At 49.3% G+C, this 1098003-nt stretch overlaps 14 protein-coding genes, 7 long non-coding RNA genes, 4 other non-coding genes and 4 pseudogenes across 102 annotated transcripts in view, besides 176 other annotated features; 19 read left to right on the top strand and 10 right to left on the bottom strand.

Moving 5' to 3' along the window:
• Positions 21710-22276: an enhancer, noted in NCBI's record as "H3K4me1 hESC enhancer chr9:132537345-132537911 (GRCh37/hg19 assembly coordinates)". NCBI's record gives its function as "activates a minimal SCP1, AML or CMV promoter by ChIP-STARR-seq in primed H9 embryonic stem cells {active_cell/tissue: H9 hESC(primed)}" and the evidence as "EXISTENCE:reporter gene assay evidence [ECO:0000049][PMID:30033119]".
• Positions 23668-24183: an enhancer, noted in NCBI's record as "H3K27ac-H3K4me1 hESC enhancer chr9:132539303-132539818 (GRCh37/hg19 assembly coordinates)". NCBI's record gives its function as "activates a minimal SCP1, AML or CMV promoter by ChIP-STARR-seq in naive H9 embryonic stem cells {active_cell/tissue: H9 hESC(naive)}" and the evidence as "EXISTENCE:reporter gene assay evidence [ECO:0000049][PMID:30033119]".
• Positions 23814-24108: an enhancer, noted in NCBI's record as "tiled region #14524; HepG2 Activating DNase unmatched - State 4:PromP, and K562 Activating DNase unmatched - State 1:Tss". NCBI's record gives its function as "activates a minimal TATA promoter and a strong SV40 promoter by Sharpr-MPRA in HepG2 and K562 cells {active_cell/tissue: HepG2 | K562}" and the evidence as "EXISTENCE:reporter gene assay evidence [ECO:0000049][PMID:27701403]".
• Positions 28338-28838: an enhancer, noted in NCBI's record as "H3K27ac hESC enhancer chr9:132543973-132544473 (GRCh37/hg19 assembly coordinates)". NCBI's record gives its function as "activates a minimal SCP1, AML or CMV promoter by ChIP-STARR-seq in naive H9 embryonic stem cells {active_cell/tissue: H9 hESC(naive)}" and the evidence as "EXISTENCE:reporter gene assay evidence [ECO:0000049][PMID:30033119]".
• Positions 36894-37083: an enhancer, noted in NCBI's record as "active region_29120". NCBI's record gives its function as "activates an Ori minimal core promoter by ATAC-STARR-seq in GM12878 lymphoblastoid cells {active_cell/tissue: GM12878}" and the evidence as "EXISTENCE:reporter gene assay evidence [ECO:0000049][PMID:35858748]".
• Positions 37074-37368: a silencer, noted in NCBI's record as "tiled region #3625; HepG2 Repressive DNase matched - State 12:CtcfO, and K562 Repressive DNase unmatched - State 5:Enh". NCBI's record gives its function as "represses a minimal TATA promoter and a strong SV40 promoter by Sharpr-MPRA in HepG2 and K562 cells {active_cell/tissue: HepG2 | K562}" and the evidence as "EXISTENCE:reporter gene assay evidence [ECO:0000049][PMID:27701403]".
• On the top strand, positions 37840-38481 carry UBE2V1P4 (UBE2V1 pseudogene 4; annotated as a pseudogene).
• On the top strand, positions 49828-57925 carry TOR1B (torsin family 1 member B). 8 transcript variants are annotated; one of them, NR_133948.2, is made up of 5 exons: positions 49828-50055; positions 50717-51123; positions 53832-54007; positions 55549-55676; positions 55986-57925. NR_133948.2 is itself a non-coding variant. In NM_014506.3 (5 exons), the coding sequence occupies exons 1-5, from the start codon at positions 49857-49859 to the stop codon at positions 56225-56227; spliced, it is 1011 nt and encodes a 336-aa protein (NP_055321.1). In that variant the 5' UTR covers positions 49828-49856; the 3' UTR covers positions 56228-57925. The 8 variants fall into 8 exon arrangements, 4 of the variants coding, with proteins under 4 accessions (NP_055321.1, XP_005251984.1, NP_001304822.1 ...); NR_134113.2 differs by having other exon boundaries at positions 56871-57925; NM_014506.3 differs by having other exon boundaries at positions 50717-50982.
• Positions 49908-50037: a silencer, noted in NCBI's record as "silent region_20388". NCBI's record gives its function as "represses an Ori minimal core promoter by ATAC-STARR-seq in GM12878 lymphoblastoid cells {active_cell/tissue: GM12878}" and the evidence as "EXISTENCE:reporter gene assay evidence [ECO:0000049][PMID:35858748]".
• Positions 50098-50217: a silencer, noted in NCBI's record as "silent region_20389". NCBI's record gives its function as "represses an Ori minimal core promoter by ATAC-STARR-seq in GM12878 lymphoblastoid cells {active_cell/tissue: GM12878}" and the evidence as "EXISTENCE:reporter gene assay evidence [ECO:0000049][PMID:35858748]".
• Positions 58814-59108: a silencer, noted in NCBI's record as "tiled region #13743; HepG2 Repressive non-DNase unmatched - State 14:Gen5'". NCBI's record gives its function as "represses a minimal TATA promoter and a strong SV40 promoter by Sharpr-MPRA in HepG2 cells {active_cell/tissue: HepG2}" and the evidence as "EXISTENCE:reporter gene assay evidence [ECO:0000049][PMID:27701403]".
• Positions 59234-59283: an enhancer, noted in NCBI's record as "active region_29121". NCBI's record gives its function as "activates an Ori minimal core promoter by ATAC-STARR-seq in GM12878 lymphoblastoid cells {active_cell/tissue: GM12878}" and the evidence as "EXISTENCE:reporter gene assay evidence [ECO:0000049][PMID:35858748]".
• TOR1A (torsin family 1 member A) lies at positions 59586-70780 on the bottom strand. Its single transcript, NM_000113.3, has 5 exons — positions 70552-70780; positions 69225-69490; positions 65389-65564; positions 65164-65291; positions 59586-60866 (listed from the first exon to the last, which is right to left on the bottom strand). The coding sequence occupies exons 1-5, from the start codon at positions 70727-70729 to the stop codon at positions 60616-60618; spliced, it is 999 nt and encodes a 332-aa protein (NP_000104.1). The 5' UTR covers positions 70730-70780; the 3' UTR covers positions 59586-60615.
• Positions 70165-70254: a silencer, noted in NCBI's record as "silent region_20390". NCBI's record gives its function as "represses an Ori minimal core promoter by ATAC-STARR-seq in GM12878 lymphoblastoid cells {active_cell/tissue: GM12878}" and the evidence as "EXISTENCE:reporter gene assay evidence [ECO:0000049][PMID:35858748]".
• Positions 70665-70974: an enhancer, noted in NCBI's record as "active region_29122". NCBI's record gives its function as "activates an Ori minimal core promoter by ATAC-STARR-seq in GM12878 lymphoblastoid cells {active_cell/tissue: GM12878}" and the evidence as "EXISTENCE:reporter gene assay evidence [ECO:0000049][PMID:35858748]".
• On the bottom strand, positions 73934-81919 carry C9orf78 (chromosome 9 open reading frame 78). Its single transcript, NM_016520.3, has 9 exons — positions 81783-81919; positions 81351-81410; positions 80302-80353; positions 80091-80161; positions 78540-78617; positions 77515-77712; positions 76049-76185; positions 75849-75947; positions 73934-74896 (listed from the first exon to the last, which is right to left on the bottom strand). Exons 1-9 carry the CDS (start codon positions 81863-81865, stop codon positions 74805-74807), a joined length of 870 nt encoding a protein of 289 aa, NP_057604.1. The 5' UTR covers positions 81866-81919; the 3' UTR covers positions 73934-74804.
• Positions 74694-74988: a silencer, noted in NCBI's record as "tiled region #5710; HepG2 Repressive non-DNase unmatched - State 15:Elon". NCBI's record gives its function as "represses a minimal TATA promoter and a strong SV40 promoter by Sharpr-MPRA in HepG2 cells {active_cell/tissue: HepG2}" and the evidence as "EXISTENCE:reporter gene assay evidence [ECO:0000049][PMID:27701403]".
• Positions 81851-82200: a silencer, noted in NCBI's record as "silent region_20391". NCBI's record gives its function as "represses an Ori minimal core promoter by ATAC-STARR-seq in GM12878 lymphoblastoid cells {active_cell/tissue: GM12878}" and the evidence as "EXISTENCE:reporter gene assay evidence [ECO:0000049][PMID:35858748]".
• On the top strand, positions 82102-128472 carry USP20 (ubiquitin specific peptidase 20). 3 transcript variants are annotated; one of them, NM_001008563.5, is made up of 26 exons: positions 82102-82241; positions 96457-96568; positions 99184-99280; positions 102951-103004; positions 104694-104756; positions 105111-105242; positions 107581-107677; positions 108187-108256; positions 109830-109943; positions 111947-112025; positions 114649-115093; positions 115506-115646; positions 115954-116069; positions 116316-116488; positions 117097-117191; positions 120126-120159; positions 120343-120388; positions 121220-121400; positions 121473-121599; positions 121954-122123; positions 122204-122285; positions 122774-122882; positions 124982-125084; positions 126217-126288; positions 126757-126933; positions 127111-128472. In NM_001008563.5, the coding sequence occupies exons 3-25, from the start codon at positions 99200-99202 to the stop codon at positions 126915-126917; spliced, it is 2745 nt and encodes a 914-aa protein (NP_001008563.2). In that variant the 5' UTR covers positions 82102-82241; positions 96457-96568; positions 99184-99199; the 3' UTR covers positions 126918-126933; positions 127111-128472. The 3 variants fall into 3 exon arrangements, with proteins under 3 accessions (NP_001008563.2, NP_001103773.2, NP_006667.3); NM_001110303.4 differs by having other exon boundaries at positions 82102-82143; NM_006676.8 differs by having other exon boundaries at positions 82102-82143; positions 126757-128472.
• Positions 82231-82380: a silencer, noted in NCBI's record as "silent region_20392". NCBI's record gives its function as "represses an Ori minimal core promoter by ATAC-STARR-seq in GM12878 lymphoblastoid cells {active_cell/tissue: GM12878}" and the evidence as "EXISTENCE:reporter gene assay evidence [ECO:0000049][PMID:35858748]".
• Positions 82231-82852: a biological region, named in NCBI's record as "H3K27ac hESC enhancer GRCh37_chr9:132597987-132598487".
• Positions 82352-82852: an enhancer, noted in NCBI's record as "H3K27ac hESC enhancer chr9:132597987-132598487 (GRCh37/hg19 assembly coordinates)". NCBI's record gives its function as "activates a minimal SCP1, AML or CMV promoter by ChIP-STARR-seq in naive H9 embryonic stem cells {active_cell/tissue: H9 hESC(naive)}" and the evidence as "EXISTENCE:reporter gene assay evidence [ECO:0000049][PMID:30033119]".
• Positions 86045-86545: an enhancer, noted in NCBI's record as "H3K4me1 hESC enhancer chr9:132601680-132602180 (GRCh37/hg19 assembly coordinates)". NCBI's record gives its function as "activates a minimal SCP1, AML or CMV promoter by ChIP-STARR-seq in primed H9 embryonic stem cells {active_cell/tissue: H9 hESC(primed)}" and the evidence as "EXISTENCE:reporter gene assay evidence [ECO:0000049][PMID:30033119]".
• Positions 109860-110029: an enhancer, noted in NCBI's record as "active region_29123". NCBI's record gives its function as "activates an Ori minimal core promoter by ATAC-STARR-seq in GM12878 lymphoblastoid cells {active_cell/tissue: GM12878}" and the evidence as "EXISTENCE:reporter gene assay evidence [ECO:0000049][PMID:35858748]".
• Positions 111574-111868: a silencer, noted in NCBI's record as "tiled region #12255; HepG2 Repressive non-DNase unmatched - State 23:Low". NCBI's record gives its function as "represses a minimal TATA promoter and a strong SV40 promoter by Sharpr-MPRA in HepG2 cells {active_cell/tissue: HepG2}" and the evidence as "EXISTENCE:reporter gene assay evidence [ECO:0000049][PMID:27701403]".
• On the top strand, positions 116249-116315 carry MIR6855 (microRNA 6855). The gene has a single exon (NR_106914.1). It is a non-coding gene; the product is annotated as a microRNA 6855 (primary transcript).
• Positions 116864-117363: an enhancer, noted in NCBI's record as "H3K4me1 hESC enhancer chr9:132632499-132632998 (GRCh37/hg19 assembly coordinates)". NCBI's record gives its function as "activates a minimal SCP1, AML or CMV promoter by ChIP-STARR-seq in primed H9 embryonic stem cells {active_cell/tissue: H9 hESC(primed)}" and the evidence as "EXISTENCE:reporter gene assay evidence [ECO:0000049][PMID:30033119]".
• Positions 121009-121509: an enhancer, noted in NCBI's record as "H3K27ac hESC enhancer chr9:132636644-132637144 (GRCh37/hg19 assembly coordinates)". NCBI's record gives its function as "activates a minimal SCP1, AML or CMV promoter by ChIP-STARR-seq in primed H9 embryonic stem cells {active_cell/tissue: H9 hESC(primed)}" and the evidence as "EXISTENCE:reporter gene assay evidence [ECO:0000049][PMID:30033119]".
• Positions 131054-131348: an enhancer, noted in NCBI's record as "tiled region #12063; K562 Activating DNase matched - State 5:Enh, and HepG2 Activating DNase unmatched - State 1:Tss". NCBI's record gives its function as "activates a minimal TATA promoter and a strong SV40 promoter by Sharpr-MPRA in K562 cells, with weak activation in HepG2 cells {active_cell/tissue: HepG2 | K562}" and the evidence as "EXISTENCE:reporter gene assay evidence [ECO:0000049][PMID:27701403]".
• Positions 131340-131649: an enhancer, noted in NCBI's record as "active region_29124". NCBI's record gives its function as "activates an Ori minimal core promoter by ATAC-STARR-seq in GM12878 lymphoblastoid cells {active_cell/tissue: GM12878}" and the evidence as "EXISTENCE:reporter gene assay evidence [ECO:0000049][PMID:35858748]".
• Positions 131340-132129: a biological region, named in NCBI's record as "H3K27ac-H3K4me1 hESC enhancer GRCh37_chr9:132647083-132647764".
• Positions 131448-132129: an enhancer, noted in NCBI's record as "H3K27ac-H3K4me1 hESC enhancer chr9:132647083-132647764 (GRCh37/hg19 assembly coordinates)". NCBI's record gives its function as "activates a minimal SCP1, AML or CMV promoter by ChIP-STARR-seq in naive H9 embryonic stem cells {active_cell/tissue: H9 hESC(naive)}" and the evidence as "EXISTENCE:reporter gene assay evidence [ECO:0000049][PMID:30033119]".
• Positions 132180-132229: an enhancer, noted in NCBI's record as "active region_29125". NCBI's record gives its function as "activates an Ori minimal core promoter by ATAC-STARR-seq in GM12878 lymphoblastoid cells {active_cell/tissue: GM12878}" and the evidence as "EXISTENCE:reporter gene assay evidence [ECO:0000049][PMID:35858748]".
• Positions 132420-132669: a silencer, noted in NCBI's record as "silent region_20393". NCBI's record gives its function as "represses an Ori minimal core promoter by ATAC-STARR-seq in GM12878 lymphoblastoid cells {active_cell/tissue: GM12878}" and the evidence as "EXISTENCE:reporter gene assay evidence [ECO:0000049][PMID:35858748]".
• On the bottom strand, positions 133831-300523 carry FNBP1 (formin binding protein 1). Of its 39 annotated transcripts, none has more exons than NM_001438006.1 (18): positions 289596-289833; positions 241487-241602; positions 225962-226018; positions 225109-225256; positions 205135-205197; positions 204004-204108; positions 176211-176339; positions 173839-173985; positions 171604-171801; positions 170488-170670; positions 165803-165886; positions 162610-162624; positions 155534-155643; positions 149513-149645; positions 147070-147191; positions 146609-146745; positions 142482-142640; positions 133831-137190 (listed from the first exon to the last, which is right to left on the bottom strand). In NM_001438006.1, the coding sequence occupies exons 1-18, from the start codon at positions 289617-289619 to the stop codon at positions 137183-137185; spliced, it is 1938 nt and encodes a 645-aa protein (NP_001424935.1). In that variant the 5' UTR covers positions 289620-289833; the 3' UTR covers positions 133831-137182. The 39 variants fall into 39 exon arrangements, with proteins under 39 accessions (NP_001424935.1, XP_011516703.1, XP_005251883.1 ...); XM_011518401.2 differs by having other exon boundaries at positions 146609-146748; XM_005251826.3 differs by lacking the exon at positions 165803-165886 and having other exon boundaries at positions 170488-170640.
• Positions 134840-135239: an enhancer, noted in NCBI's record as "active region_29126". NCBI's record gives its function as "activates an Ori minimal core promoter by ATAC-STARR-seq in GM12878 lymphoblastoid cells {active_cell/tissue: GM12878}" and the evidence as "EXISTENCE:reporter gene assay evidence [ECO:0000049][PMID:35858748]".
• Positions 135570-135659: an enhancer, noted in NCBI's record as "active region_29127". NCBI's record gives its function as "activates an Ori minimal core promoter by ATAC-STARR-seq in GM12878 lymphoblastoid cells {active_cell/tissue: GM12878}" and the evidence as "EXISTENCE:reporter gene assay evidence [ECO:0000049][PMID:35858748]".
• Positions 135570-136501: a biological region, named in NCBI's record as "H3K27ac-H3K4me1 hESC enhancer GRCh37_chr9:132651249-132652136".
• Positions 135614-136501: an enhancer, noted in NCBI's record as "H3K27ac-H3K4me1 hESC enhancer chr9:132651249-132652136 (GRCh37/hg19 assembly coordinates)". NCBI's record gives its function as "activates a minimal SCP1, AML or CMV promoter by ChIP-STARR-seq in naive H9 embryonic stem cells {active_cell/tissue: H9 hESC(naive)}" and the evidence as "EXISTENCE:reporter gene assay evidence [ECO:0000049][PMID:30033119]".
• Positions 139734-140028: a silencer, noted in NCBI's record as "tiled region #3297; K562 Repressive non-DNase unmatched - State 8:EnhW". NCBI's record gives its function as "represses a minimal TATA promoter and a strong SV40 promoter by Sharpr-MPRA in K562 cells {active_cell/tissue: K562}" and the evidence as "EXISTENCE:reporter gene assay evidence [ECO:0000049][PMID:27701403]".
• Positions 147307-147426: an enhancer, noted in NCBI's record as "active region_29128". NCBI's record gives its function as "activates an Ori minimal core promoter by ATAC-STARR-seq in GM12878 lymphoblastoid cells {active_cell/tissue: GM12878}" and the evidence as "EXISTENCE:reporter gene assay evidence [ECO:0000049][PMID:35858748]".
• Positions 157194-157488: a silencer, noted in NCBI's record as "tiled region #1290; HepG2 Repressive non-DNase unmatched - State 10:DNaseD". NCBI's record gives its function as "represses a minimal TATA promoter and a strong SV40 promoter by Sharpr-MPRA in HepG2 cells {active_cell/tissue: HepG2}" and the evidence as "EXISTENCE:reporter gene assay evidence [ECO:0000049][PMID:27701403]".
• Positions 179272-179341: an enhancer, noted in NCBI's record as "active region_29129". NCBI's record gives its function as "activates an Ori minimal core promoter by ATAC-STARR-seq in GM12878 lymphoblastoid cells {active_cell/tissue: GM12878}" and the evidence as "EXISTENCE:reporter gene assay evidence [ECO:0000049][PMID:35858748]".
• Positions 179482-179581: an enhancer, noted in NCBI's record as "active region_29130". NCBI's record gives its function as "activates an Ori minimal core promoter by ATAC-STARR-seq in GM12878 lymphoblastoid cells {active_cell/tissue: GM12878}" and the evidence as "EXISTENCE:reporter gene assay evidence [ECO:0000049][PMID:35858748]".
• Positions 179602-179661: an enhancer, noted in NCBI's record as "active region_29131". NCBI's record gives its function as "activates an Ori minimal core promoter by ATAC-STARR-seq in GM12878 lymphoblastoid cells {active_cell/tissue: GM12878}" and the evidence as "EXISTENCE:reporter gene assay evidence [ECO:0000049][PMID:35858748]".
• Positions 179682-179831: an enhancer, noted in NCBI's record as "active region_29132". NCBI's record gives its function as "activates an Ori minimal core promoter by ATAC-STARR-seq in GM12878 lymphoblastoid cells {active_cell/tissue: GM12878}" and the evidence as "EXISTENCE:reporter gene assay evidence [ECO:0000049][PMID:35858748]".
• Positions 191309-191388: a silencer, noted in NCBI's record as "silent region_20394". NCBI's record gives its function as "represses an Ori minimal core promoter by ATAC-STARR-seq in GM12878 lymphoblastoid cells {active_cell/tissue: GM12878}" and the evidence as "EXISTENCE:reporter gene assay evidence [ECO:0000049][PMID:35858748]".
• Positions 235615-235664: an enhancer, noted in NCBI's record as "active region_29133". NCBI's record gives its function as "activates an Ori minimal core promoter by ATAC-STARR-seq in GM12878 lymphoblastoid cells {active_cell/tissue: GM12878}" and the evidence as "EXISTENCE:reporter gene assay evidence [ECO:0000049][PMID:35858748]".
• Positions 236414-236708: a silencer, noted in NCBI's record as "tiled region #9235; K562 Repressive non-DNase unmatched - State 7:EnhWF". NCBI's record gives its function as "represses a minimal TATA promoter and a strong SV40 promoter by Sharpr-MPRA in K562 cells {active_cell/tissue: K562}" and the evidence as "EXISTENCE:reporter gene assay evidence [ECO:0000049][PMID:27701403]".
• Positions 238782-238831: an enhancer, noted in NCBI's record as "active region_29134". NCBI's record gives its function as "activates an Ori minimal core promoter by ATAC-STARR-seq in GM12878 lymphoblastoid cells {active_cell/tissue: GM12878}" and the evidence as "EXISTENCE:reporter gene assay evidence [ECO:0000049][PMID:35858748]".
• Positions 238842-238891: an enhancer, noted in NCBI's record as "active region_29135". NCBI's record gives its function as "activates an Ori minimal core promoter by ATAC-STARR-seq in GM12878 lymphoblastoid cells {active_cell/tissue: GM12878}" and the evidence as "EXISTENCE:reporter gene assay evidence [ECO:0000049][PMID:35858748]".
• Positions 242159-242288: an enhancer, noted in NCBI's record as "active region_29136". NCBI's record gives its function as "activates an Ori minimal core promoter by ATAC-STARR-seq in GM12878 lymphoblastoid cells {active_cell/tissue: GM12878}" and the evidence as "EXISTENCE:reporter gene assay evidence [ECO:0000049][PMID:35858748]".
• Positions 242699-242978: an enhancer, noted in NCBI's record as "active region_29137". NCBI's record gives its function as "activates an Ori minimal core promoter by ATAC-STARR-seq in GM12878 lymphoblastoid cells {active_cell/tissue: GM12878}" and the evidence as "EXISTENCE:reporter gene assay evidence [ECO:0000049][PMID:35858748]".
• Positions 243119-243218: an enhancer, noted in NCBI's record as "active region_29138". NCBI's record gives its function as "activates an Ori minimal core promoter by ATAC-STARR-seq in GM12878 lymphoblastoid cells {active_cell/tissue: GM12878}" and the evidence as "EXISTENCE:reporter gene assay evidence [ECO:0000049][PMID:35858748]".
• Positions 243239-243308: an enhancer, noted in NCBI's record as "active region_29139". NCBI's record gives its function as "activates an Ori minimal core promoter by ATAC-STARR-seq in GM12878 lymphoblastoid cells {active_cell/tissue: GM12878}" and the evidence as "EXISTENCE:reporter gene assay evidence [ECO:0000049][PMID:35858748]".
• Positions 254285-254434: an enhancer, noted in NCBI's record as "active region_29140". NCBI's record gives its function as "activates an Ori minimal core promoter by ATAC-STARR-seq in GM12878 lymphoblastoid cells {active_cell/tissue: GM12878}" and the evidence as "EXISTENCE:reporter gene assay evidence [ECO:0000049][PMID:35858748]".
• Positions 254595-254644: an enhancer, noted in NCBI's record as "active region_29141". NCBI's record gives its function as "activates an Ori minimal core promoter by ATAC-STARR-seq in GM12878 lymphoblastoid cells {active_cell/tissue: GM12878}" and the evidence as "EXISTENCE:reporter gene assay evidence [ECO:0000049][PMID:35858748]".
• Positions 256694-256743: an enhancer, noted in NCBI's record as "active region_29142". NCBI's record gives its function as "activates an Ori minimal core promoter by ATAC-STARR-seq in GM12878 lymphoblastoid cells {active_cell/tissue: GM12878}" and the evidence as "EXISTENCE:reporter gene assay evidence [ECO:0000049][PMID:35858748]".
• Positions 257324-257403: an enhancer, noted in NCBI's record as "active region_29143". NCBI's record gives its function as "activates an Ori minimal core promoter by ATAC-STARR-seq in GM12878 lymphoblastoid cells {active_cell/tissue: GM12878}" and the evidence as "EXISTENCE:reporter gene assay evidence [ECO:0000049][PMID:35858748]".
• Positions 269210-269329: an enhancer, noted in NCBI's record as "active region_29144". NCBI's record gives its function as "activates an Ori minimal core promoter by ATAC-STARR-seq in GM12878 lymphoblastoid cells {active_cell/tissue: GM12878}" and the evidence as "EXISTENCE:reporter gene assay evidence [ECO:0000049][PMID:35858748]".
• Positions 270665-270815: a silencer, noted in NCBI's record as "fragment chr9:132786300-132786450 (GRCh37/hg19 assembly coordinates)". NCBI's record gives its function as "represses an EF-1alpha promoter that drives an FKBP-Casp9 reporter gene in an ReSE screen in HepG2 liver carcinoma cells {active_cell/tissue: HepG2}" and the evidence as "EXISTENCE:reporter gene assay evidence [ECO:0000049][PMID:32094911]".
• Positions 274839-274888: an enhancer, noted in NCBI's record as "active region_29145". NCBI's record gives its function as "activates an Ori minimal core promoter by ATAC-STARR-seq in GM12878 lymphoblastoid cells {active_cell/tissue: GM12878}" and the evidence as "EXISTENCE:reporter gene assay evidence [ECO:0000049][PMID:35858748]".
• Positions 275868-276037: an enhancer, noted in NCBI's record as "active region_29146". NCBI's record gives its function as "activates an Ori minimal core promoter by ATAC-STARR-seq in GM12878 lymphoblastoid cells {active_cell/tissue: GM12878}" and the evidence as "EXISTENCE:reporter gene assay evidence [ECO:0000049][PMID:35858748]".
• Positions 281335-281835: an enhancer, noted in NCBI's record as "H3K27ac hESC enhancer chr9:132796970-132797470 (GRCh37/hg19 assembly coordinates)". NCBI's record gives its function as "activates a minimal SCP1, AML or CMV promoter by ChIP-STARR-seq in primed H9 embryonic stem cells {active_cell/tissue: H9 hESC(primed)}" and the evidence as "EXISTENCE:reporter gene assay evidence [ECO:0000049][PMID:30033119]".
• Positions 281834-281913: an enhancer, noted in NCBI's record as "active region_29147". NCBI's record gives its function as "activates an Ori minimal core promoter by ATAC-STARR-seq in GM12878 lymphoblastoid cells {active_cell/tissue: GM12878}" and the evidence as "EXISTENCE:reporter gene assay evidence [ECO:0000049][PMID:35858748]".
• Positions 281834-282336: a biological region, named in NCBI's record as "H3K27ac hESC enhancer GRCh37_chr9:132797471-132797971".
• Positions 281836-282336: an enhancer, noted in NCBI's record as "H3K27ac hESC enhancer chr9:132797471-132797971 (GRCh37/hg19 assembly coordinates)". NCBI's record gives its function as "activates a minimal SCP1, AML or CMV promoter by ChIP-STARR-seq in primed H9 embryonic stem cells {active_cell/tissue: H9 hESC(primed)}" and the evidence as "EXISTENCE:reporter gene assay evidence [ECO:0000049][PMID:30033119]".
• Positions 286073-286192: an enhancer, noted in NCBI's record as "active region_29148". NCBI's record gives its function as "activates an Ori minimal core promoter by ATAC-STARR-seq in GM12878 lymphoblastoid cells {active_cell/tissue: GM12878}" and the evidence as "EXISTENCE:reporter gene assay evidence [ECO:0000049][PMID:35858748]".
• Positions 287103-287152: a silencer, noted in NCBI's record as "silent region_20395". NCBI's record gives its function as "represses an Ori minimal core promoter by ATAC-STARR-seq in GM12878 lymphoblastoid cells {active_cell/tissue: GM12878}" and the evidence as "EXISTENCE:reporter gene assay evidence [ECO:0000049][PMID:35858748]".
• Positions 289196-289355: a silencer, noted in NCBI's record as "silent region_20396". NCBI's record gives its function as "represses an Ori minimal core promoter by ATAC-STARR-seq in GM12878 lymphoblastoid cells {active_cell/tissue: GM12878}" and the evidence as "EXISTENCE:reporter gene assay evidence [ECO:0000049][PMID:35858748]".
• Positions 289536-290095: a silencer, noted in NCBI's record as "silent region_20397". NCBI's record gives its function as "represses an Ori minimal core promoter by ATAC-STARR-seq in GM12878 lymphoblastoid cells {active_cell/tissue: GM12878}" and the evidence as "EXISTENCE:reporter gene assay evidence [ECO:0000049][PMID:35858748]".
• Positions 295498-295998: an enhancer, noted in NCBI's record as "H3K4me1 hESC enhancer chr9:132811133-132811633 (GRCh37/hg19 assembly coordinates)". NCBI's record gives its function as "activates a minimal SCP1, AML or CMV promoter by ChIP-STARR-seq in naive H9 embryonic stem cells {active_cell/tissue: H9 hESC(naive)}" and the evidence as "EXISTENCE:reporter gene assay evidence [ECO:0000049][PMID:30033119]".
• Positions 300538-300847: a silencer, noted in NCBI's record as "silent region_20398". NCBI's record gives its function as "represses an Ori minimal core promoter by ATAC-STARR-seq in GM12878 lymphoblastoid cells {active_cell/tissue: GM12878}" and the evidence as "EXISTENCE:reporter gene assay evidence [ECO:0000049][PMID:35858748]".
• On the top strand, positions 300550-386808 carry GPR107 (G protein-coupled receptor 107). Of its 6 annotated transcripts, NM_001136557.2 has the most exons (20): positions 300550-300717; positions 322280-322393; positions 323056-323106; positions 323943-324022; positions 326274-326413; positions 330209-330246; positions 333064-333120; positions 337520-337627; positions 338892-339025; positions 346101-346176; positions 347273-347346; positions 347750-347867; positions 351064-351194; positions 354140-354183; positions 357014-357070; positions 361221-361307; positions 371559-371608; positions 374127-374210; positions 375284-375405; positions 381669-386808. In NM_001136557.2, the coding sequence occupies exons 1-20, from the start codon at positions 300577-300579 to the stop codon at positions 381763-381765; spliced, it is 1803 nt and encodes a 600-aa protein (NP_001130029.1). In that variant the 5' UTR covers positions 300550-300576; the 3' UTR covers positions 381766-386808. The 6 variants fall into 6 exon arrangements, 5 of the variants coding, with proteins under 5 accessions (NP_001130029.1, NP_001130030.1, NP_066011.2 ...); XR_007061336.1 differs by lacking the exons at positions 361221-361307; positions 381669-386808 and adding an exon at positions 376841-378568 and having other exon boundaries at positions 375284-376631; NM_001136558.2 differs by lacking the exon at positions 361221-361307.
• Positions 362534-363079: an enhancer, noted in NCBI's record as "H3K27ac-H3K4me1 hESC enhancer chr9:132878169-132878714 (GRCh37/hg19 assembly coordinates)". NCBI's record gives its function as "activates a minimal SCP1, AML or CMV promoter by ChIP-STARR-seq in primed H9 embryonic stem cells {active_cell/tissue: H9 hESC(primed)}" and the evidence as "EXISTENCE:reporter gene assay evidence [ECO:0000049][PMID:30033119]".
• Positions 365556-366504: an enhancer, noted in NCBI's record as "H3K27ac-H3K4me1 hESC enhancer chr9:132881191-132882139 (GRCh37/hg19 assembly coordinates)". NCBI's record gives its function as "activates a minimal SCP1, AML or CMV promoter by ChIP-STARR-seq in primed H9 embryonic stem cells {active_cell/tissue: H9 hESC(primed)}" and the evidence as "EXISTENCE:reporter gene assay evidence [ECO:0000049][PMID:30033119]".
• Positions 369404-369543: a silencer, noted in NCBI's record as "silent region_20399". NCBI's record gives its function as "represses an Ori minimal core promoter by ATAC-STARR-seq in GM12878 lymphoblastoid cells {active_cell/tissue: GM12878}" and the evidence as "EXISTENCE:reporter gene assay evidence [ECO:0000049][PMID:35858748]".
• Positions 375602-375821: an enhancer, noted in NCBI's record as "active region_29149". NCBI's record gives its function as "activates an Ori minimal core promoter by ATAC-STARR-seq in GM12878 lymphoblastoid cells {active_cell/tissue: GM12878}" and the evidence as "EXISTENCE:reporter gene assay evidence [ECO:0000049][PMID:35858748]".
• A 445-nt stretch (positions 386809-387253) lies between the features above and the next one.
• Positions 387254-390863, bottom strand: GPRACR (GPR107 adjacent cis regulating lncRNA). Its single transcript, NR_135124.1, has 2 exons — positions 389888-390863; positions 387254-389535 (listed from the first exon to the last, which is right to left on the bottom strand). It is a non-coding gene; the product is annotated as a GPR107 adjacent cis regulating lncRNA (long non-coding RNA).
• Positions 388500-389273: an enhancer, noted in NCBI's record as "H3K4me1 hESC enhancer chr9:132904135-132904908 (GRCh37/hg19 assembly coordinates)". NCBI's record gives its function as "activates a minimal SCP1, AML or CMV promoter by ChIP-STARR-seq in primed H9 embryonic stem cells {active_cell/tissue: H9 hESC(primed)}" and the evidence as "EXISTENCE:reporter gene assay evidence [ECO:0000049][PMID:30033119]".
• Positions 390048-390821: an enhancer, noted in NCBI's record as "H3K4me1 hESC enhancer chr9:132905683-132906456 (GRCh37/hg19 assembly coordinates)". NCBI's record gives its function as "activates a minimal SCP1, AML or CMV promoter by ChIP-STARR-seq in naive H9 embryonic stem cells {active_cell/tissue: H9 hESC(naive)}" and the evidence as "EXISTENCE:reporter gene assay evidence [ECO:0000049][PMID:30033119]".
• Positions 397432-398270: an enhancer, noted in NCBI's record as "H3K27ac-H3K4me1 hESC enhancer chr9:132913067-132913905 (GRCh37/hg19 assembly coordinates)". NCBI's record gives its function as "activates a minimal SCP1, AML or CMV promoter by ChIP-STARR-seq in primed H9 embryonic stem cells {active_cell/tissue: H9 hESC(primed)}" and the evidence as "EXISTENCE:reporter gene assay evidence [ECO:0000049][PMID:30033119]".
• Positions 413343-413546: a silencer, noted in NCBI's record as "fragment chr9:132928978-132929181 (GRCh37/hg19 assembly coordinates)". NCBI's record gives its function as "represses an EF-1alpha promoter that drives an FKBP-Casp9 reporter gene in an ReSE screen in K562 erythroleukemia cells {active_cell/tissue: K562}" and the evidence as "EXISTENCE:reporter gene assay evidence [ECO:0000049][PMID:32094911]".
• Positions 418162-418950: an enhancer, noted in NCBI's record as "H3K27ac-H3K4me1 hESC enhancer chr9:132933797-132934585 (GRCh37/hg19 assembly coordinates)". NCBI's record gives its function as "activates a minimal SCP1, AML or CMV promoter by ChIP-STARR-seq in naive H9 embryonic stem cells {active_cell/tissue: H9 hESC(naive)}" and the evidence as "EXISTENCE:reporter gene assay evidence [ECO:0000049][PMID:30033119]".
• Positions 419025-419114: a silencer, noted in NCBI's record as "silent region_20400". NCBI's record gives its function as "represses an Ori minimal core promoter by ATAC-STARR-seq in GM12878 lymphoblastoid cells {active_cell/tissue: GM12878}" and the evidence as "EXISTENCE:reporter gene assay evidence [ECO:0000049][PMID:35858748]".
• Positions 419048-483947, top strand: NCS1 (neuronal calcium sensor 1). 2 transcript variants are annotated; one of them, NM_014286.4, is made up of 8 exons: positions 419048-419371; positions 447602-447626; positions 464476-464614; positions 466369-466447; positions 469294-469382; positions 469726-469803; positions 473033-473148; positions 479634-483947. In NM_014286.4, exons 1-7 carry the CDS (start codon positions 419308-419310, stop codon positions 473129-473131), a joined length of 573 nt encoding a protein of 190 aa, NP_055101.2. In that variant the 5' UTR covers positions 419048-419307; the 3' UTR covers positions 473132-473148; positions 479634-483947. The 2 variants fall into 2 exon arrangements, with proteins under 2 accessions (NP_055101.2, NP_001122298.1); NM_001128826.2 differs by lacking the exon at positions 419048-419371 and adding an exon at positions 447044-447255.
• Positions 420412-421322: an enhancer, noted in NCBI's record as "H3K4me1 hESC enhancer chr9:132936047-132936957 (GRCh37/hg19 assembly coordinates)". NCBI's record gives its function as "activates a minimal SCP1, AML or CMV promoter by ChIP-STARR-seq in naive H9 embryonic stem cells {active_cell/tissue: H9 hESC(naive)}" and the evidence as "EXISTENCE:reporter gene assay evidence [ECO:0000049][PMID:30033119]".
• Positions 432310-433151: an enhancer, noted in NCBI's record as "H3K4me1 hESC enhancer chr9:132947945-132948786 (GRCh37/hg19 assembly coordinates)". NCBI's record gives its function as "activates a minimal SCP1, AML or CMV promoter by ChIP-STARR-seq in naive H9 embryonic stem cells {active_cell/tissue: H9 hESC(naive)}" and the evidence as "EXISTENCE:reporter gene assay evidence [ECO:0000049][PMID:30033119]".
• Positions 433152-433994: an enhancer, noted in NCBI's record as "H3K27ac-H3K4me1 hESC enhancer chr9:132948787-132949629 (GRCh37/hg19 assembly coordinates)". NCBI's record gives its function as "activates a minimal SCP1, AML or CMV promoter by ChIP-STARR-seq in primed H9 embryonic stem cells {active_cell/tissue: H9 hESC(primed)}" and the evidence as "EXISTENCE:reporter gene assay evidence [ECO:0000049][PMID:30033119]".
• Positions 433995-434836: an enhancer, noted in NCBI's record as "H3K27ac-H3K4me1 hESC enhancer chr9:132949630-132950471 (GRCh37/hg19 assembly coordinates)". NCBI's record gives its function as "activates a minimal SCP1, AML or CMV promoter by ChIP-STARR-seq in primed H9 embryonic stem cells {active_cell/tissue: H9 hESC(primed)}" and the evidence as "EXISTENCE:reporter gene assay evidence [ECO:0000049][PMID:30033119]".
• Positions 436010-436359: a silencer, noted in NCBI's record as "fragment chr9:132951645-132951994 (GRCh37/hg19 assembly coordinates)". NCBI's record gives its function as "represses an EF-1alpha promoter that drives an FKBP-Casp9 reporter gene in an ReSE screen in phorbol 12-myristate 13-acetate-treated (for megakaryocytic differentiation) K562 erythroleukemia cells {active_cell/tissue: K562(+PMA)}" and the evidence as "EXISTENCE:reporter gene assay evidence [ECO:0000049][PMID:32094911]".
• Positions 443864-444365: an enhancer, noted in NCBI's record as "H3K27ac hESC enhancer chr9:132959499-132960000 (GRCh37/hg19 assembly coordinates)". NCBI's record gives its function as "activates a minimal SCP1, AML or CMV promoter by ChIP-STARR-seq in primed H9 embryonic stem cells {active_cell/tissue: H9 hESC(primed)}" and the evidence as "EXISTENCE:reporter gene assay evidence [ECO:0000049][PMID:30033119]".
• Positions 444366-444865: an enhancer, noted in NCBI's record as "H3K27ac hESC enhancer chr9:132960001-132960500 (GRCh37/hg19 assembly coordinates)". NCBI's record gives its function as "activates a minimal SCP1, AML or CMV promoter by ChIP-STARR-seq in primed H9 embryonic stem cells {active_cell/tissue: H9 hESC(primed)}" and the evidence as "EXISTENCE:reporter gene assay evidence [ECO:0000049][PMID:30033119]".
• Positions 455634-456325: an enhancer, noted in NCBI's record as "H3K27ac-H3K4me1 hESC enhancer chr9:132971269-132971960 (GRCh37/hg19 assembly coordinates)". NCBI's record gives its function as "activates a minimal SCP1, AML or CMV promoter by ChIP-STARR-seq in primed H9 embryonic stem cells {active_cell/tissue: H9 hESC(primed)}" and the evidence as "EXISTENCE:reporter gene assay evidence [ECO:0000049][PMID:30033119]".
• Positions 457018-457709: an enhancer, noted in NCBI's record as "H3K27ac-H3K4me1 hESC enhancer chr9:132972653-132973344 (GRCh37/hg19 assembly coordinates)". NCBI's record gives its function as "activates a minimal SCP1, AML or CMV promoter by ChIP-STARR-seq in naive H9 embryonic stem cells {active_cell/tissue: H9 hESC(naive)}" and the evidence as "EXISTENCE:reporter gene assay evidence [ECO:0000049][PMID:30033119]".
• Positions 461114-461301: a silencer, noted in NCBI's record as "fragment chr9:132976749-132976936 (GRCh37/hg19 assembly coordinates)". NCBI's record gives its function as "represses an EF-1alpha promoter that drives an FKBP-Casp9 reporter gene in an ReSE screen in HepG2 liver carcinoma cells {active_cell/tissue: HepG2}" and the evidence as "EXISTENCE:reporter gene assay evidence [ECO:0000049][PMID:32094911]".
• Positions 461964-462620: an enhancer, noted in NCBI's record as "H3K27ac-H3K4me1 hESC enhancer chr9:132977599-132978255 (GRCh37/hg19 assembly coordinates)". NCBI's record gives its function as "activates a minimal SCP1, AML or CMV promoter by ChIP-STARR-seq in naive H9 embryonic stem cells {active_cell/tissue: H9 hESC(naive)}" and the evidence as "EXISTENCE:reporter gene assay evidence [ECO:0000049][PMID:30033119]".
• Positions 463354-463648: a silencer, noted in NCBI's record as "tiled region #5428; HepG2 Repressive non-DNase unmatched - State 13:Ctcf, and K562 Repressive DNase matched - State 12:CtcfO". NCBI's record gives its function as "represses a minimal TATA promoter and a strong SV40 promoter by Sharpr-MPRA in HepG2 and K562 cells {active_cell/tissue: HepG2 | K562}" and the evidence as "EXISTENCE:reporter gene assay evidence [ECO:0000049][PMID:27701403]".
• Positions 465775-466737: an enhancer, noted in NCBI's record as "H3K4me1 hESC enhancer chr9:132981410-132982372 (GRCh37/hg19 assembly coordinates)". NCBI's record gives its function as "activates a minimal SCP1, AML or CMV promoter by ChIP-STARR-seq in primed H9 embryonic stem cells {active_cell/tissue: H9 hESC(primed)}" and the evidence as "EXISTENCE:reporter gene assay evidence [ECO:0000049][PMID:30033119]".
• Positions 483596-484155: an enhancer, noted in NCBI's record as "H3K4me1 hESC enhancer chr9:132999231-132999790 (GRCh37/hg19 assembly coordinates)". NCBI's record gives its function as "activates a minimal SCP1, AML or CMV promoter by ChIP-STARR-seq in naive H9 embryonic stem cells {active_cell/tissue: H9 hESC(naive)}" and the evidence as "EXISTENCE:reporter gene assay evidence [ECO:0000049][PMID:30033119]".
• Positions 486313-486492: an enhancer, noted in NCBI's record as "active region_29150". NCBI's record gives its function as "activates an Ori minimal core promoter by ATAC-STARR-seq in GM12878 lymphoblastoid cells {active_cell/tissue: GM12878}" and the evidence as "EXISTENCE:reporter gene assay evidence [ECO:0000049][PMID:35858748]".
• Positions 486573-486752: an enhancer, noted in NCBI's record as "active region_29151". NCBI's record gives its function as "activates an Ori minimal core promoter by ATAC-STARR-seq in GM12878 lymphoblastoid cells {active_cell/tissue: GM12878}" and the evidence as "EXISTENCE:reporter gene assay evidence [ECO:0000049][PMID:35858748]".
• Positions 487274-487568: an enhancer, noted in NCBI's record as "tiled region #4503; HepG2 Activating non-DNase unmatched - State 4:PromP, and K562 Activating DNase matched - State 5:Enh". NCBI's record gives its function as "activates a minimal TATA promoter and a strong SV40 promoter by Sharpr-MPRA in HepG2 and K562 cells {active_cell/tissue: HepG2 | K562}" and the evidence as "EXISTENCE:reporter gene assay evidence [ECO:0000049][PMID:27701403]".
• On the top strand, positions 488031-488132 carry MIR12126 (microRNA 12126). Its single transcript, NR_162140.1, has one exon. It is a non-coding gene; the product is annotated as a microRNA 12126 (primary transcript).
• Positions 505453-506207: an enhancer, noted in NCBI's record as "OCT4-NANOG hESC enhancer chr9:133021088-133021842 (GRCh37/hg19 assembly coordinates)". NCBI's record gives its function as "activates a minimal SCP1, AML or CMV promoter by ChIP-STARR-seq in naive H9 embryonic stem cells {active_cell/tissue: H9 hESC(naive)}" and the evidence as "EXISTENCE:reporter gene assay evidence [ECO:0000049][PMID:30033119]".
• Positions 505507-513533, bottom strand: LOC124902285 (uncharacterized). The gene is made up of 2 exons (XR_007061817.1): positions 513060-513533; positions 505507-509684 (listed from the first exon to the last, which is right to left on the bottom strand). It is a non-coding gene; the product is annotated as an uncharacterized LOC124902285 (long non-coding RNA).
• HMCN2 (hemicentin 2) lies at positions 512404-680767 on the top strand. 9 transcript variants are annotated; one of them, NM_001291815.2, is made up of 98 exons: positions 512404-512781; positions 531247-531317; positions 531802-531960; positions 532832-532954; positions 541499-541670; positions 542310-542416; positions 543318-543438; positions 545669-545932; positions 549501-549645; positions 550131-550252; positions 551374-551646; positions 552773-552914; positions 553455-553582; positions 554097-554210; positions 556556-556705; positions 566139-566339; positions 567000-567095; positions 567420-567547; positions 568431-568575; positions 572239-572351; positions 572455-572614; positions 573954-574119; positions 584538-584665; positions 587755-588009; positions 588994-589080; positions 593810-594004; positions 595189-595319; positions 595628-595775; positions 596181-596307; positions 598067-598221; positions 599571-599849; positions 601407-601688; positions 602390-602498; positions 602732-602901; positions 604478-604632; positions 605034-605130; positions 605963-606058; positions 607072-607248; positions 608652-608809; positions 609511-609634; positions 611358-611533; positions 612275-612371; positions 612520-612639; positions 614920-615081; positions 616214-616495; positions 617608-617775; positions 618938-619051; positions 619682-619768; positions 621146-621337; positions 622207-622380; positions 622520-622633; positions 623160-623302; positions 624293-624443; positions 625893-626111; positions 628828-628941; positions 629323-629510; positions 630148-630244; positions 631017-631178; positions 631329-631442; positions 632204-632406; positions 633087-633168; positions 635053-635184; positions 637621-637764; positions 637848-638007; positions 638094-638218; positions 638579-638762; positions 639856-639953; positions 640386-640652; positions 641029-641219; positions 641671-641752; positions 641855-641991; positions 642568-642709; positions 642813-642957; positions 644172-644299; positions 645195-645351; positions 646155-646276; positions 647427-647591; positions 649433-649540; positions 649838-649972; positions 650385-650519; positions 651513-651703; positions 652599-652812; positions 654215-654349; positions 655387-655577; positions 657215-657296; positions 665416-665685; positions 669221-669370; positions 671420-671557; positions 671653-671774; positions 672331-672568; positions 673957-674019; positions 674141-674263; positions 675002-675133; positions 676201-676329; positions 676928-677248; positions 678011-678130; positions 679073-679199; positions 679992-680767. In NM_001291815.2, exons 1-98 carry the CDS (start codon positions 512523-512525, stop codon positions 680335-680337), a joined length of 15240 nt encoding a protein of 5079 aa, NP_001278744.1. In that variant the 5' UTR covers positions 512404-512522; the 3' UTR covers positions 680338-680767. The 9 variants fall into 9 exon arrangements, with proteins under 9 accessions (NP_001278744.1, XP_011516768.1, XP_011516767.1 ...); XM_011518466.3 differs by lacking the exon at positions 675002-675133; XM_011518465.3 differs by lacking the exon at positions 674141-674263.
• Positions 515292-515879: an enhancer, noted in NCBI's record as "H3K27ac-H3K4me1 hESC enhancer chr9:133030927-133031514 (GRCh37/hg19 assembly coordinates)". NCBI's record gives its function as "activates a minimal SCP1, AML or CMV promoter by ChIP-STARR-seq in naive H9 embryonic stem cells {active_cell/tissue: H9 hESC(naive)}" and the evidence as "EXISTENCE:reporter gene assay evidence [ECO:0000049][PMID:30033119]".
• Positions 536085-536653: an enhancer, noted in NCBI's record as "H3K27ac-H3K4me1 hESC enhancer chr9:133051720-133052288 (GRCh37/hg19 assembly coordinates)". NCBI's record gives its function as "activates a minimal SCP1, AML or CMV promoter by ChIP-STARR-seq in primed H9 embryonic stem cells {active_cell/tissue: H9 hESC(primed)}" and the evidence as "EXISTENCE:reporter gene assay evidence [ECO:0000049][PMID:30033119]".
• Positions 548022-548824: an enhancer, noted in NCBI's record as "H3K4me1 hESC enhancer chr9:133063657-133064459 (GRCh37/hg19 assembly coordinates)". NCBI's record gives its function as "activates a minimal SCP1, AML or CMV promoter by ChIP-STARR-seq in naive H9 embryonic stem cells {active_cell/tissue: H9 hESC(naive)}" and the evidence as "EXISTENCE:reporter gene assay evidence [ECO:0000049][PMID:30033119]".
• Positions 561532-561701: an enhancer, noted in NCBI's record as "active region_29152". NCBI's record gives its function as "activates an Ori minimal core promoter by ATAC-STARR-seq in GM12878 lymphoblastoid cells {active_cell/tissue: GM12878}" and the evidence as "EXISTENCE:reporter gene assay evidence [ECO:0000049][PMID:35858748]".
• Positions 605528-606299: an enhancer, noted in NCBI's record as "H3K27ac-H3K4me1 hESC enhancer chr9:133234271-133235042 (GRCh37/hg19 assembly coordinates)". NCBI's record gives its function as "activates a minimal SCP1, AML or CMV promoter by ChIP-STARR-seq in primed H9 embryonic stem cells {active_cell/tissue: H9 hESC(primed)}" and the evidence as "EXISTENCE:reporter gene assay evidence [ECO:0000049][PMID:30033119]".
• Positions 628262-629177: an enhancer, noted in NCBI's record as "H3K4me1 hESC enhancer chr9:133257005-133257920 (GRCh37/hg19 assembly coordinates)". NCBI's record gives its function as "activates a minimal SCP1, AML or CMV promoter by ChIP-STARR-seq in primed H9 embryonic stem cells {active_cell/tissue: H9 hESC(primed)}" and the evidence as "EXISTENCE:reporter gene assay evidence [ECO:0000049][PMID:30033119]".
• Positions 635055-635588: an enhancer, noted in NCBI's record as "H3K4me1 hESC enhancer chr9:133263798-133264331 (GRCh37/hg19 assembly coordinates)". NCBI's record gives its function as "activates a minimal SCP1, AML or CMV promoter by ChIP-STARR-seq in primed H9 embryonic stem cells {active_cell/tissue: H9 hESC(primed)}" and the evidence as "EXISTENCE:reporter gene assay evidence [ECO:0000049][PMID:30033119]".
• Positions 636444-636951: an enhancer, noted in NCBI's record as "H3K4me1 hESC enhancer chr9:133265187-133265694 (GRCh37/hg19 assembly coordinates)". NCBI's record gives its function as "activates a minimal SCP1, AML or CMV promoter by ChIP-STARR-seq in naive H9 embryonic stem cells {active_cell/tissue: H9 hESC(naive)}" and the evidence as "EXISTENCE:reporter gene assay evidence [ECO:0000049][PMID:30033119]".
• Positions 646913-647209, top strand: RN7SL665P (RNA, 7SL, cytoplasmic 665, pseudogene; annotated as a pseudogene).
• Positions 667655-668457: an enhancer, noted in NCBI's record as "OCT4-NANOG-H3K27ac-H3K4me1 hESC enhancer chr9:133296398-133297200 (GRCh37/hg19 assembly coordinates)". NCBI's record gives its function as "activates a minimal SCP1, AML or CMV promoter by ChIP-STARR-seq in primed H9 embryonic stem cells {active_cell/tissue: H9 hESC(primed)}" and the evidence as "EXISTENCE:reporter gene assay evidence [ECO:0000049][PMID:30033119]".
• On the bottom strand, positions 667889-680459 carry LOC107987134 (uncharacterized). Of its 3 annotated transcripts, XR_001746958.2 has the most exons (4): positions 680265-680418; positions 671666-671789; positions 670358-670477; positions 667889-668277 (listed from the first exon to the last, which is right to left on the bottom strand). It is a non-coding gene; the product is annotated as an uncharacterized LOC107987134 (long non-coding RNA). The 3 variants fall into 3 exon arrangements; XR_007061816.1 differs by having other exon boundaries at positions 670358-671789; positions 680265-680459; XR_001746957.2 differs by having other exon boundaries at positions 667889-670477; positions 680265-680437.
• Positions 668458-669258: an enhancer, noted in NCBI's record as "OCT4-NANOG-H3K27ac-H3K4me1 hESC enhancer chr9:133297201-133298001 (GRCh37/hg19 assembly coordinates)". NCBI's record gives its function as "activates a minimal SCP1, AML or CMV promoter by ChIP-STARR-seq in primed H9 embryonic stem cells {active_cell/tissue: H9 hESC(primed)}" and the evidence as "EXISTENCE:reporter gene assay evidence [ECO:0000049][PMID:30033119]".
• Positions 673346-673893: an enhancer, noted in NCBI's record as "H3K4me1 hESC enhancer chr9:133302089-133302636 (GRCh37/hg19 assembly coordinates)". NCBI's record gives its function as "activates a minimal SCP1, AML or CMV promoter by ChIP-STARR-seq in naive H9 embryonic stem cells {active_cell/tissue: H9 hESC(naive)}" and the evidence as "EXISTENCE:reporter gene assay evidence [ECO:0000049][PMID:30033119]".
• Positions 674988-675533: an enhancer, noted in NCBI's record as "H3K27ac-H3K4me1 hESC enhancer chr9:133303731-133304276 (GRCh37/hg19 assembly coordinates)". NCBI's record gives its function as "activates a minimal SCP1, AML or CMV promoter by ChIP-STARR-seq in primed H9 embryonic stem cells {active_cell/tissue: H9 hESC(primed)}" and the evidence as "EXISTENCE:reporter gene assay evidence [ECO:0000049][PMID:30033119]".
• Positions 691351-747918, top strand: ASS1 (argininosuccinate synthase 1). 2 transcript variants are annotated; one of them, NM_000050.4, is made up of 16 exons: positions 691351-691639; positions 696916-696977; positions 698868-698977; positions 700949-701017; positions 705045-705233; positions 710755-710811; positions 713369-713443; positions 717478-717548; positions 718129-718159; positions 723515-723605; positions 726360-726444; positions 727029-727093; positions 735977-736108; positions 741511-741667; positions 746149-746214; positions 747620-747918. In NM_000050.4, exons 3-16 carry the CDS (start codon positions 698873-698875, stop codon positions 747663-747665), a joined length of 1239 nt encoding a protein of 412 aa, NP_000041.2. In that variant the 5' UTR covers positions 691351-691639; positions 696916-696977; positions 698868-698872; the 3' UTR covers positions 747666-747918. The 2 variants fall into 2 exon arrangements, with proteins under 2 accessions (NP_000041.2, NP_446464.1); NM_054012.4 differs by lacking the exon at positions 696916-696977 and having other exon boundaries at positions 691605-691639.
• Positions 691408-691527: a silencer, noted in NCBI's record as "silent region_20401". NCBI's record gives its function as "represses an Ori minimal core promoter by ATAC-STARR-seq in GM12878 lymphoblastoid cells {active_cell/tissue: GM12878}" and the evidence as "EXISTENCE:reporter gene assay evidence [ECO:0000049][PMID:35858748]".
• Positions 692408-693075: an enhancer, noted in NCBI's record as "H3K27ac-H3K4me1 hESC enhancer chr9:133321151-133321818 (GRCh37/hg19 assembly coordinates)". NCBI's record gives its function as "activates a minimal SCP1, AML or CMV promoter by ChIP-STARR-seq in primed H9 embryonic stem cells {active_cell/tissue: H9 hESC(primed)}" and the evidence as "EXISTENCE:reporter gene assay evidence [ECO:0000049][PMID:30033119]".
• Positions 693745-694412: an enhancer, noted in NCBI's record as "H3K27ac-H3K4me1 hESC enhancer chr9:133322488-133323155 (GRCh37/hg19 assembly coordinates)". NCBI's record gives its function as "activates a minimal SCP1, AML or CMV promoter by ChIP-STARR-seq in primed H9 embryonic stem cells {active_cell/tissue: H9 hESC(primed)}" and the evidence as "EXISTENCE:reporter gene assay evidence [ECO:0000049][PMID:30033119]".
• LOC124902349 (small nucleolar RNA U13) lies at positions 696500-696599 on the top strand. The gene has a single exon (XR_007061925.1). It is a non-coding gene; the product is annotated as a small nucleolar RNA U13 (small nucleolar RNA).
• Positions 697951-698652: an enhancer, noted in NCBI's record as "H3K27ac-H3K4me1 hESC enhancer chr9:133326694-133327395 (GRCh37/hg19 assembly coordinates)". NCBI's record gives its function as "activates a minimal SCP1, AML or CMV promoter by ChIP-STARR-seq in naive H9 embryonic stem cells {active_cell/tissue: H9 hESC(naive)}" and the evidence as "EXISTENCE:reporter gene assay evidence [ECO:0000049][PMID:30033119]".
• Positions 697951-698660: a biological region, named in NCBI's record as "Sharpr-MPRA regulatory region 491".
• Positions 698366-698660: a silencer, noted in NCBI's record as "tiled region #491; K562 Repressive DNase unmatched - State 8:EnhW". NCBI's record gives its function as "represses a minimal TATA promoter and a strong SV40 promoter by Sharpr-MPRA in K562 cells {active_cell/tissue: K562}" and the evidence as "EXISTENCE:reporter gene assay evidence [ECO:0000049][PMID:27701403]".
• Positions 700127-700627: an enhancer, noted in NCBI's record as "H3K4me1 hESC enhancer chr9:133328870-133329370 (GRCh37/hg19 assembly coordinates)". NCBI's record gives its function as "activates a minimal SCP1, AML or CMV promoter by ChIP-STARR-seq in primed H9 embryonic stem cells {active_cell/tissue: H9 hESC(primed)}" and the evidence as "EXISTENCE:reporter gene assay evidence [ECO:0000049][PMID:30033119]".
• Positions 708037-708126: an enhancer, noted in NCBI's record as "active region_29153". NCBI's record gives its function as "activates an Ori minimal core promoter by ATAC-STARR-seq in GM12878 lymphoblastoid cells {active_cell/tissue: GM12878}" and the evidence as "EXISTENCE:reporter gene assay evidence [ECO:0000049][PMID:35858748]".
• Positions 708207-708256: an enhancer, noted in NCBI's record as "active region_29154". NCBI's record gives its function as "activates an Ori minimal core promoter by ATAC-STARR-seq in GM12878 lymphoblastoid cells {active_cell/tissue: GM12878}" and the evidence as "EXISTENCE:reporter gene assay evidence [ECO:0000049][PMID:35858748]".
• Positions 713427-714055: an enhancer, noted in NCBI's record as "H3K4me1 hESC enhancer chr9:133342170-133342798 (GRCh37/hg19 assembly coordinates)". NCBI's record gives its function as "activates a minimal SCP1, AML or CMV promoter by ChIP-STARR-seq in primed H9 embryonic stem cells {active_cell/tissue: H9 hESC(primed)}" and the evidence as "EXISTENCE:reporter gene assay evidence [ECO:0000049][PMID:30033119]".
• Positions 717726-718463: an enhancer, noted in NCBI's record as "H3K4me1 hESC enhancer chr9:133346469-133347206 (GRCh37/hg19 assembly coordinates)". NCBI's record gives its function as "activates a minimal SCP1, AML or CMV promoter by ChIP-STARR-seq in naive H9 embryonic stem cells {active_cell/tissue: H9 hESC(naive)}" and the evidence as "EXISTENCE:reporter gene assay evidence [ECO:0000049][PMID:30033119]".
• Positions 718464-719200: an enhancer, noted in NCBI's record as "H3K4me1 hESC enhancer chr9:133347207-133347943 (GRCh37/hg19 assembly coordinates)". NCBI's record gives its function as "activates a minimal SCP1, AML or CMV promoter by ChIP-STARR-seq in primed H9 embryonic stem cells {active_cell/tissue: H9 hESC(primed)}" and the evidence as "EXISTENCE:reporter gene assay evidence [ECO:0000049][PMID:30033119]".
• Positions 724904-726354: an enhancer, noted in NCBI's record as "VISTA enhancer hs1328". NCBI's record gives its function as "enhancer in: neural tube[4/4] | hindbrain (rhombencephalon)[3/4] | midbrain (mesencephalon)[4/4] | forebrain[3/4] | trigeminal V (ganglion, cranial)[3/4]" and the evidence as "EXISTENCE:transgenic organism evidence [ECO:0001131][PMID:17130149]".
• Positions 726710-727465: an enhancer, noted in NCBI's record as "H3K4me1 hESC enhancer chr9:133355453-133356208 (GRCh37/hg19 assembly coordinates)". NCBI's record gives its function as "activates a minimal SCP1, AML or CMV promoter by ChIP-STARR-seq in naive and primed H9 embryonic stem cells {active_cell/tissue: H9 hESC(naive and primed)}" and the evidence as "EXISTENCE:reporter gene assay evidence [ECO:0000049][PMID:30033119]".
• Positions 744424-744925: an enhancer, noted in NCBI's record as "H3K27ac hESC enhancer chr9:133373167-133373668 (GRCh37/hg19 assembly coordinates)". NCBI's record gives its function as "activates a minimal SCP1, AML or CMV promoter by ChIP-STARR-seq in naive H9 embryonic stem cells {active_cell/tissue: H9 hESC(naive)}" and the evidence as "EXISTENCE:reporter gene assay evidence [ECO:0000049][PMID:30033119]".
• Positions 748306-748600: an enhancer, noted in NCBI's record as "tiled region #5386; HepG2 Activating non-DNase unmatched - State 17:Gen3', and K562 Activating DNase matched - State 10:DNaseD". NCBI's record gives its function as "activates a minimal TATA promoter and a strong SV40 promoter by Sharpr-MPRA in HepG2 and K562 cells {active_cell/tissue: HepG2 | K562}" and the evidence as "EXISTENCE:reporter gene assay evidence [ECO:0000049][PMID:27701403]".
• Positions 751790-752289: an enhancer, noted in NCBI's record as "H3K27ac hESC enhancer chr9:133380533-133381032 (GRCh37/hg19 assembly coordinates)". NCBI's record gives its function as "activates a minimal SCP1, AML or CMV promoter by ChIP-STARR-seq in naive H9 embryonic stem cells {active_cell/tissue: H9 hESC(naive)}" and the evidence as "EXISTENCE:reporter gene assay evidence [ECO:0000049][PMID:30033119]".
• Positions 752473-753319: an enhancer, noted in NCBI's record as "NANOG-H3K27ac hESC enhancer chr9:133381216-133382062 (GRCh37/hg19 assembly coordinates)". NCBI's record gives its function as "activates a minimal SCP1, AML or CMV promoter by ChIP-STARR-seq in primed H9 embryonic stem cells {active_cell/tissue: H9 hESC(primed)}" and the evidence as "EXISTENCE:reporter gene assay evidence [ECO:0000049][PMID:30033119]".
• Positions 765593-766108: an enhancer, noted in NCBI's record as "H3K27ac-H3K4me1 hESC enhancer chr9:133394336-133394851 (GRCh37/hg19 assembly coordinates)". NCBI's record gives its function as "activates a minimal SCP1, AML or CMV promoter by ChIP-STARR-seq in naive H9 embryonic stem cells {active_cell/tissue: H9 hESC(naive)}" and the evidence as "EXISTENCE:reporter gene assay evidence [ECO:0000049][PMID:30033119]".
• Positions 768886-769633: an enhancer, noted in NCBI's record as "OCT4-NANOG-H3K27ac-H3K4me1 hESC enhancer chr9:133397629-133398376 (GRCh37/hg19 assembly coordinates)". NCBI's record gives its function as "activates a minimal SCP1, AML or CMV promoter by ChIP-STARR-seq in naive and primed H9 embryonic stem cells {active_cell/tissue: H9 hESC(naive and primed)}" and the evidence as "EXISTENCE:reporter gene assay evidence [ECO:0000049][PMID:30033119]".
• Positions 772404-772905: an enhancer, noted in NCBI's record as "H3K4me1 hESC enhancer chr9:133401147-133401648 (GRCh37/hg19 assembly coordinates)". NCBI's record gives its function as "activates a minimal SCP1, AML or CMV promoter by ChIP-STARR-seq in naive H9 embryonic stem cells {active_cell/tissue: H9 hESC(naive)}" and the evidence as "EXISTENCE:reporter gene assay evidence [ECO:0000049][PMID:30033119]".
• Positions 772906-773405: an enhancer, noted in NCBI's record as "H3K4me1 hESC enhancer chr9:133401649-133402148 (GRCh37/hg19 assembly coordinates)". NCBI's record gives its function as "activates a minimal SCP1, AML or CMV promoter by ChIP-STARR-seq in naive H9 embryonic stem cells {active_cell/tissue: H9 hESC(naive)}" and the evidence as "EXISTENCE:reporter gene assay evidence [ECO:0000049][PMID:30033119]".
• Positions 774170-774670: an enhancer, noted in NCBI's record as "H3K4me1 hESC enhancer chr9:133402913-133403413 (GRCh37/hg19 assembly coordinates)". NCBI's record gives its function as "activates a minimal SCP1, AML or CMV promoter by ChIP-STARR-seq in primed H9 embryonic stem cells {active_cell/tissue: H9 hESC(primed)}" and the evidence as "EXISTENCE:reporter gene assay evidence [ECO:0000049][PMID:30033119]".
• Positions 791428-791928: an enhancer, noted in NCBI's record as "NANOG-H3K4me1 hESC enhancer chr9:133420171-133420671 (GRCh37/hg19 assembly coordinates)". NCBI's record gives its function as "activates a minimal SCP1, AML or CMV promoter by ChIP-STARR-seq in primed H9 embryonic stem cells {active_cell/tissue: H9 hESC(primed)}" and the evidence as "EXISTENCE:reporter gene assay evidence [ECO:0000049][PMID:30033119]".
• On the bottom strand, positions 823994-826138 carry LOC100272217 (uncharacterized). The gene has a single exon (NR_027440.1). It is a non-coding gene; the product is annotated as an uncharacterized LOC100272217 (long non-coding RNA).
• Positions 826169-826538: a silencer, noted in NCBI's record as "silent region_20402". NCBI's record gives its function as "represses an Ori minimal core promoter by ATAC-STARR-seq in GM12878 lymphoblastoid cells {active_cell/tissue: GM12878}" and the evidence as "EXISTENCE:reporter gene assay evidence [ECO:0000049][PMID:35858748]".
• Positions 826221-884996, top strand: FUBP3 (far upstream element binding protein 3). Of its 4 annotated transcripts, NM_003934.2 has the most exons (19): positions 826221-826408; positions 842127-842232; positions 856598-856631; positions 859100-859149; positions 859600-859671; positions 860932-860989; positions 862999-863161; positions 864441-864539; positions 866998-867102; positions 869352-869454; positions 870255-870355; positions 873008-873149; positions 877272-877432; positions 878201-878274; positions 878586-878666; positions 878846-878922; positions 881311-881382; positions 882643-882770; positions 883658-884996. In NM_003934.2, exons 1-19 carry the CDS (start codon positions 826325-826327, stop codon positions 883664-883666), a joined length of 1719 nt encoding a protein of 572 aa, NP_003925.1. In that variant the 5' UTR covers positions 826221-826324; the 3' UTR covers positions 883667-884996. The 4 variants fall into 4 exon arrangements, 3 of the variants coding, with proteins under 3 accessions (NP_003925.1, XP_005272289.1, XP_011517474.1); XM_005272232.3 differs by lacking the exon at positions 881311-881382; XM_011519172.4 differs by lacking the exons at positions 881311-881382; positions 882643-882770; positions 883658-884996 and adding an exon at positions 880263-881277.
• Positions 826484-828730, top strand: LOC124902286 (uncharacterized). The gene is made up of 2 exons (XR_007061818.1): positions 826484-826892; positions 827303-828730. It is a non-coding gene; the product is annotated as an uncharacterized LOC124902286 (long non-coding RNA).
• Positions 836023-836523: an enhancer, noted in NCBI's record as "H3K27ac hESC enhancer chr9:133464766-133465266 (GRCh37/hg19 assembly coordinates)". NCBI's record gives its function as "activates a minimal SCP1, AML or CMV promoter by ChIP-STARR-seq in primed H9 embryonic stem cells {active_cell/tissue: H9 hESC(primed)}" and the evidence as "EXISTENCE:reporter gene assay evidence [ECO:0000049][PMID:30033119]".
• Positions 872941-873007, top strand: MIR6856 (microRNA 6856). Its single transcript, NR_106915.1, has one exon. It is a non-coding gene; the product is annotated as a microRNA 6856 (primary transcript).
• Positions 876406-876700: a silencer, noted in NCBI's record as "tiled region #1186; HepG2 Repressive non-DNase unmatched - State 15:Elon". NCBI's record gives its function as "represses a minimal TATA promoter and a strong SV40 promoter by Sharpr-MPRA in HepG2 cells {active_cell/tissue: HepG2}" and the evidence as "EXISTENCE:reporter gene assay evidence [ECO:0000049][PMID:27701403]".
• Positions 878854-879604: an enhancer, noted in NCBI's record as "H3K4me1 hESC enhancer chr9:133507597-133508347 (GRCh37/hg19 assembly coordinates)". NCBI's record gives its function as "activates a minimal SCP1, AML or CMV promoter by ChIP-STARR-seq in naive H9 embryonic stem cells {active_cell/tissue: H9 hESC(naive)}" and the evidence as "EXISTENCE:reporter gene assay evidence [ECO:0000049][PMID:30033119]".
• Positions 884896-885491: an enhancer, noted in NCBI's record as "H3K4me1 hESC enhancer chr9:133513639-133514234 (GRCh37/hg19 assembly coordinates)". NCBI's record gives its function as "activates a minimal SCP1, AML or CMV promoter by ChIP-STARR-seq in primed H9 embryonic stem cells {active_cell/tissue: H9 hESC(primed)}" and the evidence as "EXISTENCE:reporter gene assay evidence [ECO:0000049][PMID:30033119]".
• RPL19P15 (ribosomal protein L19 pseudogene 15) lies at positions 898415-899108 on the top strand (annotated as a pseudogene).
• Positions 909680-910521: an enhancer, noted in NCBI's record as "H3K27ac-H3K4me1 hESC enhancer chr9:133538423-133539264 (GRCh37/hg19 assembly coordinates)". NCBI's record gives its function as "activates a minimal SCP1, AML or CMV promoter by ChIP-STARR-seq in naive H9 embryonic stem cells {active_cell/tissue: H9 hESC(naive)}" and the evidence as "EXISTENCE:reporter gene assay evidence [ECO:0000049][PMID:30033119]".
• On the top strand, positions 911238-929627 carry PRDM12 (PR/SET domain 12). The gene is made up of 5 exons (NM_021619.3): positions 911238-911520; positions 913252-913442; positions 914802-914957; positions 925173-925284; positions 927892-929627. Exons 1-5 carry the CDS (start codon positions 911298-911300, stop codon positions 928311-928313), a joined length of 1104 nt encoding a protein of 367 aa, NP_067632.2. The 5' UTR covers positions 911238-911297; the 3' UTR covers positions 928314-929627.
• Positions 911812-912485: an enhancer, noted in NCBI's record as "VISTA enhancer hs876". NCBI's record gives its function as "enhancer in: neural tube[7/11] | hindbrain (rhombencephalon)[7/11] | midbrain (mesencephalon)[7/11] | forebrain[7/11]" and the evidence as "EXISTENCE:transgenic organism evidence [ECO:0001131][PMID:17130149]".
• Positions 913239-914438: an enhancer, noted in NCBI's record as "CDK7 strongly-dependent group 2 enhancer chr9:133541982-133543181 (GRCh37/hg19 assembly coordinates)". NCBI's record gives its function as "activates an origin of replication core promoter dependent on BRD2, BRD4, P300/CBP, MED14 and CDK7 cofactors, with strong dependence on CDK7, by STARR-seq in HCT116 cells {active_cell/tissue: HCT116}" and the evidence as "EXISTENCE:reporter gene assay evidence [ECO:0000049][PMID:35650434]".
• Positions 927837-927936: a silencer, noted in NCBI's record as "silent region_20403". NCBI's record gives its function as "represses an Ori minimal core promoter by ATAC-STARR-seq in GM12878 lymphoblastoid cells {active_cell/tissue: GM12878}" and the evidence as "EXISTENCE:reporter gene assay evidence [ECO:0000049][PMID:35858748]".
• Positions 928086-928761: an enhancer, noted in NCBI's record as "H3K4me1 hESC enhancer chr9:133556829-133557504 (GRCh37/hg19 assembly coordinates)". NCBI's record gives its function as "activates a minimal SCP1, AML or CMV promoter by ChIP-STARR-seq in primed H9 embryonic stem cells {active_cell/tissue: H9 hESC(primed)}" and the evidence as "EXISTENCE:reporter gene assay evidence [ECO:0000049][PMID:30033119]".
• Positions 928417-928656: a silencer, noted in NCBI's record as "silent region_20404". NCBI's record gives its function as "represses an Ori minimal core promoter by ATAC-STARR-seq in GM12878 lymphoblastoid cells {active_cell/tissue: GM12878}" and the evidence as "EXISTENCE:reporter gene assay evidence [ECO:0000049][PMID:35858748]".
• Positions 928807-928976: an enhancer, noted in NCBI's record as "active region_29155". NCBI's record gives its function as "activates an Ori minimal core promoter by ATAC-STARR-seq in GM12878 lymphoblastoid cells {active_cell/tissue: GM12878}" and the evidence as "EXISTENCE:reporter gene assay evidence [ECO:0000049][PMID:35858748]".
• Positions 940404-951538, top strand: EXOSC2 (exosome component 2). Of its 6 annotated transcripts, NM_014285.7 has the most exons (9): positions 940424-940557; positions 942136-942237; positions 944226-944271; positions 944806-944895; positions 945973-946038; positions 947511-947579; positions 948778-948954; positions 949697-949825; positions 950338-951536. In NM_014285.7, the coding sequence occupies exons 1-9, from the start codon at positions 940436-940438 to the stop codon at positions 950416-950418; spliced, it is 882 nt and encodes a 293-aa protein (NP_055100.2). In that variant the 5' UTR covers positions 940424-940435; the 3' UTR covers positions 950419-951536. The 6 variants fall into 6 exon arrangements, 5 of the variants coding, with proteins under 5 accessions (NP_001269637.1, NP_001269638.1, NP_055100.2 ...); NR_104230.1 differs by lacking the exon at positions 947511-947579 and having other exon boundaries at positions 940404-940557; positions 948203-948954; positions 950338-951538; NM_001282708.1 differs by lacking the exon at positions 947511-947579 and having other exon boundaries at positions 940404-940557; positions 948787-948954; positions 950338-951538.
• Positions 940487-940676: an enhancer, noted in NCBI's record as "active region_29156". NCBI's record gives its function as "activates an Ori minimal core promoter by ATAC-STARR-seq in GM12878 lymphoblastoid cells {active_cell/tissue: GM12878}" and the evidence as "EXISTENCE:reporter gene assay evidence [ECO:0000049][PMID:35858748]".
• Positions 945867-945976: an enhancer, noted in NCBI's record as "active region_29157". NCBI's record gives its function as "activates an Ori minimal core promoter by ATAC-STARR-seq in GM12878 lymphoblastoid cells {active_cell/tissue: GM12878}" and the evidence as "EXISTENCE:reporter gene assay evidence [ECO:0000049][PMID:35858748]".
• Positions 956773-1098003: part of a biological region, named in NCBI's record as "ABL breakpoint recombination region", that runs on past the window's edge. NCBI's record gives its function as "recombination_partner: LOC107963947 | LOC107963948 | LOC107963951 | LOC107963955 | LOC107966121 | LOC107966125".
• Positions 956773-1098003: part of a mitotic recombination region, noted in NCBI's record as "ABL minor-breakpoint recombination sub-region recombines with the BCR-ABL minor-breakpoint cluster region, producing the e1a2 transcript", that runs on past the window's edge. NCBI's record gives the evidence for it as "EXISTENCE:nucleotide sequencing assay evidence [ECO:0000219][PMID:20703256]".
• Positions 957802-1098003: part of a mitotic recombination region, noted in NCBI's record as "ABL major-breakpoint recombination CML sub-region recombines with the BCR-ABL major-breakpoint cluster CML sub-region within the BCR-ABL major-breakpoint cluster region, producing the e13a2 and e14a2 transcripts", that runs on past the window's edge. NCBI's record gives the evidence for it as "EXISTENCE:nucleotide sequencing assay evidence [ECO:0000219][PMID:20703256]".
• Positions 959041-959717: an enhancer, noted in NCBI's record as "NANOG-H3K27ac-H3K4me1 hESC enhancer chr9:133587784-133588460 (GRCh37/hg19 assembly coordinates)". NCBI's record gives its function as "activates a minimal SCP1, AML or CMV promoter by ChIP-STARR-seq in primed H9 embryonic stem cells {active_cell/tissue: H9 hESC(primed)}" and the evidence as "EXISTENCE:reporter gene assay evidence [ECO:0000049][PMID:30033119]".
• Positions 959041-959994: a biological region, named in NCBI's record as "NANOG-H3K27ac-H3K4me1 hESC enhancer GRCh37_chr9:133587784-133588460".
• Positions 959355-959994: a silencer, noted in NCBI's record as "silent region_20405". NCBI's record gives its function as "represses an Ori minimal core promoter by ATAC-STARR-seq in GM12878 lymphoblastoid cells {active_cell/tissue: GM12878}" and the evidence as "EXISTENCE:reporter gene assay evidence [ECO:0000049][PMID:35858748]".
• ABL1 (ABL proto-oncogene 1, non-receptor tyrosine kinase) overlaps positions 959687-1098003 on the top strand; it is a 174633-nt gene continuing 36316 nt past the window's right edge. Inside the window, exon 1 of one of the 2 annotated variants that reach the window (NM_007313.3) lies at positions 959687-961099. In NM_007313.3, coding sequence (NP_009297.2) covers positions 960964-961099 — 136 coding nt within the window. In that variant the 5' untranslated portion in view covers positions 959687-960963. Of the gene's footprint in view, positions 961100-1081897; positions 1082170-1098003 lie in introns of those variants that run through there. The other variant, NM_005157.6, reaches the window with a different exon arrangement.
• LOC128092248 (uncharacterized) lies at positions 960270-960368 on the top strand. The gene has a single exon (NM_001414901.1). It carries the CDS (start codon positions 960270-960272, stop codon positions 960366-960368), a length of 99 nt encoding a protein of 32 aa, NP_001401830.1.
• On the bottom strand, positions 971423-971704 carry RPL37P17 (ribosomal protein L37 pseudogene 17; annotated as a pseudogene).
• Positions 972188-1098003: part of a mitotic recombination region, noted in NCBI's record as "ABL major-breakpoint cluster ALL sub-region recombines with the BCR-ABL major-breakpoint cluster ALL sub-region within the BCR-ABL major-breakpoint cluster region, producing the e13a2 and e14a2 transcripts", that runs on past the window's edge. NCBI's record gives the evidence for it as "EXISTENCE:nucleotide sequencing assay evidence [ECO:0000219][PMID:20703256]".
• Positions 976139-976975: an enhancer, noted in NCBI's record as "H3K27ac-H3K4me1 hESC enhancer chr9:133604882-133605718 (GRCh37/hg19 assembly coordinates)". NCBI's record gives its function as "activates a minimal SCP1, AML or CMV promoter by ChIP-STARR-seq in primed H9 embryonic stem cells {active_cell/tissue: H9 hESC(primed)}" and the evidence as "EXISTENCE:reporter gene assay evidence [ECO:0000049][PMID:30033119]".
• Positions 976976-977812: an enhancer, noted in NCBI's record as "H3K27ac-H3K4me1 hESC enhancer chr9:133605719-133606555 (GRCh37/hg19 assembly coordinates)". NCBI's record gives its function as "activates a minimal SCP1, AML or CMV promoter by ChIP-STARR-seq in primed H9 embryonic stem cells {active_cell/tissue: H9 hESC(primed)}" and the evidence as "EXISTENCE:reporter gene assay evidence [ECO:0000049][PMID:30033119]".
• Positions 1006485-1006666: a silencer, noted in NCBI's record as "fragment chr9:133635228-133635409 (GRCh37/hg19 assembly coordinates)". NCBI's record gives its function as "represses an EF-1alpha promoter that drives an FKBP-Casp9 reporter gene in an ReSE screen in K562 erythroleukemia cells {active_cell/tissue: K562}" and the evidence as "EXISTENCE:reporter gene assay evidence [ECO:0000049][PMID:32094911]".
• Positions 1010201-1014509: a meiotic recombination region, noted in NCBI's record as "this region was identified as a recombination hotspot within the HapMap CEU population". NCBI's record gives the evidence for it as "EXISTENCE:nucleotide sequencing assay evidence [ECO:0000219][PMID:20981099]".
• Positions 1010334-1014509: a meiotic recombination region, noted in NCBI's record as "this region was identified as a recombination hotspot within the HapMap YRI population". NCBI's record gives the evidence for it as "EXISTENCE:nucleotide sequencing assay evidence [ECO:0000219][PMID:20981099]".
• Positions 1011546-1012863: a meiotic recombination region, noted in NCBI's record as "meiotic double-strand break mapped by DNA meiotic recombinase 1 chromatin immunoprecipitation followed by single-stranded DNA enrichment and sequencing in the germ cells of some male individuals with the PRDM9 A/A genotype". NCBI's record gives the evidence for it as "EXISTENCE:chromatin immunoprecipitation-seq evidence [ECO:0000229][PMID:25395542]".
• Positions 1012204-1012253: a silencer, noted in NCBI's record as "silent region_20406". NCBI's record gives its function as "represses an Ori minimal core promoter by ATAC-STARR-seq in GM12878 lymphoblastoid cells {active_cell/tissue: GM12878}" and the evidence as "EXISTENCE:reporter gene assay evidence [ECO:0000049][PMID:35858748]".
• Positions 1013068-1013237: an enhancer, noted in NCBI's record as "active region_29158". NCBI's record gives its function as "activates an Ori minimal core promoter by ATAC-STARR-seq in GM12878 lymphoblastoid cells {active_cell/tissue: GM12878}" and the evidence as "EXISTENCE:reporter gene assay evidence [ECO:0000049][PMID:35858748]".
• Positions 1013268-1013327: an enhancer, noted in NCBI's record as "active region_29159". NCBI's record gives its function as "activates an Ori minimal core promoter by ATAC-STARR-seq in GM12878 lymphoblastoid cells {active_cell/tissue: GM12878}" and the evidence as "EXISTENCE:reporter gene assay evidence [ECO:0000049][PMID:35858748]".
• Positions 1013538-1013597: an enhancer, noted in NCBI's record as "active region_29160". NCBI's record gives its function as "activates an Ori minimal core promoter by ATAC-STARR-seq in GM12878 lymphoblastoid cells {active_cell/tissue: GM12878}" and the evidence as "EXISTENCE:reporter gene assay evidence [ECO:0000049][PMID:35858748]".
• Positions 1013608-1013657: an enhancer, noted in NCBI's record as "active region_29161". NCBI's record gives its function as "activates an Ori minimal core promoter by ATAC-STARR-seq in GM12878 lymphoblastoid cells {active_cell/tissue: GM12878}" and the evidence as "EXISTENCE:reporter gene assay evidence [ECO:0000049][PMID:35858748]".
• Positions 1013892-1014697: an enhancer, noted in NCBI's record as "H3K27ac hESC enhancer chr9:133642635-133643440 (GRCh37/hg19 assembly coordinates)". NCBI's record gives its function as "activates a minimal SCP1, AML or CMV promoter by ChIP-STARR-seq in primed H9 embryonic stem cells {active_cell/tissue: H9 hESC(primed)}" and the evidence as "EXISTENCE:reporter gene assay evidence [ECO:0000049][PMID:30033119]".
• Positions 1014698-1015502: an enhancer, noted in NCBI's record as "H3K27ac hESC enhancer chr9:133643441-133644245 (GRCh37/hg19 assembly coordinates)". NCBI's record gives its function as "activates a minimal SCP1, AML or CMV promoter by ChIP-STARR-seq in primed H9 embryonic stem cells {active_cell/tissue: H9 hESC(primed)}" and the evidence as "EXISTENCE:reporter gene assay evidence [ECO:0000049][PMID:30033119]".
• Positions 1015791-1016649: a meiotic recombination region, noted in NCBI's record as "meiotic double-strand break mapped by DNA meiotic recombinase 1 chromatin immunoprecipitation followed by single-stranded DNA enrichment and sequencing in the germ cells of some male individuals with the PRDM9 A/C genotype". NCBI's record gives the evidence for it as "EXISTENCE:chromatin immunoprecipitation-seq evidence [ECO:0000229][PMID:25395542]".
• Positions 1028538-1028604: a meiotic recombination region, noted in NCBI's record as "this region was identified as a recombination hotspot within the HapMap CEU and YRI populations". NCBI's record gives the evidence for it as "EXISTENCE:nucleotide sequencing assay evidence [ECO:0000219][PMID:20981099]".
• LOC124902288 (uncharacterized) lies at positions 1029312-1064104 on the bottom strand. 2 transcript variants are annotated; one of them, XR_007061823.1, is made up of 3 exons: positions 1064063-1064104; positions 1062760-1062963; positions 1029312-1029438 (listed from the first exon to the last, which is right to left on the bottom strand). It is a non-coding gene; the product is annotated as an uncharacterized LOC124902288 (long non-coding RNA). The 2 variants fall into 2 exon arrangements; XR_007061824.1 differs by lacking the exon at positions 1029312-1029438 and adding an exon at positions 1034149-1034324.
• Positions 1040957-1043375: a sequence secondary structure, noted in NCBI's record as "region with an inverted repeat containing 243 nt of perfect identity separated by nearly 2000 nucleotides [PMID:23588714]".
• Positions 1056457-1080353: a mitotic recombination region, noted in NCBI's record as "ABL micro-breakpoint recombination sub-region recombines with the BCR-ABL micro-breakpoint cluster region, producing the e19a2 transcript". NCBI's record gives the evidence for it as "EXISTENCE:nucleotide sequencing assay evidence [ECO:0000219][PMID:15843824]".
• On the bottom strand, positions 1079338-1081472 carry LOC124902287 (uncharacterized). 4 transcript variants are annotated; one of them, XR_007061821.1, is made up of 3 exons: positions 1081332-1081472; positions 1080996-1081109; positions 1079338-1079628 (listed from the first exon to the last, which is right to left on the bottom strand). It is a non-coding gene; the product is annotated as an uncharacterized LOC124902287 (long non-coding RNA). The 4 variants fall into 4 exon arrangements; XR_007061820.1 differs by having other exon boundaries at positions 1079338-1080771; XR_007061822.1 differs by having other exon boundaries at positions 1079338-1081109; positions 1081363-1081472.
• Positions 1080953-1081479: an enhancer, noted in NCBI's record as "H3K27ac hESC enhancer chr9:133709696-133710222 (GRCh37/hg19 assembly coordinates)". NCBI's record gives its function as "activates a minimal SCP1, AML or CMV promoter by ChIP-STARR-seq in primed H9 embryonic stem cells {active_cell/tissue: H9 hESC(primed)}" and the evidence as "EXISTENCE:reporter gene assay evidence [ECO:0000049][PMID:30033119]".
• Positions 1081122-1081171: an enhancer, noted in NCBI's record as "active region_29162". NCBI's record gives its function as "activates an Ori minimal core promoter by ATAC-STARR-seq in GM12878 lymphoblastoid cells {active_cell/tissue: GM12878}" and the evidence as "EXISTENCE:reporter gene assay evidence [ECO:0000049][PMID:35858748]".
• Positions 1081192-1081241: an enhancer, noted in NCBI's record as "active region_29163". NCBI's record gives its function as "activates an Ori minimal core promoter by ATAC-STARR-seq in GM12878 lymphoblastoid cells {active_cell/tissue: GM12878}" and the evidence as "EXISTENCE:reporter gene assay evidence [ECO:0000049][PMID:35858748]".
• Positions 1081480-1082005: an enhancer, noted in NCBI's record as "H3K27ac hESC enhancer chr9:133710223-133710748 (GRCh37/hg19 assembly coordinates)". NCBI's record gives its function as "activates a minimal SCP1, AML or CMV promoter by ChIP-STARR-seq in primed H9 embryonic stem cells {active_cell/tissue: H9 hESC(primed)}" and the evidence as "EXISTENCE:reporter gene assay evidence [ECO:0000049][PMID:30033119]".
• Positions 1081642-1081951: a silencer, noted in NCBI's record as "silent region_20407". NCBI's record gives its function as "represses an Ori minimal core promoter by ATAC-STARR-seq in GM12878 lymphoblastoid cells {active_cell/tissue: GM12878}" and the evidence as "EXISTENCE:reporter gene assay evidence [ECO:0000049][PMID:35858748]".
• Positions 1082422-1082471: a silencer, noted in NCBI's record as "silent region_20408". NCBI's record gives its function as "represses an Ori minimal core promoter by ATAC-STARR-seq in GM12878 lymphoblastoid cells {active_cell/tissue: GM12878}" and the evidence as "EXISTENCE:reporter gene assay evidence [ECO:0000049][PMID:35858748]".
• Positions 1094092-1094714: an enhancer, noted in NCBI's record as "NANOG-H3K27ac hESC enhancer chr9:133722835-133723457 (GRCh37/hg19 assembly coordinates)". NCBI's record gives its function as "activates a minimal SCP1, AML or CMV promoter by ChIP-STARR-seq in naive H9 embryonic stem cells {active_cell/tissue: H9 hESC(naive)}" and the evidence as "EXISTENCE:reporter gene assay evidence [ECO:0000049][PMID:30033119]".
• Positions 1094306-1094600: a silencer, noted in NCBI's record as "tiled region #8295; K562 Repressive non-DNase unmatched - State 25:Art". NCBI's record gives its function as "represses a minimal TATA promoter and a strong SV40 promoter by Sharpr-MPRA in K562 cells {active_cell/tissue: K562}" and the evidence as "EXISTENCE:reporter gene assay evidence [ECO:0000049][PMID:27701403]".

Below are 1098003 nucleotides of genomic sequence, written 5' to 3' on the forward strand. Positions count from 1 at the left end.
GGGCACCTGGCAGGACCTCTGCACGTGGTGATTATCGCTGCCTCCTGCCCACCTCCGCAGGGTCAGGGTAGGTGGTGGGCATGAGAACCACGCCATGCGCCCCCACACTCAGCCTGGACAATGGAGCTGCAGCCACAATGGCATGACTTTGCCATCTGTGGCAGGCTGAAGGACGCCCTCCACCCCTAAAGACATCCATGTCCCAATCCCTAGAACCCGTGACTGTGACTATGTGGCAAAAGGGACTTTTCACATGGGATTTCGTAAGGATTTGAGATGGGAGAAATTATCCTAGTTTATCTGGGTGAGCCCAGAGTATACAGAGGGGCCCTTCCAAGAGGGAGGCAGTAAAATTAGAGAAAAGATATAAAAACAGAGGCAGCATTAAGAGAGGAGATGAAAGGACAGAATAGGGGTCAGACAGGAGAGACGCTAACCTGCTGGCCTTGAAGATGAAGGAGAGATCATGGCCCAAGGAATACCAGGGGCCTCTAGAAACTGGAAAAGGGGACGAAACAAACTCTCTGCGTTCAGACAGAACGCAGCCCTCCCGACACTTTGATTTTAGCCCTGTGAGACCCATTTCAGGCTTCATCCACCAGAACTGTCAGAGAATGAAGCTGTGTTGTTTTAAGCCACTAAGTCTGTGGTAATTTGCTATAGCAGGGATGGGGAACCAGCACGTGGCTCCACTGACTTCCTGAGCATCACTTGACTATCCTGGAACTCTTTCCCCAGTCAAATGCTTTGATTCTTCATCACAAGATCTCCCCGAAAGACCTATCAACTGACTCTTCAGTAGAAAGCATCACCAGGCCGGGCGCGGTGGCTCACACCTGTAATTCCAGCCCCTTGGGAGGCCAAGGGGGACAGATTACCTGAAGTCAGAAGTTCAAGACCAGCCTGGGCAACATAGGGAGACTCCGTCTCTACAAAAAAATGTTTTAATTAGCTGGGCATGGTGGTGCTCGCCTGTATTCCCAGCTACTCAGGAGGCTGAAGTGGGAGGATCACCTGAACCCAGGAGGCTGAGGCTGCAGTGAGCCATGTTCTCACCACTGCACTCTAGCCTGGGTGACAGAGCAAGACCCTGTCTCAAAAAAGAAAGAAAGCATCAACGTTTGTTTTCTAAGATTCTTTGAATCCCTCACCTCAAAATCCTCACCTTGGCCAGGTGGCTCACACATGTAATCCCAGCACTTTGGGAGGCCGAGGGGGGCAGATTATCTGAGGTCAGAAGTTCGAGACCAGCCTGGCCAACGTGGTGAAATCCCCTCTCTACTAAAAATACAAAAATTAGCCAGATGTGATGGCAGACACCTGTAATCCCAGCTACTTGGGAGGCTGAGGCGGGAGAATCGCTTCAACCTGGGAGGTGGAGGTGCAGTGAGCCAAGATTGCACCACTGTACTCCAGCCTGGGCGACAGACCGAGACTCTGTCTCAAAAAAAATCCTCACCTTGCTGCATCCTGCCCGCTTCCCCGGGTTCTGGCAGGACCTCCACAAGGTCAGGGATCTTTTTTTTTTTTTCTTGTGAGACAGACTCCTGCTCTATCACCCAGGCTGGAGTGCAATGGCGTGATCTCTGCTCACTGCAACCTCCACCTCCAGGTTCAAGCAATTCTCCTGCCTCCGCCTCCCAAGTAGCTAGGACTACAGGTGCCCACCACCACGCCCAGATAATTTTTGTATTTTTAGTAGAGACGGGGTTTCACCATGTTGGCCAGGATGGTCTCAATCTCTTGACCTTGTGATCCACCCACCTCGGCCTCCCAAAGTGCTGGGATTACAGGCATGAGCCACCGCACCTGGCCAAGGGCAGGGATCTTGTACACGGTTCTTGCTCATTTATTTTCGCCAACATATTTGGCTTTGCTGAGAGGTGCCCTGGGGAAGTGGGGCAAAGGGGAAAGGGAGAAACCAGTCTCCCATGCCTACTTCACTCTTGGGCTTGACCAGGTGCTTTGGGACAGCACCTGCCCAGAGAGACAGCTGTGTCAGTCCAACCTATGCCCCAAAGCAGCAGAGATCAAAGGGAAGATTGGCCAGAGCTAGATTTAGCCAGCCTCGAATCCCAAAGCCAGCCCTCAGCTGTAGCTGTGTGGCCTTAGGCAGGCAGGTTCCTCCTCTGAACCAGTTTCCTCAGCTGTAAAATGCAGCTGACCCTAAGTCACTCCCCAGCGCAGTTGTGGGAGCTAAATAATTATGAAGCCCCTGGAACAAGTAGGCACTCCGTTCAGTATCATCCTCTGAGCTTCCGTTTCCTCCTGCTCAAAGGGAATAATGATCCCTACCTAGTAGGGTTGTCAGGAGGGAGACTCATAGAAATCCCTGCCCTTGTTGCTGGGGGAGGTGGGTGTGAGCAAGGTGGGGGTGGTGCCTTGCCCATTTGCTGTGTGCCAAGCAGTCCTTTATCCGAACAAAAGATGTGCTTGATAAACTGACTCCCGTGGGGAACTGCCAGGCCAGGCTGTCCCGGCCCCACAAGATAAATGATAGGTCACCATACCATCAGGGACGGAACATGGAAAGTACAAGATGCCCTGAGACACGTTTTATCTCTGGTTGTCTGTTGGAGGAGCTGTGCAAGCTCGCTTCTGGCTGATATTTCTGTCGGAGAAGAGAGAATCCCTGCCTCTCTCGCCCCCAGCCCGTGGGAACCCCTGCAGGTAGCTACCTTCCTTGTCAAAAAGCTCAGCTATGAGGTTGGGGTCTGGTGGCTGTACCACCCCCAGAATCGTGGACCAGACACAGCCCAGGAGGGGCCCTTTGGTTGTCCTCCTTGGACTAGGGAGAGTGGCTCTTCCCTGACTGGTCTTCTGAAATAACAAGATAGAAAGCAGAGGCTGGGAAAACCAGCTTGGGGCAAAGAGCAGACGATCACCTCCCGCTACCCTGAGCCGAAAATAGGGGAGAGACTGTGTAGGGGAATTCGTATAACTGATGGACATGATCTCAAGATAGGAATCTTTTCGTCACTGTCTACTGAAATGAACCTGCTAAGCCAAGGCCTGCCAAGGAGGACAAAATCTCTGATCTTTGGCCAAGAATTTCCCTGAAGCTGCCCTTGGCCAATGGAAGCTGCCATTGTGGCTGTTGGGGGTGACGGTGATGGTGGTGTCACTTCTCTCTGAGCTTCCATTTCTTTGCCTGTAAGATGGGCTTGGTGTCCCCTGCCTTGCAGAGGGTGGGGGACAGGAGATGGTGTGTGCACAGTGTTGGGGGCTGGGGGACACTCACTGTGGCCTGGTCCTGAGGCCCACGGGAACTACAGCAGTGTGCCCACAACAATGAGGACAACAGAAGCCCCTGGAAATATTTTACATCTTGTCCTGGGTGGTGATTACCCAGGTGAATGCATATGTCAAAAGTCACTGAGATGGGCTGGGCCTTGTGGCTCATGCCTGTAATCCCAGCACTTTGCAAGGCCGAGGCAGGGGGATCACTTGAGGTCAGGAGTTCAAGAACAGCCTGGCCAACACAGTGAAACCCCGTCTCTACTAAAAATACAAAAATCAGCTGGGCGTGGTGGTGTGTGCCTGTAATTCCAGCTACTCAGGAGGCTGATGCAGGAAAATCACTTGAACCTGGGAGGCGGAGGTTGCAGTGAGCCAGGACTGCACCACTGTACTCCAGCCCGGGCGACAGAGCAAGACTCTGTCTCAAAAAGAGAAAAAAGTTACTGAGATGTATCTTCAAACCTTTTTACTTTACTATATTTTTTCGACCCATGAAAGTGAAAGTTCTTCCTATCCCCGTTCGAAACCCTGAGCAGAGGCTCTGCCCTGTTGAAAACCATCCCGTGGCTTAGACCAGCGCCCTCCCTGGCATTTCCTGAGGAGCAGAAACCAAGCTCTTCACGCTGGCTGATTGTCCCTAACATCAGAGGAGGCTTAGAGAGGAGGAAGTGGCCCCACCTCTGCTGCTGGTTCCTGACCTTTGGGAGTATTGCTAGGCTTTCTGTAGCCAGTGGTGGGGAAATAAATGCACAGTGATTTTTGTTTGTTTGTTTGTTTTTAAGACAGAGTTTCGCTCTTGTTGCCCAGGTTGGAGTGCAGTGGCGTGATCTCGGCTCACTGCAACCTCCGCCTCCCGGGTTCAAGCGAGTCTCCTGCCTCAGCCTCCAGAGTAGCTGGGATTACAGGCATGTGCCACCACGCCCAGCTAGTTTTTGTATCTTTAGTAGAGACAGGGTTTCACCATGTTGGCCAGGCTGGTGTTGAACTCCTGACCTCAGGTGTTCCACCTGCCTCTGACTCAGCCGAGCCTAGAAATTAGGATTTTTCATTTTTGCTTAAAAAAAAAAAAAAGTCAAATCACTTCCTTCCTTTTCAGCAAAGACCGCAGTGGCTCCCAATCTCACTCAGAGTAAAGCCGTCTGGGCCGGGCGCCGTGGCTCACTCCTGTAATCCCAGCACTTTGGGAGGCTGAGGCAGGAGGATCATGAGGTCAAGAGATTGAGACCATCCTAGCTAACATGGTGAAACTCCCTCTCTACTAAAAATACAAAAAATTAGCTGGGTGTGGTGGCACCGGCCTGTAATCCCAGCTACTCCGGAGGCTGAGGCAGGAGAATCTCTTGAACCCGGGAGGCGGAGGTTGCAGTGAGCTGAGATCGTACCACTGCACTCCAGCCTGGCAACAAAGTTGAGACTCCGCTGTCTTAAATAAATAAATAAATAAATAAATAAATAAATAAATAAATAATAGCCAACGTCTGGACAACACCTCATGGTCCTGTCCTGTCTGCTCCCCATTTCTCTCGGAACTCCTCTTTTCTTCCGCCCCCCTCACTCACTAAGCCCAGCCACACTGCCCTCCGTGCTGGAATCTGTCAGACACAGTCGTGCCTCTGGGCCCTTGCTATAACTGATCTCTCTGCCTAGAATTCTCCCCAAGGTTTCCACAAGGCTGACATCTCATCTCCTTCAAATCGTGGTTTGACTCTCACCTTCTCCATAAGACTCACCCTGGCAACCTTATCTATTCTGCAGTCTGCCCTGCCCTTCCCACTCCTGAGGCCACTTCCCTGCCTCCACTTTTCTTTCCATAGCGCATATCACCCAATAACACACCATCTAACTTTTTTTTTTTTGTGAGACGGAGTCTCGCTCTATCACTCAGGCTGGAGTACAGGGGCGCGATCATCTTGGCTCACTGCAACTTCCGCCTCTGGGGTCAAGAGATTCTCCTGCCTCAGCCTCCAGAGTAGCTGGGATTACAGGCGCCCGCCACCATGCCCTAATTTATTTATTTTCTTTCTCTTTCTTTCTTTCTTTCTTTCTTTCTTTCTTTCTTTCTTTCTTTCTTTCTTTCTTTCTTTCCCTCTTTCTTTTTCTTTCTTTCCTTCCTTCCTTCCCTCTTTCTTCTTTCTTTCTTTCCTTCTTTCTTTTCCTTCCTTCCCTCCCTTCCTTCCTTCCTCTCTCTCTTTCTTTCTTTCTTTGACAGAGTCTTGATCTGTCACCCAGGCTGGAGTGCAGTGGCCCGATCTCGGCTCACTGCAATCTTCGCCTTCCGGGTTTAAGCGATTCTCCTGCTTCAGCCTCCCAAGTAGCTGGGATTACAGGCATGTGCCACCACGCCCAGCTAATTTTTGTATTTTTAGTAGAAACAAAGTTTCACCATATTGGCCAGGCTGGTCTTGAATTCCTGACCTCAGGTGATCCTCCCACCTCGGCCTCCCAAAATGCTGGGATTACAGGTGTGAGCCACCGTGCCTGGCCATGCCCAGCTACTTTTTGTATTTTTTAGTAGAGACGGGGTTTTGCCATGTTGGCCAGGCTTGTCTTAAACTCCTGACCTCAGGTGATCTGCCTGCCTTGGCCTCACAAAGTGCTGAGATTACAGGCATGAGCCACCATGCCCAGCCTCACACCATCTAACTTATTATCCCTACTGCCTAACATCTGTCCTCCTGGGGCAGGGCTCTTGGTTCACCAGTGAACTACAGGCACCAGTATCGTGCCTGATATATAGCCACAACCCCAATTTGTTAAATTGAACTAAGCTAATTTGTTTTGGATTTCTCTCCCTTATAAAAAAGAGTCTACACTGACATAAGTGAAAACCTCCACTTCTCTTCCAGGAGCTTGGCTCTGCATCCTGAAGCTTGGCCCTGGGTCCTGACTCCTGCCTTCCCGGAACACCCCACGGGAGCCTGGCTGCCTGTCTTCTGATGAGGAGAGAGCCAGGAGAGAGGCTTGTGCGTCTCTGAGAGGGACTGGGTGCTGAGCAGGCTGGTCTCCGAGAGGGACTAGGTGCTGGGCAGGCTGGGACCAGAACAAGGCCACTGAGGCATTACCCCAACACACCCTCCTTTGAACCATTCCATTTGGACTGGAAAAGACTGTGCATTTTAAATTTAGTTTGCATGTTGATACCACAAACACCTATCCAGGAGTGAAGAACATAGAAGCTGACATTTATTGACAAGTGTGAGTGGTTAGGACTAGAAGCTCCCTGTTAGGGAACCACTCATTGTGAGCTGCCTGCCTGGCTCCCAGGCCAAGCCCAGCCCCTGGAGCTCATTCCTGAGATAGCCAAGAGGGCTTTCAGGGATGATGCCACCCTGCTTAAGGACAGCAGTCAGATGGGTGATGGCCGCGGGGTCACTGGGCATTGTCCTCTCACTCGACACTGGGCTAATCACAGAGGTCATCAGATTTCAGGGAGGTATGTCTAGGAGGCCCGTTTTAGAGATATGGAGCCCGAGTCCTGGGTTAGTGGTTGTCCTTATCCTGACCCCACAGCTGGCCTTTGGTAGTGGAGGACGTTCTCGTCACACAGGCAGCCCTGTTCTAGCTGTGGGGCTGTCGGCTCGTGCCCATAGCACCTGATACCTGGTAAGCTCTCAAGAGACAGCTGACTTTACTACTCAGCCTTCCACGTGCAATTTCAGGGTCCCTCCATTCCCTAACTTCATGCTTCCCTGAGTCAGGAAACTGAAAGTGAGCTCTTCCCCTCTTACAAATGTGGAAAAGCGGGACTGCTCCAGTGATAAGAAAGTTCCAGTGGTCAGAAAAGCCTGGAGGGCGGGCATGGTGGCTCACACCTGTCATTCCAACACTTTGGGAGGCCAGGGCGGGAGGGTCCCTTGACTGCAGAAGTGTGAGACCAGCCTGGGTAACACAGTGAGACCCTGTCTCTACCAAAAAAAAAAAAAAAAAAAATTAGCCGGCCATGATGGTGCGCACCTGTAGTCCCAGCTACACTTGACCCCAGGTGTTCAAGGCTGCAGTGAGCCATGCTGTGATCCCGCCACTGCCCGGGTAAAAGAGCGAGACCCTGTCTCAAAATAAATAAATAAATAAAAATAAACAGGCCGGAAGCAGTGGCTCATGCCTGAAATCCCAGCACTTTGGGAGGTTGAGGCGGGCAGATCACGAGGTCAGGAGTTCGAAACCAGCCTGGCCAACATGGTGAAACCCCATCTCTACTAAAAATACAAAAAAATTAGCCGGGCATGGTGGTGGGTGCCTGTAATTCCAGCTACTCGGGAGGCTGAGGCAGGAGAATCACTTGAACCCAGGAGGTGGAGGTTACAGTGAGCCGAGATCACACCATTGTACTCCAGCCTGAGTGACAAGAATGAAACGCCATCTCAAAAAAAAAAAAAAAAGAAAAGAAAGCAAAGACAGGGTATCCACGCAATGGAATATTACTCAGCCATAAAAAGAAATGAAATCCTGACCCATGCTGTGACGTGGATGAACCTGGAAAACATGATGTGAAGGGAGAGAAGCCAGACATAAAAGGTCACTTTTTTTTTTTTTGGTTTTTTTTTTTTTTTTGAGACGGAGAGTTGCCCAGGCTAGAGTGCAGTGGTGCCATCTCGGCTCACTGCAACCTCCACCTCCTGGGTTCAAGCGGTTCTTCTGCCTCAGCCTCTGGAGTAACTGGGACAACAGGTGTGCAGTCACATGTTTTATGATGATTCCACGCATATAAAATGTCCAGAATGGGCAAATCTATAGAGAGAGAAAGCAGATTTGTGGTTGCCAGCGGGTAGGCGGGGTGGGGAAATGGGAATGACTGCTTCATGCGTATAAAGTTTTCTTCTGGGATGATGAAAATGTTCTGGAAATGGATGGTAAAGATGGTTGCAAAATATTGTGACTGTACCAATGACATGGAATTGCACACTTGAAGATGGTTAGTTTTATGGTAAGAGAAAACTGAAACTGAGCTTCTGTCTTGTTTATGGCTGAATTTACAGTGCCTAGCATGGTGTGCGCCCAGAGCTGTGCTTGGTAAATATTTGTGGAAAGACAGACGGCCTGAACGTGTGCGTTAAATGCAGGGGAATTCCTGGAGCTGACTGTGATGCCGCCCTCTCCTTCTGTCTCTGGAGAGACAAACACACTTGTGACTGCCTGAGTTCTGACCACAGTCCAGCAGCCCCTGATGGAACCCATCTGCTGCTCCTTGGACTCTGGGCCTCTCATCCCACTGCTGATGTGCAGGGCTGTGGACACACAAGGAGCATTTCCTGGCTGAAGCTCCGGGACTGGACCCCACTCACAGGAGAGGCGGATGGGGGAGAAGGAAGAGGAGAAATGTTTGTCTCAGCACAAACCACTGCCATTTCCAGGGAAGCTGCTGTCACCCTGAGTGTGGCTCAAAGCAGAGGCTCTGGAGTCAGAGGGAGCCGAGACCCTCCCATGCCTGGCTGCCCATGCATTAACTAGGCACATACAGTCTCATGCTCACACGCACACGGCCCACAAATGCTGCTTCCCACGGGCTGCAGAGGAGATGGGCAATTCCTGTGTGCAGCTCTCAGACACATCAGGGACCCATTTCCTAGGAGCCCTGTGGGGAGCTCCACATTCCTCAGATTGGATTCAGCCAGTGATTAGCTACCGGGAAGTTGGCTGGAGTTTTCAAACCACTCCCACTTTCTCAGTAGCCTCCAAGCCCCAAAACAACCTCCATTCCACAAGAAGCACCACCCCTTTCCCTGAGGGCCTTTGTCACTCGGACAGCACTTTATGACTTGTTTGTGTTTTTTTTTTTTTGTTTTTTTTTTTGTTGTTGTTTTTTGAGTCTTGCTCTGTTGCCCAGGCTGCAGGCTGGAGTGCAGTGTCATGATCTTGGCTCAGGTTCAAGTAATTCTCCTGCCTCAGCCTCCTGAGTAGCTGGGATTACAGGTGTGCACCACCATGCCTGGCTAGTTGTTTTTTTGTATTTTTAGTAGGGACGGGGTTTCACCATGTTGGCCAGGCTGGTCTTGAACTCCTGACCTCAAGTGATCCGCCCCCCTTGGCCTCCCAAAGTGCTGGGATTACAGGCGTGAGTCATCACGCCTGACGGACTGGTTTTTGCTAATCATCCAAATATGCCAGATGCTGCAATTGTCAAGGAGGAAATGTGTGCATCTTATTTTACTTCTGATACAAGGGTCATCTCTGCAACTTCCTGAGTTCCATCTCAACTGCAACCTTCCCAGGCACGAGGAACTCATTATAGTAACAGTAATAACAGCAAACGGCTGGGCGTGGTGGCTCACGCCTGTAACCCCAGCACTTTGGGAGGCCGAGGCAGGCGGATCGCCTGAGGTCAGGAGTTCAAGACCAGCCTGGCTAACATGGCGAAACCCCATCTCTACTAAAAATACAAAAATTAGCTGGGCATGGTGGCGTGTGCCTATAATCCCAGCCACTTGGGAGTCTGAGGCGGAAGAATCGCTTGAACCTGGGAGGCGGAGGTTGCAGTGAGCCGAGATTTCGTCATAGCACTCCAGCCTGGGTAACAAGAGTGAAACTCTGTCAAAAAAAAAACAAAAAAAACAGCAAACAATGGTGTCATTTGTTAGGCACCTCCTAATGGCCAGACACCCTTTAGGTGCTTTATATTTTATACCAGCATCATCACCCTGTACTGTGGAGCATTATCAGGCCCATGTTACAGAGGGAGATAAAGGATCAAGCCAGTGAATGACCTTACCTAAGAATAACAGATCTGGACAGAGATGTAGTTGGCTCCAGCCAGAGCCCATGCTCTTGACCCCCAGGCAGAGCTGAGAGAGCTGAGGTTTGAGTTCAGGCCAGCTGTTCCCTTCTTGCACAACTTTCCTTGTTCAAAATTCTTCAAGATTCTTTCCTTATAGTGAGCTGGATCTGCCTTTTAGGGCCACAGAGAACACACACACGTACACACACACACACTCCCTCTCTCCCTTTTCCTCTCCACTGCCCTTCAGAAATTGGAGGACACCACCCAGTTCACCCAAAATCTTGTCTTCCAGGCGAAACAACCACTGCCCCGTGAGCTCATCCTTGGATGTCAGGTTTTCCAGCCCCTGTAACCACTGCTTCGTTGCAGTTTGTAAAGGTCCCTCTTAGAGGGGCCTTATCCCATGTGCTGCTGACTCAGCTCAGACTGCCGGGAGCCTCCATCCTTTGCTGGGACCCCCCTCACTGCTATTAGCACAGGAAGAATTGTGACTCCAAGCAGGTCTGGCCACATCATTTGTAAAGTCCAGTACAAAATGAAAATGCAAAGCCCCTTGTTCAAAAATTGTTAAGGCTCACGCCTGTAATCCCAGCACTTTGGGAGGCAGAGGCGGGCGGATCACGAGGTCAGGAGGTCGAGACCATCCTGGCTAACACGGTGAAACCCCGTCTCTACTAAAAAAAAAAAATACAAAAAATTAGCCGGGCGTGATAGCGGGGACCCGTAGTTCCAGCTACTCGGGAGGCTGAGGCAGGAGAATGGCGTGAACCTGGGAGGCGGAGCTTGCAGTGAGCCGAGATCGTGCCACTGCACTCCAGCCTGGGCGACAGAGCGAGACTCCGTCTCAAAAAAAAAAAAAAAAAAAAGAGAATTTCAAGACAGGGACAGAAAAAATTAAAGCAAGCCTAGGGGTTCCTTCTTCGTGCAGGGCCCTGTGTGACTGCAGGAAGCCGGCCCAGATTCCAAGCTCAGGACGACTCGACAAAGGGCGAGTAAGGAAGACACGTCCTAATCAAAACCCACACAAACATAACATCAGAGATAGCTGAAGACACAATCAGCTTGGTAGGGCCTCTCATGATATAGCAAATACCAACATGTTATTATGAATAATAACATGAGCAGTAAACAGCAGCTAGCATCCTTTTGTGCTTCCTCCCAGCCAAGCAACAAGCAATTTTTTTTTTCTTTTCTGAGACAAAATCTGGCTCTGTCACCCAGGCTGGAGTGCAGTAGTGAAATCTCAGCTCACTGCAGCCTCCGCCTCCCAAGTTCAAGCAATTCTCATGCCTCAGCCTCCCAAGTAGCTGGGATTACAGGCGCCCGCACCACACCCAGCTAATTTTTGTATTTTTAGTAGAGATGGGGTTTCGTCATGTTGGCCAGGCTGGTCTCGAACTCCTGGCCTCAAGTGATCTGCCTGCCTCGATCTCCCAAAGTGTTGGGATTACAGGCGTGAGCCACCAGGCCTGGACGCAATTTTTTTTTTATTTTTTTTTTTGGAGACAGAGTCTCACTCTCTCACCAGGCTGGAGTGCAATGGCGTGATCGCGGCTCTCTGCAAGCTCTGCCTCATGGGTTCAAGTGATTCTCCTGCCTCAGCCTCCCAAGTATCTGGGACTGCAGGTATGCGCCACCATGCCCAGCTAATTTTTGTATTTTTTTTAGAGACAGGTTTCACCATGTTGGCCAGGCTGGTCTCGAACTTCTGACCTCGTGATCCGCCTGCCTCGGCCTCCCAAAGTGCTGGGATTACAGGCGTGAGTCACCGGGCCTGGCCTGTTTTTTAATTTTTATACTTTTTTCTTAAAAATGAAGACACAAACACACACGTTAGCCTAGGCCTACGCAGGGGCAGAATCATCAATATCACTGTCTTCCACCTCCACATCTTGTCCCACTGGAAGGTCTTCAGGGGCAATAACAGGCATGGAGCTGTCATCTCCTATGATGACAATGTTTCTTCTGGAATCCTTCCTGAAGGACCTATCTGAGGCTGTTTTACAGTTATCTTTTTTTTTTTTTGAGACAACACTGTCATGCAGGCTGGAGTGCAGTGCTGGGATCGTGGCACACTGCAGCCTCAATTCCTGGGCTCAAGTGATCCTCTTGCCTTAGCCTCCCAAAGTGCTGGGACTATAAGTGTGAGCCATATGCCAAGTCTTTTTTTTTTTCTTTAATAAACCTTAGAGTGGTACAATGGCTAAGACATCACTAGGTGATAGGAATTCTTCAGGTCCATTATAATCTATGGGATCACCATCACGTATGCAGTCAGTTGTTAACCAAAATGTCATCATGAGGCACATGACCATAAATATATCCTTTTATATAAAAGTAGGAGCCAGGCATGGCAGCTCACACCTGTAATCCCAGCACTTTGGGAGGTTGAGGGAGGAGGATTGCTAAAGGCTGGGAGTTCAAGACCAGCCTGGGCAACATAATGAGACCTCATTTCTAAAATCAAATTTTTAAAAATTAGCCAGGCGTGGTGGCTCACACCTGTGTTCCCAGCTACTCAGGAAGCTGAGATGGGAGGATCACTTGAGCCCAGAAGGTTGAGGCTGCAGTGAGCAGTGATTGCACTGCTGCACTCCAGCTTCCTGGATGACAGAGTAAGACCCTGTGTCAAGGAAATGCAGATAGATAGAGAGATAGAGAGATAAATAGATAGATAGATAGATAGATAGATAGATAGATAGATAGATAGATAGATTTACTATGCCATATAATTGGCTCATGTGATTACGGCAGCTGAGAAGTACCATTAACTGCTGTCCGCCCGCTGGAGACCCAGGAGAGCTGGTGGGGCAGTTCAGAGTCCAGAGGCCTGAGAACCAGGAAGCCAATGGTATAAATTTCAGTGCAAGAGCAGAAGATGAGAGGAGATGTCTCAGCTCAAGCAGGCAGGCAAGGAAAAAGGTGCAAATTCCTCCTTCCTCTGCCTTATTATTATTATTATTCTTATTTTGAGACAGAATCTCACTCTATCTCCCAGGCTGGAGTGCCCTGGTGCAATCTCAGCTCACTGCAACCTCTACCTCCCAGGTTCAAGCGATTCTCCTGCCTCAGCCTCCTGAGTAGCTGGGATTACAGGCGCATTTCACCACGCCTGGCTAATTTTTGTATTTTATTTATGTATTGTATTTATTTATTTTTTAATTTATCTTTTTTGAGACGGAGTTTCACTCTGCAGCCCAAGCTGGAGTACAGTGGCGCGATCTCTGCTCACTGAAAGCTCTGCCTCCCCGGCTCAAGCAATTCTTGTGCCTCAGCCTCCTGAGTAGCTGGCACTACAAGCGTGCGCCGTCACATCTGGTTAATTTTTTGTATTTTAGTAGAGACACGGTTTTACCATGTTGCCCAGGATGGTCTCGAACTCCTGAGCTTAGGCTCTCTGCCCGCCTCAGCCTCCCAAAGTGCTGGGATTACAGACGTGAGCCACTGCACCCAGCCAAATTTTTGTATTTTTAGTAGAGGCGGGGTTTCACCATGTTGGCTAGGCTGGTCTTGAACTTCTGACCTCAAGTGATCCACCTGCCTCAGCTTCCCAAAGTGCTGGGGTTACAGGCGTGAGCCACTGTGCCCAACCTGCCTTTTGTTTTATTCAAGCCCATAACAGATTGGACGATGCCCACTGCCACTGGGGAGGGCACTGTATTGTGTCTGTGGATTCAAATGCCAATCACAGCCTCACAGACATACCCAGAGACAATGTGTAATCTGGGCACCTTTGGCCAATGAAACTGACCCAAAAGACTAACCACCACAAGTCCACCCCTTGTCAACTAGGTACCCTGTAGACATTTCCTAAACCGTACTTAATCTCCAAGTAAAGACAAAGCAAAGTCATAATTCCACCTAACACGATGCAACTCTCCTGCATACACCAGAAACACACTCATCCCTTCCCCGGAAGAGGAGGTAAGAAGAGGAGAGTGATGTTTACGCTTCTCCTTGATATCCCATAGCTTAAATACTATGATATAAAATCAATACATCTTATGTTACATGATAAGAGAGTAAGAGAGGAAAAGAAACAAAGATATATATATATATATATATATATATACACACACACACAGACACACATGCAGAGAAAAATAAAGAGGAAAAACTGATGACAATCACAGTCTCTGTTTCTGTGGCTGACCACATGGTTATAGCTGGTATTTAAAACCACCTTCTTCCACTACTGGTTCTGTACAACCTTTGCCTTCAGCAAGCACCTCAGCTGGTCATGTTTTTTTTTTTTTTTTTTTTTTTTTGTCACCCAGGCTGGAGTGCAGTGGTACGATTTTGGCTCAATGCAGCCTCGACCTCCCGGGCTCAAGCGATCCTCCCACCTCAGTCTCCCAAGTAGCTGGGACCACAGGCACGCAGTTTCTGTATTTTTGGTAGAGGTGGGGTCTCTCCATGTTGGCCAGGCTGGTCTCAAACTCCTGACCTCATGTGATGCTCCCGCCTCAGCCTCCCAAATTGCTGGGATTACAGGTGTGAGCCACCACACCCAGCCAGTCGTGATTCTTTATCTGGGTGGAGTGACACCCAAACCTTCATTCCTGAAGGGTCTGGGCCATTCATAGTCCGATCTAGATTGGGTTATTGTCATTTTCCACAGGCCATGGTGATACTAAGAGATGGCCTAAGGAGGCCGGGCGCTGTGGCTCACGCCTGTAATCTCAACACTTTGGGAGGCCAAGGTGGGCGGATCATGAGGTCAGGAGATCGAGACCATCCTGGCTAACACGGTGAAACCCTATCCCTACTAAAACTACAAAATATTAGCCGGGTGTGGTGGCGGGCTCCTGTAGTCCCAGCTACTCGGGAGGCTGAGGCAGGAGAATGGCGTGAACCCGGGAGGCGGAGCTTGCAGTGAGCCGAGATCGCACCACTGCACTCCAGCCTGGGCGACAGAGCCACACTCGTCTCAAAAAAAAAAAAAAAAAAAAAAGACATGGCCTAACGGGTCTCCTGCATTCCACACTCTTCCCTACCTCCATTGTGGAGCAGCAGCCCAATGTCCCCTTGGTGATCTGGATCAGTCACCCCAGCCCACACCATAGCTCCCTTCTTTCCCTGTTGACCCAGAGGCATGAGGAGCCCAAAGTGGCCGGGTGGCATCTTAACTTCCAGCTCAAAGGAATTGTTGTGTCTCCCGCTGGAAACACTCCTCCCTCTGGAACTAAGATCTTTAGGCCAACAGAGAATAAAGTCACAAGAATAAGAAGCACACATTTTTCCAGTAGGCCACTCAGAGTAATAGTGAGTGGTGCCACTCCCATTTTCACCTTTTGATTCCAGACCCATGAACCTTGGCTTTCAGAGAAACAGCACCATATATGGGCCGCTGGTTAAGAACATACACAGCGCGTGGCTGGGAGCGGTGGCTCATGCCTATAATCCCAACACTTTGAGAGGCTGAGGCTAGCGGATAATCTGAGATCAGGAGTTCAAGACCTGCCCAGGCAACATGGTGAAACCCCATCTCTACCAAAAAATACAAAAATTAGCCGGGTGTGATGGTACACACCTATAGTCCCAGCTACTTGGGAAGCTGAGGCTCAGGAACCTGGGAGTCTGAGGTTGCAGTGAGCCGAGATCGTGCCACTGCACTCCAGCTGGGGTGACAGAACAAAAGAAAAAAAAAAAGCAAGAATAAAGAAAAGATGGCTGTGTGCGGTGGCTCACACCTGTAATCCCAGCACTTTGGGAGGCTGAGGTGGGTGGATCACCTGAGGTCCAGACTTCAAGACCAGCCTGACCAACATGGTGAAACCTCATTTCTACTAAAAATACAAAAAATTAGCCAGGCATGGTGGCTCATACCCATATCCTAGCTACTTGGGAGGTTGAGGCAGGAGAATCGCTTGAACCCGGGAGATAGAGGTTGCAGTGAGCTGAAATCGTGCCACTGCACTCCAGCCTGGGCAACAGAGTGAAACTCCGTCTCAAAAAAAGAAAAAAGAAAAGTGCACAACTAGGTACACTGCTTAAGTTTCTGCCCGCTGGGAGGATGACCCTTCCCCACTGTCCCTCAGGGGTGTCCCAGAGGGGAGCTGTAGTGCTGCAGTTGGCCACCTTCAGAGGATGCCCACATATCCTGCAGAACCATCCATAAACCAGGCCTGAGTCTCCTCTTCCTCGGTCACCTGATAGCAGGGAACTCCCTGTGAGCCATGGGTGCTTGAAGAGAGAAGGCAGGGTTGCAGGAGTGGGGACCTTCAGCATTTGGGCCACTTCATGTCACTTACTTCTGCCTTCAGGGCCTGCTCTGGCCTGGCCATGTATCTACCACTTCTAGGTGATGATGGGGTGCTGCTGTGCACACCCAACTTTATGGCTTGGCGGTCAAATCGCACCCAGTTCATGATGAGAAGCTCAAGTCACATGGTAATTTGGTTGTCCACGGTTAGGTGTTCAGTCTCCACTAAGGCCCTGTTCTGAACCTTACCCAAAACTAGTAGCTTTTTAGGTCACTCGGTAAATGGGCTGGAGTAACTAACACACCCAGATAAGGCATATGTTGCCTCCACACTGGGCATTGTGCCTCTTTTTTGCTTGCAGGAGAGGCGTAGTGCAACAATTTATCTTTCACCTTCAAAGAGACATCTGGACAGGCCCCACACCACTGGACTCCCAGAAATTTCGCTGATAAAGAACTCTGAATTTTACTCATATTTATTTCTAACCTTGACATGCAAATGTCTTACCAACAAGTCTAGATTACTTTTTTTTTTTTTTTTTTGGGGAAGGAGTCTCACTCTGTCATCCAAGCAGGAGTGCAGCGATGCAATCTCGGCTCACTTCAACCTCCGCCTCCCAGGTTCAAGCAATTCTCCTGCCTCAGCCTCCTGAGTAGCTGGGACTACAGGAGCCCGCCACCACGCCCGGCTAATTTGTTTTGTTTTGTTTTTGTTTGTTGGTTTTTTTTTTTTTTGAGACAGAGTCTCGCTCTGTCACCAGGCTGGAGTGCAATGGCGTGATCTCGGCTCACTGCAACCTCCACCTCCCGGGTTCAAGAGATTCTCCTGCCTCAGCCTCCCAAGTAGCTGGGACTACAGGCACAAGCCACCATGCCCTGCTAATTTTTGTATTTTTAGTAGAGACAGGGTTTCACCATGTTGGCCAGGCTGGTCTCAAATTCCTGACCTCAGGCCTCGGCCTCCCAAAGTACTGGGATTATAGGTGTGAGCCACCATGCCCGACCTAGATTACTTATTGCTACCAATACTTCTTGCTCACGAGTTCCAATCAGAATAATGTCATCAGGTCGGGCTGGTACAGCAGCTACAATGGAGTTACCACCTGGTTAAATGTATCATAATCCACTGTCATTCTCCAAGATCCATCTGTTTTCTGCACAGGACAAATAGGAGGGTTGAAAGGGGATGTGGGGAGAATCTTCAACCCTGCATCTTTCCAGTCCTTAATGGTGGCACTCATCTCTGCAATCCATCCAGGAATAAAGTGCTGCTTTTGATTTCCTAGGTAGAGGCAGTTCTAATGGCTTCTGCTCGACTTTTCCCACCATCAGGAAATCAATGTGGGATTCTGTCAGCTGCTCATATGTCTGTTCCAATTATGCACCTGGAGCTGGGAAAATAGCCGCAGGATGGGCTCAAGGACCCACTGGACACACTGTGAGAAGGACCTGAGTGAAAACTCGTGGGTCACGTGACCTTCATAAGCCCCTGCTTTGACTAGAGGGCCACAGTGACAGGTGAGGTCTCCTGGTGTCAGTATCAGTTCAGAGCCAGTGTCCAGTAGTCCCTGGGATATCTGATTATTTCCTTTCCCAGCGCAGTTACCCTGGTAAAGGTCTCTTTAGGGGAAGGTTGGGAGAAAGATTGGGAGTATAAATTTTTAGTAGCATACCAAAGTCCTTCGCCAAGGGGACCTAGCCTCTTCTTCATTCAAGAGGTCCTGGGTCTATAAACTGTCTCAAGTGTGAGGATTCATGGAGGGGCCATGACTTTTTTTTTGAGGCGGAGTTTCGCTCTTGTTACCCAGGCTGGAGTGCAGTGGCCTGATCTTGGCTCACCGCAACCTCCGCCTCCTGGGTTCAAGCAATTCTCCTGCCTCAGCCTCCTGAGTAGCTGGGATTACAGGCATGTGCCATCACGCCAGGCTAATTTTTGTATTTTTAGTAGAGACAGGGTTTCTCCATGTTGGTCAGGCTGGTCTCGAACTCCTGACCTTAGGTGATCTGCCCACCTCGGCCTCCCAAAGTGCTGGGATTACAGGCGTGAGCCACCGCGCCCGGCTTTTTTTTCTTTTGAGATGGAGTCTCGTTCCCCTCACGCAGACTGGAGTGCAGTGGCGCGATCTTGGCTCACTGCAACTTCTGCCTCCTGGGTTCAAGCGATTCTCCTGCCTCAGCCTCCTGAGTAGCTGAAACTACAGGCACTCACCGCCATGCCTGGCTAATTTTTTGTACCGTAGTAGAGATGGGGTTTCACCGTGTTGCCCAGGCTGGTCTCAAACTCCTGAGCTCAGGCAATCCGCCCGCCTCGGCCTCCCAAAGTGCTGGGATTATAGGCATGAGACACCACGCCTTGCCAATATTGACAAATTATTAGTGAGATATTTTACTTTTTTTTCCATATTAGGTCTCAAGGCCCAGTGTTGATTTTACACTCACTGCACGTGTCAGTTGGACTCAATTTGGACTCACCACATTTTGGGCCCTCGGTGATCACACCTGGCTTGTAGCTGCCATATTGGGCAGCACAGTTCTATAAAAAGAGATGGGTGAGAGTTATTTACTTTTTACTACATAATAAAGTGTTCTAGGGCCAGGTGCAGTAGTGGCTCACACCTGTAATCCCAGCACTTTGGGAGGCCAAGGCAGAAAGACTGTTTGAGACCAGGAGTTCGAGACCCCATCTCTACAAAGAAACAAAAAGCTAGCCGGCCATGGTGGCACAGGCCTATAGTCCCAGCTACTCGGGAGGCTGAAGCAGGAGGATTGCTCCAACCCAGAAGCTCGAGGCTGCAGTGAGCTATGATCATGCCTGTGAATAGCCACTGCACTCCAGCCTGGGCAACATGGCAAGAGCCCATCTCAAAAACAAAACAAACAATACAAAGATGAAGCTGCCTTTGAGGGAGGTGCCCAAGTCGCGGGCTGATTTTGAGCAAGCTGGTCTTAAAGGTCACCTCTACAAACTCTAACTTAATGCAGAAAGAGCAGCAAAAATCACTCTTCCCTCCATCTGTGAAATGGGAAATGTTAAAAAAGAAACAAAAACAAAAACAAAAAAAACTCCCCTTTCCATCCAAGATAATAATCCCAAACTAGGGGCTGAGTTTCACTGTTTGAAAAGTGCTTATTTTCTGTAACCACTTCATGCATTAAGCTTTCTTTTTTCTTTTTTTTTTTTTCTGAGATGGAGTCTTGCTCTGTCACCCAGGCTGGATTACAGTGGTGTGATCTCAGCTCACTGAAACCTCCGCCTCCTGGGTTCAAGCGATTCTCCTGCCTCAGTCTCCGGAGTAGCTGGGATTACAGGTGCCTGCCACCACGCCCGGCTAATTTTTTGTATTTTTAGGAGAGACAGCGTTTCACTATGCTGGCCAGGCTAGTCTCGAACTCTCACCTCAAGTGATCCACCCACCTTGGCCTCCCAAAGTGCAGGGATTACAGGCGTGAATCAGCGTACCCTGCCACATTAAACCTTTTTTTTTTTTAGACAGAGTCTGGCTCTGTCACCATGCTGGAGTGCAGTGGTATGATGTTGGCTCACTGCAACCTCCGCCTCCCAGGTTCAAGTGATTCTCTTCCCTCAGCCTCCTAAGCAGCTGGGACTACAGGCGTGCGCCACCACACCTGGCTAATTTTTGTATTTTTAGTAGAGACAGGGTTTCACCATGTTGGCCAGGATGGTCTCGATCTCTTGATCTCATGATCCACCCACCTCGGCCTCCCAAAGTGCTGGGATTACAGGTGTGAGCCACCGCACCCAGCCACATTAAACTTTCTTGACCCATTTGCAGACAAGGGGAATCCGAGTCCTGGAGAGGCCAAGTAACCTGCCCACGATGGCCCATCAGCTAAGGAGCAGGAAGGAGAGAAGCTCTGAGCCCCTGCCTGGTTACCACCAGGCTCTACTGCTTCCTAGCTGAGCACCATACTGAGCCTCACTTCTTCCTTCTCTAAAATGGACATGATAATAGACCTTCCTCCTAGGATTACTGAGATAGTCCAGGTAGGAAATCATACCTGGTGTTACATGTAAGCTATCACTGCTATTGGTATTGCTGTTGTTATTTCAACAACTGAGACTCAACCAGGCCAGGCTAATCCCAGAGGCAAAGCTTTTATGCAGAGGACAAGCTTTTAACCAGTCCCACCAGCTAAAAGGGGTAGAAAGTGAGTAAACCAACCACATTTACTCTGAGACAGTCAACAAATACACAGCAGCCGCTTAGGACACACAAGGAAGTTAACTCATCCCCCTCATGACCTTGGGTCGCCAGGGTTAGATGTGCTTCTGCCAACATAGCCCGAGGAGGAGGGAGTGTTTTGTGGGAGCCGCTTAACACCCTGTCCTCCGCACCCGGTGAGGTCAGCACCCACTTTCCCACAACTATTGGGTAAACATACACCCAGCAAACCCTGCCTGAGGCCCAGGGCCAGGGACTCACGTGTGAAGGTCTGCAGCCTTCCACTGACTATTAGTGCAATGGGGTAGAGACTGGTAGAGAAAGCATTGTCTCAGGCTGGGTGCAGTGGCTCATGCCTGTAATCTCAGCACTTTGGGAGATCGAGGCAGGAGGATCACTTGAGCCTTAGGAGTCTGAGACCAGCCTGGGCAATACAGGGAGATCTTGTCTCTACAAAAAGTTAAAAAAAAAAAAAATAGCCAGGCATGGTGGTGTATGTCTGTGGTCCTAGCTACTTAGGAGGCTGAGGAGGGAGGATCACTTGAGGCTGGGAGGTCGAGGCTGCAGTGAGCCATGATCATGCCACTGCACTCCAACCTAGGTGCAAGAAAGAAAGAAAAGAAAGAGAGAAAGAGAGACAGAGAGAAAGAAAGAAAGGAAGAAAAAAGAAAGAAAGAAAGAAACAAAGAAACAAACAAACAAAGAAGGAAGGAAAGAAACAAAGAAAGAAAGAAACCAACAAAGAAAGAAAGAAAGAAGGAAGGAAGGAAAGAAAGAAAGAAACAAAGAAAGAAAGAAAGAAAGAAAGAAAGAAAGAAAGAAAGAAAGGAAGGAAGGAAGGGGAGAGAGAAGGAAGGGAGGGAGGGAGGGAGGGAGGGAGGAAGGAAGAAAGGGAGGGAAGGATGGGTTTGTCTCTCAACGTAAGAACCAAAATGAAGACATGTGTGTCTACCAGGTGAGGAGAGAAGTACGGAGAAGAAAGGGGAGGGTTGGTGGGTCCCCCAGGAGCCTGGTTGGCTGGTTGGAAACCAGAGGGTGTACTGGACAAGGCCCAGAATGCGGACCTGCCTGGGCCCCAATAAGGGGTCCCTCCCCATCCACAGGTAGACGCATCGCCCCGAGGTAGACACATGTCCCCTAGGGAAGAAGCCTTCGGCTACTCCTCACGTGCAAGTCACATGCTCCTCTCCCTGCTGGCACCACCATGGCCACAGCTGATGGGCAGGGGTGAGCACCTGGCTGCAAGCAGCCAATGGCGAGGCCAGCCAGCAGCCAATGAAATCAACAGCCCGATGTGGGCCTGGGCTGAGACCCACCCCCCAGAGGAGGCTGGGCTCGTGGCCAAGGACTCGGCTGCCAGCAGCAGGAGCGGCCACAAGAATGTGTACCCCTGGGGATGACAAGAAGCCCCTACAGTGAAATCCACTTCGGCTCTTCACGGGCCCTGGGGTCTTCACCTGGGTCCTGTGCCCACGAGGTCTTGGGCCCCAGCATCCTCACAGTAAACCCCTTTATCCCGGGGTCCTCAGTGCACGTCTGGCCCAGCAACGGCAATGAAACCAACAAACTGCCACACACTAGAGCTGGGTCCTGCGGCTCTGCCACCTGCTCTGTCAAACGCTGGGGTCCCCAGAAGCCACGGCCCCTGCCAAAGGTCATTTTGGGTCTCATTTGTCATCTGGGTACTTAGGGTAAAACGATATTTTCTGTGCAAGCCCCTCATTGCTTCCCTGTCTCTCCCATCCCCTAACTCCACCACCATGAAGGCCTCCCTGCTCTCACCCACTCCAAGAGCTGGATTTTCCCTGGCACAGAGAGCATAGCACCGACCCAGACAAGCCCTTTGCCACATGCGTCCTGCCAGGCATGATTCTGGCCACAAGGATGCATCAACTGCCACTGGAGCTGTGGGTGTGTTGTCACTGTGAAGCACATTGCAGCAGCAGCTGAGAGGAGAGACCAACCAGCACCCTGGGGAGGGGGCTGCATGCAGAGGTTGGGAAGTCACACTTTGGCTTCAAGCCAAGCAGAAGATCTGGCCCAAGAAAACAGGCTCATACCTCCTGGACAGGGTGGCCAAGAGACAGAGCTTCAGCTCAGGCTGGGACGCCAGTTGGGCAATAAAATTAATGACAATAATTATTATTATATAACAATGTTGATGACATTACTGGCCAACTTTACCTGCCAGACACTATGCTTGGTGCTTTATGTAGATCAGTTCATTGCCCTCATGTAGCAATCCTAGGAGGTGGGTCTATTATTATCTCTATTTTATTTTATTTTATTTTATATTTTTTAGAGGCAGAGTCTTGCTCTGTCACCCAGGCTGGAGTGCAATGGTGTGATCTTGGCTCACTGCAACCTCTGGCTCCCAGTCTCAAGCAATTCTCCTGCCTCAGCCTCCCGAGTAGCTGGGACTTCAGGTGCGTGCCACCACACCTGGCTAATTTTTTTTGTATTTTTTAGTAGAGACAGGGTTTCACCATGTTTGCCAGGCTGGTTTTGAACTCCTGACCTCAGGTGATCCACCTGCCTTGGCCTCCCAAAGTGCTGGGATTACAGGCATGAGCTACCTCGCCCGGCCTAATATCCCCATTTTAGAGATGAGAAAATTGAGGTTCAGAGGAGTGACATGACTTAACCAATGTCTGTGCTAAACTACAGTAAGATAGATAGATAGATAGATAGATAGATAGATAGATAGATAGATAGATAGATAGATAGATACCTATGTCTAACTACCTACCTACCTACCTATTGACCTATCTACCTACCTACCAACCTGCCTATCTCTCTATCTATGTGATATATATGAAAAAGACTCTTCAGAGAACTGACTCTGCTGATGCCCAGAATAGGGTGCGGGAGACTCATCAAGCTGATCTCCCATGCTGGGCCCAGCTGGATGTTCTGACTTTACCCAGAGTATCCAGATTTCAATTAACTATCTCGGAACCACAGTAAAGGAGCGTGTGCGCTATAGTTGATTGCTCAGCCCGAGCACAGGGCTGGGTAATCTTACTCCCAGAGGGTTCTGAGGTTGGAGCCTGGAATGGACCAGCTCTCTCCCTTGCCATTCAGCCCCACCCCCACCCCTGGAGCCAGGGACTCAAGCAGCCCAGCTTGACAGTCCTGGGAGGCCTGACCCCCGGCTGGGATCTCGTCATCAGCAATGCACCCAGGCTCTGGGGACAGCATGGTCTAGGGCCTCTGAATTGGCCATTATCCTAGCGGGAAGAAATGCTTCTCCCTCCAGGCTGAAAGCTGTCTTTGCTCCCAGTGATCACTTGCTCCCCAGCTCTGCACAGATTGACCCGCACACCTAGGCAGGCAAACACAGCAGTCCTAAGACCAAGAGCCAGGGTGAGGCCCTGGCAGAACAGCCATTGGAATGGGATGCCGGAGTGTCCCCAGATGGCGCCCGGGGGTGGGGTGGACCTCTTGCCACAGCAGAGTCTCCAACTGGAGCCTGGGGTTCACCCAAGACAGCCGTGGCCCTCCCTCTCACCACTTACCCCGTCCCCAGGCGCCTCTGCCTGAGCTCATCAGGCAATGACCGCAGTGACGTCACCCGGGAGGCCACGGCCAGCTTGAAATCCAGGGAGCTCCAGGATCCTGCCTGCTCCTCCCTCTCTCTCTAGCATGACTCAGGCAGGGACTGGCCCTGGGCTGCGGAAAGGCTCTCCACTTTTACACAATTGCTTTCCTCACTCAAACCACAGGCCCTGTGGGGGCCCCCTCCTCTGTCTCTCAACCCTCTGCGGTTAGGGTTCAGATGCTGGGCAGATGAAGACCCTGTTTGCTGCGAGAAGCCAAGACCAAGCCTCAGGAAATTGCCACAGTGAAGGGAAGCTTCCTCCGGAGACACCCTCTGCCTTGCACTACTGGGTCCCGTCAGAGCTTCTTCATCCTCCCTCCTCCCTCCTCCTCTTCCCATCTCCTCCTCCCCTTTCCTCTTCTCTAACCAAGAAAGTGACTTGATAACTAAATTCAACTTGTTAGTGACAGGACCTATGATTTTTCCAAAGGGTTGCTATATTTCTGAAAAACAAAGTCTGGTAGTAGAACATGTGTTCATTCATTCATTCATTCACGGAGGCGTGGAAGAGCAGTTAAAATCACGGTCAGACACCCTGTGGGTGTGTCCCAGCTCCTCTGCCATTCGCCACCTTTGCAACCATGGCCCAGTGACTTCCAGTCACTCCCCCATCCCCTCATGTGGGCTATGTTCTGGCTTGTTAAGATGAGGCTTGCTGGGGGCTCCCGGCAGTTAGGACCCGCCCAGGGCAAGGTGATGATTAGGAGAAAGGCTGAGGCTGGGCGAGGTGGCTCACGCCTGTAATCCCAGCACTTTCGGAGGCCTAGGCGGGAGGATCACATGAGGTCAGAGGTTCGAGACCAGCTTGGCCAACATGGTGAAACCCCATCTGTACTAAAAATACAAAAAATTAGCTGGGCGTGGTGGCCGGCACCTGCAATCCCAGCTACTCGGGAGGCTGAGGCAGGAGAATCGCTTGAACCTGGGAGGCGGAGGTTGCAGTGAGCTGAGATCGTGCCACTGCCCTCCAGCCTGGGTGACAGAGCAAGAATCTGTCTCAAAAAAAAAAAAAAGAAAAGAAAAGAAAAAAGAAAGAGGATGTCTCCAAAGGAGATGGGAGGGTTCTAGAAACCCAAATAGTAGAGTAGTAGAGACAGGCCCCAGGGGTGGAGAGGCCCAGGAAGGCAGATTTCTCCTTAATCACAAGGAAAGAAAGAACATTTTCTAGCAACAGAGAGGCTCTGGGGACATGGGATGCACAGCCTCAGGCCCACCTATCACTGAACATGTTCCAGCGTCCTGCAGAGGAGGGAGGCAGGCCTTGGAAAGTTCAGATTCCCCAAAGAGGAATGCATGGAAGCTTCTTTCCCTGCTGTCTACCTTAGTCAGCTCAGGCTGCCATAATAAAATGCCATTGCCAGGTGTGATGACTCACACCTGTAATCTCAGCACTTTGGAAGCCTGAGGCAGAAGGATCACTTGAACCCAGGAGTTCAGGACCAGCCTGGACAACATAGCAAGACCCCATCTCTAAAAAAAAAAAAAAAATAGCTAAGCGTGGTGGCATGCACCTGTAGTCCCAGCCACTTGGGATGCTGAAGCAGGAGGATGCCCTGAGCCCAGCCGTTTGAGGCTGCAGGGAGCCATGATGGTACCACTGCACTCCAGCCCAGGTGACAAAACAAGACCTTGGCTCTAAAATAAATAAATAAATAAATAAAATGCCACAGATTGGGTGCTTAAACAACAGGAATTTATTTCTTATGTTTGTGGAGACTGGGAAGTCCAAGATCCAGGTGCCTTCTCACTGTGTCCTTACATGGTGAGAGAGAGTAGAAGGAAGTTCCCTGGTGTCTCTTTTTATAAGGGTACTGATCCAATCTTGAGGGCCCCACCCTCATGACCTTATCAAACCCTAATCACCTCCGAAAGGCCCCAATCTCCAACGCCATCACATTGGGGATTTGGAGTTTGACGCACAAATTCTAGGGGGACACAATTCGGTCCTTAGCAAAAGGCCCCAATGGGTGTCTGCCCTGCCTCTCAGAACTGCACCCCACACCAGCAAAAGGGGGTGGCAACCTCCATGCTAGATTCCAATAGTATGTATGTATACATGTATGTATGTATGTATGTATGTATGTATGTATGTATGTATGTATTTATTTATTGAGATGGAGTTTTGCTCTTGTCGCCCGGCTGGAGTGCAGTGGTGCGATCTCAGCTCACTGCAACCTCCACCTCCTGGGTTCAAGCAGTTCGCCTGCTTCAGCCTCCCAAGTAGCTGGGATTACAGGCGCCTGCCACCAGGCGCCAGGGAAAAGACAAAGAAAGAAAAAGAAAGAAGAAAGAAAGAAAAAAGAGAGAGAGAGGGAGAGAGGAAGGAAAGAAGGAAGGAAGAAAGAAAGGAAGGAAGGAAAGAAGGGAAGGAGAGAGGGAAGGAAAAGAGACAGACAGAAAGAAAGAAAGAAAGAAAGAAAGAAAGGAAAAAGAGAGAGAAGGAGGGAGGGAGGGAAGGAAAAGACAGAGAAAGAAGAAAGAAAGAAAGAGGGAGAGAGGAAGGAAAGAAGGGAAGGAGGAGGGAGGGAAGGAGGGAGGGAGGGAAGGAAAAGACAGAAAGAAAGAGAAAGAAAGAAGAAAGAAAGAGGAAAGAAAGAAAGAAAAGAGAAAGAAAGAAAGAGAAAGAAAGGAAGGAAGAAAGAAAGAAAGGAAAGAAGGAAGGCAGGGGAGGGAGGAAGGAGGAAGGAAGGATTGATTGATTTTAAAAATGATTATTTAGGATCAGGCGCGGTGGCCTGTAATCCCAGCACTTTGGGATGCTGAGGCGGGCGGATCACCTGAGGTCAGGAATTCGAGACCAGCCTGGACAATATGGCGAAATCCCATCTCTACTAAAAACACAAAAATTGGCTGAGCGTGGTGGCCCATGCCTGTAATCCCAGCTGCTCAGGAGGCTGAGGAGTGAGAATCTCGAACCCAGGAGGCAGAAGTTGCAGTGAGCTGAGATTGCACCATTGCACTCCAGCCTGGAGGACACCACCTCTCTCCATAAAATGTGGGCAGTGGCACCTAGCAGAACGTTCTGAGGATTAAATGAGATTCAGGGTGCACTGCACTTTCCCCAGGCGCCTGGCCTGTGCAAGTTTTCACATGGGCTAGCAATGTTCATTAACCTGGATTCAATTCAGTCTGGGTTCTGGCTTCCCAAGACAACGAAATGCAAGGTTTAATCCTTGATTAGATCTTGAATTTAAAAAACAAAACAGGTTGGGCGTGGTGGCTCACGCCTGTAATCCCAGCACTTTGGGAGGCCTAGGCACGTGGATTACCTGAAGTCAGGAGTTGGAGACCAGCCTGGCCAACATGGCGAAACCCTGTCTCTACTAAAAATACAAAAATTAGCTAGGCATGGTGGCAGGTGCCTGTAATCCCAGCTACTCGAGAGGCTGAGGCAGGAGAATTGTTTGAACCTGGGAGGCGGAGGTTGCAGTGAGCTGAGATTGCGCCACTGCACTCCAGTCTGGGTGACAGAATGAGATCCCATCTCGAAAAAGAAATGAAAAGCAAAGCAAGACGGTATGGGTATTGTGGTTTTGGAAGAGCTCTCCTTAATCTTAGGAGATACATGATGAAGGGTGTAGGGGTGACATTTAAAAATGTCTGCAAAGTGCTTTGAAATAGGTCAGTTAAAAAAAACAAAAAAGAGAGGCCAGGTGTGGTGTGGCTCACACCTGTAATACGAGCACTTTGGGAGGCCAAGGTGGGAGGATCACTTGAGCCCAAGAGTTTAAGACCAGCCTGGTCAACATAATGAGACCAAACTCTAGAAAAAATGCAAAAATTAGTTGGGTGTGGTGTTGCATGCCTGTAGTCTCAGCTACTTGGGAGGCTGAGGTGGGAGGAACGCTTGAGCCTAGGAGGTTGAGGCTGCAGTGTACAAAGATTCCGCCACTGTACCCCAGCCTAGACAACAGAGCAGGACGCTGTCTCAGAAAGAGAGATCATATTGGGATGATGAAAATATTTTAAAACTGACTTATGTTGGTGGTTACACCATAGTAGGTTGGTAAATTGACTATGATGATGTGGTAAAATCCCTAAATTGCACACTTAAAAGGGTAAATTATGATATGGAAAATATGCCTCAATAATGCTACTTGAGACATTCACTGGATTAGACCAAATTGACCGATTTATTTATTTATTTAAGACGGAGTCTCTGTCACTCAGGCTGGAGTGCAACGGTGTGATCTCAGCTCGCTGCAACCTTCGCCTTCTGGGTTCAAGAGATTCTCCTGCCTCAGCCTCTCGAGTAGCTGGATTACAGGCTCATGCTACTATGACCACTTAATTTTTGTATTTTTAGTAGAGATGGGGTTTCATCGTGTTGGCCAGGCTGGTCCTGAACTCCTGACCTCAAGTGATCTGCCCACCTTGGCCTCTCAAAGTGCTGGGATTATAGGTGTAAGCAACCATGCCCCGCCTATTCTTTTTTCTTTTTTTCTTTTTTCTTTTTCTTTTTTTTTTTTTTTTTTGAGACAAAGTCTCACTCTGTCACCCAGGTTGTAGAGCAGTGGCATGATCTCAGCTCACTGCAGCCTTGGTCTCCCAGGCTCAAGTAATCCTCCCATCTCAGCCTCCTGAGTAGCCTGGGACTACATCCTGAGTAGCTGGGACTACGGACACACCACCATGCCCAGCTACTTTTTAAATTTTTCATAGAGACAGGGTCTCACTATGTTGTCCTGGGTAGTCTCAAACTCCTGGACTCAAGTGATACTCCCACCTCGGCCTCCCAAAGTGCTGGGATTACAAGAATGAGCCACCACGCCCAGCCCTGATTTTTTTGTTGTTGTTCATTCCAAACAATTTTAAGTTTATCCCTGTGCTGGCCCTGGGATATGAGCGAGATAACCACCACCCCTTCCCAGAGGAATGCACAGCCCAGTCTAGGCAGAGCAAATACATGGTGAGGATTCTAGGGCCAAGAAGAGGGCAGGGATAAGATCACATGAGCTTAAGTTATGGGGCCCTGCGTGCCTGCTGGAGATAGGATAGTGTTCTCACTCTGTTGCCCAGGGTGGGTGCAGTAGTGCGGTCACAGCTCACTGCACCCTTGAACTCCTGGGCTCAAAGGATCCTCCCACCTTAGCCTCCCAAATAGCTGGGACTACAGGCTAGGTAATGTTATTATCATCCCTACTTTACAGATCAGAAAACCGAAGCCTAGAAAGGCTAAGACCATCACCCAGGGTCACAGAGCTGATCAGGAGCAGAGCCAGAAGATGGACTCAGGGCCTTTATGCCAAAGCCCAGGCATTCAGACTAACACGAATCATTCCAGCCTCCAGAAGGTGCACACGCCTCTGGTTGGTTCAGTGAACAGGGGTGGAATGATATCAATCAGACAAAGGGAAAGGGTCTGGGCATGGCGGTTCACATCTGTAATCCCAGCACTTCGGGAGGCCGAGGTGGGTGGATCACCTGACCTCAGAAGTTTGAGACCAGCCTGGTCAACATGGTGAAACCCCGTCTCTACTAAAAAATACAAAAATTAGCTGGGCGTGGTGTCATGCGCCTGTAATTCCAGCTACTTGAGAGGCTGAGGCAGGAGAATCGTTTGAACCCTGGAGGCTGAGGTTGCAGTGAGCCGAGATCACGCCACTGCACTCCAGCCTGGGCGACAGAGCGAGACTCCATCTCAAAAACAAAACAAAACAAAACAAAAAACCCAAAGGGATAGAAACTGGAATTTCCCTGAACCCCTGTTGGCATCTGTTTTAATGCTTAACAACTGCATCTCGGGTAACTTAGGAGACTAGAAAATAGGTATTTTGGCCGGGTGCGGTGGCTCACGCCTGTAATCCCAGCACTTTGGGAGGCCGAGGCGGGCGGATCACGAGGTCAGGAGATCGAGACCATCCTGGCTAACACGGTGAAACCCCGTCTCTACTAAAAATACAAAAAATTAGCCAGGCATGGTGGTGGGTGCCTGTAGTTCCAGCTACTCGGGAGGCTGAGGCAGGAGAATGGCGAGAACCCGGGAGGTGGAGCTTACAGTGAGCCAAGATTGCGCCACTGCACTCCAGCCTGGGCAGCAGAGCGAGACTCTGTCTCAAAAAAAAAAAAAAAAAAGGAAAAAAAAAAGAAAATAGGTACTTTACCAATACCTGTGAATGGTATTGAATGATATTGCTACTTTAACTAGGGGTTCTTTTGTTACCTGACTCCTGTTTTTCTTTTTCATTTTCTTTTTTTCAAGACAGTTTCACTCTGTTGTCCAGGCTGGAGTGGCACGATTGTGGATCACTGCAGCCTCAAACTCCTGGGTTCAAATGAATCTTCTGCCTCAGCCTCCAGAGTAGCTGGGACTACAGGCACCATGCCACCAGGCCCAGGTAATATTTTATTTTTTGTAGAGACAGGGGTCTTGCTATGTTGCCCAGGCTGGTCTCGAACTCCTGGACTCAAGCAATATGCCCTCCTCAGCCCCACAAAGTGCTGGGATTACCGGCGTGAGCCACCGCACCCAGCTGTGACTGCTGTTTTTCTACCTTTACCTGTCTCTCATGTTCTCAAGTAAATTATCATCCTCTGTTTCTTGCAAAAACTGATTCTTCCTTGTGTCAAGTTGCTAGAAGGATCCCACAGCCCTCCCTCGGGTCTCCCCATTTCTAACCCGTAGTACTGGCCCCATCTAGTGGTTAGATTAGGGAAGTACCCCAGGCTCCCTCGGCCAAGCCCCTGGCGAGGCACGGTTGGGGAGAAATGGATGCTTTCTAGCCCTTCTCTCACCGGCAAAAATAGCAACACTCTTCAGGTTACCAAAGGCCAGATTCTCCTGATGTGTGTAAGCTATCCCTCTAGAGACCATCTTAACTTTTTCATTTAATTATCAACTATTTCATCAAAGATAGAGGAGAGAACATACTCTCCACCCAGATTTAGCAGAGATTACATTTTGCATTTTACTATATTTGCTTCAAATCTCTTTTTTTTTTTTTTTTTTGAGAGAGGGTCTCGCTTTATTGCCCAGGATGGAGTGCAGTGGTGCCATCACAGCTCACTGCAACCTCAACCTCCCGGGCTCAAGCAGTCCTCCCACCTCAACTTCCCGAGTAGCTGGGACTATAGGCGCGCAACACCATACCCAGCTAATTTTTGTATTTTTTGTAGAGACAGGGTCTTGTTACGTTGCCCAGGCTGGGCTTGAACTCCTGGACTCAAGTGATCCTCCTGCCTCAGCCTCCCAAAGTGCTGGGATTACAGGCATGAGCCACCGTGCCTGGCCTAGATCTCTATATCTTTAATAAAACTAAAACTTCAAGCCCCATCACTTTGGGATTCCTCTCCAAAAGTTATCTCCATGTCTAAGTTGAAGTATATCAATTCCTTTTTTTAAAAAATTTTGTCACTCTCAGGATATGCTTAAATATCAGTTCCTTTTTGTGTTTAGTTTTTACTTCAGCTACACATGTATTATGTGTCCATAAAAATGGATAGGGTGCTGTGTTGTTTTTTGTTTTTGTTTTTTTTTTTGGAGATGGAGTCTCGCTCTGTCACCCAGGCTGGAGTGCAATAGTGCAATCTTGGCTCACTGCAACCTCTGCCTCCTGAGTTCAAGCGACTCTCCTGCCTTGGCCTCCCGAGTACCTGGGATTACAGGCACCCGCCACCAGGCCCGGCTACTTTTTAGTATTTTTAGTAGAGACAGGGTTTCACCATCTTGGCCAGGCTGGTTTTGAATTCCTGACCTCGTGATCCACCCACCTTGGCCTCCCAAAGTGCTGGGATAACAGGCGTGAGCCACCGCACCCGGCATGCTGCATTTTTAATATGTAAATAGGCCAGGCATTGTGGCTTATGCCTGTAATTCCAGCAATTTGGGAGGCCAAGGCAGGCAGATCACTTGAGGCTAGGAGTTTAAGAACAGCCTGGCCAACATGATGAAACCCTGTCTTTACTAAAAATACAAAAATTAGCTGGGCGTGGTGGCTCATGCCTGTAATTCCAGCTACCCGAGAGGCTGAGGCATGACAATCGTTTTTTCCCGGGAGGCGGAGGTAGCAGTGAGCCGAGATCACACCACTGCACTTTAGCGTGGGCAATAGAGGAAGGAAGGAAGGAAAGAAGGAAGGAAAGGAAGAAAGGAAGGAAGGAGGGAGGGAGGGAGAGAGAAGAGTGTATATCATCTTGCTACTTTTGCTTTTTCCTCAACTCTGACTCCTGAGATTTACTGATATGGACACACAATAGTTCAAGTGTATCCATTTTTAACTGCTATATAATATTTCATTGTAGAACTGAACAATGGTTCATCCATTCTCTTAGTGATGGAAAATTAGGTGTGATTCCAATGTCTAATGTCATAAATCATGTTGCCATGAGCATCCTTGAATGTGTCTCCACATGCAAATGTGTGGGTTCCTACAGGGCAGGGCTCTGCACCCTCCTTGCCATGAAGGTCACAGATGAGCAGCAGGAAGGTCTGCAGTAGCCAGAGCTGTGGCCCAGGTAGCTCCTCTGCCAGCTCCTCCCCTAGCCTCACTGGCTGTACAAATACCTACACTGTCCACATGAGCCATAATGTGATAAAGACTCAAAGAGTGGAATTTCTGGGTTGCAGGGTACACACATCTTCAGCTTCACTGGACATTGCCAAACTGGCCTTGTCTTCCTCCTTTGCTCTTTAACTGACTTCAGAGACTCTTGTTGTCCCCAAGAAATCTGGGAGCTGCCATTTCCTGGGTATGTAGCTTAGGACTGAAGATCATCCAACCATCTATTCATTTCACAAATATTTGTTGACATCTGCTGTGCCATGAGTAATAAAGTTGTTTGTCTCTGACCCAGGAGACTCATGTCTTTGCCAGCCACCATGTAACTGGCAGGCTAACTTGTGGGCTTGCAAGCAGGGCAAAATATCAGACCCTTCCCAGTTCTTGACAAGATGCTCTCCTTTTCCCGCCATGTGTGAAGCACTGGTCCAAGCCCTGGAGGGTGCAAAAGAGCCAAATCCCTATCTCTACAAAAAAAAAAAAATTAATTAGCTGGGTGTGGTGATATGTGCCTAGTTCTAGCTACTCTTGAGGCTAAGGAGGGAGGACTGCTTGAGCCCAGGAGATTGAGGCTGCAGTGAGCCATGATCATACCACTGTACTCCAGCCTGGGCAAGAGAGTGAGACCTGTTTCTTAAAAAAAAAAAAAAAAAGTCCCTATGGATACAACCCATTAACCTCCTTCTGCAACCTCGGATTGGTACCTTGGTGGTTGTCGGGCCTCTGAGCCCAAGCTAACCCATCATATCCCCTGTGACCGGCACGTATACATCCAGATGGCCTGAAGCAACTGAAGATCCACAAAAGACGACATTCCACCATTGTGATCTGTTCCTGCCCCACCCTCAACTGATCAACTGACCTTATGACAATACACGCTCCCCGCCCTTGTGATAATGCACTTTGTGATATTCCCCCGCCCACCGCCCTTAAGAAGGTACTTTGTAATATTCTCCCCGCCCTTGAGAATGTACTTCCTAAGATCCACCCCCTGCCCACAAAAAAATTGCTCCTAACTCCACTGCCTATCCCAAACCCATAAGAACTAATGATAACCCCACCACCCTTTGCTGACTCTCTTTTCGGACTAGCCCGCCTGCACCCAGTTGAAATAAACAGCCTTGTTGCTCACACAAAGCCTGTTAGTGGACTCTTCACACAGAAGCGCGTGACAGTGGTGTGTGATCCCTTTGGACAGCAGCTTTCCTTTCCCCACTATGTTTTGCTTTCTAAGTGGGTTGACAGCCTTTGAGTCCACAACCACCGGGAGGTCAACGGGCGTGAGCAAGTCTCAGGGTAAGAAGAAGCCAGCTCAGGGATAACCATATCCTGCAGAGAACTCACAGGTGAACAACTGAGCCTTGATTGAAAATAAATGACGGCCAAGGTCACACAGTCTATAGCGGCGTGGCTGAGCTTCAGACCGGTTATTCCCACGCCCAGTGCTTGGCCATCCCGTTTGTGATCGGTTTGGGGCTGGAGGTGGCACTTGGTTAGGGAACAATAGTGGGAGACCAGAGTACTGTGTATTCACAAACCCAAAGAACAGGAAGCTTTTCAACAGCAGCAGTAGCAATGTCCTTGGGGTGTATTTCAACAATACTGCACTTATAAAGAATTCTCCATGGGACAGCAGGAGTATCTCAGGTAAGGTTGGGAGAGCTTGGAGGAACGAAGCCTGGAGGGATTATGAAAGCAAAATGGACAATATGTGCCTGTATTTCCCCCAGCACAGCACTGATCCCACTGGACTGTAATTGCTGGGGACTTGCCCCTCTGCCCCCACCTCCCGACCAGGTGGGAGTCCTGGTGGGTGGTGCCAAGTCTTTCTTATTGACTGTTGAGTCCCAACACCTGACAAAGAGGAAGCCCCCGGCCACAAGTAGATAGGGGATGCATTTCCAACGTGAGTAGAATGGATGATAGTGGCCCAGAGTTCAAGGAGAGAACTTCCTGGAAGACTTGGCTCCCACAACAGCCACCCCCTTATTTATTTATTTATCTATTTTTTTTTTTGAGACGGAGTCTCACTCTGTCACCTGGGCTGGAGTGCAGTGGTGAAATCTCAGCTCACTGCAACCTCCACCTCCCAGGTTCAAGAGATTCTCCTCCCTCAGCCTCCCAAGTAGCTGGGATGACAGGCACCTGCCACTACACCCGGCTAATTTTGTGTATTTTTAGTAGAGACAGGGTTTCACCATGTTGGCCAGGCTGGTCTCAAACTCCTGACTTCATGATTCGCCTGCCTCAGCCTCCCAAAGTGCTGGGATTACAGGCGTGAGCCACCGCGCCTGGCCGCTAGCCATCCCCTTATTATCTCAGATTCCTGCACGTCCGTCTCACCGTACTTGCATCCCACACCATGGTCACTTGTTTACTGGTCTGTCCTGAAAGCTCTCTGCTGAGAGGCCTCCACACTCATCATCTTAAGTGACCCTCAGGCAACCCTATAAGGTAAGGACAACCATGCCACCAACGAGGAAACTGAGACCTAGAGGGGTTGGGCAACCAGCCCAGGGTCATGTTCATGATCATGGCAGAGGTGGAATTGGAACCCAGGCATTGTGCTCCTCCCTGTTGGACTGTTGGGGGAAAGAGTCAGGACACTGGGGTGGAGCCCCCACATGAGCCCAGCGTCTGTCCTGGCTCCAGCACTTTCTTTTTTTCTTTTCTTTCTTTTTTTTTTTTTTTGAGACGGAGTCTCACTCTGTCGCCCAGGCTGGAGTGCAGTGGCGCTATCTCGGCTCACTGCAATGTCTGCCTCCTGGGTTCAAGCAATTCTCCTGCCTCAGCCTCCTAAGCAGCTGGGATTACAGGCGCGCACCACCATGCCCGGCTAATTTTTTGTATTTTTAGTAGAGATGGGGTTTCACCATGTTGGTCAGGCTGGTCTCAAACACCTGACCGCGTGATCCCCCGCCTCGGCCTCCCAACAGCACTTTCTAGATGTTTAGGAACTCCCTTGGGCAAGTGACTTCATTTCTCTGCAAGTCACCTTCTTTGCCTGCAAAATGCAGATTTCCAATCCGCTACCTCACAGGGTTGCTCTGGATTTAAATGAGATAATGACTGTAACGCTCCCAGAGCCTGGCACTGAGCAAGCATTTCATAAATAAAACACTATCTATCTAATAATAATATTTGTAACCATCTATAACAAATATACTAATCTATAGTGACAGAACGAGATCGGTGGTTGACAGGGAGAGAACGTGAGGGGAGAGACAAGAGAAAGGGATGACAAGGTGGCACAAGGAATCTTCTGGGCATGGTGGGTATGTTCACGACCTTGTTTGTGGCGATGGTTGCATGGGTGCGTACAAATGTCAAAACTTAGCAAATTGCACTTTTTTTTTTTGAGATGGAATTTCACTCTTGTCGCCCAGGCTGGAGTGCAGTGGCACGATCTGGGCTCACTGCCAAGTCCACGTCCCGGGTTCAGGTGATTCTCCTGCCTCAGCCTCCCAAGTAGCTGGGATTACAGGTGCTCGCCGCCACACCCAGCTAATTTTTCTATTTTTAGTAGAGCTGGGCGCTGCAAATTGCACACTTTAAATATGTGCAGTTTGTTCTGTGTCAATGATACCTCAATAAAGCAGTGTGAAAGCACATGCGATATTCTATGATCTTAAGATTTCATAGGAATAGGGCTGGGCTCAGTGGTTCATGCCTGTAATCCCAGCACTTTGAGAGGCCAAGGCAGGGGGATTGCCTGAGCTCAGGAGTTCGAGACCATCATCCTGGGCAACATGGCAAAACCCTGTCTCTACTACAAATACAAAAATTAGCCAGGCATGATGGCACATGCCTATAATCCCTGCTACTCCGGAGGCTGAGGTGGGAGGATTGCCTGAGCCTGGGATCTTGAGCCATCACTGCACTCCAGCCTGGGTGATAGAGTGAGATCCTGTATTTAAAAAAAAAAGATTTCATAGAAATAGGCCACACATGGTGGCATGCACGTGTAATCCCAGCTACTCTGGAGGCTGAGGCAGGAGGATTGTGTGAAGCCAGGAGTTCAAGGCTGCAGTGAGCTATGATCACACCTGTGAATAGCCACTGCACTCCAATCTGGGCAACATGGTGAGACCCTGTCTCAAAAAACAAAACGACGAAACAAAAAGGTTGCATAGAAATAAACTGTGTAATATTGATACACAAAATACCAAACAAGAAAAGGAGAATGCCAAATATCATGTACCCCTTGGAAGGCCCCCTGAAAGATAGAGGCACTAACATTTGGATGAGAACAGAATTTAATGTAAACTTTTGACTTTTTTTTTTGAGACAGGGTCTGGCTCTGCCTTCAGGCTGGAGTGCAGTGGCGTGATCACGGCTCACTGCAGCCTTGACCTCCAGGCTGAAGCAATCCTCCCACCTCAGCCTCCCGGGTAGTTGGGACTACAGGAACTCGCCACCACATCCGGCTAAATTTTGTAGTTTATAGTAGAGACGGGGTTTCGCCATGTTGCCCAGGCTGGTCTCAAACTCCTGGACTCGAGCAATCCACCCACCCTGGCCCCCCAACGTATTGGGATTACAGGTGTGAGCCACAGCGCCCAGTGGAACTGTTGACATGTTAAATAATCTAGACTTTTGAACTTTTTCTGTTAAGTTGTTGTTGTTTTTAGCCCATCTGGAGGTTGCAGATAAGCCCAGCTGCAGGTCCTCAAACCTGCAGCTCACCAGCACCCTCTAGTGCCTTCTTGGTGTGAGCACATGAAGTCTCCCAGCTGTGGGCAGTTTCCCGTCTATCAGCACAAGGACACCTCTCTTTAAAATCCTCAAGTCTGACGCTGGGTGGGAAATGGGTGTGGATCCGGGGCGCTGTCTCTGGTCCTGAAAGTCACAGTCAGCTGCGAAACCTAAGTCCAGAGCCCTCTCTGCAGCTGAATCACCCTTCCACACCTTTCCCAGGCCTTCTTTCCATTTATGATGGCCTCGACGAGTAAGCTGGTAGTTTTGAATGTTTTGGATTGACAATTTAAATGTCATAGGCAATGCTTCTGGACAGCAATGATAGAAAGAGTAAGGAGAGTGGCCAGGCGCAGTGGTTCATGCCTGTAATCCCAGCACTTTGGGAGGCCGAGGCGGGCGGATCACAAGGTCAAGAGATTGAGACCATCCTGGCCAACATGGTGAAATCCCGTCTCTACTAAAAATACAAAAATAAATTAGCCGGGCATGGTGGCGCATGCCTGTAATCCCAGCTACTTGGGAGGCCGAGGCAGGAGTATCGCTTGAATTCGGGAGGTGGAGGTTGCAGTGAGCTGAGATCACACCACTGCACCCCAGCCTGGCGAGAGAGCGAGACTCCATCTAAAGAAAAAAAAAAGAGAAAAAAGAAAGAAAGAAAGAAAGAGTAAGGAGAATGGGAACGAGTGTGAGATGAGTAATATGCTGGCCTTCTAGCAACACAGGACGACAGCCAGCACAGACTCGGACAATTTATGAAAACCAAATATACAGTCTTAAAATAGAATGTGGGCCTAAATACCTGGAATCACCCCCGTGGTAAGATTTGTAACAAAAAGATTAATATGAGACCAGGCACAATGGCTCACATCTGCAATCCCAGCACTTTGGGAGGCCGAGGTGGGTGGATCACTTGAAGCCAGGAGTTCAAGACCAGCCTGGGCAACATGGTGAAACCCCGTCTCTACTAAAAATTAGCTGGGCATGATGGCGGGCGCCTGTAATCCCAGCTACTCGGAAGGCTAAAACATGAGAATCGCTTGAACTCAGGAGGCAGAGGTTGCAGTGAGCCAAGATTGCACCACTGCACTCCAGCCTGGACAACAGAGCAAGACTCTGTCTCAAAAAAAAGAATTAATGTGAACGGAGTTAATAATTTGAATGGAGCAGTGGACCCAAGAGCCATATTGGTGCTGACAAAATGGCAGCATTTATTGTATAAAGCTTCAACGTGGTCCTGCAAGAGCTCTGGCACCTAATGACATCTAGAGAAAATGTGAAAGTCCCTCAGCTGCCTGAAGGACAGTGTTATGGCAACTAATCCAAAAGAAGAGCTACAGGTCCTTCTTGCCTTTTTGACTTAAGCAGTCTTCATTGTTCACAGCAGTAAATTTTCTTTTTGGTTGTTGTTGTTTTGTTTTGTTTTTTTTTTTAAGATGGAGCCTCCCTCTGTTGCCCAGACTGGAGTGCAGTGGTGCGATCTCGGGTCACTGCAACCTCCACCTCCTGGGGTTCACGCCATTCTCCTGCCTCAGCCTCTTGAGTAGCTGGGACTACAGTCACCTGCCACCACACCTGGCTAATTTTTGTATTTTCAGTAGAGATGGGGTTTCATCATGTTGGCCAGGCTGGTCCTGAACTCCTGACCTCAGGTGATCTGCCTGCCTCGGCCTCCCAAAGTGCTGGGATTATAGGCATCAGCCACCGTGCCTGGCCAATACCCACACTTTTAAGGGAACAAAATGTTATCCAAGTATTTACAGTAGCACTAACTGGGGGTGGGGAGACCCAGGCACAACGACCCCCAGCCCATGGCTCATTGATCCAAGGTCAACCAGCCCAGGTTGGGCCAATCAGGTCCTCTCTCTGCAAACTCAAAGTTGGACCCAAGCATGCAGGTATGGGAAGTGGCCAAGCCTGATCCACCTGTGGGCAATGTCCCAGCAAAAGGTCCCCCAACTCCTGCCCCTGAGTCCTAGACAACACCCCGGGGACCCTGCTCTTCCTGAGATGTGGTCAGTCATTTCTCACATTTTTGTGAGTCACCCTGACCTCCTCTAACAAACCCTAAAAAAGCCCAAATCACGGTCAGCGTCTGTTGTTTGGAAACAAAGAACTTCAACTGATGGAGCAATTGGCTACTTAAGAGAGTGGGAGATGGGCAGCAGGTGCTTAGCGAATTGTGGGGACTGGGAAGCGATTACTGAGCCCACATGGGGAAAAATGCAGAGAGGCACCCCCCTTCCCACCATCCATCTTCCAGGAGAGGGGAGTACCAGTGCCCACAGTGACAAAGCAGCTAAGCCAATTTCACCTGGACCTCCCTGAGGACCACCTACCTCCAAGAGGTCAGCTCCAGCACCCTGGGAAGTCACTGCCTCAGGCCAATCAATGGAGGGGTGACAGAGGCCAAGATCCCACCACCACCAGCACCAGGGCAGAGCAGTGGCTCTTCATGAAAGTGGGACCCTGAAATCTATTGAAAGATACCTTTGCTGGGCATGGTGGCTCACGGCTGTAATCCCAACGCTTAGAGGCCGAGGCGGGAGGATTGCTTGAGCCCAGGAGTTTGAGACCAGCCTGGGCAACACAATGAGAACCCATCTCTACAAAAAATAAAAAATTAGCTGGGCACAGTGGCACACGCCTGTAGTCCAAGCTACTCAGGAGGCTGAGGTGGGAGGATCACTTTTGCCTCAGAGGTTGAAGCTGCAGTGAGCGGTGATCACACCACTGCACTCTAGCCTGGGTGACAGGGTGAGACCCTATCTCTAAACAAACAAACAAACAAACATATCAGTGCTATTTTGGCAAGCTGTAATCAATGGAATGCTGACTCAATTCGGAATTTTAACATTCAGAGGCTCATGGTCATAGGAACTTAAAAAAATTTTTTTTGAATTTTAATTGTGCTAAAAAACACATCATATAAAGTTTACCATCTTCACCATTTTTCAGGGTACAACTCAGTGGCATTAAGCATATGCACCTGTTGGACATCCAATCATCTCCAGAACTTTTCCTCTTCCCAAACTGAAGCTCTTGTCTCCATTAAACACTAACTCCACAGCCCCCCTTCCCCAGCCTCTGGAAACCACCTTTCTACTTTCTGTCTGTATGATTTTGACTTCTCTAAGGACCTCATAGAAGTGGAATCTTACAGTGTTTGTCTTCTTGTGATGGCTGATTCTACCTAGTATGATGATCATAGAAACTTTTGATACACTTTAAAATTTCACTATATAGGCCGGGCGCGGTGGCTGACGCCTGTAATCCCAGCACTTTGGGAGGCCGAGGCAGGCGGACCACCTGAGGTCTGGAGTTCGAGACTAGCCTGACCAACATGGAGAAACCCCATCTCTACTAAAAATACAAAATTAGCCGGGGGGATGGCGCATGCCTGTAATACCAGCTACTCCGGAGGCTGAGGCAGGAGAATGGCTTGAATCCAGGAGGCGGAGGTTGCTGTGAGCCGAGATCGCGCCATTGCACTCTAGCTTGGGCAACAAGAGTGAAACTCCATCTCAAAAAAAAAAAAAACAATTCACTATACAGCCAGGCGCAGTGGCTCATGCCTGTAATCCCAGCATGTTGGGAGGCCGAGGCGGGTGGATCACCTGAGCTCAGGAGTTTGAAACCAGCCTGACCAACATGGTGAAACCCCATCTCTACTAAACAAAAATCAGCTGGGTGTGGCAGCGGGTACCTATAATCCCAGCTACTCGGGAGGCTGAGGCAGAAGAATCGCTTGAACCCAGGAGGCGGAGGTTGCAATGAGCCAAGATCATGCCATTGCACTCCAGCCTGGGCAACAAGAACAAAACTCCATGTCAAAAAAAAGAAAAAAGACACCAAACATGTGAGGTGGGCAGGAAACATGGATGGAAAACCCCCACTGTGCTTTCCTGTACCTGGGGTGGTGGAACTGCTGAGGGGTCCCTAGAGGCAGAGATGTCCAAGGCACGACTCCTGACATGTAACGGGGCTAGAGTTGCCGCCCGAGAAAAGGTCCCCCAAGCCCATCAGATTGAGCCTGCTTGGAGGCAGCCTCCCTAACCTCTGCAGAATAGCCCCCCTGGGGGTGCTAGCTTTTGAGTTTTTGAAGCAAAGTACCTAGAAGGACTTAGCTGAGATCACAAAAGAAATTGAGTTCACTGCCATAGGGCCCCCAGCACTTGCTTATGATGACATAGGAGCCGCACTAAACCCGCTGCACTGGAAGGGATGAGAAGCCTGAGGCTCAGAGAAGGTGGGTGACTTGCCCTGGGTCACACAGGAAACATGACAGCCAGAATGTAAACTCAGGCGGGTCTGCTTCCGGAGGCAGCATTTTGGAAAATTCTTTGTCCGACAGAAAGGGAGTGTGTTTTTCACAAATATTTGACATACGCCTTGGACATAGTACCGCACTAAGCACTACAGGTGAACAGAACAAATCCTGCCTTCGAGGTTACCGTACATTCAAGCAAACAGGGAAACGAGTCCCATTAGAGTATGAGAAACAGGACAGGCAGGGATGGGATGGGGAGGAGCAGGAGGACACCTGGGGAAGGTGGCAGGTCAGGGGAAGAGGCTGGGCCTGGAGCAGTCACCTGGCCTGGGGCTTGTCTTAGCTTCTCCCAGTAGTTCCCTCACCTGCAAATGAAACATTTGTTTCACAAGGTGTCATGAAGACACCTGGCTCAATCTTAGATGCTCAATTAAGGTAAACTCCTTTCATTTCCAAGGGGAAGGAGAGGAGCAGGGAAGAGGTTTCCTGAGACCTGTGGTGGATTAGAGATGCCCAGAGGGTCCCCAAAGGGGATGTCCTGGCCCTTGTGTGGTCAGTCCTTCATGGTGGGGACAGGCCCTTACTCTGCAGGGCCTTAGGCATCCCTGGCCCGCAGATCAGTCTGTCCTCTTGGAGAGTGTTCTATCCTTGAACACCAAGCACATATTTATGGAGCACCTACTGTGTCCTGGTCAGAGTTCTGGGAATTAGAGACACAGAGGACAAAAGACAAGGTCCCTGCCCTCCTGAAGCTCTCGTGGCAGTGGGAGAGGAGGGCAATAAACAAGGACTCAGATGGGGTGATAGGAGAGAGAGCAGGTGCCTGGGGGGTAGGAGTAAGTCTACTGTCGACGGGGGAGGTGGGCTTGGAGCTGAGGGTTAGAAGCTGTTAGCTGTGTGGGGCTTGGAGGCAAGAGTCCAGGCTGAGAACACGTTATATGTGAAAACTCCGAGGCAGGAGAGAGAAGGGGCGGGGGGCCTGAGAACGAGGGAGCCTGTGGGATGAGAACGAGGGAGGCTGTGGGATGAGAACGAGGGAGGCTATGGGATGAGAAAGGCTCTCTGAGAGGAAAGTGTGCACATCACTGGGGCTGGGAGGTCAGAGGAAGGAGGGCACCTTTCTTCCCAAGGGTTTTGGGAAGCCATCGACAGGTACCAAGCAAGAATAGCAGGACCCAGTTCCTTGTAAAAAGACCACCTGTCCCTGTTGTAGGGAGAATGACTCAGAGAGGATGGGGTGAAGATGTTTGCACTTACCGTGACAGACACCCCGGTGGGAAGGACTTTTTTTTTTTTGAGACAGAGTCTCACTCTGTTGCCCAGGCTGGAGTGCAGCAGCACAATCACAGCTCACTGCAAACTCCTGGGCTCAGGTGATCCTCCCACCTCAGCCTCCTGAGTAGCTGGGACCACAGGTGCAAGCTACCATGCCTGACTAATTTTTGTATTTTTTGTAGAGATGGGGTCTCGCTATGTTGCCCAGGCTGGTCTCAAACTCCTGAGCTCAAGTGTTCCTGGGAGGGACATGTTTGGGGAAAGTGACCAAGGCTCCCATTTCAACTGTGCAGCTACTGGGCTGTCTAGGGAATAGCCAGAGGTGTCCTGGGTGTGGCCAGGTATGGGTCCTGGAGAAAGTTGGGGGCCTCTCACCCAGGGAGAGAGGGGAGAGAAAGAAGATCTGGAACTGAGCCTAGGAGCCTCTCAGGATTTTAAGTGGGGAGACGGGGAAGCAGCAGCAACCTAGGAGGCTGGTGGCAGGGAGGGAGGATACCATTTAGCCAGGATGCAGGCTCCAGATCAGTTCCAAAGTCCCTCCCTGGCAGCTGCTGATTCAGAAGGGGGTTTCTAGCACCTGCAAGAAAAAGCATGACGCGGACGGGAGGATGGAGGGGGAAGGGGCTGCCAGGCAGAGCATGATTTGGGCAGAGGTTGTCACACATTTTTGCTCACACATCAGATTAACATTGAAAATTTTCATTGTGAGTTTATTTATTTATTTATTGAGATGGAGTCTCACCCTGTTGCCCAGGCTGGAGTGCAGTGACGCAATCTTGGCTCACTGCAACCTCCACCTGCCAGATTCAAGAGATTCTCCTGTCTCAGCCTCCCGAGTAGCTGGGATTACAGGTGCACATGCCACCATGTCTGGCTAATTTTTGTATTTTTAGTGGAGATGGGGTTTCACCATGCTGGCCAGGCTGGTCTGGAATTCCTGACCTCAGGTGATCTGTCCCCCTCGGCCTCCCAAAGTGCTGGGATTACAGGCGTGAGTCACCTCGCCCTGCCCATTGTGAGTTTAAATGGTCACAAAAGACATAATTTTTGCACTTTAAGATAACACTGTAGGGCCGGGCGCGGTGGCTCACACCTGTAATCCCAGCACTTTGGGAGGCCGAGGCGGGCGGATCACGAGGTCAGGAGATCGAGACCATCCTGGCTAACACGGTGAAACCCCGTCTCTACTAAAAATCCAAAAAAAAAAAAAAAAAATTAGCTGGGTGTGGTGGCGGGCGCCTGTAGTCCCAGCTACTTGGGAGGCTGAGGCAGGAGAATGGCGTGAACCCGGGAGGCGGAGCTTGCAGTGAGCCGAGACCTCGCCACTGCACTCCAGCCTGGGTGACAGAGCGAGACTCCATCTCAAAAAAAAAAAAAAAAAAAAAAAGATAACACTGTTGCATTGCTTGTCTAATTACTCGGTGGAATCTAGATGCCACAGCAATGTAACCTCCCATCCATGTATCAAACACATGAACAAGTCAGACACTTATGATCTTTTTTGTACTAGAACCCGTATTTCCATTCCACTCTCTCATCAAATGTCATGTTAATGAAATTTTTTTCTTCCCCTTTTTTTTTTTTTTGCCTAACAGTCTTATTGATCATGCTATCTTATTTCTCTGCAACAAAAATATGTATATACTACAAATGAAAACTTAACATAGGCCCGGTGCGGCCTAAAACTATAAAACCTAATATAGTTTTTTTTTTTTTTTCTGGTGACCACAAAACCCTAGGTATTAAATATTTCTTTTGGATTATTTTTAGTATACAATTGCTCAAAATAACATAAATAGGTTACAAACTTTTTTTTTTTTTTGAGAAGGAGTCTCACACTGTGGCCCAGGCTGGAGTGCAGTGGCACGATCTGGGCTCACTGCAACTTCCGCCTCCCGGGTTCAAGGGATTCTCCTGCGTCAGCCTCCTGAGTAGCTGGGATTACAGGTGTGCACCCCTATGCCTGGCTAATTTTTGTATTTTTAGTAGAGACGGGATTTTGCCATGTTGGCCAGGCTGGTCTCAGACTCCTGATCTCAAGTGATCCGCCTGCCGAGGCCTTCCAAAGTGCTAGGATTACAGGCATGAGCCACCACGCCTGGCCAAAATTTTTTTAAAAAGAAAAAACAATTAAAAAGAAATTTATTTCTCACAGTTCTGGAGGCTGGGGAGACCAAGATCAAGATGCCAGCAGATTTGGTGCCTGGTGAAGGTTGCCTTCTGCTTCCAAAATGGTGCCTTCTTGCTGTGTCCTCACGAGGCAGAAGTGGAAGGGTCGAGCTAGTTCCCTCAAGCCCTTTTTTTGAGACAGTCTTGCTCTGTTGCCCAGGCTGGAGTGCAGTGGCACGATCTCGGCTCACTGCAACCTCTACCTCTTAGGCTCAAGTGATTCTCTTGCCTTAGCCCCCCGAGTAGTTGGGATTACAGGCACCCGATACCACACCTGGCTATTTTTTGTATTTTTTAGTAGACAGGGTTTCACCATGTTAGCCAGGCTGGTCTTGAACTCCTGGCCTTAAATGATCCACCTGCCTCCCCAAATGCTGGGATGATTGGCGTGAGTGACTGTGCCCAGCCCCTCAAGCCTTTTTTTTTTTTTTTTTTGAGATGGAGTCTCACTCTGTCGCTCAGGCTGGAGTGTAGTGGCATGATCTGAGTTAACTGCAACCTCCGCCTCCCGGGTTCAAGCGATTCTCCTCCCTCAGCCTCCCGAGTAGCTGGGATTACAGGCACATGCCACCATGCCCGACTAATTTTTTGTATTTTTAGTAGAGATGGGGTTTCACCGTGTTAGCTAGGATGGTCTCGATCTCCTGACCTTGTGATCCGCCCGCCTCGGTCTCCCAAAGTGCTGGGATTACAGGCGTGAGCCACTGCGCCCATCCTCAAGCCCTTTTTATAAGGGTATGAATTCCATTAATGAGGGTAGAGCCCTCTTGGCCTAATCACCTCGAAAAAGGCTCCACCTCTTACGACCACCACAATGGAGACTAACCATGGCACCAATCCACTTGTGTCTTGCAGGACATCGTGTGTATTTTGCTTGATGAATATCAGTTACTGAGTTTTGTAATTCCAGATCTATCTAAACACCACTCATCAAATCCTGCCAGCACCCCGGTATAATCCTTAAAGACAACAAACATTTCCTTTGTGAGCTAAACTGTCTCTCCTGACTTGTGAACTTCACAGGATGGTTGAGAGGGTCAAAGGAGGTGATAGTCCCAGCAAATGGTTCCTGTTGAACTCTTACTCTATGCGGTGCTAAGTGCTCCACGTGCATCAGCTCACTGGTACCCCAGCAACTCCAAGAAGGGACTGTTGTGATCCCCACTTTACAGTTAGGGAAACTGAGTCCCAGAAAGGTGGCATCACATTTCCAGAGCCACTCAGCTAGGAAGAAAGGGAACAAACCAGGTTGTGATTTATAATCCCAACCTCCTCTTCTCCCTCCCAACTCCTGATGCTGCAAAGCCTCTGGAGACAGCAGAGCTGCCCCTTTGTCCCACGTGGCTGCGCCCTGATGAACACACCGGACTTGTCCAAGGCAGCCTCTTGGTCCTCAGGGTCAGCTGGAGAAGCATTTCAATTAGACAGACAGCATGGCCCTGGGTGCCAGGCTGCTTGTTAGACGGCCCTTGGAGAGATGCCGGGACAGCCTGACTCTTTCGGGCAGTGGTGGTGACATTCCTTGTGGTGGGACTTTCCTGCCTTAGGCCAGGCCTCTTCAGCCTGGGGTATGTGACCCTCTGAGGTAGGTGAAGACTTCCTAAGGGTGCATAAGAGTGGATCACTCTAAGGATCCTAATTCCAGAAACTCAACCTCTTTCTTCTTTCCTCCCTGGGTATGGCACCGGTGGCCCCAGCGGCCCCATGCTCCTTCTCATTTCCCCTTTCCCATTGGACTCTGGCTACTTGGAAAGGGGAAAAGTCACTTAGTAATTTCTTCCTATGGATATATGAAGTAAATGGAAAAAAAAAAGAGAACCCCAACCATCCTATTAAGAGATACATTTTCCATACACTTTTAGTTATTTAATTACTTATAAAAAGTTTGTGGGCTAAGAGTGGTGGTTCACATCTGTAATCCCAGCACTTTGGGAGGCCGAGGCAGGCGGATCACTTGAGGTCAGGAGTTCCAGACCAGCCTGGCCAACACGGTGAAACTGCATCTCTACTAAATCTCTACTAAAACTACAAAAAGTAGGCCGAGCGCGGTGGCTACACCTGTAATCCCAGCACTTTGGGAGGCCGAGGTGGGCAGATCACGAGGTCAAGAGTTCGAGACCAGCCTGGCCAACATGGTGAAACCCCGTCTCTACTAAAAACAGATGGGCATGGTAGTGCACACCTGTAATCCCAGCTACTGGGGAGGCTGAGGCAGGAGAATGGCTTGAACCCAGGAGGCAGAGGTTGCAGTGAGCGGAGATCATGCCACTGCACTCCAGCCTGGGTGACAAAGCGAGACTCCATCTCAAAAAAAAAAAAAAAAAAAAAATAGCTGGGCATCGTGATGCACACGTGTAATCCCAGCTACTCGGAGGCTGAGGCAGGAGAATTGCTTGAACCTAAGAGGCAGAGGCTGCAGTGAGCTGAGATCATGCCACTGCACTCTGCACTCCAGCCTGGGCAACAGAGTGAGCTGCTGTCTCAAAAAAAAAAAAAGTTTAAGCCACTTCCCACGGCCAACTTCTATTCTTTTTTTTTTTCTTCTTTTTTTTGAGACGGAGTCTTGCTCTGTCGCCCAGGCTGGAATGCAGTGGCGCAATCTTGGCTCACTGCAACCTCTGCCTCCTGGGTTCAAGCCATTTTCCTGTCTCAGCCTCCCGAGTACCTGGGATTACAGGCGCGCACCACCACACCTGGCTAATTTTTGTATTTTTTGTAGAGACGGGATTTCACCATGTTGGCCAGGCTGGTCTCGAACTCCTGACCTCAGGTGACCTGCCTGCCTCGGCCTCCCAAAGTCCTGGGATTACAGGCATGAGCCAGTGCACCTGGCCCTTCCATTCATTCTTTAGATCGCAACTGAGATAGGGAGGAGAAGATCCCTCCCCACCCACAGGCCTCTGTGCATCCTGCATTACAGCCTTGGCCCACCCTGGACATAAGCTGCCTGCTTGCTCATCTGTCTCCCTGACTAGTTACCTGGACCACGGCAACAGCCTCTTCACTGGCTCTCTGCCTTCCATTTCTTGTGAACCCAGCAGCCAGAATGATCTCTGATCTGACCATGTTGCTTCCTGTGTAAAACCCTCTGTGGCTCCCTATTACCCCCCAGAACAGAGGCCAAACTCCTTACAACATTCGCAAGGACTTCACCTTCCAGTCTCTGCCTGATTCTTCATCCCTATCTCTCACCACCTTCCGCCATGTGGAATCCTTTCAGTTCTCCAAACTGACTGTTGTTTTCTGCCTAAAACACTCTACTCATTTTTTGCCTGGCCTAACTCCCTCAGTGCCCAGCTTAGACAAAAGCCTTCCCTGTACCACTGTCCGATACTTCTCTGCCCACTCAGCATTGAGTCTCACCCCTTTGTCGGCCTCCCCCATAGACCGTCAGCTCTGAGAGGGCAGGGGCCAACTCCGTCCCCTCCTCTGCTGTCGTTCCTGGCATCCAGCAAGGGGCCTGCCACCTAGCGTGCTGAATGAAAGAATGGACCTCGGGATTTCAGTGTGGAAGCCTGGGCAGGTCTGTCTTGGGGCCGCTGCATCCCCAGTGCTCAGTCTAGGGCGCAGCACGGAGAGTTCGCAACTGTTTCAGGAAGAAGGCAGGCGGGTGGGCCGACCCAAGAAACGCACATTATACCTCCGGCGAAGTGAAGGGAGGGATAACAAAGCAAAGCTTGAGGGCTCCGAGAAGCTCTGAAGAAAACAAATCCAGCCATAAGCCCACTCCTGTAACCCCAGGCTTTGGAAGACGGAGGCAGGTAGATCGCTTGAGGTCAGGAGTTCGAGACCAGCTTGGGCCACATGGCGAAACCCCGTCTCTACTAAAAACACAAAAGTTGGCTGGGCGTGTTGGCGGGCACCTATAATCCCAGCTACTCCAGCAGCTGAGATGGGAGAATCGCTTGAACCTGGGAGGAAGAGTTTGCAGCGAGCCGAGATCCTGCCACTGCGCTCCAGCCGGGGCGACAGAGCCAGACCCTGTCCCCAATATACATATCAGATAAGAAAAAAATATAAGAAAGTTTAAAAAAATTTTTTTTGGCTTTTTTTTGTTTTTTTTGAGACGGAGTCTCGCTCTGTCGTCCAGGCTGGAGTGCAGTGGCACGATCTCGGCTCACTGCAAGCTCCGCCTCCCAGGTTCACGCCATTCTCCTGCCTCAGCCTCCCGAGTAGCTGGGACTACAGGCGCCCGCCACCATGCCCGGCTGATTTTTTCTATTTTTCGTAGTGATGGGATTTCACTGTGTTAGCCAGGATGGTCTTGATCTCCTGACCTCGTGATCCGCCTGCCTCGGCCTCCCAAAGTGCTGGGATTACAGGCGTGAGCCGCCGCGCCCGGCCAGCCTTTTTTTTTTTTTTTGAGACAGTTTCGCTCTTGTCGCCCAGGCTGGAGTGCAGTGGCACGATCTCGGCTAACTGCAACCTCCGCCTCCTGGGTTCAAGAGATTCTCCTGCCTCAACCTCCCGAGTAGCTGGGATTACAGGCGCCCGCCACCACACCCATCTAATTTTTTGTATTTTTAGTAGAGACGGGGTTTCGCCACGTTGAGCAGGCTGGTCTCGAACTCCTGACATCAGGTGATCCGCCCGCTTCAGCTTCCCAAAGTGCTGGGATTACAGGCGTGAGCCACGGCGCCCGGCCAAAAAAAAAAAATTTTTTTTTTTTTTTTTAGATATTTTTTCACTCTTGTTGCCCAGGCTGGAGTGCAATGGCGTGATCTCGGCTCGGCCTCCCAAAGTCCTGGGATTACAGGCGTGAGCCACCGCGCCCGGCCCGAAAAAATTTTTTTAAAAGAAAAGGGAAACAAAACAGTCTCCTACACCTTCGGACCACTCCCAAGAACGATGGCACCGCCCTCCTCTCCGCCCCTCACCAACATGGCCGCCCCCAAGGGAGTGGGCGGGTCTGCGGGGCGGAAGTGACGCACGAGAGGAAGTCCGTCCTGCCGCTTGGCCGCGGGGCGCCTGGCTCAGTGGCTTCTGCGGGCTTCGAGGAGCGGGATGTTGCGGGCTGGGTGGCTCCGGGGCGCGGCGGCGCTGGCGCTGCTGCTGGCGGCCCGAGTGGTGGCGGCGTTCGAGCCCATCACCGTGGGCCTAGCCATCGGGGCCGCGTCGGCCATCACCGGCTACCTGTCCTACAATGACATCTACTGCCGCTTCGCCGAGTGCTGCCGCGAGGAGCGGCCGCTCAACGCTTCGGGTACGGCGCGCGCGCGAGCTGTGGGTCGGCGCTGCGGGGGGCGCGGGGGCGCGGGGGCGCGGAGGGACGGCCTCGTGGGCGCCTGGCACGGACCGGGCCCGTGGCATCTAGACGGCGGTGGTCCCAGCTGGGGTGGGCGGGGAGCGGATGGGGCGGCCCCGGAACCGTTCGCGGGAACGCAGAAGCGGTGCCTTCGCAAACAGTCTCCAGATCGTGGGGCTGCCCCAGCGCCTTTCTAAAGCTCCCGTTCCTTGGGATCACAGGTGGAAGAAACGGAAAGTAGGCGGGCGGCCCTTCTGCGCCCTGCCAACCCTATTAAGTAGTTTTCAGACGTGCTGCGTCGCCCAGAAAGCCCACATTTGGCCCCTGGTTTTCCTGCAGGTCAGCAAGGGTGGCTGGGATTAGCAAGCGCTCAGTCAAGCGATGGTTCATCTCTGAATGAATGAACATTTAGCTTCCTTATCAGACCCCGAAGCGTTAAGGACCTCCACATAATCTTGAAAGTGGCATCGTTTGACTGCCTCGGCCCTAGGGTGTGGCAGACACCCTGCTGTGTCCCTGGATAATCTGTGCTTCTTGCTTTGGCCAGCTAAGAAAGTGCTGCGTTGCTGATGCATTTTTAAGGTCTGTTTCTCTCTTTGTTCTGGGGCTGTTCTTGCAGCTCTCAAGCTGGATTTGGAGGAGAAGCTGTTTGGACAGCATCTAGCCACGGAAGTGATTTTCAAGGCGCTGACTGGCTTCAGGAACAACAAAAATCCCAAGAAACCACTGACCCTTTCCTTACACGGCTGGGCTGGCACAGGCAAGAATTTTGTCAGTCAAATTGTGGCTGAAAATCTTCACCCAAAAGGTCTGAAGAGTAACTTTGTCCACCTGTTTGTATCGACTCTGCACTTCCCTCATGAGCAGAAGATAAAACTGTACCAGGCAAGAGAACCCGCTATTATCTCGTCTGCAGGCCAGTCGGACTGGTCCGGGTGACCTGCTCACTAACTCTGGCCTCTGCTTCTCTTTCCTTTGTGTTGCTGTAGCCCCCGGCTCCACTGAGTTAAGGCACACTTAGTCCAGGTAGTTACAAAGCTCTCCTACAACATTTCTCTTACTTGGTTCCAAAACAGTCCAGTGGGGTAGGGGATGTTATTTCCATTAAAAGATGGGGAGCCAAGGGCCTGGCGCCGTGGCTCACGCCTGTAATCCCAGCATTTTGGGGAAGCCGAGGCGGGCGGATCATTTGAGGCCAGGAGTTTGAGACCAGCCTGGCCAACATGGTGAAACCCCATCTCTACCTAAAAGTACCAAAATTACCTGAGCACGGTGGCACGCACCTGTAATCCCAGCTACTTGGGAGGCTGAGGCAGGAGAATCGCTTGAACCTGGGTGGCAGAGGTTGCAGTGAGCTGAGATCGCGCCACCGTACTCGGTCTCAAAAAAAAAAAAAAAAAAAAGGCCTGGCACAGTGGCTCACGCCTGTAATCCCAGCACTTTCGGAGGCCGAGGGGGGCGGATCACGAGGTCAGGAGATGGAGACCATCCTGGCTAACACGGTGAGACCCCGTCTCTACTAAAAATACAAAAAATTAGCCGGGGATGGTGGCGGGCACCTGTTGTCCCAGCTACTCGGGAGGCTGAGGCAGGAGAATGGCCTGAACCCGGGAGGCGGAGCTTGCACTGAGCCGAGATCGCGCCACTGCACTCCAGCCTGGGCGACACAGTGAGACTCTGTCTCAGAAAAAAAAAAAAAAAAGAGAGATGTAGTCAGGGCCAGGTGCAGTGGCTCACGCCTGTAATCCCAGCACTTTGGGATCCGCCAAGGCGGGCGGATCACCTGAGGTCGGGAGTTCGAGACCAGCCTGACCAACATGGAGAAACCCCGTCTCTACTGAAAATACAAAATTAGCCGGGCGTGATGGCGTGCGCCTGTAATTCAAGCTACTTGGGAGGCTGAGGTTGCAGTCAGCTGAGAATGGGCCACTGCACCCCAGCCTGGGCAACAGAATGAGACTCTGTCTCAAAAAAAAAGAAAAAAAAAAAAGATGGAGCCTGGAGCCCAGAGGCAAGGTGACTTACTCCTACAATCTTTGTAGCAGAACAGGACCTTTGTAGCAGAACCAAAACCTCCCAACTCCCAGTTGACATGGTAGCCACCTTCTCTGGTGAGTGAAGGGATTCCACATCCCCAGCAGTGCAGTTGGTGAGAAGGGGCAGTCAGTCTTCAAGGATTTGCTCCGGTGTGGCTTCATTCAATGCTGCCCACCTCTGGTGCAGCCTCAGCTTTGCCTCTGCTCTTTGCAATGTAGCCTAGAGGTCTTTTTTCTCCTTAACAGGTTTTATTCCCTTTGTTCCTCCCATCCTTCATGTCCTTGGCATTGCTTTCTTCAAAGGAAGCCTCAAAGAACTGAACCTTGAGACTGTTTCTCCTTTTGAGATATTGTTTCCACATTCATTTTATATTAAGTTGTCTAGGAGGGTTAGTTCTCATTTAAATGAATGTTGTCCTTGTCAAGGTTAACATTCCCACTGGCAACATAGCAAGACTCCATCTCTACAAAAAATAAAAAAATTAGCCAGGTGTAGTGGCATGCACCTGTAGTCCCAGCTACTTGGGAGGCTGAGATGGGAGGATCGCTTGAGCCCGGGAGGCTGAGCCTACAATGAACCATGGTCATGTCACTGCATTCCAGTCTGGGCGACAGAGTAAGACTCTATCTCAAAAAAAAAAAAAAAAAATTCCTCCTGTTAGGTGGGGACTGAAGAAAGAAATAGAAACTTAACTGAACAAGGAAGTAGAAGTGTTTGCCCAACAAACTGACGTGAGACAGGGAAGACTGCTAAAAAGGAAGGAAGGAAGGATTTTCTTGTTCTTTACATTCTTCATAAATCTCCGGAAACAGAGTAATATAAATGGTTGAGGGCATGTCTGGGGGAGTTTCCTGGTATAGCCTTTCACGCTTTGGGGTTGAGGGCTTGTTGCTTGAGTGTCTTTATGTTTGTTTGAAGAAAACATCTGGAACAGATGCTTTTCATGAAATGTCATTGAGTCAGCTCTGTTGGTCTGGGGCACTGTGTACTGTGCAGGTCTTGATCTAGTTCCTTATTCCTCAGTATGTCTGATAGTACTAACTTGAGATTGTAGTCCAAGAGAGATGAAAACTATGGCTACGTTAGCAGTGAATGATATTCACGGATCTTGCCGGGTGGCTCATTCCTGTAATCTCAGCACTTTGGGAGGGTGAGGTGGGTGGATCACCTGAGGTCAGGAGTTTGAGACGAGCCTGGCCAACATGGCACAACCCTGTCTCTACTAAAAATACAAAAATTAGCCAGGCATGGTGCAGGGGATCGGGGCGCCTGTAGTCCCAACTACACGGGGGGCTGAGGCCGGGGAATCGCTTGAACCCAAGAGGCAGAGGTTGCAGTGAGCTGAGATCACGCCACTACACACCAGCCTGGGGGATAGAGTGAGACCCTGTTTCCAAAGACAAAAAAGAGAAGAAAAGAATCACGGATCTTGTACCTCTTATACCTTTAAAAAGTCAGATTTAATAGTCATTTGAGTTAGGAAAAAACTTCTCTGCATTTTAGCATCTATCTCTGCCAATTTCCACTTTTTAGAGATAAGGTTTTAGAAAAGCTGCTACCTAGCGAGTGGGGGTGAGGGTGCCATTCTAAGAGCTCTGACCTCGTCCTTCAGTGCATGAGGAGCAGATGGAGCCTGCGCGCCTCTTGGTGCACCCTTTGAGCTTCGCATCCTGTTTCTTCTTTCATGGTTGGTCCAGGACCAGTTACAGAAGTGGATCCGCGGTAATGTGAGTGCATGTGCGAACTCTGTTTTCATATTTGACGAGATGGATAAATTGCACCCCGGGATCATTGACGCAATCAAGCCGTTTCTAGACTACTACGAGCAGGTTGACGGAGTGTCTTACCGCAAAGCCATCTTCATCTTTCTCAGGTCAGCGGGAGGCGGTTTTTTGGGGCACACAAGCCCTTCATTCTCTCAATGATAAAATGAGGTCCTGAGGACCATCAGCACTTTGTTTACCAGGACGAAAGTGCCTGCTTGGCACAAGGCACTTACCTACTGCTTTACTTTTCCTTTGCCAGTCTCAGCATGGCACACAGTGTGGGTTGTGGAAATGAACTAAAGAAATAATCACTGGGCCAGGCGCGGTGGCTCACACCTGTAATCCCAGCACTTTGGGAGGCCATGGCGGGCGGATCACCAGGAGATCGAGACCATCCTGGCTAACATGGTGAAACCCTGTCTCTACTAAAAATACAAAAATTAGCCGGGCGTGGTGGCGGGCGCCTGTAGTCCCATCTACTCGGGAGACTGAGGCAAGAGAATGGCGTGAACCCGGGAGGCGGAGCTTGCAGTGAGCCGGGATCACACCACTGCACTCCAGCCTGGGTGACAGAGTGAGACTCTGTCTCAAAAAAAAAAAAAAAAGAAATAATCACTGATAGCAGGCAATTTTAGCTGGGCATCGTGGCATGTGCCTGGAGTCCCAGCTCCTGGGGAAGTCGAGGCAGGAGGATTGGTTGAGCCCAGGAGTTCAAGGTTTTATTGAGCTATGATCATACCACTGCACTCCTGCCTGGGTGACAATCAAGACCCCGACCCTAAAAATGAAACAGAAATGAAAACAGTTAATTTTATTAACTGTGCATGTTGGTTTTTAGGGTTATAAAGGGCCATAGCATTATCCCAGCTAGTTGTGAATAAACACTTTAAGTTCCATGAGAGCACACTTTTTTGTCTAGTAGCACTCAGTAAATATTCCTTGATGAAAAATAGATCTTCGGCCGGGTGTGGTGGCTCACACCTGTAATCCTAGCACTTTGGGAGGCCAAGGTGGGCAGATCACTTGAGGTCAGGATTTCAAGACCAGGCTGGCCAACATGGTGAAACCCCGTGTCTACTAAAAATACAAAAATTAGAAGGGGCGTCGTGGCAGGCGCCTGTAATCCCAGCTACTCAGGAGGTTGAGGCAGAAGAATCACTTGAACCCGGAAGGTGGAGGTTGCAGTGAGCTGATATTGCGCCACTGCACTCCAGCCTGCGTGACAGAGTGTCTCAAAAGGAAAAATAGACTTAGAGCAGATTCATTTCTTGGTAAGACACAGAAGTCTTTTTTTTTTTTTTTTTTTTTTTGAGACCGAGTTTCATTTTTGTTGCCCAGGCTGGAGTGCAATGGCATGATCTCGGCTCGCTGCAACCTCCACCTCCCGGATTCAAACGATTCTCCCACCTCAGCCTCCCATGTAGCTGGGATTACAGGCATGCACCACCATTAGCCTGGCTAATTTTTGTGTTTTTAGTAGAGATGGGGTTACTCTATGTTGGTCAGGCTGGCCTTGAACTCCCGACCTCAGGTGATCTACCTGCCTCGGCCTCCCAAAGTGCTGGGATTACAGGCATGAGCCACCACACCCAGCAGACACAGAAGTCTTAATATGTGATTTTAATCTTTATTTCTCTGGCAAACTCAGCAATGCAGGCGGGGACCTTATAACTAAGACGGCTCTTGACTTTTGGCGGGCCGGAAGAAAGAGGGAAGACATTCAGCTGAAGGACCTGGAACCTGTACTGTCTGTCGGAGTCTTCAATAATAAACACAGTGAGTCCACCAGGGTAAAGGAGCCCCTTAACTGTCCAGCAGTGAGCCGTCTGCTCTTTCATTGAGTGTTTCACAAAGCCACAGGATCCCACTGGATTTCCTCACTTTGCTAAAGTCAGGAATTTTCTTAGGGCATACTGTGCTAGAAACCAGTGAGTGAGTGTCCAGCTGAGTCCTGCATGGGCTTGTTGCACACTGACAAGAGACTCTCTCAAGGGGTACGGACATGAGGAATGTGCTGAGGGTCGGGACTGGAGCTTGGCCAGGTGGCGGTGGTGGCAGGAAACCCAGCTGTGTCTTGTTCTGCAGGTGGCCTGTGGCACAGTGGACTGATCGACAAAAACCTCATTGATTACTTTATCCCCTTCCTGCCTTTGGAGTACAGACATGTGAAAATGTGTGTGAGGGCCGAGATGAGGGCCCGTGGTTCTGCCATAGATGAAGACATTGTCACAAGAGTGGCAGAGGAAATGACGTTTTTCCCCAGAGACGAGAAAATCTACTCAGACAAGGGCTGCAAGACTGTGCAGTCGCGGCTGGATTTCCACTGAGCTCCTATCCAGATGGGGTAGGAGACAGCTGGGAGGCTCCGCACGCCAGAGGCCTTGCCTTTCAGAAGAACCCTGAAGACCGCTTTGGGGTTTTGCCTGTTTGCACCTTAGACTTTTGGGTATAGAATCTTTTTTTTGAGAAGAGGTCTCACTCCGTCATCCAAGCTGGAGTGCAGTGGTGCAATCCTCAACTCACTGCAACCTCCGCTCCCGGTTTGAGTGATTCTCATGCCTCAGCCTCCCGAGTAGCTGGGATTACAGGCATGAGCCACTGTGCCCAGCTGGGATATAGAATCTAAGAGTTGATTGTGGAAAACACGTGAATCTATTGCGCGCATTTGTCATTTAGCAAGATGGCAGCAGTCCAGCTGTTCTTTGCAGCTGGAGATGAACTTTTAAAAATCCCCTTCACACTTAATGTACTGACCGAGACAGAAGTACCTGAAAACAGCTGTGCATGGCAGGCCCGGCAATAGCTTCTGACCCACAGCACCCGCGCCTCAGAAGCTACGGTCACAACTAAAGGAGTCCAGGGACTTGCTGCAGGCTGGGGGGCACTGGGTGGTTCTCACCAGCAGGCTGCGGGGCACTGTGTTCTCATTGGCCAAAAACATCCTTTTGCTCTGTCTCGTTCTTTACACAGAGTTCACTGACTTGAAGTATACTCAGTTAAAATCGGGGCTGGAGGTGCAGACGGTGTCTGACCGGAGGATGTGGCCGTGCCCGCCGAGCACTCTTGATCTGAGCTGACCTGTGTGTGTGTGTGTGGGGGGGTGGGGCCTTCACCTAAGACCTCTGCAGCAGACCTGGACAGACAGGCCCCTCCCGCCTGTCCATCGCTCTAGCTGCTAATACAGCCCTGGCTGTGGAATCCTTCACCGTCTCAGCTGGTATCAGCCCCAGCCTGCCTTGTGCCATATCTCAGCTTGGATCTCTGCTAGAGTCCCCCCAACCATATATCATAGAGTTGAATCACAATGAGACCGTTGGCTTTGAATTTGAGTCGTTGGTTCCCATGGTGAGATGCTTGTTAAGACTTTATACTTGGGTCAATCTCTCACTTTATTTTGTAGAACCATTTGAAATCCTAGGATGTGCTTGTTCTGGAAGGATGACATGGGCCCAGACTGAACAAGTCAGCTTGATGATCTTAAATGATGGAAGTATAGGACGTTGCTTATTTTAAAACAAGGGAAGGACACAAAATGGAATGACTGCTTAGTCCTTTCTCAGATACTCTTAAAACAATTTTTTATTGTTAAATTTGTGGTAATACATGGTCACAACCGTGGATCAAACAAGGTCAGTCTAAAGTGGCAGGTCCTAGGTGTGACCTGATACCACCACCCTTTGTGGCAGCACCGGGCTGGACTGCCCTGATCCCTGGGACGTGAGACTTAGCTTCCAGCCAGTGTGAATCATTGTATCTGTCTCATAATCACAGCACAGCTGCAGACACAACAACGTGCAGCATTTTTTACATAAAAATATGGTAGAATTAATTTATGACATGGAAATGCCTTACGTGGTATCACACTTAGTCTTGAAAAAAACACCAAGGTGACGTTTAAAATTTTTAGTACATATCCTCAAATTGGAGCTAAGTTATACTTCTTTTATAACCTTTTGGGCATCTGGTCGAGAGAAGACAAGATTTTCTCTATTTACAGTGAGGCAATAAATATGTTTGCCACCTTTGGACTGCCGTTACTGATTTGTAACTTGAAAAGGCTACGGTTGATCATGACCCCGCCTCCCCCACCTCCCTTATAAGATGTGGACGAGAGCTTTATTGACCTACTGACTATAAAATAGTAAATTCTAGATTTTATCATGTGAAATGCCACTTGCTAACTTTTTCTAGTTTATTTGGTTCCAAAGTTCAGAATGAATTTCAGCAGCACAGCTGTGAGACTCACCATATCCGGGACAGGCGGGTGGGCAGTCAGCGCGATACAGAAGCAATATTTACCTTAAAGGCTCTTCCCCAGACAAATAGAAGTTAAATTAGCTGATGGATATTTCATCAAAGAGATGGACTTTCTCCCAAAATTAACGTGGGAGGAAATTGAGGTACTGGTAAAGTAAAACTCACCTCTGACAGCCTGAACCTGAGCTCAGGTGAGGAAACCTAACCATTGAAACTGGTAAATAAATCCTGGCCGGGTGCGGTGGCTCACACCTGTAATTCCAGCACTTTGGGAGGCCGAGGTGGGTGGGTCACCTGAGGTGGGGAGTTTGAGACCAGCCTGACCAACATGGAGAAACCCCATCTCTACTAAAAATACAAAATTAGCTGGGTGTGGTGGCACATGCCTGTAATCCCAGCTACTAGGGAGGCTGAGGCAGGAGAATCGCTTGAACCTGGGAGGCAGAGGTTATAGTGAGCCGCGATCGTGCCATTGCACTCCAGCCTGGACAGTAAGAGTGAAACTCCGTCTCAAAAAAAATTCTAGTTATGCTAATCTGATCTCAGCTTAATTACACATAATCCAGTATTGTCTCATCAGTGAATTGCTAACACCCACCCTCTTCACAGGATTAAGGATTAGCAGATTTACTAGAAAGCACAAACCCTCATCACCATCACCCCACCCACTCCCTTATTTTCTCAGCTGAAGTTACTCAATTCCCAGGAGACTGACTTTCTAGGTCTGGTTCTCAGTCTTAACGCAGTTCCTATTCTACCTACACTGCCTCATCTACTAAGACTGAACCTTCCAAAACTGTCAGGGGACCCGTGTTCTCTAACTAGGGACTTCTGGTGCCTGGGCCACACTCTTCAAAGGAATGATTAGACCTAATCTGTGACTCCCAGGGACATAGCAGGCTGGCTGCAGCTCAATACCAAGAACTTTCTAACGCTTGGAGCCATCTTTAGGTGCCCTGGGCTGCCCTAGGGGGACCCCATGCAGGCTGGGAAGCCATAAGGCAGAGGGTTCCTGCGTTAGACCTGCAGTCGAGGCCACAAACTCGTCTTCTGTGCCTACTAGAAGTGGCCCCTGCAGTGCTCTCTGCAGCAGCCGCACCCATGGGAGCACTGCCCACGTGCTGGGACACAGGCATGTTGGATAAAATAAGGTGTGCTTACCTTAGTCTACGGCACTGTTCCTGCTGGCATCTCAGCTGTACTTGAACTCCGTGGCTGGGTGTCAGGAGCTCCAAGAACCCCACAATGGAGGGCGACTTCCCAGACCACTGGGCGAGGGGACAGAGCCATCCTAGGATCCTCAGATCCCTGTGTGAGACTTCGTTTCTTTCCAACCTGGATTGTTCTGCTAGGTCTTCACTCGCAGCCTTACCTCATAAGGTCTACAGTGGAGGGGCGCTTCTCCCTCTTCAAAAACGTACTCACCAATGGCACATGCAAAATTTTATTGTAAAACGGTAGCCATTTGCATTTATAAAGAAAGACACCGTTCTCAGCATCCTCAGAAGGGGCAGCTAAGCTTTATAGGAGGTTTCGGGGATTCTGATTGAACGTAACAAATAATAGTATAAATGAGGAAGATTTAATATGGCAAAATTCACATAATTTAGAATCCAGCAGAGAGCACGTGTGGGCTATTTGGAATGGACAGTGAAGGGCCACCTTTTGCAAAACGGAGTGACTGGCAAGTGACAAGTTGGAAATACTTTTCTTTCAAAAGACTGGTTCTAACAAATGTTGACAGTGTGGCCAAAATCACTCCCACAGCTCCCATTGTTGCTAAGGTGAAAACCCTTGGAGAGGCTGTTTCAGGCTTATCTGTGGTGCCTGAAGGCGTCCTCTTACCTACTTGTCCTTCACCTAAACACTTCACTGCCCCTGGCAGCATCCGCTGGGACCATCCTGGGACAGAGCTGGCTCATGCTCCAGCCACATCCCCAGGGATGCCCTCCTGTGGAACAAATGCCATGCATGTGTGCTTGGGCTCATTTCCAGTAAAGATACATCACAGTCTATGTAATAATGATGAGAACTTAAAAAAAAACACACACACAAGGCCAACAACTTAGAATCTGAGCAGTCTCTCATAATGTTAAAAATCATTTTAAATAAAGTTACCACATTTTCAATAAAACTTATTCATCCTTCCTTGAAACAGAAACACTTGGAATTAAAACATAATTTGTAAAAAATCATGAGCCCTGCGATGAGTGGGCTGGGAGCTGGCTCCTTCCTTCTGTGCGTGTTCGGGAGGCTTCACGTCCTCGCCCGTGGTCCCTGGGTGGCCTGCAGGCACCAGGGGGTGGAAACAATGCCAGGGAGAATTCCTGTCACATCAAACAGGAACATTCACTGGATTCCTCTTCCAGGGAAAGGAGCTGGGGGTGGAAGTGTGGAAGGACTGAGTGTTGTTTCTTTTCCAACTCCAGGCAGTGACTCCGGCTGCCAATCATGACTGTCAATCATCGTAGTAATAATCTAACTTGGTGAACACCGTTTTGCAGCCTTTATCTGAGAAAACTCTCTCCTCTTTGGGGAAAAATGTCATCTCCTCAGCCACTCTGCTTACAATGTCTTCATCAATTTCATAGCCTCGGGACTGCATTTCCACTCGGATACACATTTTTAGGTGTTTGTATTCCAGGGGGAGGAAGGGAACAAAATAATCAATGAGGTTCCGGTCAATTAAGCTGCTGTGCCAGAAGCCACCTGGGAAGAAGAAACAAGGTGCTGTTCATCCACATCCACCCACCTGCCCTATAGACGCCTCCTGGGGGTCACTTACCTACCCTCCCATCCGTCCCACAAACGTCTACTGGGGGTCACCTATCCATGCCACACACACCTACTGGGGGTCACCCACCCACCCCCCCCACATCTACTAGGGGTCACCCACCCTCCCATCCATCCCATACACACCTACTGGGTGTCATCCACCCTCCTATCCATCCCATACACATCTACTGGGTGTCATCCACCCTCCTATCCATCCCACACATACCTACTGGGTGTGCCCTCTCCCTTGTGGAGCTCCAGATCAGTGGGGAAGGCAGATGTTAACAGGCACCTGCACATTGTAATGCTTCTGTGACAGCAGAAGCTGTGACAGCCCTCTTTACACGGCGGGCTGGGGGAGGCCTCCCAAGGTATGACTTAAGAGATCGAAGATGGGAAAGAGGTCCTGGGGCCCAGGAACAAGCAGAGAGGCAGAGTGGGGAAGGCAGAGTTCCACAGAAAGCGGGAAGCAAGAAGAATTCCCGGGAAGGACTACCAGCCACGCCTCTGTATTTGGGAACTTTTTGACTCTCCCTGGAGTTTCAGCAGCTGGACTAGCAACAGGGAAGCCTGCTGCCGCTGCCACAGTGCCCAGACCCTGCAGAGCATGTGGGCACCAAAACTAGCCTGGAGAGTGCAGATGTGCAGCCCACGCTGGGCTCCCCGTGAAGGCCTGGCCTTGGCCGTGTTTTCTCCCCTGAATGCGGGCTGGCTCTGCACTGACCCGTCCACTCCTCCTGGGCTCCTGGAACTCCTGACCCAGGACACTTCCTCCCAGCCCCAGATGACACAGCACACACTGCGTCGCCCACGAGCCCATGCGTGTCTTCTACTGAGCTGATTCCCTTCTGGTCTGCCATGTAATTCTGGGGCTCCGTCCCCAACCCAAGCTCCTCCTCATTCACTGGGTTAATGCTTTTCATGCCCAACAGTGCTTTGCACACAACTGGTACTCAATAAATGTGTGGCTGACTGACAGAGTGGAGCCTATGGCCAGGGAAAGAACAGAACCAACCACTGAATGGGAACGAGGGGCTGTCTTGCTATCATGAACTCACGTGGGAGGCTGGTTCTCAGAGGCCTGCTCTGTGCCAGGCACGCCCTGGGCCTGGGGACACAGCTGAGGGCAGACGGACCTCACGGCTTTACCACTCTAGGGCAGGAAACAATCTCAGATGGTGCTTGGAGTGGCGAATGCCACACAGCAGAACGGACATGGAGAGCGGGAGGTGGAGCAGGCTGGGCAGGACCTCAGGGCAGAGCCCGAGCAACAAGGACCCAGCCACGCAGACCCAGGAGTGACGGCAGAACAGGTGACCTCAGGCAGCCCTGAGACTTCACAGTCATCTCCTGAGGACTCCCAAGTTTGCCCTCCTGGCCTGATGGCCTCCCTGGAGCTTCGTGGCTCTGCTCTGATGCCCTGATGCCATTGCCCACTGAGCTCGCCCGTCCTTCCTGCTGTCCCTTCCCTTCAATGGCAGTGCCACCCTTCCCATCGCTCAAGCCAGGTCCTTGATTCTTCTCTCATTCCCATATACAATTCTGCAGGAAGTCTTACAGGTTCTACCTTCAAAACACACCCAGAAGCCAACCGTGTCCCTCCACCCCCACCGCTTCCACGCTGGGCTCCCTGCCCCTGTGGCTGTGGGTCTGTCCTCCATCCAGTTGCCAGCAAGGTCCTGTGAAGGCCCCGTCAGATCACAGCACCACCTGCCCAGGACCCTCCAGGCCTCTCTCTTCCACTTGGAATAAGACTCAAGGTTCACCATGGCCCGCCAGGCTTCCCACGGTCTGCACCTCCACCCCAAATCTCGCCTCTTCTATCACCTCCCGTTTCCCTCCTCTGTTTATCCTCAACCAGTCACAGGGACCCCAAGCACAGGCCCCCCTCGGGCCCCTGGACGTGCTGTCCGCACTGGGGAATGCTTTTCCCTCAGACATCCACATGGCTCACTCCCCCGGGTCAGCCCAAATGCCACCCTCACAGGGAGCCTTCCCTGTCCACTCTATTAAAGCAGAGCCCATCCTTACCCTGAACCCCAAAGCCTTTCTTGATTTTTTTCCCCTACTGGCCCCGGGGGGAAAGATATCTATATGTCCACATGTGTACATGTGCGATGTGTGCATATGTACTGCATGTATACACACAAACACATCACACACATCAACATATCTATCCCCCATCATCTGATACATTTTCTTTCTTTATTATCACTAGGATGTAGGATTGATAAGGGCAAGAATTTCTGTGTTTGTTCACTGCTGTGTCCCCCGTCCTAGGTATGATGCCTGGCACTTACCAGATGCTCCATATACATGTGCTGAATCAATGTTCAGCCATCTGCCTGAGGTCACAGTCAGTCTGTGGGCCAGGGCTGCCCGACTCCCAGGTTGGCACTCCTAAGCACCGTGTAACCTCCACAGCGTGGATTCTAGGCCACGGGGCTCATCTGCCTCAGCATTAGGCTAAAGTTTCCACTGCATGTGCTCATGTTTTTTGGCAAGGCAAGAAACTATCCAACATGTTACAAAATACTTGTCTTTCCTCAGTAGTATTCCACTTGCACACACTGACATACTGTACCCCATGCTGTTCACTAACTGTAGGATTAATTTCTTGGCAAGTCTGTTTCAAATGAGCCCTTCTGTTTTGTCATCTCCAGAACCTGAAGCGCAAAGACTTGAACAGCCAGCCCTGCACAACTCACAGGTCTTAGCCAGTGAGTCAGCCTCCATCAGGCTGGCTTTCCACCTCCCCAGGTTCAAGGTCAAAGGTCTCATGACATTTGGAGAAGTAGTGAGCTAAAACTTAAAAGCTCAGGTTTTAGAATCAGAGATACCGAACAGGCTGCATGGCCCTGGGCAAGCTGCCACATCTCTGAGTCTCAGTCTCTACCCTGCGAGGTATGGTGAAGACTGAGTGAAATCCGCAGGCAGGCTGTTTCACACGGTGCCCAGTACAAAATAAGGGCCGAACCGCTATTTGGCTGTTGCTCTTGGGCAATGCAGAGAAAGGGAGGAACTAACAGGTCATCTCTCCCCCTGAGCTGCCCACGGCATCCTTCCTTGCTCAACCACTGGCTCTTTCTTCTACAAAGAAAATCATGTAGCTGAAGAAAATGGGGGAACTGGCCAGGCGTGGTGGCTCACGCCTGTAATCCCAGCACTTTGGGAGGCCGAGGCAGGCGGATCACGAGGTCAGGAGATAAGACCATCCTGGCTAACATGGTGAAACCCCGTTTCTACTAAAAATACAAAAAATTTGCCGAGTGTGGTGGCAGGTGCCTGTAGTCCCAGCTACTCGGCAGGCTGAGGCAGGAGAATGGTGTGAACCTGGGAGGCAGAGCTTGCAGTGAGCCGAGATCGCGCCACTGCACTCCAGCCTGGGCAACAGAGCGAGACTCCATCTCAAAAAAAAAAAAAAAACAGCAGGCCAGGTATGTAGCTCATGCCTATAATTCCAGCACTTTGGGAGGCTGAGGCGGGAGGATGACTTAAGTCCAGGAAGTCAAGACCAGCCTGGGAAACATAGGAAGACCCAGTCTCTACCAAAAAAAAAAAAAAAAAAAAAAAAAAAAATTAGCCAGGCATGGTGGCGCAAGCCTGTGGTTCCACCTACATGGGAAGCTGAGGCTGGAGGATCACTTGAGCCTAGGAAGTCAAGACTCCAGTGAGCTGAGATCACACCACTGGACTCCAGCCTGGGTGACAGAGTGAGACTCTGTCTCAAAAAATAAGCTGAGCACAGTGGCTCACGCCTGTAATCCCAGCACTTTGGGAGGCCGAGGTGGGCGGATCACCTGAGGTAAGAGTTCAAGACCAGCCTGGCCAACATGACAAAACCCCATCTCTACTAAAAATACAAATATTAGCTGGGCATGGTGTGCACCTGTAATCCCAGCTACTCAGGAGGCTGAGGCACAAGAATCGCTTGAGCCCGGGAGGCAGAGGTTGCAGTGAGGCAAGGTTACGCCACTGCACTCCAGCCTAGGTGACAGAGTAAAACTATCTGAAAAATAAAAATAAAACAGCACTTGTCAAACATTAGTGTTCATAAAAGTTACCTGGAGTTCATCAGCAAAGATTCCCCTCATGACTCGGAAGGGGACTGAGAATCTGCATTTCTTTCTACCCAGCTCCCAGGTGATGCTGACAGTGACCCTGATGCTTTTAACACTTAGGGTGCAGGATTAGGAACCAGATGGGACTGGCGGTGGATGGCCCTACTCACTGTTCTTGTTATTGAAAACCGACACAGACAACGCGTGTTCAATGTCTTTGAGCTTGATGTCTTCCCTCTGCTTTCCACTCCTCCAGAAATCCAAAGCCACATCTGTGATCCTTTCTGCTCCAGCATTGCTGCAAAACAATCCCAGTGGGTAAGGACAGGGTTTTCTCCTGGAGCTCAGAGGCTTGGGCTCGGGGCCCATCCATCATGTCCTAGCCCTGACCTTACCTGAGAAATATGAACATGGCTTTCTGGTAGGAGACCCCATCCACCAGGTCATAATAGTCGAGGAAAGGCTTGATGGCATCTATGAGGCCTGCATGCATCTTATCCATTTCATCAAATATGAAGATGGACCTCGCACAGGCACTCACGTTGCCTCGAATCCACAACTGTAACTGATCCTGAATTAAAAGGGGAAAAAGCGAACACAAAGTTCTCAGCCAGGGCCATCAATCAGCTCCTTCTACCACTAAGAACCGCAGCTTCACTTACAGACCACTGTGCACTCGGCACTAAGAACTTTACATGCCCAAAATCTTCTTTGTTCCTACCAACCCCATGGAGTGGGCACTATCGTTCTCATTTTACAGATGAGGGAACTGAGGCACAGAGAGCGCTTACTCCACTTGCCCAAGACTATATGTGGCAGAGCTGGGACCTGAACCCAGTCCTGTCTCACTCCAAAGCCCGATACTTTGGTTACGGTTCCCGCACTGCGAGATGCCACACGGATGCTGTCAGAGATGCTGCTCTTTTGTCATCAAAGGGGCAATGTGGGATGTCATGAGGATACTGATTTTTATTTAAAAAGGGGGTGGGGTCGGGCATGGTGGCTCACACCTGTAATCCCAGCACTTTGGGAGGCTGAGGCAGACGGATAAGTTGAGGTCAGGGGTTTGAGACCAGCCTGGCCAACATGGTGAAACCCCATCTCTATTAAAATACAAAAATTAGGGCCAGGCATGGTGGTTCATGCCTGTAATCCCAGCACTTTGGGAGGCCAAAGTGGGTGGATCACCTGAGGTCAGGAGTTCAAGACCAGCCTGGCCAACATGGTGAAACCTGGTCTCTACTAAAAAAAATACAAAAAAATTAGCTGGGTATGGTGGCAGGTGCTTATAGTCCCAGCTACTCAGGAGGCTGAGGTAGAATTGCATGAACCTGGGAGGCGGAGGTTGCGGTGAGCCAAGATCAAGCCATTGCACTCCAGCGTGGCGACAGAGCAAGACTCCATTAAAAAAAAAAATACAAAAATTAGCCAGGCATAGTGGCAGGCGCCTGTAATCCCAGGTACTTGGGAGGCTGAGGCTTGAGAATCGCTGGAACCTGGGAGGTGGAGGTTGCAGTGAGCTAAGATCACCCCACTGCACTCCAGCACTCCAGCCTGGGAGACAGAGCAAGACTCCGTCTCAAAAAAAAAAAATAATAATAATAATAAATAAATAAAATAAAATAAAATAAATAAATAAAATAAACAAGGATTCACTCAGACCTGTTAGGCTCCAGCAGCCAAGGTTTCTCACTCTGGTGACCAAACTTATATGCAATAACAGGGAACATGCACTGAGTGTTCACTATGGGAACAACAATATTCTAAGCACTGTTCATATAACTTTTTTTTTTTGACAGTCTCGCTCTGTTACCCAGACTGGAGTGCAATGACATGATCTCAGCTCACTGCAACCTCTGCCTCCCAGATTCAAGCGATTCCCTTGCCTCAGCCCCCTGAGTAGCTGAGACTACAGGCACCTGCCACCACGCCCAGCTAATTTTTGTATTTTTAGTAGAGATGGGGTTTCACCATCTTGGCCAGGCTGGTCTTGAACTCTTGACCTTGTGATCCACCCGCTTCGGCCTCCCAAAGTGCTGGGATTACAGGCGCGAGCCACCACACCTGGTCTGTTCATAGAACATTTTACTGTGACCTCCCAAAACCCATCACGGTAGTTACCATTGTGCTCCTTCTTTTACAAATGAGAAAACTGAGGCACAGACAAGTGAAGTAACTTTGCCCAAAGTCACAGTTATTGTTAGTGAAGCCTCAATTCTAAGATGATCAACTTATCCTGATTCGTCTAGAATGGTTCTTGTTTGTTTGGGACAGGGTCTCACTCCGTCACCCAGGCTGGACTGCAGTGGCTGTCTGCTCACTGCAGCCTCGACCTCCCAGGTTCAAGCCATCCTTCTGCCTCAGCCCCCTAAGTAGCTGGGACTACAGGTGCATGCCACCATGCCTGACTAATTTTTTTGTATTTTTTTAGTAGAGATGGGGTTTCACCATGTTCCCCAGGCTGGTCTGGAACTCTTGAGCTCAAGGGATCAGCCGGTTTTGGCTTCCCGTAGTGCTAGAATTATAGGCATGAGCCACCACACCCGTGGAACATTCGCATTTTAGTACAGAACCGCTGGACAGTGGGTGACCCACACGCTCACCCAGACAGAAGGGAAAAATGTGTTCACATTTTTCCATAGATACAGTCAGGGATAAATAACTGATTGAGGCCAGGCATGGTGGCTCATACCTGTAATTTCAGCACTTTGGGAAGTAGAGACAGCTGGATGACCTTGAGGTCAGGAGTTTGAGACCAGCCTGGCCAACAAGGTGAAACCCTGTCTCTATTAAAAATACAAAAATTAGCTGGGTGTGGTGGCAGGTGCCTGTAATACCAGCTACTTGGGAGGCTGAGGCAGCAGAATCACTTGAATCCGGGAGGCAGAGTTTGCGGTGAGCCGAGATCAAGATCCAGATGGTGCTACTGCACTCCAGCCTGGGTGACAAGAATGAAACTCAGTCTCAAAAATAAATAAATAAATAATTGACTGTTTTGCCCATCTTGCAGGTCTGCTACAAGGATCTAAAAGGCAACAGTTAACATTTATTTGTAACATGCACCAGGTACATGTTATGCACTTGACAGACAGAGCTCCCTGGATTGTTACAAGCAACACTTTGTAAGTCAGAATCTGAGTCTCAGGTCAGGCAACTTTCCTAAGACTACGGAGCTGGGAGAGTGTTAGGACTCAAATCCAGATGTGTCTGCTGCCAAAGCCCAAGCTGCTCATCAGTGAGTTCAACCATAAAAGCTGTTTGCGGCTGGGCAAGGTGGCTCACGCCTGTAATCCTAGCACTCTGGGAGGCTGAGGTAGGCAGATCACTTGAGGTCAGGAGTTCGAGACCAGCCTGGCCAATGTGAGGAAACCCCATCTCTACTAGAAATACAAAAATTAGCCGGCTGTGGTGGCACATGCCTGTAGTCACAGCTACTTGGGAGGCTGAGGCAGGAGAATCGCTTGAACCGGGAAGGTGGAGGCTGTAGTGAGCTGAGATGGCGTCACTGCACTCCAGCCTGGACAACAGAGTGAGACCCTGACTCAAAGAAAAAAAAAAAAAGGCAGTTTACAACAGTAGGTTCAACAAACTTAGGACTCTACATGTTTCCTCTTTCACAAAATGAGTGAGATGTGGCCAGGCATGGTGGCTCACGCCTGTAATCCCAGCACTTCGGGAAGCTGAGGCAGGCACATCACCTGAGATCAGGAGTTCGAGACCAGCCTGGCCAAGTTGGCAAAACCCCATCTCTACTAAAAATACAAAAATTAGCTGGGCATGGTGGCAGGACCCTGTAATCCCAGCTACCCGGGAGGCTGAGGCAGGATAATTGCTTCAACCGGGAGGCAGAGGTTGCAGTGAGCTGAGATCATGCCATTGCACTCCAGCCCGGGTAAGAAGAGTGAAACTCCGTCTCAAAATAAAGAAAAAAATAAAAAAATGAGTGAGATGTGTTGATCTCTAAGATGGATTTGATCATGTCCACCTCTAAAATCCCATGACCCTACATACTCACTGGACCGATTTTCAGAACCCACCACAAAGCTTTGATGGTATTAACTGCTCCACGCATCTCAAACTCTTAACTTCTACACCTTTCCAAGGGGAACTGAGACATGAACCGTTTTCCGGGCTCACTCATTTCAACATAGAACTCCCAAATCTCATCCCACAACAAAGAGACCCCAAACCCGATGACATCCAGGAAGGGATTCCAAACTTCCATCCTTGCCTTGTACAAGGTGATGTTTGAAGCATGTGGAAAGTGCAATGTGGCCACAAACAGGTGGACATAGTCACTGTTCAGACCACCCTCGTAAATATTCTCTGCGATGATCTTGCTGACGAAATTTTTGCCGGTGCCTGTCCACCCGTGCAGGGAGAGCGTGAGAGGTTTCTTGGGCTTTGGGTTGTTTATGAAACCAAACACGGCATTTAAGATGATTTTCTTTGCAAGATGCTGTCCAAAGAGGTTGTCGTCCAGATCCTTCTGCAGTGCTGGGAAAGACAAAGCCAATCAGGAGTGGGGAAGAAACAGCGGCAAAATGTAGCCACATTTACAGCCCATAAGAAAGCCAGCAAAGCCGTCTAGACGCCCTCCAAGCACCTTGCGAAACCTCAAGTACTGCGGTCTGTAAGCTCCTGGCCCAGAGGGGACGGCGGTCCAGGGAGCCCTCCCTTTGCTGGTCCTGCCTATTCTAAAGCCCTGGCCCGACTCCTTCCCGAAAAGCCCCTTGGTGCCACTGCCACTGCCACCAGTTTGCACCCCTAACCCCTGTGCTGCTCCTCCCACCCCAAGGCAGAGCCGGGAAAGGAAACAGTTTGGTCCCTCCTGGTCGGCTGCGGAAGAGTCCTCACCATCCTTCCTGTCTCCCGCTAGGCTAGAAAGGAGGCAGAACCCACTTCGGAGGGAGGTTACCACTGGTCCACCCCCAGCTTAGCGCAAAGTAGGCCAACCTGCAGCCTGGCTCCTCAGGTCTCCGACTTAAGTCTGGCACGTCTGTGGTCATGGCCGAGGAGCCAGGCCTCATCCTGCAGGCCGGCCGCTTGGCTTCCGGGGTCCGGCCCCCGCGGACTCAGCTCTGCCCAGGCCCGGCCCTCCTGGGATGTGACCCCTACCCCGGCCTGGCCCTAGTGCCATCCCCCAGCCCCAGCCCCAGCCCCAGCCCCCGCTCCTGAGCCCCAGCCCCCAAACTCCGCTCCAGCCCCAGTCCTAGCCCGGCCCTACTGCCATCCCCCAGCCTCCATCCACCATCCTCAATCCCCTAGCCCCAGCCAACCGCCCTGGTCTTAACCCAGCCCTAGTGCGATCCCCCAGCCCCACCCCCAGCCCCCGGGCCCCGCTCCATCCCCCAGCCCCAGCCCCAGCCCCAACCCGGCCCTAGTGCCATCGCCCAGCCCCAGCCCCCAGGCCCCGCTCCAGCCCTAGTCCTAGCCCGGCCCTGGTGCCATCCCCCGGCCTCCATCCTCCATTCTCCATGCCCTGGTCCTAGTTCAGCCCTAGTGCCATCGCCCAGCCCCAGCCCCAGCCCCAGCCTCCAGCCCCCGCCCCAGCCTACCCTCCCGGCTAAGGCTCCGCTTCTGCCCGCAGCACTCGGCGAAGAGGCAGTAGAGACGCGGGTAGATGTAGCCGGTGAGGACGCCGGCCAGGGCCAGTCCCAGGCTGATGGGCTCCACCGCCTGCACCACGGACGGCGCCAGCAGCAGCAGGCCCAGCACGGCCCGGCCCAGCTTCATGCCCGGACCCGCGCCACCCTGCTTGTTCTCGCGCCGACCGCGAACCGGTGCAGCCGCCAGACCCACGCTTCCGGTTCCTCCTCTCGCGGAGGCCATCTTTCTTCAGGGCAGCCCTCCTCCCGACGCCGGCGGCCGCCATCTTTGTTCGGTACAAAGCCCTGTTTTGCTTCCGGAAACTCGGTTCTGCTCCGCCCCTGTTGGCCACGTGTTTTTGTTTATGGACGTTATTTTTGCCAGGCATGGTGGCTCCTGCCTGTAATCCCAGCCCTTTGGGAGGCTGAGGCGGGCGGATCACCTGAGGTCAGGAGTTCGAGACCAGCCTGACCAACATGGTGAAACCACGTCTCTACTAAAAATATAAAATTAGCCGGGTGTGGTGGTAGGCACCTGTAGCCCTAGCTACTGGGGAGGCTGACACATGAGAATCGCTTGAACCCAGGAGGCGGAGATTGCAGTGAGCCGAGATCTCACCACTGCACTCCAGCCTGGGAGACAGAGCAAGACTGTGTCCCCTCCCCGCAAATAATAATAATAATAATAATAATAATAACGGACGTTATTTTTTAGAACAGATTTACAGAAAAATTGAGAAGATAGTAGAGAGTTCCCATGTGCCACCCATCCCTGCAATTTCCCCTATTACTAAAATCTTACATTATTAGTGTGCTACATTTGTTAAAATTAACGATGCACTGTTGTCATATTAACTAAAGTGTAGTTTATTCAGATTTCCTTCCTTTTACTTAATGCCTTTTTCTGCTGCAGGTTTCCATTCAGGATACCACATTATATTTCGTTGTCATGTCTTAGACTACTGTTAATGACAGTGTCTCAGCCTTTTATTTTTATTTTAGCTGGAGTGCAGTGGCATGATCTCAGCTCACTGCAACCTCTGCCTCCCAGGTTCAAGCGATTCTCCTGTCTCAGCCTCCTGAGCAGCTGGGATTACAGGCACACACCACCATGCCCGGCTAATTTTTGTATTTTTGGTAGAGACGGGGTTTCACCATGTTGGCCAGGATGGTCTTGATCTGACCTCATGATCTGCCCGTCTCAGCCTCCCAAAGTGCTGGGATTACAGGCGTGAGCCACCGCGCCTGGCCTCAGCTTTTTATTTTTGATGACCTTGATAGTTTTGAGGAGTACTGGCCAAATCTTTGGTGGGCTGGCCCTCTATTGGGATTTGATGTTTTTCTCAGGATTAGACAAGCGTTATGGCGTTTTGGAAGGAAGATCACAGAGGTAAAGTGCTATGCTCATCACATCCTACCAAGGAAGGGTTCTTACTGTTCAACGTTACTTACCACTGTTGGTGCTGACTTGATCACTTGACTGAAGTAGTGTTTGTCAGGTCCCCCCACCCCTCTTTTCTCTACTGTACTCTTTGGAAGGACGTCCCCATGCACAGCCCACACGTAAGGAGTCGGGGATTTTGCTCCACCTCCTTGGGGGCAGAGTATCTACAGAAATTATTTGGAATTCTGCATGGGAGATTTGTTTCTTCTCCCCCATGTATTCAATCATTTATATCAGTGTGGACCATTGTTATTTTATCCTTTGTTATACTACAGTACTAATTTTTTTTTCAAATTGTTCTCATTTTGGCCACTGGGAATTTGAGTGGTTCCTTGTGCTCCTTTGACATACACCCAGTGTATATACCAGCTTATTTGGGTTTGAGTGCCTCTTTCCTTTCTGACACTACAGGATACTCCGGGCTCATCTTGTATTTCCTGCCCCAGTCCTAGAATCCTATTTTCTACGAGGAACCCTGATTCCTTTCATTGTAAAATGGCATTAGAAACTGGCTGGGCATGGTGGCTCATGCCTGTAATCCAGCATTTTGGGAGGCTGAGGCAGGTGCATCACCTGAGGTCAGGAGTTTGGGACCAGCCTGACCAATATGGTGAAACCCCATCTCTACTGAAAATACAAAAAAATTAGCTAGGCATGGTTGCGTGTGCCTGTAGTCTCAGCTACATGGGAGGCTGAAACAGGAGAATTCCTTGAACTTGGGAGGTGGAGGTTGCAGTGAGCCGAGATCGCACCACTGCACTCCAGCCTGGGTGACAGAGCGAGACTTCGTATCAAAAAAAAAAAAAAAAAAAAAAAAGAGAAACCAAGGTCTGGGTGCTAGGTGTGCTTCTTGCTATTGAGATGTCATTTCTTTCAGTCTCAGCTGACAGAAAAAAATGTGTGTATATACTGTTAAACACACACATATCTATAAATATTTTTATAGGTAAACATCTGTACCTATATTAAGCTAAACATGAGCTCGTGCTGACATCTCCAACTCTAATCCATTACACAGATCATTGGAGCCTCCTCCCCTTGTTTATCTGTGAATTCCCACCCCAACAGTGAGAGAACCAGCTCCCTCCATCTGGCAGCCACTTTTAAGCTGGATAAAAGATTACTCATTTTCTAGCAAAGGGAACTCTGGCAAGTGAGAACTGTTGACCATCCACTTATTTGCCTGTTCATCCCATAAACACGTGTTGCGTTGCTGTGTGCCAGATGTGCTAGGCCTTTAGTATTCATCTTGGGTTACCCCTGCACATCGCTGGGACCTGTAAATGTTTGTTGAAATATCCTGAAAATATTTTTTAAGTTTCGACTTTTTCGTATTGGATTTAAAATACTTTTGTGCACCTGTTACAAGCCAAACACTATAGGGATCATTCATAGTTTTGAGGACTGCCTATCTGTCAGATTATGGGCTATGCCCTGGGGATTCAAATTTAAAAATTAGGCACACATGGTTCCTGCCTTCACTGACCATATTCAAGTGGAGGAAAAAAAAAAATCTCCATTTTACAGATGAGAAAACTGAGGCTAAGAGTGAAAAGGATCTGTCCAAGGACACAAGTAGTAAGCTGCGAGGTGGGCTCAGATCTGACTCCTGGGCCAAACCACTGTAACCACAATACCTGCTCTAAATCCACCCAGAAGTCAGCCAATCTGCTCTTTCCTCTTTTGGACCCCTGTGGATGCCTCAGGAAAAATGAGGGCACAGGTAAGAAGGTACTTGACAGCAGGTTGCAGCATGTCTATGCTGCAGTGGTCCAATCATAGCTCACTGTTTGAAATAAATGAGAAAATCCATCTCAGTAATTCAGTTTTACATTTAGGCTACCCAAACCATGGGCTTTAAAAACATTACCTGATGCTGGTATAAGAAACATAATACAAACAATAAGGTTGGATTCATTTTGAAATTTAATAATTCTAATAGTAATAAGAAACATAGTTTATGCTTTTTTTTTAATGAAAACAAACAAGTAATTTTGTAAAAGTCAGAAAACACCAGTATCCTTCTGATCTCATCCTGGATTTTTCTGTCAGCTGGAGGATGCATTTCTGACCCCATCCCAGACACGTGAAAGCAGAAGACATGATGCATCTATAATAATGAAAGCACAATCTAAAGAGTATTATCACACCGTGAACAGCTTCTTCCTGACCCAGAGCAAATATTAAGAGAAAGACAATATATTTACAAACAAGATTTAATAATGCTCACAAGAATAGAGTTTGCCCCCAAATGGAAAATTACACATTATTTTGTTTCAAAAAGTTATAAATTTAGTGCTTGAAAAATCCAGCAGGTAAGTAGAAGGACTAACAGGGTCTGTTTCTGGAACTGTCCGCCAGCAAATGAGCATGCTCTGTCCTGGAAGCCATTTTTCTTTTTCTTTTTTTTTTTTTTTTTTTTTTTTGAGACAGAGTTTTTTGCTCGTTGCCCAGGCTGGAGTACAAAGGTGCAATCTCGGCTCACCACAACCTCCGCCTCTTGGGTTCAAGCAATTCTCCTGCCTCAGCCTCCTGAGCAGCTGGGATTACAGGCATGTGCCACCACGCCTGGCTAACTTTTCTGTATTTTCAGTAGAGACTGGGTTTCTCCATGTTGGTCAGGCTGGTCTCAAACTCCCGACCTCAGGTGATCCGCCCACCTCGGCCTCCCAAAGTGCTGGGATTACAGGCAGGAGCCACCACGCCCGGCCAGGAAGCCATTTTTCATGGGAGGGATATAGGGAGAGGAAGGCGATATTTACATCCCACTCTGCACAACTCAGTACCGCCTATTCATTTTCTTGAACTTCTCATAATGATAGTCATCAGTTGCCTTCTCGTTAGCAGGACGCTTGCGGTTAGGAGGGGACCCTGAGAAGGAAAAGAACAGGAAAGGTGGTTTGCCATGCTGGAACCCACTGCTAGACTTTACTCCATGCAGGCAAAGACAACTGCCTGTTTCCTTCCCCACAGGAGCCCCAGCGCCTAACCCAGTGAACACAGTAGGGCCTCAGTAGATACGTATTTGTCTTTTTTTTTTTCTTTTCTTTTCTTTTTTTTGAGATGGAGTCTCACCCTGTTGCCCAGGCTAGAGTGTAATGGCATGATCTCAGCTCACTGCAACCTCCAACTCCCGAGTTCAAGTGATTCTCCTGCCTCAGCCTCCTGAGTAGCTGGGATTACAGGCACCTGCCACCTCACCTGGCTAATTTTTGTATTTTTAGTAGAGACGGGGTTCACCATGTTGGCCAGGCTCGTCTTGAACTCCTGACCTTAGGTGATCTGCCTGCCTCTGCCTCCCAAAGTGCTGGGATTACAGGCATGGGCCACCGAGCATGGCCAATACCTTTTTCTTTTCTTTAAAAAAAAGATGTGGTCTCACTCTGTCACGCAGGCTAGAGTGCAGTGGTCCAATCATAGCTCACTGCAGCCTTGAACTCTTAGTCTCAAGCAATCCTCCTGTCCCAGCTTCCCCAGCAGCTGAGACTACAAGTGTGAGGCACTGCACCCAGCTAACCTTATGAGTAGCTTTTATTTGTCCTTACTGAAATTTTCTAACTTCTTGAGTCTCTACTGTGCGTGAGAATATGAGAGAGTATGAATTCTCAGAGTAATCCTAACAGGTAGGTTCTATTAGGATTCCAATGAGGAAACTGAGGCTTAGAAAGGGGAAGGCACATAGTCATGGTCCAGAGCATGGACTGGAACCCATATGCCCCGGCTCCAATGCCAGGCTCCACCCTGTCCCCCGCTGCATCCTGCCTCCATGGGTTCCCACATTGCTGAGCACTCCAGGCAGCCCCGAGGCCTTTGTTGCACTCACGCTCAGGCTCTGGCTTCTCCGTGTCACCTACTCTCAAGGGCCGGGCCTTGGGCTCTTCTTTGTTTCTCCGTATGGGCGCGTTGAGCTCCTCATGATAAACTGGACCCAAAGAGACCAGGGGACACGTTAGAACATGAGGTTCCTAGGGATCTCAGCCCAAATAGGGGAATGGGGGCAAGACTGCTCTCCGAGGGGCTTACATCTGTTGTGCTGCACATAATTCACAGCCATGTTGGTAGGCACGAAGGAGGTCTCGCTGTCTTTCTTCTTGTTCTGCTGCTCTGCCAGCAGACGGGCCTTGGCATCCTCCGTGGAAATGATATTTTTTATTTTAGCACTATGGAGAGAAAGAAACCACACCACTTAGAAGATGATAGCACCTTACTACTCAGACATGAGTGGTGAGGCTGGCAGCCCAGCAGTACATAAGAAAATCATGTGTCCTGGGGCACAGCTCTCCACTTTATCAAGCACACTTGTAGTCACATTCTCACGGGACTCTCACGGCTGTCGGAGAACCACAGTTACTCTGCTCTTCTGATCAAGAGCAAATTGAGCTTCAGAGAAGTAAAATGCTTAAGGCTCAAAGTTTGTAAAGGCCAGAAAAGAGCCCAGAAGCCTCCCAGCTTTCTACTGTACCAGAAGATTATTCTAACAATTGTACCTCTTCCATAACAATTCCCTTTTAAAGTGGATATTTTAAGAAGGATCATGGGGAGAAGGGGTGAGTGAGCCTTTAACATGGCTCCTGCTAGAAGAAAACAGAAGAATAAAGGGCCTGATACAGCTGAACAGCTGTAACACGCTAAAGAACCACTTTTGCTTCCAGCAGTCAGGGGCCCTTACTACTCTGATCAAGCCTTCAGCGAAACTTCTAGCAACAACCTGCCAGGGACAATCTCATTTGTATTTGTAGGATTCTAAGGACACAGATAAGAACATGGGGTCTCATTACATTGCCCAGGCTGGTCTTGAACTCCTGGGCTCAAGTGATCCTCCCACCTTGGCCTCCCAAAGAGCTAGGATAACAGGCACAAGTCACCATGTCTGGCCTTTTTTTTTTTTTTTTAAAGGGTCTTACTCTGTCACCCAGACTGGTGTGCAGTGGTGCAATCATGGCTCACTGTAGCCTCAACTCCTGAGCTCAAGTGACAGCCCAGCTAATTTTTTAAATTTTTTTGAGAGACAGGAGTCTGACTATATTTCTCAGGCTGATCTCCTGGCCTCACGTGATCCTCCTGCCTTGGCCTCCCAAGTACTGGGATTATAGGCTTATAGGCATCAGCCACCATACCTGTCCCCCATAAATTTTTTTTTCCTTTTTTTTTGAGATGGAGTCTTGCTCTGTCGCCAGACTGGAGTGCAGTGGCATGATCTCGCCTCACTGCAACCTCCACCTTCAGGGTTCAAGCAATTTCCTGCCTCAGCCTCCCAAGTAGCTGGACTACAGGTGCCTGCCACCATGCCCAGCTAATTTTTGTATTTTTAGTAGAGACGGGGTTCGACCATCTTGGCCGGGCTGGTCTTGAACTCCTGACCTCGTGATCCACCCGCCTCAGCCTCCCAAAGTGCTAGGATTACAGGCATGAGCCACCGTGCCTGGCCTGTCCCCCATAACTTTTAACTGGAAAGCACTGTGTCTTCTGCCTAGGGGTCTCAAACATACTCGATGCCCAGGTCCACCTCAGGAATGCCACTCAGCATCTGGTTGGAAAGCATCTCCTCGGTCTTCTTTGCTGAGGAAACACGGATGTTTTCTGGAAGTTCATAAAGACAGTCCTCTGCATTCTTTGGCTTAACTTTCTGTTCCTCATGTTCCACGATCCCTTTCCTCTTCTTTAGCTCTGTCTCAATGTACTTCATCCTGAAGTGAGAAACCCAGAGGCCTCAGGGAGGGGTGGGAAACACACACCAGGTGTCCTCTAAATCAGTGGTCCCCAACACTGGCCCGCAGACCAGTGACAGTCCATGGAGAAACGAGAAAAAAAATAACTTGAGTTTTTTCATCAAGTTAGAAATTTTCTAAAGAAGCACCAACCTATGAGGTTATGTCCCACTAATCTATTGGTGTTATGATGTACAAGGTTCTTTGAAGACAGAAAGATGATAGTTTGCCAATAGCTTTGTTGGCAAAATAAAAAGTGGGCAAGCCCATGTTTTATCCCTGCAATGTTTTGGGGAAATATTACTAGTCATGAAACCACCTTTGAAAACAAGTTTTTATTTTTTATATTTTGGAGACGGAGTTTCACTCTTGTTGCCCAGGCTGGAGTGCAATGGCGAGATCTTGGCTCGCCGCAAGCTCTGCCTCCCAGGTTCAAGCAATTCTCCTGCCTCAGCCTCCCGAGTAGCTGGGATTACAGGTGCCCACTACCACACCCAGCTAATTTTGTATTTTCAGTAGGGACGGGGTTTCTCCATGTTGGTCAGTCTGGTCTCGAACTCCCCACCTCAGATGATCCACCTGCCTCGGCCTCCCAAAGTGCTGGGACTACAGGTGAGAGCTACCGTGCCCGGCCTGAAAAGACCTTTTAAGAGGTTTTCAAAGTTCTTAAGCTGGGAAGTAGAAAGAGAGGGGCCAACTTTGACATCTTCTAGAAAATTCTAGAAATGTCATCTGTTGACTAAATATCTTGGACTCTGACTGGAGTCCAGCCCCAACTGCTCACAGCCAAACAGACTGACACTTACATGTCTGCATCCTCATCCCTTCGGTTGGTTTCTGCAGAAAACGATGTCCCCAGGTGCAGGTCCTCCTCCTCACTGATCCTGGAGGGAGAGAACAATGAGGCAGAGCTTTCAAGTCACAACTCAATGAGGCTGAGTTTTATGTTCTAAGAAGAAAACAAAGACATAAGCATTTATAATATCCTATTTACAGTTGGCAAAAAAAAAAAAATGCCGTAGTATATGTAAAGAAAAGAAACTCTAGAAATATATGCAAGCAAACTGTTGGCTGCTAGTGATACCTCCAAGGATTGAGTGGATACACTTATCCTTAGGTATCCATGGGGGATTGGTTCTAGTGTCCCTCAAGGATACCAAAATCTGCAGATAGTGAAGTCCCTTACATAAAATAGTATAATATCTGCATCTAACCTACACACACACTACCATCTGCTTTAAATCATCTCTAGATTACTTATAATACCAAATACAATGTAAATGCTATATAGTTGTCACAAAAGTACACAGTAAACTTTTATTTTTTTAATTTTTGAATTATTTGAATGTTTGATTTATTAATTTATTGAGACGGAGTCTCACTCTGTCACCCAGGCTGAAGTGCAGTGGCGCAATCTCAGCTCACTGCAACCTCTGCCTCCCGAGTTCAAGCAATTCTCCTGCCTCACCCTCCTGAGTAGCTGGGATTACGGGTGCCCACCACAATGCCCGGCTAACTTTTGTATTTTTAATAGCGACAGTGTTTCACCATGTTGGTCAGGCTGGTCTCGAACTCCTGACCTCAGGTAATCCGCCTGCCTCAGCCTCCTGAAGTGCTGGCATTACAGGCATGAGCCACCGCAGCTGGCCTGAATTTATTATTTTTGTTAATTGTTTTTATATGAAACTTCCCCATAGGTTCACTTATTTTATTTTTTTGAGACAGGGTCTTTCTCTGTCACCCAGGCTGGAGTGCAGTGGTGTGATCGCGGCTCACTCTAGCCTCAACCTCCCTGACTCAAGTGATTCTCCCACTTTAATTTCCTGAATAGCTGGGACTACAGGCACATGCCACCACACCCAGATATATACACACACATATATATATGCGTGTGTGTATATATATATATGTGTGTGTGTGTGTGTGTATATGTGTATATACATGTGTGTATATACATATGTGTATATGTGTGTACATATGTGTGTGTGTGTGTGTGTGTGTATACATACACACTTTTTTTTTTTTTTGTAGAGACAGGGGTCTCACTATGTTGCCCAGGCTGGTCTTAAACTCCTGGACTCAAGCTAACCTCAGCCTCCCAAAGTGTTGGGATTATAGGCATGAGTCATCACGCCTACAATACACTCTTACAAAAGGAGTCTACCAACTTGGCTCTAAGTTAACTTTTAAAGACTTTTTGCTTTCTTTGTTTTTAAATAACACACCCTTTGCAAAGCACAAAACCTGCTTCAAGATGTCCTACTAATGCTGCTGCTACAGGCCCCAGCTCTCTGAGGGAACCTAGACCCAGGCAGCCGCTAAAGGTGAATTTGCATCTAAGCTTGTCCTGAACTTACTTATCTTTGCCCCTTTCCTTCAGTTTCTTCATATCCACCATACCACCTGTCTTCATCTGAAAGGGATCATCCTGCAGAAAGCAAACACAGTTAAGAGGAAGCATCTAAATACATGGTAGTGGAATTTTTTTTTTTGTGAAGCACGCTCACTCACTGAAGAGCACTGCAGGGAGGGCTGCCATAACTACTCAGGGAAGACCCCATAACTTACCACTAGAGTGGTCTCCTCTTGTACCTTCTCTCCCACCAGCAAGGCCACAGCACTGAGCAAAACCAAAAAAAAAAGAGAGGGGGAGAGAGAGAAATGGCATAATTCAGAGATAAGGAGGAACCCTCTCAGGTATGCGGATTGCAACATTAGTGCAAGGGTGGGATTTGAGGGGTGGGTAGGCAAGCCGGCTGGAAAAGCCTATAAGCATAAGACAGGGCTCAACGAGCACCGCAGATGCTGGAAGAAGGGTGCGCTGGTGGTGAAGTGGTACACTTTGCCACTTTCCTGTAAAGCCATTTGGCATTATCTTGGCCTGGAAATCTCATTTCTAAGATATTCTCATCATGGAAAGTGCAGCTAAAGATAAATTTAAGAGAATATCCACTGCAGCCTTATTTGATAGTAAAAATTTACAAAATCACCTACATGTCCCAAAATAGGGGATTTGTTAACAAATTACAATACACACATCTGGTGGAATATTATGCAGCCATTAAGGCTTTCTGAAAAATATTCCACAATATGGGTGAATGCCCACAATGTCATAATGAGTTGAAAAGAACAGGGAATAAAAGTACATAGAAAGTTGTTCACAATCTGAGAGAGAGAGACGAAAAAAAACAGATTGGAAAGAGTATTCAATATTAATACCAGTGCATTCTTGGGTGGCTCTGCAAGGAAAAAAAATGTTAACACTGATCATTTCCGGATGGGAGAATTATGGGTGCTTTTTATCGTCTTGACTATACTTTTCTAAATTATACAAACTCTTAACGATCGATATGCATTTCACAATTAATTGGTTTTAATAAAAAACGCGAGTTAGTGATCTGTTTCTGTATCTCTGGAGCACACCCCGAGACGACACAGCTCAGGGCATGTCCTGGTTAAACATTTGCAAAGAACGCTGTTCTCCAAGTTGGGCAGTGGAAGGTGTACAGTGTGTCAAGAGAAAAATCTACGTCTGAGGAGATATTTGTGACAGCGACCCGGACGCGGATGTGTCTGTCGTCCCCGCCGCCTCCTCCTCCTCCCCGCGTGGTACCCACCTCACCCCGTTGGGCCTCTTCCTCAAGTTCTGTACCTCTCTGGTCTCTTCCAGTTTTAATCTTTAAAAAGAAGAAGAAGCAGCAATGCATAAGCTGAGTGATTCCCCGCGGAATCCAAAGCTAACAGAGCCAATAAGGCACCTTCGAGGGCATCCCAGCCCAGCTACTGAGCCACCAGCACAGTGGTCCAGAGGACGACCTTGTGCCTAGACCCACCGGGAGTCAGAGCCACTGCGCATCCCGGAGGCATCTCTCTCAACCGTTCGAGCTTGGGGCGGTGGCCTCACCCCTTGAGCCTCAATTTCTGCGTCCGCAGAAGGAACCACCACCCGAGCTCACAGTTAACAATGTCAGCGAAGCGCCGAGCCGGTGGTGAGTCCCCCAAACAAGTCTATCTTTACCAAGCCTATGGGAGCCCCGCCCCAAACGCACCGAACCTCCTCTGAGTCCTGCTCATCTTCCTCTGACTCCGAGTCGCCCCGGCGGCGACGGAAAATCTTCCGGACGACCGGCATGGTGACAACGGCCGAGTTGTACAGCCGCCGCGCCTCTGCGCAGCGGCCCAGGCTGCTTCCGGCGCGCGGCAGAGCGGTCAGAGCGCCTGCCCCGTCTGGCCCCGCCCCCGGCACGCACAGTCCGCGTGGCCACGCCCCCTCTCCTGGCGTCAGCCTCTTCCGATTGGACGGCAGAGGGAAGGAGGTGGGGCGTCGCCAGACGGCCCCACAACCCTGCGCGTCGCCTCAGAGGGGGCGCGCTTGACTGACAGGCGGCGGCGGCGCAGTTGCGAGTGCAGGTGAGTTCCGGGCCGCCACCGGCTGCTTCTGTGGGCCGGGCCTCTGAGCATTGGCGACCCCAGCCCGGCTCCGGGCTGACAGGGCCTGGCTTCGCCAGGTACGCCAGACGCAGCGGCCCGGTGAGCGGAGCCCGGGACCCCCCCGGCCGCCGCCGCCCCTCTCCCCTCCTCCGGTCGGCGCCCAGGGGGGCCTCTGGGCCCCAGCACCACCCCACTCTGAGCTCCCTGGGGGCTCGTGGCTTCTCCAGAACCGGGGCCGCCCCCCTCTCATTTCTGCCGGGGCCTGACCTAGCGTTGAAAGCATCCGCGTGGCGTCTCGCGTCTCGGGCGCTGACTTTTCTTTCCTCGGGCTCTGAGCCCTGACGTGCGTTTTTTTCTTTCGGAACAAAAGATGACCACTTCTCTGCGGTGCTGACTTAGAGTCCCAGCGCCGACTGCCTCACAAATAATGGCCCCCAGCTTCTCCGCGAGGAGAGGCGCGTCTGATGTTTTGAAGCCACGCAAGAGGGTTTGAGCCGGGGGACTCCTCCTCGGTGCTTGCCGGCCACCCCCCTGGACCTTCACGGGTCTGGTTTTCCTCCTTCGGCAGGTCTGTCGCTCTACCCTCTGCCCCTTCCACCCCGAAGATGCTGTGAGGATAAAGTTTATTTGAAAAACTGGTATCAGCAAACGCTTAGGAAATACCTAAATGCATAAATAATGGCTTCTAGGACTTTTAAGAACCCCTTAAGTAACAGTAGTTTTCCTTTTCTCAGTGTCATCCCTTACTTTGAGAACTACCTCTTATTAAGCAGTTACTATGTGGCAGGCCCTGGGCAAAGCATCATCTCATTGAATTCTCCCAGCAATCCTTTGAGGTAGATTGTTTTTCGTTTTACAAATGAGAATGCGGAGTCTCCGAGGGGCAGTGCACGCCTCAAGTTACCCAGCTAGGAGGTGGAACAGGAATTGGTTGCAGGTCAGTCTCTGCCGCACGGTTTGCACAGGGCCTGGCACGGTAGGAGTGCAGTAGATGTTTGCTGCTGCTGCAGCTGCTGTTACATCTCATTGGCTAGGGGGAGGGGCCGATGGGGGCTGTCTGGGGTTCCCCTTTCTGGAAGACCATTCCGAAGCAGGGCAGCATTTCTAGAATGCCTTACGTTTTCTCTGGAACAGTCTCCACTGAGATTGTTCTTCTCTTCCTTGGGCTGGAAAAAATAGTAGACTCGGGACTTCTTGCACCAGCGTTTTATCTTTGGTCAAAAGCCATATATTAAAGTCTCAAAGTCTTGCCCTCTGCAGACTGGTTCAGCCAAACCCAGATGCACGTGCACTCACTGGATACGGAGTCCCTGTCAGATGATGGAGAGGCTCCTTGGGAATTGCTGCAGGAGTCCAGGGGGTCAACGTCTGCAGCTCTCACGCTCTCAGAGGTGGCTCTGAATCTGCCCATCAAGCAGCCCATCCACCAGGGGGTACTGGACACTACTAAGGAAAGGGCAAGAAGGCCAGGGGCATTTCTGGACCCTCCTCCTCAGCTGAAGTCCCAGGGTACAGATGAGCTGCTCCCACCCTTGCTCCATGAGGCCAGAGGACCCAGTGATAACCACCACCTGTGCTGTGGCAGATCTAATTGAGTGCTCTTTAGCAAAAGGAATGCTGAAAAAGTGGCAGCTATGAATCTGGCAGTAAGTGGCTTTGCCAAGAGACTGCAGCCCAAGTCTCACTGGGCCCTTTTAAGCGTAGGATGAGACTGTCTCTCAAAAGGACCCTCCGAGAAATACAGGTTCTATGCAGTTCAAAGATGAATCCAAGGTCTTAGTCTTGTTTGGGAGTTCAGTTGTTTTAAGAAAATGTACAGATTCAACCTAGGTTTTGGTTGGTTTCCTAGCTCCTTTCTGGAGCCAGATGAAATGTTGGCTTGTTTCAGGGTTCAGGGAGCATTCATGTCCGATTGGATTTGGGATCCAGCAACGTGATACAGTTCACAGCCCAGCTATAGTCGGCATCCAATAAATGTATTTATTGGATCAATGTATTCAACAGATTCTTAGCATTTACTATATGAGCAGGCACTGTTCTAAGTGCTTGAAATAAGTCAGCAAAAGAGACAAAAGATCCCTGATTAGTTGAGTGTATGTTCTCACAGTAAAGTATGTAAAGTGTGTTAGAAGATGGTAAGTGCTGTGGAAAAGAAACAAATAGAGCAAAACAAGGGAATCACCTCCGGGAGGGTGGCAAGGTTGAGTTGCAAATTAAAATTAGCGCATTCTGGTTTGGGATTTGGTTGGAAACATGACAGATAAAGCAGTGGATTGAATGATAGGCCTTGGGTTCCAGTCACTGCCTGGTGGTTTTAGGGGTCTGTAAGCTTGAACTTTATTTTACAAAAGCTTTTATTTAGAGTGTACACCCTGAACTCAAGTCCTGATTGTGGGGTATTTAACAGTGATGAAAGAGCCAGGCTGTTCTTAGCCTTTTACCTTAGCAAGACAAACAGTATCCAACTGGTTCTCATTAGCATGAAGGAGGAAACTTGGAGAAGCCATGCACGTTGACAACAATTTTTTTTTTTTTTTTTGAGACGGAGTCTCACTCAGTTGCCTAGGCTGGAGTGCAGTGGTGCGATCTTGGCTCACTCCAACCTCCGCCTCCCAGGTTCAAGTGATTCTCCTGCCTCAGACTCCTGAGTAGCTGGGATTACAGGCGCCCACCACCACACCTGGCTAATTTATGTATTTTTAGTAGAGACGGGGTTTCACCATGTTGGCCAGGCTGGTCTCAAATTCCTAACCTTGAGTGATCCGCCCGCCTCAGCCTCCCAAAGTGCTGGGATTACAGGTGTGAGCCACTGTGCCCGGCTAACAACAAATATTTAAAGGCAGGAAAGTGGCAGTGCTCTTTGGCTCCAGTGAGCAGTCATGGCTCAATAAATAGAAATTTCAGGAGAGCCAATTTCCATTGATTATAAAGACTTAGGTTTGTAGCAACTAGAGCTGCCCTCTGGGAAAAGGGTGATTTTATCATCAACGACTGCTCAAACTGGGTTTGGAGAACAACCCAGTATGGCTTTTACAGAGCAGAGTTGTGCCTTAAGGGGAAGATGCATGGTTTCTAAACCCCTTTAAACTCTGAGATTGCATGGGGGAAGGCAGCTGCAGATCATGCTGCCTGAAAAGAGAGGATCTGATTTCAGGCCCCAGAAATCATGATTTTCCTAGTTCTTAGTTTCCGCATCTCTAATGTGAGTTTTTTCTAAGGTTTCTAGTCTGAGCTTCGAGACTGAGTTTCTGCTCATGCTTACTCACCACTGAGTGTGAGGCTTTTAATGACCTGGGCCAGTGACTGGCTGCAGCCTAGGGTAGCCCCAAACCCACGCCTTCTCCAATTAAGGGACTCTTCCGGACAGAGCTCAGAGCAAAGGGTAGTAGCAGGCTTTGAGCTGCAGGGAGATACTGTCATATCCTAGACTGAAGGAAGTTAAGCTGAGCAGAAAAATGCTCTGAAGAATGACTCAGAAGAGGCTCTTGTGAGGAAGCTTCCTTGGAGTACGCGTGTTTGGATTTGGGGAGGTGAAGGTCGTCCCCATGCCAGGCTGGCCGGGGCTGTTTGTGACATCGTGGAGCTGAGTGTTCAGAGCATGGGCTTCAGGGCAGGTAGTCGTGGGTTCGAATTTTGGTTCTGCAGCTCAGTAGCTGTGTGACCTTAGCCAGTTATTCCACTTCTCTGAGCCTCGGTGTCTCCATTGTTAGTGATGGAGATGGATTTAGTTTGGAACCTTGCCACCTCCCAGGGTGGTTGTGAGGGTCCAGTGAGGTCACATGTGAGAACACCAGACTAAGATGTTAGTGTCAGTTCCAATATTCAGGGCCGTGGGGCAGGGGGAAGGGCGATGAGGAGACACAGAAGTGTGTGGGCAGCAGAGACTGTGGAAGTGTGGAGGCATGGGGAGGCCTGAGGGCTCTGCTTCGAGAGTCAGAGGATGGTGGCCTCCGAGTGAGGACTGGGTTAAGGGAAGGGGTGGGTGTGTCTGGGACTTAGGGAGAATGCTGTTGTGTGGAGGTAGAGTAAAGACAGCAGGAGGGAGAGAAAGGGTGTGCGAGGGCCAGAGGGGACTGTGGAGGGGGTGGGCACACACCCTGTGCGGGGCTGGGGGTGTGAGATGGCTAATGTGGTTGGGGTCAGCGTGGGCAGGGCTGTGGGCATCGTTGTGTGGGTGGGAGGCCCAGAAGTGTCGCCCTCCCCATCCTGAGGGACTGGTTCCTCGCTGGGAGGAGGAGGATGTAGCCAGAACCTCTGGGAAAACAATGAGTAACAGGCACCAGAGGCAGCCAGGTCCAGATGTGCTGCCTACCTAGGACCACAGGCTGTGCTGGCTGGTCCCTCCCCTGCCCTTCCTCAGGCCTTGCCCCTCCACTTTGCCCCTGTGGGTGGAGTGGCACTTTCCCCCACCCTGGAGGCCCAGGGAAGGAAAGCTGCCTTTATGAGCCTGAAGCATCTTGGAGGTCTCCTGGGGCCAGCAATGGTGGGCTCTTTGCCAAAAGTCTCAGGCCTTCCTCCCCCCATCCTGTGCTCTCCTGCCCCAAGAGAGGAGGCTCTGGTGGGCCGGGAGGGCGGGGCACACGCTGCACCTTGCTGACTTGTTGTACAGTAGGTCCTACTCTGCGTGGCTGCACCTGGAAGCACGTTCTTTCAGCTGCACAGGTGTCTTTCCCTTTTGGCCTTTATGAAATGCCTGCTGTGCACACTCCATATATTTGCACAGAGGCACAGGTGGGACGGAAAGAGTGGGGAAAGCAGACACAACCTGCTCGCTTCCTGCTGTGTTGCTTCCTGTCTGGGACCTTCCATTCCTCCTCTGTGAGATGAGAAACAGCCGCCCTTGCCCTAGAGAGTGGGTGAACAAAGCCCTGGGTACCAGGTCTGGAGGCTCAGTGGGTGCTGGGTCCTGGATCCTGCGATGGGGCTGCCTGTTCCAGAAAACCCGCTCCCTGCTCCCACCTCAAAGGTGAGAAAGGGAATCTATTTTTTTAAAAAGTCAAACTTAAGAAAAATTACAAGAATACAATGAACTCCCACATACCCCTCACCTAGATTCACGAATTAGTAACATTTGCCTTATTTACTCTAACTCTAATCTCTATAGTTATTGTCATAATTATTGCTGATTCAGGTAGGAGTAAGCTGCAGACATCACAGTCCTTTTCCCCTAAATATCCCAGCGGGAATTAACTAAGAATAAGGATATTATCATACATAACCAAAGCGTGAGTTCCACCTTTAGAAACTTTTTTTTTTTTTTTTTTTTTGAGATAGGGTCTTGCTCTTGTCACCCAGGCTGGAGTGCAGTGGCGCCATCTCAGCTCACTGCAACCTCCGCCTCCCAGGTTCAAGTGATTCTTCTACCTCAGCCTCCCGAGTAGCTGGGACTACAGGTGCCCACAACCATGCCCGGCTAATTTTTGTATTTTTAGTAGAGACGGGGTTTCACCACGTTGGCCAGGTTTGTCTCAAACTGCTGACCTCTGGTGATCCGCCAGCCTCAACCTCCCAAAGTGCTGGGATTACAGGCGTGAGCCATCACTCCCGGCCTAGAAACTTTCACATTGATGGAATCATGTATTTGTTTCCCAGACCTGCCATAACAAAGTACCACAGACTGGGTGGCTTAAACGACAGAGATTTATTTTCTCACAGTTCTGGAGGCTAGACGTCTCAGATCAAGGTGCCGACAGGTTTGGTTCTTCTGAAGGCCCTTTCCTTGGCCTGCAGATGGCCATCTTCTCACTGTGTCCTGGCTTGGTCTTTCCTCTGTGTGAGTCCGGATTTTCTCATCTCATAAAGATACCAGTAAGATTAGATTAGGGCCTGCCCTAAAGATCTTATTTTAACTTAATTACCTCTTTAAAGACATTATCTTCAAATATGATTACATTCTCAGGTCCTGGTGGTTAGAACTTCAGCATATGAATGGGGGAGAGAGAACAATTCAGTCCATAACAAATACTATGATCTAACAGGCAGTCCACACTCAGGCATGCTGGTTGTCCTGGGGATGTTCTTTGTGGCATCCCCCCACATTGACCCACAATCCAGCTTTGTTATGTCTCCTCAGTGTCTTGCCTGGAACAGTTTCTCAGCCTTGGTGGAGAAAGGGAACCTTCACGTTGCAGGGAAGCAAAGGTGCTCAGCAGGAATGGGGGTTCAGAAGCGCAGGCTGCCCCAGGACAGGGAAGCTGTTGAAGGGTTTGCTCTAGTCCATGAAGTTGCCTTTCCTGGCTTTTTCTTTGATGTCAAAAGCACCAGGAGGTGAGCTTAGATCTCAGGAAGCGCACCAAGAATCCGTGCATGAGTCCCCTGCGGTGTGTCTGACTCCATCACCATGGCGCCTGTTCGTTGCTGGGCTGGTTGGCCTGCAGAGCCCTGAGTGGTCTCATGGAGGGTGCCCTTCTGAGTGACCTTGAGCATGTGACTTCTATTCCTACCAATTTCAGTGTCCTAATGTATAGAACAGCCAGTGACACAAATTATAGTAGTAAACATTTTTTGAGCATTCTTGTCATGCAAATCAATAAAAAATCTGAGCCACCCAGAAAGTCCATGAGGCCCTAAGTCATTCAACTTAGCGTTTACTGTGCATTGGCTCACTTCATCTTCTCAGTAACCCTAGGTGCTGTCATTGTCCCCATTTTATGAATGTGGAGACTGAGCGATTTATCTAAAGTCACAGACTTGCAAGGGGCAGAGTGAGGTACTGAACCCAGGGCTACTTGTCCCTGTAATTTCCTTCCATAGTGACCGTTACCTCCCGGGATAATGTATGTGCAGCAGCTAACCCTCAGTGAGTGTAGGAAACAGAGGTGCTGGTGGTGATTATCACCTCCCTAGTGTCTGCTTGCAAGTACCCTGAGGTTGAAGTATGGGACTCTGTACACTACAAGAGCAGGGCCTATGCCTGGCTGTTTCCCAGCACCCCAAGTCACTGTTCCTAAGGAGGTACATGGTCAGTGTTGGTTGGGTACCAAAAGGAAGCAAAATGATAACTTTCAGACAGCTGAGATATGCACCCTCTTGTCGACCCCCATGCTTCCGATATTTTAGGTCCTGTGTGTGGAAGTTTTTTTTTTTTTTTTTAGACGGAGTCTTACTCTGTTGCCCAGGCTGGAGTGCAATGGCGTGATCTCGGCTCACTGCAACCTCTGCCTCCTGGGTTCAAGCGATTCTCCTGCCTCAGCCTCCTGAGTAGCTGGGCTTACAGGCATGTGCCACCACACCTGGCTAATTTTTTGTATTTTTAGTAGAGATGGGATTTCACCATGTTGGTCAGGCTGGTTTCGAACTCCTGACCTTGTGATCCACCCTCCTTAGCCTCCCAAAGTGCTGGGATTACAGCTGTGAGCCACCGCACCTGGCCCTTTGTGTGGAATATTAAGCACCCAGTGTTTTCTGTACTACCGCCCTTTTTCCTTCATAGAAATGATTTTTAACCATTAATTTTTAAAATGTTAGTAAACCTTAAACTTTTTATGTTGCACATACTCATATACTGCTGATAGGCAGATAAATGTATATACTGTTTCTAAAGGGAAGCTTATCAATATCTATGTAGAGCCTTCAAAGCACACATTTTGACCAATAATTTTTTTTTTTTTTTTTGGTCAAAGATGTAGGCCGGGCATGGTGGCGTACACCTGTACTCCCAGCACTTTGGGAGGCCGCAGTGGACAGATCACTTGAGGTCAGGAGTTCGAGACCACCCTGGCCAACGTGGTGAAACCTCGTCTCTACTAAAAATACAAAAATTATGTGGGTGTGATGGTGGATTCCTGTAATCCCAGCTACTCTAGAGGCTGAGGCAAGAGAAACGCTTGAACCCAGGAGGCGGAGGTTGCAGTGAGCAGAGATCACGCCACTGCAGTCCAGCCTAGGCAACAGACTAAGACTCTGTCTCAACCACGACAACAACAAAAAGACAGTCTGGTCGCAGTGACTCACGCCTGTAATCCCAGCACTTGAGAAGCTGAGGCAGGCGGATCACCTGAGATCAGGAGTTCAAGACCAGCCTGACCAATGTGGTGAAACCTCATCTCTACTAAAAATCCAAAAAGATTAGCTGGGCGTGGTGGTGTGTGCTTGTAATCCCAGCTACTTGGGAGGCTGAGGCAGCAGAATTGCTTGAACCCAGGAGGTGGAGGTTGCAGTGAGCCGAGATCACACCACTGCACTCCAGCCTGGGTAACAAGAGTGAAAACTCCATCTCAAAAAAACAAAACAAAACAAAACAAAAAGATTTAGTCAAAGTTTCACATTCCTGGTGGCTCACACCTGTAGTTCCAGTACTTTGGGAGTCCAAGGCAGGCAGATTGCTTGAACCCAGGAGTTCCAGACCAATCTGGGCATCATGGCAAAACTCTGTCTCTATAAAAGAAAAATTAAAAAGTAGCCAGGCTTGGTAGTGCATGCCTGTAGTCCTAGCTACTTGGGGGGCTGAGGTAGGAGGATCACCTGAGCCCAGGGAGGTAGAGGCTGCAGTGAACCATGATCACACCATTGCACTCCAGCCTGGGTGACAGATTGAGACTTGTCTTTAAGCAAAACAAAAGATTCATATTCCAAAATGTTTCTCAGTGCCTTCTTTATAATGGCAAAACACACATACACAAAATACAAAAATACCACGTCCTATGATGGATAAATAATTCAGTAAGGGGTTGTATAGCTTAAATTATATGTGGTATAATATTATTCACCTATTAGAAATGAAGCTGAAAAGAAATTTAGTGACATTAGAAATATATAAACCAAAAAAAGCTGTATACAAATTTATTGGTTATATTGCAGTTTATTTTTAAAATTTATATATCTGGTTGGGCATGGTGGCTCACGCCTGTAATCCCAGCACTTTGGGAGGCCCAGGCAGATGGATTGGTTGAGCTCTGGAGTTTGAGACCAGCTTGGGCAACATGACGAAACCCCATATCTACAAAAAATACAAAAATTAGCCAGGCGTGGGAGTGTGTGCCTGTAATCCCAGCTACTCGGGAGGCTGAGGTGGTAGGATGGCTTGAACCTGAAGTGGAGAGTGTGTTCAGTCGAGATCGCACCACTGCACTCCAGCCTGGGTGACAGAGCGCGACTCTGTCTCAAAAAAAAAAAAAAAAAAAAAAAAATTATATATTCGTACATGTAAATAAGACTTACCAAAACCAAAAAGGTAACCATATTTTTTTTCCTGTACAGCAGGATTACAGGTGATTTTTATTTCATTTTATGTCTGTGTCTGTTTCCAGCTTCTATGAAGGTATATATCAAATTTATGAAAACCAGACAAAAATGCCTTTAAAATTTTCAGGACAAGTAGGAGAAGATGAAAAATTTGAATACAACATGGAGGTAAATGAGGCAAAAATGAATATTGAGAGGGCCGGTCATGGTGGCTCATGTGTGTAATCCCAGCACTTTGGGAGGTGGAGGTGGGCAGATCACTTAAGCCCAGGAGTTCAAGACCAGCTTGGGCAACACGGCAAAACCCTGTCTCTACCAAAAATACAAAAATTAGCCAGTCTCATAACCTGGTCTCTAAATAAATAAATAGATAAAAATACAAAAAACACATGTTGAGGGCACTTCTTGGCCCCTGTGAGTCACCTGGAGAAGTGTGCTTAGGAGCCATCCAGGTAGCAGCTTTGGGGACTTCTGGGACCACTCAGATGCTCCCACCCCTTCTCTGAAAACCACCCTGTGTAGGCTCAGGGCAGTGCCTGGCACAGGGGCCTGGAGAGCTCCAGGGAACAGAGGCTCTGTCCCCTATGGTGCCCTCAGGAGTTTGGGGAAGAGCAACATACCTAGGAAGCCAGATGCACACTCTTCTTATTTTCTTATTTTGGAAACTTGAAAAACCATTAACAGTAACCGATTTAGGTATTTTTTTTGGTTTGTTTTTGTTTTTAGGAGCAGAGGTTTAACAGGCAAAAGAAAAAGAAAGAAAGGAAAACAGCTCTCTCTCTAGTGAGAGAGGGGACTTCTGAGAGGAAAAGCATTTTTTGTTGTTTTTTGATTTTGGTTTTGTTTTAGAGATGGGTTCTTGCTCTGTTGCCCAGGCTGTAGTGCAGTGGCACAATCCTAGTTCACTGCAGCCTTGAGCTTAAGGGATCCTCCCTCCTCAGCTTCCCAAAAGCACTAGGATTACAGGCGTGAGCCACTGTGACTGACCTTATTAGATTATTAGATTAGAATGATTATAACACAGTCATTCAGGAAGCAAGTATAGGAAGAAAAAAAAGGCAACACAAGTTCATTGTAGAAAATGCAGAAAAGCAAAAAGGAAATAAAAATCACTTGACTCTATCCTCCAGAAAAGATGATAGCATCCTTTCTCTAGGCCTAAAACACATTATTTCACCAAAATAAGAGTTTACTGTAATAATAGGTTTTTTTTGTTTTGTTTTGTGTTTTGTTTTTTTTGAGACAGAGTCTCGCTCTGTCGCCCAGGCTGGAGCGCAGTGGTGCGATCTCGGCTCACTGCAAGCTCAGCCTCCTGGGTTCATGCCTTTCTCCTGCCTCAGCCTCCCGAGTAGCTGGGACTACAGGCGTCCGCCACCACACCCAGCCAATTTTTTTGTATTTTCTTTTAGTAGAGACGGGGTCTCACCATGTTAGCCAGGATGATCTTGATCTCCTGACCTCATGGTCCTCCCGCCTCGGCCTCCCAAAGTGCTGGGGTTACAGTCGTGAGCCACTGCGCCCAGCCATATATATATATATATATATTTTTTTTTTTTTTTTTTTTTTTTTTGAGATAGGGTCTTACCCTGTTGTCTAGGCTGGAATGCAGTGGTGCCATCATAGCTCACTGCAGCCTCATACTTCTGGGCTCCAGCCATCCTCCCATCACAGCTTCCCGAGTAGCTGGGACTACAGGTGCGTGCACCACCATGCCCACCTAATTTTTAAATTTTTTGTAGAGATGGGGTTTCACCATGTTGCCCAGGCTGATCTCAAACTCCTGGGCTCAAGCAGTCCTCCTGCCTCGGCCTCCAAGAGTGCTGGAATTACAGGCATGAGCCGCCCAACATGGCCTAATAGTGTTTTATAACTTTGTATTTTGGGGCCATTCAGCAAATATTTTCTGAGAAGTTACTGTCTTTTTTTTTTTTTTTTTTAAGATGGAGTTTTGCTCTTGTCACCCAGGCCGGAGTGCAGTGGCACGATCTTCTTGGCTCATTGCAACCTCTGCCTCCCAGGTTCAAGCGATTCTCCTGCCTCAGCCTCCCTACTAGCTGGGAATACAGGCTCCCGCCACCACGCCCGGCTAATTTTTGTATTTTTAGTAGAAACGAGGTTTCACCATGTTGCCCAGGCTGGTCTCAAACTCCTGACCTCAAGTGATCCGCCTGCCTCAGCCTCCCAAAGTGTTGGGATTACAGGCATGAACCACCATACCCAGCCTGACTTGTTTTACTGAGTAGGTGTCTTTAGGGTTCATGTTGTAGCGTGTGTCAAAATTTCCCTTTTTAGGCTGAATCATATTTCATTGTATGGGTATATCATGTTTTGTCTATTGATGGGCACTTGGTTTGCATTGTCTTTTGGCTGTTGCACATAATGCAGCTATGAACATAGGTGCACAAATATTTCTTTGAGTTGCCGTTTTTAGTGCATTTGGGTGTATACCCAGATGTGGATTGCTCAATAGTGTGGTACTATTTTACAGTTCTTGAGGAACTGCCATACTGCATTCTGCAGCAGCTGCACCATTTCACATTCCCACCAACAGTGCACAGGGCTCCAATTTATCCACACCCTCGCCAACAGCCAACACTTTTTTTTTTTTTTTTTTTTTTAGATGGAGTCTTGCTCTGTCGCCCAGGCTGGAGTGCAGTGGTGCGATCTCAGCTCACTGCAGCCTCCGCCTCCCAGGTTCAAGTGATTCTTCCACCTCAACCTCCTGAGTAGCTGGAATTACAGGCGCTTCCCACCACACTCAGCTAAATTTTGTATTTTTAGTTGAGACAGGGTTTCACCATGTTGGCCAGGCTGGTCTCCAACTCCTGATCTCATGATCCGCCCGCCTCAGCCTCCCAAAGTGCTGGGATTACAGGTGTGAGCCACTGTGCCTGGCCTCATTCTGATTTAAAATGCTTTTAATCAACTTTATTGAGGTATAATTTACATATAATAAAATGCACGCACTTTAAAGATACAGTGCACACGATTTGACAGGTGTATACACTTGATTAAACCCCACACCAGACAAGATCTAGAACATTCCAACACCACAGAAAGTTCCTTCTTGTCTGCAACATAACTCTCCCCTTTGCCCCAGGCAATCACTGATCCAGTTTCTATCATCATCAGTTTTGTCTGTCTTGGAATTTTATATAAATAGAATCATATGGTATATATGTTTTTGTATCTGATTTTTTTTTTTTTTTTTGCTCAGTTTAATGTTTCTCTAAATCCGACTCATGATTTAGAGCAAGACTCTGCACCACACAGATCTGATCAGGGCCACACCTGTTACAAACTAGCCAGGTGGGCCGAGCACGGTGGCTCACGCCTGTAATCCCAGCACTTGGGAGGCTGAGGCAGGCGGATCACCTGAGGTCAGGAGTTTGAGACCAGCCTGACCAACATGGAGAAACTCCATCTCTACTAAAAATATAAAATTAGCTGGGCATGGTGGCGCATGCCTGGAATCCCAGCTACTCAAGGGGCTGAGGCAAGAGAATTGCTTGAACCCGGGAGGCGGAGGTTGCGGTGAGCTGAGATCGCACCATTGCACTCCAGCCTAGGCAACAAGAGCGAAACTCCATCTCAAGCAAAACAAAACAAAAAAAACTAGCCAGGTGATTGACCTCTGCCAAGTTCCTGAGTTACTTAAGTTCCAATTCTGTGTCTTCATCTGTAAAATGGGAGTAGTGAGAATACATTGAGGGCTGTTAGCCACAGGGCTGATTTTTCTCTCTGAAGTTGCAAGAATGTAAGTCCAATTGCACTTGCAAATCAAGAGTGAGTCTGTTAAATTAGCCGGGCATGGTGGCACACAGCTGTAATCCCAGCAACTCAGGAGGCTGAGGCAGGAGAATTTCATGAACCCGGGAGGCAGAAGTTGCAGTGAGCCAAGATCATGCCACTGTACTCCAGCCTGAGCGGCAGAGTGAGACTATCTCAAAAAAAAAAAAAAGAATGGGCCAAGTTATAACCTGCCCACTCCCTCCCCAGCCACCCGACTGGAGAGATGATCACTTACCAAAGATGCTAGCAAAACCCACACCACTGCAGCTTAAAATAGTGTAAGACTAGTGCCGACTCAGGGCACATGGCCTCAGCAGAAACAATGAAGAAAACTAAAAAACCTGGCTTCAAGTGAGGAGGTTTGGAATTTGGAATCTTGAAGCTGTCATTGTCATGTGACTATTTTAAATGGTAGCTTCTAACTGCCTCTCCCTCTTTGAGCTGTCCACATCTGGGAAACTGTGACCTGCCAGTGAAGTGTGGGTAGTGGCAATGTGTGGATGAGCCCGGTTGTGCCTGCAGCCTGGGCCTGCTGAACACTTGAGGGTCGGGGGTTCTCAGGAAATCCCTGAGAGCTCAAAGGATGGCCTGAGGGGCCTGGTGGCATGTGTGGAAGGGGCCAGGCCTTCCTGTCCAGAGGGTTGATGGACTGTGGTAGCCTGATGGGACAATAGGAGAGGCCCTGTAGACCCCTCCAGCAGACCTGTGCAGGTTTCCTCCTGGGGAGCACCAAGGTAATGCCTCAGCAGTGACTAGTGAAGGCCAGCACTCCCTAGGAGGGGCTGCCCCTGCGTGCCAGCTCTGCCTGAGCCTTGGCCAGCTGGCCCAGGAGTGATGTGGTGGTATTGCTCTCTGGCTGCACAGGGAGTAGTCTAGCCTGTGGACATCCCCAATATCCTGAAATTAGTTCCTCCCAGGAGGAATGCTGGGCCCTTTTTAGCTTCTAGTTGGTGCTAAGAGTGATTTTAAAATAACGGAACTGTCTGGGCACAGTGGCTCACGCCTATAATCTCAGCACTTTGGAAGGCCTGAGGTGGGAGGACTACTTGAGCCCAGGAGTTCAAGACCAGCCTGGACAACAAAACAAGACCCTGTCTCTACAAGAAATTTTAAATAAATTAGGTGGGTGTGGTGGTGCACACCTATAGTCCCAGCTACTTGGGAAGTTGAGGTGGGAGGATTGCTTGAGCCTAGAAGGTCAAGGCTGCAGTGAGCTGTGATCATGCCACTGCAACTCCAGCCTGGGCAAGCGAGCAAGAGGCTGTCTTAAAAGTAATAATAACAGAACTGTGTGAAATGCTCTGGTTCATCCCCCAGGCTCCTTGCCAGAGGCCTCCACTCACTCCAGACCCCTATAGCCCGTCGCTGTCAGCTGTCAACAAAGGATGCGAATGCTGGCCGCTTCCTGTGGGCTTCGTGTCACCCAGAGGTAAGCCCATGGCCTCCTCTCGGGTCCCTTCAACACGGACTGAGGAGGACACATGGATTTTTCTCTTTAGATGAAAGAATGGAATTGTGATTATGGGGTTTTTTTTTTTAAGTCTTTATCTCTTAGAAAAATACAGATGGAATGTGATCGCCTGTGTGTCTGGGACTTGCTACAAAAGCAAGAGGAAGCAGGAGGTTGAGATGAAGCAAGATTGGCCATGAGTTGTTAATTGATGAGTCTAGGTACATGGAAACATGGAAGTGCGTTATATAGTTTGGTCTACTTTGTTTTTTCCTTTTTTTTCTTTATGCTCATCTTTAATGTGACGGTAAGTTCTGCCTGCTTTTCACATTTACATTTTCTATAAGTTAGAAAGCAACTGAGCGGGCCCTTAGGATCTGACCCACTTGAGGTTCAGCTCTAGCGCCAACATTCCTATGAGACCTTAGACAAGAAGGAGCCTCTGTTCCTTAGTCTGTGAAATGGGGCTGATCACAGCTGCCTCAACGATTGCTGGAAGAGTTTTTCATAAACGAATGCACAAAAAGCACTTGGTTTGGTATCTGACACCTCATGAGTTTTAGTAACTCACGTTCTGAATGAGAATCTGGCCAGTTGACCCTGGCTGACCATTTGGGACAGGGAGGGGCACGTAAGGAGGAGTCTGGGGGTCCACCTCTCAGATCAGGTGGGCACACATGCAGCTTCTGCCTTTGTTTTTTGTTTTTTGTGTGTGTGTGTGTGTTTTGGGATGGAGTTGCGCTCTTGTTGCCTAGGCTGCGGTTCAATGGCACGATGTTGGCTTGCCACAACTTCCGCCTCCTGGGTTCAAGCGATTCTCCTGCCTCAGCCTCCTGAGTAGCTGGGATTATAGGCTTGTGCATCATGCCCGGCTAATTTTGTATTTTTAGTAGAGACGGGATTTCTCCATGTTGGTCAGGCTGGTCTTGATCTCCTGACCTCAGGTGATCTGCCCGCCTCGGCCTCCCAAAGTGCTAGGATTACAGGCATGAGCCACCGCACCCAGTCTTTTGTTTTGTTTTTAAGACTCATGCAGTCACAGAGGCTTCTGCCTTTGGTTAAAGCAGTCTTGGCTCCAGTTACATCTTTGGTTGGTTTGGACCTTATTTGGCAACAGTTTGAAGCTATAATCAGCAGTCAGATTCCTGGATTTGATTCTGCTAAAATACCGTAGGTGAAGCATTTATTTAGTTACTCATTTTTAAATGTTTTCTTTTGAAATAATTATAGATTCACAGGCAGTTGCAAAAAATGTACCCTAAGGTCCTTTGTACCTTCACCCAGTTTCCCCTAATGGTAAGAATAACACATACTTTTTTTTTTTTTTTTTTTGAGATGAGGTCTTGCTCTGTCACCCAGGCTGGAGTGCAGTGGCATGGTCACGGCTCACTGCAGCCTTGAACTCCTGGGCTCACATGATCTCCTACCTCAGCCTCTTGAGTAGCTGGGACTACAGGCATGCACCAGCATCCCAGCTAATAATACATCTTAGTATGTCTGTAGTACAATCAGTAAACTGACATTGGCATAATCCATGGAGCTTATTCAGATTTCACTAGTTCTGTAGGCACTCATGTGTGTTCAGTTATTTGCACTTTTAACACACGTGTAGATCCATGTAACCACCCCACACTCAAGATACAGAGCTGTTCATCTTCACCAAGGTGCTCCCTTGAGGGAAGCATTTATTTTCTAAGACAGATATCTTTTTATACCCCTGATTTAAAAGGGAAAGAAACGCAGGAGAATGTTGGGAAAGATGTTTGCTACTTGTTATCAGTGATTTATTTTACTTTGTGCTTTCTTGTTTGAGTTTTGTTTTTATAATGAACGTGTATCAGTTAGACAGAAGCAACAGAGCTTTTTTTTTTTCCATCTCTTGAAACCCATCACCCAGCTGCACCACTGCTGATGTTTTGGCAAACACAGACTGCTTTCTAGGTTGTTCTCCTGCCTTTCTCTCTGACTTTCTCCCTGCTCTCAGAAGACGTTCTCTGGAGGCAGTGCTGCATGGCCTGCTCCCATGGTGGTCTGGTGTTCAAACCTCACTCCGCAGGGGGCTCCCACAAGACGTGGGATAAGTGGTCTGCCAGCACTTGGCCTCCAGAGGCTCTTGAGAAGACCTATGTCAACATCTGCTGCTTGCCTTTTTGAAACCCAGCCTTTCTACACTGCCGCCTTCTCTGCCTGTATCCTTGGACGGACATGGATTTGGCCTCCTCTAACAAAACATCTGTGGTTTTAGATTGTCTGGTGTGCAGCTCCCTGCATGCATGCAGGACTCCCATGTCTTCCCTACCAATAATTCTGATCACTACACCTGTCACCTGCCATGGGCTTTCCCTACATCAGGGACTACACCAGGCATTTGACAGACATTGTCTCCGTGACCTAGGAGCGACCCACTGGGGCAACTGTTATCTTCTTAGACAAGGAAAGTGATGCTCAGAGAGGTTAAGCAACTTCCCTGCGTTACCAGCTGGTTTGTGGCAGACCAGGACTCAAGGCCAAAGTCATGTACTTAACCACTCACCTCCCCACCTCCTGCCAACACTGGCTGCCATTAACCCGGGATTGCTTGTGTCTTCTCATAGGTGAGCCCAGGCCAGGATGGGGGACTCCAGGGACCTTTGCCCTCACCTTGACTCCATAGGAGAGGTGACCAAAGAGGACTTGCTGCTCAAATCTAAGGTAAAGGGTCAGACCTTACGGGGCCAGGGCCCACACCCAGGGCTGCCTCTTTCCTGGGGTGTGGACATTTCTGAAGCAGTGGAAAAACTGGTTCCCTGACAGTCTCTGCTCAGCTTTCTGTGTAAATGGAAATGCTGGCATCTGCTTGGGAGGCCGCCTTCCGGAGGCTCTGTCCTAATAGCCATTAATTATAGTTTAGACAAGGCCATTTGGGAACCACTAATGCTCTCTGTCCATTAGCTGTTGGGGCGGTGCACAGAGCCTCTCCAAGGCAGGGAATGAATGCTGCTTTCCAAGTTCAGGAGCGTTTTTACACAGGTGGCTCCAGGAGGGCTCAGGGAAGCCTGAGCAGGAAGCTGGGCCTCTTCTCAGAGTAGGAGGATGTGTTGCCATCCTTTTGGTGTTGTGAAATGAAAATTTTTGAAAAGGTAATACTTGAACAGGGTTACAAATGAAACAGGACAAAAAGATAAATGTCAAGAAGTCCTTCTCTCACCCCTGTGCCCACCCTCCCCAGCCCACCCCCGGGTAAGCACTTATTCTCTTTTGTATCTTTTCAGTTTCTTTATGTGAATACAAGCAGATAAACTCATTTTAAGTTTTGCCCTTTCTTACATAAAAGATGGTATACGATCCTCTCTGTTTTGTAACTTGCTTTATTCACATGACAGTGTATCTTGGAGCTCTTTGGACATCAGTGCATAGAGACAGCTTTCACATTTGTTACCTTGAAGCTGCATCATATTTCATCATGTGGCCACAGTGACTGATGCTCTCTGGGTGGACACCTGGACCCTTTGCAGCCTCTTGCCGATACACATGATGCTGCGATGAATGGCCTTGTAGAAAAGTCATTGCATCCATGGGCAGAGCTGCATGCAGGCATGTTCCCAGGAGTGGGATTCCTGGGCATATTGGCACCTAATGCTGGTCGCCTGGCCTCGCTGCACCAGCAGGTCCTTGGTGGCCTTTGGCCTGAGCTGGTTTTGTCATGGGGCCTGGCATGGGAGCAGTTCTTCATAGTGCCTATAGCTGCTTTTGAAGTGACTTTGCCTCTTGCAGCATGAAGTGGGGCAGAGTGAGGCCCGGATGTGTTTGCACTGTCTGGTGCTGGGTTTCTCTCCACTTCTTAGGGAATCTGAGAGCAGGGGGGGGATGAAGCAGGTGGCAGAAGAGAGGTGGAGCACAGGAAGGTTTGCACTGGGCCTGGCAGCCGTTCAGAAGCCTGTTAGTGCCTCTAGATCAGAGACTGGGCTTGTCTGGGGTGCTCTGGGGCTGTGTGTCAGAGATCACAACTTCAGCTCCTCTTTGGGTATCCAGAAAGTTACAAAATAAAACCAACACCGTTCTAAAATACTCAGAAAGAGCAAGGATATGAGCAGGTCCTTCCCAGTAAAAGAGGTAGAAATGACAAGAAACTTTCTGAAAAAGATGGCTGACTTCACTCTCATTCTTATGGATATTGCTAATGAAATAGGATGATACCATTTTGCAGATGGGCGGAAAGAGACTGATCCCATTCATAGCTGACAGTTATGGAGAAAATGGGCCACTCACGTTGTGGTAGGGCTAGGAATTACCGTAACTTTTAGGGAAACAATTCTGCTTCTGGGAATTTATCCAGTAGAAATGTAATCACCAGTTATAAACATATGATACAGCAGTATTTATTGAGCGTTATTTATAAAAGGGAAAAACTGGTGGCACCTGAATATTCCTCAAGAAAGGAATGGGGGAATCAATTATGGTGTGTCCAGAGTGTGCAGTTATCACAGAGGAATGAAGTCTTCATGTACAGACTTGGGTGACCCTCAAAGGCACATTACAGAGAAATATGTATTGCATGATCTTATTTTTACTAAAAATCACCCCCTCAAGATCCAGGCATACGTGTTTTATGTAAGAAGAATGTACGGAGGGAAATATTTCATATCATACACAGCATATAGATGTCATCTGAATTGTTATAGCAAGCATTCGATACTTTTATAAATCAAATAACTGAAATGGAAAAAAAACTGGGAAGAGGAGGGTGAATTGTGAAGTCAAAAAATCATGAGAGAGATGACAAATTCAGGAAGGTTTGGGGCTGCGGTTTTGAGTCTGCTAAGCAGACTGATCTCCTGGCACCCACAGCATCCTCCGTGAGAGACCCTAAACCACAGAGTGCAGATCTCAGCTTCATCGTATGGGACAAGCTGCTTCACTTCAACCCCATGTTCAGGCTTTTTACAAACACAGCTGGAATCTGGGTGTAGTGACAATGAGAAGGAGGCCATGGAGGCCTGGGAGCCAACATGGCCACCCTGGGGGAAGCCAGGCTTTCTTGGTGAGAGGTTTGTGACCTTGCTGCACTGGGGTCCAGGCTCACTGGCTTCACCTGCTGACCTTGCTCTGTGACAAGGGTGTGACCTCTCTGAGTCCCAGTTTCTCATCAGTGAAAGGGGGATGTTGCTGGGCCCTGCTACAGAGACTGGAGGGGATTATGTGAGCAGTGTGTAAAGAACTCAGTGGGCTGGGCACGGTGGCTCACGCCTGTAATCCCAGCACTTTGGGAGGCCAAGGCGGGTGGATCATGAGGTCAGGAGATCGAGGCCATCCTGGCTAACATGGTGAAATCCCATCTCTACTAATAATACAAAAAATTAGCCGGGCGAGGTGGTGGGTGCCTGTAGTCCCAGCTACTTGGGAGGCTAAGGCAGGAGAATGGCGTGAACCCCGGAGGCGGAGTTTGCAGTGAGCCGAGATTGCACCACTGCACTCCAGCCTGGGTGACAGAGCGAGACTCCATCTCAAAACAAAAAAAAAAAAGAAGTTTCTTTTCTCTCACAGAACAGACCACAGGTAGGTAGGACTGGTAGGGTAGCTCTGCCATTCTCAACATGTGGCTTTCATCCTGAGTCCAAGGTGGTTGCTTCAGCTCCTGCCATCACATCCACATTCCAGCCAATGGTAGGAGGAGAAAGAGCAAGGGTAGCACACAGCACAGAAGTGGCACACATCGTTTTTGCTAGTTTGACTAGAACTGAGCCACATGATCATGGTGGAAGCTGGAAAACGTCATCTGCAGCAGGCTAGCTGTGTGTTCAGCTAAAATCCATGCATCCCATTGTTAAAGCAAGGAGGAGAGAAAGGATTCCAGTAGACACGGAGCAGGCTTTGACGCCCAGACCGCCAGAAACCTGGGCGTTTCCTGGGGTTTGCCAGGTCTAGTGAACTCTTCATTTATACCAGGCCCTGTGAACTCACAGGGGTAGGCAGAACAGACCATCCCTCTTTCATGGCGCCCTTGTCTAATGGGGAGAAAGGCTGAAATAATTCAGTGCAAGAAAGGAAGAGTAAGGGGTGGGAAGAGAGCGTGTTAACGAGTCTCTTACATGATTTTATTTTCCAAGATTAGGTTATAGACACTAAAATCATAAAATGTTGATTTGAAAATGTTTTTACAGGCACAGGATAGAATTCAAACAGTAAAGTATAAAGTGCTCCCCTGGGAGCCTAATTTGGACAGGAAGTCTGGCGAAGGCCTTTCTGGGGCCAGGGCTTGAAGCTGAGACCTTCTGAGTGCATGTCAGCCAGGTGGGGCCCTCCAGGCAGGAGCAGTCTCAGTGCTCAGCCCCGCAACGGGCTCCTCATGCCTGCTCTTTTTCTCTCCTCTCAACTCACACAGGGAACCTGTCAGTCGTGTGGGGTCACCGGACCAAACCTATGGGCCTGTCTGCAGGTAAAAGACCCTTGTGGCCATCAGGGGTGTAGAGCTGCTTCCACCTGTTATCAGCACTGCACAGGCTGGTGCAGTGGGCTAGACTCTGGGCTGGGAACTTCCATCCCTAGTGGGCACTGCCAGAAACCTTGGGCTGGGGCACAGGGGCACAGGACTCCAAAGTCAGCGAATCCTGGGCTGGCCATTCTGGCAGCAATTAAAAATGACAGGAGAAAAAAATAGGTCGGAGAAGGCTCTAGACTGAAGGCTCCCTTCTTCATAGGACAGTATTCTAGCTTGGCATGAATATGTGTGAGTCAACGTGGGTGTCTTGGCTTTGAGGCCTGGCACTGCTGCTCAGCAGCGTCTCTACCTGGGCCAGTCTCATTTTTTCCCTGAACCTTCATTACCCATCTATAAGAAAGGGGCTGCAACACTGACAGCTGACAACCGTCCCCGCCTCATGGGGTTAGGGTAGAACTGGACAAGACGGATGCCTGTGACTGGCCAGGAGACAGTGTCCGGGAGAAGCTGGAAGGGTTTGGGTGATTACTGGTTACTAAAAAGAGTAAAAGTAGATGTATGAAAACATGACAGTTTCCTCTGAGTGGTAGAATTATGGGTAATTTTCTTTTTTTCTCTGTAGTATTTAAAAAATGTTTCCAAGTATGTATTTTTATAGTCATACTAAAAATGACTGTTACTTAAAATTTCTTTAAAAAAAAAAACCCACGAGTAAAAACAACAAAGACAGCAGCAGCGAGTGAAGACAGCCAGTCAGTCTTTGCAGAAGTGCAGGGGCCTCCAGTGGGATTCTGGCCTCTTCTGCTCAGCCCTGTCACTCAGCACAAAGTAGATGGCAAGACACTGCGTATCCAGGGGGCAGCAAGAAGGGCTAGATGTTATCTCCTGGGCTGTTACAAGTGCAGGACGTGGTCCTACCTCATAGGAGCCACAGTCCCCTCAGACAGATGTAGGAGCCTGATGCAGAAAATGGCACGTGCTTTCTGAGTCAGCCACATGATATGATTCCATTGTTTTCCCAGAAGGCCCTGCTGATCACAGGTGGCAGTGACAGCAGGCGCTCCTGTAGGAGTATGGCATTGGCTACTGGCTGGCGTGGAGGCTCACAGTGGAAGCACTGAGCGGGCCTTGGAGGATGGGTAGATTTGGGATAGGAGAGTGCGAGGGCAAAGGCAGTGTCATCAGGGGCATGTGGGCCCTGCTCTGGGGCACTGGGTCAGTACTGGGTTCCCACTACCTGTGACCCTTGTTTCAAACACCTGGTCCCCATTCATCATCCCCCATTAGAAAATGGCTGTGAGGCCTAGGATCCCCACCAAAAACACAGGTCCCAATAACTGACCCCACTTCACATGGGGTTTTTGTGGAGGGAGAGGGTCTTGGTCCCGAGCAGCCAGGCCCCAGCTGGGACCCCGCCTGGGCTTCTTGCTGGAGAGCAGCAGCCCAGGGCATACTGCTCGTCTCACTCAGAGGGCAGGGACGCTGTTTACTGTCCATCACTGCCCAGCAGAACTTCAGGTGTACAGACCTACAGACCCGTGTTCCTTTGAGATGGCAGAGCCTCAGTCCCTTGTGGCCCCTATTCAGGAGAGGTAGGGGCACTGACTTTGGGATGGAACCAGAGACACTGTGTTGACACCATCCTTTTGGCAAGCTCCAGTCCACTCTCCTTCCCTCTCTTCCCAGGTTGCCTGCCCCTATGTTGGCTGCGGAGAATCCTTTGCTGACCACAGCACCATTCATGCACAGGTGAGTGTGGTGGCTGAGAGTATGGGCCCTGCAGTTAGATGGCCTGGGGTTCAAACCCCAGCTCCACCTTCCCACTCTGGGCCTAAATGGCTGGGGCAATAAATGGTGTCATCCTAGCATAGCTTCTGCAAAGAAGCAAGAGAGAATGCAGGTAAAAACATTTTGCATCTGCACCATTTGATAAGCAGCAGCCCTCAGGGTCCTGACTGGGGGTGGGTAAGCAAAATTTGAGCTTCCGGCCTCTGTCCTGACAGGGCCTCTTACTGAGAGGCTGGGGAGCGGAGCAGCCATTACAGGTTGGGGCACTTGTTAGGCTAGAGTGCCCTGGACCTTGTTTTGGATATCACCCTCTAGGCAAAAAAGCACAACTTGACCGTGAACCTGACCACGTTCCGACTGTGGTGTTACGCCTGTGAGAAGGAGGTATTCCTGGAGCAGCGGCTGGCAGCCCCTCTGCTGGGCTCCTCTTCCAAGTTCTCTGAACAGGTAACCTGTGTGGTGGGCTCTGTTTGGTTGTTGGTGACACTGTGTTGAGGATGAGGCAGTGTGACCTGAGCATCCGTGGAGCATGGGGCAGTAGGTCCCAGAGGTGTCTGTTTCTGGGTCAGTATGTTTTCAGGTGACTTTGAGGAGCTCACATCAGCACATGCTCACTGAGCCCAACTCTGTGCCGAGGCATGTGTGAGACCATGAGGGTGCAGAGGTGACTGAGAGTAGGGCCTCCCTTGAGGAGCTCGGAGACCATGGGGTGGCCGTGTGGAGTGCAGGGGTTGGGGTGGGCCCAGGGCCATGAGGTGAGTGTAGACCCTTCCAGGCCTTATGGAGAGGGTTGACAAGGTCACAGATGGCCCTCTGGCCATCCCAGATCTGAAACCATTCCTAAGGGAATTCCAGGTAGTTGCTACAGCACACTTCTCTATGGGAAATGCCCAGAAACCACCTGGGTAACGTCAACCAGAGAATGGTCCTTTGATCAACAGTGTGCTGTGCAACCTTAGAGATGGCAGGTCAGCAAGCCTGTGACCTGGAGGGCCCGGCCCCAGGTGTGTCCTCAGGGAATGGTCAGTAATCCTGGATGGCAGAGCTGCCTGCTAGAGGAGAAGCCAGGACATGTGTGCAGCATCTGCATGGCTCTCTCCTCCATTTATTTTATTTTATTTTATTTTATTTTAATTTTTTGAGACCGAGTCTCGCTCTGTTGCTCAGGCTGGAATGCAGTGGTGCAATCTCATCTCACTACAACCTCTGCCTCCTGGGTTCAACTGATTGTCCTGCCTCAACCTCCTGAGTAGCTGGGATTACAGGCGCCCACGACCATGCCTGGCTAATTTTCATATTTTTAGTAGAGTCAGGGTTTTGCCATGTTGACTAGGCTGGTCTTGAACTCCTGACCTCAAGTGATCCGCCTGCCTTGGCCTCCCAAAGTGCTGGGATTACAGGCAGGAGCCACCGCACCTGGCCTCTCCTTCTGTTTAGACAGTCACATGATAGGGCTCAATATTGCTCAAAATGCTTATTGAATGCATTTGTGAACTTGGTAGATATTTATGAATTTTTATAGAAAAGGCTATAAAACAGTATATGCAATATCTTGTTTTTGTTGTGCATGTGTATTAACAGTTAAAAGTCTGTATAATACAGGCTGGGCGCCATGGCTAATGCCTGTAATCCCAGCCCTTTGCTGGGCCAAGGCAGGAGGATCGCTTGAGCCCAGGAGTTTGAGACCAGCCTGGGCAACAGCGTGAGACCCTGTCTCTACAAAAAATAAAATTAGCTAGGCATGGTGGCGCATGCTTGTAATCCCAGCTACTTGGGAGGCTGAGGTGGGAGGATCACTTGAGCCCGGGAGTTCAAGGTTGCAGTGAGCTATAGTTGTGCTACTGCACTCCAGCCTGGGCGACGAGCAAGACTCTATCTCTTAAAAAAAGTCCACATAGCCCAGGCGCGGTGGCTCATTCCTGTAATCCCAGCACTTTGGGAGGCCGAGGCGGGCAGATCACGAGGTCAGGAGATCGAGACCATCCTGGCTAACACGGTGAAACCCCGTCTCTACTAAAAATACAAAAAATTAGTCAGGCATAGTAGCGGGCACCTGTAGTCCCAGCTAGTCAGGAGGCTGAGGCAGGAGAATGGCATGAACCTGGGAGGCGGAGCTTGCAGTGAGCCAAGATTGCACCATTGCACTCCAGCCTGGGCAACAGAGCGAGACTCTGTCTCAAAAAGAAAAAAAAAAACGTCTACATAAGATACATACAGACTATTAACAGCAGTTCTCTCAGGAAAATGGGGTTGCATGTTTATGTTTCTATTTTTCTCCAAATTTATTATAAATAAAATATTTTTTTTATTGCCAATAAAAAAATGCAAGTCAACATCTGGACACAGTGGCTCATGTTATCCTAACACTTTGGGAGGATCACTGGAGCCCAGTAGTTTGAGACCAGCCTGGGCAATATAAAAAGGTTAGCTGGGTGCTGTGCATGCACCTGTAGTCTCAGCTACTGAGAAGGGCGAGGTGGGAGGATCCCTTGAGCCCAGAAGTTGGAGTCAGCAGTGAGCTCTGATTGTGCCACTGCACTCCAGCCTGGGTGACAAAGCAAGACCCTGTCTCTAAAAAAACACAGACACACACAAATCAAGGAGTTCCCAGGGCAAGGCCACCAATCCTATCTCTTTTCACAGTACCTTCTGCTCAGCTGGACTGGCTCAGCCCAGTAGGGCCTTCCGGGCAGTAGGGCTGGACTTCCAGCCCTTGGGAGACACCTGGGCCTCTGACCCCAGCCCCTCTGTTCACTGTTTTCCTCACTTTGGGTCTTTAACACAGGACTCCCCGCCACCCTCCCACCCTCTGAAAGCTGTTCCTATTGCTGTGGCTGATGAAGGAGAGTCTGAGTCAGAGGACGATGACCTGAAACCTCGAGGTAATGGCCCCCACAGCAGGGGAAGCTGATGGGCTGGGCTGGGGGCCCTCATCTGGAGGCTGGAAACCGCCAGAGTCTTGGTCTCTATTTGCACCTGCTATATGGGCAAGGAAGGATGGGGTGACGGATAAGCTGTTTAGCATGGTGGCTTCACCCCAGAAGTTGGCTGGCCTAGCTAAGGTTCTGGAGAGCTGGCTATCTTGTCCCCTCTCCCAGCTGGGTGACCCTGGGCAGGCCGACCCCTCTGCTGTATGGTCTGGACAGTGGGCCTGGCTGGGCGGAGGGGCAAAGGAGTTCATCTGTTTAAAACACTCAGGTAACCGCAGCTGTTGTGAGCAGGAACCACGTTAGTTTACTGGGAAGATTCCTGGGGTGGAACGCTTCCACCATGTCCTCTTCTTGGGTCTTGGGCAGTTGAGAGCCACACCTTTGTGCCAAATGTGACTTGCAAGGTTTCCTCGGTGGGGCAGGGTGCTCACCTGCTCCTCCCCGTTGTGTTTATTTCCCAGGCCTCACGGGCATGAAGAACCTCGGGAACTCCTGCTACATGAACGCTGCCCTGCAGGCCCTGTCCAATTGGTAGGTCGACACTTTGTCCGAGGGCCGAGAGCTGTCCCTGGCAAAGCCCCGGAAACAGCAGCAGTAGCAGCCCCCAGCCGGTTGCCCACAAACACATGTATAGGATGCACAGCAAAATGCCTGAAAGCATGTATACCCTTTGACCCAGCAATCCTCCCAGTCAGAATGTATCCTGAGGAGATAACCGGAGATGCTGGGGAAGTTGTACGTGCAAGGAGGCTCAGTGCTCTGTTGTTTACTGGAAATGATTTAAAGGCCCATCTGCAAGAGAGTATAAATTCTCATAGCCCTTGCAGCAAGTGCAGGAAAAATGGCACAAGACAACATGCATTGAAACAAGAAGGGGTTCAGAATCTGGTGAGTGGGGGAAAAAGGAGGTTATAAAGCATTGCATGGTACAATCCCGTTTTATGGGAGAAATGCGATTTTCCATTAAGGATAAGGCTGTGAGCTCCATGAGGCCAAGGATGTCTCCTGTGTCTGACGTGCTTCTCCTACCCAGTGGAGGTTAGAGATGCAGTATATGTATGCGGGAAGCAGAGAGGGAATGGGTACAAATGCGTAGAAAAGTCTGGAAGGCTATGTCCCAAAATGTTCCTAGTAACTATCCTCAGGTGGCAGGATGCAGGTCAATTATTGTTAATAATTGACCACACCCAGGCTGGGCGCAGTAGCCCACGCCTGTAATCCCAGCACTTTGGTAGGCCGAGGCAGATGGATCACCAGGTCAGGAGATAGAGACCATTCTGGCTAACATGGTGAAACCCTGTCTCTACTAAAAATACAAAAAACTAGCTGGACGTGGTGGCACGCACCTGTAGTCCCAGCTACTGGGGAGGCTGAGGCAGGAGAATCGCTTGAACCCGGGAGGCGGAGGTTGCAGTGAGCTGAGATCATGCCATTGCATTCCAGCCTGGGTGACAGAGCGAGACTCCGTCTCAAAAAAAAAAAGAAAAATTGACCGCACCCAATCCGTTTTAACTTTAATAACCTCTTTAAAGGCCCTGTCTTGGCTGGGCACCGTGGCTTACGCCTGTAATCCCAGCACTTTGGGAGGTCAAGGCAAGTGGATCGCCTGAGGTCAGGAGTTCAAGACCAGCCTGGCCAACTAGTAGAGCCTGTCTCTACTAAAAATACAAAAAAATTAGCCAGGCATTGTGGCATGTGCCTGTAATCCCAGCTACTCGGGAGGCTAAGGCAGGAGAAGCACTTGAACCCGGGAGGCAGAGGTTGCAATGAACCAAGATTGCACCACTGGACTCCAGCCTGGGCAACAGAGGGAGACTCTGTTTCAAAATAATAATAATAATAATAAAAAAATAAGGTAAGATAGATAAGATGAGATAAAATAAAAATGCCCTGTCTCTGGGAGTTAGGGCTTCGCAGATGAATTTTGGAGGATACAATTTTCTCATAACTGGTAGGAGCCTTCTAGTCACCTTCAGGAGTTTCTGGGTCCAGGGCCACTGTGCTCCCTGTGCGAGCACTCAGGGCTCCCCGCTATGCAGCCCTTTCTAAACTGCCGCATGCCTCATTTGCTCTCCTGACCTGGCTCTCTCTCCCCTGCACCCAGCCCGCCGCTGACTCAGTTCTTCTTGGAGTGTGGCGGCCTGGTGCGCACAGATAAGAAGCCAGCCCTGTGCAAGAGCTACCAGAAGCTGGTCTCTGAGGTCTGGCATAAGAAACGGTGAGCAGCTGCATCCCTAGCCTTGGGCGGTGTGTGGGGACTGGGGTTTCCTGTCAGCACCCATGATTGAGTACTTCCTGTGGATTCAGCCCCCAGCGAGGACTTGCCTCACTTTGTCCCGGGTAATGCTTGCAGCAAGCCTGCGGGGTGGAAATTGCATCCAGTCCTGTTTTACAAATAGGGAAACTGAGGTGCAGAGCACTTTAAGTATCTTGCTCAAGGTCATAGAACCTGCAAAAAGTGAGCTAGAATTTGACCTACTGTTGACCCTACCGAGCAGCCACTGGTAGATGTCTTTGCCAAGAGACATGGTGACCCGGCCTCAGCCAGGACTGTGTGTGTAGAAGGAGGTGTGGGGCAGGGGAGCACAGACTGGATGGAGCTTCTGGCACAGTATGAAATTAATTTAAAGATCAGAGTCTGTGATTAGATCTGTTTCTCCAGGAAAAGTCAAAGTTGGGAATAATTTTAAATGAGCACATAGAAATATGTATTATGTGTAGAAGCGGATGAAAAACCAGCGTAGGGCCAGGCGCAGTGGCTCACGCCTGTAATCCCTGCACTTTGAGAGGCTGAGGCAGGTGGATCACGAGGTCAAGAGATCGAGACCGTTCTGGCCAACATGGTGAAACCCCGTGTCTAATAAAAATACAAAAATTAGCTGGGTGTGGTGGCGTGTGCCTGTAGTCCCAGCTACTCGGGAGGCTGAGGCAGGAGAATCACTTGAACCTGGGAGGCGGAGGTGGCAGTGAGCCGAGATCGCACCACTGCACTCCAGCCTGTTGACAAAGCGAGACTCTGTCTCAAAAAAAAAAAAACAAAAACAAAACAAACCAGCATGGGAGAAATATGTATTAAATGTAGAAGCAGATTAAAAACCAGCGTGGGGCCAGATGCAGTCACTGACACCTGTAAATCCAGCACTTTGGGAGGCCGAGGCAGGAGAATCATTTGAGCCTAGGAGTTTGAGACCGGCCTGGACAACACAGCAAGACCCCGCCTCTACAAAAACTACAAAATTAGCTGAGTGTGGTGTGAGCACTTGTGGTCCCAGCTACTCAGGAGGCTGAGGTGGGAGGATCGCTTGAGTCCAGGAAGTTGAGGCAGGCTGCAGTGAGCTTGATCATGCCATTGCACTTCAGCCTGGGCGACAGAGTGAGACCCTGTCTCAAAAAAAAAAAAAAAAAAAAAAAAGTCTGTGTGCAGTGGCTCACTCCTGTAATCCCAGTACTTTGGGAGGCCGAGGCGGGTGGATCGCAAGGTCAGGAGTTCGAGACCAGCCTGGCCAATGTGGTGAAACCCCGTCTCTACTAAAAATACAAAAATTAGCTGGGCATGGTGGCGCGCACCTGTATTCCCAGCACTTTGGGAGGCTGAGACAGGAGAATCACTTGAACTCGGGAGGCGGAGGTTGCAGCAAGCCAAGATCATGCCACTGCACTCTAGCCTGGGAAACAGAGCAAGACTCTGTCCCAAAAAAAAAAAAAAAAAAACCCAGCATGGTACAATATAATTCCGCTTGTGTAAGAAGCCAAGTTTAAATGTGTATCTGTATGTATTTTTGTATATGCATCTGTAGTTTCACAGAACCAGAAATCTAATGGTAAGTATCTGGTGCCATTGGTGGTGGTGTTTTTCTCTTGTACTTTTCTGAAATTTTAGATTTGTCAATAATGAACATGTCTTACTTTTGAAATGAGAAAACCACAGTAAGTGTTTCAGAATGAAAACAAATCATGTTTAGGCGAGTTTGTTGTGCACCAGAAGGAAATGATGCTATTTTATTTGAGCTCTTTGCTTAATTGAGGCAGCTATGACTTGACATTTTCTTCTTGTCTGTAGAGATGTGTGAGCCTCTTGGGGCTCCTGGCTGAGTAGGCCCCTCCCCAAATGTCAGGAAACGCCACACTCTGATCCAGCCTGACGGGCTGGCTGCCTGCTTCTCTCGGGAATGAGCAGCTCAAGGCAGGCTACCTGGACTAATGGGTTTGGGCTTCCTACAGGCCAAGCTACGTGGTCCCCACCAGTCTGTCTCATGGGATCAAGTTGGTCAACCCAATGTTCCGAGGCTATGCCCAGCAGGTAAGCCATCTGAGCTGCCCAGGGGACACCCAAGGCCATGACCCACCAGGCCTGACTTTGACGCCAAAACCAGAGTGGAAAATCGCAATGGCAGCTGAGCACTGGTTGGCAGGTCTCACGGACCAGGCTCTCACTCCTAAGCCCTTCACACGTGTGAGGACAGTGGAGCCTCCCAGCAACCTGCTGACATTTAACCCCACTTCACAGATGGACAGACTGAGGTTCAGGGGCCGAGCCACTTGCACAGGCCACACAGCTAGTAAATGGTGGAGGGGAATTCTTTTTTTTGTGGGGGAGGGTGGGTACAGGGTCTCACTCTGTCACCCAGGCTGGAGTGCAGTGGTGCAGTCATGGCTTACTGCACCCTCGACCTCCCGGGCTCAAGCAGTCGTCCCACCTCAGGCTCCGAAAGTGCTGTGATTATAGGCATGAGCCACTGCACCCGGCGGAGGGGAGATTTGAACCCAGGCAACCTTGCTGCAGGGCCTCCGCGTTGCACCCAAAATGACACAGGGTTTCATTTCCCCAAACCACAGGCAAAATTTCACTTTTATTAAAGTAAAAAGTTTGATTAAAAATTTTTTTTAAATCTAGAGAACCCTTTTGAAACCAATCACATTTTTCTATTTTATAAAATAATGAGACCAAGACAGAGTGCAGCCACGCGTACACCTCAGCCCCGGGCTGATGGCTCCTGCCCTCCAGCCTCCTGCCCCAGATGGCCCACAGCCTGGGCTTTCATGCCAGGCCTGCAGGCAGAGCTGGACCTGGCTGGGTCACCTCTTGTGCTGCCTGAAATGAGCACCATGGACGGAGTGGCAGTCATGTGGGGACAACTTCCGCCCTCTACCCCCTGCCTGCTGTCCCGTCCCAGGATGAAGTCTGCTGGGCCTTTGGCTCCTGCTTGAGAAGCTCAGCACTGCCTGGACACCTCTCTTTTTGGGGAGTGATAACATGCACAATGACTAAAATTCACTGAGCACCATTTAAGTGGTCACAACTTAGTCCTCATAGAAGTCTCACAAAGTGGGCACTGTTGTCACCCACACGTTACAGGTAAAGAGCTGAGGCTCAGAGAGGTTCTACCCCTCACCCAGGTCACACAGCACATCCTGGCAGAGATGGCATTCAGGCCTACCTGAGCCCATCCCTCAGCACAGCACCACCCTGACTGTGTGCAAGGCGCCCTGCCGGCTTTCAGCTCTGGGTCAGGATGCCGTTACGGAGGGCCATGCGCTGCGGCAGGACTCCATCTGGGCTCCGGCAGAAGCATCCCTTTCTGTGGTTTTAGGATATCGTGTGGGGACACTTCTGAGGCTGAACTGTAGACGCAGCTGCGGGCGCCTCTTAAGGGCCAAAAGACTCTTTTGTGCTTCTGCATGGATTGAGATTTTGGCAAGGAACACATAGTACTTTTGTTGAAAGGAAGAACCAGAAAGAGAAGTAGATGGCAGATTGAAAGCCTCTTCTTGAAAGGGCCTTTGATCGTGCCTGCCACAGGACACGTGTCCCCTCCCTGATGCAATGTAACCTCGTGGTTCATTCCTCTGATCTTGGAGCCTGACACTTTGCCTTGGGGAGTCCCTCCTGAGCCCTCCCTTCCCTGCACATGAGTGGAGAGAGCCGGGATCCTCTTCCCAGATGTGTGACATGAGGCTGGCTCTGGCTGCTACGTGACCCCTGCCTCCTGGGGATCAGAGCCTGGGCTGAGGGCTGCTTCTAACAACCAGGTCAGGGACTGCTGGGGCTGATTTGGGCTCGGAACCCAAGTCCTTCTCCAATGCCCAGCACCACCCGAGCACCCGCTAGCTGCTGGGGTCTGCTGCCACCACCACGTTCTGACCTCCCAGTGCACCCCCTGTGTGAGCACACAGATCTCAGTGGGGCTCACTGGGCGCCTCTGCCCGAGCCCCTGCTGCCTTGGCTTCCTGCTGTGCTGGTGGCCCAGTCACAGAGTGGTCAGGATAAAATGGTCATTGCTGGGATTTGAGACCCAGGCAGCCTGCAGGGGCAGCTTAGACTGAGTCATGACCAGGTCTGTGGGAAGGTGAGAGCAGGCAGTGAGGGTATGTGGGGGCTGGCACAGGGACTGAGGGAGCAGGGGGAGCCAGAGGAAGGGTAGAGCATGCAGGCAGTCTGGCCTGTGGGTAGCGTGGCTTGGGGCAGGACTCGGGTGAGTCCTCTTTTGGCATCACACTCCCTCATCCTTCCGCCACCCCCCTGCCCACCTCCACTGGTCTCATCTGTAGGGAGAAAGGTGGCTCGGGCTTAATGTGGTACTGCCTCTCTGTCCCTCCCGTGCTGAGCTTGCAGCAGAGGCAGGAGATTCAGAGCCGGAGCCGGGGAGTTGCATGGACCCAGGTGCATACCTGGCTCTGACACTTTCTAGCTGTGTGTCCTGGTAGGTGTCCTTTAGCCTCTCCAGTCCTCACTGTTATCCTCAGAAGAATGGGGTTAGGACAGACTGCCATGGGAGGCCGCTGTGGGGGTGAGCAACTCTTCTGCAGGGGGCGCCCATGAGGTCCTCCTAGATGGAGGCTGGCGCTCTCATCAGCCACAGGGCGCTGGAGACTGGTTCCTCCTGCCTCCAGGGGAGCCCTGTTGATGCAGCCCCTGGTTCTAGGACACCCAAGAGTTCCTTCGCTGCCTGATGGACCAGCTGCACGAGGAGCTCAAGGAGCCGGTGGTGGCCACGGTGGCGCTGACGGAGGCTCGGGACTCAGATTCGAGTGACACGGATGAGAAACGGGAGGGTGACCGGAGCCCATCAGAAGATGAGTTCTTGTCCTGTGACTCGAGCAGTGACCGGGGTGAGGGTGACGGGCAGGGGCGTGGCGGGGGCAGCTCGCAGGCCGAGACGGAGCTGCTGATCCCAGATGAGGCGGGCCGAGCCATCTCTGAGAAGGAGCGGATGAAGGACCGCAAGTTCTCCTGGGGCCAGCAGCGTACAAACTCGGAGCAAGTGGACGAGGACGCTGATGTGGACACTGCCATGGCTGCCCTTGACGACCAGCCCGCGGAGGCCCAGCCCCCGTCACCACGGTCCTCCAGCCCCTGCCGGACGCCAGGTATCAGCTGGCCGGGGACTGCGGGAGGAACCTCAGCCTATGGCCCAGTACCTACCGGGTGCTGAGCGCCGACCTGCAGTAGCCCCCGGGGGACGGGTTCTTCACTAGACCCGAATGACAGTGGGGAAGTCAGCCTCCGGGGGGGCTCAGTGATGTGCCCAGGGTCCCCTAGCTCATAATGCTGGAGCCCAATTCAGAGCCCTCTCCCAGAGCCCTGAGCCTTCCAGCCGGACATGGATTGGACAGGTCTGCTCCGGCCTGTGTGCTGGGGCCAGGAGTGGGCACATGACAGAGGAGACACATTAGGGTCAGGCTTTCGTCCCTTTAGGAGGGGCTGGCAGGTCATCTTCCTGCCCACTCGTGGAGCTGGCCTGGCTGCCCTGGCCCAGCATGGTACCCTCTCTGCCCCCAGAGCCGGACAATGATGCTCACCTACGCAGCTCCTCTCGCCCCTGCAGCCCCGTCCACCACCACGAGGGCCATGCCAAGCTGTCTAGCAGCCCCCCTCGTGCAAGCCCCGTGAGGATGGCACCGTCGTACGTGCTCAAGAAAGGTTCGGGGGGCACGGGAGGGTGGGTCAGCTTGAGGCTGGGAGTACAGATTACGCCCGTAGCTGCCTTTCTCATGGCCCCCTGTGGCGGAGGGCCGGGCTATGGGCTCCTCTCAGGTACACCCCTGAGACACCAGTGTGGGAGCCACGTTTTGCAGAGGATGACACAGAGGCATGAGATGGTGAATTGCTTACCCAGTCATGTGACTCACGGATGTCACTCCACATCCTGTCAAAGGAAGCCGCAGGGCCCGCACCTCGCCCCGGCCAGGCAGGTGGAGGCTGGGCTAGTCCTGTGCTGTGTCCCCAGCCCAGGTATTGAGTGCTGGCAGCCGGAGGCGGAAGGAGCAGCGCTACCGCAGCGTCATCTCAGACATCTTTGACGGCTCCATTCTCAGCCTTGTGCAGTGTCTCACCTGTGACCGGGTGGGTGCCCCAGGGATGGGGGGAGCTGGGCCAGGCTGCCAGTGGCCTCAGCAGCTCTTGCCCTGACTGGGTGCAGGGTGGGCTCTCCACGGGTGCTCCCTGCTTTTATCCAGGGGAGGGCCCTGCCTGCGTGGATCCCGTGTCTATGGCCTGGGGAGTAGTCCCTCTGCCCCTCACCTGCTGCTTGGGGTTTGGGGTGCAGACATTGCCAGAGGATGGGCAGCAGACTGACCTTCAACCCCACAGGTATCCACCACAGTGGAAACGTTCCAGGACTTATCACTGCCCATTCCTGGAAAGGAGGACCTGGCCAAGCTCCATTCAGCCATCTACCAGAATGTGCCGGCCAAGCCAGGCGCCTGTGGGGACAGCTATGCCGCCCAGGGCTGGCTGGCCTTCATTGTGGAGTACATCCGACGGTGCGCCCACCTTGCCACTACTGGGCGACATGGGCTGGGCCTGTCCTGGTTTTCCTGGGCGGGAGACAGTACACAGTGAAGTCCATGCATTTGGGGAACCAGGGAGGTCCTGGGAGGAGCTGGGGGCCGAAGCCTGCAGAGGAGTTGGCTTAATATGCAGGGGATTTCTTGGCTACTTTGAAGTGGCCAGGATTGGATAGTCCCTTGGAGCTGGAGGGCGATGGACAGCAGGGAGGTGACCACATGGCAGGTTGAAGGGAGGGCAGCAGCAGGACACAGGCCTGGTTGGCGGGAAGGGCAGCAGCTTTCCCAGGGCTGCCTCTCCTGCCTGAGGCCAGAGACCCGCATGACCCCAGGGAGGGGGTAGCATGATCATGGCCGCAACACAGATGAAGGAGGCCAGGCTTGCGGAGAGATGATGTCACTCGGCCCAGGACACGGACGTGTCTGGCTCCAGGCCTCTGCCCCGACCCGCCGTGCCCGGCTGCTTCTCTGGGCCTTCAGGGTCCTTCTGCGGCTCAGGCCTGACAGACCTCAGCCAGAGTCCCTTCAGCTCCTGTTCTTGCCCAGGCCCTGGCAGCACCCCTGCACTCCTTTTCTGTCTGTAGGTTTGTGGTATCCTGTACCCCCAGCTGGTTTTGGGGGCCTGTCGTCACCCTGGAAGACTGCCTTGCTGCCTTCTTTGCCGCTGATGAGTTAAAGGGTGAGGGGCCTGGCTGGCAAGGGTCGGGGAGGTGGAGGGTTGTGGGGACGGGGATGTGCAGACCCCAGCAGGCCAGCATGCAGCCCAGGGCTTGTGGGATGCACAGCCAGGCTAGACTTGGCTTCCAAGGTTGATCCCATCAGATACCCACGCCCACTGCCAGCCACGCTGGACCAGGGCCATGTGCTATCCCAACCCCATCATCTTGCAGCTCTTGAGTGTTCACTTATTTTTATTTTTACCAATTTGGTGGGCAAAAATGATGTATGTTAATTTTTCATTTCCTTGATTACTGATGAGTTTCTACATTTTTTGTTAAATATACTGGCTCTATGTATTTATTTAAACATTGCCCATTCCTGTTCTTGTTCTTTTTCTCCGTTGGCTATTTGGCATCTAAACCTTTGGGAAAACTCTCTCTTTTTTTTTTATTTCCAATTTTCAATTGCGATAAAATACACAAAATGTAAAATTTACCACCATAACCATTGTAAATGCTGTTTTTAACAGAAAGTGCACAGTCGAGTAGTGTTAAATACATGCACATGGTCACGCAGCCATCCTCCCCATTCATCTCCAGAACTTTTACATCTTGCAAACCTGAAACTCAGTATCCGTGAAACAGCTCCCTACTCCCACCTCCCAGCCCCTGGCAACCTCCACATTCAAGTCTGTGAATGTGACTACTCTAAAGGCCTCATAGAAGTGGAATTATACAGTACTTGCCATTTTGTGACTGACGGCTTTTACTGAGCATAACGTCCTTAGGGTTCATCCACGTTGCAGCGTGTGTGTCGGAATGCCCTGCCTTTTGTATGCTGGTTATTTATTGTTCCATTGTGTGGATGGCTGGGGCCTTTCTGCTTATTCGTTCATCCGTCAGTGGACACTCAGGCCGCTTCCCTGTTAGCTATTGTGAGGAATGCTGCTCTGACCATGGGTGTGCACACCTCTCTTCTTTCATCCCTTTGGGTCTATGCCTATTTTTAATTTCTCGAGGAGCCACCGTACTGGGTTCCACAGTGGCCACCCCATTTCACATTCCCACCAGTGACGCACAAGAGTTCCAGTTTCTCCACATCGTCGTCCACACTCATTTTGTTTACTTTTTTGATGGGAGTCAACCTCATGGGTATGAGGTGGTATCTCATTGTGCGTTTTTTTTGTTTTGTTTTGTTTTGTTTTTGAGACGGAGTCTCTCTCTTGACGCCCAGGCTGGAGTGCAATGGCATGATCTCGGCTTATTGCAACCTCCACCTCCTGGGTTTAAGCGATTCTCCTGCCTCAGCCTCCCGAGTAGCTGGGATTACAGGCACATGCCACCACGGCTGGCTAATTTTTGTATTTTTAGTAGAATGGGGTTTCACCATGTTGGCCAGGCTGGTCTTGAACTCCTGACCTCAGGTGATCCGCCTGCCTTGGTCTCCCAAAGTGCTGGGATTACCGGCGTGAGCCACCGCACCCAGCCTCGTTGTGGTTTTGATTTGCATTTCCTAATGATAGTGATGTTAAGTGTCTTTTCATATGCTTGTTGGCCATTTGTAAGTGTTTGGAAAAACATCTATGTGAGTCTTTTGCCTATTTTGTTTTTTGTTGCTTGTTATAGGGATTCTTTTTTTTCTTGAGACAGAGTCTCACTCTGTCACCCAGGCTGGAGTGCAATGGCATGATCTTGGCTCACTGCAGCCTCCGCCTCCTGGGTGCAAGCAGTCCTCCCATCTCAGCCTCCCGAGTAGCTGGGATTATAGGCACGTGCCACCACACCTGGCTAATTTTTGTATTGTTAGTAGAGATGGGGTTTTGCCATGTTGGCCAGGTTGGTCTCGAACTCCTGACCTCAAATGGATTTGCTGCCTTGGCCTCCCAAAGTGCTGGGATTACAGGTGTGAGCCACGGTGCCGGCCTCGTTAGTTAGAGGAGTTCTTTATGTGTCCAGATACGTGACTTATAACCCTGTCCTCCCATCCTGTAGGGTGCGTTTCATTCTGTGGTTTGTGTCTTTTGCTTTGGTTGCCTGCACCTTTGGTGTTGTGTTTCAGAGATCATCGCCAGATCCAATGTCATGAAACTTTTTTCCTACTTTTCTCCTAAAAGTTTTATAGTTTTAGGTCTTATATTGAGATCTTTGATCCCATTTTGACTTAATTTTCACAGTGTGCATGGAGGGGGAAACTATACATTAAGATTTTAAGCTGGTCATGGTGGCATGTACCTGTGACCCCAGCTACTCCGGAGGCTGAGGGTCCTCTGAGCCTAGGACTTTGGGACCAGCCTGGGCAACATAGCAAGACCCTATCTCAAAAAAATTGTTTCAAATACATTTTCTGTAATTAATGTTGCACTTCCCACCCCACCTCCATTTTGCCTTTTGCCTTTTAATTTTGCTTTTGGTGGTATCTTACAGATGTTGAAGTATTTCTGGGGTCAAATATAACCATTTCTCCCTTGTATGGATTCTGGCTGTGGGGCCCAGCCAGGGCCTTCCCTCCCTCCAGTACCTCTCAGGTTTTATTTCTTTTTCTTTTTCTTCTTCTTTTTTTTTTTTTTTTTTTGAGATGGAGTTTTACTCTGTCACCCAGGCTGGAGTGCAGTGGCATCAGCTCACTGCAGCCTCTGCCCCGAGCCCCCCAGGTTCGAGCGATTCTCCCACCTCAGCCTCCTGAGTAGCTGGGATTACAGGCACGCACCACCACGTCCAGCTAATTTTTGTATTTTTAGTAGAGATGGGGTTTCGCCATGTTGGCCAGGCTGGCCTCGAACTCCTGACCTCAGGGGATCCGCCCGCCTCGGCCTCCCAAAGTGCTAGGATTACACGCATGAGCCACCATGCCCAGCCAGGTTTTATTTCTTAAGCAGAAATCATTATAGTCACTTTTTTTTGCTCCCTCATTTTGCATCCTTGCTAACCTCTGACCCTTTGTTTTACTGCCCTAGGTGACAACATGTACAGCTGTGAGCGGTGTAAGAAGTAAGTGAGCCTTCCCCCGCCTTCTCCCTAACTGCCGTTTCTGTGCCCTACATATTCCCCTTGGGTTCCTGCAGAGAGCCCCCTATAATCCTGCCTTCCCAGAAGGGAGCCGGGTGGAGGGCTGCTTCCCTGGCCCCTGGCCCTGATGCCGGACACTGATGCTGGCTCGTGCTTCCTCCCCAGGCTGCGGAACGGAGTGAAGTACTGCAAAGTCCTGCGGTTGCCCGAGGTGAGCCAGTGGCCTCGGCAGCCTCCTCCTCAGCTATCTCGGGATGCACACCAGCACACACCAGGCAGGGGCTGAGCCTGCTCCACTGCTCGGGCACTTCTGTGCTGCAGGGGCCGTGGAGACTCCATAGCTTTGGCTGAGAAACCTCTGGGAAGGGTTGGCAGGGGGCACATTTTTCCAACTGTGACTTGGTGCCCTCTCTCGGTAGCCTCAGCACATGTTGTCTAACATGTTGTATGAGGGCCCAATGGGAGGCAGGTGTGTGGGACACTGGGTTACCACCCCCAGTGAGACAGCTATGGCTCCTGCCAGCTGCAGAGTGGCGGGAGGAGAGCTGGTCCAGCTGGGGCTGTTGCCAGGGGTCTTTCTGAGGAGTAACGTCTGAGTGGGGCCTGGAGGGTGTAGGCTGGTGTCAGCGTCGTGGATGGAAGGCACAGAAGGAACAGACAAAACCCCAGTGCAGGAGCAGGCTTGTCCGCACCAAGGAAGGCACGTGTGGCTGGAGCAAAGAGGAGAGGGCCCTGGCAGAGGGGGCCCAGGTTGGGGCTGTGGTGGCTCGGGGAGGCTTTGTGGCTTCTCAAAGGTAGTGCCGACAGAACTGGTAAACTTGATGGCTCATTGCAGCTCTTGGGGTCCAGTTCTCAGCAGTGGAGCTGGGAGTGATCTGTGTGACTTAGAGCGAGCCCAGTCTGGCCCCCACGTGGAACTCTTGGATTTGTTCCAATGGAGTCAGCTTGCATGATCCCATCAGCTGTCCTGGGCCCGTGGGCAAGGCTGCGAGGGCCCGCATCATTTCTTCCTAGATGACCGGCGCTCTCTCTGTCCCCGCAGATCCTGTGCATTCACCTAAAGCGCTTTCGGCACGAGGTGATGTACTCATTCAAGATCAACAGCCACGTCTCCTTCCCCCTCGAGGGGCTCGACCTGCGCCCCTTCCTTGCCAAGGAGTGCACATCCCAGATCACCACCTACGACCTCCTCTCGGTCATCTGCCACCACGGCACGGCAGGCAGTGAGTCATGTCCCCTCCCCTGCCGTCCCCATCCGCTAGGATCCCTGTGACCCGTCTGCTCTGCCGCCGCAGGTGGGCACTACATCGCCTACTGCCAGAACGTGATCAATGGGCAGTGGTACGAGTTTGATGACCAGTACGTCACAGAAGTCCACGAGACGGTGGTGCAGAACGCCGAGGGCTACGTACTCTTCTACAGGTGGGCGCTGGGCCAGGCCTGGTGGAGGAACCTCACCATCCCCGTCCCCTGGGACCCATGGGCCTTCTGGGTGTGTGTAGGGGACAGCGCCTGGATTAAGCCAGGGAAGTAAGGACTTGGATTGTTAAGAAACAGCCCTCTGGCTGCTGTGGGGAACCCAGGAAGGCAGCTTGGAGCCTTCTCCAGGGCCCTGGCTGGCGGCACAGGGGGCTGCTCACATGTCCAGGACCCGTGAAGGACCCAGGAGGTGGTGGACAGGGCCGGTAGCCCGAGGTGCACTGGGATGGGGGCTCTGCATGTGTCTGAAGGTGGCAGCCGTCAGGCACAGCTTCTCGCCCCCTCCTCACCCCACAGGAAGAGCAGCGAGGAGGCCATGCGGGAGCGACAGCAGGTGGTGTCCCTGGCCGCCATGCGGGAGCCCAGCCTGCTGCGGTTCTACGTGTCCCGCGAGTGGCTCAACAAGTTCAACACCTTCGCGGAGCCAGGCCCCATCACCAACCAGACCTTCCTCTGCTCCCACGGAGGTGAGGCGCCCCCTGTGGTGGGAGAGCAGGGTGGGCAGCTGGGCCGAGCCACAGCTTCGCTCCCTGTACCTTCTTCCCAGGCATCCCGCCCCACAAATACCACTACATCGACGACCTGGTGGTCATCCTGCCCCAGAACGTCTGGGAGCACCTGTACAACAGGTGAGAGCCTGGGAGGCCAACTTGTCTCCGTCCTGTCCAGGGCCCAGCTGGGCAGGAAAAGAGGGGAGGGCAGGGAAGGAATGCCACCAGGACCCCACACCACACTCTGGCCTCCACGTGGGCAGCACAGAGCCGCCTTCACTTGTCTCATGGAGAATGACACATGTCGTTTGTGGGAATCCGCTTGGATCCTTCCAGCGGCAAGGGACAGGAAACTGGCTGAAGCACAGCTGAGTGTGTTGGCCATCTGCTGAAGCACAGCTGAGTGTGTTGGCCATCTGCTCTTCAGCCTTGAAGCAGGACCTCCCTTGGGCTGTGGGCGCGCTGCTCCGTTGCAGGCTCTGTGGTGCTCACACAGAGGTGCATGCAGGCCTGCGACAGCGCTGAGGGGGCACTGATGGCTTGAGGGGGAAGTGGAAGGCAGTGATCACTCTCCCCTCCCTGGTACCCCGCTCAGGCCGTGTCTCTCTCTCCCACCCTGGGCACAGATTCGGGGGTGGCCCCGCCGTGAACCACCTGTACGTGTGCTCCATCTGCCAGGTGGAGATCGAGGCACTGGCCAAGCGCAGGAGGATCGAGATCGACACCTTCATCAAGGTGCGTGCGGCGAGGCGGCGCGGGGGCGGCTCTGCCAGCCTCTGCCTGGGGCAGCTGGGGACTTGGGGACAGAAGAATCCTGTGCAGTCCCTGAGCAAGTTTGAAAGCAGTCTTTTGAGGCTGGGCATGGTGGCTCACACCTGTAATCCCAGCACTTTGGGAGGCTGAGACGAACAGATCACTTGAGGTCAGGAGTTTGAAACCAGCCTGGCCAACATGGCAAAACCCCGTCTCTACTAAAAATACAAAAATTAGCTGGGCTTGGTGGCAGGTGCCTGTAATCCCAGCTACTTGGGAGGCTGAGGCAGGATAATCGCTTGAACCTGGGAGGCGGAGGTTTCAGTGAGCTGAGATTGTGCCACTGCGCTCCAGCCTGGGCAACCGAGTAAGACTCCATCTCAAAAAAAAAAAAAAAAGAAAAAGAAAAGAAAGGAGTCTTCTGCGGGGAACTAGATGGCCAGGTGTCTAGGAGGGCTTTTCCTGGTGGGAGGGTTGGCTTGAGTAAGTGAAGCCTCATCGCCCGGGTGCTGTTGAGCTTAAAGAACCAGTAGATGGATCCCATTCTCAGCCTTGGCTGTGTTATTTTGGGCTGAATTATTCTTTATTGTGGGGCCGTCCTGTGCATTGTAGGATGTTTAGCAGCATTCTTGGCCTCTACCCACTAGTGCTAGTGACAACCAAAATGACCTCCAGAGATTGCCCAGGGTCCCCTGGGGTGCAGAGTACCCTCCCTGCCCTGGGTGAGAACCACTGGGCTCTACAGACTGCCCAAGATAAAGCAGGAAGTGAAAACCAAGGTGCAAACCAGGACTCAAGTGTGACTGTGTTTAGAAGAGGGACTTCTGTGAGGGAGCTGAGTGCAGGCGAGGCTCCTGGCGCACTCCCTCCCTGCCACGCTACTTCTAACAGGGTTAGGACGTGTTCCACTCACAGGGAGGGCCTGGTGAGAGACACTGAGGGACGCCCGTGCTTTGTGGCCATTAGGAAATGATTCTGCTGCCTGGGCATGGTGGCTCACGCCTGTGATCCCAGCACTTTGGGAGGCCGAGGCAGGTGGATCACTTGAGCCCAGGAGTTCAAGACCAACTTGGCCAACATGGCGAAACCCCATCTCTACAAACAATACAAAAATTAGCCAGGCATGGTGATGTGTACCTGTAGTCCCCGCTACCTGGAGGGCTGAGTGAGTTGGGAGGATCACCTAAGCCTGGGAGGTTGAGGCTGCAGTGAGCCGTGATCATGCCACTGCACCGCAGCCTGGGCAATAGAGTGAGACCCTGTCTCAGAACACAAACGAAAAAGAGACTGTCAGGGCTGGGCCTAGTGGTATGCACCTGTGGTCCAACCTACTCAGGAGGCTGAGGTGGGAGGATCACTTGAGCCCAGGAGGTCAAGGCTGCAGTGAGCCATGATTGCGCCGCTGCACTCCCGCCTGGGCACAGAGTGAGACCACCCCCCATCTCGAAAAAGAAAATGCTCCTGTCAGAAGGAGAGCTGCCTCTCTGAGCAGATAGGCACATTCTATTCAACCGGAGAAAATTAGCATCTCCCAGGCCGGGCGCAGTGGTTCATGCCTGTTATCCCAGCACTTTTGAGAGGTCGAGGTGGGCGGATCACCTGAGGTCAGGAGTTCAAGACCAGCCTGGCCAACATGGCGAAACCCCGTCTCTACTAAAAACACAAAAAGTAGCCAGGTGGTGGCACACACCTGTAATCCCAGCTACTCAAGAGGCTGAGGTGGGAGAATCGCTTGAACCTGGGAGGCAGAGGTTGCAGTAAGCCGAGATCGCGCCACTGCACTCCAGCCTGGGTGACAGAGTGAGATTCCTTCTCAAAAAGTAGAATCTCCCTTGTGGTCTCAGTTGGGTCAAACAGTTATTGAAGAGACCCACAAAATGTTACCACCGTCCTCTCTGAGTGATGGGTGTGTTCATTTTGTTTGAGCTTGTCTGGGGGTTTGATTTTTCACCTTGAGTATCTGGTGTTTTTGTAAGACTCTTGGGTGAGGGACTGGGGCGGGGGCATTTGGGAAATCCTTGCTGAAGGTAAATAGAGACTGACCTGCCCTCTGTCTCCTCCCGTCCCTGCCCGCCTGCCAGTTGAACAAGGCCTTCCAGGCCGAGGAGTCGCCGGGCGTCATCTACTGCATCAGCATGCAGTGGTTCCGGGAGTGGGAGGCGTTCGTCAAGGGGAAGGACAACGGTGAGCTGAGGGGGGACCTGGCACTTACCTGCCCTGGGGGCCTCCTGGGAGATGGGATGCTGGCAGGGGAGGGCTGGCACACAGGGGCTCCTGCAGGCCCCATGCCTGCCCCCAGGTGCCACCCATCCAGGGTGAACAGAGAGCATGGGGCTTTGCCAGTCCCCAGTGGGGATCACTGTCCCCACCCAGAGGCAGGAAGCTGCTCCTGCTCTGCGCCCCCTGCCCTTCTCCACTCCCTGCCATGCCCAGCAAGCTGCTCTGCCCTCCTGCAAGGCCCTTTCCTCAGGGGAGTGTGTCGCCCGAAATGACAGATTTGTCATCTGACTCCTTGGATTTACAGAGGTGGAGACAGGCCCCATCACAAGCTCCCAGGGTCCCCCAAGTCCCCAGTGAAGAACAGCAGAACCAAGCCATGGAAGCCCACAGGCTCTAAACTATTAAACCTGCATTAAAAATTTCGGCTGGGGCGCCCTCGGGGCATAATCTAACCTGTGGCTCCGGGGCCCGGCAGGGTGGGTAGAGCCCACGGTTCTGCTCACGGGACCCTTGGTGTGGAGCATGAGCACCCACCTGTGCTTGGGAAGGGAGGCCTCATTGCCATCCCGCTAGTCGGGGAAGGTGCCAGGGCCACCGTGAGGCCTCTCTGGTGGTGGCTGAGGCCTTCAGCATGGCTGTGGTTGAGAATGTAGCTCCGGAGCCCTCGCCCTGGCCTGGACGCTGGCCTTGCCTTCTACCAGCTATGACCTGAGTGGTTACTTCACCTTCCCAGGCCTCGGCTCTGTCTCTGTAAACCTCTGTCTTGTCCTGTGGTTGCCGAGGCTAAATGAGATAGCTGGGCAGAGGGGAAGGGGCGTGGTGAGCGGCAGCTGCCAGCAGAGATAAGGGCATGGGCCATCCACCGCAGCTCCTGCGGCCAGCACAGAGTCTGAGACCATCTCGTGTGTCCTGGAAATTCCCTCTGCTGGGTCCTCAGACTGCCACAGAGGAGCATTGGGTGGCTCAGGCGCCTCATCCATTAGAGACTTCACGCTGACCCCCAGGCCTGGGGCGGCCCCACTTGGGATGGCTCTGCTGCTGTGGAGGGTGGAGGGCATGGCAGGGGCTGAACCCGAGCCCGCTGTGTCTGTTGCAGAGCCCCCCGGGCCCATTGACAACAGCAGGATTGCACAGGTCAAAGGAAGCGGCCATGTCCAGCTGAAGCAGGGTGAGTTCCCCCTGGGGTCAGCCAGGCTCCTCTCTGCCCTTCCTGGCTGCCAGGCTGCTGCCCAGTCCCGTCCTTCCAGGAGCCCCCTTACCACCTGTCTTAGAGTCAGGCTGAGACGTCCACCTGAGTCCAGACCCAGGCGGCTGAGAGATGGCCCAAGGGGCTTGGTCTCTGCTTGTGTCCTCCAGGTCCCACCCCTCTGCCTGCTGCTGGCCTTGCCCACCCTGCTGTTTATGTCAGCCCCACCCCCAGGAACAAGGGACACAGCCAGAGATGTGTTATCCGGGGCCCTTAGCGGGATGGACATTCCTCTGGGAAATCCTGATTTCCATCTGACAGCTTTGCATAGAAGCCCTGGTTGCCGTCTTCCCGCTTCGGGGCCTGGCCCTGCGGAGCCCCCACTGCCCAGGCCGGTGGCTTCCTTGAGGAGGCAAAGGTGAGCCTAGGGGTGCCTCTCGTGCCCTGCAGGAGCTGACTACGGGCAGATTTCGGAGGAGACCTGGACCTACCTGAACAGCCTGTATGGAGGTGGCCCCGAGATTGCCATCCGCCAGAGTGTGGCGCAGCCGCTGGGCCCAGAGAACCTGCACGGGGAGCAGAAGATCGAAGCCGAGACGCGGGCCGTGTGATCTGCTGGGCTAGTCTGTAAGTCGCCCCGGCTGGTCCCTCCATGGCACTCTGGGTCCTCTCCTCACTCTCCAGAGACCCTCACATGTCCTTTTGAACATCCAAAGAGCAGGTCCCTGAAAGCACCTTCCTGGAGGATGTGGGAGGGCCCTGGACATGGCCCGGCCCCACTGCTGAGTGCCCGTGTCCCCACAGCCCCATGTGCCCCACCCCGCGGAAGGCGTGTTTGTGCCCAGAAGAGAGGCCGGGCTGCTGCAGAACCCCGCCGTGTAAAGAGGCAGAAAAGTTGGTTTGGTTTGCAGTAACGCTGCAACTAGAAAATATATGCACTTCAGGCTTGTTGAAACGACCAAGACTCTGTGACGTTAATTTGGGTCTTTGTCCTGGCAGTGCCTCTGCCAGTCACTGTCATCGTTGTGTCCCCCACAACTGTCCTCTTGCTAGCTCGGCCCAGCTTTGTCCCTGGAGCCCGATGCTACCCCTGTCAGACAGAGGCTGCGGCCTGGGCCAGAGTCAGGGAGTAGCTGCTGCTTCACGGCGTCTCCACTGTGCGATTGGCCCGGAGCCCCGAAGACTCGGAGGGAGCTGCTCAGGGCCGGTGAGCGCAGCCAGAAGCCCTGGCCAGTGAGGAGCTCACAGGTCCTCCCTGGTGGTCCCGCCGCACCTCTGCATCTCCTGGGCGTCACCAGGAAGGCTCTGAAGTCCCGGGCTGCTCTCAGCACTTCTCCTGCAGACTGAAGACTCTGGACTCATTGCTGATTGGAACACCAGGAGGAGGTTGGATTTCTGCCAGTGGGGGATGTTTCTGGAGGCAGCTGGTCCCCCACACCGCGTCCTGCTGAGCCTGCCCCCTGGATTGGCTGTAATTTGCCTCGAAGTTCAGCAGTTCATCTTCATGGGAAATTTGCTGAGCCCCCACCAGGGAACCGGATGATGAAACAGGGATACCTCACAGCTTGGCCATTTGAGGCAAAGGCAGCTTCCCGAGCTGATGCTAAAGAAGACAGACTTTCCCTTCCTCCCAGCAGCAGCAGTGCAGAGCCCACCTGGAGGGATGTGGGGGCTGTGCAGGGTGCAGCGCTCAGGTGGATCCTGGGAAGCAGCCTCTGGATGCTGAGTGGAGGGAGCCACTGAGCACAGCAAGGCACCAAAGCCCCTGGAGAAACCGCCAGGGCGAGGTGCGACCATCATCAGGATCAAAGCAGACGGGGCGTGGGTGGGGAAGGGGCTCTGGGACCAGACCCCCCACACTACTGCGTCTTTGTTTCTATCAGTCTTTGTAGAAGCAGGTGGTGGTGGAAATTCCAGCAGGTGGGTCCCGCAGAGGCCCTGAGGCCTCACTTTTCGGATCTTCTGTCCCAGATCCTGCTCCCTCCCTGCTGAGCCTGGGGTTCCCCTGGCATTGGCCCCAGCCTTCTGAAAGCCGGCGCTGCAGCCAGAGGCCGCACGCTGCACTGTCGCGACGCAGAGAGGCTTCTGTGCAGGCTGGGATCGGGCCCCATGTCTGTGCTGTCTAGTTTGTGTTCAAAATGTCAGAATAAACACAGAATAAATGTTCCCACGGCCACACAGTCGTCTCTCCTTCACTGCAGTTCTGTTACTGGAGGGAAGGTGAGGCTCTCCGCCACGCGGACAGCCCGCCAAGCCCTGGGGCTCACATTGCACATCACCAGGCCCAGGAGGGGGCTTTCCATGTGGCTTTCTGAAACCAGAGACCACCTGGAGGCTGTGGAGGTGAGCAGAAGAGGGGACCCAGCTGCTATAAAGGCCTATTGGCATCTCCTTTCCTGGAATCAGCCCCAGCCTCAGAGAAGTAGGGCCAGATGTGGCCAGTGATTGAGGCCAGCACATCCCACAGGCTAGTCTCCCTCCAGCCACCCAGACAGGCGGCTCCAGAGTGGCCGTGAGCAGGGGGTTACCTCCCCTTTGCACACTGGCCCTGGGCGTTCAGCAATACTGGTGTTCAGTAGTCTGAGTTTTTTGTTGGGTCTCATTTTGGGGGAGAGAAGAACTTGAGATTTTTATATATAACTTATCAACATTTATTTGTGAAATCCCATTGTTGCAGGAAAAAGGGGTTCCGATCCAGACCCCTAGAGAAGGTTCTTGGATCTCATGCAGGAAGAAACTCAAGGTGAGTCGCAGAGTTCACTGAGAAGAGTTTACTGAAAGCTGCTCAGGTACAGAGTAGAGCGTCCTCAGAAAGCAAGTGGAGGGATGCCCGTCGCTGTTTTCAACTCCTCTTATGTAGGGGTCTTAGCTATAGAAAAGCTACGCTGTGTCTGTCAGGTGGGCTGACAGCCTGACACAGTGGATTGCTCTGTTGATTTAAAGAAAGCCATCCTTGGCATCTTAGTGCATAAGCACATCGAAGCCTCACTGTGGTCATCTTCAAGCATACACTGTTGTGTGGCATCTGAACCTTCTCCATCGTAGGAGTTTGTCCTCGCAGGCGTTACGTAGCTGCTTCCTCAGACGTAAACATCTTAGGTTGTGACTGGCCTGGACTGTGCCTAATTTTTTGTTTTTTGAGATGGAGTCTCGCTATGTTGCTCAGGCTGGGGTGCAGTGGCACGATCTCGGCTCACAGCAACCTCTGCCTCCCAGGTTCAAGCGATTCTCCTGCCTCAGCCTCCCAAGTAGCTGGGATTACAAGCATGTGTCACCACATCTGGATAAGTTTTGTATTTTTAGGAGAGACAAGGTTTCACCATGTTAGCCAGGCTGGTCTCGAACTCCTGACCTCAAGCGATCTGCCTACCTCGGCCTCTCAAAGTGCTGGGATTACAGGTGTGAGCCACCGGGCCCAGCCTCCCTTGCTAGTTTTAGGTGGAGCCGAACTCAAAATGATGTCACCCTGGCTCCCCTAGGCTTCTGCTTCCCTGCCGCTATCAGATACGAGCGTACAGAAACATTTCAGCGTATGCAAGGATAACACGGTGACAAGGAACCAAGATGACACATTGCCAGTTCCATGGAAAGCCTGGGGCCCCTCCGGAGTCGGCCACCTTGCCTGACCCCAGAGGTGGCTCTTTGCATGTGGTTCCCTCATCCCGCCTTTTTTTTTTTTTTTTTTCCTGAAAAAAGCTTCATTTTATTATTATTTTTTGAGACAGAGTCTCACTCTGTTGCCCAGGCTGGAGTGCAGTGGTATAATCTCAACTCACTGCAACCTCTGCCTCCTGGGGTTCAAGCAATTCTCCTGCCTCAGCCTCTGGAGTAGCTGGGTCTACAGGCATGTGCCACGACGCCTGGCTAATTTTATTTTTTATTTTATTTATTTTTAGTAGAGACGGGGTTTCACGGTGTTAGCTAGGATGGTCTCGATCTCATGACCTTGTGATCTGCCTGCCTCAGCCTCCCAAAGTGCTGGGATTACAGGCATGAGCCACCACACCCGGCCAAAACATCATTTTAAAATTGAGCTTTCTGACTGTGCTCCTGCCCTTAACACCTTCCCAGCAACTTTCTGCTCCTTGATGAGGAAGGCACACTTGATCCTGTCGGGAACACGTTCACACAGAAGCACCAGATGCACTGCTGATGGGTTTTTTGTTTGTAGACAGGGTCTCACTGTGTTGCCCAGGCTGGCCTCGAACTCCTAGGCTCAAGTGATCCTTCTGCCTCAGCCTCCCAAAGTGCTGGGATTACAGGCGTGAGCCACCACGCCTGGCCGCTTGCTGACATGTTTTTGCTTTGGGGCAGTCTCATAGGAGCTTTAGGTCTCACAGCACAAACCCCTCGGAGTCAGCCCAGGCCCATGCCATGTGCAGACTTTGGCAGTTTCCCAATCTTGGTATAAAGGTAAACGATTCTCTTCCCAGGGGTTCGGGCCGGCCTAGTGCTGTTAGAGGCTGTATTCTAGGAAAGCCTATGACGGTTTGGGAAACTGGGCCATGCTGAGTGCCTGTAGACAGCGTTCCCGGAAGAGGAAAAAGCAACCTTTGTCTTTATGTGGGAATCTCTAAGCAATATTTTTGGCTTTGTTTACATTTGAAGGTTAGATATGTGTCAATCCACGTGATTGACATTGAACATGGAAAATGAGAATGAAAGTTTTGTCTGGAAGATTTATTTAGGAGGTTTGGAGACAGTTCTTGCACTACAGAAAGGTGGGCTGGAAATAGGTACCAATTTGCCTTAAAACGTTTCTTTTAAAATACCTGGCTTTTAAGGAGTTCAGACTGAGATGCCAAGATCTGAAGTCTGTGCTTGATTACTGAGCAGGGACAGGAAGTGCTCGGTGACTGGGGAGGCGGGGCTCAGGCCTCGCTCCCCACGGTGCCCCACGGTGGCTCCTCCTCCGCGCTAAGCCAGGGCGTGGCTTCAGCAGCGCTTCTTAGAGGAGCCGGAAAGGCGCCCCTGCACCGTGGGGGAGGCTGCAGGAGACCTGCCGCCTGCCTGTGGTTCTGTCGGCCATGGCGCTGCTCACAAACCTGCATCCGAATACATTTGCAAGGCGCAGCCACCCAAAAAGTGTAGTTCCTACCTTTGTTCTGTTTTAAATTCAGTGCAAACATAAATTATCCTGAGGGTCTTAATGCTACCTAATTTTGAGCCCCAGAGAGCCTTGGGGGAAGTGAGCAGAGGTTTCGGAATCACAGCCCCCTCTGGCTCGTCCCTTCTGCAACTTCACCTACACAGAGAGACACCTGCTACCTGGACGGAGCAAGGGTGAGCTGGGCGCAGAAGAAACACACGCCTTTGGGGAAAGCTAGGAGCAGTAGACAGCCTAGGCAATGTATGTTCTGGAAGGGTGTCCCAGGGTTTCTCAGGGTGCAGCCTCCATTCCTTCCTTCGATTTGACCCGGGACCAGCCTAGATGAGGGGGCCTGTGGAGAGCTGGAACTGGAAACAGGTTCTCAAGGGCAGGGCTCGGCACAGCGTGGCAGCCAGGGGCTGTGCGGACTGAAGGGATGCGGCCCTGTCCTAGGCTGAGACGTCCGTCCAGCAGGTGCCGCAGGGAGGAAGGGAGCCTTCCCCATCCCCGACGGGGACAGTGGGTCCGTGTTTCCTCCCACAGCTTTCGGCCCCTTAGCTCTGAGGACAAGGATAGGGTCCTTCCTCTGCTTCTTCTGTACCTTTTGTGGTCCGGAGATGTCCCCGGCGGAGGTCACTATACCATCTGGAGGTCTAACGGGAGGCAGGAGTGCTCAAGTCAAGGCCGAATGGGCACTCAGTGGGACCCTGGAGAAGCAGCTGACACACCAAGGGGCTGCCACGTGCCTGCTGGCAGCCTTCACACGCTCATCCCGGGTCTCAGAGGGCGCTGGCAACACAGATCCCTGCCTCCCCTATCGGGAAAGCGTTTTAGGACCAGGGAAAAGGAGGCCTCCCCCAGGCGAGTGCGCAGAGCCAGGGAACCCGTCTGGATGGTGGCTCTTTCCCACCATCCTTCTCTGGCAGCAGCAGTTCAAAGTGGAGCTTCCAGGCTGTCCCATACATTTCACGATTTCTGAGTCTTTCGCTTCAATTTAAAAAAAGCTGGGGGCACGACCGAATCCTGCCTCTGTCCACCGCCATCTCGTTCCTCATCGCAGGGGGCCCTTCTTGCTCCCTCCACTGCTGCGCTCTGCCGTCTGCTCCCGCCAGGGGTCCCCACCACCTCTGCGGACGGAGGAGCCGCCTCCCAGGCCCGGGCGTGCCCAGGGCGGGTGGAGGGCGTGGGGCGGGCCGGTATTTCCTGACCCGCTGGAGGAGCCGGCCCCACAGGCTTGTGGCCTCCCCGGAGCCGGTGAGTCAGGAACTTCCTACTTCAAGAGGCTTCCCCAGTGCAGCAGAAAACAAACTAGTCGCCCCCAATGCTCCCGACCTCTGTGATGTCCACACCCGCGGAAATGGGGGCCCCAAACCAGCAGGCTCTGTTCTAGGCTTCTCAGCGCTGGTGCGGCTCTTGGAGAAGGCTCGGCAGGGGCGGGTGGGGCATGGGGGGGTTCACAGGTGGAGACAGCCCGTCTCCGCCCCACAGACGGCTGGGCGCAGTCCCGAAATATTCTTCCCAAGTGGACTTTTTTGCTGACAACCTAGAGGAGAGGGTTTCGGGTAGGATAACAGTAGATCCACCTTGTTCCCTTGTGCCACACTGTGTCACACTGGGAACCAGCAATTCTCAATGGTGCCTTGAAGCCAACTGCACGCACTTGTGGTTAGAGGTTACCAATGGCCCCATATTGGTGCCCTCACCTCCTGCCCTCCGCAAGTGAGGATGCTTGGCATCAGCAGAGCTGCCAGGTCTGCACTTGGTGTAGCTGCGAATATGTCATTTCCTGGACAACTGTTTTCCTAAAACAGTGCTAAAAAAAAAAAAAAAAAAACCCTTGGGACACAGAGAAGTGTGGGCACAAACCAATCCTATCTTCCCCCAAAAGGCCAGGGTGAAATTTTCAAAGCTGGCTGTGGAAACGGGGCCTCCCACTGCACATGTCCAGCCAGTGCCAGGCACAAGGCTGCTGCCCTTTCGAGTTGTCCACGTGAAACAGCTCCGCACTGCCTGCAGCTTCACAGAAACTAGTGATTCCAGCCACGCCACCAGGAGTACCGGCTTGAGCACTGGTGATACCAGATAAATAATGAAACTCAGGTGTGCCCTCATTTCACCACCTCCTCCTGCCCCAGCCCCAAGCAATGAGGTCCCCAAAGAGCTAGAGCAGCAACCAGTTGAATGTGCATGCAAAAAATACTCCTGGCCATAAGCAGCCTCTCGCAATCCTCGCACTACATCAGCCCGAATTCCACGTCACCACGGTCTGAGAGCCTCCCCCTCCACCGTGGATGGGGGTGGAACTGAGAGCTATCTAGGTCTCCAGCTCCTCCCAGGGGCCAGCTCCCCAGCCCAGGGGGCTTCCAATGACACCAGGCTGCTTCCACAACTAGGGTCATATCTTCATGCAACAAAACAGTCCCGTGACACGGAGCCACAAGTTATATTTTATTTTAACACGAGATTAACATATAGTTACAAGGTCAATACAAGCCTCCAGTGGAAGCTCTTTATTTGGTTTAATTCCATCTCCAGAGACAAACAGGCAACTCTAGGACCTTTACAGTGGCGATCGGCCTCACACAGCAAAATGCCTCCAAAGTTTAGAATTAGTGCAACACACATACGAACATTTTAAAGGTGCTCAACATCAGGTTAAAATAGAATTCTGGACCTTTTTAAAAAGTTTTTGGATGATATAAGCACAGGAGGCAGAGCCAATAAGAAACATGAAACCAATATTTCTGGAAAAACACTTAGCATGAACGTCACTTTTTGACGTCGTGTAAACTTTCTTCTGCAATGACGGATGTTACCAAAAGGCATCGAGACCTTTGCGCTGCGCTGGTTAGACAAGCCGCAGGCTTATCTCCACGGTGAGCAGGATAAAAACCCCCAAGGAACAGCCCATGACAACCTTCTGTGCCTTTTTATACTTTCCCATCCTACAAAGGAAAAACTGGGTAAAGGACAAGTTCCTCCCTTTCACTGCGTTTCTAAGAACTTTTCAGGGCAGGTTCTTTTAAAATTAGTCATCTTACAACACAACAGTATTCTAGCACGGTGGCGAAGTGACAGGCGGCAGATACGGGGGAGGAAGGAGACGTTCACGGGAAATTCCACATTCTACTCTATGTGAACTGCTCCAGAAAAATACAGACATGATTTCACAGTAGGATTCCCAGAGTAAATGATGATACATAGGACAACTGACCTCCTCTAAGAAGCCCGGCTGGGGCAGCAGTGAGCTTTTCATGGAGCCACGCAGACTGGCCCGGAAGCAACACCCAGGTTCAACATTTAAGAGCACTCGCTATAACATTCTTTTTGGACGCAGGTGGTGGAAAAGTTTAAAAAACAGGCGGAGGAGTGACGGGGGGATACAAGCATATCCTATACTGGGGGTGACGGTCATTCAAAGAGCAAATTACTGCAGCTTATATCTTTTCCACTATGTTGCAAGAAATGAATCTATCCTGACCCATAATATGAAAGATGTGACGCACATGCATTCCCGAGGCTCTAAAATCCCATTTTAAAGAACCGTTTCACATCCTCGTGGAGTGGAGAGTGGTCCACTTGACTTGGTGAGGTCAGAAGTTCCTGAAGATCCCTGTCGTCCCCGTTGGCGGGGGAGCCCATTGTGGAGCTGTGGGGACTGCCACACTCACCATGCACCTGTTGGTTTGCAGGGACAGAGGTGCGGCCCTGACTCTTCTCACCCTGTGTCATCCGGGCTTGTCTTTCGTCTGTCAAGTCAGTCCTCCTGCGTGACTGATGGGTGCACCACGCTTAGGTCACCCGTTGCAGGGACCGGAAGTCCATGGCTCTGCCGCAACCCTGAGCGGTTTGCAGTCCCCCCCGGGGAAGAAGCAGTCAGAGAGGCTCACGCTCACCTACTTTAAAAACCCAAAGCCACTTCCTCTTCACCTGCCTGGGCCTCAGCGTCTCTGCGCTTGTGGTTTCTCGTCCCCGAGGGCTGACTGAGCTGCTCCGGAAGGGTGGTGTGTGGTCAACCTTGGTTGGCTGAGAGGAGCAATTTCCTGGTTTCCACAAGTAAAGACAGCCCCATCCCTTGGGACCTGTCCTTTCCGTCCCTGTCCCTTTGGCTTCTATAGGACTTCCTTGTCTTAGATTCATAAACAGCAAGAGGAACTGAGGATGCTTGAGGGGACCACCTAGTTACCAAAGCCAAGCAAAGAATAAAGCTGCCCGACGTCATCCCCAGGCTTCCGTGGCGCTCTCGGTCACAGGAGCTCTAGGCCAATGGTTCCTCTTGACTGTTTCTGCACCAAATGAGAGGAGGGGCTGCTCTGCTCTAAGGCGTGGCGGGGGGGGGGGGTGGTGGCCACAGATTAGGGGACCTCAGGTTTTCCTCAAAAACCCACACAGGGAAAGAAACTTGGCTCTAAAAGCAAACTCAACGAATTCCACATGCCCTGAAGAGCACGTGATAAAATACAAGGGTGGTGGCGGCGGGATCCCTCAAAGGACCACGAGAGGCACGGGGTCTTTGGTGATGAAAGTGCTAACCTCGGCGGGGTGCGGTAGCTCACACCTGTAATCTCAGCACTTTGGGAGGCTGAGGCGGGCGGATCACCTGAGGTCAGGAGTTTGAGACCAGCCTGACCAACACGGTGAAACCCTGTCTCTACTAAAAATACAAACATTAGCCGGGCGTGGTGGTGCACGCCTGTAATCACAGCTATTTGGGAGGCTGAGGCAGGAGAATCGCTGGAACCCAGGAGGTGGAGGTTGTAGTGAGCCGAGATCATGCCACTGCACTCCAGTCTGAACAATAGAGCGAGACTCCCGTCTCAAAAAAAAAAAAAAAACAACAACAAAAAAGGAAGTGCTACCCTTTTCAGATGCTAATCCTGGGGCTCCTGGAAAGGAGAGGATGTTCGCTTTGCAATGAGCTGGTGCAGAGGGGAGGGCCTCGCTCACAAGCGCATGATCTACAGTTCTCAGGGACAGGAAAGTGATGGGGAGGACAGGCGTGGGCTCCTCATGGCCGGTGGACACAGGCGAGTCAACAAGGCGAGCTGGAATTCGACTTCCAGTGTGGACCTCCCCAGGCCACTGAAAACAGGGCGTCAAACCAAAATGTGTGTATGCGCACGCGTGTGTACTGGTGGGTGTGCCTGTGGGTGTGTGTGTACCTGCCCCCCTGCCTGCCAGATGCTCCCAGGTTGAGGGCATAGTGAAAGGGTCAATGTTTAGTATGAGGTGCAAGCCTAGAATCCAAAAAGGACCACTGAGGACTTCACAGACTCAGGAGAGGAGGAAGTGTTTTCTACAGCAGACAGTCTGGGACACACGGATGACATCGACACGGATGACATCGAGTGCTCAGTCCGCCTGATGTGCGCTGGACCTGCCTTGTCTCCTCAGGGGACCCGTGATGACACTTTCACAAAAGGCACTGTGTGAAGCGCGGAAGGGCTGCCAGGACGAGCCCGGGTGGACTGAGGGCCCAGGAAGGAGCAGGTAGGGGCGTGTGTCCCACCGTCTCAGTGGCCTGCGCGGGGTGGGGAGGGGGAGCGATGAGGACTGACCCGAGCCATGGGGGTGGGCGCTGGCGAGACTTGTCCCCCACGAGGTGGCCCGGGCTGGGCGGGAGGGCAGGGCCGCAGGGAGCATGCTGGAGAGAGAGAGAGACCGCCCCGCAGGGATGGGGCTGCGGAGGGGTGGGCTGTCCACAGGGCAGGGCGCTGGAGGCCTGTGGGAACAAGCAGACGGAGGCTCCTCCAGGAAGGCTCACCCGAGGCTCGCAGGCACTCCCCTCTAGGAATCTACAACACAAAGAGAAACAGAAAGAGAAACTCTCTGTTAGAGAGGAAGGCGCGGGTTCCAGGCGGGCATTTTGCTCTTGGCTACAAACTGCACCGCCCTGGGAGGGGAGGGTAGTGGGAGGGGAGGGATGGGAGGGGGCGTCTTAGAGCAATCGGTTACCACAGGGCGGGTCTGAGATGAGGAACTTTCACGGTTTTCTCTCTAGCCTTTAGCTGGTCTTTCCTTCAGAGTTAAGAGAAGCCCAAACAGGAGACTGATGAGGCCATCCGCCCCAACTCGTCTTTCTCATAAGTTTAGTTTTGAGAGAAAGTAAGAAACGGAGGCCGGGGCTGGGCGCCGTGGCTCATGCCTGTAATCCCAGCACTTTGGGAGCCTGAGGCAGGCAGATCACGAGGTCAGGAGTTCAAGACCAGCCTGGCTAACATGGTGAAAACCCATCTCTATTAAAAATACAACAATTAGCCTGGCGTGGTGGCAGGTGCCTGTAATCCCAGCTACTTGGGAGGCTGAGGCAGAAGAATCGCTTCAACCCAGGAGGCGGAGGTTGCAGTGAGCTGAGATCGGGCCACTGCACTCCAGCCTGGACAACAGAGCAAGACTCCGTCTTAAAAAAAAAAAAAAGGAAACGGAGGTTGGGTGCAGTGGCTCATACCTGTAATCCCAGCACTTTGAGAGGCTGAAGAGGGAGGATGCATGAGCTCAGGAGTTCAAGACCAGCCTGGGCCACAACATAGCCAGACCTCATCTCTACAAAAAATTAAAAAAAAATTAACCAGCATGTTGGCATGCGCCTGTAGTCCCGGCTATTCGGGAAGATGAGTTGGAAGGATGGCTTGAGCCCAGGGAGGTCGAGGCTGCAGCGAGCCAGGATCACACCACTGCACTTCAGCTTGGGCAACAGAGTGAGAATTCAACTCCAGAAAAAAAAGAAAAGAAAAGAAATGCATCAATTTCCTAGAATGGTACAAGGAACATGAAGGTCCAATTCTCTCAGAAGGAAACTCTTGGCTCTTCAGCAGTACAATGTAAAATCTTTGGTGAAAAGGAAAACCTGTTGTTCTGTATTCATTCCGCAATAAACCGTGAAAAGCTCTTCATCTCAAGGAGAGAGAAAAGAAACAAAAGAAACACAGACTTCTCAGGCCCTGAGTGCACGCAAGATCAGAAACAGGGGAGGTGCCATCATTTAAAGGAGGAGGTAGGGGTGGGAGGCAGAATTTTTAAAAAAGCATTGGGCTAGAAAATCCCCTATTACTGGAGATGAAAGAGTTAAATATTCATATTACACAGAATAATTTTCTTGGAAACATGAAAAGTCACTTAAAATACACAATACTGAGAAAAAATATAACATTTATTAGAGAAGCAGATACGAGGGTACAACTAAAAGATGCCAGACAGAGTCTTTTAGGATAAGAATAGAAAGAGACAATCATGTTGCTGTATTCAAACAAAACTTACTCAGAACCCCAGAGTTTATAATAAACTCAAGTGCGGAGCCGCAGCGGGGACCTAGCTCCCCATGCGAGAGGCTTCGCGGCTTTCCGGCAGTTATAAAAACAGAAAGGTCATTAGGCAGCAGGAGAACCCATAAAACAAACAGATAAAAGTACAACATTAAAACAACTCATTCGAGTACTGCTTTTAGTTTTTAAGTTGCAGTATATACACACGTATTCTGTGGGGGGAATTATGAAAATATTTAACAGAGAGCAATCGAAGAACCAAAAAACCACAAAAGAAAGTCACAATCCAATTGACCCACCGGAAGTTACTCTAGTCTAAATATTTTGGCAATTATTAAATAAGCACATCGTAGACACACACACACACACACACACACACACACACACACACACACACACACACAAAAAGGTTGACCGGCATTATAAAAATAAAACAGCTGCACTGAGTTATGGGCCTAAGAAAACAGTGGCTTTGCCCACATCAGATGGGTTGAAGGAGGGCAGTGTTTGTGGGCAAGTTGGACAGAGTTATAAACAGAGTAGGCAGGAAAAGCTTCTCTGTACATATTATTAATCTCTAAGTGTAACTTTCAAATAAAAGGAGAAAATTATATAAGTAGCTGAGATTTTGCTGCTTTTATATTAACAGACAACTGCTAGAAGATAATAAAGTATACTTTGGGTGGAAATGGAAATTCCTGATTCTTTGGAATTTGGTTTTCTAATATTTCATGCATTGATGCGATGGACCTGAAATTTACAAAATATCTTTTAACTGTTTAGTCAATATTACAGAGATTCACCTGTTATAGTACTGAGGCATACAACTTAATGATCGTACATTTAAAATTATCATCATAAATTTATGTGCCCAAACCCCTCCCACCCCATTCCCCCTGAAACCAACTGAGCTATTTTCTGAATTAAATTTGAATAACGAAATAAATTTGAATAATCAAGAAAAAAATACACAGCTTGACAGAATGCCTTTTTTCAAAGCAGACTTTCACAAGGTTAATGTCGTCTTGCCCTATTTTCGAGTTTTTCAGTGGTTAGTTTGCTTTGTCCAGGAGTTCACAGACTGGAAATGAGTTTGTCATCGGATAGAAAGGTCAGATTTTAATACCTTAGGTTTCCCATTCACTTGTTTACTGGGTAAAGCTGGAAACTTCCTACTGCTCATTTAAACAGATCCTTGTGGTTGAAGGGTCAGCTGATTTTCTTGCTGCAATATCTACAAAGAGGCCTGGGGTCGGGATGGGTGGCTTTATTGATACTATGCCAGCAAAAGTATCCAAAAGAAATTTGGGCCTGGCACGGTGGCTCACCCTGTAATCCCAGCACTTTGGGAGGCTGAGGCGGGCGGATCACTTGAGCCCAAGAGTTTGAGACAAGCCTGGCCAACATGGTGAAAACCTGTCTTTACTAAAAAAAAAAAAAAATACAAAGATTAGCCGGGTGTGGTGGCAGGCACCTGTAATCCCAGCTACTGGGGAGGCTGAGGCACAAGAATTACTTGAACTCGGGAGGCAGAGGTTGTAGTGAGCCAGGATTGTATCATTGCCCTTGAGTCTAGGTGACAGAGTGAGACTCTGTCTCAAAAAAAAAAAAAAAAAAAAAAAAAGCCAGGCACGGGCTCATGCCTGTAATCCCAACACTTTGGGAGGCTGAGGTGGACAGATCATGAGGTCAGGAGATCAAGACCATTCTGGCTAACACGGTGAAACCCTGTCTCTACTAAAAATACAAAAAATTAGCTGGGCATGGTGGCACACGCCTGTAGTCCCAGCTACTTGGGAGGCTGAAGCAGGAGAATCGCTTGAACTCAGGAGGCAGAGGTTGCAGTGAGCCAAGATTGTGCCACCGCACTCCATCCTGGCGACAGAGCGAGACTCCATCTCAAAAAAAAAAAAAAAAAAAGTTTTTTAAAAAATCAGGCTGTCACTAAATAAAGGTTAACTGGCTGTGAGAATCTTGAAACACGGCCCCTAGCATCCAGAACCCCTACTAGGTTCTAGAGCCCGAATGTGCAGCTACTGCTTGGAAAATCAGCTTTAAATGGACTTGAGCTGATCAAATGAACCCACAATGTAGAGGCAGGCAGGGGCTAATTTCCTACTTGAAAGTAGGAAGGACACAAGGAAATAATTTTCAAAATCAAATAAAAAGAGAATCTGACCCAACACCTTCATTCTGACCCATTTGTAGTGGGTTGTCTATGATCTCGGGGTGGATTCTGGAAATGGGCACAGTGAAATGCCTGGCAACCATCTACGCATGTGACCAACTTCACTATCTCCCCTCCCACATCAATGCCAATTTAAAAATGCAAATTCTCATGTGGCCTAGATTCCTTTCGATGTGGTGAGACATTTTACTTCATTCTGGCTACAGTTAATTGTATAAAATGAGCCAGAAATTCTAAAATAATTTCCAGTAAATCCAAACCTTGCCAATGATTAAAAGCAGAAACAAAACAAAACAAAAACAACAACAACAAAAAAACAAAAGCAAACCCCCAAAGTCTTTGAACAGCAATGTGCTGAGATCTGTGTCTGTGGGGAGAAGCATTTGCTGCCACACCACGTTCTCTTTATAGCCCCACCTGGGCAAGCGTGAGTGCAGCTCTACTTGGAAAACCAACAGAAACCGAACCAAGTGTGAGAGGAAATCACAGCCAAAAGGAGCTGATGCAGGGACACGCTCTGCCTTTTAAGTAACTCCATCTAAACAGCACTAGCACATCTGATCAACTGTCAATTTGGGCCAGGTGCGGTGGCTCACGCCTATAATCCCAGCACTTTGGGAGGCAGAAGCAGGCAGATCACTTGAGGTCAGGAGTTTGAGACCAGCCTGGCCAACAGAGCGAACCCGTCTCTACTAAAAATACAAAAATTAGCCAGGCGTGGTGGTGCACACCTGTAATCCCAGCTACTCGGGAGGCTGAGGCAGGAGAATCGCTTGAACCTGGGGGAGGCGGAGGTTGCAGTGAGCCACTGTACTCCAGCCTGGGCAACAGAGCCAGACTCTGTCTCAAAACAACAACAACAACAAAAACACAAACACAACAACAAAAACCTGTCAATTTGATGACACTTGGAAAATCAGCAATGCAATGTAAAAATCAAGTGGTCAATTCACCAAACTTTTCCAGATTTCAGCTGGTTGTCTGGGATCATGTAGATGGAACAGGGTACTCGTGATGCCCTACCAAGGATGCTGACCAGGTTTAAGTAAAAACACACACTTTTGGTGCCAATATAAGAATCTTATTTACTGCTTTAGTCAAGAAGGAGATGTTATTTCACTTGTGACTTCCTCCCAAGTGAATGAGTATACAATTTAACAAACTAACACAGTTCAGTTTATTAAGTTACAATCTGTAACCACCTAATGTAGCTCAGTGTATGGTGGATACTAGATATAAACAAGAGTAGGGAAGTCTTTGGCACCTGCATGATGCGTGCCGGCTTTTAAATTCAGAAAGATGAGAAGCTACAATGCAACTTTTTTTTTAATCTACAGATACCGCCAAAAGAAGAAATGTTTATCAGATTTTGAATGACATAGCTGTAAGTTGGCGGTTGGCAGCTTTCCACATAAAATTTCATCAGCAAGTGAAACTTGATTACAGCCCAAACTAGACAAGGCAATTCAGGTGCCCAGACCCTGAAGTCCACGTGAGACTACAGGAGAACGTGCATTATGGTGCTTGCCAGCCAGTCTCTTGAGGAACTGCCTGTAACAGTCATGGTTGTGGGGAGAAACAACTCCATTTTTTTTAAGTTTTTTTTTTTTATGGTATTAAATATAAGTCTTAGCACCTTTGGCATTTTTGTCCAAACAGACTTCGACATATGAAGTGGGGACATAACCCTCTTCATCTTCATTTCTCCGAATGCGGGTCCAGCCATCGCCTTTGTCTTCCTCTATGACATACAATGTTTCTCCTTCAACTACGGAAATCGTTCCTTCATTCTGACCTGAAAAAGCAATATCAGGATATGTTAGATGTCTTGGCAAATGCAGGGAGGAAGCAAACAGTGGCCTTCGCAATGAAACAAGTGTCGTCGAAGATGAAGTCCACACAAAATTCACCCCACTCGGACCTTCTCAGATGCACGGACCCCTCACCCACTGCCTCAAAACCATCTCCTTCTGCACAGAAATGTCCAGGTTCTTACCTCTGTCTCTCTAGGGACCCTCTCTAAGTCCTCCAGGGCCCTCTTTCTCCTCCCTCCCAGAATGGTAAGTATTTCTCACTGGATAAATCTTTGGTTCTCTTCTCTAGTCTTCTTCTGTCTCACTTGGATCTCTCTCAGGAGAAAGGTACCCTCGTGGCTCCAACTGCTTCTCTTTTGTCTGTTATTTTTTGGGGGGGTTGTGGGGGATGGAGTCTTGCTCTTGTTGCCCAGGCCAGAGTGCTGTGGTGCAATCTCAACTCACTGCAACCTCCACCTCCCCGGTTCAAGCGATTCTCCTGTCTCAGCCTCCCGAGCAGCTGAGACTATAGGTGTGCACCACCACACCCGGCTAACCTTTCTATTTTTAGTAGAGATGGGGTTTCACCATGTTGGTCAGGCTGGTCTGACTCCTGACCTTAGGTGATCCACCAGCCTCAGCCTCCCAATTTTTTTGTTGTTGTTGTTTGTTTGTTTTGAGACAGAGTCTTGCTCTGTTGCCCAGGCTGGAGTGTGATGCCACTTGTCCCGGGTTCAAGTGATTCTCCTGCCTCGGCCTCCCGAGTAGCTGAGATTACAGGCATGTGCCACCACGCCCGGCTAATTTTGTATTTTTAGTAGAGACGAGGTTTCACCATGTTGGTCAGGCTGGTCTTGAACTCCTGACCTCAGGTGATCCACCCGCCTCGGCCTCCCAAAGCGCTGGGATTACAGGCGTGAGCCACCACGCCCGGCCCAACTGCTCCTCTTTAAACACTGTCCTCACATATTGCTTCCATTCTGGTACTTTCTGCAGCCAAGATTCCACTTTTCCCACTGTCTGCAGCACACTGCCACCTAGACATGGCCCCAACACCTGAAACAACATAGATGAACCTGGATTCACTGTTCTTCCTCCTAACTATATCCTCCTGCTTTTCCACTTCCCTAGACCTCTCTGTCCTCCCAGGAATGCAACTCTGGGAGCCGTCTTGGATTTCCTCTCCTTTTTGTTCCTGGCTTTTGATCAGCCCCGAATATATGCAGTTTGTCAATGGCGGCATCTCTGTATCCATTCCTTGAACAAGGCCCCCAAGACCTTCTGCTAGGATCATTTCAAAGGCTGCCCACCACCCCCCAGTTTTCTGCAAGGCAAAGAGTTTAGGGAGCTGTTAACAGGGCAACAGGGTACGGTGGGGGATGGTTGGAATATGAAGTAAAACTGGGAACGTTTAAACTGGTACGTCTTTCTTATTTTGTCACAATGAACATTTAGTCTATTAAAGGCTCTGAAAAGTCCTGTAGTAAAGAAATCTGTAAAATTTATTTATCCCAGGGCTTCCCAAACTTACTTGAGCTCTGATTGCTAGTTTTAAAAATTTATTCATTATATTAAAATGCAACTTTTTCGTAATTTTATTTATTTATTTATTTATTTTTTAGAGAGGGTTTCACACTATCGCCTAGGCTGGAGTGCAGTGGTACGATCATAGCTCACTGTAGCCCTGAACTCTTGGCCTCAGCCTCCCAAAGTGCTGGGATTACAGGTGTGAGCCACTGAGCCTGGCCTGAGAGCTTCTTTCATGGCCTCCTTATTAACGCTCTGCAGGACATCGTTTCAAGGTTCATTGGTTTAGAAACACTAAGCTAGTTTATCTTTTCTTTCTTTTTTTTGAGACAGAGTTGCCCTCTGTTGCCCATACTGGAGTACAATGGCACGATCTTGGCTCACTGCAACCTCTGCCTCCTGGGTTCAAGCAATTCTCATGCTTCAGCCTCCCGAGTAGCTGGGATTACAGGCGCCCGCCACCACGCCTCACTGATTTTTGTATTTTTAGTAGAGACGGGGTTTCATCATGTTGGGCAGGCTGGTCTAGAACTCCTGACCTCAGGTGATCTGCCTGCCTCAGCCTCCCAAAGTTCTAGGATTACAGGCGTGAGCCACCATGCCCGGCCTGGGCTAGTCTTTCTAACCATCCTCCATGTCTTCCAGTGGATCCTACACATCTGACGATGACTTTCCTAAGGTACAGCTCTGACTGCATCGACACCCTGCTAGGGGACCTCCCATAGCTCCTCAATGTTTGCCACATAAAACCCAGATGTTTCCCTACCTCGCCCCCATTGGCACTTCCCACTCTTTAGTGCCACATTTCACTATTAGGACTTAAGACATCTAAGCTCCAGCCACACCACACCCATTTCTGGCCACACCCCCCATGCCATGGCAAGTTCTCCAAACTTCCTTAAGGAAGCGACCTCATTCTCCCCTGTCCTCCCCGTTCCTCTGTATCCCTCTTCTGGCAAACACTGCAAACTGCCTGCTTTTTTTTTTTGAGAGGGAGTCTTGCTCTGTTGCCAGGCTGGAGTAAAGTGGCACGACCTCGGCTCACTGCCACCTCCGACTCCTGGTTTAAGTGAGTCTCCTGCTTCAGCCTCCCAAGTAGCTGGAATTACAGGCATGCGCTACCACGCTTAGCTGATTTTTGTATTTTTAGTAGAGATGGGGTTTCACCATGTTGGCCAGGATGGTCTCGATCTCCTGACCTCACGATCCGCCTGCCTCGGCCTCCCAAAGTGCTGGGATTACAGGCGTGAGCCACTGCACCCAGCCGCTGCTTGCTCCTTAAGTGTGTCTGCCTGATTTCCCTCTGGGCAGGTGCCATATCATACGACCTGCATCCCCCCACTTCATGGGCCTTTACAAGACAGGAGCGCTATAGATACTAGATATTAAATGAATGGATGAAATGATCATCCTCCCTATCGTCTGCTGCAGTGAAGCAAGCTCTCTGGAAGCTGTTAAGTTATACGAACCAAAAGTCAAAATATACAACCAAATAATAATCATACCATGAGTAGGATAAAAGCATAGTAGAGAAGGATCTGGAAGGCTGCTGCTGCAGCTTTTTTTTTTTTTTTGAGACAGAGTCTCGTTCTGTCACCCAGGCTGGAGTACAGTGGCGCTATCTCAGCTCACTGCAACCTCCGCCTCCCGGGTTCAAGTGATTCTCGTGCCTCAGCCTCCCGAGCAGCTGGGATTACAGGCGCCTGCCAGCATGCCCAGCCAGTTTTTGTATTTTTAGTAGAGATGGGATTTCACCATGTTGGCGAGGCTGGTCTTGAACTCCTGGCCTCAAGTGACCTGCCCGCCTCAGCCTCCCAAAGTTCTAGGATTACAGGTGTGAGCCACCATGCCCGGCCAGATCTGGAAGGCTTCTAAAGAAAGTTCTGGTCACAGAAAGAGAAGAGTGTGGCTAGGCACAGTGGCTCACACCTGTGATCACAGCACTTTGGGAGGCTGAGGCAGGAGTACTGCTTGAATCCAGGAGTTCAACACCAGCCTGGGCAACATAGTGAGACCCTGTCTCTACTGAAAAGTACAAAAAGTACAAAAGTACAAAAATGAGCCGGACATGGTGGTGCTTGCCTGTAGTCCCAGCTACTCAGGAGGCTGAGGTTGGAGGATCACTTGAGCCCAGGAGGTCAAGGCTGCAGTGAGCCATGATTGCACCACTGCACTCTAACTTGGGCAAGAGAGCGAGACCCTGTATGAAAAAAAGGAAGGAAGGAAGGAAGGGAAGGAAGGGAAGGAAGGGAAGGGAGGGAAGGGAAGGGAAGGAAGGAAGGGGAAGGGGAAGGGGAAGGGGAAGGGAAGGTAGGAAGGAAGGAAGGAAGGACAAAGGAATAAAAATGATCAGAAGGAAGGAAGGAAGGAAAAGTGAAAGAAGAGTAACTCAGATATTATGGTTTATAAAAGGCAGGGGAATCCAGCAGACATGAAATGTCACCTTCAAATGTGTAGAGAGCTTTGCACGTCCCTATGGCAGGGAGGGGCTCCTCATCATCAAACTCGTCGTCAAAATCCGTGGCCAGCACCTTCATCTCACTCTCCTGACTCTGCTCCTCTGTGTAACTGCCATCTGGGCTGCTCAAGAAAGGAAAACACAAAGCAACTAAAGCGACTGACCCCAGGGAGGACTCAGATTGAGTCCCTGCGACTGGAGAGCACTTGCAACCCCGCCCCTCAGCGAGTGCTGTAACTGAGGCCATGGTAAATCATCGCACGCTCAGATCACCCATCCCATGTGGAATTATAAATCTGCATCATGGAAAAAGTGACAGGTCAATCGCAACAGACATTTTGGCATTGAACAAGTGCCTTATGGTCATTCCAGATTCCAAAATTTAGAAATAAATACAAAGCCAACAGGCTCCCTTGCCAGAGGCAGGCGCTGTGCAGATACTGTACCTCTCACGGTCCTGGGCGCAGTTGTTGACTGTGGGTGGGTTCTGGCTGTCGTACAGTCCGCTCTGCCGGCGCGCCTGCTCGCTGCGTGCTGGGAGCCGGCCTTCAACCTCAGCCAGCCAGGCCTGGAGACAAAAGCAATGAGAGACTCCAACCTAAGGCCATCTGAGGGTCAGCCCAGAGTGTCCTAAGGTCCCAAAGGCCATCTGAGGGCCAGCCCGGAGCATCCTAAGGTCCCAAACTCAGGGGCTACTCTTGGCCATTTAACCCAATGTGAGGAAGTCCACGTGGGGGCAGAATGGCCACGTTTTCTGCCTTCGACTGTTCAAATGTACTGAAGGACGGTTGCTTCCATTTCACCCGAAGTTGGAGACATAGAAACAAACTCATATTTATGTGGTTGCCCACGATGGGGCAGAAAGCACACTGGACTATGCTATCCCCTTGGGCTTTTAAGCAGCAGTGCAGTCTTGGATAAGTCACTTCTAGTTCCTTCTTGACCATGAGGTCGCCCTGTGATACCTGAAGGTACAGCCATGCTTAAAGCAGTGACTCAGTTTGAAAGCCACACTTCCTATTTTTTAGGAGTGTAACTTTTTTTTTTGATAGAAATGAAACTTGTACTTAAAAATTAAAGTAGATAAAATGACCTTCAGCATTTGAAACAGTATAAACAAGTCAAAGGAATAAAAATGACGAGAAGGCCGGGCGCGGTGGCCACACCTGTAATCCCAGCACTTTGGGAGGCCGAGGTGGGTGAATCACTTCAGGTTGGGAGTTTCAGACCAGCCTGGCCAACATGGTGAAACGCTGTCTCTACTAAGAGTACAAAAATTAGCTGGGGGTGGTGGTGAGCGCCTGTAATCCCAGCACTTTGGGAGAGGTGGGCAGATCACCTGAGGTCAGGAGTTCGAGACCAGCCTGGCCAACATGGTGAAACTCCATCTCCATTAAAAATACAAAAATTAGCTGGGCATGGTGGCACATGCCTGTAGTCCCAGCTACTCGGGAGGCTGAGGCACGAGAATCACTGGAACTCAGGAGGTGGAGGTTACAGTGAGTCGAGACTGCACCACTGCACTCCAGCTTGGGTGACAGAGCGAGACTCTGTCTCAAAAAAAAGAATAATAATAAGAAAAGGACCGTTCTAAGTTCTAAATGCTCAAATGAACATTAATGATGGATTCTGAAAAGAATGGAAAAAGCTGGCCAGGTGTGGTGGCTCACGCCTGTAATCCCAGCACTTTGGGAAGCCAAGGTGGGTGGAGCATCTGAGGTCAGGAGTTCGAGACCAGCCTGGCCAACATGGCAAAACCCTGTCTCTACCAAAAATACAAAAAGTAGCCGGGTGTGGTGGTACACACCTGTAGTCCCAGCTACTCAGGAGGCTGAGGCAGGAGAATCACTTGAACCTGGGAAGTGGAGGTCACACTGAGGTGAGATCACGCTACTACACTCCAGCCTGGGCAACAGGGCGAGACTTCATCTCAAAAAAAAGAATGAAAAAAGCCATAGTTGACCCTTCATTGCTGGAAACAATCTATTCTGACTGGTAGAATCGGTTGCTAATGTATTTTTCCATGCTCTGTAGTCTTTAAACGTGGTAGGGAGAGTGGGTTCAGGAGGCTTTTGTTGACAGCTTTTGAGTGCTCCTCTCCCTCCCTCAAGCTTTGATTATTTATGTTTCCTGCTTGTTTCTCCTTTGTGTTTGCTGCTGGTTCTCACACACACCCTTTCCATAATGGGCCTGCTGAGAGAACAATTGTATATTTCAGGGGATTTTTTTCATTGCTTCTTTGATTCACTGGGATAACGGATCGCTCTATACTCCCAATTTTATTACCATGAGATGAAGCAGAATAACTTAAAGTACAAAAAATACTGGCCAGGCACAGTGGCTCACAGTGGCTCACAGCTGTAATCCCAGCACTCTGGGAGGCCAAGGTGGGAGGATGGCTTAAGGCCAGGAGTTCAAGACCAGTCTGTGCAACAGAGCAAGACCTCAACTCTAAAACAAATAAAAAATTGAAAAATAAAAGTTAGCCAGGTATGGTGGCATGTGCCTGTAATCCCAGCTCCTCAAAGGCTGAGCCAAGGAGATCAAGGCTGCAGTGAGCTACAAGCATGCCACTGTACTCCAGCCTGGGCAACAAAGCAAAATCCTGTCTCTAAAATTAAAAAACAACCCCGCCAACCCCGCACCGTATACAGATACAACATTAAACATTGTCAGGTTTTACAGCCACGATTAAGATAGGCTATGATGAGTAGGAGAATGTTCAACGGCGAAGAGTGTATTTTTCCTTTGACCATAACTCCTGAAACAGCCTGCCATTCCCACTGTGTACCTCCCAGTGAGAGGATCGTCAGGGCCCCACACCATTCTACACCGAGGAACACCTGTTCTTCGTTTCCAACAAAGCTTTCCACAACAGAAGTTTCATACCTCAAATTTCTGGGTCTCTACTCGCAGTTTCTCTATATTTTGGCTGACTTCTGCTAATTTGTGATCCAAACTGGCTGGGTCTCCCATCTGAGGATTCTTTAGGTAGACATCTTTCATTTTTGTTATGGCATCTCTGAAAGAAAGAACGAGTAGAATGCTGTAAAGGTTACTCCATTTTTTTTTTAGACAGTTTCACTCTTGTCACCCAGGCTGGAGTGCAATGGTGCGATCTCGGCTCACTGCAACGATCTTGGCTCACTGCAACCTTCACCTCCAGGGTTCAAGCAATTCTGCTGCCTCAGCCTCCAGAATAGCTGGGATTACAGGTGCATGCCACCACACCCACCTAATTTTTGTATTTTTAGTAGAGATGGGGTTTTGCCACGTTGGCCAGGCTGGTCTTGAACTCCTGACCTTAGGTGATCTGCCTGCCTCAGCCTCCTAAAGTGCTGGGATTATAGGCGTGAGCTACCGCACCACCCGGCAAAGGTTACTCTTATCAGCCAATATTCTACCACTTTGAAAGCCATATGAATGGAAACGTGGGAAGATTAGAGTATGGATAAGGGACTATTGGGCCAGCTTCCATTCTGGAAATTCTCTATAGGAATTCTGCTACCAATGGCTATAAATAAAGAAGCTGATTTTTCAATTTCAGTTCTCTTCTCTAATGGTTATCTCCTTATTGTCCCCAATAACTGAGAAGCATAAATTAATCCTGCCCTTCCCTTTGCCACACAGATAAAATAAATAAATAAATAAAAGCCAATACTTTAAAAATTTTTAATTAATTAATTTATTTTTGAGACCAGGTTATGAGACTGGCTAATTTTTGTATTTTTGGTAGAGACTGCGTTTTGCCATGTTGCCCAGGCTGGTCTTGAACTCCTGGCCTCAAGCAATCCACCTGCCTCGGCCTCCCAAAGTGCTGGGATTACAGGCATGAGCCACCGAATCTGGCTTCAAAACCCAAGTATTTCCAACATGGTGAAACCCCGTCTCTACTAAAATTACAAAAATTAGCCAGGCGTGATGGCATGTCCCCTTAATCCCAGCTACTTGGGAGGCTTAGGCAGGAGAATCACTTGAACCCAGGAGGTGGAGGTTGCAGTGAGCCGAGATCACGCCACTGCACTCCAGCCTGGGCGACAGAGCAAGACTCCATCTCAAACAAAACAAAACAAACAAACAAAAACCCCCAAATATTTCCACGTGTGCATTCTTCATGCAAACCAAAGCTACAGCTGGCATCCTGGGTCTCACGGGCTGCATGTGCTCACCTGACGAAGAAGCACAGTCAATTGCTTTGGAAATGTTAACACACACCCATTTCCACTGTTAAGAAACTGAATCCATAGTTGGTATCCACGACAGGTAAGTGACAGAGCCTTAAAGCTACACACTGTGGATCCCACATCCTTCCTGAAATCATGTCTGGAAGCAGCCCATGGTAGCCCGGGCAGGCATCCCTAGAGAAGTTTGGGGCATGTTTGGGTTGAAGACCAAAGAGCTCTACTAATTTTACCCTTGTTGCAGGGCACTTTTGGTAGGCTTCGAGTCATTAAAAATTTAGAGCAAATGACTGCCAGGGTTAAGGGCCAACTTTGATGAGTGTCAGCAAAAGAAAATCCAAAGCAGGCCATACAATACAATAGAAGGCCAAAAGACAAACCAAAAGATACATTCTGAGTCATGAGAAATAGTTTAACTAAAAATATAGAAATAACAGGAAGAGAGCTTCTACAAGTCCTCACCACCCTCCACCTAAGAGGCTGAGACCCACTTGGACTTCCAGCCGCTTTATCTTGTTTCTTTCCTCTCTTCCTTCCTTCCTATCTTCCTTATTTCCTTCCTGCCTTCTTTCCCACAGCATGCATCATTCATTATTATTATGCTTATTGTTCACTGTCTGTCTCCTCCTGTTACAATGGAAGCTCTTGGAGGAAGCTCTATGAGCTCAAGTTACATTGTTAACTTGATGGATCCCAAGTGTCGAAGCCATCCTTGGCACATAGTAGATGCTCAATGAATATTTGTTAAATAAATACATATTTAAATAAACATTTAAAAATCATGTTTATAAATAATTTTTAAACATTTTTAAATAATGTTAAATGTTCTTAAAAATGTTTAAATAAACATTTATTTATTTAACAAATAACAAACATGACAAGCCAAGTGTAATGTTGTCCACCCTTATGATGTCCTTTCCGAAACCCGTCTCGTCTCTTGACTTCATGGCCCACACCTCCCACTACCTCCCTATTTCTCAGCAAAAGCCCTCAACAGAGTTGTCTATATCCATTATCTTTAGCTTCTCTCCTCCCAGTCTTTCCTAATCAATCTTTCCACATGTTTATCAACTTTATTGATCTTTTTAAGGAAGAACTTTTGGATCTGTTGAATTGTGTGTGTGTGTGTGTGTGTATATATATATATATATATTTTGTTAATTATTTTTGAGATAGGGTCTTACTCTGTCGCCTAGGCTGGAATGCAGTGGTATGATCTTGGCTCACTGCACCCTCTGCCTCCCGGGTTCAAGCGACTCTCCTGCCTCAGCCTCCTGAGTAGCTGGGACTACAGGCGCCCCATCATGCCCAGCTAATTTTTGTATTTTTAGTAGAGACAGGGTTTTGCCATGTTGGCCAAGCTGGTCTTGAACTCCTGACCTCAGATGATCCACCCACCTCAGTCTCCAAAGTGCTGGGATTCCAGGCATGAGCCACCATGCCCAGCCGCTTCTATTTCCTTTGGGCTTAATTTGCTGTTCTTTTTCCGACTTCTTGAGATAGATCGTAAGTGAGGATCTAAGTGAGCTAAGGCTCAGTGATTTTTACCTCTGTTTTTAATATGCATTCAGAGCAATAAATCTCTCTATATGCGTGGCTTTAAGGACATCCCACAAACTATATATAGAATGTATGTTAAAGTTCAATTCTATTTCATATACTTTCTAATATCTACTATGATTTTTTGTTTAGTTTGTGGCTTATTTAGAGGCATATTTCTTTTTTTTTTTGTTTTTTTTTGAGACTGAGTTTTGCTCTTGTTGCCTAGGCTGGAATGTAATGGCGCGATCTCAGCTCACTGCAACCTCTGCCTCCTGGGTTCAAGCGACTCTCCTGCCTCATCCTCCCGAGTAGCTGGGATTACAGACATGCGCCACCACGCCTGGCTAATTTTGTATTTTTAGTAGAGATGGGGTTTCTTCATGTTGGTCAGGCTGGTGTTGAACTCCCGACCTCAGGTGATCTGCCTGCCTCAGCCTCCCAAAGTGCTGGGATTACAGGCATGAGCCACCGCGCCTGGCCAATTTCTTAATATTTGTTATTGGTATCCAGCTTAATTGCAGAATATAGATAATATAGCTTGAATGATACATTTCCTTTGATATTTATTGAGATTTGCTTTGTGAAACAAAGATATACTCAATTTTGAAAATGTTCTTATGTGGGCTTGAAAAGAGTGTTGATATGGTTTAGCTGTGCCCTGGCCCAAATCTCATCTTGAATTGTAGCTCCCATATCCCCATGTGTCATGGGAGGGACCCAGTGGGAAGTAATTGAATCATGGGGGCGGTTTTTCCCAGGCTGCTCTCGTAATAGTGAGTCTTATGAGCTCCAATGGTTTTATAAAGGGCAGTTCCCTTGCACAAGCTCTGCCGAATGCCACCATGTAAGACATGCCTTTGCTCCTCCTTTGCCTTCCGCCATGATTGTGAGGCCTCCCTATCCATGTGGAACTATGAGTCCATGAAACCTCTTTTTCTTTATAAATTACTCAGCCTCAAATATGTCTTTATTAGCAGCATGAGAATGGGCTAATACAGTGTGTGCCCTGCAGTTGTTAGATGTTTATGTATTAGGTCAATGTTACTAAATGTATAATTTAAGTCTTCTATACTAACTTTGAGCACTTTTTTTTTTTGAGACAGAGTCTCGCTCTGTTGCCAGGCTGGAGTGCAGCAGCACAGTCTTGGCTCACTGCAACCTCTGACTCCCTGGTTGAAGGGATTCTCCTGCCTCAGCCTCCCTAGTAGCTGGGATTACAGGCACACACCACCACTCCCAGCTAATTTTTGTATTTTTAGTAGAGATGGGGTTTCACCATGTTGGCCAGGATGGTCTCAATCTCCTGACCTCGTGATCCGCCCGCCTCCGCCTCCCAAAGTGCTGGGATTACAGGCGTGAGCCACTGCGCCTGGCCCAAGCACGTTTTTTTTTTTTCTTTCCTTTTATTCAGCCCAAAAGCCAGCCTTGTAACACCAGTTTCCTTTTGATTGGCCCTTGCATGGTATATCTTCTCTCCCATTTTTTTACTTCTACATTTCTAGAGCTTATAAGTTAGATGTGTCTTTTGTAGATAGCATACATTGCTTTGTGTATTGGGTTTTTAATTTTTTGGTCCATTCTGAGAATATCTTTTAATTGAAACACGTAGTTTGTTTACCTTTAACATATTGATTCATTTTATTTCGCAGACACTTATGTGCCAGGCACGGTTCCAAGCATGTTATGCACACTGACACATCAGCAGTAGTAACTGATAGAGCCAGATTTGACCCCAGGGTATCTGGAGTGCTTGGTATTTAACATCTATCATCCTACTTTGTGCTTTTTTCTTGGAGACGGGGTCTTGCTCTGTTGCCCAAGGTGGAATGCAGTGGTATACCTCTTGAGACAGATCCTTAGCTCTTGCTAGGAGTGAGGGTGTGTGTGTGTGTGTGTGTGTGTGTGTGTGTGTGTGTGTGTGTGTTATTTGACTGGCTTTTCCTACAGCTGTTTTAATGAATGCACCTTCCCCTCACAGAGGCCCTCCTCCTCTATGGCATCTCTGCTTTATGGCAAATGGGTTTTGATTTTTTTGTTTTGTTTTGAGACAGAGTCTCGCTCCATCACCCAGGCTGGAGTGCAGTGGCGCAATCTCGGCTCACTGCAAGCTCCGCCTCCCGGGTTCATGCCATTCTCCTGTCTCAGCCTCCCAAGTAGCTGGGACTATAGGCGCCCGCCACCATGCGAGCTAATTTTTTGTAATTTTAGTAGAGACAGGGTTTCACCGTGTTAGCCAGGATGGTCTCGATCTCCTGACCTTGTGATCTGCCCGCCTCGGCCTCCCAAAGTGCTGGGATTACAGGTGTGAGCCACTGTGCCCAGCTGGGTTTTGATTCTTAAGCAAACAGCTCACTGCAGCCTCCACCTCCCAGGCTAAAGCAATTCTCCCCACCTCAGCCTCCCAAGTAGCTGGGACTACAGGTGTGCCATCACACCCAGCTACTTTTGTTTATTTTTGTAGAGATGGGGTCTCACTATGTTGCCAAGGCTGGTCTCTCTCTCTTTTTTTTTTTTTTTTTGAGATAGGGTCTCACTCTGTTGCCCAGGCTGGAGTGCAGTGGCATGATCATAGCTCACTGCAGCCAGGACCTCCTGGGCTCAGGTGATCCTTCCACTTCAGCCTCCCAAATAGCTGGGACTACAGGTGCACACCATCATGCCTGGCTAGTTTTTTTCTTTTTTTTTTTTTTAGGGTTTTTGCTATGTTGCCTGGGCTGGTCTTGAACTCCCGGACTCAAGCGATCTTCCTGCCTCAGCCTCCCAAAGTGCTGGGATTACAGGTGTGAACCACCATGCCCAGCCTGAACTTGAATTTCTTTTCTTTTAATTTTTATTTTATTTTTAATTATTATTATTTTTTATTTTTTTGAGACAGAGGCTTGCTCTGTTGCCCAGGCTGGAGTGAAGTGGCATGATCTTGGCTCACTGCAACCTCTGCCTCCTGAGTTCAAGCAATTCTGCTGCCTCAGCCTCCTGAGTAACTGGGACTACAGACGTGTGCCACTGCACCTGGCTAGTTTTTATATTTTTAGTAGAGACGGGGTTTCACCATGTAGGCCAGGATGGTCTTGATCTCTTGACCTCAGGTGATCCACCCACCGCAGCCTCCCAAAGTGCTGGGATTACAGGTTGTGAGCCACTGCGCCTGGCCTTGAATTTCTTAATAAGTCATATTGATGCACTATACCTTTGATCCATCTCCTTCTGAATTTCTTTATTTAACTCATCGACTTTCTGCTGCAGCTTTTTCCTTCTTTGTTCAGGTGGGAGGTTGCTGAAATCCTCCGGTGTTGCACCCTGCAGACACAAATATAAATGAGAAACCAGAAAGCCCCAGGCTTTCCTTGAAAGAAGGCTGAAAGCAAAGCCTGCAGCCATGGGGGGTGCAGACATCTGCATGTGGCTTCATGAAATAGATTAAGCTCTTTCCCACTACACCCAGCCGAGATGCAAAAATCAATGCATGCAAACTGCATAAGTCCCATAAACCATTCCCAGTTCCATGGATGCTGGCCAGAATGCCCCAGAAAAAGCAGTGAGCAACGCTACAGTAAAGGAGAGTAAGAGATACTTCTGACTCTAGGGAGAATCCATGAAAAACACATTTTGAGACAGTCTTCTTCCTTTTCCTACCAAGTGTTACCATCAATGTCAGTGGCAACACTGAAGTGTTAATGAAATTTATGTTTCCTTAATACAAACCCCATCAACCACTGCACGCCTAGCTGCTGCCTTTTCCCTAGCGTGAGTATTCCTGCCAGTCTCTTCACACAGGCTGAGGCCAAAAGTCTCCACCCCTGTAAAGTGACAGATGGGACATCACATTCCTCAGAGAATGTGGGTGAAAAAGAACATTAAAAAAAAAAAATCTCTTCTCCTTACCCCATGCACACCTCCCTCTGCTGCCTCTAAAAGTCTAGTTACTTTTTTTTTTTCCTTGAGACAGAGTCTCACTCTGTTGCCCAGGCTGGAGTGCAGTGGTGCGATCTCAGCTCACTGCAACCTCTGCCACCCAGGTTCAAGCGATTCTCCTGCCTCAGCCTCCTAAGTAGCTGGGACTACAGGCATGTGCCACCACGCCCGGCTAATTTTCCACAGTCTCTAACTCTTGACTTCAGGTGATCTGCTCACCTTGGCCTCCCAAAGTGCTGGGATTACAGGCATGAGCCGCCGCGCCCAGCCTAGTGACTTCTTTTAGGCCTTTAGGAAGCCTCTCAGAGTTCAGAGAGAATGCCCTCCCTGACCTCAAAATCAGTTTTCCACAGTGTACGAAACTCATCTCCGCGGTTTTTAATCTGTCAGAAGAACTGCATTTTGATATCTTGATTCCCTTTTCAGAAGCAGCTGCTCTCTTTACACTGTGCATGAGCTTTAAGGAGAAAGTATCAACAGTTTCAGGCTTTGACATATGCTTACTTGTTAGAAAGCTCTGGCTAAATTGTGATGTCAAGTGCTTTTACTTAAGTGAGGCTATGTTCATAAAGAGAGAGAAATTTCGTGCTGGGCACGGTGGCTCATGCCTGTAATTCCAGCACTTTGGGAGGCCGAGGTGGGTGGATCATAAGGTCAGGAGTTTGAGACCAGCCTGGCCAACAATGTGAAACACCGTCTCTGCTAAAAATATAAAAAACTAGCTGGGCGTGGTGGCGAGCGCCTATAATCCCAGCTACTTGGGAGGCTGAGGCAGGAGAATTGCTTGAACCCGGGAAGCGGAGGTTGTAGTGAGCCGAGATCGTGCCGCTGTACTCCAGCCTGGGCGACAATGCGAGACTCCATCTCAAAAAAACAAAAAAAAAAAAAAAAGAGAGAGAGAAATTTCTTCAAATAACCAGGGATAAGCCAGGGCATTTAGAAAAGAGATTTTACTTTAAACCCTCAATTCTTTTGAAACAAGGGCAAGGCAGGCTTGGGGCAGGGTAGAAAGAGGAGACCCAGTTAATGTAATTCCAGAAGCAAGTTGCATTTGCCAAGCAGCTTACATGTGGGCTTATGACTGGGTTCCTAGGCTGATTATGATAAAATGCCAGGGTGATGTGCTGGGAAGTGTGTGATTCAGCAAATAGTTGACCACAAAAGGCCACGCAAAGACCTTTCAGCTAATGTTCTCAAAGACACACCCATCAGACACACTGACTGACTCTCTAATGTGTGTGTGTGTGTGTGTATGTGTGTGAGATAAGAGTTGAGTGAAACCAGAATGGAAGTGACTATTCCTAATAGCAAACCAAAGAAGTTTGACTCTAAATCTAAGATGAAGCAAAACTAACCTTTAATATAAAAATAAAGACTTGTTTTCCGTATACTATGGTGCTACAATATTTATTTGAAAACTGGATTATTCTGGATTATGGATTTCACCACGTTGGTCAGGCTGGTCTCGAACTCCCGACCTCAGGCGATCTGCCCACCTCGGCCTCCCAACGTCCTGGGATTACAGGAATGAGCCACCATGCGCGGCCTCTTGCTACAGTCTTTTGTTAAAATATCAGAGCACTTTCGACCTCAGAAAACAGAATCTCTCTATCTGACCTCCACGTGCCCTTCTTTCACCTGCCCAAGGCAGGATTCTGATTGTGGCCATATGATCCTCATTCAAGAGGCTTCATGAGGATCGTGCCCCATACCCTGAAGGAAGGAAGGCTGCACAGGGAGGCCAAGAAGAATCTGCACAGACAGGCCCTGCTGGGTGTCACTACCTGATCTATTAGGATGCGATCAGGCAGTTTCTGACCAATCTCATTTCCACATGGTTGTCCATGCTTCAATCATGTCTATCTGATGAAGTCTCATAAAAGGCCCAAGAGGACAGGGTTTTTGGGGAGATTCTTAGAGAGTGGCTGCCCGGGGAGGGCATGGATGCTCTGTGCCCCCTCCCCCACACCTTGCCCTAAGCATCTCTTCATCTGTATTTTTAATAATATCCTTTGTAATAAACCAGTAAATGTGGTGGCCAGGCGCAGTGGCTCACGCCTGTAATCCCAGCACTTTGGGAGGCTGAGGCAGGCAGATCAAAAGGTCAGGAGCTCGAAACCAGCCTGACCAACATAGAGAAACTCTGTCTCGACTAAAGACACAAAAAATTAGCCGAGTGTGGTAGCACCCGCCTGTAGTTCCAGCTACTTGAGAGGCTGAGGCAGGAGAATTGCTTGAACCTGGGAGGCGGAGGTTGTGGTGAGCCAAGATCACGCCATTACACTCCAGCCTGGGCGACGGGCGAGATTCTGTCTCAAAAAAAAAAAAAAAAACCCAAAAACAAACCAGTAAATATAAGTGTTTCCCTGAGTTCTGTGAGCTGCTCCTGCAAATTAATTGAACCCAAAGAGAGGGTCAGGGGAACCCCAACTTGAAGCTAGTCCATCAGAAGTCCTGGAAGCCTGGACTTGCGACTGGTGGGAAGGAGGGGGCAGTCCTTCAGGACTGAGCCCTCAACCCCCAGGATCAGCCACTATCTCCAGGTAGATAGCATCAGAATGGAATTGAATTAAAGGACACCCAGCTAGTGTCTGCTGCTTGATATATAGCGGAAGCCTCCACATATTTGGTCACAGAAATCTTCTCTGTTGATTGTCATAGTGGAACAGCAGAGGAAAAACGGTTTGAGTTTTATCAAATGAGCATGTTTTCCAGAACTGAGAATTTTTTAAAAGCTGGAATACAGCAAAACACAATGCTAAGATACACTGCTTCAGAAATCAGGAAATCTAGGCCAGGCGCGGTAGCTCATGCCTGTAATCTTGGCACTTTGGGAGGCCGAGGCGGGTGGATCACCTGAGGTCGGGAGTTTGAGACGAGCCTGACCAACATGGAAAAACCCCGTCTCTACTAAAAATACAAAATTAGCCAGGCGTGGTGGCGCCCGTCTGTAATCCCAGCTACTCAGGAGGCTGAGGCAGGAAAATCGCTTGAACCCGGGAGGTGGAGGTTGTGGTGAGCTGAGATTGCGCTACTGCGCACTCCAGCCTGGACAACATGAGTAAAACTCCATCTCAAAAAAAAAAAAAAAAAAAGTCACAAAATCTGGCAAGTGGTCAACATTCACCTCGTTAATATGTGCTGAGCCTTGCTATGTGCTGTGAGTCCAACAGAACTTTCTACAGTGATGGCAATGTTCTATGGCCGCTCTTTCCAACACAGAAGCCATGTGTGGCTGTGAAGCATTTGAAATGTGGCTGGTGAAATTGTGGAACTGAATTTTTAAAAATTTATTTAATTTTAATTAATTAAAACTCAACAGCGGTTGGGCGTGGTGGCTCACACCTGTAATCCCAGCACTTTGGGAGGCCGAGGTGAGCGGATCACCTGAGGTCAGTTCAAGACCAGCCTGGCCAACATGGTGAAACCCTGTCTCTACAAAAATTAGCTAGGCATGATGGCAGTTGCCTGTAATCCCAGCTACTCGGGAGGCTGAATCAGGAGAAACGCTTCAACCCGGGAGGCGGAGGATGCAGTGAGCCAGGATCATGCCACTGCACTCCATCCTCAGTGACAGAGCGAGACTCCATCTCAAAACAAAAACAAAAACAAAAAACTCAATAGCTACATATGGTAGTGGCTACCACACTGGACAACAGCTTTAGCCTCTGTGCAGGTGTATAAACAGGTGCAAAGAAATCTATCAGTAAAACACATTGTACTGATAACTTATAAATAGATAAGAAAACAACAAAGACAGGCCATAACAGGAGGAGTTGGTATGGGAAGAGAGGGTCATACACATGTACCTATGTTTTAAGTGGCTGGAGTTCTGTAAGAGAAGCTTGTTCTATGTACTAATAAAATCAAACCTGGCCGGGCCTGGTGGCTCACGCATGTAATCCCAGCACTGTGGGGGGCTGAGGTGGGCGGATCACCTGAGGTCAGGAGCTCGAGATTAGCCTGGCCAGCATGGTGAAACCCCGTCTCTACTAAAAATACAAAAATTAGCTGGGTGTGGTGGCGCGCCCCTATAATCCCAGCTACTCGAGAAGCTGAGGCATGAGAATCGCTTGAACCCAGGAGGTGGAGGTTGCAGTGAGCCGAGATCGCGCCACTGCACTCCAGCCTGGGGGACAGAGCGAGACTCTGTCTCCTAAAAGAAAAAAAAATCAAACCCTTGCTTGTTGACAGCTTCCCCCCACCCCAAAATAGCACAAGCTCCGTGTAATACTACTTTTTCAGATTTTGGGTTTTTTGTTTTGTTTTATAGTTTTTTTTTTTGAGACAGGGTTTCATTCTATCACCCAAGGCTGGAGCAGCCTCAACCTCCTGGGCTCAATCAATCCTTCTGCCTCAGCCTCCAGTATAGCTGGGACCACAGGCACAGACCACCATGCCTGGCTAATTTTTGTATTTGTTTGTAGAGTCAGGTTTCACCATGCTGCTCAGGCTGGTCTAGAACTCCTGGGCGCAAATGATCTGCCTGCCCCCACCTCCCAAAGTGCAGAGATTACAGGCGTGAGCCACCACACCTGGTCCCACATCTTTTTTCTTTTGTCTTTTTTTTTTTTTTCAGACATGGTCTCACTCTGTCACCCAAGCTGGAGTGCAGTGGCGCAATGATAGCTCACTGCAACCTTGAGCTCCTGGGCTCAGGCAATCTTCCTGCCTCAGCCTTCCAAAGCACTGGGATTCCAGGCACAAACCACCGTGCCCAGCCAGCGCTTCACTTCTTTGTTGCCTTCAAGGTAATGATATAAAGCAACAATTCAATACCAAGTTGGTAAAATAATTTGTATTTCAAACAGAAAGACTGCCTAAAAATATTACCTTTTGCTCCTAGCACCCAGACAAACAATGAATAAAGGGAAATAAGGAAACCCTGGCAGCTGAGAAGGCCTCCTAGTCAATAGATCCAGTTTCTCCCAAGTTCATACTGCAGATGAACTTGTAGTTCATTTAAGTATCTAGATCTCTTTCCTTCATGTAGAGACCTTAATCAAAGACTCTTCTCAGGATTTTATTTCACAGCCTAAGAAATGTTTATTTAATTTAATAAAATACTCTTTTTCTTTAAGGTTGGGTCCATTACCAAATACTAAGTCATGTTGAAAAAATTATGTATATACATACATATGTCTATATATATATATATATATATATATATATATATATATCTCACCATAAAATACTATCCTAGGTTATCAATAGTGTGCTTATAGTGCTGATCTTACTCCTAGTAGAACTGTCACAGTTGATCACTGTCCATTATTTTAGGATATTCTTAGCTGTGGAGTTTGAGAAGACTATGAAACTATTATACATATTTGAAGTATAGTTATAGGTTATGTTAGTTACTTTTAATAAATTTAATGATTAGTTTGACTGTTGACTAGGCATATACAATTAAGTAGAAACGACACAAAACACTGAGTGAATAATTCTAAAAAGGCTTAGGAGGCTCTTTTCACTGTCCATGAAATCATCTTGTGGCCTCTTGAATCAGCTATGCACAAGGCACCAACATATCTACGTCGCACCATAAAGATTCCACAGTCTTCCATTCCCACAGGTGGCCTCAAACCTGGGTAGCAGCTGCTGGCTGGGATCATTCCTGCACAGCTCCTCCAGGCTCCCAGATTTTTTCATCTACTTCTATGGTTCTCTAATAGCAACATTTTTCAACTATTAATTTACTTTTATTCAAAATGATCCAACAGACACCCCCCAAGATTTAATATTTACGTTCATATATATATATTTGGAGACAGAGTCTTGCTCTGTCACCCAGGCTGGAAGTCCAGTGGTATAATCTCGGCTCACTGCACCCTTCACCTCCCGGGTTCAAGCAGTTCTCTGCCTCAGCCTCCCAAGTAGCTGGGACTACAGGCGCACGCTGCCACGCCCGGCTAATTTTTTGGTTTTTTGTAGAGATGGGGTTTCACCGTGTTGCCCGGGTTGGTCTCGAACTCCTGAGCTCAGGCAATCCACCCACCTTGGCCTCCCAAAGTGCTAGGATTACAGGCGTGAGCCACTGCGCCCGGCCTTTACGTTAATATTTATATAGACACTTTAACATTTGTCCTCCTCTCAAGGCCCCAGGAATAACACCAAGTCGTGAGTTAAATGTTAATTTTCTTAGCAACTTGAAAAGATTAAGATCACCTCTATTAGATTCTGGACCTTTGTATCCAAGAAGTCTAATAAGGAAACACCAACAAAAGCACACGTAAGAGAAACACAAACCAAGTTAACTTTGAAGATACGTTGTGCATGGCATAGCATTCATAAAAGACACGCCAGAAAACCTGATTAGACTCAGGACATGCATGGAACAATTGTGCTTACCAGCTTGAGAGAAAGCTTCATGTAAAAATTGGAGAGGTATGGGAAAAATAGAGAGAAAGAGAGAGAGAAAGAGAAAAAAAAACAACAACACATCAGAAGAAGAGGAACTTGGTCAGTTCCGCCATATTAAAATAACACACACGTCTACCCGCTGATTTATAAAAATGACTTGTAGCAGATCTGTGCAAAAGTTCACAAGAAGGGCTGCTCCCTAATAACATTTTTCTTAGGCTCCACATTGCCAGAGCCAAAGATCAGATAGAAAAGGAGGGTTTCTGTTACAGGCCTGTACTGGCCACCTCAGCCTAGATGTAAATTAAAGTAAGCTTATAGTCAGTGACACATAATGACTATAAAAGAAAAAATACAGGGCCGGGTGCAGTGGCTCACACCTGTAATCCCAGCACTTTGGGAGGCCAAGGCAGGTGGATCACCTGAGGTCGGGAGCTCGAGACCAGCCTGACCAACACGGAGAAACCCTGTCTCTACTAAAAATACAGTATTAGCCGGGTGTGGTGGTGCACACCTGTAATCCCAGCTATTCAGGAGGCTGAGGCAGGAGAATCGCTTGAACCTGGGAGACGGAGGTTGCAGTGAGCTGAGGTCGCGCATTGCACTCCAGCCTGGGCAACAAGAGTGAAACTCCATCTCAAAAAAAAAACAAAAAAAAAAGAAAAAATATAATCACACAACCTTTTGTTCTCCAAATTTCCCATGGAAAGTTTTATACAGACGAAAACAAGTCTGAACACCAATTACTTCCATGACAGGAAAGTAATATTTTAATCTTAAGGAGCTCTAATAAATATAAACATTGACATGAAGGCAAAGTCTGAAATTGGTGAATTGGTAACAAAGGGCTGACTAGCATTGCTCTAAGAAACTACCTGCAGGACCCAGAATGCCTCTCGCAGCCAGGCTAGAGGCCAACATTCTCTCCCACCCGAGAAGTGTGTGCCACCCCTTGCTCCGTGGAGGGTGTCTGCTGATGCTTTCTATGAAACTCAGCCCTGTCCACAGGGGTTATTTGGAGAATTATCCACTGTGACTGCTCTTTTTTTTTTTGAGACAGGGTCTCACACTATCGCCCAGGCAGGAGTGCAGTGGCGTAATCTCGGCTCACTGCCACCTCCGCCTCCCAGGTTCAAGCGATTTTCCTGCTTCAGCCTCCTGAGTAGCTGGGATTACAGGTGCCTGCCACCACGCCCAGCTAATGTTTTGTATTTTTAGTAGAGACGGGGTTTCGCCTTGTTGGTCAGGCTGGTCTTGAACTCCTGACCTCGTGATCCGCCCGCCTCCCAAAGTGCTGGGATTATAGGTGTGAGCTACTGTGCCCAGCTGTGACTGCTCTTTTTAAAGTATTTATTTACTTATCAATTTGCTGATTTTTGGTTTTGTTTTTGGAGACAGGGCAGGTTGCATGGTGGCACAATCCCAGCTCACTGAAGCCTCAACCTCTAGAGCTCAAATGATCCTCGCACCTCAGCCTCCTGAGTAGCTGGGACTATAGGTACGTGCCACCACGTCCAGCTAAGTTTTGTATTTTTTGGTAGAGATGGGGGTTTCACCATGTTGCCCAGGTTGATATCGAACTCCTGAGCTCAAATGATCCACCCACCCCAGCCTTCCAAAGTGCTGGGATTACAGGTGTGAGCCACCACACACAGCCTAAAAAACTAATTCTTAATTTAAGATTGATTCAAAGTTGACACTTCCTTGTAAATAAAAAATAACCTTTTAAATAAATTGTCCCTATATAGAAACATGAGATTTTAAAGGAAAGAACCAGAAAGACAAACTTTTGCAGGGGGAAAATGGTACATACAGTCACATTCCTGACTGTCTGACATGGGCAGTCTACAGTGATTCCAGCCCGCCTGTGAACTTGAGCATAGATCTACTTATCACAACTGGAATTCATTGTACGCACAGACAAGACTTATGGTGCACAGCAGAAAACTCCAAGTATCTTTCCTACAAGGCACACTATCATATACAGATATTTTCTCACACATTATTGTCTAAACATTGCTAATTCAAAGAACTAACATTTCAACTAGATACACTATTTGCTCTCTACTCGGCTACTTTCTTTACGCAAAGTTATATATTCTTTCTTAAGCATTCCACAGACAGAGTTCTCACCTCAAAATATTGTATAGGAAGATTATTAACACTTCATAGTAAAAACGAGTCATTAGGATTGAACAGAAATCCCCATTGAATAGGAAATACCAAATTCTCAGACAAATTCGACTTTATTTGTGATGGATGATCTATTAATACAAGAAGTGCCATCACAGTACGTGGAATTTCTTTTTAATCATTATATACTGGTTTTCAGTCTGAAGTTGTAAGCCAGCCAATTAGAATTTCTCTTAAAATTAGAAAGCGAAATCATTGGCTAAAATAATAATTTTGAAGATTTCATTAAGTGCATTGCTAGACACCTGAAGAATTAAAAAGCTGTCAGTTTCAGGCGACAGTTAAAGAGCCGTGGGAGCCACAAGCGTCAATAACACATGGGGAACACAGCCCAGGCGAGTCCATGTGTTATTGGACAGTCACAGTACTAACCTCAAGTACAAAGAAAGGGGACAGTGAAAATAAATATATATAGAGAGAAGCAAAATCATTTTACTGTGCTAGGAGATCGCTCACGCTTCCTTGATTTGTTTGTTTGTTCTCCAAGCTTTAGGGCATAACTCCCTTATGGATCCATTTGTTACAAACATGGATATGGGTGACTGAGCTACACTGCCGTCTGTAAGAGCGTCACTCTCCCGTGACCACGCACTGCAGCTGTGTTTTATGCGTGAAATTCTGCGGTAAAGTCATACCCAATGACATCTCAGACGGCAGTCACAGTCCCTTTAAAGATTTTACCAGAACTAGAATGAAAAGAGAAAAACAAAAAAAAAAACAAAAAAACAAGCTCAGCTCACCACTGTTATTAGAAAGTTTGCTTCCTTTATTCATGCAAGCTTTTCGGATAAAGTTCCGTATGGTTGAATTTATACAATTAGGCTTTTCTTTTTTTTTTTTTTTCCTGGTGTCCAGTTCTCTCAATTAAGAATTTCATTTCGTAGTGTGGAAGCATAACAAGTGCCTCTGGGTCCCCAGTCTTGGTGCTGTGAATGGGGTTAGTGGCTGTGCCATGACTGTATGACCTGGCCATCACAGGTGAACTTACAACATAGTCCCTAGCCTCAAAGGCATACGTGGGTTTCCCTATCGTCCTCTTCATGAGTTCTTTGTGAAAACAGAAAGACTGAGTCTGCCAATAACCAGCAAGAGAACAAGATAAAATAAATAAAATTAACCATAAGACTTTAACATATGACAAACAACTGGTAAGGATTTTCAAAATCTTTCGGTCAACTTTGATGGTATTTTTCCATACAATGAACTCTAAAATATGAAAAACGTACATCCATATTTTAGATATAAAAGTCTCTTGCACAGGCCAGAAAATGAAACTTTAATTTAAGCAATAAAATTCCCCTTTGTAGACTGCAAATGGAGAACATGCTATCTAGTTTCATTTTTCTTCAACTTACATAAAAATGAAACAATGGTTAATGTTCTGGCGGCATCTCTAAACATATTCAGTGAAACAAAATTTCCTTACAAATGTCAACAGCTTACAACAAATAACATTTTATCCTGTTTAATTATTTAGAAACAAAATCAGTTATGCTGAGATATGTTTGCATGGGATTTATATACTCTGATCATAGAAACAAATTATTGACATCTGAATCTGAAAGCTGCAAAACATGATAAAAGACATAATAAAATCACAGATTTGTTATTCTCTCAGGAACTTTTTCTAGTTAAATTATCGTTGGCATAATGCTGTTAAGTTACAAAGTAGAATAAATGAGAAGGTAGGAAGGGCTGTACCATGTTGGTCACGGAAGCTGTCAGCCATGCCATGGATGTCCCATGCAAGATCCATGTTGAGACTGCTTAAAAATGAAATCTATTTCTCCAAACTTTAGATTTGCTTTTTGAGCTTGTGCTTCCTCTTTTTTTGCACTGCTATGTCCTAGAGGAAGGAACATTAATTCTGACCCTAAGAACAGAATGACCAAAAGTGAGGGAAGCAAAACTATTTCTCTATTTCTTTACGATTGCTTCTAGTGGGTATATGTATGTGGTTTAACCTCAGGAAAATAAACACATCATTTGGGAAATTTTTTTTAACAAAGATTTGCTGAGCACACGTTTGAGGAGTAAGAAATAAAATTCATACTGCTGATTATGGTAAAACAGAGATTTTCCTTTAAATCATCAAAAGAACCAGTTTCCGATTCCCATTTCACTGTTTTAAGTGTTAATCTTTTTTTTTTAGACGGAGTCTCACTCTGTCACCCAGGCTGGAATGCAGTGGCATGATCTCGGCTCACTGCAACCTCTGCCTCCTGGGTTCAAGTGATTCTCCTGCCTCAGCCTCCTAAGTAGCTGGGATTACAGGTGTGCACCACCATGCCCAGCTAATTTTTGTATTTTTAGTAGAGACAGGGTTTCACCATGTTGGTCAGGCTGGTCTCAAACTCCTGACCTCGTGATCCACCCACCTCAGCCTCCCAAAGTGCTGGGGTTACAGGTGTGAGCCACAACGCCCAGCTTATCTTTTTCTAACCATCCTTTTCTTACATTTATTGATTACTGAATTCTTTGGTCTTTTTCTAAATAGTTAGAGAATATCATGAACCACAGATTCACAAACCATTTTTGGCCAACAGACTGTGTAATGTTAAGAGAAAACTGGAATAGACACATAAACAAATGGTAAACAATCATGAATATTCATCATGAGAGTCCAAAAAAATACAGAGATAATATATAAATATAACACATGAGTGCTTGGTAAAGCGGCAGAGATGGGTTAACTGACAGTTCATATGAAACTTTCAGTCTAGCAAAAACACCCTTGTCTTGGAAATTCTTGGATTAACAATGAGTGGAGTTCTAAACGCCAGCATCGTTGAGCCAAGAAGCTGCAGATTACTCAAGTCCTAATTATACATCTCAGCTCAATCCATCATCCACTTTTGAAGCTGTATTCTGCCTTCCACCAACGGCTTTTTTCACATCTTTAGGAAATTACATTTCTAATTCTTAACCTGATATGATAGATAGCATTAAAGCAAGATAATTCAAGATAATTCTACCAACTATAAATTTGAGATTCTCATATTAAAAGAACTCTGCATGTGAGGAAATATTGTTTTGTCCCCTATTTTTAAAAAGCATTGATAATAAACTTGTTATCAATTATGAATTTACATTCTTTACTTTTTTTTTTTTTGGAGAAAGGGTCTCACTCTGTTGCCCTGGCTGGGCTCCAGCAATCCTCTCATCCCAGCCTCCGCTAGGACTACAGGCACATGCCACCATGCCTGGCTATTTTTTCATGGGTTTTTTTTTTTTCTTTTTTGAGACAGAGTCTTGCTCTGTCGTCCAGGCTGGAGTGCAATAGCGTGATCTTGGCTCACTGCAACCTCCACTTCCCAGGTCCAAGCGATTCTCCTGCCTCAGTTTCCCGAGTAGCTGGGATTACAGGCACCCGCCTGTAATTAGCCGGACATTAACCATGCCCGGCTAATTTTTGTATTTTTAGTACAGACGGGGTTTCACCATGTTGGTCAGGCTGGTCTCGAACTCCTGACCTCAGGTGATCCGCCCTCCTCGGCCTCCCAAAGTGCTGGGATTACGGGCATGAGCCACTGTGCCAGGCCTCTTTTTTACACAGAGTTGTTTTTGTGGAAATACGATTGTCAGGTTAACAATGACTACTGTTATTCTTTTACTAGTAACCAGCTGTTGATTCCAAGTCTAAGAAGGACATCTCTCCTCTAGTTAATTAGTTGTAGTTTAGAATCTTTTCCCAGGCCAATGTGTCAGTTGACACTCAAGAAAGGATGGCATCCACCTCTGGCTTTGGGGCACTACCAGGTACTATTTGGAAAGAAGTAACCCAACCGTCAGTTGACTGGAGAGTCCAGGAGAAGGGAAAAGTAAAACTTATGTTTGTACAAGAAAGCATTCCACTACAACTGTATTGCAACTCCCACAGGGTAGGATTTAAAAAAAAAAAAAAGGAGAAAACCTTACTGGATATGTTAACGCTGCTGGGATTACAGGCGTGGGCCACTGGGCCCAGTCTAAAGATCTGTTTACTCATTATATTCATTATAAAAGATATTTTGGGAAGGCTTAGACTAGACTGGCCATTGAGAATGATTTGGGAATCTACACATTGCTTTATGCCAATCTTTCTCTGTAAACGAAACTGGTATCTACATTGGATGGCTGCATCAATTCCATTATCTCTATGATGTAAGCGCACATCAATCTTAATGAGGACAGCGGACTTCAATCTTAATAACAACCACTTACGAGTCAATATAGTAGTTTCTCCCTGAATGTGGATGTCACAGAATCTCAGACTCTGTAATCAGACTCCCCGGATCTAAATCCCGGCTCTGTATCTTCCCACCTTCACCTTTTTATGCCTCAATTTCCTTACAGTAAAATAAGGAAATATGAGTACTACCTGGGCTTCATAGGGTGGCTGGAAAAAAGTAAATGAGCACACAGAACAGAGCTTTGCACACAATAAGTGCTCAGTAAGTGTCAGCTGCTTTTATTGTTTCATCCTTTAAAGAGAAATTCTGCATCAGGCCCCTTCCAATCAACAGATATTTTATCAACATCTTATATAATCTCACTAAAATAGCGAATGAAACCACTGTGACTTATGACTCTTCTCCTTTCGACCCTGAGGCATAGCTCAGGCAAGTATCTTCATTACACTCACATTGCTTCAGTAGTTATTAAGGCAATATTTTCTGACTTACACAGTGACTTCCAATTCCTCATCTCATAGGTTGCTAGTTTTATGTTTTTATTATTTATTATTTTTTTTTAGAGATGGGGTTTGACTATGTTGTACTGGCTGGTCTTGAACTCCTGAGCTCAAGTAATCTTCCTGCCTCGGCCTTCCAAAGTGCCAGGATTACAGGCATGAGACACTGCGCTTGTCCTATTAATTTTTATATATTTTTTTAAGAGATGGGGGTCTCACTATGGTGTCCAAGCTGGTTTTGAACTCCTGAGCTCAAGCAATCCTCCTGCCTTGGCCTCCTAAAGTGCTAGGATTACAGATGTGAACTATCACGCCCAGTCTCAGGTCGCTAGTTTTAGAAATGAAATCTAAGTGGTTTTTTTTGGTAAAATTAAGGTAGAAAATGCATGACTTGGATGCTTTAAAGAGGAAGAGGGGTAAAGTCCTTCCAAAATGTACTAGAAACGAAAAGAAAAAGGCCGGGCGCAGTGGCTCACACCTGTAATCCCAGCACTTTGTAAGGCCGAGGCGGGCGGATCACAAGGTCAAGAGATCGAGACCATCCTGGCCAACATGATGAAATGCTGTCTCTACTAAAAATATAAAAAGTAGCTGGGCGTGGTGGCATATGCCTGTAATCACAGCTAATCAGGAGGCCGAGGCAGGAGAATCGCTTAAACCCGGGAGGTGGAGGTTGCAGGGAGCCGAGATCACGCCACTGCACTCCAGCCTGGTGACAGAGCGAGACTCTGTCTGGAAAAAAAAAAAAAAGAAAGAAACAAATAGAAAGAACTCTGGGCTGTCTGGTTTTCTCCTTTCTTCCAACCACCATGCTTCCTTCTTTCTTTCTTCCTCTTTCTGGCTTTTCTTTCTAGCTATAATGGTTTTTGTTTTTTTTTTTTTAACTTTTTTATATGTTATGGGAAAACACAATGGATTCATTCACAAACAAAATTAGTTATGCAGAACCAAACATGCAACCAAAGCACGCCAGAGAGACAGGATTCCGGAGCAGAACTTACCCCACGCTTTAGGCTCCTGAAGCAGTGGATTTTGGGTTTGGAGGTCATGAACTCGTTGAAGCGATGGGAGAGGGGTTCCTTTTGCTGCTTGGGAGACTGGGGGCCGTTGGGAACAGCAGAGGGTGAGGCAGAGGCAGGAGGGGGAGGGGGAGGCTGATGGGGGGATGTTAAAAGGGACATAAGCTACATGTAAGAGATGGAGCCGTGACAGAGTAAAAATCAGAAACAAGAAGACACAAAACAAAAATAAGCATCAAATAATATTTGAAATCCAACGCAAGTAAAACACAAACAATTAAATTTTAGGCCATGGTCCAAAAGAAAACATGTAGGAGGTGGTTAAATGAAGAATATGATGAGAGTTGGGAGGTTTAGTAAGTAATGCGACAGAAGAGCAAGAAATATCTGACAAGAAGCTCGTGCAGACTTTCCCATGCAAACTATAGCTCTAGTTAGTTACTCTAAACCAGCTTAAGCCAGAGGGTAAATATTTCTACATTACCTAAACTAACATAGCTTGATGGGAGAAAATGAAAGACCTTCAATGCTAAGGTTGTGGAAACAGCAGTCTGTTTAAATTAATAAATAGTAAGTCATTCTAAAGTTAAAGCAGTAATGCTGCCTTGATCATATTCTACGTCCCCAGGTTAATGCTGTCATGCACCTATGTATCGCACTATGAAAAGAAAATGAAAAATGTTCATGGGTACACATGTTAACATGAATTCAAAACCAAGTTATTAACATGGTAACGATTTCCAGTAGATGTGCGGATAAAGTGTTACAGGAATGTCCCACTACATCCTCTCTCCCAGCCAAGGTAACCAGCAGTCTAGGAGAGGAAGGAGGGAAAGGCATGAGGCGAAACGGTGGAGAGGTCAGTACTCTGTTAGTGTGGGAGTCACGGTACGAGGATAATGCATCTGAAATAAGACACAGGGCCATGGCAAAGATACCACCACCAAAAAGAAATACTGTCTCAACATAAGGTAGCACACTAGCTTCTTCTTTTGCATTCTGAAACTACAGGTTTAGGATCTTAGTTTTTCTAAGACTAAAAGATCAAGTCAAAATCTCCACACCTTAGAAAACTCATTTCACGCCAACCATCAGTACCTTATTTTTTTTGATGAACGGCCATAACTTTCCTTTGGATTTGCCACCAAATTTGAGGTCTGGTTTGCCTTCTCCTCTGGAATTTGAAAGGCTGTTATCTGACACAGTGCGCTTCATTGGCTGAGTGTAATCCTCAAATTCAATGTCTCCAGGAGGCTCAAACCCTGATTTATAAGCTTCTATTACCAGCTGTGAATCCTGAAATTATACCCACAAGCATATAAATACATTCAGAAGCATGCAAACACTTTTTAAACAATGAATTGGCCAGGTGCGGTGGCTCATGCCTGTAATCCCAGCACTCTGGGAGGCAGAGGCGGGTGGATCACGAGGTCAGGAGATCAAGACCATCCTGGCTAACATGGTGAAACCCCGTCTCTACTAAAAATACAAAAAATTAGCCAGGCGTGGTGGCGGGCGCCTGTAGTCCCAGCTACTCAGGAGGCTGAGGCAGGAGAATGGCATGAACCCAGGAGGCGGAGGTTGCAGTGAGCTGAGCTCGCGCCACTGCACTCCAGCCTGGGCGACAGAGTGAGACTCCATCTCAAAAAAACAATGAATTATGATGATCTCATACAGATGATAACTAACGAAATTGTACTGATTGATAATAACTTTTTTCCTAGTAGCTTTTTTTTTTTTTTTTTTTTTTTTGAGACAGTCTCAATCTGTTACCCAGGCTGGAGTGCAGTGGCGTGATCTCAGCTCACCGCAACCTCCGCCTCCCAGGTTTAAGCGATTCTCCTGCCTCAGCCTCCCGAGTAGCTGGGATTACAGGCATGTGCCATCATGCCTAGCTAATTTTTGTATTTTTAGTAGAGATGGGGTTTCGCCATGTTGGCCAGGCTGGTCTCAAATTCTTGACCTCAGGTGATCCGCCTGCCTCGGCTTCCCAAAGTGCTGGCATTACAGGCTTGAGTCACCACAGCTGGCCAGCTTTTTTCATTCTTCTCAAAAGCCATCATTTGAGCTTTTCATCCGAGCTTTTAGAATTTAGAACTATTGTTTTCTGATTTTTTTGTTTGTTTTTGAGACAGAGTCTCGCTCTGTCACTCAGACTGGAGTGCAGTGGCGTGATCTTGGCTCACTGCAATCCCTGCCTCCTGAGTTCCAGCAATTCTCGTGCCTCAGCCTCCCGAGTAGCTGGGACTACAGGGGCATACCACCACACCCAGCTAATTTTTGTATTTTTAGTAGAGATGTGGTTTCACCATGTTGGCCAGGCTGGTCTTGAACTCCTGGCATCAAGTGATCCACCCGCTCCGGCCTCCCAAAGTGCTGGGATTACAAATGTGAGCCACTGTGCCCAGCCAGCAGCATAACTTTTATGTTGAATATTTGTGTCTTCAAATTAACAGTAAAAGCCTATGCTGGTGTTCTAGTTTATATTTTTTTGAGAAATAGGTCTCTAGGAATTCAAATGGAGAACACTGCCCTAAAGCAGTATTCTCAACCAGAGAAGCTTTTGCCCTCCCAGAGGACATGTGACAATGTGTGGAGACATTTTTGATTGTCACAACTCGGGGAGTGCTACTGGCCTCTGCTGGGTAGAGGCCAGGATGCTGCTAAACATTCTGAAATGCCCCCAACAAGAAAAATGATCTGGCCTGAGATAATGTCAAAAGTGCTGAAGGAACCCTGTTTTGGCCGGGTGCAGTGGTTCACACCTGTAATCCTAACACTTTGGGAGGCTGAGGCGGGCGGATTACCTGAGGTCAGGAGTTCGAGACCAGCCTGGCCAATATGGTGAAACCCCGTCTCTGCTAAAAATACAGAAATTAGCTGGGCGTGGTGCGGGCGCCTGTAGTCCCAGCTACTCAGGAGGCTGAGGCAGGAGAATCGCTTGAACCCGGGAGGTGGAGGTTGCAGTGACCCAAGATCACGCCACTGCACTGCAGCCTGGGCAACAGAGCGAGATTCCATCTCAAAAAGAAAAAAAAAAAAAGAAAAAGAAAAAGAAAAAGAGAAAGAAACCCTGCCTTAGAGGAAACAAAGCCTTTACCTTTTTTCCAGGAAATACTTCAATTCAATTCTGTCATGTCTCGGACAATTTACCACTTAAATGTGTTTACCAAAAAAGGAATTATACAGCTAAATCCAAGACACAGAGCATGTGTGACCACCAAAAGCAACCATCCACCATGAGATGATGACATGAGGTCAAATGGAAAGGGGATGGGGAGAAATAATGGATCTGCAAATAGTTATCAATGAAGTCCAAATGGCAATACTTACATTTTTCTGATCAATTGATTCGGCTGCTTTTACTATTCCATCCAGGCACTTCCCAATGATTGGGATCACCTGCCGATCAACCTCTGCATATGTCTTCATGGACTCTCCCATTCTCACAATCCTCCTTTCCTCCATCTCTTGTATTTTCTGCAACATTAGATTTTGTATAAAGTAAGTTTGGTCCATTATTATTAAACAAAGTTGTTTTTCGGCAGCATTGTTACCTCTAACAAGTTCTCTTTGAGGAAAAAATGGGTTAGAGTTAGAGCGGCTCTAAGTACACGGAGCCTCCATATTACCCAGCTGTACATTTATTTTATAAATTGCTAGACATGTTAGGCTGCCCAAATATATGCTTTGCACAATTCCATTCTAATTTTAGTAAGAATGCCAAACTCAATAGTTCTTTTTTGTTTTTCTTTTTGTTTTTTTGAGACGGAGTTTTGCTCTTGTCACCCAGGCTGGAGTGCAGTGGTGTGATCTCAGCTCACTGCAACCTCTGCCTCCAGGTTCAAGTGATTCTCCTGCGTCAGCCTCCCAAGTAGCTGGGATTACAGGCCCCACCCCCCCTCCCCCCGCCACCACACTTGGCTAATTTTTTGTATTTTTAGTACAGATGGGGTTTCGCCATGTTGGCCAGGCTGGTCTCCAACTCCTTACCTCAGGTGATCCACCTGCCTAGGCCTCCAAAGTGCTGGGATTACAGGCTTGAGCCACCACACCTGGCCAATAGTTTTATTACTAACACTATTTGTAATCTACCTCAAACGTTTTCTCCATCTTTAATCTACTACTTTACCTTTTACCAAAAGCACAGTATTTAATTAACTGCCTCAGCCCAATACATGCTAGTGTATCTTCCAACTATAATTTACAAGGACTTGTTTGCTGTGTGTGTAGACACCAAGAAGCAAATATATTATTTATTTTTTCTACAATTGGACTCAAAGTTGCAAAAAATCTGTAAAATGGAAGAACATATGTCTATCTTTTCTCATACCATTTTTGACAACCTAACATGAGCAAAAGAAAACAATCCAAAAGAAAGAACTGTCATTTGTTTAAATCCTATAACTCTATGAATGCTGCTTTGACTTCTATAGTTAAGTTGGCATTTTTATAACCACAATCATCCCTTTAGCAAAGACAGCATTAATCACAGAATCATAGTTTAAGACTGACAAATAGGCGCTGTGGCTCACGCCTGTAATCCCAGCACTTTGGGAGGCCAAGGCGGGCGGATCACCTGAGGTCAGGAGTTCACGACCAGCCTGGCCAACATGGTGAAACCCCGTCTCTACTAAAAATACAAAAAAGGTAGCCAGGTATGGTGGCAGGTGCCTGTAATCCCAGCTACTCAGGAGGCTGAGGCAGGAGATTCGCCGGAACCCAGGAGGTGAAGGTTGCAGTGAGCTGAGATCATGCCACTGCATTCCAGCCTGGGTGACAGAGCAAGACTCCATCTCAAAAAAAAAAAAGAAAAAAAGAAAAAAAGAAAAAAGACTGACAAATAATTGGCTGCAGGTGCAAACTATAGAAATTTGCAAAGTTATTGATTAATCTTGAGATTATTATATTTCATTCATATTGCTAGTCAATGCTTGATCTAGATGCTTTAAAAAATGATTTATCATGCCTATAATCCTAGCACTTTGGGAGGCCAAGGCTGGAGAACTGTTTGAGTCCAGGAATTTGAGACCATCCTGGGCAACACAGCAAGACCCTATCTCTATAAAAAATTTAAAAATTAGCAGGGCATGGTGGTGCATGCCTGTAGTTCCATCTACTTAGGAGGCTGAACTTGGAGGATCCCTTGATCCTTTGAGCCCAGGAGTTCAAAGCTGCAGTGGGTCGTGATTGTGCACTGCACTCCAGCCTGGGCAACAGAGTGAGACTGTCTCAAAAAACAAAAACAAAACAAAACAAAAAAAAGGGCCAGGCATGGTGGCTCAGGCCTGTAATCCCACCACTTTGGGAGGCCGAGGTAGGCAGATCACCTGAGGTCATGACTTTGAGACCAGCCTGGCCAACATGGCAAAACCCCGTCTCTACTAAAAATACAAAAATTAGCCGGGCCCAGTGGTACGTGCCTGTAGTCCCAGCTACTCGGGAGGCTGAGGCAGGAGAGTCACTTGAACCTAGGAGGCAGGGGTTGCAATGAGCCGAGACTGTGCCATTGCACTCCAGCCTGGGTGACAAAGCAAGACTCTGTCTCAAAAAAAAAAAAAAAAAAAAAAAAAATTAGTGGAAATTTGGAATTATATAAAGACTCAGACTCAGAATACAAACCCAGCAATCACGATTCAGAAGTGTCATGTTTCTAAGGAAAGCAAAGCATAAAACATGAAATCTGAGAGATGTTCAGGACTTACCTGGAAGATGTTGGGGATGTGAGTATGGTAATATTCATGCTGCTCATGGTTGAATTTCTGGAGAATGGATGAGTAATCTGCTTTGCTGTCCTCTGCCATTTGGTGACGTATTTGAGCTTGTTGTCGGGCCTTAGGGCAAAAACAAGAATACTCCTACGTTTATACACCATAGATAAAAGCCTGGGTGCAATCAATAAAAGCCTAGAACTGCACACTGGGATGCCTAGGGGCCAGATTTACCTCAAATGTATTCCGCGGGTGCTTTTTAATGTTCTGAATTGAATTGACTTTAGGTAAGCAATGTGCATCCTAGTTTGTATAAACCTCCACCATTCCCTACTGCCTTAACGTGGCGTGTACCTTCTAGTTTGACACACCATTCTATACTGTCTGCACTTGGGCCAATTTACATTATTTGGATGACCCTTGTGGGAACCTCTGCTCATCTCATATACACATTTTTTTTTTTTTGAGGAGGGGATGAGAAATTCATTTTTTTTTTTTCTTTTTTTGAGACCAGGTCTCGCTCTGTCACCCAGGCTGGAGTGCAGTGGCACGATCCTGGCTCACTGCAGCCTCAACCTCCTGGGTTCAAGCAATCCTCTTACCTCAGCCTCTCAAGTAGCTGGGACTACAGGCGTGCACCACCATGCTTGGCTAATTTTTGTATTTTTTTTGTAGATAGGAGGTCTCACCACATTGCCCAGGCTATTCTTGAACTCCTTGACTCAAGCAATCCACCCGCCTCAGCCTCCCAAAGTGCTGGGATTATGGGCATGAACCACGGTGCCTGGCTGGGAAATCCATGAATTTTTAAACCCAGTTCTCAATGGGGTTCATGCACTAAAAAGGCATATGAACCACTGACCTAAGGAGACTTTTCTAAAGCTCTCTAGCATGTTTATATTTAGTATATATGCTAAAGAGGGAATAAGTATGGCAACTTCTTTATGCTTTTTATGTTTTTTGAGGAGTGCTATTTTATGTTTTACTGCATTGCTTTTCTCCTAAAAAATCAATAATTTACACATTTGTTTTTCTCTAATTCATATTCTGATTGATCACATACCTAAAAAAGGGGCAACAATTGTTGACTAGTTGCAGAATGGATTTTAAAGTTCAAACAGGAATGTCTATAAATTCTAAAGTCATCCAGAAGTACAAGAGGTTGTGCCGTTAATACCACCTTAGATTCACATAGCATTGTGGTGTTATTTTGATAAATATAATCTTGTGAATCTCTAACACAATTTGAGGTCCACACAAGGCAAAAAACTACCTCCTGCCAGATGAAGATAGGGTTTTTGGTCTTTAAGTGACCTGGCAAATTCACTGCAGTAAGCCAGAAACACAACAGGAAATAGGCTGTCTTCCAACATAACCAGGGCAACTATTTGTTTGTTTGCTTGTTTTTGTTTTGTTTTACTGAACCAATGTTTCAGAAAACTAAGACCTGGCTGGGTGTGGTAGATCACGCCTGCAATCCCAGCTCTATGGAAGGCTCGGGTGGGCAGATTGCTTGAGCCCAGGAAACTGAGACCAGCCTGGGCAACATGGTGAGACCCCTCTCTCTACAAAAATTAGCTGGGCATGGTGGTATGTGCCTATAGTTCCAGTTACTCAGGAGGCTGAGGCAGGAGGATTGCTTGAGCCTGGGAGGCTGAGGCTGCAGTGAGCTGTGATCACTACCACTGCATTCCAGCCTGCGCAACAGAACGAGACCCTGTGTCAAAAAATAATAATAACAAATAAATTGGCTGGGCGCGGTGGCTCACGCCTGTAATCCTAACACTTTGGGAGGCTGAGGTGGGCAGATCACAAGATCAGGAGATCAAGACCATCCTGGCTAACATGGTGAAACCCCGTCTCTACTAAAAAAAATACAAAAAATTAGCCGGGTGTGGTGGTGGGTGCCTGTAGTCCCAGCTACTCGGGAGGCTGAGGCACGAGAATGGCGTGAACCCGGGAGGCGGAGCTTGCAATGAGCCGAGATCGCGCCACTATACTCCAGCCTGGGCGACAGAGCAAGACTCCGTCTCAAAAAATAATAATAATAAAATAATAAATAAATAAATAAATAAATTAGTTGGGTGTGGTGATGTGTGCCTGTGGTCCCAGCTACTTGGGAGACTGAGGTGGGAGGATTGCTTGAGCTCAGGAGGTCAAGTATACAGTAAGCTGTGACTGCGCCACTGCACTCCAGCCTGGGTAACAGAGCAAGACTGTTTCAAAAAACAAAACAAAACACCAAACAAACAAAAACAAGAAAATTAAGACCTAATCATGAAAGAAAGAAAATCAGAAACACAAGAAAAAGACAGAAAAGAAGAAAAGAGAGAAAGAAAGGGAAGAAAGAACGAAAGAGGCCAGGTGCGGTGCCTCACGCCTGTAATCCCAGCACTTTGGGAGGCTGAGGCGGGTGGATGACGAGGTCAAGAGATTGAGACCATCCTGGCCAACATGGTGAAACCCCGTCTCTACTAAAAATACAAAAATTAGATGGGCGTGGTGGTGGGCGCCTTTAGTCCCAGCTACTTGGGAGGCCGAGACAGGAGAATCGCTTGAACCCAGGAGCCGGAGGTTGCAGCGAGCCGAGATCGCACCACTGCACTCCAGCCTGGGCGACTGAGCCAGACTATCTCTCTCAAAAAAAAGAAAAGAAAAAAAAAGAACAAACGAATGAAAGAGAAAGAAAGAGAAAGTGAAAGAGAGAAAGAAAAAGGAAGGAAGAAAGAAAAGAAAAGAAACACATGAGAGGAAAGCTGAAGTATTTGTTCCACTTTCTTCTTGATGGGAACATTTAGTATTGGCTTTTTTTTTCATGTCAATCTTCTTTATTGGTTTCCTGCCTATGTGACTTGAAGGGTTAACCTGAATTTCACTTCACACATTTTACTCATACTCATCTGGTGAAAGCCTAAGGTAATTCACAGTTGCTTCCCTTATTTTCTTCCCTATTCACACGTGAACACTTCCCAAATGAAGGTAACAATATCAGTATTTCCAAACACATTTCCTTATTACTGAGGTTTTTTGAGTTTCTTAAGGCCTTTGGATCTGTCGGTGCCATTTTATCCTCTTTTCATCTACCCTCAGTTGATTTCAGCTGCCGCATTCTTCCTCTTTGTTGGTGGCCTGTTAACTCCCTTCCTGACCATATGCCTTGGCGTCTGCTTCTTCCTGTGTCCACTAGTAAATATATTAGTCTAGCCCCAAAATGTTAAGTACCCAGCTACCCTCAAAAATCCACCCCCTTCCAACACACAGTAGCCCTCCTCTGTTTAAATAATAGCTTTCCCACCTACATGCATTCCATCTGTTCCCCGAGCCCGTCCAGCACAAATGCCCTATTAACTCTTCAGCTGCTGAGTTTCATCATGTATCATTTCGCTATGAATGTTTAAAAAAAAATTCCCATTAGACCTCAAATTTCTAAAACAGTCTCTATTTTATTCACAAGGCTTCCTCAGAAAGTCTCACAAAAATCCAGTGGGGGATTTCTTCATCTCTTCTGTAAAGAACAGCAAGAGCTCAGGAGGTAGTTTCCCCGTTTATTTTGAAGATTCTATCTAAGTGAGTTTTTAAAATAACTTAAGATCTCAAACAGGCATCACATCAGAATGCCATCATTATATATAATATGTATGCATGTACTTACACGCACACACATACACACACACACAACCCATGAGAGCAGATAAAAGCTTTCTGACAATAAATCCACTCACGCCAATATTTTAGAATATTTTACCCAAGTAGAATATTTTACCCATGAAAGCTGGTGCCAGAGGTACCCCACCCAGCACCATTTGGTTGGAAGTGGCTGTGATCCTCTTCCTGTAGCTCCACAGAATCCCTAATCATGTTTTAGCTTTAGCTGCATAATTCCTTCTGTAAGCATATTACCTCCTAATAGATTCATAATGCCCTTTGCCCTGTTTCTATGCAGTAATCCTGAAAACATAACAAGGGCCCTAGACGTGAACTGTGGAAGACGCTGAATAAGGACCAACATGTCTACAGTCCAGCCTAGAAAGTAAGCTGTGTAGAAGATAATAAATCAAAGTATATTTTAGACGGTCTGCCTTTTATGTTAAAGGAACACTGTCTCTCCAGGAGTTTTTCTTCCATGCTTGGACATACAATTGCAAAGGACGATCTATTTCTACAGTCTCACTCACTCTCACTGACTACAAGGATAGGGAAACCTTCAAAAACAGCAAAATACTGTGATACATCAGATTCTCCAAAGCCGCAGCAAAAAGACAGGACTGTCTTTTTCTCAGTCCCTGCATCCAGCTGCTTTGAATTAATATCCACTTCTGAAACTCTGGCCTAGGAATGCACCATTGTTCTAACCAAATTTCACTATGGAAAATCTATTTCTGTTTAGCAAATTGTTTATTTGACAATGGAATTTAAGAGTCGCTAAAACTAGTGTTGAATCAATTACTCATTATGACAAAAATACCTTTAAAATATCTTGTATTTTGGAGAACTTATTTGGGATAACAGTTAATGGTATTTTGGAGACTATCTCCTAATGTCTAAGACTAAGTGGAGCTAATAAGCATCATGACTTCTCATCTCTTTTTAAAAGTCAGTCTAAAAATAGCAACTATTACCTCAAAGAGATAGTGTTTCCATTCTAAACCAGACCATAAGCTATTCTTTCAATTAAATTAAATTTCCCATTCTGAGAATAAAGACACTGCATCTTACAGCAATATTACTACAGGGCAGAAAGATGTACAGAGAGTTGGCTTGTTTTACTTGCAACGAGTCAGTGTCACAGAATTTCAAGATAATGTTCTAAAAAGTCCAGAATAACCCCCGCTGCCTAGGCTGGGTCACAGACGTCTTAGAATCAGATCTACGCTGCTTTTGTTGTCCAACAGGAAGACAGAATTTAAACTTGAGAATTTTTTGACAAACCCTTGGGAATCTCCCTCAAATAAATCCAAACAGACCTAAGGATGTATGGCTTATACATGATTTCACTTCTTGGTAATTTTTTTTTTTTGAGACAGAGTCTCACTCTGTCGCCCAGGCTGGAGTGCAGTGGCACAATCTTGGCTCACTGCAACCTCTGCCTCCCAGATTCAAGCAATTTTCCTGCCTCAGCCTCCTGAGTATATGGGATTACAGGCACCCGCCACCACGCCCGGCTAATTTTTGTATTTTTAGTAGAGACAGCGTTTCACCATGTTGGCCAGGCTGGTCTCGAACTCCTGACCTCAAGTGATCTGCCTGCCTCGGCCTGCGTTAGCCTCCCAAAGTGTTGGGATTACAGATGTGAGCCACCACGCCCAGCCCACTTCTTGGTAATTCTTAACATAGTCCATTCTCAATATCATTATGGAACTAAGCCATACTGCCTAAAAGGTCAGAGTTGCAGTTTCTAAATAAAGAAAACAATATTTTAGAAACTGAACTGTAGCCCAATATTTTGAAATCCTAATGGGTTTAAAGACAAAAATACCGTCATCCATTCAGTTAGCTAAATTTAGATTATTAGCATGGCCTAAATGTGTGGCTATTTCCTGTTTAGCTCATTTTTTTTTTTTTTTTTTTTAAGACAGGGTCTCCCTCTGTTACCCAGACTGGAGTGCAGTGGCACCATCATAGCTCACTGCAGCCTCAAACTCCTGGGCTCAGGCGACCCTGCCACCTGAGCCTCCCCAAATGCTGGGATTACAGGCATGATGAGGCACCATATGCCAGGCCTGTTTAATTCAATATTACTTTTTCCTTAATATTTCAAAATATTAAGGAGAATAACACTCTTGGCAGTGTCTCAATTGTCATAAGCAGAGAATACAAGTGTACTAAGAAACTTGCTCATTTCACATGAGGCATGTGGTATAACCGAGTTATAACCTTGCATCTTACCACTCTTGCATCATCATTTTTCTTTTCTTTTCTTTTCTTTTTCTATTGAGATGGAGTCTCACTCTGTTGCCCAGGCTGGAGTGCAGTGGTGCAATCTCGGTTCACTGCAACCTCCGCCTCCCAGGTTCAAGTGATTCTCCTGCCTCAACCTCCTGAGTAGCTGGGACTACAGGTGCCTACCACCATGCCCAGCTAATTTTTTGTATTTTTAGTAGAGATGGGGTTTCACCTTGTTAGCCAGGATGGTCTCGATCTCCTGACCTCGTGATCCGCCTGTCTCGGTCTCCCAAAGTGCTGGGATTATAGGCATGAGCCACCGCGCCCAGCCCTCTTGCATCATTTTTCAAGGCTGCCTATGGCTTTTGACCTTTTAACTAGATGAGCAAATATAGACTGGTTCTATTTATACATTGATCGAATGAATAAATAAAGAGACTTACTAAGTTTTTAACATGGCCCCAGATCTCTCAGTTTTATACATTGCTGTTCCTTAAATGATAAACTATATAGGTTGGTGCAAAAGTAATCGCAGTTTTTGTCATTTGAATGGAAGGGCAAAAACCACAATTACTTTTGCAGCAACCTGATACTTAAAGCAGCAGTGTCCAGAGCTTTTGGAAAGCTGCTTTTCCTTTGTTGAAAGGATATAACAAATTATAAATGCCCACCTTTTGTCACCAAAAGTTTGGGGAAAGCCATGTGGAATATTTTACAGTATCGCTGGTAGCCCAAACAACAGTCAATGTTTTTTGGAACAGCTGCATCTTTAGTATTTAACGTCGTTATCACAAGAAGAGACCAATTATATGTTAGGATGGATGGAAATGGGGGCTCAATCTAGATTTTATTCCCTTTCCTCTAAGAATGCACTCTTTTGCCCACAGACAGGATGCCTGTAATCATTATTCAGTGAGCAGCAACCTGCAGCAGCTCCTCCTGACTGGCAGATGGGCCTGGCGGCCACCCAGAGGCTGGGGACACAGCAAGAATCCAGCACAGCACCGATCCCGATTCCCTCCTCCCCAAACTACCTGAGCCATGGACCTCATTTTGTGGACAAAATTAAACTTGCCACTTTCACAACCTGTGTTATCTAGCCACCTTTTGTTCTTTTTTCTCCTGCTTAAAAAAAAAAAAAATTTTGCTGTAGGTAATTCAAACTTACAGAATTGTATGGTTTAAGAAATAAAAGTTTCTGCACATTCCAGCTCCTGATAACCACTAGAGGATCATGACTTTCAGACGTGGCCAGGTAAATGAGAATAAGCACTGGTATTTTTACAGCACACAAATGAGGTAGAGGCCACTGGATATTATTTTCTATTTCTAGGTATTTTTGAGAACAGAAAAAATAGCAACCTGTTGGAAATCCCTGAAAATCCTATTCGTATTTCTCTAGGATTTGTCAATGGTTAGGAATAAAACTAATGGCCAGGTGCGGTGGCTCACGCCTGTAATCTCAACACTTTGGGAGGCTGAGGCAGGTGGATCACCTGAGGTCAAGAGTTCGAGACCAGCCTGGCCAACATGATGAAACCCTGTCTCTAGTAAAAATACAAAAATTAGCTAGGCATGGTGGCACATGCCTGTAGTCCCAGCTGCTTGGGAGGCTGAGGCAGGAGAATTGCTTGAACCCGGGAGACAGAGGCTGCAGTGAGCCAAGGTCACGCCACTGCACTCCAGCCTGGGGGACAGAGTGAGACTCTGTCTCAAGGGGGGGAAAAAAATAAAAGGAATCAAACGAATTTTACTCTAGTCTTTGACCCAAAAATTCTGCTTCTGAAAATTTATCCTAATGATATAATAACAAAAGATATCCAACAGTGCTGTTTATAATAGCCAATAATTTAAAATAATTTGAAACAAACAAATCATTGGTTAAATATTATGTCACACTTTTGATGAGCTATGTATATCCTGTTTTAACAATGTAAAGCCATATTTAATAAGATGAAGTAAATGTATATATAACTTTTAAGAATTTTTAAAGTTGGCCGGGCGCAGTGGTTCACGCCTGTAATTCCAGCACTTTGGGAGGCTGAGGCGGGCGGATCATGAGGCCAGGAGTTCAAGACCAGCCTGGCCAACACAGTGAAACCCCGTCTCTACTAAAAATACAAAAATTAGCTGGGTGTGGTGGCACGTGCCTGTAATCCCAGCTACTCGGGAGGCTGAGGCACGAGAATCGCTTGAACCCAGGAGTTAGAGGTTACAGTGAGCCAAGATATCATGCCACTGCACTTCAGCCTGGTGACAGTGAGACTCCGTCTCAAAAAAAAAAAAGAATTTTTAAAGTTTATCAGAGTTTGCCTTTGACAAATTTATAAGGGCAGCTAAAACACAAAACAGAGAAAAACTTCAAAATAAGTTAACCAAAGAAATATGCTTTATATAACCTAGAAGTGAACCAAATTTTAAAAAAGGCTGGCCGCGGTGGCTCATGCCTGTAATCCCAGCATTTTGTGAGGCTGAGGTGGGCATGTCAGTTGAGGCCAGGAGATTGAGACCAGCCTGGCCAATATGGTGAAACCCCATCTCTACTAAAAAATACAAAAATTAGTCGAGTGTGGTGGTGCGTGCCTGTAGTCCCTGCTCCTAGGAGGCTGAGGCAGGAGAATCACTTGAACCTGGGAGGCAGAGGTTGCACTGAGCCGAGATTGAGCCACTGCACTCCAGCCTGGGCAACAGAGTGAGACTCTGTCTCAAAAAAATAAATAAATTAATTAATTTTTTAAAAAAAGCTCTGAAAAGCTAATGGAGTAGAAGGGACACTAAGGAAGAGATGAAAAAGCTCTTTGTCCAGAGCAAAGTTGTTGGATGATAAACGGCATTGTTTAAATTTCCCAGCAAACTGTTGTATCTAGAATATATTTTCAATTTCAAGACTAAGAATGCATTTAAAAATTCCTTTTCAGATAGAGTGCTGTGAGTTTTTGTTGGAGACTTCCAGGCCAGGAGCTTGCCAAAACAATGAGTCTGTCTTTGATAAATTATAAGGGCAGCTAGAATACAAAACAGAGAAAAACTTCAAAATAAGTTAACCAAAGAAATATGCTTGAACTATTCCAGCAATTTCCTGACTCTTTTTTTTTTTTTTGAAAACAGTCTTACAACTTTCTAGCTCCAGTATTGTAGGTGGAGGGCCACTGAAATAGAAGGAGAGAATGCAGAAAGATAGCCAGTGAGACCAGCATCTCAATCCCACATGGCCCATTCACTTGCTAAACAGTTTTAAGAAAAGGTCTTCTGTTTCCCTATGCTCTGGTTGCCTTATTTGAAATATCTATTTACTCAAGGTGAGTGACAATTTCTGCTAAAAGAGAAGAGGCCAATGCTGATATTTCTCATCATGATGTTGGCAAGCCTCCAAGGGAGGCTGGTAGAAATTCAGCACGAGCTTGGAGATCCTGCTAAGATGTAAATGATGGTTTCCAAGACTTGGCCCCCCTTTCCCCCCTGGTTTCTCACGCATGGTCATTGGCAAGAGACTTGAGTTTTTCATTATGGTAGGTTTGAAATTGATTATTATTACTTTTGAGACAGAGTATCCCTCTTGTCACCCAAGCTGGAGTGCAGTGGCATGATCTCGGCTCACTGCAACCTCTACCTCCCAGATTCAAGCGATTCTCCTGTCTCAGTCTCCCAAGTAGCTGGGGGCAGTGGCTCACGCCTATAATCCCAGCACTTTGGGAGGCTGAGGCGGGTGGATCACCTGAGGTCAGGAGTTCAAGACCAGCCTGACCAATATGATGAAACCCCGTCTCTACTAAAAATACAAAAATCAGCCGGGCATGGTGGCATGTGCCTGTAATCCCAGATACTTGGGAGGCTGAGGCAGGAGAATCGCTTGAACTCACGAGGCAGAGGCTGCAGTGAGCCGAGACTGCACCACTGAACTCCAGCCTGGGCAACAAGAGCAAGCCTCCGTCCCGAAAAATAAAAAAATCTTGCATATGTTATCACATGTTATTCAGTAATATACTGTCAATGAAGTAAATATGTAAGACTATAAGCCCTTCCTGCACTAACCTCAATGTTAGTTTTGTCTTCTTTTAGATGGGAAATAATTAGAGAAACTTCTTGTGACCACAGAAGACCAGGAAGCTTATGTAGGTCTCAAGCTGTGGAGTGGGGGAAGAGTGTCTTCTAAAATACAAAAGCTTCAGCCTGTGCTAGTACAGATGGTGCAAGATTCCCCAAGCCAAGAAATTAACATAAAAATTAGTTCCAGGTTGTCTGGCAGAAACACTATAAAACCTCACTGGGGGGATACTTCTACAATCCTGTTTTTATAAGATTCCCGGAGAAAAAACAATCTCTGTCAAAGTTACGCTCATACAAAAAAGGTAGTAATAATATAAATGCACAAGGAAATAAACCACCATGAGAGCTGATGCGATAGTAAGAAAAATGAGAACCTGAGCTAAAAGAACAATGTGAAAGAAAATATAAGAACAACAGGCCAGGCACAGCGGCTCACACCTGTAATCCCAGCACTAGAGGAGGCTGACGTGGGAGGATCACTTGAGGCCAGGAGTTCGAGACCAGCCTAGGTAACATAGTGAGACTCCATTTCTAAAAAAAAATTAAAAATAAGCAGGGCATGGTGGTGTACAGCTGTAGTCCTAGCTATTCCAGAGGTTGAGGTGGGAGGATCACTTGAGCCCGGGAGTTCGAGGCTATAGTGAGCTATGATTGTCCCACTGTACTTCAGCCTGGGCTTAGGTGACAGAATAAGACCCTCTCTCAAAAACAACAACAAAACAACGACAACAACAATGACAACAAAACAACATTTTGAAGGATTAAGTTAGTAAAAGATGCAAAAGGAATCATAAGAAAATAATAAGATGCTCTAAATATAGATCAGGTATATCTTCAAAAGAATAAAATGGAACTTCTAGAAATAAAAAATACAGTCATTGAAATTTTAAAATTCAATAGATGAGTTAAATAGAATAATTTGAAGAGACTTCATGAAGTAGCTGACAAAGTTACATCATATGTAATATATAGGAAATGAAATCTATGAAAAAGAAGTTATGAGGCGTGGGGAACAGAATGAGAAATTTCACACACATCTAATATGAATCCCAAAACCAACAATATTAATAACAACATAATATAGGAAGAGTTAATGCTGGAGAGTTTTCATATATATATATATACATATATATACATATTTTTAGATGGAGTCTCACTCTGTCACCCAGGCTAGACTGCAGTGGCACAATCTCGGCTCACTGCAACCTCTGCCTCCCGGGTTCAAGCGATTCTCCTGCCTCAGCCTCCTGAGTAGCTGGGACTACAGGCGCACACCACCACACCCAGCTAATTTTTGTATTTTTAGTAGAGACGGGGTTTCACCATGTTGGCCAGGATGGTCTCAATCTCTTGACCTCGTGATCTGCCCACCTCGGCCTCCCAAAGTGCTGAGATTACAGGCGTGAGCCACCACACTGAGTTTTCATATATTTATGAAAGGAACAAATCCTCTAGGAACCCCAAACAGAATAAATTAAAAATAAAAAGTCTGTGCTTTGAAACATCATATTGATGCCATGGATACCAAAGGGAAATACAAGGTCTTCACAACTACAGGAGAAAGCAAAATATCTACAAAGAAATGCTATTAAATAGAACGTCAAGGCCGGGTGTGGTGGCTCACGCCTGTAATCCCCGCACTTTGGGAGGCTGAGGCGGGCAGATCACCTGAGGTCAGGAGTTCAAGACCAGTCTGGCAAACATGGTGAAACCCTGCTTCTACTAAAAATACAAAAATTAGCCGTGCATGGTGGCCCACGCCTGTAATCCAGGCTACTTGGGAGGCTGAGGCAGGAGAATCACTTGAACATGGGAGGTGGAGGCTGCAGTGAGCCAAGACTGCGTCATTGCACTCCAGCCTGGGCAACAGAGCGAGACGCCATCTTAAATAAATAAATAAATAAATGCTATTAAATAGAATGTCAAATTCCCAAGAACAACTGACAATGATAGACAATGAAATTACATTTTGTTTTTAACTGAGACAGAGTCTTGCTCTGTTAACCAGGATGGAGTGCAGTGGTATGATCACAGCCCGCTGCAGCCTCAACTTCCCAGGCTCAAGCAATGATCCTGCCTCAGCCTCCTGAGTAGATGGGACGACAGGCACACACCAGCCTGCCCAGGTGACTTTTCATTTTTTGTAGAGACAAGGTCTTCCTACGTTGCCCAGCCTGGTCTCGAACTCCTGGGCTCAAGTGATCCTTCCACCTTGGCCTCCCAAAGTGTTGGAATTACAGGCATAAGCCACCACACCTGGCCTGAATGATATTTTTTAAAAGTTTAGGCTGGGTGCAGTGGCTCACGCCTGTAATCCCAACACTTTGGGAGGCTGAGGCAGGTGGATCACATGAGGTCAGGAGTTCAAGACCCCCCTGGCTGACATGGCAAAACCCCATCTCTACTAAAAATACAAAAATTAGCCAGGTGTGGTGGCAGGCACCTATAATCCCAGCTACTTGGGAGGCTGAGGCAGGAGAATCGCTTGAACCTGGGAGGCGGAGGTTGTAGTGAGCTAAGATCGCACCACTGCACTCCAGCCTGGGAGACAGTGAGACTCTGTCTCCAAAAAAAAAAAACCAAAACCAAAACAAACAAATGAAATGTTTAGAGAAAACAATTGTCAACCTAGAATTCTATATCTAGCTAAACTATCACATTAGAGGGAGGACAAAAATAAAGACATTTCAAACAAATAAAGAAAATTTACCAGTCACAAACTCTCATGGAAAAAAATTAAAACAACCCATCTTCCAGGAAGAAGGAAATTTAACTCCAAAAGGAGTGACATGGAAGATGTGACAACACTTGGTCTGCATTACCACACAGCTACAGATGTGTAAATGGATGGTGAATAATGGCCGCCCCCTTTACGTCTGACTTGGGCCTCCTAGGCCAGTACAACCCCCACCTCTCTTTATTGGGTCCTGATACTGAGGCCCTGTGCTAATAGCTATTTGTCATCTTACCTCAACCTGCCAGTCTCACATGTCTATTATCTGCCTAGTTCTGTAGGAAAAAGCGGTGGCTAAGAGTAAGGAGCTTATTTAATACAATCCAGTAGTAAAGCTGAATGGTAAACTGGCAAGAACACTGAACTTGAGGCACAGAAACATGCTTCAGTCTTGGCTGTACCTTATCCAGCAGGGCCACTTTAGGCTAATGGTAATTTCACATTTTATAGGTTTACCCTATTTATCTATAAAGGGATAAAGGAAACATGGAGAGGACTAAAAGCCCTTTGGAAAATATAAAACACTTTCCAGTGTAGGTTTTTTGAGGAGTAGGTTCAATAGCATTTTATCGGGGTCACATTCATCCTGCCATTTGGCTTTTTTCTTTCTTTTTTTTTTCTGAGATTGGTTGGGGTGGGGGTGGGGTGGTCTCACTATGTTGCCCAGGCTGGTCTTGAACTCCTGGGCTCAAGCAATCCTCCTGCCTTGGCCTCCCAAAATGCTAGAATTATAGGCATGAGCCACTGCATCCGGCCCATTTGGCTTTAAATATCTTTCACAAACTGTTCTCATCTTACTTCTCCAGCTAGGTCCCACAGAGTCCCCTGTCCTGGCAGGCAGGTCAACGTCGGCAACATGCTCCCTCAGTGCCCTGGATGAAGTTGTCTCTACCTCAGTGGCGCTTTCTCTTTTCTGTTTCTACATATCCTTCAGGTTCAAGTCCTGATTCCGACTTCAGGCCTGTCCCAACAACCTACAGTCTGCACAGACCTTTTTCAGATGCAGAATGCAGGAGCAACTGCTGAGCTCCTAGTGTTTTGCTGATGAAAGGACCAGGTGATTTCATATATGATGGACCTCATTGATCGTTTTTATAATTTTTTTTCCTTTATCTCACTGGCAAGTATGTAGAGCAATCATTAATTGCTTTTTTTTTTTTTTTTTTTGAGATGGACTTTTGCTCTTGTTGCCCAGGCTGGAGTGCAGTGGCGTGATCTTGGCTCACTGCAACCTTTGCCTCCCAGCTTCAAGCGATTCTCCTGCCTCAGCCTCCCAAGTAGCTGAGATTACAGGTGTGCACCACCATGCCCAGCTAATTTTTGTATTTTTAGTAGAGATGCGGTTTCGCCATGTCAGCCAGGCTGGTCTCGAACTCCTGACCTCAAATGATCTGCCCACCTTGGCAGCCTAAAGTGCTGGGATTACAGGCATGAGCCACTGCGCCCGGCCTAATTGCTTTTAAACTGCTATTGTGGTCGGGCACGGTAGCTGACGCCTGTAATCCCAGCACTTTGGGAGGCTGAGGTGGGAGGATCACGAGGTCAGGAGATCGAGAACATCCTGGCTAAGACGGTGAAACCCTGTCTCTACTAAAAATACAAAAAAATTAGCCGGGCGTGGTATCGGGGGCCTGTATCCCCAGCTACTAGGGAGGCTGAGGCAGGAGAGTGGCGTGAACCTGGGAAGCAGAGCTTGCAGTGAGCCAAGACTGCACCACTGCACTCCAGCCTGGGCGACAGAGCGAGACTCCATCTCAAAAAAAAAAAAAAAAACCTGCTATCGTTCTGATGATCTTCACACAAGTTGGCATGCTACATATCATACTCTACCTTATTCCCCAACTGACTCAAGTTTTCCTTCTCTCTCCGTCTCATGCTTCTCTCATCCTTCTCTCTCCAGTCTGCTAACTGGGGACTTCATGAAAGGTATCTATTACAGTCCTACTGGTGTTTCACACTCTTTGTCAAATAAATATTCTTGTTGAATGTCTAGATGCCCAGAATGCCTAGAATGTTAAAAATATGGCCGGGTGCGGTAGCTCATGCCTGTAATCCCAGCACTTTGGGAGGCTGAGGCAGGAGGATCACGAGGTCAAGAGATCGAGACCATCCAGGCCAACCTGGAGAAACCCTGTCTCTACTAAAAATACAAAAATTAGCTGGGCGTCGTGGTGGGCGCCTGTAGTCCCAGCTACTTGGGACGCTGAGGCAGGAGAATTGCTTGAACCCGGGAGGCAGAGGTTGCAGTGAGCCGAGATCATGCCCCCGCACTCCAGCCTGGCAACAGAGCGAGACTGCGTCTCAAAAAAAAAAAAAAAAAGTAGACTAAAGGGTAAGAGATGAGGAGGAAGGAGGCAGAAATAATGCAAGGAGAAGGATACAGGCAAAATACAGATGGCAATAACAGTGTCAGCCAATCAATTGCAGTTCAAAAATAGGCCACTACACATACATCACACCCACTGAAACCTCACACCCAGCCCTTGAGGTGCATATGCATCCTTACTTACAGAACAGGAACCAGAGATGAAGTAAGTTGCCACATGTCATGCCATTTGTAAGCGACAGAAACAAGATTTGAACCCACTTCCACGTAATACAAAGATCAGGAACAAGCTCTTAGCCATGGGCTAGGCCATTTACTATCATTGAAAATTAAAATACCTTATTAAATGACTTACCATACAAAAGCCTTTAGAACAGTTCAGGCCACATACTAAGTGCCAAGTGTTGAAGCTAAACACACACACACACACATAAATAAATACATATATATTCAGGGAATTCATTTCTTCATTTCTATCTTCAGATCTAGGGTATGAGAACGATGCTGCTTGATTGCTATTTTGTACATTAACTTATAGGCTTGTTAATAATTATGCTTTTAGGAGTAAATATAAACTCCACAGACATAAAGAAGAGAATAATAAACGTGTCTTTTCTAGAATCTTTCATTTGAACCTTGATCCACTTATAAAAGAACAGTTATAGCAACAATATCCATTTTTGGTAATACTTATAATAAAATTCTTTATACTTTTCTCTTCTTTGCAATAAAAAGCATTTGAAACTTTTTTAAGCCTAAAAAGATTAAGCTGCAGTTGCAAAATTTATTTCCTGCATTTATACTAACCACTTCCTTTTTAAAAAAAAATGTTCTCTAAATTGTTATAGTGAACAATTCCTTCAGATGACTACAGTCAGACATTTTAGAAGAAACAGAAACGTGGGGAAGGCACTGAAGATATTAACATGTTCCATAAAGATGTCAACCTAGTACTACAGCAATGGTAACCAAAATATTCAATAGTACAATTCCTTATATGTACAATAACTAAAGTGGTCATTGTGCTAGAGACTGTTTCCCCAAATGGTAAAAAAATTTAACACTCTGCTACGCAGCTGGCTTCACTTAGAATAGAGCCAACTCCATCCTGTTGGCTTCACAGAGTTGGCAACACTGATTCCAACCGAAGAAAACCTAAACTACTAAATTTCGTTTGTTTTCTTAAGATAATTATCAAACTGATCATCATTTAAAGTAAACTCCTTCATTCTTGCTTAAAATTGACAGATTCCTATCTATAACTTTCTTTTTCTCTTTAAAATATTCTATTATAGAATATATAACACATTAAAAATTACATGTGGCTGGGCATGGTGGCTCACACCTGTAATCCCAGCACTGTGGGAGGCCAAGGCAGACGGATCACTTGAGCCCAGAAGTTCAAGACCACCATGGGCAATGTGGTGAAAGCCTATCTCTACTAAAAATACAAAAAATTAGCCGGGTGTAGTGGCGTACGCCTGTAGTCCCAGCTACTCAGGAGGCTGAGGCACGAGAATCACTTGAACCCAGGAGGTGGAAGTTGCAGTGAGCTGAGACGGTGCCACTGCACTCCATCCTGAGCGACAGACCAATACTCTGTTTCAAAAAAAAACAAAAAACCAGAAATGAAATTTTATTTTTTATAATTTACATCACAGAATTCTACTTTAATTCATAAATAACTCAGGATTTCCTATTCTGCTTCACAACAGGGACATCTATATGTAGAATTAAAAAGTTAATCATATTCAAAGCCAAATACTTCGAGAAGTCTGTATACAAAAAATGGAAGGCAAACTCCCAAAGAAACTGATACACTGTTCAGTGCTCATGGTCAGATTTTAACTTAAGTTTTAAAGCATTTCCTCAAATCGGGTTATATAATAAAAACTCCTAATTAGTCAGAAATAAGGAAACCTCTCGCACTGTATAGAGAGCTCTTCTGGCCATCCAGTACTCAGAATTAATTGCAATGAATTAGAATGAAGAGGCACCATTAACTTTTGGTGGAAAACATCGGCTCATAAATTGAGACTCTAGCAGAAAAAGAACCATACAAGTTAAATGAAACTAGACCGATAAGAAAAGGAAGAAATTGTTACTGGCGTTTAAAAAACATAACTTGAACTTAACTAACAATTTCTGCAGCTGTTTGTAACCACTAACTGCAGATTCTGTTAGACAATATCCTATTTTGCATTTAGAAATTATGTAAGAGCCAACAGTCATAAGGCAAGGGAGAATTAGAAAAAGGGAATTATTCATTGCCTGACATGGATGAACTCAGTTTAATGCATGCATTTAGAAAACACTGTTCTCTCTGTTCAGAAATATTAGTTCACATTCCACTCATTTTGATAACCTTTTCCTTTCTCATCCCAATACCACACTAAACCCATTGCTACACTATCAGAACACAAAGATTAGGTGTAGCCTCTCATCCAAGTTTGTATAGCATGGTGTTATTTCAAAGCAGAGTGACAGACAAACTGTGATTTTAAAGTCTTTGTCACCAGAATGCCATTCAAGAGTTGTTTGGGTGGGCAAGTGGGAAAATTCACAATACAGTAAACCAAACATTAGAAAGAAAACAGGCTGGGCACGGTGGCTCACGCCTGTAATCCCAGCACTTTGGGAGGCCAAGGTGGGTGGATCACCTGAGGTCAGGAGATCGAGACCAGTCTGACCAACATGGTGAAATCCCGTCTCTACTAAAATACAAAAATTAGCCGGGTGTGGTGGCAGGCGCCTGTAATCTTAGCTATTTGGGAGGCTGAGAAAGGAGAATTGCTTGAACCCAGGAGGCAGAGGTTGCAGTGAGCAGAGATCGCGCCATTGCACTCCAGCCTGGGCAACAAGAGTAAAACTCCGTCTCAAAAAAAAAAAAGAAAAGAAAAAAAGAAAAAACAAAAGGCAAGTTCCTCAGAGTCAAGGATCGTGTGATTATGTGCTGGCATCTATACCCGCATACCTTGCCAGTAGATAGTCAGTGAACAACGGGCAAGGGAATGAATGGATACATGTGAATACTTCACGACTTAGGAATCCCACCAGTGAGTTACTTTTTTTTTTTTGAGGTGGAGTTTTGCTCTTGCTGCCCAGGCTGGAGTAAAATGGCGTGATCTCGGCTCACTGCAACCTCTGCCTCCCGGGTTCAAGCGATTCTCCTGCCTCAGTCTCCCGAGTAGCTGACATTACAGGCATGCGCCACCACACCTGGCTAATTTTGTATTTTTAGTAGAGACAGGGTTTCTCCATGTTGGTCAGGCTGGTCTCGAACTCCCAACCTCAGGTAATCTGCGTGCCTCAGCCTCCCAAAGTGCTGGGATTTCAGGAGGGAGCCACTGCACTTGGCTGAGTTGCATTTTTTAAAAGATAAGTCCATGAAGTCATAATTCTACTAGAATTCCCTTAAATTTAAAAAAAAAAAAAAAAGGAGGGGGGCAGGTGTGGTGGCTCACACCTATAATCTCAGCACTTTGTGAAGCTGAGGCAGGAGGATCACTTGAGGCTAGGAGTTCAAGACCAGCCTGGGAACACATAGGGAGACCCCGTCTCTACGCTGTGCATGGTGGCATGCCCCTGTGGTCTCAGCTACTTGGGAGGCTGAGGCAGGAGGATCACTTGAATCCACGAGGTTGAGGCTGCAATAAGTTTTGATCACACTACTGCACTCCAGCCTGAGCAACAAAGGGAGAGACCCTGTCTCAACAAACAAACAAACAAAATACCTATTTAATTTAATTTATTTGTCTGTGCTATTGCTCATACAAAACACCTATTTTGGTGTCTTTTTTTTTTTTTTTTTTTTTTTTTTGAGATGGACTTTTGCTCTGTCCCTCAGGCTGGAGTGCAGTGGCGTGATCTCGGCTCACTGCAACCTCCCCGTCCCAGGTTCAAGAGACTCTTCTGCCTCCGCCTCCTGAGTAAGTGGGATTACAGGCATGAGCCACCACATTCAGCTCATTTTTTGTATTTTTGGTATTTTTTTTTCAAGACGGAGTTTTGCTCTTGTCCCCCAGGCTGGAGTGCAATGGCATGATCTCAGCTCACTGCAACCTCCACTTCCTGGGTTCAAGCGATTCTCCTGCCTTAGCCTCCCAAATAGCTGGGATTACAGGCACGTGCCACCATGCCCGGCTAATTTTTGTATTTTTAGTAGAGACAGAGTTTCACCATTTGGCCAGCTGGTCTTGAACTCCTGACCTCAAGTGATCCGCCAGCCTCAGCCTCTCAAAGTGCTGGGATTACAGGCGTGAGTCACTATGCCTGGCCCAAAACAGCTGTTTTAAAAGGGTTCAGAAGGACATACCTCAAGGGGTTAAGAGTAACTACCTCTGAGAAGAATGGCAAAGAATACTTTATCTCGGTGTTTTAATTAATTTTTTTTTACAAGAGTAAGATGCGGACATGGTATAATTTTCCCATGTTCCTTTGCAGTTTCCCTCTCAATATCCCAAAACAGAGAGTAAGGATGTCTAGTCCACCTCGTTGAAAGGGCAGCAGGGGAGCCTGTTTCACCTTCAGCTGAAACACAGGGGTCATGAGCTGCAGGATGACCTATCCCAACATGTACTGCTTCTTGTACAAACCCAGATTAACTAATTCCAAATCACTCGAGCTCATTCAAAGCCTTCAAGTTCAAAACTCTATGACAGCTGCAAAATGTCAAAGAAGAAAAAGAGACTGCATGGTTCCTTGAGTTTTCCCTGCCAATAAAAATTGTTCAATTAAGCTGATTTCCTCTCTTCATTTTTCCTCTAAGGAACATGGCATCCTCATGGCATCCAAATCTGCACTCTTGCCCAGAGATAAAAACTGCTAGCTTTTTCTTATATCTACTTTATACTGTAAACTTACTTTTAATTAAACTGGGTGCCTTAAGGATGACATATACTGTCTTATAAGGGAACTACTAAACATCTGGTCACACGCTGGCATCTAACACAATGCCAAAGCGTACCGAAGTCTGAGCATGGATGTGGATGAATGGAGGTGATTTGAACACAGTGCTGGCCAGGCACATTGGCTCACACCTGCATTGCCAGACTTAGGGAAGCAGAGGTGTGAGGATAGCTTGAGCCCAAGAGTCTGAGACCTGCCTGGGCAACATAGCAAAACCTCGATCACCACAAAAAGTAAAAACAAACAAACAAACAAAACAAAAAAAAAAACAGTGAACACAGTGCTAATAAAAATGTGGTTTCAAAATGTGGTTTCAATCCATATCTGGGCATTAACTCTCAAAAAGAAAAGAAAATCAGGCTTATACCCAGGATCCTAGGTAGTTTAAAAAATGAACGTATGCTTATAGTTCATATCAATTGTATCAAGCACAAGACAAAGTTCACATGTACAAATAAGGCTTTTGTAAGCACAGGCTTACCGTTCCCAGTGCTGTGTGGCTGGCTGCTAGAAAAAAAGGAGGATGCGCTGCTTTGAATACAATTAGATAATTTAATCATTTGCGGGAACTGGGGGAGAAACATTTATGTTAGATTCAGAGACTGTCAGAAATCATAATGGGAGATGACATTAAATAATGATAAGAACTAAAACTGCCTCCAGTTAGCTTGACGCTGACATAAGCCTTCACAGGCAACAAAGTAAAAAACTGACAGAACAGTCAAAGTACTGGGTGTTTTGGGAAATTACAGTGTTTCAAGTCAAATCCAAAGCAAAATAACTTAAGAATTTCAATGTTTAGACATTGCTGCTCCCTCAGCTTCAATGTTTGTGATGCCAAAATTGGGTAATTCATCATATCCTTGGAAAGGAGGTAAGTGGCACTTTCATAAAAATAGCAAAACGATGCTCCCAGTGTAAGAAAAAGTACTAGATCTTTGGAAATATTCAAATAGTTGAGGATAGCAATTCAATTTGGCAGCACAAGTTAAAAGTCCTAAAATCACCTTTGGATTCAGCAAGTGCACTTTTTAAAAGTTAAAACTGCCTTGGATCTGGCCTCAGGGAGAAAAACAAAGAAAAAAGTCATCCTGGAAATTTCTGAACCACAAACAGCCAGAACTCAGAGCATGTGTGGAGTCCAAACCCTAAGTTGAAAACTGACATTAATGCAGCTTGGTAATGAACCCAGGTAATGCCCGCTTCGGGAGAACCCACTTTAAGTCTAGGCCTCCATCACCATAGATTAAAGATCCACGAAACACACATTCATAATTACACACAGTCTGCTCTGAACCTCACAGTTTTCTCTACTACGACTTGTACCTTTTTCTTTTTTTTGAGACAGGGTCTTGCTCTGTCACCCAGGCTGGAGTGCAGTGGTGCGATCACTGATCACTGCAGCCTCCACCTCCAGAGCTCAAGCGATCCTCCCACCTCAGCCTCCTAAGTAGCTGGGATTACAGGTGCAAACCATCACGCTCAGCTAATTTTTAATTTTTTTTTTTTTTTTTTTTTTGAGACTGAGTCTCCCTCTGTCACCCAGGCTGGAGTGCAGCCGTGCGATCTCGGCTCACTGCAACCTCCACCTCCTGGGTTCAAGCGATTCTCGAGTAGCTGGGATTACAGGCACATGCTATCATGCCTGGCTAACTTTTGTATTTTTTGTAGAGATGAAGTTTCACCATGTTGGCTAGGCTGGTCTCAAACCCCTGATCTCAGGTGATCCACCTGCCTCGGCCTCCCATAGTGCTGGCATCACATGCGTGAGCCACCATGCCCGGTCTAATTTTTTGATTATTTTGTAGAAACTGGGTTTCTGTATGTTGCCCAGGCTGGTCTTGAACTCCTAGCCTCCAGCACTCTTCCTGCCTCAGCCTCCCAAAGTGCTAGGATGACAGGTGTGAGCCATCATGCCCAGGTGACTTGTACCTTCTTATATAATTTCTATTTATTTATTTATTTATTTATTTGTTTGTTTGTTTGTTTGAGACAGGATCTTGCTATGTCACCTAGGCTGGAGTGCAGTGGTGCAATCTTGGCTCACTGAAACCTCTGCTTCTTAAGTTCAAGTGATCCTCGCATTTCACCCTCCAGAGTAGGTGGGACTCCAAGGGCACACCACCATGCTAGGCTAATTTTTAAAAAACTTTTTGTAGAGACAAGGTCTCACCATGTTGCCCAGGCTTGTCTCAAACTCCTGGGCTTAAGCGATCCTCCCGCCTTGGCCTTCCAAAGGGCTGGGATTACAGGCATGAGCCACTATACCCAGCTTTATATGACTTCTTATATGGGGGAATTATTTTAGTATAACCCAGAAGTCTTGCTGGTCTATCTTGCAGTTTTACACAGCATCTTCAGGTTTGGATGCAATCACAGTAAGCTTTCTTTTAACAGTGAACTTGAACAATACCGTGAAAAGCATGACAAACAAGCTAAGGCTGGGTGTGGTGGCTCACACCTGTAATCCCAGCCCTTTGGGAGGCCGAGGCGGGAGGATCACCTGAAGGCAGGAGTTCGAGACCAGCCTGGCCAACATGGTGAAACCCCATCTCTGCTAAAAACACAAAAATTAGCCAGGTGTGGTGGCTCATACCTGTAATCTCAGCTACTCAGGAGACTGAGGCATGAGAACGGTTTGAACCCGGGAGGCACAGGTTGCGATGAGCTGAGATTACACCACTGCACTCCAGCCTGGGCAACAGAGCGAGACTCTATTTCAAAACAAAAAAACAAAACAAAAAACAGGCCAGGTGCGGTGGCTCATGCCTGTAATCCTAGCACTTTCGGAGGCTGAGGTGGGCAGATTACCTGAGGTCAGGGGTTCGAGACCAGCCTGGCAATATGGTGAAACCTCGTCTCTACTAAAAACATGAAGATTAGCCGGGTGTGGTGGCAGGCACCTTAATCTCAGCTACTTGGGAGGCTGAGGCAGGGGAATCGCTTGAACCTGGGAGGTGGAGGTTGAAGTGAGTGGAGATCATGCCACTGCACTCTAGCCTGGGCGACAGAGTGAGACTCAAAAAACAGAAAAAAACAAACAAAAAACCAGAAACCAGCCACATGCCATTTGCAAAAGACACATGTAAATATGAGGACAAAGAAAAGTATAAAGTCAAAGTATGGGAAAGATCTGCCAGGCAATGTTAACTTAAAGATATCTGGTTTACATCAGGTAAAATAGACTTTAGGGGATTAAGCTTGACTGGGAAAGGGGGCCACTTTTTATTGATGAAAAATGAAATCACTTGAACATATTACAATTCTAAACTTCATTTGTTTAATAGAATAACTCCATAATAAAAGAGTAAAATAGACAGAACATCAATAATCCTCTACCATTATCACTGTAATAGTTGTAGATCACTGGCAACATCCCATAAATGGTTTTGTGCACCTTTTACATATTAACTCAGTTAATATTCGCATCAATCCTGTTCCTCAGTGTCCCTATTTTATAGACAAGGAAATTAAGACATAAGGATGTTACACATTTTTCTCAGAAAGTGTTAGAACAAGTTGAAAAACAAAATCCTTAATGATAGGAATATTTGGATAAAACAGTAAGTTTGGCCTAATAAAAATACTAGAGAATACATATTATTTTCAATTACTTACAGAATATTTCTAAAAACTGACTGTGTACTAGGGTATAAAACGAATCTCAACAAATAGAGAAGACTCAAACTCATACAGATTTCCCAGGACCATAATGCAATTTAGTTAGAAATCTTGCCAGGTATGGTGGCTCACGCCTGTAATCGCAGCACTTTGGGAGGCTGAGGCGGGCAGATCACTTCAGGTCAGGAGTTTGAGACCAGCCTGGCCAACATGGTAAGACCCTGTCTCTCCTAAAAATACACACAAAAAATTATCCGGGCGTGGTGGTACACACCTGTAATCCCAGGACTAGGGAGGCTGAGGCAGGAGAACTGCTTGAACCCGGGAGGCAGAGGTTGCAATGAGCCAAGATAGCACCACCGCACTCCAGCCTGGGTGACAGAATGAGACTACGTCTCAGAAAAAATAAATAAATAAATAAATAAATAAATATCTGTAACAAAAGTTGAAATATGTCATACATTTGGAAATTTAAAACCATGCTTCTAAATTGATCATAGGTGAGAGATTAAACAGTAAAAGAAAGGACAAATATCTGGAAATGGACAACATTAATAATACCACATACCAAAATATGTGGGATACAGAGAAAACAGTACTTAAGTGGGAAGTCTGTAATCTTAATGTTTATAATGGAGAAGAAGAAAGACTGAGGTAAGCATCTAAAGAAAGAACTTTTTAAAAGGGTAATGGAATAAATCCAAAGGTAATGATAGAAGGAGAAGGAGGGGAATGGGGGTGGTGGGGGAAGAAGTTAAATAAATAGAAAATAAAAATAGAAAAGGGAGGCTCCACAAAGATAAAATCTGATACTAGTAACAATGATTTTAAGGCTGGGCACAGTGGTTCATGCCCATAATCCTAATACTTTAGGAGGCTGAGGCTGAGGCCAACCTGGGCAACATAGTGAGATCCCATCTCTATATACAAAAAATAATAATATAATAAAATAAGCATAAATAATTTCTTAAAAAACGTATCCAGAAAAAAAGAAAAAAGTATTAAAAAAGGTATTAGGAGTAAATAGGGGAGATATATGCAGCAAAAATTAAGGTGAGAACATATTATGGGCAACTTTTTGCCAATAAATTTGAAAATTTATGATGAAATGGATATATTACTATAAAAAGGTAACCCACTAGGATCAACCCAGAAGTAGACAATAAAATATGGAATCCGTAGTTTGTAACTGATTTACGCAAAGAAGTATCATAAAACATTTAAGGGATAGTGAGTTTAATTTTACATATATTATTTCAGAAAAAAGAGCAAACACTCCAAAACTCATAAGTAATGCAAAGTAGAACAGACAAGAAAGGAAAATTATAGATCAATTTCAATGAATACAGACCATTTCAATGAAAAATCTTAAATAAAATATTAATAAATTCAGCTACACATAAAAACATAATACATCATAATCTAGTTGAATTTGTCCCAGGAACACTAATTTGGCTCAATGTAAAAAAAACTGATTAATGTAATTGACCACGTTAATGAATTAAAGGAAGCAGAACAAATATTTAATGATATTCAATAATAAGTCAAGCTTAAAAAAAAGCTCTTGGCAACACAGGAAAAGGAAAATTGTTTAACCAATAAAGGGTATATTAAAATCATTCTTGGCTGGCGCAGTGGCTCATGCCTGTAATCCCAGCACTTTGGGAGGCCGAGGCTGGTGGATCACCTGAGGTCAGGAGTTTGAGACCAGCCTGGCCAACGTGGTGAAACCCCATCTCTACCAAAAATACAAAAAATTAGCTGGGCGTGGTGACGCCTGTAATCCCAGCAATTTGGGAGGCTGAAGCAGGAGAATCACTTGAACCCAGGAGGTGGAGATTGCAATGAACCGAGATTGCGCTAGTGCACTCCAGCCTGGGCAACAAGAGTGAAACTTCGTCCCAAAAAAAAAAAAATCATTCTTAATGGGGAACCTTTTGAAGCACTCTCTTTGCAATCAGGAACAAGCTGAGGAAGTCCACAATGATGACTCAGCAAAACAGAGGGCATAACCAGCAGAGTTAAGATAAGAAAAAATTAACAAAAGGCATGAAGATTGGAAAAGAAATGCAACTATCATTACTTGCTGCTGATATGACCATCTCTACAGAAAAAAACAGAAATGAAATGACAGTTTAGAGGCTGAGTGCTTTTTTTTTTGAGACGGGGTCTGGCTCTGTCATCCAGGCTGGAGTGCAGCAGCAGGATTGTGGCTCACTGCAAACTCTGCCTCCCAGGACCGAGCAATCCTCCCACCTTGGCCTCCGGAGTAGCTGGGACCACAGACATGGGCTACCATGCTCCACTAATTTTTCTGTATTTTTTATGGAGAAAGGGTCTCACCATGTTGCCCAGGCTGGATCTGAACTCCTGGACTCAAACAATCTGCTCACCTTGGCCTCCCAAAGTGCTGGGATTATAGGCATGAGCCCATACACCACACCAAAAAAAAAAAAAAAATTATTTATTTAGAGACAGGGTCATTAGCAGGGTGTGGTGGGCTCCTGTAGTCCCAGCTACTCAGGAGGCTGAGGCAGGAGGATCACTTGAGCCCTGAAGACAGAGGTTGTTGTTAGCCAAGATCACACCACTGCACTCCAGCCTAGGCGATACAGCGAGACTCTGTCTCAAAAAATAAAATAAAATAAAAAATAAAAATAAATAAATAAACATAAAAAATAAAATAAAAAGAGACCATATCTCGGTATCTCTAAAATATATACATATATACTTCTTTTAGCGCGCACACACACACACACACACACACACACATATATGAATGATACATACACTGATTTGCCTCATTCAACATAAAATATCTTTTGAAACTTTGGGCTAATCTAACTTATTTTAATTGAATAACATTTTAAATATTTAACTTTAGCAGCAAATTAATGTCTTTTGGTAAAGTAAGTATCTCCATTTTGAGATCAAATACAGATATTGAGAACACTCCCCTGCTCCTGAGATGGGGTCTCGTTATGTTGCCCAGTCTGGACTCCTGGGCTCAAGCAATCCTCTTGCTTCAGTCTCCTAAGTAGCTGAGTCTAGGGGTATGTGCCACAGCACCTGGCAAGAATATGTATTTTAATATATTTAATAATTTTAGAGAAAGGCATACTAATATTAACGTATACCTAGTCTTTAAGCAAGGAATTTGGCAGAATTTGGCAAATAATAGTTCACACCATTTCCCAACTAAACTCAACTCTAACTGATCTGTCAAAAGCTCAACAAATCTATAAAAACTCAGTGCTTTCACCCACATACAGCATGAAGCTATGAATGCCCAAACAACCATGGGCATCATGAATGAGTCCTTGTTATGTAAAAGCCTAATTTTGTTTACATTGTATTGATGACTTTAATAAAAATAAAATTCAGCTTCTAGGGAAAAAACGCATATTGAGCCACAATGAGAAACAGTATACACTTTATAATATTTCTAGTTGGCAATACAAGTCCATTTAGAGAAAAGCTTTTGAGAGGACTGAAATATGCAAGGCTTCAACTACAACCTCACTGTTATCAACCAGGAGGAATCAATTAGAAGTCAGGCAAGCAGTGAGACTATTGCTCTAAAGGAACCATTATAAGCAGCCAAGCTCTTCCAGATGGCCCTGTCCTGTCTCCTCCGGCTCTCAAGAAATTGACTTTCTCTTTGAAAAGCCATTAAGAGCCACAACCTTCTGGAACGTTGTTCCCAGACTGTTCATAGTCTAAGTCTCCACTTTATCACCCTGGTGACTCAACAGATAAAACGTCTCAAATTCTAACACCGAAGATTCCCCACACTTGAGCTTCTGGTCCCCACAATGGTTGACACAAAATGAAAATGATTCCCCATGTAGCGCCTTTTGTGGCTACATTAGAAATGAGAACTTGGGGATGGGTGGTCGGTGATGAACACTCACAGGGGAAATGAAAGACACACTTGAGCTTTCTTTTGTCTTTTTTTTTTTTTGGCGATAGTTTCGCTCTTGTTACCCAGGCTGGAGTGCAGTGGCGTGATCTTGGCTCACTGCAGCCAACGCCTCCTGGGCTCAAGCGATTCTCCTGCCTCAGCCTCCCTAGTAGTTGGGATTATAGGTGCCTGCCACTGCACTCAGCTAATTTTTGTGTTTTTCGTAGAGATGGGGTTTCACCATCTTGGCCAGGCTGGTCTCGAACTCCTGGCCTCAGGTGATCCGCTCACCTCAGCCTCCCAAAGTGCTGGGATTACAGGCGTGAGCCACCGTGCCCGGCCCACACTTGAGCTTTCACCTCACCTTTTCAACATCCGCTTTTGTGACATTGATGTCAGCGTCCATTTTCTCAAAGTACTGCTGCGCCCTGTCCGCCTCTTTGCAATCGCGTTCAAATCGCCTTTTACTCTAAAATCAGAGGAAAATAATTATGAAACCATAAGAGTCCTACGAGAAGATGTAATTTTATCTAAAGCTCCCAAAGAGCATTGTTCTTTTTCTTTTTTTTTTCTTCAGTCAGGGTCTCACTTTGTCACCCAGGCTGGAGTGCAGTGGCGCCATCTTGGCTCACTGCAGCTTTGACCTTCCCGGCTCAGGTGATCCTCCCACCTCAGCCTCACTAGCTGCTGTGACTACAGGCATGCACCACCATGCCCAGCTAATTTTTGCATTTTTTTGTAGAGACTAGGTTTTGTCATGTTGCCCATGCTGGTCTTGAGCTTCTGAGCTCAAGCAATCCTCCCGCCTCTGCCTCCCAAATTGCTGGGATTACAGGCGTGAGCCAATGTGTCTGGCCCAAGAATACTCTTCTCTGAATTGATTTCTTATATGTCATAATTTCTAGAAGTTATTTTAAAATCTGCATTTATTTCCATCAAAACTGTCTAATCTTTATTATTTCCACGTGACTTTTAGAAAAATACTCAACTTGAGCTCTTTTGGCTCAACTTTAGATAATGGTTCTAGAAACAAATTAAATGAGAAAAATCTATAAAGATGTTTCATTAGTGTTTTTATGTGCATGTTTTTTACTTTCTGATTGACTCAAGCTTAAATTAAATTGAAACTGGAAAATCTATAAAGACATTTCCTAGGCTGGGTGCAGTGGCTCACGCCTGTAATCCCAGAACTTTGGGAGGCCGAGGTGGGCGAATCACTTCAGGGCAGGAGTTCAAGACCACCCTGGCCAACATGGCAAAACCCCATCTCTACCAAAAATACAAAAATTAGCCGGGCATGGTGACGTGTGCCTGTAATCTTAGCTACTTGGGAGGCTGAGGCAGGAGAATCACTTGAACCTGGGAAGCAGAGGTTACAGTGAGCCGAGATCGCACCATTGCACTCCAACCTGGGCAACAGAGGGAGCCTCCGTCTCAAAAAAAAAGAAAAAAAAATCTATAAAGCCGTTTCTTTTGCTGTGCATTGTTCACTTACAGATTCAAGCTGCTTCCAGCAAGTCTCGATGTGCTGCTGTGCTTTACGGCCATCGTGAAAGTTCTGCAAAGGGGAAAACACACTGGTGATTAGTACCCTCTGCTTCTCTTATGAACCCAGGAGGAAACATTTTCATCCACTTAAACAACATCTAAATATTGAACCTCTAGTATGTATGCTCCAAAGAAATTTAAGAGTTGAAAGGGGTAGCCGGGTGCGGTGGCTCACATCTGTAATCCCAGAACCCTGGGAGGCTGAGGAAGAAGAATCGCTTGAGCCAAGGAGTTCAAGACAGCCTGGGCAACACAGTGAGACCCCCCACTCTACAAAAAAATAGAAAAATTAGCTGGATGTGGTGGCACACACTGATAGTCCCAGCTACTCTGGAGGCTGAGGTGGGAGGATCACCTAAGTCCAGGGAGGTTGACACTGCCACATTGAGCTGTGATTGCACCACTGCACTCCAGCCTGGATGACACAGTGAAACTCTGCCTCAAAAAAAAAAAAAAAAAAAAAAGGAAAAGGGAATAAAAAGCTTAATGTGGAAACGAAAACAAGAATAGTCATCACAGATGAAACAAGTTTCACTTGGGGGGAAAAAAAGCAGTCACAGAGTTCCCTTTACAGCTTTAGGTACAACTGTATAAAATTTGAAGACAGGCCAGGCATGGTGGTGAGCACACCTGTAGTCAGTTACTTGGGAGGCTGAGGTTGGAAGCTCACCTAAGCCTGGGAGGTTGAGGCCGCAGTGAGCCGTGATCGTGCCACTGCACTCCAGCCTGAGTGACAGAATGAGACCCCATCTCAAAAAAATAAAATAGGCTGGACGGTGGCTCACACCTGTAATCCCAGCACTTTGGGAGGCTGAAGTGGGTGGATCATGAGGTCAGGAGTTCAAGACCAGCCTGGCCAATATGGTGAAACCCCATCTCTACTAAAAAGACAAAAATCAGCCAGGCGTGGTGGTGCGTGCCTGTAATCCCAGCTACTTGGGAGGCTGAGGCAGGAGAATTGCTTGAACCTGGGAGGCAGAGGTTGCAGTGAGCTGAGATCGTGCTAATGCACTCCAGCTCTGGGCAACAGAGCAAGACTCGGTCTCAAAAAATAAAAAAATAAAATAAAATTTGAAGACATATATGCCACTTGGAAAAACGACAGGAATGTTTTAAGACAGCGATCGCTTCATCTTTTTTAACTGCTTTGAGATATGATTCAGATATGATCTGATTTACCATTTAAACTAAGCAATTCACAAAACTGTACAACCATCACCACGACCAATTTTAGAATATTTTTATCACCCCTAAAAGAAACCTGTACCCACTAGCCGTCACCCTCCATCTTCCTCAGCCCTAGGGAGCCTGTTTCTGTCTGTGGATTTGTTTATTCTGGCTGTTTCCTATGAATGGAGACATGGTCTGAGGCCTTTGGTAACTGGGATGTGTTCATTATCTCCTCATATCCACTTCGCATGATTTCAAGGTCGACATTGTCACATGTATCAGTACTCCATTCTTTTTTATTGCCAAATGATTATTCCATCATGTGGCTATCCCACATTTTGTTTATCCATTCAACAGTTGATAGACATCAGAGTTGTTTCTAGGTTTGGGCTATTATGAAAAATGCGGCCAGGCCAGCACTTTGGGAGGCAGAGGTGGGCGGATCACGAGGTCAGGAGTTTGAGACTAGCCTGGCCAACATGGTGAAACCCTGTCTCTACTAAAAATACAAAAACTGGCCGGGCGTGGTGGCGTGGACCTGTAATCTCAGCTACTCCGGAGGCTTAGGCAGGATAATTGCTTAAAACCTAGGGGGCTGGAGGTTGCACTGCACTGAGCCGAGATCGCGCTGCTGTACTCCAGCCTGGGTGACAGATCAAGACTCCATCTCAAAAAAAAAAAAAAAAAAAAGAAAAAGAAAAAGAAAAAGAAAAAGAAAATTGCTGCTATAAACACTTGAGTAAGAGTTTTGAGTGTTTTGTGTGCATGGCTGTTTTCATTATTAGATTATTTTAAATATAAAGATAAATTTCCCTCCTGGCCATCTGCAAAGGCCCTGAGGCAGGCTCTGGTGTGGTGTTAACCTGGCGGCCAGATCTGGAGGAGCCTCGGGGAGAATATCATATGAGGTCAGAGAAGAAAGAGGGAGTTGTATAGGGTCTTGTAGGCTTTTTTGCCTGAATGAACCAGAGTCGATGAGTAACTCTAAGATGTTGTGAAGGAAAGATTTCAGATGGTGGGAGGCTTTTGTAACAATCCTGGAGATTACTGCAACTTGGACAGGTTGTAGGTAGCGAGCAGTGCAGGTGGTGAGAGGGGTCAGGTTTTGGGCACCTTTTGATCACCCAAACTTCCAGGATTTTCTGGGAGATAAGATGAGATGTGCAATAATGAGCTGCCCAGGGTGACTCCGAGGTTGTCAGTCTGAGCTTTAGGAGAAGGAAGACTGAGAGAAGTGGGTCTGAGGAGGAAGATCATACACGTAGTTTCACATGTGTTAAGGCTGATATTTCTATGAGACTCCCAAGTAGAGAGACTAGCCGAGCGTGGTGGCTCATGCCTGTAATCCCATCACTTTGGGAGGCCAAGGTGGGCGAACCACCAAAGGTCAGGAGTTCTAGACCAGCCTGGGCAACATGGTGAAACCCCGTCTCTACTAAAAATACAAAAAGTAGCCAGGCATGGTGGCGCATGCCTGTAATCCCAGCTACTCGGGAGGCTGAGGCAGGAGAATCACTTGAACTGGGAGGCGGAGGTTGCGGTGAGCCGAGATAGTACCATTGTACTCCAGCCTGGGTGACAGATAGAGACTCCATCTCAAAAAAACCCCCGAAAAACAAACAAACAAACAAGTAGAGAGACTAATATGTACTTGGACTTGTGGATCTGAGCTTAGGGAGCGGTCTGTACTAAAGACCAGTTTGGGAGTCTTCAGTATAAAGTGGATAGTTAAAGCCAGGAGACCAAAGAAGACAAAGATCCCAAGGAAGGAAGTGCTAGAAATATGCAGAAATGTTAAGAGAATGGTGTCTTTTTTTTGTTCAGTGACCTAAAATCACCAGTTCCCTAAATCCTTTATATATTTTATTTTTTGAGACGGAGTCTTGTTCCGTTGCCCAGGCTGGAGGACAGTGGCGTGATCTCGGTTCACTGAGACCTCTGCCTCCCTGTGACCTCTGCCTCCCGGGTTCAAGTGATTCTCCTGCCTCAGCCTCCCTGGTAGCTGGGAATACAGGTGCGACCCACCACGCCCAGCTAATTTTTTGTATTTTTAGTAGAGACAGGGTTTCACCATGTTGGCCAGGCTGGTCTCGAACTCCCGGCCTCAAGTGATCCGCTTGCCTCGGCCTCCCAAAGTGCTGGGATTACAGGCGTGAGCCACCGTGCCCGGCCCCTAAATCTTTTAGTATCCTTCCACACTGTACCATCGCTGACTTGGTCAATGTCCTGCAAATTTCCCAGGTGCATTCTCCACCCTGTCTGGGTCCCCAGAGACTGACATGCAGGGATCTCATGAACCCTTGCCCTCTGGTTCTGATGAGATTTGCCACAAGGATGTTCTGAGTGATCAGAGGGCAGGAAACTGTACCTGCAGCTTCTCCTCACTGAGATGATACAGGTTGGCTGGGTCCTTGGACCAAAGGGCACAGCTCCAGTCAGGCAGTGCCCCGCATGCAGCTAACCTCAGAAGTTCCTCATCTGTGAAATTCCTGGAAGGCTCCTCCAGCCCTGTGAGGCCTGGGGGCAACATCAGCTCCCCACTGTGACTTGCTCCAGGGTACTGAACCATCCTCACTGCTTTTCCTAAACTCTATCCGCCACGTTGTAAATGCTCCTTTTAATAACCGACCTTCCTTCAATTACTGAGTTTGAATGTGCTGTCTGTTTTCTGGCTCACAAGGTAAGCATTGGTGTTAGGGGTGCACTGCAGAGAAGGTCAGGTGAAGGAAGGATAAAAACAAAGAGGTCCACTAGGTAGAGCCTCGGAGCTTTTCCCGTACCTCGTCAGAACCTAGGATTTAGCGGAGTCAGAAAATGGAGCTGACAACTGGAAAGGCTGGGAAGGCAGAGACAACATCAGATTTAGAACAGTGCTCCTTTATAAGGGAATGTTTTCTTGTCTCTCTTTTGAGGTCGAGTTTCACTGTTTTAAGCGCCTCTTTGCAGTCAGTTTTATCTATCCAGCAATTTTTTGGTCTCTGCAAACCCAGGGGGAGCCCCTTGGGGCTTCGTTTTTCAGCTCTTGTAATGGACATAAGGATAGAACAGAAAAGAAGGGATCCAGGCTGTGGGAGAATTAAGAAGTAGAGCCAAGGACAGGGTTAGGGAAACTCTGGACCTTAGTGGAGAACGTATAGAAAATACAAGCGGGTTTTCTGAAAGCCACGCTTTCAGGGAGGACCCCCCAGAGACCAGAGCGTCAATTTCAAACCATCTGGGCTCAACTGTGCCCTTTTTGGAAGGCACCTCTGGTCCTGAAAGTCTTTATCGGGTGACTTCTCTGCGAAGAGAAAGATCCCATTTCCTAAGCCGGAGCACCGAGTTACGCAGTTTGCTGAAGAGATGCAGCCGCTCCCAAAAGTTTTACTTTGAGATTCAAAGACAGGAACAAAAAGAGAAAACCCCAGCACCAATTCAGAGCTGTACTCGAGGTTGACGATCTATCTCTCCAGCACCTCTGAAAGTGAATGTTTTAACAAAGTGAAAGCTCCCTCCAGCTTGGGGCAATGCTGTGGGTGGAGACAGGAAATGCACAGAAGCCCAGCAGACAATGACAGGCATTGCCTGGGACATGTCACCTGACTTTCATATAAAATAAATCTCTGAAGACAAGAGTCTTAAAAAAAAAAGTCTTATTTTAAAAACACGAGGGATGATTTTGATTGAAAAATCCATAGAGTGGTTCCCTTGCCACTCCTTAGTGTAAATATATAATAAATATGCATTTGTGTTTAAGGCACGGTGTGCACCTTGAATTTACTGGTAAGTTATCTCTCATGAAGACTGCTCAGCCACACCTCTCCCCACATTATTAAACCACTACCTGAAAACTGCAATTATCATCGTACCATTTCATGGGGCTTAGGAGATTGTGGGTGATGCCCATCTTCCTTCCTTCCAGCCTTTTTTTTTTTTTTTTTTAAAAAAACAAGTCTCTGTCACCCATGCTGGAGTGCAGTGGCACAATCTCGGCTCACTGCAACTTCCGCCTCCTGGGTTCAAGCAATTCTCCTGCCTCAGCCTCCTGAGTAGCTGGGACTACAGGCATGCGCCACCACGCCCGGCTAATTTTTGTGTTTTTAGTAGAGACAGGGTTTCACCATGTTGGCCAGGCTATCCTCGAACCCCTGACCTCAAGTGATATGCCTGCCTCAGACTCCGAAAGTGCTGGGATTACAGGCATGAGCCACCATGCCCAGCCCCAGCCTTTTTCACAGTACCTGTCCCTCTATCATTTATTTGGCCATAACATACGAAAAACTATCCGTGCTGGGGGATCCTTCAGGAAATTAAGGGAGGGAACAAAAGCCCTCCTTTGTGCTCTGTGCCTACCATGACCTGAATAGCTGGGGTTTGTTTCTAGCTCTATCTTCGCTGCTTTCACCGGAAAAGCTATTTTAACAGTTACAAAGTTAAACAAATAAACCAGCTTTGCCAGATGTATTTGTTGTTTACCAACAATGGCCGAACATTTCTTTTCTGGACAGTGAGCAAGTGTGTGTCTAAAAAGTGTGCCTGCAAGCACTAAAGAAGGAGGAATTGTTCTCCGGACAAAGATAAAAAGTGCTTCTTTTGGAGCCATAGAATGAAGTCATCACAGCTCCTTTCTCTCCTATCAGAAAAGAGACAGGAAATGCCATCTCTAGAGACCCAGAGAAATGCTTCTTACTTTCTGCTGTCATAAGATGCTTTTAGTTTCTTTTAAAACATAATAATAAGCTAAAACAAACAAACAAACAAAAAAACCCAAACCCTAATAGTTTCTGGGGTGACAGCTACACTTACTTATTTCAACTTTTTAGTTGAAATAAAAGTCTACACAGATCAAATCACCCTTCAAATTTTTTAAAGAAATTTCCCAGTGAACAGAGGTGGCTGAGATTAAAAAAAAAAAAAAATCACAGAGAATCTAAAATAAGCAAGCATTAACTTTAAGAAAAACGACAATGGCAAAGCTTTTGAGACAATTTTACTGAACTGCAAGAAATCACAGACAGAACAGACAAACTCACACAAATGCTATGAGAATGTTTAGTATTCACACTGCAATTAGGTACAACAGCTGCTCATTTTTGCTATTTATATAGATATTAAACCATTAACAGTTAAAAGAGCAAAATATGGCACTGATGTGAGAACAGCCCTTTCAAAAAAAAAAAAGTAGAAAAAAACATAAGAATAAACACTCAACTGAGAACAGTCAACCATCTGGAATTTTAAATAAAACTCAGATTCCACAGATGCAAACAAAGAAACAAAAAGACTTGAAAAGGGCAAAGAAAGAGGGAGCTTCCAGCAAACATGCCTGTGACAAATCCTGTTTCCTCTAAACTCACAGCGTAGTAGTGGGTTTGAACAGGAGCAGCTTCCAAGTCTGAATCAGGACTCCCAGTTTTAATTGAGCTAGAACTCTAAGCGGCGTGGATATTTCTATGGACCATGTGGCGTAATGGCAAAACGCCTTAGTCCTGTTCAAGTGGGTATGTCGTACCCCACTTAAAACCCAAACCAGAAACCAGAAACGTTCACTAAGGGACACACATTCTATTTTTACTTAGCAAGGCTTATTTTTCCAAGTTTATCCATAGTAAAAATACCTTCTTAATGAACGTGTTCGAAGTTTTCTAAATGCCTACCTCTCAGAGGCATGCTCAGTTGCTTGACTTTACCCGTAACACTGAGCAGCATGAGGCAATGGGCCAGGGTCAGGCCTAAGCAGCAGCATTTTCCCTCCCTCCTTCTCTGGCTACTCCTCTGCTCACTGTTCCTCGGTTATTCTCACCCAGAAGGCTCCACATGCAGCAATGATCTTTTATCTGTTTTTCAAAGCAATCCTGTCTTCACATTCCTTGAAATTCGCATCCCTAGGCCGCAATCCCAGTACTTTGAGAGGCCGAGGCAGGGGGATCGCTTGAGGCCAGGAGTTTGAGACCAGCCTGGGTAACATGGTGAAACCCCATCTCTCTTAAAACACACACACACACGCGCGCGCGCGCACACACACACACACATAGAAAGAAAAAGAAAAGAAGAAAGGGAAGGAAGTGAAGGAAGGGAGGGAAGGGAGGGAAGGAGGGAGGGAGGGGGGAAGGAGGGAGGGAGGGAGGAAGGAAGGAAGGAAGGAAGGAAGGAAGGAAGGAAGGAAATCAATCAAGAAATCTTAATTCCTCTCATGGAATGGCTCATTTTCTTGCCTGATCCCTTCTGAGGATATAAAGCTGTTACTTGCAGCATCTGATACAGAGAATCTCCCATCAATAAGATTTTTAGATAGAGTGCCAGGGTGATCATCCCATGCTCACTGACATGCCCACTTGTGAACAGGGCTGCTCCAGGCACGAGGAAAGCTGTGTAAACAAAACAAAGTCCCCTGTCCCAGTGAAACTGAGTGGATCCAGAAGTAAGACAAACAGGGTAAAGGAATAAGGAGGGATGGGTGTAGGTGAAGGTAGCTATTTTAGACAAGGGCAGTCTGGGATGACATTTGAGTAGAGACTTGCATAAAACGTGGGAGTGAACTTACAAGGGTCTGAGGAATACCCTCCAAGCCGCAGGCAGAGCAAGTGCAGATGCTCTGAGTGTGAAGGGGCTTGCCCTGTTTGAGGAACAGCTGGATGCCAGTGCCACTAGACCAAGGTAAAGGGCACAGGGACGGAGGGCAGGCAGGGGCTTGACCATGGACAGCCTCACCAGCCACGGTAAGCATGTTGGAAGATTTAAGAAAGGAAGTGACAGCCGGATGCAGTGGCTCACGCCTGTAATCCCAGCACTTTGGGAGGTCGAGATGGGCGGATCATTTGAGGTCAGGAGTTCGAGACCAGCCTGGCCAACATGATGAAATGCCGTCTCTACTAAAAATACAAAAAAAATTAGCTGGGCATAGTGGCACACACCTGTAATCCCAGCTACTTGGGAGGCTGAGGCAGGAGAATTGCTTGAACCTGGGTGACGGAGGTTGCAGTGAGCTGAGATCGCACCACTGCATTCCAAGTCTGGGTGATGGAGCGAGACTCCGTCTAAACAACAACAACAACAACAACAACAACAACAAAAGAAAGGAAGTGACATGGCCTGATCTACATTATTTCAATGTCAAGCTGGCTGCTGCAGGGGGAGGCTGTTACACTTGCACTCTCTCTAAGGGAGAGCTGGTGGTGGCTCTGACATGGAGATGGACAGTTGGACCACTGGCCACAGGGTAAGCATGGAAGCAGAGAAATGAATTAGGAGGCTCAGCAGAGTCCTCTAGATGAGAGATAATGAGGCACAGGACTGGGGTAGATGTGGAAGAGGGGTGAGAAGTGCTTGGACTCAGAACATTTACTGAAGGCAGAGCCAGCTAGACTTGTTAACAGATAAGAGATGGTGTGTAAGAGAAAAGAGAAAAGCTCTGGGTGACTATGTGTTTGGCCAGAGCACCTGAGTGTAAGAAAAGGTGTCCCATTTATTGAGAACTGGAGGGAGTGCAGACTGGAATGGAACATGGATAAGGACTTTGGGGGATCAGAAGTTGGTTTTGGGGCCGGGAGCGGTGGCTCACGCCTGTGATCCCAGCACTATGGGAGGCAAAGGCAGGCAGATCAGCTGAGGACAGGACTCCGGGATCAGCCTGGCCAATATGGCAAAATCCCGTCTCTATTAAAAATACAAAAATTAGCCAGGCGTGGTGGCGGGTGCCTGTAATCCCAGCTACTTGGGAGGCTGAGGCAGGAGAATGGCTTGAACCGGGAGGCGGAACTTGCAGAGAGCCGAGATAGCGCCACTGCACTCCAGACTGGTGACAGAGTGAGACTCCGTCTCAGAAAAAAAAAAAGTTTGTTTTGGGGTGGGCTAACAGGGTCACTGCACTACACCACTCTGGAGCCATCATTCACACTTGCTGGACTCCAGTCCTCTGCTGACAAAGGTGCAATGGTGATGCTGTATTAGGCATCTAAGGAGAGATGTCAAACAGGTGGCCGAACAAGAATCATGTGAGATACGAAATGTGAGTCAAGTAATTCTCACAATTCCCAGAAGAAAAGGAAATCATTAATTCTAGCTTGCAAAGGAGAAACACAAAATCCAAGATCACATTTCAAGCCCATGAAATGAAGAAAAGAATTTGAGTGTCCTGTTTACTAAGTATGTTATCCCATGAATGATAAAATTTAAAAAGAAATTTTTTTTTGAGATTGGGGGGTGGATCTCACTATGTTGTCCAGGCTGGTCTTGAACTCCCCGGCCCTGAGCAATCTTCCTGCCTCAGCCTTTCAGGTAGCTGGAAAACTTTTTTTTTTTTTTTGGCGGGGGGGTCACCAGACCAGTGGTTTTGCAGGTGAAACAACCACAGTGGTGAAAGGGCCCACTTTTAATGAACAGAATGCCACTTTTACATGTTCTTTCAAAACAAAGAAGATGGCTGGGCATGGTGGCTCATGCCTGTAATCCCAGCACTTTGGGAGGCCGAGGCAGGCAGATCACCTGAGGTCAGGAGTTTGAGACCAGCCTAGTCAACATGGTGAAACCTCGTCTGTACTAAAAATACAAAAATTAGCTAGGTGTGGTGGCAGGCGCCTGTAATCCCAGCTATGGGGGAGGCTGAGGCAGGAAAATTGCTTGACCCTGGGAGGCAGAGGTTGCAGTGAGCCGAGATTGCACCATTGCACTCCAGCCTGGGCAACAAGAGCAAAACTCCGTCTCAAAAAAAAAAAAAAAAAAAAAATCAGAAATGGACTTGTAAGTAGCTAGATTATATACATAAACTCCTTTTAGTTTTTGCTTTCCTTCATGCTAAGCTTTACCTATTTGCTGTCATCTCTTATAACAACATTTTGTTTTCCTAAATGTATTGGAGTCAGTCCATGCTGCAGAACTGGCTTATAGGAAATTAAGCCCCTTCATAAGATCCATAAATAGGACCTATTGAATATCTAACTTTGAAAAGAATGTTATAGGTTTTAGTGCAGTATCCATTTTCAAACATTTCAGAAACCTCGCGAGTAGTTTTAAATGGTCAATTCTAAGTAATGTGGAGTCTGTAAGCATACAGGTCTGAGGTTTATAAACATTTTAGTGAGTCACTGAAAGTATTGTATAATTGTTTCCTCTAGAACTCTTCAGATAACTGCTGCCAAAAAGTGATTCTGCTTCTGGCCAACACTTTGTGAGTAATGAACCATATTTTCCACCTGCAGGGAGAAGTTTTCTTGGAATTCCAGAAAATGTTGGCAAGAACCTCCTGGTTCTCCTTCTGGAGCTATAAATCTTCACAAATTTCTCATATATGATTAGTGGTAATCGCTGTGGAAAAGCCCAGACGTACTCAAAGGCTGCAGCTACACCAAACAACCTCTAAAACTCTTTTCTTCAATAACTTGACTCAATGTTCAAAAGTTGCTGATAAGAGTACATTTACAGTAGTTCTTATGGAGGAATATATGTGTTATCAACTCTGAATTACCCACATCTCAGATAAGCTAATTCCACACCCATGTTGATCATTTCAGTGACATTTGGAAATCTATCTATAAGTCTGTAAATCTATTGATAATTCTATCTGTAATTCTACTATAATTATCTGAACATAAATTATCAGAGTTTTATCAAGAACCATAAATCATGTATGTTTAATCATGTATGCTTTGACCTCACAGTCTCACTTCTGGGAATTTAGTTTGGGGAAGTAATCTCAGCCCACACACAATGCAAACAGCTTTGGAAGTAAAGAGTTTACTGCTGTATTGTTTACACAACTAACTAAGTAAATGAGTCAAAAACTGGTAATACCCTATAAATCAAACAATACACAATTAGGCAAATTATAACTTTGTTAGAACAATGCACAGCTACTAAAATTCCAAATATTTTTCTTTCTTTTTTAATATCTCTTCCAATAACTTTGAAAAAATTCCAATTATTTAAACTACACTTTTGGCCAGGCACAACGGCTCACTCCTATAATCCCAGCACTTTGAAAGGCCGACGCGGGAAGATTGCTTGAGCCCAGGAGTTCAAGACCAGCCTGGGCAACATAGCCAGCCCTATCCCTAAAAAAAATTAAAAAAAAATTTTTTTTTAAATCTAAAAACAAAAACGTATACTTTTTGAGGTAGAAACATGGAAAATGCTTACAATATTAAATGGAGAATCAAGAAGAATATAAATTATAGCTATAGTAGGATTAATATTCCTAACTTTTTTTTTTTTTTTTTGAGGTGGAGTCTCACTCTGTGGCCCAGGCTGGAGTGCAGTGGCGCGATCTCGGCTCCTTGCAAGTTCCGCTTCCCAGGTTCACGCCATTCTCCTGCCTCAGCCTCCTGAGTAGCTGGGACTACAGGCACCTCCCACCACGCCTGGCTAAGTTTTTGGGTTTGTTTTTTTTTTGTATTTTTAGTAGAGACAGGGTTTCACCATATTAGCTAAGATGGTCTCGATCTCCCGACCTCATGATCCCCCTACCTCGGCCTCCCAAAGTGCTAGGATTACAGGCGTGAGCCACTGCGCCTGGCCTTTTATTTTATTATTTTTTTTAGACTGAGTCCTGTCTGTCACCCAGGCTGGAGTGCAGTGGCGCGTTCTCGGCTCACTGCAACCTCTGCCTCCTGCATTCAAGCAATTCTCCTGCCTCAGCCTCCCGAGTAGCTGGGATTGCAGACATGCACAACCAAGCCCAGCTAATTTTTGTATTTTTAGTGGAGACGGGGTTTCACCATGTTGGCCAGGCTGGTCTCAAACTCGCCACCTCAAGCAATCCACCCGCCTTGGCCTCCCAAAGTGCTGGGATTACAGGCATAAGACACTGCGCCCAGCCAATATTCTTAAATGTTATACATATCTGCAAATGATATCAGGAAGAAAGCTTTGAAAAATGAGGATTTTTGATTTATAAGGGATTGTGAGATTTTGTCCTTTAATTCCGTTTTAGTAATATTCTTTTTATATGCACCCCAAGGACTGGCCACTGATTCCATTATGTCTAAAGAGATGGCGAACATCTCACTGAAAATGCAATTGCCCTAAGTGGAACCCACTAGGTGAAGAAGCTATAGGACCTCCTTGTCCAGGGCTTCCAGGACTGCTCATGTTTTCCTAAAGAGACAGATGCAGGCTCAGATGTCAGGCAAGGAAGAACCTAAACTGCTAAGTTCTTGCAGGGGAGAAAGGTTCTCTTTTTAGTGAATCTGCTTTTTGTTTTGTTTTGTTTTGTTTTGAGATGGAGTCTCACTCTGTCACCTACGCTTGAGTGCAGTGGTGCAATCTTGGCTCACTGCAACCTCCGCCTCCAGGTTCAAGCAATTCTCCTGCCTCAGCCTCCTGAGTAGCTGGGATTACAGGCGCACACCACCACACCCAGCTAATTTTTTTTTTTTCTATTTTTAGTAGAGACAGGGTTTCACCACGTTGGTCAGGCTGGTCTGGAACTCCTGACCTTTTGATATGCCCACCTCCGCCTCCCAAAGTTCTGGGATTACAGGTGTGAGCCACCGCGCCTGGCCGTGAATCTGCATTTTTTAAAAACCAACATTTTCACCAAAATGAGCCTACAGTTTTGTTCATCAGGAAAAACAATGGATATTCATAACATTAAAATGAACTGCGTTGTGATACAAAAATACAGTATATGTGCAGAATAAAAAGCATCTTTTCTCCTAGATACTTAAGTAGAAGTAGTAATCCTATTTTACAGTTAGATTTTTGTTTTTTGTTTTTTTTTAAGACAGAGTCTCACTCTGTCACTCAGGCTGGAGTGCAGTGGTGCGATCTCAGCTCACTGCAACTTCTGCCTTTTGGAATCAAATGATTCTCCTGCCTCAGCCTCCAGAGTAGCTGGGACTACAGGCACATGCCACCACGCCTGGTTAATTTTTGTATTTTTAGCAGAGACAGGGTTTCACCATGTCGGCCAGGCTGGTCTCAAACTCCTGACCTCAGGTGATCCACCTGCCTTGGCCTCCCAAAGTGCTGGGATTACAGGCGTGAGCCACTGTGCCCATCCTACAGTTAGATTTGAAGACTTAAAGATCAAACAGCTGGTAGGGCTACAAAGGCAAGAATGCCGTACAACAAAAAGGAAGGAAACATCGTCTTTGCACAGAGAGCCATTTTTCATCACGCTTACCCTTGTCAGAGATTCATCCATTTAAACACAGCAAAATGTAGATAAAAAGTAATTTTCAACCAGTATTGTCCACTGAACTTGGACATTCTTTCTATATGCAGTAATGAGATCCAGCACTAATCCTGTAAATTCAAAATCATCCCTTTGGGCAGCCAGGATTCTGCCGCTGTATCAAATGGCCCAATCTGTACTGTGCTGATGGTTAAGGATGGTACTTAAGTAAGGCATTATTTCTAGTCAGCCACGAAAAATAGTAGCTGGGTCTAAAATGTTAAAAGCAGCTTCTTGTTTCCTATGCCATCAACCAATTCCACATTTTATTTATTTATTTATTTTTCGAGATGGAGTCTTGCTCGGTCGCCCAGGCTAGAGTGCAGTGGCACAATCTCAGCTCACTGCAACCTCTGCCTCCCGGGTTCAAGCGATTCTCCTGCCTCAGCCTCCCAAGTAGCTGGGATTCCAGGTGCCTGCCACCACGCCCAGCTAATTTTTATATTTTTAGTAAAGATGGGGTTTCCCCATGTTGGCCAGGCTGGTTTCGAACTCCTGGTCTCAAGTGATCCACTCGCCTCGGCCTCCCAGAGTGCTGGGATTACCACTTCAAGTGAGCCACTGTGCCTGGCCCAATTACACATTTTTAGAAAGGTCATTTTAAAATCACTGAACAACTACCGTATGACACCTGCTCACAGAAGGCCTAAACATGCTCCGTTTTCTTTTTCTTTTTTTTTTTTTTGAGATGGAGTCTCACTCTGTCACCCAGGCTAAAGTGCAATGGCATGATCTCCGCTCACAGCAACCTCTGCCTCCCAGGTTCAAGTGATTCTCCTGCCTCAGCTTCCCGAGTAGCTAGGATTACAGGCACGCGCCACTGTGCCTGGATAGTTTTTGTATTTTTAGTAGAGACAGGGTTTCGCCATGTTGGCAAGGCTGGTCTTCAACTCCTGGCCTCAGGTGATCTGCCCACCTTGGCCTCCCAATGTGCTGGGATTATAGGTGCTCCGTTTTCTGTAACAAGCCCTGATCGAGAAGCTCTGGGATGGAAATGAGATTCTGCATTAAGTAACAGAATGATTACAGCAAGAGAAACTGGATATGCAGCATCTATTTATCAGTATACTGGAACGTTGTGCTGGGAGGTTCATATTTGTCTTCTCATAATTGTCCCCACAACTTCCTAAGGTGGCTATAATCAGCCTCAGCTTACAGATTCCTAAGTGTATGCTCATAGAGTTTTCATAACCTGCCTAGGGCAGGGCTGCCAGGAATCCTGAGCAGGGTTGTTGGCTGGAAAGCTTGCATCCTTTCCTCTCGCTGCCCACCACCAAGCAGGGGGCTCCAGCTCTGTGAACACAGAACTTATGTGGCCTCTCCCTGTCTTTTAAGACAGACCTGAAGCATGCTGTCAGCCCCTCATCACAGCATAGTGGGAAGGCGACTGAGTCTGGCCTCAGAAAACCTGGATTTGAGCTCTAACTCTGTTATGCTGTGTGCGCCAATAATTAACCTCACCAGAAGACAGAAATGATAGCATTCCACTGTTGTTTTAAGAATCATCCTTACAATAAAATAGTGTTTACTAAGTCAAGTCAGGGTAGCCAAAAGTAAAAGCTCTAAAGGAGAAATGTTGGTTATTACGAGAAGGTCTTAAATAGCTCCTTTTCTTCTTTTCTTTTCTGTTTTTTGTTTGTTTGTTTGTTTTTTTGAGACGGAGTCTCACTCTGTCGCCCAGGCTGGAGTGCAGTGGCGCGATCTCGGCTCACTGCAAGCTCCGCCTCCTGGGTTCACGCCATTCTCCTGCCTCAGCCTCCCAAGTAGCTGGGACTACAGGCGCCCGCCACCATGCCCGGCTAATTTTTTTTTTTTTTTTTTAGTAGAGACGGGTTTCACCATGTTGGCCAGGATGGTCTCGATCTCCTGACCTCATGATCCGCCTGCCTTGGCCTCCCAAAGTGCTGGGATTACAGGCATGAGCCACCGCGCCTGGCCTCTTCTTTTTTTTTCTTTTTTTTTTTGAGACAGGGTCTCACTCTGTCACCCAGGCTAGAGTGCAGTGGTGCCATCTCAGCTCACTGCAACCTCCGCCTCCCAGGTTCGAGCAATTCTTGTACCTCAGCCTCCTGAGTAGCTGGGATTACAGGCATGCACCATCATGCCCAGCTAATTTTTTAAAATGTATTTTATATTTTTAGTAGAGAAGGGGTTTCATCACGTTGCCAGGCTGGTCTCGAACTTCTGACCTCAAGTGATCTGCCCGCCTCAGCCTCCCAATTGCTGGGATTACAGGCGTGAGTCACCGCGCCCAGCCAAACAGCTCTTTTTCTAAGACTAGCTGCAGATGAGGATGTTCATACTGTTTACTCCAGCATCCTTGAAGGTATGTCGAAAAAAACTCACTGGAAAAAAAACCATGCCTACAAACACGCACTGCCCCGAGAGGGAAGCAGCCTGGGGACCCCCCAGCTCTGCAACAGAGCAACACACCCAGCTCACTGCACCTTCCTGTGCTCCAGGGTCCATATCTTGGGTAAAATCTGGAGAACCAGCAGTCCCCATTGAGGTTAGCTATTATAATCTATAGCAAGCATGAGGCTAAACACTCGGCCTCCCGAAGTGCTGGGACTACAGGCGTGAGCCACCACGCCAGGCCTCCAATATTATTGGAATCATTTTTTAAATTACAGTGGTTAGTATACCATAATGCTAATTCATCATTTACTCATTCAAAATAATGGCAACGATTATGTAGAGAAAAGAAAAAACAGGCCAGGCATGGGGGTTTATGCCTATAATCCCAGCACTTTGGGAGGCTGAGGTGAGAAAATCGCCTGAACCCAGGAGTTTGAGACCAGACTGGGCAACACAGCAAGACCTTGTCTCTACAAAATTTTTAAAAACTGGCTGAGCATGGTGGCATATGCCTGTGGTCCCAGCTACTTGGGAAGCTAAGATAGGAGGATCATTTGACTTCAGGAGGTTGAAGCTACAGTGAGCCATGATCGCACCACTGCACTCCAGCCTAGGCAACAGAATGAGACCCTGAAGAAAAAAAAAAAAGAAAGAAAGAAAAAAGGAAAAAGAAAAAAAATGCTCATGAAGCATTATATTAAAATAGTACAAACAGGTCAGGTGCAGTGGCTCACGCCTGTAATCCCAGCACTTTGGGAGGTCAAGGCAGGCGGATCACCTGAGCTCAGGATTTCGAGACCAGCCTGGCCAACATGATGAAACTCCATCTCTACTAAAAATACAAAAATCAGCCGGGCATGGTAGGGGGTACCTGTAATCCCAGATACTCAGGAGGCTGAGGCAGGAGAATCACTGGAACCCAGAAGGCGGAGGCTGCAGTAAGCCGAGTTTGTGCAACTGCACTCCAGCCCGGGCAACAGAGCGAGACTCCGTCTCAAACAAAATTAAATAAATAAATTAAATAGCACAAATACACACATTTGCTTACTGATATTTGTTCTAATATTTCAAAAGGTTTCATGATTTTCTAAAATGTCATTTTAATTTAATAACAGAATGTTTCAAAAGAGCATGATGTTTACAGCTCCTCCCAACAGAACATCTGACTCAGAAACCTGTACTTGCAGTTCTTCTTAAAATAAAAGGAACACTATGTATTGCAAGATATTTAATGTGTATCTGTACCACCTATAATTTATTCCATAAATTACTGTAATTTTTGATTAACAAAAGGAACTAAATCCGAAATACAGATATGACAGACTATAAAAAAGTCATCATTAACAGTGAGTAAATAAAATATAAAACAACTTGACCATAACACAGCAAAGGAATACGAGGGGGCACGGTGGCTCACGCTTGTAATCCCAGCAGTTTGGGAGGCCAAGACGGGTGGATCATTTGAGGTCAGGAGTGCGAGACCAGCCTGGCCAACATGGTGAAACCCTATCTCTACCAAAAATATAAAAAATTAGCCGGATATAGTGGCATGTGCCTGTAATCCCAGCTACTTGGGAGGCTGAGGCAGGAGAATCGCTTGAACCTGGGAGGTGGAGGTTGTGGTTAGGCGAGATCGTGCCACTGCACTCCAGTCTGGGCAACACAGTGAGACTCCATCTTAAAAAAAAAAAAAAAAAAAAAAGGAGAGAGACAAAGCATTGACAAAAGAAACAACCAGGAAAAAAATATAAACCTTTGCAAGGTCAAGGGAAGTTCAGGGTCCAGGGAAGCAGTCCAGGATCATGTTAAGATTTCTGGTATTTATTTTATTATATTAGATATTTGTACTTCATTCTGAACCTTAGTATTCTGTTTCACTGCATCCTTTCTGTCACTAAAGAAATCTTTAATGAATGGTCCAGCAGAAACTGTCATCTAATTTAGGGCTCCAGTGCAGGGTTTCTCACTCTCAGCACTATAGACATTTTGGGCCAGGTCATTCTTCGTTGGGGAGCTGTCCTGTATATTGTAGGAGGCTTAGCTGCCTCCCTGGCCTCTTCTCTCTAGATACCAGTAGCAACCCCTTAGCCACAATCCCTGAGACAACCAAAAGTGTCTCCAGACACTGATAAATGTGGCTGGAGTAGGGAGTAAAACTGTCCCTAGTTGAGAACCACTGTGCTAATGTCAACAGATGAAGATTCATCTCAGTTTATTGGCATATTGTTGTTTTAAACCAATGGGTTGATCTTAAGGCATTTATCTCTTCCTAACTTTTAAACCTATCCAAGGCCATATGCTACACATTTATAGTTTAGAAAGAACTAAATTGAGACATTTTCAAACACCTTCCTGCCCAAGCGCCCTGGCTGCTCTCTATTGAATGCTTGTCCCAGGCAGGTCCTAATCATCCCTCAAGTCTTGTTAAGGCCTTAACTGCGAAGTCCCTTGGGAAGCTTCTTCCTGACCCCAGAGCATGAGCATATCAGAAATCCTATTATATGCTCTCATAGCACGTTCTACTCTTACTTTGTGGCAACTACCATAATTGCAATTAAATAATCACTTTTGTCATTATTACTTAATGTCTCCTCCATTTCAGCAGAAGCCATAGTAATCTTGTTGGCTCATGTATCCCCAGGGCATTAAAAGAACTGTTGTGGCTGGGCTCGGTGGCTCACGCCTGTAATCCCAGCACTTTGGGAGGCCAAGGCGGGTAGATCACGGTGGTCTGAGGAGTTTGAGACCAGCCCGACCAATATGGTGAAACCCCATCTCTACGAAAAATACAAAAAATTAGCTGGGCATGGTGGCGGGCACCTGTAATCTCAGCTACTGAGGGAGGAGAATCGCTTGAACCCGGGGGGCGGAGGTTTCAGGGAGTCGAGATCGCACCACTTCACTCGGGCCTGGACCAAAGGGTGAAACTCCGTCTCAAAAAAAAAAAAAATGTTATCACTGGCCAACGTGATTACTTTATTACTAGTAACAAATTTTTCCGCACTTCACATGCAATCGAAGTACAATGATACAGACCATGGCTTAAAGATAAATCCCTTAAGGCAAAATCATGACTAAGAATAGACTTTGAGCATCCATTTTTCTCTTTGGTTACCAACAAAACCTATTTATGAAAAGACGATAATGGTGGCAAGAGGAACAATAAGGTTTGCTTCATTAGATAGCAATGAATGAGCTGAGGAAAAGAATGGATGTAACTGGGGACATCTTTCCATTTTTTTGACCTACTTACAAGCACTAATTTTTTTTTTTTTTTTTTCTTTTTGAGGTGGAGTTTTGCTCTTGTCACCCAGGCTGGAGTGCAATGGCGAGATCTCGGCTCACTGCAACCTCCACCTCCTGGGTTCAAGCAATTCTCGTGCTTCAGACCCCCAAGTAGCTGGGGTTATGGGTACCCGTCACCACGCCCAGCTAGTTTTTATATTTTTAGTAGAGAAGGGGTTTCACCATGTTGACCAGCCTGATCGCGAACTCCTTAGCTCAGGTGATCCATCTGCCTAGGCTTCCCAAAGTGCTGGGATTACAGGCGTGAGCCACCATGCCCGACTGATAAGTACTAATTTTAATACCATTTATTCCACAGAGCATACACCATATTATATTACTTACTTGTTTTTTAAATGTCTGATACCCTGAAATATATTTAAATTCCTCAAAGGGATGCATATTCCTTTGAATATGGGTCCACAGATGAGTTTCAGAGTGTCTGAAGGACCCTTGACATTTTACGTAGAGACCTAGAAACACTTTCTAGGAACAGGGTCTGTAACTTTTTTTCTTTTTTTTTTTCTTTTTGAGACGGAGTCTTGCTCTGTCGCCCAGGTTGGAGCACAGGTGCAAAATCTCGGCTCACTGCAACCTCCGCCTCCCAGGTTCAAGCGTTTCTCCTGCCTCAGCCTCCTGAGTAGCTGGGATTACAGCCACATGCCACCACGCCTGGCTAATTTTTGTATTTTTAGTAGAGATGGGGTTTCGCCATGTTGGTCAGGCTGGTCTCAAACTCCTCACTTTGTGATCCGCCTGCCTCGGCCTCCCAAAGTCCTGGGATTACAGGCATGAGCCACCGTGCCCAGCTGGGGTCCATAACTTTTATATGATTCTCAAAGGTATGAGTTTAAGACCCATAGTCTTATATGGTTTTATTTAATTTTAATCTTCTAGGGATATTCCCACTGTGTTTGGTCCATCTTTTAGGAAGAAAAAGAATAAAGTTTTGCTTACTGATTTCCTCTCCTGTTTCAGTTCCTGAACATAGCGTGCCAAGTCCACAATGATCTGTGATGCCATGTTCTCGGAGATAACTTCATGCTGCCCTGCGTAATCATTCATTTCGTTCAGGTTGGAAATGAAAGCTTTACATGACGTATACCTATGGAACAGAACACACGCCACTCTGTTTCACACAAGGCCACATTCATTCATATTCTGCTTTACACCAAGAAAATATTAATTAAAATCAGGTTAATTGGCATCCACCTCCCATAGGATCCTGAGTATTCATTACACATCAAGTGTTCTCAACAAAATGGCTCAGAATTAATTACAATTGAAACACTTTTCATTTTGCAAAACTGAACCGCTCCGCATAATGTAATATTTGGCTTCATTGATACTTAGTCAAGATATAATCCAAAATTCATATACATGCTATATGTACTAATGTAAAGGATATTTAGATATACATTAGAGATGTAATATTTGAGTGGTCTGTGTTAAGATGCCTTAATTGCTGACTGAAATTGACATATTTCTTGGATGAATGACTAGCATGACAGGGACTCCTGACAGTGCCAAACCAAATCAACTCTAGAATGCAGATTCCATACTTCCTGTTTTTGCTTAATTACATTCTAAAGTTTTCCTAATTACTTTAATTGAAACAATCTGGCATAGGTCCAGTGACTCCATATAAGAAAAGTTAATTATGTTTTTATTGTTCTCTCCTCCAATTTAAAAACTGACACAAAATGAATGGGAAATGCAACTTATTTTTATAGACATGTATTTCTCCTTTCCGTGTGTAGTCATCAATGGCATGTGTCTATTACAAGACAATTTTCAATGGTAAACATACTTGTATTCTTCTTCCTCCTTCGAGTTCTTTTTAGGTTGGTACTTCTTTGAAAGATTCCTGAAATAAAAATGCAGACATGTCAGCTTTATATAGAAAGAGAATTAAGAAATCAGGAATGAAAGATAACATTAGTGCTTTTGTTACAAGTTTAAAACAAACAAAAAAAGTCCACAGCTGAAATCCATTTCCTTCAATCTTTCAACATGTGTGATGAAGCTACTGTTATTAAGAACGTGCACAGCTTTTCATCTTTTGTCTCAAAGCAGAGCAAATAAGAACAGAATTATTTAATTGGAGAGGACAGACCATGTGTAAATATGCAGTGGCTTTCTTTTTTTTTGAGACGGAGTCTCATTCTGTTGCCCAGGCTGGAATGCGGTAGCGTGATCTCAGCTCATTGCAACTTCTGCCTCCCGGGTTCAAGCGATTCTCCTGCCTCAGCCTCCCAAGTAGCTGGGACTACAGGTGCACGCCACCACATCTGGCTAATTTTTTTTGTATTTTTAGTAGAGATGGGGTGTCATCATGTTGGTCAGGCTAGTCTCGAACTCCAGACCTCAAATGATCTGCCTGCCTTGGCCTCCCAAAGTGCTGGGATCACAGGTGTGAGCCACGGTGCCCGGCTGTGCAGTGGCTTTCATTTGTAGCACTGAGCTGTTTTTCTTCTCAGGCCACCATTCTCTCGTGGTCATCCTGAGTTGGGGCATTATTTCTTCAAATCCAAGGAAAACTGTGTCCAAATGTTTAAAAATCAGAGTGCCGGCCGGGCACAGTGGCTCACGCCTGTAATCCCAGTACTTTGGAGGCCGTGGCAGACAGATCACCTGAGGTTGGAAGTTCGAGACTGGCCTGACCAACATGGAGAAACCCCGTCCCTACTAAAAAATACAAAATTAGCTGGGCATGGTGGCGCATGCCTGTAATCCCAGCTACTCAGGAGGCTGAGGCAGAAGAATCGCTTGAACCCGGGAGGAGGAGGTTTCGGTGAGCCGAGATCGCACCATTGCACTCCAGCCTGGGCAACAAGAGCGAAACTCCATCTCCAAAAAAAAAAAAAAAATCAGAGTGCCAAGGGCATGTTTCTAAGGCTGTGTGGCTGCTCTACCAGCGAGCGCATGAAAACCACCTGTGAATAAATCTTCTTGAAGGAAGTCAAGACAATATTTTGGGGGTGTTGATGCTAAGACATTTAACTAGAAAAACTTTTAACCTGCCTAGCAGGTTTGCATTGAACACATTCAGATTAGCCAAAATCATCCTAGTTTCCCTTCCTAATCTCATCTCCATGTTAAGAATCTAAATATTTTTCTTTATATTCACAAATAGACACAAAAACTAAGAGGTAATCACAGAAAAAAAAAAAAAAAAAAACCCTCACTAACACTGGTTCTACTGACTGATTTCTCCTGGGTCCTGACTTTAGGTGACTATAGTTAGAGAAATAGCCATAGCAGCCAGGCACGGTGGCTCATGCCTGTAATCCCAGCACTTTGGGAGGCTGAGGCGGGTGGATCACGAGGTCAGGAGATCGAGACCATCCTGGCTAACATGGTGAAACCCCGTCTCTACTAAAAATACAAAAAATTAGCTGGGCATGGTGGCAGGCGCCTGTAGTCCCAGCTACTCGGGAGGCTGAGGTAGGAGAATGGCATGAATCCAGGAGGCGGAGCTTGCAGTGAGCTGAGATCGCGCCACTGCACTCCAGCCTGGGCAACAGAGCGAGACTCCGTCTCAAAAAAAAAAAAAAAAAGAGAAATAGCCATAGCATGTTTTCTTGTTTGTTTGTTTGAGACAGAGTTTCACTCTTGTTTCCCAGGCTGGAGTGCAGTGGCATGATCTTGGCTCACTACAACCTCCACCTCCTGGGTTCAAGTGATTCTCCTGCCTCGCCTCCCGAGTACCTGGGATTGCAGGCATACACCACCACGCCCAGATAATTTTTGTGCTTTTTAGTAGAGACGGGGTTTCACCACGTTGGCCAGGCTGGCCTCAAACTCCTGAGCTCAGGTGATCTGCCCGCCTCGGCCCCCCAAAGTGCCACTGCACCCGGCCAAGAAATAGCGAGAGCATGCTGAGCAGTAATCCACAGTAGGAACTCCATGTGTCAGCATCTCAGTCCTCACTTCCTTGTTAATTCCCTGTTGCTATTCCTCTTTATTATTTCACATGTTACTTTTATTTCTTCTACTTCCCCCAAATCTACAGATGTGCCTAGAAAAATATGTGATAATCAATTTACAATTTTGATCATGGTATGTTTTGCATACCAAGTGACATGTGGTTTCATCTGTAACAAATGCTACTAGATGACGGGAGAGGCCACCGGCTTCAGTACAAAGGGCATTGCTCTGGGAATCAAGAGACCATGTGCCCGGACAGCATGACCTCAGCAAATGAGCCAGTCTGTGCTTCCCATTCCTAATGTGTACGTCAGCAGGGGTTGGACGACATGACCTCCATTGTCCTTCTTGTTTTGAAATTCTGTGGGACTAGATAACATCCAGTAGAATATTAACTGCTGCAATTATTCAAAAAATGGAGGCATGTATATATAATAGTTTAAAAGTTATAATTAGACCGACTGATGAAAGAATGTAGTTAATTCAAAACTGAGATCATGTTGGCATACACGTCAACATATCAACTATGACATGCTTTCTCTGCTGATACTGAGGATACATAGCAGAGTTTAATAATTCTAGATGCAAAATAATGTGAAAAAGCAATTATTTCCTTAAAGAATGTCCCTTGTAGAAAAAACAATGCAAAAAAGAGAAATATTTTATGTTAAAAGCACAGTACAGGTCTTTGAGTTGGATTATGATCACAATCACTTCTTAAAAACACCATCACAAGGATCAAGAATGAAAGGGGGCCGGGCGCGGTGGCTCATGCCTGTAATCCCAGCACTTTGGGAGGCCAAGGTGGGCAGATCACAAGGTCAGGAGTTCGAGACCAGCCTGACCAACATGGTGAAATCCTGTCTCTACTAAAAATACAAAAATTAGCTGGGCATGGTGGCGCATGCCTGTAATCCAAACTACTTGGGAGGCTGGGGCAGGGGAATGGCTTGAACCTGGGAGGCAGAGGTTGCAGTGAGCTGAGACTGTGCCACTGCACTCCAGCCTGGGCAACAGAGCGAGACTCCATCTCAAAAAAAGAAAAAAGAAAGAAAGAAAAAAAGAAAGGGAAATGTGCGCAAAACAGATGACTACATAATCAATGGGTTATTTTCCAAATATATTGAGAGCAGCACATATGGGTGATTAGAGTATTGGAAAAACGTAGTGGCTGCATGTGAGATATTTCTAGTGCGTGGTTTATTTTACAATTCATTTTTATTTTTTATTTTAATTTTTTTAGAGACAGGGTCTTGTTCTGTCACCCGGACTAGAGTGCAGTGGCATGATCATGGCTCACTGCAAGCCTCGAACTCCTGGGCCCCAGGGATCTTCCCACCTTAGCCTCCCAAGTAGCTAGGACTACAGGTGCACACCACCATGCCCAGCTCATTTTTATTATTTTCTGTAGAGACAGAGTCTTGCCATGTTGCTGAGGCTGGTCACAAACTCCTAGCCTCAAGCAGTCCTCTCACCTCAGCCTCCCAAAGTGCTGGAATTACAGGCATGAGCCACTGTGCCCAGACTACTGCATGATTTTAAATATTAATCATTTCTTCTGTTACCTGTAACTTACAAATTGAAAATACCACTTCTAAATTCACACCTCATATAAAAATTATTCCAAAATGTTAAATCCACATTTTCTTTGTAGCCTCCTTTCAGTCCTTAGCAGCCATAAAAATCATGTAAGTTTTATATCTAGTTGAAGGAAGCCTTACGTGACTCTGAATCTATTGATCCAGGTAAACCAGTATTCTTTATAGTTCTCTTTTACCAGTCAAATACTAAACAGGATTAAATTAGATCCCTTGTAGGTGATATACTGAAAAGACCATCGAGTTCTGATGAATGGGAATCACTTTGACAATACTGGCATATATAGCATTCAAAATGCTTCTTAAAAGCACTAATAAATAATTCACTCTATAAATACCAGCATAAACCAAGAAGCTAAAGAGATCTCAAAGTGAACTTCATTTCAAAGGATATTTATCTCAAGAACTGCTACAAAAAAAAGATCAACTTTCCATTGCTGTTCTCTTGGGACAAGGTTTTTGCCCTATTTGTATTACCGTTATTTAAAAAATGAACACGGTTCGTTCAGGCGCGGTGGCTCATGCCTGTAATCCCAGCACTTTGGGAGGCCGAGGCAGGTGGATCGGGAGTTCGAGACCAGCCTGGCCAACATGGTGAAACCCCATCTCTACTAAAAATGCAAAAATTAGCTGGGAGTGGTGGCACATACCTGAAGCCCCAGCTACTTGGGAGGGTGAGGCAGGAGAATCGCTTAAACCTGGGAGGCGGAGGTTGCAGTGAGCCGAGATCATGCCACTGCACTCCAGCCTGGGTGACAGAGCAAGACTTCGTCTCAAAACAAAACAATCAAATAAAAAAACCCACAACAACAACAACAAAAATGAACAAGCAAATAAACCACTTAAAAAAACTTTTGATTTATGGGGTCTTTCTGAGAAATCTGATGTGTTTTCAGGTAGAAAATCTCGACTTGTTTTTCAGGTAGCCTGACTAAAAGGTAAAAGAAAAAATAAACATTCTTTTATAAGGATGGTGGATTTAGACCTGGCTGATTTGAAGAACCACAGGAAGGCTTTAAAAATGACTTACTCGGCCCTATTCCAGAGCCTCTGCAACAGAAGGTCTAGGGTGGGGCCCAAGAATGTTTTGTGTTTTTTTCACTCTTATTTTTTTAAAGCTCACCACAAGATTTCTGGATCAAGATGGCAGAATAAAATCCAGCCAGAGAATTGTGCTTTCCCAACAACAAAAGGTGAAAAAATAAAAGCCAGGGAAAATTTTAACAGCAGAAAATAAAAAAAATAAAAAAAATGAAGAAAGGAGTCTAATCTCAGTCCATACACTTTAGAAAATGATGACCAAGAAGAGCAACAGAAAATTCTGGGACAGCTTAGAATGGGTGCTGACTCCTTCCTCCCCATCACAGGAAGGGAAATACGTCCACAAACCCTGAAAATCAGCCCAGACAGAAGTAAACTGGGAGGCAAGCGCTCAGGGAATAGTGACAGAAAAATTCTGAGAGGAAGACATCTATGCTGACCACCCAAGGCCTTGGGCAGGAGCCGGGGCTCACCCCCCGGAGGTCCACTTTCCAGACCTCCAGGCTGAGTGCCCTGGGGGTTCGCCCCAAACCCAGGGATTCCACAGGATTAGGGATGTGGGTTCGCTGTGTCCCCACCCAAATCTCAACTTGAATTGTATCTCCCAGAATTCCCACATGCAGTGGAAGGGACCCAGGGGGAAGTAATTGAATCATGGGGGGGGCCGGTCTTTCCCGTGCTATTCTCGTGATAGTGAATAAGTCTCACAAGATCTGACAGGTTTATCAGGGGTTTCCGATTTTGCTTCTTCCTCATTTTCCCTTGCCGCTGCCATGTAAGAAGTGCCTTTCACCCCCAGCCATGATTCTGAGGCCTCCCCAGCCATGTGGAACTGTAAGTCAAATTAAACTTCTTTTTCTTCCCAGTCTCGGGTATGTCTTTATCAGCAGCGTGAAAATGGACTAATACAATTAGGGCAATCTTTGACCTAATGGCGTAAACCCCATAACAGAACCTCTAACAAAGTTTCAGAAGAAATGACAGAGCTCAGAGTCTCGAAGCCAGGCCCTTTCGCGACCCTGACTCTATAAACACCTGTCCTCGGCCTTCAGCAAACCAAGCAGAACATATAATACCCCAGCCTCAAGTGGAACTCAAAGGGAAAGACCAATGGTACCAGAAATGGAACGAAGTGTGGCAAGGAACACTCACCTACACTCCATCAGAGCAGACAGGGCACTGGTGCGGCTCACGTTAGAAACAAACACACGCCAGGTGTTGGCCTAAGACCTTTATGCTCTTTATTACCTTATTAAGCCCACTCAGCAACCTTATAAGGTGAGAATGATGATGATGATGATGATTCACACTTTACAGATGAAAATCATGAAACAAGGAGAGTAATTTAACTCAATTCATATGGCTGTTAAGTGGAAGAACCAGGATTACATCCCAGGCATTGGGACTCTTGAGTCTGAACTCAACCACTTCACTAAACTGCCCCTATTAAATATAAGCAACATGGCCAGGGGTGGTGGCCTGTAATCTCAGCAGTTTGGGAGGCCGAGGTGGGCAGGTCAACTGGGGTCAGGAGTTTGAGACAAGCCTGGCCAACATGGCAAGACCCTGTCTCTACTAAAAATACAAAAGCTAGCCAGCCGTGGGCCAGGTGTGGTGGCTCATGCCTATAATCCCAGCACTCTGGGAGGCCGAGGCAGGTGGATCAACTGAGGTTAAGGAGTTTGAGACCAGCCTGACCAACATGGTGAAACCCCGTCTCTACTAAAAATACAAAATCAGCCAGGTGTGGTGGCACATGCCTGTAATCCCAGCTGCTCGGAAGTCTGAGGCAGGAGAATCGCTTCAACCCAGGAGGCGGTGTTGCAGTGAGCCAAGATCATGCCATTGCACTCCAGCCTGGGCAACAAGAACAAAGCTCCATCTCAAAAAAAAAAAAAAAAAAAAAAAAATTCGCCAGGTGTGGTGGTGTGTGCCTGTAATCCCAGCTACTTGGGAGGCTGAGGCAGGAGAATTGCTTGAACCCGGGAGGCTGAGGTTGCAGTGAGCTGAGATCGTGCCACTGCATTCCAGCCTGGGCAACAGAGTGAGACTTTGTCTTAAAAAAAAATTAAATAATAAATATAAGCAAAGTGAAAGATATGACAGGTAATACAGAAGCAAAAGAAAAATCCAAAATCCAGTCTGCAAGAAAACATATAAGGAAAATAAGCAAAAATCACCCTCCTTCAGATTATTTATACTATAGACAAACTTAGTAAAAACACAAAGGCAATAAATCAAGAATCCCAATACTATGGGATAAAATAAAATGGAATGAGAAGGAAGACACAAAGCTGAGGAAATGAACTAAGGACTAAAATATACCACTATAGAACCCATCAATAAATGAGGGTGGATATCAAATTTAATAGAGGAAAGGTCTGAAATAACCATAATGTGAAAACAATCAGAAAAAAAAAGGATCTAAAGATAGGCCGGGCGTGGTGGCTCACGCCTGTAATCCCAGCACTTTGGGAGGCCGAGGTGGGCGGATCACAAGGTCAAGAGATCGAGACCATCCTGGCCAACATGGTGAAACCCCGTCTCTATTAAAAGTGTAAAAATCAGCTGGGCGTGGTGGCGGGCGCCTGTAGTCCCAGCTACTCGGGAGGCTGAGGCAGGAGAACCGCTTGAACCTGGGAGGTGGAGCTTGCAGTGAGCTGAGATCACGCCATTGCACTCCAGCCTGGGTGACAGAGCGAGATGCCGTCTCAAGAAAAAAAATTTTAAAAATAAAAAAATAAAAATAAGAATAAGATGAAACATAAGGATAACTCATATCTCTGAAGTATATGACCCAGTAAGTAGAATAGAAAAAACATTCAGACATAATCAAAGAACTTTCTCCTGAAATAAATGAAGCATAGAATTTACACAGGAAAGAGCACTAAGAAAAACTATCTGATAAAGGATGATCAACTCCAAGGCATTGCTTAGTGAAGTTATCAGACTGCTAAGATGAACTAAAATTATTCATATTTTTACTCAGAAACAGCCATGTTGCCTACAGAGAGAAACATCTGGCTGGCCCCAGACTTTTCCTCCAAAAGACGATGCAGCCACATGGAGAGAGAAAGTGTGACCAGAGACAACCAAGTCAAAGTGCCGTAAAGTATGGTGGCATTTTCAAGCAAGAAAGAACGCAGGGAACACGTCCCAAGCTCTAACGAGGGGGAGAATATTCTTCCTTAATGCCAAGAGTCAAGGAGAGAGGCTGTTGTAGAGAGAAGTGCTGAGATGACTCTACGTTCAAATATAGAACCACGACAAATCAACTGAGGGCCTCGGGTTTCAGAACCCAGTCATATAACTCAACTAGAAGAAGGAGCAAAACATGTATATATTATTTTCCTAATCTTTTATAGCAGTGAGTCAATTGAGCCTGTTTAGAATTTCAACATGGAAGTACACACACACAATAATGACATCCTGTAAGTTTTTCATAATCTTTTTGATAAATTTTACCAAAGTTTAATATTTATTTTTTTGAGACAGAGTCTGTCACCCAGGCTGGAGTGCAGTGGCGTCATCTTGGCTCACTGCAACCTCTGCCTCCTGAGTAGCTGGGATGACAGGAGCGCCCGGCTAATTTTTGTGATTTTAGTAGAGAGACGGGGTTTCACCATGTTGGCCAGGCTGGTCTCAAACTCCCAACATCAGGTCATCTGCCCACCTCGGCCTCCCAAAATGCTGGGATTACAGGTATGAGCCACCGTGCCTGGCCTAAGAGTTTAATATTTAAAGCTTAGCGCATCCCTCAGTTTCACTTTACTGTCGTTTGTACTGTTAAATTTAAATTCATTTCTTTATATATATGATATATACGATATGCAATTTGTTGTATAATATGATTTCTACCTAGTTACCCTCTATATACAATGAGCTCCAATTAAAAACAGACCAAGACTTGAATGGTTCATTTTTTAAAACCATAAATGGCTCAAATGTATCAAAAGATGTTCAACCCCCATGCATACTAAGAGAAATGCAATTTAAGACCTAGATGTACCAGTTGTTAAGTAGCAAATTGACAAAGATCGGTTTGGAAACAGAAAGCAGCAGTGAGGGTGAGGTTGAGCAGGCCCTGTTACTCTGCTAATGGAGTGTCATGGGCCATAGTTTCTGGAAAGGGACTGGAGATCATGCCACTGCACTCCAGCCTGGGTGACAGAAACTGTCTCAAAAATAAATAAAATTAGGTTGTTCAGACTCAGAAAAAAAAATTATATTAGGAATTTCAACCTATACTACCTTGAATAGATAGTGACCTCAGGGGTTGGCAAACTTTTTCTGTAAAGGACCAGAAAGTAAATATTTCAGGGCCAGGTGCGGTGGCTCATGCCTGTAATCCCAGCACTTTGGGAGGCCGAGGCAGGTGGATCACAAGGTCAGGAGTCTAGGACCAGCCTGGCCAATATGGTGAAATCCTGTCTCTACTAAAAATACAAAAATTAGCCAGGCATGGTGGTGTGCGCCTGTAGTCCCAGCTGTTCAGGAGGCTGAGGCAGGAGAATCGCTTGAACCCTGGAGGTGGAGGTTGCAGTGAGCTGAGATTGTACCACTGCACTTCAGCCTGGGTGACAGAGCGAGACTCCATCTCGAAGAGAAAAAAAAAATTCAGACTTGCAGGTAAATGCATCTCTTTTGCAACTACTCAATTGCCAATTGTTTGCAAAAGTGGCCATAGACAATACACATGGGCACGGCAACATTCCAACAAATCTTTATTTACAAAACCAAGTAGTGGATGGATTTGGCCCATGCTAAGACCTGACCTACAGGAATCAAAGTCTCACGTTTATGTCTAAAATAAGTTAGCATTCTCCCCTGCAATGCAGAAAAAAAATATTTAATGATAGTTATCTCTCCCAAAGGCCACAATGATTTTTCAACATCATATTACTATTTCAACCAAGTATCTGTTGAATATTCTGTAGCCACACTGGCCTTTCTATTCCTTCTACATGTTCCCGTCTCAGGACCTTTGCACTCTCTCCCCCCACATCCTTACATGTCTGGCTTCTTTTTGTAATTCACTTCTCAAGTGATGGGTTTTCCCTGACCAGCCTAGCTCAGTAACCACCCCCACTTCAATCTCTATCACATCACTGCGTTTACATATTTGGAGTCATACATGCTATCTTTAAATGCTCGAATTCTTTGCTAATTTGCATGCAGTTCTGTTTTCTGCTGTGAAAGGTGAGCACTCCAGGTTCAGGCACTTCCTGTGTCTCGTTCATTCAAGCATCCCTAGTGATTGAAACTCGGCTGGCACCTTGTTGTTCTACTTTTTGTTGTTAAAATCTCATCAGCTCTCACAGGCCGGTGCAAACACATAATTCCCCATAAAGCAAAGCTGGCTAAATATCTTAGGCCTGTACCCTACCGATTCACTCACAATCTACAAATATTTACTGGGCACCTACTATGTGCCAGGCACTGTTCTGCACTATGACACATTAGTGAGCACAACCCAAAGATCTCCACCCTTAAGGGGCTTGCATTCTAGCTGAGAGGCTGCAGGAGACAATGCGCAGTAAATATAATACCCAGATTTCTCTGGGAAGGTTTGGGGAGATGTTATTCAAATGAGGCAAAATTGTAGGAGAAATAAGTTCAAGAGATCTATTGTACAACATTGTGTCTCCAGTTAATAACAATGTATTGTATACTTGAAAATTGCCAGGCCGGGTGCTCACACCTGTAATCCCAGCACTTTGGGAGGCCTCGGTCAGAGGATCGCTTGAACCTAGAAGTTCAAGACCAGCATGGGCAACATGGTGAAATTCTGTCTCTGCAAAAGATACAAAAATTAGCCGGGTGTGGCAGCGCATTCCTGTGGTCCCAGCTACTTGGGAGGCTGTGGTGGGAGGTTCACTTGAGCCCGGGAGGTGAGCCAAGATCGTGCCACTGCACTCCACCCAGGGTGACAGAGTGAGACCCTGTCTCAAGAAAGAGGGAAGGGGAGGGGAGGGGAGGGGTTGCTAAATTGCTAGAAGAGTAGATTTTAATGTTCTTCCCACAAAAAAAATATTAAGTTTGAGTAGTAATGCATATGTTAATTAGCCTGATTTGGGCATTCTGCAGCGTATACATATTTCAAGACATCATGTATACCATAAATATATACAATTTTATATACAAATAATATAGAAATACATATTTTGTCAATTTTCAAAACTAAACAAGAAAACTATATAAAATGGTAGAAAGTTACCAGTAATATAGGAAAACTGAAAAAGCAAAGCAGGCTAAGTGGGCTAAGGGACGAGGTGGGCCTCACTGAGCAGAAACTGGAAGCAGGAGAGGGAGTCAGCCACTTGGAGCCTGGGGAAGAACACATAGGTGATATCTACATGGAAGGGCTAGCGCAATAGCTCTCGGGTGAGGGGATGCCTGGCATGTACAAAAAACAGGAAGGAGGCCTCTGTATGGTTACAGCAGAGAGGAGGAGGAAGAGAGTTAAAACAGATGATGTCAGAAAGGTGTGGGAACCAGATTATACAAGGTTTTGGAGGACTTTCACCGTAAGGTTTTTGGATTTACTCTGAATGAAATGGGGACGCACTGGAATTTTGAACAGAGGAATACTGTAATCTGGCTGCTCTGTAGAAATCAGGGAATAGGGGATAGAGGTAGAATAAGGGAAACTAGTTAGTAGACTCATCATAACCAGGCAAAAGATCATGGACCACGTAGGCCATGTGACATGGACCACAGTGGCAGCAGTGGAGGTGATAACAAGTGTCAGATCCTGGATAAATCTGTAGAGAAGTCAAGATTTCCTGATGGCTTGAGCTGGGGAGTGTGAGTGTGTGAGAAAAGAAGGCAGACAGAGATGATGATGACACCAGGGTTTTTTTTTTTTTTTTTTTGAGATGGAGTCTTGCTCTGTCACCCAGGCTGGAGTGCAGTGGCACAATCTCAGCTTACTGCAACTTCTGCCTCCTGGGTTCAAGGGATTCTCCTGCCTTAGCCTCCTGAGTAGGTAGGATTACAGGCGCCCACCACCACGCCTGGCTAATGTTTTTGTATTTTTAGTAGAGACAGGGTTTCACCATGTTAGTCAGCTGGTCTTGAACTCTTGACCTCCAGTGATCCCCCTGCACCTGGGTGATGCTAGGGTTTTTGACCTAAACCAGGAAGGATGCAGCTACCCTCAGGTGAGTGGAGGAAAATCTAGGTCGTGGAAATGCAGATTTTTTTTTTTTTTGAGATAGGGTCTTGCTCTGTTGCCCAGGCTGGAGTGCAGTAGTGCAATCATGGCTCACTGCAGCCCCAGCGTCTTGGGCTCAAGCATCCGCCCTCCTCAGCCTCTCAAGTAGCTGGGACTACAGGTGTGCGCCACCATGCCTGGCTAATTTTTTAAAATTCTTTTTAGAGGCAGGGTCTCGCTATGTTGCTCAGGCTGGCCTCCAACTCCTGGGCTCAAGTACCCACCTCGGCCTCCTGAAGTGCTAAGATTTTAGGTGTGAGCCACTTCACTTGGCCTAGACATGTGGATTTTTAAGTTGGGGAGATCCGGAGTTCAGTTTCAGACATGTTACATTTCAGATCATTTCAGATGGTTTTTAGACATTTCCTTTTTTTTTTTTTTCTTTGAGATGGCGTCTCACTCTGTCGCCCAGGCTGGAGTGCAGTGGTGTGATCTTGGCTCACGGCAAGCTCTGCCTTCTGGGTTCATGCCATTCTCCTGCCTCAGCCTCCCAAGTAGCTGGGACTACAGGCGCCCGCCACCATTTCCAGCTAATTTTTTGTATTTTTAGTACAGATGGGGTTTCACCGTGTTAGCCAGGATGGTCTCGATCTCCTGACTTCGTGATCCGCCCGCCTCAGCCTCCCAAAGTGCTGGGATTACAGGCATAAGCCACCGCGCCCAGCCAAGTTTTTAGACATTTCTAAGTGGAGACTTTGAGCAAGCTGTTTCTGGAATTCAGGAGAGAGGTCTGGCTTAGAGATCCATATCTGTGAGTCATTGCCATATGGATTATACCTAAAGCCATGAGACAGTTGAGGTCACCAGGAGAGTACAGACTGGGAAGGGAGAAGGACTGAGAAGCAGATGCTGGGCACAGCAATGTGAAGAGGCAGGGGAAGAGCAGGGGCCAGCAAGGGAGACTGTCGTGGGAAGAATACCAGTAGCCCGCTTGAGAGCTCGCACGTAGCCCATTTTCACATGAAAGACAACATTGCATGACTAATAGTGCAGCATTCAAATAATCAACGTGAAACAGACCATGTTCTATTCCTACTTTCAGTTCGAAAAGCCCCTGACGTGTTGACGAGACTGATATGCACACAGGGCACTAGAAACTGATCTGGATTCTCCACTTATAAAAATTATTTCATTGTGTGATGTTTTACATGTTATTCACTCAATAAAAACAAAATCTGGGGCCAGGCACAGTGGCTCACACCTGTAATCCCAGCTTGCTGAAACAACAACAGAAACCCTTATAAGAACACATAGCTCTTTTTTTTTTTTTTTTTTTTTTGAGATGGAGTCTTGCTCTGTTGCCCAGGCTGGAGTGCAGTGGCGCGATCTTGGCTCATTGCAACCTCTGCCTCCTGGGCTCAAGCGATTCTCCTGCCTCAGCCTCCTGAATAGCTGGGATTACAGGCACCCGCCACCATGCCTGGCTCATTTTTGTATTTTTAGTGGAGACGGGGTTTCACCATCTTGACCAGGCTGGTCTCAAACTCCTGACCTCGTGATCCACCTGCCTTGGCCTCCCAAAGTGCTGGGATTACAGGTATGAGCCACTGCGCCCAGCCAAGAACACATATCTTTTATGCAGATGCTCTTTGGATTAAAACTCAATGGTGAGGGAGCTTGAAGAAAATTAAAAAAAAAAAAAAAGAAAAAAGGGCTGGGCACGGTGGCTCACGCCTGTAATCCCAGCACTTTGGGAGACCGAGGCAGGCGGATCACTTGAGGTCAGGAGTTCAAGACCAGCCTGGCCAACATGGTGAAACACTCTCTCTACTAAAAATACAAAAATTAGCCAGGCATGGTGGCACAAGCCTGTAATCCCAGCTACTTGGAAGGCTGAGGCAGGAGAATCACTTGAACCTGGGAGGCGGAGATTGCAGTGAGCTGAGATTGTACCACTGCACTCCAGCCTGGGCGACAGAGTGAGACTGTCTCAAAAAAAAAAAAAAAATTAAAGAAAAAGGAAAGTAAATGTTTCTAAATCAAAATCATCTAGCTCTTTAACAGGCCTTAAAACAATATCCACAAACCAATTCAACTACAACTATACAACATGAAATCATTAAGGACTTTGCATGCCACTTCAAGTTCAAGCTTAGTTCTACCAAGAACTTTTAAATATATTCTATAAAAACACAAATTTCTTGGATAATCTCATCATTAAAAGATGTAAGGAGATCCAAAGTACTTAAAAAAAAAAAAAAAACAGAGACAGGGGGCTCACTATGTTGCCCAGGCTGGTCTTGAAGTCTCTGGGCTCACACTATCCTCCCTCATCAGCCTCCCAAAGTGCTGGGATTGCAGGCATGAGCCACCACACCTGGCCCCAAAGCACTTTTTTTTTTTTTTTTTTGAGAAGGAGTCTTACTCTGTCACCCAGGCTAGAGTGCAGTGGCACAATCTCAGCTCACTGCAACCTCCACCTCCCGGGTTCAAGCAGTTCTCATGTCTCACCCTCCCAAGTAGCTGGGATTACAGGCGCCTGCCACCATGCCCCACTAATTTTTGTATTTTTAGTAGAGGCGGGGTTTCACCATGTTGGCCAGGCGGGTCTCGAACTCCTGACCTCAGGCAATCCGCCCACCTTTGCCTCCCAAAGTGCTGGGATTACAGGCGTGAGCCACTGCGCCCGGCCCGAAGTACTTTTAAAATACTATTCCACATGACCCCTCAACACATTACAGAAGGGAGTGTGAATTAGTACAAGCACACTGGAAATGGCTGAACCCTATCCACCAAAGCTAAGCATATGAGTAGCCTGTGACCTTGCAATTAGATGCCTACGTAGATCCTAGGAAATGTGTTCAGATACACACAAAAAGCCTTGTACAATAATGCTCGTTGGAGCGCTACTCATTATAGCTTAAATTAGAAACAACCAATCACCTAGTCAGAACGGATGAGTTCTGGTGCATTCACAGACCAAAACACTCAACAGCAATGAAAATAAGCAGATCCCACCACATGCTACCACATGGTCAATCTCACAAACGTAATATAGAACAAAAGAAGCCAGATACACAAGAATGCATACCAAATGATTACACTCATGTAAAGTTCAAAAGTGGGCACTACTAATCCACGCGGTTAGAAGTCAGGAGAGTGGTTACCGCTGGGGGGAGAGTGGGGAGCTGGAGGGGGCCAGGGGGCCTGCCAGGCTGGTCTTTCTGTTTCTTGACCTGGGTGCCCGGTTACATGAGTGTGTTCACACTGTCAAAATTCATGGAGCTGCACACTTATGATTTGTGTACTTCTCTGTACATATGTTATTAATATATTTCAATAAAAAGTTTACTGAGAAACAAGCTGCTCCAAAACTCAGCAAATATCTTGTTGAAAAAAAAAACTGGGCCTTAAAGCAGTAATTTAGTTTTTATTTTTAATGTTCTATGAAAATTAATTTTCTGTATGAAAAACAATCACTTCTATTGAAATATTACCTTACATAAAAGGAAAAATATTTAAAATATACATTTATACTGTAAAATGAGAATATACGTTATCCTTACATCATTTTGCAGTTAACAAATAACCTTTTTCAATATCAACTTACCTGAGTTGCTTTGCATAGCTGAGTTCAATCTCTGTCCTTTCTTTCACAAACTTGATATATTTCTCAAGAATATCAATTCCCCACTGTGTGTGTTTTTCTAAGTTGTCAAACTGATCCTGTTGAAACAAACCAAGAGAGAAGTTATGGTCTTTCCCTGTGATTAACATAATTTCAATGAATAATTCTCTTAACAACATATTACTACATACAAAGTAGTACTAATATTTTCCATGATTATACTTGGGGTGCTTTTTTGTTGAGCCATTTTAAATCAACATTACCAAATTTGGTTTGAAAACCGCCTGGAGTACTGAACTCTGACCTATTCATTCATATTTCCTATTCCTTTTAGAAACATAGTTTTCAGATATAACTGATGTCTCAGTGCAAGGAAAAATGTCATTCCCAGACGCCAAAAACCGACAGGTGAAACATACACACAAACACAGCCACACACGGTTTGCACCTTAACTGTTATCTCTGGGTAATCATTCAAAACAGCTGATTGAATCTGAGCCGAGGAACGGGGGGAAGTGTTACAAAATTTTGCTTTCTTCAAATGATTAAAATAAAACACATGGATTTTATTCTTCCAAACATACACCAAACCCACACTGTGAGCCAGGAACAGTGCCTGGAGCTGGGGAACCAAAATGAACAAAAATACAGCCTGAGTTTGCATTGTGCCTTGGGGTTTCTGGTCTGGAAGAACAAGAGGGAGCCTGGGTAACACAGAACCCATCTCTACAAAAACAATTTTTTTAAATTAGCTGGGCATGGTGTTGTACCACTGCACTCCAGCCTGGGTATAAGAGCATGACTCTGTCCCCCCAAATAAAGAATGAGAGGGGACAGGTATGCTAGCAACAGCTAATGCAAAGACATGGAGATATCCAGGAATCAAGTGAATTTGTCTTTGAGTGCAAGGTGGAGGTGGGTGGGGCAGAAGGGAAGTGGAGTTGGCGAGTGATGAAACTAGAGACAGCTCAGAGCTAGATCACCCAAGGCCTTGAAGGACGAGCTTAGGAGTTTAGACTCTCCAGCAGGCACAAGAGGACTTGGAAGAGAAAGCCAGGAAATGGCTCCAACAGTCTAGATGAGACAAAATAGGCACAGAAGGGAAGAATTCTAGGGACATTTAACAAACACAATCAACTAGTGTGTGAGTGGCCGGTTGGACGTGGAGGCTGGCAAGGGTATGAGGGGGAGGGAGGATTCCAGAGTGACTTTCAGGTTCTGCTTCCCGGAATTAAACAGAAGATCCAGATAAGAAAGAGCTACAGTTTGGGGTGAAAATTAAATGTTGTTTTGACATGTTGAATGAGGGACTGGCCTGTCCAGAAGAGAGCTGGAAACACAGAAGGATTTAGAACTCAAGAAGGGCATCAAGTGAGTAGGTGGATCTCAAGCAACAGCCGAGGATCAGAACACCAAAGACGACAGCAAGGATACACAGAATTAGCAAAGAGGGCCTGGCCCAGGAAGCAGAGCCCAGAAAGGACTAAGGGGGCGAGCCAGAGGGGGCATGAGCACATCACAGGGAAGAGAGAATTCCAGTGGAAATGGAATTCTCCATGGAAAATTTGCTGCCTCCTGAGAGGTAACAGTCATAAATGAGGGTTCTAGCCCCAGCAAAGGGATTTCACAGAGACAGGCCCCCAAATGTTTCAAGTTTTAGTCATTTGCCTGTAAGACGCAGCTATAATCTAATTTCCTAATTTCACAAATCAGTCATGAGGATCATGCGAAATGGGGAAGTGCCAACTCAAATATAAAAATATAAAGCTAGTGTTTAATCCTACGCTTGTGCAATCTAACAGTATACATTCAGTGTCTTACTTCAGACTGTTTTTTGTTTGTTGGTTGGTTTGTTTTGAGACAGAGTCGTGCTCTTTCCCCCAGGCTGGAGTGCAGTAGTGCAATCTCAGCTTGCTGCTGCCTCCCAGACTCAAGTGATCCTCCCACTTCAGCCTCCTGAGTAACTGGGACTATTGGCACCCGCCACCATGCCTTCACTAATTTTTGTATTTTTTGCAGAGAGGAGGTCTCACTATGATGCCCAGGCTGGTCTTGAATTCCTGGGCTCAAGTGATCCTCCCGCCTTGGCATCCCAAAGTGCTGGGATTACAAGTGTGAGCCACTGCCTCCGGCCGGCCTGTTTTTTTTTAAAACCACTTTATTAAGGTATGACTGAGATTTTGGCCAGGTGAGGTGGCTCACGCCTGTAATCCCAGCATTTTGGGAAGCCAAGGCGGGTGGATCACTTGAAGCCAGGAGTTCGAGACCAGCCTGGACAACATGGTGAAATCCCATCTCTACTAAAAATACAAAAGTAGCCGGGCGTCATGGCAGGCACCTGTAATCCCAGCTACTCGGGAGTCTGAGGGAGGCAGGAGAATTGTTTGAACCCAGGAGGCAGAGGTTGCAGTGAGTCAAGATCACACCATTGCACTCCAGCATGGGTGACAGAATGAGACTATGTCTCAAAAAATTAAATACAAAATTATAAAACAAAAGTGCAAAATGTTTGTCTTTATGACTAATAATTTTTAATATTTAAAGTTGATTCTTGGTCCTCAATAATATATATTCCACAAACCCCTAGATTTCAGTTTAAGAAACACTAGATTATGTTATTTATAAAGTCAAGGGTCATCAAGTAAGCTAATAGTGTAAACGAGACTGAAGATCACCTTAAACTACTTGAGAGAACAAATATACACACAACTCAAGCTATGACTACAAATCATTCTTACAAATTGAGAGCACGACTTCGTCAAAGCCCTCTGCTTATCAGTAACCCTTTGTGGATCTAGTTTCACAGTAATCATATTTATTTTTAAAATGATTAACAATTATCAGGGCATCATGGCACACATGCCTGTAGCCCCAGCTACTAGGGAGGCTGAAGCAGGAGGATCACTTGAGCCCAGGACTTCAAGGCTGCAGTGAGTCATGATCAGGCTACTGCACTCCAGCCTGAGCATCAAAGCAAGACCCTGTCTCAAAAAACAAAAACCAAAAACATAAACACCCTTTCCTTTATTTAAAAGCCCTCTCCCAGCTGGGCGCGGTGGCTCACATCCAAAATTCCAGCACTTTGGGAGGCCATGGTGGGCGGATCACTTGAGGTCAGGAGTTTGAGACTAGCCTGGCCAACACAGTCATCTTTACTAAACCTCATCTCTACTAAAAATACAAAAATTTGCCAGGCATGGTGGCATGCACCTGTAATCCAAGCTACTCAGGAGGCTGAGGCAGGAGAATCCACTGAACTCAGGAGACAGAGGTTGCAGTGAGCCGAGATTGTACCACTGCACTCCAGTCTGGGCGAAAGACAGAGACTCTGTCTCGAAAAAAAAAAAAAAAGAAAAAAAATGGCCGGGCGCGGTGGCTCACACCTGTAATCCCAGCACTTTGGGAGGCTGAGGCGGGAGGATCAGGAGTTTGAGACCTGAGGTCAGGAGTCTGAGACTAGCCTGGCCAACATGGTAAAACCCTGTCTCTACTAAAAATACAAAATTAGCTGGGCCTGGTGGCGCACGCCTATAATCACAGCTACTTGGGAGGCTGAGGCAGGAGAATCGCTCAAGCCCAGGAGGTGGAGGTTGCAGTGAGCCAAGACGGGGCCATTGCACTCCAGCCTGGTCAAAACGAGCAAAACTCCACCTCAAAAAAAAAAAAACAAAAAAGCCCTCTCCCTGTATGATTTCCCATAATCTCCAAAGCCTTGATTGTTTTCAGCAGTCATAGGTGCCACCTTGAAAACTTGCCCAGAGGATATGCTCTTAGGTTTCATTCTTGGCCTATTAACAACCTGACTACAGATTTCCCCCCACCATATCACTTTGCATTCAAACTGATGTATACTATACAAAGCAACAGCTTTCGATACCAAAGCCCTTGAAAACAACAGAAAAAGCCCATCTACATTTGAACTGAGTCCACCTTAAAAATTACTGGCCTCAATCCAACAATATGTTTTCCATAAAGTTATCTCTATTCAGGACCATTCTACAAGCTATAATAAAGCGTTTACCAAGATGACAGAGCCCAAATAAGATAGAAGATCTTAATAATAAAAACCTTACTCAGTAACAAATGAGCTGGTGCTTGTTTGTGACTATAGCAGAGTTCTTTTGATGCTCTGTGAAACCTGAGGATGCCCCCACGCTCTCACTATCACATGAACTGCTGCAGCACTGACTTGACAGCAGCTAGAAGAAAATTCAAGACAGATGAAAAACGAATCAACCCACTTACATTCTTGACTAAAATGTGGAAAAGTTAATGGAAAAAAAAATCCAAATCTTAAAAGGACTCCTTTGTGAACAAATATTATAAACGGCTCTTTAAAAACAGCCTTTGCTACTTTGGGGATGGTGTCATCAAAAATGCATCCCTTCCTGCCTGATGTCACATCACGGTGGTTCTGGGGGCCCCTTTGCCCTCCTAAAAATCCTTGAGAACCAGCCAGCCACAGTGGCTCATGCCTATAATCCCAGCATTTTGCGAGGCCGAGGTAGGTGGATCACTTGAGAACAGGAGTTCAAGACCAGCCTGGCCAACATGGTGAAACCTCATCTCTACAAAAGAAAAACAAAAAGTAGCCAGGCATGGTGGCACACACCTGTAGTCCCAGCTACTCGGGAGGCTGAGGCATGAGAATCACTTGAACCTGGGAGGGAGAGGTTGCAGTGAGTGGAAATCGCACCACTGCACTCCAGCCTGGGGCGACAGAGTGAGACTCTGTCTCAAAAAAAAAAAAAATCATTGAGAATTCCGAAGAGCTTTTGTGTGAGTTACATCTATCAATATTTACTCAATCAGAAATTTAAAATGGAGAGATTTTTAAAGGTATTTATTCATTTAAAAAGAAAACAAACCCATTACCATTACATGTTAATGGAAAGAGCATGTTTTTATTTTTTAAAACTGTACTTTCCAAAACAAAACAGTAAGAAGAATGGCACCGTGTTACATTTTTGCAAATCTCTTTAATGTCTAGCTTAATAGAAGACAGCTGGATTATCATAGAGACTTCTGCATTCAATCTATTACGATTCTTTACTTTGGCTGAAATATGTGAAAAAAACACAACTTCACACAGATACGTAGCTAGAAAACAAAGGACACTTCAAGGCCCTTTTTAGATCAGTGCAGACATTCTCCTTTGATACCACACCAAAACTTGACAAATCATAGCTTCTCAAAGGCTAGTTGCAATATGAAATCTGAAACCATAGAGATGCAGTTTCCAACTCAGCTACAGTAAGATCCACTGGTCCACCTTACATTTTGAATGGATCTTTTACCTGTATATGATCATGTAAATTATTCATTGATCATTTAGAAAATATTATCTCAGCCGGGCATGGTGGCCCACACCTGTAATCCCAGCACTTCGGGAGGCAGAAGCAGGCGGGTCGTCTGAGGTTAGGAGTTGGAGACCAGCCTGGCTAACATGGTGAAACCCCGTCTTTACTAAAAATACAAAAATTAGCTGGGTGTGGTGGTGGTCACCTGTAATCCCAGCTACTCGGGAGGCTGAGGCAGGAGAATTGATTGAACCTGGGAAGGGGAGGTTGCTGATCTCGGCTGAGCTGAGATTACGCCACAGCACTCTAGCCTGGGTGATGGAGCGAGACTCCATGTCAAAAACAAAAGAAAAAAGAAAAAAAGAAAATATTATATCATAGATATATGCAGATCTTCCAACTGTTGAAACATTTCTTGTAAAATATTTTTTTTGAATCACATTTGTTTATATCAGTACCAATCTCATCTTTTCTGATGAGTCTTTAATATTTGGAAGCTGTCAAACTCACAGTGGAAAAACAATTTCCCCAAGTTCTAATTTTCACTTTAAAGCTAGAATTTTATCATTGGCAACAAACATTGCCAGCTGTTTCCCTGAAGTGACAGGCTCACTTCATTTATTTTTGAGAAAATGTTTGCCAGATACTCAAAAGTTTGTCTGTCGCTCATTCTTTGAAGTAAAAATGGTGTTCATGAAAAAAGCAGCTAGTTCAACTTACAACTCAGGATCATGTATTTTAGTCTGCACTAAAGAGCTTCTCATCTTACTATACACACTATTAAAAAGATGTATCTTCAAGGGTTTGAGATTTAGTAAAATGAATAATCTTCACTGTTTCATTAAGAACATTTTCAAGTAAAACTGAAATTTTTTAAAACAGCTAATGGTGGGCTGGGCATGGTGGCTCACGCCTGTAATCCAGCACTTTGGGAGGCCGAGGCAGGCGGATGACAAGGTCAGGAGCTCGAGACCAGCCTGGCCAACGTGGTGAAACCCCATCTCTACTAAAAATACAAAAAATTAGCCGGGTGTGGTGGCGGTCGCCTGTAATAACAGTTACTCGGGAGACTGAGATGGGAGAATTGCTTGAACCCGGGAGGCGGAGGTTGCAATGAGTCCAGCCCAGGTGACAGTGCAAGACTCCATCTCAAAAAAACAAAACAAAACAAAAAAAAACAGCTAATGGTGAAGAATATAGTAGTTACCAGTGCAATTTGGAGCCACAGCCTTGATTTAACTGATACTAAAGCATCAGCTTTACCCACCATTTCCTTTGTAACGTTGGTGCAAATGTCAACACGGTTAAAAAGACAATCCTTAATAAAATAGTTTTGACCTTGTAAACTCCATGAGAAGGTTTCAGGAAACTCCAGAGGTCCAGGGACTGCACTTTGAGAACCACTATCATATAACATATATGCTAAAATTTCTATTTCAGGTTGGGTGTGGTGGCTCAGGCCTGTAATCCCAGCACTTTGGGAGGCTGAGGCAGGTGGCTCACCTGAGGTCAGGAGTTCGAGACCAGCCTGGCCAACATGGTGAAACCCCATCTCTACTAAAAATACAAAAATTTCTTCCTAGCCGGGCATGGTGGCTCACGGCTATAATCCCAGCACTTTGGGAGGCCAAGGCAGGCAGATCACCTGAGGTCAGGAGTTCAAGGCCAGCCTGGCCAACATGGTGAAACCCCATCTCTACAAAAATACAAAAAAAAAATTAGCCAGGCATGATGGTGGGCGCCTGTAATCCCAGCTACTCAGGAGGCTGAGGCAGGAGAATCATCTGAACCTTGGAGGCAGAGGTTGCAATGAACTGAGATCGCGCCACTGCACTCCAGCCTGGGCAACAGAGTAAGACTTCTGCCTCAAAAAAAAAAAAAAAAAAAGCCGGGCATGGAGACCCATGCCTGTAATCCTAGCTACTCGGGAGGCTGAGGCAGGAGAATCGCTTGAACCTGCGGAGGTTGCAGTGAGCCGAGATCGCGCCATTGCACTCCAGCCTAGGCAACAAAGCAAGACTCCATCTAAAAAAATAAATAAAATAAAATTTATATTTCAAAGTTGCACATTCTAAACATTAAGAAACTTAGGTAATAAACAACCTAATAGAAAATAATGTTTATTTTATAGGTGCATACTGTGTATACATACTGCTATAGTTTGGATGTCTGTCCCCCTCAAACTTCATGTTGAAATTTGATTCCCAATGTCAGAGGTGGGGCCTAATGGGAGGCCTTGGGTCATGGCGGCAGATCCTTCATGAATACCTTGGTGCCGTCCTTGACGTAATGGGTGAGTTCTTGCTCTATGAGTCCTGGCCAGAGCTGGTTGTTAGAAAGAGCCCAGCACCTCCCCCCTCTCTATTGTGCCCTCTCTGGCCACGTGACCTCTGCCATGCAGGCTCCTCTTTACTTTCTACTATGAATGGAGCAACCTGTGGCCCTTTCTGGATGCAGGTGCCTTATCTTGAACTTTTCCAGACATCAGAATTATAAGCCAAACAAAGATTTTTTTCTTTATTAATTACCTAGCCTCGGACACTCCTGTGTAAGCACCACTGAACAGACTATAACCCATACTTTCAACTATTCACTCTAAGATTGCCAAGAGGACTACAAATGGATGTTTCCAAGCTGTTGGTTACAACCTGATGGTACCTTTCAGGAACCTCGCTGAACCACTCACCCAACATCACACTTCACCTTGACCTTACACTCCCCCTTGACCTTGACCTCACACTGCTCCTTGAATTCAAACCAACCAAAGGTGTGTGCCAGGTGCTGTTAGTTATGAGACGCTGAATAAACTGAAGAGTTGAATGAAGAAAGTGTTATTGTGTTAATCAATATGCAATTGCTACTTTTTACAATTATTTTCAGGTCTGGTTTTAGGTACTATATTCTGATTAAGTTACAATAAGCATGGGCTATGGCATTGGTTTGGGTCATTATATCTTCATTAAGTTCAAAAAAAAAATCTTGCCCTCACAAATCTGTAATAAAAACCCAAAAATTGGCTGGGCACACGTGGCTCACACCTGTAATCCCAGTACTTTGGGAGGTCGAGGCAGGCGGATCATGAGGTCAGGAGTTCAAGACCAGCCTGGCCAACATAGTGAAACCCTGTCTCTACTAAAACTACAAAAATTAGCTGGGTATGGTGGCACGCACCTGTAGTCTCAGCAGTAATCTCAGCAGTTAGGGAGGCTGAAGCCAGCGGATCACTTTAGGTCAGAAGTTTGAGACCTGCCTGGCCAATATGACGAAACCCTGTCTCTATTAAAACTACAAAAAAAATGAGCCAGGAGTGGAGGTACATACCTGTAATCCCAGCTACTCGGGAGGCTGAGGCAGGAGAATAACTTCAACCTGGGAGGTGGAGGCTGCAGTGAGCCGAGATTTCATTACTGCACTCCAGCCTGGGCAACAGAGCGAGACTCTGTCTCAAAAAACAAACAAAAACTAACAAAAAAGTAGTCTTGGCCAGGCACGGTGGCTCACGCCTGTAATTCCAGCACTTTGGGAGGCCGAGAAGGGCAGATCACAGGGCCAGGAGATCAAGACCATCCTGGCTAACACGGTGAAACCCCGGCTCTACTAAAAATACAAAAAATTAGCTGGGCATGGAGGCAGGTGCCTGTAGTCCCCAGCTACTCGGGAGGCTGAGGCAGGAGAATGGCGTGAACCCGGGAGGCAGAGCTTGCAGTGAGCTGAGATCGCACCTCTGCACTCCAGCCTGGGCGACAGAGCGAGACTCCGCCTCAAAAAAAAAAAGTAGTCTTCTGTAACCTATTTTTTGCTCAAATTATGCAGAAGAGTTGTCACAGGAACTACATTCAGAAAAGCTATTTACTTTGAGATGAGGAGACCCAAGTCATCCACAAGGAAGTTTTCCTCCAAAGTCTAGGTCAACTTTAATATGGTGTTTTCCTGTAATTAAAAAGTGTACTAAACCGGCTGGGCGCGGTGGCTCACACCTGTAATCTCAACTACTCTGGAGGCTGAGGCAGGAGAATCGCTTGAACCTGGGACGTAGATGTTGCAGTGAGCCAAGATCGCGCCACTGTACTCCAGCCTGGGTGATAGGGCAAGACTCCATCTCGAAAAAAAAAAAAAGTGTACTAAACCAACATTAATTCAAAATCCCTGGAATAAGCCAATCTAGTAAGAGACTAAGTTGCTAAAATTACCTATGTAAGTGGCACAGACTCCAGGAAAGGGGGTCCTGAGGCCAGTCCCCCTCTGCAAGCAAATCTCTCCTGCAGTGAATTATTCACCCAGTGAAGGGAATGATCTCCTCCACACTACTGAGACTACTTTGGTCTGTGCTATCTAGACTGCTATTTCTGTATACTCCAGTTTTTGATAAATTCACCTTCCTGAGGACTTGGGCATTTTAAGAAGCAGGACTTAAATGGCTCTGTTTAAACAGAATCCCTTAGGATTATGTTACTAGCATTAGCTTCCTCAAACTGTGGAGGAAAATGTGTCAGAGGGTATAGATTTACTCAAAGAGTAACTGTAAGAAAATATCCATTTAAAATGTTTTAAAAAATCAATTTGGTTCTGAATATTAAAGAAGCTGCACTTACAGAAACGTAGAAAGTTTTATAAAACTTTACAGGCCGGGCGTGGTGGCTCACGCCTGTAATCCCAGCACTTTGGGAGGCTGAGGTGGGTGGATCACCTGAGATCAGGAGTTCAAGACCAGCCTGGCCAACATGGTGAAACCCTGTCTCTACTAAAAACACAAAAATTAGCCATGCATGGTGGCAGCTACCTGTAGTCCCAGCTACTTGGGAGGCTGAAGCAGGAGAATCGCTTGAACCCAGGAGGTGGAGGTTGCAGTGAGATGAGATGGCGCCATTGCACTCCAGCCTGGTGACAGAGCAAGACTGTCTCAAAAAAAAAAAAAAAAAAAAAAAAAAGGCTGGGCATGATGGCTTGCACCTGTAATCCCAGCTACTCAGGAGGCTGAGGCAGGAGAATCACTTGAACCAGGGAGGTGGAGGTTGCAGTGAGCTGAGATCGCACCACTACACTCTAGCCTGGGTGACACAGCCAGACTCTGTCTCAAAAAAGAACTTTACAAACAAAAATGTGCCATCACAAATACCACCTGAAATTAACTTCTCGAGCTTTTAACAAAGATTTAAATTAATTTCCATAGACAAATTGAGATTTTTTTTTTTTTTTTTTGAGACGGAGTCTCGCTCTGTTGCACAGGCTGGAGTGCAGTGGTGCGATCTCAGCTCACTGCGACCTCCGCCTCTCGGGTTCAAGCGATTCTCCTGCCTCAGCCTCCCGAGTAGCTGGGACTACAGACGCCCGCCACCACACCCGGCTAATTTTTTGTATTTTTAGTAGAGATAGGATTTCACCATGTTAGCAAGGATGGTCTTGATCTCCCGACCTTGTGATCTGCCCACCTCAGCCTCCCAAAGTGCTGGGCTTACAGGCGTGAGCCACTGTGCCCTGCCAAATTGAGAATATTAAAAGCAGAAATACTCAAATATATTTTTCAACCTAAAAGTGATGAAAAAGGATTACCCAAAGTGACTTCATTGCTTGCCCACAAAAAGAATAAATTACATGTGAAAGGCAGAATTAGAAGGTTTATTTGTTTTTTCCTTTTGTTGTTTTTCTTCCAAACACTATGGTGACTTAGGAATAGAAGGTTTATTTCAAGGATCACAGATACCTTATGTTTTGACAATAGGAGTAGATGCAGATTCCACAAAATCATATATTCATCTGCTGTTTCTGAAACTGGTTTTTGAATTAGGGTGCTGTGCTCCCTGGGTTGAAAATGTCTCCTATAGCAGGAGCCTGTGAGGTAACTGACAAAAAGGGGCTCCAGCACCACAGTGCCCTAGTTGTACATTCAAGTTAATACAACAGATTTTAATTAGAAAGGAAAAGCACACAAAATGAAAGGTCTTACTGAATTCAAATCTCATTAAAATGCAATTCTAGAACTTGCCATTAAAAACAGGTACAGGCTGGGTATGGTGGCTCACACCTGTAATCCTAGCACTTTGGGAGGCCAAGGCGGGTGGATCACTTGAGGTCAGCAGTCTGAGACCAGCCTGGCCAATATGGTGAAACCCCGTCTCTACTAAAAATACAAAAAAATCCATCTTGACCAACATGGTGAAACCCCATCTCTACTAAAAATACAAAAATTAGCTGGGCATGGTGGCAAAGGCCTGTAGTCTCAGCTACTCTGGAGGCAGAGGCAGGAGAATCGCTTGAACCTGGGAGGCGGAGGTTGCAGTGAGCTGAGATTATGCCACTGCACTCCAGCCTGGTGACAGAGTGATACTCTGTCTCAAAAAGAAACAAAACAAAACAAAAAAACTAGCCAAGCATGGTGGCAGGCGCCTGTAATCCCAGCTACTTGGGAGGCTGAGGCAGGAGAATCGCTTGACCCCAGGAGGCGGAGGTTGCAGTGAGACATGATGGTGCCACTGCACTCCAGCCTGGGCGACAGAGGAAGACTTCGTCTCAAATAAGTAAATAAAATAAAAACAGGTACAAACTTAGGCTTAATTGTTATAATTAGTCATAAGTCTGTTTCTGTTGCAGAAATGAAAACACTAAGGAGTCTGTTTCTGTTGTAGAAATGAAAACACTACGTTCATGGCTCTTTGTAGTTGCATTCTGAACACGAGATAAGAATGTAAGCAAATATATGATAAAAATATATGTGTGGGTTAAAAAAATAAAACTTAGCTGAAGTTTAGGAGGCAGCTGCATATGGATGAAGTTAGTGATATAAAGAATGTGGAGGCCGGGTGCGGCGGCTCATGCCTATAATCCCAGCACTTTGGGAGGCTGAGGAAGGAGGATCATTTGGGCCCAGGAGTTTGAGACCAGCCTCGGCAACATAGCAAGACCCTCATCTCTACAAAAAAAAAAAATACACAAAGTTAGCTGGGTGTGGTGGCGCACGCCTATAGTCTCAGCTACCCAGGAGGCTGAGGTGGAAGGATCACTTGAGCCTGGGAGGTCAAGGCTACAGACAGCTGTGATCACACCACTGCATTCCAGCCTGGGCAACAGAGTGAGATCCTGTCAAAAAAAAAAAAAAAAAAGAAAAAAAAAAAGAATGCAGAAAGACACATAGAGTACAAAAAGTTGCATTTTCATATTTTTATAACAATAATTATATTGTGTAAAAGGGCATTAAGGAGGCTGTTGTTGGATGTGCAACAAATGGAAGGGCTCAGAAAGTAGAAGCCTCAGGACTAATGAATGCAGCGGTGCTCTGAGCCAAATGTGTTCTGAAATGAAGAGAAAGGGGAAAATCACAACCTGTAGAAAAAGTGCCAGAATTTTGACTGTGCTAGAGTCTGAGCAGATGAGATTAGGAGGGGAAACTGCTATGGAATGTATCCCTTTAAAAAGCAGCAATAAACTTCTAGCCTATTTTGACGTTCTTAGAACACCTTAGTCACTTTCAGTTCCTCTCTTGTTTCTACGGATGCGGTAAAAGCAACAAACAAAAACAAACATCTCTAACTGCCCCAAAGATGCGGAGTGAAAGACACTGTAAAAAAATAAGATTTTAAGGCCGGCGTGGTGGCTCACGCCTGTAATCCCAACACTTTGGGAGGCCCAGGTGGCTGGATCACCTGAGGTCAGGAGTTCAAGACCAGCCTGGCCAAAATGGCAAAACCCCGTCTCTACTAAAAATACAAAAATTAGCTGGGTATGGTGGCGAGCGCCTGTAATCCCAGCTATTCAGGAACTTGAACCTGGGAGGTGGAGGTTGCAGTGAGCCAAGATCGCACCACTGCACTCCAGCTTGGGTGACAGAGTGAGACTCTGTCTCAAAAAAAAAAAAAAAAATTAAACTGCTTACTTTTTTTCATTAAAAAAAAAAAAACACCTAATTTCTGCTGGGCGTCATGGCTCAATGACTATAATCCCAGCACTTGGGGAGGCTGAATGGGAGGATCACTTGAGCCCAGGAGTTCGAGACCAGCCTGAGCAACATGGCGAGACCCACTCTGCACAAAAAATAAAAATAAAAATTAGCTGGGTGTGGTGTCATGCGCCTGTGGGTCCCACTACTTGGGAGGCTGAGGTGGGAGGATGACCTGGGCCTGGGGAGGTCGAGGCTGCAGTGAGCCAGATTGTGCCATTGCACTCCAGCCTGGGCAACAGAGTGAGACTCTGTCTCAAAAAACAAACCGAAAAAACCACCTAATTTTTTAAATAGTTTAAAAATTACTCCTCCAGATAGGTATGGTATTGTCAAATAACTTGAAGAGGAAAAGTATTAGGGATAATGAAGTTATAAAATTAGTCTTAGAAGGATGGATATAACTTGTAACTGTGTTTGGCTGCATCAACACTGATGAAAGATCGACGCTAATCTCAGAAAGCAAAATCTTGCTCTTTATAATTTAAAAAATGCTCCATTTTATTGTAAGCAAGAGGAGCTTAGTCAAGCCCCTCAGTGTCTGGCTTCAACCTGAAAACGGAATCTTCTGGTTCATTTCCTGATTTCTATGCAGAGATTGGACCACGAAAGCTGTCTAAATATGAATTGGTCTCTTTCCCAAGCTTGATCAATCAGCAGGTGCAAAGGTTCAACCAGCTTCCCCGCCTCTAGCTGTCCTGCATTCTTCTCAGCCCTGGAAAACCAACTGTGCCTCTCAAACATCCCACACTAGTCTCCATAGGTGATTCTCTCCCCCAGAAAACAAGTTCAAGACCGACCCAGGAAAGGAAGAAAAGAGGGTGATAGAGAGAGAAAGAAATCTCACTCTAAATACCAGGGAGAACTTTGAATGCAATCCAAAGACTAAAGAAGAAAGAAGTATACAAGCTAAATTATTAATGAGAAGAAAAAGCCAGATTTTTAAAGTCCTGACTTATTTCTAAACTCTAAATATTTCCAAGTTGGAGGGGGCAGTGGTAGAGTGGGTGCAAAATATTACAAAAATATTACAGGAAAAAAATGTTTAAGGCCCTGGCATCTGAAACTTAGTTAACACCAAGGAAAAAGATTTTCCACTAAAACGCTTGCCAATTCATTCACTTCCCACTTTAAGATGGCTCTGCAAACACATAGGTGATGTCCCTTTCTAAGAGAAGGGATCCCACTTCTCAACCCCACTGCCATAGTTGAGCATCTGACTCAAGGACTTGCATGAAAAACTCTATGGGAATAGGTGCTAGAGCTAAAAGGTAAAAATTGCTAAGAGGGGCTGGACGCAGTGGCTCACGCCTATAATCCTGGCACTTTGGGAGGCCGAGGCAAGCGGATCACTTGAGGTCAGGAGTTTGAGACCAGCCTGGCCAACATGGGCATCTCTACTAAACCTCATTTCTACTAAAAAAAAAAATGGCTGGGCACAATGACTCACGCCTGTAATTCCAGCACTTCAGGAGACCAAGGCGGGCGGATCACAAGGTCAAGAGATTGAGACTATCCTGGCCAACATGGTGAAACCCCCAACTCTACTAAAAATACAAAAATTAGCTGGGTGTGGTGGCATGGGCCTGTAGTCTCATCTACTCGGGAGGCTGAGGCAGGATAATTGCTTGAACCCGGGAGGTGGAGGCTGCAGTCAGCCGAGATCGTGCCACTGCACTCCAGCCTGGTAACAGAGCAAGACTCCGTCTCATAACAAAAACAAAAAACAAAAATTAGCCTGGCATGGCGGCACGCACCTGCACCTGTAATCCCAGCTACTCAGGAGGCTGAGGCAAGAGAATCCATTGAATTTAAGAGGAGGAGGTTGCAATGAGCCGAGATTGTGCCACTGTACTCCAGCCTGGGTGACAGAGCAAGACCCAGTCTCAAAAAAAAAAAAAAAAAAAAATCGCTAAGAGGCAATTTTTGTCCATGTGCATGCCAAATTAGTGGAAAAAACGCTAATCTGCAGAGATGAAGAGGAAAGCAAACACAAGACATTATTACCCCCATATGTTCAAAATGTACCTGTGGACTTTCCACTGGCCAATTTAAGTCCCTTGTGAGACTGGCCTGTTCATCCAGCCACTGGTTCTGTGAGATATCCCTTGCAACAGACACTTTTGTCTGAGCATCTTGGCTGACAATCTAGCAGCTATCCCCCATCCATCCCATCTTCCCTTTGGCAGAGCACCTGTCTTATTACAGGATCACTTTCTCCATCTCTCTTGCAACACAGACATGGGCATGTGACATTACCCTGGCTAACCAGATGTAGCAGATATCTACTAAACACGTACTGAGAAAGGTTTCCTCCCAAAAAAACCCGGATACTTTTTGTATTTTTAGTAGAGATGGGGTTTCACCATGTTGGAAAGGCTGGTCTCCAACTCTTAACCTAAAGTGATCTGCCTGCCTCGGCCTCCCAAAGTGCTGGAATTGCAGGCATGAGCCACTGCACCCGGCTCCCTCCTCTTCTTTACTTGACGTGGTCATAGCTACCTGTGATGCTTGAAATGGCAGAGCCAGAGATGGAAAGCACCTGGCTTTTTGATGACAATTTCTCAGCTATTACTGAACTGAGACACCAACCTGGAATTTCCCTGCCTCTGGACTCTTTGTCATGTGAGATAGAAAATGTGCCCTTGTTGTCTAAGCCACTTTTCTTTGGGTCTTTTTTTTTTTTTTGTCTCCTTCCAAAATGTTGCTATAATTCAACCATTCTTATTGAGAGCTCACTCTCAGCCAAGCTCTGTACTGGCACTGGAATGAGAGTAGGGAACAGTAGAGTGCTAATGAGCACTCTAGGCTAAAAGAGCAGTAGAAACATAGACTTGCAGGGCTCAAGATAGACATGGGATTAGGGAAGGCCTTTCAGAGGGAGGGATTTCTAAGAGGAAATGAGAAGAATAAGTAAAAATCAGCCAAGCCAAACAGACAGCAGAGATGGAAGGAAGGTGGAAAAGCAAGAGACAGTTAGGTGGGCGTGGTGGCAGGCACCTGTAGTCCCAGCTACTCGGGAGGCTGAGGCGGGAGAACAGCGTGAACCCAGGAGGCGGAGCTTGCAGTGAGCTGAGATGGTGCCATTGCACTCCAGCCTGGGTGACAGAGTGAGACTCCATCTCAAAAAAAAAAAAAAAAAAAAAAAAAAAAATATATATATATATATATATATATAAAATATATATAACATTATTACTTATAACAGCATGAAGAATTACAAGTAGACAGAAACAAACATAATAAAAGGTGTGCAAGAACATAATAGAGCAAAGTATAAAACTTTATTAAAATGCATTTGCTAAGGTTTTAATGAATGTATCCTCCAAAAGTCATGCTGGAACTTAACCTCCAAGGTGACAGTACTAAGAGCTGGTGCCTATGGGAACTGATTAGGCTATGAAGGCTCCACCCTCATGGATGGGATTAATGCCCATATGAAAGATGCTTCAGAGAGCTGCTGTTGCTCTTCCATCCCTTCCCCATGTGGCAACACCAACACCTAGATAGCACCATCTGAGGAATGGGCCTTCACCAGTCACTGAACCTGCTGGCACCTTGATCTTGAACTTCCCAGCCTCCAAAACTGTGAGAAATAAATTTCTGTTGTTTATAAATTATCCACTCTCAGGTATTTTGTTATAGCAGCACAAATGGACTAAGACAACATTAAAGAAAAACAGAATAAATATAGAAATATACCATGTTCATGGATTGGAAGGCCATATATTATAGATATATCAATCCTCCCCTAGATTATCTACAGATTCAATGCAGTTCAATTAAAACCCCAACAAGTTTTCTGGAGAACAAAATTCTAAGATTTAAATCAAGATGCAAAGGTCAATTAATAGCCAAAACACTCTTGAAGAACAACAAGGTAGGAATAGTAGCCACACCAGATACTGACTTATTCTAAAGTTAATTAAGAGGCTTTGTGCTATTGGCCAGGGACAAAGACATAGACAAATACAAAGAATTGAAAGGCCAGGAACAGGTCCATGCAAAAATGACTTTTGATTTAGGATAGATGTAGCCATGTAGAAAAGATGCAGAGCCTAATGGCTAAGAATCTGGATTCTGGAACTAGAATAAATTGGTTTGAATGCTGGCTCTTTGACTACTAGGTATGCCACATGAAGCAAGTATTTAACTTCTGTGTTGCTGTTTCTCAACTCAAAAGAGGATAGAAGCAGGACCTACTCACTGAGTTACTAAAAGGATTAGTAAATTACCTCATGCTTAGCATATGCCTGGCACATGGTAAGCCCTCAGTAAGTGTTAATGCTATCATTTTCATCATCATCATCATCATTGTCATCAACCAGTGGGGAAAGAACAAGCTGTTCAATAAGAGGTACGGGGATAATTGCATATCTATCGGGAAAAATGAGATAAAACCTCTACTTTTAAAAATATACAAAAACTTATTCCAGGTGGATTAAGAATTAAGAACCTAAATGTAAAAGGCTAGGCTATAAAACTTTTAGGAGACAATATAGGATAATATCTTTTGGATCCTGAGGTAGGAAATTTGTTTTGTTTTGTTTTGTTTTGTTTTTTAATTGAGATGGAGTCTCGCTCTGTCGCCCAGGCTGGAGTGCAGTGGTGCGATCTCGGCTCACTGCAACCTCCATCTCCTGGGTTCAAGCGATTCTCCTACCTCAGCCTCCCAAGTAGCTGAGAATACAGGCGCGTGCCACCACACCAGGCTAATTTTTTGTATTTTTAGTGGAGACAGGGTTTCACCATGTTAGCCAGGATGGTCTTGATCTTCTGACCTCGTGATCTGCCCACCTCAGCCTCCCAAAGTGCTGGGAGTAGAGGCGTGAGCCACCACGCCCAGCCAGAAATGATTTTTAAACAAGACATCAAAAAGTGTACACCATAATGAAAAAAGTCAATAAAACTAAAAAACTAAAAAATTCCGTTCACGAAAAGATAGCATTGAGGAAAGTGAACATAAAAAATACAAACTGGGAGAAGATATTTGTAACACATATGATCAACAGAGAATTGGTATCTAGAATATAGATAGCACTCCTTCAATTGTTCTATTTTTTATGTTTTTAAGAGACAGGATATCACTATGTTGCCCAGGCTGGTCTTGAATACCTGGGCTCAAGCAATCCCCCTGCCTCGGCCTCCCAAAGTGCTGGGATTACAGGCATGAGCTACTGTGCCTGGCTCCAACTGTTCTAAAAAGAGTCAAATAACTTAACAGGAAAAGGGGCAAAAATAAATAAATAAGAATTTTAAGCAATAAATATATTTAGCTTAATTAGTAATCAGGGAAATGCATATTAAAACCACAATGAAATACCATTTCATATCCATCAGTCTGGTAAAAATTTAAAGTCAGAGAGCACCAAGTGTAAACAAGGACGTGGTGTAATGGCAACATTCACACACTGCTGGGGACCTCGGAAAACAGGTTGGTTTTACCTAGTAAAGGTGAACCTGTGCCTCTGTATGACATCTCTAGGTATATATCTTAAGGTTTAGGAGCTAGACAATAACTCTTGCTCATGTGCACCAAGAGACATGCATATGAATGTTTATAGCAGCATAATTCATGCTAAAAAAAATATTGGCAACAACCTGCTTTGTTGTCAATGTGTTCCCCAAAGTTCATGTGTCAGAAACTTAATGGGAAATGGGGCCAAATAAAAGATGGCAGAGCCCTCCTGAATGGTTTAATATCATTATCAAAGGAGTGGATTAGTTATTTCAAGAGTGGGCTTGTTACAAAAGGGAGTTTGATGCCCTCTTGCTCTCTTGCCCTAAGTGGCAAAAGGCCTTCAACTGGTGCCAGCACCATATTCTTGGACTTTCCAACCTCTAGATTCATGAGCCAAATAATTTTCTACTGTTTATAAATTACCCAGGTTGTGGTATTCTGCTATAGCAACACAAAATAGACTAAGACAAACCCACCTGTCCATCTGATTCTACTTGAAGTCCAAAAATAGGCAAAACTAAACAATGTATTTTACTGGTATATTCATACAGGATGAAACTGTAAAAATAACAGAATATGTTCAATGCAAAATTCTGAACACTCAAATAGGGTGGCAGAGGCTTAGAAAGGGATGTGATCAGGGAGGGGCCAGCAGGAGATTCTGGAATAATGTTCTATTTCTTATTTCTTTCTTTCTTTTTTTTTTTTTTTTCTTTTTGAGACGGAGTCTTGCTGTGCCGCCCAGGCTGGAGTGCAATGGCGCAATCTCGGTTCACGGCAACCTCTGCCTCCGAGGTTCAAGCAACCCTCCTGCCTCAGCCTCCCAAGTAGCTGGGAATACAGGTGCACGCCACCACGCCTGGCTAATTTTTGTATTTTTAGTAGAGATGGGGTTTTGCCATATTGGCCAGGCTGGTCTCAAACTCCTGACCTCAAGCGATCCACCTGCCTCGGCCCCCCAAAGTGCTGGGATTACAGGCATGAGCCACCGTGCCCAGCCTAATGTTCTATTTCTTAGGCTGGGTGGCATGTACATGGATGTGCATTTTACTGCTATTTTTGTACATATTATTCTATACATACATATTTTCATACATTCTTTTGTAATATGCCATAATTATTTATTAGTTTACAATTTGGTTGATAGGAAAATCTTCAGGATAAGAGATACTTAAGGTCACTTGAGCCTCTGCCAATTAGAGATCAAAAATGAAGGTAAAACATTTATGAAGGAAAAACTTAAGTGAATAGAAAAAGCTATTACATAAAGTATTGAACTATTACTTTTTCCTTGATTGATGTTCCTCTGTTTTCTTCCCTTAAAAAAAAAAACATTTTTCAGAAAATGGGCATCATTTAGTACCCAACTATGGATTGATGATTGATTGCAAAAAAGACTTCACCCTTGGGGGAAAAACTTCTTAAAAAAAAAAAAAATCCCGGACGATTACTGTCTAAAGGCCAAAAATATTTTTCATATACCACCACAGTAATATTAATATAATAAATACTGTCAAATAAAATGTTCTTAAAAGAGAACACAAAACATTACAGTAAGCAACATATGCTGTTTCTACTGTATGCCCAAAACACATACACCCATCCATTCTTCCAACAAATATTTTATTGAGCACTTACTATGCCAAATACTATTCTAGAAACTGAGGGCCTAGCAGGTAAAAGAAGACACAACTTCTCTATTCTCATGGAGCTCACATACTAGTAGGTCTTTACAGTACAGAGCTATGAAGAAATATCAGAAAGATTAATTCAAAATTTATTTACATTCCCATGAGGAAAACCAATAGGTCTCTGTATATGAACATTTTAAAGTGTCTTGATACCTTCTAGCAGGAATGATAATAAAACTATTTAACAATCCATTATCAATAGACTCCCTGTCCAATCAGAAGAGGCCAGCAGTACCAAGCATCCTGGCTAAAAATCCAGCCTCGACTACTGCCCAGGTCTTTACTAGAAAAGGTGAACCAATTACACACTCACCAACAGTATACAAGGATCCCTAACTTGCTGAACCCTGACTAGGACTGAATACTACCATTTGCAAAACAAAAAAACTACCTTATTTGGTAGGCAAATTGCTTTTTTTGCATTTATTTCTTTTGTTTTGTTTTGTTTTGGAGATAGGGTCTCACTCTGTTGCCTGGACTGGAATGCATTGGCACAATTTCGGCTCGCTGTAACCTCAACCTCCTGGGCTCAGGTGATCCTCCCACCTCAGCCTCCTGAGTAGCTGGGACTACAGGCGCAAGCCACCATGCCTGGCTAATTTTTGTATCTTTTGTAGAGATGGGGTTTTGCCATATTGCCCAGGCTGGTCTTGAACTCCTGGGCTCAAGCAATGCACCTGCCTCGGTCTCCCAAAGTGCATTTATTTAATTATTCATGAAATTAATGTTTTAGACATTTTCATTTGGAATTTGGAATTCCTTTTGTAACTGTTCTCTTCTTAATCTTTGTTCATTCATCTATTAGAAATTTTGTATTTATTGTTTTGCATAAACTTCTTATATATTAAGGTAACTGTCTTATTTTGAATAAATGTTTATCTAGTTTGATTTAAAATTTTATATATTATTGTTACAGACTGAATGTTTATGCCTCCCTTTCCCAATTCATATGTTGAAACCTAATCCCCAGTGCAGTGGTACCTGGAGGTGGGCCCTTTGGGAGGTGATTAGGTCATGAGGGTGGGCCCCTTGTGAATGGGATTAGTGCCCTTTTAATACTCCTTTTGTGAAACTCCACTTACCAGGAGGTGCTCTTGGCATTGTTCAGGTAGTTCTAACATGAGTTTCTTCTTCACAATACCTGATTCATCACATCCCCCACTATCAGTCAAGACATACTGCACTACCAATCTAGATGTCCTTTGAAAATATTTGCTGAGGCCGGGCATGGGGGCTCACACCTGTAATCCCAGCACTTTGGGAGGCCGAGGCTGGCGGATCACCTGAGGCTGGGAGTTCAACACCAGCCTGACCAACATGGAGAAACCCTGTCTCTACTAAAAACACAAAATTAGCTGGGCGTGGTGGTGCACGCCTGTAATTAGAGCTACTCAGGAGGCTGAGGCAGGAGAATCGCTTGAACCTGGGAGGAGGAGGTTGCGGTGAGCCAAGATCTCGCCATTGCACTCTAGCCTGGACAACAAGAGCAAAACTCTGTCTCAAAAAAAGAAAAGAAAAGAAAATATTTGCTTAATGCATGAATGAGTCAATGGAAACTTCTACTGAATTCTTTCTAGCCTGTGGTCAGAGTTGGTTTTGTTCACATACGTAGTTTATTATGTTGGGTTTCAGGAATGTGCCAGTGACTCTGCAAGGTGCTGGGGATGTAACTGTGAACAGAAGAGTCCCCTGATCTCATGGAGCTGTTAAAAATGTCATTTGGCAGAGCAGGGTGGCTCATGTCTATAATGACAACACTTTGGTAGGCTGAGGTGGGAGAATCACTTGAGCACAGGAGATTGAGACCAGCCTCAGCAACATAGCAAGACCCCATCTCTTTTAAAAAAAAGGTAATTTATGAAGAGCATGCAATAACGTGAGAATTTTACCTATTAAAAAATAATTCAATCATACCATAAGGAGTTCTTCAAGTCCCTGAGATCAGCTGCAAAAAAAAGCTAAAAGTCTCTAGTACATGGCTGCCTTCCCTAAGCTGTTGCCAAAGAATGTGAGATATCTAAGTGTTTATATACCTATAAACCTAGCACAAGTGTTTTCTTTTCATTAATTATACACGGGTAGTTGGTTCTACTTAATAACTGAACAGTATTCAGCTTTAAAAAATAAACATTAACAGATATTTCAAAGAAATCCCACCATGTTTGGCTCTATTTTTAAGTGGCTTTAAATTATTTGTTGCTTCATCTCATTTCAATGTTTTGAGCTCCTATTTCTGTTACAAATTTCTTCTAGGCAAATGTGAATGTAATTAACACACTAATATCATGTTTTAAAAACAAATCCAGGCTGGGTGCGGTAGCTCACGCCTGTAATCTCAGCACTTTGGGAGGCCAAGGCAGGAGGATCACTTGAGGTTGGGAGTTCAAGACCAGCCTGGCCAACATCGCGAAACCCAGTCTCTACTAAAAATACAAAAATTACCCAGGTATGGTGGTGGGTGCCTGTAGTCCCAGCTACTCTGGAGGCTAAGGCAGGAGAATCACTTGAACCCGGAAGGCAGAGGTTGCAGTGAGCTAAGATCGCACTACTGCACTCCAGCCCGGGTGACAGAGTGAGACTCCATCAAAAAAATAAAAAACAATGGACATCATGGTCTGGTCTAACGTGGTTTTTTTTTTTTTTTTTTTTTACCTCCCCAATACAACACTCTTCTTTTTTTTTTTTTTTTGAGACAGAGTTTCACTCTGTCGCCCAGGCTGGAGTGCAGCGGTGCAATCTCGGCTCACTGCAAGCTCTGCCTCCTGGGTTCATGCCCTTCTCCTGCCTCAGCCTCCCAAGTAGCTGGGACTACAGGCACCTGCCACCACGCCTGGCTAATTTTTTAATATTTTTAGTAGAGACAGAGTTTCACTGTGTTAGCCAGGATGGTCTCGATCTCCTGACCTTGTGATCCACCCACCTCGGCCTCCCAAAGTGCTGGGATTACAGGCCTGAGCCACTGGGCCCGGCTAATACTCTTCCCTTTTGTTTAAAAAAAAAAGTGTGTTTAAAGTGTGTGTGTGTGTGTATGTGTATATATATATCATACAATTTGCCATGTTAATCATTTTTAAGTGAATAGTTCTGTTGCATTAAGTACAATACTATTATTATTTCCATTTACCGATGAGGAAACTAACATAGCAGTGAAGTGACTTCACCCCTACTAGTAAGACAGAAACCCTGTGACAGGCATGCAGGCAGCCAGCTCTAGCGTCTCAGGCTGTAGAGCCTACAAACCTCCCTCTTCCTTGCAATAAAAGACTTGGTGTGACCAATAGTGCTGTAAATTTTTAGTTTACTCATTTGGGTATTTATTTATTTATTTATTTATTTATTTAGAGACAGTCTCACTCTGTCACCCAGGCTGGAGTGCACTGGTGCGTGATCTCAGCTCACTATGCTGCCCAGGCTGGTCTCGAACTCCTGACCTCAAGTCACCCGCCCATCTCTGCCTCCCAAAGTGCTGAGATTGCAGACATGAGCCACCATGTCCAGCCAAGATAGTCTACTTTTAAGTACAGTTGCTTATCACATAAAAAATAAGAATATAGTGTAGCTAAATTGTACAAGGAGAATTTCTACAAACTGTAAATTCTTGTTCCCTGAAAACCTGAAGTGGGGACTTTATTTTAAGCAAGCAAGAATCATCTTTTGCTAGCTAGAAACAGTAAAATAATATATCAAAAAAGATGATTAGGGCTGGGCACAGAGACTCACGCCTGTAATCCCAGCACTTTGGGAAGCCGAGGCAAGTGGATCGCCTGAGCTCATAAGTTCAAGACCAGCTTGGGCAATATGGTGAAACCCTGTCTCTACCAAAAATACAAAAAAATTAGCCGGGCATGGTGGCCTGCATCTGTGGTCCCAGCTACTCAGGAGGCCGAGGTGGGAGGATCGCTTGAGTCTGGGAGGCAGAGGTTGCAGTCAGCCAAGACTGCGTCAAGGCACTCCACTCCCGCCTGGATGAGAGTTAGACTTCCAGGAGACGGAGGTTGCAGTGAGCCGAGATCGCGCCACTGCACTCCAGCCTAGCGACACAGCAAGACTCTGTCTCAAAAAAAAAAAAAAAAAGATCAAATTGTTATATTTCTCCCCCAGATAAAAATGATCATAAGCCAGCCAAATGATTTTTTTTGGATTAAACTAACAATTAGATTGCATAGGTTTCATAAAAAGTCTTTATAGGTTCAATAGTGATGTCAGATGAAAGATACAACTTTGGAGTGATTTAAGAAAATATTTTGGAATATCAATTTTGTAACTTGCTGAAGTTTACAAAAATCAATGAGTGAACTTCCAAAAGCAGATCATCATGACTGCTCCATCTGGAACCAAAATCTGCCATATAAATTCAAATTTGGCAATAGTTAACTGGAAAGAAATAAATGATAACCACTCTTGCTTGTTTTGTTGTTTGTTTTGATCTTTGGAGTAATGGCTAGCCAGAGAGAAACCTCATTTTTTTCAAGTGGTCAAATGCATAATGCTTATTTTATTTACTTATTTATTATTTTTTATTTTCATTTTTTTGAAACGGAGTCTCGCTTCATCACCCAGGTTGGAGTGCCTCCCAAAGTGCTGGGATTACAGGCGTGAGCCACCGCGCCCGGCCCACAATGCTTATTTTATCTATGCAAACACTGGGCTATTTTCACAGGACCTCATTAGATTAAAAACAAAACAAAACAAAAAAGGCTACAGAACTTGAGAGTGGCTGCCATGGTCCCTTTTAAAGCTGTTCTAGCTGCTGATTTGCCTTTTAGGCAACAGAATGATGTTTAATCACATTTCTCAATGTGAATACTAAGAAGGAAATTCCTGTTGGCTGTCAAAACGCTACCATGATACAAATAGCATCAAAAGCAGTGACTCTGCCTAGGAAACAATGTGAATGATGTTCATTTTCATACCAACGACATAGATCTCATTTCATCAGAGGACTCCAGAATGGTCTTTTGACTTTTCTTTTTCGTTTCTTTTGAGATGGAGTCTAGCTTTGTAGCCCAGGCTGGAGTGCTGTAGCGCGACCTTGGCTCACTGCTTACCTCTGCCTCCAGGTTTCAAGTGATTCTTGTTGCCTCAGCCTCCCAAGTAGCTGGGATTACAGGCGCCCGCCACCACGCCCGGCTAATTTTTGTATTTTTAGTAGAGACAGGGTTTCACCATGTTGGTCAGGCTGGTCTCGAACTCCTGGTCTCAAGTGATCCACCCGCCTTGGCCTCCTAAAGTGCTGGGATTACAGGAGTGAGCCAGCGTGCCCAGCTTATTAGGCAATTTTTTTTCTTTTTGTTTTACTAAGTGCTGCCTATTTGAGAAAAGCAATACCATAACTTTAAAGCCACTGTTTCTGTAACACTTAAACTACTTCGCATCAACATAAAACCAAAAGGTACTAAGAATTTAGCAACAACAAAAGTTACCAATAGAAATAGAAAATTAATATGCTACGCCAACTCAGCGGAGACACAGTCCAATTCAAACCTTAAGTTTCTTGCACTGTGCTCTGAATGCCTTAACAGATTCAAGGGAGGTTAACATTCGAGAACTTTGAAAAGCTGCCATTTTTCTCATGTGGCAGGCAGCTTTCAGGCCTTCGTTCCCATTGCAGGAACAACGGGGAATGTAAAATGAGATGGCCCCGTTAGGTTGTGGTACTTAGACTTAGTGCCAACATCCTCTATCACTGAAACGAACTGAAATCCCTATGAAATACTCAGATCCCTGCCTCTGATTTTTAAAAAAACAAAACATCACTGCTGCTTGCTTGGTTGGTGAAAAACAGAAGAGAATAAAACATTTCTCCAAAACGTCAAATTGCTGGTTATTTTTTTCCAAGTACTTCTGATATAGGATAACAAAAAAAGTGGTCATTCAGAACAGGTGAGTTGTAGGCAATGACACATTAGTAGAGCAGTATCTAGAAATCTCATGCCTATTAAACTTAAGGACAGTTGTCAAGCCATTTCTTATCTATTTTTTGTGGCACCTAAATCAGTGCCTGGCACAATACATGTTTGTGGAAATGAATCACAACACAGGGAAACTGAATGATGTTTATAGTCCATCTAACTATAGTGGTTTAAAAAAAGAACCAAATAGTTATTTTCAGCCACATGCTGTAATTACTGTAAAGTATTTTTAAAAGTTCGCCTTGAACACTCACTGCAAATACCATTTTCTGCTACTTCAGCTTACTTCTCCCACGTGCCATGAGAAGTCTACCATTAGCCAACTTGACTAAAAGCCACTAAATACTGGTTTTAGTAGATAGCTTAATGACTGATTTGGTGGAAATTACTTTGCAGAAATAACAATTTCCAATTAATTATTTGAATTTAGTTTAATGTTGTGGGTGTATTTTAAAATAGCACCTAATATACTCTCATTACCTGTTTTGCAACAGGGAGTAAGTACACAGACAATCATTAAGGAGACTTCAAAAAAAAACACAGCAATCTTTCATTACTCAGGAGAAAATTTATAGATCCCGCTGAACCGTTAAAGATCAATTGTTTTATACAGCATTTGCATTGGCTTTTAAATTTCCAAACACCAAGGAGTGTCCATCCCAAATTAGCCCTTTGTCGTCTAAGAGATAGCTAAGATGCCCAGTACTAACCTGTTGTTTTTTCCTGAAACAAGGTCTTGCTCTGTTGCCCAGGCTGGAGTGTAGTGGTGCTATCTTGGCTCACTACAGCCTTGACCTCCTGGGCTCAGGTGATCCTCCCACCTAAGCCTCCCAAGTAGCTGGGACCACAGGTGCAGGCTACCATGCCTGGCTAACTTGTATTTTTGTAGAGACAAGGTCTCACCATGTTGGCCAGGCTGGTCTCAAACTCCTGGGCTCAAGTGATCCACCCGCCTCAGCCTCCCAAAGTGCTAGGATTACAGGCGTGAGCCATTGCACCCAGCCTCTTTCTCTTCTTTTTAATTTGAGGTGAAATTCATCTAACATAAAATTAACTTTTTTTTTTTTTTGAGACGGAGTCTCACTCTATCACCAGGCTGGAGTGTAGTGGCGCGATCTCAGCTCACTGCAATGTCTGCCTCCTGGGTTCAAGCAATTCTCCTGCCTCAGCCTCCTGAGTAGCTGGGATTACAGGCACGCGCCAAGATGCCCGGTTAATTTTTTTGTATTTTTAGTAGAGATAGGGTTTCACCATGTTGGCCAGGCTGGTCTTGAACTCCTGACCTCAGGTGATCCACCCACCTCGGCCTTCCGAAGTGCTGGGATTACAGGGGTAAGCCACCGTGCCCGACCTTAAGAATACAGTTAAGAATACTGTTTGGTATACTAAGCAGGCATATTTTACATAGTTACAAGTAGAAAATGAGTTACAAAGCTTTGGGTTCAAAGTATAGAACATCAACACTTTGTCTTAATATCCTCAATAAAAATTTCACACAAATACCAACACTCGCTCTTTTTTTTTTTGAGACAGGGTTTCACTCTGTGGCCTGGTGTGCAGTATGCTGGTGTGCAGTGGCTCAATCACCGCTCACTGCCGCCTTGATCTCCTCAGGCTCGGGTGATCATCCCACCTCACCCTCCCAAGTACCTAGGACTACAGGTGTGCGTTAGCACGCCCAACTAATTTTTGTTTTTGTTTTGATAGAGACAGGGGTTGGCCGTGTTGCCCAGTGTAATCCCAGCACTTCAGGAGGCTGAGGCAGGAGGACTGCTTGAGGCCAGGAGTTTGAGACTAGCCTGGGCAACAAAGCAAGACCCTGTCAAAAAACAAAAACAAAAAACAGAAGAAGGATTAATAGTTACATTAAGAAGAATGAGGCGGCTAAGGAAAAGAAACCCCCACCAAGATATTATAAGTGGTAAAAGGTACCAAAAAGTGTGACTAGTATGCTAACATTTGTAAGGGAGGGGGGAATTTACTCATAAATGCTTGATAGCTCTCTGGAAGAATTCACAAGAAACCAGTTATGGTGGTTGCCTCCAGGGAAGAAAAAAAAAAATCCCCTAATGACTGGGGCAGTCACACACCAGGTGTGGCCTATTCAAAAATACATAAACAAGTAAGAAATAAATCATGCTTTTAAAATCTGGCTTTTCCCCCAATTCCCCTTCTTTAACAGAGTGTATTCAATCTTGGCTGAACCCTCAGAGCTCACTGGCGTGTGTAACTGACTTTAGAGAGAGCCAGGAGGTCGGGATTGCACACAATAGGGTTAGCTGAAGGTGAAGCACCTAGGGCTAGAGACTTCCCCGGCCAAGGGCAAGGCAGAGCTGGGATAAAGGAGTTCAAAGCCCTGAGGTGGAAGAAGGCTGGTGCATATAAAGAAGGAGAAGGCAGCCTGGCCGGAGGAGACTGTGTTGCAAGAGGGACCAGCAACATAAAAGGATTGTCTAAATTTAGCTTTACTTGGAGTTGGGAAGTCCTTGTTGGGTTTCTGCTCAGATCTGAGCCCCACTCACTCCATGTTAGGTGATCTGGGTTCCTAAGTGTTCTCCCAACAGTACCCTCTCGGTGATGCCTACAGGATCCCATGGAAACGTCATCCTTTTATCGTGAGCATTTGGCATCTTACTCAGTTTCCCTGGACTCAATCTTCCATCCACGTGAGTGTATCCTACATTTCCCTCTAGTCTTTTTTCCTTTCCTTTCTTTACTTTTGCCCCATGTCCCTAGGACTGGCCCACAATTCAGACTGGTTACCAAGTACCTAGTGTATAAAATAGTACCCTTTACTCTCCCTGTGAGCTGCCTTGCCTGATCTCGGCCACATCTGAAGAATCAACATACATATAACCTTTAGGTTGGCTTACATTTGCCGTCATTTAACCCCCAGGTCCCTCACCCCAAGCTTGTGAGCTGGGTGGGGTCCATACTACAAGCAAATATTATCTAAATAAACAGAACTTGGCCAGGCTCAGTGGCTCATGCCTGTAAGTAATCCCAACACTTTGGGAGGCTGAGGCAGGAGGATCACTTGAGGCCAGGAGTTCAAGGCTAGCCTGGGCAACATAGTGAGATCCTATCTCTACCCCCCCCAAAAAAACAGGAAATAATAATAAATAAGAAATTTACAAAATTAAAAAATTAGCTGGGCGTGGTAGTGTGCACCTGAGTCTTAGCTACTGGGGAGGCTGAAGTGGGAGGATGGCTTGAGGCCAGGAGGTTGAGGCTGCAGTGAGCTCTGACAGTGCCTGGGTGACAGAGCAAGACCCTGCCTGTCTCAGACTATTGCACATTGGTGACACGTAATTGAACACTGCTAATGGAGAGTATCTGTTGCCCACTCATGCAACTAACATTTTACATTTTCAATTTTTCTCTAACAATCCAATGCCAATTTCTAGATCTGCTTGAAGTTATCAGAAAGTCTTTATCCCACCCAACTACTTCCAACTTCTCTCTAGGGTTTTCTTCCATCTCTAATGACTGTTCATTCCGCTTTCTCAATTACTGGCATTTCATAATCCAAGGAAAGTGAGAAAGTGAAGGAAGAAGCCATCGTATCATCCTGTTTTTCATTTCCATCAGGTGGTTGAATCTTTTTGGCAAATAAAGCACTTGACTGCCTAAAATTTTTCTGCAATGACATTGTTTATCTACCTTACTCACTTGCTGATCTGCCAAACTGACAAAATAAACAATAAACCTTAGCCAAAAGGTTTCTGTTCAGCAAACTACTCCCTGATGCCAGGCGGCTCACGCTTGTAATCCCAGCACTTTGGGAGGCCGAGGTGGGTGAATCACCTGAGGTCAGGAGTTTGAGACCAGCCTGGCCAACATAGTGAAACCCTGTCTCTACTAAAAATACAAAAATTAGCCGGGCGTGGTGGTGCACACCTGTAATCCCAGCTACTCAGGAGACTGAGGCAGGAGAATTGCTTGAACCCAGAAGGTGGAGGTTGCAGTGAGTGGAGATCGCGCCACTGCACTCCAGCCTGGGTGACAGAACGAGACTCTATCTCAAAAAAAAAAATAGTCCCTGACATTTTTGCCTATGGAGTCACACCCAAGACATTCAATCTATGTACCGAGTGCCTCACAACTTAAGGAATGTGCCTGATGATTCTAGGTGTGTGTCACTTTTTGAATTGTTGAACCCTTTACAAACCTCCTGTTAACATTAGCATTTATTTGAGCTACAGTGTGGGACTCAACATAAAATTTCTAAGTAAAGTTTCTAACTTTAGAAATCGTCTATTGTAATTGGCATTGCCATGTTATCTGCTCATTATGAATCAGTACTCCTAGGATCACTATTTCAGTGTCAGTTGATCCTGGAACTCAGATTACCTTGAAACACTTGAGTTGAAGGGACTCGAGGTCACACAGTCTAGTTTATACCAAATTCATTGATCACGTCCACAATACCCCTAATAAAAAAGTGATCATTCAGTCTCGACATGGAATTCAAGATATCAATGGAAGGCCGGGCGCAGTGGCTCACGCCTATAATCCCAGCACTTTGGGAGGCCTAGGCGGGTGGATCACCTGAGGTCAGGAGTTCCAGACCAGCCTGGCCAACACGGTGAAACCCTGTCTCTACTAAAAATACAAAAATTAGCCGGGCGTGGTGGCACATGCCTGTAATCCCAGCTACTTGGGAGGCTGAGGCAGAAGAACTGCTTGAACCCAGGAGGTGGAGGTTGCAGTGAGCCAAGACCGTGCCACTGCACTCCAGCCTGGGTGACAGAGACAGACTCTATCTCAAAAAAAGAAAAAAAAGATATCAATGAAATATCATGACAACCAGCAACATGTGGAGGTGGATAATGATAGCCAACACTAGTAGAGTTTATTTCGCATATAATCTTATGGAGTAGGCACTATCATTATCTCCATTTTACAGATGAAGGAACTGAGGCTAAATGACTTGTCCAAAATCAATCAGTTAGTTAATGTCAGGATATGAACCAAGCAGTCTAGCTCCAGATCCACACTCTTGAACAATATGACACACTGACTAAATTGTAGAAATCTTTTAAGAATGAGAAAATTGGCCAGGCACGGTGGCTCATACCTGTAATCCCAGAACTTTGGGAGGCTGAGGTGGGTGATCATCTGAGGTCAGGAGTACGAGACCAGCCTGGCCAATGTGGCAAAACCCCGTTTCTACTAAAAATACCAAAATTAGCCAGGCAGGGTGGCATGCGCCTATAGTCCCAGCTACCTGGGAGGCTGAGGCAGGAGAATCGCTTGAACCTGGGAGGCGGAGGTTGCAGTGAGCAGAGATCATACTACTGCACTCCAGCGTGGGCAACACAGCGAGACTCTATCTCAAAAAAACAAACAAAAAAAAGATCTTAAAATAAATATTCTTTCAAGATTTGAGGAGTGAACACAATGAATAAGCAGCAGAGACAGAACTAGATCTGAGATGCCTAACTTTAGTCTGGCTGATTTACTGCCTCCAGAACAGTAATTCTATTTCACAACTAAAGCTATAGAAAGTTGTGGGTCAGGTGCAGTGGCTCACGCTTCTAATCTTAGCACTTTGGGAGGCCAAGGCGGGTGGATCACTTGAGCCCAGGAGTTTGAGACCAACCTGGGTAACATGGCAAAACCCTGTCTCTACCAAAAAACAAAAAACAAAACACAAAAATTAGATGGGCATGGTGCTCACACCTGTTAGTCCTAGCTACTTGTGAGGCTGAGGTGGAAAGATAGCTTGAGCCCAGGAGGTGGAGGTTAGAGTGAGCCAAGACTGCACCACTGCACTCCAGCCTGGGCAACAGAGCCAGACCCTGTCTCAAAAAAAAAAAAAAAAAAGTTTTGTCTTTTGTTTTATATTCCTCAAAACAACACTTCTGAAGTAGATTGGCATGGCTCATATTTCAAGGAAGAGGAAATGAAATTTGGGGGGGAAATGGCAAAACCATATCTTACTAAAGGAAATTGCAATGAAATGTCCCCTTTTGTGACTCAGTGGTTATGTGGTTATGACAATAATGTAAAAACCCTGAGATTTTATGAAAAATGACAGAATCACCATATTCAAAGTGTATGATCATGTGACAAGAACCTTAGAAAAAACTGTTTATGGAGTTTGCATTATGAAGACATTAAGCCATCATGAAGTCTTAATGTCTTCACATCAGAGCTTTTTGGTTTGCTATTTTCTCATTTTCAGATAAAAAAGTATAAAACTCTTTGAATGTTCCTCAACTTTTAAATTTCATATTCTAAGCATTTTTTCAAAGAGACAATGATTTCATTTTATCTTTAAACTAGAATAAAAGGATACATGGTAGCTTTGTCCTTGAATAAATGAAGAAGGGGTAGTGTTAATACTATCTATTACAACTTCTAAGGATATTGTTCCAGTTACTATTGTTGTATAATAAATCACTCCCAAAACTTGATGGGAAACAACCATTTTATCATGGGTCAGGAATTTGGACAGGGACAACTTTTCTCTGCTCCATCATTGCTGAGGCCTCAGCTGGGAAGGCTTACAGGCTGGGGGGACCCAACTGCTGGGCGTTAGAATCATCTGGAAGCCCTTCACTCATATGGCTGGCAGCTAAGTATGACTGTTGGTTGAGACCTCGACTGAGCTGTCAACAGGAACCTCTATGGTTGGCTTCTCCGTATGTCTCTCTATGTGTGCTGTTTGGGCTTCCTAACAATATGGTGACTGGGTTTTAAAAGTAAGTATCCTAAAAGCGCAAGAAAAAAACGCACGGCTATTTGTGATTCTGCTTCAGAAATCATTAAAAAAAAAAATAGGGTCTCATTGTGTTGCTCAGGGTAGTCTCAAACTCGTGTGTTCAAACAATCATCCCCCTCACCTCTACCCCCACCTGGGCCTCCCGGAAAAACCAGGATTCCAGGTATGGGCCACCATGCCTGGGGGCATCACTTTAACCATACTCTATTGGTCAAGGCTGTCACACAGATCTGCCTAGATTCAAATGAAAGTGGTATAAGTCCCTTCTCACCCACTCAGTGGGAGGAGTCTTGAGATCACATTGTAAGATGAGCAATGTGGGATGGGCAATATTGTTGTGGACATCTTTCCAAAATATAATCTGTCCCACATGTGAAGTATCTCTAAGAAAGATAAAGAGGAAAGTTAAACGATATCAGGTACAACAGAAATCTCAGTCAACAAGGTGTGAACTGAGTAATTCTAAACTTTCTCTTTTTATCTCCATGTCAAAATAAGCACATGGGCAGCTTTCAAAGGAAAAGCCTACACTATTAGTCTGTCTTCAAAAGCCTATTAGAATGATGTGTGATATTAACTTCTGATTACTACCAAAAATTGAATGCCCATCAGTGGACATTTTTTTTTTTCCACTTATGACTTGGTACATTAGTTCTACTTCTAAGCCTATCAGAACCTCCAGCTCCACTTATTATGTTGTTATAACAATTTGCAAACCAATAAACTCTTAACAGTCTATACCCCTCCCAGTCTAAAACACGGTTCACACAATGGTTCTCAGTGAGGTAAACACTTTGGCAAACAGAGTGCAGAGTTACTGTCCAAAAGGGCAACACGTTATGACAGCTATGCTAGGTAACAGAGTTCCAAAGTTAAATAAAGTGCTTGGAGGAATGCAACTCTGCCAAGAGCTTAGCATTTTACCAACTTAATTCTAGCTTTCTGGTTATCCAAATTTATATCTCCAGGCTGGATCTCTTCCCTGGGCTCCAGATGCATATACTAGGCTATCGACGCAATATTAGATAATTAGTTATATAACAGGCATCTTGTAAAATGTCCAGCACTACACTTCTTCTCCCCATCAAGCTCAATCCTACTGTTCTCCGTCTCATTCCCTTGTTTTTGTCCATAGCATTTATCATTATCTGACACACTGTAAATACAGATTACATATAAGCAAAACATTTTTTACTATTTGGTTAACTGCCATTTTCCCTTTGCCTAGAACAATGCTTGGCACATAAGTAGTTTAAAATATTGTTCTTTCTCTTTTCTTTTTTTTTTCTGAAACAGGGTCTTGCTCTGTCGCCCAGCCTGGAGTGCAGTGGTGCAGTCACTACTCACTGTAGCCTCAACTTCCTGAGCTCAAGCGATCCTCCCAACTCAGCCACCTCTGGCTAATTTTTTGTAGAGATGGAGTTTCACCATGTTGCTCAGGCTGGTGTCAAACTCCTGGGCTCAACCGATCCGCCCATCTTGGCCTCCCAAAGTGCTAAAATTAGAGGCATGAGCCAGCATGCTCAGCCCTATAATCTTTTTCAAATGAATTAATGAATGATGACTTATCTGGGTACCTGAATAAGTCATTACTAGAAAACCATAGAGAACAAAGAGTACCTTAAAATGATGATAATGTTTGTCAGTAGCTGACTGGGTAAGGAAGTAGAATATTGCTAGATTTTAGATTTGCTATAAAGAATAAAAATGAGCAAAAACTGAGAATGCATGAGAAGGAATCAAAATGTTAAACAGTGCTACCTAAGCCACATCAAAACTACCTAGAAGAGCTTTTAAAATGACAGATTCTTATAAACGGCCAAGTGCAGCGGCTCACACCTGTAATCCCAGCACTTTCGGAGGCCAAGGCAGGGGGATCGCTTGGACTCAGGAGTTCAAGACCAGCCTGGGTGACATAGCGAGACAACATCTCTACAAAAAATGCAAAAATCAGCCTGGTGTGGTGTTGCCGGCCTGTAGTCCCAGCTACTTGGGAAGTTGAGGTAGGAGGATTGCTTGAGCCCGGGAGGTCAAGGTTGCAGTGAGCCTTGATTGAGCCACTGTACTCCAGCCTGGGTGATGGAGTACAAACAAACAAAAATTACAGATTCTTACACATAAAAAAACTACAGATTTCTCAGACTTGCCAATTTGGGGAATGCTAGAAAGTGATGAGATAATAAATATCCAGCATTCAATCTGGGTACCTGAATATAATCGCAGGCATGAAAGATTGAATAGAGATTGGAATTAAAAAGACCTAAACAGGGCCAGGCACACTGGCTCATGCCTGTAATCCCAGCACTTTGGGAGGCCAAGGTGGGTGGATCACTTGAGGTCAGGGGTTCAAGACCAGCCTGGCTAACATGGTGAAACCCCACCTCTACTAAAAATACAAAAATTAGCTGGGCGTGGTGGGGCACACCTGTAATCCCAGCTACTCAGGAGGCTGAGGCAGGAGAATCTCTTGAAACTGGGAGCCGGAGGTTGCAGTGAGCCGAGATTGCACCATTGCACTCCAGCCTGGGTGACAGAGCAAGACTCCGTCTCCAAAAAAAAAAAAAAAAATCTAAACATAACTAACTGTGCTATAGTCTGCCTAAAGAAAGAATGGGTTAACAGGAAAGGAATCACCTACACAGCATCTATAAAACAGACTCTATTCTAACTGTAACGTAGACTGTCCTCCAGAGGAGGCAGAAGCCTAGGGCTCCCATTGTCATCAGCCATTACACTCATCCAATCCTATTTTCATTTTATGCTCTCCAAGAAATGCTATAAAGAATTTAGCTTTCCACCCAGATTAGCCTACAGGGCGAGAACGTACGGATCAGCCAACATGAATATTCAGTCTGCTTATGAATATACTTCTCACTATAAGTTTAAAATTCATTCTGGTTTATTCAACAGGCTTGGGAATTAGGTTAGTGTGAGTCACCTCCAGGCATATTGAAAATAAGAAATTTGCTAGCTTAAAAGAGCTGGGGAACAAACCCTGATAACCCTAACAAGGTTGTATCATCTGAGCAGAGACAGAGAGGACAAGAATAAAGTGCTGGTAGGTTTAGGTTTTGCACCCAGCTGGTGGAAAAAAGGACCTGTGGCCTATATTTGATTTACCCCACAAGCCAGAGCAGGGAACATGCCTCCCCCTTGAACATCTTGAAGTGGGAGGAGGCAGAGGGTGGCTCCTAGGCCTTCTTTGTTCACTACTAGGCCTTCCCTTGAATGTCCAAGGCTCCCCAGCAATCCATTTTAGCCTTATTCCACCCACATATAAACAGGTTGAGAAATGCAATAGATAGAAAGGCTCTCTACTGAAACCCACTCCAGTAATCCAGTCAGCCAATCGGCCCAGCGTGGCCTGAAGCTACCGAGCTCCTCTCCATCCTTCTCCACACTGAAAACTGGCACCATAGGTACCTGCTTTCAGCAGTTCAAGGGTATTTCCCATGCTCTCAAGGTGAGGTCATAGTCCTCACATGGTTTTTAGCTATAGTCTGCCTCTTCAGGCTCCTATTACAACTCCATCACCTGCTCATCATTTGAGAGCTCTGTGCCCTCCATGACCCTTTGGACATACCATTTCCTCCTTCTTTTCCCGGAAGGCTCTGTCCAGATCCCCTCCACCCTTCTGAACACCCCACTTCACCTGTAAAACTTACTAGTCCTTCAGGACTCCACTTGGATGCCATTTCCCCACCTGAGTTACACTCCTGTACACATTTCCATGGAGTTACCCTACCTTAGTCCTTATTACACAATAATTTCTTTCTTTCTTTCTTTCTTTTTTTTGACAGGGAGTCTCGCTCTGTTGCCCAGGCTGGAGTGCAGTGGCACAATCTCAGTTCACTGCAACATCCACCTCCTAGATTCAAGCGATTCTCCTGCCTCAGCCTCCCGAGTAGCTGGGATTACAGGCGAGCGCCATCATGCCTGGCTAAGTTTTTTGTATTTTTAATAGAGATGGGATTTCACCATGTTGGTCAGGCTGGTCTCAAACTCCTGACCTCATGATCTGCCCGACTCGGCCTTCCAAAGTGCTGGTATTACAGGAGTGAGCCACTGCGCCTGGCCTGATGAAATTTTTACAATTTTGTTTGGTTTCCTTTTATGTACAAAGTTATAAACACTGAGCACTACCACCACTACTCCTCTTGCCAAAAATGGCCGTAACAAGAACTAAACCTCTCCTAGAATGACAGGGAGACTTCACACGTACACCTTACTTTTGAAACTGAACAATGTAAATAGCCTATTTTTAAGGATAAGTTAAAATAAACTTTTTTTTTTTTTTTCCCAGACAAGGTCTTGCTCTGTCACCCAGGCTGGAGTGCAATGGCACAAATACAGCTCACTGCAGCCAGCCTCCAACTCCTGGTCTGAAGTGATCCTCCCATCTCAGCTTCCCAAGTAGCTGGGACTACAGGCATGCACCACTATGCCCAGGTAATTTTTTAATTTTTAGTAGAGATGGGATCTCAGTATGTTACCCAGGCTGGTCTTGAACGCCTGAGTTCAAGCTATCCTCTCGCCTTGGCCTCCCCAAATGCTGGGATTACAGGTATGAGCCACCGTGCCTGGCCAATAAGTAAAATGTAAATTTTAAAAGTCAGTCATGGTGAAGAATATATTTTACATACACATATACACTTATGAAATCTAAATGTCCTTGCCCAAACATTTCCAGAAATTTCCATATCTGTTCCAATGCAAATACTTCTAAACCTCTTCATTATCTCTGCCAAGAAGAAATCAATCCCAAACTAAGCTGATAGGCAGAATAATTCATTAGATGTTTCAAGCAGCAAATATCCAGCTTTTTAGGTGAGGAAATAATGTGACTTCAGTGGAACTTTTTTTTTTTTAAAGTGGTAATAATAGCCAAAGAAAATTAATTCCCCCTAGAAAAAACTTAAATCTTAAGAAGGCCCAAGTATACTGCTAAAAATTAGTATGATTAGTGTTTTGGAGTGGATTTTATTTTTCTTCAAGGAGGAAAAGATAAACATGCTATTAATATGACCTCCTGAAATCCAGATTTCCTGTCCAAAGCAACGATTTCCAGGCATTTTCCAAATATTAGGTTTATTGTATTGTTAACATGTACACCAAATTTTAAATCAGAAGGCTAGGACAGAAAATAGCTCATTTTTCATGAATCCTGCTTACCGCAGGAGAGTTCTACAGTTTGTTCCCAGGGACCAGAGTTTTTTTCATTAACCTTCCCCATGATTATAATAATTTGTGTTTACCTATCACCTTTCATCCAACAACCTCAAAGTACTTTACGAACAATCTCTCACCTTTATGCCTTCTTGTCAAGAGAAAGGCAAGCATCATACCATACTTTATAGATTGGGAAAGCGAGGAACAGAGATGCAAGGACTTGCCCGATACTAATAAATATTAGATTAGGTAAGCAAGGCAACCCAGGCTGAGCCCTCCAGCACTGCCTCACTCAACTGGGAGCACCCACACCGTTTGTCCCCAGAGCCTGTCTGGTCTTTAAATGGATTTCAGGAACCCGTTCTCAATTTTGGCTGTGCAAATAGAAGTACAAGGGGAGGAGATTCCTTTACAGGTCCCAAGTTTTCTTCTGCTATAGATAATAGAGAAAGTGTTTCGTTTCTTGTTCCTGAAGACTCAAAACTTTAAAACCCTGAATGTCGGCCAGGCATGGTGGCTCACGCCTGTAATCCCAGCACTTTGGGAGGCCGAGGCCGGTGATCACTTGAGGTCAAAAGTTCAAGTCCAGCCTGGGCAACACAGGAAGACCCCCCCACCTCTACAAAAAAAACTTTTTTAAAAAAGTTAGCCAGGCCGGGCTGGGCACGGTGGCTCACGCCTGTAATCACAGAATTTTGGGAGGCCGAGGCGGGCGGATCACGAGGTCAGGAGAGTGAGACCAGCCTGGCTAACACAGTGACTAACATGGTAACCCCGCCTCTACTAAAAATACAAAAAAAAAAAAAAAAAAAATTAGCCAGTCATGGTGGCGGGTGCCTGTAGTCCCAGCTACTCGGGAGGCTGAGGCAGGAGAATGGCATGAACCTGGGAGGCAGAGCTTGCAGTGAGCAGAGATTGCGCCACCGCACTCCAGCCTGGGTGACAGAACAAGACTCTGTCTCAAAAAAAAAAAAAAAAGTTAGACAGGCCAGCTGCGGTGGCTCACACCTGTAATCCCAGCACTTTGGGAGGCCAAGGCAGGTAGATCACGAGGTCAGGAGATCGAGACCATCCTGGCTAACACTGTGAAACCCCGTCTCTACTAAAAATACAAAAAATTAGCCGGGCAAACGCCTGTACTCCCAGCTACTCGGGAGGTTGAAGCAGGAGGATCGCTTGAACTCGGGAGGCGGAGATTGCAGTGAGCTGAGATCACACCACTGCACTCCAGCCTGGGCGACAGAGCAAGACTCCATCTCAAAAAAAAAAAAAAAAACAAGTTGGTCAGGCGTGGTAGTGTACACCTGTGGTCCCAGCTAATCAGGAGGCTGAGGCGAAAGGCTCATTTGGGCCCAGGAGATTGAGGCTGCAGCGAGCCATGTTTGTGCCACTGCACTCCAGCCTGGTCAACAGAGTGAGACTCTGTATTCCTCCTTGTTCTTTCTCAATTTCCTTAAAAATAGTTTTCGCCAAGACATACTTCTGTTGGGCAAATTCAGAAACTTGATACTACTCCTACTAATTAATATCCACACAAATTTATTTAAATTAGAAAAGAGAAACAATAACTGGCTTTGAAAGGATTAGGAGATTACTAGACATCTATGAAGCATCTGCTTGAGTACGAGCTTCATTCATGACTGTTTCTGCTGGCTCTGCAGCATTTAGTGGTGTGAGTCATTGATTCTCAGTGATTCTCAATATGAATAACATCAACTGTTTTATAAAGCAAAATCTACTGCAGTGATGGGGAAATATGAGTGAGTGGTGGGGATAAAGGGAACTGTGCACTACTAACACAGAAGATCCAGTTTTTGGCCAAGTGGCTAATGCCTGTAATCCCAGCTCTTTGGGAGGCCAAGGTGGAAGGATCACTTGAGCCCAGGAGTTCAAGGCCAGCCTGGGCAGCATAGAAAGACCCCGTCTCTACAAAAAAAATACAAAAATTAGCAGAGTGTGGTGACATGTGCCTGTAATCCCAGCTACTTGGGAGGCTGAGGCAGGAGAATCACTTGAACCTAAGAGGCAGAGGTTGCAGTGAGTCGAGATCGTGCCACTGCACCCCAGCCTGGGCAACATGGAGAAGTGGCAAAAAATGACTCGCTGCCCAGCTGCAAGGACTGTGGCTAGCATGCAGCCTCCTTTAGGGTCCACCTCATCTTTTGAGTCGAGGGCATCTCTTCTTGTAGCACCCCCAGCCAATGACTAAGCAAGCTGGCAGCCAAGGCCATCCTCTTCTTGGGACGACCTCTGGCCAATGATAAAGGAAGGCAGAGATACAGAGGCCGAGCCATTTCTGCCAGAGGATTCTTGTGTCTGCTCTGGAGCTCCCCATTGGCCTGGTGGGGACTCTGTCAGGTCTGCATCGTGATCTGATGGCTTCCACTCTTTCCCCTTCACAGGTGTTACTCCCCAGTAAAACTGTACTAATGACTCCATCTAAGCCTCTTCTTCCAGGATATTGGCACAAATGGTAGTTACCTTGCTGGATTCTTGTAACAAATAAACAAGATGATGGATGTAAACACTTTGTCCAGCACCTGGGGCATAGTAGGCACTCAATAAATGGCAGTAATGATAACAATCATTCGAGACTTTAAGATAATAGAGAGGTCAGGCACGGTGGCTCATGCCTGTAATCCCAGCACTTTGGGAGGCCAAGGCGGGTGGATCACCTGAGGTCAGGAGTTTGAGACCAGCCTGGCCAACATGGTGAAATCCCATTTCTACTAAAAACACAAAATTAGCCAGGCGTGGTGGCACACGCCTGTAATCCCAGCTACTCGGGAGGCTGAGGCAGGAGAATCGCTTGAACCCGGGAGGTGGAGGTTGCAGTGAGCTGAGATCGTGCCATTGCACTCCAGCCTGGGCGACAAGAGCGAAACTCCATCTCAAAAAACAAACAAACAAAAACTTACATACCCCCAAATTACTCTCTAATATAATACACATATTTGGCCTCATCATTAAAAAAAAAAGTTTTTTTAACTAAACACATTACTAGGCTCAAGCTAGTATGAGTGTACAAGTAAAACAGGAAACAAATATTCCTTTATAAACACTAATTCCAGAAGACTTCACACCCACATTCTAAAATCTAATTAGATTAATTTCCCAGGGCATTCATGTATTCTTAGTAGCTTTCAATTTTTAAGTGTCAAAATAAAGCCTTATTTTTAAATGTGGGTGGTGTTGATGAAACAAGTATGAGTAATACTTGCAGGAAACATAATATTAGCTTTAGCTGCTTAGTGGGTGATACTTGAATAGTCCTTCAAAGAAGCACTTTCCATGTCTCACCAATGTAAAGCATGAGTTGTAATGTGTTCACATAGTAAGTATAGACACTTATAAAACTCTTTTATGTGCTTAAAGTACAGTTTTGCCTACCAAAATGGCAATTTACACAAATTTTCAGGATTCTGTCTAATGTACAAAGTGAGGGCAACAAAACTGATATCTAAATATCAACTGCAAAATCTCCAGGCCTCCCACGGTTTGTTTTCTTTTAATATCCACTAAACAGAAAAGACATGTGCAAAATTTGTTCTCATGGAGAAGTAAGGATGGCAAAACTAAGTTGATTTTGTTTCTCTTCTGAAGCAGTTCTGCCCTACCCACCATGGTTCAGGGAGTATTATCTCCCCTGTTGGTCTTGCCATGTTCATCCCAAACAGAAATCTCTGAAGGGTTAAGAAAAAGGAGCAGTAGGCCGGGCGCAGTGGCTCACGCCTGTAATCCCAACACTTTGGGAGGCCGAGGCAGGCGGATCACAAGGTCAGGAGATCGAGACCATCCTGGCTAACAAGGTGAAACCCCATCTCTACTAAAAATACAAAAAATTAGCCGGGCGCGGTGGCAGGCGCCTGTAGTCCCAGCTACTCGGGAGGCTGAGGCGGGAGAATGGTGTGAACCTGGGAGGCCGAGCTTGCAGTGAGCCGAAATCACGCCACTGCACTCCAGCCTGGGCAACCCAGCGAGACTCCATCTCAAAAAAAAAAAAAGAAAAAGGAGCAGTAGAGGCCAGGCATGGTGGCTCACACCTGTAATCCCAGCACTTTGGAAGGCAGAGGCAGGCAGATCACTTGAGGTCAGGAGTTTGAGACCAGCCTGGTCAACGTGGTGAAACCCCATCTCTAGTATGAAAAATACAAAAATTGGCAGGGCATGGTGGTGGGGGCCTGCAGCTACTCAGGAGGCTGAGGCATGAGAATCACTTGAACCTGGGAGGCAGAAGTTGCAGTGAGCTGAGATCGCGCCACTGCACGCCAGCCTGGGTGACTGAGCAAAACTCCATCTCGAAAAAGAAAAAAGAAAAAAGAGCAGTAGAAGAGCTAGGGACGATTGTTAATAGGGTTCTCCAATTTAGCATTCAAGGGCAGTAAGAAGAGGTAATAATTATCCAATACCTGGAACTGTTAATAATTTGTTACTTTAAGATTAAAAAACTAGTTTAAAATTTCGACACACTAGGGAAAAAAATTCAACACACTATAAAGTGTTCTTATATAAAGATATGTACACATATCATGCCTAAGTAGAATGAACAACAGAGAAGGGATAATTTTTCAAACCCTACTTTAAAGGCAAAAAAGGTACTTAGACTGTGTGTATTTGGGGGCAGAAAGGATATGGAAAATCTCTGTACCTTCTCAATTTTGCTATGAACCGAAACTGCTCTAAAAAATAGTCTATTTTCCAAAAAGATACCTAAAATTATATATATATTTTACAACTGCCGAAGTGCAGAAAGGTGTTATAATTATCTTCCCATTATTTTTAAAAAGCAAATGTTAAAACAAAAGGAAAAAAAGGGATTTATTCATTTATCCAATAAATATTTATTGAACTCCTACACAGAGTCAGGCATTGTTCCCAGTACAGTTGGTAGACAATCCTCAAACGGCTGCCTCTTGAAAGTGCACACCACGATCAGGGTCAACATATTCAACAGATGAATGTATATTATATGCCTGGCATGGTTCTAAAAATCACAGGTAAAAAAAATTACATACAGTCGGCCGGGCGCGGTGGCTCACGCCTGTAATCCCAGCACTTTGGGAGGCCGACGTGGGCAGATCACGAGGTCAGGAAATCGAGACCATCCTGGCTAACACAGTGAAACCCTGTCTCTACTAAAAATACAAAAAAATTAGCCGGGCGTGGTGGCGGGCGCCTGTAGTCCCAGCTACTCCGGAGGCTGAGGCTGGAGAATGGCGTCAACCCGGGAGGCGGAGCTTGCAGTGAGCAGAGATCGTGCGACCCACTGCACTCCAGCCTGGGCGACAGAGTGAGACTCCGTCTCAAAAAAAAAAAAAAAAGACATACAATCAACACAGGTGGCTCTTTTTTTTTTTTTTTTTTGAGACAGAGTCGCTCTGTCGCCCAGGGCGGAGTGCAATGGCGCCATCTCGGCTCACTGCAACCTCCGCCTCCCGGGTTCAAGCGATTCTCCGCCTCAGCCTCCCGAGTAGCTGGGATTACCTGCGTGGACCACCACGCCCGGCTAATTTTTGTATTTTTAGTAGAGATGGGGTTTCACCATCTTGGTCCGGCTGGTCTCAAACTCCTGATGTCGTGATCTGCCCGCCTTGGCCTCCCAAAGTTCTGGGATTACAGGCGTCAGCCACCCACCGCGCCCAGCCCACATGTGGCTTCTTACTATGCTAACCAATATGCATTATTCAGGTTTCTCTGTTCTCTTTCTTGTACATACTTCATTTCTCATTAGCACCAGAGCAAATAAATAAAGACAGAGAGGATACTAGGAGGCAGCAAAACCAGGTTCTGTCACTGAATAATTTGTTAGCTGCAAAGAGAATAATTACGAGGAAGGCTTAATTTTCCAATGGATTTATTCATACTTCACACTAATAAGCAAGCTAATAAAAAGCTGAACTAACACTTCAGTAACCTGTCACTTCCCTCAGTAAGTAGGCAAGAAAAAAAAAACATTCAAATGTAAGCAACTCTTGCTTTGCCATTTCTCCAACAACCAGCCACAACTTCAACAAGTCAGTGAACATATTTACCTTACTAACACTGCCTTTTTAACAAGTCTTGAGTAAATGTATTTTGGTTAATTTTACATACAAACATTTTTCTTTTGACTCTGATGTTACAAGCTAGAGGTAAAACCTACTTTCTATGCTTCCACGTAGATATCTTTCAATGTATATAATGTAACTTACAACAGATTCAGACTGGTGTCTTGTGCACACCATAGTTGTTCAATAAAAATTTTGAAAATTGATTAAAAGGCAATGTTATGAAGAGCTATGTTATGAAGAGTTGTAAACTATTTTATTAGAACCCAATCACTTCAAAATGGCCATGTAAGCCTGGGCGAGGTAGCTCGCGCCTGTAATCCCAGCACTTTGGGAGGCCGAGGCGGGCAGATCACTTGAGGTCAGGAGTTCGAGACCAGCCTGGCCAACATGGTGAAACCCCATCTCTACTAAAAATAGAAAAAATTAGCCAGGTGTGATAATGCACACCTGTAGTCCCAGCTACTCAGGAGGCTAAGGCAAGAGAATCACTAGAACCTGGGAAGTGAAAGTTGCAGTGAGCCAAGATCGTGACAGTGCACTCCAGCCTGGGCAACAAGAGCGAAGCTTTGTCTCAAAAAAAAAAAAAAAAAGAAAGTTTATTTCTATGGAGGGGTTAAAGAAAAAGTAAAAAAGAAAGAGGAAGAGAAAGGTTTTACTCCCTCTACAAAGCAGGATGTGGCTTAGGAGCAGGTCTTCAGTGTAAAATGCACATTAGAAACCTGTAGTTTCTAAAAGCCTATATTGATTTTAACCTGAAGTCCTAAAATGTATGTAAAATCTGATAGTATTTGTGAAGGTCCCTGAAAGCTGCAACCACCTGTTACAAATAATTCATGGCCACCCAAACCATAGCTCTTTCTCCATCTAGAAGAATAATTCTGCCAAGTTTGGCTTGAGCGCCCCATCATTATCTCATTATACATGTGCATGATTCCAAAGCCACCATTCAAGGAAAACCCTTAATCACTGCCCTCCGCTGGGCTACCCAATGTACCGCACATCACCAAGTCTCTGACCACCGGAGAAACTGGGGTTTACTTTTCATAATCCTTCATTATTCTAGTTTTTTTAAATCTCAAAAGCTACTAAGCCTTATACATCTTTGCATTTCACCTGAAAACTTAGATTTTGCATTTCTCTTAGTAGCACAATCATGTGTTCATTCCTTTTCCTATATTAAACTGTAAGCTACTCAAAGGCAAATGCTGGTACTCATAAGAATGTCTTTTTTAACGTCAAGCGTGGTGGCTCACGCCTGCGATCCCAGCACTTTGGGAGGCTGAGGCAGGCGGATTACCTGACATCAGGAGTTTGAGACCAGCCTGGCCAACACGGCGAAACCCCGTCTCTACTAAATACACAAAAAAATTAGCTGGGCATGGTGGCAGGCGCGTGTAGTCCCAGCTACTTGGGAGGCTGAGGCAGGAGAATCGTTTGAACCTGGGAGGCAGAGGCTGCAGTGAGCCGAGATCACGCCACTGCACGCCAGCCTGGGCAGGCAACAGAGCAAGACTCCGTCTCAGAAAAAAAAAAAAAAAGAATGTCTTTTTAAAAACTCCTCATTGCCATACACTTGCATATATAGAACTGTTAACTGATTCATTCTTCCTCATAAAATTGTCAAGTGAAAAAATTACAAATAGTTCACATCCTTCTCCTTTAAAACTATTTTCCAATTATTTTTATTGTAGAAAATGTCAAATATATATACTAGAAAGAATAGTGTAATGAATACTTCTGTACTCAGCATTTGGCTTCAATAATGGCCAACTCTGTCTCACTATCTCCCATCTACTAACAACCCAAATTATTGTGAAGCAAATATAAGATTTCATATCATTAATATTTGTATATATTCCAGTTCCCATTTATTATTTTTTTCTTTTTTCTTTTTTCTTTTCTTTTTTTTTTTTTTAAGAGGAGGCCTCTCCAGATATTCCCCAAGCTGTTCTTGAACTCCTGGGCCCAAAAGATCCTCCCGACTCAGCCTCCCAAGGTGCTGGCAATATAGGCCTGAGCCACTGCGCCCGGCCTCTCTCATTTATTTTCAATCACTCCTAACCCTGCCTTCCTTCCCACTTCTGCACCCTCAAAAAGAAATGTACAGAATAATGCAAGCAATTGCCGCTGTTTTAGCAGTTTTGCTCATAGCCACTGCCTCTCTTTGGAATTATATTCTATCCCATTCACCAACATCACTGAACTGTCCACCAAGGTATTGTGTTCGGTCCCTATTTCACTCAGAAATATATTGTACATTTTCCCTCCATAATTCCATCCACCTGTCTGAACAAGTGAAAAAAAAATTGTGCCACAATTTCTACTGTCTTGACAAAGATTACTTCTGATTTGCTTCCCCACCCCAGATAAGCTAAAGAGAGCTAAAGGGAGTGGAAGGATTAGAAGAGGAAAGAAACTTCAATACGGTACTCAAAGTCATAGATTTTGCCTAAACTGGTGTGTGCAAATATTTTAAACTATTTTATTTTCAAAATGGATACTTGTAAACATCAGCGGAAATTTTGTCATGAATCCCTTTTAGGCAGAAGATGTTTATAAAATGAATTATCTTAATTTAAGGGAGCTATTGCCCTCAGGATTTTGGTAATAACAACCGTAGCTGCTTCTGTACCTAACAAATGGTTATGTAAAAACAATTAAAGCAAAAGAAAACAAAACAAAAAACAAGGGAGGATGTGCTCTGTTTCTGTAATTGCTCTAACCTTGTTTTATTTTGATATGAGATTTCTTGGCCTCATCTCAGATAGCAACACCACCCTACACTTTCTCCTCCACACCCTTTGCAAATAGAATTCCAAAAGGTAGTTCAGGCACTTTAGAGTTCATCCTGGGAAATGGCTCATCTTGAGGGCATTTCAGTGCAGTAACTGAGATTTCGTCTGCTCCTTCCCGGGCCGCCGCACTGCCCATCCCCTGCCCAGTGATTTCCCCAGGAATCCGGGGACGGCAGGAAAAGAGCTCCATCCACAGCCAGCCCCTCGCCTTTCCGGGGACGGCCCTCAGCCCTGAGGGCTGCCCGTTTACCGTGCGCATCCCCCGGCCAAGCATCCCCGCAAGGCGCCCCTCACCGCCAACTTTCCCCACTGGAAACTATTCTCCGAGCAACCGTTAAAGATCATTGACCCCGCGAACGCCTCTTCCTGAGGTAGATCACGTAAGATCTCTCCCTAACTCCCACTTTCCCCTCCAGACCAGACGTCGCAGTGCCCACATCCCACTCAGGATTGAGCTACCCCGAAAGAACAAGTGCGCCCGGAGCCGCCACGGGCCAGAAGTCCTCGCCTCCAGAGCGAAGACCGCACTCTCGCCCCAGCACCCCAAAACCCGACCCCCGGCGCTCGCCCCGGCCGCCCCGCTCCCGGGGAAGTGCCCGATCCGCCAGCGCCTCCGCGGAGCCAGGACAGAACTCGCGGCCGGGGCGCCCCGAGACCCAACGCAGCGCCGCGCAGCCGGGGCCTCCACGCCCCCACGCCCGGTCCCGGCCCTCCCCGGGCATCCGCGGCTCGCCCCGGGGGATTAGGGCTCGGCCCGACACACACGGCCCGCTCCGGGGCGCCGGGGACAGGGAGGCCCGCCCGCGCCGTTCCTCAGGCCGCCGGGGACCCGCACCAACTCCCCTCGCCTCCGAAGGACAAGCCGGCCCGCACCTCCTGCTCGGGCCAAGGCGGACGAGGGGCATTGGAACCCCGCCTCCTCCCCAGGCCGCGAGGACCCCGACCAGCGCGCCCTCGCCTCCGCCCAGCAGCGCGGCCCGCGCCCCCTCCCCAGGCCGCGGGGAAACGCAGCGCGCGCCCCGCATCTGCCCGCGGGCCCAGCCCCTCACTCACCCAGAGCTCGGTGCCCCAGCTCATGGTGCAGGGGACGCGAAGGGGCGCTCCGCGCGGCGGGCGCGGCTCTCTGGTCCCCCTCCCCGGCGATCCCTTTGCCCCCCGAGATCCCCGCGACGGCGGAAAGCCCGGAGTCCGCGCGGCCTCCTCCGGCTCGCAGCTCCTCGCCCGGGGTCTCCTCGGCGGCTCCTCCTCCCCGCCGCTCCACAGCAAAATGGCCCGAGGAAGCAGCAGCCGCGGCCGCCGCAGCGCCCGCCCGCCCTACACCCGGAGAGCGGGGGAGGGGCGGGAGGGGAGGGGCGGGGCCGGTCTGACAGCTCGCGCACGCGCGCCCGCCCCACCCCGGCCCGGCCCCCTCCCCCGGGCTCCCCCGGCCGGGTCCGCGTCGCCCTGGGGTCCGGAAGGACGCGGAGGGAGGTGTGAGGGACGGCGGGACCCGGATCCCTAGGACTCCCCCTGCCAATCTGGTAATGACTTCTTAGTGACCACTGTCTGCTCGCAGTACTAGCGCTTGCCTTGGAACGCGGCAGGCCCTGGGATCACCGATGCTCCGCCGCGGTCTGAGATCGCTCCCCTGCGCGTATCGCCGCTCTGGATTTAAGGACAATACTTTCCCCTGGCAGCCATGCGCGCCGAGCAGAGTCAGCCCGGGAGGCTCTTTTCCCACCGCCCGAGGGAAGCCCGAGAGTCCCGCAGGCTGGCGCGGTGGGAGTGGGGCGGTGGTAACTGCGCGCTGTGCGAATAGAGACGTCGAGGCAAGCGCGACGGCCTCGAGTGGCTAGGGAAAGAATCCAGGGGCGTGCACCCAGTGATTTCCAATCTCTGAAACCAGTGATTTCCAACTTGTTCAGCCAAGAAACTCTCAGGCGTGAAATCACGTTACCGCCTAGTGGGTAAAAGCAAAGGCGTGGGGTACACAGATAACTTGTTTGGTTCAAATCCAGCCTCCCGCACGTGCTGGCCGGGCGGAGGCGGACAATTGCTCCACCTCTGGAAGCGCAGAGCGCAGTCCACCAAATGGAGGCAAATAACGTGTCCATCTCACTGCCCGGCGGTGAGGATCAGGGGTGGGCCAAGGCCGAAGGTTGGTAAACCCAGCGCTCATTTTATCAGCAGACGGACTCCCTCTCTATATATCCAAAGGTCTGCACAAATGTTCCTGACAAGCTATGGAAAATGTTTGGAATTCCAACTCCTGAATCACTAGCCCTTTCCCCACAGCTTATCTTTCTCCCTCGGTTAATGCTACTACTGGATCCTTTTCTGAGAAACCGTGCGACTCCCAACATGGGCCCCCAGTTAAAAAATATTTTACGATGATGCATTTCTCCAATCCCACCCCACCATTTTCAACCTGCTTATCATTCTCCTCCATTAAAAGGTGGAGCTAACCCGGGTCTGGTGGCTCACGCCTGTAATCCCAGCACATCAGGAGGCCCAGGTGGGAGGATGGCTGGAGGCCAGGAATTTGAGACCAGCCTGGGCAACATCGCAAGACCCTGTCTCTACAAAAAGAAAAAAAAAAAAGTTAGCTGGGCATGGTGGCATGCACCTGTGGTCCCAGCTACTTGGGAGACTGAGACAGGAGGATCGCTTGAGCCTAGAAGGTTGAAGTTGCAGTGAGCCATGATGGTGCCATTGCCCTCCAGCTTGAGCAACAGAGCAAGACCCTGTCTCAAAAATATTAACAATAATGAATTAAAGCCGGGCATGGTGGCTCACGCCTGTAATCCCAACACTTTGGGAGGCAGAAGTGAGTGGATCATCTGAGGTCAGGAGTTTGAGAGCAGCCTGGCCAACATGGAGAAACCCCGTCTCTACTAAAAACACAAAAGTTAGCTGGGCGTGGTGACAGGGCGCCTGTAATCCCAGCTACTCAGGAGGCTGAGGCAAGAGAATCGCTTGAACCCGGGAGGCAGAAGTTGGAGTGAGCCAAGATTGTGCCACTGCACTCCAGCCTGGGTGACAGAGCGAGACTGTCTCAAAAAATAAAATAAAATGAATAATAATAATAAATTAAGAGGTGGAGCTACTAAACAAAAAACAAAACAAAAAAAAACCTCTTGCAGATAAACCTCCAACTCTACTTCCTTTGTTGGGCAGTTACAATAAATTTAAGTTGTCAAAACTGTTTTGGTCTGCCTTTTTTCAGTTACAACCCTCCCTTCCTGCCCACCCCCATTCTTGTGTCTGTATAAATATTTTGCTCTCAGTTACCAGGTCTGAATTCTCTTTCCTCCAGAGACTGCTAGATATATAACAATGAGAACGGCCAGCTACCTATCTCCTAAGGCAGATTAATAGCCAGAGTGAGTTGGAGGGGGAAATTCAAACAATGCTGCACAGTTTAGTCTGCTAAAATTTGGAAACGGTACATGCAATGCAGGTTTATCTAACAAGACATTGCCTCAGTAATCACCTTCCTGCCAGGGCTTGACTTTTTAGTCAAATACAATGATCTAATCTTGACCAAGTTATTGGAGACTTCTCAAAAACAGTGACCACTTGTGAAAATACTCTAATCAAGAAGTAAAACAACCTGCTGCTTTAAAGAGGAGAAAGAGGAAGAGGAAGGGACAGCAGAAGAAAAAAAGAGACCACATGAAGATGAAACTTTTTAAGACGAGTAAGCAGGAGATTGTTAGTTATAGGAAGGAACCCATTAAAAGCTGCCGCAGAACTCTATGGATGTGAGTTAATTATACAACACTGCAAATATCTTTAACTTCATTAAGCTTTGGCAGTAACTGGAAAATGCTTGAAAGTGTCAGAATCTTCAAAAAATAAAGGAGAGAGACACCAATGATCATGAAGCCATGAGATAAAATGAAATAAGCCAGCAGAAAAAAGGCTAAAATATAGCACAGCATTTTTTAGGAAGAACTAAATCCATTTCAGTTTCCCTTCAGAGCAGGAGGAAGTGATTCTAAGACAAGGAAGTATCCCCATTAACAAACTACTGTGACCTGACCTACTTAGGAATCAGTTTTCACCAGGGGTACTCTAAACTCTATGTAAACGCTGATATTATCTAGGGGGTTAATCTGGGTTGCAGATACTGGTTTCACCTCTCAGTAAAATCTAGGGAACACTGATTTACAAAATTATGATCTTGGTGTGATATTACAAAATATATATTTTGTCGTCAACCTTGTTTCCTGAAGTATAGCTCCTAAAATCCTTAAAAACCCCAAAATGATGTCTTTTTATATACTAATGAGATGACTGATGGCTGACAGTCCCTAAGTATTAGTACCTCAAGATGGGACTGGTCACCATAAAGACCAAGACAAGATTAGAGGTGTGGGACTTTTATCTGCACCCACACTGTCACTCCAACCTCCGGGGACTGGGGAGAGGCGCTGAAAGTTAAGTTGTTCAGTAATGGTCAATAGCTTAATCAATCATGACTACATAAAATAAAGCCTCTATTAAAACTCCAAAAAACAAAGTTCTGAGAACTTCCAGATAGCTAAACACATAAAAGTCCCTAGAGAGTTGGCCGGACGTGGTGGCTCACGCCTGTAATCCCAGCACTTTGGGAGGCAGAGGCAGGCAGATCATCCGAGGTCAGGAGTTTGAGACCAGCCTAGCCAACATAGTGAAAGCCCTGTCTCTACTAAAAATACAAAAAAAAAAAAAAAAAAAAAAAACACCAAAAAAAAAATTAGCCCAGTGTGGTCATGGGTGCCTGTAATCCCAGCTGCTTGGGAGACTGAGGCAAGAGAATCGCTTGAACCCAGGAGGCGGAGGGTGCGGTGAGCTAAGATCGCGCCACTACACTCCAGCCACTGTACTCCGGCAACAGAGTGAGACTTTATCTCAAAAAAAAAAAAAAAAAAAAAGTTCCTAGAGGGTGGCATGCCCAGAGAGGGCACAGAAGTTCCACTCTCCTTCCCCCGTACTCCATATATCTCTTCATCTATATCCTTTATAATAAACATGTTTCCCTAGGTTCTGTGAGGCACTGTAACAAATTAAACCCAAAAAGGAGGACTTGAGATTTCTGATTTATAAACAGTTCGTCAAAAAAGACAGATCACATAACCTAAAACTTAAGATTGACACCTACTTGGGGTGGGGGGCAGTCTTGAGGACCAAGCCCTCAATTTGTGATATCTGACACTATCTCCAGGTATATGGTGGCTGAGGCAGGTGAAGTGCGAGGCTGCAGTGGGCCGTGATTGCACCATTAGACTATGGCCAGGGTGACAGCAAGACCCAGTCTCTAAAAAAAAATAAAAATTAAAAGAACACTAAATTAAAGGACACTCAGCTGATGTCCACTACAAAATTAATTACTTGGTTGGTGGTGGGAAGAAATCCCAACACGTTTGGTCACAAAAGTCCCCTATGTGAATTATTAAGTAAAAAACAAAACAGCTGGGCGCAGTGGTTCACACCTGTAATCCCAGCACTTTGGGAGGCCGAGGAGGATGGATCATGAGGTCAGGAGTTCAAGACCAGCCTGGCCGACATAGTGAAACTCTGTCTCTACTAAAAATACAAAAATTAGCTGGGCATGGTGGCGCACGCCTGTAGTCCCAGCTACTCGGGAGGCTATGGCAGGAGAATCGCGTGAACCTGGGAGGTGGAGGTTGTGGTGATCCAAGATCGCACCACTGCACTCTAGCCTGGGCAACAGAGCGAGACTCCATCTCGAAAACAAAAAGAAAAACAAAAAACCCTGTAAGTTTATGTTTTTTTTTTTCCTACTCTCAGTGGGGGACTCAAACATGTTCCACTGAATAATCTGATCACATGGACAGTATTAGCAACGAAATAAGGTATCCGGTCAAACAGAACAGAGACCCTGTATAGATGGCTGTGTGGTTAGAGGCAAACAATTGTATTAGGGCTTTTTGGCAATTCTAACCCTGCTTGCAACTAATAAACATCTAATTCGGGATCTTAGGTGGACAGATATTTATATAGCTGTAGATAGATATGAGATTTTAAAGCAGATAGGGTTTTGAAATTGTTAAATTGGGATCCCAGTGTTCCACTACTTATTAGTTGTGTGGCCTTCTGCAAGTTACTTACATTATCTGAGCTTCAGTTTACTCATTGAGAAGACAGGGATCTTGGCCAGACGCAGTGGCTCACGCCTGTAATCCCAACACTTTAGGAGGCCGAGGCAGGCGGATCGCTTGAGCCCATGAGTTCAAGACCAGCCTGGGCAACATGGCAAAAACCCATGTCTACTAAAAATACAAAAAAATTAGGTGTGGTGGTGTGCCTGTAATCCCAGCTACTCAGAAGGCTGAGGCAGGAGAATCGCTTGAACCCAGGAGGCAGAGGTTGTAGTGAGCCGCGATCGCGCCACTTCACTCCAGCCTGGCGACAGAGCAAGACTCCATCTCAAAAAAAAAAAAAAAAAAAAAAAAAAAAGACAGGGATCTCATAGGTTGTCATTAGTCTGAAATGAAGGAACTGGGGTTGAGTACAGTCTTTGGTGTTAGCCAGATTTGTATAGTTCTGTCCAGACAGCTATAGAGAGCTTTGGCTGAATTACTTTCCTTCTCTAAGCCTCAGTTTCCTTTTTTTTTTTTTTGAGACGGAGTCTCGCTCTGTCGCAGTGCAGTGGCGCGATCTCAGCTCACTGCAAGCTCCGTCTCCAGGGTTCACATCATTCTCCTGCCTCAGCCTCCCAAGTAGCTGGGACTACAGGCGCCCGCCATCACGCCCGGCTAATTTTTTGTACATTTAGTAGAGACGGGGTTTCACCATGTTAGCCAGGATGGTCTCGATCTCCTGACCTCGTGATCCACCCGCCTCGTCCTCCCAAAGTGCTGGGATTACAGGCGTGAGCCACCGCGCCCGGCCCAGTTTCCTCTTTTTTTTTTGAGATAAGAGTCTGGCTCTGTCGCCCAGGCTGGAGTGCAGTGGCGCCATCTCCGCTCACTGCAAGCTCCGCCTCCTGGGTTCAAGCCATTCTCCTGCCTCAGCCTCCCGAGTAGCTGGGACTACAGGCGCCCGCCACCATGCCTGGCTAGTATTTTGTATTTTTAGTAGAGACGGGGTTTCACCGTGTTAGCCAGGATGGTCTCATCTCCTGACCTCGTGATCCGCCCGCCTCGGCCTCCCAAAGTGCTGGGATTACAGGCATGAGCCACCACTCCCGGCCAGTTTCCTCTTCTTTAAAATGTAAATATGGCCATGCACAGTGGCTCATGCCTGTAATCCCAACACTTTGGGAGGCCAAGCCAGGCAGATCGCTTGAGACCAGGCATTCAAGACCAGTTTGAGCAACATGGAAAAACCTGGTGTCCACAAAAAATAAAAAAATTTGCCAAGCACAGTGGTGCACAACTGTAATCCCAGCTACCCGGGAGGCTGAGGTGGGACGATTGCTTGAGCCTGGTAAATTGAGGCTGCAGTGAGCCTTGATCATGCCACTGCACTCCTGAGAGCGAGACCCTGTCTCAAAAATCAAAAAATAAAATAGAAATAATGCTACTTCAAAGGTTATTGTAAAGGTTGAAAGAAAGGTGGCTTATGCCTATAATCCCAGCACTTTGGGAGGTGAAGGTTGGAGGACTGTTTGAGCCCAGGAGATTTAGACCAGCCTGGGCAACATGGCGAAACCGTCTCCACAAAAAAATACAAAAATTAGCCCGGCACGGTTGTGCTTAGCTACTTGGGGGCTTGAGGCAGTAGGATCGCTTGAGCCTGGGAGTTGGAAGCTGCAGTGAGCCGTGATTGCACCACCGCACTCCAGCCCGGGAAACAAAGTAAGACTCTGTCTCAAAAAAAAATAAAAATAAAAATAAAAATTAAAAGAAAGAATACGTATAAAATGTTTAGCACATAATATACACACAAGTATCAGTTCCCTTTCCTTTCCTCCTGTTTTCTGGAGGATTTTTACTTATTGTAGAAAATAAAGCAATCCTTTCAGCATTTTCTTTTTTTGTGTGTGTTTTGTGTTTTGTTTTTGTTTTTAGAGAGGTCTTGCTCTGTTGCCCAGACTGGAGTGCAGTGGCATGATCATAGCTCACTGCAGCCTTGAATTCCTGGATTCAAACCATCTTCCCCAGTAGCTGGGAATACAGGCCTTTAAACATTTCTGATGCAGCAGGACCGCCTGCCTGAACTTACAGTTGATTGGTTGTCTACTGGTGAAGAACTACTTCTAATGAAATTCTCAGGATTTTTTCTTCTTCAAAATTACTTGTTTTTAGCTTAAAATTTCCAACTTCTTTTGCATTCGAACTACTTACTAGGGACTCAAGAAAGCAATCAACTGGAAAAAGTGGAGTAGGATAAAACCAGGAACTCCATGGTGAGTGAAATGCTAAAACTGCAATGAATTTTTACAACGAATAATCCAATTCCCCTGTAAAGATGTACATAAAATCAAGAAAGACTGCCTGTCCTGTGGCTGAGCAAGTTATACACTAGGGTCGTCAGGTTGAGGAGTAATTTTGAAGTTTCTCTCCAATCCACAGGACTCAAAGTGTGTCAGAGCCTGGCTTTTCCATGATCACTTTCTACAAAAAGATGCACTTGGAGGCATTCCCGACACCCCAAGAAATGCATGAAAACTTTAGCTGCAATCCTGGAAGAAATGGTGTTTCAAGCCAAAGAATGAAAAGTAGCATTTGACTTCTGAATGTATTGCTAGGCCCCAATTTGACCACTAGTTTCCTATACTGTCTTAACAGAGGCTTTTGGTTTGCAATATCAATCAACTCTTTTTTTTTTTTTATTTGACAGGGTCTTGCTCTGTCACCCAAGCTGGATAAAAGTGTCATGGCTTACTCCAGTGTTGACTCCTGGGCTCAAGCAATCCTACCACCTCTCTGCCTCCTGAGTAGCTGGGACTACAGGTGCGTGTCACCATGCCCGCTAATTTTTGTGTTTTTTTTTTGTTTTTTTGTTTTTGTTTTTGAGACAGAGTCTTGCTCTGTCGCACAGGCTGGAGTGAATTGGTGCAATCATGCTCGCTAATTTTTTTTTTTTTTGAGACAGAATCTCGCTCTGTCACACAGGCTGGAGTGCAATGGTACAATCTGGGCTCACTGTAACCTCCGCTTCCCAAGTTCAAGCGATTCTCCTGTCTCAGCCTCCTGAGTAGCTGGGATTACAGGCATGCGCCACCATGCCTGGCTAATTTTTGTATTTTTAGTAGAGATGGGGTTTTGCCATGTTAGCTAGGCTGGTCTCAGACTCCTGGCCTCAGGTGATCCACTGACCTCAGCCTCCCAAAGTGCTGAGATTACAGGCCTGAGCCACCGCCCCTGGCCTAATTTTTGTATTTTTTGTAGAGAAGGTGTTTCACCATGTTGCCCAGGCTGGTGGCAAACTCCTGGGCTCAAGTTATCCACCAGCCTTGGCCTCCCAAAGTGCTGGGATTACAGGCATGAGACACCAGCCAGGCCTATCAAGTCTTTTGATAAGAAAAACAAATGGCAATTATACTTTCTTAAACTGGAGACTATTAACACATTAATTACTTAAAAGAGTTCTGAAAATGTCCAAACCGATATCAAATAATTATTTAATAATAATAGCACTAGATTCAACACTACACATTCTAGTAGCAACCTTAAGCTGATCCTGAAAAGTTAGAGAAAATAGTCCAGGCAGGGTGGCTTACGCCTGTAATCCAGCAATTTGGTAAGCCGAGGTGAGCAGATCACTTGAGGCCAGGAGTTCAAGACCAGCCTGGCCAACATGGTGAAACCCCATCTCTAGCAAAAATACAAAAATTAGCTGAGCATACTGGCGCACACCTGTGGTCCCAGCTAGGGAGGCTGAGGCATGAGAATCCCTTGAACCTGGGAGGTGGAGACTACAGTGAACAGATGTCACACCACTGCACTCAGTCCTGGGCAACAGTGTCTCTGTCTCAAAAAAAAAAGGAGAGAAAATAGAAAAATAAAATGTACTTGACTAAGAGAGTAAGGCTAAAAGCCAAGCTTAGGAGATCAGTCTTTCCAGCCCCTGCAGGCTTTTTCAGTCAATACCTTAAAGTGTAATGTCCCTTTGAAAATGTTGCCAGGAGAAGCAGGCATAACTTGTTCTGTTACTCAGCCTGTTTGTTTCCAGTTACAGCATCATGATTATGCAAATAATCTTTTCTTGAAACTATGAAATCACATGGCTAAATGTAATTGTCAAGGCAGCAGTTTTCTAGAATTTAAGAAGTAACTGTAGAGAAAATGCTCAACAATGTCTTTGTAGTCAGTTTTCCCTCATTCTTATTCCTCTCAATTCCAAAATAATGACTGGCACAATACAGCTTTCAAATATGTGAAAGAAGAAGATATCCTCTTAAACCCCTGGACAGACAGCACTGGTATGACCCTATGTAGGTCACATGATAATACCCAAGTATAGAGAAGCAAGGAATGCTATGAACCCAGTTTTAAGCCCTTATAAAACTGTTGTCCAGAAACTAAGACAAAAGTCTCCTATTTAAAACTATTTTAATGTTTCATCACTATTGTATTATAAAATGGGATTAAGATTCTTACCTGATTTTTTTTTTATTGAGACAGAGTCTCACTCTGTCACCCAGGCTGGAGTGCAGTGGCATGATCTTGGCTTACTGAAACCTCTGCCTCCCAGGTTCAAGTGCTTCTCCTGCCTCAGCCTCCCCAGTAGCTGGGACTACAGGCGCGCGGCCGTGATGCCCCGCTAATTTTTGTATTTTTAGTAGAGACGAGGTTTTGCCATGTTGCCCAGGCTGGTCCCGAACAACTGACTTTCAAGTGATCCGCCCGCCTCGGCGTTCCAAAGTGCTGGGATTCAGGCGCGAATCACCACCCTGCCAGGCCTCATTTCGTTTTTAGTACAGTATTATATTCAAATTTAAAACCAGAGATTTTCAAAGATGCCACTTAACTTTAAAAGATAAAAAGTACTCCAAAGCAGGTTGGGCGCAGTGACTCACGCCTGTAATCCCAGCACTTTGGGAGGCCGAGGCGGGAGGATAACTTGAGGTCAGGAGTTCGAGACCAGCCTGGCCAACATGGGAGAAACCCCGTGTCTACTAAAAATACAAAAATTAGCCGGGCGTGGTGGCGCAGGCCTGTAATTCTAGTTACTCCAGAGGCTGAGGCAGGAGAATCGCTTGAACCCAGAAGGCGGAGGTTGCAGTGAGCTGAGATCGTGCCATTGCACTCCAGCCTGGGTGACAAGAGCTAGACTCCGTCTCAAAAAAAAGAAGTTCCTATAATTTCTGAAAGAAGCAAAGAAAGTTTCCATACAGAATTAAGAGAAAAATGTTAAGACCCAGACTTGGGGTTGGATGAAATAGCATGAGGCAACAGAACACAGGAGTTAAGAGCTTCCGTGTGATTCCCAGCTCAACCTGGAGCAAATGACTTATTTCTCAGAGCCTCAGTTTGCTTACCTGTAAAGTAGGAATAATGATAATACGTACCTCCTAGCTCATCAAATTGTTCCAAAAATTAAATACAACAAAAGGCCTAACAAATTGCCTCATAAGGGCTCAATCAATCGTATTATTGCAACCATTTCGCTTGTATTTGAGTGTGAAGCGCCTAGAAAACCACAGGACCCCTACGGCGAGCCGGGAATTTTTAGATATTTTCCTCCGAGTCAACGCTCAGTGAAATCAGTTCAATCAGTGGCCCGACACCGTGCGGCTGACACAGCTTATCCCCCGACCCTGAGATCAGGGGTCCCCGGAGCCCAAGGTCGCTTCCAAAGCTCAGCGAGGCGGAGGTGCGGCCCGGGCTGGTCTGGTTCGGCCACCGTTGTTATGGCAACCGCCAATAGGTTGGCTTCATCTCTAACTGAAAGTCTGCACAGGAGCGGCCGATCGAAGGGCCCCGAGGTGGGCAGCACAGGCTCCTCGACGACTTCCTAGGTCGCAATCTCCAGGAAAACGACCACAGGGTCAGCGGAGCTAGCCGCCGAGCCCCGCTCCCCGGGCCCTTCCGGCGGCTGCGCCCTTTCACCCCGGACGTGGGCGGGAGAGGAAGCGGCTGGTGATGCTGGAACAAACATGGCCGCTCTGGCGCCCGTCGGCTCCCCCGCCTCCCGCGGTCCTAGGCTGGCCGCGGGCCTCCGGCTGCTCCCAATGCTGGGTTTGCTGCAGTTGCTGGCCGAGCCTGGCCTGGGCCGCGTCCATCACCTGGCACTCAAGGTAAAGCTTGGCAAGGCCGGGCCGGGGGGCGGAGGCCGAGGCCACTCCCCGGGTTTTAGGGCAACTTTGGCCCATTGGGGACCTCTGAGCCACTGGACCACCTCTTTGCCCCTGGCTGCGGCCTTTCACTGACAGGTGGCGGGGTCTGTGGGGAAGGCGGGTCTGGGCGGCGCTGGGGTCTTCGGGCTGACCGGCACGGGGCGGGAAGACTCGAGCTGAGGGAGGGGAAGGGGCTGAACTGTGGCGTTGCCCCCACGGACTCGGGAGGCTGCTCTTAAATCCCTGCTGGCTTCCCTGAATTCCTCACTCAGGGCAGCCCGATCGCCTTTCTTCTTTCTCCCCTCCAGCTTTTATGCTGGCTTTCCTTGTCCGCGGTCTCCGCTCTTCTGTGCCCTTGTACTGTACCGGCGGTTTGAAGGTACTTGGAACCTTAGCCTCAGTTTCCCATTTCGGTTTAGGGCGCTCTCTGGAGCGAGACTCTAGAGAAGGAATTTCAAATCTTGCTTAAAACACGTGACTGAGAATGTAAAGCCAGCATTAAGGTGTGTCTCTAATCAAAGGGCCTGCTTTTTCTTCCTCTATCCAGCCATTGTCTAGGGAAGAGAGATTTTTGATAAACCTAGAATGATACTCTGGATCTTGCTTTGTAACTAGCAGAGAAAAGACCTCTAAGGCTGAAACGCACCCTAAGGTGGTTCAGCAGTTTACTATATCTGGGAAATTGTCCAGGTGCTGTGGCTCATGCCTGTAATCCCAACACTGGGAGGCCTATGCAGGAGGATTGTTTGAGCCCAGGAGTTCGAGACCAGCCTAGTCAACGTGCTAAGGACCCCCTCCCCAAACCTGTCTCTACAAAAAATTAAAAATTAACCAGGTGTGGTGGCAAACGCCTGCAGCTTCTGGGGAGGCTGAGGCTGGAGGATCACTTGAGCCTAGGAGGTTGAGACTGCAGTGAGCCGTGATTACTCATTGCATTCCAGCCTGAGGAACAGAGCAAGACCCTTTCTCAAAACATATAAACAAAATTAGAGACATAGAAAAGTAAATTGTTATGACCCAAACTCTTGTACATTATTTTCATACCATACAGTCTTCTAAGAAGTGGAACTGTAGGCGGGGCGCGGTGGCTCACGCCTGTAATCCTAGCACTTTGGGAGGCCGAGGCAGGCAGATCACGAGGTGAGGAGATCGAGACCATCCTGGCTAGCACGGTGAAACCCTATCTCTACTAAAAATAAAAAAAAAATTAGCCAGGCGTGGTGGCAGGCGCCTGCAGTCCCAGCTACTCGGGAGGCTAAGGCAGGAGAATGGCGTGAACCTGGGAGGCGCTTGTAGTCCCAGCTACTCGGGAGACTGAGGCAGGAGAATGGCGTGAACCCGGGAGGCGGAGCTTGCAGTGAGCCAAGATCCCGCCACTGCACTCCAGCCTGGGCAACAGCGCGAGACTCCGTCTCAAAAAAAAAAAAAAAAAGAAGTGGAACTGTAGAAAGTTTGTCTTGTAAAAACACATTGTTTTAGCAAACTATGAAGCATTGTATTTTGTTAATGTAGAATTTAAAGAATACAGAATGAAATTAAAAGCCTGGCTTGACTGGGCACGGTGGCTCACACCTATAATCCTAGCACTTTGGGAGGCCGAGGTGGGCGGATCACCTGAGGTCAGGAGTTCGAGACCAGCCTGGCCAACATGGCAAAACCCCTCTCTACTAAAAATACAAATATTAGACGGGCATGGTGGCACATGCCTGTAGTCCCAGCTACTTGGGAGGCTGAGACAGGATAATTGCTTGAACCCGGGAGGCTGAGATTGCAGTGAGCAGAGATCATTGTGCCACTGCACTCCAGTCGGGGCGAAAGAACTATACTCTGTCTCAAATAAATAAATAAATAAATAAATAAATGCAAGCCTGACTGGATCCATACAACCTTACTTTTTGGTAACAACTTTTGTTGTTTGTAGGTAAAAATTATCCTGATTAAAATGGTTCAATCACAGGGGTGGGGGTGGGGCAAGTGAATTTTGACTCTTTGAGAATCTGTTGAGAGCTATAGAACCTCTCTCCAGAAAAGTGCATGTAGAAATGTAGACAAAACTTGGCCGGGCACGGTGGCTCACGCCTGTAATCCCAGCACTTTCAGAGGCTGAGGTGGGTGGATCACTTGAGGTCAGGAGTTTGAGACCAGCCTGGCCAACATTGTGAAATCACATCTCTACTAAAAATACAAAAATTAGCCAGGCGTGGTGGCAGGTACCTGTAATCCCAGCTACTCGGGGCTGAGGCAGGAGAATCGCTTGGACCCAGGAGTAGGAAGTTGCAGTGAGCCAAGATTGAGCCCCTGTACTCCAGCCTGGGCGACAGAGCAAGACTCCGTCTCAAAATAAATAAATAAATAAAATAAAATAAACATCCGAAGTCAGGGGTGTCCAATCTTTTGGCTTCCCAGGGCCACATTGGAAGATGAAAAGTTGTTTTGGGTCACACCTAAAATAGACTAACAGTAACCATAGCTGATAAGCTTTAAAAAATTGCAAAAAAATCTCATAATGTTTTAAGAAAGTTCACAAATTTGGCTGGGCGCAGTGGCTCACGCCTGTAATCCCAGCACTTTGGGAGGCCGAGATGGGCGGATCACAGGGTCAGGAGATTGAGACCATCCTGGCTAACAAGGTGAAACCCCGTCTCTACTAAAAATACAAAAAATTAGCCAGGCGTGGTGGCAGGTGCCGGTGGTCTCAGCTACTCGGGAGGCTGAGGCAGGAGAATGGCATGAACCCGGGAGTCGGAGCTTGCAGTGAGCCAAGATCACGCCATTGCATTCCAGCCTGGGTGACAGAGCGAGACTCCTTCTCAAAAAAAAAAAAAAAAAAAAAAAAAAAGAAAGTTCACAAATTTGTGTTGGGCCGCATTCAAAGCCATCCTGGGCCGCATGCATCCTGGACAAGCTTGTTCTGAGTTCTTGCCCAAGGAAATGGAAATCATTTGAAGAGAGCCTGTCAGAGCAGCAACTTTAGATTGTCTGTTTTGCTTGAGACTGAGTGAAATAGGGTACTTGATCAGATTAGAGACCCATAATGGCAAGGATAACATGAAGAGGTCACTGAGTACCAGGAGTATGCGTTGATCTCTTAAAACCTGGCTGCGCCTGGTAGCTCACACCTGTAATCTCAGCACTTAGGGAAGCTCGTTTGAGGTCAAGAGTTGGAGGCTGCGGTGAGCTATGATGGCGACACTACACTCTAGCCTGGGCGACAGAGCAAGACCCCATCTCAACAACAGCAACAAAAATTAGCCAGATGTGGTGGTGCATACCTATAGTCCCAGCTACCAGGGAGGCTGAGGTGGCAGGATCCCTTGAGCCTAGGAGTCAGAAGCTGTAGTGAGCTATAATGGCTCCAGCCTGGGGGACAGAGTGAGACCCTATTTCTTAAAAAAAAAAAAAAAAAAGACAAAGCAAAACAACCTTTTTATTGTGGAGAATTTCCAATATACTAAAGCAGATAGAATAGCATAATGAACTCCCATGTGCCTGTCACCCTCAATAACCATCAACACATGGCTGATTCTGCCTCATCCCACATACATCAATTTCTGGTTCTTATTTTTTATTATTTTTAAAATTAGAAATGAGTCCTCTTATATTTTTATTGTCTTACTCCATGCTACATTTTCCACCATTCTTCTGGCTTTCCCAGTCTTCTCACAGTCCATCTCTTTTGACTTTTCCCTATATTCCTTGCCTTTTTATTTATTTATTATTATTATTTTTTTTTTTTGAGACAGAGTTTTGCTCTGGCACCCAGGCTGGAAAGCAATGGCGCGATCTCAGCTTACAGCAACCTCCGCCTCCCGGTTCAAGCGATCTCCTGCCTCAACCTCCCAAGTAGCTGGGATTATAGGCATGCGCCACCACGCCTGGCTAATTTTTGTATTTTTAGTAGAGATGGGGTTTTGCCATATTGATCAGGCTAGTCTTGAACTCCTAACCTCAGGTGATCCACCTGCCTCGGCCTCCCAAAGTGCTGGGATTACAGGCGTGAGCCACCGCTCCTGGCTATTTATTATTTTTGTTTATTTTTTTAAAGACCTGTCAGCAGGAAATACTCCTTGCCTTTTAAGAACAACTTTATTGAGGTATAATTTACATACCATAAGATCACCCATTTTAACTGTATAATGCAATGATTGTTAGTAAGTTTACCGAGTTGTACAGCTATGACCACAATCTAGCCACAGAACGTTTCTGTCACCCCATAAGATCCCTTGTGTTGGTTTAGAATCAATTCCCATTCCCACCACTAGTCCCAGGCAGCCACTAATCTACTTTCTGTCTCTATAAACCTACCCTTTCTGGATGTTTAATGTAAGTGGAATCACAGGATGAGTAGGCTTTTTTTCTTTTTTTTTTTTTAGACGGAGTCTCGGACTGTTGCCTAGGCTGGAGCGCAATGGCGTTATCTCGGCTCACTGCAACCTCTACCTCCCAGGTTCAGGCGATTCTCCTGCCTCAGCCTCCCGAGTAGCTGAGATTACAGGCACCTGCCACCACGCTCAGCTAATTTTTGTATTTTTAGTAGAGACAGGGTTTTGCCATGGCGGCAAGGCTTGTCTCGAACTCCTGGCCTCAAGCAGTCCGCCCGCCTCGGCCTCCCAAAGTTCTGGGATCACAGGTGTGAGCCACTGCGCCCGGCCGATAGGTAGGCTTTTGTGCCCATCTTTCTTTCTTTCTTTTTTGAGCTTCGTTCATTTTGTGCCATGTGTCAGTAATTCATTCCTTTTTACTGTTGAATGGTCTTCCAGCGTGTGGATATATCTTCTTTTGCTTAGCAGTTCACCAGTCGATGGATGTTTGGGTTGTTTCCACTGTTTGGCCATTATGAATGATGGTGCCATAAACGTTCACATTGCAAGGCTTTGTGGGGCCATATGTTTTCATTTCTCTTGGATGATATCCAGGAGTGGAGTAGAATTGCTGGGTCATATGATAGATTTATGTTTAACTTTTTAAGAAACTGCCAAACTATTTTCCAAAGTGGCTCTACCATTTTACATCCCACTAGCAATTTATGAGAGTTCTCTTTCTTCACAATGTTATCAGCATTTGTCATTGTCTTCCTATATTATTTTAAAGCATATTGGCTGGGTGTGGTAGCTCATGCCTGTAATGGCCTTTGGGAGGCCAAGGCAGGTGGATCACCTGAGGTCAGGAGTTCGAGACCAGCCTAGCCAACATGGTAAAACCCTGTCTCTACTAAAAATACAAAAATTAGCCGAGTGCGGTGGCGGGCGCCTGCAATCCAAGCTACTGGGGAGGCTGAGGCAGGAGAATCACTGTAACGCAGGAGGTGGAGGTTGCTATGAGCTGAGATTGTGCCACTGCACTCAAGCCTGTGCGATAGAGTGAGACTCCCATCTCAAAAAAAAATAAATAAATAAAGCAAATCAAAGGCATTGCATCATTTCATTCTTAAATATTTTGATATTACCTGTAAAAAATAAGAGCTCTTTTAAGAACATGGCTACAATGCTATTATAACAAAAAAATCCTTAGTATCATATGTCAGATCAGATTCAAATTTTCATTGGTCATAAATGGATTGAAAAAGTTTTGAAAAATCAGGATCTAAGTCACATCCTCATACTGTGATCAGTTAATACGTCTTTTTTTTTTTTTTTTTTTTTTTGAGATGGAGTTTGTTCTTGTTGCCCAAGCTGGAATGCCATGGTATAATCTCGGCTCACTGCAACCTCTGCCTCCCGGGTTCAAGTGATTCTCCTGCCTCGACCTCCTGAGTAGTTGGGATTACAGGCACCTGCCACCACACCTGGCCAATTTTTTGTATTTTTAGTAGAGACGGAGTTTCACCATATTGGTCAGTCTGGTCTCGAACTCCTGACCTCAGGTGATTTACCCGCCTTGGCCTCCCAAAGTGATAGGATTACAGGCATGAGCCACCAGGCCCAGCGTGATCAGTAAATAAGTTTTATTTCGGGGGGAGGTTGGGGGGCGCACGGAGTCTCATCCTGTCCCCCAGGCTGGAGTGCAGTGGCGCGATCTCGGCTCATTGCAACCTCCGCCTCCCAGGTTCAAGCAATTCTCCTGCCTCAGCCTCCTGAGTAGCTGGGATTACAGGCACCCACCACTACGCCCAGCTAATTTTTGTATTTTTATTAGAGATGGGGTTTTGCCCTGTTGACCGGGCTGGTCTCAAACTCCTGACCTCAGATGTTCTGCCCACTTTGGCCTCCCGAAGTGCTGGGATTACAGGTGTGAGGCACCGCGCCCAGCCTATCCATTTCTTATTAATGGAATAAAAATGATAATCCGAGTTTTTTTTTTTTTTTTTTTTTTTTGAGATAAGGTCTCATTGTGTTGCCCTGGCTGGAGTACAGTGGCTATTCACCAGTGCAAACATAGTGCACGATAGCCTCCAACTCCTGGGCTCAAGCCATCTTCCCGTTTCAGCCTCCAAAGTAGCTAAGACTACAGATGCTTGCCACTGTGCTCGGCTAATCTGAGTTTTACATCAAAAATTGTCTAAATATGATTTTTATATTGTGTTAAAAACACAATATTTTGATGACTGATCATTCTGGCTTTCAAGTAGATGCTGCAAATGAGCAAGTGGACAGGAAGTGCTTTGCTAAAGCCTCAGAAATTTGGGCATTTCTTGGGTTTGATACTTCTATGATAATTATCCACAAATTATAACTCAAATACTCTAGACTTTGTGTCAGCAGCTTAGCAAGGCATGTAGTTTAGAGCAGAACTTGGGAATAGCCAGTCCTCACTGCTGTCGAGTGCAGTGTAACTTCTGGGCTAGTCATATTAGAAGCCTTCCTCGCTGATGGGATCTAGACTAGAAGATGTTGGATGAAAAGATAAGTTAAAGCAGAACATCACACAAAAGGAGTATGCACCTGAAACTTTATTTTGACTTAAAATCTGCCAATATACATTCATTGACTTAAATGAGTGACATTAAGCTTACTGGATGACTTCGCAACACATGCCTTCTGTCTCTTACTCATTCAACAAATACTCTTCAGGTGTCTTTTATATACCGGGTGGGCACTTCTAGACACAGGCTGAGGCAGTGAGCGGGACTAAGCCCCGACCTTTGTGGAGTATTCATTCTAGTGGTAATGGACAGCTAGCTTCTAAACACCTGAATGCACAAGTAATTTAAAAATGGGATAAATTGATGAGAAAATAAAACAGTATTGGAACCAAGAGTAATGGAATTGGAAATTACTGTGGAGAGAGACTCTGAAGAGTTAATATGTGAGTGGACTTAATGAATGAGCCAGGCATTTGAGGGTCTAGGGAAGAATATCACAGGCAGAGGAACAGGAAGTGCAAAGTCCCTGAGTGGGAGCATCTTCATGTTCCCATGTCTATGGAGGCCCCTATGGCTGGAGCAGAGTGATCTAGGGGAGAGGTACACATGAGCCTGGAGGCCATGGTAGGATGTGTGGATTTTATTCTGCGTGATGAGGAACCTGCCCTGGTTTTTGGCATAGGGAAGTAGTTTCCTGAAGAAGTGACATTAAAGCTGAGACTGGAAGAGTAAGAATTAGCCAGGGCAGGCCGGGCGTGGTGGCTCACGCCTGTAATCCCAGCACTTTGAGAGGCCAAAGTGGGCAGATCCCCTGAGGTCAGGAGTTCAAAACCTGCTTGGCCAACATGGTGAAATACTTTCTCTGTTAAAAATACAAAAATTAGCCGGGCATGGTGATGGGCACCTGTAATCCCAGCTACTCGGGAGGCTGAGGCAGGAGAACCACTTGAACCTGGTAGGCCAGTGAGGCCAGTGAGCCGAGATTGCACCACTGCACTCCAGCCTGGGTGACAGGGTGAGACTCTGTCTCAAAAAAAAAAGCATTAGCCAAGGCAAAATGAGGTTAGAGCTTATGTCTGGAAGAGGAAGTGAAAGAGATTGATTGTTCGTGTGCCACTCGGATTCTTAGTTTCCTACTTTGTAAAATAAGGATAATGGTAGCTTTCCCACAGGGTAGTTATGAGGATTAGATAAAATTATGTAAAATAATAGCACTGAGGCTGGGTACGGTGGCTCACACCTGTAATCCCAGCACTTTAGGAGGCCAAGGCGGGTAGATCACCTGAGGTCGGGTTTGAGACCAGCCTGGCCAACATGGTAAAACCCCATCTCTACTAAAAATACAAAAAATTAGCCGGCGTGGTGGCGCATGCCTGTAATCCCAGCTACTCGGGAGGCTGCGGCAAGAGAATTGCTTGAACCTGGGAGGCGGAGGTTGCAGTGAGCTGAGATTGCGCTATTGCACTCCAGCCTGGGTGACAAGAGCAAGACCCTGTCTCGAAAATGATAATAATAATAATAATAATAATAATAATAATAATAATAGCACTGAGTAGTAGACTGATCTAAGTAGTAGTTCATTCATTCAACGTTTATTAAATACCTACTATGTGCTAGGCACTAGAGATATACAAATGAGACAGGCCCATAGACAGGTAGTTATGATATAGCATGGTGGCTCTTTCGCCTGCCTGCCTGCCTGCCTGCCTTCCTGCCTTCCTGCCTGCCTGCCTGCCTGCCTGCCTGCCTTCCTTCCTTCCTTCCTTCCTTCCTTCCTTCCTTCCTTCCGTTTGTCTGTCCATCCGTCTTTTATTTTTTTTTAAATAAGAGTGTCTCACTCTGTCACCCAGCCTAGAACTCAGTGGTGCAATCATAGCTCACTGCAGCCTCAAACGTTTGGGCTCAAGGGATCCTCCTGCCTCAGCCTGCCTGCCTAGTAGCTAGTACTACAGGTGCACACCACCACATCTGACTAATTTTTTTATGTGGATATTTTGTAGAGATGGGGTCTTGCTACTTTGTCCAGGCTGGTCTTGAACTCCTGGTCTCAAGCACTCCTACCACCTTGGTCCTGAACTCTTTATGAGAGGATAAGACAGGGAAGATTTGGTTATTTTAATACCAATGTCTGGCGTATTTGAACTAGAATGACTCCTAACCTCAGTGTACACTGTAAATGATCTTTTTTAAACAGACATTTCAGGGTTTCATCTCTTTTAAGTGTGAATATCTATTAAGCAGCTGCTCTTTAGCATGTGTGTATACATAAAAATATAACATGCTTTTTTTTTTTTGAGACGGAGTCTCGCTCTGTCGCCCAGGCTGGAGTGCAATGGCATGATCTCAGCTCACTGCAAGCTCCACTTCCCGGGTTCATGCCATTCCCCTGCCTCAGCCTCCCGAGTAGCTGGGACTACAGGCGTTTGCCACCACATCCGGCAAATTTTTTGTATTTTTAGTAGAGACAGGGTTTCACCGTGTTAGCCAGGATGGTCTCAATCTCCTGACCTCATGATCTGCCCGCCTTGGCCTCCCAAAGTGCTGGGATTACAGGCATGAGCCACCGTACCCGGCTATAACATGCTTTTTAAATTATTTAAAATTTTTTTCAGTTTTTAATTATTTTTTCCTATTATTTGTTTTTCTTCTTTATTCAAGTTTCCACACTCCACATCAAACATGCCTTTTTTAGTGACTGCTGTTTGGTGGCATGTATGCCAGTGTGCTTCCTTCTGAAAATACCAGTGTAGTATAATAAAATATTTGATTGCTGGGGTTTCTTAATAAAACAGCCCTGGGAAATTCCAGTGATTGCTTTGTCTTTTTTTTTCTTTTTCCTTTGTATTGCTTCCCTTTACTACTACTGTATAGATTTTTTTCTTCATGGAGTTTATTCTTTTTTTTTTTTTTTTGAGGGTCATACTCTGTCACCCAGGCTGGAATGCAGTGGCACGATCTCGGCTCACTGCAGCCTCTATCTCCCAGATTCAAGTGAATCTCTTGCCTCAGCCTCCCAAGTAGCTGGGACTACAGGCATGCGGCACCATGCCCAGCTAATTTTTGTATTTTTAGTAGAGACGGGGTTACACCATGCTGGCCAGACGGGTCTCGAACTCCTGACCTCAGGTTAGGGAGGGTTTGGGAGGCCTTGGCCTCACAAAGTGCTGGGATTACAAGTGTGAGCCACTGCGCCCAGCCAGGGTTTATTCTTTTTGTAACTAATAAAAAGTAGGTGTCAAGAAATTGTATCTGAACTATAAAATAGCTTTTCTTTTTTTTTTTTTTTTTTTTTTTGAGACGGAGTCTCGCTCTGTCGCCCAGGCCGGACTGCGGACTGCAGTGGCGCAATCTCGGCTCACTGCAAGCTCCGCTTCCCGGGTTCACGCCATTCTCCTGCCTCAGCCTCCCGAGTAGCTGGGACTACAGGCGCCCGCCACCGCGCCCGGCTAATTTTTTGTATTTTTTTTAGTAGAGACGGGGTTTCACCTTGTTAGCCAGGATGGTCTCGATCTCCTGACCTCATGATCCACCCGCCTCGGCCTCCCAAAGTGCTGGGATTACAGGCGTGAGCCACCGCGCCCGGCCAAAATAGCTTTTCTTTATCCCTTTCTACATCTGTTTAGTTGCAGAATAACAAAAATATGGGTCATGTAATTAGGCACTAGGACATTTCAGGGTAAATGAGTAAGAGGATGGATCTGTATGTGTTGGGTTGACTAGTGCCCCCACAAGTTCATGTCTGCTTGGAACCTCAGAATGTAACCTTATTTGGAATAGTGTCTTTGCAGTTAACATTAGGTCATATGCGGTTAGGGTGGGCCCTATTTTCAGTGTGCCAGGTGCCATTATAACAAGTGGAGAGGGCGCAGAGGCACACACAGAGGGAAGAAGGCGATGTGATGGTGGAGGCAGAGCCTAGAGTGAGGCAGCTGCAAACCAAGAATGTTAAGAATCCTGGTAATCACCAGGAGCTTGAAAGAGGCAAGGAAGGATTCTTCTCCAGAGCCTTTAGAGGGACTGTGGCCCTGCTGACGCCTTGATTTTGGACTTGTAGCCTCCAGAACTGTGAGAGAACAAACTTCTGTGGTTGTAAGCTACCCAGTGTGTGGCTATTTGTTACAGCAGCCTTAGAAAGAGAATGCAATATATACCAATAACCTCACCCCAAAGCTCTAACTTCATAGGAACGTGTTATTACTTTATTTTTGAGTAATAACTTTCAGAGAACATGTTTAGCCATTAAGTGATATTCGCAGCCGGGCACGGTGGCTCATGCCTATAATCCCAGCACTTTGGGAGGCCGAGGTGGGCAATCACCTGAGGTCAGGAGTTCGAGACCAGCCTGGCCAACATGGTGAAACCCCGTCTCTACTAAAAATACAAAATATTAGCTGGGCGTGGATCCCCAGCTTCTTGGGAGGCTGAGGCAGGAGAATCGCTTGAACCCAGGAGGCAAAGGTTACAGTGAGCCGAGATCGCACCATTGCACTCCAGCCTGGACAACAAGAGTGAAACTCCATCTCAAAAACATAATAATAATAAATAAAAACCCATTAAGTGATGTTTGTAGGCCTGGTGCGGTGGCTCATGCCTGTAATCCCAGCACTTAGGGAGGCCGCAACGGGCACCTCACTTGAGGTCAAAAGTTAAAGACCAGCCTGGCCAGTATGGTGGAACCCCATCTCTACCAAAAAATGCAAAAATTAGCCCGGCGTGGTGGCAGGTGTCTCTAGTCCCAGCTACTTGGGAGGCTGAGGCAGGAGAATCACTTGAACCCAGGAGGTGGAGGTTGCAGTGAACCAAGATGGTGCCCCTGCCCTCCAGCCTGGGTGACAGAGTGAGACCCTGTCTCAAAAAAAAAAAAAAAAAAAAAAAGTGATGTTTGTAAGTAAGTAAATCAAATCCTTCTTTGCACAAATACTGTAGAATCGGTGCCAGTCGATCAGGACCCACCTGATTACACCAGCTTTATGCAGTGGATCTTTCCTAATCCATTGGCTGCAGCCTCACTTTACATACTGCTTTGTGAATTCTGAGTAGGGAGGGATGCATTTATTCACTCCCCCCCAAAAGTATCTGGAAAGTTTTGGGAAATTAAAAGGATTTTCCTGGCCGGGCTTGGTGACTCATGCCTGTAATCTCAGCATTTTGGGAGACCAAGGCGGGTGGATCACCTGAAGTTCAAGACCAGCCTGGCCAACATGGTGAAACCCTGTCTCTACTAAAAATACAAATTTATCTGGGTGTGGTGGTGTGCACCTGTAATCCCAGCTACTTGGGAGGATGAGGCAGGAGAATCGCTTGAACCCGGGAGGCAGAGGTTGCAGTGAGCTGAAATTGCGCCACTGCACTCCAGCCTGGGCAATAAGAGTGAAACTCTGTCCCAAGAAAAATAAAAATAAAAATAAATTTAAAAAGAATAAAAGAGGATTTTCCTCATCTCGTTCCCATTGATTATTATGATTGCGCATTGATGATGATGATGGTGATGATGACGACGATGATGATGATTGTGCCTCATCTCGGGCCCATTGATTATTAGCTGCTCCATTCTGGTAAATCTCAAACCTTTCCTAGGCATGCCTCCAAAACTATGATCAGTATGAAAAATTAATGTTTGCTGCAACTGGGCGCATGTCCATCCGTAGGTTAGCCATGTCTGTCCAGAATTTTTAGTTGGCCATGTGGACCCAGTGAGGTAGAAAAGGAGACAGTGTACTGTCGCAGCAGTGTGTGGTCAAGCCCAGCACACTGGGCTTTGTCTTGGGAGTGTAGAAAAGAGCTTGCTTGGCCGGGCGCGGTGGCTCATGCCTGTAATCCCAGCACTTTGGGAGGCCGAGGCAGGCAGATCACGAGGTCAGGAGATCGAGACCATCCTGGCTAACACGATGAAACCCCGTCTCTACTAAAAATACAAAAAAATTAGCCGGGTGTGGTGGCGGGCGCCTGTAGTCCCAACTACTCGGGAGGCTGAGGCGGGAGAATGGCGTGAACCCAGGAGGCGGAGCTTGCAGTGAGCCGAGATGGCGCCACTGCACTCCAGCCTGGGCGACAGAGCGAGACTCCGTCTCCAAAAAAAAAAAAAGAGCTTGGTTATGGCAGCCAAGAGCTTACTCAAGCTGACTTGGATGGAAGGACAATAGGAAGAGAGCTGGGAGAATGTGACACTGAGGGAGATAGTGTTGATACATTTAGTGTCCTTTTAAATCTTTCTTCCCTCTTATGTATGCAGAGAGAGTTCTAGTATAATGAGACTGTGCTGTGTACGCAGAAAGGTTGAGACTACTGAGCTAATAATGATAACTGTTTTGAGCTTATTTGGGGAAAATGAAGTGTCCTATAAAATCCAAATATTAAGTGATAGTAATAGCTGCTTGTTATTAAAGCATCTGTGATAAGTCAGAGACTGTGCTAAATATTTGATGCTTTTTATTCGACTCCTCGTAGCAGCCCCTTGAGATAGATGTTATTATCCCTGCTTTATAACTTAAGAAAATGGAGCTCTGGTTAAATAAGTGGAGGAGTCAGAGTTTGAACCCAGGTTAGCGCACCTTCCATTTTACCTGCACTGGGTAAGCTTCCAGTGCCTAAAGCCCTCAGTGACTGTCTGAGAAGACAGCCCGTTTGCCAGCAGCTCAGTCTTCTGTGTAGTTCTTCTCTCACTTCATGTGCTTAGCTGGTGGATTTTTGTTATGTGAGTGAATTTGACCCCATTCCATTTGTGAATTGCTATGTATGTGCAATGAGCCAAGAATTATAATATTAAACTTCTTAGGTTAGTTTCTCCTACCACTAATAGAAGGCAGCTAATGACTGGTAGTCCCCCCCCACCGCCCCCTTTTTTTTTTTTGAGACAGTCTCACTCTGTCATCCAGGCTGGAGTGCAGTGGTCTAATCTTGGCTCACTGCAACCTTTGCCTCCCAAGTCCAAGTGATCCTCCTGCCCCAGCCTCCCAAGCAGCTGGGATTACAAGCGGGCGCCACCACGCCTGGCTAATTTTTGTATTTTCAGTAGAGATGAGGTTTCACCATATTGGCCAGGCTCAAACTTCTGACTTCAAGTGATCCTCCCACCTCAGCCCCCCAAAGTGCTGGGATTACAGGTGCGAGCCATCGAGCTCAGCCATGATTGGTAGTCTTATTCTTGTTTTCTTTTTTTTTTTTTTCTGTATTAGTAGAGAAATTGCTTGTGGTGCCTGAAGGTACTTTTTGCTTACCTTTTGGATCTGATTTTTGTTTTGATCAGTGGTCACAAATTCAAGATGCGGTTAGAAGCCAGCTTGGTTTTGTAAGTCGGCTGGCTCAGTGAGACCGCAGGGGAAGGGGTAGCAGAAGAGCACAGGCTCCTGCCACAGTGGCCCCTGCTCGTTGCTCCAGAGAATGGGTTCTTATTGTACTGGAACGTGGCCTACAAGCTCTGGATCTTGTGGCTTTTTTTTTCTTCTCTTTTTTTAAATAAGAGAAGCTGGAAATTCATGTTTTTACGCGGAATTCATTGGCAACTGATTCAAATTTAAAAACAAAAGTAAAACAAAACACTGTGTTAGCCATGTATAACATGTGGGTTAATATAAGTCTGTAGACCCCCAGTTGGTGAGGTGAAGCTAGCTCAGTTAAGTGTTACTGTATTTCTTATTTTCTAAAATTCAGTTTATAAGAAAAACTAAATTGAGGTATCATTACTCTATTTTTTTTATGACTGAAAGCAGTTTAATATGAAGTCGGTGCAGAAGTTCTGACATTTAGTTAAAATAGCAGAACTGTCAGTATAAAACAACCGTTTTTAAAGTGAGGAAGAAAAGAGCAAATACATCAAAACAGTATGTCCTCTTTTTTATTTTTTTTGAGACGAGGTTTTGCTTTGTCACCCAGGCTGGAGTGCTGTGGCGCAATCTTGGCTCACTGCAGCCTCCGCCTCCTGGATGGGTTCAAGTGATCCTCAGCCTTCTGAGTAGCTGGGACCACAGGTGCACACTGCCACACCCAGCTAATTTTTTGTATTTTTGGCAGAGATGGGGTTTCACCATGTTGCCCAGGCTGGTCTCAAACTCCTCAGCTCAAGTGATCTGCCTGCCTCGGCCTCCCAAAGTGCTGGGATTACAGGTGTGAGCCAGCGTGCCCTGCCCTAGGATATACTTTTTATTTGGTTGTAAAAAGTATGTGGTAGTTAAAAAAATAGATTTGGGACTTAATTCTGAGTTAGGTTACTGGCCCTGCCATCTACTAGCCTAATGATTTTATGCAAGTTTTAACTCTGAGCCTCTGTTTCCTCATCTACCAAATGGACATGTTTGAGGCTACTTGCCTCATAGAGTTGTAAGAACTTGAGGTGATGTATGAAGCTCTTAGTGTAGTACTGGAGACAAGGTCAAGTGCTTGCAGTCTCTGAAATCCTTGGTGAAACAGGCACCCTTTACCACGGTGTCAGTGCTAATGGAAATGATAGGCTGGAGTTTGAGAATGTAGCTGAACCTCCATTGCCTGTGTCAGTGCTAATGGAAATGATAGGGTGGAAGTGGAGAAGGTAGCTGTATCTCCATTGCTTGTATCTGGTATTGTTATCCTCATGCTGCTTTGTCACATCCTCCTCGCTTGTACTTTCTTCAGTCTCAAGATATCTATGCCTCTATGACTTTTATAGTGAGGTATAGTTTACGAAGTCACTTCCATACATATCTTATTTGACATGACACGATAGCTTAAAATGGAGGTGGGGAACAGGTTAGGTGAAGGTCCTACAGATATTATTGGCAACAGTACTTTCTTTCTTTTTATTTTATTTATTTTTTGAGACAGAGTCTCACTCTGTCACCCATGCTGGAGTGCAGTGGCACGATCTCAGCTCACTGAAAACTCTGCCTCCCGGGTTCAAGCGATTCTCTTGCCTCAGCTTCTCTAGTAGCTGGGACTACAGGCATGCACCACCACACCCGGCAAATTTTTGTATTTTTAGTAGAGATGGGGTTTCATCATGTTGGCCAGGCTGGTCTCAAACTGACCTAAGGGTATCTGCCCACCTTGGCCTCCCATCGTGCTGAGATTACAGGCATAAGCCACCGTGCCTGGCCTCTTTTTTTTTTTTTTTTTTTTTTTTTTTAAATTTTTTTGAGACAGGGTCTTGCTCTGTTGCCCAGGCTGGAGTGCAGTGGCATGATCTTGGCTCATTTGGCCTCGTGGGCCCAAACTGTCCTCCCACCTCAGCCTCTTGAGTAGCTGGGACCATAGGCTTGCACCACCACACCCGGCTAATTTTTTTTTTTTTTTTTTGGTAGAGATGGGTTTTCACCATGTTGCCCAGGCCGGCCTTAAAATACGGGGCTCAAGTGATCCTTCTGCATTAGCCTCCTGAGTAGCTAGCATCACAGGCACCTGCTATTACTCCTGGCTATTTATTTATTATTTATTTTGAGACAGAGTCTCGCTCTTTCGCCCAAGCTAGAGTGCGGTGGCGTGATCTCGGCTCACTATAAGCTCCGCCTCCCAGGTTCAAGTTATTCTCCTGCCTCAGCCTCCCACGTAGCTGGGATTACAGGCATGTGTCACCATGCTTGGCTACTTTTTGTATTTTTTGTAGAGATGAGGTTTCGCCATGTTGGCCAGGAGGGCCTCAAACTCCAGACCTCAGGTGAACCACCTGCCTTGACCCCCCAAAGTGCTGGGATTACAGGCGTGAGCCACCGCGCCTAGCCAAAAAGAAAAAGTTGAAAGGATATATATTTGCCCTTATTTATGAAAGACTTGAAAGAAATTCACGAAAGTATAAAAAAGTCAGTGCCAGTGGGATTGTGGGTAACAATTTTTTTTTCTTTTTTTCTTTTTTTTGGAGATAGCCTTGCTTTGTCTCCCAGGCTGGAGTGCAGTGGTGTAATCATAGCTCACAGTAGCCTCAAACATCTGGGCTCAGGGGATCCTCCATCTCAGCATCCCCAGTAGCTGTGGCTACAGTTGCATGCCACCACGCCTGGCCAAATTTTAAAATGTTTTGTAGAGGTGGGGGTCTTTCTGTGTTGCCCAGGCTGGTCTTGAACTCCTGTCCTCAAGTGACCCTCCCACCTCAGCCTCCCAAAGTGTTGGGATTATAGATGAGAGTCACCAGGCCCAGTCCTAACTTTTTTTTTTTCTTTTTTTTTTTTTTTTTTGAGACAGAGTCACACTCTGTGGCGCAGGCTGGAGTGCAGTGATGCAGTCCCAGCCCACTGCAGCCTCGACATCCTGGGCTAAAGCAATCGTCCCACTTCAGCCTCCTGAATAGCTAGGATGCCACCACAACTGGCTAATTTTTTTTTTTTTTTTTGCTAGAGATGGGGTTTCTCTGTTGCCTAGGGTGGTTTCAAACTCCTGGGCTCAAGCAGTCTGCCTGCCTCAGTCTCCCAAAATGTTGGGATTATAGGCGAGAGCCACCTCGCCTGGCCCCTCACCCTTTTTTTTTCTATCAAATGTTACTGAATATAGCTTTTTACATTTAATGTTGTATCATGATTACTTTCCCTTGTTAGGAAATGATAATGTGAAAATGGCTCTCATATCAGATCTAGTTTGAAGCCCCAGCTTTATTAGCTATAGTCTGCTTGGCCTCAGGTAGTCATTTCTCCTCTGAACTGGTGTCTTCATCGCTACCGTGGGGCTGCTTCTCTTAACCACACTGAGCTGAGCGAGGGTCAGAAATCATAGGTAAAGCCCTTGGCACATAACCTAGTTCTTGGAAGACTCTGAAAACTGGGAGTTGTGATGCTGTTGTTATTATCATTATTATTATTATTACTATTTTTGTTTTGTTTTGTTTTTTGCGATAAAGTCTTGCTCTTGTCCCCCAGGCTGGAGTGCAATGGTGCAATCTCCGCTTACTGCAACCTCTGCCTCCCAGGTTCAGGCGATTCTCCTGCCTCAGCCTCCCAAGTAGCTGGGATTAACAGATGCCTGCCAGCAAGCCTGGCTTATTTTTGTACTTTTAGTAGAGACGGGGTTTCACCATGTTGGCCAGGCTGGTCTCAAACTCCTGACCTCAGGTGATCCGTCCGCCGCGGCCTCCCAAAGTGCTGGGATTACAGGCGTAATCCAGCCTTATTATTATTATTTTTGAGACAGTCTTGCTCTGTTTCCCAGACTGGAGTGCAGTGGTACAACCCGGCTCCCTGCAGCCTCTGCCTCCTCGGTTCAAGCACTTCTGCCTCAGCCTACCAAGTAGCTGGGATTACAGGCACACACCACCACACCTGGCTAATTTTTGTATTTAGTAGATATGGGGTTTCACCATGTTGGCCAGGCTGATCTTGAACTCTTTCTATTTATTTATTTTTTTATTTATTTAATTTTTTTTTTTTTTTGAGATGGAGTCTCGCTGTCGCCCAGGCTGGAGTGCAGTGGCGTGATCTCGGCTCACTGCAGGCTCCGCCCCCTGGGGTTCACGCCATTCTCCTGCCTCAGCCTCCCGAGTAGCTGGGACTACAGGCGCGTGCCACCTCGCCCAGCTAATTTTTTGTGTTTTTAGTACAGATGAGGTTTCACCGTGTTAGCCAGGATGGTCTCAATCTCCTGACCTTGTGATCTGCCTGCCTCGGCCTCCCAAAGTGCCGGGATTACAGGTGTGAGCCACCGCGCCCGGCCTTGATCTCGAACTCTTGACCTCAGGTGATCTGCCTGCTTTGGCCTCCCAAAGTGCTGGGATTACTGCCATGAGCCATCGTGCCCAGCCGATGCTGTTTTTATTGTTTAAAATAGTCTTCAAAAACCTGTTTTTCATGGCATTGTATCATCAAATGAAATGATGATGCAAAGGTTTAAAAAAAAGGAATGTACTATTTATGTTGGGGGGGGAACTGCTATCAGGTTGCAATCGAAACATTTTCTGGAAAAAAAAAACAAAACAACAAGAAAACCTGTATTGTGGTGGCCTAAGTATAAATGAAAGCCTAGCAGGTTTCCATTCTGCTGCAAAGCAGCTTCATGCTGGACCAATTAGAAAAGACATACTTTTAAAATTAAAACTTTATTGAAATGTAATATACATGGCTAAAAATTACTCATTATAAGCAAACAACTCAGCGCATTTCCAGAACGTAGACACACTCATGCAGCCCGCAGGAAATGAGGCAGAACCATTACCAAGCCCCTCCAGAAGCACCCTAAGCCTCACCTTCCCTCAAGTCCCAGGAAAGCCCCTTTCTCCTGAGAGTGGTCACTGTCTTCACCTCCGTCACCACAGATGATTTCCCCCTGCATTCCAGTTTGTTTTACATGAATATGGCTGTGATTCATATACGTTGTTTTATGTGGCAGAAATTGTGTGTTCATTTTCCCTCATCCTCTCCCTCTGCAGTCCTGCTCCACTGAGGATTCTGCCAGAGAATGAAGCCCTAATGTGCTAAGGCATCCATTTATGTAGTTGAGTTAATGTCTCCTGTGCCTCTAGGAGGGTAGTCATCATATACTGTCCTTGAGAGAATTGAGAAAATAGATACTGAAGACATTTTCCGTGGGTTTAATTCTCTCAGAGAATTCCAAGAAAGGCTGGGAGCCTTAGCTTTTCTGGCTTTTACCATTGACCCACTCTTGTAGATTCCAGGAGATGACCTCTGTTATCTTATCTGGCTTTTCTAATTGTTCTCTGTGAGAATGTTGGTTTGCTGCAAGCCACTCCAGCCCACCAGGAAGTGGAAATCCAGCAAACATGTTTTCACCACATAGCCAAGCTCCTAAGAAAATAAGGGAAATTCCCAGGGGCCCAAAAAAGGGAAGAAGGAGCTGAAACTCCATTGGGGAAAGAACAGGGAAGCCAGGGCTTCCCTGTGACGTTGCAGAAACTTGAAGCCCAGAGGCCTGGGTTTTTTGTTTGTTTTGTTTGTTTGTTGTTGTTGTTTTTGAGACAGAGTCTCACTGTGTCACCCAGGCTGGAGTGCCATGGCACGATCTCGGCTCACTGCAACCTCTGCTTCCCGGGTTCAAGTGATTCTCCTGCCTCAGCCTCCCAAGTAGCTGGGATTACAGGCATGTGCCACAATGCCCGGCTAATTTTTTTGTATTTTTAGTAGAGACAGGGTTTCCCATTTTGGCCAGGCTGGTCTCGAACTCCTGACCCCAAGTGATCCTCCTGCCTCGGCCTCCCAAAGTGCTGGGATTACAGGCGTGAGCCACCACGCCCGGCCGAGTCCTGGGTTTTTAACAGATGTTGAGGGGAAACAGGGACCATAGCCTTAGGCCTGAGCAGGGAGGTGAGTTGGAACTGTGTCCCTCTGCTTCTCAGCCCATAATCTAGGGCTGTCAAAAAGCTATGAATGCAAGAGTGGGCAGGAAAGAAAATCCTGCTAGTGATAGTGCAGTGTGGTGTAGTTCTGTGGGGGAGAGGAGGGGATTTAGTTTATGCTGTTTCTGCCAAAGATCTGCTCCACAGCCTGTCCTCACAGGCCTTTGGTGTTTGCCATTAGACTACCCGGGATGTCCAGGAAACCCCAAATCTAGAAATAAAAAGTTACCCTTCACACCAAGAATCAAATTGCAGACTTACGGAAGGTGTTGCAATTTAGCCAAATCTCAATATAAAAATTGTTACACAACATAAAGTGTGTTTGTGGAAGCCCAGTTTTAGAAGTGTTCACTGACACCATTGCTCTGTTGGCCCTGCAGTGTACTGACTTAGTTGAGATTGGAGTCAGGATGTTGAGACAGCATCAAGCAGGTGGGGTAGGCGTCTGCCCATGTGATTCAGTCTCACCAAACCTTAGGATTATCTTGTATCCAAAAGACTCTGTCTCCATGTCGCTAATTCCTATTCCTGGGATTCCTCTTGCATAAGGCTTTGTTCCCTGAAAACCCATCATCTACTGTATCACTTTTAGGTGAAAATTCACCTTTTTAAATAATTGACTTATAGCTTAGCTTCATTCTTTATCCTGCCAATGGGAGGAGCCAGGTACACACAAATTGATAAGAGGATTTATATAAATGAGTGTATTCTTGGAACAGCTTCAGCCGCTCCTTTTCTTCCTCCCCACCCCCCAGCATGTTTTGAGTGCCTACTAGATGCCAGGCATTGTACTATCAGGAAGGATGTGGGGATGACGATAACATGGTTCCTCCTGCCCTGGAATTCACATTTCAGCCAACCACTGAGTTTGCCCCTAGAACCCATACCAATGCATTGGAGTGAATTTGAATCCATTGAATACTTCCTTCTGCAGAAACTGTTGATATCTTTTGGATTTCCGATGAGTTGTCTTCAGCTTTTGGAGAAAGACATGTTACCACAGCTGTGTATGTTACTGAGCATATGGAAACATTGGCTGGCTAGCAAGAAATAAGATATCATAGTTTTTCTCTTCTTTTCTTTTACCTTTTTTTTTTTTTTTTTTTTTGAGACAGAGTCTTGCTCCGTCACCCAAGCTAGAGTGCAGTGGCATGATCTCGGCTCACTGCAACCTCCACCTCCCAGGTTCAAGCAATTCTGCTGGCTCAGCTTCCCAAGTAGCTGGGATTACAGGTGCCCGCCACCATGCCCGGCTAACTTTTTGTATTTTTAGTAGAGACAGGGTTTCGCCATGTTGGCCAGTGTGGTCTCAAACTCCTGACCTCAGGTGATCCACCCGCCTCAGTCTCCCAAAGTGGTGGGATTACAGGCTTGAGCCACCGTGCCCAGCCTGATATCATACTTTTTAAAGCAAATGAATAGGTTAAATAATCAAAAGCACTTTTCCATATGACTAATTCCACCACTACAAATCTCTTTAGGATGATGTGAGGCATAAAGTTCATCTGAACACCTTTGGCTTCTTCAAGGATGGGTACATGGTGGTGAATGTCAGTAGCCTCTCACTGAATGAGCCTGAAGACAAGGATGTGACTGTAAGTACCTTTTAATGAGATCCAGGGGTTTACTCTTTTTTTTTTTTTTTTGAGATGGAGTCTTGCTCTGTCACCCAGGCTGGAGTGCGGTGGCGCAATCTCAGCTCACTGCAACCTCCACCTCCCGGGTTCAAGCAGTTCTCTGCCTCAGCCTCCCGAGTAGCTGGGATTACAGGCACCCACCACCATGACCGTCTAATTTTTGTATTTTTAGTAGAGACGGGGTTTCACCAACTTGGCCAGGCTGGTCTTGAATTCCTGACCTCGTGATCCACCCGCCTTGGCCTCCCAAAGTGCTGGGATTACAGGTGTGAGCCACTGCGCCCAGCCCAGGGGTTTACTCTTTTAGCTTAGGTGAGAGTCACCTTCCAACCCCAATGCTTAAATATAAAATACCAGAATATGGAGATAATTAAGCATGTGAGTAGCAAATTATATATCAGGCATCAAATAATTTCACTTTTAACACTTAAAATGTAATTCTGTAATAATTCTAGTAATTAGTGACTTTGCTTGAGTGATTTTACTTTGCCTTCTTACAAAATGAATGCTAAGAAAACAGAGGAGACCACGTTAGAAGTACCACTTTTTCTGCTTTTTGAGTAAGAAAAGTATGGACAATTGTGTAGATATTTACTTCTACTGTTTTTACTCCCCATTAGATTGGATTTAGCCTAGACCGTACAAAGAATGATGGCTTTTCTTCTTACCTGGTGAGTATTAAATGTGTGACCTGATTCATCTCTTCACCTGAGCCCAGGCCATTGAACGGGAACACCCTACTTCTTGCAGTTCCATTTTCATTTTTTTTTTGGAGTACGGTGGCACAATCATAGCTCACTGCAACCTTGACCTCCCAGGCTTAAGCGATCCTCCCGCCTCAGTCCCCTGAGTAGCTGGGACTACCAGCGTGTGCCACCACGCCTGCCTAATTTTTGTATTTTTAGTAGAGACAGGGTTTCACATTTTGTTGGCCATGTCTCAAACTCCTGGACTCAAGGGATCCACCCACTGTGGCCTCCCAGAGTGCTAGGACTGCAGGCGTGAGCACCACGCCTGGCCACAGCGCCATTTCTTGAGGTAGTGGCTGCTTTGACTTCCAAGCATTTTTGAGAACCCACAGTTGGTTTACTTTTGTTTTTTGTTTTTTTTTTTGAGACAGAGTCTCACTCTTGTTGCCGAGGCTGGAGTGCAATGGTGTGATCTTGGCTCACTGCAACCTCCGCCTCCCTCGTTCAAGTGATTCTTCTGCCTCATCCTCCTGAGTAGCTGGGACTGCAGGTGCCCGCCACCACACCTGGCTAATTTTTGTATTTTTAGTAGAGACGTGGTTTCACCATGTTGGCCAGGATGGTCTCGATCTCCTGACCTCACGATCCACCCACCTCGGCCTCCCAAAGTGCTGGGATTACAGGCGTGAGCCACCACGCCCACCGGTTTACTATTTTGAATGGAGTTTGAGCCACGTATTTGCTATGTTCCTGAAAACTCTGTTCTTGTTCTAGTGTGAATGAATAAGATGATGTACAATTGGCTCTTCCTTTCTCAGGATGAAGATGTGAATTACTGTATTTTAAAGAAACAGTCTGTCTCTGTCACCCTTTTAATCCTAGACATCTCCAGAAGTGAGTAAGTAATTCTAAAGTTCCTTCAGTTCAGTCCTAGAGTAGAGTCGGGGAGAATTTAGTAGTATGCTAACATTCCTTGGGTGTCTGCCATGTGCCAGAGACCGTGCTGAGTGCTGGAGATTCAAGACAAGGCTAGGGAGACAGAGGTCCTGTCCTTGATGGGAGAGACAGAACGGAAATACACATGATCACCGCCAAACAGAGAAGTGGAAGGGAAGAACTCATGAATTGTAGAAAGGAAGGAGAGGCTTCAGATAAGTGTTGGCCCAAGCAGCTTTCTAGTGAGTAGCCTTTTACCAGATGAATAAGTAAAGCATTCCAGGCAGAGGGCATAGTCTATGCAAAGGCAGAGTGGAAACAAGACTGGGTCCACGTAATGGCTTCTGCCACTCACCAGCCCTGTGACTCCGGGCCTCAGTGTCCTTACCTACTTCGTGATGATGGTATCTGCCTCATGAGATTGTTGGTGAGGATTTCTGACAATTCAGCCTCTTTGAAAATGTTGAGGCCGGGCATGGTGGCTCATGCCTGTAATCCCAGCCCTTTGGGAGGCCGAGGCGGACGGATCACGAGGTCAGGAGATTGAGACCATCCTGGCTAAAACAGTGAAACCCCGTCTCTACTAAAAATACAAAAAATTAGCCGGGCGTGGTGGTGGGCGCCTGTAGTCCCAGCTATTCGGGAGGCTGAGACAGGAGAATGGTGTGAACCCAGGAGGCGGAGCTTGCGGTGAGCCGAGATCGCGCCACTGCACTCCAGCCTGGGTGAGAGAGTGAGACTCCGTCTCAAAAAAAAAAAAAAAATGTTGAACTTTGATGAATTATCAGACTTTGTGTTTTCAAGTTCAGCATACTTCCAACTGCGTACTTTGTAATTGCTGAGGGAGCCTTTAAGGTAGGAATCATGTGCTCAGACTTGCCTGTAAGGTAGACTCCTAGCAGCCCAGAAGAGGATGGATTTGAGATGAACAAGACTGGAGGTAAGAAGACTAATGAATAAGCTTCTAAAAAAAAAATGCTTTGTCATAAAACCATTGTAGACCCTAACTTTTAAAATATTCTCCGTGATAACCTCTGTTTTCATTTAAGAAGATTGATCTGACAGTCTCCTGTATTGGTCAGTCTACTTTTGGAAGCAAGCAACAAAAGACTTGACTTAGACTCTGGCGTGAATAGTGAAGACATTGATTACCTCACCTATGTGCAGTGGGGCAGGCGAGAGACAGGCCTGCGGTGGCTTGCTGATGTTAGGGACTCTGGTGCATTTCATCTTTCTGCTCTGCCATCCTGAGTGTTAGCTTCTTCCTCAGGCAGGTTTCCCAGCCATCACAAGGTGGCTCTGCTCCATCATTCATATCCAGCCAAGGGACAGAGAGCAGGCTCCTCCTCCAGGTAGAATGAGAAGTGCTTGAATGTGCCAGCTTAGGTTGGGCATCCACTCAGTCATGGGAACTGTCACTGGCCCCTCCTGGGTGGGATGGGGTAAACAAAATTGGGTCTCATGAGAAGGGGGAAGGGTGGAAATGGATATTAGGAGGCAACTAACAGTGCCACTGCCCTCTCGTGCTTCCCTGGATTTCACTTGCTTTCTTTATTTTTTGAGACGGGGTCTCGCTCTGTGGCCCAGGCTGGAGTGCAGTGGCACGATCTTGGCTCATTGCATCCTCCACCTCCCAGGTTCAAGCGATTCTCCTGCCTTAGCCTCCCAAGTAGCTGGGATTACAGGTGCATGCCAACACACCCGGCCAGTTTTTTTTTGTAATTTTAGTAGAGACAGGGTTTTGCCATGTTGGCCAGGCTGTTCCTGAATTCCTGACCTCAAGTGATCCACCCGCCTCAGCCTCCCAAAGTGCTGAGATTACAGGCGTGAGCCACCATGCCTGGCCTGGATTTCACTTTAAAGTCTTACTGATGTTTTACATTTTGTCCGTTTCTCTTGTGCACCAATTTGCTGAGCATTTTAACGATACTTAAGGAGAAAGATGTACCTCAGAATTGTGTGGTTACTAAGATCTTAGGCTTAAGAGAGACTACCTGGATCCTCGTCCAACTACTTCCTAGCTTGGTGCCCTTGGGCAAGTTATTTAACGTTTCTGAGCCTCAGTTTTGGTATCTGTAGAATGTGGATAATAGAATCTACATTGTAGAACATGATAAGGACTGCATGAGCTTGGCACAGGGCCTACACGCAGCGTGCTCAGTGGCCAGGAGCACTGCTTTGACCTTTTTTCCTTCTGTCTTATTTGAATGTAGGGTAAGAGTAAAGTCTCCACCAGAAGCTGGTACCCAGTTACCAAAGATCATCTTCAGCAGGGATGAGAAAGTCCTTGGTCAGAGCCAGGAGCCTAATGTTAACCCTGCTTCAGCAGGCAACCAGACCCAGAAGACACAAGGTAAACCGTAAGGTGGAAACTGGCTTTCAGTTTTCACTACCTGCTTTGTAGCTTTTTTGTTCCTAATTAAAAGTAAAAGTAAAACATGATCTGTTGTCGTCTTAGCATTATATTTTGGAAGTTACACAAAAATACGTAAATGTTAAAGAAAAATGTGGAAAATCTGAAGCAGATGGAAAAACAACAGTCATTTCTCCTTATTCCCAGTGTTAGAATTTTAGTAATTTATGTTTTCTTATAAGCTTGTTTCATAAGTCTAGAACATTTGATTTTTAAAATTCAGTCATGCTTATAATTTTATATACATGCCTGATTACTTTTTAGCCCATTTCATACCTATCATATATCCTGTTAAGCAGATACTGTAATTTGCTCAACCTTTCCCCTTAAGGAGACACATTTCCATTTTTGTGTGATTATGAATATTGCTGCAGTGGACTTCTTTATGCATAGAACTGTCTTCGTATAGCGAACGTTCTTTAAGATGGTTTTCAGAATTGCAATTTCTGGTTCAAAGGATATGAATGCATTTGAGAATATTGATGTATATTTTTAAATTCCTTTCCAAATGAGTTGTGTGGATTTATATTCTTATCAGAAATATGTAGGAATAGTGGGCACATTATCATGTCCTAGCCAATATGGGGTATTTTCTTTTCAAAAAACAAAATCCTAAAATGAAAGGCAAAAAAGGTATTCCTGTTTATTTATTTATTTATTTATTTATTTATTTATTTTTTGAGACGGAGTCTCGCTCTGTCGCCCAGGCTGGAGTACAGTGGCGCAATCTCGGCTCACTGCAAGCTCCGCCTCCCGGGTTCACGCCATTCTCCTGCCTCAGCCTCCCAAGTAGCTGGGACTACAGGCGCCCGCCACCATGCCCGGCTAATTTTTTGTATTTTTAGTAGAGACAGGGTTTCACGGTGTTAGCTAGGATGGTCTCGATCTCCCGACCTCGTGATCCGCCCGCCTCGGCCTCCCAAAGTGCTGGGATTACAGGCGTGAGCCACTGCGCCCGGCCCTGTTTATTTATATTTACTCTTATTACTGAGACTGTACTTTTTCTCCATGTGTTGATTAACCAATTTATATTCACCATTTTTTATTAACTGTCAGGTTCATCTGATGATTCATGTGAGTTCTTTAAAGATAATTTATGGCCAGGTGCAGTGGCTCACGCCTATAATCCCAGCACTTTGGGAGGCCAAAGTGGGAGGATCACTTGAGTCTAGGAGCTTGTACCAGCCTGAGCAACATAGCGAGGCCCTGTCTCTGCAAAAATAAAAATAAAAAAATTAGCCATGCGTAGTGGCATGTGCCTGTAGTCACAACTCCTCAAGAGACTGAGGCAGGAGGATTGCTTGAATGTGACTGGTCTAGGCCACATTGAGCCGTGATGCACTGCAGCCTGGATGACAGAACAAGACCCTGTCTCCGAAATAAATACATACATACTTACTGCTTATACAATGTTTTTCTCAAAGGAGGCTGGGCATGGTGGTTCATCCCTGTAATCCCAGCACTTTGAGAGGCCAAGGCGGGCAGATTACTTGAGGTCAGGAGTTCAAGACCAGCCTGGCCAACATGGTGAAACCCCATCTCTACTAAAAATACAAAAATTAGGCCGGGTGTGGTGGCTCACGCCTGTAATCCCAGCACTTTGGGAAGCCGAGGTGGGCAGATCACAAGGTCAAGAGATTGAGACCATCCTGGCCAACATGGTGAAACCCCGTCTCTACTAAAAATACAAAAAATTAGCCGGGCATGGTGGCACGTGCCTGTGATCTCAGCTACTCAGGAGACTGAGGCAGGAGAATTGCTTGGACCAGGGAGATGGAGTTCGCAGTGAGCCAAGATCGCACCACTGCACTCCAGCCTGGCGACAGAGTGAGACTCTGTCTCAAAAAAAAAAAAACAAAAAACAAAAAACACAAAAATTAGCCGGATGTGGTGGCATGCGCCTGTAGTCCCAACTGTTGGGGAGGCTGAGGCAAAAGAATTTCTTGAACCCAGGAGACAGAGGCTGCAGTGAGCCGAGATTGCGCCACTGCACTCCAGCCTGGGTGACAGAGTGAGAGCCTGTCTCAAAACCAACCACCACCACCGAAAAACAACAACAACAACAAAAAAAGAAGAGGTTTAATTGTCTAATTGCCTCACAGTTCTGCAGGCTATACAAAGCATGGCGCCGGAATCTACTCCTGGTGAGGGCCTCAGGAAGCTTCCAATCATGGCAGAAGGCAAGAAGGAGCAGGCAGGTCACATGGCGAGAGCAGGAGCAAGAGAGAGTGGGGAGGTGCCACACTCTTTTAAACAACCAGATCATGCCTGAACTCGGAGCAAGAACTCACTCCTTACCACAAGGAGGGCACCAGCCATTCATGAGGGATATGTCCTCATGACTCAGATACCTCACACTAGCCCTCACATCCAACACTGGGGACTGCCTTTCCACATGAGATTTGGAGGGGACAGACATCTAAACTATGTCGTTCAGTCTGTCCAACTTGACTGCAGTTAAAAGCCACACAGAAAGACTGCATTTGTGCAATGGTGTAGGTTAATGCCTGTGCACCATCTGCTTCTTGTCTGGCTTCTTTGTGCTCATATCACCGTTCTCTGGGAAGAAAATATTCTTTTCTTTCTCTTTATTCTCTTCCTTCCTGCAGGGAGCCTGAAGTCCAGTCTTTCCCAAAAAGAATATCTTTTTTTTTTTTTTTTTTTTTTTTAGACGGAGTCTTGCTCTGTCTCCCAGGCTGGAGTGCAGTGGCGCGATCTCGGCTCACTGCAAGCTCCACCTCCCAGGTTCACGCCATTCTCCTGCCTCAGCCTCCCGAGTAACTGGGACTATAGGCACCTGCCACCACGTGGCTAATTTTTTTGTATTTTTTAGTAGAGACGGGGTTTCACCATGTTAGCCAGGATGGTCTCAATCTCCTGACCTCATGATCCGCCCATCTCAGCCTCCCAAAGTGCTGGGATTATAGGCATGAGCCACCGCACCCAGCCCAAGAATATCTTAAGTGAAAACAAAAGATAGATGCCCACTCTGTTCCATGAAAGAAGCCATTAGCAATCTTCTTGCTGTAGGGAGGAAAGTATCATTATGCTAATATTACTTGCTGTTAACTTTTTCAAGTGTGTAAATGTATCTCATGTTTTTCTTTTTGAGATGGAGTCTCGCTCTGTCACCCAGGCTGGAGTGCAGTGGTATGATCTCAGCTCACTGCAGCCTACACCTTTTGGGTTCAAGGGATTCTCCTGTGTCAGCCTCCCGAGTAGCTGGGATTACAGGCATGCACCACCATGCCCGACTAATTTTTGTATTTTTAGTAGAGATGGGGGTTCGCCAGGTTGGCCAGGCTGGTCTCAAACTCCTGACCTCAGGTGATCCACCTGCCTCAGCCTCCCAAAGTGTTGGGATTGCAGGCATGAGCCACCGCACCTGGCCTTCTTCTTAAAAATTGTGTTTTCAAATGTGATTACTTAGAAAATTAGGAAGTCATTCCATGTGGCCTCTCTGGCAATAACATAAGCTAGAATATCCAGAAATGAATTCTGTTGTTACTATTACCGGTTACTAGATACCATTTATAATATAACAAGGTCTAATTTGCTGCTTCGACAGTACAAGAATTATGTTTTGGGACCTGAGGAAATGGCAGTCCCCAAGATTATTTTGTTTAATTATTTGATATTAGACAAGCTGAAGCCTCATAAAATGATACTGTAATATATATATGTATCTGTAAGTTGAGTCATGCAGCACTCTCTTTTAAATGTTCTTGCTTCTAGATGGTGGAAAGTCTAAAAGAAGTACAGTGGATTCAAAGGTAAGAACTAACCACCCTTTTGTGCTCAGCTTTTCTGGATATGTGTGTACGTGTGTGTGTTATATGCATGTGTGTGTGTGTATTGATATATATACATACATGCATGCACAGACACATACATATACAGTCGTCCCTTGGTGACCACAGGGGATTGGTTACAGGAACCCTAGTGAATATCAAAATCAGTAGATGCTCATGTCTCTTATATAAAATGGCATAGTATTTACACATAACCTACACACATCCTCCTGTGTACTTTAAATCATCTCTGGAGTACTCATGATACCTAATACAACGTAAATGCTTTGTAAATAGTTGTTACACTGTGTTGGATTTTTATTTATGTTATTTATTACTATTACTTTTTCATCTTATTTTAAAAAATATTTTTGGTTGGCAGTTGGTTCAATCTGCAGATGTGGAACCTGCAATACAGAGAGCTAACATATATATATATATATATATATGTACACACATACATACATACACACACACGCATATCTCATCTACAGGGGGCCAGATGTGGTGGTTCATGCCGTAATCCCAGCACTTTGGGAGGTTGAGGTTGGGGGATCACTTGAGATCAGGAGTTCGAGACCAGCCTGGCCAACATAGTGAAACTCTGTCTCTACTAAAAATACAAAAATTAGCTGGGCTTGGTGGTGCATGCTTGTAATCCCAGCTACTTGGGAGGCTGAGGCAGGAGAATCACTTGAACCTGGGAGGCAGAGGCTTCAGTGAGCCAAGATCGCGCTACTGCACTCCAGCCTGGGTGACAGAGTGAGACTATCTCAAAAAAAGTTAAAAAAAAAAAAAAATCTACAGGGAATTGTCTCCTATTTTGGGGGAGAGCATTGACATACTGAAACAATTTCAAAGGACAATTGATTCCTGGCTGGGCATGGTGGCTTGCGCCTGTAATCCCAGCACTGTGGGAGGCTGAGGTGGGTGGATTAATTGAGCCCAGGAGTTCAAGACCAGCCTGGGCTACATGGCGAAACCTTATCTCTACAAAAAATAGAAAATTAGCGGGCATGGTGGTATGCGCCTGTGGTCGCAGCTGTTCTGGAGGCTGAGGTGGAAGGATCACCTGAGCCTGGGAGGCTAAGGCTACAGTGAGCTATGATTGTGCCACTTCACTCTAGCCTGGGTGACAGAGTGAGACCCTGTCTCAAAAAAAAAAAAAAGGAAAAGAAAATTGATTTCTAAGTTGCACAGCACTTACATGATGTAGGATCAGGTAGTTAGGGAAGGAAGATGCCAAACCATCAGAAAAGCCCTCTGGAAGGAGCTGTCGCCGGGGCTGAGTCTGGAGTTTGTTCAGGGAAGAGAAAGACAAGGGAGGGGAGGAAGAATGCCATACGCAAAGACTGGATGATGACAAATGCTGAGCACTGGCTCGTTTGAAGTAAAAGACACATATTTGGGAGCAGAGAGAGGTCTTAGATAATATAGGGCCAAGCAATAGAGGAATTGATGAGCAGGCTACGGGAAGTCATCCTGAGTTCCTGATTGGGAAAGACTGTTTATTAAAGATCATAATTCTGAAAGTGACGTGAAGGGTAGCCTTGGAGAAGGAGAAAGGGTTGTTAGAAGGACCAGGAAGGACACAGTTGTGAGAATACAGGTTTCGGGTGATGAGGATCTGGACTAGAGCAGAGCCTTGGATGGTAAACGACTGGGAAGCCAGTTAGGGTCATGGGAGGGAAAGAGAGGAGCAGAGGAGTGGGTCGTAGAAATAGCAGAAGTGGAAAAACTGGGAAAGTTTTGGTTGGCGATATCTTGATTTCTCCATGAGGGGGACATCTAAATGGTGATGTTTTGTCTTAACAGCTTTGTTGAAGTATAATTGACCTAAAATAAACTGTAGATATGTAAAGCAGCAATCTGATAACTTTGACTTATCAATCAAGGTAGTGAAATATCCATCACCCCAAAAATTTCTTCTGCCTTTTTGTAAGCCCCCTGTCCCCAAGCAATCACTGATCTGTCACTGGGGTATAGATTAGTTTTATAGAACTTCATATAACTGAATTATGCAGCACTCTTTTCTGTCTTATATTCAGCATAATTACTTTGAGTTCATCCACATTGTTGCATGTATCATTTCTTTTCATTGCTCAGTTTTACTGTATAAATGGCAATATTTTGATTTTTTTTTTTTTTTTTGCCGGGGGGAACGCAGTCTTGCTCTACCACCCAGGCTGGAGTGCAGTGGCACGATCTCAACCTCCACCTCCCAGGTTCAAGCAGTTCTCCTGCCTCAGCCTCCGGAGTAGCTGGGATTATAGACACGCACCACCACGCCTGGCTGATTTTTGTATTTTTAGTAGAGATGGGGTTTCACCTTGTTGGCCAGGCTGGTCTTGAACTCCTGACCTCAAGTGATCTGCCCACCTTGGCCTCCCAATATGTTGGGATTACAGGCGTGAGCCACTGTGCCTGGCCAATATTTTGGTCATTTGATGTCAGGAGTGGAATTCAGGGGATGTAACAGGGCATGGCCTGGGTCAGCACCCTTAGTCTGACTGAAGCTTCAAGGGTAGACAAGCTGTCTAGCCGAAAGATTCAAGGCAGGGGGTGGAGGTAGGGGTTAGTGCAGAGGCAGAAGAGACAGGTGAAGAACAACTACCATTCTCTGTGAAAGCAGATTTCAGCCATCTCGAAAGGATAGTTGGTTTTATTTTCAGAGAGCTTTTTTGAAGGTCAGCAAATTTAGAGTTTAAGAAACATGTTTTGTTTTGTTTAATAAATTACTTTTAATTAGCATGCTTCTATGCCGGTGTCATCCTAAAACATACTATTATGTCTTTTTAGGCCATGGGAGAGAAATCCTTTTCTGTTCATAATAATGGTGGGGCAGTGTCATTTCAGGTATGTATGCTCTTTGTGTAAAGCCTCCTAGAATTTCTCTCTACCATGTAAAAGGGTAATTTTTTTTTAGAGGAATTTTGAATTTAGGAATAACAACTTAGGTATGCCCTGTATCAGTCACTTAAATGCAGTAGCTCTCCTTATAACAAGCCCACAAGGTGGATATTGTTACCCATCTACTTATCAAATCAGAAGTCTCTGAGAGTGAATAACTTTGTGACTATCTAGTGTAGGTGACACGGTACAGTTTCCAACCCAGTCCTGCCTGGCTGTTCCCATGACCCCTTTGCCCCAATCCCATGCTACCTCCCATTCAAAGTGTGCCAGAAGCATAGTACCCCATTCTGAAAGGACCATTGATGATGATTTACGGTGATGTTGTAATTTTAGAGATGATTTCACCTAGACTCAGAGGCTTTGAGTGACCTGCTTAGCTGTCAGAGTTATTAATTGCCCATGAGTGTTTAGGGGCAGCATAATAGCATACGTATGGGAACAAGATACTGGACTGGGCCTCAGAACCCACTTACTAGCTGGGTGTATTGGACACCTCACTTCATTTCTTTTTGTTTTGTTTTTGAGACAAGGTCTCACTCTGTTGCCCAGGCTGGAGTGCAATGGTATAATCACGGCTCACTGCAGCCTCAACCTCCTAGGCTCAAGTGATCCTCCTGCCTCAGCCTCCCAAGTAGTTGAGACTACAGGCATAGACCACCATACCTGGCTAATTTTTAAATTTTTTGTAGAGATGAGGTCTTGCTCTGTTGCCCAGGCTGGTCTTGAACTCCTGGGATCAAGCAGTCCTCTTACCTGGGCCTCCCAAAGTGCCGAGATTACAGATGTGAGCCACCTTGCCTGGTCTCACTTACTTTCTGAACCTCACTGTTTAATCATCTAAAAATAAAAAATGGCAGGGCGTGGTGGCTCACGCCTGTTATCCCAGCACTTTGGAAGGCTGAGGTAGGCGGATTGCTTGAGCCCAGGAGTTTTGAGACCAGCCTGGGCAACATGGTGAAACATCTCTACAAAAAATACAAAAATTAGCCAGGCATGGTGGTAGATGCTTACAGTCCCAGCTACTAGGGAGGCTAAGGTGGGAGGATCACTTGAGCCCAGGAGTTCAAGACTATCCTGGGAAATGTGGTGAAACTTCATCTCTTAAAAAAAATTACAAAAAGTAGCCAGGTGTGATGGCATGTGCCTCTAGTCCCAGCTACTAGGGAGGCTGAGGCAGGAGGATTACTTGAGCCTGGGGGGTCAAGGTTCACACAGTGAACCTCGATCATGCCACTGCACTGCAGCCTGGGTGACAGAGTGAGACCCTGTCTCAAAAAAAAAAAAAAAAAAAAGCCTACAGTGAAATGCACAGGTCGTGTCTTAAGTATACGGTTTGTTCAGTACTGACAAATGCATATATACCCATGTAATTCACTGTCTCAATATTTCTGTGTTTCCATCTTCTGCGAAAGCCCCTCTATCCCCATAAGCACTGTTCTGATTTCTTTTTCCATGGATCATTTTGCCTGTTCAACAATGTTTGTATGTTCTTTAAGCTTAGTAACCATCATTTTCGTCGCCATCCTTATTAATAGCTAACGGTTATTGAGAACTTGCAGGGTGCTCATTTGCTCAGAACCCTCCAACAGCTTTCCATCTGTCTTGGAGTAAAGCCCAGGTCTTCCCACTGGTCTGCAAGGCCCATGTGGTCTAGCCCCTGTTGTCTCTCTGATCTCAGCTCCTGTTGTTCACACTCTGCTCTCCCACACAAGCCGCCTTGCTTTTTCTCGGACAGATCAGGCTTTAGGCTCTGCTCTCGCTGTTCCCACAGGCAGGAATGCTGTCTCTCAGAATTCCGTAAGTCTTTGCTGAAATGTCACCTTCTCAACAAAGCTTCTCTTGTTTGTAGCTCACTCCTATTTCCCTCATTGTGCTCTGTCTTTCCTTAGTATTATCACTTCCAACATGCTGTATACTGTACTTAGTTATGTTTATTGCCTGTCTCCCCCTCTACAGAAGATACCTTAAGGGCAGGGGTTTTCTGTCTCTTATTATTGATGTATATGAAACTCCTGATCTTGGCCTTGGGCCTATATTTATAGAGACTAATGAACCAATACCAGGCATTGTGCTAAGTGCTTCTATGTCATTATCTCAGTTAATCCTCTAAACAACTCTGTGAAGTCGGTATTGTTATTTTTTCTCTTTTACCAATGAGAAACTGTGCTCAGAGAGGTAATGTAACCTGCCCTAAGCAGGGGATTCAGATCCACGTTTGTTTGACTCCAAGGCCCATGTGTTTAACCACTTTGCCTTTTACTGCCTCCTTGAGAAAATACAAAAGGCACTTTTCTCTCTTCCTTCTCTCACTTTAAAATGCTTGTTAATAAAATGAGTTTTTAAAATGTTTTTCAGGCCAGGCATGGTGGCTCACACCTGTAATCCCAGCACTTTGGGATCACAAGGTTAGGAGTTTGAGACCAGCCTGGCAAACATAGTGAAACCCCGTCTCTACTAAAAAAATAAATAAATAAATACAAAAAATTAGCTGGGTGTGGTGGTGGTGGGCGCCTGTAATCCCAGCTACTTGGGAAGCTGAGACAGGAGAATTGCTTGAACCCGGGAGGCTGAGGTTGCAATGAGCCGAGATCACGCCACTGCACTCCAGCTCGGGCGACAGTCTGAGACTCCATCTCAAAAAAAAAAAAGTTTTTCAAATGCTTCCCTCTTTTTTAATCACAAAGGAAAGTGTTACAGGATGCACACGTGTCAGGCACCAGTACTTTGTGTCAGGCGAACATCCAGGCACAGCAGTCTGCATGGTGATTAGCAGCACGTGCTGAAACAGCCCATCCGCAGGGTTCTTGGGATGCGTGGAGCAGGCAGTGCATGGGTAGCTTGCGTTTCTCTGGCTTTCCCCCACCTTGGAAAGAAGTCGTCATGATTTCTCGCTGTTCTACCCAGTGTCTCCCAGTCTTGGATGGTGCAGTCCACTCTGAGCGCTTCTGCTTCATTCATGGCGTGGGGATAGTGGTTTATCTACCTAAATACAGGAAGGGGACTGTCAGGGCTTACTCCAACTCTAGAGTTGACATTTTTGTTTTGTTTTTTTCTCTAAGGGTCAGATGCCTACTCTGATCAACTATGATGATTCTATTGATTTTTTAAAAAAAATTATATCTTTTAAACTTTCATATCTTTTTTAGACTTCCCCTGAATCTTTTAAAATAGAAGTTGTCCATGTGTTTAGAAAAGTTTTCTTATTCTGGCTAGCTCAGGGGATTAAAATACACATTCACATTCACCATTGAGTTTGGCACATGGTTTAACATATTAATCATTCCAGCTCATGTGTTCTTGGTCTTTTATTTTTATTTTTGTCAGATGTCTATTTTTCCCCGTTTTTTTAAATTGTGAGGTACAGTATACATGCAGAAGAGTGTGAAGCACTTATATTGAGTTTTAACAAGTAACTATGAACAGTCACCTTTATGATCCACCACCCAGGACAAGAAATAGAACAGTTCCAGCACCTGAGAAACCTTGTGTCTCCCTCGCAGTCCTTCCCAACTCTAGAGCAACCCGTCATGAAAAATGCTACCGTAGTCACTTCCTAGCTTTTCTTTGTAGTTTAATAGGTATATATATGTAGCCCTAAAAATGTATTTCAGGGAGATTTCTTTTTATTGGTAGAACTTATGGCTGAAGTAAAATTTTCTTAGGCTTGACCAAGAAGTCATATTCTCTAAGTCTGTCTGTCTTTTGGTTTACATTAAACTTCATTTAAACTCATGAAATGTATGAAAAACAGAAAACTGTCTAAATGTAGAAAATGTAGCCTTTATTATTCTTCTCTAAAACCATAGTTGTAAATTTTGATGAGGAAATATTGATTGGTTTTCAAGTATAAGATGAGCCTCCTTTTTAAAGAGTATTTTATACCTATAAAGAGCAAAATAATACGTTAGCTTGAAGACTAGATAACCACATCTTAGGTTATCTTTGAAGACTTCCACAAAGCCATCACAAATGGCTAGATCTGTGATAAAACAGGCATAGTAAAATGTTCACTGTAGAAGTGAGGTTGTGGCTATGTATCTTTCACTATACAATTGTCAGCTGTTCTGTATGCTTGAAAATTGTTGTAACAAAATATCGGAAGGGAATCATAGAATAAGAAGATATCTCTTTAAACTCTGCCGTGGGAGAGTCGATAATTTAAGCAGTCTGTCTTTATTTCCTTCAATCCATTAATATTCATAACTTATTTCTAAGGTTTAGAAATATAGCTGAGTAGAATTTGAACAAAAAAGTAAACAATACTTTAAAAGAAAAAATAAAAGAAAAAATATATATCGCTGAGGATTTGGGTACCTTTAAATGTTTTCTTCTTCACTTTCAGTTTTTCTTTAACATCAGCACTGATGACCAAGAAGGCCTTTACAGTCTTTATTTTCATAAATGCCTTGGAAAAGAATTGCCAAGTGACAAGTTTACATTCAGCCTTGATGTGAGTACTGTTTGGAGATTGTTCTACGTGGATTTTGTCAGCATAAAACGGGAGATTTGTTTCTGTATAAGATTAGATTTTAAGAATACTTAAGAAAAGAATGTGGGCAGACACACATTCCTGCCACTGTGCAGGATACTTCAGCAGAGGATTCATAGGAAAATACAAAGCAATTTAGGATGTGTCTGCACTTTAACCTGTGCGTTAAGAATGTGGTTGTTTTGGCTGGGCATGGTGGCTCATGCCTGTAACCCCAGCACTTTGGGAGGCTGAGGTGGGCAGATCACCTGAGTCCAAGAGTTTGAGACCAGTGTGGGCAATATGGCAAAACCCTCTCTCTACAAAAAATGTGAAAAATTAGCCAGGCGTGGTGGTACACACCTCTAGTCCCGGCTACTCAGGTGGGAGGATTTCTTGAGCCCAGGAGGCAGAGGTTACAGTAAACCGAGATTGCATCACTGCACTCCAGCCTGGGCAAAAGGGTGAGACCCTGTCTCAAATTAAAAAAAAAAAGTGGTTGTGTGGTTATTTGCTGGTACTCACTTTTTTTTTTTTTTTTTTTGAGATGGAGTTTCATTCTTGTTGCCCAGGCTGGAGTGCAATGGCATGATCTTGCCTCACCGCAACCTCCATCTCCTGGGTTCAAGTGATTCTCCTTCCTCAGCCTCCTGAGTAGCTGGGATTACAGGCGCCTTTCACAATGCCTGGCTAATTTTTTTTTTTTTTTTTCCAGACGGAGTCTTGCTCTGTCACTCAGGTTGGAGTGCAGTGGTGCAATCTTGGCTCACTGCAACCTCTGCCTCCTGGGTTCAAGTGATTGTCCTTCCTCAGCCTCCCAAGTAGCTGGGATTACAAGGGTGCGCCACCACACCTGGCTAATTTTTGTGTTTTTCGTAGAGACAGGGTTTCACCATGTTGGCCAGGCTGGTCTTGAACTCCTAACCTTGTGATCCACCTACCTCGGCCTCCCAAAGTGCTGGGATTACAGGCGTGAGCCACTGTGCCTGGCCCTAATTTTTTTTGTGTTTTTAGTAGAGACGGGGTTTCACCATGTTGGCCAGGCTGGTGTTGAACTCCTGATCTCAGGTGATCGTGATCCACCCGCCTCAGCCTCCCAAAGTGCTGAGATTACAGGTGTGAGCCACCATGCCCAGCCACTGGTACTTACTTTCTTAAGCTTAAGTGAAACAACTGAGATTCCAAATTGCTGAATAAGGGATGATATGTTTCTGAAAAGTAAAAATTAATTTCATGCTGGTTTCAGATTGAGATCACAGAGAAGAATCCTGACAGCTACCTCTCAGCAGGAGAAATTCCTCTCCCCAAATTATACATCTCAATGGCCTTTTTCTTCTTTCTTTCTGGGACCATCTGGATTCATATCCTTCGAAAACGACGGTAAACTATTTCTCCCTTCAACTTAAGAGTGTGTTGAGATTTGAATAATGTCACTGTTTGTTGGCTCCTGAACCTGGAGGCAGTTGTCACTTAGCAGTGTTGTTCCTTTCAAAGGGCATCTTCCCGGAAACAGTATGAAGATTGTGCGGGAGCATTATGGTGTGGGAGCCCTTTGCATGCCTTGGTGTCTGTTCACTTCCTGTTGTTTTGTTTAAAAAGCAAATCTAAATTATTATAATTTTTTTTTTTTTTGAGACATAGTCTCACTCTGTATCCCAGGCTGGAGTGCAGTGGCGTGATCTCAGCTCGCTGCAAGCTCCGCCTCCTGTGTTCATGCCAGTCTTCCACCTAAGCCTCCCAAGTAGCTGGGACTACAGGCGCCCGCCACCACGCCCGCCTAATTTTGTTTTTGTATTTTTAGTGGTGATGGGGTTTCACCGTGTTAGCCAGGATGGTCTTGATCTCCTGACCTCATGATCTGCCCACATGGGCCTCCCAAAGTGCTGGGATTACAGGCATGAGCCACCGTGCCTGGCCCTAAATATTTTTAATGGTATGCAAGCAAAATAGACTGTATAAGCTAAGTGTTTCCATGGTGGAGATCCCACAGTCCAGGACTGAGAGTAAACACATGGGTCTCATTCAGGGGCTGTTGCTTCTGGAGAGGAAGTTAGTGACGATGAGCACTGCCTGGCGAGAGCATGGAGTTACTGCTTAGAACTGAAGGTCTTGGCTCAAAGCTGCACTGGGATAGATTCTCTGCATTGACTTCCAGATACTTGTCACTGGACAAAACCTCTTCAAAGCCCATCTGCCTGGCTTTTAGCCTTTTTTTTCTGAAACCCCCGAGGCTTTAACTTCCTGTACTTGGTTCTTGAGGGGAGCAGCTGCATATGCGTGAATTCTTTCTCCCTCCAAGAAAATTGAAAACAAAATATTAATATTCATTTAGAGAATCGTGTAAAGTATTTATTATAAGGCTCATAAACTGAGTAAATGATAGTATGCGAATATGCTATTATAATATGGATTGATTTAAATTCATAGAATAATTAAGCACCCTGAAATACCTCTTTCTCTGGAGCATTGGGGTGGAAATTGAGACTTTTTAAGTCCTTGGTAGCTTGATTGTCTTCTAATGAACATGCTCGGAGTCTGGTATATTAGACTCTGGCTGGGTTCAGTTGCTGGTACCTATTTGTTGTGATATCCTGTACACCCACCAGATAGAAAGAGTTTCTTGTTTACTTGGGAAGGAGCTACATAATCATGTTTGGACTAGATTTTCAAGCAGCAATTACTAAGAAAAATCCTATGGGCGAGGTGTGGTGGCTCACACCTGTAATCCCAGTGCTTTGGGAAGCCAAGGCAGGAGGATCACTTGAGTCTGTGAGTTTGAGACCAGCTTGGGCAACATAGCAAGACCCCCATTTCTTTTTTTTTTTCAAGATGGATTCTCACTCTCTCCCCTAGCCCCCAGGCTGGAGTGCAGTGCCTAATCTCTACTCACTGCAACCTCCACCTCTGGGTTCAAGCGATTCTGGTGCTTCAGCCTCTGAAGTAGGTGGGATTACAGGCATGTGCCAACATACCCAGCTGATTTTTATATTTTTAGTAGAGACGGGCTTTCACCATGTTGGCCAGGCTGGTCTTGAACTGCTGACCTCGGGTAATTTACCTGGCTCAGCTTCCCAAAGTGCTGGGATTACAGGCGTGAGCCACCACACCTGGCCCAGCAAGACTCCATTTCTACAAACAAATTTAAAAATTATCCAGTTGTGGGCTGGGCGCGGTGGTACACGCCTGTAATCCTAGCACTTTGGGAGGCCGAGGTGGGCGGATCATGAGGTCAGGAGATCGAGACCATCCTGGCTAACACGGTGAAACCCCATCTCTACTAAAAATACAAAAAATTAGCTGGGCGTGGTGGCAGGTGCCTATAGTCCCAGCTACTCAGGAGGCTGAAGCAGGAGAATGGCGTGAACCTGGGAGGTGGAGCTTGCAGTGAGCTGAGATTGTGCCACTGCACAAAATTAAAAAAAAAATCCAGTTGTGGTGGTGCACACCTGTAGTGCTCACTACTTGGGAGGCTGAGGTGGGAGGATTGCTTGAGCCCAAGGGTTCGAGGCTGTAGTGAACTATGTTTGTGCCACTGCATTCCAGCTTGGGACACAGAGTAAGACTCTGTCTCTAAGAAAGAAAGAGAAAGAGGCAGATGGAAGGAGGGAAGGTTATAAAAATTTAGGCCATTAAAGTTTTTGGGTGGGTTTTTTTATTTTGTTTTGTTTTGTTTGTTTTTGTTTTTTTTTGTTTTTTTGAGACACAGTCTCGCTCTGTCGCCCAGGCTGGAGTGCAGTGGTGAGATTTCAGCTCACCGCAACCTCTGTCCCCCAGGTTCAAGCGATTCTCTTGCCTCAGCCTCCCGAGTAACTGGGATTACAGGTGCCTGCCACCATGCCTGGCGAATTTTTGCATTTTTAGTAGAGACTGGCTTTTGCCATGTTGGCCAGGCTGGTCTTGAACTCCTGACCTCAGGTGATCCACCTGCCTTGGCCTCCCAAAGTGCTGGGATTACAGGCGTGAGCCACTGCGCCCGGCCTCTGTTGTTTTTTTTTATTTTTTATTTTTTATTTTTTTCAAAGAAAGTTCTACTTTTGCCTTTACTGGAAAAGTAAGAACTAGGAGTCAGACCTGATTTCAGGTGTGAACTTGGACAGTGACTGCCTGTGTGCCTTGCTTCACTGTAAATCTCTTTTTTTCTTGGCTATGAAACTGGGACAGTAATAGTTACTCTGCCTTCCTGTAAGAGTCTTGGATTCTTAGACATGTTGTGTGATTCTCCCTAAGATAATGTGTATGAGAGGGCTTTGCAAATCAGGGCGCAATCCAAACATGAGGTGTTTATAAAATAGTTTAGTAGCCAGGGGTTCAGTGGTGTTTTAATTTTCCTTTAGTTATTGGTGGCAATAGTCATTGTCACTGGTTCACTTGTATCAAATTGTGGTAACAGTTTTCTTTATTTTATTTTTTTTGAGACAGAGTCTCGCTCTGTCGCCAGGCTGGAGTGCAGTGGTGCAATCTTGGCTCACTGCAACCTCTGCCTTCTGGGTTTGAGTGATTCTTCTGCCTCAGCCTCCCAAGTAGCTGGGACTACAGGCGTCCGCCACCATGCCTGGCTTATTTTTGTATTTTTAGTAGAGACGGGGTTTCACCATGTTGGCTGGGATGGTCTTGATCTCTTTACTTCGTGATCCACCTGCCTTGGCCTCCCATTGTGCTGGGATTACCAGCATGAGCCAGTGCACCCAGACCGTGATAACACAGTTTTCAATCTGTGGTTAAATGAGGCTGACCTATTGTGTACAAGTCTCATCTGTAATTTTTGTTGGAGTATAGTGTGCATGGGGGAAGGTCAGTTAAGTCCTGCCCATGTTTTCCCGGGAGTCTTAGAGTCAGTTCTGGTAGGCTGGAAACCCACATGATATAAAGGCATATGACCAAGGCCGCCAGGCGCATTTCACTGGCCCCTGAAAGCTGGAAACGACTAAGAGATCTTTGCCTCATTTATTGAGGCCCAGAGAGGGGAAACGAGAGCCAGTGTCACCCAACAGACCTGGGACTGGAACTCGGGTCTGCTTGCTAGTATGTATCAGGCCCCTCCCAACTTCAAGTGTAGGTAGAACTAGTATTTGAGCCGAGGTCAGTGAGTATTCTTTCCATCACATCTCTGCCCCATCGTAGATATTCTAACCATGGACTGCAAGTCAAGGTTGCCAGAGTGTGAATGAGCACAGCTCTTTGTGGTGGGTGGTTTTACACTCTGGGTAAATCTCATTGGCATTCAGTAGTTCCAGGCTATTCTGGCCTTGACTTCCCTTTTGACCTTCAAGTAGGTGGGCACTGGAACAGGAAAGTACCAGGGAGGAAATGAGCCCAGAAACTGATATCCCTTTGTGGTACACTCTCATTCTCACTTGGTGCCAGGCCCCTCTCCTGCTCTATTGTTCCCCTTCATTTCCTGTCCCCTCTCCCACTCCTTCCCAGTAGTGGAGAACTGCTCAAATGTGTTGCATATACATTTTTGGACTTTTTTTTTTTTTTTTTTGAGACCTCGTCTCACTCTGTGCCCCAGGCTGGAGTGCAGTGGTGCAATCTCAGCTCACTGCAACCTCCGCCTCCCGGGTCAAGCAATTCTCGTGCTTCAGCCTCCCGAGTAGCTGGGACTACAGGCGCCTGCCACCATGCCCGGCTAATTTTTGTATTTTTCGTAGAGACGGGGTTTCACTACGTTGGCCAGGCTGGTCTAGAATTCCTGACCTCAGGTGATCGGCCTCCCAAAGTGCTGGGATTACAGGCGTGAGCCACTGCGTCTGGCCTGATTTTTGGATATTTCTATATTCTTATAGATAAGTACTGTTTACTGGTGTTGCATTTATTTTAAGTTTACATAAAATATCTATAGACGTTGTTGTACATTTTTTACTCAGTATTATCCTTTCTGCGATCTAGCCATGTGGCTGAGTGTGCATCTCATTCATTGATTTTTACCTACTCCACAGCATCCCATGCTCTGTGTCCTCACGTTTGACTGCTTTGGTCCTTTAGTGATAGACACACGCCTGGACTGCCTACATCTCCCTGCTACCTCAGCCAGTGCTGGCATGTACCTCCAAAGATCCCCTGTGGATCTGTGCAGCCTCCGAGCTGCAGTCCCAGAAGGAAGCACACTGTGCCATGGGTAGTTAATTTCTTTTCTTTACTTTTCTTTTTTTTCTTTTTTTTTTTTTTTTTGAGACAGAGTCTCACTCTGTCACCCAAGCTGGAGTGCAGTGGCACCATCTTGGCTCATTGCAACCTCCACCTCCTGAGTGCAAGCGATTCTCCTGCCTCACCCTCCTGAGTAGCTGGGACTATAGGCATGTACGCCCATGCCGGGCTAATTTTTGTATTTTTAGTAGAGACGGGTTTTCACTGTGTTGGCCAAGCAGGTCTTGAACTCCTGGCCTCAAGAGATCCTCCCGCCTCGGCCTCCCAAAGTGCTGGGACTACAGGCATGAGCCACTGCGCCCAGCCATCAGTTAATTTCGTTAAGGGCCAGATTGCCTTCCAGTGTGGCATATAGGTTTATACGTCTACCAGTGGTGCATACATAATAAGGTTTGCTGTTTCTCCACATTCTTACCAATACTGACATCTTAATTTTTGCCAATCTGATAGGTGTAAAGTGGTATCTTGCTTTATTTTGCGTTTCTCTGAATATTGGTGATGTGGATTATCATTTTAGAGACTTAACCATTTCCCCTCTTGTGGCTGCCTGTATTCTTTGGGTTTTTTTTTTTTTTTTTGAGACAGGGTCTCACTAAGTTGTCCAGGCTGGAGCAGTGGCGTAATCAAGGCTTACAGCAGCCTCAAACTCCTGAGCTCAAGTGATCCTCCCACCTCAGCCTCCCGAATAGCTGAAACTATAGGGACGCACCACCACTCCTGGCTTAATTTTTGTTTGTTTTGAGACCGTTTTGAGACAGGGACTCGCTCTGTCACCCAGTCTGGAGTGCAATGGCACAGTCACGGCTCATTGCAGCCTTTGCCTCCTGGGCTCAAGTGATCCTCCCACATCAGCCTCCCAAGTAGCTGGGACTACAGGTGTGCACCGCCACACCCAGCTAACTTTTTGTATTTTTGGTAGAGATGGAGTTTTGTCATCTTGCCCAGGCTAATCCCAAACTCTTGGGCTTAAGTAATCTTCCCACCTCAGCCTCCCTAAGTGTGGGATTACAGGCATGAGCCACTGCACCTAGCCTCATAATAGTCTTAATATGTTCTATTAGGTTAATTCCTAAGGGGAGGTGGGAAGGAGTAGAGGAATTTAATGCCCGGCAGCCGAAAGGTGGACTAGTATCTGTGATGGGGTGGGCATGGGAATGGGTGCTTTGTCTCATTGGCCTGGGGTATTTGCAGACACCAGCCATGAAGGAGAGAGAAATGGGCATGACCCTGGCACTTTCTCCTCACACATCCCTACTGCTGGCTCCCAGTCCCCCTACTCTGGGCTGCAGACTTCCCCTACAGCTATTTGTAATCGCTTTCTGCTTTCCTAGGAGTTCTGTGCTGTTTTCTCAGGTCCATCTACCTCATTCTTGCCTCTGGCTTTCCCAGGGTGGTTTCCGGGAACAAGCTGGCAGCCTGTGTTAGATTTCCATTTACTCAAGAGTTGGAATCCATCATGTCTAGCTTTGGTGCATAACTCTCAGGTTCATTCACAACATTAAATTGTGTATTAGAGATTACTTTAGGACTCCATTCAAGGCCTTTTTTACCAGCAAAACGTACTTTATAAAAAAAGTGGCTGGGTGTGGCGGCTCACCCCTGTAATCCCAGCACTTTGGGAGGCAGAGGCGGGTGGATTACTTGAAGTTACAAGTTCAAGATCAGCCTGGCCAATGTGGTGAAACCCTGTCTCTACTAAAAATACAAAAATTAGCCAGACATCTTGGCGCACGCCTGTAATCCCGGCTACTCAGGAGGTTGAGGCGGTGGGGGGGCATCACTTGATCCCGGGAGGTGGAGTTAGCGGGGAGCCAAGTTTGTGCCACTGCACTCCAGCCTGGGTGACAGAACGATACTCTTGTCTCAAAAAAAAAAAGTTTTAGCTGGGTACAGTGGCTCATGCCTGTAATATCAACACTTTGAGAGGCCGAAGTGGGTGGATTGCTTGGCCAGGGGTTCAAGACCAGCCTGGGAAACTTAGCAAAACCCTTTCTGTATAAAAAATACAAAACAAATTAGTTGGGCATGGTGGCATACACCTAAAGCCATCCTCCCACCTCAGCTTCCTGAGAGCTGCTTGATCGCTTGAGCCTGAGTTCAAGGCTGCAGTGAGCCGTGATGACACCACTGTCCTCTAGCCTGGGCGACAGAATAAGACCCTGTCTCAAAAAAAAAAAAAAGTTTCATGTTTGTGGTTTGCACAGATTATATTTCCTGTCTCCTTATAAATATAGCTAATGTCTGGAGCTTTGGCTGTCCTTTGGGAGAATGGAATCTTCCTTTAATTGTTTTCTCTCTGTTTTTATAGGAATGATGTATTTAAAATCCACTGGCTGATGGCGGCCCTTCCTTTCACCAAGTCTCTTTCCTTGGTGTTCCATGCAGTATGTATTAGCATTTTGAGGATCATTCATGAAATTACGTATAATGCCTGTGTGAGCAGGCAAAAGAAATTTGAAGAAAGGGGATAGATTGGTGGGAAACAAAGACAAAGAATACATTTCTCATAAAGCCTCCTCTTGTCTGGGAGGGCCTGGCCATGCGGGTAAATGATTACCACCTCCCCTCATATTAGACTTCAGACATCTTCTAATACTGCTTACAGACCTACAGTTTTTCTAGAACACTTATTATTGTTTTTATTTCTTTGTTTTTGGTTTGTTTTGTTTTTTTACCATTTCTAGAGATGAGAGTGCCACCTGCTGACTTGTTTCCACGACTTTTTTTTTTTTTTTTTTTTTTTTTTTTTTTTTTTTTTTTTTTTGAGACGGGGCCTCGCTCTGTTGCCCAGGCTGGAGTGCAGTGGCGTGATCTCTGTTTACTGCAAGCTCCTCCCCTCAGGTTCACGCCATTCTCCTGCCTGAGTCTCCCGAGTAGCTGGGACTACAGGCGCCCGCCACCACGCCCAGCTAATTTTTTTGTATTTTTAGTAGAGACGGGGTTTCACCGTGTTAGCCAGGATGGTCTCGATCTCCTGACCTCGTGATCCGCCCGCCTCAGCCTCCCAAAGTGCTGGGATTACAGGCATGAGCCACCACGCCCGGCCTCCACGACTTTTTTATGTTTCCAGATATTCCCTCATGTTCCTCTGTGATTTGAAGTTCAATTCAGTATTAGCATATTTATCTGAGAGAAAATTGATGCTATAAAGCTGGAGGCATGAGAATTGAGCCTCAGCTTTGTATATTTGGAACTTATGCAAATTAAAATGAACTTGCCCAAGGGGGTAAGATCACAACTTCTCCTGTCTGTGGGCCTCCAAGTGCCCGTGGAGCACACTTGCAAGGATGACAGTCTCTAGACATGTACTCTTTGCTGTACTTGAAAGTGGCCTCCTTGGAAAAGGCAATAATATATCCAGTGGCAGCGTCACCAAATGACAATGATTTGGATAATTTCCCAAATGGGTCCAAGTTAAAAGATTCTTTGTGGAGCCATGTAGATAATGAGTGATTCTGAAATGCAGTTGTTTGATTTCAGATTGACTACCACTACATCTCCTCCCAGGGCTTCCCTATCGAAGGCTGGGCTGTTGTGTACTACATAACTCACCTGTAAGTATGCAGGTCCATGTGAAATACACCATGAAATGACATACAAGACAAGGGGGGTGGGCAACAACCTGCCCCAAGTTAACCAGCCCTGCCCTCCTGTGGCAGCCTGTCTGGGCCCCTGCCATACCAGAGGAGTGTAGCTCATGGGTGGCTGTCCAGACTTGGGAAGTCGGGCTTAGTGGCATACTCCTGCCTCTCTGCGGCCATTGGCTGTCCAGGCTGTGGGGTGCAGAGCTAACTGTGTGCCCTGAAGGAAGTGGTGCTCATGTATGATGGATTTCCTAAATTTGGCTGCCCGTCTTTTGTAAGAAGCTTGTGAACTCATAGAATGAGCTATGCAATCTAACTGGCAGTGAGAGTCTAAAGAGACCTGCTGGTGTCTGTTCCTTGTTTTCTCTTCCAGTTTGAAAGGGGCGCTACTCTTCATCACCATTGCACTCATTGGCACTGGCTGGGCTTTCATTAAGCACATCCTTTCTGATAAAGACAAAAAGATCTTCATGATTGTCATTCCACTCCAGGTAAAAGAACCCTCATCCCATTTGTCACTTCCTTTCTTGGCGCTTAGCAGGGCTCAGCTCCAAGCCTGTATGGGAAGAGGGAGTCACCTCACCCTGAAACCCCAGCTTCTGCTAGTGGAGGTTGAAGACTGAGATTCTCTTTCTGAATTCTGAACAGACTTCAGGTCATTGCACTGGGAGATGCTTGGGCATCAGTCAGCCACTGGCCTTTGGGGGCCTAGATTTTGAGTAGAGAGCTGCTGACAGTGACAGGGAGACACACAGTAACACACAGTACTGTTTTCTCTTCTGCATCATTTGCTTCATAACTAAATGGTGCCCTTGGCAAGGAAGCTCAGAGATGTAGTGATTTTATTAACAAAGTATTTTAAAACCGTGAACTACACCAGTGAGTTTCCACAGGTAGAATATGGTAGTAGACGTGAGGGGCAAACATTTCCTAAATCCTTACCATGTTTGGGGCCGAGGGCCAAGGCCAGCCTTACAAGGCTGTGAGTCTTTTGCGGGAGGAGCCTTGTCTTACTGGAAGCAGAACTTGGATGTAAAGAACTTACAATGAACAGAGAGGTTTTAGCAGGGATGCACAGCTACCCTGCTCTGCTTGACCAGACAGCGTCTGTTTGACAGAGTTGTCCCTGTGAACTTTTCTCACATTTTGGAGCACAAAGTAAATGTGGAAGGTTGGGGGTGGAAGGGGACAACTCCTGAGGCACCCAGATCAGCCGTCCCAACTCTGGCAGAGTTTGCAGCAGAGCTCCTCTCGGAGTTCTAACAGACCTCATCCACCCTTACGTTCAATAATGAGGAACATGTGTTGACATCAAATGAATGGGACAGGCCAGTTGCTCTGTGTTTCCAAGGAGAGAATAAGCACTCAAGTTGGAAGGATCAAGGAGGGCTTTGTGACAGAGATAGGGCTGGCCTGGGTGTTGAAGGAAAGGAATGTGACAGAGGCAGTAAATACACATGACCCTGCTGTCTGCTAAGCAAAACATGCTGAGGGACTGTGCCGGTCTTTCGGCTGTCGAGCCACCGTGGTCACTTCTTCAGCCAGACTGAGTCCTACAGCCTGCCGAGGTCTCGGAGTTGTGAATGACGGAGACTGGGTTGTCACCCGGCTGCGTGTGCCTCTTCCCTTTAGTAGAGTCCCTCATCCCTCTAGAGTCTCCCCCCACCAGCCTGAACCAGGCTGTCGTGGGGCATAGCCTTCCAGGAAGCCCGTCCTGGGCTTCCCTGAAAGACAGACACACAGAGTTCCATGGAATGTCAGTCTGAGAAGATAAGGACATTTAACAAATTAAGAAAGTCATGAGTATTTAGACAATAGAACTAGTCTGGGAGGGCCTTAAATGTCAGCCTGAAAAGTTAAAACTGCTTCCTTTTGGCCATGGGCAGTGACAGAAAGTTTCTAAGTAAGGAGTAGATGATGTCCCTGCAAAATGGTGTTTCAGGAACACTCTTGGCACGTTGTTCAACACTGGGAACATTCTGTCTCTCATGCAGTGTGTGAATTAAGGACAAAATGGAATTTTGAATTTAAGATGTGAAAGCCTTTGTTTTCTACTTTGTCCTCTTACTTTTAGACAGGGTCTCACTCTGTCGCCCGGGCTGGAGTACAGTGGTGATCATGGCTCACTGCAGCCCTAAACTCCTGGGCTCAGGCGATCCTCCTGCCTCAGTCTCCCGAGTAGCTGAGACCACAGACGTACACCATCACACCTGACTAATTTTTAATTTTTTTTTTTTAATTAGAGGCCGTGTCTCACTATTTTGCCCAGGCTGGTGTCAAACTCCTGGGCTCAAGCAATCCTTCTGCCTTGGCTCCCCAAATTTCTGGGATTATGGGTATGAGCCACCGCACCCAGCCCTACTTTGTCTTTTTAGATGGAGCCACAGATGCTAGTGTTTTGGATAGACAGGGCTTCACGAGCAGTGTGGGACAGGGAAGGACCCAGAAGCTGGGGGTCATTGGAGAGGCTGAAATTTCAGATAATTTTTGCATTAGTTTTAAATGAAATTTCGGATAATTTGATTCTAAGTCCTGTATAGAAAGAGAAATTAAACTTAGAGACTTCCTAAATAATAGCACTACAGATTTTACATGCAAAGTGTGGAGGATTACCTTTTACAGCAAGTCAGGCAGAGATTTGGGACCAGGGACTTCTCATGGGGTATATAGGTGGAATGATAACCTCTGCATCCATTCCCAGTGGTAATCTTCAAAAGGATGTATTATAAGTGGTAAATTTCCCTTATGCTCTGTGGCATCTCAGTTTAGCCAGTGGAAAGACTTTTTATAAAGACTTATGCTAAGAGCCTAATAACGGGCCTGAGTACAGAGCTTAATAGTGGGCCTGAGTATATGAGGCTGTAGGGCTGGAATCAGCCATGCTCACCCTCTGGTCTCTGAAAACACAGTTCCATTGTCTGGCACTTAGATGAGTTATTGTCACTGAGCACCATGGCCTGAAAAGTATGGGCATTGTGGCTAAATAGGGTGTTAAGTGCCACCTATCCAGCAGTCCAGCACCTGAGTGACTCCACTGGGTTTGGGGTACCTGAAAAGCAAAGTGTCCCTGTTATCTACTGCTGCATAACAAATCACCCCAAAACTCAGCGACTTAAAACGACAATAACCCGTCATTCTCTCTCTCAGTTTCTGTGGGTTAGGAATTCAAGAGTGGCTAGCTGGGTAGGTCTGACTTGGGTCTTGTGGTCATAGTCACACCATGGCTGGGAGCATCTTGAAGTCTCCACTCGCATCTGTCTTCTGGGCTGAGAAGCTTGCTCAGGTGGGGACTGGGACAGCCGGGGCTCCTGGGGGGGCCTTTCCATCTCTGCATGGTCTGTACAGCAGGGTAGTTTCAGGGTAGCCAGACTTCTTACAAGAAGGCTTAGGGCTCCAAAGGTCCCAAGAGAGCTGGGTGGAAGCTTTATCTACCTTGGAAATCACACAGCAGTACTTCCATCTTACTGTATTAGAGCAATTACGGCCTGTGCAGATTCAGGGGGGTGGCATAGAGACTCTCCTTGATAGCGGAGTGGCAGAGTTCTGGAAGAGCACGTGGGACTGGAAAGAATGCTGTGGTCGCAGATCGTGGGTCTGGAGGCCAAGGTGTACACCCCACATTGGGGCTGCTAGCATCATAACAGTCCACCCATGCTTTGGGGCCTCAGCAACTTCTCATGTCTGTAGGTCCTGGCAAATGTAGCCTACATCATCATAGAGTCCACCGAGGAGGGCACGACTGAATATGGCTTGTGGAAGGACTCTCTATTTCTGGTCGACCTGTTGTGTTGTGGTGCCATCCTCTTCCCAGTGGTGTGGTGAGTAGCTCACAGGGAGGGAGGCCACATGACAGCTTGGCTGTCAAGCCCAATAGCTGAACTGGCCATTCCCAAACTGATCTCAGTCACATGGGACGTGTGTTTAAAAGTACAGCTTTCTGAGTCCCAGACTGACCTGAATCAGCCTCCAGGGGCAGAACCCTGTGTCTTTTTCCAGTTACTCGGGGTATTCTGGCAGAGCTAATCCGTCACCATGAGCTGGCATTTAACAGAGTTCTAAGACAATAGAGAGGAATTGGGAAATGAGAACTTGGTAGTAACTTAAAGTAGCAGCCTGAATTTGTGGTGGTGGTAGGGAGTTGGAGAAATCCCATAAACAGCCAGTTCTTGCCAACTTAGGTGGAAAATGAGGAAGTTCATTAACATAAAACTAGTGATAGTTCTCAGCACACAAACATTTTTGATGTTTTCAGAATGGATTGCTCCATTCCTGGAAATGGCAGTGTTTAGATGCACAGATTGTGCATTGGGTCTGTGTAAAGAAGTGTTAGTGTCAAGTCAGTGGTTGATGAGAAAATATCCTTATTAAATCACATGCAGAGTGGTAGAAATTCAGAAGGCTAGCAGCAATAAAACACTTTACCCTTAGTGATATAATTCCATGGCTATTGGAATGCAATTCTTTTGAAATAAATTTTAAAGAAAATAGATTCACCCCGGCCTTCCATTACAAGTGCTTCTTTTTTTTTTTTTTAACCCGAGATGGAGTTTCGCTCTTGTTGCCCAGGGTGGAGTGCAATGGCTCAATCTCGGCCCACTGCAACCTCTGCCTCCTGGGTTCAAGTGATTCTCCTGCCTCAGCCTCCTGAGTAGCTGGGATTACAGGTGCGTGTCACCATGCCTGGCTAATTTTTTTTGTATTTTTAGTAGAGACAGGGTTTCGCCATTTTGGCCAGGCTGGTCTCAAACTCCTGACCTCCGGTGATCCACTTGCCTTGTCCTCCCAAAGTGCTGGGATTATAGGCATGAGTCACCGCAGCTGGCTGAGGTGCTTCTTATTGCAATGCCCCATCCAGTAAATTAATATTTTTGAGGATCCTGGGGTTTGTCAGTTACTCTCATTATTTATAACATGGTGCAAATGGAGAGTACTTCTCATTCCAGCCAGTTAGATTCACTCTTCACCCTCATTCCATCATACATCACACATGATCTCGTATCAGTTCAGCAGACAGCTACCAGCATAGAAGAGAGTATGAATGATGCTCCCACCTCAGCCTCCTGGGTAGCTGGGACCACAGGCACACACTACCATACCCAGCCAATTTTTTGTAGACAGGGTTTTGCCATGTTGCCCAGGCTGGTCTCAAACTCCTGGGTTCAAGTGATCTTCCCACCTCAGCCTCCCAAAGTGCTGGGATTATAGGCATGAGCCACCGCACCCAGTGGAATATGAATGACTCTTCCTCCTCACTGCAGCCTCCTGCCGTCCTGCACAGGAATTAGTCACTCGGGTATCTAACATAGGATGTCCAGCATTGTTTCCAGATCGAAAAGAGCACCTCATTAGGGAACAGAGGTTCACACCCTACTTTTACACATGCCACTATCAGAATAGTCAAATATAAGGAACCCCAACAAGCTGTCGAGGTGTAAGCAGCCATTTCCTGCCCCTTGTTAATTACAACACTAATGAGCAGATTCCAAATGGCAAAATTCCTTAAGGTAAATATCCTAAAAATTACTGTAAAATGAAAAAAGTCAGTAAGTACTGGAGAGGTGATTCAAGATTAATAATATTTTTAGGCTGGGCGCGGTGGTTCACGCCTGTAATCCCAGCACTTTGGGAGGCTGAGGTGGGCGGATCACGAGGTCAAGAGATCGAGACCATCCTGGCCAACATGGCAAAACCCCATCTTAACTAAAAATATAAAAATTAGCTGGGCGTGGTAGCATGTGCCTGTAGTCCCAGCTACTCGGGAGGCTGAGGCAGGAGAATTGCTTGAACCCAGGAGGCGGAGGTTGCAGTGAGCCAAGATCATGCCACTGCACTCCAGCCTGGCGACAGAACAAGACTCTGTCTCAAAATAAATAAATAAATAAATAAATAATAATAATAATAATAATACTTGTAAATATCCCGATTCAGCCAGCATTGCTTCAGGGCCAGCAGTGTACTGGTTAGCTTTCGTGTGGTGTTCCATTCAGTTCTCAAGCAGATAGCCCCTCTCACAGGTGGGCAAATTACGGAGGATTTAGGAAGAGTAATTGATTTGCTGACAAGAGTGAGTGACAGTGTCAGACCACAGCCGCCTTCCCTCACACAGCCTGTCTGCCTGTGCCCTGTTCAGCCCTCAGGGAAGTCTCTCTGTTGGTGGCTTTTCATGGTGCCTCCACCTCTCACCTGCGGCTCCTGTAATAATGTTAATGTTCCTCTGCCTGAAATGTAATGATGGTCATTAGGTACCAGCACATCACAGCCCCAGACAGTGTCCCTGGAGGCTGGCATTTTTCAGCAGTGTTAAAAATCTCCACTCGATAAGTTTGCATGGTGCTGTATGTTCACAGCTCTTAGACCTAGACTCTAGAAGTCAGCTGGTGACTTTCTTCTAGGGTTTATTCTCTCCTGGTGGCAGGTGAGCCCAGTGATGCTCCATTGTCATGGGAGTGTTGGGTAGGGGGTGGTTGTGGGAGTGAGAGATTAACAGGAGCATTAAATGATGGAGTTTTGTTTTCTCCTCACGCTCTGGTCCCTGCTAGACTTATTGCCACAGATTTGGCCAGCAGAGGGCGACTTTACCTCAGACGTGTTGATATCAACCATTTCCCCCCCTCTACCCGTTTTAGGGAGAGTGCTCTAAAGTGATGTAGTCCAACCTTTCAGCATGTAATTGAGAAATTCAGCCTCAAGTTACTAGAGCTGGAAATAGAGAGGAGTGCAGATTTGTCAGCTAACTTTTTGTTCTCTAAATGTTTATTTTTAGGTCAATCAGACATTTACAAGAAGCATCAGCAACAGATGGAAAAGGCAAGTTCTCTCGTGCTCATTTTGTGTTGCTCAGCTTGCTCTGAACCCACGTGCTGCGGCACTGCGGAGGAGTGGAGGCAGCCTATGGTGTCAAGATGCTGTCTTCCTGGGAGGAGAGCTAGGGGAGGCCTGGGGCCCACTTCGTGAGAGCAGCCAGGGGTAGTTTGGAGAAGGAGGTGTTGAGTCAGTTGTATAAGGAGGAGGTTGGGGGTGACTGCTGCTTATTAAGATGATTCATTTCATTTCCACTCGTGGTTGTGATTTTCACCTTCTCAAAACTGAGTCAGCAAGAGAAAATCTTGTCTTAGAAGGGCCAGATAACACTTCGCTGTGAGAACAGGAGGGATAATGGATTGGAGATGGCTATGTGTAAAGCAGCCCTGCCTGCTGATTTAACACACTTTCAAAATAGATGTGTCAGTATTCATTTAAAGCAAGACTCTGATGACAGAAGGAACCTTGAAAACTACCTGATATTGAAATGGTTGTGCCCTTTATAGCCCTTTTGCATCTCCTTGACTTTCCAGTCATGCCTCCTAAATCAGAAGAAAAGCTGCAAAGAAAATGTTTTGTGTGGTTCTGGGCTTATTTGAATAATGTTCATGACCACAGGCTGCCATAGCACAAGTGAGAATTTCAGACCACAAGGGTTTAAGGAGCAGTGCTCTCTTCTCTCAAAGCTCAGAACGGTCTCTGGATCCATGGTATCGTACACCCAGTGTGGATATTAACATTCTTTAATGCAGGTTATGAATAATAAATAAAACAGGTTTTTGTTAATAAAGTTTTGTTGCTGACTCTATTTCTGATTATAAAGCCAATGTAGATTCATTTTAGAAAATTCGGAAAATGCATAGTAGCTGTAAATCTTCTTTCACAAACCTGGTATATAACTAATAACGCATTATTTCTTTAAGTTAAATTAAACATGACTTTGAGGCTTCACGCCAGGGTCAGCCCTAGGTTGTTATTTAGAGCACAGTATTCTGGAGGATCTCGCCAGTTTGGGCCTGGAACAGATAGTATGGCATTCCTGCTGTCCAGGTTCACGTAACTCTTGCTCCTAGGCAGCCTGTGTGCAAGTCATACCCAGGCTTGGAGCCTTGGTCAGTGGTCAGAGGCCAGCCTCCCAAGGCCCACTCAGCTTCTGCGACCTGCACCAGCTTTTGTTTTCTTTCTAGTCCTGGGAATAGCCCTTCTCCCGTTTTCTCATTTTTTTCCCCTCAAAGATACCAGGTTCCCTTCTTTTCCCTCTGGAGTGTCCTCTTGTGATAGGTTCTTTTCAGTGGCTTTAAGCAGGTTCTTTTCAGTGGCTTTAAGCAGGAGTCACAGAGCTTTTGCTTCTAGCCGGGCTACATAGCCTTTCTTGGAGCCCAGTAAAGCACCCTGCCATCATTAGAAAAACCCAAGGTAGGAAGTACAAATCCACCTCTAGGAATAATTGGGGATATTCTTTTTTTTTTTTTTTTTTTTTTTTGAGACGGAGTTTTGCTCTTTTTGCCCAGGCTAGAGTGCAATGGCATGATCTCGGCTTACTGCAACCTCCACCTCCTGGGTTCAAGCAATTCTTCTGCCTCAGCCTCCCAAGTAGCTGGGATTACAGGCGCCTGCCAGCACGCCTGGCTAATTTGGGGATATTCTTCTTTTTTAAGACAGAGCTTTGCTCTGTCACCCAAGCTAGAATGCAGTGGCACGATCTCTGCTCTCTGTAGCCTCTGCCTTCTGGGTTCAAGCGATTCTCCTTCCTCAGCCTCCCAAGTAGCTGGGATTACAGGTGCCTGCTACCACGCTCAGCTAATTTTTGTGTTTTTAGTACAGATGAGGTTTCACCACCTTGGCCAGGCTGGTCTCGAACTCCTGACCTCAAGTGATCTGCCTGCCTCGGCCTCCCAAAGTGCTGGGATTACAGATGTGAACCACCACGCCCAGCCTCTTTGGGGATATTCTTGTCCTTATTTTTCTTTTATCGTGTTATATAAGAAGGTAGTTTTATTATATTTGTAACTTGGTGAACAGGTAGTCTTTTTCTTTCTTTTTTTTTTTTTTTGGAGACGAAGTCTCGCACTGTCTGCCAGGCTGGAGTGCAGTGATGCGATCTCAGCTCACTGCTACCTCTGCCTCCCAGCTTCAAGCGATTCTCCTGCCTCAGCCTCCCAAATAGCTGGGATTACAGGCACCCACCACCACACCCAGCTAATGTTTTGTATTTTTAGTAGAGACAGGGTTCCACTATGTTGGCCAGGCTGGTCGCAAACTCCTGACCTCGCGATCCACCTGCCTCGGCCTCCCAAAGTGCTGGGATTACAGGCATGAGCCCCCGCGCCCGGCTAGGCTTTTTCTTATTTTAATATATCGCGATGAGACCATTTAACTTTATTATCTTATACACTTCTGTATTTCTCATTGGTTCTTCCGGCTGTTTGGCTAAAAATGTGTAAAAATCCCAAGGGCGGTGCTTTTTGTTGGCGAGGCTTACCTGTGTGTTTCTCTTTGCTCGATCCTGCCCGTTGATGAATTCCTCCCTTCTTTGCGTCCTCCCCGGCCCCTGCTTCGTCCTCCTGACTCGTCTACCTGTTCGGTCCTCCATCTTGCTTTAGCGAGTGTGGGGTGGCTGTGGTGACTGCCACTGGGACCATTTATTCCACCTGAGGTTGGTTGGTAGCTGAGGATCTTAGTAAGGTGCTCTGTCTGGAGTAGATGGCACAGCAGGTGAGGCAGCATGGGGTCAGCGTTGTCCCCCAGCATCTGTAGTAAAGGGTAACTTCCTTTAACAGGAACGCTTTTGTCATGGCCTGGGCACACAAGGCAGTTTCTCATTTTTTTCCACCAGGTGACAGCATGGGACCTCTTCAGCAGAGAGCGAATCTAAGAGCAGGAAGTCGCATAGGTAAACCAGGGTTCACATTCCCCATTCTTAGGAAGACATCTGCTAAGGAAGCACCCATTTCTCATCAGCAAATATCACAAATACTCTGAAAGAGGGACAGAGCAGATTAGAACGGGATTGTCATTTTGGTTCATGTTCTTTTCCCTGAATTGATTGAGGCTGTGAGATGCTTTTGGGCATCACTCTGTACCCTGAAAAGTGGTTATGCTTGCGACACTCCCAGAGCCAGAGCAGCCGTGTTCCCAGCTGGAGCCTCCCCTGCAGAGAGGTCTCAGGAATGGCCTGTGCTGGAGCTGCCCTCGGTTGTGACTACAGGGCGGCTATGTGCTGTGAAGCTTGCGGGAAAGCGGGAGTGGGCATGCTTCCAGTCGCTGGTGCTGGGATCTGTGGCCCCATTGGCCCTCTGTGCCCCCTCAGTTCACTCCTGAGATCTGGAGGCAACTAGGAGCACAAAGGCTACAGGCAATAATGTCTCCTATTAGATTTGGAAGCTTTGCTGGATAGAGCCTGACATTCTGTTTCCTGTTCTCAGGCTCATTATTCCAGTGACTCATTTCATGGCCTTGACAGTAACTTGGGCTTTTCTTTTTTTTAATTTAAAATTTTTGTAGAGATGAGGTCTCACTCTGTTGCCCAGGCTGGTCTTAAACTCCTAACCTCAAGCCATCGTCCTGCCTCATGAGGCCTCCCAAAATGCTGGCATTACAGGTGTGAGCCACTGCATCTGGCCACTTCGGGCTTAAGAATCTCACTTTTAGGCCAGGCATGGTGGCTTAGGCCTGTAATGCTAGCGCTTTGGGAGGCCGAGGCAGGAGGATTGCTTGAGGCCAGGAGTTTTAGACCAGCCTGGGTGACATAATAGCAAGATCCCATCTCTACCAAAACCACACAAAAAACTGTGGCAGACCAGCCTGGGCAACATGGCAAAACCCCACCTCTAGAAAAAGATACAAAAATTATCGGGGCTTGATGGCACACGCCTGTAGTCCCAGCTACTTGGGAGGGTGAGGTGAGAAGATCACTTGAGCCCAGGAGATCAAGGCTACAGTGAGCTGAGATTGTACCACTGTACTCCAGCTTGGGCAACAGAGCCAGACCCTATCTCAAAACAACAACAACAACAAAACACTATGGCAAAGAATCTCATTTTTAGTTTAGGTGCAGTCCAGGCCCAGTAACTGCAAGTGAGAGACATGCCATTTGTAGTTTTCCTTCCTGCATTGGGGTGAATACAGCTTTCCGTTTTGGGGTGAATACAGCTTTCAGTTTTGGGGTGAATACAGTTTTCAGTTTTGGGGTGAATACAGCTTTCAGAGAGTGTTTGTTTGGCTTTTACTTTGTTGTCTCTGGATTCCTTTTGACCAAACCTGAGGGAAATCTAAAGGAAAGCATTGAGGCCGAAGCTGCCCACTGTCCTTTAGCCGCGTCTTTGTCTCTCCTGTCACGCGCAGTGGCTTCTCTCAGGTCCTCGGTCACTGAGACTCACAGCTGCACTGCATCCTCCGAGAGGGAGCTTAATTGAGTCTCGCACAGACACACCTAGCGCTGGCTCCACTCTGTCTCGCCTGCTAAGATTTACTGGCTCTGACTGCCCTTGAGCCCGCATCCGCGTTCCCTTCTCTTTCTCCAGTGTCATTACCTTATAGGACTGGCGTCGAGATACACACCGTAAATTTAATTAACAGTCTCTGCTGCTCACCATCCTTTTTTTGGGCCTTGTGTTTCTGAGGAAAAGTCAGAAGATGTATTCTGAAGAGCCTTAGCTTTCATGTGAGCTTCAGAAGTATTTAAACAATCCCGGTTGGCTGGCTGCAGAGTTGATGGAGGAACGGCTTCATTCCGAGGTGCCGCCGTGCTCTGAAAGGAGCCGCGACCATGCGAGGCATTTGTTAGGGCAGCGGTTCTCAAGGGGGTCCTCGGGATCAAAACTATTTTCATAATCATACGGTGTGAGTCTCTTGTGCTGTTGACATTTGCCTGATGGTGAAAAGCAATGATGGGTGAAATTGCCGGCACCGTCACGTGATTCCAGGCTGTGGTACCAGAATCTGCCAGTAGCCACTGCATTCTTTACTGTCACCTACTCACAGGGGGTGAAAAAGGCTCATATCACTTAAGAATGGTCTTGAAATAATAAAACTGTTGATGTGATTAAATCTCAACCCTTGCCTTTTAATATTCTGTGAGACAGCATGGGAGGTGTGCACACAGCACTGCTGCTGGGCCTGAAGTGTGATGGGTGTGGCCTTGAGGGAAAGTACGTGTGCACTTGTTTGAATTGCAAGCTGAACTAGCTGCTTTTATTTTATTTTTTTGTTGTTTTTTATTTATTTATTTTTTTGAGACAGGGTCTTGCACTGTTGCCCAGGCTGGAGTCCAGTGGTGTAATCTTGGCTTACTGCAGCCTCAACCTCCTGGGCCCAACCGATCCTCTCACCTCAGCCCTCAAAGTAGCTAGGACTACAGGCGTGTGCTGCTATGCCTGGCTAATTTTTGTATTTTTTGTAGAGATAGGATTTTGTCATATTGCCCAGGCTAGTCTCAAACTCCTGAGCTCAAGTGATCCACCCACCTAGGCCTCCCAGAGTACTGAGATAACAGGCATGAGCCACTGTGCCTGGCCAAGCTGCTTTTATCTGGAAGAATGACTGTTATGGTGACACAGACATGGGTTTGTGGTGGACATTTTCTTGAAAATGAACAAAGTGAACATATTACTTCAACAAAAACAACTAATAGTATTTGTTGCCAGTGATAAAAGAAAACTTGTGTTTATCCCTGTCAGCCTGACAGTTTCCTAACTGACAGTTTCCCAGATCTTTTTTTTTTTTTTTTTTTTTCCTTGAGTCAGGCTGGAGTGCAATGGCACAATCTCAGCTCACTGCAGCCTTGACCTCCTGGGCTCAAGTGAGCCTCCCACTGCAGCCTCCTGAGTAGGTGGGACTACAGGTCTTTCCACCATGCCCGGCTAATTCTTATATTTTTTGTAGAGACGGGGTCTCAATTTGTTGCCCAAGCTGGTCTCAAACTCTGACCTCAAGTGATCCACCCACCTCGGCCTCCCAAAGTGCTGGGATTATAGGTGTGAGCCACCACACCCGGCCAGTTTCCCAGTTCTTATAAGACTTATGATGTAAGCAGAGGTGATACTAACAATGTGATTTTTTTAAGAATTCTATAATAAAATGTTTCTGTATCTGGGAGATCTACATAACACACTGAAACATTGTCTTCCACCTGGCCAGTGCAGGATGTTCCATAGTCATGCATGGGGGTAAAAGCTCTCCTGAAAGTGCAGGATGGACCAGTGGAGTTTATTAATGTAAGAGTGTGGAAAGTTCATTGATAAATTTCAGATTCCCCACCTCCCTCATCTTTAGAAGCAACCTCTTGTCAGGTTTTAATGTAGAATCACAGACTATTCACAGTAATCTGAAAAGGCCTACATCTATCTGTATGGGGCCAGATTTTCTTCATATATTTTCACCAAATACTCCCTCACAGCAAGTTGAATGCTGATTGAATCAAATATGAGAACCCAGCTGCATGTTATTAAGCTAGACATTAAAGAGAATTACAAAAATAATTCTGGTCTTCTCATTCTTTTTTTTTTTTTTTTTTTTCATTTTTTTTTTTTAGAAAAGAGGTTTTTTATTTTGGGGCCAGGCACAGTGGCTTATGCCTGTAATCCCAGCACTTTGGGAGGCGGAGGCAAACGGATCAGTTGAGGTCAGGAGTTCGAGACCAGCCTGGCCAACATGGTAAAACCCTGTCTCTACTAAAAATACAAAAATTAGCTGAGCGTGGTAGCGCACACCTGTAATCCCAGCTACTCGAGAAGCTGAGGTAGAAGGATTGCTTGAACCCGGGAGGCGGAGTTTGCAGTGAATTGAGATTGTGCCACTGCACTCCAGCCTGGGCCGCAGAGTAAGACTCCGTCTCGAAAAAATATATACATATATTATTAATTAATTTTAGAGACAGGGTCCTGTGTCACGCAGGCTGGAGTGCAGTGGTGTGATCATAGTTCATTGTAACCTCAAACTCCTAGGCTCATGTGATCGTCTCATCTTAGTCTCCCAAGTAGCTGGAATTACAGGCATGCACTACCATGCCTCACTAATTTTTAAAATTTTTTTTGTGGAGATAGAGTCTCACCATTTTGCCCAGGCTGATCTTGAACTCCTGGCCTCTAGCTGTCCTCCTGCCTCAGTCTCCCAAAGGGCTGGGATTACAGGTGTGAGCCACTGGACCCATCCTGTTTTACTTTCTGATCCATATTTGTAGATATAATCATACTAACCGAAAAACTTGGGGTCTTTAGGAATTTTTAAAAGTGTGAAAAGGTCTTCAGACCAAAAGGTGGAGAACTGCTGTGTTAGAGATGAGGCTTGTTGAGTCTCTCATGGACATGGGGATGTGAAGATGAGTGAAAGCCTGTCTGGTTCTTCTCTTCCTTTGCCTATTAAGCTTATTCCAGACTTAGCTGGCCAGATGCTTGTGGTTGTTTAAGATGTCTGTTAGTCCAGGGCAGCTTATGCCAAAGAACTCTGTTGTATCTGGGTGTGTTCATATAAACAGACCTAACAAAAAACCTACTAGGGAAGACAAGAGGAGAAATAATCACTGAGTGCATCATGGCTGCAACTCATGTTTATATATTTAATTCTTATTTTTCATCCTTGCTTTCCTTGATTGGTGGTTTTTATCCCTTTGGGGAATAATAGACCTATTTGAGAATCTAGTGAGAGATATAGACTTCCCATGTCTACATAAAGTTTTCCATGTAATATCATGGATTCATGGACCCCAGATTTAATAACCTCTTCTTTAGATTAATTTAAATCATCTTATTACCCTTCTACAGTGATTTGGATAGGAACACACCAGCCGCATGATGTGAGACTTCCCAGAAGGACTCATTCCCAGAAGAGATCCTCCCCCTTTTTTCCGCTCATTTTTTTCTTGCTTTCTCTTTTCTATCACTTCCACTGGAATGGACCTCAAAGAGCAGTTCTGCTCTGGTCCTTTTTGTTTTCTTTTAAAAAAAAAAATAGGCCAGGCACGGTGGCTCTCACCTGTAATCCCAGCACTTCGGGAAGACGAGGTAGGTGGGTTGCTTGAGGCCAGGAGATCGAGACCATCCTGGCTAACACGGCGAAACCCCATCTCTACTAAAAATACAAAAAATTAGCTGGCGTGGTGGTGGGTGCCTGTAGTGCCAGCTACTCGGGAGGCTGAGGCAGGAGAATGGTGTGAAACCGGGAGACAGCTTGCAGTGAGCTGAGATCGCACCACTGCACTCCAGCCTGGGCGACAGAGCAAGACTCCGTCTCAAAAAAAAAAAAAAAAAAAAAAATTAGCCAGCCGTGATGGTGCACATCTGTAACCCCAGCTACTTGGGAGGCTCAAGTGATCTGCCTGCCTCGGCCTCTCAAAGTGCTGGGATTACAGGCATGAGCCACCGTGCCCAGCCAATGTGTGTTTTTTATTAAGCTGATTTAATACAGTGATTTTAAATTTCTTTAATCACCAAAACTCTCTTGTCATTACTTTTCCTTAGCAGATTGCACTCTATTCCTGTAATGCCATCAACTGAGTCGCAGCTTCTGATGAACATTATGAAATAATCCATTAACCAGTGATACCACTCTCAGTTCATTTAAGCTACATCCAAAAGCAGAGGTCTCTCATATCATCCGGCTGAGAAGCAGTCTTGTCTTGGACACATTGCCAGGCTTTTTTAGGCCTTTAAAGTGTTGGGAATCTAGAACTTCAGGGGGCCCACAGCCACCCAGAGGGCCTGGTTAGTGGTCCGTGGTGGCAGACCCTCCCTGGACCTGCCTGGGCCTGGTTCTTCTGCCTACTGGTGTTAACATGCATGTGCTTTCTGTGTGTCTTGAGACATTGTTGAGAACCAACTCTTCTCAACTGATGACTGCAGTATTTAGGGAAGGTCAGATTCTCTTGCTGAGAAGGTTTTGCCTGCTATTAACCAGCCTTTGTCATCAAGCATTGGGAAGTCTGACCTTCATCCTTGCCTAGCTCGCTGCTGTGACTGTGTGCAGTGGACAGGAGGGGTTGGGGGTAATGTGCGCCTCAGCCCAGCTGCAGGGTTGCGTCCCAAGTCTCACTGGCATAGCTCACAGCATTGCGGCTGCAGGCTGCGGCTGGCAGAGAAACAGGAGAGACTGACGGGAGCTGAGTCTGAGATCAGCGTGGCCCTTTGCACACCACCTTCTCGGGTGCCTTTGGTGCATTATGGCTCTAGAATCGAAGGTAAATAGGAGCTGGAAACCTAACAGGCTTGGCAACAGAAGTCTTTGTCAGAGCTAGCTTTCCTGGTATTGTGTGGTCTTTAGTGCTACTCTGAGGAGCTGTTTCTGCTGCTTTTGTTGATGCTTTTTATTTATCATTTAAGATATAATTTCGTTTACAATAATATGCACAGTCCTTAACTGTTCAGTTTGATGACTTTTCATATCTCCTGGGTCATTGCTTCAAATGTATATTTGAAATGTATTTTTTTTTTTTTTTGAGACAGAGTTTCGCTCTTATTGCCCAGGCTGGAGTGCAATGGTGCGATCTCAGCTCACTGCAACCTCTGCCTCCTGGGTTCAAGCGATTCTCCTGCCTCAGTCTCCTGAGTAGCTGGGATTACAGGCATGCACCACCACGCCTGGTTAATTTTTGTATTTTTAGTAGAGATGAGGTTTTACCATGTTGGCCAGGCTGGTCTCAAATTCCTGACCTCAGGTGATCGGCGCTCCTCAGCCACCCATAGTGCTGAGATTACAGGTGTGAGCCACCATGCCTGGCCAGAAATGTATTTTCGATTCATTTTCACATGACTCAACATTTTGAAGATCAAAGAATTTTATTCTGTGTGTAGTTGTTCTTGACCACTCGTAGCCTTTCCCATACTTGCTCCTGATATGGTCTTTGAGTGGGATTAGTGGGATCTTTTCTTAGTGGAGGCCAGAGGGCAGCTCGTGAACTAAACCCTCCCCAGAAGGGACATTTCAGGCCAGTGTGGTCTCAGGTCAGCCCGTGGCCTGCGTCCTTTGGTGCCTTTCTGGTGACTGAGAGAAGCTGTTCGCCAGACTTTCAGGCCTGTATCTGACCACAAACGGGGGAGCTCCTCTGTCCCCCATGCTGAGTGAGCTGGAGCCCAGGACTTAAGCAGATTGTGGAAATGCCGAGACTCAGCGTAAGTCAGAGGTACTCTTAACGCCAGCCAGGCTGTCCATCGTCTTTATTTCTTTAATTTTTGTGTTTGACTCAAAATTCCCTCTGAAGCCCAGCAGAGAGGAAGCAGGCAACAAGGATGAAGAGTAGGTGGGGGTGTTTTAGGCTCTGAGGCTGTCCTTACACTCAGGGAAGGATTGTTTTAGAAATTTTTCACGCTTTAAGTGGCTGTTGTGGGCCTTTGCTTCTGTGTGCCGCATAAATCATGTGGTGTAAACTCCTTAGAAAGGATTACTGCCTGCTCTTGGGCATCACCCAGCCTTTTGAGTCATGATTGCATCGTCCTGAACTAATCGTCCTGACCTGTGTCGTCCTAAAGTCACTAGTGGACTTTAAGGTTATGAACTGCCTTTCCCTTAGCATGAAGCGTAGGTGTTAAGAGCTTGGTCCTTGGAGGGAGGTGGACTTGGGTTTGCGTATTGGCTTCTCCACTTACAAGCTGGGTAACTTTGGTCATTTACTAAACTTCTCCAGGCCTGAGTGTGTCAGGCCTGCTTCCCCCACAGAGGCCATCGTGAGATGAAGCATGAGAGGTGCCCAGCCCAGCTTCTGGCACATGGTGATGACTCAGTTGATGGCAACGACCAGTGCTGTTGTTTTTGTCCTTGTTACAGTTCCAGGATCCTCTTGGGAAGTCAGCTGGGAAGGAGGGGATAATCTGTCTCCTTGCTGGCCTTCTTAGTTCCTCTTTCACTCAGAGAGGACAGGGGACCACCTAGGGCAGGGGCAGCACCTCCTGTGCACTGTGGGGGGCGTTGCTCTTCTGCTGAGTCATGGAGAGTATTGACTTGGGCATTTGCAGGGGCTGTGGTATTTCCTGCCTCAGTGGGCACTTGTCCTGTTCTCATCAGTAAGAAGGACTTACCAGAATCGAGTGTCATGGTTATTTTCCTCAGAGTGAGTTGGAGGTAGAGGAGCCCACAGGACAGGAGGTCAGCCTTACAGGACCCCCAAGACCAGGTGGACATGACACCCTCCCCAACCCCCGTCTCCTCCTTTTCTCTCCCCTGCAGAGGTTTCAGCATCTTCATAGCCGGGCCTGATTCCCTAAGATGGGCAGGGGCAGGGGCAGCCTGGGCATCTATACTTAAAGCTCTTCCGATGATTCTGTTGCTCACCCCCATTAAGAACCATTGCTATAAAGGAATTCTCCTCCACATGAGGAGGTCGATGCCTGGAGACAGAGGCAGCAGGCCAAGGGCAGGCACACCCAGCTGAGATGGGGCAGGGCTGGAAGGCAGGCCTCCTGGATCCTGCCTGGGGCCTTGTCTCTCTCCCCACACTCATTCTTTCACCGTATTTGCTGCTCCTCATGGTGAGGTCAGAAATAGCCCGCCCAGCCTTGGTGAGCCTTCGCTCCCACAGGAGCCCAACACCCAGCCCGCCACAGTCCGGTGAGCAGCAGGCTGTCGGTGTTCCTAAGTCAGGGAAATCTTTGGAAGAACAATGGAGGGAGTCGTGGGACCCCAGGCTGCGACCTGCTGCCTGGCTGCTCACTGCATCATGCTGGTTTCACCCTGCTCAGAGCGGGCTCCACCCCTGCTCGGCATCCTGACTCATCCTATGCATATGGCAGCGCTGCTTGCAGGAGAGCCCAGGCGCCCTGGCAGCCCCCAGGTCCCCATTTGTTCCAGTTTTACTCACTGGATTCTTGCCAGAGGTGGCAGCCGCTGTGACACAGTATATGCTACATTTGGTATTGGGCTAATCCTATATGACACTAACACTGTCATGGCAAGTAGCCAACTGCTCACTGCGAGCCAGCTGCTTTCTGTGTACTATCCCATTAATTCCCCAGCAACCCTAAGGGCGGGCATCGTTACTTCTGCCTTAACAGGTGAAGAAACCGAGGCTCAGAGAGGGTTAGCTGACTTATCGGAGGCCACACAGCCAGTGAGCAGCAGAGTTGGAATTTGAACCCAGGATGTTCAGTCGTGCAGGGCCCAGACTTTTAACCCCCCTGCTCTCCTTTTTCTTACTCCACGAGTAAGCTCAGTCCCTGCCTCTGCTGCTTCAGCTGTGACTGGAGCTCCAGTGTAGGGCTTGAGAGCCTCACCCCCGCCAACTGCTGTCTGATAAAGGAATGTCTTATGCGTGACTGGAAATGATGGCATCACGACTGGTGGGTTTTTATTTTTAGTCTGTTTTTTTTGTTTGTTTGTTTGTTTGTTTGTTTGTTTTACTGAGACAGGTACTCACTCACCCAAGCTGGAGTGCCAGTGGCACAGTCACGGCTTACTTTGGCCTCAGCCTCCCCTCCTACCTCAGCCTCTCAAGTAGCTGGGACTACAGCCATGTGTCACCATGTCCAGCTGGTTTATGTTTATTTTTAGTAGAGACAGGGTCTCCCTATGTTGCCCAGGCTGGTCTCTCCCTCCGGGGCTCAGCCTCCCAAAGTACTGGGATTATAGGCATGAGCCAGCCTGCTGGGTTTTGGAAACAACTGTGAGCTCTGCTTATTCTAACTACATTTCTCAAAGACAGCACTTGTTGTCCCCAAGGTCCATTTGTCAGTCTTAGCACCTACATGGCCTAGCATCTGCGCCGTGGTGATGTTTCTTCACTGGTGCCTGTGTGGGGCGCGCAGGCTCATTTATGGAGAGGCTCATTTATGGAGCGGCTCATAGCCCACCTCCCTTCAGAGGGTGTCTTGCCTGAGCCTGGAGGATGTGACGTGGCGACGCATGATGCCAGGGAGGTGCCAGGCAGAGTGCCTTCCTCTCTTTTGCTCTCACCCCACCCCGGTCCTTACTTGGTTAAGACCTGCAGTGCCTTAACCTCTTTGCTTTCTCTCAGTCCCCTCCCCATCCGCATTTCCTTCCCTGTGAAAGGAGAGACCCGTCAGACTTTACCTTGAAGATTCTCTCTGCTGTCTTCAACTTCATTGCCTTGTTGCTCTTCCTTCTTTCCTAGCAGCCACTGAGGTGGGATCAGCCTGCTGTTCACTGCCCCATCCACTCCTCGATCGCTCTGCATCGATGGACATCTCACTGCCTTTTAGAGGGGCCTCCGCAGAGTCAAGGTCTTTGACCTCATTTGGGCTTTTCCTCTTTTTTCTCTCCATCCTTCCTCCACGGAGGGATTGTTCTCAAGTGTAGACCTGATCGTGGTGTTGCCTAAAGCCTTTGGGAGGCTGGTTCGAAGGTGGCTGTGACCCCTCTCCGTTGATTTTTCAGTTACAGATCGAACTCCTTGTTCTGCTCTTTCCCTTCTCACTGCTGCAGTTGACTAGTTTAAAAAACAAACAAACGGGCTGGCAGGGTGGCTCATGCCTGCAATCCTGGCAGTTTGGAAAACAGATGGGAGGATTGCTTGAGCTCAGGAATTCGAGACCAGCCTGGGCAACGTAGTGAGACCCTGTCTCCATAAGAAGTTAGCTGGACGCGATGGTGTGCGCCTGTAGTCCCAGCTGTTTGAGATCATGTAAGCCCAGCAGGCTGAGGCTTCAGTGAACCATCATCACACCACTGCACTCCAGCCTGGGAGACAGCGAGTGAGACCCTATCTCAAAACAAAACAAAACAAAACAAAACAAAACAAAACAAAACCCTTCAGAATAGCAGTGTCCAATCTTTTGGCTTCCCTGGGCCACACTGGAAGAATTGTCTTGGGCCACACTTAAAACACACTAACACTAACGATAGCTGATTAGCTAAAAAAGAAAAATAAAATAATTGCAAAAAAATCTTATAATGTTTTAAGAAAGTTTACAAATCTGTGTTGGGCCGCATTCAAAGCTGTCCTGGGGCGCAGGTTGGACAAGCTTGCTTTAGAGGTTCCCTGGGACCCCCAAAACCAACAAGGAGAACAAGCTCAGTCTTCTGTGTCTTAATTTTTGGCTTTACTCTTAGCCCTGCCCCATTTCCTAGGCTCTCCACAGTCCAGCCGCTTTGAGCTACTTTTCCTTCCCTGATATGTGCAGCTCTCTCACCTCTGAGCCTCCGCACCTGCTGTTCCACAGCACTCTCCGCATTGCCTTCTCCCACTGTGGCTCACTGCTGAGCTGTGTTCAGGCCCTTTGGGAAACCCTCTCTTTCACTCCTTTTCCCTGGTCTGGCTTGGGAGCCCATGCTTACCCCTGTCAGGACACCTTGAAACCCAGCAGTGAAAACATGACACTTCCTTGTCTGGCTGATTTTCTTAGTGAAGCGAGTAGGAGTTTCCTTTGTCAGGACTTCAGCAAGCAAAATTCAGGAGAGACTTATTTATTTTTATTTTATTTTCTTTTTTTTTTGAGGTGGAGTCTCGCTCTGTCACCCAGGCTGGAGTGCAGTGGCGTGATCTCGGCTCACTGCAAGCTCTGCCTCCTGGGTTCATGCCATTCTCCTGCTTCAGCCTCCCCAGTAGCTGGGACTACAGGCATCCGCCACCATGCCCGGCTAATTTTTTGTAATTTTAGTAGAGACGGGGGTTTCACCGTGTTAGCCAGGATGGTCTCGATCTCCTGACCCCGTGATCCACCCGCCTCAGCCTCCCAAAGTGCTGGGATTACAGGCATGAGCCGCCGCGCCCAGCCTCAGGAGAGACTTTTAAAGCATTTTTTATCATTTAAACTGTCTAATTGTTGGTGCTGTGAAGAATCGAGTGTTCATGTTGAAGAGGTGTTTAGCTGGTTTGGGAGGGCCACGGTTCCGGTCATGTCACTGGTTCTGTTAGGCAGAGTACAGTATGAGCTGGTCATTTCATTGTCCCCTGCCGATGGGAACAGCAGGTTTGCATCCAGAGAGGAACACAAAAGGTTCATCCCAGAGGGCGAAGGTTAAAATCCCTGGGAGCACTTCATTATCGATATCTGATGCTTCTCAGTTCTCATGTCTTGTCCTCTGTGAAGGCCTTCCCATCCCTCAGGGGAGGAGGAACACCTGATCGCACACCGGTCAGCAGTGGCTGTGTGTGCATGTCACTCAGTGAGTGCATAATTTGTGCTTCGGTGCCCTTCTCTTCTCACAGGATAGCAGCTGCCCCGGGGGCAGAGGCTGCAGCTGTCGTGTATACTGCTGTATCCCAGGGCCTGGCTCAGAGTTGGGGCTTGGTGAGTTTGTATTGACTGAATAAAAAAGAGATGAGGCCAGACGCAGTGTCTCACACCTGTAATCCCAGCACTTTGGGAGGCTGAGGCAGGCTCTTGCCTGCCTGAGCAACATAGTGAAACCACATCTCTACTAAAAATACAAAAATTAGTCGGGCGTGGTGGCACACACCTGTGGTCCCAGCTACTCAGGAGGCTGAGGATCACTTGAGTCTGGGAGGTCAAGGCTGCAGTGAGCTGTGATCGTGCCACTGCACTACAGCCTGGGTGACAGAGCAAGACCTCTCTCAAAAAAAACAACAACAAAATGATGAGAACCAGAGAGATTTAATTTTTAATTTGCTTTTTCTGTTGTTTTTTGAGACTGGGTTCCTTCTGTCACCCAGCCTGGAGTGCAGTGGCATGATTTCAGCTTACTGCAACCTCAATCTCCAGTGTTCAGGCGCCTCCCACCTCTGTTTCCCAAGTAGCTGGGACCACAGGTACGTGCCATCACAAACAGCTAAATTTTTTTTTTTTGAAACAGAGTGTTGCTCTGTCACCCAGACTGGAGGGCAGTAGCGTGATCTCGGCTCACTGCAACTGCCATCTCCCAGATTCAAGCAATTCTCCGTCTCAGCCTCCCAAATAGCTGGGATTACAGGCGCCCACCACCATGTCTGGGTAAGTTTTGTATTTTTAGTTGAGATGGGGTTTCACCATCTTGGCCAGGCTGGTCTTGAACTCCTGACCTCATGATCCACCCGCCTCGGCCTCCCAAAGTGCTGGGATTACAGGCGTGAGCCACTGCACCCGGCCTATTTCTTTTTTTTCTTTCTTTTCTTTTCTTTTTTTTTTTTTTTTTTTGTAGAAACGGGGTTCTACTGTGTTGCCCAGGTTGGTCTCAAACTCCTGGACTCAAGCAATCCACCTGCCTCAGCCCCCCAAGTAGGCAGCACACCTGGCTAATTTTTTAATTTTTTTTTTTTAAGAGACAGGGAGGGGTTTCATCCTGTTGCCCAGGCTGGTCTCAAACTCCTGGGCTCAAGGGATCCTCCCATCTTGGCTTCCCAAAGTGTTGGATTACAAACAGGTATGAGCCACTGCACCTGGCCAAGATTTAATTTTTTCAAAATAACAAGACTGCCAGAGAGGTTGCTAGGTAAGAAAGCTGCTGCGATTTTGCAGATTTTGCATCTTCAGGTGTTGTGTGCGTGCCTGCGTGAATCTGCTGCAGCCCCAGAGGCAGGTGTTGTATCCTCTCAACTGTGAGACTTTCTGAGTGTCCCTCATTAGTGCATTGGGTTTCTCAGAGGAGATTCTTGTAGATTCTGTTAGTGATGTTCATCTTGAAGATAATTTAGGATTACAGGAATTTCTTTTGGAATCCTAAGCCTGATTGCTCCTCCCTCCCCGACAACTAATCATGAGCCCAAAGGAGGAAGAAGAGGAAATCTGAACCTTCACCACCCACGGTCCCATTCTTAAACTGAATCAGTAATTGAATGCTATTAAGCAAAATTAATTTGCCTCCTGCAGGAAGGTTTATGATGAATGAAAGGATTGCTGATCTGGGAGGGAGCCAGGCTTCCCTCTACTCATCAATATTTCAGAGCCGTAGGCAGTGTCAGGAAGGTAGCTGTCCTGGCTCAGCTGACCTTGAGCATGCATGAAGGTAGGATCCAGCCAGGGAGGTTGTACTGAAAGGGCTTATTACAAGTCACTTAATGATAACTTCAGTGAAATTTGCAAAATGCATCTGTGGGTTTATTGAATTTACACCCTCAGCTAGTGGGAGACCCCCCCAGGTGGTTCTCTGGGACCAACCTGAGACTAGTCCCAGTGGAGGTCACAGCTCTGTGCAGAGCTGAAATGTTTAATGCTGGCTCTCTGGGGGGAAAAAATTCCTGATTTGTAGCATCTGCCAATTCCTGTGATGTCAGTATACTCCCACCATAGCCAGGTTACAGCTGCTGACCCTGGGGCGGGAATCGCCTGTGCAAGCCAACTCCAGCTCATGGGGCTCACTGGGGCTGTGCTGCTCCCACATTTTTTCCTGGTGATTGGAGGAGAGACCGCCCAGCGGACTTGATTCCAGATAGATGGATGTGCCTCTGAGTGGTCCTCATCTGCATTAGAGGTGGCCTCTTGACTGAGAAGGTATCTGAATGAGGCTTACTTTTAAAAATGAGAAGTTAACGAGCTCTTCATTTTGTTCTTTCTTCTCTCTAGCTGCTATTAACTTAGCAAAGCTGAAACTTTTCAGACATTATTACGTCTTGGTAAGTAAAAAAAAAAAAAATCCTCAATCTATAAATAAAATCAATTCAAGGAGTAGAGCAAATGAACTTCCAAAGGATTGGTGAAAGCACAAGATGTGCCACCTGGAGCTGAGCAGTGTGGCTTGCTTTTTTTTTTTTTTTTTTTTTTTCTGGAGACGACGTCTAGCTCTGTCACCCAGGCTGGAGTGCAGTGGCACGATCTTCGCTCACTGCAATCTCCACTTCCCGGGTTCAAGCTTTCCGAGTAGCTGGGATTACAGGCACCTGCCATTACACCCAGCTAATTTTTGTATTTTTAGTAGAGACAGGGTTTCGCAAAGTTGGCCAGGCTAGTCTCAAACTCCTGACCTCAGGTGATCCACCCGCCTCGGCCTCCCAGAGTGCGGGGATTACAGCGTGAGTCACTGCGCCTGGCCAGTGTGGCTTGCTTTTTTGCTTTTTTTTTTTTTTTAAGACTGGGTCTCTCTATGCTACCTTAAGATGGACTCCAACTCCTGGGTTCAGAGCTCAAAAGATCCTCCCGCCTCAGTCACCTGAGTAGCTGGGACTGCAGGTGTAGGCCACCATGCCTGGCTTTCATTTTATAAAATCTAGCTGTGTCTTTCAAAATGGGAAATTAAATATCTGAGTTCCTTTTTTTTTTTTTTTTTTTTTTGAGACGGAGTCTCGCTCTGTCGCCCAGGCTGGAGTGCAGTAGTGCGATCCCGGCCACTATTTTTACTCATTTAGAAAAATGGGATCACACTGTCATGTTCTTCTGCAGCCATTTTTGTTTTATTCATTTAAAAAATTATTGGAGTATCAGCTGGGTGCGGTGGCTCATGCCTATAATCCCAGCACTTTGGGAGACCGAGGCGGGCAGATCACGAGGTCAGGAGATCGAGACCATCCTGTCCAACATGGTGAAACCCCATCTCTACTAAAAATAAAAAATAAAAAAATTAGCTGGGCATGGTGGCGTGTGCTTGTAGTCCCAGCTACTTGGCAGGCTGAGGCAGGAGAATCGCTTGAACCCAGGAGGCTGAGGTTGCAGTAAGCCGAGATAGAGTGCCACTGCACTCCAGCCTGGGCGACAGAGCGAGACTCTGTCTCAAAAAAAAAAAAAAAATTGGAGTATCTACCTCTCTCTTCTTTCAAATTTCCCTGCAGAAAACTAGTTACATGTTGTGGTAATAAATTTTCCTTAAGAACAGAAAAGTTAAGACAGTTTTTTTAAAACCTAAAACAGGACTCTGATGGACATGAAAAGTTCTATCAGCTAGCACCAAAAGACAGAGCTTGCTAGAAATTATTAGGATCATAATTTCTTGGAATATATAAGGTATAGGCCTCCCAGAGTTAGTTTGCTTCCTGAGTCTTGAAAGAACGTTTCCAAGTCTTTTTTTTTTTTTTTTTTTTGAGACGGAGTTTCGCTCTTGTCTCCCAGGCTGGAGTGCAATGGCGTGATCTCGGCTCACTGCAACCTCCGCCTCTTGGGTTCAAGCGATTCTCTTGCCTCAGCCTCCCGAGTAGCTGGGATTACAGTCATGCGCCACCATGCCACGCCTGGCTAATTTTGTATTTTTAGTAGAGACGGGTTTTCTCCGTGTTGGTCAGGCTGGTCTCGAACTCCTGACCTCAGGTGATCCACCCACCTCGGCCTCCCAAAGTGCTGGGATTATAGGCGTGAGCCATCGCGCCCGGCCCTGTTTCCAAGTCTTTCATCTGTTCGTTTGGCATTGTCACTTCAGACAGTTCCTTTGCTCAAGCAAACATCAGACTTCAGTGGTAGAGAGAGATGCAAGAGCAGACACTCCACTTGGGGTTGATTTTTTTTTTCTTTCTTTGTTTTATTTTTTCTTTCCCATGGATTTTATGTCATCCACCAAATAGGCACAGGTCATCACAGAACCTCTCTTGTTGCATGCAGTGATAATGAGTGGTCCTTGACCAGCAGGCCAGCTGAGCTTAGTCCCCTTGCACAGGCCATGCTCTAGTGGCCAGCACATTGAGTCTTTGTCACTGCAAGGAGAAATGAAGGCATCCTGTCTTGCTAGAGAACTTGGTAGTATTTGTACTTCTGTGAGTGTGGACCTCGAATGCTTGCAGCATCTGCCAGAGAAGAGGACAGAAGTCAGTAATTTCCCTGTGTGGCTTTATTTTGCTATTACTACTGGTAAATATTCCTCAAAGCCTGAGCATAAGAAATAAAATCTTTGGAGATTGAAATCAAGGGCTTATGTCTGTGGATAGGGTGAGGAAGGGTTAAGAACAACCTGACTAAAGTGTCTTGTGCTCCCGGTGGGTGTGGCTGTTAGCAATATCTTGGTCACCTGGAGAGAGAGAAGAAATTCAAGTGTAACTAGCAGAGTAGCCATGTCTCTCCGCTGCACGTATTAATTCACACTGTAAGTGTCACATACTTTTCTTTGAGTGATTCTGTTTTCTGTTTCCTAGTTCATTTGTGAAAGCAAATTGTTAAAGTGGTGTCCTAATTTTAATGTTGATCTGATTTCCTGTTTCTTTCCTCCTCATGCAGATTGTGTGTTACATATACTTCACTAGGATCATTGCATTTCTCCTCAAACTCGCTGTTCCATTCCAGTGGAAGTGGCTCTACCAGGTACGCTGCTCACAGGGCAGAATGCCAGAGAATTTATGCCTGAGGATAAAGTCTTGAAGTGTAACTTAACAGTTGTTACTAATTTATCTGGGAATGACCACTAAGACCTTCCATCTCTTCTTTTTTTTAACTAAAAATTTTTTTTTTAGTTTTTGAGACAGGGTCTCACTCTGTCACCCAGGCTGGAGTGCAGTGGCGCAATCTCAGCTCACTGCAACCTCCACCTCCCGGGTTCAAGCGATTCTCCTGCCTCAGCCTCCTGAGTAGCTGGGATTATAGGGATGCACCACCATGCCCAGTTAATTTTTGTTTTTTTAGTAGAGATGGGGCTTTGCAGTGTTGGCCAGGCTGGTCTCAAACACCTGATCTCAAGTGATCCGCCCACCTTGGCCTCCCAGTGTTCTGGGATTACAGGTGTGAGCCACCACACTTGGCCTCCTTCCATCTCTTCTGGCCTATAATTGAGATGATCTGTTTGTCCAGAAATGCTGCTGGATTCTATGAGGAATCTGAAAATAATTGCATTCTTGATTTTAGTTTTCAGTCTTAAAAGTCAAGAGAAAAGCTTCAGGTAGAGAAAGATTTGCCCTGAATCATTAGAACTTAGATGAGATGTGGTCCTTTCCTTTAGTTACAGGGCTGAGTAGTTAGAATTCAGGCTGCCCTTCTTCTTTGCCCATTTTATTATTTCGATAATAAGTATCTTTGCGACAAACTAGAACTAGCTTAACTACTAGAGGAAGCCACCAAATGACTTTTTTCTTGAATAACTCACTGGGTGCTGTAGGCACTGTGGGAGGAAGTGGGTATGTGGTGAGCTCTTAAAAGCTACCCATGAAGACTGGTGAAAGCACAGCAGAGCACAGCCTCGGAAATGTCAGCCCTGGGCAGGACACTCCTCGTTTAGGCCTCGGCAAGTCTAAGGAAAATGCCCTGTAGCAGGAAGTGGCATCTGAGTAAAGAACCATCGAGTGGTGGGTTGTGGGGAAATATGTCAGTTTGTTGAATTCCACTGCTTTCTGAAGAACAGTGTTGCTAATCTCTTTATTTTGGGGTGGTTTTTAAACTTGCAGCTCCTGGATGAAACGGCCACACTGGTCTTCTTTGTTCTAACGGGGTATAAATTCCGTCCGGCTTCAGATAACCCCTACCTACAACTTTCTCAGGAAGAAGAAGACTTGGAAATGGAGTCCGTGTAAGAAATCTTTCTTCCCTCTTCCTTAGCCCTGACCCCTTTGCCTAACACAAAGCAGCACAGTGTGAATCGGGTCGGCTGCTCTCAGCATTTCGTGGCTGCAGGGGTGGTTCCTCTATTTTTAGCAGAAGGAAGCGGACACTGGAGCCCCAGGCTGTCTGATCTGGTTTGAAGTACAGTATCTGCCAAACCTAGCTGGGTCTTGTCAGGGAAGATGGAACTTGCCGTTCCACTAAGCATCATTGGAGCCTGCTTTCAAGAACTCAGTGGCAAGAACTTAGGAATATACGTGGCCAGTTCACGAGGGAGAACAGGGGGCCGACTTTCTGTCAGGCCCGCCATCAGGCGCTTACGTCTGAAAATGGAATCTTCTGAGTCATCTCTAAGTCTGCTAATGATCCTCAGACATCCTCTATCGTCAGATAACTGCGTGGCTTTTCACAGCACAATGACTTTGACCTATATCTGAGCACTAATAGGGGCTTTTCTGAGTCACACAGTGAATGACTCTAGGGTCCTATTTTCTGGGAAAGGGCCATCATTGTCTAGAAAAATGAGTAGTGATTAAGCATATTTGCTTGTTAACTGAAATTTGATAAGCCAGGTCAATGCTGTGTTTGATGATTAGCCTAAGGCAGAGTTTTCCCTTCTTGGTTCACTGGTATCAAGTGTTCTGCCCCCAGCCCTGGCAGCCTTTGAATTCTTCCCAATTCAGAGGCTGAGACTCGGCCCATGCTAAGCTCTGCTTGGCTGTCAGCGGGTCAGGCAGCATGGGACAGCTCTCTCTGCTCAGCTCCACGGCAACAGTAAAGGAAGGCAGGTCCTGCCAGCGGGCGCCAAACAGCATCTCCCCATGCAGAGGAAGAAACACCTCCTTCTAAACAGTGGAGAGGAGTGCAGGAGGCCCATCAGCTGTGCCTTTCCCAGAAGTGGCAGGATCTGAGCAAGTGTCTGTTGGTTGAAGAGGCACACATGTCAGGCTGGCAACCAGCAGCATCAGGAAATAACCTAAGACGCGGTGTGTTTATCATTCCCCTGCTGGGAGCCTTTGGCTTGGTCCGTCCGCATAACACGGGGTTCTTTGGGTAGGCAGCTAGAAGCCGAGCGGCCGGGTCGCAGCATCGTCTCCTTTACTGCATTGTACTCCACAGTCGTAATGGGAGGTTCCCGCTTCCCACATCCTTTCCCTCAGCCGTTACATCTTGGAGCCTGGATGCATTATGAAGGTATTTTTGTTTCGTGGCAACAATTTTTTTAAAATTTTGTTTTGGTGCTTCTTTGACAACGCGGCCCACGCAGCTGCCCTCTGTGCAGCCATTACCCCACCAGGCCTGACACAGCTTCTCTCTCTGGGCCTGGGTATGAGGGCACAGTCCAAAGTAACACTGACTTTCTCTCTCTTTCCCCTTCTGTTTCTTTGACCATCTCTCTTTAGGCCTACCAGTTTTGGCAACAGAAGTTACCGGTCAATAATCAGCAAGTTAAAAAGTATCGGATGCGATTTCAATTATCAGACTTGGTAGCTGCCTCCTAGGCTGTGGGTATCCTCAATGATCTGAATTACTTCTGTCATCTTGAGGAGTGAGAGTGGAAGGAAATGTTTGGTGTGGGTTCCTGGGCCAGGAGGTTTTCTCCCTGGGGTTCCCATTCCAGAACGCTGTCCTCATTCATGGTTGCTGTTCACCTTTCACCACTCCCTGCATTATTTCATGTGGGCGAGGAACGTGTGTGGAAATGGGGATTGGGGACTAATAGACTTGTCTCTTCACCAGGTCTCCCCACACTTCCAGACCAGAAAACACTTTTTAGTTATAGAAATGGATATATCGGCTGGGTGCAGTGGCTCATGCCTATAATCCCAGCACTTTAGGAGGCCGAGGCAGGCAGATCACGAGGTCAGGAGTTCGAGACCAGCCTGGCCAACATGGTGAAACCCCATCTCTACTAAAAATACAAAAATTAGCTGGGCGTGGTGGCAGGCACCTGTAATCCCAGCTACTCGGGAGGCTGAAGCAGGAGAATCTCTTGAAATCGGAAGGCGGAGGTTGCAGTGTGCTGAGATCACGCCACTGCACTCGAGCCTGGGCGATGAGAGTGAAACTCCGTCTCAAAAAAGAAAAAAAAAAAAAAAACGCATGAATCCGTGGACCACTTAGGCCCAAGCCACATTTGATTGCAGTCTTGTGTGGCAGAAGGAACCTGTGTCCCATTTGGCACTTTTGGTTGCAAACACAGAGACTTGGGGCTTTGCAAGGAAAGGGGGTTACTGTTTAGATGTCAAGGAAAGAACGCTTATCTGCGGCGGTCGGATGTTGGCCCTTCAGCTGTTCGGTCCCTTAAGTGTTTGCACCAAAACTAGGACACCTAGTGAGGTGGCTGCGAAGCTGCTGAAGCCCCACCGCCGTATGTTCCTGCCAGGGAGGCTTTTGGGTGTTCATCTGACCCAGGTCTCTCTTCTCACTGCTGCAGAGCCTGAGCTTCCAGGACCGTTGCGGGCGCCCTGTCTGCAGGGGGCTAGCCAGGTTTCCTCACATCGTGGGGGCCCCAGGTGTCCCTTCAGCTTCCCAGAGGTTTGCTGGGGGAACAGGATGTAGCGCCTACCCCACCCTGGGCATCTGCCATCAGGTTTCTTCCTCTCCTTGAGTTCACTTCTGCCACTCCCAGTCCTGGCCACACACTGAAGCTCCCTGTCACCCGCCCTGCCTGTGACAACCTCCTGCGCTACCACACACCCTTACTCCCGTTCTCCCTCTTCGCACTCCCAGGACTCACCCAAGCCCAGGGTTGCCCCTGCTACCCCCTCACTGCCCCCGGCCCCTCCTGAATGCCAGGTCCCCCTGTCCTCCTGCTCCGCGTCACCTCAGCCTTGAAGCCACAGTCTTCCTGCATCACACCAAGCTCGCCCCTCCCCATTGTTCCCTATAGGCCTTGGTGACACGGACATCCACCCAGTCTCCTGCAGCCATGGCTGAACCACGTCCCTCTTCCTCAGCCCGTGCAGAGCGTCCTGTAGGCCTTACTTTGTGCCTCTCACCCCCAGCCCCACCCCGCCTCTTGCTCTCGTGCCTGGGCTTTGTGGTGGCTGACCTCTTCACTCCCGATCCTCTCCCCTTCCTGTCCATCCTTCTATTCCCCTGCAGACAGGGTCTCACTCTGTCACCCAGGCTGGAGTGCAGTGGCACTATCACAGCTCACTGCAGGCTTGAGCTCCCCGGGCTCAGGCAATCCTTTCACCTCAGCCTCCTTAATAGCTGGGACCACAGATGAATGCCACCATGCCCAGCTAATGTTTTTGTATTTTTTTGTAGAGATAGGGTTTTGCCATGTTGCCCAGGCTGGTCTCAAATTGCTGGGCTTAAGCAGTCCTCCCGCCTCAGCCGCCCAAAGTGCTGGGAATGCAGGCGTGAGCTGCCCTGGGAATACAGGTGTGCCCAGCCCTTCCTGTCCATTCTCCCGGGCTCTAGAATCACCTGTAGAGTGTTTTTGCAGTGCCAGTTTCCTGGCCGCACCCCTGGAGACTCTGATTCTCACCCCTTGGGCTCAGGATCTGTGCTTTTCTCACTCCCCAGGGCAGCCTGAGCAGGAGGCAGGGCTGAGAACTGCCAGAGTAGGAATCAAGGCCATCCTTGGGTGACCAGGCAGACTGGGCCCTCGACAACCCTGCCGTCCTGTGTCCACCCTGGTTCTCTCCCTGCCACTCTCCTTCCCAGACTGGCTGGATGTATTAAAATATATTTGCCGTAGGCCAGGTGCAGTGGCTCACGCCTGTAATCCCAGCACTTTGGGAGGCCGAGGCAGGTGGATCACCTGAGGTCAGGAGTTTGAGACCAGTCTCGCCAACATGGTGAAACCACATCTCTACCAAAAATACAAAAGTTAGCTGGGCATGGGGACATGTACCTATAATCCAGGTACTTGGGAGGTTGAGGCACGAGAATCACTTGAACCCAGGAGACGGAGGTTGCAGTGAGTCGAGATGGCGCCACTGCACTCCAGCCTGGGTGACAGAGCGAGACTTCATCTCAAAAAATCAAATAAAAAAAAAATATATATATATTTTTATATATTTATATATATATACACATATACAATCCACACACTGCAAGTACTTAGCACTCCCTCACTGCCCTGGGAAATGTCCTGGGTTTTTCCTTCATGCTTTTTGCCTGTTATATTTCTTCTTTTTGGAAACTCCCCTGACCTCCCACCCATCTTGTGGGCCAGATCCTCTGCATCTCATGACGGGCTTCCTGGCTTCCCCGATTCCCCGGCAGAGGGATTCTTCTCAGCCCGAGCCATCACCGAACCCGGTTCCCAGCACTCCTGTCTCTGTTGGAAGTGGCTTTGCAGGGTTGCTGTGGAAGACCATCTCTTCTCCTGGGCTGTGGGCTCCGAAGAGCAATAAGACCACTTCTTTTTCCTTGATGACCTAGCATGAGGCCTGTCTTGAAGAATAAAAGTTGTTTTCTCACTTGGCCCACCATGTGGAAAGGAGTATTTTCTTAGAGAAAGAAAGGGAGAAAATGTTTTTCCCAAGTCTGCCGTCAGGCCCATATCCGGGTCACAGTGAATGCGCTTTGCCTCTTAGAATCAACGTGCATTGAACTCTTTGTCCTTTTTTAACAAGATGCAGTAACCATAGGACAGCTGTGTGATTACTGGAGTGTTTCTGGAAGACGTGGGGTCGCATTTCTTTGTGGTCTCAGTCACTGTGGAGAGGCACGGGGGCTGCTACGTGGCTCGGGGCAGGGGCTTCTCTGGCTCATGCAAAGGCCCTACCTCCTGCATCCCCGTCTAGAGAAGGTCCCTTCAGGAGCAGCCCTGTGCACATGGATCCCTCCTGGGGCAAGTGTCTTCCTAAAGAGGCCAGGCCTGAGACACAAGCCAGCTGGCCAGAAGTGACGCTGGGCGGCTTCAGCTGAGGCATTTTCGTCTTAGGGGATGCTTTTAGAGTCACTTATAGCATCTATGGGATCTGGCCACATACCTTGTCCCAACTTTGCCATAAGTACAAATAACCTGTGAGTCTAAAGGACTCGTTTGAGAAAGGTTCCGGCTTGGGGGATTCTTTGAGCCTGGGCATGGTAGCACCATAATGGCAAGAATGAAGAGATGAAGAAGAGGGGGAAGTTTTCTTCCCTTACCCCATACAAACATTTACTTACCATGAGGTCCAGCTGCATGCACTCTAGATGGGTCACATATACGGCCACTGTGTTGCCATTTGTAGGGGAAGGGGTTAGGTAGTTGGCAGAGGGATGGGTTGGGTCCTTGGAAAGAGCCTGTTGAGTTGATTGATTGAATTTATTTTACTGATGAGGAAATTTCTTTTGGTCCACCATGGGGGAGCATAAATCCTCATTGTTTCCTCGCTTGCAGGGAAGATGCTGGGCCAAGCGGCTTTTGACACCCAGTATCTCTGCCTAGTTCTGCTACTCACAGAGCCACCCAGTTCCCTCATAGACCAGCTCACCTTCTGTGAGGCAAGAGATTATCCTCTTGAGAAGGTGGGGCCCGTGCATGTGATTCCTTCTAATGGAAAGGGCTGCCTTGCTCAGCTCCTCATGCCCTGCGAGACCAGCGATCTTCCATTTTTAATCCTTGATTTCAACGAATGGCTCCATGGGGCCTCCTCAGAGCCAGGCACCAACAGACAGAGCCCCGGGAGCTCACAGAGTGGAGGCAGAGGCCATGCGCTGAGGCACAGCCACATGGCCCAGCCCCAGCTAGCAGAAAGCAGCCAGTTCTCTGTCTATAGTGGCCAAAGAATCTTTGATCCTGGAAGGTTCCTCTAAACCTGTGGTTCTGTCCCCTGGCTCAGAAATGATCCATTGTGGCTGCTTATTAAAAATGTCTGGTTGGCTAATTAGCTTTCTTTTCTGAATGTCCATTAAGAGTCAGATTTCAGTCTCATAAGCGTAACTATCACATATCTGTGCGCCACAAAAATTCCGCAAGCTGTGACAAAAAGATTCATGATGATTGTGATAACGATAGCTGGTGTTTATTGATTAGGCACTCTGGAGAATCTCATTTTTCCTCATGACAGTTCTGGAAAGTGAGAATTACTTAAGCACAGAGAGTTCAAGTGACTTGGCCAAGGTTACACAGCTAGTAAGGAACGAACCAGGAATCACACTTAGATTTTGTCTGTTTCAAAAACCAACACCCATCATCAGTCCTAATCACCGTGCTGTGGCAGAGATGGCCTTTTACTAAGAGACTGTGAGATGTTCCTAATTGTTTTTTCTTTCCTTGTTCAGTGTGACAACATCTGGGGTGATGGAAAGTATGAAGAAAGTCAAGAAGGTGACCAACGGCTCCGTGGAGCCCCAGGGCGAGTGGGAAGGCGCCGTGTGACAGAGCCGACCCTGAGGATGGCACTGTCCAAGGAAACTGTTAACTTATTCATAGTCCTATTGGACAGCAGGAGCAGCTCCTACAGTGAACTATTGGCACCACCGACAGTGACACCAGGGCACATGGCTGGAGCACAGTGCCGCGGAAACCTGATTTTGTACTCTCTTTTATGGAAACGATCTGTGGCTGTTTAGAGGCAGCTGGATCCTCTTTCAGGCGGGAATGGGAGGGCGGGCACAGGGAGGAGGAGAGGAAGAGAAAAGGAAGAATTCATTTTTAATTTAGGTTTCTTTTTTTCTTCTTCATTTCGGAGCTCTAAGGTGTATGCAGTTGTGACCCCATGTGTGGGGAAGTGTAGCAAGGACGGCTGGTGGAGGGGGAAGGAGGGTGCGAGGTGTCTGTCTGATGCTTTAGGAAATGTCTACTGAGGACCCTGGGACTTAAGAAGAAGGGCGGGGAGAGTGCCATTGCCTGTTTGGGAGACAAAAATGAACGAAAACAGGTGACTTTGGAAAGCAAAGTCAAAACCCAGTTTAGGATGTAGCACCTGCCCCAGGATTCCTGCCCTCGGCTTTGCCCCAGACCCTTATTCCAGATGCTGAGAGTGACCAGGACAGCAGCTCCTGAGGCCCAGTGGTCTTCTTTCCAACAGGAAAAGAAGGCTGTGATGTCGCTGTCAGGATCATGCCCTGTGGCACAGCACAGGTGGTGGGAGGTGGTTTTCTGACTGAGATGTTGCCTGATGGATGGAAAGAAATGTATTTTTAAGTTCAAAAAGCATTATCCTGTGGCGTTGCCTGGACATCCACTCCCTGACAGCCCAGAGCAGCACTGTCTGGCTTCCCTTCATGCTTGTGGCTTTGTTGTGTTTGATCAGAATTTTGGGGGAAATGGAAAGTTTTCCTCAAGGAGCAGCTGGGGGCAGAATAGGTAGTATTTAAGCAAATACTTAAGTCCAAGCAAATCATCCCCATTAAAAAGCTTTTCCTGTAGGCTAGTAGGATTTCTAAATAGATGAATTCAACAGACTTGGTCCCCATAGTCCAAGAGTATGTATGTGAAGAAAGTGAGCATGATTCAACAGTTTCACTCTCAGGGATTTTAGGATGGCAAAATACTTCACAGAAACTCAATGATTAAGTTCCCTTCCACACTTCCAGAGCTTGAATGAACACAGGTAGCCACCTAAATTGAGCAGTATTGCAACTCAGAGAGAAAATCATCTGAATAGTAGGACAAGCTCAGAAGGTACATTGTGACTGAGGGCTTAAAAGGAGACCAAAACATGGCCCCATCAGGGAAGCTTCTTAATGCTTGGGGGGCCAGCTAGGTAGGGTTGCTTCCAAAAGCTGGAGCCCACCCCTGCCTAGGGGTTGTCAGAGAGCCACACCTGCAGGGGAACAGGTACCTCCGAGGGTGAGAGTCGTGGTCTCTGGGAGTTGTTTTCTCACCTCTGGCTTAGAAGGGTCAGGCAGAAACCACAGGATGTGGGGTCACACTCACTGTCCCAAGTTTGGGAACCTGAAAAAGTCTCCATTCAGAACATGGTTGTTCTCCCTGTCCCATGCTATCTTATCTTCCTAAATGACTAATGAGGAAGCGGGTGTTCTTTTTCTGCACTTTGATTCGCCATCTGGGTTCTGTAGGGTGCTCTGAAGGTGTGATCTGCCTTCTGGCTGATGTGGAGGAAGAGCAAGCGCCTTCCCAGGCCACAGCTGCTCACCTCTCGGCAGATATTTTAGGCAAGCATCCGTGTGTCTTCCCATCTTCAGGAGAAAGGTAAATGCACCCTAAGTGTTCACTTCTGGACCTTTTTCAAGTTCACTTGGGACTGTGTGACAGAAGGGAGTTGGAGGGAGGATGGGAATATTTTTAACACTTTGTTTTCCTGTGCAGAAACATAATACCAGTTTTCGCAGAAATGTGTCTCAATCTGTGACTACCAAAGCCCTCCTCAGTCCTTCCCTCAGAGGGACACATTTGCTGTTTCTCCCGCAAGCAGATGTTGTGGATGAGGCGATAGACTCCTTGGCAAGAACGAAAGGTGTGATGAAACCTCCCTGCTCGGAAGGGTCTCCGTGGAGGTGTCCTCATTTCACATGCTGGGTTTTGCAAGCGAGGAAGCCAGGCAGTGGAGGAACTAGAGAGAGGCAGGCGTGTGTGTGGACAAGCGCTGGAGCCGCAGCCCTCAGACTGGCACGGGAACGCCAGCGTTGGGTGTTCAGATTCCACGCGTATGTCTGGGCTCACTCACAGCATGGCCGAGTGTCTGCAGTGCTGGTCCTGACCCTTCCAGAGCAGCAGTGGACAGATGAGATAAGACTGTTTCAGAAACAAAGATGGCCACAGCCTTCCTAACAAGCAGGTCATCTGGCCATGTCTGTATTGTAACTGGTAAAAGGCTTCAAGTCAGATTGATGATCAAGAAAAGTCAAAACCCCAGCCCAAGATTGGGAAAGCAGGTGGTGGTTCCAAGCTTTTAAAAAATTATTGAAGCTCTCCATCCTGTTCTGTGAGTGTGTCTTCTCTTTCTCCTTCACGTCATAGCCGTGACCCACCGTTCATCTCTGCTCTTGCGTAAAGATGACCGATGGAGTCCAAAGCCAAGTGGCTTCACCAGCTGACAAGCCACCCTCCTGCAGCCTGAGTTTCACAGTCCACTGGGTTCGTTGTCATGCGGTGTTTGAATGGTTAAGCCCTTGCAGTATTTCAGATCGGGCAAAAAATATCGGATGCACATAGCAGAACCATTGGTGGTATTTATAGCTTTGCTTTGTACTCCTCACTGTTTCTGCCTACGCAAAATATCCATGTTTCCTCTGAGAAATCTGTTGTGGACTGAAAGCGCTGCTGGCTGTGAAATTTAATAAAGTGTGTATGCTTTGCTAGAAAATTATTTCTTGGACAATAGGAACAGTCATTGATCTGTAAATCCTGGCTCTTAACAGTGAGTGGCCAAGGACTTGATCAGCCCATTTCTTGGTCCCTCAGTGCTTTAAAATTTAAGTAGCACTGCATTTTGTAATGTTGAATATGACTCTAGTGACTTGTAGGAGGCACTTGTGAGGAGATGCTTGCTTCAGTGTAAAAGATGCTCATGGCCTGAGTCAGTTGAGTTTTCTTTCAAGAAACCACTTCAGAGTGAAATATCCAGGGTTTCCCCGCCCTGGACATGTCCAGCCTGCCCAGGCAGCACACAGCCCTGTAAGTCCACCTCGTGTGGGTGAGATTTCCTCCTGCGTGATGACCTCATCGCCATCTCTGCTGTCTCATTCCACAGCCTCCCTCCCTCTTCTCTCCTCCTCTGCCCTCGCCCTTCCCCCTTCCCCATCCCCTCCCCCTCCTCCTCTGCCCTCGCCCTTACCCCTCCCCCTTCCCCTTCCGCTCCTCCTCCCTCCTCCACCTCTTTCTCCTCCTCCTTCCCTCCTCCTCCCTCCTCTTCCCTTCTCTGCCATCTTTCTCCCCGTGCCTATTGATCCCACATAGGCTCATTCTGGGTACACCGGCTAAAGGCTTTGGTGCATTGCAGCGTTTTCTCCCAGCAGCTGTGTGAAAGATGCATTTTCTAAGCTAAGGAGAATTTTCTCAAGAGTGGCATACTCATGCCAAATATTATTGCTCTGGGCCATATAGGCTGGTCTTCCTCCACACTAAAATGGGTGTCTTGTTTTGGTACTTAAAACAGTCTACTCCAGGCATCCAGTCCTTACAGACCAAGGAAGAGCATAGCGATGCCTGTTGGAATTGCAGATGCATTCTGGCCTTCTCCCCCGTCCTGAAACATTTTCTTTGAGGAAGGCTCTTAGAACATTAGATAGTCTGCTGAGGTTGTTGGCCCAGCTCCATACACCCAGTAGAACAGTGGAACAACTCATGCTTCATGCTGCCAAGCTGCTGTACTTCAAAGGAAACAGATCTAGCACACTGCTGCACCCCTGCTTCCACACTCCACACTTCACCCCGCTGCTTTTCTCTGACCCGCCCCTGGCCTTGTAAGACTCACGTAAGCTAAGTCCAGGATGCCTGTGGCCTGCGGCTTGATTCTTCCCTTTAGGATTCAGCAAGTTAATGGCTTCCTCGCTATAGAAGTGAGACTTTGACTTGATGCCTCTTGGTATATCAAAAAGATATTCATCCAGAAAGTACCAAATGTTCTGAAAGACCCGCTCTTCACTCCAGTTTTCCCTAGGGTGTTTCTGGCAGGGCGTTTTTAAAAGGCATCTACCTGAGTTGACGCTAATACTTGTCACCACCTGGAACGTAGTTATCGGTCGGCAGGCTGAACATACTCCAGATTCCCCAGAGGCCACTTCTGTAGCCCAGCGATGCATCTGAGCCTCTCTGCGTGGTTTATGCTTGAAAAATAGATAATGCTTTTAGATGGTTCACTGCCAGGCCATGGGCCCCACACATCTCAGGCCCTGTGTGAGGGAGCACACTGAGATGGTGCAGGAGTGAATGGGCATGGCTTGGCCTCGCTACCTCGGGGACCTGTTGGAGTTCTGGCAGCAGGGTGTCTGCAGGTGGGACGGCGTTCTGGGCAGAGTCAGAATGGTCAGAATGAAACAGAACAGCCAACTCACCCACAGGACAGCTTATTTTGAGGCAAGGTTTTGGATTTTGGAGGAAGCAGCCAGATGAGGCGGTGAGCCTCCAGAAGGTCAGCCTTTGGAGCACGTAAGATACTGTTACAGGGTCCAGAAATCGTGTTCACATGGGGGCTTTGACTCTTCAAACAGCTTTTGCAGATCGTAAATTGCATTTGCCTAGTCGTGTGACCTCAAAAGAAGTCAGACATATTTAATCCAGAAATAGTTTCGTTTGAGGGAGGGCTTGCAGGTCTGTAAATAGCATTTGCTTTCCTGGTTAGAGATTGGGATGCAGAAGGAGTTTTCAGTATTTTTTTTAAAACACTAATGATCATTGAAGAGTATTTATGTAAACATACAACGTATAATGGGTGGGGGATCCGATCATGGTGATGTACGGGGTGAATTCTCTTGCCGTGTTGCAAATGTGTAAAATAAAGATTATCTGGCAGAACCGTGTGTGTTTGAGATGCAGGGAGTTGCCGGCTCCTGGTGCTGTCTCTCCTCCACCTCCATCTCATAATTTTTTTCTTTGTGATTTTTGTTCATTAAATTAGTTAACTGCCTCCCACCAGCTCCTACTGACAATAGTGACACCTACTAGAGAAGTTCCAGGCATCTTAGCCGATCTGTGGCAGCGCAATTAAGACCCAGATAACTGAAAACCGGTTGTAGGTTACTGCTGTCCTGCTTACGCTGGAGGCGGGCGATGTCTTGTGAACCAGTGTCGGGGCACTGCTGCCATTTGAGGGGAGATGGCAGGCCTGGCGCAGAGCCCGCACTGTGACAGGCGCAAATGCACCTTCTGCATCGGTTAGCAATAGCTCTGGGTTACCCCATGTTGGAAGCAGAGAAATCCAGGATTTTAGACTCAAAGCATTTTTAGAAGTCATTCAGTTCCAAAGCCCATATTTTACTAAGAATGTTTTAAACTGAGGCATATTTTACCTACAGTAGAATCCATCCTTTTTAAATGTACCGTTTGTTGCGTTTTGACAAATGGATGTACAGTCCTGTGGCCTCCACCACAATCAAGATGAAACGTGCCCGTCACCCCACGCAGCCCCCTTTTGCCCCTTCCCGGTCCAAACTGCCCCCTTTCTGAAACTACCACAGCCCCGGCTCTGATTCCAGCGTAGTCTCATTTGCCTCATCTAGAACTTCATGTGAATGAAACTGCGCCGGGTGCCCTCTTTCGTGTCTGGCTGCTTTCACACAGCATACTGATTTGTGATTCATCCCTCCAAAGCCCTGCCTTCAAAACGCAAAAACTGGGGCCTAAAGAAGGTTCTGCCACTGCCCACCCACATCCTTCCCCTTTTTCCCCCAGCTAGTAAGTGTCAGAGCTGAGACAAGAACCCAGGCCTGCTGACTCCAACCTTGTTGGGATAATAAGGATTAAGTCAAGGGCTTGGCCCAGTGCTGGGCACAGGAAGGCCTCAGAAAAATGGCTCTGTTGGTTACTGCCGTTGTGCTTATAAAAATGTGAGCATGGGCCAGGTGCGGTGGCTCACGCCTGTAATCCCAACACTTTGGGAGGCCGAGGCAGGCGGATCACCTGAGGTCAAGAGTTCAAGACCAGCCTGAGCAATATGGCAAAACCCTGTCTGTACTAAAAGCTACAAAAATTAGCCGGATGTGGTGGTGCGTTCCTGTAGTCCCAGCTCCTCGGGAGGCTGAGGCAGGAGAATTGCTTGAACCCCAGAGGTGGAGGTTGGCAGTGAACCAAGATCCTACCACTGCACTTCAGCCTGGGTGACAGAGTGAGACTCTGTCTTAAAAAAAAAAAAAAAAAAGTGAGCATGAACCTCAGTTCACCAGATCATAGGATTTCAGAATGAGAAGGAGAGAGAATCCCTGTCCGTGGCCAAGGTTTCCCAGTTAGTGGCCATGCCCCACCCGCAGCTCTTTCTGGAGACCTTGCCTGTGCCGCAAAGCATGAGTAGGAGGCATGGGGTGTCCTGAGAGTAGGGAGTCCAGGATTCAGAACCCAGGATGAGAGATGCCAAGGCAACTCGAGAAGGGGACAGCTGAGAAAAGACTCAGGAAGGACCTTGCTGATATCTAATCCAGTGGTCCTCAAACAGCAAGCACCCGAATCCCCGACAGAGTTCCTGGGGGGCCTGAGAGTCGGCATTGCTAACACACTCCCAGCTGGTGCCAACATGGCAGATCTGGACCACACTGAGAACAGATCCAACCCAGTTCTCTTCCCGAGTCTTGGGTCAGTCTTCAGCTGGCAACACGGACAAGGGCCCACCTTGCACACAGCTCTTACGGGACAGAAGTCGGCGGCTCTGTCCTGCCAGGAGGCATTGCAGTCGGGACCAGGTGAGAGACCGCAGGCAGGTGCTGGCAGGGGCCTGGCTGTCCTGCTGCTCCCCTGAACCATCCCACATGGGGTCCCCTTGCAGTTCAGGTCTCTCTGGCTCCTTCTTCCCCCACCGCTAGCGTGGAGCTTTGCCAGTTAGAAATTCAGGGGCTGACAGGATGAGCTTGAGAAGCCTTGGCGCCCGTGGGTTTGGCATTAGAAAAGCCCACGCCCACAAGTCTGACCCCGGCTTCAGTAGCTGAGCCTCGCACCCTCCTTTGATCAGTGTCGGCAGAGGAAGAGCCGCCTGGCGCAAAGCAAGGGCTCAGCAAATGAGAGCCCTTCAGTGCCTATGGCGGGCTGGACTTCATCCAGTAAGACCACCCCTGAGGGTGATAGGTCGTTTCAAGGTCATTTCAGAACAGCCCCTCTGCCTCCTCTGTTTGCTGAGCCTCCCATCACTAGGGTCCTGACCGCAGACACCAGCCAGCCAGGAGCTCCAGTGTGAGGCTGAGGAGACCAACCTGCCCTGCTGGCCCCGAAGACGCAGGTCATACGAAGCTGGTGTATTGACTTACTCTGAATATAAGCACCCATAAGCACTTACTCTCTGCAGCACTGGAACAGGCCTGGGCATTGCAGTTGCTTAGTAAATATCAACTGGACTTGAACCTACACCAGCGTCCTGGGAGGAACAGTTCTGTCCCAGGAGGTCTGGAAGCCAGCTTGGCGATCGGCAGGCATTGTCAGGGGAGCCAGATGCCTCCCAGGTTGGCCGCCCTCCTCAGCTGCAGCATCTCATTTCTTCCCTTTGTGCAGGAGTCTTGTCATGTGATTGGTCATCTCCAGCTGGTCCACTCTGATTGGCAGCTGGAAAAACATAACGGTCAACAACTCTAGTCTGGTAGGCAAACTCTTGAAGTCAGAGAAATAATTGGGTCCTGATCTTCAAGAGGCCGGGGGATTTCTGCTTGTTCTGATAAAACAGGCAGTGCAGGCTAAATCCAGAGCAGATATTGGCCCCAGTATGTGTTTCTGAGAAGAGCCTACTGCTCCCAGGCCCCAGGACCCTGGGTAGATCCTCCCTGCCCCCACCCAGGCTCCTTAATTTTCGAAGCTGCCTTTGGGTGGCCTGCCCTTCACCAGGAATCTGTCAGGTCGGCAGATTGGTAGCCGTAGACTCCCTCAGGCTAAGTAACAAGGAGGCTGGGTAAGTGCTTACCCTAAGGAAAGAAAGCGCAGACTTCCTGGAGGCTGGCATTGGCTTTGCCCTCCCGTAAGCCACCTGCATGGTGGGGCGTTTCTGAGAATCCGTCCTGAGCCCCTCGGCACTGGCCCGCCCACTCCCACGAAGAGAAGCACGCTCAGCAGTTGGGAACTGGATGTTGGGGGGTCGGTGTGACCCACTTGGGAGCTGCACCTTAAACTGCTCCTTCCCAGTTTGCCAAAGGAATGCTGACCTTTGCAAAAATGAGGGAGCTGCTCATTAACACACATCTGCAGGAATCGAGCTTGCGCCCTGCATCAGCCATTCTAGCGTATGTCCTTAGACATAACTGCGTCTCTGTCACTCAGAGCCCTGGTTCCAGTCGGCCTCCGTCGCCTAAGGTTCAACATCGTTCAGCACACGCTGGTATGGGCAGGGCTGCAGATGAAATGATGAGTAAGCCTGGCTGTGCCACACGGGAGAGAACAGTACTGAGGAGGGGAGCAAGCCACGGGGCAAAGCCATGGGGCACAGCTGAGCGGCAGCACCACGTCTCCTCCGTTCCCACTCACTTCTTCCCTCCACCTTTGCAGCCATCTCGCTGTCCCTCGGTCCCCTTACTCTGCATCTTTCCCCTTTCCATGTCACCTGGCTCCTTCCATGAAGCAATCAAGCTTGTTCAAGTTTTCCCATGAACAAAAAGCAGCTAACAAAAAAAACAGCTGCAGGCCCCCGTCCCCCTTCAGAGCTCTCTGAGTTCCGCTGCTTCATCTTCCAGACGCCCCGGCGCACTGTGGGCTGGTTTCCACCCTGCCACGGTCTGGCTAGAGTGACTCGCAACCTCTGGGGGCTTGACTATTGTCTTCCTTGACTTTAGCAGCTTATAACACAGTGGGAGAGTCTTCCCCTCTTGAGATGCCCGCCACCACTCCTCATATGCTCCGTCGACCAAATTCAACTTCCTGTGGTTTTCCAGGTCCTTCAGCTGTGTGGCCACGGTCAGCTCGTGTCTACCCTTTAGTGTCGGGTCCTGGGCTCTGTCCCAGCTCTAGCCCTGCCCAGTCTCTCCCACTCCCTGGCTGACACCCAGGAGTTTATTTCAGCCTAACGCTGTCCTGAGATCCTCATGGCTCATTCTGCTGCCTCCTGGGCTGGTCCTTTTTTTTTTTTTTTTTTTTTTTTTGAGACGGAGTCTCGCTTTGTCACCCAGGCTGGAGTGCAGTGGCACGATCTTGGCTCACTGCAACCCCCACCTCCTGGGTTCAAGCGATTCTCCTGCCTCAGCCTCCCGAGTAGCTGGGATTACAGGCACCCGCCACCACACCCAGCTAATTTTTTGTATTTTTAGTAGAGACACGGTTTCACCATGTTGGCCAAGCTGGTCTCGAACTCTGACCTCAAGTGATCCACCTGCCTCGGGGCGCTGGGATTACAGGTGTGAACCACCACGCCTTCCTGGGCTGTTTTAAAGAGACATCAAAAGCCATACTTTCAAAATGAAATGACCACGCTCCTCCCTGATCCTGGTTAAAACAAAACAAAACAAAACAAAAACCCACCTGGCCCTTATCCTGGATGCTTCCCTCTCCCCACCCCCACCCCGTCCTGTGGTTAAAGTCCACCCACTTCGGTCCCCACTGCTACTGCCCAGGCCAGCCACCCTCATCTAGATGACAGCACCAGCCACCTGCCAGCTGGCAGCCAGGCTTCTAGTCTTGCCCCGCTTCCAGCCTATTTGCCATGTGTTAGCCAGGGTGACTCTTCGAAAGTGCTTGCCCTCTGTGTTAAGTATAGAGATTACAGAAGTGAGCCAGGAGGGTACAAGATCAAGATAAAAAACAATTGTATTTCTATACAAAATAAACAGTTCAAAAATAAAGAAAAGAACTTCATTTACAATACCATCAACAAAATGAAATACTTAGTAATAAATGTAACAGCTACAAAACTTATACTGTGAAAACTATAAAATGTTGAAAGAAATTAAAACCTAAATAAATGGAAAGACATCCCATATTCGTGGATTGGAAGACAATATTGTTAAGATGACAATACTCCCCAAATTGATCTACAAATTCAGTGTAATTTCTAGCAAAATCCCAGATGGCTTCTTTGCACAAATTCACAAGCTGAAGCTCATATGCAAATATAAGGAATCAAGAATAGCAAAAACAATGTTGGGAAAAAAAGGACAGAGTTAATGAACTCACTTCTCAGTGGGTTTTTTTGTTTGTTTGTTTGTTTTGAGACGGAGTCTTGCTCTGTTGCTTAGGCTAGAGTGCAGTGGCACAATCTTGGTACACTGCAACCTCTGCCTCCTAGCTTCAAGTGATTCCTGCCTCAGTCTCCCGAGTAGCTGGGATTACAGGCATGCTAATTTTTGTATTTTTAGTAGAGACAAGGTTTCACCGTGTTGCTCAGGCTGGTCTTGAACTCCTGACCTCAGGTTATCTGCCCACCCAAAGTGCTGGGATTACAGGTGTGAGCCACCATGCCTGGCCACTTCTCAGTTTTAAAATTTACTGCAAAGCTACAGTAATCAAGAGAGTGTAGTACTGGCAGACGTATAGCTATGTAGATCAATAAAACAGAACTGAGAGTATGAAAGAGTTGCCCAGGCTGGAGTGCAGTGGCTATTCACAGGCATGATCATAGCTCATTGCAGCCTCAAACTCCTGGGCTCAAGTCATCCTCCTGTTTCCTGAGTAGCCAGGACTACAGGCTTGTGCCACCACACACAGATCTTTTTTTTTTTTTTTTTTTTTATTGAGACCAGCCTGGGCTGGTCTCAAACTCCTGGCCTCAAATGTTTTTGTTTTTTTGAGATGGAGTCTCGCTCTGTCGCCAGGCTGGAGTGCAGTGGCACAGTCTTGGCTGACTGCAACCTCTGACTCCCTGGTTCAAGTGATTCTCCTGCCTCAGCCCCCTGAGTAGCTGGGACTACAGGCGCCCGCCACCACACCCAGCTAATTTTTGTATTTTTAGTAGAGATGGGGTTTCACCATGTTGGCCAGGCTGGTCTCGAAATCCTGACCTCAGGTGATCCACCTGCCTCAGCCTCCCAAAGTGCTGGGATTTACAGGCATGAGCCACTGCGCCTGGCCAAAATTTCCCGTCTTTTACATGTACAGTCCAGTCATGTTAAGTACATTCACTGATCTCCAGAACTCTTTATCTTGCAAAAATGGATACTCTATGCCTATTCCACAATTCTCCATTTCTTCCAGCTCCTTACCCCCACCGCTTGCCCATCACCGTTCTGCTGTCTTTGTGAATCTGACTACTATAGAGATTTCATATATCTGGAATCATACAGTATTTACCTTTTTGTGACTGACTTATTTCTCTTAGCATAATGTCTTCGAGGTTCTCTTTGCTTATTTCTGTTTTTTGTTTTTTTTGAGACAAGGTCTCCTTCTGTCACCCAGGTTGGAGTCAGTGGCATAGTCAAGGCTCACGGCAGCCTCGACATCCTGGGCTCAAGCAATCCTCCCACCTCAGCCTCCCTAGTAGCTGGGACCACAGGCATGCACCACCATACCTGGCTAATTATTTTATTTTGTGTAGAGATAGGGTCTCACTATATTGCCCAGGCTGGTCTGGAACTCCTGGACTCAAATGATCCTCTCACCTCAGCCTCCCAGAAATTCTTTGTATATTCTGAATATTAATCCTTTTTCAAATATATGGTTTACAAATAGCTTCTCTCATTCCGTGGGTTGTCTTGTCACATTTTTTATAGCGTCCTTTGATGCACAAAAGTTTTTAATTTTGATGAAGTCCAATTTATTTTTTCTCTTTTGTAGTCTATGCTTTCAGCATCCAATGATATCCAAGAAATAACTGGCAAATCCAATATCACGAAGATTTCCTCTATGTTTTCTTCTAAGAGTTTTCTATTTTTAGCTTTTCTATTAGAGCTTCGATCTATTTTATTTTTGTATATAGTGTAAGACAAAGGTCCAACTTCATTCTTTTGCATGCAGATACCGAGTTTTCCCAGCAACCACTGTTCGAAAAAAACTGTCCTTTTTCCATTTTTCCAAAGAAAGTACACAGCCAGCCAGCACGCGAACAGACGCTCAGCATCATTAGCCATCCAGGGAATGTAAATGAAAATCACAGTGAGATTCACTTCACACCCACCAGGGTGACTGTAATCAGAAAGACAGAAATGACAAGTGTTGGTGAGGACATGGAGAAACTGGCACCCACATACACAGCTGGTGGGAATGGAAAAGGGGGCACCTGCCCTGGAAAAGTTTGACAGTTCTTCAAGACAGTAAGTGTAGAGCTACCATATGACCCAATAATTCTACCCCTAGAGACAAGGGGTAGAATGCTTTTCCTTCTTTTTTTTCCTTTTTGAGACAAAAGAAATGAAAACCAGGCTGGGCACAGTGGCTCACGCCTATAATCCCAGCACTTTGTGAGCCCAAGGTGGGCGGATCACCTGAGGTCAGGAGTTCGAGATCAGCCTGGCCAGTATGGTGAAACCCCATCTCTACTAACCATACAAAAATTAGTCAGGCATGGTGGTGTGCACCTGTAATCCCAGCTACCCAGGAGGCTGAGGCAGGAGAATCACTGGAACTGGGAGGTGGAGGTTGGAGTGAACCAAGATTGTGCCACTGTACTCCAGCCTGGGCAAGAGAGAGAGAGACTCTGTCTCAAAAAAAAAAAAAAAAAAAAAAAAAAAGAAAGAAAAGAAAAAAAGAAACGAAAACCTATCTCCATACAAAAACTTGTCTACAAATATCCATGGCAGCATTAATTATAATAGTCAAAAAGTGGAAACACCCCAGCTGTCCGTCAACTGATACATGGGTCAATGAAATGCGATTGGGATATTACTCAGCAGTGAAAAGGAAAAAAGTCCTTATCCACACTGCAGCATGGAGGAAACTTGAGAACACAATGCTCAGAGAAAGACACAAAGGCCACAGGTTGTGTGACTGTTTCCATACAGTGTCCAATTTCCACTTTCCATACAAAATCCAATTTTAGATATGTCCAGAATAGGCAAGTCTATAGCAAGTGGATTCATGGTTGCTTAGGGGTAGGGGAATGAGGATTGTGGGGGTGAATGCTACGGGGCATGAGGTTTCTTTAGGGGGGTGATGAAAATGTTCTAAAATTGTGGTGTGTGGTGATGGTTGCACAACTCTCTGAATAGACTAAAAGCCACTAAAATGTACACTTTTTTTTTTTTTCGAGAGAGGGTCTTGCTCTGTCACCCAGGTTGGAGTGCAGTGGCACGATCAATGCCCACTGTAGCCTCCATCTTCCGGGCTCAAGCAATCTTCCCATCTCAGCTCCCCAAGTAGCTAGGACTATGGGTGTATGCCACCATGTCCAGCTAATGTTTGTATTGTTTATAGATAGGAGGTCTCCCTATGTTGCCCAAGCTGGTGTCGAACTCCTGGGGTCAAGTGATCCTCTCTCCTTGGCCTTCCAAAGTCCTGGGATCACAGACATGAGCCACCATGCTCAGCCAGAAGTATACACGTTAAATAGGCAAATTGTAGGCCAGGCGCGGTGGCTTATGCCTATAATCCCAGTACTTTGGGAGGCCGAGGCGGGTGGATCACGAGGTCAGGAGATCAAGACCATCCTGGCTAACATGGTGAAACCCTGTCTCTACTTAAAAATACAAAAAATTTAGCCGGGTCTGTTGCCGGGCGCCTGTAGTCCCAGCTACTTGGGAGCCTGAGGCAGGAGAATGGTGAATGAGCTGAGTGAGCCACTGCACTCCAGCCTGGGTGACAGAGCCAGACTCCGTCTCAAAAATAAATAAATAAATAAATAAATAGGCAAATTTTATGGTATATGAATTATATCTCTTTAAAGCTGCTTAAAAAATAGACAAGATATACCATTATTTGAGTTGAGAGGTGCCTGTGGGGGCACAGCATCAGGTACTCAGCCCTGGCTAGGTGTGTTCAAGGAGGGCTGCCTGGAGGAGGTACTAGCCAAACTCTCCCGTGTAGGATGAATTAGCTTGATAAAGTGGTTGGTGGTGGGGAGGTGTTCATGCAGAGGGAACAGCATGTGCTAGAGCTGGTGGTGAGAGATTGCTGTGGGGGACGTTTCCTGGCTGCCTCTCTGGCCTTTATCCCTTTTTATTATTTATTTTTTGAGACAGAGTCTCACTCCGTCACCCAAACTAGAGCGCAATGGCACAATCTCGGCTCACTGCAACCTCTGCCTCCAGGGTTCAAGTGATTCTTGTACCTCAGTCTCCTGAGTAGCTGGGATTACAGGTGTGCACCACCATGCCTGGCTAATTTTTTTTTTTTTTGTATTTTTGTAGAGATGGGGTTTCACCATGTTGCCCAGGCTGGTCTTGAACTCCTAACCTCAAGTAATCCACCCTCCTTGGCCTCCCAAAGTGCTGGGATTACAGGTGTGAGCCACTGCACCTAGCCCTTTCTTCCCTATTCTCGACTGGACCTCACATTCTTCAGGCTTGTGGTTTAGGTGGGACTGACCCCCACTCCTAGCTCTAAGCTTGGGCCTTGATTGGCTGAAGCTTATCAACACACCCCTTTTCTTCCCTCCTTGCCCCTTGTGTTGATTGGTTCAAGAACAGACAAATGGCCCCCTTCAGGCCCATCTGGGCCAATGAGACCCAGTTCCTAAGACTTGATTGGCAGGGTCAGGGGTCGGGAAGAAGTGGGTCTTTTTCAGCAAGATATGAACACCGAATAGAAGCCCTAAGCTGCTGCCTTCAGCCAAGTGGAGTGCCTTCCTGGGAACGGCTCCACTACGAAGGAAGCAGAGCCAGACATGCAGAGAGGAAAACCAGATTCTCTTATAGCCTGTGAGCCCTGGATCAAGCCTTGCCTGAAGGCATTGTTGCTGGACTCAAGTTTCATGAGTCAAAAAGTTCCCTTTTTGCTTTATCCAGTTTGGGTCAGGTTTTCTGTTGCTGTAAAGTGCTTTTGCAGATAATTGTTACTGGAAAGGGGTCCAGATCCAGACCCCTAGAGAGGGTTCTTGGATCTTGCACAAGAAAGAATTTGGGGTGAGTCCATAAAATGAAAGCAAGTTTATTAAGAAGCTAAAGGAATAAAGAATGGCTACTCCATAGACAGAACCGCCCCAAGGGCTGCTGGGTTTTGTTGTTGTTGTTGTTGTTGTTTTGTTTTGTTTTGTTTTTGAGATGGAGTCTTGCTCTGTTGCCCAGGCTGGAGTGCAGTGGCGTGATCTTGGCTCACTGCAACCTCCACCTCCCAGGTTCAAGCGATTCTCCTGCCTCAGCCTCCCCAGTAGCTGGGACTATAGGCGTGTGCCACCAAGCCCAGCTAATTTTTGTATTTTTACTAGAGACAGGGTTTCACCATGTTGGCCAGGCTGGTCTCGAGCTCCTGACCTCAGTTGATCCGCTTGCTTTGACCTCCCAAAGTGCTGGGATTACAGGCGTGAGCCACCGCACCCAGCCTGGTTGCCCATTTTTATAGTTATTACTTGATGATATGCCAAACAAGGGGTGGAGTTATTCATGCCTCCCCCTTTTAAATCCTAGAGGGTAACTTTCTGTCATTGTCATGGCATCTGTAACCTGTCATGGTGCTGGTGGGAGCGTAGCAGTGGGGACGACCAGAGGTCACTCTCGTCGCCATCTTGGTTTTGGTGGGTTTTGACCGGCTTCTTTACTGCAACCTGTTTTATCAGCAAGGTCTTTATGGCCTGTATCTTGTGCCGACCTCCTGTGTCATCCTGTGACTCAGAATGCCTTAATCGTCTGGGAATGCAGCCCAGTAGGTCTCAGCCTTACTTTACCCAGCCCCTATTCAAGATGGCGTTGCTCTGGTTCAAACACCCTGACAGAAGGAGCACACGAGGCGTCGGGGAGCCTGAGGGTCTTCACAGTCTCCCTGGAGCATCTGGGGGGGCTCCCCAGATAATGTTGGGGCAGAATTCTGAAAGAGGAGAAGGGGGTAATTAGGGAAGGAAGGGCAGGGCTGTCACAGGGAGGACTGAGACAAAGTGTCCCTCCTGAGAATCTGCGGAGGAATTCATTCATCACAGTGGCAGCCTAAGAGTGCCCTGTAGGCAGGCAGGCAGGCAGGGAGCCAGGTGGGACGCATTAGCGAGGGCCCCAACCCCAAGCCAACACTGAGAGAGTAAGAGGGGGCTGAGTTGGCACTGCCCCTAGATTAGCTCATCCTCCCATCTTGTTCTTTTTTTTTTTCTGAGATGGAGTCTCGCTCTGTCATCCAGGCTGGAGTGCAGTGGCACGATCTCGGCTTACTGCAACCTCTGCCTCCTGGGTTCAAGCGATTCTCCTGCCTCAGCCTCCTGAGTAGCTGGGATTACAGGCACACACCACCATGCCCGGCTAATTTTTGAATTTTTAGTAGAGACAGGGTTTTACTATGTTGGCCAGGCTGGTGTCGAACTCCTGACCTCAGGTGATCCGCCTGCCTCAGCCTCCTGAAGTGGTGGATTACAAGCATGAGCCACTGCACCCGGCACCTCCCATCTTATTCTAAAGTGAGGTCCAAGGGGATCACCCAGGAGCCCTGGCTGGGGAGTCTGGGTGTGCTGTCTCCTGGACCAAGCCCTTTCCAGATACCACTCTGGGTTTTGGCTGGAAGCAAACCTTCCAGGCCTGAGCCCGGGATAAGGCTGATTTTGTTGTTTTTGAGAAAAAGCTCCTTTGCTTCATCTAGAGTTCCCATTCTAGAGGGCTCCTTTGCCCTCCCTGCTTTTCGGTGAGTTTGCCTCTTTCTCCTGCCTTTTTACTGTCCAGGCCTCAGAAAATCCATCAGCGGGTGGCTGCATTGATTTTTAATCACGTTTTACCTCTGTGGAATGAGTCTCTCTGGACCCTTTGGAACTGCTCTGAGCATCGGGGATCCAGAGTGTCTTGCACTGGGCGATTCAGACAGAATTATGAACAACGCTGCATTACTCTTCTGGAGGGGCCTGCTGGGAGCCTTGTCCACACGGCAAAGCAGGGGAGTGTCTAGGGCCACTCAGGAGGCAAAGGGCCTAACTGTTGCAGGGCCTTCCAGGCTAAGGGCTGAACCTCACCCTCCGACCTGTAGACCATCAGAGACAGCTGGTAACCACTGGCGCGTAAGTCACCCCCAAGCCACCAGCCCATTTGGAAGATACTTAAACCTACATATTCCCTTCTCTCTAGTCTATTTTCATTCTGTCCCTCAGCCCTCTGAAGGGCACCCAGTGGCTGGCGAGACCCTGTCACCAGCTTGGTATTGAGAGGTATCTTAGTCTGTGTGGGCTGCTATGGCAAAATACCATAGACTGAGTGGCTTATAAACAACAGAAACTTATTACTCACGGTTCCAGAGGCTGGGAAGTCTAAGACCAACGTGTCTGCAGATTCCATGTCTGGTGAGGACCTGTTCCTCATGGCCATCTTCTCACTGTAACCTCACATGGCAGGATTTCTCTGGGGCCTCTTATTTATTTTTTGAGACAGACTCTCACTCTGTCACCCAGGCTGCAGTACAGTGGCACGATCTCAACTCACTGCAACCTCTGCCTCCTGGGTTCAAGTAAGTTTCCTGTCTCAGCCTCCTGAGTAGCTGGGACTACAGGCACATGCCACCACGTCTGGCTATTTTTTGTATTTTTAGTAGAGACAGGGTTTTACCATATTGGTCAGGCTGGTCTTGAACTCCTGACCTCAGATGATCCACCCACCTCAGCCTCCCAAAGTGCTGGGATTACAGGCGCGAGCCACCGCGCCCGGCTGGGACCTCTTTTTAAGGGCACGAATCCCATTTGTGACAGCTCCATCCTCATGACCTGATCACTTCTGAAAGGCCCCACCTCCTCATACCATCATCTTGGGAGTCAGTATTTCAACATAGGAATTTAGGGGAGGCCGGTTTGGTGGCTCATGCCTGTAATCCCAACACTTTGGGAGGAAGAGGCGGGATGATAGCTTGAGCCCAGGAGTTCAAGACCAGTCTGGACAACATAATGAGACCCTGTCTCTATATGTTAAAAAAAAAAAAAAGAAAGAAAGAGGCCGGGCGCAGTGGCTCACGCCTGTAATCCCAGCACTTTGGGAGGCCGAGGCAGGCAGATCACAAGGTAAAGAGTTCGAGACCAGGCTGGCCAACATGGTGAAACCCCTTCTCTACTGACAATACAAAAAATTAGCTGGACACGGTGGTGCATACCTGTAGTCCCAGCTACTCAGGAGGCTGAGGCAGAAGAATCACTTGAACCTGGGAGGCAGAGATTGCAGTGAGCCGAGATTGTGCCACTGTACTCCAGCCTGGGTGACAGAGTGAGACTCTCCGTCTCAAAAAAAAAAAAAAAAAGAAAAAAAGAAAGAAAAGAATGAAAAAGGAATTTTAGGGGAACACAAATATTCAGTCCATCACAGCATATTTCCTTCCAGTGGAGCAGGGCTGAGGACCACGAGGAGCGGGAGAAGCTGGGTGGTCAAGAGCTAGAGAGAGGCCAGTCTCCATGGACTGCCCCCCATTTTTGCCTCTTCTTCCACTTCCTGTCCCCGACCTGGAACCCAGCTCTGGGCAAAGGCAATTGGGTATTGCTGTTGTTGCTGGACAGGAATGGGGGCTGAGGAGCTGCTCCACTCCCCCGTCTCCATATTTCACCTGTTGGGAGAATAGGAGGAGGGGCTGGGTCACTAGGTTGGGTGCATTTCAGAGCCCAGGGAGCAGATACCATTGTTTTGCAAATGAAGCCCAGGGAGGTAGGGGGCTGTCCCAGACCTCCTGCCTTGCTGCAAGTCCTAGAGAGTGTTCCAGAACTTCACCTAGGCCTCTAAACTCTCAGCCCACCTGGGGCTTTTCGTACATCCTATTTTTTTCTTTTTTTTTTTTTTCGAGACAGAGTCTTTCTCTGTCATCCAGGCTGGAGTGCAGTGGCGTGATCTCGGCTCACTGCAACTCCACCTCCCAGGTTCAAGCGATTCTCCTGCCTCAGCCTCCTGAGTAGCTGGGATTATAGGCACCACTATGCCTTATTTTTTTTTTTTTTTTTTTGAGACGGAGTCTCGCTCTGTCACCAAGCTGGAATGCGGTGGCACGATCTCAGCTCACTGCAACCTCTGCCTCCTGGGTTCAAGCGATTCCCCTGCCTCAGCCTCCCGAGTAGCTGGGACTACAGGCACATGCCAACACGCCTAATTTTTTTTTTGTATTTTAGTAGAGACGGGGTTTCATCATGTTGGCCAAGATGATCTCAATCTCCTGACCTCGTGATCCGCCCGCCTTGGCCTCCCAAAGTGCTGGGATTACAGGCGTGAGCCACCGGCTAATTTTTGTATTTTTACTAGAGACAGGGTTTCACCATGTTGGCCAGGCTGGTCTTGAACTCCTGACCTCAGATGATCCGCCCGCCTCAGCCTCCCGAAGTGCTGGGATTACAGGTGTGAGCCAACACGCTCAGCCCTTTTTTTTTTTTTTTTTTTTGACGCAGGGTCTCACTCTGGTTGCCCAGGCTGGAGTACGGTGGCACGATCTCAGCTCACTGCAGCTTTGACCTCCTGGGTTTGGGTGATTCCCCCACCTCAGTCTCCCGAGTAGCTGGGACTACAGGCATGTGCCACCATGCCTCGCTAATTTTCTGTATTTTTAGTAGTGATGGGTTTTGCTATGTTGCCCAGGCTGGTCTTGAACTCCTGGACTCAAGCAATCTGCCTGCCTTGGCCTGAGTGCTAGGATTACAGGTATGAGGCCTAATTTGAAACATTCTTCCTCTCTGTTCCTTGGAATCCACACAAAGTCCTGTCTGACCACCTGTAGAGGGTCAGTCTTCAAAGGCCAGTCAAGAATCCTGGGTTGAACATGGAGCCCCAGGCAGGGCAGGCGGGAGCCAGGCACCACCATCGGCACAGCAGCCAATGAATGAGGTCTCGAGGCAATTGAGAATGAAGGGCACCTGCAAATGACAGGTGTCCCCTGGTGGCTGGACCCCAGGAAGGGGCTGTCAGGCTCCATCTGTGGAACCTCAGGAGCCTTGCTGGTGGGGTCCCCTCAGGCCCTCCTAGGGCTGCTTGGAGGAAGAGGCTATGGGGGTGGAGGGCTGGTAAAGGTAGGCTGACTTACCCACACAGCAAGCGCTTGGTAGCCCCAAACACCAGGACCCCTCTGCCTTCTGCCAACCCCAGCAAGGTGCCCACAAAACTGGGCAAAGTAACATGGTGGGTCACAGCAGAGCACACATCTCTTTGTAGCTAGATTTCGGGATTTTTTTTTTTTTTGAGACCGAGTCTCACTCTGTTGTTGCCCACGCTAGAGTGCAGTGGCGCGATCTTGGCTCACTGCAACCTCTGCCTCCCGGGTTCAAGCAATTCTCCTGCCTCAGCCTCCCGAGGAGCTGGGATTATAGGTGCCCGCCACCATCCCTGCCTAATTTCCATATTTTTAGTAGAGACGGGATTTTGCCATGTTGGCCAGGCTGGTCTCAAACTCCTGACCTCAGGTGATCCACGCACCTCGGCCTCCCAGAGTGCTGTGATTACAGGTGTGAGCCACCGTGCTCAGCGATTTCAGGCTTTTTATATGACACAGTGAGCCCAACATGCACAGAGAGGGGCTCAGACAAGCCTGACTTGAATCCTTTATGGCCAGTCACCAGCTGTGTGACCTGGTCCCCAGCTCCTCAACCTCTCTGGGCCTTGCTGCCTAACCCGCAGGATCCTGCAAAGGCTCAGCGAGCTGATGCACAGGGAGTACGTGGCGCCCTGCCTGGCACACAACCAGGCGCAGTAAGTGGTAGCTGCCATTGTTGCCGCTGGACTTACTAATTACCAAGGCTACGCCAAATTCAAGTCTAAAAACAAGAGCCGCTAAAGGACTCCAGAGAAGGCAGCGTGTCCTGCTTTCTCTCCTGGTCAATTCTGATGCCTCAAGACTGGCCCCCAACTTAGAACTGTTTTGTTTGTTTTTTTGTTTGTTTTGAGACAGAGTCTCGCCCTGTTGCCCAGGCTGGAGTGCAGTGGTGTGATCTCGGCTCACTGCAACCTCCGACTCCTGGGTTCAAGCGATTTTCCTGCCTCAGCCTCCTGAGTAGCTGGGATTACAGGCTCGTACCACCATGCCCGGCTAATTTTTGTATTTTTAGTAGAGACGGGGTTTCCGCATGTTGGTCAGGCTGGAACTTAGAACTGTTACAGCACACACTGTCTCAGCTGGACGGAACCTTGAAGCCCCTCATTGTACAGACAGGGAAATCGAGGCCCAGAGAGTGAGAGCGATTGTCTAAGTCTGCACCAGAGGTTAGTGGGCTTGGAGCCCAGATAGTCGCCTGGGATTATTGGATTCCACGTGTGGCTGACCTTAAGGATGGACTTCATGTCATTGCCAAAGGGCAGCTGGGGGTGGGGGACCGAAGAGGCCACGTCCACCCATTCAGCATTGTTGTTGTGGCTTCACTTTCAGTTGGGCATGGGGCAGGCAGCAGTGACAAGACACACACAGCCCTGCCCTCATGGGGTGGGGCTCCTGGATTGGCCCACATATAACTCATGTATGGGGGCTGAGACCCTGGGAGAACTGGGCCAGGACCTATCCCTTGGATCTGTCTGGGGGAGTCCATGTCTCAGACCCGGCTTGGGAAACCAGCAGGTGTCACCCTAACGGGCAGTGCTGGGACAGGCCAGATGGTGGGCAGCTCCCTGGCACCAGAGTGCGGAAGGGCTCCAGGGCCTGGCTCCTCCTCCCAGCTCATGGTCTGAGCGTCTCTGAGCTTGACCCTGGGAGAGCCCGCTGCTTGGAGGCTCAACTAGGAACCTGGTCAAAGCATCCACCCCACACCGGGAGGAGCAAGCCCCAGTTCACCTTCTCCCATCTGTAAGATGAGCACATTGGACCTGGTGGTCTTTGAAGTGTACCTCCCAGCTTTGAAAGCTCTTGAATCCTATGATAGATGGTATTTGGGGTGACTGCCCAAAACCCCCTTTCCTGAGGGTAGACCTCTGGAGCCATAACGACATGATCCCACCCTCATTGGCCACAGCTGATTGGACTGTGCCAAACAACTGGCTCATGTGGGCCATTCAGATCCTCCCTCCCAGATTCGGGCACTGTGACTCAGCCATCAGTCTGGTGGGCACGTGAGCTGGGGGGAAGGCGAGATCCAGGCGGGGGCAGAGGCTCAGGGAAAGCTGTCTATAGAGACAGAAACTGCCCTGATAGCTGGGGTCCCGGGACTTTTCCTTTAGCCTCTCCCCACCATTCATTCCCCATACTTGCAGACAAAGCACCTAAGTTACTTTGAGGCACCTCTCCGGCCCCCGCCCCTCCCGCCCCACCTACTAGGAGCAGCCTTGGCGAAACTGTCCAGCAAGCTACCCTGCCTACCTCCTGTCCGGTGTGGTCCTGTGACCCCTGCATACCCTCTCCTGGGACTTATGTATTTATTTATTTACGTTTTTGAGACGGAGTCTCGCTCTGTTGCCCAGGCTGGAGTGCAGTGGTGGGATCTTGGCTCACTGCAACCTCTGCCTCCTGGGTTCAAGCGATTCTCGTGCCTCAGCCTCCCGAGTAGCTGGGATTACAGGCACCTGCCACCACGGCCAGCTAATTTTTGTATTTTCAGTAGAGATGGGATTTCACCACGTTGGCCAGGCTGGTCTCAAACTCCCGACCTCAAGTGATCCACCCACCTCGGCCTCCCAAAGTGTTTTGATTACAGGTGTGAGCCACCATGCCGGGCCTCCTAGGACTGAATTTTGAGCAAACGGCTACACAGAGGGAGGAGAATGGCCAGGGCCAATGGCTGTGTCCTGAACTGACAGTCTGGAGACCCCGTGCCCTTGTTCCTGCTGTGTCGACCCCAGATCCTGCAGATTCCCAGGCCCTGCCCTTCCTCCTCTCCTGAGCGCTTCCACACGCATGTTGCCAATTCTGCTGCCACCTTTGGTCTCTGTTGCAGGCCACCCTAGAGCCTGGGTGGTTGGAGAGAGGAACCAGCTCCCTCCCAGTGGCTGTCCTCACTGTGGGTGCCCTGGCTGGCTCTCCTGCCCTTCTACTAAGTTCTCCTTTTTGCTTCATTGGCTTGGGAGCTTCTAGCCTTGCAAACAAAGATTCCCTGGCCTTCCCTCAGACACACGAAAACCGTGAGTGAGAAAATGACAGGCGCTGGGGAACACAGCCGGTTCCCCTGGCCCCCGGGAGAGTCTGTACAGCTCAGCCCACCACTGCCCCATGCTGGGATACCAGGAGGCCTCACCGAAGCCTCGATACTCACTGGGGAAGGTGAAGTTCATAGAGGGCATGTCTTCCCCAGGAAGCAAGAGGCTGCGAGGACCAGAACACACTGCCTGATGGCTCCCTGGAAAGAGAGCAAAGAGGTCCCTTCTCACACGCAGGGCACCTAAGAAAACTGAGGAGGGGCCGGACATGGTGGCTCACGCCTGTAATCCCAACACGTTGGGAGGCTGAGGTGGGCAAATCACCTGAGGTCAGGAGTTCAAGACCAGCCTGGCCAACACGGCAAAACCCTGTCTCTACTAAAAATACAAAAATTAGCCGGGCATGGTGGTGCACCTCTGTAATCCCAGCTACTCCAGACGGGCCATGCCGGGAGCGGAGGGCCGAGGGCTGTGGTCAGCCCGCTCCAGCAGGAGGACATGAGCCAGGCCTGTCCAGAGGGCTTCTGCATCCTCTTCTGGAATAAGGACCAGGGAGGTACCTGTTTCATGCCCAGGAGGTCACGATAGCGCCTATCAGCGTTAAATGCCATCTGGTCCTCGCAAGGAGCCCCGTCCCCTGGTTCACTGGCTTGGGGGTGCCCCCAGGTCAGGGTTTCCCCAGTGTGGGGTGGACACCCCCAGTGACCTAGGAGACAGTGATGTCAGGGATCACACAACCTCGTACCACACAAGTTTGTGCCACTGTACTCCAGCCTGGTGACAGAACAAGACACTGTCTAAAAAAAAAAAAAAAAGAAAAAAAAGAAAACTGAGGAGGGAGGCCTTTGTCCCTCTCCAGATGGACTTTGCATCTGTCTCTCAACAAGCAGGCTGCATGTTTATTCACAAATGCACTCGGCTCGGCAGCTCCATGTAATGACTGCTTCTCCCATGCAGGAGAGGCCAGCTTCAAGGTCCACAGCAGGCACCCGGGGCACCTCCATCCCCACTTACCACGGAGGAAACCGAGGCTCAGGGGCCACACGCCCAGCCCCGGCCCCACAGCCAGGACTAGCACTCAGACTGCTGGTGTGGGGGCCTTTCCACAGGAAGTTTGGTGACATGGTTTCTTTTTTTTTCTTTGTCAATAATAAGTATTATAAGAATATTGCTAAAACAAATATATTATTGTTTGTCAGTATTAATAGCCAGGTTTTACTAAATAGTGCTAAGCATTCTACACACATCACTTAACTCTCATAACAACCCTTGTGGGGGTGGGTGGTATTTTTATTATCCCTACTTTCCAGATGAGAAAACAGAGGCTTAAGGAGTTTAAGCGACTTACCTAAGGCCACACAACAAATAAGTGCAGTCCGGCTCCAGGGCCCGTGCTAACTAACCAGTGTTCCACTCTGTTTTTCTCTCGCACAACAAAAAAACAAGGACTGGCCAGGGGGCCCAGTAAGGCTGTGACCACCATGGCAGACAGCTCTGATGTGTGGGGATGCCCATCTCCTGGTCCTGTCTGAACACAGACTTGCAAATTGCCATTTGCCCTGAGTGGGGAATGATGTACTCCAGGTGAAGTCAGCCTGCCACCTGGCAGGCGAGGTGGGTGGGAGACACTATAGAATTCTTCCTAAGGGAGCACAGAGACACCTGTGCCCCAGCTGACTACTCCTCCCCAGTGACTATGATTGACAGCATAAGGGATCGAGCCACTCCCTCCAGCTGATTCTGCCTTGCCTCCCATTCCTCCCGACATAATGGTCCAGCAGCCACTACCCATGGGCTGGAGTTGGCAGCCTGCTGAAGAGGATGGTGGGGACAAGCGAGAACCAGCTCAGCGGGAGCCGGTGCGTGGTTACTGAGCTCCTGCTGTGGGCTGGCCACCTGCCGATGTGACATCAGAAGCTGAAGGAGCTGGTTGCTGGGTGGGCTCTCTCCACCACTGTCCATCCTGTGAATTTCAGCACTGTATTAGTCTGTTCTCATGCTGCTGATAAAGACATACCCAAGACTGGGTAATTTATAAAGGAAAGAGGTATAATGGACTCACAGTTTCATGTGACTGGGGAGGCCTCACAATCACGGTAGACAGCAAAAGGCACATTTTACATGGTGTCAGGGAAGAGAGAATGAGCTGAGTGAAAAGGGAAACCCTTTATAAACACATCAGATCTTGTGAGACTTACTACCAGTATGAGGGGAACCACCTCCATGATTCAATTATCTCCCACCAGGTCCCTCCCACAACACATGGGAATTATGGGAACTACAATTCAAGGTGAGATTTGGGTGGGGACACAGCCAAACCACATCAGGTACATTCCACAGACCTACTCGGGAGGCTGAGTGCTTCACTCCCTTCACCTGAGCCTCCCGCTGGGGTTTAATGTCACTCCACTCACCTGTAGGAAATGCTCTCTTCACTCCCCAATATCTTCTCCCAGGGGAGCAGGGACTCATACAACAATGGGCTCCTCGTGGTTCTTCTTATTTTTTTAGAGTTGGGATCTCTCTCTGTCACCTAGGCTGCAGTGCAGTGTGTGATCACGGCTCACAGCAGCCTCCTTGAACTCCCAAGTTCAAGCAATCCTCCTGCCTCGGCCTCCTGAATAGCTGGGACTACAGGCATGCCACCAAACCCTGCTAATTTTTAAAAACTATTGAGAGATGGGGTCTTGTGCTATGGCCCAGGCTGGAGGGCAGTGGTGCAATCATGGCTTATGATTCTTCAGCCTCAAACTTCTGGCCTCAAGCGGTCCTCCTGACTCAGCCTCCTGAGTCACTGGGATGATAGGTGTGAGCCACTGAGCCTGGCTTTCCTCATGGTTATTTATTCCATAGGACATTGGTTCTTCAGTATGCTAAAAGGAGTTTTAAAAGAATGTCCTACCCAAGTAAGTGTGGAAAATACTTCATTAAATAACACAGATTTCTTTCCTGCAGGACTTCTCAGAGCATTTACTATGCTAATGTGCATTGTGACTGGTCAACAGGGTGCTTATAGTATGGGATGCTCCCTAAAAACATTTGACAAGGGAATTTGTTTCCACCCAGGACATGTATACCACAGAAACTGGTTTTTCTTCAGAAGATACTGGATTATATACTTTTGACAATGTTTCTTTTAAATTTGAAGAACAAAATATGATCTAAAACTACTTCATTATTAATAAAATACAGTGTTGGCCAGGTGCAGTGGCTCGTGCCTGTAATCCCAGCCCTTTGGGAGGCTGAGTTGGGTGGATTGCTTGAGTTTAGGTCAAGACGAGCCTGGGCAACATAGTGAGACCCTTACTCTTAAAAAACAAAATAAAGGCCGGGCACAGTGGCTCACACCTGTAATCCCAGCACTTTGGGAGGCTGAGGCGGGCAGATCACGTGGTGGTGGGCGCCTGTAGTCCCAGCCACTTGGGAGGCTGAGGCAGGAGAATGGCCAGGACCCAGGAGGCGGAGCTTGCAGTGAGCCGAGATCACGCCACTGCACTCCAGCCTTGGTGACAGAGCAAGACTGTCTCAAAAAAAAAAAAAAAAAAAAGAAAGAAATACAATGTGACAAACACGGTGGCAGGTGCCTTTAAATCCCATCTACTTGGGAGGCTGAGACAGGAAGATTGCTTGAGCCTAGGAGTTTGAGACCATCCTGGACAACATAGTGAGACCCCATCTCAATTTTAAAAAAGGACAGACAGGCCGGGTGAGGTGGCTCATGCCTGTAATCCCAGCACTTTGGGAGGCTGAGGTGGGAGGACTGCTTGAGCCTAGGAGTTTGAGATCAGCCTGGATAAGATGGCGCAACCCCATCTCTACTAAAAATACAAAAACTAGCTGGGCATGGTGGCGTGTGTCTGTAGTCCGAGTTACTCAGGAGGCTGAGGTGGGAGGATCACTTGAGCCTGGAAAGTCAAGGCTGCAGTGAGCTGTGATTATACTGCGCTATAGCCTGGGAAACAAGAGTGAGATCATGTCTCAAAAAAAAAAAAAAAAAGAGAGAGACAGAGAAAAGAAATATAATGTAAGCACATCTGAAGTTGTTTTTTTTGTTTTGTTTTGTTTTGTTTTTTGAGACAGGGCCTTGCTCTGTCACCCAGGCAGGAGTGCAGTGGTGCGATCTGGCTTACTGCAACCTCCATCTCCCAGGTTCAAGCGATTCTCATGCCTCAGCCTCCCGAGTAGCTGGGACTACAGGAGCCTGGCATCACACCGGCTAATTTTTCTATTTTTTGTAGAGACAGGGTTTCACCATGTTGCCCAGGCTGGTCTCAAACTCCTGAGCTCAAGTGATCCGCCCGCCTCAGCCTCCCAAAGTGCTGGGATTATAGGCGTGAGCCACCGTGCCTGGCCGTTTTTTTGTTTTTTGAGACGGCGCTTCACTCTTTTGGCCCAGGCTCTAGTGAAATGGTGTGAGCTTGGCTCACTGCAACCTCTACCTCCCAGGTTTAAGCGATTCTCCTGCTTCAGCCTCTTGAGTAGCTGGGATTACAGGTGTGTACCACCACACCTGGCTAATTTTGTATTTTTAGTAGAAAAGAGATTTTACCATGTTGCCCAGGCTCGTCTCAAACCCCTGACCTCAGGTGATCCGCTGACCTCAGGTGATCCACCTGCCTCAGCCTCCCGAAGTACTGGGATTATAGGCGTGAGCCACCTCGCTTGGCCGTTTTTTTATTTTTTGAGATGGAGCTTTGCTCTTTTGGCCAAGGCTCGAGTGAAATGGCACAATCTTGGCTCACTACAACCTCCGCCTCCTGGGTTTAAGCGATTCTCCTGCCTCAGCCTCCCGAGTAGCTGGGATTACAGGCGTGCCACACACCCAGCTAATTTTGTATTTTTAGTAGAGAAGGGACTTCACCACGTTGGCCAGGCTGGTCTTGAACTCCTGACCTCAGGTGATCCACCCACCTTGGTCTCCCCAGGTGTTGGGATTACATGTGTGAGCCACTGCGCCCGGTATTTTTCTTTCCTTTTCTTTTTTCTTTTTCTTTCTTTTTTTTTTTTTTTTTTGAGATGGAGTCTCGCTCTGTAGCCCAGGTTGGAGTGCAGAGGCACGATCTCAACTCCCTGCAGCCTCTGCTTCCCAGGCTCAAGCGATTCTGCTGCCTCAGCCTCCTGAGTAGCTGGGATTACAGGCATGCACCACCACGCCCAGCTAATTTTTATATTTTTAGTAGAGACAGGGTTTCACCATGTTCGTCAGGCTGGTCTCGAACTCCTGACCTCATGATCCGCCCACCTCGGCCTCCCAAAGTGCTGGGATTACAGGTGTGAGCCACCACGCCCGGCCGTTTTCTTTTTTTTTTGAGACAGGGTTTCACTGTGTCGCCCAGACTGGAGTGCAGCGGCGAGATCTTGGCTCACTGCAACCTCCGCCTCCCAGGCTCAAGCCATTCTCCTGCCTCAGCCTCCCAAGTACCTGGGATTACAGGCATGTGCCACTACCACCTGGCTAATTTTTGTATTTTTAGTAGAGATGGGGTTTCTCCATGTTGGCCAGGCTGGTCTTGAACTCCTGACCTCAGGTTGATCCACCCGCCTCGGCCTCCCAAAGTGCACATCTGAAATTTTAAACTTCCTAGTTGGCACATTAGCAAAAAATTTTAAAAGGTGAAATTAATTTTAATACTATATATTTACCCCATTACATCTGAAACATTTATCAATTCAATATATAACGAAAATAAAAATATATTAATTAGGTGGCTTTTATTCCTTTCCTTGTACACGAACCTTTGGAATCGGTGTGTATTTGGTGCTCACTGTGCATCTCCATTTGGACTGGCCACATTTCAGGTGCTCAGTGGCCACATGTGGCTGGGGGGCCTCCCTGTTGGACATCACAGGTCTAGGCGTTTGCTACCATAGGGGAGTAGACGTCTGTGAGGGTTTGGATGTCACGGTTTGGTTTGTTAGAGGAACAGAGATGAGGCAGGCAGGGCCTCATAAGCCTTGTAGAGGCTTTCCCCTGAGAGCAAAGAGAAGCTTCGCTGGGGGGATGGATGCGGAAGATTAGCAATAGAAAGTCTTACTCTGGCTGTGGTATGGGGATTTGAGAAGGAGCAAGAAAGATGCTGCAGAAATTGCTTTGATGGCTTGGAGAGAGAGGGTGGTGGCGGGATTCCACTGATTGTGGTGGAGGTGCAGAAAACTGTCCAGCCACCCAGCAGGCGGAGCTTGCAGTGAGCCAAGATCGTGCCACTGCACTCCAGCCTGGGCGACAGAGTGAGACGCCGTCTCAAAAGAAAAAAAAAAAAGAAAAGAAAGAAAGAAAAAAGAAAACTGTCCAGCCCTGAGGGATTTTTTTTTTTTTTTTTTTGAGATGGAGTTTCTACCTTGTTGCCCAGGCTAGAGTGCAATGGCGCGATCTCGGCTCCCCGCAACCTCTGCCTCCCTGGTTCAAGCGATTCTCCTGCCTCAGCCTCCCGAGTAGCTGGGATTACAGGCATGCGCCACCACGCACGGCTAATTTTGTATTTTTAGTAGAGATGGGGTTTCTCCATGTTGGTCAGGCTGGTCTCAAACTCCTGACCTCAGGTGATCCACCTGCCTCGGCCTCCCAAAGTGCTGGGATTACAGGCGTGAGTCACCGCGCCCGGCCGAGGGCTCTTTAAGAATTGAAACCAACGGACAAGGTGTGGTTGATTGCATACAGAGGATGGGATTCTGCAGAGCAGGAAGGGCCAGGAATGTTTCAGACTCTGGCTGGAGCCTTTGGTTGTCAGCGGACCATTTGTAAAGGAACAAGGATTCTTTTTGTGGGGAGTGGACCGCGGTGAGTTATGTTTAGGGCCTGTTGAGTTCGAGATGCTTACGTGACATGAGAATGGATACTCCCGGTAATGCACCTACCTACAGGTCCACAGACTAAGCCCTTGGAAGGGGGATAGGCCAGGGCTGTTCATCTGGCAGAGGAGGAAACCGGGGCTCAAGGATGCAGCAACTGAGCGGAGCATTTGATCCAGAGTTTGCCCAACCTGTGTTTAATATTTTCCCCATGGACTTCCTGGAAGAGCAACCGAGCAAGCTTCCCTAACCCTAACCCTAACCCTAAACCCAAGCCAAAACCTAACCCTAAGCCTAAGCCAAACCTTAACCCTAAACCTAACCCTAACCCTCACCCTCACCCTCAGAAGAGTGAGCTTATGAAACCGTAGCAGGGACCCTTTTTGCTGAAAGGCAAGGGGGAGGGCTAGAGGCTGGGTTAAAATGCAGATTGCCAAGCTATGCTCCAACCTCAGTGACATTCATCGTGTGTGGAGTGGAAGCTGGGGATCTGGGTCATGGACAGGCCCCCTGGGGGAGTCTTGGTGATTCTAGAAGGCCTCTACTTTGGGGTATTTGTGGATGAGTGAAAAAAATTGACAAAATACTTTTCTTATTCAAAAGAAATGTGTGAGCTGGATGTGGTGGCACACGCCTATAATCCCATCATTTTGGGAGGACAAGGTGGAGGGATTGCTTGAGCCCAGGAGTTCAAGACCAGCCTGGGCAACATAGTGAGACCCCATCTATACAAAAAATTTAAAAAATTAGCTGGGTGTGGTGGTGTGTGCCTGTAGTCCTGCTGCTAGGGAAGCTGAGGCAGGAAGATCACCTGAGCCTGGGAGGTCAAGGCTGCTGTGACCCATGATTGTGCCACTGCACTCCAGCCTCGGTGACAGAGTGAGACCCTGTCTCAAAAACAAACAAAAACCACAAAACAAAAACACAGAAGCAATGTGTTTAATTGTAGAAAACAATCTGTAGAAAATACAGATGAGCCCGGGCGCGGTGGCTCACACCTGTAATCCCAGCACTTTGGGAGGCCAAGGCGGGTGGATCACCTGAGGTCAGGAGTTTGAGACCAGCCTGGCCAACTTGGTGAAATCCCGTCTCTACTAAAAATACAAAAAAATTAGCCAGGCGTGGTGGCGCATGCCTGTAATCCCAGCTACTTGGGAGGCTGAGGCAGGAGAATCACTTGAACCCTGGAGGTGGAGGTTGCAGTGAGATGAGAGCTCACCATTGCACTCCAGCCTGGGCAACAGAGCGAGACTCCATCTCAAAGAAAAAATAAATAAAATAAAATAAAATAAAATAAAGTAAAATAAAATACAGATGAGATTCTGAAATTAGTGGTGATGGTTACACAATATAGCAAATATACTAAAATGGCTGAATGTGTGCTAATTTAAAATGATGAAATTTATGCGAATTATATCACAAGAAAAAAATGCAAGGAAAAATGCAGATGAGAGAAAAAATAAAAGTGACTCATAATCTACCTGTACTGACAACTGATAGGATTCCCTGGAAGCCTGTCCTTCAGACAGCTTCCTACATGGGTGCAGAGATTTATTTTCATTATTCTATACACAACGGTTTATAACCTGGGTTTTAAAAATCATTTAATTTGACTTATTTATTTATTTATTTATTTTGATACGGAGTCTCACTCTGTTGCCCCGGCTGGAGTGCAGTGGTGCAATCTTGGCTTACTGCAACCTCTGCCTTCCGGCTTCAAGCGATTCTCATGTCTCAGCCTCCCAAGTAGCTGGGACTACAGGCAGTGCACCAACATGCCCAGCTAATTTTTGTATTTTTAGTCGAGACAGGGTTTCACCATGTTGACCAGGCTGGTCTCGAACTCCTGACCTCAGGTGATCTGCGCAACTCAGCCTCTCAAAGTGCTGGGATTACAGGCGTGAGTCACCACGCCCGGCCTGGTTTTGTTTTTTCTGAACATAGACCTCAACATCCTCCTTGGGTGTTTCACAGACATCTCAGATCCATTGCTGAGATCATCACCCCCTCTCTGAACCTGGTCCTCGTCTGGTGACCCCATTTTGAGAAATGCATCCATCCCTCAGGGGCTCCTGGACACCACCAGGGGGCCACTCTGACGCCTCTGTCTCCTGTAGGGCTGCTCTTCCCAACCCAGAGATCCACGGTCATGCCTTCCTCTCTTGTCCCTCCAACCCACATCTAATCAATGGCCACTCAATTTCCCAAGTCCTCAATGGCATCTCTGCCTTCACCCTGCCTGCTCCAATCTGCACAGCAGCCAGAAGGATCCCTTAACCTGTGAATTGGCCATGACACCCCAACTGGAAGATGGGCTGCACGTTTTTCGTTTGTTTGGTTGTTTTTCTCTTTTTTTGAGACGGAGTTTCACTCTTGTCGCCCAGGCTGGAGTGCAGTGGCGCGATCTTGGCTCACTGCAACCTCTACCTCCCAGGTTCAAGCACTTCTCCTGCCTCAGCCTCCTGAGTAGCTGGGACTACAGGTGTGCGCCACCACGCCCGGCTAATTTTTGTATTTTTAGTAAAGATGGGGTTTCAGCATGTTGGCCAAGCTGTTCTCAAACTCCTGACCTCAGGTGATCTGCCAGCCTCGGCCTCCCAAAGTGCTGGGATTACAGGTATGAGCCACTGCGCTCAGCCTGGGTTGCACGTTTTTTTCACTTAAACATCAAAATCCTGTAGTGGAAAGACCTGGAACCTCTGCTTCTTGGATTGTGACCAGGGCATCAGAGAGCAGATCTGAGTCCTTCATGTGGTGGCTCAGGCTCAGCATTTTAAGCTGATGTGGGCAGGGACCTTTTCAGCTAAAAACCAGGTCAGGAAGAGGGATGGCTGGTCCCAAGGCCCAGCACTTTCCCACATGCCGTCCCCACATCACGGGGGTCCAAAACACTCCCCCCACCCTTCCCCAAGCAGTTCCCATGCTTCTCCCTCCTTCCTAAAACACATTCTTCCCTGGCTTCCAGCACTGCCTCCTGGTGGTCTTCCTACCTCCCCGTCAGCACCCCTGCTGTCTCCCTGGCCTGACCTTCTCAGCCTACACTCCCTCCCTCGGTGACCTCATCCTGTCTCAAGACTTTAAAGGGCATGTCTGCCAGGATGGCTCCCAGTGCATACCTGCAGCCTGGACCTGTCCCTGAACTCCAGACGCCTGTGCCACCTGCTTTCTCCCGTCACCACTTGGACATCTGGTAAGCATTTCACACCTCACCTGTCTGCAGTAAGATTCCAGCTCTTCCTGTCCAAACCTGTCCACTCCCCATCTTAGCAAATAGAAACCCCACTCTTCCATAAGCTCAGCTCAGAAAGCCCGGCCTTGTCCTTGAGTCCCCTCTCTCCGTCTCATACCTTCCAGCCCCCAAATGTCTCTCCTGCCTTCCAGCCCCCAAATGTCTCTCCTGCCTTCCAGCCCCAAATGTCTCTCCTGCCTCTAAGCATACTCCATCCACTCCTGCTTTCCCCTGAAGCCCCTGCCCAGGCTGACCCCCGGGCCCCAGGAAGTCTTCAGATGGGGATGGACTTGCTGGCCTGGAGGAGCTCATTCTGCAGAGGAGGTAGGATGGGCCTCAGCTGGAGGGATCTGGTGTAGACTTGGGAGCAGAATGTCTCCCAACCTTGAAGACCAACTCAGAGGAGACAGCAGTGAGGGAATCCTGCTCTCACTACCCTCAAAATGTCACCGAGTCTAGCCAGTTCTGTGTCCTCCAAGGCCACACTACACGTGGCCACCACCACCTCCTGGCTGATGATACAGTGACCTCTGGCAGTTCCCCATTCTTACCCATCTGTGCCTGGAGTCAGTTCTCCCTGCAGCAGCAGCTGAAGGGGCCGGCTAAGCACATCAGATCCCTTGAGTCGGGAGTCTGACCTTGCCTCCCCACTCTGCACCTCGCCCTTTAAAGCCCACCTTACTGTACCCCTGCAAGGCCACACACAAGGCTGTACGTGGGCCAGCTGGGCTCCACCTGGGCTCTGCCACGGGGCCTGGGCGATGCTCCCCCTCTGCTCTCAGTGAGGCTCCTTCTCTAGCCAACACCACACACCTCCGGCCCTCAGCCCTTCCCATTTTCCTTCCCGCCTCATTTTTCTTCTTTCACCTGTGAGATACATTCTACTCATGCAGCGTATTTATGGTTTCTTTTTTCTTTTCTTTTCCTTCCTTCCTTCCTTCCTTCCTTCCTTCCTTCCTTCCTTCCTTCCTTCTTTCCTTCTTTCTTTCTTTCTTTCAGACAAAGTCTTGCTCTGTCACTCAGGCTGGAATGCAGTGGTGCGATCTCAGCTCACCACAACCTCTGCCTCCCAGGTTCAAGTGATTCTCCTGTCTCAGCCTCCCAAGTAGCTGGGACTACAGGCGTGCACCACCATGCCCGGCTAATTTTTGTATTTTTAGTAGAGACGGGGTTTCATTATGTTGGCCAGGCTGGTCTTGAACTCCTGACCTCGTGATCCGCCCGCCTTGGCCTCCCAAAGTGCTGGGATTACAGGCATGAGCCACTGCGCCCCCGTGTTTCTGGTTTCTATGCTGCACTTATGCATGTTGTTTATTGTTTATAGCACTCTCCCCTCACGAAAGTGTAAGGTCCCTGATGGCAGGGATCTGGTCTATGTCCCCAGGGCACATAGTAGGTGCTTAGTAAACATGTCCCGAATGATGGGATGAATCTGTGAAGTCCCTGAGTTCCTTGGCAGGTGTTCCCATGTATGTTCCCCCACCCTCTCCATTCCTTGCATGGTGTTTGTTGCCAGTGTGATTTTGTGATCGCTGTGCAGCAGGTCGGGTCAGATCCGTGAGCTCCCATGTTGGTCTCAGTGCCCAGCACGGCACCTGGCACAGGGGCAGTGAGCAAGAAATACTCACAGGATGAGTACCTGGGTTTCTTGTGTGTGTGTGTGAATGCATGTGAGTGTGTGAGTGTGTGTGTGTGTGTGTTGAGACAGGGTCTCATCACCTAGGCTGGAGTACAGTGGTGCCAACAGGGCTTACTTCAGCCTCTACCTCCTAGGCTCAAACAATCCTCCTGCCTCAGCCTCCCGAGTAGCTGAGACTACAGGCATGTGCCACCATGCCCAGTTAATTTTTTTTTGTATTTTTTGTAGGAATGGGGTTTCACCATGTTGCCCAGGCTGGTCTTGAACTCCTGAGCTCGAGCCATCCACCTGCCTTGTCCTCCCAAAGTGCTGTGATTATAGGCATGAGCCACCATGCCTGGCCTGCCTTCCCTCCCTCCCTCCCTTCCTTCCCTCCTTCCTTCCTTCCTTTCTCTTTCTTTTTTTCTCTTCTCTTTTCATGTGTGTGTGTTTGTGTGTGTGTGTGTGTGTGAGAGAGAGAGAGAGAGAGAGAGTCAGGGTCTTTCTCTGTCACCCAGGCTGGAATGCAGTGGCACAATGACGGCTCACTGCAGCCTCGCCCTGCTGGGTTCAAGTGATCCTTCCACTTCAGCCACCCGAGTAACGGGGAGTTAGGCATGTGTCACCAAGCCCAGCTAACTTTTAAAAATTTTTGTAGAGATGAGGTCTCCCCTGTCAGGCTGGTCTTGAACTCCTAAGCTCAAGTAATCCTTCCACCTCAGCCTCTCAAAGTGCTGGGATTACCAGCATGAGCCACTGCACCCAGCCTGAGCACCTGGGTTTCTAAAGGGCTTTAACTACTACTGCTGTCATCCAGCCAGGCCCTGGTTCCCGTGCTGGCTCTCCCTCCTCCCAGGCAGGATGCTCAGCACAGTCTGGTCAACTGTTAGCCCCCCACTGTGGGCCCCTCACTGCTGTCCACTCTGAGTTGGTCCTCAAGGTTGGGACATTCTGCTCCCAGGTCTACACCAGATCCCTCCAACTGGGCCCACCTCCTCTGCAGAATGAGCTCCCCAAGCCAGCAAGTCCATCCCCATCTGAAGACTTCCTGGGGCCTGGGGCTCAGCCTGGGCAGGGGCTTCAGGGGAAAGCAGGAGTGGATGGAGTATGCTTAGAGGCAGGAGAGATATTTGGGAGCTGGAAGGCACTCGGCCCTGCTCAGGGTTCCTCTGAGCTTTCTGGACCCTCCGAGGTTAGAACACTGTGGAAAGAAGGGAGAAAGAGACCCCACTCCTGCCTCATCCCTGCTAGCCCCGGGGAGGGCTGCCTCATCCTCCCCGCTCTCTCCCCTACCCCAGGGCCCCAGCACCGGGTGTCATTCTTTCCTCCGTCCTTCGCTCATTCACAGAGATTTGCTGGGTAACACCTCAGGCGGCCTTCTGGGTTATGGAGATGCCTCTGCCCTCTGGGAGGGTGTTCTCCCATGGAAGAGACAAACAGGATGCAGAAAACATAGGTGACGTTTGTGATGGATGTGAAGGAGAGAAACTAAAGCCGAAAAGGATAGGAGAGTTCTCAAGATATGATGATATGTTGGATGAGGTGGACCGGGAAGGCCATGCTGGACCTACCACCTGAACCACACCCCCCTACGCGAATCCACTGGCCTCTGTCCATTCAGGTGGAGCCTGTCACCCCAGCCTCGGCTCAGAGAAACAGCTCTGAGCAGCTCTGACCTGTCACTCCAGCAGCTCTGACCCATCACTCTCTGCTGAAGTCCTTTCATGGGCGCTGGTGGGCAGGGGCCCAGCTCCTCGGCGAGGGGCCTCTCCTGGCCTGCCCCGTGGGCCCTGCCCTTCTCCCAGGTCCCCTGTGCCTGCAGCCGTGCGCAAGCCCGCAAGCCGGGGAACTCTCCCTCGGGCATGCAGGCCTCCCCGCCTCTCCAGGTTGCCTGGGCCAGAACGCTTCTCCATCCACCTCCCTTCCTGACCCTGGGTTTGGAGGTCTCCTGCCCCCAGGCCGAGAGTAGGTGCTCCCACCGCTACCTGCCGCATCCCGCACAGCCCCCTGCCCGCCCTGCGAGGGCTGGGGCACTCCTGTCCCGTGGGCCGCCGTGTCCCCGGCACCCCATGAATCCGTGTCGAATGAATGAATGTCTCCGGGCCGGGACCTGGCCTCATTCACATCCGATCTTCCGGGCCCTCCCCGCCGCGGCGGGGGCCGGAGCGCCAGGGCTGGATTCGGGGAGGGGGTGGCGGGGGTGGCTGCCCCGCCCTGGGGCCGCGTTGAGCCGAGGGGACGCCCCTCCGGCTGGCTGGCGAGGCCGGGGTCCAGCTGGCGGAGGCCGCGGCCAGGCGGGTGCGGGGCGGGAGGTGGCGCCGGGCGCTGAGTGGCGGCTCCGGGTCCACCCCTGGCGCGCGGGTGCGGGCGGGAGGGGGGAGGCGGGAGGCGGGGAGCGCAGGGGCGGCGGCAGGCGGGAGGCAGCAGCGAGCATGTGCCGCGGAGCCCAGTAACCAGGGACGACCGCGGCCACACCGCGCCGGCGCCGGCGCCCAGCCCAGGCAGCCCCGCGCCGCGGCGCCCGGACCGCCCGGGCCTGCCCAGCGGCCGCCCCACGCCCCGGGCGCCCCGGCGCCGACAGCCGCGCAGCGCAGCGCGGGCGCCGCAGACAAAGGCGCGGCCCCGGCCCGGCCCGCCCGGCCCAGCCGCTCCTGCTGGGCGCCCCAACCGGGTCCGGCCCGGGGGGGCGGGGGCCGCGGCCGCCGAGGATGGGGAAATCCAACAGCAAGTTGAAGCCCGAAGTTGTGGAGGAGCTGACCAGGAAGACCTACTGTGAGTGCTCCCAGCCCCCAGCCCGCGCCCCGCGGTCACCCCCACACCCACCGCCCCCGCCCCCGCCCCCCGGACCCGCGCGCTACCCGCTCCGCGCTGCCGCCTCCGCTCCGTCCTCCCCGCCCGGCCTCCAATGTGGACCCCTCGGAGGTTCCCGGGCCGCGCCCCTGCCCCCCGCCCGGCCCCATTGTTCTGGCACCCCCAGCCCGGGGAGTGCGCGCCGGTCGGCGTGCGCGGCGCCACCCCTAGGTCCGGAGGGGCAGCCCCAGCCCCCTGGCGGCCCCCTCTCCGCAGAGCTGTCCCAACGGGCAGGGGCTGTTGCCAGGGTGGGGCGGTGGTCCCGGGAGGGGGCGCCCGGCTGCGCGGAGCCGACTGGCACGAGCGCGCGGGGCTGGTGATTCATGCATCACGATGCCGCCGCCGCCGCTGCTGCGAGATTGGCCTGTCGCCCCCTCCCTGGCCCCGTTCGTGTGGGGGGGGGGGTGGCGAGACTTGGCACAGCGCTCGTCGTGCGGTGACGGCGGTGAAGGGTCCCCGGCACCCTGTGGGTTGCAGCACTTACAGGCTGGATTCTCCCTGGCCCCATCTCTGTCTGCCACACCGGGAAGTGGGTTTCTACAGCCCGGGTCATCTGGGCCGCGTGTGATCATTAGCTGTCGCGGGCTGCCCGGAGGAGGATGGCCTGTCCTTTCTGGGCGTCTCCAGATCAGCCTCAGTGTGTCTCCCTCCACTTGCCTAACTTCACAACTCTGCAGTCCCCTTGCAGTCCTAGTTTCTCCATACCAGGCTTCCCCCTTCCCTGCAGCCTCTCCGGAGGTGCCCTGGCATACCAGGGGTTAATGGTAATGGGTCCAGACCACCCAGGGGATTGCCAGAGGGAAGGCTTCAGCATCGGGGTCTGGAAGGACCTCTGCCTGGGTGTTTGACTTGGAAGGGGACAGTGGTTCTGGGCTTGGGTTGGAATTCAGAACCCATCCCCGGGCAGCTGCGTGGGCCCAGGCCCTCTGCACCACCCCTGGAGGCAGCAGCTTGACCGCCAGCCCCATGTGTTGATGGAGGCTGGGGAGGCAGCTCCTGGTGGTGCATTGCACAACCTCTGCTCCCCGCTTCCCCCCACTCCATCGGCCTTCTGGGCACGTCTGCAGGTCTGTCCAAGCCCACGCTTCAGCTCCATGCCCCTCACCCCTCATGCTTGGAACAAAGGGGGCTTTCCTGAGCGGGTGCTAGTCTGCTGCGAGGTGCTGGCCCTTCTCCTGTGGAATCCTGCAGCATGGAGCTCACATCCCAAGAGCTGCTACCTGGAAGGGGTGAAGCCCCTGGGCACAGGGGCTGTTCTCACCCTCTCTCCAAGGTGGGCAGGTGGGTGGCCCATTCCAGTCTGGCTGCTGTTTTGTGAGATTCGCTGGGGACTCCTTCAAGCTAAGTCCAGATGTGGCCCACAGCCGCCAGCAGGTGGACTTCCTGGGTCCCTGTGCCGGGGGAGGGTGAGGACACCGTGGGCTCCATCAGGAGTGGTGGGCATGGGCTGCACGGGATGCCTCCATCATGGTGGGACAGGGGAGTGAAGCCAGGTTTCCTGCTCATCGAGCATGTCACGTGCCAAGCTCTTGGCATCATTAGCACCTCGACTCTGCCACAACTGCTCTACCAGGCTGGGTGCTGCTACGATCTCCATTTACAGATGGGGAAACTAAGGCTCAGAGGGGCAAAGTGGCATTCCCATGATCCCACAGCTAGTGACCAGGCAGTGCCAGGACTTGAACTCCGGTCTGTCCTGCTCCAAGGCTAGTGAGAGACTTCAGAGCTCGTGCCAAGAGCTCTTCTGGGCCAGGCACAGTGGCTCACGCCTGTAATCCCAGCACTTTGGGAGGCCGAGGCGGGTGGACCAGCCTGACCAACGTGGAGAAACCCCCATCTCTACTAAAAATACAAAATTAGCTGGGCATGGTGGCACATGCCTGTAATCCCAGCTACTCGGGAGGCTGAGGCAGGAGAATCGCTTGAACCTGGGAGGCGGAGGTTGCGGTGAGGTGAGATTGCTCCAAGAGGGAAACTCTGTCTCCAAAAAAAAAAAAAAAAAGCTCTGCTGGGTGTCTTTTTCTGGCTTTTGCTAGAAGCCCATGATGGTGGATTCTAAATGGGAAGGGCCTGGGGTGATAGTCCTGTCCGGCCCCCTCCTCCGGGCAGATCTGTCAACTTTAAGAGAAGTTGAGTCAACAAAGCTTTGTTAGGAACTGGCCCTTGTGGTGCTGGGCTGGGCTATTTTTAAAGGCCTTTGGAGACGTGGAACAGTTTTGGGCAGAGAGAGAGTTGGCCTGGGTACTTTTCCTCTGTCGAAGCCCTTATTAGGGGTGGGCCGTTGGAGGTGGCGGTGGGTTCATTGGCCTCCTGTCTGCCTCCCGCGCTGACGTCAGCTCCCTAGTGCAGGCCCTTGTGTGTGGAGCTCACAGCTGTGTTCCCCCCATGTGTTGGCCTTTAGTAGGTTCACAGAATGAAAAGTCTCCCAACAGGACAAGCAGAGAAAGCTTCCAGCTTGTTCTCCCGCCCCCAGATGGGCTTCCTTCTGATGGGGAGTGGAGCCATCTGCTCTTTGTTCTGGGGGATTCTGTGTATGGGGTCAAGAGAAGCGCCCCAGGAAGGACTCTCAAATGTCAGAATCTCCTGGTTGATTAATAAACATGAAGGTACCTGGGCTGCCCTCCCGGATTTCCGATTCTTTAGGTCTGGCTGGGGCCCAGGAATTTGCATCCTTGACACGTGTTTGTGCTGCAGATGGTGGTCCTGGGGAGCCCGGATTGAAGACCACAGTTCCAGTGTATGCTGGGGGTCCTAGCCCACCTCATGCATAGCTGGCCACAGTGCCAAGGGGGCCTAGAGGGGAGCCATGGGTCCACGTCCGAGTCGGTGCTGGGCAGTGTCCTTGGTGGGCGTCTCTGGCTCTGTCTGTGGTGGTCTGTGTGTGTGAGGAAGCAGGAGTGTCTAAAGGCCCCAGCAGTGTGGCCCTCACTGGACACACTGGGATTCCACCTGGCTCAAACCCTAACCCAGTCCTCAGCCTTCCACCAGCAACAGGTTAGGGAGAGATGGACAGGGTCACTCTGCAGCCAAGACTTAGACAGTGGCAGTCAGCATTGCGGGCGGCCCAGTTTCTTTCAGGTCTGGCCCACTCTCTTCCAACCTGCTGGTGAGGCTGTTGGCTTCCCCGTGTGTCCCGGCTGTGGGATGGGCCGGTCCCCTCACCTACCTGAGCCTCAGTTTCCTCATCTGCAAAATAGGTGTGCTCATGGCACCTGAACTCAGAGGATGTGAGAAGTCAACAGGGTAACTCATGTGCAGTGTGGGGCCTGATATGTGGCGTGGGGTATGTGGTCAGTAAATGCCAGTGATCGTAATTAATGCTTATTTGTTCATTTTCTTTCTTTCTTTCTTTCTTTCTTTCTTTCTTTCTTTCTTTCTTTCTTTCTTTCTTTTTTTTTTTTTTTGGAGACAGGGTCTGGCTGTGTTGCCCTGACTGGAGTGCAATGGTGCAATCATGGCTCACTTAAACCTTGACCTCCTGGGTCCAAGCAATCCTCCTGCCTCAGCCTCCCCAGTAGCTGGGACCATGGGTGTACAACACCACACCTGGCTAATTAAAAACATTTTTTTTGTAGAGTTAGGGTCTTGCCCTTTTGCCTGGGCTGGTCTCAAACTCTTGGCCTCAAGCAATCCTCCTGCCTTGGCTTCCCAAAGTTCTGGGATCACAGGCCTGAGCCACCGCACCCGGCCTTAATATATATCATTTTGACCATACAATACAGCTTCATCTTGAACTGGGCTTATGTGTATTTTGTGGGCAAATTTCTTCTCTCCACAGAGGAATCTTGCTGACTCTGGTCTTTGTGCCTGGCACACAGAAGGTGACATCTATGACTGCTGTGCCTGAATCCCAGCAGGGGCCTGCTCTTACGTGTAGCGGCCTCCGCAGCCCCACTTGTGAATTGTGAAGCTGCCCTGGCCTGTTCATTAAGTGCTCACTGTGTGCCAGGCATGGAGACAGAGGAGTGGACCAGAGAGATGGAATCCCTGGCCTCAGGAGGAAAGCAGCCGGGTTATCCGAAAACTCCAGCATGGGGGTGCAAGCCATTTGTGGTGGTCTGAGCTGCATCCCCTTAAAGGCTTCTGAGGCCACTGCAGGCCCAAGCCAGCCAGGCCCAAGAGGCACAACCTCTGCCCTCCTCCCTTCTCCTTCTCCTCCCCATGATGTTTGCGGTCCTTCCCAGGGACCCTCGGTCTGGGACTCAGGGGTGGCCACCTCCTCCCTGTTGCCTTTGGTCAGCCCAGGCTCTGCCTTGACCTTGCCTGCCAACCTTGACTCTCCTCTGCCTTTTCCCTAATGCCCAGAATGGTGCCGGCACACAGGAGCAGGTGGAGGGCAGGAGCCCACGGCTGACGCCTCTGTGACCCCGAGCAGAGGACGGGTCCCTGGCTCCAGGTTGGGGTCAGCAGTTGGGTTCTTGGGTGTCTCTGGTTGTGGACTGTCCTGGGGCCCATGAGGGCCCCTTCCTCTAGGGTGAGGAATATTCTCTGATCATCACTCCCCACCCAACTCTGCTCAACCAGGGTGGGCCAAGCTGCTGCCTTCAGGAGGCAGTCACTGGAGACCATCTTGGGACAAAGCTGGGGGTTGTGTGATGGCTGCGTGGGGACATGGAGGGCCCACAGCCAGGCACAGGGTGAGCCACAAGGAGAGGAAAGGACCAAAGCAAGGGAGGGGCTTCGGCCGTCCCTGTACATCCCGTGTGCGTGGGCATGAACCAAGGAGGCCTTTCCTTTCTCTGACAGTGGAGCAGAGCAGCAGCAGGAGAGACTGAGGTGGACTCTCGGCATCGGGATGGGCATCTGGGCAAGAAACATCACCTGTGTTATTAGGAGAGGACTCGATCCCCTGCGGTGCGGGGCTGGGTCCTCACTCGGCCTTGGTGACCTTGGGGAAGTCCCTTGGCCTCTCTGAGCACCAGCTTGCTCATCCTTCAGACCTGCCTTCCAACTCCATGGATCTAAACAGGAGAAGCTTTGCAGTCCGGGGAGCGGGCCAGAAAGACAAAGGGGTTGTTTGGCAGGAGAGTCCCTGGGAGGGAAGGAGGGCTCAGGGGCGAGTTCTGCGGTTCTGGCCCCTTCCTTGGGCAAACCTCCTCTCACCGGCTTCACTTTCCGCCTCTGGAAAATGGGCAGTTTTGGAAGGCCTCAGTGTTGAGGAGGATTCGGGGCATATGAAGGGTTTAGCTTGGTGCCTGGTTCTGAGGGGAACCTTTATTTATTTATATTTTTATTTCTATAGAGATGGGATCTCGCTATGTTGGCCAGGCTAGTCTCGAACTCCTGGCCTCAAGTGATCTCCTCCCATCTCGGCCTCCTGAAGTGTTGGGATTACAGGCATGAGCTGCTGCGCCTGGCCATGAGGGGAACCTTTCAAAACTTTCCTGGCAGCAGCTGGTCCTTGGGGTGCAAGTCTTCCGCATCCAGGGCAGGTGGCCTGTGGCCACCCCCTTGTACAGAGAGGGAAGGGGCAGCTGGTGAATGGCAGGGACTCACCCAGGCCCCAGAGCCCAGCCTCCTCCTCACAGGCTCTTTTTGCCCTTTCTGCCTCCTTGGGCTCCAGGTTAAATGGGACCCAGCTTCTCCCTTCCCTACATCACCCCACAGAATTCTCCCATCACCCCGTGTCAGGGGAAAGCCCTTTTCCCCGGCAGAGGCCTTGGGATCGGACCCAGCTCCTGCTGCTCCCAAGGCCTGTCTTAAACCCCTTTGGGGCAAGGCATGGGCAGTGGAGGGGGGTGGTGTCCTGTCGAGTGGGCCGGGCCCATGTCACCCTCTGAGAGGCCACAGGAAGGAATTTGGACATTATTCGAGATCCGTAGGGAGCCGTGGAAGGGAGGTGATGGAGACACATTAGATTTGGGTTTAGAAAAATTGTTGTTGGCTGCAGTCCCGGAATGGACTGGCGGGGAAGAGGGGTGGTAATGAGACCGAAGGTGATCATGGTGATGAACTGGAGTATCGGTGGGGATGACATGAAAGACAGATTCCAGATATATTTAGGAGGAAGACTCAGTAGGACTTGGTTTCCCTCCCCTCCCCTCCCCTCCCCTCCCCTCCCCTCCCCTCCCCTCCCTTCTTTCCCCTCCCCTGCCCTCCCCTCCCCTTCCCTCCCCTTCCCTCCCCTTCCCTCCTCTTTTTTTTTTTGAAACAGAGTCTTACTCTGTCACCCAGGCTGGAGTACGGTGGCACGATCTTGGCTTACTGCAATCTCCACCTCCCGGGTTCAAGCAAATCTCCTGTCTCAGCCTCCCGAGTAGGGGATTACAGGCATCCGCCACCACTCCCAGCTAATTTTTGTATTTTTAGTAGAGACGGGGTTTCACCATATTGGTCAGGCTGGTCTCGAACTCCTGACCTCAGGTGATTCACTCACCTTGGCCTCCCAAAGTGCTGGGATTACAGGCATGAGCCGCTGTCCCTGGACTCATAGTTTTCATTACCTTGTAAATTTGGGATTATCTACTTTTTATTTTCTGACTTAAAAAAACCTGACCATTCTGAATGTTTGCCCGTATCATGAACTATGCTTTTAGAGCATGATTTTTTTTCATGGTGCATCATATGGACAGAACATATTTTATTTAATCTCCTGTCATTGGACAGTTAGCTTCCTCCTCCCATATTGAAAATACTGAGATGAACATCTTTGTACCACATCTTTGCATGAATGTCTTTGCACTAAATCTTTGCACTTATCTTTTCTTGAAGATAAGAACCCAGAACGGGGTTATGGAGTTAAAAGGCTGGGGATGTTTTGAAAGGCTTTTGATTAAAAATTGTTGAATTGCTCTCCAGAAAGGCTGTTCCAGTTTACATTTTCAGCAAAAGTAGATGAGAGAGTGCCTATTTCTCTGCATTCTTGCCAGCACTGGGTATTACTGTTTTCCTTACTTCTTGCCAATTTTATGGGGAGGAAAAGAGGTGGCTCACTGTGTCAACATTTATTTCTTTGAATACTATGAAATAGAATCCTAGTATCTTTCAGCTGGAGGAGACTCTTGGGGCCAAGTAGTTCAATGCCCTCATTTTACAAGTAGGCAAATTAAGCGCCAGAAAGGTGAAGCATCTTCCCCAAGGTCACACAGCAAATATGTGGCAGGAACTGCTTTGTTCCTGTCAGGGCACCTCCCACTGTGCCAAGGTGAGTTGGCTGTTGGGGTTCAGATAGGGATGTCTTGCCTTCTTTTTATCTATCTATCTATCTATCTATCTATCTATCTATCTATCTATCTATCTATCTATCGAGATGGAATCTCACTTCCGTCACCCAGGCTAGAGTGCAGTGGCGCGATCTCGGCTCACTATAATCGCCACCTCCCGGGTTCAAGCTGTTCTCCTGCCTCAGCCTCCTGAGTAGCTCGTATTAGAATGTGCACCACCACACCTGGCTAATTTTTGTATTTTTAGTGGAGATGGGGTCTTGCCATTTTGGCCAGGTTGGTCTCAAACTCCTAGCCTCAAGTGGTGCACCCACCTTGGCCTCCCAAAGTGCTGGGATTACAGGCGTGAGCCACCACGCCTGGCCTAGGGATGTCTTGACTTCTTCACTGAGGTCTTCTGCTGGGGTTCATCTTGCCCCAGATATCTCTAGCACTCTGGTAAGAAAAAAAGCCAATATAAATTAAAAAGCACATCATCATTATGGTCATAACAAGATGAATCAATTTTCACATTCTGTGTGTGATCTATTTTGCAGGGCAGAGAGTGTCAGAGATTACGTTGCGGCGTTTCTAGGTAACTTGAGATTGGGGTCATATTCTGACCAAGGGCAGAACGGCAGGTGCTGAGGACTTGAAGGTCAGTTCTGCTGTTTCCTGGCTGGGCAATCCTGGCCAGCTCCTTACGTCTCTGAGCTCTGAGGTCCCTTGCGCATGAGACAGGGATGTTTGCACAGGGATCTGCACGTAGTAGGTGCTCAGTAAATGCTCTCCCAGGAAGGAGGCTGCTGGACCGGCTGTATCAGGGACAGCCGTTCTTGGCCACTCCCCTGGGCAATCACAGAGTGAGCTGTCACAGGCTCTTGGCTGAATTGGGAGCGAGTGGCAAACATGGAGGGCCTCTGTGGTGGCCCGGCTGGGTTGGTGGCCGGATTGTTCTGTGTCTGGCTCCTGGCTTGGTGAGTTGGGGAGGGAGAAGGGTTGTGGCAGGCTGGCTTTTAGGCTCCTGTGCGCCCAGGGGCTCAGAGGATGGACAGCAGCCTGCCTGGGATTAAGTCCCAGGACCATCATGGCCTGGACAGTGGCTTTGGAGTCACTAGTTCCCTCTGGGACTCAGTTTCCCTTTCTGTACCATGTTCAAATTCCCAGATAGTGAGACCCAGTGGGGAAGGTACGTCAGGGCCCCAGGGACGGAGTGTGCTTGGGCTGTGGTGTTCAAGACCCAGGCCCTTGGATCTTCTCAGCCTCAGGCATGGTTCTTAGCCTCTCGATACCTTAGTTTTCTTATCTGGGGGTTGGGGATAAGGGACTTCTACTACACAGAGCCGTGTGCGGGGTTAGGAATAACAGACGTTGAACTTGGCGGCTCATCTCGGCCCTCCTTTTGCTCCTGGTGGTGGTGGAGGATCTGCGAGCTGCAGCACGGGACGGTCAGGGGCTGTCACTGCGGTGAGAATCTGGTATTAGGCATGTTCCGTGTGACCCAGGCCTGTCCTTGGTGTTCACGTGTGTTCCTCACCAATTCCACCCAGGAGCCCTGTGGGGGTCCCCTTTTTACAGATGAGGAAATGGAGGCTCAGAGTGGATGAGAGCTGGCTCATGGTCCCACGGCTGGAGAGTGGTGCCATTGGGGTCTGATCCCCGTCCCCTCTCAGCCTGGAGTCTGCACACTGAAGCCCTGGGCCGCGGTGAGGGGCCCCTGCTTGGTGGAGGTGCCAGGGAGCCGCCATGGAGGTGTGCAGGTGAGCGTGAGCGGGCCCGGGTGCCTGGTGTGGGTGTTGCAGGCAGGGCGGGTGCTGCGGGGCACGTGGGCAAGTCCCGATTCACGTGGGCACGCTCCGAGCGTGAGTGACGGGGTCATGGCGTGTGTCAGGAGTGGGTGAGCCGGGCACTCCTGTGCGCACGCGTGTGGTGGTGTGTGAGGGCAGCTCTGTACAGGTTGTAAATGTAGGTGTGCCTGGGGGTGGGGGACGCTGGGGAGGGAGGCACAGACAGGCCGGGAGCCGCGCCAAAGGCTGGGAGCTCAGCTGCCAGGTCTGGAACCAGGTGATAAGCTGCCACTCCCCAAGGCAGTAGGGGAGTATTGTGGTTGGGGGGAGATGACAGCAATGACGACCACCGTTTACCCAGTGGGCACTCGGGACCAGGAGTGCTGAGTGCTGCCCTCTCCCCAAAGCCCTGGGAGTAGGGACCCTTATACCCATTTTACAGATGAGGAAAGGGAGGCCCAGGCAAGTTCAGGGACACGCCCAAGTCCCCCCAGCCAGCCAATCGATGGCCAGTCGGGGTTCAGGCTTAGATCTTTATGTTGCCAGAGCCACGCCCTTCCCACCCGGCGCCTGCCTCCCACCGTCTCTGTGAGCCTCAAAACCTTGGAGTTCCCTGCCAAGGGGAGGGAGCGCCCAGTCCCTGGGAGCATCCAAGCCGCTGCTGGAGCATCAGACACTGGCCAGGCATCCCGGACTCCTGGGCTGGGTGTGAGGTTGGTGGCAGATAGGATCCTTCCCGCTGGTTCCAGAGGTTCTGCCTCCTGCAGGAGATTTGGGGCAGCCTCCGCCTTGCCTTCCTCCAGGAAGGAGGCAGAGTTGAGGCCTTGTGGAAAGGCGGCAGGAGGAGAGGCGCTGATAGGAGTGTGTGGCGCAGCTGTGCCCTGGCCTCAACGGCTTCCTCAGCCTCCACCCACCCCAGTGGAGGCTCAGCAGGTGCTGACCGTGTGTGGGCGCTGGGCTGATCTCAATGGTCATCCTCCCGCCCTGGGAACTTAGGAGCAACGTACCGCCATCTTACGGTGCTGGCACCACCCCTGCTCCTGGGAAGCCTTGTCACGGACAAGGTGGTGAGGACTGAGTGCCCCTGGCCATCCTGCCCTGCCCTGTGCCTGGCTCAGCCCAGGTGCCTTCGGAGGTATCTGTCCGACAGAGAAAGAGACCAAGTCCTCACAGGTGCAGTGTGGGTTTTGGGGGCATGGTGGCCAAGGGGACCCCCGTGACTTTTAGCTCCTTGAGGTCTGGGCCACATCTTGTGGTCTTTGGTGTCTGTGGGGTGTGTGGCCCGGGGTGTCCTCGCCTCTGCAGAAGGCTGGGATCTTTCCGAAGAGTTTTTCCCTGCAGTGCTGTGGTTTGCTCTCCCTGGTGACCAGGACAGGACCTGCCTGTGCTCCTGACCTACAGTCTGTCGGGGAAGGGGGACAGCCAGGGAGTTGAGAGTTGGGTCCTGGTTCCAGCCTGGCTTGCTGTGGCCTCTGGCTGCCCCTCTCAGGGCCGCAGTCTCTCCATCTGTTCCACTCTCTGTGAGATGCGATGTCACCATTTCTCAGCTCCGGGTGCCCTGACCATGCGGCTGGGGGGGGGAGCTCCTTGCCCAGGAGGGGTGCAGGGCAGTTGCTGGCTTTGGCACTTCTGAGCCACCGAGGGGGCCCCAGGAAGCTGGTGAGGCATCCAGGCCACTGTGCTCTGGATTCCCTGGCAGGGGAGCAGGGGGAGGGCAGGAGGAATGTGGCTTTGAGGAATGTTTAACCCAAGGCAGAAATAGCACTCTGCCTTTTTATTTCAGGCTTGAGTTTTCAGCAGGGAAGTGGGTTCAGTGTGCCTTTCTCTCTCTCCAGCTGTGGGGCCATGGCCACCTCGGCTCCCCCACAGCCCTAGCCTTTGGGGATGGAAAGTGGCCTCTTTATCTCTCTTTCTTTCTTTCTTTTTCTTTCCTTCTCTCTCTTTCTTCCTTCCTTTCTTTCTTTTTTTCTCTCTCTCCCTTCCTTCCTTCTTTCTCTCTCTCTTCCTTCCTTCTTTCTCTTTCTCTTTCTCTTTTCCTTCCTTCCTTTTCTTTTCCCTTCCCTCCTTCTTTTCTTTTCTTTCTTTTTTTTTTTGAGACAGAGTCTCGCTCTGTCGCCCAGGCTGGAGTGCAGTGGCATGATCTCGGCCCACTGCAAGCTCTGCCTCCCGGGTTCACGCCATTCTCTGGCCTCAGCCTCCCGAGTAGCTGGGACCACAGGCGCCCGCCACCATACCCTGCTAATTTTTTGTGTTTTTTAGCAGAGATGGGGTTTCACTATGTTAGCCAGGATGGTCTCGATCTCCTGACCTCATTATCCACCCGCCTCGGCCTCCCAAAGTGCTGGGATTACAGGTGTGAGCCACCGCGCCCGGCGTCTTTTCTTTTCTTTCTTCTGCTATGGGAAACAGAAAGAGCCCTAGACTTGGAACCAAACAGAGCTGGGTTCAAATCCTTTGCTCTCCACTTCTAGCCCTGTGACCACTTCCTTCTCTGAATCTCTGCAGAACTGGGAGAGGGATGCTGAGCCAAGATGGCTTTTCTGGTGGTCTGGTGTCCGGGGCTCCTCTCAGGGACCCACAGGCCTGGATTCAAATCCCAAGGCCTCTACTGGTTAGTTCTGGGACCTTGGTCTGGCCTTTCCCACCGAGCCCTCAGACTTCATCTGTGAAATGGGCAGATGCCTCCCAGGATTGTGGATGGCATTCATGCGAAAACATTGGTGACAGGGCCTGGCACGGCTTATCCCAGGCTTTTAATCCCTCCTGATGCATCCCCGCGCCTTCACCTATAAAACAGGAAGACAATGCCTCTTGCAGACTTTTTGCTAGGTTGGATGAGGGAGCCATGCAGCGTGCTAGGGCAGCCCAGAGGCACCTTTTCTTTCTTTTTTTCTTTTTCTTTTTTTGTTTTGAGACAGAGTCTCGCTCTGTCACCCAGGCTGGAGTGAAATGGTGCAATCTCGGCTCACTGCAACGTCTGCCTCCCAGGTTCAAGCGATTCTCTTGCCTCAGCCTCCCAAGTAGCTGGGATTACAGGCGTGCACCACCACGCCTGGCTAATTTTTTTTTTTTGTATTTTAGTAGAGACAGGTTTTCGCCATGTTGGCCAGGGTGGTCTTGATTTCCTGACCTTGATCCGCCTGTCTCAGCCTCCCAAAGTGCTGGGATTCCGTGAGCTGAGATTGCGCCACTGCAGTCCAGCCTGGGCGACAGAATAAGACTCCGAGACTCCGTCTCAAAAAAAAAAAAAGGGGCTGGGGTTACAGGTGTAAGCCACCGCGCCCGGCCATCCCAGAGGCAGGCACCTATTCATCGGACCCAGCCCTCTGCTTCCTCCCACTGGCCATGGATGGGACCCATCCTCGTCCACACTCGCATCAAAGCCCAGCGGCTACTTCCAGGGGGGATGTCCTTGGGCCCGGCCTCCTCCTCAGTCCTGGTGGTGACGACATGTTTCATAGTCCCCCTTGATTCAGCTGGGAGCTGTGAGGACCGACTGCATCTTATTGCATGACTGCGTCTCGTTGCGTGGCTGCCGGAGTAGCCCCTGCTCCTAGAACAGAGCCTGTGCATATTGTTGGAATGAATGAGAAAACAAGTACATAAACGAGCAAGCCAATGAATGAACGAAGTTCCTTCTTATCCATCTTGGGCTTTGCTTTCCGTTTCTGTCCAGCCCTCTCCTACCTCCTGGGCTGGGGGAGGGGGGTTTTCCTCCGTGGCTGGGGGATCCTGAGAAGTGGGGTGTGGGGAGGCTGGGCCCCAGCTGGCCAGGCCTCGTGAGGACCCCAGACCCTTCTCACCTGCTGGGGCTGGGGAGTTGAGGAGGGGTCCAAGCCGCCAGCCAGCCAGCAAGGCCCCTCCTCCCGGCCCTGCTCCTGCCTCTTTGTAGGAACCGAAAGATTCCTGTTCAGAGGCAGGAGCTGGGGCTATTTTTGGCACTGTGGGGGAAACAGCGAATGCTTTCCTTCTGTTCAAAAATATATGGTGTGTGTGCTGGGCAGAGGAGGAGCTTGAGAGCTCAAAGCCTGCACTGGCCGGGTTCTTGCCCCTCGGCCAGTGGCCCCACCACCCCCTGCGCGCCCAGCAGCCCACACAGCCTTGCCGGGCCATTGTTGTCTTCAGGCTTTCCGTGATGAGGCCTTTGCTGCGCCTGAGCGCAACATGATCTCAATTAAAATGAAGAGCAGCTGTCAAAATCGCTGAGCGAAGCCTGCCTAGGTGCCCCGGCCATGATTCCCCAGCTCAGGTTCTGTGGAGCTGGGGACGGCCTTGAGAAGAGATCTAGGTGCATCTCAAGGAAGGAGGCATGGCCAGCAGGGAGCAGAGGGGAGGCCCTGGGTCCTGTGGGGGGCATGTGTGGCCAAACGGGTTCCTGGGCCACCTTGCCAGCCCTCACTCCTTGATTTAGAGAATGTTTATGGAACAGCTGCCTCGTGTTAGGCCCTGCGGATGCTGGGGCCACAGGGCAGGCTGGCTGGCTGGATTTCTGGCCCTGCTGGCATTCACAGTTTGGCGGGGAGGCAGATGTCAGGCTGGGATAAGCGTCAAGACAGGGCTTTGCACAATGGACTGGGAATCTCCCTGGTCTGGGGTGCATCTGGGAGGGCTTCCTGGAGGAGGTAATATTGTAGTTGAGACCCGGGGCTAGGGTTGCCAGACATACTGAAAAATGATTTGCTGTTTACCTGATATTTGAACTTAACAGGGTATCTGTATTTTTGTTTGCTGAATTTGATAGTACTGCTTGAGGGAGATGAGAAGTTTGCGGGGAGGGTTTGTGTGGGGGACGATGAGAGTGCTTCAGGCAGCAGGAACAGCATGTTCCAGGTCAGTCCTCACCTTCCAGGGCTCCCGAACCCCCAGCCCCAGGAAGGGGTGGGAGACACAGAGCTGGTCTCCATCACAGCTCAGGCAGAAGCCAAATTGGTCACAGAAGCCACACGGTCACATCTAATGTCATGGCCAGTAGAGCAGGGAGCCCTCTGGATGGAAGCCCTGAGAGGGTCCCAAGGAGGTGTCAAGGTTTGGCAACTCTGGGGACATGAAATTGCACGGTGACTGCAGCATAGAGGGCCTGTGGCCGTGAGGGTGCTGATGGCGGGAGGGCCCTGATGGCAGGAGGGCCCGTGCTGTGCTCAGCCTGGCTCCAAGCACGAGGGGCACTGACGAGCGATTGAGCAGCTCAGAGGTGAGCTTATGTGGCCAGAAGCAGATCCGCGGAAGTCCCTTGGCCTCTCCAAGCTTCGGTTTCCTGGTTGTGGAGTGGGGTTGCTGATGGCCCCTGCTTTAGGAGGTACCTGGAGAGGCGGGGCGGGGGCGCGGGCAGTGAGTTGGTCCCTCAGAGCTGTTGGCTGACCCAGCAGGGCAAGGGCTCCGCTAGGAGGAGTGTCTCGGAAAGCAGGGGAGCAATGTGAGGCCACAGGGCACACCTGGGAGACGGGGGGCCCTGCCCAGGGAGGCACCGGCAGGTATCCCAGTCAAGGTCAGGGTCCGGCCTACAGCGAGCTCTGGCCAGGCTGATGTGTCCGAGTCTGTGCCTCTCTGTGCCCCGTCGCTGCCATCCCTGGGTCCTCCTGCTCTCTGAGCACCGTGACAAGGACCCTGATGAGTCACTCTGTGCCTCCTCCAGGAGGGCAGGTCAGGGCCGAGCCTCCACCCTCCGCTCTTAAAGGGCCAGAGCCGGAGTCAGGGCTGCTGCCTGCTGCTGGCCAGGGCTGCCTCTGCCTGGGCTCCAGCAGCAGCCCTCGCCACCCCTCCCAGCCAGTTGCCCTGGAACACATGTCCTAAAACCTCCTGTGGTCCCTGCAGGAGCCGTTCTGCCCTGGTGCAGCTCAGGGGCCAGACCTCGGTGTTTCGGAAGCAGATCCACTGCATTCTGGGAGGGGAGGTGCTGGCAGTGGCCAATGCTGGTTCCACCCCTGGTGCCACCGTTGCCCAGTCTCTGCGTCCCTGCCAATGCCATCTCCATCTATCCCTGTGTGGAGGGCCTCGCACCTTCCCTGGGGTCTCTCTTCACCTCTCGCCTCTGTTGCATCTTGGGAGCCTCACAGTGCTTCCATCCAGAGGGCTCCCTGCTCTACCGGCTATGACATTAGGTGTGACCGTGTGGCTTCTGTGAACAATTTGGCTTCTGCCTGAGCTGTGATGGAGGCCACACAGCTTTGTGTCTCCCACCCCTTCCTGGGGCTGGGGTGGGGGTCCCTGGAGGGCTAGGACTGAAGCAGGAATGTGGGGACTAGGGTGGGGGAGGCAGATGCCACATGATCCAAAGTGGGGAGATGGGGGGTGGTGGCCTGCTCGGCCTCTTGCAGTTCCTGCCCCTGTGGGGTGCCCCCGTTATTAGCCCTGGCCATCTGGTCTTGTCTTTGGGTGCTGTGACACCTATATTAATAGTAGTGGCAATTGTTAACATTTTGGGATACTTGCTGTGTTCTCTCCACCTGGACCACACCACGCTGCCTCTGGATAAGGTTTTGTTCTAGTGTGATGTGGCTTCTTGTGGTTCCTGAACTCGCCAGGCTCTGGATGGCCTCTGAGGCTTGGACCTGCAGCCTCTCCTGGAAAGCTCTGCTTCTTCTTCTTTGCCTGGCTGAGGCCTGCACATCAGCCCTTTCCTCAGGGAGCACGCCTGACCCCCTAGGCTAGGTTGGGTTCCTGCTTCACATTTCATTAATCCTGAACTTTCCTTTTTTTTTTTTTTTTGAGACGGGGTTTCGCTCTTGTTGCCCAGGCTGGAGTGCAATGGCTCGATCTCGGCGGAGCCTCCTGGGTTCAAGTGATTCTCCTGCCTCAGCCTCCCGAGTAGCTGGGATTACAGGCATGTGCCACCATGACCTAATTTTATATTTTTAGTAGAGACGGGGTTTCTCCATGTTGGTCAGGCTGGTCTCGAACTCCCGACCTCAGGTGATTCACCCGCCTTCTTGGCCTCCCAAAGTGCTGGGATTACAGGCATGAGCCACTGCGCCCAGCCTCTTTCCTTTGTTTTTCTTTTTTGAGACGGGGATCTCACTTTGTTGCCCAGGCTGGAGTGCAGTGGTGCAATCTTGGCTTGCTGCAACTTCTGCCTCCTGGGTTCAAGCGATTCTCCTGTTTCAGCCTCCCGAGTAACTGGAATTACAGGTGCCTGCCACCATGCCTAGCTTATTTTTGTATTTGTAATAGACACGGGGTTTTGCCATGTTGGCCAGGCTGGTCTCAAACTCCTGACCTCTGGTGATCCGCCCGTCTTGGTCTCCCAAAGTGCTGGGATTACAGGCATGAGCCACTGGGCCCAGCTGAGCTTTCCTTTCTTATTATGACAGATAGACAGCTGTGTGGGTGTGTGCTAACAGGGTGTGTCTCCCCTGTTGTATCAGGGACTCAGAGGACAGGAACCTGTGTCTAGGTCATTGCTGTGTCCCTGGAGCCTGGCTCAGGTTCTGACCCATTGAGTGTGCTCAGAAATTAATTGCTGGATGAAGGAAAGGGTGAAAATCCTGTTTGTTCCTTTAACCAGCCTGCAAGAAACGTATTGTGACCGCCACTATTCCCATTTTACAGCTAAGGAAACTGAGGCTCAGAGAGGTGAATTTAGTTACCCAAGGTCACTTGTCTACAGGGGCTAAAGAATGAGTCAGTTTAGACAAAGACCCTTTCTACTGAGTAGGTCAGTTGCTTCAGTGCCTTCCACAATGTCTGACCTTGGCAGTGTTTGGGAAATGCTTGTGGAATGGGACTGATCCGGATCCCTGAGTGCCGGGGTCGGCTCTGAAATGTTTGAGAGGGTCCCCACCAGGAATCTTGAGAAAACTCCACACACCCAAGATTTCCCCAGGGTCTTGGCCAGCCACGGTGGCTCACGCCTGTAATCCCAGGACTTTGAGAGGCCGAGGTGGGCGGATCACTTGAGGTCAGTAGTTCGAGACCAGTCTAGTCAACATGGTGAAACCCTGTCTCTACTAAAAATACAAAAATTAGCCGGGTGTGGTGGCGCGTGCCTATAATCCCAGCTACTCAGGAAGCTGAGGCAGGAGAATTGCTTGAACCTGCTTGAACCCAGAAGGTGGAGGTTGCAGTGACCTGAGATTGTGCCACTGCACTCCAGCCTGGGTGACAGAGCTAGAAGATAGACTCCATCTCAAAAAAAAAAAAAAAAAAAAAATATATATATATATATATATATATATATATTCCCAAGGTCTCGAAGGCCCCAAAGAGGCAGAAGATGTGGCTTACTTCCTTTTGGAAGATTCTGAGCTGAGTCTGGCAGGAAAGATGGCTTGAGCCAGGGGGTAGTTCTTGTATGTTTATGCAAGAGAGAGAGAGAGAGAGAGAGAGAGAGAGAGAATATATGTGGTCATTGGAACAAGTTCCTTTACTAGCCAGAAATAACTTTGGGTTTTAGAAAATAAAAGTAGCCCTGTCTACTTTCCAACTTACCCACCTAAAACAAGAACATGCATTCTGTGAGAACACACATACATTGAGCACCTACTATGTGCCAGATGCTACCATTTGGCTGCAACTTAGGCAGACATAGATCCTGCCCCATGGAGCACCCAGCCATTGGGGAAGGTCCAAATCGGACAAAAGCAGGCACTCACAGAGACAGAACAAAACCATTTCTCATACAGCTTCTCTGAGGCCACTGTGTACATTTTCAACTGGTTTCTTTCCATCTATTTTCTACGTATGTAACTATGGTAGGTTTTATCGCCCTTAGTTTTCTGGTGAGAAAACCAAGGGAGGTTAACCGACTTGTCCAATGTCACACAACTGGAACATGGTAGAGCCGGGATTTGAACCTATGTCAGTGCGACTTGATCTGGGTCACTCAGCCAGTCAAAGCAAGTTAACAGATCAGCAGATACTGAGGACCTTTGCCTGCCAGCACCAACGGCACTTTGTTGGGGCGTCAGAGATGCCAAAGATTCAGTAACTCTTTGACAGCGTGCGGGAGGTGGGCAGGATCATCCTTGGGGATGATATCTCCCAGCTAAAGCCTTCCTGAGCCTGGACTCTGGAGTCGATAAACCTGGCCTCCATCTCCACTCCTCCACCCCTGACTGCGTGATCTTGGTTGAGTGCTTTGCCTCTCTGTGAAACCGCAGTTTCTTGGAAGTGGGCTGGCAGGGACCCCCGCCTGTCAGCACAGGGCCTTGGGGAGGATCCCAAGGGGCTGAGAGGGAAACGGGGCTTTGATTTTGAATCTGAGCAGCTCTAAGCAGCCTCTCTCCTGGCTCCACTTCCTGCGGGAGCGGCAACAGCTTCCCATCTTGGTGTCTGCCCCAAGGCCTGGCCCTCTGACTTTTATTCAGACACCACGACTCCTCATCGGCACAGCATCTCCAGGGCGCCCACCATGTGCTGGGCTCAGTGCTTGTGATGTGTATCCTCTCGTTGGCCCCTGACAGCGGGGCAGGGAGCACGCTGACCCAGGCCACGTGGCGACTGGATAGTTGGTAGACCCATCTGTGCAAAGGCCCTGGGTGATCCCTGCTGGACTGTGTGTCCCAAGCCGAGAGCCTGGCTTTAGAGGGCCTCGGGCAGGAGAGCCAGGCCTGGGTGCAGAGCGGTGAAGAGCAGCTCCCGGGAGCTGGGGCTGAAGGTTACCTGGCCTGGCCCGAGTCTGCCCTCCGGGGCCAGGGACTCCATCTACTCGCCATTCCTGAAGACAGGCTGGGAGATCCCCCAACAGGTGAAATACCCCCCGATTCGAGTGCTCAGCCTTCCTCCCACCAGCCCGGAGGCTCTGGCATCTTTTACATGGAGGCGAGGCAGCCGTGGGGATGTAAGGAAGGGAAGTGGGGGCCGGTAGGGGGTGGTCAGAGCCTGGTCAGCTGGATGGCCGTGGGCATGGGGCTCCCCTGATGAGCCCAGGTGCCTCATCCTGAGACAGATACAGCAACAGCCCATGGCCCCCTGGGCTGTGTGAGACGCTAATGAAATGAGGGTTCAGGCTGGTGCCGGGCAGACCGCAGTCAGCACCCGATGGCGACAGTGGCCGTCACAGCTGCTCACTGCTGCACATGGCGGTCTGATGGCCCTGGTGGGCAGCCTGCTTGGAAGGGGCAGCGAGCAGAGCAGACGGGGCCCGCCCACCTTTCCTGCCAGCCGCTGTGTGCCCCAGCCCAGTGCTGGACCAGTCCTGGCTGGCACTCAGCGAACTGGGGTGGAGACAGTGACTGCCAAGGAGGCTGGGACACCACTCCCACAGTGGGGACACGTGATGGGGGGCTGGAGGGCAGAAGGGCTGGGGAACGCGCGGCGAGTGGGTCAGGGCGAGGGGCTCCTGCAGCGGCTTTGCTCAGCCAGGAGTGCCCGGGAGCTCTGGGCAGCAGGCCAGGCCTCCTTTCTGGGGCAGCTCAGGCCTGGTGCTGGGGCCCAGCTGCCCTTTAGCCAGGCAGTGGTGGCAGACAGGTATGGGATTGGGAGTGGGGGGTGGTCTCTCTTCTCACCCTGGCAGGGGCATCGAGTAATAAGTACAACAGCAGTGATGATCATGCTGACTGCCTCGTGCCAGGCAGCTCCTGCGTCTGCTGTCACGTTACTCTGAGCTTGGAGGCAGTGCCGCCGAGCACTCCATTTTAGAGAAGAGGCTGCCGCCCTTGTCCAAGGTCGAGGGTTAATGAGTCTGGGGCCCGGCCACGTTGTCTGGCCCAGAGCCTGTGCCCACCTTCCTGTCCTCACTCCAGCCCTCTCGGGGGCTGCTCTTCCTGGACACGGGGCCTGTCGTTGTGGGAAATGAGGCGCTCCAGACCCTCATTTACTTGTTGCCTGAAGGTCACTTTGTGGAGCGTGGGAGCTGGGGGGCCTGGAGGTCTCAGGAGTTGACCTCTTTCGTGGGACAGAGAGGGGAGGGTGCGTGGCCACGTTCACACATTGGGTCAGGAGCAAAGGTGGGCAGCCAGGACTCCCTGCCCACCCAGGAACACCAGCATATATCCCCGGGGCCTTCTGAAATCACCTGATGCTGCCGTGTGACTCCAGGGAGGTTCTCCCCCAGGAGCCGGTGCTGCAGTGAGTGGGGGGAGTGATCTGAGGCCTTGTGTGCTTGGGGCACCTGGAGGATTGGAGCAGCAGGTGGCTGCTTCCCAGCCCTCGAGTGTAGCAGGACCCCAGTGGGAACCCCACAGGTGTTTCACTCTCTTTTCTGTCCTCCCCACCTCCCAGTGTGCGGTACTCCATGGTTGGCACAGCTAGTAATGTCCTCTCTCACAGATGGGGAAACCGAAACCCAAACTGGGGAAAAAACCGGTCACACAGCAACGGAGTGGCAGATCCCTGGAGTCCAGGTCCCACAAGAGACCACCACCGTCTTCGCTTTGAGGAACTGCCCCTCCCCAGGGGTGGGCCCGGTGTGGGGGCAGGAGGGTGTGTGCGGCCAGCGGTGCACTCCCTCCGCTCTGACTTAGCTGTGCTGTTGCTGCCCAGGGAGGGCTTGGGGCAGAGCACCCTATTCTCAGGAGATGGTACCGAGGGGGCTCTGAGGTACTGCAGGGAGAACACAGCTGCGGGGTGCTGTGAGGAGGGGCAGGGGTGAGGCTGGAGAGGCTGGAGACGCACTGAGGCTCTGGAGGAGGGTTCTAGGAGGGGAGGAATGTGACCACATTAGGGATGCTGGCAGCTGCAGGTGGGGACTGGATGGGAAAGTGGGATGGGGTGGGGGCTGAGAAGAGGCCGGCACAGCAGCTGGGATGGTGTGGGGGCGACGTCCAGCCAGCCCTGGACAGTGGGGGCATTCTCGTATTTTTGAGGCAGCCAGGTTGGATGGGACTTGTCTGCAGTTGGTGCAGGACTGCCTGTAGGGAGATCTCTGGATGGGGACCTGGGAAGAGGCCCGGGCGATCCCTTTGGGCCACGTGGAGCCTGAGGGGCCTCTGGGCCATCGGTGAGGAGCTTGGACGGGGGTGGGGGAGCTGAACTGCAGGAGGGGCCAGCTGGGAGGAGACTGGGAGTGAGGGGTGCAGGGAGCAGAGCCGCCCCCGGAAAGCGTGTGAGCTGGGCGCTTGGAGGAGCCCTGGTGCTGGGAGATTGAGCACAGGAGAGGCGTGGGCCTGGGAGGAGCTTCTGAGGCCAGCTGCGCTTCTGGAAGGAGGACAGTCAGTGATCAAAGGTGTCAGGACCGAGGGGACTGTCTGATTTAGTAAGATGGGTCACTCGTGGCCAGGCCCAAAGGCCCCGCCTTCTATTCTTGTGCTGCTCAAACCCAAAGGCCCTCTTGCTGGTGCGGTTTTCCTTCAGCTGTGGTGGAGGGCTGGGGCCAGGTACAGAGACACTCCGGCAGCCCTCAACCCTGGAGATGGATCCAGGGCCAGGTCCGCCCCAGGAGGGATGGCGGAAGAGGCTGGATTGGCTGGCCGTCTGCCGTCCATGCCTCTAGCTGAAGCCAGCGCCGGGAGGGGGCTGCCAGCCCCTGCCTTTTGCTCCCACCATGTTTGAGCTGAGCTTCAATCAGGAGAGAGGTGTTTTGCTTTAGGGAAATCAAAATCAGACTTAACATCCTCCTGGGCTCCTGGGACTGGCTCTCGTGTTCATTCCTGGCAGACAAGGGCTGTGTGGAAGGGAGGAGGAGCTGGAGTAGAGGAGCTGGGGACCTCAGGAGCGCTGCCGGGGTGGAAAGGAGGCTGTGGGCACCGCGGGTGCTTCCTGGCTGTGGGGTACGAGCCTGGAGTCTGTGGGCGTGGGGGTGCGGCGAAGGCTAGGACCCACTCTCTGCTCTGAGACTGCAGCTGCCCTCCCCTTCTGCAGCTCTGGCTCTCTGGGGGTCAGTGAAGGGGAGTAGAGTGGATGCCCAGCCCCCCCTCTCCCAGGGCCCTGTGTCGGCTCTGATTTCTCCATCCACTCCTCAACAACCTTGACAATGGCTCTGCCTGGTAGGAGTTTATACCCCATCCTACAGGTGAGGACTTGGAGGTTCAGAGGGGTTAAGAAACTTGTTTGGAATCACCCAGGCTTCAAGTGGCCCTGACAGGATGGCACCCCAGAACTTTCCCCTGTCTGGCCCCATGGAGAGCATGGCCCATTGCCAGTTTTAAATCCTGGTTTTGGTACGAGCCTGGGCCTGCAGGCCTGGAGGCAGAGTGTGATGGAGAGAGTTCGTTTTAAAAATTGGCCAAAGCCAGATGAAATTGTGAAGGTCAATGCATGAGAAACACGTTTGAGGATGTGTTCTAAACCCAGCCCAGTGGCTGGATGACAAAGGAGGAATCAGCAGGTGTTTTTCTCTGTCCCCTGTGTGCAGGGTGCTGAGCCAGGCTCTGAGGGTGATGCTAGGATGGGCCAGGAGAAGTGTCCTGGCCTCTGCAGGCTTAGTGTCCAGCTAGGAAAATGAGGGGAAGAAGTGCTTCTGTCTCGCACTTGCTGGGTGCTGGACACTGGGCCGAGCACCAGTCCCTCCTCTTCCTGCTAGATGCCTGAGTCCCATTTTACAGATGAGCAAACCAAGGCTCAGAGATGCGGGGTCACTCATCCAAGACCACAGATCAGAGGGAGCCCTGGCCTGAAGTGCTTGCTGGGCTGGCCAAGGCCCTCTCTGGACCGCTGTACTTCACCACTGCTCCCCCAAGCCCAGCCTGTGCCCCCTTGGTCAGACCCCCGTTGGCCCTCTGTCGTGGAACCCATGGGAAGACAGACCTCATGTGAAGGGGGCTTCCCAAGGGGCCAAGGCAGGGTCGGGAGGGCCTCCTAGAAGAGGGCCATCCCAGCTGGGCTTTGTTTTTTTTTTTTTTGAGACAGTCTCTGTCACCCAGGCTGGAGTACAGTGGTGATCTCAGCTCACTACAACCTCTGCCTCCTGGGTTCCAGCAATTCTCATGCTTCAGCCTCCGTGGTAGCTGGGATTATAGGCACGCGCCACCACACCCGGCTAATTTTTGTATTTTTAGTAGAGACAGGGTTTCACCATGTTGGCCAGGCTGGTCTCGAACTCCTGGCCTCGAGTAATCCGCCCACCTTGCCCTCCCAAAGTGTTGGGATTACGGGCATGAGCCACCGCGCTCGGGCGCAGCTAGGCTTTGAAAGATGGATGGGGTTTCCCTGGGTGGAACGGGTGAGGTGAGGAAGTGTTCCTGGCAGAGCACAAAGGCCTGGAGGCTGGAACGGTCAGAGGAACTCCAGTGGGGTCAGGATGCGGGCCAGTGACCCAGGGAACAAGCTGTGCAAGGACTGCCTGCGTTCCTACCCTGCCCTGAACCCTGAGCCCTGAACCCAGAGCCCAGAGCCCAGACCCACCGAGGGAGGCAGAGGCGGAGGCCCTGTTAATTTCACATGCAGTTGGAGGCTCTGGGAGGAGGGGGAAAATGGGCCGGGCTGGGAACCAGAGCCTGGGAAGGTCACTCTGGCATCTGGGTGGAGGCTGAGGCAAAGGGAAGCTGAACCCCCAAATTGTCCCCCATCTCCCTCCCTCCCAGTGCCTGTCTTGGCGGGAACTGCTGGGGGCACAGGACCTTGGGCAGGACCCCCCAGCCCTCCTGGCATTGTGCAGTGGGGAGGGGAGGCAGGCACAGTGGTTATGGGGTGAAGAGGACAAACATTTCCCTCAACTTTTTATTTTGAAAAATCAAGAGGAACATTGATGTGGTGGTGCAGGGATGCCTCTGTGTCCTCGAGTCCCCGGCTCTGCTGCATCTGTCCCCTCTCTTTCTACATACGTGAGTGTGTATATTTCTAAACCATGTCACAAGAGGCTGCAGGCGTCTTGACCCTCACCCCTGAATAGCTCAGAGCATATCTCCAAAGCTGGGCGCGGCGTCTCACGCCTGTAACCCCAGCACTTTGGGAGGCCGAGGCGGATGGAACACTTGAGGTCAGGAGTTCGGGACCAGCCTGGCCAGCATGGTGAAACCCCGTCTCTACCAAAAATACGAAAATTAGCCAGGCGTGGTAGCAGGTGCCTGTAATCTTGGCTACTTGGGAGGCTGAGGCAGGAGAATTGCTTGAACCCTGGAGGCGGAGGTTGCAGTGAGCCCAGATCAACCATTGCACTCTAGCCCCAGCCTGGGTGACAGAGGGAGACTCCTCAAAAAAAAAGAAAAAGAAAAAGGGCATTAGCCTCAGTGCTGTTACCACCCCCACCTCATCCCCATGGCAGCACCTAATTACCAGTCCACAGTGCAGTGGCTTCCCAGCTGGCCCAGCGACAGCCATGATAACAGTTTTTTCCTGCTGATCTGGACCCGATCCAGGCATCTTGAGTTACATTTGGTTGCCTCGTCTGTTTAGACTCTTTTTTTCTGGAACAATCCTCCAACTTGCTTTGCCTTTCCTGGCCCTGACTTGAAGTGTCCTGGTCAGTGGTCTTGTAGAATGTCCCACAGCCCGGATTTGTCTGATTATGTCCTTGTGGTTAGACTCAGGTTAATTATTTTTGGCGGGAGACCTTCACGGATAACGTGCCCTTCCACTGCATCAAATTAAGGGGTACATGATATTGGGCTATTTCACGATCGAAGGCAGGGCAGGTTTGATCAAGGACGGTGGCTTTTTTTTGAATTTGTTATATTTTTTATTGTGTATTAGAAAAGATATGACCAGCACAGTCACTGGTAACTTTATGGATATTATTGCTTAGGCTGAAGCTAGATTAAGCAGGTAAGTAAAAGCAAATTGAGATGATTTCAAGAAAAATCCTGAGTGAATCACTGGACACTGGACAGAGAAAGATCTCGAAGGTGATCTTGGAAGAGTTGAGCTTCTGGGAACCCAGACACAATGGTTGAGAACACAGGCCTTGGTGATGGGCAAACCCAGGCTGAGGATGGGCACGTTCCTCTGGTCGCCTCTCCACCCCGGCTCAGCTTCCTCTCCAGGTTGGGGTGGTAGCTGCTCAGCAGGGGGCTGGGGTTTGGACAAAGGACAGCCTGACCCGTGCCAGAGCTCCCTGGCTGGCGGGAGGGCTGGGGGCAGGTGGCCAGGACCCCAGAGATGTGGGTCCTGCCTGCTGTCCTTCAAGACCCTCTGTGGCTGGGCGTGGTGGCTCACGCCTGTAATCTCAGCACTTTGGGAGGCCAAGGCAGACGTATCACTTGAGATGAGGAGCTTGAGACCAGCCTGGCCAACATGTGAAACCCTGTCTCTACCTAAAAATACAAAAATTAGCTGGCCGTGGTGGTGTATGCCTGTAGTTCCAGCTACTTGGGAGGCTGAGGCACACGAGGATCACTTGAACCCGGGAGGTGGAGGTTGCAGTGAGCCAAGATAGTGCCACTGCACTCCAGCCTGGGTGACAGAGCAAGACTTTGTCTCCAGAAAAAAAAAAAAAAAAAGGCCCTCCAAGGCCCCAGGCAGTGAAGCAGTTAGAATTGCTGGGCCCTGGCTGGGTGCCAGGGGATACCTGCCAGCCTCAACTGTTTCCTAAAGGTCAATTTGCTGCTTAAAGCATGGGCAGGACTTATCTCCCCCACCCTAGCTCCGGTTCCCTGGGGCTCGGCTGCCTGCTGATCACCCAGGGTTCTGTGGGGGGACCTTTCCAATGGGGGGAGCCCTAGTCATATGCCCTTCTCCCACCTCCCTGCTGCATCCTTGGAGTGTAGTTGGGGGTGAGGAAGGACGCAGAGACTGAGGCAGAGCCCTGGGGGAAGGCTGCTGGGAGACATGGGTGGGGGGTGTCAAGGGAGAGTGGGACTTCGGAGCTGGGGGTCCAGGGAAGCCCCGCTCTGGCACTGTGAGGCCCGCCTGAGACAGTGGCCATGCCACCCAGTTCCTGCTGTTTGTGTCGAATGCTGCCACCCCTTGCCAAGGTCATACAAGGTCATGCAGACTCAAGGAGTTGTATCCAATTGGGCCTCCATCCTGATCTCTAGGGGCACCGTCCCAGCTCTGCTGTTTCCTGGCAAAGGGACCTCAGGTGATCTCAGACAAATAAGCAGACCCATTGGAACTTCAATTCCTCATTGGGAAAACGGGGTCACACCTCCCTGTGGGGTTTTTGTGAAGCTGAGGAGCGGCAAGCACTTCAGTTTTCCCAACAATCCCATTTCACAGATGAGAAAACTGAGGCTCAGTCAGGGGAAGCAATTTGCCCAAGGACACACAGTGCCCTGTGGGGCCGGATTTGAACCCAGGCGGTCTGGTCTGGCTTTAGCACCTGTGGCCCTGAGCTCCTGGCGGTACTGTGATGGGTCGCCTGTGTCTCCAGGTTTGGGCTTTCAGCATCCGCCCCACAGCCCCAGCTGCCATCACAGCTGCCATCACAGGCAGCCAGCCTGGATCAGACCAAGGACACCTTCCCTCTCCACCCCCATGCCGAATCCTGAACCCGTTCCTGCCCCATACCCTTTGCCAAAACTTTATCTCAGAAAATTGCTTTCTTTGACTCCAGGCCCGGTGTTTCTGGGTAACTGGCATCTCCCGCTGTTGCCTTCTCTTTCTCTCTTTCTCTTTTTTTTTTTTTGAGACACAGCCTCACTCTGTCACCCAGGCTGGAGTGCAATGGTGTGATCTTGGCTCACTGCAACCTCCGCCTCCCGGGTTCAAGCGATTCTCCTGCCTCAGCCTCTAGAGTAGCTGGGACTACAGGAGCGTGCCACCATGCCTGGCTAATTTTTTGTATTTTTAGTAGAGATGGGGTTTCACCGCTTTAACCAGGATGGTCTCGATCTCCTGACCTTGTGATCTGCCTGCCTCGGCCTCCCAAAGTGCTGGGATTACAGGCGTGAGCCACCGTGCCTGACCTGCCTCCTCTCTTTTTATCTGAGGCCTGCTTGCAGACAGGTCTCTTCCTCCATCTCTGATTTGGGCTTGTGGGAGGAGAGTGCTGACCAGCACGGGGATGGAGGCATCTAGCCTGCCCAGGAATCTGGCTGCCTGGTTCTGAGCCACAGACCTAAGGTCAGGCCCTTGCCTTGCCACTTCCTGATCTCTTTGTGCCTCAGTTTCCACATTTGGAGCTGGGGCAGAGTTGTGCCATCCTCCCTCCATGCTGTCATAAGAGCCGTTGAGCTAAAGCACAGAGGCCCGCCCTGGGCGCAGATTCGGGCTTGCGGCAGGCTCTTGGTATTTGGCAGCTGTTGCGAGCTTGCTTTGAGTGGTTTTTGAAAAGTGGCTTCCTCAAGTCTGGTCAGGCACAAACAATTCAGAGACACCTCTTTGGGCTTCCTTCCCACTTCCCTGGGAATAGATTCTAGTTCCTTTACTCATCTGACCTCCACCTGACACCCCTTTCCTGTCTGTTCATGTGTTCATTCATTCATTCATTCATTCATTCATTCCACAAACCAGTATTGAGCACATTTGAGGGCCCTACGCCGTACCCTTTGCCAAAACTTTCTCTTGGAAAATTCCATTCTTTGACGCCAGGCCTGGCCTTTCCAGGTGTCTGACATCCCCAGGGATCCAGTAGCTTCCATGCCTTTATGAGTGAGTCCCCACAACAGGTCTGTGTGGCAGGTGCTGATAATATGATGCCCACTTTATGGATGAGGCGCCCAAGGCAGGGAGTGCAGGAGGAGCCGTCCCGCGCTCACACAGGCAGGGAGCAAGGGTGGCCTTGGTGGTGGTTTGGTGTTCTTGTTCGGTGACTTTAGAGAGAACATTGATTTGGTTCCAACTTGAAACGATTCTGTACTTTTCAGAAAAAGCATTTTTGTTTGTTTCATGGCTCAGTAAAGAATGGGTATGTGGGCTTGGCTCCAGGCTCAGCCGCTCTCTGTAGCCTCTTTCAGCTTTTGCTTCACGGCTCTGTTCATGTCTTGCCAGTGAAAGAGCCCGGGCTGACCACAGAGAGGGGCTGCAGGGACAGGCTGACAGGGAGGGTGGTCCACCCTTCTGCTGAGAGCTGCCCCTTTTCAGCCTAGCTCCCCCCACCCCCCCACATAGGTGGGGCAGCCGAGTGCCTGGGGAAGCCAGGGCCTTCCCTGACATCCCGTCCCCAGGGATTGAGAGATGGCAACGAGTAAGTCTTAGATGTTGGCCTGGGAGCAAGGGCTGTGGGAGAAGCAAACCCTTGAGTGCCACAGGGCGTTCCTGGGGGCTCTCCCAGCAGCGGCAGTGGCAGTGGCAGGTAGCACTTGGGCACCGGGAAGGGGTGGGGCCAGTGTCCCCTGCTGGGGTGGTGGGTACAGAGCCCCTGGCTAGGACTGCTCACCAAGGGAGCATTTTCTCATCCAGAGCAGGCCGTTGCCCGGGGACATGGCCGTGGGGAGGGGAGGGCTGGAGGGGAGGCCCCCCAGCGAATGTCTGCCCATCTCCCGGGACACCTTCCCTGAGCTAAAAGCCTACTTTTCTGCTTTCTCTTGCAGTTACCGAGAAGGAGGTCCAGCAGTGGTGAGTAGCTGCTTTTTCTCAAACCGTAGAGGGGCTGCGGCTGTGGGCTTTGTGGGCTGTGGGCTGATGGGGACAGCAGTCCAGCTGCTCAGGATGGGGGCATGTGGAGGGGCCCCTGAGCGTGGGGTCCAGACAGCCTTTGTTCAGTGGCCTTTGTCCTTGCGGGACTGACGTGGTTTCAGTGGAACTGGGTTGGGGGTGGCGCTGGGGTGTTTGTTGGTGGTCCTTGCTTTGAGTTGCATCTTTAGGGACCACCAAGGCCTGAAGGGTTGATTCCAGGCCCTGTTCACCAAAGAGAAGGGTTTGGATAAGAAAGTCCTTCTATGACCTTGAGAGGTCCTTTCCCCTCGCTGGGGCTCCGTCACCCCTTCTATAGAATGATCGATTCGATTGGATCAGGGATGGCAAATGGGTTTGCTCTTGGATGCCAGCTCTATTCAATCTGTCGTAGCTGCCTGGAGGGCCGTGATAAGGATTCCGAGGCCGTACGTCATGGAGCAAATGGAAAAGCGGCAGTGAGGGATAAGTGGGGCCTGTAATGGATGAGCAGTGCCAGGGCTGGGCCTGGGGGAGGAGGGCGGTGTATTGTCCGTCTTTGTGGAATGTGGAGCAGACAGGAGGCTCACCATGTAAGGTGGCTGAGCTGTAGGGGTGGCACGTAGGGACATGAGGCAATGAGCTTGGAGATTTTCCAGTCAAGTCTGGCAGGGCCGGGCACCCCCCAGGAGCCTCCAGGGCCACTCCCTACACCTCCCTGCCTCAAGTCCAAGCTGCAGATGGGGCAGGGCTATGCTGGCCCGCCTGGCTCTGCTGAGCCCTTGCTGGGAGGTGCCCCATCCTGGGATTGAGTTTCCGCCCTCACTTTCCACTTCTGCACTTCCCCAGGTGAGTGCCCTAGAAACACCCTCCTTCTAGATCTTCACCCATGTGGCTCTGCTTCCTGGAATGCCCGCCTTCCTTCCTGGGCCATCTGAACTCTGCCCCTCCCAAGGCTCAGCCCAAGTCGCCTCCACCATGAAACCTCCCTAGATTCCCCATCCGTACATGTTCTCCCTGCCTTCACACACGCCAGCCAGAGGGGTCTTTGCTGAACAAAAACCTGACCATGCCAGGCGTCTGCCACCCTCCCCAGACCTCAGGGTGAAGTCCTCACCCTTGACATGGTTATGTGCTTACGAGGCCTGGTTCAGTCTGGCCCTGTTGACCCCTGCAGTCTGGCGTCCTCTGCCTGTTGGCCTTTGCCCTTTACCCTCTGGCCAGCCTGAACTGCTGTTTGTTCCTTGAACTCACCTTTGTCTCCGGGGCTTCCTGATGTTTGCCCAGGCTGCTCCCTCTGCCTGCTGGGCTGTTACCTCCTCGCCCCTCCCCCCCACCCCCTGAAACCCCCCAGGCCTCTGTCAGAGTTCCCACTGCCCTGTGCCTCCCTGGGACAGCCGATGACTTACTGGGCAGCAGGTAAGCATTTTGTCCCTCTCTGCATCCTGTCGGCACTCTGAGGGCTGGCTAGCTTGGCCTTGTCCATGTTGTGTCCCTAGGGCCTGGCCACAGTGGGTGCTTGGCCCCCAACAGGCATCGTCCTTGGTGCTTCAAATCCATGTTTTTTTTTTTTTTTTGAGTTGGAGTCTCTCGCTCTGCCACCCAGGCTAGAGTGCAGTGGCATGATCTCAGCTCACTGCAACCTCCGCCTCCCAGAGTCAAGCGATTCTCTTGTCTCTGCCTCCCGAGTAGCTGGGACTACAGGTGTGTGCCACCATGCCCCACTAATTTTTATATTTTTAGTAGAGACGGGGTTTCACCATCTTGGCCAGGCTGGTCTCGAGCTCCTGACCTCAAGTGATCCACCCACCTCGGCCTCCCAAAGTGCTGGGATTACAGGAGTGAGCCACTGCACGTGGCCTGCCATTGACTTCTGGGAGCAGTACTAGGGGTTAACAGAGCTCATCATTCCACATGGCAGATGAGGAAACTGAGGTTCAGAGAAAGTCCAGTTGGGAGGTGGCAGGGTTGGGATGAACCATAGGCATCGAGACTCCAGAAGCTGAGCTCTTGCCTCCAGGGTAAATATGTGTGTGTGTGTGTGTGTGTGTGTGTGTGTGTGTATACACATACATATATATGTGTGTGTGTGTGCGTGTGTATGTATATATATATATATTTTTTTTTTTTTTTCTTGAGACAGAGTCTCTCTGCTCTGTTGCTCAGGCTGGAGTACAGTGGTGCCATCTCAGCTCAATTACAGTGATTCCCCTGCCTCAGCCTCTCAAGTAGCTGGAACTACAGACATCCACCTGATGCCTGGCTAATTTTTCTATTTGTAGAGACGGGGTTTTGCCATGTTGGCCAGGCTGGTCTTGAACTCCTGGGCTCAAGCCTTGGCCTCCCAAAATGCTGGGATTACAGGCGTAAGCCACCGTGCCCAGCCTCCAGTGTGAATATTTGAATGAGGGATGAATGAGTGGACAGCAAGGAGTCTTCGGGGGACCATGAGAAAGCTCAGCATCTCCCAAGGAGGGCCAGGGCAGGGGAGGGCAGTGGCTAGAGTTGCTGGGTGGCCGGTAAGGGACAGACGTGAGCAGCTGTCCCCCACGCCCATTGCCCTGGCCCCGATTGTGGCTGCTCATGACCAAGGCACCTCCCCAGGGGTCTCAGGGGACTGGGGGCTAAGGAGGGGACACCAGGAGCTGTCTGCCTGGGCCTCTTCCAGGGCAGGGAAGAGGACGAGGTTTGTGTTTGAGAGATGGGGATGCTTCCCAAGCACCGCTGTGAGCCAGCCAGGCTCTCAGACACAGCCTCGTTCATTTCATTCTCACAATGACCCAGAGGAGACGACCCCATCATGGCACCTCAGCATATCATAGATGAAGACACTGAGACCTGCCTGAGTTCCCCCCGGCGTCCTCCCCTTCCCACACCTGGGCCTTCTCCTGGAGCCGCAGACAGCAGAGTGGCTGGGATCTTGGGCTCCAGAACTGGGCAGGCTGAATTCTTTTAATTTTTATTTAAAAAATTTTTTTTCTTTAATTTTTTTGAGACAGAGTCTCGCCTTGTTGCCCAGGCCAGAGTGCAGTGGCGCAATCTCAGCTCACTGCAACCTCTGCCTCCCGGGTTCATGCGAATCTCCTGCCTCAGCCTCCCAAGTAGCTGGGATTACAGGTGCACACCACCATGCCTGGCTAATATTTTTGTATTTTTTTAGGACAGACGGGGTTTCACCATGTTGGCCAGGCTGGTCTTGAACTCCTGAGCTCAAGTGATCTGCCCTCCTCGGCCTCCCAAAATGCTGGGATTACATATATTTAAATTATTATTAATATTATTTTTTCAGAGACAGGGTGTTGCCCTGTCGCCCAGGCTGGAGTGTGGTGGTACTACCAAAGCTCACTGCAGCCTTGACCTCCTGGGCTCAAGTGATCCTCCTGACTCAGCCTCCTGATTAGCTGGGACTACAGGCATTTACCACCATGGCTGGCTAGTTATTTAAAAAATTTTACTGTAGAGCTGGGGCCTCACTATATTGCCCAAGCTTGAGCTTCTGGCCTCAAGCAATCCTCCTGACTCAGCCTCCCGAGTAGCTGAGACGGCAGGTGCGAGCCACTGCGCCCGCCTCTGGGCTTGAATCCTGACTTGCCCACTTCCTGGCTGAGTGACCTTGGACAAATGACTAGACTTTTTAGGACCTCAGTTTCCCCATCTGGAAAAGGAGGGGGATAATAGTAAAACTTTCTAGGAGTAGTGTGAAGAATAAATGTGCTAATTCACATAAGACGTTTGGAACAGAGTCTAGGAAACATTTTCTCTGCTGGTGTCAGTAACCGTAGTAATCATGGTCCTGGCATCATCCGTGGAACCCAAAGAACAGCCCTGAGATTGAGGACTTTCTCCGCATTAGGCGGATGAGGAAACTGAGGCCCAGGGGGGTGAGTGACTTTTGTTTACTCATCAAGCAGCAATAGAGCGTGCTCCCTGTGCCAGGCACCGTCCCACACCCTGGGGAGACACCGAGAACTGGACAAAACCCCAGGCCCCGACATACACATGAGTACAAAGCGGGGTCACTGTGGGCTGAGAAATGTCCTGTGGGGAAACGAAGATGAGAGCACAGCAAGGTGGGGGCCTCGTTAGGAGGGAGAGGTCAGGCAAGGCTGCTCTGGAATTCTGACATTTGAGCTGCAACCTAGAAAATAAGGACTCGGTGGTGGAACTTGGGTCATATCCACCCAGGCGTAGAAAACAGCAAGGACAAGGGCTGGGAGGGGGACACGAGCCTGGCGAATTAGAGGACCAGCAGGGAGCCAAGGAGGCTGGCTTGAGGGGGCGGTGTGGAGGCTCCCGCAGCAAAACAGGGACCCTCAGCTGTGTGAGGCCCAGTGCTCACTGTGGGGGCACTTCCCCTAAAGAGCTTATAAAGAAAAAAGCAACCTGCTTTAGGGATGCACCTATAGTCCCAGCTACTCAGGAGGCTGAGGTGGGAGGATGGCTTGAGCCCAGGAGGTCGAGGCTGCAATGAGCTATGATTGCCCTGCTGCAGGCAATACAGTGAGACCTCGTCTCTTAGAAAAAAAAAAAAAAAAAAGCCTGGGCACGGTGGCCCACACGTGTAATCCCAGCAATTTGGGAGGCCAAGGCAGAGGATCATTTGAGCCCAGGAGTTTGAGACCAGCCTGGGCACATAAGGTGATCTCGTCTCTACAAAAGAAAAAAAAAAAAAAGCTGGACATGGTGGCACATGCCTATGGTCCCAGCTACTTGGCTGAGATGGGAAGATCGCTTGGGCCCCAGAGGTCAAGGCTGCAGTGAGCTATGATTGTGTCACTGTACTCCAGCTTAGGTGACAGAGTGAGACCCTGTCTTAAAAAAAAAAAAAAGATAAGAAAATAGGTGGTCTTTTCTCTGCCCTCTGGCAGAGAAAAGTTCTGTGTGTCTCAAGTAAATATCCTGTGGTTCATTTTGGCAGTACCTTGAAGGCTAGGAGATGGTTGAACCAATGCCTTTCTCTGGCTCTCCTAGGTCAGCCCACTACCCACTTCACTGTTGTATTCTACAATGGTCCCATCCCCTCAGGGCGACGCTAGACCAGGGATGGTTAGACAGTGACACTCTGCCCTCCTGTGCCCATGGCAGACATCAGTAATGGATTACAGAGTATGTTGCTCTGTGCTCTGGGAGCCAGGGGAACTGCTGTTACCATACAAAATAAACCAGTTTGCTATTCCTTGATTGTCTTAAACTTCACTGGTTAACCACGAGCCTGCCTACTCACGGGCTGGATTCGCCAGGCCCACTGTCCCCTCTGTCCTTTGCACAGAAGGCAAATGAGGTGAGCACCTGCATCCCAAACACCCTGGCCCATTTTCAGAGGGCCCTTTCTCACCGTGGCCTCCAGCTGGCACCCATTCTTGTTCTTTTTCTTTTCTTTCTTTCTTTTTTTTTTTTTTTTTTTTCCTGAGATGGAGTCTCACTCGGTCGCCCAGGCTAGAGTGCAGTGGCACGATCTCAACTCACTGCAATCTCTACCTCCTGGGTTCAAGTGATTCTCTTGCCTCAGCTTCTCGAGTAGTTGGGATTACAGGCCCCTGCCACCATGCCCAGCTAATTTTTGTATTTTTAGTAGAGGTGGTGATTTCACCACGCTGGCCAGGCTGGTCTCGAACTCCTGACCTCAGATGATCCGCCCACCTCAGCCTCCCAAAGTGCTGGGATTACATGTGTGAGCCACCGCGCCCGGCCCCGTTCTTGTTCTGAACAACTCTCAGGACACCCGACAGCCAGAGACTCCACCCGTGCCTGCCTCTCTCTTGGGAAAATGCAGGATTCCTGAGCCCCGGCTTTCAGGGCAACAGGCAGTGTAGGGTCCAGCCATCCGGGGTGGGAGCGGCAGTAGGAGGGAGGGACATTCAGGGAGCAGCGGGCCACAGTGGACATGGTTTTCCTCTCCCACCTGAGAAGCGCCAGGTCAGCTTCAGCCGAGGAAGTGGCTTCGACAGCCTCCTGTCTCTCTTTGTTCATCACATGTGTGGGGCTCCCCTTGTCTCTGCACACATGTTACTAGCCCTCTTGTTCCCTTGCCTCATGTCCAGCTCCTCAGCCCAGCCAGCCTGCCTCCCCCAGACAGCAGATCCTGAATCTGATCCCAGCCCCTGGCCACACGGGTCCGAGCCCCTGGTCTGCAGTGGTGCCACAGCCTCGGCCTCACTGGGCTGCTGCCTGCCTATGCTGGCTCTGCTGTTCTTGGCCCCATACAGCCTCTGCTAGAGCTTTGGAAAATGGGACAGCCCCTCTGTGACTTCCCGCTGCACTTAGAATAAAGCCCTAGCACCTTGCCTCGCCCACAGGGCTCCCTGAGGTCTCTGACCTCAACTTTTCCCCTGGGTCACCGTGCACTGGCCACACTTGCTGTCCCTCACCTGTGCCGAGCTCATCCCACCTCAGAGCCTCTGCCCCTGCTGTTCCTTTTGCTAAGGAGACTGTGGCCTCCAGTCTCGGCATGGCTTGTTCTGTCTCGATAGTCACACCTTCACCCCAGTCAGCTGCTCAGAGAGGAGGTCCCTGTCTGTCCTGTACAATCTAGGGTCATCTGGGTTTGTGCTGACATATAGCAGCTGCCATACAGGGTCTTAAGTGATTCTGTGATTTGTCCTGGGCCGCAAAGTCAGTAGAAGCAGAGCCTGGACTAGAACTCGGGCTCCAGTGCCGGTCAGGTCCCAAGTCCCCAGGAGAGCACAGGCCAGGGCACGGCAATAGGAGGCCCGGGCCAGGCCAACTGGGCATGCTCACCCTGCACCAGGCTCCGCACTGGGCATCCCACGGTGCCAGCTCCTTGGTGCCTCCCAGCTCTGAGCTGCTGGTGCCGTTGTCTGTATTTGGCAGAGGGAGGAAGCTGGAGGCTTTGAGAGGTAGAGCCGGCATTGGTGTCCACAGCCAGCTTCCGGGTCTGCAGCCAGCCCAGTATCCCCCGCTTCCCCATCCCTTGTTCTTTTATCTTAGTTCCTGCTCACTTGAGCCCAATTCACCGTCGTGGAAGATCAGGAACCACAATGAGGGCTGCTTAAGAAATGGCAGATCCCAGGCCTGTAAAGGTGACTGTGAGCTCTGTAATCACCTGGAAAGTGATGAGGGCATTATCCTGAGTGGAGACAGCAGGGTACACACCGTCATCGGGCACCAGTCCATGATGGAAAAAATGTAGGCAGAGAAGAAAGATGGGATGGATGCAGGCTGAGGCTGGTCGTGGGTGTGTGAGGTGGGGGTGGGGGGCGGGTGTCCTCTGGTGGATTATGTGTCCTATTTTCCAACTTTTCTGCAACTATTTTTTTTTTTGAGACAGTCTCGCTTGGTTGCCCAGGCTGGAGTGCAGTGGTACAATCTTGGCTCACTGCAACTCTGCCTCCTGGGTTCAAACGATTCTCCTGCCTCAGCCTCCCGAGTAGCTGGGATTACAGGCACCCACCACCACGCCTGGCTAATTTTTGTATTTTTAGTAGAGACGGGGGTTTCACGTTGGCCAGGCTGGTCTCAAACTCCTGACCTCAGGAAATGCCCACCTCGGCCTCCCAAAGTGCTGGGATTATGGGCATGAGCCACTGCGCCTGACTCTACAATGGGTTTTATTACTTTTATAATAACCAAATATCCTAGCAATATGATAGCAAAAGTAGTGGGTGGAAGCCGGAGGAATTCTGTCCTCGCATCAACACGGCCAGCTGTTGATTCTGGGCCGCGCCATGCAGAGTGGGCGCGGAGACAGCCTCTCAGCAACACACTGGGGGCTTTCCTGCGGGCAGGCACAGTGCTGATGAAACGGTGCCGTGCGGAGAATACGAGGAGCGGCCCCATTTTACAGATGAAGAGACTGAGGCTCAGAAGGGTGGAGACCCTTGCCCAGGTCACACAGCTCTGTGTGTGTGTGTGTGTGGAGTCTGGGTCCAGCTCGCTCTGCCTCCGTGGTCCTGAATATTGGGGCTCAGACCCGCCGGCTTCTTGCTTTCTTGCTCTGGGAAACCTGTAAAACCGGAGGCTACTGGGGGGAAGGGAAAGGAAGAGGAACCATCTCATGGCTGTTTGGGACCCTCCTCCAGGTCTCCAGGGAGTGTGGGGAGGGGCATGCCACTGGAGAGAGTTGTTTGAAGAGATAATGGGAGAATAATTTGCCGAGGCTGCCGCTGCGCCCATCCCCGCTGCGCCTGGCTGATTGCAGCTTGGGGTAATGCTTTATGATTTATCCGTCTAGCAATCTCTGTCCCACCTTTTGCACTGCAGAGAGCAGCTGCCGCAGTATCATCAGCATGGCAGGAAATGCAGGGCTGGCCTCCCAGCAGGATCCCAGAGGACATGAGTCTGCAGGAACTGAGAGTGGCAAATTCGGGGGAAGTCCTAGAGGACCGGGGCGTTTGGGAGACTGAGGCCTGGCAGTGCGGGGGCTTGCTCAGGCCCTCAGAGAACTAGAGGCCAAAGTGGAGTTGGACCCGTGTGTCCTGGGAGCATTCAATCATTGGTTCATTTGTTCACTGATTCATTCAGTACATCTTGACTGAGCACCTACTCTATGCCAGGCCAGTGCCGGTTGCGGGCGGGCATCCGGGACTGAGGGGGGCGAGGTGCTTGGAGTCTCCTGGTGGACGAGGGCATTCACCCAGCCTGGCGCCGTGTTGGGGAAGAGAAGGTGGGAGGTGTGGGAGGAGACCCAGCGCTGGCGTGGGAACTGTTTTGCAAGTGGTAGTCAGCTTTCAGGATTTTTATGAAATGAGGTTTCTTTTCTCCCCTGCCCTTTTAAAGAAGTGTAAGAACGCCGTTGTTGAATCTAGGATTTTCTTTTCTCATCTCTACCCTGTCTCGTGGAGCTGGTTCCCAAACACAGTCAACCATATCAGAAACCTCGGCTTCCCGTGGCTGGGGATCGCAGGCCCCGTTCTTCACAGCCTGGGCCTGCCTCTGAGGTCTGGCACCATGGCTCTTCTCTAATCCCCAAAGGGGTCTCTGGACCCCAAAGAGTTAAGACCCTGTTCGCGAACAAGGTTGTGTGAGGTGTGGCCTCTGTATAAACATCTCGGGCTGAGTTACTGGGTGGGGAGGGGCAGTGAGGGGTCTTGGTACGTCCCCGCCCATGTACTAGGAGACTGGGTATTAGGAAGGACTTCCCGGCCAGGCGCGATGGCTCACACCTGTAATCCCAGCATTTTGGGAGGTTGAGGCGGCCAGATCATGAGGTCAGGAGTTCAAGACCAGTCTGGCCAACATGATGAAACCCCGTCTCTACTAAAAATACAAAACTTAGCTGGGCATGGTGGCACGCACCTGTAGTCCCAGCTACTCGGGAGGCTGAGGCAGGAGAATTGCTTGAACCTGGGAGGCGGAAGTTGCAGTGAGTGTAGATCGTGCCCCTGTACTCCAGCCTGGGTGACAGAGTGAGACTCAGTCTTAGAAAAAAAAAAAAAAAGAAAGAAAGGGAAGGACTTCCCATGGGGCCAGAGTGGGGACTCGGGAGGGTATTGTGGAACCTTCCTCTTGGGACAGCTGGTGGGACGAGGTAACGGGGGTTGGGCTGTCCCTGGCCACTGGCTCTGGTGTTTGTGGAGGTCGTAGATCAGGGCTTGGGGCATGGCCAGTGCTCAGGACGTCCTGTGGTGTTAACAATCTCAGCTCATTTGTCCAGGCCCACTCAGGGGTCTGAAAGGAGGGTGTAAGGTTGGCTCTCACCTCACAGATGAGGAAACCGAGACTCTGAGGGGAACCGTCACCTGCCCCAGGTCACACACAGGTCAAGAGTGGGGCAGGATCAAGCCAGGACTGAAGCTTGAGCCCTTCTTTTTCAGTTTCTTAAACTTAAAAAGAAAAAAAATTCAACACCTTTTTCTTTTTCTTTTCTTTTTTTTTTTTTGAGACAGGGTCTGGCTTTGTTGCCCAGGCTGGAGTGTAATGGTGTGATCATAGCTCACTGCAACCTCAAACTTTTGGGCTCAAGGGACCCTCCTCCTTCAGCCTCCCAAACAGCTAGGAGGACAAACACAAGCCACTGTGCCCGGCTCCACTAATTTTTTTTTTTTTTTTTTTTTGTAGAGAGATGGGGTCTTGCTATGTTGCCCGGGGTGGTCTCAAACTCCTGGGCTCAGGTGATCCTCCTGCTTCGGCCTCCCAAAGTGCTGGGATTCCAGGTGTGAGCCACCTGACCCAGCCTCCTGTTTTATATTACAGAGTTCCTGTATGCTCAATGCCACCAGTGAAAATAATCACGGATATTCACAATCATAATGATAATCATAGGGACCCCTCTGCCACCCCTTTCTCCTGCACACATGAAGCACTTATCTGAAATTGGGGGCCTGCATGGTGGACCCCCAGAGCCATCCATCCTCTGGAGCCTGGAGATGCTGGGGCTGGACTCCGAGATCCTGCCCTGAACCCCTGACCATGCTGAGCACCTTGAGTCGCCAGTCTGCAGGGAGACTCGGGATAACGGGTTGTTCCTGGTGCCATCTCTACTCCTCCACCCTGGCCTGGCCTGAGCCAGCAATGATGCTGGGACTCCTGTCCCTTCCACTGTGGGTCTGGAATCAAGCAGAAGATGTGGAAGAAATCAGGTCCGCGGAGGACTTTCGGCTTCCACCTGGCTGTCAGAGAGGTGGGCAGGGCCAGGAGAGCCGGTCCCTCTCTCCCCTTCCTGGTACCGAGCACAGAGGCAGCTCCCATTCTGGAGTATGGGCTCTGGTCCTGGCCACCTCGTTGGCTAGCTGTGTGAGCCTGACGTTAACTGAGTGACTACTATGTTTGCCAGGCACAGGAGTGGGCGGTGCAGGTTTGGAGGTGAACTAGAAGATAGGGCTCCTGCCTCAACAGCCCGTGGCCTGTCACTGCACAAGTCACTCAAATCATTCCCAAGGCACAGCTGCTTGAGGTGCCACCAAGGCCCAGCTGGGGGATGGGGTGCTGGGAGTGTGTCCTGGAGCATGACCCGGCCTGGGGTGGTCAGAGAGGCTTCTCTCAGGGAGATGCTCTGGTGCCGAGAAGGAAGCGGTGAGTGGAGTCAGGCAGGTGGGGAGGAGGGGGAAGGGCAGACCATGTGGAAGACATCCATATGGACGCCCTGAGCCAGGAGGGGCCTTCACCTCCAGAAACCTCAGTTTCTCCATTGGCAAAGTGGGCGGGATTGGCCTCACCTTCTGGATGTTGGGACGATGGGGCAGAATCGTTCCTGGAAAGCACACGGCCGCGTGCCTGCCTCTCAGATCTCCTGAATAGCCGTTAGAATCACAGATGCTTATGGCGGATCCCCTGAGCTTGTGGGGGTCCCCAGAGACCATCTGGTCCAGTGGTTCTCAACCTGGGTGGTTCTGCCCCCGAGGGGATATTTGGCAATGTCTGGAGACACTTGAGGTTGTCCTAACTTGGGGAGGGGGTGCTACTGGCATCTGTCTGGCAGAGGCTGGAGATGCTGCTAAGTGTCTACTATGCACAGGACAGGCCTGCACGACAGCGACCTGGCCCCGAACGTCAGGAGTGCCGGGGTGGGGAAACCCTGATCTAGTATGAGCCACTTACTTTACTCACAGGGAAACCGAGGGGCGTTGTGGGGAAGGGGTTTGCTCAGGGTCCTCCCCCAGCACAACAGGTTAGTGCCAGGCCAGGGGCACAGGCCCGTGTCCCAGCACCAGAGCAGGTCTGGCGGCAGCGTGTCTGAAGGAGAGAGGGAGGGACTGGCAGGAGGGGAGGGAGGAGGTCCGGGCCTGTGGGAACCTGCAGGAGTGGGGGATGGAGTCACGTCTCTCAGGCATCCTGGGGACAAAATTCTTGGGCATGATCTTCATCATATGCCAGCAGCTCACTCGGGTGCCCACTGCAAGAGGGAGTGTGCAGCTGCTTCAGGGGGTCCTGACTCAGCCAGCCGGTGGCAGATGGGTGGCACGTCAGGCTGGGACCATGGTGTGAAATCCCAGCCTCACAGCTGTGATTTGCAGGGTGGTAGAGGCCTGGGGGTGGCTGGGGTGGCTGGGAAGGTTCAGACCCCCCCATCCCGTCTCTCTGCTCCAGTTGAGGCAGGCTCCCTCCTCCACCTTCTGATGATGAGCAGGAGGTTACGTAATGTTTGGGTAGCAGTCGCTTTACCCATGCGCTTACACGGGGGCGGTGCAGCCTGGCTTGCCGGAGGGGCAGGTGAGGCGGGGAGCCTGGGAGGCAGGAGCCCTGGGTCTGAGCCCTGTTTCTGCTGGTGACTTGCTGTGTGACTTTCGGCCTGTCTCTCTCCCTCTCTGGGCCAGTCTTCTCCATACACAGAGGGTGGGAGCACATCACTGGTTTTCTTTTCTTTCTTTTTTTTTCTTTTGAGACGGAGTCTCGCTCTGTCCCCCAGGCTGGAGTGCAGTGGCGTGATCTCGGCTCACTGCAAGCTCCGCCTCCTGGGTTCTCACCATTCTCCTGCCTCAGCCTCCTGAGTAGCTGGGACTTACAGGCGCCCGCCACCACGCCCGGCTAATTTTTTTGTATTTTTAGTAGAGACGGGGTTTCACCGTGTCAGCCAGGATGGTCTCCATCTCCTGACCTTGTGATCCGCCCGTCTCAGCCTCCCAAAGTGCTGGGATTACAGGTGTGAGTCACCACGCCTGGCCCACCGGTTTTCTTTTCTTTTTTTTTGAGATGGAGCCTCACTTTATCGCCCAGGCTGGAGTGCAGTGGCGTGATCTCGGCTCACTGCAACCTCTGACTCCTGGGTTCAAGTGATTCTCCTACCTCAGCCTCCTGAGTAGCTGGGATTAGAGACATGAGGCACGTGCTTATTTTGTATATATAGTAGAGACAGGGTTTCACCATGTTGGCCAGGCTGGTCTCAAACTCCTGACCTCAAATGATCCGCCCACCTCTGCCTCCCAAAGTGCTGGAATTACAGGCGTGAGCCACCATGCCTGGCCACACCTCAGTGGTTTTCTAACTGTGCCCACAGAGCTCTTAGGTCTCAGCCAGGGTCTCTGGAGGTCCCTGTTCCATGGGGCTCAGGAAGAAGGAGCCAGACGCCAACTGGGCTCTTGTTCCCTCTGCCCCTGCCTGGCAATTTGTGTGTTTATTCATTCACCTCACCGGACAAACATGCCCCAGGACCATGTTACATGCCAGGCCTCATGCGGGTCATCAGGGCACAGCGGTGTCAGGGGGCCTACATTCCGGTGGGGGACTGGCGTGGAGGCACATATGGTATAGCGTGGTACAGGCTCTGCTGGGACAGACAAGTGGGCAGGGGCACAGAGGAGGCCCGGAGGCCTCAGACCTGGGGCTGGGCCGACTTCCTGAAAGCAGCAGCATCTAAGCTGGGGCCTGGCGGGAGAGTGGGTGGGCCCATGTTAAAGAAAGCGATATTCTCACGCTTCTTAAAATGGTCAGGAAGGCTTCACTGGGGACTCTTGCAATAGGTGTCAGGACTATCACAACCTGGGAGAGAGAGGGGAATCAACTCCGAATGCAAGGAAGTGAGGCTTCACAGCCAATGAACAGGGTGAGGGGTCAGCAGATGGAAACTAAGAGGAGGCCTCCAGGGCAGGGGATTCCTGCTGAACTGACTGGGCAGGCTGATGCTGGAGGCGGGACGAGGACTCACACGTGAAGCGAACTGGGGAGGAGGCACTTGATCAGATATCGTGGGGGTGGGGATTCTGGCTACAGCTGGGCCAGGCAGGCTGAAGAGCAGGGGAGGGGCCAGGGGACAGGTCGAGGCCAAGTGAGAAGAGGGCTCAGAGGAGCCTGTCTGAAGTCTGGGTGTGGAGTATGGGGGGTTTGGCAGGAGGAAGCTGGAACATCAGGCTGGGCACCCTCTCATGGACATCACCTCATGGGGGGCTTCTTGGGGCCCCTGCTATTGGCACAGAAGGGAGCTGGGGCCCCACAGTAATAACCTCTGCAGGGGTAACTGGATAGGCCCCCAAAGGCTCCCCACTGAAGCCAGTTTCCCTCTGCAAAGACCTTCACTGCCAGCCTTTCACAGCTGCTCACTGTGCTGGCGCTGTGCACAGCCTCCATCTCCTTAGAGCAGCCCCTGTGAGCCATCTGCAGGGAGGCCTTTGGGTGCCTTTTGTTTTGTCTTTATTGTTTTTAATAACCTTTTAGAATCACTCAAGTAACACAAAGTCATTGTGGATAAGTTAGAAGGTTTGCACGAAGAAGAAGTAACCATCTGACATCCAGAGATGTCTGGTGACAGTTGGGTGTGCCCCCACATGGGTCATTAAGTCCTGGTGCCAGGCATGTTCCCTCCTCTGCCCAGGGGCCCATCCTGGCCTGGGAGTCTGGAGTCATGGGCCAGGCTGAAACAGAAGAAACTCAAAAGAAGCAGGGAGAAGGCAGGTTTAAGGGCCAGGACGGGGGTGGCTGTGTCCCTTCCTCCTGCTGTGGGAAGGGACTTGAGATCCGTGTGCTTTGCTTCCTTCTTGCTTGGCCAATCCAAGCAGGGGCTCAGAACAGACCTCAGGGCTGAGCAGAGGCCAGTAGACCCTGAGAGTCCTGCCAGGCTGCAGGGATTCTGGGTGGGCCTGCGGACATCACATGCACGGGAGGGACGGATGCTGGGGTCGCACACTGGCCGGCAGGGCAGAGGACAGGAGAGGCAGGGCGGGCTCCGAGTCTCACGCATTGCTGTGGATGAATCTCCTGATCTCTCTGTGCCTCAGTGCCTCATCTGTGAAATGGGATGGTTGGGCCGACCTGCCGAGGGAACCACCCTCTCAGCACAGTGCCTGGGTTTGGGCTGCTATTATGGGCTGTTACAAAGGCCTGTGGTTCCTGAGCCAGGACCTACCTCCCTGGGCCTCTGGCACCCTTCAAGGTGTTCTGGGGTGGGGACAGGGAAAGGTGCAGAGGGCTGGCCTATTCACAGCCTCCTGCTTGCTGTGGGCACTGCTGGGACGGTCATGTGCCCGCTATGGTCTGACTCAAGAAGAACTGCCCTCCCTCCCACATCCTGCTCCCTCTTCTCTGCCCTCCCCCATCCTCCTCCTCCCCTCAACCGCCCTCACTCCGGCAGCAGCAGCCACAGTACTGGCAGGAGGCTGGGTGCCTGAGCTTCACCTTCCAGGCCGCAGAATTTTCAGGGTGCCACCCCTGGGTGCCCCACATGTCCCTTCACATGTGCCCAGGATCCATTCCAGCCCCTTAGATTCCTCTTCATTGGGGAGGGGGACGGTGGCTTTTCCATGTGCGTCCTCTCTGTATGGACCCTAATCAGAGTGCCGCGCGCACCATGCGCGGTACTCCCATAACCCTCTCCGATGTTCGAGGGGAGGGTGGAGGCTTTGTGTGGATCACATTAGAATGGGGGACAGTGGGACGTGTGAAAGTCTTCGGTGATCTGGCTTCTCTGAGCGTCGGCCTCTTCAGCATTCACCTTCGATCCCACCTCAGCTGTAGTCCGGGCTTCGAGGACTTGCAAATGTCTTCCTCTCTCTGAGCCTGTTTCTTCATCTGTAAAATGGGCTTCCTCGGCCGGGCACTGTGGCTCACGCCTGTAATCCCAGCACTTTGGGAGGCCGAGGCGGGCAGATCTCCTGAGGTCAGGGGTTCGACACCAGCCTGGCCAACATGGCAAAACCCTGTCTCTACTAAAAATACAAAAATTAGCTGGGTGTGGTGGTACATGCCTGTAATCCCAGCTACTCGGGAGGCTGAGGCAGGAGAATCGCTTGAACCCGGGAGGTGGAGGTTGCAGTGAGCCGTGATCCTGCCACTGCACTCCAGCCTGGGCGACACAGTGAGACTCTGTCTCAAAAAAAAAAAAAAAAGGCTTCCTCGTAGTACCTTCTCAGGGCCATTAGGGGCATCCTGGGAGAGTAAGGTGTGCAGAGTTCCCAGTCGCGTCAGGCCCTGCAAAGCTAATAGCCGGTGTTGGTGATAGATGACCTCTCTCTCTGGCTTCCCGATGTGGAAGGAATCGTCCTCTGAGGAGTGCGTGTCCTCCTGGGGGTGGGGCGGGAGGGGTGGTTAAACTGCCTACAGGAGCCAGTTTGTGAATTGGGTTTAGAACAACACATATTTAAGTTCACAATTCTAAAGATCACACTCTCGACTCATTTTTGTGCTAAGCCCTGTGGTTACATGCACCATGTCCCCTGATACCAACAAGAGGGGTATGAGAACCATCCCTTGTTATGGATGAGGAAACTGAGGCTCAGACAGGTGAGGGCGTTTGCTTGAGGCTGTACAGGCAGTGAATGGCAGAGATCTGTCCTGGGATTGGGAGTGCAAAGCCATTCCGGCGTCAGCCACGTAGGGATCTGGAGGGTTTTGTGCTGGGCACTGGGACTGCAGGGTGGACAAGTCCAGTTGGAACAGCCAGGATCCCCCCATGCTGTTTACCCAGTTCCCTGGGAACAGAGACTGAGGGGCAGGGTGTGGGCATGTGGGAGGAGCCACCTGCTGGCTCCATATGGTGGTCTACCCACCAGCACCAGCAGCAGCCCACCCAGCCTGATGCCAGGAGGGGCTCAGCAGAGAAGGTGGGGAGGTGGGAGGGTCTTGTGCAGGCATGCGGCTTTGGGGAGGCCATTCATGTGACTCTTGTTTTAGCCCCCTTGGGTGGAGCACAGGGCTGGGTGGCCAAGTGCTCACTCTGTGTGCAGTATCTGGGTTAATTCCTATGTCAGTTCGTAACCCCCTTATGCAGACGAGGCTAGGAGAGGTGAAGTCTGTATCCAAGGTCACACTGCTAGTGAGAGGCAGAGGTGGGACTGCGCCTGTGCCTATCAAGTCCATGGCCCCATGGGGCACCATCTCTTTGAACAAGGAGCCACAGCTTTCCTGGGCCCCGGGCAGGCGATGTTGGTGGTGGGTGGGTGATGTTGGCGTCTCCTTTACCCTCTCTGGCCCGGTCTGCTGCCTCCAGGTACAAAGGCTTCATCAAGGACTGCCCCAGTGGGCAGCTGGATGCGGCAGGCTTCCAGAAGATCTACAAGCAATTCTTCCCGTTCGGAGACCCCACCAAGTTTGCCACATTTGTTTTCAACGTCTTTGATGAAAACAAGGTGAGCTGGGGATTGATGGGGCCTGCGGCAGCTGGCTCAGCTCCTGTGGGTACCCGCAGCGTCTCCACACCCACTCTCTCCTGCCGATGTTCCCTTCTAGAGAAGGAACACACACACGAGTGCATACTGACATGCACAGATACATAGTCGCACATAAATGCATGCACATGTACACATGCAGACACACAATAAACACAGATGCATCCAAATGCATGCACATGTGTGCACACATATGTACACCCACACATGTACTGACATGCACATCCAAGCTCTCACACAGACGTGTATGTGCACATGCAGGCGAATACCATGCACACATGTGGGCACACATACATGGAGATGCAGCCACACACGTGAACATACATGTATATTCATACAGTGCACAGAAATGCACACATATGCACACAATGCATGGACTTGCAGGTGCACACACGTGTACACACAGAGAGACATATACACATATGCATATGTATACAGTGCACAACACACATGCATGTATACACATGTACACCCTGACACTTCTCTTACAAGCATAAAATGCAAATACCTCCCATGATAATAACAGGATTAATAATAATAACCAATATTTCCTGAACATTTACTATGTTTAAGCTCTTTACATGGATTTTTTTTTTTTTTGAGACAGAGTCTTGCTCTGTTGCCGAGGCTGGAGTGCAGTGGTGCAGTCTCAATTCACTGCAACCTCTGCCTCCCAGATTCAAGCAATTCCCCTGCCTCAGCCTCCTGAGAAGCTGGGATTACAGGCGCCGTCACCACACCTGGCTAATTTTTGTATTTTTAGTAGAGATGGGGTTTCACCGTATTGCCCAGGCTGGTCTTGAACTCCTGACCTCAGATGATCCACCCACCTTGGTCTCCCAAAGTGCTGGGATTTCAGGTGTAAGCCCCCTTGCCCGGCCATACATGGATTATTTTTAATGAGGCCTTACAAGCACCTGGGAGCTGGGTATTTTAATACCCATTTTGTAGGTCAGGAAACTGAGGCTCTGAGAATCGTAGGCTATAGGATCTTTTGTTCCTGGCGTTTTCCACTGAGCATCATGTTTTCAAGACTTACCATGTGGTAGCTTGTGTCACCTCCGGGCAGTGGCTGCACGGATAGCTGTTGGGTTATCTGCGATGACCCTGATTCTGTCCTGCAGTAGCATTTGAGGGTGGATTTACTGCCACTTGTCTCTGTACCCCCTGCTGCTGGCACCGTGGAGGTTTCTATTCTATCCCATCCCCAGCTTCTCCCAGGTGCCCCCAGGCTGGGAGTCACATGCCTGACCCTGGGAAGGGCTCTTCCCTTCTTGGGCCTCGGTTTCTTCATTTGCAAATAAGAGGTGGAATTAAACAACCTGCAGCGGCCTTTCCTCTGCAAAAGCCCATGAGCCCACAGCTCTAGGCCGAGGGGCTTCCGGGCTGTTGCTGAGAGGAGCTCAGGCATTGGTGCTTCTGGCACCTTCTCCCATCAAGAGTGGAGTAAGCCTCTCCGTTCAGCCTCAGTCCTTCTTCCTGTGCCTCCCTCCTGGCCTCTCCCACTTCTAACCCCCCACACAGTCCCCCAGCCTCTGCTCCCCACCCTCTCCTTGCCTCTCGCCCCCCATTCCTTCGAGCCTGCCCTCTCCACCTGAGTGTCCATTGGCCACAGTGTCTGGAGCCTGCGACTGCCCCTCGCCCGTCCCGAGGTTCAGCCTGACCCGGTGGCCTGGCCGGCACTGACTGAGGCAATCCCCTCTCTCTCCTGTCAGGACGGGCGAATTGAGTTCTCCGAGTTCATCCAGGCGCTGTCGGTGACCTCACGGGGAACCCTGGATGAGAAGCTACGGTGTAAGTCCTGCCCCCTTGGCCCTGTGTGGCAGCAGCTGGAGGGCCCAGGTCAGAGGGAGGCAGCCCTCGGCCCTCACCAGGCAGGGGTGCCAGACACCCACTGCAGTGACCACAGATGGCGTCCCAGCTGTGTCTGCAGAGGGCAGGCCTGGGCCCTGGGCAGGTGGCCCTCACACGGCCACGTAACTAGGCCAGGCTGACTGTCCAGGGTTCAGAGAGCAGCGCAGACATCTGTGCTTCCAGGTGGGAGGGTTTCCTGGAGGCACCGGCAGCAGGAAGGAGCTCGCTGAGGCAGGTGGACAGGGAGGGCTGGGGGCAGAGGCTGGCAGGAGCCTTGGCTGCACTCGGGCAGGTGCAGACTTGGGCCGCAGGAGGGTCGGTGGGGACCCAAGACCCAGGTTCAGTGCCGGACCCACCTCTTTCATAGCCATTGCTTTGATTCTTGCTTTCAGTCATTCACTTACTCACTCATTCATTGACCAAATAACGACTGAATGCAGCCACGTGTTGGTACCAGGGATCCACTGGGGGATAAGATAGATGGGTCCCTGCTCTCAGGGCGATCAGTCTAGAGTGGCAGCAGGATTTAAAAAAAAACCTCAGGAAACTGCAGGCAAGGAGGAGAGAGGGAGTTGTGAGCAGGAGAGGACCTGCCTGGTAGGCGCAGAGCTGGGGATGAGAGGAGCTGGGGATGAGAGGAGCTGGGGAGGGGGCGTTAAGGGCTCCAGCCAGGGGGCCCGCGTGTGCGAGGCCCAGTGGAGGGAGGCTGAGAGGGAGTTGGGAGGGGAAGCTGTGCAGGCCCCTGGCGGCATTAGGAGGAATGCAGGGTGCGTGGAGGGGAGGGAAGATGGAAACCAGCTGGCCAGAACTCCCTGCTCAGTAAGACTTTCACACTTCAGTCCATCGGCAGCAAGAAGACCCTGCAGTTTCTTTTTCTTTTTCTTTCTTTCTTTTTTTTTTTTTTAAGAAATAAAAGAGAACTTTATTTATGCAAAAGCTCCTCCTCTCAATGCACTATTTTATTTTCTAATGTTGACTGTAGCAGGCCACACCATAATTGTGGGAGCAGAGTGGACTGTGGGGAGGAGGTGGGGGCTGGAGTTGGGGGAAGGAGAGGGGTGCTCCTCTGGGTAACATCCCAGGCCCCGGGCTCTCCCACGCACTCAGCTCCAGCCACTGATACCTCGGCCCTGGCAGCCCAATGCCCCATCCCTTTATTTTATTTGTTTATTTATTTATAGACAGAGTCTCGCTCTGTTGCTCAGGCTGGAGTGCAGTGGCACAATCTCGGCCCACTACAATCTCTGCCTCCTGGGTTCAAGCAATTCTCCTGCTTCAGCCTCCCAAGTAGCTGGGATTACAGGCATGTGCCACCACACCTGGCTAATTTTTGTGTTTTTAGTAGAAATGGGGTTTCGCCATGTTGGCCAGGCTGGTCTCGAACTCCTGACCTCAGATGATCCACCCACCTTGGCCTTCCAAAGTGCTGGAATTACAGGTGTGAGCCACCGTGCCTGGCCCTGTTATTTTTAATATATATATATATAAAATATTTAATATATATATAAAATATCATATATATATATATATATATATATATATATATATATAGAGAGAGAGAGAGAGAGAGAGAGAGAGAGAGAGAGAGAAAGAGAGAGTCTTGCTCTGTCACCCAGGCTAGAGTGCAGTAGTTCGATCTCGGCTTATTGCAACCTTCGCCTCCTGGGCTCAAGCCATCCTCTCACCTCCTCCCAAGTAGCTGGAACTACAGGCGCCCGCCACCACACCTGGCTAATTTTTGTATTTTTAGTAGAGAAGGGGTTTCATCCTGTTGGCCAGGCTGTTCTCCAACTCCTGACCTCAGGTGATCTGCCCGCCTCGGCCTCCCAAAGTGCTGGGATTATAGGGGTGAGTCACTGTGCCTGGCCCTGTTATTTTTAATTTATAAATAAATAAATATATATATACACATAAATATAAATTATGTATATATAAATATATATACATAAATATAAATTATGTATATATAAATATATATACATAAATATAAATTATGTATATATAAATATATATACATAATACATAAATATAAATTATGTATATATAAATATATATACATAAATATAAATTATGTATATATAAATATATATACATAAATATAAATTATGTATATAAATATATATACATAAATATAAATTATGTATATAAATATATATACATAAATATAAATTATGTATCTATAAATATATATACATAAATATAAATTATGTATCTATAAATATATATATGTGTGTGTGTATATATATATACGTATATATATATGTGTATATATATATACGTATATATATATGTATATACAGAGAGAGAGAGGGAGAGAGACTTGCTCTGTCACCCAGGCTGGAGTGCAGTGGCTTGATCTCGGCTTATTGCAAACTTCGCCTCCTGGGCTCAAGCCATCCTCCCACCTCAACCTCCCAAGTAGCTGGAACTACAGGCACCGCCACCAGGCCTGGCTAATTTTTGTATTTTTGTAGAGACGGGGTTTTGCCATGTTGTCCAGGCTGGTCTCGAACTCCTGGGCTCAAGCAGTCTGCTCACCTCAGCCTCCCAAAGTCCTGGGATTACAGGTGTGAGCCACCATGCCCAGCCTTATTTTTTTTAACCCTAGTTGCAATGGTGTGTGTGTGTCTGTCCCTGTCTATCCTGATGTAAATATTAGTTGACCTGATGAGGAATGGGCCATCCGGTCGCTGACTTCATGTTGGGGTACAGAGAGGAGGGGCGAGTTGAAGACCCCTCCCCACTGCCCCAGCCCAGGATCACTCAGCAGTGCTGCTTGCTTACAGGGGCCTTCAAGCTCTACGACTTGGACAATGATGGCTACATCACCAGGAATGAGATGCTGGACATTGTGGATGCCATTTACCAGATGGTGGTGAGAAGCCGGGTCTCGTGTGGTTAGGGGTGGCAGGAGGGGCAAAGCCAGTGACTGAGAGACAGAGAGAGAGCACTTGTGCAGCCATGCTCCTGCCCAGGGTGGAAGCAGGGGTCACTGGCTGAGCCGTTCTGTACATCTCTGCCTGGGCAGGCAGGCACAAGCTGGTAGATAGTGGGGCTGGGGTGTGGGATGTTCCAGGGCACAATGGCAGGGATGGGGAGGGGAAAGAAGAGGGGGGCGGCCCTCATCTGGAAACTGCCAGGTCTGGGGGGCAAATGCGTGGCCAAGAGCCCAAAGCCCAGAGTGCCAGGGCCCACCCCCGCCTTGTCCGTCCCTGCAGGGGAATACCGTGGAGCTCCCAGAGGAGGAGAACACTCCTGAGAAGAGGGTGGACCGGATCTTTGCCATGATGGATAAGGTGAGGTGGGGGGGCGGGGCTGGTCCTGGACCAGGGAGGCAAGGTGTCGGGGGCAGGAATTGGAGTCCCTGGATCCTGGGCCTGGCTTTGCTGCCAACCTCCTCCATGGCTCACGGCAGGCGGCACGGTGTCCTATCCCTGCTCAGCAGCTAGCCCCATCCAGTGTCCAGAGTCTTAAGTCAGTTTGCTCAGCATGTTTTCTTTAATCAACCAGAGTCCTTAGCCTTTTTTTTTTGTTTGCCATGGACCCCTTTGGCATTCTGGAGAAGCCTACAGACTTCTCAGCATAATGGCTTTAAGCGCATAAAATAAAATCCATAAGATCAAAAAGGAAGCTGATTATTTTAGAAAACAGCTGTCAGAGTATTTTAAAAAAAGAATCTGTGATGTAGCGTTCTGTGAGCTGCTTTCTTAACGCATTCACTAAGATGTAGTGGTGGGTCCAGCAACCCCCGAAATTGCGAGCTGTAATATCTGCAGCAACTAGGGTGTGTTATGAAAATACCTGTGATCCCTACTGTCGACAGATCACAGGTACTGCAGGTCCTGTTGGGGACCGTCGCCTAGGTTTCCATCAAAGGAAAAGCTACATTTCAGTTAGAGGTTAGTAAAAAAAGGCTGATTTTTTTTCCCCCAAGTTCATAGACCTGCTGACTTCTATCCACAGGCCCAAGGTTAAGAAACCCTTCTCTTTTTTTTTGAGACAGAATCTTCGCCCTGTCACCCAGGCTGGAGTGCAGTGGCGGGCGCGATCTCGGCTCACTGCAAGCTCTGCCGCCTGGGTTCACGCAACTCTCCTGCCTCAGCCTCCCGAGTAGCTGGGACTACAGGCGCATGCCACCATACCTGGCTAATTTTTTGTATTTTTAGTAGAGACGGGATTTCACCGTGTTAGCCAGGATGGTCTCGATCTCCTGACTTCGTGATCCACCAGCCTCGGCCTCCCAAAGTGCTGGGATTATAGGCGTGAGCCACCGTGCCTGGCCAAGAAACCCTTCTTTAAAGGGAACCAAAGCCAGGTGTGGTGGCTCACACCTGTAATCCCAGCATTTTGGGAGGCCGAGGCGGGTGAATCACCTGAGGTCAGGAGTTCGAGACCAGCCTGGCCAACATGGTGAATCCCTTTCTCTACTAAAAAAAAAAAAAAAAAAAAATCCGGGAGGCAGCAGTTGCAGTGAGTGGAGATCGCGCCATTGCACTCCAGCCTGGGCAACAGAGTGAGACGCAGTCTCAAAAAAAAAAAAAAAAATTATCCAGGCATGATGGCACATGCCTGTAATCCCAGCTACTCGGGAGGCTGAGGGAGGAGAATTGCTTGAACCTGGGAGGCAGAGGTTGCAGTGAGCCGAGATCACACCACTGCACTCCAGCCTGGGCAATAAGAGTGAGACTGTCTCAAAAGAAAAAAAATAAAATAAAAGGAACCATAGACACTGGAGCCTACTTGAGGGTGGAGGGTGAGAGGAGGGTGAGGATCGAAACCCACCTATTATCAGGTACTATGCTTATCACCTGAGTGACAAAATAGTCTGTACAGCAAACCCCCACAACACAGGATTTACCTATATAACAAACCTGCACATGTATCCTTGAGCCTAAAATAAAAGCCTAAAAAAAGGGACTCCAAAGAAATAAGGAATCCTTCTTTAAATCAAACTTACTTAAAACTAAAATAACTTAAATGTAAATTTGAAATAATGACGTTAGGGAAATCCAGGTGTTACGTGCCTTCAGCAAAATAACATAAAATGGTCAGGTGCGGTGGCTCACACCTGTCATCCCAGCACTTTGGGAGGCCAAGGCGAGTGGATCACTTGAGCTCAGGAGTTTGAGACCAGCCTGGGCAACGTGATGAAACCCCGACTCTACAAAAAATACAAAAATTAGCCGGGTGTGGTGGTGTGCACCTGTGGTCCCAGCTACTCGGGAGGCTGAAGTGGGAGGATGGCTGGAGCCTGAGAAACCAAGTCTGCTGTGAGCCGTGATGGTGCCATTGCACTCCAGCCTGGGTGACAGAGTGAGACCCTGTCTCAATCAATCAATCGATCAGTCAATCATAGAAATTCCTGTAACGCAGGGCTGCTTATTAGATTCTGGCTGGAGACAGCTGTTTGCCCTAAAAGCTTTGACCTGAGGCCTGTACTTTCTTAATTAAAAAAGGGAGATTAGCCCATGTTAGAGGAGTGGTAGAGACGTGCTGGCCTCAGACCCAGCTGGCGTCTTGGTAATGATCAAAAGATTTATCGACAGAGTGTGGAGCACGGAATAATAAGTTTCTCGTGGTGTGCGTCCACGTGGCTTAAGGCCAAGGCCGCACATTCCTTACTGTCCCCCTGTCTGCACTTCCGTCATTTTGGGAAACAGCACAGACCCTGTAGTCACACTGACTGGGGTGTGAATCTGACTTCTCCGTTTCCCAGCCCTGGGGCCTGGGTAGGTGACGGAGCCTCAGCTTCCTCACTGGTAAAATGGGGATGAGAGCAGCACCCCCTTCTTGGCTTGGCCGTGAGGGTTCCATACACTGAGGGTTGCGCCGAGCTTGGCATATGTCGTGTACGCAGCGAGCGATCCCTGAGCACAGCTCGGTTGTGCTCATCGGCGCTGTTTTCGGCACTTACCCTCTCTGGATACCCGAGATCGAGTAGGTGCTCTCCGTGGCCTTTTCCTTGTGGTCCGCCGGCTTCCTTGAGAGATGCTCCGGGGAAGGGATTCTGGCCCAAACATCCCCTCCCCGAGAGACCCACTAAAATTCCTCTTTCTGAGCCATGTCCAGCCCCCTGCCGGGTCTCCCAGGGTCCAGTGTGGGCTGCTCCAGGAGCAGTTTAAATGCCCTTCCAAGAGTGACCCCAGAGAACTGCACGAGGCTCTCAGCCTTGTCAGTTACTCACATTGATGGGGTTTAATAGCATTAACCATGACACGTGTGGAGTTACAGGGCACTTCCAGTTGGTCAAGCACAGAGCTGTCACCCGAGTGCCTGGAGGAAGCCAGGTAATTACCCTCCATCCCCAGGTGAAGAAACATGCCCAGAGAGGTGGGCCACGGCCCAAGGCCACCCTGCCATGAGTGCCGAGGTCTGTCTGGTGCTGGCTGCTTGTAGGCCCTGAGCCACGTTGCCTCCCTCCTGATCTAACCTTGGAAGGGCTCTTGGGACCGGCCCTGGGCTGGGCTTGTCTAGAGCCCTCTCCTGGGAGGCCCTGCACCCTCAGCCGCCTCTCTCTGCTCACAGAATGCCGACGGGAAGCTGACCCTGCAGGAGTTCCAGGAGGGTTCCAAGGCAGACCCGTCCATTGTGCAGGCGCTGTCCCTCTACGACGGGCTGGTATAGTCCCAGGCTGGAGCTGGGTGAGTGCAGACTCGGGGCCTGGGGTGGGTCTGGGATGGGTCAGGGGTGAAAACCCAGCAGCAGGACACCTACGGTTGGCAGGTAATTACCTGGGTCTCTGGGGGTGTTGTGGTCAGCCTAGCAGGGACATAGCTGGGAGGAGGAGGCTGGAAGGGGGGCCTTCAAATTGGTCAGAGCTCCTCTGTTTTGATCATTTTTATAGACCCAGATCAGCCTGCGAGTTTGCTTGAACAGAATTTTTCTGGGCGCGGTGGCTCACGCCTGTAATCCCAGCACTTTGGGAAGCTGAAGCAGGCGGATCACCAGGTCAGGAGTTCAAGACCAGCCTGACCAACATGGTGAAACCCCGTCTCTACTAAAAATACAAAAATCAGGCGGGCGTGGTGGTGCGCACCTAGTCTCAGCTACTTGGGAGGCTGAGGCAGGAGAACCGCTTGAACCCAGGAGGTGGAGATTGCAGTGAGCCGAGATCGTGCCACTGCACTCCAGCCTGGGTAACAGAGTGAGACTCCATCTCAAAAAAAAAAAAAAAAAGAAAAGAAAAAAAAAAAAAGAAAAGAATTGTCCTGGGTGGAAGACACTTTGAAAATTAGTTCCCAACCAGGGCCAGGGACCTGGGAGAGCAATTTCTTATCCCCTCTCTGAGCAGCCGGTTGAAGACCTAACTAAGCTCCTAGCTGTCACAGAATGATAGCACGCCTGGCAGAGGCCCCTGTTGCTGGTAGAGAGCTGTCTCCCTTCTTTCCTTCTCCTCTCCTCCCTTCTCCCCTTTTTTCCTGCCTCTTCTTTGTGGAGTGTTCAATGTAGTCTGCGGGGAGTGGGTGTGAATAACGTCCAAGGTATTGTCCAGAGATCAGCGTTCTTGTCCACGTCCTGGTGAACCAGTGGATGCCTGCTGTTGGTGTATATGTAAGGGTAGAATTGCTGGGACATAGGATATGTGTAATATTTAGCTTTGGTAGTTACTAGAAAACAGTTTCCAAAGTGGTTGTGCTGTTTTGCGGTCCCACTAGTAGTGTATGAGAGTTCCAGTTGCTCCACATCCTTGCCAACACTGGGTATTTTCTGTCTTTTCAAATTTTAGCCATTTTTGTGAGTATGGAGTAATAACTTGTTCTAAGTTTACTTTGCATTTCTCTGATAAGCAGTGACGTTGAATGCCTTGTTATAAGTGTATCACCCATTTTAATGTGCTCATTTGTGATGTGCTAGGTTAGTTATCCATTGCTACATATTACATTACCACAAACAGCAGCTTAAGAACAAACATTAGGAATTTGGCACAGTTAAGCTGGGTGCCTCTGGCTCAAGGACTCTCAGGAGTATGCAGTTCAGCTGTCAATAGGGTTTGCCCAGGTCTATCCTGGATTTAGCAGTGCAAGTTCCCTGTTCTAGGAAACTTCTCAGTCCCGGGAAAATTGGGATACTTGTCAGCCATTGGCCAGGGCTGTGGTCTCATCTGAAGGTTTGGCTGGTGATGACCTGCTTCCAAGCTCACTCATGTGGTTTGGCAGCCTTGTTCCCTTGCCATGTAGACACCTGCACAGGGCTGCCTCACAATATGGCTGCCGGCTTCCCTCAGAGCTTTCCAAGAGAGAAGGAGAGAAAGAGAGCCAGGATGAAAGCCAGTGTCTTTTTATAGCATAATCTTGGAAGTGATATCCATCACTTTTTCTTTTTCTTTCTTTTTTTTTTCTGCGACTGGGTCTCACTCTGTTACCCAGCCACCAGGTCATGGCTCACTGCAGCCTCAACCTCCCAGACTCAGACGAGCCTCCCACCTCAGCCCTCAGCTTTCCAAGTAGCTGGGACTACAGACATTTGCCACCATATCTGGCTAATTTAAAAAAAAAAGTGTTTTTTTTGTTTGTTTGTTTTGTTTTGTTTTTTTTCTGTAGTGTAGAGATAGAGTCTCACTATGTTGCCCAGGCTGGTCTGGAACTCTTGACCTCAAGTGATCCTCCTACCTCGGCCTCCCAAAGTGCTGAGATTACAGGTGTGAGCCACTGCACCCAGCCATAGATTGGTTTTTGAATGCTAAGTCACCTTGCATTCTTAGAATAAACTCCACTTTGCTGTGATGTGTTATTTTTTTATGTATCATAAAATTTGATTTGTTGGCATTTTGTTTAGGAGGTCTACACTGTTTTTTTCTTTCTTTCTTTCTTTTTTTTTTTTTGAGACAGGGTCTCACTCCATCACCTAGGCTGGAGTGCAGTGACATGATTTCAGCTCACTGCAGCCTCTGCCTCCTGGGTTCAAACAATTCTCCTGCCTCAGCTTCCCGAGTAGCTGGGACTATAGGCACCTGCCACCATGGCGCCTGGCTAATTTTTCCATTTTTAGTAAAGATGGGGTTTCACCATCTTGGCTAGGCTGGTCTCGAACTCCTGACCTCAGGTGATCCACCCACCTCAGCCTCCCAAAGTGCTGGAACTGCAGGCGTGAGCCACCATGCCTGGCCAGGCCTACACTGTTTTGAAGCGTCTGTTATTATTATTATTATTTTTCACAAGAAATCCTTTTTCATTGAAGAGACATTGAAAATATGTTTAATGAGAAAACCTCAATTAAAAAGTTTATTTTAAAAAAAACCCCTTATGTATGACTCAGATATAATCACAGTGAACATTTTAGTGTCCAGAGTGATTTTAAAAGAATTGAACACTTACAAAACTTAACACTCAGTAAACTGAGTCACACAGAAATTATATAATTAAAACCAATTTATAAAGGAACTATCACTGTTATTAATATTTCTTTTTTTTTTTTTTTCCAAGATGGAGTCTCCCAGGCTGGAGTGCAGTGGCGTGATCTTAGCTCACTGCAACCTCTGCCTCCTGGGTTCAGACAATTCTCATGCCTCAGCCTCCCAAGTAGCTGGGATTACAGGTGCTTGCCACCACGCCCGGCTAATTTTTGTACTTTTAGTAGAGATGGGGTTTCAGCATGTTGGACAGGCTGGTCTCGAACTCCTGACCTTGTGATCCACCCACCTCAGCCTCTCAAAGTGCTGGGATTACAGGTGTGGGCCATCGCGCCTGGCCAATATTTCCATCATAGAAATGTTTGACGTGTACCTTGACATGTCCCATGGTGAATGCTGATCCGTTGTCTAATTTTTCACAGTCCTCTTTTGCAAATCACCATGTCATATTATTTCCATGACAAGCTTGTCAAAGTGACAAGAGCCCTCGCATGATATGATCCCCCTTTCTATTAGCTCTGCTGGGAAATGGCCTTCTTTCTTCTATAGGGCTGTTCCTTGTGCCTACGCGGTAGTGATTATATCCAATTTGTGTTCTATCATTTTAATGATTTATTTGCCTCCTCAGGTTCCTGATAGCTCATAATTCCTAGATCACTTGCAGTGATGTAAGTCATTGACTTATTCAGAAACTGAGATGAGGCTTATTTTCCACATCATTAAATGTTGAGCCATCATTTTTCATAGCTGCATAATGCTCCATCACATGGCTGGGCCATAATTTAACCAGTTCCACAGTGTTGGACACTCAGGTTGTTGGGAATTTGGGGAAGGGATTAAAAAGTTATCTATTATGGGCCAGGCGCACTGGCTCATGCCAGTAACCCCAGCACTTTGGGAGGCTGAGGCAAGTGGATCACTTGAGGTTAGGAGTTCAAGACCAGCCTGGGCAACATGGTGAAACCCCGTCTCTACAAAAAATACAAAAATCAGCCAGGTGTGGTGGCGGGCACCTGTAATCCCAGCTATTTGGGAGGCCGAGGCAGGAGAATTGCTTGAACCTGGGAGGCGGAGGTTGCAGTGAGCCAAAACCACTCCACTGCACTCCAGCCTGGGTGACAGAGTGAGACTCTGTCTGAAAAACAAAACAAAACAAATTATCTGTTATGGAAACATTCATACACAGTGGCAGAGAGAATAGTGTAATGCTGAGTGGGCGCCTGTGGTCACTCACACCTATCATCCCAGTGCTTTGGGAGGCCGAAGTGGGAGGACTGCTTTAGGCCAGAAGTTTGAGTCCAGCCTAGGCAACATAGAGAGACTCTGTCTCTACAAAAAATATGAAAATTAGCCAGGTGTGGTGGCACATGCCTGTAGTCCCAGCTACTCAGGAAGCTGAGGCAGGAGGATCCCTTGAGCCCAGGAGTTAAAGGCTACAGTGAACTAGGATTGTACCACTACACTCCTGCCTAGGTGACAGTGTAAGACTCTGTCTCTTTAAAAAAAAAAAAAAGTGTAATGTTTTGTACTCATCACTCAGCTTCCGAATCCCCAGTTCCCTGCCAATCTTGTACCATCTGTGCCCTCCCCCCCCACCCCCACTCTTGTGATTTTGAAGCAAATTCAAGACATCATCATACTTAATCCATTTCAAAATGTATTTCTAAAAGATAAAGATTCTTTGAAAAATTCATAAAGCAAAAGCAATCAATAATTCCTTAATATCCTCTGATCTCTAGTTGCTATTCTAGTTTCCTGTTATCTTACTCTTTTTTTTTTAACTTTGTTTACTGAAATCAGAATCAGAATAAAGTCTACCCATTGTAATAGGTTGATAGGTCTCTTAAATTTATTTAGACCATGTGCAGTGGCTGACGCCTGTAATCCCAGCACTTTGGGAGGTCGAGCTGTGTGGATCACTTGAGCCAAAGAGTTCAAGACCAGCCTGGGCAACATGGTGAAACCCTGTCTCTACCAAAAATACAAAAATTAGCTGGGTGTGGTGGCGGGTGCCTGTAGTCCCACCTACTTAGGGGTGCTGAGGCAGGAGGATTGCTTGAACCAGGGAGGGTGAGGCTGCAGTAAGCTGAGATTGCACCACCGCACTCCAGCCTGGGTGATAAAGTGAGATTTTATCTCAAAAAAAAAAAACTTTAATTTTGTTTATTTTTTATGTATTTATTTTTTTGAGGTGGAGTCTCACTCTTTTTGCCCAGGCTGGAGTGCAATGACGTGATCTTGGCTCACTGCAACCTCTGCCTCCTGGATTCAAGCGATTCTCCTGCCTCAGTCTCCTGAGTAGCTGGGATTACAGGCACACACCACCACGCCCAGCTAATTTTTGTATTTTTAGTAGAGATGGGGTTTCACCATGTTGGCCAGGCTAGTCTCGAACTCTTGAACTCAGGTGATCCGCGTACCTTGGCTTCCTAAAGGGTTGGGATTACAGACATGAGCCACCTCACCTGGCCTGAGTATGGATTTTTGGTTCTTTGGGTATATACCTAGGAGTGGAGTTGCTGGGTCATATGGTTAACTCTATGTTTAACTTTTTGAGGAACCACCAAACTGATCTCCAAACTAGTGACAGCATTTTGCATTCCCACCAGCAAAGGACAGAGGTTCCAGTTTCCCACATCCTTGCCAACGCTTGTTATTTTCCATGAAAAAAAAAAAAAAGGTAGCCATCCTAGTGGGTGTGAAGTGGTTGCCTCACTGTGGTTTTTTGTTGTTGTTGTGGTTTTTGTTTTTTGAGACAGGGTCCCACTCTGTCTCCCAGGCTGGAGTGCAGTGATGCAATCTCGGCTCACTGCAACCTCTGCCTCCCAGGTTCAAGTCATTCTCCTGTCTGAGCCTCCCAAGCAGCTGGAATTATAGGTGTGCGCAGCCACGTCCGGCTAATTTTTGTATTTTTGGTAGAGACCGGGTTTCACTGTGTTGGCCAAGCTGGTCTTGAACTCCTGGCCTCAAGCGATCCTCCTGCCTTGGCCTCCCAAAGTGCTAGATTTACAGGTTTGACCCACCACTCCTGGCCCTCCCTGTGGCTTTGATGTGTGTTTCCCTAATGACTAGGGATGTTGGGCATCTTTTCATGTGTTTATCGACTGTTCTATGTGTTGTTTTTAATGGTTTGTAAACTGTTTTATCCTGTGGGTGTGTCCTAATGTATCCCACCACTCCTCTGATACTGGACACTTAGATTGTTTTCTCTGCTTCCATTTTTGTTTTCTGTTTTCTGCTATTACAGATGGTGCAGTGGTAAACATTTATTTATTAAGGATAAATATAGGCTGGGCACGGTGGCTCACGCCTGTAATCCCAGCACTTTGGGAGGCCGAGGCGGGTCTATCATGAGGTCAGGAGTTCGAGACCAGCCTGGCCAAGATGGTGAAACCCTGTCTCTACTAAAAAATGCAAAAAGAAATTAGCCAGGCATGGTGGCGGGCGCCTGTAATCCCAGCTACTTGGGAGGCTGAGGCAGGAGAATCGCTTGAACCCAAGAGGTGGAGGTTGCAGTGAGCCGAGATTATGCCACTGCACTGCAGCCCAGGTGACAGAGCAAGACTCCAACTCAAAAAAAAGCAAACAAAAAAAAACCAAAAAACCCAAAGGGTGCCTCAGAGGTTATGCACATTTTTAGGACTTCTGACATAGAATGCCAGCTTGCCATCTATCGACCTTCCTGCCAGCTCTCTGTGCCTATCCTCCGTGGCCAGACCTTAACCCCTATCCGCTGTGGCTGGATCTTAACCCATCTTGCCTCCTTGTGTCTTCCAGATGCCTGGGAACCACTCACCTCCTTCTGTGCCATGAGGCCACCTCAGCCCTGACACCAACCCCGTGCGTCCACCCAGCCTTCTTCCGCATCCACACACAGCCGGCTGCCCTTGACCCGGGAGGCCCCGGCTCTCCTCTCCCCTGTCCTGCACCCATCCCCCGCCTGAAGCCACCGGCTCCAATTGCCAGCAACCTCTGCTTGTCCGGAAAACGACAACACGAAATGGAAAAGGCTACAGCCCTCTGCATAAACCAAGGACTTGGCTGCCTCGCAGGCAGCCTCCGTTCCTCCCGCTCTCTTGCGCGTGTGCTTTTGTTTTTTATTTTGAACAGACGTTTTAAAAGAAAAAAAAACAACTACCTTCTGTCCTAGAAGACACAGACTGACAGATGGGGTGAAGGCCTGGGGACCTCAGAGAACTCTGCCTTGCCCTCGTCCCTCGTCCTTCGGCAGCCGGAGAGGCTGTGGGTGGGCCGAGGGTGTCTAGGGGTTCTGCCTGGTCAACGTTATTTGTCGTCCCATCTTTTGGCAGCAAAACCACCTGCGTGGCTAGGATGATTAATTATGAGGATGATGATTTTTTTTGTGATAACAGTATTGTGCTTTTTGTGGGGAAAGTGAGGTTTTTTTTTATATACATATATAATTGATATCTTTAATTTATTGGTTGTTAACTGTTGCTGCTGCCTGGTGTGTCCTCAGCTCCCAGGGCTGCGGGCCCACCGTTTACATGTGCACGCCCTGACCCACCTGCCCACGCCGACTTGGGAGGATGGTGGCCTGCAGCGGCCAAGAAGCCAAAAAAAATTTTTTTTTTTTCAGATACTGTGCTTGATTTTTGGAGAGGGGAGAGGTGGAAATTCCTAAATGGCTAATGCACTGTTCCCTCCAGCCCGAATGCCTCCTGCCAAACCCCTTTTCCCTGCTGCCTCTGTCCCCGCATCCTTGTTCTCCCCTGGGTCCGTAACATTTTTTCCGAGGATGAACAGGGGACATCTTTAGGTTTCTCAACTCTTGCTTTGGTGTTTGCCGCAGCATGGAAAACAGGGCGCCTAAGGCTGGGAGCTGGAAGAAGGGGCATTGGGTACCCAGGCAGAGTCAGGAGAGGTGGTCTTTGAAGTAAGTTAGCAGAAATCAAGGGGACCCCCGCCTCCTTGGGCTGGGGAGGGGATTTCAAGATAGTTCATGACTCTCTCCCGCTCTGCCTTCCCTCCTTCCTATCTGCTTTTTCCAGTAAACTGCATGGTGTCCTTCCCTGGCCTTCTCTTGGCTCAAAGGCTGGGAGGGAGGGAAGGAGAGAAGAGTTCCAGGCAATCCCATCAATATAGTCCCTACACCTGGGGCTGCGGCCCACATGTCTTCACGGAGGCTTCCAGCGGTGCCTGCCACTGAGGCAGGTGCGGCCCCAGGACCATCACCAGGAATGCGAGGCCACCCTGGACCAGAGGTAGGAGCCCAAGGTCCGGCCCTTGCTCTTTGATTGTGGGCAGCCTCCTGCCCTCTCTGGGTCTCAGTTGCCCCATCTGCAGAGCGAGGAGGCCCGGGCTGGTTGGTCTTGAAGGCCCTTTTCCATGCCGACATCATGTCACTCTAGGCCTGGGGTTCAGTTTCCTGTGGCTGGTGATGCTGTGGTTAAGTTTGCTTGACCCCAGCAGCCCGAGGGACTGTCTGAGTCACAGCACAGCCCCTATTGCGTGGCTGCTGGTGTGTGGGGTCAGTTCCAGCAGATGAATGTGTCATGTGGCACACCTTGTCCCTTCCCGCAGCATTTCCTGGTTCCCCCCAGACCCTTGAGCGCTCTTTGGGACCCAGAAGGAGTCCTTGCACAGGGAAGGCTTGAGGTGAGAAGCCGCTTCCCAGACTGTCAGGGCCAGGCCTGGGTCTAGAATTCTTGCTGCTGCTTTGCAGAGTCAACAGCCCATCAGCCCATGTTTTAGAGGGGACACTTTGGTCCTCGGTTCCCACCCTCAGCAAGCAGGCCTCCAGCCCGAGGAAGGCCTCTGCCGTAGTGACGTTGCCGTGTGGGGCTGCGTGGCTGTTCCCCTTGGCTGGAGCATTCAGCCAACCCCAGCGTCCCCCCTGAGGCGTTCATTGGCAGCCCCCTAGGACTGCACGCTGGCCCCACGGTAACCCCCCCTCCCCCACCAACATCCTGCAGGGATGGGGTCAGTGGTTCCACCTTCACAGGCCACTTTGAAGGGTGGATTCTTTGAGGCCCCTGCCAGTCGGCTCCCTGCTCAGCTGCTGGCCCGGGCGACCTGGGACTCAGCACCAACGGCTGAAGTTTCTCAGCTGGGCTCTGACCTGGGGTCTGGGGCAGGGAACGAACATGGTGGCTTTGGGCTGAGAGGATGAGGGAGGTCTTTCCCAGGTCAAATTACTTTCCTTTGGCCTCTGCCTGAGGCTCGATTTGCCTCTCTGGTCCAATGGGACTGACACTGTTGTACAACCTGACCTGTGGCTGAGGGTGTCTGGGCTTAAGCATGTGGACCCCTTCGGTGTGTCCGGCCTTCCTCCATCGTCCTGCCCTTTGGCCTTTTGGTTTGAAGCCACAGGTGTGGCTTCTGGCCTTAGCAGATGGTATGCTTGCGGACCGCAGCCCAGCATGCCGGTGGGCCCACAGCCCGAGCCAGCCCAGAGCTGCCGGAAGGGCCGCCCTTCCCGGCCCTGGCGGGGTGCTGGACACTGGCCATTTTCACTAGAGTTTGCCTGGCAGGGACCGATCTCTGCCCCCTCCTCTCCCCAGGCCTCTGGCTGCAGTGATGCCGCAGAATCCTGAGCCAGGTGCCTCCTGAGCAGCCCGTGCGCCTCTCCACAGCGGCGTTTGCCACCCAATGCGGCTCGCTTCAGATGCTCTGATGCAGAGGGCACGCCCATAGTCCCTCTGCAGAGCCTCGCACTGGGGCCAGGGCAGGCACCAGCCCCAGGCGGCCAGTCGGCCACGGCCTGTCCTCTTCCTCGTAGCGTCTGCTCCTCACTTTGTGTTGATGGTGACTTAGGAGAATGTTCCGATTTTCCATGATCTAAGCAGGCCACGTTTAAAATAACATCAAGGCAAGCGTACGTGTCACCCTCTGTACTGACATCTCTTCCCCTGAAATGCTTTTCAGTTTGACAGCCCGTTTCCTAGACAAGTGCACCTGGGGTTTCAGGAACTTTGTGTTTTTTCGGAGGGGGTTGGTGGGGAGGTCGGGATGCCTGGGATCCCTTCCTGGAGAGGCAGGCTGTCTCTGGAAAAAGCCTCCATTGCCCACCCGCCAGGCGGAAAGTCACCCTGTTCCCAGCGCGGTTTCAGCATTTAATTTTAAGGGAGCTAAGGAAGCGCGGCGCGCCCCCTGGTGGTGGTAAGCCGCCAACGCACCTGGGGGCTGCAACCCCACCGGACGGGTGGTCCGGAGGGAGGCTGGAGCGGGGAGGCGAGGAGGGGGCTGTGAGTCCTCAGAGGCCCTGGGCCACCACATTTCTGGCAGCGTTTCCCAGACACCCCTCTGCTAGGCCATCCCTGGATAGCAAGTGAATTAACTTAAGGGCACTGTGATGGGAAGCCTTGCCCCCCTCTTTTTTTTTTTTTTTTAATATCTGCGGAATAAACCCAATGGTTAATTTTTGAATGAATAAAAGGCTTTTGTTGAATAAACAGCTGGTCCCATCTTCTGTCTTGGCATCTTAGCATCCAGGCTCAGGCTCTGCCCCTTCTCCAGGATGGGGTAGCCCCGAGTCGCCCTCCCCAGTCTGCACATTCCCTGTTGTCCCTGTTCCTGCAGTGGCTCCCGGCCCCAGGGAGGCCCACCTCACTCCCAGCCTGACTCGGTGGCTGGCTTCCTTCAGGACTTTGCGCAAGTCAGTTCTGCTCATTGGGTCTCAATTTCCCCATCCCTTGGATGGGAGCAAGAGTCTCTGCTGGGCCTGCCTCGCAGGGGCCTGGTGAGACCCAAATGTGAGTGTCATCATCAAAGCCCCTCACAGAAGTGGAGGACGGTGCCCAAGAGTAGCGGTTTGGACTGCTGCTGCCTCCCACCCGGAGCCTGCCACTTGGGGGAGAAATTGGTATAATGCTTGCAAAAACAAACAAACAAAAGGCAATGTCTTCTGGTTGTGGTTATTTCCTTTCCTGCTTGCCTCCCCAGCCCCCTTTGAGTCTCTTTTTGGGGTGCCGTCCTGTCTGAACCTGCCGGTGTGTGTCTCTGGGGCCAGGGTCAGGGCGAGGCCCAGGGGTGGACAGGGGCCGTGTAGCATGCCCCAGCCTCCCCAAGCTCCTGCTGTATGTCGTCCATGTCACGCCAATTAAACACGCTTCCTGGACTTGTCCTCGCCTCCCTGTGTGGGCCTGTTGCTTTGTCTGTTTACATTCTTCTCCGTTTCGTTTTAGGTTTCTTCCCTTTGTGACACCCTTTCTCTGGCTTTGGGTGTTGTCTTCCCAGTTTCCTGAAGAGAAAGAATGTGTAGGCCGGGTGCAGTGGCTCATGCCTATAATCCCAGCACTTTGGGAGGCCGAGTTGGGCGGATCACCTGAGGTCTGGAGTTCGAGACCAGCCTGGCCAACATGGTGAAACCCCGTCTCTACTAAAATACAAAAATTAGCTGGGTGTGGTGGCAGGCGCCTGTAATCCCACCTACATGGGAGCCTGAGGCAGGAGAATCACTTGAACCCGGGAGGCGGCGATTGGAGTGAGCTGAGACCACACCATGGCACTCCAGCCTGGGTGACAAGAGCGAGACTCCATCTCAAAAAAAAAAAAAAAAAAAAGAGAGAGAAAGAATGTGCAAAGTGAGAACCTTGAGTATACTTTTAAACCAGAAAAATCTGCAGGAGTGTTTCTGCGAGGCCTAGAGTTGAGTGGTGTGAGGCCCCGCCCACTGCCTCACCCACGACATCCCCTGACCTGCCTGTTTCATCTGGAGAGGGCGGCTGCTGCTTTAAAAATGTCTGAAAACCATTGGCCTAGATCAGTGGCTCTCAAAGTCAAGTGTGTCTCAGAATCACCTGGATTGGAGGCTGCTTCAAACCCAGCTTGCCAGCCCAGCCGCCGAGTTTCTGATTAGGAGGGTCTGGGCAGGGGCCTGGGAATCTGAGTTCCTAACAAGTTCCTGGGCTGCGCTGCTGCTGCGGGTCTGTGAATCACACTTTGAGGACCCCTGGGAGGTGTGTGCGCTGCAGCATGTCCGGTTGGGTCCCTACCTCCATTGGCTCAGGGATTCAGGCAAATGATTCATTCACCTCATCTGACTTTTGCACCTGTGATGGGCCAGGCGCAGGGGGCCTAGAGATTGGTTGCTGACCACATGGAGGGTTGCGTCGGGAGGGAAGGTGGGGAGATGAGTAGCTCTTGTGCAAGCTCCCAGCAGGCACCCCGAGAGGTGGCAGTCTGTGTGGCTGCCCTCCCCCGAGTCACCCTTGGCCTGGAGCCTGGGATAGAGGAGAGCCCTCCTCTTCCCCCTCTGGTCAAGTAACCCCGTGTTTGCTCAGTATGCATGGGCCCTGCCATGTTGGGGAGAGGGGGATCAGAGGAGGTGGTGGTTTTCACTTTCGTAGCTTGTTAAAGGAACACGAATTCAGAGAGCAACAAAAGCCAGCGCGGACTCAGGAACATAACTGTCAGTTAGAATTCATTGCTCTTGGCCAAAAGCTCTTGAAAGACGCATGAAGCGTGTAGATTGATAAGATCAAGCAGCCCATGTTAGAATGAACCACCACCTGCAAACACAGGCCACGTTTCAGACATGTTTCAGAGTGAAAGGAATCATCAGATCGCCACCACCTTCCAGGCAAAGCTGAAGGCCCAATGTGACTTCCGCTTTGGGGTTGAAGCAACCGTTGAGAAGTGGATGCAGCGATGTCACCCTCTGTGGCCACGCTGGGCATCCAGCATTGTGCGTTGCTCTGGCGGGTCCTAGAGTGAAGATGCCAGAACTCCCCAGACCCTCAAGAGGGTTCCAAAGGCAGCATGGAAAGGCAGTGTGGGACGGTGATTGGGGCCACAGGTTGTGGAATCTGACCTGGTTCCCAGCCAGGCTCTACCACTTGACGCTGGGCATGTGTTCTGACAGACAGGGTTTTCTGGTAAAAAAGTGGACCCTCGGCCGGGCGCGGTGGCTCACGCCTGTAATCCCAGCACTTTGGGAGGCCGAGTCAGGCGGATCATGAGGTCAGAAGATTGAGACCATCCTGGCTAACATGGTGAAAGCCCGTCTCTACTAAAACTACAAAAAATTAGCCAGGCGTGGTGGCAGGTGCCTGTGGGAGGCTGAGGCAGGAGAATGCCGTGAACCCGGGAGGCGGAGCTTGCAGTGAGCCGAGATCGCGCCACTGAACTCCAGCCTGGCAACAGAGCGAGACTCCGAGACTCCGTCTCAAAACAAACAGACAAAAACCCCATGGACCCTCAATGAGAGGCAGGCGATGGCTCGACAGCCCCTGCCCCACAACCTCGCCAGAGGTGGAATGTTGCAATGAAGGCAGGTATTAGATCAAATTCTGCCAGAAGTCCAGATATTCACTGTCAAGTAAGTACAAAGACAGGCAGGCACCTGTACCTGTCCATCCAGGGGGTGGGGGCCCCAGGACCCCAGGAGCCCTGCCCCTGAGCACAGTCCTGAAGCACCAGGCTGCTTGCTGCTCTTCCCTTGTGGTGCACAGTGCTGAGCTCTGAAAATCTTTGTAGCCAAGCATGTATCTTCACCACATTACACTTCTATGAAAAGGGACTTCTAACATCCTTTGTGTGGATAAAATCTGTGGTGTAGGTTTTAATAAAAGTACATATTTAAAATGCTAATATGACACCCTCTGGAGGGCTGATTCCTGACTAGACTGTTTCACACACTTGGGGACTGTCCCTGAGGCAGAGATTGGAGGTAATTTACATACCCACACAATGTGCTGTTTCCACCGAAGCACTGAAAGTAAATCTGTGCACGGGCGCCTGTCTTTGGAAATACCAAGCTCTGGTTCAGAAGGCCGTTGTGAGGGCAGCTGGGGCAATGTTTCCAGCAGAGGGTGAGCTTGAACGGGGGTGAGCTGTTGGTGGAGGAAGCTCAGGTCTTTTCCAGCAGCCTTGGGCGTGGTGCCTACAGGGACCACGGTTCAGAAATGGTGTTGCTGAGGGCACATGATGGGTCATGGTCCCTTGCTCTGCTCGAGTCAGGCTAAAGCCTGTGCTGACTCACCCCCTGGCCCAGCCTGCGCTGGATGGCTTACTGTGGGCTGAAGCTCAGTAGAGGCACAGACCTGGCCACCTGCTTTATCAGGATGGCTCAGATTGGCTGCTATTCCCTGGGTGTGATAGCACCAGTGAGTCCTCCTAGAGGGACCATCCTAGAGGTCCCATTTCTCCCCACCTCGGGCCTTCCACCCTGTCCCCACTGACCCTGCCAAGCCCCAAACTCACATCTGCATATTAGAAAGTATCTCTCTAAATTGTACTCCCCAAAGCCCAGCTCAGGGCATCCCCAGGCATACAGAGGAGATGACAAGGAGAAGAGTAGGGAGTCGGGCTGGGAGTGGGAATGCAATGTGGATCCCTGCCCTACAGTGGCCCCCTCCTCCCTGCCATCTTCCTGCCCAGGGAGTACAGAGGCAGAAACTTACCCTCCAGGTTCATTGGTCTGGAGGAACTGGTTCAGGACAGTGGGCATGGAAAGGGGCTGGGAAGGCCCCCTGAACTTAGGCAAAATGAGCTTGTGTAGGTATGGAAAAGCTTTCTACTTCTTCCCCTTATCTCTTTTTAGCTGGGCACAGGGCCATGTGGAACAAAGGACTACATTTCCCAGCCTCCCTTGTGGCTGAGTGCGGCCATGTGACCCAGTTCTATCCAATAGGATGAGAACAATGAGCATAACTTTCCCTCTTCCCTCTTCCTGCTGACTGGATGGAGGACTCTGAAACAAGCCTTCCTAGAACTGGGTCTTTGACCCCATGGAGCTGCCACACCAGCTTTGGACCATTTACACTGGAGCTCTTAGGAGGAAGAGAGACACACATTTATCTTGATTAAGCCATCCTGAGTCTCTGTGTCAACAGCCCAATTTATATTCTCCCTAATGTACCCAGTGATCTGCTGGGTCGCTTTCAATGACCTGATGCCACCTGCAAATGTTTGCATCGAAACTCTCAATGTTTGCCAAAGTGACTTAATAAACAACCATACAGTGCCATGTGCTGGTGTAACTACTGCTTGCTCATGCCTTTCCCACCCGTCTTCTGCCTTTTCCCTCTTCCTGTCCCAATATGCCCTCCTCCTCCAAGGGCTCAGGGGACTGAGGGTCCCAGCCAGAGGGACTCCTGTGGGAAAGACTTTCTTTTGCAGAAGCACTAGGGACCTAGAGGCTCTAGGTTATTGGGGAGCCCAGGGCAGCCCCTGAGGACCGGGCCAGTTGGGTTTTCACTGGGTAACCACAGGAAGGGGACTGGGCAGGCTGGCCTAGGGTTGAGCTCAGGAAGGATTCTGCCAGGGGTTTCAAGACTTGGGGACCAGACCTTTTCTTGTCTCTACAATTTCCTTCCTCAGAAATTGCTCCCTTCCTCCCAGAAACCTAAAATAAGCCATCCACATGAGCAGATCTTGGGGATAAAAAAATATGATAAAGAGTAAAACAAGCTTTTTTCTGACAGTCAGGGAGAAGGGTGGGAAGAGTCCCTTTGGTATCATTGTCAGATGACTGAGAGTAGGTCCCGTTTTAGTCACTGGACTGTTGGTTGCCCCCAGAGGTGAGGGGAAGTCTTTGTGATATTGTGGAGTGCCCACTTTATTCTTTGAGGATTCTGAAGACCCAATTCCTATGTTGGGCATCAAGAGGCCCTTCCTGCCTTAGAAGGGGCAGATCTGTGGAATGCCAGGGGCCCGAGCTGGGACCTGCAGGGGAAGGTGCAAGTGCTGGCCTGGAAGGAGGGAGAAAGGGAGCTCCCAGGCCAGACGTGGTGGCTCACGCCTGTAATCCCAGCACTTTGGGAGGCTGAGACAGGCGGATCACTTGAAGCCAGGAGTTCGAGACCAGCCTGGTCAACATGGTGAAACTCCACCTCTACCAAAAATACAAAAATTAGCTGGGCATGGTGGCGTGTGCCTGTAATCTCAGGTAGTCGGGAGGCTGAGGCAGGAGAACCGCTTGAACCCAGGAGGTGGAGGTTGCAGTGGGCCGAGATCACACCACTGCACTCCAGCCCGGGTGACAGAACGAGACTCCATCTCAAAAAAAACAAAAAGCAAAAAACAAAGGGAGCTCCCAGTCATGGGAAGGGAATCAGAGGGAACCCTGAGGTTCGGATTCTACCCCCATGCTCGTCCATCAGATCAACTAATACAAGCTGGATGCTGCTTAAGTGATTTCTAGGCAGAAGCCTAAAGCTAACCAGAATCCTTCACCCATTTCCACAGGGATGAATGAGAGCCTGGAGTGTATATGCTGGGCAGCCACAGTGCCAGGCTTCTGCCACAGCCTGTGATGAATGCTAGCCTGGTTCAAGAAGGAAGGCCGGGGGCGGTGGCTCATGCCTGCAATTCCTGCACTTTGGGAGGCCGAGGTGGGTGGATCACTTGAGGTCAGGAGTTCGAGACCAGCCTGGGCAACATGGCAAAACCCCATCTCTACAAAATACAAAAAAATTAGCCAGGCATGGTGGCACTCACCTGCAGTCCCAGCTACTCAGGAGGCTGAGATGAGAGAATTGCTTGGGCATAGTGAGGTCGAGGCTGCAGTGAGCCGTCATAGTGCCACTGCACTCCAGCCTGGGTGACAGAGAATGAGACTCTGTCCAAAAAAAAAAAAAAAAAAAAAAACAACAGCAGTAGCACACACAGGAAGGTTATGGACACCAGCCACAGATGGGCAGTGCCAGGCCAGTGACGCAGTATCGGGCGGGGATTGGGCTACTCTCCCTACCTCACTCCCCAGGGGCCTCCCTGGACAAGGGGAAACTTCAGCTACCCTTAAAGGATGGCAGGATGTACATGGGCAAGGAGGAGAGGCAAGGGCATTCCAGGCAGTGTACAGTAGGTGCAGAGGAAGGACTGCAGGAAATCGACACACAGGGGAAGAGAGGAATGCAAAGGAGTTAACGGCAGGTGCCTCCATGGCAATGAGACAGTAGATTTTTCCAGTGGATGACTCCGCACAGAAAGAAGAGGCACGAGGTCACCTTTTAAGAATTGATGCTGACTGGTACAGGCCTGGGCGCTCTGAGCACACAGCACCGAGGTCCGCCTTTCTGAGCTTCTTGGGAAGCCCCGCGGAACGGCTGTTCTCTGTAACTCCGCCCATTTTAACGATTAGCAAAGTGATAACAGGGACGAGCCAGGTCATAGCAACGGAAGCGGAGTGCTTGCCCTGTGCTGGGTTCACCCGCATTATCGCATTTAATCCTTGCAGCAGCGCCCCTTGAGGCCGGTGCTGGTATTACCATCCCACATTTTACAGACGAGGTCGCTGAGGCCCAGGGTGAAGGGGCTCCTCCAGTCTGACAGTTCGTGGGGGGCTTCCAGGCTCCGACGACATTGTCTTTGGTCAGACACAGGGAGCTGGGGGAGACTGCTTCTATTAAGTTCAGATCCGGCAGCGGCTTATTGCCCTGGTCCCTCCCAGATGCCTGTCGCGTGGGGAGGCGAGGTCTGCAGGGGAAGGCGCATGCCCCACTGAGATCCGTCAGTGCGGGCCCCGTGTCTGGAGGGAGAAGCAGCTCGGAGGTGGGTTGGAGGAGGCAGGGAGACTGAGGCAGGGGCAGGGGTCTGGGCCCACGAAGGAGGTCCCTCCCACAGCCTGCCAAGCACTGGGGGCACTGGATCCCAAGAGTGCCCCAGGGCCCCATTCCCAGGGGGGTGGCCACTCAGGTAAGCACTGTGGGCAAAGGTTGGGGGTGCTGAGTCTGGGGGCAGGACGGGGTGTGCCCCAGGGAGGGGTCCCCAGGGCACAGGAATGGAAATGGCAAGTGTGGGTAGGCAGGGTCTCAGGCACCCCTCCCAGCCCGGGCACACCCAGAGCTGCAGGTGGGGTTACCCGTGGGACTCCCTGTGCACCGTGTTACCTGGCAGATGGTACCCGGACCCATGGCTTGCATGCTGCTGCTGCCACCATTGTGGTCACTGCTATGCTCATGACCGGCTCTCAGCCCCTCCTGGCCCGTGGCTCTGCCACCACCGCTCCTGTGTGCTGTTCCTCTTATGCCCCATGAGGTAGCTACAGTTGTCCCCAGTTCCAGATGAGGAAACAGCTTCAGAGAGGCTCACTGACTTGCCTGGGGTCACACAGCTGATAAATGGCAGAGAGGGGGCCAGGCACGGTAGCTCACGCCTGTAATCCCAGCACTTTGGGAGGCCGAGGCGGGTGGATCCTGAGGTCAGGAGTTTGAGACCAGCCTGGCCAACATGGTGAAACCCTGTCTCTACTAAAAATACAAAAATTAGCCGGGCGTGGTGGCAGGTGCCTGTAATCCCAGCTACTCAGGAGGCTGAGGCAGGGAATTGCTTGAACCTGGGAGGTGGAGGTTGCAGTGAGCTGAGATCACGCCACTGCACTCCAGCCTGGGCGACAGAGTGAGACTCTGTCTCAAAAAAAAAAAAAAAAAAAAAAAGGCAGAGGGGATTTGAGGCCAACTGGACCCCAAACTGTGACCACCACCGTGACGCATCACCTTTGGCCTGATGTCCTCTCCCTTGGGTCACCTAGAACCAGCACTTCCCAGAATCTGAAATTTTCCACGAGGCCACAGGGCTGAGCCCTCGTGTGAGGAGAAGCCACCTTCCTGGTGCAAGCACAAGTCAGATCCGTGGCTCCTCGGAACCACCCAGCCCCAGTGGCCACAGGGCAGCAGGTGTCCTTGGCTGACTTCTGGCCTCTCCCTGCCAGGGGCTCTCCCAGAAGTAAAGGAAGGTGATGAACCGGCCACTCCCATAAGCCCTGAGACCCCCGAGGCCTCGGCCCCATCCTCACCCTCCTAACCAGTCTTGCGACAGGGCTGGAGAAAGGGTTTCCCCCATAAGAGGGACTCTGATTGGCCAGTGGGGGACCTAGGGAGGCCTGGGATATGACGGGCAGGTGGGGCTGGAGAAAGCCGGCTCTCTTTGGTGCTCTTGGCTGGTTTTCAAATGTCTTGAAGCTACTGTGGTTGCCATACCCATCTGGCTGTAAATTAAATTTGGGGCGAAGGGACCTCTTGTCCCAAAGTTTCTCATCTCATCCAGCATGACTGGCAGTTAAGGTTCCTTCTCTGGGTTCCAGTGCTGGCTGCATCCCCACCAGCAGTTGGCTTTGGAGATAGACTGAATCTGAACTTCTCTGAGCTTCAGTTTCCTCCTCTTTAAAGTGAGGATAATAGAAGCACGTTTCTCATAGGGCTGCTGGGGAGCATCTGTGTGATGCTCAGATGATCTGTCTGAGGGCCTTTCCTACGTGAAAACAGTGAATGTCATTGATATTATCCAATTCTCTCCACCCCAAAGTTGTTGCCCCTTCATTTTGGTCCATCGATTTGGCTATCAGCTTTTATTTCTTGCCACTTGGGCCATGGGTGAAGCTGCACTCAAGATCTGGGTCCAAGTCCAAAATTTCAGAGAGGAAAATACCTTGAAACAGGAGCCTGTCATGAACTAGTCGATAGCAGAGGGAGGCTCCCCACTGCCAACATGACCTCTGCCCCACCAACCCCAAGGGGCCCCCCACAACCACCCAGGGAGCTATCTCTGGGGCACCTGGCCCGGGCGCAGTGGCGCACGCCTGTAATTCCTCCCTTGGGAGGCCGAGGCGCGTGGATCACTTGAGGTAAGGAGTTCGAGACCAGCCTGGCCAATATGGTGAAATCCTGTCACTATTAAAAATACAAAATTTAGCCAGAAATCTCTTAAACCTGGGAGGTGGAGGTTGCAGTGAGCTGAGATCGCACCGCTGTACTCCAGCCTGAGTGACAGAGTGAGACTTTATCTGAAAAAAAAAAAAAAAAAAAAATTGGTCTGGCCCTTGCCCCCGCTTTTTCTGGAGCCACGAGGACCCATATAGCCAGATAAATAGGAAAACTGGAGCCCCAGGGCCTGTGATGAGTTTACATCAAATAGAGCCCTGCTATATGCAATCACTGTCACTAGAATCACTACTTGGAAATTCCCCAGCTCAATCCCCAGCACAAAGTGGGCTAAGCTTTTGCTCAGTGCCAGAGAAAAACTGAGAGGTTAGAAAGATGCAGGTGACAGAGAAGGATGATAAAATGATGTTTCCCATCAAGTGAAATGAAAGGTTTTGCAATGTGTTCCTCTGTTTCCTTACAAGTAGGAACAGCCTCTCCAGGGAGCACCAGCTTGGAGGACACATAGCCACTCCCAGAGCCCCGGTCCCTGCTGTCCATAGGGGTAGCACGTCACCAGCACCATGTCCTGGCCTCTGAGTCAACAAGACCAGGCTGAGACCCAGTGGAAGCACCAGCTGGTGACTCTGAGCAGCTTCTTTTCCCTAATCTCTCTTTTTTTCTTTTCTTTTTTTTGAAACAGGGCCTTACTCTTTTATCCAGGCTGGAGTACAGTGGTGTGATCATAGCTCACTGCAGTCTCGAACTCTTGGCCTTAGGTGATCCTCCCATGTCAGCCTCCCAAGTAGCTGAGACTACAGTCACATGCCATCACACCCGGCCTGTTCCCTAATCCTTTGTGTATGTGTGTATTAAGTTGATAATTATAAAAAATAATATACTTTGCACCTTAATGCTATGAGTGAGTGCTCTTCAACTATGAAGAACAAGATTAAATTATATCCAACGGAATGAGCTTGAAATGTTTAACAAATCCATACCAAAAAACACAGAAGAAAAAGCCTTTTTATTCCAATGAAGCTTGGGTGTTACTTCCATGAATGTTCCTTCCAAAACACGTGTTTGAAATGTAATTGCCATTGTGACAGTATTACGAGCTGGTGCTTTAGGAAGTGGTTAGGCCATGACAGTTCTGCCCTCATGAGTGGGTTAATGCCTTGGTTGGGTACGGTGGCTTACACCTGTAATCCCAGCACTCCGGGAGGCTGAGGCAGACAGATCACTTGAAGTCAGGAGTTAGAGACCAGCCTGGCCAGCATGGTGAAACCCCGTCTCTACCAAAAAATACAAAAATTAGCCAGGTGTGGTAGCACATGCCTGTAATCCCAGCTACTCAGGAGGCTGAGGTGGGATAGTCACTTGAACCTGGGAGGCAGAGGTTGCAGTGAGCCGAGATCAAACCACTGCACTCCAGTCTGGGTGACAGAGTGAGACCCTGTCTCAAAAAAATTTTAAAAAGGCGGGCTTTGAGGAGTGGGTTCTTTCTTTCTCACGCTCACTTGCCCTTCCACCTTCTGCCATGGGATGACACACCATGAAGGCCCTTACAAGGTGCTGGCACCTTGATATTGAACTTCTCAGTCTCCAGAACTGTGAGAAATAAATTTCTTTTTTCTTTTCTTTTCTTTTCTTTTTTTTTTTTTTTTTGAGACGGAGTTTTGCTCTTGTTGCCCAGGCTGGAGTGCCATGGCACAATCTTGGTTCACCGCAACCTCCACTTCCCACGTTCAAGCGATTCTTTTGCCTCAGCCTCCCGAGTAGCTAAGATTACAGGTACGTGCCACCATGCCCGGCTAAATGTGTACTTTTAGTAGAGACAGGGTTTCACCATATTGGTCAGGTTGGTCTCAAACTCCTGACCTCAGGTGATCCACCTGCCTCAGCCTCCCAAAGTGTTGGGATTACAGGCGTTGAGTCACAATGCCAGGCCACATTATGAATTTTGATAAAGTCAGCTTCTCAAGTTTTCCTGTCATAGACTGTGCTTTTGGTGTCATGTGTAAGAACTCTCTGCCTATCCTCAGGTGGTGAATATTTGTTCTCCTGTGTTTCTTCTAAAAGTTTGAAAGTTTTGGCCAGGCGCGGTGGCTCATGCCTATAATCCCAGCACTTTGGGAGACTCAGGCGGGCGGATCACGAGGTCAGGAGATCGAGACCATCCTGGCTAACACGGTGAAACCCCGTCTCTACTAAAAACACAAAAAATTAGCCGGGCGTGATGGCGGGTGCCTGTAGTCCCAGCTACTCGGGAGGCTGAGGCAGGAGAATGGCGTGAACCCGGGAGGCGGAGCTTGCAGTGAGCTGAGATCGCGCCACTGCACTCCAACCTGGGCGACAGACCGAGACTCCGTCTCAAAAAAAAAAAAAAGTTTGAGAGTTTTATGTTTTTTCTATTTAGACCTATGACTTATTTTGAATTAATTTTTGTATAAGGTGTGAGGTTTAGGTCAAGGTTCATTTTTTGTTTATTATTATTTGTTTTTTCTTTTGCATACGGACGTCCAATTGTTCTAAGGCCATATGTGGGAAAGAATATCCTGTCTCCACAGAATTGCCTTCGCACCTTTATCAAAAATCAATTGGCCAGGCCGGGTGCGGTGGCTCACGCCTGTAATCCCACACTTTTGGAGGCGGAGGCGGGTGGTCAGGAGTTAGAGACCAGCCTGGCCAACACGGTGAAACCCCGTTTCTACTAAAAAATACAAAAAATTAGCTGGGCGTGGTGGCGCACTTCTGTAGTCCCAGCTACTCGGGAGGCTGAGGCAGGAGAATCGCTTGAACCCAGGAGGCAGAGGTTGCAGTGAGCCAAGATCGCGCCACTGCACTCCAGCCTGGCAACAGAGTGAGACTCCATCTAAAAAAAAAAAAAAAAAAAAAATCAATTGGCCATAATTGTGTGGTCTATTTCTGGACTTCCGATTCTGTTCCACTGATCTATGCATCCCTTTGCCAATATCACACTGTCTTAATAACTGCTGCTGTACAGTAAGTCTTATAATTCAGTAGTGAAATTCCTCCCACTTTGTTTTCATTTTTCAAAATTGTCTTGGGTATTTCTTTTGCCATTTCAGTATAAATTTCAGAATCAGCTTGTTTATACCTTCAAAAAAACCTGCTGCAATTTTCACTGGAATTGCATTACGTCTACAGATCAATTACTGTGTTTAGCCTTCCAGTCCATACACGAGTATGTATTTCCATTTCTTTAGGTTTCTTTGCTCGCTTTCATCAGCATTTGTATTAGTTTTCAGCACATGAATCCTGTGTACAGTTTGTTAGATTTATACCTAATATTTTATTTTGGGGAGCGATTGTAAATTATAAATTATAATTATAATAAATTATTAATTATATTATTAATATAATTAATATAATACAATTAACAATTGTATTATTTAAAAATTTTTGATTTCCAATGGTTCCTTACTAGTGTATACAAATAAGATTAATTTTTGCATGTTGACCTTGATCCTACCACTTGCTAAACTCACTTATTAGCTGTGAGATTTTTGAGGGGTAAATTCACTGGAATTTTCTATTCTGATAATCATTCACCTGAAAACATGAACAGTTTTACTTCTTCCTTTTCAATCTATATGCCTTTTATTTTTCTTGCCTTACTGAGCTGAATAGAACATCCTGTATAATGTTAAACAGGAGTGGGGAGTGTAGACATCCTTGTCTTGTTCCCAATTTTAGGGGGAAAGTGTTCTCTCACCAGCAGGTATGATGTTAGCTGTAGTTTTGTGGGGTTTTTTTGTTTTTTGTTTTTTGTTTTTTTGTAGATGCCATTTATCAAATTAAGTAAATTCCATTCCTTTCTTATTTGCTGAGAGTTTTTTCATGAATGGATATTGAATTTTGTCAAATGCTTTCTCTGAATCAATTGATATGATTGTATGGTTTTCTTCTTCAGGCTGTTCATATGGTGAATTACCCATCGATTGTTTTTGAAAATGGAGCTAGTCTTTCATTCCTGGGAAAAGCCCTACTTAGTCTTGGGTAGTATTCTTTTTATGTGTTTCTGAATTTGATTTTGATTTGCTAAGATTTTGTTGAGGATTTTTGCATCTATGTTCATCTGAAATATTGGTTTGTAGTTTTTGCTTATTATAGGTCTTTAGTTTTGGTGTCAAAATGAGTTAGAAAGTGTTCCCTTCTCCTTTATTGAGTAGAATTGATTTTTTTTTTCTTTAAACGTTTGGTATAATTCAGCAATAATCCATCTTGGCATGAAACCTTCCTTTTTAAAAAGTTTTACAAATTCAATTCCTTTTCTCTCTTGTTCCTCCCTTCTTCCCTCCCTCCTTCCCTCCCTCCCTTCCTCTTCCCTTCCCCTTCCCCTTCTTTCTTTTTTGAGACAGGTCTCACTCTGTTGCTCAGGCTGGAGTACAGTGGCAGCATCATGGCTCACTGCAGTCTCGATCTCCCTGGACTCAGGTGATCCTCCCACTTCAGCCTCCCGAGTAGCTGGGACTACAGGTGCATGCCACTGCACCCAGTTAATTTTTTTGTATTTTTTGTAGAGACAGGGTTTCACCATGTTGCCAAGGCTGGACTCGAATTCCTGACCTCAAACAATCTGACCACCTTGGCCTCCCAAAGTGCTAAGATTACAGGTGTGAGCCGTTGTGCCTGGCCACAAATCCAATTTCTTTAGTAGTTATAGTATAATTCAGATGATCTGTTTCATCTTGGGAGAGTTTTGGTACTTTGTAGTTTTGGAGGAATTTATCCATTTCATCTAACCTGTTGGGTGTATGTTCATAGTTGTTCAGACTATTCCCTTATTGTCCTTTTAATGTCTGTGGGGCCTGTAGTTTTATGCCTTCTTTCATTCCTAGTATTGATAATTTTTCTCTTTTTCTCTGTCAGTCTTTCTGGAAGTTTATCAATTTTAATGATTTTTCAAAGAACCAGCTTTTGGTTTCATCAATTTTTTCTAATTTCTACATTATTGATTTCAGCTCTTTATTTCCTTCCTTCAGGTTTATATTTTGTGTTTCTTTAGTTTATTAAAGTGGAAGGTTAGATTGATTTGAGGCTTCTTCTTTTCTAATGCGAGCTTTTAATGCTATAAATTTTCCCCAAACCCTGCCTTACCTGCATCGTGAATATTTTGATATTGTATTTTATTTTCCTTATTGATTTCCAGTCTAATTCCATGATAGTCGAAGAACATACTTTATATATCTTAATTCTTTTGAATTTCTTAAGGTTTGTTATGACCCAGGATTTGTTCTATCTTGGTGACTGTTCCAGTTGCAATAAAAAAGAATGTGTATTCTGATATTGTTGGGTGGAGTATTCTCTAAATGTCAACGAGATACAGGTGGTTGATGGTAAGGTCATTCTGTATCCTTGCTGATTTTCTATCTACTAGTTTTATCAATCTACTGAGAGAAGTTGAGCCACCATATGCAGAAATTGGTCAAGTAGAGGACAAAATGCTACTTCTGAAGGACAAGATGACTTGGTCACCCAGTAGTCTGAGTCAGAGCATCGTGCTGGGTCTTCATGGCAACACTGGGGTCATTAACTGCACCATCTTGGGAGAGAGACACACATTGGTTTGAATCTTGCTAGTCCTCTTGCTCCAATGCTTGAGTTTCAGGCATCACCTGTGTATATCCAAACACATGTACGCTTTGCTTTTCTGTTGTTTTTCGTTTGTTTTATTTTTGAGGTGGAGTCTCACTCTGTCACTCAGGCTAGAGTGCAGTGGTGCGATCTTGGCTCACTGCAACCTCCGTCTCCCAGGTTCAAGTGATTCTCCTGCCTCAGCCTCCTGAGTAGCTGGGAGTACAGGTGCACGCCACCACACCCAGCTAATTTTTGTATTTTTAGTAGAGACGGGGTTTCACTATGTTGGCCAGGCTGGTCTCGAGCCCCTGACCTCAGGTGATCCACCCGCCTTGGCCTCCCAAAGTGTTGGGATTACAGGCCCACCGCGCCCAGCCTGTTTTGTTTTTTGATGAGGGCTGGCTGCAGTCTGGGTAATCATTGCCTTTTCCTCCTGATCTCCTAATGAACATTTTGTTGTTTTCTTTGAAGCTTTGTGGGCTGAAGGAGGTAATGGGTGGAGAAGTTAGGGGGGTGTCTAAAGGGGCTAAATTTATTTGCATTTTAAAAACAGCTCATTACTATTAGAAGGAGACAATTATACTTGATTTATTTATTTTTTTAGAGACAGGATCTTGCTCTGTCACCCAGGCTGGAATGCAATGGTGTGATCATGGCTCACCATAATCTTGAACTCCTGGCCTTAAGCAATCCTCCCACCTCAGCCTCCCAAGTAGCTGGGACCACAGGTGCACACCACTATGCCTAGCTGATTTTTAAATTTTTTTGTAGAAACAGGGTCTCACTGTGTTGTTCAGGGTGGTTTTAAACTCCTGGCCTCATGTGATCCTCCCACCTCAACCTCCCAAAGTGCTAAGATTATAGGTATGAGCCACTGCGCCTGGCTGGGGAAATCACAGATTTGGAAGGGAGAGGAGAGCTGAAGCAAGAGAAGAAGAGAATTTAGAGGAGCAGCTGTAAGGATGACAGGCATTGCGGGGAGACGTGTTGACAGGCGGTTTTTGGGAGGTTGAGCGGGTGCTTTTGAGGTGTGATTCTGCCTTTGCTAAGACTCCAAGAGTCTTCGGTAGGGAACTACTTAACTCTGATGCCTTTGAGTCTCACTTGTGTTTCTTTTGGCTATTATGCCTCACTGAGTGAGGCCTGAAGGTCAGACGGAGGCCAAGCCATCATGCTCAATGTGTTGATTTGAGGAATATCCTGCAGAAGCTTTGGGTGGGGGTAAGGGGGTCGGGGGTTAGTCTTTCTCTCATTCCAGTCCCAAAAGGTACAGATTTGAGCTCCCCAAGCCAGGAGGGGAGATTTGGCAAGAATGTTACAAGCTGGAATTCAGGGAACTCTTTAATTATTAAAGCACTGTATTTAAAGTGGATTGCTTTCTCCAAGAGCAGATTACCAACTCCCTCAGTGAGCACAGTTTTCTGGTTACATCAAAAAATATGGCCGGGCACGGTGGCTCACAGCTGTAATCCCAGCACTTTGGGAGGCTGAGGCGGGTGGATCACCTGAGGTCAGGAGTTCGAGACCAGCCTGGCCAACATGGCGAAACCCTGTCTCTACTAAAAATACAAAAATTAGCTGGGCGTGATGGTGGGCGCGTGTAATCCCAGCTACTGGGAGGCTGAGGCAGGAGAATCACTTGAACCGGGGAGGCGGATGTTGCAGTGAGCTGAGATTGCACCATTGAACTCTAGCCTGGGTGACAAGAGCGAAACTCTGTCTCAAAACAAAAAAACAACACAAAAATACATCTTTCCCTTCTTGAAGTTCACAGAGCTAGGAGGAACGACTTGGGGTGGGGCCTTAGAGATGTTTGGAAAAAAAAGGGGCCCAAACCCATCCCAAATCCTGAACCCACCCTTTCCATCCCCTTGTGCCTGACCTGTAAATGGAAACGAACTGTTAGCACCAATGCTAATCATAGCTTGTTGTACCCAGCAATTACTGAACATTTGCTTGATGCCAGATTATTTTTCATACGGTGCAAGGGCTTAGGCCAGGACCACTACTTAGGAAGATGTTCAGTTAATGTTTGCTGGCTGAGTGATGTTGGCCTCTGCTCTGCCAAAGATGTTTTTGTTCCCAGGGACTTCGTTTCGTTTAACTGTAAGTCACTTGTCATCTCAAGAGAAAGGCCCATGAGGCCATGTCCTGAATAAAGCAACATTTCTCCACCTCCATTACTTAGGACTTTTGTTACAAATGGCAAAAATCCAATCTAAATGAGCCTAAGCAAGAAAAGGGAATTTATAGGGCCAAGTGCAGTGGCTTATGCCTGTAATTCCAGCACTTTGGGAGGTCGAGGCGGGTGGATCACTTGAGGCCAGGAATTCGAGACCAGCCTGGGCAACATAGTGAGACCCCCCCCCGCCCCCCACCAACTCTACAAAATAAAAAATAAAAAAAAAATTAGCTGGGTGTGGCGGTGTGTATGTGGTCCCAGGTACTCAGGAGGCCAAGGTGGGAGAATTGCTTGAGCCCAGGAGCTCAAGGCTGCAGTGAACCTTTTTTTTTTTTTCTTTGAGATGGTGTCTCGCTCTGTTGTCCAGGCTGCAGTGCAATGGCACGATCTTGGCTCACTGCAACCTCTGCCTCCCCTGGGCTCAAGTGATTTTCCTGCCTCAGCTTCCTGAGTAGCTGGGATTACAGATGCCCACCACCACGCCCGGTTAATTTTTTGTGTTTTTAGTAGAGACGGGGTTTGTCCATGTTGGCCAGGTTGGTCTCGAAATCATGACCTCAAGTGATCCGCCCGCCTCGGCCTCCCAAAGTGCTGGTATTACAGACGTGAGCCACCGCGCCCGGCCTGCAGTGAAGCATTAGCACCACTGTACTCCAGCCTGGGTGGTGACAGAGGGAGACCTTGTCTCAAAAAAAAAAAAAAAGGAACTTATAGATTTGCATAATCATACTACAGACAGTATGGTGGGAGCGGGGACTCAAAGGATACCAGGCTTCTCTTCCTCTCTCTGCCTTCCTGTCTCTGTTGGCTTCACTCTCTCCTACTGTAGATGATCTCCTCCCTGAGGGTGGGGAACATAGCTGCTGGCCCCCGCGTGCACCACCCCGCCCCCGCCCCGCTTCCCCGTTTTATAGTCTTTGAGTTCCATGACCCCAGAAGGAAAGGGATTCTTCCACAGTAGAAGTAGAAACATCCCAGGGAAAGATATTGATTGGCTCTGTGTGGGTCACATGCCCAACTTTAGACCAATCACTGTAACTGGAGGGATGAGACACTATGATTGGTTCAGGTTGGGTCACATGACTACTCCAGCAGGGGTTTGTTGGAAGCCAGTACCAGAAGGAATGAGACGTTTTTTTTCTTTTTCTTTTTTGAGATAGGGTCTTGTTTTGTCACCCAGGCTGGAGTGCAGTCTCAACTCACTGCAACCTCGACATCCCGGGCTCAGGCAATTCTCCCATCTCAGCCCCTGAGTAGCTGGGACTACAGGCCTGCGCCACCACCAGCGGCTAATTTTTGTATTTTTTGTAGCGATGGGGTTTCGCCATGCTGCCCAAGCTTGTCTCAAATTTCCGGGCTCAAGTGATCCGCCCGCTTCCACCTCCGAAAGTGCTGAGATAACAGGCCTGAGCTAGTGCACCTGGGAACTGTGTTCTTAATTGCAGGCAACAGAAGCCAACTTTTGCTGATTTAAGCAGCACTATTAAGTGCTCACAGGTGAGCTACAGAATTCTGCTTGGCGCTACCGAGGCGGAAACAAGCCCTTGAAGGCATCGGAGCCCTAGTCTGACGACTAGAGGCTGTGGCTCACTCAACTGCCCCTACCACGCCAGGAACTTTTGCTGCTGCTGCCACTAAGGGGCCACCAGCTTCTTTGTGTCTCTGGTTCCAAATCCAAAGGCCAGCTCGAGTGTATTTGGTGGGCAGAGATTATGACAAGCCCCTGCCTCAGCTGCAGGAGAGGATGGGAAAGCGACTAGCTGGCAGCTTAGCATCTGCAGTAGCAAGCAAGTTCTGCATTCCACTCAGCCTCATAAGCAGGGGCATTCCCAAACTCGATGTTTGGGTGGCTCAAACTCAAGACAAATGTATATGTTGTATGTGTCTGTGCAGCCGCCACTAACCACTTTGTTCTTGATGCTTTCGTTCCTGGGATGTAGGCCTGTTTCCACTAAATGTCAAGCGAGATGTGATTACATCTCCTTTGCGAATGGAGTCCACCCCATAAATCTTGGCCCTTGGCAAGCAGCTCCTCTTCAGGCTATAAGAAGGTCATGGCTTGCTGTCTGGGCTGGGGAACATTTCTCTCCTTCAGATTTTCCAAATGGCGTTTCTTGGGAAGCAGCTCCAGACACCATTAATTAAACATCTTTAATCTGATTCCTTTTGCAATTCTCTGCTTTCATCAAAGGTCAACTGTCATGGCCCAATAGTTAGGATTGATCTTTTTCCTTGATGGACATCATCTTGGTGACACTGTGGATTCCTTAGTGGAGACTTCACAAGGCTAAATTGAATTGACAGGTACTTAAAGGAGACGAGTGGGGAGGGGTCCAAGGAGGTAAGAGAGCTCTGGCCTGGGCCAGAATCTATCACTCCCACTGCAGGAGCTGAGCTCAGCCTCACTTAAACGCAGAGGGTGGCCCCAGCTGGCCTCCCCAGGTCCCCTGGTCCTTTGAGATCCCCTTACTCTGGTTTTCTAGCCACCCTTCCCAGGCAGCCATACTGTTTTTTTAACGTGATAATTATAATCCCAGTGCTTTGGGAGGCTGAGGCAGGGGGATCGTTTCAGACCAGGAGTTCAAGACCAGCTTGGGCAATATAGTGAGATTCCTGTCTTTACAATTTTTTTTTTTTTAATTAGCTGAGGCTGGGTGCAGTGGCTCATGCCTGTAATCCCAGCACTTTGGGGGGCTGAGGTGGATGGATCATTTTAGGTCAGGAGTCCAAGACCAGCCTGGCCAACATGGCGAAACCCCATCTCTACTAAAAATACAAAAATGAGCCAGGCGTGATGGTGCATGCCTGTAGTCCCAGCTACTTGGGAGGCTGAGGCAAGAGAATCACTTGAGCCTGGTAGATGGAGGCTGCTGTAAGCTGTGATTGTGCCACTGCCCTCCAGCCTGGGCGACAGGCTGAACCTCTGTCTCATAAAAAACAAAACAAAACAAAAAAATTAGCTGAGCATGGTGGTGCATGCCTGTAGTCCCAGCTACTCAGGAGGTTGAAGTGGGAGGATCACTTGAGCCCAGGAGTTTGAGCCTGCAGTGAACCATGATCGTGCCACTGCACTCTAGCCTGGGTGACAGAGTGAGACCCTGTCTTAAAAAAAAAAAAAAAAAAAAAAAGATGAAATACACATAACATAAAATTCATCATTTTAATTATTTTAAAGTGTACAATTCAGCAGCATTGAGTACATTCACGATGTCTTGTGGTCATTACCACTATCTAGTTCCAGAACATTTCATCACCCCAAGAAGAAACCCTGTACCCATTTAGCAGTCACTCCTTATCTCTCCTATCTCCATCCCCTAGCAACCACTAAACTGTTTTCTGTCTTTGTGGAATTGCCTATTCTGGGTTCTTCCAGATTTCATTATATGATTCTGGAATCATAAAATACGTGATTTTATGATAAATATGATAAATTGAATCATAAAATATGTGGCCTTTTACATCTGGCTTATTGTATTTAGCATAATGTTTTAAAGGTTCACCCATGTTGTAGCATGGATCAGTTCATCATTCCTTTTTATTGCTGAATCATATTCTGTTGTATGGTTACTACTACATTTTGTTTATCCCTTTGTTCGTTAATGGACATTTGGGTTGTTTCCACCTTTTGGCTATTGTGAATAGTGTTGCTATGAACACTGTTGTACACATTTTTGTTTGAACACCTGTTTTCGATGCTTTTGGCTATATACCTAGTGGTGGAATTGCTGGGTCATATAATAATTCCACGTTTAATTTTCTTGATGAACCGCCAAACTGTTTTGCGCAGCGGCTGCACCATCTTTCATTTCCAGTGCCCTCTCTCTTGACCTGGCATCTTTAAGTGCTTTGAAATGATTTTTCTTGGCTGTCATGCTTCCCTTCTACTCCCTCGAAGACAGCTTTCAGAATCTTCTGGTTGACAAGAACTTATCTGTTGAACAGCCCCAGCTAATGTGCTGATGGGAAAAGGGAAGGGATGTCTTGTCTGAGCCCAGTGCAGTATCACAGGGGCTTCTGGGGCAAATCTCTCCATCTTTGCTGTTTAATACAGAGGAAATGGTGCTAATGGTGGAAATGTAGGTGGAGGGGGACCGTGGCTGTGACAGGAGGGGTCCTGATTTGGGAGCAGGTCAGGCTGTATAGAAATGCCTGCTTTGGCCAGGCACAGTGGCTCACATCTGTAATCCCAGCACTTTGGGAGGCAAAAGCAGGAGGATGCTTGAGCCCAGGAGTACAAGAAAAGCCTGGGCAACATAGTGAGACCCTGATATGGTTTGGCTATGTCCCCACCCAAATCTCATCGTGAATTGTAGCTACCATAATTCCCACATGTTGTGGGAGGGACCCGGTGGGAGGTAATTGAATCATAGGGGTGGTTTACCCCATACTGTTCACATGGTAGTGAATAAGTCTCATGAGATCTGATGGTTTTATTTATTTATTTATCTATTTACTTATTTTTGAGACAGAGTTTCACTCTGTCACCCAGGCTGGAGTGCAGTGGCGCCATCTCAGCTTAGCTCACCGCAACCTCTGCCTCCCAGGTTCAAGTGATTCTCCTGCCTCAGCCTCCCAAGTAGCTGGGATTACAGGCACCCGCCACCACGCCTGGCTAATTTTTGTATTTTTAATAGAGATGGGGTTTTACCACATTGGCCAGGTTGGTCTTGAACTCCAGACCTCAGGTGATCTGCGCACCTCAGCCTCCCAAAGTGCTGAGAATACATGCATGAGCCACCACGCCTGGCCAAGATCTCGTGATTTTATAAATGGGAGTTCCGCTGCACCAAGTTCTCTTTCCTGCCACCATGTAAGACGTGCCTTTGCTTCTCCTTTGCCTTCCATCATGATTTTGAGGCTTCCCCAGCCATGTGGAACTGTGAGTCCACTAAACTTCTTTCCTTTATAAATCACCCAGTCTTGGGTATATCTTTATTAGCAGTTTGAGAATGGACTAATACAGACCCTGTATCAAAAAAAAAAAAAAAAAAAAAAAAAAAAAAAGCTAGGCATGGTGGTGTGTCCCAGCTACTTAGGAGGCTGAGGCAGGAGGATCGCTTAAGCCTAGGAGGTTGAGGCTGCAGTGAGCCATGATCATGCAACAGCACTCCACCCTGGGGACAGAACAAGACCCCATCTTGGAGAAAAAAAAAAAGAAAGGAAGGGAGGAAGGAAGGGAAGGGAGAAGAAATACCAGCTTCAATGGCCCTGTCTCCAACACAGGGACTGTCCAATTCTAATAACATTCTTCAAACACCTGGGGAACTTACTCAAATAAAGAGAGCGTGTAAATTAAGGGGAATTATTAAAGAAACTAAGATATTGCTTATGTATTTTAATTGTACTAATTAAGCTTGCAAGCTTATAATACAATGAATGAAAGGGCCTGGACTTTTCTTGTTCTATCCATCCATTCATACAACACTTATTTATTGAGCTCCTGCTGTGTTCCAGATGCTGTACTTGGGTTCAAGGGTATGAATGAGAATGAGTCAATTGTGGTCTCTGTCCTTTGGAGACACTTTGCTTTGTGGGTCACTTTTGGCACTGGACAATCACAGCCCTTTCCTCAGGGTGCCTCAGCGCCTGCCCCAGGAGTTGGATTCCAAAATCAACACAGGAGAAATCTAGGTACAGAAAAAAGTTTAGCAATCCTTAAATTCCACATGAAGGTCAATGTTCATGGTTTTGTGTTTATTGCCTGAACGTAAATAGTTATGCAAAACCCTACACCATAGGAGGGAAAAACAAAAGGACAGGCATGTCTCAGTGGGAATGCTTTTGGCTGCAAGTAATGGAGAATGCAATGCAGTTAGCTTAACAATGAAGGAAAATGCATCATTTCACATAGCAAGAAAGCCACACGGAGGGCAACTCTGAAGCTCGTTTCTCTTTCCATGCTGTCCATGGGCTGTGTCCTCATGGTTCCAGGATGGCTGTACAGTTCCTCCCCTCCTATGCAGACATCACATCACTAAGTGGAAGAAGAGGGGCTCCACTTCTTTCTTCCTTGTGTCTTTTTTTTTTTTTTCCTAGATGCCTTCTAGTTTCACTTTTCCATGGAGACCTGTAAATCATCTGCAATTAGTCTTTGTGTCTGGTGTGAGGCAGGGACCCAGGTTCATTGTTTTACCATACAGATATTCAACACCATTCGTTGAAAAAGACTTTCCTTTCCTCCTTGGCACTTTCCTCAAAAATCAATTGGCTGGGCCAGGCACGGTGGCTCACGCTTGTAATTGCAGTACTTTGGGAGGCTGAGGTGGGTGGATCACCTGAGGTTAGGAGTTCAAGACCAGCCTGGCCAACGTGGTGAAACCCCGTCTCCACTAAAAATACAAAATTAGCTGGGCATGTGGCAGGAACCTGTAATCCCAGCTACTCAGGAGGCTGAGGCAGGAGAATCACTTGAACCCTGGAAGCAGAGGTTGCAATGAGCTGCGATCATGCCACTGCACTCCAGCCTGGGCAACAGAGTGAGACTCCATCTCAAAAAAAAAAAAAAAAAATCAATTGGCTGTAGTATTTGATAGCACAACAGGGTGGCTGTAGTCAATAATAGCTGTATATTCAAAAATAACTAAAAGTATAATTGGATTGTTTGTAACACAAAAGATAAATGCTTGAAGCTTGAGGGGATGGATACTCCATTTTCCATGATGTGATTATTACGTATTGCATGCTTGTATCAAAACATCTCATGTACCCCATAAATATATACACCTACTATGTACCCACAAAAATTTAAAAAAAAAGTCAATTGGTTATCTATGTATAGATCTATTTCTGGACTCTGTCCTGTTCTATTGACTTATTTGTCTTTCCTCTTGCCTTTCCCATGCTGTCTTAATTACTGTTGCTTTGGAATAAGACTTCAAGACTTGCAGGCAGTAGAAGTCCTCTGACCTGGTTCTTTTGTGTCTCTTGAAGACACATGAGTACACACTCTTTCATGGCCCGTTGGCCAAAATTGCATCAAATGCCCATTCCCAGCCCAGTCACTGGCAAGGGGAATGGGATTACAGGGTGACCTAGTCCATCAGGGTTTCCTTTGGGGAGAGAAAAGGGTTACCCTTCCTCAAGTTGTGTGGAGGAAGAATAGTCACCTGAACCAGAAAGCCAGAGGGAAAGCCAGGCTTTCCAGGAAGAAGGTAGGGAAGAATTTAGGATAGGAAGCCAACAGTGTCTGCCAAAATACACAAAACAGTTAAATGGAATTTTTAATTATGAGATAGAGAAAGAGGACAGAAGAATAAAAGGACAGACAGTAAACTTCAACTCACGTGGATATTCTTGCCAGCCACTGATGACAATGGTAAAGGTGACAAAATAGCCATAAATGACAAGAAGGCTTAGTTTACTGCCTGAACAGTGAGGAATGACCCCTGCCAATGAGGCGGGCTCCTTCTCCCCTGACTTCAGCATCAGGGGCTCAGCAGGGCATGAGCCCTGTCCAGGGGACACTGGGCTAGGGCTGGGTGGCGGGGAGCGAGTCTCAGAGCGCTTGGCCCTGGTTTAGCTTTTACTTGTTTGTTCTTGAAACATGGGGATGGGCAACAGTTTCTGCATCTCTTGAGCTGCCCAAATATTTCTTGGGATGGTCTCAAACCATTCCTTACGGTCCATGTGACTTGGAGGCTGGTCCATAGAGGGGCTGGATTCAGCAGTAAATCATCTAGTGCTGGCTGACTGGAGCACTCGGCGCAGGCTTGCAGATTCTAACTTCTTGGCTCCTGCAGCCCATCCTCGGTAGCTTCATCTTCCCAGTTGTTTGTCAGTTCCTCCGACTTCCTGCTAGCCTTGTTTTCCAGGCCCTCGCTTAATTCTTTAATTTTTCCTAGAGGAACGAAACAAGGATTTGAAACAGTTTTTAATTCTCAGGCCCTGGGAGGGCAGAACCCCTGCTTCATTCCCGGGGTTATTTCTCTACCTCCTTTTTTTGCCCAGGCCTTCTGGTGACATATGAGTAGACTGTGACTTTCCAGCCTTTCAAAGGTGCTTAATGTCTGAAGCTTGAGTCAGAGTCCAGCCTGGGGAATTGCTCGAGAGGACTATGAGTGTCTGAGGAAGACACCGAGCTCCTGGTTAGTTCTAGAAGAAGCTCTGCTTGCTGGGATTCCTGTACAAATCATTGCCCCATGTTTCTGGGGCAGCATGGAGTGGTGAGGTGGGTCACAGGATTTGTGGGAAGGCACACGCCAACACACAGCCCAGTCCAGACACAGGACTTCACCTCTCGGAGCCTCAGTTGTCTCATCTGTTCCATGAAGAGGAGATGTTGACGTTAGAGGTTGCTGAGGGAGCACCTGAGGAGGGGGTCAGTACGGGGTCTGGCCTTCCCCGAGGCTCTGGCCAATCCTCTCCACCCTTAGTATTTTTACTCTCTCAGAGGAACAGAGAAGATTCCCTGAGGATGAGGGCTGGGGTGGGATGAAGTGAGTGGGGGATGTTAGAATTGCAGATTTATTTATTTTTATTTTTTGAGACAGAGTCTCGCTTTGTCGCCCAGGCTGGAGTACAGTGGTGCGATCTTCGCTCACTGCAACCTCCGTCTTCCAGGTTCAAGCAATTCTCCTGCCTCAGCCTCCCAAGAAGCTGGGATTATGGATGCCTGCCACCATGCCTGGCTAATTTTTGTATTTTTAGTAGAGACGGAGTTTCACCATGTTGGCCAGGTTGGTCTCAAACTCCTGACCTCAGCTGGTCTGCCCATCTCGGCCTCCCAAAGTGCTGGGATTGCAGGCGTGAGCCACCACGCCCAGCCTAGAATCACAGATTTAATGCGGCCAAGACTAGAAGGCATTTGGGGAGCAGGGAATAGGAAAGAGTAAGGAAGGGCGATTGGTAGGGAGAAGTCATTTCTCGTGCACTGACCATGTATTCAGAGTCCGGGGTTTTGATCTGGCCCCTCTGCACATGGATCCCCAGTGCAGACGCAGTGCATGGAACTGAGTTCATGAGCCAGGGCTGAACTCGGCAGGTTGAGCAATACCCGTGCCTGTTTCCTTTAAGTGGATGGCCCATAGCATATTTTTGCTCTCTGTAGCTGTCTGCAACAAATGTGCTACGTTAGGAAACAACTCCGCTGAGACCGCTTCTTCTGGAAAGAGAGGAGAAGTGTGGGGTTCCCAGGCAGCCTGCAGTCAAGTCAAGGTGGTGGGATGGAAATTGATTGATGAGGTTCAGTTGTGTTTTCTCTGGGCTGCTGCACTGCAGCCTTGCTCACTTTTGCTATGCGACCATAGTTACATTCTTGGGAAGCCCCGAGCACTCGGAGAGGATGGTGCTTGGGGCAGCACCTCCAGTCATCCTGGATGGGCATTGGGGTCAGGCCAGACATTACTCTTTGATGGAGCTATGGCAGACAGATGACAGGTGCCTGCTCAAGCCTCTCTTCCCTGGCAGTTGGGGGAAGCAGTGCCAAGATGAGCCTAGACTTCCCCTCGCATCCTTCCTCTGTCTCTGAGGGACCGGGGTGGTGGTTCCAGAGTGGTAAGGCTGCAAGAAACATCAGAGGTTATCTTGTTAGCCTCCCTTCCGTCTCAGAATCATTTTATGAATGAAGAGACCAAGCTCCCGGGAGGGGAGGGCTTTGCTCCAGGTAGCCAGGCTGTTTCAGGACTGAAATCCATGATTCCTTTTGCCCCCGGTGACCAGCTCGGGGAAAGGTATCTTGCTTTTTTTCTTTGGGGCCAGCTTTGCCCTTACATCCTTGATGGGTAGATTTGTGGCTTCCTGGCATCTACAAGGTCTACCCTCCAAACTTCTCTGCTGTGACCTGTCTGAAATGCACATCAAATCAGATGGCTTTCTGGCCTGCATTCTTCAATAGCTCCCCAATGTCCTCAGAAAAACCCCAAGTGCATTTGCAAGATACCAGAGGTCCTTTGTGATCTAGTCTTTGTTCTCAGCTTGCCATCCCCTGGCTGGTTACATAGGGCTACCTGTCAGTGGGTGTCTCAGATCTCCCTGCCTTCGCACATGCTGTTCCTGCTCCTCAAATACCCTTCCCTGCTTGTTCCTTAAGACTTCTCAGGCTCATTCTGTGGCCTCCTCTGACCTCTTAGGCTCAGTCACTCCTTCCTCTGAGTTCCCAGAGTGCTTGGTAATTCCTCTATTAGCACTTACCTCATTGACTTAGAATTATTTGTTTACATGTCTCTTCTCCCCAGAGTGGGAAGCATGTCTTCTGCATCTTCATCCCCCCACCCCCCGCTGCTGCTCTCGCTGCCTAGCAGAGTGCCTGACCACAGCTTGGGCTCAGCAAATGTTTGTGGTGTGAATGACCGAAGGACCTTTGTCCCCAAATGTTCCCTGCACTGTGCCTGAAATGTCACCATTTATGAGTCCTGCCTGGTTCCTGGCTCCTGTTGGCTTTTGCCTTCCCACAGCTGGGACCTCTTTCTCCAACAGCTGGCCCAGCCCTGCCCAGACTCTGGGGGTTATCACAGACTTAGCCCAGGGAGATTTAAAGAGCCAGCATTAAGAAGTGCAGGTGACTCAACTTCCTGTGAACTTGGCTGCAAGTTCCACTCCCTTGCTGGGTCTGGGCACCTGGTGGCACTATATTCCACGAGACTGGTAGCTCCGTGGGAGACCATTTCCCTCGGACCCCAGCTCTGGGCTAGAACAGAGTCCCTGCGGATGTGTGCTACCTCCCGCTGTGGCCAATGCCCAGCTGCCAAGCTTCTCTGATGCCTGCTGCCCCATTCAGGTGGCACACCTTCCTTGGGCACCTAGCATGTGCCGGGCACAGGATCTCTGCCATAGAACTCACAGCCAGAGTGGGAGAGGCAGGGCCCCAGACATGACATGGGCTGTACGGTGTGGTCAGAGCCAGGACAGGGCTCAGAGAAATGTGGGTTGCAGGGCAAGGGTTCAGAAGCAGCCTCAGAGGTGGGGTCTGAGCTGAGACCGAAGAGGAAAGGAAGAGCGTGGCGGAGGGGTGGCTTCCTGGCTGACGACTCTGCAGGGACAGGGGCTCAAGAAAGCGCCCCCCATCACTCACAGACCTAGAGCCCTCAGCCATGTCTCTGGGAGCATGGTGTTCTCGGAGGAGGGATTGAGGGGATTAGCTACCTTCTCGCACATGACTCAAAACCCGGCATTTCCACAAAAGCTGCGGTTTATTTATTCAGACAACATTAGTGCCTCCCCACCATGTGCTTGGATATGGGCTGGGAACTAGGGGCTCATCCAGTGTAGACCAAGGCCTAGCCGTGCCCTCAAGGGGCTTATAGGCCAGCGGGGAGAGAGGCCTGGAAACAGGTCCCGAGAGCACAGCCTGAGATAAGCAGCCGTGCCTGAGCCCATCTGGATCTGCCCGGAGCAGGAGGCTGAACCCAGTCCCAGGCAGCACCTCACGTGGGATGCAGCATCCACACATGCAGCCCATGGGGCTGGGGAGGTGGATGGGCAGGAGGATAGCCCTCATCCTCTGGAGTCACCAGGTGACCGTGTGACAATGTCTTTTAACACAAGGGAGGCAGCAGAGCCCTGGGCCTTTGGAGTCTTTCTAGATCTGGCCTCTGATCTTGTCTTCATTGTTTGATAATTGAGTGACCTGGAGCAAATGCCTTCACCTCTCTGAGCCTCAGTTTGCTCCTCTGTAAAATGGGCTTAGGGTTAGTATTTCATTCTAGGGTTGCAGCCAGTCTTCAAGCAAATAACTGAAAATGCTTAGAACATGGTTAACAACAAGACTTCTTGTTGATTATAATAGCAGTAGTGCTTGCAATAACCGGGAAGCACAGAGCCCACCTGGCAGAAGGAAAACGAATGGCAAAGTTTGTGTGTGTGTTGGGGGGCGGGGGTGGGGGGATTTGTCGCAGCACTGGGTGGAGGGAGCTGCAGAAGCCAGGGTCCGCTTTGGCCAGGCAGGGGTGGGGGGAGTTGGGGCTGGAGGGAGACTGGGGCCGTTGCGCCTCCCCCTCCCTCTCTCCCGCCCCCGGCGCGCCATCGGCGGGAGGCGCAGGTGTCCACTGCATCCTGCGCGTCCCCATCCCTCGCTGCCCTGGCCGGGGCCCCAGCTCCTTTCTGCCTTCCGCCCCGCGTCCTCCCCTAACCTCGGATCTGGACGGGCGAACAGTGGGGCTGGGAAAGTTTGAGTCACGATTGGGGGAGGGGAGGAGGCGGGCCGTGACCCTGAACGGGGTGGGCTCTAGGACCCGCCTCGGGCGCCCAGCAGGCGGACCCGCCGCGCGCCCCTATCCCTCGCGCACTGGCCGCGGCCCGACGGAGCAAGGCACTGCCTGCAGCCGCCGTGTGCACCGGGGCGGCCGGCTAGCTCCGACCTGCGCCTCCACCGCAGCACCCGCAGCCAGAGCCGCGCTCGGCATGATGCCCGGGGCGCCGCTCCTGCGGCTGCTGACCGCGGTCTCTGCGGCAGTGGCAGTGGCAGTGGCCGGGGCGCCCGGGACGGTAATGCCCCCCACCACGGGGGACGCCACCCTGGCCTTCGTCTTCGACGTCACCGGCTCCATGTGGGACGAACTGATGCAGGTGATCGATGGCGCCTCGCGCATTCTGGAACGCAGTCTGAGCCGCCGCAGCCAGGCCATCGCCAACTACGCGCTGGTGCCCTTCCACGACCCAGGTAGCGCCCCCGCACCCCCGCCCGCCGGGCGCCCCCTTCGAGGTGCTCTCACCTGCCTGACCCCCTCAGTTGGCCCCGAACGCACCTGGACGTCGTGGGCTGCGCCGCGGCTTGGCGGGCGCGCCTTCTCGGCATATCCGCGCTGCGGGTACCCTGGCCACCTGGGCAGTCCTTGCAGCTGTCCCTTCCCTCCCACCCCCCTGGAACATTCCCTCGCTCAAGGAACCTGCTCTCCCTGCTCTCCCGCGCCGTTGTGAGACTTCAGCAAGTGACCTCACCTTCCCGCGCCTTACCGGCCCCACCTATGAAATGGTGAGGATGGCCTCCCAGACTTGCTGAGATGTTGAAATGAGGCATTCCTCTCGAGGACTTGGGACGCTACGAGCCTTTGCAGGGCTTTTCCTTTGGCCAATTCTTAGAATTCGCTCCCAGCGGAGGCTTGGAGACCGGAATGGCTCCCAGAGGCAGGCCTTGAGACGAAATGGGGTCCACCACGGACCCTGCAGTGGGGAGCGGACTCACCCTTGCTGGTCTTGTCCCCTCGCCTGTCTTCCCTGGGGAAAGGGCAGCGCCTCTCGTGTGCTGGCCCCGTGGCCTCCACCTGCTGTGTTCTCACAGCTGAGTTCCGCCCTAACTCCTTCTTCCCTGCACGCTGCACCTCTGCTTCCCCTTTAACCCCCTGCCTTGCAGCTCAGTGTTAGGGGCGCCCTTGAAAGGGTCCCTGGGCGCTCCACTGTAGAGAGTCCCAGGGACAGCGGTTGCTGAGTGAGCTGCAGGTTCCCAGCGGCGAGGAGCAGGACTGCTTTCCACACTTCTTTTTTTTTTTGAGACAAGGTCTGGCTCTGTCACCCAGGCTGGAGTGCAGTGGCGTGATCACAGCTCGCTGCAGCCTCGAACTCCTGGGCTCAGGTGACCCTCCTGCTTCAGCCTCCCAAGTAGCTGGGACTACAAGCATACGCCACCATGCCTGGCTGATTTTTAAATTTTTTATAGACATGGAGTCTCTCTGTATTGCCCAGGCTAGTCTCAAACTCCTGGCCTCAGTGATCCTCCCACTTAGGCCTCCCAAAGTGCTGAAATTACAAGCATGAGCCACTGCACCCAGCCTCCCCAGCGTTTTTTAATGGAAAATTTCAAACTTACAGTAAAATGGGGAGAAACATACATGGAACCGCCTATGCCCACCGAGAGCCTCTGAGTCATATTTTGCTTTATCACATCTCTCTATCATTCACCCCTCTGTCAAGGATAGCTTTATAAAGCAACAAACAAACAAACAAACAACCCCCCCAAATAAAACACACACACACACACACACACACACACACACACACACACACGCACAGATTCCTTGCTAAATTGTACTGCAGAGTGTTCTTGTGCTGAAGAAATAGACGGTGGCCATTGGCTGTATGAGCCAGCAAGTCCTTGCAGAGGGATTTGCATTTATTAATCACAATACCATTACAGGTTCTTAGAAAATGGACAAAACAGTGGGAAGACATAGTTCTACGTAGGCTTCAGGCTGAGTTTGTGGTCTAGGGGCTTGGAGGCCCCTCTGCTTCCAGGAGTTCTGGGCACCACAGGGTTTTGCAGCTCAAAGCTCAGAAGCCAAGGCTCTAGACAAAGATTTCTAGGAACATCAGATGGACAGCTTCTATCTTGGAGTCAGGGGGCAACCAAGCTGGGGGTTGTGAGGAGGTGGGCTGTGAAGTGTGTTCTGGCACTTAAGCTGGAACACAGGTCACCCTCCGTCTCCCCAGCTCTCTCACCCACTTTCTGAATTGTTCTGGGGCTTCCGAAGACATCACACTGAAGGAGCTTAGAGATCGTTGAATCTACCCCTTTATCTTACAGTTGGAAAAACTGAGGCTCAGGACACTGATGAGACTTTCCCAAGGCCACCTGCCAGGGTGGCGTCATTCCTGAATCATAACCCACATTTGTCTCTGAAATATGTGGCTCCAGTGGCCCAGCAGGATAGCAGCCTTTCAGAGCCAGATGTCGTGTCCTGAAGCCCAGACCAGGGTTCCTGAGACTGTCCTCGCTGCCCCATTTGTGGCCATGAGCCTCAGGAAGCCCACCTCCCACCCCTGCTCTTCCCTCTCCTCTCTGGGCACTGAGCTGGTGGGCAGTTCTCCAGCCTTCACCAGGCTCAGCCCCCTCACTCCATCCTCTATGAAACAAAAATCCAGTTCTCCATCCTGGTTCCCCAAATTAGCTTCCGAGTGACACCCCCAGGTTCAGACGTCGGGGAGACTTCAGCACCATGGAGCCCTTGATCTGTGTAGAGCCCAGGGAGGCTCACAGTGTAAAGGGGCATGGTTCATTCCACGGGGCTGGTAGCCCTCTGGGACAGGCCAGGTGGGGAGTAGAAAGTGACATGTGGTGGCTCAGGTGCCAACTCCTGGCCATGGGCCAGTAAGCAAGGAAGGGGGCTAAGGAAAGACCCCCCCCTGAGGAAGCAGCCTGTGAGTAGGGCCTGAAGAACATCAGTGAATGTTTACTGGGTTTTGGCCGTTTGCCTGGCAGATGCCAGGTGCTGGGAACACAGCAGGGAGAGAGGACTCCCTGGGGCATGTGGAGCTGGCTGGGTAAGGACCGGGGGATGGACAGGAGGGCTGATGTGGAGGGACAGGTGTGTGTGGGAGCTGGGTGTGCACGGGAGGAGTGGAGCGGGAAAGTGGGGAAGGGCAAGATTGGACACAGCCGTGAGTGCAGGGCCGATTGATGCCTTGGCGGACTTGGATTTCCTTTTCCTTCTATGGGCTGTGAACAGCCACCGAGGGCTTCTGAGCAGCAGTTTGGAACTGTGATTTAGGCCTGGCTGTGCCTTTTGAATCAGCAAATAGAATCCCCTTTGGTGGAAGAGGAACTTGAGAAACGGGTTGTAGCTGTTTGTTCCAGCTCCCAGAGCTGCACAGCGGGAGGGTTTTCTTAAAGTAAGCCCCTCTCCTAAACCCCAAGAGGCGGGTGCGGGGCAAATCGTGGCGGTTCTAGACTGTTCCTGCTTGGAGACAAACTAAGATCCGTGCTTCGGAAATTTTACAGTTTCTAAATTAAAAATTGTATGTTCCCAGAGTAGAAAAGTTAGAAATTTGCTAATCATTGCAAAAGAGCCCTGGTTCCTTTTTTTTTTTTTTTTTTTTGAAATTAGTAGTAGAAACCAAGATCTAGTGCTAAAATTTAGGTTGTTTTCAGTGTTTCTATATTAAAATGTTACTAAGAAACTCTCTTGTAAAAATCTTTGTCTGCATCTTTGATTGGTTTTTACGTAGGCTTAAGTTCCTTGAAGTGGAATTCTAGGCCATTTTTAACACACCGAGTGGGGGGACGACTCTTCAGGTTGTTTTCCAGAATGTTTCAGGAGATTGAACTTCCACCAGAACTGTTTCAGGGGCCCGTTTCAGCACAGCCACCCCCAACACTGGAAATTAATATAAAAACCTTTCTTTTCTAATTCAAAAATGGAAAATGATATCTTCTTGTTTCAATTGCTAGTGAGGTTCAATATGTCTTTCAAGCGTTCACTAGATATTTTTGGTATGAATTTCTTATTTTGTAAACTGTCAGTTTCTTTGCAAATTTTTTCATGGGAGTTTTAGTGCTTTTATTTTTAGTTGGAATGAGGACCTTATGTTGATGATGTTATCTGTTTTTTTTTTTGTTGTTGTTTGTTTGTTTGTTTTTTGAGATGGAGTCTCGCTCTGTTGCCCAGGCTGGAGTGCAGTGGCGTGATCTCTGCTCACTGCAACCTCCACCTCCCAGGTTCAAGTGATTCTCCTGCCTCAGCCTCCTGAGTAGCTGGGACTACAGATGCGTGCCACCACGTCCGGCTAATTTTTGTATTTTTAGTAGAGACAGGGTTTCACCATGTTGGCCAGGCTGGTCTTAAACTCCTGACCTCAAGTGATCCACTCACCTCAGCCTCCCAAAATGCTGGGATTACAGGCATGAGCTACCATGCCTGGCCTTAACTGTTTCTTTTTTTTTTTAAGTGTACTTAGTATTTTTCCTGGTTGCTTGTCTTTTAGTATTTGTAATTCTTAGAAGTTTTGAAGTTTTAAATGTTTATGTAGAGAAATCTATTGTTTTTTTTCTTTGTGATTTCTTCACTTAGGTGCTTATAAAGGTTTTTTTTGTTTGTTTGTTTGTTTGTTTTTTTTTTTCCCTATCACAAAACCAGTTAGGCAGATTTTCTAGGGTTTGTGTATGTGTGTGTTTTGTTTTATTTTCCTCTCTTCACATTTAATTCTTCAACTTGAAATTTTAAAAATTGGTAGGCTGGGCTCAGTGGCTCACACTTGTAATGCCAGTACTTTGGGAGGCTGGGGTGTGAGGATTGCTTGAGCCCAGGAGGTCAAGGTTGCAGGGAGCTATGATTGTGCCACTGCCCTCCAGCCTGGGCGACAGAGCAAGACCCTGTCTCAAAAAGAAAACAACAACAACAAAAAGAAAAACAGAAAATCTCAATAAAGTGTGGACTTGGGTTAATAATTATGTATCAATATTTATTTATTAGTTGTGATAAATGTAGCATAGTAATGTAAGATGTTAATAACATCAGCCTTCTGAGTAGCTGGGACTACAGGTGCACACCACCACACCTGGCTAACTTTTTGTAGAGATGGGGTCTTGCTATGTTGCCTAGGCCGATGTCAAACTCCTGGCCTCAAGTGGTCTTCCTGCCTCTGCCTCCCAAAGCAGGGGAATTACATACATGAGCCACGGTGCCCAGCCTTCCTCAGTTTTTCTTTAATGCCCTTTTTCTGCTCCAGGATCCCATCCAGGATACATTAATTGTGTCTTCTTCAGCTCCTCAGGTTGTGAGTTTCTCAGGCTTACTTTCGTTTTGGTGAAATTGACAGTTTTGAGGAATACTGGTCAGCTCTTTTCCCTCAGTCATTATTTGTCTAATGTTTTTTTTCCAGTTAGACTGGGTAATGTTTTGGGAGGAAGACCCAGCATTAAAATACCATTCTCATCGTCTCATATCAAGAGCACACGCTATCACGGTGATGGAACGCTGTTGATGTTAAGCTTGATTGCCTGACTCGGATAGTATTTTTCAGATTTCTCCACTATAGAGTTACTCTTTTTCCCCTCTCTCTTTCCATACTGGGCTCTCTGGAAGAGAGTCACTTACTGTGTGCAGCCCACGTTTAAAAAGCGGGGAGCCATGATCCACGTCCTTGGTGGGGGAGTATCTATCTACATGGATTATTTGGAATTATTCTGCATGAGAGTTGTCTCTTCTGCTCCATTTATTAATTAATTCAATCACTTGTCTACATCAGCATAGAATCATGGCTAGCTATTTTATACTTTGTGTTATGATCCTAAACCACTTTATTTTGCTCCTCAAATGTTTCTGACTGTGGTCATCGGGAGCTCGTTCAGTTGGTTTCTGTGTCCCTTGGACACCCCTCTTGTTGTGCACGTGTGTTTTTTGTTTTTGTTTTTGTTTTCGTTTTTCCCACATTCCTACTTTTTGGCACTGGTAGTGGCTCCAGGCTCATCTTAGGTATTTCCTGCCTCAGTCCTTGAATTCGCTATTTCTCCAAGGAGCCCTGCTTCCTGTGATTGGAAACCAGGATATCCGTGCTAAGTGTGTTTGTTGGTACTGAGGTGCTGTTACTTCTAAAACCTCCCTTAGCTGACAGGGCAAGGAGTTGTATGTTGTATATATAACCTGTGTTTGTACTTGTATCTATACATAGTTTTATATGTAATCATCCGTGTCTATATTAAGCTAAACATGAGTTCATGCTGATATCTTCAACTCTAATTTATATTCGATATTGGATTAGATGTATTAGGTATATGGAGAGTCAAACCTCTTCCTGTTCCTTATCTAGAACCTCCACGTCTAACAGTCAGAAATCTGTCTCCTGCCACCCACCATCCCTTTACTTTACTGTTTAGTTCCAGTATACATTTAAAGTGGTTTCAGAATTGTTGAGTGGGACCCCCACGGGAAACAGCTTTATTAACTAGAATACAGTTCTTTTGCTTTTAGTCTTAACAGACTCCATTCATTTCCAAAATTACTTAGGCCAACACCTTCTTCAGCTTCTTCTTCTTTTTTAAAAAAAATAAATTTTTTTGTTTTTGTTTTTTTGAGATGGAATCTCACCTTGTCTCCCAGGCTGGAATACAGTGGCGCAATCTTGGCCCACTGCAACCTCCACCTCCTGGGTTTAAGGAATTCTCCTGCCTCAGCCTTCTTAGTAGCTGGGATTACAGATGTGTGCCACCATGCCTAGCTAATTTTTGTATTTTTAGTAGAGATGGGGTTTCACTATGTTGGCCAGGCTGGTCTTGAACTCCTGACCTCAAAGGATCCTCCTGCCTTGGCCTCCCAAAGTCCTGGGATTACAGGTGTGAGTCACCATGCCTGGCCTCTTCTTCTTCTTCTTTTAAACTTTGAGACAGGGTCTCATTCTGTTGCCCAGGCTGGGTGGCAGTGGCTCGATCATGGCTCACTGCTTCCTCCATCTCCCCAAGCTCAGGTGATCCTCCCACTTCACCCCCAGAGTAGCTGGGACCACAGGCACATGCCACCACACCTGGCTAATTTTTGTGTGTGTATATATATTTGGTAGAGACAGGGTCTTGCCATATTGCCCAGGTTGGTCTTGAACTCCTGGGCTCAAGCGGTCCACCCACCTTGGCCTCCCAAAGTGCTGGGATTACAGGCCTGAACCACTGCGCCTGGCCGAGCATCTTCTTTTTATTCATATTCTTCATTTGCAAAAGCTTCTTGAGAATTTTATCTTTTAGATGACATGTAGAAAAACTTGTCAACTTCCAAAAATTTTTTTCTACTGTGATTTTTCTTGGAATTGTGTTAAATCTTGATTTTGGGGAAGAGTTATCATTTTCAAAAAACTCTATTGTTCTCATCCATCAGACATGCCTCTTGTTCTGTTCACATTTATTTCTTTTAGTAAAGATTCATAGTTTTTCTTTGTAAAGATTCAGGTTTTTTTTCTCATAGGTTCCACCCTTTTTTTTTTAAAGATTATTTTAAGATAGTTTTGGTTTTGTTACTATTTTGCCCAGAATTTTTTTCCATTACATTTTTTACAAATGAGTATTGCTAGTATGTTGGAAAGGAATTCATTTCATATATTAATTTTCTTTCCAGCTTCTTTTACTAAAGTTTTTTTTAACTACTTCTAATTTTTTGTTAATGTCTTCAGTTTTCTAGGTTGAGAGTCACAGCTTGTCCAAATTATAATACTGTCGCTTCTTTTCCAATCAAATATTTCACGTTTTAAGTGTTTTGTATTATTTATCAGCAAAAACTGTCAGAACAATACCACATAATGGTGATGGCTGCAGTTATCTTGTCTTGCTTTTTTTTTTTATTTTTGAGACTGAGTCTCACTCTCTTGCCCAGGCTGGAGTGCAGTGGTGCAGTCTCAGCTCACTGCAACCTCCGTCCCCCAGGCTCAAGCGATTCTCTCACCTCAGCCTCCTGAGTAGCTGGTATTATAGGCATGCGCCACCATGCCCAGCTAATTTTCGTATCTTTAGTAGAGACAGGGTTTCACCATGTTGGCCAGGCTGGTCCCAAACTCCTGACCTCAGGTGATTCGCCTGCCTCAGCCTCCCAAAGTGCTGGGATTACAGGCGTGCGCCTCCGCGCCCGGCCATCTTGTCTTGCTTTTGATTTTGCACCACTCATTGTATGATATTGATTCTTGGTTTGAGTTTTTGTCATCAAGTGAAAGAAGATGCATTCATTCCTAATTTTACTAAAAAAAAATAAACTCAAAAAACAAGAAAAAGCAAAAACAAAACAAAAAATCCAAACAGGGATGGGTGTTGAATTTTAGCAAGTGATTTTCTGCTTTGTTGCAATGTTTATAAGATCCTTCTCCTGTTGACCTATTAATGTGATACATTAATTTTTTTTTTTTTTTGAGAGACGGAGTCTCACTCTGTCGCCCAGGCTGGAGTGCAGTGGTGTGATCTTGACTCACTGCAGCTTCCACCTCCCTGGTTCAAGCAATTCTCCTGTCTCAGCTTCCCAAGTAGCTGGGACTACAGGTGTGCACCACCATGCCCAGCTAATTTTTGTATTTTTTAGTAGAGACAGGGTTTCACTATATGTTGGCTAGGCTGGTCTCGAACTCCTGACCTCAGGTGATCTGCCCACCTCAGCCTCCCAAAGTACTGGGATTGCAGGTGTGAGCCACCGCGCCTGGCCAATGCGTTAATTTTCAACTATTTTTGCATTTCTTGCATAAGTCCTGCTTGGTCACGGTGGATTATTCTTTAATATACAGCTGGATGATAGTTTCCAGCATTTTGCTTAGAGGTTTTGCCTTTTTCCATTTCATGTGTGCAATCAGTAAGTGGTGTTTTTCCTTTGTGTTTTTTGTCAAGTTTTACCATCAGGGTTTAGCTTTTTCAGTTAATAATCCATTCCCTTCAAGAATCTCAAAATTAATACATGCTTGTAAAATATTCTACTACTACTCTCAAGAGGTGAAAACACTTTTAACACTCTGGTGTCCTTCCAGATCTTGTGTGCATGTATGTGTATACATTCACTCGTGTTAAACATACCTACGTTAAAAAATTATAGTACGTAAAGCATTTTACAACTTGCTTTCTTCCCCCCACATAATATGGCATGAATATCTCTTCCTGTCAGGAAACAGAGATCCTCCCCATTGTTTTTAATGACTCTATAAGATGCCATTGGAGGAATTAGCCTAATTTACCCACCCATCCCCCTACTGTGGAAAATAGGCTGCTTTCAGTTTCTTCACAATAAACACACACATATTTGCAAACATATCTACAGAATAGATTCCCAGAGATAAAATTGCTTTGTTAAAGTATAGGAGCATTTTCCATTTGGAAAGACACCATCCAACTGCCCTCAAACACACTGCGCCATCTTGCGCCTGGACCCACGGAAGATGAGACTGTGTTTCCCCACACCGCCGCCAGCATCCGGGACATCACTCTGCCATTTTTTCCTTGTTTTTTTGCTAGTTTCCTAGGTGGGAGATGGTGTCCTGCCTTAATCAGCATTCATTGATCGTTGGTGACCTTCCAGTCTTCTGGAGTTTCTCCCTGGGTGTCTCTGGGGCTCCTGCGGCTCCATCATCTTTCCCAAGGGAGGAAGTGGCTTTCGCCGGTCAGAGGTGAGGATGCAGGCGTGCAGAGCAGATGTGTTTGGGCCACACACTTGCCTGGGAGCTGGAACGGCTGGGACTCTGGTTGCATGTTCCGGGTTGTGTGTGTGTACCTGTGATTTTTATTGTCACCCTGAGTGACATTGCTATTTTTATTTTTTAATTTATTTTTGAGATGGAGTCTTGCTCTGTCACCTAGGCTGGAGTGCAGTGGCACGATATTGTCTCATTGCAACCCCTGCTTCCTGGGTTCAAGCGATTCTCCTGCCTCAGCCTCCTGAGTAGCTGGGATTACAGGTGCCTGCCACCATGCCTGGCTAATTTTTGTGTTTTTAGTAGAGATGGAGTTTCACTATGTTGGCCAGACTGGTCACGAACTCCTGACCTCAAGTGATCCCCCTGCCTCGGCTTCCCAAAGTGCTGGGATTACAGGCGTGAGCCACCACGCCCGGCCGTGACATTGCTATTAACCAGCCTTGCCTCATGAAATAGAAACCATCAGTCCTTCTTCTGAGGGGAAAATTCACTCTCTTAACCTGGCCCTGGGCACGTCCCTCCTTGGAGGCCTGGAGGCCTGGAGGTCTGAGCGGCCCGTGAGGTGTGAGCTGGACTAGGCACGTCCCTGTCATTCCCAGGGTGCCTGATGGGTTGGCGGGGAGTGGCCTGGCTGGGCCAAATAACACCTCATCAAAGGGCTTTCCAGGCGAGGAACTGTGCAGGGGAGGGGTGCTAGAAAGAGATGGCCCAGGGTGCCTGCAGGGGGAGGACCAGAAAGGTGAGGAAGCCATGGGTCTGAGGGCAGGAGGTCCCTGGAGGGGCAGGGGTGGGTGGGTGGGTGTGTCAGGTCAGCCTGTACAGCCTGACCTGGTCTGGTTCCTGGGGATCCCCCTGCACCCATTAATCACTTACTCCATCTTCAATTCTCAAGGGTCCCCTGGGGGCCAGGCAGGGTGCTGGCTTGCCTTGGCACCTGCAGTCCAGCCAGAAAGGCCCATGGTGAATAGCCAAGTTCCTAGGCATCTCATCACAGCTGTGGCTGCCCGCAATGACATTCCTGAGGGAGTGACGTTGAAGCTGAGGTGGAGAGAAGCTGGGTGGGTGGGGGAGGGTCAGAGCAGGACGGGGAACAGCACTCCAGGCAGAGGGAACAGCAGAAACAATGGCTGTGAGGTTGGCAGAAATATCTCCTTGATTGAACATTAGCAGGTGGAGTTGACAGGGACACTCAGGGTGGAGCTGGGCTCCATCACTGGGTGTTCAGGGAGAGGCCCTGGGGAGGAGGCCCCGAGGAGAGTTGCTTGCTGGACTCCTGGACACTGAAGAGGAGGCAGATAAAGGTTCTGGAGCCATTTTGGCTCTTTGGGCAGAACCACCCACCCAGTTGGCTCTTGTGCCATTGTGTCTGTCCCTTGAGGGTGTCTTTGAGGGAATCACGTTTGCCCAGACGGGCTCAGGGGCTGTCTGAATTCTAGCAGGCTTGACATCACTTTCTCCAACCCCTGCCCTTTAGAGATGGGATAGCTGAGTCTTGGGGAGGGGAGGTGGTTTGATGATGGTGGTGGCTGAGTGCGGGACCTACCTGGGGTCACTGCAGCTGGAGGAGGGGGATATGTGGATCCAGGGCTGGCTCCAAAATTCCAGCCCCACTTGGAGAGAGAAGCAGGGGCAAGACAGGCCCCAGGAAGAGGCCTCGGCCTGAGATATTTCTGAGACTGGGTTCTGAGTGCCTGACTGCAGCCTTGACCGTGTCCACCGGGACACATGAAGCTGGGCGAGGAAGTGGGGCACCACGTGGGTGAGGGGTTAGGCCGTTCCACCCATGCGTGCTCCTCACATGTCTGAGACAGTTCATGGGGCTGGCCCCACACCCTCCTCTTGCCCAGTGGAAAAAACCCCGCCTGTGGCTTGGTGGTTCCAGGCCAGGCTTCTGGGGCTCACATGCTGGAAGAGGGCTTGAGTGGAGCCAAGGTCACGGGTTTAATCATCCCTGCAGCCAGCAGGCCTGCTCGGAGGGACTGCACGCCACATCTGCCCAGCTGTTTGGCAAATGCCCACCCTCAGTCCTGAATCTCCCTCCCTCTGCAGGCACAGGACAAGGGTCTGGGGAATGAGTTCTGAGTGTCTACAGCTTCATGGGTGGTTGACAGCTTGCAACTGGGGTCAGACTGACCTAGACTGGACTCTCATTTCTACTGCTTCCTGGTTGTAATTCCTTGGGCAGCTCACTTTACTTCCCCAAGCCTCCATTTTCTCATCTATAAAATGAGGATAATAAATAGTAGACCTCATAGGTTGTTGTAAGGCTTTTATGAGCAAATGCACGTCAAATGCTTAGAACAAAACTTGGTGCTTAGTAAACATCAAAACAATGGTAACATCACTATTACCACCATCATCATCACCACCACCACCATCATCATCACCACCACCACCACCATCATCATCACCACCACCACCATCATCATCATCACCACCACCATCATCATCACCACCACCATCATCATCACCACCACCACCATCATCATCATCACCACCACCATCATCATCATCACCACCACCACCACCATCATCATCATCACCACCACCATCATCATCACCACCACCATCATCATCACCACCACCACCATCATCATCATCACCACCACCATCATCATCATCACCACCACCACCACCATCATCATCACCACCACCACGATCATCACCACCACCACCATCATCATCACCACCACCACGATCATCACCACCACCATCATCATTACCACCACCACCACCACCATCATCATCATCACCACCACCACTATCATCATTGTTTTTTTGTTTGTTTGGTTGGTTGGTTGGTTTTTTTTTGAGACGCAGTCTCGCTCTGTCACCCAGGGTGGAGTGCAGTGGCGCGATCTCAGCTCACTGCAAGCTCCGCCTCCCAGGTTCACGCCATTCTCCTGCCTCAGCCTCCCGAGTAGCTGGGACTACAGGCGCCCACCACCACGCCCGGCTAATTTTTTGTATTTTTAGTAGAGACGGGGTTTCACCGTGTTAGCCAGGTTGGTCTTGATCTCCTGACCTCGTGATCCGCCCGTCTCGGCCTCCCAAAGTGCTGGGATTACAGGCGTGAGCCACCGCGCCCGGCCGCCATCATTGTTTTTGGAGGCAGTATAGTCAGTGGCAAAGGGAACAGGCATTGGAATGAAACGTTTGTGGATCTGGACATTGTACAAGGTTGAAAAGTGTTCTTCCAAAATTCATGTCCTTCCTGGGACTGCAGAATGAGACCCTATTTTCTTTTCTTTTCTTTTTCTTTTTTTTTGAGACGGAGTTTTGCTCTTGTTGCCCAGGCTGGAGTACAATGGCACGATCTCGGCTCACTGCAACCTCTGCCTCCTGGGTTCAAGCGATTCTTCTGACTCAGCCTCCCAAGTAGCTGGGATTACAGGCATGCACCACCACACCCGGCTAATTTTGTATTTTAGTAGAGACGGGGTTTCTCCATGTTGGTCAGGCTGGTCTTGAGCTCCCAACCTCAGGTGATCCACCCGCCTCGGCTTCCCAAAGTGCTGGGATTACAGGCGTGAGCCACCTCACCCAGCCTGAGACCCTATTTTCTTTTTCTTTTTTTTTTTTTTTGAGACGGAGTCTCACTCTGTTGCTCAGGCTGGAGTGCAATGGCGTGATCCTGGCTCCTGCAACCTCCACCCCCTGGGTTCAAGTGATTCTCCTGTCTCAGCCTCCCGAGTAGCTGGGATTACAGGCATGCGTCACCAGGCCCAGCTAATTTTTGTATTTTTAGTAGAGACAGGGTTTCACCATGTTGGTCAGGCTGATGGTCTCGAACTCCTGACCTCGTGATCCACCCACCTCGGCCTCCCAAAGTGCTGGGATTACAGGCATGAGCCACCTGCCGTGGTGAAGGACAGAGACAGGGTCACTGCATGCGTGATGTATCCAGTCAACTCTTGCCCCAGATCTTCCCCCCTGACATGGAGGGGCTGTCTTCTCTTGGGGCCTCAGTTTCCACATCTTTAGAAAGGTGGGGGTCTTCAGATCTCTTCCTCCTCAACATTGTTGTTTTGTTTTTTTTGAGATGGAGTCTCGCTCTATCACCCAGGCTGGAGTGCGGTGTCACAGTCTCGGCTTCCTGCAACCTCTGCCTCCCAGGTTCAAGCAACTCTCCTGCCTCAGCCTTTTGAGTAGCTGGGATTACAAGCATGTGCCACCACGCCCAGCTAAGTTTTGTGTTTTTAGTAGAGATGAGGTTTCACCATGTTGGCCAGGCTGGTCTCAAACTCCTGACCTCAATTCATCCGCCTGCCTGGGCCTCCCAGAGTGCTGATATTACAGGCGTGAGCCACCGTGCCCGGCCCTCAACATTGTTATGTTTGGCACATAGGTTGTGGTCAAATTGACTTTTCTGAAGTTGATTCTTGCTGAAGACCAAATGGTGAAAGCCGTGGTAGGGTAGAATGATATCTTCCCAAAGATGTGCCTGTCCTAATGCACAGAACCTGCAAATGTGTGACCTGCCATGGTGAAAGGGACTTTGCAGGTGTGACAAAGTCACGGCTCTTGAGAAGGGAGATTGTCCTGGATTATCCAGGTGAGCCCTTTATAATCACAAGGGTCCTCATAAGAGGGAGGCAGGAAGCTTGGAGTCAGAGAGGGAGCTGTGACGACAGCAGCACAGGAGAGAGACAGACGCCCTACTGCTGCTTTGAAGATGGAGGAAGGAGCCATGATCTAAGGCCTCTAGCAGCTGGAAAAGGCAGGGAAACTGATCCTCCCCTAAAACCCCCAGGAGGAATGCAGCCCTGCTGACACTTGGATTTAGGACTGCTGGCTTCCATAGCTGTGTGTGTGTGTGTTTTTTTTTTTTTTTTGGTTTTTTTTTTTGAGACGGAGTCTTGCTCTGTCACCCAGGCTGGGTGCAGTGGTGCGCGATCTCGGCTCACTGCAAGCTCCGCCTCCCGGGTTCACGCCATTCTCCTGCCTCAGCCTCCCGAGTAGCTGGGACTACAGGTGCCTGCCACCATGCCCGGCTAATTTTTTTTTTTTTTTGTATTTTTTAGTAGAGACAGGGTTTCACCATGTTAGCCAGGATGGTCTCGATCTCCTGACCTTGTGATCCTCCCGCCTCGGCCTCCCAAAGTGCTGGGATTACAGGCGTGAGCCACCGCGCCTGGCCTGTGTGTTGTTTTAAGGCATGAAGTTTCTAGTAATTTGTCACAGAAGCAATAGGAAACTGAGACAGAGGCCAACCTTAAAATCCTTTCCAGGGCTCTCTGGTCCAGGGGATCCTTCCTATTAAAATGATGTTTGACTGAGTAACTTTCTGAAAATTTGCTCACACTTACTTGTTCAGTGAAAAGAATCAGGTTAGAAATAGTATGTTATTTATACTTCAATAAAAATTCTGCTTAAAATAGTATGTATTTTTGTAAGATGTATTTATACATTTAAATATATGAATATAAAAATTAAAGGTTATATACAAAAATGAAAATTATTATCTCTGGTTGGTAGAAATACAGGCAATTGGCCAGGCGCAGTGGCTCACGCCTGTAATCCCAGCACTTTGGGAGCCCAATGCAGGCGGATCATGAGGTCAGGAGATCGAGACCATCCTGGCCAACATGGTGAAACTCTGTTTCTACTAAAAATACAAAATTAGCCGAGCATGGTGACAGGCGCCTGTAATCCCAGCTACTCAGGAGGCTGAGGCAGGAGAATGGCTTGAACTCGGGAGGCAGAGGTTGCAGTGAGCAGAGATTGTGCCACTGTACTCCAACCTGGGTGACAGAGCGAGACTCTGTCTGAAAAAAAAAAAAATACAGGCAGTTGTGCCCCTTCCCTTTTTTGTTTTGCTTTGTTTTGCCTGTCAGGAATTTCTATGTCTATTTCCCTGAGAGCAGGAGTTAAGAAGAGCTCTGTTCTTGAGGTCATCCGGACCTGGGCTCATATCCCAGCACTGCCACTTATTGGCTGTGTGTCATTGGACAAGTTACGTCTCTGGGCTTCCACGTTCTCCTCTGTAAAAATGTGGGTAAGACTTGGACGCCAGCACTTTGGGAGGCCGAGGCAAGTGTATCACATGAGTCCAAGAGTTTGAGATCAGCCTGGCCAACATGGTGAAACCCTGTCTCTACTAGAAATACAAAAAAATTAGCCCGGCATGGCGGTACACCTCTGTAATCCCAGCTACTTGGAAGACTGAGGCACAAGAATGACTTGAGCCTGGGAACTGGAGGTTGCAGTGAGCCAGGATCGCGCCACTGCACTCCAGCCTGGGTGATGGAGTGAGACTCAGTCTCAAAAAAAAAAAGGACTGGCGCACTGGCTCATGCCTGCTGTAATCGCAGCACTTTGGGAGGCTGAGGCGGGCGGATCACCTGAGGTCAGGAGTTTGAGACCGGCCTGGCCAACATGGCAAAACCCCGTCTCTACTAAAAATACAAAAATTAGCCGGGTGTGGTGGCATGCACCTGTAATCCCAGCTACTAGGCTGGGGCAGGAGAATCACCTGAACCCAGGAGGCGGAGGCTGCAGTGAGCCGAGATTGCACCACTGTGCTCCAGCCTGGGTGACAGAGCAAGACTCCATCTCAAAAAAAAAAAAAAAAAAAAGACTTGGACCTACCAGGTGCTAGGAGGAATTTAGTGAGCTGATACACAGGAAGCATCTCAGGACATAGCCTGGCACTTACAAGGTATTTAGTAACTGTCATTATCATTCATGTCATGTTAATTTCTTTTTACAGTGAACATGTGTGATTACCTAACAATGAAATAACCAGCACTGAGTGAAATGATTGCTCTTCTTAGTCAAAGTAGAATTTGAGGACCTCATATTGAAGCAACACTGTCTTTGACTGCACTGTGTGAGAACACCCGCTGGAGCCTGGCCAAGGGCACGCTCACGTTAGCAGTGCCTCTTCCCATTTGCTGAGCCTTTGCTCCATGCCAAGCTGCGTGCTAAGCTCTGTGCCAGGGGTTTAGCTACCTGGTTTCACTGAATTCTCACAGTGATGGTTCTTGGTCAGGAGAAATGGCGTTGTTACATGTCTCGTTCTACAGATGAAGAAACTGAGGCTTGGGGCAGTGAAGTGAGCTCTGCCTGAGAGTCCCCATAGCCCAAAAAGGATAAAGGAAGGGTTCCAGTCAGATCTGGCCAAGCTCCAAGGCTGAGGACTGAGCTGCTGCAGTTGGGCTGAATTCATTACTGTGTAGTTCAGAGGAAAGGACGTGGTGGGGATGGCCAGGGCAGGCGAGGGAGGACAGGGTGGGACGAGACGGATAAACACAGAGCAGAGGGGCCGGGGCCACGGGGGAAGCTGGTGTCAGCTCATCCTCGATCATTGTGAGGCATGCTGGATAATTCTACAGGCTTTCCTTTCTAAGAAAGACTGAGCTCCGCCAACTGGTTGCTGAGAATGAAAGTTTGTTTACAGCAACTGGAATTTAGAATTCCTGAACTAAAAATAGTCTGTTATTAGAGTTCACTGAGGCTGGGCACAGTGGCTCACACCTGTAATCCCAGCACTTTGGGAGGCTGAGGTGGGAGCATCACTTGAGGTCAGGAGTTCAAGACCAGCCTGGCCAACATGGCGAAACCCCGTCTCTACTAAAAATACAAAAATTTGCTGGGTGTGGTGGCACATGACTGTGGTCCCAGCTACTCAGGGGGCTGAGGCAAGAGAATCGCTTGAACCTGGGAGGTGGAGGTTGCAGTGAGCCGAGATCATGCCACTATACTGCAGCCTGGGCGACAGAGCGAGACTCTTTCTCAATAAATAAATAAATAAAATAAAATACATAGGGTGCACTGAGGACTCAAATATTTTCCTAAGAAACCTGATGTCCACACGACCTTACACAATCCCCACTATGCGCTTATCCTCAGGATCCCCGGAACGCCAGCCCTGCTGTCCAGCACTGGTAGTGTTGTCTTATGTTGGCGTGGATCTCCATTACTGCTATTTTTTAAAAAAAAAAAACTCTTTGTTAGTGAACATTTCAAACATATACAACATAAGTAGAAGATAATAATGAATCTCCATGTACCCATCACCCAGCATTGCCAAATGTTAAACAGCCCCGTCATTCTCGTCTTGTCTGTACCTCCTCCCACCCCCAACCCACCCCCCACTCAGTGACGATCATTTGTTCTAGTGCTTTGCTTATGGGGTAAATTTACATACATTGAAATGCTCCGATCTTAGCTGCACACTTTTGACAAATGATACACTGAGGATCCCACATTCCTATCACAATATAGAATGTTTCTGTCTCAGACAGTTCCTTCCAAGTCAAGCTCCTCAGGCAACCTCTGTTCTGTTTTTCTTCACCTTAGATTAATTTTGACTGTTCCAGAACTTACTATAAATGGAACCATACTGTGTGTGCTGTTTTGCGTCTGGCTTCTCTCGCGTGGGAGGTGCCCCTGTTGTTGCCTATATTGGTAGTTGTCCTGTCTTATTGCTGAGGACAACCTGGTTCTGTGAATTTACCAGTTTGTTTATCTCTCCACCAGATGATGGACATCTGGCTTGTGTCCAGTGTTGGACTATTGTGAATACAGCTGCTATGAACCTTTGAGTACAAGCCTTTGTGTGAACATATGTTTTCATTTCTCTTGGGGACATACCTAGGTGTGGAATGGCTGGACCCCATGGTAGGTGCATGTGTAACGTTTTAGAAACTTCCATTGTTGCTCAAAGTGGTTAAACCATTTTGTGTTCCCACCAGCAGTGAATGAAAGTTCCAGTTGCTCCACATCCTTGCCAACCTTGAGTGCAGTCAATCTTTGTCATTTTTATTGCTGTTCTTTTTAAAATGAGCTCATACATAGATGGGGTTTCTGGAAGGTTTTTCTTTTGTTGAGCAGCTGGTGTTGGAGAGTTGCTGTGTGTCCCAGAATGGATTGTTTGTTTGCTTCTTGTTTCTTTGTCTTCCCAGAATTCCTTCTCCACTGACTGGCAGCCGGTGGGATGTTGGAGGTGGGGGTTCTTAGGAGAGTCTTGGTCACCAAAGGTTGGGAGCTGCTGTCCGGAGGGAGGAGCTGGGGCTTGCCCTCTGCCTCACCTCTGCTTCCCTGGAGCTCGGGTCCTGCTTTGGTGCTGGGCATGGGGCAGAGTGGTGTGACCTTGTTTTCTGGTCTGATCCTGCAGCTCCGGGAGCTGCTCCCTGATCTCTCCCCGTCTTGTGTGCCAGCCTCAGCTCCTCTGAACATCCATCCTCATGTCGCCGACAAACCAGCCCACCGGGCTGTGTGTCTAGGAGTCCCAGCCCATCTGGGCGTCCCTCTCTCTTCTCCACAGATATTGGCCCAGTGACCCTCACGGCGGACCCCACAGTGTTTCAGAGGGAGCTGAGAGAACTCTACGTGCAGGTGGGCAGCCCCTGACCCTCTGTCCCACTCTTTCCAGTCTGTGTCCCACCAATAGGGTTTGGGGAGGTAGCTTCGAGTGATTCCCTCTTGCCCAGCCTCCACCTCTCCCTCCTCCTGGGTGAATGTGTGGCTTCCTTAGGCCATCTGTTAGCTGCTCCCATGGCCCCCTCCATCCTTGCCCACTCGAAGTACTCGTCACGGTGCTGGGCTTATTGGTGTAGTGACTGCCCTCCATGCCAGATTCCATGGGGGTGGGCCCGTGTCACTCTTGCATGGATGAATGAATGAATGGATGAATGATGCTGCTTATCTACAGTTAAAGCAGGTTGGATGTTATATCGTGTCTCCGGGAAGAAAGTGACTGGGTGGGCAGGAGGTGACAGTTCAAGGTGACTCCCTATGCCCAGTGGTTTTGGAGATGTCCCTGGGTGGGTCCCATCTGGAGGAGGCAGGTGGCAGCTGCTGACATGCTTCTGCCCTCCAGGGAGGTGGTGACTGCCCGGAGATGAGTGTGGGGGCCATTAAGGCTGCCGTGGAGGTTGCCAACCCCGGATCCTTCATCTACGTCTTTTCGGATGCCCGCGCCAAAGACTATCACAAGAAGGAAGAGCTGCTGCGGCTCCTGCAGCTCAAGCAATCACAGGTGGGTGAGCCGGCTGTGGGGGCCCAAAGTGGGGTCCCCCGGGGGTCCCGAGGAAGCTGGGGTCTCTCTCACCACCTGAGCCACCTCCTGGAGAGCAGAGCTGGGCACTTCTCTTCCACAGCCTTGGGTCCAGCCTCTGCCATGCATGGCCAGAGCCTCCGAACCAAGTTGGCCCAGGAAGTGTGAGTGTGCTCTCATGCTGTAGGCCCAGGCCAGGGCTCACACTTCCCTGGCGCAGCTTGTTCCTGTTGGAGACCATACCACCTACTCCTTTCACCCCCATCAAAGTCCAGGCAACCCGTCTTCCTCCTGGCATCGCCTCTGCTCCTGTTCTCTGCCGTTCCTGTCCCCTTTGCCATTGTCTCAGGGTTTGGAAGACCTGTCGGATCCCTTGCTTCTGGCTTTTGCAGTGAGGGCTGGGAGAGGGGACCTGATCAAGGGAGGGAGAAGAGCCTGCTCTTTGGCATCCTTGGGCAAGATCCACAGGGCCGGGACTGCTTCTCTGCCGCCACGTCTAGAACTTGCTTGGGTTCTTCAAGGTTCTTCTAAGTCTGCAGCCTCCAGGGGCCACTCTGAGATGAGTCGACTTCCACGCTCGTCTTTATTGTTGATTTAATAGCAGTTCCCAATATGGAGCACCTACTGTTTTCCTGGCCCTGTGCTGAGCATTTGTCCTGCATCAGCTCCTGATCCCCATGAGATGGGCACTTCTATTTTCCCTTCTATTCATGTGTCATATGTCATTCTATACATGTGACAGACAGAGGAGAGGGCCCACTCCAGGTCACTCCACCCTGGTCGAGGTCCTGCTGCTCACCCCTGAAGCAGCCGGCCAGGGAAGTCGAGAGCAGGCTGCACGTCCATCTTCCAGGTGGTCTTTGTGCTGACGGGGGACTGTGGCGACCGCACCCATCCTGGCTACCTGGCTTATGAGGAGATCGCTGCCACCAGCTCTGGGCAGGTGTTCCACCTGGACAAGCAGCAAGTGACAGAGGTGAGCACTGGGAGGGGGCACCATCCCGGAGCCCATCACTCGGGCACGGTGAGGACACTGACCATCCCTGTGGCTCCAGGTGGTTGAATGACAATCAATCATCCAGAGATGCAGGGACATCTATATAGCTGAGCAGCACTGGGTGCACACCTGTGGCAGGCACAGGACGCGCTGTGCTCAGGTGCCACCACATCATCTTATCTCGCCAAACCCTTCCACCTGTCCCAAAGGCAGGTGCTTCCGTGTTTCCAGGCAAAATTGTGCAGGTAAAGAGGCTGAGGCTTGACGCAGCCCCTTGGGATGGCCTGGGTTCAGCAGTTGGTCCAGGCTGACAAGGTGGCCCCAGAGACTGTGGCAGAAATGTGGGTATGGGGCATCTTCTGAGTGTCTCCCCAGAGTCAGGGAACCTGCGGTGGGTGGAGGAACACAGGAGCTCTCAGGTCCAGGCAGTGGTGCTGGGCACTGGGCAGGGAGGGGCTGGCTTGCTGTGTGGCCTACAGTGCCGGGATCTGCGTTCACTCAGAGCCCAGTGCTCCGCAGGCACCTGCCACTCAGCCTTGCTCCTGGACAGGGCTCTGTCCTTCCTCCTCTCGGGGCTCCATGGTATCATCCTGTTCAGGGCTGTCCCTGCTTTCCCTCCACCCCACACTCCCGTCCGCTCCCAGGAGCACAGGATCCTTTCAGGGGCCAGCTGGGAAATGATGAACAACGCTCTCTCTGGAAAGGACAAGCACACCCATTTCCGTGGTATAAATGCTCCCACCTCGGCTGATTCCAAGTCAGAGTTGGGAAGTGACGCTGACACTCAGCTTTCCGGAGCCTACACAAGTGGCTCCCACACACCACTGGATCCCGCACAGGCACCTCTCACCGCCAGGTCCCTCCCGCTTGTCCCCTGGAGAATGTCCAGCCCCTTATCTGACCCCTCTGCCTTTCTGGTCCCCCTGGTATCCCCTTGCCCAAACTTGCTACCCTGCTGGCTTCTCTGCTATCTCTCCAATGTCCTACGCTCCTCCCCGCCCGGGGCCTTTGCTGGTGCGGCCCATTCTTCGAGCTCCTCCTCTCCTGGCTCCTTCTCACCTTCCTAGTCTTGGCTTAAGCGCACCTCCTCATGGAGACCCTCCTTGATTTCCTTTCAATATTAAGTCTCCTATTGCTTGAACCTGGGAGGCGGAGGTTGTGGTGAGCCAAGATCGTGCCATTGCACTCCAGCCTGGGCAACAAGAGTGAAACTCTGTCTTAAAAAAAAAAAAAAAAAAAAAAAAAAAGATTAGGTCTCCTTGTGTGCCCCTCCCAGCTCCCTGTGCTACTTTGCATAATCATAACTTTATAACTGTGCGATTATTAAATGTCACTAGGCCGTGAAGTTTCCAGGGACTGGGCTGTGAGTCCCGATGGCCACAGCCTTCCCAGCACTTTACATTTCCCAGCTCAGAGCAGGTGCTGGGTAAATAGCTGGTGAATGGACAGGGTCCCTTGTGCTCAAGTCCCTGGTAAGAGGAAGGAGAGAGAGGCAGGGTGTCTGAGGCTGGCCATGGCCTTGAGCCAGTCCTGCTTTGTTGCCTCTGGGAGAGGGTTTTGTGTGTGTATATTTACGAGCTGCAGAGAGCTATCTCCAGGAGTGTGTTTAGATTAGCGTGCCTTAACTCCCTGTTGACAGATGGCGTTTATGGTTCTCTGCGACACTTTAGGCTTCATTTTTTGGCATGTCAGCCTACCCTCGCACCGAGTCACCCAAGCAAGGGTGGGAGGCATTTTACAGTGGAAGGATGGGTTGGTTCTTGCTCCTGGGGAGAACTATCTGGCCAATTGCATGGGAACTTGGTTCCTGCCAGGGGCAAATCAGACACAGGGCAGCTGGGCAGGTTGATGGGGGCCACTCGCCCAGGTGTGAGGCTGGGCTGTCCTAAGCCTCTTCCTTGAGGCTGGGAACCTGGGCAAATCCACTACTCCCAGCTGTGGTGCCAGCTTTCTGCTGTGACAGTCTGGCCGGGCAGCATGTGTCTGACTCAGTAGGACCACCAGTGGCCAGAATTGGCTACCTCTAAGTAGGGGCCTGGAACCCTCTCCTTCCTGGGCATGGAGCTCTGTTGTTCTTTAGCTTAATGCCTTGGACATAGCCTCTTCCAGATGTTCCCAGACATTCGGCAAGCCTGGGAAGGTGGCTGGACAGCCAGGGCTGCGGTCACCCTCCCAGGAGAGATGAACGGTGCCTTCACCCTAGCCAAGGGGCCTCCAGCTGGGAGAACTCCCCAGAAGTTGCAAAAGGCTCCAAACTATGCGTGTGTCATTAATCCTTTTACCTCTTCAGAGTGCATCCAGTGCAGCCCAAGAGGCGTCATGCATTCTCTTCCCCTTGTTTGCTGAGCTCCTGCCCCGGGCCAGGTGCAGCTCTGAGTGCTGGTGCAGAGTTGGCCATCAGTCACAGCTAGGGCTTACTGCTTTGGAGCATTTCACTTTTTTTCAATTGTGAAGTTGGCCTCACTAGTACCTGGATCACCCCTTGGGGTTGCAGGGTAATTAAAGGAAGGTGAGGATCTCTCCCTGGTAGGGGAAATTTGGAGCTTTTATAATCCTTAAACAGACAGGGGATCATGTCAGAGGCAGGCAACGTGGCCCCTTGAACCTGCCCCAAAGGTGTGCATTTTTGATTAAGACTTAGACAAGTCCAAGCACCTGCTGTGCCAGAGCAGCCTCCCCCAAGTTCCCTGGCAGACACAGCTCAACGCACTGTCACTAGCCCCGACAGTGGTGGGGGTGGGGCCAGCAGAGCTGGGCAAACTTGCCTGTCCTGCAGCTCCCCCGTGCCTGGGAAAGCCCCTCTGTCTTTTTTTCCTGGGAGAGCACTGGGCATCTTGCTCTCCTCTGCATCCCCCACCCCACAACTCACACGTTCCAGCACGGCTGGTTCTGGGGGCTGGGAGCCTTCCCATGTTCAGCACCAGCAGGCACAAAGGGTGAATTGCCTGTGTTCTGTGCATCTGCTAGGAGAAAGGTGTCCTTCTAAGACAGTAAGGGCGGGCGGAAGATGGGGGGGTGAGGGGGAGCTGCTGGGGGAGCGTCTGACCAGGTGGCTCTGATTAAATTCATCAGCAGGGGCCCAGAGATGACCTCATCCTGGACCCCTCCCAGGGGGAGGTGGTTAGGGTTTGGACTCCGGGGCAAGAGGCCTGGCTTCAGACCTCGCAGCCCTGCCACTTACCTGCAGGGTGACTGCCAGCACAGTCCTCAACCTCTCTGGGCCACACTTTCTTCTTGTGTGCAGTTGGGTTAACGAGAGCCCCTACCTGGTGAGATGGTAGCCAGGGAGAGAGGAAGCCCTTGGTAAGAGTTCACGATGGCTAAATGCCATCCCACCCCCCCGTGCTTCAATGTGGAGCCCAGGATATGTCCCTCAGTTCCATCAATGCCCCCTGAAGACTAGGAACTCTCTCTGAAAAAGATTCTCTGCTAGGGCGAGTGCCCAGGGTGCCCAGCTGGCAAGGGGCAAAACCCCCTGACTAGGGTTCTCTCTCTGTCACTTCACGGTAAGCCTCCTGGCACAGGGCCCAGGACCCACAGCCCCATCCTCTGTGTTCTCATCTGTGCCTCGGGGGCCCATTCGCCCCCTGGCTTTCCTTCCCTGCTTCCTCAGCCGCCCTGGCTGTCAAATGTTCTGGGAGGATCCTCGGGGATGATTTATCTGCTGCGAAGGGTCGAGCAGCAGCCATCTGGCTGGGGGAGCACTGCCAGATTTTTCGTTCCTTCCCCATGGGTGACAGAGATGAGCCCCAGTGCATCGCAGGCTCGCTGGTCCCCCAGCCCCTCTAACATCTGGAAGCCATTGCCTTCACCAGATGAACATTGAGCTGGCTTAATGAAGGCTCTCTGCGCTGGAGCCCTGGCACCACAGGTCTAGAAGGCAATGTCCCCAGGCCTGGCCCTACAGGGGGGTCTGGCCCTGCTGTGGGCAAGAGGGTCAGCCCCCCAACTCCCAAGTGGGGATATGCTTACAGGGCAGGCCATCCTGTGGGTCACTGGCTTTCTGCCTCGTGTCCCAGCCCTCTCTGTGGTTCAGTAGTCTGAATTGCCGAGCATCTTCCCTCCATCAGAACATCCTAGAACAAGCTTGTAACAGCAGTTACGACACAGTAGCGGGTGTCACTCCTCTGGGTAATTGTCGACTGGTGCTTTGCTCAGTGATGCTTCCCTCCTGACCCCTGACAAGGCCTGGCCCGGGGGAAGGGGACGGTGGTAACGGACCTGCTTCTTTGCTGTTGGAGGAGTTGCCTCACATGTTCGGCGGGCTTCTGTGGGCCTCTCCAGCTGGGAGTCCTCAGCCACTGCTCCCTTCTGTCCACCCCCACATGGACGAAGAACCTTGTCCTCATTCCTTGGCTAAGACAGGTGGGACCTTTTCAAGAGACACATTACTTAGAAAGCTAGGCAAGACACAACAATGAAGTAGCTCCAATTATAAAAACAGATGCATTTTCAGAATACAGAATTCTTGTCACGTGATAGTTGAAATCTAGCCATAAACTTCTAGGCACATATCTTCTAGCTCAGTCTGAAAAAAAAAAAAAAAAAACAAAAACCCAAAAACCTCATTTTCCAATTCTTTGGATTCCTTTCCCTTTTTGTAGAAGATCACATGGTAAGCAGAGCTGAAGGACTATGATTTAGAGCAAGAATGACCAATAAGTAGCATGCAAGACACCACTTTTAAAACCCATATTCATGGCAGACATTGCTAATCAATCACAGACCTTTTTCTACTTGGGGCTGAATGTGGCTTTGCCTTTCTTCTTCAGCTTTCCAGGAAGCGTTTCCCTTAGCTTGGAGTTGGCAAGCAACAGTATACCACTGTGATTGTTCAGGTGTACATTAAAGTCACAGCATACTTGCATACTTGATTTTTGTTTGTTTGTTTGTTTGTGATGGAGTTTTGCTCTTGTCACCCAAGCTGGAATGCAGTGGCATGATCTCAGCTCACTGCAAACTCTGCCTCCTGGGTTCAAGCAATTCCCCTGCCTCAGCCTCCTGAGTAGCTGGGATTACGGGCGCCTGCCACCACACCCGGCTAATTTTTGTATTTTTAGTAGAGATGGAGTTTCACTGTGTTGGCCAGGCTAGTCTCAAACTTCTGACCTAAGGTGATCCGCCTGCCTCGGCCTCCCAAAGTGCTGGGATTATAGGCATGAGCCACAGTGCCCGGTCGCATACTTGTTATTTTTAAATGACTTTACTTTAATAAAAAATTACTATGAAGAATTTCCAAGATGCAGAAAAGTAAAAAGAACACACCTACCAACTAGATTCAACAATTGTTAACATTTCTGCTCGACTTGCTTTATCTATCTCTTTATACTTTTTGCTGAATCATGACACCTTATCTATAAATAATTCAGCATGGATTTCTGAAAAAACATAGTCTTCAACATAACCCACAATATCGTCTAATAAAATTAATGAGTTTCCTAGTATCATTCTATACATAGCCCATGTTCAGATTTCCCTGTCTTCAAACTGTCTTTGATCACAGTTTTCGTCAAATCAGGATTTCATCAAGGGCTGTGCATTTCCTTTGGTTGTTATGTCTATTAAGTCCTCTTTGGTCTGAAGCCATCAGCTCTTTTTTTATGACACTAAGCTGTTCAAGAGGCATGGATTTGTACCCTGTCCCATGTTCTGGATTCTTCTGATTATTTCCTTGTGGTGGCATTCACTTTTTTTTTTTTTTTAATCCCCTATGTTTCCCTCAAACTGGATAAGTCCAAAGGTCTGATTTGATGAAGGCTGAACTTTTTGGCAGGAATATTTCCTAGTTGGTGCTGAGTGTGTCTTCTGTTGTATCACACCGGGAGGCAAATAGTGTCTGAGCATCCTACTATTACTGATGATAAGTTTGATGACTGGGTGAGGGTGGCGACAGCCAGCTCTCTGTATGGTTGGGCTGCGTTTTTGCCTTTATGACTCAAGTGGGTAATGTTCTCGCTCTGTGCGGACATCTAGTTCCCATCAACTTTTCATCTAACAGTTTTAGCATCCACTGAGGACTCTTGCCTGAAATGATATTTCATTAGGGGTTGCAAAATGATGATTTCCTAACTGCATCATTCCTCCCACATTTATGAGTGGGCATTCTTCCAAGAAGAAGAACTTTTATGCATCAAAAGTGACGGATAATTTGGTTTCTCTGAAGTACAATTTCTGTCGAAAAGGCACGGAATCACACTTAGTTCTTTCTCTTCGATTAAGGAGTCACTTCAGTTGTGGCAAGGGAGGCTTTACTGTTTTGAATTTTGCTTTCTCTTTTTTGAGTATCATTATGTGCACATGGATTATATTATTCAATGTGTTTCAATTGAGCACAGTTATTATTCTCTTTTGGGCTCAAGTTGTCCCAAATTTAGTCAGTGGGAGCTCCTTCAAGCTGGTTCCTATGTCCTTTTGATATGTCCCTATTTGTCTTTGAGAACTTCTTTGTTTTATGGAATAACCCATCATCCCAGGCTCACCTTATAAATTGCCTGCCCCAGACCTGGAATTAGCCACTTCTCCAAGGAACCCTCGTGGGGAATGGTATTTAGAAACCAAGATCTAGGTACTGGTGGTGATCATTGTTATTGAAACTTTGGGCCATCATTGCTTCTGGATCAATTGCTCTATCTATCTATCTATCTATCTATCTATCTATCTATCTATCTACCTACCTACCTGCCTATATACCTACCTATCAATTTATCATCTATCTCTATCTGGAGAACTTATACTGATATTTCCAATTCAAATTTCACATTGTAGATCTTTTACTTAGCTCATTTGATTTGATACTTGCAGCTGTCTCTTACATTTGTTTATAAGAAAAAAATCTTGATTCTGAAAATATTGACATCTTTACTTATTTGCTTTATCCAACAAGATATATAAAATGGGTTCAAAATCACAGTGCTGATAGTTCTTCCAAATAAAATCTACTCACTAAAGTTTTTTTTTTTTTTTTTTTTTGCGGTTCTTGTTGTCCTCCTACTGAGAAAGGATAGTTGAACCGCCGGGTTTGGAATTCACTTGGAGATGTTCTTTTCTCTCTGTGGTTGTGGTACCGATTTTATGGTTGAGCTCACTGTCTTTCAGTTTTAGGGTTTGCACAGGATGGACGCTCTTTGAGATAACTTGGCCTGGAAAGAGAAGGTCCAGACTTGAAGGGGCTCCCTTCCTCTCCCTCTGTCTTGGTTTCCTTGCTGGAATCTAGGTGACTTGGCTATTGCAAAGGAGGAGGTGTGAGCTGGGGAGAGGAGGGGTATGGAGTGAGGTGCCTGAGAGGTGGACTTGAGGTCAGCCTGATAGCTCTGCCCAGGAGATGCATGTCCTACTGAACTCACACAGCCAGCAGGTGCCTCCTGAGCACTCACTCTGTGCCTGGCAGTGAGCTCAGGGCTGAGACACACATGGGCACAGCAGAGGTTCTCTGCCCCCACAGAGATCCCAGGCCAGTAAGGATGAGAAGCCCGAATCCAATAAATGTGAATGACTGGAGTGCAGATTGCTGCAAAATAGTATGTATCAGGGAACAGAGCCTTTTCAGGATTAGAGAGGGCTCTTCAAGCAGCGAGCTGAAGTATAGCAAGGAGATGGTCGATGAGGAGGCAGGGCATTCCTGCAAAGAACACGGCATGTATGGGTGGGGGCTGCCTGCGGGAGGGGTGGGGTCCAGTGTAGCAGGCAGGGGGAGGCAGTGGCACAGTGACCTTGGGTTGGCATAGGTGCCTAGGACCATAGAACCTAGGGTCTTGAAGGCCATGGTCAGGATTTGGAGAAACTAAATAAGTTTGTGCTCAGTTTGTGGTAGGGGGAGTATCTCTGAGGGAGTTTGGGAACCTCCCGAAGTCATACCCTAAATGTGTACCTAAGGGATAGGATGATATCCCAGGCAAAGGGTCCTTACCTTTTATCTGATTCTCAGTGGCACTTGTCCAAAAGATGTAAGACTTTAGAATGAATAATCAATTATAGAAACCAAGGATTTAGGTCTTCTCAATATTGCAAAAATCCATCCAGCAATTCCTTACTTCTGTGGACTGGAAAGAGACCTGAAGTCTTTGCAGCAGTGCCTCTCAGTCCTGCTTAGGGAACGTGGCGCCCTGGTGGGAGCACAGTTGGAGGCCCCTGGGATAATCAGTCATGAACTACATGGGTCTGGGGGAGTTTCCAGATCTCCAGGGTTCATTGTGTGTAAGAGGCACCAAGAGGGCTTCCTGGAGGAAGTGTGGGTGCTGTGGAAGGAGGCCAGGTGGAGAAGTGTGGAAGAGTCTTCCCAGTAGAGGGACACACCCTTGCTCCTTCCCTCTGTGCTGAGTCCTCCGAATGCCTCAATTCAGGCTTCACAGCTTGGAGCCTATGGAAGCCAGGAGGGTCACAATGTGTGAATTGGGCCTGGTGTTGGACATGGAGGAGTGGGGTGGCCTTGGGCGACCTGGAAAGTTTGTATGCTGCCTAAAATCCATGGGAGGGGGAAGACATTGTGGGCACCTGCCGGCATCAGCTCCTCATACTTGCCTCCAGGTGCTGAAGTGGGTGGAGTCAGCGATCCAGGCCTCCAAGGTGCACCTGCTGTCCACAGACCACGAGGAGGAGGGGGAGCACACATGGAGACTCCCCTTTGACCCCAGCCTGAAGGAGGTCACCATCTCATTGAGTGGGCCAGGGCCTGAGATTGAAGTCCAAGATCCGCTGGGTATGGACCACCCCGGGGCTGGCCTCCTCTTTGGCCCCAAGACTGAGGTGGAAGCCCAGGATGGGACAAAGAAAGAGACCAAGGGTGACAGGGCTTCAGACATGAGGCTCCAGGAATAGGGAAATATGGGGTGGGGGGGACACGAAGTGGAGAGAGGGCGCCCATGGTGTGCGAGGAAGCAGGAGGGCCATAGCAACCGGCGATGGGAATTAAAGTAATGGCGGTCCCTGCATCGTGAGACTCTCCCCAAGTCTTTTCCGTGGTACCCCAGTGGATTCTCATGGTGGTGAGAACTTGTAGCATATTGTACAGATGGGAAGCTGGGGTTCCAGGTGCTGAGTGCTCATCAAGGTCAACAGAGTCAGGGGAAGTGTGATTCAGACATGGTCACCTGACCCCATGGTGTTCTGAGGATGTCATGAGCACCCAGGTCTAGAGGCCGGGCACACAGTCTGCCCCTGGGGATCCCTGAGGGTGGAGCGTGGAGTGAGGCAGTGGCCGAGGACCACCAAGACCCCTTGTCACTTCCGGGAAGACTGAGGCTAGTGTTTGGTGTACTGTGGATTCCTGGAGACATGCGGGGCTCCTGCCACCCCCAGCAAAGGGTTAGGGACTGAGCAGCCCTTGGGGCTTCCACAGGGAGGATCCTGCAGGAGGACGAGGGCCTCAACGTGCTTCTCAACATCCCTGACTCGGCCAAGGTCGTAGCCTTTAAGCCTGAGCATCCGGGGCTGTGGTCCATCAAGGTAGGGGCACTGGGTTGCAGGAGAAAGGTCGACTAGCTTTACTGGGCTGGAACCATCTTCCTCCTACTTGCCCTGGGGAGCCTGTGGCCTCGGGAAGCTGATGGCTAGAGTGTGGGTGGTGATGTGGTCGTATCAATAGAAGTAACGGGTCAAGGACAGAGAAAGGGCATTTTGCCTTGTACCAGTAGGAAGAAATAGAGTGGTTTGGGGTTACTTTGGGAACATTTAAGAAGGACTTGGAGAAATGACTTCAGGGTTCAGAGGTGCATAACCAAGCTGTGAAGAATGTGTAAAAGAAGCAACAGCAACTTTGGTGGGAGGGCTCAGTGGGGCAGGGCTGGCAGGAAGAGGAGGGCCCTGCTATAATCTACAGGGTGCTGGGAGCCAGGGACTGTGGGCCAGTTTGGCTCCCAACAGAGCATCCTGGGATGGGCAGGCTGCTGCCCTGGAAGAGTGGGGGCTCCTGCTGACCAGGCAAACATTTATTGAGCACCTTCTGCAGGCACTGTGCTAGGTGTTGCAGGTAAAGTGGCAGTACCACCTCCTGCCTTTCAAACTCTGAGCACCTCTGAGCCAAGAGCTGTAATGCCAATGGGGAGGGCAAGGCAGGGAGTTAGACATTCACGGGAACAGACAGGGCCTGCCGGGGCTGAGGCGAGCTGAGGGGCAACACAGCCTCAAGAGGGCTGCTCAGGTTTGGGTTGTAAGCTGGGGCTTCAGCTCCTTCATTTGGGGAGCATCGTGCTGGGCCCCTTGGGAGGAGGTAAGTTGCCCATGTGTCTACAAAAGCAGGAGGATTCCAGCTGCTGATGCAGGGCTGGGTCAGGTTGGTCACCTCCTGCCCTAAGCTGGAGTGCTGGGGTCCCATCCTCTGGTGATGTGAGACCTGGGCCTGCGCTAGGTCTATAGCAGTGGCCGCCATTCAGTGAGGATCACAGGCGTCAGCAACATTGACTTCCGAGCCGGCTTCTCCACTCAGCCCTTGCTGGACCTCAACCACACCCTCGAGTGGCCCTTGCAAGGTACAGTACCCCGACCCTACAGACAGTGCTGAGCTGCCTCTGAAGACCTGGGGCTTGGCTTTGGGAAGTAGGGGGGAGGTGTGGGGGGAATGCTTGGCTGTGTGTGACTGTGAAAGGGACCCTGCAGGAGGCCAAGTGGGACTGTGCTCCCAGACCACAGTGATGTAAACTGAGCTTCCAGGCCAGCATTCTTTCCACTAGCCCCAGCCCAAGTGACATTGTGACATTTACCTTTAGAACATCCTCCGTGCCTCCACAGTCAGTGTCCTGGAGGACACTTACACTGTGCCCTTTATTATTGAGTTCACACCTTCTTCTTTCTTTTTGTCAAAACATATCTGCCTAGAGTCCTACTTCTTCAGTTTTCCAGTGAACAGCAGGCTAGTTCAATGAAAGAACACATGCCAGTGAGTTGATGGCTTACCAAAAAGGAGAGCAGTGCCTTACTCCAAAGGAAGGAATGTCCTGGGGGACATTTGGGTGTCCCAAGACTGAGGAAGGTTGGAGGAGCCTGGGGGGGATATTGAGGGTGGAGGCACAGGCATCCAATTCGAAGCCACCCACCAGGGTCCGAGGATGCCTGCATGCCCGCTATGGTTCTGCTGGGAGAAGCCTGGGCACCGAGGCAGGTTTCTGGTGCGGGCTGCCTGAGCTCCACGCCAGAAAATACCATCTGGTGGCCAGATCAAAGGTCTCAATTTATAGTTGGGAAAATATAGTCCCTGCCATGGGGCCATTTGGAGACTTTTGCAGGGACCAGCTCAGCTCAGCTCCTCCTGGGAGGAGCCTGGATCAGGTCAGGCTGACTCTGGACCCTGAACAGTGACCAAAAATGGTGCAAGCCAGACCTTTAGTGCTTTCTTTCGAGTCTGTCTGCTCTAATGTTTGTTATTCTTGTCAGCCCTTGCCGGTTTTCCTGCCAGGACCAGGAGTCACATCTTGAAAGTGAAAAGGGGCTGCTTGCTCAGTTTGTTTGTTTTGCCGATAGCAGAAAGGGAAGAAGCAGGGAAACTTTGATTCTACTGTTAAGCCAGGAGAGCTAAGATATCCTATGTGTAGTGATGGCGCGGGGACTGAAAACTGGCCTGTCCCCAGTGGAAGTGGGTGCAGGAGGCCACATGCGACCCTGTTGGGTTTCTGCTCTTGATAAAGATGTATATCCAAGATAATTTTTTTTTGAGATGGAGTCTCACTCTGTCACCCAAGCTGGAGTGCAGTGGTGCGATCTCTGCTCACTCTAACCTCTGCCTCCTGGATTCAAGCAATTCTCTTGCTTCAGCCTCCCGAGCAGCTGGGATTATAGGTGCGCGCTACACACCTGGCTAATTTTTGTATTTTTAGTAGAGACAGGGTTTTGCCATGTTGGCCAGTTTGGTCTTGAACTCCTGACCTCAGGTGATCTGCCTGCCTCAGCCTCCCAAAGTGCTGGGATTACAGTCATGAGCCACCATGCCAGGCCAAGATAATTTTTTTTAAAGAGAAACATTTGGGAGGCCAAGGTAGGAGGATTGCTTGAGGCCAGGAGTTCAAGACCAGCCTGGACAACACAGCAAGACCCCATCTCTACAAAATTTAAAAAATTAGCCAGGTATAGTGGTGCATACCTGTAGTCTCAGCTACTCGGGAGGCTGAGGTGGGAGTATTGCTTGAGCCCAAGAGTTTGAGGCTGCAGTGAGCTGTGATTGCACTACTGCACTCCAGCCTGGATGACAGAAAATTTAAAAAGACATTATGAAATTGGAGTCCAGTTCTACCTCTTCTGGGATAGTGTGAAAAGTACCACATTTCCATCAAGACAGTAAAGAAAACCAAAGAAAACCTGAACACGGGGAGAGTCTGGTCAGAAGTTGGAGTCCCCAAACTTGGTGTTTGCTTTATCTGAGGCCATTCCCTGAAGCCTGTCTGATTATGGCCCACACCAGAGTTAATGGGGTGGGGGACAGTTCTACTCCATGGGACTCCAACTCAGTGCAGTCAGAGGGGATGCAGCCATTGGGAAGCCGTGGTTGGACGACTGTGGTGTTTCAGCACCACGGACAGTAGCAAGGTCCCTATCTACCTATCCCACCCCCAGCGTTGGTCAGCACCAGGGTAGGTAGGGAAGGAGGGACCAGGTAGGAAGGGCCAGGCAAGCAGGACCCCTGGGGTGTGGTTCGAGGGCCCCTACTTGAGGGGGATCACAGAGGCAGACACTGACGCCAGCACTTTGTTCTTCACCTTCCCTCTGCAGGAGTCCCCATCTCCCTGGTGATCAATTCCACGGGCCTGAAGGCACCCGGCCGCCTAGACTCGGTGGAGCTGGCACAAAGCTCAGGGAAGCCCCTCCTGACTCTGCCCACGAAGCCCCTCTCCAATGGCTCCACCCATCAGCTGTGGGGCGGGCCGCCCTTCCACACCCCCAAGGAGCGCTTCTACCTCAAGGTGAAGGGCAAGGACCATGAGGGAAACCCCCTCCTTCGTGTCTCTGGAGTGTCCTACAGTGGGGTGGCCCCAGGTGAGTGGTTGGCTCTTTTGTCTCCCAGGCCCCTGGCTCATTCAGAGTCCCATTTCATCCTGGAGCCTTCCCTGACTGGATTAGATTAAATTAGATTAGAAAGTGTTTGTTCATTAAGCTTCTATGGACAGCTATTCCCTATAAGGCATTATGTTAAATACTAAGATGCTCAGATGTGGCTCTCAGCTCAAGGATTTAGAACAAAGTCATCAAGTCAACTATCCATTCATCCATCTACCCATTCATCCATCCATCCACCCATTCATTCATGCACTGACCCATTCACTCACCCACCCATCCACCCACCCATTCATCCACTCATGCACCCACCCATCCACTCACCCATCCATCTACCCACTCATTCATCCACTCATCCACCCACCCATTCATGCATCCATTGACTCACCTATTCATCCATCCACCCACCCATTCACTCACCCATCCACCCACCCATCCACCCACCCATTCACTCACCTATCCATCTACCCACCCATTCATCCACTCATCCACCCATCCATTCATGCATGCATTGACTCACCTATTCATCCATCCACCCACCCATTCACTCACCCATCCACCCACCCATTCACTCACCCATCCATCTACCCACCCATTCATGCACTCATCCACCCACCCAATCATGCATCCATTGACTCACCTATTCATCCATCCACCCACCCGCTCACTCACCCACCCATCTACCCATTCATGCATCCATCCACTTACCCATTCATGCATCCATCCACTCACCCATTCATGCATCCACCCACCTACCCATCTATCCACTCACCCATCCACTCACCCATTTGCTTACCCATCCATCTACCCATTCATGCATCCATCCACTCACCCATTCATGCATCCACCCACCCATCCATCTATCCATTCATTCATCCACTCACCCATCCATCTACCCACCCATTCACTATTAATTCACCTATCTATCCATCTATTTATCCATCTATCCACCCATTCGTCCACCCACCTGTCCACCCACACATCCATCTACTCAGCATTCATTTTGAGTATCTACTATGTACCAGTCATGGTGCTAGGCACTGTAGACACAGCAGTGGGCAGGGCAGACATGGACTTTTGCTCTTCCATAATCACAATCACTGTCATAATCACAATCATCCGAGTCACCATTTGGACACTTTCCATGGGGCAGTCCTGGGCCAAGCTCCTGCCATGTGCTAGCTCACTGATGCTTACAGCTTTTCAGAGATGTGTCCCCACTTCATAGATAAGGAAACTGAGCCCACCCAGCTCACAGGGCTGCCGTGGGGGTGCCCAAGCTAATGCACACAACAAGACAGCATTTGGGTCCTCAGAGGCTGCACTCAGAATGTATCCATTTGTGGGCAAGGGCCCTCCAGTGTGGCAGCTGCTGTTACCGTTACATCATTGCAGGAACAGGTCACTTTGTCCTCCAATCTTTGGCCATGGTCTGTTGGTTCCCGTATGTGTGGCTTTTTGCTGGTTTCCTGTGTGTCCCTGAGGTCTCACCGTTCAGGCTGGAAGCTCCCAGGGAGAAGGGTGGATCTTTGGCCTTTCAGGTCTGCCCCTGGTCCTAACAGGGATGTCTAGGGCCACTGGCCATCTGGCTTCCTTGCTGGCTTCATTGCCTTTCTCCTGCCCACTGTCTCCCTCCCCTGGAGGTGGCCCGAGGGGAGCTTACAAAGGTGGATGTCATTAACATTCTAGTACTTCTTTGTGGGGGATCTCAGTGAGAGGCATCCTCCTCTGTCCACTTCAAATAAGGATGCAGGGAGGGGAAGAAGGGCCAGCTCTTGAGGCTGGCCACGGTGCCCATCGTGCCTACAGTGCCCATGGTTGGTGGAGGACTTTGAGGACCTGGGTGGGGCAAGGCAGGGCTGGGCAGGAGAGCTGGAGACCTCTTCTTTCCAGCCTCCCAGCTTCCACTCCCCTACTGTGGTTCCGGGGCCTCTCTTCCCTTGGCCTTTGCAGCCTTGAGGAGGAACTTTCAGGAAGGAATTTCAGCAGAGGGAATAACAGCCTCTATTTTCTTTCCCCTGTTCTTTCAGATGGATCCAAGAGTTTGGAGTTTAGCTCTGGCTTTTGTTCTCTATCTCAGCTCTAGATTAAAGTTGGGGAAGGGATTTGGTTTGGATTTTTGCTTCCTTCCCCGCCCTCCAGGTCTGGGAGGCTGGAATTTCGCCTTGTAGCAGGTGGCTCTGGGTTTGGAGAGATGAGGGTGGGCCTGTGGTCCCATTTAGCTCATGGAAATGGGGAGCCCAAACTGGCTTGGCAGAGGCTCCCAGGGTGCGTGGGTGAGTGGCGACTGCTTTGCACACAGCCGAGGACGTGGCTGGATGGTCAGACACCCCTCCCCCCCCGGGACAGATGTGGCAGGGAGCCTGGAGCATGATGTCACCGCCGCCTTCCCATCCCCAGCCTGGGCTCCGAGGAGGTCTAGTGCATTGTCTCATTCCCGGAGCATCTCTGCTGGGCTCCTCTGCTGGCGGGGATGGGGAGACGGTGACACAAAGGTTGAGCCCTTGCCAGGGGGCACCCAGCTCTGATGGGCCATGGCTGACCCAGCGGGGCAGTTTCTCAGACTTCTCCATTGAAGTAATTCCAATAGCCAAGGGAAGAGACTGTGTCACTCCAAGACCAGGCTCGGGCCAGGGAGGGGTCCCATGGGGCTCATTACAAGCTATGAGATTTTACTGAAGTCTCTGGTTTTATCTCAAAAATGTGTGTGAATTTTGCATTTATACCCATCCTCTAGCTGTGCTTTTTTTTTTGAGATGAAGTCTTGCTCTGTAGCCCAGGCTGGAGTGTAGTGGTGTGATCTTGGCTCACTGCAGTCTCCGCCTCCCGGATCCCAGTTCAAGCAATTCTCCTGCCTCAGCCTCCTGAGTAGCTGGGATTACAGGAACGCGACACCACGCCCAGCTAAGTTTTGTATTTTTAGTAGAGACAGGGTTTCACCATGTTGGCCAGGCTGGTCTTGAACTCCTGACCTCATGATCTGCCCACCTCCGCCTCCCAAAGTGCTGGGATTACAGGCGTGAGCCATCGCGCCTGGACTGGTGGGCTCATTTTTAAATGAAAAGGCTTCTTTCTAACAAATTTCGATAAAACTGATGTTCTAGGCGGAGAAGCAATTGCACAAACCCACCCATACCCCTGGGGAGCCTAATCCTAGTTGGTAGCATTTCATCAGATTTCATACAGTTGAGACAGTGTAGTGGAAGGGCCTGGTCCAGGCTGGCCAACCTTGAATTGAATAGTCTAATAAACCACAAAAGCCCCAGGAGCTGTGCCTAGGGGAGCTGGTGATGCCACACACATTGTGCCATGAGTTCCCCATGTACCACTTCTCACCAGCTCCTCCAGCTCCTCAGGACAACAGGACGAGGATGGTACCATGATCACCCCATTTTGCAGAGGTGAAAACTGAGCTTAGAGAGGTGACCAGGGGAGCCAGGGGTTGAATCCTGGCCTCCTGGCTGCTGGTGCATCCCTACAGGTCTCTGTGTCACTGGGTGTGGCAAAGGGGCGGTGGGGAGACATTCTGAGTCCTGGTCCCCGCCTACAGGCGCTCCCCTCGTCAGCATGGCCCCCAGGATCCATGGCTACCTGCACCAGCCCCTGCTGGTCTCCTGCTCGGTGCACAGTGCCCTTCCCTTCCGGCTGCAGCTGCGGCGAGGTGAAGCCAGGCTGGGCGAAGAGAGGCACTTTCAGTGAGTGGCCCACGGCAGCTGATTGTCCCCAGCCACAGGGCTCCTGGCTGCTGAGGCCCTGGAGGGATCTCAGGGGAGTGGGTGGCAGGAGAGAGACCTTGGTCTCTGTCATTATCCTCCTGGGCAGCCCAGCCTGGGACTTCCAGTGCAGCCAGGGATGGAGAGGAGTTTTTCCGAGACTCCCACCACTGCTGGGCCATCAGCTGGTGAAGGAGCCGGGGGCCTTCCTCAGCTCCTGGAAAACTCAACCCATGTGTCAGGGCAGGAAGGATGGGAGCCCAGGACTCAGAGAGAGGAAGGGCCTGACTCCAAGTCACACAGCATGTCATGGAATTTCCATGTGCTTGGCTGTGTATGTCTTCTTACCGCATCTCACAGAGGAATTGGGGTCTCTCGTTTGGGCAGGATTCAGGGGACTGAAGTCGGGGGGGACCCTGAGTGGGGGTCAGTGTGATTGTGTGTCTCCCACTGTTCCCTGTTTGCAGGGAGTCGGGAAACAGCAGCTGGGAGATCCTGCGGGCCTCCAAGGCCGAGGAGGGCACGTACGAGTGCACAGCCGTCAGCAGGGCTGGGACCGGGCGAGCAAAGGCCCAGATTGTTGTCACAGGTCTGTCCCTTGGGGCCCCTCCATGTACCCCTTCCTTACCCTCTTCTTGGGTTCTTACCCCTAGGATTTCCTCCAGGCGAGTCTCCAGCCAGCTGCTGGGACAATTCGTCATGCCGGGTCTGGCTGCCCAGGCTGCCACCTGCCTGCTGCCCCTCATGTGGGGCCGTCTCACCCAGGAACGGCCTGTGGGTCTCCGCTGGAGGAAGGCTGAGGACCTGGCTTGGGTCTTCCTGCCCTGCCCAGCTTTGATCCCAACTCTGACTTCTCGGGGCTCGGCTTTCAGGGGCCGCCATCCATCTCGTGGTCGGGACAACCTTCGTGCCTCCAAGTCCCGGCCAGGATGGCGCCATCGAGCTGGGGAGGTTGGATACACCACAGACTGTCTCCAAATGAAATTGGCTTTATTTGAAAAATTACGAACGCAAGCTGCTTTGTAGAGAAAAAAAGGAACCCGTAAGCGTGGAAAGATCAGCCACTCTACATAGACAGCCAGAAACTACACATGCTCTTTGTAGGAAAGCTGGAAAAATATAAACAACCCAAGAGAAGATCAAAATAACTTGTAATCCCTCCATTCTGCCATTTGATTTACTCCCTTTTAGGTTTTTTTCTATGTTCAGCAGTCTCTGATCTTGCCACTTCTTGTGGCTTTTTGCTATCCAGATAGCAGTTTGCTTAGCGCTTTCCTCCTTGGGGGCATATTTGGCTGCTATAAATAGCCCTGCTGTTGGTACAGAGAATCGTTTTGAACACATTACTCTCTTCCTCTGGCTGGAGACTTCCAAGGCTTTATTCCTCAGCGTGGCATCTTCAGCTCGGAGGCATGAAGATGGGTGTCCGGCTTGTTGCACATTGCACTGGCTGTATTTTGGAGAGCAGGCGTGTACCGTGCAGCCCCTGGCAGGTGTATAATGGTGGTGGGAGAAGTGACCTCCCACAGGGGTGATGCCTGATGGTGAGCAGATGCTGGTCACCCTATGCTGCTAGCTGACATGTCCTGAATGATCTGGTTCGGGTGGGCCTGCACCTCAGGGTGGGGTTCTGGGCAGCACCAGGGCTTGCACGATGACCCCCTCCCTTGCCTCAGCTCCTTGGTTCCTCCTGTGCTCATGTCCCTGCAGACCCCCCGCCGCAGCTGGTCCCTGCTCCCAACGTGACCGTGTCCCCAGGGGAGACTGCCGTCCTATCCTGCCGGGTCCTAGGCGAGGCCCCCTACAACCTGACGTGGGTCCGGGACTGGCGAGTCCTGCCGGCCTCGACGGGCCGAGTTGCCCAGCTGGCTGACCTGTCCCTGGAGATCAGTGGCATCATCCCCACAGACGGCGGGAGGTACCAGTGTGTGGCCAGCAATGCCAATGGGGTCACAAGGGCATCCGTCTGGCTCCTGGTGCGAGGTGAGGCTCATCCTGCTGCTGCTGTTCCCCTAATTCAACACGTGACCTGGTGTTTACCCCAGAAGCCGCGAGTCCTTCCCTCTGCTCAGACATTGTCTCTGGCAGGCAATAGCAGCCTTTTCAGTGTTTTTTGAACTTTCAGGGAGAGAGAATACTGTAGCCTCCTAGCCAAAGTCTAATGGCTCTCACTGCTGGGAAGTTCCTCCTAATATCTAACTTAAATTTCTACTGCTGTACGCCAAGCCAATTTCAATTGTGTCTTGTCCTTTTTCCGTGCCATCGAGCCCCTCCATTGTTCCCCACTCCCCACTGCACCCTGCCCAATAGGTAGGGCAGGGACTGAATACTGGAACCTTGGGGAAGCTCAGAGGTCAGATGTATTTGGCAGAGATCGGGCAGCACTGACTAGATGGGGGTGGAGGAGGCAGTGCCAAGAGCACCCATCTGGGAGTTTTAAGAACCCAGAATCTGGACAGAGCCTCCTCCCCAAGTGTAAAAACAAGCATGTTGAACAAGCATTCTCTCTTGTGCCAGCGGCTCTTGAGTGGCTGCCAGAGTGTGTTGGGCAGGATTCTGAGGCTATGTCTAGGCTCTGCAGGAAGGAGGGAATCCACCAGCTGTGTCTGCCTCCAGTGTGGGAGGGCTGTGGTTGCTGTTTCTGGATGCGCGGGCCTGTGAGCTCTTTTGAGTCTGACCAGCCTGTTGTTCTTAGTTTCCAAATGGCCAGGTTAGAACCTAAGCTTGGGGCCAATAGTAGGGCAGGCCTTGGGGTCAACCTCAAGGTCACTGGAGACAGGAGCCGTCCCCAGCCCTGGTAGCTGCCTGACATCTCCCTAAGGCTCCCTAGAGCGCTCAGCCTGGAGTGGACGTTCTAGGAGCACAGGGCTCCGGGTTGGGATTGTTGGAAAATCAGCCTCCATGTTGCCTGGGGATGTGCTCAGGGGCCGCCTGGTCTACCCAATTCCCAGAGAAGCCACACCCGGGAGATTGAAGCCCTCTGGGGTCTTTGCTTTCTCTGTCTTGCCCATCTGTGACTATGGGAGGGGAAGAGCCCGGGGCGGGGTGCCTGGGATGGCACGGCTGCTCTGATGGGCTCATCCTCGCCTATCCACTTTTTGGGTCACAGAGGCCCCACAGGTCAGCATCCACACCAGCTCCCAGCACTTCTCCCAAGGTGTGGAGGTGAAGGTCAGCTGCTCAGCCTCTGGATACCCCACACCCCACATCTCCTGGAGCCGTGAGAGCCAAGCCCTACAAGAGGACAGCAGGTGAGGGGCCCAGGACACAAATCTCAGGGACTCACAGCAGGTGGACAGGACTCCCAGGGGACCTCTCTGGGCCTTGGCCTTCCTATCTGTAAATGGGGAAGAGAATTTGCCTTCCTTGCTCCTGGGATCATTTGAGACTCCAGAGTGAGATCACTTTGGAAACATAAGAATGCCACAGTGTGGGCTCAGCGCTCAGGAGCTCAGGCTGTATGGACCTGCGCCCAAATCCCGCCCCCACCATTCAGGCTGTGTGGACCTGTGCCTGAGTCCCGTCCCCACCATTCAGGCTGTGCCGACCTACGCCCAAATCCCGCCCCCAAATCCCACCCCCCACCATTCAGGCTGTGTGACCTTGGGCAAGTCATCTTACCTCTCTGAGCCTCGAGAATTAAATTTACATAAAGTGCTTAGCACAGGCCTAGAGCAAGCCATCAGTACAGAATGGTCGTCGCTAGTGGCATTGTTAGTGAATTTGTTATTAATGATGATTGTGGATCAACCCCTTTTGTGACCCGATGTGTTTCTATGGCATGATTCTAGAATCCATGTGGACGCACAGGGAACCCTGATTATTCAGGGGGTAGCCCCAGAGGATGCTGGGAATTACAGCTGCCAGGCGACTAATGAGGTTGGCACTGACCAGGAGACGGTCACCCTCTACTACACAGGTACCCAGGCCACAAGCATCACCTTACAGGAGAAGGGCCTCCTTCCCTCCCTCCTCCCTCCCTCCCATCCATCAGTATTTATGGAGCATTTACCTGTCACGCACCGGGGACACGGCAGTGAACACATGGTCCCTGTCTGGGTGGAGCTTATATTCTAAGGAGAAGGCACACACAGGCCAATGGGATGCTTCCCAATGCTGAAGGTGCTGCAAAGAACTGGGAGCCTCCTGGTGCGAGGGAGGGACGTGTGCTGGGGGCGAGGGAGAAGCGGCTGTCATGCCCAGGACTCGGTCATGACCTCTGTGAGGCAGTGACCCTTGCCTTAGGGTCACTATGGGAACAGGGTCATAGGTGGAGGGACCGGGAGGGGGCATTGAACCTGGGGTGCTCCAGGGGCAGCAAGGAGGCCGGTGTGGTGAGTTGGGATGAGGGAGAGGGCTCCCTGAAGCCGTGGAAGACTTTCTTTATGACCTTTGAAGGTTGGTCCCAAATTCTGCATCTCTTCCCCACACAGACCCACCGTCGGTCTCTGCTGTAAATGCCGTGGTGCTGGTGGCCGTTGGGGAGGAGGCTGTGTTGGTGTGTGAGGCATCTGGGGTTCCCCCGCCCCGAGTCATCTGGTATCGAGGTGTGTTGGTGGGGAGGGGCCCTGAAGGAACAGCTTTCCAGAAAGCAAGGTGTTGAGGGGAGGTGGGGGTGTCCTGAATGTGGAGTCTGGGGAGAGCTGGAAGGTTCTGCTCCCCGCCGCCCTGACCCCCAGCCAGTGTCAGAGCTGGTGGGTTCCAGCTCCCCCACCCTCACCCCCAGCCTGTGTTGACACAGCTCATGTAGGTATTCAGAGCAGCACTGAGCCAGGCCCAGATTTGAATTCCGGCTTCCCTGGGTGACCCTGGGCACGTGACTTGGCATCTCTGAGCCTCAGTTTCCTTATCTGGAAAATCAAAGATAGGTTGGTTGCGTGAAGATTAAATGAGTTCCTATGCACATATGGTTTTATTTTTTATTTTTTTGTTTTATTTATTGTTTGATTTTTTTGAGACAAGAGTCTCACTTTGTCACCCAGGCTGGTGTGCAGTGGTGTAATCTCGGCTCACTGCAGCCTCCACCTCCTGGGTTCAAGGGATTCTCGTGCCTCAGCCTCTGGAGTAGCTGGAATTATAGGCGTGTACCACCAGGCCTGGCTCATTTTTGTATTTTTAGTAGAGATGGGGTTTTACCATGTTGGACAGGCTAGTCTGGAACTCCTGACCTCAGGTGACCCACTCGCCTCGGCTTCCCAAAGTGCTGGGATGACAGGCGTGAGCCACTGTGCCTGGCCATATGTGCAAAGGTTTTAGAACAAGCTTGGCACATGTGCTGTGCTTGGCATTCTTAGTGATAGTGCCGACGATAATGTGATTATCTGAAAATGACAGCAATAATGACAGGGTTGTCCTGAGGCCCTGAGGTCATGGGCAGAGCGTTTTCACGGTGCCTGCTGCCAGGCTGGAGTTTGACGGACGGGTGCTGGGGTCGCACTAGGTCTTTCTGGGAGCAGTACGCTGGGCTCCCTCTCGAGGGTCAACCGGGGTCAGCAATACTGTCCCCTCCCATTCCTTGCAGCAGCTGCCTGGGACCTCATCAGAGCCTCACCCTGACTCTGAGAAAGGCAGGGCAGGTGATATTAGCTCAGAGTTGAGCGTTTTTTTTAGGGTCACCAGCAAGTGGGTGGCACAGGCTTCTGGACTCCTTCCTCACTGCATATTCTGGCCAAGAACCCCGTCAACCCAGCCCTAGAGCCCCACTTTAAAAGGTGGCCTTGCCATGAAATATTCTTCCATCTTCAGAAGGAAGGAGATTCTGACACGTGCTACATGGATGTCCTGCTAGGTGGACGCTATTCTAGGTGAAGTCAGCCAGACACAAAAAGACAAATACTCTCTGATCCCACTTATGTGAGTTACCTAGAGATGTCAAATTCATAGAGACGAAAAGATGGAGTGGTGTTCGCCAGGGACTGGGGAGAGGAGAACACCAGGAGTTAGTGTTGAATAGGTATGGAGTTTCTGTTTGGGGAGATGCAAACAGTTCTGTGGAGGCCAGTGATGGCCACACAACAGTGTGAATGCACTGGATGCCACTGAGCTGGCTGCACACCTAAAAGTGGTTCAGATCGTCAATCTTATGTTATGCATATTTAACTACAATAAATAAAATAAAAATTAAATTAAATTTAAAAGGGCGGTTAGAATCAGGTGTGTCCATCAGGCCTCAGGGGCGGAGAGAAGTCAGGCAAGAAAAATGGCGGGCTGGGGGGCAGGCGTGGTGACTCACGCCTGTAATCCCAACACTTTGGGAGCCCGAGGTGGGCAGATCACCTGAGGTCAGGAGGTCGAGACCAGCCTGGCCAACATGGTGAAACCCTGTCTCCACCAAAAATATAAAAAATTAGCTGAGTGTGGTGGTGTGTGCCTATAATCCCAGATACTTGGTAGGCTGAAGTAGGATAATCGCTTGAACCTGGGAGGTAGAGGTTGCAGTGAGCCAAGATCATGCCACAGCACTCCAGCCTAGGCAACAGAGGAAGACTCTGTCTCAAAAAAAAAAAAAAAAAAAAAAAGGAAAAAAAAGAAAAATGATGGCGGGCTCAGGGCTCCCCAGAGCCCTCCCAGAGCTGACCCAGATCTCAGCCTGGACCTGGGGTGGAGGAGTGGACACCAGCGGGGGGGGTCCAAACATGGAGTTCTTGGATGATGAGCCTTGTCATGCAGAGCCTGGCTTAGCCCCAACCCTGTTCAACAGAGGGAAGGCCCAAGCCCCCTGCAGGACTGGACCCAGGGGTCCTGACCTTGGGGCTTAAACCTGCTTCCACCCACCATCTCCCAGGCCCCAACCTTGTGCAGCCGCAGGAGCCAAGGGTCAGGCTCCCACCTCCCACCCTGGCCTCCATGGTACCAGGGACACCGGCCTGATGCTTCTTCCTCTTTGGTCCAGGGGGTCTTGAAATGATCCTGGCCCCTGAGGGCTCCAGCTCTGGGAAGCTGCGGATCCCGGCGGCTCAGGAGAGGGATGCTGGCACCTACACCTGCCGGGCTGTCAATGAGTTGGGTGACGCCTCTGCAGAAATCCAGCTGGCGGTTGGACGTGAGTGTATACCTTGTCTCCCCCTCCCCTGCCCATTCCCCTTTCCCAGCCCTCTGCCTGCTTCTGAGTAGGGAGGGGAAGCTCTCTCACACAAGTGGCCAGTGTAGATGGCATCATGTGGATCCTGAGCATGTGGGGACAGGGGAAGTCCAGGGGAGGCGGTGCATGCATCAGCTCTTGCTGGGTAACAAATAGCCCCCAAATTGTGTGGCTTAAACAATAAGTATTTATTTCACAGTCTGAGGATCAAGAATCTGAAAGTGGCTTGGCCGGGTGATTCTGGCTCAGGGTCCATCCTGAGATTGAAATCAATATCTTGGCTAGGGCCGCAGTCATCTCAAGGTTTGCCTGGGCCTAGGGGATCCACTCTAGGCTCACTCGTGGGGCTGTTGGCAGGAGGCTCCCAGAGAAAGAGAGAGAGAGACAATCTCAGAGGGAAGCCACAGTCTTGGAAGTAACAAGCCATCGCTTCTGCCCTATTCTTTTGGTCCCACAGAGCAACCCTGGTGCAGTGTGTGTGGGAGGGGCTACCCAGGGATGTGAACACCAGGAGGCGGGGGCTACCCATGGGTGTGAACACCAGGAGGCGGGGGCTACCCATGGGTGTGAACACGAGGAGGTGGGGGCTACCCATGGGTGTGAACACGAGGAGGCGGGGATCTCTGGGACCAGCTTGGAGGCCCACCGCAGACAGTTTGGTTCAGCTCGGGATGAGAATTCCAGTCTCGTCTCTGTCCCCACCTATATGCCTTGGTCATGCCATGGAGCCTCAGTTTCTCTCAGTTTCCCATGTGTAAAGTGAGGCTGACTGTACTACTCCCCTCCTTGGGTTGCTGTGAGGATTCAGTGAAATCAGGCCTGTTAGCACAGGGTTGGGCCCATAGTGATTGCTTAGTAAATGCGGGGAGAGGGGTGATCATTCACTTGCTGCAGATGTGGAGTCCAAATTCCTTGGTGGCCAGTGCATGGCCTCAGCTGTGACTTCCGGGATGTCTCCATCCCATATTGGAGTTCCTGGCACTGGGACTTGCTCGGAAGCTGTGGGCACAGCTCCTTGGCACACAGAGCTGGGACAGATCAGGCTCTGAGTGTTTGCCGAGGCCACGGCGAGAGAGGCAGGTGCTAGAGTTCTAGGGAAGCGCAGAGAATCGAGAATGTGCTGGTCTGGGCTGAATGGGCCAGGCTGGGCCAGGGCTGGCTGGGGCAGCCGAGGAGCTCCCAAGGCGGGCCAGGCTCTGACTGGAGTAGGCATAGATAGGAGGGTCTGGCCTGGGGGGGTTGTGCTGTCTCAGGGTTGAGATCCTCTCAGGCTTGGGGTGCTCTTAGCCTTCGTTCACTTGTTCCGTCTTTCATTCCTTCAACACAGGGTCACCAGGTGCTCGTGTGCCAGGCCCTGTGCTGGGGACACAGGGCAGGTGAGACACAGCATCAACCTTTGTGTTGCTCATGAGCTCAGGCAGAGAGAACAGAGGACAGGGAATGAGCATGCACAGGGCACCGAGTGGCTGGAAGGTGCATCCTCAGGGGCTGTGGGTGCCCAGAGAAGGCTAATCCCAGGAAGACTTCTTGGAGGAGGTGATGTCTAAACTGAAACCAGAAGCACCCAGAAAGATGACGAGCTGGGGAACAGTGTTCCAGACAAAGGGAATAGCACGTGCAGCCCTCCCCGTGACAAGAGAAGTGAGGCAGAGAGAGGGTGGGGAGGGGGCAGCAGGACGGCTGCCACCTGGTACCAGTCACTCCCCGCCTGGGGAGCTGCGGAGGAGTTTGGGCTGTGCCCTGAGGGGGTTGGTGAGAGGTTTTCAGGAGGAGGGTCGTGTGCTCAGACTTTTCCACTGTGGCTGGGTTCTCAGGTAGGCTGGGCTGGGCCATGGGCTCAGGAGCCTGATAAGGACAGCCACGGAAACACGAGCCGGCGCTTCTAGGGTGTTTGCCAGGTGCTGGCACCAGCTCAGAGCACATTTTGTTGCTGGCTCATGTAACCCTCACAACAACCCTTGGAGATGGAACGATCATCATCCCCTTTACAGATAGGGAAAACAAGGCACAGAGAGGTTTCATGTCTTGCCCAAGATCACACAGCTGGCGAGTGGCAGAGGTGGGATCTGAACCAAGGGTCTTGCACCTATAGCCCCTGGCCTTGAGTCTGATGCTCACCAGCAGAGTGGGCCTGGCGCTGCTTACGTCTGCAAGCCTTGGGCTCCTCATTGCCAAAATGAGACGTTGTGTGAGCAAGAGAGAAGGAAGGTCTGTGGCACGTGAGCTGTGATCCAGCTGCTGACACTGGTATTAGAGGTTCTGGGTGAGCAGATAGGGTGCTCCAGGGAGGGTGTACCTTGTGTTGTGATGGGCATTGTCATCCTTTGCTCAGCATCTGACTTATTTGAAGCAGACCCATATTTATTTATTTATTTCCTTTCTTTCTCTCTCTCTCTTTCTTTCTGTCCCTCCCTCCCTCCCTCCCTCCCTCCCTCCCTCCTTTCTTTCTTTCTTTCTTTCTTTCTTTCTTTCTTTCTTTCTTTCTTTCTTTCTTTCTTTCTTTCTTTCTTTCTTTCTCTGTCTCTCTCTTTCTTTCCCTTCCTCCCTCCCTCCCTTCCTTTCTTTCTTTCTTTCCTTCTTTCTTTTATGGAGTCTCGCTCTGTTGCCCAGGCTGGAGTGCCCAGGCGCAATCTCGGCTCACTGCAACCTCTACCTCCTAGGTTCAAGTGATTCTCCCACCTCAGCCTCCTGAGTAGCTGGGATTAGAGGCGTGCGTCACCATGCCCAGCTAATTTTTGTAATTTTAGTAGAGATGGGGTTTCACCATGTTGTTCAGGCTGAACTCCTGACCTCAGGTGATCTACCCGCCTCGGCCTCCCAAAGTGCTGGGATTATAGGCATGAGCCACTGTGCCTGGCCCAGAGTCTCATTTCTTTGGGATCCAGGCTGAGTGTCCACCTAGACCTGTTCCTTCGCCTGTCTGCTGTTGACCTTGGAGCCATGTCCCTGTGGCAGAGTTTCTTTCTGGGCCACTGGTGGCCTCTGGCCTTAACTTTAGGTCAGGGAAGGGATGGACAATGGCCCAGCACCTGTGGGTCTGGGGTGAGCTGGTCTGGCAGCGGTGGTGGGAAATGGAATTTCCTGCCTATCTGGGTGGCAGCTGTCGTCCAGCCTTCCTGGCCAGACTGGCAGAGGTCAGGAATGGGTGTGTACTGTGCCCGCTTCCTGCTGTTGAGCTGAGAGCTGGCTTCCTGGTAGTGTCTGGGGCATAGGAAGGGAGGCATCCTACTCCTCTGTGCCAGGAGGGCCTGCACTTGTGGACCAGCCTGCGAGGCACTGGTGGATTACCTTCCGAGCCTGGCATCTGCCAGTCAGGAGTCCTAGGCTCCATGCCCAGGTCCGCTGGTATTTGCCTGCATTATTTGCCTCTCGGAGCCTCACTTTCCTCGTCTGTGAAACGAGGAGGGTGGTAGCAGAGCTGTGCTCATAGGGCCCTCGAGAGGTTTCCTGAGAATGTGCTTCACTTAGGGCTTGCGTGGAATAAATAATGCATGTGGGCACCCCCCCCCATAAACCTGTGTCCAGGCTGGGTGAGCTGACCAGCGCTCGGTGAGGTGGGGCGACTCGTCACATGGCTGGTTGCCTGACTGTGTGTGGCAACCCCTCCTGAGTTCAGTGCCCTGAGCTGTGGTCTGTGCTTTACTTCATTCCTCTCTAAATGAATGTGTGTCCTCTTTTTTTTTTTTTTTTTTTTTTTGAGATGGAGTCCTATTCTGTCACCCAGACTGTAGTGCAGTGGCACGATCTTGGCTCACTGTAACCTCTGCCTCCCGGGTGCAAGTGATCCTCTTGCCTCAGCCTCCCAAGTAGCTGGGATTACAGACACGCACCACCATTCCCGGCTGATTTTTGTATTTTTTGTAGAGATAGAGTTTCTCCATGTTGGCCAGGCTGGTCTCGAACTCCCGACCTCAGATGATCCACCTACCTTGGGCTCCCAAAGTGCTGGGATTACAGGCATGAGCCAGTGCTCCCAGACTAAATGGATATGCCTCCTCTTTCTGTCCTCTCATTTCAGTCCCTGCTTCTTAGTCCCATCCTGGAAGCTCCTGGTTGCCGGGGGCCGAGCTGGGGAACAGGAGATGTGCTGTTTTGGACACTAAAGACTCTCCGGCCATCCTTTGGGGAGGGGAGTTGGGGAGAAATGGGCTGGGCTCTGTGGCGAGGGGGCCATGGCGAGGCGACTTCTCCATCAGGCATAGCAGGCACTGGCAGAAGGCCCTGCACTTGTAGGGGTCCAGGATGCTTTTCTAATTTTGATTTCTTTTAAAATCAGAATTAAAAAATGACCAATAGTGAATAGATAAAGACTAATCCAGCCTGCATCATTCATGTCTTTGTGCCAGTGCAGTTATGAAATATAATTTTCCATGTTTCTTTATGGAGGAAGAGGAGTAAAGGCATCTTGTGGCCCTGACCAGCAGAGCTGCCACCCTAGGCCCAATCGCAGCATTCCCTCTGTGGGAAAAGTGGTCCCCGAGTCCTCAGGAAAGGGGGCTGTGGAGACCCCTCCCCGGGGTCCACTTTGCCCATCTGCACAGTCTTCCATCCTGAGACTCCTCCCTCCTCCTGGCAAACTGAGTCTCAGGGGGCTCTTCTGGAGCTGGCTGCAACCCCCAGCCCTGCCCCCGTGCTCTGAGCCACAGCCCTGGGTGGGAGGCAGAGGCTGGGGTGTGGACTCTCCAGGCAGTGATAAGGAGTCCTAGAGCTGTAAGGTACCAGGACCAAGGTGAAAATAGAGTTACCGCCTTCCAGATGGATAAACTGAGGCCCAGAGTGAGGATGGGACTCATTCCTGCATGCCCAGTGAGGCAGAGGCAGAGTGGGGGCCTTCAGGCCAGTGTCCCTTTCGCTGGGGGAGCAGCAGGCGCAGGGGAGTCACCACCTCTGTCATCTGACTTCACCAGGGCCTTTCCCTTGGAAAATCCCTGGGAGGGGAGCGTGGCCTGACCAGCTGGGTCTGTGCTCTCACCCTCAGCAGCTCTGAGAGCGCCTCCTGCAGGGGGTCAGCAGCCTCACCTGCAAGCAGGAAGTTAGTTACCCCTTCCCTTTGAACCTGCCCTAGACGAGCTCCTTCCTCCCTTCCTCCCTCCCTCCCCTCCCTCCCCTCCCCTCCCTCCCCTCCCCTCCCCTCCCCTCCCCTTCCCCTCCCCTTCCCCTCCCCTTCCCCTCCCCTCCTTCCCCTCCCTCCCCTCCCCCTCCCCTCCCTCCCCTCCCTCCTCCCTCTGCCCTCCCCCTCCCTTCCCACTCCCCTCCCTCTCCCCTCCCCCTCCCCTCCCTTCCTTTCCTTCCCCTCTCTTCCCTCTGTCCCTATGCACCAATTATATGCCAAGCTTGGAGGGATGGCCCTGCCTGTTGCTGGCCAGATCCTTGTACCCCAGGGCTGGGTGGCACTAGGGTTCTCTACAAATGTGAGCCAAGTGAGTTGGGGGTTGAGGCTGGAGGCAGCAGCCACACTGGGCTGGTAGGGCATCTGAGCCTTTCCATCGCCTGGACTCTGCCCTGCCATCCTCGGGAGCCAGGGACAGTATCCTGGTCAGCTCAGGTTGCCATGATGAAATACCATAGACCAGGGAGCTTAAACAGTAGACACTCCTCACAGCTCTGGAGGCTGGAAGCCGACCATCAGGCTGCTGGCCTGGCTGGGTTCTGCCAGGGTTCTCTTCCTGGCTGGCAGCCTCTGCCTTCTCTCAGGTCCTCTCGTGGCCTTTCCTTGGGACCTATGGGTGGAGAGAGGAAGGACGCTCCCTGGCATCTCTTCTTAAAAGGACACTAATCCCCATGGTAGGGGCCTCACTCTCATGACTTACCCAACCTCCATCACCTCTCAGAAGCCCCATCTCCAATACCATCACACTGGGGCTCAGGCTTCAACATATGGGTTTGTGGGGGACACAGTTCAGCCCGTAGCAGACAGGGCTCAGGCAGGCAAAGCCACGGTCCAGCCTGTGCCCTGGGAAGTCCCCTCTGCTGCACCACCGAGGGTGGTTCAGAGGCAGCGTGAAAGGCAGGGAGAGCAGCCAGGGGCCACTGCCATGACTGAACTCAGTGAGAAGTGGATGGAATGAGGCCGAGGAGGACTTGCCACCCCGTCACTGCCAGGAGTGCGACAAAGGAAGCAGCGTCAGGGACTGTACCCTGCGGTGGTGGGTGGTGCTGAGCCGGGAGGCACTGTGTTGAGGGCTGGGGAGTTGTGGAGGTGTCTAGGGGCAGATGGACACAGGGGTAGGGAGCTCAGTGGAAGGTCTGGGCTGGAGAAAGATGGGGGTGGGGGTGCTGCCCTGGGCGTGGCTGAAGTCCCAGATGTGTGGGTGGGGGAGGGAGGCAGAGCAGGAAAAAAAGGACGGGGCACCCCTGCAGGCGGCAGCCCCTCCTGTCCCCTCGCCCCATCCCAGGCTGGTGGCAGGCCCCTTTCACCAGGCACATTTCCGGGTGTTCTAGGCTCCCCCACTTAGAGCCCCATCCCCACAAACAGGCAGCTGCAGCCGTCAGCTGACAAGAGGCTCCTCCAGGAGTCTCCAGAGCTGCTGACAACATCACCTGTCTCTGGATGCTTGTAGCTCCCGCCCCAGAAAACTGACTGTGGCTAAGGCAGAAAGGGTCATTCCTGTGGAGCCACGGTGGCCATGGAACCAGCTCGCTGTCCTCCCTGGGTCACAGCAGAGGGTCACCTGGGAGTCTGTGTGAGGAGGGGCCTGGGAGCCAGAAAGCAGAGATAAGGCCCTGGGCAGAGCACTGGGCTGGGAATCCGGCCTCTCCCCTGACCTCAGCAGGACGTGGGGCCTCAGCCTCCCACATGTACAATGAGGGGCAGACCAGAGGGCCTTCAGCTCTGGCCTATGAGGGTCCTGGGCTCCTGCCTTATTTGGGGGGCTCCAGGTTAGCAGGGGGAGGGATGGCTGCACAGACCCATGGAGTCACAGTTGTCTGCGTGGGTCCAGGGCACAGCAATGAGTCTGGGATTTGGCTCTCTTGCAAGAAGATGGAGGGGGTGAGTGCAGCTCTGGCTGGGGCAGCCACCAGGTGCTGAGGGGGAAGCAGGGGTGGGGTGGTTGAGAGCCTGGGCTTTAGCATTGGACAGACCAGGGCTCTGATCTTAGCCCTGCCACTGGCTTCAAGCTGTGACCTTGGGCAGGTTCCTTCATCTCTCCGACTTTTAGTTTCCTCATCTGTGAGATGGGGATTGTGATGATATCCACTTATGAGTTCATTGAGCCATGAGTGAAATTATGGTTACAATAAGTGCTCGTCTTCATGCCTGTCACTTAGGGATGCCAAATGGTACCCTTTACACTTGAGCCTCGAGGCTGCAGTGAGCTATGATTGTGCCACTGTGCTCCAGCCTAGATGATAGCGAGACCCCACCATCTCTCTCTCTCTCTCTCTCTCTCTCTCTCTCTCTCTCTTTTTTGTAGACAGAGTCTTGCTCTGTCACTCAGGCTGGAGTGCAGTGGTGCTATCTCGGCTCCCTCCAACCTCTGCCTCCTGGGTTCAAGCGATTCTCCTGCTTCAGCCTCCTGGGTAGCTGGGATTACAGGTGCCTAACACCATGCCTGGCTAATTTATATATATATTTTTTAGTAGAGACGGGGTTTCCCCATGTCGAACCTGGGAGGCAGAGGTCGCAGGGAGCCGAGATTGCGCCACTGCACTCCAGCCTGGGCGACAGAGCGAGACTCTGTCTCAAAACAAACAAACAAAAAAAACACAAACAAACCAGAGTCAGGAGACAAAGCAGCGCTGTTTGGGGCTAAGGAGGGCAGGGAATTGAAAGCGGTCTGGGAGGAGAGGAATCAGAGGCATTCTTGGAGTGGGAGGCTGCAGCTGGGCTCTGCGGCTGGGCTGGGTGCAGCTGGGGAAGGTAGGCTGTTGTGGTGTTCTGCTCCAGGTAGGTGAGGTATGGCAAAGCTGCACCCCTGGGGGCCAGGGCTCTGCAGGAACAGTGACCTTGTGTAGGGCGGGCCCAAGGAAAGGCTTTCTGGGATTCTGGGATGCTGGGATTCTGAGCTTCGGCGGCTGCCAGGCCCCAGTGAGAAAGGGTGGTGTCTGAGGTTGGGTCCAAGACAGTCTTCCTACTCGCAGTAATTTTCCAACTTGTGTTTATATCTGCCTGGAACTTCCCTAATCCCTGAGGCCAGGAGGGAAATTTGATGTCATGATTTGGATGGATGAAGGGTATTTCTGGAGACAGATGGAAAGAACAAAGAGGTAGAGGCTTTTCCATGGTATCAGACTCAAAGGGTTAAAATAAAAAGGCCAGGGACTTCCCTGCTGCAGGGGCCTGGGACAAGGACCTGAGGATGGTGCCCAGAGGCTGCCGAGGGAAGGACCTGGACCCACTTGGCTCGGACTGGCTCCTGGCCTGCTGAAGGAGAGACAGGATCTTGAGTTTCTGTTTTGGGAAATAACTTCTTTTTTTCTTCTCCTGATTATAAAAGTCAAATGATGCTTAGGAAAATGATTTGGAAGAAACACTGCAAGCTATTAACAGTGGTTACCTTAGGGAAGGGCGTGGGATTTGGGGTGTGTGGAGCAAGAATTAGGGGAATCTCTGCCCTTTGTGTATTATTAGAATGTCTTATAACTCCTGGTTTCCAGGACAGCCCTTGTTTAGCCAGTCGTCCTGGGGTCACTATTAATGCAACCCCTATTCACTCTTGAGTGGCCCAGTTCAGACCCTAATGTATAAGGTCACGTTATTTATAACAAGCAAGTTTTAATTCTGTCTGCTCTTTCCAAAAAAGTTCAGCCAACAGGGCAAGCTCTAGAGAAGAGGGTGAAGAAGACCTATAATCCCCCCCGACGCTGGCTGTTTGCGGGGGCGGCAATAGAAGGGGCTGTGGAAATGGCAGCTGAGTCCCGCCAGGCCCCCCAGGCCATGCTCCCCTCCACAGAAGTGGGCCTGGCTTAGGCCAGGGGCTTAAGCATCAGAGGGGAGCTCAGGACACCTCCAAGAGAAAGCCTCTCTGGCCCAGGAGGAGGCGAGGGGTAGGGGAGGGTAGGCAGGGGTAGAAATGAAGGCTCACCCTCAGCTCCTATGTCAGCGGGTCACAATCAGACTGAGAAACACTCCTTAGAGCCCCTTGGAGGGGCTTCCTGGGAGGTGTCACAGCCAGGAGTGGGCATGCTGCTCCCTCCCCTGCACCTCTGGGGTAAAGCCAGGCCCCTGAGACCCCACGCACCATCCCACGAGTCACTCCCTCTGCCTCATCCCAAGAGCTCTCCAGGGGTGGATGCCACTCAGCACAGGTTGACCCTGGAGCCCTGGACAGGAGTCGAGCCCTAGGTTCACAAGGGCAATAGTACAGGAGGAGGAGAGGGAGGCAGTTCCTTGGGGACCTGCCGCTGAGCAGGTCCAGCCTCCGGGCATGGTTGACTGGTCACCTCCCTGCAGATGCGCCCCAGCTGACGGAGCTGCCCCGGGATGTCACTGTGGAACTGGGGAGGAGTGCCCTCTTGGCATGCCGGGCAACAGGCCGCCCGCCCCCGACGGTCACCTGGCGCCGCGGAGATGGCCAGCCTCTGGGACTCAGGCTGGGGGCCGGGCGAGGCAGTAGGTCTCGGCAGCCGGATTCGGGAGTGCTGTTCTTTGAAAGTAAGAGATTGGGGCTGGTGGGGGGTGGGCAGGGAGACAGGATGGCCTCTGACACCCTAAACCCCAGGCCAGGTGGCCGAGAGCAGGACCCTGACCGCCAGCACTGACCATAGAGCAGAGGCTGATACGCGGTCACACTTTGGCTGGGTGGCTCTGGCCAAGTCATTCCACTACTCTGACCCTGTTCATAATCACGACCATGAAATCTACTACCCACCTGGCTGATTAGCAGCCACTTTATGGGGCTGTTGTGTGGATAATCTGTACAAAGTGCTTAGCACAGTTCTTGCCACATGCTGTCACACACATATAAGCTACTATGATTACCATAATTACTACTGCGCCTACCCTACCACCCACTCTTTACTACACGCCAGGCCCAAGGGCGGGCACTTTGTCAACCCTGCCCCATCACACTACTACAAGGTACAGGCCAATTACCCCCATTCCACAGATGAGCAAACTGAGGCTTTCTCACCTTCCAAGGTCCAGCGGTGTCCCTCACCCCTTCCCTCTCTACCATCCCAGCCTTCCCTCCTGAACCTCTGTAAGGCCAGGCCATGCCAAGGGGCTGTCTCTGCACCTGGGGAGCTGGAGCCCATGGGGGCTGCAGCTGTGGTGTGCCTTGGCAGTCACACCTGCCTCTCTCGTGCCCCTCAGGTGTGGCCCCAGAAGACCAGGCCCCATATGTCTGTGAAGCTCGAAACGTCTTTGGGAAGGTCCAGGCTGAGGCCCGGCTCATCGTCACTGGTCACGGTTCGCTGGTGGATCTGAGGGCCGTGGGAGGTGGGAGGTGGGAGGCAGGTGCTCCCCGGGGGCACAGCAAGGCCGTGGGCGCCTCCAGGGAGCCTCTCCTGGCCCATCTGTTGGAACAAACGAATCCACAGCCAAATTCTCCAAGAGCAGCACCTGTGCCCCTGCGTCCTGGACAATGTCCTGGGGGTCCTGTGACCCTTTAGGATCCCCAATTCTGATGCATCTCTCAGTTCCCTGGGGAGGGAGAGGGGAGCAGGAGCCTCTGTCCCCCAGACAACCACCCAGGGCACCTATTGTGGCTGACACCGGCTCCTCTCCCCACAGCCCCGCCACAGATCGCCAGCAGCGCCCCCACCGTCCGGGTCCTGGAGGGGCAGCCCGTGTCCCTGCCCTGCATCGTCCTAGCTGGGCGGCCCCTCCCGGAAAGGCACTGGCTCAAGGACGGCCGGCCCGTGAGTGTCGGGCTCCTCTGGGTGCGGTGGGCGGTGGCACCTGGGGAAGAAGGAGGCTGTCACAGCCACGTCTCTATCTCTGCTTGGCTGTTTCCCCGCCTGGGAGTGTCCTCTTCCTTCCACCCTCTTTTTGGCCCCATTTCAGAACCTTCTCTGATAATGCACTGATGGTGTTTGTTGCCCTCTAAAGTCCCGCCGGCTGTCAGATGGGTCATGGCTGCTGGACCCCTGGGAGCTCTGCAGGGCAATCGTGTGCCTCAGGAGTGCTGTGAGCCAGGGAGCAGGGATTTAGTGGAGGCCCAGTCTCAATGCAGTGGTCTCCCCGGTTCTTATGATTCCAGAGCAGGGATGTGAGCTGTGCGGTTTCCTATCTGCCCCAGACACCGGCGCGCGCTGAACGCACAGTGGTTGCCTTATCAACCAGTTCACGTCCATTTGATTTTCTTGGTGTTCTTCTGTTTGCCCTCTCCTATTGACTCTTTCATTACCTCTTCCCTTTCCTCAATTCTTCTGCCTGGTCTCAGACACACCAGGTCCCTGTGTCCTGCAGGCTGCAAAGAGGTGCCTTCCCAACTCTGCATTCCCAGGAGAGACTCTCGTGGGCCCAGCTTGGGTCAGGCTCACCCTGGTCCAGTTGGCCGAGGGAGAGGTGGGGTCAGGGTATGTAGGGGTCAGGCCCACCCAGCCCTGCAGGGTCTCTGGAGGGCTTGACTGGGCACTCGGGAAGGACTCACAGAGCTCCTCAGCCTTCTCTGAGCCCCCGGGCTCTCAGTCCTGGCTGCTCCCTACTGGCCTGATGAGCAGCATAGTTTCCCGAGGGTTCTTTCTCAGCTGCCTCTGAGTGAGGCCCAAGGCTAAGCTGGTGCTTCCTCACCCCCACCAGCTCCCACCTGGCAGCCGGCATTCCATCCGAGCAGACGGCAGCCTCCACCTTGACCGAGCATTGCAGGAGCACGCGGGGAGGTACAGCTGTGTGGCCACCAACACGGCCGGCTCTCAGCACCGGGACGTGGAGCTGGTGGTCCAGGGTGAGTCCTGGGGTCTCGGAGGTGGTGGTCGTGGGGCAGGGAACATGATGGGGTGGGGGAATGTGCAGAGGTAACTTGATCTTGAATGCATTTGCTTTAAAAAATCGTGCAAATCATATATATTCTCTGTGGGAAAATTAGGGATTTGACAAGTTAAAAAAATACTCTCATAATACCAGTAGCTAAGAATAACCAGATTTTGCATTTTGGCATGTATCTTTTCATACTCTATACACACACACTCTCTATATGTATATCACACACACCTATGTGTAGTATATATATACACTATGTATACATAGAATATATATTCTTTATACATTTTACATACAGATTCTTTGTATGTTCTTATAAATTACATAAAAATTATCTATCATCTATCTATCTAATCTATCTATCTATCTATCTATCCATCTATCTATCTATCTATCCATCTGTCTATCTATCTATCTATCCATCTAATCTATCTACCTGTTTACAAACCTATTTAAAAACCAAATAGGATCACATGCTGTCATTGTCTTGGCACCTAAGTGTTTCCATGACAAGGTGTTATGGCTGTTCTGTTTTCTGTCAATTAAGATTCAGAGGCATCAGTTTAATAAGGGGATGATCATGTCCCCTGATTATCTAATTACCTGATTATCTGTACTCCCCCCGCCCAACCGCATCCCCCACACCCCGGGTATGAACAGCCTCGTACCTACACATTGTAGGTGACCACGTACCTACGTGACCAATTCTTTCCTTAGGATAAACCCATTAATGTGGATTAAGTTTTGCATCACAGAGATTGTACGTTTTTGGAATTTTTAGTGTCTTGCCCAACTGCTCTCCTGCCCACAGCACTGGGTTCTTTTATTCACCCAACTGGAACCACTGTGCTTTTTAATGTAAGATGAGACATTTCAAATTAAATTTGGTTGTATTTTGTGATTTACCAAGTATGTTAATATCGTCTTTTTTCTTGTTTGTTTCATAAAGCCCCCAAGGGATTAGTGGGAAGAACGCGCGTTCCCCATTTTATAGGGGAGTGCAAAGTTCAGAAGGGCTGGGTTGAGCGCTCAGGTGCAATTCTAGGTGCCATCCCCTCATAATTCCAGATCCAAATCGCCATCCAGGGTGGAGTGTGTACCACATGCCAGGCATCTGCTAGTTTCTATATATGATTCCACTCAGTTTCACCCCCTAACTTCCCACTGTGCCCTCACAGCCGCTTCTGTGGGGCTAACATGAACAGGCTCAGTCTCTCTTGGCTCAGTTCATTTCTATTCAGCAAATATTTATGGGCCTCTGCTGGCTGTGGCGACCTGGGAGTCCAGAAGTCCATTTTCCTCCCTAAAGGAGCTCCAAGTGCTAGCGTGAGAGCCCCTGGCTTCTGGATTCCTCTCCTGGCTTCTCCATGCCTAGTTACCCCTCTCTCGCTCCCCTTAGAGACCCCGTGTTCAAGCCTGCGAATCTGAGTGGTGCCCAGGGTGGGTGTGACACCTGTTTTTAAGCTCACTGTGTTCTGCAAACACTGCTCATCTATCCATTCCAGAAGGGACGACCAGGGAACTGGGGTTAAATTAGCTTTTGTGCTGATCAGGGAATATGGGTACCAAAAGATTAAGTGGCTTATCCAGAGCCCCAGAGCAATGAATCAGCGCAGCTGGTTCCCAAGCACATGCTGCCTTCTGTATGGGGAAGACAAAAAAACTGACGATGGCAGGCAGTGGTGGCTCAGGGATTGTTCCAGTTTTATTCTCCCATTGAAAGCTTTTTTTTTTTTTATTTTACTTATTTATTTCTGAGACGCAGTCACTCTGTTGCCCAGGCTGGAGTGCAGTGGCATGATCTTGGCTCACTGCCACCTCCACTTCCCGGGTTCAAGCGATTCTCCTGCCTCAGCCTCCTGAGTAGCTGGGATTACAGGCATGTGCCACCATGCCCGGCTAATTTTTGTATTTTTAGTAGAGACGAGTTTCACCATGTTGGCCAGGCTGGTCTCAAACTCCTGACCTCAGGTGATCCACCTGCCTCAGCCTCCCCAAGTGCTGGGATTACAGGCATGAGCCACCGTGCCTGGCCTGAAAGCTTTTAAAATTGTCAAATATACATAACATAACGTGTATCATTTGACGATGTTTAGGTGTGCAGTGGTGTTGGTACATTCACATTTCACACTATCACCGCTATCCATCTCCAGGACTTTCTCATCATCCTAAACTGAAACTCTGTCCTCATTAAACATTAGCTCCCCATTCCCGTCTCCCCTCAGCCCCCTGGGAGCCACCCTTCTGCCTCCTATCTCTATGAACTTGCGTATCTAGGGACTTCATAGAAGTGGAATCTTACAGTATTTGTCCTCCTATGTCTGTGATTTCACTTAGCATGTTTTTAAGGTTCATCCATGGTGTAGCATGTGTCAGAATTTTATTCCTTTTAAAAAAACAGACTGGACTTTTAAGAGCAGTTTAAGTTTATAGAAAAACTCAGCGGAAGGTACAGAGATTTCCCACATAACCCTGGCTCCCGCCACGCGCAGCCTTCTTCACTGTCAACATCCCCCACCAGGGCGGCCCGTTGTTAGCACTGAAGACACGTCATCATCACTCCAAATCCCATAGTTTACATTGGGGTTCCCTCTTGGTGGTGTTTATTTGTTTTATTTTTTATTTTTATTTTAGATGGGTTCCCTCTTAGTGGTTTTTTAATTTTTTATTTTTTTTGAGATGGAGTCTCACTCTATGGCCCAGGCTGGAGTGCAGTGGCGCAATCCCAGCTCACTGCAACCTCCACCTCCCGGGTTCAAGTAATTCTCCTGCCTCAGCCTCCTGGGTAGCTGGGACTGCAGGCGCCCGCCACTGTACCGGTCTAATTTTTGTATTTTTAGTAGAGACAGGGTTTCACCCTGTTGGCCAAGGTGGTCTCGAACTCCTGATCTCTGGTGATCCGCCCACCTTGGCCTCCAAAGTGCTGGGATTACAGGTGTGAGCCACTGCACCCAGCCTTGGTGTTGTTTATTTTGTGGGTTTGGACAAATGCAGTGACCCATCACTGCAATATCACCTGGAGTAGCTTCACTGCCCTAAAAATCCTCTGGGCTCTGCCTCTTCATCGCTTCCTCCCCCAACCTGGCAACCACTGATCTAGTTTTGTCTTTTCTTCTTCTTCTTCTTCTTCTTTTTTTTTTTTTTTGTAGACAAGAGTCTCACTATGTCTCCCAGGCTGAAGTACAGTTGTGCAATCTCTGCTCACTGCAACCTCCGCCTTCCAGTTCAAGCAATTCTCCTGCCTCAGCCTCCCGAGTAGCTGGGATTACAAGGCATGCACCACCATGCACAGCTAATTTTTGTATTTTTAGTAGAGGCGGAGTTTCACCAAGTTGGCCAGGCTGGTCTCGAACTCCTGACCTCAAGTGATTCTCCCGCCTCAGCCTCCCAAAGTGCTGGGATTACAGGCATGAGCCACCATGTCCGACTGCTTTGCCTTTTCCAGAATGTCATATAGCTGGAATTAATTGCCTTCCTTTTTAAGGATGAATACTCTTCTGTTGTGTGCACACACCGCATGCTGTGTGCCCATGCATCGCTGATGGACATTTGGGCTGTTTCTACCTTTTGGCCACTGTGAATGATGCTGCAATGAGCCTTGGCTTTGACATTGGTTTATTTATAACAGTGCCACCTAGAATCCATCCCACTGCCACCCACCATATCACCAATGAAGGGGTTGCGGCCTCTCTTCCCTGCGTCGCTTCAGGAGTTCCCGCCCCCACCATCACGTGGACCAAGGTAAGCAGTGCCTGTTACCGAGAGGATAACTGGAGAGGTAGGCCCAGTGTGTCATGGGGCGGAGGTGTGGGCTTCGCCGATGTCACCTGTGCCTCTGCCCTAGGAAACCAATGCCCTGACCTCCAGAGGTCCCCACTACAATGTGAGTAAGGAGGGCACCCTGCTCATCGCCCAGCCGTCTGCCCAGGACGCAGGGGCCTACGTCTGCACGGCCACCAACACCGTGGGCTTTTCTAGCCAGGAGATGCGACTTTCTGTCAACAGTGAGTGATGCCAACCCTGTCCTGGGAGAGGGGGCTCAGTGGCTGTGGAGACAGAGAGTCCCACGTCAGCCCTGTGGAGCCTGAGGCAGGGAAGCTGTTGCATCAGCAAGTCCTGCAAAGACACGTGGCTCTGCACAGGACCCGCGTCCCCAGCAGCCCTCTCCCCGCCTCTCTCTGCCCCAGACCCTCTGGTCTCCTTTCTGTTTCTGGAATGGTCCAACCTGCCTCAGGGCTTGTGCACATGTAGTTCCTTCTGCTTGGAATGCTGTTCCCCCACCTCTGGGCCCAGCTGACTGCTCCCATCTGTCAGATCTCAGCTCTCCCTGTTCCCCCAGGCTGGTCAAGTCACCTTGCTGTAAACTGTGGAATATCCCCTTCCTGGCACCCGTCACAGCTATGATTCAATAATTAATCACACAGTGAGCTTTTTGGTACCACTATTGCCAAAGGACCCTAAAGGCTGTGAAGATGGGGCGGGACCTGTCTCCTTCGCTGCCGTCCGCAGCATTCCCCATAGGGCTGGCGCTCAGTAAATACGTCTGGGAGGAGTGAGCAAATGTATAAGCCAGGCTTTTTCTCTCATAGACCCTTACAGTCAATATTTTTATATTGTAAAAAAAAAAAAATTCCTAATGGGGGAGCATTTCCTTTGAACTACAAATGTACGGGGAACACGGGAGGGCTAGATGGGTTTTGATGTCCCCAACTGGCTAGCTTCTTTCATTGTTGCTGCTCAGACAGGTAGCGAGTGCCTTCCTTGTATGAACTCCAAGGTAGAAAGGCGGAGGCGGGGAGCGGGGAGGAAGGAAGGGTACCATGCTGTTTCTGCCGACGAAGGGTCTTCAGCTTAAGGTGAGAGAGACGTGACATGCACAGATTGCCATCAATCCCTCACCAGGCTTCGAGAGGTCCAGAGGGAGGGTCTGTGCATTCTTTGGTGGCTGATATCATGGGAATAAGTGAATGAGCAAGGGGAGAAGGTAGAGAGAGAGGAGGAGTTCAGAGCCTTTCAGAATGTCCCTGGGGAAGGGACAGCAGGATGAAGAGAAGCCAGAGAAGGCACAGACCGTAGGGCAGGAGGGACCGGGTCAGGGTCCTCAGAGCAAGGTGGTGGTGGGGAGGTGGGTAGGGGAGGACTGAGTGAAAACCCTGGGACCTGAGTCCCACCTCCAATCTGGACTCCCCCCCTTCTGACAGCCATATCCACCTTCTGGACCTCCTGAAGGTCGAGGGTGCAGTACCGGCTCTGCCTCCTGGGGGAGCTGCCCCATGGCCCAGGGCGCTCATGGACCCTAGTCCCCTCTGCCCTGCTGACAGGCCCTGCTTACTCTCCCCGCAGCCAAACCCAGGATCCATATGAACGGGTCACGTAATGCAGATGTGCCTCTGCAAGTCACAGCGAAGGCTGGCGAAGAGGTGACCCTGGACTGCGAGGCCAAGGGCTCCCCACCCCCACTGGTCACCTGGACGAAGGACTCCCGCCCTGTACCGCCCATCACCAACAGGTAACCCCAGTCCCATGGCCTCAAGGGACAGAGCTTAGGGCTGGAGGGAAACCTGCCTCAGGTGACCAGTGACCCAGCGGGTGTCTTGGACCCTGCAGTCTCTCCCATAGGGTGCTGCTCCTGGGCTTCTGCACACAAGGCTGTTGTCCACAGGGCCCCAGAAGCCTGGAAGGGGCCTCTAGAGGGTGCCTGGAAGCCCAGGGTGAGACTCCCCATCTGAAATAACATGCACGGGGCATTGCCTGCAGGATCCCATTTAATCTGCACGGCCACCCTTGATATCTAACAGGACACTGACACTCAGCCAGGGAGTGAGCTGCTCGCCATCACCCAGCTAGGAAAGAGCAAAGCCAGGGCTGGGACCACGTCCCCGCCACGACACACACCACCCCCATGCCTGCTCTGCAGACCAGGTGTCTGGCGGCTGGGCTGTCTGACTCAGCTGCTCCCGGTCCGGGATCCTGGGAGTGGGCGGACAGGGAGGAGGCTGGCTTGGGTGTCCTTCAAAGCCACGCCGTACCCCCCAGGAGGGGATGTGGGGGATGCTAGGGCCCTTGCCCCTGGCTGGGGGGTTCTGTGGCTCAGTCTGGTGACATCAGCCCTGGCAGGGTCTTTGAGATGTTCCAGACTCAGAAGGTCTCGGAGCAGCCTGCCCTGTAACGTGACCCCCGCCCCCACCATGTGTCAGTGCATTTCAGAACATCTGTTTGGTGAGTCCTGCCAATCCTTGCAGCCGGGCACCCCTAGAGGTGGCGGGGACCCAGGGAGCCGGCCCTGGGCATCATCGGTGGGGTCCCCCATGCCCTCTTGGCATTGCTGCAGCTCTATGTTGTAGGGTGGGGGTGTGGCGGGGGGCCGTGGGAGCCCACAGCTCCCCTAGAAAGCCCGGTCCTAGCTCCGCGGCTGGGTGGTGGCCCTCAGCTGGAGGATGTGTGTTGATCTATGGCTTGTTACTGAAACGGGAACCGCATTCCCATTAGTTCACCCCTCCTCGCCGTGGTGCGTTAATAGGTCAGCTGGGAGCTGTAAATTTGCGAAAGCCACTTTTGCAATCCTAGAGTTGTGTTGTGTTCCCTCTCCCTTGCCCTCTTCACTTCGTGCTGGCTTACATTGTTTTATCTCCAGATTTGGGAGATTCTGAGAGTTTATCTAAATAAGGAGGGAAAATGTGCTGGGAGGCGGGGGTGGGGTTAAGTGCTCAGGCCCTGGAGTTCCGCAGACCCGGTGCCGAACTGCCTGCTCCCTTCTTAGTCATGCAACCTCGGGTGGCCACTGGCTCCTCTTGGCCTGTTCCTCCATCTGCAAAGTGGACATTATTTAAATAGCACCCTTTTGGGGTAATGACGGATGTGCAGTGCTTAGGAAGTCAGATGTGCTGAAAACTCGCTCCCTTTCGTATGATTTCCCTGCTGTTGCTGTTCACAAACTGAGACATCCTCTCCAGCTTTTACACATTTATCCTCCTCCTACCACACCTGTTATCTCAATTGTCACCTGCTTTTTAAATATAAAACCTTTATTGAGATGTAATTCACATACTGTATCATTCGCTTATTTAAAGGACACAGTTCAGTGTTTTTAGTATATTCAGACTGTGCAGCCATCACCATGATCAATTTTAGAACATGTTCATCACCCTCCCAAAAAAACTTCATACTCATTGGCAGCCACCAGCCCCCCATTTCTGCTCCAGCCCCACTGCAGCCCCTGACAGCCACTGATCTGCTTTCAGCCTATTCTGGACATTTGATATAAATGAATTACATGGGGCCTTTCGTGTCTGGCTTCTGTCACCTAACTCAATGTCTTCCAGGTTCATCCATGTCGTAGCCAGATGAGTGCCTGCTTCCTTTTAATGGCCAAATAGTGTCCCATCCTGTGGGTGCTCACCTTTTGTGTGTCCACTCATCAGTTGATGTGCACTGGGGCTGTTTCCACATTTTGGTGGCTGTGAATAGCCTCACTTTTTTTTTTTTTTTTTTTTCGGAGATGGAGTTTCACTCTGTTGCCAGGCTGGAGTGCAGTGGTGCAATCTCAGCTCACTGCAACCTCCGCCTCCCTGGTTCAACTGATTCTCCTGCCTTAGGCTCCCGAGTAGCTGGGATTACAGGCACCTGCCATCATGCCCAGCTAATTTCTGTATTTTTAGTAGAGACGGGGTTTCACCATCTTGGTCAGGCTGGTCTTGAACTCCTGGCCTCAGGTGGTCCACCCGCCTCGGTCTCCCAAAGTGCTGGGATTACAGGCGTGAGCCACTGTGCCTGGCCATAGCCTCACTTTTGATTGTACTTGAAGCTTTGTTCGCAGGCTCTGGGTCCTCTGGTTCCCTCCCTGCCCCACACTGGCAGTGTCCACACACAGAACCACACTCAGCCTCTCACAGACACACCACACCCCCTCCGTCCCTCAGTGACTCGACCAGAACACAGAGACTTAAAAAGCCCCTTGGAAAACACACAGTGAGACTTTCTGTCTGTCTGCTTCCTCCTCCCCTCCCCCCCTTCCCTACATCCTCTTCCTCTTCCTCTCCTGTCTCCCTCTTCCCTTTCCCTCCTCCTCCCCTTCCCCTCCCTTCCCCTCTCCCTTGTCTTCCTTGTCCTTCCTTCTCCAAGGATGTCCCCAGGCTCAGCCTCAAAGCTGCCCTTCTGAAAACGGAGCACTTACCTGGCTGATGCGTCTGGTGAGTCGTAGGTGCTCATCTCTTGACAGGGGCCAGCAGCCCTCCACGCCCCTCTCCCCCCTCCCCTGCTCCCTTGCTCCTCTTCCCTGCTGAGCTGCCCCAAGGACAGGGCTCCACGGCAGCCCCTTCTCCTGTCTGTGGGGAATTCTGCGGTGTAGTCAGGGCTGAGAGCCAAGATGTGCTGAGCCTCTGCGGCCCCCTCCATTCCCCTTGTCCAGGGGTGGCCCTCTCCTGCCAGCGCCCTGTAGGTGGTTGGGGTGGATGGCACCATGCCCAGTGCACTGAGGAGGAAACAGAAACACATGGGGTGTGGGGACGTGGAACCTGACCCTGCAGCTCTTGGGGCTGGGTCCCAACATGCACAGACACGCAGACACACATAGACGCACGCACAGGGACACACGTATCAGGTGGGCCACTGCTCTCTGAACTCCTAGGTATCTTCGACCCCCCCAAGTCAGCAAGTGCTCACAGAGGAAGCATCCTAGGAACCTCAGAAGCCGTGAAGTTCTGAGCCGCCCAGCTGCATCCCAGTCCCTTTGGAGCGGCTCTTATCCTTGTAGGGGCTGTTCTAAAATTAAACCTCGTGCATCTTATATTCCGTCCTCATCACGGATTCCTTTTCTCTTTTACCCATTTTCTCGATTCATTCTGGCCCACGTCACTTGCTTTTCCTTTTGAAGGGCAAAATAGACCGGTCATGGTGGCTCATGCCTGTAATCCCAGCACTTTGGGAAGCCAAGGAAGGCGGATCACGAGGTCAGGAGATCAAGATCATCCTGGCCAACATGGTGAAACCCTGTCTCTACTGAAACACACACACACACACACACACACACACACACACACACAAATAGCCGGACGTGGTGGTGCGCGCCTGTAGTCCCAGCTTCTCGGGAGGCTGAGGCAGGGGAATCGCTTGAACCTGGGAGGTGAAGGTTGCAGTGAGCCAAGATCGTGCCATCGCACTCCATCCTTGCAACAGAGCAAGACTCTGTCTTAAAAAAAAAAAAAAAGGACAAAGTAACATTCCAGGGCGCTCGGCTCCCATCATCGCTAAGTCATTGCTCTGTGTGGGGCACGGCCATGTTGCCAGCTCTCGCGGTCATAAATGGGACTGTTGGAGCAGCTTTGCACAATGTTCCTCTTTATCTCCTGGGTCGGTTCCTTGCGGGACGGTCCCAGAAGCCAACGGTGAAGTCCGAGGGTGGGAATGGTCACTGAGTGCTTCTTTCCTGTGGGACTTATTTTTGAAAAAGACATCCAAGTTGCAAATTCAAAATTGAAGTCAGCAGCATTGACTGAGCAGTATCCTATGCCCAGGATTGTGTTGCAGCCTCGGAGACAGAAGACATGGGCTTGGGCTGTGTGTGAGGTCAGGTGGCAGAAGACCTGGGGTCCCATCCCAGCTTCACCCCAGCTCGCCCGGTGACCTCAAACAAGACCCTTCCCCTCTCCCCTCCCTGGGCCTCAGCCTTTCAGTTTGAGAAATGAAAGGGTTGGACAGGCGATGGTGGCCAGAGAGCATCTCGGGGCTCTGGTCCCATGATTCAGCCCAGGGATGCTGGGGCGAGGCAGTGTTTCCAGGCAACAATGTTTGTTTGGGATTCCGATGAGGAGATGGGACGGCTGTGAGCACTCCTGGCTCTGGCTGTGGCTCCCGGAGGCAGCCGGCCAGCATTCCACACAGGGCCAAATCCCTAATCCCAGCGCGGTGTGGGGGCAGTGAGAGGATGGTGCGTTTCTATCTCGTTCTTCCAGGTTTTCTTCCTTTGATACCCCCACCACCCTCCTCTGCCCCTTCCCAAGCACACTGCAGGACAGGCTGCCCACCCACCCTTCTCCTGGAAGGGGACCACTGGGCCGGCTCATTAGAGGTGAGAGGTGAGGCCTGCAGCTGGGATCTGGTGACTTGTGGCAGGGAAAGCAGCTCACTGCTCTCTGCAAGCCAGTGGTGTGCCTGGACTGCCCAGGGCCCTGCATGGGGACTGTACCTTGGTGGATCCTCAAAGCCCTTGTTGGTTTCTGGTCTGGTGGCTCTGGAGTCCATCTGGTCAGCCTGTGGGCAGTGGCTGTCTTTCTGGAGAACATTTAAGTTTCCTCGCCTTCAGAGCCGGACGTTTAGATCACCATGGCGGTTAGGAAGGAGCATGGTCGCACAGTGTGAGGGTCCAGTCCTCGCTGTGCCCTGGCCAGCTCAGTGGCCGTGGACACCAGGACCACACCTCCGGAGGCTCAGTCTTCTCCTCTGCAAAAGGGGGTGTGGTAGTGGGTCTGCCTGCCTGGTAGGTCTGGCTGTTGGGATTCTAAGTGAGAGCGTGTTTGGCGGCACAGTGACCCACAGGAAGCACTCAATAGTTGACAGCTGTGGCTGGCGTCAGCACCATCCTCGTTAGCAGCACCAGCATCGCAGGGCTTACGCTCTCCGGGCTCGTGCGATGGCGCTGGCTCCGTCTCCCCCTACCTACCTGAGGCCCCTTGGCGTGTCTCAGGCACCTCCTCCTGAATTTCTCCAGCATGACCTTCCCTCATGTGGCCTCCTCACGGGTCTGCGATCCTGGTCAGGCTACAGGAAGAAGACGCGAGTTGGGGCAGTGGTTTCCGGGAGGGGTTCTCTCCAGGCCAGCAGACAGGGCTGGCGTCCACTAGTGCATAGTGGGCATCTGTTGAGTGTTGCCTGACTGTGCGCTCTGTGCTGAGAACCAGCCGTGCAGCAGGCTGGGTGACTCTGGCGGGGAGTGCCGTTCATTCCACGGCCGCCGGCCCTGCTCCTGGATGCTTTATAGACAGAGGCAGCAAAAACAGCAATGTGGGAGACAGCGGGGGTCTGGGGAGGGCAGGAGGGCAGTATTGAGATGGTGGAAGGTCTGGGGGGAGGGAGGGAGAGCAGGGACCCGTGTCAATGAAGGCGGTGAAGGGAGTGTGTGGCATGGACAGGGAACAGATGCAATTTGCCATGAAATATTTATTGAACACCTACTGTGGACCAGGCCAGGGCCCATGCTGAACTGGGGCATGCCGGGGACCTGGGCACACCTGGCTCCTTCCCTCACGGAGCCATCAGACAGCGTAATGACAGGCGTGGTAAACTGCAGAGTGGCATGGGAAGCATGTAATGGGAGGCAGGGTATTGCCTGGGGCAGCAGGGAAGGCTTCCCTGAGTGCAGCAAAGGTGTGTGCCGGGGATGAGGCAGACAGGTGAGGCCTGGGAACTGGCATTATTCCTGGCACTCCCTATCAGATGCCCTTTGGTCTCTCTGGGCAGCCCTCTGCCCCCTGGGCCCCTCTTGCTTCTCCCCACCACTCTGACATCTGCGTGCGCCTCACTGCAGGGGCTCAAGCCAGATGGATGTCATAAACAGGAAATTCCCCTCAAACCTCTCCACTCTCATCTGGGCGCTGCGTGGAGCCATCTGGCCGTGCACGTCGCGATGAAGTCTGCCCCGCTCATCACACCATGTGCCCAACAGCAGCCTGTTCCTCGGAGACTCTGTGGCCTCCTCCCTTTCTCCCATCTCTCCGCTGCCGCCTCCCCTTCCCTGCTGGGCTGCAGCCCCCAAACCTCCCACTGAGCTTCTGGGAATGTAGCGGGAGAGTGGTAGGGGGCAGAAGGAGCAGGTGGTAGGCTGCCCTCGAAACCCCAGGCCCATAGCTGCAGCTTCACCTTTTCCCTGAGTCTCCGCAGAGCATGCGCAGGGTCATGATAAGGCATCTCTCTGTGCCAGGTCTGAGCAGGTCCTGGAGATACCAAGAGAAATAAGACGGATGTCCCCTTGGAGCCACAGGCAGGCAGGTGACAGGTGGTGACAAGCCAGTGTGGTGAAGGCTTTGATGGCAGGATGTTCAGGAAGCTGTGGGAGCCTACAGGATGGACCTACCAGCCTGGGGCATCAAGTCAGCCTTCCTGGAGGAGGTGATGTCTCCGTATTGGAAGATGAATCAAGTATCATCCAGGTGAATGGGAAGTGCAGGTGTGTCCCAGGTAGAAGGAACAGCATGTGCCAAGGAGGGCTGGTGAGATGGGCCTGGCCCCCTGCGGAGGAACGGTGGTCCAGTGCCCCCATGCAGGGATGCAGGGGAGTTGGGGGTGGTCTGCGTAGGTCCACACAGGCCATAGTACTGTGCTTGGGTTTTGTCAGGGAGCAGTGGGCAGCCACAGAGGGCTTGAGAGCAGGTGAGGATGTGGCCAGTTTGGCATTTAGAGCAGACACAGGCTCTGCTGGGCAGGTCCTGGATCCTTTGGCCTCAGCTTGTCCATCTGTAAAATGGATTCCCCCATTTCTTCCTTGGTGATGTAGCAAGCAGAATCCTCCTTCTAGGAAATGATCTTGGATGCTCCTAAGAAAGATAAGATACCCACTTTTATTGGTGTGAATTGTTAACACTTTTGGAAGTTTTTTTTTTTTTTTTTTTTTCAGAAGCCCCATTTCCTATCTTTTTAAGGGTTTGGTGAAGAGGGGAGTAGGGATTCTATGGTCCTTAAAGTTCTGGAGGGCAACTTCTCAGATTAGAGTCTGGAGCTGCTCTTTCTTTCTCTCTTTCTTTCTTTCTTTCTCTCTCTCTCTCTTCTCTCTTTCTCTCTCTTTCTCTTTCTCTCTCTCTCTTCTCTCTCTCTCTCTCTCTCCCTCTTCCTCTCTCTCTCTCTTCTCTCTCTCTCTCTCCTCTCTCTCTCTCTCTCCCTCCCTCCCTCCCTCACCCTTTATTTTTCTTCACAGAGTCTTGCCCCGTTGCCCAGGCTGGAGTACAGTGGCACAACCAGAGCTCTCAATCTCCTGGGCTTGAGTGATCCTCCCAACTCAGCCTCTCAATTAGCTGGGACCACAGGCATGTGCCACTATGCCCAGCTAGTTTTTTATTTTTTGTAGAGATGAGGTCTCCTTGTGTTACCCAGACTGTGTGCTGCCTTTTCAAATATGAAATGGGGTTCAGAGATGTTGACTGCCCTGCCTGGGGCTGCACAGCATGTCTGAAGCACAGTTGAACCTCGGATCCAGAACTCCAGTTTCTAGCCCAGACCTCTTCCTACTGGCCCACATCATCCCTGTTTGCCAGCCCAGGTGTTGCGATGAAATCTAGGGAGGGGACCGCATCCCAGCCTGGAGTGTGATTGAGTGTATAAGTTTCAGCATCAAATGGATTTGGCCGTTGATTGGTGGGTGTCGACATGTCAACATATTTAATTTTTTAAAAAGCTGTAGAAGAGAACATTCAAGCTGGAGTGGCAGACAGAGGAGAGCTACGCAGGGGAAATGTTTACCCATTGCCAGGACACATACATATTTCTGTGGTGTCTTCTCGCGTATTCCTTTGCACTATAAAGACTGAGCAAACTGTTCAGGGCTGCCCAGCTGATTGAAGACTGCGGAGAGGTCCCAGACATTGGCTGGGGATTTGTGTCACACTAATAGCAAGGCAGTTTAGGTGACCTGGAGGAGGTGATGTCTCGGTATTGAAAGATGAGCAGGTGTTATCCATATACTATGTCCTGGGCACCTCAGGCTTTGTGTGTGTGATATCAGTTCACACTAGATAAGGACACTGAAACTCAGGGAGATGGCGTCCTTGGCTCGAGGTCAGCCTGTAAGAGGCAGAATGGTGGTTCTCACCAGGACACCTGCCGTCAAAGACCCGCACCCATCTGCTCTGCCATGCTGCTTCTTGGGGAAGGGGCACGTCTTCATGTCCTCAGGCAGTGGTTCCCTGGAGGCGGTTCCGCAGCCATTAGTATCAGCTACCTAGGGCTTTTTAGTAAAACCCCAATTCCTACCTCCTCCATGGAATGAGTCTCTGGGTAGGGCCTGAGAATCAGCATGTTTCACATGCAGCTGGGAGAATCTGATGAGAACCCCTCCCTTGCAAGGTGTGAGATCTTTGAGAGCAGAGGGTGTGAGCCTGTAGCCCAGGAGACCTGCTCCGGTGCATGTGAGACACATAGAGCAGTGAGTGAGTGAGAGAGAGAGAAAGGAAGGAAAGAAGGAAGGAGAAAGGAAGGAAAGAAGGAAGAGATAAAGATCTGAATGTTTAAATGTCCACTCAAAAGGGAGCAAGTTAATAAACTGTGGTGTGATCATACAAGGGAATATTACACAACAGTCAAAAATGAGTTAATTAGCCCTACATATATACTCATGATGCTATTTATATCGTGATATAGCTCGTGATGCAAGTTTTAAAACATGCAAAACTTTGTGTATTATTTATGCATGTGCTCTTGTCTCCATGGAAGCAGCTGACCTTTGTTGAGGACCTCTCTGTTCCAGACGCCGTGTTATGAATTAGGCCATTCAGTTCTTTTGACAACCCTGTGAGCATTGAGCACAACTGATGGCTCTATTTTCCAAAATGAGATGGCTTAGGCACAGGAAGGGTGAGGTGACTTGCCCAACCTCACACAGCTAGCGCATGGCCTAGCAGGTTAGACCCAGGCAATCCAGCCCAGTGCCTGGGCTCTAGAGACCACCACCCACTGTGTCATCCACAGCCATCCTCAGAGAACTTGTCCCAAGAGGCTGCTGGATGCTCGGGACAAAAGGATGGAGGGGGTGGCTGGAAAGGGGGTGTCATTGCACTACTCTGCAGATGGGGAGACAGAGTTCTCAGCTGGTAGCCCGAGAATTGCCGATGGTGTTGCCCTGTTTAATGACTGCATGGCCCGCGCTTTGCTCACCATGTCTCATGTGATCCTTGCAGCTGCCCGCGAGGTGGGGGCTATGAGGACCCCTAAGAATTCTATAAGGGGCTCTGTGAGCCCCGTTTTGCAGAGGAGGAAATTGAAGCTCAGCAGAAAGCAAGGTGGGGGCCAGGCATCCCGGGCCTGCTGGGTTCTAGAGCCCAGCCAGTGAGCGCAGGGCCAGCGACTGGGCCTTGGAGTCCCCCACCCCCATGCTGGCTGCGTACTCTTGAGGCCAGCTAGGGTCAGTGGCCGCAGCTGTCCTCCCTATTTTATGGAGGCAGGAGCTGTGCGGAGCCAGCACATATGGCCCAGTGACATCATGTCTGCAGGGGGCCCTTGGGGTCCAGCCCAGCTGCAGGAGCCTGGCTGGGGGTCCTCGATCCCTGTGGGATGGGGGTGATGTGACTTTATCAAGCTGAGCCAGACTGGGGAGGACAACGATGGCAGCAGGGGTGGGGGCTCCACAGCTTCCTCCTGAGGACCCTCAACACAGTTCTGGACGTAAGAGCACCAAGCGACTGCAGTCAGAGTCAGGCCGGCCCTGGCACCAGACCAGAGGGCCTCAGGGCTGCCAGCTTCTTCATCCCACACACCGGGCAGGTGTGTGTGGCAGAGGAGGGGGAGTTGCCACCCACAGTCAACAGGTGTCAAGCGGTGGGCAGGTTCCTGGCCCTGGGCTGAGCCTGTGATAGACTCCGTTTACCAGCCCTGGCCCAGACACAGGCCGTCTTAGCATGCCCATTTTACAGATGAGGAAATGGAGGCTCCAAGAGGTGAAGCAACTTGCCTGAGGTCACACAGCTAGGAAGGATTTAGAGTTTAGACTCGAACCCAAGCCAGTGGACTCCTAGTCCAGTGCTCTTCTTCTCTTACACCAGTAGGCGTGAGAACTGGCCCTGGCCTGGTGGTTCAGGGAGGATGGAGGCGGGGGTGGGGGTAGATGGTGGGTGCTGGCTCATTCTCAGAAGGCTTCCTGGGGGAGGTGGCTGGTTCAAGTTGGGTCTTGAAGCCTTTCCATGGGGGTGGGGTCAGTGGGGGTCTCACCAGTGCTCCTCATTCCCGCAGGTATGGCCTCCTCCCGTCTGGCTCCCTGCGTCTGGCCCAGGTGCAGGTGGGTGACAGCGGCCACTACGAGTGCACAGCCAGTAACCCCGCCGGGTCCGCCTCCCATCGCTACGTCCTTGGGGTGCAAGGTAGGACCAGCTGGCAGCCCCAGTCCCTCCCTGTCCCCCATCACCCTGCCTGTCTCTCAGGTCTCTCAGTGCCCCTCCTGCAGCCCACGCCCAGGTCTGTCAGGCTCTGTCACCTCTCCCTCCGTGCGCCTCTGCCACCTCCTTTTGCCACCCCCACTTCCTGTCTCTCTCAGGCCTGTCTCTCCTCCTCCACCCTTTCTCTCCACCTCTCCCCATACCCCTTGAGGGGTCCTGGAGACGCTGTTCAGAGGCCCCCAACAACACAGGGCAGAGCACAGTGGGGACTTGGGTTTGGGAGGACAGGGGTCAGAGGGGAACCCATGAAGGTGGGTCTGAGAGGGTCTCTGCCTGGTACGCGAGGCCCAGCTGGGAGCCCAGGGTGTGGCGATGGGAAGAGGCCTGTGAGGTGCCACAGAGCCCCTCCTGCTGGGAGCATCTTAATGCCCCCAAGAGGCCCTTCTGAGCCCCTGCTCCCACCACTGCCATCAACAAGGCACTTTGTGCACCTATAACAGTGGGTGCCGCTCTCTCTCCATGTATCCCTTCCTCTAGTCCAAGGCCCCTACGTACCCCACTGTGCCTCTGATTCCCAGCCTGGTGGGGGGTCCCAGGAGTGGGTGTTCCCCTGGGGCTCATTCAAAGGGAGCCAGCCAGTGGGAGTCATACACTGAAAAGGGAGGGCGCTCGTCATCCGAAAGAACCCTGAGAGGCATCCAAGACAGGCCCAACTATGGCCCAAGGGCCCAATCTGCCCTCCTGTTTTCAGAGATCATGAGCCAGTGAAGAATGGCTTCCACTTTTTAAAATAATTGGACAAGCACAAAAAACCAACTAAATAATATTTTGTGATATTTCAAATTTATCTGAAATTCAAATTTCAGTGTTGGCCAGACGTAGTGGCTCATGCCTGTAATACCAGTACTTTGGGAGGCCTAGGTGGGAGGATGGCTTGGGCCCAGAAGTTCGAGACCAGCCTGGGCAGCATAGCAAGACCCCATCTCTACAAAAAATAAAAAATTAACCACTTGCAATGGTCCGCACCTGTAGTCCCAGCTACTCAGGAGGCTGAGGTGGGAAGATAGCTTGAGCCCAGGAGGTCGAGGCTGCAGTGACCTGTGATCGTGCCACTGTACTCCAGCCTGGGCAACAGTGCGAGACCCTGTCTCAAACAAAACAAAACAAAAATTCAGTGTTTATAAATACAAGTTTTATTGGAACACGCCCACGCATGTTTATCTATGTGCTGCCTGTGGCTGCTTTACCCTCTGACGGCAGAGGTGAGAAGTGGAGGGAGCCTGCCTGGCCTCACAGCCCAGCATCCTGACCACCTGACTCTTTACGGAAAAAATGTGCTGCCCCGGATCTAAGCTCACACCCCATTTTACAGGTGGACAAGCTGAGGCCCAGAGTGGGAAGGGGCTCCAGGGTTCCCATGGGTTTGCCTGGGGGTGTGAGAGAGACACAGGAACAGGGAGGCAGTGTAATAAGCAGGGCCTCAACGTTGACAGAGCTGGGTTTGAGTCCTGACTGTGCTGCTGACTGGCTGTGTGACCTTAGGCCAGTCACTTGGCCTCTCTGAGCTTTGCTTTCCTCCTCTATAAAGTGAGGCCACAATAAAGCCCATCCCATTGTGGGCATTGAATGCTCAGAACAATGGAAGCTGTTATTGTTTTCAGCGGTTGTGTGTGAGAGAGATTGACAGATGGGCGGGGCATCCACGCTCTCTGTGCTCCTGGGCACCCAGGCCCTGGGCTAAGGGGTTGGTCTCCACCCAAGGGCCAGGATCCCATGGGTGGTTTTATATCCAGGCTCCTTCTCAGAAGCTGCGTAGGGGGTGGGTGCACCTCAGTGTCCCTCGAGGGTCCAGGACACTTGTCCCAGTGTCCCATGCAGTGCCTGGAGCAAGGTGGCCCCTGGGCTCTGAGAAGTCTTTTGTGCCCACCCAGTTTGGCCCCGCAGGGGCCTGGACCCTTGGACACTCAGACCCAGGGTTGGTGCCAGCTCCTATCCCCTGAGGGAGGGGGGCGACTCTGGCCAAGTCATATAACCTTTCTGAGACTCAGTTTCCCCCTCTGCAAAATGCGGAGGCATGGATGGCATCACTTGCCATGTAGGAAGGACCGAGTGAGATGGAGGATGAGAAAGTGACTTGAAACCACAAATGTGAAAGAACGGGAAGCCACAGCCAGGGGGAGGGAAGGACGGGGCAGCGGTGATGCCCAGCTGGAGTGACTGCAGCCACAGCATGCCAGCCACCGGGCTCTATGCTGGCTGCTTTAGTGCCGCACCTCATTTCATCCCGCAGGGCGGGAGGGGTTGTGATGAGGGGGAACTGAGGCTCTGGCTGGAGCAGGGTCCCTTGGCTATAAGGAGCTGAACCAGGATTGGAGCCACCTCCGCACATGCTGCCTCCGAACCTTGCTTAGCCATTATAAGTCGACCCCTCTGCCTTGCCTCAGTTTCCCCTGTGCACTGAGCTGGATGAATCCCAAGTGGCGCTTTTTTTTTTTTTTTCTTAGACGGAGCCTCCCTCTGTCACACAGGCTGGAGTGCAGTGGCACAATCTCAGCTCACTGTAACCTCCGCCTCCCGGGTTCAAGCAATTCTCGTGCTTCAGCCTCCGAGTAGTTGGGATTACAGGTGCGCGCCACCACGCCCAGCTAATTTTTGTATTTTTAGTAGAGATGGGTTTCGCCATGTTGGCTGGGCTGGTCTCAAACGCCTGACATCAGGCAATCTGCCCACCTCGGCCTCCCACAGTTCTGAGATTACAGGCGTGAGCCACCGCTCCCAGCCCCGAGTGGCGCTTCTTAAATGATGTCAGGCACATTGGCGAGGGCAGAGGGATATACAAGCTCAGCCCTAAGGGTTGAGTCTTTCAGGAGTGCGTGTGTTCAGGTGAAAGACCGGAGCTCACTCACTTTGGGGGAGTCCACGTGAGGTGTCCCAACGTCTTTTCCTGCCAGCCTTTGATTGTGCTCCATGACAATTTTGCTGGTTGGTGACATCTGAGATGTGGCTTGGGCCTGGGTTCTGGGACCCTCTCGCCTGGGTCCCCCAACCTTGATACCCCTCCTGTGGCCCCTCAGTCCCCCCTCAGGTGCAGCCAGGCCCTCGGGTTCTGAAGGTGCTGGTGGGAGAAGCCCTGGATCTGAACTGTGTGGCTGAGGGCAACCCAGAGCCCCAGCTGAGCTGGTCCAAGGATGGCGTGGTGTTGCAGGGCCGGGGGCCTCAGGGCTCCGTCCACTTCGCAGCCATCAGAACCTCTGATGCCGGGAGGTACCGCTGTGAAGCCTCCAACAGCGCCGGGGTGGATGCCTGGGAGGTGGAGCTCAGGGTGCTGGGTGAGTCTCCCTGGCCCCAGAACCTGCTTCTCCCCAGCTCTCCCAGCCACAGCCTGGATTTGGGAGGTGCTCGTCTCTGTTCCGGGCTCTGTGCCTGCCCGTTCCCTTCCTTCGTGGGACAGATAGAGCCCTGGCCCTTTCTGGGACCTTCCAGCCCCACAGCTTTGGGGCTATCCTGTGTCCAGGAGCCTTTGTCAGTCCTTGGGTATGGACCAGGTGGTCCTCAGAGCTCCCAGCAGGGATTCCCTGTACTCCTTACCCTTGGGTGGTGACCTGTGGGGCCCCTGAGTACCTGGGTGGACAGAGGCACCTGGAGCAGTAACCAGGGAGTGGCACTGGACCCAGGGCCATCCAGACAACCATAGGCCAGTCACCTACACTCTCTGACCCCGGTTTTCTCACCTGCAAAGTGGGTCCAATAGTATGTGGGGGGTCCATGTGAGAGAGTGTGTGAAGCACCTGGCGCATAGAAAGTTCTGGATCAGTGGTGCTAGCAGTTTCACTATTAGGAATTTAAAACAAGCTTGGGGCTGAGTGCAGTGGCTCATGCCTGTAATCCCAGCAATTTGGGAGGCCGAGGTGGGTGGATCGCTTGAGCCCAGGAGTTCGAGACCAGTCTGGCCAACATAGTGAAACCCCATCTCTTAAAATAAATAAATAAATAAATAAATAAATAAATAAATAAATAAATAAATAAAAGCTTGGAAAGCCACTGCTGAGAGGGACCACTCATGGCCCCTTGTGTCTGAGGGTACAGCTCAGCCTCCCCAGCATGTGGGGCTCGGCCCTGGTGGCTGCACCATGGGGCCTCCCTGCAGGGTGAGCCAGTACCCCTGGCCCTGACTGGACTTGCCAGGAGGCTAGGGGCTGGGATTCTAGAAGGGGACACCCTCCCCATTGGCCCTGGGTTCCTTGGAGGCAGGGGTTGAGGGGTGCCAGGCTTTGGGCCCGAGGTAGGAGTGTGGCCATGTTGCCTCCCTACAGAGCCACCACACTGGGGGGCTGATGAGACCAGCGGCCTGCTGGAGCGAGTGGCCGGAGAGAATGCCAGCCTGCCGTGCCCTGCCAGAGGTGAAGCTGCGTCTGGGGAGGGACTGGGGAGGTGGGGTGGGCTGGCTTGGGAGGCGTCCCCACTCATGTTCCAGTGCCCTGGGTTGCACGTGGCAGGCCCACGGGGCACATGCTCCTTGTCAGCAGCATGCCAGGTGGTTCATCCCATTGTCAACCCTGCAGGATGGTGTTATTGCCCCTTTTGATTAGGGGCAATCCAGGCCCAAGGGGGTTAAGTGACTTGCCTGAAGTCACACAGCCAGGATGTGACTCAGAATGTGGACAAGTGTGACCCCTGCCCTGCCCCCCTGTGCCCATCAGCATCTGGGGGTGTGATCGCCAGGGCTGAGGCAGCCCGGGGTCCTTGTGGGTTGGGGCTTCGTGGTCAGCCCGCCTCTCCCCATGCCCCTGACTTTCCCACAGAGGATGGATTCAGTGGTTCTGGCCAAAGCAGCTTTTCTGGGCTTGTCTTTGGGGCAGGAGCACGGTGTGGGGCCGATAGCCACCATGGGTCAGCTGCCCAGCGCCGAACCCTGCCCTGGCCCTTCCTGGTTTTGTAACTCAGGACAGTTTCTATCTCCTTTCGAGCATCAGTTTCCCTGTCTGTACAGCGGGGTTGTACCAGCCCCTCTGCATGGAGCTGCTGTGGGAACTCAGTGGGACCCCACGCGTGCACAGGGCTGGCATCTTAGGAGGGCTCAGGAAATGTGGTGGATGCCTGGCTTCTGCCTTTTTGTGAACCCCACGGCCCCACCCAGAAGATCCCTCCTCAGCCCCCGCCACTGCCTCAGTTGCTTCTTTCGGCGTTGGGCTCCTGCATGGCTGGGAGCACCGCCTCCCCTCTGTGGGGCTGAGGTTCTCTGGAGGGTGCTGTCTGGTGTCTGGTAGCAAGTGGCAGGTCACCAAAGCCTGACAGGAGCCTGGGGGGCGTCTCTAGTCTTGGTTGTTGCTCTGTGAGCCACAGGACGCCCTGGAAGGCCCCAGAAAAGGACTCAGGGAGAGGCAGGTAGAAGCAGGGATGGCACCCACCTAGGCAAGGGGAGGACCTGGGTGGGAGCTCTGGGAGCCCCTCTGGATCCCCAGGTGCAGAGCTGCCGACCTGCCCACCTGGCCCCCCGACCCTCCCCGACCCAGGTCCCCGGCCCTTGACTATGGCGCCACCTTGCGTTGGATTCTGCTAACAGCAAGCAGCCGTTCTGCGCTTTTGGGAGGTGGGAGACAGTGGAAGGTGGGACCCACCCAGCCCCTGACTGCCACACACAGCCCTGGTCAGTCAGGGACCAGTCCTGAGCCTGTCAGCCTCACCCAAATCCCCTCTGATAGCACTGCCTCTCCCCACCAGGCCTGCCGCCTGGGCTGCCCCGGCCTCCTTCCTGGTCAGGAGGGCCTTGTTTCACAGCCCTGTGGCCTTGGGCTCGGAGCGCTCTGAGGGCTACAGGGTTGGGACTGAGCCCAGCACCCTCATGGGGACTCCCTGGGCCCTGCAGTGACACCATCTGCCTCTTCCTCGTGGGGTGGGGTGGGGCGTGAAGGCCCAGAGCCTGGACACCCACTTGGTGGTGTGTGTGGTGTGTGGGACTCTGCACAGTGGGGAGGGGGCGGCGTGAGGGACCCTGGGCAGCAGCTGGTGCCCGGGGATCTCCTTGTCCTCCTTGTCACAGAGCTTCAGGGCCGTCCTGCACTAGAGCACTTTAGGCTGAGATTGTGGTAAACAAGGTTCCACAGCAGAAACCATCACCCCTCCCGACCTGCAGCTCGGAAGGCCTGGCCCCCGGCGTGGCGGGAAGTACAGGGGCTCTCAGGGGAAAGCTGAGGAAGATGAGAGGGGGGTGTGCATGTGTGTGAGTGTGCGAATGTGTAGTGTGTGTATGTGGTGTATGTGTCATGTGTGGGATGTGTGTGCATGTATGTGTTCTGTGTGTATGTGATGTGTGTATGTAGTATGTGGTGTGTGTGTGTGGTGTTTGGCATGTATGTTGTATAGTGTTTGGTGTGTGCATGTATGTGTTCTGTGTGTGTGTGGTCTATATATATGGTGTTTGGTGTATGTTGTGTGTGTGGTGTGCATGGTGTTTGTGTGTGGTGTATGTATGTGGTGTGTGTGGTGTGTAGTGTGTGGTGTGTATGTGGTATGTGGTGTTTGGTATGTGGGGTGTGTATGTAGTGTTTGTATGTTGTGTGTATGTGTATGGTGTTGTGTGTAGTGTGTGATGTGTGTATGGTGTTTGGTGTATATGTTTGTGTGTGGTGTGTGTATGTTGTTTGATGTGTATGTAGTGTGTGTGTATGATGTGTAGTGTGTGGTGCGTATGTGTGAATGTGTGGTGTGTGTGTGTGTATGGTGTTTTGTGTGCATGGTGTTTGTGTGTATGGTGTGTAGCATGTGATGTGTATGTGGTATGTGGTGTTTGGTGTGTGTGGTGTGTGTAGTGTTTGGTATATATGTTGTGTGTGTGGTGTGTGTATGGTGTTTGGTGTATGTGGTGTGTGTGTGTGTGTGTGGTGTTTGGCATGTATGTTGTGTGTGTGGTTTGGTGTGTGTAGTGTGTAGTGTTTGGTGTATATGTTGTATGTGTTGTGTATGTGGTGTGTATAGTTTTGGTGTGTGTGTGGTGTGTGCATGGTGTTTGGTGTGTATGTTGTGTGTGTGGTGTGTGTAGTGTGTAGTGCATGGTGTGTATGTGGTGTGTGGTATGTATTGTGTGTGGTGTGTGGTGTGTGCACAGTGTTTGGTGTGTATATTGTGTGTGGTGTGTGTATGGTGGTGTGTGTAGTGTGGTTTGTGGTATGTATTGTGTGTGGTGTGTGGTGTGTAGTGTGTATGTTGTGTGTGGTATGTGTATGGTGTGTGGTGTGTGTAGTGTATGGTGTGTACGTGGTGTGTGGTGTGTGTGTTGTTTGATATGTATGCTGTGTGTGTGTATGTTTGTGGTGTGTGGTGTGTATGTGGTATGTGTGGTATGTGTAGTGTGTGGTGTGTGTGTGCTGTGTGTGTATGTTGGTGTGTGGTGTGTGTAGTATGTGGTGTGTATGTGGTGTGTGGTGTGTATAGGGTGTGGTGTGTGTGTTGTTTGGTATGTATGTCATGTGTGGTATGTGTATGGTGTTTGGTGTGTATAGTATGTGGTGTGTGTAGTGCTTGGTGTGTATGTTTGTGTGTGGTATGTGTGTATGGTGTTTCGTGTGTGTAGTGTGGTGTGTGGTGTGTGTATCGTGTTGTGTGTGTGTGGTGTGTATCCCCACAGTGGGGAGTGGGGGTAGCAGCCCCTGGCGGTGGGACATTCTGGCCTGCATTCTGGGCAGAGGATTCCAGAGGAAAACGGGCACAGGGGGATTCAGTAAGTTGCCCAAGGACACCCAGAGCGTGGGTGGACATGGAGCAGGGCCCTGGGCCCTCCCTGTCCCTCATGCCAGCAGGGAGGGTCTCTGGCACTTTACGGTGGGCGGTCAGGGTAGGGCGGAGGGGGCAGGGCAGCCTCCTGCAGAGATGATGCCAGTGTGCCTTCCACATGCCATGTCTTCCCCGCCACCATGCTTACTGGTCCTTCCAAGGATGAAAGAGTGAGCGGCCCACAGCATAAGTGTCTACCCCTGGGCCCCCGCTGCCAGGGGCGGCCCTTTCTGATGATAATCAGTGTTAGCTACAACAGTCCTGATGACCAGCGGTAGCAGCAGAAGGCGGGTGGGAGTGACGTGCCGATCTGCAAGTGTGGGGACCCCACAGGCTCCCCTGAGTCAGCGCTGGCGGAGGTCAGGGGGCAGGTGAGAGCTAGGGCCAGGATGGCAGCAGCAGAGTGTGTGCCTGGGGCTCACGCTGCGACCTCTGGGCAGTGTGCCTCAAAGGGGTCACTTGGAGGACTGGGCTGTTAGCTTCAGCTCACATAGGACCCCCTCTGGGCAGGTTCTGTCCTTGGGGCCCGTGAATGAAAGCTCCACTCCAGCCCAGTGGGCAGCTGTTTCTGGCACACCTACTGTGTACCAGGCTGTGTGCACAGACCAACATGGGGCGTGTCCTAGAGATCAAGGGGCTGGGGGATGTGGCACTCACGGTGGGGCTGGAGGCAGGGGGGTGTGGCACTCACGGTGGGGCTGGGGGTTGTGGCTGGCAAAGTGACTGACCCAGGCTTGTGGAGGGAGGAGCAGGAGCAGGCTGAGCAGAATTGGGGCCTCCCACAGGCCCTAACCCCAGGGCACAACGCAGGGTGCTGGAGCACGGCAGGCTTGGCTCGTTCATTGATTTAGTGCCTACTGTGTGCCGGGCACTGTGCTAGAGGCTGGCGGTGGCAGCAGGGAAAAAAACAAAGAGCCTGGCCCTCGTCGGGTGGGGGACACGGAAAAGAGACAACAGAGACCTGGAGCATAGACGCGTCCTCTGATCACTGGAAAGTGGAGGACGACGGCTGAAAAGCAGGGAGGGCAGGGGCTGGGGGTGCCTGTTGGGGTGCAATTCTAAATGAGGGGACTGGGGACTTGCTGTGAAGAGAACCAGAAAACAGGCCTGCAGTCCCCGCCTTGGTCCCTCAGGGACCCTAGGAGGCTGTATGGATGGGCAGTGTGGGTAGGTGGCGGGTGTGGGGGCTCCCACGGCTCCGAGGGAAATGCTCCTTCCAGCCTCGGGGGGACGGAGGTGCCTGGAGTCATCGCTGGACCGTCAGCCCCTTTTGCACAGGAGAGACATGTGGGAGACAGTGCAGGTGTGGAGGGGAAGGTGTCAGGGTGTTTGTACTGATGACTCCATGCACCCTGCCAGGAACGCCCAAGCCGCAGGTCACATGGAGGAAGGGCCCGTCCTCGGAGCCCCTGCATGGCCAGCCAGGTGTGGCAGTGCTGGAGGAGGGGTCTCTGTTCCTGGCCTCCGTCTCACCTGCGGATAGTGGAGACTACGAGTGCCAGGCCACCAACGAGGTGGGCTCCACGTCCAGGAGAGCCAAGCTGGTGGTCTATGGTGAGCAGGGACCCAGAGCTGGGGGCAAGAGAGGAAAGCGGCAGGGACCCAGAGACGGGCCTGTCTTCCTCCCAGGACCGCATCCGGCCAGAGGCCCACAGTGAAGCCGGGGGTCTGACAGTACCACGGCGTGCCCAGGTGTGGCAGTGCCAGTTCCCCGGGGCCTGAAAGCTTCCTACACAGGAGAATCAGGTCCTGCCACCAGGTGCCAGTGACAGGGAGGGCTTGAGGGGGCTGGGAGAGTGGCAGGTTGCACTGTACACCCCACTTCCCTAGAGAGACCCCCACGGAGACAGTATGGGGGAAGCACCTGGAATTCCATCAGTGTCTTTGAGATTGGTCTAGAGGTGAAGGCATTTTAAAATGACCCCTTGGCTGGGCATGGTGGCTTGCACCTGTAATCCTAGCACTTTGGGAGGCTGAGGCAGGAGAATTGCTTGAGCCCAGGAGATCGAGACCAGTTTGGGAGAGAGAGACCCTGTCTCTACATAAAATAAACTTAAAAAATTATTTTTAAAAATGAGCACGGATGGCAGTGCAGAGCCCCAGAGCCCACCTCCGGGTTAAAACTGTTACCCCTGGTCTCTTCTCACATTCTTGTCCTCAGCAGGGAGAGCGCCCACCCCCACATCCAGGGTGCTATGTGCAGAGGAAAGGAACCCCTCCTTAACACGGGCAGTGTGGGTGGGCTGGGGAGTGGTCTCTGTCGGCAGGATGAACTGGCCCCGCTTGGGCAGTTCTACCAGCTCCTAACGCCACCTGCTGCTTCCCCAGGACCAGCTGCTCTGGCTAGCCCTGTAATGACTTGCTCAAGACATTTGTTACAAAAGCGTGGCCAGGCCTCACCTTCAGAGATTCTCACTCAGGGGGACCCTCCCTGGTCACTGTGACACCAGGTTGGGTGTAGAACCAGATGGATCTAAGGGGACTCCAGCACCTTGCAAAGCTGAGAGTCAGAAAGGGTGACACCTGGGCCTGGGCACGACTGGGGGTGTGTGGGTCCCAGGGCAAGGCTGCTGCGGCCATCTGCAGGTCCACAGGACCCTTTGTGGCTGGGCGGACGGGGACAGGCAGACCTTCTCCAACCCCAGTGACGAAGGGGAGGGAATGGCCCAGATGAGGTCCCTTCGGCTGTGGCTCTAAGGGGGCAGGGAAGCAGCTCCTCGGCTCTCCTTGCCCCCAAGTGCCCCCCAGCATCCGGGAGGACGGGCGCAAGGCCAACGTGTCGGGTATGGCCGGGCAGTCCCTGACGCTGGAGTGTGACGCGAACGGCTTTCCAGTCCCTGAGATCGTGTGGCTGAAGGACGCGCAGCTGGTGGGTGTCCCCCTAGGGTGGGCGGGGTATGGGTGGGATTTAGGCTGGGGACAGGTCTTCTGGATGGGCATTTCTGCGTGTGCCAAGGTGGGGCAGGGAGATGTGACAGGTGTCTTTGGTGGTGCTCTGGGGTTCACGGCAGTGGAGGATAGTGGTCATGTAGTGAAGCCTGGCAGGGGCTGCGTGGCAGAGAGCATGGCACCGTTCTGGCCACTGGCCACCTCTCGGGCCTCAGTTTCCTCATTACTGATGCTGGGGGTGGTGGCTGGATCCCCTCTTACTGGCTCCCTCTGGCCTCTCCTACCCAGATTCCTAAGGTGGGCGGCCACCGCCTCCTGGACGAGGGCCAGTCCCTCCACTTCCCCAGGATCCAGGAGGGTGATTCTGGGCTCTACTCCTGCCGGGCAGAGAACCAGGCTGGCACCGCCCAGAGGGACTTCCATCTCCTTGTGCTCAGTGAGTGAGACCTGAGCCCTGTAACTCCCAAGTGTGTCTGGCCCTGTAGCCCCAACTCTTGCAGGCACACCGGGGGAGAGGGTAGACTTTGCCTGCGGAGAGCAGGGGGCACAGAGGGACCCATGACAGACCCAACCCCCATCCTCACAGAGCTATCAGGCTTGGGGGACAGACATCAGACAGGTGAATAGCAAAATCATTACTGTCACAAGTGCTACCAAAGAACAGTCTGGGTGCTGAGGGCTCCAGAGCAAGCCCTTCTGGCCAGGGTTTTGGGGGGCTTCCCAGGAAGGTCAGGTAGGAGGGGGGCCCAGGCTGGGGGGTCTGCACAGACAAAGGCCCCGTGGTAGGCGGGGCTTGCAGGGTTTGAACAGTTTCCCACCCCTCACGCCTTCTCACCCCCAGCCCCTCCTTCCGTGCTTGGAGCCGGGGCCGCTCAGGAGGTGCTAGGATTGGCCGGTGCAGACGTGGAGCTGCAGTGTTGGACCTCAGGGGTCCCCACGCCCCAGGTGGAGTGGACCAAGGACAGGCAGTGAGTGCCCCCCTCCCCGAGGATGGCGTGTGGTGGTGCCCAGACTCAGCCTGCTGGATGTGGGGGTTGGGGAAGGTTGAACTCTTCTTGGGGAGCTGACAGGCATGGCATGTGCCACCCAGGGCCCAGACTGAGGGCTGTAGGGGCGCCTCCCACCCAGCAGGAGATTAGCCAGGGAGACCCCACTCTTACCTCAGCAAAGTCTTCTCATCTCTTAGCCTTTCCTTTTTTTTTTTTTTTTTTTTTTTTTTGGTGACAGGGTCTTGCTCAGTTGCTCAGGTTAGAGTGCAGTGGAACGATCTCAGCTCACTGCAGCCTCAAACTCCTGGGCTTCTTGGGCTCAAGAGATCATCCCACTTCAGCCTCCTAAATAGCTGGGACCACAGGTGTGCGCTACCAACAACGGCTAATTTTTTAAAAAATGTTTGTACAGATGGGGTCCTGCTTTGTTGCCCAGGCTGGTCTTGAACACCTGGCTTCAAGCAATCCTCCTGCCTTGGCCTCCCAAAGTGCTGAGATTACAGGCATGAGCCACCGTGCCCAGCCTCTTTTTTTAAACTCACTTTTTCTCTAAGTAAAATTCACATAATGGGCTGGGTGTGGTGGCTCACGCCTGTAATCCCAGCATTTTGGGAGGCCAAGGCGGCCAGATCACCTGAGGTCAGGAGCTATCAGCCTGCCCAACACAGCGAGACCCTGTCTCTGCTAAAAATACAAAAAAATACAAAAAAAAAAAAAAAAGAAATAGCCAGGCATGGTGGCAGGCGCCTGTAATCCCAGCTGCTTGGGAGGCTGAGGCAAGAGAATCACTTGAACCTAGGAGGTGGAGGTTGCAGTGAGCTGAGATCAAGCCACTGCACTCCAGCCTGGGTGACAGAGCAAGACTCCGTCCAAAAAAAAGTCCACGTAACATACAATTAGCCATTTTAAAGTGTACAGTGGGCCAGGTGCAGTGGCTCACGCCTGTAATCCCAGCACTTTGGGAGGCTGAGGTGGGCAGATCACGAGGTCAGGAGATCGAGACCATCCTGGCTAACACGGTGAAACCTCGTCTCTACTAAAAATACAAAAATATATATATATATATACGGGCATGGTGGCGGTAGTCTGTAGTCTCCTGTAGTCTCCGCTACTTGGGAGGCCGAGGCAGGAGAATCACTTGAGCCCGGGAGGTGGAGGTTGCAGTGAGCCATCGTACTACTGCACTCCAGCCTGGGCAATAGAGCAAGACTCAGTCTCAAGGAAAAAAAAAGGTGTGCAGTGTAGTGGCATTTAGTACATTTGCAGCATGGGGCAACTTTCACTTCTATTTAGTTCCTGACATTCCATCACCCCAAAAGGACACCCTGGACCCATCAGCAGCCAGTCGCTGTCCCCTTCTCCCCAGCCCCTGGCAACCACAAGCCTGCTTTCCTTCTCTATGGACGTGCCTGTTCTGGGTACTTCACATCACTGGCATCATAGAGTGTGTGGCCTTTTGTGTCTGGCTTCTTCCACTCGGCATATTTTCCAGGTTCATCCATACTGTGGCAAGTGTCAGAATTGCCTTCATTTTTGTGGCTGAATAATGTTCCGTGGCATGGACGGACCACACGTTGTTGATCCATTCCTCGCTTACTGGGCCTTTGCATTGCTCCCACCTCTTGGCGCTAATGAATGGCCCAGCCTCGCTTTTTACAAGCCACACACTCCCTGTGTGCAGCGTGTCCCATCCAGCCCCTCGGCCTTACTGGCGCTTTTCCCTTGCCCGTCTCTCCAGGCCTGTCCTTCCGGGAGGCCCTCACCTGCAGGTCCAGGAGGATGGCCAGGTTCTCAGGATCACCGGCAGTCACGTGGGGGATGAGGGACGATACCAGTGCGTGGCCTTCAGCCCAGCTGGTCAGCAGGCCAGGGACTTCCAGCTCCGAGTTCATGGTGAGCCCCCACGCCTTCTGGGACCCCGCCACAGGCTACTCAGGAAGCTTCCCACCCAGCTGCCCGCTGCCTTAGAGGGAGAGTGAGGGCTGAAATGGGGGACCTGGTGAGTGATCCCTGAGTCCAAGAAAGCTGGGGGCTGGGGTCGGGGTTGGGGTCAGGGTCAGGGGATAGAGGTTATCTGGCCCAGCATTTTCCAAATCCGTGGTTTCCATCCCAGCTCTAAAAATTTACTACTTATGTTTTTTTTTTGAGATGAATTCTCTCTCTGTTGCCTAGGCTGGAGCGCAGTGGCACCATCTTGGCTCACTGCAACCTCCCCCTCCCAGATTCAAGTGATTCTCTTGCCTCAGCCTCCCGAGTAGCTGGGATTACAGGTGCCCACCACCACACCCAGTTCATTTTTGTATTTTTAGTAGAGGTGGGGTTTCACCATGTTGGCCAGGCTGGCCTTGAACTCCTGACCTCAAGTGATCCTCCTGCCTTGGCCTCCCAAAGTGCTGGGATTACAGGCGTGAGTCACTGTACCTGGCCCAAATTTACTACTTCTGATACCACTTGGAATTATGATTTACTTTTCTTTAAATGAGTCACACTTCCTTACACTGAAACACATTTATTTAAATATCCCTTATTCTTATAAAGGATATTTAATATCGAAACTGTAAGCAGAAAACCAGTTTCGCTTGGCTAAGGAAGCTGAAAAAACAAACACACCCCATAGAGCAATGTTGTAAATTCTCGAGGCGTGGACTCCGCAGAGGGCACCCAGCCTGCATCTGCACTCTCTGTGCTAAAAAGCGGAGAGTAGAAAGTGCTAGAAAGGTTAGGGACATGCATAGTAGCACCAAACGGAGCCTTTCCTTGCTGTAACCCGGATAGAAGGAGATTTGGGAGGGGCGTAACCATTCCATTCTGAGATGCAGTTATTTCATGCTGTGCCCATGTGCCCCTAGCATTGTCCTGGGTAGCATCGGTGGTGAGTGACCAGCCCTGTGTGAAGTCCTCATCTAGTCCAGCCTCTCATTTCACAGATGGGGAGACTGAGGCCCAGAGAGGGGAAGTGGCTCACCCCTGGTCTTCCAGTATGTTAGAGCAGAGCAGGGCCCAGAATCCAAGCCTGTGGCCCCGCCCCCACCTCCTGCACCTTCCACACCAGCATGTCCCCATGCTGGCCTCTCCCATCTGTCCCCAGACCCCTCCCCTCCTTGTCCACCATGCCTTCCCTGCCCCCGCAATGGAAGCCTGTGGTGTGTCTTGTGGCCCAAAGGCATGAGTCTGCTGCCCTGGGGAAGATGCCAGAGGCCTCAGCGGCTGCCTGTGACCAGCCCCACCTCTTTCCTTCTCAGCGCCCCCCACTATCTGGGGCTCCAACGAGACAGGCGAGGTGGCCGTCATGGAGGACCACCTAGTGCAGCTCCTGTGTGAGGCTCGAGGAGTGCCCACCCCAAACATCACCTGGTTCAAGGACGGGGCCCTGCTCCCCACCAGCACCAAGGTGGTCTACACTAGGGGCGGTCGGCAGTTGCAGCTGGGGAGGGCCCAGAGCTCCGATGCCGGCGTCTACACCTGCAAGGCCAGCAATGCTGTGGGGGCCGCAGAGAAGGCCACCAGGCTGGATGTTTATGGTGAGCAGCCAGGGGCCACGGCAGCCGGGGTGGGCAGTGGGAGGGACTCAGCCATGGTGGCCCCTGCCTGTCTCCAAAGGAAGGCTAGGTGGCCACTTGGAGTGGTCAGAGGCAAAAGGATAATGGGACCAAGACATTATCTAGGGAGAAGGGTCCTCCCAGCTTATGTGACTTCCCTCATACCTGTAAGGAAACTGAGGCCAGGAGTGGAAGGGCCTGTCTAGGAGGCCATGGCGGAGCTAAGTGTAGAATCCAGGTCTCCCCTCATGGTGTGGGGCTTTTCACTAAACCATGCCCAGAACCCTGTGACCACCACAATAATTAACTGCCCTCAGCTCATCACTTCTGTAAGCTAGACCAGAGGGGCACTTTGCAGCATCAGCTCATTTGATCAGCTGGCAAAGGGACTTGAGCTCTCATGTCCCCAGTTACAGATGGTCGCAGTGAAGCTCTGGAGCAGAGAGGTTTCCCCAGGTTCACACCCCTAGGAGGTGGTGGAACCCGGTCCTTACGCGGGCAGATCTGACTCCAGACCTCATGCTGTGAACCTCAGCATCAGCTCAGCCCTGAGGGGCTTGGCTCTGGGGACTTTTGAAGGAGAACTCAGAGGAAAGGGTGTCGGTGGCTCTGGATGGGTCTGAGCAGGGCCCCGGTGAAGTGTGAGAGGGCAGCGTGCAAGCTGATAGGGGTCAGCCTGGCCCCCCGTGGGGAGTCACTTTGGGAGCTCTGGCTTCCAAAGATGCAAAGGGCTTGGGTACTGGAACCTCAAAGGGCAGCTGAGCTGCATGGGCTCCACGGCAGCCTCTGAAGATGGCCCCGCCGCTAGCTCAGGGAGTCTTATTTTGGGACCCGAGGTCCCCCAGGAAATGAAATAGAAAATGTGTATGTGTATGTTTTCATTAAATTTTCAAAGCGTCTTACACCCAAATAAGGTTAAGAAGCATCTCCCAGGCCACGGTTGCCCCTTGTGCCCTGGTAATGGCTTCATCAGCTCAGCAACTTGAGGGTCTCCTTGAGGGTAGGAGAGAAATTTCCCCTTTGGCGTGGCCACCATGGGCTCCAAGCATAGTTAACATCTGGTCCCCTTGGCCATCGCTGGCTAAGTTAGGAGCCCCCCAATCCAAGCCATCTGGGCTCAGGTCTGCCCCAGTCTTCTGCCTCCTGAGACCAGGGAGGGAGGGGACTTCCAGGAGCAGAGCTCTGTCCCGGCCCTGGGGGTCTTATTTGAGTCCAGCAGACACTGGACCTGCTGTGTATAGGCACTGGGGATGCAAGTAGGCCGGCCGTCTTTCCACTCATGCTGGGCTTGCCGGGGTAGCAGCGGGGATGGAGAGGCAACAGTCAGCACCCAGGGGTGGGGTGGCGCGCCCAGGGGCTGAGGAGGGTGAGAATGCTGCCCCGGGGTCTGAGCAAGGGGTTCAGCCACTGGAGGTGAGGGAAGGAAGTGTTTCACATGGAGTGGGGTCGGTGAGGGGCTTCAGCGGGCCTGTTGGGCTGAGATGAGAGCAGGCTAGCGTCCAGCTGTGGTCCCCAAGCCGCCCCCTGCCTCTTTTCCAGTCCCACCTACCATCGAGGGCGCCGGTGGAAGACCATACGTGGTGAAGGCTGTGGCTGGGAGGCCTGTGGCGCTGGAGTGCGTGGCCAGAGGCCACCCGTCCCCCACCCTCTCCTGGCACCACGAGGGGCTGCCCGTGGCAGAGAGCAACGAGTCGCGGCTGGAGACAGACGGGAGTGTGCTGAGGCTGGAGAGCCCGGGGGAGGCATCCAGTGGCCTGTACAGCTGTGTGGCCAGCAGTCCTGCCGGGGAAGCCGTCCTGCAGTACTCCGTGGAGGTTCAGGGTGAGCCCGGCCCACCCCACTCAGAGCTGCCTGGGCTGTGGACGTCTGCCCAGGCCTGCTGCGTGCTTGTCCCGAGAGAGCTCCTGGAGTGGAGGGAGGGTGGGGAGAAGTAACCAGTGTCCCCACATTGCATGACACAGATGAGGACGCTGAGGCCTGGGCTGTGGGGCCGGCAGGGCTAGGAGTGGGCAGGGTGGAGCCCCAGGATCAAGGGTCCCTGACTGTGCCCAGGACCCTGGGCTGGGTCACCCAGGACAGAGGACCTCGTTCTGCCTTCTGCCAATGGAATGGCCCTTTACGGAGACTTTCCTAAGGCCGGCTTGTGGGTATGGTCCCAGCAGGGCGGGTGGGGCCTTCGCCTGCTCTTCCATCCATTGCTGAAGCATCTCAGGTCCTAGTGCTGTGTTGACCCCAAGCGGCACTGGAAATGAAGCTGGGAACAAGGCCAACCGGACTCCTGAGCCCTCAGTCTGCCAGGGAGGCAGATGTTAAATAATTAGGCCCAAGCCTTTGGGGAGCCCGGGGTGTCCCCTTACCCGCCTTGGGTGGCCCTGGAAGGCCTCCTGGAGGAAGGGCCACTGATAGGGAGACGTGAGGGTGAGGTGCAGCTGGGCCTCGCTTGGAAGGCTCTGGGGACTTGGGAGGGTTTGAGGCCAGTGGCTGCTCAGCTCCAAACACCCAGGAGTGTGTTCTGCCTGCAGTGCCCCCACAGCTCCTGGTGGCTGAAGGCTTGGGACAGGTGACCACCATCGTGGGACAGCCCCTGGAACTTCCCTGCCAGGCCTCAGGCTCCCCAGTACCCACTATCCAGTGAGTCTGGGGTGGTGGAGGCCAGGGCTGGGGGTAGGCAGAGAGCGTGTGCTTTGCGGATTGTGGGGGGAAGTGGACAGGAGAGAGGCTTCCTGTTTCCAGGAGTAGGAAAGAGGCCTGGAGCCACGGCTGGTGAGAGCAGGTGGGAGGAACTTCTAGGTTTCCTGCTTGTCCTGCCTGGCCTGGCCTTCCCTGGTCTCAGGTTGACACGCCCCCCTCCCTACTCACCTTAGGTGGCTGCAGAATGGCCGCCCAGCCGAGGAGCTGGCTGGGGTGCAGGTGGCCTCGCAGGGGACCACACTGCACATTGACCATGTGGAGCTGGACCACTCAGGCCTCTTCGCCTGCCAGGCCACCAATGAGGCGGGCACTGCCGGGGCCGAGGTGGAGGTGTCTGTGCATGGTGAGTGGGCGCCTGGGGTTCTGGAGCTGTGGGCAGCCTGAGATGCCAGGGGTGGGTGGAGCCTGGGCTGTGGCAGGCCTGGAAGGGCACGGGGCTGGTCTTTGCTGGATGGCGTTTCTGGGCTGGACTTCCCAGTTCCCCACAGAGACGCAGGTGTGAGAGGCTGGCCGGGCCACTTATCACACTTATCCTCAGTCCTGACCAGCCCCTAGGCCTCACTCCTCTCCCCAGCTTCCTCTCTGTCCATCTGCTGAACTTCACTTAGTTCTTTTAATATATCAACCCTCTTTCTCTTGTCTTCGTCTACGTTTGCTGTTCCTTCTGCCCAGAACTTTCTCCCTCCTCTTTGCCTGCCTAGCTCCTTATCTTTCAGGCATATCCTGAAATACTTTTCCTCCAGGAAGCCTTCCTTGATTCTACCATGTTTCTCATCTGCACTGCCCAGCCTCTCAATGCCTTAGCCCTCCAACAACTACATTGGGATTGCTTATTTGGTTGTCCATCTCCACTGTCCACCTCTGTGAGCTTTGAGAGGGCAACATGGTAGCTGCCTTTCCCTGACTGTGTCCAGGGGCCCAGTATAGTTCTGGCCACAGAGTAGATGCTCAGCACACATAAGGATGCATGGATAGATCAGTGGGTGGGTGGATGGATGGGTGGGTGGATGAATGGGTTGGTGGATGAATGAGTGGACAGATAGAAGGGTGGATGGATGGATGGATGGAAAGGTGGAGGGATGGGTAGATAGATGGAAGCATGGGTGGATAGAAGGGTGGATGAATGGGTGGACAGATAGAAGGGAGGATGGATGGATGGATGGATGGATGGATGGATGGATGGAAAGGTGGATGGATGGGTAGATAGATGGAAGCATGGGTGGATAGAAGGGTGGATGGATGGGTAAATGGATAGATGGGTAAATGGATGGATGGGTGGATGGATGGATGGAAGGGCGGGTAGATGGATGAATGGGTGGGTGGGTGGATGGATGGAAGGGTGGGTAGATGGATGAATGGGTGGGTGGGTGGATGGATGAATGAGTGGGTAGATGGATGCATGGGTGGGTGGGTGGATGGATGAGTGGATGAATGGGGGAGTGGATGGAAGAGTGGGTAGATGGATGGATGGGTGGATGGATGGATGGAGGGATGGATGGATGGATGGAAGGGTGAGTGGATGGATGAGTGGATTGATGGATGGGTGGGTGGATGGATGGAAGGGTGAGTGGGTGGATGGCTAGCTGGATGGATTGGTAGATGATGGATGGGTGGGTGGATGGATGGAAGGATGGATAGACAGAAGGATAGGTAGATGAATAAATGCATGAATAGATGCATGGGTGCACAGATGGTTGGGAGAATTTTTAAAGAGAATAACTTCTCTGCTGGCTCCCAGTCTAGAGCTCTTTCCCCTAAGCCATGCGTCTAGGGGATATGGTGGGCAGAAGCTAGATGCTAGCCTTTGGCCAGCCCTTCAAGGGCACCTTCTCACCCCCAGGCATCGAGGGGGTTGCTGGGTGCCCACTGTACTCCTCCTGATTCTGACTCGGGCTCTTCCTGACTCTTTCCCTTCCCAGAGTTCCCATCGGTCAGTATCATTGGGGGTGAGAACATCACAGCTCCTTTCCTGCAGCCTGTGACCCTCCAGTGCATAGGGGATGGGGTGCCCACCCCAAGCCTCCGTTGGTGGAAGGATGGTGTAGCCCTGGCAGCCTTTGGGGGGAACCTACAGGTATGTGCAGGGGCCCCAGGGCTGGCAAGCCAGCTGGGCACAGGTGGAGGGGCTGCTCTGGGGGCTTCCTGGAGACTCTGAGCAAATCCCAGCAGGCTGGGCATAGGAAGGGCCCAGAGCCCTCTCAGCCTGAAAGGGTGAGCCTCAGCCTCTTCCGGGTCCTAGGAGCTTCAGTTGTCAGAGGGAGAAAATGTCAGTGGGGGGGACAGGGAATGGTATGCCTGGAGATCGGACGAATCCCTGGAATCCAAGTGCTTGGCTCATAACTCTACCTCCAGAGCCAAAAGTGTCCCCATGCCTCACTGCTCCTGCCCCCGGGCTCGGCAGCAGCCTGGCCACTCGCCATGTCCCGTCATCACTTGGACAGCCCTGTGGCATACTCTCTGCCCCCTCCCCTCCAGATTGAGAAGGTGGACCTGAGGGACGAGGGCATCTACACTTGTGCTGCTACCAACCTGGCTGGGGAGAGCAAGAGGGAAGTGGCGCTGAAAGTTTTGGGTGAGGACGTGGGTAACCAGCAGGGCCCAGGCCAGCATGTTGGGTGATCCCTTGGGGACCCTTGGGGCTGAAGTGTGTGGCGAGGGAGGGGGAGGAGGTTTTTCAGTCATAGTTGTGCACTTAACTTCAGAGGAAGTAGAAAGCCCTGAAATGAAAGTGTTAGCAATAGCTGTGTAGTCCCTTTTGGCGGGATTTTTTTTTTTTTGAGATGGAGTCTCGCTCTGTCGCCCAGGCTGGAGTGCAGTGGCACTATCTCGGCTCACCGCAAGCTCCGCCTGCCGGGTTCACGCCATTCTCCTGCCTCAGCCTCCCGAGCAGCTGGGGCTACAGGCACCCACCACCACGTCTGGCTAATTTTTTTGTATTTTTAGTAGCGACGGGGTTTCACCGTGTTGGCCAGGATGGTCTCGATCTCCTGACCTCGTGATCCGCCCGCCTCGGCCTCCCAAAGTGCTGGGATCACAGGCGTGAGCCACGGTGGGATTTTTAGTGGAAGACCTTGCCCACATTCATATTTACGTTTGCTTATTTTGGGGGTTTATTTGCAGGGAAATCCTCGTCCTTGTCCCTTCCCCTGGCTGTGCTGGCGTCGGCTGTCCTGGGGTGGGGGCTGGGTGCTGTATGATTGCCGTAAGGATGGCAGCCTGTTGCTCTTTGTTCTTGGGCTTGCTTCCAGGAGTGAGGTTGCTTAGTCTGAGGACATGAGCTGTTTTAGAGCCCTTAGTCTAGGATTTTCTATGGGGAGCAGGGAGCAGCACTGCTGGGATGGCTGGGATTAGAGCTGCCCAGAGCTTGCACCTACCAAGCTGGGTCTCTCCTTGTCTCCCCCTAGTGCCCCCCAACATCGAGCCAGGCCCAGTCAACAAGGCAGTGCTGGAAAATGCCTCAGTGACCTTGGAGTGTCTGGCTTCGGGCGTGCCCCCTCCTGGTAAGACCCCTCCTCTTGGCTGAAAGCTACTTCCAGCCCAATTTACTGTCTAATGAGGCTGGCGAGTGACCCAGGGACTCTCTGATTGGACATAATGGGGAGAAATCATCAGGTCTTTCCCCCCCGTTTCTCTCATGTTCCTCTCTTCCTCTTCAACAATGTCCTTCGGGCCAAGGCCATGTTAGGGTCCAGAGCCAGTGTGAAACAGGCCTGCAGGACATCTACTCACAGTAAGCTTCACAGGGCTGTCCGGGGCTAGGGGCGAGGATCAGGACCTCAGAGTCACCATCTGGTCTGTAGGGTCCTCCCCTCTAGACCAGAAGTGGAGGAAAGGGCCGGGAGCTGGGGGCTGGGTGTGGGTGTTTGCATAGGGGACTGGGTGAGGCTTACGGTGGCCCAGGAGGAAGGCCTCTCTCCTGCTCCCATCTGAACTAGGCCCACCCTGCTTTGCTTGTTGCCTGTGAGCCCTGGGGATATTTGCCCCCTCTCGTGGGGATGCCTGCTGAGTTCCGGGGACATGTCCCGGCAGGATGCAGGGAAGCTGCAGATACACGCGGTCCAGCCTGGCTTTGAGGCTGCTGCTTTGGGCTGGTCCATGTTCTCTAATGCCCCCTAGGGGACGGGGTCTTCTGGTAGGGGGAGGGCAGGGCTGAGTTTGACTCTCTCTGCTCCTGGCTGCCTCAGCCTCTGCCCACGGGGCTTCTTCTCCACCCTTGGTCCTGTCTTGGGCAACATTGCCCGGTTCCATCCCGGTTCCCTTTCCTGAATGAAGAACTCTGACCTTCTCCAATGCCTGAAAAAATAGTGTGGTCACCCTGGAAGTTTCTCTTGGGTGCCCACCACACCAGCAGAGTCTGACGGGCTGGCAGCACCCTTGCTTCTCTCTTCCATTCCCCCTTGCATCTCTCTTCCTTTCCCCCTTGCATCTCTCTTCCTTTCCCCCTTACTTCTCTCTTCCATTCCCCCTTGCTTCTCTCTTCCTTTCCCCCTTGCATCTCTCTTCCTTTCCCCAGATGTCTCCTGGTTCAAGGGCCACCAACCTGTCTCTTCATGGATGGGAGTGACAGTATCAGTGGATGGGAGAGTTCTCCGCATTGAGCAAGCCCAGCTTTCTGATGCTGGGAGCTACCGCTGTGTGGCATCCAATGTGGCAGGTAGCACAGAGCTGCGGTATGGCCTACGGGTCAATGGTGAGCTTCCCTGGGCCTACAAGGTCCCTTGTCCAAAAAGTTGTCTTTTCATTCATTTGTCTATTAGTCTGTCCATCCACCTGTCCACTCATCCATCCATCTACCACCCCATCCATCCGTTACCCCATCCATCCATCATCCATCCAACCATCCATCCATCCATCCATCCATCCATCCATCCATCCCACCCATCCATCCACCCATCCACCCCTCCATCCATCCACCCATCCACTCATCCACCTATCCACCCATCCATCCATCAACTCATCTATCCATCCATCCATCCATCCATCTCTCATCCATCCATTTATCCACCCAACCATCCTTTCATTCATTTATCTACCCACCTGTCTGCCCACCCATCCACCTGCCCATTTGTCTACCTGTCCACCCTCCCATCCACCCACCCATCTATCCATCCATCCATCTACTACCCATCTACCCATTCACCATCCATTCAGTCATTCAACTACCCATTCTTTCCTTGATCCATTTTCTATCCAACCACACTTATTGAGTCCATGCTCTGGGGCGGAGACTGGACCTAGAGCCCTAGATAAGACAGACCTAGGAGCTTTCAGTGTAGTGGAGGACACAGCAATCAGATCATTCCCCAGAGTACTACTTGATGTCAATTGTGATAGCAGCTGGTGAACATGAGGTGCAACGGAGCACCTATAACAGGGCACTGACTTGGCCTGTGGAGTCCAGGAGGCATCTTTGACACTTGGATACCTACACTGAGGTCTCTGCCAAGGCCTGAGGTTATGAAGATCTGGGGAATTTGAGAAACTGAAAGGAGGCCACGGGGCCTGGGATTTACAACACTGAGAAGAGGGCCAGGATGGTGCTGGTGGCCATATGGAGGCTGGACCTCTTGGGCCTCATGGGCCATGGGAGAGGTTGGTTCTAAGAGCAGTGGGTAGCTGGGCAGAGGCCTGGGACCCTGGGCATCATGGCTGGTGCCTCCCAGATACAATGGAATCTTCTGGCTATTTTCTGCCAAAAGGGGACTGCCTGTAATATGGTATTTCATCTCACACCCCTGAGTTAGGAAGTAGCACTGTCCAGGGACCCTTGGTCCCCTCCCCATCCCCATAATAAATGACCTTCTGCTGACCAGAGGCCTGAGTGCGAGTGCTGCTTCCTGGGTGGTCAGCCTTGGGCAGGTGACTTCCCCTCTGTCAGCCTCAGTTTCCCATCTATAGAAGCCTCATGGTGGTGTTGAAAGGATGGAAGTAGCAGCCTTGGGGGCAGTGGAGTGGCTCAGAGCCCGTGTCTGGATGGCTGTCCTTGTGCTTTTGCTGTGGCTGTGTGCTCCTGCAGGGGTGCCCAGCCAGGGGCCCTGCCTGCTTTGCCCCAGTGGGGCTCAGCCTGTACCCCATGTCACCCCTGCCCTGCAGTGCCCCCTCGAATCACACTGCCACCCAGCCTGCCAGGCCCTGTGTTGGTCAACACCCCTGTCCGGCTGACCTGCAATGCCACCGGTGCCCCCAGCCCCACACTGATGTGGCTGAAGGATGGAAACCCTGTGTCCCCTGCAGGGACCCCTGGCCTGCAGGTCAGTAGGGCTGGGTGGCCCCGGCTCAACCTCCCTGCACCTCCCGTAGATGCTGGGAACAGAGGTCAGGCCCTGGGAACTTAGGGTGAGGGAGAAGCAGCGATAGCCCAGGGCCGAGGGCTAGAGGGAGGTGGGACTGAACAGAGAGGCTGGAGCCACACTGCCCAATGGTAACGATACATTCCATGAACATGAACCACCTACATCATTGTAAATGTTCTTGTGGCCACAGTAAACTGAGTAAAAAGAAACAGGTGAGATCAATGTTAATAATACACGTTAGTTAATCCAATATATCCAAAATAGCTTCATTTCATCATGGGATCAATACAAAATAATTATTGAGATATTTTATATTCTTCTTTTCATATTAACTCTTTGAAGTCCGTGGCATATTTTGTACCTGGGGCCTCTCTCAATTTGGCCTGGCCACATTTCAAGGGCTCACTGGCCATGTGTGGCGAGTGGACAGAGGGGCTCTAGAGGACTCTTCCTGAGGTCCAGTGTCATTGCCAGCTGGCAGAGGTCCGGAGGCCCAGATGCAACCCTGGGTTTCCCTGCATCATGAGGGGCTCTGAGTCTGGGGCAGGCTGTCCAGGCGTGCTCGGCAGCAAGGCCGGCTTGGGCAGGTGGGGTTCTGCCCCTTGGGGCCTGCAACAGCAGGACAGTTGCCTAATTTGGGCTTCCCCCTGGGGTCACAGGTCTTCCCTGGGGGCCGGGTCCTCACCTTGGCTAGTGCCCGGGCCTCCGACTCTGGGAGGTACTCCTGCGTGGCTGTGAGCGCGGTGGGCGAGGACCGCCAGGATGTTGTCCTGCAAGTCCACAGTGAGTCTCAGACTGGGAAAGCCATGTGGTTCAGAGCAGCGGGGGAGATGGGGTGGGGGGCATTCCCAGTCACTTCCAAAAGGAGAGAGGCTGGGTGGATGGAGGAGTGTCCACCTGAGAACAGCTGCCTTCCAGTAGGAATCAGTGAGATCCAGAGACCTGCCCTAGAGTATGAGCTCCCGCAATGGGTGGGAGGGTGGGCAGGTGGCCCCGCATAGCCAGGAGCTCTGCCCCATGTTCAGGGAGACGCGGAAGGGGTGTGAAGTAGCAGGAACAGCGTGGAGTGGTGGTTAGGAAAGCCGGCTCTTGAGTGTCACCGACATGGGGTTCAAACCCTGCCTCTGTGACTTTGAGCTGGTCACTTTGCTTCTCTCGGCCACCATTTCTTCATCTGCAAAATGAGAAGAATAGCACTCACCTCAAAGGTCACCATGGGGACTCACTAAGCCTCTGAGCTCATGAAGCTACTGTAACCACAGTAGCTTATTTTTAAATGTCCTCCTCTGGGTTTTTCTGGGGCTCTGTGGAGGTATAAGAAAGAATGCTGGGAGCTGGGCATGGTGGCTCACGCCTGTAATCCCAGCACTTTGGGAGGCTGAGGTGGGTGGATCACTTGAGGTCAGGAGTTCGAGACCAGCCTGGCCAACGCAGTGAAACCCCGTCTCTACTAAAAATACAAAAAATTAGCTGGGTATGGTGGTGCGTGCCTGTAGTCCCAGCTACTCGAAAGGCTGAAGCAGGAGAATCACTTGAACCTGGGAGGTAGAGGTTGCAGTGAGCTGAGATCATGTCACTGCACTCCAGCCTGGGCAATAGAGCCAGACTCTGTCAAAAAAAAAAAAAAGAAAGAAAGAGAGAAAAAGAGAGAGAGAGAGAAGGAAGGAAGGAAAGAAGGAAGGAAGGAGAGAGGGAGAGAGAAAGAAAAAGAAAGGAAAAAGAGAAGGAAGGAAGGAAAGAGAAAGAAAAAAAGAGAAGGAAGGAAGGAAAGAAAGAAAGAGAAAGGAAGGAAGGAAAGAAAGAAAAAGAAAGAAAACGAATGAACGTAGTCTTGGGCGGGAGGTTATAGGAAGGATTCGATTCTAGCTCTTTCCCTTTGCTGGAGTGAAGATGGTGGTTAATACATATTGTATGCCCAAGAGCCCCACCTGTGCCATTGGATTGAACCTCATGGCGGCCCCATCAGGTGGGGATTTTCATTATCCCCACTTTACAGACGAGGAGACTGAGGCCCAGGAGTGCAAGTGGCATCCCCAGGGCCTCGCATGGCGAGTGAGTGGTGGAGGGCAGGATTCCACCCCATGAGTTCTCCCCCTGGACCCTGCGTTCCTTCCTGCAAAGCTGCACTGGTTATTTTTGCTTCAGGGGCAAAAGGTGGTTCTGAGACCTGCTTAAAAAAATTTTTTTAAACAAAAATTTTAAATTTTAGAAAGTTTTGAGATAACTGTGGATAATTATAGATTCACAGACATCTGTAAGAAATAACACAGGGGGACCCTGAGCTTCCTTCCCCAATTTCCCTCGGTGGAAACATGCTGCAGAGATCTGGGATGTGGATATCGTGACAATTTTACTCAGACTGGCTCCTCCGAAGCAGGACTGAAGGCAGAGGAAGGGTGGTCACTCCTGGCTGCTGCGAGTAGCTAGGCCTGACCCAGGGTGTGGCCCCTCCTTGCCAGCCCCACCCATGTGCCTGAGGGAGCCCTTCTCCTGCCCCCTCCTGCAGTGCCCCCGAGTATCCTTGGAGAAGAGCTGAATGTGTCCGTTGTGGCCAATGAGTCAGTGGCCCTGGAGTGCCAGAGCCACGCCATGCCCCCTCCTGTGCTGAGCTGGTGGAAGGACGGGCGGCCCCTGGAACCACGGCCTGGAGTCCACCTCTCCGCAGACAAAGCCTTGCTGCAGGTGTGCAGGCCCCTGGCCAGCCAAGCAGGCCTCCACCTCGGCCCAAGGGCAGGGTGGGGCCTGCAGGTGCCCCAGCTCAGTGACCTGCAAGCCCCTTTCCCCTCAGGGGATGGAGGACAAAACCCCAGGACTGGTTCCTCGGGGCCTCCCTCAGGGCCCCTGACTCAGCTGAGTGGCGCCAGCTGTTGGGTTAGAACCTTCCTCACCTGTCTGCTCCTCCTCCCACCCCCCTACACCTTGTGATATGATCATTCCCAACTCAGAGCACTGCCATTTGGTTTCCCCTCCTTCCGTTCATTCTTCAAAGCCACAGCCTAGCCCCAGCAACCCCATGTCAGGATCTGAGCCCTGAGGACAGGTCCCCTGCACCCCACCAGCCTCATTCCTCCACCTTCTCTTCGGGTCTGTTTTCTTGAGCTTTCCAAAGAGGCTGGGAGCTGATGAAATGCAGGAGCAGGTCTGAGCCAGTCACATGCCTCCCCCTTAGCAGATCTGGGCCATGAAGTTTGGGAGGCTGGCAGGACTGCCATCGAGGGGGCCCTTCTCAGGCCCACCACAGGCACGTGCTTCTGGAAACTTCCCGGTGCAGCTGGTGGGGAGATGCTGTCACTGCCCCGTGCTCCAAGTGGGCAGCTTGGGGGCTCAGCAAGGTCACGTGACATGTCTGCAGTCACACAGTCTGTCCAGGGCTCACCCATCTCTGTGCGTCCCCTCCCATGGGGTGTCTTTGCTCTCTGCCAGGTGGACAGAGCCGATGTGTGGGATGCGGGCCATTACACCTGTGAGGCACTGAACCAGGCCGGCCACTCAGAGAAACACTACAATCTGAACGTCTGGGGTGAGGGTCTCCCAGGCTGGGCAGGGGGAGGGGGCTGCTGCCTTGATTGCGTCCCAGGACACAGCCCTCCTCCAGCCTGCCCTCGCCTTGCTCATCCCCTCCCCATCTCAGCCCCACCCCCACTAACTCTCTCTCTGCTCTGACTCAGTTGCTCCAGTGTTCCCCTTGAGGGAATCCCACACCCTGACTGTGAGAGAGGGGCACCCTACCAGGCTGTCCTGCGAATGCCGGGGTGTCCCCTTCCCCAAGATCTCCTGGAGGAAGGACGGTAGGATTGCTGCCCTCACCCAGCCCCACCTCATTGCCAGGCACAAGGAGGCTATGCCCAGTCCCCACTGGTTACCCCCACCCCAGAGCCTAGCTGAGATGGGGGGGTCTTATACCTCGAGGGGGTGGGGATGCTGGTTACAGAAGTGGTGCTTCCCCCAGCTCCTCTCTACTCAGTCCCTGAGCCTGCAGGAGCCCCTGGTCCTGCTCTGCCAGTAAGAGCTGGATTGAACTTCAGGCCTCACTTCAGACGTCCCTTCTTCCAGGAAGCCCTCCCTGACTGCCAGGCTGGGACAGAGCCTCCCTGATGCAGTCCCTGTCACTTGTCATGTCACCCACATTAGTCTTTCTGTGTGTGCTCCTCCATTAGTCTGTGACCCCTGTGAGGCACCATGTTGACCACCGCTGAATTCCAAGTTCAGTGTATGGTACAAAAAAGATGCTCAAAAAACATTTGGAATTCACTTCACCAATTTTTTTTTTTTTTTTTTTTTTTTTTGCCAGGCTGGAGTGCAGTGGCACGATCTCAGCTCATTGCAACCTCCGCCTCCTGGGTTGGAGTGATTCTCCTGCCTCAGCCTCCTGAGTAGCTGGGATTACAGGCAGGTGCCACCATGCCCAGCTAATTTTTGTATTTTTAGTAGAGACAGGGTTTCACCATGTTGGCCAGGCTGGTCTCGAACTCCTGACCTCAGGTGATCTGCCACCTCAGCCTCCCAAAGTGCTGGGATTACAGGCATGAGCCACAGCACCCAGCCCATTTAACCAATATGTATTGAGAGACTGTACCAGGCCCTGTTCTAGGCACTGGAAATATAGCAGAGGATAAAACAGATCCCCACCCTCACAATGGGGGCAGTCAGATAATAAACACACAGTTAGTAAATGACTCTGTACCTTAGGTGATAAATGCTATGGAGAAAAATAAAGCTAGGAAGCGGGAAAGATGTTCTGGGGGGTTGTAGGATTTGCAGTTTTAAGTTGGGTGGCCAGGAATGCTCGACCAAGCGGACTTGAAAAGCTAAGGGCTGAACATGAGAATATCACAGGGAAATGCACCCCAGGCGGAGGTAAGGGTAAGTGCAAGGGTCCTGGGGCAGGAATGCTGGTTGGATGGGGGAATGAGAGGAGGCAGGGAATCAGGGATGATGGAGGAGAGTGGAGCTGCCATTACCGAGATGGGAGACCCCAGGGGCAGATATGGTGGAAAGACCTAGCGTTTGGGGTGAATTAATCTTGAGACATCTGCTAAATACCTAGTGAGGTGTCAAGTGGATGGTGAGAGACAGGTGTCTGGAGCTCAGAGGAGAGGTCTGGGCTAGGAAGCAGCCTGGGAGTAGCAAGACAAGCTGAGGTCACCAGGACAGAGAGGGAGGAAGCAATGCCAGGTGGCCACTGGGTCTGCTTCCCTGATGGGACATGCGTTGAGTCATGACCCAGCCCAGAGGTCTGCTTCTCTAGAAACAGAGGAGGAAGGGTTTAATCCAGTAGGTCGAGGTTGACAAATCCTCTTCCTCCAAGGGGTCTTCTTGATGCCAGGTCCACCAGTTGCCTGGTCACCCTCCTCAGGCCACTGTAGCTAAGTGGATGGTCGTTCCTTCAGTAGCCTTTATTGAGCCTTGCTGTGTGCCAGGCCCTGGGGAGCCACTAAGGATCCCAGGGGGAGGCTGGTCGCGGTGGCTCACACCTGTAATCCCAGCACTTTGGGAGGCCGAGGCAGTGGGTCACCTGAGGTCAGGAGTTAGAGACCAGCCTAACTAACATGGTGACACCCCGTCTCTACTAAAAAATACAAAAATTAGCAGGGCATGGTGGTGTGCACCTGTAATCCCAGCTACTCGGGATGCTGAGGCATGAGAATCACCTGAACCCAGGAGGCAGAGGTTGCAGTGAGCCGAGATGGTGGCACTGTACTCCAGCCTGGGCAACAGAGAGAGACTCTGTCTCAAAAAAAAAAAAAAAAAAAAAAGGGATCCCAGAAGGAAATTGAGGCAGAGTCTGCCATTCCGGAGGGCTCAGGCCAGAGTAGGATTCAGATGGGGCACCTGTAGGCAGATCTGTGATGCAGAGAAGCCTAGGGGGATGGGGGGAGTTCAGAAGAGGCACCAGGACCAGAAGTGGCACTCATGGAAGGCTTCCCGGAAGAGGTAGTGTCTAAATGGACACCTGAAGGATGAGCAGGAATTGGCAAGAATGGGTAGGAGGACAAACTTTCCATGTGGAAAGACATCACGTCCTTGCAAATGCCCTGGACCAGGAGTTTCTTTTTTCCTGCACCCAGGTCAACCCCTCCCCGGGGAGGGGGCTGGCCTCCAGCACGTGTCGGCTGTGGGGAGGCTGTTGTACCTGGGACAGGCCCAGCTGGCTCAGGAAGGAACATACACCTGTGAATGCAGCAACGTGGTGGGGAACAGCAGCCAGGACCTGCAGCTGGAGGTGCACGGTGGGTGAGCTGGGCGGGGGCTGGAAGGGTCTGGGATCATGGACTGGCTGGGCAGGCGCTGCCCTGAAATTGGAGCAAATACGGGGAAGTGATGGTGTGTGGTGCAGGCTTTCTCCTCCCTCACGTTCCTGGTGTGTGAGTCCGTTCTCACACTGCTCTAAAGACACTACCTGAGACTGGCTAATTTATAAACGAGAGGCTTAATTGACTCACAGTTCCACATGGCTGGGGAGGCCTCAGGAAACTCACAATCATGGCGGAAGATGAAGGGGAAGCAAGGCACGCCTTACATGTCGGCAGGAGAGAGAGAGAGCCAGGGGGGAAGCACCAGACACTTATCAAACAACCAGATCTCCTGAGAACTGACTCACTCACTCGCTATCAATCACAAGAACAGCATAGGGGAAACCGCCCAGATGATCCAATCACCTCCCACCAGGTCCCTCTCTCTGCACGTGGGGATTACAATTCGAGATGAGATTTGGGTGGGGACACAGCCAAGCCATATCACCTGGCATTTTAACTGCCCCTCCCACACAGCTTCTCACTAACCCAAGCATTGGGGGTGGGGGCAGCAGCACAGTCCCTAAGGGCCCCCCAGTGGTCCAGAGGAGAAAAGCCACATCTGAAACAGCTGGAAACCCGAAAGAAGCATGAGTATTATGTGAAGCTCCTATATATGATGGAAACCTAAAGCCCTATCTACTGGTCCTGCAGTGATGAAATGAAATCCCCCAGCCTGGTAAAAATCCTGCTAGAAAATAAAACCAGGAACAGTGCTGTTCAACATCTTGAGGAGAAACCCACCCGTAGAATAATTTCCCACCCCTAACCAGTCCCAACAACTGTTGAAACTCCAGGAAGTCTCTGGTTTTTGAGGAAGAAAACCCATCACACTTCCTGAAAGGGCTGTTCCCCACATAGCAGGCCTGCCTGTGACTCCCAGGCTGTAGTAGCAGTAGGGTGCTGTTATGACCCCATTGTTGGGAAGGAAAATGGAGGTGAGGTCACGAGGTCACACAGCCAGCGATGGCAAGGGGAGAGGGTGTGTCCCTATTGGGCCCGGGGTAAGTGTGTGGTGCCTGGTGGCCCCAGCAGCTTTCTCTGATGGGCTTTCTCCCCACCCCAACAGTTCCCCCTCAGATTGCCGGTCCCCGGGAGCCTCCCACACAAGTCTCTGTGGTCCAGGATGGAGTGGCCACTCTGGAGTGCAACGCCACAGGGAAACCCCCTCCGACAGTGACATGGGAGCGGGACGGCCAGCCCGTGGGGGCTGAACTGGGCCTGCAGCTGCAGAACCAGGGTCAGAGCCTGCATGTGGAGCGGGCCCAGGCTGCCCACACTGGACGCTACAGCTGTGTGGCCGAGAACCTGGCTGGGAGGGCAGAGAGGAAGTTTGAGCTCTCCGTACTGGGTGAGGACCGGCAGCTGCTGGAGGAGTTGGGCTGGGGCAGATTAGAGTGGGCAAGGTGGGTTCAATCTCCAGGCACGGCCCTCAGGCTGTGATCCTGGGGTCACACCTGTTCTTTCTGGAGTCAGGGCTCTAATGAGAGCTGCTGGTGGGGGGAGCCACCAACACTGCTCTCAAAATCAGGACTGGTCCCAAATGGCCCCAATTTCCCCCAATTCGCCTCTCCTCCCTCCCTCTCTCCCTCTTGGGTTTACTCTTCCTCTACTCTGTTCTGGGCACTGGGAAAGTAAGCAGTCCCTGTCCTGCATGACTGGTATGTGATGGGGAGAATTCAGGGGCTTGTGAGAGACCAGGAAAACCTTGAATACTGTTGGGGCAGGTCAGGGCAACCTCCCAGAGGAGGTGCCTTTTAAGCTGGACCATAAAGGGTGAGTAGGAGTTAGGCAGCTGCTAGGTGAGGGGAAGCACGTGCCAGGCAGAGGGTGGCTGGGGCAGCCTCATGCATTCCATCATTTACTGAGCTCCTACTGTATGCCTGAAGGATAATTCAGGGTGGAGACAGGGAGTGGTAAGAGATAGGGTGGGAGAGGTGGGCGGGGATCAGTTTAGGGAGGGCGCCCCTCACTGTTGCTGGGATCTCGAGCCTCACCCAGATATCCCCAACACCCCCACCCCCCTGGGTAGAGAGTGGCTTCCTTCAGGAACAGGTTCCTTCAGAACTGCAGCGTTGCCACTTAGCTTCCACACGTGGATTTGGGAAGCACATCTGGCTTCGCCTTTGCACTAATTCCGGTCCCACTGGCTCAGCGCTTGCTCTGCCCAGATACTGGACTGGGCACTTTCACGTGTTCCTGTTGAATCCCCCAGCATCCCGCTGAGGGCTTGGGGAGACTGAGGCCCAAGGAGCCTGCCCGACTCCAGAGCCCAGCCTGTGGCGCCATGGGCTCCCTCCTAGGTGTCCTCACTTTAGGGGGAGCAGCTCTGCTCTCGTCACTTCTGCTCCTCAGACTCTCCCAATTGGGTGGAGTTGGGGGGCAGTCAGTGGGGCTGGGGAAGGAGCATGAAGCACACAGCCCATATCTGCACCCTGAATGTGGCTTCTTCTTTGTGTCCAGTGCCCCCAGAGCTCATTGGAGACTTGGACCCGCTGACCAACATCACTGCTGCCTTGCACAGCCCCTTAACTCTGCTCTGTGAAGCCATGGGGATCCCACCTCCAGCCATCCGCTGGTTCCGAGGGGAGGAGCCTGTCAGCCCCGGGGAGGACACCTACCTGCTGGCAGGTAAGATACCAGCTAAGGTTGGATCCTGGGAATCAGGTCGGGCTCTCTGCCTCTGACTCTATCCATTACATGCCCATGACCTCTGACTCTGAGCTGCCAGGCCTGGTTGGAATAATCATTCCAGCTGCTGGTCCCCAAAGAATGCAGCCCAAAACACTAGTCAGGTGAGGTGCTCCAGGAAAATATCATGGATTTAGATAAATTTGGAAAAGGCTTCCTGCTCTGTTCATCTAGAGAACCACAATGAACATTTGCATAGCAAAGGTTCTGATAAGTCCTGCAGAAAAAAAAAAAACAAACTTTGGCACTTATATATAACATCCCACAGAACAGTAACAAGTTTTGGATGTGCTGATCTAAGCACCTTCTCCTCTGAATATTTATCCTCCTCATAAAATGGGTTTGTGAGGTTCTTGCTGGTATACAAATGAGGAACTGAGGCCCAGGAGTCTCTGTCCCATCCAAATCCTGCAAGGACTTCAAGGCCCCTGAGGCTATGCCTCAGTCACCCATTGGTTGTTCCACGCAGCCCATGATGAGATGGCAAATACATTTCCTCTTGGGCATCATTTCTGAGCACTTGGTAAGAATTGCCGGGTGCATTCTGTGGATAGGAATTCAGAGACTGCATTGGGCCCAGTGGAAAGGAATGTGGCAATCAGTTAGTAATGTCGGCTCTGGGTGCAGTAACAGCAGTGGTGTCCTGTGTCCTATGTATCTGCCCTCCACACACTGATCTTGGGAGACCCTTGGGTTCCTCTGAGAGGAGCTGTCTCTCCCTGAGAGATCCTTGGGAGGAGAAGCCCTTTTACCATGTCTGTCAGAGTAGAGCAGAGGTCTGCTGGGCCAGGACTACATAACCCATTACTCTCCCTTCAGCTCCAGCCAATCCCCAGAGCCAGGGGTGGCCAGGGTGACAGATACTTCTTGCTAGAGCAGGGTCCTCAGATTTATTCTGGTACGTGTCTAATCTCCAGGCAGTTCCATCCATTTGTTTACCCTCCTGGGCCTCAGTTTGTGGATCTGAGGAACAGGACACAATGGGAGACAGACATGTACACGCCTAATTATAATGCCTTTTCCTGCTGGGCAGCAGGGGGCTCGGCTTGGGACAGAATGCTGCTCAGAGCCATGCTTGGGGCCCACGCCCCTCCCTCCCCAGGTGGCTGGATGCTGAAGATGACTCAGACACAGGAGCAAGACAGTGGCCTCTACTCATGCCTGGCAAGCAACGAGGCTGGGGAGGCACGGAGGAACTTCAGTGTGGAGGTGCTGGGTGCGTTACAACCCCATTCTCATGGGTGCCCTATGAACTCTTCCCCACTGCCTGGGAGCTCCCAGAGGCAGGTCCCCAGACTCATGGCTCATGCTGTAGCAGGGGCCCAGCACAGAGAAGGAGGGAGAAGCTAAGCCCTGTACACTTTGCCTCATCAAAAACCTTTGTTCAAGCCTGGGCAGTGTGGTGAAACCCTGTCTCTATTAAATGTACAAAAATTAACAGGGCATGGTGGTACACGCCTGTAGTCTCAGCTACTCAGGAAGCAGAGGCTGCAGTGATCGTGCCACTGCACTCCAGCCCAGGTGACAAGAAACCTCTGTTCTCAGGCCACCATGGAACTTTCCAGAAACAGCAGGGACAATCGAAAGTGGAAGGGGGCAAATATTTTTGACACCACTAAGACTGCCTGCCTCTCATCAGAGTCTTCTTCTGAGACACTGGTACTTCCATCAGGCAGCAGGAAATGTTTCTTAAACTCACCACCCTATGGAAACAGGCATGGGATGGGGAAACTGAGGCACAAGAAACGGTGGGCTCTTGGCTTCTTGTTCTGTGATTGTGTAGCCTGGGCGGGCCAGCCCCCCCCCCCACCCCATCACTAGCCATTTGTCTCCCTGCTTCTCCCAGTTCCTCCCAGTATTGAGAACGAGGACTTGGAGGAGGTGATCAAGGTCCTTGATGGACAGACTGCCCATCTTATGTGCAACGTCACAGGTAAGGGCCACATGATGTGATGGGCTGGGAGAAGGGGCGGGAAGGCACCTTCAGAAAGGAGGGGATCCCTGGGGATCTGCCCACCTGCCCCAGCCCCACTCCTCCTGACTGGGGTCTCTCTACATCTTGGACTCGGCACCAGGTCCCAGCTCATCTTTGCATGTGTTCTTCCATCCCAAACACTCTTCCCTCTCCCCACCTCACTACAGACCTCAGCTTTCAGGACCCTCCACAGGGAGTCCTTGGCTGGCCCCTAAGGCTCAGTGGGCCATCTCCACTGGGCTCCCACAAGCCCCAGTGCTTCCCTGTCCTAGCACTGACCCACATTGGACCATAGTGGCCTTGTGGCATCTGAGCTTCTTGAAGACCCAGCTGCTGCCTTGTCACCATGGTTTCCCCAGTGCCTGGCAGAGTAGGCTCCCATTCGTGCTTATGGGTTGAAGGATGGATGGATGGATGGATGGATGGGTGGGTGGGTGGGTGGATGGATGGATGGATGGATGGATGGATGGATGAATGGATAGATGGATAGGTAGGTGGGTGGATGGATGGATGGATGGATGGATAGATGGATGGATAGGTAGATGGATGGATGGATGGATGGATAGGTAGGTGGATGGATAGATGGATAGGTAGGTGGATGGATAGATGGATAGGTAGGTGGATGGATAGATGGATAGGTAGGTGGATGGGTAGATGAATGGGTGGATGAATGAATGAGGGTTGGATGGATGGATGGATGTGTGGATGGGTGCATGGATGGATGGATGGATGGATGGATGGATGGATGGAGAAATTTGTGGCTGAATAAAAGGATAGGTGGGTAGGTAGATGGTTGGATGGTTGGGTGGTTGGGTGGGTGAATGGGTGGATGGTTGGGTGGATGGATGAATGGAGAAATGAATGGATGATTGGTTGAATGGAGGGATAGTTGGGTAGGTAGATGAATGGATGGTTGGATAGTTGGATGGTTGGGTGGATGGGTGGGCGGTGGGTGTGTGGACGAATAGAGAGATGAATGGATGATTGATTGACTGGAAGGATAGGTGAGTAGGTAGATGAATGGATGGTTGGATGGATGGATGGATTGGTGGGTGGTGTGTGGGTGGGTGGATGAATGAATGGATGGAAGGAATACCTTGTTTTTCTGTCTTGCCTGTCTATGCTAAGCCATCTCTAGCCATTCCTCAGTAAGGAGAAGGCAGCCAAATCACAGAGGAAGGGGCACAGGCTGCTGCTGCTTCTTCTTGTGCTTCATGGGCCTCTGGGCCGGAATGGAAAATTCACATCCCCTGATCCATCTGGGAGCAGCCTGTGACCCCTGGGCTGCCCTAGTCAAAGCCTGCCAAATTGTCTCATTCTCTGCTCTGCATACAGGCCACCCACAGCCCAAGCTCACATGGTTCAAAGATGGCCGGCCTCTGGCTAGGGGAGATGCTCACCACATCTCCCCAGACGGAGTCCTCCTGCAGGTCCTCCAGGCAAACCTGTCCAGTGCTGGCCACTACTCCTGCATTGCAGCCAACGCTGTTGGGGAGAAGACCAAACACTTCCAGCTCAGTGTCCTGTGTAAGTTTTGGGCATCTCCTGGCCACCGCGGGTGCTGGAGGGAGGGAGAAGCAAGGTGACTGGCTCCTTACAGACAACTTCCCACAAACCATTCTACTATTTTTCTTCTAATTCTCCGAGTTTGACAACAAAAATCATATAGCGACTCTATTGACGGAACATTTATTATGGGCCAGGCATTTCAACAGGCCTGACTGAATCTTCACAATGACACTAGGAGGTGGGAGATGTGCTTGTCCCCATGTCATTGATGAAGCCCTGAGGCTCAGAGAGGTGACAAGAGTTATTGCCAGGCCCCAGGGTGGTGGGTTCACAACTAGGCATCTCTCCATCTCCTGAGGACAATACATACCTACTATTCTGTAAGCCTGGAGAAACAGAGCATCTATCAAATGAGAGGGGCACAGACCAGCTTAGAAAAATCTGTTTCTAAAATGCTGGCAGTTAAAAGGAGAGTCCCCTGCGGGAGTTGAAAGAAGAAATCTTGGGACCAATGAAAGCAAAGCTACTCTACTCAGCGGGGAACAAAGCCCCCAACTCCCACTCCCCCCTCAAACAGAATTGAGAAGCCTCTGGTTAATTGGTAGAGAGGCTGGATGTTGAGAAGCTATGGGGAAATGGAGGCAAAAATTATTCAGCTTTCCCTTGTAGTATTGCTTAGCGTTTGGAGAGCCGGGCTCTGGGTCACCCAGGCCTGAGTTCAAGCCTGGCCACCCCGGGCATGGGCTTCTCTGAGCCTCAGTTTCCCATCTCTGTAATGTAACTGACAGAAGTACCGAGGCCAAGCACCGGGGTCTGAGGCTTTCCTGGTCCTTAGTCTAGGGTCAGGGATCTCTGCTCATAACTGCCTCCCTGGCCCCCCATCACAGTGGCTCCCACCATCCTGGGAGGGGCCGAGGACAGTGCAGATGAGGAGGTGACCGTGACTGTCAACAACCCCATCTCTCTGATCTGCGAGGCCCTGGCCTTCCCTTCCCCCAACATCACCTGGATGAAGGACGGGGCCCCGTTTGAGGCCTCCAGGAACATCCAGCTGCTCCCAGGTGACGCCCTCTGGGGGGAAAGGAGGGAGGGAACAGGTGACATGTCATCAGAATTGGAGGAGAGGACCTGTGAGCCTGTCCTCATGCCTGGCATGAGGCTGCAGATTTGGGGTGACCCTGGCCACTGGCCCCCACACAGGTACCCACGGGCTGCAGATCCTGAATGCCCAGAAGGAAGATGCTGGCCAGTACACCTGCGTGGTCACCAATGAGCTCGGGGAGGCCGTGAAAAACTACCATGTGGAAGTGCTCAGTGAGTCGGGGACCCTGGGGCACAGCCGGGTGGGCAGAAGACCGCCCGGGAACCTAGGGGCCCAGGCACCTGAGCCACCCTTGGTGCTCCAGGGAGTCTCCATGTGGCATATGTCCTCTGACAGTCACCGGGCAGCTAGGGCGGGCTCCAGAGGACACAATGAGGAGAGAACAGTGAGTTAGGGCATGTGCCACTTGGGCTCCCAGACCCACTGCAGTCCTAGCTTCCTCCTGCCACTTCTGCTTTGGAGTATAAACAGAGGCTCTGCAGATTGAGACTGGGGACCCCCAAGGAAGTCCTCTGAGGTGACCCCAGAAATTCCCTTGCCTCAGACCTGCCCCATCCTATAACTCTTGCAGACAAATGCTCTCTCCCTTAAGTGGACAGCCAGGAGCAGGCTGGCTTCCAGGATCCCTGTGTCTCTTGGGCCGGCCCCCATTTCTGAGGCTACCCCCAGGACCAGGGTAAGCTCAGGGTTTCAGCACCCATCCCCCAGCTCTGCTCTCAGACCCCTCGTGCTTTTCAGTCCCCCCTTCCATCTCCAAAGACGACCCCTTGGCGGAGGTCGGCGTGAAGGAGGTGAAGACCAAGGTCAACAGCACCTTGACCTTGGAGTGTGAGAGCTGGGCTGTGCCCCCGCCCACCATCCGCTGGTACAAGGATGGACAGGTGAGTTTGGGACCCCCTGCGCAGCTTCTGGCTCTCACCTCTGCTTCCGGCTGGTTCTGCTTGGAACCTTCCAGAAAAGGCTTCCCTTAAAGCACCTAGCCCTAGAGCTGGTCCGGGCCCCAGTCACCCTTTATTTATTTTATTTTTATTTTTTTTGAGATGGAGTGTTGCTCTGTCACCAAGGCTGGAGTGCAGTGGTGCAATCTTGGCTCACTGCAACCTCTGCCTCCTGGGTTCAAGCAATTCTCCCTGCCTCAGCCTCCTGAGTAGCTGGAATTACAGGTGCCCGCCACCATGCCCAGCTAATTTTTGTAATTTTTGGTAGAGATGGGGTTTCACCGTGTTGGCCAGGTTGGTCTCGCACTCCTGACCTCAGGTCATCTGCCCGCCTTGGCCTCCCAAAGTATTGGGATTACAGGCATGAGCCACCGCACCCAGCCTTTATTTTATTTTATTTTTTTATTTTTATTTTTGAGACAGAGTCTCGCTCTGTCACCCAGGCTGGAGTACAGTGGCACGATCTTGGCTCACTGCAGCCTCTGCCTCCTGGGTTCAAGTGATTCTCCTGCCTCAGCCTCCTGAGTAGCTGGGATTATAGGCGCCCGCCACCACGCCTGGCTAATTTTTTGTATTTTTAGTAGAGATGGGGCTTCTTTATGTTGGCCAGGCCGATCTCAAACTCCTGACCTTGTGATCCACCAACCTTGGCCTCCCAAAGTTCCGGGATTACAGGCCTGGCCACTGCGCCCAGCCATATTTTTAATAAAAAGTTGAACTCTTTGTAAACTTTAAACTCTACTATTTTCACCCATGTGTGGCCCTTCTCATCTTTAGGCTCTATGGATTTGGTTTTATAAACGTCTCAGGGTGTTCTTGTCACTTTATGCTGCATTTTTGGAGAATGTATTGAGAATTAAGCACATTTGTCTTGCTGCTCGTGGCCCCTCATTTCTGATCTCCCTTCCCCTGACCCCCTCATCCTCCTCACAGCCCGTGACCCCCAGCTCGCGGCTGCAGGTCCTGGGTGAAGGGCGACTGCTCCAGATCCAGCCCACACAGGTCTCAGACTCGGGGCGGTACCTGTGTGTGGCCACCAATGTGGCTGGCGAGGACGACCAGGACTTCAACGTGCTCATCCAGGGTGCGTGGCGCCAGTGGGCCAGGGGTGGGGCGTCAGCCAGTGTGAGGACATTGTGGGGCTGGCCCTCCGCAGGCCCCCACCATGTGTCCTGCAGCTCACGCGCCACCCGTGGCATCTCCCACTGGCTCATCTCAGCAGCCCAGAACGGCACCCTGCCCCAACCCCTCTGCCTTGAGGGACCAAAGTCAAGACATGAGGGCTGTGGCCCCAAACCACAGAATTGAGTGGTGGAGCCTGGAATGGTCTGGTTGAGCCAGAACGCCACACTCTTAGCCCCTCTGCCAGATGCCTCTCGCGTTGTTAGGGAAACCTGGGGATTTGCTTCAGAATCTCTGGTCGAGAGTAAGCTGAGTGGCGGCCTCAATGGTTGAAACTGCCTGTGGGTACCTGGGGCTCATTATATTCTTCTCTTGCTTGCGTCAGTGTTTGACGTTTTCCTTTTTAAAAAGTGAAGGAAGGAAAGGAGGGAGCCGGGAGTCAGAGAAGCTGGGAGGGAGAGGCTGGGAGGCTGGGATGAGGAGGCTGGGGAGGAGGCTGGGAAGGGGAGGCTGAGAGGCTGGGATGAGGAGGCTGGTAGGCTGGGATGGGGAGGCTGGGAGGGGGAGGCAGGGAGGCTGGGAGGGGGAGGCCGGGAGGGGGAGGGTGGAAGGTAGGAAGGGGAGGCTGGGAGGCAGGGAGCTGGGAGTGGGAGGCTGGGATGGGGAGGCTGGGAAAGAGGCTGGGAGGGGGAGGCAGGGAGGTGGGAAGGGGAGGCTGGGAGCGGGAGGCTGGGAGGCTAGAATGGGGAGGCGGGGAGGCGGGGAGGCAGGGAGGCAGGAGGCTGACAGGCAAGCTGGGCGATGGATAAGTGTTCAGAACCAGGTTTTGCTACACAATGCCCATGGAGTGTCCTGGCAGGAGGAACACCTGCTCTGGGCTGCTCATACCCTTTTTCATCTCCGGTGCTTCTGGCCACCAGTCCTCTAGCTCTGGCTCTGTCATGAACTGGTTATGTTACCTGGGGACAACCTGGGGATGACACGGCCCCCTCCAGGCCTTAATTTGATCCTTTGTAAAATGCAGGTGATCAGAGCAGGTGACCTTGAGGGCCCCCCTCCATTTCTAAAGCTGATGATTTTGTGCCTCTATGCTCTGATAGACAAACATCGGCTGAAGCTTAGTATCTGGCTTCCAACTGTGAAAAATATTTCCATGTTACAGGGAGTCTTTAGCGTCCATTAGACATGAGCTGCTTAGGGAATGAGCCTTATCCTAGTGCCCAGCACATACTAGTTGCTCAATAAACACCGGTTTAGGGAGTGAGGGAATTTAACAAATGCCCTGACCCAAGGGAATGGCTCAAGTAATGGATTTCCGCTTGGGAGAGGCTGGGACGAGAATCTCCGTGAGCAGAGGTGCATTCCCCACCCCTCTGCTGTGCTTCCTAAGGGCTTTGTCTCCCCCACCCAGTGCCCCCCATGTTCCAGAAGGTGGGTGATTTCAGTGCAGCCTTCGAGATCCTGTCCCGGGAGGAGGAGGCCCGGGGCGGAGTCACGGAATACAGGGAGATCGTGGAGAACAACCCAGCCTACCTGTACTGCGACACCAACGCGATCCCACCCCCGGACCTCACCTGGTACAGAGAGGATCAGCCCCTCTCGGCCGGGGATGAGGTGTCTGTGCTGCAAGGTGGGTCAGGGGTGCGTGAAGAAAGTGGGCGCTTTGAGCTCTCCTGTGTGCTGCCTGCTGTGTGACCTTAAGCAGAGCACACAACCACTCTGGACCTTAGCTGCAATTTGTAAACTGGGGCTACAAGTTCTTTGCCTGTGTGAAGGCAAAGACTGGATTGCCTTTTGCCTCTGGTTTATAGAGCAGAGCCTCCTATCATGGGGCATGCCCTTCTGGGCTTCAAGATCTGTAATGTCCTTAAATGATCGGCAGAAGCTGCCACTTTCTCTGCAGAGGCAGCTGGCTTCTTTGTTAATCGTCAACAAAGCTCATGACCCCAAACGCTGACGAAGCTCTAGCTGGGCATTGAAGGGCACACTGTGGTGGCTGAACTCATGTCTTTTGTGTCTGGGTTTTTTTTCTATTTTTTTCTATTTTTATTTTTTGGGACAGAGTTTCGCTCTTGTTGCCCAGGCTGGAGTGCAATGGTGCAACCTTGGCTCACTGCAACCTCCACCTCCTGGGTTCAAGTGATTCTCCTGCCTCAGCCTCCCAAGTAGCTGGGATTACAGGCATGCGCCACCACGCCTGGCTACTTTTTGTATTTTTAGTACAGATGGGGTTTTTCCATGTTGGCCAGCCTGGTCTCAAACTCCCGACCTCAGGTGATCCACCGTCTCGGATCGGCCTCCCAACATGCTGGGATTATAGGCGTGAGCCACCACGCTCAGCCAGGTTTTGTTTTTTCTTTCACCACCTTAAGAGGTATTTGTTTATTTAAGGTAATTTAATTTTTTTAAGTAAACCTTTTATTTTAGAATAATTTTTTGTAGGTGATTTTGACTTAAAAGGCTCCAGGGGTGGGGCTTAGAAATGCCCGGCCCACCTGGCTCATGAGGGAAGCGTGGGTGGTCTCTCTGTTTGAGATTCGAACTGTGTCCTGCCAGAGATGGGCCGGCAATGGGGCTGGTTTTGGGGAGAAGTGGTCAGTTGCACAGGTCTCCAATGAGCAGAATCAGACCAGGATTTCTACTTTGGTGCTTGCAAGAAAAGGAGGTGGCTGGGCGCCGTGGCTCACACCTGTAATCCCAGCACTTTGGGAGGCTGAGGTGGGAGGATCGCTTGAGCCCAGGTATTCAAGACCAGCCTGGGCAACATCGTGAGACCCCGTCTGTACAAAATATTTTAAAACTAGCTGGGCGTGGTGGCATGTACCTGTGGTCCCAGCTACTCAAGAGGCTGAAGAAGGAGAATCCCTTAAGCCCAGGAGGTCAAGGCTTCAGTGAGCCGTGATCACACCACTGCACTCCAGCCTGAGTGACAGATCAAGACTATCTCAAAAAAAGAAAAAAAAAAAAAAAAGAAGGAGGCCTCTTGCAGATCCAGGAGTGCAACTCTTACTGAACACTGTTAGTTCCTATTAGAAACCTCTGGACAGACCCCTTAACCTGGCCACTGACCACTGATCCTGACCCCAAGTCCTGGGTGCACAGTAGGCTCTGACCTGCTGATCCCGATCAGACTCTAACCATCAGCTAATCCCAACCAATAGCTGAACCCAGACCACAGCCACCAACTGCCCCCCAGTCCTGCCCACTTACCTCCAACCCTACCACTCACCTCTCACCCTGACAACTGACCTCTAACCTCTGTTCTCTAATCCTGAGAAAATAGGCGTCATGGTCACGGCTGACCTGAATTCTTACCCTGACCTTACACTGACCTCAAACATCAACTGACCCCTACAATGCCACTGCTGCCTCAATCCTGGCCACTGGGCTCTGCAGGCTCTTAACCTGGTCAAGCTACCCACAGCCCGGGCCGGCCAGCCCCAGCCTAGAATTCTGAGCACACAGTAACCCTAACCAGGCCCCCACTGGAGACCAACGCCAGCCCCCATAGATGCCAGGCTCTGGCCTTGGATGGCTCTTTTTTTTTTTCTGAGATAGAGTCTCACTCTGTTGCCCAGGCTACAGTGCAGTGGCAGTCTTGGCTCACTGCAACCTCTGCCTCCTGGGTTTAAGTGATTCTCCTACCTCAGCCTTCTGAGTAGCTAGGATTGCAGGTGTGCACCACCACACCCGGGGAATTTTTGTATTTTTAGTAGAGATGGGGTTTCGCCGTGTTGGCCAGGTTGGTCTTGAACTACTGACCTCAGGTGATCCACCTGCCTTGGCCTCCCAAAGTGCTGGGATTGTAGGATTGTAGGCGAGAGCCACTGTGCCTGGCCCCTGGCTGGCTTTTGATCACAGAGGGTCCCAGGCGATGCCTCCCCAGCCCCTACCCCTACTTCTACCCCCGCCAACCACCACAGCCCCAGGAGTTGCCTCCCTTGCCTCCTGAGTCTCTGCTTGGACTCTGCCCTTACCAAGGAGCTGGGCTCAGCACAACAGCAGAGCTGAGCCAGCAACCACTGCTGTCACCCCCAGCACTGCCATGAAGGCTCAGGTTTGCCATCTGTAAGATGGGAGTGACAACAGCGTGTGCCCCACAGAGGCACTGTGGGACAGGCCGAGAATGTGCAGCCCAGGGCCTGGCACGCAGCGAGTGGTGGCTGTACCCTGACTTGACTCCACTCCACCCGTGAGCTGGGCAGGACAGGCCGATTCTCCTCATTTCACAGATGAGGCAGGGACAGTCACATGTCCCAGGTCCACTCCAGAGGAGGGGGCAGCGTCTTTGCTCTTGGGGGTGACTCTCGTGCCTGAGCCCAGGCCTCTGTCCCGTGTCCCTGCAGGAGGCCGGGTCCTGCAGATCCCCCTGGTGCGGGCAGAGAACGCCGGGAGGTACTCGTGCAAGGCCTCCAACGAGGTGGGCGAGGACTGGCTGCACTACGAGCTGCTGGTGCTGAGTGAGTGGCGGGGCCTGCAGGTGGGGATTCCCGGGACTGCAAGCGCCGTAAGGGCCTCCCTCAGAAGGGGCCGAGGCAAAGTGCACACAGTCTTGCTGTACTCAGAGGTTGAAATTGGAGTTACATGCTCGGCCTCAAAGAATCATGCAGGACTGGGCGCAGGTTCCAAGTCAGAAGCTTCCTAGCTGTGTGACATTGAGCAAATCACAACCCTTTCTGTGCCCCCGATTCCTTAGCTGCATCAGGGATTGGGAGGGCTTGGAGAGAAGGGCATGAGGATCCCGACCAGCACCTGACACCAAGTGCCACTCTCGCCTCCACGGCCACCCCCGCCCCCAGGGACCTGTGCCAGCCCCTCAGCCCCCTCTCCCCCACCCCCAGCCCCACCTGTGATCCTGGGTGACACAGAGGAGCTGGTGGAAGAGGTGACAGTCAATGCCAGCAGCACCGTCAGCCTGCAGTGCCCGGCCCTGGGAAACCCCGTGCCCACCATCTCATGGCTCCAGAATGGGCTGCCTTTCTCCCCGAGCCCACGGCTGCAGGTCCTGGAGGACGGGCAAGTCTTGCAGGTCAGGGCAGCCCCCTGCACGGGCTAGGGGCAGTGGCTGCTGAGGCCCAGCACCACTTGTCTGGGAGCCAGGGAGGGGTCATTATCTGCAAATGAGGCTCTTTGCTGGGAACCATGCTGGAGCCCAGCCAAGAATCACCTGTGAGGAGGCATGCTGGGCCAGCACAGGCCTGTGCACGGCATCCAGAGCTTCAGGAGACACCTAGCAAAGGATGCACATGGGTGCGGGACCCAGAGCCCAGCACCGCACACAGCAGCCTTCCGCGGGATCACCAGCTGGCGCGTGCAGAGCCGTGCCCAGCACTCAGACATCAGGCAGCCCCCTGAGTCACCCCATGTGCAGACACAGAGCTGCGGGGACCCTGGGAGCCCAACACACACAGCACGGCCCTCCACAGGGGTGGGGGAGGCTCTTGTCACATCTGGTTTGCTACAGAGAACCACCCAACACCAACCTCACACGCCCGCTCCTGAGCGCCACACAAGGCCCTGGATGGAGGAGGTTCCAGGTCTCCATGAGCTGCCTGGTGCCTGCTTCCCTGGCATGGGATGGGAGGGATTCCTCGCAGTCATTCCTGGGGGTGGTGGTGTCCAAGGGGTCTCAGGTATCTCCCAGGCATGGCTCCCTGCACCCACAGGTTTCCACGGCAGAGGTGGCCGACGCCGCCAGCTACATGTGTGTGGCCGAGAACCAGGCGGGCTCCGCTGAGAAGCTCTTCACCCTCAGGGTTCAAGGTGAGCTGGGCTGAGCAGGCAGCCCCTGTGGGTTCCTTTTCCCTTCCCAGGGGGCACTGCCTTGGGGCTTCCAGTATCCTGGGCTCTGGGTCCTGCAATCAGAGTTCAGGGATCCCAGCTGGCCCCAGCCACATCCCGAGACAGAGAGCATTTGGGGGGCCCTGATCACTACTGGGCCAACCCCAGGTGGTTTTAAGCAACTTTGGAGATGGCCAGGCATTACCACCACCATTACTGAGCACTTACTGTGTACCTGACACGAGGCTGAGCACTTTCCCTGGGCTGACTCCTTCCAGCAGAGCTAGGTTAGCCCACCCAGCTTTGCAGCTGTGGGAGGAGACTCAGGGAGGTCGCCCTCAGAGAGGAGTGGGATTGGGGGGGTCTCACTGTCCCGGAGCCTGCACTCCTAACCTCTGCAACTCATGACGTACACCGCACTGCAGTGGCTGTGAGTTCTGTCTCCAGATGGTCTTGGAGATGGAGGAAGATAGTGTTGAGCCCTCAAGGTCATGGGCTCAAACCTGAATTGATATCTTAGCTCTGCCACTGACCAGCTGTGTGGCCTTGGAACAGTGACTCTCCCTCTCTGATCCCCTACCCAGTGTCCTTCTGTGTAAGAGAGTCATGGCAAATGGAGGTTTCTGAATTATTTGAAGTTGTGCCGAGGTGAAGCCCCAGGAGCTGGGTGAGGCTCAGGGTTTCTCTTGGGCTCTGTGCTCCCCTGCTGGTGTGATTCTCATGCCTTTCTCTACCGTGGTGGCTGTGGGGATAGTCCCGCCACGAATCGCAGGCCTGGACTTGGAGCAGGTCACTGCCATCCTCAACAGCAGCGTCTCCCTCCCTTGCGACGTCCACGCTCACCCAAACCCCGAGGTCACGTGGTACAAGGACAGCCAGGCCCTCTCCCTGGGTGAAGAGGTCTTCCTCCTGCCTGGTGGGTAAACTGAGGTGTCCGGCCCAGCTCTAAGGTTACATGGGGAGAGAGTTGCTCCCCCGACCTGGGACAGGGCCGTCAGTCGTGCAGGGATTTAGGACTGGGGGCTGGGCTGGAATGCTGGTGTGAGGGGCTGGCTTCCCCCGGCAGGCACCCACACGCTGCAGCTGGGGAGAGCACGGCTGTCGGACTCCGGGATGTACACATGCGAAGCCCTCAATGCTGCCGGCCGAGACCAGAAGCTGGTGCAGCTCAGTGTTCTGGGTATGTCCATGTCTGTCCCCAACTTGTACTGTCCCCACTCCTTCAGTCACCCCTCAGCCCATACTCCCCCAGAGAACATAGACAGGAGAGGGCCAGGAGGCACAGGGGGAGGCTGGGACGCCCGCACAGATCAGCTCTGAGGAGGGGGAGCAGTGGGACGGGCCCCAGGAGCCTGGCTGGGGAAGGGGCCTCCCCAAGCCTTGTGTGGTGGGGGAAGCCTGTTTCACAGTGGAGCCTGTTTCAAGGCTCGTGGTCTTCAGAATCCTCTTGGGGAAAAGCTGGCCCAAGGTGTCTTTAGCAAGGACTCGCTGGAAGGTTCTTTCTAGCCCCGGGGCTGGTCCATTCACTTGCACGAACACCAGCCAGACACTGCGCTAGGCCTGTGGGCTCACAGCCATGGGGAAGGAGGGCTTCTACATTGGTTCACTGGAGCCACAGGGGCTGAACGGGCCTCGACAGAGAGCTGTAACCCAGCTGGGGCCTGCCCCTGTAGGAAAAAGCCTGGGTGGGGGCGGGCGACAGCATCTCCCCCATCTAGGAGGCTGAGGCTCAGAGAGGCAGGAGGCTGTCCCTGGTCACTCAGTGGGTCCTTGGCGTGCTGGCCTGGTTCTCTTCCTCCACCTCCCCTGGGTCTGCGCCAGCCCCCGGGGCTGGGTCTGCTGTGTGACCCTGGTGGGTTTCCACTGGCATTTTCCCTGTGGCTGAGTGGGGAGGGCGCAGGGACAGCTGCAGCACCTCACTCTGCTATCTCCTGCCCCCAGTTCCCCCGGCCTTCAGGCAGGCTCCCAGAGGTCCCCAGGATGCGGTCCTGGTGAGGGTCGGGGACAAAGCTGTCCTGAGCTGCGAGACAGATGCGCTCCCTGAGCCAACTGTGACCTGGTACAAGGATGGGCAGCCCCTGGTCCTGGCACAGCGGACCCAGGCTCTGCGGGGTGGGCAGAGGCTGGAGATCCAGGAAGCCCAGGTGAGCAACCCTGGGGGCACGGGCAGCCATGAGCGCTGCAGGAAAGTCGCCTCCCAGCCCTGGCGAGCTGCGGGGAGGAAGGTGGGCAGGATGTGAGTTGCTGCCTCCTTGGCCTGTCAGACCCCAAACCGAGTGGATTAGCAGCTTCCAGGGTGGAAGACATGGGCAGAGCTCAGGGCTCTGGAGTCACGTTCCAGACCCAGCCCTGCAGTCATGGCATGAGCCCTTCCTGCCTCGGTTTCCTCAGCATCTAGATGCTTTTATCTGGTCCGCTCCGGCTGACCATCTGAGACTCCTGGGAGTCTGCCCTGCCCTCCCTCCCTCCTTCCGTGGAGTGGATTAGATGCTCACAGTGTTTGTTGGATGAATGTTTGCTGTCCCCCTCGAAATCCATTCCTGGCCAGGCTCCATCCCCACAGCAAGGGGGACCTCTTCCTGCCAGCTTGGCCCAGGGAGGGAGGTCCCCAGAGCCTGTGTATTCACTGTTGAGGGGCCCTTCTGCTTCTTGAGGCTCTTGGAAAAGGCCAGAGCGTCCTGATTCCCTTTGGCTCCCCAGTCAGGACCAGCATATTTGGGAGGCCCCTGCTCTGGAAGTTTTGGGGGCCTAGATGCTTTTGGGGAGCCCTAGCACCCCACTTCCAGCTCCAGCACACAGCCACTGTGTGCTCTTCCTCTTTCAGGTATCGGATAAAGGTTTATACAGCTGTAAAGTCAGCAACGTGGCTGGGGAGGCCGTGCGGACCTTCACCCTCACCGTCCAGGGTAAGCCAGGGACCAGCCTAGCCAACGTGACTGTGGAGCCCCTAGCAACACCCAGGGCTGCCAAGGAGGACAAAGACAATAGCTGGGCAGAGGCAGTGCTGCCAAGTGCTGAAGGCACAATGACTAGAATTTGTGTACCTATCTATATCTACATCTCTTTCTTTTTGTAGAGATGGGGCCTCATTATGTTGCCCAGGCTGGTTTCGAACCCCTGGGCTCAAGCAAACCTCCTGCCTCAGCCTCCCAAAGTGCTGACATTACAGGCGTGAGCCACTGCACCCAGCTAATTTCTAGAATTTAAAAAACTAAGGTTAGCAGGCTCCAAATAGAACTCTGCCAGTGACCTGCTTCATGGAGCTTAGTAGAGTGACTTTGTCCCTCAGAGCCTAAGGTTTACCTTCAGTGAATGAGTCTAAAAGCAGTAGCTGCCTGCCAGGCACAGTGGACCTGCCATGGATCCCATGGACCGCCATGACAGTGTCTATAAAGTGCTGGGCACAGGGCCTGGCATGTGGGCACTAAGATGAAGGAGCCCTATGAGATCAGACACACAGGAGGCCACGTTACCTGCATCTTGATCCCCAGGGGGGCCTGTCCCATCCACCCAAGGATGGAGCACAGATGCTGTTTGATTGGACATGTGGCTCCAGCTGGGGTGAGGAGGAGCCTATTTACACTGTCCAGGAAACTTGGCCAGATTTTCTGGTGCTCAGATGTCATGTTAGTTAGAATAGAGACTTAGCCGTGCCACAAAAAGACCCCAAAATATAGTTGAGTAAATGAGAGAGTTTAACTCTTATTCAAAAGCCCAGAGGTGGGTGTCTAGGCTGGTGGGTAGCTCGGCTCCATGCGGTAGTTAAGGGACCCGGGTTCCTTCCCTCCTGTTGATCTTCCATTTCTTAGGGTGTTGTTCTTGTGCATATGGTTGAAACTGGGACACGGCATCGTGTCCTGGCCCACAGGAAGCAGAAAAGAGCAGAAGTGGTGGGCAAGCATTTATTTCATACAGAAGTTGCACCTGTCCCTTCTGCGTGTATTCCATTAGTGAGCGCTCAGGCAGCTGGCTGCAGGGGACACTGGGAAATGTAGTTTCTGCTAGAGTGATCGTGGGCTCAGCTAAAACTCTGCTATGCACAGTGGGAAGAACGGGCTGAGGGGACACCAGCCATCTGCCACAGATGCCAAAGCCAGTAGCCTCCCAACCAGGTGAGCGGTGGGCACATGCAACCCTGAGCCATACACAACACAATCGTTGAAAAGGACTGACAAGATGGAGTGCAGGGGCTCATGCCTGTAATCCCAGCACTTTGAAAGGCTGAGGCAGGGATGATCACTTGAGCCCAGGAGTTTGAGATCAGACTGGGCGACATAGTGAGAAGCTTGAATCTACAAAAAATAAAAAATAAAGTAACAAGAAAGGGACTGACACCAGGCTTGCTGCTCAAAGCTCCCAGCCCTTTCTGATGGCTACATTGATGAACAGTGGAAAGGGGGAATATCTGGTCCCTGAGGGCAAAGGCATTTCATCTTGAGCCTGGTTGACTCTGTTCCGCTGGTGGTGTCTGCCTGGGGTGTGTGACTTCATCCTGGCGGAGCAGGAGAGAGTGTTGGGATCGATTAGTGATGTCTGCCCTGGCACAGGTTAAGGACTGTGGGTGAGTGAGCCTCCCATTTACCATCCTTGGGCTAAGGAGACCCCGCTGGAGCTTTGCTTTGTATGCTTTAAAATAGCCAGGCACTGGTTCTATTTACATTTGTGAATAAAACATAGAATGGGAACTCCTAACTACCAGGAAGGGCTTCTTAGGCCTCCCTGATCTGCCTGAGGGGAAGGAAATTGGGGAAGAGTCTCAGAATTCTGACAGTCTGGCTTTCTTCCTGCAGTGCCCCCAACATTTGAGAACCCCAAGACAGAGACAGTGAGCCAGGTGGCTGGGAGCCCCCTGGTCCTGACCTGTGATGTGTCCGGGGTCCCTGCACCCACGGTCACTTGGCTGAAGGACAGGATGCCTGTGGGTGAGCACATCTGTCCTTGTCTGTTTCGCGTAAAGCATTCCTTTCTTTAATAAGATGACAGCAGAAGCGGACGAAGGAAGTTATTGGTTGTTGATGATCTTGGCAAAACCAGAGACTGGCAGTGCCGTGTTGCCCCCCCCCCCACCATTTGTGTTTGAGTGAAGCGTTGTTTATTGGCCCTTGGAATCCAAACATAAAGAGCGTCTCCTGTGAGGGTTTGGAAGCTCCTTTGCATCCACGTCCTCAGTCAGCTCCCATGAGACAGCAGACGTGGGCTCTCCATTGCGCAGGGCAGGTGCTGAGGGCCATGGAAAGCCCACTGGCTGACACTGGGCTCAGCATTGGCCCCCAGAGCTGCTCCTTGGTGGTGACTCAGCTCGGTCCTAGCTGGGCCGTTGGTCAACCCCATCCCCCATCCAGGCCTCCCCATTCTGGCCGCTGCTGTGCCCACCGTTCCTCCGCATGACGGCAGAAGCCCCACATGGTCTCCTGGGCCCACTGTGCCTCTCACGCAGGCTCCACGTGGGGCAGAAAGGTCTGAAGGTACAGCTCGGAGCTGGTCCCTTGTCTGGTGGAAATCCGTCCACAGCAGGGGCCGGCACTGCCAGCCACCTCTCCCTGCCCCTCCATGCGCTAAACGTGGCTGTGCTGGCTCCTCGAACCTGCCCCTCTCTCTCAGTAACAGCTTTATTGGGATATAATTCACACACTATATAATTCACCCACTGAAAACATCCAATTCAGTGATTTGTAGTACAGTCACAGAGTTGTGTGACCATCACCACAATCAAATTTAGAACATTTTTATCACCAAAAGGACACCCGTATCCATTAGCAATCACTCCCCGTTTTCTCCCCATTTCTTCTTCCCCCAGACCCAGGAAACCACAAATCTGCTTTCTGTCTCTGTGGATTGGCCTGTTCTGGGCATTTCACATTAATGGCATCATAGAGTGTGTGGCCTTTTGTGTCTGGCTTCTTCCACTTAGCGTGTTTTCAAGTTTCATCCGTGTTGTAGCATGGATCAGTACTTCATTCTTTTTTTTTTTTTTGAGACGGGGTCTCGCTCTGTTACCCAGGCTGGGGTGCAGTGCCACAATCTCGGCTCACTGCAACCTCTGCCTCCTGGGTTGAAGCGATTCTCCTGCCTCAGCCTCCCGAGTAGCTGGGATTACAGGCTCGCACCACCACGCCCAGCTAATGTTTGTATTTTTAGTAGAGATGGGGTTCCACCATGTTGGTCAGGCTGGTCTTGAACTCCTGACCTCAGGTGATCCACCTGCCTCGGCCTCCCACAGTGCTGGGATTATAGGCATGAGCCACCGTGCCCAGCCAGTGCTTCCTTATTTTTAAAAATTAAATTTTTCTCTTCATTCCCTTCTGTGGCTGAATATTCCATTGTGTGGCTGTGTCGCGTGTTGTGCATCCACTGGTCAGTTGATGGGCATTTGGGGTGGCTGCATCTTTTGGCTGAGATGCTCAGTGCTGCTGTGAACCTCCGTGTTCGTGTTTCTGTGTGGACCTGTGTCATCGCCTCTCGCGGGTCAGGTGGCTGCAGGCCCCACCTCCCTTTGCGTCCAGCTCTTGGCACATGTGTTCCCTGCCTGGAATACCCACCCAGGCTCCCGTGGTCACCTCTGCTCCCCCCGGCTGACTACTGCTCAACATTCACGTCTCAGCGGAGATTCACCACCTCTGGAAGCCCTCCCCCACCCTTCCTGTCCCCCAAGTTCCCCGGCTCCATCAGGGGCTCACAGGGCTTGTCAGCACTGGGTCCCCTTGTTTCATGGCCCCCACCCCCGATACATTGTGAACTCCTTGAGGACAGGGACTGAGCTGCCCTCATCTTGATTCCCAGGCTCTGCGCTGGACATGGGGCAGTTGCTCGTGTCTTTGTGTTGAGAGGCTGGCTGGATCCATGAGGATCTGGGCAAGGAGATCGTCCTGGGCTGGGGCCGTGAGAGATGGCTTTGGGCAGGGGTGTGGCTGGAGAGAATGAAGGGGGAGGCCTGAAGGCCGGGAGTGGGAGGAGCCCGAGCAGAGGCCCAGGGGGAAGCCCCAGTGTGACCTGTGTAGGGTCAGTGAGGGGCTGGTTTGACTTGAGCAGAAACCTTGATAGACAGGGGTAGAGGGGCAGGGCATGGAGGGAGAAAGCAAAAGCAGAAACCTTGATTGATGGGGGTAGAGGGGCAGGGCGGGGAGGGAGAGGATGGGAGCTGAGAGCTGGGCCTGAGAGCAAATCCTGGACACTGAAGGGAGGGGGTCCCTTGGGAAGAGCTGTCTCAAGTGGAAGGAAATGAGGAAGGCTTCTAAGGAACAGAGACTGGGCTGGGGAAGGTGGGGACATATAAGAAGGCGCCTCTGCCTCTGTGGGGCTCAGTTTCCTATGAGCACAAGAAGGGGCTGGGGGATTCAGGGGACCCCTCTGTCCCACAGAGAGCAGCGCGGTGCACGGTGTGGTCTCCCGGGGGGGCCGCCTCCAGCTGAGCCGCCTGCAACCGGCCCAGGCGGGCACCTACACGTGCGTGGCTGAGAACACCCAGGCTGAGGCCCGCAAGGACTTCGTGGTAGCAGTGCTGGGTAGGTCTGCGCCTGCACCCTCCTGTCCCACTCCCATGGCAGCCCCTGCCATCACCCAGGGCCTCACTGCACCCCTGCCTCAGTGGCCCCCCGGATCCGGAGCTCGGGCGTGGCGCGGGAGCACCATGTCTTGGAAGGGCAGGAGGTGCGGCTGGACTGTGAGGCCGATGGGCAGCCGCCGCCGGACGTGGCCTGGCTGAAGGACGGCAGCCCGCTGGGCCAGGACATGGGCCCCCACCTCCGGTAAGACTTGGCCCATGCCCTCCCCAGAGGCGGTAGGGCCCATGTTCCCTTACGCCTCTGCCCTGGGCCCTCCTTCCCTGTGGCAGGTTCTACCTGGACGGCGGCTCCCTGGTGCTAAAAGGCCTGAGGGCCTCGGACGCGGGTGCCTACACCTGCGTGGCCCACAACCCAGCCGGGGAGGACGCCAGGCTGCACACGGTGAATGTGCTGGGTGAGGAGCCCCAGGGCATCTGGAGGGTGATGCGTGGGCCTGGGCACGGGAGATAAGGCGACATGTGAGCAAAGCCCACACTGTGTCCTGGGCCACGGGTCTCACTTCCCTGGGCCTCCATGGCCCATCCTCAAACTAGAGGACAATAGTGCCAGCCCAGGGTATAGCGGAGATTCGGGAGGTGAGAAGAGAGTCAGGGAGTGGCTGTGTCCCCCATGCAGCGGGCCTCATCCTTCACAAGGGACCACTGTGGTTGCTGGCGGCAGAAGTCCAGGTCTCCACTTCTGGGATTTCCCTGGGAGGAGCCCACCTTCCTCCCAAGACCTCCGCACTACCCCTCTTTTTTCTACCCACCCTCAGTTCCTCCCACCATCAAGCAGGGAGCAGACGGCTCGGGGACCCTGGTGAGCAGGCCTGGGGAGCTGGTGACCATGGTGTGCCCTGTGCGGGGCTCCCCGCCCATCCACGTGAGCTGGCTCAAGGACGGCCTGCCCCTCCCGCTCTCCCAGCGCACCCTCCTCCACGGCTCTGGCCACACCCTCAGGTAGGGGAGACGGTGGACAGGCCTTGGCTATTCCACTCAGAGTGGACATGTGGGGATTGTCAGCAAATGGGAGGTGCTGGAAGCCAGGACTGGCTGCAACACCCACTCCCCACCCCACAGCGAGTGTGGACTGCGCCCCAGATGCTAATGCTAGGATGGGTCTCAGGGACCCAGGGAAGGGGAGGTGGTGGGGGTAGGAGGAGATGCAGGAGAAGTCAGGTTTCAGGGAAGGAGAGACCAACTGGGCCACAGGAGACGAGGCCTGAGGACGGACTGTTGGCTTTGGTGCTGTGCCTGTCACTGGGGACTGGGCAAGAGCAGCTCAGGAGGAGTGGTTGGGGCGAAAGGGGCTGAGAGAAAGTGGGAGGACAGAGAGTGAAGCCAGTGAGCTGAGATGACTCCAGTGAGCTCTGAGGGCAAAGAGGGCTGCGTAGAGGAAGGGGAGCCAAGCTGTCCATATGGGACGTGGAGCTTCCCGAATTTGGGAGGCAGGAGGTCTGGCTTCAGAATGAGATTGGTTGGAGCAGGCAGCAGGGGTGGAGGCAGCTGGAGGCTTTATCCTGGGGGCACCGGGAACCCAGGTAAAGAGTTTAAGCAGGCCGGGTGCGGTGGCTCACGCCTGTAATCCAGCACTTTGGGAGGCCAAGGCGGGCAGATTACAAGGTCAGGAGATCAAGACCATCCTGGCTAACACGGTGAAACCCCGTCTCTACTAAAAATACAAAAAATTAGCCGGGCCTGGTGGCGGGCGCCTGTAGTCCCAGCTACTCGGGAGGCTGAGGCAGGAGAATGGCGTGAACCCGGGAGGCGGAGCTTGCAGTGAGCCGAGATCGTGCCACTGCACTCCAGCCTGGGTGACAGAGTGAGACACCATCTCACCATCTCAAAAAAAAAAAAGAAAAAGAGAGAGTTTAAGCAAAGGCTGGGCTCAGTCACCCCGCCCCCTCTGGCCAGCAAGCTCTTGGGAGACAAAGGTTGGAAAAGGGAGGAAGTCTTTCCACGCAGCCAGCCTCTCCTGTCTCTCTCCCTTTCTCTTCCTCTCTCTCTCTCCCTTTCTCTTGTCTCCTTCTCCCTCTCCTCTCGGGGGATTCAGGATTTCCAAGGTGCAATTGGCAGACGCTGGCATCTTCACCTGTGTGGCCGCAAGCCCAGCTGGCGTGGCGGACAGGAACTTCACCTTGCAGGTGCAGGGTATGGAGCAGGGGGTGGGGCAAGGGGGTCTCTGGCCTTGGTGGGTGAGAATCAAGGCCCTTGGCCCCCCTGCCCTTCTGGGTGGAACCAAGGATGGGCCCTGGGGGCGTCGAGGAGAGCGGACACTGCGGCTCAGTCTCTGACTCACTGTATTGCTCGTTTGTACCTCACAAGTGGCTGTGGGCACTCTGGTATGCCCAGGATAGGCGGGGGCAGAGAGGCAGGAAGCAGCTCAGTAAAGAGACAATCACAATTCCAGGGAACTAGTGACACCAGGGGATGGAGAGGATGCTGTGGGAGCACAGAGGAGGGCACCTCACCTGGCCTTGGGGGACCAGGGCGGCTTCCTGGAAGAGGTGATGTCTAAGCTGAGTACTGGAGATGAGAGTCCTGGAATAAAATGGTTCCTGCCCACCTTTCTGCCCTCCATAGTGCCCCCTGTCCTGGAGCCGGTGGAGTTCCAGAATGACGTGGTGGTGGTTCGTGGCTCCCTGGTGGAACTCCCGTGCGAGGCCCGGGGCGTTCCCCTGCCTCTCGTGTCGTGGATGAAGGATGGGGAACCCTTGTTGTCCCAGAGCCTCGAGCAGGGGCCCAGCCTGCAGCTGGAGGCAGTGGGAGCTGGTGACTCGGGGACCTACTCCTGTGTGGCCGTGAGCGAGGCGGGGGAAGCCAGGAGGCATTTCCAGCTGACCGTCATGGGTGGGTCCTCTGGCCTCTGGCCAGCTTCTCTGGGCTCGGGGGAGAGGGTGGGACTCTAGGGGCAATGGGAAGGACAGTGAGGGAGGTGAGTCCCCTGGAGACCTGGGACTGCCACCTGGGAGCAGAACTCAGGGAACTTGGTTCTGGCTGGGATGCCTCTCTCACCTTCCTTGCCTGCGGGGAGTGGGTGGCCGGGCTTTGATTCTCCCAGGGCTGTGCTCCTGGTTTCTTTCCACCAAACCTTGGTGGCAGATGCAAGAACAAGGGCCACCAAAATGTGGGAGCAGAGCCCCTGGACTCAGCACAGTGTTTTCAAGTGCGGTGCTGTCCCGGAAATGTGTGTCAATTGTGTGTTCCCCTCCATGGTGGCTTGCAGAGCCCCCTCACATTGAGGACTCAGGCCAGCCTACAGAGCTGTCGCTGACCCCCGGCGCCCCCATGGAGCTCCTCTGTGATGCCCAGGGCACCCCCCAGCCCAACATCACCTGGCATAAGGACGGGCAGGCCCTGACCAGGCTGGAGAACAACAGCAGAGCCACACGGGTGCTCCGGGTGGAGAATGTGCAGGTACCAGTGCCGCCGCCATGGGGCGAGGCTGGGGGTTGGGGGAGAGGGGAGGGACTGCAGGTTCCCCAGACCCAGTGGGCAGTTGACAAAGTTGGGCTGAAGCACCTCCTCTGTGTGGGGTGTGAGGGTGTGGAGGTGACCCACCTTGGCCGTGCCCTTGGGAGCTGCCAGCAGGGTCAGGGCCCAGGCTGATGCCAAAACCAGGTGACCCCATCTAGGCCAGAGGAGGGCTGGTGCAGTTAAGGGGGACTTCTGGGAAGAGGCAGGCATCACACCAGCCCTAAAGCAACAGTGAGATGGAGGGAGAGGGCGTGGGTTGGCTGGGAGGTGGATGGCAGACCTCGCAGGGCTGAGTTTGAATCCTGGGTCCCTCGATGCATGAGAAAGAAACCAGATTGGGAGGCGGGCAGAGAGGGGCCAGGGGCAGCTGCTCAACCCGCTCCATCCCCAGGTTAGGGATGCTGGGCTGTACACTTGTCTGGCTGAAAGCCCTGCAGGTGCAATTGAGAAGAGCTTCCGGGTCAGGGTTCAAGGTAGGTGGTGGGGGTGGGGTGGGGGCAGGGCCGGGAGGCAGGACGGGCTCGCGGCAGGGGTGAGTCCCCCTCTCATATCCTCTTGTGCCACCCCCTTCCCAGCCCCTCCAAACATTGTTGGGCCCCGAGGCCCCCGCTTTGTGGTCGGCCTGGCCCCAGGGCAGCTGGTCCTGGAGTGTTCGGTGGAGGCAGAGCCAGCGCCCAAGATCACGTGGCACCGAGACGGCATTGTGCTGCAGGTGGGCGCCAGGCAGGGCCCCAGGGTGCTGCCTTCTGTCCCGCTCAGGCCTCAGACCTGACCTGGCCGGATCCAAGATCCAGAGCGGGTGCCAAGGGCCCGCTCTGAGCTGCACTTTGCACCCTGTTCCCCGGGTGTCATACCCCCCGCCATTGTCATTGTCACTCCCATTTTATGGATGGGGACACTGAGGCAAGGCTCAGGTCACTCAGGGCTTCCGAGGCCCACCCAGTATTCTCCCCCTGGCTCCTTCAAGCTATGCTTAGCAGCTGTGTGGCCTGGACCGGTGACCAAGGCTCTCCGTGCCCACCCCTCAAATGGGGTCAGTTTGCGGCTGTGGATTCAGGGTTGTGGATGTTCTGACAGGAACTCCAGAGAAAGGGGATGCATTTCCTCCCAGAGGAGTGCATTTCCTTAGAGGGTCCTCGGCGGGGCACAGTCAGGGCCTGCGGTCAGCCTGGAAGTACAGAGCCACTGTCCAGCTTCACCAGTTCCTCAGTCTTCCACATCTGCTGCCGGGTGGCCTGACGCAGCTGGGCACTGATAAGGGTCTGTCCACCCTGGCGGGGCTCTCCAGGAGGACGCCCACACACAATTCCCGGAGCGGGGCAGGTTCCTCCAGCTGCAGGCCCTGAGCACGGCTGACAGCGGCGACTACAGCTGCACAGCCCGCAACGCCGCAGGCAGCACTAGTGTCGCCTTCCGCGTGGAGATCCACAGTGAGTAGGGCCCGCCCCACCCCACCCTGCCCACCTTACCCCACCCTGCCCACCCCCTTAGAGCCACAGCTCCCAGCACCACTCCCTCTGTGCCCCTCCCCAGCGGTGCCCACCATCCGGTCAGGACCACCTGCAGTGAACGTCTCAGTGAACCAGACAGCCCTGCTGCCTTGCCAGGCCGACGGCGTGCCCGCACCCCTCGTGAGCTGGCGGAAGGACAGGGTCCCCCTGGATCCCAGGAGCCCCAGGTGGGAGAGGGAAGGGGTGGGCCTCAGGGAGGCTCTCAGGTGCCACTTTGTGGGTTGCAAATCAAACTCACTTGGGCAATTGGAGCAGAAAAGTGACTTTATCATCAGGACGTGGGGTGTCTCAGAACACAAGGACAGGCCCACCACTCATGAAGGTCTCTTGCTTGTTTAACTTGATCAGAAGCCTTGATAGATGGGGCGGGGTAGAGGGGCATGAATGGATCTCATGAGATCTGATGGTTTTAAAGCTTCTCTCAGCTTCTCTCTGTGTAGGCTTCATCTCTTTCTCTCTCTTACCTTCTTCCTTGGTGAACATGGGAGAAACACACCCCCTGACAACCCCGTGGCCCCCAGCCCCAGGTTTACAGCTCCTCAGCTCACTAGCAAGTTGTCTGTGAATCCCAACTCTAAATTCCCAGGGCACAGAATGCCATTGGCCCAGCCTGAGTGATGTGTCCATCCCCCATCCAATCAACTGTGGCCAGGGGCGGGATTGCACAGTACAGACATGGCCCTTGGAAAGGGCATTTTTCAGATCTAGGGGCTGCTCTCAGGAAGAGCAGGGTGCTGCGCCTTCTGCGTCTCAGGAGAGGTCAAGCCCAGGAGGGTGCTGGAGATGCCCAAAGCAGCCCTTCTCTCCATCTTTCCAATGTTGGCTTGGGCTGTGGGGAGCTGCTCATGGCTCTGACCCCCTGACCTTGGCCTCACAGATGCAAGACTCTGACCTCCAAAGTTAGCATCTGTATTAGGCCATTTTCACGTTGCTGATAAAGACATACCTGAGACTGGGCAATTTACAAAAGAAAGAGGTTTATTGGACTTGCAGTTCCACATGGCTGGGGAGGCCTCACAATCATGGTGGAAGGAAAGGAGGAACAAGTTACATCTTACGTGGATGGCAGCAGGCAAAGAGAGAGCTTATGCAGAGAAACTTACGTTTTTAAAACCATCAGATCTCGTGAGACCCATTCACTATCACGAGATCAGCACGGGAAAGACCCGCCCCCCAATTCAATCATCTCCTACCAGGTCCCTCCCACAACATGTGGGAATTATGGGAGCTACAAGATGAGATTTGGGTGGAGACAGAGCCAAACCATATCAGCATCCTCTCACTGGGAAAGTGGGGGCAGAGGGAAGGGTCTTGCTAGAGACAGCCTTGCTCCAGACCCCACTGGCTTGCTCATCTCCAGGGCAACCCCCATCCATTCTAGGTTTGAAATTCTGCCTGAGGGTTCCCTGAGAATCCAGCCAGTCCTTGCCCAGGACGCCGGCCACTACCTCTGCCTGGCATCCAACTCTGCTGGCTCCGATCGTCAAGGCCGTGACCTACGGGTCTTGGGTAGGTGGCCTGGGGAAGGCCTTCAGTGTCCAGTCCCTGTCGGGGTCCAGTCCTTCTTAGTTTCTGAGTCACCCCAGCTGTAGGGGCCAAGAGCCAATGGTCTTCAAATGTTTTTGACCATGAAGCCCATTAGTAAAAAGTTGTGATCATGCACACTCAAAGGACACAGATGTATTTTAGTGCATATATTACGTAACAGAACAGCGATTCGATTAAGTAAGAAACCATGTACAAAAGGTAAAACAAGTCTGAGAGGCCGAGGCAGGAGGATCACTTGATCCCAGGAGTTTGAGACCAACCTGGGCAACATAGTGAGACCCCATCTCTACAAAAAAAAAAATGTTTAAATTAGCCAAGCATGGTGGCACGTGCCTGTAGTCCCAGCTACTTGGGAGGCTGAGGTGGGAGGATCACTTGAGCCCGGGAGTTTCAGGCTATAGTGAGCCATGATCACGCCACTGCACTCCAGCCTGGGTGACAGAGTAAGACTCCGTCTACAAAAAAAAAAAAAAAAAAAAAAAAAGTAAAACATGTGAAAGGATAAAATTCAAAATCACTAGAATCAGATGCCCCAGTCTCCTCCCCCTCCAACAGATCAGCTTGTGAGAGGTTGCTGTGGTGGGCCCTGGCCTCAGGTGGGGGCTGATGGGAGTGGAGGCCTGGAGGCTTCAGTCAAGGAAAGGCACTGAGGGGGTGCCAGGCTCAGGGATGGGGAAAGCCCAAAACACCCTGCTGGAAGCGCTGTCTCGGGGCTTTCTCCTGCCCTCTCCCTCTGTGCTCCCTCAGGGATGGGTGGAAGACAGTAGGCAGTGGCTTTGCCCCTGGGCACAGCCTCAGAGAGCCCCCAGCCCCTGTGCCCCCTGCACCTGTCTCCTGACCACTGTGCTCTCCCCAGAGCCTCCAGCCATCGCCCCCAGCCCCTCCAACCTGACCCTGACCGCCCACACCCCAGCCTTGCTGCCCTGCGAGGCCAGCGGCTCCCCTAAGCCCCTGGTGGTCTGGTGGAAGGACGGACAGAAGCTGGACTTCCGCCTGCAGCAGGGCGCCTACCGGTAACGAGCTGGACTTTGCGGTGGCTTCCTGAGACGCACAGGGCGGGGAGGCACTCTCTTCTCACGGGGGCATGGGGCAGGGACGGGGCGGGGTGTGCTCAGGTCTCACCGGAGTCAGGACCAGAACTTGTGTCTCAACTTTGGGGATCAGAGAGTCTTCACACTGAGATAGGGGTGAGGGCACTGGGGATATACAGCTAAACAGAGACATCTGGGCTTTATTTATATCCACCAGAGTCACTCTTGTCTAAAAACAAAACATGAACTGGGTGTGGTAGCTCACACCTGTAGTCCCAGCACTTTGGGAGGCTGAGGTGGGAGGATTGCTTGAGGCCAGGAGTTCAAGACCAGACTGGGCAACATAGTGAGACCCCATCTCTACAGAAAATTTAAAAATTAGTAGAGTATGGTGGTGGGTGTCTGTGGTCCCAGCTACCTGGGAGGCTGAGATGGGAGGATCCCCTGAGCCTGGGAGGTTGAGGCTGCAGTGAGCTGTGATTGTGCCACTGCACTCCAGCCTGGGCAACAGAACGAGACTGTCTCAAAAAAAAAAAAAAAAAAAAGAATGTCCATTTTTAAAAATTGGAAAACCAATGTACAGAGAAACAGGGATGAAAACGAAAATCACTCAAAAATCCACCAGCTAGACCTGTGGGGCAGAAACTTCTAGAAGACATTTCTAGAGTCAGGGCTGGAGGTCAGATACAGGAAGGGGAAATGGGCGTGAGACCCCCACAGCCAGAAAGCCACAGCTGGTCTCTGTCAGCCCAGCAGCCACTTGGCCGTCTGTCTGTCCACCCCAGGCTCCTGCCCTCCAACGCCCTGCTCCTCACGGCCCCCGGCCCCCAGGACTCAGCCCAGTTTGAATGCGTGGTGAGCAATGAGGTGGGCGAGGCCCACAGGCTCTACCAGGTGACCGTCCATGGTGAGTCGGGGCAGAGGTGGAGGGGGACACCTGGGGTGGGGGCAGCGCCTTCCCGCTCTTGGGTGCTCTCCCTGCCAGCAGGGAATTGTGTGGCTTTTTCCTGTGCTGCACTGGACACCTCCTCCAGGAAGGTCTCTCAGATCCTGCTGGGCCACACTGGCATAACCCCAGCTCCAGCACAGTTCCTGGCACACGGGAGCTCACAGGAGAGGCCCCTCGCAAATCCAGAATGTTCTAAACTCAAATCTGACCTTGTCATCACCCCCGTTAAAAATCCCTCCCTCCACAGCTGCCCGCTGCCCCCAGGATAGAATGCAACAATTCAGCTGGACACACCAGGTCCTGTGTGGTCTGGCCCTGCCAGATTCAGCTCACGCCAGACCTGCCTCATTCCAGGGTCTAATCAAGCTGCTCAGCTTCTTGTTTCTTGCCTCAAGGGGTTTGCACACGCTGTTGCCTTTGCCGGGAACACTCTTCCCCTCACTCAGCAAACACCTGCTTTCCCTTCAGATCGCAGGTTAAATGCCACTTCCCCTGGAGGTCTCCTCTGGCCTCCCCTACTCCAAGTGGGAAACCCACGAGTAACCCCCTGTGAAGTTACTAGGCCAGGGTCTCTATAGAAAGCTGTATCCCACTGGGTGCAGTGGCATGTGCCTATGGTCCCAGCTACTCAGGAGGCTGAGACGGGAGGGTCGCTTGAGCCCAGGGAGTCCTGAGCTATAGTGCACTATGCTGATTGGGTGTTCGCACTAAGTTCAGCATCAATATGGTGACCTCCCGGGAGCGGGGGACCACCAGGCTGCCTAAGGAAGGGTGAACCTGCCCAGGTCAGAAACAGAGCAGATCAAGGCTCTCATGTTGATCAGCAGTAGGATCACACTTGTGATTAGCCACTGCATTCCAGCCTGGGCAACATACTGAGACCCCATCTCTGAAAAAATACACTTTTTTTTTTAAAGAAAAAAAACTATAGCCCCGTGCCCAGAAGGATGTGCTGAGTGGGCAAATGTGACTTCTCCCTCTGTTGCCACCTCCCTCCTTGGCCCTTTGTCACTGATGTCACCTTGTGTACTAGCTTTACCCCCTGGCCCTGTGGCCGTGAGTGCCCTGTGCCCGCCGGCAGGGCCTCAAGCCTTGTCTTGGGTTTTAGTGCCTCCCACCATTGCCGATGACCAGACAGACTTCACCGTGACCATGATGGCACCTGTGGTCCTCACATGTCACAGCACGGGTATACCAGCTCCGACCGTGTCCTGGAGCAAGGCAGGCGCCCAGCTAGGAGCTCGGGGGAGTGGCTATCGTGTCTCACCATCGGGTAAGTAAGGGTAAGCCACAGAGAGAGGCAGCTGAGGGGAGACTGGGAGAGCAGGCAGAGGGGGTGAAAGGTCACATGGCGGAATAGGATGGAACTATCTGGCCTGGCACTGCCTCTCCTGGCTGTGTGACCTGGGAGGACCCTCTCGCCCTCTCTGAGCTCCATATTCTCCTCCATGCTCTGCAGTGTTGAGACCCATCAGTGGTTCCCCAAGGCCCTCTGGCATACAAGTGCTATTTCATGGCAAAATAAGAAAAATAATAGCTCCCTGGGAGTTTTTGTAAACCTGGTTTAATCCCATCAGAAAGATCCTCCTGTATTCTGAAGTTATCTTTGGTGTTGAAACTTCCTTTTCTTGATGATATTAAGATAATAGTACATGGTGATTTTTTTTAAGATGGAGTCTCGCTCTGTTGCCCAGGCTGGAGTGCAATGGAGCTATCTCCGCTCACTGCAGCCTCCACCTCCCAGGTTCAAGGGATTCTCCTGGCTCAGCTTCCCAGGTAGCTGAGATTACAGGCACCTGCCATCATGTAGGCATGATTTCTGTATTTTTGTAGAGATGGGGTTTCACTATGTTGGCCAGGCTGGTCTTGAACTCCTGACCTCAGGTGATCTGCCCTTCTCAGCCTCCCAAAGTGCTGGAATTACAGGTGTGAGCCACCATGCCTGGCCTAACATGGTGATTTTTAAAATGTCTTTGCCTGTCAAAATAAAACGTTGGAAGCTTTATGGAGAGTCTCCAAATTTATTTGTTAGTTCGTTAGCGAAACACTAAAGTCTAGGAACCAGTGGCCAAACCTGTGATTTTCAAACTCTTCTGAAGCAATAGAACTTCCTTCCAGGCCAGGCGCAGGGACTCACGCCTGTAATTCCAGCACTTTGGGAGGCTGAGGCAGGAGGATTGTTTGAAGCCAGGAGTTTGAGACCAGCCTGGGCAACACAGCAAGACCCCATGTCTACAAACACATTTTTAAAAATTAGCTGGGTGCGGTGGTGCATGCCTGTGGTCCCAGCTGCTTGGGAGGCTGAGGTGGGAGGATTGCTTGAGTGTAGGAGTTCAAGGATGCAGTGAGCTATGATTGCACCACTGTACTCCAGCCTGGGCAACAGAGTGAGACTCTGTCTCAAAACAAAATACAAAACAAAAACTTCTTTCCAATAAGTGTAATAAGTGGTAACAGCAAAGTCCAACAAGTGAAACAAACCACAGTTCTGGTTCCATCTGGGGCTGGGACAGGGGCTGTGGGTGGGCCAGAGTGCCGTGGGCCTTGCTTCCTTCCCCCACCCAGCAGGCCCCCAGGGGCCCACGGAGCACAATTTAGAACCCTCGTCACTTGACTGCCAAGGTGCAGCCTGCAGTCTGGGAAGGTTAAAATGGTGTTCACTGAGTAACCAAGGCTAAGGCCAGGAGGATAAAGGGAGGAGAGGAGGCAGTAATCCTGGGAGGCTTCCTAGAGGAGGTGAGTTTTTAGCAGAGCAAGGTGAGAATGACAGGATGTGGAACTGTGAGTGGGGGATTACAGGCAGGGGAGTGGCAGATCCTGGAACTTCACAGCCTAAAGGGTCTAGAGACCATCTTGTCTGATTCTTCATTGTGCACATGGGGAAACTGAGGTCCAGAGAGTGGAAGGAACTCGCCCATGTCTCTGCTTTGGGCAGGGCACAGAGGCAAACCTAGATGTCAGGTTCCCATACAGTCACATCCCCCAGACTGTTTGTAAATGGGCAAAGGAGGCAGGTTGAGTGACCAGAGACAGAGTGGGGTTGTGTAGGAGCCCTGCCACCTCCATCCCTGGGGACCTCTGTCCTGATCCCCTCACCCTGATTCCCACCAACAGGCGCCCTGGAGATCGGGCAGGCCCTCCCCATCCACGCAGGCCGCTACACCTGCTCAGCCCGCAACTCTGCCGGCGTAGCCCACAAGCACGTCTTCCTCACTGTGCAAGGTAAGGGTCCGTGGTCCAGACCCCAGAGTTCCTAGGGCCAGGGGAGCAGGTGGAGAGCCAGAGGCAGGTGGGGCTCAGGATGGAGGTGAGGCCCCGGGTCTCAGAGGCCCCGACCTGTCTCCCATGGGATTCTTTGGCAGGAAAAGAATCAGCCATGGCGTCCTTGTTGCTGTGGCCGATGTTTCTAGAACCCCCGTTCTCCTTAGAGGCCTCTCTCTCTGATGCTCCGAGGCCCGCTGGTTGGAGGAGTTGTGTTAAGGACATTCTCAGGGCCCTCTGCACCCCCGTCCTTTGTAGCCTCCCCGGTGGTGAAGCCGCTGCCCAGCGTGGTTCGGGCAGTGGCAGAGGAGGAGGTGCTGCTGCCCTGCGAGGCCTCAGGCATCCCCCGGCCGACCATCACCTGGCAGAAGGAAGGGCTCAACGTCGCTACTGGTGAGGGCCCCTGGCAGCCAGCCTGGGAAGGGAAGAGAAGAGCGTGGGTCTGGGCAGGGGGGGAGTCCTGCTTCCTGCCCTGGGAGACCCCGCAGACCTGCTGAGAGGTCCTGGAAAGCCCCTGGCCTGCCCAGATACGCCCCCACCCTTGCTCTGGCCTCCCCCTCCCCAACCCTTCTCCTGTCACCATGGCCTGAGATGCCATCCGAGCACTCGGTGGCTGAGGTGGGAGGTCGGGAGGGGGCAGCTGAGCTGGGCTCAGGGTCAGGCTTCTTGGCTCCTTCTGTCCCTTGGTCATTCTGTGACCCCAGCAAGTCATTTGCTGCCTGTGAGACAGAATAGCCCAATCTGCCCACCTCGGGGGTCCCCAGTCCCAGTTCCCAGGCCCCCGATTTTCTTCTTCCTCGTTCAGGAGTGAGTACCCAGGTCCTACCAGGCGGACAGCTGCGGATTGCCCATGCCAGCCCAGAGGATGCTGGAAACTATCTCTGCATCGCTAAGAACAGTGCGGGCAGTGCCATGGGGAAGACGCGGCTGGTGGTGCAAGGTGGGAGTGAGGACGGGGCCGAGGTGGGCCCTGGCAACTGAGGGGCTTTGAGGCTTCTGCAAGCTTCTCCCTTCTCTGCCTGGCAGGGCACACTGCTTATAGTTCTAGAAGGAATTAAGGGGAAAACATCTCTCATTGTGCGCCTGAGTTCTGGTTTCAGACATAAATTCCCATCCCCTCTGCCTTCTCTCTGGCCCTGTGGAACACAAGTCTAGCATCCCTCATTCATTCTGGTTTCCAGTAGCTGTAGCCTCTCTGGCCCTGCTCTGGCACACACACAATTACATGTGCCCTTCCCTTAGTTTGATCAATCATTGGCTTCAAAGATCAGGTGGCATCACTGGCCAAAAATCTGCAAAGTCTGCTGGGAATATTCAGTATGGGCCGGTCATGTCTTGGCCCCAGTGGCCTGCTTTGTGGTATCTCAGTGGCCATCCCCGCCCGCAGCTATGTAGGGCTGGAGTCAGACTCTGGCTGTGAACTCAGAGGGGCTCCTGGCTCCAGGATTCCTCCGCTTCTTGTCCAGCGTGCTCCTCTCCCCTGGGACCTGTAGCATCGCTGGTCACCAGACCAGCCAGACACCAAGCCAGTGACCCTCACTCTGCCCAGCATAGCTCCTCCGCAGGGATGCTCTGTGACAGCTGCCCTGCTTTTGTTCCTGGAGGTGGCCTAGTACAAGGTCCAAGTGGACCCTGCCCAAGGCCTCTGTCCTGCGGCTTTTAGTCTTCTGTGTGTGTGCGTGTATATGTGCATGCATGTGTGTGTGTGTGTACACGTGTGCACAGGTGCAATGGAATCACCGTCACAGCTACACCAAACTCAGGGAGTCCCCAAATCATCCTGAGCACGGGCAATGGCCTATGACTAGGGAGTTGGAGGGGGCAGCTGATGGCCAGGGAGGGCTGAAGGGCTGGGCCAAAGGCCAAGGGCCCCAGGATGGTGTCAGCCGCCTCCCTGAGCCCCGGTTCCGAGTGGGCCTCCCTCTGCCCGCAGTCCCACCAGTGATCGAGAATGGCCTCCCAGACCTGTCCACCACCGAAGGCTCCCACGCCTTCTTGCCTTGCAAGGCGAGGGGCAGTCCTGAGCCCAACATCACCTGGGACAAAGATGGCCAGCCTGTGTCGGGCGCCGAGGGGAAGTTCACCATCCAGCCTTCTGGGGAGTTGCTGGTGAAGAACTTGGAGGTGAGGCACTGCCCCAAGGGGCACAGCAGGGAATAATGGCTGAGACCCCTGTTTGTCATGCTCTGCGCTGAGCACTATGCAGCCTTTAACCCTGGGAGCCTGGGGAAATCAGTGTCACCATCCCGGGTACAGACAGCCAGAACTGAGGCTCAAAGTGTACCTAGTTGTCCACCATTGCCAAGAGGCAGAACCCAAATTTGAACCTGGACCTCGGTAGCCAGCTCCTGGGGAAGGGAGGGAACTCGGACTAGGGCTCAGGGATACGGTGATGACTTTGTGTCCTGAAAGTCTACCCAGTTGTTGTCAACCATGCGTTGGCATTAACCGTCCTCTGGGTTTTGGGGAGTGTTGAGCCAGGGGTATGGGTGGGACCCCCAACCTCCTTCCCCTCAGCACTCATCAGATTCTGCAATTTTATGATGAGACCCTCTCCAGATGGGTTCAGTGGACACACCTAGAGGGGTCAGAGGCATTGGACCCGGCCACCCAGGGAGCCTGGGGGTGCAGTGGTGAGCGCACCGGCCCTGCTTGAATGCACCATAAAACTCCTCCTCTTGGAGCCCCTGTTGGGCCCTCTATCAGGGCACCAAAAGCAAGGCCTGCAGTGCAGGTCAAGTTCTGAGGACAGGGCAGCACACAGTAGGTGTTTGGTAAACACTGGCTATTGCGATCATGCAGTCAGGGCTGGGGTTATGAAGCAGTAGAGCATGTGAATGCTGCAGGGCTGGGCAGGGGCACGGTGGTGATGCTGACCCGTTTGCTAGCTGTGTGACCTTGGGCAAGTCACTTCCCCTCTCTGGGCTGGATGCTCCATGAGAACCTTCAAGGGTCAGGGGCATCCTGACCTATGCCGAGGTGGGGCAGTTCTCCGGCCAACCCCTTTCTTTGCTCACAGGGCCAGGACGCAGGCACCTATACCTGTACCGCTGAGAACGCCGTGGGCCGGGCCCGCCGCCGCGTGCACCTCACCATCCTGGTACTGCCTGTGTTCACCACCCTGCCTGGGGACCGCAGCCTGCGCCTTGGGGACAGGCTGTGGCTTCGCTGTGCAGCCCGGGGCAGCCCCACCCCTCGCATTGGCTGGACTGTCAACGACCGGCCAGTCACAGGTCTGGGTCTGCTGGGCATGGGTGGGACAGAGAGCCAGGACACCGGGAGGTTAAGAAGGGAGGGCAGGTGGGGAGACCCAACCTAGTGGAAAGGAAGAGGTTGTCAGCCAGCCCTGTTGGTTCTGGGTCTTCCAACGTGGCCCTATGTAGGGGGACAGGGCAAACCCAGCTGTGGCCATATGTGACAAGCCATATATCAGAGCTGGCAAGAGGCCACCTGAGAAGACTCAACCCAGAGACCTCAGGGCCAGGAAGGGGAGGCCTGTGTTCTAGTCCAGAGCTGCTGCTCCCATTGTGGGACCCTCAGCAAACCCCTTTTGCTGGGGGCCCGTGGGGACTCTGTCCTCCTACCGGAAACCCAGGTGATGTCTAGGGAGACACAGGGCCTGTGGAGTACCTGCTGGGTACTCAATGTTTGCTGAATTGATAAATTGCTAAGTCCCCTCCACTGCAAAATGATACTTTCCTACATTAGGATATGACATCACACATTCCTAACTCTGAGTCCCCAGGTGTGGAATACCCGTGCTCACCTGTGGTGAAGGCTTTGCTCGGCTCCACCACTTCCTGGGGAGGGACCTTGGGCAGGTATAATAGTTCAGCCTGTCTGAGCGCCGCTCTCCATCTGTCAAATGGACATAACCAGGGGTCCTGAGGACAGAATGACAATGGAGGGGCCGTGCTCGGCACAGGCCTGGCCCGGAGTAGATGCCCAATTGATGGTACTGCTTGTCTGTATTCCTCTCCTAGAGGTGATGGCCCACCCCAAAGGAAAAGTTCATTATTAGAATCCTTCTCTCGGCTGGGCGCGGTGGCTCACGCCTGTAATCCCAGCACTTTGGGAGGCCAAGGCAGGTGGATCACCTGAGGTCAGGAGTTCGAGACCAGCCTGGCCAACATGGTGAAACCCCATCTCTACTAAAAATACACAATTAGCTGAGCGTGGTGGCACATGCCTGTAATCCCAGCTACATGGGAGGCTAAGGTAGGAGAATCGGTTGAACCTGGGAGGTGGAGGTTGCAATGAGCTGAGATTGCGTCATTGCACTCCAGCCTGGGCAACAAGAGTGAAACTGTCTCAAAGAAAAAAAAAAAAGAAACCTTCTCTCTAGAAATCATGGCAGTGTTTCAGTAAGTGTCCTGTGCTGAGAGGCCCCCAAAAACCTGCCCTTGACCGTTTATCAAACACACAGTGTGCACTGGAAGATGGTAGAAGGCAGGTTCATTAACCGCAGCCTCCAGTGTGGCCTGTGCCTCCCAGGAACGTGTCTGATTTGATCAACCTTCACCCGGGACTCCCATCTGTTTCTGCATTTTTATTAAGTTCCTGCAGGTACCCAGGCACCAGGGAAGTGTTTAGGGCAGGAGTTCCCTGCACCCGACTTCTCTTTCTCCACCACAGAAGGGGTGTCTGAGCAGGATGGAGGCAGCACGCTGCAGCGGGCCGCTGTCTCCAGAGAAGACAGCGGGACCTATGTCTGCTGGGCGGAGAACAGAGTGGGCCGCACGCAGGCGGTCAGCTTCGTCCACGTGAAGGGTAGGGCACATTCCCCAGGTGGCTTCTCTCTCAAGACCTCCAGTCTATTGGGACCCAATCTATTGGTTTCCTAAGAACCCAGCCTCCTGTCCTCTGAACTAGTGGTTCCCCACCCTGGCTGCATGTTAGAATCCCCTGGGGGACTTTAAATTCTGAAGTCCAAGTTCTACTTCCAACTCTGTAAACCAGCCTCTCTGGGGTGAGGCCTAGGCATCGGTATTTTTGACACTCCCAAGACGACCCTGGCTGCAGGTAGAATTGGAATCTGACCAATTGCCCTACAGCACTACCTGCAGCTGGATGGTGCCAGGGTTGGAGGAGAGCATGGAGGCCAGGGCATCCTGGCAGAAAAATGCCAGAAGCTTGCCAGCCAGCCAGTTGTCCCCTATGACCTACTCATCCACCAGGAGTAGCACAGGAGCCCTCGGTGACAACGTGTCTTAGTTTGCACAACCTCAGGATGGGTGGGGCTGGATGGGGGGAATGAACAGCCCCAGGCACCAAAAGAGAACTGCAGCTTTTGGTAGATCCAACCTCAGGAAACCAGGAAGGATATAAGCCAGTCCAGAGCATCGAAGAGTGTTTTGAGATTAGCATGAATCTCATAGCGTTGCTTTGTACAACAGAGGTGTCTAGGGTTCTTGTTTTTTTATAGTTATTGATTTCCAAAGTACCTGGCAGGTACTCCGCTGCTAGTGTAATCCATCTGTGAAAGAGAGTATATGACACGCGTAACACTGCCTTCCTGCCTGTGCCCATCTCAGGCATCACTAATCAATCACAGCACCATTCTCATTCAGCTTCAAATGCTTCTCAGCACAGTTCTTGGAAAGTCTTTGCCAGTCTTTGTGACTTGACCCATGACATGAACACTGTTTGCTGTCCCTGATGCACTGACTAAACACAACCATGCTGTGCTAGCAGAAGCCTCTGGAGGCCCCTGGAGGCAGGAGTTGGGCAGTCCTTTGGGGTTTATGGGAGGCTGAGCCAGCAGGCAACCTCTTTTCTGACAACTTGCTCGATGTCACCCCATGCAGAGGCTCCTGTCCTACAAGGGGAGGCTTTCTCCTACCTGGTGGAACCTGTAGGAGGCAGCATTCAGCTAGACTGTGTGGTGCGTGGAGACCCAGTGCCGGACATCCACTGGATCAAAGATGGCCTTCCACTGCGGGGCAGCCACCTCCGGCACCAGCTGCAGAATGGCTCGCTGACCATCCGCAGGACTGAGGCAAGGCGGGGCCTGGCACCTTGGGTGGGGCCACTGAGGACAACTCTACGCTTTTTCAGATTGTTCAAGAGGGTTCTTCCTATTGCCCCCTCTGCTTCTGCAGTGTACAAAGCACCTCCCTGCCCATTCCTCAGATATCCTCCCACTACCACCAATATTGACCTCCAGCCAACTGGGCTTTTCCATTCCTCCGTCATCCACCCATTCAATGGAGCGAATTAGTTCTACCTCATAGGATTGTAATTAGAAATCAGTGAGATGTCTCATACCCATTATTTAAGAGTGATCTGTGGGTAATGCCTCCAAAATGTTGTTATTAACAACCTCAGGGGGTAGGGTAGGCAGGTAATAGTGCTCCCTATTTACAGACGAAGACACTGAAGTTCAGAGAGGCCCACAACCAATAAGTGCAGGAGGCAGCGCCCCCACCCCCAGGTCTCCTGCCTCAGGCCCCGTGCTGTTTCCAAAGCCTTGGGCCCTGGGGCAGCCCCTCTCAACTTCCCTTTTGTGTCTCAAGTTCTGGTGATTGTGCAGAAATCCCCAAGTCAGTCCTGACTCAAGTTCATCTTAGGGGCCTTGATCTCACCCATTTGGGAGCCTTTCTCTGGGTAGTAATGATAATAGGACTAGTAATAAGAGCAGTAGTAAGAGCAGTGGTAATAATGGCTCCTGTTACCCAAGTACTAACTGTGGGCCAGGCACGGGGCCTTGCACTTAGCAAGCATTATTCCATGTGATGCTTATAAGATCCTAGCAGTTATCACTCCCATTTTACAGAAGGGGTAACTGAGGCTCCAGAGGCATGAAAATGTCCTAAGTAATGGGCTGAGGGCAGTAAGCAGTGGGGCTGGGATTCAGTCCCATGTTGGTCTGACCTCCAAACCTACACTCTTAACTTTGTGCCATGCTATCCCCCCCAGTCCCTTGGGTGTGGCCCCCCAGATACCATCTTCTGGGAGTGGACGTGGCCTCAGGCTGCCCCAGGCCCATCTGATGGTGGCGCTGCCACTCAGAAGTGATGTGAGCCAGCGCGCCACCTGAGTTCCATCACATATCCATGGGTCACCTGTTAGGGAAACGCTGCAAACGATCTCCCTTCTGGAAGACTCACTTTGCACACTGGCACAATAAATGCCCTGAGAGGTCCTGCAGTTCAGACTGCCATCCTGTTCATACAACAGAGGTGTCTCATGTTCTTGTTTTCCTATAGTTATTGATTTCCAAAGTACCATAACATGTTGTCAACTCAATGTCTCCCAAACTTACTTGACCATGGAACCCTGTTCTCCAAGGAGTCTCAAATAATGTGCCATGGGACAGTAAGATTTCAACGTACACAGTTTGGAAGAGGTGGATCTACACCATGCTTTTCCAGCAAGTTGTTCCACCTAAGGCAACAAGGACCGTAGTCACAGCCCCCTGTTTTCGGGTGTGAAAAGGGGCTGGATTCTCTTTGCATGTCTGCTGACAAGTGGTCACAGAGGCCCTTCTGATGCTCTGCGGGGGATCAGGTGCCCCTGGCTGGTTCACAGCCTAAGCCCCTTGCTGGCTGGCTGCCCTCAGTCCCCTACCCAACTGTCTGAGCCACTCATCTTCTTCTCTGAGCACCATGCCTCCTCTCCTGTGCCCACTTGCAGAGGGACGATGCGGGACGGTACCAGTGCCTGGCAGAGAATGAGATGGGCGTGGCGAAGAAAGTGGTGATCCTCGTCCTGCAGAGTGAGTCTCGGCCTCAGCAGAGTGGGGACGTGGGAAGTGTGCTCGGGGACAGCGGTGGCGTGTGCAGCCTAGAGGGCAGACGGCAGGGCTGGGACTTGGAATTCTTTCATTAATACTTACTTGGAACACACACTGAATCCTACCAAATGTTTCCCAAATGTGGGGTGACTGAGACTCAGGACTGAGCTAAAGAAAACCTGGCAACCTGGGCCTGGGGGAGCTGGGCATTTAAAACTCAGACCAGCCGTCAAGATCACCGCGACAGCTCTCGCATGTGCCAAGCAGCTCGTAGTTTACCAGGCGCTGTTTGAGCCTCAGAATAACACTGTGAAGTTGTCTCAATAGGGATTCTGTAGAAAATGTTTTATTGAAGATGAACACCTGTGGAGAAGAGCCAGGATCCTAAGTGCAGAGCTCATGAATTTTTACAATGCGAACCCACCCAGTTAACCAGCAACCAGATCAAAGAAATAGGACAGTGCCGGCTCCCAGCCTCCAGCATGCCCACCTCTGCTTACTGCCCCCTGCCCCAATAATCACTGTCCTGGATTCTGCCTCTTTAAAAAAAAAAACAACAAACTTTATTGAGTTATAATTTGCATACCATAAAATTCACCCGTTCATGCAATGCAATATTATTTAACCTTAAAAAGGAAGGAAATTCTAGGGCTGGGCTCGGTGACTCACAGCTGTAATCCCAGCACTTTGGGAGGCCAAGGCGGGTGGATCACCTGGGGTCTGGAGTTCAAGAACAGCCTGACCAGCATAGTGAAACCCTGTCTCTACTAAAAATACAAAAATTAGCTGGGCGTGGTGGCACGCCTGTAATCCCAGTCATTCAGGAGGCTGAGGCAGGAAAATCACTTGAACCCAGGAGGCAGAGGTTGCAGTGAGCCAAGATCGTGCCATCGCACTCCAGCCTGGTTGACAGGCAAGACTCAATCTCAAAAAAAAAAAAAAAAAAAAGAACAAAAGGAATGCAATGCAATTCTGACACAGGCTACAACATAGATGAACCTTGAGGTCATTATGCGAAGTGGAAAAAGCCGGTCACAAAGAAACAAACACTGTATGATTCTGTTTATATGAGGGGCCTAGAGTGGCCAAAAGCATAGAGACCCAAAGTAGTATGGAGCTTGCCAGGGGCTGCAGGGAGGGGAGAAGGGGGAGTTAGAATTTAATGAGTCCGGAGTTTCAGTTTAGCAAGAGAAAAAAGTTCTGGAGATTGTACAATGTCAAATACTCAACACTACTGAAGTGTACACTTACAAATGGTTCAATGATAAATTTTATGTAATGTATTTTTTTTACAACTATTATTGTTACTAATATTTTTTGAGACAGGGTCTGGCTCTGTTGCTCAGGCTGGAGTGCAGTGGTGCCATCTCTGCTCACTGCAACCTCCGCCTCCCGGGTTCAGGCGTTTCTCCTGCCTCAGCCTCCTGAGTGGCTGGGATTATAGGCGCACGCCACCACACCCGGCTAATTTTTGTATTTTTAGTAGAAACGGGGTTTCACCATGTTGGCCAGGCTGCTCTTGAACTTCTGACCTCAGGTGATCCACCTGCCTTGGCCCCCCAAAGTGCTGGGATTACAGGAGTGAGCCACTGCACCCAGGGCTTGTGCTCATTCTTAAATGGAGTTGTTTATTTTACTAGTGAGTTTCTAGAGTTCTTTACATAGCATGGATATAGCCCTTTATCAGATACATGATTTGCAAATATTTCTCCCAGTCTGTGGCTTGTCTTTGCATTTTCTTAATGGTGACTTTGAAGAGCAAAAGTGTTAAAATTTGGTGAAGTCCAAATTTATCCATTGTGTATTTTTTGAATCATGTATTTGGGGTTACACCTTTTAAAAATCTTTGCCTAATCTAAGGTCGTCTTTTTCTTTTCTTTTCTTTTCTTTCTTTCTCTTTTTTTTTTTTTGTTTTAATATTTTTGGGACAGAGTCTCACTCTGGTGCCAAGGCTGGAGTGCAGTGGCAAGATCTCAGCTCACTGCAACTTCCACCTCCAAGGTTCAAGCAATCCTTGTGCCTCAGCCTCCCAAGTAGCTGGGATTACAGGCACGCACCACCACACCCGACTAATTTTTGTAATTTTAGTAGAGACGAGGTTTCGTCGTGTTGCCCAGGCTGGTCTCGAACTCCTGGCCTCAAGCAATCCACCTGCCTCGGCCTCCTAAAGTGCGGATTACAGGCAGGAGCCACTGGGCCCTACATTTTCTTATACGATTTTTGTAGTTTTAGTTCTCACATTTAGGTCAGTGATCCATTTTGAGTTAATCTTTGTGTGGGGTAAGGGTCTAACTTCCTTTTTTGCATACGGATAGCCAATTGTTCCAGTACCATTTATGTTGATCTTGAATTTCTTTCAGTGATGTTTTGTAGTTTTGAATGTACTGGTCTTATATTTTTGTTAAATTGATTTTAAGTCTTTTTATTATTGTTGATGCTATTTTGGGTGGAATTGTTTTCTTTGATTTTTGGATTTGTAATTGCTAATATGTAGAGATACAGTTGAATTGATATCATATCATCTATGAATAGGGACAGTTTGACTATCTTTCTTTCAAATCTGCGTACCTTGAAGTTTTTTGCTTTGCCTTATTGCCTTGGTTGGACCCTCTGGTACACAGTTGAAGCAGCGAGAGCAGCCATCCTTGCCTGGTTCCCTGGTTTAGGTGGAAAGCAGTCAGTCTCTCACCATGGGGCGTGATGTTAGCTGTGAGTTTTTGTGGATGCCCTTTCTCAGGCTGAGGAAGTTCCCCTTTTGTACCTAGTGTGTTGAGAGTTTTTGTCATGCATGGAATAGGTTTGTGGTCCAGACAAGATGGTATAGATGCACTTCTCCCTATTTCTCTTGCTAAGGACAGCTAAACACCTTGGACTTTATATAGAAGCAAACATAAAGAGCCTCTGAAAAGTAGAGAAAAGAAGGAGGATAGACTACCGATCTTGGGACCTGAGGAGCAGCATGGTGGTGAATGCCCTGGTGTTTCTTTTTGTCCCTTATATCCTGGGCCGCATACTTGAGAAGCCAACAACCTGGAACCACCAGTGGGCTCAGACACACGCATGTGCACGTGCGCACACACACGCACACACACACACGGGGGCATGTGCACCTCAACGAGAGCCTGTCCTCTCTTGCAAAGGACTAGGAAAGGGACAGCATAGTAAGAAAGAAAACTTGTAAATAACAACCCCTAACTGGGTGTGGTGGCTCGTGTCTGTAATCCCAGCACTTTGGGAGACTGAGGCAGCCAGATCGCTTGAGCTCAGGAATTTGATATCATCCTGGGCAATATGGTGAAACCCCATCTCTACCAAAAATACAAAAAAAAAAAAAAAAAAATAGCTGGGCATGGTGGCGCACACCTGTAATCCCAGCTACTTGGGAGGCAAACACCATGAAAAACACCCCTGCCCCATCATCACACCAACTGGGAGCCTCTAACTTCCACCCTCGCCCCTGTACCGAGGCACTGCTCTCCCCACACTGGAGCAGGATGCTGTCAGGTGACACCTAATGAGGAGACAGAATTGTCACCACTGTCATCTACTGAGTGGGAAGCTCCTCCCCCGTGTGGCCAGGTGGGCAGCGAGGGTAGTGCCAGCAGAGGCCCGGTGTGGGCGTGCCTCCACCCATCCACCCATGCTCAGCAGTAATGAGGCACCCCTCCCTGTTCCGGGCTGACCATGGAAGCCTCATAGGGAACCTGGGCTTCCACGCTGACCTGGCGGAAGTGAGTGGCACCACTTTTTCTTGGCAGTTTTATAGCTCTGCCAAAAACGGAAGATTTAAATAAAAATCCGAGTCTTACAATACTGAAACTCACTTACACACCAGGAACAAGGAAAAGCTCAACTTACACACCAGGAACAAGGAAAATCTCAATGAAAGCAGACAACAGATGCCTACTGAGATAGTACAGATATCAGGTAATCTGATAAGGACTTTTTTTTTTTTTTTTAAGACAAGGTCTGACTCTGTTGCCCAGGCTGGAGTGCAGTGACATGATCAGGGCTCACTGCAGCCTGGGCTCGGGTGATCATCCCATCTCAGCCTCCCAAGTAGCTGGGACTGCAGGCACGTGCCACCACACCCGGCTAATTTTTATTTTTATGTATTTATTTTTTGTAGAGACAGGGTCTCCTTATGTTGCCTAAGCCAGTCTCAAACTCCTGGGCTCAAATGATCCACCTGCCTCAGCCTCCCAAAGTGGTGGGATTACAGGCATGAACCACTGTGCCTGACCAAGACTGAACTGTCACCACTGTCACCACTGAGTGGGAAGCCCCTCGCCTACACAGGCCGAGTGGGGAGCAATAAGCAGTGCCCCTCTCCCTCCCAGCCAGGATGGTGCCAGCAGAGCCCCACTTGAAGCGCCAACTCCCACCGATCCCCAGCAATAATGAGGCACCCTCCCTGTTCCCGGGTGTCCATGGAGGCCACGTGGGGAACCCGGACTTCCACTCTCATCTAGCAGAAGTGAGTGGCACCTCCTTCCCCTGGCAGTGTTCCAGGTCTGCTAAGATGGAAGATTTAAATAAGAGCCCAAATCTTATCATACTGAAACTCACTTATCATACCAGGAACAAGGAAAAATCTCAGCTTGAATGAGAACTGATACTCAACAGACACCAACTGAGATAGCACAGATGTTTGAGTCATCTGGTAAGGATTTCCTTTTTATTTTTTGATGGGGTCTTGCTCTGTCACCCAGACTGGAGTGCAATGGCACAATCACAGCTCACTGCAGCCTTGACCTCCTGGGCTCAAGCAATCCTCCCACTTCTCAGCCTCCCAAGTAGCTGGGACTGCAGGTGCATACCACCATGCCCGGCTACTTTATTTATTTTTTGTAGAGATGGGGTCTTGCTATGTTGCCCAGGCTAGCTGACAGGGATGCTTCTGTGAGCAGTTGTCAACATGCTTGAAACAAGTGAAAAAAACAGAAAATCTCAGCAAAACGTGGCTGTGGAGTAATTTGAAGTTCAGGCAGTTTTCAAGTTGGCCTCGGTTTACTGTCCTTTGTACCCCTCAGGTCTCCCCTGCACAGGTGCATATTTCCCACGATGGCCAGGGATTGTGGGGAGCCAATCCAGCCTGTCCGTGGCTCCTTCATTTCCAGGTTCTCGCCGTTCAGTTGCTGGCTGGGTCCCTGCTCTTCTCAGCCAGGGCCATGCCGCAGGCCAGCACAGCAGCCATTTCCCTTTTGGCTCCTACCAGTTTTGCCCCTTTTCCTGATGATATTTCTCAGGGCATACTTTCATCCTCTACTGCACATCAAGGCAGCCCCCAGGGGTGGCAAAAGCTGCTGTTTTTCACAGCCATCCCTAATAAAACCACTGTGATGGTCACGGTGGGGTAGGGATGGGCACAGCCCCAGGCAGGAGGGCCAAAGGCTTCCACTGTTCTTATCCAAAGTTCTAGAGGCTTTATTTTTTTTTTTTTTTTTTTTTGGAGACAGAGTCTCACTCTGTCACCCAGGCTGGAGTGCAGTGGCGCGATCTCGGCTCACTGCAACCTCCACCTCCCAGGTTCAAGAGATTCTCCTGCCTCAGCCTCCCAAATAGCTGGGATTACAGGCACCCACCACCTTGTCCAGCTAATTTTTGTAATTTTAGTTGAGACAGGGTTTCACCATGTTGGCCCGGCTGGTCTCAAACTCCTGACTTAAGGTGATCCACCCGCCTCGGCCTCCCAAAGTGTTGGGCTTACAGGCGTGAGTCACTGCGCCTGGCCTCGACCTTCATTTAAGTGGAATCACCCCACACGTGCTCTTGCGTAGACTCTTCTTTTGCACATCATAATTTGTGGCATTCGTCCATATTGTTCACGTGGAATTAGTTTATTGGTTCTCATTGCTGTGTGTTTTTCTGCTACATGGATGTACCACAGTTTATTCATGTATTCCACTCTAGGTTAGTTTCCAGTGATGGGCGGTTAAGAACAGGGCTGCTGTGACCTTACGCACGCCCTCCAGTGAACACGCACACACACCTGTGCTGGGGTATTCGTCCAGGAGCAGAAGCGCTAGGTCTCACAGTACACATGTGTTCCACTTTAGGACACACTGGCTGTGGTAGTATCTGATGAATGGCCTCCAAAGATATGTCCAGGTCCTAGTCCCCAGGGCCTGTGAATGTTTCCTTACTTGGAAAAGGAATCTTTGCAAATGTAATTAAGTTAAGGATCTTAAAGTGAGCACATTATCTCGGAGGCCCCTAAATGCTATCACAAGTGTTTTATTTATTTATTTATTTATTTAGAGATGGATTCTCACTCTGTTGCCCAGGCTGGAGTGCAGTGGCGCAATCTCGGCTACTGTAACCTCTGCCTCCCAGGTTCAAGCAATTCTCCTGTGTCAGCCTCTCAAGTAGCTGGGATTACAGGCACAGACCACCACACCTGGCTAATTTTTGTATTTTTTAGTAGAAATAGGGTTTCACCATGTTGGCCAGGCTCTTCTCAAATTCCTAGGTTCAAGCAATCCACCCACCTCAGCCTCCCAAAGTGCTAGGGTTACAGGCATGAACCACCATACCCAGCTGCAAGTATTGTTATAAAAGAGAGCCGGGGCCGGACATGGTCGCTCATGACTATAATCCTAGCACTTTGGGAGGCCGAGGAGAGTGGATCACCAGAGGTCGGGAGTTTGAGACCAGCATGATCAATATGGCAAAACCCCGTCTCTACCAAAAATACAAAAATTAGCCAGGCGTGGTGGCACACACCTGTAATCCCAGCTACTCAGGAGGCTGAGGCAGGAGAATCACTTGAAGCCGGGAGGCAGAGGTTGCAGTGAGCTGAGATCGTACCACTGCACTCCAGCCTAGGTAACAGAGTGAGACTCCGTCTCAAAAAAAAAAAAAAAACAAAAAAAAACGAGAGAGACAGAGAGCTGGGGTGGTGTGGCAGGGGAGAGAGAGAGAGAAGAGAAGGTAAAGTGGAGACAGAGGCAGAGGATGGATTGTTGCAGCCTCAGGCTAAGGAATGCTGGTGGGGCAGAAGCTGGAAGAGGTGAGGAATGGGCTCTCCCCCAGAACCTCTGGAGGAAGCAGGGCACCTTAACTTTGGCCCAGTGAGGCTAATGTGGGCCTCCTGGCCTCCACAGTTTCTCCTGTGTTTCTGCAGCTTGCTGCAGCATCTGCAGGAAGCGAACACACAGGCACACAGCGCCCCACCTTGGCTGAAGCACGTTGCATTTCCACCTCAGTGTGTGCGAGTTCTGCTTGTTCCGCAGCCTCACCAGCACTGGGCCTTTCCCATCCTTTCCATACTAGCCTTCCAGGAGGGTCTATAATAGTAAGTGGACAGGAAGCATCATCCCCATATTTCAGATGGGAACACTGAGGGTCAGGGAGTGACTTGGTGAGAGCCACCCACAGTAGGTGACAGAGCACGAGTTTGCCCATTTCATTGGCATCAACTAGAGGCAGTTCTGACAGATGGCCCCCCACTTCATTGGAAGCAGTCTAACTGTCCTATAGGAGAGGCTTCATTTAGCCAATCCCAATACAGTCAGGCAATAGAAGACTACCTAGCCACTAACAACAGATATGTAACTGCATGGAAAGGTAGTTACGATCTATTGCAGAGGAAAAATAAAAGCAGATGGCCGGGCGTGGTGGCTCATGCCTGTAACCCCAGCACTTTGGGAGACTGAGGCGGGTGGATCACTTGAGGTCAGGAGTTCAAGACCAACCTGGCCAATATGACGAAACCCCATCTCTACTAAAAATACAAAAATCAGCCAGGTGTGGTAGCAGGCGCTCTTGGGAGGCTGAGATGGGAGGATCGCTTGAACCCAGGAGGCAGAGATTGCAGTGAGCTGAGATCGCACCACTGCACTCCATCCTGGGGGACAGAGTGAGACTCCATCTCAAAAAATAAAATAAAAGCAGATACGGCCATATGATCATATTTTCATAAAGAAACAGTGTCTAGAGGGAAATATTCAGGAACGATGACTGGGTGGAAGGATCCTATGCAGTTCTTATTTTCTTCTTTCTGCTTCTCTGGATTTCCCAGTGTGTCTAAATGAACATATCCCACTTGAATATGCAAAAATAATTAAATGTTCCTAAAAGCCACCTGGGCCTCCCACAGGTGCTCCGGTGTTCCAGGTGGAGCCCCAGGACATGACAGTGAGATCTGGGGATGACGTGGCCCTGCGGTGCCAGGCCACTGGAGAGCCCACACCCACCATTGAATGGCTACAGGCGGGTCAACCCTTGCGGGCCAGCCGGCGGCTCCGGACCCTGCCCGATGGGAGCCTGTGGCTGGAGAACGTGGAGACTGGGGATGCAGGCACCTACGACTGCGTCGCTCACAACCTCCTGGGCTCTGCCACAGCCCGGGCGTTCCTGGTCGTGAGAGGTATGGGGCATCCCTGTCTGGACCTTCGTGGACAGAGGCAGGATCTCTTGCCGATGGGGATTGTGTGGTGCTTATGGGAGACCTGTCCCCTGCCTTGCCAGCTCCCCACCTCTTCCCTTTGCTTCATCACAAGCCCAGAATGAACCCCTACCCTGCCCGTTTACAGTTGGGTAAACTGAATCTTGGAGGTGCTGTTTGCTGCTCATCTTGGACAGGGAACACAGGTTGTTCCTGCTTAACTGGCACAAATGCATGTCCTCTGTCTGGACACTGCACAGCCCCTGGAAGCAGGCAGAGGAAGACAAGGGCATCCCCGGTGCCCTCGGGGGCTGCTGTGAAAAGTCTGTGCATCAGTGCATGTCCCAGGCATCACACATTGCCTGGCCGTGGCAGGTGGTTGGAAAAGAAATGGCTTCCTGGTGGGATGGACCCCTGCCATCTCGATTCCTCAATCAGCTCCCTTCTACCTTGGGTCAGACCAACTTTAAAATTAAGAAAAGATCTATCCTGAGAAACCACAGTAAATGGATTCAGACCTGCATAAAGGCAAGTCATAAGATATTATTTCTGTGGCCTGTGCCTCTGAAGGGAACACTCCATATATGTGGGGATGTGTCCCCTTCCCTGTACCTGGCAGACATCACTAATCTATCACCACATGGGAACACTCCCTATGTGTGGCGATGCATCTCCCTCGCTGTCCCTGGCAGACATCACTAATCTATCACCACATGCGTTGGCAGAATCTTTCTCCAATGAGCCCTCCCAGGCAGCGCCTCTCAGCTAATTGGAATTGGGACTTGACACTTGGCCACCTGGAAATCCACGTGAAACCCACTGCCAACCAAATGTGGGACCCTTTCTGGCCGTTGCTCTCATTATCTCCCACAGGCCGGGGCAGGGTACCAACCTATGCAGCTCTGAAAGTTCAGCGGTTCTCTGACCCCCCAGCCAGAGATGCAGTCTCAGAGTTAGCCTTGGGTCTAAGCAGACCCCCATGTATTTCAGGGCTTCGTCCCACTTCTTTTTTTTTTTTTTTTTTTTTTTTGAGACGGAGTCTCTCACTCTTGTTGCCCAGGCTGGAGTGCAGTGGTGCAATCTCGGTTCACTGCAAGCTCTGCTCCCCGGGTTCACACCATTCTCCTGCCTCAGCCTCCCAAGTAGCTGGGACTACAGGCACCCGCCACCATGCCCGGCTAGTTTTTTGTATTTTTAGTACAGATGGGGTTTCACCGCGTTAGCCAGGATGGTGTCTATCTCCTGACCTCGTGATCCGCCCATCTCGGCCTCCCAAAGTGCTGGGATTACAGGCGTGAGCCACCGCGCCCGGCCCGTCCCACTTCTTACCCTCTCCTGTTGGCAGGCCCCAGTCCCAACCACAGAGCTATGTACATGGCCTTTGTATTTGTTCTGTAGGGCTACTGGTAAAAAAACAAAACAAAACAAAACAAAACAAAACACCACAAGCTGGAGGCTTAAGCCACACTGATTGTCTCATAGTTCTGGAGGCTGCAAATCCAGGATCACACTGTCAGCAGCCCTGGTTTCTTCTGAACACTGTGGGGAGGATCTGGTCTGGGTCTCTCTCCCAGGGTCTTGGTGGTGGTCCTCGGCATTCTGTGGCTTGTCGAAACATCACCCCCACCTCTGCCTTCATCTTCCCTGTGTGTGTCTACACTTCCCTATTTATAAGGACACAGTCATGTTGGATTAGGCCTGCCCTAATGACCTCATTCTAACTTGACTTACTCTATAAAGACCCTATCTTCAAATAGGGTCACATTCTGAGGTCCTGGGGGTTAAGACTTCAACGTATGAATTTTGGGTGGTGTGGTAGCATTCAATCCATAACCCAGCCTCCTTATTTTTTTTTAATAGAAACAAATATTCTTCCTTTATATATGTTAACTGTAGAAAGGCCAGATACTATAGAAATCTGTGAAGAAGAAGGTAATTCTCTCCCATAATTCAGTGACCCAAAGTAGCTTAAGCAATTATTTGGGGAGATACATTCTTCCACACTGTTTTCTCTGGATAGAGGAGATACACTTTTCTTTTTACAAATGTCAAATTTACACCCTCTATAACCTGCCATTTTTACTTCCTCTATCTTGGAAGACATCCAATTATGATACACATCGGTCCACAGCTTTTTGATTGGCTTCGTATCATTCCATGGGAACGTTTTTTATCTTCGTTCGTGTTGGCTTTGTCAAATGAGCAACGTAGTTTATTTTCCTAGTTTCCATTCCCCAAAGCCACACCGTGCTGCGTATCTTTGTGTGTGGCCCTGAAGATTTCTGTGGGACGATTTCCTTAAGGGGCATGGGTGGGTGAAGGGAGTTCAGGGTTTGGGAGCTTCTAAACCTGTTTTCCCTCCTGAAAACCTGCTTTTCCTCCTTCCCCATCAGCCTGGCAGGTCCCAATCCTGGCCTTGTAGGGGGACAAGAGGCTGCTACGTCACTCCATGTCTGAGAGAGCTGGCGGTGGCTTGCCTGCCGTGCCTGGGTTCCATTTCCTGTCCCCTTCCAAAGCTGCGCGGGTCACACTCCAGCCTTCTCATCTGCAGCTCCCGATCTCTTCTTCACTCCCCTATTAAAAGGCCAGGGATAGGTTCACGGCCCTTCTCCTGTCCCTCCCATGGGCCCCAGAGCATCGGATACTGATGAGAAACATCCCAGATGGGCTTCAAATCTCATCAAACCCCAGCTATGGGCTGCAGGAAATGGCCCTGCTTCCTAGAACCCCAAATTAACCAGCCCCTTGATTCATCCATTTAGGATCCTAGCACTTGAGTGTTTTATGTTATTTTTTGACAGATCATGGGCAATTTGTTGCTAATTTCCCCTGAGAGCTGCTGAGTGGAGAGGCAGGCTAACTTCTGTCTCTCGCCCCCTGGAATGCCATCTGCCTAAACAAGACAGCTGGCGCATTAGTCAGAGGAAGCACCCCCCTGTGCCTGCATCATCCGTTTGATTAGCGCTAAAGAGCATCTGCTCACAGATGGCCTGGCGGGCAGCGGCTAGGAAACCAGCCCACCCGGCCAGGCCAGCTGCAGGGCAGCCAGGGCCAGCAGCACTGATGGAATGGGGCTGTTCAGGTGATGGCACCCGGCTCTGGCTCGGTGCCCTGGCTCCTTCAGTGTGCCAGCCACGCCATCGTGGGCTCCCGGCATTTCAGAGACCCACAGGTCTTCTGTGAGTTTGTGGTCCCGCCTCCTCATTTTACAGGTGAGCCAACTCAGGTGTGGCTTGGGGGCCTGAGGTGGCCAGGTTTTAAGGAATGGCAGAGCCAGAATTAGAAGCCAGCTCCGCCCTGAGCCCAGGGTTCCTCCTAACAGCCTCCCTTCCCTTTTAGAGCCAAGATCCCCTGGGCGTTGAGTCCATGACCCCTTAGCTGTGTGTCCTTGGACAAGTGGAGGTGAACTCTCCGAGCCTCCATTTACTCCTTCACGAAATGGGAATGACAGCCTGCTTGTGCTGTGGGCCCCGGGGTGGATAGTCAGTGGCACTGTCATTCTTTCCCTTCCTTACAGGGGAGCCCCAGGGGAGCTGGGGCAGCATGACTGGGGTGATAAATGGCCGGAAATTTGGCGTGGCCACACTCAACACCAGCGTGATGCAGGAGGCACACTCCGGGGTCAGCAGCATCCACAGCAGCATCCGCCATGTCCCAGCAAACGTGGGTGAGTGGAAGGCAGAGCATCACCTGCCTCTGGGTTATTGTCACAGCCCAGCGAGCATCCTCCAGAACATGCTGGACCTAGGAGGCGCAGAGCCTGTGCCCCGAGACTTGCTCAAGGCCTGATGACCAGAGCACGTCTGACCATCTCTCAAAGCTGAGTGCAATCCAAAGTGGACTCAGATGCAGGCAACTTCCTGTCCCCCTCACAACCTCCCAAAAACAAAGGAACTGCATTTACAGTCAGACCAAGAGTGTGTGAAACGGTCAGTGTTCTGGGGGTGCGGGCGCTCAGATTGTGGTTTCCCAAGCCACCGATGGCTCCCTGAGGCTTTTCCCCATTTAAGTTAAAGCTCAGGCTGATGGAAGTGGAGGGATCTCCAGTCATGAGTGAGGGGTGCAGGCTGGAGGTGACGGGAAGCGGGAAACATGGAGAATTGAATTGCCTAGAAAACCTAGAGGACTAAGAAGAGTCACCTGCACACAGAGCTCTCATGTACGGTGTCTGAGCGATGAATGCTCTGAGAGACTTGCAGAGCTTGTGACAGTGGACGTCACTGTCTCTCCCTTCCCAAGGAATCCCTGGCCCCTCGTGGGGGTCCAGGAGGGGCAGTATTCATGGAGTCTTCACTGAAAGTAGCTCCTCTGAAGCTGCCCTTGGCCATGGTCCCGCATGAGCAGTGTGGGGTCAGGGGATTTTGCTGGGGAAGTCACTCTGAGCTGGCTGTCAGCAGACAGCAGATGAAGCGAGACGCTGCCCAGACATGGCTGCTTATTCTAGCTGCAGGAGTGTGAGGCCTGGAGAAGCATCTGGCCCCAAGCCCGTGGACCAGGCTTTGTTCCATGAAACAGACGCACAGAGAGGCTGGGAAGGTGGTGCCCATGCACAGGGGCCTGGCCAGCTCCTGTGAACCTTGCAAAGCTGGCACCGTCCCTGACTCAGAGCAAGTGGGGAGCGGGTGTGTTCCCCTTGCCCAGTCCATGGCCCCACCTGGTCCTGCGTGGAGGGCGGGGCATCACATGAAGAAGATCTGAGAATCCACGTCCAGGGCCATTTTTTGGTTCTTTTTTCAAACGGTTTGGAACAAACCGGGGCTGGTCCAGAAGGGATCTGCAAGTTAGAAAAGTTGGTTCACTTCAACTCAGCAAATATATAATGACAGTCTGTGGAGTCCCTGGCTCCGTGGTGACCCGGGGCCCTCAATCGGTATTTGTTGAACTGAGTTAAATATCAACAAGGTACATGCATTTATTTCTTCTTTTTTTTTTCTTTTTGAGACTGCTTCTCGCTTTGTTGCCCAGGCTGGAGTGCAAGTGGTGCAGTCACAGCTCACTGCAGCCTCAACCTCCCAGGCTCAAGCGATCCTCCTACCTTAGCCTCCCCAGTAGCTAGGACTATAGGTGAATGCCACCACACCTGGCTAATGTCCATATATATATATATATATTTTTTTTTTTTTTAATTTTTTTTTTTGAGACGGAGTCTCGCTCTGTCACCCAGGCTAGAGTGCAGTGGCATGATCTTGGCTCACTGCAAGCTCTGCCTTCCGGGTTCACACCATTATCCTGCCTCAGCCTCCCAAGTAGCTGGGACTACAGACGCCTGCCACGGCGCCCGGCTAATTTTTTTTTTTTTTGTATTTTTAGTAGAGACAGGGTTTCACCGTGTTAGCCAGGATGGTCTCGATCTCCTGACCTCGTGATCTGACTGCCTCGGCCTCCCAAAGTGCTGGGATTACAGGCATGAGCCACCGCGCCCGGCCTGTCCTTAATATTTTTATTTTTTGTAGAGACAGAGTCTCACTATGTCGCCTAGCATTTCCTTGTATAAATTTATTAATTTCAGTTACTCCAGGAAGTAGATTATTTGCCTCCACCAGATCCCTGATTCTGGTTAAATAATTGGCATGGCAGTCACAAGGCTGAGTATGGACATCAAGGGAAGGGGCTGAGCTCTCCTGGGGGCAGTGGGGAGCCATGACGGGACCTTGAACAGGAGGTGGCTGCCCTGAGGATCAGCTCTAACCCGGCCTCTATGCCCTGCCCCACCCAGGGCCTCTGATGCGGGTGCTCGTGGTCACCATCGCCCCCATCTACTGGGCCCTGGCCAGAGAGAGTGGGGAAGCCCTGAATGGCCACTCTCTGACTGGGGGCAGGTTCCGGCAGGAGTCACACGTGGAGTTTGCTACAGGTAAACAGGGCCTCCCCCAGGTGGGCCAGGTAGGACTAAAGCCTGCGCCCAGGACCTCCCGTGGTGACTCTGGGCTGGGTGGGGATGGTTTGCAGGGGAGCTGCTCACGATGACCCAGGTGGCCCGGGGTCTGGATCCCGATGGCCTCCTGCTCCTCGACGTGGTGGTCAATGGCGTTGTCCCCGAGAGCCTGGCTGACGCAGATCTTCAAGTGCAGGTCGGGGGTCAAGCCCTGGGGTGTGCAGACAGGGTAGGTGAGAGAGACGAAGGTGCCCGGCTCTCAACCACCCCTGAGCAGCCAGGCCCACTCTCCCTTCTGACAGCGCTGCAGGGCTGGGTCACAGTCTAGCCTTGGACTTAGGGTAGGATGAGCAGTTGTAACAGGCTCAAGTTCAAGCGCTTGAAGGGATGCTCTGAGCCCTGCGACTTCAGATCAGAGTATTCTTGTTCAAAAGCACGAGTCCTGAAGAGAGGTGAGCTGCCTAGAGCAGCCCAGCTGGTTAGAAGAGGCTCTGGGAGGCTCACCCCATCTCCTCCCAAGGCTCACCCCATCTCCTCCCAAGGCTCACCCCATCTCTTCCCAAGGCTCACCCCATCTCTTCCCAAGGCTCACCCCATCTTCTCCCAAGCCTCCTCAAGCCCCTGAGTTGGGGTAAGGGTCTCAGGCTGCTTGGGAGTTGAAATCTCAGCATTTTCCTCCTCCCCTTCCAACCCTGACCCCTTTCTCCCTCTCCCCCACCCCTCCTCCTCCTCCCCTCCTCTTCATCCTGCAGGACTTTGAGGAGCACTACGTGCAAACAGGGCCTGGCCAGCTGTTCGTGGGCTCCACACAGCGCTTCTTCCAGGGCGGCCTCCCCTCGTTCCTACGCTGCAACCACAGCATCCAGTACAACGCGGCCCGGGGCCCCCAGCCCCAGCTGGTGCAGCACCTGCGGGCCTCAGCTATCAGCTCGGCCTTTGATCCAGAGGCCGAGGCCCTGCGCTTCCAGCTCGCTACAGCCCTGCAGGCGGGTGAGGCCCCTCTGCTTTGTTCCACCCCCACTGCCCCAGCTAAAACCTGCCAGGGGGCCCAAATGCACGTGGCTGGAATCCACCCCTGCCCCTAACATCCACTGACCATGGGCCAGAGACTTCAGACTGAGACGGCCCGGCTGGCCTACTCACCTGGCCTGTCCCCACTCCCATCCATCCACCCCCCACTCCTCACAGGGACACAGCTCTCTAAGCCACCCTTGTTCCAACCTCTGGATCCTTTCCCCAGGCCCCAGGGTGAAGGTCCAACCACCCCAGGCTGATGTTCAGGAACTGAGTCACCCCGCCCTCTTCTCCCGAGGGCACCTGCACTGAGGCCACACCCAAGGAGCCAGGAACCACTGTTGGAACCCTAGAGACCCCCAGGAACATGCTTTCTGTTCACCCAGTGAATGCTAAAGATACATACGTTCACATTATTTGAGGTCCCAAAGTGTTTTGAACATTGAATGAGAGACAGTGCTAAGAGCACCGCTTTGAGGTCAGGCAGACCCCAGTTCAAATCCGAGGTACACCACTTTCTGGCTGTGGGACCTTGGGGGCAATGTCCTGGTCCTCTCGGAGCTTCAGTGTTCCCATCTGCACCGCGGGCATGACATCGCCTGCCTTGCAGGGTGTCGCCGTACAGATGTTGTCTCTAAAACCCTAGCCTGGCACCTAGTGGCTGCCTCATCAAGGCTGGCTGTCCCTACAATTTATGTGGACCAAGCTTGTCCAACCCATGGCCCACAGGCCGCATGCCACCCAGAACAGCTTTGAATGCGGCCCAACACAAATTTATAAACTTTCTTAAAACATTATGATATTTTTTGTGATTTTTTTTTTTTTTTTAGCTCATCAGCTATCCTTAGTGTTGGTGTATTTTATGTGTGACCCAAGGCAATTCTTCTTCTTCCAGCGTGGCCCACAGAAGCCGAAAGATAGGACACCCCTGATTTAGACTGCCTTGTGTCCTTCCTGCCTCCAGAACCCAGCTCACCCCTCCCCTGCCTTTGCTTTTGCTGCCCGTCTGACGCTATCCTCTGCCCCTCCGCACGGTCTCTGTGCATTGCTGCTATGGTCTCAGGAGAGCCGTTTTGCACGTGTTGACCTCCTGCGTTTTATTTTAATGGTTTTCCTGGGGCTGCCTGACTCACTGGCCAGCCCCACTGGGAGCCCTTCAGGACACATTTCCTTGACTGGGCGTGCCCTGCAGTCATCGCCTCCAACAGGCCTGGGCAGGAAATGGGCTTGCTGACTCTCTGGCACCGTCTTGGCTCTGCCTGGCTAAGCTGGCAGTGGGGGAGCTGTGAGCCTGGGCTATGGCCAGGGCAGCCTTGGGAGAGGACACCCTCATGTCCTTAGAGTCTATCCTCTTTGCTTTGCAGAGGAGAACGAGGTCGGCTGCCCCGAGGGCTTTGAGCTGGACTCCCAGGGAGCGTTTTGTGTGGGTGAGCGCCCCCAACCCTGGCATGGATGTGGGAGGCCTCTCAGCCTGGGATGGATGGCTTCTCCCAGCCAGCTGGCAGGAGGGCCTGGGAGCGGAGACCACCAGACCCCTTCCTGCCCCAGACAGGGACGAGTGCTCAGGAGGCCCTAGCCCCTGCTCCCATGCCTGCCTTAATGCACCCGGCCGCTTCTCCTGCACCTGCCCCACTGGCTTCGCCCTGGCCTGGGATGACAGGAACTGCAGAGGTGAGGGAGCTGCCGGGAGGAGGGAGGAGACGCGCTCCTCAGACCTGACCCAGGTGTGCAGAAGGGTCCCCAGGGCCAGGACCCTGGCTGGGGACACAGACCTGCAGGGATGGCCAATTCTTGAGGGTTTTGATGTCAGCCTGGGGGTCCCAATGCTATGTCCCCACCAGGCTCCTTCTTGCTATGGGAGCTGCAGATGAATGAGGCCCAGGTATCAGGGGGTGATGGGCAGCCCCAGAGACATATGGGCGGCTACACATGCTCACCGCATTCTGAACCTGAACAGGCCTCGGAAGCTCTCCCAACACTCAGCATCATTTCCAATTGACTGAGACTGGCAAGTGAGTTGTCCCCCTCAGCAATGTTGCTGGATGACAAATCTGACCTCAGGTGATGGTGCTGACGCTGACCCCCAGTCTGCATCCCTGCACTCCCACCGGGAGGGCCTGGTGCTGCCAAGTCTCCGCTGGGCTCCAAGCCGGGTGCCCAAGGGGACGTTGTCTGCAGCCTTGCATTGGAAGCTGCAGGCCCAAGGACTCGGGTCCCTTGGAGTGGGCCCTATGTTTTGGGATAGGGAGCAAGACAATGGAAAGAGCTAGCAGAAGGGGTGGGGACCTTCCTGCCAGTGGCTCCTGGGCCTGCGGACGAAGCCTCTGTGGATAGGCCGGGCCAGGGTCAGGTGGCGAGGCACGCCTGGGGATCATGTTCACACAGCCGTCTGCCCTGATCTGCCCCCAGATGTGGACGAGTGTGCGTGGGATGCTCACCTCTGCCGAGAGGGACAGCGCTGTGTGAACCTGCTCGGGTCCTACCGCTGCCTCCCCGACTGTGGGCCTGGCTTCCGGGTGGCTGATGGGGCCGGCTGTGAAGGTGATGGGGGCACAGCATGCGGCCTGTCCATACTCCTGGAAACCCAGAGGTTGCCAGGGATCAGCTGACAGGGGGCTGTGTGTCACTGGGCTCTGGGCTTCCAGGAAGACTGGGACTCTTGGCAGAAGGAGTACAGCAAGGCTGGGGACAAAGCCTGCGCCAGGCTCTGGAGGTCTGAGCCCTCCCCTGGCTCCTGGCAGCTGGCACCTTCTTTGACAGGGGTGTTTTCTTTCTGCACCTCAGCATCTTGTCTGCTTGATAAAGAGGGAGCCAGGTCAGGGATGGCAAACACATGCTCCCTCTGCTGCCATCCGTTCTGTTCCCCCATATGAATCAAGGCCCAGCTAGAGACCACCTCTGAATCCTTCTTGACGCAGCAGCCCCTGCAGCCACAGTGGAACAGGTTCAGTCAGCCTTTGAGATAAAACTTAGGTGCCACCCCTGGATGGGTGACCTCAATGGTCCTTCCTGCTCTAACAGTCTATGGCTGTAGGACCGTGGGTCCACCCGGCTCCTCTGAGAGACTGCACGGTGGAGAGGGAAGCATGGTGGAGCCTGACCCAAGGGGATCAGCCATCGCACCTCTGTGGCCCCCAGGGCCCTTGGAGTGCCCGACAACTCACCGGGCTCTCCTGCCTGCCGCCCTTCCTGCCGCCTTTCCTCCTTTCTCACCACTTTCTTAGCTCTTCCCACATACCAGGCTCCCCTCCTCACCACGACCCCATGAAGAGGTCACATCTTTACCCTCTTTATGGATGAGGAAACTGAGGCTCAGAGAGGGAGAGTTCCTTGCCCAAGGGCTAGAATATGGAGAGCTCAGCGGAACCCAGGACTCTGCCCACAAAGGGCCTTTCAGCCCCTTCCTTTCTCTGGGACCTGGAACCCTGTTGACCTCCAACCTGGTATAACTGGGGGAGGTGCTGTGAGGGCGGCCATGCAGCCTGGTGGCACTGAAACTGGAGAAGGGGACAGGGAGGAGGCCCAGATATGGAGGGGGATGGTCCGTCCCTTGGGGGAGGGGCCCTGGGCTAGACCTCCCCACCACCGACCATGCCCCTGCCTCCCAGATGTGGACGAATGCCTGGAGGGGTTGGACGACTGTCACTACAACCAGCTCTGCGAGAACACCCCAGGCGGTCACCGCTGCAGCTGCCCCAGGGGTTACCGGATGCAGGGCCCCAGCCTGCCCTGCCTAGGTACGGGGACACCCACCCTCTGGCCACACCGCTGCAGCTGCCCCAGGGGTTACCGGATGCAGGGCCCCAGCCTGCCCTGCCTAGTTACGGGGACACCCACCCTCTGGCCAGCACCTCAGCTCAGGGGCTGAGGGTGTCTAAGGCGCCAGTGCTGTTGAGTTCTGAGAATAACCAAACAGCAGCCGACACTTTGCACTCACTGGGTGCCTGCCTGTGCACCAAAACCTCAGCCTGACCCTGTGGGGTCATCTTCCGGGGAATTTCAGGAGGGGGAGGACTGTGGAGGCAAGTGGGTGTATCTCAGAGAGGCTTAGGAGAGGGAATGGATCTAACTGGGGCACTGAAGGGCTGAGGGGGAGCTGGAGTCTGGGACGAGGCTGAGAGCTGGGGAGGCTGGGCCTCTGGGAGCTGTAGGTGGAATCGGAGAGGAGGCTGGAGTTGGTCCGGGAGAGGGGGATGCAGCGTGGCTCACATGCAGCATGGGAGTGGCTGGATTCTAGGGAATGCCAACAAGAGAGAAGGCAGGGCCAGGCAATGGCTGCAGGCTGCAGGGGAACCTGGGCCACCTGTGCACACACCTGACCCCACCCGTCTGCAGATGTCAATGAGTGCCTGCAGCTGCCCAAGGCCTGCGCCTACCAGTGCCACAACCTCCAGGGCAGCTACCGCTGCCTGTGCCCCCCAGGCCAGACCCTCCTTCGCGACGGCAAGGCCTGCACCTCACTGGAGCGGAATGGACAAAATGTGACCACCGTCAGCCACCGAGGCCCTCTATTGCCCTGGCTGCGGCCCTGGGCCTCGATCCCCGGTACCTCCTACCACGCCTGGGTCTCTCTCCGTCCGGGTCCCATGGCCCTGAGCAGTGTGGGCCGGGCCTGGTGCCCTCCTGGTTTCATCAGGCAGAACGGAGTCTGCACAGGTAAGGCCAGGCCCTGACCATCCACGGGACACTGCCGTTATGGGCTCTTGGGCCCCTAGGGTGGGTGTGCAGGTGTCACCCACCGAGTTCAGAAACCCAGACCTTCCAGGCAAGTGGGGTGAGTGGTGTGGTGGATGGTGGCTTCTCCAATGCAGGGTGTCTCAGAGCCTTGGCTGTGCTATTGGGCAGGGGGCTTCCAAGATGGTGTGGACTATTTTTTAAACCATTTGACTTCAGGACACTTTGCCCAGAGGGAGGGCATCCTAGGCAAGTGGTCCTGGGAACCCCCTTTGAGAAACACTCCTCTTAGCACTCAGAGGGAAAGCAGTCAGGGAGGGAGATTTTCAGGGGTGAAGGAGAATGTTCCAGGTAGACATGAGAATGTGACAAGGGACTGCTGGGTAGAGGGGGGTGGGGGTGGGGGATGGCCCCTGGACCCTGCAGAGAGGGACAAAGAGGAGGTGGCCTGCCCCAGGGCTGATGCCTCGGCATTCCCGCCTGGACGGAGGGGTCTGCGGGGTGGTGCTGCTTGCTCCTTCTATGCCTTGGTGAGCACGGGGTAGGTAAGGTGGGGCTCCTCCCTCTCAGCAAGCACAGGGACTCCCCCAACCCCTGAACCTGGGCTGGGAGGGGCAGGACAGGGAGAAGGAGCAGGGCAGCTCCAGAGCCCAGCGGGCAGGTGTGTGGCCACGTTGGTGTCTGTGGCTCAGTGCGTCTCTCTGCCCCCATCCCCCACCTGCCCCACCCCCATGCCCGGGCCAGACCTTGACGAGTGCCGCGTGAGGAACCTGTGTCAGCACGCCTGCCGCAACACTGAGGGCAGCTACCAGTGCCTGTGCCCCGCCGGCTACCGTCTGCTCCCCAGCGGGAAGAACTGCCAGGGTGAGCCGGGCTCAGGCCGCCGCCCAAACACCCGTGGGGCTAGGGCAGGCAGCGTGGGATGGGACATGTGGCATCTTACCTACTCCGTTCACTCCAGCCCCTTCACAACTATCCTGTGAGGTGGGGCGGGGAGGCAGGCTCAGAGGGGTTCTGTGAACACCCCAGGCTCCCACAGCCACGCCAGGGCCCATGCTCCAAACAGGAGCTCTGAGATCACGCGGGCAGGCTCTGAAAGCAGCCCTGCAAGGCCAATCCTAGCACTGCTGTGTGTCCCTGGGAAACTCACTTCACCTCTCTAAGCCTCCGGCCTCCTGGTTAAATGGGGCTAGCACAGTCCCCTCTCAGATAGCTGGGATGAGAGCTGTGGAGGTTGAGCACAGAGCCGCACAGCTGCTGCTGCTGGTATAGTAAGTGCCTCTAACTCCCAAACCGGGCACAGTTTCCCTGGTGTGCACAAACGGGGCTGGGGCCGGTCATGCTGCTTCCTCCACTCTAAAGAACAGGAACCATGCCTGCCCTGCCTGTCTCTGTCCCTCATGCTGCCATGGAGGTCACTGAACATCCTCTGAGAAGGGTGGGGCTTCCACTGAGGAAGACAGGATCAGGGGCTCTGCCCGTGGGCAGTGGGCACTCTGGGTCTTCGGGCAAAGCAGCCACCCAGGGAAAGCCCCATCTCTCCCAGGCCCTCCTACCCAGCACTTGCTCAGGAGGCCCCCACGGTGCCCACCTACACGCCCTGGAAAGCCCTGGCCCCCCGAGGGAGATGAGAAGGTGCTGCGGGCCTCCAGCTGGGTGGTCATGGGTCAGACTGGCTGGGGACAAAGGGAGAAGGGCTGCCCACCTCACTGGTCCCCCAAAGGTACTTCTCCCCACGCACTCCCCCCTTCTCCTTTGCTCCATCTTTTCATCTCCCTCCCCCGCTTCACCAACTTCCCCATCCAGACATCAACGAGTGCGAGGAGGAGAGCATCGAGTGTGGACCCGGCCAGATGTGCTTCAACACCCGTGGCAGCTACCAGTGTGTGGACACACCCTGTCCTGCCACCTACCGGCAGGGCCCCAGCCCTGGGTAAGGGCTGAGTTGGCAGGGCCTCGTGCCCTCAGGAAAAGCACATTTTTCAGTCACTGGGGGTGCAGGCTGGCCCTGTCATTGTCACTCCCCACACAAGTGATGCAGGCAGGAACGCACGGAGCCCTGGGGGCAGGGAGAGGCCAGAGTGGGAGAGAACGGGGACACAGGAGCACACACACCAAACCCCAGACACAGGACCACCATGCAGACTCACACAACCCCAGGACAAAACTCAGACACGCCAGCACCAAACCCATCTCCTCCACGCCACTCACAGCGGCCACGGACACTCATCAAGACACACGGAGACATGGGGACCTTAGGGGTGGCAGCTGCTGCCCTGGAAAGGTTTCTCCCGGCGGGTGACCTGCCCCAGGCCTTACAACTAGAAACGTAGGCTGGGGTTGGAAGCAGATGCCCGCGGCAAGGCTAAGCGCAGTCTCCACCTCCAACCCCGCCCCCGCAGGGCAAATCCAGACTGGGTGACTTGGCCCAGGGGCACATCGCTCCCCTGTGTCTGCTGGGCTTCCCTGGGGCATGGATCCCGAAAGTCCGCTGGAGGGACCATGAAAGGGCAGGCCTCTGGCTTCTCTGGGCTTCAGTTTGTTGAACTCTAAAACGGGCTAGCGTGGGAGCCTGCAGAGAAGGCGTGTGGGGCTCTGCGGGAGAAGGACGGGCAGCGCGTGGGCGGAACTGCAGGGGCTGGCAGGGAGGTCTGAGTTACGCGGATGGGCCACGCTCCGACCGCACCCCCGAGTCCGCCTGTCCGTGTGTCTGTGCCGCCCGCAGGACGTGCTTCCGGCGCTGCTCGCAGGACTGCGGCACGGGCGGCCCCTCTACGCTGCAGTACCGGCTGCTGCCGCTGCCCCTGGGCGTGCGCGCCCACCACGACGTGGCCCGCCTCACCGCCTTCTCCGAGGTCGGCGTCCCCGCCAACCGCACCGAGCTCAGCATGCTGGAGCCCGACCCCCGCAGCCCCTTCGCGCTGCGTCCGCTGCGCGCGGGCCTTGGCGCGGTCTACACCCGTCGCGCGCTCACCCGCGCCGGCCTCTACCGGCTCACCGTGCGTGCTGCGGCACCGCGCCACCAAAGCGTCTTCGTCTTGCTCATCGCCGTGTCCCCCTACCCCTACTAAACGGGAGAGGGCATTGGCGGCCGCCCTGGCGTGACCCCCGAGGAAGGGGTCGAGGAGAAGCTTGGTCCACGCCACCTGCTGTGGCAAGCGGAGCGTCATCGTCTCCCGCCCCGTGCGTCAGCGAGACCTTGGGTCAACACGACCCTGCGCACAGCCTTGACCCCCGACAGCGAGGACCTGACCTCACAGAGGGAGGCGTCCAGGGCGGCCCTTGGGTGGCCAGTCCCGCAGGCAGGGCCCGGGGAAGCCCGGATCAGACCTCCAGGTCTGATCCGCCCCTCAGTGGGAGCGGGACAGGGACACAGGGCACCTGGACGCGCGGGAGAGGGGGCAGACCCCGCGTTAGGGGTGGCAGCAGCTGTCGCCCGGCCACACCTGGTGGTGTCATTCTGAACCCTGTTGCAATATAAAGGGATTTTTTTTTAACCAACTTGGTTTCTTTGTCTAATTATTTTGCTTTGTAGGGAAGGGTTTGGGCTGGGAAGGAGACCATGCCTTCTGTTCTGATCCAGGAGCACTGCAGTTTGAGTCTACCAGCCTCCTCTCCTTAGGAGTAGGGCTGCCTCAGGCACCTCCTGGCCTCAGTTTTCCGATCCATAAACTCTTGCAGTAGGGCCCTCCCTTCCCCCATAGGGCTGTGGGGCTATTAAATGAGGAGTAAATGTGTTGCAAAGACAGCAACAGCCGGTGGCAAAAAAAATAATTCTTACTTTTTAGAGGCAGGGTCTTGTCCTGTCGCCCAAGCTAGAGTTGCAAATGACATGATCGTGGCTCACTGCAGCCTCGACCTCCTGGCCTCCCGATCCTCCCGCCTCAGCCTCCAGAGCAGCTGAAACTACAGGCACATGCCACCATGCCTGGCCTTTATATTAATTATTAATGTTTTGTATATATGTAAGGCATACAACGTGATGCTTTGATACACATAATGAAATGGTTACTATAGTCAAACCAATTAATATATCCATTTGGATTTTGTGTGGGCTTGAAAAAATTAAAACATACCCATCATCTTGTATATACTTATTTTTGTGGCAAGAACACCTCATATCTACTCCCTTAGGAAAATACCAGTGTGATATTATTATTATTTTGAGATAGGATCTTGCTGTGTCACCCAGGCTGGAGTGCAGTGGCGTGACCTCTGCTCACCTCAATGTCTGCCTCCCAGGCTCAAGCGATCCTCCTACCTCAACCTCCTGAGTATCTGGGACCACAGGCATGCACCACCACACCTGGCTAAATTTTTTTTCTTTTTTTTTGAGTTGGAGTTTCACTCTTGTTGCCCAGGCTGGAGTGCAATGGTGCTATCTCGGCTCACCGCAACCTCCGCCTCCTGGGTTCAAGTGATTCTCCTGCCTCAGCCTCCCGAGTAGCTGGGATTACAGGCATGCGCCACCACGCCCGGCTAATTTTGTATTTTTAGTAGAGATGGGGTTTCTCCACATTGGTCAGGCTGGTCTCAAACTCCTGACCTCAGGTGATCTGCCCGCCTCGGCCTCCCAAAGTGCTGGGATTACAGGCGTGAGTCACCGCGCCCGGCCTAATTTTTTAAATGTTTTGTAGAGATGAGGTTTCATTATGTTGCTCAGTCTGGTCTGGAACTCCTGGGTTCAAAGGATCCGCCCACCTCAGCCTCCCAAAGTGCTGGGATTACAGGCATGTGCCACTGCACCTGGCTTACCCCAGCCTATTTTTATCTTCTAACTCTTGTCGCTTTCCAGTCATAGACTCTTACAGCGGGCTTCTTTATGGCTTGCTTGTCATCTTGTATCCTTTGCAGCTCACCCCTGGCTTTCACTTGCAGTCCTCTTCTGAGCTATCTTTTTCCTGATAGCATCTCCCCTTCTGGGGGATGGATTATTGAAGGCAAGGGCCATTTCTAGGCCCTGGCCTTAATAATTCATCTAATTCATCTACAGGAAGGGCCTTTGTTGGACGAATGGATGGATGGAAGTGTAGTGCAACAATTCCTAAGTAGTCTTTTTTTTTTTTTTTTTTGAGACAGAGTCTGGCCCTGTCGCCCAGGCTGGAGTGCAGTGGCGCGATCTTGGCTCACTTTAAGCTCCACCTCCCGGGTTCACACCATTCTCCTGCCTCAGCCTCCCGAGTAGCTAGTATTACAGGCATGCACCACCATGCCCAGCTAATTTTGTATTTTTAGTAGAAACAGGGTTTCTCCATGTTGATCAGGCTGGTCTCGAACTGCTGACCTCAGGTGATTCACCCACCTCAGCATCCCAAAGTGCTGGGATTACAGGCGTGAGCCACCGCGCCTGGCCTAATTTTTGTATTTTCAGTAGAGACGGGGTTTCACCATGTTGGCCAGGCTGGTCTCAAACTCCTGACCTCAAGTGATTCACTCGCCTCAGCCTCCCAAAGTGCTGGAATTACAGATGTGAGCCGCTGTGCCCGGCCCCTGGGATAGTTTTAATAGGCGGTCAGGGCAGGAGAAGAGGGGACAGCAAGTGTCAGGGCCCTCAGGCAGGAGGGTCCAGCCAGGAGGTTGGGGAGGCTGGAGATGAATGAGGTGGGAGAAAGGGAAGACAGAAAGGTCAAGGGGGTGGGGTGGATCCTGTGAGGTCTTTGGGCCACCACAGGGACTTTGGCTTTGATGAGTGACCTATACAAGAGCACATGTATAGGTAGGTGTGGTGGTGCATGCCTGTAGTACCGCTACCTGGGAAGCTGAGGAGGGAAGACCCTTGAGCCCAGGAGTTTGGGGCTACAGTGAGCTATGATTTGGCCACTGCACTCCAGCCTGGGTGAGAGAGCGAGACCCCATCTCTAACGAAAATGGTTTTTAAGAAAGTCAATGCATATCTGCGTGTTGGCCTATCTCCAGTGTGCTGGGTCTCGGGAGGAGTGTAGGTGAAACGGAGCTTGGCTGTTTATCCTTCTCCTCCCATTCCTGCCCTTCTCCCTGGGCTGGCAGCAGCCCCTGCCTGGTGGCCTCTTTGTTGCCAGCTGCCCCTGACACAGCCTCTGGGAGAGAGAGGTTGTCTTTTGCATATGGTTCTGAAGAAAAGAGTGCCTCTCTCCCTGTTCCTCCTACTTAGTGTGACATGGTCAGCTCCCCCTAATTGTCCCCTCCCTCTCATCTGGGCAATGAGGAAAGTTGTCTGAGTTAGTTCCTTCTAGAGATGAACGACAATCAGGCTGTCTTAACAGAGCTGTTCTGGGTACACAGAGAAAAAATCGCTGTGTCCATTTTACAGATGCAGAAAGGGGGGTACAGGGAGGGAACATGATCCAGTCACTTGACTGAGGTGTGACTGGTTAATGGTCAAACTGGGACTCTTGATTCCCACCTAACAGCCCCAGTAGAACCTTCTCCAGGATGCTTCTTACTGTAGGTTTCCTTCAAACCAGTCTGCAAAGTTTTTCTGTTAGGGGCCAGATAGTACTTTCTGCTTTGCGGGACATTCAAGCTCTGTCAAAATGACTTACCTTTGCCATTGCAGCGCAAAAGCAGCCCCGGAGGACCCATGAACAGATGGGCACAGCTGTGTTCCAATAAAACTTTATTTGTGGACACTTACATTTCAAATTTATTATCATTTTCATGTGCCATGAAATATTCTTCTTTTGATGTTTTTCAACCATTTACAAATGTAAAAGCCATTCTTAGTTTGCACGCAGGCTTTACAAAAACAAGTTCAGACCAGAGTTTGCTGATCTCTGGTTTAAACCACAGAAATTACTGATGATGGAAGTCCAGGCTGGGTGGAGAGATTAGAGGAGGCGGGAAGAAGTGCGGGAGGGGCTTCCCAGGCCCTCCTGTACCCTATTCGTCCAGGGTCCACCTGTGAGGGCCTTCCTTGGGCCGAACGCCCCTCTTTGTGCAACGCCAGGGGTCAACGGGTCAGAACTGGAGCACTGCTCTTCGCTAGGCTGTTAATTTTTTATGGAGCTGGGGACTTTGTGGAGGTGATGCAGAGGCGGAGACCCACAGAGGGGAGGTGCCACTCCTCTCTCACCCCTGCTGTCTCCTGCAGGCCGCTCCCAGTCTCACGCAGGCCTTCCATGTTTGTGAAACTACTACTTGTTAAGTCTTTGTCCAGTGTCTTACAGACTTGAGGTTTTTTTTTTTTTTTTTTTTTTTGAGACAGAGTCTCACTGTGTCGCCCAGGCTGGAGTGCAGTGGCGCGATCTCGGCTCACTGTAAGCTCCGCCTCCTGTGTTCATGCCATTCTCCTGCCTCAGCCTCCAGAGTAGCTGGGACTACAGGCATCCGCCACCAACCACGCCCAGCTAATTTTTTTTTTTTTTTTTGTAGAGATGGGGTTTCACCGTGTTAGCCAGGATGGTCTCGATCTCCTGACTTCGTGATCCGCCTGTCTCATCCTCCCAAAGTGCTGGGATTACAGGCGTGAGCCACCGTGCCCGGCAACTTGGGTTTACTTAGTCCTTCCAGGAGCTCCAGAGCCAAGAAACAGCATCCCCATTTCACAAATGAGAGAAGGAGAGCTCAGAGAAGGAAGCCACTTATCTATCTCACACAGCCTGGAGGGGAAGAGAAGGACTCAGCCCAGGTCCATCTGACTCCAGAGTCCTGGGCTCTGACCACCAGGCTCCCCTGCCTCCACTTTCCAAGGAAGGGGGAAGAGAGAGAGGGCCAGGGGCAGGCTGAAGACAAGGGCCCTTGGCAATTCAAGATGTGAGGAGCTAAAAAGGGAGTGTCTATTCAGCCCCCTGCCTCCCCACTTTTCCCTCCTTTTCCATTTGAGGCTATGGAGCGGAGGCCGGGGGAAAGGAGTGACTTACCCAAGGTCACACAGAAAGCCCAAGGCAGACCAGGCCTTGGAGGTAGATTCTGACCCAGTCCCTTCCTCCCCTACACTCCAACTGCTTACCCCGCCCCTAAGGAAGGTTACCAAGCAGAGGAGGCCCCTCCCAAGCAAGCCACAGCCAGAGCCAGAGAGTATTTTCCATCCAAAAAGGGTGTTTGCCACTTCTTTTTCTCTAGCTGCCAGCTGTCATTGGCCAAGACTCTGTCCAAGCTGCCCAGCCCCCTGGTGCCACCTGACCTCTGCGAGTCTGTTTGCACCATCAGGGGTGGAAAACAGGCCTGCAGGTCAGGCATTGAACTCCCTGATGTGGGTTTTCCACGAACCCAACAACTGGACTCTGTGTTCCTGTGGGCGAGGACTGGCAACCTAGGGTCTGGCCTGGAGGACACTCTCTTTTCCCAGGGCCAATGCCCAGGCTTGGGCAGTGGCAAAGTGGCTTCTGGTGCCAACCACAAGGAGGTTTCAGGGTGAGATCCTTGAAGTCTCTACACACCCAGGCCCCTTCATGCCCAGCAGGTCCAGAGCCCTTGGGTGGCAGAGGCGAGAAACGGAGGCAGGAGGAAGCCCACTCCAGGGCTCTGTACACAGGCTGTATCTATGCCTTTAGGTGGCTGGGGGCATTCGATGAGGTCACATCCATTAAGCTTGCCCTGTAGCCACTCAGACAAGTGGCCACCAAAGTTAGAGCTGAGGCCAGGCGCGGTGGCTCACGCCTGTAATCTCAGCACTTTGGGAGGCCGAGGTGGGCGGATCATCTGAGGTTGAGTTCGAGACCAGCCTGGCCAACATGGTGAAACCCCGTCTCTATTAAAAATACAAAAATTAGCCAGGTGCGGTGGTGGGCGCTTGTAATCCTAGCTATTCTGGAGGCTGAGGTAGAATAATTGCTTGAACCCAGGAGGCAGAGATTGCAGTGAGCCGAGATTGTGCCACTGCACTCCAGCCTGGGCGACAGAGCGAGACTTATCTCAAAAAAAGAAAAGGTCAGAGCTGACTCTTAGAAAAGCCCCCAGCTGCAATGTGGAGCATGGAGCAGAGGGGATGGTGAGCACAGGCAGGAGGATAGGTGAGGTGTCTCCTGCAGAGGTGCATGTGAGAGGTCACAGTCATCCAGGCTAAGATAAGAGCAGTGGGGAGAGACAGCAGGAACCAGAGCGCTCACATTCTTCCATTTTCTTGCTGGAGGCCTCAGCCCTCTGCTCTGTGCCAGTATCAGAGCTTATGACAAGCAACTGATCTGGTGGGGGAGGGAAAGGATAAGAGGCATCACTAAGGAGCAGTGTGTGGAAAGACCACATGGCAAAAAGGGCTTGACACGTTGAAACAACCACAGCCAGGCCGGCAGCAGCAGTATAGTGGGTAAGGGCAGAGGAGGAAGTACAGCCATTGAGATTTGAACCTAAGAGTCATGGGGACCATCAAAACCTTGCTTCAGAAACCATTTTATTCATTAATATTGCAGTACATAGCTCTAAAACTTTATAAATCTTTCAATAAAAATATAACTACAAGCTGGGTGCAGTGGATCATGCCTGTAATCCCAGCACTTTGGGAGGTCGAGGTAGGCAGATTGCTTGAGGCCAAGAGTTCAAGACCACCCTGGGCAACATGATGAAACCCATCTCTACTAAAAATACAAAAATTAGCCAGGTGTGGTGGCATGTGCCTGTAGTGCCAGATACTAAGGAGGCTGAGGTGGGAGGATCACTTGAGCCCGGGAGGTGGAGCTGCAGTGAGCCAAGATCGTGCCACTGCACTCCAGCCTGGGAGACAGAGGAGACCTTGTCTCAAAAAAGAAAAATAACTACAATATCATTATTATTACACCTAAAAAATCAATAGTAATTCTGTCTTGCTGTTATTGAATATCTCATCAGTGTTCAAACTTCCAACTGCTTATAAAAATATTTCTTGCTGGGCGCGGGGGTTCACGCCTGTAATCCTAGCACTTTAGGAAGGCAAGGCAGGCGGATCACGAGGTCAGGAGATCGAGACCATCCTGGCTAACACAGTGAAACCCTGTCTCTACTAAAAATACAAAAAATTAGCCGGGCATGGTAGCGGGCGCCTGTAGTCCCAGCTACTCGGGAGGCTGAGGCAGGAGAATGGCATGAACCCGGGAGGCGGGGCTTATAGTGAGCCGAGACCACGCCGCTGCATTCCAGCCTGGGCGACAGAGCGAGACTCCGTCTCAAAAAAATAAAATAAAATAAAAATAAAAATAAAAATAAAAATATTTCTTTTGCACTTAAAAGAAATCAGTATCTAAATGAGATCTAAACATTGTGATTTATTTTATTTTATTTTTGAGACAGAGCACGTTTTGTGCCCAGGTTGGAGTGTGCAGTGGTGCAATCTTGGCTCACTGCAATCTCTGTCTTGGCTCACTGCAACCTCTGCTTCCCAGGTTCAAGCAATTCTTGTGCCTCAACCACCTGAGTAGGTGGGATTACAGGTATACGCCATGACACCTGGCTAAGTTTTTGTATTTTGACTAGAGACAGGGTTTCACTATGTTGCTCAGGCTGGTCTCAGAGTCCTGGCCTCAGCAATCTGCCCATCTCAGCCTCCCAAAGTGGTGGGATTACAGGCATAAGCCACCACACCCAGCCTTGATTTTATCTTTTATAGCTCTTTTAACCCAAAGATTCCCCTTCTGTTTCTTTTTTTTCTTAAAAATCAATTTGAGATATAATTTTTTCCAGGAATGCAAGGTTGGTTCAACACCTGAAAGCCAATCAATGTAACACACCACATTTATAAAATAAAGGAGAAAATCATATGATCATTTCAATAGGTGTAGAAATAGCATTTGACAAAATTTAGTACCTATTTATGTAAAAATCTTTCAATAAATAAGGAAGAAAAGTGAACTTCTTCTGACCAAAAAAAAAAAAAAAAAAACTATGAAAAACCTACAGCTAACATTGTACTTAACGGTGAAAGACTGAATGAATCCTCTGCCCTAAGATCATGAACAGGGAAAGGATAACTACTCTTACCAATTCTATTCAACATTCTACTGGGGATACTGACCATTGCAATAAGGCAAGCAAAAAAGGTACAAAGGTAATAAAGGGGAAAGTAAAACTGTTTCTATTCATAGACAACATTGCTGTCTACCTAGAAAATCCTAAGGTATTTACAAAAATCTACTAGAGTCAATAAGTGAATTTAAAAAAAGTTGCAGAATATAAACCTAATTTACAAAAGTTGATTTTATATGCCAGGAACAATTGGAAAATAAAAATATCATGTATGATAACATCAAAAAATTAAAATTCTTAGAAGTAAATTTGATGGAAGATAGGCAAAACTTATACACATAAAACATTGCTCAGACATCTAAACCAGGATGGATCTCTTGGTACCTCCACTGAAATTGAAGACTTACCCTGATTTGATGATTACACATTGTATACACGGATCAAAACATCACATGTACCCCCAAAATATGTATAACTAAGATATATCAGTGAAAAATACAAAAAAAAAAAAAAGAAAGAAAAGAAACTGAGGACTTTTATACCACCTATCAAAGATGTCTCAACCTACCAGGTCTTCCTCTCCACTGTATGGAAGACTTAGGCCTTTGCCTGGGCACAGGCCTCCACCAGGCCAGTCATCCAAGGTGTCCAATAAATTAGTCATCTCAGAGCTGGGCCCTGGAGTACCCATACCTGTGACCCCAAGAAACTATCTCTTAAACAAACAAACAAACAGAACCTCTCTGGCTGTTGGGGAGGAAATGTTGGAGGGGCAACTAGGGTAAGTGGAGGAGCCAGCAAAGAGACTTAAGTAAGAAATTATAATGGTCTCAGTAAGAGAAGATGGTGGCCCTGTATGGAGGAAGTGGAAGTGGAGAGAAAGGGGCAGACTTGATATATTTAGAAGATATGAATGTTGTTGGGCACGGTGGCTCACACCTGTAATCCCAGCATTTTGGGAGGCGGAGGTGGGTTGATCACCTGAGGTCAGGAGTTCAAGACCAGCCTGGCCAACATGGTGAAAACCCGTCTCTACTTAAAATACAAAAATTAGCCTGGTGTGGTGGCGGGCCTGTAGTCCCAGCTATTCAGGAGGCTGAGGCAGGAGTATTGCTTGAACCGGGGAGGCAGAGGCTGCAGTGAGGGTGCCACTGTACTCCAGCCTGGGTGACAGAGCAAGACTCCAAATTAAAAAAAAAAAAAAAAAAAAGGAAGGTATGAGTGTCTCAGATCCCAGTGCCTTTGTTTCTCCACCTGCTCAGGCCTAGGTGCTGCTTTGTTTTTAGGAATGCCACCAAGATCACTTACCTAGAAGGTGCAAAGGCTCCTGGAGGACCCCTGACCTAGGTGTGGGCAGGGGGTAAGATGAAAGTCAAAGGCCATGGTGCCCCAGTCTCAGGTGGGGGAATCCCTTTGGGCCACGCCCCACTTTGGCCCTCAGCACTGCTCTGCAGGGTAAGGGCCAGGGCAGGGTTGAAGGTCCCCCTGGCCGATGGAGGGGTCCAGGCAGAATGGGGCTCATTCAGAAGCTGGCCAGTCCTCCCTCACCTTGGTCTCTGCCTCTGGGCAACCACTCACCCTGCTGTTGGTGGCAGGACGGTGGGGGTGGGGGGCGGGGTGCTGCTGGCAGTTTGGGCCCCTGTTTTCTTCTCAGGAGCGCTGTGACCTCACTGTCCCTCATGTCACTGGTGCATGTGAGTTAGGAAGGGTCTGTCCCCTAGGCTGGAACCATTTCTGCGGCAAGGAGTAAAGGTCCCAGCAGCCTGTGACCCTGGGACTGTGACCTCAGTTCAGCTCAGGCTGGAGCTAAAGCAGAGGGTTTGAGCCAGAGCTTCAGACACTGGATTCTAGCTCCGCTCTGCCACTCACATGCTGTGTGGCCTTGGGAAAGATACACCGTCATTCTGTGCAGCAGGTTTCTGCCCATACCATTGAGATAACAATCACAGGTACTTCATACAGGGTAGTCGTGAAGGTGAAAACAGAATGCTTGCTCTTTCCAGGGCGACCCTACCAATGAGAAAACAGGCTGCAGTGGGGAGTGACCGCCCCAAGGACACACAACTGCTGCAAGGGTGTCATTGTGTAGGTGTTCCTCACTTGCCTCCTGCTAGTGTGGGAGGCCCAGAGACTCCACGAGACCCCCAGCTGCTCCTGTGAGAGGGCTGAGGGGGGCCAGCTGTGATACCGCCTCCCATCTAGAAGGGGCCTCAAGCCACCCATGTACACCCAGCCCCACGTGGCTCACCAGGGGCCCCTTTGCCATCAAGGGCCACATCCCAGGTTTAAGTGTCAGAGAACTAAGGGGCTTAAGAGAGAATCGAGCTGTGGCTTTGTTTGTGAATTGGTTTGATCCTTTTTTCCTTCTAGAAGGACTCACAGCTACTGTTGCTTGCCATGGGCTTGAGGGGGTGGTGGGGGCTGACTGGCAGAGGGGCTGAGAGTGGATGGTGATTAAAAGGAGCACTGACTCCAGGGTAGCGGCTGGGCAAGGCTTGGGGCTCCCACCTCCCCCAGGTTCAGAGCCGGCTGAGGACCGGGAGTCCTCCCTTCTGGGGTCAGTGCTCACTATGGAGCAACTGCCTTGGATGGGGTCCCAGGACTTGCTCTTTTACTGGGGCTGTGGTTGCAGTGATCAGGGCTTTGGAGCCGGCAGACCAAGCTGGGAAACTCCTGAGGTAGAGAAGCTGTTGAAGGCGGGCCTGGGGTCACAACTCCCAGCTGCTTTTTACAAGCAAGAGACTTCTCTCTGAACCTCAACCTTCCCTCCTGTCTAGTGGGTTCGCAGCCAGACAGTCTTTTACTCACTGCTTACTGGGTGCCCTCTGGAGTCTGGGCAGGTGCCAGGCTCTGAGAAGACAGGCCAGCAATCAGCCCTGGCCTAAGGGATGAAAGCCGGGCCTTCCCGCGCCGGCTCACCTCGGTTTTCTCATCCTTACTCGGCTACCAGAGGCTATGGTTGGGGAGGGAGGGGGCTCTGGGGGCTGCAGAAGGCCCAGGCTGCCGGCACCGGATAGAAGTGAGCACGAAGCTCCCTGCGCCAGTGGAACTTTTATCCCGGCTCCCACCGCGAAGCGTTTAAATTGCTTCCCCAGGGCCAGGAGGCAAGTCTCTCGAAGGACGGCTGCGGCCACCCTCCGCCCCTGAGTTACATGGGTCGCAGCCACTGCCGCCCTCCTTGGCGCCTCCAGCCCGCGGGCCAGGGCCAGGAACCGCGAGCCGCCTGCGCCCCCGCCGGCGCGCCCCTGGGAGGGTGAGCCGGCGCCGGGCCCAGGCCCGGACCTGGTGGGAGGCGGGGGGAGGTGGGGACGAGGCCTGGGGAGGCGGGCCCCGCCCATCTGCAGGTGGCTGTGAACGCTGAGCGGCTCCAGGCGGGGGCCGGGCCCGGGGGCGGGGTCTGTGGCGCGCGTCCCCGCCACGTGTCCCCGGTCACCGGCCCTGCCCCCGGGCCCTGTGCTTATAACCTGGGATGGGCACCCCTGCCAGTCCTGCTCTGCCGCCTGCCACCGCTGCCCGAGCCCGGTAAGGAGCCCTCGGCCCCTCTCGCTGCCCACTCCCTAGCCGAGAGCACCCGCTTCCCGGGCCCAGAGGAGGAGGCGTAGAAGACGCCCGCCCCGGGGCCCGCGGAGGCAGAGGGCGGACCCCGATCGCCACTCGCCGGGGACTGGGACCGAGGCAGGAGGGAAGGGGCTCCCGATGCTCAAACGCCTGGCACCGGATTCCAGGTTTCTGGAGCGTGGGGGACGCGGCGGGGGCGCGAGTCCCCGGGGGCGCGAGTCCCCGGGTCCGAAGAGCGGCTCGGGTTATTTGTTCCCTGCGCAGCCGGGTCCTTTCTGGACTCCTTGTCGGATCCGGCTTCCTCTGTGTCGTGAAGCCCCCACATGGAGACCTGGGGAGTCCGGAGCGTGTGGGGGGGCTCCCGATTCTCTCTCCCTCTCTCGGACTCGCCGTCTGTCTCCACCTCTATTTCTCTGCGTAAAACCAGGAGTCCAGCCCCTCTGGGGCTTGGACGTATCGCTTTCCCCGCAGCCTCAGTTTACCCTGGACAGATGGGCATGGTGGCCCTGGCTCCCTTCCCTGCAGGGGGCGGCAGCCACCTGGCCCTCCCCGGTGGGGCTGGCGGCCTCGCGGCGGGGTTTCCTGCTGGCCTGGGCTGGGCTCTGTGGGAGGGGCAGTGCCAGGAATATTTTCTATTCGGGCTGCTGTTGCCTTTGGCCCCTGGGCGGCTGCGCCCTCCAGGGAGGCAGGGTCATTGTGAAAGAGAGGAAACTCCTCTCCCAGGCGGCCAGGGCTGTTCCTGAGGAGGGCTGGCCTGGCCTCAGTATTCTTCTCTGAGAAGTGGAGAGTCCACTCCCGAGCAGCCGAGTCAGGCTGCAGGTCTCAGGGCAGGAACAGACCTGTTCTCTCCCCAGGGGTAGATCAAGACCTAGGGGACTTGGGCTTTGATCCTCCCGCTCCCAGCAAGCACAAACCCAGTGATGGGGAGAGCTGGTGAGGCCTTGGCTCAGCCTCCAGATTCCCAAGCTTCCTTTTCATTTTCTTTTCTTTCTAAAAATTTATCAGAGATGTGGACTCGTCATGTTGCCCAGGCTGGCCTCGAGCTCCTGGGCTCAAGCGACCCTCCTCCCTCGGGCCTCCTAAACTGCTAGGATTACAGGCTCGAGCCACCCAAAGTGCCTGGCCCCCAAGCTTCAGTCTGTTAGAGCTGGCTGGGGCTGAGGGCTCAGGAAACATTTGCAGATACTGTGCGGCTGCTAAGGGCTCTGTAGACTGTTGGGTGCTGGGCCTGGGTCCAATTGCACAATAACTGTGCCTGGGGTTAGGTTCTGATGAGAGGGAGGGAGAAGCAGCCACACGGACTGGGAAGCTTGGCTAGGAGCAGGAACTGGAGGAGTCTCCATTCCAAACTCCCTCTCCCTCCCAGACCCCTTAGGCCCAAGGCCTAGGGCGGGGAAGTTTGGGGGTGGGGGCGGGACCCTGTCCTGGCGGGGCCATCTGTGCACCATGCTGAGAAGTAATTCTGGTTCTGCTCTGTGGGGGTGGATCAAGTGAATGAATAGTGACTCCTGCCTGCTGAGCGCCTGGCCGGTGCGGGGGCAGACACGTCGTGAGAGGGAAGGGGAGGCCCCACTCTCAGCACAGTCTCCATTCCTGAGTGCTTGGGAAGCAGGCCCAGGGCCGCAGGAGCCTTGGGGTGGAGCCAGGCCCAAAACAGCCTGCTGCACAAGCGCTTCCCCCTCCCAACCCGGGCCCATCTCATCTTTGGCCTGCTGGGAGGCCAGCCAGGTCAACCAGATGCCTCATCTGAGCACTGACTACACAGTCCCTGAAGTCAGTGGCTTGCCTGTGGGCACCAGGCACCCATGTGGAAAGAGGTAACTTCGCTGGAATTCAGAGTCTAAGGCTCTGATTTCTGATGTAGCTTTGGGCAAAGTTGATCTTCCAGGGCGTGGCTCCCTCCCCAGACTTGGGGTCGACCAGGCACCCATAGGCACTTTGATATGAGTGGAACGAATGAATGAATGTGCCCTTCGTCCATCACCAAAGACAAACCGAGCTCAGCTGAGTTAGAATGTCAGCGAGGGGTTGCAGGGGAATCTTCCACGGGGCAGTAGGCCTGAGCTATAGCACACAGGCTCTCCAGAGAAATAGTGGGCAGGTTGGCCATGACTCACTGGGGGGCTGGTTTTCTGGAAGGTGTGTAGAGTGAAGGGGAGATCTGAGGTCTCCTAGGAGCCAGGGAGTGGAAGGCCTAGTGCAGGGAAGAGCAAGTGGCCTGCAGTCAGGCTGGGTTTGAAGCCGCTAGCTTGTGACCTCGGCTGGCCGCTTAGCCTCTGCCTCCTCCTTTGTAAATAGGTGGTAATGGCAGTCTCCACCTTGAGAGGATGCACCTGTGACTGTGAACATAGTAGCCGCTCTTGTTGTCATTCCAGCTCTGACGTTTTCAAGTAGCACGAGTTTTCCTTAGTGTCAAGTGAGCGCCCAGGCTGGCCTGTTTGCTGGAAGCTGGACAGATGGCTGTGGCTGGGGCCACAGAGAATGCCATCCCAATGAAAGCCAGGTGGCTCTGGTACCTTGACGCGAGGCCACCTTCCCTCCTCCCAGGTGTCTCTTCCGGGGAAGGAGGGCTGGAGGGCAGTGGGCATTTGCCAGGGAGCTGGAGAAACCTGCCGTGGCCCTTTCTGGGGGATGTGGTGGGGGTGGAGCTGGGACTAGGGGAGGCTGAATTCAGCCAGGATCTGCCTGCCAGGCGCAGCTCCCAGGAAGAAAGCCCAATGTCTGGGAGGGTCAGAACCCAGAGGGCTGTCAGGTTGTACAGATGAGGAAATTGAGGCTTAGCAAGCCAGGAACTTGGCTGAGGTCAGCCATAGCAGCGGTGCACAGAGCTTAGTGGGCACATACATGCTTGGTGCCCAGCTCTGGGCTCCTTCCCCCAGCATCTCACCCAATCCTTACAGTCGCCCTGTGGGGAGCAGGCTGTTTGCACCCCTATTTTGCAGCTGAGCAGTTATGCTAGAGAGCTGAAGCCACTCAAACCCATGTCTGGTGGACTTGACCTCTGTCCTGTGCCTGGAGTGAGCGCTCACTGGATTGCAGCTGTGGTTCCTTCTCTCCCTGTCACTTCCTCCCCCGACATCAAACCCTCAGTTTCATTTAGTTTTTGCCTCGGGCTGCAAATGCAGCTTAGGGACCTGCGGAGGCTGAGGGAGGGGGGTGCCCCACCCGCTGCTGGGAGGGCAGGAGCAACGCTGCTGTCTGATTGCATCATTTTCCCAAGCCCATCTGCCCAGCTCATTTCTCTGCATGCATACACTGGCCCCAACACCCACACACGTGTGCATGCACACAGGCACACATGTGCAAGCCCAAACACATCACACACATGCATGCACACACATTGTGTACTCTCAGGTACGCACCCCTGGGTGCACACAGGTGTGTGCGCGCGCACACACACACACACACACACACTGTCTCAGGTACACACGCCAGGTCCATGCATTGCTTCACACTGCCCAGCCCCAGAGGCTGAAGGCCTCAGAGCCCACACCTGCCCAGCTACAACCTGGCAGGCAGGAGGGGCTCACTGGTTTCTTTTGGTTTATTTAAGACAGAGTTTCACTCTGTCACCCAGGCTGGAGTGTGGTGGCACGATCTTGGCTCACTGCAACCTTTACCTCCCAGGTTCAAGCGATTCTCGTGCCTCAGCCTCCCAAGTAGCTGGGACTACAGGTGTGTGCCGCCACACTCAGCTAATTTTTGTATTTTTAGTAGAGACGGGGTTTTGCCACGTTGGCCAGGCTGGTCTGGAACTCCTGACCTCAAGTGATCCACCCACCTCGGCCGTCCAAAGTGCTGGGATTACAGGCATGAACCACTGTGCTCGGCCATGAGAGCATGTGTAGGACTCCACAGCTTCAGGGCACCCCAGCCCTCTTTTTGCGGTGAGGAGCTGACCTCCAGAGAGTGGAACTAGTAGCATTGTTCTAAGTGCCTGCCACAGGCATCTGGGAGATGGTCCCTGTTTCCATGGAGCTCATAGTGGGGGAGAGGGCAGTTAGAATACAGCATGATGGCCGGATGTAGTGGCCCATGCCTGGAATCCCAGCACTTTGAGAGGCTGAGGCAGGCAGATCGCTTAAGTCCAGGAGTTCGAGTCCAGCCTGGGCAATGTAGTGAAACCCCATCTCTACAAAAAATACAAAAATTAGGCAGGTGTGGTGGCATGTGCCTGTAGTCCCAGCTACTTGGGGGTGGTGGCACTGAGCTGGGATGGGAGGATCCCTTGAGCCCAAGAGGTGGAGGCTGTGGTGAGCTGAGATTGCATCACTGCACTCCAGCCTAGGTGACAGAATGAGACCCTGTCTGAAAAAAAAAAAAAAAAAAAAAGGATACAGCTCTGATGGGCAGGAGGCATGGCGGGTCACTGAGGCGATGCAGGTGATCCAGCTGTTTCTGTGGAGCTGCCCCTCCGTGTTTCTGTGGAGCTGCCTCTCTTGGCTCCAGGTGCCTCTGGGAGGAGGCAGGAGCAGGGGTGACTCTCAGAGCTGGGTGAATCTTGGGCCAGCATCATCAGATCACACTTGCCCAGGACTTCCCTTCCTTGAGTCTCCAGTGGTGGTCTTGTACCTATGAGCAGGGGGTTAAGGAGCCGAGCTGATCTGAGTTGGAGTCCTGGCTCTGCTGCCTACCAGTCAAACGAGATGCAGGGCAAGTTCCTCAGCCCAAGCCTCAGTTTTCCTGACTCTAAAATGAAGAGAACCCCAGATGGAAGGGCTTAGCCTAAGACGGACATGTCTATTCCCTTGATTGTGGTGTTGATGTCACGGGCGCATCCGCACGCCGAAACTTGCTAAATTGGACACAAAAAAATATGCGATTATTTTTGTAGTTGATGAATGTGCTGATTGGGTATTCTCGTGTGTGTGTGAGGTGCCACCCTCAAACTTTGTTATGATGTTGGCACATTACCCATCTGATATTTAAAAAATGCAATTTATGATATGTCAAGTAGACCTCAATAGAGCTGTTTTAAAACATACAACAGAATTTCCCGCAACCCAACCACACCACCCGCGCCATCACACGCAAACAGGGGTAGGCTTCCACATATTTCCTGAATGCCTTCTGGAGCAGGGGGCAGGAGGCAGGAGGCAGGACAGGTGGCTCTGGGGCTCCTGGACCTCCTCTGCTCAGTGAGGCTGCTCACAGGAGATTGGGCGGCTGGAAAGTAAGGTTTAGGGCCTCTGGGATGGCCCAGGCTACCTGCAGGCAGCTGAGTAGCTCTGCTTTTGCAGAGTGGTTCACTGCACTGTGAAAACAGATTCCAGACGCCGGGAACTCACGCCTCCAATCCCAGGTACTGCCCACCTTAAGTCCTCCCTGCCTGCCTTCCTCCCTCCTTCCCTCCATCCTGCATGGCCAATTGCCTGGCTGCAGTTGCCATGGATACCACCTGCTGGCTCCAGGGTTAGGGCTGGCTGAGTCACCAGCAACTCAGGGGCAGGGGGTTGAATGCCCAGTAGGGACGTTGTGGGCACCGACCAGAACCATCTTCTCTGCCCCAGCTGCATGGTCCATGAGGTGTTTCCCCTTCTAAGTCCAAAGGGCAGCACAGGCCTGTGAGCCCCGGCTGACTGGCAGGTGGGACCGTGCAGCATGCACGGGACTGAATTCTCATGTGACGGAGCTCCAAAGTCCACCTGGCTACACGGCCAGGCTCTGCAGCAGAGGACGGGAGGCCTGGGAAAGGCACTTCCTCTCCCCGAGCTTCCAGGCACACAGAGAGTGCTCAGGATAGCGATGCCTGCATCACTGCAATGGTGATGGCCGGGTGACCCTTCTGGGCTCCACTTCCCCAGTAGTGTCTAATAAAGACCCTGGGTGACTCTGACCTTGTGACGTTGGTCAGACTCCAGTGGAAACGTTCCCAGGCAGAACAAACATGCCCTGTACATTTGGGAAATGCGGGATGCTGGGGCCAGGTGTCCACGGAGGCTGGAACCAGGAGGCCTGGGCCCACATCTGCCCCTGCTGCTTGTTGATCCGATGACCCTGGGCAGGTGACCTCGTCTCCCTAACCCTGGTTTCCTGTTCAGCAAATTGGACACAGTGAAGACGCCCAAGCCCAGGGCCACAGGAGGCATGTGGGGGAGGGGGGTGCAGGGCGAGCCCAAGGGCAGCCCAGGATTCAGGGAGAGCCCTCGGGGAAGAAGCATGGCTGCAAAGATCAGGAGACAGGAGGCCTTGGCGCCTTCGGGAGGCTTCATTGTGACGGAGGGTGGGGCAGGATGGGAGACCGCAGGCACTTCCCGGCTGCAGAGGGCCTGGCTGCAGAGAGCCCTCGTGCCCATCTGTCCCCCCGGGAAGGGCCGCTGGTTGCAGAGGTCTTAGGCCTCTGCCTGTCTATCGCCTTCCCTCCCTGGGCCTCAGTTTCTCTACCTCCACACTGGGGGAAGTTGGTCTCTGAGCCCCTCCAAACTGGGCATTGGCAGAGTTGAATTCAGAGGCGCTCACATTTGGAGACACGATGTCTAAAATTCCAGCCAGTGAAGGTTCCATGGGGTTGCAGGTAGGAGAGGGACTGGGGCTGGGCCCCTGCCCCACAGCATCCTTCTCCACCTGCAGGTGGGCGGCGGCACTGCGTGCTGGGGAAGCACAGATTCTTGTGCCCTCTGTGACCTTGAGCCTGCCACTGACCTCTCTGAGCCCTGCTGGCTGCCTCCCCAATAGGAATGACAACTCCTACTTCATGAGGTTGTAGTGGGGGCTCAGGGGCACAGGGAGATCCCGCTGAGGCTCCCAGGGCCCTGCCTGGTGCTTGGCAAGGAGCAGTTCTGATGGGGGATGTGTCAGCTGCCAGAGGCTCAGAGCCAAGGCCCCTCCCACATCTCCTGCCTGCGTGCATTCCTCACATCCTGGCCTTGGGCCAAACTGCTCAGCCTCAGCCGCCTTCCCTCGATGCTGGAGGATCAGGTCCAAGAGATGCCTCTCCCCGACCAGCCTAGGACTGCAGTCAGCATTCCCAGGCCCCAGTGTGGTCTGTGGGGCTGTGTGCAGAGTGTGCGAGGTCAGGGTTCCCGGGGGTGGCAGGCACTGAAGGTGAACATCCTGTTCCCGACCTTCAGTGGCAGCTTGCCCAGGAGACAAGGCTGTCCAAGGCCAAGGTCGGGGCTGGGCTGTCTGCAGGGGCTGGCGGGGGGCACTGGCTGTCTCAGGGTCACTCAGGTTGTTCCTCGACTCCCGCCAGACGCTATGTCCAGCAAAGGCTCCGTGGTTCTGGCCTACAGTGGCGGCCTGGACACCTCGTGCATCCTCGTGTGGCTGAAGGAACAAGGCTATGACGTCATTGCCTATCTGGTGAGGGAGCGACCTGGGTGTCTGTCTTCCTGCGTGTCCTGCAACCTGTCCTGTCTGCCCCCTGCCAGCCTCTGTCTGGGTTGTCAGCCTGTCTGCTCACCGTCACTCATTCAAGCCTGGCCTCTTCTCTCGAAGCCTGTCTTGAACTGGAACTAGGAAAATAGCTTCTCGTTGTACTGCCTCACTTTCTCCATCTGCAAATTGGCCATCCTTGAGATGCCTTCCAGAGCCAGGTGATGGAGGCGCGGGGAGGGCACAGAAGTGAACTTGGCAGTGCTGCTGGCTTAGCCTGCTTGCAGAGAGGCATGGGCTGGGACCTGCTGCCAGCCCTGGGAAGGCACACAGTCTTCCCATCTCCAGAGTATGCTGTCAGCCTGCAGTAATTCAGCAAAGATTGTGGAATCCTGAGCTGGAAGGACCCTGGGGGATCACCTGGTTCTGGGATGGGAAATAGGTCACAGGTGATGGGTTATGTGTGAAGCCACTTCCTCATCCAGGGCCCATAGGAGTCATCCCTCTCAAACTAGCTCCTCTTCGACTGAACCTGGCCACAGCTCTGAGTCCTTCTCTGTGTGGCTGTGCTGTTCAGGACTCTTAGGTGCAAATTTTAGAAACTGAACTCAAACCAACTTACGCAAAAAGGAAAGGGAAAAGACAATTCTTGGCTCACACAACTGAGAACTCCAGGGGTAGGATGGCTTCAGGCAGGGCTGGATCCAGGTGCTTCTAAGATCTATCTCCAACTCTACTTGGCTTCATTCTTGGCCTCTCCACAGGGCAGGCAAGGCTCATGGTCACCCTCATAGCCCACCTTTCCCAAAAAGGAGGGCTTACCCCCAGTAGGGCCCATGGGGACCCACCACGCATTAGTCCCTATGGCTGCATCATGGGGTGCGAGGCTTGGGCCATGAGCCTACTCCTTCAGTGGGCGGGATTTCTTCCTCTCCATCCCTGTGGAATGGGGTCCACCCAGGAAAGAAGGTTCTGTTTCCAGAGGAAGTGAGCCTGGGTCTCTGGACAGACAAAACTTAGCTCTTGCCAAAAGTGGCTTGTTTGCCGGCATATTGGCATGTCTAACTGCGCCCAATGCCCTTGTCATTCAGGTTGGGGAAAGTGAGGCCCAGGGGAAGAAATACTTTGCTCACAGTCACCTGGTGGGTGAGAGCACAGCTTTGAGGGGCTGCAAAGAGCCCAGGGTGTATCCATCTCACTGTAGGTAGCACAGCGGGGCAATCAGAGCTGGAGCTGGGCGTATAGACCCCTGGGCTACCACCTGGGGGATTTAAAAGCTGAATGTGATTCAGATAAGCACCTGCAGCTGGGCTTTGGCAAGATTCCAGGGTCTGGTGAGCCGAATGAAGGGAGTGAGGGCTGAGGCCAGGATCTGGGCAGCAGGCCAGAGTCCAGGCAGCAGGAAACATGGCAGTGTCTAGACAGGGGCTGTCAGACCCCGAGGTCAGGGCACTGGCCACAGGGACGGAGCTGGAAGTTCCTGAGCACGGGCTTCTCTGCCTCCCGCCTCTCAGCTGCCTCAGGATGGCCAAGGCATGGCCTTTGACTAGGGAGGAGAGCTGGAGGCTAGGAAGGCCCTGACAAGCTAATCTTTGCACTGGCTGAGAAAGAGTTTTCTGGAAAAGACAGATGAGTTTCAGGAGAACCCTAGACCTTCCAGCAATGACAGCAGATGGTTGTCTCCCAGCAGCCTGTGTGGCCAGGGCCAGGCTCAGCCAATGCTCCAACCCATGGAAGCCACCAGCCATCACCACGCTACAATCCAGCTCCCAATCTCACCTCCTGGAAGAATCTCACCTCTCCAGGCCTTGGGCTTTGTCCTTTTTCCTTCTTACTGTGACTTGGCCATGGAATGGAAGCTGTCTCTGTAGCAGGGGGTGGGAGGCTGCTGCATGCGGATGGTGTGAACTCAGGGCTCCCCCCAGGGGCTGACGGAGCCTCTCCGCTTCTGCTTCTCAGGCCAACATTGGCCAGAAGGAAGACTTCGAGGAAGCCAGGAAGAAGGCACTGAAGCTTGGGGCCAAAAAGGTACCAGGCGGGAGGCAGGGATTTGGGCTGGGAGTGGGGCGGTGATGTGGAGGGCAGTGGTGGATGCTCCTGCCCCAGGGATCCCATCCCTTCCAGTGTGTCTTCTTGCTTCTAAGAGTATGAGATCATCCTGCTCTCAGGTGTGTGAACCCTCTTGTTTTTCTGCCTCCCCCACGCCCTCTTCCACCCACCCACCTTCCCATCCAGGTGGAGTGTCTCTTCCCCACCCACATACCTTCCCTTCTCTTTTATCTCTCTGTCCATCTATGCACCCACTCACCCTCTTTTATCTCTGTTTATCTACTCGTCCACATATCCATCCATCATTCATCCCTCCATTAGCTATCCATCGATCCATCCATCCATCCATTCAGCCATCCATCCATCCATCACCCACCCATCCATTCACCCATCATCCATCCATCCATCCATCCATCACCCACCCATCCATTCACCCATCATCCATCCATCCATCCATTCATCCATTCATCCATCATCCATCCACCCATCCATCCATCACCCATCCACTCATCCACCCATCCATTATCCATCCATCCATTCATCCATCCATCCATCATCCATCTATCCATCTATCCATCCATCCTCCGTCCATTCATCCATCATCCATCCATCCATTCACCCATCATCCATCCATCCATCATCCATCCATTCATCCATCATCCATCCATCCATCCATTCACCCATCATCCATTCATCCAGCCATCATCCGTCTATCCATCCATCATCCATTTATTCATCCATCATCCATCCATCCATCCATCATTCTTCATCCTTCCATGCATCATCCATTCATCCATCCATCATCTACCCATGCATCCATCCATCATCCATCCGTCTATTCATCCATCCATTCATCCATCCATCATCTATCCATCCATCCCATTATCCATTCACCCATCCATCCCTTCATTATCCATCCATCCATCCACATATCCATCTGTCATTAATCCCTCCACTGTCTATCCATCCATTCATCCAGACAGCCAGCCATTCATCTATCCATCCCCCATCCATCCATCCATCCTTCATCCATTCACCGTTTTTCTATCCATCCATTCATCCATCCATCCATCTGTCATCCATCATCCATCCTTCTGTCCATCATCCCCCTACCTGTCCTTCCCTCTTTTATCTCTCTGTCTACCCATTCTTCCATTCATTCAACAGAATCAGAGAACTCCAATTGAGTCTGGTGCCTTGATTGTGAATCTAGGCATGTGGCAGGCAGACCCCTGTCCCATACAGGGCATTTATGATGAACAGTGTCATCAGGACCCCTGCTCACATGTGCTCACTCCCCATGGAGAAGCCCTTGCCACTTGTGCCCCTTCATTTGGGAGAGTGAGCAGGGGACATAGCAGGGATGATGTGCAAGGCCACCAGCCCACCTGCAGGGTCAGAGCTGATCCCCTCTGTGGGGTGCTTCTGCAGGGTTGCCAGGGTAATTAGCATGTTAAAATGAACACGGGAGGGAGTGGATGCCCCAGTCCCAAGTCACCTACTGGCCACAGGCCTGGAACTAGAATGTCCCTCCTTGGTTCTGTGCCTCCCGAGTGCTGGAGAGCAGAGGGGTTGTCTGAGCAGTAGTCCAGGAAGGGGAGAAAGAGCCCTGAGTGTTGAAGATTCGAGTGCGCTTTCAGCAGCGCAGGAGCAGGCTTTGTGCACGGCTTCAGCTTTTGTCCTTTATTCTAGATGAGCAGTTCTCAAAACTTGTGGTCTTGGGAATCCTCTACACTCTAATTTACGTGGCGTTTTTAATGTTTATTTTCTTGCATATAACATTAGGATGGGCCAGGCACAGTGGCTCACGCCTGTAATCCCAGCACTTTGGCAGGCTGAGGCAGGCAGATCACCTGAGGTCAGGAGTTCAAGACCAGCCTGGCCAACATGGTGAAACCCTGTCTCTACTAAAAATACAAAAATTAGCTGGGCGCGATGGTGGGTGCCTGTAATCCCAGATGCTCGGGAGGCTGAGGCAGGAGAGTCGCTTGAACCCAGGAGGCGGAGGTTGCAGTAAGCTGAAATCACACCATTGCACTCCATCCTGGGCAACAACAGCAAAACTCTGTAAAAAAAACCAACCAACCAACCAAACAAACACAAAAACACATTTATCCTAATGTTTTTTATATATCCTTAGTCCCAATTGCTTTCTTTTCTATGCCTTTTTATTTCATTTTTTAAAAGGATTTTTTTCAAAATAATTATAGACACAGGAAGTTGCAAAAGCAGTACCAAGAATTTCTCGACTCTTAAAAATTATTGAAGGCCTTGGCTGGGTGCGGTGGCTCACGCTTGTAATCCTAGCACTTTGGGAGGCTGAAGTGGGCAGATCTCTTGAGGTCAGGAGTTTGAGACCAGCCTGGCCAACCAGCCTAGTTTCTTTAGTAGAGAAACCCCACATGCCTGTAGTCCCAGCCACTCGGGAGGCTGAGGCAGGAGAATCACTTGAACCCGGAAGGCAGAGGTTACAGTGAGCCAAGATTGCACCTCTGCACTCCAGTCTGGATGACAGAGAGTCCATCTCAAAAAAATAAAAATTACTGAAGGCCTTAGAGAGCTTTTGTGGATTACATCTGTTGATATTTATCACATTAGAAATAAAAGCTGAAATGTTTTAAATGAACAGTTCATGTTAACATAAGTAACATTACACTTATGAAAAATAACTATTTTCTCAAACAAAAAATTTTAGTTAAGAATCTTATTGGCTTCCATTTTTGCAAATCTCTGTAATGTCTGGCTTGACAGAAAACAGATGGACTCTTGTAGCGGTTTTCTGCATTCACTTGTTTTTTCGTTTGTTTGTTTGTTTTTCTTTTTTAGCCTCCCAGGGCTTCCTCGCTATGTGATGCCTTGTTTTATTGAAGTTTATGAAGAAAACTGGGCAACACAGTGAGATCCCATCTCTACAAAAAATAAAAAACTTAGCCGGGCGTGGTAGCACATGCCCGTAGTCCCAGCTACTCAAGAGGCTGAGGTGGGAGGATTGCTTGAACCCAGGAGGTTGAGGCTGCAGTGAGCTAGGATCACACCACTGCACTCCAGTCTGGATGACAGAGAAAGACCCTGTCTCAAAAAAACAAAAAAAAAGTTTTCACTCAGTGTCTCCCTGAAAAGTCATTGGGAACCCCTGGGGGTCTACATTTCAAGAACCATTCCTCTGGATCGGGGTTTCTCAGTCTTGGCCTTGTTCCCGTGTGGCTGGCCGTCCTGTGCACGGGAGGATTTTAGCAGTATCCCCATAGCCTTTACCCACTAGATGCCAGAATTCCACCCCCCACCTGGTAGTTGTGGCAACCAAAAATATCTCCAGATACTTCCAAATGCCTCCCCTACTCCCACCCCCAACAGGGACAAAACCGTCTCTGGTTGGGAACTACTGCTGTGAGATCTTAGGTGACAACTAAGTTTCATCTTGTTGGGGCTGATTTAGAAGCCACATCCAGTTTCACAGAACGGTGCATCAGGATTGATTAGCAGGCTGGCCGCGGTGGCTTGTGCCTGTAATCCCAGCACTTTGGGAGGCCGAGGCAGCTGGATCACCTGAGGTCAGGGGTTCAAGACCAACCTGGCCAACATGGTGAAACCCCGTCTCTACCAAAAATACAAAAATTAGCAAGCCATGGTGGCATGCGCCTGTAATCCCAGCTACTCAAGAGGCTGAGGCAGGGGAGTTGCTTGAACCTGGGAGACGGAGGTTGCAGTGAGTTGAGACTGAGCCACTGCACTCCAACCTGGGCAACAGAGCAAGACTTCGACTCAAAAAAAAAAAAAAAAAGAGAGCTATTGATTAGCAATGTCTGCCATGAGTGCAGGAGGGAGAGTAACAGTGCAGTGTGCTGGGATTGATGAATGATGTCTACTACAGATGCAGAAGAAGAAGCACCAGGTACAGCGGGGGTGGCCCCGTATAGGTCTCAGCTAGCTGAGGCCCCTGGGGCTCTGTATGCCAGATGGCCCCTGTCCTTGCCTACTTCTTCCTTCTGGGCTCCTCTTCCCGTAGGTGTTCATTGAGGATGTCAGCAGGGAGTTTGTGGAGGAGTTCATCTGGCCGGCCATCCAGTCCAGCGCACTGTATGAGGACCGCTACCTCCTGGGCACCTCTCTTGCCAGGCCCTGCATCGCCCGCAAACAAGTGGAAATCGCCCAGCGGGAGGGGGCCAAGTATGTGTCCCACGGCGCCACAGGAAAGGTGAGGCACCTGGGAAGGGCCGGGCAGAGGGAGATGGAGGCGGAGGGGTGTGGGAAGGAGATGAGCACCCCTCGAGCGGTTTCCTGGTGTGCCTCCGGGGCAGACTTGGTGCAAGGCAGCTACATGGCTTTGTTTAGACCCCAATGAGAGGGGTAACAGCTCGCCCCTGCGCTCTGTGCACTGTGGCACCTGAACGCCCATTCTGAGTCCTCACCTCCACCTTCTGCTGTGGGAGCGATGTCACCCCATTTGGCAGACTTGCTGCTGAGGCCTGGGGACATTGTCCAAGGTCGCATTGGCCAAGGTCACTGCGTGAGTCCCCCAGGGGACACGCAGGAAAGTGTTGAAAACCCTGAGTTGGCAGAGTAGGGTTCAAAGGCAGCTCTGCTGCTGGCTTGCCGTGTGTCCTCAGCCAGGGCCCTTCTCCCCTTCCTGAACCTCAGTTTCTTCATTTGCAAGATGGGGCTCATGCCATGTCTTAGTTTCCCAGGGCGAGGGTAACAAAATGTCTCAAACTGGTGGCTTAGAACACAGAACTGTTCTGCCTCATGGTTCTGGAGGCCTGAGGTCCATAGTGAGGGCATGGGCAGGGCCACGCAGCCTCTGAAGGTGCCAGGAAGCCTCCGGCTCAGGCCTCTCTCCAGCTTCCAGTGGCCTCTGGTGTCCCTTAGCGTGTGGCTGCGTCACTCCTGTCCTTCCGTCCTCCATCTTCCCAAGCTGTCTTCTTCCTGTATCTCTGCATTGTCTTCCCTCTGCTTGTCTGTTTACCTTCCCCTTGCTACAGGAACCCGTCTTGGATTAGGGCCCTTCAATGACCTCATCTTAACTTGGTTACTTTTTGTGTGTGTGTGTGGGGGAGAGGGACAAAGTCTCACTCTGACGCCCAGGCTGGAGTGCAGTGGCTCGATCTTGGCTCACTGCAACCTCTGCCTCCCAGATTGAAGCAATTCTCCTGCCTCAGCCTCCTGAGTAGCTGGGATTACAGGTGTGTACCCCACCACACCCGGCTAATTTTTTGTATTTTTAGTAGAGACGGGGTTTCGCCATGTTGGGCAGGCTGGTCTTGAACTCCTGACCTCAAATGATCCACCAGCCTTGGCCTCCCAAAGCACTGGGATTACAGGCGTGGGCCACCATGCCCAGCCTTAACTTGGTTATTTCTGTTAAGACCACATGAGGCCACATTCGGAGGGACTGGGGTTAGGACTTGAACCCATTATTTTGTGGAAACACAAATCAACCCATCCCGTACCCCTTCCCTCCGGGCCGTGTGTCCCAGTGCAGACTGCGGGGTCCCCGTGGGGTGCAAGACAGGAAGCCCCCTGCCTGCTGCTCTTCGGAAGGCAGTCCTTGAGAAACCAGATTCCTGACAATGTTGGCAACTGTCAGCCGATGTTTTTATAAAGACCCAAGTCATGAGCTCTCAGTCAGCGGACAGCATGCCAAGAGCCTGGTACAGGAATTGACTGTTTACCAACCCCACAGTCAGAAGGCTCGGAAACTCCCCAGTGACGGGGAGCTCACTACCTCGCCTGCCCGGGCTGGTCAGGGTGCTGATGGTGGGAAGTCCTGGCTCACTGTGGGAGGTCCTGGCTCACTGTGGTGCAGGGACACACACAGCTAAGATGATGATGGAGGAGACGCGGTTGATTTGAGGGTGGCCTGGGAGACAGCCACCCACCAGGATGGCACCTGTCATGTCTTTGAAAGTCCAAGTGTTCATTTCTTCACCGGAGCACTGGTTCAGCAAGCTTGCACTGGGTATCTGCTGGGAGTTGGGTGCTTGCTGGCATTGGCACAGTGCTAACTTCTTGGGCTCATTGCGTACCTTCAGAGAGCCCATTTCCTGGCAAGAGAAGAGAAAATGGATGTGTGATGAGGAATGGGAGTGGGGCCAGGGGTCTGTGCCAGGGAACTGCGGGAGCAGCAGGCAGGGGCTGAGGATGAGTCTAGAGGAGTGAATAATGGCATGGAAGAGTGTGAGAGGCAGAGGGAACAGCCTGTGGAAAGGCTTAGAGCCAAGAGGCCCTGAAGGACAGTCTGTCTGGGGCTGTGGAGCAGGAGCTATTGCTGTGGGGGAGGCAATAGGGCCAGGACTGGGCTGAGGCCATGCTGGGAGGTTTGGCTTCATCCTGAGGGCAACTGATTAGTGGGTGGAAGGAGGTCTCAGGTTGGATGGAGGTGGCCAGTGACTACCCCAGCGAGATGCTGGGGAAGAGACAGGGGAGAGCTTCTCACAGACTGCGGCCTTGGTTTTTACTGTCACTCCAGCTGTGGATGATGGGATGGTAGGAAACCAGGCAAGGAGGTTTGGGCGGGCCTGAGCTGTTGGGCAGGACCGTGTGTATGCTGCCATCTGTGCAAAGGTGGTGGCAGAGGAGGAGAACCCAGAGGATCAGGACTGGGCGACACAGCGAGACTCTGTCCCAAACAAAAAAAAAAGCTCCCGACCCATCTGCCTTAATGGAAAGAGCTGGATCGTGAGCTTCCTATCCCAGAAGGCATACAAGCCGAGGGCAGGGGATCAGAATTCTGGGAGGGGTCCTGCCCTCAGGTCTTTCCAACGGTACCATTAAGGTTCAGTAGGGCGGCATTCAGGTCTGGTGGAGTGCATGGGTGGGTGGGTGAGTATGGGTGGGTCGGCTCTGGCTCAGGCAGTTCCCGGGTCCATGCGGAGACCCCCACCCCGGACCAGCCCACATTTAGCCTGCAACAGCCTCCCGCAGCCGTGTGCGCCCCTCCTCCATGTGGCCACCAGAGGGCGCCAGAGGCTTGGGTTTGAGGCCTTGGGGGCCGACAAAGGCGGGAGGAGGTGGCGGCACCACCGGGGTCCTCTGTTCCCCATCCTGGACCTGCAGGGCGTGGTTCTGAGGAGAACGCCCCCCAAGCTAGTGCTATGGCCGCTCGGGACTTGGGGGCGTCCCTGCATTCACACTCAGAAGACCCAACAGGGACGGACTCCGGGGATGCCGGGGAGTAGGTGCTACCTGGCACAGCCACCTCTTTCCTGGGGTTGACAGGCAAGGCGTACTTCTGCGCCTCAGTGTCCCTTTATGACAGTACCCAGGAAACCCCCAACAGCCTCTGGAGACAATTTCCGAGAACTGGGGGTATGAGTGGAGAACCAGGAAGGCTGGGAGCGAGGGGAATCCAAGGCCTTGGAGGTGCTGGTCCAGCCTTCAGGCATTTACCCCCTGAGTAACCACCCAGCACCACCATCCCATGAGTATCCACCCAGCACTGCCCCGGGCGCCATCACGGGGGACGGGCCAGGTGGAGGCTTTCGGGTCTTTGGGCTCAGGGAAGGTGACAGTGAAATGTTGGGGGGACAACGGATTGGCCTGGGATGTGAGGGGGAAGGGCATCCTGTTTGCTGGAACCGCCTGAGCCCAGCCCTGAAGGCAGAGGCGGAGGCAGCCTCCCTTCCCAGCACCCCGTCCAGACAGCACCTGGTGCAGAAATTGAGCCGCACTCTCCCCTCCCATGCCCTGCTGCCAGCCCCACCCCTGCCCACCCAGAGAGCTGCACCGAAGCTGGGGTGGCCCTTGCGGGGCTCCTCTCTCCCCCTAGTTTTGGAAGAGGGGCCTGGAAATATGATTCTGAGACTCTAGCCGGGGAGCGAGAGTTTTGTAAATGGCACCATCTGTATGGGTGCCCCAGGGCAGATGGGAGACCCCAGGCCCCCCAGTCCCAGTGGGACCGTGTTTACATGCATGTTTACACACGTGTGCACAAATATCAGCATGCGGACACTCGTGTGTGAGACACTACATCCTCCTTCTCCCCGGAAAGCTGCCAGGAGCTGCCCTGGTGCTGGGGTCTTGGGGTTCAGAGGGGGAAGGATTAGACTGGCCTCCTTGGCTCTTGCCTGAGACGAGGGCAGAGTTTGAACCAAGGAAGCGTTTGTTTGGCCTCTTCGAGGGTCTCTGGCTCCTGAACAGATGGGTGTCCGCATGGCAGCATCTGGATGGGCAGACAGCAGCCCAGCCGTGCCTGGCTGGTGAGGCACAAGCCGTCTTTGTGTTGGGGAAACATGAAGCTGTGGGGGAAAATAGCTGGGCCATGCAACGTCGGACCATGCCTTACCATCTAAAATGAGGCTGTCTTTTAGTTGCTCCAGGAACGGGGCCGGCTGGGGGTCAGCAGGCAAATGTGGCCGCCCCCACCTCAGTGTCCTCATCCGTAAGATGGGACTAATAGAACCTGCCTCCTGGGGCTGCTCAAAGGATTCAGTGAGTTAATTATGCATGGAGCTCAGCTGGGAAGCCTGAGTGTGAACCGTTAGGATGAGCGAGTTTGCTGTGTGGCCCTGGGCAAGTGGCTGCACCTCTCTGAGCTTCACTTTCCTCACCCATAAAATATGGCTAAAAATCCCCCTGGCCCTGGGGGCCTCTCTGAGTGACAGCACATAGTAGGTGCTCACTAAAGGGGCTGCATGGAGGGTGAGTGAGGCCAGCCCAAGGCCTGTGCCGCACACACAGCTCCCAGCTCTGCAGAGAGGCTGAACCCTGGATTCTGTGCCACCTGACGAGAGTCTGGAAAATAGCATGTAATTCCCACCGCTGCCTGGCTGCGCCCATGCAGTTTTCACAGTAGGCAAAAGGTCCCTCTGTCATTTCCACAGCGCTTAAGTCTCCCTCTGGGCTGCCGAGCCCACGGGGAAGCAGGAGACGTGCGCGGCCATTTTCTCTCTGGGGACAGAGCTGGGCTGGCGGATGCCTGCGCTGACCCCGGCCTCCTCCTCCTCGGCATCAGTGTGGACGGTGGTCCCGGCTATGTCGGGGGTAACGTTCACAGCTCAGTGGGGTGTTGAGGTGTCTCCATTTGCCCACAGAGGATGCAGGCGAGGCAACCTGCCCGAGGGGGTGGCTGTGGTGCTGGGGACCTGGGCTTGGGTCCCGGGCCTGCCCTGGCTGTGTGTCCTTGGACTGGTTCCTTTCCCTTCCTGGGCCTCAGTTTCCCTCTCTGTGCAGAGAAGAGCTGAGGAGCAAAAGGCCCTCAGTGGTCACCTAGTTCCACCTCCTCCCTGACACCAGCCATTGAAGAGATGCGGAAACTGAGGCTCAGAGAGGTGACAGGGTTCCCAAATGTATGGGTATGGGGGAGTCCAAGCACCCTGGTGCCCCAGCCCTGAAGTGAGCTTGATTTGGGGCAGGGCAGGGTCAGCAATGTGGGGGCCTTGAGGAAGAGACTATAGTGCGAGCTCTGGGGCTGCAGGAGCAGGGCCTGGCCCCCCAGGTCTTGCCAGTGGCTGGGCCTCCAGCTCCAGGGGGTCAGATGTGTCCTGCACCCACCCACGTGACATGTGTGCCCTCTCCTATACTCTGCCATGTCCCCAGACGTGCACATCTCCCTCCTGCCACATGCCCACACATACACGACCTACACTGCATGACCTCACATGTGTACACGCTCTGCCCAGCTCTGTCTCCGCCACGGGCTGTCCTTGTCCTCACGTCCTCCCCCAGACTCCAGAACCCCCATCCTGTGGCTCCTGACAGCCCTCTGTTCTGCATTGCAGGGGAACGATCAGGTCCGGTTTGAGCTCAGCTGCTACTCACTGGCCCCCCAGATAAAGGTAGGATGTGGCTCCTCCCCTTAGCAGGGAGCACTAGCATCTGCAGCACCTGATGGGGAGGAGGGCACAGGGTTCTGGGAGATTCCACAGGACAGGCACAGAATCTCCTCCGTGGCAGGGGTGCCCATCGGGTGGACAGCCTGCTGGGGAGGCTCCCTTCGCTGGGGCCAGCTCCAGGGGACACACTTTCTTCCCCGCCATTCATTCTTCCCGGAGAGGCTGTCCAGGTGCTGGGGCACGGGATAGAAAGTCCCTGCCACTCTTCAGCCACATCCCTGGCATCCCAGGTGTGGGCAGGCATGGCTCTGGCACCCCAGGTGCGGGCAGGGATGGCTCTGGCACCCCAGGTGCGGGTGGGGATGGCTCTGAAACGTGGTTGCTGGTGTCTGGGATGCTCAGAGCCCTCCGAGCCCCAGTCAGAGCCCCCAGCTATGCCTGGCTCCTCCCCAGGCCACCTGTGCCTGGTCCCCAGCATCTCTTGAGCCTTTCCTGGGGTGGGAATCACCAGGATCTCAGGGCCTCAACCGCCCTGGCCCGTGGCATGTCACCCAGGCAGGAGGGCACCTGTGGGTATTGCCCAGACTGCTACTACCATCCCCACCCCTCCAGCTTGACCTTGGACCTGGCCTGCGTCCATGCATGAATGATGGACACGTTCCTTCCTTCACTCGCTAGCTCATCCTTCATCCAGTGTCTACTGAGCACCCACTCAGCTCCAGGGGTGCCGAGTGCAGGGCCCAGGGCAGGGCCGAGCAGTGGGAGTTTGAGGCACACTGCCGCTGCAAGCTGCCCAATTTTTCTAGTAGCCATATATATAATATATAAATATTTTTATATAATATGTATTACATATAAATACATATGTTTTATATATATATATATATATATATTTTTTTTTTTTCTTTTTCTGGAGACTCGCTCTGTCACCCAGGCTGGAGTGCAGTGGCACAATCTCACTGCAACCTCTGCCTCCCAAGTTCAAGCAATTCTCCCTGACTCAGCTCCTGAATAACTGGGACTATAGGCATGCGCCACCACACCTGGGGTTTCAGCATTTTGGCCAGGCTGGTCTTGAACTCCTGACCTCGTGATCTGCCCGCCTTGGGCTCCCAAAGTGCTGGGATTACAGGCGTGAGCCACTGCACCCGGCTGTAGTAGCCATATTAAAAAATAGAAAAATGAAACAAGTGACATGATTTTAATAACATGTTTTACCGAAACCGATATATCCAAAATATTATCATTCCTCCTATAATCAATGTAAAAAAATAATTATTAATGTTTACATTCTTTTTTCTTCTGTGTTGAGTCTGCAAGACCCAGAATGTGCTGCATGCAGGCATGTCTCGCTAGCTGGCTGGATTTCAGGTGCTCTGAATGGCCACCCGTGGCTTGTGGCCACCTGTGGGCAGCACAGGCCGGGACTGAGCTCTTTTGAGGCCGCTTTGGGCTCAAGCTCTGGAAGAGTTGCCCCCTCCTAAGCCCCCAAGGGGCTCACAGGAGTTTCCATTTTGTTCTTTCTAAGAGGAATCTCTTTCCCCGTCCCTTTAACCAGCTGGTAGCTCTTGGGATGCGTGGCCTGGAGGTGAGCCGTAATGAGCTCTAATGATCTGTTTTGACCCCAGACACCAGGCAGCTCAGTGGCTGGGACAGTAGCTGCTTGTTGACTTGCTGCCAGCGAGGCCGCAGGACGGGGCCCTCCCTCGGTTCCCACAGCAGCTTGTGGGGCCAGGGTGTCCAGTTTCGAGGTCTTTGTCTGCAGAGGCCAAGCCCAGGCACTGAGATGGGATTGGGGCAGGGGCCAAGCTGCTCCAGGAGCTGGGAGTAGGGCTGTGGTCTTCCCATGGCTGCTCTGAGGGGCTGAGGAGGTGGCGGGCCCCTTCCATTGCCCTGCACCACTGTCAGCTCCACGGCCCAGCAGCCAAATGACATCTCCACCCCCACACACACATGCCCCCGAGTCCTGCTCAGAGGCAGGGGCCTGGTGAGCTCCAGGGCTGAGTCGGGGGCTCTTTTTACCAGCTCAGGCCGAGGGGCTCAAGGGGAATGAGCTTGGTCCCTCAGCCAGGCTCAGAGTCTTCCCCCACTTCTTTCCCTTCCACACCCAGAGAAGTGGGTGGGGGGCAGCCTATGCCTCTCTGGGCCCCCGACCACACGTGGGGCCAGGCCAGCAGCGGCAGCTCTGTGGACTCTCCCTGGGTCACGGCAGTGGCCCTGTGGCTGAAGGTGCTGGCAAGGACCATGAACCCCGTCTAGTTCAAACTCTCAGGTCTCATCTGGGGAGACTGAGGCCCAGGGAACAGGGACCCCCTTCTCACCCCAACACACCACCATTCTGCCATGGAGTGCAGGCTCCGTCCAGCCAGCCCCGGTGAGGGAGTCTGTGTCCTTCCCCTCCTTCATGGGGCTCCCTCTCACCCTCACAACAGCATCCTCTCTGGGGACATGCTGGAGACCCCCATGGGCCCCTCCCAGGAGAGGCCAGCTCTGCAGCTTACAGGCCAGGGGAAGCCCACAGCTCGGCCCTCCCGGCTCTGACCCCTTGTCCTATGTCCAGGTCATTGCTCCCTGGAGGATGCCTGAATTCTACAACCGGTTCAAGGGCCGCAATGACCTGATGGAGTACGCAAAGGTATGGCCGAGTCTCCCCACCACCCCCAACCTTTCCCTATAGCCCCCTTCCCGGGCACGTCCCTGCTGGGGGCTGTCTGAGCCAGTGGCCTAGGCCGGGACTGACCCCATGTGATGGGGGATTGAACTTCCACCCCAGCTGCCTACACACGTGGCCTCTGTCCCCTGGGCTGACCCCACAGAGGTGTGGTCATCTGCCAGCCCGTTGCCAGGGCGGAGCCGCTCTGAGGCCATTTCCCAGTCCCCCGAGCCAGAGGACACAGGGCTCACTCTCTCTCCTGCTCCCTGGGAGGCGGAGACCAGAGCCCTGCTTGCCACCTCCGCAGTGTGTGTGTCTTGGTGTGTGTCACTTGGGGGGATGGCTGGGGGATGTGATGGCCGGCCGGGGGGATGTGATCGGGAGCTGTTCTCCCAATTCCCTGGATACTAATTGCCCCTAGCGCTTTCCCCGGGAACAGGTAGGCGCTCCAAGGGACAGTCGCAGACAAAGCCTTTTATGGCACCAGCCCTTTTTGAAGTACAAGTTGCAATAAAACATATTAGAAGTTTTGCATCAAGATCCTTAGCCGCTCCCCAGGGCACCTTTCTTTTTAGCGACTCGATGGCAGCCCTTGACAAACAGCCTCAATCAATCAGGCCGGGGAAAAGCAACTCAGCGCACACACCAGAAAATTGCTCAGGTTTTTAAATAGCAGTCGCCAAGGCTGGCTGTGAGCTCTCGCTGCAGCCAAGGTGCCGCGTGGTAGGGGAGGCGGCAGGGACGCAGCCCTGCCCCCGCCGCCAGCAACCCATTAAGACCTGGAGTGCTGGGAGGGAAGACCTTCTCCACCATCTGTTGTTTTATTATTAAGAGGGGAGTTTACAAGAGCAAGCCCATATGTTGCCAAACAAATTGTCAAATAGCAGAGCTATTAAGGGAGCCGGGTTGGTGAGGTTTCTCCCCTGGTCTCCTTGATGATATAGAATATGAAGCGTGTTTCATCTTTAAGAATAATGAATTGGAGCCCCCACCCAGCTCTACCCTCACGCCTCGAGTCCTGGATAGAGAGGGGCAGGGCCGACCCATACGTTGCCCTTTCTTTCCGTTAAGTCCCCAGACAAAAGCAGCTTCTGGTTTTTCTAGCATAGATGAGTCTCAGGAGCACACTGCTGTCCTTCCTTCTCAGGTTTTGAGGAGAAGGTGCTGAGCTCAGCTTCCATCCCAAATAACCTTTTGAGCCGGAAAAGTTTGCCAGGGAAAGATGAGCATGGCCCCCTCGGCCACCTACCCTCTCCTGGAGATGGGTTTCATCAGAAATGACTGTGGGGAATCTGAGCACGTTCTAGAAGGAGGCAGAGGCAGTGTTTCTGCACCCAGGAAATGTCAGAATGACTGAGCAGTGATGAGGCCTCCTCCAAAATTCTGAGCCAGGCAGGATCTGAGATGGATGACACAAAAATCAATGGGGCTTTCAAAAATCTCTGCTTTCAAGACGCTTCGGTAGCCAAGGCAAAAAGGCGCCAGAGGACTCATAAAAAACATGCATTTGCTTCGCTGGCCATCCTCTCCCAACCCATCGTCCAACGGAAAAACACTCAGAACCACCCCATCCTTGTCACTGTCACCATAATTTAAAAAAAAATTTTTTTTAGAGACAGTGTCTCACTCTGTCACCCAGGTTGGAGTGCAGTGGCACAATCCTAGCTCATTGCAGCCTCAACCTCCTGGGCTCATCTGACCCTCCTACCTCAGCCTCCTGAGTAGCTGGAACTACAAACGTGCCCTAGTACATCTGGCTAATTTTTGTTTTTCATATATTTATTTATTTATTTTTTTACAGACAGGGTCTCACCATGTTGCCCAGGCTGGTCTTGAACTCCTGAACTCAAGTAATCCACCCTCCTTGGCCTCCCCAAAGTATTGGGATTGCAGGTGTGAGCCACCACACCCAGCTTTGGCTAATTTTTAAATTTTTTTTTGTAGAGACAGGGTCTTGCTATACTGCCCAGCCTGGCTATAATTATTATTTTTAAAGCCAGACTACAAGGTGGGAGCTAGAAACAGGATGGTCTCACGTTGTCTACATGTTGGAGATCGTTTTGTTTTTTCTCCTCAATTACAATGAGAGTGTGAGGGGAGGCACCTCGGGACCGAGAGAGGCTGGGAAACACAAATCTCTTTGGTCTTGGGAGGGTCATTGTCATTGGCCCCTGTTGCTTTCCTCCCCGCCCTTTAGCCTCTCCTTGCTCCTGGACGGAGGTCCGCTGAGAAGGGAGGCAAAGGTTCTTTCACGCCACCGCCCAAAAACAGAGGCTCCACGGAGCCTGGCCGGCTGCTCTTCTTAGCACCCAGCTGCTGAGCTGAGTGAGGAGCGAGGACGGAGCCCAGCAGGCCACCAGGACATCTCTGCTGGAGAGTCCAGTCTTGCCTTGCACAGGGTCCGGGTACCCATGCCTGGCCAAGGGCACAGGGCGAGTGTGTGGGCTGAAGAGTCTTCAAATTCTAGAGTAGATCGTGGGCTGTGTTTTGTTTTTTTAAATTTCAGTTTTCACGTGTAATATGGTAACTGTTGATGAGATAATCTACACAAACTAAGGCTCTTAGGGGCCCTTAGTGATTTTTTCTTTCTCTTCTTTTTTTTTTCTTTTTTGAGATAGAGTCTCACTCTGTCACCCAAGCTGGGGTGCAATGGCACTATCTCAGCTCACTGCAGCCTCTGCCTCCCAAGTTCAAGTGATGCTCCTACCTCAGTCTCCCAAGTAGCTGGGACTACAGGCGCCTGCCACCATGCCAGGCTAATTTTTGTTATCTTTAGTAGAGATAAGGTTTTACCATGTTGGCCAGACTGGTCTTGAACTCCTGACCTCAAGTGAGCCACTGCACCTGGCCTTGTAGGCTGTTTTAAAATGAGTCTCCTGGCTTTCTAGAAAACCCCGAAACCAGAGCATTTAGCCTCATTTTAATGTTAAGGTGGTGATGGGGAAACAGCTGCTCCCTGCAGGAGGCCTCTAGAATCTCACCATCTTGGGAATGAGCCTGAGTGGGGTCGATCCCATCAGGAGAGAGATGGGAGGGTGACCCGGTGGGGGCTGCCTGTGGTTCCCACAGGGATCCAGTGGGGCTGAGGGGCTGAAGGGGCTCAGAGGCAGAGCATCCAGTCTCGCTGGCTCTGAGGGGCTGGGTGGGGCCCCTTCAGTGCACCCTGTGCCCTATAAGCTTGGGGCCAGGAGAGCAGTGCCAGGTGTCCGAGTGCAGGAGGAGGCTGGAGTGCACGAGCTGGATTCCAGTCGGGCGTCATCAAGGGTGGTGCGGGTCCCCAGGGCGACAAGCCTCATCTTCTTCCTCCTCTTAAGGCTGAGTCAGGTGGGCCTTCCATGCGTGACCTGCAGCCCTCTTAGCCTGGGCCTCCTGGGCAGAGGTGGGTGTCCTCCTGTAACAACAGACTGGGCCATTTAGGAAGCGAAACAGAGCCAGAGCCGAGTGCCTTGGAGACGGGATCTGCTGGGTGTTCCCCTTCTAGGGTCTGCAGAGTGATGTGTGTGGCTGTTGCGCCAGGCCCAGGGAGGGGTGCCCCCAGAAGGTGTGGGCCATGAGCTAAAAGCTCTCCCTGCATCCTACCTGTCCTGGGGTCCACAGGAAGCACTGCCTGGGCTCTGGTGCCAGGTGCCCCGGTCCACAGTGCGAGCGGGTTCACACAAGCCCCAGCTCGTAGGGTGGTGGCGGGGCTGGTTGGCTGGTGCCGGGAGACCTGGCTGGGCATGGCACCTGCGTGCTTGCTCAGTGCTTCAGGGGTCCTTGAGATGTAGACTCAAAGTCTTCTGGAAGGAACCTCCAAGGTCAGCATTGCAGACACACGGTCCTGCAGTTTCTCTGGGGCATGTCCAGCAATAGGGTCCCCCCAGGGAGGTGACCGTGACCAACACTAGGAGGTAGCCAGGGTCTTGTCTGAATGGGGGCCAGAGTTTGGGGCTCTCTGAAAAAGCAGGGCCCCTGGGACGGACCTCACGCGTCCTTCCAGCCGCCTTACCTCCACCTGTGCTGTCTCTTTCCTGCAGCAACACGGGATTCCCATCCCGGTCACTCCCAAGAACCCGTGGAGCATGGATGAGAACCTCATGCACATCAGGTAAATCCCACCCTCCACCCATCCTTGGTCCTCCCGGGCTCATTCCAAAGGACGGCCACGCGCTGCCCCAGGACGTCCTGGTGACCCCCACACCAGTGGTCCCTGCCCTCGGGGAGCTGAGAGGCCTCAGGCAGGACAGAGGTCGAAGCGCCCGGCTCATGCACTGCCCTCATTGCAGTTCTGCTGAGTGTTGTTGGGGAGATAGATCATGGGGACCCGGCCTCATCAGGAGTATCAAGGAGGGCTTCTTAGAGGAGGTGGCATTCAAGGATGGAGAAGAGGCCCAGATGTGGCACAGGGGAAGAGTGTTTAAGGCAGAGGCAGAGGCCCCCCCAACCACGTGCAGAGCCCCGGGGCAGTCCCCAGAAGACAGGTAAAGGCCCCAGCTCTTTCTTACAACCTGCAGCTCCACGGGTGACTATGGTGGGCCCAGAATGTTTCAGGCAGGTTGGCAGCAGATGCTCTGGCAGAGAGTAAAAGGCAGACCAGGCTCATGGGCACAATGGGGTGTGTGTGTTGGGGGATGGGGACATGCCATGTCCCTCCCCAGCTGACCCTGTCTTTCCTTTCCCCTCCGCAGCTACGAGGCTGGAATCCTGGAGAACCCCAAGGTAATCCCCCAAACCCCATCTCCTCCCAGCTGGCCACCTTTGGTGGTAGCAGCTCCATGCCGATGCTGTCTGATGTATTTATAGCCTAATTTGAAATTTCACGGGGGCCAGCCGTGGGGCTGGGGCCGAGCCCTGCCTGTGTTCCCCGACCCCCGCACTGGCCCCCCTCTGCCCACCGTCTCCTCGCTGCATTTGAAGACCTCCCCCCGCCCTTCCTCTTCTAATTGCCTCTGGGATGAACAGGGGAAGGAAATATCTCAGGGCAGCATAGAGAGAGAGTGTGATTGTGAGACAATAAAGAAGTAATTAGGCAGATGAGACACTTGGGGGAGGGCCCAGCCTGTGCCCACCAGCTCCCAGGCTGTGCTGCTGGAGTTTTGGTTGTGGGGGGTGGGGGGAGGCATGGCTGAGAGCCCTAGGCCCCATTTGTCTGGATCCGTGTTGCACACCCGCCACCACCGGCCACCCTGATCCGGTCCCAAGCTTCCCGGGCGGGCTGGACTGGGCCCTCAGCTCTGTTTGAAGTTTCGGGTTTCTCTCCCGGGGGTAGGGGGCTTCTTTGTGTCTACCCCTGCCCACTGTGGGAGGTGGGGGAGGCAGGGCCAAATCTATCATGGGAAGAGAAAAATCTCTTTGTCCCTGAGGGAATGTGTCTTAGTTCCCGGGCCCAGCCCCACACCCCGGGGAGGCTGGTTTGGAGGCGGGAAAAGTGTGCTTTTTGAGGGGATGCAGCTGGGCCTGGGGGAATCAAGAAGACCAGCTGGAGGGGAGGGTGCCCGGGGAGGTTTGGTGAAATTGGGGAGCGCCAGAGCCCCGCCCAGGATCCCCCAGGGCCCGGGCGTCTGTCACTCTCACGCCCGCGTGCCGCCCCCTGGTCGGTGTTGGCTGTAATATCACATGGCAGCCACCATGTCTGGGGAGCGGGCCGGGGGTGGCATTGTCCTGGCTCAGTTCCTAGGACACTGGCTGGGAGCATCCTCACTTTATGGTTGAGGAAACTGAGGCCCGGGCACCGGCTGCTCAGGGCGAGGGAACGGGCCCTGGGGCTGGTGCCCTCCAGCTCTGTGGCTCCCCTACTGCCCACGGCCCCTCCCTGTCCAAACCTGTCACTCAGGAGAGCTGCCACCCTTGCCCCCTGGGGGCTGATGGCCCCTGTGTGTGGCTGCTGCCTGCTGGTCACAGGTTTTTCTAGTTCATGCTCTGCTGACCCCACAACACTCAGGCCAGCCACCCTAATTAGCCAGTCAGTCAGCTCCAAGGGAGGCAGGGAGGCCGAGCCTGCAGGGTGGCTTCCAGGCAGGGCATCCTCTCAGGCCCGTGGGCCCCAAGCATGCTGGGCAACCACTCCCGGCCATTCTCCAAGCAGCCTATGGCCTCTGCAAGCAGCCTATGGGGGCAGAGAGGAGGCCCCCCCAGAATAGAGGACCTCAGGATTGAGAAAGCAGAGCAAGGCCAGAGGGAAATCACCCCCTCGGACCGTGCAGGAGGGCATCCGGGGCCTGGAGCAGGTTACTGAGCTACGGTGGGCAGGTCCTGCGCCCTCCCAGGCCTCCTGTCTCATGAGGGCATTGGGTGGAGAAGTCAGTACTAAAGAGAATCTGGATTAAGGATCCTGCTACCTCACCCACACTTGGGTCCCAGAGACAGGAAACCCGAGTCTAAATCCCAACTTTTCTTCTTATTGCTGTGCAACCTCGAGCAAGTTACCCAACCTCTCTGAGCCTCCAGTACTCCTTGCCCAAAGTGGGAAAACACAGCACCTCCCTCCTAGGGCATCTAAAGCGCTTGGCCTGTCTCAGGGCAAGCCCTCAGTCATGCAGCTGGGGGTCCCATGCTACCTCTTCATGGGAGGAAGGGTCCAAGGTCCTCTCAGGGACCCCTCTCAAGAAAGGCTGGGCTGGGCTAAGCTGGGTGTGAGTCAGGGGAAACATCGTTCCTGCTGAGAGGCCCGGGGCACCCAGAGTCCCACCCAGGCACCCAGAGTCCCACCCAGGCACCCAGAGTCCAGTCACTCTGGAAAGAAGTTTGCCCCAGCCATGCAGACTCCCCAAGGGCTTTGTGCTGAGGGTGGGGCTCAACGTCAGGACGCACCCTTGCATCCCTGGACCTGGCAGCCCTGTCCCCCTCGGGATGAGCTCAGGGGAACAGAGCCTGGGGAACCCGTGCCCCTCCCCCTCTCCAAAAGAAGCCAGGAGACCTGCGGAAGGGAGGGCTTGAAGGCAGATGGCTGAGCCATTTTCTGCCTCCGTGAGGGCTGATTGAAGGGCAATGAGGCAGCTAATGCGAAGAAAGATAGAAATTTACTTGCTTTAACTTCATACGGTCCACAGTGAAAGAGTTCATTCAGTCGCCGGCCCGCCATAGCTGATGGATGAATAAACCATTTGCGGCATCGATCATGCCTCTACATCATGGTTTAGTTCATGGGCCATTTGCTTCCAATTTCTCCTTCTCGGGGCCTGTTTCATGCTTTCTTTCGCCCTCTCCCCCTAGCCCCCACCCCGACTCTCTCTCTCTCTTTTTCTTCACTCTCTTCCCTCCCCCGCACCCCCCCCCCCCCACAGATGACATTGGAAGTGAGCCCTCCCGCTGGGAGGGATAAATAGATGGCATTGATACTTGGCAACAAACTATTTGTCATTAGAACTGGGCTTTTAGGAAGGAGAGTAAAAAGAAGGCAGGCGCTCGAGCCACCGCGGAATGCAAAGCAAATGTCATTTTATTTCTATTTAGTTATTTTATTTAATCGGCGCTGTCAGGTGCCTGCCCGACAGCTGCCTCTGACTTCCGCTGCGGTCTGCAGAAACTCGTCCTCCAGTCTTCCCATCCCCTCTCCTTCCAAATGCACACACTGTCAGCCTCCACTTCGGTCTGGGGCTCCCTCAGGAAGTGTGGCGGGAGAGAAAGTGACAAGCAACGCATTGAAAACAGTTGACAGTCGGGCCCAGCGCAGGTGGAGGTGGGAGAGAGCTGGGCTTGGGTGGGAGTGGGGCCCTCGTACCGGCACCCTGGTTGGAGGCTTGGGGGAGTCCCAGGCAGCTGGAGATGGGGCTGTGGAGTTGTGTGGTCACCCCAAGATCCAGTCCAGTTCACTTTACCTTTTTGCTGAGGATGAGCCTTGGGACCCGTCTGTGCCCAGGGAATGCTGCAGTTGGCAGGGTGGGCCAGCCCTGATGCCTACCTGTGGCTGTGATGCTGGCTGGCTCTGGCCACAGGCCTCACCCTGTTTCTCAGCCCAGGTTACTACAGCAGCTGGGAACCAGCATAAGGTGGCGGAAAGAGTCCCTGTGTTTAGCTTCCAAAGCATGGTTTGGAGAAGCCACCTCTCAGCCTTGGCTTTCCCTGTGGTCCATAGAGGCATCAGGCTGGGGGTCCCTCAGGGCCCCTCCTACCTCCTGGAGTCTGTCTTCAGGGAAGGTTCTGGGTTCTTGTTCCTGCCCCACAAATGGGCACTGATGCAGGGATACAGCTGGCCCTGAGTCACATCGTACCTTGGAGGTGGGGGTGGAGGATCCACCACAGTCCCTGTCTTAGAAGGATCAATTGTCCTGGTTTGCCCAGGACTAAGAGGTTTCTTGGGACAAAGGACTTTCAGTGCTAAAACCAGGAGAAATCAGGGCACTTGGTCACTCTAACACAGAGCCACAGGCAAATGACCACAGGTGAGCTTCCAAGGCACTTATGTAGCCCCATCCCATGCAGAATGAGGAGGAGGCTGGGCCGAGCATGTACCCCCAGAGTGAATTTCAGCTGCCCTTTCCACCTGCAGAGCATGTTCCCGTTTGTACCAGGCCTTCCCTGACATTTTCCTGTGTGTTTTCATGTCCAATTAAAAAATATATATATACTACTTAAATTGTAAGATGGCCAAGGGCAGGTATCATTTTCCCCATTTTACAGATGAGGAAACTGAGGCTGGAGGAAGTGAAGCTTCCCCAAGGCCCCCCAGCCTGAGCTCTTGATCCTGGCACGGGGTAATGCCCATCACTCTAAAATACAATGTGTATTTGGCGAGGACCTCGCGGGGCTCCTGTCCTGAGTGCCAGGGAACAAGTCCCACGTGGTCTCTGCCTGCACAGAACTCACAGTTGTAGCTCCAGTCCCTCCCGCTCAGCCTCAATTTCTTCATCTGTTGATGGGGTAAGAGCGCTTGACCTTCTTACCAAATGGGGCTGCTGAGAACTCAGACTGCAGATGGGAAGCAATACGTGAATGTGTGCAAGGTGTTTTTTTTTTTTTTTTTTTTGGTGGGGGGGTGGGGGACGGAATCTTGCTCTCTCACCCAGGCTGGAGTGCAGTGGTGCAATCTCGGCTCACTGCAACCTCCGCCTCCCAGGTTCAAGCAATTCTCCTGCCTCAGCCTCCTGAGTAGCTGGGACTACAGGCGCATGCCGCCATACCCGGATAATTTCTTTTGTATTTTAGTAGAGATGGGGTTTCACCGCGTTGCCCAGGCTGGTGTCGAACTCCTGAGCTCAGGCAGTCCACCCACCTCAGCCTCCCAAAGTGCTAGGATTACAGGTGTGAGCCACTGTGCCCAGCCGTCTGCAAGGTTTTTAAAGCAAAGATGAGACAGCAGTTCCTGGATGTCAGCAGGTGAACAAGGACCCCAGGCACAGGATGCCCACAGGAGGGACCTGAGCAGTCAGGCCCAAGAGGCCCCAGTCCCCACAGTGGCAAATGTCCAAGCCACGGCCTGGGGGAGCTGGGGCCTCCGAAGGTGGGAGGGAATTTCGAGAGTTTCAGGCAACACGCAGCCCCTCCACCACTGCATCAGACGAGAGGCCCATTTTCCAACACGCCCAAGAAAAAATATACATAAAGGTTGATGTGTTTTCAAATGGGTTTTTGCTTTGCTCTTCTCTTTTCTCCCTGTGAGTATTAACCTTGGGGACCCTGGGGACGGCTCGGCTTGCCAGAGCACCTGCTGGGGTCACAGGCAGTCATTAGCTTTGCGGTCAGTGCAGAATAAACCCCAATCCCGAGCCGGCGAGAGCGTGCGTGCCGCTCCTGGGAAGCCCTCGGAACGCCGCCTTGCTCCTCCAAAGTCACACTTTTTCCTGCCTGACTTGTTCCTCTCCAGCTATTCTACCTCCAGCTGTGGGGGCGTCGAAGAAAAAGATGAGATCAAGTTGAGGGGAAAAATTGTCTGATTTCTCCAGCCCTTTGTTTCCCAGGCCTCTGGCAAGCGAGGCTGGTGCTAGGCTGAGGGCTGGGGACCGGGGGATCTGCCGGACCCCACCAGCTGGTGGGGAAATGGACAGAGGAGAGGGGTGCAGATCCCCGCGGGAGGTGGGCTGTAGGGTGTCCAGGGACTGGTATGTCATCTGCCCACCACTTTCTGTCTTTTTTCAGAACCAAGCGCCTCCAGGTCTCTACACGAAGACCCAGGACCCAGCCAAAGCCCCCAACACCCCTGACATTCTCGAGATCGAGTTCAAAAAAGGTATGTGCCCACCTGTTGGGACTCGAAGGGGGTTGACTTTTGGGGCCCTGGCTCCTTTCCCCTCCCTGCCTGGGAACCTAGGCCCTCTTTACCCCCGCCCTGCATTCCTGGAAGCTAGAGTTCAGGCAGGGGCTTCAAGGTAACGCACAGCCCACCTCCCTGGACAGTACAACCCATGGACCATGGATGCCTCTAGGCTTGGGAGGAACATGCCCTCGGCTACCCATCACTCGGGTTCATGGGCACCAGGTCTGGAATGAGAGCGCTCTAGTCCCTGAACAGCCACTCAACTTTCCTGGGCCTCAGTTTCCTCAGCTGTATCTGAGGATGAAAGAGTGCCTGCTGTTTTCCTGGGGTAGAATGAGGCCTGCAAGGGAGCGTCCAGCCCTGGGCCCTGACCCCGGAAGGTGCTCAGTAAACGGTGAGTGTTGGCGAGCTGGCCTCATGGACCCCTGGGACCCCACATGGAAAGCCTTCGCCAGTCTTCATTGAGCCGCTCTGGGCCTCACCCTGCTGACCCCACGTTCAAAGCTGCGGCCACTCTTGCTCCCCTCGGCAGTGGAGGCTGTCCTGATCGCTCCCTCCTTCTCACTGCTGTCAACAAGAAGCGTTTGCTGACCTGGCCTGAGTGCCTGGGTGCCTGAGCTTGGGAGAGGGCATCTCTTGGCCTGGAGGAAGGATGGAGAAGCGAGGCATGCCCGCCTGGGCTCAGAGGGAGGGCTCAGAGGGCGGGCTCAGAGGGCCTGAAGGGGTACCTTTTCAGGAGGCTGGAGTGATCAGGGAGGCTTCCTGGAGGAGGTGGTGCTGGGCACAGGGGCACCCAAGGACCAGGCGGGGGGCTGGCCCATTCGTCCACAAAGTGGCTGCCCACACTGGAGCTGGGATGAGAGGGAGAGAGGCTCGTGGAGAGGCCTGGCCCGGCTCTGGCGCTCGGCTCTTACCCCGGCTACCACAGAAAGGAGGATAGGGTGGGGAAGCCTCAGGCCGGTGGGGAGGCAGAGCTGCAGATCCCCCTCTCCCCCTTGCTGGTGTGACCTTGACAGCCAGCTTCACCATGCTGGGCCTTGGGTGCACTCATCAAAAAACGGACCACAGGCATGATGCTCACAGGTGCCCGGCATGGTATGTGGAATGGGGTGTCGGAGGCTAAGTGCTTTAATAATCTGCCTCTTCTGGGCCTTTCCCAAGAGCTTGGCCAAGCCAGCGACTGTCTTCCTTGCTCCCCTTCATCTGTCCCAACCTACTGGGGGGCCAAAGAGGACCCCAAAGGCAGCCGGGCCCCCAGGCCTGTTTGCAGGCACAGAGCCTCCCTTTAGGATCATCTCTGAGAAGATGGTGGGAGTGGCCCCAGCAGCACCTCCTGGCTCCCTGCACAGGGCTCCCAGGAGCCTGGAGAGCCGTGAGGGTGGGAGGCGGGTGGCAGGCTGCGGAGGGTCCTGGGCACCAGGCTCTGGCAGCCCTGCCCGAGGACCAGGGCAGCTCCGCAGGCTGAGCTGGAGAAGAAACGTGACCTATTGTCATGATTTGGGGACTGTCTGGAAGAAGAAAAAAAGACCGGAGGAACCCTCCCCTGGCTAGTGCCCATTCACTCTCTAGTTAATTTATTTGAAGTTTTAATCTAATTATTAACTATTTTAAAGGCTAAGAGGCTTTCTCCAGCAGCAGCACCAACAATGTCACCTCTTCTCCCGGGCAGGCCCCATCTAAGGCCCCAGCGAAGGCCGATAATAGGACCGGGGAGGGAGAGAAAGGGAGAGAGGAGAGGCGGGGGGTGGTGAGAGGGGCTTAAGGTTCATTATTGGGCAGACTTACATTTAATAGCAATTTACAACCAAGTTATAAAACCCCTGGAAATGGGGGTTAAGAATGGCGAGGCTGACAGCGCCTTGAGTGAAGCCCCTCCAAGCGGCGCCTGGCTAATAAAGCCTCGAAAGCCGCTATTGAGGCCTGATTGGCACCCGATGGCTCGCTCCATGGTAATGAGCCGGGCAGATGGGTGGGGGATTAGCCGCCAACTTTGAACAGCTTTTCTTTGTCACTGTTTCAGCTCTCTTGTTAGCCCCAATACATTTATTGCTCATTTCACACCGCTCGAGAAAGTGCCCCTTGCTATTCAAAGTCAACCCCGAACCCACCCACTGCCCCCACCCAACCCCTTCCCTCCTGCCACCCCGGACCCAGCTCCTCGGATTCAGGGACGCTGCCGACACCTCGCCTGCTGGAGCGGGCACCGTGTCACCCCCATCAATCAGATGGCTGCGTGTGGGTCTGGGGTACAGGGTCGGGGCGCGGGGTCCGCCTGACAGACGTGGCAGGGGGCTGTGTGTGTGTGTGTGTGTGTGTGAGCGAGTATGTGTGTGCTTGAGCCCAGCCACACCTCGGCCAGGCGGCCCCCGGGTGACTGGTGGGACAGAAGGTGCTCCCGGCGTAAGACAATGGTGGAGCGTGAAATTCAATTAGTTCAGGGCCTGGTTCCAATTTCACAGCCCCTAAATGCAAAAGGGGCAAAGAGAATGGGAGGGTGGGGGAGAGCGTTTTTATTGCATTTTCTCTTTCATTCTGGGGGGCTTTCTCGCCCCTTCTCTCCCTGCAGCAGGCCTCAACCTGCACAGGGCTTTTGAAGGAGTCATTTGGAGTCCATATCTGTCACATCCATTTAAGGCGTTTCGGGAGGAGGGAGAGGGTGGGGTGGCGGGTGCAGACTCCTCCGCTGAGCCGGGCCCAGAGGCCCACTGCCCTCTCTTCCCACCCTAGGGGTCCCTGTGAAGGTGACCAACGTCAAGGATGGCACCACCCACCAGACCTCCTTGGAGCTCTTCATGTACCTGAACGAAGTCGCGTGAGTGTCTGCAGCCCTGTCCGGCCTCTTGGGAACCGCCGTCTCGGGCGAGCACGAGCCTGGACCGTTGCAGCTAATGGTTGTGGCTGAGGCTCAGGGGTGCGGAGCACAGGCCATGTCCCTTCCCCATAGCCACAGAGTTTCCCGGACCAGGGGGACCCATTTGGCAGGAGAGGCTCCGTGGTCCTTAGCCTTGGAAGATAACAACCCCAGGAGGTCTCCTGCCTCCAAGGGATCATTAGGCCGGGGCTCTCAGGCCCTTGGCTGGATGGGAGGCCAGGATAGAAGGAAAGGGAGCAGTAGTTAGCTGTGGCGCTAGGCAGGGCCCCAGGACACAGGGAACGGAAGGAACAATGTGAACTCACACCTGGGCAATCCCTGCTCTCTCTGGGCCTCAGTTTCCCCACCTGTCCAGTGGGCACCTGGACTAGGTGACCCGGCTCAGATGTCCTCTTGAGTCTTAGATCCTGAAATGCTGCCTAATGTGTGGCCTAAGCTGTGCCCACCCTGGGACAGCCCAGCTGGGTGGGTGACTCTGAGCCTTGCGGTAGCGCCCGAACCTAATGGACCAGTTCTTCCCACAGGGGCAAGCATGGCGTGGGCCGTATTGACATCGTGGAGAACCGCTTCATTGGAATGAAGTCCCGAGGTGAGTCTGCTCAGCCTCCCTCAGGGCCTGCCTCGGGACCCAGCAAACCCAGAGATCCCTGAGACCCTGTCCCCTTTGGACGCTACTACCCCCATGCTCCGTGGGCGACCTTGGGCACGTCCTTTCACCACACCCCGTGAGACCGCAGTTTCCCTCCTGCCAAGTGGGGATCGTGGGCCCTTTGCCCCTGACTTTCAGGGTGTTATGAGAAGAGCTGTCCAAGGGCTGGGAGAGGCCCAGGAGGGCCTGGGGAGTCTCCGAGGAGCAGGGAGGCCAGGGCCAGGCCTGGAGGTCAGGCTGTCTTGTGTCTGGGGTGGGCAGGCCGGGTGTGGAGGCAGACCGTGCAGGCCCGATTTCGTGGTCATTAAGGCCGCATGGAGGCCGCCGGCCAGGCAGGGCGAAAATCCTGCCAGGGGTGGGCGCTGTGGCTGCACAGGCACTGGGAGCCGGCCAGGGCCTAAGGACCTGTCCCAGCATCAGGCACGGCTCACTGGCCCTTTTCTCCAGGGATGGGGCTGTGCCACAGTTGGGGCTGTGCCGCAGTTGAGGCTGAGCTTCAGTGTGACATGCCTGCCACCTCGGCTGGCCTCTAGCCTGCCTAGCCTCGTATCCGCCTGTGGCTGGGCCCAGGAGCAGGGCAGTTGGTCCCCAAGCAGGTGCCTCTGTCTTCTCTTAGTAGCCAAAGCCCATGATTCCCTTTGTCAGCCAATCAGCATTTCATCTTGACCACAACCCTCCTCTCCAGGACTCAGTTTCCCCATTCATACACCAAGGGGATCTCAGCTCCCTGAGGGTCTGCCAGTGTGTGATAAAGCCATGCTGTGTTCTTTCTTGGGGGTCCTAAGAGGGAAAGAGCAAGGTTTCAGCAGTTGCAGCCCCTGAATTGGGCACCTGAATTTTTATACTGGTGGTGGGGTCAGGGCTTCCTGTTTCGGTAAATGTTCAGGTCTCTTTGCTTAGGGTTGATTTGAAAAGATACCACAACCAAATATCACCTGGCCACGGTATAGTCACGGCCCCATGTCTCTCAGGCTATTTTTACTAAGATTCTAAAATCCAAAGAGAGCCGATCACCCCATGTGGGCCAGAAGAAAAGGGTGGTGGTCCGGAGGGCAGGATGCCTGCTTCTGGTCTCAGGTTTGCCCTGCCTTGCCCAACAACCTTGGACTTGTCATCTATCGCTAGGCCTCAGTTTCCCCAAGTGTAATGCGGTAGGCGCTGGGAGTTGCATCACTCTGGCTCTGACCTGTCTGCGTTTCCCTGGAAAGGCATGGCAGCATGGACCGGGGCGGGGACGGGCTTGCCTCGAAAGACATGGGAGCGCGGAAGGGGAGGCAGGCTCGCCTCTTTCTTGTGGCTTTAGCTCCTTGCTTGCTGTTATTCAGGAGAAACAACCTAATTGAAGCTCTGGGGAGGCCTTGAGAACAATGTTACTAATTAGCTGCTCCTTTTTATCCGGGCTTACCTTTGTCTCTTACCTATATTAACATGTGATTAGATGCCCCTTTGTCGCAGCCTGCCCTTGGGAGCCAGCGCGGTGTGCACCCTCCAGGGAGAGCTGGGAGGGACCTTGAGGAGCCACAGACCAGCACCCCATTTACAGATGCGGAAGCCAGGGCTGGGGAGGGGTGGGATAGAGGGCTTGCTTCAAGTCCCAGGCACTTTAGTGGCAGGACCAGGACTGCCATCTGGGCCCAGAGTGGCATGGAGTGGAGGGCTAACAGCTTAGACTGGAGTTGGACAGATCTGGGTTCAAACTCATGTATGGTGGCAGGAACTGGTACACTGGAAGTGCTCCATAAATAGCCATCAGTCCCCCGGGCATGTGGAATGGGGACAGAAGCAGCCCCCATCCTCTGGGAGCTGTCAGTGTGGCGGGGGGTGGGGTGGGTTCCAGTATTGCACCTGTCTTATCATAATAAGGGCCTGCCACAGGCATGCCCTTGCCATGCCTGTGGCAGGCATCACCAGTCAATGCTGGCATTATCCTGTTGACTCCAGAGGTATCTCAGGGCTGCTTGCAGGCACTACCAAATGATCAGGATTGGCATACGTGATGAAAGTGTATTGCCTTCCCTATTGGAAAGATAAGGACTGGCCTGAAGTCACTGTGAAATGGCATCCTGTGGGGTGGGGCGAGTCAAGCAGAGTTGAGCAAAAATGAACTGAAGGAGGTGGTTAGTGATGAAAACCTGGAATGCACTATTCTGAATGTGGAATGGTAGCTGACAGCATTCCACGGAGGCTGGACCTTTTTCCCAGAATGGGGGCCTCATCCCCGTAGAAGGTCAAAGCCATGAGATCAACAGTCTGTTCCAATCCCCGTGGCTCCTTACCACCCACCTGGGGAAAGCTTCCTGGAGCCCAGCCTTCACTCTGCCCTGGTACTTTGTGTGTGCTGTTGGAGGCTCTCCCCAAAAGCACAGAATTTAGTCAGTGTCGTACAGGGAAGAAAATCGGGATTCTGACGGCAAGAACTTGCTGTGTGATCTTAGGCAAGTTTCTCCCTCTGGAACTCCAATTGTCAAGGGGCCAGATGAGGAGGTCGTATCATCTCCCTCTGAATGTCCTCACTCACCTATTTTCTTGCTTTGGGTTGGGGAGAGAAGACAAAGTTGCTAGGTAATTTTAGGGTGGTGTCTTGTTTTTATTTCTCTACTCCAAATATTTCATGTGAGAAGGAAAGAGGAGAGACGGTAAATTAGGGCACTGTGGATTCCCCCATGACAAGGTTTTTATTAAGTGTACAGTAATGAGAGAAGCTGTTAATCGTCAATTATATTGAGGGCAGAACAGAAAGATGCTATTGTCCGTATCTCGGTGTACAAGGGGAACATGTCATTTGTATTGATTTTACAAAGCTCGTAATTGAAATTCGTTAAGGGCTGATTTTTTTCTCTGGGGGGCGGGGGCGGGTAGGGAGTTGGGCAGCGCCAGTGCCCTGGGTCTGGGGTGGCCTAGTCAGCGGCGCTCAGGGTCAGGGACAGGGGGCTGGGGAAGCCGCGGCTGGAGTAGCTTTCTCCGTATTGTGGCTGTTCACATGTCATTATCACATTATCTTTTTAACTCTGGAGGGGGGCTAATTAAGTGAAGTAAATGAAATCAGTGGGGAGGAGAAGGGGGGCAAGGCAGGCCGGAGGGAAGCCGAGGGAGGCCGGGAAGGAGCCAGCGCATGTCCTTGTGCTCAGCCTCTTTCTCTGTCTCCTCTCTGGCCCCAGACTTCTCCCGCCGCTCTCCCCTCTCCGCTCTCCTCCCAGCCCTGCCCGTCTCACCTCTGCCTGCCCCCGCCTTGCTCCTCCTCCTTGCCTTCCTTTCCTCCTCCCTCTCTCCCTTTCCTCCTCCCTCTCTCCCTTTCCTCCTCCTTCCCCTCTTCCCTCCCTTGCCCTTCCCTCTTTGCACATCCTCCTCCCCATTCCCCACTCTCCCCTCCTGTCTCCCTTCCTCCTTACTCCTCCACTTTCTGGCCCAGAAGGAACAAGGGCTGTCACCCACTTGCCCAACGTGCCCACCCACCATCTGGAACATTCCAGATGGAGAATGGAGGGAGACCTGTGAAGCAAAAAGGTTTTCAGCCCCAGAGGCCCACCCAGGATGGGGCCCGCCAGGCACCAGGAGCATAGAGGATGGCTAGAGTCCCACCCTGACTGGCCTCCCATCACCATGGCAACTGCTTCTCACCTTGGCCCTGGTACCTAAGAGGGGAGCCCTTGGGCTCCAGCCAACCCCTATGCCCCACCTCTTCCAAATCACTTCTTCTACTTTCCCAAAGGACCAGAGCCTTTAGTCCAGGTGCCCTCACCTCCAGCCCAGGCCCCAGCTGAGCTGGCGGATCCCACTCAATTCTGCAAAATTGCTCATTCTGCCTAACCTGGCAGCCTCAGGGACAGATGAGAAGAATTTGGGCCACAGTAGCTGTTTGGTTCCCACCTCTTTCTGCTTGGTCCACTCTCCCCCCAGCCACCCCTGGCCACCCCTAGATCCTTGCCCGTCTCCCCACTCCCCGCTGCACCTTTCTTGGCAGTAATTATGGTGTGATTGAAGCTGCTCCACAGAGAACTGCTGACACCTCTGTCTTTTTCCTGTAAACACGGGGAGATGAAAATAGACACTTGGAGCTGCTGTGTGTGTCACTCCAAAGATGTCCGTTGTCTCTTCCACGGCAACACAGAGGCTCAGCTGTCATTTCCTCCTTCTCTCTGCGCAGTGGTTTGTATGCCGACTGTCAAAAGCCCCAAATTCATAGTCTTTTAGCATCAGGTTTCTGTCACTGTTTTTTTTTTCCAGAAGAAACACACAGAAATCATCTGTACCCCCTACCCCTGTGGAGAGGAGAGGGAAGAGCTTTAAACGCACACACACACACACACACACACACACACACGTGCGCGCGCGCGCGTCGGCAGCAACCTAAAAACAAGTTTTTTGATCCGTCACAATTAACACTTTCGAAGAAAAGGAGCAGGAATATTAATTGCACTGGTGTGTTTTGTGGCTGCAGCCTTTCCCCTTGCCCGTGAGCCCTCCGGAGGCTGCCTGGGAGGGTGGCAGCCAGGAAGCCGGTGCTGGGGGCTCAGGAAGAGGAGGGTTCTGCCTGGCCTCTGCCCACCAGACATTCTCTGCTCCCGGTGGCACTGGCCTCATTTTCCTGGGGACACCTGTGATGGGCCAGTAGCTGGAGGACCTTGGACAAGTCACAGCTCTTCCTCGAGCCCTGAACCCCACCTGCGCCCTCCCCTCTCTGGACTGATGGGAGGCGATGCTGTGGCCTCGAATGTTCTCGAGACAAGACTGTCAGTAAGTAGGGCACACCTGGAGGACGCTCTGAACACTTACCTTTGAGGTAGGTCCCAAAGGAAGTTGGAATGTCAGAGCAGCAGGAACTTGCAGCCTTCTTGTTTTCCAGATGGGTTGCCTGGGTCTAAGAGAGGGGGCTGAGACCGGCCAAAGTCACACAGCAAAGCCAAGCTGGGCACCTTCTGTAAAGGCCAAGCTGGGCACTTTCTGTAAAGCATGGTTGTAGGACTCCTGGTGCCCAGCTCCAGCCCTGCAAATGTAGTTTGGACTGCCCTACAGTTGGCCGAGCTGAGGACAGAAAAGCAGGGAGGCGGGCCTGGGTGTCTAGGAGTTGAAAATGAGGAGGGCTCCTGCTACCGGCCTACCCAGGATGGCGCCATTACGACTCTGTGGCCAGTGTAAGGATGGGCTTTGCAAGTTTCTGGAATTTTCCAAAATGTACCCAAACTAATCACTAGAAGGCCTGTTTCCAACCCGATATGTATCCAGTTCTAGCATGTGCCAGGATGGAGGACCAGCAGGACTTTGTCAGTGTCGTGCTCTTGGGAAATTGCTTTATTTCTGGTAATAAGGTTTCTAGGCTGATTGAAAATTTGCTCCTCGAACTTTATCGTTATATCTGCCATTTTGGAGACAGAGATTTCCTGTTTCTGCACACACTGGTCTTTCTGGACACACTGCTGAACCATTCCCCTTTCTGGTGGCTTTTTTGGCACTGTCATGTTTGTGTGCGGTCATCATGTTTTGTTTTGTTTCTCTTTCAGACAGGGTCTTGTTCTGTCACCGAGGCTGTAGTGCAGTGGTACGATCATGACTCACTGCAGCCTCAACCTCCTGGGCTCCAGCAATCCTCCCACCTAGCATACACCACCACACCCAGCTAATTTACCATTTTTTTGTAGAGACGGGGTCTCCCTATATTGCCTGGGTTGGTCTTGAACTCCTGGGCTGAAACGATCCTCCCACCTTGGCGTAGTAGCTAGGACCACGGGCACATGCCACCACGCCCAGCTAATTTTTTTAATTTTTTGGTAGAGATGGGGTCTCACTATATTGCCCAGGCTGGTCTTGGACTCAGCTCAAGCAATCCTCCCTCCTTGGCCTCCCAAAGTTCTGGGATTACAGGTGTGAGCCCCCGCATACCTGGCCTGTGCTAAGTTCTATGTCCCTGTTCTCCAGGCTGTCTATAATGACTTTTCTCAGTCATTCCTCTGTTTCTGCTGCCATCAGCCTTTTTACCCCTTCCTGGTTTGTGGCTCTGAGCTACTCTGCAGAAAATGATGACGGACCCATTTGAACTGTTTTACAAGAGTCACGGTGAGGCCTGAGGAACTCCCGAGGGATTTGAGGGCTTGGATCTCTGCATAAACTTGGAGAGAGGCCATTTCCTAATCAGAGGTCACAACTAGATTCAGACGGTGGACATGCCGAAGGCTGCAGCCCCCACCAATGAAGCGGGATGGGCTCTTTCACAGCACACGATACTCATATTTGCACCTGGTTGCTCTGAGGGGCTTTCACAAGCATGTCACCTGACACCAGTATATCAGGGGTTTACAGATGAGAGAACCAAGCCCCCAGAGAGGTTCCCTTCTGCCCAGGAACACGGAGCCATGGTGAGAACCAAGCTTTTCCTCCACAGCAACAGCCTGGACTTGGGCTTTTTCTCTCACGCTCTGGTTAGCAGTTGATCACTTTGCCAAAGGCCCTTCGAGGCCACCTGGAGCTGAGATGGGAGACCCCGGGGCCGGGCCCATTCCCCCTCCAGTTGGCTGGGTGGTATTAGGCAAGCCACCCCCCTCCCCAGGCCTCAGGTTCTCATTTGTAAAACTGGTGTGTGGGACTAGATTTAAGGTGAGTCCAGAGTTTGCAGAGGGGCCTCTGTTCCTCCCAGCACAACCTCTGCCATCTCTTCTATATGCTGGGCTTCTGCCGCAGGCTGTTTGAATATTAGGTTGGCAGCTAACAGTCGGGAGAACACGGTACCGGATTGATCCTAATGCAAGCTCTGACATTTCCGTGATTCTAAGACTTAAAGATCAAAGACTGGAGGAGTTCTCCAAGGAGGAAACTTCTGGTTAGTGCACGAGGGCTCAGCAGACTCAGCCTCCCCAGATCCCCGGTAGGCTTCAGAGTCAAAACCAATATCCTTCATGGTTTTTTTTTTTTTTTAATTTAAAACTGTGGTAAAATACATGTAACATAAAATGAACCATTTTAAAATGCGTAAGCGTGCCGCTCAACGGCATTAGGTCCTTTCCCAGGGCTGTGCCACTGTGACTACCGTCCACCTCCAGAACATTTTCTTTTTGCAAAGCTGAGACTCTGGCCCCATGAAACTCCCCATTTTCCCTACCCCGGCCCCTGGCAGCCACCATTTCTGGCTGTATGATTTTGATGACTCGAGGGACCTCGCATGAGTGGAACATACAGTGTTTGTTTTTGTGCCTGGCCTTTGTCACTTAGCGTCACGGCCTTATGTTGATGCTGTGGCATGTGTCAGGATTTCCTTCCTTTTTTTTTTTTAGACAGAGTCTTGCTTTGTCACCCAGGCTGGAGTGCAGTGGTGTGAAATCAGCTCACTGCAACCTCTGCCTCCCAGGCTCCAGTGATCCTCCTGCCTCAGCCTCCCAAGTAGCTGGGGCTACAGGCATGTACCACCATGCCCGGCTAAATTTTTTTGTTATTTTTAGTAGAGACGGGGTTTCACCATGTTGGCCAGGCTGGTCTTGAACTCCTGACCTGAGGTGATCCACCTGCCTCGGCCTCCCAAAGTGCTAGAATTATTACAGTCATGAGCCACTGTGCCCGGCCCCCTTCCTTCTTAAGGCTGAATAATATTCCATCGTATGGATGGACTGCATTTTGCTTCTTCACTCATCCCTCGATGGACACCTGGGTTGCTTCCGCCTCTTGGCTATTGTGATTAATGCTGCTATGAACATGAGTGTACAAATCCTTTCTGGGTTTTTTTCAAGCAGCCACTGTAGAAAGATGTTAGTAAATTCCCAGGATAACTGAGAACCTGCCCTTTTAGTGATGTAACGTATGGTGGAAGAAAGGAAGCTCTCGGGGTAGAATCCATGGAGATGGGGGAGCTATGGCCCCTGCTCCACCCAGACAGCAGCTGCAGGGCAGGCTTGCCCAAGGGCCAGCTCTGAAGTTGATGCGAGAGGTCGCACTCCTGGGGCAAGAGGGGGCCTGGGCTGTGTGCTGTGGGCGGTCCTGCCTCTTGGTGCCCCACTGTCCTCCAATGCAGTAGGACCTTCCCCCAGACCCAGCTCAGCCCAAGACCAGGCATTTCTGTCTCACTCGGAGATCATCTGTTCCAAGCAGGTTGTTTTCCAAATGGAGGGACTGGGCCTGAGGTCACAAGAGGGGACTTGAGCAATCCCTTCTCCCCTGACCTTCCAGGGTTGGGCCTCCACGGCCAGGTGACTTACAGGGCAGCAGACAGCACTGGTGAGGGACTCGGGGGCCTACATTCAGTTCCCAGCTCCACCTAGAGCAAGTCCCTTCTCCTCTTGAGCTCAGTTTCCCCATCTGCACGGTGCGGTCAGCCTAGGTGATTGCCCAAGCCCTCTGCCACCCCAGTGGCCTCTGGAGAGACCTGGCCGCAGGGGCCCCATGGGCTGAAGGTGGCATGTGTGTACACATGTGTACATGTATGTGCACAGCTGTCCCCCTCCCCTGGCTCCCTGGTGGAAGGGAAGAAGGGATATTTGGGGCTCTGGGCTCTACCGTAGTCGCTTTAATTACAGGCTTTCAACCTCGGGCCGGTGGGCACGCATGGGGAGGGAGGGGTTGCTGCTCCGAAACCCTGTCATTTTCTAGCGTCTGAGGGCCCCTTCAAAGGGGGCATCTAGACATTTTCTCCACAAGCCGCAGAGTGGACTGTCGTGGCCCCAGCATGAACATAATGACAGATGCATTTTGCAGCAAGCTGGGAGTGAATGGGTCCGGCCGGCTTGTCTCCTGTCAGACGACTCATTATTATTATTATTTTTTTTTTTGTCATTTGCTGACAGTTTGGGTTTCATGCGTTTCTCTCTTTTTTCTCCTTTTCCCCCTGCCTGGAAAAATGGCTAGGTATCTACGAGACCCCAGCAGGCACCATCCTTTACCATGCTCATTTAGACATCGAGGCCTTCACCATGGACCGGGAAGTGCGCAAAATCAAACAAGGCCTGGGCTTGAAATTTGCTGAGCTGGTGTATACCGGTGCGTAAGACTCTATGGCTGCCCCCTCTAACCGCCTCACAAGGGATCCCAAAGTACTATCAGGCTCTCGGGCCTGGCCCTCCCCTCCGTATCAGCACCTTCCTCCCCTGCCGCCCACTGCCATCCTCATGTGAGACCCCAAAAGGTGCAGGCCAAAGGGGGTTGAGGGAAAGTGCAGGGCATGAGGGAGCAAGGGGATGCTAGAACCTGCCTTGCCATGGGGTGTGTCCAGGGAGATGCACCGGCTTCCCAAGGTGTCCGGCAGCTTCCACCCCCTACAGTTTGCATGACTGCAGCAATGCCAGGCACTGGGCACTGTGCGGCGACATGCATCACCCCGCATGGTCCTCACAACTTTCCCAGGAGGTCTGCAGCTCCTTGTACACGAGGAAACTGAGGCTCAGAAGGAAAGCATAAAACCAGAAGTGGCCTAGCTGGGTTTGACCCCCAAGTCAGGCTGTCTCCAGGAAGAACCTGGACCTACTCCATGAACTTGAGGGAGAGGCTCCCTGGACCAGGAACTCAGCCCCAGACCCCAGTACCGCAGGAGCCAGATCTTGACCATGAAACCACTGGGGTGGCCACAGGGCCTGAGCCCTGTCACACACCCAGCCCATGTGTGGAAGGACCGGTGGGTGACAGCACCTGAGGCGGGGGTGTCCCCGTTTTGCAGGTGAGGAGCCCGGGTTTCCATGCCTTGGAATCCAGGCCTCCTGACTCCAAAATCCAACCCTCATGTGGTGTAACAGAGGTCCCCAAACTACAGTCCCTGGGTCAAATCCAGCCCGTCACCTGTTTTTGTTCAGCTCATGAGCTAAGAATAGTTTTTACATTTTTATTTTATTTATTTATTTATTTATTTATTTGGGACGGACTTTCGCTCTTGTTGCCCAGGCTGGAGTGCAATGGTGCGATCTTGGCTCACTGCAACCTCCGCCTCCCTGGTTCAAGCGATTCTCCTGCCTGAGCCTGCTGAGTGACTGGGATTACAGGCATGCGCCACCATGCCTGGCTAGTTTTTGTATTTTTAGTAGAGATGGGGTTTCACCATGTTGGCCAGGCTGGTCTCGAACTCCTGATCTCAGGTGATCCGCCCGTCTTGGCCTCCCAAAGTGCTAGGATTACAGGCATGAGCCACTCTGTCTGGCCAGTTTTTACATTTTTAAATGGTTGGGAGGAAAAAAAATTTTTTAATGCTATTTCATGACAAATTATATAAAATTCAAGTGTTGCCGGGCACGGTGGCTCATGCCAGGTGAGGTGGCTGTTTCTGCATTGTCTGTGGCTCCCCTGGAGCGGCAAGGGGAGGTTGAGCCATTTGAGAGAGACCATAGGACCCAAAGAGCCTAAAATATTGACTCTCTGGCCCTTCCCACCCACCTCCATAACATACACATAGCCCTGATTTGGGGCGTTACATTAAACAGCTGCCCTGAGCTGTGGGAGGACAGGCTGCTGCCTGAGGCCGATCCTCACATCTTCGGGGGCCTGGACGTCAGGGGACCTGTGCAAAGTTAGTATTAGTTAATCGAATAGCTACCTGGGCTAAGCTCTCCTCCCCTCGCCTCTCCCCCTCCACTCCCAGATTTTGTTTCCTTTTAAGCCTCCTAATCACTGTAACTCATCTCAGGATTTCGAGAGGGCTCGATGGTTATTGGCTGGCGTTATTTCTCCCTGCCATTGTTCCTTGCAGCTTTGAAGCCAAGTTTCTGCCCCCGTTCCCAGGGACAGACAGGTGCTTAAATACCATTGTCTCCTGCAGGCTTTCCAGCCCGGCGGGATTGCGACCCCGAAAGGAGGATTTTAGTTACAAAGTGAGAGAGTCATTAAGACGTGGCGGAGGAGAGAGCACCTGGCCGGGCTGCTCCGGGGCCTCCACGGAGGCTGATCCCACCGTGGCCGCGGCCACGGCTGCCACTTATCCTGCCATCTTGCTGCTAGGCTCTGAGCTGGGCACCTGATGGGGTATTATCTAATATTAGCTGCGCAGAGGTGAGGAAACGGAGGCCCCCAGGTGAAGACACTCACCCAGGCTCTCCTGGCTGGTGATGGGCAGCTTTGAGCCGGGGACAGGCCAGCTGTAGCGGCCAAGTTCCCAGTTACTCCAACAGATTCCAGGATGCTCGTGATCAAGGGGCACGGCGGCACAGACAGGGGAACCCTGGGTGTAGGGCACAGTTTGGCTCCTGGCTGCGGTCACGATGCCTCTACACTGGACTGGCTGGGTTGAGTCCCTGCTCTGACAGCCAGCGACAAGCCCTCTACATCCCAAACTGAGGTACAATGATTAGGAGACTTAAAAGGAAACAAAATCTCAGAGTGGAGGCGAGGGAGAGTAGGGGCTTCTTCTGGGTAGTTATCACTAATATTAACTTTGCCCTGGTCCGCTGACATGCAGGGCCCCACAAACATCAAGATCGGCCTCGGGCAGCAGGCTGACCCCCACAGCTCAGAGGGCCTGTTTGATGCGATTTTCCCCATGAGGGATACAGACATGGTATAGACCAGGGCTTTGCCTGATCATGTTACTTAACTTCCCTAGGCCTCAGTTTTCCCATCTGAAGAGTGGGAATAACAGTTCTACCTGTCTGGTGGGTGAGGACTAAAAGTATGAGTATTTGTAAAGCACCTGGAACAATGTCTGGCAGACGAGTGCTTATTCCAGTGCGTGAAATAACTGCGAGCGCCCGGCGTGGTTTCCCAGTGTGGAGGCGCGGCACTTGGAGTCTTGCCTCTGGCTGGGTTAATGGTCTTGAGCAGGGCTGTCTCTTCCTTGAGCCTCAGTTTCCCCTCCTGTCAAATAAAGGGCACCAGGCTGAGGGCACGCCAGGGTCTCTTCCCAGTCCCGTCTAGCTCCTGGGTGGAAAGCCCACCATTCTGCTGTAATGCTTGGCTTCCTCAGAGCCCTTGTGGTCTCGGCACAGATAGGGAGACTGAGGCACAGGGAAGCCCTCCTGCCCCAGCCTCACTCCTAGAGGCCCTAGGTTCTGTGACCACTGCCACTCTGCATCTGTGTGTCTGTGTGTGGCTGGCTGGCTCCCTCTCCTCTCCCACCATTCCCAAATTTCCTGGTCTGGCTGTGTGAGCTTCAGGCAGACTGTCTCCAGGAGTGGCAACCAGGGTTAGCCTGGCAGGACCCCAGCTTCAGGACCCTGGCAGGGCCCAGAGGAGCATCTCATCTAGGGGGTATAGCTCACTTCTTCTCCCCTCACCTCCATTTCTTCAGCAATAAAATGGGTATAATGTGCAACTCACACAGAATTGCTCCAGTTAGAAAGGATCGCATGTGTTTGGCTGGGCCTAGCAGCACGGGGGAGGGGTCCCTCTCCAGCTCAGCCCTAAGCCCCACCCACAGTGATCTGCAGGTCTGGGGGGTGCAGGGTCTCCCCCATTGCAGCTTATGCCAGGCTCACTGGCCCCCAACCCAGGCTGGGTCCGCTGGGAAAAGAAATCTGAGCAGAAGAACCCTGTGGGGCAGAGGTAGAAAATTCTGAGATAAAGCCCAGGCCAGTTGCTCCCACAGAGATCTCTGTCCTATCTCTGGCTCCATCTCCTGCCTGTCTTCCGGCCTGGAAACTTAATGGGCTAATTATCCCAGCTCCGTCAGAAAGATGGCCAAGCCCAGGACACCAGGGCATGGGGGGCTGGGAGAACATCAGTGGCCCCCTCCACGAGGGTCTCGGGGTGTGTTGGAAAAAGCCCTGGGCCAGAGTTAGGAGTGCTTCATCAGACCTGGGCTCTTCCAAAGTCTTGCTGTGTGGCCTTGGACAGGCTCTTTCCCTCTCTGGGCCTCTCTCCCTGTGTACAGTGAGGGCTGGCACAGAGCATCATGTTCAAACTGCAAATGCAAAACGCTTTGCGCTCTGTGCATTCCCTCACTGCATCCACACAACCTCTGGTTAGCAATGTTTTCTCACTGTGCAAATGAGGAAACCGAGGCACAGGGAGGTTAATCACTTGTCCAGGTGTGGCTGGGATGCGGACTCACAGGGTGGGACACTGGAGAGCAAGGACTCAACCTCTACTCTCCGTGCTTGGCCCTCCCCCGCCTCTGCAAGCCCCAGGACCCCATCCCAGAAGCCTGTCCCCTTTCCCACGGAGGACCTCTGCAGGTGCCCCCAGGGGCCTGGGCCTCCCACAATAGCCGCAGCCCCTGGGCTGACCCAGCCCTTTATCAGGGCAGGAGATCATGCGCCATCTGGCCCTGCAGCTGCCCAGGTGGGCTCACCTTCCAGGCTCCATTTCAGGAAACTCTAGCCTTGCCCTGTCCCTCCCCCCGCCATGGCCTGCCTGCCTGCCTGCCTGCCTGCCCCTTGGTCCCAGCCTCCATCAGCAGAGGCTAGAGAGAGGCCGGGGGCAGACTGGGGTCTGAGCGCTACCCCTCCCTGGCCTTTAGGGCTCTCGGGGAGAGGGGAGGGAGCATGTTTCTCAGGCACCTCCTGCCCCCACCTACACACCAAGGGATGTTCTGGCCATAGAGAAAGCTCCAAGTTTATCATAGGAAGCAGAGTTGTTACAACTTGGGCCAACACAAGTCAAATGGAGGCTCCCCACTTCCGGCCTGTGTGATCCTGGAGAAGTTTCTTAACTTCTCTGAGCCTCCCTTCCTCACCCAGAAAGGGGAGAGGCTAAGAGAGTTTCTCTCAGAGTGCTGTCTATGAGGATTCAGGGAGCTAGCCCAGATCAAAGCCTGAGCGCAGTGCTGCTTATCTATGCAGAAATATTCTATCTGCCCAGGAAAACAGCAGCAGGTGCAGAAAACAGCTCACTGATTCCAAGGGGTGGGCTCTGGCCAGGACTCCAGTTCACAGTAGCCCCTAAGGCTGGTGCTGCTCAGTGCTAGGGGCTCCACATGAAATATTACTGTGACATCCCCACTCAACAGATGGGGAAACAGAGGCACAGAGAGGGGAAGGCTATGCATGGCCATGGTCTGAACCACCACCCAGCTGCCTGCACTGGACACCCATATCACCAAGCCCCAGGCAGCATGTGCCTCTGAGTCCTGTCTGAGGTCTTCTGCCTCCCCCGGAGATTAGAGCCTCCATTGGGCCAGGGATGGGGTCCCTTTACCACTGTGTCCCCAGTTGCTGGCCTGTGGCACTTCCTGAATGCCTATGGCATGAAGCAGTGGGTCACTTCCCTCCTCCTGACCCTTAGGGAAATGACCTAGGTGGTCACCTCCTTACCCACAGGCCCTTTGCAAGGTTAGAGGGCAGGGCTATGAAAGCATGGTCCTCAACTCAGCCACTGGCAAGCGCACATTGTGCCAGTCTCGCGGGAGGCAGTCATGGTCTGCATGGCGGGGTAAACCATGGGGCACCCTTCCTGTGCCCCAGGTCTCCCTGTGTCCTCGCGGTGCAGGAGGCCTCCCTAGTGGTATCCTGTTTTCCTCCCTGTAGGTTTCTGGCACAGCCCTGAGTGTGAATTTGTCCGCCACTGCATCGCCAAGTCCCAGGAGCGAGTGGAAGGGAAAGTGCAGGTGTCCGTCCTCAAGGGCCAGGTGTACATCCTCGGCCGGGAGTCCCCACTGTCTCTCTACAATGAGGAGCTGGTGAGGTAGGTGCCCCACACCTCATTCTGACCCCCACTTGGGCACAGAGCCTATCTTTTGACTGGATCCTCAAGACATCTGTGCCTGAGCACATGTCAGGCACCATGCAGAGCACAGAGTGATGGTCACAGAGGATATAGACACCACTATGCTCCCGTGGAACTTACAGGCTAGCTGGGAGAAAGGCATGGATCAAACCATTACCAGAATGTAGAATTAGACAAGGTGGCAGCGGGCTGTGAGGAATGCAGGATAGTCTGGCTGGGTATAATAACTGGGATTGGCTAGGAGGGGTGGTGCATGCCTGTAATTTCAGCTACTCAGGAGGCCGAGGTGGGAAGATTGCTTGAGCCCAGGAGTTCAAGACCAGCCTAGGCAACATAGAAAGACCTTGTCTCAAAAAAATATATATACACACACACATACATATATATATATATATACACATACATATACACACACACACACACACACACACACACATATATATATAAAATAATTGGGGTTGTGAAGAAGCTCCTTTGCTATTCAAACAATAGCAGAAGGAGTTAACAGGTGAATGGGGGGAGGGGTGGAAGGGCAAAAGTGGCCAGGGGGAAGGAGCTGAAGCTAGATCTTAAAGGGAAGGGCAAGATCAGATCTGTGCATTTAGAGGGTCCTCCTGGCTGCTCTGGAGAACGGATTTGAGTAGGTGGGAGGTGGAAGGGCACCTGTGGAAATGCGGTAGCTTGGACCATGCTGATGATTCCTGGACTAGATAGCAGCAGGCGAATGTGACACATATCTAGGAGGAGGGATTGAAATGACTTGGATGTGGAGGGAGATGGAGGGTCCAGAATCACCCTGGTGTCTGGGGTCGTGAGCAGCTGGGTGCAGTCCCTGGGTTGAGGAAATGCTCTTGAGGAAGGATCATGCATTTGGATTTAGGTGTCATGAGTATGGGTTTCTTTTGAGATAGCTGGGAAAAACTAACTGGAAGGCCGCCGGACACTTGGGTCTAGAGTTGAGGAGAACCCAGGCTGAAGACCCTGGAGCATCATAGGCATTTTGATGTTCTCTGAAGCGCTGGGCCAAGAGAGACTGCCTAGGGGAAAGCGTGGAGTGAGACAAGAAGGGAACTAGCCAGGCAAGATGGTGCACACCTGTAATCCCAACTCTTTGGGAGGCCAAGGCAGGAGGATCGCTTGAGGCCAGGAGTTCAAGACCAGCCTGGGCAACATAGTGAGACCTCATCTCTACTAAAAATAAAAAAATTAGCTAAGCGTGGTGGCATGTGCTCGTGGTCCCAACTACTTGGGAGGCTGAGGTGGGAGCGTCTCTTGAGTCTGTGAGATCAAGGGCGCATTGAGCCATGATCATGCCACTGCACTCCAGCCTGGGCAACACAGCAAAACCCTGTCTCAAAAAATAAATACATAAAGTATTAGCCAGGTGTGGTGGCATGCACCTGTAGTCCCAGCTACTCAGGAGGCTGAGGCAGGAGGATCACTTGAGCCCAGGAGCTGGAGGCTGCAGTGAGCCAGGATTGCACCGCTGCACTCTAACCTTAGTAACAAAGCTAGGCACTGTCTCTTTAAAAAAAAAAAAAAAAAAAAAAAAGGAAACACAACTGGAACCATGAGATTTCTCATTGATGGACCAGGCAGAAGGTGGCCAAGGAGGAGCCCCTGGAGGGGCAGGAGGGCCCTGGTGAGCCAGGGCAAAGGTGGCAGGTAACGATTGGCCACTCCTGTGTCCGCCCCGTGGATGAGAGTGACCTGCACCAAGGGACGAGGTGTCACCTCCAGAGGTCACCTGGCCAAACTAGAGATGGGGCAGGCCCCTGTGGGACAGACAGCCCCCACTAGACGTGGGTCCCCTAAGGCCCAGCTTAGCTCAGGCTAAGGCCAGCCCCTCCCTCCTGGAGGCTGGTTGGGAATTAAAGTACGAGTCTTGTTTGGCAGTCAATATTATTTTTTTCTTTCCCTTCTCCTTGCCATGTTGAGTTTCTCCCCGCTTCAATCTTTCTAAACACTTTATAAGCCATAAATACAACTGAGTCAGTTTAGATCAGTTGGGGTAAATGTCAAATTATCTTCTCTCTTTCTCTCTCTGGCTCTTTCTTCCCTCCCCCTCCAAATCAACAGCCTCTAATAATCTGTCCAACCCTTCATTAAGCCTTACAGTCTCACTCAGGGAGATTAAATGAATAAAGTAAAAAGGGAAAGGGGAAAAAAGAGAGAAAAGCAGGAGCATTTATTCTCACTGTGTCTCCGACCATTTCCCTTTTCTTTTTGATTTCTACATCGCTGACTTGAAAGCCCTTGAGTGACAGCGTCACAGGGACCAGCGAGGAAGCCGTGAGAGGTAGCAGAGCTGGAAATGCCGTGGCTCAGTAGGTAGAAAGTAACGTAATTATAGAGCAGGTCAGAGCCACTCGAATGAGCAAAAATAAAAGCACAGAGGTTTTCTGTAGACCGTCAGGGGAGGTAAAAAAAAAAAAAGAAAAAAATCATTGTAAACTCTTTTTCCACCTCCCCGCTCACTTCAAACCACAATTTTAAAAAGAGGTTTTTTAGTTCCTGAGAAACCCCTCTTGGAACTCCCAGCAGCCTCGTGGGACAAGTTTGTCCCTGGATGTGGGCCCTCTTTGCAGGGGCTGCCAGGGCAGCTGGGAAGTTCCCACCTTGGGGAACGGGATGGGGAGAGTTTGTTGTGACTTGTGAGAGATGGAGGTGAAGGGACAGATGGACACAGAGGTGGGGGGATTCTGTGTCCTACGTTCTCCCTGGGCTGAGTATAGGGGCCAGTGGGGCTGAGGCTCGGTTTCTAAAACAAGGTCTGTTGAAGGGATCTGAGGAGGTTGGTGGTCTAGTTTGGTCTAGCTCTTCCTAAGCACTGACTGCACAGAAAGGGGTGGCCAGCAAAAGTCTGGTATCTCCTCCTCTTCCAGGGAATGCAAGCTCCTAGTGGCTTCAGTGCCTGAGCCCTGGAGGGGCCGTGGAGGTGTGGAGGAGGGAGGAAGGGACATCAAGGAGGTACAGGAGCATGGGAGTGACTCTGCAGAGAGTTCCACGCACCCACCGGCTTCAAGGCCTGGTGAAGGTCAGGGCCCGGGTCCTGAACAAATCACTGGGGCCAGGCAGATGCAGAGACCTCATTTGTTCTTGTAAAAAGTCCACTGTCTACAAAGAACCAGTCAGAGGGCCAGCCTCAGGGTCTCAAAGCAGCAGATCCTCCTGCCTCCCAACACCGACCCCCGCTACCCCTACCTCGAGAACCTTGAGTCAGCTTTGTCCCAAGGCTGGAATTCTGCAGACAAGGGTCTGATTCAGAGCAGGACATGACAAGGGACCCCATCCTCTCAGAGGCTCAGAGGCTGGCCTTGTGGAGTAGGAGGCATCTGAGTCCACGTGCCCTAAGTGCTTAGCACAACCATAATTAATGAAGGCAATGGGTGATTGATTGCTTCGGTCTGGCCCCTCCCTGTGGACACCACTCTTGCTCTTCCTTCCTTGGCACCTGGCCCAGCATCTGGCAGGCAGCAAGGGCTTAATAAATGCCTGAACAAATGAATGAGTGAATGAATACTGTTAGTACTAGTGGGTGCTCACCATGTGCCAGGCACCAGCTACATTATTTCATGTGGGGCCAAATGTGACACTGAGAGCTAACCACCATCACGCATTTCACAAGTGCAAGGCTGAGGCTCCGAGTGCAGGAATACTGGCCTGGGCTCTCTGGTGGCGGGTGGCGGAAACAGGACGCAAACCCCAGTCAGCTGGCTGGAGTGACTGCCATGGTTAGGAAGGTTGGGAGGAGCAGCTAAGGGTGGAGAGCCCCAAAGCAGAAGGCTGGTGAGTCTGAGAGGTGGAAACTGTAGAGAGGTAAAATCTGCTCTGCTGAGTACAGCAGCAGTCAACCCAGCATTTTCCATGACACACTGGCAGTGGGTGCCCAGGTTTCAGGATGGATTAGGTAAGGTCTAACTGGTTGGACACATGAGGGGAAAGGTGACTTGGTGGGCCCATCTCGCTGTGAATGCTGGAGGCCTCCCTGCAGCTTGCGAAATGCCCTTGTGCTATTGCAATTCACACCCCAAGGCCTCCTGAGCCTTCAGGTCACTGCATGCCATCCACACAGTCCCAAGGGCACAGCTGGCTTGGACGAGTTACCCATTTACAGACAGAGTGCTCTGGTTGGTGGAATTCATAGGGCTAGTTCTGGGGTGGCTGCTCCTAGCCTCCTGCCACATTGTGTAGCAGGGAAGAGGCTGCTGTGTGCTCCACTAGGGCTCTCCAACCTTTGGGTGGGTGCCTGGCCCAGAACAGGGTTCCCTGAGTTGTACAGAAATTCAATGGAAAGCCGACGTGCAGGGAGGGTTTGGACCCACACAGGGGAAATGCCCTGGCATCTGGGAGGTGGGGCTGCTTCTGGCCCCAGCAGTCCTCCCTTCAAGCAGAGGCCAGGGCCAGGCTGAGCTGACAAGCTTCTACTCTCCTTGCAGCATGAACGTGCAGGGTGATTATGAGCCAACTGATGCCACCGGGTTCATCAACATCAATTCCCTCAGGTGAGAAGCTCAGGGCCCTGACGGGCCTTCAGAGCCTCCAGGTGTAAAGGGTAGGCTTTGAGAGCCCCCAGGTGTAAAGGGTAGGCTTTGATGCGACCTTGACTGCTGCCCTGCCCTGCCCTGCCCTGCCCTAGACAAACCCCACTTTCCTGTCCATCTGCCCATAGCATCCTCAGAAGCATGCTTTGATAGCCGACAGTAACAGAGGGTCCTAGGCATTGGGGTCCTAGGTTCCTGTGTCCCACCGGGTGCCTCTGATACTTGCCCTCCCCTCCCGCTAAGCCACAGGGACTCCACTATGAGCTCCTTTGCAGGGCAGGTTAAACAAGGAAATAGCATAGAGGTGGAGAGAAGCCTTTGTTTTCTGTCACCATACCTGAGCTGTAGGTCTAGCTGGAAGCCATCCTAGCCACGTGGATCTCCATGGCCCAGGAGGGTGGTGCACGTCATCTGAAGTCACTCAGACCTTTGATCCTCTGTGAGTCACCAGTAAGAGTGTCAGCTGTACCTGCCTCACAGATGCAGTGAAGGTTCAATATGAGCCTGTGGAAATCAAGCATGCGGCTCAGGCTTAGACCCTGGCATGCAGGAAGAGCCAGGGGCAGTGCCAGCAGCAAGCACACTCAGCCCAGGGCCGGTGTGCTCAAGGGCAAACAGGGTCGTTTGTCACCAGCAGCTAACATAGACTAAGCTGCTCTGGGACACTCTCCTAGGATGTCTCATTTAATTCTTACACAAAATTTGCAACTCCCCGGGAACAGGCTGAGTGGTTAAGTAACTTTCCAAGGGTCACACAGCTAGGAGGTGGTGGAGCTGAGTCCGGAGGGCCTGTCCTGCTGTGGGTTCTCCATCACCAGCTCCCTTCTCATGGGGATTGGAGTCTAGAAGAAGATGCAAGTCAGTCTCCTCTTGCTAACAACATGCCCTGGGCACAGAGCCATCATTTTCTCCCAGAGCCAGTCTCTTGTCCCTGGAGGCACCTCATGCCCCGAGAGATGTTGAAGCCCGCCCATCTGCCCAGGGTCCTCTCCCTTCCCCTCCGTCACCTCCACCTCCCCTGCCTCCTGCGCCCTCTGTTTGTATTTTATGACTCTATAAACCCTTTTAAATGGCCCAGAACAAACAGGGCTTACATAGTGGCCTCTTCATTTCTCCTATTGCCAGTTAAACGCTTTGTCTTCAACAATGACAAACAATGTTTTCCCCCTAAGATAAATTAATTACATTATCCTGATTGGAGGGCAGGAGGGGCCAGGGCGGGAGAGGGAATAGAAAAAAAGGCAACTTCACACACATCTTAACAAACAGCTGCCCCAGCCACCCCAGCTCTGCCTGAATTAATTGAACCCAGTGTGTGTTGTTATTGTTAATTTACATTTTTCTTTGTTTTGAATCTGGTTTACAGGCTGAAGGAATATCATCGTCTCCAGAGCAAGGTCACTGCCAAATAGACCCGTGTACAATGAGGAGCTGGGGCCTCCTCAATTTGCAGATCCCCCAAGTACAGGCGCTAATTGTTGTGATAATTTGTAATTGTGACTTGTTCTCCCCGGCTGGCAGCGTAGTGGGGCTGCCAGGCCCCAGCTTTGTTCCCTGGTCCCCCTGAAGCCTGCAAACGTTGTCATCGAAGGGAAGGGTGGGGGGCAGCTGCGGTGGGGAGCTATAAAAATGACAATTAAAAGAGACACTAGTCTTTTATTTCTAGTGAGTGTGTGTGTGTGTGTGTGTGTGTGTGTGTGTGTGTGTGTGTGTGTAGTTAATTATGGTTTTCTTAGGCCAACCTTTGTGTTTTCGGACCTAAGTGCTGCCGAAGGCCGCCATTTGCCAGACAGCCTGTTAATCTGGCAGTCGACCCCTCTCCAGCAAAAACTAGGAATCCAGAAGTGCCGCCTGGGTCCGATCCTAGCCAGCATCCTGGGAATCTGTCACCAACTGTGGTCCTGTGGCAAATGTCAGGAAACCAAATAAAATTCAGGGAATGCCCTTTGGGGGCATCAACGCACAGCCCTTTCTCTGGACATCACTTTTACTCACAGCCCACAGGGAGCTTCTATAGAGGGTGGCCATGAGTGACCCTAGGACACTTACCACAGCTGCATGGCCTAAAGCAGCCTAAATCATGAAGGAGGAGGGAGAGGCCTGAGCAGAGAGGAGAAAAGAGCAAGCCCGGAACTTGGCAGCATTTCTCATTGTCCACAAACCAGGCCCTAAAGCAGCCATGTTTGTAGTGTGGCCCTGGCCCCCCTTGGTCATATCTGATTGGACCGTGGATGGACACCTGACTCGAGCTGGCCAATCAGAACCCGCAGGAATTGGGCCTCGGCACGTGGCCGAAGTGAGGACATGTAACACAGGCACTCACCGCTGGGATGCTGTGGACCTGGGGCACAGAGCAGGTGTAGAAGGAAAGGAGAGGGAAGAGATGGGAAGAGAGGGTCATGGTATTGGCGTCCATATTTCTGTACTGGTGCTTCATGAAAGCTGGTGGCATCTCTTGGCCTGGTTTCCCTGACACCTGATATCATAACGAATTCAGGACTCCAGCTCAGTGAGAGAGTTTCTGCTCCTTGCAACCAAAAGCATCTTCACTGGGAAGACTTGAGTGCCGCTTGCTCTGTGCTTTGCCCTGGTTCTGAACTCAGAACCTGACCTCAGGGATCGCTTCGCCACTCCGCTGCCTGTGTCCATGAGGGTTTCTCGCAAAAGAAGTTTTACCTTTAAAACTTATTTTCCTCTGATTATTAATGTCCGTGGTAATAATAAATGACTCAATATTAGCTTTGTGCCAAACACTTCGCTACACACTTTATTCACATTATCTCATTGAATCTTCAAAACCACACTTGGAGGTGGACACTTTCATCTCCATAATGTAGAGGTAGCAACGAAGCTGCAGATAAACTGACTTGCCAAAAGCCACTGAGCTAGCAAGTGACAGAACCAAGAACCAAACCCCGGCCTGGCTGAGTCCCCAAATCTTGTGCGTTTGTCTTGTTGTTGTTGTTAAGATGGAGTCTCGCTCTGTCACTCGGGCTGGAATGCAGTAGCGCAATCTCGGCTCACTGCAACTTCCGCCTCCCAGGTTCAAGCGATTCTCCTGCCTCAGCCTTCTGAGTAGCTGGGATTACAGACGCCCACCACCACGCCTGGTTAATTTTTGTATTTTTGGTAGAGACGGAGTTTCATCATGTTGGTCAGGCTGGTCTCGAACTCCTGATGTCAGGTGATTCACCCACCTCCGGCCTCCCAGAGTGCTGGGATTACAGGCGTGAGCCACTGCACCTGGCCATTATGTCTTTAACCATAGTGATAAGCTGCATCTTTAAGAAAAGAAATAACTAGCCAGGCACGGAGGCTCTCCCCTTTAATCCCAAAACTTTGGGAGGCCGAGGCGGGTGGATCACAAGGCTACGAGTTCAAGACCAGCCAGTTTGAGACCAGCCTGGCCTCGGCCTCCCAGAGTGCTGGGATTACAGGCAGGAGCCACGACGCCCAGCCACATTTGGTATATTATCAGTCATATGTCTTTTTCTTTTCTTTTTTTGTTTTTTGGCTAAACATCCTATAATGCACATATATTTTTTCCTATGCTTACAATATTTTTGCAGTTATTTAGGCTAAAGTATAAATGCTTTATATTTTATAGTTATAAATGTATACTTTATACTTTAAAGTATAAACTTTAGCCGGGCACGGTGGCTCATGCCTGTAATCCCAACACTTTGGGAGGCCGAGGCAGGCGGATCATGAGGTCAGGAGATTGAGACTGTCCTGGCTAACACGGTGAAACCCCGTCTCTACTAAAAATACAAAAAATTAGCCGGACACGGTGGTGGGCACCTGTAGTCCCAGCTACTCAGGAGGCTGAGGCAGGAGAATGGTGTAAACCTGGGAGGCAGAGCTTGCAGTGAGCCAAGATTGCGCCACTGCACTCCAGCCTGGGTGACAGAGCGAGACTCCGTCTCAAAAAATAATAATAATAAAGTATAAACTTTATATATTTATGCTTTAATGTATATACTTTGCACCCTATTTTTAAAATTTTAACATATCATAAATGCTTTCCTATAACATTTAAAAACTCAATCCTTAAGCCTGGGCGCAGAGGTTCATGCCTATAATCCCAGCACTTTGGGAGGCCGAGGTGGGTGGATCGCTTGAGTGCAGGAGTTTAAGACCAGCCTGACCAACATAGCGAGACCCCATCTCCATAAAATAAATAAATAAATAAATTTTTAAAACTCCTTAAACATTTTCAGCGATTACATAATATTTTGTTAACATTGATACTCCCTAACTTAACCTTTCCCCATTTATATATTTAGTTCTCTCCATATTCTAAATTATTTTTCTGCCTTTTGTTGAATTTATCTTTTATATTTTAAATAAATAGAGATGGAGTCTCACTATGTTGCCCAGGCTGGCCTCAAACTCCTGGGCTCAAGTGATTCACCTGCCTCAGCCTCCCAAAGTGCTGGGATTACAGGCATGAGCCACCATGCCCAGCCCTTTTGTTGAATTTAATGGAATGTTTTTAAGAATTGGTTATTAGCTATACTTAATTATTAGTTATGGCTTTTTTAGTGCCCTCTCTGAGAGTTATTTTATATATCTTTAACTTACCACAGTCTACCTTCAATTAATAGTATGCCACCTCGAGTGTAACATAAGAACTCTGCGACAGTACGAGCCTAGAACATTTCACTTTATGCTTTTGTTGTCATACATATGCTACAAAATCCCATAATACATTGCTATTATTTTTGCTTTAGACAGTCAAATATCACTTTTAAAAGATTAAAAATAAAAATAAAAAAAAGATTTTAAAAGATGAAAAATAATGGTGGGCCATGCCTATAATCCTAGCACTTTGGGAGGCCAAGGTAGGAGGATTGCTTAAGCCCAGGGATTCAAGACCAGCCTGGGCAACATAGGGAGACCCCATCTTTACAAAAAATTTTAAAATTAGCCAAGTGTGGTAGCACATGCTGGTGGTTCCAGCTACTCAGGAGACTGAGGTGGGAGGATCGCATGAGCCTGGGAGGTAGAGACTGCAGTGAGGTGTGATCACAGCACTGTACCCTAGGCTGGGCAACATCTCAAGACTCTGTCTCAAAAAATAAAAATAAACAGCTGAGATTGCACCGCTGCACTCCAGCCTGGGTGACAGAATGAGACTCTGCCTCAAAAAATCATAATAATAATAAATAAAGATTAAAAATAAGAAAAGAGTTTATCTTATATTTATCCATATATTTCTTTTTCTGATGCCCTTCATTCCATTGAATAGACAAAGTTTCTATATATATCATTTTCCTTCTGTTGAAGAACTTTTAAAAGTATTTCTTCTAGTGCAGTGATTAATTCTTTCAGTTTTTTTTGTTTTTGTTTTTGTTTTTTGAGACAGAAGCTCACTCTGTTACCCAGGCTGGTGTGCAGTGGCGTGATTTCCGCTCACCCCAACCTCTGCCTCTTGGGTTCAAGCGATTCTCCTGCCTCGGCCTCCCGAGTAGCTGGGATTACAGGCCCCCACCACCACGCTGGCAAATTTTTGTGTTTTTTAGTAGAGATGGAGTTTCACCATTTGGCCAGGCTGGTATCAAACTCCTGACCTCAAACGACCCATCCACCTCAGCCTCCCAAAGTGCTGGGATTATAGGCATGAGCCACCCCACCAGGCCCAGCTTTTATTTCTTTGAAAAAATTTTATTAACATTTACAAGTAGGTCCTTGCTCCATTTCGAGTTCATTACTGTGTAGGTTGTGATTCAGGATCAAAGTTTATTTTTTGAAAATACTGATGTTTTGCTGTTCCAGCACCGTTTCTTAAAAAGTCTTTTTCCTATTATATTACCTTAGCATCTTTGTCAAAAATCAATTGATTAGGCCAGGCATGGTGGCTCACCCCTGTAATCCCAGCACTTTGGGAGGCCAACGTAGGCAGATCACCTGAGGTCAACAGTTGGAGACCAGCCTGGCCAACATGGTGAAACCCCATCTCTGCTGAAAATATAAAAATTAGCCGGCCATGGTGGCGCAAGCCTGTAGTCCCAGCTGCTTGGGAGGCTGAGGCATGAGAATCACTTGAACACGGAAGGCAGTGGTTGCAGTGAGCCAAGATCGCACCACTGCACTCCACCCTGGGCAACAGAGCGAGACTCCGTCTCAAGAAAACAACAACAACAACAATCAGTTGATGGGTATGGGTCTACTTCTGGACTCTCAATTCTGCTTCATTAATGTATGTGTCTAGCCTTACGCCAAAAACTCTCTGACTTGCTTATTATAGCCTATAGTAAATCTTTTTTTTTTTTCTGATTTATTTATTTATTTATTTATTTATTGATCATTCTTGGGTGTTTCTCGCAGAGGGGGATTTGGCAGGGTCACAGGACAATAGTGGAGGGAAGGTCAGCAGATAAACAAGTGAACAAAGGTCTCTGGTTTTCCTAGGCAGAGGACCCTGCGGCCTTCCGCAGTGTTTGTGTCCCTGGGTACTTGAGATTAGGGAGTGGTGATGACTCTTAACGAGCATGCTGCCTTCAAGCGTCTGTTTAACAAAGCACATCTTGCACCGCCCTTAATCCATTTAACCCTAAGTGGACACAGCACATGTTTCAGAGAGCACAGGGTTGGGGGTAAGGTCACCGATCAACAGGATCCCAAGGCAGAAGAATTTTTCTTAGTACAGAACAAAATGAAAAGTCTCCCATGTCTACCTCTTTCTACACAGACACGGCAACCATCCGATTTCTCAATCTTTTCCCCACGTTTCCCCCCTTTCTATTCCACAAAATTGCCATTGTCATCATGGCCCGTTCTCAATGAGCTGTTGGGTACACCTCCCAGACGGGGTCGTGGCCGGGCAGAGGGGCTCCTCACTTCCCAGTAGGGGCGGCCGGGCAGAGGCGCCCCTCACCTCCCGGATGGGGCGGCTGGCCGGGCGGGGGGCTGACCCCCCCCCACCTCCCTCCCGGACGGGGCGGCTGGCCAGGCGGGGGGCTGACCCCCCCACCTCCCTCCCGGATGGGGTGGCTGCCGGGCGGAGACGCTCCTCACTTCCCAGACGGGGTGGCTGCCGGGCGGAGGGGCTCCTCACTTCTCAGACGGGGCGGCTGCTGGGCGGAGGGGCTCCTCACTTCTCAGACAGGGCGGTTGCCAGGCAGAGGGTCTCCTCACTTAGACGGGGCGGCCGGGCAGAGACGCTCCTCACTTCCTAGATGGGAAGGCGGCCGGGAAGAGGCGCTCCTCACTTCCTAGATGGGGTGGCGGCTGGGCAGAGACGCTCCTCACTTTCCAGACTGGGCAGCCAGGCAGAGGGGCTCCTCACATCCCAGACGATGGGCGGCCAGGCAGAGATGCTCCTCACTTCCCAGACGGGGTGGCGGCGGGGCAGAGGCTGCACTCTCGGCACTTTGGGAGGCCAAGGCAGGCTGCTGGGAGGTGGATGTTGTAGCGAGCCGAGATCACGCCACTGCACTCCAGCCTGGGCACCATTGAGCACTGAGTGAAGGAGACTCCGTCTGCAATCCCAGCACCTCGGGAGGCCGAGGCTGGCGGATCACTCGCGGTTAGGAGCTGGAGACCAGCCCGGCCAACACAGCGAAACCCCGTCTCCACCAAAAAAATACGAAAACCAGTCAGGCGTGGCGGCGCGCGCCTGCAATTGCAGGCACTAGGCAGGCTGAGGCAGGAGAATCAGGCAGGGAGGTTGCAGTGAGCCGAGATGGCAGCAGTACAGTCCAGCTTCGGCTCGGCATCAGAGGGAGACCGTGGAAAGAGGGGAGAGGGAGAGGGACAGGGAGAGGGACAGGGAGAGGGAGAGGGAGAGGGAGAGGGAAAAAAAAAAGCGCCTATAGTAAATCTTAAACCTCATTCTTTTAAGACTGTTTTGGCTATTCTGAGTCCTTTACTTTTCCATATACTTTTTTTTTTTTTTTTTGAGACAGTCTCCATCTGTCACCCAGGCTGGAGTGCAGCAGTGGTGCCGTCTTGCCTCACTGCAGCCTCCGCCTTTTGGGTTCAACCAATTCTCCGGCCTCAGCCACCTGAGTAGCTGGGATTACAGGTGTGCACCACCATATCCAGCTAATTTTTGTATTTTTAATAGAGACGGGGTTTCACCACGTTGGCCAGGCTGGTCTCGAACTCCTGACCTCAAGTGATCCACTCACCTCGGCCTCCCAAAGTGCTGGGATTACAGGCGTGAGCCACCTGCCCAGCCCATATATGTGTGTGTGTGTGTGTGTGTGTGTGTGTGTGTATATATATATATATATATATATATATACACTTTTTTTTTTTTTGAGATGGAGTCTCACTCTTGTCGCCCAGACTGGAGTGCAGTGGTGCGATCTCAGCTCACTGCAACCTCCACCTTCTGGCTTCAAGCGATTCTCCTGCCTCAGCCTCCTGAGTAGCTGGGATTACAGGTGACCCCCACCACGCCCGGCTAATTTTTGTACTTTTAGTAGAGATGGGGTTTTGCCATGTTGGGCAGGCTGGTCTTGAACTCCTGACCTCAGCCTCCACCACCTCCCAAAGTGCTGGGATTATAGGCGTGAGACACTGTGCGTGGCCCCATATAAATTTTTTAAACAAATTATTCACTTCTTCAAAAAGTCTGCTAAGATTTCATTGGAATTGCATTAAAACAACAGATTCATTTGAAGAGCATTGTCATCTGAGTTACTCCATTACTATTGCTATAAAGGAATGCCTGAGACTATTTATAAAGAAAAGGGGTTTATTTTGGTTTATGCAGGCTCTACAGGAAGCATAGTGCTGGGATCTGCTCCTGGTGAGACCTCAGGAGGCTTCCAATCATCACTCCTGGAAGCTTCCAATTATGGTAGAAGGTGAAGGGGGATACAGAAGGTTTTATCAGATGGCAAGAGAGAGAGCAAGAGAGAGAGGGAGAGGTTCCAGGCTCCTTTTTAAACAACAAGATCCCAGGCGCAGTGGCTCACACCTGTAAACCCAGCACTTTGGGAGGCCAAGGTGCTTGAGGTCAGGAGTTAGAGACCAGCCTGGCAACATGACGAAGCCCCGTCTCTACTAAAAATACAAAAATTAGCCGGGTGTGGTGGCGCACAACTGTAATTCCAGCTACTCCAGAGGCTGAGGCACGAGAATCGCTTGAACCCGGGAGGCAGAGGTTGCAGTGAGTTGAGATCGCACCATTGCACTCCAGCCTGGGCAAAAGAGCAAGATTCTGTCTCAAAAAAATTAAAAATAAACAACCAGATCTTGTGTGAACTCATTATTGTGGTTAATTTTTTTGCATATGTATATATCTCTCTCTCTCAAAATTGGGAGTTGAATTTTGTCAAATGTTTCTCAACATCCTTTGAGATGTTTTCTCCTGTATTCTGTTAATATAATGAATTACATTAATTGATTTTTGAATGTTAAACCAATTTTACATTCACAGGAAAAATACCATTTGGTATTGCTGGATTTAGTTTGCTAAAATTTTGTCAGAGATTTTTTGTGTCTATATTCATGTGGGATGTGGATCTGTAGTTCTCTTGTGGTTCTTTGGTTTTTGTGTCAGGGAGAGAGTGGCCCCCCAAAAAATACATTCAGAAATGTCTCTCCACCTCCTGTTTTCTAAAACAGCTTTTTTGTAGGATTGGTAATATTCTTTCATAAACGTTTCATAGAATTCACCAGTGGAAGGCCAGCCATGGTGACTCATGTCTGTAATCCCAGCACTTTGGGAGGCTGAGGTGGGAGGATTGCTTGAGCCCAGGAGTTCAAGACAATCCTGGGCAACATAGCAAGACCCCTATCTCTGCAAGGGAACAAAAAGAAAAAGAAAAAAGAATTCACCAGTGAAGCCATCTGAGCCTGGAAATTTTTATGTGTGTGAGGCTTTTATTTTTTTATTTTTATTTATTTATTTCTTTTCTTGAGACGGAGTCTTGCTCTTGTCTCCCAGTCTGGAGTGCAATGGCATGATCTTGGCTCAGTGCAACCTCTGCCTCCTGGGTTCAAGTGATTCTCCTGCCTCAACCTGCCAAGTAGCTGGGATTACAGGCATCTGCCACCATGCCCAGCTAATTTTTTGTACTTTTAGTAGAGGTGGGGTTTCACCATGTTGGCCAGGCTGGTCTCAAACTCCTGGCCTCAGGTGATCCACCCACCACAGCCTCCCAAAGTGCCGGGATTACAGGCGTGAGCCACTGTGCCCAGCCTTAGGCTTTTAAAAAATAAATTTGGCCAGGTGCAGTGGCTCACGCCTGTAATTCCAACACTTTGGGAGGCCAAGGCGGGCAGATCACTTGAGTCCAGGTGCTCAAGACCAGCCTGGCCAACATGGCAAAACCCTATCTCCACTAAAAATACAAAAATTAGCCAAGTGTGGTGGTGCACGCCTGCAATCTCAGCTACTTGGGAGACTGAGGTTGCAGCAAGTTGAGATTCTGCCAGTGCAGACTCTGTCTCAAATAAAATAAAATAAAATAAAATATTCAGTTTCTTTGATTTATGTAAGGCTATTTAAGTTGTCTATTTCCTCTTGGATCAACTTTGGTAATTTGTATCTTTTGAGGGATTTAACCATTTCATCTAGGTTTTCAATTTTATTAGCAGAAAGTTTTTTTATAATTTTCCTGACCTCAAGTGATCCACCTGCCTAGGCCTCCCAAAGTGTTGAGATTACAGGCATGAACCACCATGCCTGGCCCTGGCCCTTTCTAGGTTTTCTGCTTAATGATTCTTATATTCAGTGAAGTCTGTCTACTCTGGCTGGGGGAAACTCAAAATAATTCTCAGTCCTGTATGAGATTCTTAGTAATTTTTTTTCCCTCAAAAGCTGCTCTTGGCTGGGCACGGTGGCTCACACCTGTAATCCCAGCACTTTGGGAGGCTGAGGCGGGCAGATCACGAGGTCAGGAGTTTGAGACCAGGCTGGCCAACATGATGTAACCCCGTCTCCACTAAAAATACAAAAATTAGCCAGGCATGGTGGTGCGTTCCTATAATTCCAGCTTCTTGGGAAGCTGATGCAGAAGAGTTGCTTGAACCTGGGAGGTGGAGGTTGCAGTGAGCCAAGATCGTGCCACTGCACTCCAGCCTGGGCGACAGAGCAAGACTCCATCTCGGGGGAAAAAAAAAGTTGCTCTTGTCTGGTCTCATGGGGTTTTTCTCTATACATGAGGAGATTGGCATCCACCAAAGACTCAAATGGACACTTCACAGATTGCTGGAGGCCTTTCTCCTGTAGTGCCCTCCGTGCTGGTTGTGAGTCCCACAGATTTCAGCTGTGTTGGCTTCCCCAAACCCCATCTGTCTTCTCAGCTTGGCATGATCACCGGACTCTGTCTCCTCCCTATTTTGCAGTTTTGGAATTACCTCCAAGCAGAAAGCTAGGTGATGATAGGGCTTGCCCTGTTAGTTTCCCTTTTCTCAGGAATCACAGCCCTGTACTACCTGTTGTTGAATGTCTGAAAATAGTTGTTCCTTGTGTTTTGTACAATTATCTGTTGTTTACAGTGGGAGTATAATTCTGGACTGCCTCAGTCCTTTGTGGACAGAAATGAAAGTGGATTTTTTTTTTTTCTGAGACAGAGTCTTGCTCTGTTACTCAGGCTAGAGTGCACTGTGATCGCAGCTCACTGAAACCTCAAAATCCAGGGCTCAAGTCATCCCCCCACCTCAGCCTCCTAAGTAGCTGGGACTGCAGGCATGCACCATTACACCCAGCTACGTTTTGTATTTTTCATAGAGACATGAAAAACGGCTCACTGCAACCTCCATCTCCCAGGTTCAAGCAATTCTTGTGCCTCAGCCACCTGAGTAGCTGGGATTACAAGCACACACCACCATGCCCGGCTAATTTTTGTATTTTTAGCAGAGACAGGTTTTGCCATATTGCCCAGATGGCCTCAAACTCCTGGCCTCAAGTGATCCACCTGCCATGTTGCCCAGGCTGGTCTTAAACTCCTGTGCTCAAGCGATCCCCACATCTTGGCCTCTCAAAGTGCTGGGATTACAGGCGTGAGCCACTGCACCTGGCCTAATGTTTTTCAATATAACAATAATATAATCTAAATGCCTATAGGCCAGCCTGGCCTGAGATCACACTTAATATCTTGCTAACATGAATCATGTAGTTTCTCATCCTAACTGACATTCCACCCCTCACTGGCTCCCATCTCACTCAACATAAAACCCAAAGTGCTTACTACAGCCAGCACCAACTACCAGCCATGAAAGTGAGACTACACGGGAACTGCCCTCCGCAGACAAGCCTGACAGCAGCTGCCTGAATCATCCCACATGAGACTAGCAAAAGAACTGCCTAGGCAGCTCACCTATAGGCTCGTGAGAAAGAATAAATAAGTTTTATTTTGATTATTATTATTTTGTTTTTATTTCAATAGTTTTTGGGGTACAGGATTATTGCTTACATGGATAAGTTCTTTAGCGGTGATTTATGAGATTTGAGTGTACCATTACCTGAACAGTGTACATTGCATCCAATGTAGACACTAAGTTTTCTGGTTGTTTATGATGCAGCAACACAGATAATTGATGCATTTATTATGGCCTACCAGCACTTTCATGATCTGGCCCCCACCTACTGTCCGTCCTCTCCTCCCTCCTGCTCCCTCTCACCTCTGCCCACTGTCTTCAAACAATCCAAGCTCCGCCTGGAACATCTTCCACCAAATAGCCACAAGACTCACTCATTACAGCCCAAATATGGCACTGACTATACCTTTATCCTGCCTCCCTCTTCTCCACAGCACATACCACCACCAAACATATGCACTGGTTTGCTTTGTGTATCTAGTAATTTTTTTATTGAATGCTGGACATTGTTGAGTATCTCTCCCACTAGATAGGAAGCTCCATGTGGGCAGAGACCATGTCTGCCTTATTTGCAGCTGTGTACCAGATGCTAAAACCACGCCTGGTCCATAACAGGTATTCAATTAATATTTGTTGAATGAGTTGAATATTCATCCTCGAGTGGGCTCAGAACCCCACTTGAGGAGCGTCAGGAATACATACTTCCTCCCCTGCTCCAGGAGCCCATAAAATGGTGCCTAGGTATTCAGAAGCTATTCCAATCCAGTCCTCATGCCACAGCCCAGGGCCTGCCCTCATTCACTTCTTTGTCCCTCCTGTCACTCCTCTCCAGTCACTGCCTACACTCTTGACATGCTGTTGCCCCTGCTGTCAACACAAATGACCCCAGCTCCACTGAGAAGTGGGTAGGAAACCACCACCTCAGGGAAGCTATGGTAGGTTTGCTTGGACACGGAGATGTTAGAACTCTTAGCTCTTCATGTATGCAGCCCCTCTCCACCTGGGCATGCCAGTGTAGCCAAATGATCTTGATTGGTGATAGTTTCAACAAACAGCCTCCAGCTGTCACCAGAACCACTTGTCCTCCAGCTCTCATATCCTATTGCGGGGATTAGCTTATTAGGACTGACTCTGCCTTCTCTCAGAGTAAATTCTGTCTTTGGTAGACCCTCGATCCTCCTACCCCCTGGCTATAAGGCTTCCACGGAGTTGCCCCCAGACTGCCACTGAAGACTGGGTATGTCTGAACCCAGGTCACTCCCAACATTGAAAATCTTTTCTAGGAATGTCCTTAGTCCTCAAGTCAATCTAGAAACACAGATCAATACTAGGGTGTAAATAGGATTGTTGCTATCTCACAACCATAGTTTAGTGGTTGTTTATGATGCAACAACTTACCCATGTAAGCAATAATCCTGCACCCCAAAAACTATGGAAATAAAAATAAAATAATAATTAAAATAAAACCTTATTTAGTCTTTCTCAGAGTGTCCAAATAGAATAATATTGAAAAATTAAAGACTCAGAAAAATAATTACATTTTTTGTTTTGTTTTGTTTTTTGAAACAGAATCTCACTCTGTTGCCCAGGCTGGAGTGCAGTGGCATTATCCTGGCTCACTGCAACCTCCACCTCCCGGTTTCAAGCAATTGTTGTGCCTCAGCCACCTGAGTAGTTGGGATTACAAGCGCACACCAACATGCCCGGCTAATTTTTGTATTTTTAGCAGAGACAGGTTTTGCCATATTGCCCAGGATGGTCTCAAACTCCTGGCCTCAAATGATCCACCAGCCTCAGCCTCCCAAAGTGCTGGGATTACAGGTGTGAGCCACCATGCCTGGCCCAGAAAAAATTTTTTATTTCTGATTCCAACATCTTTATCAAAATGTTTTGGTTAATATTCAGATGCATTTCCTGCCAGTCATTCTTTCATATGCACATTCGTTTACAGGCATGTCAGGTAGTCTGTTTACATTGTGTACCTGTGCATTTGGTTTTTTGTTTTTCGGGTTTTTTTTTTTTTGAGACAGAGTCTTGCTCTGTCACCCAGGCTGGGGTGCAGCAGCGCGATCTCGGCTCACTGCAACCTCCACCTCCCAGGTTCAAGCGATTCTCCCGCCTCAGCCTCCCATGTAGCAGGGATTACAGGCACATGCCACCACACCTGGCTAATTTTTGTATTTTTAGTAGAGACGGGGTTTCACCATGTTGGTCAGGCTGGTCTCAAACTGCTGGCCTCGTGATCCACCTGCCTCAGCCTCCCAAAGTGCTGGGATTACAGGTGTGAGCCACCACGCCTGGCCTCTGCGCATTTGTTTCATTTAACATAATAAAAGAATTAATTTTCCACATTGTTGATAGGCTCCAGAACCAACTTGAATTGTACACTTAAAATTGGCCTATTTTGTATGATGTGTAAGTTACACATCAATAAAGCTGTTAAAAGCAAGGCTCAATGGCTCACTTCTGCAGTCCCAGCGCTTTGCAAGGTAGAGGCGGCAGGATCACTTGAGACCAGGAGTTTAAGACCAGCCTGGGCAACATAGTGCACACTCATCTCTGCCAAAAAAAAAAAGAAAGCCAGGTATGGTGACTCACGCCTGTAATCCCAGCAGTTTGGGAGGCCAAGGCAGGCGGATCACTTGAGGTCAGGAGTTCAAGACCAACCTAGCCAACATGGTGAAACCCTGTCTGTACTAAAAGTTACAAAAATTAGCCGGGTGTGGTGGCACGCACCTGTAATCCCAGCTACTTGGGAGGCTGAAGCAAAAGAATCACTTGAACCAGGGAGGCAGATGTTGCAGTGAGCCGAGGTCGTGCCACTATACTCCAGCCTGGGCAACAGAGGAAGACTCCATCTCAAAAAAAAGAAAAGAAAAGAAAAAAAAATTACCTGGATGTGGTGATGCACAACTGTAGTCCCTGTCGAGGAGGCTGAGATGGGAGGTTTGCTTGAGCCCAGGAGATTAAGGCTGTGGCGATCACACCACTGCCCCCCTGCCTTAGTGACAGACAAAGATCCCCTCTCAAATAAATAGATAAATAGATCTGTTAAAAATAAATATATGTATATTTTTGAGACAGGGTCTCACTCTATCACCCAGGCTGGAGTCCAGTGGTACCATCACAGCTCACTGAAGCCTCCTGCTCCCGGGCTCAAGTGATTCTCCCATCTCAGCCTCCTGAGTAGCGGGGACTACAGGTGTGTGTCACCATACCCAGCTAACTTTTTTTTTTTTTTTTAGTAGAGATGGGTTTTCATTATGTTGCCCAGGTTGGTCTCAAACTCCTGGGCTCAAGCAATCCCCCCACCTTGGCCTCCCAAAGTCCTGGGATTACAGGGGTGAGCCACCCTACCCAGCCAAAAACATAAATAAATAATTTTTTAATATAAGCGGGAGAAAGATGGCCAATGTTAAAGAAAGGCATTGAGAAGAGCTTGGGCTAGCAAAGTGCAGGGCTGGAGCAGAAGGGGGAGGAGAGGAGGCATCTGGGCAGAGTGGAGCCGAGGATCCTCAAGGCAACTGTGGGCAAGGCAGCTGGGATGAGGGGAGGGGCAGGATGCTGGACAGGCACTTTGGCCTTTAAGGAAGGTGACGTGGGGTGTAGAGTGAAAGGGGAGAGCCCCAGCTCAGGGACCAGACTTAGGTTACACATATTAAATCCTGGTTCCTTCCTCTTTCATGGTGAGAGCTTGGGCTAGGACTTTACCTCCTTGAACCTCAGTTTCTCCATCTGTAGGATAGGATCGTAATGGCCCTTCCTTCCAGGGCTATTGGAGGTTCCAGGAGGCCCACAGTGGGCCATCAGGAACGGGAGCCTGATCTCGGTCACTATTCCACAGGGCTTTCCACAGCATTAAGGAAGCTGGTCAAGACAAATAACTGCCTGACTGGCTGGGTGTGGTGGCTCACACCTGTAATCCCAGTACTTTGGGAGGCCGAGGTAGGCAGATCACCTGACGTCAGGAGTTTGAGACCACCCTGGCCAACATGGCGAAACCCTGTCTCTACTAAAAATACAAAAATTAGCCGGGCGTGGTGGCAGGTGCCTGTAATCCCAGCTACTCCGGAGGCTAAGGCAAGAGAATCACTTGAACTCAGGAGGCAGAGGTTGCCATGAGCCAAGATCATGCCACTGCACTCCAGCCTGGGCGACAGAGTGAGAATCTGTCTCTAAATAAATAAATAAATACTGCCTGATCTTGCCAGGCTCACACCTGTAATCCCAGTACTTTGGGAGGCCAAGGTGGGTGAATCGCTTAAGCCCAGGAGTCCAAGACCAGACTGGGCAACATAGTGAAACCCCGTGTCTTCCAAAAATACAAAATTAGCCAGCCGTGGGGGCACACACCTGTGGTCCCAGCTACTCAGGAGGCTGAGGCAGGAGGATCATTTGAGCCTGGGAGGTCCAGGCTGCAGTGAGCCATGATTGTGCCACTGCACTTTAGCCTAGGCAACAGAGTGAAACCCTGTCTCAAAAAATAAAAACATCTGGCCAGGCACAGTGGCTCACACCTGTAACCCCAGCATTTAGGGAGGCTGAGGCAGGTGGATCACCTGAGGTCAGGAGTTCGAGACCAGCCCGGCCAACATGGTGAAACCCCATCTCTAAAATTTGTAATGTTTGTAAAAATACAAAAATTAGCCAGGCGTGGTGGTGCATGCCTGTAATCCCAGCTACTTGGGAGGCTGAGGCAGAAGAATTCCTTGAACCCAGGAGGCGGAGGTTGCAGTGAGCCGAGATTGTGCTGCTGCACTCCAGCCTTGCAACAAGAGCGAGACTCCTCTAAATAAATAAATACATAAATACATAAATAAATACATAAATAAATAAATAAGCCAGGCGTGGTGGCTCACACCTGTAATCCCAGCACTTTGGGAGGCTGAGGCGGCCAGATCACGAGGTCAGGAGTTTGAGACCAGCCTGGCCAACATGGTGAAACCCCATCCCTACTAAAAATACAAAAATTAGCTGGGCGTGGTGGCACATGCGTGTAATCCCAGCTACTCAGGAGGATGAGGCAGGAGAATTGCTTGAACCCAGGAGGCAGAGGTTGCAGTGAGCCGAGATCCCGCCACTGCACTCTAGCCTGGGTGACAGAGCAAGACTCTGTCTCGGAAAATAAAATAAAATAAAATAAAAATAAAAATAAAAAAAGAAAAATTAAAAACCTGCCTTGACGTGTACACGGGGTTGACAGCTCAGAAGGCGCTGTCTCCTCCTCACTTATGCCGTTGGAGCCTTACAACCATCACAGAGAGGAGAGGAGGTGGAATGAGCAACCCATTTTTCAGGTGAGGCAGCACAGACCTGGGTTCGAATCATGGCTCTGTCACTTCCTAACCCATGACTCAGAGTGACTTCCTTAGCGTCTGACCGGCCTCCATGTCCTCGGCTATAAAACCAGGATAACATTAGTGCTCACCTTACTTGTGAATGTCAAGGGGAATACATGCCGTGTGTGGTTTTGTGCTAGAACCAGTATTCAGTCAGGTCTCAGTAAATACCCAGGGTTGGGGAGGGGAGGTGAGGAGGGAGCAGTTCCCGATAGCCAGAGTCGAGGTGAATTCAGATGCTGTTGGTACCCACCCTCTCCCCTCTGCCCCGAAGTTCACCAGTGGCTATAGTAGAAAGTTTCCAGCATGCTGACAGCGTCCTCCCTCTAGCCCCTCTTGTACTTATCATGTTTGTTATTTCCTGTATTTTATGATGCTTTCACATCCTAGGGCCTTGCTAATCCTGGAGAGACTGCTCCTCCCGAGGCTGGCTAATTCCTAGAGCTAGCAAACAACATGCCTGCAAACCTGCCTTTCATGTACAAACAAATACAGAGCCTATGTACCCAAGCATCTCCTTCCTCTAAACTCTCACACCCCAAGCCAGTTGTTCCCCTGCCCGAAATCAATCCAGGGCCATTTCCCAGACAACTAGAGGCCACCCCTACAGCCCAGAGCCTGCCAGAATTCTCAAACTAGCCATCCCAAACTCGCTGAAACGCACCTAGCCTCCCTTGCCCATTCCTTCCCGCAGGAACCACAGTGAAGGCTTTGGACTAGGCTCTGCCCTCACTCCTGCCACCACCTGACCCACCCTGGTGCCTCCCCATGGGGTGTGGGGTCCCTCCTCTAGAAACTGTGAGTAATCAATTCCTTCTGGGCAGTTGTCTCCTTGTCTGCCATCTTGCCATACCCGAAGAAAAGGAAGTCCTGGGCACACTTGAGAACACCTGCAGCTCACTTCTTTTCTGCCTGACACCTTTCCCCAGCACCCAAGAAATTTGCTCTGAGACACATGCAGCCCAGAAGTGCAAGGGAATTGTCTCCACCAAGGGAGGTGGGTGCAGAGGTCTGGATGCCCCATTTCCTGCCAAGGGCTTTCTTTGACAACAAGAAGTAGAGGTGGGCAGTGGTGGGAGCTGGGGTAAATGCCCAGCTCCCTGTCCTTCCAGCATGTTCCACACAATGCCAGGGAGGGCCCAGGCCGAGTGCTGTGCTTGAGATGGCAAAACCCCAACTCTACGGAAAACACACACACAAACTTGGATCAGGCCCCATCTGCTCATGGAGAACTCCCTATCCAACTCCAGCAGCTATCAACACTCCCAGAAAATCCAGTTTCCTACCCAAGTGGAAGAGTGAGGAGGTACTAACTCTGGAAGCTGAAAAAATGGCTTACATTTGTCCCCATTTATTCTCCTTAAGAAATATATTTATAGGCCGGGTGAGGTAGCTCACCCGTAATCCCAGCACTTTGGGAGGCCTAGGTGGGAGGATTGATTGAGACTAGCCTGGAAGACATGGCGAAACCCCATCTCTACAGAAAACACACACACACACACACACACACACACACACACACTAGCCTGGTGTGGTGATGCATGCCTGTGGTCTCAGCTACTCAGGAGGCTGAGGTAGGAGGATGGCTTGAGCCTAGGAGGTCGAAGCTGCCGTGAACCCAGATTGTGCCACTGCACCTCAGCCTGGGGGAAAGTGTGAGACCTTGTCTCAAAAAAAAAAAAAAAAAGAAATGCATTTATAATACCATTTTACTTTTTGTGTGTAATAGTCCTTTATCTAAATTTGTCTGATTAGAGGGAGCCACAGACGACCTAGGAGCTGCCAGCAGGCAGGGGTGCCTGGGAAGGAGGCCTAAAGCACAAGAGGACAAAGGGGGTGTTAAGATCCTGTCGCCTCCTGGCCCCAAAGCTTCCACTGTCCTCTCGAGTGCCAAGTGCTGGCATCAGGCCATCCCCAGTCCGAGACAGCCTCCTCTCTACTCCCCACAACCCAGCCAGGCATGTCCTCTTGAAGCTCAATGCAGACCCAGCCAGACGCGGCTTCCTTTCCATCTTCATACTTTTGCTGCCACTTCCTGAAACACCTCCTCCCCGTCTCCGATCTGGAAATCAAAGAGCCTGGGGAATACAGGCTCAGAGCCCAGGCCTCAGCCTGCTCCGAACCTCAGGATGCCAGCCCAAACCAGCCCACCTGGTGGGGCTGCTGTCAGCGCCACCTGGATCCAGAAGCTCCTGGCTGCATGGAGGAGGCCAGAGGGCCTTGGCTGCCTGGAGCCAGGAGCCACGGGCCGTAAGCCGGGTGCTGAGCTGATCTGCACGCCTCTCAGGCTGGGGAAAGGGCTCGTCTGGGGTCAGTGCAATCCATATCTCATCTGCAGCTCTCCTAGCGGAAGTGATGGCTATTGGAACATGGTAATGGGTGTTGTCTAGTGGAAGAGACTAATCTTCCCGGCTGTGGAGGGCTCTGCAGGTGGCCCACGCGCCAGCAGGCTCCGCTCAGCCGCTCACTGCTGTCACTGCCACCGCTGATGGGGCTATCGAGGCAGTTGTTTTTCTTTTTTTTTTAAGCCCACATCCGGTGACCTATCAAATTGAGGCAAGTTTAAAGCCAGAGCAGCCTGGTGTCACGCTGGTGTCCATCCCAGTCTTCCTGGCACCTTCCTGGCACAAAGCCTCAGAGCTGATCCCGACCCAGTCCTTCCGAGCACAGGTGGGGACACCAAGGCCAGTGACGCCCAAGCCCATGGACTCAACTGGAAGAGGGCCAGGATGAAACGCTAGTCTCCAGACTCCCCAGCCAGCATCACACAGAACACTGACTATGACTAACCCACGGCCAGGGGCCTAACTTGGCCCTTAGGTATGCCAGGGTTTCTATTGGTCGGCTCAATGCTTCTTGAAAAAACCAGAATTCAAATGCCATCGATACACTGGCTACAGTCCTCACCACTCCCTAATGTCTCACACTCAGCCAGCTTTACTCATTTTGTCATCTATCTGATCTTGGATCAGTAAAACTGAGGTCTCCACATAAGGGGGTGAGGAGAAAGGGAACCAGCCTCCTCCCCTGGAGAGTGGGACTCCAGATCTGGTCTCCTTGTCCCAGAGGCCACGGATCCTGGCAGACTGTGTGCCCTGCTGCCCACTGCTGTGAATGATGCTCATTACAAATTTCAGTAAATATTAACTGAGCAGCTGCTGTATGCCAGGCCCCAGGGACTCATCAGCCCAGCTAGCACAAAGTCCTTTATTTTTTATTTCATTTTGAGACAGGTTGTCAATCTGTCACTCAGGCTGGAGCACGTGGCACAATCATAGATCACTGCAGCTTCGAACTCCCAGACTCAAATGATCCTCCTGCCTCAGCCTCCCAAGTAGCCGGGACTACAGGTGTACACCACCATGCCCAGCTAGAAGCCTTTTATTTCAACGGCTTCATGTGCTGCTCCTTTACGGAGCCCTCCCAGCAGTTAGCAGTAAGCACTGACCCTCTCGTGGTGGAATTCCAAACACCTGTTACCCCAAGCAGCTTGGTGTCATGGGAAGTGACTGAACTGACTCTGCCATGAGCTTGCAGAGGGCTCCTCAGGCCAGAACCTTGGGCAGGGCTCGGAACATTTCTGGACCCAGCTTTCTCCAAATGTAAAACAAAAGGCTTGAACTCAATGACCCCTGAAGAAGGTAGGTTCCCTTTCTTTTCAAATGTCCTTTGTAGAATTTGTGCAATTTTGAAAGCCCCTCCGGTATTCTCCTCTGTGAGGCTTCCAGGGGCGGGAGGGGTGGGACCCTGCTGGTAAGACCCCATGGGAGGGCTGGGAGCGGGGCAGGCCATAGAATTTGAGACAAGTGGGCCGGGCACGGTGGCTCACCCCTGTAATCCCAGCACTTTGGGAGGCCGAGGCGGGTGGATCACGAGGTCAGGAGATCGAGACCATCCTGGCTAACATGGTGAAACCCCGTCTCTACTAAAAATACAAAAAATTAGCCGGACATGGTGGCGGGCGCCTGTAGTCTCAGCTACTCGGGAGGCTGAGGCAGGAGAATGGCGTGAACCCGGGAGGTGGAGCTGGCAGTGAGCCGAGATGGCGCCACCGCACTCTAGCCTGGGTGACAGAGCAAGACTCTGTCTCAAAAAAAAAAAAAAAAAAAAAAAGGAATTTGAGACAAGTAGTTCCAGCTCACATCTCAGAGTTCTAGATGGGCTTGGGCATGCCGATACAAAAAGGACTCTGGGCTGTTTTCCTTTGTGACTTTTGAAATGGCGGAGCGGTGTGCGCTAGAAGTGGGTGTTTCTTGATAAATGGGCAGATTCTTAAATCTGGAACCTCTCTGAGTCTGGGGCCTAGGAATCCACCTGTTTCGCAAGCTGCCTGAGTGATTCTGATGCTCACTGAAATTTGAAGAACACAGGCCTGGAGAGATGGAGGCCAATGGCATGCACAGAAGCTGATGCCTGATGACCAGGCTCCAGGGTGGTTCCTAGGATCTGGGTGGGTTGAGTATCTGCGTGTTTAGCCAGGACCAACTGTGCAGATGCTGCCCACTCGGGCCTCCCCCACCCATAAGCCCACATTCACCAGCCTCCCCAGAAAAGACGATCACAGTTGCCACAGCCTCTGAGGGCTCCCTGCAGAGCCACAGGTATTCTGGGGAGCCAAGTGGTCACAAGCCCCAGTTGGAACTCAGGCAGAACCGGAGCGTGCCGATTACTCCATCTCTGAGTCTCAGTTTCCTCATCTGTAAAATGGGCCCAGTAATAGTACTTATCTTACAGGGTTGTCTTGAGGAATATATTATGCACATAAAGATCTTAAAACAGGGCAGACACCAGGTAACTGTTCCACAAATGAGAACTTTTGTCCTATTGCTACTGATTATCACCATTCTGCCCTGACCCCATTGTATTAGTCTGTTTTCACACTGTTATAAAGAAGTACCTGAGACCGGGTAATTTATAAAGAAAAGAGATTTAATTGACTCACAGTTCTGCATGGCTAGGGAGGCCTCAGGAAACTTACAATCACGGCAGAAGGCAAAGAGGAAGAAAGGCGCGTCTTACGTGGTGGCAGGAGTGAGGGAGAGAAGGGGGACTTCCCACACATTTTCAAACCATTAAATCTCGTGAGAACTCACTATCACATGAACAGCATGGGGGAAACCACTCCCCTATCCAATCACCTCCCACTATGTCCACAAATCGAGATGAGATTTGGGTAGGGACACAGAGTCAAACCAAATCTCCCATGCACTGGCTTCCTCCTCCAGCCCCTCCCCCACACCCTGACCCTGGAGTGGTGGCAGGCACCAGTTGTTACTAATCATGACACAACCCCCACCCCCACAGGGCTTGCAAGGACACAGCCAGCCACTCAGTTAAGATGGTAATGAAGCAGCTGTGAAACAAGAGGCCTTTCCATCTGGGATCCCAGCTGACCTGACTCCTGCCTAAGGTTGGGGAATCTGCTGTGTGGATGCTGCCCCCCCGCCCAGCTGTTTATCCCTGGTGTGATGATGGCTCAGGCTCACTGCAGCCTCAGCCTCCTGGGCTCAAGCCATCCTCCCACCTCAGCCTCCCCAGTAGCTGGGATGACCTGTGTGCACCACCACGCATGACTGGTTTGTTTTATTTTTGGTAGAGATGAAGTTTTACCATGTTGCCCAGGCTGGTCTCAAACTCTCTGAGCTCAAGTGATCCTCCCGCCTCAGCCTCCCAAAGGGCTGGGATTAGAGGCGTGAGCCACTGTGCCCAGCTGCAATCACTTATTTATGTCTCTGTTAATCTGCTCGCAGGCCCAGCTCCCGCCTCATTCGCCTCCATGGAGGCAGCCCCCGCCCTTGGGCGCCAATGGTAGGATGGAGTAGGGGGGCTGTGCGTGGCGAGATGGAAGTAGGAGTACAATGCCCCCTTCCCCTTCCTCTGGATGGGAGTGGCGGAGGGCAACACTCTACAGCTGTGGGTGAGATGATGCGGCCCTAGAAAAGCTCTGGGACGAAGTACCAAGGGCTACAATCCTGGCCGCTCCTCCCAGTCACTATGTGACTTGGGAAGGGGCTTGACCCCACCTTGGAGGGACAAGGACATCTGATTCATTCAGAAATTGTTGATTACACTTGCCCTTTGTGTTCAGCACTATTCGAGGTGCTGGGGATATGGAGATGAAGGAAACAAACCAGCTCCTGGGTGTGCTGGGGGAGGGAGCATCTGGAGAGGGGAGTCAGGGGTCCTCCCAGGAGGGAGAGCGAGAGCAGCCATGTGAAAAGTGCAGGGAAGGGCATTCCAGGCAGAAGGAACAGCATGTGCAAAGGCCAGAGGGTCAAGGAACCAAAAGGAGTTGAGAGTTGGCTCAGGAGAGAGAGAAGAATAAGGGGCTAGAGAGGCGGGCAGGGCATGGGCATGCGGTTGATTCTAAGAGCACTGGGAAGCCGTGGGTGCCTGAAGTGATCGAGAAAAGCCAGGTCAAATGGCAGCCAGGGAACTCCAGGACCCAGGAGTCCTGCTGTCAGAGATCCCAGGCCCCTCAGCCCCACCCTCCCTAACCTCGTAGGCCTGGGGCTCAGTGAGGTTCATGGCCCCGCTCCTGGGAGCAGCTGACCCTGTGCACCCTGGTGAGCCCCTGAGGGGAAGCTGCTCACCAGGGATTGGGGTCCCCACTCCTTCCGAGCCCTCTCAACAAGGCGGCTTTGTCTGGCAGCCCCAAGGACCCCCACGCTCCTCCCCAGGCCCCCTACTCTGAGCTCTGAAAGGAGGCTTTATCTGCATCCCAGGCCAGACTGCTGGGAAGTGAGTGGCCGGGACTGGCACATGGGGCCAGGCAGCAGCCGCAGCCCTGACTCCTGGGGCTGCAGACACAGAGAGAGCCAAGGACAAAAGGGTGCCCTGGGGAATCAGCCCGGCCCCAGAGGAAGACAAGAGGACTACACAGGCTCCCCTGCGCCCCATCCCCTCCCCCGCAATCTGGTCACTTGATCGCAGTGGTCAGTGACACGGCCCTTTGTGCAGCCCCTGCCTCAGGGGAGAAGGAGGCAGGTAAGGCAGCGCTGCTTGTAATCGGACCTCCCGGGGCCTGCTTCCCGTTCCCTTTCTCTGGTCCTGGGAAGCTTTGGGAGGGTGGGAACGGTTTGTCAAGGACGGTACCTTTCCAAATGAAAAGGAGCTTCAGGAAAGATCGATGCCCTAAGCCATCACTGGGCCAACTGGAGAGAATGAGAAGCAGAAAGAAGAAAGGCCAGAAAGGCTGATATTTCTGAGCCACCTCTTCCTGGGTGCGTGGAAGATGGTACCTCTCAGCCGGGTTTCTGCCACCCTGCTTAGCCCTGGTTAATGTGGATAATGGCAACAATGATGTATTCCAAGTGCCTCTATGGAGATTACCTCTACCATCCACAATGACCCTCTGTGGCAAGGAGCAGCAGCCCCATTTTACAGGGACAGGTACAGAGGCCCAGAGAGACTAAACCACCTGCCCAAAGCCACACGAGAGGCCCAGCCAGGATTCAAACCCAGGAACGTCTGATGCCAGAGCCCAGGCCTTGAACCTTGTGCCTCCCAGCTTGGCTGGGTCCACCCATCTGCCAATGCTGTGTCCAGAAGCCCCACGTCAGCTCTGTCCTGGCTGTGGACATCCTGGATGTAAGACGTGGGAGGAACCCCAGCCATCACCTCTACAAGAAAACTTAAAAATTAGGCTAGGTGCAGTGGCTCACGCCTGTAATCGCAGCACTTTGAGAGGCAGGCAGATCACCTGAGGTTAGGAGTCCAAAACCAGACCGGCCAACGTGGCAAAACCCCGTCTCTACGAAAAGTAAAAAACAAACAAACAAACAAACAAACAAAAAACTTAGCCAGACATGGTGGCGTGCAACTGTAGTCCCAGCTACTTAGGAGGCTGAGGCAGGAGGATCACTAGAAACAGGGAGGCAGAGGTTGCAGTGAGCTGAGATTGTTCCATTGCACTCTAGCCTGGGCAACAGAGCAAGACTCCATCTAAAAAAAAAAAAAAATTAAAAAATGAGCCAGGCGTGGTGGCACACACCTGCAGTACCAGGTACTCAGGAGGCTTAGGTGGGAGGATCGCTTGAGCACAGAAGGTTGAGGCTGCAGTGAGCTGTGTTCTCACCACTGTACTCCAGCCTGGGTGACAGAGCGAGCGTCTCTCAAAAAATAAAAAGGTAGTTTACTAACATGACTGAACTGTACACTGAAAGATGGTTAAGGTAAATTTTATGTTATGCATATTTTGCCACAATTTAAATTTTTAAATGTTCAAACATAAAGAAAGAAGTGAGTCTAGCCAGTATCCAAGAGGCACTAAACCAAGTGACACCAGCCCAAGTCTCTCTGATGCAGTGAGAATTTGTGGGATGGAATGGAAGAGAACGAAAAGGAGGATACGTTTAGGCCGGGCGCAGTGGCTCATACCTGTAATCCCAGTAATTTGGGAAGCCGAGGTGGGTGGATCACCTGAGGTCAGGCGTTCGAGACCAGCCTGGCCAACATGGTGAAACCCCTTCTCTACTAAAAATATAAAATATTAGCCGGGCATGGTGGTGGGTGTAGTCCCAGCAACTCAGGAGGCTGAGGCAGGAGAATTGCTTGAACCCAGGAGGCGGAGGTTGCAGTGAGCTGAGATCGTGCCATTGCACTCCAGCCTGGGCAAGAAGAGTGAAACCCTGTCTCAAAAAAAAAAAAAGAGAAAGAGGATACATTTATCACAGCGGGTGCAATGTTCAGCCCAAATCATCTTTTGGGCCACCAGTCATGCCTGTTGTATTTGGGAAATGCCAATCATTGCACAAATGGGGAGACTGAGGCCCATAGAGAAGGGCACACCCTGATGAAGGGCCAGTCATAGTCACGACCAGGCTGGAATCTGCAGCCACCAGCCTCTGGATGTGCCTCACCCCAGGGGTCACAAGAGGCCCAGCAAGGAGTTAATGCCACTGGGAGGACAGTGAGGCGCCCCCTGGATCTTGCCCCCCAACTCCAGGAAAGAGGGTAAAGGTGAAGGAAGAAATGGCTGGTTGCCTCCACACTGTGTGCCCTCAGCCCATCTGGGTTGGGCACCAGGGACTGGGCAGGTGTACAGACTTTACTTCCTGCAGACCCCAGGAGGGCTGTGGCATCGGGAGGGAGACTGAGGCTGCCTGGCCGAGGGGAAGTGGGATGGTGACAGTGGCCGCGTTGACGGCTCGGCCCCAGGCGCTGCGCCTGAGCTCGTCTCAGCCAAACGTCTAACACTCATAGAGACACAGGCTGGGAAACCAGAGCTCAGAGAGAAGTCACTTGCAAGTCAGGGGCAGAGATGGGATTCGAACCCAGATCTGTGACTCCGGGCCCTGCGGGCAAGTGCCTAGGAAGATGGTGGGGGCCCGTGAGGAATCATCGCAACCAAACCAGCTTCCCTTCTGGCCCCGCACTGAAGCCATGTGAGCTTTCTGGAACACAATTGCATGTTATTCCTCCCTCTCTTGCCTGAGCTGAAAGCTTCCTGGGGCTCTTTAAAGTGTGACGCTGGTCCCTGGCCACCTCTGGAGCCCTGTCCCCACCTGTCTGGACTCCCTTTGGATTTTGTCCCTCAGCTAGACTGACCCATTTGCAGTCCCTCAAAAGCTCTGCCACCTGCAAACCGGGCCACCTGGGCCCAGGCTGAGCCCAGTCTTCCCCACCATCAAAGTCTGCACCCGCAAGGACAGAACATGCAGCGCGTACGGTGCACACTGTAAAGTGCGGTGCCCCCGCTACATGACGACAAGGGAGAGCAGATCAAACCCAGCCTGGCTGCAGCTGGCGAACGCTAAGAATCCAGCCGCTCAGACCGTGGTCTCTCACTTCCCTGGCATGCCCTTCACTGCCTCCTCCCGCCCCGTCCTCACTGTCCCCACTGTCCCCAGGGGAGGCAGGTCCACCCTCAGATTTACCAGGGCATGTTAAGACACAGTTTGAAGCCATCTCCGAGGTCATGAGGTCATGGCAGTTTCCCATCGATCTATTTGTCCCTCCCTTGCCTGACGCCCTTTGCCCCCATGGGCCCCCAGAGCCATATCAAACTTCAGCAGTTTCTCCCAAGGTCCAAGGAGCCAAAACACAGGGCAGGGCCTTAAAACACAGCCAGCGGGCGATTTACCAGCTGGGCTGCCCAACCCCTGACCTCCGGAGGAGATGTAATGCATCTCCCTGGTTTAGCCGGATCAATGGTGCTGTGAAAAACAGCCCCATGTGGGCCAGTTGGGACAGGAGGGAGACACCCCTGCCGCCAGAAATCCCACCCGGACAGCCGCGGAGTCAGCCTCCGTGCACACGCACGGCCCCAGGACCTCGCTGGGCTCGCCGACTGTCTCAGGCAGGAGCTGGGATTGCTGAGACCAGCCCCTAGAATTCGGATGGGGAAACTGAGGCTGGGGGGCTTCTCAAGGTCACAGAGTAAGTTCAAGGAAGCCTCCAGTTTCCCCAGGGGGAACTCTCCCTGCTCAGCTTCGGCCTTCTCCTGTGGGCGAAGGTGGCAGTGGCCAGCCAGTCTGGTGGGGCAGTCGTGGTATTGGGGGTATCATAGGTCCCTGGAAGGCCAAGCTTGGCTGTCCCACAGCCTCTGGGCAGGACCAGTGGACCCAGTGTGCCTCCAAGGTGGGACTTCCTGCCTTTGACTCTGTGTGGGGCAGAAACTCCACCTTCAACAGAGTGTCCTGCCTGAGTCACAACATCCCAACGAGGGCAGAGGCCAGAGGCAGCAAGCCACCCCATGCTGGGACCCCCTTGCTCCCCAGAAAGCACAGTAGCCCATATTTAGGGAGGAAGGTTAACAAGAGCAGGAGGGCTCTGCTTCCAAATTCTCCTCGGTCCTCGTGTGACCCTCTACCCCTAGCCTGAGCCAGCAGGAAGAGCAGGCGGCTCTACAGCCTCCCGCCTTCAAGCAGGGGCCATAGACCCACAGGGGCCCCTGGGAGCTCACTAGAAAGGCAGAATCTGGGCCCCTTTGCTCCAGACCTACTGACCACAGTCTGCATTTTAACAGCTGATACATGCGCGCGCCAAGGCTGAGAGTGCTGGTGTTTAGAACCTCCCGGAGTGAAATGAGAAGGGGCGAGTGTGCATGTGTGTGTTAAGATCTTTACCCTAAAGAAAGGGCCTGAGATGAGGAGGGAAGGTGGGAAGGGAGTTAGGTAAAAAGGAAGGTAGAATGGAAGGGAGGAAAAAAAAGATACCCTCCAGATGTCCAAAAAGTATCTGAAGTAACTTCATTCACCTCCCATTCCTTCACTGCATATTTATTGAGCATCAGAGACATGCTAAGCACTGAGCTGAGCGCTGGGGTAGAGCAGCGAGCAAAATGGGCGAGACCTCAGCCCCATGCGCCCCACCACCCCACAGCTTACGGTCTCAAGCTGTGCTGTCCGGAACAGTAGCCCCACCACGTGTGAGCGCGTGAACTGTGGCCGGTCCCCATTGAGATGCGCTGTGAGTGTTAAATACACACTGGATTTCAAAGACAGTGCAAACTGGCCAGGCGCAGTGGCTCACACCAGTAATCCCAACACTTTGGGAGGCCGAGGCAGGAGGATTTCCTAAGCTCAGAAGTTTCAGACCAGCCTGAGCAACATGGCAAAACTCTGCCTCTACAAAAATACAAACATCAGCCCGGCCTGTACTCCCAGCTACTCGGGAGGCTGAGGTGAGAGGATCACGTGAGCCCAGGAGGTCGAGGCTGCAGTGAGCTATGATCACACTGCCACTGCACTCCAGCCTGGGTAACAGAGCAAGACCCTGTCTCAAAAAACAGTGCAAGCAAAAGAATGTAAAATATCTCAATTTTAAAAATATTCACTACATGCCGACATGATCATACTGTGAATATATTGCATTAAACAAATTCACGTATTTCTTTTTTTTTTAATGCAGCTACTAGAAAACTTTCAATTATGAGGCTTACATTTCTGTTGTACAACACTGCTCTAGAGGATGAGACAGAAAACAAACTAATAAGCAAACAAAAAGTTACAAGCAAACAAAAATGTAAGAAGATTACATGTGATGAAAAGCCCTGGGAAGGAAACCAGCAGGATGAGATGCAGGACTGGAGATGAGGAGCGAGGTCTCTTCAAATAAAGACATATGAGCTGGCACAGTGGCTCACACCTGTAATCCCAGCACTTTGGGAGGCTGAGGCGGGGGGATCACTTGAGCCCAGAAGTTTGAGACTAACCTGGGCAAATGGCGAGACCCCATCTCTACAAAAAATTTAAAAATTATCCAGGTGTGGTGGCATGCACCTGTAGTCCCAGTTACTTAGGAGGCTGAAGTGGAAGGATCACTTTAGCCTGGGTGTAAGTTACATATAGTCAACTGCACAAATCTGAACTGCACCTCAGGAGTGTTCCATGCCGCTCCCAGTCACTATGGCTGTGGTGGTGCATTAGCTACCTATTGCTTCAAACAACACACGTTGATCATCTCACAGTGGCTGTGGCTCGGGAGTCTGGGCACAGTTGAATGGGTCTTGTCTTCAGGGTCTCATCAGGCTGCAGTCAACAGACACACACACGCACATACGCACACTCCCCACTTCTCATTTCACTCCGGGAGGTTCTAAACACCAGCACTCCCAACCTTGGCATGCACATGGATCAGCTGTTGAAATGCAGTCAAGGTGTCAGCCGGGCTGCATCTTCTTTCAGAGCTCAGGTCGTCTTCCAAGGTCTTGCATTGGTCGGCAGAATTCAGTTCCTTGCACCAGTAGAACTGAGCTCCCTGTTTTCTGGCTGGCTGTCAGCCAGTGGCCCCCTGGTGCCACGTGGCCATCTCTAAGGCAGTTCACACCATAGAAGCTTGCTTCTGCAAGTCTCTCTTCAGCTTTTTTTGTTTGTTTCATTTTCTTTGAGATGGAGTCTCGCTCTGTCACCCAGGCTGGAGTGCAGTGGCGTGATCTCAGCTCACTGCAATCTTAGTCTCCAGGGCTCAAGGGATCCTCCCACCTCAGCCTCCCAAGTAGCTGGGATTACAGGCATGCACCACCACGCCAGACTAATTTTTGTATTTTGGTAGAGATGGGGTTTCGCCATGTTGTCCAGGCTGGTCTCAAACTCCTGGACTCAAGTGATTCACCCACCTCAGCCTCCCAAAGTGCTGGGATTACAGGCGTGAGCCACTGGGCCCAGACTTAAGGTTTTACCTAATTAAGTCCAGCCTAACCCTTTCAATGAACTCAAAATGAACTGCCTTGAGATCTAAATTACACCTGCAAAACTCCTTCAGCTTTATCATCTCAGCCAAAAGCACATCCCTAGTCCCACCCACAGTCAAAAGGAGGGGTTACAAAGAGTGTACATACCAAAGGTTAAAAATCAGTGGGAGTCAGCCAGGGATGGTGGCTCATGCCTACAGTCCTAGCTACTTGGGAGGCTGAGGCGGGAGGATCTCTTGAGCCCAGGAGTTCAAGACCAGCCTGGGCAACATAGCAAGACTCCATTCTTTTAAACAAAAATTACAGGGGTCACTTTAGGGTCTGTCTGCCACAAATGGTAATGACAATTCTAACCTCTTCAACCCCAATTAAAAATTAATCATTTACTAAAAACTTACGAATTCATTAATTAATTGTGTCAGACTCCTTTTATCTTTTTTCTTTTTTCTTTTTTTTTTTTTGAGATGGAGTCTCGCTCTGTCACCCAGGCTGGAGTGCTGTGGTGCGATCTCAGCTCACTGCAACCTCTGCCTCCCGGGTTCAAGCGATTCTTCTGCCTCAGCCTCCTGAGTATCTGGGATTACAGGCACAGCCACCATGCCCGGCTAATTTTTGTATTTTTGGTAAAGATGGGGTTTTACCATGTTGACCAGGCTAGTCTCAAACTCCTGATCTCAAATGACCCGCCCGCCTAGGCCTCCCAAAGTGCTGGGATCACAGGCATGAGCCGCCGCGCCCGGCCTGCATCATATTTCATTATGGGAATGCACCACGATTTATTTCACAACTTCTGTTGACAGATATTTGGGTTGCTCCCAGTTTCTGGCTATTGAAATAGAGCTGCTAGCACGTGGGATTCTGGATCAGATTTTAGACAATCCAAAGACATTAATGAAAAAACTGATGAAATCAAAGTCTGTAGTTTAATTAGTAATATTGCACCCATGTTAATTTCTTAGTTTTGACAAATGGGCCATGGTTATAGAAGATGTTAACTGTAGAAGAAAGTGAATGATGAGTATACAGGGGCTCTCGGCACTATCCTTGCAACTTTTCTATAAAGCTAAAATTATTCTGGGCCCAGGCGTGGTGGCTCACATCTGTAATCCCAGCACTTTAGGAGCCAAGGTTGGAAGATCACTTGAGGCCAGGAGTTCAAGGCCAGCTTGGTCAACAGAGGGAGACCCTGTCTGTACAGAACAAATAATAATAAAAATAATTCCAAAATAAAAATTTTTATAAAAATAAGTAAATAAAGCTAATAGCAAACATCTGCTACAGGCCACGGAGGAGTAGTGGGTATACAACTAGCCCTTGATGGAATCTATGAGGCTACTCTGTTCGGTGCAAGACCATAGATTCAGACTGTGCAAGACCACAATCCCTGAGAGAAGGGAAACCCATGAAGTGAGCCCCACAATCACCAGATCTCTGCCTGGGGCCAATTTCCCAGCCACAGACCAGAGAGCAGGGATCCAAGCTGCAGTCATCCTGCTGAGCTGGGAGGCAGAGATAAGGACACGGAGCTACTGAGGCCGCAGGGTCTGCAGGGCTGGAGGAAAGGATGATGCCAGGGCTGGGTTTCTTTTTTTTTTTCCTTTCTTTCTTTCTTTCTTTCTTTTTTTTTTTTTTTTTTTTGAGACAGAGTTTCGCTCTTGTTGCCCAGGCTGGAGTGCAATGGCGCGATCTCGGCTCACCGTAACCTCCACCTCCAGGATACAAGCAATTCTCCTGCCTCAGCCTCCCGAGTAGCTGGGATTACAGGTATGTGCCACCACATTCAGCTAATTTTGTAATTTTTAATAAAGACGGGGCTTCTCCATGCTAGTCAAGCTGGTCTCGAACTCCCAACCTCAGGTGATCCACCCACCTCGGCCTCCTAACGTGCTAGGATTACAGATGTGAGCCACCATACCTGGATCTTTTTTTTTTTTTTTTTTTTTTTTTTTTTTGAGACAGAGTCTTGCTCTGTCACCCAGGCTGGAATGCAGTGGCACCATCCCAGCTCACTGCAACCTCCGCCTCCCAGGTTCAGGCGATTCTCCTGCCTCAGCCTCCCAAGAAGCTGGGACTATAGGCATGTGCCAAACCTGGCTAATTTTTGGATTTTTAGTAGAGATAGGGTTTTGTTATGCTGGCCAGTCTGGATTCAAACGCCTGAGCTCAGGCAATCCGCCCACCTTGGCCTACCAAAGTGGTAGGATTACAGGCATGAGCCAGCATGCCCAGCCTCAGGCTGGGTTTCTAAGCAAGTCTTTGACTATGGCCTGGGGGGCACACACTCAGGACAAGACGACTTGAGGCTTTCCAGAGAGCAGCTGCTGTGAGTGCAGTGTGGGACCAGATCCTTGAAGACCCCCTGGGGGAAAAGAGGCGGGATGGCAGAGGAAAGGGTGGGAGCGGATCACACAGGTCCCTGAGGGCTGAGAGGAGGGTTTGGCTTTTGCTCCAAGCAAAGTGAAGACACCAAATGGTTTGGGCAGAGGAGTGCCCTGCCCTGCCATTGATAAAGGGCCCCGCTGGCTGCTGAGTGAAGAGCCTGTTAGATCTGTGGTGGGGGCTCGGGTCAGAGCCGAGGGTGGAGGTGGCTGTCAGTGTCAGAGCGGAAGCCACTCCAAAGGTGGAGCCCATCAACTGGACCTGGGGGTGGGAGGAAGACAGGAGCCAGGAGGGCTCCAAAGTTCTGGCCTGTTGATTTCCGAGACACTTGGCTTTTCCTTTTTTCTCCTTTTGAAAACCAGTTAATAGACGCTTGGCTTTTTCTTACAGCAGGTGTGCATTACCATTGCAATGAGAAAACCCCAAAAAGACATACCTTTTACTGGAGGGGGAGAAGGCATTCTCCATGTTGAAAGCATTCTCCACTCCTTTCCCGAGGGGAGCCATGAAGGAGACACGCGTCTTTCCCAGGTGCCCCCCATTGCCCAGTGGTCTGCCCCGTCTGCTGCACAAGGTTTGTCTCTGTCTCTTGCTCCTTCTTCCCGCTATGTGTGTCCCTCCTGTCCTCCAGCCCCTGAACAGGTGCTGCAGGGATGGACAATGGGGAAGAGCCAGCACTGGGGCTGGGTGGGGGTGGATGAGGGGTGCAAGAAGTTCAATGAAAGACTTGCCTTTGGTTAAAACAAATTTTTTTTTTTAAAAGAGCATCTTTCTCCCCTATCCGAGCAAGGATGGCCTTTGGGACCACCAATGCTTGTGACTACGACTTGCAGAACAGAGACCTCTCTTGGTCTCACTCCTGCGCCCAGCCTCTTGTGGCCTCACTGGCCCTGGCTGTGGTCCCTCCTGCCCCTCAGGGGTCCCTTCCCACCTCAGAACCTTCCTTTTTTTTTTTTAGACGGAGTCTTGCTCTGTCGCCCAGGCTGGAATGCAGTGGCGCCATCTCGGCTTACAGCAACCTCCACTTCCCGGGTTCAAGAGATTCTCCTGCCTCACCCTCCTGAGTACCTGGGATTACAGGCGTGTGCCACCATACACCGCTAATTTTTTTTTCATATTTTTAGTAGAAACAGGGTGGCCGGGTGCGGTGGCTCAAGCCTGTAATCCCAATACTTTGGGAGGCCGAGGCAGGCAGATCACGAGGTCAAGAGATTGAGACCATCCTGGCCAACATGGTGAAACCCCGTCTCTACTAAAAATACAAAAATTAACTGGGCGTGAAGGCGCGCGCCTGTAGTCCCAGCTACTTGGGAAGCTCAGGGAGGAGAATCACTTGAACCCAGGAGGCAGAGGCTTCAGTGAGCCGAGATCGCGCCACTGCACTCCAGCCTGGCAACAGAGCGAGACTCCACTCCGTCTCAAAAAAAAAAAAAAAAAGAAAAAGAAACAGAGTTTCATCATATTGTCCAAACTGGTCTCAAACTCCTGACCTCAAGTGATCTGCTCACTCGGCCTCCAAAAGTGCTGGGATTACAGGTGAGAGCCATTGCCTGGATGTCCCAGAACCTTCTCCCTGTTCTGTTACCCAGACTCCTCCTTTCCCTCTCTCTCTGCCCACCTGGGGCTCGGCCTCCTTCAGGGCTCAGTGTTCCGGGGCCCCTCATCCCCCTCCCCCAACAGTCTCCCCACCCATAGGGTCTCTGCCTCCAGGAGACCTCCAGACCTTCCAGCCAGCGTGAGGCCTGTTACAGGCTTGTGTGACTTCCCCTCAGAGCAGTGTCAAGGCTGTAATGAATGATGATTTCTGGGATTTTTCATTCACTGTCTATCCCCCGTGCTAACCTGGGAGCTTCTCGTTCACCTCAGTATTCTCAGCCCCTAGCAGAAGACCTAACCCATAACTGATGCTCAAAAGATACTTATTAAATCAAATGATATATAACTCAGACAGAGATGAGTACATCTGAACAAGTGGCGCCCAGGAGCTAGCACGCAGAATGGGCTTTGAAAGTGGATACAATTTCACTAAGTGAAGATGGAAGAATGGAGGTTTCCAGGGGGGAGAGCTCACCATGAACGAAGAAAGGGAAGCAGGAAAGTGTGTGTCAACTTCAGTGCCCGGAAGTGCATGCACAGCAAAAAACAAATATTTTTAACCTTTTTACAAAAAATACTGGGAGTCTCTCTCAACCTATTCTGGTCTGGGGGCTGCCCAATTCATGAATCACCAGAATAAGTAAATAAATGTATAAATAAAATACTTATGGCAGGGTGTGGTGGCTCACACCTGTAATCCCAGCACTTTGAGAGGCCGAGGCAGACAGATCACTTGAGGTCAGGAGTTTGAGACCAGCCTAGCTAACATGGGGAAACCCTATCTCTACTAAAAATACAAAACTTAGCTGGGTGGGGTGGCACATGTCTGTTATCTCAGCTACTCAGGAGGCTGAGGCAGGAGAATCACTTGAACCTGGGAGGTGAGGCCGCAGTGAGCCCAGATCATGCCACTGCATTCCAGCCTGGGCAACAGAGTGAGACTCTGTCTCAAAAAAAAAAAAAAAAAAAAAAAGACAAAAACTTACCAAACGAATGACTATTTGGAAGGGTGGATGGACGGACAAGCAGATGGGCAACAGGTTAAAGCAAAGCTCCTCCTTTTAAGGAAACAGAAACCGAGGGCTGGAGAGAAAGGGGGCTCCTGAAGATGACTGCGTTGCATTGAGGCAAAAGGAAAGCCGTTGTACCTTCAGACCATCTCTCGCCATCCACCCTGCGTGACCATTGCCTACGCCAGTCTTCCCTCCTCCCAGGACCCCTGCCCCCCACCCCCAGCATCCTCTCCAGTGCCCCCTCAAAGGTAGCTACTTTCCTGCTCATTACTTTTTACCAAACCTGGAGCCGAAGCCCTGAGTGAGCAGCTGGAGGCGGGGATGGGCCCTTTGTCCAAGCCTCAGCCCGAGGGTGGGGGTGGGGAATGAAGCTGGGGGGCTCCGTCCTCCCCGCTCTCTCTGCCATCTCCCTCGCTGACTTTTGTCCTTGGATCGCCTGCGTGATCAGAAGAGGTTTCATTCTCTGGCAACTGTGCAGCCATTAGCGAGAGGCAGACGCATTACCCTCTCACCGCACAATCGTTGGCTACTTCAGTTATTCTATTTCACCTGAAGACTTTATTTGCAGCCGAGCCTCCCCTCCGGAGCAGGGCAGGCCCCATCTGTCGGACAGTTTGCTCCAGCGTCTCCGGCCATTATGCCTCCACTTGGAGGACGGGATGGATGGCATGCGTGCAAGGGAGCAGGGGAGAGAGCGAGCTGGGGAGAGAGCGTGCGTGTCTGCCTGCCTGCACTCCCTCCCACTTGTCTCTTTATCATTCTCCCAGGGCCGAACAGAACTTGCTTTGAAGAGTGATGTCAGACGTGTACAAAACAGAGCGATAAAACCTAATGCACTCGCGCCCCTTTGTCTGCCTGATTCTCCTCCCGAACATTTCCCACTCAGAAAGCCACTTAAAACACATCAGCAGTAACTCCACAAAACAGCCACTTGTTGGCTAATTGAGCTAAGCAGCTGCCAGCAGGGCTAGGGGAGGGGTGGGGAAGGAAGCTGGAGGCCCCTCCACTCCCCCAGCCAGAGCCTGGCTCCTGGGGAGGGTGCCCGGCCCAGCCATTGCCTCCCTCCCGTACCTCTGCACCGCAAGGCTCTGCAAGGAGAGAAGACGCAGCTCTGCTCACTGGGTGGAGGGCGGGGAGGCAAGGAACTCGCGCCTGGGGGGCCGGGTTGGGGAGCCAGGTGGGCAGGATTCTCTGCCAGCTCCCTGGGAGTCACTGGCCATCTCTGGGCCTCAGTTTCCCCACCCACCCCATAAGCGGGTTGGACTGTGGCTTCTGGGGTCTCTTCCAGTTCCCAAAGGCTGCCTGTTGTTACGCACTGGGAGCTTCCGACAGACCTGGGTTCAAATCCCAGCTCTGCCTTTTGACCTGTAGCCTCAGGCTCTCTGAGTGTGTTTCCTCATCAGGAAAACGAGATACCAGCAGCGCCTGTCATGATTAGCACAAGGTGAGGTGGTGCCTGGTTAGTCCTTGGAGCCAGTCAGCACAAGACAGGGTTGCTGGGGCTCATAACAGGGCAGCCCCTGGCCCAGACTTGGAAACTAGGGTGAGCTAAGCTGAGATCAGAAAGATAAGAACCTCACCAGACTAGGGTGTGGGCACAGGCAGGGGCCAGTGAACAGCATATGTAAGAGTCCTGAGGCAGAGCTGAATTGGAGGACCAGAAAGAAGGCCAGCGTGAGTGGAGTCCCAAGGGAGGAGACAGAGAAGTGGCCAGGGCCAGGTGAGAAGGACCCAGTAGACTGTGGTAAGGAGCTTGGCTTTATCCTGAGGGCATAGGGAGCCATGGAGGGAGGGGAGCAGCCAGGTACCTTTTTTAAAGACCCTTCCTGGTTTTAGATGGAGAAGAAGCTGGTGGTCAGGGTTCAAGAGCAGAAAAGACACTCTTCCTACCCTGTTCCAACAGCCCAGCCTGGATGGCAAAAGCGACAGACCCTCCCTCAGAGGGACAAGGATGAGACGGCCGAACCAGTGCTCCTGCCCGGGCTCCACAGGCCCCTTTCCTCGCTGGCCCCACTGGAGAGGCAGGGGTTAAGCTCCATGGCCTGTCCCCTCTGTCACACATGTACCCTGCCATCTCTGGGCTCAACTGTCGCTGCGCTGTATCGGGACTCCATCAGAGAGGCTCAGGCAGCAGCTTGCAGTGTTCAGGCCGGCGGTCTCGAGGGTGGCGAGTTCTTGCACTCCTACAACAGCGCTTGAGGACGGCTCTGTCCGCTGGCCTATGCTGCAGCCTCCTCCTGCCCCTGCGGCAGAGGAGGGAGAGCCGTGGGCACAGCTAGCACTAGCACGTGTGGGTTCAGAGGTCTGAGCGGCCACTTCCCGCTTCCAGACCTCGGATGCGACGCTCATCTGCACGGTGTGGGCAGAGATAACATCCTCCCCAGAACAGCATGGAAATGTTTCAGCAGGGTGCTCGGCTTAGATAAGTGCTCGGCAAACCAGAGTTGCCATCATGATTCCCCCACGGCCCTCAATCCTCTCCTCCCTGCAAAGCGTGCATCCTTTTTTACCCCATCTTCCACCCCTCCCAATTTCCCTTTTGGCCTCATCTTGGAGGCTGTAAGTCAGGGTGAATCATTCATCAAAATATCTCACTCTTCCTCTTCCAGGGTTCCTGATATAATTACCTCCCTCTTCGGTTTTGCTCCTGATCCCTCTTCTGTTTTTTTCTGTGTGAACTTTATTTTAACCATCCTTTGTGTCTGTGAATGTTTTTTTTTTTTTTAAATCTTGCCAATGAAAATAACTTAATTGCTTTTTCTGGTTTTTAAAGTAACACACGCTCATTACCAAAAACATCCAGACAACGCAGAAAGGTAGAACGAGGGGAAAAACAGTGAGGTTGTTTTTAAGCAGCCTGCAGTAGTTTGTAGCAGGGTTGGGATAAGGAGGCCCCCTCTTTATAAAACTGGGGTGCTCCCCACCTGCCCCCAGCCCTCAGCCACCAACATCTTGCCCACTGCCTAAATGCCAGCTCAGGTTCTTGCTCCCCCAATAGGCTTCCTAGACTCCCACAGCCCAGGGCGATCTTTCTGTCCACTGACTTCAATTCTTTTCATTTCTTTTTCCTTTCTTTCTTTCCTTTTTGTACAATGGCTTGCAATCATGGCTCACTGCAGCCTCGACCTCACGGGCTCAAGCAATCTTGATCCTCCCACCTTAGCCTCCTGAGTAGCTAGAACGAAAGGTGTGTGCCACCATGCCTGGCTAATTTTTGTATTTTTTTGTGGAGACAGGGTTTTGCCATGTTACTTGGGCTGGTCTCAAACTCCTGAGCTCAAGCGATCCACCTGCCTCGGCCTCTCAAAGTGCTGACAGGCATGAACCACCATGCCCAGCAATCCTTTTCATTTCAACAAACATTTATTGAGCCTCTACTTTGAGCCAAGACACAGGATCTGGCCATCTGGATTCATCCCCTTCTGCCTGCGTTTCATTGGTTTTTCGTTATTTTTCTGCCTGGTGTGTAGACTCCTGCTCCCCCGCCTGGACTGTAAGGTCCCCACGGGCAGACCTACAGCTCTGTTTTTGTATCCCCATCCCTAGCACATATTGTTCCTGAGAGGGACCTCGCAGCTGCCTACAGGGAGGGCAGGTGCTGTGGATTGCATGTGCTGGACACCACGCCAAGCCTCTGGCACCAATGATCTTGTGTGATCCTCACCTTGACGACGGGAGGTGGGTGTTGTTATTAGCTTGACTTTTCAGGTACAGAAACTGAGTTTATACACAATTGCCCAAGGAACCACGATGGGTGAGCTGAGAGTCAAGAATTGAACCTGAGTCTCTGAGACCGAGGCTTGAGTTCTGAGCTGCTACAGGGGATTGCTTCCTTGTACAGCTCAGTAGTGGCACAGGGCGGGGGACAAATGCTCTCAGCAAGGAATGCCTGGGACAGGAAGGACAGTGTCATCGTCCTGGGCTGATGCTTGACCATGTTACTTTCTTTTTTTTTTTTTTTTTTTTTGAGACAGAGTCTCTCTCTGTCACCCAGGCTGGAGTGCAGTGACACGGTCTCGGCTCACTGCAATCTCTGCCTCCTGAGTTCAAGCGATTCTCCTGCCTCAGCCTCCCAAGTAGCTGGGATTACAGGTGCCCATCGCTACGCCCAGCTAATTTTTGTATTTTTAGTAGAGATGGAGTTTCACCATCATGGCCAGGCTGGTCTCAAACTCCTGACCTCAGGTGATCCACCCGCTTCAGCCTCCCAAAGTGCTGGGATTACAGGCATGAGTCACCGTGCCCGGCCTCTGCCAAGTTTTTTGAAGAACAAATGAATCATAAAATGCTGGTCATGTCACTTCTGGCTTAAGACTTCTCCCAGCTTGCAGGAGCAGTTTCCAATGCATTTGCTGCAAACCCTTCAAATGAAATCTTACACTGAAAATCTAAATGAACAACCAATGAAAGTGCAGCTTCCCTGAGACCTGGGGTGGGGCTGGGTGCAGAACCTGCATCATCTCGTCCGTTCCCTCCCTCTGGTTCACCTTCCTCCAGGTGCCAGTGGGGCTCTGAGGATTCCAGGGAGCTCAGTTTGAACCACTGGCCTAAAGCTCAGGTCCAAATGCTTGGTTAGAGCGTATAAGGCACACCATGGTGCCGCCAGCTGGCCAGCCCTCTCCCCTACCTCTCTGCCCTGCTCTGTGTGTACCTGCACCTTCCACTCAGAATGGCCAGTGGTTCTCCCACCACAACTGATTCACAGCTTTGGCTTGATCACAGGCTGTTGCCTCCTCTTCGGTGCTTTCCACTTACTTTCCACTGGGTTAACTCTTATGCAGCCTTTGAAACTTGGTCAAGTTCAAGACCAGCCTGGCCAACATGGTGAAACCCCATCTCCACTAAAAGTACAAAAATTAGCCAGGCGTGTGGGCGGGTACCTGTAATCCCGGCTGCTGGGGAGACTGAGGCGGGAGAATCGCTTGAAGCTGGGAGGCGGAGGTTGCAGTGAGCCAAGATTGCACCACTGCACTGCAGCCTGGGTGACAGAGTGAGACTCCATCAGAAAGAGAGAGAGAGAAAGAAAGAGGAAGAGAGAGGAAGAAGGAAGGGAGGGAGGGAGGGAGGGAGGGAGGGAGGGAAAGAGAGAGAAAAAAAGAAAGAGAGAGAGAAGGGAGGAAGGGAGGGAGGGAGGAAGGAAGGAGCGCCCATCTTCATTTGTCATGAAAAACGTGACTACTGCTCACTTCTGCAGCTAGGGTGAAACGAGGGGGCCAGGAGAGCAGGTTCTACAATTTTTCTTTAATCTGCTCCTTTAGCAAGTAAGTGTTGAGCTCCTGCAGTGTGCTTGGAGTATAAATTTGAAAAAGGCAGAAGCAGGCACCAGCCTGGGGGAACTCACAGGCTAGAGGAGAAACAGGTCATGAGTCCCCTTGTGACTGGCAAGCCCCGCATGGGGGAGCATGAAGGTGGGGCTGCTTCACAGCCTCAGGGAGCTCATTCCTGGGGAGGGGAAGTCTAGCCAAGACCTGAAGGAGGAGGATTAGCCATGCAAAGAGGAAGGGAAGGGTGTTCTGGGCACAAGGAACAGCACATGCCAAGGCTTGGAGGTAAGAGAGAGCAGATCGGTCTGGGGACGGGAAGGACCAGTGTGGCTGGAAGGAGACACCCAGCCAGGGTGATGGGGCTCAAGGCACACAGGAGGCAGCAGATGAAGGTGGGGTCAGACTTGCAGAACCCTTGGGCTGAGCCTAGGAGTTTGGAGGCCACTGAGGAGGATTATGCAAAGAAATGACCCAATCTGAAATGCACTTAGAAAAGTTTCTCTGGGCCGGGCGCGATGGTTCACGCCTGTAATCCCAGCACTTTGGGAGGCCAAGGCGGGTGGGTCATGAGGTCAGGAGTTCAAGACCAGCCTGGCCAAGATGGTGAACCCCGTCTCTACTAAAAATACAAAAATTAGCCAGGCGTGGTGGCAGGTGCCTGTAATCCCAGCTACTCAGGAGGCTGAAGCAGGAGAATTGCTTGAACCCGGGAGGCAGAGGTTGCAGTGAGCCAAGATCACACCACTGCACTCCAGCCTGGGTGACAGAGCGAGACTCCGTCTCAAAAGAAAAGAAAAAGAAAAAAATGAAAAATCTTTCTGGAGAAGCATTACCATTATAGATTAGCAGTTGAGGCCAGGTGTGTTGGCTCATGTGTGTAATCCCAGCACCTTGGGAGTCTGAGGTGAGAGGATTGCTTGAGCCCAGGAGTTCGAGACCAGCCTAGGCAATAAAGTGAAACTCCATCTCAATTAAAAAAAAAAAAAAAAAAAAAGATCAGAAGTTGAAAGTTCAGGTTCTGGCATCCCAAGGGCTTGAGTTCAAGTCCTGGTTCTGCCAGTAAGTGAATGATCTTGGGGAAATTGATCAAGTCTTCTGAGCCTCAGTTTCTCCAGCTGTAAGATGGGGACAATAATAGTCTCTACTGCCAAGAGCCGTGGGAGGAGTCAGTGAGACATTGCAGGAAGTGGATCCCTCAGAATGGCAGCTGTCAGGGGCAGGCTTTCCATCTGAGTCATTCACTGCTGTATCTCCATACCTGGAAAATGATAGAAACTCCATAAAATATGTACCCAGTGAATGCAGAAATGGTTGTTGAGTGCATGATGGATTCGAGGGGCAAACAGGGATCCCTCTTGACTCTGGAAGGCAAGAGGACAATAAATATAGCTAATTCAATAATCATGCAGGCTCAAGACACAAGGCGTTCAGCAATGTACATACATTAGTCCCCCTCAAACCCAATATCTCCCTCATTTACAAGTGAGGGCACTGAGGCTCGGAGGAGCTGGACGCATTGGCCAAAATCACCCAGCAAGAGAGCACTGAGCTTGGAATTTGTACCCAGCCCTTTGCCTCAGAAGCCTTTGAAGTAAACCACAATGCCAGGGGCCCCACCAATGCCATGCACCGCACTGGTTTTCTTGCTCTGTTGGCAGCTGCCTGTAGCTAAGGCGCCTGCAGGTGCAACATAGGTGGGGGCTGGTGGGCATAGAATTTAGTGGTCCCCAGAAAGGGCCTGGTCCCAGGGCTTTTGCATCCATCACCAGCTATTTATTGAGCACCTATGATGTGTGCCCTTTATAGCTACAAACTTGTGAGGTGGGGTGGGGGCTTGCAGGCTAGTGGAGGTGCCTGCCACCAAATTGAGAATTACTGGGGGGTGGAGGCACACGGACAGGGATAGACAGGCTGATGGCCACTGGCAGCCATGGTGATTAAAACACAACTGGAGTCCCAGCTACTCAGGAAGCTGAGACATGAGGATTCCTTGAGCCCAGGAGTTCAAGCCTGCAGTGAGCCATGATTGGGTCACTTCACTCCAGGCTGGGCAACATAGCAAGACCCCATCTCAAAAAAATAGAGTAAACTCAATAAACATTGGATGCTTCCTGTGTCCATTTCCCTCACCTGGGTCCTGCTGCACCTGCCTCACCATGGCCTCCAGGATCCTGCAGCTGGGCTCTGATTGGCTGTTCCCTGTCCCCATGCAGGTGCTATGAAAGCCTGACCTGATGGGTGGGGAAGGCTGCTTGAGGAGGTGACGGTTCAGTGATGCTCAGTGAGGGTTAAGTGGGTGGAGCGAGCGAGAGAGAGAGAGAGAGAGAGAGAGAGAGAGAGCAGGGCAGGGGAGGACCTACAGCTGCAAGGCCCAAGGCAGGAGGGAGCTGTGAGTTGGGAGAGAGAATTCGTGATGAAGCTGGAGAGGAGGTGGGGCTGGTCCACAGGGCCCTGTGGGCCATGGGGAGAGATTTGGGTTTGATCCGAGGCCAATGAGGGGTTGTATCCCAAGGTCGATGAGTCATGGAGGTTCTAAGCAAGGGAGGGGTGTGGCCTGGTGGGAGGGGCCCAAGGGGGGCAGGGAGGTAGTGGATGGCACTACCCAGGGCAGAGGTGGATGAGGATGGCACAGAGGCCAGGACGGTGGGATGGAGAGTGGTGCATAAGAGGTAACTCGGACTGGCAGGAGCCCCCTCCTCTGCATGTCCCCAGCATCGAGGCCCAGGACCTCATGCTCAGACACCATTCCTCCCAGTCCTAGTGCTCCCAGAGACCATTCTGGAGCCTGTGGCAGGTTGCTAGGCTGGGACCCCTCATCTGGCAGAGCGGGCAAGAGTGAGAGCTGCAGCCTCCAGCCCTGGCTCCCCAGAGTGCCAATTCTGAAAATGACAAACGGAGAGCCAATAAGAAGGTTGGAAAATGGGTACCTCCGTGCCTCCCTGTGTCTATTGTAGGGTTTGGAAATAGCTGAGATGAGACGAGAGCTGCTAGGAGGGGTGCCCGCTGGGCAGAGGAGAGGCCCAAAGCTGCTGCTGCTGCTGCTGCTGCTGCAGGAAGTAAGAGGAGAGACTGGAGGGGAGCGGAGGGGAGGAAAGGAACAGCAGAAGACAGAAAGGACAAATGTCAAAACGGACGCACAAAAAAGACCAGTTGTGGTGTGTGGCCTAGGATTGTGGGAGGGGTGTGTGTGTGTGTGTGTGTGTGTGTGTGTGTGTGTGTGTGTGTGTGATGCGGGCTTTGAGGAGCAATTCAAAAGCCCCTGGCCCCTGAGCCCATCTGAACACCCCCCTTCTCTCTTCACCCCACCAACCACCAAAAAAAAAGAGAGAGAGAGAGCGAGAGAGAAAGAAGGAAAACAAAATATCTACAGTTGTCGAGACAAGAGGAGAAAAATAGAGGCAAACATCCGTAATTTTCTCTGTGGGGCTTTGCGGTAATTGAGCCATTTGGATAAAAATAAAGGCAGCAGGCCCCTTAGGTAAGAAGAGCTTTTGCAATCTAAGAAGCTTGAATTATGCGTCTTGTGTCACTTGAAATCCCCCATTCTCCCCCTTCCTTGGGTGACCCAAACCACTTTCCCTTTTCTTATTATTTTTTTAAGTACCCTGTCAAAATGTCGACTGTAGAGTAGAGAATTTCAGCTGTCACAACTAATTTCAATTTTTCCACGTGCTTTCCCCCTTGGGGAGGGGGCCTGGCAGAGCCCCCTTTCCCTCCCTCTTGCATCTGCTCACTCTTTTTATTTCTCATTATTGTTATTATTTTAAAACCAGATTTACATCATCAGTGTGTTTGGGGAGTGTTTAAGGACTGTGGTTTGCTCCTGAGGAAGGCTGGGCCTGGCGCTGTTGGTTTCTGGCTCCCACCCCGCCTGCACCCCCTCCTGCACGCTCCCACCTCCACCCGCCTGAGCCCCTGGGACTCCCACCTCTCTCTTCCTGGTCCCAAGCTGCCAGCCGCCATCGACCACCCACTGGGGAAAATCCAGACTTCAAAAGAGTCTTGAGGTTCTAGGAGAGCCGTGGGAACCATGCTCATTTCCCTACCAAAGGGAAGTTCCGGGGCAGGCGAGATCCAGAGGAGCTTTTCCATCTTTTAAAAAATTGTGTAATTTGTTTGTGTAGAGACAAGGTCTCACTCTATTGCCCAGGCGGGTCCTGAACTCCTGGACTCAAATAATCCTCCCGCCTCGGCCTCCCAAAGTGCTGGGATTACAGGCGTGAGCCACCGCGCCCAGCCTCAGCTATTCTACCTTTTGCCTCATCTTTCTTGCCTCCTCAGTGCATTCATTCCATGGGCTTCAGTCCAGGGCCATCTCCTATGAGCTGGCCCTGCCAAGCTGCTGGGCACACCGAGGTGAGTAAGACACAATCCTTGCCCCTGAGGAGATGACAACCTAGTGGGCTCTAGGAGACAAAAAGGCAGGCGGACGGTGCAGAGTATCTGATGATGTGCTGGTCAGCACTGTGCAAGGACAGGGGGGCACAGGGGAGGGACGGGCCCTTCTAGCCCAGCTACTGAGAGGTCTTCTATGGTTTTTATTGTTTTTTGTTTTTTGGAGACGGAGTTTCACTCTTGTTGCCCAGGCTGGAGTGCAATGGCGCGATCTCAGCTCACTGCAACATCCGCCTCCTGAGTTCAAGCGATTAACTTTCCTCAGCCTCCAGAGTAGCTGGGATTGCAGGCACCCGCCACCATGCCCAGCTGATTTTTGTATTTTTTGTAGAGAAGGGGTTTCACCATGTTGGCCAGGCTGGTCTCGAACTCCTGACCTCAGGTGATCCACCCACCTTGGTCTCCCAAAGTGCTGGGATTACAAGCGTGAGCCACCACACCCAGCCTCTGCCATAATTTGAATGGGTCTCCTCCAAGATTCAGGTGTTGCCAATGTGGCAGTATCAGGAAGTGGGGCCATTAAGAGGTGACGAGGCCACGAGGGCTCCTCCCTTGTGAAGGGAGGTGCCCTTCTGTAAAGGGGCTTGACAGAGGAGGATCACGCCCTTTTGCCCTCCTGCCTTCTACCGTGTGAGGATGCAGCAAGAAGGCCCTCACCAAGCCAGGCGTGGTAGCTCACACCTATAGTTCCAGCACTTTGGGAGGCCGAGGCAGGAGGATCACTTGAGCCCAGGAGGTGGAGGCCGCAGTGAGCTGTGACTGCACCGTGGCACTCCAGCCTGGGTAACAGAGAGAGACCTTATCTCAAAAAAAGAAAAAAAATCTTAAAAATTAGCTGAGCATAAAGGCAGCCAACTAAATGCTTGTAGTCCCAGCTACTCAGCAGGCTGAGGCAGGAAGAACGCTTGCGCCCAGGAGTTTGAGATCAGCCGGTCCACATTCTACACAGGTCTCTCGTGTAGAGACTCTATCTCTACACAAAACAAATATTAAAAAAAAAAAAAAAAGAAGGCCTTCACCAGATGCCAGCACCAGAACTTGGACTTCTCAGCCTCCAGAACTATGGAAAGTACATTTCTATGTTTTATAAATTACCCAGTCTGAGGTATTTTGTTAGAGCTGCAGAAGCAGATGAAGATAAAGTCTTCGCCGAGGAGTGGTGCCCCAGCTTTTCACAAGCAAATGGATGCTGTCTCTACTTAAAAAATACAAAAATTAGCCGGGCATGGTAGCACACACCTGTAATCCCAGCTACTTGGGAGGCTGAGGCTGGAGAATCGCTTGAACCCAGGCAGCAGAGGTTGCAGTGAGCCAAGATCGCGCCACTGCCCTCCAGCCTGTGCAACAGAGTGAGATCCTGTCTCCAATAAAAAGGGGGGGTGGGTGGATTTGGACACAGACACACACACGGAGGCAGAAAACTGTGTGGAGATGAAGGCAGAGATCAGGATGATGCCTTCACAAGTCAAGGAATGCCAAAGATGGCCAGCAAACCACCAGAAGCTTGGGGCTTGGGGAGAGGCAGGGAACAGACTCTCCCTCACTGCCCTCAGAAGAAACCAACTCCGCCAACACCTTGATCTCAGATCCTGTAGATCTCAGAACTGCGAGACAAGAAAGCTCTGCTGTTTAAGCCCCCAGCAGGTGTACTTTATGACAGCAGCCCTAGCAAACGAACACACGTGGAGACACCAAACAGCATGTCTGAGAATTGCTGTAATTGAGCAAGGCGGGTGCATGGAGTTTGAAAGTGGCAGCAGTTGGGGTGGAGTATGTAGAATCGGGGACATTACCTGCAGGGCGGTGGAGAGTGGGGGAGGACATCCATAGAGGGATTTCTTTTTTTCTTTTCTTTTTTTTTGAGACAGAGTCTGGCTCTGTTGCCTAGCCAGGCTGGAGTGCTGTGGCGCAATCGGCTCACTGCAACCTCCACCTCCCAGGTTCAAACGATTCTCCTGCCTCAGCCTCCCGAGTAGCTGGGATTACAGGCACCTGCCACCACACCCGGGTAATTTATTGTATTTTTAGTAGAGACAGGGTTTTGCCATGTTGGCCAGGCTGGTCTCAAACTCCTGACCTCATGATCGGTCCCCCTCAGCCTCTCAAAGTGCTGGGATTACAGGCATGAGCCATCGCGCCCGGCCCATGCAGGGATTTCAAGCAGGAAAGAGATGGGATGAGATGCGCTTTGTAAAAGGCACACCCTGGTTACAGAGAAAGCAGCAGAAGGGCTGAGACACCTTTCTCCTCCCATTCCTGGCTCCCCTTCCCACTCTCTCTCCCACTCCTTCTAGCACTCTCTGGGGATGGGCCTGGCTTTACTCACCTGTGGGTTTTGGGGCCCAGGACAGGGCCTGCTCCTCATGGACCTCCTTGACCAGTTTGTTGAGTGACAAAACGGGCCCATCAGCACCTGGTTTCTCAGCTCTTTCTCCTTGGTTAACGGCCCTCATGGAGCACGCTGGTGTTCAGAAAACGGGATCAAGGACTGGAGGAGGAGCTGCGGGCAGGTGGCAGGAGCCAGAGGTACCAGCCCCTCCCCGCTGAGAAGCCACTGGATTTTTTTTTTGTTTGCTTGTTTTATTTGGTTTGTTTGATTTGAGACAGAGTCTCACTCTGTCACCCAGGCTAGAGTGCAGTGGCGCAATCTTGGCTCACTGAAACCTCTGCCTCCCGGGTTCCAGCAATTCTCCTGCCTCAGGCTCCTGAGTAGCTGGGATTACAGGCGTGCACCACCAAACCCAGCTAATTTTTGTATTTTTAGTAGAGGCGGTGTTTCACCATATTGGCCAGGTTGGTCTCGAACTCCTGACCTCAGGCCTGCTTCAGCCTCCCAAAGTGCTGGGATTACAGGTGTGAGCCACCACGCTCGGCCAGCAAGTGCTGTTTAAATGAGGAGGTGAGCGACAACACGTCCACACTGGGACAGAGGCAGAAGGAGAAGCAGTCACCTTGGGGCTGGCATCACCAAACGAGGGCTCCCATGGACAAGGTAGAGAACTGGGCCCCTGCTTCTCAGTGTACCTCCTCCTTGGTCCAAGTGGGTTCCCAGTGAGATCAGCTTGGCTGTCTCCTATTGTAGCAGGATGAGCCGTGGACAAAATCCCTCAGACACCGGGTTAAAGAAGGAAGTGGCTTTACTATGTTGCCCTGCTTTCTTCCCCTGCCCCTGCCGTCCCTGGGAGAGAGAAGGGACAGGCTTAGAAAAGGCCAGGACTCTTCTCTAGGAGTGGAGGAGTCTGACCAGTGAGTGACATTACCTGGGAGGAGTCAGGCTGGGTCACTCCTGTGTCCCCAGTGTCTGCCATAAAACCACACTGCGAATGGTCCAATTGCCATCTGCCAGGCCCTGCCCCCAGGGCTCTGTATGGATTCTCACAGCAGCACTGTGTGATAGGTACTTTATTGTCCGCATTTTACAGAAGGGAAAACTGTGGCACAGAGCGGTCACCTGACCTGCCCAAAATCCCACTGCTGGTAAGAGGCAGAGTTGAGGACACAACCCAGGAAGTTTGGATCTGACCTCCTCACTCTGAAAACATACATGCTGCCCCCATGAGGGCCCCAATGGGCATTCAATACCTATTTATCCAATTCAGCACTCACTTCCAGAGAGGCAGCGTAGCCCAGTGGTTAAGGGCATGCTCTCCGGAGTCAGAGAGCCTGAAGCTGAACTCCAGAACTACCCCCTCCCAGCTGGGCCACTGAACTTCTCCAAGCCTCAGTTTCCTCACCTGCAAAATCGAAATATTAAGTTGGTGCAAAAGTAATTCTGGGTTTTGTCATTACTTGTAATACTAATGGTTGGCCAGGTGCAGTGGCTCATGCCTGTAATCCCAGCACTTTGGGAGGCCGAGGTGGGCAGATCAGTTGAGCTCAGGAGTTCAAGACCAGCTTGAGCAACATGGCGAAGCACCGTCTGTACAAAAAATACAAAAATTAGCTGGTCATGATGGCACGCATCTGTAGTCCCAGCTACTCAGGAGGCTGAGGCAGGAGAATCAATTGTTTGGGCCTGGGAAGAGGAGGTTGCAGTGAACCAAGATCGTGCCATCACACTCCAGCCAGGTCAACAGGAGTGAAGCCCTGTCTCAAAGAAAAAAGAAAGAAAGAAAGAAATACTAATGGTTCCTACCAGCGGCGAGTCCTGGCTGCTTTTCATCAAAAGGTCTCCTTTTCCTCCCAGGTACACAACTAGACTGCATTTCCCAGGATCCCTTGCAAGCAGGTAGGGCCATGTGACTGAGTTCTGGCCAATGAAAGATAAGGAGGAAGTGATGTCACCACTTCTGGTCCTGGCTCCTAAAACATCCTGCACCATCCTTCATGCTCTGGACCCTGGGTCCGTGCATGACTTCATGGAGCAGATCCCATACCCAACACTTCTCCTCATACTGGACTGTGATGTGAGCAGGAAACAAGCTCTTACTGTGGGATTACTTGTGTTAAACCAAGTTAGCCTAAAGCTGCCTCCTTACATATTTTAAGTTCAGCCTAAAGGTTTCTCTGTACATCATAAAGTATAACCTAAATGGAATTATAAACAGACAGTAGCCTACACTCGTACCAATCACCAAGTTTTGGCCAATCAAATGTGGCCCACTGTTCAAACCGTGTTCAAATAAGGCAAACACCAAGCTATAACCAATCTGGCATTTTCTTGGCCTCCAAAAGTGCTGGGATTACAGGCATGAGCCACCATGCCTGGCCTATCTCTATAAATTTTATAACTCCAAAGACCTCACGTTAGTGAGGTCATAGTATTTGTCATTTTATGTGTGACATGTCATTTAGTATAATGTCTTTAAGGTTCATGTGTCAGAATTTCCTTCCTTTTTAAGGCCGAAAATCATATTCCTTTGTATGGATGGACCACATATCATTCATCCGTTCATCCATCAGTGAACACTGGGTTGCTTCCACCTTTTTGCTATGTGAGTCATACTGCTATGGACATAGGTATACACCTACAGAAGATGGATTTTGATGCCATGACTGAGATACGGGAAAAAAAAAAAACAAAACTTTTTTTTTTTTTGAGATGGAGTCTTGCTCTGCCACCCAGGCTGGAGTGCAGTGGTGCGATCTCGGCTCATTGCAACCTCTGCCTCCTGAGTTCAAGCGTTTCTCCTGCCTCAGCCTCCCTAGTAGCTGGGATTACAGGTGCCTACCACCATGCCCAGCTAATTTTTGTATTTTTAGTAGATACGGGGTTTCACCATGTTGGCCAGGGTAGTCTTGGACATTCTCCTGACCTTAGCTGATCTGCCTGCCTCGGCCTCCCAAAGTGCTGGGATTACAGGCATGAGCCACCATGCCTGGCCAAAAAAAAAAAAAAAAATGTTTTTAAGAAGCTGACATTTTTGAAAATTTGAGACAGAGTCTCACTCTGTCACCCAAGCTGGAGTGCAATGATCATGGCGGCTCACTGCAGCCTTGACCTCCTGGGCTCAAGCAATCCTCCTGCTTCAGCCTCCTGGGTAGCTGGGAATACAAGTGTGTTCCACCACGCCCAACTAATTTTTTGTGTTTTATGTAGAGATGAAGTTTTGCTGTGTTGCCCAGGCTGGTCTCAAACTCCTGGGCTCAAGTGATCCTCCTACCTCAGCCCCCCAAAGTGCTGGGATGTGAGCCACTGTGCCTGGCCAGAAGCTGATATTTGAAGTCAATGTCATAAAAAGGGGGCAAACCAGGAACTCCCCTGACTGGTTTCTTGCTGGGAAGAAGCCTGGGGGAGCCATTGGTTGGCAAAGACTTTACTATCTCTTGCACAGATGAGGAAATGAGGCACAAAGAGGAAGGACGAGCAACGTGCTGAAAGTCAAACTGCCCAGAAGTGGAGGAGGGAGGATTTGAACCCAGGGCCTCTCTGTGAGGCTGTGCCATCCAGCCACCCGGCCACTGTGTTCATCCCTTCTTATTTTTATTTTTATTTTTATTTTTTTGAGGTGGAGTTTTACTCTGTCGCCCAGGCTGGAGTGCAGTGGTGCAATCTTGGCTCACTGCAAACTCTGCCTCCCGGGTTCAAGCCATTCTCCTGCCTCAGCCTCCTGAGTAGCTGGGATTACAGGTGTGTGCCACCATGCCCGGCTAATTTTTGTATTTTTAGTAGAGATGGGGGTCTCATCATGTTGGCCAGGCTGGTCTCAAACTCCTGACCTCAGGTGATCTGCCCACCTCAGCCTCCCAAAGTGCTGGGATTATGGCGTGAGCCACCGCGCCCGGCCTTGTTCATCCCTTCTTTCAGGCAGATGGCACAGGTTTCTGGCTCACGCTGGTGCCAGCTCAGCGACAGCCCTGTCAGTGACCCAAAGCCTTCTTGGAGACGGTGGTTCCTCAGTGCCCGGTGGCCGGCTGTGGGAGTCTGAGACCTATTTTGTTCATTATGAATGAAAAGCAGACGTGATTTTAAATGTCGTGCTTTGGCTGCTAGTGCCGGGTGGAGCAGGGCCCCAGCGAGCAGTCACACCAGATAAAACATATTATTTAGGAGTGATTGGAAGGCAGACAAGCTGAAACATTGTGCACGGAAGGGCTACCGCAATTCGCTCATGAGCATCATAGTCACTTTCCCCGGGCTCGTAGGTGGATTCACATTTAGGGCAATTTCCCTCGCGGTAGCTCAGCTCCGTGAGTGGGCTCGGGCTTGAGGCTTGAGGACAAGCGATTTCCCAGCCGAGTGACTTCCAGCCTCCACATAGAGCGCGGGGCTCGGTGAGGCATGGCTTCCCTGAATCAAATCCACGCTGCCCACTGAGATATGATCTCAGAAGTAGCTCCTTGGCTCTCAAGACTCACGAGAAGGGTGGGCCGAGCCCTGACCCCATGGCTGAGCACCTGCTGTATATCATAACCAGCAGGCCGGGCCCAGGATTGGTAAAGCAGGAAACAGGCTTAAAGAGGTTAAGGTGTGCATCCAAAGTCACACAGCTGTTCCCCAAGGAGCTTCTAAATGTTAGGAAGGCACGGCTGTCTAGCAGGTGCAAATTTTTGTGGTACTGGTACTTGCACAGAAATTTAGACAGAGGAGGCAGTGTAGCACCATCCAGATGATGGCACTTAGGTGATTCTCCGGCCCTCTGAAGCCAAATCCTAGGAGGGCTCCTCAGACCCCTGCGTAAGAAATCTGAACGTAGGGTCTGGGGCATCACCACAGGCTGAGGATCCCTGTGGGGGAAGTGGAATGTCTTTTTCACACTGGGGTTGGAGGCGGGGCTGAGGCTGCAGCTACAGCGAGGAGGAAGGCCATGGAGCCCAAGAGCCACTAGCCACAGTATTTCATGACAGGAGACCAACAGGAGCCAGTGTTTAGAGACTGAAGTTCTGGGATGGGAACACTGGCCCCAACTCCAGACACAGGGCAATGAGGCATCCGGCATTTACTGAACACCCAGCAGGTACAAGACCCTTGGGGTTTAGCGGGAGGGAGCTGTGGGACAATGATGACAGATCACTACCGGGGGCTCTCCAAGCACCCAGCGCTGGGCCGAGCCCTCGGGGAGACTTACTCTCTGTGGGTAGCGTGTTCCTTAGCATACGCCGACTACCTTAGCAAGTGTTAAAAGAAAAACTTTAGCCAAATTAGGTTTACAAGAGTTCAGCTGGGTGCAGTGACTCACACCTGTAATCCTAGCACTTTGGGAGGCCGAGGCGGGAGCATCACTTGAGGTCAGGAGTTTGAGACCATCCTGGCCTACATGGTGAAACCCCATCTCTACTAAAAATACAAAAAATTAGCCAGGCGTGGTGGCAGGCGCCTGTAGTCCCAGCTACTTGGGAGCCTGAGGCAGGAGAATGGCTTGAACCCGGGAGGCGAAGGTTGCAGTGAGCTGAGATCACACTGCTGCACTTCAGCCTGGGTGACAGAGCGAGACTCCATCTCAAAAAAAAAAAAAAAACTCATTTTGAAAGAAACTGGAAAATTTTTTCAGCACGTTCACCTGGAAAGCATTGGAGGAAGATAAAAATGGGAACTACTGAGTTTCTGTAATTATTCATCTGGTGTAGAAGCTGGCGCTGCTGTTGAGGTACCTTCCGGCTCAGAGGTAAAGCCAAGGCCACGTCAGATAAACCAGAGAATAAATGGATAGACTTGCCTTCTTTGTAGGCATTAAATGTGGAGACCTCCAGAGAGAAGGAGAGGTTGTGTGGGCTGGGCTGCCTCAGAGAAGTCTGTATTTATTTACTCATACATTTATTTATTCACATGTGAAACAGTCAAGCACCTACTTCATCCTTTGCTGAAAAGAATTTTTCTCTTTTTTTTTTTTTTGAGACGGAGTTTTGCTCTTGTTGCCCAGGCTGGAATACAATGGCATGATCTCGACTCACTGCAACCTCTGCCTCCCAGATTCAAGCGATTCTTCTGCCTCAGCCTCCCGAGTAGCTGGGATTACAGGCATGCACCACCACGTCCAGCTAATCTTGTATTTTTAGTAGAGATGGGGTTTCTCCATGTTGGTCAGGCTCATCTTGAACTCCCGACCTCAGGTGATCATCCACCCGCCTTGGCCTCTCAAAGTGCTGGGATTACAGGCGTGAGCCACCACGCCCAGCCTGCTGAAAAGAATTTACAGAGCACTTACAGAGAGTAGGGTGTCACAACTGCAGAGGTGAACAAGACAGGCAGAGAACTGCCAGCTGGATGCTAGAGGCAGGGCTGCTAGCTGGGCACCAGGAGGGTCCCCAGGAATGGAAGCCCCCACTCCTGTCCCACCAGGAGGCTCTGGTTTGGTAGGGGAGACAGACATGGGGCAAATATGCAAAGCATATCCTGGAATATGACCTTGGTCTGCTTCCTGCTTTCTGCTTAGGCAGGGATTGGAATAGATACTGACCGGCCATGGATGGGAAAAGGGAGGCCCCAGGATGTGCTGGTGGACCGCCTGGTCCTTGAGCATTGATACATGTCACAGGGTCAGGTGTAAAGGCTCATGCCTGTAATCCCAGCACTTTGGGAGGCCGAGGCTGGTGGATCACTTAAGCCCAGGAGTTTGAGACCAGCCGGGGCAACATGGTGAAACCCCATCTATACAAAAAATATAAAAATTCGGCTGGGGGCTGTGGCTCAAGCCTGTAATCCCAGCACTTTGGGAGGCCGAGGCGGGTGGATCATGAGGTCAGGAGTTCGAGACCAGCCTGGCCAACATGGTGAAACCCCGTCTCTACTAAAGATACAAAAAATTAGCCTGGTGTGGTGGCACGCACATGTAATCCTAGCTACTTGGGAGGCTGAGGCAGGAGAATTGCTTGAACCCGGGAGGCGGAGGTTGCAGTGAGCCGAGATAGTGCCATTGCACTCCAGCCTGGGCGACAGGGCAAGACTCCATCTAAAAAAAAGAAAAAAAATTTTGAAAATTAGCTGGTTGTGGTGGCAGGCACCTGTAATCCCAGCTACTCGGTGTTGGGGTGGGGGCTGAGGAAGGAGCATCTCTTGAGCCCAGGAAGTCGAGGCTGCAGTGAGCCAAGACAGCACCACTGCACTCTAGCCTGGGTGACAGAGCAAGACCTTGTCTCAAAAAAAAAAAAAAAAAAAAAAAGATGTCCCAAAACCACTCTGACCTGAGTCCGGAGTCTTCTCCCCTATCTGGGTTTCTGGGGCCTCTCATTGTCCCCAGAGAAGTTCAAAGGCAACACTGGGCTCCATTGAGGCAGGGGATGCAGGGTTCAAACCCTGACCTCATCCCTGTGCAGCCTCTGTTTCACCCGACCCTACCAGCTTAGCCACCTCCGGAGGTTATCCACAAGATAGGTCCCATGCCTGCTCGGCGGGGGGTTCCTTCCCTTCTCTGCCTGGGGCAGGCATGCATGGCCCACATGAGGGGCCAGCCCGAAATGCCAGCAAATTAGTGTCCCAGGAGTGACCCTCAATCAGTGAGAGGGAGGAGGTGGGCAGTTCTTAGGGGTGCCCCCACACAGTAGCTCAGAGGTCCCCCACAAAAACTGAGCCCTAGTTGCACCCTGTTCCAAGGACTATTGTAGCAACCATTTTACTATGCCTGCGGATTTACAGATCCAAAATTCAGACCAAGCACACGGGGGAACGCTTGGCTCTGCCCCGCAGTGTCTGAGAATCCAGCTGGGAATACTGGAATGGTTGGCGGGCAACTTCAATGCCTAGAGATAAAAAAAACCCTGTGGTGGCATCTTTCCCTGAATGCCAGGCACTAAGCTGGGATGGTCTGAATCCTCAGCTCAGCTGGGGCAGATGACTGAAGTGCCCACACATGGCCTCGTCACGTAGCTTGGGCTTCCTCACTGCATGGCGGCCTCCAGTAGTCAGATTTCCAATAGGGCAGCTCAGGGGCTCCAGTGGACAAGGCAGGAAGCTGCATTGCCTTTTATGACCTCATCAGGGATGGAAGTTACACACTGTCACGTTTGCTTTGCTATATTGGCTGAAGTTGTCACAAGTCCACCCAGATTCAATGGAAGGGGGTGTAGACTCTACCTCTTCATGGGAATTTGTGGCCATTTTAAAACTTCCCCCACCCCAGCTGCTGGCAGGGCATCCTCGATTGGCTCTCCTCCCCTCCTGGTCTCTCTGCCCCTCACCCACACTGCCTGCACCCAGGTGTTTGTCTCAGCCACTCACTAACTGTGAGTCCCTAATCTCTCCCAGCCTTGGTTTCCTTAGCTATAAAATGGGGATACTAATGGTCCTGCCTCCCAGCGTCAGTGTGAGGAGTAACCGAGATGCACACATGCAGTGTTTGTAGCTGAGTGCTTAGTATAGAGATTAGCCTTTTTTTTCTTTTTTCTTTTTTTTAGACAGAATCTTGCTCTGTCGCCCAAGCAGGCTGGAGTTCAGTGGTGGGATCTTGGCTCACAGCAACCTCCACCTTCCGAGTTCAAGCGATTCTCCTACCTCAGCCTCCGGAGTAGCTGGGACTATGGTGTGCGCTACCATGTCCCGCTAATTTTTGTATTTTTTGTAGAGATGGGGTTTCACCATGTTGGCCAGGCTGGTTTCAAACTCCTGACCTCAGGTGATTCGCCCACTTTGGCCTTCCAAAGTGCTGGGATTACAGGTGTGAGTCACCCACCATGCCCGGCTGGAGGTTTGCCATTTTTATGAACTATTTCCTCATGATTGTGGCTAAAGCCAGCTCTTGTATCCAGTAACTTCACTCCGAAAAATTGGTGGTGCTTCACTCACAGTCCTGGGTCCCAAATCTCTCTTATGCAGGCTGCCCACTCCCTTGAGGATGACAGCAACCCAGAGGGCAGCTAAGGTTACGGCTTAGGAATTTGGCAGGTGTGAGCAATTGCATTTTCAAATAACTGCAACAGCGTCTCCCTCCTATCCCACGGGCTTACCCACAAGGTGACTGATTCTCCTGCCATCAAAAAGCAATGTCTGTGTCCCCTCCTCTTGAATCAGAATGGGCTTTTGTTGTCTGTTGCAACCAATACAGGAAGACAGAGGTGATTTCCCAAGCAAGGTCCAAGAGGCAGGCAGTGTCTACCTTGCTGGCCAGACTATCTCTCTTGAAGAAGCCTTGAGCCACCATGTGAGCAGTCCAAGGCCCTGAGACTGCTGCGTGGTGAGGCCACAGGAAGAGGACCTGACATTCATAAAGACAGACAGAGGCTCACTTAGCCCCCGGTGGTCCCAGACGCCCCGCCAACAGCAGCTTCTGCCCGCCCCTGCTATTCCGGCTCCAGTATCTGATTGTAGCCCCACACACGAGATGCTCCCCTGCCAGAAACACCCAGCTAAGCTCTCCCAAATTCCTCACCCACAAAGTAAGCATAATAGAATGCTTGTTTTATGGTGCTAAAGTTTGGGGTAATTTATTACTTAGTAAGAGTAACCAGCTGGGTGCGGTGGCTCACACCTATAATCCCAGCACTTTAGGAGGATGAGGCAGGCGGATCACCCGAGATCAGGAGCTTGAGACCAGCCTGGTCAACATGGCGAAACCCCGTCTCTAATAAAAATACAAAAATTAGCCAGGCGTGGTGATGGGCGCCTGTAATGCCAGCTACTCTGGAGGCTGAGGCTGGAAAATCGCTTGAACCCAGGAGGCAGAGTTTGCAGCGAGCCGAGATGACGCCACTGCACTCCAGCCTGGGTGACAGAGTGAGATTTTGTCTCAAAAAAAAAAAAAAAAAAAAATAGTAACCGGAGCACCAATTTAGGAAGCATCCTGTAGCAGGTAGCAGTGTAACTGGGCAACAAAACCTGTTCCCACTTAGCTTGCCGCTCTCTCTCCTGAGCCAGTCATGCCTGCAGGAACATCTCAAAGGTCGCCCTCCCATGCCAGCCTGGCACCTCAATGCTGTATGTTTCCTAAAAGCACAGCTTTGAGGCCTCCAAAGGGGCAAAGTGTGGTGGATTGGCAAAGTGCAGTGGCTCATGCCTATAATCCCAGTGCTTTGGGAAGCTGAGGCTGGAGGATCGCATGAGACCAGGGGTTCAAGACCAGCCTGGGCAACATAGCGAGATCCCGCTTCTATTTCAATTTTTAAATTGTTTAAGTGTGCTGGGTTATCTGACACTTCTGTGACCTCCTAGTGAGAACTAAACACCAGGGATCAGCAACCTGGACCCCTTCACAAGGGTTTCCAAAGGGAATCCTTTGGCCCCATGGCACTTCTATTTATTTATTTAGAGATGGAGTCTTGCTCTGTCGCCCAGGCTGGAGTGCAGAGGCTCACTGCAACCTCCGCCTCCCAAGCTCAAGCAATTCTTCTGCCTCAGCCTCTGAGTAGCTGGGATTACAGGTGCGTGCCACCATGTCCAGCTAATTTTTGAGTTTTTAGTAGAGATGGTGTTTCACCATGTTGGCCAGGCTGGTCTCAAACTCCTGACCTCAAGTGATCTGCCTGCCTTGGCCTCCCAAAGTGCTGGGATTACAGGCGTGAGCCACCATGCCCGGCCCCCATGGCACTTCTGTGACATTGATGGGGAAAGTGCAGCAGAACTAGGCATGGCAGAATCCCTCTTGCCTCTCTTGAAGGATGGTGATACCTGTCTGGGCCCTGGTAGGGTTTGATCTGCCCTCATGGCACCTCCACCTACTCTGAAAATCCTCAGGCGGAGGCTGGGCACGGTGGTTCTTGCCTAAAATCCCAGTACTTTGGGAGGCTGGGGTGGGAGAATTGCTTGAGTACAGGAGTTTGAGGCCAGCCTGGACAACATGGGGAAACCCTGTCGCTACAAAAAAATACAATACTAGCTGGGTGTGGTGGTGCACGCCTGTAGTTCCAACTACTCAGGAGGCTGATGCGGGAGGACTGCTGTAGCCCAGAAGGTCGAGGGCGCAACGAGCCAAGATCACGCCACTGCACTCCAGCCTAGGTCCACAGAGTGAGGAAAAAAAAAAAAAAACCTGTCCCAGCTGGGATGCGAGTGCCCTCCTGCTGAAGGCAGGAGTCAGGCCGAGGCAGCAACAGGAAGAGCAAGATAGAAGCTGCCTGGCCTCACTGTGGTCTCTGCCACTGAGTGGAAATATTTCCAGTTCGGTGGCTTAGTCCTTGCGACGCAGCCCTTGACCCTGTTGGTGATACCAATTCTCAAGCTGGTCTCAAACTCCTGAGCTAAAGCGATCCCCCAGCCTTGGCCTCTCAAAGTGCTAGGATTACAACCGTGAGCCACTGCTCCCAGTCCTGCCCCTACATATTATATACTGTATTTATACAGCAACATTTAACTAGAAAAAAGAAAATGCTATTAAGAAAATTGTCTGGGGATGGGCGCGGTGGCTCACACCTGTAATCCCAGCACTTTGGGAGGCCGAGGTGGGCGGATCACCTGACATCAGGAGTTCGAGACCAGCCTGGCCAACATGGTGAAATGCTGTCTCTACTAAAGATACAAAAATTAGCTGAGCGAGGTGGCAGGTGCCTGTAATCCCAGCTACTCATGACACTGAGGCAGGAGAATCGCTTGAACTCGGGAGGCGGATGTTGCAGTGAGCTGAGGTCGTGCCATTGCACACCAGCCTGGGCAACAAGAGCAAAACTCCACCTTAAAAAGAAAATCATGGGCAGGCACGGTGGCACACACCGTTCGGGAGGCTGAGGCAGGCAGATCACCTGAGGCCGGGAGTTCGAGACCAGCCTGGCCAACATGGTGAAACCCCGTCTCTACTAAAAAACACAAAAATTAGCAGGGCTTGGTGGTACAGACCTGTAATCTCAGCTACTCAGGAGGCTGAGGCAGGAGAATCACTTGAACCAGGGAGGCGGCGGTTGCAGTGAGCCAAGATTGTGCCACTGCACTCCAGGTCAAAAAAAGAAAGAGAAAGAAAGGAAGCAAGGAAGGAAGGAAGGAAGGAAGGAAGGAAGGAAAAAGAGAGAGAAAGAAAGAGAAAGAATATAAAATCACCTGGGCACAGTGGCCCTTTAGGAGTCCGAGGTGGGTGGATTGCTTGAGCCCAGGAGTTCAAGACCAGCCTGGGCAACATGGTGAAACCCCATCTCTACAAAAAATACAAAAATTAGTGTGGTGGTGCGAGCCTGTAGTCCCAGCTACTCGGGAGGCTGAGGCAGGAGGATCAACCACCTGAGCCTGGGAGGTGGAGGTTGCAGTGAGCCGTGATTGGGCCACTGCACTCCAGCCTGGGTGACAGAGCAAGACCCTGTCTCAAAAAAAAAGAGAAAGAAAATCATGAGGAAGAGAAAATATATTTACTATTCACTAAATGGAATCAGATCATCATAAAGGTCTTCATCCTTGTCTTCACGTTGAGTAGGCTAAGGAGGAGGGGAGGAAGGAAAGGGTTGCTCTGGTTGTCTCCTGGGTAGCAGAGGTGAAAGAAACTCCGCATCCCTGCGGACCTGCACAGTTCAACCCGTGGTGTTCAAGGCTCAGCTATTTTCACCCAGCTTTCGTATCCTCATTATGAACTAAAGATTAAACTCTTTTTAAAAATGGATGTTTAGGCTGGGCACAGTGGCTCATGGTTGTAATGCTAGCACTTTGGGAGGCTGACGTGGGTGAATTGCCTGAGCTCAGGAGTTTCAGACCAGCCTGGGCAACATGGTGAAACCCCATCTCTACTAAAAATACAAAAAATTAGCTGGGTGTGGTGGCACCCGCCTGTAGTCCCAGCTACTCAGGAGGCTGAGGCACGAGGATCTCTTGAACCCGGGAGGCGGAGGTTGCAGTGAACCGAGATCACGCCACTGCACTCCAGCCTGGGCAATGGAGCAAGACTCTGTCTCCAAAAAAAAAAAAGAAAAAAAAAAGATTTTTAATCACATAAATAATGCATAAAATATTACTACTTCTTTAAAAAAATTTTAAACATGATTTTAAACTTTAAAAAAAGACATTTTAAACATTTAAACATGACAGTCCTGTGACTGTCTGTTTTGCTCACTGTCTCATCCCCACATCCATTCCCAGCTCTCCAGAGGTTATCTCTGTTATTTTGTGGCAGCTGCCTCGGGTATTTTTCTACGTATTTGCATGCATATACACTTATCCTTTGAAATAAACAGTGTGGTTTGTGTGCATTTGATTTGTTTTCACACAAATGGATCGGACAGATCACATCATTCTACAACTTGCTTTTTTTACTCAATAACACATCTTGTAATTTACCAATGCCAGCAGGAAAAGAAGGAGGGAAGGACCTCAGATCTGAGAGAAGCTGGGCAGACAAACCTCAGGGGTGAAGGCCCTCATTGGACAAACTACTCGTTGGTCACTGGACACTTGTCTTCAGGACACTCCCCTGTGCTCTCCAGAGGCTTATCTGGTTTATCTCTCTTTTTTTTCCTTTTCTTTCTTTCTTTTTTTTTTTTCATCTTTACCACTTCTTCCAGGATAGTTTATCTTGGCAAACAAACCACAATCCGTTCTCTGCATGAAACATCTACAAGTCCCAGGTTCTAACATATGAAAACAGGTCAGGCACAGTGGCAGATGCCTGTAATCCCAGCACTTTGGGAGGCCAAGGTGGGCAGATCACTTGAGGTCAGGAGTTCGAGACCAGCCTGGCCAACATGGCAAAACCCGTCTATACTAAAAATACAAAATTATCCGGGCACTGTGGCACGCGCCTGTAATCCCAGCATCTCGGGAGGCTGAGCCAGGAGAATCGCTTGAACCTGAGAGGCAAAGGCTGCAGTGAGCTGAGATTGTGCCACTGCACTCCAGCCTGGGTGACAGAGCAAGACTTGGTCTCAAGAAAAAAAAAGGAAAGAAAACATCCTTCTCTTTCACTGAAGCATGAAGTGGACTGTGGCTAGTGGGAGGGGGCATCTCTGTGAGGCATGTTTATGAAAAGGCAGTGCAGGCCTGGGCCTGTCCTCAGCACTGGCCCTTGTCAAGGCCTGTTTCCTTGAGCCTGGAGTCCTTTGGGAGCTGTGAGAACCAAAAGAGAAACGGCACACCTGTACATTTACTCATCCTTTTAATTTAGGCAAGGATTCTTCATTCTTCAAGAGATGACAACAAATTTGGGCTTTTTTTTTTCTTTTTTAAGACAGAGTCTTGCTCTGTCACCCAGGCTGGAGTGCAGTGGCACGATCTCGGCTCACTGCAACCTCCACCTCTCGGATTCAAGCAATTCTTCTGCCTCAGCCTCCCAAGTAGCTGGGATTACAGGCATGCGCCACCACGCCCGGCTAATTTTTGTATTTTTAGTACGGCCGGGGTTTCACCATGTTGGTCAGGCTGGTCTCAGACTCCTGACCTTGTGATCCACCCGCATTTTTTTTTTTTTCGAGACAGAATTTCGCTCTTGTTGTCCAGGCTGGAGTGCAGTGGTGCGATCTCAGCTCACAGCAACCTCTGCCTCCTGGGTTCAAGCAATTCTCCTGCCTCAACCTCCCAAGTAGCTGGGATTACAGGCATGAACCACCATGCCCATCTAATTCTGTTTTTTTTGTTTTTGTTTTTGTTTTTTTTTGAGATGGAGTATCACTCTGTCACCCAGGCTGGAGTGCAGTGGCATGATCTCGGCTCACTGCAGCCTCTGCCTCCCAGGTTCAAGCAATTCTCCTGCCTCAGCTTCCTGAGTAGCTGGGATTACAGGCACATGCCACCACGCCCGACTAATTTTTGTATTTTTAGTAGAGACAGGATTTCACAATGTTGGTCAGGCTGCTCTCAAACTCCTGACCTCAGGTGATCCAGCCACCTCGGCCTCCCAAAGTGCTGGGATTACAGGCGTGAGCCACCGCCCCTTTTGTACTTTTAGTACAGATGGGGTTTTGCCATGTTTGCCAGGCTGGTCTGGAACTCCTGACCTCAGGTGATCCGCCCAACTCAGCCTCCAAAAGTGTTAGGATTACAGGCATGAGCCACCGCACCTGGCCTGCCTGGCCTATTTAGTAGCTTTAAGCCACTCCCAAGTGGCTACATCCCAACTTCCATAGGGATACAATCCACATTGTTTTTCGTTTTATGATTCCCCTCACACTTGTTCCCTCCTTTGACATTGCTTTATTGCCCTCTCCAGTTCTCTTCTCTTCCCAAAAGCCCAAAGCAACAATCAGGGATGGCTAAGGTAGCCGGGCTGGTCGTTTTTTTTTTTTTTTTTTTTTTTGAGACAAGGTCTAGTTGTCGCCCAGTGTATTAGTCTGTTCTCAAGCTACTAATAAAGACATACCCAGGACAGGTGATTTATATATATATGAGGTTTAATGGACTCACAGTTCCAGATGGCTAGGGAGGGCTCACAATCATGGCAGAAGGTGAAGGAGGAGCAAAGTCACGTCTTACATGGTGGCAGGCAAGAGAGTGTGTGCAGGGAAACTGCCCTTTGTAAAACCATCAGATCTCACAAGACTCATTCACTATCACGAGAACAGCCTGGGAAAAACCACCTCCATGATTCAATTACCTCCCACCGGTTCCCTCTCATGACACTTGGGGATTATGGGAGCTACAGTTCAAGATGAGATTTGGGTGGGGACACAGCCAAACCATATCACCCAGACTGGGGTGCAGTGGTGCAGTTATGGTTCACTTCCACCTCAGCCTTCCCTGGCTCAGGTGATCCTTCCACCTCAGCCTTCCAAGTAGCTGGGACTACAGGTGTGCCACCATGCCTGGCTAATTTTTTTTTTTCCCCTTTGTAGAGACAGGGTTTTGCCATGTTGCCCAGGCTGGTCTCAAACTCCTAGGCTCCACTGATCCTCCCACCTTGACCTCCCAAGGTGCTGGGATTATAGGCATGAGCCACCATGCCCAGCCATGGGTGGTCTTTTATGGGTCCTTTTTTAGTTTTTGTTTTTGTTTTGAGACAGAGTTTTGCTCTTGTTGCCCAGGCTGGAATGCAATGGTGCAGTCGTGGCTCACTGCAACCTCCACCTCCCGGGTTCAAGTGATTCTCTTACCTCAGCCTCCTGAGTAGCTGGGACTACAGGCATGCACCACCACACCCAGATAATTTTTTTTTTTTTGCATTTTTAGTAGAGACAGGGTTTCACCATGTTGGCCAGGCTGGTCTCAAACTCCCGACCTCAGGTGATTGCCTGCCTCGGCCTCCCAAATTGCTGGGATTACAGGCGTAAGCCACCGCGCCTGGCTGGGTCCTTTTTTTTCTACTCCTTCCTTGACTAACTCATCCCAGTTCTCTCAGGACTTTCCTGGTTTTAGCACTGTAAAGCTCCACACTCCAGGAATCTCTTCCTTCCTGAATGGCTGCTTACCCTACCTACTCCCCCAAGCCCCACCAATCTAATACATCACATGGAAGAGAAATTTTTTTCTTTTTTTGAGATGGACTTGTGCTTTTGTCACCCAGGTGGAGTGCAATGGCGCAATCTTGCCTCACTGCAACCTCCACCTCCCGGGTTCAAGAGATTCAGAAGAGAAACTTCTGTTGGTCCCTGTGGTAGACAGAATTCTAAGACGGCCCCCGGGTTCCTGTCCCCTCGTGTACACGCCCTGCATAACCCTCTCACCTAGAGTGTAGGTGAGATCTGTAAATATGATCGGATCTTGTTCCTGCGGTTAGGTTACTAATCAGTTGATTTTTTACTCCATCAAAAGAAAGATTCTTCTGGATGGGCCTGACCTAATCAGGTGAGCCTTTAAGAGAAGGTGGAGTGTCAGAGGGAAGCATTCACTCCTGCTGCTCCTGAACACCCTGCTCCCATAAATTCTACAGCTGCAAGAAAGGAGTTCTGCCAAAAAACACATACGCTTGGACCCCAAGCCTCAGATGGAACCTCAGCCCCAGAAACACATTTATTTCAGCCTTGTAAGCCCTCAAGAAGAGAGTCCAGCTACACTCTGGCATGACTTATGACCTACAGAACTGTGAGATAATATACCTGTGTGGTTTTAAGCTGCTAAATTTGTGGTTGTTTGTTACACAACAATAGAAAACTAATATGATATTATTAAGGGCAGCCTTCCATGTAAGAGAAAGCTATGTAACTATGGCTAGTTCCTCAGTGTGCCTGAGCCATTGTGAATAATGCCGACTTCTCTCTCTCTCTCTCTCTCTCTTTCTCTCTCTCTCTGGGTAGGCCAGGCACGGTGGCTCACACCTGTAATCCCAGCACGTGAGAAGGCCAAGGCAGGAGGCTGAGGTGGAAGGATCACTTGAGTCCAGGAGGTCAGGGCTACAGTGAGCCATGATCACACCACTGCACTCCAGCCTGGGTGACAGAGTGAGACCTGTCTTAAAATAAATAAATAAATAAGCCAAGCTCAGTGGCTCATACTTGTAATCCCAGCACTTTGGGAGGCCAAAGTGGACAGATTGTTTGAGGCCAGGAGTTTGAGACCAGCTGGGCCAACATGGAGAAACCCCGTCCAAAAATACAAAAATTAGCTGGGAGGATGTGGAGGTACAAACCTGTATTCCCAGCTTCTTGGGAGGCTGAGGCACAAGAATTGTTTGAACCCAGGAGGCAGAGATTGCAGTGAGCTGAGATCACGCCACTGTACTCCAGCTTGACTAATTCAAGACTCTGTCTCAAAATAATAATAATAATAATTTCTACCAGGAGGCAGAGATTGCAGTGAGCTGAGATCACGCCACTGTACTCCAGCTTGACTAATTCAAGACTCTGTCTCAAAATAATAATAATAATAATTTCTACCAGGATTCTGGATGCGTCACTTGACTTCACTGTGCCTGACTTTCTTTGTTATAAAATGGATCTGATGTTCACCTACTTCGCCTTACAAAGATGATGGAAAGGACAAGAGGATAAGAGAGAGAGAGTAATTCCGCACCTCAAAAGGAAAATGAACAAATTCGAGTCCAATCCTTTCTTTTTGTGTAACTCTGTCATAGACACGGACCGTTTTGTCTGCTGGGTAAACACTGCATCAACACAGTGCATTTGGAGAGAATGGTTCCGTCGTTCCACTCCAACTTCATGGTTGATGGGGCTCCAACCTTGGCCACTCTTGATTGGTTTAGGGATGATACCTGACCTTTCTGAGCCAATCGGAATCTTGCCTTGTGATTCTAGAACTGAGATGGCAAAGTCAGTTTCTTTTCAGTAGCTGAAAATGAAGTCATGTAAACTCCTAAGTTCATCTGAGGCTAAGCAGGGCTGTTTGCTCCAATATTCCATCATCCAGGCTGAGGAACAAAAATAGCAGGTTGGCCACAGGAAAGAAGGATGAGGCCAAAAGAGGTACACAAGGCCGGGCGCCATGGCTCACGCCTGTAATCCTAGCACTTTGGAAGGCCAAGGCGGGTGGATCACTTGGGGTCAGGAGTTCGAGACCAGCATGGCCAACATGGTGAAACCCTGTGTCTACTAAAAATACAAAAATTAGCCAGTCTTGCTGGGGCGTGCTTGTAGTCCCAGCTACTCAGGAGGCTGAGGTGGGAGGATAGCTTGAACCTGGGAGGCAGAGGTTGCAGTGAGCTGAGATCGTGCCACTGTACTCCAGATTGGGTGACAGAGCATGACCCCGTCTCAAAAAAAAAAAAAAGAAAAGAAAAGAAAAAAAAGAGGCACATGAGATTTACCAAGGAGAGAGCTGAAGAGAGCACTTCCTGACTGGCCAGCCTTTCCCATGCACCAACCTCAGACTGTCTGTGGTATGCATTTCACAAGCTTCCCCAGCATCACTACAGCACGTCCCCAGCCTTCTTTCCACTCCTCAAAGTTCTATTTTATTTATATATTTATTTATTCATTTTGAGAAAGTGTCTTGCTCTGTTGCCCAGAGTGATCATGGTTCACCCTAGTCTCCATCTCCTGGGCTCAAGCAATCCTCCCACCTCAGCCTCTGGAGTGGCTGGTACTACAGGTGTGCACTACCACACCCAGCTACTTTTTTTTTTTTTTTAATTTTTTTTAGAGATGGAGTCTCACTATGTTGCCCAAGCTGTTCTCAAACTCCTGGACTCAAGTGATCCTCCCACCTCAGGCTCCCAGGGTGCTGGGATTACAGGCATGAGCCACTGTACCCGGCCAAAGTTTATTTCCTGGGGTGAATACATTTTTCATTGTGGTAAAATATAAATAACATAAAATTGGCCGAGTGCAGTGGCTCATGCCTGTAATCCCAGTACTTTGGGTGGCCAAGGCGGGTGGATCATGTGAGGTCAGGAGTTCAAGACCAGCCTGGCCAACATGGTAAAACCCTATCTCTACTAAAAATACGAAATTAGCTGGGCATGGTGGCACACACCTGTAATCCCAGCTACTTGGGAAGCTGAGGCAGGAGAATTGCTTGAATCCAGGGGGTGGAGGTTGCAGTGACCCAAGATCATGCCATTGCACTCCAGCCTGGGCAACAAAAGTTGAAACTCTGTCTCAAAAAAAAAAAAAAAATCCGCCAGTGCAGTGGTTCACGCCTGTAATCCCAGCACTTTGGGAGGCCAAGGCGAGAGGATCGCAAGGTCAGGAATTCGAGACCAGCCTGGCCAATGTGGTGAAACCCCGTCTCTACTAAAAATACAAAAATTAGCTGGGCATGGTGGTAGGTGCCTCTAATCCCAGCTACTTGGGAGGCTGAGGCAAGAGAATTGCTTCAACCAGGGAGGTGGAGGTTGCAGTGAGCCTAGATCGCGCCATTGCACTCCATCCTGGGCGACAGAGTGAGACTCTAACTCAAAAAAAACAAAAAAAATCGACTGGGCATAGTGGTGGGCACCTGTAGTCCCAGCTACTCGGGAGGCTGAGGGAGGAGAATCGCTAGAACCCAGGAAGCCTGGTCAACAGAGCAAGACTCTATCTCAATAATAATCATCATCATAACAACATAAAATTTATCATTGTAACCATTTTTAAGTGTACAATTCATTGGCATTGTTATGCAACCATCGCCACCATCCATCTCCAGAATTTTTTATCATCACAAACAGGAACTCTCTACCATGAAACAATGACTTACCATTTCCTCCCTCCTCCCAGTCCCTGGTAACCTCTATTCTACCTTCTGTCACTGTGAATTGGACTACTCCAGGTACTTCGTATAAGTGGAATCATGCAACACTTGTTCTATTGTGTCTGGCTTAATTTATTTAGCATAATGTTTTCGAGATGCACCCATGTTATAGCATGTGTATATCAGAATTTCATTCCTTAAGGCCAAATAACATTCCATTGTATCTATATGCCACATTTTATTTATCTGTTCATCTGTTGATGGACATTTGAATTATTTCTACATTTTACCAAATGTGAATAATGCCGCTATGAACATTGGTGTGAGACAAATCCCTGGTTGTTGTTTTGTTGTTGTTGTTGTTGTCGTCGAGACAGAGTCTCGCTCTGTCATCCAGGCACGAGTGCAGTGGTGTGATCTCGACTCACTGCAACCTCTGCCTCCCAGATTCAAATGATTCTCCTGCCTCAGCCTCCCGAGTAGCTGGGATTACAGGCGCCCGCCACCATGTCCAGCTAATTTTTGTATTTTTTTTTCTTTTTTAAGTAGAGATGGGGTTTCGCCATGTTGGCCAGGCTGGTCTTGAACTCCTGACCTCAGGTGATCCACCTGCCTTGCCCTCCCAAAGTACTGGGATTACAGGCACAAGCCACCACACCCAGCCCTGATCCCTTTGTCAATCAGCGATAATTTTTGTTTCAGATGATCATAAGATTTCTATCTAATACAGGAAATGAGAAACTGTAACCCCGAAAGCCAGATGACCTCCTGCCTTCCCAGAATGAATAATCCAACCCTGATGTGTCCCCAGACCCATCTGGAATTCTGAATGGGGAAATCTAGGTAGGAATGAAGTCTGGGAACTGGAAAATGAAGGATACTTTTTGTACGATTCCACCAGGGGCCTGGTAGTCAAGAGAATGAGAGTAGTAATTTAAGATAGTGGGGTTTGGCACGTACAAGCTATTTAGCAAGCAGGCATTATGGAATAAACACGCAAGCAGAAGCTCAAAGAGAAGAAATGTTCAAAACATGACATTGTTTTCATCTTTTTAGCCTCAGAACGTGGTAAATTCATTCACACATGATTTGTTTTTGTCTACATTCACTAAGCATCTAATATATGTCTACCAGGACGGAGACTGTTGTGCTAAGCACACCAGAAATGACCTCTGACATCTTGTAACATCCAGTCTAGCAGGGGCTGCCTCATAGTAAGTGTTCAGTACGTGTGTGTGTGTTTGTTTATTTGTTTGTTTGTTTCGAAAAAGGGGCTGGCTCTGTTGGCCAGGCTGGAGTGCAGTGGCGTGATCTTGGCTCTCTGCAACCTCCACCTCCTGGGCTGAAGCGATCCTCCCACCTCAGCCTCCCAAGTAGCTGGGATTACAGGTGCGCACCACCACACCTGGCTATCAATACATATTTTGCATGAAATATTTAGTAATCATTTCTGTATGCTTCGTGGCATTTAATATGCAGCCAGTTTTTGACAAATGTCATGCTTGAACAAGTTTCTCACAATCCAAAGTGAAAAGTCTCCCAGATCATACACAAAACAAAACCAAAATACAATAGCTGGGGCTGGTCGATCTGAAGGGGATATACCCAATCTTGCAAGGGTTTCTTTGGCTGAGTTTTTCCCACAAGCCAGTGAGCTTTGTATTCACAGGCAAAACCCCGCCTGAGACACCTGTCAGCCACCACCATTACTTGCTGCAATAAAGGTATAGATGAATGTTCTCAGACTTTTTGAGGGTAGATTTGAGAGACCACCTAGAGGCCTAAGGTAGAAAATCAGGCCATATCATATGGTCAGAATTGATCCTATTTATAATAGCCAGTTAAATATATGTGAGTAACTCTTCTGTGTAAAGACCTCATTACAATGAAAGTATCTCCAGGCAATCACAAGGATGAGGGGAAAACAAAATATTAAAAATGAAAGTAAAAATATTAAAGGTTTAAAAGCTACAGTATCAGCCAGGCACGGTGGCTCACACCTCTTATCCCAGCATTTTGGGAGGCCAAGGCAGGCAGATCACTTGAGGTCAGGAGTTTGAAACCAGCCTCGCCAACGTGGTGAAACCCTGTCTCCACTAAAAATATACAAAAGTTAGCTGGGCATGGTGGTACACACCTATAATCCCAGCTACTCGGGAGGCTGAGGCAGGAGAATTGCTTGAACCAGGGAGGCAGAGGCTGCGAGCCGAGATTGGGTCACTGCACTCCAGCCTGGGACACAGGGCGACTCCATTTCAAACAAACAAACAAACAAAAAACTACAGTATTAAAGTGCATGGGAGGGAGAACAACAGCTGACAAGAAGTACTAATACAGATACGTGACTCACGCCTATAATCCCAGCACTTTTGGAGGCCAAGGCAGGAGGATCACTTGAGCTCAGGAATTCAAGACCAGCCCAGGCAACATGGTAAGACCCTCATCTCTATGAAAAAACATTATTAAAAAACAATTTCTGGCCGGGCGCGGTGGCTCACACCTGTAATCCCAGCACTTTGGGAGGCCGAGGCAGGTGGATCACGAGGTCAGGAGATCGAGACCATCCTGGCTAACACGGTGAAACCCCATCTCTACTAAAAATACCAAAAATTAGCCAGGCGTGGTGGCGGGCGCCTGTAGTCCCAGCTACTCGGGAGGCTGAGGCAGGATAACGGCGTGAACCCGGGAGGCAGAGCTTGCAGTGAGCAGAGATCGCGCTACTGCACTCCAGCCTGGGGGACATAGCGAGACTCCGTCTCAAAAAAAAAAAAAAAAAATTTTCTATGCCGGGTGCAGTGGCTCATGCCTGTAATCCCAGCACTTTGAGAGACCAAGGCGAGTGGATCACTTGAGGTTGAGAGTTCGAGACCAGCCTGGCCAACATGTTGAAACCCCGTCTCTACTGAAAGTACAAAAGTTAGCCGGGAACTGTGGCAGGTGCCTGTAATCCCAGCTACTCAGGAAGCTGAGGCTGGAGAATCCCTTGAACCTGGGAGGCAGAGAGTGCAGTGAGCTGAGATCACATGACTTCACTCCAGCCTGGGCAACGGAGCGAGACTCTATCTCAAAAAAAAAAAAAACAATCCTAGAAGGCACAAATCACAAATTGGATGGCAGAGTAGCCATAAAGCAGAGCAGAAGCCAAGAATCTTTGCAGGCCGGACGTGATGACTCACACCTGTAATCCTAGCACTTTGGGAGGCCGAGGCGAAAGACACTTGAGCCCAGGAGTTTGAGACCAGGCTGGAAAACATGGCGAGACTTTATTGCTACCGAAATTTAAAAAATTAGCTGAGCATGGTGGCGTGCACCTGTGCTTCCAGCTACTCAGGAGGATGAGGTGGGAGGGGGATTTCCTGAGCTCAGGATGCCAAGGCTGCAGTGAGCTGTGTCCACATCACTGCACTCCAGCCTGGGCGACAGTGAGACCTGTGTCAAAAAAAAAAAAAAAGGCTGGGTGAGGTGGCTCACTCCTGTAATCCCAGCACTTTGGGAGGCCGAGGCGGGCAGATGGTTTGAGGTCAGGAGTTCGAGACAAGCCTGGATAACATGGTGAAACCCCATCTCTACTAAAAATACAAAAATTAGCTGGGTGTGGTGGCAGGCGCCTGTAATCCCAGCTACTTGGCAAGCAGAGGCGGGAGAATCGCTTAAACCCAGGAGGCTGCAGTGAGCCAAGATGGCGCCACTGCACTCCAGCCTCGGTGACAAGAGCGAAACTCCATCTCAAAAAAAGAAAAAAATTCAGGAAATCGACCCAAAAAGGCTACTAGAACTAATAAGTGAGTTTAGCAAGTTTTAGGGATAAAAGTTCTATCTAAAAAGCAATTAGGCTGGGTGTGGTGGCTCATGCCTATAATCCAGCATTTTAGGAGGCTCAAGCAGGATAATTGGTTGAGCCCATGAGTTTGATGGGCAATATAGTGAGACCCTGTCTCTACTAAAAAATAAAAAACTAACCATTGCATGGTGACATGGGGCTGTAGTCCCAGCCACTCCGGAAGCTGAGATGGGAGGATTACTTGAGCCGGGGAGGTTGAGGCTATCGTGAGCTGTGTTTGCACTACTGCACTCCAGGCTGGGTGACAGAGCGAGACTCTGTCTCAAAACCAAAAACAAAACAATTAATTTCTGTACATCAGTAATAAATAATTGAAAATCAAAATGTTAAAACATATCATTTACAACAGCACCAAAAGCCATGAAATATTTAGGTATAAATCCAACAAAATATGTGCAGGATCTGTACACTAAAAACTATAAAACACTGGGCCAGAAATTAAAGACCAAAATTAATAGAGTGATATATAATGTTAATAGATTGGAAGACACACTATTGTTAAGATGTCAGTTTTCTCCAAATTGATCTATAGATTCATGATTTCAATCAAAATCCCAACAGATATTTATTTATTTATTTATTTATTTTAGAGAACAAGTCTCGCTCTGTCGCCCAGGCTGGAGTGCAGTGGTGTGATCTCGGCTCACTGCAACCTCCGCCTCCCAGGTTCAAGCGATTCTCCTGCCTCGGCGTCCGAGGTAGCTGGGATTACAGGCTCACCCCACCACGATCTGCTAATTTTTGTATTTTTAGTAGAGATGGAGTTTCGCCATGTTGGTTGGCCAAGCTGGTCTCGAACCCCTGACCTCAGGTGATCCACCTGCCTCAGCCTCCCAAAGTGCTGGGATTACAGGCGTGAGCCACCACACCCGGCCTAGATTTTTTTTTTTTTTAAGATATCAACAAGATAATTCTAAAATTTATTTGCTAAGACAAAGGAACTTGAGTAGCCAAAACAATTTTGAAAAAGAAGAACAAAGTTGAAGGACTTACACTACCTGATTTTAAGATTTACTGTAAAGCTACAGTAATCAAGACAGTATGGTGTTGGGGAAAAGATAGCTACATATGTCAATGGAACAGTATAGAGAGTCCAGAAATAGACCTACACGTTTGTGGCTAATTCATTTTTTTTTTAAATGAAGGTACAAAGGCAATTCAATGAAGAAAGAATAGTCCCTTTTACAATTGGTACTGAAACAATCAGACACCCTTATGATAACAAAATGAAGCCAGGTGTGGTGGCTCATGCCTGTAATCCCAGCACTTTGGGAGGCTGAGGCGGGAGGACTGCTTGAACTCAGGAGTTCAAGACCAGCCTGGGCAAGATGGTGAGACCTCATTTCTACTAAAAAAAGAAAAAAAAAAATAGCCAGGTGTAGTGGTGCATGCCTGTACTCCCAGCTACTGGGTAGGCTGAGATGGGAGGATTGCTTGAGCCCCAGAGATTGAGGCTGCAGTGAGCCATGTTTGTGCCACTGCACTCCAGCCTGGACAACAGAGCAAGACCCTGTCTCAAAACAACAACAACAACAACAAAGAATCTTGACCCGTACCTCACACTTGATGCAAAACTTAACTCAAAATGGATCATAGGCCTAAATGTAAAACCTAAAACTATAAAACTTCTAGAAGAAAACATAGGAGAAAATCTTTGTGACCTTAGGCTAGACAGTTCTCTTATTAGATAAGATACCAAAAGTACAATCCATAGAACAAAACATTGATAAATTGGGCATCATTGAAATGAAGAACTTCTTCTATTCAAAAGACAAAATAACAGAAAGACAAGCCACAGACTGAAAGAAAATATTTGCAAATCATGTATTTTATAAAAGACTTGTATACAGTATATAAAGAACCTTCAACGTCCCCAAATTTTTTAAAAACCCAACTTCTAAAATGGGCAAAACTTTTGAACAGACAGTTCATCAGAGAACATCTACAAATGGCAAATAAATTAGCAGAGTTGTTTGCTGAAACCAAAGCAAAACAAAATATCAAATGGCAAATAAGCATAGAAAAAGATATTCAACTTCATTAGTTATTAATTAAATGCAAATTCAGGCCAGGTGCGGTGGCTCACGCCTATAATCCAAGCACTTTGGGAGGCCGAGGCAGGTGGATCACCTGAGGTCAGGAGTTCGAGATCAGCCTGATCAACCTGGTGAAACCCTGTCTCTACAAAAAAATACACACACACACAAAATTAGCCAGGCGTGGTGGCACGTGCCTGTAATCCCAGCTACTTGGGAGGCCGAGGTAGGAGAACTGTGCGAACCTGGGATGCAGAGGTTGCAGTGAGCTGAGATTTTGCCATTGCACTCCAGCCTTGGCAACAAGAGTGAAACTCTGTCTTGGAAAAATAAATAAATAATAAATAAATAAATGAACTTCAAACCACAATGAGATGCTACAACACACCTATTAGAATGGCTAAAGTTGGCCAGGCGTGGTAGCTCACGCCTGTAATCCCAGCACTTTGGGAGGCCGAGGTGGGCAGGTCACGAGGTCAGGAGTTCGGGACCAGCCTGGCCAACATGGTGAAACCTCGTCTCTACTAAAAATACAAAAATTAGCCGGGCATGGTGGCACACGCCTGTAGTCCTAGCTACTCAGGAGGCTGAGGCAGACGAATCGCTTGAACCCAGGAGGCGGAGGTTGTAGTGAGCCAAGATTGCGCCACTGCACTCCAGCCTGGGTGACAGAACGAGACCCCGTCTCAAAAAAAAAAAAAAAAAAAAAGGCTAAAGTTTAAAATGCTGACCAGACTCAAATGTTGTCAAGTAGGTAAAGAAACTGGAAAACTGGAATGTTCACATGTTGCTTACAAGAATGAAAAAAACTGAAAAATGGTACAAGCACTTTGTTGTTTCTGTTTGTTTTGTTTTGTTTTTTAGAGACAGGGTCTCACGATGTTGCCCAGGCTGGTCTCAAACTCCTGAGCTCAAGGGATCTTCCCTCCTTGGCCTCCCAAAGTGCTGGGATTACAGGCGTGAGCCACCACGCCCAGCAATAAAACTGTTTAAAGAAATATTGGAGCCAGGCGAGGTGGCTCATGCCTGTAATCCTAGCACTTTGGGAGGCTAAGGTGGGTGGATCATCTGAGGTCAGGGGTTGGAGACCAGCCTGGCCAACATGGCAAAACCCCGTCTCTACTAAAAATACAAAAATCAGCCATGCATCGTGGTGCATGCCTGTAATCTTAGCTACTTGGGAGGCTGAGGTAGTAGAATCATTTGAACCCAGAAGGAGGAGGTTGCAGTGTGCCAAGATTGCACCACTGCACTCCAGCCTGGGTGACAGAGTGAGACTCAATATCAAAAAAAAAAAAAAAAAGAAAAAAATATATGTATGTGTATATATATGTATGTATATATATGTATATATGTATATGAGATGCTAGAAGACAATAAGAGATGCCTTCGGTCTTCTAAAGGAGAATTATTTACAATCCAGAGCTCTATAACTAGCTACATCATTAATTTTGAGGGGCCAGCTGAGTTGGCTCATGCCTATAATCCCAGCACTTTGGGAGGCCAAGACAGAAGGATTGCCTGAGCCCAGGAGTTCAAGACCAGCCTGGGCAACATAGTAAGGCCCTGTCTCTATTAAAAAATAACGTTTTTTTTTAAAGTGTGAAGGCCGAATAGATTGTTTTGGAAAAGTGTGGTACCAAAAAATTTACTAGCCAAATTTACTAAGTTTCTTTGAACTTACTTGAGAGTGTAGCACTACTCTATGGTACCAGCAGGGTGGTACGAGGCCAAAGGTGGAATCGGGGAGATATACAGTCACTTTCCTGTCAACAATGGACAGCATATTTGACGGTGGTTCCATGAAATTATAACACTGGGCCGAGCTTGGTGGCTCACACCTGTAATCCCAGCACTTTGGGAGGCTGAGGAGCGTGGATCACCTGAGGTTAGGAGTTCAAGACTAGCCTGGCCAACATGGCGAAACCCCATCTGTATTACAAATACAAAAATTAGCTGGGTGTGGTGGTGGGCGCCTGTAATCCCAGCTACCTGGGAGGCTGAGGTAGAGACAATTGCTTGAAGCCGGGAGGTGGAGGTTGCAGCGAGCCACAATCATGCCACTGCGCTCCAGCCTGGAAGACAGAGCAAGACTCGGTCTAAAAAAAAAAAAAAAAAGATTATAACACTGTATTTTTACTGTATCTTTTCTATGTTTAGATACATGAATACCTACCACTGTGTTACAACTGCCTACAGTAGTCCATATAGTACCATGCTGTACAGGTTTGTGACCTAGGAGCAATAGCCTACCCCATATAGCCTAGGTGTTGTAGTAGGCTATACTATCTTGGTTTGTGTAAGTATGCTTTGAGATGTTCACATCATGATCCATTTCTCAGAACATAGTCCCATCACTAAGTGACAATTACATATATACATATACATATGCATTCCCTATTAAAGGTAGATTCTAATTTACTCTCAGATGCTAAGACAAAGAGAACTATTCCAATCATTGGATCACTCCTATTGCTCCAAGGCATGCCTGTATCCCTCAGTCAGTGTTGGAGAGTCTTAATAATTCTATTTTTAAATTTTCAGATTTCATGCTGACATGCTCCTTAGTCTGCACTTGAAATTCCAGTGGACACTTGACATTGGAAAAGGTCTGCTCTGGGGACCTGTGAAAATCTCTAAATGGAGAATTCTCTCACTCACGATTTATCGCTATAAGCTATTTCTGCCTCAGAGATATAAACAACGCAGATCTTGGGATGGCAAGGCAAAGCTTCCCCAAATTACAAATGACCAGATGCTGAGGGTCTTTAGGGTAGTTAACGAATTCTGGAAACCACCCATGTTATATCCTTTAAAATCTACTGTACAACATTCTCCATGCTTATTTTTTTCTCTTGATGTATTTGAAAAATCATGTTACTATTCAAACATATTTGCTGTTTCTCCCTGGAGATGGACTATATTTCTCTGCCACTTGATCAGTGCTTGGCCACGGCTTGCTTTGGCCAATTAAATGTGAGCAGAAGTGCCATATGCCACCAACTTCTAGGCAAAAGCTTTAAAAGCCAATGTATGCTTCATACTTCTGCATCTTATTGACAACAGGCAAACATTCTTCAACCAATAAAACATGAACAAAAGTAGTGCCTAGCATTTGAGGAAGAAGCTTTAAAAACCAGTTCGTGCTTTGTCACTCGCTTCTTCCTCTGCCCTGATAAAGTTTAATGTTCCAGACAGAGGCTGCTATCAGCCTTGGCTGAAGAGTAAACAGGACACGTAGTGGAGGCAACACCATGTTCATGTATCCAGTGAGAAATAACCTGTATTGTTGTAAGCTACTGAGGTTTTAAGGCTTGTTACTGTAGCATAACCTAGACTCTCCTCATTGATACAGTTTCATTTTAGCGTGGCTTCTAGTTGGTAATATCTAGAGGCATTGCAATGTTATCAATAGGAATGGTTTGCAAAACTAGTCACAACCACAGTATGTGGATTTTTCTTTTCTTTTTTTTTTTTTTAGACTGAGTCTTGCTCTGTTGCCCAGGCTGGAGTGCAGTGGCACGATCTCGGCTCACTGCAACCTCCACCTCCCAGGTTCAAGTGATTCTCCCACCTCAGCCTCCCGAGTAGCTGGGATTACAGGCACCCGCTACCAAGCCTGGCTAATTTTGTGTGTGTGTATTTTTTTGTAGAGACAGGGTTTCACTATGTTGACCAGGCTGGTCTTCAACTCCTGACCTCAGGTGATCCGCCTGTGAGCCACTGCACCCGGCTTTTTTTTTTTTTTTTTTCGAGACAAGGTTTTGCTCTTCTTGCCCAGGCTGGAGTGCAATGGCACATTCTCAGCTCACTGCAACCTCCGCCTCCTGGGTTCAAGCGATTCTCCTGTCTCAGCCTCCCAAGTAGCTGGGATTACAGGTGCCCTCCACACGCCTTGCTACTTTTTGTATTTTTAGTAGAGATGGGGTTTCACCATGTTGGTCAGGCTGGTCTTGAACTCCTGACATCGGGTAATCTGCCCGCCTCGGCCTCCCAAAGTGCTGGGATTACAGGTGTGAGCCACCACACCCGGCCGAATTTTTCTTTTTTAACCTCTAAGAATCTTTCCCTGTCTTCTTTGGACAAGATCATCTCATTCATTCATTTCACAAATACTGAGAGCCAACCAAATGCCAGGCATTGGTGCTAGGTGGTAGGGAGAGCAATTAACAAGACAAACATAGACCTTATGTCAGCAGAGGCTTTATTCTAGTGGAAAAGGCAGACAATAAACATATAACTGCATGATGATTTAAAAGCAACTGTGATAAGTGCTATAACAAGATGATGAAGTCTAGGGTGTTAGTAGAACAATTAACAGTGAACATGACAAGCTCAGGGTCATCTTCATCTTCTGTGCCCCCAAATATAAGTGACCTGCTCAAAGTTAACCAGTAAAAGAGGGGAAAACAAAACTGTCTTCCTACTTAGGGATTCTCTGGTCTTTGGACCAAACCTTGGAATACAACTTACATTTGGGCCAATAGCCTTGTTTTCCCTATTTATACTCATAGGGAAAGCCAGCTGGAATATGCATGAATCAACATTCTAACCTCAGAGATATATTTCTAAAATTCAAAACAGAAGTTATCACTGATACTTGGTTCAGCTGAACGACTGTGTTCATGAAAGTTGATACCATTGCCATTCCTTGATTTTTACAAGCATAGCAAACTTAAAACGCTCAACACACCCAGAATGGGCAATAAATGGATGTGTTGGCATGGTCCTCCTCGTGCTGGCACTTCAACAACACAGCAAGCTATGTACTTTTGAACAGGGGTTGGAACATTTTTTCTGAAAGCAATCTTCAATCTTGCAATTTTGCCAAATTCTTTTATTTTGCCATAATCTATGAATTATTCTACTTGGCATTATTGAATGCAAAATAAGTTTACTAAGCACCTACTATGTGCCACACCCTAGGGATACAGGGAAAAATAAGTCTCTGCTCTAAAGTAACTCACAGTCTAGGAAAGAAGTCATTAACAAATAAATAACTATACTTTGGTTATTGGTCAAGTATTCCTCATACTTCTTTAGAATGCCCAAAGCTCTCTTGGCATAATGACACAGTGAGGGGTGAGGGTGGGGTCATCAAGGAAAGTTATATGGGACTTTTTTCCCCAAGAAAGGGTCTTGCTCTGTCACCCACGCTGTACTGCAGTGGCGTGATCATAGCTCACTGCAGCCTTGACCTCCAGGGCTCAGGTGATCCTCCCACTCCAGCCTCCCAAGTAGCTGGGACTACAGGTGTTTGCCACCACGCCCAGCTAATTATATTTTTTGTAGAGACGGGGTCTCACTATGCTGCCTAGGCTGGTCTTGAATTTCTGGGCTCAAGAGTTCTGCCTGCCTTGGCCTCCCAAACTGCTAAGATTACAGGCGTGAGCTACCGCACCCGGCCCGTATTGGATTTTATTTATTTCCTTTTCTTGGTGCTCATCCTCCTTCACAACTTCAAGATGGGCATAAGATGTTTGACAACATGGTTCTTCATTAAGTCCAACTCCTTATCATAATAGGGCTTGGGAAATATTAAACACGAGGGCAATCGTGCTAACACAAAAATGGGCGCCCCCTAAACCTTGTTACTTGTTTGCTCACTTATAAGAAGAGCCAACTCAAAGGCTCAACTGAATTCTAGCACTAAGATTCCTTCCTTGCTGTAGAAGATCTGTACCTGGTCACTTCCATTAAAGTTACATAGGCGTTCCAAGAAGCCTCCTGCAATACAGTTGTGACTCAGCCGGTATGGGAGTAATGACGGTCCTGTGGTATTTCCTGCACCCCCAGAGTCCCAGAGTTTGTTAAGGACCGTGTAAGAGGACACCACGCTGGCTTTTCAGTGGGCGCGTCTCTCCTGGGGGCATCACCAGACAACCCCAGGCGGAAGTGGCGGTGGCCCATCCTCATGCAAACTGCAGTGTAAGAACTGGGGCCCGGGACTCCTCGCAAATGTGGGACACTGACATTCTGTGATGCTGTCCCAATGCCCTTTCAAAGCGCTCAGCCCCCAAATTCCCAACCAACAGCCATTTCAGGGAGGGGCTACCCAGGACCAGGCTTTTGATGAACCACGACTGTTCGGGGTGCCGTCTTGGGAGAGCCACGTCAGTCCCTCTGAGATTCCAAACGGCCGACAGCGGACACCTCGGGACCACATCCAAGCCTCGGGGACCTGTCAAGACGCCATCGACGGTCCTGGACCAAATCCCGCCCGGGAAGGGAAGGGTCGCGACCGGACCCTGGAGACCCACGGCTGCCTGGCGATCTGAGCCCACCCCGGCGCTGCCGTCCCGCCCCCACTTCCGATCGGTCGAAGGTCACGTGCCCTGACCCCGCCCCGCAGACGCGACTCCTCCAGCTGCGAGCGTCCCGGCTTTCCCTTCCGCCGGAAGTAGGGCGACTTTCCTTTTCCGGCTACGGGTCCCCAAGCGGAGCGGGAGGCCGGACCGGGGAGCCGAGCGGCGGCGTCGGCGGCGTCGGCGGCGGCGGCGACGGCGGCGGGGGCGGTAATGGCGGAGCTGGTGCAGGGGCAGAGCGCTCCTGTGGGGATGAAGGCCGAGGGCTTCGTGGATGCCCTGCACCGGGTCCGGCAGGTACGGGCGCAGCCGGCTGGCAGGAGCACGAGATCCCGAGGCGGGGCCTGGCGGGCGGGGAAGAGGGGTTCGGGCCTGGGGGGCGGGAGGCAGCCTGAACCGACGTCTCAGCCGGGCCGGGCCGTTCCGTGGAGTTCCTACAGCCGGGAGGAGCCGGGGGGATAAGGCGCCACTGCGAGGCCCAGGCCCGGCCTGTCGGGCGGGTCTCCCAGGTGCCTGAAGTCGCTGGGAAAGGGTTTGCTTAGAGCGTCTGGCCCCATCGTGCCCCAGCGGCCAGCCTGGACCCACAGTGTAGCTAGCGCGGGGTTCTGAACCTCGCGAGGGGAGGGGTCCGGGAAGCCCACGGGGAGGATCTGGGTGTAGACATAAAGCAGCTGTCTGACGCCCAGTAGCTTGTTAAAACTTGGGGAACATCGTCTTTAGACTTTCTGTTGAGTAGAAGGAACTCGAGGGCATCTTATATGTGAGGGTGCTCTTTGGAGAGGTGAGAGAGGGAGGTGTTACATGTGTGGGGGTGGTCCCCAAGATGTAGAAATTTCTCATGGCAAGCTTGCCTCTACTGGGGAGAATGATATGGCCTCATTCCGACATTGAAACTTTACTGTCTGACAATGTCGTGCATTTAATCAAAGTTAAATTAACTGGGTTTTAGAAGGCTCCAGGCTTCCCCAGAGAGTGAATATGGGACCTGCCAAAAATACTTACTGGCTTCTGGCATGGTACTTAGAACAGAACGTGTTCTTCATTTGTATCTAAAACTTACTTACAAGTCAGCCCTAACACTTCAGCTTCCTCGGTTAAGTGTCTTATGTCCTCCTCTCTTCTTATGTAATTGTAAGCGCACTGATACTTTAAAAGTTGGGCTATAACTAATTACTGCTTGATTCCTAACAGAAAGCCACAGGAGTCATTGTATTAGAAGAAGGTCTTCACTCGGGCGCTTGAAGATATGGTCTTTACATCTCTTTCCAGTATTCCAGGGGAGGGAACCCTACCTGTTTCCCTGATAACTGACTTTTCATGTTATATATTGATGCTCCTATAGACATTATATTGGATCCCAGAACTTTCCAAACCTGTGGTTCCACCTAAAATTTTATCTGATGAATTGTTACTTTACTGCCTAGCTGCCAACCAGTACAGTAGTGAGTATCCATCTTACTTAGACTTCAGATCCACCCATGGCTGTAATGGATGAACATGCCACCCAGCTCCCCTTCCACCACTCTGCTTGCTGGCGTGTTACAGTGCTCTCCTCTACAGTACAGGGTCCTGAACCTTGTTTCTCACTGGCTACTAATATGTAATGGCTTTCGCTCTGTGCTGATGTGTGACAGTCACCTTGTTGGCCTTCTATGTCCGGGAAGAATTATAGTCACTGCCCTAAAGGGCTCAGATCCTCAGTTTGCAGAAGGCCTGTAGTTGAACATAAAGTGAATTTTGAACCATTGAGAAGACATTCCGCTTCTCTTGAGCCAGTGGTTGAACTCATATTCTTGGACAACCTGCTCCAGAGGGAGACCCTCTGGTAAATGCTGACCTAATGTGGATTGTTGAAGCAGTGGTGTTTACTACTAGCAGTGAAAACTTCATTGGAATTGTTCTCAGCTCTGAAATGCACCATTGACTGGAGCAGTAATAAGCCCAATGGAGACAGGGCTGTAAGTGTGTTCCTTCTGAATGTTAACAGCTGGAGGTCCATACTATCTCCAAGGATTTGATGGCCTTTAAAAACTAAAGAAAAACCAGGTTGGTGGGTAATTTTAGGTTTATTGTATATAGATTTGCATTGGGCAAGAACGGAATGTTAGAAATCTGTAATACTGTATGCTGATGGTAAACTTACTGTAAGGATCTCATTTGGGTATCTGGAAGGTGATAGTTCTGTTTCTTTGTTATATACACAGCATGTTACAGAGATGTGATTTTTCTCCCCATTAAACAGAACTAAAAGACAGTATATTTATTTAAACGCAAAGCTTTTTCCCCTTTTATGTCTCCTCATAAACTCCAGAGACAGTCTGGAAGGCCCTCTTAAATTTGTCAAAGAGCAGTAAAGTGTCTCACGCTCAGTTTTTCTAGCAGATCGTAATACTCTCAGTTGACCCTGCTGGGATTTGAACCTGCAGTTTCTATTAAGTTTGGTGTGTGAAGTCCAACACCTTATCAACTAGGCTTTCCCTCTGACATCTTGAAGCCTCCGTGTATATCCTTTGGACTCTGCAGCAAAGTGCATCAGTTGTTAGTTTACTCTGAGCATGGTATTCTTAGATTGAAAAGAAGTCTCTGAAGATGTCAAATAAAATGTAAACATTTTCTCCAGCAGTGTGAAGTCTAGTGAGTTAATGTTTGGCACAAGCAGGTAATTTACATCCATTCTATAGGGTAGTAGAAATGTGATCTGGGCAAGTCACAGTGGCTCATGCTTGTAATCTCAGCACTTTGGGAGGCTGAGGTAGGAGGATGGCTTGAGCTCAGGGGTTTGATACCAGCCTGGGCAACATAGCGAGACCTTGTCTCTACTAAAAATTAAAAAAATTAGCTGGATGTGGTGGCCCACCCCTGCAGTCTCAGCTGTTTGGGAGGCTGAAGCAAGAGGCTAGCTTGAGCATGGAGATCAAGGCTGCAGTGAGCTGTGATTGCTCCGCTGCATTCCAGCCTGAGTGACAGAGTGAGACACTGTCTCAAAAAAAAAAAAAGAAAAAGAAAAAGAAAGAAATGTGATCTCATTCAGTTCCATGGATGAAGATCTAAAAACTGCTGGATATTAAAAAACATCTGTCTACTTTTCCCAAGTCATTGGCTGGTTAGCAGAAGTAGTGTTTCTTCAACTAGTTCAGATAAGACAAAATCCTGAGTAGTTCATCCTGTTCCACAGCCGTCCTCTGCACTTCTATACTGACTGTCTGCCTAGGTTACAAGGGGACCTCTGGATGAGTAGATCCAAGTCTGGTTTATGTTGTTCCATTCTCCTAAAAATATTTTTAAATGTTCCTAGAAGGTCTACCATTGATAACTTAGTAGCACCTGTCATCACCCGTGAGCAATCCCTTGTTAGGAGAGTGTGATGCCACAGTGCATTATAGGTTGACAGCAGCCTTCCACAAGCTGGACCAGCTAGCTGTCTGCCAGTCGTCGCCTAAATAGAAATTGTTCTCCGAGAAACTACTAATACTTTTTAGGACTTTAAAAAGCATTAGATCTGTTTTGATCTAGATAGACCCACTCAATGCCTCTGGATTGTATAACTACAGCATATAATGTTGATACAGAATGCAGTCTAAATGGTGCTTCATAGAGTTCGTTCGGCATCACGGTAGCACTACACTTAAATGAGTGTGACCAAGCCATTGTAGAATCAGTAGAAAGTAACCTTTTGACAGATTTTTAGGCCCGAACCTCTTCTTCACTGGCACCTATTTTGGGGAAATGTTGATTGGTGTGGGGCCTCAGAAGTTCCACAGTCCTCCTGAAAATCTCTCCCAGTGCTGCTGTTTCACAGTTTAAGCCTGAGCAGTAGGTAATTTGGGATGTGTGTTGTATACCCTGGGCTGATTTAGAACTTTAATGCTTTAAGATTCTGACTTCTTAGAACAAGCACTAGGTTTCCTTTTAAGAGAACACTGTACATCTACCATTAAAAGAAAAAGCCTCCATTCATTGGCCAGTGGGTTCGCCCTGCGAGGCTCATTTAACACATGGTTTTGACTCCCGGCTCAGTCAAGTGTGCTGAACACTCAAGAGATCTAAGTGGTACTCCACTGAGACTGTCTTGTACATGTCCAGTGATTGAATAGCTCAAGTCATCATTTCACAAGGGACTAACTCCTGCCTGTACACTCATTTTAGCTTTCATAAACACTTGAAGGAAACTAGTGTCTGCAGGAAATCCACGGGCTGCTCCTGTAGCTTTACATTGTTGGGACCCAGTAGAGTACCTGGCGGAGTGAGTCTTCCTTAAAGGGTTTTGGTGATGTCACTGAGTGTGTGTGCGCCACCACATGTTAATGGAAGTGCTGAACTTCATACTGGGTATTGGAAAGTAGATAGTAAATAAACTATATATTCCACTGTATGTCTCTAAGGCTTTTCTCATTTGCAGATGAGAACATTTATAATGTGATAATTTATCATATAATATAATTATTTTGGGGTAGAGACAGGGTCTCACTATGTTGCCCAGGCTGGTCTCGAACTCCTGGCCTCAAGCAATCCTCCCACCTCAGTCTTTCAAAGTGCTGGGATGGGTGTGAGGCACCGTGCCCCCATGCCTGGCTGTCTTTATTTTAAAATCTGATAGCCCATGTGTATTACCAAACTTTGGTTTCTTCTGAAGTACCAGTTATTTCATAAATAGAAATTTACTTAGACCACAGTTCTCAAACTTGTGGCCTGTGAGCTATAGAAGACTTACTATGGGCCTGCAGGCATGCTTTGTTTGACCCACCCAGCACCAACACTTAAAAACTAGAGTGATTTTTGGCTGGGCACGGTGGCTTACACCCGTAATCCCAGCACTTTGGGAGGCCGAGGTGGGCGGATCACTTGAACTCAGGAGTTCGAGACCAGCCTGGTCAACGTGGCAAAACCCCATCTCTGCTAAAAATACAAAAATTAGCTGGGTGTGGTGGCAGGTGCCTGTAATCCCAGCTACTCAGGAAGCTGAGGTGGGAGAATAGCTTGAACCTGGGAGGCAGAGGTTGCAGTGAGCCGAGATCGTGCCATTGCATTCAAGCCTGAGTGAAAAGAGCAAAACTTTGTCTCAAAAAACAAAAGAAACTAGAGTGATTTTGCATTAAAAAAAAGAGAGAGCAAGATTTCGGGCTGGGCATGGTGGCTAATGCCTGTAATCCCAGCACTTTGGGAGGCTGAGGCAGGTGGATCACTTGAGGTCAGGAGTTTGAGACCAGCCTGGCCAACATGGCAAAACCCCGTCTCTACTAAAAATACAAAAATTAGCTGGGCGTGGTGGCACATGTCTGTAATCCCAGCTACTCTGGAGGCTGAGGCAGGAGAATTGCTTAAACCCAGGAGGTGGAGGTTGCAGTGAGCCGGGATGGTGCCACTGCACTCCAGCCTGGGCAACAGAGCAAGCCTCCATCCCAAAAAAAGTTTCGGTCAGGCACTGTGGCTCATGCCTGTAATCCCAGCACTTTGGGAGGCCGAGGCAGGGAGATCACTTGAGGTCAGGATGAGACCAACCTGGCCAACATGGTGAAACCCTGCCTCCACTTAAAATACAAAAATGAGTCAGGTGTGGTGGCACGCACCTGTAATCCCAGCTACTCGAGAGGCTGAACCACGATAATTGCTTGAACCTGGGAGACAGAGGTTGCAGTGAGTGGAGATTGCATCATTGCACTCCAGCCTGGGCGACAAAGTGAGACTCTGTCTCAAAAGAAAAAAAAAGATTTCTGGTTTCCCTAGAAAAGATCTGGCCACACTGCTCCCACAGCCTGCACAGCGATAATCAGCAGGAGCTGAGTAGCTGCTGCGTTTTTGACATGAGGCATTCACACTCTCCGGGTTGTCTTCATTCCCGCCATCTTGCTATTGTTTTATACTGTTCTTTGGGATGCCTAATTGACAGTTTTTTACTTATCTTTTTGTAAATTGTGAGTCAGTCGCCTCTGGTTTTTATTTGAAATTTCTAATGGAAAGCTCTGGATTGAGAGTTAGGAGGTCTGAGTTGCCTGTAAGCCGATGCATGACCTTGGGCTGGGTTGGGCTTTCCTAGCATTTGATCTATAGGCTGTTTAAAGATCTTCCGTGGAAAAGAGATCATGGGCAGTTAAGTTTGGGGAATGCAGGATTAAATAAAGGTGAATTGGCTTCTTTACTGTAGGACTTCTCAGAACCTTTAACATGCTTATGTGCATTAACTCCTACAGGGTTTAGGGTGTGTTTCGTAAATGTCCTGAAGTTAGATCACTTCGTGCCCTCTTTCCATGGAACCAAATCACATTCTGTGCATCAAACGTCAGGAAATGTGGAGCTAGATAATTTCAGCAGTCCCTTCAAACCCTTAGACATTCAGAGCATCCATCTAACTGGATCTGGAAAAAGCTCACCATGTTATTTTGGTTCTTGTGCTTTCTTATGTTATGTCTGCTGTCTATTCATACTCCCTTCTCTCTCCTTTTCTGTGTAGTCTTTATTCTGATAACTTTATCTTAGAATCATCCCAATTGAAAATGTTCTGCATTTGGAGTTTTATTATAAAGATTTTGTTTGTTGGTTTTGGGTTTTCTTGAGACAAGGTCTTGTTACGTTGTCCAGGCTGGAATGCAGTGGCACGATCACAGCTCAGTGCAGCCTGGATCTCCTGGGCTCAAGGGATCCTTGCACCTCAGCCTCCCAAGTAGCTGGCATGCACCGCCACTCCCAGCCTACATTTTTATTCTAATACCAGATGGTTACAAATCACTTGCAAGACTGAGTAGTGTGATTGGAAGTAGTGATTTGATTTAGATTACTTACCATTAATTGAAGATCTGCTGAGTCCAAGGCCCCTTGCTGGATGCTGGGCCAGTGCAAAGATAAGTAAGACAAGTTTGTAAGTGGTTTTATCTTATTGCGGAATTCAGTCTTTACAACCATCAGGTAAGATAGGACCAGGGCTATTAATTCTCTCTCTCTCTTTTTTTTGTAAATTGAGACAGGATCTCTCTGTGTCACCCAGGCTGGAGCGCAGTGGCGCAGTCTCAGCTCACTGCAACCTCTGCTTCTCGGGCTCAAGCAATCCTCCTTCCTCAGCCTCCCCAGTAGCTGCCACCACACCCAGCTAATAAGGGCTATTAATTCTCATTTTATATTTGAAAATAATGAGCCAGAGGGAGATAAAGCAGTTTTCTCAGAGGTGCACATGGGTAATATATGCAGCAGTTCTTGGACCCATGCCCTCTGCATTTTAGGAAGGACTTGGTTCCTTAGCAGAGGTGGTTGGGTGGTTTTTCATCTCAATGAGGTGGCTGAAGCAGCAATCTTTTTTTTTTTTTTTTTTTCAGACGGAGTCTCGCTCTGTCACCCAGGCTGGAGTGCAGTGATGTGATCTCAGCTCACTGCAAGCTCAGCCTCCCAGGTTCACACCATTCTCCTGCTCAGCCTCCTGAGTAGCTGGGACTACAGGTGCCTGCCACCACACCTGGCTGATTTTTTGTATTTTTAGTGAAGACGGGGTTTCACCGTGCTAGCCAGAATGGTCTCAAACTCCTGACCTTGTGATCCACCTGCCTCGGCCTCCCAAAGTGCTAGGATTACAGGCGTGAGCCACTGCACCCGGCGTTTTTTGTTTTTTTTTTTTGTTTGTTTGTTTTTTTGAGATGGAGTCTCACTCTGTCACCAGGCTGGAAGGCAGTGGCATGATCTCGGCTCACTGCAACCTCCGCCTCCTGAGTTCAAGTGATTCTCCTGCCTCAGCCTCCCAAGTAGCTGGGACTGCAGGCGTGCACCATCACGCCTAGCTAATTTTTGTATTTTCTGTAGAGATGCGGTTTCACCATGTTGGCCATGATGGTCTCAATCTCCTGACCTCATGATTCACCTGCCTTGGCCTCCCAAAGTGCTGGGATTACAGGTGTGAGCCACCCAGCCCAGCCTGTCAGTCTTTAAACAGATCACTGGAGGATTGTTGGTGGAATTCGATGGAATGGAAGGGGAAAGCCAATGGGAGTGTCACATTTAGGGCCTTTGGTGGGAGTGACCCACCTGGAACAGTATTTCAGCATAGAGCCTCACCTGATCATCTTAGCATTCTGCCTACAAGTGGGCCTCTCCATACCCACTTTAAATGTAGCAGGTGTTTAATGAGCACCTTCTCTGTGCCAAGCATTTTGCTATGCATTAGGAAAGTTCTTTAACTTTTTCAGAACGTGGACCTTTTTGAGACTCTTGAAACTTTGAACCACTCCCTAGAAATATTTAAATAGTTTGGGATGTAATTTTGGGAAGTCATGAATTCTCTAAAACTAAACCCTGGGGCTCCTAATTAAGGACTCTTTGTCTTAAGGGTACCAAGATGATGGAGACAGATCCAGTCCTCAGCTCTCATAGTGGGGAGACAGTGTAACCAACATAACATACTCGGTGAGAGTATGCTATTTAGATGTAGTTTGTAAGGTGATCTGCTAACACAAATGTGGCAGTATTTAATTCTGCCTAAGCATAGGAGAGATGAGGTTGTCAGGAAAACCTCCCAAGAAGAGCTGCATCTTATTCAATTGTCATAGAATTCTTTATTTCAATTATTGCAAGTAAGCAGGGCAGGATCAGCCGGGGCCCCATCTCTGATGACAACAATAGTTCTCATTCATCGAGCCCATGTTGTGCTGGGTGCCAGGCAAGGATTCTTATATATGTTCTTTCATTTGATGGTCACAAAACTCCCGGGGAGTGGCATTGTGATGTGATTATTAAGAGACAAACTTGAGCTTCAGACAGTATGAGTTCAAGTTCTGGTTCTGCCACTTAACTAGTTTGGCTTTGGACAAGTTATTTAACTTCTTTCAGTCTTAGTTTTCTCATCTGTAATACAGAAATAGTTGATGATAGTAATAATTTTAAAAACAATATTGTTAGAAATTAGGAGGTTACCCTGGTTGGTGGGGTGGGTAGTGACTGAAGGGGGCATGAGGCAGACTTCTGGGGTCCTGGTGATGTTTCTTGATCTAGGTGCTAGTTACATAGGTATTTTAGTGTCCGAAAGTTCAGTGAGCTATAAACTTATGATCCATGTATTTTTCTGTGTCATTGTTCTGCAATAAGAGGTTAAAATAGCAAGCATTTCTGGTTCCTTACTGTGCACCCGGCATTGTTTCTAGTGCTTTACATTTGTTATCTTGTTATCCCTGTGGATACAATTCCAGGCAAACTGGTTCCAAGTCCCACGGTAAGGAGAATAGTAGCTACTTTAGAAGGTCACTGTGACAATTAAATGAGGGCACTGTCAGGCACTTAGTAGGCAGTATGTTTGATGCACTGTCTTCTTTGTAACATTAGGTAGTGGGATGCAGGACTGGGACCTGCCCCTGCGGCCCATGACTCCAAACCTGTCTTAGGAACTTGTTCTTTGCCACAGGGCTACTTCCCTGGCTGCATACTGTTTCCTCCCACTGTGGGGAGTAGAGTCTTGCAGTCCAACCTACCTTTCTCCCAGGCAGGACCTCTCTGGGTGGCTGTGCCGCGCAGGCTCTGGGGAAGCAAGTTGGGTCCCACACCCTCGATGCTGGTGTGAGCCTTCACCTCTGCTTGCTGTATCCATGCCAATCAACAGGATCCCTGTTGAGTAGCAGGGACACATATGTGGATGGCATTCAGGTGGCTTTGCCTGTTTCTAATTGGTATAGAGTTCTAGTAAGTATGAAGTTGTGGGGCTATGTGCAACTTTTTATTTGGATTTATAAGGTGACCTACTTTGGTTATGAAACTTGTCAGAGAATTTTAGTCTTGAAAATGTGTACTGGGAATAATTAATTGTCATGTTTTCTAACTTTAGTGATTTGTGTACCACCTTTATGATTTTTTCCGTATCATTGAACCTTCAATACATTATTTAATATTCTTAAATTTACATTATTTATTTATTTATTTATTTATTTTGAGATGGAGTCTCGCTCTTGTCCCCAGGCTGGAGTGCAATGGCTCGATCTCGGCTCATTGCAAGCTCCACCTCCTGGGTTCAAGCAATTCTTCTGCCTCAGCCTCCTGAGTAGCTGGGATTATTGGCATGCACCACTATGCCCAGCTAATTTTTGTATTTTTAGTAGAGACGGGGTTTCACCATGTTGGCCAGGCTGGTCTTGAACTCCTGAGCTCAAGTGATCCACCAGCCTTGGCCTCCCAAAGTGCTGGGATTACAGGCATGAACCCCTGCACCCAGCCAGATTTATTTTAAATATGTATGTATGTGTGTGTATATATATATATATATATATATATATATATTTTTTTTTTTTTTTTTTTTTTTAAGAGACAGGGTCTTGTACCTGCACAGGCTATGGTGTGGTGGCTTAACCATAGCTCACTGTAACTTTGAACTCCTGGGCTCAAGGGATCCTCCTGCCTCAGCCTCCCAAGAAGCTAAGGCTACAGGCTCACGCCACCACACTCAGCTAGGTTTTTTTGTTTTTGTTTTTGTAGAGATAAAGCCTCACTATGTTGCCCAGGCTGATGTCAAACTTTGGGCTCAAACGATCCTCCTACCCCAGCCTTCCAAGTGCTGGGATTACAGATATGAGCCACCACACCCGGCCTATTTAATTTTTTTTTTTTTTTTTTTTTTTTTTTTTTGCCTGTGACATACCCCCAAGGAGATCCTGAGAACACATGCCCCTAAAATGTTTTTTAAAAGGGAACTAAGTCAGTATCATAAGTGGAAAACTTTGTCATGCATAGAAGGTAATTGTGAGAACAATGGAACTTTAAAAACATTCATCCGTGTATCTCCCAAGATCACCTTGTGCATTTTTCTTGGGAAAACACTGGTTTAGTTTGCCTCTGCATTTTACAGGTGAAGACACCAAGGAGCAAGGCTCTTAAAGGTCTTGCCCAAGGTCACATGCGGGAAGAACTGGCTGGAAAATCAGGACTGTTGACTGATTCCTGGTCCAGTGCTCTCCTTCTCTGAGTTTCCACTAACTACTGGTAGTTAAGTGTCTGTGACGTTGATTTGTTTTTCATTTATCACTGTGCTTAAAATAGCATGGGTAGTGAGATAACCCATTTGCCTCCCCCTGAAAAGGGGGAAAATAACTTGTGTGGTAGAAAATTGGTAGCAGAGTCCTCTCAGGGTCACGCTTGCAGATAAGGAGGAGAGTGGCCTTGGTTTTGTGGACCATCCTGGCTTTTATCTCCTGGCCTACAGCATTATGAACTGAGGACTGTACCTCACTTCCCTTAAGTAACTACTGTTTAAAATGATCAATTATGTGAAGAATTGCTTGGGCTCTGTGCACTGGAAGTCAGGCTTTATTTAAGTCCTTGGGAACTGAGATATGTTTAAGAAAATATTAAGTGGAGGGAAGGGAGCAGCCAAGTGGTCAGAGAATTTTAGTCTTGAAAATGTGCACTGAGAATAATTAATTGAAAATAGGAAATTAATGTTTTCTAACTTTAATGATTTGTGTACCTCCTTTATGGTTTTTGCCATATCATTGAATCTTCGACATACCATTTACTTGGACTCCAGAGTCAGGCAGACCTGGGTTTGAATACTGTTTCTGCCACTTTTTATTTTTGTTTTTGTTTGTTTTTGTTTTTTTTTTGGTAAACTGAAAGCAAGTTTATTAAGAAAGGAATAAAATAGAGCAGGCTGTTTCTGCCGCTTATAAGATGGGTGACTTTGGGCAGGTCACTCCATGTCTGAGCCCCAGTTTTTATTGTCTTAAAATGGAAATAATAAGGCCGGGCACGGTGGCTCACGCCTGTAATCCCAGCATTTTGGGAGGCTGAGGTGGGCGGATCACGAGGGCAGGAGTTTGAGACCAGCCTGGCCAACATGGTGAAACCCCATTTCTACTAAAAATACAAAAATTATCCAGGCATGGTGGCGCATGCCTGTAACCCCAGCTACTCGGGAGGCTGAGGCAGGAGAATCTCTTGAATCCAGGAGGCAGAGGTTGCAGTGAGCCAAGAACCTCCTAGAGAATCATGGTGAGGAATAAATGAGATAGCATATTTAAAGTGGTTTTAGCAGAGTAGCACGCATTACAGTTTAATTCTATTAGGCATTTAAAATCATTTTTTGGAACAAGGTAGTATGTGGAAGAATGAAGGAGTATATTGCTTCTTTACAGAATAATGTAACATAGCCTACACCGTAGTATAAATGTAATTTATACATTGTAATGTTGAACTCATACCCAGCATTTGTTTAACCAGGGTTCAAATGCAGTTTCCTCACTTCAGAGCTGTATCCCAGCTGTTATTCTGTACTACTACTCTCATAGTGGAAATTTCCCAAATTGTAGGTAATGAAGTGAGCATGAATTAAGAAGAAACCTGAAAGGCTCAGTCACATTTTGGAAGAACACTTGTTGATTTAATCTAAATTAGGAATAGGAAGCTGTCGAAACAACTTTTATCATGGCGGCTTTGGAGGAAAAAATGACATGAAACTACTACATACGTTAGAAGGCTGGCCAAGGACTCAGGAATACAGTTTAGCTACTTTAGAAGGAAGAGAAAAGGGCCAGGCGCAGTGGCTTACGCCTGTAATCTCAGCACTTTGGGAGGCCGAAGCAGGTGGATCACCTGAGGTCAGGAGTTCGAGACCAGCCTGCCCAACATGGTGAAACTCCGTCTCTGCTAAAAATATAAAAATGAGCTAGGCATGGTGGCACATACCTGGAATCCCAGCTACTCAAGAGGCTGAGGCAGGAGAATTGCTTGAACCCAGGAGACGGAGGTTGCAGTGAGCCAAGATTGCGCCACCGCACTCCAGCCTGGGCAACAGAGCAAGACTCCATCTCAAAAATAAAATGAGGAAGGTAAAAGATCTGGAAGCCCAGAGGCATCATTTAAAGGGAACCGGGATAATTTCATATAGAGCTTGTCTTTTTGTTTTGTTTTGTTTTTGAGTCAAGAGTCTCACTCTGAGATGAGTGTGGCTGTGTTCTAACAAAACTCTAATTACAAAGGCAAGTGGTTCACCAGTGGTAGATTGCCAAGCCCTGGCCTAGGCTACAGTAATATCTCCTAAGGCTGAGTCTGGCTTAGACTATCTTTTCCTTCCTTCCTTCTTCCTATCTTGTCTCCTAGCAGTCAAGGGGATCTTGTTTGTTGTTTTCTGTTGTTGTTTTAAAGAGATGGGGTCTCGCTCCATCTTCCAGCTGGAGTTCAGTGGCTCGATCGTAGCTCACTGTAACCTCAAACCCCGGCTCAAGCAGTCCTCCTGCCTCAGCCTCCTGAGTAGCCGGGACTACAGGAATGCACCACCACGCACAGCTACTTTTTTATTTTTTGTAGAGATGGGGGTCTTGCTGTGTTGCCCAGGCTGGTCTAGAACTCCTGGCCTCAAGCAGTCATCCCGCTTTGACCTCCCAAAGTGCTGGAGTTACCTTTGCTAGCCACCATGCTTTTGGCTGGGGTGTTTTAGAAGCAGAAATCAGCATGTTACTCTCCTGCTTAAGACTTGCAGTAGCTGCCCATCAGCCTTCCTATAAAGTCCAAGCTCCTCACCATGACCTGAAAGGGTCCAGTGTGAACTACCCACCTTTGGAACATATCTAGTTCCTTCCATGCTGGCAAGATTGACTTCTTTTCCAGGCTCATACCTACCAAGCTTGCTCCTGCCTCAGGGTCTTTGTACAAGTTCCTCTGCCTAGAACATGCTTTCTCAATTTTTATGTAGCCAGCTCCTCATCATCACGTAGGACTCAGATGTCACTCCTCACAATGGCCTGCCCATTCACCCCATTTAAAGCAGCTTCCTAAGCACGCTCTGTGTGACATTATCTTCTCTTACTGTGGTAATGCTTATCACCTGCTGAAATGATCAGTTTATTGATTACCTGGTTTACCTTTAACTTCCCCCAGCTGCTGACTCTTAAGTGCCAGGCCTGGTAGTTCTCCTTCACCACAAAAGCTCCAGTGCCTCAAAAAGCCCATCACACAGTAGGTACTTAACATTTGTTGGGTGAATTGCCTTGTTTTACAACCCTAGTATTTGTGGTGTGTTCAAGTATTCCTCCGCCTTCAGGAATCTTATTATCTTTTCAAAAACTATGAAATATATGGTATTACCCTGGGGCATCATGCAGAGAGGAGGGAGGCTTGCCTCAACATCACAGAACTCGTAAATGTAAGGGATGATGTCTGCTGTTTAAATCCTGTATTTGGTTTTCAGTATCATGATTGTCTTTGGTTGTTTATTTGTTTCAGGTAATTTCTGTTGGTCCCAATAGGTGTGAGACTTCTGGGAACATTTGGACTAGCTCAGAACTACCACTGAAGACTTTGCTCTGGGGCACAGCTGTGCTAGCTGCCCCCAATAGACCCCTGTTTATTAACTTTAACTGAGGGACTAACATCAAGAGCAGTTGCTGTAAATATTCCTTTGGTTAAATGAAAGAGTTGCTTTATTATGAAGATCACATATAATTTCCTGCTGAGAACAAAGTAGATAAGTAAGAAGTTCTGCATACCATTTGTTTCTGGGGGGAAATTTTTAACAGCTATGTTCTGTCCTTTCACTGATAATAAATATTAAAAGTTGAAATAGCTCTTAGAGGTCATCTCCCTTTCTCTGCTGCAGGAATCCTTCTGAGATTGTCTGGACACTTCCAGTAAAGACAAGCTTATGTTACATCTCTTTAGATCACACATCAGTTTATAGACATTAAAGTTTATAGGATGGGTGTATTCCTAAAGAATTGTCAGGCTGGGTACCATGACTCACACCTTTGAGCCATGGGATTAGCCAAAGTGCTAATTCCAGCACTTTGCGAGACTGAGGCAGGAGGATTGCTTGAGCTCAGGAGTTCGAGACCAGCCTGGGCAACATATTGAGTCCTCATCTCTATTAAAAATTAAAAAAATAGGCCAGGCGCTGTGGCTCATGCTTGTAATCCCAGCACTTTGGGAGGCCGAGGCAGGCAGATCACCTGAGGTCAGGAGTTCGAGACCAGCCTGGCCAACGTGGTGAAATCCTGTCTCTACTAAAAATACAAAAATTAGCCGGGCGTGGTGGTGCATGCCTGTAATCCCAGCTACTCAGGAGGCTGAGGCAGGAGAATCGCTTGAACCCAGGAGGCAGAGGTTACAGTGAGCTGAGATCGTGCCATTGCACTCCAGCCTGGGCAACAAGAGCAAAACTCCATATCAAAAAAAATAATAAATTTTAAAAAATTTAGCTGGACGTGGTGGTGCGTACTTGTAGTCTCAGCTGCTTGGGAGGCTGAGGCGGGAGGATGACTTGAGCTTGGAAAATTGAGGGTACAGTGAACAATGATCACATCACTGCACTCCAGCCTGGATGACAGAGTGAGACCCGTTTGTCACATTTGAGCACATGAGGCCTTTCAAATATTCTTGGGGAATTTGTTGCATAAGCGAACCCTGTGAGAAAAGTTAAACTTTTTGAAGAAAGTTCTTCAATTGTTGGCTTGCTTTTTTTTTTTTTTTTTTCTTCTTAAGATGGGATGTGCCTATATATTAAGTGGTGACTTAAAAATACTAATTTGCGGCCGGGCGCAGTGGCTCACGCCTATAATCCCAGCACTTTGAGAGGCCAAGGGGGGCAGATCACCCGAGGTTGGGCGTTCGAGGCCAGCCTGACCAACATGGAGAAACCCTGTCTCTACTGAAAATACAAAATTAGCTGGGCGTGGTGGCGCATGCCTGTAATCCCAGCTACTTGGGAAGTCGAGACAGGAGAATCGCTTGAACCCGGGAGGCAAAGGTTGCGGTGAGCCAAGATCATGCCATTGCACTCCAGCCTGGGCAACAAGAGCGAAACTCCGTCTCAAAAAAAAAAAAAAAAAAAGGATACTAATTTTCTGGTAGAGACACATTTTTGAAAGTACTAAAGACAAGTTATTATTAAGACCAAAAGAAAACTCACTTAACAGTGAAAAGTATTTGTGCTCTTGCGGTGCTGCCTTCCATTAATCAAGGTCAGGGGAGAAATGGGATAATAGCCCTTTAAAGAGGACACTTGTCTTTCTCCCTCAGATAGAGCCATGGTTTGTTACTGAGTGTTTAAATCTGATTCTCTCTGTAGATTGCTGCTAAAATTGATTCAATTCCTCACTTGAATAATTCCACACCTCTAGTGGACCCCTCAGTATATGGATACGGAGTACAAAAACGGCCCTTGGATGATGGAGGTAAGTTGCCAGAAATATCTTTGCCTTTCAGGTGGTAGTGAACCTGCCAGTTAAGTTTGAATTTGTCAGCCATTACCTTAACGACTCTCTGAAGTGTCACTCTGTTGAGAAGAAAGGTTGAAGGGAAGTATTTAGGATGATTTTTCTCAGCAGTTCTTCAGCATTTGAGTTCCTATTTGCCTTGATAATACAGAAATCTTTTCGCTGGGCTCTGAGATAAAGACTTGGCCCCTGAGCATCAGCTTGGAAGTAATTTGACCTATTTGAGAATTTTGTTTGATTTAGCCTAACTCCCTTCTTCAGTGCGCATGGGAATTGAAGTTCCCACTTTCTCCACAGAAAAGCTACGATTTGGTGCATGGCTCTAGGGAAGCTGTGGCTACATCTTGACCTTAAAGAAAGAGAAGAATGGTGACCTTTCTGCAGTCTAGCTGCCAGCTTTTTCACCATTCCCATTTATGTCAGGCTTTTTCTAGAAGCATCCCTTTTCTTTAATTCGTTTATTTGTTGTTTTGTTGGCTGGTTTATATACCCTACTCCATCCCAAAAAGAATTTGAGAACACTTAGAAGTGCCAATCCCCAGCACTCTGGCAGAGTATCTATCAGATGTGTTTCTGTAGAGAGCTTGGACATCTTTATCATATTTTGTCTCCTGTTACTATAGAAGAGATAGTGAAGTACACTAGATTGACATGAATTTGCATGTAGTCGAGTGAGTCGGTGTCTTCTCTGTGTTCTTTTTCTGTCGCTATGTACCCAATCATTTATGTTTGTACATATTTCTGTGATGTATTATTATGTGAAAAATGAAGATGTAGAACAGTATGTATTATATAATCTTTTCTCCCAAAAGTGCATATTTTTATATACATAGAAAAATATAATTTGCCATGACTCATTTCTCTGGTCTCTAGGAATTCTTGTTTTTTTTTTTAATCCCTCCTTAGCGATGGGATCACACTCTGCTCAGGCTAGAGTGCAGTGGCGCCGTTGAACTCCTGGGCTCGAGTGATCCTCCCACCTCGGCTTCCCAAGTAGCTGGGACTACAGGCATGAGCCACCATGCCTCCTAGTACGTTTTTAAATCCTCCAGTTCATAGACTTGTTTGCAAATCTCAATGTCCTGAATAAACCCTATGTTAAGGTTCTTTTTAGTTAACTTAAGAGTTGAAGTATTTTATTTTATTTGTAATTTTTGTGAGTGCATAGGTGTATATATTTATGGGGTACATGAGATGTTTTGATGCAGGCCTGCAATGTGAAATAAGCACCTCGTGGAAAACGGGGGTATCCATCCCCTCAAGCATTTATCTTTTGAGTTACAAACAATCCAGTTACTCTCTTTATTTTAAAATGTACAATTAAGTTATTGTTGGCTATAGTCACCCTGTTGTGCTATCAAATAGTAGGTCTTATTCGTACCCATTAACCCCCCTCCCCCCTGAGTCCCCTTAGCCCCCTACTACCCTTCCCAGCCTCTGGTAACCATCCTTCTACTCTCTATGTCCATGAGTTCAACTGTTTTGATTTTTATATTGCATAAATAAGTGAGAACATGTAATTTTTGTCTTTCTCCGCCTGGCTTATTTCACTTAACATAATGATCTCCAGCTCCATCCATGTTGTTGCAAATGACTGGATCTCATTCTTTTTTATGGCTGAGTTGAAGTGTTTTTAAATAGACCCAAATAACACCTCCAAAAAGTTCTAGAGGACTGAACTTTAACCTCGTAAAGGTTAACCCTGCTTCAAGGGAAAGTTAGAAAGTTCATGTTGCTAAAGAAGTGATCTGGTAGCCTCTGTCAAAGAAAACCCAAGCCAAACCAAACAAACAGCTACACAGCCTTTGGAAATCTTTATTGCTAAGAAAAATGTGCCAGAATTCCGGCCGCTTGGTCTGCCTCTGCTTTTCTAAACTTTTCATCACGCCATCAGCAAGACTGTGAGCCTAGAAGGTGGCCAGGTAAACATGAACATCACTTCCCTTCACAGGATCTGCTTATTCACATTCTTTGTCTCTTAAGAGAGTGGCCCAGTGACCTTACCCCTACCAGAAGACAACTGACAAAAAGGGGCTGTGGCAGTCCCCAGACGCTGAGATCAACACAGAACTCAAATTCTACACGTGGAGAACAGCTTGGAGAAAAAAACAATATGTGTAATCCTGTTATTTAAACAGTGCTCAACAGAAGACACGATTAATTTTATCGAGCTGTAATACAGAATGTAAGAAGCCTGAGGGAAATTCCTTGTTCTTCAAATACAGCCTGTTGTTACCTAAGACCGGGTGTTCAGGGAGGATGAGAGATTCAGCACGACACAGAAACTTTCCTTCTTGCTATAGGAGGGCTTCATATTTAGAGGGAAGAAAAAGATAAACCATGGTCATTTTCTGTTTGTGAAGACTTATTCCCCAAAAGGTAGACATGGAAAAAAATATGGTTATCAAAACAAGTAAGTGAAAATACGCAATATAAATGAACCCGAGGTTTTAAGTGAGATTCTGGACCTACTGGGTGATCTTTGGCCAAGTCAGCTAACATCTGCCTGTGACCCAGTTCTCTTTATCAATACTGATAATCTCTTTATTAGTGCTAATTTCTTTCAAATGTATGTGCAATGGACTAATGGGAGAAAAATGTCTGCAAAATGCTAGAGGGTTTCATTTGCAAATATTTAGGTATTCCTTATGCAGAGGACGCAGCAGATACCTGCTCACTGCAAGCACAAGTTTTAACCCTTCAGCGCCAGGCAGTGGGTGAAAAAAACAAGGCTGAATTGTGAAATTGTTGTGAAAGGCTGAATGAGTTGTGAAATATATTGATCTCAATTTCTGGAAACACTGGGCCAAAGAGACACTGTCCGTTAGTGAGGTGTGTGCACAGAGGCAGACAACTTAGTTTTGTTTTTACGTTGCTGTCTCAAGAGGAACCAAAGTATGATTGCCTCGAAAAGGTAAAGAGGTTACTTTGCATTACAGCTTTCTGCTAAGGCAAAAATGCAGTTAATGCAATCATCCCTATTTGGCCTAGGGAATCACTAACACCAGTCAAATATAAAAAGATCACAGCGTACTATTTTGGATAAGTAGTTTAAATGGTTATCTTAGTTCCAGTGGCCCTGGGGTGGATTTTCTGTTTTGTGGTCATAAACACTTTGTAAATACACACGAATTTTTACAATCAAGTGAGTGCCATCCCCTTAAAATCTTCAGTGTGAGTCTAAAGAATTTTCCCCCAAAGGCTCCCACATCTAAAAACAGTGGCCATCTCCTCTTAGAATTCCTAGAGATGCCCAGCATGGTGGCTCACACCTGTAATCCCAGCTACCCAGGAGGCTGAGGTGGTGGGAAAGCTTGAGCCCAGACATTCGAGGCCAGCCTGGGCAACATAGCAAAACCGTATTTCCGAAAAATAAATAAGGCCGGGCACTGTGGCTCACGCCTGTAATCCCAGCACTTTGGGAGGCCAAGGCAGGCAAATCACGAGGTCAGGAGATTGAGACCATCCTGGCTGACACGGTGAAACCCCGTCTCTACTAAAAATACAAAAAATTAGCTGGATGTCATGGCACGCGCCTGTAGTCCCAGCTGCTTGGGAGGCTGAGGCAGGAGAATCACTTGAACCTGGGAGACGGAGGTTGCAGTGAGCCAAGATCGCACCACTGCACTCCAGCCTGGGCAACAGAGTGAGACTCCATCTCAAAAAATACATATATACATATATAGATACACATATATACACACATATATACACATATATATAAGTATATGTGTGTGTGTGTGTGTGTGTGTGTATATATATATATATGTAAAGTTTTTTTTAATATGCTAGGCAGTGGAACAAGGGAAAGGATTTGTTCCTGATATAGAAAGGGATTTGGGTTAGTTGTGTTTCAGAGAGTGGCAGTTTTGAGCCACTTGTCAGAACGCTGTTCATGAGTCTGCTTAGAACCCAGAGCAGAATTTAGAGCTCAGTTTGAAAGCTTGCCTGAATGCCTGTCCGTGGGAAGAGCAGTCACCAGTCACTCCACCGCCCTCCAGCTTTGGATCAGGCCATTTTAACCTTCACTGTCTTCAATCTTGATACCCACATGTTCCAGCAGTCTTTGATATGCATCCTTGGCACCCCACCAGTTCAGGAATCTGCCTTCTGGTCTCAGTTGTGGCACCTTTTTCATCCAGTACTTCTCTCATGTTTCAACTGGAGCCTCTCCCTGCAGTCAGTCCAACCAGTTTCATTCCTCCAGTAACCAGGGAGGTGCAGATCTTGCAACCTGGCCATTGCCTGCCCTCCCGCTTGGCTCCTCCCGTGCACCTCCTGTGCTCCTCCTGTGTAGCAGCCTGGCTGCCTGTCTCCTCTCTCCCCTCACCCAGCTCTTAACCTGCCCAACTCCTGCTCAGCCAACTTCTTCCTAGAAACCTGTCCTCTTCCTTATCTTTTGACTTTCTTCGGGGCTCAGCCCACATGCCACCTAGCCTCTTGGTCTTCTCTCTACCTTTTCCTTCCTTCCTCCCTCCCTCCCTCCCTCCCTCCCTCTTTCCCCCTCTTTTCCCTTTTTCACACACCCACCTGACCAGTGAATATTAAGTCATATCCTTCTCTGAATTTCTAAAGCAGTGTATTTGCCCTCTGCTCAGGGCAGACCTTCCTTCCGCGGTTACTGGGTCCCGCTGTGCACCTCTCCTAGCAGAGCCTACGTGATGTGGCCATAAAGACTGGCTTCATTTCCCATGGACTCTTCATGCTCAAGTTCTCCCATGTTTTTCATGCTCAAGTTCTCCCGTGTTTCCTACGATTTGCATTTTTAAATTTTGGGAAAAGTAAGTTCCAAATTTAAGACAATAGTATTAGCTAAGTGATTTAGAAGTGCGAATTTAAATGTAATCTAAATTAGAGGTTGGCAAGCTTTTCTTTCTTTTTTTTAAAGACAGGGTCTCACTCTTGCTGAGGCTGGAGTGCAGTGGGGCAGTCATGGTTCACTGCAGCCTCTATCCCCCAGGCTCAGGTGATCCTCCCACCTCAGCCTCCTGGGTAGCTGGGACTGCACTGCACCTGGCAACAAGCTTTTTTATAAAGGACCTGATAGTAAGCATTTTAGGGGCCAGGCATGGTGGCTTATGCCTATAATCCCAGCACTTTGGGAGGCCGAGGTGGGAGGATTGCTTGCGTCCAGGAGTTTGAGACCAGCCTGGGCAATATAGCAAGACCCCATCTCTACAAAAAAATGAAAGAAGATTAGCTGGGTGTGGTGGTGCATGCCTGCAGCCCCAGCTACTCAGGAGGCTGAGGTGGGAGGATTGCCTGAGCCTGGGAGGTCAAGACCACAGTAAGCAGTGATCGCACCACTGCACTCCGCTTGGGTGACATAGTGATCTCAGAACAAACAAAAATAAATTTAAGCTTGCAGGCTATGTATCCCACCTACTAAGCTACGCTATTGGAGTTCAAAAACAGCTGTAGCATCTACATAAACAAAGAGCATGGCTGTGAGCCAATAAGATATTTCACCGAAACAGGCAGCTGGCCCTCAAGCTTAATTTGCCAGCCCTCAACTAAAATCAGCCTCATCAGTTGATGAAAACATTTTCTTCATCTTTAGTTAGGGAAGTATATAGAGAGTACCCCTCCCCCAGTTTCTTTAAACAAGTCTCCCGTCTCATGGTTCACTGTCCAACTGCCCTAACCACCTGAAACAAGTGCTTTCTCATGTTTGCCCAGAGCTGATGGACAGACAGAGAAGTCACTTCCCATTTGTCCCTCTGTATCTCTCCTGATCAAAGATCAAAGCCTTTCCAGTTTTCTTCCTCAGGAGCATTTTTAGGAGCTTTTTTAGTTGAACTAAGCAGGCCTCATACTCCCCCTGCATTCTGTGTAGTGGGTGGCACCAAAACCAGGACTTCAGGAGAGTACAGCACTGTCCTCACCACTGGGGTGGCGGGGGTAAGGCCATGCAAGGGGCTTTGAAACTATGCCTGCCTCTTCACTCAAAGACTCGTCTTTGCTATTTATGTAGCACCTTTTTTTTTGTCCTTTTTATTCTTTTTACTTCATGACCTGCTGAAGAACAGCACCTTTTATAGTACCACACTTTCTACTTTTGATAATACAGTTGTTCCCCATTTATTCATGACTTCGTTTTCCACGGTTTCAGTTACCCACGGTCAACCACTGCCGAAATTATTAAATGGAAATTTTAGAAATAATTCCTAATTTTTTTTTTTTTTTTTTGAGATGGAGTCTTGCTCTGTCACCCAGGCTGGAGTGTAGTGGTGCGATCTTGGCTCACTGCAACCTCTGCCTCCCAGGTTCAAGTGATTCTCCTGCCTCAGCCTCCCAATTAGCTGGGATTACAGGCGTGCGCCACCACAACTAGCTAATTTTTGTATTTTTAGTAGAGATGGGGTTTCACCATGTTGGCCAGGCTGGTCTTGAACTCCTGACCTCGTGATCCACCTGCCTCGGCCTCCCAGAGGGCTGGGATTACAGGCGTGAGCCACCGCACCCAGCCAATTCCTAATTTTTAAATTGTACACCATTCTGAGTAGCATGTGTATCCACACTGTATACACTACCCACTCACCAATGTATAGGAAAAAATGTAGCGTATACAGGGTTCGGTACTCTCCATGGCTTCAGCCACCTACCAGGGGTCTTGGAACATATCCCTCATGGATGAGGGGGAACTGCTGTATTCTTACGGGGTAAAGGACGAATTCTTGGGCGTTCTGTCAAATGAATTATTTGCAGGAAGAGTGAAATAGACTATTTCTGTGATCCTTTCCAAGCTTTGTTTCAGTACTTGTGGCATAGGGCAAGGACAGAAAAGGAAGACAGGAGGGAGGAAAAGACGTTTGAAAATCCCAGACCTCAAGGAGAGACAGGAGATAGGAGGTACAAGTGCTAGCGGTGGTGAGAGCCATGATGCCCGGACCCCTGCCTGTGACCTGCACCCCAGGCAGGTGCTGAGGCCACCAGTCTCCACTCTGGAAAGAGGGAAGTGAATCTCAGAAGTGTTGATACTTTCCCTGAATGGGGGATGATGACAGATATTGGAGGGATGAAAAGCCAAGACCAAAACCTAGTTCCTGAGAGTAGGAGGGGTTAGGAGGAAGGTTTGCCTTTTGTGAAGAGGGAAGAGGTAAAGTGAGGCTGGGATGTGGTTGGGCAGTCATCATCAAGGGCAGATGAAGGCTTTCCAGGGGCGGTGGACATGGGCAGGCTTCCCAGGTTCCTTTTTCAGCTCCTTACCTCCTGTCTGCCCTCTTCCCTAAAATGGGCCTTTCTGAGAGTCACGTCTGCCCCTGAAGGTTATGCCCTTCCTGCCACGCCCCTTCTCCCGTTCCCCACTTTTGGTGTACAGTGGGCGGTCACCTGGGGTGGAAAAATCCCCAAGCAGTGGGGCCAGGCAAGAATTCTGAATGGAGAATCCCAAGGTAACAAAGGGTAGAGCCTTGGTAAGAAACAGTGAAGGGAGGCTGGGCATGGTAGCTCACGCCTGTAATCCCAGCACTTTGGGAGGCTGAAGCGGGAGGATCACCTGAGGTCAAGAGTTCAAGACCAGCCTGGCCAACATGGTAAAACCCAGTCTCTACTAAAAATACAAAAATTAGCTGGATGTGGTGGCGTGCACCTGTAGTCCCAGCTCTTCGGGAGGCTGAGGTGGGAGAATGGCCTGAACCCGGGAGGCAGAGGTTGCAGTGAGCTGAAACCGTGTCACTGCACTCCAGCCTGGGCGACAGAGCAAGACTCTGTCTCCAAAAAAAAAAAAAAAAAAAAACAAATAGTGAAGGGGACAGGGTCTGATTTTATCCAGTTGACAACTCCTGGCACAGGCTCTGTGCCCTACCCCCCTACCTCAGCCACCTGCATTTGTTTCTTCCTCCCTCCCTTCACCCATCTATGCATTTTAGGATTATAATTCAGAAGTGAGATGATACTCACATGGGTACATACATATGTGTAAGTTGGAAAAAGGCAGTGAGATTTTTCCCCTTGGCAAAGCATCATGTGACTGGTTGGTGGACAGTTGGCTTAGCCAGCTAGGTAAAATAGTATTCATTTTCCACAAAAATGAATGAGCTAAACCTGCAGCATCAATGTTGTGACAAAAATATAACTCGAGCTCATGTACAATGCCTGTTACATTCTTCGCAGCTGTTAATAGGGAAGAAAAGTAGTTGCCAAATTAAAAGAGGATTCATAGGTTTCCAGAGTTCAACTTGATGGTAGAACCTCTCTCGAATACAGTTTGGGAGTGTCACAAAACTAAACATGCACTTACGCACAGTCCACAACTGCACTGTTGGGCATTTATCCCCAAGAAAGGAAAATGTTCACACAAGAGCCTGTTCACATAGCAGCTTTATTCATAATAGTCCCAAACTGAAAACAGCCCACGTGTCCTTCAACTGATGAATGGTTCTGCTTGCGATACAGCCATACCGTGGAATATCACTCAGCGGTAAAACGGAACAAATGCTGAGTACATCCAGCAACTTGGATCAATCTCCAGGGAATTATGCCGAGTGCCAGAAACCAATCCCAAAAAACTACATACTGCATGATCCCCTTTATGTAACCTTTTGGGAACGGAGAACAGATTAGTGGTTGCCAGTGGTTAGGGATTGAGTCGGAGGAGAGGGGGTCACCTAAGATCACAGCTAGAAGGGAACCTGAAGCTTAAACTCCTTATTGTTGTAGATAAGGAAACCAGTGTCTCTGAAGAAGTAAGTGGTTTGACCAAGGCCAGATAGATACATGATAAGTGACAGAAGGGAGGTTGAACCTGGGTCTCTGTCTCATGTGCCATAATAGTATAGTACTTAAACATGTGGACTTCAGAGTCTGACAGATCAAGGTTTGAATCCCAGCTTTGCTAGTCATTAGCTGTTTGACCTTGGGCAAGTTCCTTAACGTCTCTGAGCCTGTGTTTCCTCATCTGTACAATGGACCTGATGATACCTGCCTCATCAGATTATCATGAGGGTTATATCATGTTATTTTCAAGCTTTAAGAAATACTACTCCCGGGCCTGGCATGGTTGCTCATGCTTGTAATCCCCTTTGGGAGGCCAAGGCAGACAGATCAACGAGGTCAGGAGATTGAAACCATCCTGGCCAACAAGGTGAAACCCCGCCTCTATTAAAATACAAAAAAATTAGCTGGGCATGGTGGTGCGCGCCTTTAGTCCCAGCTACTCGGGAGGCTGAGGCAGGGGAATCACTTGAACCCAGGAGGTGGAGATTGCAGTGAGCCGAGATCGTGCCACTGCACTCCAGCCTGGCGACAGAGCAAGACTCTGTCTCAAACAAAAAAAAAAAAAAAGAAAGAAATACCACTCCCAATGTGAGAAAAACTGTTTCCATCAGAACTAGTTAGTACAGACATATTAAAACACATATGTGACTGAAATGAAAGTTTTATGAAATACATTACCCTTATTATATATGGTACATTCTGTTTTCTATTTCATTTTTATTAATAAAGCTGGTTGTGACCCCCTATATTGATTTCATGACACTGGCGTAAATGAAAGTAAAGCTTAGGGCTATGAATATACTATCATAGAATTCTTTTTCCTCTTAGGCTCTTGAGGAGAAGGTGCAGGGCCCAACACGTCCCTGGAGGCTAGGGTAGGCCCCCTCATCTGTTGCCTTCTGCCTTCCCTGCTAGACTGTAAGCTCCCTGAGGGCAAAGGTGGCTTTGTTGACTGTTGTATCCTCAGGTCCTGTCACAGTGCTCAGCACCTGGAAGGCGCTGACTTGTGAGATGAAGAATGATCAAGAGAGTTAATAGCACAAAATTAAACAGTGATAAGTGTTGAAACCCACAAAATTAAAGGACAGGGGAAGATGAAGGGGTACAGAGTTTGCATGGGCACAGGCCCCTCGCCTGCATGCCACTCTGAGGGCTTGGGTGCAGTGTGATCGCACCTTCCTCTTCAGTAAGATGGGAATGGCAGTGACAGTAGCTGCCTCAAAGGTGGGTTCTTGTAGGACCAAGTGGGTTCACGCAGGTGAGGTGCCCAGGAAAGCACCTAGTGTGGCTGGGGGTGGTGGTCTTTCCACTCACAGAAGCTTACAGTAGACTACAAGTAAGAGTGATGTGATTGGCTGGGCACGGTGGCTCACACCTGTAATCCCAGCACTTTGGGAGGCCAAGGCAGGCGGATCACCTGATGTCAGGAGTTTGAGACCAGCTTGGCCAACATGGTAAAACCCCATCTCTACTAAAAGTACAAAAATTAGCCAGGCATGGCGGCACACACCTGTAATCCTGGCTACTTGGTAGGCTGAAGCAGGAGAATCGCACGAACCCGGGAGGCGGAGGTTGCAGTGAGCCGAGATCGCGCCGCTGCACTCCAGCCTGGGAGACAGAGCGAGACTCTGTCTCAAACAACAACAACAACAAAAAAGAGTGACATTATTGAGATAAACTTGAATTTACTTTCACTTTTTAAAAAATAATTTGCAAAATTAATAAATTATGCTTGCCAAAGGACTTTCAGCTGAACTCAGCATGTCAGTGTTTTGTGGCCCTGGAGCAAGAGTTGCTGCCTAGAACACAGGAAGCCTTTGTAGTGTCCCTGGGGGAAAAGCTTTCTAAAAACGCCCTGAATCCTCACCGCTAAGTGTGTGTTACTGACCTGAGCTGGGGTGTGGAAAGCCATTGGTCAGTCAGAGGAGACTGCAAATCCAAAGAAGAGGCAGAGGAGGGGGGATTGTTTTCAAAATCTAAAAAGGAAGATTTGGGTTATTTGTTTTTACAGTTATAAAAACTGGTATTCCTCTCTCCCCACCCCCCCCCAACAGACTCACTCACCTGCCTCTGGCCAGTGGTTCCGTGTGGGTGCCAGCCCGTGCTGGCTGTGCTGTCGTGAAGGAGGAATTGGCATTTTTGTTCCTTGTGCTGGGGTGGGAGTGGGGGTATAACTATTAAAGCTGATGTGGCCGGGCGCGGTGGCTCACGCCTGTAATCCCAGCACTTTGGGAGGCTAAAGTGGGCGGATCACCTGAGGTCGGGAGTTCGAGACCAGCCTGACCAACATGGAGAAACCCCGTCTCTACTAAAAATACAAAATTAGCCGGGCGTAGTGGCGCATGCCTGTAATCCCAGCTACTCGGGAAGCTGAGGTAGGAGAATCGCTTGAACCCAGGAGGCAGAGGTTGTGGTAAGCCGAGATCACGCCTTTGCACTCCAGCCTGGGCAAGAAGAGCGAGACTCTGTCTCAGGAAAAAAAAAAAGCTGATGTGTATTGCAAAGTTGCATGTATTTCCCAGTGCAGTTTTGTTTCTTTTGGAGGAGAAAAAAAAAATGAAATCTTTTTTTCTTCACTAATAGGGAAAAATGTGTCTGATCACCTTTTTTTGTGTTATTGTTTGTTTGATTGATTGATTTTTAAGATTGTTCTGCTCTGTCACCCAGGCTGGAGTGCAATGACACGATCCCAGCTCCCTGCAACTTCCACCTCCCCGGTTCATTGTGCATCAGCCTCCCGAGTAGCTGGGATTACAGATGTGCACCACCACACCCAGCTAATTTGTGTATTTTTTTTTTTTTTACTAGAGACAGGGTTTTGCCATGTTGGCCAGGCAGGTCTCGAACTCCTGGCCTCAAGTTATCTGCCTGCCTTGGCCTCCCAAAGTGCTGGGATTACAGGCATGAGTGACAGCACCTGACCTGACCTCCTTTTTTTTTTTTTTTAAGATTATTATTAAAATTGGCAGAGTATTACTCTTCAGAAAGAATTTATGATATCGTAGGATGACTCACAGCCCAGGCAGTTCGTATTATATAGTGCACAAGGGAAACGAGAACTACACCTGTATATGCTGGAATTGCTCCAACGGGACCTTTAGAAGCAAGAAGATGCATTGTCAACCAGCACACACCATTAGTGGAAACAGGACTGATTTTACCCAGCATTTTTCCTTTTTTACAGGAAAATGAGTGTAGTTCCATTCAATTGAATATGATAGGTGTTCCCATCTGCCTCCTTAGTGTGACCCCTCCTCATTGCGAAGACTGAGGAGAGGTTCCTGTTCCTGGAGTTGGACATAGAAGTTGGCCATATGAGTACCCAGCGCCCCTGATCTAACTGCTGGTTTTCATTTTTAGGCAGCAAATGGGAATGTTCCGAAGGGAATGAAACTGCAATCACATGTTTCAGCCTTGGGTGGACTCCAGCATTTGCATGGAGGAGGGAGATGATTTATCCTTCCTAAGCATCTGCCAGCTCAGAGTTGACTCTGGACTTGAACCTGATTTCCTCTCAGTGATGCGGCTCTCAGCAGCCCATCTATCTGTGGGATGATAGTGTGAACATTTTCATCTCTGGTCATTATGAGTGCCTCCACCGTGGCTGGCAGGAATGGTGTCATGTGCGTGGCACCTGTAACACATACTTTGCCAACAAAAAGGAATTGCCATTTTTGTGATGAGCACAAAATTTCAAATGGCTTTTGAACAGGAGCCCTCTGAATATTCTTGTGAATCTCAGGAAGTTCTTTATGGTAGCACTGCCCTTTGTTTCTGTGGCTTTTCTGGCTGAGACAGAAATTTCTGAAGATCATCGGCCCTTTGACATCCTTTACCAAACAACGCAGTGGACCAGAACCCACGGTGCGGCCTCATTCCCCCAGCTGAGGAATGCTGAGCACCTCTCCTCTGTGTTCTCATCATTTCAAGACATTTTAGTTCTTCTGGCTTCAGTAGATTCTTTACCCACTAAGAGGGGAATTCTGATAGCAATCAGGGAAGCTGAGCTTGACCCATAAATAGGAACAGCTAACCAAGCTCACAGGTACTCTGTCGTTGACATTCTCCTTTGGTGTGTTTCTTTTCCTCCCCACTGCCCTATGTGGCCAACATACCTCCCTCAGGAATGTCTCAGCCCCAACATTATTCAGGGGCTGAGTCTGTGGTGAGGATTTCTTTCCTGACCTGGTGATTGTCCAGTTTTCATGCAGAATGGGAGTTGTGAACACTACCTGTTCCAAGCAAGAATGTTTGTTATATTCAAACAGATAGGCAAAGAGAAAATTTTAAGAGTCAGTAAAAAACAATTCTCTTATCCCTGAGATAAGCAGATTAATAGTGTCTAGTGTCAATATTTTGGCTGTAGACCATTATCTTGTTATTGATCCAGAAGAAATATGGTATTGACTTAGTAGCTTCGTTTGCTTTTTGCTAGCATTGTTTTGCTTTGCTTTTTCTTCTTTTTAAATGTCACGGTCTGCTTTTTTTCCTTTGTCTCTTTACTGTCCAGTCGGAGAATGACAGCAGTGAGTTTGAGCACAAGCAGAGCAGTTGGCTCCCTGTTCTGATTCAGATGGAGTTCAATTGTCAAACCATTTCATTCTCTGTCCTCAAGTGGGTGTAATCGATCCTTTGCGACTTAGCTCATGTCCTTAGAATAACTTTCCCCAAAGACGTATTTCTGAATGCCCTTTTTAGCATGTTGTAAGGTGCATTTGGTTCTTTGTGATATGTTTAGGATTTGTATTTTTTCATTGTCTGCTGACTGTGTTTCCTGAGCTGCATTTTCCAAAAGAGAAACACTACAGAATCATTTTTGCTGATGGCTGGTGAAGGAGAGACACTCATCAATAGCTGAAAGAGGAGAAACTGGAACAAAAAGTGTAGCTAAAGTGGTTTTGTGGGAATGTGATTACAGAGTTGGTTTTAATAATAAGAGGCTGTTTGGCACCGTTGTCTTTGTGAAATGGGCTTGAAAGGCAGTTGCTCATTCTTAGTGTCCGCTGCACATGGACTGCTCTGGTGGGTCCGTGACGAGGCCTGTGGAGGTAGGAGGCTGGATCCTCTCCTTCAGATGCTTATGGTCTTGGGGGTGGGGGGGCCGGCGAGGGGGGCACCAGGGGGCGTCTCCTCCCCCGTGGCCAGGAGGAGCATATGTGCGTGTTCCTCATGACTACAGCTGCTGTGGAGCAGTCCTTAACAATGCATCCAAGGAGGGTAAATCTTCTCATTTGTTTTTAAAAGAGAAAGAAGGATCTCTTTCCATCTTTACATTGAGTTTGGATCCAGAGCAGGAGGGAGGTAGGAAGTTAGAGGGATTTAGGCTAGCAGGATTTTCTCCCAGGCCTCACAGCATGTGGACACACAGATCAATTTCTTATCCTGTGTTCAGCTGGACACTGGGTTACAGACTGTGTTGATCAAGATGTCCCCTCCTGTTTCATATCATATAACGCATTCATTTCAGCCACTGAGCCTAAATTACTGTTTGCTTTCTTTCTGCCTTTCTTTTCCACCCCACCCGAAATGGTAAGAATGGTAAGGATGAAGTTAGTTTATCCGTGCTAATGCTTTGATTTTTTTTTTCTCTTTCTCTTTGCCACAGTAGGTAACCAGTTAGGGGCCTTGGTACATCAAAGGTAAGCAGTGGGTTACGTTTTATTATTTATTGATCATTTCTAATTGTTTATTGATCCACCATCTGTACTAGAGTGCTAGAAAGTCAGAGGTTGAGAATGTGAAAAAGCATGGGTTAGGCTTCTTTAAGACTCGAGTTTTTTGCTAGCCATTTCTAAGATAGTGTCAGCTCAGGGATAAACTAATACAAGGCATTAAAAATCAGCCATTATTGCAGTAACTTAAAATACTTGTAGAAGATTGGAGTTGCTCTTTCTACCAATGTACATTTAATTTAAAAGGAGAGAATGAGATTTTCCCACCTGGTTTTGTGGTGTTGCCAGTATTTTATTAATCCTTAACCCCTTCACCTGAGAAGAGACACCTCGAAGTGTGAGGGTCAGACACTCACAAGAGAATGCTTTGGGTGCCCAGGGAGTATGGGTGGGTGGCTAGTGCGTGGTGAGGAGGCCAGAAGCCAGGGTTCCATCCTTCCGAAGTGGTAGGGACTTGCCAGAGAGCCTCAGCCCAGCTAATTCTCTGTTTCTGTGTCCCCTCATAGCCTTCTGTCAAACGTAGAAGATTTAGAGAGATACAGAAAGAGCCCTGAGTTTTACAAAGGCCAATCTGTAAGATGGGGTATGTGTGGTCATAGTGTATCGCCCTTCAAACAGGGAAAAATATACAAGAAACTGCCACAGTTTCTCTTCTGGAAGGATGAATTTTGTGCTATGTATCTGTTGCTGTAACATATCCTTAACCTTCTATCAGCAAAACAATTCTGTCATCTTGTATTCTGCCTAGGTGTTTGGGAGTTTCTAGAAATCACCGGTCATCAGTTAAACAAAAGTTTTATCCTGGGGTTTTTTTGGTGGTTGTTGTTATTGTTGTTTCTTTGTTTGCTTTGTTTTGTTTGTTGATGAACTGAAAAATTTAAATGAGGTGATCGTTAGTATCAAATGCTGACTTTCCTATAAAGCCATAACTAGTCAGGATTTTCTTTTCCAAGGTGTTTATATTTTGTACCTTGGACAAGTTTCAGCCTTGCATTTAGATTAGAACGTTTTCTTCCTGGAAACCCAGAGCAGTTCGTCTTGGAATGTTTCTTCCTCACAGTTGGCTAAAGTGTTCCTTAGGGCCAAGGGCTGCCTGGGCTTCGTGACATTTTGTATTGCAGTAGTGTTGAAGCCCCTCTAGTCAATTCCCAGGTAATATTTTCTGAGAGTAGACAGAATAGACAGCTCATGCTACACATGGTGTGAGCAGCAGCCTCCTGGCCACACGCACAAGAGCCCTGTCATCCCTCATAACAAGGTCAGGAAGCACATCCTGACAGGGACCTGGCTTCTGCTGCAGGACGTGTTGGGACAGCAGGGCTTGGCATTCACATCCATGGTGTTACTGATTAGGAAGCTGGGAATGAATTGCCTGATTTGGGGAGAACACATACATCGCAAGAGGTGGAGAGAATCCCGTCTTGTTCATAAGCTTGAGGGTGTAAACTCCCTCAAGGAGGGAGGGAGAAGACTGTTTGTTCCCATCAAAATGATACAGTGGCAAGTGCTATTTATGCTATTGCATTTCTTTTAAGTGATGCACTTTCCCTAAAAATATGCACTTATTCAATCCTTTCTGTGATGGGTAAAAACCCAGCTGTGTGAGAGATGTTTAAAAATGCTTGCCTTTTTTTTTTTTTTAAACTACTTGCATTTAGCATCCTCCCAAGGTAAATGTTGAGATTTAATTGCTTTCTGGGGTGTTGGGCAAATTGGACATTGTCCACAATACACTTTATGGCAGATTTGAAGGTTTGTTGAAAAAAGCCAGTGCAGTAGTAGTTTAAAAAAAAAAAAGGCACATAATGGATGGGATAGCATTTAACAGAAGTACCTTGCAGAGTAAGTGAGGTAATTATTCTGTTCTGGTCAACAGTGATTACGCCTCCATCGGATACTGGTTCCATTTGGGGCGTCTCACCGTTAAAAACATCCATAAATTAGAAGGGAGGCCAGAAAACAATAAAAAGATTGGGAAACAAGGGATGTTGAAGAAAAGATGGATATCTCTTCATCTAGAGAGGACTCCACAATAGAAGTCTAAACATCTCCCAAAACCCTGGAGGACCTTTCAGTGACCTGGGATTGATGGCCCATTGGTTAGAGAGCACCTAACCAGGCAGAATGAGGCAACACTGAGAGGTGCTGTATGAAGAAAAGGCAGCTGTTAGAGGAGGTGATGGTTTCATGAAAACCCTGAGGTTTCTTCCTCTGACAAAAGGAGATGAAAGGCTTAGATCTTTGGAAGGAGTGATTGACCAGACGGTTCATTACGTGACACTCTTTGTAGGTGGTGGTGGATTTGTTGGCCAAATTGGCCTGATGTATTTTAAGCTTTTATCATGCAACATTGCCAGTATGGGCAGTTTGGGGACCTAAAATGGCTGCAAAAGTCTGTATTCTGTATTTTTTTCCAAAATGTTCTTTGTTTTTAGGACGGTAATAACGGAAGAATTCAAAGTGCCTGACAAAATGGTTGGATTTAGTAAGTATCCATGTTGTCTACTTTTTCCCTGATTCCTGTCTCTTCTTTTTCTCTCTTTTTTTCTGAGCTGCTTTGCCAGGATGTTCTTTTTGTTTTAATCTCTCTTGTGAGTATCACCTGTAGTAGAATGCTTTGCACATGCCATTCCCCACAGCTCTGAAATGCTGCAGGTCTCTTCAGGCTGAGGGAGAAACCAGAGCACTGGACTGTGGATGTCCCTCCCTTCCCCACCTCTCCCCACCTCAGCTCAGATCCCCTCTGCCTGTAGGCTGTTTCACAAGGGCTTTCTGCTGCCATCATGCCCAAAGAGTGGAGATGGGCTCACGGGGGCCAACTCGATGTGTAGTATTGTGAGCCAAGTGTCACAGTTTGTGGAATTAATTCAGTCATTCCTGCGTGGTGAAATATGGAATAGGGGCGTGTATTCTGACCCTGTTCAATTTGTTTCAGTTATCGGCAGGGGAGGTGAGCAGATTTCACGGATTCAAGCAGAATCTGGTTGCAAAATTCAGATTGCTTCAGGTAAGGGCTTTTTAAAAATAGATATCAATTTTGTAGAAATCAGTATTTTGCAAAACTTTCCAGATTCGGTACTTTGCTTGTTGCTTGGGTAAGTATATGCGATTAGTGTTTTCCTTGCACTTTGGGAGTTGGACTCCTAAATGAGAACCAGAAGGATCAGAGCAAAGGTGGGCCCGGAGATAAGGCCTCCTATCTGGCTTCTGGGGTAAACCCTCCCTCAGCTCTGTGGCCAGACATGGCCCCTTCCCAAACACCTGCCACTCTAGGACCTATGTTTTCTGCACCAGAATGTTATGCCAGACATAGTGGCATAGTGGGGCCTGTAGGAATCCTATGGCTTTGGGGTCACTCCTTGACTACATGCATCAGGGGAGGCTCCCATGGATGAGACTGTCCCTTCCCTTTGTGGGAAGAGGATAGCTGGGGGTCCTGGCTGAATTAGCACTCACTGAACATGTTTTATGACCTTTCCTAGCTGGGTCCATTTTGACCATGCAACATGGAGAGAGATGGAGTGAAGAACAATTTTTTATTTTATTTATGGTTTTGTCATCTAATTTGAGCTTGACCTCTTTCCATTGCAAAGGAAGGGGTTTGAAGGACATTTGACTAGAAAAATGTCCTTTTAAAAGATACTTATTACAGTGTCTTGAAGGCAGTAAGTCCTGTTAGCTATTTCTCTTTCATTTTTTTTGAGGAAGGATTTTAAGAAGCAAATTTTTTCAGGAACAAAATGAGGCATCACATGTGGTGTTAGAAAGTAACGTGTTTCTCTCATTAAATGGCCCAGTTCCACATAGATGTCACTGATCTCTTGGGACATTCATGCAGTAACTGGTATGGTCCTGATGTGCGTGTCATGAAGTTCCTTCCTAGAGTACTAGTTTACTTGCCGTGTGCAGACAAATGACCATTAAACTACAAATGGAGAAACTGAGGAATAGCACGATAAAGTGACTGAAACAATTACTAGCATGTGAGTGGGTCAGAAGTGAAGCTGAGATGGGTAATCAGGACCAACTCACAGACCTCTGTCACGTCCTTCTAGCTTCCCCTGTGGGACTTGTTTCTACTTCGAGAATCTAGGGTGGAGCTACCAGCTTAATATTCTGTCCACAAGTGGAAGCAAACTGTCTTTTTCTGGGAGCCTGGGCCTCTGCAGGGCTGGCGTAGGAAGCAGCCCTAGAGAGCCTTACAGAGGCAGAGGTGCATGTGCCCGGTGCCCACCAACACCCCTCATCTTCTTGATTCTTCTTATAGAGAGTTCTGGGATTCCAGAGAGGCCCTGTGTACTTACCGGAACCCCAGAAAGTATTGAGTAAGTTTATTTTATTTACTTTTTCTTTCACTCTTCTTCCTCCTTCCCCAAATGGGGAGAAATGGAAGGGCAACACTGTTACTGAACACTGAGTCTGTGCTGCAGTCTGGCCACACAGGTAGATAATTCCATAGGAAAAAAATCTGGGAGGTTACTGTGCCAGGGGTTTTTGTTACCTTAAATACACGAGATATCACATTTGTTCTAAACCCCACAGCTGTCATAACATCTACTTCAAACCAGGGTCTCAGGAGTGTACATTCACCCCACCTGAATGCTCTAATCAACTTACTTCTTCCTTGTTAACACCTCCTTTACCTGAGCAGGTCTGGATTAGTAAGCCAGTCACTTGGTGAGCTACTGAGAATCCTGGTACCAGGACTTTTGGCTGGAGGCTGATCCCGTTACCCTTCTGATATTTGTGAACCAAATGAATCAACTCTTCGTGACTTTGCTCTACTCAGAGGGCCGTACGGACTGGCCAGAGGATGTCTTGACTTTTGGCGCCCTTGCAACAGTCTTAAGACTAACATTGCTTTCCTACCCTGTTACTCACATACTCAGAACCTTATACCAGGTGCAGGTGTCATAAATCCAAGAATCTCCTGGGAAAGGGAAACATACTGACTTAGAGCCTGCTCACTGTCCTTCAATCTACGGAGCAGCACTGCATTTGGGGACAGGGGTGCTAAGATTATATCTGACTCAATAGGTAGGGTTGTTTTATTGTTTCCATTTCTCAGGGAGTCTAGATGAGCTTAAAGTCTCTTGTTCTGCCATCACATTGCAAGCAGTGAACCATAATAAATATCGCTGGCAGGTGTGCATTACAGGGCAACTGGATGGTTTGCTGGAGTCAAAGCATTTTTCTTCCAACACAGGTTAATCTAGTACACAGGCAAAATATTAAAAAGCTGCTGTAACTGGGAAGATACACGAAGCTGATTCTGTACACAAAGGCTCAAGACTACAAAAGGCAACATCTATTTCCTGCCTTTCTCTTCTTTCTTCCTACTCTTCTAACCATTCCTGCTTCCTGTCTACCCAAGGAGCAGAGGCAGTGGGATTATAACTTTAGGAGGAAACAAATTTCATTGTCTTCAGTGAGCAGCACAGCTAGCCTGTTTAGTAGCTGAATTCTTCTCCATTAGAGAAACCAAAAAGCAGATTGTGTGTGGCAATTTAGAGAATCAATACGAGAAATAACAACCAGGAGAAATTCTGGTGCAGAAAAGGAAATTGGCACAGCAGATGACTTTGGTGGTCTGGGCTGTGCTGTCACAACATTGCAGTTGCCCTCTCCCGCTGCCCAAGAAACCAACACAAATAGCAGGACACGTGACACGCAGGGTCCCAACTTGGCTGCCATGGAAAGCCCAAAGCAGGTGTCTGTGAGTGCACAGCTGCATCCAGCACCGCCTCCCCCTTTCCCACCTCTTGGAACCAAACTGGGATTCATAGCCTTAGCTTAAAAGTCATAGAGCAGTGTTGTTGGTTATGAAGAAGAAGCGTGGAGTATGGGAGTTCAGACAGTGAGTACTAATCCTTGCTTGCTTTCTTCCCATCTTTCTCATTGCTGGCTCTCTCTCCTGCCTGCATTTATTTAACAAATGTATATATTGAGTCTACTCTGTGAGAAGGGTCATGTTGGATGGGGGAACAGAGAGATGTAAAGGGATGAAAGATGGTCTCTGCCTCCAGAGCAGCTGGCATCCTAATAGGAGACGACACCTTTGTGGAGACACAAGCATGAGCAGAGGGCAGGCTTGAAAGGGGCGGCAAGGCTCTGTGTCACAGCGTTGGTACTGTGGTGTGTGTTGCTTTTAAATTCCAGCCCGGTAGCGTGGCGGATGGCAGAGAGACCTCCGGGTTGTGGGGGCAGGAGCTGGAGCTGGATGGAGGGCTGCCCTGACTCCCGCAGGTTTTTCCCTCAGTGCTATTTCCCTGTCTTGCACACTTAGAGCCTCCATTTAATGCTGGTTCTCTTGTGGTTCTTTTCCCTCCCAAAGACAAGCCAAACGGCTCCTGGGACAGATTGTGGACCGCTGTCGAAATGGACCTGGCTTTCATAATGACATAGACAGCAACAGCACAATCCAGGAGATTCTCATTCCCGCATCTAAAGTGGGTCTGGTCATCGGCAGAGGAGGGGAAACAATCAAGCAGTTGCAGGTGTGTGAGCCCGGAGCACGGAGCACAGCGGCCGCTCGCAGCAGGTCTTCAGCTTCCTGGCCCAGGAGATCTGCTTACGGCTGGCATTCCCTGGCTGGGCTGGCTTTGTGCAGCATTGTGCTGAGGCTTCCTTCCTCCATTTGACAGACAGCTTCTGAACATACACCACGGCCACGTCTGATGCCAAATATGATGCCAAGTACTAGGGCAGGTGTGCCCTATCAGGGGCCCCAGTGAACTTTGAGCAGCCTTTTTGGCAGTGAGCTCTGTGAGGGCTGCTTTTATCATCATAGGACAGCATCTCAGATAAAAGTGCAGTATTTGGAGTCAGAGGCTCTGACCCAGCATTCTTCCTCACTGATTGATCTTAAATGTGCTCATTTACTTTTTGAAGGTTCAGGGTCTTTGTGTGTCAAAAGGGGCAAGTGCAGGCTTCACTGTTGTGATGGAGCTAAAATAATAGCCGTTCTTTTCTTTTTATGTAAGAGCCTGTTACTGAGTGAATGTTCCATGAGCATTAGCTGCTGTTAGTGCCAGAATCCCTCATCTGAGACTCTCGGGACCAAACGGGTTTCAGAATTTAACACTCCCAGCAAGTTCTGGGGTTGTACCCTGAAATCAAATGCATATTTCTGTAGCAAAATAGAATAATACACTCAGAGAAAGGCAAAAAATACACTGACATGAGTTCAGTTTTGCTGCCAAATGAATTATAAGTAAACTTTCTTTCAGAAAAGGGATTTTGCAGTTGCGAGTAAAGGATTGTGGCTTCCCTTGCGTGCCATCTCATAACCTGGTCCTTGGGTCCTGGTTGTAAGGATGGTATCCTAATGTAGACTCAGGGAGTTTATCATTTGGGATCCCAGCCTCCCAGTTTTGGTCCGCCACTCATTAGCTCTGGACCTAGGGCCGTATGTGCTGAAGTAGAAAGATGGCAGGACTTGACTGTCAGTTCCACAGAAGTTCTAATCACATAATGTCAAATGGAGTGTGTGCCAAGTGCCTGGCATTCAGTGAAAGTAGCTCCTTAGTGCTTAGATGCTCCAGGGACTGGAATCATTTTAGGAGATGGTTTTACATCTCGCATTTGGACATGGTCGTACCCGACCTATATGTCTGCTGTCACAGAAGCCAGCTTCATGGCCCAGGTTGGAAGGCAGTCCCTGGTGGTAGGTGGGATGTGCGCTTATTGTGGGTGTGACTGGGTCCGATTTTGTGCTGCCCTGCATTTCATGCCCTGCATTATTCATGAGGCTGTGCTGGTGTGTGTTCCCCACAGGAGCGGACAGGGGTGAAGATGGTCATGATCCAGGATGGCCCATTGCCCACGGGAGCAGACAAGCCTCTTCGTATCACTGGAGATGCATTTAAAGTACAGGTAGGAAAGTGCCATGGGTTGGGTGAGTCCTGGCTGTTGGGGCTATCACTCGGTGGTACCCTAGAGCTTTTATCTTCCTCAAGTAATTGTGAAACTGGCAGCTCCGTTATTGAAGGTAAACTGTTCTCAACAAAGTTTGGTGATGAAAAGAATCTAGGTTTGTGCTGCCCAAAACCAGAGTCCTTAGCTACTTGTGGCTATTTAAATTCACTCAGATTAATAAAAACTGAGCTCCTCATTTACACCGGCCATATCTCAAATGCCCAGTAACACCTGAGGCTGGTGGTGACTGTTTTGGACTGTGTGTGTGCAGAACATTTCCGAGCTCTTGCTGGTGGCACGGCTCAGGACAGTTGGTTTTTTGTTTTGTTTCCCCCACGTCATCCTTCCAGGTGCAGTTTTGATTTGCTGACCTGGGGTCAGCTGAGATACAGGCTCTGCTTGGCGTTTACTTGCTCGTTCTCTTCTGGGCTTATTTTGCAAGCCCTTCAGCTAAGGTTGGAGGTGAGCACAGGGTGAGCACCAGAGCCACCCAAGTGCCTGGGCACCCTCAGAGCAAGTGTCCTGCGCCCCGAGCTGCCAGGCGGGACAGCCCCGCTGGCTGGAAGCAGTAAGGGACTTGGTTTTCTATCCCCTGGGGTGGTCCTGTCCTTCCAACTCTTGCTAGTAGCAGGAATTCAAGTGGGCGGAGGGTGTAGGGTTTTTGTCTGTCCTCAGTGAAACACAGATCTACTTTTTTCTGCCACCTGCAGCCTGTCTTGCCATTGCCACATTCAGAGTAGCTCCGGGGTGATGCTCCTTGGTGAGCCAGGCCACCATCAAGAATGGGTCTTCTCTGGGAAGAATGGGTCTTCTCTGGGAGCATTGGGTTTTGATCAGTGAAAGTATCCAGTCCCTGGCAAAATATTGCCCCCAGTTCTGAACCCTGTCCTTCAGCTAAGCTGGTCAAGGTACACCTGTAAAATAACAGCTTTAGAACAGGAGTGAGGGCAGTGGTGGGTATGGTTCTGCCTGGGGACTCCAGTCAGTGATACGGTTGTTCACTTCCATCGGGCCAGAGTCCCCATGCGCTGCCTCCTCCAGAGCTCCCAGCCTTCTCTCAGTGCGAACAGTTGGGCATTTAAGGAACCAGATTGCCTCTCGCCTTTCCCCACCCTGCTCAGCGTCCGGCCGTGGGCTCCAGTACTGTGATGGTGTTGGATCCAGGCCTGTGGGCGGCCACAGAGTGCCTGCCTCTTGGCTGCCCTCCCTCAGAGGCCTTCTTTTTCTATCACAGCCTTTGATGGTGTCTTTTGTAGGGAAAAACCCCAAGCAAAGAATATATCATTAATGTCCCATAAATTTGCAGGAAAATAATTTTAACTTAACGGGTTTTAGTGATTTTTAAATTTTAAAACTGTATATTTCATTTTTTTTTTTTTTTTCATTTAGGAGATGGAGCCTGCTGTACTTAGGGCACCTATGTATCTCTTCAACCTGCCTAACATTTTGCTGTATGTGTGTGCATGTGTGTGTGTTTCTTTACCATTGAAGTGGCAGATGTTATGACACTACCCCTAAATCCTTAAGCATGTGTCTCCTAAGAATAACCAGGCCTAAGAAAACTGTACTTCTGAAACATTATCTGGTATCCAGTACATGTCCAGATTTCTGCAAATGTCCTAAGGTTGTCCTAAGATTTAAATTGCTGACGGGTTTGTTTTGTTTCTTCCTAGACACAGTTCTCACATTCCCTTGAGTTGTAAGGTACAGTAGGTCTTTAGCGCAGATTCCTGTGTGGCTGGTACTGGCATGGGTTGGCCAACATGCAGTGATAGACTTGCCAAGTGTGTGTTTTGGGGAGAAGAACACTTGAATCTGCCTGGGATATAGTGACGTCCACAAGGAAGTCTCACCAGTAGGTTATAGAAATAAGATAGGCTTGCCCTTTTGTTGTTGTTGTTGTTGTTTGTTTAAAGCAATGTGTTTGGCTTTCAGCCTTTTCTTTTTAACTTACTGGAGTGCCTCTGTGTTGTAAAGCCTTGGCAAAGTTCTCTGTCTCATGGACCTGCCCTCAGTGGGCGCTCTTAGACACCCCTTCCTGCTAGAAAGAAATGGCATCAAGAAACACCTAGGCCAGTCCACTTTATTGATCAGAAAGAAAAAGATTTAAAAATGTAAAAACACCTAGGGGTGATAGGAATCCATTTCTGACCACACGCAGATGTGCTCACCCAACTGAGGCTTTTTATAGAAGGTGGACCCTTCCCCGTGTGGACATTTGGGCAGTGGAAAGAACACATCACTTAAGATACGATACACACATCCCCCTACATGTCCCATAAGCCATAAGTGAATTGTCCTACAGCTGAGCGCCTTTAAACCCAAGTTAAGAGGGTTTGATCTTGAAATTTCACCTGGTGATGTATCTTTTTTCAGGAATTTTTTCTCATAATGCTTTTTGTTTGTGTTTATGCAGCAAGCAAGAGAAATGGTACTAGAGATTATCCGAGAAAAAGACCAAGCTGACTTTCGGGGTGTACGCGGCGATTTCAACTCTCGAATGGGAGGAGGCAGTATAGAGGTATGCTTAAATTACAGGTTAGTAGGCAAATGAGATGAGGACTAAAGTTGTAGGTCACACTTTTGTTAGCTCTTTAACCCTGAGCAAGTTAGTTAAGTTTTGTCTCAAAACCTTAAGAATTCTCTGGCTCCTTAGGGTGGGTGTGAGGGTGGACTGGAACAGCAGCAGCCTGCAGTGAGGGAGCTGGCTACACTTCAGGGCGTGGGGCCATTTCCCTCGGTTTTGAAGCTTTGCTTTAGAGGTTAACCAGTTGCCCAGGTAAAAACCAAAGTTCAGGTTTTCTTGGTGATGTATATCATGATTCTGTCAAACTCAGCAGCCTGTGTTTATTGATGAGGTTGCAATGGGGTCAGAATCTATCCTAGAGAATGAAATTTTGTTGTATGCGACAACATGGATGAACCTTACAAACAGTATGCTCAGTGCAATAAGACAGATACAGAACAAATATTGTACGATTCCACTTATCTGAGGCACCTAGAAGAGGCAGATGCATACAGGCAGAAAGTAGCAAAAGCTGTCAGATGCTGGGGGAAGGAGGAGTATTGTTTAATGGGTACAGAGTTGTTGGGGATGATGAAATGTTTTGGATATGGATGGTGGTGATGGTTACACAACATTGTGAATGTATGTAATGTCATTGAATTGTGTACTTACAAGTGGTTAAATGATAAATATTATGTGTATTTTAGCCACAATAAAAGAAAAATGAAGGAAAAAAATGCATTTTAAAGAACCGCTAGGGCTATGCATGGTGGTTCACGCCTGTAATCCCAGTGCTTTGAGAGGCTTAGGCAGGAGTACTGCTTGAGGCCAGGAGATTGAGATCTGTCTGGGCAATATAGCCAGACACCACCTCTACCAAAACAAAAAAAAAAGTATTTTAAATTAGCCTAGTGTGGCACATTCCTATAGTCCCAGCTGTTCTAGAGGCTAAGGAGGGAGGCTCACTCCTCCCAGGAGATCGAGGCTGTAGTGTGCTACAGTTAACACCACTGTAACCCAGCCTGGATAACAAGTCCAGCCCAGGTAACAGTGTGTATGGTGTGTTTATTGGAAGGCAAAATTACTATTTTTCATCTTTTATCTATAAGGCTTATTCATTTTTATAACCATTTTGATCAAATCTCAAATTGGATGCATTTAACAGTTAAGAATGCAGTTCAGGCCGGGCATGGTGGCTCACGCCTGTAATCCCAGCACTTTGGGAGGCAGAGGCGGGTGGATCACAAGGTCAGGAGTTCGAGACCAGCCTGGCCAATGTGGTGAAACCCTGTCTCTACTAAAAATACAAAAATTAGCCGGGTGTGGTGACGCGTGCCTGTAGTCCCAGCTACTCGGGAGGCTGAGGCAGGAGAATGGCGTGAACCTGGGAGGCGGTGCTTGCAGTGAGCGTAGATGGTGCCACTGTACTCCAGCCTGGGCGACAGAGCAAGACTCTGTCTCAAAAAAAAAGAAAAAAAAAAGAACGCAGTTCAACCACAGTATTATTCCTAAAAGGGAAAAATGTCCTTTATTATATCATTTCCAGGAATGCACTATAATAAAAACTAAGTTGCGTGTTAAAAAAAAATGTGTCCTGGGCCGGGCGTGGTGGCTCGCGCCCATAATCCCAGCACTTTGGGAGGCTAAGACAGGCAGATCACTTGAGGTCAGGAATTCAAGACCAGCCTGGCCAACATGGTGAAACCCCATCTCTACTAAAAAATACAAAAATAAACTGGGCATGGTGGCGGGTGCCTGTAATCCTAGCTACTCAGGAGGCTGAGGCAGGGAGAACTGCTTGAACCTCAGGGGTGGAGGTTGCAGTGAGCCAAGATCGTGCCACTGCAGGCTGGGCAACAGAGCGAGACTCCATCTCCAAAAAAAAAAAAAAAAAAAAAAGTGTCCTGGCCAGACACAGTGGCTCACGCCTGTAATCCCAGCCCTTTGGGAGGCCGAGGTGGGCGGATCACCTGAGGTCTGGAGTTCAAGACCAGCCTGGCCAGCAAGGTGAAATCTCATCTGTACTAAAAATACAAAAATTCGCCGAGCATAGTTGCCTGTGCCTGTTTTCTCAGCTACTTAGAGGCTGAGGTGGGAGAATCATTGGAACCCGGGAGGCAGAGGCTGCAGTGAGCTGAGATTGTGCCACTGCACTCCAGCCTGGGCAACAGAGCGAGACTCAGTCTCAAAAAAAAAAAAAAAGTGCCCTTTAAAAAGACAGGTTTGTGAAAAGTTCTGATGTGGTTTGGTTTCTCTGTGCCTAGGTATCTGTGCCTAGGTTTGCTGTGGGGATTGTAATAGGAAGAAACGGGGAAATGATCAAAAAGATCCAGAATGATGCTGGTGTGAGGATTCAGTTTAAACCAGGTGGGTATGATGATTTAAAAATCCTTAGTGTTAAAAAAAAAAAAAAATCCTTAGTGTTAAAAGGATGATAAAACACCTTACAAAACAAGGGCTTGGCTATTGGTTCATGTGTATTCACCTTTCTCATCCTTGCAACATCCTGCTACCAGATGACCAATCTCAGTTTCTTCTCCCAGCCTTCTTTTCCCTCCCCGGATACATGTCGGTCACCTTTGATTTCCAGGCCTTTTTTCTTTTTTCTTCCTGGAGTATATGCATAGTATGTCATAAATGCATAGTATGTCAGCTTCTGATTTTGCCAAGTAAAATTTTAAAATATATATGTATAATTTTGATTTTATTAAATTGGAGATAATTTAAAACCACACACAAAGACAAAACATCTTAGAATAAAGGACAAATTTTTAAATTTTATAAATTTGCCTTAATGAGCAAAATTTTCGACGTGGTCTGAAAAGAGGAAAACATGGCAGGCTCTTCTCTGGAAGCTGTTGCCATAGCTCTGCTCTGACTCCCTTGGCTTTTTTAAAGTCAAGCTTTGTTTTAGTTCTTTAATGATACATTTTTTAAATGGCTATAATTGCATAAGAATTGAGCATTGACCTGAAACATGCAAAACAATATAATGACACACATTTTCCTATCACCCACATCACTCCAAAAGAGTCCCTGCAGCTGGCAGTATTCCTGTTGCCCCTTTTGGCACCGCGGGTGAGAATATTGATTGGGAATCAGATTAATCCTTGTTTCCTTCTAACGTTGGGCTTTTTTCTAATCCTGTCTCTCACCTGGCTCCTCAGATGATGGGATTAGTCCAGAAAGAGCTGCCCAGGTCATGGGCCCTCCGGATCGGTGTCAGCATGCAGCGCATATCATCAGCGAGCTGATTCTTACAGCCCAGGTGGGTCCAGCTCTGCAGAGTGTGAGTGTTTGGGCTGCAGAAGTGGAAAGTGCTACCCGGGGCTCTCGGTGCAGCACCATAGAGCTGTCACCCTGAGGCGTCTCAAGTCACATTATGGGAAACCAGCAGTTTCTCTACATCAGCCTCTTTCCTGCCTTCTTGGTATTTTTTTCTGCTCATTAATTATTCTGCCTTTATTTACCTCACCATCTAGATTGCCTTTACACAGTAAGTTTCTGGCTATTTAAACCATGTGGGGAAATACCATGGAGATTGGTCGCCAAGTTTCAAATAATCAAGTGTATTTAATGTTAATCTGTGTTAGTGAAATCCAGTCTTAGTGGTAGAAGACACTTCAGGGTCCTCCAAAGTCCTAAAGCTGCCTTCATGCACTTGATTTCATGCACATCTTTGGACTGTGAGCCAGCCTGTGTGACAGTGCTAGGAACCCCTATAACTGATGGTAGGACTGAGGATACATTTGAGAATGACCAGAACGGAAGAATAAAGCAAGAGATTGGAAATTATAGTCCCAGCTCTGCCATCAGTCATGTGACCTTGGAGCTGCCTTTGAACCTCTGGGTCTGGTGTTCCCAGCAGCAGACTCAGGGTGCTTTGCACCAGGCAGTGCTCTCTATGTGATCCCCTAAGAGCCATCTGGTGGTTCTTACTCAAATTACAAATGTGTAGGCCCCCACCCCAGATCTACTGAATCAGCATTTCCAAGGGAGGGTCTTGGGTCTTCACTAGAGACCCAGGCAATTCTTAAGATTAGACAAGTTTATAAAACGGCCACTAAATCAAGCTCGTTCAGCCTGTGGGCTGCACGCAGCCCAGGAACAGCATTGAATGCAGCCCAACACAAATTCATAAACTTTCTTAAAATGTTACAAGATTTTGTGTGTGTGTGTGTGTGTGTGTGTGTGTGTGTGTGTGTGTGTTTTTAAGCTCATCAGCTATCATTAATGTTAGTGTATTTTATGGGTGGCCCAAGACAGTTCTTCCAGTGTGGCCCAGGGAAGCCAAAAGATTGAACACCCCTGCTCTAAATGATCTCTAACATCCTTTTTTTGTAGCAAGAGTTTATGAACCTTGGCCAGGCACGGTGGCTCACTCTTGTACCCAGCATTTTGGGAGGCCGAGGCAAGCGGATCACCTGAGGTCAGGAGTTCGAGACCAGCCTGACCAACATGGTGAAACCCTGTCTCTGCTGAAAATACAAAATTAGCTGGACGTGGTGGCTCACGCCTGTAATCCTAGCACTTTGGGATGCCAAGGCAGGTGGATCACCTGAGGTCAGGAGTTCAAGACCAACATGGTGAGACCCGTCCCTACTAAAAATACAAAATTAGCCGGGCGTGGTGGCGCATGCCTATAGTTTCAGCTACTCAGGAGGCTGAGGCAGGAGAATTGCTTAAACCCAGGAAGCGGAGGTTGCAGTGAGCCAGGATCCTGCCATTGCATTCCCGCCTGGGCAACAAGAGCAAAACTCTGTCTCAAAAAAAGTTTATGAACCTTGCACTGCAGAGGCTGCGAGATGTTTGGGAGAAAACCTTTTCTTCGAGATCTGTGGCATACCCAGAAAGTTGACTGTGCGCTCCTGTGCGTGTGTGAACATCCATTCTAAAATTGCCTTGTTTACTTGGCAGTTGTCTCATAAGAGCAGAGTGCGGGGGAAAAGCACTCCAATTGTCTCAGCTTTCTGCTGGTTTAGATTCTGGGTAAACGTTCACTTTACTCTTAATCAACATGAGCAGGTTTTGCCCAACATTTCTTCATGTGTTGAAAAGTCTGTGCAGCTTCTCCCTTCCATGAAATAGCTCTTAGCTTGACCAGGTTCACCCTCCACATTTAAGAGAGTTTAAATACTGCAGCTCCAAAATGACTCCGCGGACAGCGGCTGGAATGAGACTTGCTGCTGTCTCAATGAAAGGGCTCTTCCTCTGTCCGCTGTTAGATTTAGGTTTTTCTCTCTGCTGGGTGAACAGTGGGAGAATGCCTCAGAGACTTCTCCAGCCCCACATGGGGAGGAGGCCTTGGCAGGTTCCCTCTGTTCCTCCCTTCTGAAGTATCCCTGAATGGTCACTCTTGAACCTGTTACTGCTGCTGCTGCTTGGGGGCACAACAGCCAAGAAGTTTTCTAAAACTGAGTAAAATCCGTTTATCCTTCTTGCTGACTGGAGTGCCAGGTGTTGTGACTCATAGCAGTGCCTGGTTGGGGAGGGTCAGCAGGCTGTGCATATCTGACTTCCCATAGGCCCAGTATGTGTCCGCCGCAGGAAAGAGGGGCCTCAGCTGCAAGGGAGAAAGCAGTTCTTGATGCCTGTAGATCGGGGCCCAGTGAGGAAAGCTCCAGGGAGAAAGGCCGCTGGGCTTCAGCCTTGGAGTTTGTGTCTGCCTATTTCTGTTGGATACATTTGAGCTGTTTATGTAACCACGTGTGTTCGTCTGCACAGGTCCTCCCCAGATACACCTGTGATCGGTGTTAATTCTGGCTTGAAAGAGCCCTTCAGAATGGGAAGTGTGGAAAGGTGCTAGGTTCTGATGGGTGGCATTGATTACATCCTGTCACTTAACCTCCTCCCTGGAAAAGAGAGGAGCAGTGGTGCTGTGGCAGTGGCAGAGGTCGCTACAGCCCTGTGATCTTTCCAGGAAAGAGACGGCTTTGGAGGCCTGGCAGCAGCCAGAGGAAGAGGTCGTGGCCGTGGCGACTGGAGCGTGGGAGCCCCTGGTGGCGTCCAGGAGATAACATACACGGTGCCAGCCGATAAGTGTGGCCTCGTCATAGGCAAAGGTAAGAGGCAGCTGGGGTTTCACATCCCCCCTCAGCTGTTTGGCTTGAGGGAAGGCAGGTCACGGGACCTCCAGAACCTTTGGTGAGGTCCCTTTGCTGCTGCAGGCTGGGGCTGCCCGGTCTGGAGGCAGTAGCCACCTTCTGCCGAAACCCTGCTTGGCATGGTTCTCTGAGGCTGCTGACGGGCCTGTTGTGAGGAGCAAAGTGTATTATTTCTGGTGAGTATGAAGAGACAGCAGTAAAACTCCCTGCCTGTTGAGGGCAGCTTAGCTTGGTGAAAAGATACCTTGCGCAAGATGGGGGGCATTTGTCAATCGACTGATTGGTAATTAACTCACCTCCAAGGAACTTAGAGGGACGGTTGAGACAGTATCCTCAGTGAAAATTCCTTCTCGACAGTGTGTCACTTGTTTCCCTTACCAGGTTTGAGTATTTGGTCTTGATCCGCGTAACATGTGAAAATGGTTTTTATCCTTTCTGCATATTTACCGTGAGTCACGGACTCTCTGTGGAGGGAAATAAACATTGATGTGTTAGTTTTTTCTGGGCATTTTGGAGAACATTAGGAAGAAACCCTCATTCATGGCTACTGTAGCTCCTTCCTGTCCTTCACTGAGAACCAGGAGAGAGCAGCCACATTTCTCAGCCATTGGCAGCAGTTCATCTTGGCTAGCCCTGGGACCCAGAAAGGCTACTGAGACCAGGGCCGAGGCTGTGGGGCCTTCCCAGTGTAGCAGCAGGGCTCGGCTTCCGTGGGGCTCTGAGCCAGGCCTCGCTGCCAGCGGGGGACTCCCGTTGTCACTGGGTTTCGTATTTGCCTTCATTAGGTATTTGACAGCATGTGGAGAAAACAGTCGTCTCTCCAGAGTTTCTCAAATTTCTTTGATCACCAAATACCCCTTAGCTGCTTGAGGGGCGCTCGTATTGGATAGGCAGGACTTGGGGATGCTTCACCAGCAGAGACCTCCAGAGCTGGGCAGGTGGGAGCCCCCCGACACTCACCTCCCAGGAGCTGCCCTCGTCCCTGCTCACAGACACTGTGGGCTTATGCTCTTGCAAAATGCAAGAAACCGTGTTGTCTTTTAGACTGAACCACTCAGAGTTGGTATGGGTTCGTGTTCATTTGCCGGCAGGTGTGCGGGCTGGTGAGTGTTTGGGGATATTGCAGGCTGCACCAGATGCTGCCAGAAGTCCCACACTACCCAGGCCGTCAGCCTGACCGCTGTGAGACTGCAGCTAGTTGATGCCTGTAGGTTGACGATTAGCTAGATCTAGATTTCTTGGCCTTTTGCAAACTATTTTGTCGGCGAAGTTTTCATTTGCTTGTGTCTCTAAACCCTGACTGAGCATTGTTGCCTCACCATGACAGGTTCTCATAGTGAGCCCTTGGTGCTCACAGAGCAGCCCCTCGTAGTTGGTCCTCCACAAAGTCATCCTGAGTGATTCCTAGAAAACAGTGATGAGAACGAAGCAGTAACTGGTCTGTGTCCCATGCTTGAATAGCAGCCTAAAGAAGCCTAATTAGTGTCTCGGATATGGGAGGGTCTTTCTATGTCACACACACACCGCACTAAACACACGCACGCACGCACGCACGCGCACACACACACACACACACACACCCCCTACCCCTCAGGGCCCATGTGAGACATCTCTTTTCCTTGAGATGGGCGCCTGGGCAAGGGAGAGAGGAGCCCCACGCAGCCAGGCCCATCTTTCCTTGGCCTCTGGCCTGGACAGACACAGAGCCTCCCTGGCCCCTGCTGGATTTCCATGATAAACACAGCAACATTGACAGATAGCTCAGCCAGCCTGCTCTTGTCAGCCAGGCCTTTTAGCAGGTTTGATTAATTGCTTTACGATTTCACGTCCAGCCAGGGGGCCACTGGTGGGGCACTTCTGCCCCCCATCAGGTAGAAGAATGGAGCGGGCTGCTGAATGAGTCTATAGACAGCCACCATGTGCCAAGCTAGTGACCTCATTTTGAAGGAAGATGAACTTAAATTAACTCCTTCTGGCCCCACGAGGTTTTGTGGCGCCTCCTCACCTTATTAGCATGTTCCCAAGGCCTGGGGATGAGGGGCCCAGTGGGGAGGGCCGGGGCCTCGGCTGTCTGGGGACTGCAGGATTCTCAGTCGCAGACACTCGTGTACTTGTGCTTTTGCCTCCAGACCAAGTGGATCTGGTTGGAGGCTGGTAGGGTTCCCTCGAGTCTTACGTGTGCCTGTGGAAATGGTCTCCATTTTGGTTTCTATTCTTTTTTATTTTTTTTTATTTTTTTGAGATGGAGTTTCGCTTTTGTTGCCCAGGCTGGAGTGCAGTGGCGTGATCATGGCTCACTGCAACCTCCGCCTCTGGGGTTCAAGCGATTCTCCTGCCTCAGCCTCCCGAGTAGCTTGGATTACAGGCATGCGCCACCACACCTGGCTAATTTTGTATTTTTAGTAGAGACGGGGTTTCTCCCTGTTGGTCAGGCTGGTCTCGAACTCCCAACCTCAGGTGATCCACTCGCCTTGGCCTCCCAAAGTGCTGGGATTACAGGCGTGAGCCACCGCGCCTGGCCAAGTCTCTATTCTTTATTGCTCCCCAAAAAACATTGCCTAGGAGCCTGCTTTTCATGGTGCAGAGAAGATAAAATCCATGGCCTCCGAGTAAAGGGCAGAGGTAAAGGTCCCCTAGGAGGGGCTTGTACCGGCCCAGAGGAAATCAGAGCTGTGGGTGCTGGCCCGGTGTCCCCAGACAGGCGGGTCTGGCCAGGGTGGAAAATGCAGGGATGCTTCTCTGAAACTCCAGCGGGACCTTAAGGAAATCACAAGCACAACATTTGGTTTTGTTAGTTGTTTTTTAAATTTAAAACCACCCTAAACTTAACCAACGTCTTCTGCATGCGACCTTATCTGCATGCCATGTCTCCCGGCGTCTTTTCTCCCCCGTAAGGGCAGCCCCTGCTGCCTTCAGGAAGGACCACCTGCCTTTTTCATTCCTGGACCTCTGTAGAGTCCTTGCAAGACGCCCTTGTGTCTGCCTTTAGCGTCCCCTCCCTACTGGCCCGATAGGCTGTTGAGGCAGGGCTTTTCTGGCAGTGGGTAGAGAGAAGCTTGGAGTGTTTGGAGGATTGTGGACGGTGTCTTGGTGAGGTGCCACATGGCATTTAGGGCCTGTTTTTTTGACTGTGGGCATGGAGGAGGGGCCGACACTGGCCCCGGTCTTTGCTTTTGATCACCCAGGCTCGCTGCTGCCCTATACCAGCTTTGGAGCAGATTACCTTTTTCTCCACTTTTCCAAACTGTGCTCCAAGTTATCCTTGTATTCTGGCTCCTCCTAGCAACACTCCATCCCCCACAGAGTTGAGCAGAGCAGATCCGCAAGTTCTGTGAATTTCAGAAGAAGAATCCAACTATTGTTACGCTGCTGGAGCTTTTATTACGCAAATTTCATTAAGAGACTGAGACTCTCCGCAGGTTTTTGAAAGAGACCAACTGAATTTTTGTTAGCCCGGCTCCACCCAGGTCTTTGTGACCTCCACCCCATCCTTGCACTGCCTGTGTAGACCGTCACCCCATGGAGGAGGCAGGGACTTGAGAAGTGACAGGGTGGGATACTGAAGGCCCGAGTGGGCTCCAGGCATGGTTGGGCCTGTGGTCATCTGTTTGGCCTATGGAGAAAGTTGCCCACAGCCAGGCTGAAGGCCCCATTGTCATGGAGGCGCCCTTGGCTCACCATTCTTGTGCTAAGAAGGGCAGTGCCATCCCTGGCTGGGCGGGAGCCCCACAGCTGGCCCCCAAGGGTGAGCTCCATGGTGTAGACCCACAGGCCTCAGCCCAGACCTGGTCTCTGGGCCACTCACGACCTTCACATGGAGGTTTCACATGGCATCTGTGGCCTCAGCTTGGCCTTGAGAGAAAGTCCAGCTTCACTCCAAACAGCTAGTTTTGCAAGTGAGAGAGCCCTGGGTTTAGTTGGAACCACTTTGGAGTAAATAGAGACAACTTCTCTACTGTCAGGGCAAGTGCCGACGTGCACAAAATCCCCCCGAGTTGTCTTCTGGAGCCAAGTGCCCCAGAGCCTCAGGAGTTGCCGCAGTCTCTGCTTACTCTTCTGCCTGTGTTGTGCTGTCCGCAGGGGGTGAGAACATCAAAAGCATCAACCAGCAGTCAGGGGCGCACGTGGAGCTTCAGAGGAACCCCCCTCCCAACAGCGACCCCAACCTGCGGAGATTCACCATCAGGGGGGTTCCCCAGCAGATCGAGGTGGCCAGGCAGCTCATAGATGAGAAAGTTGGCGTACGTACAGGGTCCTTCCCCCACCTGGTTTACTCATAGCTGTTTTCTTGTGGATGTCCAAGGTACCAGCTTTTCCCACCACCTTGTGCTGCTTGTGCCTGTGGGTTCTCACATCACACGAGGGCAAGCCCCCTCCTGCTTTGCCGAAGGGGAGGGTCGGAGACCCAGGGAGTGCCAGAGCCAGGCCCAGAAGCAATGAAGGAAGCCTGGCAGGACTCACCAAGGCCGCAGCAGCCGAGGCCCCAGAGCCGTTCCCCTGCGGGCTTAGATGAGCGGCTGGGGCGGCAGCCTCCCCCCACGCTGCCCCGGGACTCCGCTGGCATTGCCCTGGCGGCCAGCCCAGCAGGCAGCTTTCATTGACTCTGGCTTTAGTTTCAGGCACCTCAAGGCAGATAAAGAAAGGGAGTGTTGATGGAGGACAGATGGGCCACTGCTCACCTCAATGGGGACGTAGAATGGCAGAAAGAGCCTTGGGCCAGCCTAAGTTGACGGGAGAGTCAAGCAGGTTGGTCCCTACCCCCAGGGTGATGCCAGGGCAGTTGTGGTGGTGCCAGGACTGGCTGTGTGGTGGTATTGGTCGCTGGAGGGCAGAAGCCATTTCTGCAGCGCAGCCTGCTGTGGGAAGGAAGGCTAGTGTGAGTGCGTAGGTGTCCTTACTTCACTCGACTCCATCTCCCCAAAAGCTGGGCTTTGCCTCGGGGTGGGCCTGGGCAGAGGAAAGAGGTGTGCAACCAACAGCGGGTGAGAGCTCCCTCTGTGCCCCCACAGGGGACCAATCTCGGAGCACCTGGAGCCTTCGGACAGAGTCCATTCAGCCAGCCACCTGCCCCACCTCATCAAAAGTGAGTCTTTTGCATCAGTCTTGCCTGGGAGAATTCACTCGCTCCCCAGAGATCCCCTGTCGTTTCCAGCTACTTCTAGCGAGTGCCAGCCAAGGCCTGAAGTTCTGGGCGTGGGCAGGACTCGTTTCTTTTCCTCTCACCAGCGGTCCCTCCGGCCTATCACTCACTGACCTCAGCGATGGGGTGGGAGCCTCTCAGAGGGCAGAGGGTCTTCTGTCCCGACTGCCCCCTCAGTGCCCTGGGGCTGCGGGGAGGGGACGAGCCCTCTGTTGTGAGGCGCTCAGTCTGTTGTTTCTTTTACCTTTTCCCAGTACCTTTCCTCCAAGGAGCTCCGGGTGCTTCCCAAACATGGCTGCCAAGGTGAATGGGAACCCCCACAGCACCCCTGTGAGGTAGGTGACCTGCTGTGACTCAGTTGGGGACAGACGGCACTAAGGTGGTCACTTGGCTATTGCCGACAGGCAAGGGTCCGGTGATGCTTGGCTGGGGTGAGGGAGGTGAGCAGTGAAGAGGGAGACGACAGGGGTGACTTGCCCCCTATAGGAACGAGTGACCCTCTTGTTATCCACAGTGGTCCTCCGGCCTTTCTGACCCAGGGCTGGGGCAGCACCTACCAGGCGTGGCAGCAGCCCACACAGCAGGTCCCAAGTAAGTGACTCGGGGCGGGGAGTGCATGCCCTCCAGAAAGGTTGCGGCCCACAGAAGTCCTGGGGCCAAAACGCCCTCGTTCAACTCAGCCAGCAGGCCCAGGATGCCCCTCCCCAAATGACAAGGAGCCCTCTGGGTGGGGCTTGGGCCCTCCTGCAGGCCTGTACCAGGGGTTGTGCATGCTCAGAAAAAGGCCCCAAGGGAAACTGCACAAACCTCAGGCGGGCTGGGGACTCTGGGCTGGCCCTCTCTTGGCCCACCTGTCCTCAGAGTTCTGGGCCTCTGTCACTTTCGTTCCCTATGCATGGGTGGGGATGGGTTGAGCCAGCTTCTGCTCCTCCTCTTCTCCACCCCTTGAGGGGCTGGTTCCTGGCCCTCCAACTCCCTGCCCCTGCCTTGGGTGGCTGCCTTCCTCTCCCCTCTCAGGCTTCCATCTCCTGAACTTTTCAGAAGCAAACAGCTAGGGAATGACTTCTTCTGCATCCCGCCTCTCCAGGGAGGCTGGTTGTGAAGGAGAAAGTCCTGGTGGGAATCAAAGCCGCCACCCTCTCTGTCCCCACAGACGCTTCAGGAACCACTGTTGGGTTTCAGAGCTGGTCTAGCCCCTCTGGCATGGCCTTCACAAAGCAAAGCAGAACCCTTACCTTAGTACGATCCACGTTCTTTTGACCCATCTGGAGTTTCTGTCCTGTGTTTAGAAAGGCTTCTTCAGTGTCTGCAGATTCCCACAGCACCCAGGCCGCAGGCCCCGCCTCACAGCCTGGCTCGGAGGGCCTGAGCCCCCTTTCTGGGGTTCTGCCACTTCAGCCTTACACAGAGTCCTGAGGCCAGTGCTGTGTGGCCTTAGGCACGCCCTGCCTTCTCTGGAGCTCCACTTTGCCACATGTAAAATCAAGGGTTTGGGTTTGAATTCTAAAGTACTTGCATGCTCTGAAATTGTATAGTTGTGTTTCTTCCCTTTTTTTCCCCAGTATCTTATTATGAAACGTTTCAAATATCTTAGAACACTCTGCAGTGAGCACCCACAAGGCACCCAGATCCCACCATCCATCCCCTTTCCCTCTGCTCGCTTGGCCATAGGGGCTAACCCTGTTTCCTTTCCTCGGCTCCTCACCTGCTGTTCTAGTCTGAGATAATCCTCCAGGCAGCAAGGTGGCCAGGATTGACTCTGGGGACACTGAGGCCTGGGAGGCCTTCAGGGGAAACGGCCCCCTGGCGGGTGGAACGGGCAGAGGCCTGTGGGCTGAGGAAGGGAGAGTGCAGGAGGCACCCGGTGGTCTTGCCGCCATTGGGCAGCCTTCATCTCATGTTGTGGAGCTTGGCTTTTTTTGTTTATTCAGGGGTTTTGCAGTGGAGAACCGGTTTGGGTTGGTGAAATACTGTTTGGCGGCGAAGTCCTGCTTGCCGGCGCCCTCCGCGTCCGAGGGAAGAGTGTTTGCTGCCTGTGTCCCTCTTTCGCCCTGCCCCTGTGGGAGGAAGCGGGGCGTCTCCTTCCCTCCTTCCTCCCGCTGCTTGCTTCTTCCCCACGCTGCTCCTCAGTATGCAGTAAAGTGAACTAGTGGAGAAAGCATTTGGCTGCATGCTCTCTGCAGTGGTTTGCCCTTCCTCCCTGCTTCAGGCTACAATCCTTACAGGAGACGAGACAGTGAGGGGGTCTTTTGTGGGCCTTGGCAGGTGGACACCTGAGCCAGCCCCGGCCTGGGCAGAAGGAGAGGTCCTGACCCGCCACTGTGGTCAAGTCTTTGAACCCCCTCTTGTGCCTGGCAGGGTGCTGAGGCTCTGTTCCCCCATGCTGGCTGTTTCTCCGCGTCCCCCAGTCTTCACTGCCCACATAGCCTAGAGGGTGAACCCAGGGTCCTGCACAGAAGAGAAGGGCTGGACCACCCAAACACATGCACCCCCTTTCCCTCTGCCCTACCCCAGCTGGCCTGAGGCTGGACAGGGTCCAGGAGCCCACTGGTGCTGCCTACCCCTGCTCCACATGGCCCCTCCACTTCCCTTGGTCCAGAGGCACAGCCCCCAGGCCTTGAACAGAGGGCCACGCGAAGAGAGTGGTCAGCAGCCTCTGGAGTCTTTGTCCTTTGGAAGGCTGATTGGGGAGCCTCAGAACAGCAGTGGCTGTGGCCGTCAAGCTTGCGTCTCCATCTGAAGAGGGTCAGGCTAGCCTTGCTAGTTGCCTCGTGTGCCCAGCCCCACCCTTACAGTGATCTTAGTTACACCCCTTCCCCCAGCCCTGCCAGCTGCCACCTCCTTCCCAGGCAGGGCTGCGGAGCCGTGTGTGGCCAGGAGCGAGGTGGAGGAGTGCAGGGCAGGGCCTGCAGCTGGCGGGCTGGGGCCGAGGCTGTGAGGAGCCCGTAAGGCCTGACTGCTTTTGTGTTCTTCGCACAGGCCAGCAGAGCCAGCCGCAGAGCAGCCAGCCCAACTACAGCAAGGCCTGGGAAGACTATTACAAAAAACAGAGTGAGTGCCCGGCCCTCCTAACCTGTGGCAGCACAGTCCCCTCCAGCCCAGAGACTTCAGAGTCCAAGGCTCACTGTCACCTCTTTTTTCCCTAATGCCTTCCCTGTGTGGCTTGATCTCATTATTTGCCTTCGTCCTCCACCCTGTACCTGCCTGCTTCTTTCTGTCAGGAGTCTGGGCATAGTCAGTCAGTGACCACAGGCTGCCCTGCGACTCGGCACATCCCCTCCTCTTTATTCTCCCCGTGCTGGGCTCCAAAGGACTTGAGGTGGGCGTGGCACCTGGAAGTGTGGGCTCAGCTGGCGTCTGGTCTCCTTAGGGACTGAAAGATTCCGGCTGGGTGCCACCTGGCCGGCAAACAGACCAACCAGACATCTTGTTCTCTGTCTTGGTGCTTCAGGGCAGATGAGGAGAGGTGGTGAGATTCAGGGAAGGAGGCCTTACCTGGGCATTGGAGCTGGGTGCTTAGTTTCTCTTCTTAAGTAGGCCCGTTTTCTAACTACCAGAAATGAAACCAGCCTTCAGAGCAGGGCGAGGGACCCAACAAGCAAAAGGTCTCTGGGGAGTCACATAAAATCAGGACCAGACTCTCGGGATATATCCCACGATTACTAGACCGGAGGACTGAGGGCTTGTTTAAAGAGGTATCTCACGTGCCTTGTGTTTGGAGGATGTTTCTTGCTGGTTGGAAGAGATCGGGTTGAAGGCTACCAGAGAAGTGGTCCCCCTGGTGTTGGCATCATCGCCAGGTTCATGGCCCTTCTAGGGGTTGGAGGTGGGGGTGTTGAGTCATGGTCACCAGAGTGCTGTAAGCTCAGCTGCCCAGTCTTCCCCAAATCCCAATTCCCAGACCCCTGGGCCTGTGTTGAAGCTGTTCACAGGATTTGGACACTATCACAGGCACCCAAGTTAGGTACTCCCCTTCTCCCCCACCCCCACCCCAGGATCCCCCCTTCTCTGTCTGTCACAGGGCCCTGGGAGCTGAAGGGGCAGGCAGGGAGATGCAGAGAATGCGCTTCCGCAGAGAGAAGGCAGGCGTGAGGATTGGTCTTCACAGGCATAGCAGGGGCCGGGCAACAAGAGGCTAACAGCACCTTTTGTAGCAAGCGCTCCTGCAACACCAGCCTCACCTCACTGCCTCCCAGACCTCCCTGCCTTCCAGCCGTCCGGAGGGAGAGCAGATGCCCAGGGCCTTTGGGAAGGGTCCTGCCCAGTGCACCTCCGCTCCCGATAACCTGTGTTTCCTCCTTTGTCAACCAGGTCACGCCGCCAGCGCTGCTCCTCAGGCCAGCTCCCCACCGGACTACACAATGGCCTGGGCAGAATATTACAGACAGCAGGTCGCTTTCTACGGACAGACGTTAGGGCAGGCGCAGGCCCACAGCCAGGTCTGTAGCTGATCACCAGCACCGCTGCCACTCCCTAGCCCCGAGCCCCTGCTCCCAAGCCTTCTGTGTTTCCTGACCCCAGGATGAGAGCGCTGGGCTAGGAGGAACCTCTGGGCGCCATAGCTCCTCAGCGAGGCTGCTTCTGCTGAGAGCCCGGCTCCAGCCCCTCTGTCCCTCCTCGCTCTGGAGAAAAAGAGTTTAGGCCAAGTGGGAGGATTGGGGGCGCAGCCCCTACAAGGAAGTGCCTGAACTTTCCTCAAGTCCAGGCCCCAGACCTCAGGGCTGATTAGTAGTCTCTCTCTTCCTCTAAGCCTCAGTTTCCCTAACCGTAAAGGAGCAAGTGCAGAGGGTGCGCTCCGGCGACTGCTCTCGAGGAGGGTGGAGTGGCCAGGCCGTCAGCCATGCCCGGGCAGCAGCAGGAAGCAGTGAGAGGGCAGGGGGGCAGAGCCCAGCTTTCCTCTCCTGTGCACAACCTAGAGGGTTCTGTTCAGAGGCCAAAAACGGATTTCTTATTAAAGAAGGGAAGACGTCCAAATGTTCCCACAGGGCGCATTTCCCACCTGATGCCAGTCAGGTCCTCATGGATAACATTTCAGTTACCTCCTGGCCCTGGACTCAGCTGGTTGGGCCTCTCACTGCCAAATTGGCCGTCTGGGTCTGGTCCTGGGGAAACAGGTGTCAGGGCTGGTGGTGATGGAGGAGAAGCGTGGCTCCCACTGTCCGCTCTTCCCTGCCCCAAGTCCCTAGTGGAGAGAGAAGCCCAAGACCTCTTCAGCAGAGGTTTTGTCTGGCCCAGCTCCCGTGACGCGAGACCTGGGGGAGGTCACTGGCACACAGACCTGAGAACCTGCCATCACAGACTAATTCCTCTTCCCTTCCGCCCACAGGAGCAGTAGGACAGCGTCCTCGTGGCCAACTCTCCCCTCAAAATCATTGTCAAAGAAAACCTATTTGTAACAGAGGTTTTTACATTTGCAAACCTTTTGATGAAGAACTGTTGTTTTGTTCTGTGAAACACTATATTTAGATTAACGGAATTTTTCTAAAAATCAGGAAAATTAGTTACTAAAAATTGCTGATCATTTTTGTTTCATTATTTTTGTTATTTCAAATGTATAAGCTCTGGGATTCTTTTTGGAGCAATACCTACAAAGTCAGGCACCAGAATGTGCCTCAGAGCTGTGACATTTCAACATGATGGTTTTGGTTTGGTTTGGTTTTGTGTCCTTTTTATTTGCAGTTTTTTCTGTTGCAACAGAAAGTGGCTTGGAAGTCTTAGGTGGTATGTAACAAATTCTTTTTAAAAATTTTAAAGCAGTATTTAAGTATTCTTAAATGTGTAAATTCATTTAATGTTTTACTTCTAATTTCTTGTATCTTGGCTGTCTGGTTTTATTGCATTTTTAAAAAAACTGAACTATTATGTATTGTAATGAATGATGTGAATTCTGAACTGAGACAGATAATTGTATTGCTGTCCAACAGGGGTTGGGAGGGGCATTTTGTAGGGTTTGTATAATTTCTAGAGTTCGAAAGGGGTAATATAAAAATGTGCTCGTGTGTTTAGCCTACGTTTTTCTCATGCCTCCATTACCAGTTGCAATTGTGTATCTAAGACCTCCAAGCTTGTTTTTAAAACAAAACAAAAAACCTTTCTCTATTATCTCAGAAATATAAATACTGTTATTTTTAATATTAAGAAATTCAATATAACTTTTAACACACACTGTGGAACATTAAACCGTATAAAAATGTAGTTATAACTATTTTTAATTCCAAGGTGTTGTTTGCTTTTTTCTTTTAAATATTTTCTTAATATTTTGTCAGATTAACTAGATGAATAAATAAATCTAGTATTAACCGCATTATGAATTAAATAATTTTGATTTAATGAAAGGGATAATATGATTTCCAGTGTTTACTGTAGTGTATCTTGTACAGATAACATGTATTTTTAAAGGAAAAAAAACGGAATTGAAGCTATTTTTTCTTGCATTTCTAATTGACCTGAGGGACATTCCGTTTGAAATGTACTGAAGTTACAGTTTCTGGTTTTTTCTCCTTATTTTTCTTATAATGCTTGAAATGTCTAACTATTAAAAAAGACAATTGGAAAATGTTATGCATGGGGTTTTTAAGAAAACAAAGTGTTCTTTTTATTTGACTGACAATTCATTTTACACTCTATATAATAAAATCTCCACAAGGCATCTTGTGGGCAAAGTCTTTCTGGCCTGTTTGCTTTCCATTCGCCGGTTCATCCCTCTGCCCCTGCCCGCGGCCGCCCGAGAGGGAAAGAGGATTCCTGCGGGCCTCGCCCGTCATCTTGCACCGCGTCCACCCGCCTTCGTTGGTGCACAGTCTAGATGTCTAGCTAGTTCGTTAAGCTAATTTTATGTTAATGGCTCTGTATGATTTGACAGCTTGACTTGAGAGCCGTGGTTGGGCTCAGCTCCCCTTCCCTGTCACAGTCAGGCATCTGTAAGTGAGAAGTCAGTATGGGAGTGTCATCGGATGGAGCTGGGAGATGCATTGAAGGGCGTGCGGCGGGTCAGCAGACTTCTGCGACTGACTGGGCAGCCCCTTGCCCTCCGCCCGCTCCCCTTCCCTGCGTGCCCATGCACACACATTCGCCTGCAAATGTAGGTGGGCTGCCCTAGGCGCGGTGTGCTTCCCTGACTGTTGCTGCCTGCATCCCCCACCTCCTTGTCCCCAGCCTCACCTGTGGCTGTGGTGGTGGTGCTTTCTCGCTCTTAGCCCCGTGCCCACGGTGGGACACCAGATCGCCAGGAGGGCTGGGAAGCATCAGCACACGTGCTCGTTATGTCCTGTCCTTTCATGAAGAAACAAATGGGGCGTCCTTCCCCAGAGGTGTTAAGTTACAGTCCTGTGGTCTTAGGACTCGTGGCGACAGTGTGGGCCTCAGACTTGGAAGGGCATTAAGTAATAGCATCAGCCCTCGCCTTTTTTTTTCCTTCTGTCCCGTTGGTTGGGGTGACTGGCATTGAGCAGTGTCTGCTTTCACGTCTGAGGGGCCCTGCCTTCGCCCTCAGGCTTTCTGTGCGGGTCTCTACTTAGATATAGAGACCTGTTTCCATCCTGAACGGGGCTTGCTGGGCTGTGCCTGGCCAATACCGGCCCCTTGTCTGTACTCCAAGCTTCTGACAGGAGGGGAAAAAAGCAGCTGTGGCTCCTTCAGGCCGAAAAGGGGTGTGGAGAGCAGCCCATCTGCGGCCATGGCAGGCCTGTTGAGAGCCGGAAGACAAAAAGGAGATGTGGCATTTTTAACTGCACCTCTAGAGAATCGAGTTTGACGTTGAGAAATTGAATAGTAAAAGGCACTTGGAAAGTGGGGGGAGGGGGCCGAGTGGGAGGAGGGCGTAAACGCTGATGACGGTAATGGGAATTCGGGAGAGGGCATTACAGAGAAGACTTCCTTCTAATTCATCTTCCAAGCTCTGTGCCAAAACAGCATTTGGCATGGTTCACAGGGAGCGATTGTGTGATAATGAACCCTAAGGTGTCCCTTAATTGAAGACTGAGCATTGTGGTTTGTGCCAAGAGTCATAAATGGCGCAGGCTTGCGGAGGATGCATTTTCTTAAATGTATCGGTAAGTACAGATTAGCGCTTGTCCCCAGTGAAATGCCCATACTATAAATTATGGAAATCTCTCTTTCTCTCTGATGCAATCTTTTATTGGGGGGAGGGGGTGTGGTACGACAGGAGGCGGGGGGGGAAAGTTTGCAAGCATATGAAATTTGGCCTCTCATTAACATGGCGCCCAAGGAAGATGATTTTCATCAGCAGTCTGGTGTACTGGAGGCTAAAGTGCTTGAAATGTACCAAGTTCAGCGGTTGTGTTCCATTAAGAAAGATGCATGGTCATCACTGTAAGGGCGGTCGGGGTCCGGGAGGCGGGGCGGGCGCTTGCCCAGTCTGTCTTCTGAATGCATGCCCCACCCCCACCCGCCACCGCCCATGCCTACTGGGTCTCTGCCAGCCTCCCAAGTTCAGGATCCATCAAGGACCCTGCTGAGCCGATCCCAGCCCCACCCAGAAGTTTGGGCTGGGGTTGAGGAGTTCTCAGCCAGCGGGCCTCAATCAGTACCCCTGGCCTCCCATCAGATAGGAGGCACCATCTTTCCAGGGTCACTCGACAGTGGTGACCACCCATGATGTCCCAGAGCCCCCAAGGTAGGGTCGGCTGGGGCACAGATGGCACAGTGCAGTGCCTGGTCCATGAGAACGTGGGTCACCCCAGAGCCGCAGCTTCTAGCTGGCTACAGCCCCACTCTCTCCCAGCCCCACTTCTGGTCCACTAGGGCCCAGCTGGGGTTTTTTAAGATGGGCTGAAGCAAATGGGCCTGATAGATGCTTAGAGATTAATGGCCAGAAAGTGGCTTGACACTCAATTCCGCAGGGGGCTGCAGGCCCTGGGTCTGTGTCTTGGGTAGGGTGGAAGGGGAAGCAAAGACAACCCTCACTGCCCTTGAAACAATGGTCATCTTGGCTGTCCTTTGTCTTGAAGGTGTTTCTGTAGCATCTACCAAGGGGGTCCTGGCCCTTTCCAGGTACCTGCTTCCAAGGTGGTCTCTGCACCCTGGGAGGTAGAAAGGCCTAATCTCCCCATTTCACAGAAGAGGGCTCAGAGTCAAAGGCTGAGACCTGCCTTTATTCACACGGGCATGGAGGGGCCAGTTCTGTGCCAGGTTCTATGCTGCACTCCGTCTGGGGCTTCAGAGGAGAGCGTGACCACCGCCTCCTGGGGGCGCACTGTCTTTTGTAGTCACCACCAAGGGAGATGGTTGGCAGGATGGGAGAAGATCTTGAAAGTTAGGGTTGAGTACCAACTTGGCCAGCCCTGGAAGTGCACTACAGTCATTCATCATTTTCAATTCCGTATTTGCAAATTCACCTACTCACTGAAACGTATTTGCAACCCCCAAATCTACCCCCACAGAGCATCTGCGGGTCATTCACGGTGAAAAACGTGAGTTACCGGATGCACGTGTTCCCAGCTGAGGTGGAAAAGGCGGCGCTCTGCCTTCTGGTTTCAGCTCTCGTGTCATAAATAAGCACTTTTCCTTGCAGTCTACTTAGTGCCACAGTTTTTGCATTTTGTGCCTTTTTTTTTTCTTTTTTGACAGTTTTACTGTCTAAAGTGGCCCCCAAGCATGGCACTAAAGGGCCATCTAGCATTCCTAAGCATAGGAAGGCTGAGGTGTAGCTGATGGAGACAATATATGCGTTCTGCCTCTTGCAGGCCTGAGTTACACGGCTGTTGGCCACGAGTTCAATGTTAATAGGTGAACAATATACATATTAAGTAAGGAGTATTTATTTTTATTTATTTTTTATTTTTGTTTATTTATTTGTTGAGATGGAGTCTTGCTCTGTCACCCAGGCTGGAGTGCAGTGGCACGATCTCGGCTGACTGTAACCTCCGCCTCCCAGGTTCAAGCAATTCTCCTGCCTCAGACTCCCGAGTAGCTGGGATTACAGGCGCCCACCAACATGCCTAGCTAATTTCTTTGTATTTTTAGTAGAGATGGGGTTTCAGCGTGGTCAGACTGGTTTCAAACTCCTGACCTCAAATGATCCACCCATCTGGGCCTCCCAAACAGCTGGGATTACAGGCGTGAGCCACCGTGCCCGGCCAATGAGGGGTCTTTAAACAGAAACACACATAAAACAAGATTATGGAGTGCTGATGCATGCCTGTAGTTCCAGCTACTAGGGAGGCTGAGGGAGGAGGATCACTTGAGCCCAGGAGTTCGAGGCTGCAGTGAGCTATGTCCGTGCCTGGGAATAGCCACTGCATTCCAGCCTGAGCAACACAGCAAGACCCCATCTCTTAAAAAAATAAAAAAGGGGCTGGGCGCAGTGGCTCATGCCTGTAATCCAGCACTTTGGGAGACCGAGGTGGGCAGGTTGTCTGAGATCAGGAATTCGAGACCAGCCTGGCCAACATGGTGAAATCCCGTCTCTACTAAAAAGACAAAAATTAGCTGGGTATGGTGGTGCACGCCTGTAATCCCAGCTACTCGGGAGGCTGAGGCAGGAGAATTGCTTGAACCTGGGAGACAGAGGTTGCAGTGAGCCGAGACTGCACCACTGCACTCCAGCCTGGGCAACAGAGCGAGATTCCGTCTGAAAAAATAATAATAATAATAATAAAATAAAACAAAATAAAATAAAAAAGATTATCTATAGATTGGTGTGGACACTGGCTTGCAGGAACCTTGCCTTGTATTTCCCTTAGGAACAAGGGTTTAGTATTTGATGATTCAGTATTTGCAGAGACTTTATATATCACTACCATGAACAACTAGAATCCACTGGCTCTTACTTTCCTATAAGGAAAATCCGACTCTTATCCCATTTTGGAGATGAGGAAATAGGGTTTTGCTTGTCTGTTTGTTTTTTCTGAGATGGAGTCTTGCTCTGTCACCCAGGCTGGACTGCAGTGACATGATCTCGGCTCACTGCAGCCTCCGCCTCCCGGGTTCAAGCAATTCTCCTGCCTCAGCCTCCTGAGTAGCTGGGATTACAGGTGCCCGCCACCACACCCAGCTAATTTTTGTATTTTTAGTAGAGACAGGGTTTCACCATGTTGGCCAGGCTGGTCTCGAACTCCTGACCTCATGATCCACCCGCCTCGGCCTCCCAAAGTGCGGGGATTACAGGCGTGAGCCACCGCGCTCGGCCAAGGAAACAGGTTTAAATAGGTTCTGATCAGAGTCATACCATGGTTGTGCACATGTGACCTGAGAGGTAACCAGGACTATGCTCCCCATTTTACAGATGAGGGCTCAGAGAGGCTGGAAACTGTCCTTACTCACACAGGCACGGAGGGGCCAGTTCCATGGCAAGTTCGTGCTCCACTCTGCTGGGGTTTCAGTGGAGAGCTACACTCTTGCTGAGGCCTCCTCAAACCTTAGCCTGGCTGCGATACCGGCCTGCCTTGCCACACCCACACACGAGCAGAGCCAGGCACATGTGCAAGGAATGCCTCACGTGGTTCTAGTGGGGCCTGGCGAGTTCAGCCTACCTAAGGCAGCAGGGTGTGAGGCATGAATGTGTGGACACTTAAACTTGGGTCTGAGTCCTGCCTGCACCTCATATGACCTAACCTCTGGTATCCTAAGTGTGGGGCTAGCAGCCACCTGCCCGCCTGTGGGGCTATGATAGGAGTCAATGGCACACAAGTAAAGCGCTTCACACCTGGTTCTTAATGGGCACTCAAAAACTGGCAACCGGCCTGGTGCAGTGGCTCACATCTGTAATCTCAGCACTTTGGGAGACCGAGGCGGGAGGATCGCTTGAGCCAGGAGTTTGAGGCCAGCCTGGGCAACGGAGTGAGACCCCACCTCTACAAAAAAAAAAAAAAAATTCTAATTAGCCAGGCATGATGGCGCATGCCTGTAGTCCCAACTACTTGGGAGGCCAAGGTGAGAGGATCCCTTGAGTCCAGGAAGTCGAGGCTGCAGTAAGCTGTAATCATGCCACTGCACTCCAGCCTGGGTGACAGAGCAAGACCCTGTCTCAACAAACAAGCCAAAAAAAGCCGGGTGCAGTGGCTCTTGCCTGTAATCCCAGCACTTTGGGAGGCCAAGGTGGGTGGATTACCCAAGGTCAGGAGTTTGAGACCAGCCTGGTCAACATAGTGAAACCCTGTCTCTACCAAAAGTACAAAAAATGGGCAGGGTATGGTGGCAGGCACCTGTAATCCCAGCTACTAGAGAGAGTCTGGGCAAAAGAGTCACTTGAATCCAGGAGGCAGAGGCTGCAGTGAGCCGAGATCGCACCACTGCACTCCAGCCTGGGTGACAGAGCTAGACTCCGTCTCAAAAAAAAAAAAAAAAAAAAAGCCGGGCGCGGTGGCTCATGCCTGTAATCCCAGCACTTTGGTAGGCCGAGGCGGGTGGATCACGAGGTCAGGAGTTGGAGACCATCCTGGCTAATATGGTGAAGCCCCGTCTCTACTAAAAATATGAAAAATCAGCCGAGCATGGTGGCAGGCGCCTGTAGTCCCAGCTACTGGGAGGCTGAAGCAGGAGAATGGCGTGAACCTGGGAGGCAGAGCTTGCAGTGAGCAGGATCGCGCCACTGCACTCCAGCCAACAGAGCAAAACTCCGTCTCAAAAAAAAAAAAAGAAAGAAAAGAAAAGAAAGGTTCTTCCCTAACTCCACTTCTTCAGTCAAGGGGAGAGAACGATCAACAATTTCCTTCAGGCAAAGGGAACCCACAGGCCTCACTTTTGTTCCCAACTTGGACAGATGACTTTCTGTGACTTGGATAGATCAGCTCTCTTGATCTGTTTTCTTTCCTTGGAATTGGACCACACAAGTGGTTTCCAAATTATGGTAGGTTGGTGTCAAGGATTTCATGGTTGTTTAATTCACATTTCGATAAAACACGTTAAATATTAAATGCATTTAAACTTTTTTTTTTTTTTTTGAGACAGAGTCTCACTCTGTTGCTCAGGCTGGATTGCAGTGGTGTGATCTCGGCTCACTGCAACCTCCGCCTTCCAGGTTCAAGCGATTCTCCTACCTGAGCCTCTCGAGTAGCTGGGACTACAGGTGTGTGCCACCACGTCGGCTAATTTTTGTATTTTTAGCAGAGTTGGCCAGGCTGGTCTCGAACTCCTGACCTCAGGTGATCTGCCTGCCTCAGCCTCCTAAAGTGCTGGGATTACAGGCGTGAGCCATTGCACTCAGCCTTAAACATTTTTAAAAACAATTTGTAACCATAATGTTTTTTAAAAACACCATGCACTCAAGTACATTATATGCTGCACTTTCTTTTTCCCTTCCTTTTTTTTTTTTTTTTTTTTTTTTGAGAGGGAGTCTCTCTCTGTCATCCAGGCTGGAGTACTGTGGCATGATCTCGGCTCAGTGCAACCTTTGCCTCCCAGGTTCAAGCAATTCTCTTGCCTGAGCATCCTGAGTAGCTGGAATTACAGGCGCCCACCACTATGCGCTAATTTTTGTATTTTTAGTAGAGACGGGGTTGGCCAGGTTGGTCTCAAACTGGTTGGTCTCGAACTCCTGACCTCGTGATCCATCCACCTCGGCCTCCCGAAGTGCTTTGATTACAAGCTTGAGTCACCGCGCCTGGCCAAAGCTGTATTATTATTATTTTTATTTATTTATTTATTTATTTATTTATTTATTTTAATTTTTATTTTTTTGAGATGGAGTCTCGCTCTGTCGCCCAGGCTGGAGTGCAGTGGCACGATCTCGACTCACTGCAAGCTCCGCCCCCCGGGTTCATGCTATTCTTCTGCCTTAGCCTCCTGAGTTGCTGGGACTACAGGCGCCCGCCACCACGCCCGGCTAATTTTTTGTATTTTTAGTAGAGACCGGGTTTCACCGTGTTAGCCAGGATGGTCTTGATCTCCTGACCTTGTGATCCGCCCATCTCGGCCTCCCAACAAAACTGTCTTAATTATTGTACCTTTACAGTAAGTCCTTCAGCTTTGTTGTTCTTCAAGATTGTCTTGGCTACTCCCAGCCCTTTGCATTTCTATACAAATTTTAGAATCAGCTTGTCGATCTCCCAACCCCCATAAAAATATTTTAAATTTGCTGGGATTTTTACTGGGATTGCAATGAATCTATAGATCAATTTGGGAAGAACTGACAACCTAACAATGTTGTAGATTCTTTTGAATTTCCTGTTTTCACAGTCAGATCATTTATGAATAATGATGGTGTTATTTTTTTCTTCCCAATCCTTATGCCATTTGTTCTTTGTATTGCTTGACTACTCTGGCCAAGACCTTCAGTATCTTGTTGATTGAAAGCCATGAGAGTTGTCATTCTGGTCTTGTTTGTAGCCTCAGAGTGTATGTTTGGCATACAGTTTATCTGATAAGGAGGTTTTCTTCTGTTTCTAGTTTGCCAAGAGTTTTGTCATGAATAGGTAATGAATTGTTTCAGTACTTTCTTCTGCATCTGTAGAGATCATCTATGATTTATCTCCTTTTTCGCTTCAATGTAATGAATTACACTGATAGATTTTCAAATGTTAAACCAGCCTTGCATTCCTAGAATAAACCTCATAATGGTTGTAAAGGATTATCTATTTTATTGATAGATACATGGATAGATAGATAGATGATAGATAGATGATAGGTAGATAGATGATAGGTAGATAGATATAGTTGATAAGATATACATATTATATATATAATTGGTTTGGTTTACTAACTTTTTTATTAGGATTGTTATATATACATTCATGAAAACCACTGGTCTGTAATTTACACCACATTTAATCAATCTATATTAGTCTATTCTCACACTGCCACGAAGAACTACCTGAGACTGGGTAATCTACAAAGAAGAGAGGTTTAATTGACTCACAGTTCTGCAGGCTATACAGGAGGCACGACTGGGAAGCCTCAGGAAATTTATAATCATGGCAGAAGGCAAAGGGGAAGCAGGCACATCTTAGCGTGGCAGAGCGGGAGAGAGAGAGCAAGGCAGGAAGTGCCACACACTTTCTTTCTTTCTTTCTTTCTTTTTTAGACGAGGTTTTGCTCTTGTTGCCCAGGCTGGAGTGCAGTGGCGCCATCTTGGCTCACTGCAACCTCCGCCTCCCGGGTTCAAGTGTTTATCCTGCCTCAGCCTCCCGAGTAGCTGGGATTACAGGCATGTGCCACCACGCCTGGCTAATTTTTGTATTTTTAGTAGAGACGGGGTTTCTCCATGTTGGCCAGGCTGGTCTCAAACTGCCGACCTCAGGTGATCCGCCCGCCTCGGCCTCCCAAAGTGCTGGGATTACAGGTGTGAGCCACCGCACCCGGCCCAAATGCCACACACTTTCAAACCATCAGATATCATGAGAACTCACTCACTATGATGAGAACAGCAAGGGGGAAATCAGCCCCCGTGATCCAGTCATCTCCCACCAGGCCCCTCCTCAAATTCAACATGAGATTTGGCCAGGACAAAAATCCAAACCATATCACCATCGAAGATGCATAACAGGTCAACTTGTGCTACTACCTTAACTCATTTCTGAGCAGGTGTGTCCTCATTGCGCACATTGCCATTGCGGAATGTTCTAACACTGGTCTTTGAAGTCATGCCTGTGGGCATCGGCTCTTGTGCCCAAAAGTTCATTTCTCAGTTCATTACGGAATTCCATGCTCAGATGCCAGGCGAGGTTCAGCAAACAGATGGTCTCGCCATGACCAATCATGGTTCTCGTGCAGTTAAAACCCACAACTAGGCCAGGTGCGGCGGCTCGCACCTGTAATCCCAGCACTTTGGAAGGCCAAGGTGGATGGATCACCTGAGGTCAGGAGTTCAAGACCAGCCTGGCCAACATGATGAAATCCCATCTCTACTAAAAATACAAAAAAAAAAAAAAATTAGCCTGGCGTGGTGGCACGCACCTGTAGTCCCAGCTACACGGGAGGCTGAGGCAGGAGAATCACTTGAACCTGGGAGGTGGAGGTTGCAGTGAGCCAAGACCGAGACCCTGCACTCCAGCCTGAGCTACAGAGTAAGACTCCATCTCAAAAAAATAAAATAAAATAAGTACAGGCACGGTGCCTCACGCCTGTATTCCCAGCACTTTGGGAGGCCGAGGTGGGTGGATCACCTGAGGTCAGGAGTTCAAGACCAACCTGACCAACATGGTAAAACCCCGTCTCTACTAAAAATTCAAAGTTAGCCAGGCGTGGTGGCAGGTGCCTGTAATCCCAGTTACTCGGGAGGCTGAGGCAGAAGAATCGCTGCCTCAACTTCCGGGAGGTGGAAGTTGTGGTGAGCCGAGATCGTGCCATTGGACTCCAGCCTGGGCATCAAGAGTGAAACTCCGTCTCAAAAAATAAAAAAATAAAAAATAAAATAAAATCCAACTAATAGTGTTGAGGCACCAGCTGTACCCAAGGCATTGTGCTCAGCCCTGAGGGATGGGGCAAAGTCACTTCTCCCTGCATGGAGCTGATCTAGCAGAGGCACTTGTTTATATCTGGCAATGGTTAGTTAGCAATTCCACTTTATAATTTTATTTTTTAGTGATCCTCCTACCTCAGCCTCCCAGCAGCTGGAACTACAGGTGTACCACACCCAGCTATTTTTTTTTTTTTTTTTTTTTTTTTTGTAGAGACGAGGTCTCACCATGTTACCCAAGCTAGTCTTGAACTCCTGGTCTCAAGTGATCTTCCCATCTTGGCCTCCAAAAGAGTTGGTATTACAGGTGTAAGCTACCATGCCCTACCTAGCAATTCAACTTTGAGACAAAAAATTCTTCCTACCCTTTTTTTAAAAATCTTCTGAACCATTTTATTTTATTTTATTTTATTTTTTATTTTTTTTTTTAATTTTATTAAGGAGTCTCACTCTGTCACCCAGGCTGGAGTGCAGTGGTGCGATCTTGGCTCACTGCAACCTCTGCCTCCCAGGTTCAAGCGATTCTCTTGTCTCAGCCTCCCGAGTAGCTGGGACTACAGACGCGTGCCACCACGTCCAGCCAATTTTTTATTTTTAGTAGAGACAGGGTTTCACCATGTTGGCCAGGATGGTCTCGATCTCTTGACCTTGTGATCCTGATTCAAACAAATAAGCAGTTGTCAATGATGACAGTTTTTGAACTGCTTACCTTGTTGTTTTGCATACACTGTAATACAACTGGTTCAGGCTGGGCGCGCTGGCTCACACCTGTAATCCCAACACTTTGGGAGGCTGAGGCAGGAGGATCACCTGAGCTCAGGAGTTTGAGATCAGCCTGGCCAACATGGTGAAACCCTGTCTCTACTAAAAATACAGAAATTAGCAGGGTGTGAGGCTGGGCATGGTGGCTCATGCCTGTACTCCCAGCACTTTGGGAGGCCGAGGCAGGCAGATCACTTGAGGTCAAGAGTTTGAGACCAGCCTGGCCAACATGGTGAAACCTCGTCTGTACTAAAAATACAGAAATTTGCTGGGCTTGGTGGAGGATGCCTGTAATACCCGCTACTCAGGAGACTGTGGCAGGAGAATCACTTGAACCCGGGAGGCAGAGGTTGCAGTGAGCCGAGATAATGCCACTGCACTCCAGTCTAGGCAACAGAGTGAAACTCCATCTCAAAAAAAAAAAAAAAAACCTACAAAAATTAGCCAGGCGTAGGGGCACGCACCTGTAGTCCCGGCTACTCAAGAGGCTGAGGTGGGAGAATCACTTGAGCCCAGGAGTTGGAGGTTGCAGTGAGCCGAGATCATGCCACTGCACTCCAGCCTGGGTGGACTGAGCGAGACTCCATCCAAAAAAAAAAAAAGAAGAAGAAGAAGAAATAAATGCCACTTGTGCTTGTATCTGATCTCTTTGGCTTTCTGCAGTTTGAATATATTGTGGCTGGGTGTGGATTCTGTGTGTGTGTTTGTTTTTTATTTGTTTTGCTTTGTGTGTACGTGTGTGTGTGTGGTGTGTGTGTTTCTGTTTCTGGTATTTTTGTTGTGATTATTTGTTGCTATTTATCCAGATTGGTGTTCTCTGAGTTTCCTGGACCTGTGCTTATCTGCCTGTCATTAATTTTTTTATTTTTTTATTTTTGTAAGGCAGAGTCTTGCTCTGTCACCCAGGCTGGAGTGCAATGGGCAACATGGCGAAACCCCATCTCTGCAAAAAGTACTACAAAATTAGCCGGGCGTGGTGGCGCGTGCTTGCAGTCCCAAATACTTGGGAGGCTAAAGTAGGAGGATTGCTTGAGCCTGGGAGGCCAAGGTTGCAATGAGCCGAGATCGTGCCACTGTACTCCAGCCTGAAAAACAAAACAAAACAAAACAAAAAAACTTGAAAGTCACCACTTTCATTATTTCATTATTAAAATTAAAAAGAAAAAAAAAACGGCCGGGCGCAGTGGCTCACACTTGTAATCCCAGCACTTTGGGAGGTCAAGGCGGGCGGATCACGAGGTCAGGAGATCGAGACCAGCCTGGCTAACACGGTGAAACTCCGTCTCTATTAAAAATACAAAAAAAAATTAGCCGGGGGTGGTGGTGGGCGCCTGTTGTCCCAGCTACTCCGGAGGCTGAGGCAGGAGAATGGCGTGAACCCGGGAGGCGGAGCTTGCAGTGAGCCGAGATGGTGCCACTATACTCCAGCCTGGGCAACAGAGCGAGACTCCATCTCAAAAAAAAAAAAAAAAAAAAATTAACTTGGACAAACTGAAAATCAATGACTTTTCTTGCAGTTGAAACTTTTCTTGAAGTTCTCTGAGGTTTCAGAGAACTGAGTTTGCAAAGGCAAAGCTCCACCCAAGTCAGGAGAGACAGGAGAACCTGGAGAATCCCAGCGACATCTGTGGACCAGGAGCAGAAGCCACGGGAGCCCTAAGTGGGAACACAGATGGGAACTCGGATGAATTGCTAGAGGCTGAGTGTGGACTGGCATCAGAGGGACAAAGTCCTAGAGTCTTCAGTCTAGGGGGTCCCCCACACTTTCATGGGTTTCCCTCCAGGAATCCCACTTGATTCTGTCGAAGAAAGATCCTGGGCCGGGCACGATGGCTCATGCCTGTAATCCCAGCACTTTGGGAGGCCAAGGCGGGCGGATCACGAGGTCAAGACATTGAGACCATCCTGACCAACATGGTGAAACCCCGTCTCTACTAAAAATACAAAAATTAGCTGGACATGGTGGTGCGCACCTGTAGTCCCAGCTACTCGGGAGGCTGAGGCAGGAGAATCGCTTGAACCCGGGAGGTGGAGCTTGCAGTGAGCCGAGATCACTCCAGCCTGAAGACAGAGCTAGACTCTGTCTCAAAAAAAAAAAAAAAAAAAAAAAATCCCACAGGCTCTCGCTGGGGTGGGTGTAGAGATCCTTGTGAAACACTCAAAGCCTTCTAGCCAAGGCCCCATTCCAGGGGGAAGAGCTTTGCCAGAGCCTATCCCAGGTAGGGGAATGGAATTCTCCTTCCAGCCCCCTCCAGCCCCTTCCAGGCTTCGCAAAGAACAAGCACAGTGCTCAGGAGCCAGGCTGCAAGGAATTAGGTCGGGAAGGAACCTGAGCCAGAGAAGGTAGTAAGTGGCAGGGGGGAAAAGTGACACCCCTGCAGGGATACTTGTGAATGTCACAGCCCCAAGACCCAGGACCAAGACAGGACTGACGACAGAATGTTCCCTCTCTCCCACACCTCACCACACCCACAAGCTGCGGTACCATCATGGGAGTCACAGGCGACAGAACTCAAGGCTCAGACCTCCCAAAGTCAGGAGGGAGACAACAATGAGGACAGTAGAAGACGTGGAGCCTCTGGCACCTGCAGCCGCAGCAAACACCTAACACTGCCCAGCTCCTAGAAAGAGGATAATACAGCCTCGGCCGGACGCAGTGGCTCGCGCCTGAAATCGCAGCACTTTGGGAGGCCGAGGTGGGTGGTCGCTTGAGCCCAGGAGTTCAAGACCAACCTGGGCAACATGGCGAAACCCCATCTCTACAAAAACTACAAAAAAAAAATAGCTGAGCCTGGTGGCACGTGCCTGTAGTCCCAGCTACTCGGAAGGCTGAGGTAGGAGGATCACCTGAGTCTGGGAGTTAGAGGCTACAGTGAGCCTTGATCATGCCACTGCACCCCAGCCTGGGCACCACAGCAAGACCCTGTCTCAAAAAATTTAAATAAATAAATATAAAATATAAAAGAGCTTTCCTTTCGCTGCTGCAGCCGCAGCCATGAGTATGCTCACACCTCAGAAGAGGCTCATCTCTAGTGTCCTCCACTGTGGCGAGAAGAAGGTCTGGTTGGACCCGATGAGACCAATGAAATCCCCAATGCCAACTTCCGTCAGCAGATCCGGAAGCTGATCAAAGATGGGCTGATCTTGCGTCACCGCAAGCCTGTGACGGTCCATTCCCGGGCTCAATGCTGGAAAAGCACCTTGGCCCGCCGGAAGGGCAGGCACTTGGGCATAGGTAAGCGGAGGGGTACAGCCAATGCCTGAATGCCAGAGAAGGTCACGTGGATGAGGAGACTGAGGATTCTGCGCCGGCTGCTCAGAATCGAAGAAGATTGATCGCCACATGTATCACAGCCTGTACCTGAAGTTGAAGGGGAATGTGTTCAAACACAAGCGGATTCTCACGGAACACAGCCACAAGCTGAAGGCAGACAAAGCCCGCAAGAAGCCCCTGGCTGACCAGGCTGAGGCCCGCGGGTCTAAGACCAAGGAAGCACGCAAGCTCCGTGAAGAGCACCTCCAGACCAAGAAGGAAGAGATCATCAAGACTTTGTCCCAGGAGGAAAAGGCCAAGAAATAAAAGCTCCCCCTTTGTCTGTTATTACATGGATCAGCTCCCTCCGTTATTACATGGATCAGCCATTAAAATAAAACAAGCCTTTAAAATAAATAAATAAATAAATATAAAATGAAATATACCCTCCTCACACTAAAGGCCTCTTGACCTTAGTTCCTGTTATCTGATACAGTGTGTCTGGATTTCAACAAAAAATTGCAAGGCATGACAAAAGGCAACAAAAAAACACAATCTCAGCTGGGCACCAAGGCTCACGCCTGTAATCCCAGCACTTTGGGAGGCCGAGGCGGGCAGATCACCTAGGTCAGGAGTTCGAGATCAGCCTGGCCAACATGATGAAACCCCGTCTCTACTAAAAATACAACAATTAGCCAGGCGTGGTGGCGCATGCCTGTAATCCCAGCTACTCGGGAGGCTGAGGCAGGAGAATCGCTTGAACCCAGGAGATGGAGGTTGTGGTGAGCCAAGATCACGCCATTGCACTCCAGCCTGGGTGACAAGAGCAAAATTCCATCTCAAAAAAACAAAAAAAAACAAAAAACATGCTTTTGAGACCTATCCTCCCCCATAAAAATCTGTGGCTGTGAAAGTGCAGTTCCTCCCTGTGTGGTGTTGGGGGGGCTCTAAGCACCCCTCTAAGGGAGCTCTGGGGAACAAAAGGACATCCTGCCCAGCTAGACAACAAGAATGAGAGGGTTTCTCCCTCGAAATTCCATGGAAAGCAGGAGCTGGAGGTTGCAATGGGCTATGATGGCACCACCGCTCACCAGCCTTCGTGACAGAGCCCGACCCTGTCTTAAAAACAAAATGAAACAAAACTAAACTTTTGCCAGACATAATGGCTCATGCCTGTAATCCCAGTACTTTGGGAGGCTGAAGCAGCAGGATCACTTGAGGCTAGGAGTTTGAGACCAGCCTGAGTAAAACAGGGAGACCCCAACACTACAAGAATAAGTTTAAAAATTAGCCGGGTGTGGTGGCATGTACTTGCGGTCACAGCTATTCAGGAGGCTGAGACTGGAAGATGGCTTGGGCCCGGAAGGTCAAGGCTGCACTGAGCCATGATCACACCACTGCACTCTAGCCTGGGTAATAGAGCGAGAGTCTGTCTTTAAAAAAAGAAAAGACAACGTAGTGCCTATAGCTGATAATACCATATTGTACACTAAAAAACGTAAGAGAGCAGATGTCAAGTGTTCTTACCAGCGTCCCCCCACCACCAGCCCCTGGCACACACACATGGGAGCAAGGGGAAGCTTTTGGAGGTGATGAATGTTTATTACTGTGATTGCAGTGATGGTTTCGGGGTGTACGCATATGTTCAAACTCAGCAAATTGTATGCATTAGATATGTGCAGCTTATTATATATTAATTACACCTCAATGAAGCTATTTTAAAAATAAAAATTAGGGCCAGGCACGGTGGCTCACACCTGTAATCCCAGCACTTTGGGAGGCCGAGGTGGGCGGATCACGCAGTCAAGAGATTGAGACCATCCTGGGTAACACCATGAAACCCCGTCTCTACTAAAAATGCAAAAAATGAGCCGGGTGTGGTGGCGGGCGCCTGTAGTCCCAGCTACTCAGGAGGCTGAGGCAGGAGAATGGTGTGAACCCGGGAGGCGGAGCTTGCAGTGAGCCGAGATGGTGCCACTGCACTCCAGCCTGGGTGACAGAGCGAGACTCCATCTCAAAAAAATAAATAAATAAATAAATATAAAAATAAAAATTAGGCCAGGCGTGGTGGCTCACACCTGTAATCCCAGCACTTTGGGAGGCCAAGGTGGGTGGATCACTTGAGGTCAGGAGTTCAAGACCAGCCTGGCCAACATGGTGAAACCCCATCTCTACTAAAAATACAAAAATTAGCCAGGCGGGGTGGCAGGTGCCTGTAATCCCAGCTACTCATGAGGCTGAGGCAGGAGAATTGCTTGAACCCAGGAGGTGGGGGTTGCAATGAGCTGAGATCGTGCCACTGCACTCCAGCCTAGGTGACAGAGCAAGACTCTCTCTCAAACAAAAAAAAAGAAGAAGAAGAAGAAAAGAAAATTATTAAAATTAAAAAAAAAAAAAAGAAAGCAAAAAGAAATCCCAGCCAGGCGCAGTGGCTCACGCCTGTCATCCCAGCACTTTGGGAGGCCAAGGCGGGAGGATCACCTGAGGTCAGGAGTTCGAGACCAGCCTGGCTAACATGGTGAAACCCCGTCTCTACTAAAAATACAAAAGTAGACGGGCATGGTAGCGCATGCCAGTAATCCCAGCTATTTCGGAGGCTGAGGCAGGAGAATCGCTTGAACCTGGGAGGCGGAGGTTCCAGTGAGCCGAGATCGCACCACTGCACTCCAGCTCAGGCAACAAAGGTGAAACTCTGTCTCAAAAAAGGAAAAAAAAAAAGAAAAATAAATCCCATGGAAGGAGTCTAAAATTCTGGCAAGCGTCCCTTAGCATGGTGTGGGCACTGTCCACAGGAAACAACACCTCATGGCCAGAACCCAGCTGGTTCTTCTTTGGCCTCGGTGCGTGGACAGCACCAGCAAGGGGCAAGTTCCCAGTAGCTGCCGATGGAACTGACTCACCTTTAACTAAAGTCTCCAGTGACCAGGGGCTGCCAGGGCTGGGCTGGCCAAGCACCACCTGACTCGCCCTTGCTCCATGCCCCCAGCTCCAGGTCCAGCTTGATGCATTGTGGATGTGCATTAAATATTTGCATAATTAAAATAAATACATGATGATCTGAGAGTCTGGCGTGTCCAGAAGGCTCTGGAATATTTGTGTCTTCTTGAACATTTGGAGCAGCAAAATTCCCCTTCGTTGTAACTACAACTAATTGAACTGGTCTTCAAATAAGTTTCTTCCCTAATTATCCAAGGTCTGACCCCAGACACAGAGGAGGGGACAGGTGGGAAGGAGTGAAGCGGGTGGGGAAGGGAATCTAGAATTAAACATCTCTGGCCGGGCGCACTGCCTCACGCCTGTAATCCCAGCACTTTGGGAGGCTGAGGTGGGTGGATCACCTGAGGTCAGGAGTTCCAGACCATCCTGGCCAACATGGTGAAACCCTGTCTCTACTAAAAATACAAAAATTAGCCAGGCATAGTGGTGTGCACCTGTAAGCCCATCTACTCCAGAGGCTGAGGCAGGAGAATCGCTTGAACCTGGGAGGCGGAGGTTGCAGTCAGCCGAGATTGCGCCACTGCACTCCAGCCTGGGTGAGAGTGAGACTCCATCTCAAACAAACAAACAAACAATAGAATTAAACATCTCCTTCCAGGCCAGTGTAACACACATTTTCTGTCATCTCAACAGTTGTGAGCATTGGACTCCCATGGGGTCAGAGGGATAAGCAGATAGGACCCCTGAGGGTTTTATTCTCTGAGCTATGGAGAGGGGAAGGGCACAGGCTTAGAGAGCATTCGAGACTCTCGACAAGCCTCAGTTTCCTCCTCTGTAAAAGTAGGCAAACGCAGGGACACATCTCACAGAGTTGCTAGGAGCTGCCTGCATGTGAATGTGCTGGACCCAATGCTTCACTGGGAACAGAAAGGATCTCTTGAGGAGCAGGGCCATTGCTGCGTTGTCCTCCATGCTGTTGACGGTTTGGGAGCTGGGGTGGTGGGGATGATATGGGAGGTGCTGGGGAGGCACATCACAGGATGGACAGGCCAGAAGCTGGAAGCAGAGGCCGGGGGAGGCTGAGGCCCTGGCTGCAGGGAAGGGGAGGGAATGAAGTATCTTCAGCGGGTCCAACCCACTGCAGCGGGTCCCTCCAGCTCCGATCTGGGGTCTGAGGACACGTCCAGCTGTTTGTGTCTACTTAGGGGGGAGCATTTATGACTGGGCTTCACCATCTCTTTCCACATCCTGACTGGGCCCCCGGGTTCTGAGGATCTGGGCTGCCCTGGCCTTTTGGCAGTTTCTGGAGCTGCCATCCGCTTTGCTGGGATTCAGAGGCTCCCTCGTGCCACCCAGAGGAGGTAGGCAAGGCCGGAGCCCTCACTGTCCTTCCCTAACCTGTCCATGCCACTGTGGCTCCATCTACCCTGTCATTCACTCACGGGCTGAGCACTCGCTGTGTGCCAGGCCCTGGTGCTGGCCCTGGAGACCAAGGAAGATTCAGACCAGATGCCTGTCCTCCAGAAGCCCCAGTCCTGAGATGGGTCAGGAGGGACCACGGAGTTCATCTCTGCACACCTGGTGCCTAGTTTCTGTGCAGTAAACAAAAGCTGCTCCCTGCCCACTTGAACGGGCTCTCGGGGTTGGCAGACAGTGCATGGATCCCCCGAGTCATTGTTCCTCTGGCTTGGATAGCCCTAGCCGGGAGGTTGTAGTTAAGGTCCCAGCCTGAACTCAGGCTGCCCGGATTTCAGTTTCACCTCTCCTCTTTGCTCACTGCGTGTGACCAGGGACATGTCAGTGAAACTCTGCCCCTTCCTCCTCCCAGCCTCTAATGTGATGGCAGGGCTGCAGCAGCCATTGTGTCACCACGAGAACAGAAGGAACCTCAGGCCTCACATCCTTGAACTGCTGAGCCAAGGTCATAGACACATACCCACCTCTGTACTCTGTTATGTGAAAAAATAAATCTCTTGTGACAGCAGCCACTGGGGTCAGGTCCACTTTTGCTTGGGGACAGAGGTGTTCCTGGCTGAGACACTTAACTTCCCTGTGGCTCAGTTTCCCTTTCTGTGAGTTACAGATAATGACAGCAGCTACCTCAGGGTGCAGGGCTGAAGATGGATTGAGATACCCTGGGTGCCTAGCAAATGTTCATTATTTGATGACTGTTGTTCTTCATTCCAGCCACTCTTCGTTAGATACGGCTCACAGACTCCTTGGCGTCCTGGTCAACTTTCTTATCATATGGTTTTGCTTTCAGTATCTCTTTATAGGTGATATTTGGTACCTACCTTTGTTCTTTCCATATTTCCCAAAGCCACGTAGCCATGTGGTGTTTGTTGCTGTTGTTTTTGTTTGTTTGTGTTGTTTTGTTTTGTAGACAGAATTTTGTTGTCACCCAGGCTGGAGTGCAGTGGCGTGATCTGAGCTCACTGCAGCCTCCGCCTCGTGGATTCAAGTGATTTTCCTGCCTCAGTCTCCCAAGTAGCTGGGACTACAGGTGTGTGCCACCACACCAGGCTGATTTTTTGTATTTTTAATAGAGACAGGGTTTCGCCGTGTTGCCCAGGCTGGTCTCAACCTCCTGTGCTCAGGCAATCTTGAACCCACCTCAGCTTTCCAAAGTGCTGGGATTATAGGCGTGAGCCACCACACCCGACCTACCATATGTTATCTTTTATTTATTTATTTATTTATTTTTATTTTTATTTCTTTGAGACAGAGTCTCGCTCTGTCACCAGGATGGAGTGCAGTGGCGTGATCTTGGCTCACTGCGACCTCTGCCTCCCTGGTTCAAGCGGTTCTCCTGCCTCAGCCTCCCAAGTAGCTGTGATTACAGGCACCCATCACCACGCCCAGCTAATTTTTGTATTTTTAGTAGAGACGGGGTTCTCCACGTTGGCCAGGCTTGTCTCCAACTCCTGACCTCCAGTGATCCAGCTGCCTTGGCCTTCCAAAGTGCTGGGATTACAGGTGTGAGCCACCTTGCCCGGCCATATGTTGTCCTTTAAATGTAATGAAGGTGCCCACATTTTTCGTAAGTCAAATGCATCGTGTCTCCTATGAGCTTTTCATGCACTGTCTTTTATCCTTTACAAAAGACTTCCCAGTGGAGGTTCTATTTTTATCTCCATTTCACAGATGAACAAACTGAGGCTCACAGAGGACAAGTGGGTGCCTTGGCTCCTGACCAGTAGCTGCTGGAACCAGACTTGGACCCACATCTGCAGGTCTCTGGGGCCCTGGGCATTTCTTGATGGCCCCAGAGGACCTATTCACCTGGGGAGTGGTCTCTGGGGAGGGGACAGTAATAGGAGTGCCAGCCACAAGCACCTTTTCACCATTCACTCTGCAACTTGAGTGTGAGCTCATTCACCTGATACGTGAGGCATCACAAACAGGCCTGGTTATTGTTCCCACTCTACAAATGAAGTCACAGCCATTTCAGCAGGAGCCCTCAGAGAAAGCTGTCAAGAGAGACCTCAGAGCCACCAGGGCGACCTAGGAGAAGCTCTGGCCTACCAGGGTGCACCGCTTGGAAGGTGGTCTGAGAAGGCAAGAACTGGGTCTGCCCTGGTCACTTGGTGCCCCCAGGGCCTTGTATGGGACCTGGTACATAGTAGGTGCTCAAAAAATGTTTGTTGAACAATGCAATGATTCCCCATGAGGCAGGAGATGGTCTGGATGGCAGCAGGTGGCCTCAGGGAGCAGCAGTCAGGGCACAGCCCCCTGACTCCAACCCCCTGTCTGCTCTGGGGCAATGCAGGGAGGACATTTCAGGTGGAATTGAGTGCAAGGTTCTGGAAGGCAGGAGGCGGCTCAGGGAAGTTGTGGAGGAAGGGCTGGGTGTGGGGTGGGAAGGGACTCGGGCAGAAGAGGAGGTTGTGAATGGGTCGGAGAGGGCTCCTTCTGGCTGCCCCTAGACCCACCAGAGGGGCAGGCAACAGAGGAGGGTGAGCTGGAGGCTGGAGGGGCCAGGGAAGACGGACAGGGAGGGCGCCTGCCTCCCACAGACCCCAACCAGCCTGCCCTCTTCAACCTTTCCCTGCTGTTTTCCCCAGGACTCCTTTTGCCCTCACACTCCAGTCTCTCTGTAGCACCCTGTTGCTCCCTCTTGGTGATCCAGCTCTTGAAAGCCTCTCCAGGCCTCCCGCTCTTTCGGAAGCCGTGCCTCTCCCCCTCTGCTTCCTTCATCTCCGAGTCTTTGTACCCCTGCGTCTCCGACTCGGCCTTTCATCTGCTCCCTCCACCTCGGCATCGCCTTGCCTCAGTCTCCCCCGACCCCTGTCTCGCCCCCTCTGCTTCCAGAAGCCTGCGCCTCTGTCTCTCCCACCGCCCGGTCTCCTGGTGTCCCCGGCGTCTCTCCCGTCGTTCCCGCCGCCTTGATCAGCCTGGGCTGTGGCGCTGGCATCGCTGGCCTGGGGACCGGGGTGTGGGCGATGGAAGGGGGTTCGAGAGGCGCAGGGGAGGGGCTTCCCCTCCTCCGCCCCTGGGCGCCTGGGGAGACTCGCGTGCCAGTCACCTGCCGGTCGGGGCGCCGACTTCGCGCCTACGCACTCCACGTGGGCGCCCCGGGGCGCGCCTTTGTCTCTCCCGAGCCTTGAAAGCTAATTACATTGGGAGGGGACAGGGGTGGGGTGGGAGAGGGGGCCGCTGTCCCCATTCACTGAGCCGAGGCCGCCACTCCGCCGGCAGCCCCGCGCAGGCCTGGCCCCGAGTCACGTCTGTTGAAACCGTTTTTTTCGGCCTCGCCCCCACCCGCCTTGGCAGCCAGCCGCGCCTTTGTACGCGCCGGCGGGGGCGCCCTGGAACCCTGAACCGTCTTACGGGGAACGGGGGTGGGGGGAGGGGAGCGGCGCGGGCCCCACGCGAGGAAGGAATTTCCTGGGCCACTGCGAAAGATTGAGGCTCAGAAAGCCAGAGAGAGACGTGCGAGGAGGAAGCGGAGAGGGTGTGCGAAGCTGGAGAGGGAGTCGGAGCGCCAGCGAAAGAGGGGAGCGCTGGGGAAGGAGGAAGAGAAGGAGAGGGGGAGAAGAGAGACGCGGATGCTGGGCGCGCGACGGCAGCGGGCGGAGGAGGGGAGCGGCCGGGAACCTGCGCGCAGGGGAAGCCAGGACGGAGCGCAGCACCGGCAGGGGAGGGTTGCCGAGGGGCTGTGCCGAGGAGCCCGGGTGGGGGCGGCTGGACCGCGGGCCGCGGGACTCACAGACAGTGCGAGGCGGCGCGGGGGCCCCTCTCCCTATGCGGGGCTGGGGCGCAGGGGCTGGGCGGGGCGGGTGGGCGTCTGAGCGCGGCGCGGGCGCATTCTTCGCCTTTTCTTCCTCGGGCTCATTCCGGCCGATCGATACCTGCGCGGGACCTGCCCCCGCCGCTAATATCTTTTTAATGAGTTCGCCAGGCTTAAAGCGAGCGCGATCTGCCCTCCAGGGTGGATTTTCCCCCGGCAGATGTTTCGGGAGGAGGAGGCGCGCGGAGCTCCCGGGAGGGGGGACAAATCTCTCCCTCCGAGGGGCGAGAACAGGAGACTTTCTTCTAAAGTTCAAAAGAAAGACGGGCTTTCACTCGGCCCCCAAAAATGTATTTCTCGGCGGACAATGGGCTTCTTTCTGCGCCTCTGAGGGCCGGCGGGGCGGGCAGGGCGGGGACCCGTGCGCTTTGGCCCCGCCTGACCGACTCGCACCCCCCTCCCCCGCACCCAGGCCCGGGCCCCAGAGCGAGGGCGCAGGAGCCGCGAAGCCGGCCGCCCTTCCGAGCGTCCCCCTGAAGCGCACTGTCGGGACCTGGCTCTCCCGGAGCTAAGCCCCGGCGCACCGGCGAGAACGAAAGCGTCGTGCGGGGCCCTGGGCTGTCCCACACGCCCCCGTTCTCATAGGTGCCTCAGCCGGGCCGAAGGGACGCGCGCTGGTGCCTCAAGGGGAGGACGAACGGACCTCCGGGCTTGGGCCGCGGCCTCCTTCCCCTCGGCGCTCCGCCCTGAGCGGGGCAACAACTAGAAATTAGCCAACCCCGGGCGGCTGCCGGGCCCTGAGACTGTCTTGCCCGCCCCGGCCCAGCCACCCCTCCGGGTCGCCCCTGCTCTTCTCCTCCACTTCCCCTTCAATGTCCCTCCGTGGGGCCGTCGGCCTGCCGCGGCGGCCCTCTCTCCACTCCCGTGGGCTCAGGGGAAGAGGGCACCCGGGCGGCGAGGATGACCTCCGAAGAGCCGCGGCAAATTGATTCGTTCCGCCCGGAGCCGGGGCCGCGTGAATGGGGGCCCGGGCGGCGGCGGCAGCGGAGAAGAGGATAAAGATGTTCTCCCTGAAAGGGGGAGGGGGCGCGGAGCGGGAAGCGGGGCCATTCACTCCTGGCCCGGCCCCTCGGGAAGCCGCGCCGAAGAAAGGGGGCCGAGGCCTATTCAAGTCCTACGAGCCGCCCACAATGGACCGATATACTGAGGGCCTCTCTATTAACGCCCATGAATATTAAAGAGATCGCCAAGTGGCGGCCAGCGGGCGAGGGGGGCGACGGAGCCTGAGAGCTCCGGCCCGGCCGAGGGGAGGGGGCTTTTGCGCGAGCACATTCCGCGCCTGGGCCCCGCGGAAAATGACAAAATAACACGGGTCATCCGCTGGGAAAGCCCGGAATGTTTCCCCTCGAAATCTCCTCCCGGGGAGATGTGAGCACAGGGTCTTGCTCCCTATTTCAATGCACCTTGAGACTGGGCGCTACCTACGGGCTCCTTTTTCCCCGGGCGGGGGTCCAGGTGGGTTTTGCCGCTAGACTAGAAGCACAAAATGTGAGCGCGGTGGAGATTTGGGCGCACCAGCTGGGAGGACGTTCTGCGCTCCGCTTCTGCCCGGCTCCCAGTACTGCTCTCCGGGCTTGCGGGTCCGGAGGAGAGGAATGGGACTCCCTGGCCGCAGTCCGAGCCCGTGGTCACTGCGCCAGCGGAATCCAAGCCTCTAACTCTAAGCCGGGGTTCAGGACCCAAACGCTGCACCCCAGCACGGAGGATGCACAGACCTGAGGGCTTCCCGCAGTGGGACGTGGCCCTGGAGAGGGCAAAATCCTCGGGGTTGTCGTGGGGTAAAGTGATCTTACCCAAAGAGAGACCAAGCAAAGAAACCTCAGTTCACAAAGTCCAACTCAAACCATTGCACAGACAGGGACACCGAGGCCCAGAGAGGAAAGGGGCAGTCCACAGGACACACAGCAGTCCTTATCCCCCTTTGGTGTCCTGGAGGAACTGAGGTCGCTTTCGGGGCTTGGGAGCTGCCGCAGCGCTTGGCTCCTGGCAGCGCTCCCCGACGTCGTCTCCCTCGCTCCTAGCACTTTGTCCTCTCCACCTAGGTCTTCCCAGAAGCCAAGAAGTAGGCCCCGGTGAGGCTCCCCTGCAGGAGCCATCGGACTCCATACGCCCCCTCAGACTCGAGCTCTGGCCAGGGAGCCGATGCGACCCACAAGCTGCGTCGAAAAATGAGTGGAGGGTTCGGCGACCCTAACCCACCTCCCTCCTCAGCAGCGCTGCCCTCTGCTGGCGCCCTGCCCAACGGTCCTGCCTTCTGCCAGGTGTGCCCTTCCTTGGGCTCCAGCCTCGGGCGGACCCGGACGCAGGGTCTGAAGGCCAGCTACCGCCGCCTTCCTCCCTTTGCGTCCCAACGGGGACGGGGGATGCCGGAGACTACTGGCAGGAACTGGGGACCAGGGGTCTGGAGTCTGGACGCCAGGTGTGAGACCCTCTTAGCCAAGGCGCGTCCGGGTGGTGGAGGGGCGTCTATGCCAACAGGCGTTTGGACAGGGTCTCGCTCATGGGAGGTCAGCTCGCTGTTCTTCCACCCAAGTCCTCCGCGCTGAGGAGAAGGTCTAGGGAGTCCACACAGTCCAGCGGAGACTAATCCGTGAGCCTGACCCACGCCGAGAGGGTCCAGGCACCTCTGTTAGCGGCATCTGAAATTGTAGGCTGGTGATGGGAGCCAGAAGTGCGGCAGGTGGGGTGAGCTCCCTCACCCAGCATGTCAGGGCCTGGGGTCCGAGGCTTGAGGCTGACACTGGGGAGCCGCGAAGCCTGCAGGAAGCGGGGCCTTCCGCTGGGCTCAGCAGCTACCTGCTTCGGGAGAGGGGATCGCTGGGCTCCGAGGTGCCTCGAAACCGCCGCAAAGCAAGTCTGCTCCTGGGATGATGGGCAGGAGGAATAGAGGAGAGGAAGGGAAAGAAGAGAGAGGCAGAGGAGAAAGAAAGAACTAGGAGGCAAGAAGGAAGGGGCGCCGCAACGCCACCGGCTTCCCGAGGTTGCAGCTCAGCAAGGAGCCGGAAAGCCGGGCCGCAAGCCGAACCCGCACTGAGGCCTCTCGCGGAGCTGCCTGCAGTTTCTGAGGGACTTCGCTCTCAGGCACGCCTGCTCCCACCTAGGAAGGGTCTCGGGACCCCTTTCAATCCCCCTATATCCCGTAGGAAATTCTTTTCCCAGAGACAGGCTGCCAGGGCGATTCCTGTCCGCCCATCTCGACCCCCGACCTGGCCCCGCAAGGGCCGGGAGCCTGGCCTTCCATGAAGCTGTCTCAGGCCGGGACCAGCCCCAGCCCCGACGGCCGCTGCGGCCCCGCCTCGGCAGCCCCGTGAGCCCGCGGAGGAGTTTCGCACCCGACCGTGCACAGCGACCGAGTTGGCGCGGCCCGTATGAAGCGAAGCGCCGGCTTCAGCAGCGCAGTCTGAGCAGGGGATCCGCGTGGCAACTAGGGCTGCGCGCGAGCTCGGGGCGACTGTGGCGGCCCGGGGAGTGCAGGGCCGGAGAGGGAAGAGGACGCGGGCTCTGGCCGGGGAGGGAGAGCGGTGCAGGGCTGGGCCGGCCAGCCGGGGCAGCAAAGTAAAGGTGAACGCCGGGCTGGGCCAGGCCGGTGAACATAGATCAGGCCTGAGGGGAGCGCGGGGCCCGAAGCCAGGCGTCCCCTCTTGTCTAGCCTGGTCCCTGGAGTCCTAGAGAGCCTCGCCGCACCCCCTCCCCTTCTCCGTCCCCTCCTCTCCTCAGAGCCGGCTGAGCCTCCCTCCCTGCCCTGCGCTTCCCACGGGGAGAGAAGGAAAAACAGGAGGGGGGAGGAAGGACCAGGAAGGGGAGAGAGGAGTGGAGGGGTACTGTTTGGAGCGGTCCGCGCGCCCCCGCCCCTCGCGCTCTCGCGACGAAGGCTCCTCGAGCCCAGCCGGGTACAACAAGTCTGTCCTCCGACGTCAGGGGGTCATTAATAACCAATTAGGAGGGTCACTGCGGCTCCTATAAAGGCGCTGAGATTTTGCCAAGGGGAAGACGGCCCCGGCCGAGTGTGCGAGAGGCTAGCGCGCGCCTGAGCCCCTTGCTGCCGCTTCCCTGCAACCACCCGCCTCTCACCCACCCTGCACCCCCCGCACCCGCCTCCGCCTCCACCCGCGTCTCTCCACCCTCCGCGCCGCCTTTGCCATCTCTACAGATTTCACCATCTCTCTTCCCCTCTCCCCCTCGTTCGCTTTCCTCCCAGTCGCCCCCTCACCTCCCGCTCCCTCCTGCGTCCTCCTCCTCTCCGTCCTCCCCCTGCTCTGGTTCCTTCTCCATCGCAGCGCTCTCCTCTCGCCCCTTGGGCTCCCCTCTCGCCCGCCCACCTCCCCCGTCGGCCCGGCCGTCCCCCGGCGCCGGGGAGCTCCGGGCCGCCCATGATGGGCTCCGTGCTCCCGGCTGAGGCCCTGGTGCTCAAGACCGGGCTGAAGGCGCCGGGACTGGCGCTGGCCGAGGTTATCACCTCCGACATCCTGCACAGCTTCCTGTACGGCCGCTGGCGCAACGTGCTCGGGGAGCAGCTCTTCGAGGACAAGAGCCACCACGCCAGCCCCAAGACAGCCTTCACCGCCGAGGTGCTGGCGCAGTCCTTCTCCGGCGGTGAGTCCAGCCGTCGGAGCCCGGCGCAATCCCTCCTCCCGGCGACCCCCATTCCCGTCCTGGCGATGCGCGAGACGCGGCTGGGATACCCGGCCTCGCTGCTACTCGCGCCAACCTGGGCTCTCCCGGCGCTCGGTGCACCTCAGTTTCCCCATGGGCCAAACCAGGACGCGAGCCACCAAGCAGCTCCGCAGCCCACCCGGCTCAAGGACCGACCCCGGCGACCCCGTCGCTCGGCCCCGACGCCCCCGCCGGCCCCTCCCTTCCCCTCCTGCGCTTGAGCTGGCGGGTTCCCGGCATTTACAGCCTTACTAGGCGTGTAATAGCAGTTGACTCAAAAAGAAGGGGTTTTAAATTCATTTAGTTAACTTGGGCTTGACCCACGAAAGTTCCCACTTAAACCAAGAACTTTAAAAGGCAGCCGGGGCTGGGGAGGGGGTGGAGGGAGGGCGGGCGGGGAGAAAAAGCCGCGGGGAGAGCGAGGGAGAGAAAGAGAGAGCGAGAAAAGTTTCTTTTCTTTAAGATGTCTCAAGTTCTTATTCCTCATTCATCAACCCGCAAACAATATCTTTCCCTGGCTCTGGCATCTCTGCGCGTCGCCCTCTTTTCCCCCTTTACGATTTCTGTTCCTCTCTTAATTTACCGTGAAGACTAATTCCACTTCCATTCACGCTATGTCAACCATCTAATCCCCCTTTTTTGTAAGGGGAATTCCTCGGCCCCTTTTAAACAAGTCCCCTCCGCATTGAGCTACAATTTACTGCTACAGCATTCTTCCAGGGCTAATGAATTTAGAATTAGCAATTTCTTTCGAATGGAGCCGAATGAATGCGATCACTTTAACAGCGTGACAAATTGCCCGCCGCGCCGCAATGGACACCGTTTAACCCCCCCCTTTCAGCCGGCCCGCTCGCCGGGTATTTTCCCAGGTAGCTTAGAGGGGAACCTTGTAAGACATGGAGGCCGCCCTTGTGCGCCTCGCCGCTTCCAGCCCTGCCGCAGATGCCCGACAGGGGAACCCTCGGGGAGCTGGGGGCCGCCGCGGCTCCTCCCCGCCCAGAGAGATGACATCGGGGTTTGTCTGAGCCCGGGCGCCGCCCTCCCTGGCACCCCAGGGCCTGGGAGCAGAGAGGGACTCGGGCGCGCCCGGGGTCACACAGCGAGCGCAGAGCCTGGCCAGCTGCTGCCGGTGCTTCTTTGGCACCTCCAACACCTGCCAGCCCGAGGTCTGTCCCCAGCGCTGATCACGGCCCGGCTCCTCTGCCAGTGCCCAGAGCCTGGACACACAGTGGGCTCCCGGAAGCCGACTAGGCGAAAGAGTCTCCGGTTGGCCTTCACCTCCTTGCAGGACCTGGCCTCAGTTTCCCTGTGCATAAAACCGCTCGCTGCCGTTGGCTCATTAATTCTTAAACTTATCCGGGGCAGAGGATGGAAGAAGTTGCGAATGCTTTGAGAATTCGCGGAGAGACTAAAAACCCACTTCTAAAAATGATCCCCAACGCACCACTCGCTTTCCAGGGCACGGAGGGTCTCCAGGTTGCAAACAGAGGAGAGGTCGTTGAGCCTCCGCACATCCGACTTCCTCCACACCCGGGTGGCTTCTCTGGATTTGGGGCCGACTTGGGTTTGGCTGGTCTGGGCAGGACCGAAGCCGGGGTCCCGGCGGGGAAGGAAGGGCCGGGCCTCGGCTGCCTCGGGCTCTGACCGGTTTTCCTGGCCCCGCCGCCGCAGAAGTGCAGAAGCTGTCCAGCCTGGTGCTGCCTGCGGAGGTGATCATCGCTCAGAGCTCCATCCCTGGCGAGGGCCTCGGCATCTTCTCCAAGACGTGGATCAAGGCGGGAACCGAGATGGGCCCCTTCACCGGCCGCGTGATCGCCCCGGAGCACGTGGACATCTGCAAGAACAACAACCTCATGTGGGAGGTACGCGCGGGCTGGGGCAGAGGGGCGCAAGGGCCGGCGAGGGGCGCTGGTCGCGGGTAGGACTCGGGCGTCCGGCCGTCGCCGCTTCCACCCGGGCTGAGAGCGGCGGACACTCCTGGCCTGGACGCCCCCTGAGCCGGGACTCTAAGCCGCCCGAGCCTGGAGCTCACCCCGCCTCTAGGCTCCTCCCAACCCGTGCCGAAAATCCGACCCTCCTTCCCCCGGACACCCTGGCAGAGCAAGACTGTGGTTGGCTCCACTTGGCAGATGAGGGCACTGAGACCCAGAGCAGTCAGGTCGCTTGCCCAGGGTCCCCACGCGCCATCCCTCCAGGCCTCTTCCCAGCCACTTACATTCTTTCCCTGGCCCCGGAAGCAGCCTGGGAAGCCCCTCAAGGCCAGTCCTGGGCTGGGGGTGAGGTGGGGCTGGAAAGGAGAATGCCTGGTGAAAGCAGAATGACATTCACGATGACTGTGGCTGAGGTGGCATTGAGTCAGCTTCTGTGTCCCCAGCCTGCAGTCACGGATGACCTCAGTAGCCCATGCCTTACTGTTCCCTTTTCACGGAGGCTCCAAGAGGCTTCCATCCTAGGCCTTTCCACCCATCACAGTGCCAGTGCCAGGGAGGGCCACCCCTGTGCTTCTTCCTAACTTTGCAGAACGGGAAACCCACTGAGGCCAGACTGGTGCACACCCTTCCTAAACTCATTCCCTCGCCCGCTCCCCCACTCCAGCTCCCCCCGGCGGACCCTGGAGAAGCCCAACTTGATAGAACTGCGGGATGGCCCAGAGGCCTCTCTTGACCTCATCTCCCTCCTCTGGAGGGCTGGACCACTAACCACCTTCTCCAGTTGCTGGGTCAGGAAGTTGGGGTCCAGTTTGACCTCTGAGTGGCCTTGGCAGCTCCCGTGAAGGGGTTTAGGCCAAGCTGGAGTGCCACAGTGACCCAGCCCTCCCTCCCTGGACTCCAGGATCCTCCCTCTCTGAGGCCTGGCTGATGTTCCCAGTGCCATGGGGAGCACCTCTGCATCCCTTGAGAGAGCTCAGGGCCACTTTGTCTGGGCAGTGATCCCTTGGAGACCCTCTTCTTCTGGGGGTAGGGAGGACACGGCAACAGGAGCGTGTATCATGGTCAGCCCATAGAGCCCTGGAGACTGATCCCCTGTGGGCCACTTCCAGCCGGCTAGCTTCAGGCAAGTCCCTGCACCTCTCCAGCCTTCCTTTCTTCAGTGGGAAAATGAAGCTTTATCCACTTCCTGGGGCTGTTGTGAGGATGGAGAGTGTGTGTGTGGATGTGCCTGGAAGATGGTACACATGGCATAGCCCTGCCTTACCTGGTCCTTGATCCATCTGTGCCCAGGTGTTCAATGAGGATGGCACGGTGCGCTACTTCATCGATGCCAGCCAGGAGGACCACCGGAGCTGGATGACCTACATCAAGTGTGCACGTAACGAACAGGAGCAGAACCTGGAGGTGGTCCAGATCGGCACCAGCATCTTCTACAAGGCCATTGAGGTGTGTGTGTGTGTGTGCACTGTTGTGTAGGGACCAGCCGGTAAACCCGGCGGGGGGAGGTGTGCAGGGCAGCGGTGTCCAGGAACCACAGTGGACAGAGGGGAGCTGACACTGGCCTCGCTGGCTCTGCGCAGGCCATGGGGCTGTGGCAGACAGGTGGGTCTCCAGACATCCCGCTGTCCAGGTGTGTGACCTCCATGGGAAGCTTTCTGCTGCAGATCAGAAATGATGGAGCTCTCAACTTGACGGCATTGGGAATGTCACGAGCATCTCCATAGTGAGGTCCCCAGATGTTGGCTGACAGTTTCCTGAGGTTCAGGGGTCACAGAGACACAGAGAAGCAAGATGGGGAGAGGCGGCCCAGGGAATGCGTTGGGGTGGGAGAGAGGGCGTGTGTCTGCAGCCGTTTAGCTGTCTGATGGCCCTCATTCTGCATGCATGGGCACCAGTGGCTTACGGCTCATGACTCCAGACTCAGCGATGGCTCCCCGTGTGTCAGGCTTCTCCCAGATGCTGGATATGCAGTATGGTATTTAATCCCCACGGGGCCCCAGGAGGAGGATTCTGTGATTATTTACAGTTTACTGACCAGAAAACCAGGTCTCCCTCGGTGGCAGCAGACTTGGGGGTTTTGCCGGCCATCTGGGGGGAGTGTTAGCACTAATAGCTGCGCTTCCTGAGCCTTCTCAGAGGAGACAGACAGGGCCAGGTAACAGCCTGAACACGGTGGCTTATGCCTGTAATCCCAGCACTTTGGGAGGCTGAGGTGAGTGAATTGCCGAGGCGGGCAGATCACAAGGTCAGGAGATCGAGACCATCCTGGCTAACATGGTGAAACCCCGTCTCTACTAAAAATACAAAAAATTAGCCGGGCATGGTGGCAGGCGCCTGTAGTCCCAGCTACTCGGGAAGCTGAGGCAGGAGAATGGCGTGAACCCGGAAGGCGGAGCTTGCAGTGAGCCGAGATCACGCCACTGCACTCCAGCCTGGGCGACAGAGCGAGACTGCATCTCAAAAATAAATAAATAAATAAATAAAAATAAAAATACAAATACAAAAATTAGTGGGGCGTGGTGGCAGACGCCTGTAATCTCAGCTACTCAGGAGGCTGAGGCATGAGAATTGCTTGAACCAGGGAGGCAGAGGTTGCAGTGAGCCGAGATAGTGTCACTGCACTCCAGCCTGGGTGACACAGTGAGACTCCATCTCAAAAAAAAAAAGGCTTGGCACAGTGGCTCAAGCCTGTAATCCCAGCATTTTGGGAGGCCGAGGTGGGCAGATCACGAGGCCAGGAGATCGAGACCATCCTGGCTAACATGGTGAAACCCCGTCTCTACTAAAAAATACAAAAAATTAGCCGGGTGTGGTTGCGGGTGCCTGTAGTCCCAGCTACTCGGGAGGCTGAGGCAGGAGAATGGCGTGAACCCGGGAGGCGGAGCTTGCAGTGAGCCGAGATGGCACCACTGTACTCCAGCCTGGGTGACAGAGTGAGACTCCATCTCAAAAAAAAAAAAAAAAAAAAAAGGTAACCGGTAAATATCACTTCCTGTGGTGTGGCAGGGGTGAGGCTGAGCCAGGAAGGTTCAGAGGAGGGTGGGAAGAGGAGGGTGGGAAGAGGAGGGCTTCCTGGTAGGGCAGTGCCTGGTGGCAGAAAAGATCCAGGTATCTGGCCAGTGGCTGAGGGTGCAAACCAAGCAGAGACGTGGTTGCCAGGGCAGGCCCACACTGGGACCCTCCCTGGACAGTGTCCTTTGGCGGGAAATCTGGCCCAGGAGTAGAGGGAAGCTACCCACAGGCTGCTGGGGGTAGGCTGGTAGCAAGTGCTGTGCAGAGGCAGTCAGGTGCTTCCCACCCCACTTCTCTGCTCCCCTTGGGGTTGGGCTAGGGCTTGGTGGAGATTTTTGGGTGTTCTGGAGGAGCAGAGAGTGACCGACCTTTAGTCCATGTTCCATTTTCTCCCCAGGACTCAGACCTTGAAGCTCTTTCTAAGACCCCTGGGGGTGCCAGGGCCTAGTAGCTTCTCGGATGGGTTCCTTTGGTTGTCCCTGAATAACAACACCCCAGAGACTCTCCCAGAGGTGACAGCAGGGGGCCTAGCCTGGGTCCCAGCTGAGGGGGGTGGTGCTTGGAGGAGCAGGAGGTGGAGGATAAGAAAAAACTGAGCGGTTCCTGAATTGGGTTTGAAGTGAGGTAAGACGGCCGTGGGGCAGGGTGCAGAGAGCACTGAAGGTAGCCCAGGCCCAGGACAGAGGTGGCTCCTTGACCATCTGGCTGGGCCACCACATCCTAAAATTGGCTTCCAGTGTAGCTGAACCCCACATATAACAGAATGCACCCTCCCAGATCCTCACCCCACCACCCTCTGTCACACACATCTTCGCCTTCATACGCTCTTTCCCAGCCATCCTGATACAGATGTGATGGAGGGCTCCAACCCATCCCCTCACCAACCCCACACGCACACACATACCCACACATGTGAACACAAGAGACAGACCAGAAACGCCTACATCATTTTGGCAAGAGGGCTCCAGGCTGAGGCAGATGTGGGGGCCTGAGTCTCATCTCGCTGTGCAGGTCACACTGGCTAGAAGCCAAACAAAGTCAGGAAACATGAATAGACACTTAGAAATTCAGTCCGAAGGCAAGGAGGCTGAAGAATATCTTCAGGGAAGCATTTGAGTTTATAGGATTAGGAAAAATGGTCATCTACATTTGATCATGAATTTAAGTTGAAAAAAGAGGATCAGGCAGGGCATGGTGGCTCACGCCTGTAATCCCAGCATTTTCAGAGGATGAAGTGGATGAATCACCTGAGGTCAGGAGTTCAAGACCAGCCTGGCCAACATGGTGAAACCCCGTCTCTACTAAAAATACAAAAATTAGCCAGTCATGGTGGCGGGTGTCTGTAATCCCAGCTACTCCAGAGGCTGAGGCAGGAGAATTGCCTGAACCCAGGAGGCGGAGGTTGTAGTGAACTATCAGCAGCATTGCACTCCAGCCTGGGTGACAAAGTGAGACTCCGTCTCAACAACAACAACAACAAAAAAAGAGGATCAGGACACACACACACACACACACACACACACACACACACACACACACTGTATCACATATGTGATATAGACAGATCCACCAATTTGGCTATCAGTGCTTTTACAGAGTTAGCAAGCCTTCTAAGAAGGGGCTGTCTGCGTGAATGACAAGGAAATAAAATGCCACCCATTTTACTTTTAAAGTGGATACATTTTTTTGTGGTGGCAGATTTCTCAAACCATTTTGTCACAATGTCAGATTCCACTTACCAGATAAATTGTGTGTCTGGGTGTATGTGGCCACCCTCAAGATGAGGCCGAGGCCCAGAGCTCATGCAGCCCTTCTGGGCTAGACTGGAAGATACTGCTGTTCCCCAGGCCAATCCCTGGATGACTTGGGAATCAATTGGCTGTTTATTCTCTGCGTGTGGGTGAGTTAGCCAAGGAGAAGGACCTCTGCTGTGATGTTTTCTTAAACTTTCTGCCACTCAGAACTGCCACTCATAGTTCATAACGGTAACCCATTACTTACCAAAAATAGGAAGGAACATCTTTATTCAATAAGCAGAATATACTATTGCTGCTCTAAAACTTTCCATAAATACAGAATAGCAGCCTTCTCAACAGAGACGAAGGCAACGGGGCTTTAGAGCCCAGGCGGTCAGTGGAGGTTCCGCAGCAGGGCGTGCATCTGGCTGGATCCACTGATGTGGCCCCTGGGGAACCTCCTGGCTTACTCCAGTCACAGAATTTACTATAACTTCAGGTGCCTAAAATGACAGTTCTAGAAAGTGCCTAGCACATAGTAAGTGGCCACTAAATGTTGAAGGAATAAAAGGGTCTTAGCAACTTTTTTATTATTATTTTTTTTGAGATGGAGTCTTACTCTGTCATCTAGGCTGGAGTGCAATGGTGCAATCTTGGCTCACTGCAACCCCTGCCTCCCAGATTCAAGCAATTCTCCTGCCTCCCAAGCAGCTGAGATTACAGGTGTGTGCCACCACGCCTGGCTAATTTTTGTATTTTTAGTAGATTTCCCCATGTTGGCCAGGCTGGTCTCAGACTCCTGACCTCAAGCGATCTGCCCGCCTCGGCCTCCCAAAGTGCTGGGATTACAGGCGTGAGCCACTGCACCTGGCCAGCAACTATTAAAAAATAGAATCTGCTCAGCCCTCGGGGTGCTGCTCTCTGTTACTATCCTCATTTTTATGACGGCGAAACTGAAATGTTACGGAGATTACGGGAAGTTGCTGAGCTGCGATGGGAACCTAGGCCCATCTGAGCCCTGAGCTGGAGTGCTGAGTCACCATGCCATGTGGCCTCCCTGGCCAATATCTATTTGCTGGAACTCTATTAATTGGTGTGTCGGGACATCTGTGGTACAATGGAAATTGATGTTTGTCCAGATGACATTGAGATCCTTTTACACTGGGGTTTCAGACCCTGTGGAGAAGGGGAGGGTATTTGCAGTCTCCTGGGAGCATGTTCAGTGGCAGGATGTGAATTTACAGCAGGAGAACAAACCAAAAATTCTGTCATTTCCAATTTATAATAAAAATTCAGAAAGTGGGGAAGGACAGATCTTCTGGGCTGATAGGGCCCAGAGAAGCACGTTGACAGGGCATGTCCATTTGTCAAAAGAGACTCGGGCGCTGGTATTCCAGAGTTTTACTGATGTGGATTTTGTGGTACAGGACTCAGTTCCTTTGGGAATTGCTTTGTTTGTTTTGTGTCCTGAGCCTATCCCTGCTCCCCAGAAAAGTGAATGACCAGCTGATCCTGCTTCTCCAAGCCCCAGCAGAGAGTCCCAGCCAGCCAGGCCAGGCCTGAGTCTCAGCAGTAAAGAGTGCTGCCGAGGGGGCCTAGAGGGCACGGTGGCTGTTCTTTGCATCCAGGCGGTCAGCTGGCGGGACCCCGGGAGCCTCTGCACAGTGATCCCAGGGTTCCAGGGAAGAAGCTGCAGGTTCCTGGGTTTCCCGGGCTTGATAGTAGAAGTTTGTTGATGGCGGGTGCCTGGGAGCAGGCAGACACCAGAAGCCTGGGCACGGGGCACAGAAGGGCTGAGAGAGACTCCCAGTTCCCAGCTTCTGGGCAGTTGGGGCTGCTGGCTTACAGCTGTCTGGAAATATGTGTCATTCTCAATTCCAGCAGCCTCTTTTTTTTTTCTTTTGGAGACAATCTTGCTCTGTCTCTGAGGCTGGAGTGCTCAGCTCACTGCAACCTCCACCTCCTGGGTTCAGGTGATTAAACAATTCTCGTGCCTCAGCCACCTGAATAGATGGGAGTACAGGCATGTGCCACCACTCACGGCTAATTTTTTTTTTTTTTTTTTTTTTTTTTGAGACAGAGTTTCACTCTTGTTGCCCAGGCTGGAGTGCAATGATGCCATCTTGGCTCACCGCAACCTCTGCCTCCTGGATTCAAGCGATTCTCCTGCCTCAGCCTCCTGCGTAGCTGGGATTACAGGCATGCGCCAGCACTCCCGGCTAATTTTGTATTTTAAGTAGACACAGGGTTTCTCCATGTTGGCCAGGCTGGTCTCGAACTCCCAACCTCAGGTGATTCGCCCACCTTGGCCTCCCAAAGTGCTGGGATTACAGGCCTGAGCCACCGAGCCTGGCTATTATTTTTTCTTTTTGTTTTTCTTTTCTTTCTTTCTTTCTTTTTTTTTTTTTTTTTTTTTTGAGACAGAGTCTTGCTCTGTCTCCCAGGCTGGAGTGCAATGGCGCCATCTCAGCCTACTGCAACCTCTGCCTCCCAGGTTCAAGAGATTCTCCTGCCTCAGCCTCCCAAATAGCTGGGACTACAGGTACATGCCACCATACCCAGCTAATTTTTGTATTTTTAGTAGAGACAGGGTTTCACTATGTTAGCTAGGCTGATCTCAAACTCCTGACCTCGTTATCTGCCCACCTCGGCCCCCCAAAGTGCTGGGATTACAGGCGTGAGCCACTGCGCCCGGCCCAATTTTTGTATTTTTAGTAGAAACAGGGTTTCACCATGTTGGCCAGGCTGGTCTTGAACCCCTGGCCTCAAGTGATCTACCCACCTCGGCCTCTCAAAATGCTGGGATTACAGGTGAGAGCCACCACACCCAAACTGTAGGCTCTTCTTAACTGATTTTCTTGCTTTTAAAAGATAATTTGTGTGTGTGTGTGTGTGTGTGTGTGTGTGTGTGTGTGTGTATAGAAGTAATATGTGCTCATTATTTTTTAAAAAGTCAGAGGCATGATGTAGATGGCATCATGCTACTCTCCATGAACTGTAAGTCAGCATTTTAAAATAGTCTCGAAATGGCAAACGCTTCTGGGGAAAGACAAGCAGCAAACCAGCGACAGTGGCTGGCATCCAGAGTGGCAGAGAGTGACTGCTCATTTCATACCATGTTATATGTTTATACAATGCGGTCCATATGTCTGCATCGCTGTTTTAATTTTTAAATTCATTAGTAAAATTAATTTTAGTACATTAAAAGCGTTCTTAGTAAATAAATGACTCACCCTTATACTGCAATAGTCACCATCAGAGTTCTTATTTTATTTATTTTTTGAGATGGAGTTTCACTTTGTTGGTCGGACAGTAGGGCAGTGGCATGATCTCAGCTCACTGCAACCTCCGCCTCCCAAGTTCAGGCGATTCTCCTGCCTCAGCCTCCTGAGCAGGTGGGATTACAGGTGCCCACCACCACGCCTGGCTAATTTTTGTATTTTTGGTAGAGACGGGGTTTCACCATGTTGGCCAGGCTGGTCTCAAACTCCTGACCTCAAGTGATCTGCCCGCCTCGGCCTCCCAAAGTGCTGGGATTACAGGCATGAGCCACTGCACCCAGCCTACTGTTACTGTATTTATATTTAATAATAGTTGTTTTCAATTAAAATTAAAAGGCCGGTGTTGGCTTAGTATTTGATGACCCCCAGGCCTGGAGCCTGGAGGTGGAGTTCAGCTGGGGGCTTGCTGAGCCTCCCATCTCATCCCACATCTGTGCTGGAGGAGTTGGTTTCCCTTCTGGGGGAGATGGGGCTGGGAATTGCGGGTACCTGCATGAGGCTGGTGTCCTCGGAGCATTCGGGCCCAGCCTGTGCTCTTGCTGGACACTGAAGACAGAACCTCAGTCACCCTGGGCTTCCACCGAACCAGCGGCCTCTGCAGCTCTGCTGGCTCAGTGAGCACTCCTGCAGGGACCTGGATGCGCCAGAAACCGCTGCCAGCTTCTCTGAGAGGTTGGCGAGCTCCAGGAAAAACAATCACTGGCGCTTCCATGTCTCGATTATGCAAAGAGCTTTATGCATATGCTCCACTGCACCCCAAACACCACTCAGTGAGGCCATGGCAATGTGAGGAAACAGGCCCCACGACGTGAGGCGACTTGCCCGAGGTGACTTGCTCAGCAGATGGGGAGCCCTAGTGGATCCCAACATGTCTGACTCCAGACTGAGCAGGAACCCCCTGTGGGGTGTGTTCAGTGGTCTGGGGGAGGGTGCTGATTGCTTTGGAAGAACCATGACATCAACGTGTCCGGTTTCATCCAAGACTGGAAACCAAGGGTCAGGACAATGTTGGAGGTGACTTACAACCAGAGTCTTAGAGTTGGGGGGAAACTCAGGGACCGTGTTCCCTCCCTGACCCCCTCATTTGAGGAACACAGAAAGGCAGAGTGACTTGCCTAAGGTCACACATGGACCTGGTGACAGAGGGCTCATCTGCACCATCTCATAGACAGACTTCCTTCACAATTAATTTATGTTAAATATTTCAATTCCATTATCTGCTTTTCTGGGAGGTTCACAAAACCTCTTCCTTCCACCCCAGTGAGGTCTGGAAAAAAAGTAGAATTTTTAAAAATGTAAAAAACAAAAAAAAAGCTGGGCGCGGTGGCTCACACCTGTAATCCCAGCAATTTGGGAGACCGAGGCGGGCGGATCACGAGATCAGGAGATCGAGACCATCCTGGCTAACACGGTGAAACCCCGTCTCTACTAAAAATACAAAAAATTAGCCGGGCGTGGGTGTGGTGGCGGGCACCTGTAGTCCCAGCTACTCAGGAGGCTGAGGCAGGAGAATGGCGTGAACCCAGGAGGTGGAGCTTGCAGTGAGCCAAGATCGCGCCACTGCACTCCAGCCTGGGCGACAGCGCGAGACTCCGTCTCAAAAAAAAACAAAAAAGAAAAACAAAAAAAACCACGCAAATCAGAACCTCTTTCTTCTCTGCCCCTTTCCAGCAGGGGCCTCCAGCTCTGACCTGCTGGCCTCCTGGACAGTGGCCATTACTGTGAATGAGCAGAGAGGTCACCAGGGATCTCGCTGTGGTGCCACATTCTAATCTGTCCACTTTCTTGGAGGCACCGTCTAACTTCCTGTGGCTTCTGGGACTGCGATTCATGTTTCCACATTGGCTTCTCGTCATTTACTAACCCTAAGGCTCGCCATGATGCCCCGTGAACCATGGGGGCATGTGGAAATGGATGTGGTGACTCTAGGCTGAGTCTCAGGAGGATGGCTGTCACCTAAGCCCCCTCACACTCTCCTGTTCCCACCCCTTTTCTTTCGACCTCCCCTTCTTCTTCTTTTTTTTTTCCTTGAGACAGGGTCTTGCTCTGTCACCCAGACTGGAGTGGTCACCCAGGCTGGAGTGTAGTGGTGCAATCTCGGCTTACTGCAACCTCTGCCTCCTGGGTTCAAGCAGTTCTGCCTCAGCCTCCCAAGTAGCTGGGACTACAGGCATGCGCCACCGCGCCTGGCTAATTTTTCTATTTTTTTGTAGAGACAGGGTTTTGCTATGTTGCCCAGGCTAGTCTCAAACTCCTGGCCTCAAGTAATCCACCCGCCTCAGCCTCCCAAAGTGCTAGGATTACAGGCATGAGCCACCACGCCCGACCTCCACTTTCCCTTCTTTTCAGGGGTGAGCAGAGCTTGCTGCAATGGTCTGAGGGTCTTCCAGGCTCTGACCAGAGGAAGGAAGACGTAGTGAACGCCAGAGTTCTGAGTGTGGGCTCTGCAGGCTGAACCAAGCAGACACAGAGGGGGCCCTGTCTCTGACCACAGAAGCCAACGCGGGGTCCTGGCCTGGTTTCAGACACCTCTAGATGGAATCCCATGCGATCTTTTGTGCTTCAACTAAAAAAGGACCTGCCAGGAAAACAAACCAGCTGTTGCCTGGGGGTGTCTGGGTTTCTCTGGGCACATCGGATAGTGGCCCCCAGGGGAAGGTGCCAAGGCCAGCACTTCTGGAGTCCAGGCCTTGGGAGAGTGATAGGATGTCCCTTCTCTCATACGCCCTGCCTGGCTAGGGCCTGGAGCTTCCCCACTTGGGAGGGGTAACTGGCTTCCATAAGAGGCCTGGCAGGCAGGCCCCTTGGGATGTCCCGGAGTGTGTGGCATTTATGATCAGTGCCACCCCAGAAGCAGGCCCCTTACGCCTCCCTGGATCATCACTGCAAAACCCTCTGACCAACATCCTTTGCCATGAGCCTGGGGCAGGTCCTCCCCGAGAGCATCAGAGCCCCAACATCATTTGCGGGGTTCTCTGTCATTGACCTAGGACGCGGTGAACTGGACTCTGTGTAAGGCAGTGTACCCCAATGTTTCCTGGGGTGGAGGTGTTCATCCATCCGAATGCTTCTTTTTTAGCATCTGCCGTGTGCACAGAGACACTCAGAGCCCTGTGCTTGGTCGGGAAGTACCTGTGATGTGGGATGCCTATGGGAGCTTTGGATAAGAGATGTTTCCGGAACATTATCGCCTCAGGGTATAGCCAAGTACCCTGGGGTGCCCCACAGCCCACCCTTCTTGGAAACATCTGGCTCAGCCCTGCAGCCCTGGGGGCTGGCTGACTCTAGTTCCCCGGGGTAAGAATGGAAAAGGTTTCTAGTTTTCCATCTCCCATTACTTCTGCTTGCTGTGAGGCGTCCACTCTGGTGCTGTCAGCTTGGAAGCACTCCTGTGGCTGGAGCTTGGACAGAGATGGCCTGGGCAGGGAGAGGGGGGCAGAGGGGCTCGACACCCCAGGGACTTCCGTGTTTGTGCAGCTTCCCGGGACAGCTCAGTGGAAATGGGACTGTGTGGCTTTCTCAGGGCTGAGACTGGGTCCGGGTCTCCTGGCTGTGGAGGGGTGCTCAGAGACCCCCAACTCTCACCTCCCAGCTGCGGCCTCCCTGACCTCCTCTTGCCTTCTTCCCTGCAGATGATCCCACCTGACCAGGAACTGCTGGTGTGGTACGGAAACTCACACAACACCTTCCTGGGGATCCCAGGTGTGCCCGGGCTAGAGGAGGACCAGAAAAAGAACAAGCATGGTAGGTGTTCCCCATGGGGCCGCTGAGACACAGACCCATGGAGAGGGGAGCCCAGGGAGGGGAGAGAGAGAATGAGAGAGGCAGAGAGGCTCTTGGCCTCCAGGGACCTTGGTTCAATGTCTGGCAGCATTGAGCAGATCAGACATACAGGTCCAAGGAGGCTGATGCCCCTGGAGCTGCCGCATGGGCCGGGCATGGGTGGGAGATGGTCCTCCTGCTTCCTGGCCAGAATAGACTGTCTGGGGGGTATGTGGGGGAGACCAGAGAGGCAATGAGGTGTGACAGGAGAAGAAAGGAGCTGGGCAGCAGGAGCCTGGATTGAGTTCTAGTTCTGCTGTACAATCTTGGAAATGTCCTGTGCCTCAGTTTCCTCACCTGTAAAGGGAAGGTCCTAGGCAAGATAATCTCTAAGTTCCCTTCTGGTTCTGACAACCTGTATATTTCCTTGCCCTGTCGATGATGTCTGGTGCAGGGCCTGGCACAGAGTAGATGCTCCGTATAAGCCTGTTGAAGGAAGGCAGGACAGACTGTGCCTGTGTGTGTGTCAGGGGGACACTGCCCATCACAGCAGAGACCATTTGCTCGACAACTATTTCTTGCCAAGAATTGGGCTAAACCTTTGGCAGATATCATCCCACTGGGTATTCATAAAACCTCTGTGTATTTTTTTTCTTTTTCTTTCTTTCTTCCTTTTTTTTTTTTTTTTTTTTGAGACTGAGTTTCACTCTGTCACCCAGGCTGGAACGCAGTGGCGTGATCTTGGCTCATTGCAACCTCTGCCTCCCAGGTTCAAGCAATTCTTCTGCCTCAGCCTCCCGAGTAGTTGGGATTACAGGCGTGTGCCACCATGCCCAGCTAATCTTTGCATTTGTAGTAGAGATGGGGTTTTGTTATGTTGGCCAAGCTAGTCTCAAACTCCTGACCTCAAGCGATCTGCCCACTTTGGCCTCCCAAAGTGCTGAGATTACAGGCGTAAGCCACGGCACCTGGCCTGTGAAATTTGGTTATCCATATTTTTATTTTATTTAACTTATTTTTGAGACAGAGTCTCTCTCTGTCACCCAGGCTGGAGTGCAGTGGCACTATCTTGGTTCACTACAGCCTCAACCACCTGGGCTCAAGCTATCCTCCCATCTCAGCCTCCCAGGTAGCTGGGACCACAGTCGTGCACCACCACACCTGGCTAATTTTTTAAATTTATTGTAGAGATGGGGTCTCGCCATGTTGCCCAGCTGGTCTGGAACTCCTGGGCTCAAATGATCCTCCTGCCTCTGCCTCCCAAAGTGCTGGGATTACAGGCATGAGGCACCGTGGTCAGCGGTCCTTATTTTTGGAGGATGAACCTGAGCTGGTGAGCTACTGTTTATTAAGTCCTTGCTCTGCAGCTGATGTTTTACAAACATTAATTTCTCTAGGCCGGGCATGGTGGCTTATGCCTATAATCCCAGTACTTTGGGAAGCAGAGACAGGAGGATCACTCGAGCCCAGGAGTTCCAGACCAGCCTGGTCAACATGGCAAGACCCCATCTCTACAAAAAATTTAAAAGTTAGCCAGGTGTGCTGGCACGAGCCTGTGGTCCTAGCTGCCTGGGAGGCTGAGGTGGGAGGATCGCTTGAACCCGGGAGGTCGAGGCTACAGTGAGCTGAGATGGCACCACTGCACTCCAGCCTGTGTGACAGAGCCAGACCCTGTTTCAAAAAAATAAATAAAATCTTTTTGGCCGGGCGCTGTGGCTGTAATCCCAGCACTTTGGGAGGCCGAGGTGGGTGGATCTCGAGGTCAAGAGATCGAGACCATCCTGGCCAACATGGTGAAACCCCGTCTGTACTAAAAATAGAAAAATTAGCTGGGCGTGGTGGTGCACACCTGTATTCCCAGGGAAGCTGAGGCAGGAGAACCACTTGAACCCAGGAGGCGAAGGCTGCAGTGAGCCGAGATCGCGCCACTGCACTCCAGCCTGGAGACAGAGGGAGACTCCGTCTAAAAAAAAAAAATATATATATATATATATATATATATTTTTTTTTTTTTTAACTGATCCTTACCATGTTAGTATTATCTCCATTTCAGGAAGGAGAAAACCGAGGCGCAGTTCCATGGTACAGAGTAGGCATTCAGTAAATGTTTGTGGGATGAGTTAATGAAAGGTTTGGGGGCAGGGGTCATCACAGTTGCTCCCCTTTACAGAAGGCTGCTCCAATCCAGGCACCTCTCAGGCACTGGCTAAGGCAGGTCGGGTGCTTAGCGCAGAGACCTTTCATAGACGTCTTTTCTCATCCTCTCGGGCAATCGTACGCCCGAAAAGGCAGTGCTAGCTTTCCATTTTACAGATGAGAAAGCTGAGGTTTAGCTAGGCTGAGTCGCTAAGTCCCCGAGGTCTCGCATCGCGATCGGGAGTCCAACTCCCTATTGGACCCCCCAGCCGGGGTACCCTTCGCTGTCCCTCCAGTCCGTCTGCCACCGTCCAAGCAGCACCCACCCTCAAGGACGGACCGGCCCCGGGCTGGGGGCGCTGAGGGCCCGGGCTGCGGGGCGCCGGTTCTAACGGGGCTGCTCTCTCCCCTTCTCCGTCTCCCTTCCCCCGCCCCGCCCCGCCCCGCGGCCAGAGGACTTCCACCCGGCGGACTCGGCGGCTGGCCCCGCGGGCCGCATGCGATGCGTCATCTGCCACCGCGGCTTCAACTCGCGCAGCAACCTGCGCTCGCACATGCGCATCCACACGCTGGACAAGCCCTTCGTGTGCCGCTTCTGCAACCGCCGCTTCAGCCAGTCGTCCACGCTGCGCAACCACGTGCGCCTGCACACGGGCGAGCGCCCCTACAAGTGCCAGGTGTGCCAGAGCGCCTACTCGCAGCTGGCCGGCCTGCGCGCCCACCAGAAGAGCGCGCGGCACCGGCCGCCCAGCACCGCGCTGCAGGCACACTCGCCCGCGCTGCCCGCCCCGCACGCGCACGCGCCCGCGCTCGCCGCCGCCGCCGCCGCCGCCGCCGCCGCCGCCGCGCACCACCTGCCGGCCATGGTGCTGTGAGCGCGCCCGCGCCCCCGCCGGGCCCCGCGCGCTCCTGGGTCCCCGGCACCCCGGCCCCGCAGCGCGACTCGCCCTCCAGCCCCAACCCCCGGCCCGGCGCCGCCGCGGAGCCCCGCGCGCTGGGGTTGCGCCCCGGAGGCGGATCTCAGGCACCCCCGCCTTGGCCCGTGTCGCAGATGAGGACACTGAGGGCGGCGTCCCTCACCCAGGCCACGCAGCTGGTGCGGCTGTTCGGCCGCCTCCTCTGGGAGGGGGTCCCCCTGCCTGGCCTCGCCCCCGAGTCTCCCTGCTGCTGTAGAGCCGGGCGCCCAGGCCGGCATCCCCCTCGTGGGTGGCAGGAGAGCGGACTTAGAGCCCCCGAGGGCCCCTCAGCAGAGGAAGGGGAGTCCCCTCCTCCGCCACCGAGAGTCCTGTGCTTCGGAATGAAGGGAGGGCGACCTCCTTGTCCGGGTGTGGTCGGGCGCGGGGGTTGTGGGGGCGCCATCTCCTCTTCCGGCCCCTGGGACTGGTGTCCTGAAGTGTCGGGAGTCCTTACGCAACCTTGACATGTGCGGGCTACTGGGGTCCATCGGCAGCGGGAAGAGACCCGGAGAGATGCATCTTCTGGGCCCTTCTCTCCTTTAGGCCAGCTTACCCCCAAACCTGGCTCCTGGGGACGGATGAGGAAGGAGCTCTTTGCAGTGCACCAGGCACGTTGAGAGTGGAGGCACAATGGAAATCCTCTGTGGGACCCCGAGCAAGACCCTGCACCTCTTTGGGCCTCAGTTTCCCCATCTGTAAAATGAAGGAGTTGGACCAATGCCCCCTCCCCTTCAGCTGTGACATCGTGCCTGGGAAGGCGAAATATACCCCCAGCCCCTTCCAACACACACACTCCAGCGAGAGGAGGGCAAGACTGGAACCGCTGCCCGAGAGGTTAAGGTGGCTTCTGTGGCCACGAAGCGCTTCCGAGCTGTGCCCAGTCCCGGGAATTCCGCCCAGTCTGCCCACACTTCCCTCGGTCCCTGCCCGTTTCCTCAAATTCGGGCCGTGCGCGCCCTCTGGTGTCGCCTCTCACACTTTGCAGTCATTTACCAGGATTCCCGTAGGGCGTTTTGTAAAATAAACTATAATATTAATGAAAAGTATAAAATGTATAGAGTTTTCAAGAAACTGCGTTCTACTTCCAGAAGATGGTCACTTTAACCTTGTAAATATTTATCTAAAATGATATTTACAAAACTGTAATATATTATTATTTGATTGTATATGTACAACTGTAAATACATTTGTACCTCTCTTGTATTCTAAAATAAAAATTACTTGGAACATTTATCATTTAGCATCTGAATGGGTGGACACTTTTATCTGTAGGAAGGAAATATAGAAAGTGTCTAGAAGCTGGAAAGGGGCGGGTAAGCGTTGTTCCACTTACTGGTGTGTACAGGAAAATTCTCTCTGTCACAACTGGGATGTCAGAGCTCAGTGAGATGGGCCACAGTGCAAAGCAACCGGAAATCTTGAAAGGGGCCAGGCAGATTTCTCCCGGTTTCCAGCTGGCTCAAACATCAGTGCCTTATTTTGTAACTTCTCCCAAATATTTACTTTTTTTTTTTTTTTTCATTTTAATGGCCAACTCAAAGGAGTTCAAGCAGCCAGTGGGAATGGGCCAAAATGGCCACCAAGTGCCCTCCCAATGCCTAGACTCTCCAAATGTTCTGGGCACCCATTTCCAGACCCTCTTGAAGAAGACCAGGGAGCAGGAAGACCTCTAGTTAAAGCCAGAGGGCTTCATGGTTCCTATAGGGCCAGTCTCACCTCTCCTCTCCAGGAAGGAGGTGCGTGCAGGGGAGTGTGAGTTCACACCTGTGCTCCAGCATACACCAGCCATGAGGGTGTCATCGTCCAACCCACTGGGTGTGTGGTTTCCTGGCATCCCGCAGATACAACTCTGCATCTTCATCCAGCACACGTGTGCACACATGTGCACCTGCAGACACTTGGGAATTTACACTTGGACACACAGCCCAGCCCCACTTGGAACTTCAGGGGTGTACTCCTAAAGACCCCCTTACTTTGAGTGATTTGTCTTGGACCCTGGAAATGGAGGCACAGGCAGGGTTGGACACCTGATGAGTTCACTTGCAGGCCCCATCTGGGGTTCACTCCCTCAGGCCAGTGGGGGAAGTCACCTTTGGTTCTCCTCCCACTGGAACCTCGCTTCTCCTTTGACACCCCACCATTAGGCTCCCAATGCCTCCGGTGGCCCCTGCATTCCCCCCTCCCATGCAGCCCCCATCCAGGCCTCTTGTTCCCTTGACCAAAGCCTATCTGTCCTGAGTCCCCCTCCCTTGGATGCCAAGGGGTGAAAAGGCAGGTGCTTTTCCTGCCCACATGTTGAGACTCCCAGGAAATAATTCTGGCTTCCTGAAGTAGAGCCTCCCAGAGTCAGAACTCAGAGAGGTCAGTGAGGCCCTTGAACAAAAATCGAAATTGTTTTCTGTGGGTCATTCTGTCCTGTGAAGTCTCAGCTAACAGATCCAAGGATCCCCATCCCAGGCTCCAGAACCCACCTGGTGGTAGCTGGCTGTAACTGCAGACCAAGGTGCCTCTGGTCTGCCCACAGATCTGTTTCCACAGAAGTGTGCTGCCAGGGCCTGGGATACCAGGGTGAAAGGATGTGACTTGTGATTTGCACGCTGGAGGGAGGCATGATGCTGAAAAGCCTAACCTCTTACTTTGCTTGCATTTCCAGCAGAGGCCTAAGGCCCCTTTCCTGAGATTGCAGCCCCCCTAATCAAAGACATGCAAACACAGCCATGGCAGTTTCTGTGGGCCAGCCCTGGGCTTGGGGCTTTATTTTTATTTTTATTTTTGAGATGGAGCTTCACTTTTGTTGCACAGGCTGGAGTGCAATGGCTCACTGCAGTCTCTGCCTCCAGGTTCAAGCGATTCTCCTGCCTCAGCCTCCCAAGTAGCTGGGATTACAAGCACCCGCCAGCACGCCCAGCTAATTTTTTGTATTTTTAGTAGAGATGGGGTTTCACCATGTTGGCCAGGCTTGTCTTGAACTCCTGACCTCAGGTGATCCACCCACCTTGGCCTCCCAAAGTGCTGGGATTACAGGCATGAGTCCAGCCGGTCTTAGGGCTTTAAACATATGTATTCCAGAAATCCTCCTCACAAACCCACAAGTGGATACTACCCCCCAATCTTTTCCCCCAATGCTCTTTTAATCAATGTCCATGTGAAGTACAACAAAACAGAGGCATAGAGAGAGTAAATAATTTGCCACATCACTCATTCAGTGAGTGGCAGAGTGGGGTTCCCTTCAAGTGTCTGACCCCAGAAGCCACGCCTGTGACTATTAGGCCACATCACCTCCTGGTCAGCCCGCAGATTCAGTCCAAAGGGCTTTCTGCATCTCCCATGGGGATGCAGTGTAGTCCAGCACTGTATATTGACCTTGTATTTTTCAACCTAGCAAAACTCACTTATTCATTCCTGTACTTTTTTGTACATTCCTTAGGACTTTCTAAGCACATGATCATGTTACCAGTGAATAAAAACACTTTTACCTGTTCCATCCTAATTGGGATGTCTTTTATTTCTTTTTCTTGCCTTATTGCATGGTCCAAGACCTCCAGCAATAGAAGATTCTAGATAGAGGCCAATGATCTGGGTCTGAAACTCCACTCTGCCATTCACTAGCTGTGTGATCTTGGGCAAGTCAATTAATATCTCTGTGCCTCAGGTTCCTCACATGTAAAGTGGAGTGATATTTAGCTCCTAAGGTTGACATGAGGATCAAATGGGATAATGTCTATATGTGAATACATACATGACTCAGTGCTTGGCACATAGTATGTGCTCAATAAATTGGAATCTTTGTTAATACAAGCATGCCTTTGGCGGGTGAGAAGGGTGGCAGATGCTCCTACCACTCACCCCACTGGGCAGCCCCCAGAGGACATCTGAGGCAGCTGTTTGCACTCCCTTCCTTCAGCCCTTTCTGATGCCCATTCTTTTTTTTTTTTTTTTTTTTTTTAGACGGAGTCTTGCTCTGTCTCCTAGGCTGGAGTGCAGTGGCACGATCTCAGCTCACTGCAACCTCTGCCTGCTCAGTTCAAGCAATTCTCCTATTCTCCTGCCTCAGCCTCTCAAGTAGCTGTGACTACAGGCATGCACCACTATGCCCGGCTAATTTTTTATATTTTTAGTAGAGATAGGGTTTCACCACATTGGCCAGGCTGGTCTCGAACTCCTGACCTCCCAAAGTGCTGGGATTACAGATGTGAGCCACCGCGCTCGGCCGATGCCCACTATTCTTGAATCCCTTGAACTAGAGGAACGGACACTCTGAGTTTCCAGCTTCCCTCCTGCCTTGCAGGTGGCCTGCTGGGATGTATGTCTGTGGATGAGCAGAGGAAGTTATGGACAGTGGCAGGTTAGTTGCCAGGCATGGCTGTTTCTTCACAATATGATTGCCTCAGGATAGTCAGACTTCTTATGTGTCAGCTCAGGGCTTCAAAGGCAAGTGTTTCAAGAGAACCAGGAGGGCCGGGCGCAGTGGCTCACGCCTGTAATCTCAGCACTTTGGGAGGCCGAGGCGGGCGGATCATGAGGTCAGGAGATTGAGACCATTCTGGCTAACATGGTGAAACCCCATCTCTACTAAAAACACAAACAATTAGCCAGGCGTGGTGGCGGGTGCCTGTAGTCCCAGCTACTCAGGAGGCTGAGGCAGGAGAATGGCATGAATCTGGGAGGTGGAGCTTGCAGTGAGCTGAGATCAGGCCACTGCACTCCAGCCTGGGCTACAGAGTGAGACTCTGTCTCAAAAAAAAAAAAAAAAAAAAAAAAAAAAGGAGAACCAGGAGGAAGTGGCATGGTCTATTCTGACCTAGCTTTTGAAGTCACACAGAGGCATTTCTGACATATGCTGTCCATCAAAGCAGTCAGAATCCTGTCCTGTGGCAGGAGAGGATGCACAGAACCCACTTCTTTTTTTTTTTTTTTTTTTTTTTAATACGGAGTTTTGCTCTTCTTGCCCAGGCTGCGGTGCAGTGGCACAATCTCGGCTCACTGCAACCTCTGCCTCCTGGGTTCGAGCAATTCTCCTGCCTCAGCCTCCCGAGTAGCTGGGATTACAGGCGCCTGCCACCACACCTGGCTAATTTTGTGTTTTTAGTAGAGACGGGGTTTTACCATGTTGGTGAGGCTGGTCTCGAGCTCCCGACCTCAAGTGATCCACAGGCCTCAGCCTCCCAAAGTGCTGGGATTACAGGCCTGAGCCACCACTCCTGGCCAGACCCCACTTCTTGATTGAAGAAGTATGAAAATATTCAGGGACATGCTTAATATGACCATAGACATTGACACTGTTTCTAATACTTTCAGAACAAGTGATGCTTTGATGAGCATCCTTAGGCTGAAATCTGTGTGCACGTCTCTGCTTAGAAAGTTTATGCAGTTGGCCAGGCGTAGTGGTTCACGCCTATAGTCCCAGCACTTTGGGAGGCACAGGTGGGCGGATCACTTGAGGCTGGGAGTTCGACACCAGCCTGGCCAACATGGGGAAACCCCAGCTCTACTGAAAATATAAAAATTAGCTGGGCGTGGTGGCAGGCGCCTATAATCCCACCTACTTGGGAGGCTGAGGCACAAGAATCACTTGAGCCTGGGAAGTGGAAGTTGCAGTGCGCCAAGATCGCACCATTGTACTCCAGCGAGACTCTGTCTCAAAAAAAAAAAAAAAAAAAGGTTTATGCAGTTATTTTTACCATTTTACTATTTCAATGGAACACGAGGTGAACCCAGTAGGTAGATGAGGATTGAACCAAGAGTTTTGGGCTAGAGAGTCCCTGCTGCCTCTGTTTTCATGTTTTTCAGAATTTCCTTGCCAGTTACTTTCACCTGGAGTTCACCTGTTCCCCACCCCAACTCCTCAGGGTCCATGGTTCCCTCATTTCAAGGCTCATTCAAATGCTTCCTCTGTCAGGCAAGCTTTTCTGTCTGTCCTCCCTCTCCCTTCCCCATCTTTGAACATCTTAGCACTTTGATGACTGGGGCCTCAAATGATCCAGCTCTGTGGTCCCACAGCACATAGCTGGTGCCCAGCAAATGCCTGCTGAAAAAGTTTATTCATCAATTCAACAGAGATTTACTGAGAGATTTGTTGTTGTTGTTGTTGTTTGTTTGTTTGTTTTAATGGAGTCTCACTCTGTCAACCAGGCTTGAGTGGAATGGCACAATCTCGGCTCACTGCAACCTCCACCTCCCAGGTTCAAGCAATTCTCCTGTCTCAGCCCCTTGAGTAGCTGAGATTACAGGCACCTGCCACCATGCCCGGCTAATTTTTGTATTTTTAGTAGAGATAGTGTTTCACCATGTTGGCCAGGCTGGTCTTGAACTCCTGACCTCAAGTGATCCACCCACCCAGCCTCCTACAGAGCTGGGATTACAGACGTGAGCCACTGCGCCCAGCAGAGAGCTGTTTCAAGGGTCCTGAAATCTGACATGGTATGCCAACATGGAAATCTTTGTTCTAGAAACAAGAGGCAGGGTGCGCCATGCAGAGCCGCACAGGAAAGCACCGGGTTGGTCAGGAGGCAGAGGGAAGGAGGGGTAAACATGAGCAAGAGCCTTTATTGTGGTTTCCATGGGAAGGAATGGGTGAGGCAAGGTAAGCAGCCTTAGGATTGGTTGGTTTGAATAACTGCAGTAGGTGCTGGGGTTTATATAAGGGCTTTCCCTAGCTGTCTGGTGTCTGGCCTTGGGATGATCAGGGCAGTTGGATACTGGCCCTGAGTAAGAGAGCCTAATAAAGGAGGTGTTTGTGGGTGTGGGCTCTGGATTGGGTGGCATGCATTTGCAAGGGACCTCCTGGGTGAGTTCTTCACTATCTCCAGGAACCAGTTAACCCTGGTTGGGGCAGTCCCTCTGGGAAGAGCAAGTCCCCAAGATCTCAAAGCATCTGAGTACAGAAAAGCAAAGGCTCTGGGCACAGTGGCTCATACCTGTAATCCCAGCACTTTGGGAGGCCGAGGCGGGTGGATCACCAGGTTAGGAGTTCGAGAACAGCCTGGCCAACATGGTGAAACCCCGTCTCTACTAAAAATACAGAAATTAGCCAGGCGTGGTGGCAGGTGCCTAAAATCCCAGCTACTCAGGAGGCTGCAGTAGGTTCAAGAGGAGAATCGCTTGAGCCCAGGAGGCAGAGGTTGCAGTGAGCAGAGACCACACTATTGCACTCTAGCCTGGGCGACAGAGCAGGATTCCGTCTCAAAAAAAAAAAAAAAAAAAAAAAAAAGAGCAAATGCATGCTTAATACAAGGGCCTACTATATATCAAGCATATATACGAAATGGGCAGTGAACCAAATGGACAGTCTGGGTATTGGTGGGGCTCATATCCTGTGGGAAGACAGGCGATGAGCAGACAAGCAAATCTGTATTTTGTAAATATATTGTATTTTTTTCAACAAATATTTTATGGCTGCCCTGTGTGCCAGGCCTGGATCTAAGCATTGATATATGATGAACAGAATAGATAAAGTCCCTGTTTTCAGCAATGCATGTTCTAGTGGGGGGAGACTGCAATCAATGAACAAAAAAAAAAAAAAAAAGAAAGAAAATTGAAGCCCAGGCATGGTGGCTCACACCTGTAATCCCAGCACTGTGGGAGGCCAAGGTGGGCAGATCACTTCAGGTCAGGAGATTGAAACAAGCCTGGCCAACATGGTGAAACCCCGTATTTCCTAAAAATACAAAAATTAGCTGGGCGTGGTGATGGGTTCCTGTAATCCCAGCTACTCCGGAGGCTGAGGCAGGAGAATCTCTTTAACCCAGGAGGCAGAGGTTGCAGTGAGCTGAGATCGCGCCATTGCACTCCAGCCTGGGTGACAAGACCAAGTCTCTCTCTCAAAAAAGAAAGAAAAGAAAAGAAAAAGAAAAATCAGTGACAAGAAGTAAAACAGGATCAAGGGATTAAAAAAAAGGACTGGAAAGTTATTCCAGATAAGGTGATCAGGGAAGTCTTCTCTGAGGAGGTGATGTTTGAGCAAGCCATGAGTGAGGAGAAGGAGCCAGCCACACAAAAGCCTGGGAGAAGAGAATTCATGCAGAAAGAGACCAGAGTGAAGGGCCCTGGAGTGATGAGAAGCTTGGTGCTGTGGAACCGAGGGGAAGCCAGCTAGTCTTGAGGCAGGAGAATAGGGTCTGGAGGCAGGGAACATAAGGCTGATTCACACTGACTTTCTAGAACTAAATCAAAAGGAAAACCCCAACTTTCCACGTCCAAGTAACCAAAGGACCAGAGGCTACTCCCTTTGCAATCCCAGCTTTTCTGTGTGCAGATGAAAAACTGAAAGTACCTCTGATTGCTCCCTTCCCACTACCAGTCAGGCTGGTAGGTGGCCAAGTCTTCATTTGCATGGGAGTATAACTTTGTAACTTCACTTCAGCCTCTGATTGATAACTTTCCACAGCCAATCAGACATTGGCGTAGGGTGTAACTTTTAACTTCAGCCTCTGATTGGCCACTTTCCACAACCAATCAGACTGATCACGGGCCACTCCTTCATTTACACAGGGCGTACACCAAATAACCAATGGGAAACCTTTAGAGGGTATTTAAACCCCAGAAACTTCTGTAAGGAGCCTGTTGAGTTTCTTTGCTTGAGCTGTTCTTGCCCTGTAGAGTGTACTTTCGTTTTCAATAAATCTCTGCTTTTGTTGCTTTATTCTTTCCTTGTTTTGTCTGTATGTTTTGTCCAAGACGCCGAGAAGCTGGGCACCCTCCACCGTTAACAGTCCGGCTGCAGCATAGTGAGTAACGCAGTGGGTTAGGACGAGCGTGAGGTCAGAGACAGGCAGGAGTCAAGAAGTGCTGGAAGCAGAGAAGTGATTTAATCTGTTTTTAAAGCTCTCTCTGGCTGCTGTGCGGAGATTGGATGATAGGAAGGACAAAAGTAGAATTAGGAAGACAAGCTAGGAGGTTATCTCCCTGGTAAGAGATGCCGTTGATCAGCCTGGGGCAGTGGCTGCGGAGATGCACAGATGTGTGGCATCAGTGAATCTTAGACCTTTTCCGCCATTGAAATTACATAGGGAGTTAAAACACGCACAGACTTCTGGACCTTACCTTTGCAGAGCCTTGTGAAAGGCAAATAAATCTTGGGGCCCCAAAATCACTAAGCTAAAGGGAAAAGTAAGTCAAGCTGGGAACTGCTTAGGGCAAACCTGCCTCCCGTTCTATTCAAAGTCACCCCTCTGCTCACTGAGATAAATGCATACCTGATTGCCTCCTTTGGAGACGCTAATCAGAAACTAAAAATACAAAAAATGCAACCATTTGTTTCTTTTTTCTTTCTTTTTTTTTTTTTTTTTTTTTGAGACGGAGTCTCACTCTGTCGCCCAGGCTGGAGTACAGCGGTGCGATCTCGGCTCACTGCAAACTCCGCGTCCCGGGTTGAAGCCATTCTCCTGCCTCAGCCTCCCGAGTAACTGGGACTACAGGCACCAGCCACCATACCCGGCTAATTTTTTTTTTTTTTTTTTTTTTGTATTTTTAGTAGAGACGGGGTTTCACCGTGTTAGCCAGGGTAGTCTCGATCTCCTGACCTCGTGATCCGCCCACCTCGGCCTCCCAAAGTGCTGGGATTACAGGCGTGAGCCACCGCGCCTGGCCTCAACCATTTGTTTCTTATCTACCTATCACCAGGAAGCCCCTTCCCAGCTTCGAGTTGTCCAGCCTTTCCAGACCGAACCAATATTCATCTCACATATGTTGATTGATGCCTCATGTCTCCCCAAAATGTATAAAACCAAACTGCGCTCCGACCACCTTGGGCACAGGTTGTCAGGACCTCCTGAGCTTGTGCCACAGGCACATCCTCAATCTTGGTGAAATAAACTTTCTAAATTAACTGAGACCTGTCTCAGATATTCGGGGTTTACAGCCTCAATGCCTAAGGAATCTATACTTTTTACAAGCCCCCTGGGATGTGCTGCTTCGTCTCCGGGTACCCACTTGTCTACTGGTCGTAAAGGGGTAAGTGTGGCCGGGCTTGGTGGCTCATGCCTGTAATCCCAGCACTTTGGGAGGCCAAGGTGGGCGGATCACTTGAGTTTAGGAGTTCGAGATCAGGTTGGGCAACACGGTGAAACCCTGTCTTCACAAGACAAATACAAAAAATTAGCCGAGCCTGGTGGCATGTGCCTGTAGTCCAAGCTATTCAAGAGGCTGAGGTGGTAGGATTACCTGAGCCCAGGAGGACGAGGCTGCAGTAAGCCATAATCGTGTCATTGTACTCCAGCCTGGGTGACAAAGACTCTGTCTCGAAAAAAATAAAAATAAAAAAAGGTGCGTGTGATGATGCAGAAAGAGGAGCACTGGGGATGGGAGAGGGGGAGTCCCTGTCGTTTTGGATTCTAGTCCCAGTTACGGGTCTGTTTGGGGGGCTCGGTGGCCCCAAGTGATCATCAGGGATAGCAATGCCTATCTCGAAGATGGGCTGAAAGTGAGGAATACATAACATAGTATTTGTAAAGCACTCAGCAAAGGACCAGCCGAAGCACTCGGGCTATTTCTGGTAAAGGGTGCAGGCTCTGGGGTAAATCGCGTGCAGTTGGAACACACATCGGCTTTGCAGCCATCTGCTAATGTGAATTCCATTCCTTTTGGGGCCTCGATTTCCTCCTCCATAAACTGGTATCCACAATGCCAACCTTGTGAACGCTGTGAGAATGCGCGGGGTAAAGGCGACGTCTCTCCCTCCCGGGAAGAACTTGGATGGTGTCAGGCCTACACTCTCGCTCCGCCTAGGGCCGCTCGCTGGGCCTGGCTCCCCGGCTGCCGGGCTACGCGAGCTCAGAGGACACCATCGCCCTCTTATGGCCGCGGCAGGACTGGACCGAGGGGCTGGGCTCTAGTGCCTTCCTCCAGGCACGGCAGAGGGCGAGGGTCTGGCAGCCCGCTTACCCAGGGCCTCGGGGCACTAGCATTCATGTCATCGACTGCCTGGCAGGGCTGGCTTTCTTAAGTGTGGTCGTGAGACTTGCTTAAGTGGAAGAAATGCTGTCGCTTTGGAGATTTATAAAACAATTGGCTCGATGGATCTTTCTTCAGGAGGCGGACTTGGTTTACCGGCTTTACTGACCACAGCTGATGCCAATGATTTCATTTAATCGTCTTTAGAGTCCCTGTGCATGGGGAGTTACCATCCCCAATTAGTTTCTTGTGAATGCAGGGCAAGGAGAGGGAGAGGGTAGTGGGGGACGGGGAGAAGGGGCGAGGGGTACCCTCCTATTAAAACGGAGCCGCAGAAAAACCCACAGAGACATCCGTCTGTTCCCCGCTGAGTCCTTAGAACAGCGCCTGGCACACAGAGAGCGCTCAACTCGCTGTGTAACTAAATGCAAGCCAAGATCTTCGCATTGTGTGTGCTCTTCCCTTCCCTACCAAATATACCTGGCTTGCAAGGTTTGACCTGTTTTCTTAGACGATTTTTAACTTGTTTCCAAAAGAAATATTGGAGTAAATTAGCTTGTTCAAAGGAGTCCTTATGAAAGGACAGAACCAAGTGAGAAGTATCTGGAGCCCGGTTTGGGGTTATAGATGATGATGTTGAGCCAGCACCCACGGGGCGGCCGCAATGTAGAATCCTGGCGCTACTGGGAACCGTGTGGAAAGGGGCTCTTCTTTCTGTTCAAATAGTGTTTTCTGTAGATCCCATCTCTCCATCCTCCTGAGCTCTCTCTTACAAAATATCGGATTTCAGCAGCTTAGAATTGGACAGAAACTCAGAGGTCCGTTTCTCAATTATCTCTAACCCTGGTAAACAATAAATGGGATGATGAGTACAAGACAGTTTTGGTAAAAAGTCACACGCCACACAACGTGAGATTTTATTATTCCACGGGTGCTTCCTTGCCAATAGTAGACATGGCAGCTCGGCTCCCTTCCCTTCGGGTTCGCCTTATTGTTGCCAATTGTAAACATGGCCTCTAGGCCGTGAGTTCTCATTGGCAGCTGCTCTGAGTCCCCGCCCTTCCCCGCCCCTCCGAACGCGGCCTGGAGTTGTGGAGTCGGATATCGCAGCTCCCGACTGAGCTGCGCCTGCGCAACTCATTGGCGCCAAGATGGCGATGGAGATGAGGCTTCCAGTGGCTCGCAAGCCTCTTAGCGAGAGACTGGGCCGCGACACTAAGAAACATCTAGTGGTGCCGGGGGATACAATCACTACGGACACAGGATTCATGCGGTACGTGGGGACTTGGGGGAGTCGAGGCTTCAGAGAGCGGCTTCAGGGCTCTCTGCACGTGGTCCAGGCCTCGTATCCCTGTGTGTGTAACTCCCCGCGGGACCCAGGGCACTTCGTCTGAGCATCCTACACACCTCGCTTCCGAGCCTCGTGCTTCTTGCTCCCTGCATCTTGTGTGTCCCCGTCTGCATTTGTCTCAGCTCCCTGAAACCCTCCACTCCTGACCTCCGGTGGCTGTGACTTTTGGGTCTTCTGCCTGAAGTCCAAATCTTTGATCCTTCCTTGTGGGAGACCTGGAAAGCTGGGGAGGGTTAGGTGCAGGCTCTTTTCCAGTTTTCAGCTCTCTGAGGGGACGGTGGGCGTTCTTGGCTGCCTCCTCTTCAGTTTAGAATCCGTAATTGTTCGATCTTAGGGCAAACAGTTACATTGTGCTGCATGCACCCATTTATACACATTTTGAATCTAAGGGGTGTAGTGCAGTGTATTGTGGTTAAGAGGGAAGGCTCTTGAGTCAGACAGTTGGGGTTCCGGTCCTGCTACCATCACATCTTATTAGCGGCATTGCCTCTCCACGGTCAGTTTCCTCATCTGTAAGATAGTGATAATAACAGTATGATACGGTAATGAGGATTAAATGAGACAATTATGTAAGAAAAGAAGTAAAACCAGCCATTATATCATCATAGATAACACTAGTGTTTCAACCTTTATTATTATTATTTTTTTACTTGTATATGTACAAGGGGCACAGCATTCATAGCATTGCCCTTTAACCTGTTAGTTTAAGGTTAGTGGATACCAGGAAATTTTTTTTTCTTTTTTGAGACGGAGTCTGTCTTAGATCAGTCGTGCGATCTCGGCTCACTGCAACCTCTGCCTCCTGGGTTCAAGTGATTCTCCTGCCTCAGCCTCCTGAGTAGCTGGGATTACAGGTGCACGCCACCATGCCTAGCTAATTTTTGGTTTTTTTTTTTTTTAGTAGAGACAGGGTTTCACTGTGTTGGCCAGGCTGGTCTCGATCCCCTGACCTCAAGTGTGATCTGCCCGCCTCGGCCTCCCAAAGTGCTGGGATTACAGGCATGAGCCACCATGCCTGGCCCCTAGGAAATCTTAAGATTCATTCTTTCATTAATGCTTTCAACATATATTTTGTGCAGTTGGGTTATTATGGCAGAGTGAAAAATCTCTGTCCTGGTGGAGTTCTAACAGGGAGAGATAGATAATAAGCGCAATGAATAAGTTATTCAGAATGTTAGGCAATAATGCAATAGGGAAAAAAGTGGAGCAGGGTCAATGGTATGTGGGGGGAATGGTGGCAACAGGGTGGGCTGTGTTTTCAATGGCACAGTCAAGGTAGGCCTGCTGCAGAAAGTGACACCTGAGCAGACCTGAGTGAGAGGAGTGATGTCCAAGTAGCTGTCTGGAGAAGGAGCACTGAAGGCAGAGGGAGCAGCCAGCACAGAAGCCACGCTTTGCAGGGGGAGCCTGTTAGCTTTGAGGAACACGTTGTTCTTGAAGGGAGAGAAGTCATTTCGAGTTACCCTCGTATCCTTTCTTTGTATCTTCGCCTTGCATCAGGGGCCATGGAACGTATATGGGAGAAGAGAAGCTCATTGCATCTGTTGCTGGCTCTGTGGAGAGAGTAAACAAGTTGATCTGTGTGAAAGCTTTGAAAACCAGGTGAGAACAAAAGGTGTGTATTCCCTTTCTTGCAGCATCAGGTTGTACAACCAGGCTTTTCCTGCCCCCTCCTTATCCCCCACCCCACCCCTGCCTGCCCTGTCATGCTGTAAGTCTGAGGTTTTGACCATGACTGTAGGTGGGGTGGTGCAGATCAGTGCAGGCTTCAGAGGTTTCCCCATGTTATGTCACCACTCCAAGCCTTGGTTACCTCCTCTGCAAAGTGAGTATAATAGCATGGCCTACTTCATAGGATTTTCTCTTTTTTTTTTTTTTTTTTTTTCCGAGATGGAGTCTTACTCTGTTGCCGAGGCTGGAGTGCAGTGGCGTGATCTCGGCTCACTACAACCTTCGCCTCCCGGGTTCAAACAATTCTCCTTCTTCAGCCTCCCGAGTAGCTGGGATTACAGGCGCCCTCCACCACGCCTGGCTAATTTTTTTCGATTTTTAGTAGAGACAGGGTTTCACCATGTTGGCCAGGCTGGTCTCGAACTGCTGACCTCTGATGATTTCCCCCCACTTGGCCTCCCAAAGTGCTGGGATTACAGGCGTGAGCCACTGTGCCTGGCCTAGGATTTTCTTTAGAATTCAGTGAGATGGTGCCTGTAAAGTATTTAGCACAGAGCCTGATACCTAGAAGCATTCAATGAAGGTTAGCCCCAGAAAGCAAGCCAGTGGGGTTGGAACAGAGTGAGTGAGGGGGAGAGAAGGGGCAGATGTAAGCAGAGAGCTGAGGTGGGCGGGCGTGGGCCTGCCTTGTAGCCAGAGTAAGCATTTTGGCTTCTACTTTGTGTAATCTGGGAAGCACTGGAAGGGGTGGAGCAGAGGAGGGACTTGATCTGGACTTAAGCTCACTCTGGCTGCTGATGGGAGATTGAAGGGGGATAGGGCAAGCTTAGGGAGGTGGATTAGGGACCATACTCATGATCTGAAGTGATGGTGGCTTCAACTAAGGTGGGAGCAGTGGAAGGTGGAGGAGTGATTGGAATCTACACAGATTTTATTTTCCGAGTGTTTTTTTAAAATCATGAAAAGCTGTTGGGTTTTGTATTCTTTGGGCTTTACTGTGCATAGGACCCCGTCAACTGTGAATAGAAATAAGTTTACTTCTTCCTTTCCAATTTGGATGCCTTTTATTTCCTGCATATGTTTTAAGGGTAGAGCCAACAGGTTTTGCTACTGGACTTGTCCTGGAGCGTGAGAGAGAGAGAGGAATCAAGGAACTCTCCGAGGTTTTTGGCCTGAGCAACTGAGGGGATGGAGTCACCGTTGACTGAGATGGGGACAACTCATCCCCTATCTCGGTTTGCTATGGAGGACTGGAGGGGGCTGCGGGAAAGCTTAGTTTTGTGCTTGATACATTTGAAAATGCCTGTTAGTCATCTAGATGGCAGAGTTGGGTAGCTAGCAGTTGAGTAGGATTTGGAATTCAGGAGAGTGGCACAGTCACAGCACAGAGTGGTGTTTTAAAGGTATTAGATTGAGTGGCCGAAAAGTGAAGAGGTCTAAGGACTTAGCCTCAGCACTGAGTACGTCTCATTAGAATCGCGGGTAAGGAACTAGCAAAGGGGCTTGAGAGGAGCAGGCAGTGAGTAAGTGGAGGAGACGTGAGCAGACTTGTGTGGTTGGAGTCCTGGCTCAGATTTCCTTTCTCTTCCTTTGGCTGGTGCAGAACTCATCCATGTGCCACAGGAAAATAGTCCGTGTTTTTCATTGTCGTGTAATCGAACAAAATAGGGTTTTTGGGCTAAATGAACTACTTGGAATGGTGATATGTCTAAGGATAGTTAATGGAGACTTTATACGTGGAGGAATGTTTGAAGTTAGCAGTTTCTGAAAGTAAGTCCAGACAATATAGTTACATGAATTTGCTGAATGTGGCGCCTGTTCCAGGCTTTCACCCTGTTGAACCGACATCTCAAATGGTGTGTGGTCTTGTCAGAAAGTCTGCTCACAGATGGATGAACCCCTTGTGTTTTGTCTTTCAGATACATTGGTGAAGTAGGAGACATCGTAGTGGGACGAATCACAGAGGTAACGTCGATATCAGATTGGTGTTTACAAAGTCGAGGCAGGCTGGCGATTTCATTCATGGGACAGTCATTCCACTTGTAGTTACATGAAAAAGGCATTCATTGCATTTGGCCGTTGTGTGGCTTCTGATGTAAATATGTGGCTTGTTCGATTTCAGATTACTGGTTCATGTTTTTTTTTTTTTGAGATGGAGTCTCGCTCTGTCGCCCAGGCTGGAGTGCAGTGGCATGATCTTGGCTCACTGCAACCTCCACCTCCCAGGTTCAAGCGATTCTCCTGCCTCAGCCTCCCAAGTAGCTGGGATTACAGGCACCCGCCACCACGCCCAGCTAATTTTTGTATTTTTAGTAGAGATGGGGTTTCATTATATTGGTCAGGCTGGTCTCAAACTCCTGACCTCAAGTGATCCACCAGCTTCGGCCTCCCAAAGTGCTGGGATTACAGGCGTGAGCCACCACATCTGGCCTTACTGGTTATTTATGATATGACACATGAACATGGAGCATGTGTCCAGGTGTGGAACTTGGCTTATAGGTTCAACAGAAGAGGTGGAAGGTGGAGACCAACTCCAGGCTGGATTCGGTCTTGCTGCTCTCGTCCATGAACCTTCCTGGAGGAGAGCTGGTAAGGGCTACAGCTGGGGCCATGGACTAGGGCCCAGTGGGCTGGGGGGAGCCGTGGGACCCTTTGTTCCACCAGAGGACTTTGATTTACACTGAGGTTGCCCCTTTGACTCCTGTTTGTCTGCTGTGAAGTTTGCTGCCTAGATGTGTATGTAGACTTTTCACCCTGTCCAGGTCTCCCGAAAGAGGGAGCAGTTGGCATATGGTAGGATCAGAAACATCCATGGGGTGGGATCCCAACAGAGAGTTGGGGAGAGAAGCCCTTAGATGCTGGTTGTTAACAGTTTTCCTTTTTGGATATAACAGCCTTGCATAGTGAAGATGTTCCTTGAAAAGTTGTCTTTACATTAGGTTTTTGTGAATTGAAAGGCATTTCATTCAACCATGTGTGGAATGTGGTTGCTGGCATTCCAGACAACCACAGTAACTAAGCCACAGCCTTTTGTAAAATGCCATGGTTCACCTTGATCTTCAGTCCAGCGTGTATTTACAGAGAGGCTTACTGTGCCAAGCTCTGTGCCGAGTGCCAAGCACGATTGAGTTCCCCAGCAGGGGATATAAGATAACTGACCTAGTCCCTGGCAGTAGAAGAATAAATAAGCTGTGGTTATACAAAAGGAAATTTCAGTGAGAGAAGCTTGTAGGAAAGACAGGCATTGGAGTTGATCCTGGAAGGATGGAGAGACTTTGAATGACTAGTTCAGGGAATCTGAGATAAAGGGAAATGTATGAGCAGAGATATATCCAAGCAGGAGTTAGTCTGGTCCTGCTGGACCACAGAGGGCTGTCATGGAAGATGACTATGGAAATGTTGGCTAGGTGAGATTGGGAGGGGTCTGAATGTTCCTCAGAGAAGGGAGGGAAAGAGGAAGAGGAGCTGTGGAAAAGTCTTTTGAGATGGAAAGTCGTGATTATCACTGATTCCCCTCAAGTGGCTTGGGTTACCTACTCTTGCTATAGTTCTCAGTGCTTGAATATTGTGGTTGGCCTCAAACATCTCAAAAGGAAGTGAAAGAGAAGTGATGGAGACCTTTCTGAGGATCTGGCTTAAGTAATGTCATTTCTTTGTGTATTTCAGAGGAGAAGATCTGCAGAAGATGAGCTTGCAATGAGAGGTTTCTTACAGGAAGGGGACCTTATCAGTGTATCCTGCGCTTTGCACTCCAGCCTCTTGATGCTTTTCTGTGGGACTGGGAAATGGGCCTTCCATTGTATGTCTCTGACGGAAGAACCATGTCATCCTTGCAGGGATCCGAGTCTTAGACCAAGTGTCGGGCTCTGCTGCATCCTTTCTCAGTCTCCTTAATTCAGGCTGACTCCCCAGCTCTTGTTGGGACCTGCTGCTAAGTCATTTCTTTGGGTCTTGTAACTTACGGTGGCCTGTGCTTTAGACTAGGCTTTTGTTAATGGTGTTAACTTTTAGCGCAGGGAGTGGAGAAGGTGTTGTTCACGTCAAGATATTAATGACAGGCCGAGTGTGGTGACTCATGCCTGTAATCCCAGCGCTTTGGAAGGCCAAGGAGGGAGGACTGCTTGAGCCTAAGAGTTCAAGACCAGCCTGGGCAACATAGCAAGACCCCCCTCTCTACAAAAAAATTAAAAAAGAATTAGCCGGGCGTGGTGGCACATGCCTGTAGTCCTAGCTACTCAGGAGGCTGGGGCCAGAGGGTTGCTTGAGCCCAGGAGCTCAAGGCTACAGTAAGCTATGATCACACCACTGCATTCCAGCTTGGGTGACAGAACAAGACTCTGTCTCTATTTTATGTTATTTTTTAAATTTTTCTTTTTTTTTAATGACGGAGTCTTGCTCTGTTGCCCAGACTGGAGTGCAGTGGCGCGATCTCGGCTCACTGCAACGTCCGCCTCTTGGATTCAAGCAATTCTGCCTTAGCCTCCCAAATAGCTAGGATTACCGGCGTGCGTCATGCCTGGCTAATTTTTGTATTTTTAGTAGAGACAGGTTTCACCATATTGGCCAGGCTGGTCTCAAACTCCTGACCTCAGGTGATCTGCCCACCTCGGCCTCCCAAAGTGCTGGGATTACGGGCATGAGCCACCATGCCTGGCCTCTGTCTTTATTTTATTTATTTATTTATTTATTTATTTATTTATTTATTTATTTTTTTGAGACGGAGTTTCACTCTTGTTGCCCAGGCTGGAGTGCAATGGTGGGATCTCGGCTCACTGCAACCTCTGCCTCCCGGGTTCAAGCGATTCTCCTGCCTCAGCCTCCTGAGTAGCTGGGATTACAGGCATGCGCCACTATGCCCGACTAATTTTGTACTTTTAGTAGAGACGGGGTTTCTCCATGTTGGTCAGGCTGGTCTAGAACTCCTGACCTCAGGTGATCGACCTGCCTCAGCCTCCCAAAGTGCTGGGATTACAGGTGTGAGCCACCGCACCTGGCCTTCTGTCTGTATTTTTAAAAAAAAGATATTCATGACAACCAAGGGGAGAGGTAAGGTCACAGTGATGTGCTCTGGGTCAAAGATTGTTGAGCCTGGACCATTGGAGAGGGGAGGAAAAGATGGAGGTGTGGGGTCAAGGGGAGAGGCTGCAGAGGACAGGACAGTGTGTGGCCAAGGCTGCTGTTTGTTCCTTCATCACCCTGGCCAGGCTGAGGTCCAGGCAGTGTTCTCTGACGGAGCTGTCTCTTTGCACACGAGGAGCCTGAAATATGGAAAAGTAAGTCGGGCTCTTGATGTTCCTGTTTGCTGACTGAGACTACAAGGCTATTTTTGAATCCCCATAGCTCTCTGGAATTCTGGCCTAAAGAACCCCAGTAGCTAAGCATTAATAGAGGCTGGCATCCCACAAACTGATCGTGTTCCTTAAACGTAACATCAGGACGGTCAGGGTTCACAGGGTCATGGGTCAGTAGCCTTGTAAAGAACAAGTTTTATCCTTTTTCTCCAAGGAGACTGACTTTCACCAGAAGAGCCCCTCCAACTGTGGGCTGGGAGGTGCAGCTGTCTCTCTTCCTCCAGGGGGCGCTGCAGCTCAGCACTGGGGCTGAGGCTGTCCTGGGAACAAAGGCAGGCTGGGTCTGGTTAAACAGCCCTTAGACAAACGTCCAATCAGTCCAGTGGATGTTATTGCTGGCAAAGCTTGCTCTGTCATCTGAGCCTCTAAATGGAATTTCACTGCTTTTCTTGTACGAGGTTGCATTATTGAAGCTATTTACTATTTTAAGGAGAGCATACTTCCTAAAACAAATTAGGATTTACTAGTCTCTTAGCTTTATCTGGGTGAACGTTTTTATTTTCTGAGTGGAACAAAAACCTCTTCCCTTAATGGAGTGGCTGCAGACAGCCACGTTGATGTACATGGAGTAGGCAGAGGACTGCTGCAGTATGCTGACTTTCACAACCCTGGGTCCTGCGGACTCTTCCTTGGCAGGACGTGGACTTGAGCTGTCCTGCCAGGACCAGACATGGATTTGCACCCAGCTCCACCCATCTCCTTACCTACCCAGAGGCACACATCTCACAGGCAAGATGAGTGTTTGGGGTTCAGGTATGAGCTAGGGTCATGGAACAACGCAGTGCTCCTGGGCCAGCAGGAGGCTCCAGCTCACTTCCTCATTGGCTTCAGCTTCTCTAATGTCTGGCACATGAGTTCTGGCTTAGAGTGCAAGGAAGACTGCAAAGGGAAATGACAGAGAAGAGTATTGAAGGTCACCTTCTGCTGGGATGTATGAATAGCCTCTGAGTCCCAAAGCGTTCTCTGCAAAAATGTGTACTATGTGTATGCATGTAGGCGACAGCAATTATAAACAGGAAGGACACCAATTTGAATATACTTAGGATGTATATTCTGTAGTCTCCTTTTCATTCATCCCGCCAATCTTGCAGTGACCTAGCTTCGTGATATATTTCTTTAGCTAGGTCAGGGGGTTTTGGTCCAGGTTTCCCCCTCCCTGGTGAAACGGCAGAAGACCCACTTTCATGATTTGCCATGTGGTGCCTCAGTGATTCTCGGTAACAACGGCTTCATCTGGATTTACCCAACACCTGAGCACAAAGAAGAGGAAGCAGGGGGCTTCATTGCAAACCTGGAGGTGAGCAAACACTGTGGCCATTTTCAGTGGGATGGAGGGGGCTCAGTCTTTGCTGTGTTTTTGTGGCCAGTGAAGTTGGTTGTTTTTAGCTATGTTACTGGTGTAGGCTGAGTCACTTTGACTTTCCATCACGGTATGTTCATGAAGCCCATATTATCTTCTCTTCTAAGGAGATGAATTCAGTGAATGGTTTGGTGTTTGTTGGTGGAGGTGGCAAAGTTGCAGGGTAATAGCCGAAGAGCCAGTGAAGAAGCCATTCTTTTTCTGTTTTTTTGTTTGTTTGTTTTGTTTTGTTTTGTTTTGAGACGGAGTCTTGCTCTGTCGCCCAGGCTGGAGTGCAGTGGTGCCATCTCGGCTCACTGCAAGCTCCACCTCCTGGGTTCAAGTGATTCTCCTGCCTCAGCCTCCTGAGTAGCTGGGATTACAGGTGTGCCCCACCATGCTCTGCTAATTTATCTATTTTTAGTAGAGATGGGGTTTCACCATGTTGGTCAGGCTGGTCTTGAATTCCTGACCTTGTGATCCACCCGCCTCGGCCTCCCAAAGTGCTGGGATTACAGACATGAGACACTGCACCCTGCCCCATTCCTTTTAATCTCCCTTGGAATTAGCTGTTTGGTTGATTTGGAGTTCCAGGGTGATACTGTCTGAGTCATAAATGATTTATTTGTGAATTTCTGTGGCTGGTCACGTATTTTGGTCCTGTTTGTATTTCCCTTCCCCTCTCTGTGTCTCCTTATAGCCTGTCTCTCTTGCTGATCGAGAGGTGATATCCCGGCTTCGGAACTGCATCATCTCGCTGGTAACTCAGAGGATGATGCTGTATGATACCAGCATCCTGTACTGCTATGAAGCATCCCTTCCACATCAGGTACTCTCCCCAGGGCCTCTCCCTTCTTCACTGATCTGTGAGCTGCTCTGTTGTTTGTTCAGAGACAATATGCACATCTCCCCAATACTTTCCCAACATCCGTCAGTATGAACTGGCCTGAAACAGCCTTAATGAGTGTCTGGTAGATCTTTCCCTAAGAAACTTGCAATATTCTCAATGCCTAGTGTCAGTCTAAGGATTTTGGGGCAGGAGGTGTCAGGTGGGACTAGTTTATGAGAGCAACCTCTGGACTACATCTTACCTCTCCCAAATTTCAGCCAGCTTTTGGATGAATGTCAGAATAATATCTTTGTTCTTGTCGACTATATCCCAGAGCATCTTGCTGATTTATTAGGCTGCTTCTAGCAGATCATATCTTGTAACGCTTAGTCTCTGAGACATGAAAGGAATACAGAAAGTTTATGTTAACGGCTTGATTTATGTTTGGATTGGCTTGGTGGTCTGTTTATGGTTGGTTTCTTTTCTGAACAAATGCCTTTTCCCTTTTTCAGATCAAAGACATCTTAAAGCCAGAAATAATGGAGGAGATTGTGATGGAAACACGCCAGAGGCTTTTGGAACAGGAGGGATAAGGAGGTGCTCCAGAAGCACGGGACTGTGGACCTTGCAGGAGTGAAGACTGTGATGTGTGGTCCCCATATGTGGCTCAGCAAAGACTCGAGAGATCATCCCTTTGTCTGCATTGACGGCCCTGTGACGGCCTCCAGCCCACAGGCCTGCTTTCTCCTGTCCTAACACCAAGCCTGGGTGGCAGATGAACAGTGCTTCCTTGGGTTGCCAGCTGAGTCCCGGTATTAGGGAATAGTTTCAGCTCTTTCAAAGTGCACAGTGTTACAGTCGAATGGGCTCCCATCCTGGAATAATATGGAGAATCCTTTGTCTTCCACTCACTGTCATTCACAAGGCACAGTGCCCCATGAAATTGCCCCAATAGAAAACATGGCATCCCTGACCTCCAAATGGTCTGTTTTGGCCTCCATTCCTATATCCTTTAAATGACTGAGAATGCAGCTGGTAAAGTTGGAAGAATAAAGTTAACCAAGCAGGCCAGGCACGGTGGCTCACGCCTATAATCCCAGCACTTAGGGAGGCCAAGGCGGGCAGATCACCTGAGGTCAATAGTTCGAGACCAGCCTGGCCAACAAGGTGAAACCCCATCTCTACTAAAAATACAAAAAATTAGCCAGGTGTGGTGGTGTGCACCTGTAGTCCCAGCTATTTGGGAGGCTGAGGTGGGAGAATCACTTGAACCTGGGAGGCGGAGGTTGCAGTGAGCTGAAATCGCGTACCACACTCCAGCCTGGGTGACAGAGCGAGACTGTGTTTCAAAGAAAAAAAAAAACAAGCAGCCTTTTGCTTGGTTGGAATCTGATTTTCTGTTGCGTGTTCCTTGTAGCCATAGATGTGATTATGTCCACACCGGGCTGCCTTAATCTGTCCTGCTTGGAGAGTGACTTGTAAGATGCTGAATTATTCATGATAATACAGTGAATGTTCTGGGTCCATGTACTCAGATAAACATGAAGAAAATAAGCAAAGAAAAATGGAGACTGGGAAAGCAAAGCTGTTTTCATCCTATAATTGAAGTAGTGTGGAGCATTAACTTGTGGATGATTCAGAGTTAAAAGATAAAAAGACGCCAGAGTTCTCGCTGAAGAATGTGAGAATTCCTGTGCATTGTTTTTTCTGATGACTATCTAAAAATGGTGCCCTGATGTAGGTTTGGGGGAACATTCTTAAAAACAAGGGTGCTATGTGCCTGTAATCCAGCACTTTGGGAAGCTGAGTGGGCAGATCACCTGAGGTCAGGAGTTCAAGACCAGCCCGGCCAATACAGTGAAACCTCGTCTTTACCAAAAATACAAAAATTAGCCGGGTGTGGTGGCACAAGCCTGTATGTAGTCAGCTACTCAGGAGGCTGAGGCATGAGAATCGCTTGAATTCGGGAGGCGGAGTTGCAGTGAGCTGAGATCGCACCATTGCACTTCAGCCTAGGTGACACAGTGAGACTGTCTCGAAAGAAAGGAAAAGAAAAGGCGGCCGGACGTGGTGGCTCATGCCTGTAATCCCAGCACTTTGGGAGGCTGAGGTGGGTGGATCACAAGGTCAGATCGAGACCATCCTGGCTAACATGGTGAAACCCCGTCTCCACTAAAAATACAGAAAAAACAAACCATAGCCTGGCATGGTGGCTGGCACCTGTAGCTCTACTACTTGGGAGGCTGAGGCAGGAAAATGACGTGAACCCGGGAGGTGGAGCTTGCAGTGAGCTGAGATCGTGCCACTGCATTCCAGCCTGGGTGACAGAGTGAGACTGTCTCAAAAAAAAAAAAAAAAGGGACACTATATGCAAGCGCTGTCTTCACATATGTGGCAAACTTGTTTGTTTGTTTTTGAGACAGAGTGTCGCTGTGTCGCTAGGCTGGAGTGCAGTGGCTCGATCTCGGCTCACTGCAACCTCCACCTCCTGGGTTCAAGCAATTCTGCCTCAGCCTCCCAAGTAGCTGGGACTATAGGCATGCGCCAACACGCCCAGCTAATTTTTGTGTTTTTAGTGGAGATCGTTTCACCATGTTGAGCAGGCTGGTCTCGATCTCTTGACCTTGTGATCCACCCGCCTCGGCCTCCCAAAGTGTTTGGATTACAGGTATGAACCACTGCACCCAGCCATATTTTTTGATATTTATAGACGTCTTTTTTTTTTTTGTTTTTTTGAGACGGAGTCTTGCTCTGTCACCAGGTTGGAGTGCAGTGGCGCGATCTCGGCTCACTGCAACCTCCGCCTCCTGGGTTTAAGCGATTCTCCTGCCTAAGCCTCCCGAGTAGCTGGGATTACAGGCACGTGCCACCACGCCCAACTAATTTTTGTATTTTTAGTAGAGGTGGCATTCTACCATGTTGGCCAGGATGGTTTTGATTTCCTGACCTTGTGATCCCCCCGCCTCAGCCTGCCAAAGTGCTGGGATTACAGGCGTGAGCCACTGAGCCCAGCTATAGATGTCTTAACATCATTGTTTTCTGTTCTTTTGTTCCGGGTAATAATAAGGAGCTGAGGACAGCTGAGGAAGGGCTTGGCTGACAAAATGCCTTCCGACAGAGCCCTAACTACTCCACGTAAACCTAGGACAGTCTCAATGGTAGTAACTTTGAACACTGCATTTGATAACTTTCAAATACAACTTGGCTCTTTTTCATTAAATGGTATGCTTCTCTATAACAACACAATAAACAACTTCTTACCTCACTTTCTTTTTTTGAGACAGGGTCTCACTCTGTCACCCAGGCTGGAGTGGGGTGGCATGGATCACAGATCACTGGAGCCTCTACCTCCCAGGCTCAAGTGAACCTATCTTAGCCTCCCGAGTAGCTGGGTCCACAGGCATGTGACGTACCACCATGCCTGGCTTTTTTTTTTTTTTTTTTTTTTTGAGACAGGGTCTTGCTCTGTCACCTAGGCTGGACTGCAGTGGCACAATCACGTCTCAACCTCCTGGTCTCAACCAGTTTCCAACTTCAGCCTTCTGAGTAGCTGGGACTACAGGTGCTGAGCCACCACATCCAGCTAATTGTTTTTGTTTTTTGTTTTTCGGCAGAGATGAAGTCTCACTATGTTGCCCAGGCTGGTCTTGAACTCCTGACCTCAAGCAACCCTCCTGCTCAAGCCATCTTCCCACCTTAGCCTCCCAGAGTGTTGAGATTACAGGCATGAGCCACCACACGCTGCCTATTTTTTTTATTTTTACGAATTTTTTTGTTGTTGCCCAGGCTCAAGCGATCCACCCACCTTTGCCTCCCAAAGTGCTGGGATTATGTGTGTGAGCCACAGCTCCTGGCCTCTTTTTTTGTTTTTCCTATCCCAAGTTGTATTACTAGTTTTGGGGAGTTTGCAGACAATTGAATATTCTATAGGCTGTGTTGCAGCTTTAGATGGATCGACCTGTCATGTTTTTGAGGTTATCCAGGCTGTATATCTCTGGAGAGAAGGGAATGGCAAAGAGTGGGAGTCTGAGTCAAGTTTGGTTTTGTTTTTTTAAGAGACAAGGTCTCTGTAATCCAGGCTGCAGTACACTGGCATGACCATGGCTCACTATAGACTTGGGCTCAGCCAATCTTCCTGCCTCAGCCTCCTGAGTAGCTGGGTTTGGTTTTCCCCAGGGCCATATGTCAGCTTATTTACCCTCCTCACTTGGTGTCTCCCAGCCTGCCAGCCCATGCTGTTCATCCAGTATCTGCTGAATGGTGATTACCTATTAAGTGGAACTAACACAAAATTGCTTATCTAAAAGCAATTATTGGTGATTATTTCCTTGCAGTGGCCCACTAGAGGGCGCCATTGTTAAGTGTAATTCCAGTAGGTGTTTTGTGTTTTTTTTTTTTAATGGAATAAACTGAAATCTTTACATGGTACTGAATCCCTTTAGCAACTTGGGGGGTTGCTTTAACTGAATCACTTTTAATGAAGATATATGAACTTGAAGGGATTTATTCAATATATGACAATATTACTCAATATTACTTTTTTTTTTTTTTTTTTTTGAGACAAAGTCTCGCCCTATCCCCCAGGCTGGAGTACAGTGACGGGATGTCAGCTCACTGCAACCTCCGCCTCCCGGGTTCACGTGATACTCTTGCCTCAGCTTCCTGCATAGCTGGGACTACAGGCACCCACCACCACGCCCAGCTAATTTTTTTGTTTGTTTGTTTGTTTGTTTTCCTGAGACGGAGTCTCACTGTCACCCAGGCTGGAGTGCAGTGGCGTAATCTTGGCTCACTGCAACCTCCACCTCCCGGGTTCAAGCGATTCTCCTGCCTCAGCCTCTTGAGTAGCTGGAACTACAGGCACGTGCCACCATGCCCAGCTAATTTTGTGTATGTTTAGTAGAGACGAGGTTTCACTGTGTTAACCAGGATGGTCTCTATCTTCTGACCTCGTGATCTGCCCGCCTCAGCCTCCCAAAGTGCTGGGATTACAGGAATGAGCCACTGCGCCCAGCTGAATTTTTATATTTTTAGTAGAGATGGGGTTTCGCCATGTTGGTCAGCCTGCTCTTGAACTCTTGAACTCAGGTGATCTGCCTGCCTTGGCCTCCTGAAGTGTTGGGATTACAGGTGTGAGCCACCACACCCAGCCAAGCAATATTTATTTCCGATTGTCAGGCATTTGCCAGGCTTTGGATTCTAGTTTTTAAGCCCTTAACAGTATCATTCAGGGCCTATGTTCTCAGGACCTCTTGAGACTGTGCCTCGGTTTTTAAAAAAAGTATCATTCTACAGTATTATACAGGCATTTTTAAAGTACAGTGCATTGGCCGGGTGCGGTGGCTCACACCTGTAATCCCAGCACTGTGGGAGGCTGAGGCGGGCGGATCACCTGAGGTCGGGAGTTTGAGATCAGCCTGGCTAACATGGGGAAACCCCATCTCTACTAAAGATACAAAATGAGCTGGGCGTGGTGGTGGGTGCCTGTAATCCCTCAGGAGGCTGAGGCAGGTGAATCGCTTGAACCCGGGAGGTGGAGGTTGCAATGATCCGGGATCGTGCCACTGCACTCCAGCCGGGGTGACAGAGTGAGACTCTGTCTCCAAAAAAAAAAAAAAAAAAAAAAATACAGTGCATCTCTAGAAAAAAATACTAGAGTCTGGGCATTGGGCATGGGGCTCACCTAAAACAAGAAAATGGCAAAGTGGAAAACTAGGGATAAGGCTTTAGATCAGGTGCAGCTGACCTCTGCTGTGACTCCCAGGAAGCATAGTCCCAATCTTTGTGGAAAACCAAATGAGATCTAGTTTGATCCTCATGAACCCTGTCTCTACAAAACAACAACAACAAAAAAACGTAGGTGTGGTGGCATGTCCCTGTAGTCCCAGCTACTTGGGAGGCTGAGGCCAGAGGATCACCAGAACCCAGAAAGTCGAGGCTGCAGTGAGCTGAGATTGTGCCAGTGCACTCCAGCCTGGCCAACAGAGTAAGGCCCTGTCTTCAAACAAACAAATCAAATTAAACAAAAAACCCAAAACCCTTGTAAAGTAAGCTATGACCTCCATTTACGGGTGAAGAAATGAACTCAGAATTAAAGGGACTTGATGAAGCCCCTTTGAATTGTGAATCAATGTAGATTTAAGCTCTAGGGAGGTGTCATAATGCAGTCCTTTAGAGGATGGACTGGACTGACTGAAAGTTTATGGACCCAGAAATTTAATTCCAGCATTGAGGCTGATCTTTTGTTTGGATTGTTATTTTGCTTATTGCCCATCCTTCCATGTAGGTTCCATGAGGACAAGGGTGGGTTTCTTCCCCCACCACTGTGTCTCAGCACCTAAAGCAGTGCTTCACATACAGATGTTCAATAAATGCTTCTTAAGTGAATTGTTATTTATTTTTTGAGACATGGTCTCTGTCTCCCAGACTGGAGGGCAGTGGCGCAATCTCAGCTCACTGCATCCTCTGCCTCCCAGACTCAAGCAATTCTCCTGCCTCAGCCTCCCAAGTAGCTGGGATTACAGGCATATGCCACCACGCCCGGCTAATTTCTGTATTTTTAGTAGTGAGGGGTTTCACCATGTTGGCCAGGCTGGTCTCAAAACTCGTGACCTCAAGTGATCCACCTGCCTCGGCCTCCCAAAGTCCTGGGATTACAAGTGTGAGCCACCGCACCCGGCCATGAATTGTTAGTTTAAAAAAATGTGTATTAGGGGTTCTGATTTGACTGCTCAATTTTAAGCTAAACTAGAGAATAAAGCATGTGCGCGGTGGCTCACACCTGTAATGCCAGCACTTTGGGAGGCTGAGGTGGGTGGATCACGAAGTCAGGAGATCGAGACCATCCTGGCTAACACGGTGAAACCCTGTCTCTACTAAACATGCAAAAAAAATTAGCCAGGTATGGTGGCGGGCTCCTGTAGTCCCAGCTACTCCAGAGGCTGAGGCAGGAGAATGGCGTGAACCCGGGAGGCGGAGCTTGCAGTGAGCTGAGATTGCACCACTGCACTCCAGCCTGGGCGACTGAGCGAGACTCCGTCTCAAAAAAAAAAAAAAAGAATCTGGAGAAAATGACTAAAGTATGAATGGGAATAAAAAGAAAGCACAATCTCCAGAAGGAATAATTAGGATATAATCAGGATAAGATAATGGGTAAATAGGCCAAGTACAATGGCTCATGCCTGTAATACCAACACTTTGGGAGGCCAAGAGGGCGGATCACCTGAGGTCGGGAGTTTGAGACCAGCCTGGCCAACATGGTGAAACCCCATCTCTACAAAAATACAGAAATTAGCCAGGTGTGTGGCATGTGCCTGTAATCCCAGCTACTTGGGAGGCAGGAGAATCGCTTCAGCCTGGGTGGTGGAGGTTGCAATGAGCAGAGATCGTGTCACTGCACTCCAGCCTGGGCAACAGAGCAAGACTGCCTCAAAATAAATAAGTAAATAATAAATAATGGGTAAATAAAGCAGAACAAGGGCATTCACAGTTGAAGAATGACACTACAGATCAGAACTAAGATTGTCAGCCAGATAATTTTGTGAGAGAACAAAGCTAAACCAAATCACATCTGAATTTATAAATTCCAGTTCTAAATCTACGCACAATTTTTCATGTTTTCCATTCCGTACCTTCCAAGTAACTAATTCCTCTTGAAACCAGTATCAAAAATAAGTGTCATCTTTCAATGCGACAGAAATATTTCTAAAATACTTAATATAATAGCTGAATGTACAACACTCATCGTGCAGCTGTTCCTCCGATATCAGTAGCAACTTGTGAAAAATCAGTGGTCTCAGATCAACAGGTTTTTGATACTGAATGGTACAGTGGGAACCATGGGTTTTGGAGCAAGGTCAGTCTGGGATGAAATTGTGACTCTGTCACACATTGGCCAAGTGACCTTGGGTAGGTAAGTCACATCTCTGTTTCCCCATCTGTATTATGGGGAATAGTATTACATGCCTCACTGGGCTATAGTGAGGATTACATGAGATAATGCAGTTTATGGAAAGTGTAAACAGTGCTCGGTGTAAAGTAGGAGCTGTGATAAGTGGATCCCTCCTTAGAAATGGGATCTCGGGCCAGGAGCAGTGGCTCACGCCTGTAATCCCACCACTTTGGGAGGCCAAGGTGGGTGGATCGCTTGAGGTCAGGAGTTCGAGACCAGCCTGGCCAACATGGTGAAACCCTGTCTCTACTAAAAATACAAAAATTAGGCACGTGTGATGGTGTATGCCTGTAATCCCAGCTACTCGGGAGGCTGAGGCAGGAGAATCGCTTGAATCCGGGAGGTGAAGGTTGCAGTGAGCTGAAATCCTGTTACTGCATCGCAGCCTGGGCGACAAGAGCAAAACTCCATCTGAAAAAAAAAAAAAGGAAAGAAAGAAGGAAAGAGAAGGAAAGAAAGAAGGAAAGAGAAAGGAAGGAAAGAAAGAAAGAGGAAAAAAGGAAAGGAAAAGGAAAAAGAAAAGAAAGAAAAGGAAGGAAAGGGAGAAATGGGATGCCTGTCAGGTGCAGCGCTCTGGGGAGGCGTGGAGAGCCTATAATAGGGACCAAGGTGCTTTTTAGTCGCAGAACATGGATTATTTGTTAGGTGTGGCTTTGGCACATCTAGGTCATTGGTTCTGCCGACTTGCTAAACCCAACCATCTGGGCATTTTCTCGGCTAATATAGAGGATGTTTTCATGTGAACACGTGTCCACCTGTGAAATGTTTATAATGTTAAAGGTTCGTTCTGGGGCAAACATCTGATAGCGCCTGGCAAACCCAACAAATGCCTTTTCTGTAATGAGTAAGCCTCCTAATGCCCAAAGAAACAGTTGAATTCGTTAGCAACATGTCGGATGTTTTCCCTATGTCTGTATATTTCTTCGCTAGTTTTTTTTTTTTTTTCTTTTTGAGACGGAGTTTCGCTCTTGTTGCCCAGGCTAGAGTGCAATGGTGCCATCTCGCCTCACCGCAACCTCTACCTCCCGGGTTCAAGCGAGTCTCCTGCCTCAACGTCCTGAGTAGCTGGGATTACAGGCATGTGCCACCACGCTTGGCTAATTTTGTATTTTTAGTAGAGACGGGGTTTCTCCATGTTGGTCAGGCTGGTCTCGAACTCCCGACCTCAGGTGATCCGCCCGTCTCGGCCTCCCAAAGTGCTGGGATTACCGGCGTGAGCCACCGCGCCCGGCCCGCTAGTTCTAATATTTATGCTTTTTGGAGGGTGAAGGGCTTGAAAGGCATCAAAAACCTTGGTTTCTAGGAGCGAGCCAAATTTTCTCCCTTAGAGACTGAAGGAGGTTATCCGACTCCGCTTCCAGGAAAATCCAATCCGCAATTTTTCCCTCGCTTTGGCTCTTCCAGGTCTCACTACTCGCGCCGGGGAGACGCGGTCCGGCCTACGCTAGGCCGGCAAGAATCTACCAGGTCCCAGGAGGGCGGGGCCGAGCCCCAGAAGTCGGGGCCCGGGCCAGGAGTCTTGGTGCAGGCGGACTCGGGCGCGTGCCATGGGACCACAACTCCCGGCACGCACCGCGGACTGCGCCGAACACGGTTGGCTGGGAGATCCAACCCTACTGCTCCCACCGGCCAATGGGACGGAGGAAAGAGGCCTGACCCGGATTCTCGGAGGCCAATGGCAATACAGAGGAGGCGGGTGCTTCCTTACCACTCACCTTGCGCTCAGAGAAGCCACATTTAAAAGGTCGTGCCGGGCCGGGCTTTCGCAGGCAGTGGGACCAGAGCCGGGAGGGGCGGCGGTGTCCCGGGAAAGCGGCTCTTGGGGCATCCGGGTCCCCTCGAGGCGGGCTCCGGACGTCGCCGTGGGCGGGGCCGAGGGCGGGGCCTGGCCTCGTTGTGGAGCGGCTCGTAATCCATCATGGCGGCCGCGGGGTTTGGTGTCTGTGCCTGAGCAGCGCTGGAGCCGGAGCCGGTTCCCGGGTCCTGCGGCTGAGGAGCCCCTCCGCTGTCCACGGCCCCTACCGGCGGGGGGCGGCTGGGTCCCTCGGCGGAGCTCGGGAGATGTGACTGCCTGAGGGCGGTGGTGGTGTCAGCGTCCGGGGCCGGGGGAGGGGGTGTCTCGGGCAGAGACCCCCGGGCTTGGGGCAGCTGAGGCGGCCGGGCCTCCTCTACACGGGGCCCGCCTTCCGCTGTCTGGGCCGCGAGAGTCCTTCGTCCCTTACAGCCCCGCCCCGGCTTTGGGACACTGCGGGTGGTCTGTTTCCCCCAGCTTGGGACACCCCGTTTTCTGAGGCGTGGAAGAGCGTCGCCCCGGAGTAAGCTGCCCGTGCCGCGCCCCGACAGCTTCCCTCAGCCCCAAGCCGCCCCTTATTCCGGATCCCGGCCCCAACTTTGGCCACGGAGCCTCCCATTCAAATCCCTCCCTTGCTGTCAAGGGGTCTCCCCTTCCCCCAAGGTGGCTCCCGCGAGCCTCTAATGCCCTGACTTCTTCCAATGTCACCTACGGCCCCCTTAGTCTCAGCTCAGCCAAAAACTTTAATGCAAAGGAAAAGTCTGGATTGGTTCCACAGGCCTTTTAAAAAGCGGACTTAAAAGTTGCTGGCAATGCATTCCTTTTCGTCAGAGTCGAGGGCAAACTCGCTGAAATCTGGGTGACCCGTGTCCTTTTCCGGAGAGCAAAGCAGAGAAGCGAGAGCGGCCACTAGTTCGGCAGGAAATTTGTTGGAAGATGAAGAAGCTAAGATAGGGGGTTGGTGACTTCCACAGGAAAAGTTCTGGAGGAGTAGCCAAAGACCATCAGCGTTTCCTTTATGTGTGAGAATTGAAATGACTAGCATTATTGACCCTTTTCAGCATCCCCTGTGAATATTTCTGTTTAGGTTTTTCTTCTTGAAAAGAAATTGTTATTCAGCCCGTTTAAAACAAATCAAGAAACTTTTGGGTAACATTGCAATTACATGAAATTGATAACCGCGAAAATAATTGGAACTCCTGCTTGCAAGTGTCAACCTAAAAAAAGTGCTTCCTTTTGTTATGGAAGATGTCTTTCTGTGATTGACTTCAATTGCTGACTTGTGGAGATGCAGCGAATGTGAAATCCCACGTATATGCCATTTCCCTCTACGCTCGCTGACCGTTCTGGAAGATCTTGAACCCTCTTCTGGAAAGGGGTACCTATTATTACTTTATGGGGCAGCAGCCTGGAAAAGTACTTGGGGACCAAAGAAGGCCAAGCTTGCCTGCCCTGCATTTTATCAAAGGAGCAGGGAAGAAGGAATCATCGAGGCATGGGGGTCCACACTGCAATGTTTTTGTGGAACATGGTGAGTGCTTTTCAAAATTTCTGCTCATGGTTTTCCTCATGCATTCATCTTAGGCCTTCAAGGAACTTTGAACAACAGTACTTGCGACAGTTCCTTCCAATTCCACTTAATAAATTTGTTACTGTAGTTATCTCTTAGTGGAACTTTCTTTGTATAAGAAAAAGTTACTTCGTGACTTCGGCTTTATTCAAAATCTATTTGAGTTGCTTATTTCTTGCCTGATTCCTCTGCTAATTCACTGTTGACCTTGGACAAGCCACTTTACTGTTCCAGGGCTTTAGTTTCCTGAGGGGCTGGACTTCAGTGGTTTCTTAGGGTCCCTGGTTCTATGATTCTGCTCTAACCGAAGTCGTGGGCTCTTCTGACAAGCATGGATTCTTTACTGCTTTGTCTACAGAGAGCTTTTATCATATTCTCAAAGTGGTTTGTGTTCCTGAGAAAGTTAAGAATCATAGATACTGGTTGACGCTAATATCCTTGACCTTTTCCTTCGTAAGTAGGACTTGAAAATACTCACTTTGGAGCCATGTGGGAAAAATCAAGTGGGGAAGCAGCATTCCTTGTGAATTTTAGATAGACAGCTTCTGTCTTACCTTCCATAAGGAGTAATCTCTTCCTCGTTGATGAAGCTTTCATCCTGTCTTCTCCCTGTTTAGAATGATATTTGGGCCAATAAAGGTTATCTGTGACATTTTTATGAACATATTTGGCATTTGAATGCTGCCCGTACATTTTATGTTGTTCATGTCCAGTAATTCTGTGCGAAGTTAAAGCTAAGGGTCGGCTTACACTGATGTCTATAACCAGTTAATTAGGGTTACTGTTTGTACTGTTGCAGCCTGACATTTTTTGGATTGTGTCCTTTATATTAAAAAATCAGTTGAGCCCACCTATCCTATAAGCAAACGTATGAAGTGTGCCAGTGGCTTATACTTTGAAATTCATTCAGAAATACCCCAACATTGGGTGACTGCAGTCAACAAAGGCTTCTGTTGGATGAACTTGCATTTGACAGCTGAAGTTTTACTTTCTTACGGGAAAATATTCACTTCATCTAAATAAATCCGGGTGCTTGGATTTTACTTTGCCTTGAAACATTAGTTCTATTTTAGCTTTGTTTTTAGGCAGGCAAATATGGTAATGTGTTGTTATGATGGTTCCCAAATTCAGGATTTAAAAAGTGAATTATTTACATTTTAACTAGTGATGATCATGCACCTTACATAGTGAAAATTGGAACAGACTTTTTGGAGAGCTTTGGCGGAACTTATCAGAATTTGAAATGTACGTGCCAATGACCCAGTAATCCCATTCTGGGAAGCTAGTAGAGAAAGCAGTGTAGTTCCCTGTGTGTCCCTGATATCTCTTCAGGGGTTGAGAGGCTAAAACTATTTTCTTGTTAATAGAGTACCAAGGTCTTGTCTCTTTTGCTGTGTTGACGTTTGCAGTAATGGTACAAAAGTAAAGCAGGTGTCTTAGCATGATTCAGGGTTGTGGCACCTAACTATACTTGTAGTCATTGCATTCTTCATGACGTGCACTCACAGTTAAACAAACTAAATATATATATACACACACACACACACATATATATCCACTTTTCACTGAAAAATGTCCTTTTTTTTTTTTTTTTTTTTTTTTTTTTTTTTGAGTCAGAGTCTCTGTGTGTCACCCAGGCTGGAGTGCAGGAGTGCAGTGTGGCGATCTCGGCTCACTGTAACTTCTGCCTCCTGGGTTCAAGCGATTCTCCTGCCTCAGCCTCCCAAGTAGGTGGGACTACAGGCACGCGTCACTGACGCCCGGCTAATTTTTGTATTTTTTAGTAGAGACGGGGTTTCGCCATGTTGGCCAGGCTGGTCCTGAACTCTTGACCTCAGGTGATCCACCCACCTTGGCCTCCCAAAGTGCTGGGATTACAGGAGTGAGCCACTGCGCCTGGCTAGTTTTCACTGGACAATACCTTGATGAAGCAGCAAAAATTATTAATTTTATTACATTTTGACCCTTGTGTATGTCTTCTTAATATTCTGTGGGTTAAAAAGGGGGGTATGCATCAAGCACTTCTGTACAGTAAAGTATAATGATTATCTCCAGGAAAAGCACTTTGGTGGTTGGGTTGCAAACTGAACTAGCCACTTTTTTCATGGACTGCCATTTTTACTTGAAACTATGACAAACTATGGTTATTCAGACTAAAAAGTGTATGAAGGAATCTTTCAAAGAAAACAACAGGTAGCATTTGTTGCCAATGATGAAATTTTAGCTTTCCAGTGAAAATTAGGATTTTGGAGAATTTTTTTTTTTTCCTCTTCGGGGTAGAGTTTCGCTCTTGTCGCCCGGGCTGGAGTGCTGTGGTGCAATCTCGGCTCACTGCAACCTCTGCCTCCCGGGTTCAAGCGATTCTCCTGCCTCAGCCTCCCAAGTAGCTGGGATTACAGGTGTGCACCACCATGCCTGGCTAATGGAGAATTTTTATCTGCCTCTGTGATATAGAGATTGGTGGTAATATTTACAGATGCCATATTTTAATATCTTATAATGAAATGTATTATTTGGAAGATCTACATAAATCAGTAAATCAATATTTTCTTTTTTGTTCGTTTTTGCGACAGAGTCTTGCTGTGTTGTCTAGGCTGGAGTGTAGTGGCATGATCTCGGCTCACTACAACCTCCACCTCCCAGGTTTAAGCAATTCTCGTGCCTCAGCCTCCTGAGTAGCTGGGATTACAGGCATGCACCACCACAAGTGAATAATTTTTGTATTTTTAGTAGAGATGGAGTTTCACCATGTTAGCCAGGCTGGTCTTGAACTCCTGACTTCAAATGATCTGGCCACCTCAGCCTCCCAAAATGCTGGGATTACAGGTGTGAGCCACCGTGCCCAGCCAAACCATTATTTTCTAAATGATCAATGCATGATATAAAATCATGCACAGGTTAAAGATCCATTCAAAGTGCAAAATGGAGGCCAGGTGCTGTGGCTCGTGCTTGTAATCCCAGCACTTTGGGAGGCCGAGGCAGGTGGATCACCTGAGGTCAGGAGTTCGAACCCAGCTGTGCAATCTAGTGAGATCTTACCTCTACAGAAATTTAAAAAATTAGCCAAGCTCCCACTGGAGCCAAAGAGTCGAGGCTGCGGTGAGCCATGAACACAGCACTGCATTCCAATTTGGGCAATAGAGGGAGACCGTGTCTCTGGGGGGTAAAAAAAAAAAAAAATACAGTTCATTGGTAGAGTTTCTTAAAGGCAGCCAGCCTTTAAGAAATTCCTGGCTAGGCCGGGCACAGTGGCTCACGCCTGTAATCCCAGCACTTTGGGAGGCCGAAGTGGGCAGATCACCTGAGGTCGGGAGTTCAGGACCAGCCTGACTAACATGGAGAAACCCTGTCTCTACCAAAAGTAAAAAATTAGCCGGGCGTGGTGGCACATGCCTCTAATCCCAGCTACTCAGGAGGCTGAGGCAGGAGAATTGCTTGAACCCCGGAGCGGAGGTTGCATTGAGACGAGATCACGCCATTGCACTCCAGCCTGGGCAACAAGAGCGAAACTCTTGTCTCAAAAAAAAAAAAAGAAATTCCTGGCTGGGTGTGGTGGCTCACGCCTGTAATCCGAGCACTTTGGGAGGATGAGGCAGGCGGATCACTTGAGGTCAGTAGTTCGAAACTGGCCTGGCCAACGTGATGAAACCCCGTCTGTACTAAAAATACAAAAATTAGATGGGCGTGGTGGCATGCACCTGTAATCTCAGCTACTCAGGAGGCTGAGGCAGGAGAATATCTTGAGCCCCGGGGGAAGAGGTTGCAGTGACCTGAGATCGCACCACTGCACTTCAGCCTGGGTAACAGAATGAGACTCTGTCTCAAAAAAAAAAAAAAAAAAAAGAAACTACCATTTACCATGTTTTGATGTAGCATCAAAGAACAATATCTACGGTTATCTAGAAAGTCTGTTTTGGGGGGAGAAAACAGTTATTTTCCAGTAATAAAAATATTTGTTTTTAAATGAATAATTATGTTTTTAAATTTCAGTATTCATTTCTAATGTGGTAACTATTGATGAGATAACCTACACAAACTAAGCCTCTTAGGGGCCTTCGGTTATTTTTCAAGAGTGTGACAAGGGCCTGAGATTAAAAAGTTTGAGGCCAGGCACTGTGGCTTATGCCTGTAATTTCACACTTTGGGAGGCCAAAGGCAGGTGGATTGCTTGAGCCCAGGAGTTCAAGATCATCCTGGGCAACATAAGAAGACCCTGTCTCTACAACAAGAACAAAAGAAATTAGCCAGACGTGTTATCACACCTGTGTTCCCAGCTACTTGAGTGGCTGAGGTGGGAGGGTCACTTGAGCTCGGGAGGCCAATGCTGCAGTGAGCCATGATCACGCCACTGCACTGCAGCCTGGGTAACAGAGCAAGACCCCATCTCAAAACAAAGTTTGAGAACTGTTGCTATGGAAAGTCTATCAAGAAGGCACATAGGGATGTTTGTTGCTGAAGTACTAACACTGAATGATGTCTGTGTTGTGGTGAGTAGAAAAAAAGCAATTTGAAAATCATTATTTATGGTATGGCCCCATTTTTGTAAAACAAAAATATCTGTTTATTTGTGTATGTCCAGGAAAAAAAAGTATGGAAGGATTTTACACCGAAATTTTTATCTCTAGGGACTTGGAGCTTTAGGTGGAATCGGAGAAAACTTTCTCTTTTTGGTTTGTGTGATGTTCCAAGTGTCTTTTTACAACAAACTTGGGTTATCTTATAATACGAAAAATTCGAAGATTTAAAAACTGAGGCCAGGCACGGTGGCTCATGCCTATAATCCCAGCACTTTGGGAGGTTGACACATGTGGATCACCTGAGGTCAGGAGTTTGAGACCAGCTTGACCAAGAAGGTAAAACCCTGTCTCTACTAAAAATACAAAAATTAGCTGGGCGTGGTTGCAGGTGCCTGTAGTCCCAGCTACTCGGGAGGCTGAGACAGGAGAGTTGCTTAGACCCAGGAGGTCGAGGTTGCAACGAGCTGAGATTGCACGCCACTGCACTCCCAGCCTGGGCGACGGAGTGAGACTCCATCTCAAAATAAATAAATAAATAAAAATAAAAACTGAATTGATGACAGCCCAACCTGTCACTTTTTTCAGATCCCTTTTTATGAAAGAATTTGCTTAAGTTGTGTCTGAAGACAAACCAATTTCTTTGGACCCTGGGTATTCTTTTTCTAAGGGAATACCATGTTATTTTGTGTTACAGATTGTTTGCGATCTTTCATAGGCTGATCTTTCTAGAGTTGGTTAATATCCATGTAGGTTAGATTGAAAAACTTGAATTCAGAAATGTACGGTGTTGGAGCAGACATGGATCTGGAAGCCAAGAATAGCGTTGGTGTTGTTGTTGATGGTGAATCTGAAAGAGTGGGCAGATGGCAACTTTTTGCCAGAATCATTCAGGGTCAAAGGGCTAGTCATATTTACAAGGGAAAAGAGGAAACCATGTTATTAAATATTTCATGCACCATATGTTCCTTTCAAATTTCAGTGGCTTGACTAAGAAAATTCACTTTTGGGAGAGTTGGTACAACAATTGAAAGCACTTAGTAGTCAACTTTTTCCTTAGTGTTTCCTTCTTCCTTCAACAAACATTTATTTTATTGAGCACAGACTATGACAGGTCGTGTTGTAGTCACTGATGATATATTTGTAAACAAAACAATCCCTGCCCTCCTAGAACTTACATTCTAGTGGGAGGAGACACATCATAAATAAGCTAAGTAAATAAAATACAGATATGTTAGTGATATGTGCTGAGGAGAAGAATAACATAGAGAAGGGGACAGGGAATGGGGTAGGAGGTGTAATTTTAGTTAGGGTGGCTAGAGAGGCCTGACTGAGAGGGCGGCATTTGATTAAAGACCCGAAGGAGGAAGATGAGCAGCAGGCCCTGTTGAAATATGTGAAAGAATTTCAGGCCGAGGGAACCAGGATGCAGAAACCTGAGGCAGAGCTTGCTAGTTTCAAGGAGCAGCCTAGAGGCCACTGCACCAGAGCAAAGAGCAAAAGGAGAGATGCAGGAGGTAAAATGGAGGGTGGGAAGAGAATGGCTGAAGGAGAGGGTGGCCTTATTGGCCCATTTCAAGGATTTTGACTTTGATTCATATGATGTGGGAAGGCCTTGGAGAATTTTCCGAGGGGACTATACTATCTGATGTATGTTTCAGTATGAAATAGAATCTCTCTGGCTGCTATGATCTGAAGGAGGACAAGGGAGCAGGGATTCCACGGGGGCATTGATTGCACAGAGCCAGGTAAGAGTGATGATGCTTGGACCAAAGTGGTGGCACTGGGTGGAGGGTCAGAACCGACAAGATTTGCTCTCGGATTAGATGTGGGATATGGGGGTGTGAGAGGGGCCAAGTGTGACTCTCAGGTTTTCGAACTGAATAACTGGAAGAATAGAGTTGCCTTTTATTGAAATGAAGGTCGAGGCTGCAGTGGTAAGCTGTGATTGCGCCACTGCACTCCAGCCTGGGCAACAGAGCAAGACCCTGTCTCAAAAAAAAAAAAAATATTTACCATCAGGTAAAACCACTTATGGTTCTCAAAACTTTATTTAAAATAATAGACACTTGATAAATCAACACTGTAGGCCGGGCGCTGTGACTCACGCCTGTCATCCCAGCACTTTAGGAGGCCAAGGCGGGCGGATCACTTGAGGTCAGGAGTTCGAGACCACCCTGGCCAACATGGTGAAACCTCGTCTCTACTAAAAATACAAAAATTAGTCGGCATGGTGGCACACACCTATAGTCCCACCTACATGGGAGGCTGAGGCAGAGGGATCACGTGAACCTGGGAAGCAGAGGTTGCAGTGAGCCAAGATCATGCCACCGCACTCCAGCCTGGGTGACAGAGCAAGGCTCTGTCTCAAAAAAACAAAACAAACACTAATTCTCATTACTCTTAAAATTATACTAAGGCCAGGTGCGGTGGCTCATGCCTGTAATCCCAGCACTTTGGGAGGCCAAGGCAGATGGATCACTTGAGCCCAGGAATTCAAGACCAGCCTGGGCAACATGGCGAAACCCCATCTCTACTAACAGTACAAAAAATTAGCTGGGCGTGGTGGTACACGCCTGTAATCCCAGCTACTCAAGAGGCTAAAGTGGGAGAATCACCTGCGCCTGGGAAGCCAAGGCTGCAGTGAGCTGTGATGGTGCTATTGCACTCCAATCTGGGTGACAGAGTGAGACCCTGTCTCAAAATAAAATAAAATAAAATTATACTAAGTATCTGTATACATTAGAAGGTGGGAGGAAGTGCAATTATTGGATCCTATAGGCATTAAAGTTAAATTTGTCAGGTTTTTTTTTGTTTTTTTTTTTTTTTTTGAGACAGAGCCTTGCTCTGTTGCCCAGACTGGAGTGCAGTGGCACAATCTCAGCTCATTGCAACCTCCACCTCCCGAGTTCAAGCGATTCTCTTTCCTGCCTCAGCCTAATTTTTTGTATTTTTATTAGAGACGGGGTTTCACCCTGTTAGCCAGGATGGTTTTGATCTCGTGACCTCATGATCTACCTGGCTCGACCTCCCAAAGTGCTGGGATTTCAGGCGTGAGCCACCGTGCCTGGCTATCCGATTCTCAAAGAGGTTATTTGGACAGGCTGGGCGTGGTGGCTCACGCCTGTAATCCCAGCACTTTGGGAGGCTGAGGCGGGTGGATCACCTGAAGTCAGGAGTTCGAGACCAGCCTGACCAACATGGTGAAACCCCATCTCTACTAAAAATACAAAAATTAGCAGGGCATGGTGGCATATGCCTGTAATCCCAGCTACTCAGGAGGCTGAGGCAGGAGAATCGCTTGAACCTGGGAGGCAGAGATTGCAGTGAGCCAAGATCACACCACTGCACTCCAGCCTGGGCAACAGAGCGAGACTCCATCTCAAAAAAAAATAAAAAGGTTATTTGGAAAGATTATATCCATCTACTTAATGCTAGGGATTGGATTGTGGCACGTGGACTGTGAAAATGCAAAATTGGAGGTATGTACTTTATTTTAGAGACAGGGTCTTGCTTTGTCACCCAGGCTGGAGTGTAGTGGCACAGTCATAGCTCACTGCAGCCTTGAACTCCTGGGCTCCAGTGATCCTCTTGCCTTAGCCTCCCAAAGCAATGGGATCGTACAGGTGAGCCATTGCACCTGGCCATGTATGTACATTTTTTATAAGCATTCAGTTGTTTCCAATAGTCTAATACATTTTGTATGGCCTTCTTATTTTTCATGAAACCTTACTACCCATTTTAAGAAATTTGTAATATAGAAGAAAACAGAAGTTTCAATTGTGGGGTAAGTAAAGAAAGATGATCAAAGATGATTTGACCAAAAGAGTTTTACTTCATTTAAATGAAGCATGTTGTCAAAGAAAATGAAAGTGGGAAAAAATGTGAAATCATTTTGTATCAGTTCAGGACAGAACCGTGCTTGTGCTTCAGATCTCCAAGTGTGAACACACTGATGTGTTGTGAAGTGTGTTGCAAATAGAAGCATTTTTTGAATGGGAGGGAGAGGGATGTGTTAACATGATTTAGCTGGGAATTAAACCCATAGGAATGTGTCGGGCATATTTTCTGTGACTAGGGGGTAAAAAGATTAAAATGGCTACTGAGGATGGGCTTCAGTAAGAGGAGGTCTCCCGAAGGCCTTCTCTGCCCTGTGCCTCTGCAGTTCCCTGACTCCTTGCTGTGTTCGTCCCTGCCTTTTTGGTAGTTGTGCCCCTGATGTCACTCCCCTGTGTGTTCAGATCCTACCTGCTGGCCAGGTGCAGTGGCTCACACCTGTAATCCCAGCACTTTGGGAACCCAAGGTGGGACGGTCCTCTGAGACCAGGAGTTTGAGAGAGTGGCCTGGACAACATAGCAACACCCTATTAGTACTAAAAATAAAAAAGTTAGCTAGGCATAATAATGTCCTGTGCTTGTCTAGCTACTTGGGAGGCTGAGGCAGAAGGATTACTTGAGTCCAGGAGTTCGAGGCTGAAGCAAACTGTGATCATATCATTGTACTCCAGCCTGTGTGATAAAGCAAGACCCTATCCTTTAAAAGTAAAAAACAAACAAACAAACAAAAAACAAACCTGCTTAACCTTTCAACACTCTCTTCCAGTCCCCCCTCCCTTCTGAAACCATATTTTACATCTCTGGTCCTCATTAAATTTTCTGTAACTTCTGCCCTTGTAACTCTTCTGCAACACAAATGAATACATAATCATATACTTCCTAGTAGTATTTCCTAATAGTTTTATGTGAGTTTCATGGAAGAGAGTGTTGAAACGTAGGTAGGTTTGTTTTTTATTTTTTAACTTTTTTTTAACTTTTTTTTTTGAGATGGAGTCTCGCTCTGTCACCCAGGCTGGAGTGCAGTGGCGCGATCTTGGCTCACTGCAAGTTCCGCCTCCTGGGTTCATGCCATTCTCCTGCCTCAGCCTCCCGAGTAGCTAGGACTACAGGCGCCCGCCACCACACCTGGCCAATTTTTGTATTTTTAGTAGAGACCAGGTTTCACCATCTTAGCCAGTATGGTCTCGATCTCCTGACCTCGTTATCCACCTGCCTTGGCCTTCCAAAGTGCTGGGATTACAGGCGTGAGCCACCATGCGTGGCCTTTTAAAAAAATTTTTAAGAGATAAGGTCTTGCTTTGTCGCCCAGGCTGGAGTACAATGATATGATCACTGTTCACTGCAGCCTCGAACTCCTCAAGTAAACTGTAAGCTTGTGAATGCAGGTTTCATCTCATTTTCTGTTTCCCCAGCATAATGCTGAATACATAGGCTCTCCATAAAAAAAATTCTTGATAAGAATGATATTAAATGGACTAAATGAGAAATTAAACTTTTTATTCACTTACAAGGAATGAAAGTTCTCAAATAGCTAACTTATTTTCTTATGTATCCTAGGACTTTTTATCTGGTTCTGGGGTTTCTTTCCCAATGAATATACTTATATATGTTTATTTTATTTATTTATTTTTGTATTTTTAAAAACCAGAACATTTATTGTGTGGCTAATCTTTGAAATTCTTGGCTGGGCTCGGTGGCTCATGCCTGTAATCCCAGCACTTTAGGAGGCCAAGATGGGCGGATCACTTGAGCTCAGGAGTTTGAGACCAGCCTGGCCAACATGGTGAAAACCCATCTTTACTTAAAAATTAGCCAGGCGTGGTGACGCATACCTGTAATCCCAGCTACCTGGGATTGTGCCACTGCACTCCAGCCTGGGCGACAGAGCGAAACCCTGTCTTTAAAAAAAAAAAAAAAAAAAAAAAGCAAATAAATTCTTGAGATGAACTGGATGCTGCAACAGCTGCCCTTTTGGGTTTAGGTGTTGTTCCTTTATGGAAATCCACGCCGCTTCATTCGCCCAGTCCCTGTGGCCTTTAGTCTTTTAGCCTTGGCACACCAGTCATACTTCCTCTTGCGCTTGGCGGGGTAGCCACATTTGCCACAGGTAGACTTCGGAAGGTGACAGGCCTTAGAGCCACAGTGGCCGCACAACGTGTGCATCATATTGCAACGCTTTTCAAACGATAACGTTCCCTTTGTCATCTCCCTTCTGTGTTTATTTTTTTATTGTGGTAAAATATACAGAAAAGTTACCATTTTAACCTGTTTAGGTGTATAACTCAGTGGCATTAAGTATATTCCCAGTGATGCAGTCATCATCACTATCCATTTTCAGAACTTTTTCATCATCCTAAGTAGAAACTCTGTACCCATTAAAAAATAATATCCCATTTCCCTCTTTCCCCACTTCTTGGTAACCACTTTTATGCTTTTTCTCTCTATGAATTTGCTCATTCTAGGACTTCATATAACTATAATAATACAATATTTGCCCTTTTGTGTCTGGCTTATTTCACTTAGTGTTTTTGTTTGTTTGTTTGTTTGTTTTTGAGACGGAGTTTTGCTCTTGTTGCCCAGGCTGGAGTGCAATGGCGCGATCTCGGCTCACTGCAACCTCTGCCTCCCAGGTTCAAGCAGTTCTTCTGCCTCACCCTCCCAAGTAGCTGGGATTACAGGCATGTGCCACCATGCCTGGCTAATTTTGTATTTTTAGTAGAGATGGGGTTTCTCCATATTGGTCAGGCTGGTCTCGAACTCCTGACCTCAGGTGATCCGCCTGCCTAGGCCTCCCAAAGTGCGGGGATTACAGGCATGAGCCACCGTGCCTGGCCTCACTTAGCATGTTTTAAAGGTGCATCTGTTGTTACGTGTATCAGAATTTCTTCTTTTTTAAGGCTGAATAATATCCCATTGTGTGTGTATATATATATACACACCAAATTTTGTCCATCTGTTGGTGGAACTTGTGTATGGTGGTTTTTTTTTTTTTTTTTTTTTTTTTTTGAGACAGTCTCACTCTGTCTCCCAGACTGGAGTGCAGTGGTGTGATTGCCTGAGCCCAGGAGTTCAAGCTTGCTACAACCTTGACCTCCCGGGCTCAGGCAGTCCTCCCACCTCAGCCTCTCGAGTAGCTGGGACCACAGGTGTGCACTACCACACCTGGCTAATTTAAAAAAAAAATTTATAGAGACAGAGTCTTGCTATGGTGTCTAAGCTGGTCTTGAACTCCTGGGCTCAGGTGATACTCCTGCCTCAACCTCCCAAAGTGTTAAGATTACAGGATTGAGCTCCCTTGCGCGACCTGATATTTTAATATTTTTTTTAAAAAAGTGTAATATGCATACAGAAAGGGGCACAAATTGAATGTACAGCTTGATGAATGATCACAAATGAATACCTCTGCATTCCACTATCTTGCTTAAGAAGTAGAAAATTGTGAGCACACCTCAGAAAGCCTTGTGCCCCCTTCCAGTTTCACTCCTGCCTTCCTCCTCCTCAGAGATAACTACTGTCTTACGTTTTAGCACCATCGATTAGTTTCCCTTGTTTTTGTTTTTAATATTCCCTTGTTATCCTTTTAATGTCTATAGGGTCTGTGGTGATATGCTTTTTCCATTCCTCACATTGGTAATTTGTGTTTTTTCTCTCTGTTTCTCTCTCACACACACCTTTTCAGTTAGTTTTGCTGAGGGTTTACCAATTTTATTAATCTTTTCAAAAAAAATTTGTTAACTTTCTCAATTGTTTTCCATTTTATTGATTTCTGCTCTTTATTTTCTTTCTTTTACTTAAAAAAATTTTTTTTTGTAGAGATAGGGTCTTGCTATGTTGCCCAGGATGGTCTCAAACTCCTGGCTTCAAGCGATCCTCCTGCCTTGGCCTCCTGAAGTGCTGGGATTATAGGCGTGAGCCACTGCACCCAGCCTACTTTGGGTTTAATTTGTTCTTTATTTCTAGCTTCTTAAAGTAGAAATTTAGATCGATTCCAAACCCTTCTTGTCCAACATAGGCATTTAAAGCTGTGTATTTCCTACTAAACACTGCGTTAGCTCTATCACATAAGTTCATCACATAAGTTTTCATGTGTTATTATCAAAGTGTTTGATTTCCAAGTATTTGGGAATTCTAGATATCTTGGTTTCTAATTTAATTTCATTGTGGTCAGAGAACATCTTCTGTAGAATTTCAGTCTTCTGACATTTACCAAGACTAATTTTATGGCCCAGCATATAACCTGTCTTAGTGAATGTTCCATTTGTAGTTGAAAAAAGTTTGTGTTGTTGCATGTAGTTTTCTATAAATCAAGTTGTTTCATGCTTTTGTTTAAACATCTTCTATATTCTTACTTTTTATTTTGTACTTACTTCATCTATAGCTTTGCTGAGGTTTTTTTTTTTTTGTAGAGACAAGGTTTCACCATGTTACCCAGGCTGGTCTTGAACTCCTGAGCTCAAGCAATCTGCCCTCCTGGGCCTCCCAAAGTGCTGGGATTACAGGTGTGAGCCACTGTGCCTGGCGGTATCTCTCTTTTTTACTGAGAGAGTGATGCTGAAGATCAACAGCTATAATGATATATTCGTTTATTTTTTCCTTTAATTCTATCACTTCTTTTACTCTTAAAAGCATTTATTCCGCCGGGCGTGGTGGCACACGCCTGTAATCCCAGCAATTTGGGAGGCTGAGGTGGGTGGATCACAAGTTCAGGCGTTCAAGACCAGCCTGGCCAAGATGGTGAAACCCTGTCTCTTACTAAAAATACAAAAATTAGCTGGGCTTGGTGGCAGCTGCCTATAGCTACTCGGGAGGCTGAGGCAGGATAATCCCTTGAACCCGGGGTACAGAGGTTGCAGTGAGCCGAGATCGCGCCATTGCACTCCAGCCTGGGTGACAGAGTGAGACACCGCCCCCCCCCCCCAAAAAAAAGCATTTATTAGGAAACAGGAAAGACTGAACAAGAACAAGAGAACTAAGCATGTAACTCAAGAAGCCAGAGAACCAAAGTAATCCCACAGTACACAGAAGAGAATAATAAAAATAAAAACAAATTAAGAATGGAAATGATCAATAAAACCAAAAGCTAACTTTGAAAAATATTATTGATCTAGGCACACTTCTGGTAAGACTAATGAAGAAAAAGAAAAGGTAGAATATTTAGAAAAGGAACAATATTTAGAATGAAAATATAACTATAAATACTCTCAGTTTTTGCCTCTTTTTTTGTTTGTTTGTTTTTTGGAGACAAGATCTCACTCTGTCACTCAGGCTGGAGTGCAGTGGCAATCATAGCTCACTGCAACCTCCGTCTCCCAGACTCAAGCTGTTCTCCCACCTCAGCCTCCTGAGTAGCTGGGACTATGGGCATGCGCCACCATGTCCAGCTGATTTTTTTTTTTTTTTTTTGTGGAGACGGGGTTTCATCATGTTACCCAGGCTGGTCTTGAACTCCTGAGCTCAAGCAATCTGCCCTCCTACGCCTCCCAAAGTGCTGGGATTACAGGTGTGAGCCACTGTACCTGGCTGGTTTTTTTTTTTTTTCTTTTCTTTCCTTTTTTTTTGAGACAGTGTTTTGCTCTGTCGCCCAGGCTGGAGTGCAGTGGAGTGATCTTGGCTCACTACAAGCTCCACCTCCTGGGTTCATGCCATTCTCCTGCCTCAGCCTCCTGAGTAGCTGGGACTACAGGCGCCTGCCACCACGCCCGGCTAATTTTTTTGTATGTTTTTTTAGAAGAGACGGAGTTTCACCGTGTTAGCCAGGATGGTCTCAATCTCCTGACCTTGTGATCCACCCGCCTCAGCCTCCCAAAGTGCTGGGATTACAGGCATGAGCCACTGCGCCCAGCCTGTTTTTTTTTTTTATAGTTTGTATTTTTCTGCTGAGATTCACCATGTTTTCATTCATTAGACCTGTCTTTTCCTCTAAATCCTAGAAGGTATTTGTAATAAAGACCGTGCCTGCTAATTTAAATATCTGAGTCATCTTGGGGTCTGTTTTTATTGATTGCTTTTTCTGTACATTATGAGTCAGATTTTCCTGCATTTTTGCATGTTAAATAATTTTGATTGTATGCCAGACATGTGGGTGTTATATTGTAGGGATTCTCAATCTTGTTATCTTTCTTTAAAGAAGTTTTCATTTTGTTTTGACAAGTAGTTAGGTTACTGTAGTTACTTAAATTACTGTAAGTGACTGGTCGTTAAGTTAGTTTGACCCTGCCAGGTTTGGTTTTATGCTTTGTTAGTATGGGTTTATCCTTGGTCCAGACACCCGGCCCTTAGAATAGAGGGTACTCTTTAGACTTAATGCTTGGCCTTTTTGGGGTCGAAACAAAATAACAGAGGTGCTCAGCAAAGTCTCTCCACCCTGGATGAACTGGTACTTGAATGTCTTCCAGCACTGTGAAACCTCTGTGTCTGTGCAGTTCTCAGCCTCACAGCCACCGCTGTCTGCTAAACTGCATAGAATCTGGAAGCCATGGACCCACAGGATGCCTCCCACCTTCTTCTGCCTACCTCTGTGTTCTGTCACCCCACCCATGCCCTCATCTTCTCTCAGATTTCTTGCCCTACAAATTCTACCTGCCTCAGCATCCTCAAATCCAAGTCTTTGCTTCCTCAGTTCACAGAGATGGCTGCTGTCAGTTTAGGTTTCATCTCCCTGCACTGTGTTTGGGAAGGTGCCCCAGGCAGGAAGTTGGAAGCAACATGCAACTTACCTTATGTTTTTCTCTTTCCTCAAGGGTCACAGCCTTGCCTTGCCTTGCCTGTCATCTAATGCCTGAAAACAGTCGTCTCAAATATTTTATTCAGCCATACAGTTGTTTAGGACAAAAGGATATCTAATACCACTTTTACTGCATTATGGACAGAAGCAGAAGTTCAATTCTGCATATTCTTTTTTTTTTTTTAAGATGGAGTCTCACTCTGTCGCCCAGGCTGGAGTGCAGTGGTGTGATCTTGGCTCACTGCAACCTCCACCTCCTGGGTTCAAGCGATTCTCCTGCTTCAGCCTCCTGTGTAGCTGGGACTACAGGCATGCACCACCACACCAGGCTATTTTTTTTTTTTTTTGCATTTTTGGTAGATAGGGTTTCATCATGTTGGCCAGGCTGGTCCCGAACTCCTGACCTCAAGTGATCCACCTGCCTTGGCCCCCCAAAGTGCTGGGATTACAGGCGTGAGCCACTGCGCCCAGCCAGACTTTTTTTTTTTTTTGAGATGGAATTCTGCTCTTGTTGCCCACGCTGGAGTGCAATGGTGCAATCTTAGCTGACCGCTACCTCCGCCTCCTGGGTTCAAGTGATTCCCCTGCCTCAGCCTCCCGAGTAGCTGGAATATGGACATGTGCCACCAAACCCAGCTAATTTTGTGTTTTTAGTAGAGACGGGGTTTCTCTGTGTTGATCAGGCTGGTCTCGAACGCCCAACCTCAGGTGATCCGCCCACCTCGGCCTCCCAAAGTGCTGGGATTACAGGCGTGAGTCACCGCGCCTAGCCTCCGGCCAGACTTTTAAATGTTAGCCTTGCAGGTAGTTGTGCAGTAGTATCTCCCAGCCTTAATTTGCTCTTCTTTGATGACTCATGAGGTTAAGCACCTTTTCATATGTTTACTGGCCATTTGGAATATATGTGTACCTATGTATCTCTTGCCAGTTCACCTCTTTTGTCCATTTTTCTATTTATGTTTATTCCTCATTGATTTTTAGGAGTTATTTATATTTTTTTTCCTTTTTTTTTCTTTGTTTGAGGCAGAGTCTTATTCTGTTGCCCAGGCTGGAGTCCAGTGGCACAGTCTCGGCTCACTCCAACCTTGACCTCCTGGGCTCAAGCGGTCCTCCAACTTCATCCTCCTGAGTAGCTGGGACTATAGGTGTGTGCCACCACTTCTGGTTAATTTTGGCATTTTTTGTAGAGTTGGGGTTTTACCATGTGGCCCAGGCTGGTCTCAAACTCCTGAGGTCAAACCATCCACCCACCTCGGCCTTCCAAAGTGCTGGGATTACAGGTGTGAGCTACCGTGCCTAGCCTGTGTACTCTCAATACAGGTCCTTCGTTGGGTGTATTTATTATGACTATTTTCTTACACTTTGTGGTTCACCTTTTCACTCTTTATTTACATAATTATAGCCATTGTGCGTTTTCACTCTATCTCTCTTTTTTTTTTTTTTTTTTTTTTTTTTGAGACAGAGTCTTGCTCTGTCACTCAGGCTGGATTACAGTGGTGTGATCTCGGCTCACTGCAACCTCCGCCTCCCAGGTTCAAGAGATTCTCCTGCCTCAGTCCCCCGAGTAGCTGGGATTACAGGCGCCCACCACCATGCCCAGCTAGTTTTTGTGTTTTTAATAGAGAAGGGGTTTCACCATGTTGGCCAGGCTGGTTTTGAACTCCTAACCTCAGGTGATCCACCCACCTTGGCCTCCCAAAGTGCTGGGGTTACAGACGTGAGCCACTGCGTCCGGCTGCTTTTTCACTCTCTTAATGGTGTCTTTGATAAACCTTAATTTTGACTTAGTCTAATTTAATCTTTTATGGTTAGTACTTTTTTTGTGGTCTGTGTAAGAAATCTTTGTGTCTACCCTAAGGTCACAAAGAAGTTTCACTCTCTTACATCTCATGTTTATAGTTGGCCTGGAATTGTTTTTTCTGTGTAGGGGCGAAGGTTCATTTTTTCCCTCATATTGACCTAGCTGTTTAATTGAAAAGAACATCTGCTGCTGTGTAAATCAGGTATACATGTACGTGTGGATCTGCTGGGGAACTCCTTCCTGTTAATTTGTTTGTCTTTCCTTGCACCAGTATTACAATGTATTACTGTAGCTTTAAAATAAATCTTAATGCCTGGTAGAATAAGGCCTCCTGTTTTGTTCTTCAATATTGTCTTGGCTTGCTCCTTTGTATTTCCATATACATTTTAGAGTGGGTTTTATCAGCTTCCATACCCAAACAGAAATACCCTTAAGGATTTTCTTCTCTGATTGCACTAAATCTATAGGTTTCTTTGATCCTAGAAATGAATAATAGAATATAAAGAATTCTTATTGATGAAAGAAAGCTATTTCAGGAAACTTTTTTTTTTCTGTTAATGATAAAGGCTAAATGATTCCTGTCAATTGTTTCAAATTTTCAACTTTCAAAATACCTGCTGCTTCTTTCCAATTCACCTTTCTCTATTCTTTTTTTTTTTCCAATTGTATTTTTCTTTGACACTCAGTACTTGTCCCTTGATAGTGGAGACCATGTTTATACATTTTCATGGATCGAACAGTATTTTTTTTTAACAGACTAGCTACTTAGTGAATACGCAGTTGAATCTACTTGTTTGGCAGGTTCAGGCATTGAACAAGTACTAAGTGCCTGTTCTGTATCAGGTACTGTGTCAGTCTGGGGTAAGAGAGCCAGGAACAACATAGCCAACAAAAGGCTCTTTGTGTCTAATTTATATTCCTGAGGACCACCACTGGCCATCTGCTTGGGAGAATGGTTATGGCTTGAATAAACAGTGTGGAATGGGTCCAGGGAACCGGCTGAGGAAAGGGGACATTTACTCAACCTGATCTTCTTTGTTAAGCAGTGGAGAGACCCCTGGTGGAGCCAGCAGTATCCTTTATCTATAATAGCTTGCTTTTCATCTTTTTTATATCAGTGGCTGCCTGTGGCCTCTCACCAAATCTGGTGGACTCATTTTCTCTGTGTATTTAGTTTTTCTCCTGGAAATGACTAACAGCTGCTTAAGTCCTTATTCCTTTCTCCAGGTTTCTGGTGCTGCCATAATTTGTTCTATCCACTTGGGATACTGCTGTAGTGGGAATATTGTCCCTGTTACCATCTTCAGGTTACAAACCTTTTCCCCAGCTTGTGGTAAAATCCCGGGGGTCTGGTGGATCCCACGCATTTTAGGATGTATATGGGAAGCTAACATTATAGGCACAGTGTTTTTTTTTTTTTCACTGTGTCCGTCTGTTCTTCAGAGGAGCAAAGGCTAGCATGACCTTTAAGTCCTCCTTTAAGAGTACTGAATTTCTGCCAGGAGCGTGGCTTGTTCCTCAAGTGTCGCTAGGTGAATTGTTATTAGCAAGGAGGGATGAAATTGCGAAATCTTAAAAAGTAGAGAATTCCTTCAGATTTCATTCTTGAGAGGTAGAAAACAGGAAATAGAATTGCTAAACAGAGAAGGGGAGTGTTTTTAATAGAGATATTTGTATGAGAATAAGAGGATGGAGCCATAATCTGAGGATGCCTGTCTTGTTTGCTCTTTGGCTTAGTTGGATCTTGGGTTGGTTTACTTCCTGTACAAACTGTGAGTTAGTAGGGACTGAATTTACAGTAATATCTAAACTGATTGGAACCTTCACTTGAACAGAATTGAGTTTTGGCGTGTTCACTTTTAAGAGAAAGAAACAAAGGCAGCCAACCCAGTATCAAGAGTTTAGTCAAAACAAACAACTCCCAGATTTGCCTTGGTAGTGAATAGATTCAGCATGTTTGTACTTTCTATTTCTTCAGTATCATATAGTAATTTATTGTTTCATTGGTGATTTTGCAGCATCCTAGGTTGCAAAGAATATCTCTTGTGGATGTGTAAAGTTAAAAAAAAATTTTTTTTTCTTGTAGCAGGGTCTCAGTGTTACTCAGGATGGTCTTGAATTCCTGGGCTCAGGTGATTCTCCTGCCTCCGCCTCTCAGGTAGCTGTGAGTACAGGCGTGCACCACTGCGCCTGGCTGTAAAGCACTTTTTTTTTTTTTTTTTTTTTTGAGACAGAGTCTCACTCGTTGCCCAGGCTGGAGTGCAGTGGCGTAATCTCGGCTCACTGTAAGCTCCGCCACCTGGGTTCACACCATTCTCCTGCCTCAGCCTCCCGAGTAGCTGGGACTACAGGCGCCCGCCACCGCGCCTGCCACCACGCCCGGCTAACTTTTTGTATTTTTAGTAGAGATGGGGTTTCACCATGTTAGCCAGGATGGTCTCGATCTCCTGACTTTGTGATCCGCCCGCCTCGGCCTCCCAAAGTGCTGGGGTTACAGGTGTGAGCCACTACGCCTGGCCTGTAAAGCACTTTCATATACTTTTTTGTGAGGTCTATGGTATAGGCAGGATACGCATTATTCCTTTCTTTCAGTAGGAAAACTTGTGCTTTGGGTAGTCGTGTTTTTAGGGTTACATTGCTGATTAGTTTTAGAGCTGTGGTTGAAATCAAGTGTCTCTTGACAGCTTGAGTGTTTTTCAATTGGAAACATTACTTTTTGAGGATAGACTAATGCATTTTGAAAACATTTGCATCATTGAAATGAGTGGGGTCTAGCTTTAGAATTTAATCAAATTTTTAATTTTTTCACAATTTCGTGGTATGATTTTTAATACTCTATTGAATATTCTTTTTTTTTTTTTGAGATGGAGTCTCGCTCTGTCACCCAGGCTGGAGTGCAGTGGCGCGATCTCGGCTCACTGCCAGCTCTGTCTCCTGGGTTCATGCCATTCTCCTGCCTCAGCCTCCCCAGTAGCTGGGACTACAGGCACCCGCCACCATGCCTGGCTAATTTTTTTTGCATGTTTAGTAGAGACAGGGTTTCACCGTGTTAGCCAGGATGGTCTTGATCTCCTGACCTCGTGATCCGCCCGCCTTGGCTTCCCAAAGTGCTGGGATTACAGGTGTGAGCCACTGCGCCTGGCCTGAATCTTCTTTTTTTTTTTTTTTTGAGACAGGGTCTCACTCCGTCACCCAGGCTGGAGTGCACTGGCATGATCTTGGCTCACTGCAATCTCTGCCTCCCAGGTTCAGGCAATTCTCCTGCCTCAGCCTCCCGAGTAGCTGGGATCACAGGCGTGTGCCACCAAGCCTGGCTAATTTTTGTATTTTTAGTAGAGACAGAGTTTAGCCATATTGGCTAGGTTGGTCTTGAATTCCTGGCCTCAAGTGATCTACCCGCCTCAGCCTCCCAAAGCGGTGCAATTACAAGTGTGAGCCACTGCGCCCAGCCTCTATTGAATATTCTTACCCTTTGGTAGTTGAGTGTTTTGGAATGGCGGTGTGTAACAAACATACCTTATGTATGCTTTTATGATTTATAATTTTATGCTGTTATGAAATTTTATAATTATAAAATTATTTATAATTTAAAAAATTTATACATTGTCCTACAAGCTTTGTGGCAGTTTTACGATTTATTTTAAAATTAAATTGAACTTTTTTTGTTGTGTTTTTTTGAGATACAACCTTGCTCTGTTGCCCAGGCTGGAGTGCAATGGCATGATCTTGGCTTACCGCAACCTCCGCCGCCTGGGTTCAAGCGATTCTCCTGCCTCAGCCTTTTGAGTAACTGGGATTACAGGCACCTGCCACCACATCTGGCTAATTTTTGTATTTTTAGTAGCGATGGGGTTTCACCATGTTGGCCAGGCTGGTCTTGAACTCCTGACCTCAGGTGATCAGCCTGCCTCAGCCTCCCAAAGTGCTGGGAATACAGGTATGAGCCACTGTGCTAGGCCTAAATTGAACACTTTTGAATAGATAATACATTTTCTAATTTAAACTACAAAGCTACAGAACAAACATGTATTTTCAGAAGCTTGCTTGCACCTCTGCCACTCTGTCCTTTTCCTTCTCCTACTCCTCTGGAAAATTTTTTGTGTGTGGTTTTTTTTTTTTATCCTTCCAGTGTTCTTTTTTGCAAATACAAGCAAATATATATTTATTACACAAAAGATAGCATACAGTATATACCGTTCTGTACCTTCTTTTTTGTTTTTCCCTTAATAGATCCTCAGGATCTCCCCATATTGGAATATGTATATCTTCCTTCTTTTTATGGCTGCATTGAATTCCACTATCTTGGAAGTATCATTGGTTTTCCAACCAGTTCCCTTTCTGGACTTTTGGAGTGTTTCCAGTCTTTAGATATGATAAACAGTGCTTCAGGGGTAACGTTATAGCTGTGGGAGAGATTCCTAAAAGTCGGGGCACTGGGTTTAAGGGTACATGCGTTTGTCATTTCTGTTAGTAGATGGATTCTACTTGGTAGATAGCTACCATTTTGCGTATGTCTGTGTGTATATATATGTGTGTGTATATGTGTGTGTATGCATGTGTGTGCATATATATATATATATATATATATATATTTTTTTTTTTTAAGACAGGGTCTGGCTCTGTTATGCAGGCTGGAGTGCAGTGGCATGACCTCGGCTCACTGCAGCTTCAGTCCTCGGGGCTCAAGTGATACTCCTGCCTCAGCCTCTCTAGTAGCTGGAACTATAAATGTATACCACTATGCCTGGCTGTTTTTTGTATTTTTTGTAGAGATGGGGTTTTGCCATGTTGCCCAGGCTGGTCTTAAACTCCTGGGCTCAAGTGCCTCCTTGGCCTTCCAGAGTGTTGGGATTATAGGCATGAGCCACCACACCTGGCCTGTATTAATATAGAGTAATAGAGATCTATATTGGTAGATATTTCCACATTTTCTTCCGTAGACATCATTCTAGTTTACAGTCCCATCGCTGGTAATACAGAGGTTGCCTTCATCCCCAAAGCCTAGCTAAGAGAGTGTATTGTCAAGCTTTGGGACTTTTTCCAATCTGATATCTAAGAAATAGTATTTTAGTATGGTTTTAAATGGTAGGTCTTCTGTGAGTGAGGTTGAACATTGTTTTGTTTTGTTTTGTTTTTTGAGACGAAGTTTCGCTCTTGTTGTCCAGGCTGGAGTGCAGTAGTGTGATCTCGGCCCCACCGCAACCTCCGCCTCCTAGGTTCAAGCAATTCTTCTGCCTCAGCCTCCCAAGTAGCTGGGATTACAGGCATGTGCCACCACACCCGGCTAATTTTGTATTTTTAGTAGAGACGGGGTTTCTCCATGTTGGTCAGGCTGGTCTCAAACTTCCGATCTCAGGTGATCTGCCCACCTCGGCCTCCCAAAGTGCTGGGATTACAGGCGTGAGCCACTGTGCCCGGCCGGTTGAACGTTTTTAACATGTTTAGGGGAGATACATACTTATCTTTCTGTGAACCATCTCATCAGGTTCTTTGTGTGGCAGATATTTAAATAGGAAACTATGTAGGGCCTAGTTGATTGCCTATATAGAATCCAGTACCCTGTCTATGCCCCTTCACTGCCCAAGCATGTCACAAGGAACTGCCCTATTCCAAGCTCCAGAGGACCTGCTGAGTAGGTGCTTTTCAGGAGCTTGAAAAGACTGTTTCCAGGTCTACCCCCAGGGGTTAATTTAATTGGTCTGGGGAGAGGCCTAAGTATCAGTTTTTTTGTTTTGTTTTAGTTTTTTAGTAAGGAGAGACTTTATTGAAAAGGATTTTTGCAAGGAGGGGAAAACGACTGTTGAAATAGGGAGGACACTCTGACCATAAGGAGGTGTGCAGGCATCTTCTTTTTCAAAAAATGTTTTCAGTTTTAAAATTTAAAAAAAAATTTATTTTATTTATGTATTTATTTTGAGATGAAGTCTCACTCTGTCTCCCAGGCTGGAGTGCAGTGGCGTCATCTCAGCTCACTGTAACCTCCACCTCCCGAGTTTAAGTGATTCTCCTGCCTCAGCCTCCCAAATAGCTGGGACTACACGTGTGCACTACCACACCCAGCTAATTTTTGTATCTTTTGTAGAGATGGGGGTTTCACCATGTTGGCCAGGCTGGTCTCGAACTCCTGACCTCAGATGATCCACCCGCCTTGGCCTCCCAAAGTGCTAGGATTACAGGTGTGAGCCACCACACCCAGCCACCTGGACATGTTTAAAGAACCCAGTACCTCAGGTTTAAGGAGCTTTTATGTTTGGTCCAGACTACGTTTCAGGGAAGCCACAAGCAGAGTTTAAAGCCTGCTGAGCACCGAGCTGGTTCTTGGTGCTAACAGGGCTGAGACTAGTGAAAAAGTCATGTTGAGGCATCTGCTCAGTTCCAGTGTCTTCCTTGGCATCTGCTTGTGCCTACTGTTTGCCCCCTTTGCCTGTGTGTTAAAACAGCCTCTGTCTCAGAACAGTGTCTTTTTTTTTTTTTTTTTGAGACAGAGTCTCACTCTGTTGTCTAGGCCGGAGTGCAGTGGCACAATCTCGGCTCACTGCAACCTCCACCTCCCAGGTTCAAGATATTCTCCTGCCTCAGCCTACCAACTAGCTGGGATTACAGATGTGCACCGCCACACCCAGCTAATTTTTTGCGTTTTTAATAGAGATAGGGTTTCACCATATTGGTTAGGCTGGTCTCAAACTCCTGACCTCGTGATCCGCCCACCTCCACCTCCCAAAGTGCTGGGATTACAGGCATGAGCCACTGCAGTGTCCTTTCTTGAGGAATGGTGGTCTATTAGGAGAAAAACCAAAAGATAAGACCCGAGACCAAGGAAATTGTAGTCTCAATGCAAAGATACAATCAGAACATTGCACAAGGGGGAAAGAAATGTCATGCTAGTGTTTGTATTTTAATTGTCTTTCCTTATTTAGACCAATAGTAGTAACAGGTAACTTGGGTTGCATGCTTACTAAGTTCCAGGCAGTAGTCGAATAACTTTTAATATTTAATATTCAGAACAATAAGGAAGAAATGAAAACTAAGAACTTACTAGCAATCCGGAGTTTATATTTCTTGAAAAGCTCATTACAGGTAGTTGCTGGAATGAGATAGTTTGTGTGCATGAAGAAGAACACACAAAAATATTAAAACATGACATGAGTGATGGTAATACAGCAGGTCCCCAGATAATGGCCTTTCATTCACTATTGTTTCATTATCATGTTGATGAGAAAAAAAAATCAATTCCCTGCTGGAGCTACTGTCTATTTGGAATTTACACATTCTCCAGTGTCCTCGTGGAACTTAACTCTTGTTTATATCAATTACCTTGCTGATTGATGGACAAATCATGGAAAATTGGTTTTGTTATATGTCATTTTGCTCAAAGCCCCAGTTTCCAAGAACCTATCAATGACATTAAGTGAGAACTTACTGTAGTTATTCCCTCCCCATTCAAAACAAATTTATTGTTTAGAGGATATAAGGAGAAAACATTTTTTCCCTCAGATGTATCCTTCTGTGTGTTATGTGTCTTTTTCTTTTGAGACAGGGTCTTGCTCTGTCGCCCAGGCTGGAGTGCAGTGGTGCGATCTCGATTCACGGCAACCCCCACCTCCCTCGTTCAAACAATTCTCCTGTCTCAGCCTCCAGAGTAGCGGGGAGCCACCCGCTACAGGCGCGTGCCACCATGCCCGGCTAATTTTTGTATTTTTTTTAGTAGAGACGTGGTTTCACTATGTTGGCCAGGCTGGTCTTGCACTCCTGACCTCAAGTGATCCACCTGCCTCAGCTTCCCAAAGTGCTGGGATTACAGGCGTGAAACACTGTGCCTGGCCCGATATGTGTCTTTTTAGGCAAGCAGTGCTTATGTTGTTTGTTAGTGGTAAGCTGCCTTTGTAGCTCTGTGTTACCTTGAGTGAGACATGATGTGATGTTTAGTTCGTAGCATCCTCAGCACTGTCTTATTCACAATCATTGTCAATCTAAATGCATAGTCCTTCCTGATTTTTTTTTTTTGAAGGCTTTTTAAAAAAGTTTAATTGAGATATGGTTACAATGGAGAAAAACCTTCAGGAAATATAAATGTAAAAAAAATTTTTAAGCTTTATTATTTATTATAAAAACAACATACATTTTTGTAAATTATTCAATCAAGGAAAATTGATTCAGAAAGCTATTTGAAATTCAATCAGCATGATCAATGATACTTTAACCCCTATTCAAATGAAAGTTATCCTAATTAAAAGTAGGTGCCCTAAGACCATTTTTCAGGGTGCATTTGGGTTCTATTGCTTCCACATCAGGAACTCATAATTACTGTATGGATTTTATAAGTTGATCCAACCATGGTATGACTTCTGTGGGTACTGGTAAGTCCACATCATTGCTTTGTAATAATGTATAATCATGACTGGATGCAGTGGCTCACGCTGCAATTTCAGCACTTTGGGAGGCTGAGGTGAGAAGATTACTTGAGCTCAGGAGTTTGAGACCAGCCTCCAACATAGGGAGACCCCAACATAGGGAGACCGCATCTCTACAGAAAATAAAAAATAACAATAAAAAATGTGTAGTCACAATGTTAAAGTGAATCAGAAGAGTTGCTAAGTTATGATCCTTTAATTGAATCAAAGTTTTTTGTTTAAATTGGCTTGCTGAGGAGTTTCCAGTAAATTAATAATGAATTATGTAATTAATATTATGTTAATATTAAATGTTATTTTAATCAGGTCACTGCCCTGCATGCCAACTTCCACTGAAGTGGGAATGTTTCACAGTGATTCAGTGGCCAATTAGCAATGCTCAGATTCGCCATTTATTGAGAGATTCACACACACACAATCAATCAAACATTCACAATGTGGTTATTAAAGGCTGTAATTAGGGGGACAATGAACCACAGGGATGGCTCAGAAGGTCAGAGCACTGATGGACCCTCAAGTGGGTTGGAAGTCCCTTGGATGCTAGTAAGTGAGGAGTGGCTGTTCCTCTCCTGGAGAGCCGCTGGGCGGCAATTGTCATGCTAGGAGGAGGCCTCAGAGTTCTCATGGGCAAAGATTCCAAAGGCGCCCCAGACATCATCAGCTCCTTGCTGTGTGTATGATTCTCCAAAGGTCTGCCCAGTATCATGGTCTCAGCCAGCTCTTGGCTCCATTTTTCCATCGGTGGTGGTACTATGCCACAGCAGGTGTTATTATCTCACCACCTTATTCTATTAGACGTATGTTTATCACTTCGAAGAAAAACAATTTTACTATGATCTCAGTTGCCAGGCTAGTACACATGTGCTTATCATTCTTTGTTTGCTTTTCTTTTGAGTCAAGGTCTTGCTCTGTCACCCAGGTTGAATTGCAGTGGCACGATCATCGCTCACTTCAGCCTGTAATTCCTAGGCTGAAGGGATCCTCCCACCTCGGTCTCTTGAGTAGATAGGACTACAGGTGTGCACCACCACACCCAGATTTTTTTTTTTTTTTTTTTTTTTGTAGAGAAGGGTCTCACTCTGTTGAACTCCTGGTGGCCTCAAGGGATCCTCCTACCTCGGCCTCACAAAGTATTGGAATTACAGGTGTGAGTCACTGCAGCTGGCCTTCACTTATCACTGTGAGGAGTAAACAGCTGCATGGTGGGCTTAATGCCATCTAACACGAGTGACTCCATGTTCAGACAGTAGGATCACAAATGATTATTATATAGCAATGAATGGCCACAGGTACATAGACTAAGGAGCCACATCCCTGCTCCTGGGATATCCTTTAGTCAAAGGGCTAGAAGGGTCCTGGAGGTTTGCCACTTCTCCGTGTTGAGGTACAGAGTTCCTAGACTAAGGGACTGGCTGCATTGTTATGTGTGAGTGCTAGTCATGGTGCTGCCTGGCACCCACAAATGCCACAGCAGACCCATGGTCGAGGGAGAGGAGCAGGAATACCAGTTACCATGCCGGAGTAACAGTTACGGCACTGATGCACCAGTTACCATGCCAGAGTAACAGTTACAGCACTGGTATACCAGCTACCATGCCGGAGTAACAGTTACCACACTGATATACCAGTTACCATGCCGGAGTAACAGTTACCGCACTGATGCACCAGTTACCATGCCAGAGTAACAATTATAGCACTGGTATACCAGCTACCATGCCAGAGTAACAGTTACCACACTGATATACTAGTTACCATCCCAGAGTAACAGTTACCGCACTGATGCACCAGTTACCATGCCAGAGTAACAGTTACAGCACTGGTATACCAGTTACCATGCCGGAGTAACAGTTACTGCACTGATAATACCAGTTACCATGCTGGAGTAACAGTTACCACACTGGTATACCAGTTACCATGCCGGAGTAACAGTTACCGCACTGGTATACCAGTTACCATGCCAGAGTGACTGATTTTGACCAAGACCTTTGGGTTGTACAGAAGGGGTGAGACCATACCTGTCCTCAAGCATTTCCAACCTAGTGTAGAGAAAAACAGGAGCAAGATAAGAACAACGTACTGAAAAGGAAATTGGATGAGGGCCTGGAAAAAGGGGTAAAGTGAGCTGGTTGGGATTGGTGAGTGCCACAGCTTCCTGCCCCTTAACAGATCAGTGCCATGGTGGCTGTGGTGTCCCTGGCCCAGACCTTCTCAGACAGGGCCTGGGTGCCCTTTACAGAGCAGTTGGGAAGAGAAGGGAACCTAGCCTTGTGACCTTTTGCTCCACAGACCTAGTCCTTTGTTGTGGTGCGAGGCTCAGTCGTCAGCCCACCGAGTCATGTATGTTCTCTGGTTGCCCCTGGTTTTGGCTGAACTCAAAGGATGGCTGTCTGTGAGGAGTACTGGTACTTTTTGCCACTTGTGTGCCCTAACTGTGGTGGATGCCATTTTGGGGATTATGCTCAGCAGTGAGTCACGTGAGATGCACACGTAGCTTTTCGGTGATTAATCCAGGTCAATGCCCTTACCCACATACTTCTGAGATGTACTGATGATGACTACATTTAAAGCTTTTTCTCCATTGGCTAGAAGTTGAGACCCATTTCAACAAAAGCACTTCCACCTCTCCTGAAGTGCATTGGGAAAACTGGAGGCCATTACTAGATTTACAGATGATGGGCCGTGCTTAAATAACCCATCTTAGCTAGACTCCAGGTTTCGTCACATATTCCCTACCTGTTGCTGCCATTGAGGGCTTTCTCTGTGCTAGGCACTACCAAATAATGCTTTGGTAACTTTGGTAATTTGGTAAACTTGGTAATTTGGTAAATTTGGTAATAAAGAGCCTTTATTCTAAAGTGCAAATCTAAGTTTGGGGTTCAGTAGCTCAAAACTCTCTGGTGGTTCCCATTATATAGAGTAACAGTCTTCATTTTAAAAAAGGTCATGTACCCTTATTAGAATTTTGTGAGCAAACAAATATGTGTGTATCGTATGTATGTTTATATGTATATCAGATGTACGCACATTAGTATGTGCTATTAAGATACTTTATATTATATAATATATACTGTATAATACCGTATATTATAAAGCATTCATAAAATGAAAATGAAGATGAAATAAATTGCATTGTAAATATTTAAAACTTTAAAAAATGCGTTACTGGTACAAAATTTTTTTGTTTCTAAAAAATTATTATTAATGAGCAATGGGACTGAATTTGCTTCACCGTTTTTTTAAAATCTTGATTTAACATTTGTCATACAGCTATTTTAACATCTTACACTAAAGTTGATTCTTGTTTTTTGGAGACAGAGTTTCGCTCTTGTTGCCCAGGCTAGAGTGCAGTGGCGTGATATCGGCTCACTGCAACTTCCATCTCCTGGGTTCAAGTGATTCTCCTGCCTCAGCCTCCCAAGTAGCCAGGATTACAGGCTTGCGCCACCATGCCCGGCTAATTTTTGTATTGTTAGTAGAGATGGGGTTTTGCCGTGTTAGCCAGGCTGGACTTGAACTCGTGACCTCAGGTGATCCACCCGTCTTGGCCTCCCAAAGTGCTGGGATTACAGGTGTGAGCCACCACGCCCAGCCTAGTTTATTCTTTTAATAGTGCTTGGGGGAGGTAGCCTCTAAGATGACCCCCAGTGATTCCCCACCTCCTGGTATTCCTGGCTCTTTTGCAAATGTCAATTCTAATTTGGTCCTAAGGTCTCTCTCTTGAGAGTGGCTATAGATTCTAGCCCTGCCCAGGAAAATAGGTTTGAATGCATTGGTCAGGTGAGACACAGAGCAGCACAGCAAGACACATGAAATAGCAGAAGTATTTTTATTACTTACTGATCCCAGAGAGGAGAGAGAGAGAATCCTGGGCCAAAACCTTTATTGGGAGTCCAGGGAGTTTCCCAAGTGGGTTTCCTAGGGCTATTATGTTACCGAAGCCAATAGTTCTAATTGATGGGTTTAAAGGGAGCAGGCACAAGCTTTGTGGGGGTCACGCTGTGATTGAGACATGGTCACTGTAGCATATTCATCTAGTACTTGTGGGGTCGGGGAACAAGAGGGGTGAGCCACATAGGCCCTATGTAGCTGTCCTGTAAAGAGGTAGGGGAGGTGGCCATCAAGAGGCATGGTGTTAGGCAGATGTCTGGAGTGGCCACATTGAGGGATTGGAAGCGGGTGTGTTTCTATGCTCCCTTAAGGATATTTTTGGAAACAACATGCTTGCTGCATACAAATATTCAAACATTTTATCTTTAAAACAAATTTTAGTACTGGTAACATTTATTAACTTTTTTTTTTTTCCTGTTCCCTAATTTGCTACCCAGCTTTTACATCAAAGCTCCTATCACAACCCTTCTTGTTTTTTTCTTTTTTTCCCTGAGACGGACTCGCTCTCTTTCGCTAGGCTGGGGTGCAGTGGCCACAATCTCGGCTCACTGCAACCTCTGCCTCCCGGGTTCAAGAGATTCTCCTGCCTCAGCCTCCCGAGTAACTGGGACTACAGGCGCATGCCACCATGCCCAGCTAATTTTTGTATTTTTAGTAGAGATGGGGTTTCACCGTGTTGGCCAGGATGGTCTCGATCTCTTGACCTCGTGATCCACCCGCCTCGGCCTCCCAAAGTGCTGGGATTACAGGGGTGAGCCACCACGCCTGGCCCCTTCTTGTTTTTGTAGCTTGTCACATGATGAATGCTTTTTACCCTGGGGGAGACCAAGACTTTGAGTAATAGTTTGCTTTTATAAGCCAGAATTTGTTCTACACATAGAAGGATAAAACTGTCTTTTCTGGCCAGGCGCAGTGGCTCACGCCTGTAATCCCAGCATTTTGGGGGGCCGAGGCAGGCGGATCACGAGGTCAGGAGATCGAGACCATCCTGGCTAATGTGATGAAATGCCATCTCTACTAAAAATACAAAAAAAAAAATTAGCCGAGCGTAGTGGTGGGCGCCTGTAGTTCCAGCTACTGGGGAGGCTGAGGCAGGAGAATGGCGTGAACCCAGGAGGCGGAGCTTGCAGTGAGCCAAGATCGCACCACTGCACTCCAGCCTGGGCGACAGAGTGAGACTCCGTCTCAAAAAAAAAAAAAAAAACAAAACTATCTTTTCTCTCTGGTTTCTTTGCTGTTCCTTTTCAGGAGAGAAATTACAATAGGATTGGTGGCCTAATGATGTAAGTGCCAAAGTTTCATTCGAGGTTTTGGGGTAGAATGTTTTTCAACTGTTTGCTTTTATCTGAGACAAAGTGGGCAAGGAATAAAGGTAGAGTGGTGAGAAGGGTGTTATCCCTTCCTGGGAACCTTTTTTTTTTTTTTTTTGAGGGGGGCAGAGTTTTGCTCTTGTTGCCCAGGCTGGAGGGCAATGGTGTGATCTCGGCTTACTGCAACCTCCACCTCCTGGGTTCAAGCGATTCTCCTGCTTCAGCCTCCCTAGTAGCTGGGATTACAGGCATGCGCCGCCACACCTGGCTAATTTTGTATTTTTAGTAGAGACAGGATTTCTCCATGTTGGTCAAGCTAGTCTTGAACTCCCGACCTCAGGTGATCTGCCTGCCTTAGCCTCCCAAAGTGCTGGGATTACAGGCGTGAGTCACTGTGCCCAGCCCTGGGAACCTTTTAATTGTCAACTGTGTAGGTGTTCATGCTGGCCTGCATAATAGAGCGCCTGCTGTTTGATTTTCAGTTTTCTGTAGAAGGAAAAAAAAAAATCAAACCAACAATAGCAAAACTCATGATACCTCCTGGTCTCTCTCTCCCTCTCCTCTGCTTGCATATTCTGGTCTATAACAGGAAATGGAACCTCCTGGAGTGAGGGGAAAATGACCTTCACATTTAGGTTTCTCACTCTAAAGTTATTTCTTAAATATTTTAGCCTGAGTTCTTTTAATAACAGACCTCAGCTCTAGTTCTTTGAAATGCATGTGGGAAAATGTTTATCAGTGTTGAAATCTGACATTTTTTTAATCTCATGAACTCCACAATTGTCTGATTATTAAAGTCCTGCTTACTTGACTGTGACTAAAATTCTACTTTCAGAAGAGTAGAATGTACCCCTACCAAATTGAAGATCAAATAAATAAAGTGGACCTGGAAAAGTAAGGCTTGCCATTGTGTGTCAAACCAGCCCTTCCCAGCTGTGGGCTTTGTACTTAACGGACTCAGAACGTGAATGGAAGTACAGACTCTGGAACATGTAGGAGCTGTTATCCCTTGCCAGTTTCATGCTTCACTGTCCATCTCCTGGCCAAATAGAGAGACAAGGGTGACATTAAAATCATGGGTTTATCTGAATTCAAATCTCAGCTGCTCACTTACTAACAGTATGACCGCAGACACCAGCAAAACGTCCCACTGCTGCTTATTTCCAAGCCTTTCCAAGGTCTTCTGGTCAGGGCAGATTCTTCTTTCTTGTTCCTAAATTTAAAGTTTCAAGAATTTAATGCGTTTTTTTTTTTTTAATGAATTTAATGCCTTTTGGGGGGTAGGTTTTCCTAATTTAACTTTATTTTTTTAAATTTTATTTTTAAATTAGTGAACAGTAAAATTGACTTTTTCAATGTATGGTTTTATGAATTTTAAGACATTTATAGATTTGTATAACTACCATCGCCACCACAGGACATAAAATATTTCCATAATCCCAATAACTTTCTTCGTGCTATTCTGCTCTCCTGCCTCCTGGCAACCACTGATCTGTTCTCATCACTATTGTTTTGTCCTTTTGAGACTGTCACAGAAATGGAAGCATCTAGTATGTAACCTTTTGAGATTGGCTTCTTTCACTGAGCGTAATGCCTTTGAGATCCATCTAAATGTTGCATGTGACAACAGTTTGTTCCTTTTCATTGCTGAGTAGTATTCCATTGTATGAATATGGCACAGTTTGCTTATTCATTCATCTGTTGAGGATGTGTTTGGGTTGTTGCTTGGTGGGGCATTGGTGATTACGAATAGAGTTTTAAGCATTTCTGTACTGTTTTTATATGAACATAATTTTTTAATTCACTTAGCATATACTCTTCCTCTGTCTGCTGTAATAAGGTACCACAAAACTGGGTGGCTTAAAACAACAGAAAATTATTCTTCCACTGTTCTGGAGGCCAGAAATCTGAAATTAGTATCACTGGGCCAAAATCAGGGGGACAGCAGGGCCTTGCTTCCTCCAGAGACTCCAGGAGAGAAATACTTCCTGGCCTCTCTGGCTTCTGGAGGCCACCTGCATTGCTTGGTTTGTGACCCCTTGTATCACTCTGACCCCTTGTTCCATTGTTTTATTTCCTGTTTTGTAATCAAGTCTCCCTCAGGCTGGGCACCCCTGAGGGAGCATGGCTCATGCCTGTAATCCCAGCACTTTGGGAAGCCGAGGAGGGCAGATTGCTTGAGCTCAGGAGTTTGAGACCAGCCTGGGCAACATGGTGAAACCTTGTCTCTACAAAAAATATTTTTAAAATTAGTTGGGCATGGTGGCATGCACCTGTAGTCCCAGCTACATGGGAGGTTGAGGTGGGAGGATCACTTAAGCCTGGGAGGTGGCGGTTGCAGTGAGCCAAGATTGCACCACTGTGCTCCATCCTGAGCAAGAGTAAGACCCTGTCTCAAAAAACCAAAACAAAATCAAGTCTCCCTCAGTCTTCCTCTTTTTTTGTTTGCGTGGGGACAGAGTGTTGCTCTGTCGCCCAGGCTGGAGTGCAGTGGCACAACCTCAGCTCACTGCAACCTCTGCCTCCTGGGTTCAAGTGATTCTCCTGCCTCAGTCTCCCAAGTAGCTGAGATTACAAGCATGCGCCACAACACCCTGCTAATTTTTGTATTTTTGTAGAGACATGGTTTCACCATGTTAGCCAGGCTGGTCTCGAACTCCTGACCTCAGGTAATCCGCCCACCTCAGCCTCCCAAAGTGCTGGGATTACAGGCATGAGCCACTGTACCCAGCCCCAGTCTTCCTCTTATAGGGACACTTGTGATTACATTTATGCCCACTAGGATGACGGAGGATAATGCCCCCATCTCAAGATTGTTAATCACATCTCCAAAGACCCTTTTCTCCCATATAGGGTACATTCATAGGTTCCAGTAATTAGGACTGGCATATCTTTTGGAGGCCCATTTTTTAGCCTACTACACTTGGCTAAAGACCTAGGAATGGGTCACTAGGTCATATGGTTAGTATGTGTTTAATTTCATGAGAAATTGCCAAACTGTTTTACAGAGTGGCAGTCATTTCACGTTCCTACCAGCACCCTTGAACGCCAGAATTCCTGGTATCCTCGGCTGAACTGGCTATTGTCGGTATTTTTAATTTTAGCCATTCTAGTGAGTATCTCATCATGGTTTTGCTTTTCCCTGACAGCTAATGAGGTGGATTGAGCATCTTTTTGTGTGAAAACCTCATATCTTTTAATTTTCCTCCTATAACCTGCATAAGTATGAGGAAGAAAAGTGTGAACTGAATCATAACTAAAGGAAAGAAGAACATTGCTGTCTTAAGCAGATCACGCCTTTGTCGTTATACAGTATGGTACAATAATCCATTACACATCTCTTTGATTCATCTTGTCTGTTAAATTTCTTTATAAAATTTGTTTAGTTGATGACACACCTGACTCTAATATAAGAGTTGAATGTTGTATCACTTTTTTTTTTCCTTTTTCTGAGACAGAGTCTCCCTCTGTCACCCAAGCTGGAGTGCAGTGGTTCCATCTTGGCTTACTGCAGTCTCCACCTCCTGGGCTCAAGTGATCCTCCCACCTCATCCTCCTCAATAGCTGGGACTACAGGCGTGAGCCACCATGCCTAGCTACTTTTTTTTTTTTTTGAGACGGAGTCTTGCTCTGTCGCCCACACTGGAGTGCAGTGGCGTGATCTTGGCTCACTGCAACCTTCGCCTCCCGGGTTCAAGCAGTTCTTCTACCTCAGCCTCCCAAGTAGCTGGGATTACAGGCATGCGCCACTGCTGCCCGGCTAATTTTTGTATTTTTAGTGGAGACGGGGTTTCGCCATGTTGGCCAGGCTGGTCTCGAACTCCTGACCTCATGTGATCCACCTGCCTTGGCTTCCCAAAGTCTTGGGATTGCAGGCGTGAGCCACTGCGCTTGGCCTCTATATAAGCTTTTAATGAATAATAAAGACTCTAAATTATGCTTATTTACTACCAAATAATCTTTTTAAATGAAAAATTTGTTATCCCTCCCAGCCCTCAGCCATGACCCGAAGTATGAAATAGGCATATCTTTTTGCTGCTATTAGGCTGTAGTTCATACTGGTTTAGTATTGCTGTTGATCACTTTTAGGGACATTTAATGATATTTTATACTAGATCTTGAGCACCAGCTATTTATTTTCTCTTGAAGCAGTGGTTTATAGTAATACATTGTGCTCAGTTCTTTTTTGGTTCTTTGTCAAGTTCAACACAGTAGCTTCTGTTGATTGAGTTCTTGTAGTTATGAGGGGAAATTAATGCTGGTGACCAGTATTTGAGAATTAAAAACCTCTGTTCAGAAAGGCAATGCAGAGTAGAATAATGAACGGATACTATAAATGACATATCTTGACACTGGGGGTTTAGTATAAATAAACAGTATTTCAATCTCTGGAAATTGTAAAGCCCGTTATTTAACCTAAAAACGTTAATGGCTCAGAAAACAGAATTACATGGCATTTCCTTGCTAACCTCCCAGAGCCTATCCCCTCCAAAGATGATAGGGCTAAAGCCTGGTCCACTAAGTTGTTGTCAGTCGTACGGGCTTTAGAGTATGTTGACTTGATCAAACATTTACTGTTTACAAATATTTGCTTCTAGCTCATATCCTGACACTTAAAGCCACGTGATCTTGTAGAAGTCACTTAGCTGATGAGGTAAAACTGAGTCTGTTTCTCCATCTGTTGAATGAGGCTGGTGATAGACTCTTTCTTTGCTCTCTCCCAGGTGGGTAGGAGATCAGGATGAGCTGATGTCTGTGAAAGAACTTTGGATACTATAAAGTGCTTTAGGAATGTATGGGGTTATTATTTTATGAAATTGTTGATTCGTCTTCATAATTTGAGATACAAGATCTCCATTCCATTGCTAATGCTTATGGAAGATTTTGTCACTTTCTTAAAAAATATTGCCAAGGCCGGGCACAGTGGCTCACACCTATAATCCCAGCACTTTGGGAGGCTGAGGCGGGAGGATCACTTGAGCCCAGGAGTTTGAGACCAGCCTGGGCAACATGGCAAGACTCCATCTCTACAAAAATTGAAAAAAAAATAAATTATCCAGGTGTGGTGGTGCACGCCTGTGTTCCCAGCTACTTGGGAGGTTAAAGAGGAAAGATCACTTCAGCCCAGGAGGTTGAGGCTGCATTGAGCCATGATTGTGCCACGGCACTCCAGCCTGGACAACAGAGACCCTGACTCAAGAAAAAAAAAATACATATATATATATATATATATATATATATATATATATATATATATCCAAGTATAAGTATATACTTAGAGGTGGGCTGGTAAAGGCTTTTTCATTATGGATTTTTCAGTTTATTTCTTCTAAGTTTTGTCAGTTGAACAGTAGGGATAAATTAAAGAGGAGGAAAAAAAATCCCCATCATCCTTCCTTCCCTCCTTCCCTCCTTCCCTTCCTCCCTCCCTCCCTCCCTCCCTCCCTCCCTCCCTCCCTCCCTCCCTCCTTTCCTCACTCCCTTTCTTTTTTGACAGAGTCTCACTGTGTTGCCCAGGCTAGAGTGCAGTGGCGTGATCTTGGCTTACTGCAACCTCCCCATCCTGGGTTCAAATGATTCTCAGGCCTTGGCCTCCTGAATAGCTGGGATTACAGACATGAGCACCTGACCTAACATGGTTCTTTTTCTTTTTTCTTTTTCTTTCTTTTTTTTTTTTTTTTTTTTGAGACAGAGTCTCACTCTGTTGCCCAGGCTGGAGTGCAATGGCACAATCTCGGCTCACTGCAACCTCTGCCTCCTGGGTTCAAGTGATTCTTCTGCCTCAGCCTCCCGAGTAGCTGGGATTACAGGTGCTCGCCACCATGCCTGGCTAATTTTTATATTTTTATTAGACACAGGGTTTCACCATGTTAGTCAGGCTGGTCTCGAACTCCTGACCTCAGGTGATCTGCCCCTCAGCCTCCCAAAGTGCTGGGATTCCAGGTGTGAGCCACCACGCCCGGCCTACATGGCTCTTTTTCTATTCAGCTTTTTTGGTAGGATTGAGGTAGTTGTAGAGGAGTGTTGATAGGATAGTGAAGAAATTTTAACCTTTGCTAAAAACATGCAAGACAGTGTCATAATGTTTAAGAATACATAAATGTTATCATTTTGTACATGTCCTTTTGAAACTTGTTTTTTTTATTCAGCTTTTTTTTTTTTTTTTTTTTTTTTTTTTTTGAGATGGAGTCTCACTCTGTTGCCCAGGCTGGAGTACAGTGGCGCGATCTCGGCTCACTGCAACCTCTGCCTCCCCGGTTCAAGTGATTCTTCTGCCTCAACCTCCCGAGTAGCTGGGACTACAGGCACGTGCCACGACACCCAGCTAAATTTTTGTATTTTTAGTAGAGACAGCATCTCACCATGCTGGCCAGGCTAGTCTTGAACTCCTGACCTCAGGTGATCCACCTGCCTTGGCCTCCCAAAGTGCTGGGATTACAGGCATGAACCACCGCGCCTGGCCAAACCTACTATTTTTAATGGGAAGGGGTTTATTATAGATATTATATAGCTAACAGTTATGGGGAGGGCTGAAAAAGCAGGTTCTTGGTTGGGCTTCATGAGTGATTCCCAGATGGAACGGCCTCATAGACCTGGGCCACTGAGGAAGCTGCAGCCTCTTCAGGAATTGGGAAGGTGTCAGCTGTAGAATCTGCCACAATCAAAGCCTTACTGCTCCTGGCTCCAGAGCCAGGTATGGTCAGCCAGCAAAATTGATATCCTGCACTCTGCTCCTCAACACCCATGAAGCCAGTGCCTGGACACAGGACTGCTCGTCCTGCCTCAGAAAACCAAATGCTTTCCAGCCGGGCTTGCCCACAGCAACGGCAGAAGCAACAGATGTGTGCTGGGCCTCCCATCTGCTTTCCAAATCTCATGTAATTGTATCCAACTTGCAGACCCTAAATCACATTTAAACTGTAGGTGCAGGGGAGGTGGTGATGTGTCTGTTAGATTTTCAGCCTCCGCACTATTAGAAAAGAAGGGACCCTGGAAGGAGGATGGAATGGCTATGGATTATCCATCCACCATATTCGCTCCAAATTCTTAACCTGATATGAAGATGTATGGGTATAATGTAGGGATGCTTTGGACCCTGTAATTTTATGCACACTTGGGAATGTGCACCAGAACATTTTTCTTTCATTAGATTCTCAAAGGGGACGATGACCCGACAGAGGCTAAGCACCATTAACCAGATAAGTTAAGTGATGAAGTGCCCAGATTCTGAAGGCAGGCAGGCCTAGATGTGAATCCTGTCTCTGCTTCATAGCTGTTGTGAGATCTTGGGCATGTTATTTCACTTCTGTAACCCTTAACTTTCTCATCTTTAAGATAGGGTTCTGAGGATACTTTTATGGAGGTTTCATGGTACCAGCATCCTACTGGGAACTGTAACTCCTGCTGCCTACCAAATATCTATAATATCTTTGGCTTGGCACTCAAGGTCTTCTCTGAAGTAGCCCAAACATGCTTTCTTGCCCTACTGCAGGGTTGCTATGAGGGTGAAGTATAGAATGCCTCTATGGTGAATGCCTGGTATAGTGCCTGGCCCCAAAAAGCAACCAATAAGTAGTCTTCTCTTCCCAAAGCTAGTCACTGCATGTATGTATGTATTCATTCATTCCTCAGAAGAACATGGCCAACATGAAAATTAGGGTGTGCTGCTGCCATCTCTGTTAAGAATACCCCTTGGTGGCTGGGTGCAGTGGCTCATTCCTGTAATCCCAGCACTTTGGGAGGCTGAGGCGGACAGATCACTGGAGGCCAGGAGTTTGAGACCAGCCATGGCCAACATATGAAACCCCGTCCCTACTAAAAATACAAAAAATAGCTGAACGTGGTGGCGAACACCTGTAATCCCAGCTACTAGGGAGGCTGAGACTGGAGAATCACTTGAACCCGCGAGGCGGAGGTTGCAGTGAGCCAAGATCGCGCCATTGCACTCCAGCCTGGGTTACAAAGCGAGACTTCGTCTCAAAAAAAAAAAAAAAGGGCTGGGCGCAGTGGCTCACGCCTGTAGTCCCAGCACTTTGGGAGGCTGAGGCGGGTGGATCACGAGGTCAGGAGATCGAGACCATCCTGGCTAACACGGTGAAACCCCGTCTCTACCAAAAATACAAAAAAATTAGCTGGGCATGGTGGCTGGCACCTGTAGTCCCAGCTACTCGGGAGGCTGAGGCAGGAGAATGGCGTGAACCCGGGAGGCAGAGCTTGCAGTGAGCCAAGATCGCGCCACTGCACTCCAGCCTGGGCGACAGAGCGGACTCCATCTCAAAAAAAAAGAACACCCTTGGTAGCTCCTACTTGTGCTGCAGAGGTGAACTTGGCTATCACTTCCTCTGTTCCCACTGCATGCTGTGCTATTGCTGTGCTGTTTATCACAGTGGTGTTTACTGTCTTATACTTGCCTCTCTCTCATCTCTTCTTTTTTTTTCTTTTCTTTTTTTTTTTTTTTTTTTTTGAGATGGAGTCTCACTCTGTTGCTCAGGCTGGAGTGCAGTGGTGCAATCTTGGCTCACTGCAACCTCTGTCTCCTAGGTTCAAGCAATTCTCCTGCCTCAGCCTCCCGAGTAGCTGGGATTACAGGCATGTGCCACCACAACCGGCCAATTTTTGTATTTTTAGTAGAGACGGGTTTTTACCATGTTGGCCAGGCTGGTCTCGAATTCCTGACCTCAAGTTATCCACCCACTTCAGCCTCCCAGAGTGCTGGGATTACAGGCGTGAGCCACCATGCCAGGCCTCATCTCCTCTTAAATGTCTTTAGAGCAAAGATTGTGTCATAACCCCGGCACCTAGTATCATGCCTATTACATAGTAGATTTTCAATAAATGTTAAATGCATGAATGAATAATGAGTAAAGAAACTGGGTAATGTTTTTAGCTTGGAGGAGAGAAGCCTAAGGGAAGATGTGTTTGCTGTTTTGAAAATATTTATTGTCGCTGGGCGCGGTGGCTCACGCCTGTAATCCCAGCACTTTGGGAGGCTGAGGCGGGTGTATCACCTGGGTCAGGAGTTCGAGACCAGTCTGGCCAACATGGTGAAACCCCGTCTCTACTAAAATATAAAAAAAATTAGCTGGGGGTAGTGGCGTTGCCTATAATCTCAGCTACTTGGGAGGCTGAGGCAGGAGAATCGCTTGAACCCAGGAGGCGGAGGTTGCAGTGAGCCAAGATTGCACCACTGCACTCCAGTCTGGGCAACAAGAGTGGGACTCTGTCTCAGAAAAAAAAAAAAAAGAGAGACCAGGCGTGGTGGCTCACGCCTGTAATCCCAGCACTTTGGGAGGCCGAGGCGGGTGGATTACGAGGTCAGGAGATCGAGACCATCCTGGCTAACATGGTGAAACCCCGTCTCTACTAAAAATACAAAAAATTAGCCAGGCGTGGTGGCGGGCACCTGTAGTCCCAGCTACTCGGGAGGCTGAGGCAGGAGAATGGCGTGAACCTGGGAGGCGGAGCTTGCAGTGAGCCGAGATCGTGCCACTGCACTCCAGCCTGGGCGACAGAGCGAGACTCCGTCTCAAAAAAAAAAAAAAAAAAAAAAATTTACTATCATGTAAAGGGGAGTTGGTCTCACCCTACACTGCTTTGGAAGGCACAATTAGGAGCTGCGGATGGAAGTCACAAAATAAGGCACATTTGGACTCAGTATGAAAAGAGCTTTCAGATAATGAGAGCAATCAAGTAATGGGGGGGGCTTGGAAGCCAGTGATTATTGGTCATTGGAGGTATTAAAGGAGAGGCAAGATAGGAAGATATAGATGGGGTTTGAATACCGTGCGGGGCTTCTCAGCACTCTTCCTTTTCTGAGTGCTTTTAACAAGCGGACTAGGGAATAGATAGGGCCTCTGCTCTCAGGGAGATTATTGTCTGCTCAGGGAGAGAAGATATATTCAGGTGGGAAAGGGCAAAGGGTGTTAGGAATGGCTTGGCTAGGATAGTCAGAGGAGTACGTGGAGTAAGGCAGGAAAGCATGTTTGGGCTTCCTCAAAGATGACCTTGAGTACCAAGCCAAAGATTTTGGAGATATTTGGTGGACATTGGGCATTATACATACCCAGTAAGATATTAGCACCATGAAAGCTCCACAAAAGTGTCCTGAGCGCCTAGAACAGTACTTGGCACATGGTAGATCTTCAATAAATAGTTGTTGAAGGAATTTGTTAAAATATCAGAGCTATGATTTAAGAAAATTATTCTGTAATCTGAATTTAGGTTGGGAGTGGAAAGGAGTACCCTTAAGTAGGACATGAGAAGAGCCTGAAGAAAGGCAGAGGACACCAGTAGGCATCTTGGATGTGGGATTGGTCAGAGGGGAGAGAGGTAAAAATGATTCCATGACTGTGAGTCTGGCGACTAGAAATGGGGGTGACATTCACAGAGTAGGGTGGTTCCCTGTAGTTCCTCCTTGTGCAGAAGGTGAGGCTTTGCTTGTCGACCTGCTTCAGTAGTAGCATTGACAGAACAGTCTCTGTGTACTCTGTCCCCTCAGTGCTTTCTGCATATGTGTTGCTCACTCATCACTATCTGCATGTTCGTGGTCTCTGGAAAGAATCAACTATAATGATCAGAATAATTGCCTGGTAGGACGTATTTCCTTTGAGTTCAGCAAGACGTGCCCCCTCACATGGTGTTCCTGTTCATTCATAAGGCTGTAATAATGTATGAGTTAGGAGACCCTTTTGACCAATTCCCCTCTGTTTTCCATCTTGGAAAAACCAGAACTCTGTTTTCTTGAGCAAATGACGTTGCCACCAGCCCTGAAGCTCCTTTTCCTGGGTTTGTAGGGGTTGGTGGAATCCTGGCAGTCTGCCGCTCTTCCTGGCCTCCAGAGATCAGGGCTGTGACTTTCCATCTGCAGATGGCAGTTCTAGCTGCGAGGTTGGTGGCCGAGGAGGACGAGGACACAGCTCAGGGCCTGTCCTTCAAGGGCTTCCGTGTGCAGCAGCAGCACTCTGTAATATCATAGATGAATTTTTGTCAAAACACAGAGAAAAGTTGATTACACTTCTCATTTATTAAAAAAAAATGACTTGATAGCATAGTAGATGGCCCCTTATGTAAGCCACTTAGTATTATTTCAAAGGAAGCATGTCTGTGAGAAAAGGGGCAACCACTTTTCTCATAGAGAAGAACAGGTTTTTAAATGAAAAGATCAACAAATCCAAATGCTGTGGTATTTATACTGATTTAGAAAGGCAGTTGACTTTGGGAGGCTTTGTTTTCTCATTTCCCTTTTCTCCTTGACATTTGACAGACGTGGTTAGCAGAGAGCTTTCTCATTCGGTTTTCCTGGAGAGAGCTCTGCCTCTTGGGCTTCCTGCATTTGTATGGAAGTTTTAATTTTTTTTTTTTTTGTCAAATGAAAGGTTGCCATTTCATTTGTTCAGATTTCCCACACACTGTTGCAGCAATCTTTAGATTTCAAATTGGCTAATTCAGTGGGTCACTTAATTCTTAACTTTTACAACATTTTGAGTCTAAATACAGCAAAATTGGTGCCTTTTTCAGCTATTTTTCGGCGTTGCTATATTCCAAGCCACTGAGCTCTGTTTTACTCTGACATTTTCTCTTCACTTTTGGGATTCTGCTCACTGTGTTTAAGGCAGCTCGATAGCATTTTGCCAAAAAAGAGAAGTTAGGGCTAGTGTGAGTTGAGGGGAAGGGGATGTTTCTGTTGTTGCTCCTTGCTGAGTATCTTCAGATATCTAAAAGAAACTTGTAACACAGCGTCAGCCTGACACTGGCCTTTGCAGCATCAGCCTTGGTTGACTGTGTTCTAATAGGGATGCCTGATCTGTATCCTCTTTAACTTGGCTATAAGAAGGTTTTGGAGAATGTATGTCTGAGGGTGTTTTAAAAGAAAATGGAAACAAAGCTCCTTTTTGCCTTGAGCTCATGGTTTGGAATTTGGGCATTTGGAATCCTTCAAGCCCTCCTCCTGGGCAGAGCTGGAGTCCCCTTAGGGCACTGCCTGTCATCTTCACTACACAGCTGTGCTCCAGAGCAGGGAGCCGATGGAAAGGGGGACCCAGAACATTCCATTCTGCAGAATTCCCTTCCAGCCGTCTGTGAGAAGGCAGTTTGGGACCCTTTTAGAAGTTTGCTTTATAAGTGAAGAACCTGAGGCCGGCTGTGTTCATATTCTCAGAACTTGGTGAGAATGAGGTACTTTAAGATAGGCTCTAAGATCAGCAGCATCAGCCCACTCGGGAAGAGCTCCTCTGACTCCTGGAGGAGAAAGCCAGATGGGGGAAGCATTAAGTCCTGTTTTCCTATTGAAAACTGAAATTGGCCAGCCACAGTGGCTCATGTCTGTAATCCCAGCCCTTTGGGAGGCCAAGGTGGGAGGATTGTTTGAGCCTAGGAGTTCAAGACCAGCCTGAGCAACACGATGAAACCTGGTCCCTGTAAAAAATACAAAAATTAGCTGGGGCATGGTAGCGCATGCTTGTAGTCCCAGCTACTAGGGAGGCTGAGGTGGGAGGACCGCTTGGGCCTGGGAAGCAGAGGTTGCAGTGAACTAAGGTTGAACCACTGTACTCCAGGCCTTTTTTTTTTTTTTTTTTTTGAGACAGAGTCTTGCTCTGTCACCCAGGCTGGAGTGTAGTGGTGCGATCTCAGCTCACTGCAACCTCCGCCTCCTGGGTTCAAGTGATTCTTCTGCCTCAGCCTCCCGAGTAGCTGGGACTACAGGCACCCACCACCACGCCCGGCTAATTTTTTTTGTATTTTGTTATAGAGATGGGGTTTCACTGTGTTAGCCAGGCTAGTCTCGATCTCCTGACCTTGTGATTTACCCGCCTCGGCCTCCCAAAGTGCTGGGATTACAGGCATGAGCCACTGCGCCCGGCCAGGCATTTTTTTTATGTGTGTCTCAAATAAAAAGAAAGAAAACCAAAATTTTACCTGAAAGACGAGAAAGTTGATGAAGATTTTGAGAAAGTGAGGAAGCAATGGCCCCTCCAGGGCACACCCAGGTGCTGTCCCTTCTTTTCTCCTCAGTTCTCTTAGCTATAAAATGGGGCTTATAATAATCCCTTCCTTGAAGAGATGTTGTTAATAGTACTTAGATGATTTGCTAACTTATATCAAGCACTTACTCTGACCCAGGTATCGGACTGGGTGCTTGACATATATTATCTCTATTGTGTTTTGCAGAGTGGCTAAGATTTTTTTTTTTTTTCTTTTTTGAGACAGAGTCTCGCTCTGTCACCCAAGTTGGAGTGCAGTGGTGCGATCTTGGCTCACTGCAACCTCCACCTCCTGGGTTCAAGCCATTTTCCTGCCTCAGCCTCCCGAGTAGCTGGGATTACAGGCGTGTACTACCACGTCTGGCTAATTTTTGTATTTCAGTAGAGATGGGGTTTCACCGTGTTGGCCAGGCTGCTCTCGGAACTCCTGACTCCGGTGATCCACCCGCCTTGGCCTCCCAAAGTGCTGGGATTACAGGCATGAGCCACCAGAGACGGAGTCTCACTCTGTTGCTCAGGCTGGAATGCAGTGGCGCAGTCTCGACTCACTGTAACCTCCGCCTCCTGGGTTCAAGCAATTCTCCTGCCTCAGCCTCCCAAGTAGCTGAGATTACAGGCGTGCGCCACCAAGCCCAGATAATTTTCATATTTTTAGTAGAGACGGGGTTTTGCCATGTTGGCCAGGCTGGTCTTGAACTCATGACCTCAAGTGATCCATCCACCTCGGCCTCCCAAAGTGCTGGGATTACAGGTGTGAGCCACCGCATCCGGCCCCAATTTATTCAACTTTGGAAGCGTTGGTTGTGAGATGTGCAGTTGGGTGTTGTCATGGAGAAGAATTGGGCCCTTCCTGTTGACCAGTGCCGGCTGCAGGCATTGCAGTTTTCGGTGCATCTCATCGATTTGCTGAGCATACTTCTCAGATGTGATGGTTTCGCCGGGATTCAGAAGGCTGTAGTGGATCACACAGGCAGCAGACCACCAAGCTGTGACCATGACCTTTTTTTGGTGCTAGTTTGGCTTTGGGAAGTGCTTTGGAACCTCTTTCGGTCCGAACACTGAGCTGGTCATTGCTGTTTGTCGTATAAAATCCACTTTTTGTCGCACATCACAATCTGATCAAGAAATGGTTTGTTGTTGCGTAGAGGAAGAGAAGACGACACTTAAACATGATTTTTTAAAAATTTTTGCTGATGTGGGACCCGCTTAACTTCCCAATTTGCTTCAAATGCCAAATGATCATAGAATGGTCAACATTGAGTTTTTCAGCAACTTCTTTTATGGTTGTAAGAGGATCAGCTTCTGTGATTGATCTCCCAACTGGTCGTTGTCAACTTCTGATGGCCGGTCATTGCACTCCTCATCTTCAAGGCTCTCGTCTCCTTTGTAAAACTTCTTGAACCACCACTGCACTGTACGTTTCATTAGCAGCTCCTTGGCCAAATGCGTTGTTGATGTTGCGAGTTGTCTCCAGTGCTTTACAATCCATTTTGACCTTGAATAAGAAAATTGCTCGAATTTGCTTTTTGTCTAACATCATTTTCACAGTCTAAAGTAAACATAAACAGCAAGGAATAAGTCATTAGCAAAAAAATGTAAAGTGAGAAATGCCCATTAAAATAATGTATAACATAACCACATTTATTTAAGAATGTACTCGAATATCAAATGACAAATTCCAACAGTGTAAAAACTGTGATTCCTTTTGCACCAACCTCATACTAGCCAGGCATCTTTCTACTGAAACTGGCTGGAGACCATGTCTCAGTGGTGGAGCCGGTATAGGAGGCTTCACATTTCTTCCCCTAGGACACGCTGTCATTGTTTAGGTTTCTTGTTTTGTTTTTTCCTGAAACAGGGTCTCACTCTGTTGCTCAGGCTGGAGTGCAGTGGCACAGTTACAGCTCACTGCAGCTCTAACCTCTTAGGCTCAAGTGATTGTCCCATCTCAGCCTCTCAACTAGCTGGGACTACGTGCTTGTGCCACACATTTAGGTAATTTAATTTTTTTTTTTTTTTTTTTTTTTTTTGGAGACGGGGTCCCACTACGTTGTCCAGGCTGGCCTCTAACTCCTGGGCTTAGGCAATCCTCCCACTTCAGCCTCCTAAACTGCTGGGATTACAGGCATGAGCCACCACACCCAGCCAGTTGTTTAGTTTTAAAGATTTAACCTGGTTGAAATGTGGCTAGTCCCCTTATGCTTGGGTCACAGACCAATTTGGGTTAACTTTGCCATTGCCTTGCCTGCAGATCATGGTGCTGTTGGGATGTCATTTTGCTGTACCAAGGGTAAACAGTAGCTCCCTCCTTAACATCAGTCCTTTAGTGTAGGACTTCTCTATTAAGAGCTGGGACACTGTTGGCCATTAGGATTCCTGTTCCTTTTGGGTTTGTAATAGAAGCTACTGTCCCCCTGATCATTACTGATTGAAACAAGAAATCTGTTGTTCCTGGATTTCTTTCAGTTATCTTAACATAGACCCTTCCAAGTCTTACAGATGTCAAGGGTTTTTGAAAGTAGGATGTATTCTGATCTTTTTCAAGTGGCTACATCACTGACCCTCATAAAATAACGGAAAATATTGGGAGATGACTTTTCTGCTTAAATGTTAGGAAACTAAATTCTCAGTATACTGCTTCTCTAGTTGTTAAGGAAGAAAATTTCTCTTGTAAACTTTTTGGGAGACTAGATTTATTTCCTCCCCCACTTTTTTTTTTTTTGAAATGGAGTCTCGCTCTGTCGCCAGGCTGGAGTGCAGTGGCGCGATCTCGGCTCACTGCAACCTCCACCTCCCAGGTTCAAGAGATTCTCCTGCCTCAGCCTCCCGAGTAGCTGGGACTACAGGCACGGGCCACAACACCCAGCTAATTTTTGCATTATTTTTTGGTAGAGACGGGGTTTCACCATGTTGGCCAGGATGGTCTCAATCTCTTGACCTCGTGGTCAGCCCCCGCAAAGTGCTATTTCCTCCCCCGCCCCTGCTTTTTTTTTTTTTTTTTTTTTTGAGACGGAGTCTCGCTCTTTCGCCCAGGCTGGAGTGCAGTGGTGCAATCTCGGCTCACTGCAAGCTCCGCCTCCCAGGTTCACACCATTCTCCTGCCTCAGCCTCCCGAGTAGCTGGGACTACAGGCGCCCACCACCACGGCTGGCTACTAATATTTTGTTTTCGGTATGTTTTTGTATTTTTAGTAGAGACAGGGTTTCACTGTGTTACCCAGGATGGTCTCGATCTCCTGACCTCGTGATCCACCCGCCTTGGCCTCCCAAAGTGCTGGGATTACAGGCGTGAGCCACTGCGCCCGGCCTATTTCCTCCCCTTTTTATGACCATTCACAGCCTTTGGCATACCATTAAAATCTGATCATTGACTTCTAGGTGGGAGAATGGCATCTCTCTTTTCTCCTCATGATAAGGACTTAGTCTGTAAACCTTCCAGTCCCTCCCTACCCTGAAGCCTCCCATGGTCTTTTCTCTCTCCCTTGTGAAGGAAAGGTCCCTCTTTTAAAGCATTATTCAGACCGGAAGGAGGACAAAATCAAGACATGCTGAAAAACCCCTGTTTTAATCAACTCCCCTTTTAATTTTTTCAAAAGTCATTATTAGGCATCGAAAGCTGTTGACCTTCATCAAACAATGAGCACAGGATTTCTTTTCCGCATCACGCGTGGTGCCACTCCAGTGCTATGGTGTGATCAGAACACCCACATTAATAAGAACATTACTTCTCTGAAGTAATTTGAATCTTCATTTAGTAAGACTAACCATTTCTTCAAATTTTGTTTTTTAGTATACAGGAAAGTTACAGGTTTTTTTTCTCTTTTATTTGACAAATGAAAGTGATTTTATATTCATCACATTACAAAATAAATAAATGCTCATTATTTAATAAGAAAATTCACATCTGGGCTCAGTGGCTCACACCTGTAATCCCAGCACTTTGGGAGGCCGAGGCGGGTGGATCACCTGAGGTCGGGAGTTAGAGACCAGCCTGACGAACGTGGGGAAACCCCCGTCTCTACTAAAAATACAAAATTAGCTGGGCTTGCTGGCGCGTGCCTGTAATCCCAGCTACTTGGGAGGCTGAGGCAGGAGAATCACTTGAACCTGGGAGGCGAAGTTTGTGGGGACCCAAGATCACGCCATTGCACTTCTGCCTGGGCAACAAGAGCGAAACTCCCAGCTCAAAAAAAAAAAAAAATTCACAAGTACAGAAAGAGATGCTGAAGAAGGTAACAGTTACCTAGAACCCCACCCCCAGAGATAACCACCTTGTGGTAACATTTATTTCTCTGCCGTAGCCACTCTTGTCTGAAGGAGGGTTCATAGTAGATAGGCTGTTTTTGTTCATTTGCCTTTAAAAATATATATATTGTAAATATTCTTCTGTGCCATTGAATATAAAACATGGTAATTTTTAAATTTGTGTGGTGTGCATGTGTGTGCACTTTTGGGAAACTTGTTTATAGTGACTTTCAAACTGAGCATTTACAAAGAAATTAACAGTTGTTGGGTGTGTTGAATGTGCAGGGTTTTGCTGAACACTTTACAGGGGTGTCTGATCGAGTCCATCACTTCCTGTGGGCTTGTGCAATAGCCTCCTTACTGATACTCCTGCTTTCAGTCTTCCTCCTCTGCTAGTTATTTTTCATATGAAAACCTGAATAATCTGGCTGGGCGTGGTGGCTCACACCTGTAATCCCAGCACTTTGGGAGGCTGAGGCAGGTGGATCACAAAGTCAGGAGATCGAGACCATCCTGGCTAACACGGTGAAACCCCTTCTCTACTAAAAATACAAAAAATTGGCCGGGTGTGGTAGCGGGTGCCTGTAGTCCCAGCTACTCGGGAGGCTGAGGCAGGAGAGTGGCATGAACCCGGGAGGTGCAGCTTTCAGTGAGCCAAGATGGCGCCACTGCACTCCAGCCTGGTGACAGAGCGAGACTCCGTCTCAAAAAAAAAAAAAAAAAGAAAAGGAAACCTGAATAGTCTTTCAGGAATGCAAATGAGATCATGTTGCTCCTCTGCTTAAAACCTAATAGCTTCTCCTTCCATGTCACAAAAAAAGCCAAGCATATAACCAAGATCTGGCCTAGGTCCCAGCATCGCTTCATGTATCATTGGCCCATCTTTCTGTTTCTTCAGTATGACATTTGTTTCAGCCTCAGGGCCTTTGCACTTCTTTCTGGTTCCCCTGCCCTGGGACATTTGGATAATTGCTTTTTTTTTTTTTCATTTCAGGTTCTAGTTCAAATTGAATCCAAGTGAAGTGACCCCATAATACATGTTAATTGTGGAAAAAAATTTAAATTTAGCAAAGTAAAGAATAGAGCATGTCACTCTACCATCCACTCAACATTTTTGTGGTTTTTTTTCATTTAATTAATTCCATTTATTCATTCTCTTAACACAATGCCTACAATATGCCAGGTATATTATATTGGTGTTAGGTTGGGCTATAATATTAAAAAGGACAGTCATGGTTCTTGCCCTTGAGGTCTGTTAGATCAGGAATTCAGAAGTGGGTTAGCTGAGTGGTTCTAGCTTGTGGTCTCTCATGAGATTGTAGACAAGATTTCAGCTGGGACTTCAGAGTCATTTGAAGGCTTAACTGGGGCTGGCAGGCCTGCCTCCAAGATGGCTCACTCACAGGGCTGGCGAGCAGTGCTGGCAGTTGACAGGAGGCCACAGTTCCTTGCCACACGGACCTCTCCACATGCTTCTTGCGTGTCCTCACAACATGTCAGCAGCTTTCCCCAGAGCAAGTAATCCAAGAGATCACAAGGCAGAAGTGACATGTCTTTATAATCACAGATGCTACCCTGCTGTTCTGCAGTATCCTGTTGGTTCCCCAGTCTACCCTATTCAGTGAGGGAGGGCACTCACTCAGCAAATGTGCCGGGAATCAGTGGGGGCATTTTGGAGGCTTGCCACTCGCTGCCTGTAAAATGAGCATCATAATGGCACGTGTACCGCTACCACCCCCTGCCAGCACAAGGGGAACATGAACCTAACATAATGGGGGCAGGGAACGGGCAGAAGAGGCTTCCCAGAGGAGACACTTAGGCAGAGACTGGGCCGCTGAGTGGGCGTTTGGGAGGTGAGGGTGTTCCAGGCTGAGGGGAGGTTTGTAGGAAGGTCCTGAGTGGGAAGGCACTGCCTGCAGTAGCGCATGGCCTGGAGGAGACAGCAAGGCGGGCCAGGGTCAGAGAGGCCAGGACACACACATCACTGTGTCCTTGAGGGAGATCTTTCTTCTCTAGGAATATAGCTGAGCTTACCCCAGAAACCAGGGGAGAAAATAGGAGCCGAGTTTTCTGGAGTGCGTTTCTTCTGTGAAGTGAGGTTTGTGTGTAGGAGGCATCTGTCCAGAGCTTTTCAAGTTTTATTTCATTATTGCTGGAGGGAACTAGCTCTGGTCCTGTTGGTTGGGACTGAACTGTATTGCTGACCCTTTCCCATGTTCAAAGTTCCCGCTTCCATTGGGGGACTGTGCTTTGTGCTTCTTCTTGTAACAATGTGTTTAGCTTATTTAGCAGCATCAGATTCTCCTTCTGATATATGCATTCGATAAACCTGGACACCTGTGCAGATTTCTTTTTCGTGGTGGCACTGTGTTTTCTTTTGCTTGTTATGCGTAAGGTCAGATATGTTGTGTTTTGGGTCCCTGACACCTTGGGCTTGGATGAATAATGTCACTTAAGAGGAGGCAAGTAAAAGGCCAGGCACAGTGGCTCATGCCTGTAATCCCAGCACTTTGGGAGGCCAGGGCAGGTGGATCACGAGGTCAGGAGTTCGAGATCAGCCTGGCTAACATGGTGAAACCCTGTCTCTACTAAAAATACAAAAATTAGCTGGGCGTGGTGGCGCATGCCTGTAATCCCAGCTAATTGGGAGGCTGAGGTGGGAGAATCACTTGAACCTGGGAGGTGGAGGTTGCAGTGAGCCAAGATTGTGCCACTGTACTCCAGTCTGGGTGACAGAGCAAGACTGTCTCAAAAAAAAAAAAAAAGAGGATACAAGGGATACAAGTAGAATTTGTAGTGTGCTGATTAACCAAAGACAAGTTCCTCCACCCTTTTCTTTTTGGCCAGAGTTGATCATTTTCAGAATTCATCATTTTGTCAAGATGATTTTTTTGTTGTTAAATATGAATAATTTGCTTTCCTCTGGACTTCTAAGGCTTCCTGAAATTACATGCAAACATTTGTGCAGTCTCATGTTTGGTTATTGGTTTTTGGGTTTGCTATTTTTGGGCGAGGAGGTCCATATCCTTCATCAGCTTCTCAAGGGGTTTTTTCAGAGGTACAAGGGGAGGCTTTGGTTTGGTTATGACAGTGCTACAGCCAGCAACCCGGGGGCCACCTGGGTGCTGCTCCCCCACTTCAAAACGTGTAGCTAGCAGGATGGAAATCCTGTCTACATGGAAATCCTTGTGGTGTTGGATAGGCCATGATTCATTTCCCTAAGCCTCAAATGCTTCTATTGTTTGTAGTTTTTCTCCCAGAATCTTCATGATCCATTTTTGTACATTCTTATGGCCTTACGATAAATTCCTAGAAGTGGAATTTCTACATCAAAAGAATAGAAACTTTTAAAGGTTTTTGATACATATTGCCAGTTGCCCTTCTGGAAGGTCTACTGGGTACGTCAGTGTACCTGAGTGTTAACAGTGACGGATCAGTATTCATTTCTCTTATAAGGAAGGAAATGAAAGTCATTTGGTAACGTAGAGGCACAATTAGACCTGACAGCCTTTGTGTTTCTCTTCTGTTCTTTAGGCCCCCCAGTTCCCTTTGCTGCTTTCTTCTTTATGCCACAGATTTAATGCTTGAACACATATTGAAATTTTGGAAAGTTACTGTGAATCTAATGGGGCATAATAGGCAGGTTTTCTTAATCCTGGCAATGACCAAACTAATCACTTGTCTGTGGTGGCTTGGTGGAAAAACGGTTTGTCAGCAGAATTTGGTAAAGAAGCAGTCACAAGGACAGGGTGTTGGTCTCATATTTGAGTGCTTCCCTGAGGAAAGAAAAGATAAAGGGAAGAATTGGGTGAATTCATCAGACTGTATTTGGCAGATGGAGATGAAGTGGGTGCAGGTCATCGCCCACGACCTGTTTCCCAGGCTTGCAGAGAAACTGCTGCTCAGGAGCTTGTGACTGTGAGGGCCCCGGGCCGTGGCATGCGTTGGTGCGCTCTCAAGAATGCGGCCATGGCACTCACAGACACATACCAAGAAGCCTCGGCCCCCAGTGCCCCCGCCAGCCTGCTCAGGGGCATGCGGATGACTGGAGCCTGGAAGGCGGGTCTTGCTGGGCAGGACAGATGCCTTACTGTCAGGACAGATGCCTTACTGTAGGCCCAGGAAGAGATCCATGACCGCAGACAGACTTCTGCGTAGGGCCCTGAGGAAAGAGTGGTAAACATGCAGTGAAGGGCGGCCCCACCACTGGTGGCTTCTGACAGGGAGCTGGAGGGTGCAGGTACTGGATGTGTCTCATTGGGATACAAATGAGTGTGCCCCGTGGTTAGGAAGATGAGGAAGTGTAGGCACTTGCAGGGGCCTTTTCTTTTGACTTAGTGAGTTCCCACCAAACCTGGCCTTGTCTGTTTTTGATGCCTTAGGACTTGGGGACAAGGCCACAGCCTGTGACCCCAGCATCATCTCCCCCCAGGGCCTTGCCACCCTCTAGCTTTCATCCTTGCCTCCTCCTCTGCCCTCTCTTTCTTGTCCGATACAGTCACAAGTGCCTAGAATAAACCTCACACCACCCACTGCTCTGCTGTCAGGGCTACCACCCCGGCCCCACCCTGCCTTGCCCCGGCTCTGATCTCAAAGACTTCCCAGCCTCCTGTTGCCATCTGGGTCTGTCCTCCTCCTGCTAGCAGAGAGACCCTCCCTTAGAAACTTACATCAGATCTTTTCACTACCCAGTTTCCTGTCCCTCGATGGGTACCCATCTCAGTTAGAGTAATGTTCAGCTTCTCTCCACAGCCTGCGTGGTCTGGGCCTGGTTTCCCTCTCGAATTTCCCTCCTGTCACTCCCTTTGTTTACTGCCAGTGCTTTTTCCTCTTAGGGTTCCCTGGGCCCTGCCCTTCACTCAGCTTCTGGTGCCTGGCTCTTTCAGACCCATGCAGGCCCCAGCTCACATGACATCTTTTCGGAAAGACCTTCCCTGATGGCCCAGGCCACAGTACCCACACCAGCATCAGCTCTTTGTCCTCTTCCCCTTTTCATTTCTTTGCAGCTCATGCCATCTGAAACTACCTCATTCAATTATTGATAGATCTGTTTGGAATTCCAGGAGTCCCTTTGCGATCCCATTCTTCTAAAGATTCACATGGCCTCAGAATGCCATGTTACAGTGGAGAGTCTGACTTCTTGTTTTCTGAGACGGAGTCTCACTCTGTTGTCCAGGCTGGACTGCAGTGACAATCTCTGCTCACTATAACCTCCGCCTCCCGGGTTCAAGCGATTCTTGTGCCTCAGCCTCCCGAGTAGCTGGAATTACAGGTGCCTGCCACCACGTCTGGCTAATTTTTGTATTTTTAGTAGAGATGGGGTTTCAACATGTTAGCCAGGCTGGTCTCGAACTCCTGACCTCAGGTGATCCACCCGCCTGGGCCCTCCAAAGTGCTGGGATTACAGGCAGGAGCCACTGTGCCCGGCCTGACCTCATATTTGAATACCGAGTTTTAGTTCTGGAGGAGCTGCAGGTTTTATGAAAAGGGAACACATTTGATTCCTCAGAGCAGCCACAGGCCAGCTCTCTGAAGTAAAGTGCACGTGTGCATGTGTGTGCACACTCACACACACGTACACACACATTCACAAATAGGACATCTCTTTTAAACAGAAATGGCCACCTGCATTTGAGAAAATAAAGTTTCATGCAGAAGAAAGTGACATGTTAAATTCAATCATCAAGATTTAGACTGGTGGGAATTCTGCACAACAAATGACTTGGTTTAATTAACATGGAAATTGCGAGGAAAAAAATGAAGTGGAACCTATGGATTTAAAAATTAGGAAATTTTAAGATTTCCATCGTAATTTTTTTAAAACAATATATTTTACTTCCAAAACCCTGCGTTTTCACATGGTAGCTATCTGCTGGAGCTGAGTAGCCGCTGCTCTCTTGAACAGCATCACCCAGATGGGAGAGCCCCCTTCCCCCCAACCCCCATACACTCCTATGTGTACAACTTCCTGAACCCTGTAAGCATTAGAGCTTGCAGCCTCTGCTTTTTCTGTTTCCTTCTTGATGGGAAGACTGGCAGCAGGATTTACTTGGTTGCTACATTTGTGAATTTGTAAAATAATTCATGCTCTGCTAGGTCTGTAACTTGGGAGGCTTGGTGTGCACGGGCATTTAGCAGCAACTCAGAGCGTATGGAAGACTGTCACTGGCAAGAGCAAAGTCCCCCCAGGACAGAGCCAGTGACGACTAGCTGTGTATCCTCAGTCTGATGGCGGTGGAAGTGAGGCAGCACCAAGGAGCAGAAACAGGAAGTTTCCACTGATGACCACCCTGCCCCCAGCTAGGCTGAAAGGCCTCCCCAGAGCCCTTGCATCAGCCTGGCTTTGCACTGGTCTGGGGGATGTTGCTTGTTAGAGCCAGTGAAGAAGAACGGTAGTAAGTTACCTGATGGCCAAGGCTCTGTCTGACCCTGTCTGCTGTCGTGTTCCTGGCACAGAATAGTCTTTGTTGAAGGAACGAATTAGTGCATCCTTCCAAGCCTTGGAGGACCTGTCTATAATAGGCCCACTCTATAGGGTCTTTGTGAGAATTAAATTAAAACCCCTATGAGAAACCTAACTAGAGACAATTGGAAGTAACTTAAATATTTGTTCATTGGGAACAGCTACATAATTGTGGCTGTCATTCTGTACAACACTCTGTGGCTGTTAAAGAGCTAGAGGTAGTTTTATGTGGATTGATGTGTTCAATGTGTTCAATGGAAAAGCAAGGGTAATATAATCCCATTTATACTACAGAGAAAAATCGGGTCTGTAAATATGTTGAGAAAGGTCTGTCGATAGTGGTTATCTTTTGAGAGTGGAATGGATCGGGGTGGGTATGGCCTGGGGACGTGAGGGGGAATTTTTCACTCTTTATTTCACATACATCTGTCATTGGCACAGAAAATTAAGCAGTAAACCTAAAGAAACAGAATAGTGCTTGTTGTATAGTTAGATCAATAACTTGTAACTATTATAAAAGGTAGTTATAAAGTTAGTAAGGGCCAAAGGTCTAACTAGAGTAGGTCGGTTATAGAGGAAAACAGTTTAATCAGTTGTTGTTTAACTTTTATGGAATGCAACTTCTTTAGCTTTAATTTGGAGAGCCAAACTATGGCCCTAGTCTTTTTTTTTTTTTTTTTTTTTTGAGTTGGAGTTTCGCTCTTGTCCAGGCTGGAGTGCAATGGTGCTATCTTGGCTTACTACAGCCTCCACCTCCCGGGTTCAAGCGATTCTCCTGCCTCAGCCTGCCAGGTAGCTGGGATTACAGGTGTGCACCACCATGACTGGCTAATTTTGTATATATATATTTTAAGTACAAATGGGGTTTCACCGTGTTGGCCAGGCTGGTCTCAAACTCCTGACCTCAGGTGATCTACCCACCTTGGCCTCCCAAGGTGCTGGGATTACAGGTGTGAGCCACCGTCCCCGGCCCCTAGTCTTTTATTGTATTGTATTGTATTATTTTTTAGTCAGGTTTATTGAGGTATAATTTACATATCATAATATTCCCCTTCTTTATTATACAGTTCTATGGACTTTGACAAATACATACACTTGTGAAATTGCCACCCCTTTTGAGATACAGAACAGTTCTATCACCCCCTAGAATTCCCTTGTGCGGCCCTTTTGTAGTCATCCTTTCTCTCTTCTCCCAGCTGCTGGCAACCCTGATCTGTTTTTTTGTCCCTGTAGTTTTGCCTTTTCCAGAATGTCATATCAATGGAATAGTACAGTCTGAAGCCTTTGAATCTGGCTTCTTTCATTCAATATAATGGGTGAGGAGTCAACCACGTTGTTGCATGTTATCCACATTTCCTCCTTTTGTGTCTCTGAGTAGTATTCTCTTGCATAGATGTACCACAGTTTGTTTATCCATTCACCAGCTGAAGGACAGTGCTCCAGGGTCCTAGAGCACAGAACTCTGGCTTTGTTGTCTTTATTTCTACCAGTTGTCTCTCTCTCTGTCTCTCTCTCTCTCTTTTTTTTTTAAACCCTAGAAGATTATTAAGATTTATAAGACTGGGTATGGTGGCTCATGCCAGTAATCCCAATGCTTTGAGAGGCCAAGGCGGGAGGATCACTTGAAGCCGGGAGTTCAAGACCAGCTTGGGCAATGTAGCAAGACCCCATCTCTACAAAAAATTGAAAAATTAGCCGGGTGTGGTGGTGCACACCTGTAGTCCCAGCTACTCAAGAGGCTGAGGCAGGAGGATCACCTGAGCCCAGGAGTTTGAGGTGATAGTGAGCTATGACTGCACCACTGCACTCCAGCCTGGGCCACAGCATAAGCACTTGTCTCCAAAAATGTTTAAAAGATTGACAATACAGTCTTCTTCAGAGTCTCCATAGGAAAGGAGCGGCACGAAATGCAAATTATTTGGAGGTTTTGGAGGTTTCAAACTTTTAATTACTTGGCACATATAGTGCTTACTGTGTGCAGGCACTGTTCTAAATATTGCTTTCAAATATTTAAAAGTGCTTAGAACAGTTACAGCACATAGTAAATGCTATATATCTGCTTGTTAAATAAATAAAAATTTAAGTTTCCAAATAATCTGTATTTCACATAAAAGAGAAGAGATGTGGGACAATATAAATAGGCAGGAGACCAGGGTTGTAGACCCGGTACTATCACATTCCCAGCCTACCCCTTAACCTAGTCCCTTGGGTGAATTACCGACTCTGGGTCTCACTTACTAACATGAAAGGAGGTTCATAATCTGAATCCTCCTGAAGGAACAGATAATATCTCAACTCTTAATAGTTGAACTCTAAAATTTGGTCAGTATAAAAGTAATGTTATAAAATGTGTCTATATCTGTTTATTTTACATTGTATTGGGCCTGGATAATTGGTTTCTTCCTTTTTACATGTATATAACATCCTATTGGGATCTGTATTAAAAGTGTACTAAAAACATTCACCACATGGTGGTGCTCCCTTCAAAAGCCAAACTGAAAATTGTAGGCCAGCATTGAGTATTAGGCATGGAGTTGATAGGGGCAGCTGTATGTATGTATGTATGTGTGTGTGTGTATGTATGTATGTATGTATGTATGTAGAGATGGGGCCTCACTATGTTGCCCAGGCTGGTCTTGAACTCTTGGCCTCAAGTGATCTTCCCACCTCAGCCTTCTAAGTAGAGTGCCAGTTTATATTCTACATTTGTGCTTTAAGTTTTTTTTAGGGAAGTAGGGTCCTGTCATTTTATTAGCTTGATAACTTATACAGATGCCAAAATACAGGAACATTTGTTCTTTCTTAGGCATTATGACATATTCATGTACATTAACTGATGTTATACTTTTTAAGTGTTCCAAATATCTTCACTCAGAAGTTTATGTGCTTGACAGGAAAAGAAAAAATACATCTGTAAGGAAAGTATCATAGGTATTTATCCTTCAAAAGCTGATGTTTTTATTTATTTATTTATTTTTAACCTAATGTGTTCTTAAGTCATACTGGGATAGCAGCAGTACCCAGCCTAAGAGAAGCTGCAGTATAGTTTCCTTGGTCAAATGACTTTTTCTTTCTTTCTTTCTTTCTTTTTTTTTTTTTTTTTTTGAGACAGAGTCTTACTCTGTCGCCCAGGCTGGAGTGCAGTGGCAGAATCTTGGCTCACTGCAACCTCCTCCTCCTGGGCTCAAGCAATCCTCCCACCTCAGCCTCCTGAGTAGCTGGGGCTACAGGCACGTGCCACCACGCCCAGCTAAGTTTTGTATTTTCAGTAGAGATGGGGTTTCGCCATGTTGACCAGGCTGGTCTCAAACTCCTGGCCTCAGGTGAGCCGCCAGCCTTGGCCTCCCAAAGTGCTGGGATTACAGGCATGAGCCACTGCGCCCAGCCAAAAGTTGGTGTTTTTAAAAAATGCTTCCTGGTAACTGCCTTAGGGAGAATAATGTTAACATTTCAGTTGTGATTCTCTTGAAGCACAGTATTTCCCTGCCTTTTAGATTTGAAATGGATACTTCTAAGCAGTTGTGACTGGCTGGATTTCAGTCATTTACATCGGAACACTGGTCTGGTCAGCTCACCTGCATCTTTGGTAGAGAGATATCTCCCAAACATACACTCTCCCTGAAGGATTTTCATCCTTCATATGCTTATCAATTCCCTTGCCAAGTATTTACTGTTTGTCCACATGAGTACAAGGCATTGAGCTTGTGCTACTGTAGACTCACAGATGGTCATGATTTTCAGGAATTGAATAGAGAAGATGAAACACTGAGACACTGGATTCAAATGCTAGACCTTACTGGGTTGACGTTAGTAATAGACATGTGAAGAATTATAGCGGTTGAGAGGAAAGAGACATCTCCTCACTAGGGTGACTGGTCAGGGAAAAAGATGGGAGTGGTTTTTGGTGGGAGAAGAGGAGGAGACGGGATCTGGGCATATGAAGAGGCCTGGGGTACTGAGGTGGAATTTCACCACACCCCAAATCTGTTGAAAAGAGGAAAGTGTACAGGCAGGAGACACAGAATCTGGCCAGAGTGAATGTCCTGAGCAAGGGCATGGGAAGAGGAAAACGCAGGGCACAGGGATTAGGTGAGGATCCAACTGAATGCTTGCCCAAGGGGCTTCACTGTCGAGGATTTTGACTGAGATGGGGGCAAACATGATAGACAAACTTTAGGGACAATTTAGCATTGTCTTCAAACACAGGTATGAGGGAGACTTTTGCTGGTGATAGGACAGATTATCCTGAAAATTGACCTGACAAAAATACTTAGACCTGATCCCTAAAATATAATAAACATCTTTTTAATGAATAGCTGAACTTGCAAGAAAAAAGGTAAATCCCCAAGGCCTATAAAATAAAAGATGAGCTGGCCGGGTGCAGCGGCTCACACCTGTAATCCCAGCACTTTGGGAGGCCAAGGCGGGTGGATCACCTGAGGTCAGGAGTTCAAGACCAGCCTGACCAGCATGGAGAAACCCCATCTCTACTGAAAATACAAAATTAGCCGGGCATGGTGGCACATGCCTGTAATCCTGCTACTCGGGAGGCTGAAGCAGGAGAATCACTTGAACCTGGGAAGTGGAGGTTGCAGTGAGCTGAGATCGTGCCATTGCACTCCAGCCTGGGCAACAAGAGTGAAACTCCATCTCGAATTTAAAAAAAAATTTAAAAAATAAATAAAAAATAAAAGATGAGCTGAAAATAAGAAAGACAAGCCAAAACTGTAAACGTCTTGGCATTGTTTGCTAATTTCAGTAATCAAGATGCTTTTTTCCCCCAATGTTTTGTTTTTGTTGCTATTGTTTTGAAATAGGGTCTTGCTCTATCGTCCAGGCTGGAGTGTAGTGGTGCAATCATGGCTCACTGAAGCCTTGACCTCCTGGGCTCAAGTGATCCTCCCACCTCAGCCTCCTGAGTAACTGGGACTATAGGTGTGGGCCATCATGCCTGGCTAACTCTTTTTTTTTTTTTTTTTTTTCATTTTGTAGAGATGGGGTTTTGGGGTTTTACCATGTTGCCTAGGCTGGTCTTAAACTCATGGGCTCAAGTGTCCTTCTGTTTCAGCCTCCCAAAATGCTGGGATTACAGACATGAGCCATTGTGCCCGGCTCCCCAATAGTTTTATTGAGGTATAACTGACATAAAATAAACTGCACATATATAAAGTATACAATTTGATAAATTATATGTATATGCCCACAAAACGATCACCACAATTAAGATAGTGAAAAGCCCATCATCCTCAGAAGTTTCCTTATGATTCTTTGTAATTCTTCCCTGATTTACCTCCTTCCCGGTCCAATACTTACCTGTTTTCTGTCACCATAAATTAGTTTTCATTTATATAAAATTTTAGAAAATACAGTCATATACTATGTACTCTTCTTTGCCTGACATAATTATCTTGAGATTCATCCATGTTTTTGGATCAATAATTTGTTCCTTTTTATTGCTGAGTACTATTCCATTGTGTGGATGGACCATAATTTGTTTATTCATCTGCTGATGGGCATTTGTTTCCCTTTTTGGGCTAATACAAATAAAGCTGCTAGAACACATATGAACATATCTTTTTTACTTTTATTTTTTGCCTTTTTCCTGCAGTATGAGCAAAGCTTTGTGTGGACATTTGCTTTCTTTTCCTTTGGGTAAATAGGAGCAGGATCGCTGGTCATATGGTAGCTGTCGATGACACTTGAGTCTTAAGGGCTGCTGTTTGGGGAACTGGAGACATAATCTTGGGCCTATGAGTAGACAGGGACTTGGAATTCAGACTGCCCTATAAAGCTAAGATCATTGATTGGCTACACTTTGAGCAAAATGATAGACTAGAAAGAATAAGCTGTTGGCAGAATATTTAAAAAAGAAACTTGCCAGGCACGGTGGCTCATGCCTGTGATTCTAGCACTTTGGAAGGCTGAGGTGGGCGGATTGCCTGAGCTCAGGAGTTCGTGACCAGACTGGGCAACATGGAGAAACCTCATCTGTTAAAAAAACAAAAACAAAAAGCAAACAAACAAACAAAATTAGCCAGGCATGGTGGCGTGCATCTATAGTCCCAGCTACTTGAGGGGCTGAGGCTGAAGTATCTCTTGAACCCAGGAGGTTGAAGCCGAAGCTGAGATTGCACCACTGCACTCCATCCTGGGTGACAAAGTGAGACCCTATCTCAAAAAAGAAAGAAAGAAAGGAAGTTAGAAAGTGGGGGAGGGAGGGAAGGAGGAAGTGAGGAAGGAAAGAAAGGAAAGAAAACAAAGAGAAAGAAACTTGTCTGATTTGGTCTGCACTTTGAGTGAGAGGAAACAAAAACCTCCCGAGATAACTTTTATTCTAAGCATGCCTTCTTTTAAACTTTGTTTGAATTTACCTGGCCTCTGTAGTTTGTGAAATTCCAAGAAGAGACATTATTTTAGAGAGATACTAGGTTGCTAGAGTTCCTAGATTACTACAGTTCCTAGTTAGCTGGCAGAAGTCAATGCATATCCTCTTGGACTATATCTATCTTTTTCTCAGTCTTAACACCAGATTCCCAAAGATAAAGCTTCTCCAAACATGATCTCACAATCCAAAACTAAGAACATGAGAAAACAAACAACCTTGCATCACAGAGCAGGAAAATGAACAGTAGAACTATAGTACTTTATAGCTTTAGATATAAAAACTGTCAGATTCAGAATATAAAATACTGGTTTAAAAACATTTAAAGAAATAAAATGTGAAATAGAAAACAAGTAAGGACTAAAATCCTATGAAGAAAAATCAAATAATTGAAAAAGAACTAAAAAAGAAATGAAAACTACGATCAGTGAAATTAAAACTTCAGTGGATGGGTTTAACAAGTTAGACACAACTGAAGAGAGATTTAGTAAACTGAGGGATAAAGCTGAAGAAATTATACAAAACGCAGCATAGAGAGACAGAAGTCTAAAATATAAGCCTATAAGGAGAGAGAAAAGAAGTCAATAGAGATAACAGATGAGAGACAATATTTGAGGAGATATTGCTAAATAATTTCCAAGAATAGTGAAAAACAAGAATCTTTAGATTCAGGAATCAGAGCAAATCCCACGTGGAATTAAAAAAAAAAAGTCTTCTCCAAATATAAGGCCAATAGAACACCAAAGACAAAAATAAGATCTTAAAAGCAATCAGAGAGAAACTGATTACCTCCCAAGGAACCCTATTAAACTCAAAGGAGACTTCTCTACAGCAACGATGGAAACCAGAAAGAAGACAGTGGAACAGTATCTTAAAAGCGCTGAGAGAAAAATTATTGTCAACCTAGAATTTTAAACTTAGCTAAAATATAATTTAGTAATGAGAGCATGATAATGACATTTTCAGATAAACAAAAACTGATGTCTCCAGCACGGTCTCACAAAGGAACTTTTATACTTTCAAAAAAGAGAAAATGATCCAAAAAGGAAGAATGTCTGCAATGCAAGAAAGAATAGTGAGGGAAAAGAAAAAGTGGAATGAATAGAGAATTAGTCATGTGGTATCACATGGCAGCTCACTCAGGAATCATAAAGCTGGCCTTGGGATAACAGAGCTAAACTTTAGAGTCCTGAGTCCTGTTAATACTCAATCCTCTGTGAAATTCAATTAAGTGAGCTTCAAGTTAACCTAAAAAGCTGTGGTGAGGCTGGGCGCGGTGGCTCATGCCTGTAATCCCAGCACTTTGGGAGGCCGAGGCAGGCAGATCACCTGACGTCAGGCGTTCGAGACCAGCCTGGCCAACATGGCGAAACCCCGTCTCTACTAAAGATACAAAAATTATCTGGGCGTGGTGGCTACTTGGGAGGCTGAGGCAGGAGAATCACCTGAACCTGGGAGGCGGAGGTTGCAGTGACCAGAGATCGTGCTACTGTACTCTAGCCTGGGCGACAAAGTGAGACTCTATCTCAAAAAAAAAAAAAAGCAGCAGCTGTGGTGACTCTTTTCTTGAGGTCTTTGGGGGCTGCCTGTTGGTGGACAGGCTGGTGTGAAGTTGGTAGCCCTGGAGGAGCTGGGGGGAGTTGCAGGGCTAGTGTAGACAAGCTACAGAAGCCACAAGGGAGGTGCTGCTTAGAGGGGGCTCTTTATTCTTTGTTTGGTTTTAATTTGAGACGGGTTCTTCCTATGTTGCCCAGCCTGGTCCCAAACCCCTGGGCTCAAGCGATCCTTCTGTCGCGGCCTCCCAGAGCGCTGGGGATACAGGTGTGAGCCACCATGCCTGGCCTCTTTACTCTTATTAATTTAATGCTGGTTTTCCTAGATCTTTGTCTTTTTTTCTGGATTTTGGGAGATTTCTTTCCTTGAGTATTTTTCACTTATTTTCTATTAATTTTTTATTTTGGCAGTCATACTTTTTAACTACCACAGCTCTTATTTAAAAAATCCTTCTCCTAGTATCACATTCTTGATTTCTGGGCATATAATCTTTATGGGTCTCTCTGAGGATATGAGTTACGGTTTTTTGTAGTTTGGATTATCTCCAGTTTCCTGAATTATCTGTTTCCTTCAGGATAATCTGTTCATCTTGGTCTTTTTCTGTGATGCTCTAGGCTTTCCTCAGCAGTCTGGTAATCCTGGTTGTCCATTCATGCTTAAGAACATGGGAATGGAAGGGGTGTTGGGAGTCCTATATATGTGGATGGGGTTGTCCATTGGCTGGTTTCAGTATTGGACTAATGAGTAGAGGAATCAAGGAACCTCTCAGGGCTTTGTGTTGGGACGCTGACACACTGCATTAGTACCTTCTAGACTATGAGCAGGGGAATCGAGGAACCTCTCAGGGCTTTGTGTTGGGACACTGACTCACTGCATTAGTACCTTCTAGACTATGAGCAGGGGAATCGAGGAACCTCTCAGGGCTTTGTGTTGGGACGCTGACACACTGCATTGGTACTTTCTAGACTGTGAGCAGGGGAATCGAGGAACCTCTCAGGGCTTTGTGTTGGGACGCTGACACACTGCATTAGTACTTTGTAGACTGTGAGCAGGGGAATCGAGGAACCTCTCAGGGCTTTGTGTTGGGACGCTGACACACTGCATTAGTACTTTGTAGACTGTGAGCAGGGGAATCGAGGAACCTCTCAGGGCTTTGTGTTGGGACGCTGACACACTGCATTAGTACTTTCTAGACTGTGAGCAGAGGAATCGAGGAACCTCTCAGGGCTTTGTGTTGGGACACTGACTCACTGCATTAGTACTTTCTAGACTGTGAGCAGGGGAATCGAGGAACCTCTCAGGGCTTTGTGTTGGGACACTGACTCACTGCATTAGTACTTTCTAGACTGTGAGCAGGGGAATCGAGGAACCTCTCAGGGCTTTGTGTTGGGACGCTGACACACTGCATTAGTACTTTCTAGACTGTGAGCAGGGGAATCGAGGAACCTCTCAGGGCTTTGTGTTGGGACGCTGACACACTGCATTAGTACTTTGTAGACTGTGAGCAGGGGAATCGAGGAACCTCTCAGGGCTTTGTGTTGGGACGCTGACACACTGCATTAGTACTTTCTAGACTGTGAGCAGAGGAATCGAGGAACCTCTCAGGGCTTTGTGTTGGGACACTGACTCACTGCATTAGTACTTTCTAGACTGTGAGCAGGGGAATCGAGGAACCTCTCAGGGCTTTGTGTTGGGACACTGACTCACTGCATTAGTACTTTCTAGACTGTGAGCAGGGGAATTGAGGAACCTCTCAGGGCTTTGTGTTGGGACACTGACACACTGCATTAATACTTTCCAAACTTTATGTTCTTCAGAGAAGACCCCTCCTTGCTGGGGGTGAGGAGGTGGAGAAGTGGGTCAGGCGTGTGCCTTGGCTGGCTGCCGCTTCATATACAGACGTATGATCCCTGGTTTTCCCCCGCCCTCTGTGTCTCACTCCCTTCCTCCACTGCACTTGCCATCTTCATGTTTGGGGCTCTTCTGGGCAGATGGGCTTGATCCTCACCTGTGAATTCCTCTGCTCTCCTTTGCCAAGCAATGCTTGCCCATCCACTTTCAGATCCCCCAGTTTGTTGAAATATCTAGTATGATGACAGCTTCTCTGTTCTCACCATTGTCGTGGTTTATACCTTTTTTACTCCTTGGCTGTAATTTAAAGGGGTCACAGGCAGGAGGGGGATGAGTGCATGTGCTCAGTCCACCATCTTGACCGGGAGCCCCAGAGGCATCATTTCAATTCCTGTGATATTATGGATTCCTACGGGTAGGAAAAACACAGCCCATTCAACCAAATATACTTTAACCCCTAGAGATTTAGCTTTAACTTGTTTAGAATTGTTTAAAAGTCCCTTGTATTTTGCAGTTTTTTCATTTTCTCCTTGAAAGTAAAAACATTTGTGGCAAATAGGGAAGAAAAACTTTCCAGTTAATCGAGAATTAGGATAAGTGAGATTTAAATATTATCAGATACTGATAAGAACTATGGCTTTTAAAGAATGTCGTCTTAGAATCAGTTTCTAATTACTTGTGTGCAGAAGAGTCCTGCAGCTGTGAGGTGATCACAGTCTTTGGCCTAAGCCACTGCCAGGTGAGTGAAAGCCAATCTGGAGTCACAGAGTGGCAGCGACTGCACCGGAGATGTGTGTGCCATTTGTTAAGATGAGTCAAATGGTAGTTAGGGCAACGAAGATCCACAGAGGGAGAAAGAAAGATACTGGAAAAGCAGCAGCACAGTTTAATAACAGTCATCGTTCATGATGGCAAGGTTGTTTACTATAAAAATTCCATCCTTCTTGCCTCTGTGCTGCCCCCCACCATTTTTTTATTTGACATTAGGGCTTGCTGATTTATGGCATAACGCAGTACATTTCACCTCTGAAACAAAGTCTGTAAAATCTTGAGATATATTAAAGTCTTTATTCCCCAACGCTAAAGACCTCATACTGTTTAGTCCTCTATACATTTAGCCCTTTATGCTTGGGGAGGGGGAGGTTATAAATTTCTAGAGGGAACTGGATTGGCAATGGTATGTTTGATGGTGAAATGCCTTGACTAAACAAACAAGGCTGCTCCAGAAACGCACACACAGCAAACCTATATGCCATATAAGTAACGTGTTATGTGGGGAGTTACTTTAGGTTTAAAACAAATGTCATACTCTTGATGCTTTTAGGTAGCTATTATCTTGGTAAGGATAAGACAGAAATATGGTGAAGTTGCATCTGATTTTGAGGGATACTGCGGGCAAACCTGACAGCTAGCTTGGTTACTAGAGGTTTAATTAGTTACAGCTGCTCTGCCATTGTATTAATAGAGCCACTCTGCTTTCAGGCACCATGGATGCCTTTTATAATTTGGATGTTCTTAAAAAGAGCACTGTGTGAAAGTGAGCAGCCCTGGGCCGGGCGCGGTGGCTCACGCCTGTAATCCCAGCACTTTGGGAGGCCGAGGTGGCTGGATCACGAGGTCAGGAGTTCAAGACCAGCCTGGCCAAGATGGTGAAACCCCTTCTCTACTAAAAACTACAAAAAAATACTCCGGGCGCAGTGGCAGGCACCCGTAATCCCAGCTACTCTGGAGGCTGAGGCAGGAGAATCGCTTGAACCCAGGCAGCAGAGGTTGCAGTGAGCCAAGATCACACCACTGCACTCCAGCCTGGGCGACAGAGTGAGACTCAGTCTCAAAAAAGAAATTGAACAGCCCATTTTGTGAACCACTTCAAAAAAAAGCAAACACATTTTCCTCTGGCTTTTGGCTGTTTTAGGAAGAAGCCATACGGTGAACCAGGTGATGCTGAGGTTATCTGGATCCAGGCCATGCAGATGAAGCCATATTTACCTTTGTGATATTGGGGCTGATCTTGGAGCTGTCTGGATCTGACCAGTCTCCAGATGAAAACTCTTGCAACTTTCGTTTTTGGATAGTGCTCACCTCGTATCTGTACTCGTACCTGCTATTTCTAGGCGAATTGTCCCCTTTCTCCTCCCTCTTCCCTCATCTCCCTCTCTCCTCTGCCTGGCTGACACCAGGAAGGAGGAGTTTTCTTTTATTTAGATAAAAAAAAGTTGAGAGGAGGGAGCTCCAGAAATGTGGGATACTCAGCACTGGAGACATTTGGGCTGGAATTCTTGTTTCCATTCTTTTCTTACCATATGACCAAGTAAGTCCAAGAAAGTAGATAGGATTCTGAGTGGGCAGTGAAGGTGGAAATGTGGTCCTAAAGAGAACGGGCAAATTAAGAAAAGATTGTTTTAAGACAGTCAAATTGTTTTGCCTGTTGAAGAAGGTGATCAGACCCTAATGAAACTGAAAATGAGGAGAGTGTTCCCATCTCCTGCCTGGTTCTAGCGACTCTGCAAATGGGTGCCTGATTGGTCTGTTGGCTCTGAAGCCAGCCTTTGCTGGATATATTCAGCCTGTTTTGAAGTTGTGCAGAGAACCTCACTTGCGTCATTCTGAAGACGCAGTGAGTCAACGCAGTCCCAAGAGAGCAGTAATGGCCCCAAACAGAAACTTGGAATGAAAAATAGCCATGGATTTAAAGACATAGCACATTCTTCCTATGACTTCATTTGGTAATGGTAAGATTAATTCACAGAAAACCCTTCTTGAGTGGCGTACCTTAAACACATGTAGAATGATTTTTTTCTTTGCTTTTCCCATTTAGCCTTTTGAAACAGGATACACAGTAGGGTGATTGGTTTGGGAGGGCACTGGTACAGTAATTCTCCACCTCTCACTTGCCCGTGTGGGTGCCCCATCCCCACCCTCAGGCACACACGCACTCTTAGCTGCTTTTGGACTCCTCCCGCAATGTCACAATAGTTTTCTTTGAACATTCTTGACCCTCAGTCATGTTGACATGCGTTTGGATTTTCAGTGGAGAAGAATTGCCAGAGAAGAATCTTCCTCTGATTTTAACCATTGACCATATTTATATATGCAGTTTCAGCTTGACTTTTAAATTGATAATCTTTTAATAGAATTCCAGATAACATCTTACTGTAACAAACACCAAGGGGATTATCCAAATTCCTATTTGAAAATATGTCTTTTATATTACCAGATTTGCCAGCTGCATTATTATCTATTAGTGTGTACTAAAAGTATATTATTTTGGCTTATTTTGAGATTAGATAATTCCCAGTGGAATTCTCCCCTTAACCATCTAAATCTGTATTTTTTTTTTCCCCATTTAGTTTCCTAAACAGTGAGGCTTCTGGGCAGGAAATGAGAGAAGAGGAGGAGGTAATATAGAATAATGCAGTGGCTTTCAAGCATTGTGACCCATATGAGGAATACATATTCAGTTATGACTTAGCATTCACATATGCACACATACATGTACGTATATACATCACATTCACACATATGCATATATGTACATATACAGCTGAAGAAGGTCTGGATTAGTACTTTTCCTTATTGTGGAGCACAGTGAGTGATATTTTCTTTTTCTTTTTCTTTTTTTTTTGAGACAGTCTTACTCTGTTGCCCAGGCTGGAGTGCAGTGGTGTGATCTCGGCTTACTGCAACCTCCACCTTCCAGGTTCAAGCAGTTCTCCTGTCTCAGCCTCCCAAGTAGCTGGGACTACAGGCATGCGCCACCATGCCTGGCCAATTTTTTTGTATTTTTAGTAGAGACGGGGTTTTGCTATGTTGGTCAGGCTGGTCTCAAACTCCTGACCTCAAGTGATCCGCCTGCCTTGGCCTCCCAAAGTGCTGGGATTACAGGCGTGAGCCACTGTACCTGGCCGATATTTTCTATTTTATTTCATTTTGAAAAAGATAGGCTGTGACTCATTAGTAGTGGATCTCATGACTAAGAATGGATCCTGACCCAAGTTTGAAGAGACTGGTAGGGGTAAATTTAGAGCCTGGGGCTCCAAAGTTTGTCTACCCAGTTTTAAATCCTGGCTTTCCCCTTAACTTGGGTGGGATCACACCATTAACCGTGTTACCCCTCTGAAGCTTTGGCTCCCACACCTGTGAGATGTGAATGTTGATAACACACACCCACCTCATAGGATTAATGAGAACATGCCAAGATATAATGCGCTGAAGGTCTTAGCATGCCTGCGCAGAGCCCCAGCATCTGTTAGCTGCTGCTGCTGCCGCTGTGGTGGTGACTGTCCTTGCTAAGATGCTGCAGCTGGATTGGCTTCGTGGGAAGTTGTGGAATTCTGTTCCCTGAGGATGTTGGGAAGGACAGATTGTACTTACCAAGAGCATTTATTGTTGTTTTTATTTTCTTAAACATTTCCAATGAAAATCATCAAACCTATAAAGTTGAAAGAACAATGCACCTAGATTCATCAACTCTTAACACTTGCTATCTCTCTTACATAGAAACATTTCCCTTTTACCAGTCCACTTGGAAATTGGCTATATACTCACGATAGCCAAGAACAAGAACACTCTCTTACACCATCACATCATTGCCACACTTAAGGAAATCCACACTGATCCAGGAACATTATTTGATATACAGTCCATATTCAGAATCCTCCAGGTATCAGTAATATTTTAATTATGACCCATTTGGTGAATTTAAGATGGATTAGATGGCCTGTGGAGTTATTCATGGAGCTGAAGACTTCTGTGAAGTAAAAAATAACCACCCAGTGTTAAGTGTAACTCTCGTGTGGAATATTAAATCAATTGTGTGTTTTTTTTGGCATCCTTGATGTGAACTCTGGAGACCTGATGAGATGGAGGCTGTGATTGTTTACTCTGTGTTAGCTTGGACACTTAGCTTGGCAGTAATCACAAGAGCTTTAGGGAGTGCATCCTTTGCTAGTTCATAAAGATGTATTCTGATAACGGGGGACCAAAAGGATATATCCTGAATTGCAAAGTCGAGCAGTAGATTACATTTGGATTTGAATGTAAGTGGCTGTGAATTAGAAATATTTGTTGGAATTAGAAAGTGTCTAGGTAGGAATGTAAGGTCTCCCCTCAAATTGAGAATGACAAGGCTGTCTTCTAAGGACAGAATTTAAGGTGAACACTGTGGAAGTTTGTGCATGTGTTTTTTGTTTGTTTGTTTGTTTGTTTTTTGTTTTTTTTGTGACAGAGTCTCGCTCTGTCGCCCAGGCTGGAGTGCAGTGGCGCAGTCTCCACTCACTGCAACCTCTGCCTCCTGGGTTCAAGCGATTCTCCTGCCTCAGCCTCCCGAGTAGCTGGGATGACAGGCGGGCATCACCACGCCCAGCTAATTTTTGTATTTTTAGTAGAGACGGGGTTTCACCATGTTGGCCAGGCTGGTCTCGAACTCCTGAGCTCAGGTGATCTGCCCACCTCGGCCTCCCAAAGTGCTGGGATTGCAGGGATTAGCCACAGCACCCAGCTTGTGCATGTGTGTTTTTAAGAAAACGTCCACAAGGTAAGGAAATTCAAGCAACCAAGAAAAGACGCTTGATAAACAGTAAGTCCCATCTTGCTAGTTTCTTCTGTATTTCTCCAGGGCCACTTTAATTGATTCTAAAATGTACATTATTTCTCATTTTTAAAAAAAATCTCTAAAATCAGGGTACATCTTAAAAGCAATATAATGCCATGGTTTAATTGGCACATGATTTAGTGATACATAAAATAAAGGCACCTCTTGCAGTGGCATCTTCGATTTGAAGAAGTATAATATTCTACGAATATACAAATTTCTGTGTTTTTTTGTCCCCCCAACCCCTGCCCTTTTAAAGACATATAGTAATATAGTGGGGTTATAGGTTTATATACTGCTACTTAGCTGTGCAGAGAAATTACAGCATTTAAAAAAATCACCAATCTGTCTTCCTCATAAGTCATCATCTAGAAATGGGGAGAAGCAAAGAGTGGTATTTTGGCCAGTTAATAAGGTCTTATATTCTTTTGGCTTAAACAGTATCTTTTGGGTAAATTCTGGATTTTTTCATATATCCTGCCATCCCCCATTAAAAACCAGCATCTGGTCTTGGGGGATTGTGAGATTTTTGTGGAGGTGAGGGAGGCCCTGGCCTATGCTTGCTGCCTTTGCTCATCTAGTCTGGTCTGGTCTGGTCCCTGGGCCTTTCGCAGGTATCCCCTGAAGTGTGGTTGGTGGTCTTGAATTTTTTTCTTTTGTCTCCATCAGGGCCAGGGAACTGTCCTTGCTTCCTTTTGGTACATTCACCCTGCAGCAGATGTCATGGCTTCCAAGTGGAACTTCACTCTCTTTCTTACTAGTTAAGCTACAGGAGGCTTAGAGTGCTAAAACCGAGATGCTTCCCCTGCATAAGGCCATGCAACACGGCCATTTTATTCTGTAGCCATCCGTGTTGGGATGAGTGGAAGGTTGCATCTGCGAGGTGGTCTTCTCCTAGAGTTTCAATTAGGAAGTGGGGCAAAAGCCCCAGTGCCTTCCCTTCAACCTGACGACCAGTCTACCCTCTCCCCACCTGTGCTAGTTATCAATTTCTTGCTTGTTATCTCCAAATCCATTCTGCTTTGCCATGTTTCGTGACATGGGAACTGGACTCTGTCAACAGTTTTCCTTTGCCTGCTGGCGAGGTGTTAGGCTTTGTCAACAGAGTGCTGGAGGGACATGGCAAGGTCATGGTGGGAGGAGGGCGTCCTTTCCCAGTGTGCTGATTTTCACTGGTGAGTGAGTATCAGTGGACTGGCGTGCAAGATGCCCAGAAACACATATCAGCCATCATAGACAGCCCAGTGGGTGGTACCGTGCACCAGCTCCAACCACACACACCCTGCAGGGAGTTTCTCCACCACGTGGTGGGCTGCTGCCCTGGGCCAGCTCTGGATCACGCCCTCTGACAAGCATGTTTGCCACCGGCATGCTGTGTGTTCCTGTGGAGCTGTGCCCTTTCTGAAGAGTCTGAATCTCAGCTTTGGGGTTGGGGGAGGCTCTCCTAAGTTCTTAGTTCCTCCCTCTTCACTCTACCTGCCCTTTTTAAGACACATAGTAATATAGTGGGCTCTAAGTAGTAGACACTTTGTTCATTTGCTACTTCTGTACCCCTGGGTCCTCTTTTACTCTTCTGTCATTTGTTAAAAATCTCGGCCGGGCGTGGTGGCTCACACCTGTAATCCCAGCACTTCAGGAGGCCAAGGCGGGCAGATCACTTGAGGTCAGGAGTTCGAGAGCAACCTGGCCAACATGGTGAAACCCCGTCTCTACTAAAAATACAAAAATTAGCTGGGCATGGTGGTGCATGCCTGTAATCCCACCTACTCAGGAGGCTGAGGCACAAGAATCGCTTGAACCCGGGAGATGGTGGCTGCAGTGAGCTGAGATCGTGCCACTGCACTCCAGTCTGGGCGACATTCTGGAACTCTGTCTCAAAACTAAAAAAAAAAAAAAAAAAAAAAAAAAATCTCCTGTGGGACTTCAGTCTGTGGAGGTTATTGAGTGATGGCACAGAAAGGCCAATCCCAATAAAAGAAAATGGAAAATGTTTATTACTTCCATTTCCAAGAGGGGAGCATGCCACGCCACACCACACAGGCACATGGGGAAGCACCATCCACAGGGCAGAAAGGAGCTGGGGGAACGCCCAGGCCAGAGCCTTTGTTGGGCTTCTGTGGGAAAGGCCAGACAGGGCCAGGGAAACATCTGAGGATTGGCTATTTTGGATAATTCTGGGGGGCCCTGGGGCAGAGGGCCGTCCCTCGTTGTCTGGTTCCTAGCTCTGGGTGATTTAGGGTAGGAGAAATATTGGCTCTGTGTGTGAGAGTTAGATAAGGAGGTGGTTCAGAGAATGGGCTCTGGGTGGCAGGGGAGACGGAAACAGCTTTGGCTGTGTGTGAGTTTGACCCTGTGATTAGACTAATGGATGCCAAATAGATGAATACAGAATCTCAGAAAACACAGAACGCTCTCTTAGCAGTATCTACTTTTTGTTAATAATTCTTTTATTAAATTTTCCCTATTGAAATGACTGGTGTGGTTTCTGTCTCCTGACTGGTACATCACCTCTTCCTCGGAATTTGCGGGCAGGGAAGTGATGATACATGTTTGACTGCCTCCTACTCTTTGCACCCTGATGTGAGGGAAGGGCTGGACCCTTCTACATCTTTCTGTCTGGATGAAGCTCCTCTGCTGTCATTTCCTCCTCCTTCCCTAGTGCGGCAAGCAGCTCTGCCAGCTTGTCATAGAAGGGCATTTAAGTGACTTTGCCAACACAAACAGTACTGCAATGAAGATATGCCACACTTTGCAATTAGTTATTCACTTTAAAGTTCTGTTATGATATAGTAACTTAATAAGTGAAAAAAACATCTTGGACCAATAAGGATGGAAGAAAAGTATCGGAAAACTAGTCAGAATTAAAATAAGGACTAAATCACGACTTTTATTTCTGTGATTTCTTTTTGTATTTTTGAAGCTCTTTTCTTAGGTCAGGGCCACCATGGCTTTTTGTTGCATTGATCTCTTTATCATTATATGCTGTTTCTCCTTAGGCTCTGCAATATTCCTTGCTCTGAGTCTACTTTGTCTGATAGGCACTTCAGCTTTCTTTTGATCACGCTTGCATAATACACCTTTTCCCATCCTTTTACTCGTAGCCTGCCCGTGTCATTGCCCCAGTGGGGAACTGCTGTTGCTCTTTACTTGGAGCCAGGCTCATGGTAAGAGGATGGGGACTTTCTTGGTTCTCTTAGTCTGACTCCATCTTAGGCAGGTACTGTGTGCCTGGACTTCAGGATAGGGCTTTCTTAGCATTGTGTGCTTTCACCCTCCATGCCACCTGGACTCTGCCTTCTGTGTGTGTGTTTGTGTGTGTGTGTGGTGTGAGCTCCCGTGTGAGAGAGAATTTCCCACGTTTCCCCCCAACCCCACCCGAAGCTGACTTTTGCATTGTATCAGTGCAGAATCCAGCAGACGATCATATTTGCTGGTACCTCACCCCCAGGAGCAGCAGATCTTTGCCTGGGTCCCGGGGACAGGGAAGGTTTCTTGCCCTTCCCCCAGTGGATTACGGCTTTTGCATTAGGTCTGAGAGAGGGGCTCAGGAAGGAGGCAAGATTTTACCCGAGTCCGGTATTGAGGGGTGCTCTCTCCAGCCTCGTGCTCTGCTCCCAGTCGTCGTCACGAGCACCTGGTAGTGGCCCATGGAAAAGGGTTTGCAAGTGAGTTCAGACAGGAATTCTAGTGTTACACCAGCCCATGCTCAGCTCCATAAGAATTCATTAAAAATTGAGATGTTTTCCCGTCACCTGTTGACATGGCAGCCTCATCTTCCTCCTGTGCTCTGTGAAGGGTCACAGGGTTTGCGTGTCCCATTTCTCCTTGGAGGGATTTGTCACTGATTAGAATTCAGTTCACCTGATGGCCTTGTGGCCTCAGCTCTCTGATTAGCTCAAGAAAAGTTAGGATTTTGTTGATTATCTGGCTTTTTCTTTTTGTTGGGTTGAAAGTTCTCTTATGGCTTTCTGCATCTTAAGCAAGGGGAGTAGAACTCTATTTCTTCACCTGTCCCTCAGCAGAATTATGTAAGTAAAATAAAATTTAGGTTCCTCACAGATCAGTGCAGTTTGCTAATACAAATACTGTATGTATAGTTACTCTGTTTTCCACATCCACCATTGGTTTAAGTTTGAACACCCCTGTTTTACTTTGTATTTTGAAATAATTTCAAACTTACAGAAAATTTACAAGAATAGTACAGAGAATTCCTACATGTCCTTTACTTAGTTCGAGTCATCAATTTTTAACGTATTGCTACATTACATTTGCTTTACCATTTCCCCCCTTCTATATGTGTATGGGTATAAAATTTGTTTTTCGGAATCATTTGGGAGTAGGTCACAACATTTTGTCCTTTTATCCCTTAATATTTCAAGTGTATGTTGTAAGAACAAGGATCTTCTCTTATGTAACTATAGTATAATTATTAACTTTAGGAAATTTAACTTTGATAGAATATTTTTATTTAACCTAAAATCCGTATTCCAATTTCCTCAATTCTCCCAGTAATGTCCTTTCTAGCAATTACCCCCTTGGGTGTAGGATCCAGTCCTGGATCATGGATTGCATTAATTTGTCATGATCTTTAATATCCTGTAAGCTGGAACAGTTCCTCAGTCTCTCTGCCTTGCATGACATTGGTATTTTTCAAGGACATGGAGCAGTTATTGTATAGAATGTTTTTCAATTTTGGCTGGAACATTTCAGTTTCAGTTTGTTTGATGTTTCCTTACTATTAGATTCAAGTTACACATTTCTGTTTTAGAATATTACAGAAGTAATGCTGTATCTTTCTCATGGTGTTACATCCATTTGCATACCTTGTCTTTCTGCCTGTCGTTAATGATATTAATTTTGATTATTTAGTCAAGGTACTGTCTGGTTCCTTCATTGGATAGTTGCTAGTTTTCCTCTTGCATCTATTTGCTTTTCGGTTTTTGTTTTTTCCCTTAACTTTTTCTCCCTGTGATTTCCTGAAACCTCTTGCATCTAAAAAGCAATCTGTGGGGAGACATTTTGTGACCATATAAGTAACCTGCTCCTCATGAAACATAAAATACAAACCTTGGGTTCTCTTAGAGTGGAGAAAGGGATCAGTGATCCAAGACCGTTTCTCATAAAGCTAATACCTCAGAGAGGCTACACCATCAGAGAGAAAATGTACGGGGGAGAAGCACATTACACAGTATCAATCAGAAAGGAATATTTCTGTCTGAGCTTTCACTTTGAGTGGAGGGCAAAGAAAAAAAATCACATGAGAACTTGTGGCTGCTGACCAGCTGCTCCCACATGGGTGTAGAAACTGGTTTTATCCTATCTGTGTGACCTCCAATAGCTGCAAGTTGGAAATCTTGATTTAGAGTGGACCTAGGTTTTTACCATCCCTGGGTGCTTGACAAAAGCAAGTTTAAGTCTTCCCTAACTCAGAGTTTCCATAGATCATTGCAGCCAATATGAACACACCAAAAAAGGACATACACACACACACACACACACACCCTGAAACAAGATATCATGCGCAAGAGTCAGTAGAAACAATAGTTGTTCCTGACAATTTCAGATATTGGAAATATTGAATATAGACTATAAGTTAATTTACTACCTTTGGGGAAGCAAAAGAAGGAATTGAAAATATGAGGAAAGAGAGAGATACATCAAAAACAACCAGGCAGTTTTATTTTTAAAAATCAAATATAATGTTCAGAAGTAAAAAGCATAATCATTGAGATAAAAAATTTATGGATTGGTTAAATGTTAGAATAGAAACAGCAGAAACCAGAATTAGTGAACTAGAAGATAAGTCTGAAGAAATAACACAGACTGAAGCTAATAGAAACAAAGGGATGTAAACCACGAGAGGCTCAGAGATATAGTGAGAAGGTCCAACTTATGTCTAATTGGAGTTCCAGAAGAAGATACTACAGGGAATGGCAAAGAGAGAATATTGAAACAGATAATGAGTGAGAATCTTCACAATTGATGAACAACAGGCCTTTGTCTGTCATTTGTGGAAGCTAGCACAACAGTTTAAACGGAGGCCCATAGGCCATGTCTAAATATTTAAAAGTTACAAATGTGACAGACTGTGAAATAAAATATGTCTATACTCCTACCTTGACAAATATGTCTCTCTGATACTCTAGAAGATGAGGTTTAAATGTAGAGTTCTTGAACTCCACAGAGCTCTATGCTGGCACATAGCAGCACAGAGTGAGCCAGACCTTCGCCTGTGGCCCCCACCCTTTTGTCTTTCTTCCCGCAGCTTTATCCATGCTGTGAGGGGCCTCATGCACACATGTGTACATACTTCAGCCTGCATATCTAAGCTGTGTTCACGCTCCTCACAAGCATGCTTGTAGGTGGCAACTCTGGCCTATGCCCGTATGCTGGTGCATTCTACTTTCTTTCATTTTTATTTTATTTATTTATTTATTTATTTATTTATTTATTTAGAGACAGGGTTTCATTCTGTTGGCCAGGCTGGAGTGCAGTGGTCTGATCATAGCTCATTACAGCCTTGAACTTCTGGACTCATGCAGTCCTCCTGAGTAGTTGGGACTACATTAATTACCACACCTAGTATTTTTTTTTTATTTTTATTTTTTGTAGCAACAGGGTCTCGCTGTGCTGCCCAGGCTGGGTTTGAACTCATGGCCTCAAACACTCTTTCTGCCTCAGCGTCCCAAAGTGCTGGGATTACAAGCATGAGCCACTGTGTCGGGCCAGCATTCCACTTTGATAATAGACCTGTGGAAAAGGCCCATGCAAGTCCTGAATGTGGGCATGGATTCAATTAAGTAGGGAATTCCAGGATCCTGGATACCTAGAATATGGTGATCAGACTCAGGGTGGGTGCATCTCCTTGGGCCTTCAGGCCCCTTGCCCTGTGGGGAGAGGTGGAGTCTTTTAAATTATAGAATCTAGGGTAGGGGCCTCTCTTGGAACAGGTTCTAAGGGTGGTAATGAGAGACAAAAATTCTCTGGTTCAGGAAGCCCATCAAATTCCAAAGCGGCAAAGAAGGAAAGGAAAGAAATTCATGTCTAAACATATCAGTAAACCTGTGAACCTATAGAACATCAAAACCAGAAACGATTCTTAAAAATAGGAAGAGAGAAAAGACAGATTACCTACAAAGGAACAACAATTCATATGCCAGCTGGCTTTTCTATACCAAGAGTGGAACTACTGAAACAGTGTTTTCAAAGTAGGCAGTGAAAATAACTGTTGATCTAGAATTGTGTAGCCATGAAACAGCCTTTAAATAATGAGAACGAAGTGAAATAAAGACATTAGATAAATAAAAACAAAAAGAATTTACTGCTGAGAATTCATCACTGTGATGGTTAATATTAGGTGTCAACTTGATTGGGTTGAAGGATTGTTTCTGGGTGTGTGTGTGAGGGTGTTGCCAGAGGAAACTGACATTTGAGCTGGGGGACTAGGAGAGGAAGACCCACCCTCAACGTGGGTGGGCACCATCCAGTTGGTTGCCAGTGCAGCTAGAACAAAGCAGGCAGAAGAAGGTGGGATAAGCTTGCTGAGTCTCCTGGCTTCCTTCCTTCTCCCATCCTGGATGCTTCCTCCCACTCCTCCTGCCCGTCCACATAAGACTCCAGGTTCTAAGGCCTTTGGACTCTTGGACTTGTACCAGTGGCTTGCCAGGGGCTCTTGGGCTTTTGCCACAGACTAATGGCTGCACTGTTGGCTTCCCTGGTTTTGAGGCTTTCAGACTCGGACTGAGCCACTACGAGCTCTCTTTCCCGGCTTGCAGACCTCATATCGTGGGACTTTGCCTTGTAATCATGTGAGCCAGTTCTCCCAAATAAACTCCCTTTCATATATACATATATCCTATTAGTTCTGTCCCTTTGGAGAATGCTGACTAATACCATCACTAAAGAACATCCTCAAGAAGAAGGGAAATGACACCAAGAAGGAAGGTTTAAAATTTAAGACAACATTAAGTTGATCCAGAGAGATGCATTAACTTGCCTAAAGATCACACTTGGTTCAGAACCAAGCCTAGACTTAAACCGAGACAGGATGCAAGAAAGAAATCAAGTTAACGACAGAATTTCATTTTCACCCAGGAAGTAGACACAGGGTCCCTTGGGGCTCATTTTGGGAGAAGGCCTACCTTTTTCCCAGGACACACCACCATTTACACGTCGAGTCTTACAGCCTCCAGGACTTTAAGCTTCCCACTGCTAATGTGTCATTTTTCCTTTCTCTTGCCACTGAGTTGTTTGCTCAACTAGAGGATTTTACTTTCTGCCCTTCAAGTTCACATGGTAGCTCGCATGGTAACATAAGTGAGTCTTGGCAGTGTTGCCAGGGACAGGATGACTTTAATTTCATTCCTCCTCATCTTGATGCTTTTTTTCCCTTTCCAGTTCCCATCAGCTACTTCCCTACCCCTAGTGGTCCTATGAGTCCTTCAGTTCTCCCCCTTTCTCCATGACACACCAGGAGCCATGTCAGATGTGATTTCTGACCTGGGACCCTGAATGGCACAAGGAGAAGAAGTACGGAATTGGGGGAGGGTATAAGAGGGTTTAAGATGCGTGAAAAATGTTGAGTAGGACATTTCAAGAGATAGTTCAAATAATATGGTACCTTTTGTTTACGTCACCACACTTGGCAAATTTGATCGTATGACATCTCATTTGATGTCTTTGAGATGACAGATGTTGTCCCTACTGTAGAGCTAAGATCCTCAGAGAGGTTAAATGACTTGCCTGTAATCACTAAGTTAGAAAGTGGCAGAGCCCCAGAACTACCCCATGCAGCTGCTTTCTAGTTTCTAATCAGGTGCTTTTTCACTAACACCATCTTGCCTCTACAAACTGACGGCTTACAAAATGCTACCAAAGGGTAATACTTTTTATTTTTGAGATGGATTTTCACTATTGTCACCCAGGCTGGAGTGCAATGGCACGATCTCGGCTCACTGCAGCCTCCGTCTCTGAGGTTCCAGCAATTCTATTGCCTCAGCCTCCCGAGTAGCTGGGATTACAGGTGCCCGCCACCATGCCCACCTAGTTTTTGTATTTTTAGTAGAGACGGGGTTTCATCATGTTGGCCAGACTGGTCACGAACTCCTGACCTCAGGTGATCTGCCCGCCTCAGTCTCCCAAAGTGCTGGGATTATAGGCATGAGCCACCGCGCCTGGCCAAGGGTAATACTTTTTAATCAGCCAATAAGATTCACATGGAATTTGCTTATTTTTAGTATTCCTGTCAGTATTGATGGATTTCTTTAAAAGTTTTTTCCATAGATCTATTTGCCCATCACCTCTCCAACTCCTCCAGCATCTGCCCCCTTTCTTCCGCATACATATTGTGATGTCTAACTGGGCCTTAATTATCATGAATTTTAAATTGGTGGTATCCATACTAATCAGGATTTCCTGTAATTGGAACATTCTTCACACTTTTGATATTTGCTGATTGTCCTCTCTATGCATTTTAGAAGTTTCAGACTATTTTTTCTGAGAAATAACTAGAGTCTGTGCAAGCTGTGTCGTACATTTTGACTGCAATTTTAGTACTGAGTGTTGCTTGCTTGAAAAGAGGCAGGTAAACCAAGTTATTGAGTGCAGTTTCAAACACAAGCCACCACTGTTCCATAGATCAGGGGTCCCCAATCCCCAGGCCACAGACTGGTCATGGTCTGTGGCCTGTTAGGAACCAGGCCGTATAGCAGGTGGTGAGCGGCAGGTAAGCAATGAAGCTTCATCTGTATTTACAGCCGCTCCCCATAGTACTCATTACTGCCTGAGCTCCGCCTCCTGTCAGATCAGTGGCGGCATTAGTTTCTCATAGGAGCATGAAATCTATTGTGAACAGTACATGCGATGGATCCAGGTTGCGTGCTCCTAGTGAGAATCTAATGCCTGAGGATCTCTCATTGTCTCTTATCACTCCCAGATAGGACTGTCTAGTTGCAGGAAAACAAGCTCAGGGCTCCCACTGATTCTACATTACAGTGGGTTGTATAATTATTATATATTACAATGTAATAATAATATAAATAAAGTGCACAATAAATGTAATGCACTTGAATCATCCCAGAACCACCCCTCAGTGGCCCCATCCCCAGTCTGTGGAAAAATTGTCTTCCACAAAAGCAGTTCCTGGTGCCAAAAGGGTTGGGGACTGTTGCCATTGGATCATGACACATTACTATCTTGTTGAATTAAACGTTGCAAACTGCAACGTTTGTAACTGCCAGTAGGCAGTTTTTATTTTATTTTTCATTTTTTATTTATTTTTTTACCTGTGAGCCCACATCCATAAAGTTAGCAGACTATGTCATAGTCAAGAGACTTTGCTTTATGAACTAGCTGATTTAGTTTGCTCACAAGCTTTGAAAGAGTCTTTTTTTAAAGGCCAAGTTTAAGACACCTTAGACCATAGAAATATGTGTATTTCCTGGCCATTCGATCATTTGAAGGCCAGATTTTATCAAAACAAATGAATCACTGTTTCTCCTTCCTTCATCATTCCCTAATTGGTTTCCAAAATAAAATGATTAGTGGCTGCATTTCTCAACTGCATTGTTTTGATTACAGTCTTACTGGCTGTATTGGGTGAGACATTGGGAAATGCTTTCATAACTGGTGATCACTGTTGACGGGGTTCCCTGACTTCATAAAGGCCCAGATTATGTTACCCCGAGAAAGTCTTTGAAGGAGCAAGCTCTTTCTTATGCTTTTGTTATTAAGTTAGGGAAAATGACTTTAAATAATGGAACCTTAGTTACAATGTAGGTTCCACTCTTCTTGAGATTTGTGTTACTTTTTAGACATGACAAAAGTGTGCATTTTAGAGTTCCTCTTACCCCAGGAACAATGGACTCACTTGGCTTTCAAAAGGGCAGAATATACTGAGTATTTCTGACTGCAGGTTTCTTCTTTCTGGTACCCTCAAAAATACACCATAAATAGTAGATTAATCTCCCTTTTGCTGTCCGTGAGTCCCTTCCCGTTTCTTCAGCACTGCTTGATATGACTGGTATGGAGGCCTAAAGCTGGCTGGCCTAGTTAGTGTTACCCAAGTGGTTTCTTGTGAGCATCCATTTGCATGCAGTTGGGCCTTTTGTCCATTGGTGAACTGCTCCTTGCCTTGAGGTCCTGTAGCTAGTTTGCCACTGAGTATTTCCTTCAAAAAACAGGAAGGATGCCCTGATATTATGAAGTGGGTGGTTTTAGAATTCCACTTCAGATGGCACTGACCTTTCCTTAATACAGCTGGTTTCACTTAATACATTTTGTTTAAACAAAGCCTGTTCCTGGAAGTGGTTCCAGAATAGTCTGTTCCTTGTAGCTGTTCCTTTGCTCTTAATTTTAAAAGTGTTTTCCCGACAGTATCATATGTGCTCGCACGACAGATTAGAAACTTCTGCTTGAAGTCATCACACTTATGAATTACGTTGTGTCCAGTTATGATATATTGATGATTGTATTCAGTAGCTTGAAGGTTTAAGTGATAACTTTATTTTGCAAAACTGACCACATTCTTTTGTTGCTTAGGTGTCTCCCCTTTAAGGGATTCTGATGTCTAGCAGTCTCAATGGACAAAACAGATAAAAGAGAGAATGAGTATTTTTCACTTTGTAAACATGAACAATTCTTAACAAAAAAGCCAGAGCTGGACTAATTAAATAATCAACATGTTTTAAAGTGGGATAGACATTTCTATTTTAGGTATGATACCACAATATTTAAATTTTAGGAAAGACTGGATAGAAATATAAAATAAGATACTAGTAGTCCTGCTCTGACTTTTCTAAAACAAGTTTATATTACTTTATTTAAAAATGTTTATGAGAGTGCCTTTTAAAAATAGGGATTTATAGGCTGGGCGCGGTGGCTCATGCCTCTAATCCCAGCATTTTGGGAGGCCGAGGCTGGCGGATCACCTGAGGTCGGAGTTCGAGGCTAAAACCCTGTCTCTACCAAAAATACAAAGTTAGCTGGGTGTGGTGGCATATGCCTGTAATCCCAGCTACTCGGGAGGCTGAGGCAGGAGAATTGCTTGAACCTGGGAGGTAGAGGTTGCAGTGAGCCAAGATAGTGCCACTGCACTCCAGCCTGGGTCACGGAGTGAGACTCCGTCTCAAAAAAATAATAATAAGATAAAAAATAGGGATTTATAAAACATATATGCAACTCATTAAGAACTTTTTGGCTGGCCACCATAGCTCATGCCTATAATCCCAGCATTTTGGGAGGCCGAGGCAAGTGGATTGCTTGAGCCCAGGAGTTCAAGACCAGCTTGGGCAACATAGCGAAACCTCATCTCTACAAAAAGCTGGGCATGGTGGTGCGTTCCTGTTATCCCAGCTACTTGGAAGGCTGAGGCACAAAAATCACTTAAATCTGAGAGGTGGAGGTTGCAGTGGGCCGAGATCAATCACACCACTGCACGCTAGCCTGATGAAGGAAGGAGAAACAGTGATTCATTTGTTTTGATAAAATCTGGCCTTCAAATGATCGAATGGCCAGGAAATACACATATTTCTATGGTCTAAGGTGTCTTAAACTTGGCCTTTAAAAAAAGACTCTTTCAAAGCTTGTGAGCAAACTAAATCAGCTAGTTCATAAAGCAAAGTCTCTTGACTATGACATAGTCTGCTAACTTTATGGATGTGGGCTCACAGGTAAAAAAATAAATAAATAAACAAAAAACAATGTCTTTCTCTGCCTTTTGTTAAAAAAAAAACAAAAAAACTTTTTTTGCCTGTAATCCCAGCTACTCAGGAGGCTGCGGCAGGAGAACCACTTGAACCCGGGAGGTAGAGGTTGCGGTGAGCTGAGATCACGCCATTGCACTCCAGCCTGGGCAACAAGAGCGAAACTTCATCTCAAAAAAAAAAAAAAAAAAAAAGGCACTTTTTTTTTGGCCAGGCACAGTGGCTCACGCCTGTAATCCCAGCATTTTGGGAGGCTGAGGCGGGTGGATCACGAGATCAGGAGTTCAAGACCAGGGTGGCCAAGATGGTGAAACCTTGTCTCTACTAAAACTACAAAAATTAGCCAGGCACGGTGGCAAGCGCCTGTAATCCCAGCTACTTGGAAGGGCGAGACAGGAGAATCGCTTGAACCCAGGCGGCAAAGGTTGCGGTGAGCCGAGATCGCGCCACTGCATTCGAGCCTGGGCGACAGAGTGAGACTCCATCTCGAAAAAAAAAAAAAAAAAAAAAAAAAAAAAGAACTTTGAATAAACTTCGTTGTGTCATATTCTATCGTAAGATTTATTCTTGTCTTTGGAGAACTTAGCTTATAATTAATTATATTTTAATGAATAGGATACTTTTTGTTTGTTTTGTTTTTGTTTTGAGACAAGTACTCGCTCTATTGCCCAGGCTAGAGTGCAGTAGCATGGTCTTAGCTCACTGCAACTTCTGCCTCCCAGGTTCAAGCGATTCTCGTGCCTCAGCCTCCCCAGTAGCTGGTACTACAGGCGTGTGCCGCCATGCTTAGCTAATTTTCATATTTTTAGTAGAGGCAGGGTTTTGCCATGTTGACCAGGCTTGTCTCGAACTCCTAGCCTCAAGTGATCCGCCCTCCTCAGCCTCCCAAAGTGCTGAGATTACAAGTCACCACGCCTGGCTTCCGTATTTAAGTATTAGGTGGTGACTCCATACAAAATATTTAACAGCTTGCTGGTTAACATTTAAATCTTTGTTGCTAAGACCTTTTCTATGTTTGACAGTTATTCCAAACACGTTCCATATAGGAATAGTTTGCCAAATAGAAGAACACGGGATATTCTTCTCCCATGGCTGATGTGTTGTGATTCTAGGTGCATATTTCTGTTTCCAAGAACACGGACCTGTTCTCAAGTTCAAACACTGCATCAAGAGACTGTGCCCCATGTCTTTTCACTTTTTTCCCTCTCTCTTTCTCTCCCCTTCCCCTCCTTGATTTAATTTCTTCAGCAGGTCAGAATTGATACAGCTTCCAGAAGAAATAGTAGAAGTAGGCAAAAGATTAGTTTTTAATTCTTGTTCTGTCAAATACTTTTTGATTGAAATTGTTTTTATTACAAAGGTAGCATTTGCTTTTTGAAAAACAAAATAAGAAAAATCTTTTTAATCACTTCACTATTAAGTTTGTTGAATATTCCCTCATAACTTTTTCTCCTGGCTTTTTGAGTATTTGAGACATTTCTTTCCACATTGCAGTTTTGAAACATTCTACCCCACACTCATACATGAAAGTGAAGGCTCTGCTTCTCAGAGTACAGTTTAATTTACTTTGTGGACATCATTAACAAAAGGCAGAGAAAGACATTGGACCATACTAATTGTGGGACTTAGAAAAGCTATATTAGTGATGGTTATTAAGTATCGCTTGCAGTGGAGTCTGTAACATATTCCTATGAAGTTAATCTAACTACTGAGATAGTGGGAGTGCAGAGGAGGCATGCTGTGAGATGGAGTGGTATTTTCCAGCATGGCTTTTCTGTTTCTTGAAAACCCTACAGCACTTTGCCATGGTTTCTCATCTGGATGAAATAAAGCACCTGTACCTTAGTATGTCCTGCCATGCCTTTGTATGGCATACTTGGCTTTGTTCTCCAGGCCTCTTCCCACAGTAACAACGGATTCTTTAGGAATTGGAAGGGGGGGCCGGGCATGGTGACTCACGCCTGTAATCCTGGGACTTTGGGAGGCTGAGGCGGGTGGATCACGAGGTCAGGAGTTTGAGACCAACCTGGCCAATATGGTGAAACCCTGTCTCTACTAAAAATACAAAAAAGAATTAGCTGGGTGTGGTGGGGCATGCCTGTAGTCCCAGCTACTCGGGAGGCTGAGGCAGAAGAATTGCTTGAACCCAGGAGGCGGAGGTTGCAGTGAGCTAAGATCGTGCCACTGCACTCCAGCCTGGGTGGCAGAGACTCCGTCTCAAAAAAAAAAAAAAAAAAGAATTGGAAGGGAATGGAGGAAGCAAGGTGGTTAAACAAAAATCATCTTTACACACACCACCCACTCTATGATGTATATGAGTTCAGAAGAGCACTTTGCTTTATCCTTAATAGAAATATCTGTAAAGCCAGGGGAGTCATAAAGCTGTAGGCTAAGTAAGGTGCCATGAGAAAAGGAGGCTTCACTTACGCCAGTATTTGGAGCAGCGTTTGGCCTCTTGGAGGTGTTTGCACCCATCGGAGATGCTCCATAGTGAGATTTAGGATAAGTGCAAGGTGAGCTTTGCTTTTGTAAAATGCATGAAGTGTGACCACGAAAGGGCCATGGGAAAGAATTATTGATGGGTTACAGGTGCATCGTTTCAGGCAGATTGACACTAGGAAAGAGCAAAGAGCAGGTAGAGGTTTGACAGTTTACTCCTTTAAAGTAATCCATGTCCAATAACCCATGGAAAGTCTTCATGTACTTCTAAGGGGTAGACATACCCTAGTCTAGGTGCTAATCTAGGTTCTATCATGTGTTAGCTGTGACCCTGGGCAAATAACTTTATCCTATGGCCTCAATTTCATCTTGCAAAAAAATACGGATTAGATAATGGCACTTCCTTAAAAGGTTTGATGGGATTTCAATGGAATATTGCATAGAAAGTGCTTGAGGCATTGTAAGTACACAGTAAGTGAAGTGTTGACCATTATTAATATCATGATGATAAAGTGTGTAACTTATTTTATAAGTACCATATAATTGAAATTTGCCAATAGTAACTCCTCGGAGACTTCCAGGGAACTCTGTCAATCAAAAAAAGCTTTGTGTAATAATGGACGCTACCTTGACAGAGTGTGTTAGTCAAGAGAGGATACTTATTTATAAATTTTGGGATATTTATACTTTTTTTTTTTTCTTTAGAGATGGAGTCTTGCTCTGTCGCCAAGGCTAGAGTGCAGTGGCGCAATCTCGGCTCACTGCAACCTCTGCCTCCCCAGTTCAAGTGATTCTCCTGCCTCAGCCTTCCAAGTAGCTAGGACTACAGGCACCTGTCACCAGGCCTGGCTAATTTTTGTATTTTTTAGGAGAGACGGGGTTTCACCATCTTGGTCAGGCTGGTCTCGAACTCCTGACCTCGTGATCCACACGCCTCAGCCTTCCAAAGTGCTGGGATTACAGACGTGAGCCACCGCACCCAACTATAAAATGTATTTTTATAGATACTTATTGAATTTTAGGATGTGGGCTGGGTGATTATTTTTTAAAGTACTTTTAAAAAAATTAAGGTATTATTTACATATAATATCCACCCATTTTTAAGTATACATTTTGGTGAATTACTGTGTGTCAATCATGTAACCTCAAACACAGCCAAGATTATAAAACAGTTCTCTACGCTGCTTTGGTGATGGATACACCAAAATCTCAGAAACCACCACTACAGAACTTATTCATGTAACCAAACACCATGTGTTCCCCAAAAACCTATTGAAAAAAAAAAAGAACCCAAAACCAAAAAACAGTTCTCTCAACATTAAAAGTTTTCCTGTGCCTTTTTCCAGTGGATTCCTTCCCTCAGCCTCTGGCCCCAGACAAACACTTATCCACTTTCTGTGTCTGTAGTTTTGTCTTTTCAAGAAATTCCTATGAATGGAACCATATAAAAGTTATATAAAAATCATAGACTTTTGTATTTGATTTCTTTTACTCTTAGCATCATTTTTTTGAGATTTACTCCTGTTGTATGTATTTACATTTCCTCTTTTTCTTGGTGAGTAATATTGCATTATATGAATATCTCACAATTTATCCATTTTACTAGTGGATAACATTAGATTGCTTCCAACTTGAGGCTATTATAGTACAGCTGCTATGAACATTTGTGTATTCACCATTGTGTGAGCATATGATTTTCCCTACCTTCTTTTCTATTTCACTTTCTTTTCCTTTTTCTTTCCTTTTTTTTTTTTTCTTTTTTTTGAGACAGTCTCTCTGTGTCGCCCAGGCTGGAGTGCAGAGGCACGATCTCGGCTCACTGCAACCTCTGCCTGCTGGGTTCAAGCAATTCTCAGCGTCAGCCTCCCAAGTAGCTGGGATTACAGGGGCCCGCCACCACACCCAGCTAATTTTTGTATTTTTAGTAGAGACGGGGTTTCACCCTGTTGACCAGGCTGGTCTTGAATGCCTGGCCTCAGTGACCCACCTACCTCAGCCTCCCAAAGTGCTGGGATTATAGGCCTGAGCCACAGTGCCCGGCCCTTTTTCCTTTCTTTTTTTGAGATAGGATCTTGCTCAATCATGCAGGCTGGAGTGCAGTGGCACACTTGGCTCACTGCAACCTCCACCTCCTGGGTTCAAGCGAGTCTCCTGCCTCAGCCTCCCGAGCAGCTGGGACTACAGGTGCGTGCCACCACGCCCAGTTAATTTCTGTGTTTTTAGTAGAGACGGGGTTTCACCATGTTGGCCAGGATGGTCTCGATCTCTTGACCTCGTGATCTGCCTGCTTCAGCCTCCCAAAGTGCTGGGATGACAGGCGTGAGCCACCAAGCCCAGCTGACAATGGATTTTCTTTGTTTTCTCCTTCATCTGAAGATGTCTTCCCTTTGCCTTCATTTTTAAAGGATATTTTCTCTGGGTATAGAATTATAATCCGAGAGTATAGAGGTTGACAAGTTTTTTGGTATTGGTTTTAGTTTTGGGTTGTGTCTTTTTGTTGTTGGCTTTTGTTTTGTTTTTGCCCCTTATAGATGTTTCACTGTCTTTTGGCTCATGTGTTCCGATGAGAAGTCAGCCCTTCATTGGGTCCTTGTTCTCATCTGTTTAATACCTGTTCCCATACCTGCCCTTTCTCTCTCACTGCTTTTAAGATTTGCTCTTTATCTTTGGTTTTGGAGTATTTGACTATGAAGTGCAAGCTGCTTTGTTTCTTCTTGGTGTACATTCAGCATCTTGCATCTTCAAGTATCTGCGTATCATTAAGTTTGGGCAGTTTTTGGCTCTTGTTTCTTCTAAATTTTTTCTACCCCATTCTCCCTGTCCCTCTCCTTTTGGTATTGTAGTTACCCACTGGAACACGTGACATTATGTAGCAAGTCTCTGAGTCTGTTCATTTTTTTCCTTCAGTCTTTTTTTTTTTTTTTGAAATGGTCTCTCTCTGTTGCCCAGGCTGGATGGTACAGCGGTGTGATCACGACTCACTGCAACTTTGGCCTCCTGGGTTTAAGCCATCCTCCTGCCTCAGCCTCTTTGAGTAGCTGGGACCACAGGCACGTGCCACCACGCCTGGCTAATTTTTTGATTTTTACTAGAAACAGAGTCTTGCCATGTTGCCCAGGCTGGTCTTGAACTCCTGGGCTCAAGCAATCCACCTGCCCTGGTCTCCCAAAATGCTAGGATTACAGGTGTCAGCCACTATGCCAGCCTTTTCAATTTTTTATCTCTCTTCTTCATCTTGGTTAATTTCTACTCATCTTTTTTGAAATGCACATACTGTCCTTTTCTTTGTCCATTCAGCTGAGTATATCCAGTGAATTTTTTATTTCAAAAAGTTAATTTTTTTCAGTTCTAGAATTGCCATTTAATTATTTTTTGTTGTTCCTATTTCCCCCATTGAGATTTCCTACTTCTTAGCTGAGATTTTCATTCATTGGAAACATGCCTTATACTGCTTCATTGAGATGATTATAATAGCTGCTTAAAATCTTTGTCTATTCCAGCATTTTGTTGATCTGCAGGTTAGACTGGCAGTTGAACTAATTTGTCCCACTGTCTTGCTTCTTTGTATGGTGGGTAGTTCTGGATTGTTTACTGGACTGTATGAATGTCAAATTCTGGATATTCTGGATTCTGTTACTTTTCTCTAATACTTGTTTGGTTTTATCAGGTGGTTTTCTTGGCTGGGTTTGAACACAAATGTGTTTCTCTCTGAGATCTTTAGTCTGTAGCTGAGCTGCTTTGTGTCTGTCCCATGCATGAGTGGCTCAAGGGTCAGTCAGGGATGTGATTGTACGGGGATTGGAGATCTTCCCCTGCCTTTTTCCCTTCTAGGATTACTTCAGTCTATTTATTTATTTGTTTATTTATTTAGAGACAGAAGTCTTCCTCTGTCACCCAGGCTGGAGTGCAATGGCGCGATCTCAGCTCACTGCAACCCCTACCTCCCGGGTTCAAGCGATTCTCCTGCCTCAGCCTCCTGAGTAGCTGGGATTACAGGCCCGCACCACCACGCCCGGCTAATTTTTGTATTCTTAGTAGAGAAGGGGTTTTGCCATGTTGGCCAGGCTGGTCACGAACTCGTGAACTCATGCTCTACCCGCCTCAGCCTCCCCAAGTGCTGGGATTACAAGCGAGAGCCACTGCGCCCAGCCGGCTCTCTTTGTTATTCATAGTTTCCTGGCTTCTCTTTTCTGAGCCACCCAGCCAAAAATGCTTTGACTTTTTCTATGCATGTTTCTGTCATGTCTGTGCATGACATAAATCATAATATCCTAAGACACAAAATTGTTAAAGGCAATAATTTGGAAACATACAACAATAAATAAAATGGTTATAGAGATGTAACTTTAAAAAGTTGAACATTTTGTTAAAACGATTCCTGAATATGCTGGAAAATTCAGATAGTTAACAAAATATTTTGAGGATAAAAAGGAAAGGAATCTGTTATCTGGAGGTAGAATAACTTGGCCATTTTACAGAAAGGAAACAAATTCTGATTTCACTTTTTGTATATCATCCATTTGACAATTTTCAATAAAAGGTTTATTGAAAACGGAATACATAAGGCTGGTGTTTGGACCTTTTTCCTAATTAGAAATTGTCCATGTCTCCAAAGATTATTAACTCAGTTTATTATCAGCTAAAGAGATCTTAAAGTTGACTAAACACCTGGAAATTAAAACTTAGGCCAACACATCAAAGTCTTTATGACTTGAAGTGTTTTAAGAATTAATGAGGCAAAGCACACACCTGTGGTCCCAGCTACCCAGGAGACTGAGGCAGGAGAACTGTTTGAGCCCAGGAGTTTGAAGCTGCAGTGAGCTATGATCATGCCACTGTTCTTCAGCCCAAGAGACTGAGTGAGACCTCTTAAGAAAAAAAAAAAAATGACCGGACACAGTTGCTCACGCCTGTAATCTCAGCACTTTGGGAGGCTGAGGCGGGTGGATCACGAGATCAGGAGATCGAGACAATCCTGGCTAACACGGTGAAACCCTGTCTCTACTAAAAAAATACAAAAAAATTAGCAGGGCGTGGTGGTGGGCGCCTGTAGTACCAGCTACCTGGGAGCCTGAGGCAGAAAAACGGCGTGAACCCAGGAGGCGGATCTCGGCAGTGAGCTCACACCAGTGGCTCACACTTGTAATCCCAGCACTTTGGGAGGCCGAGGTGGGCAGATCACCTGAGGTCAGGAGTTCGAGACAAGCCTGACCAACATGGAGAAACCCCGTCTCTACTAAAAATACAAAATTAGTGGGCGTGTGGCGCATGCCTGTAATCCCAGCTACTTAGGAGGCTGAGGCAGGAGAATCGCTTGAACCCGGGAGGTGGAGGTTGCAGTGAGCCAGGATCGCGCCATTGCACTCCAGCCTGGGCAACAAGAGCCAAACTCCGTCTCGAAAAGAAAAAATTCATGAGACTAAATCATTTTAAAAAGATGTCTTTTATTACAATTTCTTTCAATTAAACAGTTTTATATTTTTGAAATTTTAAACAATTTGTGCAAACGAGATCCTACTGGACCTATAAAACTAATGTAGTTAATTTAGAAGGTTTAAATCACGAGAAGTTAAGCCCAAATCTTGGGTTGATTTAATTGTTGTGTTAACATTGTTTTTATATCATAATAAAATCAGAAGGATGCATAGACTTGTTTTTAAGCTAATATTAACTTCTATTTCTAGCCCAAAGAGTCATCTATCAAAAGCCAGCTCATATTAAGTAGGGGGACCAAGAGGGAGGTCTCTCAGTTAAACAAAGTTATTGACTTGTCTTTAGACAGGCAAGACAGAGTATCTCCTCATAAGGTTTTCTTTTAACCTTTTTGTTCTGAAGTTAATATGTCTTTTAAGTGAATAATCTTGTTTATAACAACATTTTCTTTTCTGTTTTGTTTGTTTGTTTGTTTGAGACAGAGTCTCGCACTGTCACCCAGGCTGGAGTGCAGTGGCACAGTCTTGGCTCACTGCAACCTCTGCCTCCTGGGTTCAAGTGATTCTCCTGCCTCAGCCTCCCGAGTAGCTGGGACTACAGGCACATGCCACCACTCCCATCTAATTTGTTTTGTGTTTTTAGTAGAGACGGGGTTTCACAATATTGGTCAGGCTGGTCTCGAACTCCTGACCTCGTGATTCACCCACCTCGGCCTCCCAAAGTGCTGGGATAACAGGCATGAGCCACTGCACCCAGCTATAACAACATTTTCAAAGTGGCACATTTTAATATGAATAAACCTTCTACAATCACAGGCCTAGAAAGTTTTTCTTTTTCTTACGGAATTTCTTGACTGTTTACTTGTACTAGATATTTCTTCGGTATATTCATAATGACAGAACAATTGTTTATGATTGATTGATCTCCAAAGTTTCCCAAGAAAAGAGAAAAAGTAGGAGGGGAAGGAAGAAAGAAGTGAGCAGAAGTTGGCTTCAGAGAGATAGGAAGGGCCAGTTCCCTTCTCTGTTTAAGGAGGGGAGAAGACTTAGATGCAGGGAAACTCATTTTGACATGCCAACTCAAACCACAGAAGCCAGAGTCAGTTCAGCTGGTTTCAGTAGTAACTCAGGACCTTGACAATTCTGTTAAGCCATGTCCTTTAAAAGCCAGCTCTTATTAAGTAGGGGGATGAAGGGGGAAGCCCTTCAGTTAAACAAAGTTACTGACCTGTCTTTTAGACAGGCAGGACAGAGGATCTCCTCATGAGGTTTTTTTAACCTTTTTGTTCTGAAGTTAATGTGTGTTTTAAATGAATAATCTTATTTATAACAACATTTTCAGCGTGGCAACTGCAGTTTCAGAATGGTGGAATTATACCAGTCAGAGAGAGATGCAAATGATTTAAAATAGGAAGAAAGCAGGTGTCTGGCCCAGAGGACCAGATTAAGAAGACCCCATGAGAGTTACAATAGTTAGTGAAAATGGTGCTTCTGCAAACCTCATGTCTACAGAAGCTGGTCAAAGACCAGATGCCACCAGGTAGAATCCCAGCAAACTCTTCAATGGTAGATATCTGTCACCATCCTTAGGAGGTAGGTCTGTGGAAGCTCACTATAATACCATTTGCTTAACAGATATACAAACATGGATCAGATATAATTTCAACCCACAAGGAGCTCACAGTCTGGCTCTTCTTTTGAGGCAAAAAGACTAAAGCTGTTGCCTTTATGGTAAGATAAATCTGCCTTGGAGTCAATCCAAGGTGATTTAATTACTGTAGGTAGTTGTACCAATAAGGCTTGTATCCCAGAGAACTCCATATTGCATTTAAGCTTGTTAGTAAGCCAGGCCAGCTCTATTTCCTGTGAGGACTTTAAAAAAAATTGCATTCACACATTTAAAAATTAGCATAAGCAGGGTGCAGTGATGCACGCCTGTAGTCCCAGCTACTTGGTAGGCAGAGGTGGGAGGATCACTTGAGCCCCAGAAGTTCAAGACCAGCCTGGACAACAAAGTGAAGTGAAGACTGTCTCAAAAAAATTAATTATGACATAAAATGTTATATGTCTTAATTTACACAAATATAAGTATATACTTTTAAATCCCATTCTTACACACAAAAGCTAGCATACTGTGTAAAGTATTCTGGACCTACACACCTTTATTTTTTTAACATAACAATATGTCTTGGATACATTTTCCTATTTGTCTATAGAAAGTTTCATCATTATTTTAAAAAATTTGTTTTTGGCTGGGCACAGTGGCTCATGCCTGTAATTCCAGCACTTTGGGAGGCCGCGGCAGGCGAATCAGGAGGTCAGGAGTCCGAGACTAGCCTGGCCAACATGGTGAAACCCCATCTCTACTAAAAATACAAAAACTTAGCTGGGCGTAGTGGCGGGCGCCTGTAATCCCAGCTACCCGAGAGGCTGAGGCAGGAGAATCGCTTGAACCCGGGAGGCAGAGGTTGCAGTGAGCCGAGATCCTGCCACAGCACTCCAGCTGGGGCGACAGAGTGAGACTCCATCTTAAAAAAAAAAGTTTGCTTTTATATTTCATACCTGCATGGTATTCTATTGTGTGAGTAGGCCATCATCCAGTGGTCTTCAAACTTTCCTGTGTACTCCGTAACAGAATTTGTTGTTTTGACATGCAGTCTCACTCTGTTGACCAGGCTAGAGTGCAGTGCCACAATCTCAGCTCACTGCAGCCTCCACCTCCTGGGTTCAAGAGATTCTCATGCCTCAGCCTCTTGAGTAGCTGGCGCATGCCACCATGCTTGACTAATTTTTGTATTTTTAGTAGAGACGGGATTTCACCGTGTTGGCCAGGCTGGTCTTGAACTCCTGACTTCAAGTGATCTGCCCGCCGTGGCCTCCCAAAGTGCTGGGATTACAGGCTTAAGCTACCACGCCTGGTCTTCTAATAGAATTTTTAAAAACTGTATTTACCCCCTTGCACATTTAAATTGACATCTAAGATTTTTATTATAAGTTTAAATAGTTGTAAAGGATGTATTTTCCATTATATTTTATACATTCCTTAATTTTATATATATATATATATATATATATAGTTTTTTTTTTTTTTTTTTTTGAGATGGAGTCTCACTCTGTCACCCAGGCTGGAGTGCAATGGTGCGATCTCGGCTCACCGCAGTCACTGCCTCTAGGGTTCAAGAGATTCTCCTGCCTCAGCCTCCCGAGTAGCTGGGATCACAGGCACCCGCCACCATGCCCGGCTAATTTTTGTATTTTTAGTTGAGATGGGGTTTCACCATGTTGGTCAGGCTGGTCTCGAACTCCTGACCTCAGGTGATCCCCCCCACCTCAGCTTTTCAAAGTGTTGGGATTACAGGCGTGAGCCACTGTGCCTGCCCTCCCTTAATTATAATTTAAAAAATTTTTGCAGATGTAGATTTATATAAATTGGCAAGCCAGTTCTCTTTATCAAATTAACTGATCAAAAAAAAAAAAACAGATTAACTGGTCAAACATAGATTTACTTTCTGTCAGTAAAATTTTGACTTCATTTTTTTAAATCAAATAAGCATGTTAACCCGGTATTGCTGTGACAACCTTTATCCTAATTTCTTTTCTTCTTCTTCTTCTTCTTCTTCTTCTTCTTCTTTTTTTTTTTTTTGAAATGGAGTCGTGCTCTGTCACCCAGGCTGGAGTGCAGTGGCACAATCTCGGCTCACTGCAACCTCCACCTCCCAGGTTCAAGCAATTCTTCTGCCTCAGCCTCCCGAGTAACTGGGACTACAGGCATGCACCACCACGCCTGGCTAATTTTTGTATTTTTAGTAGAGATGGGGTTTCACCGTGTTGGCCAGGCTGGTCTCGAACTCCTGACCTCAGGTGATTCGCCCACCTTGGCCTCCCAAAGTGCTGGGATTACAGGCATGAGCCATCGCACCCAGCTTTTTTATCCCAATTTCAAGATGGGTGGGCAGGTAGGTAGGTAGGCAGGTGGGTAGATAGATAGGGCCTTCAGACTTGCCTCGCATTCATCTTTTACATAAAATAAGACAGTTTCACCTTGAACACTTCTGTGGTGAGACTGTTTAGTCTTGTAGCTCTAAACTCCAGCCATACTCTGATGACTCCCACATTTATAAATCCCAGATTTGTATACTCAACTACTTATCTAACAGGTCAAAACTGAACTCTTAAAATTCTTACATTTGTGTCCACACATGATTGGCTAAGCTAATGGGGCTCAGATTTACCCTGTCACCTGAAACAACTGTAAAACTGGAGAAAATATGTCAAACTCTGAAGTTATTAGGTCTAAGGTGATTAAGAACAGCGAATCCTGAGACCTGAGAAATAGAGCCCTATGATTGCTCTGATTTAATGCTCGGAGAAAGTTTCCAGACCGCGGTGCGGGGAGAAGGAACATCAGCAGGCCCCAGCAGTCTCTCCTCATTGAAGAGGTAAAATGAAAATCCAGGGCAGCTGGGGCAGCTAGAGTTCACAGGCAGAGAAACAAAGAGGCAAGAGATGCACAGAGAAGAGAACACTGGCCTGCAGATGCCCAGGGAGCCCACTCGAGTATTCGGTTGAGTACTGATCAGTGCACCCATGTGAGGAAACCCCTTAGTTCAGGGAAGGAGCCACTCAAAAGGATTAGAGAGAACCATTTACGGAGTTCACACAGGGCCAGAAATAGTTCCTGTTCCCAGTAGCAGAGTAGAACATTTCATGATTCAGGGGTATTGATTGGAGTACTAAGAAGAGTTGTATTAGTGAAGGTTCTTGAGAGAGAGAGAGAGAGAGAGAGAGAGAGAGAGAGAGTGTGTGTGTGTGTGTGTGTGTGTGTGCACGTGTGAAGAAATTTATTGTAAGGAATTGCCACGTGATTATGGAGGCTGATAAGTCCCAAAAATCTGCAGGGCGAGTCAGCAAGATGGAGACTTAGGAGAGCCAATGATGTGGCTATAGTCCAAAGGCTGACAGGCTCAAGACCCAGGCAGAGCCAATGTTTCAGTTCAAGTCCAAAGGCAGGAAAAAAGTTGATGTCCCAGTTCGAAGGCAGTTAGGCTGGAAGAATTCTCTTTTACTCAGGAAAGGGTCAGATTTTTTGTTCAATTCAGGCCTTTAACAGATTGAATGGGGCTCACCCACATTAGGGAGGCCAAGCTGCTTTACGCATTTTGCCAGACTAACGTTTGACCAAAGATCTGAGCACGTATGGCCCAGTCAAGTTGACACATAATGTTAATCATCACAAAAGTCTTGCCTCAATAGTTGGGAAAAATTAATCCTAGAATAAATGCTATTCTGGTCTTGCTTAGCAAAGGTTAAGAGCAAGACCAAAAAGATCAAACCTTTTCCAAACAAAAGCTGAAGAATATTTTTAGGGATACAAAACCATCTAGGACCGAGTGTGGTAAAATGCACAATGTTTACCAGCCATTCCAGAATTACTAGGTATGAGCAGAAGTAGTAACATACAACCAATAACTGACCAGAAATGAGACAGATTATATAAGTAGTACATTACAGACATTAGTCATTATAATTGTATTCCATGTGTTCAGTAAGCTAAAGAAAAGATTTAATATGTTAAGTAAAGACATGAAAGATGATGGCTGGGCATGGTGGCTCACGCCTGTAATGCCAGCACTTTGGGAGGCCAAGGTAGGTGGATCACCTGAGGTCAGGAGTTCAAGACCAGCCTAGCCAACATGGTGAAACCCCACCTCTACTAAAAATACAAAAATTAGCTGGGTGTGGTAGCGTGCACCTATAATCCCAACTATACGGGAGGCTGAGGCAGGAGAATCACTTGAACCTGGGAGGCAGAGGTTGCAGTAAGCCAAGATCGTACCACTGCACTCCAACCTGGGCGAGAGAGCAAGATTCCGTCTCCACAAAAAAGAAAGATACAGAGATGAAAAATACACTGAAGACTGTCAGAATAAACATTGCACAAGTAAAGATTTGTGATTTTGAAGACTTAACCATAGAAACTATCCAAAATGAAGCAGAAAAAAAAAAGAAACCCTGAAAAAAATACATGAACACAACATCAGTAAAGTGAGGGACAACATCAGGTAGCCAAATGTGTGTGGAATTGGAGTCCCTGAAGGAAGGGAGGGTATGAGGGACCAAAAAATATATATAGAGAGAGAAAAAAAAATGGCTGAAAAATTTCCAAGTGTAATGAAAGCAGTAAACACACAGATCCAAGAATTTCAAGGAACTCCAAGCACAGGAAACATGAAGAAAAACTATATACTAAGGCACATCTTAAGCAAATTGCTTAAAACCATGGTTTAAAATGGCCAAAGAAAAAGATACATTATATACTTAAGATCAGGGTGACACCAGATTTCTCATTGGAAACAATGTAAGCCAGGTTAACAGTGGAACAATACATTTAAAGCAAAGAAAGAAAACAGTTGTCTACCTAGAATTCTTTTCTCAGTGAAAATACCTTTCAAAAATGAAGGCAAAATAAGGTCTCTTTCAGACTTTAAAAAAAAAAAGGAAGAATTTATTACCAGTAGATATGCAGTACAAGAAATATCAAAGGATGTAATTAAAGCAGAAAGAGAATGATAACTGGTAGAAAACTGGAGCCACCAGGAGTCCCAGGCTGCAGTGAGCTATGATCGCACCACTGCATTCCAGCCTGGGTGACAGAGTGAGACCCTCTGTCTAAATAAACAAACAAATAAAAGAAAACTGGAGCTATAAAAATAAATGAAGACAATGCAAAGGGTAACTAAGTGGATAAATACATAAGATATTTTTTCTTTTTGTTTCAGTCTCATTAAAAGATATGTCTTAGAGGTAATTACACATTGTAGCATTTGTAACTTACATAGAAGTAAAGTTTATGACAATAGCAGCACAAAGACTGGGAGTGGGAGAACAAATATACTCTTGTAAGCTTTTTACACTACATGTGAAGTTGTATAATGTCAATTGAAGGTAGACTGTGATAAGTTAAAGATGCATATGATAAAATCTATAGTAGCAGAGTTATAGCTAATGAGCCAACAACAATAAAAAGTTGGGATATAATCCCAACACTTTGGGAGGCCGAGGTGGGTGGATCATGAGGTCAGGAGTTCGAGACCAGCCTGACCAACAGGGTGAAACTTTGTCTCTACTAAAAATACAAAAATTAGCCGGGCATGGTGGTGGCACCTGCCCGTAATCTCAGCTACTCGGGAGGCTGAGGCAGGAGAATCACTTGAACCCAGGAGGCAGAGGTTGCAGTGAGCGGAGATAGTGCTACTGCACTGTAGTCTGAGCGACAGAGTGAGACTCCGTCTCAAAAAAAAAAAAAAAAAAAAAAAAAAGTTGGGATAAATATCTTTAAATAATCCAAAAGATGGCAGAAAAAAAAACTAAACAGGAAAAGCAAACAGAGCAGATGGGACAAATATGAAACAAAGAGCAAGATGGTAGGTTAAAATTCATATCAATAATTAATTCACCATTAAGGGCCAGGCAGAGTGGCTCATGCCTGTAATCCCAGCATTTTGGGAGGTGGATTAGGAGGATCACTTGAAGCCAGGAGTTTGAGACCAGCTTTGGAAGCCAAGTGAGACTCCATCTCTACAAAAAAAAAAAAAAAAAAAAAAATTAGCCAGGTGTGGTGGTGTAGTTCCACTCAGGAGGCTACGGTGGGAGGATCACTTGAGCCCAGGAGTTTGAGGCTACAGTGAGCTCTGATCACACCACTGCACTCCTCCAGCCTGGGTGACAGCGAGATTCCATCTTAAAAAAAAAAAATCCTCATTAAAAGCAGACATTGTGAGATTGGATAAAAAAGCAAGACCTATTTATATTTATATGCTGTCTACAGTTATCCCACTTTGAATATAAAAATACAAATACGTTAAAAGCAAAAGAGTGGAAAAAGATGTTAATATGTTAACATTAATGAAAAGAAAACCTTAGTGGCATATTAAACAAACTATATTTTAAAATGAATGTCACCAAGGATAAAGGAGAATTATTTCATAATAATAAAGAGATACATTCATCAAGACATAATTCTAAATGTTTATGCATGTATTAACAGAGATTCAAAATACAAACTTTTCAAGGAGAAATAAATCTGTAATTATAGTTGAAGGTTTAACAACTCTCTCACAAAAACTGATAGAACAAGTAGACAAAAATCAGTGAGGATATAGAAGATTTGGACAATATAATCAACTGACTTGACTTAATTGATGTTCAGTAGAACATTCGACCCCTAAACAGCAGAATACACGTTCTTTTCAAGTGCATATGGAACTGTTTCCAAGACAAATCATTTTCTGGGCCATTTTAAAAGCCTCAGTAGACCCGGCGGGTTGGCTCACGCCTGTAATCCCAGCACTTTGGGAGGCCAAGGCGGGCGGATCACCTGAGGTCAGGAGTTCGAGACAAGCCTGGCCAACGTGGTGAAACCCCGTCTCTACGAAAAATACCAAAAATTAGCTGTGTGTAGTGGTGGATACCTGTAATCCCAGCTACTCAGGAGGCTGAGGCAGGAGAATCACTTGAACCCGGGAGGCAGAGGTTGCAGTGAGCCGAGATTGCACTACTGCACTCCAGCTGGGCAACAGTGAGACTCCGTCTCGAAAAAAACAAACAAACAAAAGCCTCAGTGAATGTAAGCTGATTCAATTTGTAGAAAGTATGATCTCTGGCCAGGTGCGGTGGCTCACGCCTGTAATCCCAGCACTTTGGGAGGCTGAGGCGGGCGGATCACGAGGTCAGGAGATCAAGACCATCCTGGCTAACATGGTGAAACCCCTTCTCTACTAAAAATACAAAAAATCAGCTGGGCATGGTGGCGCTCACCTGTAGTCTCAGCTACTCAGGAGGCTGAGGCAGGAGAATCACTTGAACCCGGGAGGATGAGGTTGCAGTGAGCCGAGATGGTGTCACTGCACTCCAGCCTGGCTGAGAGAGCGAGACTCCATCTCCAAAAAAAAAAAAAAAAAAAAAAAAGAAAGTATGATCTCTGGCCACAAGGAATTAAATGAGGAATTAATAACAGAAAGGTATCTGGAAGATCTTTCAAATATTTGGAAAATAACATAATTTTAAGTAAATCATGGGTCAAAGAAAATCAACAGCGAAGTAAGTAAGTATCTGGAACTGAATGAAGGTGAAAGTGCCACATAAAATTTGTGTGATGGAGCTAAAGGGAAATTTATATAGTGCAGATGGTCCCTGACTTATGACGTCTCAACTTACATTTTTCAATTTTATGATGGGTTTTTCAGGATGTAACCCAATTTTAAGTTGAGCATCTGTATCAGAAAAGAACAAAGGTCCCAAATCAATGACCTTGGGGTCCCACTTTTAGAAATTAGAAAAAATGAAGACTAGTGAAACCCCAATTAAGCAGAAGAAAAAGCCAGTGTGGCCAGGCAGGGAGGCCCATGCCTGTAATCCCAGCACTTTGGGAGGCTGAGGCGGGCAGATCACAAGGTCAGGAGATTGAGATCATCCCGGCCAACATGGTGAAACCCCGTCTCTACTAACCATACAAAAATTAGCTGGGCGTGGTGGCGCTTGCCTGTGTAATCCCAGCTACTCAGGAGGCTGAGGCAGGAGAATCGCTTTAACCAGGGAGTCGGAGGTTGCAGTGAACCGAGATCGCGCCATTGCACTCCACCCTAGCGACAGAACGAGACTCCGTCTCAAAAAAAAAAGAAAGAAAGAAAGAAAAAGAAAAGGCCAGTCTGGAAATCAATGAAACAGAAAACCAGTACAGAAATCATGAAACCAAAAGCTAGTTATTTGAGAGAGCAATGAAACTCATAAACCTCTACCCAGACTGATCAGGGGAAAAAAGGGAAGACAATAACTGTAATATCAGCAGTGAAAGAGATGACATCACACAGATTCTAAAGATATTGAAAGTGTAATAACTGAATATTGATCAGCAATCTAGAAGAAACAGATTCCTTGAATGACACAAACTACCAAAGTTCACTCAAGAAGTAACCATCTGCCGGGCGCAGTGGCTTACGCCTGTAATCCCAGCACTTTGGTAGGCCGAGGTGGGCGGATCACGAGGTCAGGAGACCGAGACCATCCTTGCTAACACGGTGAAACCCCGTCTCCACTAAAAATACAAAAAATTCTCCGGGCGTGGTGGCGGGCGCCTGTAGTCCCAGCTACTCAGGAGGCTGAGGCAGGAGAATGGCTTGAACCTGGGAGGCGGAGCTTGCAGTGAGCCGAGATTGCACCACTGCACTCCAGCCTGGGTGACAGAGCCAGACTCTGTCTCAAAAAAATAAAATAAAATAAAAATAAAGTTTAGTAAAATAAAAAAAATCAGTAAAATACAAATAAAATTTAGTAAAAATAAAGCTGATTCTAAAATGCATGTGCAACAGAGGATCTAGAGTAGCCAAAATAAGCTCCTCTGTCTGACTTAAAGTCTTAATTAAAATAATCAGACAGGCCGGGCATGGTGGCTCACGCCTGTAATCCCAGCACTTTGGGAGGCTGAGGCAGGTGGATCACCTGAGGTCAGGAGTTACAAACCAGCCTGGCCAACATGGTGAAACCCCATCTCTACTAAAAGTACAAAAATTAGTCAGGCGTGATAGCACACGCCTGTAATCCCAGCTACTCAGGAGGCTGAGGCAGGAGAATCGCTTGAACCCGGGAGGCGGAGGTTGCAGTGAGCTGAGATCATGCCACCGCACTCCAGCCTGGGCGACAGAGTGAGACTCTCAAAATAATGAAATAAAAATAAAAAACTGAACTTCATATCTTGTCCCCAGATCTGATATAGTCACTTCTTCCTTTGTTCAGTTAAACCCAGCTTCATGTTTCTGCTTGCCCAGGGCCAATAACTTTGGGATCTTCCTTGACTCTTCTTTTTCTGTCAAACCCCGTACCAGTCTTTCAGGTAACCGTAACTTCAGAGTCTATCCAGGTCACCTCTGCTTGTCCAAGCCCCTGTCATCTCTCACTTGGATGATTTCATTAGCCTCTTGGCCAGGGTCCCTGCTTCTGCTGGTATTTCCTTAGTTTCTTCTCCCTACAGCAGCCAGAGCTAATCATTTTAAATGTCATATTTCTGTCTCGCCTCAGCTGCAAACCTTCCAGTACCTTCCCAGCTCCTTCTAAATAAACACCAGAGGCCGGGTGCAGTGGCTTATGCCTGTAATCCCAGCACTTTGGGAGGCCAAGGTGGGCAGATCACCTGAGGTCAGGAGTTCGAGACCAGCCTGGCCAACATGGTGAAACCCCCTCTCTACTAAAAATACAAAAATTAGCTGGGCGTGATGGCGCCTGTAATCCCAGCTACTTGGGAGGCTGAGGCAAGAGAATCGCCTGAACCCAGGAGGTGGAGGTTGCAGTGAGCCAAGACTGCGCCACTGCACTCCAGCCTGGGCAACAAGAGTGAGACTCTGTCTCAAAAAATATAAATAAATAAACAAACAAGCACCAGAGCCCTGGCAGTCACCTGTGAGGCTTCACCCCGTCTCCCCACCCACTATAACCTCTGACTTACCTCCTTTTACACTCCTTCTTGCTGACTCTGTTCCTTCCACATTGGCCTCTTTGCTCTTGCTTGAATGATCCCCAGTCATCCTCCCTGCCCAGGGCCTTTGCACTTGCTGTTCTCTGCCAGGAAGGTGCTTCCTCCGTAGTTCACTCTTCACCTCCTTTGGGTCTTTGCTCAGTTGTCATCTTCAGTGATGGCTCTTCTGATCACCTTATTTAATTTTTATTTTTTAATTAAAAATTTTTTTTGTGGAGATGTCTTGCTATGTTGCCCAGGCTTATCTCAAACTCCTGGACTCAAACGATCCTCCTGCCTCAGCTTCCCAAAGTGCTGGGATTACAGGTGTGAGCTACCACACCCGGCCCCGATCACCTTATTTAAAATTGCAGCTCCCAGCCCCCAACCCCAGCATACCCATTCCTCTTTTTTTTTTTTTGAGACAGAATCTTGCTCTGTCTCAAATTCCCTCCAGCCATGAGCCCTGAAATGAAACAAGTTATCTATTTCCAAAACACAACAGTGGGGCAGGCATAGGATAGACATTCCCATTCCAAAAGGGAGCAATAGGCAAGAAGAAAGGGGTAGCTGGTCCCAAGTAAGTCCAAAACCTGAGACAGAGTCTTGCTCTATCGCCCAGGCTGGACTGCAGAGTGGTGCGATCTCAGCTCACTACAACCTCCGCCTCCCGGGTTCAAGCGATTCTCCTGCCTCAGCCTCCCAAGTAGCTGGGATTAGAGGCATGCACCACCACACCTGGCTAATTTTTGTAGTTTTAGTAGAGGCAGGGTTTCACCATCTTGGCCAGGCTGGTCTCAAACTCCTGAACCTCAGGTGATTCCCCCCGCCTTGGCCTCCCAAAGTGCTGGGATTACAGGCGTGAGCCACCGCCTGGTCTCCCTCATTCCTTTTGTTATCAGTCATCCCTCCCAGCCCTGGCAACTGCTGCTCACTTTCCTGACCTTAGAATTTTGCTTATTACAGAATGTCATATAAGTAGAATTATAAAGTATCTAAGCTTTTAAGTCCTAATGCATTTAAGATCTGTAAAAAGTAAAGTAGAGGTTCCTCTTCAAAGACTTTCCTCCCCATCTAATTAGGAATAAATAGTAACTTCTCTTAGAAGAAAAATTTATTCAAAGACCTGTGCTAACATTCTTAAATATCTGCTAGCCGTAATAAAGAAATCAATGTACTTTATATTCTTAGCTCTCACAATTTAGCCTAAATATTTGCCCTGGCATGCTTATACTGGTCCAAGCAAGCATTAGGTCATGGCCTGTTCCTCTTCCTTATTTGAAGGTGTTTTTACCTTTCTCAGCACTCCACAAGTTACTTCCTCCTTCCTTTGTTCTCCTCTGCCTTTGCCTCTTTTAAAAAGTTCTAAGTTCCTAGCCAATCAGGACAAATACAGAATGTGAGGTCCTGTTCCAGCCAATGGAAACTGGACACAGCAGTAGGGTGGACGCGTCAGGTTGTAAATGACCCTGTCTCCTTTGTTCAGTGTACTCTCATGGCAAAACTGCTGGTGAGTGTACCCTTTCTGCAGAAAGTAAAAAATGGCCTTGCTGAGGAAATTAAATTTATGTTCAAGTGCTTTTTCTTCAGGGCACCAGGGAACAAGCATTTCTAACAGATCCATATGTGTCGCTGCATGTAATCAGTGGTTCATTCCTTTCTATTGCTGAGTAGTGTTCCATTGTATGGATGTACCCGTGTATTGATCCATCCATCCACTGAAGGATATTTGAGTTGTTTCCAGTTTTTTTGTGATTATGAATAAAGCCACTGTAAGCATTCACATAGAGGCTTTGGTGTGGACATAAGTTTTCATTTCTCTTCGGTAAATAATTAGGAGTAGAATTGCTAGGTCGTAGGATAAGTATATGCTTAACTTAGGAGACCCTGCCACAGTATTTTACAAAGTAAGGGTGCTATTTTGCATTACTACCAGCAGTTCACACCATATGTATTCACACCAGTTGCTCCATTTGGTCTTCGTTCTGTGACTTGTCTCTATTCTCTTAACAGTATCTTTAGAACAGCAGAAGTTTTTGATTTTGATGAAATTCAGTTTATCGGGCCAGGCTGGGTGGCTTATGCCTATAATCCCAGCACTTTGAGAGACCGAGGAGGGTGGATCACTTGAGGCCAGGAGATTGAGACCAGCTTGGCCAACATGGCGAAACCCTGTCTCTACTAAAAATATAAAAATTAGCCATACATCGTGGCGCATGCCTGTAGTTCCAGCTACTCAGGAGTCTGAGGCAGGAGAATCACTTGAACCCTGGAGGAAGAGGTTGCAGTGAGCTGAGATCATACTGCTGCACTCCAGCCTGGGCAACAGAGCAAAACTCCATTTCAAAAAAAAATAAAATAAAATTTCAGTTTATCAGTGATTTCTCTTAAGTTTCATGCATTGGGTATTGTAGCTAAGAAATCTTCACCTAACTCAAGTTTACAAAGATTCTTCTGTTTTTTTTCTAGAAGATTTATAAGTTTTAATTTAACTTTTAGGCTTATAATTCATTTCACATTAAATGGTGTATGTGGTGCCAGGTATTGCTCGAGAGTCATCATCTTGCATAGGGGTTTCGGATGTTCTAGCACCATTTGTTCAACAGATAGCCTCTTTTCATTAAATTGCCCTTTCACCTTTGTGGAAGATCAATTCAGCATGCATGTATGGGTCACTTGTATGTTTTTAATTGATTTCTAAATTCTGAAAGGAAAATGATAAAAAGGAAGATTCTTTCACTATATCTGCATTTCCAATTTCTCCCCCAAGAACGCTTTCCTAACACCTGCAGGCAGAACTAACCACTCTGGGCCCCTGTAGCTGTTGTGCGTATGTTTATTATTGAGTTTTTCTGGCCTTTGCAGTTCTTTCAGTGTCTGATTCTCCCTCTCTCTCAGCTTCTTTCTCAAGACTGTGCATCCTTGGAGGTCAGAAATTGTCTCATCCTGCCGGGCGCGATGGCTCATGCCTCTAATCCCAGCACTTTGGGAGGCCGAGGCGGTTAGATCACAAGGTCAGGAGTTCGAGACCAGCCTGGCCAACATAGTGAAACCCTGTCTCTATTAAAAATACAAAAATTAGCTGAGCGTGGTGGCACATGCCTGTAGTCCCAGCTACTCGGGAGGCTGAGGCAGGAGAATCGCTTGAACCCAGGAGGCGGGGAGGTTGTAGTGAGCTGAGATTGTGCCACTGCACTCCAGCCTGGGCAACAGAGCGAGACTCCATCTCAAAAATAAATAAATAAATAAAAGACAAAATAAATTTTCTCATCCTTTTTTGTCATCTTCATCACAGCTGCCTCTCTAATGTTCGTTGAATGAAAGGGCCATTCCCAAATCTCTGATAAGTCAAGCATTTTTAGGAGAGCTAAACCAGCCAAATGAGACCAGGAAGTGAAGAAAAATACCTTTTTTTTTTTTTTTTTTTTTTTGGAGACGGAGCCTCACTTTGTCACCCAGGCCGGAGTGCAGTGGCACGATCTGAGCTCACTGCAACCTCCGCCTCCCAGGTTCAAGCAATTCTATTGCCTCAGCCTCCCCAGTAGCTGGGACTACGGGCACACACCACCATGCCCGGCTACTTTTTTTTTGTATTTTTAGTAGAGATGGAGTTTCACCGTGCTGGCCAGGCTGGTGTCAAACTCCTGACCTCGTGATCCGCCCGCCTCAGCCTTCCAAAGTGCTGGGATTACACGCGTGAGCCACCGCGCCCAGCTGAAAAATACCTACTTTTTTTTTTTTTTTACAGCAGGAGGTGTTTCTGCTTCTACTTTGCTGTGACTTCTGTTTCTCCAGGCATTCCTGGTATGGACATTTATACCAGGTGTTTTGGTCATTGGTGGGCTCTCAGCTTCAGAGGACACTTGGCTTCTCTATACCCTATCTTTGGTGACTTCTGCTTGTTGGACTTCAGTCACTGCAGTTCACAAGTTTCACACTCATGAAATATTTATTGTTAATTAATTCCAATATTTAATTGATTGCTTCTCTTTCTCAGCACTTTGGAAACATGTTTACTACCTAGACATTTTCCTACAGTAGATTTTTAATTCTTAACATTTTGATCTTAAGCAATTTACCATGATACTTGGTTTCCATGAGAGATTTAACAGTTGGAACTGTACTGCCCATAAGATGCAGGTGGGGTCATGGTATGTAGTTGGGAACTCTACAAATGGCAGCCCTTCATGCCTTTGCAAAGGCTGCAGGTTGGAAAGCTGCCATTACTTGTGAGGGCGTCCAAATGCTTCCTGTGAATGGAAGATGTGTTTCTGTGCCTCACTGTCTTCACTGTGCTGGATTGCTGGCTTTCTCAGATGTCTTTATTTGAGTCAACCTGTATTCCATCTCCCCACTCCCACCCAGTCTTGATCATCTCATTTGTGTGTATACAACCTTCCCCTCACACACACCTCTTTGCAGAGTTTCGTTGCACTGGGCGTTGGGAGGAGAGGCGTCAGAGTTGGGTGGAATCATTTCAGGCTGACTGTCCAGACATAGCTCTCATTAGAAGCATCAGTAAATAAGCTGAAAACCAACAACACGTACAGCACAGTCTTTCTGTGTTTGCAGCTTGGAACTGAGCAGCCCTCACTGGGTGCATTTCTAATCCTTTGTCTCATCATTTATATGACATCCACTTAGAAAAAGGTGTTAAAATCATATAACATATTGCTTTTTCCCCTTTTTTATTAGCAGTTTTACTGAGGTGTAATTTATATGCCATAAAATTTACCATTTGAATGTTCAATTCAATGATTTCTACTAAATTTATAGAGTGTGCACCATAACCACAATCCAGTTTTATTTTTTATTTTTTTTTCGAGACAGAGTCTCACTCTGTCACTCAAGCTGGAGTGCAGTGGTGCAATCTCGGCTCACTGCAGCCTCCACCTCCCGGGTTCAAGCGATTCTCCTGCCTCAGCCTCCCGAGTATCTGGGACTACAGGCACGTGCCACCATGCCCAGCTAAGTTTTTTGTATTCTTAGTAGAGATAGGGTTTCACCATGTTAGCCAGGATGGTCTCGATCTCCTGACCTCATGATCCGCCAGCCTCAGCCTCCCAAAGTGCTGGGATTACAGGCGTGAGCCACCGCACCTGGCCCCACAATCCAGTTTTAGAACATTTCCAGCATCCCCAAAAGATCCCTTTTGTCCCTTTGCAGCAGTCCTACCCCCACTTCCAGCCCCAGGCGACCATTCATTTGCTTTTTCTATAGATTTGTCTTTTCCGTACGTTTCATGTAAATGAAGTTTTATACAATATATGACCTTTTGTGACTGTTTTTTTTCCCAGCATGTTTTTGAGGTTTATCTGTATTATAGCACGTCTCAGTACTTTGTTCCCTTTTTATCACTGAGTATTATTCCATTGTACGGACATACATTTTTCTCTATTCACTAGTTGGTGAACATTTGGATTGTTTCCAGTTTTGGTCATCATTAACAATGCTACTATATATATCCATGTATAAGTCTTTGTGTGGATATACATTTTCATTTCTCTAGGGTAGATTTCTAGAAGTAAAATTGCTGAGTCTTTTTTTTTTTTTTTGAGATGGAGTTTTGCTCTTGTTGCCTGGGCTGGAGTGCAATGGCATAATCTTGGCTCACTGCAACTTCCGCCTCCCTGGTTCAAGTGATTCTCCTGCCTCAGCCTCCCGGGTAGCTGGGATTACAGGCATGTGCTACCACACCTGGCTATTATTATTATTATTTTTTTTTTTTTTTTTTGAGACAGAGTCTCGCTCTGTCACCCAGGCTGGAGTGCAGTGCGCGATCTCAGCTCACTGCAAGCTCTGCCTCCCGGGTTCATGCCATTCTCCCGCCTCAGCCTCCCAAGTACTGGGACTACAGGCACCCACCACCACCCCCGGCTAATTTTTTGTATTTTTAGTAGAGACGAGGTTTCACTGTGTTAGCCGGGATGCTCTCACTCTCCTGACCTCGTGATCTGCCTGCCTCGGCCTCCCAAAGTGCTGGCATTACAGGCGTGAGCCACCATGCCTGGCAAATTTTGTATTTTTAGTAGAGACGAGGTTTCACCATGTTGATCAGGCTGGTCTCAAACTCCTGACCTCAGGTGATCCACCCACCTTGGCCTCCCAAAGTGTTGGGATTACAGGCGTGAGCCACCACGACCGGTCAAATTGCTGTCTTATAGTAAGTTTATGTTTAACTTTTTAAGAAACTGCCAAACTATTTCCTAAAGTGACTGTACCATTTACATTCCCACCAGCAATGTGTGAGTGTTCCAGTTTTTCCATGTCCTTGCCAATAGTTGGTTTTGTCTGCCTACCTATCCCCGCCCCTGCTTTTTTTTTTTTTTTTTTTTTTTTAAGAGACAGGGTCTTGCTGTGTTGTTCAGGCTGGCCTCAAACTCCTGGGCTCAAGTGCTCCTCCCTAGTAGCTGGGACTATAGGCACACACCAGTGTACCAGGGGTTGTCTGTCTTTTGATTATAGCTATTGGAATGGGTGTGAAGCAGCATCTCGTGATTTTAGTTTCCATTTCTTGAATGACTAATGATACTGAACATCTTTTTATGTGCTTATTAGCCATTTGTATTTCATCTTTGGTGACCTGTCAATTCAAATCTTTTGCCTATTTTTTTTTATTAAGTTTGTGCACTGTCTTATTATCGAGTGGTAAGAGTTCTCTGTATTGTGGGTACAAGTTCTTTTTTTTTTCGAGATGGAGTCTCGCTCTGTCACCCAGGGTGGAGTACAGTGGCACGATCTCAGCTCACTACAACCTCTGCCTCCTGGGTTCAAGCGATTCTTCTGCCTCAGCATCCCAAGTAGCTGGGACTACAGGCTTGCACCACCACACCCAGCTAATTTTTGAATTTTTAGTAGAGACGGGATTTCACCATCTTGGCCAGACGGGTCTCAAACTACTGACCTCGTGATCCTCCCACCTCGGCCTCCCAAAGTGCTGGGATTACAGGTGTGAGCCACCGTGCCCGGCCTTCCAAGTTCTTTATCAGGTATATGATAGCACATGTAGCTTTTTATCTTCCTTACACCAGTGCAAGTTTATAGAAAGGAAAAGGGATAGTTAATAGTAATCATAATAATGTTTAATATTTGAATGTTTTTTAGGAGCTGGACACTGGGCTGCATGTTTCACGGGGATGATTTGGGTCACTCTTCAATTTTCTAAAGGTTACAGGACTGTTTCAAACACCTCTCCTTCTATTAACAGTTTTCAATGGAGAAAGAAAACAAAAGATTGATTTGGGGAATTCTTAGGTTAATGCGAGTTAGAACTGACCTTTTAACATTATTACCATAAGGACTAAATGGCTGTTACAGACCCAAAATAGGAGCAATTCAAACAAGCGAGATGCTTCTCTCTGTAACAGGCTGACAGTCGCGGTCCTGGAGGGGCACGATGGCTCCTCAGGGTCAGACACCTCCTGTCCCTTACTCTGTAAGGCACAGCTTCTACCTCAGGATCCAAAATGCCCACGCCAGCTGCCATGGCCCCTCACAGGCAGTGGACACCAGAAAGAGGAGAGGGAGTGCGTGCCTGTTGCTTTGAAGAACCTGACCCAGAAGTCTTACACAGCACTTTTGCCCACATACCATCACTTAGTCATGTGGTAGTGCCTGGCCACAAGAGAGACTGGGAAATGGAGTCTTTATTCTGGGGTGATGTGTCCCATCTGCAACTGAGGGGTTAAGGCCTAAAACTTAGGGATTGAAGGCAGGAGAAAAAACAGATGTCGAGAGCCAGTGTTGGGATTGCAGGGTCCTGTGTGGGATTCCTGTTCATTTTCATCAAAGAAAGTCTAGTTGATATGCAATTGTTGGCCTAAGTGTTATTGAGGAGTTAATTTTACTGTTGAATTACACCAGAACATTTGTCATGTGAAATAACTATAAATACGACTGATTATTGCCTAGTGTATTACAGTTCTCTCCAGAGACACAGGAAACAATAGGGTCTGTCTATCGGAATAGATATCCTAAAAGTGTATCTTTTGAAGAGATTGATTATAAGGTATTGGCTCATGAGATGATGGAGCTTAAGAAGTCCCACAGTCTGCTCTCTGCCAGATGGAGACCCAGGAAAGCTGCTGGTGTAGTTTGAAGGCCTGAGAGCTGAGGGCCAGTGATGTGGATTCCAGTCTGAAGGTCTGAGAACCCAGAGGGCTGAGGGCAGGAGAAGATCCATGTCCCAGCTCAAGCAGGCAGAGGGAGGGTAAATCCAACCTTCCTTTTTCTGTTTTTTTGTTCTAATCAGGCCCTCAACGGACTGGAGGATGCCCAGCCAAAGTGGGGAGGGCCATCTGCTTAGGCAGTTCACCAATTCAAATGCTAGTCTCTTCTAGAAACACCCTCACAGACACACCTGGAAATAATGTTTAAGATCTGGGCATCCTGGGGGTCTAGTCAAGCTGACACATACATTTAACCACCACACTTAGGGAATATGAAAATAACTTAGACATTAAATTTGATTTTGGTGTTGCTGTAAAGAATACAGATCTTAGGCACCAGCTCGTAGGAGGGGTGGTAAACAAGGAGGACAGCTTTTACCAGGTTGCCTTTGGAAGCAAAACTCTGCTTTGCTGTTTTGTTTTCAAGCGGCTGCATGGCCACTGAGCGAGCCCTTTCCTGCCATCACCACAGTGCCACTTAGTGAACAGTTTCTCCAAGGTTAACTGTAGCTGCTCTTGTTCAGTTAATATGTAGTTCTGGATTAATATGCCACATCTGTCACTTTAAGGAAGAAAAAGAGCAGTTCCGTTTAGAGATCCCATTGCTCCTCTAAGGACAGCAGTCATTTCTAACAAGCAGAGGGAAGAAATCTTCTGGTTCCATTTGTCCTTTGTGTGTGTTGAAAACCTTGACAACAAAACAAATTGGTACTGAATGGTTTGAAGAAATAAACATTAACTCCCCTTTAGTATTTCATTTCTAGGGTTTCCAGCCTTGGTAACAATTACCAAGAACTTTGCTGTCATGGGGTACAGCTCTAGGCTGCTGACAGGATCTTCATACTGGAGGAGACTATACTTTTATAGCCAATTCCAACTGCCCCAGAGATAACTTGGATAAACACTGGCTCCTCCACTACCTCCTAATCCCTGCTGGGTTTTACACTGTGGGGAGGTTTAGACAACTTGTTTTCTTTCCCTTTTAGCCCTTCTCTCTACACTCCCCTCCAGCTGCCTTCTTCCCCCACCCCCAAATGTAACGTGATCTCCTAGGCCTGCTCTGCTGCTTTTGCAGATTCTTTTAGTCTTAGAGAAAGAGAGGAAAATATTAACCATTGGTTTACCAATTCAAAGTTAACAACATTTTAAACAAAAGGAGCTTGTCAATAACCAGGGCTTGGGCTTTTCTTTTATCAGTTCCTCCTACTTGGCTGAGTTTACCTCATCATAAATCTTATCACACAGATAATAATTTGACAGCTTTAGGGTTTTTGCAGCATTGCTATTTTCTATTGCAACAAAGCTGTAACATTGCTATTTTTGATGTATTTGTTTTATAGATATCTTAATCTTCAATATTCAGATTAAAAACAAACAAGACTTAGTGATTTAAAATTATTTGGTAAAAAGGTAAAGGGACAGAGACATCTCATGAAAACATGGCAAAATCTCTTTAAGTTTAATTCAAGCACTTAGAGTTTAATAAGAATATCCCAAACCATTTTTGCTTAATAATATTTCTGTTTATAATTAAACCTTAAGGTACAGTGTTGTAACTGGATTTAAGAATTTAGAGTTTTGTTGTTTCTTCGCCATCAGCGAAATTAAGATTTAAAACCTATAGTTTGCAACAAATTTTAGTTTTTCAGCCTAGTGTCCTAAAACTTGTCTGTCATGGGTACCTAGTAGGTGTCATGTCACAGGAAAGGGATCTAACAAGGGAGTTTGAAGATAGGGGTTTTCCTTGCTCTGCCACTAACTTGCTATGTGACCTAGGGCAAGTTATATAACCTATCTGTGTCACAGTTGTCTGAAATGCAATATGGGGAAAATAAATTCTTAAAATGACAATAAAAAGATTTCTTTTTTTTTTTTGAGACAGAGTCGGCGCAATTTCGGCTCACTGCAACCTCCACCTCCTGGGTTCAGGCGATTCTCCTGTCTGAGCCTCCTGAGTAGCTGGGATTACAGGCACACACCACCACGCCCAGCAAATTTTTGTGTATTTTGTAGAGATGGGGTTTCGCCATGTTGGCCAGGCTGGTCTCAAACTCTTGAGCTCAAACGATCTACCTGCCTTGGCCTCCCAAAGTGCTGGGATTACAGGCATGAGCCACCACGCCTGGCCAAAATATATATATACATATTTTAAGTGAAGATGTGTAAGGACTAAAGGAGCCCAAAGGAGACAGTAGGGGATAAGAAAGGCAAAGAGAGTGGTAATAGATTTAGCAGAATCAAGGATGCCAAAACCTCTTCTGAGAGAGACCTTGATTAAGAGTGAGCTGGTTTGCCTGTAAGAATCTGCGGAAAGGTCAGAAATTAGAGACATTAGTACCACAGAAAGCAGGGGATGAGGCCTGAAGCTGAAATCAAGGGGATCAATTGAGAGCCTATAAAAGGAGGGTTTAGATTCTTCAAACCCCTCCCAACCCCACAGAGTCAGATGACCACCTCTCCTAACCACCTACAGGAGACCAGAGGCATTATATTGAGAAATGCCCGGCCGGGCGCGGTGGCTCACGCCTGTAATCCCAGCACTTTGGGAGGCCGAGGCGGGCGGATCACAAGGTCAGGAGATCGAGACCATCCTGGCTAATGTGGTGAAACACCATCTCTACTAAAAATACAAAAAATTAGCCGGGCGTGGTGGCGGGCGCCTGTAGTCCCAGCTACTCAGGAGGCTGAGGCAGGAGAATGGCGTGAACCCTGAAGGCGGAGCTTGCAGTGAGCCGAGATGGCGCCACTGCACTCCAGCCTGGGCAACAGAGCAAGACTCCGCCTCAGAAAAAAAAAAGAAAAGAAATGCCCCGTAGAGGCTCTGCACTCAGGAGCCTGACCCCCAGCATGGGTCCGGGTAGGCCATTGGCCGAAAATAGTGGAGTGGGCAAAGAGCAGATTTTTTAAAAGTCTGCATACTGAATAGTAAGATTCCCAGCCCTCTTCTAATACCTGCTAGCCAGGGGCCTAATAAGGAAGAGATTGAAATATTCTTTTCTAGGGGGAAAAAGTTGAATGACCCTAGAGAAAAGCCCTACAGATACCAACATTTAGGGATTCTCTTGAAAAAGCGAGTTTACCATCTCCTTTCACTGAAGCTTACCAGTGGCTGTGCCCCTTCCACGCATACAAAACTAACAGTCATCTTTTAGTTGCTCATTCATAGAGAGTGAGTGGCCTGCCAAATCTCTCTAGGCATTAGAGGAAGGTCTCTAACCTGATATTAATAGATAAAGGGTAAAACAAATAGCAGAAAACAGGAACTTGGTGGAAATAAAGACAATGCAGTCAACAGAGGAAGAGTTTAAAAGAACTATTCAGCTTGGGCACCATGACTCACGCCTGTAATCCCAACACTTTGGGAGGCTGAGGTGGACAGTTCACCTGCGGTCAGGAGTTTGAGACCAGCTTGGCCAACATAGTGAAACCCCATCTCCACTAAAAATACAAAAATTAACTGAACATGGTGGCAGGCACCTGTAATCCCAGCTATTGGGAGGCTGAGGCAGGAGAATTGCTTGAACCTGGGAGGCATAGCTTGCAGTGAGCCAAGATTGCACCACCGCATTCCAGCCTGGGTGACAGAGTGAGACTCTGTCTCAAAAATAATAAATAAATAAATAAATAAATAAATAAATAAATAAAGCTATGCATTTCCCACAAATACTGCTTAAAAAAAAAAGAACTATTCTTTGCTATCCTTGGAGAGAGAGATTGCAAATGTCAGAAAACAGGATGCTTTTAAAAACAATAACAATCAGAATAAGAATAAAAATGAATTATTTTTCTTTTATTTATTTATTTATTTATTTTTGATACATGGTCTCTGTCACCCAGGCTGGAGTGCAGTGGCAAGATCACAGCTCACTGCAGCCCCAACCTGCCTCAGCCCCCCAAGCAACTGGGACTACAGGCACGCACCACCACACCTGGCTAATTTTTAAATTTTTTGTAGAGAGATGGGGTCTCACTATGTTGCCCAGGCTGGTCTTGAACTCCTGGGCTCAAGTGATCCTCCTGCCTCAGCCTCCCCCCAAAGGGCTGGGATTATAGGCATGAGCCACCACACCCAGCAAGAATGAATTGTTTAATATTAAAAACATTATAGCCCAAATTTAAAATCCAACAGAAGATGTGGAAAATTGTCTCAGAATGTATTGGGTTGGTACAAAAGTAATTGGGGCTTTTGCCATTTTAATGACAAAAACGTTGATTACTTTTACACCAACCTAATAGAACATAAAGACAAAGACATGGACTGTTGAGAGAACAATAAGAGAGAACAGGTAAGAAAATTAGAAACTCTCGGGAGGCTGAGACAGGATAATCGCTTGAACCCAGGAGGCAGAAGTTGTAGTGAGCCGAGACTGTGCCATTGCACTCCTGCCTGGGCAAGCAACAAGAGTGAAACTGCGTCTCAAAAAAAAAGAAAAGAAAATTAGAAACTCAATCCCAGGGCTTTAATATCCTTTTTGTAGGAATTCCAGAAAGAAAACAAAAAAATAATGATAATAACGAAGAAACAAATGGAGGAGAAGTTAGGAGACGTTAAATGTAAGGAAAAATTTCAGAGTTTAGTGAAGTGAGTATTTTCCAAAACAGAATTATATAAATCTCTGGATTTATGAGTGCCCAGAATAATATATGAAAGGCCATATCATTGTGAAAGTTCAGAACACCAAGAATATTAGAAGATCCTAAAAGTTTCCAAAGAGAAAAAAAGCAAGTCATTTTAAGGGGTCAGGAACCAGAATGGGATTGCATCTCTAAACAATACTTACTGGAAACTAGATAGTAGCAGATAAATAAATGCCTTCAAAGTTCATTTGGGAAAATTATTTTCAACCTAGAATTCTATACCCAGACAAACTGTCAAGATAGAAGAAAGGTATTTTTTTAGACATGCACCCTCCCTCCCCACCTCTGTGAAGCTACTGGATGATGAATTCCAGCAAAATGAAGAAGTCAGTCAATAAGTAGAACTGAGCCCGGGCACGGTGGCTCACACCTGTAATCGCAGCACTTTGGGAGGCCGAGGCGGGCAGATCACGAGGTCAGGAGATTGAGACCATCCTGGTGTAACACAGTGAAACCCCGTCTCTACTAAAAATACAAAAAAATTAGCAGGGCGTGGTGGCGGTCCCCTGTAGTCCGAGCTACTCGGGAGGCTGAGGCAGGAGAATGGCGTGGTGAACCCGGGAGGCGGAGCTTGCAGTGGGCGGAGATCGCGCCACTGCACTCCCGCCTGGGTGACAGAGCGAGACTACGTCTCAAAAAAAAAAAAAAAAAAAAAGTACAACTGAGAATATTTGAAATGTTTTAGTGATTGGAAAAAATATCACTAGATGTTTGACAGATCTTTGAAGTATTTGAGGGAAAATGGTGATAGGTATATAGAAGACTAAATGAAAACAAGGCAATATCTCTAGGATAAACAAAGATGTATAATAAAGGAAACATTCATAGTATATTATTGGCTAAGCAGTGAAGAATATTTATATCATCCTAATAATGTAAACACTAACTATTGATTTATCCCCCAAATTGTGATTTTATTGTTTTGGGGGGTTATGGATGGTGATAGTATAATACTGCTGTCATAAGTTAATAGATAATGGATAAATCTAATGAATTCAGAAAGAGCAAGATGATGTTACTAGCTAAAAATCTGAAGGAGGCTGTCTCTGCGGAAACATACAGGGGAAAGGGATTGCTGTTTTTTATTACCAGATTTTTACAAGACTATTTTTAGCCTTTTTTACAAGACTTTTAGTACTGCTTGAGTTTTAACCATGTTATGTATATTACTTTGATTAAAAAGAAAAATTAATTTAAAAAAATGAGCATACTAATACCATTAATTTTCTCCTTCTAGAGAAAAATGTTTAACAGTTAGGTTTAGACTTGTTAATTATAAAAATATAGTAGTCTTACTGTAATGAGATTTTCTAGAAAGCGGATTTACTCTAAGGCAGTTCAGATTTGGTCCCCAGCTGAGAATTATAGCCTGGAAATACCAACAGAAAAATCAGTGTCATTTGAAGGACAGTCATCTGTGCAGCCTGTGCATGAAATCATGGGTCTGAATTAGGCCCCCATTCAAGATGCGGGGGTGTGGGGTTTGTGTTTTGCTGAAGCTGTGGTTGCAAATCTTTGCTTTAGGATGAAAGGTGGGGCTCTCTGTTACATTTGAACCTTAGTTGCTACTCCTACCTCACAGCTAGTGTTTCTTTCTCTTCATAAAATAAATTGATTTCCTGGTCCCTTGGAAAACCTCCAGACTGCTTTCTGGAATCATTTTCATATAGCATGTTTGTTAATTTGAGCTCTTGACTGAGTCCCAGTGAGATGTAGGCAGGAACACAGACCTGATACAGAAATAGTCCTCTTTTGGAAATAACAATAGCTACTGTTTATCGAGCACCTTCTGTGCTTTGGGCACTCTCCCTACATGATTCCTAATCTTCATAATAACCCTGTGAGATAACTACTCTTATGACTACCTCCCATTTTTCAGATGAGAAAATTGAGGCTCTGAGAGGTGAAGTCGTTGCCCATGGCCCCACAGTGAGTGGCAGATCTGAGACTCAGCGCTAGCCTTTGTGACACATAACTCGTGACCAGCAGGTAGTGCTACCCGATTGAAAAAATGTGAGACTTAAAGGGATGCATGTGTCCCTATACAGTGGCAAAAACTGGTATGACAGAAGTGATGTTTTAAGCTATGTTATCCTTTAGTTGGACATACACTGGACCCACAGAGCTAGAGTACCTGGCAGGCTCTTGCTGGACAATGTTTGCTGAATCAGAGAAAGTGGGCTTTGTTGGCATTTGCATGTGAAATACTGTGCACATACCTCAAGATCTTTGCTGTTCCCCCCCTAAAGCTACTAGCTATGCTGGAAACAGTGAAGGGGTCAGCCAGACCTGGGGTCACCTTGTCCTGGGGTCCCAAGCCAGGCCTCCTGTCAGGTTCATCTGTCTCTGTTCCACCTGCACTCACACCCAGTCTTGCTGCTGAGAGATGGAGCATCCACATCCTGAATCCTGCCTCCTTCCCTTGACACACTTCTATGGTGGGTGCCTGCCCAACTTTTTCTTAATAGGACTAAATTCCAAATTAAAAAAAAAATTCAGTCTCTCTCCTCTAATCATCCAAGAAGAGTCCTCTTTTGGTAACTTGTTCTAGAACTATGCCTATCTTAAATTCAGAAATTGCTTTCAAATGAATTAAATTTTAGAAATATCCATTCCTGTTCGTCCTATTCCCAGTGAAAATAAGCAACTCTTCCCTCTTCCAAAACAGTGGATTTCTTTTCTTTTTTTCTTTTTTTGAAATGTAGTCTTGCTCTGCTGCCCAGGCTGGAGTGCAGTGGTGCAATCTTGGCACACTGCAACCTCCACCTCCCAGGTTCAAGCGATTCTCCTGCCTCAGCCTCTCGAGTAGCTGGGATTACAGGTGTGTACCACCATGCCTGGCTAATTTTTGTATTTTTAGTAGAGACAGGATTTCCCCATGTTGGCCAGGCTGGTCTTTAACTCCTGACCTCAGGTGATCGCCCACCTTAGCCTCCCAAAGTGCTGGGATTACAGGCGTGAGCTACTGTGTCTGGCCCCCAAACAGTGGATTTCCATCTTACATATGCATACAGATCATCTGGGAGCTTCAGATCCAGCCCATTACACATATTCTGATTCTAGACTAGAAACCAAGACTCCGCATTTTAAGCAAGCCCCACATTATTCAAAATAGATTGTCCATGGATTATGCTTTTAGAAACATTGTTCAGATCCCATGCTTTAATGTTGGGGAGTTTATCCTTTCCTTCTAAATATTTTTTTTTTTTTTGAGATGGAGTCTCGCTCTGTTGCCCAGGCTGGAGTGTGGTGGTGCGATCACTGCTCACTGCATCCTCCACCTCCCAGGTTCAAGCAATTCTCTGCCTCAGCCTCCCGAGTAGCTGGGATTACAGATGCCCGCTACCACGCCCAGCTAATTTTTTTGTACTTTTAGTAGAGATGGGGTTTCACCATCTCAAAAAAAAAAAAAATCTTAAATAGCTCTAGTTCCCTGAATTATTTTCTCCTAAGACATGTTTTCCCAACAGTTAATGTTACTTATTTCATCTTCTGATCTTACTCATATTATCCACCTTTCACTTAAATTGGAAATTTTCTGCCATTTTACAAAGTTCAAGACTTTCCTACCTTCCTACCTCCTGGCTGTGTGAACTTGGACAGAATACTTCCCCCTCTCCCTCCAGTCAGTTTTCTTACTTGTGAAATGGAATTAAACTATACAAAATCATTAGGTTACTGTGAGGCTTAAGAGTGCCTGGCACATATTACATGCACATTAAAAATGTATTTCTTCCCAAACTAATGCAACATAGCAAACAAGTTAGTTCACAGTCTTTAATTTCTTTCCTTTTCCCTTTCTTTTTAGCTAATAGCTTTTGGGTCTTAGGCTGATTAGAAGGAATCCTTCTTGGGGTGTTCTTCTGGTAAGAAGATTGAAGCTCTCCTTTATTTGCTTGTAACAGAATGCTCTTCGTATCTTTCAAAAGCGTCAAAAGCTGGATATGGAAAGTATAGGCCAGGTTTGATACAGAAGTGTAGTTTGGCAGTTTTTTCAGTATCCATTGCCACTAATTCAGTATTTTGTTAGATCTGTTGATGTATGGTTTTATAACTAAAATTAAAAAGATTTGGGTACAGTTTATAAGCATTATTCATTTTAAGAGGATTTAAGAGGATAAGATCATTTTAGACTCAAGAGCAGAATATTAGTAATAATAATTAGCTTAAAAAAATAAACATATACCAATATAAAGAACAGCACAAGGCAAGCAAATATCTGGGCCTATATTAACAGACGGTATTCAAGGATATGGCTAGAATTTCCAAAATGCCTAATAATGTGTAATTCTTGGCATTAAGCCGCCAATTTGAATATGGCCCTTTAATATGAAATGCTATATAATGACAGACTTTATTATAGTCTGATCCAAGGCCCCTGAACTTTCCAAAAGGGCAACAAAACAGACAGATACTGTATTTTTTCACTAGTTGGTACTGGTGGCACCCTTTTGAGTGTTATTTTTGGCATTACGTGTAGAGGTTGACAGATTCAAGACAACACTAAACATGTTAGCAGTCACCACACGCAGGCTGTCCAGCAGAATGACAGCGCTTCCCAGATCCTAGAAAGCATCCAGAGTCACTGCACCCATCCCCTGGGGGCCCTGTAGTCCTGCATCTCCAGATGATGGGAGCTGCAAACTTCCCTGATGGTGCCCTCTTGGATGCTCATGAGGCCTGATCTGGTACCACGACTCTAGCAGTAGGTCCATTCAATGGCAGTAAAAATACATGTTGTATGTTGATCAGAATTTGGCAGGACACATGTGGAAAGTTAATGACATCCTGGCCGAGAACCCCTGTGATATACACTGGTTACATCCTGTCCAACTGGAGTTTTTATGTGCTGTTTTTGGCAGAGCCAAGTGAAGATCTTGTTACTTAGCCATTCCTGAGGTACTGAAGATACCCGGGTTTTTGTCATTACAGGATAGGCTAGAAAGTAGCCAGGGTCTCATAACCAAGGCTTTCTCTGAAACATATAATGACAATGCTAGTTATTTGACCAAAGATATCCAATGCTTTAATCCACTTGGAATTTATTCTTGATGTGAAGGGTCAGCATCATCCACTGGTCGGGAGCCTGATCCTTGGAGCCAGGCAGACCTGGGTTGAGTCCATCTCCGCCTGTTTCCAGCTGTGGGCAAGGTGTCTGACTTCTCTGAGCATCTGTGGGGTTTGTTTGTTTTTAAACCTGAAGAATTGGGATAATCTGTTTCCTCACAGAATCATTACGCAGATGCAATACAGTTAATGAAGGTAACATGGCACATAGGAAGAGCACAATACACGTCAGCTCTTACTCTTCATGGCTAGAAGATGTGGACTAAACTTCCCCCTTTACAGTTTTGTGATTAACACCATTTATGAAAGAAATAAATGAAATAAATTCCTTTTCCTGTCATGAGGGGAACTTACCTGATTTTATTGAATTATTTGGTGCCATTGAGTTCCTTATTGTTTCCCTCTGACCTAGATTTCTGGGTGTGCGCCAGTAACACGACTGTGATTGTTGCTGCTTTATAACATTGTCTGTGGTCAGTCCAAACAAGAGTTTAAAATAATTGAATGAAATGGATTTTAAACAATGGTCCCCCCACCCTCACCCCGTGGCACTCGGCCAAAGGAAGAGGAAAAGTTCTCTGTTAAAGAAAATGAATCAGAGAAGAGGCCCAGACCGTGCCTCCGAAAATTCTCATTGTAGGGACTAAGTCCTCTCACTCTGAACTCACACCCGTCTGTTCGCAGCCTGACCTCATATCCTGGTCTGGATGTGCGGCCTCACCGGGGTGTCGTGCGCACGTGTGGTTGTCCTGTGGGTGCCAGCTCTGACTTCCTCCCCAGACACCCACTGCCTCAGCCTTAATCACAGGACGCGCGTTGAGTAGAAATGAGACCAGTTAGTATTGGTAACTGCAGAGGAATATGCATTTTCACCAGCGTTCTCGGGTCAGAGGGTTTGCCTGGCACCGCGTACTGGGAAACTCGCCAAAAGCGGTGCAGGTTGGAGACGCCCCAGGCCGCGGTGGAGTTGCGCGCGGCTTCTAAAGTGGAGTGGAGCAGGCCTGCACCCTCCCCGCCGGGGCTGGGACGGCGCTTCCAGGCGGAGAAAGACCTCCGCGGGCCGCGCGCGGCCTTCCCCCTGCGAGGATCGCCATTGGCCCGGGTTGGCTTTGGAAAGCGGCGGTGGCTTTGGGCCGGGCTCGGCCTCGGGAACGCCAGGGGCCCCTGGGTGCGGACGGGCGCGGCCAGGAGGGGGTTAAGGCGCAGGCGGCGGCGGGGCGGGGGCGGGCCTGGCGGGCGCCCTCTCCGGGCCCTTTGTTAACAGGCGCGTCCCGGCCAGGCGGAGACGCGGCCGCGGCCATGGGCGGGCGCGGGCGCGCGGGGCGGCGGTGAGGGCGGCTGGCGGGGCCGGGGGCGCCGGGGGGGCGCGCGGGCCGAGCCGGGCCTGAGCCGGGCCCGCGGACCGAGCTGGGAGAGGGGTTCCGGCCCCCGACGTGCTGGCGCGGGAAAATGTTGGAGATCTGCCTGAAGCTGGTGGGCTGCAAATCCAAGAAGGGGCTGTCCTCGTCCTCCAGCTGTTATCTGGAAGGTAAGCCCGGGCCGCACGGGTTGGGCTGAGTAGCCGCGCGCCCTCCCGCTGCTGCTGGGCCCTTCCTAGGCCTCGCCGCCCGCGCGCTCCCGCCTGCGCCCTCCCCGGGTCTTGTCTTTTTTTTCTTTCTTCCCTCTTCTCTTCTCTTCTCTTCAGTTCTCTTATATTCTGTCTCTCTTTCTTTCTCTCTGTGTCTGTCTCTTTTCTCTTCTCTTGTCTCTCTCTTTTTCTCTCTCTCTGTCTCTTTCTCTTTCTCGCGATGGCCCCTAGGCGCCGCCGGCGGAGCGTGGCCCCCAGCCCCGGCACCAGCCCCGGTAGAGCCACGCCGGATGGTGACGGCGGCGTCCGGGGCCCCACAGTGCGGGCTCCCCCGAAAAAGTTTGAGAAAGCCAACTCGCCAGGCCTTAACATCCCTGGGATCCCACGTTGTGGAATTTCCACCGTTAATTGGGACTGTGTGTTAAAAAGATCGACCCGTGTTTGTGAAAACATGCGATTTCCATTAAGCATCATGTACACAAGGAGCACCACTCTACCATTTATGGATACAGAATTTCAAGTGATCTTTCCATCTCCCCCACCCCCATCTTATCTACAGACCACGAAGAGGTCTTAGGAATTCGCTCTCTTTTCAGGGGAGGGGAGCCCATTTAAGAAGGCGTTTCCAAGGAGTCCCCCAGAGTACTGGGGTGTCATGTTCGTTTCCTTAAGTGAAGCTCAGGGCCAGGAGGGCTTCACTTTTGCGTTCTTTCTACCTACTCTCCTTCTCTAATTACATCTGTTTTATTTTATTTTTCTTTCCTGTTGTAGTCTTTAGTTTTATAAATGGAAAAAAAGTAAATTAAGGGTTATGGGTCTTCACTTTCGTAGCTTCTAGGTGGGTATGAAATTGATCTGATTTGAGACTGGTGCTCCCAGACCATTGCCTTCAGCAGAAAGGCTATCTGTGCTTCAGAGATGGAGTGGCACTTGGACTTCTCTGTTGTTTTCAACTAAGAATATAAGAGTAAAAATGTGGCCGGGCGCGGTGGCTCAAGCCTGTAATCCCAACACTTTGGGAGGCCGAGACGGGTGGATTATTTGAGGTCAGGATTTCGAGACCAGCCTGGCCAACATGGTGAAACCCTATTTCTACTAAAAATACAAAAAATTAGCCGGGCGTGGTGGTACACGCCTGTAATCCCAGCTACTCGGGAGGCTGAGGCAGGAGAATTGCTTGAACCCGGCAGGGGGAGGTTGCAGTGAGCCAAGATCGCGCCACTGCACTCCAGCCTGGGCGACACAGCAAGACTCGGTCTCAAAAAAAAAAAAAAAAAAAAAAGAGTAGAAAGAAATGTGAAGCTCACTTTAGATCAAGTAGGATTTCTGCTAGAATGCCATGTTTTTCTTTTTAAAAAAGCAGGAGAAATAAACAGGCCTCATTTATTTTCTAACCTATTTTTCTTTCCTTAACCTCTGACTCTACCCTGAAGGCCTGCTTGGAGTCACATATGCAGATCGCACTAGTGATGTGGGTGAAACCTGTTTGCCCTTCTTGCCACAGTTTGTGTACCTCACTCCTCTTCTGTCTCTGGGATTCCAGGGGGCTGAATGGCCCAGAGAAGGCTCATCTAGGTGGAGTGGGCTCACAGAGCCTAGCATTTGGAGGGTGGAGATTGTTTATTTGTCCCTAAAAGTTGATGTCTGAGCATTCCAAATCATCTTCAATTAATACATCGCTTATTTTTTCCAAGTTGCTCAAAATTCTGAGCACATTCTCATTTACATCTGTATCGAGTTAGTGTTAGGCATCATCATCTCCACTTTGCAGATGGGTGCCTAAGGCGGGGATGAATGGACTTTTGTAAGTGCAGAGCTGGAGCAAAGTTTAGGTCACAGCTTTGCCAAGTCATTGTTTTGTTTTCCTGGGAGTAAACCGGAGATTTAGTATGGACCTGGCTGGTTTAATTATTGTTTTGGGAAAAAAATCTAAAACTCATTCCAACATGTCTTGAAATGAATTATAATGTTGACTCTAAAGTCTCAAAAAAAAAAAAAAGTTCTAGTACAGCAGACTGCCTTGGGTTAAACCTTCTTCTAGGAAGGTGTCACTCTAGGAATTCTTTCTTACTGAGTTTTCTTCTTTTCGTTGTTATAGTTAATTAGAGAAAGTAAATGGAATTATCATTTTGTAGTTGGTAGACTTTAACAAGCCTCAGCGATAGTCTTTTAAAGACTGGAAGTGCTATTTGTCTTTTGGGAAAAATAGTTCCTAACATCTGGATGAGTAATCCAGGCTTTCCACTTTCACTGACAGCCTAAATCAGTCAATCAGTGTCGATCAGTCAGTCAGTGTTTATTGACGCCCACTCAGGGTCCCAGGCATTCCCTGTCAGGGAGAGAATTGAATGAGATCAAGTTTTTCATTGTTCTATCAAAGAAGCTTCCACCATAAATGTGGTTTGATGGTGCATGCTACCTGCTACTCAGCCTAGCTGTCAAAGCAACACTGGTAAACATAAAGATGGCTAGCAATTATTAAATGCTTACTATGTGCCAAATACTGTTTTATTACTCTATGTGATCTGATATAGTTATATTTCATGATAGCACTATGATTATTTCCATTTTATAGATGAGGAAACTGAGTCACCAAAAGGTTAGGTAACTTGTCTAGGGTCACAGAGCCAGTGAGTGGGGGTACTGGAATTTGAACTCATGCTATCTGGCTTGGGAGAGCCCACTTTTAGCCACTGGATGCTCTACTGATGTCTCTTTTGGAATTCACTGTGATTTTCAAAATGGTATCTCCAGAAACTCCTCCAATTAATCCCTGAAATGTAAGGGTAGTCTCTTTTTCTTTTCTAGAAACCTGATCCTGGCAAAATGATTAGCTTTAACAGTAGGATTAATTTTTTTTAAATGTATATAAAAATACTTGTATGTAAGAAATCCTAAAAGGGTATTTAGTGAAAAGTAATTCCCTCTCCTATTCATTTTCCCCACCTAGAGGCAATCACCCTGGAGTTTTATGTGTGTCCTTCTAGAAATACTGTGTGCACATATAAGCATTTATTATAACATGTGAATTTTGCTCTCCAGCTTTTTGTGAATATGCATGTTTATAGCAGTATCTATTCACCAGGACCGCATTTAGCTTTGCAATATTCGGTCTACTTTGAACACTGAATTTTCTGATTATTTCTTTCCCCTGGAGACGTCAAAGAAAACATGAACACTAGCCTTTTGAATTCAGGGTTTTCTTTTCATTTTATTTTCATTTGTTCATGTGTTTGTATTTACATACATTGTGCCTGAATATTGTACATGTATGTGACAGTTGTGTACTGTAGAATCAAAAACTAATGTCTGTGAACTGAACTCTTCTTGAACTTTTTGTTGTTGTTGTTATTGTTGCTTTTGGAGATAGGGTCTTGCTCTGTCACCCAGGCTGGACTGCAGTGGCACAATCACAGCTCACTGCAGCCTTGAGCTCCTGGTCTCAAGCAACCCTCCCACCTCAGCCTCCCAAGTAGCTGGGGCTGCAGGCATATGCTACCTGACTAATTAAAATTTTTTTTTTTTTTTTGTAGAGACAGGGTCTCACTATTTTTACTAGTTTGCCCGGGCCAAGCCAGTGTTGAACTACTGGCCTCAAGTGATCCTCCCACCTTGGCCTCCCCAAAGTGCATCCCTACAGGCATGAGCCACTGCACTCAGCCTGAACTTTCGAAATTTATTTTAAGGGCCCACTTTTAAATGCTTCTTTTCAGCAGCTAACTTTCCAGCGGATGCTTCATGTGGTGCCAGCCATACAGATACGCTTTTAGAACTTGAGCTTTGGAGAAGCTTATGCTTGCTTTCTGCTCTCTCCTGAGGTCATCAGATACTTCCCTTGTTCAGTAACAAAGAAAGTGAGACTCTTTCTGTTACCTAATAAAAGGCCAGTCTGTCCATTTCATTTTGGGTGCTATTAACATTGTTGACCATTTACAATGTCACAGGCCCTGGCACTGAGCACATCATGTGCAGCCTCACTTAATTTTCACACCAGTGCCCTGAGGTTTCTAGAAAAGAGGAAGGGCCCCAGTTTAGGTGGCAGTACTTTTCAATTTGGAGGCAGGAGATCCCAGTTTTCCTCTGACCTCTCTGAGCTTCCGTGTTTTTACCTCTAAGACAGAGAGACCAATCTCTGTTCAGCCACCTTAGAGGATTGTTTTGAGGGTCTATAAGATGATTGAGGGAAAGCTCTGAAACTGGTAAGAGTTAAATGTATGTTTGTGTTATGTTGATACGAGATTCCTCTGAGATGCTCTTTAGTCCAGGCAGGTTTATGGCTCACACAGCGTTCCTAGGGTCTCATTCTTCTGCACAGGCAGGCAGCTCCCGAGCCAGCCAGTCTGGACCCAAATGCCACCTGTGCTCTTGGCTGGTCTTGCGCATTCACCGAGGCTCACTGTACCTTGGTGTTCCCATTTCTAAAATAAGGCCTGTAGTAATCCCTACCTCACTGAGTTGTTGAGAGACTTCATGTAAATTGTTTAGCAGGGAGCCTGGCACAGAACAAGAGCCTAGCAGAAAAGTAAGCTGTTGTTACTTTAAGCAAATATTTAGCAGCCTAAAATGGTGGCTTTACCAGTTTCTGTAATGGTTGAAGTGATGACAGAATTCAGCCAATCCCACCCATAGTTTTTCTTGCTAATAAAGCAGTTTGTTTCTAAGTGTGTTTTGATGCGTATAATTAATACTTCCTGTCCTTGATTTTTGGCTGAAAAATGTCTTCTCTTCCTCGCACCCTCTGTTATTCCCGTAGTGAATATTTTCATTGTGGAAGAGAAATTCCCATTGGCTCATGGTTGGCATTTTATTTCTCCTGTCCAGAGACAATATTTCCACAGCCTCAAACGTGAAAACTGAAAATCTGGTGCCACTTACCACCTTGTAAAATCAAGTCATTGTAATTGTGCCAGTATAATCATTGATCTGAAATAAAAGCAGAAAATAAATCAATGGGTAGCTTTCTTAAATACATAAGAACTAAAGATCAAATGGGATATTGGAAGACTTTAACTTTTCCTCCATAATGGTGGATCTTAATTAAACACACAGAAGAACAATTTATAAAATAAATTCATAGGTTTGTTTGTTCTTTTTTAGTGTCAATTTTTAAAACTATCTCTTTTTTAATTAAAAAAAATAGAGATGGGTCTCACTATGTCGCCCAGGCTGGTCTCAAACTCCTGGGCTCAAGCAATCCTCCCACCTCAGCCTCCCAAAGTGCTGGGATTACAGGCATGAGCCACTGCACCCAGCCTAAAACTGTCTCAAAAGTAGACAGCATAATGAACTCCCATGTACTTATGATGTGGCTTTAACAATTATCAGCTTATAGTCAGTCTTGTTTTCTTACATAATAAAGTTACAGTTTCAAAGCCATTAGGAAGAATAGCTTGCTAATTATAATTACTTAGTTTTGATAGTGTAACTTTGTCCTCAGATGGGTAGAATCGTTACTCTGGAACAGGGGTGTCCAATCTTGGCTTCCCTGGGCCACATTGGGAGAAAAATTGTCTTGGGCCACACGTAAAACATACTAACGATAGCTGATGAGCTAAACCAACAAAACAAATCCCACAAAAATCTCATTTCTTTTTTTTTTTGAGACAAGAGTCTCACTCTGTCGCCCAGACTGGAGTGCAGTTGCACGATCTCAGCTCACTGCAAGCTCCGCCTCCTGGGTTCACGCCATTCTCCTGCCTCAGCCTCCCTAGTAGAGGGTACTACAGGCGCCCGGGGGTTTCACCATGTTAGCCAGGATGGTCTCCATCTCCTGACCTCGTGATCCGCCCACCTCGGCCTCCCAAAGCCCTGGGATTACAGGCGTGAGCCACTGCACCGGGCCAAAAATCTTATAATGTTTTTAAGAAAGTTTGCAAATTTGTTAGGCCACATTCAAAGCCGTCCTGGGCCATATGCAGCCCGTGGGCCATGGGTTGAACAAGCTTGCTCTAGAAATTGGTTTTCAGGCCGGGCGCGGTGGCTGACGCCTGTAATCCCAGCACTTTGGGAGGCCGAGGCAGGTGGTCACCTGAGGTCAGGAGTTCGAGACCAGCCTGGCCAACATGCTGAAACCCTGTCTCTACTAAAAATATAAAAAATTAGCCAGGCGTAGTGGGGAGTGCCTGTAATCCCAGCTACTCAGGAGGCTAAGGCAGGAGAATTACTTGAACCTGGGAGGCAGAGGTTGCAGTGAGCCGCGATCTCACCATTGTACTCCAGCCTGGGCAACGAGCAAAAACTCCAGCTCAAAAAAAAAAGTTGGTTTTCAAATCCTTCTTTCTTTACCATGTTACACCATAAATATTTTTGTTATATTGCGTGTGTTGAGTACTGGTGATAGGGAAGACAGAGAGAAATAGGTGGGAAGGAGATAGAGAGAGAGAGAGGGAGGGAGGAAGGGGAGACATAAGGGGGAAATCTATAGAGACAGAGACTGAGAGACAAATACAAAAAGGTTGAGACAGGAAAGGGAAAAAAAAACAAGCTGGGAGGGAAGGAAGACTGAGAGAAGGGAGACAAAGAGGAATAGGATGGCCAGTGGGGCTGGGGTGGGTGGGTACAGAGAGAGAATGAGTGAGAGCAAGAGAAGCGCAGGAGACAGATGATGGACAGGCAGCTGATGTATGGATGGGTAGCTGGAGAGAGAGGCCATCAGTAACTTCACATCTCTCTGTTTCCATTTCCTGCCCTCAAATGCCTTCATAATAGAGTCTACGTAATAAGGTTATAGGGATTCAGTGCAGATGAAGTGCTGGCACTTGATACGGGATCAGTAAGTATTAGCTATTATTCTATCACATTAAGTTGCATAAACTTTAACCTCATTACTCTTAAATTCTCTATAGAAACCTAGTCTTTATCTGTCTTACAAGCCCTCAAATTTAGCTAATAGCGTTGTTCATTGAATACCTTAAAATTGTATTTAAAGACAGGCCGTGAATACAATTAGGCATTGCTTTTTGAAGCCAAAATACCATGAGGGTGGGGAGGGTCATGTTCATTTACCCAGATCAGCAATAAAAATACTAATGGCTAACAAGGCTTTCTGGGGAAATTGCCTGTCATTGGGTAGCCCAGTGCCTCTGGTGTCAGCTGACCCCGGAGTCCATGAAGACATGTTAAAAGAAGAGGAAATGTGAATGCTTTCAAACCAGCCATGGCTGGCAGCAGAAGGGGAGGCCTTTCAGTCTGTTGCAAATGGCCTGTGACAATAAAAATGCCTTTGTGGGTATTAGCAGGCTGACTGTGGACAGTCTGGATCTGCGGCCACTGCAGGGATTCCTGGAACCTGTTGGGAAGGTGTCCGGCGAGCTCACTGTGGTGTCTGTTAGGAATCTGGAGCAAATCCTATTTCTTTTGAAAGCACAGAGAACTGTGTTTTTACATTATACCTTTAGGATTTTGGCCATGGTTTATATTTCAGTCAAAACAAATCATTATGTTCCCTAGGCTTTTATATAGGTTTTCCTGGTCAGGTTGCATTTGTTTTTCAACTTTACTATCTGTCATTATTGCTGCTCTTATTACAGGTTAACAGATTATTAAACTGCACTTTTCAGTACCTTGTAGCTAAAGACAGACAAGTGCAGGGTGTTCCACATCTGAGTTCACCCAGCAGTGCTGTGTTGTTGCGTTGCACTGAGCAGGCACAGAAGGCTCTGAGATATGAGAGACTTGGTCTCTACCCCAGAGGAGTTTACATTGTTGTGGTGGCAGAAGAGAAGGCGTGGCATAAGAGAAGACGCGGTTGTTCTGTAGTGAGCATCCCAGTGTCAGGTGCCACAGTTGGCATCCATGCAGAAATTCTCTGCATGCAGGATTCATTGAGCCCTCCCGACAGCCCAACTAGGTTGATGCCATGCCGTTGTTGCCCTGTTGTGCAGTTGAGAAACTGAGGCTCAGAAACAAATGTCTTCAAGACATGCTGGTGCTGAGGTTTGAACAAGGCCTGTCCACCCAGAGCCCATGCTTTTTGTACTGCTGGGGACATGTGAACAGATTGCTTACTGGGTGATAGATGCAGGGTGGTGATAGAGACAGACACCAGGTACCCAAATGGGTTAAAGGAGAAGCATCCTGTTGTGGGCGAGGTGATGGGGAGGAGGAAGGACCGGTTAGAGAAGGTTTATGGGAGATGGGGAGGCCAGGAAGAGCAGAAGAGGCTGGGGAACGAACTCTAGGGAGAGTAAATGGCACTTGTCACAGTGCAGTCAGGAGAGGCAAGCAACAGGAGGCCTGGGGGATCTGAAAGGAGTTTGGAGAGGCTGGAATGGAAAGCAGGAGTAGAGGGCCAGATGCTCCCAGTCTCAACCCTGAAGAGCCTGGCATGCCTGCTTCAGGAGCTCAGACTTTTACTATAGTGGTGGAAGGAATAACAACCCCAGCCATTTTTTGAGGGCCTGTGCATGCCTAGGCCCTCAAAAACATGTCCCATGTTAGCTGCAAACTGCCAGCTACCCTGCAAAGCACATCATGATCCCAGCATTGCCCCCGATGACACTGCCAGTAAGTGGTAGCTGACCATTGGGAGACAGGGCCACCTCCCAAGCCCATGCTCTCTTCTGCCTCTCGGCTGGCAGCCATCTCTAAGGGATTTGAAGCAAGAGAGTGACCTGGTCAGGTCTGCATTTGAGAAAGATGGCCCTGATAGTAGGGAGTGGAGGTGGAATGGCCAAAGGGGGACCCAGCCAAGGGCGTGGTAGAGCATGGAAAGGACAGAAGTGATGAGAGATTGAGGAGGAAAAGTGCCAAGATGCAGGGTGGGAACTGACAGAGGATGACTTCCAGCCTCAGTCCTGATATGGGCGTCAATGGCAGGTGTTCAGAATGGCCTTGAAGATAGTGGCATCTCTATTTATGAGTGTCTTTGTACTCCATTTCCAGTAATTGGAGACTTTTTCACCGTAGATTCTTGGAAGGTGACACAATTTTTTTTTTTTCCTTTTTGGTTGAGGGAGGGGGACAGGGACTGTGTATCTTCAGAAAGGTTAATATTTGAGGCCAAGGCAGGCAGATCACTTGAGGTCAGGAGTTCAAGACCAGCCTGGCCAACATGGTGAAACCCCGTCTTTACTAAAGATATAAAAATTAGCTGGGCATGGTGGTAGGCGCCTGTAATCCTAGCTACTCAGGAGGTTGAGGCAGGAGACTCACTTGAACCCGGGAGGCGGAGGTTGAAGTGAGCCAAGATCGCGCCACCGCACTCCAGCCTGAATGACAAGAGTGAAACTCGGTTTCCCCACCAAACAAAAAAAGAAATACCTAGTTTCTACCAGAGACAGTCACAGGCACTGTACTTCTACTCTGGTTTGTTACCTGTGTTCTTAAAAAAATTAAATGCTACATTTTAGTAAGAGGTTAGTGAAATAAAATTTTAATTTTTCCCATCAGAGGACATGGAGCCCTTGAATTCTATCCCAGACTCCCAGGGTCTTCCAGGTTAACAAGTCCTGCACTAAGGAATTGGCTCAGTAAAACCTCAGCATTCTCACAGGAAGAGCCTAAAAAGGAGACTGGGATAAATTAGTGAGAGGTCCAAATTATGCAATTTTCTTTTAAAATAAATGCAGTTTTATTACTTTCCACTTGTAGCCATTATAGGCAGTAGATTAAATGAGTTTCTAGAGAAACCTCCTTTAAAAATAAAGTTATTTAATTAGTCCAAGGTTTAAATATTTCCCCTGGAATCTTTTACATGACAATGTCTTAGCCAGACAATTTTTAAGAAACAAAATTCTCCATCCTAACTCCTATCCCCATCAACAGTCCAAATCTTAACCTTTCTTTTTTTTTTTTTAGACAGAGTCGAGCTCTGTTGCCCAGGCTGGAGCGTGGTGATGCAATCTTGGCTCACTGCAACCTCCACCTTCCGGGTTCAAGCGAAACCCCTGCCTCAGCCTCCCGAGTAGCTGGGACTGCAGATGTGCACCACCACGCCCAGCTAATTGTTGTATTTTTAGTAGAGACGTGGTTTAGTAGAGACGACCTCCCAAAGTGCTGGGATTACAGGAGTGAGCCACCACACCTGGCCAGAAACCAGGTGTTTGATATCAGGTGACGGTTGTGATCATTGTTCGCACCACTACTTTGAAATGACATAGTTGCCACTGGACCTTGTTATTTAATGTGCGAATAAAGAGACAGTTATTTAAGGCATTAATAAGAGCTATATTACAAGTTTTTAAAAGTCTTTTGAGGACTGTTTCAAAAAGTCTTTTGAGGACTGTTCTCCTTTGCAATCCTCTGTAAATGCACCATTGCATTCCAACCCGGGCAACAAGAGCAAAACTCTATCTAAAAAAAAAAAAATTCATCCACAGGACAGCGCTGGCCTTCCGTTAGACTTTTGCTGTTGAGTCTGTAAGTTTTCAGCAGCTGTGTTTCTCCAAGGAGCGGGGCTACTGCTGGTTCTTTACGTCTTTCCCCCACTGCCCTGCCCCTCCCTGCACCCTAGCAGCTGACACAGTGTTTTGGGATTTGAAGATAACACAAAGGCTGTGTTCAGTTAAACGTATGTCTGTGTGTGTGTGTGTGTGTGTGTGTGTGCTTGTGTGTGTGTGTGTTTTAATAATTTTAACTTCTCTGGGTGAAGGTGTAAATTACAAAATAAAGGACCATGTAGAAATAGATAAAATGACTTTCATCAAGCTCAAAATGTGGGAAATAATACTTTTCCTCTAAGCTCATATTTTGAAAAGTTGTTTGAGACTGTTATAAAATAACTTGAGAATAGTCTGAGCATGATCTCATCCGCTGGAACGGAGTATGAAATAAAACACGAAGCCTCTTTTTAGAAGGATCTGTTTTATAGATTTTTAAATTACAGAGATTCCTTGAACTGGAGGATAATAGCGAAGGACCCACAAAGGAAATATGAATAAAGCAGCACAAGTTTAAATAATTGAATGTGAGCAAAATTAAAGGGAACGTTTGTCACGTCTGACATGCTCCATCCTCCTGTCCCCCCCACACTGAACCGTCTCCAAGAACCTTCCGGAGAGCCCACAGTGTGAACAGTAATGAATGCTCCATAGCTGGCCGCCTTGCACTCTAGTGGGAACTATGATGTTGGGCACAAGTGCCAGCAGGAAGGTGGGAAGCTTCCCGGGGATGTTTTTCCTGGAGGTCAAGTCCCCCCTTGGGCTGTGAAGTAGCCGGTACTGGGGTTCATGGGCATTTCCCTTCCCTGACTGTTCGCCAGCGTCTGGCACAGCACCAGCAGCCCCTGGAAGTCTAGGCCAGATATGCCATGTCCGAGAATCTTTTGTAAACATTTTTCATCAGTGACTCACAGCTTTGAGAAAGGATTATTTTTATATAAAACGATCTTTCAATTTTACTTTAAAGACCCAAACCATTTTCTTAGAATACTGTCTAAACAAGTTAATCATGCACAGATCCAGTGAATTCTGTGGCCTGGTTCTTATAAAATTTCCAAATAATTTTATACTGTCATAGACAGAGCCAGAGCTTTTTAGAGGTTTGAGGCATTTTTTAGATGTATTACTGTTCTCGGTGCTCAACTAGCTAATTAGTGATTTTTTCTGAGTTTAGTTGGTGAGTGGAAACCTTTTTGTTAACATTATGACAAAATAACAATATGGTTTTAAGTGGAGTGAGAGGCACTTTTGAAGATCCAGATCTTAGATCCAGATCTTAAATCTGTTTAAAGTATGACTCAGAAAGGAGGCTGCAGAAAATGTTCACTAAAAAAATTTAAGAATAATAGCAGATGCTAAAATTTATTTCCCAAGACAATAGCCAAAAAGATCTGCTGGAAGAACAGAAGAAGGGAACTAGTTGGGGCATCTTTTTTTTTTGAATGAAGCCTTCAGCCTTCTTTAGGGGAATCTTGCTTCCTGACAGAGGGACCGGTGGAAAGTTTGTGTCTTAAGCAAGAAAGATTTAAGTACATTCTGCAACTTTGGCCTTGTAAGCTGTGATCATTTTTAAGGTTGACGAGCATAGTTCACTATGAAATGAAGCAAGTAACTTGGCATTTATACATTGTGAGTCAATTTTGACATCAGCCTGGATTGGGAATTGACTGGAAGGTTTTGGTGTTGGACTGTGGCTACACTTCAGTGTCTCGGTCCAGAGGCATGCATGAGCAATACTTCCCTTTGGGCTTTAGCCATTAATTTGTGGAATAGAGCAAGAACTGGAGAGGAAAGTCGAGAGACTGCCTTGGATCGCCTGACGTCCTGTTGAATCAAAAAGCAGTGGGAGGCCCTTTCCTTCCTAACAAAGGCCTCATCCTCTTGCATAACATTCCCAGCATCTGTCGACATGTTCGGGACCATCCCACTTTAACCCACACTTCAAGTGGATGGCCACCTCTGGGCGGGGATCTGCATTCTGCTTATTCCAGGTGTTTTCCAGGCCACTTCCCCGATTATGTAACTTTGATCAAATCCAGATGCGGCAGAATGTTTGATAGAAGAGGTCAAATGGCATTTGAGAAGAAAAGCATTTCTGTATTCATGACTTTGGTTTAATTTCCTGTGTGGGCCTGGTCTGCCAAAGTTGTATGCTCATGGCCACGAGGTTGACGCACCAGAGGGAGGCACTCAAGTGCCTTTTCAGGACAGCCTGAAGGAAGCCTCCCTCCCCAGCATGCTTTTTCATGTTAAATTATCAATTATGTAAGTTTAGGGCCAGGCGCGGTGGCTCCTGCCTGTAATCCCAGCACTTTGGGAGGCTGAGGTGAGTAGATCACTTGAGACCAGGAGTTCAAGACCAGCCTGGCCAACATGGCAAAACCCCGTCTCTACTGAAAATGAAAAAAAAAAAAAAAAAAAAAACTTAGCCAGGCGCAGTGGCTCACATCTGTAATCCCAGCTACTCAGGAGGCTGAGGCAGGAGAATCACGTGAACCTGGGAGCTGGAGGTTGCAGTGAGCCTAGATCGCACCACTGCACTTCAGCCTGGGCGATGGAGTGAGACTCCAACTCAAAAAAAAAAAAAAAAAAATTTCAATTGGCTTCTATTAAAGCTTTTTTATGTTTGTCATTGTTTTCTAGTAATAACAACAATCCACATTTTTTGTGAGAAATATACCATAATATAGAGAAGTATAAAGAAAATGTAAGGCCAGACACGGTGGCTCACGCCGATAATCCCAGCACTTTGGGAGGCTGAGGCAGGCTTATCACCTGAGGTCAGGAGTTCGAAACCAGCCTGGCCAACATGGTGAAACCCCATCTCTACTAAAAATACAAAAAAAGTAGCCGAGTGTGGTGGCGGGCACCTGTAATCCCAGCTACTCAGGAGGCTGAGGCAGGAGAATTGCTTGAACCCGGAAGGTGAAGGTTGCAGTGAGCAGAGATCACGCCATTGCACTCCAGCCTGAGTGTCAAGAACGAGACTCCGTCTCGAGAAAAAAAAAAAAGAAAAGTAAATTTAAAGCACTTAAAATCCCACCACCCTGAGTTAACTACTGTTCACAGTTTGGTGAAATTCCTCCTCGTCTTCTATTTTTTCATAGTTGGGACCATGCCTATATACTGGAATGTAATATAAACACTTAATATATTATTGCGAGTATATTCTCAAACTTAAATATTTTTTCCAAAAATATTTTGAGTGGCTTTTAAAATATATCCTATTTTATGCATGCAGCATAAACTAACTTATCCTGTGTTGATAGATATTTTGTACTTGCCCTTTTCTGTGCTGTTGTTTAAAATTAGTGTATAGAAATAATTGTGTTGATCACTTAGGATAAATTCCTAGAGGTAAATCAGATATTAAATTCTTTATAGACTTCTGGTTCATATTCCAGTTGCCCTCAATTTATACACCTACTACTAGCATTGTATGAGAGTGCCCGTTTCTCTGAAATCTTACCCACACTGGCTGTCAGCGTCAAAAAGATGTATCTGCAGATTTGGCAAGGAATTTGCATTTCAGTGATTATTATCAAGCGTTCACACACTTTCCATGTTTAATGGTAATTTTTTTTGTTTTTTTTTGAGACGATGTCTCACTCTGTTGCCCAGGCAGAGTGCAGTGCCGCGACCTTGGCTCACTGCAACCTCTGCCTCCCAGGTTCAGGTGATTCTCCTGCCTCAACTCCTTAGCAGCTTGGATTACAGGCATGCGCCACCATGCCCGGCTAATTTGTGTATTTTTAGTAGAGACGGGGTTTCACCATATTGGCCAGGTTAGTCTCAAACTCCTGACCTCAAGTGATTGCCCGCCTTGGCCTCCCGAAGTGGTGGGATTACAGGTGTGAGCCACCGCACCTGGCCTTTAATGATAATGTAAATTTTTTGTGAATTGTTTATTCGTGGCTTTGCCCCATTTTTTCCATAGTGGAGGGATTTTTCTTTTTCTTGTTGGTATGTAAAGTCCTTGTGTGTCAAGAATGCTCTGCCTCACAGTTTTTCTAATATAATGACAGTGGAAGCTCGTAACTGGCTTCCACTTGACTGACTTGCTAAATTGACCGGCACTCTTCACTTCCTTATAAAACATGCCTCCATAGTCCCTGTGCCCCATGGCACATGGGATGGGGTAGCCACACTACCACTGTCTGCTGCTGCATATGTTCCTGTCCACAAGAGCCAGTCATGTTTGTTTCCAAGCCTGGTTCTTTCAGATATAGCTGTTGTTGTAATTACTTGGTTGATATGAAACCAATGAAATGCAAGTGTGAAAAGAGAATTGTTTCTAGGAAAATTAAGATGAATGCTTTAGAAAGACTCAGTAAAGGAAGATAAATTTAACAAATTACTACAGAATTAGGTGTAAGACAACAGTAAATGATTGGAATGAATTACAGAAATCTAGAAAGCTTTGACAGTGGGAATGCGTAGTGAATGGCTCTAAGTTCTCCCTCCATCTGTAGGAAATTGAAGCTGGAAGTGAGATGATATATTCATTATAGGGAGGACTTACAGAAGAAAACATCAAGCTCTAATCACATGTCCACATTTCGTTTTGTTTACTTATTTTTTGAAATGGAGTCTCACTCTGTTGCCCAGGCTGGAGTGCAGTGGCATGATCTCAGCTTACTACAACCTCTGCCTCCTGTGTTCAAGCGATTCTCGTGCCTCAGCATCCTGAGTAGTTGGGGCTACAGGTGTGCACCACCACGCCCAACTAATTTTTATATTTTTAGTAGAGACGGGGTTTCGCTATGTTGGCCAGCATGGTCTTAAACTCCTGACCTCAGGTGATCTGCCTGCCTCGGCCTCCCAAAGTGCTGGGATAACAGGCATGAGCCACCGCACCCAGCCCCACATACCTACATTTCAAAGGACAGTCTTTGGCCCTACAGTCAAGACTACCAAACCAATGTACACTAAATGGGGGTGGGGATCACGTTGTTGTTTTTTGTTTGTTTTTGTTTGTTTGTTTGTTTGTTTGTTTTTTTGAGAGAGTCTCGCTCTGTCACCCAGGCTGGAGTATAGTGGCGTGATCTCGGCTCCCTGCAAGCTCCGCCTCCCGGGTTCACGCCATTCTCCTGCCTCAGCCTCCCGAGTAGCTGGGACTACAGGTGCCCGCCACCACGCCCAGCTAATTTTTTTGTATTTTTAGTAGAGACGGGGCTTCACCGTGTTAGTCAGGATGGTCTCGATCTCCTGACCTCGGGGATCACATATTTTAATAAAATTGATAATCCCTAATAGTGATGGCGCTAGGTGTACTTTTAGAGCCAATGTAAATAGTCGAGAAAGGGGGCCAAACATATGACTAAGCTTCTTCTACACTCTAGGAGATGTCAGTATTGCAAGATCCTGTTCCTTGAAATTATCTTTGCCCCCCGCCATTCAGAAAAATTACCAAATA

The sequence above is a fragment of the Homo sapiens genome, chromosome 9 (assembly GCF_000001405.40).
Source record: "Homo sapiens chromosome 9, GRCh38.p14 Primary Assembly".
Lineage (NCBI taxonomy): Eukaryota > Metazoa > Chordata > Mammalia > Primates > Hominidae > Homo > Homo sapiens.

Bases quoted from the DNA above. Each gene is read 5' to 3' on its own strand.
- C9orf78 (NM_016520.3), bottom strand. From the start codon at position 81,865: ATGCCGGTCGTCCGGAAGATTTTCCGTCGCCGCCGGGGCGACTCGGAG. The intron at 78,618-80,090 runs GTAAGTTCAGGA...CTCTCCCTCCAG, and splicing joins AAGGAAAGGGGCAAAGATAA to GATCAGTGAGGAGGAGGACC. The intron at 74,897-75,848 runs GTGAGTGCAACA...TTTCCTTCTCAG, and splicing joins GGAGAAGCCAGAGCCTGAGC to GGTCCCCTCCTAACCGCAAG.
- HMCN2 (NM_001291815.2), top strand. From the start codon at position 512,523: ATGATGCCCGGGGCGCCGCTCCTGCGGCTGCTGACCGCGGTCTCTGCG. The intron at 552,915-553,454 runs GTGAGGGGCCCA...GCATGATTCTAG, and splicing joins GCCCTACAAGAGGACAGCAG to AATCCATGTGGACGCACAGG. The intron at 622,634-623,159 runs GTGAGTCGGGGA...CGTGCTTTTCAG, and splicing joins CTACCATGTGGAAGTGCTCA to TCCCCCCTTCCATCTCCAAA.
- FNBP1 (XM_011518399.4), bottom strand. From the start codon at position 289,619: ATGAGCTGGGGCACCGAGCTCTGG. The intron at 205,198-225,108 runs GTAAGCAAAACT...TCCCCTTTGCAG, and splicing joins TGAAACAGGAGAGGAAATCA to AACTTTCACGATGGCCGTAA. The intron at 204,109-205,134 runs GTAAGTGAACAA...CTCTGATTTTAG, and splicing joins GCTGGAAGCAGCTTGAATCT to AGTAAAAGGCGATTTGAACG.
- PRDM12 (NM_021619.3), top strand. From the start codon at position 911,298: ATGATGGGCTCCGTGCTCCCGGCTGAGGCCCTGGTGCTCAAGACCGGG. The intron at 914,958-925,172 runs GTGTGTGTGTGT...TCTTCCCTGCAG, and splicing joins TCTTCTACAAGGCCATTGAG to ATGATCCCACCTGACCAGGA. The intron at 925,285-927,891 runs GTAGGTGTTCCC...CCCCGCGGCCAG, and splicing joins CCAGAAAAAGAACAAGCATG to AGGACTTCCACCCGGCGGAC.
- GPR107 (NM_001136557.2), top strand. From the start codon at position 300,577: ATGGCCGCTCTGGCGCCCGTCGGCTCCCCCGCCTCCCGCGGTCCTAGG. The intron at 300,718-322,279 runs GTAAAGCTTGGC...AAATCTCTTTAG, and splicing joins TCCATCACCTGGCACTCAAG to GATGATGTGAGGCATAAAGT. The intron at 339,026-346,100 runs GTAAACTATTTC...CTGTTTTTATAG, and splicing joins CATATCCTTCGAAAACGACG to GAATGATGTATTTAAAATCC.
- EXOSC2 (NM_014285.7), top strand. From the start codon at position 940,436: ATGGCGATGGAGATGAGGCTTCCAGTGGCTCGCAAGCCTCTTAGCGAG. The intron at 942,238-944,225 runs GTGAGAACAAAA...TTTGTCTTTCAG, and splicing joins GTGAAAGCTTTGAAAACCAG to ATACATTGGTGAAGTAGGAG. The intron at 948,955-949,696 runs GTGAGCAAACAC...GTCTCCTTATAG, and splicing joins GCTTCATTGCAAACCTGGAG to CCTGTCTCTCTTGCTGATCG.
- NCS1 (NM_014286.4), top strand. From the start codon at position 419,308: ATGGGGAAATCCAACAGCAAGTTGAAGCCCGAAGTTGTGGAGGAGCTG. The intron at 466,448-469,293 runs GTAAGTCCTGCC...GCTTGCTTACAG, and splicing joins CCTGGATGAGAAGCTACGGT to GGGCCTTCAAGCTCTACGAC. The intron at 469,383-469,725 runs GTGAGAAGCCGG...CCGTCCCTGCAG, and splicing joins ATGCCATTTACCAGATGGTG to GGGAATACCGTGGAGCTCCC.
- LOC128092248 (NM_001414901.1), top strand. From the start codon at position 960,270: ATGTCACCTACGGCCCCCTTAGTCTCAGCTCAGCCAAAAACTTTAATG.
- TOR1A (NM_000113.3), bottom strand. From the start codon at position 70,729: ATGAAGCTGGGCCGGGCCGTGCTGGGCCTGCTGCTGCTGGCGCCGTCC. The intron at 69,491-70,551 runs GTAGGCTGGGGC...TGTCTTTCCCAG, and splicing joins GCGGAGCCTTAGCCGGGAGG to CACTGCAGAAGGATCTGGAC. The intron at 65,292-65,388 runs GTAAGGTCAGGG...ATTGTTTTGCAG, and splicing joins GCCATGTTCATATTTCTCAG to CAATGCTGGAGCAGAAAGGA.
- FUBP3 (NM_003934.2), top strand. From the start codon at position 826,325: ATGGCGGAGCTGGTGCAGGGGCAGAGCGCTCCTGTGGGGATGAAGGCC. The intron at 869,455-870,254 runs GTGGGTATGATG...CTGGCTCCTCAG, and splicing joins GAGGATTCAGTTTAAACCAG to ATGATGGGATTAGTCCAGAA. The intron at 878,667-878,845 runs GTAGGTGACCTG...TGTTATCCACAG, and splicing joins CCCCACAGCACCCCTGTGAG to TGGTCCTCCGGCCTTTCTGA.
- USP20 (NM_001008563.5), top strand. From the start codon at position 99,200: ATGGGGGACTCCAGGGACCTTTGCCCTCACCTTGACTCCATAGGAGAG. The intron at 103,005-104,693 runs GTAAAAGACCCT...CTCTCTTCCCAG, and splicing joins ACCTATGGGCCTGTCTGCAG to GTTGCCTGCCCCTATGTTGG. The intron at 122,286-122,773 runs GTGAGAGCCTGG...CCCTGGGCACAG, and splicing joins TGGGAGCACCTGTACAACAG to ATTCGGGGGTGGCCCCGCCG.
- ASS1 (NM_000050.4), top strand. From the start codon at position 698,873: ATGTCCAGCAAAGGCTCCGTGGTTCTGGCCTACAGTGGCGGCCTGGAC. The intron at 701,018-705,044 runs GTACCAGGCGGG...CTCTTCCCGTAG, and splicing joins TGAAGCTTGGGGCCAAAAAG to GTGTTCATTGAGGATGTCAG. The intron at 746,215-747,619 runs GTGAGAAGCTCA...TCTGGTTTACAG, and splicing joins ATCAACATCAATTCCCTCAG to GCTGAAGGAATATCATCGTC.
- TOR1B (NM_014506.3), top strand. From the start codon at position 49,857: ATGTTGCGGGCTGGGTGGCTCCGGGGCGCGGCGGCGCTGGCGCTGCTG. The intron at 50,056-50,716 runs GTACGGCGCGCG...CTGTTCTTGCAG, and splicing joins GCGGCCGCTCAACGCTTCGG to CTCTCAAGCTGGATTTGGAG. The intron at 54,008-55,548 runs GTCAGCGGGAGG...TGGCAAACTCAG, and splicing joins GCCATCTTCATCTTTCTCAG to CAATGCAGGCGGGGACCTTA.